This window comes from Pieris napi, chromosome 5 (assembly GCF_905475465.1).
Source record: "Pieris napi chromosome 5, ilPieNapi1.2, whole genome shotgun sequence".
NCBI classification, from domain to species: Eukaryota; Metazoa; Arthropoda; class Insecta; order Lepidoptera; family Pieridae; genus Pieris; species Pieris napi.
Window position 1 is genome coordinate 10,561,378 of NC_062238.1, and position 908,641 is coordinate 11,470,018.

A 908,641-nucleotide genomic window follows, 5' to 3' on the forward strand; every position below is an offset into this window, starting at 1 on the left:
GTATTTACAATACACAACCAAGTTTAAATCAAAATGATTAAGCTTTAAAAAGTTCGAAATCATTAAAATTTTTAATAAACGAAAACAATATCCGAATATGCTTTAAATGTTCACATCAGTTTTAATTCTGCAATTAGGCCAATTCACTTGTATCGATTAAAGTGATTGATTAAAAAGCATTCAAAAGTTTTCTTGCAATATTACTTTGTTAAAAGCCTAAAGACAATTTAGCGCTAGCGTAATTTGCGCGAAGATGATAACTATATATATCTCGAGAGTCAAGACAAAGCTTATGAAAAATTATAATTGAGAATTACAATTCAAGTTTTTTATTCATAAGTCAATGTTCCATTTATCTGAAATGGGATAAACTTTCGTTTTTATTAGTAATTATAAATATTTTCTCACTGTTTGATAAGTTTTTTTTGCTAGGTTTCATAGTTTGAGATCATACGGGAAGACCGGCGTCAGGGTTGAGCAGCGACGCGGTTTCTTCTAGCAGATTCTCGGGACGCGCTGTGTACTTCCGCAGTACGAAGAGTTATTCCAAATATGTCTTCGTGGTAACGATTCTCCTCCTAGACATGGAAATGCTTTTACTAAAAGAGTACATGGAGTTTACTCAAATTAAAATTTGATTTTAAATTATTTTTTGGATCTGGTCATTTTCAAGTAGTAATTGGATGACAAACAGCGAAGGATTGATCTTTGGTGATCTTTTCACGTAAAATTTAAACTCGAAAAATTATTGACAGTGGTTTTGGCCTAGTGGCTTCAGCGTGCGATTCTCATCCCTGAAATCGTAGGTTTGATCCCCGGCTGTGCAATAATGGACTTTCTTTCTAGTTTTTATGTGCGCATTTAACATTCGCTCGAACGGTGAAGGGAAACATCGTGAGAAAACTGGAGTCAGTCTTAGACCCAAAATGTCGACGGTGTGTGTCAGGCACAAGTGGCTGATCAACTACTTGATTGAAAAATGATAATGAAACAGATTCAGAAATCTGAGGCCCAGACCTAAAAGAGGTTGTAGCGCCACTGATGTTATTTTATTTAATTATTTTTATTTCCTCTACCGTAATAATTATATAGCCATTTCTATTCTTACCTTTAAAATATACATGAAGTTTTGTACTTGCTCATCAGTCATGTTACCATGTTTCTTGATAATTCCTTTTAATTTCTGATGGACGTCTTCCGCCATTTTACAATCTCCACATACGTAGAAATGTGCTCCGGAGTTTATAAGCAAATCATGTATTTCGGCTCCTTCGTTTTCAGCTAGTTCTTGAACATACATCTAAAAAAAGAAAATGTTCATAATATCTAAGTGACGACAGTTTTCTCGTGTTTTTGGACTGAGTGAAGTAAATATATACATGAATCTCAGACGTCCCAGAATTCCCTGACCAATGCCACAAATATTTATTTTCTTACCTTTGGAATATTCTTCTCTCGTGACAAAGCAAGGAACACTTTAGACAAAACCCCATCCTTTACCGCTTGTTCCTTCTCTTCTCTGTATAGATCCATAGTTTTGGTTCTACATCCGAAGAACAACCATACTGCACCAGCGTTTGCGCGTGTTCGAGAATTCAACAATGCTCTACGGTGATGCCAAAAGCCTCTAAATGGTGCTATTCCAGTACCGGGCCCAATTAGTATGAGAGGAACTGACAGATCTTGGGGCAAATGGAAGTTTTGAGCACTAGAAGAAGATGTATTATTATTTTTATTGTTATTATTATATTAACATCTCATAATTAAAAATAGGCACGTAATTCAATCATATATATATTATTTATTTAATAAAAAGCATCATCAAAAATGTATACCTCAAAAGTCTTTTTTATAGCTTATAATTTTAGTCTTCCTAGTCACTCATACTAATGTACAATAATACAATTTCAGTTCCAACATCTTAACTTTGAGCTAAAATTATCTATGATAATTATTTTGGCATAACTCAATAGTGACGTAAGTTCCACGAAACTGATTATAACAAATGTACGGAGAGAACGAAAAGGAAAATGTGATTACCTTCGTATGAAGAGATAAACCTCGTCGCCTGGTTTACGATCCATGAGATAATTCGAACAAACACCATAGTGGACTGGTCCTTCGCCGTCTACAATATTACATTATTTTTATTATAAGGACTCCATTGTTGCCATGTAGACCACAAAGATATACGAAATTCGTTTGTATTAATCATATTAAGTACTCTTAAATCTTTTGCCGACCATCAATGTCACGTCATTTGCGTTCCCGCCAAAACGCATCGCCGAGCATAAACCACAGAACATCGTGCGTCCACAGATTATGTTCGTAAGAATTATCAAATTAGAGCTTCTAATATATAAAGATTTAATTAATGAAAGAAGTATGACTAACTAACTAAATGCAAGAATGTGTTTCTATTTGTAACGTTATTAAGAATTATCGAATTATCTTGCCGATCTGAGTCAGTCTATGTAAAATTTTAAATAGTAAAATTTCCCTTATGAGTTGCCTAGAAAAATAGCGACAATATTAAATAGTGTTATGAATTCTTGTTGATGTAATAAACAATATTATCCACGGGTCTTTTGCTTTACAGAGATTCCGTTGCTAGTCCAAATATAAATAGCCAACAATTTCTTTGACTCATTTCCGCAGTGGACTTCAAAGTAAAAATTACAATTATCATTAAAACTCATGTGTGCCATTAGGAATTGATGAGGTTTATGTTATAGTGACTGAGACTAATGTTTCTTTACTCGATGTCGAACGAATTAGATAGCCCCGATGTTCGAGACCGCAATCCGTAATTATTTACCTCAATAAATCAGAATTGTAGTCAAGGACGATGTTGATTTATTATGAGAGAGTTCTTTACATTGTTCTACATATTAATTTCTTAAAGGTGAAATGTATCAACAAATTTTATATTAAATTTAAAATCATATGATACGTATTAAGAATACGGAAATTATATTTAAAAGTGATTAGATTTATGAACCTTTTTATAAAGGTTAAAAATTGGTTTTAATTTTATATGAAAATAATAATACGAGATAATGAGGCTTATTGCTACAATGATGTATTACTTTAATTTTATGAGTAGTCTACCCAGAATTAATTTTGGTGAAATATATATAACTATGTAGTATTTAAAGTAGTGTGTTTTAAGTATAGGATAAATTTTGGAAGTAGGATGTACATATTTGTCTTACCTTGAGTCCTGTATGTTACAACAGCAACTGTAAGATGTAATCGTTTCGGATGAGCTATAGGAGAAGAGGATATTGAGTAGAACCGTGGTTGAAGAGGCGATAGAAGAGCGGCGAGAAGAGAGGCCCTAGGTTTCACTGAAGGAAACTGGTCCAGCACTTCAGACAACGTTGGAAAGTAGTAATGACGCCAATCTTCGTAGGCCGCTGGATCCTGAAATATTATAAGTCTTACATCTGGATTTTCTTACAGCAGTATGGCATACTGATAAAAGATGGACTTTAAAGACATATGGAATCGACTAAGGGGAAGATGGTGCCCTGGAAAACGGTGGAAAGAAGATATAGAAGCGTTAGTATGAGGCAAATGGAGAAAGAAAGCCATGGATGGAGAAATTTGGAAAAAGTTGGAGGAGGCTTTACCCGTGAAGGGGTTGCGATCAATGGTACTTTAGGAACTTTGGACTAACGAGTAACATGAAAAACAAAATCTTTAATTTAAACTCCATATTGTGTGGGCTAAAATGGAAATGGGCCGGTCACATTGGCCGCATTTGTGATGGCAGATAGGTCAAAAAGACCCTTACTTGGAAGGAAGGCCCATTGGGAAGAAGAAAGAGATCCCGCCCACCGAAAACTTGGGAAGATGAAATAAAAGGGATAGCGGGAAACATCTGGAAAATTGTCGCAACAAATAGCGATAAGTAGAAGAATCTGGAGAAGGCCTTCACTCCATCGGAGGTCGAGTACAAGTGTAAAACTTAAAATACATGGACTTACTGTAGTTATAGTGTACTCGAGAGGCTATTTTTATTTTTATTTTATTTATTTTATCATTGTGTGGGTTTTATTCAAAATGCCAGTTATTACTACGAGTCATCGATTTTCAGAAAATATTTAATTGTTAATATTTTCTAGAAAGACAATGCGTCTTCAGTCAATTTATTTAATCAGTGACAGGCCTTCAATGACACCTAACATGTTTTGTTTAGACTGAAATGGAACCCAGAATCTCCAAGACACACATAAATCTAGTAATTTATACGCACATTTCCTTTGAATCTATAGTAAAAATCAGACAAATTAATACTAATTGGCTATGCCAAAAAATAATCTGGAATTGTATAGAAAAACACCTTTTGAATGGCAATCAAGGTTTATAATAATTTACCAAAAACATTCAAAGATCTTCCTACTAGAGTTTTTAAAAATCAACTTAATGTGCTACTTTTGGAAAATATGTCTTATTATATTAATGATTATTTGCGTGAACAAATACAATATGATGATGTATTGATAAAATAATAGATGAATTGACTATAATGATTTAACTCATAGTGCAATTGTAGCTTATTTATATTCTACCTTCTAAGACAAATTTGCACGCCATTATGTGTGGCAGAACTTTAGATTGTACTACCATAACATTTTTGTACCATATTCTTGCAAATAAATTATTATTATTATTACTCATTTTAATAACTGCAAATCCAATATCAATAACGATAATCTTATTTGTCAAATCATATAATTTTAACATATGACTATAAGAGAGTTACTGCTTGTTTCTGTATTGAAAGAATAAGATCCTATCATCACACTATAATTTGCACTCTAGTTAAAAATTAACGGTGTAATATCAATTTTGAAAAACCTTCATTAAAACCTTGAAAAACCGTCGCCTAGGAAGTTGTTATCAGCTAGTTATATTACGTCAACATTATATACTTACGACATACTTATATATTTATATACGAAGAAAATTACACAAATACTAAGCCAATAAACCAGGTAATAAAATCGTTGAATAAATAGTTACCGTAGCTAATGTATTAAGTTGTTTCCTTTCTGTATCATTATCACATGTTTTAGCTAAATATTGAAGCAGTATCGTCGTGGGTGGTGTTGTTATATCCAAAAATCTCGTAAACAAATCGCGAACGCTTACAGCTGGTAGCCTCTCGTGTGGTTCCCATGATTTAACTGGTCCTAAAGTAAACATTATTTGGTAAATACTTAAGTCATAAAATAAACTAGTTTGTGGCTAGCCGGATGTTATCGTACAAAATTATATAATTAATTCATTAAGATGGGGGAAATACGTGCAATTAATGATGAATTTTGAGGGTTTGTTATCCTCTAGCTGAGCATAGGTCATTGATACAGACATTTTTGTAATCACTGTCCGATATCCTTACGTTCAGCCGAGACATTCTTTCGCCTCGTATTATACATTTTTGTTTTATAGAGCAGTGGGCAAACGGGCAGAAGGCTTACTGTTAAGTTATACCGCCGTAGACTTTCCCAATGCCAGAGGAGTGCGAGTGCGTTGGCGGCTTTTTAAGAATTTGTACGCTTTTTCGTGAAGGACCCTACGTCAAATTCGGAAATATTTCAGTCGGCAACACAATATAGTGTTAGTGTGCGGCAAATATATATACAATGTTTTGAATTTTAGAAATCGAATTTAGTACGTTACCACGTGATGTTTTTAATAGAGAGAAAGAAAAAAAAATTATTATACCTGATAAAAAATAATTTTTAGTTTATAAAGGAACGTGCAATAGCCCCCCCACATTAAGATTCCCTGCGTCGTGGGTAAAGTCTTTTCCTTTTGACATATTAACGGTACTTGTAACTGGTACGGTACTTGTACCATTGTGTTTAAAGATATATTATAAACTTACCACTTGAGGTATGTGTTTCTTTCATAAGCTGCAACTGTACTGGTGTATCGAAATCATCAATATCCGTCAACCTAGCTAATAAGTTATCTACTAATTCTATTCGATTGCACGCGATTATTCCAACATGATCTCCTGGATCATATTTAATTTCACTCTAAAATAAAAACAGATTTGTCAGATCCTCCATACATGGAGTTATTTGCATTTATAACAATGCGTAATTTCTTGTTTCGTGTTTTTTCTTTTTATCTTAATAGAACTTAAGTGAATCCGTTAATATCGAGATATAGGTAGTATCGAAATCTTACCTTGGGTTCCAGATCAATGAAAATTGTTGATCTCTCAGCAGTAGCGTCTCCTAAATCTTTATTAGCCTTTACAGTACATGTGATCAATTGCCTATTCAGTGCAGATTGTAAGCCGTTTTGCAATGTTGGTGGTTTAACAGCTGGATATGCGAATCTTACTGTTTCTTCACTTAAAGTTACAGTACCGAGAGCTCGTTTAGCCTCTTGTAGAGTTTCATCGTCATCCAAACAGAACGTCTCACATGCAACCTGTGAATTGTCACTTTTGGTAAATAAGAGTCATTCTAATTGTTATTCGCCATTTACTCTAAAGATATGGTTATTGCTCATCTTCTGATTACAAAATACAAGCCGTAATGGTTACGAGTCGATTCGTTACTGGTTTAATTCAAACATGTAACATTTATTTATTATTTCACCTTTTTCTACAAGTTCCTTCTGCTAATATTTGCCCCTTAGAGGTTCCGTTCCATACTAGTTATTTTCATTATAAAGAAACATTTTACTGTCATCGTGTATATAATAATGTCTAATTTTCAATAAAACTAACTTTGTTATTGTCTGATTGGGCAATTCGGTGAATGAGCTGATATGCTGATAAGATATCTTTATAATTTATGACGAAACTTGGAAAACACAACACGACAGGCGATAGATTAACAATACAAATATTGATCATTCATGACTGTTACTTTCATTTTGTTTACTTTTATAATAACGCTCACACCATGACTTAGTTATGATTATTGGGTTAAATAACAATGAGTAATGTTTGCTTGGAGGCACGCGTTAGAATCAAAAATCAAAGGACAAATAAATGATCAGGAAACAGATACCCAAAATCTAAGGCCAAGATCTAAAGATTACAGCGCCACTAGAGATTTGCGTGTTGTTCCCACGAGAATGTAAGTGCGTGCTCCTATTTCACCATGCTGATAGAGGTCAAATCTTTGTTGTTAATTTATTTTATTATTATTTATTACTTAAGACGTCATGTGGAACATGGTGTAATGGTTGCAGCTCCTTACAAACGTTGTGTAAAACAAAAACTTGGCGATTAAAAAGAGGGGCGGAGAGTTTATTGCCAGTTCTTCTCTTCCGTTCTACTCCCTTGATTTAAGAACTAGCAGTAAATGTAAAATTAGAAGCATTTCATATATATATATATATATATATATTCTTTGTTTTTTTGACGTTGATAAGTGTACATTGTGTTACCTATATGAATAAATGACTTTGACTTTGATTACATGGTTTTAAGTAGCAGCAGTTAAAGAGCTCTACACTTAACCATTTGACGTGGAATATAATTGAGTTATAAGTAAAACAATTGTAAACAACATACAATGTTAAAGCAAGAACTCTCTATAAATCTAGAATTTCGTACTCACATTGAAAACACTAGACGCCCATTTCCTAAACGCTTGATCTTGTCCGCACATTTCATCCCCCATAGCAACATCATGGATCCTCTCTCCACCTAGATCTCCAAGTAGTTTATCAACATATTTGCCAAAGTTACAGAAGTTTGGATACGCACTCGATCCAAGAGCAAATACTGCGAATCTAACATTGCTAAGTGGACCAAAACTATCGATTGATGTTGCATCCGTTGCACTTCCTACAAAAGAATATAATCATATAATATTATATTATATTATAAAGAACCTGAAAAGTTAAAAAAGGATTTTTACTGCAAGATTTTTTTTTACATATAAAAGCCTACCCCTCACACTTTGACATACATTTTCCTTTAGTTTTTATAATTTATGAATCGATATATTTTGTAGTGAAAACATCTTTAGCGGCGTTGTACACTTTTTTTGGAATGGGTAAAAATTTTTAAACTCGCGTCAGGACACGTGACCTGATCGTAAATTCGTAAGACGGATGAAGAGTAAGTACACAGTAATATAAATTGTCATGTTTGTGTACGATAGCGCAATCAATAAATATTGTATTCTACCACATAAATGAAAGTACTTTTATACTGATAATTAAAGCAATTCGTGCAAAATTATTCCAAAATATCAAAAATGCACAACTATAATATTCAAGTTTTCACTTCTGTCGGCACTCCCGGAGTGCAACACGTTGTTTTTTTTTCTTCGTAAGTAAGTGTCACATTAAATCTTATATTTTTTCCTTCCTGTACCAATGTATCAGTGCCATGCATTGATAAGAATTTGTAAAGAAAATATCAACACAATAGATTTAGTGCTGTATCTATATTTTAGCAGGAGACTCAACTGATGTTAATTGATACCGCCGCCCAATGCCAGAGGGTTCATGAGTGCGTTGCTGGCCTTTTAAGTATTGGTACGCTCTTTTCTTAAAGGAAGTTTCCTAAGTCGAATTAGCGTAATATATTTGTGTACATGTTTTAAAATTTACCTTTAAGAGATTCCAATCTACTCAATTGTTTAGGATTAGCTACTGCGTATCTCTGCATTTCGATTTGGCTATTTGCTTTGATAAAGGACTTGGGTGTCAGCATTTGTGATGTCCTATAAAAAAATATAAATCACAATATGAACAGCCCTGTGAACATAGAAGAATGGAAAATTCAATAGTCTTTACTGTCCCCAATTTTTAGTATTTTTTTCTGAAAACATACCCATACATCATTAAAATATATAAAATTCTCGTGTCACAATGTTCGTTCCCACACTGGGAAACGGCTCGACCGATTCTTATGAAATTTTTTATGCATATTCAGTAAGTCTGAGAATCGGCTACTATATATCTTTCAAACCCCTATCCCCGACCGTGATAAAGAGTGTCCACCCCAAAATTTTATTTTTTATTTTTTAGACAATTGTTTTTATTTTTTTATGAAACAGCATACAAAAATACATACAACCCCTAATTTTCACCCCCTATTTTATATTATAGTAGATAGTTATTTTTATTGAACTAAAATTTTTTCCTAGAAATAATATATATGGCAAAACAACGTTTGCCAGGTCAGCCAGTTAAAATATATGTTAATTACATAAAGAGCTGTTTTTGCAATTACTGGCACTACGCGTAATCTAGGGCCTAGGCAGGAGGAAACGAAAAACCAATGAATGAATAAAGTACTTAGTATTTTTATCTTACCCAGTGCTTTCATCTCCAACCTGATCAGCATACAGTATCTCACAAAGATTTTCCGCAAAGGCCTAAAACAAAAGTTTATGTATTTATGTTTTACAAATAAAACAAATACGTTGTAAATTATTGGTATAAAGGTTTCTAAAATCAGATACCTTCCTTTCTCATTATCAAAGCATTTATCTTCATAATAGCTATATATCAGCTAATAGTAGCATTTCGTACGTTAATCGCCTTAGACTTCCCAATCGGATCATTTGTGGTGAATTCAATGTAATTTATTAGATACATAGAGATGTTCACTCTTTTATTTCTATTAACACAATTACAATGTAATATTATAAAGTATATATATAAATATCGCAACGATATCAAAAGAATTATACCGTATTACCTAATAGGGCCAAAACATTATACGTGCTTTCGAATTTAATTTTACGAAACGCTAGTCAAGTTTTCCATACAAAATTTACAAGTATTTAACTATAAGTATTAGCAAACTGTATAGAATATCAATATGGTAATATATTTTTTTGTTTTAAATAAAAATATTCAAAACGACTTTTTTAAATGATATAAAATGGCAATAATAATATGCATAATTAAAATATCTTGATTAAAGAAAAAAGAACGCATCGTTTTCATTCGCTCTTTTTTATTCAAAGTAGCCAGTATCATTTTACAATTGGAGATAAAAACTTTTTGTCAGGTGAATAAAAGGAACACGTTAACAATAAACTTTCATATAGTATCGCTCAGCACGTTAGAAGTGAAGGTCACAACGTATTTTCTGCCTCATTATCAAAAAAGCTTTGAAATATCCGAGCAGGTGTTGCATAAACATATTGAATGCTTTATATAACCCTCTACCATATATCGGGTTATCGATTGGTAGCATTTAAACACTTTATCTTACACTTCAAGCTTCCCAACATAAATTTTGGTAAGGTACGTATGCTGTAAATCGTTAGTTCTAATTTATATGAACCTCTTTTTAATCTGAACTAAACTCGTCTTAAACTAAGATTCTATATATATACCAGTGTATGTTTCTTATTATTAGGAACTACTATTACAATCGTCAATAAATGATAGATCTTTTTAATAGCTGTTTATAATTATTAACCAACTAGTGACCTGTCCCGGCTTCACACGGGTGGGAAGGTATTTTATATGCATTTTTTACACATTGAGTAACATTTTTCTAGTTTCAGTAGGGATCCTTATTTTCATTGCAATTAAAATAGCCTATATTAATCAGTGGTATTGTAGCATTAAAATGGTGAAAGAATTTCTCAAACAGGTCCAGTACTTCTTGAGGCAATTCGTTACAAAATACTTACATACAAATCTTTCCTCCTTATAAAATTAGTTTAGATATAGATTTTCCATAATATAGTCTATTATTTAGGACAGTATCACATTTTATTACAGTACACATTATTGTCCGCCAACCGAAGGTCAATGCTTTGCTTAGGACGATAAACGGTAGATATAACATAATACAATTTTAATTATTTTACCACTTACCACTCCATTTTCAGGGGGATCTCCATTACCAAAGGTTGACGTAACGACTAACAATAGAGCTTCGTGCTCGATACAGGTGATGTCATAATCCATCATGCAGTGAACCTGCAAGAAAAATATATTAGCAATCTTTTAATCATTAATATATTAATAATAATTAAAACATCCCGGATATAAATTTCTTCGTTTAATGAAACTATATCTGACACGAATTTTAGGGCAAGTACCTAAATGGACCTCTTCCTCCATGTGATTTAACTACTAAGTTGGAATATGGTACTAAAATATTATGGTGGTACAATCTAAACTTCGCATATTCTGTCCCACACATAATGGAGTGCAAATTTGTCTTAAAAGAATTTTACATAGAACATTACATTATGAATCACATCACAGTCAATTTAAATTATATTTTTTTATCTTATCTTATATTATCATTTCATCATCACATATATTAAAATATATTATTACCAAATTAATATTAATTATAATGTTTCACTTGAATAATCATTAATAGAACAATATTTTTTTTCCAAAAGTAAAATTAAGTGTAGCAGGAAGATCTTTGAATGATTTTGGTAAAGTATTATAAACCTTGATTGCCATACAAAAAGTGGGTTTCCTATACAATTCCAGATACATTTTTGGCATAACCAAATCCCCATGTCTACTTCGGCAGTTGTAAGTTCCCGTTGACTTAATATATATATGTTTTTGTGAACGCATAAGTTCAAGTTAAAACATACCTGTGCATTAAACGCGTGACCAAATATTACACCCAACTCTTTGGCATACTGCTCCGATTTGCCAGTCTCGGTGGCATACAAAACCGTGGCCTTAATCCTCTTAGAGAGGGCCCGGCCAAACAGTTTGGAGGTGAACTTGACAGCGCGCGCGATCTGCTTGAAGTGGAACTTTCTATTGATGGGCCGTTTGCCAGTAATCGGCTTTGACTTCTGCCATTGATGTGTCTTCCACGCCGGCTCCTGTAATTTCTCGATGTCTATATCGTGTTTTGACAATATTAATAAGAATAATCGTCCAATTATTAAAAAAATCTAATAAAACAGCGTTTTTTTTTTAAAAAAATTCAATATATACTATTCTAGATAATTAATAATTCAGGTTAATAAACTAATAAACTAGTATAATATTATGACAAAAAATACCTGATATTCATAGGAAGGTCTCAAATAGTAGAGTGCCATTTCTTGATGAAATACAGGCGTGATCGAAGATGACATTGGTGGTACGATCCAAATCCAATCAGCTGGACATCCAGATCTGTAGTAAATGTATCTTTAGAAATAAGCTAATGTATCACATAGCCAATATTCTTGGACATTTCTATATTTATTAGACTTGGATTAACCACATTTCATTCATAAATCCATCGAGTTTTGTTTCAAGGGAGAAAGGGTACAGTGTTTTAGACGCTTTCGTTAAATTATAAAGTATATACATATATAAGATATATATATATAAGACATTAGACGAAACGGGTGTGCTTTTATTTTGAAAATTCCTTTACACACAACTGCCAAAACGCCCACGATGGACAATGACCGTCAAAACCGCCATGAGGCCACACCTGAAGCTCTTACATATATGTTTCTATATCACGATATTCTCTTTTACTCTAAATGTATTTGACAGCAGAAGTGCTTAAAACTAAGAGAACAACAAAAGAGTAAAAAAAGCGAAGATACAAGAAGAGGTCCACGGAGGTAAGCACGGTCAGGTGCGGCAAATCTCGCTTTTAATTCAATTCAATTCAATTCAATTCAATTCAATTCAATTCAATTCAATTCAATTCAATTCAATTCAATTCAATTCAATTCAATTCAATTCAATTCAATTCAATTTAATTCAATTCAATTCAATTCAATTCAATTCATTTCATTTCATTTCATTTCAATTCAATTCAATTCAAATTAATTCAATTCAATTCAAAATCATTTATTCATATAATCTTTTATAACAACAAAATGTACACTTATGAACGTCAAAAAATAAATATATATGAAATGCTTCTAATTTTACATCTACTGCCAAACTTGACTGTTTTGAAATCAAGGGCGTAGGACGGAAGAGAAGAACTGGCAATAAGCTTTTGAACAGGACTACAGGAGAAATTTGCATTATATGAGGCCTATGCAAGTAAGGCGACTGAAATAACAAAAACAAAAGAAGTAACACAAATTTAATGCAACCCATAAAGAACACCGCTGGACGTTCAATTATACAATATATTTAGACAAAACTAAATTTAGCCTCAACGTCAATTAGGTCAAAATGTTCGCAAAAGATCGCTTTATTTTCATAATATTATTCCCAAATACAGTTCACACGGAACGTTTACATGTCTTACGTGTTGATGGTTTAATTACTTTGCGTCTGTTTATACACACTTGTTATGACTCGAAAACCTTGATTATGTAGTTAACAGTTATGTAAATTTGTACAGTAAGTAAGGATTCTTTTGATGTTTTAGTGCAACGAGTCTTTATAATACTTTTAGGTATGCGTAACATAACGTTTTCTTGTACGACCAACCGGGCTTCAGAAGATAAACTACTCCTTATATGAATTGTATTAGTTCTTACAACAAACTCCCAAGCGAAATTAGAGAATTATCACTGAATAAATTCAATACTCTCGATAAACGTAAATTAATCGATTAATAAAATTGACGATTATTTGAATGATGCTAATCCTTGGGATTGATTTGCTCCAGCTCAAAGAATTTGTATGACTCAAAACTTGGCGATTAAAAAGAGTGGTGGAGAGTTTCTTGCCAGTTCTTCTTGCCCGCTCTACGCCCTTGACTAGTGCTAAATGTAAATTTATAACCAATTTAACATCTTTTTTGTTGACGTTCATAAGTGTATACCTATATGAATAAAGTTGAGTTTCAGTTTCGAATGGGATTTGGAATTGTACTATTGACGCCTGTCTATAAACCACTAAGCCAACATCGTTATGATATTAATTTCTATAGGATATTGTATGTTTTGAACTTCCGCATTAACTTTTGAACTGAGAAACTTTATGAGCCTAAAGCCGTTTCTTTTTCAATAGAATTCCATTCTAAAACTGTCGCAACTTTTATAACTTTTTTTAGCATATTGTTTTGTCTTGACTCTCGGAAAAGTTTATGATTTATAGAAAAATTTGCTTGCATAGAATTATAATTACGAAAATCTCAATATTTAAATTCTGTGTTTAATAAAGGCGATGCAGGTCTATGAGGGATTGTCAAAGTTTCGAAAGTTCTAAATAATTGAATTACCAAAGATGTAGTCGGAAGCAAAAATGTACCTCCAAGTAGCATCATTCAATCAGTCGTTGATGATTTGATTTTAGTAAAAAAGGTTAATTAATACGGGAATACAATAGGCAACGTTGGGCCCATATTTCAGAACGTCAATCAAAATTAAATCTAGTTAAAGTGCTTTCAAACTATGATTTTATATGATATATATTTGAATACGTTTAAGACGATAATGTCACTAGAAATATGAATTTGGTAATAGACCTTAGACTACGAAAAGGCGCGACAGAAGTCACAGAAGAAATGAAAAAAACACGGAAACATTGAAAAAAATTGTAGATAACGCATGCATCACGCATCATTCTGTTCGTTCACACTTAAAAAAATATTTTAAAATAGGAACCTACAAAAGATTTTACTTACCGAAGTCGATTTTCATTGTCTAAATGTTTTATGAAGCTCTCGGACGCAGTGTGGTGATCAACAATGGTCGCGTTGTGTTGTTGGAAGCTGTGTAGGACGGCTACGTTCACTTCCACTAACGCTTTGTCCTTCCATAGATTCACCGGAGTCCGCGTGTCTAAGCCCATTTTTACAGCCACTTTCTGTTAAAAAGCGTTAAATTAAACAATTGCTGTATATTTCAAGTCCCGCAATCCAACATAAACTTTTCGCGTCATTATAAATAATTAAGTCAGGAAGAGGTATACAGTAGGAATATACGAATAAATAATTTACATCAAATCAATTTTAGAAAAAGGCTTTTTTACTAAGAGTCGGATAGCGCTTAAAGCAATATTGGTTTGGACCGCCGAAACACAGAAACCAGTGATTGGAACATGATGAAAAGTGTTCATAAAAACAATAAAGGGTCGTGTCGCGTTCTATGATTGGACTATACGGATTCATCAAAAAATCAAACAAAACATTATTAATACAAATATTTTCGTGTAGTTAATTACTATACTATAGATTGCATTTTTGCTAAGGTGAAAGTTATAGGTGCATCCATTAGTCCGGTCAATCTAGACCAAAAATGAGAGTGCAGGTACATTAAGTCTTAACAAGCTGAAAATCAGTAAAATTGTTCAAAACATAATTATAATTAATATTTTAAAGTTCCCCATTATTCCCGTGTATGGAATTTTTTTTATTCAATGTCAAAGGTAAAAAAAATGAGTTGTTCGCGATTTTAAGCAAAACGGTAAATTTTATCATAAAAGTACCTTAGACAAAAATGTAGATCATAAAATTATCTATAAAAATTGCCTCAATACTTTTTTTCCTACGAGCCACCGTTATATTTTTTTGACCTTTGACATTGAATAAAAAAAAATCCATACACTTTTAAAAATAATTTATAATTATGTTTTGAACAATTTTACAGATTTTCAGCTTGGGACTTTATGTAACTTCGAATGTCTAAATTGACCGGACTACATTCTATGTACATAAGTAACCCAAGTCTATACAACAGTAAACGTTAGTTTTAATACCAAAATTGCAAGAACAAACCTCTAACATATTCAATCTATTAGTGTCGCAGAAGTTTCGGCATCCAATTTCGGTGCTCATGTACCATCCATTGAAGGCGTTAGCGGTGAACTCAATGCCGCCACAGTCAAATCTCATGCTTGACACAGCTGGCAGGGCGTACCAGCGAAGTTGGAGCTCTTCGAACCATTCGTACCTGATTTAATAAAGTAGTATTTTACATTGAAATATATTATGGGTTCGAGTATGGAGTGTAGTACCATCGGTAGCAGTGATACTAAAGTGATGGTGAAAAGCTTACAAAAAGTTTATTTAAATAAATTTCGGTCAGCATTTTCATTAAAATTTCTGAAATGTCAACTAGGATTATTTCGATTTCCGATCGGCATATGCATTCATAAATAAAACTGTAGCCTGACACAAAAGACGAGGTGTCAAAAATCCAAATTAATTGTGTATAGGTAAACATTTGGTACAGGTAGAGAAAGCTTTATAAAAATTTTTGCCGTTGACCGAAACCAAGAGATGTATTTTTGAATGGTAAGTTGCAAATATCATGAAAGTAAATACATGTTGTTTTCTTTATATATACGACTATCTTAACTGTCTAACTATGAAAAAAATCACCATAATTTTAGTCTAAGTACTACGTATACGTAAATATATGTCGGAGCAGTGACATTACTGTCAGCTGTCATTGTTATATGTCACAGAGGTCATAAATTATATATCATCAAAGTCTAATAATTTTCTTCGGGTTTTGCCTAACTATGACTCTAATTATGAGGATATTTTCCACTCACCAAAAAGGATGTGGGAAAATGAAATAATAGTTTTTTCTATGAATTATTAAGTATTGATAGTCGTTTGTTTAATTTCCGTTTTCTTTATTAATGTACTTACTTATGTTTCCTGTTTCATATACATTGTTTATCTATGTAATCTGTTTTACTTTTGTATATGGTCTAAGTGTTTTGTTTTATAATATGTATGTTAGCTGTAAGATTACTAATAAATAAATAAATTTTAAACCCGATACGATGGTTTATTCGATTTGCCAATGTTAGTAGATCTACAAATTACTCTCATATATATTAAAATGTTCCATACACCTATATTAATAAAATGATGAATCATAATATGTTACTGAAATAGTTCGCGTAATAACCGCTTTTAATAAACTTTAATTTTGTACGTATAAAATTATTCTAAAATACGACGTGCGTTATTCTATGAATTGTAATTTACAAGCAATCAACGCATCAATGTTTGATGTAAACATCCGGTTTTCATCACACCTACCTCTCCTACCTACTCAAATATTTCTGAACGACTGTCACATTTGAAATTGAACAGTCATTCCGTAATAACGTGTGCAAAAGTAGCGTGTGACTCTAGAATTATACTTAAATTTATTAAGAATTTTATAACTCTTTATGATGAAAAAATTTGTTCTGCAAATTATAAACAAAATATGTAAATGTTTGGCCGTAAGATTGCAAATTTGTATTTTTTTTCTTATTTCTGTAATGCCTTTCTGGTTATATGTGCGTGCCTCTTGGGATTGTAATTTACATATATCATATAATTAATACTCTTTCTTCCACAATTCAGTTAATAAAAAAAAATTTTTTTTGGCGTGGTTCACCCTAGGGCAAATCAAAAAAATACGACCTATTTCCGAGGCGTATCAAATATACACAAAAATATCATAAAAATTGGTAAACTTTTGAAGGACCTTGGTGCCAGACGACACGACGAGACAATTCTATATATATCTTAAATTTTTGACATATAATTTTTAATATCAGGAAAAAGCATTACAATCACTTATTAAAAGATACGCAAAACGCCAGTTAACAATATCAACGGCGTTACATTATTGAATGGGCCCGATTTATGGGCAATAAACACAGATTGGAGATCACCAGAGCTAAGTTTTACGATAAGCAATCTGCACGGTATTTGCCAACCTTTCGTCCAACGAACAATAATGCATTCAACGAGTGTTTATGCTCGCATAAATCTTTGATGGAAAATGTGAGACGCGTCGTAAGTGGTCGCGCTTTATCGATACGCCATTGTACGTATTTCTCGGTTACGTAACAAACTTTGAGGGCAAAAATGCGTAGTAGATACATAAAGAAAGAACACCAAGTACAAGTACAAGTGTACCCGGTTGTACACCAAGACTTTCTATGTGCGCATTTAAAGTTCGCTCGGCGAAGGAAATCAAAGAGAACATCGTGGGGAAACATGAATTAGAAACATATAATGGAAAAATTAATCACGAAACATACTGAAATTTTAAGTCCGAAAAAGTTGTGGCGTCTCTGGTTTCAATTGATGTATAAGGAAAAGTAATGTAGGCAATAGAGTAGTGCCATAATCGGCGAGCCTGATAAGCATGCTTTCAACTCAGAAGCCAATGGTTAAGCAACAATGGACATTTTTCTTCTCTATCTGTCCGTATATGAAGGTGAAGACCTATTTGCCATTAAAAAAGATGCAATTTGAGGGAACACCTATAAAATAATGTAGAACTTTTATGGATGTAGTGGATGTGTGATTAAAAATCTTGTAAATCGTGTATGAAATGGAAATAAATCTGGCAGTACTGGGTCTGAATAAAAAGATCAACTGGCAGCCCTATTACATTCGTACATTAGGTGCATAAACCAGACACTATGAAAAATAATGACCAACCAGATTAATGTACTATTTAATTGAGAACAACTATTTCTAGTAACGTAAACAACTTTATAAACAGCGGACGGTGCTATTAAAACAAGACATGTAAAGGGATTTGTGTATTGAAAATTTCGTCGAAAAATTTAAATCAAAATTAAGTCAAGATGGTTTTAGATACAGCCCTGCGATTCTGTAACTCACTTCACGAACTCACACAGCGGTTTTCGCATCGGCGGTCGCTCTCAAATCAGTCGTGAAGCAGTCATTTTATGATTTGGCATTCTGAAAAGGTGGGAGCTTGTAGTTTATTGTTTATCAGAATGCCAAATCATAAAATGACTGCTTCACGACTGATTTGAGAGCGACCGCCGATGCAAAAACCGCTGTGTGAGTTCGTGAAGTGAGTTACAGAATCGCAGGGCAGTTTTAATATTGTCTACTTATTTGAATGTACTGTTGCATTTTTTGTATATAATTTCAAACTCAAATTCATAACTCTGTTTATGTGAAACTCTTTTAGCGTATATCAAATATTCTAACTTGTCCTTTTCTACTATAGTGATTTATCTTTTGTTTTCTAACACATAAATAAAACAATCCTGGCCTAATGGTAGTCACGTGATCTCCATTACGATCGTTATATGGGCTGTTCGTAGCTTATGGTATAATAAATTTAATATTTTTTTTTAAATTAAATTGTTCTTAGTATTGAGATAAATAAAAATCTATTTATTACGAGAATTATCTCCAAGCCATTAATAAATTATTAAAACAATTATACGTCGATACACAAATAGCGAGAAACAGCTAAAATAAGTAAGAGCTCAGGGGTATTCAAAGCTAAATCGAACCAGTATTTATGGAATTTTTGAGTTCAAATACCGTAACATTACGCTTAACTCCCAGAGGCAAACATTCAATTGGTTATCCGATAATCACCTTTTAATATTTAGGAATTGAAATAAACAGGCAGTTCTTTACAATAATAATAATGGTCTCCTGAGGTTTGTTCAAATCGACTATTATTCGATATATTTGTCTATCTCTAGCAGACCCGACAGACGGTGTCTTGTACAAACGACTTAAATAAAAAAAAAATTGTGAATACATACAAAAAAATCATCAATATATCACTTAACATCAGGTGAGCCTCCTGCCCGTTTGCCTCCTATTACATAAAACAAAATACACTTTCTCAAACGGAAATCAAGACGAACTAAGACAAAGACTGTCAAAGTCATGTCACTTGGCGTACGAAAGTGCTATTCAGAGCTAAATCTCGCCTTTAGACTTAAAAATCGATTGTTGTTATTTAATTAATATTTTATTCTTACGTTTTATTCTTTAAGACCCATGCATGTAAATTTCCACACACGTATCACATTTGTATTCGCAATTTTTTTTAAACGAAAGCAATGAAATACTCACGATGGATGAGTCATGTGTATTTCCATAACAAGTTCTCTGGGTATTTCGAAGTAATCCGGGTCCTTCCCATTCGCAGAAAGGACTAGTGGCAATATGTCCCACGCTGTGCGTGGTGGCTTCCATCCCAGTTTCAAACAAAGCTGAAATTTTAGTTTATTTAGTATGCTATAGTATTTGTTTACTTGTATCACGTAAAGACCAGAAATATTTCAATACATATACAGCATAGGTACATATATATAACTCTTTATTCCATCATTGGTTATAACGAAAAACTCTCCATAACGTAAAAACATTTACATTTGTTTGGTTAAACACAAAACCCATACCATTAATTCGCTCTTTATAATGCAAGAACCAATATCTATATTGATTATAATAAAATTAGAAATTATTGTAATTAGTTAAATTTGTTTTTTTTCTATTCACTCTCTATTACACAAACTCTCTATAACGAAATAAAATGCTCGTTCCATATCGTTATAAAGAGTTTACACTGTATTTATAATAATTAATAAATTTATGGTTCTACACTATAACGTCGGGAATCAATCCCAGGAATATACAGCCTGTGCCCTAACCAAGACCACACTTCTGTAATTAATTAAAAAATGATAGACAAATTCTATGATAAACATTATTGTAATCTATATAAACTCAAATGGTTTTAAAATATTTTTTTAAAAGCATCTGGAACAATGTCAACACTTTTCACGGTTCCAGGTGTTGATCATATACTGTCAATCAATCGAGTGCCAAAGAAATTAGATTTTTTTTTAATTTGATTATAACTAAATGTCAATAATATAAGTTTTCAAAAGCAAATAGAGAATATTAAAAAAATATATTTAATTACACAGTGAGGTGATTACCATTTTATTATTGTTTTTTATATAACAGGGGGCAAACGGGCAAAAGGCTCACCTGATGTTAAGTGATACCGCCGCCCATGGGCACTCTTAATGCCAGAGCAGCCGTGAGTGCGTTGCCGGCATTTTAAGAATTGGTACGCTCGTTTCATGACGGACCCTAAATATTCAACTTATACCTCAGTAAATTCGCAATGCATGGGATCCCCTAGAACCGTGCCATCAGGTAGTCTATAACCAGCGTAACTGATGAGCTGGCTGTTCCATATTCTGTAGTCATGCTTTCCATCAGTACGTTGTGGGAATAGCGTTATTGCTGATCTAAAAGAACAAAAGAGTTATATTAGTCTATGGGAAATTAGGAGTAAACGCAGCAGTAAGTGCGAAACCAGACTTCGCTGCGATCTTAATTATACTTGATTGCCATGAGGGGTAAAGTTTCACGTATCAGCCTGGCTGTGGCAGCCGTTGAATGGACCAATAATTATGTGTTTTCAGAAAGCTGACTTGATAGAGATAGTTATAGAAAAAACTTTTTTACCGGATTGAAGTTATGTATTTTTTATATAAATTTACAATTATTTTACATAATTAAAAAAAATAACATCTCAAGATAAACAATCCGCGAAAATAGAGGACACCGTGAGCCATCTCTGCCAAAACCCTCCATATTTTAGTCGATACCAACTCCGGGGAAATAAATACAGATAATACAACTTATTCTACAGCTGTGATACTTTTTGACATTCAACACCTTTTGTCTTCAGTCACCGTGACCACGCACGCTGTAAAGCACGCGAAACGTCGGTTAAATTTAAAATTATGTAAAATAATTGTAAATTTATATAAAAATACATAACTTCAATCCGGAAAAAAAGTGTTTTTGTATGTATAAAAGTTATGTCAATAAAAGACTACTAGAGGTAGTTATACTGAATTAACATAGAAAATTACAATTTTTGACGAACTGTCAGGCCTTCAAAGCCATCCTTTGTTAGCTGTGATACTATAATCTCTTATAAGATATATCCTATAATATTATAAACACATGACTAAGGTTTTGGCAACATTTGATATTCAATAAATTAGGCTTATATGATAAAATTATTAATATGACGTGAGATACTTCTTTACTTCTAGGTCAAATTGTTATCTAACTATTATCTCATTAATTATTCATTAATCTGTGATAAAATACATCTTAATATATATAAATTACGTGTCACGTTGTTTGTCCGCTATGGACTCCTAAACTACCGAACCGAAATCAATCAAATTTGCACACCGTGTGTAGTTTGATCCAACTTAAAAGATAGGATATCTTACATCTCAATTTATACCCGCAATATTATTTTCTTGCAAAATATTTGTTTATTATTTGATAGTCACAATTCTAGCAGATGGCGCTGTGTTGAAAGTACCAATGTTTCACATACGCTATAATTTAATGGCATAACCACCAAAAAAGCATGGTGGTCCCCATGACTGGTGTTCTCCCACCGTTTCCCTTGAATAGTTTGCTCCTATGTAATATAACAAAAGCCTTAGCCACAGCAACGCTTGGCCGGTCTGCTGGTTTACTATAATATTTGAATACCTATACAGTTGAAGTTGTAGTCATAACTCAAAGCGGAGATAAGACTATTCTGTACGGGAATTCAGTTTCGATTAGAACTTGGAAGTTCTTATTTATCTGTACATTTGATCTAGAACCTTCTTAACCACTACATAAAAATATAATCATTTTATTGATAGGCTTTGAGAAAGAATTTCTACTTTCTCTTTGCCTATTAAATTACTTCATTATTACTTAATTTTAGATTAGTATTATAGTTTTAATTTACATTTAAATATATTTATTATCGAATCTGGTATTTTTGACCTAAAAGAAAGTTGTGAGTTATATATACATTCAATATTTGTGTTTTTTTTTAATTCCTACTAATTGAGAGATTCTGATTGATTTTTACTTTCAATAGTTTACCTTATGTTTCCTTTATTTGTGCTGTATTTTATATGATTGCAGAGCGCTTCAAACATGCCACTCGTGGTCGTCACTTGCCGACAGTCGAAGACCTGTCAAAAGAAGATTAATATCATTTAAATTATAGTAATCAATATTCTAGAGTATGATGGTTATAGTTCCTTATTTAAAACGATCCTACACTGTTTTAATTTAAGCTAGAGTATAACTAAATAAAGATCTTACAACATAAGAACCTTTTGATAGAGATTGATACACAGTAGTAAGAGCGATTTAGTTTTTATCACGGGTGAGTCAATAGCAACATAACTTTGAGTTGATTTTAAACGTTAATCTCGTCGTGGAAGACAACATATTTAAAAATTTTTAGTCAATCTATGAAAAATTATAATAATTTAGTTTCATAGACAAGTATATAATCAGTCTTTTGTCTGACAAATGACGTCGTTTTGTTGATTTGAGATGTGCCAGTTTCTTCACGATGTTTTCCTTCACAACCTTAGAAATGAGCTCTAGAACCTCTCTCTTAGAATGATGAACTCTGCTTAGATAAAATTCAATCTATCAAAATTATCAAATCTATCCTCACTGTGTGAAGACTTAGAACGTGACATTGGCGGAATTGTGATTTACTGTCGCCGCACACGAGCCACACGCCACAGCCACAAACGCCGCCACGAGAAGCTAGAAGCGGCTACAAAGGTAGCTGAAGCGCGCGACAGCTACTTGTGGCCGGTGGTCGACACTTGCGGTCGGTGGCTGCTACTTTTTTTAACCCTTGCCTGCAGTATCATAATGGACTCTGATGAAGAAGGTTTAATTGCGCTACTTTTGATAAAAAGACGTCGTCGTAGAAGACGAAACCGTAGTTATTGGATACACAGAAAGACATTAAATATCCCCTCACCACAACAGGTCGGTAATCGACAACCATTGAACTATACATGATGAAGCATTTGGCCTCAGTGAAAATATGATGAGGCCATATTCTGGAAAATATTTGGAAAATTAAAAATAAAACTATCACTTTTAGAATCCCAAATCGCAGGACGGGATTTTATCTCTGATATAAATAATTCTATATCCATATTTATCTACCTATATAAAACACAGACTACGTGCGTGCGTTACCGTCGACTTCAGGTTAACTGAGGTAAGGGAGAGAGGGGCGCGGAATCGAGCGAGTGGCGTGTGGCGGCTTTTTGTGTCGGCGTTTAGTGGCCGGTGCGAGCCACAAGAAGCAAGCTGCGACGATTTGTAGCGTGTGGCCGCCACCGGCGCCACCGTGTGCGGCGAGTCCATATAAAATGTATGAAAACTACAGGAAATATGCCAGTGGCGGCGTTTTGTGGTTGTGGCCGGTGGCCCATGTGCGGGGACCCTTACACAGATGTCGCCATTATAAGTAAAGTGAAGTGAAGTGAAGTAGAAATGAGAGACACGAAACAATTAAGCCAACTCAGCTCTTAGTTATACTGTGACATAAATATCAATCCTGCCCTCTTAGCAGTACAGCTTTTCTAGTCGTCAATTGAATTTACTATTCACACCAAGAACAAAACGTTTTCCAAACTGGACCGCTTTAAGCAATAACTGCGCTCTGCAAACCTTTAAAGTAGAAATGAACATATTCAATGTTAATTCTCCCAAAATCCCGTGTACATTAACAAAAGAGATTTGAGCACGTAAAATTTTGAAAATAAACCCACATCCTGAACAATTGTTGAAATTAAAATACCATTGTTCTTTATACGACCTCTAACAAAAAGTAGGAATAAATTTGTAAAATAAATCATTTCACGAAATCCTACGAACCGCAAACGAGTTTCATTCTGATTAACCCAAGCAATCAGTTTAAGAAGCGTAATTACGAAATGTATTCTGTGTATCAGATGACTTAAATTAAGGCCTGGTAAATACTCTCTAAGTCCTCTCCGATGCCGTGAATGAATAAAGTCTTTAATGTTATTACGTCAGCCGCTCAATCAAGCGACTTAATTAGAAAAAATATTGGAATTTAGCGCCGATAATTGAAGATTTCAGTGGTATGTTAATTTTGATGTAATGTTAAGTTTAGCTTATTTTGTGTAGCATTTAAATAAGAAAGCCCAAAGGAGCAGCTGCAAGGCTCATAACTAATACGATAGTAACGTTTGTTTACACTCAATTTATTCGTTAAAACCCGAGTTATCTAATGTTTTCATTATCATTACCGTTAGATAAGATTTTTGTCAATATAAATGTTTAACATATGCTTATTTAATTAATTTACACACACATATATTAATCTTTTCTACAGTATTAGAATCTATTGTATTTCAAATATTGAATACGGTGAACATAAAATTAGAAAAAAAGAGTAGAAAAAATAAGTGATTAATACATACGTATAAGTTTTATTTAAAAATACTTTTTTACCTCATTCAAATTACGTAATTTGCCTATTATTTAAACAATTGTATTTATGTATACCTCATATGTAGCTCAATTGTTAATGCAAATAACATTATATTGTGTTGTGGAGACATTTTTTAGACGTATAATTTATAAATTCGAGTGAATGTTAAATGCGCACATATAAAGAAAGACCAGTGGACACAGCCGGGGATCGAACCTACAACCTCAGGGATGAGAGTCGCACGCAGGCCACTGAGCCAACACTGTGTGTGTATACTTGTATAAAATACTTTAATATAAATGTTATTTATAATCTTCATGCCCCTTATCCTAAAGATTAAAGTTTCCATTATGGATTATTGATTAATACTCTCAGCTTTGAAGATAATAACATGGTTGAAGCTCTCTGAGTAAACTAAGGAAGTTAATAAGTAATATCCTATGTTAAGTTCACAGCGGGTTTGACATGTAATAGATACGAAGGATCCACAATTTTTAAATATATTTACGTTTAAAATTGCGTTGGCAACACTGCGTCCCCCAATGGACGATGGCCATGTCTGTTTCGGTTTCATTTTACTAAATGTTTTGGGTCTAAGACTTTTCCTATATGGAAATAAAAATACTAGATCCATGCAATTATGTTAAAGCATATGCAGGCTCGATTCCCGGTAAAACATTTTATGGGGTTGGTAGACTATAATAACAGTTAATGATACAAATAATTGAAAATGTCTGCCCTAAACTATTCGAGGTATCGGTATTAAAACTAAACATAAGCTATATATGGAATTAGATTTGATTCAATAGTCTTTTTGTTAGGCTTATAATCGATCGTGTTTTTTTAAATTCTTGTGATTGTTTTATACAAAATTTAACAAAAAAAATCTAGCAACACTTCAAATTCTGCGTCTCTATAGTTTTTATTCCTACTCTGTGGTCTCCACAGAGATCTTTTTGCACAGGTTTCGGTTTCAAATCATTTGCGGCAAATTGCATAAGGGGTCCAACTGTGTTGAGGCGTACATTCATTAACACTTACAAAATAGATGCTTTCGGCCCGGCCCATATTCGTTTTTGTGTCCTGGCGTGAAATGAGAGTTTTCTCATTAGAGCCAGAAAATTCATTTTGCCCTATTCCTCGCAGTTTCAAACTAAGAACATAATTGATTTTACTGTCAATATTGATTTTCTTCCTTCTTATAATTGGACGTAAGATTTTGTGATTATAACGTTGCGTAGATTTTAATTTAAAATGCATTCAGACAAGGCATTTGCTGCGCTACGTGGAACCAGCTGCCCACTGATGTATTTCCAAACCAATTCGACTAAGGGTACCCTCAAAAAAAGAGCGTACCAATTCATAAGGCCGTCACGCACTTGCGAGGCCCCTGGCTATATGATTGTCTATCGGACGGCGGTATTACTTAAAATCGGATGAGCCTCCTGCCCGTTTACCACTGTTATATAAAAAAAGCTAACAATATTTAGAAATGCTTATAAGTCTGACACTGTGTGTTCACTTTGACGTGCAGAATCAAACAAAAAAGATTTAGGTCTCAGTTACATCTTAAAGACATTTTTCAGCGACAAAGAACTTCCGTAGTAAAAGGCCTGGCGAAAATATGCCATTTAAGTCCATATTGTTATGTTGGTTTGTACGCTTCAAAAACTTAAAAAGTTCTGCACTGATCGAGCTGAAAATTTAGCATGATATATAATCCGCAAGGATTGCTTTTATCTATTTTTTTTTTGCCACAAGTATTGCAAATTAAACTTATATGAAATGTTTTCTTTGTTTTGTTTCTCATTTCTCAACCATTCAATCACAATGTGCCACAGCGAAGCGTGGCAGGGAACAGCTTGTATTCTATAAAGGAGTTCAGAGATTTAGAAACAACTTGTCAAACATCATATAAACTTACGATAGTTATCAGTAGTTTTACAAAGAGAAAGGGTAATAAAAGGAGATACAACAAACAAAAATACTCTCAGTAGTAAAACACTACTTTGCATTTAGGTCGTTTAGACCCCGATGGGGCATGGGGCGACACTTCCTTTCAACTATCTATACTGTATAAGCCTTATGTGCCGCGATAACGTAAAAATTTCCTCAAATATCTTTACTTAATATATATAAATCAGGCGTCACGTTGTTTGTCCGCTATGGACTCCTATACTACTTTACCGACTTCAATCATATTTGCACACCGTGTGCAGATTGATCTAACTTAAAAGATAGGAGAGCTTACATCTCAATTTATACCCGCAATATTATTTTATTGCAAATTATTTGTTTATTATTTGACAGTCACAATTCTAAGAGATGGCGCGGCGCTGTGTTGAAAGTACCAACGTTTCACTTAAGCTACAATTTAATGGCATAGCAACCAATAAAACATGGTGGTCCCCATGACTGGTGTTCTCCTAACGTTTCCCTTGAATAGTTTACTATTATGTAATATAACAAAAACCTTAGCCACAGCAACGCTTGGCCGAGTCTACTAGTATGTATATATACGTTTTAAATTGTCTCAGTACAAAGACATCATTTAACATCACGATCTAGCATTAAGACTATTAAGTTTAAAATTTAAATCTTACCAAAAGGATATTTAACATAAGTAGCCAATAACGCTACATACATCATACATATCTCTATAGAGAGTAAGACACTCTGTTCTTATGTACTATTTTTTTCTACTTACCACTGTTTAGCACTTTAATATTATACTAAGATTCTAAAGATAAGTTTCAGAGTTGTGACTTAACGCTACATAAAATAAAATCAGTGGCGCTACAACCTTTTGGTCTTGGCCTCAGATTTCTGAATCTATTTCATGGTCATTTTTAAATCTAATAGGTGATCAGCCTCCAGTGCCGTCGACTTTTTGGGTCTAAGACATGTCGGTCAAGACTTAACGCTATATAACACTCCAAATACCCATTTGCTTTTGGCATACGGGAGTACTGTTAGAGTATATAGATATTTATGAATCTTGGTATTATGTATTCTACGTAGACGAAGCGAGAGCGTATTGCTTTTAAATAAATGACCTTATTTATTCTAGGTTTTCTGTTTCTGCCGGTATATTACAATCTCCGAGAACGTGTCCAGATTTCAAATATAAGGTACTTGCTGTTGTTTTGAAATGCAATATTAAAATGCAGAGTACCTGTCACGTACACAATTTGCGGGATGGATATGCACGTCCCAGAAGAATAAAATTTTCCTCTCTTCAAATTGTGACCTCAATCTACGATTAGGCTACCCAAAATTCTGCAGCACCAAAAAAATTACATTTAAAAATTAACTTACTCGGTTTTTCGATCGAGACTTTATTACAATATTTAAACTAATAAATCGCAATTCTAACTACTAACGAACAAAACATAAATATATATTTAATCAAATAAAATAATAATCAGGATATACTCTTTATATTATTACTGTGATAAAGGTATAGCACCAATCGTCGCGTTACTTGGGGTGGGGCTTTTTTAAAGGGGCATAGAATAATATACGTATATACCGTGAATGCGTGCGACTCTCATCCCTGAGGTCGCAGCTTCGATCCCCGGCTGTGCACCAATGGACTTTTTTTCTATGTGCGAATTTAACATTCGCTCGAACGGTGAAGGAAAACATCGTGAGGCAACCGACATGTCTGAGACCCAAAAAGTCGACGGCATGTGTCAGGCACTGGAGGCTGATCACCTACTTGCCTATTAGATTGACTAATTCCATACGATCTTCAAACGCGTCTTTTTAAAGGTTTCGATAAGCAAATCTTGGAAAAAATGGATTTTTGAGATCACATAAAAGCAAACATTATTCTCAGAAATATTTATTTATACAGTTATGGAAATGGCACTCATTGTTTACATAATAGTAAATAAATAACAGTGATACGAGCTCGTAAGGGAAACGCTGTCTCAATCAATCGACTGTAAAATATATAAAAGCTACCATTTCTGCTACCATCTTCTATATAAAATTCTCGTGTGACCGTGTTCTTTCCCATACTCCCTGAAACGGCTCGACCGATTCTTATGAAATTTTTTATGCGTTTTATGAGTATTCAGTAAGTCTGAGAATCGGCTACTATCTATCTTTCAAACCCTTAAGTGATAAAGGTTGTGTCCACCCCAAAAAAAATATTATTATTTTTTGAATAACATTTTAAGTTTTTATTATGTGGCATTAATAAATACATATAACCCTTAATTGTCACCCCTCTACGATCAACCCCTATTATAATTACAGTAGATAGTTATTTTTTGTTTACTAAAAAAAAAATTTTTTTTACGTTCATAAGTGTGACCAGTGCCGATAATTTTTGAAACCAAAAAAAATTACAGTAGGATGAAACCCATTAAAAAAATTTTTGTAAAAGATAAAAATTAAAAACCCAAAACTTGGTTTTTTGAATTTTTCACATAAATTTTGAGGTTATGTGAAAAATGTGTGAATACAAAAGTTTTAGATCTTTTTATTACCTACAACTTTGCCATTTAACTTTCTTCGATAGGACTTTTAGTTTTGCCGGAAATCGAGATAAACCGTTTTTTACCCTTAAACCTCCCCCCCCTTCCCTTCCCGACCTCAGATCGACCGTAATTTATTTTTCCTTTCATTTTGATCATATTCCCCTGCTTTTCTAATGGGTTTCATCCTACTGTAATTTTTTTCACTTTTTATTTATTTTGAAGGCTATCTGCACTGGTCTAATTGTGTTACCTACATGAATAAATGATTTTTGACTTTTGACTTATACATGGCAAAACGACGTCTAATGGGTCAGCTAGTTATAGTATAATAAATCACATAATAAAAACACAGTTAAACATAAAGAAATATTAGAATTTAAACACCGACCAAAACGACAATTATTCTCTGATTTTTAAATTCGTTTTGAAAAGTTAACTAATCAAAATAAGGAAAACGTTTTAAACCGTCATTTGTGACGTGCTCTATTAAATACAATGCTTCATTAAAAGCGGAATTCCTTAACATTACCTAATTATAATATAAATAGAAATTATCTAAAAAGAATTACCTAAGTTTGAAAAATAACCATACCATAATATTGAACACGTTTAGATAAATATTTAAAGTTTGTCATTGCTTACATAATACGTCATAGTCTAATTTTTTAGATTCTAAAATTAGTTACTTTGGTGAACCAAAGTAAAGTACACTGAAGTTTAGTTATCATGAGGTTTAAACGATAAGTGCCTCTAAACAAAAACCAAATGCAAAATATAATTTATAAATTGCTACGTAAGATTTATCTCCTGTAATCGTTCATACACCTAAGAAATATTTACACACAACCTTCGTTGTGATAAAAGTGAAATGGCTCACGTGAATGTTTTATCATTCAGAAGACAATCGTCAGTAGAACAATGCAAAAGAAAGCTTTATTTGAACGTACGAACGAACGAACGAACTAAGAATGAAAAACAATTTTTTTATTGAAAAATGTTCCCTTACTCAACTTTCTGTTTATATTTTTATAACGCTAACACTATTCATTTGAAAATATCGAAATAATTTTAATTAAGTGTGTGATTCATACATTTTAGGAAGTCTGTCATAAAGATTCACAGAATATGAAACTGATGAAACTTTAGGGCGCACTTTTAACGTAGATTATATTAAAGCGTTTGTAATTTATATTCCCTTTAACAAATACAACGCAACGAGTACTTTTGGGATGGGCGGCCTTTGATATTAGGCGCTTATGCAATTACCGGCCTAAGGTTAAACGAGCCCGCGAGACTTCAGAGATTACTTTCGGTTATAATTAGTAACGTACCTGTAACTTGGACCATTGTATTCTTCCAATGCATCGACTTGCATTTCTCCATGCCAACTTGGCTCCGAAGACCAGCTCAGTTGTGGTTAGTTGATATGTCCCCGTCTTCGCAACTTCCTCTTGCACAGTCTTCCATCGCGCTTCATGAGCTGGAGTATTAGCTCTAAGAAAAAAAAAATTGGTTGTTTGTAAAGTAGGTTTACGATCGAGATGTTTACGTGATAACGTCTTATTGGTGATATGAGTTTTTGGGAAGTAAGGAATTAATGAAGATAACAATTTTTTCAAATTTTAAATTACATCTATCGTTTTATTCACACTTTTGATGATAAATTTCGGGTGTAAAATGACAAGTTTACTTATTCGACTATGATATACATTTTTCTTCATACATTCACGGAATGACTGGCAGCGCTCGAGATGAGACGGGAGATCGGTCCGTCTCTCTCTCGTTATACCTGCGATCGCGCTCGTGAGGTTTTGGTGTGACACAAGTTTCTGAACATGTCACCCGACTAAAACGATTTTAAAGACGTTATCACGTCAAAAAATATAAATTAAGAAAATTTTACAATCAAATTACGATCAAGACGCTAAACATAAAAAACAAAATATTATGGTCTGTTATAAACATCCGGATTATAAAAGACAATAATCGATTCTGAATGAGTCCTAAAGAATATTTCATGGTTCCGTGAACAACACAGAATTACGAAAAGAAATTTGATCTTTTATTTTCAGCCGGTGAATTTATACGTGTATCGTCAAGGCAGATTTTAGCGTCTGTTTTATATTTTCTTCGTGTCAAGTAATCAGTCAGGTAATAGCCTGAAACTACTATTAACAATAAATAAGCTCCCTCCTTATCAGAATGCCAAATCGTAAAATGACTGCTTCATAACTGATTTGAGCGCGACCGCCGCTGCGAAAACCGCTGCGAGGTCGAAAAGTGAGTTACAGAATCGCAAGGCTGGTTGTTCAGAACTAAAAGGATTATTCGATTTGGTTAAGCCGCTGAGGCGATCACTTAGAAGACAAATCTTTTGTTTATTGATACTGTAACATTTGAATATTAACAAAACCTTGTTCCATACATAATAACGAAGATTCCCAATATATAAATACAGAATAAATGTATTACAAACAGAATTAAATATTTGTATAATGTACCTATATCTTGTTCGAATGCTCCCCTATTCGTAAAAATAGGTTCAAAAGCACTTTGTTATGTAGCGACATTGTTTTGTTTGCATTATTCGACAGCTCACATTGTTTTTTCCGACAGCTGATAAAATCAACTAAACATTTGTAACTTGTCAAAAGCATAATTTACCCGTGTTATAATAAGTTTAATCGTTATTTTATTGAATTTTGTCCTAATGTGTTGCTGCTTGGACTCTCTAAATTTAGAAAGAAATATATAAAGTATGATTGTACAATTCAACCGTGTCACGGTTGAATTACGTTATATTTGATAAGGACACTGATGATAGGTTTTAATAAGAAGAAAAGTGCGGACCAATATACATGTACAACTCGGCTATGAAGACATCAAAATTCATACAAAACCATTTGATAAAGTATATTTCTAAATATTTATTTTGTAGCAATGGAAAATTGAGAAAATATAAAAGGTGTATTTTTAGAGCTTTTTATTACTTTTATTTATTTATTAACACTTAGACACAGACTTAACAGAAATATAAAACAATTGACATAATTACATGAAAAGGAGGGCAACTGGCGGCCTGTGAGAAAAAAAGAGAAAAAAAAATTAGATAAGGTAAGCTTTAGTCAAACTTAAGACTCGCTGTCTAAACTACTCAACGACCCAGGCAAGAAAGATAAAGATCGTCCCTTGTCGACATAATTTAAAACATCACTTACCTTCGTATAGAGGCAAAATACTGTCCGAGGAAATCCTTAGCATCATTTAGAACTTCTTCAGGCTCCCTTGGTACGTCTCCACGACCCGGAATCGCCATCAAACTCCCCAGACATGTTTTTTCGTTGCATAATGTAGACTGTTAACAAAAAAGGTCTACATTAGTTTTTATGTATACCTACTTTAAGTAAGGTCATTGACCTCTTAACAATCACTTATTAAACACTTGATATGAGGATATAAATAAGCAATATATAAAATACTTTCTTAAATAAACAATATCTAATATTACGTAGCTTGGTATTTCGTTAGCAAAACTTTTTCTTTTTACACGCTTTATATTAGCTTCACCTGTATGTATGTATGTATGTATGTATGTAACCGACTCCTTCGGACTCGATTTTGACCCACTTTAAACGGACAGATTTTATTCAAATTTTGCGCACCTGTCAAAGATCGATGACAATGCAATAATCCGAAAAAAAAATAAAAAAAAATAAACTAAAAAATAAATAATAGTTAAAAAAACTAAAAACACGCTTTTAAAGAACATCAAACTAAATAGTGAAGAATAATTCCTAATTGAGGCTGAAAATGGTAATGAACAAAAAATACTGGTATTATTGTGAAAAAGCGTGGGTTGCTCTATAGACGAAAAATATGGCACAGAATTATTTTTCACTTTTTAGTTTGATGTGCTTTAAAAGCGTGTTTTTTAGTTTTTTTTTAACTATTATTTATTAAATCTTAAATAATGTAATTTCAGCCAGGTAAAAAATGCCTAAATATCGGTAAAGTAAATCGTATCAAAATACGTTATAACATAAGTTCGGGAGCTAACACGGAGCTTAGGACAAAGTGAGTGATTGAATTGTGCCCATACTGGATAGATTTGAATCTCGTTAGGAGGGGAAATGGCCGTATTTGTCGCGCTATTTCCTGTTTTACTGCCACTACGAACTTCAAATTAATTCGTAATTAAGTTTTAAATATTCACTATAACTTGACATCTATTTATAAATAAAAAACTAATAGTTCTTAATTTTATTTTAAAGTTAGTAAGACCAATTTTCCTCCAGTAAGAAGATTATTTGAACAATCTGCAGACTGTTAAAATACAGAAAGTCGCATCTCGGACCCATTTTGTAGCATCGATACAACTAGTTGCGCCTTATTATTATGGGAAAAATTTAGGGCAATGTACGGGCTGGTAGAAGGAAAAAGTCGTTGTTGCGGAACGTACGGGTATGGACCGACATCAGCCGAGGAACTGTTTAGAGCAAGATACCCGGCAAAGTTATTAACAGCCAAATTTTAGTACTAAAGTGGAAGAAGAAGAGAAGAAGATTATGATAAAAACAGGTATTTTATATGAAGCGTGGTCCTCTGACTTCCCATGTATACAAATATCTTTCTTCTTTCTTGCACATGCACAAAGTCAAAAATGTCTCAGCTAAGATGACCTCATCGGCATATTAGGCATACAGCGAGATTCCATTTTTCTCAGACTGAAAATCCAAATAAATATACATTCATATAATATTAGGCTAATAATAAATGCCACCATGACGTGATATTAATGTACATGCGTTTCACGTGTTTAGAAAATTCTTTTGAGCAATTTCATCCCATGCATATAAGTTGGGATATAAATTGCAGTCATTTCTTACGTTTTCCGGATGAAGTTTGCATCTTCTATTTTTCTTAATATTTAAAGAAAAATACCTATTTTTATAGTGCTTAGAACCTTGTTGAAAAGATGAAATGTAAAAATAGAAAACTAAAATAAATGTAATATGTGGCGCAAACTTAAACCCTACGGCCGAAGAGAATTACTCCAAAGAGAACAGAACCGAAGTTGGTGGCAAGACACTTATCTTTTCGAAACTACTTTGTTAAATTTGTTTTAGTTCTATATCGACAGCAAAATCTATCATCAATATTAACTTCACAATATTGCATTTACATTTTATCTTGTACTCTCGTTTACTCTTTCCAATAGTATAGTGTACTCTTAAGTATAGAGTTCGAAAACAAAACAATTTATAAATTTATAAACTAAATCATATAAATATATGTATAACAAACGTATAACTAATGATTTACATGATTTAATGCCGTGTTTGTTTATTACCTAATGAATATCTAGCACTTGCCAAATATGCTCTAACACAGTACAGAGCATATTTGGCAAGTGGCTTCAGCGCGCGACTTTGATCTCTGAGGTCGTATGTTCGATTCCCGGCTGTATACCAATGGACTTTCTTTTTATGTGCGCATTTAACATTCGCTCGAACGGTGTAGGAAAACATCGTGAGGAAACCGGCTTGCTTTAGGCCAAAAAGTCGACGGCGTGTGTCAGGAGGCTGATCAAATACTTGATAATACAGAAATCTGTGGCCCAGATATAAAAAGGTTGTAGTGCCACTTATTTATTTGATTAAAATACAGTAAGTTTTGAATTAACATTATTATGATGTACATATTAAAAAGCATAAAGAGTATGTGATACCCGTCAATAAACTTGGCCAATAACAAATTTCTTCAACTAAAAAAAATCGGAAATATAGCTAGTTTCGTGGTACAAAAAAAGCATTCACTTTTATAATATTAGGATATAATAAAGTACGTAAAAAAAGACTTTAATACTTTGTCTAAGTCACATTTAAATAAAGTCAATTCCAACAATAGCCTTTAGTTTTTTCTTTCGTTGGGTCTTTTTCTGTGTAGAAAATCGTACTCATTATTCAGCCGCCTACGTATCAGGGATTTCTTGTTACAAATTATACCTGCTTACGTAAAACTTTACAGACTTCTAAGTATAATCTAGACATTAAATTATTCTTATCCTGTTTTAGAAAGTAACCCAACAAACTGTTGGTTGCAGTTTTCTAAAGGTTTCTGTTTAGGTTTAAAAATGCATAGTAAGTTTTTAGAAAATAAATCGAACAACATTTTTTTTTGAAGTAAAAACTTCTTTAGCGGCGTTGTACACTTTTTTGGAATGGGTAAAAAATGTTAAACTCGCGTCAGTACAAATTCGTAAGACGGATGTTTTTTTTAAAGGATTATGAACGTCGTGCTAGACAATTACGGTTTTAATTCATTTGTCTCTTTCCTCAGATACATTGATGCATGAAATTTGACCTTAAGTCAATACATCAAGGTTTAATTTTGCGAAACGTCTACAGCTTTATTATTAACGATTTGGTCAGACTGACGCGAATAAGAAAATGGCAACTAAAAAAAAGTGAATTTTCCTAATTGAATTATTTAATACTAATTTTAATTATTTTGTGTAGGTTTCGTAAGACGGATGGAGAGTAGACAGCTGGCGCGGCGTATTTAATGTAATATAAATTGTCATGTTTGTGTACGATAGCCATCGATAGCGCAATAAATAAATATTGTATTCTACCATATAAATGATAGTACTTTTATACTAATAATTAAAGCAATTCGTGCAAAATTATTCCCTAACCATTCCAAAATATCAAAAATGCACAACGTTAATATTCAAGTTTTCACTTCTGCAGGCACTCCCGGAGTGCAACCCGTCGTTTTTTTTATACAGAACTGGACAGATCTTCGGCCACAATCCCACCTGATTATTTTTGATTCAGAGATTTGGCCTATTGGAGGGCACGCCTGTCCAGGAGATGCCTGTTTAACCACCGCTTGACTGAACCCATATTTATTAATTGTATTTATTACTCAATTTATTTCCACATACTTTATTTAATTAAACCTAGTCATAAAGAATTTATCCAAACATTTGTAAGAAATCGCTATTGTTGTTCTAAGTAGAAATTAATTAAACTATTATTTTGATTCTAAAAAACTGTATTCAACTGAAGTACGTATCATCCAAGTATTTCAAGTTGGCGCGATACAGATTGCCGCGGGCGAGGCCCGGAAACTTTGTTCTCGCTATTGTTCATGGATGCTTTTTATTCTTGTCTATCGATACAGAAGAGTGCCAAATTACACACGATGTTTTGTTATTTGTATTATAACAATACATTGAAATATGTTTTCCAAAGCCCGTACTTACTAGCCCAGTATATATACGTATATACTAGCTGACCGGGCAAACGTCGTTTTGCCATGTATATCATTTATAATCAAAAAATAGGGGTTGATCGTAGAGGGGTGAAAGTTAGGGATTGTATGTATTTTTTAATGTTGTATCATAAAAAAATAAAAACAGAAAAAACTATCTAAAAATAAAAATAAAATATTTAAGGATGGACTACCCTTAACATTTAGGGGGATGAAAAATAGATGTTGTCCGATTCTCAGACATACCCAATATGCACACAAAATTTCATGAGAATCGGTCGAGCCGTTTCGGAGGAGTTTAACCACAAACACCGCGACACGAGAATTTTATATACATATTAGATATTACTAGCTGCTCCCGCGAACTTCGTTTCTCCTTAATGTGATTTTACTTAGCCTACCTTTTTAGTACATACCAACATGGAACATTTTGCTATACTACCCCAGACACTGTTCAGTTTTCCAAATGAAAACGTTTTTTAGGTTTTTTCTGTGAATTTTTCTAATTTTTTTGGGGTGGACACACTTATCACTTAGGGGTTTGAAAGATATAATATAGTAGCCGATTCTCAGACCTACTGAATATGCATATAAAATTTGATAAAAATCGGTCAAGCCGTTTCGGAGGAGTATGGTAACTAACATTGTGACACGAGAATTTTATATATAAGATTATCTTATATTATTGCGGCCATACAACGCGCAGGCCATACAGGCGATGAGAACTTAAAGAAACTGATCGTGGTTGGTAACACAGAAGGTAAAAGATCACGTGGCCGTTCACCAACCACATTGACCGATTAAGTGAAAGACTCATCGTCCTCAAAACTGTATATTATCATAAGAGAGGCGCTGGACAGAAACCGGTGGAAACAGATTGTCCACTCCAGGTGCTTCCTTGCTAACCACGACACTCAGACATGATGGTCTAAGATCCCGATATACAACGACCTTCACCAAGATGCTTATTTAATTAAACGTATTTTATATTTAATTGTATATGTCAATAAATATAATCCATATGGGTTGCCTAGCAAATTTCAGTCCAGAGTATGTTTAATTAATATTTAAAAAAAAAATTTTTTTAAACATTTCACCGGTATGATTATTAGATAAATTCTATACCAATCGAAAGTATGAAGCCTATAGAATATGCAAACGTTAGGTTGTTTTTAATCAATTAATTATTTATGTGTATATTTTTTATGTGACAATAAAGTATATATACATCTTTAGTAAAAAAGAAAGTTATAGTGAAACATATATAATACTACCCTGATTAAAAATATTGATTGAAAAAAATTTAAAAAATTTACTACATGCAAATTATAAAAAAAATTTTTTTTTTTTAAATATTAATTAAACATACTCTGGACTGAAATTTGCTAGGCAACATATTTATTGACATATACAATTAAATATAAAATACGTTTAATTAAATAAGCATCTCGGTGAAGGTCGTTGTATATCGGGATCTTATATTATACTATGAGCAGCCGATAGAAGAGAGATAATATATATTATTATGACCATCAAACATATTATATTCAAGTCTAATCTTATTAATTAAAACAATAGTTAATAACCCGTATAATATTACACTGTTTAGTTAAATATTATCGCATATTTCACCGTAAACGCAACCGGACAGAAATAGCGAATGTGTACTTAAGTTACAAGATTGATTAAGTTTTATAAGTTTTTATAATAGTTTTATACTAAGTCATAAATTAATACAGTGTTAATTAATGGCTTAATTTGCTTTTTGTTGTTTTTATTTTCGTTTTTTTTTTGTTAGAATAATATTTTTGGTGATTTCGTTGGATACACCGTACACAGCCTTTCCTACCGTCATACAGTTTTTTAAACTAGTACCTTTGCACGTGGTTCGGTCGTGACTTTTTTTTATTAACAGAAAGCAGTGTTGGCCTAGTGGCTTCAGCGTGCGACTCTCATACCTGAGGTCGTAGGTGCGATCCTGGGCTATGCACCAATGGATTTTCTATCTATGTGCGCATTTAACATTTGCTCGAACGGTGAAGGAAAATATCGTGAGGAAACCTACATGTCTTAGACCCAAAATCGACAACGTGTGGCACTGGCTGATCACCTACTTGCCTATTAGATTAAAAAAATGATCATGAAAGAGATTCAGAAATCTGAGGTTAGACCTAGAGAGGTTGTAGCGCAACTGATTTGTTTATTTTTTTTACGTTTTTACAGTACTGTCAATGATTTATAAATTATTTATGAATACATTCGAAGCCCCATATCAGTTGAGGTTTTAAACACATGTTTAGACGTGACACAGACACACATAAGAACGTAAACAACGGCGCAGTGAATGAAGCAAGTGGACAAGTCTTATCAGTGCAATAAAATTAGTAATACTTCTGTCATTAGTATACTGGTTATAGATAGTATATATTATGAGGTTTCATACTCTTATACGGGTTGCAGACCAAGAGCTAAGCTAAGTTAGTTTAGCTTAGCTCGCATAGCTGACGCAGTTTTCCATACTTGTGTGCAGACCGCAAACTATGCGAACTAAGCTATGTGAGCTAACTAAAATATGCGAAGCTAATTTAGTTGTGTATGCCGATGCGCAGCTACACGAGCTAAGCTAAGCCCCTCCCGCTACCCCGCACACCATTTGCACACCATTTGCACACCATTTGCACATCCTTCGCCACACTGACTGAGCTTTGGCTTAGCTCTTGGTGTGCACGCTATTTATTTCTAGCTTAGCTTAGCCTAGCTTGCTTGGCATAGCTTAGTTTAGCCTTGGCATAGCTTAGTTTTCGGTCTGCAACCGGCTTAAGGGTCTGTTTCACAATGTATGGATAAAGTACATAATAGCTATGCAACACATAAATTATTTGGAAGATAAATTGTGTTATTTGACATTCACCGGACTCATAACTTATAATGGACTTTATGTGACGAATAGCGATATCTGACAGTCGTGAAACGCAACAATAGTGTTTATCCTACCAATAAGTAATAAATAGCTAATTTGGAACTAATGTAAAACTTATCCGTACATTGTGAAACAGACCCTTAATGTGTAGTTTCCCTAATATGTAACATTTTTGATGGCGATGCGATAGTCTTTGCAATTGTTATTAGCAGTTAATATAAATATTTAAATATGCAACAGCGCATATCAAAGTGTGATTCTAAATCCCATTGCTCTAGTCCAAAAACCTGCGGCTCAGTAGTTAACGCATGTAAATGGGTTCGATAGCGTAATAAAAATTTTCGGACAGGAACAGAAGGCTGTATTTGGATAGTCGCTTAAATAAACGATTTTAAAATGGTAATAGATGAACCATAAATGTTTTGGGTTTTTGAAGTGAAACTTCTTTATCGGGGTTGGAAAAAAATTTTGTGTAACATTTTTTCGTTACGCGTCATGTTTTTCGGTTACGCGCCATGTTGCTTTTTGAAGTCAAACTTCTTGAATGAATTTGTTATCGACGTATGGGAGAAATTTTGTAGCAAATCGTCACGTTTTTCGGTTACGCGCCATCTTTTTCTTGTCCCTACCACGGTTGATCCGAAGAGATTCGAAGCCATTAATAACAAAAATATATAATAACGATAACAATGATAGTAATAATTCTATTAAAATTAATGAAATTCTGTAATAATCTTAGTAGTAATAAGGTAAAATGAAATAATTGTATTTATGTCTATGATAATAAAAGCCTTTTGTTAAACTTTATTTAACCAATTTCGTTAAGTTGCATATAGTAGATTATTTTTCGAAAAATAAGGTCATAAAGAAGTTTCACTTCTTACGTGTGTAACAAAAAATGTGTGCGTGTACCTAGTAGGTACACGCACACATTTTTTTATACTGAGCTAAACACATCACTGTGTAAAGATTATAAAATGATGGTCATTTACAAGTTGCTTTGCGTTTAGTGTTCAATAGATTTATGTGATTCTCCGTTGTCTGCTAATAGACGGATTTATGTCAACCTTATTATTATTAGTTACTGTTTAATATGTATTGTAATTATATATTCTATTTTATCTAAATTATGTTAGTTGGCTATTATGAATATTTACAATGATAAAGCGGAATATTTCAAACATTGTATGTGTAGTTTTACTAAGTAATCTAAGAGAATCATTTTACGTTAGTTTGAGTAAACAAATTTGTTCTAATATTTGAGTTAATGGATAATAAGGATATTAAGTTGTCGGTTTTCTTAAACTTGTGAAACTTTGTTAAATGGGAAGCCAATTTTTAAAAAAATTTTCGACCACAAAATCATAAATTAGGAATTGATGTACCTGAGATGTTATTTCCTATTTTAAATCCTAGTCATAAAAATATTTTCACTCACCACTCTCGGGCAGGTATCGTCATACAGACGATCATACAAATACTCCCTCGATTCATGATTCTTCAACACTTTTGGCCTGATAACTCTACGCGGCGTTTTCTTATCTAACTTCACGATCAAACCCTCTACTTCCGGTTCATTTAAATGATCTATCGGACAAGATTTGGGTATCTCAACCACCTGCACATTCGCAATGTTTATGGGATTATTAATATCTGTGGCAACCACCCCAGGAGACATAGTGTCATCAAGCGACGCGGTCGCACTAATCACGACTAGGTGCCACCGGTATATTTATAACACTTTTATCGTTTGTGACAAGAGTTTGTTTTTAATATTTGCTAACGAAGATTCGTATCTTGACAGCTCAAGTTAGTATGTCAGACAAATAGGATTTGTACATTACAAGCCCCGTCTACGACTGCTCTCGTACGTGGGATTATCGAATGGGGAAAGAGTTAGCTTTTGTTAGGGCCATTAATTAGTTAATTAAGCCATGCAATATTTTTTGGTAGTCTTTTACAGTTGCAAAGACTAGACTAGACTTTGTTACATTAATAGTACATATACAATGATATTATATTAATTATTAAGGAGACAACGGGCCGGATAAATCAAGCGTCTGACGAAACAAGGTAAACAGCGTTTTGAAAGCTTGAAGCATAGGTTATATTTAAAAAAAATCATTCGTCCAGTCAATGTTAAACCACCCCAAATTTGACACTATCTAAGCAACGACTTCGGCGATGACATTCTGTCAATGCTGGTTCTCTGCGCTGTACCTGGCTGTATGGACTAAAGTCATTTGCCTTTCCCATTAGGGATAAATCATATCATCATCATCACCTCTGCGCTGTCTTAATTTTTCATGTGTGTATTTTAGTTTCAAAATAATTTTATCATATATATTATACATCAATAGTAAATCACTAGCCAACTGTGGAATAGACGTGGTGGGGGTCTTCCCTCAGAGATACAACCTCCAAATGTTTAAAAAGCGTGTCTACTGTTTACTCCTCCCTCAAAGGCCGGCAACGCACCCACTAAAAATGGGTGTCTATGGGCTGCGTAGACTGCCCTTTTTGGTCGTCCCGCAAGCTCGTTTGTCCCCCTTTTATATAAAAAAAAATAGATAGTGCGTAAAAACTGAAAATAAACACGGCAATCCTTTTAAACGTTTCTTATTGAAAAGTATTTATAGATTACGATATGGATAACGAGTTATAACTCCTTACCATGTGTGTTAAGCAATCTTGTGTTTATCAGACATTCCTAATACTTGACTGGTATTATCAAAGCCCAATAACAATAAAAGTAAACTCTGTTGGATATTGTCCAACTTTAATATTCAGCGCTTGTGTGAATTCATATTTGATATTAGAGAAAAAATATACTTGGATTCCACTTACGAGATAATATTGATGATATGTACGAGAGGCTATTTCGGCTATTAATTTTTAAATGTCGTACCATAATATTCAAATTTCGAATGTCGAAACTATTCTACAATGACGTTTATATACCTTAAAACAAATAAAAACATATTTGCTTGCTGGTAATAGTATAATGAAAATACAGGTTAAAGTCCAATTATACGATTTGTGTCTCACCAACTACTTTGTATTATTCCATAGTACTGGTCAGTCATATTAGAATTTAAGTATGGCATACGTTTTGCCCGCTACGATTCATAGTTAACATTATATTTAGCTTTCCTTTAATACGTTTTTTCCGAAGTTCTGAGATTTGGAATAATGAATACACGGTATGAATACAGTAGCCTGAATCTTCTAATTCCAAGGGTGGATCTAGAATCCACCGATTTGGGTCGTTTTTATACGGAAGTTTGAAGATATCAGAAGTCTGTAAGTTCCACTAAATAACCCCAAAGCTGGATCCGCCCTTGATGTAAGTAGCTTTTTAGCTGTAGCTTTTCAAAAATATGTTTTGATAATCCTTAATTTTCCAAATTTAATTAGTTACTATTTTTACGATAACATGGTCCATTTACATACAAATCGCTCAACAGATGCACCGAAGCTTTCAAGTTCAGTTCAAAGTTGCAGACATTATAAAACATAATCTATTTATCATTAAGTTGATTCACTCTTTTCTACATATTTGGCTATCAGTAATTAAATATTATTCCTTTAAACAAATATATCCGACACAAGCTGTTTGTAAATAAATTTAATCGGTTGTGCAAACTATGTGTTACCGTAGTCATGTGCTTGTATTAATAATATTTAATTAAAGTCATGCATTTCGTACTGATTGTCCATGATATTTGCCCGTTGCTTTCTTTGTGTAGGCTTTTGCGAAATTAGGGGGAAAATAAAACACAAACTTACTGTCGTACATATTTTTAACTTCCCTACTTATTGCACGCCTCATTAGCGGAGCGTAAGGCAGTGCTCTACTCTCGACATGTCAAAAAACCCAGTCTTTCGAAACTTGAATGACTTTTTTCTCACTAATTTATATTAGGATAATATGAGTGCACTAAAATCGAGTTAAATAATCTATCGTATATATATATATATATATATATAGCACATATGGTATTTTTTATGAACAATTATTTTGTTTAACATAGTAAATAATAACATTAAAATCAATCATTCTTGGACGTCCGTCAGTCTGTGTTTATGGATCCATGTATGTGGCAGAGAAATTGGTCGAAAAATTTATAGTACCAGAATACTTTTTTTCTTCCTATATAAAGTTATACCCTGGGCTGTTTCCTAGTTAATATAAGCGTTCTAAGTACTGTCGTTTTATTATAATTTGTAAAAAACTAAAATACGACTGTGTATTTTCCTCGCCTTAGAGTTATGGCACCACTATATATTTTTTTATTATATTATTATTTTTTTTCAATCATTCATTTTCATGTATTTTTTATTTTTTTGTTATTTTGTTTTAAAAACTTGAGTTTTTGTTTTAGATTTTTTTTAAACGTGAATGACCGCTATGAGGCGTGCACTTTTGGATTTATACTTCTCTTCTTCTTTTATACACATAATATCTACTTCAACCACCATGGCTTGGTTGTTTAATTAGCCTATCTAATGGGGCATGACGCAAAAATTATAGGTTGTATGTATGTGTCACAACACGATATGTTTAATACAATTATTTTAAGTTATTTAAATTATTTTAAACAATTTCAGTTTGACTTTAGATCAGTTGAACTTTTATCAATGGCAATAGCCATGCCTGGTGAGCAGAATATTATCATCAGTTTTTCTTCTTCAGTCGCACTCTTCATTTCAAAAGGTCGTGTTAGTTGCCGCCTTCCGCGCCTTGGTGATGGTAGGACCTGTAAGGGTTTTTACTTGATCGGTCCAGCAAGGAGGGACGGCCTCGAGGACTGTTACTCCATTCTGCCAGTCACTATGAGTATTTCTAAACTTTCTGGATCTCTGTGTGTTATATGTCCAAAAAACTCAGGATGTGTTGGTAAAAAAGTGTCGCAAGACGATTTTATACCAGTAAACTTAGTATGGACACGTATGTTTCCTTAGTTGTCCAGGGAACCCTAAGCATTCGTCTCCATCACCACATTTCATTTTCGTCTATCCAGAATTCAGCGCTATAAAGTAAAATCGAAATACCCAGATTACAATTTTCTTTTTTTTATAAGGAACTGTTCCGGACCTTGCATAGATACAACAGTTTTGTCATAGCGGCTTTGTTTTTCATGGGATTTCTTTTTCGCTTCCCCTTTGACTGCTTATCAGTTAACTGAGGTATATAATCATTAGTTAAAGATGTGCAATACATGAGGATAACAATTGAGGAAAATTACATCTAACACAAAAAAACTACGGTGGTTGTCAGGAAAGCTATGATAAATAAATAGTCAGCGCAATGGCCGCAATAGGAACGTATGTAAATTCGTAAATAATATCTACTTAAATTTATATCAATATACACAACTTCACAAAATTTATGTATGCGCATGACTTCCCATCGACAACACAAAATTTGTATTATTTTTGTGTACCTTATTGTCAAGTCAAGATCATGAAAATTATGTAAACGAATTCATTTTTTAAATCTCATAATAAGTGAGAAATAGATAGAGGATTGAAGTATTTTGTATTTAATATAGGGTATTATTATTATTGAGGAACGTCATAGACCATAATTTAACGACGGAACACACTCCGTGAAACCGTGGCTAAAAGAAACTAGCTAAAATTTATTATTTTCGTAAACGCATACAGCGCGATGATGAGTTAGTACTTCATTGAATTTAAATATTTAAAAACTGTATTTAATGAGCGAATCTATGCTTTCTTTGCCAACAACAACAATTCACTATTGTTCGCGCTATTTAAGCCCACATTTATGGCACACATCCTGTTATGAGCTCTTTCCTCAAAGCCTTAAAAAAGGTAAAAGGATTTTCTACGTAAAATACTAAAAAAGAACTGAAAAGGTAAAAGTTATTTATATTCCCACCCTTACACTACAAAATACCGTAGAATTGTGAGGAAACAATTGTTTATGCGTCTTACAAATAGTATAATATATGAGTGCTTATATAAGGCTGAAGGCACCAGCACAAGCGGCCTCCATTTAAGGTAAACGGAACTGGGTGGCTATAATCTAAAAAGCAATTGTTCTGAATTAAGTAATTGCTTTTCCTTTCTAAAAACATTAATATCACTCAAAAATTACTTAAAGTATGTTCATGTTAATAGGTCTTTGTGTGTAGGAACTAAATCCAATACGTTTTTTCATACGGCAGTCATACTTAGTTCATTCCTTAGTGGAATGTAATCATTGTCTAATTTAAAATTAAACAGACGTAGAAATGTGTTCGCTTCAATTGTTTCGAGCAACGGAACTTTAAGATACGATAGAATAAAAGCAAGATAGTGTCGTATTACCTATTTTTTTTATAGAAAAACGGGCTGGAGGCTCACCTGATGTGAGGTGATACCGCCGTTCAAGGACATTCTCAGAGCCCACGAGGCTCACGAGTGCAAAAACATTGGTACGCTCTTTTCTTAAAGGACCCTAAGTCGAATTTGTTCGGAATTATTTCAGCGGGCAGCTGGTTCCACATAGTGGTGGTGCGCGGCAAAAACTGTATTAAAATACGCTCAGATGTGGAACGACGGACGTCGAGGTGATCCCCTGGTGGTGACCCTCTATCTCTACGCAACTACTAGGGAAAATCTATACTCCTATTCGTTCTACGTGGACTTTGTAACTAGACTAAAAACAGAGACTCATTTTCTACTTCAATTAACTAAGGGTCGAAACCGTTATGGATAGTCGATAAAAACGTTTTAATTTCGCGTTGAGTCAGCGTTATTTTTGCATTAAACATCGCTATATTATTTATATATGTTGCTTAGATTTCTTAGGCCCTTGATTAAAGTGACGGAATCTCGCTTATTTTTAGGTCTAGGCCTCAGATTTCTGTCTCTGTTTCATGATCACTTGGTAATCTAAAAGGCAAGAAGGTGATCAGCCTTCTGTGCCTGACGCACACCGTTGACTTTTTGGGTCTAAGCAAGCCGGTTTCCTCACGATGATTTGCTTCACCGTTCGAGGGAATGTTAAATGCGCACATGGAAAGAAAGTCCATTGGTGCACAGCCGGGGATCGAACCAACGACCTTAGGGATGAGAGTCGTACGCTGAAGCCACTAGGCCAAAACTGCTCGAATCTCGCATAGTAGGTAAAATACGGTTAAGACAATGGTAGTTCTGCAATTAAGCTATTCCATTGCTAATGGCATCGCGGCACACTTATACAGCCCTGAGCTAGAATCCTGGGTTCCATTCCTGTTGAAAAGATTATTGCGTTTGGATGACACAGAGGTCCTTTAGAATAGAAGATGAAAAGCAAGTTAATTTGAATTTGTGCTTTAACTTTAAACATCTTCCGAAGATAAGAGTTCTTTATTACAACCTCTCATATTTCTAAAAACATCGAAATCATAAATTACAATTTTAACATTGTTATACAAAGCAAGCAATTTTATTTTGTTAACAAAAGGAAATAAAGTATTCCTTGACCCAAAAGACAATTATTTTTAAATTACGCGTTTAGCCGACTTATTAAGTTTTTGTTCTAATGTAATTTTCATTACAAGAAATACGACGTAAAAATATTACTTTGGGACTCTTCAACAGCGGTTTTGTACTGTCAATATATAAAATCTAATATATAAAATGTCGCGGTGTTTTTGGTTAAACTTCTCCGAAACGGCTCGACCGATTCTCATGAAAATTTGTGTGAAAATTTGGTATGTCTCAGAATCAAACAACATCTTTTTTTCATCTAAATGTTAAGGGTAGTCCGACCCTAAATATATTTTTTTTATTTTTAGATATTTTTTTCTGTTTTTATTTTTTTATGATACAGCATACAAAAACATACAACGCCTAACTTTCACCCCTCTACGATCAACCCCATTTTTTTTATTATAAATGATATACATGGCAAAATGACTTTTGCCCGGTCAGCTAGTTAAAATATAATAATTTGTATAGTCTGTTTGACAAGTCCTCGAGCAGTCGATCGACTGCCCGGCCCAAAGGCTGTAGTGGTTGAGCGGTTTAGGATATTACCTCATAATGACTGTAGATACGCTTATAAAGAACTAGCTGCCCCAGCTACTTCGTTTCTCCTTAATGTGACTTTACTTAGCCTACCTTTTTAGTACATACCAATATGGAACATTTTGCTATGCTACCCTAGTGACTGTTCGGTTTTCCGGAATGAAAACTTTTTAGGTTTTTCTGAGATTTTTTCTATACAAAAACCTCAAAGTTCAAGTCATAAGTTATTAATTAGCAAATGAAAAATAGGGGTTGATTGTAATAAAAAAAAGTAGAAATTAAAAAAAAAATATCCAACAAAAAAAACTATTTTTTTTTTTGTAATGGACACCCCTTATCACTTACGGGTTTGAAAGAAGTAGCCGAATCTCAGACAAAATTTCATAAGAATCGGTCGAGGTGTTTCCGAGGAGAATGGGAACGAACATTTTGGCACAAGAAATTTATATACAGGGTGGCCAAAAAGTCGTGGATCAAACGCAAATAGGATATAGATGAGGTCATCAGCGGCAAAAAATTGTTCTACGGGAGGTCTCTAAGGTCAACCCTTGCAGAGTTATGATTTATTTTGGTTTTTATATGAAAATTGACTTTTTTCTACTAATTCTTCTGAAAATTCGAAAATATCTACATCCTGTATCTTTCTCATAATATCCACTAGATTGGTACTGATGAGTTCTTGCGTTAGACATACTATTTATAGTTGTTTATTGAGTCTATTCAAGATAATATTAAGTGATACGATATAACATTTTTTCAAATCATAAATTTTTCTTTACTTTGACCCCACTGTGAAAAAAAATTACTCCACCGAAAAGTGTCCCTGTACTACAAGTTTTGACGCCTTTAATAGGGATTCTGAAAAGGTATTACACGTGGCCATGAGTCGCTCTAATATCTTTCTAGGAAGAATTACAAACAACGATTGTGAAATAATAATTGTATTAAAACAATTATTTCTCAATGGTTGTTTGTAGGAAACAAAATATTTTACAATAAAATATGCTCAAAATTCCTGACTCTGACCATAATACTTAATCTGCAGCGTCTAATCAAATTCCTACGTAACCCTCCAGCCATCAGTCCAATTTTTTTCTAGTCCGATTCGCACAGTACTGGTCACAGGTAGGTAAATAATCTATCATAAGTCCGAATCGTTGTTGTTTTTTCGTCCTAGAAAGGTATTAGAGCGATTCATGGCCATGTGTAATACCTTTTCAGAATCCATATGTAATGCACCAAAACTTGTAATACAGGGTCACTTTTCGGTAGAGTAATTTTTTTTCACAGTGGGGTCCGAAATAAACAAAAAGTTTTGATTTGAAAAAAAAATTATATCGTATAACTTAATATTATCTTCAATACACTCAATAAACAACTATAAATAGTATGTCTATCGCAAGAACTCATCAGTACCAATCTAGTGGATATTATGAAAAAGATACAGGATGTAGATTTTTTTTGGATTCTAATAAGAATTAGTAAAAAAAGTCAATTTTCATATAAAAACCTAAATAAATCATAAATCTGCAGGGGTTGACCTTAGAGACCTCCCGTAGAACAATTTTTTGCCGCTGATGACCTCATCTATCCCCTATTTGCGTTTGATCCACGACTTTTTGGCCACCCTGTATAAAGAATAATATAATAACATCTATCGTTTATTGTATCTGTGTTCCATTGTGAATGGGAGTTGTTAGCACATAATGCCCTGACTCCTTCAGCCTTTTTTAATAGATCAGGGGGCAAATAGAGAGAAGGGTCACCAGGTCAACTGGTGTTTAGAACTGGTTTCTTTTTAAGGATTGGTACGCTCCTAGATGGATGCTAAGTTAAATTGTTTTGGTAATACTCCAGTGGATAGCCGCTTCACAAAGCGGTTGAGCGTGGCAAAAAAGCAGGTCTTCTGAGCACGTAAAAAAAGTCCGGCAACGCACACACGATCTGGGCATTAACAGTGTGCATGGGTGGCAGTATCACTTAATATAGGTGAGCATCCTGCCCCCTGTTATTTATAAAGATCTATTGGTATAGGCCTATCAATATATTTTTAACTTTGATTTTCCTGGAATATAAATATTTAAACAGAGTACCTTTGAAGCCGTATTAATTACAAAGCCTTGCAGGACAACATTAATATTCGACAAGTTTAAGAAACCTTGTTTCATTTGTTCATGAATATTCATTTAAACGAAAAATGTCAGAGATATTTGAATGAATTGTTTTTAACGTTTTGTCATTTCTGTACATTTTTCGGAAGTAACTCAACTTTCTCAAAATGTGTTGTGTTTCAAAATGTGTATTTACATAGAACAAAGAAAACATATGAAACATAAAACAAACAAACTTGGGGGGCTGGGGACTGAATTGGTTTTAAGTGATACCATAAATCTCACCTGAAAACTCACTCAAATGCTGTGAGTGCGTGCCCAATATTTTAAAAATCGCACGATAGTTTCTTAAACACTGTTATCTTTATTGATGCTTCTAGATGACCATGTCAAACCATACAAAAAAATTGTCCCAAAAAAAACAGGTTTTTTTATGGCTCCGCCACGGTTTATGCATTAGCCAGCGTCAAGTATAAGATTTTTTAGAAATTCGACCATGTCCTCCATGTACGGTTTAGGCCCTCGCCCGGTACCGCACAACCCTCCCAAAGGCCGAGAACAAATTTAAATTAAATTGAAACGTGCCTTCGAACCGGGAATCGAACCCGGTACCCCTCACCTAGCTGCCACTTAATAAGACCGCTAGGCTATGAGTCCCTCCAGGGGTGGATCACTTATCTATATATATAAAAATGAAACCCGTTTTCCGTTGTCACGACATCACATGAAAACGGCTCGACCGATTTGTCTGATTTTTTTTTTGTTGTATTTGTAATTGTCAGGAGAAGGTTCTTATAAAATTGCGCGGAAAATTAGAAAATTCAAGAATACTTAACCACCATACAATTCGAACTTTTTGGTGTAACCTTATGGCGTTTGACATAACACACCATTGACAGAATGCGTGCTGCAAATATCGTCAGAGGATGTAAGAAAAATGAATATCGTTCAAAATAAATGCTTCGATCGGAGTTATTATATTGATAATATAATAATAATATGCGAGCCAGAAAAACAAACAAAAAATGTTGTATAACATAAAGCATTAGAATAATAAACACTTTGTTTCTGAAATATTTTTTAATTCATTATACCAATTTGAAATCAATATTCATAGTTAAGACAGGACAACGTCTGTCGGGTCCGCTAGTACTATATAAAACAGTTTACCACCTATTCTCAGACGTACCGAATATACATACATATTTTCATAAATCAGTCAAGTCGTATCAGAGAACATTGGTTACAAGTGAATTTGAAGGTCACTAAATTTTAAAGATATTTAGAAGTTATTGTTTCGTTACGGAATCATTCATCCTTTGCTTTCTATTCCCATATTATTGCGTGTTGTTCACGAGAATGTATGTGCGTCTTTGTTTCTAATATTTGTTTTGTTGTTATTTGTTACTTAAGATGTCATGTGGAACATGGTATAATGGTTCAGCTCCCTTACAAACATTGTATAAAACAAAAAACTTGGCGATTAAAAAGAGTGGCGGAGAGTTTATTGCCAGTTCTTCTCTTCCGTTCTACCGCCTTGATTTGAGAACTGGCAGTAAATGTAAAATTAGAAGCATTTAATGTATATTTCTTTTTTGACGTTCATAAGTGTGCATTGTGTTACCTTTATGAATAAATGATTTTTGACTTTGACTTGAGTATAGACCTCTATCGAACGCTCAAAGAGAAAAACCATTTATTTTAAATCGTCAACATTAATCTGCGAACACTTCATTATTGACTTCAGAAACTTTTACTCATAAATTGAATTAATTCTTGGTTATTTGTCAGCTGAGACATTATTTATTCACTGCTTTATGTAAGTAGTTTATCAGTAAAATATTTTTCATATAACCATGTGACTTTTAATACAAATAATGTGGGAATCAACAATGCGTCACAATTAAAAACATTTCTTATACTTGGACGATATACGTAAGTACGGTACACAGTACAGCGTGCGACTCTCATCCCTGAGGTCGTAGGTTCGAACCCCGACTGGGCAATGGACTTTCTGTCTATGTGCGCATCTAACACTCGCTCTACCGGCCAATAAAAACGTAAGGAAATCGGAATGTCTCAAATCCAAAACAACGACGATGATCAAAGAAACGGATTCAATCTAAGGTCATGACTCATTTAGGGTTGTAGTCGCACTGGATTATTATTGTTTGATAGATCTATTGTAAGTATAGATGTGTAGAATGCATCTTTCTGTTTCTAGAGTGTATGTCTTCTTTTTTTATAGAACAGGGGTCAAACGGGCAGTAGGCTCATCTGATGTTACGTGATACCACCACACATAGACACTCTTAATGCCAGAGTGCTCGCGAGTGCGTTGCAGGCCTTTTAAGAATTGGTACGCTCTTTTCTTGAAGAACCTTAAGTCTATTTGGTTCGGAAATACTTCAGTGGGCAGCTGGTTCCACATAGAAATGCGCGGCAAAAACTGCCTTAAAAACGCTCAGTTGTGGAACGAAGGACGTCGCGGTGATACGGATGGAATTTCGTATTCTGCCCCGACATCTGAAACTCAGCTGCAGGTATTAATCCGAACAACTCTGAAAAACTCTCCATGGTAAATGCGGTAGAAGATGCAGAGTGACACCACATCTCTGCGCAACGCCAAGAACTCGCTCGGAGAGGGATTGGTAGACGACGATTCGAACCGCTCTTCGTTGAATACAGTCAATGTAATTTCTATAATTTAAACTTCCTCAACCTATCCCGCTTTTCAAAAAATACATTCACGTTTTAAAGGAAGCCGTTACTATAAGCTTTACAATTTGTTTCCTAGTTTTTAAAGATTCTGCTTGATCGATCCGTAAACATTTCAACCACATTTCTGCTTAAATAATGGTACTGAAGTAGTTAGTCCTTTCAGCATTGTCTGGCTCTTAATATTAAGCTTTCGTGTTAGTGCAGTTTAACAATGTACCGGGGGAAAACATTTTAAAACTAAATGGTACTTAGGACAAATAAATTTCAGGCGAACACGTAACGAAACCCAGCAGAAATATATTTGAAAGAAGACTTTACCAAAGTAAAATGCTTTCACTGTAAGTGTTTTAACAATTTTATAATGATTTTATTTGACAGAAAAGAAACTTCTCTCTTATATTCTTTTATGTGTACTCATGCGTACAGTGAAGGCCAACATCGTGAGCTAACTGACATGTTCTAGACTATCAAAGAAACAGTAGTGATGACAAATAGGTTCTGAGGCCGAGAACTTTAGGGTCACTGATTTATTTTTATGTGGGTTCTTTTATATATAACAGAGAACACATTGCTAGAGCGTTTGCAAGTGCGTTGCCGGCCTTTTAAGGATTGATACCCATTTTTTTTAGGTTACACTCTCATGTACAACCTCTCAATTGATGTGCTCAAACATCTTAGTTTAAGATGTAAATCCAATAGATGACCTGTATATTAATTAAATATATTTTACACCCGGGGCCGTTCAAGTGTTACGTTAGCACTATAAGGGGGAGGGGAGGTCTTTGATTTTCTTATTTGGTCATTACGTCAACAGTAATTATTTACTTTTTTACACATATTACCCACACATTGTCTATGCTTGAATACGAAATGCATTTTCTAAGTACAGTAGAACCTCGTTAAGTCGAACCTCGATAAGTCAAAAACCTCCAAATCTCGAAAAAATGTTTTGTTCCCTTCCCTTAAAACACCAAAACCTCCATTACTTGAAATCTTGACCCTCTGTTAATCGAAATAATCACCGAGTCCCTCCAAGCCATTTTGGTACATATTTTCACTCTATAACTCGAAAAATTAAATTTGACCTCTGTATCTCGAACATAGGAACGTTTTATTTTACAACCTTTACAACTTGATCATTTGGAATTTATTATCTCTATTGTTCGAACAAAAATAAGTTACCGAGTTTAAGAACTTGCCGACAATGTGAGTACACTATTGTTTCTTAGAAAACATTTTAGGAGTATACAATAATAAATTTATGACTCATGGAAAACGTGTTTGCTTGCTTTGTGTCAGGTGTTCAATTTTGATTCCCTTTAAAATTTAGCTAAGCCAGTCATTTGTTTTCGACTTAAATACTGTCAGAAGTAGTTTGGCTCAAAATTTATAAGAATAAACCTCAAACTCTGTATGTCGAATCAAAATCCGCCTAAGTCGAAATCCTCCATAAGTTGAAAACTCTATAACTCGAATTTTTTGGCGTCTCCCTTGATGTTCGACTTATAGAGGTTCTACTGTAATTCTGCTTACGTAATACTTGAACGGCCCCTCACTAGTCAATGTGCTTTCAGGCTTATCAAATGCAAACGTTTATAACTAGCTTGTAAAGGGCAACCAAAGGCTCAAGTACTTAACCCCATATATACTATTCAATTATAATCAAAGATTATTTCGTCAAAGAGCAGTGGTGTGTAGTATTGTGCTCAAGGGTACGTTGTTTGATCGTGGGACCGTGAAAATCAATGTAACGTACAGACATTGAAAAGACATTCGTTAAGGCTTACAATATATATATAATAGTATAATGACGTTAATTAAAAAATCAAAGGAAAACTCTGTTAGAAAAACACAGTTGTCATTTAAAGTCCTGCTGCCTTCTTAATAAATCTTTTTTTAATACTTAACAGTGGGGAAAACGAGCCTACGGAACGCCCATAAAGGGCAGCCATCGCTGCCCATGGACATCCATTTTTAGTGGGTGCGTTGCCGGCCTTTAAAGGAGGAGTACACTATAATTTTGAATATGAGGAATGAATATAACTTTGAATATAAGTTATTATCTTAAATTATGATTATTAATAAATAATAATGAGTAAGTAGTACTAAATTAAAGAAACAGCAGGTTGTACATGTCAGAGAGGAATGGCGGGATTTGAAGAAAGCCCTTTAAAGGCCAAAAAGGGCACACATACCTAAAAGAAGATTGAAATGGAAAAGTGTTTAAATGTAAAAGTATCCGAATTAAAAGGTGAAGATTATTATTAATATGTACTACCAACTTCTTAACACGAATCATTGCATTGTAAAAGGACGCCTGGAAAAAGATTGACGCGATTGACCACAAAGCCAAAAGGTTATGCAGTAAGACAAGAACAATGCCATAAAGGATATCATGTAGAAATTACTAGAATCAAACTTTATTTACGAAAATATATGATTAACTAATTTATCGGTTTATTGGCGAATGTATTTGAAACATGTTTTGTATTTATTTAACAAATATTATATTAATTTAATAAAGAGATGAAATTAACTTACGACAGTCTATTTGAGTAATACATACAAAATTATTTTTAATGGAGGTTTAACATCCTTAAGATGTGCATGTTTTTTTAACAATAAATTAAATATTAATAATAGGTTATTACCGCTAACGTTATAGATGCTTTGAACATCAAATCAAAATAATATTTATTCATGTAACTTAGGTACACCTATGAACGTTAGTAAAAAAATATGTACGTACCTAAATTCCAGTTCTCAAATCGAGGGCGTACGAGAAGAACTGGCAATAAACTCTCCGTCACCCTTTTAAAAAGCCAAGGTTTTTTACAAAAACATTGTAAGCAACCATTATTAAATCATGATCCTCATAACATGTTAAAGCAGTTATTTAATTAAATAATAAATAAATAAGAAAAGCGAATGTTTCACGTCTATTATCAAGGCGCGGTTAATTAGGAACATGCACTTGCATTACTATGGGAACAACACACAAACATGTAGTATCAAGATGAATCAGTCAAGGTCCGCTAGATTCTTTCGCTTTATATCCGTTAACTAAGTTTCAGTACCTACTTGAGATAAAAGATTAATTAAATAATACTGCGTAAGATACAATTTAAAAAAAAAGTGGAAAAAAGAAATAGCGAATGGAGAAAGAAAGTCATAGACAGTTGGAAAAAGCTAGAGGAGGCCTTTACCCGTGAAGGGGTTCCGATCTACGGTACTGAAGGTAGCTAAGATATAGGATATATAACAAATATATCCTATATCTTAGGTAACAAATATATCCTATATCTATAATAAATAAATAATGTAGAAAATGTAAAAAATCTAATCTTTTTTTGTCACGACTGGAAATTAAACGGGCTTTATTATTATTATTATTATAAGATAAAATTATTAATAATACTTTAAAATTAAATTATTAAATATATTTCTCGAACTTGGCAATTTACAATTAACAATAATTTGGTACAACACGAAGTGTTTTAAGTCGTGCCTTATCTCAAATTGGCGAAGATTCGTCAAATCAATACATATTGACCGTTTTATAATTAACTTGGTTATTGGGATGATCCTTAAGACACAATATATTTTTTATTTGACTTATCAAGTTAAAGTAATTGTAACCCTTTATTTGCCTTACATTTCTTCTTATGATAATTTCTCTTTATAAGTGAGTAGGTATTGTCGGAGTGAGACAAACGGTACAAAGAAGCTCATACTGCTAAAACAACGAAATTCTTTATAAGTAATGTTATAGACGGCTACAAAATTATAAGACAAAAAGACCTAGCCCACAAATGATGCAGATCTTAACGGGGCGTTTGCAAAAGTCAAATCCGTCATGTACGTGCGTAGAAATGCCGATTACACAACTTATGGATGATGAGACATGATAAATGTTACCTTTTTATTTGAGGTCACCATACTACGAAACTCACTGTAGATTGCTACTGAAAGAAAGGAGTAGGTTCTATTTGCATAAGTTAACTCGGGTAGTTCCATACCAATACATCAAAGACGCCCTTGGAGCGCTATTCTTTTCTACGGGCGCCTCAGTAGCCTAAACATTTAGCGTCGTCTTAGGTGGAAGGATAAGGACAAGGCTACTCCTACCCTCTCTTTTACTTTAATCAAGGTCGTTTGTACTAACCGGAGGAATCAGCAATAATTTTAATATCTTGCAGCTGCACCTGCTTCACTGTGCGTGTTGTTCCCACGAGAATGTAAGTGCGTGCTCCTATTTCACCATGCCTACTACTGATAGAGGACAAACCTTTGTTATTTTTTAATATTATTATAGTTAATTACTTAAAGATTTCATGTGGAATATGGTGTAGTGGTTGCAGGTCCTTAGAAACATTTTGTAAAACAAAAAAGTATGCGATTGAAAAGAGTGGCGGAGAGTTTATTGCCAGTTCTTCTCGTCCGTTCTTTGCCCTTGAGTTCAGAACTGGCAGTAAATGTAAAATTAGAAGCATTAAACATGTATTTCATTATTGACGTTCATAACTGTACATTGTGTTACCTAAAAGAATAAATGAACTTGAATTCACAACTACCCTTTTGCACCCTCTTGTGAAAAGACCTAAGGACTAGGAAATAAGGACCTTATTGGTAAAATTAAATTGCTAATTTATCTTCTTTAAACGTTGTCATAAAATTTATTGCTGTCGTTATCACAGACTATATTTCGATTTATAAGTTTTATATGTGAAAATGAGCTTTTTAATTTAAAGACATAAACATAACATTGGTCTATAAACATGTTTGCTTAATAAGTTATAATGAGCCATAAAAGAAGTGCTTTGCAAGCTTTTGATACATTAACAAGCTGTATGCGAGAACACGAACGAATGTAAATATATCTAACAGCTTTTAGAAAACTTGAATAGACTTTTGCCAACATTCAGACTTTAATTATCTAATAGATACATTTTCATTGTTTGCAAATTAAGTTCAAAATGTAATCCACAAGTTATTCGCTTACACTAATGCTACTTAGCATAGAATAGTGAAATGCCGTTTTTAGCGTCTGCTACTTTAGAATTGGTAAAGTTTTTTTTTTAATAACTGAAGTAGCATTTACGAAATAATTAACGTCTCTTCGCGACTACTAAGCAAATGCCACAGATTGGATGGATGTTTTAACGTTTTTTATATTTACGCCAGTATCATTAAACATTGAATGAGCCAGAAGAGTAGGAGCACGTGTGACGTAAAACCACTAAAAAACAAAAAACAATCTCCATTCAAATAATTTTACACATCTAATACGAATTTGACACATGTTCTGTACTCAACCGCCGTGGCCGATATAAATAAAAAATAAATAAATGAGAAGATAATATTTATGTTTGAATTTAAAATAATCACCTGTTTATCTTATTGCCTTCTCAATTAAATGTTCAAGATATTCAAGATGTATAAAGGCAGCTGAGTCTTACCACATTCAGTTGTGGTCTGTGAATACAAGCGATTTATACAACAATTGATTTACTTCATATTTCATTTAGTTCAGTAATATCATATGAACCTAAATTAGAAATCTTGAAGGATGATTCTAGTCTTTGAAAAAATCTTGTCTTTAGGAACACTATAGGATGTTATAAGAATATTCATTAAGAATATTCGAAACTTTGTGCTTAAAAACACATAAAGGATAAATAGGGACTCTCTCTCTTTCTCCTAGGTCTGAGCTTCGTGGTCAGCAAGGAAATATCTTAATTGGACTATCAGTTACCACCGGTTTCTGTCCAGCATCTCTCTTATTATTTTATCATCAGCTTCTCCAAGTTCTCATCACCTCGCTGCATAAGTAAGTAAAAGTTTAGTAATAGTATCAATCAAATATTTTTCTCACATGCGATTTCCAACCAACAGTTCAGAGAGATTTTAATTGAACATTTCTTTGGCAATAGAACAGACCTGTTCTCTGACTCAATAACCATTCAAGAACTGAACCTTCTTTCTTCTCAATCGTATTTGTCATTGCTGAAGGTGGTGTAAGGTGACTGCTGCCCTGCTAGTAGCTCTCGACTTTCTTCGGTCCATTGCTTCCCGCAGCGCAGCTGTTTTGGGGAGATCCGTGAGAATCGTGACTTGGTACACCAATGCATGCAATGGTTTGGCCTTTTTGCCTTCCATCTTGCTAACGAAAGCTTGTCCAGGTTATCACAGGTTTGAACCTAATTGCGTTACATATTTTTAACTCATAACCAAAACATATTTTTTATTTTTACTAAAATATATTTTTGAAGTTATACTTCTTTAGGCGCGTTATGAAAAATTGATGAGAGTGAAATTTTACGATGCGCGCGCACCGTGACACAAAATTAACAGAATGAAGTTGCCCACGGAACATGCTACGGCATTAGACATTTAAAAACAACATTCGAATAATAATAGAATTTATGTTACACTTAATGTAAGAGAATAATAATAAATATTTATTTAATTTTTCAAATGTAAACTGAACTTTATTGACTATAATGAATCCTTTTCCAGTCTTTGATTATTTAATTGTAATTAATTATTTGCATGCAATCAAAAACTATTTTTAATAATGCCAAAGAAGTATAACTTCTTACGCGCGTACTTAAGTACACGCACCCTTTTTTATTATTTCTATATTTCTTTTGTTAACTGTAACGAGAATCACAATAAATATTGTATGTTATAATCACTGACAAGTTCCGCTGAGTCAGACGTCACGTCACATAATGAGTACGAAATAATTACGGCGTAGTCGGAATTACAATGCGTAAGAGGCATAGTATAAGAAAGGGGAAGGTTATTAAATATGTGAAAGTGAGCATAAATTTTATTCACGCTAAAGTGTAAGATAATTGACGCAGAGATTCAAAATGGTACATAAACTTGACACGTCGCGTCCGCTTGATGTTATTTCCACGCGAAGGCTGGTGATATCAGAAATTACATACTTCTTTAACGTAGTTTCTGAGATATCATCCTCTGACATTTATGGAATATAATACTTTAATTCACAAAAACATTCTTCTGATGATGGTTATTAGGTTAAAATACTTCAAAAAGTCGAAAAATCGAAAACTTTTTAAGCGGCGTCGAACACTTTTTTTGGAATGGGTAAAAAATTTTAAACTCGCGTCAGGACACGTGACCTGATCGAAAATTCGTAAGACGGATGGAGAGTAGACAGCTGGTGCGGCGTATTTAATGTAATATAAATTGTCATGTTTGTGTATGATAGCGCAATAAATAAATATTGTATTCTACCACATGAATGATAGTAGGTACTTTTATACTGATAATTAAAGCAATTCGTGCAAAATTATTTTCTAACCATTCCAAAATATCAAAAATGCACAACGGTAATATTCAAGTTTTCACTTCTGCCGGCACTCCCGGTCCCCGGAGTGCAAGCCGTTGTTTTTTTTCATGCTACTTTCTTACTTGTGTAAATATTTTTGTGTATAGTTTTGACTTCAAATATTCTCCATAATAACTTCTGGTTCTTACTCAAAACGTGCATCTTAAGCGTATGTTTTACAGCGAGAAAGTATTCAACAACAGGTACTGCACAAAGAAAATGCTACAGCACTAAAATTCAATTTAACCTTACAAACTCAACAACTTATTTAGTTTAAAATTCCAACAGCCAAGCCAGCCAGCGACCTGTAAACACAATTAGACAATCGAAAAGTTTTAGTATCATTGATTAGATTTGCTTGTTCGAAAGATGTGATGTGAAGAGTAAAGTGTCTTTTAGTCACTTGGAGCCATTTTCTGACTTCACCATGACACTGCATAAGCAACACAAAAATTTCCGTAATTTAAATAGTAATATGGACATCGTTTAAATGTGTTAACTTAAGTTCTTTTTTAGAACGGCTTATTAGAGGAAAATCTACTTATACCTAAAATAATACCATGCGCAGAGGTGATGAGAACTTGGAGAAAGTGATTATGGTTTGTAACACAGAAGGCAAAAGATTACGTGGCCGTTCACCAACCAGATTGACCGATGGAGTGAAAGACTCATCGTCCTCAAAACTGTTCACTGTCATAATAGAGGCGCTGGACAGAAATCGGTGGAAACAGATAGTGCGCTTCAGATGCTTCTTTGCTGCCCCCGACATGAGCTGCCGATTAAAGAGAGAAAGAAGCTTAAAATAATTCAGAAGTATAACAAAGAAAGCAATAAACAATGCTATCAAAATCAAATTTCAAATAAGCTTAACTTCCACAGTTACTATAACCCTTACGATACAGTACGATATACGAAATGTGCCAAAATACTGCTTGCTAATGAATTTTATCGTCACCTTATGTTTACGTAGGCTTTTATTAAACGTTAAGATTTATTGAACCCCTCCATTCATTTTCATTGTGTATTTAAATTTGATGTCTGTGCCTAAATTGCTAAGCACCTATACGGTTTTAATGTACATTTTTAAAATCTGCGTAAATTACTAGGTAAATACAAAGTATTCCAATCAAAAATATACCTTAAAAATGTATTTAATTTTAAGAAAATTAAAATCTGCACAAATACTTGTAGCTCCACAATAATTAGCTTCTTCTGCATATAAAAGCTACATTCTCTGGCCAGAGTGCGGTGATAAGGCCGTGGGGTTTTAGTAGGTAGGTTAGTAACTGACTCCAACATAACTCTCCGCACTTGCGAAAGCGTAGTGAAGCGCGATAAAATAATATAGGTGCAATAGAAAAAAATCAGTGGCGCTACAAGCTCTTTAGGTCTGGGCCTCATATTTTTCTAGATCTGTTTTATGATCATTTTTCAATCTAATAGGCAAATAGGTGATCAGCACAGGAGGCCTGACACACGCCGTCGACTTTTTTGGTCTAAGACATGTCGGTTTCCTCACGATGTTTTCCTTCACCGTTCGAGCGAATGTTACTTTTACTTTACTTTTACTTTTATAATTATACATATATTCTCCAAGTGTATAAATACGGCGGAGTACTAAGTAACAATTTAACTATTGACCTGTTCGCCTCAAGTGTGGAATCGCCAAGGGAGCTCTGATATCCGAGTTCCTTAGTGAAATAAATAATATAATAAGTTTTTATAAATGTATAATTTATACTACCGTAAGTGTTACTCCAATTAATTTTTACTTAGTTTATTGCTTTCTATGATATACATAGTATTATTAAAATGATTTTATTGTTACCAATCCAGTTAGTTATTAGTACTTAATATGTAAAGATCTGTTTAATGGCGTAAAAAGAACTTTATATTTAGGAAGTAAGTAGCTGTAAATCTTCTCAATAAATGAATAAAATAAAATAGTTTCGTATTTAATATTAAAAATTTATCAAAATATCATCAATGTTCATTGAATATAATTCCACACATGAGATTCAGTATATATGTACATTCGTGAATCGTAGCGCGCGTATTTCACGCTTAAAGTAGTAACAGAAACAACACTTTGCGGGTTTACGGTCGTCATACAAGCAAATGCTCCAAGTTTTGCCGATAACATCTTCGAGCGAAACTTTCAATGTATTAAGGTCATCGGTTCCTGTAATTGTGGTAATCTGAATAATTTTGTGCTATTTGCGAGTAAAATAAGTTTAAGTATAGAATCAGCGTGCTAATCAGCCCTGAGGGCGAAGGTTCCAACCTAAAATAGGCAACCAATGAACTGGCTTTATGCGCATGTTTGAATACACAGTGAGTGATAGAAAAAAAAATAGAACACAAGAACAGAGTGTCTTCCCTAAAGGGAAGACACTCTGTTCTTTTCTAACGTGTCCAATAACACTATTTACAGTCTTAAAAGACTGTAAATAGTGTTATTGGACACTTTCTTATGTAAAAATCCTTATTAGTAAATTAAGTCTTAAGTTAGGCTAGATTGTAATGTGCCATGATGTCTTAGTAAAGACACATGTATATATAATAAAAAAAAATAATAAAAAAATGTTTGAATTTGACATACAGGAGTAAAGCTTAGGTTTCCTAGAAAAGCGGTGTCGTTAACTAACGGCCGTCATTTTACGGTTGAAAAGCTAGGTTGAAAGGCGCGCCTTCACCTTACGCCTTTTCTGTGTGTTTCGCGCCTTAGGTTTCCTAGAAAAGCGTAATTTTACGGTTGTTAATAACGGCCGTCTTTACTTTTTAACATTATGCAAAAAAAACATCATTTTCGCTCGTCCAAGTCACGTTTCCACTCATTGTATTAATAAAATATGCGCACCGCTACACGCGAAAAACGTTGAACTATACTGTTTATCACGGCTATGACGGTCGTCATGCAAATGACAGGACCACTATTTGACATTATGGTGACACTCAACGTTCTCTAGAAAACCTACTCCGATGTTATTTATAGACAACGTATGGGTGACGTCACCCAACGTTACATTAGGGCCGTTGGATAACGGCACCGCTTTTCTAGGAAACCTAAGCTTAACAGTGCGCTAAATAAACCTTATAGCAGTAAATTGAAACAAGGCATAAAGCCATTTTTACACAGTTTCAAAAGTTCTTTTTCCAAATATTGTTTACAAGGATTTCGTTAAGTATAATTGTAGTTTTGTTTAAGGAAAAGCTTGCTATAAAATTATTTTTTAAATAATAAATTTGTTATTTGTAGCATTACTTACGTTTTAACTATATAGGTATATGGAATATGGAAGTGTATGGAGTAGGATAAGCTTTGTAAACCGGGGAATTATCGGCCAACCGCAAATCATTGGCCGAACACAATACACATTGAGCCGTTTACGTTCAAGGGTCAAATGGTACACACATTTTATTTATATACAATGTTATTTGAGAAGTATTTTGTAACCGTTTTTATAGAGCAGCCTTGCGATTCTGTAACTCATATTCGAACTCACACAGCTGCTTTACGACTGATTTGAACGTGACCGCTGCGAAAACCGCTGTGAGAGTTAGAAAAGTGAGTTACAGAATCGCAAGGCAGGAATAAACTAGATGCTAAGTACCGCTGATGAATAACCCAGAATGGTCGCGAATAATAACTTATCCTCCAAGAATTGGTTTTGTTGAAGTAGTAGGTACTAGGAAAGTAGTATTCATATGGAAATAGTTCAACGGGCAGCTACTGCCAGCTACCGACTTAGAGTCCTTCAAGAAAAGAGCGTACCAATTCTTAAAAGGCCGGCAACTCACTCGCTAGCCCTTTGTAGATGGTCGTCACTTATCGCACATCTCAATTATCATCAGACGAGCCTTCAGCCCGTTCGCCCCCTGTTCTATTAAAAAACAAGTGGTGGTGGCGAAAAGTATCGTTTTACAGATTATTTCGTCGCAAGTACTGCGTATTTCTAAATAAATGAAACAAACTTGTGAAGGCGAAATTTGCTTTCTCGAGTCAGTTTTAACAATTAGCTGATCCTTTGTAAAGTTCTCTACTGCATAGGTGCTTGAAAAGTTTCTAAGTTCTGTTCTAACTTTTATTAACTTTACTCATTTAGTGTTTCACAAACGAAATTCGCGATACATACAAAATTTAGTTCTTCAGATGTTATGACCCTAAAACCCTTAAGTAAAAAAAAATGGCGATTTAAAAGAGTGGCGGAGAGTTTATTGCCTGTTCTTCTCTTCCGTTCTACGCCCTTGATTTGAGAACTGTTAGTAAATGCAAAATTAGAAGCATTAATATGTATTTCTTTACTGACGAGTCATAAGTGTACATTATGTTACCTACATGATTAAATGATTTTTTACTTTTTACTTTAAGTAAGTACTTGATGGGCCCATAACGGCAATTTAAAAAAACCAAGAGACAACAAACCAGTGACATTTCTAAAACATGTTCTGTGTTCTAAATTTAAAATGTCATTTGTAATCTGTGACTGCGCCTCGATAAATATAAATCAACTTAAACAATTAAAAACCACTCAAATTGTACAAGCGTAAAATTTTAAAACAACATTATATCACTATAAAACTAACCCCGAAGTTGACTTTTATCGCTGGTACACGTGCAATCCATGTTGATTCCATGTATTTACGATGTGAGCAGCACCCAAAGGGTTTCATCTGGCTTTCGTATTGAGAGTAATCTTTTAGTCGTAACTTTATGTTATTCCTTTACTATCGATACGCCTATAAATTGAAGGGAGGGCTTTGGAAGGTTCTAAACGAGTATTTAAAATGTAAATGGTTTGTTAGGGGTATACAATCACAATTTACGGAAAATACTCTTGGAAAATTGAACTCCTGGTGGGAAATAATTATAATAATCGACGATAAGGACTTAATTTAATTAAATAGAATTAAATAGAATTAAATTTAGTAAATGTGCAACTAACAATTAATTTTATAGAAATTTTTTGTATAAGTAGCTAATAATTGTTATTGGTATGTTTAAAAAGCCCGCCACGCACGCCCGACCTCTGGCATTTGGAGTGTCCATGGGCGGCGTCCTCCTGCCCGTTTACCCCTGTTCTAATAAAAAAATACATAAATAAACATGGTAAAACATTATGTAACTAATTAAGGCTTTTAGTATATTTACAACACATTAATCACCTTGTTAGCATCCCACTTAAAATTAGGTAATATAAAACAATAACTCATTCTTAGATCATTAAATAATTACAATTTTAATTGTTGTGAACTTCAGATGAAAGGACAATGAAGATTAATATCCAAGTGGGAACAAAGTCCATAGAAACGTTTTACTTGCAGATAAACACTGTTAAATAAATAAACGGAACTACAAAGAGACAACGTATAATAATTTAATTAATATTTAAATTGAGTGAGCAGTATTGACCTAGTGGCGTGATCGTTCGACTGTAATCCCTGACGTCGTAAGTTCGAACCTCGGCTGAGCACCGAGAGTCTTTTCTATCTATGTGCGCATTACTCACTCTTACGGTGAAAGCAAAACATTGTGAAATCGCCATACCCGTTAATGGACGGCTTGTCAGGCACAGAAAGATACCTACTAAAAATAATTGGTCACAAAACAGATACAGAAAATGTGAGACTAATACAAAGGGTTGTAGCGCCACTGGTATCATGTATATGTTACTGTAAAAGCTCGAACTGCAGTAAATCCTAAGATATTCCAGTAAAACCTAAGATCTACCAATTCCTTATGGTAAATGTCCCAAAAGGTTTGCGATTCGAACTCTTACCACCATTACGTTGGTAAATCTTAGGATTTACATTAATGGCACGGTAAATGTTGAAAAACAAAACATGATTAGCTTATGTAAGCATTATGTTTGTATTTCGTTGTTAAATTCCAAATAGAGAACTACTGATTCAGTTAGATAGATATGATAGAGATTGAGATATTCAGAGATATACGTTATGTGTTTTTTTAAAATAATTTAAATAAGTTGGTATTAGTTTGTACTTATTACTATCATAATATGATACCTTTATAATACTATGTACCTTTTTTGTCTTATAGTTCATTAAAGTAAATAATTAACAATTACTAATTGTTTCATTCCTAAAACCAATATCTACCAGCTGACAGTGGTAAAACCTAGCATATACTGAATTCGAATGGTAAAAGCTCGAAAAAATCGTCGTATTTTCAGAAATACTTACATTTACCAACTCGTGTCGGTAAATCCTAAGACTTACACTTAAATCTTAAGATTAATTACTGTAGTTCGAACTTTTACAGTAACATATATATATATGTCGATTGTACGATATTTTATTGGAATGGCAACACCATGCAAAAGCGATATCATAGGGTATGTTCCGATATACACTGCGAGTACTGTATAGTGCTCCCACTGTTCAAAAATTTGTTCCGCTATGGACTGCAGTATACAGCCGCAGCGTCCTAGGAAATATATGACGTCACAAATCCCCGCTATACTTCTACTGCGAGCACTGGCGTTTTCGAGGTAAGGTACTCGCAGTGCTTTGATCACGTGATCAATCAAAACCACTTGAATGTGGTTGAATGGCTGATATAACTTACAGTTTAATAACAAACATTTAAAATTCTAACTTACTTTCTTTGTAGTATTAATTCAATTGACAGTTAATATTAATATAGATTTTTTTAATGCGATAATACTCCAATAATAGTTTTTCTTGTTGAATTGAAAAACTTTGATGCACTCATTTGAAAACTGTGTCGAAAAACGAAGCTGACTAGTATACTGGACTGCGTTCCGTTTTAAATTGTAACCAGTATAGCTGGCTATAGAGAAACGGTTTCACAGTATACTAAATTGACGGTACTCTGTACAGTGGTCGCAGTGTATATCGGAACATACCCATAGACAGATTATAAATTGTCAATGCAATGCGTCAATATGTCAGTGGTGTCAGTTAGTTGAATTCCAATTGTGCTCTAATTGTCTACCGGTTATGCTCACAGACTTATTTTAAAATCAACATGGCGGACAAAAGTGATGGCCATGTGGTGAATAATAATTTCGTCGAATCAGCAACATCTCTCATTAATATTGCGTTTTTTAAATGCTCAACATACGAGGATGAGATTGTACACTTATATCTTATCGAATTCAAAACTGGACAGAAAAACTATTTTGACCTGAATATTCATAATTGAGAATATTTTATATTGGAATGGATAATATTCGAATATTAACAAGGGAATTGTCTATTGTTTTTTAAGAGGTTCTATAAATATTTAGTACCTGAAAGACAGAGTTTTTTTTCCATTTACAATACATTAATATTGAAATATGCTTCACCATTGGCCGACTTCGCTACGGTGGCATATCTTTTATTGAGCCTATTGCTATATACGCAGGAGAATTAGTCCTTTATATATATAGAACACAACTGTAACTTCAGAGACACACGCCTGCAAGAAACTGTTCTTACTAGGAAGACCACCCTTTTATATTCTTAATCTTCAATTTTATAGACTATAAATATTGGTTAATAAGATTTGTGATTTTAATGAAGTATTTATTATTACACTCTCAATTCAATAACTCTTATACTAACTGTGATGAAGCAGGCGCAGCCTTGCGATTCTGTAACTCACTTTTCGAACTCACACAACGGTTTTCGGATCGGCGGTTGCTCTCAAATCAGTCGTGAAGCAGTCATTTTATGATTTGGCATTCTGAAAAAGTGGGAGCTTGTAGTTTATTGTTTATCAGAATGCCAAATCATAAAATGACTGCTTGACGACTGATTTGAGAGCGACCGCCGATGCGAAAACCGCTGTGTGAGTCCGAAAAGTGAGTTACAGAATCGCAGGGCAGGATCGACAGATTTACTGTGCTAATTCCAAACTTTAAAACGGCGTGATTTACATGTTTCGCCCACCGAGGTCATGAATCATTATTAAAATTCCTAACCACTAAAACAATTAGATGTTCTTTTAGAAACGCCATAACTCTATACCAAACGCCCAGCACATCCATAAAGTAACAAAAGACAACTCACATAAAATATCACGCTATACTTACTAGAATTTTTTCATTATTTAAAGGAAGACCTCGATCATAATTTCAGTACGCTAAATTAACTTTTGCACTTCCACCGAGGTCCTTAATAAAATTACGTACTTTAAATGCAAAGACTTGTTCGTGTAATGAAATCAATATTTTTTAATATTACCGGCGCTTGTCGATTATTTCCATAGTAATAAGAAATTATCAGGTCATGTCCCGTGTGCGACCTAATTGAAAAATTAGTGCAGTTGAAGATTTTTACAGTGGTTGCTTTGGATTTTTGAATGATCTGCTAAAGCGTCAATATTAAGTTCTTTTAATAAATATTGGATATCTAATATATAAAATTCTTTTGAATTCGATTCTTATGAAATTTTTTATGCATATTTAGTAAGTCTGAGAATCGGCTACTATCTATCTTTCAAACCCTTAAATTTTAATATTAGTTTTTAAATATTTTTTTTGTTTTATTTTGTTATGATACAGCATACATACAACCCTTTATTTTCACCCCTTTACGATCAACACCTATTTTTTATTTCTTAATTATAATCTTATGACTTGAACTCTGAGGTTTATATAGAGAATAATTCACAAAAAAAACTAAAAAAAATTCATTCCAGAAAACCGAACAGTCTCTGGGGTAGCATAACAAAATGTTCCATGTTGGTATGTACTTAAAAGGTAGGATAAGTTAAATCATATTAAGGAGAAACGAAGTTCGCGGGGGCAGCTAGTAATATATAAGATTTTCTTAATAAATACAGTCATGTTAGTAGTTGATGGCTGTATTGACAATAACGCTTAGGGACTGATCATTATCTATTATTGGAATAATCCTTATTCTACAATGCTTCTAGAGGCGAAAGCTGTTTTCCTCAAAATAGAATTCACCCTCATGAAATGAATATAGAAATGACTTAAGCACTTTGAAGGCGAAAATTCTTTTAAAACCTTCTGGAACAACTGCTATTGAGATTTGATTACGCCTTAAGATTTATTTCGCTATAGCCTATAACAAACACAATTAAATGTATTTATTAATTTTTGTTCATAAGTGTACATTGTGTTACTATATATTGTATAATGCTACTGCCAGTTCTCAAATCAAGATCGTAGAAGGGAAGAGAAGAACTGGCAATAAACTCTCCACTCTTTTTAATCGCCAAGTTTTTTTGTTTTACGCAATGTTTGAAAGGAGCTGCAACCATCACATACTTTGTTAATCAATCATAATAAAATAAATTAAAAACATAGATTTGTCCTCTATCAGCAGTAGGCATGGTGAAATAGGAGCACGCACTTACATTCTCGTGGGAACAACACGCAAATACATAGTCGAAATAACTAACATCACCGCATACACGAATTCAAATCCGACGTTCAAGTTCAACCATAGACGTTGTACAGAGCTGAACTTGCTTGACAGCTCGGATACGTCATGCTCAGTTCGTTTTTCTATGTCATCGAAACTACAAATAATCAGAAACAAAACGGAAACAGAAGCCCTTAAATCGAACCATTTGTATAACGCGGTTCTATTATCCTTTAACAATACATGTTAATATAAAATACATTCGGGACAAACCATTCAAAATCAGCATTAATCGAATTTACCTTTTCATGTGTTCTACATTTGTTTTCTAAACTGAGGGACCCACATTAATTTTGAAGGAGAATCGTAAATTTAATACAGTCCCCTTCATCAAGTTTATAATTGTAAGGGTAATATTGTGATTAGCAGGGATCATTGGTTCCACCTGCTTTATTAAAGGCAGTTGACTTCGCTACCTGAGGCATTCATATATCTCTTATTATTTAACGCTACAGCTGATTTTGATGAATATGTAATTGGCTTTCAAAAAAATAATTAAATAAACATTAGACAGTTGGGCGAGCAAAAATGATCGCTACAGGTGGCTCACATTAATAAAAAATGTTTAAAAAATCACTAAAAATACCCATAGTACGATTTCGAATACCAAACCCCAAAATTTGTCGTACCTCCTCTAAATATGGGTTTATATATTTTGTATATACATCGGACTTATAGATAAACGCTTAATAGAGTTAAAAGCTTTGGCTATAAAAATGCTTTTGCAAACTAGCGAACTGTGGAATCAAACCTACTCTTCTTCGAGAAAAGAGCGAACTCAACCCTCAAAAGCAGGCAACGCATTTATTCAATGAGTGCTAATTTGCACCCCTATTTTTTTTAAAAATTAACAAAAAATAAATCTATTTCCGAATGGACTATATATATAGAACATTGATTATGCTCTGTAATATATATGCGTCTATATATAAAAAAGATTTGTTTTCATACAAAAAAACCTTTGCGATTTCTATCTTACTTATGTTGCGTAAATGAGCATTATTTTATTCTACTTATCATGCAAGTTTTCGTTATAGCATACATTTTTGTTCTAATGCTGCATTCTTAAACACTTAATGAAATGCTTGATATCTACTAAAAGGGTGCTTTTGGGAATTTCTGAAATACGAATAAGGATTCAAAATTCCAAATACCAAACATTTGTGACCCAGCAAATTCTCAATAAATTATTGTCGTTTTCAAAATCATAATATTTTGTTATTTACAATATTTAAATGATTTTTGTTTTTTAACAGCCAATATGTGTACTGACACTCAAATTCCCTGTCTCGACTCTGAACGGTTTTTAGCAAACCTTTTCGTTCGGAACGGGTTTTCCATCGTGCCCTGTTGTCCTGATTTTATATCCATAATATGTAGTTAAGATATCGAAACCAAGCTTGAAAAGTCAGATATCTTTAAAGATATTTGATTATTTATACACGAGCGCGGACTGCTCCCATTTCGAGGCATATTTTTTTGTTTATTACCATAATTACGAATAATTTTTACATTAGTTTAATCTTTTTTTTTTCAATACGTTTACACGATATACAAACCCTGAGTATATTGCCAGTTCTTCTCGTCCGTTCTACGCCCTTGATTTGAGAACTGGCAGTAAATGTAAAATTAGAAGCATTTAGCATTTAATATGTATTTCTTTATTGACGTTCATAAGTGTACATTGTGTTACCTAAATTAATAAATGATTTTGACTTTGTCTTTGATTTTTATCTATTCTATTTTCTTGTCTCTATTTTTTTATTATAAAAATTTTATATTTGGTTTAATTAGTATTTTTTTATTCAAAAATGTTTAATTATTTTTGCTTGATTAGTTGTTAACATAAATAATACACCATACACATATATAGAACAAAGCTTTGATGTGAACTCTTGGCAGTACTTTAAATATTGTATGTTGTATTTTCACCTTGTTTTTATATCGAATGCAAAGCACTCGTTTGTTGGATGTAATATTTTTGTTGTTTTCTAGTGTTTTTGTATTTTTATCAAGTAACCGTTACTAAAGGCTCGTTTATACTGAGTCAACAACGTGCGACAGTGCCGCATGCTACACATTGTGACATGCGGCACCTTGTGGCATGCTACAAATATAAAGCATAAGCTAACGGAAGAAGAAACGCAAATATAGAAAAGGTTTTGTTTTTTACAAACAAAAACATAACTTGCCACATGACGTAAGGTGTTGCCATGTCGCACCGTTTTTGCCACAATGTGCGACTTTTTTAACTTAGTAGCATGCGGCCTTGTGGCATGCCGCAACAGGCAGTGTCCCGGTGTGATATAGCTTTTACATTCAACTAAGAATTAAATTTAATTTTGTATCTCAAGAGAAAATTACATAAAACACCGTTCGCCACTCACCACAATTTAAAATTAATAATTCCTTGGTCATTTTTCCAAAAGACAAATTCTTCTTCAAATATTTATTCGCGTTTTTGCGGTATCTTCAGATTAATCTCCAGGGATTGAGTGACTCAAAATTGTCGGTTTCTGAATAAGTTTTTGTAAGTACATATTTTACTTTGATTTAACATCATGATATTTTATTTGATTTGAACAGTTATTATATCAAAACCTTTATATGTCTGATTAGATACACTAGGCATTAGCTTAAACAAGCTTGCGAATCTCGACTCTAAGGTCGCGTGTTCGTGCCCCGACATAGCCCTAGAGTGTGTTCTAAGCCTCCGGATGCAGATGATAAATTCGTGCGAAAATCCACAACGTGAGTCAAGTACGGTAAAATACAACTCACTAAACATAATAAGATAAATCGTCAATAAAATACTTGCAGAAATGGGTCTGCTCCAAGTCCAAATAATCTTTATATATATATATATATGAGAAAAATGGTCTTCGTTTGAGGCTCCTTCACACCTAAATCCTAGATGGTTTATGGCTATTTATTTTTTTAATTCCAACGTTCCTTAATTTTTTTATTGCTGTTTTACTTTTATGAAAATTTATACATACGGACTTCACCGCGGAAACATTCGGGGAGGCTTCCTAGAACCTCAAAACGTCAACATCTGTTAAAAACTCGATTTTCGAAAATTTTCAATTTTCTTAGCGGGAAGTTAAAAAGAAGAATAATAAAAATATGAAAAAATAATAATAATGAAACATAAAATTTTATTTATTTCCTATTTTAATTCGCCCAGCAAAGCGGGCGGGAAACGGCTAGTATATCATAAAAAAATCTTTCCTGCATCACTATTTTATGTAAGGTATCTGTACTTTTCGTATGAATACGGCTACAAAATCTGTAGGTAAGTTACGATTCTCAAATAAAATAAACATAAAATGTTATATTTCCATACTAAACTTTGAAACGCGGCTTGAATACAAATTAAATTAAGTTAATTATACGTTTTCCAAACTTTTGTAATTGTATTATTTTTAAAAGTTAGGTAGGTACTGTCGACATTTTAATCAAATAATTGTAATTTGGATGTAAGAAGTACAGTTTCAAGTGTTTAATAAATCAATGTATATTTTAGTATTTTTATAATGTGACACGTAAGCTAATATTTCACTTTAATACGAAAAAATAATAATTAACTTATTTTTAAAAATGAATTCTTCAGTAACATTTTTATAATTAAATAAGTTAATTATTAGTTACAATTACGTTTACTATTTTTTGCTGAAAAGATTTTTAGACAATTTTAATCGTCCTTTTTATGAAGACCAAAATGCCCTAATAGACATTATTATTAAGCCTTTATTGCTGACACCCAGTACAATGTAATAACAATTATTTAAGTTACATAAAAAACACTTAATTCTAATACATAAATAAAACTTAATCTAATACGTCACTTGACCCATTTTAGGTAGTCAGCGTGTCCTGTGACACATAGGCCTCTTCCAGCCGTTTCCATTATTTTCTGATATAAGCTCTTCTTGTCCAAGTTGTGCCTCCTATTATCTTTATATCGTCTGCCCATCTCTTGCTCTGTTTTACTCTTTTCCTTTTTCCATCGCGTGGTTGCCATTCTGTAATTATTTTTGTCCATTTCAACCTGCTATCTCTAGTCATGTGCCCAGTCCAGTGCCATTTCAATTGCCTTATTTTCTTTATAATGTCTTCTACTTTGGTCGCTGATCTGATCTCTTCTGCTCTTTTTCGATGTCTCAGTGTTACACCCACCACGCTTCTTTCCATGCATTCAAAAAAAAAAAGAATAGACATTACAATAGTTTAATTTATAATTAATATTCAGGTTGGTTTTGATAATATTTTACGGAATCGCAGGTGTAAAAATCTTGGCACGAATATGGTTCACAAACACGCTTAGTTTGTATATCTAATTATTTGGCAGCAACCAGACCATTTTGTTAATCTTTTTGCCTAAAAACGGTCCATTATTTCGTTAAAAATTCAGACAACAGGCAATAAATAATGAAGCTTTCCAAGTTGTAACTTGTTACCTTATGAAATTTATTACAAGTTTTCTTTCGTTACAGATTAAAGTCTTCCGAATTGAGACTTAGCGCCAAGTTGAATACATGCTTAATGATTATAGCATAATGCTTGTATTATTTATAGATTAAACTAGGTTTAATCAACACGCTTACTAAAACTATATTTTCCTTTTAAATAATAGGTACAAATGCAATGAAAAAGTTATAATAATAATTTTACAAAAATAAGGAATAGATGAGTGTAGTGAAAATTCTATGAGATTTAATTCTGATTTTCCTTGTTCATAAATAAAAAATACAGTTTTATTATTTACTATTTGTTTAGTTAATGAAAAAATAGTTCTTTAACACTTCCAGATAACGCCGTTTTAATTGGTACTTAAAAATGATTATCCAAATAATAAAGAATAAATACATACAATTATATATAAATACTGTAATATAAACCTTAACACTAAAAACATGTTTCGAACTAAAGCGAAAATTCTGACGCTTTCCTGAATATCACGTAAAACACCGTAAAACAAGTTCTAGTATCAACATAAACTTCATTTTATAAAGGAAATGAAAAATTTCGTTACTCTGTTGCCTGTTAGTCAGGTAACGTACACATTACCGTTTTTAATACACTCCCTGCTAAAGAGCTCTCTTTTAGAGTTATGTCATAGAGAGTATTTAATTGTATTTGGTCGTTTAGTTAGTTAGTTAGTTAGAGACGCAATGATAAAGTACTAATATAGACTGGCATTGCAACCAAGAGCCATGAACTCACTATCAAAGCTCTTAAATTGTGCTGCTTGGCAGTGTAATTTTTATAAATATACTAGCTGACCCGGCAAACTTCATACCGCCTTACAGTCGATTCTTTAATTTTTTTTAACACTTATTCTGCTATTTGAGAGTCCGGGTCAGCTAGGAAGATAAAAAAAAAATATTATAAAACTTTTTTATATATATATTATATTATATTATATAAAAAAGTTTTCAGACAATTTCTTAAATTTTTCTCCGTAAAAACCATTCTCGTACTTCAAGGGTTATTAAAAAAAAAGAATTAGCGAAATCAGTTCAGCTGCTCTCGAGACTTGCGCTTACAAACACATTGGGGCCGTTTGCTTACTTTTGCTGATAAGAGGAGTGGGGAGGGGGGGGGGATAAATTGCAGTAAATCGGCTTACGTAATAATTGAATTTTTATCATTTTTTATATTATTGATTCTGTAGGAAGCGTCCAACAAGTCATAGACACAAACATTGACATTGACCCTTTAGATAAACTATGAATGCACTACATAGACAATTACCTCAGTACAAGGCTAACTTCAGTCATGATTATATTAAATACATATTAAGCCAATCTAAAACAAATTAAAACGAATACACAATATGTGTGACTACAGTATTCGCCCAGTATTGCTTTAGATATATTTCCTCATGAACGAAATCAAACACATATTTTACATTACAGAAAAGAGCGTACCAATTCTTAAAAGGTTGACATCAGGTGAGCCTGCTGCCCGTTTGCACCCTGTCCTATTAAAAAAATAAAAAAAAACAACACAATTTCAAGAAACATTACTTTACTATAAGGCTTACCAACCTTTTTCTTCTTATATGAACGAATTATTGTCTACTCGCTGAATGAAATGCAATCATTTCAGTTCCATTTCAATCCTGAGTTGCTTTTGTTTATTGCAAGCCTCTGCAAACGTCATTCTTATAATTAGCTTATCCGACAGATACTTTTTCTTCTTTGAAAAAAGAACATTATCAATCTAGGTTATATGAAGGTACTTTTATAGAACGAGGGTGACGGACGGGAGATGTATCTTATGTTACTGAAGTGTTTAGACAAAGATTAGTTATTGTTTCCCATACATTATTATATAAAATAAAAAAACGTTCACGCCCACTTATTTTTCAATTATTTGGCATACTTGACTGAATCTATTGTGTTTTTTAACTCTTGCATTTTTGTGACGTATTTTTGGATTCGTTTAACGTCCAGAATACTGTGCTACAAGTTCTTTGAGTAGTTCCATGTAGGAGACAGGTATTCGTGACCTTTCTAAAAATTACTACTAATAATTATATAATTAGTATAATGTACCATTTGTATATAATAAAAAATTAATAAAAAAAATGATTAACTTTTACCACTTAAAAGTGTTCTTAAAGGGCGTCGAACCTTATCTTGGTGTGATTTATCTCTTAGCTCTTCTATTCGGATTCCCATAAAACAAACTACTTTTTCTTTCAATTCCAAGTGACAGGTGAAATGTTTGTGTTTTTTTTGACTAGCAATCTTCCATGCTTTAATATATAAAGAAATTTTTATTATTTTATTATAATTTTTTTTTTATAATTTACTTTTTTTTATAATAAGAGTCAAATGGGCAGGAGGCTCATCTGAGGTTAAATTATACCGCCGCCCATGGACATTCACATTGCCTCAGGCTCTCAAGTGCGTTGCCGGCCTTTCAAGAATTGGAAGGACCCTAAGTCGAATTTCATTTATACGAAATAAAGTATAAGACGGCTATGCCACAATGCACAATAAAGCCGGCTACAGGTGTGGAGAACAACTCTTGGATATCAGTTATCTATAACTATAATTCCTGGATAATCGAAAGTGTATCATTGTAAACAATTTTAACCACATCCTTATAGAACGTTGATTATATGGTTTCGTAAGTCATTTTCGATTAACAATAATCTGTCGTCAACGTTCATGAATTATTAATTACTTTGAAATTATGTTCATGTGTACAGGAGATTGGGGATAACAGGTATTTTATTTAATTCATTTGGATATAAAATATATATAGATAGAAACAAAAGCTTACGTAGATATAATGTGAATAAAGGTTATTATGGATTTTAATTAAAAAAAGTGACACTACACCCCTACGAGGTCTGGGCCTCAGATTTCTGTCCCTGTTTTGTGATCATTTGTTTTTTCCAATCGGCTAGTAGTTGATCATCTTTCTTTGCCTGACACACACCGTCGACTTTTTGGGTCAAAAGCTTTTTCCTAACGACGTTTTCCATCATAGTTGGAGCAAGTTCTAAAGACAGTTGATGCTCACATGGGCATCGAACCTTCGACCTTAGGGATGAGAGCCGCACGCAGAACGCCACTTGAGCAACACTGCTCTTGATTGACTTGATTTTTAATAAGGTCTTAACAATGTTTCCAGAGTGAAAAGTTAAAAACTATCGTTATTACTTAAAAGAATCTGAAAATTATTTTTTTAAATAAAAGAGTTCTAATAGCAAAGTTATTAATATTGCTAAGACAAGATCAAGTTAAAAGTGCTTCATATGTGTCGATATTTTGGGTAATGGCAACAATGAGCTTGCCACGTAACGACAATACCGAATTCAATTATTGCCTCGATAATTAGTTAACATTTGGCTGGCGCTACATCTACTTGTCTTAAAAATTATCCAAAAACGCTAAAATTCATCTATCTATTAGAGAAGAGGTCAAAGTAATAGATCTCCTACATTCCGTAAAACAGAAATGGCAATTCGCGGGGCATATATCAAGATGCATAAATAAAAGGAGGACTTTAAAGACTACTATATAGAAAGGAATAAAGGGAAGAAGTAGAGAAGGGCACCCCAAAAAAGGGTCGATAGAAGAAAGCCATGGATATTTGGAAAAAGTTGGAGGAGGCCTTTACTCATGAAAAGGTTCCGATGAATGGTACTGAAAGAAGTTAGTATAGGAGTAACAAGATTTTTTTATAACATATCAAAACTGTATATCCAACATTTGTAAAGATTGGAAATTAAAGCCACATTCTCATATAATATATCGAAACAAAAGAAACCGCAATTTACTAAAGAAAATCTACGACTCGTAGCAACTTTTTTTAATATAGCGCGGCTAATACTCGCATTAAATTCCTTTTAAAATGTTATACCGATACGTGTCTATAACAAATTTTACCAACGAAGCTCACATTAAACGTAATTGAGTTAGCCTGGATTTGCCCTCACTGGTTTACCCAAATACCTCGTATTAGACCGTAATATAACGAAAATAAAACGGGATGTAAAGGAAAACGCCCATAAAATTTATTTCATGGGATGTCACTTGTCCAATATGTTTAAAAGATTTTTCAGCATTTTATAATTTAATATTTAATTTGTCTCTCATCATAATCATATTTAAATATTCAGGCATCTTATGTTAGAATGGCTTTGTGTATTAACTCTCATTTACATACGATGCATCGGTTTGAATATGTAATTGGACGTAAGTGTATGTTTTTTGTCATTTATAGTAAAAAAGTAATTATAGTAGTATGTTATTATTATTATGTAATATTGTAAATTATGTGTGTGTGTGTGTTGGAAATAAATATATTTATACATTATAGTACAAATAAATACCTACAGTTTTGACTAATGTTTTCAATACAATTGTTATCTTTTCTTAAATATTTTTATTGATAACTGTGTTTCATATGTCATACGTACTTGATCAACTACTAGCCGATTAAAAAAAGAAATGATCACGAAATCGGGACAGACATTTGAGGCCCAGACCTCACAGGGGTGAAGTGTCACTTTTTTAATTAAAAGCCATGTATGTATGGTGTAACCAATATTATTAGAACTAGATATAGGAATACTAAACATTAAATAAATATAGACCTTTACGTTTAGCCTCCAAATTTATACATCATCGCTGCGCTAGGTACGGCAAAGATACTGAGGAAACTGGTATACTCTCAAACGATCGATGAAGTGGGTTCGCAACAGAAGACACCATTTTTTAAATAAATGAAAAAACGCAGAAATTTATAACCGTTAAGAGCTTATACACCTAGATTATCTTATACGACATGGAAACAGTTTAAATATATTTTTATACTACTATAGTCACTGCCTACACGACGAATTCTTAAGTATCATCACAGGTGTACAAATAGCAAGTGTTCTACTAAATTCTCCATATACTGAAGTTCACTTACACAGTTTATTTAGGACAATTCAAATACAATGTCATGTGAGCTTACTTGAAATGTCTTCAACATAATTCCAGGCGTTGGTTATCTTTAGATCACTATTTAAGAGGACATCGAATGGATAAATATGTAAAAGAGGGTAAAGTGAAGTGATTTATAAGCGCAATAGGGGTCTAACTGATCGTAAACTAACTAACCTGTCAATAGAATATCCTCTTTGTTGACTTTGCTTAGTTATACAGCGTACTAGTAGAAAAACTTGTATTTATTTTATAGTATAAAATACAAACCTGAGATTATATAGAACTCACCTATAAAGAAATATAAGCTATGGCTAAGTTCGCTTATTTACTATTATTCGGCATTTTAACCTGTTCAGGTAAAAACAATGTTTTAGTTGATACTGTGTTGTTACTGTATGTGTGTTCATTTACTAGTCTGTTTGATGATGAATACATAATAAAAAACAATAATAAGTAATGATTATTATTAATTCTAGAACTATATATAGTATAGGCTAACAATAATGCCTATAGGTACAAAATATACTAAAATTTACATTTAGTAAGCACAAATGTAGTTTCATTTCTAGTCAACGCTACGAGAGTTCATTAAAATATTTTTTTATAGAACAGAGAGGTAGGGGGGAAAGGGTAGGAAAGGACAGGAACCTCAACGGATGTTAAGTGATACCGTCGTCCATGGACACTCTTAATGGGAGAGGACTCGCGAGTGCGTTGCCGGCCTTATAAGAATTGGTACGTGCTCTTCTTGAAGAAGTCGTGTAGCTGCGTTTCTTCTAACACGTTCTAGATTTCTGGCAAAGATTTGCACATAAAATATAAAAATCACTCGCCATCATACCAAATCGATAATCGCCAACGAATCAATAATACTACATAAAATGATCAAGAAACCATAATAAAGTCTAAACCCGAAGCTAAAAAAGCCCTTGCTTGACTGATGAAATCATAATTCAACATATCCTCCAAGCACAGGAATAAATAAAAAGTTATTTATAATAAAGTTTTACTTACGGAAATTTTAAATAGAAAAATTACGTAGCGTGCTTTAACGTAGCTAGTTATTATGTAAGGAAGAATAATTGGATTTTCATCTAACCATATCCGTCGGGACCCAAGTTTTCCTCTACCAGGCAAACGTCCATCGTTCTAAAATGCATTACATACATTTTTGCATACGTGTTCATACGAGTAGACATTTATGAACGCGGGTTTTGATATGATAATGTTGGAATTTATGATGTGATATTGAATGAAACGTACATTTTAATATCCGATACTGAGCTGGATGGACATATTCAGACCGAACTATTTTTGTAATATATACAGTTATGAATATAGAATTATTTAATTTTCATAAACTTGATAGTAGCGTTATTATATATTAAATAAATCTCTGATTTCCAATGGAATATATTGTCTTAAAGAGCAGTGTTGGCCTAGTGGCTTTAGCGTGCGACTCTCATCCCTGAGGTCGTAGGTTCGTTTCCCGGCTGTGCACCAATGGACTTTCTTTCTATGTGCGCATTTAACATTCGCTCGAACGGTGAAGTAAAACATCGTGAGGAAACCGACATGACTTAGACCCAAAAAGTCGACGGCTTGTGTCAGGCACAGGAGGCTGATCACCTACTTGCCTATTAGATTGAAAATTGATCGTGAAACAGATTCAGAAGTCTGAGGCCCAGAGCTAAAGAGGTTGTAGCGCCACTGATTTTTTTATATTGTTTTAAACACCTGAAAACCCAAGCATGTATGCTGCCGGCGTATGGCCGGGCTACGTTCCAGAACTTTGCGGTGGTAAGAATGCATTTACTAGAAATCTCAAACAATATCTTGCCAACCTGTCCTTTTCTGATACAGAAAATATTCTTACTGTGCAAAAATAGTTTAATTATAAATTGGTGTTACGTAGAAATTATAAAGTAAAGTACAGTTTACATGACAAAAGGAAGAGACCGGCTGCCCACGACACAGGGAATAATAGTGTGGGCCCTAGTGTACTTTATCTTACCTAAAATTCCAGTATATTGTTTATAATAAAGATTTATCTTTCTTTTCACACGCTAGATAAACGCAAATCAATATACACCAGCCTTGCGATTCTGTAATTCACTTTTCGAACTCTCACAGCGGTTTTCGCAGCGGCGGTCGCGCTTAAATCAGTCGTGAAGCAGTCATTTTACGATTTCGCATTCTGATAAACAACAAACTACAAGCTCCCTCCTTATCAGAATGCCAAATAATAAAATGACTGCTTCACGACTGATTTGAGTTACATAATCGCAAGGCAGGTAGCCCAGATAGTAATTTAATCTGATGTTGGCCTAGCGCACATACACATTAAAAGTTACCAATAATATACCATGTACAGTAGAACTTGGAGTTCTTTATTCGAATTAATGGGGACCGGGACCCATTCGGATAATCAAATATTCGGATAGTCGGATTTTTAAAAAAAAATTGCCATTGGAGAGAATAAAAGCTACGTTTTGATATTGCACTATTTTTTATTGAATTAAATGAAAGAAACATGAAATTTTCACATGTTTTAAATATAAATAAAATGTACTTATGTACAAGTTTAGAAATAAAAATCATTGTTTTTTAAACATCTCCGTCAATGTAAGCTGTTTTGCTAATAATAGCGCACTTCGGATAATCGGCGATTCGGATAGTCGGAGTTCGAATAATTAGAGTTCTACTGTATCTAATATTTTCGCTGCAATAACAGTATTGTTACCTAAACACATATGCTTGATTTAATTACAAATATCATGTACCAAAGCAAAACAAATCATTTGTCTTTTCACAAACATTTATACGTCCGTTTGTTATATACAGGTGTCCTTACAATTTTAATTCCTATACCAAGTCATTATGATTCCCCCGACAGTCGTATCTGACAGCCAATGGCCGATAAGGCTTTTACGTTTGTTTGAAAATGAAATTATAAGGTAAAGGGTTTTTATAAGCTAATTTTAAAATCAAATGAAAATTTCCTCTGATAACTGTTTATCATAACTTCTCAAAATCATCTACTATATAAAAATAAGTCGGGTTTTCCTTCCTGACGCTATAACTACAGAACGCACGAACCGATTTCTACGGTTTTGCATACTTTGGAAAGGTCTCGGGCTCCGTGAGGTTTATAGCAAAGAAAATTTAGGAAAAATTTCAACAGAAAAGCGGGATCACCAAACGAAATGTTACATAAAACGAAGCCATCTGGTGGCGAAACGGAGTTCGCCGAGTTTGTTAGTTTATACTAAATAAGTGACTTGTATTTAAATTTCCTAAGTTAAAAAATATTAATACAACCTTTGTGTGTAGTAAAAGTTATAACAATGTATTTATCATATTATTAAATGCAAATTAACAAAAACACTGTTAAGAATATATTTACTTAAGTATTTCCGAACCAATTCGACTTAGGGTCCTTCAAGAAAAGAGCGTACCAATTCTTAAAAGGCCAGCAACGCACTCGCGAGCCCTCTGGCATTGAGAGTGTCCATGGGCGGTATCACTTATCATCAGGTTATTCTATTTTTTTTAATTACAGCAATGCTAATTTATCAAAGGTTATTTTTAACTAATATAAAATAATTTAACAATTAATGTTTGGTATAACATGTTTAACATGTATAACACCAAATTTGAAATCCGAAACTATTCTATCCATTAAAGAAGTTATATTTATGTCAAACAAAATAATTATTTTTATCTTGTTAAATTATTAATAATGTCATCACGCATCAAGCATATTTACGTTTAATAATTGTAAACACGCTGCCGACGTGAACAAGAGTATTGCTAAAGCTTGAATTCAATCTAAAGAAAATAGAGTAAATAATACAGCTTTAATTACAACAGAGACAAAGGAAGGAAATGAGACTGCAAAATAAAGTACACTTTTTGAATATTTTATAAAGGAACAATTCTCGAGGACTTTAATACCTGGGTATGACACTTCTATAACAGTGATTATGGGGGGCCTCATAGCCTAGCGGTCTTATTAAGTGGCAGCTAGGTGAGGGGTACCGGGTTCGATTCCCGGTTCGAGGCCAAGTTTAAATTTGTTCTCGGCCTTTGGGAGGGTTGTGCGGTACCGGGCGAGTGCTTAAACCGTACATGAAGGACACGGTCGAATTTCTAAAGACAAGCACAAATTATAAAAAATCCTATACTTGACGCTGGCTATTGCACAAATCGTGCCAGAGCCATTAAAAAAAAACAGTGATTACTGCGAACCTTAGTGATCTATGACTTCCGTAGCTTAGTAGTAGTAAAACTTAGTACTTAGTAGTATTGTCTTTAAGTCAAGATTCATAAGCAAAACTTACACAAAGTCTAAACGTCAAAAATGTATTGCATTACACATGCGGGAGTCGGAATCTTACTATAAATATTGCAAATCGTAGTTTTAATCAAGCCAGATCCTTATTGGCTGTAAGCACATCGCTATACGGCATATTTTCTTTATTAAACTAGTGAAGTATGGAAAATATGATTACAAGCGGAAATATTTCCATTTCTACATGCATTCAAGTAACGAGGCTGCTCTTCTACAGGTTCTATGCTTCCTATTCTGATATTATATATGTCCATGTAAATAAGTTAAATAAAAATGAAGAATTTATCATGTAGAAATCATTATTAAAACATTTCACGCGACACAAGAAAAGCAATACATCTACTAAGTTATAAAAGAAACAAACCAATTACTAAAATATGAGACTTGTAAAGAATTCATGATACACCTTGTATCATACTTTGCATTTAAATGGTACATACAAACGTCTCTCCATACTAATAAACCTTATGACAACGAATGTACTTGAAGGTACAAAAAATCTCATACAATATTAGTCTGGAGAGAGAAAATTATATAAAATTCTGCACATTTTTACCTTTAGTATAGCGGAGCCGTTGTGTGACTCATCCCTATGATGGTACTGAAAGTAGTAGTACTGAAAGTAGTAGTAGTAGTGTCCTAATGGATTAGTTTCTAGAAGTTTTATTAATTCACATTGAAGGGAAACCTACGTGAATGCCTACCATCTCAGACCCAAAAATCGATGATAGGCAAGTTGCCTAACAAAAATATTCAATGAAATAGAAACAGAAATGACTTTCCCGATTTCCGCTACACTACTGGACTTGTTTGTCATACAAAGTGTACCTATATCGTGTCCAGGCGTATCAGCATATTAATACAGCCTTGCGATTCTGTAACTCACTTTTCGAACTCTCACAGCGTTTTTCGCGCTCAAATCAGTCGTGACGCAGTCATTTACGATTTGGCATTCTTATGAACAATAAATTCAAAATAATAAACTACAAGCGCCCTCCGCTTGTCAAGGCGTAATGTGAAATTGCTTAACAGAATACCATGAGATTCCTAAAATGACGTGAGTGACGAAGGGAGCGTTGTTAGTGCGAGGTGAACTCACGTATTAACAGAATCGCACGGCTGATTTGTAGAGTTACGCAATGGTCCGCTGGATTTATGATTTTTTCATTGTGTAATTTCATTTTTAATATAATAATTTGTTAAGCTTAATTATCTGGTTTTTCAAAAATGTGGTGGTTTCTGATAATTGACCCTCACTGATCACGACTGCTTGAGACAGGTGTGAAGCATGCAAGTCTTTTCTTTCTTCACAAAATAACAATAACCAAAGAAAAAAATAAAATGAGAGATGTCAAAAACAAAAAAAAAAACCTTTTCCCATTCGGTTCGTTTCAATGCGTGTGTGCTGTGGCTGTAATTGGCCCTGGCTCAGCATTATGCTGAGGAGCAGAATATTCCACAACGCTGTTCATTCTGCCAGAGACTTAGTTATTAATGTAATAAATACTTAGTAGAAAAAAAAATTTAAAGTTACCGATGTACGTAATGAAGTCTTGTGTAAAGGTGTATAGTAAAATTAATAAAAATGTAAATTAAATAAAAATAAGAATAAGTGTTAAGAAGTAGATAATTTTGTTTTGGGCGGATTAAAAACTTTTTTCTCTTTCAACCTGCTGTTTAAGTTGTTCTTAGTGAAGTAATCGAGTTCCTCGAACATGCTTGACAGGTATCATTTGCTCTGTTCAATTTGCAAAGAATATTTGAATCTGACTGATACTTAGTCATGATAATTCAGGCTAGATTTTAAAAATAAAACAAAACCTTATAACATAACATTTTTCATAAAAATATATGTAATGCATTTTCCGAGAAAACACCTACGTTCCTTATATACGATGAAGACACATCATTACTGTCATAGAAATAAGCGAAAGGATAATGAAATTTTATTAAGCGAACGAGAGAAAATCTCACCGCTATTTTATTTTGAAAAAGCAATATAAGCGTGTTCAATGTTCATGTGTACTTTTAATTATAATAATCGAAATTCATAATGTACAACTGTGTTTTTTATTCACGTGTCTTTTAATTTGCGACATCCGAAGCTTATTTATCAATTACCACTATACAAACTTAATCATAGATCATGTCTTTTAATTTATTCATACGAAGAGCCTAAATAAATAAATTCAAAAAATTAAAGCGATCGTGAATCTATGAATAATAATAAATAACCCAATGACGCTACAACCCTATAAGTTGTCTGGGCCTCGGATTGCATTCGTTACTTTGATAGTTTTAACAGACAAGAAGGGCTTGACTATCTTCCTAATTAACTTTGATATCTATAAGTTATGTTTATATAATAAACGTATGTTAGATAGTTATGTTCTATTGCATATCTATTTTTATAATAATTAAACTTAATTACTAACAAAAATGAAAATAAATATATCTTTGAAAACAAACTACTTACCGTAATATTTTGTATCACACTCTTAATGAGGTTTAAGTTTCTATTTAGTTTTTGTTATTTTGTTGTTTTGTGGTTTGCGTGTTGAATTTCATGTCATATTTTCACAGTTTTCAGTTATATTTTCTTGTATTTTTTAATTATAGGTGTTGTTTTAGCACTTATAAGGAACATGGTGTAATGGTTGCAGCTCCTTACAAACGTTGAGTGAAAAAGAGTGGCGGAGAGTTTATTACCAGTTCTTCTCTTCCGTTCTACGCCCTTGATTTGAGAACTGGTAATCATCCTCCAGTGCCTGAAACACGGCGTCGACTTTTTGGGTCTAAGACATGTCGGTTTCCTCACGATGTATTCCTTCACCGTTCGAGCAATTGTTAAATGCGCACGTAGAAAGAAAGTCCATTGGTGCACAGCCGGGGATCAAACCTACGACCTCAGGTATGAGAGTCGCTCGCTGATAGTGATTAATAGATAAATAAAATGTAATTAAATAGTGATAAAAAAAATTGTTTACAACTTAGTAAAAGACGTTTCTTTGGTAAAATATATCCCTTACCTTATTTTAATACAAAGAAAGTTTTAGTACTTCAAGTTTCGCTTAAATAAATTGTCGATTTATTTCTTTTGTAACAAAAACGCCTATTTTAATATTGAGATCTTGGATAAGAACTTTGAAACTTTTGTGATAAAGTTTTTTACAAAGAACATATACCCCTTGGCCACAGTTACCTGCGGCGCGGTTTGCGGCGCGTTTTGCGGCGCGCAAAGCGGCGAGCGGCAAAAACTAATTGAGCAAACTGTATGAAGTATGCCACAGCTATCGGCGACGCGCATTGCGGTGCGACCTGCGGCGCGGTGGCTACCCGCGCGTCGGCGGCGGCGACGGCCTGCGCGGCGTGCGAGTGAAACAAATGCACTCGGGAGTATCGAGGCGGCCACAGCTCAGAGCGGCGCGCGCAGCGGCAGAGGTGGACGCATTTAGCATCGCGCGACCAAAACAAATAATTTTGTTTTTATCGCGCATTGAGCTCATATAAAATAATGGATACAGAACAATTTATTAGTGAAATACTGAGTAGACCAGCAATATGGATGTCAAACATACACATCATAAATATAGGCATGTTATAAAAAAATTGTGGGACGAAATAAAACTAACTAATATACTCTAAATACGCCACCGCTGATGCCGCCGCGGTCGCAGCTGGTCGAGCTGTGGCATATCACCGCAAACCGCGCCTCTCACAGACACTCTCGCCGCGCCGCGCTCCACACCGCCAGAAACTGTGGCCAAGCTCATAGAAGGGAAAGAAATATAGTATATACTTTACTGGTTTTTACTGGAAAAATCATCACGCCGGAAGTTATAAGGTAAATAAATTTAACGCAAATATATATTCCAAATTCGAAATAGTTGTGTATTGCACTGAGATTGTAGGCAAATACGATTCACTGAAACGTATGGGACAAATTGCAGGATTCGTTGGCAAATAAAAGTCTATTTGCAACTTTGTATATCTCGAATTTATCTTGTAAAGAAAAAGAGTGCTTATTCAGGAACACCTTTAAGGTACTCCATACTTTGTGATTATATATTTACATTTATAAATAACAAACACAGATAGACTTGACTGGCTGATTGCAGTTTAATGTACTAATGATGATTCTGGCGCTTTATGTGCTCTATTTGGGGTTCTAATGAAATTTTGAAATGGATGCAGCGATAACTCTCGTAGTCGTGCAATAGAATTTTCAATTAATAATTCCTCAAACGAAAATGTGCATGTATAAGATCGAAAATTCGACCACACATCGACACAGAACGCTATGACACTATTGTCTATAAATAGATCTTAAAAACGAATACATAGATTTATCATAATAATCTTGTAATTAGAGACCAAACCAACACAACTGGAGAAATACAGCATAACTCCCCGACAGAAAAACTACAAAATAGATACAAAACAACATAAATAAAGCACAATATTACAATTTTATATTTTAGTTGAAAAAAGCGGTTAAAATATACAGTTCTAGTTCGTTAGCTAAATCTACATTTTGTGGAATTTTTGTCTATTGTGTGACCACATTATTCCGCACCTACTACTCTGTGCTACGAATTCGGTATTCAACCTTTTTGGTCGCTTATGAGTAAGACATGAAAATATCATAATTTCTTTTTTATTCACAGGATTTTCTTAAACCAAATTTACCTACAATTTATATTGCTGTAACTAAATGACAATTACTTCTAATAAACTTAATTTATATTCAAATATTTACATATTATCCCATAATTATGGGGAAATCCTTATAAGTGATCTTTATCCAAATGGGGTTCAATTTCTTAACTTTTTATAAAATTAAAAAAAAACGGGTTTTATTTGTCAAACACCATATTTTGTATATTGTAACCGCATTTTGTGCTAGTTTCAACAGATTATCGATGATATTGTTAAACAGGGGATAATCCTATCCATTAGCCTTTACAAACGATTTCATTGGGATAATTGTTATTACGAAATCAAATTAAATATTTCATTACAAATTCACTTTATTATTTCATCATATTTTTAACCAAGCTGTTTATCGTAGAATCAAAAATAGTAGAGTATAATATAATTTATTAACTATAAACACTATTGATTAGATATTAAAGTCTTTTATACTAAAATTCAAATAATTGTATTACTCTTGCAAAACACTATCAAGACGAATTATACAATCTTAAAATTCAAAAATCGAACGACGCCATTGATGTGATGTTGTCCACTCTTAAAGTGTGGGTGCAAATCATATTAGCATCATTAATAAAGGATTCCTACATATACTGTATTCCTAGAGATTCCTATATAGAATTTCTATGATGATGTACTAAGAATATACTTTCGTCTAAAGTTAAATATAAAGAGAAATGCCATATCAGAGGCAGTATTTTTATGTCTCTGTAGTTTATTGTGTTAGTTTTCTTGAGCCTAACTAGATTGAAGCAATTTAAACTGCAAAGTAAGTGGAATAATAAATGTTGGATTCATTCCTTGACAGCAAAGTGCTTTTTAACAAACATTTGTTTCTCTGGAGCCAGTTGGAGGAGACCTTTAAGAGATCCTTGAAAAACAATAGTACCTTTTGTAAATATGGATGAAGGAATAAATGAGGCTTAATTATTATTAAAATTATACACACGGAGAATATATATATACATATTATACATCTTTATTTTTAACGGACGCTTTCTATACTCGATATATAATCTAAAATTATTTCCAATACAGATATTTTGCGATCGAGAATCTGCATTTCAATATGACAATCCCTGCTTTGAAATCCTTTTAAAAAAGGATAGATCGTAAATTAGCGTCCGTCGTGTGGTTTCGTTTTACGCGTTGCCCTTATTTGTGACGAACTATATTACTTCTTGAAGAAGTGATTATTTATATAAAACGTATAGATTTATCGTAAAATCATAATAATTTTTATATAACAGCTTACTAAATTGATAAGTATTTCATAAAATCCAGATTTTATGAAATACAGAGTAGTAAAAATTGGATTGGGATTGAGTATAGAAAGCAACCGTATGACTGTGATTTATATAGAATCCAATATTATATTTACTTACGGAAGACAGTATGCTAAGTTTCTGAATCTGACAAAAAAAATCTGCTTCGGTACTCTATACCGATCCTTATATTTTAGTATGCAATTTTGTTTTAGTTTTGACAAAGTTAGCGAGACGTACAAAACCTCAACAATGAAGTTGGGACTCCTATCACTTTTTTACTATTCACTACATTACAGAGAAGAGTGAATAGTTTAAGCGTACGACCAACCAGCAGATAAACCACTCCTTATATGGAAATTGTATTCGTTTTTACAACAAACTCCCAAGCGAAATTAGAGAATTATCACTAAATAAATTCAAAGCTCTCGTTAAACGTAAATTAATCAAGAAAGCTTTTTATAAATTTTACGAATATTTAAATGATCCTAATCCTTAGGATTGATTTGCTCTTCTAACAAGATCTATGACTAAAAACTTAGCGATTAAAAAAGTGGCGGAGAGATTCTTGCCAGTTCTTCTTGCCCGCTTTACGCCCTTGGCTTGCGGACTGGTAGTAAATGTAAATTTAGAATCAATTTAACATCTTTTCTGACTTTCATAAGTGTACTTGTTTACCTATATGAATAAAGTTATATTGAGTTTGAAAGATAACTAGCACATACATTCTATATCAAAAACATTGGATTTGACAGGAGTCGTACTTACCGATAAATCTCGTTCCTGAACTTCAAAAGTTATAGCACGGCAACATCCAATACAGGCGTTTCCCCGTTTTACCATATTATAAATAAATAATTTATACAATTTCCCCAAAAAGGGCTCTCCACCGAATATAAAGATAAACATATGCAATAACATAATATTTTATGTGGACCTTTAGTTTAAATAGGATTAGCTTCATAGAGAATCAATGTTGCAAAGAAATTTGACTGATTCAGCAATAAACTGAGTTCGAAGTGTTAAAACGGAATCTTTTACGACAAGCTTATAGAAATTGGTTTTATATGAATGTATGAATGAATACTCAATAGACTTTATATAGCTAGATTGGTTTTATCTTCGCATTGCAAAACGTTTCGAGAAATGTCAATGTCAAAATCAGTCGTATCACAAATCTCGTTATGAAAATTTTTACTGGGTGGCGCAAAAGTACTGGCACTAAAGAAAATTTGTTTATTTTTTTTATATGACATTTCCTGTGTTCCTGTGTTATTTTCAGTGTATTTTACATTTGTTCACTACCCAATTTTCAACAACAGAATGACAGGAAATGTCATATAAAAAAATAAACAAATTTTCTTTAATGCCAGTACTTTTGCGCCACCCAGTATTAAATAAAGTATTCTTCTAAAAAATTCTTCTTCCTTTTAATAAAGTGAATAGGAAAAACGTATTATTGGACGATGTTAACAATTCTATCTCTCGCATAGTTAACTGGTTTAATGTGAATAACTTACTGCATAATGATGCTAAACAAAAAGTATTTACAACTACTAGCGTGATATTGAGAAGTTAATAAGGACAGTGAACTAAACTTTGTTGAAAACTGTATTCCTAGGCATTGCAATAGATAGTGGGGCCCATATATAGAGACTCTTTCGAATATGCTGATCTCTGCAGCATATGCAGTAAAGAAAATCCGACAGTTCACTGATCAGGACACGGCTAAAATTGTGTATCATAGTTACTTTCACACATAAATTTGATAATTATCTTGATAGATAGATATGTCTTATGTCTATTTTTTTTCTTACAGTGTTTGCCTGGAAGAGATCGCTCGAAAGCGATAAGGCCGCCGTTGCCTTTTGTTTAATTTAATTATTTTAATTGTACTGTATACTTGCAACGAAGTGTTAAAAAATAAATCTCTGCGTCGTTAAATTAAACTCACTTGTCTCTTTTTATCACAGCGTAAACATAATTCAACAGAAAGAGACGATACTGTAAATAGTTAAGAGAGAATTAGGTATATTAAATTAATTTATCTAAAATTATCGTTCATATAATCATCACACATTAGCGGCTTAAATTAAAATAAAAAAAATATATTTGATATGCAATCATATTTAGAATTACTTTAAATTTCAATTCAATTCTCATCATTCCAATGCTATTGCTTATTAACCTAAAAATGGGTACTCTCAAAGTACTTGAATAATAAAAACTGAATTTAAATTTAGAACACTGACGCAACTATAAATCTAACTTCCGTTATTAAACGACATTTTAACGTTGACATTCGAAATTCAAATTTAATAAAATACTTTTTTATTATTGAATGCTAGAATGCCATAAAAACTTTATGCACCAACCTCATTGTACCATGGACCGTCAGAAGTATTCCCAACTCGTAAATTATGATAAACTTATAGATACCCAATCGGCTGATCGGGTCACGCTTCAGTACGTGAGGGTAGTTGTTTGTGAAACTGATAACAGACAATGTCTTTTTGTTCTTATTTAATCTATTATGGTAAAAGCTAAAGGCATGAATAAATAATTAATTAAGTCGAACAATGCAATACAAAATTGTCGAGAGAGAAAATCCCAAGGGTTAAACTGCGAGGTTTCCGTTCAGTTTTTTAATTTAACACAAATAAAGAGCTGACCGTTTCTCCCTCCTTCTGGTTTCTTCTGTTTGCCATAGTCATTTTGTATGATGATTTGATATTTTAAAAGAGTAAGGGTGATTTAAGTGATATCTTAAGGGTCCTTCAAGAAAAGAGCGTACCTATTCTTAAAAGGCCGGCAACGCACTCGCGAGCCCTCTGGCATTGAGAGTGTCCATGGGCGGCGGTATCACTTAACATCAGGTGAGCCTCCTGCCCGTTTGCCCCCCGTTCTATAAAAAAAATAAAAAAAAAAAAAAAGTACCGAGAGTTTTTTACGCCGGCTTTTTCTCTCGGCCTACACCCTCTGTCTTCTTTGCCGATGAGTAGGGATGTCTACCGATACAAGTTTAATGACTTGGAATAAGTGATACCTGTATCTTATATTCCATAATATTATTTTCAAGCAAAATATTGTATTATGATATTCCGATTTTATTTCTCGGACTCACAAATCATATCATAGATTTATCGGTTGAATAATAGATTTAGTATTCAAAAAACGTAAGCACTTGACGATAACGCGGGATATGGTTTTTGTTGCTGTGTTGAATCTCTTATCAATTTGAATCTGATATCTCTTATTAAAGTCTTTTTAGTTATTTGTATTGAGAGACGGTTGAAGTCTAACTTGGTCTAAGTTTACGTGAGTGATGGCAATTGGTAATTTACGAAAGTAAGCTGCGAATCTGGCGCCACCAATCGGACAATTTTGTAATTATAAATACAGATAATCATGTCTAATAGTGTATATAAAGATGATTCATATTGTTAGGATACAGCCCTGCCTTGCGATTCTGTAACGCATTTTTCGAACTCGCACAGCGGTTTTCGCAGTCGCGCTCAAATCAGTAGTGAAGCAGTCATTTTACGATTTTCTGATAAACAATAAACTACAAGCTTCCTCCTTATCAGCCGCTGTGCGAATTCGAAAAGTGAGTTACAGAATCGCAAGGCTGTACCCCATCTGGCTAACATTGATATTATTTTCTGTTAAGTCAGCATTTACTATCAAGAGATAAGACTAATAAAAATACTAAGAAAGTTCGGAAAAAAACCACCGTACCTACTCCCAGGACCTTGCTCCAACAGATAACCGTCTTTTTTTCGAAATTTAGATAACATCTTGGAAGGGTTAAAAAATTCAACTCTGATTGGGCAGTCTGAACCGCCTTCAACTTTTTTTTTTATTCCCATTCGAATGTTTTTTTTAGTAATGGAACCAATGAACCTATAAGATGGCAAAAGTGCATAGATAGTAATGGTACATACTATGATTATTGAAATATTTTTTTTTTTCTACTTTTTATTCCTTCCATACAAAACGTCAATTTCAATATGTAAGGACCTAATATTTTGTGAATTTAAATTGTCAATTAAAGTTCAGTTGGAGGAAACATATTTTTCCTTTTCTTTAAATCCAATCACGATATTAACAATATGTAATTCACTTCGCCCAATTAATTTATACTTTTTTTTTAATTTGGCTCTGGCACGATTTGTGCATTAGCCAGCGTCAAGTATAGGATTTTTTATAATTCGTGCTTGTCTTTAGAAATTCGACCGTGTCCTCCATGTACGGTTTAAGCACTCGCCCGGTACCGCACAACCCTCCCAAAGGCCGAGAACAAATTTGAATTAAATTAAAACTTGCCCTCGAACCGGGAATCGAACCCGGTACCCCTCATCTAGCTGCCACTTAATAAGACCGCTAGGCTGTGAGGCCCCTAATTTATGCGTTAATAAGTTAAAAAAAATTCTCACTTCTATAAAAAGCTTTGATACAACTTTAAAACCTGAAATTCTTTTCTCCTTACAGCTACACTCTCAAATGATGTTTTACACGAAAATATTTTTCCATAATTTCCAAAAACAATAGAAACCAAACGTGTCGAAGTTTGACAAGAACAATATTTCTGAAAACGATTATGTAAACTTGGCTTGACTGTGTCTCTTAAACCCGGACTTCGACCGTCTTACAATAACGTCTATGAATCCCAGCCTTAGGAAGATGGAGACATAAGCGCAACTATGTCTACTCCAAAGTTTTTAAGTCACACTTAGATAAGATAGATTAATTATAAAAATCCGCACAATCAGACATATATTAATAGGCATGCAAATGTCATATTATTTTTTATAAAAAATAAATTATTGGCGCTACAACCCCTTTAGGTCTTGGCCTCAGATTTCTGAATCTGTTTCATGATCATTTTTAAATCTAATAGGCAAGTAGGTGATCAGCCTCCAGTGCCTGACACATGTCGTCGACTTTTTGGGTCTAAGACATGTCGGTTTCCTCACGATGTTTTCCTTCACCGTTCGAGTAAATGTTAAATACGCACATAGAAAGAAAGTCCATCGGTGCACAGCCGGGGATCGAACCAACGACCTCAGGTATGAGAGTCGTACGCTGAAGCCACTGTACTTTTTTCTATGTGCGTATTTAACATTCGAACGGTGAAGGAAAACATCGTGAGGAAACCGGCTTGCCTTACCCAAAAAATCGAGGGCGTGAGTCAAGCACAGAAGGCTGATCACCTTCTTGCCTATTAGATTAACAAATGATCATGAAACAGATACAGAAATCTGAGGCCCAGACCTAAAAAGGTTGTAGCACCATTGATTTATTTTAAAATAGCAAGTACTCACATTGTCTGGAAATAATAAAAATCGACAGAAAAAAAAATATTGGTTGTTTGTAAAGTAGGTTTACGATCGAGATGTTTACGTGATAACGTCTTATTGGTGATATAAGTTTTTGGGAAGTAAGGAATTAATGAAGATAACAATTTTTTCAAATTTTAAATTACATCTATCGTTTTATTCACACTTTTGATGATAAATTTCGGGTGTAAAATGACAAGTTTACTTATTCGACTATGATATACATTTTTCTTCATACATTCACGGAATGACTGGCAGCGCTCGAGATGAGACGGGAGATCGGTCCGTCTCTCTCTCGTTATACCTGCGATCGCGCTCGTGAGGTTTTGGTGTGACACAAGTTTCTGAACATGTCACCCGACTAAAACGATTTTAAAGACGTTATCACGTCAAAACATTTAAAAGGAGTCGCTTATCATCGCTACTGTGTCAGTGCCTTTATCGAGTTAATACGTCAACAAGTGCGCTATTAACTGGTACTTCGCATAATTAACACGTTAGAGCAATAAATTAACGGTACAAACTAATTGAGACTGCGTACGAATTACGTTGCTCGTAGTTTTGTTAAGCTTTTGGCATTTCTCACCCCTGCTGCATTTCGGGGGGGAAATTTTTATATCATATATAATTGAATTATAATTGAGGTATATTAAATATTTTGTAAATATTATGATGTAGTATGAAAAGTGGAATTACAATTTGCTGTAAACAATAACACTAATATCAATGACCTAATTTGTTCAAACCCCCCCCCCCCCCCTCCCTCATTTATAAAATCAATCTTGCAGTCTTTTAACTAAGGTATTCTTTGGTCTCTTTCTGTCAAAATATGTTTATTGCCATGAAAAGAGACAGATATATTATTTATAAGTAAGGAGGGGGGAAACTAATCTTACGCTACCACTTACCAGCTGACTATTTCCATACATAGAATCATAGGATTCTGCCTTAGAAGAAACGTTGCGCAATTTGCAGGGCTTCTTCAAGGGCGCGGGGGGCGTCTTATGCGGAGACTGGTTGACGTGATTCACGCTGGTCTTCTCTTTCTCTTTTAACTTGCTGTTCAAGTTGTTCTTGGTGAAGTTTCCGAGTTGCTCGAACATGCTTGACAGGTGCTGTGACATCATTTTGCTTTCTAGCCAATAACACGCACTAGCATTGTCCGATTAATTTTATCACATTTTTTAAAAATCTAAAAACATTTTAGGGTAAAGACGATCTCTTTTCACCTTTTGATGTTTATTTTAAAATGTTACACAATTATGTTTATAAGAACAGTCCGTGTCCAGAATTAAAAAGCTTCCTTTCTACTATTTCGTGTGTAATGAATTAATCGGTTTGAGCAGTGTTGGCCTGTGTGCCTGTGTGTCTGGTGGTGGTGTATCTAGAGTGTGAGACTCATACCTGAGGTCGTAGGTTCGAATTCCAGCTGTGTACCACTTGACTTTTCTGTATACATGCGCACTTAACACTTCAAACTCAAACTCAAAATAACTTTATTCGTATAGGTAAACAAGTACACTTATGAACGTCAGAAAAGAAGTTAAATTAATTGTAAATTTACATTAACTACCAGTTCGCAAGTCAAGGCCGTAGAGAGGGCAAGAAACTTTTCACCACTCTTTTTATTCCAAGGATTAGGTCATTTAAAAATTCGTTAAATTTATAAAAAAGCTTGATTAATTTACGTTTAGCGAGGTGTTTGAATTTATTTAGTGATAATTCTCTTCCACGAATGGTGAAGGTATGGAAGTAACCAGCATGCCTTAGACCCGAAACGTTAACGACGTATCAGGCAGTGAAGGCTGATCTCCTACCTATTAAAAAAATAATGATGACGAAACAGATACAGAAATCTGAGGCCTAGACCAACGGTTGTAGCGCCACTGGTTAACGTGTAGTTCTATCTTGTATCTAGCGTCACTACCTGAAGGAAATACCAGATCCATTTTATTATATCCAATTCTGAAAAGATTGGCAACGCAATTACGAGACTTCTGGCCATCTGAGTATACATGGGCGGCGGTTTAATTAAAGATGAGCCTGTCCATTTGGCTATTGTAGACTGTTAAGCAATAAGGTTTTTTTTTATGTTACAGGAGACAAACGGGCAGAGGCTCACTTGATTTTAAGTGATACCGCCGCCGATGAACACTCGCACTGCCAGAAGGCTCGCAAGCGCGCTGCCGGCCTTTTAAGAATTAGTACGCTTTCTTGATATAACATTCGAAGCGCAAACTTGATTAAAATAGCAGCGTAAATAATAACTACGAAGTTTCAACAAACTAAGTAACTGAGTTATACATAGAACTTAAGATTAAATTAACCTTGGCATAATATTAACTAAGTTAAAAGTTATTGAAAATCTGAAACAGTTAGGAAGTGAGAATGTTGAAACACTTGGAAACAATGGCGTCACAAACATTGATACTGTCATTGCAACTTGCTAAGTTAAGGTTGCCAGTTAACATTTAAGTTAGAACTTAATTATAACTCTGAAAGCACAGGAAGAACGTAGTTTGCGAGTTCAATTAAATTATTTTTTAAGCGCTCCGTTCTGATTAAGTCTGCTGAAATCTAGATTAAGGATTTTTTTATAACACGGGACAAAAGGGTTTACCTGATGTTAAGTGATACCGCCCAGCCGCCCTTTATAAGAATTGGTACGCTCTTTCCACATTAATTCACCGTAGAAGAAGTTAGTCTATCTTTTACAACCGACTGATCATTAGCCAGCAAGTTTATTAAATGTTGTAACAAATGCTACGGCAGAATATGGCCGCTAGTTAAACTGCACAATGACCAACTATTTGCTAGACCGATCAAGCCAAACCTAAATTCGAAGTAGGGACTTGCTGCAGATAGGCGAGAGCGGAGGAAGCGACGCCACTATAATGACCTTCAGAAATGAATAGCATGCGTGATGAAGATCTAAGACCTAGCTATGATACACACATACAATTATCACTAATAATAGTGTGTGTCTCTTATACAGACAATTTAACATAACCGTCACCGTGACCACGCACGCTGTAAAGCACGTGAAACGTCGGGTAAAATTTTAAATTGTGTAAAACAATTATAAGTTATCCATTCGGTGTCGAGACCCTTGGTCCGTGGGGTCCTAGCGCTCTAAGGCTGTTTAAAGAAATTTCAAAAAGGTTAGTCGACATCACAGGAGACCGAAGATCTGGCAGCTACCTCGGACAAAGAATTAGTCTAGTATATTATTTTATTATTATATAAGTGATATTTTAAAGTTATGTTAAATTATAATTATGAATAATTTAAAAAAAAAATTATAAGTTTATAATAATACATAGCTTTAATCCGTTAAAAAAAGTGTTTTATTTAAATTTGTAAAAGTTATTATAATAAAAGACAATACTATAAATAAACTAATCAATATATAAACCTAAATTTAATTGAACCTGAAAATACCTCAAAGTCAAATAAATTTTCCGTTTTATGTTCTTGCTTATCAACGTCAAATTCAGAATATTACCTTTAATAAACAACATATCAGTATAGAATAGAAGAATGAATAAAAGACAATTGCTAGAATAGCTTTGTTGATCCATCGTCTGACTAGCGACCATAAAATCTCGCATCAGTTCACAACTAATAATAGGTAGAAAGTATCTATATATATAAAAGAAAGTCGTGTTTGTTACAACACTTATAACTCGAGAACGGCTGGACCGATTGCCATGGTTTTTGATTTGTTGGATTTGTTTCCATCCCGAATAGCAGAATAAGCAATAAAATATCGGATAAGTTATCGAATAACAATAAATAAATTAATTAATTTTACGAATGCAAAAACCATATGGTGCCATCTGTTGACAAAACTACGCATCATTTTACGTCGAATTCGTGTCAGTTCAAGAAATTCCGATCTTGAGGTGAATGAGGAGATGCATAACCATGCTTTGATCCTGAACAAAAGATGTTGGATATCAGAAAGTGCTTAACATGCAGTATCGCCATATTGACGCTAGAGAGAAGATGCCTAATGTGTAAAACTGCCATTCTTCTTTCGCAATGGCAAGCAATAAAACATTTCTGTACTTGCAACTGTATTAATGTAATACTTAACATTAATGAAATCCTAAAATAAGTTAAATTAAAGTAACAACGATATTATAAGGTTGTAGGGCGGAACGAAGTTAGCCAGGTCAGCTAGTACTAAGATACAATTTAATGGAGCTGAACGTAGAACTGTGATATTGGAATATCTATGAAAACCCAGGAGGAAATACCTTGTTTGCTTGACTGAAATTGCCTTTCGATTGCTAACTAATGCTATAGTACTCCACTATAAACTATGACCAATTATTATAAATTAGCACGCGTTTTGTTATTTTTAAGTTTATAAAAAATTATTATATGACATTATAAATATTGTGTTAGTATTCGCTGTCTCCACCTATACCGAGGCCACACATCAGCGCTAACTTTTGCAAATTGTTTCTTGTTTCTTGTTGCCTTGTTTGTACTCAATAAATAACTACGAATGATTATTAGAATAAAAATAGGTATATAATTATATTTTTGGATAAATAAACTTTCAAAGTAGAAACGCAATCGCTATTAGCATTCCTCTATAAATTGACTATCCTTTATATTATCAATATACTGAAGATCTCTCAAAGTCTCTCTCAATCACGCAGTCACTAGTCATATTAATTGTATTGAGTAATGGGCAATAGCTAACACACGAAAAATAATTAAAATAATTCAGGTATAGTAATTACATTTCGGTGATTAATTTTTACTATTATAGATGGATTTCATAATAATATAAAATCTACAAAACAACTAGTAAATTTTCGTCTATGCAAGAGATCTTTATTTAGCTATTGTGTAAAGAACCGAAACTGAGTGTAATTAATTGTTTAGGTATAAAATTAGTCAACGCATAAGCTAGCTTTTGTTTGAAATAGTAAACATTAAAACCCATATTATGAAACCATATTTAAGTGTTTCTCTCGTAAGAACAATTTGTTCATAATACTAGCTAATCCAATTTCAAATATATATTTTTTGTATTCTAAATTTTCTACCCAGTAGCCGTAAATCTTACATATTGTTTCATTGCTCATAGAAGCATGAACTTATTCACGCCCGCTTGAAATGAATTCAAAGGAAAAACAATATTTTGACATTTTGGAGAGAACAAAGGTCCCGTAATGCTCAAATAAACGAGATGAATTGCCGACAAAGTTGCGTTATCTGATCAAAGTTTGGAATGACACTTACCCACTATCAGGGAAAACGATTGAGCACGTTACACCGGATTTTGGGCTTGAGAAAATAATATTGGCTATTTTTGAATAGAATTTATTGAACAAGAAAGTGAAGGTTCGCATTAGACCGACAAGTCCAGCAGTTCTTGAATTAAATTATAAAATATATTTTTTAAGATTATAAGCAACCTCCTAGGCTTAAAAGGAAACATGATTGATGTTTTACCGAACATCAAACTCAGAAACTAATAAAGGAAATGTATGACAAATTTTAATCTTAATCTTTTTGATTGCTAATTTTTTCTTTCTTCGATATCAATTTATATTCACAAACTTCCGCTGCTTTATTTTTCAAAAATGACGTAATCTTTTCTATAAATAAAATTTTCTTCTAAATCTTTTAATGAATATTATAACTTCGAATCCCTTAAGGAAATCAATATTATAAATGATATTTCATTGAGAAAATTGAAATTTTGCTAGTATTTATAACAGAATCTTAGAATCAAAATTTAATCATAACATTTATCGAAATTTATAGAAAGTTGGATATTTAGTTTAAGTTTATAGCAGCAATTATTTTATAATTTAAGGTAAAGAAAAGCAACGCTTTAATTTAAAATCACAGCTGTCATGACGTTCATTTAAAATTAGGGTAAAATGCTTTTGCGGGCTGTAATCGCTTTTATGATGTTAATTTTTATTTAGATCGTTTAACTATTTCTCTTCATTTACTTATCAAAATACCCTAATAAAACTTAAGAAGTCCAGGCCATTTTTATACTTCAGGATGCCACAGTATTTCAAAGTTTAAAGAGCCGTATGCATTATATAAATTAATTAACCAATAAAAGGATATTTTTTATCAAGATTAATAAAACGATTTATTGGATTTAATGCTTTAAGCAAAATTTTCTTTAGGATTGCGATTTAAATTTATTTTGTGCCAATAAGTGAACAGGTAATTTTTGGTATTATTATTTAATTCACTCATTTGACAAGTTTCATATCTCTTTCGTATTATTTGATCTCATTATACACAAGAGGAGAAAAAACTGCAACTTTTAGGTCTTAGCCAACGTAAAAAAATCTATACATAATTCATCATCACGTCCAGTGAACGCGTAAAAATCACTAAATGAATTTAATGTTATGTAATTGTACAGCAAAAATTCAAATTTCTGTAAAAACTTTCAACATTTCTCTACTCCTTGTCATAAAAAAAGTTTTTGTGCCTATATTAACAAACTTCTCAAATATTACAATTGATGTAAATTTCAAAATATGTTTTTTTATATTTAATGCTTTATTGGTAATCTGGTTATCTCTCTATAAAAGCCAATTTAAAGCTATTTAGGAAGTTGTACCTAAAATGATTATTTAATTAATATTGAAAGTATAAAAAAATCATAGAACATCTCACTGTCATTTCCACTGTAAATTATTTTAAATAAGAGAAGTGAATAACACGGTAGATTAATAATTGTCTATTTAAAAACCTAAGATTTAACATTTAATCTTAGTTAGCGACTGATTTAAAGAAGCATAGAGTAGTGCCTTAGCGTCTGTATCGTGAATTTATTTAGATTTAAATGGTTTCAGTAACCAGTATTTAACATACTGATGTTAGACTGCGATGTGAGGCCTATAGAATAATAAATCGAATATTAATATTCAAGCAGGAACGAAATCTACGCCTCGTAGCACTTGCTACGCCATGTCTAGATGACGTCAGTTATACAGTAGTTTTTACTTACCATTAGATAAGAATTACACATAAATTGTTACACAATTAAAATAGTTATTAAACGTTAGATGGCGATAGTTTGTACGAAATAGAATTATTGTATTTTATTTAAAAATTAATAACGAAATTTCTCTTAAAACATTCGTTGTAAGTAACAATTTAAATAACTCTTCAAAAAGGAAGTCTTTTAACCATTTTTAGTATTATAAGTATGTTAATACGGAATAATTGAATGCAAATTCAATTTGATACAAAAAAGTGTGTTTTTTTATATTATTATGTGGATTACAACTATTATTATTATTTAAAGTTATTTCTATTGCCTGCAATTTTATGTATTAATTACAACGATTTTAATATTGACATATTTAATAAAATGTATAGAGAGAAGAAAAAGAGATCGCCTTTACTCAAAATTTTAAGCTAAGTAAAAGAAAGTTCAATAACTTTTAAAGATAACTTCATTAAAAGTTTCCTAACAAAGTTATAATTTTTTTTTTCCAAATGTATTATTACTTTTTCGATTATAACGTGCGGGATGTCATCTCGAGACGTCCGACTAAGATGAGGGTTACGCGAAAACTGGTGCTTGGTCATCCGCCGTCGACGTCGAAAGCATGCAGAACCTTCCAAGCAATACAGGACGCATGCGCGGTGTAGCTCCGCCTACGAAACTTTTCATTCACGAAATAAGTTTAACACTTTCTCTTCGAAACTTTGCGTGACTTGATAGCCATTTGAAGAATACGGAAACGGTGCGCTCTTTCGAACCCCGGCTGTGAAATTTCTTTATAATGTACGTAATTTCCAATCGCCAACAGGAACGAAAAATCTACAACATTTGTTGGGTAAACATCTATATAGATGTATATAAAAATAAATTTATCTTTGTTTGTCTCACTAAAACTCGAGAAAGGCTGGACCGATTTGACTAATTCTGATCGTGAAATATTTGTGGAAGTTCATGGAACGTTATACGTCAAGAAAAAAACTAAAAATGACAATTTAATTTTCCAATAAAAACCGTTTCTTGCTGGGAAATTGTTAATTTTTGCCTTTTTAGAAATATAAAAATGTCACTCGGTTGTCACAGATTTATTTAAATTTGTGTTTCATACCATGCAGGACTTATCTCTTTGGTCTTAAAAAAAACTTTGGTTGGTAAAAAATTGTATTAAGTTTTGAGACAAATATATTATGTAGGTCATACGAGACAAAAGGCTTAATTGGAGATGGACAGGACACCTGCTCAGAGGCCAGAGAGCAAAATGGTCGAAAAAAGTCACCCAATGGACACCTCGCTACAACACCAAGCGAAAGAGAGGAAGACCATGTGCCCGGTGGGCTGACGACTTTAAAAAAGCCACTGGTCCTCTGTGGCAAAGACTTGCCAGGGATAGGAAGGAATGGAAACAGCTGGAGGAGGCCTTTGTGCCACAAAGGCAAGCTGTACAAGAGGACAGCTGTGCTTGTTAAACTTTTTTCTTTTTTTATATACATTTATATTTTGTTCTCTTGTATTAGATGAAATAAAGGCTTTGAATCTTGAATCTTGAGGTCATACGAAGTTCACCGGGTGATCTTGTCACAATTATCATATTATGTACTGCTAGGAAACGGAAAACGTAGTAATACGCAGCGATATAGTGGATCCACTAAAGTACGAGTATATCTGTAGGAAAGGTTTTTTGTGGTTGCATACCGTTCTGTCGATAGTCCATCCCCGAACAGATTCGGTGGCAAATTTATAATATAATAACATTTATGTATTTGCCGTTATGGTAATACCATCACCCCTTATATAAACTTATATTTTGTCACTTTGAAATAAAATATGATTTCTTTGAAGTGAAACTTCTTTAGGCGCTAGATTGTAAATTTTTTATGGAACTTCACGAAGATGTGCAGTGTTTTTGTCGAAGAAAACGAGAGCGATTGAGAGAGAGTGAGAAGGGTGAAAATTACTTAAATTTTATATTTTATGGAAAATAATTTATTGATATTTCAAATGACGAATTGTAAATTAAAATGCCACGTGATTTTATCATCGAAGAAATAAATAAAATAAAATATCTTTTGCATAAATTTTCGACAGATTTTATATTTTAATGACAATTAAATTCATTAAATTCCTAACATATCTTCCTTTTTCCCTCCCTCTAAGGCTCGGAAATCTAAAGTTTTAGATTTTTATAAAAATGAACAAGAGTTACAAATTAGTTTCACTTCTGACATGTGTTCATTGTACGCACGAACTTTTTTTTTAGATTAGGGTGAATTCGTTTTTAACACTTTAATATAACTAACGTCAGTCATACCCAATTACATTTAAAATGAATGTTTTTATTATGTATCCCGTTGTATTAAAAAAATATAAATACAAACATTCAAATTCACTAGACGGAAAAAAATAAATCACCCTACCCCGTATGTCAGAAATATTTCGTCACGTAAAAAATGGAGACCCTTGAATAAAAACAATTTGCAGGTATTTTGTCATGCGGTAAATATCCGAGATTAGCAGTGACAGTGTTTTTATGATGACACGCTAACGGATTACGAACGCCGAGCACCCCGTTTAGCGTCGTAAAATCTCACGTGTCCATGCACTCATATTATGTAGTACGCCTTTTTAACTGCTTAAAAAAGGTGTTTATCAGTTTGAGTTAAATGTATATGATATTTTAGTTTTGCCCGCAAATATTTTGGAAGCTAAAAATCGTATCGAGACTTAGAGAAAAGTCCCAATATCATAAAAAAATTGTTTTTAGATATACAGTCAAAACCGTTTACAACGACATCGTTTAGAACAACATACCGGTTATATTGACCAAAATCAAAGGTCCCGGCTGAATTCTATTGTATTAGGTACTTAATAACAATGTCATCGGCTGTTACGACTATCGGTTTTTACGACCAAATATGAGTGTCCCTTCGATGTCGTTATAACAGATTTTGACTGTATCATTGTTAAGTATTCACACAATAGTGATAATAAAATAATAATGTTCTTAATAAAAAAACCACTAACCGACGCAAAAGCGGATATACTTTGGTCGTATTCTATTATTAGTGGTTTACCTTTAAGATATCAGATTAAAAGGCCTTCTTATAAGACGCCTAAAGAGAACTAAACCTTTTGACTTAATAAACCTAGTGTATATAAGTGCAAGTGCGATATCTTGGACACATGAACATAGTGTCAAAATGTTATAGAAAACTAAGACTGTTAATGAACATTACCTTAGTTTAAGTTATAGTATTGTAGAAAATTAGGTCAAAATAATATTATTTATTAGCTATAATTATTGTATAGGCTAGATTGTAATTCATGTAAAAACGCACTCTTTTTTTGTGAACTTTATTCTAAGGAAAAAAAAATTATGTATTATTTGCATAATAAAGACTAACAGAGAGTCACGTCTAAGCCATGTACCTAACCCTGGCATATTACCATATATGCGGATACTTAATTTCATATTTTATTTAGCCTTTAAAATACAACTTACAGAAGTTCATTTATAAACAAATAAAAGCTACAATGTACTCCAAATTAAACGAATATAAAGCCCATAACAGTAAACGAAAAGGGGAAACTCGTGTAATTTTAACAATAAACCTTACCCTATTTAAAGATAAAACGGTGGTATTGTCTCTGAATTACACCTTATTAAATGTAAAATGTATTGTATTAAAATAAATCAATAGAGATTACGAGTTACCAGGTTAACCTCGATTGTTAAATTAATTGCGAACTCACCTCACATTCAGAGGTTATTCGATTCCAGTCACTCGCAGTCTATAGAGAATTTATTGTGAGTTGGAATCCGCCCGTGTTCTCTTCCAGCAGTGTTGTTCCAGAGGTCGTAAGTTTCACTGCTCTGTATGGATATCTTTTATTTTTAGGCACTTTCTCGTACAGTGAAGAAAATCATCGTAAGAAAACTGGTATGATATGTTTCAAAAATCTATAGCATGTGTCCGGCAAGGGCCTACTTAGGTAATTTTCTTACCTACTCTTTTATTTAGAAATCAAAAACTGTTTTATACTGAATAGTAATAAGTATAAAATACATAAATTTTTCATCAATAAATAGTTCAAAAGGTTTCTATTTTCAGTCTTGAGTAAAAGTTGGGCGGGTTGAAACATTATATTAATTAAAATCACACACAGGAAAATAATTAAAATAGACATAATGAAATAACTGTAACCGATGACCCTGTGTGACGTAACGACACCTCACACACAGGCTATTAAAAGCCTTGAAAATAATAACGTTCATAAAAGTAAATGACATTAAATGAGATTTCGCAAAACAGGACAATTATAGCATATGTCGTTTCAGAGATCATTTCAAACCAGCTTTATTGCTTCATCGTATTTCATTCCGGAAGTTACTGAACGAAATATAACTCTTCAGAGCCTTTAGTACCAAAGATTTCATTATATAAATATATTTAATTCTATAATCTATTCTCGTGTCACAGTTTGTAACTCCTCTGACACGGCTTGACTGATTTAAATGACATTTTTTGTATATATTCGGTTCGTAAATTTTTATTTCTTTAAGTTTGCACTCGGCGAAAAATAAGAAGGAGTATGACGAGCTGACTGCCAACCTCCCGTAGTTGAGATTCACTTCAAGAAGAAGAAGAAGTAATAAAATGCCTCAGCCCATTTTTTTATTTAATTTATTTATATACAATTGACATTATTTAATGAAAGGGTGGGCAACTCGCGGCCTTAGAGATCTCTTCCAGACAACCACTGTGGAAAAAAATTAAATTAGTGAAAAAGTGCAAAAATACATAATACATATAGTTATTTAGACAAAACTAAAACAGTTACAAAAACTAAACTGAAAAAGGACACATGAAAAGTAAAAAGTGCACTTGAATCACATAATTTGAGATCAATCACACTCTCATCACTCTCACACACTCACATCAGTTAGTACGAAAGTTAGGGATACGATGTGGACAGGTAATGTTTGTACAGTAGAGATTTAAAGGAAGATAGAGAAGGAGTTAAGTGAATAGGGACGGAAAGAAAACTTACTGCAGATTTATTACACTGATTTATTTTTAATGCATTAATACTAAAAATACATACCAATTATTTTCATCGTTCTGCCGCCAATTACCAATTCCCAGTTTATCGATTTATAATATGGTAAAACGTTTGCCGGGTCACCTAATTATCATAAAAAATCTTTGATCCCATAAGCTCAGGTCTTTTACAATGATTACAGAAGCAATATACCAGTCCTGGTAGTCGGCTAGACCAAAGGTTAGGTTTTTGTATCAAAATGTGTCTCAATAAATTATAACTTTAATTTTTTATATTCAATAGACTATAAAAATAACACCTGGATAAAAATAACAGTTTTCATTAACTATTTTGAATAATAATATGCTCTGTTTTTAATAAGACAGTAGAAAATCGCAATCTCAAGAATCATTATAAAAACAATATAACGTCATATTTCAAACAAATTACGAAATAACTTCAAACAAAATTGTGTCATTTACACTTAAACGACCAGAATGTGACCATAATAGGAAAATTCGTGGAAAATTATTGTTTTGGAACAACAATGGCTGCAGACAATGTGCGTCCCCAACGAACAAAATAAGCTTTTTTGGAAGCTATAAACTACCTGTTTTGGTTCATTAATCTTTTTGTGCGAATATTTAAATTACATTTAAGCACGCTTTTATATTAAGATTATATGTCTAAGACATACCAGATGTTGCATCGTCTTTCTTCAAGGGTTCTATGAAAACCCTGCAATTATTTTGACACAGCAAAAGTTTACTTAAGAAACTAAATATCTTTTACTAATTACATATTTATCAAAATCTACTACTATAATGCTTGACAATTTCAAAGAATCAATCGAAATAACGAATTTTCAAAGAATAATAATATAACCTTCGTAGTAAAAGCGATCTTTTTTAAAAAAAAACCCTTCATAGTTATATTATAATCTGAAATTCGATAGTACAAAAAGTCAGCTATTCCAATATTGAATAAAGCGAATGAAAAAAAGAAGTGTTTTGATTACAATAATTTCGATAAATTTAATTGGATATTGCGAACACAGCAAGAATATCAAAATCAAAAAAACTTTCATTCGTACAACATGGTGGCGCCATCTAGTAGCCACCAGGAAAACTACTACTTAGACTTTTAAATTTGTTTCAATACTCCGCATTTCATAATACAAATACAGCATTTGTGAAAATTAATAAATCCTTTTCCGTAAACATCTGACGCTTTCAAAGTAAGCGTTGGATTTATTGGCAATAAAAATTATGCTTCATCAGCACTTCTGTTGCACGATCATTAAATCGGTACGCTAGCAATGCTTTGGCTCAGTTGGTAAAGCATTTTATTAATTGCTTAAATATCGTCCTTGCTTCTACACCCGGATATAAGAAATGAATACACATCGTGTATAAAATTTGGGACGTTTCTACACTTAATTTAGGTCTACATAAAACTAATAAAAATATTGACTATCAATCAATATTTATTTTATGTATAGTGTTGGCGTAGCGTAAAAATAAAAAGATGCACTTATTAGCTGTTTACAGCCTTATGTTTCACATATATTAGATATCAAAGTATACCAAAAAATTTAGTCTTCTAAGCGAAGATCGATTAAAACACATGCACTTCACATTTACTTAATTATATATTTCCTATACCTAAGTGTATGTAAAAATACATAAATAGTCAAACTTCTTTGTCAAATATCGGTCTCCATCGATTCTCTGCAACACGTAGCAATGCTACGGAATTTCATTTGTATGCATGCAACAGATTGGACTTTGTACCCATTCTACGATAGGATTTGGAACGTGTTATTTAAAATCATTGATAACATATAGCCCAAACGAATTGTAGAATATATAGTATCTATATGAAGCCGAAGAATCTTGCAATAAAAAAAATTGTTGCATAGTCTCATGCATTTAAATTTTTAAACATTTAAAATGTTTAAATGTCAACGTCAAAAAGAAATATTCTATAATTTCTATTGCAGATGAGCCTTGGGTTCTTGGATGTATGAAAAATAAACATGATTATACGTAACTACTGTTACCAATCAAAAACCATACTAAGCTAATGATGTGCTCGGGTGACCTTCAAAGAACCCTTTTTTAACGATATATATTATCTAACACACTGATAATTTTATACATAGATCCTTGCAAGCGTCTTATAATCCTTTAACAGCTGTGTATCGCTCAGCTGGCCACAGTAATCGCATGATGCACTGCATCTCGGTTGCCGCGCCATTGCCTGCCACTATTTTCCGCCAGACGTAACAACACGCCCCACTGCCCCGCTCGGGGACATTGTACATAGCTTTGATTGAATGTATGCAGCGGATGGCTCATTGAATCACTGGGTCAATTTAACCTTCTTTTATTTTAAAAATTGAACATTTTCTGACATAGTACTATTTATTATGTACACCTAAGATGTATATCTATGTTATGTACACCTATACTCGCCAGCCAGCAATATAATTTTTTTTTATAATTTTATGCTCATTCAGTTTACATTGATTCAGTCGTTGGTGAAGTTTATTGGTCTTTGGGTTAGAAAAAAATATTTCGATTTTCAATATTGTTTCTACCAGACTTGATTTACCAAAAATAAATCATGATGGGTAAAATAAAACTACAACTAAAACTAGTACATAATCAAAAACATGGGCTATATATTCATTATGCTTACTATTTGTGTTTTCTGTATCAGTGCGTACGCAGTCGCGCAGACATCTTACCTAATTTATATCTTAATTAATACACAACAGAGCCTATGGGCACGGCTCTTTTGATAATTTACGTGACTAGATATTTACTGTATCGATCTTTCCTAGGAAATCACAGATCACCTTGATGTACTATTAAAAATAGACTCGAAAACCCATATCACTAACAGAAATATTTGGTTACATTCGTAAAAAGATTTCCATATTTATTACACGGAACTATAAATATCCCGAAAAATGTCGTGCGTAAATGAAATTCCGGTAATAATTTACTGGGAGAGTGGACTAAATACATGCTTAATCTGGAACATATATTGAATGAAATATATATTACTAGCAGACCGGCCAAGCGTTGCTGTGGCTAAGGTTTTTGTTATATTACATAGTAGCAAACTATTCAAGGGAAACGGTAGGAGAACACCAGTCATGGGGACCACCATGCTTTTTTGGTGGTTATGCCATTAAATTGTAGCTTATGTGAAACATTGGTACTTTCAACACAGCGCCATCTGTTAGAATTGTGACTACTAAATAATAAACAAATATTTTGCAACAAAATAATATTGCGGGTATATATTGAGATGTAAGCTATATCTTTTAAGTTAGACTGCACATGTTGACTGTTAGATCAAACTGCACACGGTGTGAAAATTTGATTGATATCGGTTTGGTAGTTTAGGAGTCCAAAGCGGACAAACAACGTTACACGTAATTTATATATATTAAGATTATACTCAAATTCAATCTATATTTTCGAAACTAAGATAAATTTAATATTTTAAGTCTTCTTTTGTTTAATTTAATTGAGTGACTTAATATATTATTTATGTATATATTTAGTGTGAGCGTTATCCTACTAGACTCTTCATTGTCTAAAGAACTGTTAAGTTTAATTCTAAGTTTTATTCGTATGAAACGCTAATGCATTTAAAAGAAAACAAATATATTTTTGAATAAAACTGAAATAAATCGATACCGATTGAAACGAGCACATCCTCGTTCGTATAAAAACCTGTGATACTACTACTAAATAAGTAATCTAAATTCCTAGAGTGCATAGATTTACTGGCACATGGGTGCAAAGCTGTCGGATTACTCTATACTCTAGTGTCAGAGTACTCACTAATCGGTTTAACCTTATACAGACAAACTATATAGATCATTCTCTTATTAATAATATGTTTTTTTTTCCTTTGGAGTAGAGACTCTTAGGCCCTTGACTTCAAGCGCACAGAAGCTAATTAAAGATTTAAGTTGACAACTGGTCCTGGTGACCCCAGAGCTGCTGGTAAATTTGTTTTAATTCTCTATTTATTAATTTTCAAATACTATTACTATGTCGATTAATAATTGTAAATACTGTATATTTGTGTATTGGAAATAAACATCATTTATTATAGATTAACAAATATTTACCATTAATAATTTTTAGTGTAATAATTTTTATTGTAATATATAATTTTTGCTTCAGGATTACGAAAAAAATATTGAACTCTAATTATGCTGTTACAATAAAATTTGTTTTTGTTTATTATTATTATACATACTTATATTTTGTGTATAATTATGACGAAGCTTACTGTATATTTTATGTTAAATCGAAACGTATATTAAAGTTTTATATATAATATTCAATTGTGGTTAGCAAATGAAACCGTAAAGAGGAATATACAGTCTGAGTTTAATTGGAGCTGAAATTCGAAATATATACGTTTTGATAAGTTTAAATAAGCCCTGCCGTTTCAATTGGTAATAAAAGGACTTCCTTTCCCTACCTACCCCGGGTCACAAATTACTTTTAATAACAACATCTATTTGATAACACGTACGCCTAACATGTGTAAATAAAATACAAAATATCGGAGCTCAAGTTACCTTGTCTTTAGTGCTAAATAGTGATAAGTGAAAAAATGGAACACAAGAGTGTTTTCAAATTAATAGAGACTGTAAGTAGTGTTATACACTTTCTTATGTTAAATATCCCTAATCCGTTAAAATACTTTTGTAATACTCGCGAATAATCAATGAATCTTACAAACTTTTATTCTTTATTAAACATTTTGGTGAAAGACTTAAAGATATTCCCGTACGCTGCAGGGTCCGTCTGGAAATGCCCAATTGCGTGGCACGTCGCCTCGTTGATGTTTCTGGACACTCTTCCACATCTTCGCGCACCGCATCGATATTTTCAGCTGAACGGCCTGTTCTTAGTCTCCCAGGCTTAGGTCTATCCAATGTTGAGCCAGTTGCTTCAAGGCGTGTGGCAAAGCGTCGGACTGTGCGACCAATCCGTGCCGGACGGTGGGGAAATCGTCGACGAAATTCACGTTGACTATCATATAAAAAAAATAAACAAAATTTCTTCAGTGCCAGTACTTTTGCGCCACCCAGTATATCTGTACTATAACTTAATAGATAATATTTATAATAAATAAACTAAATAAACAAATTAAAAAAGCCTTTTATTTCTTGAAAAATCAAAATAAACTTAATCCTATTATATTTAAATAAATAAATGACACAGTTTTTTAACTATTTTTTATCCATATACCTATTCTAATTAGTTTGCTAGAACCCCTGCGCAGGTTAAGCCCCAAGGATCTCCAGGTATCTCCGTCATGGCAAGCTGAATCCGGCTCGAGCCAGCCGATTTGATAATGTCATCCGCCCATCTCGTAAGCAGTCTTCCTCTATATTCCTCTCCCAATAGGGCCTTCCCAGCGGGGCGCCCTTAGGATCTATCGATCTTCTGACGGTCTTGCTCATGCCCTGCTCATCTCCATTTAAGCTTTAGAGCATAGTTTGTGGCTCACTACTGGATATATATAATAGAATAATAAAAAAATACAAAAAGTACCTACTAAGATGACGTATCTCCCTCGGTGCTGTGTTACAGTAGGAAAGCGTGTAGGAAACGAACCACCAAAAATACACACTACAATACAAATACAAATCAAAATAAGTAAAATTACTCATGAAACTAAACTGAATAACCATTATAATTTGACATAATCTTAGCTAAAAGATGTTGTAATGTTACCCCATTTTAAATTCTATTAATATTACTTACCTACTATCGGGATTGAAATTCACTTAAGATAAATTGAGTTGTATGCTTGTGCTACCGGCCCAGCTTTAAGAAAGTAACATAGTGAAGTTTAATTAAATGTAAACAAAATGCAGCAAAGAGCCTCTGAAAGGAATACTCATTTAATTTTATCATAGTGGATCTCATGTTCTGACGATCAAGTAGGTATATTTATAGAGAAGTGTATTCCACATGGACTTTGCACTCTTAAAAAAATTGTATCCTTGCTTAGACTAAGGACCTTCCCTCAGAGAGAGAGAAAGAGAGAACAGAGTTCATAGTAGAGTTAATGACCCAACGCTGGCCATGGACAGCATGTTGCAGTCGTTACCAACTGCTCTAGAGCGGTCGCGTTGAAGTCGTACACGACAGCAACACGACCGCATAATGCAGTCGACTACAACTGCTAGGAGCAGTTTAATCGACCGCAAAATAATACTGATGCGAGGTCATTTACAAGATTGATTTCGATGAAGAAACACTGCTTCTTGTACTACTATTACGCAAGCGTAGAAGACACCGTAGTATGTGGGTGCGTCCAATACCACAATCAAGAGAACAGCATGGAATATTTCATTTTGTATCCCCAGCCGAGGAAAGACACTAAAAGTTTTCAACTACTTTACAATGTCCGTGGTTTCAATTGATGAATTAGTTAGCATTTTAAGCCATTAAATACAACGGACAGATTCCAAAATGAGGAAGGTATATGTAATCAGCAGGGAGGAAATGGCGCGCGGTCGTCAGCAACCGCTTGTAGCAGTCCGTGTATGGTGGGTCCGGCAGCTCTAAGTTGTCGACCGCACGGCGAAACTCGACCGCAGAGCGACTGCTCCGACCGCTCAGGAACTGCTCGAGCGGTCCGTGTATTGCGGATATGAATTTAGTATGAAAACTGCAGATCGCCGTGGGCGACCGCTCTAGAGCAGTTGGTCTCGGCTGCAACATGCGGTCCGTCTATGGCCAGCGTAACCCTAGCTAGTTTACTAACAAGCGATTAAGTTTGTACGCGCACTAAAGAACATCCAAGTAGAATGGTAAACAATACCTTATATTCATGCGTCTAACCATATTTTGCTGGAAACTATGTAGCTGGAAAGACCTGGAGTGAAATTGAAAAATTTCGAAGCACAGATTGGTGTACAATTGTGGATGCCCTCTGCCCTAACACAAAATTAAAACATATATATTAACTATTAGAATCGCGTAGAAACCTTATTCTATGCAGAGGCTTTGTTTTCATTGAATATGAGTTATGGTAGGGGAGCCCAAGAGGGGATTTCGGGATTTACTAAGGCGCGGCAGATTAATATATAGGGGGATACCTTGTACCCGGTTAAGTACCTCCACAAAATATGAGGCCCATATATAAGGCCGCCCGTGAAGGAGACAGGATCAGATTAGTAAAAAAAAATTGACCATCAGAAATTCCCGAGCGCGTCAGATTAAGGTAGGGTGAGTTAATTACATCCTAAAAATGCTATATTCCACTAATCTGACAATTTGAAAGTGACGTAAAAAAAGGGGAGGGCAACAAAGTTGTAAAAAAAAACGTCATCTCGACATTCTCGAGCGTAGCTAATTTTTTTTTATTTTGAAGGAAATAATTCAAGAATAATAATAAATATATAATCTGACGATTTCCGCAAGCCGAAATAACAAAAATTCGTCGATAAAGTTAAATGCGTGCAGCTGCGTGATGCCTACATTTCCTTAAACCGATCGGAATCTACTAAACGGCGTTCTAAATATTTCCCTCAAAATTACATTTCCTGTGAATTTGAACCGGTTCGGACCGATAGATTTTGAGAAATCTCAAAAAAATTAGATTATTTTTTTTAAAGTGGTTTCTGTATCGATCAACTTCAAAAACTAATCCGCCTTTGAGCTTGAAAAACCACATCGATCGCCATCAAGCTGGTCAAAAGCGGCTGATTCGTTCGAGAGATATCGTGAACGAAAGAAACCCGAAAAAGTGTTTTTTCGGGATTACTCCGAAATTTGTGGTTCGATCAATTAAAATTGCAAAACTACTTATGATGATGATAAGACTGCGTCGAATGCCGCCAACCGCGTGAAAATTGCTTGATCCATTCAAAAGTTATTGCGGTTTGAAAATTCCAAACATAGTGTTCTATGAAACTACTATCAGACTTTCGAGCTGGGAGAGCTCAAATGCATAAAAATATTATTTCTTTGAACTCAGCGAGCTCAAAATATCAATTTTAAGCGCCCAGGAATGGAATTAGCGGGAAGTTGCAGGGATGGCCCTTTAGGTGAACCGTTTTTCTAAATTTTTGTGGTCAGATCAGGCGAATCCCTCTAGATAATCGTCAGATTATGAGACAGTACGTTTAGAACATAAAGATGAACCACATATATCTTAATCTGACACGCTTGAGTATTTCAAAATTGCGAATTTTTTTGCAAATTATGAAAATGGCCGTGGGTTTGCGTCCCATCCAAATTTTTTCTTTTTTTGGTGCACTTAACACTCCCTTAGAAAATCTGACGCGCTCGATAATTTTTATTTTTTTTTCATTTTCAACCCTTAAATACAACCACCCGCATCATGCAAACGATCAGATTAACATACGTACATTATTAAAAATACGTAGGGCATTGATGATATCAATATCTGACGCGCTCGAGGATGTCCATGCAACAGTTTTTTTTTACGTATTTAATAATCTATAGCCGCTTCCCCCACCTATGAAAAGGTATATATCTTATAACATTTTTTTCTTCTTATTATCTAAGCTTTGCATCCCAATAGGTCTCTACGACGCTCGAGTAAATCCCCATTTAGCATCGTGGCCTCCCCTACCATTAAGTGTAGTGCCAACTGCTTTACAAAATATATTAATTAAATAGATGTCAATAAATACAGTTATTACATCATTATTCATCAAAAAGTAAAAAAGAAACCTATTTCAGCACCTCGTAAAACTCGGGTAAACAAAAATCTTTATATTGCAAGAACAGAGCACTGAAAATTTTACGATTGTCATAGAAAATTTTGGTAAAATATTTACGGATCCACACCAAATTTTTATCACACATAATATTTGCGGGTACTTATGACACTGCTTTTCTAAAGTATCCGGTGCAAATTGAATAGTAAACCGTGTAGCATATACATATAAAAATAAAAAATTTGGCACATTTCATTGTGATTGGTCTTACAAAATATTTCGTTATGATATCATTTTATAAAGGTTCTCTTTCGCTAATTAGACAGGATGGCGATGCGGGAAGTGGAATCGGAACGTTGCTATCTTTGTAAATATATGCACTACTTGTACGGTGAAGAAAAACAAACTGACGAAACCGGCATGCTCTAACCAAAAAAATACAGCATCTTCTTCTTCTATAGTGCTATCTCCTTTTGAATCTTGGCGATCATTATGCCTACTTTAATTTTGGATGCCTCTCTTCTAAACAATGACTTGGTGCTTTTACCAAACCATAGTCTAAGATTCTTCGACCAAGACGTGCGTCTGCGGCCAGGTCTCTTTACCTGCCACTTCGCTTTAAATGGTTAGTTAAAGGAGTTCGTATTTATTGTGTTACGTAAGACGTGTGCGAAACACTCAAGTTTTATTTTCTTAAACGTCATGAGCACTTCTTTGTTCTTCTGCATTCTGTCTAGCACAGTTGTATTTCGAATGCGGTCTGTCCAAGATATTTTAACACAGATCTTGAAAGCTTCCAGTTTTTTGGGAAGCACAATGTGTGCTCTAAGTTGTACATTTCTGCTTGTCAGAAAGTACTTTTTTTTGTTTTGAAAAGGCGTTTTTCAATTATACCGCGAATATTTATAATAATATAGAAATCAATTACACAGATACACAAATATATTATCAGCTATCAGATATACATTAAAATTTAGGAACTTTCTACACACTAAATAAATATTTTAATGTAATATATTACCATAGAAGACGTAAGTAATTGTTATCGTATATCATTTCGTATAAACCATTTTATTACTATCCCAACAATATAGAACATTAGAAAATGTGGAAAATATTCTCTCACTGTTATACCGTTGAGATTTTGTCCGACCCGAATTTAATAAGGGCTTAACCCGTCTTTACTTGAAGAAGGTAACTTTAACAATAATATGGACCGCAATTGTATACTAGTAAAAATGTTTGAAATACGATTTAGTCAGATACGTATAAAGATAATATTCTGTGAATAACTACGGTTTCTCTTATAGTAGATGTAGAAACAATAGAATGGTTTACAACAGTCCAGTAATAAAGATAATTTTAGAATTGAATTATTTATTTCATTAACGAGAATTGCAAAAATATATAATCATTAAAAAGTGGTCATGTAGGCTGTGTTAGACATGGTTTTTAATTGAATTTATTGTTTATGATTAATCTGAACAGAGTCCAAACAAAACTTTTCACAATTGCTGAATATAAAATAAATAAAATGTAGATAGTAGGTGTATGATTATATAGCTTTAAATGTGGAATTCGGATAAAAAATTACATAGCTAAAATTTATAGTTGCAATATTTGTAAATATGTGAGCACTATCTACATAATAATTTAGTTATCTGCTACAATTTTTTTTTTAACACCATGTGCCTATTTTATTTCAGTATAGAAGTTTTTTTGTTCTAGATACATGGTATTCACATATACCACATCAATGTATGCAAAATATTGCACAAACTATTTTAAAGATTAAGTATGGAGTTTCTTGCCCATACTCCTCCATAAGAAAGTACGTTTTGACATCTAGTCATTTTTTTTTTAAATTTTAACTTGTAATTTAGACTTTCAAAAGTGCCGTTTTAATAGGCCTAATTGAAATAAATGATTTGATTTGACTCGACTTGCATTATATACATTTAATATACATTGTTGCCCTTACTATTTACCATCTTCTTAAGCTTTACAGGACATGTTGTTCGGAGATTGCCTGGTATCCCTTTCATCATTTTTTTTAAATATTTTTAATTTGTTGTTTAGACTTTTAAAACTGCTGTTTAGGCCTAATTGAAATAAATGACTTTGACTGAGCTAAAATCTAAATACTACAATGCTTCGGCTCGACTTGTAATAATAATTATTTCTGATTACAAGAAAGATCACCTTCACACTAAAAGGAAACAATCATAACAGACATTCATAATACTATTGTATAATATATATGATAAGACGTACAACGAAATCTTTATACACTGAATAAAATACATATCTTGAAAATTTGAGGTCACAGGTAAAATCCCACGGGATGCTTTTGATGTTGGACAAAACAGACCAATTTGCAGGATCTGTCGCTGTCACCCTGAAACGAATGATATTCTGCACGTATAAACAAGATTCTGGGAATTCTAAGAGGATCAAAGTGAAAAAGTTTGTTTTATTATAGTCGTAACTTAATACTAATACAATAGAAAACTTATTAATATAAAAATTAAAATAATATAAACAATACAAGAAAACATAAAACCTTTTTATAACAAACATTCTATTTACAAAATATTAATTTTACATCAAGTTACACAGATATAATTTGTATTTAGAATTTTCTTAACCTACAAAGTAATAATTAAAAAGAAAATTTAAAAAAAAATTAAAAGTTTGGTCCCTTGCAGTGTACCTTTAACGCTGGCAGCATTTCCTCGCTGTATAGCGATACTTATTCGTTGAGTAACAAATTATAAATAATGCAATCCTTGTGAATTCAGCCAGTGCAACTAAATATATCCGTCTCACAATAGTATTGTGGGTGCGCAAGACACGCGTTACTGTAATTTTGGCGTGAGTTAATTTGTAATTTGTTATTGATAATTGCGACCGCTTACCACGCCGAGTGTGATTATTTGGCACTCGCAGCCCCAGTCTCTCCAACATTTCCGCGTTATATTATCCTACCTCTAAGGACCCTAAAAAATATAATTTATTATTGATGGTTGTTGTATAATATGTTTCATGGGTGATGAAAAGTGTAGTTGCGAAGGTGGTGAATCAAGTCTGGCTAATAAATGCTCTTTCTTTTGCTAAGTTTTCTATTGGATTCGAATAATTAAAAACATAATGTATGTTTAATTAATATCAAGAACATTGGCGCTATACTATCAAGGCCTTGGCACATCGTTGATTTTTGGGTCGTGCCAATTTCCTCACGGTGTTCCCTTCACCGTACAAGCGAGTATATTTATAGTCAAGTCAATATAAGGACATGTGTGGTTGATGTATGCAAATAGCACTCCACAGCCGTGTTTCGAACACACGACCTCAGGGTTCTGCTACGCACGCATTGTCGAACTCTTAGTGGCTAAGCCAACATTGCTTTAGTTTATATTGGAGTATGTAAGAATACAAAATGCGCTCTTAGGGATTAATTCAAATTAAAACAATATGTACGGCTAACTTTGCTAATTGTGTAACAATTTTTAATATTAAATGTCGACTAATTACTAGTTGATAACTGCGCTTAATTATTAACACGAAAATACGATTGTTCGTTTGTGATCTTTAAGTAAAACCTATAATTATTGAAGCCTTGTGTTGACCACGTGGCTTCAACATGTGATTCTCATTTCTCAGGTGGTCTGGTTTCCGAAGTCCGGTCGTGCAGCAATGGACCGCTTGTACGGTTAATGACATCATCGTGAGGAAAGCGGCAAACGTTAGAGCCAAAAAGACAGTGTATGCCAGGCACAGATGACTGATCACCGACTTGCCTATTAGTAAAAACAAATAATGAAATAGGTAAAGAAATCTGAGGCCCAGCTTAAAAGGTTTTAACGCCGTTGTTTTTACTGACAGTTACATACCGATATACGATTTGTAATTCAAAATAGCTTGCTATCCTCGGAAACGTAGTTGCGGGCATCAGCTAGTCAATAATATAAAATAATTATCGCTTAAATTTGACAAATTATATTATTTCGATAGAATAAATTAGTATTTTAACCATAACATAACAGGCCCGTGTTGATAGATTACAATGTGTTGATTAGCCGGCGGTTATTAATTATTTTCAGTGCTGCAAGTATTTTAATTAGATCAAACTATGTTAACATATTTTAAAATGTTTATATATAGCATAACGCAATAATTTATTTTTATTTATTTATTAACTCCTCGTTGCATTAAAATCTAAAAATTCAATATAATTAAATGAAAACGAGGCGGCCTTATCGCTTTCGAGCGATCTCATCCAGGCAACCACTGTGAGAAAAAAGAAAAAAAATGTATTTAATTCTATAAGGTAGGCAAGAAGTGCAAAAATACATATAACATATATTATGTTACTGTGCACATGAACCACGATAGTTTAAGATCAGTATCACGTCAGTTAGTAGTTAGTACAAAAGTTAGGGATTCGATGTGAATGTAATGTTTGTACACAAAAATTTTTAAGGAAGATAGAGAAGGAGCTAAGCGAATAGGGACTGGAAGTGAATTCCATAGCCTAACTGCAGAGATCTTAAAGGATTCGCCAAGAAGAATTATGAGATGGGATTTCAAGGATATAGTTTTCGGAAGAGCGTAAGCTATAGTTATGGTATACAAATCTGTGTACTGTGAGATAATTAAATATATACGAGTATTTTTCAGTTCATTACTTCCAATTCTTCAACTAGAGGGCGACATATACCCGTAAAATGATAACAGTCACTTTTATCAGAGATCATCGAGAACGTCTATTAAATATCTATAATGGTAGATTAAATTTTATAATCTAAAACCAATGCCTTAAGGAAGGATTATGGAACGAAATCTTTAGCTTTCTGATCTGATTCAACTTATTAAATTGTATAAATGGTTTGAGTTAATACTCTGAATACCATACAACCTAACTAGTACTCTGAATAGGTACGCATTAATATTTGTTAAATAATTAGGGACCAAAATAAACATGTTGATTTTCCTCTGCGACTCTGGTGGAAGTCACTCGTTTCGGAGCCCATAAGACATTGTGAGTCGCAGAGCCAATGGAGTGTTCATATTATTAAAACTGTTGTCAAGTATATATTGATTCTTGCCCGGTTTAAAATGATTGTATAAATAAATAAAAATATTTTAAATAACGTTAACTTTTATAACGCCTGATAAAAAAAGTCAATTTACAAACAGAACCATTGCTCCGATCACGAAATTAAACCAACAGAACCAAGAAATACTGGCAAATAAAACGGTTGTAAATCCGAAGATTATTACATTTAAGAATATTTTGGAATTCCAGAGGGTATTTCGTGGCGCTTAACAAAGGCCATTTTAAAACATCGTCGTGTTTTCGTGTTTGAGATGTTTTTCGCGGACCAATTAATCATGTCATTACATTCTGTGTAACAAGGTAAATTCTTTGAATTATACGTTTAATGCTAAATTATCTGAAATTTTAGATATACAGAAAGAACACAGTTTATAGGTTGTTTAAAAAAACAAAAAGTTAGTACTTTTTGTGTACATTTGATAATGAAAATCAATGATGATCAATCGCTTCTCAAACACATCCTGGACAGCCTCCACCACGCACTCATCAAGTTCTTCTCTTCTGTCTGTGTATTGTGATGATAAGTCTTGACATACAGTAAAGAGTGTTTGCTTTAAATTGTTTATTCCAACATAATTATTCAAAACAAATATTAGCTAGTATTACATATTTAAGCAGTGTTGGCCTAGTAGCTTCAGCGTGCGACTCTCATCCCTGAGGTCGTAGGTTCGATCCCCGGCTGTGCACCAATGGACTTTCTTTCTATGCGCGCATTTAACATTCGAACGGAGGAAACCGACTTGCCTTAGACCCAAAATGTCGAGGGCGTGCGTCAGGCACAAAAGGCTGATCACCTACTTGCCGATTAGATTAACAAATGATCATGAAATAGATACATAAATCTGAGGCCCAGACCTTAAATGGTTGAAGCACCATTGTTTTTATTTTTATTACATATTTATAATGTAATTAATAACTTAAAAAGTTGTTTCCGAAGCGATATTCCAACAGCTGAAGCCCGAAATATCAATTCCGGCCCCGAATTGATTGATGGGCCCACTTTGACACTTGCCCTATATAATTTTGTATTAAGTAATAGTTGACACAATTTATTGTATTACGTTGTTATCCTTATTGTGTAATGTGTTATAAAAAGAAAGAAATTCAAGGAAATATAGAAGGTTATGATGATAATGGATAACTCAAACCATACGTTATGCAATAGTAAGGATTGATATTTTTAATTTTCATTTATTTTCAAAATCTCTCGACTATAAACTTTAAATGAAAACGAAAACATCTAACATATTTAAATAAGAATATGTTAAACGGGGCAAACGGGCAGGAGGCTTACCTGATGTTATGTGATACCGCCGCCCATTGACACTCACATTGCCAGATGGCTAGCAAGTGCGTTGCCGGCCTTTTAATTACTGGCACGCTCTTTTCTTGAAGAATCCTAAGTCGAATTGGTTCGGAAATACTTCAGTGGGCAGCTGGTTCCACATAGTGGTGGTGCGCGGCAAAATCTGCCTTGAAAAACGCTCAGTTGTGGAACGACGGACGTTGAGGTGATACGAAACTCAGGTGACAAATGGGATCCTGCTCAACCTCCTCGATTATCCAGTCCAAGTCCCACAGTCCAGCGTCAACAAGTTCCCATTCCCCGCTTACTCTCGCAGCTTAATAGTTTTCTCGACTCTCCACCGGAAAGCGACCTATTTATGGGGAATATACCAAAATTTAAAAATATACTAAAGATAGGAAAAGGTTTTCTATTAATTTTTTAATCACTTAATTGTATAATACTTTTATAATATTTTTAGTTGTCCTGTATGGAAAGGACCAAGAGGAAGAAGGAGAAGAGATCGCCCAAAACGAATGGAGAAAGAGAGCCATAGACAGAGTAAGTTGGAAAAAGCTGGAGGAGGCCTTTACCCGTGAAGGGGTTCCGATCGACGGTACTGAAGGTAACTAGGATAACGAGGAAAAGATAAAAAAAATGTTGTTTTTTTTTTTAAATTGTTGAATTTGGCCAGACATAACCTGTACATAAATAAATCATGATCCCTATGAACCCCGGATTCGCCCTTGATTGCACTTTAGGAAGTGACTCATGACTCATGTCTTGCTACACTTAGACATCCGTCCAATCGGTGTTTGAGAATTATGGAATATCTCGTAAATTTTCCAGTCTTACATAACATCAGTCAGTCTTACGATTTCATTCAGAAGTGATACAATTGTCATTTTCTAAAAGGTTTTAACTATTTAATAGCTATTTTACGCTTATAGTGTATTTATTTAATTGAAAAGTAGGCAACCCTTATACTGTAAGGACTTTATTGTGTATAAACTCAAACTCAAAATAACTTTATTCATATAGGTAAACAAGTACACTTATGAATACCAACAGAAAAAATGGTAAATTGATACTAAATTAACATTTACTACCAGTCCGCAAGTCAGAGCGTAGAGCGGACAAGAAACTCTCCGCCTTTCTTTCAATCGCAAAATTTTGAGTCATACAAGTTGTTTGAACTGGAGCAAATCAATCCCAAGGATTAGGATCATTTAAATATTCGTCAAATTTACAATAAGCTTCATTTATTAATTTACGTTTAACGAAAGCTTTGAATTTATTCAGCGATAATTCTCTAATTTCGCTTGGGAGTTTGTTGTAAAAACTAATACAATTTCCATATGAATGGTTTATCTTCTGGAGCCTGTTTGGTCTTACGCTTAAATTAGTTCTGTTTCGAGTATTATACTGTAGAAAGTCACCATTTGTTTTAAAAGCGTTTATATTTTTTTGAACATACAACAAGGCTTCAAGAATAAATTGACCAGATAGTGTCATAATATGTAATTCCTTAAACTTAATCTGTACCGACTGCCTTGGGGACACACAACAAATACCCCGAACAGCCCGCTTCTGCATCACAAATATGGATTGAACCTCTGCAGCAGCACCCCACAGGAGAATACCGTCCGGCATAACGCTGTAAAAGTAGCAACAACAGGATACATCTACATTGTTCAGTGTAGTCTGTGATGTTCAGTTGCTGCATCGATGCAATAGATTAGATTATAAACAGTATCGGTCGATCTCTCACACTTGTAATTTACTATTGATTAACAGAACTGAGTTTCCATTTGTGGCCGTCATTATTCACAATAAATAATTACCGTCTCATAATCGAGCCTAATTTAACAAATATACGGTAATAATTTTTTTCAATAACTAGGAATCAAATATGTTTACATATCAGTACAATTTTAATATACGCTATCTACATTCCGACTGAGACTCGCTAAAATTCCTTTAAATATACAAAAATTACAAAACAAGTCACGATATTAAATGATCTATTGAATTCTCCGTTTTAAGAATTTAAAGTAGGCACTACGCACTTAAGTTTTATAAAAAATACACATGGTAATTTTGTTTGAGGAAACCGGCGTACTTTAGACCAAAAAAAGTCAACGGCGTAAGTCAGGCACATATGGCTGATCACCTCACCACCAATGAATAATCACGATACTCTCTCTACACTCATATTATAATAATAGTTTTATTATGAAAAGTATATTAAAGTTGGTGCCGTGTTTGCAATGTTTACAGTGTATTTTTCCATTTGAAAGTAAATAATACTCCATCATCCACATTTTGTAACAAAGAATAATGTTTATAGAAAAGTATTCGAAATTCTTAAAATGTTGACGTAGTGTTGATTCCGGGGTCACAGAAACCTCACTACTTTATTACACAGCAACGCTTTACTGATATATATCTTCTGCATACAACTTGGACAACAACTAATGAATGTCGAAGTAAATGTTTATTACATAAACAAAACAAAATTTATAGGACAACAAGAACTGACAAACCATCTATGACTCAATAACCAAGCGCTAGGTTTAATAATGATACTAGGCATAATAACATCGTGGGTTTAAATCTTACCAAACCAAAATCTTCAGAATCTTCTCTCGAATTTTTTTACGCCGAGAGTTTTTTACGCTGGCTTTTTCTCTCCGCCTACACCCTCTGTCTTCTTCGCCGATGAGTAGGGATGCCTACAAATTCAAATTTAATGACATGGAATAAATGATACATGTATCTTATGTTCCATAATAAACATATTTTATTTTTTTATTTTAATTGAGTACCTTAATTTGGCACTACAATACTATATTAAGGTACTCACTAAACGCTTCGCGTTTGTTTTTAAATACATATATAACTTATAATAAATCACTTGAGTAAAGACACTTTCGTCTCTGTGTTATATTTACGCTGTGATAAAAAGATACACATGAGTGCATTTGTTAAAAATACCAAAATTCCACCCTCATATCACCTTGACGTCCGTCGTTCCACGACTGACCGTTTTTTAAGGCAGTTTCTCCCGCGCACCACCACTCTGTGGAACCAGCTGGCCACTGAAGTATTTCCGAACCAATTCGACTTAGGGTCCTTCAAGAAACGAGCATAATTCTTTAAGGGCCGGCAACGCACTTGTGAGCCTGCTGCCATGTCCAGGCGGCGGTATCACTTAACATCAGGTGAGCCTCCTGCCCGTTTCGCTCCTATTACGTAAAACAAATCAGTGCAATTAGTTTAGGAAACTTACATATTTTTTCTAAGCGACAACTCATCTGAAACATCTTTGTTTATTAAAGGAAATATGAAACAGTTTACATTAGCGTAACGTTTTGAAATCAAACTTTACCTGCGAAAGTTCTAAAAGCTTGCAACTTAGCTTTGTTTGGCTTCAATATTGCAACAGTTACCACGTGCAAGATTACAAAATCTATTGAACGAATAGCGGTTTTGTACGATGTATTATTAAGTATCGAACAGCCAGGTGTAACTGATTATTATTTATAAGGTACTGGAAAAATTGCAAAATTCTATAGTTTTTGCAATACCAAACGTTATTAGGTATTTAGTAAATACCATTTAATTTAATTCATAAATTATAAATCAATAATGTGAACAAGTTTATAGAATATTGTTACGCTAAATACGAAGATGCGAGGTCTTAGGTGATATTCAGCTGGGGTTGGTTAATGCGAATTATGTGCACAAAAGCTGTAAATATTAACCAAACCAATCTATGTAACAAACGCCGAAATGTATTATTATATATGCCTTATTGACTGACATATATTTAAATAAATCAGGGGCTTTGACAGACATTGAATCAGTGATTTTAATTCTCAACTTACCTTACTTAACAGTATACTTTAAAAATTAATTGTAAAACATCCTTTAAATATTTACGAGAATAAATGAACATGAATATTTGTACACTACTTTTAAGCCATTTTAATTTTTAAGGAAATAACAAAAAGGTTTGTCGACATCACAGGAGACCGAAGAGCTGGCAGCTATCACGGACAAAGAATTAGTCTAGCAATTCAAAGGGGGAACGCTGCCAGTATCTTCGGAACCTTGCCTAAAGGGACTCCTTTTAATAAAATATTTTATTTCTTATATTTTAAGGTTATGTATTTGTTATATTAATTTATGTTAGCAGTATTATGTTATTTTCATTTAGTATATTAAAGCAATATATTTTCTTACACGTTAACCTTATGTCAAATAGAAACATAAATGGTGTTTGCGAAGATTTCAAAAATCAAAGTGTCATATATTGATGTAGGTAACTCTAACTATAACTTTTTCTTTATGTTTTATGTTTACTATAATTTTTTCACTTTCCATATGTTACTATCAGGCAAAAAATTATAGCATCTAAAACACCAAACAGTCAGAAGTTCTATGTGTTCGGCTCGAAAAAAATATTGCTAATAGTATTTATTTATTAAGGAAACTAAACAGATACATCTCTATACAGTAAAAATAAAATAAAAGTAAAACAAGATAAAACTTGACAGCACAAAATTTTTAAATTAGGAGAACGTCAAACTAGTAGCTATAAAAACCAAAAAACAAGAAAGATACAAGGCAAGATAAATTAACTATGTATATGGTATAGCTTTTTACCTTCAGCCCTGAGATTCTGTAACTCACTTTTCGAACTCACACAGCGGTTTTCGCATCGGCGGTCGCTCTCAAATCAGTCGTGAAGCAGTAATTTTATGATTTGGCATTCTGATAAACAATAAACTACAAGCTCCCACCTTTTCAGAATGTCAAATCATAAAATGACTGCTTCACGACTGATTTGAGAGCGACCGCCGATGCGAAGACCGCTGTGTGAGTTCGAAAAGTGAGTTACAGAATCGCAGGGCAGATATGATATATTGTCATCTTATTAAAATCTTCACAATTCCACTCTGAGTTAAGTGTTAATATGTACTCCTGTTGACAAAAAGGTATTAGATCTTAGCATACGGGTGTCATACTTAGCGCTATATCTAGACTCAGAGTCAAAATATAAACAAACATATGTTGAAGCTAAATGAACCACTCTGAAGATTATTATCTCCTAACAATATTATTTTTAATGTGAACGATGTTAACACGGTCTCAATGGCAAGTGTCATGTCCCCTCAGGCGTTTTATCAAGTTAATGAGACGGCCAAGCGACAAGGTCTAACTGACCCTTTCGTCCCTCGATTTCGATATTAATTAAGCAGAATCTTGCTGTTTGATAGATAATCGGTATCATGCCTGATGTCATGCCTTTTGGTATAGGCAAATATTTTATACGTGACAATTCCTTGATTTCAAAACGTTCGTAAATGAGTCTAAACTTGTGGTTTAAGCGCTTATAATACAGACATGATATGTTTGATAATGGTTCACCAACGTTGGGTATAAACATAGTATTTATTTTTATTTTTTAATTGAAGCTGATTAAGGGTTCAATGACCTACCAAACTAATGTTTATAATAATTGTGTTTAATTGTTATCGTCCAAAACAGTGTTTTCAATTTATTATATTAAAAACTGTCTGAAGGAATATACTAATTAAAGTAATCGGAAATAAAAGAATGATTTTTCTACATATAATATTATATTCACAAAACTTAAGTCTATAACGAATTATTACGAATTAAGAATATTAAATATTCTTTCAAAAACTCTGACAATAATTAAAGCTTTTTTGTTTTATACATTACATATAATTTTCAAAGCAAAACACGAATGCACACATTGTTTATGTATTCTATTACACAAGCCTTAAAAATTGTATGACAAACTTGTTTAATAAAATACATACAAATTTGAAGGTAACATGTAGGCAAGAAACACAATTTTCGGTTCTGAATTTCCTAAGTACAAGCCAATAAAATATAATAATAATAGATATCGCGTGTTCTATGCACTGTTTGTTAAATATAATCACTAAGGTCACTAAATTACGATTATTGGCACTAAACTATCACAAGGTCATCACGCAACTTGAAACAATACACTATTTACAAGACCACTATCGCTGCAATCAACCCATTCTCATGATATGTCGCCGACGAAGCAGCCTCTCCATTGCGTAGAACACGCGATCTGAACCTCAGTAGGGGCAAATTACCCCTCCCGCCCCGGGTACAGCGACTGCATCCGGGAAATGCACTCTACAAATTTCTTTGTAAGTTTTCCCTTGCCTCGGCCGTTCCGCGTGTCTATATCCATTGTACCCATTATTGTAACCATTGTTGTACCCATAATTATACCCATTATTTCCATACCCACTGTACCCATAAGATCGCCTACCATTCCCATTGATAGCGTCGTATATTGCGTCAAAGAAAGGCGCCGCCTCAATCGTCGCCAGCGCAGCTAGCAGAACGATCGCAACTATCATAGTTTTCATCGAAGGCATGACGGAAGGGTGCTCTAACAAGTAATTGTATCAATTCAGTTGACGGTCAATACGGCCTCAGTATGTCGGAAGCTCAGTACGGTGGTTAATACGCGAATGATACCGGGTGCCTCTCAGAGACCGCTTATATACCGTCCTCGGATCATCCGGAGATAAATATTGTGTACGCGCAGGGTTCACGGTTAGTTCCCGGGAATCGCGAAGTGTTTATCGAGTTTAGAAGGGTAAGTTTCGTAAGCGTGTTTTGACACAACAGGAAGGTGTGATAAGAAATGTGCTAAATTGTGCGCATAACGGTTACATTGAGGTCAAATTGTTATCAAATTTAAGTCGTTTCCGTGTCGCGCGCATAATGTACAAGATGTTTATTTTATAACAAATAATGCTTAAATCTAATTTGAGAATTTTAATAATGTTTACAAGTAATTTTATTTATATAAAAGTGTTTTTATCATACATTTTATTCAAGTCTATCACGTACCAAGAGGGCAATTTCACAAGAGCGCAATCCAAGGTGTATCGGAGTCAAGTTCAGCGGCGGGTACGTTCAACTTTGGCCGTGAAAATCTGCTCACTTATATCTTCTTAAAACACTTTCACAAGCATTTTTTTTTGGACATGCTATTTTTGTAATTATCTCAATTGTTTATTATTTTTTTATATAATTACGTAAGTGCTAATAAAATAATGCAACTGTCCATTTGCGATCTTAAAAACAATTTAGGGTTTACACTGTATATTAATTTTAACCATCTTATTAATTTGATTATATTCATACTCAATCATATAACAAAGAGATTAAGTATGAACTTTGTAGCTGTAATTAAAATTAATCGTGTTAATCAATGTTTACAGTATAATCTAGGCCAAGTTCGAGCTAGTTATGTTTGATAAGTTTCTTGGTACGACGAATAGAGACTTATCATTATAACTAGAAAATAAGACCATATATCACTAAGTTCTTGACACAGCTTGTCACGGAAAATCCAAATGAAGGTGTGAATTCCCTTAGTAAACGCATATTATTCTTTATTAGTATACAATAGACTTACGTTCTAAATTAGTGAGTCATTTCTTTCCTGATTCTCATTAACTATAGACTTATGCATTTAGGGTACCCAATCACTAATTGAAGACAAGTACTCCAGACCAGTCGATTGTACCGGTAGCAGAGGGTTTTTTTAATAACAGGGGCAAACGGGCAGGATGCTCATCTGATGTTAAGTGATACGTTCGCCCAGAAGCACTCGTGTGCCAGTGGGCACGCAAGTGCGTCGACGGCCTTTAAAAGGCCTGCTGTAGTGCCTGTTTCGGAGCCTTACTAAAATTCATATGACACTAACCATGTAACGTACATAATATTTAATATCTAAAATTAAATTGCTCACTTAAACTTCTCTTCTCTTCTGATCTGATTTTTTTTATTCTGACCTTTATTAGAAATTACACAGTAAGAAGACTTTAAAACACTGTGAAAAACTGAAATTCCAAATAATTATTTAAAAAATAATAAATTTTCGAATAGCCCCCCTTAACTATCAAATTGCCCCCTGTAGGGCGTGGGTACCCCGTTTGGAAACACTTGTCTAGAGTAGTTATATAATCTAAAAAATCTTATTACAAAATTCTTTCGTACAACATCATCTATCATAGAAAAATTGTAAATTCTTATTATATCTTGTTTTTAAAAGCGAATTGCTAAGTACAATAGTAATGTGTTTATCATGTGGCTTTTCTATACCATAGATAGCTAAAGTTGTGGTTCATTTTCTTTGCGACCACAAACTATAAAATATCATCTACGTACACCACTGTGTTAAGCACGGTACATATCGTTTAGGCAAACGTTTAGAGTCGACATCTCTCCGTCGTGAAGCTTGCGAAGTGCCCAGGTAAGTTCTGAGCTTCTGAAAGGAACTAGGTTGGCTTAATTAGCCAGGACTTTACGCACAATGAGCCAAATGCGGAAATTGAGTAAACACTACTAGAGTCTGGCTAATAAAGAAGATAACGAAATAGCGCGGCAAATTAAAAAAAAAATAGTATGGTATCCCTAAAAGGTATATTTTGTGGATTAAACTTACTTGATACTTGATTTTATTTTTTACATTGATAGTAACTGTATTTCTATGAAATAAAATACTATACGTATTTAGTCTTTTACTATTGATACTTAAAATGACTAGCATTGCATGGAAAACTAAAACTATATTTATTATAAAACACAACTTTATTCGGAACAATCACATCCTGAGAAAGAAACGAAATATTCTATCAAATAAAACATAGTTAAGGCTATTATACCTGTTAACTATTCGGAAAAAATATATAATAGAAATACAAATGAGTAATTGCATGAAGTATCAAGACAATAAATCATACTAACCTAAGAAATTCATTGACATTTTGTGTTGCTATCCGAAAGTTTTCAAATACTTCAATTATCTTCTTTAATTAGCTAGACTCTAGTACTAGATTTGACATTTCAGAAGCAATCCATGTTCATCAACCAATTCGAAAATTCAGTCGACGTTTTTCATTATATGTTGAGATAATTAACTTACTTAAACATTTTCCTAGTGATTTCTTCCCAAAACCTATCTTTCAACCTATGTTTGTTATGTATGATACTATTACGTATTTCTAAATTATATTATTATAGTTCTGTAACATGGTATTTCAAGCGATAACTGCCCTACGATTCTGTAACTCACTTCGCAGTGATTTTATTGAAGCAGTCAATAATCTGAAATCTTTTTGTTGAAGCAGTCATTTTATGATTTGGCATTCTGAAAAGGTGGAAGCTTGTAGGTTATTGTTTATCAGAATGCCAAATCATAAAATGACTGCTTCACGACTGATTTGAGAGCGACTGCCGATGCGAAAACCGCTGTGTGAGTTCGAAAAGTGAGTTACAGAATCGCAAGGCTGAGGTGATGTCTTAAAACTTAAATCGTCGGTACAGCCCATACTCGGCATGTTGTAAAATATATTTTTAGAAATGACTCAGAGTTGCACGAAAGATAAATCGCCTCATAGTATTTTATAATAGGCATTAAATTGTAAATGTGAATTCCGCCAAGCAGTACAAATAGATTGCCTAAATGTCTTAACGTATATGGGCAAATTACGAAATTTAAGATCAAAAGTCCTTTTAGTATTGTATACTCGTAGGAATGTTATATACTCGTACGTATATTTATTATGATCTTTATAGAGAACTTGAAAGGTGCAATTTCTAACTAAGGTAATGTGTTTGCATGAGTTTTTTTTGAGAAGCCAATAAAAGGCAGTTAGCGGATGCGTTGCCGACCTTTAAGGGAGGAGAGTATGTTCTCATTTTACAGGATTATACCGAAAGTCGATTCTACAGTTCACTGGTTAGCTAAAGAAAATACCTAGCGTTTCTGACTTCTAGCTATCAAACTGATGCGGATGAAATCTGGAGTTATTACGGATCGTACGGTGATAAAACGAGGCAGGATCATCCTTCTTCATCTTCAGAACACTCTCCATAGTACACTTTGTAATAACGCATAGAGACGGAATGTCTGCGTAGAAAGTATCACAGATTAATACATTGGATATTGAGAATTCGACGAGCCCTTCGCTTAATTTGGTAAAAAGGAAGAAGCTGGTATTTGGAAGCACGGCCCTGAGATGTAACCAGTATTCCAGAGTCTTGTAGAACTGCGTAGAACTCGGCGAAATACATAATTATTGTTTACATTTGTCTTCTACAAATTCAAAAAGCCTTATTATATTATATTTTGATATAATATGGGTGATATTACCAAGGTTACTAGAACTAGTTCGCTAGTGGAATCTCTAGATAGGACCTCAAACTATTCAAAATTCGAGTGTACTCCTCCCTCAAAGGCTGGCAACGCACCCACTTAAATTAAGTATCTATGGGCTGACTGCCTTTTTTGGGCGTCCCTCAGGCTCGCCTCGCTTTGCCCCTATCATATAAAAAAAAACCTTCACGAAGCTAATAAATACATAATTATAATATTCCTATGTTCAGGACTCGCTCCATGACATTTGAAATGTCAGACAGGTCACAGGTTAGCGCTATACTAAGTCACGTGACAATTGTGTCAATTGTCATGAGAATGACATTAAACTATAATTCAAGACTATTTTTACATCTAACGATTACCACAGGACAGATAAATGCATTATGCAATTTATTATACAACCAAAAACTTTCAAGTACTTTATGTAATCAACACAATACACGGCTACCATGTTAACCTGAAATTAACACATTACTCTACTTTTACACCTGCTAAAATATGTAATAAAATTCTCAAACATAACTTACATAATGAAAGGGACGCATACTAGTAATTCTGATTTGCCAAACTTGGATAGCGTTACTAAATAAATTCGATAATAAAGATGTGAAGGTCAATAACCTTGGATCGGTGAATGGTTCGAGCCCTTAAACAAAGCATAGACAATTTTTTTTATTTATCTTAATTTCAGAAACGTGTTTTTACGTTGGGTGTGTTTCCAATTTACAAAAGATATTGCGCTGCAATTGTGGTAAATGATATCCCTATCGACCTTCAAAAATAATATTTTACTTATTAGAAACCTAACCACCTCTTTAACAGGAAATCCAATACCAATTTATTACTATAATTATTCATTGTTATTTCCTATTAAACAATAAATATTATTAATAACTAAGGACGTTCTAGTAAGAAAAATTAATTAATAATGTATTTACTATATGGATATCTATATATATATATAATGAAAATGGTCTTCGTTTGAGGCTCAATCACGCCTAAACCACTGATCGTATCGACATGAAACTACCACCATTTTTTTATTGCTGTTTTACTTTTATGAAAATTTATCCATACGGACTTCACCGCGGAAACATTCGGGGAGGCTTCCTAGAACCTCTAAACGTCAACATCTGTTAAAAACTCGATTTTCGCAATATTTCAATTTTCTTAGCGGGAAGTTAAAAAGAAGAATAATAAAAATATGAAAAAAAATAAAATAATGAAACATAAAATTTATTTTAATTCGTCCAGCAAAGCGGGCGCGAAACGGCTAGTTACTATATATATTGGTACGGGGCTCCATATAATAACAAAAATAGGCGGTATACGGTAAGCTATTTAGTTGAATTTGTATTCTTCATACAATCTAATAACAATATATTTATGACAAAAATCCCCGAGATCGGTACCATGCATGCATAATTAAGATTTAAACGTACAAAGAACTTGTGACTAATTTTTCCGTGCAGTGACTAGTAAAATGATGATATGTTTTTGACGATTTATAATAATTCTTAGAAATAGTTGAATTCATAGATGAATTAACACTAGGTTAGTGCGTTATATATATGTTATATTACATTATTGGGTTAGTCCAAGAAACAATGCAACGATCGAAACAAACTAATTCAATTTTTTTTTATAGAACGGGCTGGAGGCTCACATGATGTTAAGTGATACCGCCCATGGACACTCTCAATACCAGAGGATTCGCGAATGCGTTGCCGGCTTTTCTAATAATTGGTACACTCTTTTCTTGAAGTGCATGGTACGATTTGTATCTGATAATTCACGTCATTAAACTACGAAACTCACGGTGTCGGTGGTGTTTTTTTCAAAATCGCGCTGTTGTTTTGGAATCGCGATATAATGTTTGAGTAATTACTAGCTAAAACAGGTTTTATTTTGATCACGCTTGCTAATTTTCGCAAGTACAACATAGTGATATTCATACGGAATAGCTATCCACTGCAGTACACGGTTGACTAGGAACAAATATCCTTTTTACACGCCGTCTCACGTTTGTGCTCATCGTTTAATGGTCCTGTTAAGATATTGTGTCGGATTTACAATAAAACGGTTTTCATGTCTCGGTGTACATTTTTAGCTCCATAGAGCCCACTCGTTTTAGAAACTTTGCTGTGACATTTGCTATTATGATTATTTTCTTTATTCCTACATAATTATGTATTTACATTACTGCGATATTGCGGGGTATTCGATTGTGACAAAGTTGCATGGATCTGGTTACCGCTGCGGCTTTATAAATTGTCATGTCATTTTCACTTATCCTTTATATCTGATTCTTTGTATCTTATGGTCTTCTTCTTAATATGAGTGATGTTTGAGAGCAAAAATAAAAATATCATATTTGTATGTAATCACATAAATCAACTAAAACCGTCTAGCATCTAATTGATGAGTCAGGGGTAGCCTAAAGATGACGGGGTTAAAAAAATACACAATAGGAGATAAAAGCTGCGGAAAGGAGCTGTTGCTGACCTATGGGGTATAAAATAAGGACCTAAGGGTTTTACATGAAACATAGGGAATAAATATATAAATATAATTGAAATTTATATTCCAATAAAGCATTATTGCCGCCGCATTTCACAACAAAATGCCACAAACGCATTGATCAACAGTCACTGGGGGCATAATTAGTATCCGCAAACTGATCAGTTAATAACCAAATTCCTAATCAATCCCGCGATTCTAGAAATACAGATAATTTATCGAATTATGTGGTGTCAATTTTCCATATAATTTGCCCTAGATTAAGTACAAATAGACTGGTAATTATGGTCGCTATACTCTGTAAAACATCCACCATTTCTAAGATATGTATTTCAAGGAAGTTTTCGTTATAGTGAAATATAAATATAATCTTTTATTTGTATTATACTTTTAGCCGATGAAAGGTTTCTATTATTTAAAAATAAACTATGACTACAAAAAGTATGTAAGTATGTGTACATCAAAATTTAAAGACAAGATTACTTAATTTCACATACATTCAATATTTTCACTAACTTTTAGATGGCACAGAAAACAAATTCTGGCGAAATTCTTAAAACGAAGGTAATAAAAATTAAACCGTTGTTTTCCTTTATTATCACAAGTCTATCCTTTAATTTCTGTCTACGTAATTTGCAAAGGCACTTAATCATTAGATGTCAAATGTCAATGAAACGTTAATGACATTCCTTTGTCACACTTAAATTTGACATCTAATAATCTGTCAGACAAATTATGTCACCATTCACCGTAGCCATTCGCCAATTTAATAATTTTGTTTGATGTCACCCGCCCTGTGGCCTACGGCAAACCTTGTATCACATAGCGTATTTCTAATTACAGGGAAATAACAGGAAATAATTATATTACTACGTCTTACTCATGTACTAGATTTTAAGTAAATTAAATATTAAACGACGCATAACAAATCTAAACATACGTTGTTCTTTACTGATACAATAATTTTCAACAGATATTTCGAAACAAACAAAAATGTGGCTGACGCTCTGATTGATAATTTTTTATAGTAGTAATAGCTTCATCTCGCTCTAATACGATTTTTTACTTAGCCTACCTCTTTAGTTGCTGCCAACCAACATATGGAAAATTTTGAGTAAGCATCATATTTTGCGATTGTTTTTTTTTTCGTTTTTTTTTGGCTTTTTGGTCCTTCGAACTTCATTTCACCAATAAACGAAATATCTTTATCCATCCAGCTCAACTATAATTAATTAGTAATCATTAATAGTCTCTAGTCCATTTTATTTTATTTTGTGTGTGTGTGGGAGTGTGATTAATGCAAAACATTTTTATATCCCGTTAACATAAAAATAATAATAAAAGTCTATTTAAATATATATTATTAAAAAAATATTTAGATTAGATATTTTACATTTTATAAAATTTTTCTTCTTTTCCTAGCTAACTTCAGTACCGTCAATTGGAACCCCTTCACGGGTAAAGGCCAGCCTTTCCAACTAACTCCGTCCATAGCTTTCTTTCTCAATTCGCTTCCTACTCCCGCATATTTTTTCTAACCGCCTTTTTCGGGGCGCCGTCATCTTCTTCTTCCCCTTGGTCTTTTCCATATATTTAAAGTCCACCATTTATTTGTGTAACTTGTTGTATGCCCCGCCTATTGTCACTTCTGTTCTAGGGCATCTAAAACTTTTGTTTATCGTCTTATTTTTATTTTATTCAGTTATTAAGTAAAAATCTTTTGGCATAACTCGGAGCTTGTTCTAATGATACTTTATGCCATGCTTGTTAATTTAATTTCTGTGCATTTCTTTGACGTGTATTAAATAAGCCACGAGTCGAAAAGAAGCATAAAGAAGATTACCTTGTAATTATTCTGAGTCTCATTCATGACTTTAAGATTGCGTAAAGGTCGGTAAAAGTTCCCTTTAATAGTTTTACGGTCATATCCGACTATTAAACAAAGTGCTTTAGAATAGCGTAATAAAACTGTGGCTCGCTTGCTCAGTAAAATGCTGGGGAGTGAGCAATTCCTTTATATTAGACCTAACAATAGATAGATTACGAATAGAGAGATGTTTCTGATACTTGATCCAAAATAAAAAGACTATCGAATAGTGTTATAAAATAAACTTCACGTTGAATTAAAAACGATTTTGCGTGTATTTTAACGGGATCTTTTGCTTGTTTATATACTGTTTTTTTTTATAGAAAGCAAACGAAAACGCTCATCTGATGTTAAGTGATATGAATAGGCACTCTGAATGCCAGAGGGCTCGCGAGTGCCTTGCCGGCCTTTTAAAAATTGGTTCGCTCATTTCTTGAAGGACCCTAAGTCGAATTGGTTCTGAAATGCCTAGTGGGTAGCTAGTTTCACATAATGGTGCTGCGCAGCTGAACAAAATTCCACCCGCATCACATCGACGTCCGATGATGAAACTCAGCTGCAGGTATTAATCCGAGCATCTCCTCTGAACACTCTCAGTGGTAAATGCGTAGAAGATGCAAAATGACCCCACATCTCTACGCTCGGAAAGGGATTGGTCGTCAATGATTCGAACCGCGCTTCGTTGAAAAGAATATAACCAATACGTCTTCGTCACTCATACGCTGTCCATTGCTGTATTCTTGTCTCTTACCTCACAACATGTTCTGACAATTCTTGAGTTTATACCTGAAAACCAATTACTCCTAAACCTGGAAATGATCAAAATCAGATTACCTCTACTATCATGTCAGCACAGTAAGTCCCTTTGTGTGGTCAAGTCATTTGCAACATGTGAAATCATTTCTCCGAAGGGAAGCTTAGTTTTGCTCAGAGAGCCTAAAATCTAAATGTGGTATATCGTTTTGTGTGTGTTGCATTTCAATAATTAATTGGTCAGTTAGCAATTGTTACTTAAATTTCTTATCATATATTGTGTTTTATTAAGTATTTCGAGCTATAACAAAAGCATTTTGACGTCCGTCGTGCCACTACTGAGCGTTTTTAGACAGTTTCTGCCGAGCAGCACCACTATGTGAAACGAGCTGCCCACTAGGTAGCGCTCTAGCTCCATGGGCGGCGGTTAACATCATATAAGCTTCCTGTCGTGCTCTATAAAAAAAGACTGTATGGTTAAGGTTATAGATCTTACAGTCTCTAATCTTAGCCCCGCTTCATCATTTTTAAGTTTGAACTTTCTTTTCTTTCGTCTTCTGTTTGAATTAAAACTAACATCCTTTATGATGTGAACTAAAAAAATGTTAACGCAGGATACGGATCATCTTATACTATGGTAAATATTCGTTCTGATGTATTTTAATTACCCGCGAAAGTATTATCGAGATGCTACTAATAAGTTTTAGGAAAAGAACGAATAAAAGAATCCCAGATGAACTGATGACTATCTGACCTGGAGACTCGTTTAGTATGAATATTTATATAAGCGATAAAATATCTTTATGTACAGATTGATGTAAGAGATTGATTAATATAGCCTAAAGGAAGTAAGGTGCTATGCATATAATATTAAATGATGTAATTTTATGAGCCTTTTAAGACTTTATCCAGGGCCGGATTTTAGGTAGGGCAATCGGGGCTACAGCCCCAAAACTGCTACAAATGAGGGAGCCCCACCATAGAGACTTCGGAAGAAAAAAATGTTTTAAATTTCGACTGGTAAATAACTTTTCTATTGATATATTTTTACCTTTGTTAATTTATACTAAAATAATGTACTTGGTCTCACAGTACATTAATGACTGAAAAACTCGTTTTTTTTTTCACTTTATTTAGAAAATAAGTTGGGACCTCCAGTCATTTGTTGCCCCAAAGCCTCCAGACCTCTAAATCCGGTCTTGACTTTATAACGTAGATATATTGAGACAAAGAGTAAACTGTATAAATTTACTTACAAACTGCGTCATAAAGTTTTGCTGCGTATTAATGATTATAATTGTAACTTATTTAATACATTTAAGAAAAAAGAAAAAGAAATACTAGGTGTATTTTTACGTTTCCACAACCATAAAATTTTATTTTGTAATTTTAAAAAATACAGAAAAAAGAATTAAAAACAGTGGCGCTGCAACCCCTAGGACCTCAGATTTCTGTATCTGTATGCGGGATATGAGATCGTACGCTGAAGCTTAGACCGATACTGCACTTTTATTTTTTATTTGGTATATAGCAACTGTGTACGTCTCCGCATCTTCAACTTCATCATCAAGTTTATATTAACACACACGAAATCGCAGGCATCGATAATTCTAGTGGGAAATAAGAAGTCCTAGATTTCCTTATTAATAATAATAATCAGAGATAAACAGTGCTCCACCTGGCTTGATGACTTTGACAAAGCGCAAGTTTATCACAAAAATTTACTATTGGTTTGCATCGTTTTATATACAATAACTTTTTTTTAATAGAACATGGGCAAAACCGGCAAGAGGCTCACCCAGAGGGCTCGCGATTGCACAAAGAATTGGTACGCTCTTTTCTTAAAGGACCCTAAGTCGAATTAGGTCGGAAATACTTCAGTGGGCAGCTGGTTCCACAGTGCGCGGCAAAAACTGCCTTAAACGGCTCAGTTGTGAAACGACGAGGTGATACGGATGGAATTTCGTATTCTGCCTCGACGTCCGATGATTAAACTCAGCGATTTAATCCGAACAACTCCTTTGAACAATACTTGATACAATAGAAAATCACATTTATATAAACCTAAATCCGCAATTCGGGTTGTTGATTATGCATCTGTGAACAGAGTAAGATCTACAAACGTATATGATAACCTTAAAAACAAGTTTGTAATAAATAATAGTTTAAAAAAACTAAAAAACACGCTTTTAAAGCACATCAAACTAAAAAGTGAAAAATAATTCCTAATTTAGGCTGAAAATGGTAATGAACAAAAAATACTGGTATTATTGTGAAAAAGCGTGGGTTGCTCGATAGACGAAAAATATGGCACAGAGCTATATTTAATTTTTTAGTAAATTTTTTTTTTCTTTTTTTTTCGGCTTATTGCATTGTCATCGATCTTTGACAGGTACGCAAAGTTTGAATTAAAATTGCCCGTTAAAAGTGGGTCAAAATCGAGTCCGAAGGAGTCGGTTACATACATACATACATACAGGTGAAGCTAATATAAAGCGTGTAAAAATGGTTTAATATCAAGTTTAGCATGAAATACTTGTTGGTACATTCGCACTATATAAGAGCTGTAAAAAGCGTGAAGCTCACATAACGACATTCAGGCGGGTAGTGCATAGAGAGATAAAAGGCTGCTCACAGCCACGCGTTCATGCGATAAATAGACTTTTAGAACCATATTAATGGAATGCTTTTTCCCTATTCATGAATATTTTTATATCTAAGTTTAAATAGAACGCTTTCCTCAAGATGAAATTGAAAATCCTTTAAAAATTGTTCTTTATATTTTGACATGAAGCTTCATTTTATAAAAATAACTTTCATATAATTTATTTGAAGTTCAAAATTGTGAACACTTTAATGAAATTGTAATTTGTATTATTTAGATTTTATATTTTTGATATGATATCCTTTATATACTATACCTAATAGTGGGTGAAATGGAGTGGTATCAAAGAACGAGTAAATGCTGCCAATTATAAATACTAAATGCCGAAAGGTTCTCCCCATCTTCTTCAGAATAGAATAATTTCCATGGCGCTGTTCTGTTATGTATCTTCTGTTCAATCTTTGACTCCTTATAGGTAACTCTTCCCTAGTATCATAACGGCGGGCTGTCCATACCAACCCGTAACAATTATTCTTTCGCCGAGAATCAACAAGATTTCCGTGTTTATAAGCTATGATAAGTAAGCCAATATAGTCGCCGTTATTATGTATTCGATTAATGATATAAAGATGCGTCAAAAGTGTCTTTAAAATTACGATTTATTAAGACCAAAGTTATCGTATAAAATAACACATACGAAGACAAATCATGCATTCAATACGATTAAAGCCGACACAGTTTTTCGTTGCGTATAATTCCATAAGGCAACACAAATTTGTTTTCATTGAACGCCGGAATTTCCCGAATTGACATGAATTTCATTATCCCTATGTCCCCTTATCGTAATTTTTGCTGAAAACATATATTTTACGATAGAACATCGAACATAATGTTTAGGTTTTTTCTCCTAATGCGAAAGTTTCGAGATTGAAAAGATTAGTTGGAATAAAATAATACATGTTGTACAACCCTTTCGTTTACCTGTGTAAATGCTTGATTTATTTATACAGATATATATATGCAAATTCGTTCCGCATTCTTAAGTTGATTCCTCAATAAACTACAAAATATTACTATAAATATTATGCGCGTGACTAAAGAATACATACATAAAAGTTTCTTTGTCGTGCAATCTTATAACATCCAGTAAGCCAATTCGTCGAGATATCATTTATGTGTGACACGATCATCCAAAAGCTTAAAGGGCTAAATCATTATCCTCAGTGATATGTATCTTAGGTATTTAAAAAAGAGCAGTGTTGGCCTAGTGGCTTTAGCGTGCGACTCTCATCCCTGAGGTTGTAGGTTCGATCCCCAACTGTGCACTAATAGACGTTTTTTTAATGTGCGCATTTAAAACTCGCACGAACGGTGTAGGAAAACATCGTGAGGTAACCGGCTTGCCCAAAATGTCGACGGCGTGTGTCAATCTCAGGAGGCTGATCACCTGATCACCTACTTACAAACAACAACAAATGATCATGAAACAGATACAGTAATCTGAAGTCCAGACCAAAAATGGTCGTGGCGCCACTGATTTATTTATTTTTATCTATATATAAAAAGAAAATGGTGTTCGTTTGAGGCTCTTTCACGCTTAAATCACTGATCGTATCGACATGAAACTACCACCATTCGATGCGAAATTTTTCCTAGATGGTTTATGGCTATTTATTTTTTTAATTCCAACGTTCCTTCATTTTTTTATTTCTGTTTTAGTTTTATGAAAATTTTTCCCGCTAATAAAAACAAAAGAGGCTTCCTAGAACCGCAAAACGTCAACATCTGTTAAAAACTCGATTTTCGAAATATTTCAATTTTCTTAGCGGGAAGTTAAAAAGAAGAATAATAAAAATATGAAAAAAAAAAAAATAATGAAACATAAAATTTATTTTAATTCGTCCAGCAAAGCGGGCGCGAAACGGCTAGTACTATTATAAAAGAAATATTATTTCAGATTTCTTAATGCGTAAATAAGCAGTCTGATCCAGGAAAACAAAGGACATACCACTAATTATTTAGCGTTAAAATTATCCTAGGATTCGTCATCGTATAAGTAAATGAAGATCGTATTATAAGTTATAATGCCAATGTAACATAAACAAAATCGCGGTCAGTTAAATCCAGTACAAAACTAGACCAAAATATGTCCGTAATATTTCAAAAGCAAACATAATTAAAATTTTCATCATACGCGACTAACAATCGCGGTTATGCGAGTTGAAATTGTTAATAAACTCAGTGACAAACGGCAGAAATACGCCGCCACAAAAACATAAAGTTAATTATTTATTTTTAAACTAGCCACTAGCGTTTGCCGTCTGCTTGATATGTTAGAGATTCTTGCTGCTACTTGGTAGAATGCTTCTAAGATCCTATATTTTCGCAATCTGGTCAAAAGTTCATTGACCTTTATAAAAGGTCTCATCAAACTTTCTACCAAACTTATAATTTGTTTATTTGCAACAAACAATTTACATACAAATAAAAAATTGTGTAGTCTTTAATTGTATCGCATTGCATTAATCGGTAGTGGGCTGATCAATTTTAAAAAAAGCGTTCTTTAGTATTTTTAAATTACAGTAAAAACTAATATTTTTTGTGTTTTTATAATTCATTCATAATATATTAGTAAAATTTATGTTCACCGTAATTGTCATGTATTTTAGAATAGATTGTAACATAATAATAATAGATAATGCATTATATATTATGTGGTGTTTTTTTATAAATAAATTTTGAATATGGCAACAATGACTATATGAATATAAAATGTATGATGAATGAAACTCAAATGTGTTGCTGAAATGTGTATAAGAAACAACATTTAGAGTTTGTTATTTTATTCAATAACAATCACTTTAATCGTATTTCTATTATAATCCAATATGTTCTAATAAAAAAATCTTCGAATTATAATTTAAATGACAGACCAAAACTAGCGTCCGTTCCACAGAACAACAAACAAATTATATGAAACGTCACTTAACACGTAATAGATAATTAATAATCTAAAGAATCTAATCTAAGAAATATGTGTAATTATAGGTCTACCAGAATCTGATGGCAAAAAAAAATTTAAAAATTAGCGATTTTCATATGGCAATAAAAAAAAATTTCATCTGTCAACTGAAATTTCGAGGAATTGTTTTTGGTTTGGCTTCAAATTTCCCTTAAAAAGTGATGAAAATGTCGAAGAAACCCCTTCGATCGCAAGCAAGACATATTGTTTTCAATGTTTATCAAAGAATACTTGATCAACAAGATGCAGAACATACACAATCATCGATATTGAGCCATGTGCAAGCGTTGACTGGTTAGTAGGAATGACACGTCTTGATACTTTGGTTTATGGGATTTTTCGTGTGTATTATATTATGTACTTATACTAAACTTTGGTTTACTTCAGGGGTTTCTTATACTACAAATAAACTTGGATAGTTTTGATTTAGAATTGATCAGAAACAAGATAAATGAGTTTTACACTGTTTCTTTCTCTCAAATAGGGATCGATGAAGAGCGAAAATCTTGTGAACATGTAATAAAAATTGAAAATCAGTTCATAGAACAAGATCAGTTAATTGAGATGCAGGAGGAAAGGTTTATTATAAATACTGCGTTGAAGACTTTTTTTATGGATGTGCAGTATTTGGAACCATTTTCAAATTCTTAATTAATTAATAAACTCATGAACAGAGTAATTGGAGTTTTCATCTAAATTTCAAACCCCACATTCGCCACATTTTCAAAAATTATCATTGGATAAATTTTTATATATTTTGCATGTATCACACACAGAATCAGCCGCTATAAATAAAAAAAGTATTAAAACGTTTTACTCCAATTTCCCCAGTATTGCTAGCGTCAATTTCTTTTTTCCCTTTTTGCCATCAGATCCTGGTAGACCTATATTTATTTACAAGAATAAATAATAAGCATCTTAAAACGACTTGTATCACAGAAAAATGATTAATAAAGATGTACTACGTTCTAGTTTACTGGACACCAACAAACACCGATTCGAATATGTCTCTCGCTAGAATAAAAAAATCCCAATGGGATCACGGAAGACACACTAATAGTTGTATTCCTGGTTCTTCCATTTATCTAAATGGCCTTAGAAGTTCATTGGCAACGGGTAACCTTTCAGTGAATTCCGGGTTATTTACAAGTAATTTTGTGTCAACCTTCAGTACATGTTATGAGTTATTGTCCCAAAATAGAGATGCGACCGAATTTCAAGGTATGCGTCTTTTTATTAATTAATTATTTGTCATACACGAAGATCGTAAAGAGTATGTTTAGGAAACAGATTGCTATCATTCCCGAGTGATATTGCAATGTAATTCAGACAAGAAGAAATGACAATTTTAACAGATGATGAATTATATATATTTATTTATACGTTTTAAAACAATGTGTATGTATAAATATTACAAGAGAATATGACATCACAAATTTAAGACACATGCACATCACTGACATTAGAACATAAGTAATCTATCAAGGGAAAAAATAATAACTATAACTAAAAATATAAAAAATGAAATAACAATCAAAACTAAAAACTAAATGAGTGAATGAATGACTGAATGAATACTTGAAATATACGAGATATTTAAATTAGGTACTACTTTCGTAGCTGCGAAGTTTTATTTAACTCAATGAGATTAGACCACAAGACATATTTCTGGCAAATAATGTTTTTTTTTAATGAGGTAAGCGACATCTTAGTTTTATGAGCACCTAATTATTATAATAAAATCGGTTTGACTATATCGTACAAAAAACTAACAATGAGATGAAATAACTTTGGAATGGTGTTTTTAATACCGGTTTTGTTTGTTATTTATCGTAGGATTATTTCTCTAATACAAACATCAATTAATATATGTCGAGTCCTTTACCCGTTAGTTGTAGCGGAAAATCAGATTATCACTCATTGCCAAATGAATTTTTGCATCAATCATCTTAACGGCCTTAGGCCTATAATCGCCAAATTTTATGACCAGCACCGAAACAAGCGATTTTATCACACGATATTCAAGTAAAAATACGTTTATTCAGTTATATGCGTCTTAGCGCATGCTTAATAGGAATGGAAAAAAACCGAAGGTGTTAAGTATGTAGACATGTAAACATACTTTTGACAGTTTGACAGAGGAATAGCACATTTTTTTACTTGATTTTTCATATAAAAAGAAATGGTAGGGCAACGTCACTTATTCTAGTTTAGTCTAATTAGTACCTAAAATCTAAATGGACGAAAGGTTATTTATTCAATGTATGGTTTAAATATTATATACCGATATTCATACCGACGAAATCATGGAAATCGCTGGAAAGACTAAGACCTTGAAGAGATTGGTATACAATAAGGAAAAATGGAGGACAATGGGAGAGGCCTTTGCCCATAGGCACACAGAATCAATTATCGTAGATTAAGAAAAACAATAACTATTATGTACATATTTTGTTTTTTTAATGTAAGGCTATAAATAATTAAATTAAACGGTTTAAATATCTCAAAATTCAGAAAGCTACAATTAAAATGTTTTATAGGTATTAAAAATCCTCCAGTTTCCTCTTTATTTGACGTAATTATTATGTTTGGTAAAAACGTAAAACTTATATAGTCATTAATTAAAATCGCATTTAATGTTACGTAAGCTTATCGTGCCCGCTTCAGACTTACGTTCGAGTCGCTCATTTACTGGCCCGTCTAATATTCTGACCTTACACAAATATTATTGCTAATTCGATTCAATGTCGTTATGTGTCGGTTGAGGATATTATTCGCAACTAACCTGACTCATCCGTAAACATTTCATTAGGATACTCCAGACTGCAACCTACTATGTATACGTATTGGTCGAGTATTTGTACGGAGCATAAATGGTCCATAAAGATGCAATCCGGGAGGCTTTTTATAGATAATTTTAAACGTACTTGCGGCGTGAGTAATGGATATATTGTGTGTTAAATTATAATAAAATCACTTTACCTATCATATTTCTTTTTTCCTTACTTTATTTATTATGTTATTTGAATTTCTATAAATGTAATGAAGTGTAAATAAATAAATAATTTAATATAGGTCTTGTGAGATGATACAATTCCACAACTAATGAAACGATTTTGCCGAAAAATTTATGATTGACGGCACGAAATTTTAGATTTTAGAATCTATACGTAAGCTACGTACACGCACGCAGTACGCTTTAAAAAAACACCAGAGAAATAGTTTCAGAAATGAGTACACGAAAAAAAACTCTCAATTAACTTGGATGCAACACAAAACGCGGTGTAGGTTATATTTTATTTATTTATTTAACACGTATTTAATAGTTAAAAAAACAATTTGGTCAATATTTTGTAATAAATTATTAATCATTCTACAACAACAAATTCACTTTTATTTTAGAACATTCATATCTCTAATCTATTTTATTTTTAACATATCTGTTAAAACAACTTTTAATTAACATCTTTAATATACAAAGCAACCCTAAAAGCATCAAAATTACTAAAATAACAATACTGATGAGTACACTATAGACATCTAGTAGCGATCTCTCAAACCACGTGGTCTGTTTGGACGGTAAACTCGGCGGTGCAGAGCGATGTCTTGCTACGTACTCCGTCCAATAGATGGCGCTATCCAAAACATCGACGGGTCTGTCGTTCCACAAACTTTGGATTTTACGAGCGTTTTCTTGCATCCTGTAACACAGTGTAACGTATTAAAAAAAAAATTTATTTCTGAAAAATGTTACTACTTCTTAAACATCAGTTTAAAGTTTCGGATACTGACTGATTTTGACAAATTTTATTTAAAATAGAACCTTGTACCGAAAAATAAACTTTATCCTATAGGAAAATTAAAATAAATCAGTGGCACTACAACCTTTTTAGTTCTGGGCCTCAGATTAATGTATCTGTTTCCTGATCATTAGTCAATATAAAAGAGAAGTAGGTGATCAGCCTCCTGTACCTGACACACGCCGTCGACTTTTTGTGTCTAAAGCAAGCCGATTTCCTCACGATGTTTTCCTTCATCGTTCTAGCAAATGTTAAATGCGCACATAGAGTGAAACTCTATTGGTGCACAGCCGGGGATCGAACCTACGACCTCAGGGATGAACTTTATCCTATCAGAAGTGGTGGAGGCCTGATGACCTGTACTCTTACCTTAATCAGTCTCACACAAACAAGCATTTCCCTCAATGGAAGAAAGACAATTTATTTATAATAATAAATAACTGTAACTTGTATATGTATGAAGTTTTTGTGAGAAATTCAACAATCTTTGTCAACTAAACTTACTTTTTTGACGTTAAATATTGTATGGCATCCGTCAAGCTGTCAGCATTTACTTCGTCAAAATATAATATTTTTCCCAGCCCCGATTGTTCAATTGTGGCCGAGTTTGAAAATTGATCCCCAAAAAAGGGTATTGTCAGCAATGGCTTTCCACAATGCGCCGCTTCCGACAGACTTAGCATTCCACCGTGCGAAATAAATGCTAGGACTTTTTCGTGACCTGAGAAATGTATATGTTAACGTAAAATTGTAAACACCGTTAGATTGTAATCTATCTCGCGAGATTATAAACTGTCGAAAGATTGTGAACCTCAGCGTACTGCTTACAATTTAACGTATTATTATTCGGTAGTTATATGAAATTGGTGACATATATATAAATTGTAATATATTCTATATTCTCGTAATATAAGAATTAGTGTCCAGTGTAATGATTTATTTATTTTTATTTTTATGTAATAGGAGGCAAACGGGCAGGAGGCAGGAACCTGATGTTAAGTGATACCGCCATGGACACTCACATTGCCAGAAGGCTCGCAAGTGCGTTGCCGGCCTTTTAAGACTTGGTACGCTCTTTTCTTGAAGGACCCTTAGTCGAAATCTTCGGAAATACTTCAGTGGGCAGCTGGTTCCACATAGTGGTGGTGCGCGCAAAAATTGCCTTAAGAAACGCTCAGTTGTGGAACGACGGACGTCGAGCTGATACGGATGGTATTAAGCTGCAGGTGCAAACAACTCCTTTCAATTTGAAATTTTTAATAAAACAGAGGCCTATGCAAAAGTGATACACAAAATAATATATCAAGTTAATAGTCACACATACTCTCTCCCACACACAAAACACGCACACACCCATAAACATATCGCACATACCAATATTTATAAGTAGGTATTTTATTTTAATAGGGTAGGCCGTTCATGATATTTCTTTGTTAATTGCTTGTGGCGGCGTCCATGCGTCGGGTTGTCTCTCTCCCTAAAATATGGCGAGGGGGCCGATAGCTGGCCATGCGTCATACTCGTGAACGGGTGATACTTGTGGTGACTGGTCGTACTTGAATTCGTGTATGCGGTGATGTTAATTATTTCGACTATGTGTTTGCGTGTTGTTCCCACAAGAATGTAAGTGCGTGCTCCTATTTCACCATGCCTCCTGCTGATAGGGGACAAGTCTTTGTTTTTAATTATGTTATTATTATTAATTACTTAAGATGTCATGTGGAACATGGTGTAATGGTTGCAGCTCCTTACAAACGTTGTGTAAAAAAAAAGGTGATTAAAAAGAGTGGCGGAGAGTTTATTGCCAGTTCTTCTCTTCCGTTCTACGCCCTTGATTTGAGAACTGGCAGTAAATGTAAAATTAGAAGCATTAATATTTATTTCTTTAATGACGAATCACAAGTGTACATTGTGTTACCTACGTGAATAAATGATTTTTGAAATTTGAATTATTATAAATATGGCTTTGTAATTTTTTATAAAAGCTGTTGGCTATCTTAATAAAATAAATAAATATATATTCATTATAATATTTGTTTTATTATAAAACTAGAGGCAACCCCGGCTTCGTACTAGTAGATAGAGGTAGAGGATAAACTTTTCGTTACGTAACGCGTTATAAATATAACCAGTATGTTGTTCTAAACGATGTCGTCGTAAACGGTTTTGACTGTATTAGTCATTATTTTTAGAAAATATTATTCGTTTGTTCTAACGCCCCGCGTTTCTTGAACTCGTTATTCAGATAGGAAAATTATTGTTTAGTTGGATATTCCATTTATAAACGAAAGTTTTGGATTATATATGTCACCGTAAAATTGTAAACACCGTTAGATTGTAATATATCTCGCGAGATTGTAAACTGTCGAAAGATTGTGAACCTCAACGAACTGCTTACAATTTAAGGTATTATTATTCGGTAGTTATATGAAATTGTTGGGAAGTAAAATTAATCTGTAATTGACCAAAGAAGTTTGAATGATAACTAAGTTAGTGTAGTACAATCTACCGAATAATAATACGTTAAATTGTAAGCAGTACGCTGAGGTTCACAATCTTTCGACAGTTTATAATCTCGCGAGATAGATTACAATCCAACGGTGTTTACAATTTTACGTTAACATATACACTTCTATCTAACTAACGCAGATATGGCACAACTACTTAGTAGGTAACTTATCACACAATGTAAATAACTTTCATAATAATATTTATACTATATAATTATTTGCAAATACAGTGTCGAGACTACACATATTTATATCTGGTAACATCTAGTTGAATTAAATGTTTTAATAAAACCTAATTTAAATGACGTTTTCTAATTAACTCCAGTCTCCGCGAAGGTCGTATAGGTAAAAAAAACCAGCCTCGGCAATCTCCGTTTTTTATCGAACCACAAACCTGTATTTACGAATACCGTTATACAAGTATGAGCACTAAACAACGTGTGCAAAGATATTAGAATCAAACATTTTATATCTATATTTAGGTATAGCTTTGTTTGATTGAGCGCTCTATTTTCATTAAATAGTTCGAATTGATACAATCTTACATTGCAAAGCATTTATTGGGGTAGGACATCAATAATTATCAAGATATAGTAGAGTATCTCAAACCGAGAATTTACTGTGCTTATAAGTAATATAAATATTATTTCTTTCGTACTAGTTTCCCTATAAGAACCTGTGCAAAGATATTAGAATCAAACATTTCATATCTATATTTAGGTATAGCTTTGTTTGAGTGAGCGATCTATTTTCATTAAATAGTTCGAATTGATACAATCATACATTGCAAAGCATTTATTGAGGCAGGTTATATGACATCAAGTAGAGTATCTCAAACTGAGAATTTTTACGCAGCTTTTAGCGAAGAGCCTTTACTGTGCTTATAAGTATATAAAGTATTATTTCTTTCCTACCAGTTTCGCTCTAAGAAGCGCATCTGATCGATAGTGACCCAACTCCGTGTACGGACTCGCCTGTACTATTTGCCGGCCGACAACGAATAATATTTCGGCTATATAATACGCAGAGGCAATGAGAACTTGCAGATTCTGATCGTTGTTAGTACACAGAAGGCAAAAGATCACTTGGCCGTTCACCAACCAGATGGACCGATCAAGTGAAAGACTCATCTACTATTATAAGAGACGCTGCACTGGACATAAACCAGTGGAAACAGATTTTCCGCTCCACATGTTTCCTTGCTGACCACGATGCTCAGACATGACCTTCCCACTGAAGAGACAGAGTTTCCCTCTATGATAAAGTTACTTTTAGATCTAAATTAAATACATGATTTGTAATTTCAAACATTACTGTATCTCCTGAATGATATGTCTGTCGAAACAGAAACCAAACAAAGATCCGATGAGGCTATTGACTCAGCTATAGGACCCTTCAAATAAACGCAATAATATAATGCAGGAGTTACAGATACCGGCAAACATCTTGAACAAATGCCCTTGCCTGCGCAGAAGCGATTTTTAGGTATCACTTGGCGGCGTGATTGGTAAATCAGTTGACGTTTGTGTCCCGCGCTGCCCACTCCTAACTCCTCCTCGCTAACTTTCCCCCACTCCCTTGTTTAATGCTCAAGAAGTTTGCCGGTATCTGTAAATATGCATACGGGTAGACCTAGAGTATACTTACATAAGACATCACGTTGCGGGAACCAAGGTCGTGTATAAACATTCTCACTTGCAATATTCGGAGATTCGATTTTCCACAAAACTTTTTGTGGTATCTTTTTAAAGGCATCCAGAAACGCTTGCATTTTCTGTGTACTTAATGTGCTAGCATTTAAATTAGAACCAAAACTCACATAAATTGCCCCGTGAGGTGCTGATGATAGAAATGAGTCTATATCCTGGAAATAAAGGTGTACTAATTAAAAATATGTACAAGCTTGTAATTTGATACGTTCGGTCTTATCATAGGACAATAATCTTCCAAGAAGTGTTTGTTTAACTTTGTGCAATATATATCTGATAGATACATTCTAATACCTATTAAAGACAAATTTAATAACGATATATTTTTTTGTCAATAGAACCAGCCTAAGCTTACGGAACTTATGTTACGTAATTTATACCTATAACATAAAGACACACATGTAAATTATAGGTACGTTAACTTTCCTTATAACGTCACTGTAGAATGATAACCTCATATGTCAAAGAACCATTTATTTTCACTGGTCTGTTTCAAAATGTACGGATAAGTTCTACATAAGTTCTAAATTAACTATTAATTACTTATTGGTAGGATAAACACTATTGTTGCGATTCACGACTGTCAGCTAGCGCTATTCGTCACATAAAGTCCATCATAAGTTATGAGTCCTATGTAGTGTCAAATAGCACAATTTATTTTCCAAATAATTTATGTGCTGCATAGCTATTTGGTACTTTATCCATACATTGTGAAACAGACCCTTGTCAACAATTGAATGACTCCTATGTCATTCAACTGGTATAATCATGAAGTAAGGATTTATTTATGTTATTAATAAATAAGTCCTTTTTACCATCTAAAACTATGGACAAAAACAAATAATAATATTTTAACGAACGTTGACGAAATGAAACATTTTTTTCGTTTCCTGTAAGGGGGCGTCCATAAATTACGTGAGGTGTTTTTTTAAATTTTCTGTACCTACCTAGCTCCCCCCCCTGGTGAGATGTCGTGAGATTTTATTCAACCCCCTCCCCCATCCCCCAATCTCACGTGAGATTTTTCAAATGTGGGTTTCTTAAGGTCGATTTACATCAAACGAGCGAATGCTCATTCTATCCCCACTACATCAAATTCTTCTAGTGTAAACAGGCGTAGAGCATTCTTTCGTTGTTCTTAGTGCGTTCGCAAAGATTCTATAGAATATTCTAAGAATGCTCGTTCGCTTGATGTAAACGGCGCAAGAGCGCGCGAACAGTTGCTTAGAGCGTTCTAGCGTGTTCGGACGTGCTCGCGCCACTGAGCGGTCTTTTCAAAGCGTTCTTGTGTTCTAGCGATTGTTTACGTATCTTATCGATTAAATTATGGATTGGTCTCAAGAAAAATCTCCAGTTGCCAAAAATCGCAAAGTCACTGCTAGTTTGTCATATGCAGGAATCGAGTATCTAAAATTCGTACTTGATTTTCGAATTTTTTCGATGGTCAGAAATAGTAAATGATCAATATCCTCCGGTGCCATTCTACAAAAGTTTTGGAATTGTCCACTTTCTTCTTGTTTTCGCATATCCGTCATTGTTTCACCTACATTATCCAGTGTCCTTCGATGCATTAAATTTATAACCCACCAACGTCTCTTCCGTCTTTTATTTTTGAGTTTTCGCGACAAAATAATAAATGCAGCACTTGCAATAATGATATCGCTGTCAGAGTCAGACATAACGAAGCACTACCAATACTAACCACAGAATTGACACGAATGAGCAAAGAATATTCGATCTAGCTTTTGTTTACACTAAAAGATTACGAAAGAATGCTCTTGTTCTAGCTCTAGCTCTATGTTCGTTTGATGTAAATCGATACCTCTAGCTTTCGTTTACACTAAAAGATTACGAAAGAATGCTCTTGTTCTAGCTCTAGCTCTATGTTCGTTTGATGTAAATCGACCTTTACGTAAACGCGTTGGATTGTTATTGAAAAAAGAAAAAAATTGCATTACATGTTTGGTTCTCTGGACGCGGTTATCATTCCACAGCGACGATAAGTTTTTGCAGTAAAATTAATAGAATTTCTTAAATGTCATAATTTAACTTTATATCTGAGTTATAGTTGTTAAGCGTCGTAAATATCTTTTGATTCGACATATTTGTATGATCTAATTACTTCTTCATATTTGTAGTACCTTATCATTGAGCTCATAAACTACTGTACAGATAAGGCAATGCTACCCAAAACAAACACGTACCTTTGGTATCTGTTTGGCTTTATTAATATGTATTCCGCCAATTTCCACAACTTGTGGGGGCAAAACACGGGCCCCAGTTACAGAGAAATGCTGATACACAAACATCATCATCATTTTCTCCATTATAGCCTCTTCCACATCCCCACGAAATGTAGGTATATGCCTCTTGAATATACTATTAATTGTTTTAAATATTTCAGGCTGCAAAACATGTTGCGCCCATATATTGGTTAAATATGCTTCTATTTTGTGGTATAGCGAGGGATTCTGACCGCCAGTTGAGAAATAAAACGCGTCTGAGGAAAAATCGAACGGAATTCCCAGCCTTGAGTACGACCAAGGCAAGAGCGTGTGTGACGTGATACCAATAATAGGCGCGTCATACAAAGCAGCAGCAAAAGCAGCACCACAGTCACTCATAAATTGTTCAACAATTATCACATCAAATTTCTGCTTCTTATCTAGAAAGTCAACAACCTCCTTACTGGTGACTAGATGCTCACAGTCTTGTCCTACGTGTTGAGGTCTTGCCAAAAAATGATAGTATATATTTATCAAACGCATATAATGCGAGTTAGAACCCTCATATGCCGACATGGGCGGCATCCTTATATGTGGATATCTATCACGGGATAGATCAATAAACGTCATATTAGGCGGCGGGTTCTTTTCCAAGTAGTTGTTCATAACTGTGACGGAGTGTCCCCTGATCGCCAGCTCTCGGAAGAATCTGTCGAAAGCCATATAATGGCTTTTAAGGGGCAGAGTCACGATGGCGAGTACGTTAAGCGCGGCAGCATGATTAAAGAATTGAATCACTATTATAAATACGAAAAGCTTTATCGAATTCATAGCTTTATATTCTAAGGTCAACGAACGCACTTAGCGTGTCGCGAGTCGTTCTCGATCAGAGGACCATGATCAACTGACGATGCGTTTCGACATTCACTACGCTATACATAAATGTAAATCATTATACAAGTTGATTACGTTAGCACACACAAAATCACGCAATATTATGATTCCGACAGAATTTTGCTACAGTCGCGTTCTATAATTGCTGTCTCAACATTTTTGTCTTTAACTTGAAATTCGAAAGCACCTATACAAGTTACAAACACCCTGCAACAATTCTAAGCAGAGTCTAGTATTGAAAAGTAGTTTAAACATATAGTTCTCAACTCTGAGAACCCTTTGAATAACGGCTGTGCAGGAAAATAATTATCTTTCTATGTGTGCAAATAGCAATCGCTTGTGAAGGAAAACATCGTGAGGAAACCAGCATGCCTTCACCTAAAAATCGACGGCGTGTGTTAGGCACAGAAAGCTCACCTGTTAAGAAACAAAAAATCATCGCAGATTGATATAGAAATGTGAGGGTCAGACTTAGTGGCACTGGTTCGTTAGTGCAACATTATTATTGCGGTAAATATGAAGATATTAAGTAATTCATATTACATAGGTAGGTACATAGTTTTAATCTCGTAAAGGAAATTCATGCACTTGGGGAAAATTCTTGCACTTTTGTAATGAGAAACCTTAATCCGTGTCCATCTAAAGATTCTGTTTCATGATATGCAATTATTTGACAGTATGGTAATAGGGATGTTCACTTTACTTCGGATTGTGGAGAGTGGACGCACAAAGACCAAGAGGCAAACCAGGGCCAATTCAGTGAAAAAATGATGAGCAGTACGGTTTTCAAAGAGGTAAAAATACTATCTACTAGCAGCTTTCTCTTTAATTAAGGTAATTGTGGAACATATCGATAGACTCAAGCAGGTATCTGTAGTTATTTTTGACATGAGCCAAGTATTCGATCGCTTAGATTATAGAATTCTTCTTTAAAAGTGTAGGATTTATGGAATCCGAGGATTACCTTTGAATTAGTTAGAAAGTTACACTGGGCGTAAACAATATGTTGAAATCACACATAAGTACTTCCTCTCCTAAAGATATTGAAAAGTCTGTAGCTATGTATTGCCAGAAAGCCGTTCCGCAGGGGAGCATACTGGGAACATTACTGTTTCTTCTGGACATTAATGATTTACCGAATTTGTTTAGTAATAAATGCGTTCTTTATGCGGATGATATCTCAATGGTCGTATCCGAAGAACTACCCGTAACCACAAATCGTTATTAAAGGAAACAGTATAGAATGTCAAGGAATGGCTAGAAGATAATAATTTAAGTGTAAATATTTAAAAAAAAACGACTATATTCAATTACGGAATTATATAATTAATAATAATAAATAAATAATAGCAGATCCAATTAGTTCAAAATCTTCACGTAATTTATATATACGTGTCACGTTGTTTGTCCGCTATGGACTCCTAAACTACCGAACCGATATCAATCAAATTTGCACACCGTGTGCAGTTTGATCTAACTTAAAAGATAGGATAGCTTACATCTCAATTTATACCCGCAATATTTTTTTATTGCAAATATTTGTTTATTATTTGATACAATTCTAACAGATGGCGCTGTGTTAAAAGTATCAACGTTTCACATAAGCTATATCTACCTTTCACATAAGTTTTCCTACCGTTTCCCTTGAATAGTTTACTACTATGTAATATAACAAAACCCTTAGCCACAGCAACGCTTGGCCGGTCTGCTAGTTACTTATAAAATCGAGTTAATTGAAGAAGTTTTTATTACTTAGAAAAAATGTATTAGGGCTTTTGTGGCTATTGGACCTCTTAGGTGTAGGTCATTTTTTTACGAACTTTTGACAGTACCAAGTTTGTAATAATACTAGAAGCAATTATGACTGTAAAAACACATCCAAAATTATTCAAAACATTTGTAAGTTGTCTGTATCTACCCGGCTGTGGGTGCATGTTGCCCCACAATGTATTCACAAAATTGTTATTCCATGGCTATTAAACTATTTAATCACCTTCCTAGAAGTTATAAATCATTGTCGTGTAATGGTTTCAAGGGGAAGGTGATTACATTTTTAAAAGCAAGGTGCCTTTATAGCGTGGGAGTATTTAGACTATAAGGTTGACAACAATTATAAATAACTTAACTAATAAAACTTATTAATGAGAACATTATGATAATTAATATGATATTTGCATGCCTATTTTTATACGGTTGATTGTGCGGCTTTTTGAAGTGAAACTTCTTTAGGCGCATGAGGGTGAAATTTTACGGAACGTCACGAAGATGTGCAGCGTTTTTGTTGTTTGTTGATTTTTTTTTTTCATTAATAAAGATGTGCTAGTATGATATTGTTGTGCAATTATTCATACTCGAACACATGGTGTTTTTAATGCATATCAATATTATTTAATTAAGTAACTAAATTACCATTTTTTTTGTTGTCTTTGAATTTTAATGTGGGCACAGAACCAAGACCTTTTTTTCTAAGACCCATTTGGCTATTTTAGAAAATGGGTAGGTAGATAAGTTAGCAATTATGATAATAATGAATTTGTTATATTATTTGGTAATTGTTACCATATTTATAGTGGTATTTCTATATACAAAACAACAACTAATTTTAGTTCTCGTTTTTAATTAGCCTTAGTATCATTCATGAATATAGAAAGACTGGCAAAATTAAATTATGGGATTTGGGCAGCTCAATTACTCAATAATTAATTTATAAAGAAGTTTCATTTCTGACATGTGTACTTTGTACGCACGCACTTTTTGTGTCATTTGATTAATCAATCTGAATATACCACTTTCTTTGCAAATAAACTTATGTTATCCTGTGATAACCTTAGTGGTATTAATAAGGCATACCATAATAAATAAATAATTTATTAAAACATAAATTTAAACAATAACATAAAATACACAATTTAAATACATATAATTTAAAACAATCGCCTTTGAACAATATAAAGGCAAACGGCTAGAAAAAATAAAAATGCGAAAAACATGATAACTTTATCGGTAAATTCACGGCGGCCATATTTTTTCAATAATTTACTGGATTGTTGAATTGTACTGCTCGTGTTTTGTAGCTCAGACTGTGTGCCCTGGAAAGAAATTACAAAATCTAGTAAATATATATATAATATAATACGAATTTTTTTTAAGATAATTCACACCAATTGACCGAGTCCCATGCTAAGCTGGTGAAGCTTGTGTTATGGGTACTAGACAACGGATATACATACATAGATAGATAGACATATAAATAAATATTTAAACACCCAAGACCTAAGCACAACACCAAATGCTCATCACACAGATGTTGGTCTCAGCCAGGGATCGAACCCGGGACACATGGATTTGCAGTCAGGGATACTAACCACTACACCAATGAGTCGTCGAATTGAATGATATATCTAGAATATATTCTGCTTTCCTAACTTATTATAATCAACACTCGCTTATACGGTGAAGGAAAACGTCATGAGGAAACGGGCATGCCGAAGATCCAACAAGACGGCGTGCGTCAGGCACCTACTTGCTACTGATCAGGAAACAGATAGAGAAATCTGAGGCCAAGACTAAGTAGCGCCACTGTTTTTTGTTATTGATATACCATAGAATAAATAGCGATTATAGACTAGATAGTAGCGATTCAAAACTTTAGCGACAATAGGCGTTTTTGGATGCGTGCGGGTTTTCTTACGACGTGTTAACGAACATAAACTCTGGGATTCGAATGCACGACTCATTGTAATAAATAAATTACACACAGGCTATTTGAGTCGAAAAACATTCTAGTGACATTTGCTATGTAATTTTTAACAGGCGACCGAATTCTAAATGACGGTAACTTTTTTCTGGATAAATTTCAATGAAAAGCCTGTAGCTTCAGTTCACATTGAGCCTGAACAACCGTTAAGTAGTATTGGAGATTAGCGTGTCCATACAGACAAAATATTTTTTTTTGGCCACACAAATTTTTAGATAAATTTATTAATAAGTAGGTTTATTTATATGCACTATATAAATATTAAACACACTTGTCTATTGAATTTCGGTCCAGTTAAAACATTTTAGATGCTGAGATGCGATGCTGAAGGGACTGCATTTTCTGACGTTTAAGAGTTATCGTTAAATGGAAGGAATCATAGAAGAAAGCCAAAGTTAAATAATTTTCACGATTTACGGAGTAAAGCGGGCCATAGACGGACCGCATGTTGACCGCCGCACGGCGATGTGGAGTTTCCATACTAAATTCATATTCGCAATACACGGACCGCTCGAGCAGTTCCTGAGCAATCCGCATGTTGCAGTCGGTCTTAACTGCAACATGCGGTCCGTCTATGGCCCGCTTAAGACATCTAATCAATAATAAGTACATACATGAAGTATACACTGTCAAATTCTTGTGACCGGTATGAAAATTGTATGTTTATCTCCCTTCCTGCTTTAGCTCCCAATAATCTTAAGTTCGCTTGAGATACAATTTGTATACTATAAATTAACTTACATGCACGGCTGTACTTGAAGATACCAGATTATCAAGTGTATCTTGGCTTCTTTGTGTGGTTGCAGCTAGCTGTCTGCTTATTGTTAACAATTGCTCCGTTACACCTATGTAACATTAGACATCTTTAAAAAATTATATACCACATCTTTATCTATAGACTACAAGACCATCTAAAAGTTATAATTATTCCACTAGTTTACATAACAGACAAACAACTACCTCTAGGCATTGCATGGCATGTTTCAGCATTGAATAGTTTGAATATGATTCATATTTATTTATTTATAGCCTTATATCATTATTATACATTATAGTTATTGTTTTTCTTAATCAACGATCACCAATTCTTTGTGCCTTCAGGCAAAGGCCTCCATTTTTCCTTATTGTATACCAATCTCGTCCAGGTCTTAGTCTTAGTAGTAGAAATGGCTGGAATATGATTCATACAACCTGCTTCTAATAGATTTAACAGACAATATTAAAAATTATCAGTTCAATATTCGAAATGTTTCTTCCCTATTTTCATAAGAAACAGAACAAGATGTGTTTGACATTATTTAACAATAAGGTAGAACTCTATTTATATTTTGTATAAAATAATATATATATATAAATACCTGTAGATGATTTGAGCAACCCATCTCTGTCCACTTTTTTATTTCTCAACCGTAAGACTGACTGTTCACCTTCAGGACTCTTCAATAACTCTTCTCTTTGTACCCTTTCTATTTCCAACATGCTATTTATATTTGCTTCTTTGAATTCCTTGACGAGACTTAAATAAATAAAATATATTGTATATTAAAATTAAGGCAATCAGAGGGCTAGGCCAATATGGAACAAGTGGATTAATTTTTTTTTAATCTATACCAAGCAAGATTGGTCACAATGCCAAATGTAAATTAAACTTACCAAGCTTGTAAATGACGCTGTGATGCCAATTCTGCAATAAACCTTGAATCCACTGATTCCTTCACATACAAGTCTAGTTTTTCTAATAAGTCCCTTAAATTTGATATTACTACTCTTCCTTTTTCGTTTAGTTCATTTAACTTTTCCATGGAATCATTGCATTTTAAAATATCCTGAAACAAGAAAATAATAAATAAGTAATACATGTCACTTTTAAACATAACAAGTATTTAATCATATAAGTACAGACGTGAATAATAGCTTTCAATTGAAAGTGGTACTTAGCAGCGGTTTTCACATAATCTTGATATTTAATATCAACTTTATTTGATGTTTCTTGGGATTTAGCCTTTACATATTTTCGCTCAGATTCCATGACTATATTTCCAGAGTGAAGCAATTCTAATCAAATGATTAATGATATGTAAAGAAGTTTTCTAAGTAAAGTACAATCGATGAAGAATAATTGTGGATAAAGGAAATATCCTAGATTCAAAAGTTCTACATAAAACATAAACAGTTGGTCGACAATCGACATTTGCCATAGATACTAGATAGAAGTGGAACAATTTTATTCTATATTTTTTTTTGGAGTTTATGGCCTGGTATCCTAGGCCTTTAGGCCAAATTTATGCTATAAATATAATATAAAGTTACAGATATAATATATGAATGTTATGCATATCACAGACTATAATTATGCCTATTGCCTACTATTAAAAACTCAAATGGCAACAGACAATATTAAAGTAGAACCACGCTTAACACAAAGATAATATAGCAAAAGTGCCTTACCTTGATACGAATAAGTATTTAGTTTTTTATAGTGAAAAACATTAATTTACTCTTGAATTTTCATCACGCAACTTTAACGCTTAACATGGACTTTTTTAATGGTAATTTATTTAATCTTATTCAAGTGAGAGACAGTTTTCAAGAAATAAAGGATGATGTGCTTTTGCACCTCTAAGAGATGTTCTGCAGATAGGACAAAACAATTTAAATTTTTTTGCGGTCAAAAGGCAGGTCGTGCAAAATATATGACCACATATTGTGGCAGAGACGGGCTGTTTTCCAAGATCTTCATAACAAATGGGGCATGTAATTTTTAAAGATTTTCGGTTTCGTTTATTTTTCGTCTGAAAAAATTAAGTTGTATAGGATGCATTTTGGTAATAGAATTCGTATTCTTATAGAATTCTATGAAGAAAATATTATCTATATTCTATTCCTTTCTTCATAGAATTTGGATTTTTTTTGTTCGACAAAACAAACCTTTAAACACCGCTATTCCGTAACTCCTGATAGCGACCTCGAAAGCAACACTTTTAATTTAAAATATAATATTATTTGTTGGATAATGTTTTGTTTTGCTTTATATAAGTCACATAGTACAAGTAAAAGTTTATTTTATTTTATAAATATTATTTTATATTAAAACAACATTAGAATTGATGTATTCGGAATGGAGCTTTTAAGAATTTAGATATATATTTACTCACTTTTGAAATTGTTGTTTTACTTCCTCTTTTTTTATTTTTATTCTTCTTGCCCGATCCTCTAGTAGAAGCCATATGTTTCAACATAAAATGTATAAAAAGAGCATAAATAAATAAAGAGAAGTAAACAAATTTTCTGGTAAAAAGTACTATATAAATTTTAAATTAAACAAGTAATTTCGACATCGCATAAATATTATCAATGTAAGTAAAAATTTCTTCTCAATATGTAAACATAAAGATGACAATCATATAAATAGAACTTTTTAAGGAAACCTCCTTATAGATATTTGATTTAACGCTCCAAAATAAAGCAATTCGAGGAATCGCAACGCTTTACAATTTTAAAAACGCACGCATACGTCCGGTGTCAACGTGCACGGTCGATTCACACTAATATTATGAATATCTTTAATAGATTGGATAGTACATGGATATAAAATACACCACAGAATAGTGGACAAATGATGGTCAAAATGACGGAAGCTCCTATAGTCATATTGAAACACAAATCAAAAATAAAGCGACTCCTGAAAGTGACATGAAATTTGGGAATATAAAAACATTGCTGTTTTTTACTACTTTTATTTCTCTGCAAATCTGAATTCCAAAACTTATTAGGTCACACTTCAATAAAAGGCCGCGCAAGGTAGATGGCTTCGGTCTAGGGAAGCCGGTCATAGGCTATGTTTATCATCCACCAAACACTGGCACCCTTTTGGACCATTTTAAATCACTTCGCATTGCCATCAGCCTCCGCTTAGGAGTTGCCATGTGTACTCTCAAAAAAGTGTCCCTGATGCTTTGAAGTAAGTACTTGGACACCATGGCCTCCATTGCCAAAAGAATACAGGTCGTTTTTCACGCCAAGCAGCGCTCAATGACATTATACGCCGCTCTCTTACCTTCGTCAATGTTCCAGCCATTTTGGAGCCAACAGGCATCGCAAGAGACGATGGCAAGCGGTCGAATGGGATGTCTTTGATCCCTTGGAAGATGGGACGAGCTTTGGTATGGGATGCTCCTTGTGTGGACACGTTTTTCCCATCTCACCTCCCTCGGACAAGCAAAAATACTGGGGCGGCCACAGAGCAGGCGGAAAATTATAAACGGCTCGCATATCAATATTTCCTTCCAACTTCGATTTTGTTCCCTTTGGAGTAGAGACCAGGCGCTAATGAAAGATTTAAGTTGGCGCCTGCTAGATAGTACCTACCGGTGACCCCAGAGCTGGTGCTTTCCTCGGTCAACGAATAGGTATCGCAATACAGCAAGTAAATGCTGCCAGCGTTAAAGGTACACCTCTACTGGGACCAAACTTTTTAAATTTGTTTTTATTAATTATTATTATTACTGTGTAGGTTAAGAAAATTGTAAATACTGTATATTTGATTGATATCATTACTAATTAAGTGACACATTTTTATGTTAATGTTATATTTGTTGATTAAAAATACACTATTTTTATGTATAGTGCTTAAAATATTACTTCAAACACAATGTCAATCGCATCTGCCAGCGTTTTTGTTTTATTCTAGCGCACATTAATTTCCTATTTAACTGGATAAATACAAACATTTTGTTACTATACATATAAAATATATTACGTTATAAGTTACAATTTTAGTAGGAACCCCCTTCACAAGTATAGGCCTTCTCCAAGGAATGGCATTTTTCTCTTACACAAGCCTCGCGCATCGCATTTCATCGTCGTCCTTTCAATGATTTGTTTCGTTTCATCTTCCATTGTTCGAGTGCCCATCGACTTCTATTTTAATTTTTGTCATACTTGACTATGGCTTTTGTCAACCTTCGTTTTTTTTTGGATTCATTTAACACCTAGAATACTGCGCTCAAGACCCCTCTGACAAAATGCTGCTTTATTTACTACCTACTTTAAATATTTGATGTTTGACAAGCGTAGGTAAGGCATGGTATAATCTTATAGTCGAATTTTTAATTAGACGAAGTCAACTGACGTTTACGGTGTTGTCAGTTTTTAATGAAATAAAAATAGTGTTGTGACAAAGTAAAAAGCCCTGAATTAATGATCGGTGATGGCACTAGTCGCCGCGCCGCGATTTGTAATAAGACGTCAAAAAACTGATTGTAGTTACATAGTACTAGTACCTAACTTATATCAGAGCACTTTTATACAATTTTGAAATAGAAATAATATTCTTTTATTGTTTGAAATGATTGACTATTCACACTCATTGTTCATTCATATGATTGAACAAGAACTGAACGCATCACTATTACTTTAAATATGGCAACATTATTTTACAAAGTGACATTAGCTACTGTCAGTTGGCTTCGTCTAATTAAAAATACGACTATAGTTTTAAGGCTCGGTGACATGTCGCTTTTGAATATCTCCAATATTTATACAGGTTTGCTGTATTCTGTGTTCGCCGCCAAGAAAATACTGTTTCTCATAATAAATAATAATACTTCTTCAAAGCCTTGCTTTTACAATATTAGGTCAAAATATACAAGCTCCTCATCCACTTGCCAAGTGGCTTTTCTTCATTCGCTTTTATTGCGCCATCACGTTTGTAAATTATCCACGTCGTCATGTTACAAAAAGCGCGGTAGACGACGACCACATAAGCAATGAGGTCGAATATTGATTAAATAAATTATATGCGGTAATAGTAAATAATTAACATACGACATTTACCATATAATCCTTAGGTTTCCGAATTGTATTACCAAAATCATAATCATCAAAAAATAATACTAGCTAGTATGATTTAAGGGTTAATTCATACTAGCTAGTATTATTTTCTATTAGTCATTATATGTGACTTATATAATTCTTTATATCACCTACAAGAGAAATTACTTTTGGCGTGTTTTTATTCTTTATTATTTTCTAAAAGAAACAGGAAGGTTCATTCAAATGTTGCACAACGCAGCAACACTTTTTCTTTTCAGCTTTAACGGCAACTAAATCTTTGGACTACATCTATATAATAATAATAATCTTTATTTATTTCTCACAAAAACTTAGCACATAAACAAATTGTATTACTTCTGTTTAGGGAAAAAGCTAGTTTGTGTAAGACTGATGCCTGCTAAAGGTAAGAGTACCTGTGTGACAGGTCATCAGGCCTCCGCCACTTCGGATCGACAGAAGGTCTTATACAATACAATACAATATATAGGTAGTAGAGAAAATTCTAGTGAGAATAAACAATCATTACTCGTATTGCAATACTCATAGGAATACACATATAAGGAAACCACATGGGGTATGTGTATATGCGTAAATTATGTGTATGTGTGTGTAATAAAACATACACTGTCTGTGTATGTTTTATTATATAATTATAAATAAAGCTAAAAGTTATTCAACAACATCGTTGAGCACTGCAAAAATTGAATATGCGTTGTAGAGCGCCTGAAAAAAGGAAAATCACAAGATTACTCTGTTGAGTAAAATCCTGAACTATAATGTTTAGTATATGTAAAGTCAAACCCGGACAAAATGATTAAAAAAATTATAACAGTGGACAAAAATTATAGATAGTTAAAAATAAAATTAATAGTTCTCAGGAGTTTGAGCAATGCAACAGATGAACACGTCAAGAGCTTGCTTTGTCGCAACGGACAGTTGTTCCATCGTAGAATTATGGAATTGACAGGTAGGTATAGTGCCACAAACTTTCTTGGCCGGCGCTGAAATTGGTTTTACCGTCTCCATTTTGAAATGTCAGACAAATTTGGTACAATAAATTTTTTTACTATCTACCAACGTCTAATAAAAATCCAACTAAAATGAATAGTCGCAACAATCAATCGCAGTTTTAATTATCGAACGGTTCTGATTGCTAGGTATCTTAAAATATATTATATTAATAGAACAGGTTCTTATGTTTATGTCACATTTATTTAAGCCTAGAACTGTATTTTCTAGACATTTCAATAAATTATTAAGTTAACTTGCATTTTATTTACTGGCAATACTAATATCCATGACAGCGACGCTCTTACGGGCCAAGAAAAGTATGTGGCCCTGTCACTTCTGAGTTCTGTCCACGCATTCGAAGTCTCTAGTAGCTCCTGCATACATGGCAAGTCTGAATAGAGATATCGACCATGGCCGAGTCGCTCTGAAGAAAAGTATGACTGTATGACACACATAATGGTTCTGCTAAGACTGTTTAGAGTCTGTACGGAAAGGAAACCGGTGCGGCAGTTATATTAACTAGTATTATTGTTACAGAGTTTTAATTTCTTCGTAATAGGTTTCAAGATTACTATCGAAGTATAATGAGGTAACAGGGTTGTCAAAGAAGGTAATTTAGCACTGCAGCGACCACAAATCCGCACAGACTCTACGGATTGGCTAAGATGCAAAATAAACGTAGATTTAAGTACCTGACTATAAGTTTGTATGCACATGGTGGCCAAGCCGCCAGCGGTTAATTTAAGTGGCTTCTGCGCAGCTCGAATCACTGTTAATAAATCTCTCTGAAGATCAGAAGGCCATGATGTCCATGCACTCTCATACGCTGCTAATGCTATACCTTCGCTCTTTAAAAATAAATATCTTCTTATTAATTAATTAATTAATTCGTTTGATTTGTGATTATAGGAAAATAACTTCAAATTCTTGCAAATAATATAAGAAAGATGAAGTTTTACGGTATTTCAAACAATTGTCTACTTTTAATCATACTTTACGTTATATTTATTACAAATTTGAATGTTTTTAATTTGGATTTTGATTGGATTATATTTATTTTAAACTTACCTTTTCAATTAACTTATCACCTAAATAACAAAATATGTACGCGTTTAACAACGCAACTAAAAGAAAAGCAATGAAATTTGCTAAGAGAGTTTTCTGCTCGCGCCCAACCTGGAAATGTATTTAAATTTAAGATAAAGGAAAATGTTTTTACTTTGTGGCTACGCATACTTACAACTGTAACCATGAACGCGTTCAGACACAATTCTATCGTCACAGCTAAGTTCTGTATTAAAAAGAATTCTTTGAAAATGTTCGTAAATGTATTTGAGTATCTGTAAACAAGACCAGGGTCATTAGACTTCATAAAGACTAGAAACACTTCTGGTTAAAGCGTCTTTAATACTTCCATCTCATTAAAAACATTACCTCATTAAACGTACATGCTTTCTAATTATTTTCGTAAACTCCACCCTCATAGCAATCTCATTATCCGCAGAATGAACCAAGCTCCTTATTCTTTCTTGTAATTCATCCAACTGATCGCAAAAGTACATGATTATTGTACATACAATCCCTTGCACAGCGAAAGCTCGATACATATGAGGTACGACAAAAGTGATAGCTATTATTTGATTTGCCAAAATTAAATTCATTTTACTCTCCATGGGGTCGAACGGCACCCATAGTTCAACGGTCATTTCTCCGTGATATTGAGCCAAAAAACAAAATATCGACACAATTATAGTAGACAGAATAGTTATGAAAATTATATGTGCAGGCATGAACTTCACTCTCTCTTCGCTCACTTTATCGCCGGAGTATTTAATTTCGTTAATTAATTTTTGTAACTGTGATCTTTTTACGACAAAGAAGAATATTTTAAGTCCGAAATTGTATGCGACAAGTGTTTTATCTAAATTTGCCATCAGGACAAGTGTATCATCTTTGATTTGAAAGGTACCGATTCCGGTGATTATAACATAAATTATTGCTAATATGTGTAACGTAATTTCGTAAATTTTATAAACCGTAGAATTTCGTTTTGGCCATAAACCAACATAATAAAGATATTTTTCATTAAAATAAAAAAAATCTTCTTTGTCAATAAATAGGTCTAGCTTCAACATTTTTGCTAGAAATTGTGATGTGCATAGATATTAAAAAGCAATTTGTTTCGTTCTGCAATAAGGGAATAATTGGTTGATCACTATTCATTATTGGTGAACTTTGTAAGACTCAAGTTTTATAACGATCTGTTCTACAAGCGCTTAGCTTGAATTATTGAGGTAATGAACAAATGCAACTAGTTAATTCACATTCAAAGAAAATGTAACTTTAATTAACCTTGAATATTTTTTAAGGCCTAGGTTGATATTCAAATCAGATCAACTCAAATCAAAATCATTTATTCATATAGGTAACACAATGTATGCTTATGAACGTCAAAAAAGAAATACATATTAAATGCTTCGAATTTTACATTTACTGCCAGTTCTCAAATCAAGGGCGTAGAACAGAAGAGAAGAACTGGCAATAAACTCTCCGGCACTCTTTTTAATCGCTATTTTTTTGGTTTATATAATGTTTGTAAGGAGCTGCAACTATTACACCATGTTCAACACGACATCTTAAGTACTTAATAGTTAATGAATAATAATAAAATAAATTAAAAACAAAGATTTTTCGTCATCAGGCATGATGAAATAGGAGCACGCACTAACATTTTCGTGGGATAAACACGCAAATACATAGTCGAAATAACTCACATCACCGCATACACAAATTCAAGTCCGACCAGTCTCACCTCAAGTAGCACCCGGTCACGAGTATGACGCATGGCCAGCCATCGGCCTCCTTGCCATATTTTAGGGGAGATACAACCCGACGCATGGATGTCGCCACAAGCAATGTCCTTTTAAGCCTATTTAATTTTTATTTATCTTTAATTGTATTGTGTGTATTAAATAACTTTCAATAAAGACAATCACATTGATCGTATGGACGAAACAGATATAAACCACAATTAAAAATATCAATTACCCTTTAGTGAAGAGCTTACTACTTAAGGAAAAACGTTGTGTAATAAATCTTTCGATGGTGAATGTTAAAGAATTTTCAAAATCGGCGCAGTAGTTAAACTCAAATATGTACTTACAACTTTTATCTAATATTAAAAATTCTCGTGTCACAATGTTCGTTCCCAAACTCCTCCGAAACGGTTCAACCAATTCTTATGAATTTTTTTATGCATATTCAGTATGTCTGAGAATCGGACAACATCTATTTTTCATTCCCCTAAATGTTAATAGTGGTCCCACCCCAAAATTTTTATTTTTTAGATAAAACTTTTTGTTTTTATTTTTTTATGATACATCATACAAAAATACACAACCAATAATTGTCACCCCTCTACGATCAACCCCTATCTTTTATTATAGTAGATAGTTATTCCCTAGATATAATATACATGGCAAAACAACGTTTGCCGGGTCGGCTAGTATCCATATAAAATAAGTTCAAAATTTAGAGACATGCGAACTTATTACTCTGAGAACTGTCCCACCAGTCAAACACTTTAACAACACAACTTTAATAACTAAATATTTTAGGGATAATTAATAACACATATAAATAAATAATATTTATTCTAAATCAGTCAATACAGAAGCAGGAATTAAGAAAAAGCTTCATGAATAAACGTGAGCTTTGTCTTCGTGTTCAAGGATGTGTTCTTACATTTATTTCTTAATAAGTTAACTAAATTCTTTGGTCCACAGCAGAATAGGTTGAGATGGTGTCTGGAAAATAATAATTAAAGTTAGACAAGCACAGTAAACCTTGTTTAAGATGGAAAGAAATATACACTAGTTCGTAGTAGAAAAATCGTGAGTATACCGGCATTCCTTATACCCAAAAAGTCGACCGCGTGTATCAGGCACAGAAGGCTGTACGCCAACTTGCCTATTAGAAAAAAACAAAAGATCACGATACAGAAATCTGAGGTAGACCTAATAGGTGTTCCTTCAAAAGCACCACTGGTATGTTTTTACTCATCAATATTGTAGCATTTTCATGGTGAAATAATGACTAAAATCGTTCCGGTTTAATGTCATTACAAAAACAAATCTCTGCTCTTTATTTAGTTTTAATAGATAGTGCAATTAGAAGTACTTAGTAGATTAGGCGATATGAAATGTGATTACACGTGAAAAATATAATAATATCAAGCATATGCATATTTTGTTGTTGACTTCAGAAACTGAGGGCAGATAAATTGTGCTACATATGCTGATAAAAGTTGTAATTTTATTTATTATTCAGTTTTATATGGATAATAATAATGGCAATACGCGTGAAGACTGAACTCTTTGATAATTTTCCGTATAAGATTAATAGAACAATGTTGACCTAGTTGTAAGCGATACCTCATTATCGTAGTTGTGCGTTCAAACTCCTAGCTTGAATCTGTTTTCCTATTGGCACGATTGATACTTTTCTAGAGATGGTAAACATCGTGAGGCACGTTTTCCCGTATTAAAAAAAATATCATGAAAACAGATACAGATATCCGGGGCCCAGAACTATTATTTTTTTAAGTGCAGCATGTACTGTACGCTTTTTTTATAAAAGATTTGGCAAATGGGCGGAAGGCTCAACTAATCTAAAGTGATACCGCCGCCCATGAACACTCACTCAGAAGGCTCGCAAGTGCGTTGCCGGCCTCTTAAGAATTGGTACGCTCTTTTTTTTTTCACTTACCCTGGATACAAATGTACCCAATATCCAAAAACTCGATCCCAATACGGCCTCCCCCGTCTAATCCTACAGGCAACGAGTGGATAATCCTTAATCAAGTCACGCTTTCCGTCAATTTTGATATTTATTTCTCCATTACTCATTTTAATATCAATTTTATTCCTTTTAACTTTCGTCAAAAGAGCATCTTCGTCATTTTGAGGTTGCTTAACAAAATCCTTATGAACTTTCACATCTATAAGCGTGTGTCTTTTATATTTTGGAGTGAGAAGAGATTTCTCTTCTTCACTCAACTTATCTCTTTTCGAAATGTGGGTCAAGTCTCCTTTTTTGTTTATTTGAATTGTGTGTGTTGTAATTGGTTTAGAATGTGTAACGTATAATTCTAAGTGGAGTCTATCTGGACGATTTGCGTTTCGCAACTCGCTGATGCATTGATTTGCAAGTTCTACGAGTTTAGAGATTTCTTGTTCAGTTCGGACTATCCATATTAAATGAATTCTTCCTGGATTACGGCTTCGTGGATTTCTGGAAAAAATATTTCGTTGACATATATAGGAGTTCACGAATCACGGAATTAATGGAATTTTCTTTCTATGATTTTTATTAATATAACAGGGGGCAAATGGGCAGTAGGCTCACCTGATGTTAAGTGATACCGCCGCCCATGGACACTCTCAATGCCAGAAGGCTCGCGAGTGCGTTGCCTCCCTTTTAAGAATTGGTACGCTCTTTTCTTGAACTTAGGGTGGTAGGGCCACTGGATTATTATTATTATTACTATTATATCTATTTTTATGTAATAGGGGCAAACGGGCCGGAGGCTCTTCTGATACCGCCGTCCATATACACTAACATTGTTAGAAGGTTCGCAAATGCGTTGCCGGACTTTAAAACCATCTATCAATCTATAATATTTCTATCTATACAAGTTAAAACACAATTATTATTACATAATATTAAATACCTGCACAAATTATCCAACATAGCAACAAATGGGGTAATGCCAACACCAGCCGCGACACATATAGCTATCTCGCTCTTACACACTCCTTCCATGGGACTTGAAAAGGGTCCGTCTATAAGCACACTGGAAAAGGAGATTTAAAGTTAATCTTGTTACATATAAAATCCAGAATCGATAGGATTAAATTTCCACATGAACTGTGAAGCATGTATTTGATTAATATAAGTCTAAAACCACTTGACTTTTTCTCTTACTCTACTTCAAAATAGCCTAAATAAGCTTAAAACAGAACAATATACCAATATTTTGTCCATAATTTATTTCCCCGTCTATATTGTGTAATACCGGGATAAAATAACTGTATTTATGACTGTTACTGACCGCGATAGTCAATGCGTCTAAACTGCCAAAAATTGGATGTTTTAAATTAAAAATACAGAAGGAATTTTTTTTTATATTTTGTGCGAAGAAAATCTACACATTATTAAGAAATAATTTATTCGTTTTAACTAAATAATTAATCTATCTCTAAAATAATAGTTAATTTTAATCCACGCTAATGTTACGAAAGTTTTAATGCCGTAATGTCAAATCTAATCCGACTTATAGCTATAAAATAAATCAGTCTACGTATTAAGTATCTCTATCTCTTATTATTACAGCGTGAACACAATTTGAAGAAAAGAGACAAAATTGTGAACAGAGTACAAAATAAATATGTTTTACCTAATTTTGTCGTGTTCTTGCTCCAACAGCACCTTTTCTAAGGCTTCCGTCCAATCCCCCTTCACCTTGATCCATAGCTCAAACACTTTTTCAGTTCCGGGAATCTAAAATGCTAATGTTATTTTAGGACATAATTTTGTATAAGACTTTTTTATTAAATACTTTTTCGTGCGTTCAAACCATAGAGCTACTGTTATTTTCATAAATTTTAGTATAGTGCAAGTAAGTGAAATATGTGTAATTAACGAACGCTTTAATTTTTATATAAAAATAAAACTATTTTTGTAAAAATATAGCGGCCCGCGCAGGCTTCGTACGGGTATTAAATATATATTCCTATGTGACTCACTGAAAAAATGATTAAAATCGATCCAGTAGTTTTGATTTATTCATTACTGTCCGAGGCCCGCACTTGTTAAATTTGGAGTAAAACAATTCCGCTATCCCTATACCATGAAGATTTCCTGCTATCTTTAAATCATATGCTGTAAAGGGCCATATAGATCTATATTAAATCAACAATGTATTTAAGGTATTTAATTGGATAAGGATTAATGCTTTATTGGTTAAAATGGCTTCGAAAATTAGCCATTATTTGTCAAAAAAGTAAGTGATTTAAAACTACGCATCAAAATCCGTTGCGTAGTTTTAAAGATTTAAGCATACATAGGGATATAGGGACAGAAAAAGCGACTTTGTTTTATACTATGTAGTGATACATCTCTGTTATATATTTAATTTCTTATATATTTATAACTGTTTTCACCCCCAGTCTCTTTGTCTTTCTGCCGAAAAATATTTTAATCCAATAGAACGTTTATCATTATGGCGTTTGAAACTTTTCAATATCCAACATCTTGAAATGTAATCATTATTTCTAGATTTCGTTATCTTATTAATTTATTTCTCGTTTATTATAAAAGCCCTTAAGTGCTAAATCTGCCTTGTGATTCTGTAACTCACTTTTCGAACTCTCACAGCGGTTTTCGCAGCGGCGGTCGCGCTCAAATCAGTCGTAAAGCAGTCATTTTACGATTTGGCATTCTGATAATGAGGGATCTTGTAGTTTATTGTTTATCAGAAAAACTAGCTGCGAAAACCGCTGTGAGAGTTCGAAAAGTGAGTTACAGAATCGCAAGGCTGATCTCAATCATATCTCACCTTGACCACGGTGAATGGATGCCACTCAATCATAGAGACATCTGCGCATTGTACCAGAACGTATTGCCCGATACGACAGGAGAAGTTCTCGAAACATCGAAGCGATAAGCTTATGGTTCTGCCGGGCATGTGTCGTACCTGAAGTGCATTTACGAAATGTTAATAATCAGTGGCGCTACAACCTGTTTAGGTCTGGGCCTCAGATTTCTGTATCCGTTTCATGATCATTTGTTAATCTAATAGGCAAGTAGGTGATCAGACTCCTGTGCCATTTGACATTTTCCACCTTACCGGAGGTTGTGAGGAAATATTTTAGGAAGCGATCGGACTCTGACTTTATTTAGCAGTAGTAATATTTTTTTTAAATATAACACTAATATGTAGTTTATTTAATGTTTAATTTCATTTTTTTGTTTATTCCTGTACTAAATTGACTTATGTTTTCTGTTTCGTATATTTTGTTATATAAATAAATAAATAAAATATGTGGCTTAGCGCAAAATTCGAAGACGGGTGGACAAATCGAGTAATTATTTTAAATTTTATTTTAGGTTTTGTATGGGTATAAAAATTCTTGGTAAAACTTAAAAACCTTTTTTATTCCGTAAAAGCGGACAGTCTCTATGGGCATAGCACATATACAAGTATATAAATCCAATCATAGAGCTTTTAGTATTATATACTCTATATAATATATAACATTACGAATCAGAGACTAGTTAATGTTTATGTTACCCTAATTAGAGATTAGCCAATAATAGTTATTCAATTTACGATTGCGGCTTTTAAAAAGTATTTAATGAATGTGTTCCTAATAACATAATGTAATTAATGAGGTATGTGAATAATTAATCCCTTTGTATGTACATACGTCTTTGCTAGGCAAAAAGAGTGCGCAAATATGTTAAATAGAAATGTTATTTCGTATTGAAAATAATTATTTTATGACAACAAAAATTTAATCGCCTCTGAAAAATGTATGGAATTTTGTATGAAGCTATAATATATAAAAATCTTTCAAAATTTCGAAATGTAACTTCAAGACAGAAAGTTGAGAATTAAACATCTCACGCTTTTTAACGAAAATAGATAAAGAAAGCGTGAACGAGTACACTTTTTCGTAGCAGCCCTGCGATTCTGTAACTCACAAAAGTGAGTTCGAAAAGTGAGTTACAGAATCGCAGGGCTGATATAAAATTATACGCGCTAACGTTGCATCGTACGTGAGTGGGAACGTATACCTCAAAGCGTTATTAAAAACTTGGAAAACATCTTGAAACAAAAATCTTGTTATCATTGCCGACCACTTCTTTGTCTTTGGCCGTGTGTCTACAAACTCTATATGATGACGAACCGGAACTTACTGAAGCCAAGAGAGAGACAATTCCAAAATATTATATTTACTATAATATAATGTTATTGCATTCATAAGAGAATCTAGATTTTAAGTGTGTTCCCCCTATTTAATTTTGAATAGGTAGTCATTCGGGTGGGCAGTACCTAGTTATTCCTATAGTAGTTTTTATGCGTGCGTGGGTTGTTGAAACGTATGCAAAGTCGCGGACACTGCCTACTCTATTTCAATGCCGACGTACGCCCTTACAATGCTATGCTATAAGCGGATTATACACAATCGGTTAGTGGGCTAAATTGACACGAATACTTTGGCCTATATAAATCTAAGGCCCGCAAGCTTATTAAATAACAATTTCTTATTTTTATTGATTGGTTATTATTACCAAGAGAATTAAATGTATATATTAATATATTTTTTTTATATATGGCTGAGTTTAGGCTATCTTGTAAGTCATGAGTTATGGATTTTACTTCGGAAATTTCTGATCATATCGCTGCAAATGATTCGTCCATTTGACACCTTGATTATCCAAATCGGTCGGATGAAGACGGCGTTTCTGAACATACACAACAAAACTTCACGTTGAATTAATAACTCCCCCTTCTATTTCAAGTCGGTTAACATAACACAACAAAACAGTTCCTGGTCTCAGTTGCCAAAATCGTCCGCACGAGTGTACATGACACTATAAGGTTGAATAAAATATCTTACCTTTAAAAGAAAAATGTTGGTAAAGTATAAGAATAATTACAAATTCGGTACATACTTTGACTATATCCACTTTTGACAAATTTCTTGTGAAAATCCTCCAAAATAAGTCCAAAAAAAAACAAGTTAATGGCAAAGCCATCCACAGCCAAGTCTGTAAAGGAAATTATAATATTATTCAGTACTCTCCAGGCTGATAGCTATTGAGACTTTGATTGACGCAGAAGATATCATAGGTCAGAAGTGCATTTTAAATAACCCTTTCATTCCGATGGGACGTATTTCCGCAAGGATCAGACACAGGATCGCACCATAGACTATAAACGTTTATTGCAGATCAAAAATCAATAACGTTACATAATTATAAAGTAAATTGTAGATAAATATTATTTAAAACACAATTTAAGAAGTGACCTTTACTGTCGTTGGTTACGTAGTTTAGTTTTTAAACATGTGTTTTTAAGTTTATTATAATTAATAATAATAATCTGTTAAAATCTTTAACATAATGATAACAAATATACATTTTTCTATTTAATTTTATATTTTGAATCCAAATTGTGTTTGCTGACTTTTAAGACAATCTATGGTTATTCGTAAAGTCCTTTAACATTTTTCTATGTATTTGTTCTGTTTCTTCATTATAATAGTATATTCTATAATATTATGTATGTTGTACTGATTTAAAAAAAAAAAAAATATTTACAGGAGGCAGACGGGCAGAAGGCTCACCTGATGTTAAGTGATACCGCCTCTTATGGACACTCGTACTGCCAGAAGGCTCGCAAGCACGCGCCGGCCTTTTAAGAAATGGTACGCTCTTTTCTTGAAGGACCCTAAGTCGAATTGGTTCGGAAATACTTCAGTGGTCAGCTGGTTCCACATAGTGGTGGTGCGCGGCAGAAGTTTCCTTAAAAACAGCCAGAATTGTGGAACGACGGACTTCAAGGTGATACGGATGGTTTTTTTGTATTCTGCATTGTCGTCCGATGATGAAACTCAGCTGCAGGTATTAATCCGAACAACTCCTGTGAACACTCTCCATGGTAAATGCGGTAGATGATGCAGAGAGATTCCACATCTCTACGGAACGCCAAGGGATCAAGCCACTCGGAAAGTGACTGAAAAACCTTATTATATTCTATTGCATCTTTAGCTTAACAATATCGTAAACCATTATTTTACCCAAAGTATACAAGCTCTAATGAAAATCTACTAACAACATACAACTAAAAATACATTAAAGCCAATGTCATGGCAAAAGGTCGTTCCCGATCATAAATTCCATTGAACGAAACATTTCATGATGAACACAATTAGAATTTACATACCAATCGGTCTCTTCCTTTATATGATTGATTAAGTTGATTGAATCAATCAATACAATATATGTTTAAACGTTTTAAGGGCGTATGATCACGGTTAATATTCATATTTAACGACCATATGTTACAACTCCAGTATATAGAGGACTAGTAGTCTCGGCCAAGCGTTGCTGTGGCTAAGATTTTTGTTATATTACATAATAGTAAACTATTCAAGAGAAACGGCAGGAGAACACCAATCCACCATGCTTTTTTGGTGGTTATGCCATTATATTGTAGCTTGTGTGAAACGTTGGTATTTATTTTGATAAGGATCAATACCTAGATACGAATAAAGAGCATTTTCTAGCGGTGGTATTTTAATAAAAAAAAATTAATAAAAGGACGCTTATTGTGACGTAACTGTAAAAGATAGAGACATGCTGTCGCGAAATTTTTTATAGATAGTGATGTGTCCTGAAAAATTTTAATACATCATTTTGTTCTATCATTAATAGTTTTAGCAGCGCACGCGACTGAAGGAAGTTTTTTGTTTATTTTTTTTACACCTTGGGTTAGATTATTCAAGTTTTAGTAAGCATCCCAAATTTTTTTGAAAATGAAACATAGCCTACATGTGTCACTCGGGAATAGTGTAGCTTGCCAACGGTGAAAGAATTTTTGAAATCGGTCCAGTAGTTTCGGAGCCTATTCATTTCAAACAAACAATCAATCAAATCTTTCCTTTTTATAATATTAGTATAGATAAAGTTACTCAATTGATTATTGATTTGCTTTTAGGACAACCAAATAGACGCTGCATTTCAGACATATCGAATAAGCAATCCAAATACATACTTGCATATAAAAAAATTGCATAAAAATACATTTCAAATATTTGGAGTAGGTATCCCAAATGCTGCCAGCTTTTCCTTGTTGTATTACGATGGTATATTTTTATTAGTTACAAGTGAGTCATTAGAACAATATCGAAGATGAGAGACAAATGGCAAGATTTGAAGGAGGCCTTCACAGTGTGTTATAAAGCTCTAATTTGCACATCTGTTTTGTGTTAATATTTATAAGGTTTATTAGTAAATATAACAATCAAATAGTATTAACAATTTTCTTAATTACATATTTATAATAAAAAGTAAATTTAAATAAATTAAAGAAGTTTGGTCCCTGTGGCAGTGTCCTTTTAACGCTGGCAAGCCCCAGCTCTGGGGTTAGCGGTACTACTACTAGGCGCCAACTTAAATCTTTGTGCACTTGAACCCCACGGCTCAAGAGTCTCTACTCCAAAAGGAACAACATCGAACAAGTTGGAGGAAATATATTTGAGCTGTTTATTATTTTCCGCCTGCTCTGCGGCCGTGATGATTTTGTGAAAACATGATTTTTTTTCTAACACAAAGCGAGTTTTTGAGTCTTAGGCATTCTTCACGATGTGATCTTCACAGTACGAGCGACTGCTAAATGCGCACATAGAAAGAAAATTTCATTGATGTGACGTGATTCGAACGCACAACTTCAGGGTTGAGAGTCACATGCTGAAGTCAGGCCAGCACTTGTATATCCTACTAACCACTTCTAATTCATCCGTTCTACATGGCCAAACCACCTAAGCATTCCTTTTCGTATCCTTGTCATTACGCCCTCTTAACCCTCACTGCTCACGTATCTCACCCATTCTATCACACCATTTCAACGGCATTTATTCTTCTTTCATTCTTCCAAAATTCACACCCCTACGTACGGCGTTTTTTTTTTAATTGGGGTAATGCATTGCGCATACCCTACCGCGACGTGACTGCTTAGTGCGGGAGGATTATGTGGGACTTGCGATTGTGCATACCCACTAAAACCCCAAGGTGCAACCAACAATTGCCTTAGGCGGGTTGCGGTAGCAGCAGAGCCTCATCTGCTTCCCGACATTCGATGCGGCGGTTGCGTCCGCCTCTCCACGCCCTTTGTTGGTTTTTGAAGATACTTAACACAACAGTCAGCAAGTATCCTTCGCAGACCGGGCCATACACTTTTTACAAATAGCAAGGGGAGATCAGGACCAGTACTTGCAGGGATGGATCACCATCTCTTCCTTATGTACGACTGTCCTCATTTAAGAATTCTAAACTACATCATCTACTACTTGTATAAAGGAATGAAACGCTCTATCTCTATTCCCAGCAAAGTAAAATTGTAAAGTTTAGGTACTCAAACAAAAGCTGCTTTTATTTGTGGCTCTTATATATTAACGACAAAATTTAATAAATTGCGGTTAAGTGAAACACTTAACGCCAGGACAACTAATTAATTAATGTTATGCACACAGCATGTGCAATTGAATCATTTAATGGCTTGACGAATTATTGATTTTACTCAAACGGAAAATGGATTACCAATTAACATTCATGCAGATTTATGTATGTAATTAATTCTCCTATACTGAAGGAAACTATGATACATAGTTAGTTTGTATGGTTGACACAAAGTTACATATAAAGGGTGTATCTTGTATATTAAAATTAAAAAAATTGGCTACAAAAGCATATAGAATATTTAAGAGTTGTTTTGTTACAGTATGTTGAAATCGAGAGCTTCAGCGTGTGACTCTCAACCTTGAGGTGGTAGGTTCGATTCCTGGCTGTACACCAATGGTGCGCATTTAACATTCGCTCTAACGGTGAAGGAAAACATCGTGAGAAAACCGGCTTGCCTTACTCAAAAAGTCGACGGTGTGTGTCAGGCACAGGAGGCTGATACTTGCCTATTAGATTGACAAATGATCATAAAATAGATACAGAAATCCGAGGCCCAGACCTTAAAAGGTTGTAGCGCACTGATTTATATTTGTATCATATGAAGAGAGAATCAGGTTAGGCGTTATAACATCAGAATTATAGTCCAATAGAGATGTAATTCCATATTAATGCGTTAGTTTTGGTGTAGATTGAAAATATTTGGTGCTACGGATAACCTTCAAAACCAGACACCATTTGACCCCTTCTTGAAATTTCATTAGAATATTTGAGCTAATTTAAACTTCAACTTTACCTAGGATACATTAGGTCTAACATAACGAGACAAATTGGTACATTAAGAGCATTCCCCCATCAAGTTCGCCTAATGACGCTCCCCTTTGCTAAAAGCAAAACCATTTTACTGAGACGCGACGGGCCTAAGTATCATTTAACTAATTGATATAAATGGCGACAATATTTCATTAAAACAATATGAGCGGTATTAATATGATTTAAGAGGTAATTTGAATTTCATTTATGCATAATATAGGGTTTTAAAATAGAAGTGTTTTGTTCTAAGCTCAAGAGAAAGTCGATATCTTCATGCAAGTCAAAAAAACTTTTAATACTGTGTGACTCTAGTCTTGTCTAGTATTTCACACACTAAATGTTGCTCATATTTTGTTGTCACTTGCTCGATATTTCTTTTTTTTTTACACTTCGTTGCAATATAAATATGTACAGCCCTGCGATTCTGTAACTCACTTCACGAACTCACACAGCGGTTTTCGCATCGGCGGTCGCTCTCAAATCAGTCGTGAAGCAGTCATTTTATGATTTGGCATTCTGAAAAGGTGGGAGCTTGTAGTTTATTGTTTATCAGAATGCCAAATCATAAAATGACTGCTTCACGACTGATTTGAGAGCGACCGCCGATGCGAAAACCGCTGTGTGAGTTCGAAAAGTGAGTTTCAGAATCGCAGGGCAGTACAACGAAAATCATTATATAAAAAGGAGGGGCAGATAACTGGCTGATATTTAGACGAGAAAAAAAGACAAAAAATGATGACAGAATCTGATTGAACGATATTTTTCAATATTTTTAATTGAAACCCTTCAAATTAATGCGTTTATTGATTTTATTAAGTTTAACTGTCACTTTTCTTTTAGTTTTCTAAGTATTTTCTCTCAATAAACCACAAATATAGGCAAAAATTTGTATTATTACTATATGAATATCCCAAAACCTATCACCAATATCCCAAACTTTAATGTAGACTGTTCAGAGAAGTTATTCGCATTAGCTTTCAGCTGAGTTTCATCAACGGACGTTGAGGCCGAATATGAATTTCCACTCATAACACCTCGACGTCCGTCGTTCCACAATTGTGCGTAACAACAGGGTATCTCCGAACCAATACAACTAGGGTCCTTCAATAAAAGGGCGTACCAATCCTCTGGCGTTAAGAGTGTTCATGGGCGGTGGTATCACTTAACATCAGGTGAGCCTTCTGCCCATTTGCCCACTGTTCTATAGAAAAAATATCTAAATTTTTTGTCATTTGCATATTTCTTGCTTAACCTTAAACTCACCTTTGGTTTGATAGCACGAAACTGAGGGACATGATATACTGTTTCATTATTCTCATACATTTGACTAGTACCAATACTAGAGTCTAGAATTTCTTCTTTCAGTACTCCACTGGAAAGAACATTAAATTAATAAACTTAATTAACCTACTTTGAAACTCTATGTATCTTCAAAATAATATTTATAATCAAAATTAATTAAGAGAAATAAAACGACCCGTTGGACATTTTCAGCAACGCCATGGAGACATTCCGCCGAAACCTTGCTGTGTTAATTGTTTGCTATTATTATTATTTTCTTTATTCCTACATAATTATGTATTTACAGTGTATATACACGGATGATTGGCCGATCCATGCTACTTCTCTAATAGAGTCCCTTAATAGAGTCCCCTTGTGAGTTGTGCGCTGCGATATTGCGGGCTACTCGATCGTGTGGAATTTGCATCGATGTGCCATTAAGTTCTCATTTTATTTTTACACATAAATATGTATGATTTTTGAGAGCAAAAAAAAAATCAACTTCAATTATTTGTCAACCTAGGTACATTACATATGTCCCATATCTCGAAAACGACAGGATATCTTTCGGAATTGAAAATTAATAATGTTCTGGATATGAGTCATGGTTTCTGAGACTGCGAACAATGCGCTTAAGGTGGCGACTGACATTGAATTTTCGTTCAATGTGACCACGTTACAAATCGAATATTCGGCATACAGCGAGCCGAGCAGCTCAAAATAAAATAAAAATATTAATATTACAGAAGAACTATAGTTACTGGAAACTATACAAAGTATTAGTTCGTAGAATTCTACGTTCAAAAGACATGTATAGTTTGCGTTTGTATTTTGAGTAAAGGAACTTTTGTTTGTTTAAAATATATCCTTTCTATCCATCTATTTCGTATTAGATAAGCCTAAGTCAAAAAATCCATACCTTATCGGATGTATCATTAGTAGTGCCATAAATGGTAGATATAGATGGTGCGTGTACCAGAACGCGTTGTACAGTCTCCTGCGCACCACTCGTGTTGACGTCACTCCCATACTTATGATTATAAGTAACATCGACAACCCAGTCACGCCTGCTAGACTCATCAAGAGATTTAAGGGATTCTGAAAGAAATATTACGATTTTGTTTGACGATAATTGTTTATAGAACAGGGCAAACGGGCAGGAGGCTCATCTGTTAAGTGATACCATGGACACTCTCAGTGCCTAAGGCCTCGCAAGTGCGTTGCCGGCCTCGCAAGTGCGTTGCCGGCCTTTCAAAATTTGGTAATATAGATTTTAAACAAAGGTTGTTGTTATTGTTGAATTATAAAAATTAACTTTGTAAAAGGGCGGACTTACTGCTAAAAGCAGAAATGCATAAAATATGTATAAGAATTTTAAAAAATATTTGGGCTCTCAATGGCTATTCTATATATTTGGGAATGTGACCCTTGGTCAAGTGACTCATTTTCATATAAATTCGAACTATGTTAGTGTATCACGCTTACCGCAAAGTATGTTTGTCTAGAAATGATTCGTTACTGAAGCGTCCAGGAAATAACTAAATTCTGTTCACGTACACAGGAGATCTTATGCCCTTGTTCATAAAAGTCTTAACTTATCTATTTTAACTAAAACAAGTCTCCAGTCTCAGCGAAATTGTGACTTAAAAACTTACTACAAAATTAAAATATAGAGCACGCCATAAACGAGAGTAAACTACGTAAAGTCCAAGTATAAATCCTCATTAAAAAAGCAATTACGTATGCTTTCAAACGCACCCAAAGATTCGCATTTAATCACCTACGAGCCTCAAGCAAGTTGTTCATATGCTCAGGTGAAACAATAATACCCTGTCTGTACAAACGACAATACCCATCTTGACTCTACAAATGTGCTTCAATTTTCCAGTCAGTTTTTCACTGGCACTTCGCTTTTAATCTCCTGCATATATTCACTCAGAGTTAAATTAAAAACAGCGCTAACGTTGCGTTTATCTATTGTATTCGAAAAGAAATTTACCATGTATTGTTGCGGGATTACAAAGTAAAGTAATCATTGCTTCTATTTACACGTGGAACATTTTTATAATAAGTAATAATTTTATTCATGTCAGAGATATGGACGTGACTGAATTCATCTATCGCTAGTCCCTTATGGAGCCCCTGGGTGGGTAACTAGATAACAACTATTAGTATTACGTAACGAATTTTGGGGGGGGTCCTTTTATAAAATGTTACGATGCGGGCGGGGATTGAATTACGCGTATGTTAATATTATTTTTGACTTTCCAGTAATTTACTCCACATAATGGTAACTTTTAACTATAAAGAGTCACTAGGTGGACAAAAAACGTTTAACTATACTTGGGTACAGAAAAACGTTACGGCGCGTTACATGGGGGGGGGGGGTCAATAATCTCCAAAAATTGCGTGACGTAATACTTGAACTCTTCCTTAGTAAAAGTAGTCTAAGTGTTACAACTTATCAAACATAAGTCGTATAAAACAGTATGCGTTAATGCAATGATTATGTCAATGGATGTGTGAGCGTATGTATTTGAGAGTTGTAACATGTATGCGCTGTGTCTGTGTTAAGTTTTGGATGTCATACTAAAATACGTAGTAAGGTATCTGTAGACTCGAAACAAATTTTTACCAAGCATAAATTAAATGTGTTTTGTATTTGGATAGTTTGACTATCTCAGAAGCCAAAGAGTAGTTACCACAATAAGAAAAACAAACTAACTCCCAAAAGGCACTAAACATTGAAGTATCTAAAGACAAAGCAATCGTGCGTTTTGTATAGCATCTACAGTACTCTTCGCGCTTTAAATTTCACCAATCACAAACAAACGAAAACTTTTTACATTCTCACTCTCCGGGACAAATTACCCGGTACTCTTTCGTATTTTTCTGCCAAATTGAGTTCACGATGTGATGAAAAGAGACGGATTTGTACTATTTTAAAACGATGCCATTAGGCTAATAATGGATGCATTAAGGGGGTAAATCTTAACTAATTACTAATATGAAATGTTTAAGATGTTGTAGGGGTTAATCTCGGAATCTATAGAACTGATTTTGAATATTTTTTTTACGTGAGAACGTCTCATTAATCGATGAACGCCGGTTGCACGCAAGGAAATGCATGACCCACTGTCCCGTTACGCTCGTTGTCCCAATGCGCTCTTTGTTCCGATACGCTCATTGTACGCTTGTGCCGCATCTATACCTCTTACACTTGATTGGCCTATGAGTCCAAGGATTCACTCCTTTGTATTCATACAAAACATAATTTAATTTTATTAATTTATTAATTATTATTATCATCCGTTAACCGATTTTACAGGCAACCATTTTTTTACCAATAGAAAGCCACGATATTTGTGTCATAGGCTATTTATTAACCAAAAAAATTTAAGTTAAAGATGCATAACTGGGGCGGTAGATACTTAATAAAACTAAATAAGTATTGGTCGTGGTCTCTTCTGCGTTTGGAAAACATATTTTCATTATACTCCATTAAATAATAACAAACACATAAAGTATTTATGGAAGTATTTACCATTTCACTTTAAAATTATTCCATTCTAAAATTTGATGTAATCTAAATCTTAAGATTAAATACTTACCTCATTCTTGTATCTAGCCAAATTAATTTCAATCCGCTCCTCATCGAAGTTGCGCGAAAAATTCCACAGATTAACAAAATGTGATACGGAGTGTGTCACTGAAACAATTGGGCACTTGAGTATGCTTAGACAGTGCTTAGACAGACTCTTCCTTACATCCTGACTATGTCAAGTTTTGAACAGTTAAGCAGTTCTTACATTGTAAGCGCTATTGCATATAAAAATCTAGACAGAATAAACACTACTTATCCAAAGCTTGGCATACTTGATAGAGAGCTGAATAATTAAAAAAAATTCTAGAGTTTACTAGTATTTTTTTTTGTTAAGTGCCTATATCCGCTGTTTTATTTTTGCATTTTCCTTTGAAAAATTGTGATATAGAGGGAGGGTAAAACTTGCTGAGTTTCTTGCCCGTTCTTCTCAAAACAAGGCCTCCTGGTAGTTTTGCGAACGGATTGCGTCTTGCTCTTTCGCGAATTTTGTAAAAGTTTTTGAGATTCATAAGTATGCCCTAAGACGCATCTAAACGTATTTTGATTTGATTTGGTTTGATTTACTTAACAATAAAAAAATACTAGTAAGAATCTAAAATGTTTTATTTTTAGTAACATTTATTTTTAGCATAATAGTCACGTTTTTTAGAATAGCTTGTAACATACACTGTAGATATAGTATTATATATGATGTAGTTAATAAATAAATAAACTTTTTATTCTAGCGCATAAAGAATAACGTGGTCTGAATGAATTTTAACGTGAATCGAACTTGCGAATGCATTTAAGCAGTTAAATCAAAAGTCAAAATCATTTATTCATATAGGTAACACAATGTACACTTATGAACGTCAAAAAAATTTAGCAACCATTACACCATGTTCCACATGACATCTTAAAACTCTTCGTAATAAATAATAATATTAGCCTTAAGTCATAAATATTTGCTATGTATTGTCAGTAACATAGGTGTATGTAGTAGTAGATATTAACACACGATATAAATTGTCGATATAAAAATCAAACGTTCTATTTGCTAGTTTAAGATTCTTATATTTTCCCTTGTTTCCGCACAGGACACTACACTGTAGTGTGTAGGATATACCCTAATGCAACTTCCTCGTTTAAAATTGAGTCCTTTGTTAAGAAGGGGCCCTAATAAACGTCTAGGTACTTTTAGCCCTTACGGGTTTCGTATTAACTTTCTCCGCTCAGAGCAATTCCCAAACGATGCCGTCATTAGCCTACGTCTGGAGGACTTAATGGTGTTCCTAGAGTGGTTTTGCTTTTTAGGACTAAAAAAGATTCTGAGACCTTTGTCAGCAATGCTACTTACTTTTTTCGGAATTAAGCGGACGTCTAGACTCTGTGACCAAAAAGTGAAAGACCTTTTGCGTGTTTATATTGGCTCAAATAATCAGACGTCATAATAAACAAGAAATTTTGCCCGTATAGTATTAATAAGCTCTAGTCCCAATCAATATATCTACTATATAAAAATAAGTCGGGTTTTCCTGCCTGACGCTATAACTCCAGAACGCACGAACCGATTTCCACGGTTTTGCATTCGTTGGAAAGGTCTCCGGCTCCGTGAGGTTTATAGCAAAGAAAATTCAGGAAAAATTTCAACAGTAAAGCGGGATCATCAAACGAAATGTTACATAAAATGAAGGTGGCGAAACGGAGTTCGCCGAGTTTGCTAGTAATTCATATAAATCTACTATATAAAAATAAGTCGGGTTTTCCTTCCTGACGCTATAACTGCAGAACGCACGAACCGATTTCCACGGTTTTGCATTCGTTGGAAAGGTCTCGGGCTCCGTGAGGTTTACAGCAAAGAAAATTCAGGAAAAATTTCAACAGAAAAGCGGGATCATCAAACGAAATGTTACATAAAACGAAGCCATCTGTTGGCGAAACGGAGTTCGCCGAGTTAGCTAGTTACATTTATATTTATTTTTTCAGTACTATTGACCGAGAAGGGGTCTCAGATAAAGGTCTTTAGCTTTTTCTAAACCTCTCTATCTATGGCTTTCTCTCTCTATTCACTTGCTGCTATCGCTTATATATATCTTAATAAATATACAGATTTTCCAAGGTGCCCTCTTAGTACCGATAGGTAGATGGATAAGTTGAGATTTAGAATATCAAACACAAGCGTGAACGATAAAAAACGAATCATAATTTTCTCAAACTTTTCCTGAAATCTCTGCTGTTAGATCATTTGTTATAGTCGTGGGGTCAAACTGGCACGAGGCTCACCTAATGATGAGCTCATGAATACATTGCTGATAGAATCGCGAGACGTCTTTTAAAAAAAATATATTTTAAATAATTCCAACTTTAAACTTCCAAATTTGACAACCCAAAAGTCTTTTGGGCCGTGGAGTTCAAACACAGGCGCTAATTAAAGATTAAACTTGGCGATACTGAACTGGTATATAGTACCGGTACCAATAGCTGGAGCTTACCTCACTCAGCATTAAACAGCATTAAAAGCTACAGATCACACTTTTTAAAATTTGTTTTATTTTTCTATTTATCTATTTTAGAAATTATTTTATAACACTAATCATTATAGAACACTAAGACTGTTAATTTACCTTAGTTTAAGCTATTTATTAGTATTGTAGAAAATTAAGTCAACATAATATTACTTATTAGCGAAAATTATTGTATAGGCTAGATTGTAATTCATGTAAAGTCGCACTTTTTTGTGTACTTTACAAAAACAAAAAAAAATAGTTTAAGAATATTGTAAATACTGTATATTTGTGTGTTGGAAATAAAATTAATAATCATAAATGTATTTAAAATGTGTTAATATATAAATGTAATGTATATGTTAACGTAAAATTGTAAAAACCGTTAGATTGTAATCTATCGGTTATCGGTATTCGGTAGATTGTACTACACTAACTTAGTTATCATTCAAACTTCTTTGGTCAATTACAGATTAATTTTACTTCCCAACAATTTCATATATCTACCGAATAATAATACGTTAAATTGCAAGCAGTATGTTGAGTTGACAATCTTTCGACAGTTTACAATCTCGCGAGATAGATTACAATCTAACGGTTTTTACAATTTTACGGTGACATATATACCACGACGATGTTATGTGAACATCGTATGAAGTCTTTTTAAGCATTACGATTGCGATTCTGTAGATATAGATTCTCAGAATGTCATCAGAATGCCATTCTCAAATCAGAATGCCAAATCGTAAAATGACTGCTTTACGACTGGTTTGAGCGCGACCGCTGTGAAAACCGCTGTGAGAGTTCGAAAAGTGAGTTACAGAATCGCTAGGCTGTCTTACAAATGTTACTTAGTATCTTTTCTCTGGGTAAATTATAGAATTATAGCTCAGGAACGGTAAGTGCCAGTTATGAATGTAGAACAGGTTAATGTCATCTCGTAACTTGCGTACGGTTTTAAGTTTGTACTACCTAGCAAAACTACAGTTTACAAATGCTGAACCCGCAGGCACTTCTTGTTCACCAACAAAACGAAACAAAAGAATATTATGAATGACGAAATTGTGTCCGGCCCGTTCTTTCGTAGTTCTTAAAGGGAACTTGAGAGGTTTCTTTGTGTAGTTTCAAATTAGGCTTTTACGGAAATTGAGTGGCATTTAATTTATTTATTATTTTTAAATATTCTTTATAACGTAGTGTTACATATACTAATTACCAGATTGCCGACATTTAATGGAAAACTAAGAAAATCGCTTAATAAATCAAAAAAATTAATTTTTTGGTTTGAATTTGTAATCTTTGTTTTAAAAGTGTCTTTTCTTGTTTATACAAATCCGAAAAAACGCATTAATTTCGCGGGAAAGGTGATTGACATGCATTAGTCACAAAGTCTTTGTCAAAGAATATTTTTTTTTTATGGCTCTGGCACGATTTGTGCATTAGCCAGCGTCAAGTATAGGATTTTTTTATAATTCGTGCTTGGTCTTTAGAAATTCGACCATGTCCTCCATGTACGGTTTAGGCACTCGCCCGGTACCGCACAACCCTACCAAAGGCCGAGAACAAATTTAAATTAATTTAAAACTTGCTCTCGAACCGGGAATCGAACCCGGTACCCCTCACCTAGCTGCCACTTAATAAAACCGCTAGGCTATGAGGCCCCCCAATCAACAAATTAAAAAGAATTTAATGTGTTTGGTTCGAATCTGTAATCTTTGTTTTAAAAGTGTCTTTTCTTGTTTATAAAAATCCGAAAAATGCATTATTTTCGCGGGAAAGATAATTGACACAATCACAAAGTTTTTGTCAAAGACTTTGTCATTGTGTCAGATTAATTATCTGTTCTGTGCCTGACGTGGTCTAACACGAGTTTGCTTTCTCAGGATATTTTACTACAGCGTATAAGCACGCATAGAAAAACATAATCGGTATATAACCAAGGTCCTTGTTGAACCACCTGGGTAAAGGTTTTTTTTTAATGGCTCTGGCACGATTTGTGCATTAGCCAGCGTCAAGTATAGGATTTTTTTATAATTCGTGCTTGGTCTTTAGAAATTCGACCATGTCTTCCATGTACGGTTTAGGCACTCGCCCGGTACCGCACAACCCTACCAAAGGCCGAGAACAAATTTAAATTAATTTAAATCTTGCTCTCGAACCGGGAATCGAACCCGGTACCCCTCACCTAGCTGCCACTTAATAAGACCGCTAGGCTATGAGGCCCCTGGGTAAAGGTTATGACTGTAAGAACCAAGTATGTAATACAGATACAAAATTACTTACCGCCAAAGATGACCAACGTAATGCCAACTGTTATATGGAAACTCTTCGCCTTCTCCAACCAAAGGAAAAATAGTCCCGGGCATAGTTTAGAAAAGAGGCGATATAATTTCTGATTCAACTTTTTACATAGAGGCAACAAAATTATTGCGCAACAAACATTTAGAACAGTTGCCGTACCCCGAGACAAGCATAAGCCGACCTGAAATGCAAGCTTTAATATGAAACTAGCACTAAATAAATATAAATAAAAAAATCATTTAATCACATAGGTAACATAATGTACACTTATGACTTGTCAGTAAAGAAATACATATTAATGCTTCTAATTTTACATTTACTGCCAGTTCTCAAATCATGGGCGTAGAACGGAAGAGAAGAACTGGCAATAAACTCTCCGCCACTCTTTTTAATCGCCATTTTACTAAGCATTCCTAATATCTTTATTATTAGATAATATTGTATGGTTTAAATAAACTTTTTACGATTATAAACGCAAAACACAACTCGATGATATATTGATAATTTTGTTTAAGATAATAATATTATTAAAATATATTAATGTATTTTTAGAAAATCTTACCCCCAATATTTGTCTTAAGTAGTAAAATTGTCGACTGTTGTAATAATAAATAAAAGTGTTGTAAAACAGATAAATAACTAATGAGATCCATGATATCTGAAACAAAAGAAAATCTAATTATTATTGCACTGTATCTCATAATGAATTAATAATTATTTTTTAAGACACTTTCTAATCAAATTTTATTATGTAAAATTAATAGTTTATGACCTGTATGGGGCAGTTTTTTGAGGCTTTTACCTTGAAAGGTGACACAATACTAGTGAAGTAGAAAAAAAATACAAACACACTAATATCTACTCATGTTAAGAAATGTTAAGCAACCAATTTTGTATCGATTTCGAATAAAATTGTAATAATAATAATGGGGCAGTTTTAGAATGTTAAATTCCATCATGGTTCTTACGCAATTTGAATTTTTAAGCATACAAGTTATTATTTATTGAATAATTGATATGTCTGGCAGTGACAAGTCTAAATATGGATGATACCGTAGTCTCAACCAGGACAATAATTAGCAATATTATTTTTATGTATGTTAGTTATAATCAGAGCAGTGTTGGCCTAGTGCCTTCAGGTCCTGAGGTCGTAGGTTCGATCCCCGGATGTGCACCATTGGACTTTCTTTCTATGTGCGCATTTAACATTTGCTCGAACGGCGAAGGAAAAGATCGTATGGAAACCGACATGTCTAAAGGCCGATTTACATTATCTTAGTGTTTAGGAGAGTGCTTTAGGATAGTACTTTAGTTGAAACATGTAAACGCTACTTGCTTTAGTAAACGCTACGCTAAAGAACTTGCCTTTCAAGTTGTACTAAAGCACTCTCCTAAACACTAAGATAATGTAAATCGGCCTTTAGACCCAAAAAGTCGACGGCGTGACCTACTCGCCTATAAGATTAAAAATGATCATGAAATAGGTTCAGAATTCTGAGGATTTATTTACTATTTTATAGTTTTTTATATCCATATTTCAATCATAGACAAGTATTCGACACGTGGTGACATCGTTTATAGCTAACGAAACATTCTACGCTAGACGTTACTGCGTCGTAATAACTAGAATTATGATGTTAAACGAGAAAGCAACATGGATATCAAGATGTAGTGTCGGAAGCCTGGCTGAGGTGTACTAGCTTCCTATTCATGTGCGTAAAGTCTATTCAGCTGCTTTGACAGCGCACCTCCATTGAATAACTGAATGAGTCTATGGAAACGGGTCCGATGACAGCTCGTATAGGTGTGGACCCGCATTAATTATTGGATGTTGTGGAAATCTCATTTGCATGACAGCTTCCGTATAATCTATGGAGCAGGTATTAGTAGACTTTGCTTTACCACATCTTTGATTTTTTTAATTCAATAAGAATGTAATGTTGCTCGTGTTTCCGATTTTTTGCAGAATTACTCTTCACTGAGACATTATTGAACGTTACGATGTCGCCTAACTTAAGGCAAATAAGTAATAAGTAAGAGTAATTTCGAATAACACTTACAGTCTCTATTAAGGGTAAGACACTCTGTTCTTGTGTTCTATTCAATCACTTACCACTGTTAATCACTTATAACTAATGTGCACTAACACTAATTCAAATGGTTTTGTCTTTTTCAATCTTCACACTAGGCCCGTGGTGTCAAGTTGAATAGCCTCGACTTTCACGTGATGGTTCTCTTTGAGGAGGCAAACGGGCAGGAGGCCACCGGATGTTAAGTGATACCGCCGCCCATGGACACTCACATTGCCAGAAGGCTCGCAAGTGCGTTGGCGGCTTTTAAAAGTGGAGTCCGGTGGAGCCTTTTTGGATCCAGCAATATTTTTAAATATTCTGTAGACGTCCTCTACATTAAGGTCTCGATGAAGGTCTTCACTGTGAATGTACCAGGCATTGATTCCCCTGAGCACTTTGTTGTAGAACCGTTGGATTATTTGAATTAAATGTTGGAAAACGTGCAATCGAAGACCGTACAGCTGTCGCAGCGTACCCCAAAGTAAACCTTGGCCTCCGAAACTAGAGAACGATATAACTAGTGAGAATGAGCTAGAATAAACACATTATATTTAAACTTGTTAGTTCTGTTATAAATATTATTATTAAAAGAGAACATGATTATAAACAAAGCTGAAGAGCGCGGCCGATTCGATACTTCGCGAGTTGAATATTTATAAAAATAGTTTACGTGATAATTTTAAGATAACTGTATTCTTTTTAGCGCAAACTGTTTATTAATACGCAGACAGTGTTCCATATACCTACATATATATTAGGAGAACATTCTAGATACGTTCTATGATTCAGAATCCAAAATTTCGTTAGTTTCAAGAGTTTACTTTCTAACTGACGTAAGACTCTAATAAGTATTAATATTTTTGTTACTATTTAGCTCTCCTAGATATTTTTATCTATAGTTACATCATAAAGAGGGATAATTTTTTTGATTGCAACGAATAAACTCACAAACTACTGAGTAACATATATTTATGGCTCGCGAGTGCGTCGGCCTTTTGAGGAATTGACCCACACTTTTTTTAATGGACCCTAGGTCGAATTTGTTCAGGTATTCCAGTATTCTTCAGTGGGCAGCTGGTTCCACATAATGGTGGAGCGCAGCAAAAACTGCCATAAGAAACGCTCAGCTGTGGAACGACAGACGACGAAGTGATCTCCTGATGATGAAATTCAGCTGCAAGTATTAATCCGAACAACTCTTAACACTCTCCATGGTAAATGCGGTAGAAGATGCAGAGTTACCCCACATCTCTACGCTGCGCCAAGGGATCAAGCCGCTCGGAGAGGGATTGGTCGTCGACGGTTCAATACAGTCAAGTGGAAGGAGCTGGTGCTGGGGAGCTACCGCCCAATTCAACATTTGTTAAAAAAAAGGTCGAAGCAGGTACCTGGTCTAAGCCTGTACCTGTGTAGGTATATATTTTCCATTCATTCTTTTATGTCATCATTATGTATAAATCAATTATAATTAGACCCTTGCAAGGAAACAATTCAATTAGCACGTAATATCCCTAATCTTCAGATATGTAGGGCTCAGGTGAATGTCCTTCTATAGTTATTTGTATACATTATCAACGCGGCAGTGTTAATTAATTACATAGAATCACATTGGAGACACCTGCCTTCGTAAAAATGTAAACAAAGTCAATGTCTACTATGAAGTGATAAAAAAGTTGACGGGCGTACGATGGTAAAAAAATGTACGAAAATTTTCAATAATGTTTGTTAAAAACATTTGTCAAAGAGAGCTGAAAAATATAGTTTTATGAACATGCCTGGTGGTATTTCGAATAAGAACCTAATATCAACTGTGTAACTATATTTTGTGGATTTATGAATATATAATCATAATATATAGTGCACAGGCGCTAATTAAAGATCTAAGTTAGCGCCTGGTAGATACTACAGGTAACCCCAGAGCTGGTGCTTTCCTTGCTCAACGAATAAGTATCGCAATAAAGCGAGGAAATGCCAGCATTAAAGGTAGCGCTCAAGGACCACTTTTTAGATTTATATATTTTATTTATCCTTTTTTAATTATTATTATTAATAATAAAATATATCTGAGTGAAATAAACAAATTATATATCAAAGACAAGGCAAGCGTAGAGAAAAAGCTATATCTTCTGTAACTGTTTTGTGATTATTATTTTTTCTAATAGGTGAGCCTTCTGTGCCTGACACACGCTGTCGACTTTTTGGGTCTAAAGCCTTTTATTTCCGAACGATGTTTTTCTTGTATGGTACAAGCGAGTGCTAATTGCATACATGGAAAGAACCTACGACCTCAGAAATGAGAGTCGCACTGTATCCACTAGGCCACTGCTGTGTTAATATGCTAAGGCAAAAATAAAAACAGAAAGTAAAAAAAATATGTAGTAAGCATCAAAAGATGGCTTAAAGACGGTTTAAAGATGGCTTATATATATTTTAACAAAAAGAAATACCTGTACCAAATATCCCTAAAGTTGAGGTTAACTCAAAACTTTGCTATATAGGAATCCGACTACGTAACTGGAAGTATGTTGCGGGTTCATAGGTATTTGTGGCATTTCTGGCTAACCAACGCATGTAACAATTCGTTACTGTACTACAATAGTAATGTAATAATAGTACATAAATCAGTATAGAATACTGTTTATTAAGCCGTTTTTAATTAATTTTATAACCAACCCCAATGAAATTAATAAACGTACATTATTTAATTAACCACAATAATTTTATAACAAATTTAGCTGTGGGATTCAAACTATGTTTAGGCCTTTTGTTTCAGGTTTTTATATATATAACGAATATTTAAATCGTTCGTAATTCTGGTTACGTATCAGTACAAAAACCCTATTAGATAACAAATGAAAAAAAAATCCACGTTTCTATACTATATTATTTACCTAGAACAAAACTTTTTATTTATTGTATGACAATAAAAAACAATCGAAAATTCTCGATTTTTTTATTACAATAAAATTTAACCGATATATCAAATATTTTGTATTTTTAAAACAAAATATTTGATATATCTATTTAATCTCTGAAGCGACTGATTGTATTAATTTTAAATATGTTTTCGCAATTATTGGGAAGGAATTTAAGGCTATCGCGAAATCCTTCAAAATGCAACAAAACGAATATAAACTCGTCCATAACTCATTTAACTAAAACCATACGTTACATATTGCAAAAGCACGCTGTTCACTGCCTTGAAACAATGCATCATTTGCATGTCTTTATCACTTTAGCAGTAATGTATAAAAATAGTCCTTTGCTTGTCGTGAAACGTGTTGACATCATCTGGACTTCTTGGAAATCTCAGCGAACTTGAATTCATTTCTACAGTGATAACGTAACAGGAAAGAGGAGTTTAAGTCACGTAAAATAATCCTTTTTTAACATCTAATTACTGAAATATTATTACTTACCAAAAAGAACCGCTGTTTTAAATAAACACAACCGATAATGATAAAACGTGCCATTTCACATAAATTTAAAAGCACGATTTGAATGTTAATGTGTCATTTAATTTGATAAAATTCGCGCCTATTTTATATGTCGCACATGTTTTGGCGCGAACACAGTCGCGGTGTTGCTATGGAGGCCGGCGTGAGACTGCCACTACTAGAATTGCGAGTTCACGCTCGGAGATAGGTCATCGCAGCCTCCCTTTAGCCCAGCTGTTGTGTAAATTGCCTGAAGACTAAAGCGCATTAACGTTGAACAAGAAAGTTTTTATGAAAATTTGATTAATTTTAATTTTTTATGTCATGAATTACGTCATTAAAAATTTAAATAAAATATTGTATTCGTTCGTGTTCTTGTGAGGACATATTTCTGACTGATTAGTGATTACGTATTTCATATATAGGATCTGTAATTTAGAAGTAAATAATTTAGAACCTATAAGCTATTTTTATGATAAAGAATTCACCCAATAGACTTGTATTCAGGTTTTCTACATTTTTTATAAATATATTTTAAAAATAATTCAGGAAAATGTACAATTTATATTTTTATGGGCCAAACGTGTGAAATCGTGCTTTCGGCCGCCCAACGCTACGAGGCTTGCAAATGAGTTGCCGGCCTATACAACCAGTACGAAATCCGCCTAGTTCGGTCTTAGTCCCACGCTGACATGTTAAAGTACTTAATACACATATAATACACAATTACCAACGGTTTTACTATGTATCGATGGAACACAACAATCATACCAAAACTATTTAGAACAGATAATGAATCATGATCATTTATTGGACAAAACCGAAAATTGTGTGGGCGAGAACAGTAACTGAATATAAATAGCTCTGTGGCTAACGAATGACAAATTTTATATGAAAATCGCCTTACTATAATTAACCTACTTGAATCTTGAAAATACACATGCATTTTACGGTGAGTTTTCAACCGTGAGTTCAAACGATCCCGGTGAAATACTTCGTAATCATAAGTCGGTTAGAAATAGACACAGAAGAATGCCTGCGGACTATCTGAACGGCTACAGGATCACGAAAACATTTCATAATATATTATATTATTTTATGTATATTAAAAGTCTCTCGGTTTTTGTGATATCGAAATATCGAAAATTACACCATTTGCAGGAGGAATTTTTTGACGTGATAACGTCTTTAAAATCGTTTTAGTCGGGTGACATGTTCAGAAACTTGTGTCACACAAAACCTCACGAGCGCGATCGCAGGTATAACGAGAGAGAGACGGACCGATCTCCCGTCTCATCTCGAGCGCTGCCAGTCATTCCGTGAATGTATGAAGAAAAATGTATATCATAGTCGAATAAGTAAACTTGTCATTTTACACCCGAAAAGTAACATCAAAAGTGTGAATAAAACGATGGATGTAATTTATAATTTGAAAAAATTGTTATCTTCATTAATTCCTTACTTCCCAAAAACTTATATCACCAATAAGACGTTATCACGTAAACATCTCGATCGTAAACCTACTTTACAAACAACCAATATTTTTCAATCTGTTTAAACATAAAACATTGTTTTGAACCCCCACAAGGTTTTCTAATCGCAGCTACTATATTATATATTTATTATGCCACACCTCACACCTGTATATATAATAAAAATTATTAAGTCGAATTTAAAATTTATTCACTTACAATTTCACTGTCAGCAATTAATTAATATGCTTCATTTTAAAGTTTAAAGATATCTTAATAAAATCTATCTACTGATATACTTTGTAAAATCAAGTAAGTAATAGAAATAGTTACGAGATTTTTTAATGAAAACTTGAGACGTCAAAAACTGTCGTTGTCGTAATATCAATTATATTTATTATATAGTTTATAAAATGGATAACTATCGTAAATTTCAGGTTAAGAGAAGTAACTATTTCACAGCCTATTATATAATATGCAGCCTATCATAGAACGTAACTAATGCATTTAATTTGATACAGATTTAAATTTGTTTGATAAAAAATTTCATACTTGTCTAATTTAGCATAGGTAAGATAAATATATTGGTAAAGACTCCGTCGAAGTGAAAGATGTTTTAAACCACATAGTTAGATTGTTTATAAAACTATCCAGTAGAAAAAATAAACAAGCATTTTAACGGTACTTGAAAAACACACGTTACATGTGGTATTTATATACTTTTACTATTATTTAAGACATCTTATATTGTCCAGACTCCAGAGAACTAAATGGACGTACACACACATAAAAGCGTCAAATTTTATCCCTCCTCGATTTTTGGAGTCGGTTAAAAATACACAGATATGACAAGAAATTACTATTTATTATTTAATGGCAATGTCAGTTTTCCCATATTTTGTATTTGTTATTTGTCAAAGTTAACTTTTAGTTCATTCATCAATAATAGTCAATTGTCATCATTGTTATTACTACTTTTAAAAATGTGTTTACACTTTACAGTTTAACTTAAAATTTATTTATTTTTCAACAGAAACTTATAGAACTCAAAGGCTGTGCTCAAACTTACATTAGAATTATACATACTTGAAAAATTGATTAATATGGACCCGCCATCGCCATGGAAAACACCAAATCAAGTTATGCAGATACATAAACTAAAAAAGCGTAAAAAAGCTTTACAGGTATGTTTATCGATAATATGCGTTATTTATATATCGTTGTAGTGTGACTATAAACTAATTTGAGTTAAGTTTCCCATTAAATAAAAGCATTAACAATATTACAGGAACGTATGAAACAGTCCTCAAACTCGATTCCTACAGAAACAAGTTCATCAAGCAAAACGTCTGTTAACTTAGATTTCTCTAGAATTCTTAACGGTGATAAAAGAAAAAATCCATTTTCCAAGTAAGTTCTAACAAAATATAACCTTAATTAACCTTACATGCAGAGCACACAGTACCTTATTAAAATGAAACTGGCTCACTAGAATTACTTACCCATTTTAAGCTGGCTTACATAATAAGCTTAGCTTAAGTGCTAACATCCATTTTAATAAATGCACAGGAGCCATGTCCTTCCATGTATTATGGTGTCTCAATTTAAAATCATAGTGAACAATCTGAACATGTGTTTGGTACAGAGAAAGGCTTTCATTTATTTATACTGCTCTGATATATGTAATTTTGCAATACAGGAATCTCTAAAACTATGTTTTTATAGGACAGCTGCACAACAGAATAAAAAAGTAAAATTAGATGATACTATACAACTAGATGAATCAAATGATAAAACTCTTTTTGCATTATTAAATTTACCTAAAGTAATTGAGAAACCAGCACATGAAGTTGACACAGAAAAATTATCAACATTTTCCAATCTTCTACAAAAATTCACTGCTGTGCATACAGTAGAAAATGTAAGTATAATAATATAATAGATTGTGTATTTTTATTTGATCAAATAAATAATCAGACACTTATAAAACTTCATAGAAGCTTTTGGCCACCAGAAGTTTTTCCTACTAAATTCATTGTCATATCACATTAATTAATTCATGTTTAATATTTTTAACTATACCATTTATACTTGCAGAAAGTAATAGAGAAGAAGTACAAGAAACTGCCAATAGACTGGGCTCTGAAAACAAAATTAAGACTTATGTCAGCTAAACCATTCCCATGGACAAATAAATTAAAAGCTAGTGAGGAAGCTTCAGGAATAACTGGGTATGTAATTTACTTTACAATATTAAGGATCTGTTTCACAATGTACGGATAAGTTCTACATAAGTTCCAAATTAGCTATTTATTACTTATTGGTAGGATAAACACTATTGTTGCGTTTCACGACTGTCAGATAGCGCTATTTGTCACATAAAGTCCATCATAAGTTATGAGTAGATGAAGTGTCAAATAGCACAATTTATCTTCCAAATAACTTGTGTTGCATAGCTATTTGGTACTTTATCCATACATTGTGAAACAGACCCTGAGTGTTGTTAATTGAAAAAAGATTGATTTTCAGGTAAAAAGAATTTTAAAACACTAAAGATTTTATTTATTTAATTTAGAAGTTACTCTATTTCAGTTTCTTTACATTAAAAACTAATTTAAAATATTTTAATGCAGATTCGTCCGATGCTTAGACACAACATCTTCATCTACATTAGACACGTCACCGAGAGCGCGTTTTCATCAGACATGTTTATATTGGCAACATCCACACTTGCCTTGGTTAAATCTCTTTCCGCGGTCTGGCAGAGTTGCGGCCACCAGCTTCCTGGCTACCAATGAAGAGGTCAAAAAAGCCCTGCTTACAGAATGGACAGAGAGTTTTAGGTCTTTGTTTCAGGTAACTGTTTGAGAACTTCTATTAAACCTCTGCATTATTATTATCTTTGTTATTTTATGTTACACACAGATTCTTTCAGGAAAATAAAATTGTTTTTTTTATATTCTATTTTTTTTTAACAACAACAGCAATTAGAAAGAAAGCCTTAAAAAGCCTGAATGAGGTTATATATTTGTATTTTTGGGTGGATAAACATTATCAATCCAGTGTATCAGTCTAAACTTCGTAAATTAGCTCTTTGTATGGCTTTGGTTTTAACCTATTTGTATTTAAAACTCGTGTAAAGTAAGGTTTACAAATTTAATTGTCATCTGTTATTTTTTGAGTATTTTATATAAATATACTAAGACTGTTTAAATATAAATTAAAGTACTAATGAATTGTAATCACGTCTTAATGTTTAGTTGTATTTTACATTGAACAAAAATTTTGTCATGTTATTTTGTATAAAACTAAACACTTTCCTGAACTAACTATTTTATATTACAGCTATTACGTGCACTACACTGTCCATATTTCTATGTCTGTGGAAACACATTTACATGTCTGTTCCTAGCAGCTGGAATCTGCGGAATGACTGAACCCACAGCACTAATAGCACCCACAACTAGGGGCTTCAGACAGACCTTAAGACAAGAGGGTGAGTGATAAATTAAAAACCTTGAATCATATTTGAGCTGGATTTTTAATTGTAATGTGAGAAAAAATTTTTTTTGGCTACAAAATTTAATCTTAATATATATATATAAATTACGTGTCACGTTGTTTGTCAGCTATAGACTCCTAAACTACCGAACCGATATCAATCAATTTGCACACCGTGTGTAGTTTGATCCAACTTAAAATATAGGATAGCTTACATCTCAATTTATACCCTCAATATTATTTTATTGCAAAATATTTGTTTATTATTTGATAGTCACAATTCTAACAGATGGCGCTGTGTTGAAAGTACCAACGTTTCACATAAGCTACAATTGAATGGCATAATCACCAAAAAAGTATGGTGGATAAGTGTTCTCCTGCCGTTTCTCTTGAATAGTTTACTACTATGTAATATAACAAAAATCTTAGCCACAGCAACGCTTGGCCGAGTCTACTAGTAATATAAAAATCTTTAAGTTTATATCATTAAAATTATTTAAATATTTTTTACCAAGTACCTTGTAGAAGCTAGAGGATGTTCGTCCGCATTATATATATTTCCAGAAAGGCAGTTTTGTATGTGTGTAACAAATCTTTTCAAAATAAACACTGAACTGAAAAATTCCTCCACGAATAACTGGGGATATTGTAGCATTCTAATATATATATTTCCAAATAAAAAAATTAATTGTGCTGCCGTGTCGGAACAAGCGGGTAGAGTATTTGAAGAAAGATCTACCCTAGTTTCAGGTTTAATATTTTCTATCCCCAATTTCTAGATGTGGAATACACGATGCCACTCAGGCCTGATCAAAAGAAGAAGATGAATACCTCGGAGGAAGATCGAAAGAATACCTCCCACGATAGTTGTTATGACACAATGGACACAGGGGAACATGCTTCGGGGGATGAAGAGGATCCTCATGAGTTCCTTTCTCAAATGGGATTGGAAACTGATGAAATTAATAAGATAAATAATGCGCAGGTCAGTATTGCATTTCTTTAAAAAAAAATGCTTTAGAAATTGTGTATAAAAAATATTTTTCGTAAAATACAAGTCAAAGAGTATTTTACGAAAAATATTTTTTTAAAACTTCTTTACATCATCAAGATACTAATTTGAAATTTTAAGAACAGGCTCTTTGTTTTCCGAAGAAATAATTGTTTCGTGAAGAGACAGATTAATGTATGTGCTCTTACGAATTGAGTTGGGACAATATGTTTCGAATATATATTAAAATTTTAAAAATAATATAATATAAAATCATCTCTAAATATTGTATAAAAATTAAATATATATTACGACAGTTCTTATTAATAAACGAACGCCGCAATTAGCTAATTAATGTTTTACCTTCGTCACTCTTATATCCCTATAAAATTGTTGTAAAACTTGTTAATATTCTGGCAAATAATTTTTATTTATTTATTTATTCTATATCATTATTCTATCTTTACAGTAATTACTAATTCGATAGAACGACACAATATCTATACCCCACACCAATTAACCTAGATAAAAAACATTAAAAAAATATATATTTATATACCTAAATCATATAATATAGGAAGCAACTCTTGTGAACTCAGCCAGTGTACAAACAAATAAGTCTACCAAAAAAAATCTTATTATTACCCCCTAAAACCTCACAAACTTTAACTCTTCATGATATTAGTAATAAATGACCGCGACTTGCAACAAGTAAATAATTATTTCTAATCGAATTTTTATATTTATAGGCCCGACTAGCCCATACAGCAGAAAGCACAGTCGACAATGCAGCCGAGTCTTTAGTGGCCGTACGAGGCGCGGATGCGCAGGCCCTTTTTAATTTCCTTCTCAACTGCAAGTCTTTAGTCAGCCCCAATGGACCCTTCGCGGGGGTCCCACCCACTTTGTTATCTCCTACAGCCTTTCATGGAGGAACGCTGCAGTCTTTAAAGGTAATATTTATTTTATTTTTATTTTTTCATATATACGGTGACGGATAGTGACGGATCTGACAAATAGTAAACTTTACAGGGAAGCCATTTCAAAATAATATAATCATGTTAGTTTTTGTTATACATAACTATTTTAATTCATATTTGTTATTATGAAAATTGGCATACAAGCAAACAAAAGGGTTTGTTTTGAAACAAAATAAGAATAATAATTAATAAAATTAAATTACACAGTTTTCTAGAAAAATCGCATGCTTCTATGAGCGTATCTATCAAATCCGTTACTTTACCTTATGATTAATTTGAAAATGTAGCCGAAAATTAATATTAGGTCTTTACATATGGAATTGGCGTTTTGTATGGGAGGAACAAAAAGTCGAATATTTTTAAATATAATATATTTAATTAATCAAAGTATGAACCATTGTTTTCTATGCACTTTTGCCATCTCATAGGTAGTTCATTGATCCCTTTACTAAAAAAACCAGTCGGACGGGAATCAATAAAATCTGTGAAGGCGATTTGGACTGCCCCATCAGAGTAAAATTTTTTCCCTTGCAAGAGGTTGTCCAAATTTCGAAAAAACTGGTAATCTGTTGGAACAAGGTCCGGGGAGTACGGAGGATGTCTTAGACATTCCAATTGAAGCTCTTCTAATTTGGTAGCCGTCTGTTGTGCAGTGTGTGGTCTAGCGTTGTCGTTAAGTAGCAGTGGCGCGGAGCGATTGACCAGCCTAGGTTGTCTAGCCGCTAGCTGTTGCATCATGGTTTGCAATTGCTGACAATAGACATCATCAGGTAGTCTGGCCAGATTTGAGAAAACTGCAATGAACAATACCGGCACTAGTCCACCAAACGCTTACAAGTAACTTTTTTGGGGTTAATTTTCGCTTGGGGCAGGATTTGGCTGGCTGGCCAGGATCCAACCATTGCGCTGAGCGCTTCCGATTATCGTAAAGAATCCATTTTTCATCACAGGTAATGATTCGGTTTAAAATACCTTCATTATTGTGCCGGTTCAGTAATGTAACGCAGCAGTCGACGCGCGTTTGCCGGTTTGCTTCAGTCAATTCGTAAGGTAATCTTTCAAGCTTTTTAATCTTCCCAATTTGCTTCATGTGAATTAAAACAGTTTTATCACTAACACCGCAGCCTGCAGCTAACTCGGACGTGGTTTGCGATGGATCCGCTTCCACAATAGCCTTCAATACTTCATTATCAACTTGGGTCTCAGGCCGTCCACGGGGCTTGTTCTGCAGGTCGAAATTTCCAGAACGAAAACGTTGGAACCAAAAACGAACTGTGTTTTCTTTTGCAACATGACCGCCATACACATCATTCACCCTTCGAGTCGTTTCCGCAGCACTAGTGCCACGGCGGAACTCGTACTCGTAAACAATGCGATACTTTAAGTTTTCCATTTTGTAAAATGAGTGATGCAAACAGAAAAAAGCAGAAGAAAAAAACAAATGAATGACGGTCAAGCACAAATACATGAGTAAATAGCTGTACAAATTTTAATTTGGAATTCTTAACCAAAGAGGAGATATTTGAGGTCAAAGTAGCCAAAACGTAAAACGCCAATTTCATATGTAAGGACCTAATATTATATATTGCTACATTTTAAATTAATTTGAAAATGTAGCAATGTAGTATCCAAATATGATAAATTTTATTAAAAACCTCTCAATCAATAGAAGTAACCAGTCGAAATACATAAAGTAACAATCCTGGACAGCATAGGATATACACATTTCTGAGAACGTTTTATTCTATAAAGTGTAAATGTATTTACTCGGCCTAAATATTATTTCGAACTTAAAACCTTCAAAGTAAAAATTATTTTGAGAGCCATTCAGAGACAGCCTTTAGTCCCATAGTCTAAATTATAGTTTTAACAAAATATAGGTAAAAACCTAGAGATAATCCTCAAAATAAAACCTAATTAAAACGATCCTAAAATATGTCTTACGGGGTCTTTTCACTCTCTCTCTTTCTCTTTCACTTTCAAATAACTTGACAAAAGATATTCGGTGCGCAGATATTTATCTAAGTACCTAACCTTATAGCCAGATGTAGTTCGCGCTAAGTAGCTGAACCATATACTTCATGCAAAAGTTAATTTGATTATTCAGAATGTTTTTATGTTTACTGTTAATTATTTAATAAATTAAAATAGCACTAACCCTTATATTATACATGCGGATTATATTAAAGGCGCGTAAAGAATTCTCCTACCTCAATAGATTATGGTTTATATTTTTCAGGTCCGCGAAAACGTAATCCTATCAGACAGTAAAAAATATTACTCAATAGAGTTAAGAGGTCCACTTCTGCCGACTGCCCTTCATTCAATATTCAGAGTGTTAAATACCACATCCAATGCCCAATACAGCGCCACTTTCGCACATCATCAGCCAACGCTGGCCTTCTCTTGGGCGGCAAAGGTCATTTCTGAGGGTAAGAGCTGAATTTTTTTATATTTTACATTTTGAACAGCTTCATCGAGCTTGCATTATAAGTAAAGCTAATTTCATTGAAAGGTTTTGATCAACTAAATCCTTCTATTAAATATAATTTACAAATAGAAACATTAATAAAACATTTAATATAATCCCAAAATTCAACCAAAAAATACCTCATAAGCCTTTTTGATGAGCATTTTGACTTTAAAGTCGTATAGCCTAACCATATGGAAATCCATAAAATCACATACAATTTTTTTACTATTTTTTTTTATTAGAACATACTTTTTCTAATAATACAGCTTTTATCGATAACGCCTTACCATACGTAATACAAATAATTAAGTAGAATTTTATGTAGTAAATCGAAATTCGAAATTTAAATACCTTCAATGATATTGATTTTTATATTAAAAACAGAAAGGTTGGCAACACTATATAATTAATCTAAAACTATCACTATCAATGGCTGTTATATTTTTTTAGATGAATCAACGAAAGAAAACGAGCCCAACCACTTCGCCAAAGCATTTAACAAGGAAAACCTCTCAGACTGTGGTATAAGTGAAGATCTATTAACACATTTTTGTTCCTCCGAAACGAATAGCATCCTTTCTTTGGATAGTGTTAAATATAATTCGGAAGATGATACGTTTACGTGGTGATATTATGAGCTGGCAACACTAGAGGTTTACCTTGAGCATATTGCGGTGACTGAAAATTTGAAAGATGTTTGAGAATTGACACTTAATTGATGTTTGACCGCAGAGACCAAATAAAATAAAACTATGTACTACTATGACGTTGAATTAAATGAGGTTTTTTGACCATTTTCAGCCGAAATAGATTGCCGTAATTAGACACTCATATCTGTCAAATATTTTCGTGGGTATAAACATGATTAATTGTTATATATTTAGTGATTATGTCTTGATTTACTTAAAAATTACGTTTCGGAGACTAAATTCTGTACTTAGATAAATTTTCTAGGTGACAATTGATTTGTGCCACGAAAAGTAAACTTAAAAATTATTGGTTTAAAATTGTTGTGTGATTTCTTTTTAATAAAATTTGTTTGATGTATGTGTACAAAACTCACATATTTCAAGAGTTGCAACGCCTGTTTAAGTCCTGTATATGTGTTTTTTGTTTCTAATCGTATTAGTTTAATTATAATAATTAAACCAGAAAACAAATATGTCGAATTGTAACCTTTCTTCAATTTAATAAAGATGTCAGTAACTTCTATTATCTCATACTTATCCATTTAACATGGAACAATCTGTTAATATTTTGATATAATTATTTTACGACTGCCATCATTTTGTTCATTAAAACTGTCAAACAGTTCTTTGCATTTTAGACACATTGTAAATACATATATTGATAAGATAAAGTGTCCTTGATATTAAATCAATTTATTACTAAGCTATTATTTATTTTGTGAATTAAAATCTTTACATAAATGAGTTCCTTTGTCTTTAATCCAATATTTACTAACCCATCAATTACTTAATGTATCACATAAGAAACACAACAGGTAAAATAAAACGTCAGTATACTATTATAATTGTTTATTAATTTTTTTTCATTTTTGGTAAATCAAAAATAAAATTTTCATAAGTCCACATATAACTTATGCATAAACAAGATACATACACATAAGAGGAAATAAATAAATTCATGGATTCGGGATTCCACTTCAAAATGACCTTATCAAAATGTTACTTAACATAACAGTACTAAATACTAATTATCACTTTCGAACCCAAGGTGGAACAGGAATCTTGGAAAGCTTATAACTAAAATATTCGTCTAAACGCGTTACACCAAAGGCTGGAACAAAAATTGTTTTTATTAATAATGCATCCATCGATGCCCGGCGTCAACTTTATTCCGTTTGGAAGGTACAGAGCAGTGTGTTAGTCTATGCTTGTCATTGAAGGAAATCACGAAAACATAAATATCCACTATTGACAATTTACATAAAAGAAAACAACAGTGAAAGAGATTGTAGTATACAGCAGATCTATCAAATCTCAGTCATAAAACATTTTAAATATATAGTGTAAACTCTTTATAACGTCATTCGATATCATTAAACCTCCCTATAACGCACAAATTAGTTAAATTTGTTTGGAATAACACAAAACCCATACATCAATTCACTTTTTATAACGCTATTCTCTATTACGGAGAAATATTTTCATATTTAGACAACAACATACTGAAGTGTAATTATTTTTATAATCAGCTTACAAAACTAAGCGATTGAGGTGCCGAAATTTCTAAGAAAGACACCTGACGTCTTTGTTCCCTTTGTATAACGAAATCTCTGTATAACATAAAAAAATGCTAAGTCCCTTGAAATTCGCTATAAAGAGTTTACACTATTAAGTTACATATTAACTAGTCCAGGTACTAGAATACCGCATGAACATTTATATATAAAAGACAAACCTGTCAAAAACAGTGTTCAATATCCGGCAAGTACACTACGCGTGCTTATGATTTCTGCAAAAAGAAAACACAAATTATACAACCAGTGAAATGCACTCTCGTATGTCAAAATCTACACATTTTTGACGTACAGGAGTAGACAGTCGCGTTTCCGAATCTAACACTACATAAAATATTTTCATAAAAAATGGTAACAAATTTTAGTTCTATATATTATATTATTAATCTATGTATAATATACATTATATATTTATTTATATTACGTTGGAGCCAGGCATATCGGTACTCACGTTGGAGGAGGGCGTGGCAGGTTGTCCGGGCACAGAGTACTGAGGCCGGAAGTTGGTGAAGTTGGCCGCCGTCGCAGCCGCCGAGAAACCTGGCAGAGTGCCGGTCTGAAAGCCCGCGGGGAACTGTGGCATTTGGCCTGGAACATATAAATAAATTTATAAATATTGCAATGTAAGCTAATAATGTTATTAATAGGAACGTATTATTGACTAAAATATCTTTATTTACGTCAGATATATATTCACTTTGAAAAATAATCATTCAATATACTGACCGGCGGGTACTGGGTTCCCAGCAGTAGCGGCGAGTCTCGAAAGGATAGACCTCTCGGACATCTGGAGACGCTGGGCCACGGGGGGGATGCGAGCCAATGTGGCTGGCAGACGAGACACGTCTGACTTCATGTCTGATAGGAGTTCCTCCAGCTGGTTCAATACCTGGAATTATTAATGCAGAATATTATGAACTTATAGTGTAAGTAAACAACATAAATAAAAAAATGCTTTACTATGTTTAAGACAAATTCTAAAATATAGAAGTATCGCAATAGTTGTATGTAGCTCTTGCAAACTAATGTTTTTGTACATAAGCAACGGGTCATTTATAGGATTTTACTGATATGATTATATATTAATAGGAAGTTTAAAAGAAAAATTTGTATCCAATTATAAAATAATGTAGGTTTTAAGAAAGTGGTTTGAAAATCCAGATTGTGCATATTTTAAAAAATACCTTATGCAACACGGCATTAGCAGGCTTGTTCCCAGCAAGAGATTCCTTGCTCAGGTGTTGGTGGGACTCGGCGAGGCATTCCACTTCGGCGAAGCGGGCGTTCAGCGACATGGCCGGGTGGTTCGGGTCCTGGGTCAGGTTGAGATAGGCCGCCCGACGGAGTTGCTCCTCGATTACCAACGCTTGCTCTAGCAGCTGGAATTAAATATTTTGATTTGTAAGTAATAATAATCTGAGATATTTTTATTCGAAACAATACTTCAGATAGGTAGACAAGCTTCATGTCTATCAAAACAAATAGATAGAGAAACATATTTGGATGATAGCCCTACCCAATATATTAGAGGACGCCAAAGTTTTGTAGATTAAAATAAATTAAGTAATTTTAGTAAATAAACATTATTAAAATAAAACAAGAATTATTTTTTCAAATTCTAGAAAATACGTTTATCTAAATAATTTAAACTGTTAATATTACAGTTAAAATATTAACATTACAATTATTATAAATTGGAAACAACTTACTTTGAATCGTCTCGCCAAAAACTTATTCTTGATCTCAAGGAAGTTGCCTTTACCGACGTCCATCTTAAACGGCTCGTTAATGATGGCAAACCGTAGGTCATTTTGAATGTCCTGCCACCTTCCGTAACCGTGCGTGACAATACCAGCCAGAAGCCAGTAGTCGTGTCGTCTGTGCCATATTTCATATTCTCGACCCGGTGCCGCCGCTCTCTCCTCGTTCAACCACAACGTGTGAAGCTCTGTGAAACCTCCGTCGGCAATGTTGAACATAAACTTGCGACGCTCTACCTTCAGATCCTCCTCCTCTTTCACGAGAACCACGTCATCGTCGTCCTCGTCTTTTTTCTCTTCTTTAGGTTTCTCAGAAGCTTCAGACTCTGCTTTCTCACTCTTTGCGTCGTCTTTCTTATCATCATCCTTCTCTTTCTCGTCTTTATCTTCTTTTTTGTCATCGGATTTCTCCTCGTCTTTAGGCGGTTCCTCGTCGACGGACATTCGTCTTTCCTCTTTAACTTCTTCTTTGATCTTTGTCTCTTTTTCTTCGGTTTTAACTTCCTCCTTTATGTCGCTCGTGTCCATGGGTTCTTCCTTCTCTTTAGCGTCCTTAACGTCAGGCTTTTCTTCTTTTATTTCTTCTTTGTCGTCCTTATCTGAGCTTCCAGGTGTAGGAGCTTGTCCCGAAGCCTGGGCGGCCTGCGTCGGGGCGGGCGAAGGTGCGGCTGATGCGCTGGGAGTGGCAGAAGACGGTGCCGGACTAGGAGCTGAACTTTCTGCGCCTGCGATCTTAACGGGTTCGACCGGCTTCCTTATCAATTCCGGCATACTGTAATACCCATTTATGTGCTCAAATTCTTGTACTTTCTTTCTGATGAGACTCATAACACCAATTCGTGTCAAAACGTGTTGCCGTGAAAGACTCTCTCGGGGCACGCCGTCTGCGAATGTTTCTGCATTATCTGCACCCGGTTCACATAAATGCCGCATAAATAGCGATACGTAGGCTTTGAAGTTCCTCTCCGATTTACCTCTCAAGTCTCGAACTAACCACTGCGAATTAAATGCATCTTGCGGCGGCATTCCGTAGCGCATGATCGCGTTGAGGAACGATTTTCTCTGCCTGGCGTTGAAGCCAAGTACTTCCATGTTCCCACCGACTCTCGCAAGTAAAGGCGGAAGAGGTCTGTCTCTTTCTTCTCGTCTTTCAAGACGTCTCTTGCTTCGACGGCTGAGATCACCGTTGTCATTCTTTTCATCGAAGTCGTCATCTTCTTTGTCATCTTCGCTACCTTGCGAAAAGTCGGAATTGTAATCTGAACCATTTTCTTGCCATGTTGAATCTTCCCTGTTTTCTGTTTGAGCGACACTTCCATCGTTATAGTTAACTTGTTTACGAACTCTTTTGCCTTTTCCGAGTGTTCTGGCTTGATCTTCCTGGTGTTGTTCATAGTGATGTCTAAGCAGTTTAATCCAGTAGGCTGGGTCGGTGTTCTCGGCTTCTTGTTTAATAATTTCGGTATCCACTTCTTCCTCGTTATCGCCTTCTTTTGTAGAATAACTGGCAACTTTGAAAGAACTAAGATATTCGTTAGCCCACGATTCCTTCTGTTCGATACCTTCTTTGGAACGATCGAGCAACTCTCCTACAGCTCTATCGTCATAATGAATAGCCTCTTCTTTGCCTTCCTCTTCCTTAAACAATTCTTCAGTACCGAATCGTAAAATGTCATCTAATTCCTGTTTCGTAAAATTCGCTCCTTTTCCACCCATTCCGGGACGCACGACCAAGTGAGTCAACATCATCTTTCTCTTGGCCACCTGGGTCACTCTTTCTTCTACGCTGTTACGCGTTACGAATCGATAAATCATAACTTTGTTGGCCTGACCGATACGGTGAGCTCGGGAGAACGCTTGGATGTCGTTGTGAGGGTTCCAGTCAGAGTCATAAATAATGACAGTGTCAGCGGTTGCCAAGTTGATACCCAAACCACCGGCTCGGGTCGACAACAGGAACACAAATTGCTGAGCACCGGGTGCATTGAACCTATCGATGGCCTCCTGACGTATCGTTCCCGTGATACCACCGTCGATTCTTTCGTACTTGTATCCCTCTCCTTCTAAGAAGTCTTCCAAAATGTCCAACATCTTTGTCATCTGTGAGAAGATTAGCACTCGGTGTCCTTGTTCTTTAAGCTGCCTCAACATTTTCGACATAAGAACTAGTTTTCCCGACGCTTTCACCAAGGCCTGAGTGTCGTAATTACCGTGAGGGCCTAAAGGAGCCTCTTCAGCCGCGACGGGAAACAGGTAAGGATGGTTGCAACACTTCTTTAAATCCATCATGACGTTGAGTAGCGAAACTGTCTGACCGCCGCCCTTTGGATTTAGCGCCTCGTAGTTTCTCGTCAAGATGTACTTGTAGTACTTCTTTTGCATCGGGGATAACTCGACACGCACGATAAATTCTGACTTCGTGGGCATGTTCTTGAGCACATCGGCCTTGAGACGACGCAGCATGTGCGGCCCGAGCATCTCGTGGAGCCTCTTTACCTGCTCCTCCTTTGATACATCCGCGAATTCGTTTTGGAAGGCGGCTAAGTCGTTAAATTTATCTTTATTTAAGAAGTTGAGGAGATGGAACAGTTCCTCGAGGTTGTTTTGCAGGGGAGTACCGGTCAGGAGAAGTTTGTAGTTAATTTGATATCCGGCCAAGAGCCTGAAGAATTTCGACTGGTTACTCTTGAGCCTGTGAGCTTCGTCGACGACGAGGACGGCCCACTCTATGGAACCCAAACACGTGGAATCAATGGAGATCAGCTCGTATGACGTCAGCAGGACGTTGAATTTAACTTGGGACTTGATCTTCGAGGGTCTCCCGCCTCTGTTGGCGCCGTCGTCGAACGTCAACTCGTTTTCGCGTATAACCGCTCGAGAATCCTTATCACCGACGTACGTAATACAATACAAATCCGGAGCCCAAAGTTCAAATTCTCTCTCCCAATTAATAATGGTAGATAGCGGGACAGATACCAAGAAGGGTCCTTTACAGTGTCCTTCTTTAAACAGGGAGTTCAAGAATGTGACCGTTTGAATAGTTTTTCCGAGACCCATCTCATCGGCTAAGATGGTATCGATGCCTTGACCCCAAGAGTATCTCAACCAGTTGAGACCCTCTAACTGGTAAGGGTGCAGCTGCATTCCCGTTTCATAGACGTATGGCGGTTGATCTTCATATTTCTTATTCAAATTAGTTGTTGGCCGATCTGGAGGCGGGTTATATTTCCTACTTCCCTTGCCCTGAACACCACTGCTATTTTCATCATCGTCAGTGTTTTCTCTATTTTTGCTCTTTCTGCCGGCTTTCTTGCCCTTGCTGCCCTTAGATTTTCCTTCGGACGTAAAGTAGGCCCGCATGTCCTGGAAAATAAAAGTTGTTTATTAAAAACAATTACATTTTAACATTTTTTTTTATGTAATAGGAGGCAAACAGACAGGCACAACATCTGATGTTAAGTGATACCGTGAACACTCACAATACCAGAAGCCTCGCAAGTGCGTTGCCGGCCTTTCAAGAATTGGTACGCTCATTTCTTGAAGGACCCTGAGTCGAATTGGATCGGAAATACTTCAGTGGGCAGCTGGATCCACAGTGGTGGTGCGCGGCAAAAACTGTCTTAGAAAACGCTCAGTTGTGGAACGACGGACGTCGAGGTGATACGGATGGTATTTTGTATTTTACCTTGACGTCCGATGATGAAACTCAGCTGCAGGTATTAGACCGAACAACTCCTCTGAACACTCTCCATGGTAGATGCCGTAGAAGATGCAGAGAGCTCCCACATCTCTATGCAACGCCAAGGGATCAAGCCGCATATATAGCTCACTTTAGATTTTCATTTCATGGCGTCTTACCTGATAGTAATCGACAGCGTTTTTCAAACCGGCAATATCAGCATGTTCAGATTCCCAAGTACCCTGGTCGTAAGAAAGATCTCGCCATTTCACCAAGTAGTAAGTTGTGCCATCTCGGGATGTCCGGTGGTTTATCACTCGGTGGACTATCAGCCATTCAGGTTTGACACCATATCTGTAAAGCGTTTCATCAGTGTCATTTTTACTGTATTACTAGCTGACCCGGCAAACATTGTTTTTGCCAATGTATATTATTTTTAGAAAACATTATTTTAGTTCAATAAAAATAACTATCTACTATAATAAAAAATAGGGGATAATTGTAGAGAAGTGAAAATTTGGGGTTGTATGTATGTATGTATCATAAAAAGATAAAAACAAAAAAATCGTCTAAAAAATTAAAAATATTTTTTTGGGGTTGATCACTTTGATCACTTCGGGGTTTAAAAGATAGATAGTAGCCGATTGAGAATGCATTTTATAAGAATCGGTCGAACCGTTTCGGAGGAGTATTGGAACGAACATTTTGACACGTCATTTTTATATATTAGATTTGCATAAATATTAAATAAAAATACTCAAAATAGTATATTTCATTACAAGTGCGGAAAGCCTGTCATTGCAAAGAGTTTCGACAAATTTGGTTGACAATCGGAACAAGTTGCAATGACGGTTCCGCACGTGTACTGAACAACTATTTTTAATACAGCTGCGAAAAAATTATGCAATTTAATAAAATAATAAAAAAACAATAAACTCAACTCACTAATCATTTATTTCTTATACAGTTTTTTATACTAACTGGAGAAGTTTTAGGTTGCATATTTATTTACTGTTTGAGACAAACTATTATTTATTTCGTATGATTTTTCATGTATATTTAATATATAATATAACAAACAACTAAACGCGCAAAGAACATTTTTGGAAAATGGCGCCAACCGTAAAAGAATATAAGCAGATATTTTTTTTTTCTTCACCCATTCTGGGTAGGCAAAGGGAACTATGCCCATACAGCCAAGTCTTCAGTACAATTTTTTATTGATATGAAATGAAATGAAATCTAACCTAACTCATTGAATCAAATCATTAAATCTTATATTGAAACAAAGCAATAGCTTCTTTTTAGAAATATTTGCATGAATCATAAAAATTTCTATGATTTTTTTTTTAGTAAAAACTTCGTGGTTGGTTTTTTCTTTTTAATAGACATTATTTTGACAGTTGGGAAAGAAAACGCACTAGTTCGGAAAAGGTAAAAAAAAAGCACGAGTGTGTAATAGCCCACATCCCGAACGCTATACGTCCCTGCAATACGCCACTTTTTGAGCAACTGTATTAAAAATATTTTTACCTGTAATACTGCTCATCCAACATTTTCTCATTCAAATCAGATTGTTGCACATGTCTACTATTGCGTCTTCGTCCTTCTCGCTCCTCCATGCCTTCATCGAGCTTCGGTGGTTCTTCAGGGTCCGATTTACGCATGTAGTAGCGGTACATTAGCGGGTGGAACACGTCCAACTATATCAAATACAATAATCAATTAATAAAAAAAAACGACGGGTTGCACTCCGGGAGTGCCGGCAGAAGTGGAAACTTGAATATTAACGTTGTGCATTTTTGATATTTTGGAATAGTTAGGGAATAATTTTGCACGAATTGCTTTAATTATCAGTATAAAAGTACTATCATTTATGTGGTAGAATACAATATCTATTTATTGCGCTATCGTACAAACATGACAATTTATATTACATTAAATACGCCACGCCAGCTGTCTACTCTCCATCCGTCTTACGAATTTTCGATCAGATCACGTGTCCTGACGCGACTTTAACATTTTTTACCCATTCCAAAAAAGTGTACAACGCCGCTTAAGAAGTTATCTCTTCAAAAAATAAACCAACTTCGAAAACTGGTCAACATTTAACCAGCTACCAAAATTATTCGTTCTCCTCTAGAAATGTGGCATAACTCGGAAACTACTAATTAATCAGGAGTATAGCTCACAGCCTGCACTCGAAGACTTTTAATTAGCATTTGTTCTCTTTCTATTCTTAAACGAACCTGTATCTCTGAAATCCAGCTACAATGCCAATAAGATTTTTCGTGCCACTTCACGAAGAACTCCCGAGAGCGAGGCGCTTTAGTCTTGCCGGTGTGCTCCTTCCAACGCCATGTTAAAATCTTTGCCACTTTACCATCCATCGGCGGACACTGTAAGAACATGTAAGGTTTATATGTATTATTTTATATGGTTAGCTTGGAGTGCGATAGTTAGGTCCTTGGACCTTTAAGAAAAATTATACAGTTGCAAGAAAAAAATACGTTTATAAAATAAATAAAAATTATTCAAAAATAAATTCATTACAAATTTATTATAATGTTTAAGATTTGGAAGAACCTTTTAATGTTAAAAATATCTGTGTTATGGTTCCCAGCTCCATAACAAACTTAATAGTAAATTCCACGACAATTTTTTTAACTCTCTTTACACGCGTTTGTGCATGAGTGTGTGTGTGGGTATATGTTAGTAAGCGTAATGTTTAACTACGTAAAAGGTCTCAGGAGCATCTCCAAGTCTGCATAAGGTATGTCCATAAGCCAGTACTTTAATCATACTTTATCTCTTTATTTTAAAAATCTTTATTTTATTTATTATAGATGTAGTCTGCCTGCATATTGCTTCTGGTTTACATATTTATATATGTTTTCACATAATAGATTAATAATTGGATCTTTTTATTATATTAATAACGTAAATATACAGAATCTATAAGGAGTCCTACAGGATTTATAATGCAAATTCTATAAAATTAATAAATTTAAATATAAACAAAAACCTTTTTAGTGGGTTAGTGAAGCGTCATAACAACCATTAAAACAATTTAAATAAATATGTTTTACTGTTAAAATAATGACACTTTTTTCTTAATAGAAACTATGTATTGAATTAAAATAAATATCCCTACCCTGTATAATAGGAAAATGTACTCACACTGCAGCGCGGACATTTCCAATCTCCATCTGGTACTTCATCCAAGGGCGGGTTTAAACAGAATCTATGATATGCCGAAGGACAAGAGTCACAACAGAGCAGTTCACCGCCATCTTTACAAATCCTGAAATTATATTTATTTATTAATATTTAAAAATGTGAATTGAAATCTTCGTTCTGAGTCTTTGTTAATATTACAAAGGTATAATGGTAAGGCGTAATGGTCTCTTAGAAGAGTAATAATTATTCAAGACTTTAAAAACTAGTCAATGTTTAATATATTCCTAATTTTGGTCTTGTTTATTCTAATGTCATATAGTCAAAGAAAATACTCGTTTTCTGTATTTAATGAGTTAAATATATAATATACACTAGCTGACCCGGCAAACGTTGTTTTGCCATGTATATTATTTCTAGGAAAATTTTATTTAGTTCAATAAAAACAACTATGTATCTACTATAATAAAAATAGGGGTTGATCGTAGAGGGGTGAAAATTAGGGGTTGTATCTATTTTTGTATGCTGTATCATAAAAAAATAAAACAAATTTATGGTGGACACCTCTTATTACTTAGGAGGTTGAAAGATAGTAGCCGATTCTCAGACCTACTGAATATGCATATAAAATTTGATAAAAATCGGTCGAGCCGTTTCGGAGGATTATGGGAACGAACATTGTGACACGAGAATTTTATATATATAGAGATATATAAAAAGTAAAAAAATATCGACATTCTCTATTTTGCCTGACATTTAAGTTAGATAAATATCTGACTGCTTGTATAGTGTAGTGTTGTTATTTGTAAGAACATATTTCATATTAATTTGAATGCTATACATTTGATATTATTACTAACCTACAGAACTCCTGATGCTCATCATCATCATCCTGGTCCTGGGTCCCTTCAGCCTCGCAATGAGGACAGGACCAGCGGCCCTCGGGAGTCTCCTCCAGTTCTGGTTCCAGACACACCAAGTGGTATGCACGAGGGCAAGTGTCGCAGAGGATAATTTCACCACCTTGTTGACACACCTGAAGGAGTATTTTATTATATGATAGTAAAAATAATATAATGACTGTAAGTTTGTCTGTAGTTACAAATAAATATTATTGATTTATTATTTATGTTTTAATATAAATAAAATAATTAGAATCTTAGAATCTTAGTCTATCAAAATTGTGCCTTCACAGATTAATATACAAATTTGTTTCATTGATTAAGAACACTATTTATATATAAGTTCTCAAATCAAAATGCATTTGCAATTATAAGTTCTAAAAATATTAGATCGTAAATTACAAAATAAATAATTAAAACAATTGAAATCATAAAAAATTAAACTCAAGTATATCAAAAAACAAATATAAATACGAAAAATAGTATAAATAACAGCTTTAACTTCATTTTGATCAGAATATTTTTTTTTGATGAATTCAACCTGAGATTTCAATCATATTTTTTATATTCTTATAGGTTAAATTTAAGCAAAAACCCCACGGACACTATGTATATATTATCAACCAATATTACTCTTTGCGACTCCATAACTTCAAGTCCTATTACCTCACAATAATCTTGATGTTCATGTTCTCCTTCGGTACCATCTGGGAACTTGTTTGTTGTCTTCAATTTGTTCCTCTTCTTCTTTGTTTTGTTACCAATTTTCGTCTTCGCTTTCTTCTTGGGCTGGGGCTATAAAAATTATCAAGTTGAAAATTATTATTTTTTTGTTGTGAGGGTATATTCAGAGTCAAATCATTTATTTCAATTAGACCACCTAAAATGGCACTTTTGAACGTCTAACAAAATACAAAGAAGATTCTAGTTGCCCCTTCCAAAAGGTAGTTTCGTGTGGAGAAGAATGGGCAAGAAACTCCACACTTACTCTTTTAAATAGGTTTACAATATTTTGTTTTCATTTAAATTTAAGTTAAATAATTATATATGAAGAAAATGTACTCTTAGAATAAACTAATATACTAAAAAAGTTAGTATACATGTTCCTCACATATTTACAAATATCGAAACCGTAGAATATTTACAAGAAATGTCTCTCTACATTGGATTTTTAACAATGTTAAAAACAAACAAATTAGTAGTACATTTAAAGACACGCATTTACATTAAAGAATGAAAATCTATACAGTAAAACATACTCACAGGTAAATTGGGATCCTCCTCTTTCGGTGGAGTGGTCTCTTCGGCCACACTGGGAGCAGTTTTGGGTTCATCGGCTTCGGCCAACATCTGTTCGAACTCCGCGTCCGAGTCAGAATTCGCCCCTGCGCTGTTCTCCTGGTCTTCTTCCTGTAATTATTAAACATTCAATTTTGAGTGCGATAATAATTTTACATCACTTATAAGATATGTTTGTCAAATTTAACACTATAATTATTTCTCTTAATTCTTAATAATATGATTCTTATTTAATTGCTATTATCCTAAAAAATAATACTGAAGGAAATCAAATTAAGTTAAAACGATGCCAGCTACCCAAACTGATGATTAAGTTATTACTGAGAAAGCCTAAAAAAAACAATTAGTTATTTGTTCTCTGTAGAATATCCGATGTAGCTATGAATTAGTTAAGATTCATCCCTAGTTAGTGATTTTTCACTCAGATCGAGTTTATTTTTATGATAAATAACTTGAGTTGGGTAATTTACGACTAACTGGTAGATATACAAAATATACATCATGAAAAAAACTTGAGTTAATAGACATTTTGTTTTATAATAGTATAAAATCTAACTATGTACTTTTATATAAAAAAAATCTTCTACACTTCCTATGGATTAAAAATATTACTATAAAAGTAACTAAATCTTTTAATTTATAAGCTATGTAAGTTTTGATAAACAAAAAATAGTTAACAAGTTATTTCTCTTATTTCCTATTAGGACCAAAGAATAGATTTATTAAATTTTCACTTTTTGTAAATCGGAAACTAGGATACATACAAAATTTACGGTTAGACAATTAAATAAAGAAAAAAAATATAGTTTCAATGGCATAGATAACTCGTTTTGGCAATTTTTTGACTTAATTAGTTTTCGCTCTATGGGGACGATATATGTAATTATTGTCTATTTGACTTGATTTCGCGTAGGACATTGAATTACATATTTTTAATTAAAACAACTTACACTACTAGTCCGTTTGCGCTTGCTGAACTTAATTTTGAGCGTGGGTACTTTGGGCTTGCGACCCGGCTTTCCTCTAGGCGTGGACGTATTGCCATGTTTCGGCTTCCTGCCGCGTTTACGTGGCGCTGGTGTGCTCTCATCACTGATCATGTCGTCCTCTTCCTCTTCTGGCTCGTCTATATACTCATCTATCAGCTGCAAATATCACATATATATTTATACAGTTACTAGCCGTTTCGCGCCCGCTTTGCTGGACGAATTAAAATAAATTTTATGTTTCATATTTTTATTATTCTTCTTTTTAACTTCCCGCTAAGAAAATTGAAATATTTCGAAAATCGAGTTTTTAACAGATGTTGACGTTTTGCGGTTCTAGGAAGCCTCTTTTGTTTTTATTAGGGGGAAAAATTTTCATAAAAGTAAAACAGAAATAAAAAAATGAAGGAACGTTGGAATTAAAAAAATAAATAGCCATAAACCATCTAGGAAAAATTTCGCATCGAATGGTGGTAGTTTCATGTCGATACGATCAGTGGTTTAAGCGTGAAAGAGCCTCAAACGAACACCATTTTCTTTTTATATATATAGATTTTGAATGCTGTTCAAGAACTTTGTTAATAGAAATTAGTTGACCAATTAAGTTATAATTAATTCTTTCTATACTTTTTTAAATATGTTACCTTTTCTTTAGACGGACGTCCACTCCTCTTAGGCGGATAATCTGAGACCGTCGAAGTGTTTGTATTTTCTTCAGAACCACCAATATTCTGATTATTACCTCCGTCCAAGTGAGGGTTTGTCTCACAAAATAGTCGCCACTTAGCTGCGACCAACATCATCAGTTTCGACACTGGTACCTAAAAAAGTTAATGTGGCACCAATTTATTAGACATGAGGCTTATTTTTATTATATTTTTACATTTTTGGTACAAAAACAGAAAACAGATTAATTAAATATATTATACAGTTATTACACACTAAGCGACATTTGTAAACCTGAAGTCCAATTACATCTGTACTTTAGTATGTACTACTTCAGTAGCATCTTCAGTGGTGATTTACTAAAAATTAACTATTACATACAATAAATATATAAATTTAATGACAAAAAAATTAAGTTATTCCGGTTGCAAGTCGTCACTGCGAATAATCTTTTTAAATTCATAAATAAGGAAGTATACACAGTACGGCGTAACCAAAAAACTTTACCAATCCGTTTATAGCGTTGATTTTTGTATAGGCTGTAGGAATATATGTGACGTAATAACTAACACGTCGAGAGTTACTAAAATACAGTTGAATAAAGATTTGATAATGACGATTTAAATCGTAATCATATTAGTTGTATAACTTTCCGTCCGGTCAAAATACACGGTACGTCAAGGTTTCATAATCCTAGTTCTGTAGTCTAAACAGATCCCATGAATACAAATGAGTAAATTTGAAATAATTTATGAAAAAAGTTAAAGGATGAATCTATAGGCGAATCTTAGTCTCGACTTTAAATCGCGTTAGTGTAAACACTTTTTGTAACTTTCTATTAATATATGAACTCTAATTGTATGGCATACAATAAAGAGGGAGAGAGCAGTTTATAGAAGTGTTGGTGTATTACAGAATCTATATCAAGTCACTATAAATTAACAAATTGTGTACCAAAGATTCAATGCTAAGAGTCGGCGGTCTTTTATTCTCAGTAGTGAGTCCAATCATTTAAATAATCGATGCACAAAGAACCAAGAAACAGGCAACATTTAAAAAAATATATGTTATTTTCTTTTCATTTCCGTTAAACCCGAATACTAATCCCGATGAATACCAAGTTATTGGATATACTATATATCTGAAGAGACACTTTGCAGTGTTTGTATTTTCTTAATATTTTATAAATTTTTGTTGTTAATACAATGTTTAGCTTAATCTTACCTTTGGATTTTCCTTAACAATAAATGGTCGCACATGTTGCTGGAATAGCTTATAACTGGTTAAGTTTTCGAGATCTGCATCTGAATACTGAATATCTACATCTGTGAGACCAAATGATGAACACACTTCTTCCACGGTGGGCATACCTGGCAAAGGGCATCCAATAATTTTAGTAAATAACACAAATGAAAATTTTTCGGTACGGATTTGTACAAATACCTCTGAAGAAAACAAGCAGAAACAACTGACTGAGGTATTTCTCTAAGATATAGAATCGATACTTAGCAAGTGTAACTCCCATATTATGTCAAAAAAACATTAGATATGACATCTTAGTCTCAGTATCGATTTATTGTTACCCGTCTCTTGATCAAGGGCAACGCCTCTGTTGACTTTAAGCTAGAAACAATTATTGCTTTGTCGGGAATCAAACCCAGGTTTTTTTGACTGTGTGTTAAGTTATATTATGATATTTCTTCTACACTGTAGGTAATATTAAACATATGCATTAAACCATTAACCTCCCCCTGCAGAATTTTGAAGTTGGTAAAAAAAAGTAACTATTTTAATAAATAGTTCACAAATACAAAAATATCATAAATAAGAAAGAGCAACAATTCTTCTTCCTCATAAATGCAAATTTAAGTGATTTGAAAACTTAACATCAATCAAACAACAAACATCAGGAATACTTAAGAATACAAATTCCAAACTAGACAATAAAAAGAAGGTAATTTTTCTACTTTTATATATATGTGATGAGTCTCTTTAAAAATATAATAAACTAGCTCGCCTGGCGAACATCGTACCGCCTAACAGTTGATTCTTTATTTGTTTAAAATACTTATTCTGCTATTCGGGACACCGGTCTAGCTAGTAAGATAAAAAAAGAAAATTGATAAGACAACAAATACATTATGTCAAAAAATAAAAATTTACCTTCCCGGAACCCCTCCACTAACACCTGAACTTTATGCTATGGTATTAAAGTTCAAATTCACTTTTAAGTATTATTACGAATATTTTGTATGGGAATATAGAAAAGTGTTCTTTTTAGACTGATTCACTCAATTTTATTTTAATTTTTCTCCGTAAGAACCATCTTCGTACTTCAAGGTATATTATAAAAAAAATCAGACAAATCGGTCAAACCGTTTTCATGTTATGTCGTGACAACGGAAAACGGGTTTTTAATTTTTATATACATATAATAAATTAATTAGAATAGTACTTATATATTCATACCAGATCCTGAATCAGAAGCGGCTGGAGTTGATGTGTTGTGCTTGCTTCCACGACCCTTGCGTGACTTCTTGCCGGATGAAACTGCACTCAATGCATAGTCACTATCACCTTCAGCCTCCATTTCCATACCAAAATCTTCATCCTTAGGGGTGGTAAATATTTATAATTATAAAATTCTTTATCAGATACAAAAATAAATTTATTATTAACAGTCTCTCAGTGCTTTTCAGCAATCAAATTGATTGGCAAAGCACTATAATCTTTAATGTAATACATGCACAAATTCTGTTTAAGAAGAAAAATAAATAAAAAATACTTCTAAAATTTGCAGATAATGTATTATTTGTTTTCAATTACATATGCACATTTAAAAAAGGTCCCAGCTTAAAAAAGGAACATTTGAATATGGAACACAGCACCACTGTCATCATATTTACTAGCCAAAACATGCCCCTTACTACCCATATTCAAATAGAAGTCTTATAAGTGTGTACAAAACCAGAAAACTTACTTCTTCACTCTCATTCTTTCGCTTCTTTTTCTTCTTTCTTCCTTTCTTTTCTTCGCCTCTGGCTTTTCTTTTCTTTCCCTTTTTCTTCTTTCTCCCATCTTCTGGAGAATAGTCATCATCCTCCTTACACAAAAAAATTCAGTTAACACTTGTGACTAAAATACAACACTACAAAAACATGGTTTTGAATTTTTTGGGAATATAATAAAATTTTATCTGATCAATGTTTTCACTTTTTTTATAACAGTAGTACTGTGATGTCAAAGAACTGTGTTGTCTGCCTGACCTTTGTTTTGATAATTGTACAAAGTCTTCACACAATGTTATTGGTTGTTTATAAATAATAAATTGATTCATCATAATTGGGCTTACTACTTATAAAACAAATTAAGATTTGATTGTTCTCTTCTAATATAAGAAAAGTTCCCAAGTAGCCAATAATATAAACACAAGAGTTATTTAAAATGTATAATTTAAGTTCAGGTGTTCCTTATCAATAATATTAAATATTATTATACCTTCTTGAGGGTATCTCTTCTGGATCTACAAATTATTCCATAAATTGATTTATCATTTAGAACTATAGTGCAATGGTTTAAAATTTTACCTTTGGTGGAGCTTCATCACTTTCTGCAGAGTTCTCATTCTGGCCTTCACCTTCTTCTACATCTTCGTCCCCTGAAAAGTTAATTCTTCTTTACCACTCATAATATAACCAATATTTCACTTATCTTCTATAACACCATTAAAGCTTTTTTTTTAATTTCGCAAATATCATACTGCCACCGGTAAGGTCACTAATCCCTTTGTTTGGCGGCGTCCATTTTGTTAAGTAGTAATGAGGGGATAATGCATGTTCTTTTCTGTCACAAGTGCCACATACAAATATTTACAAATGACCCAGAATGATTATACCATATTAAGACTTGAAAACGCGAAAATATTACCCATCATGGACCACGAGAGTTATTTAGAAGAGTTAAGATCCAGTCGAAAAATTTTCAAATTTTAATTGCATACCGCAGGTAAACAGATGATACCGCTATTCACATTTTAGCTATGACATGCTAGAAATTCATCGTTTACCTGCAAAAGAACCATCTACTTCTTCGTCTGATGCCATTTAAATCACGATTTAACACAATTTAAAACTTTAATCAAAATTTTAACCGTAGAAAGGCAAAGGACGCGCAGTTTTTGCGACAAATGGTTTAATTAATACAGAAATTGATGCCGCCGTCACTACGATGAACTAGCGTAGCTAAGAATGAGATAAAAGATAACTTTTCTCGCTCATTCAAACGAGCGCTCTATGGCACATTGACTTTTTATTTTTATCAATACTAAGATAAAAGATGGCGTTTTTAAGATTTTTTTTGTTTGTTGCCAGATGTAAGTGACATTGTTTTTACTTTTATATATTAATCAAAAATACATATAATGATTTAATTTCACATATTTTTGTAGTAAATTGTAAACTCAAAATAAATTACATTTGTATGATTTAATAATTCATAATTCAAAATTGAACACAATTATATGAAAAGGAGGGCAACTGGCGGCCTTATCGATTTTGAGCGATCTCTTCCAGGCACTGTGAGAAAAAAAAAATGTACCTATTAAATTAGATAAGGTAGGCAATATTATATTGATAAAATACATATAAAATAATAATCAATAAATTTATTTAAAAAAGGTAAAATATGTAATAGACTATACTTATAACTATATCAGCACACTACTTAAAAAAACGTTTAGAAAGGGAGACAAGAAGAAACAGTATGAGCTAATATGTAGGTATATAATAACTTTATATATATATAATTCTGCTGAACGTGTTTATGTCACTGAACTCCACTTAAACGGCTGGACCGATTTGAATGATTCTTTTGGTATGCGTTTGGGTGACTCCCTGGATGATTTAGATTCATAAATCAACCCAGTTTTACAGGGCTTTGCATTCGGTACTATCATACTTTGTTTAATATACTAATCGCTTGAAATATCATGCAGGACAACAACAAGGATTATGCAGGACGTGTCGGGTCCGCTAGTGAAAAATAAAAGTAAAAATTGCACATGAATCACGATAATTTAAGATCAGTCTCACGTCAGTTAGTAGTTAGTACGAAAGATAGGGATACGACGTGGACACTGGACAGGTAATGTTTGTACAGAAGAAATTTAAAGGAAGATAGAGAAGCTAAGCCAATAGGGACGGGAAATGAAATCTAGAGCCTAACTGCAGAGACCTCAAAGGATTCGCCAAGAAAGGAGGAGTTATGAGATAGGATTTCAAGAATATAGTTTTCGGAAGAGTGTAAGCTATAGTTATGGGCTCCCAAAAATTTAAAATCATTTTGAGGTTGGACGGAGTTTTAGGGTTAAACAGGATGGAATACAAGATATGGAGAACGTGAGCATCATGACGAATGGGTAACCAGCCTAGCCGGTTATGGAGCGCAGAGATATTTTAATTTATGTAAAATAAAGCACGATCAAGATTATTGAATTCTATTTATACGCATTAGGATATAAAGGACCAAAATATTATCCCTTTGTTTTCTATTTTAGCGAGGTTCTATGCTAGGTTTCTTCTCTCTTTTATATAAATCTATAAATTATTATAGCTGAACCAGTCAACTCTAGCGCTTTTTTAATGTTTTCAGGGTACTGCGTATCAGGCCATGGCCGAGGTATTGAACCACTTCAATTTTCGTGCACTTGATAACATTGTCATATACGTATAACTTGGCCTATCTTATATTAAACCTTCGTCAATCCCAATATTTTTATAAATAATAAAAGTAATCTGTGGAGTATATGACTATGGACAAGTCGTTAACCGAAACGTGAAAACCATAGACCATAGAGTGCATTATATTATATTGTTTGGGATGCTTCATGCTTCGGAGTTCGGAGCGGAAACATTATTATTTAATTAGTGTACCAAAACAAAATGTAAATTTTGTTAATATATCTTGAAAATAAGTATTATTTTTAATTTATAATAATTGTCTTCGCTAGATTGTATATAATATAAAAGACGTTTAATTGTGTTGAACATTAATTGAATTACTGTGGTCCGTGCCCTTCCTCGTTTATAAGCATGAATGCTCTTTTGGACTACGGTTCATCATCAAATGATTCCAATACTTCTGACAGCAGTGACGACGAAAAGTATGTAAAAACTTATAATACTACTGTGTTCTATGGTATCGTACTTTTAGAGATTTTAAAGATCAGGCTAACAACAAAGGATAATAATGATTTACGGAAATTTTAGGATATAGTTTACTTGTTGTGTACTCCTTAGGTTCACATAATTATAGTAATATTTGCATTGTTTAATAAAGATTCTATTAATTTAAAAAACAATGTTAGAAAATATTAAATCCCCAGAGCATTGTTTTAGTTATCATTATGCAACATTTTCAGAACACTAAATGAAGAAACTAAAGATGTTGAGAAACCAAAACTGCCAAAACCAACATTGGGTGAGAACAGTCTTCAAACATCAGTATTTGCAAACCCGTTTGCACAAGCAGAAATGGCCAAAGCTGCTATCTTGGAGAAGCATGTAAAAATGGTATATGTTGACTGTCCATATTTTTTATTTTTAACTTTCAATAAAGATCAATAGAGTTAATATTTAATCAAATTTGTAAATTATCTTTAATATGCACCTTGTTAAATACAATTCTAGTTTATTGTGAATCTGCGAAGCTAATTTCAATATTTATTACCAAAACAAAAAACTTAAGGTTTTAATTTTTGTTGGCCCAAAAGTATGTCCAATTTTATATACAATCGTCAAGTACATAGGCCATAACTGTTAAGGTTCCAGGTAGAGATAATATGCAGATGATCAATGGAAAGAAAATCTGCTGGAATTTTCGCAAGGGTAGATGTAGATTCGGCCACAATTGCAAATATGCTCATGACTCTGACCTACAAAAGACTACGGAAGAGTTAGAAGCTGAAAAACAGGTATTTAACGAAAGACTAGTTACTTTTTTAAAAACTGTGTCTTTGGTTTATTAATATTGTACTTAGATCTCATTACTCTAATTTATAGATCACTATGGTTTTGTCTTTTACTTCAGTGTTTTTATAAAACTATCAACAGGTAGTAAAATTTCACACCTCCACAGTAAAGCCATAATTATTTGCTGGGATCAAAAATCCTCCTTAAGTATATTGAATTATCAAAATTATCACTAAGTCTTTGACCCATATTCTATAACATCACTCAAACTTAAATCCAGTGTTTCAAGAGCTGTCAAGTAAATTTTTCTAACTGAACTTTAACATATTTGACAGTGCTATAAGTTTCATTAAAGTTATTTAAAGAAAAATTTTTCAGAAATTAAAAACTGTTGTATGTGAAGGAAGTGGTACAATGACATGCACAGTTCCACCAGAAATTGAGACAGAGGCTGTCAACACAACTGATGACAGCATATGGGAAGGAGGGGTTAGAAAAAAGAAAAAACGGCCAGGCTTAAGTGCAGGTCTTGTGCCAAGTCAAAAGGTTATTAAAATGTATAAAGAGCAAAAGATAAAGAATTCATATAAGTAAATAATTAAAATAAATTATTCTTTTACTAGTACCCCATTTTATAATCAAAACTTAGTTACTTATATTTTCTTAACCAGTGATGCATCTGTTTATATTTGTGTCTTAAGCATGCATTTCCTTACAAAGGTATTAAAAGAAATAATTATAAGAGGGTAGTTCTTCACAACTGTGATTAATTTTTAGATAGGTATGATCTTCCATCATATGGTGATCTAAAAAGTACTTTGCAAACTGACAGACTACACTTTTTTGGTCTTCTAATGATACTGAACACTTTCTGCCTCTATTCATTTTGAAAACGCACTACTTTTATAAGATATATAATAAATAACTGTTATCGAATCGAGTGAGATATTGTTTAAGCACACTTAATCACAGTTGTGAAAAACTACCCTCTAATAAAAAGTATAGCATCTTCTCCTTGGAAAAACACTAAGCTCCTGCTTTTTTAAACATTTCACAGGTATGATTATTAGATAAATTCTATACCAATCGAAAGTATGAAGCCCATAGAATATGCAAACGTTAGGTTGTTTTTAATCAATTAATTATTTATGTGTATATTTTTATGTGACACTAAAGTATATATACATCTTTAGTAAAAAAGAAAGTTATAGTGATACATATATAATACTACCCTGATTAAAAATATTGATTGGAAAAAATTAAAAAAATTTACTACATGCAAATTATAAAAAAATTTTTTTTTTTAAATAGTGATTAAACATACTCTGGACTTAAATTTGCTAGGCAACCCATATGGATAATATTTATTGACATATTAAATTAAATATAAAATACGTTTAATTAAATAAGCATCTCGGTGAAGGTCTTTGTATATCGGGATCTTATACTATCAGGTAGAAAATATGTATAAAAATGCTATCACTCAAAGATTCTTAGAACCCAATTAAATGATAGTGGTCAGCCAACCAGACGGAATAGCCAGCCACTTTATTTCTTTATTATGTTCTTTAATGCAGAGGTAGCAAATGTGTCTTTGAAGGTAGCGAATAGTCTCAAAGAGGTGGAGAAATATGGCGTATAGTTTGATTGTGATATCAAGTCAGCCCACTTGATGCACATTATAGATATTAGTAACCAAAATTTATAAGCCCCAGTAATACTGAGCCATGTTATTATTATTTTAGGGGCAACTGTAAATAATTACAACATAAATTTAAAACTGTTTTTATTTACGAAACAATGCTTTTAAAACATTTGATTTACATGCAAGATTCTTACGAAATCTTACACTAGCTCTTAACAAAATTATATCTAAAATAATAGATAAAATATTATGCAATCAAACTTGCATGTTTTGTAAATATGAAGCAGTGATAGCTCTTTCAATAAAACATCTGCACAGCCATACACATTGTTTCCCCGGCATGATGCCAGTTACATAGCCTTATTGCTGTAAATATTTGTGGATATTCTAATCTAAAACCTACCGTTGTAGTAACAATGTGTCTAATACTAATGAGAAACAATTTTCATCGTGGCAATGTCTTTGCCACTACAGAGAAAACTATGGTGACGTCACAACATCAAGACATTTAAAACTTTATATGACGAAATTCGAACTATTCATAATTTAAACTTTGCTAAACTAAACATTTAATTACCGCATGGCTTAATTTGAATTATTGCAATGTAATTACTAATAAAATATTTAAACATTAAATACTGTATTTTATAAAGGCAAGTGTACAGATATACTATCTGTGGAGTAATCTACACGACAAATAGAAGGCACAGAACAAAATATTTCAAATACAGTTGATAATTTCATATGAAAAAATATTCTACGGTATTATAAAAATAGAATGTTATTTGGCGTTTACAGTCACATTGCCATGCATTAAGTACGCGTTGAATTTGGTGTATATTATCAATACAAAGTGGAATATTACAAAAAGATCTTACATCTATATATAAATAATTAAATTTTATGTCTTAATAGCAACTTTTTTCATCTTTGGTGACGATACATGAATAGTGTTTGTCTTGAGATGTTCCATATCACTATCATGGAGACTTGAAATTCCATTGATCGGTCCATGTCCACTTATTTTAAAAGGTCCGTGCCCATTCATTTTGCTGTGACCATTTAATTTATGATCAGAATGCCCATTTATTTTTTCTTCACATCCATTTATTTTTCCATGGCTATTCATTTTAGTGTCGCCATCGTGAAGTTTATCAGCGTGTCCATTTAGTTTCTCTTTTCTTCTAGCTTGTCCTATTAATAAAAAATGCATTTATAAAATCGACATCCATTATCTTAAACTGGCGTAACCGAGTTATGAGCGTAAAAATTATGAAGGTGGAAAAAATTTCTGTCATAAATTAAATTCAAGACATTTTGTATCAATATTTAAAAGAAATATCAGTGCTATATTTAGGCTTACTACAGCATGTCTAGCTCAACACTCACTACTGTGCGCAATGCAGTGGCTAACACAACATAGACACACAAAGGTCACATTTACACTGACAGGTAAAATTACGCCTAAAATTTACCTTGTTCTAAATTCAAATAAGTAGTTTATGTTTCTTGATTAATTGCAATAATTTTTCAAGCCTTTCTATTGTCTATGGTACAGTGAGTCTTTAGGCGTTGCCATAAAAAAAATAGCCTTTAGGCGTTGAGTTTGCCTGTCAGTGTTAAGTAACCTAAATAACGAGTCTAGCTATAGACAACAATGCAATGGGACTAGGTAACGCAATTACGCCAGTTTATCGAAACGTGCAACTTGTACATGTACTTAAAATTTTGACCATATCAAAAACTACTCATTTATAAAAGAACCTTTTTTGCTGACTCTGAATGCATGCAAGAATAAAGATATCTTTACATGATGATGTATTTATATCAAATTTGGCACCAACTTGGGTAATATTAAAAAAAAAAATAACTTTGAGGCTCTTTATGAACCATTTATTGCTAGTTTTTATTACCCATGTAGGCTGACTAAAAGAATTGTTGGGCTGGACTCACCGTTCGCGCCAGACCCGGCGTAGTACCTTTTTGATGTTTTCCAATCTTCCTTTAATGACAAATTATACATAGAGTATGCTGGGTCACCCGTAACCTCCTTCTCAATTGTCAAAAACTTAGGCAAAGTTGCCAAAAGTGCGTCTTGATCGTACGCAGCGCTATACGTTTCTAGCAGAACCATTCCGCGACATCTGAAATAATTCAATCATTATAGTTACAACCCTGTTGAAATAACTTAAAATCCCGAAACCCTAATTACCTGAATAAACTGCTTTTATATAAGGAGAGTAATAATAGATATATATCGCCCAATTTATTTATACATACATAAATACAGATATAAAGTGCGTTAAATCACCTTGGATGCGTGGGTTGTCTGTACATATCCAGTTGGTAATACTGGTTGTTGTAGATAAAGCAGCGGCGTTTCTTGAATATCGTGAAGTGCGCGTCATCCCGTTGCGGAAGCATATTCAGGTAATCTCTGTGTGTTAGCTGAGTCCTCACTTCCACCGACTGGCCATTCTGGTGGAATTTCCTCATAGTGTGGATATAAGACCAGTGGCCCTTTTGCCCACGCTTCCTTAACCGCACCTGAGCTTTACGGAAGTCGCTCTGTAAGTAGTTGTGTTCCACGTCGAAGTCCTGAAATTTCGGGAACTCTGCATCCACAGGAAGTGGGCATTTGACAAGGAACTTCCGTTTCTTGGCGTTGACGTTGAGTCTGTCACCGGTGTCTATGCCTATACGTTGGCAGACGCAAGCGATCAGACGATTCATCTTCTTGTCGAAGTCTGTGGAGTTATCGATAACGTCGAAATAGGGATGTCCAACCCACGATGCTGCCGCGTTGTAATCCAGCTCTCTGGCCAACTCTACGCCTTCGGACCGACATGCGTGTTCCTGAAGATGTATAAATATTACAAATATTAGTTTTTTATCATTATGAGATTCTTAAACATGTTGCATTGGTACCAACCAGTAATTATTAATATTATAATGTCAAATAAGGTAATATATTTTTCTAATATGATACAAGCTAAATAGTCAATAAAACAGCATGCACTAAAGATAAAGATTTTGATTTAACGTCTATTTTATTTAAATTACCGTTAGGGTATTATAAAAACTAGATATAAATAGTGGCCTGGAAAATAAAAGCTTATCTTTTATTGGCAATTATGGAATTTAGGCAGACCACACACAGAATATATGTAACGTAAAAATCGTAACACGTTGTTTCACGCAATAAAAAAGATAAATTGTAATCCATATAACTAACTATTTAGTTTATTAATATGCTAACTTTAATGAGCCTGAATTAGTTGAACAGCCATAAAGTATTATATGTTCTTCATGTCACAAACTTATTATTATCATATTCTAATTTAATTTTCATTGATTATTTTTCCGACCCAAATATCGGCCAATAGAATTGCACCATTCGACGTCACGTGGTACAACCTACATGGTATTATACTGACAATTTTTTGTGAAAATTTTCTCTGGTCGTTGCTTCAAGAAAAGTATTAAGTAGTTGTTTTATTCATTATGAAATTCTTATTTGTTAACTGTACATTTCGTCTCATGGTGCAATTCTATTGGCCGACATTTGGGTCGGAAAAATAATCCCCCGAATACCACACGAGCTTCAAAATTATCGGGCTTCAAGCTCTTGTGGTATTATAAGTGAAAATACTTGTACTATTTCTATAAAAATAAAACAAACCAATAATTTTAATAATGCTGTATATTTTTAGTTTTAGTTTAGCAACCGTTACTTTTTCTATAAACTCAACAAATATACATTTATAATAATAAGATGATGATTTTTAGGACCATTATAAAATTAACTTTCGTTTAAAACGTATCATACATTCGGATGTCAACAAATCGGCAATGATTTGTGATTAATCAATCACATGTAAAATGCATAATTTAGTAACTGGCAAAACGCCTATTAAGATTGATCGTTTCTAGTATAGCAGAATCTCAATATAGACTATAGAGATACACTATCGCTATATTTCTTGGTGACATCTTATGACTACCAATACCGGATCACGTGAATTTTTATATCATAACGAGTTATCATCGCAATTTTTATGCGGCTATAAAGTTATAAATAAAAAATCAATAAGATACCGTAAAGTTTATTTTTAATACCGTTAATTGACGAATCGAATTAAAGAATCTGTTGTGCGCAGATTGTTGCTATATTTTTAAAAGCCAAAGTCCATAGCTTTATTATGATTTAGGTTATCAATCATCGACACCTCGATAAGGCATGAATTTTGATTGATATGGCATTATGCCAGGAAATTGACACTCAAGCTCGTCCTTGTCTTTAAATTCATTATTTAAATAGTAATAAAAAAATAACGTTAAATAAAAGTAATTTAGAAAAATTAAACCGAATTCAAATACCTTATTTATTCTATGTACCTGTACTAAACTAAAAATTAAATCTAGAATACGAATCCGTAATTTAAGTACTACTGACAGATATGATAATATGATTTTCAGTTTCCATGAAGTTTGTGGAGATACACGAAATTTAGGGTAGCCTAAATATATAAAGACTCCTTTTTGTGAAGATCATTAAATACTTTTTTGATGTATCTTTTTGGTACCGTAGCGTAGGTTACCACGTTCCCTTAATAATAATCAGTGAGGCTACAACCTCTTTAGGTCTGGGCCTCAGATTTCTAAATCTGTTTCATGATCATTTCTAAATCTAATACGCAAGTAGGTGATCAGCCTCCAGTGCCTGACACACGTCGTCGACTTTTTCTGGGTCTTAGACATGTCGGTCTCCTCACGATGTTTTCCTTCACCGTTCGAGCGAATGTTAAATGCCATATAGAAAGAAAGTCCATTGGTGCACAGCCGGGGCTCGAACCTACGACCTCAGGGATAAGAGATCGCACGTCGCACGATCGCACGCAGTCACACGCTGAAGCCACTAGGCCAACACTGCTCATTACTAAGTTTATAAAAATCGATCTGTTATACGGAGCAACGCCAATTTGTAACGAGATTAACATTGACGCAATAGTTGCAAACTAGATTTATCCAGTACGAGCCAATAATATATAAAATACACGTTACATACAAAGTGTAGAGTTATTTATCAATCATAAAACCACTCATATCTCGAAAAGTTTCTTTTATATACGCGAGTTCTCGTACAAGTACACATCAAAGTGCCTCACTACTAAATAGACGTTTTATTTAAATTGTATGGATTCTACTATACATTTATAATATTGGTATTGCGCATGAACCATGGTGATTTCCCATTTTCGTGTCTGTAATTCCAGTAATAGCTTAATGTCGAATCTAGATACGAAACCCATTTGCTAATAGGCGATCTGTCGTATATATTATGTATGTTATCTGAATGCCAAGGCTACACTTATTACACAACATTTACGTACATCAATGTTGTTACATTTATGTACTATAAGTATTATATTTATCGGAATTGTTGGATATTATTGTTTAAAAGAATGGATTTTTTTTGTTTCAAAGTTCATATTTTTTATTTAAAAAATTTACGTGTAATTTCTACATTATTAAACCAATTCTTAAATAAAAAAAATACCTTTGAATATGTATATGTAGCGGAGAAAGATTTTTTATTTAAATTTAAATATTTTGTAAAAAAAACTCTTGTATTTTGTTTGTTTGTACCTATATTGTAATATGATTTAATATTCTGTGCATTTATCTTTATTTTCACCAAACAATCAAATTATGTACTATAATTCTTTAAACATTAGTGACAGCATATCAACGAATATATTTATATTTTATCAATGAATTGTAGACAAAAACTGAAATGAAGTCACATGTATAGAAACTATCTTTGCACTGCCCTGCGATTCTGTAACTCACTTTTCGAACTCACACAGCGGTTTTCGCATCGGCGGTCGCTCTCAAATCAGTCGTGAAGCAGTCATTTTATGATTTGGCATTCTGAAAAGGTGGGAACTTGTAGTTTATTGTTTATCAGAATGCCAAATCATAAAATGACTGCTTCACGACTGATTTGAGAGCGACCGCCGATGCGAAAACCGCTGTGTGAGTTCGAAAAGTGAGTTACAGAATCGCAGGGCTGTACTTGTGTAAATATTTTTTGCCTATGTTATTGTTAATACAAAATAATGAATAAGAATTTTAAAAATACGGGAAAATTTGTTAATTATAAATCTTTCATTGACATTTAAATGTTGGTAATTTCAATACAACTTTTTCAATATTCCGATTAAAGAGTTTTAAGTATTTTTTATAACTTTACCTCAGTTGAATAGAAGTCTTCCGCACCGTTTGCTGCCGATACCATATGAACAATATGGTTATATCGGTTGTCACGTAGTTCCACACAGTTCCAGTTATTCGCACTTAACATAGCCTCCCATTTTTCTTTGGAAATAACTGCGAAAAATATATAAATATTACTCATGGACTAATATTAATTAAATGTAGAATTGTTTTACAAATTATTCAAAAACGAGCCTTAAGCAGTGGCGTAACAATATGGTGGCAGGGCTGGCAAAATGCCACGGGCCCCCGACCAAGAGGAACCCAAGAGATATTATGTTCTTTGGATGAATGTGAAATCTCCAATACGCATTGGGCTAGCGTGCGTTAGACCATTCCCTTTCGCCTAAGAGAGGAGGCCTATAGCCATTAGTGGAACATATACAATGTGTAATTGATACTGTGAATATCTCTAAGTTTATTAAAATTAAAATTAGTACAACGTGACGATTTTTACTGATAGGGCCATCAAAAGAATTTGCCACGGGCCCCAGATGGTATAGTTACGCTACTGCCTAAACAATATCTATGATTAGCAATAGATAAAAGTAGAGTAATGTCAACGCAACGAAGAGCAATCCCGGTCTTCAACGTGCGACTCTCACCCCTGAGAACTTTCTAAATGCACATTTAACACTCGAAGGAAAGCCTCGTGAGGGAACCTGGCCTTCGACCACAAAAGTCCATGGCGGCATAGACTGATCACCTACTGGCTTATTAGAAGAGAAACAAATGATTACGAAACAGAGGCCCTTAAAGCTTGTAGCGCCACTGGTTTTTCATTGCCAACGCAAGCTTGTATAAATGCCTGAATATTGTGTTGAAGGATTCGTCAAAAAGCGGCGACTGCACAAAACTACTTCTAGTACAAAGTACAAATTTACTGAATATTATTGTTTGTGAGACGCATATTTTTAGTTGCACACTGGTTGAATTCACAAGAATTGCATCATTTATAATTAGTTATAAAAAGGTTAAGGTTTTATGTTCACTTGTATATTATGTTTTTAATTCAATTTTTATATAAGTTTTCTATTGTATTAGTATTAAGTTACTGTAAAAATAGAAAATAAGGAAATAAATGTCCTTAGAATACACAAAATCATGGTTAGTCAGCACCATTACATACTTTTACTTTTCAATAATATATCTAACGATGTAGGTTTATTGTATTTGGCACCGAATAGACTTAGCTTAGCCAATTTTCGTGAAATGTACATTATCTTCGACCGGACACAAACAGTTTTTCTATTCGCCATTTATACCACACCCACTGAATTACTGTGTAATTCTATGGCAAGAACGCAGGAATTTTAGAGATAAATGGGTGAATTTTAATAAACTTTAAGGGTAACAATCAGACACGCCTTGCGGCTAAGTCGGACGCCCTCCCGTGCGTCAGAAATGTATTAGGTTTTGACAAACAAAAGATATAGCTTTAGTTTCTGTATCTCACAACGCGTAAGGGAGCGTTCAAGTATTACGTAACGAATTTTGGGGGGAGGGAGTCCTTTTGTAAAACGTTACGATGCGGGGCGGGGATTGAATTACGCGATATTGTTAATATTATTTCGACTTTCCAGTACTTTACACCACATAATGGTAACTTTTAGGTATAAAGAGTCACTAGGTGGTCACAAAACCTTTTACTATACTTGGGTACAGTACTGTACTTGGGTACAGAAAAACGTTACGGCGCGTTATATGGGGGGGTGGGGTCAATAATCTCCAAAAATTGCGTGACGTAATACTTGAACGCTCTTTACACGTTGATTTTGAGTAACATCAAACTTTGTTAAAATTGTGATTACAGTTGTAATATTAAAAGGTATTATATTAATTAATGCCGATGCGAGTAATTAAATATTGTATACAATCTATGTAATACGTACTAACAAGTAGTTATATGATATCTTTATTATACCTTCATAAACAATCTTAGTCGTAAAGAGAATTGTTAGTAAAGATAAAATTCATATTACGTCAATTGTTTCCCAGACTTTTACTAGCAAATTTTTCGCCTGGATTTCACTTTGAAATTTAGTAATAGAAAAATGTATGTGTAAGTTTATAATTTTGCCTTATTGTATTTCATGTCGGATCAGTGAGAATCAACTGTCAGTCTTATTGGACCTTCGAGCCGGATCGACGAACTCTCGACCCGTATACAGAGGTCGCTAGTTCGTCGATCCGGCTACCAGCGATTACACAAATAAAGTTTTAATACAACCTCTAAACAAAATACCTACAGCAAATCAATATCTTTCGATTGATATGATGAACGTCACAAATGAGGCTTTTGTTACGAAAACAACGCTTCTTGTGATATGTACATGACAGTATAGAAACAGACAGACAATAGACAGTATACAACACATAAATTAACGCTGTCCCACCGGCTTTTCCGGTTAATTTCGTCGTAATATGATGTTGATACCTAAACTCTTCCTCGGTAAATGGACTTTTGAATACAATCTTTTTGGTTAGATATTGATGTCTATAAAACTCTAGAACATCACTTTGCTCTATTGTCAATGTTTTCGCAGCGTACGCGATATAGGTAGTGGTTTAAACCTACGTTACCAAAGTTTCTTAGTGATCCCAAACTTTTTGATAAGTTCATCGGGGATAATGTTGGATTCTCATTAAAAGCATTTTTCAAATCGGTCGGGTAAAAGTGACAATTTTTTTGTAATAAGAGGCAAACGGGCAGGAGGCTCACCTGATGTTAAGTGATACCGCCGCCCATGGACACTCACAATGCGAGAAGGCTCACAAGTGCGTTGCCGGCCTTTCAAGAATTGGTACGCTCTTTTCTTGAAGGATCCTAAGTCGAATTGGTTCGGAAATACTTCAGTGGCCAGCTGGATCCACATAGTGGTGGTGCGCGGCAAAAACTGCCTAAGAAAACGCTCAGTTGTGGAACGACGGACGTCGAGGTGATACGGATGGTACAATGAAAACAAACTGGTACACAATCAACTATTGTTTAAAGGAAATTTTCTATTGTACTTACATGCACTAGCGTCCATGGCTCCTCGATCGCATATAATCAGACAGTTACGCTGGCACGTCCTGCCCAACTCAAAGAAGGTGTTCTCAATTTGTATCATGGTCTTCAACAAATTCTCTTGGAATTTGTTAGCTGTAACAAATCATATTACATTAAAATCATCGTAAAGTCATATGTTCGAAACTTTTTATACCACAGATATAAACAATAACAGCATAAATTAAATAACAATTGTAATTATTACCGTCATAAGATATGGACTAATTAATAAGGCAATTAATATAAATTATGTGTATTTGATTGTACAACACAGATTCTTATGAATACAATTATATAGTATCTAGTCACCAGGAACAGTGGTGGAATATTCTCGGTAAAAACATACTAAAACAGTAATGTGCACATACAAAGTATGGCTCGTGTTACAGTTGACACAACTAGCAAATGTCCAAGTATTGCTACTTGATGCTATGAAATGGAGAATGGATACGTGATTTCGTAACACAAACTAATAGTCTCTCAGTTCTCAATCTACGTATCAAAATACATATATTATTATGAAGTATATAATCTGTTTAAAATATTAGCTTTGATAGCCAGACATTAAAAATTTTATTAACTACTAGCTGATTCGGCAAACGTTTGTTTTGCCATGTATATTATTTCTAGGAAACATTTTTTTAGTTCAATAAAAATACAATAATAAAAAATTGGGGTTGATCGTAGAGGGGTGAAAAGTGGGGTGGTATGTATTTTTGTATGCTGTATCATAAAAAAATAAAACAAAAAATGTTGAGATGGGCACCCCTTATCACTTACGAGTTTGAAAGATAGATAGTAGCCAATTCTCAGACTTATTGAATATGCATAAAAAATTTCATAAGAATCAGTCAGCCGTTTCGGAGGAGTATGGAAACGAACATTGTGACACGAGAATTTTATATATTAGATTTAGTACTACTCCACTATTAAGTAATTTTCAGAAACTAATAAAATTTTACGCCATAGTATTTTTATTATATTAGACACGTACGTGGAGACGCGTAGTAGGCGCGGCCGTGTCTTTTAATTTTAGCCGCCTGCCAACGAACTTTGCAGACTTAGCATACCCACACAGTCAAAGCGGAAAAACTAGATCACGGAAAACTATTGACGTACGAAATACGAAAAAAACAATCGCTGGCCCGTAACCGAGGTCGTCGAGGCGACAATTTACGACGCGATGAAAAACTCACAAAACGTGAATCGTTTCGTAACTATAATTACGAATACTTACATCTTATAAATCTGTCTCTGAATGTATACGAATGCTTTTATTATACTTACTAGCTGACCGGGCAAACGTCGTTTTGCCATGTATATCATTTATAATAAATAAATAGGGGTTGATCGTAGAGGGGTGAAAGTTAGGGGTTGTATGTATTTTTAATGCTGTGTCATAAAAAAATAAAAACAGAAAAAAATATCTTAAAATAAAAAATAGATATTTAGGGGTGGACTACCCTTAACATTTAGTGGGATGAAAAATAGATGTTGTCCGATTCTCAGACATACCCAATATGCACACAAAATTTCATGAGAATCGGTCGAGCCGTTTCGGAGGAGTTTAACCACAAACACCGCGACACGAGAATTTTATATTATATTAGATTAACAGAAAAGCAAAAATATTTTTATATATAGACATTATAGTACCTACCCTTGCTAACATTCAAATCAGAAACAATTTAATATGTAAATACCAATGGCGCTACCACCTTTTAGGTCTGGATCTCAGATTTCTGTATCTGTTCCATGATTATTTCTAATATGCAATTAGGTGATCAACCTGTGCCTGACACACAACGTCGGCTTTTGGGCCTAAAGCATGCGTGCCGGTTTCCTCATGATTCACCGTACGTGCGTGTGTTAAATGCGCACATAAGCCATTGGTGCATAGCTGGGGATCGAACTTACGACCCCAGGGATAAGGTAGCACGTTGAAACCACTAGGCCAACACTGCTCTATAATGATGCCCGGTTCACATTATTCCAGTCTAGCATTCCAGTCTAGCGCTGGAATGCTACTGGAATAAAGTGAACCTGCACTGGAATGTACCATTCCAGTGATCAATCCAGTTCAGTTGACTGGAATGACGGTAGATTTTTCATTCCAGCAAAGTATGCGATCTACCACCAAAGAAGAAGTCTAGATTAACAGAGTTATCTTCAATTGTCAAAAACATGAAGGAGATAAAAAAATGACTTCTCTAAATCAGAAAGAGAAGAAGATGAATTTGATGCCATTTCATCAACTACTTCTTCTAACAGTAATAATTGAACAGTTTTAAAACAATTTCTAAACTTCTTTCTTGAAAGCATTGTCACTGTAGTGTTACCGATCTAACAGCTTTTGAATGACTGGAATAATGTGGACGTTCCATTCCAGTCCAGCACTGGACTGGAATGACTCACTGGATTACTGGACTGGAATAATGTGAACGAAGCATGATATTTAAAATGTAAATACGTGATTCAAATAAAGAACCTATCTTTAATAATGAGCCTACAATGACAACATTAAGATAACAACCATGAACTTGATTTAGTACTTATTAGTTTGCGCGTGCAACACAAAAAGACACGTCATATTTTAAATAATAACTTCTAGTTATCATGTGGCTTACAAAGCGTGACTTATTGTAAATGTTCTCATGACTTTGTAGAAATAAATAGACAAAGGAAGTTTTATGTAAAATAAAGATAATAAATAACTTTTATGATATAAATAAAACGCATGGTAATTCCACATCTCACTTGTTATTGTTGTTATCAGATAAGATTATTTTGACGATAGCGTCTGAGCACAATAAACAGCAAGATAGCATGACTATGTTAACGTCATTGGTATATCTACAGACCGTTAAGGTAATACATTGTTTATCTATAGAAAATAGACAGATTGCAATGTTTTGTCGTACATAGCTTAGGCATAAGTAAATTTACAATACGAACCCAGGGACCGAAAATAAAATCAAAATACGTTTATTCAATTTAGATGCGTCTCAGCGCATGCTTATGAATGTCAAAAACGTTTACAAAATTCTCGAAAGAGCAAGACTACGCCATCCGTTCGCAAAACTACCAGGAGGCCTTGTTCTGAGAAGAACGGGCAAGAAACTCAGCAAGTTTTACCCTCCCTCTACATTACAATTATTCAAAGGAAAATGTCATAAACCAATAAAAACACTAAACCATGGGACTACCAATGGCCTGCACAATGCAATAAAGACGCCATTACAATCTCGGGAACTCAAAGTATAAAAAAATGGTGATGGAATATACTGAAGTAACATTTCTATATATTCAATTATTCAATACTATTTCCTTATTAATAAAATACTAAAAAGGTTGACTGCTAATCTGCAAAGACTACTAAAGCTATCATTCGTCTGGTACGACTTCGCTTTGTGATATAAAATAATAAAAACATTCTTTATAATAAATAGGTTATCTTATTATTATCGTTATTTTACATTTATAATTAACTATATGATAAAACTATGTATTTTAAATTTTTACTAAAACCTTAGTCACCGATTCTGTTTTAAAATATTTCAATCGATAATTTGCTATTTATGACAAATTGGTAAATGTACAAAGCCTTATTTTACGACCGTCAATAAATTGAAAAGACGGAAGGAATTAATTAGCATATCGCGTGCCTTTCGGAAACGACTCAGAAAATATTTCTCTTTTTATCTTTACAAACATGCAGCCTTGTAAGTTTTCTTTTGTCAAAACATTTCTATCATTTTCTCCAACATCTATACAGCTTTAACTAAAACGAAATGCTATAGTCTTTAGGATATTATTATGGAAATAAGTTCAGTGGCCAGTAATTTGGCAGGCTCTTCAAATGGACATTGTACTGACACGTCATCACGATTCACGTGAGGCGAAAACTCAAGTAGAAAATTCTACAGATTTAAATTTTACATGAAACTAAATGCTCGCTACATTGCCATCGACTAGCTGATACCACATAATGATATGTTCAAGGCCATCAGAAAATCATTAACGATAGCTTAAAACGATTAAACAAAACTTAAATGATGTTCGAAACAAATGACTATTTTGTTGCATAGTATTTAAAATTGATAGCCAGAGGTATTAGCGAACCTACGGTGATTTCGACTCACCACAATCGTTTTGGTTGGCCAGAGCTACTGCCGCTGCGACGCATCTTTTGCAATCCTTACGGCATTTATCGCTCGACATACTAAGTCGTGGTTCAACTATAATAATTTGCAATAAAAATCTAAATGATCAATTCTCTTCAAAGGTTTCTTTGTAATGAGCGCGAGGCCGTCCTAAGTTGATTTGTGTCGAAACCAACTACGTGCTCCCAACGTAGACATTATTGTATTTAAACAACTGAACTTCAATTATCAAACTTTATGAGGAAAGTACGTATTTGTCTGTTAACAATACAATGGGTAGCGCTATTAAACATCATGCAGCACTTGAGGTTTTTGGAATAAACACAATAGTACGTGGGTGGTATACACATTCATGCGAGCGGATGTAAACAAATTCATTGCGTCATCAGATGAAAACTGAAAGCACTTGACGAGAACAAGATAAAACCTATGTTAAGGCGACCATATCAGGTTATTTTCAGTTCACAATCAAGTTTGTTGCTGTTTAGTAATTGAAACGCCTCAATAAGCAATCAAGCGTGTAAAACTTACGTTTTAATATACATTAATATTCATAAATGCTTTAAAGTACTATTAATTATCTGTAAGGTTTCATAATGATTGCATTAATTTACTTTACAAACATAATTGTCTGTCTGAAATCAGAAGCTAATTAAAAAAAGTGGAAAATCTCTCGATAAACGAAAAATATGGCACAGAGCCCCACGCTTTTTCACAATAATACCAGTATTTATTGTTCATTACCATTTTCAGCCTAAATTAGGAATTGTTTTTCACTTTTTAGTTTGATGTGCTTTAAAAGCGTGTGTTTTAGTTTTTTTAAACTATATTTTAGTCCTAGCAGCAATACGTGTTGTCTCAATTTAATCGTATTGCTTTGTGGACTTAAAAAAAGTTCATTGTTTTTTCGAGATAAACAAACCTATGAAATTATTATATTGTCGCTGATTCTTTATAAGTGTACAAAGTTTGAATTAAATCTGTCCGTTAAAAGTAGGTCAAAATCGAGTCCGAAGGAGTCGGTTACATACAGGTGAAGCTAATATAAAGCGCGTAAAAAGGAATAAACTTGAAAATGTGATGTTGCAACACGACTGAGAACAAACAGCTAACACAATGTCGGGTATATTTATATCCAGATTCCAGGCAAGCCATGAACATGACCCTGAAACGAATACGTCAAACGCGTGTAACCACCCACGAAGCCCCATAAGCATATTACCGTTTATAAATGCATTATAATACATTAATTATAATAAAAACTTAATTAAAACACCGAAACAGGTGTAACGTGAAACAATATCGTGATAAGACTGAATTCGAATCTTTCCAATTTAAATGTAATTTTGTGCCATAACCCAGTGTTCGCAGTGCGAATCAAAAATAGTCAGACACGTGACGTGATAAACTTGATCAGTTCAGAAGCTCTGTAAGCTTTGAAAACGAAAATAAACGTCATGTTACACGTGATTCCCGTCCGGGGCGAATCGGCGAGGACAAGCGGTGTCTTATTTAGATCAAACAATGTTAATGAGCCCTAACCGTCTAGGATTACAAATTTTTTGTTTTCGTCACACTTTTGGTAATAGGAAAACAACTAGCGCCGATCTTATAAGATTTAGCATATTGGCATCAAGATATAGAAACTACTCATTAACATAAACAATAAACATAGGACGTTACAGAAATTGCGTTGAAAGTGCATCCAGAACATAATGTTGGCAATGAGATATCACTCAAGATGACAAACAGCTGTACAAACATTGACGGTAGATGATTTATAGCAAGACAACATTCTATGATCGTCTTTATTTGGAATGCTTTTTTTTCTATTTCAGTTTACTTTCGTAGGTTATTTTTTTTGAATACGACAAACTTGAATCCAAAATAGATCATGATTGTTATTTTAATTAAGAAGGGCATAATAATCTAAAATAATTATTTGGCAATCGTTTCTTTATTTGACCTACCTCACGTGTTTTATCTGACACCTACATCTCGATAATTAGCGATCTAATAAAATATTAAAGCAAAGTATTTTGTGTCGGAAGAACGTAATAATCGCAAATAAATCATATTCTCTGATTCATACAACTACTTCTATTATATATTAATTCTGAAATATTTTCAAATGTTTAGTCAGATATGAATTCCATTCAAAAGAATTTCTTTTAATAATTGATGAATGCTAAATCAATATGTATTTACATCGATTTGGGTCACGTAGCGTTTTTGTATTATTTATTAAACGAGTATAAAGTTAATTTTTGTATTTATTAAAGTTGCATTATTACTTTAACGCTTTATTCGATATAAAAAAAGTACGATATTTAGGTAACTGTGTTCAATATAAATAAATGACTTGTTATTATGTTATCATGTTCAATTTAATTTCTAAAAAATGCAATATCTAATCTAATTAGATTATAAACATAAATAACAATGATTAACAATCAAGGTTACAATAATAATGCAAGCATAATAACTGAATTAGACATACTTTAGTATACACATATTACATTATATGTACTGAAATGAAATCTAAATTATACTAAAAAGTTAAAGTTGAAACTCACCTTCCTCCGGGCTGAGATCTACAAACTTCACACCACCACTGAAAAAGAAAAATACAGTTGCAATTTCCAATTAGGATAATTTATAAGATGGAATCTTCATTCAGAAAGTATCCATAATGTTAAATTAAATTCTGTTATTTTGTTTATTTTTAGTTCAATAAAACATAATTATTACGAAATGTAAAAGAGAAGAACAATATTATAGTAAGACCATAATGGTACAATAGATATTGGAAGTTTCAATTTAAGAGGGTCAAAAAGTGAACATTAATTTAATAAGTAAATAAATGTCATATCTATGCATTATGCACTGTCTTCATGATGGTTGCACTTCATACCTTAAGAGGACGGTAGCCGTTTCCGGCACCCGGAACACCTGGAAACAGATACAATGTGGAACCATGTCTTATCGGATCTCCATTTGGAGAAACCAAAACCCACATACATTATCTAACACTCATCAAGCAGAACAGGCAGTATAATCTAATTAAATTTTGTAATTGATTTATATATTAATAGTTGACATACATTATTCTACTTCACAATATGTAGCAAAGTAGAAAGCTCAATATTAATTTAATTAAAAACCAATTTTTCACCAGAACGAAAATTTAGGATGTCGACCAGAAAACAACATGCAAGTGATTAATGGTCATTTTGTATATTAAATTGTGAAATCATAATTACCTTCCATCCCAAGTTTTCGAAGAAAGTACTAAGACGTGACTGGCCGGTGGTTTTTCCGCCGCAAGGCCCTGTTTAGGTTAAAGCATTTGTATAATCAATGAAAATATTTAGTTGTCCCACGTGGTACAATGTATCTTATAAATAACGAAATATGTACAACTTTATTTAACAAGTTATTGAATCAGAAACTCTTTTTATAAGCCTTTTATTTTGACATAAATAATTATAATTATGGACTAAAAACTCACCTCCGGTCAGCACTAGCTTGTATACAGTTTTCTGGGACTGATTCGCCATTTTCAAGAAAAGCTTAGAAATAAATAATTAAATATAAATTACACTATGCGATTACGATGAAAATTAATTATCATAAAATTGATGAATAAACTATAGTGTGCAAAAGAGCCATCACAGTATAAAACGCATCGCCTGATAGGCGTGCCGTGAAAAGAATGAATAATTGAAATTGCACAAATTTTAAAGCGCGACGTGATCGTTTATTAATGTCAATGTCACGCTGCAAGTGTCAAATGGCAACAGCTGTCAATTTTTGTCAATCAGACATAATATTACAGACTAAATACAATATCATTTTTCTACTTAATAAAAATGAAGTTTTCGCGTAAAGTTATAAAAAAAACGGTCAAAACTGTTTACAACGACATCGTTTAGAACACTTTACCGATTATATTGACCAAAATCAAAAGTCTCAGCTGAATTCTATAGTATCGGCTGTTACGACTATCGGTTTTACGACCAAATATGAGTAGTTCCTTCGATGTCGTTATAACAGATTTTGACAGTCGACTGTACATCTAGTTAGAATTTTGAAATATAAGCGCAACTTAAAATTAGTTTTATTTACACTAATTCTTATTCCAACTTTAATTTAATCAATTCATTTCGTAAATATCAACAAATGAAAATATGTAGATAGGTTTGGAATTCTACAGACAGGGCAATTGAAACACGATTATGTATTGTACCAATTATTTAAAATACTCCCGAATCATTTATTGATATTGGGCACTGAAGCTTAGAACATGGATTATTATAATTTTCAGCTATTACATTTATATTTATGCAATTTTTAGTATCTGATTCAAACGCTTTTTGAAGAGATAACACCTGCACAGGAATATGTCGCCAGTACTTTCCCAAACACCTATTTTTTATTTCGAAGTAAGCAGGTTCTCCAAAATTATCGTCCTCATCTGAAATAAAAAAAACTTAGCTTGGAAATGAACATTGAGTTCATCCATAAAGAAATTTAAGTGAAATATCTTTTATTTTACTTACCATCTAAATCTGGTACTTGTTCTTGATCAACCCATCTGGTTTCAATATTAACACATATAAAACATGTCCTAAATTCATTACTAATACATCTTGCAAGGTTAACAAACATGTTAAGAAACTTCAAACCTAAAAGAAAATATTTATCATACAATGAGAATATTTAATACTTAGTATCTGTAACTAAAGTATTTGGTACAGATAGTAGATCTGAAGAGTTCGTAATTTGCTTATCTCAAGGATTACTTACTAGTTTGAGTTACAAAATTGTTTTTTGTGTTGAAAAAGAAATAGTAGATATTCAAGTTAACACAGGTGAAATTATAAGGCACAACTTATCTAATAAAAGTAATTTTATTTTATTTAAAATCTCAAGTCCTATTAGACATTTTGATATTATGTAGCATCTTACCAATTTTATTATTGTCGCCAAAATGCTGGAACATTAAACATGGTAGTGAATCTAATATTACAAGAGATAAACAATCAAAAACTATCTTTTTATTTTTTATTGATTCTAATAAACTTATAAGATCATTCATTGAAAAAATTTGCACTATATTGATGTTCAGCATGATAATTGCCATTTCCTAAAACAAAGAGTTCTCAATATTATTACAGCTCCATTGAAAAATAATTAACATGTTGTTTTAACACTATTAGAGTAATTTTATTTCATTTTTTTATTAATAATTAGGATACCTCTTTTTTAATTTACATGTATCATAATTTCAATAGGTACCTTAGGTGATAACCCATGAGCTTCTAAGATTTTTTGTATTCTAACTGCTGAAAAATCTCCTTTCGTATCAATGTAAATTACAGAATTAGACGGCTTTGCACTGTTAATTGCTAGTTGCATACATAACTGAGATTTCCCGGAACCAGCTAAGCCACACACTTCAGTTATAAATCCAATTGGAATACCCCCATTTAAAATTGTATCCAATCTAAAAAAAATAATGTTTAGAAACAATTGAAAATAACTTATATAACATTTTATAAATATATAAACAGTTTGAAAACTTTTATAACAGTTACCTTTTAATACCAGTTTCCAGATATCTTTTTTCAGTTAAATATTTGTTACGTAAAGTAGTCCCAGCGATTGATGGGGCGGAATATTTTTTAAAAATAATATCTCGTATCTCTAATATACAAGCTACATCCAATTTTGTAATTTTTGATATCTTTTCAACATCTTCTTGAAGAAAATCTGCGATTGTGTTTATACAATTTTTTGACAATTTTCTAACCAGCCCAGTAGATAAAGCTGAGTGAATAGTTGAATTTAATTTTTCCATTTAATTCGGTAATTTAGAACTATTTAAAAATATAATTGCAAAATCTGAATTTTTGCAAGTAAAATTAACTAATAACGGCTATTTACAAGTAAAATTTCAGTATCTACTAGTCACTTCTACTTAGTGGAAAATTATAGCTTTTATTTGCATGTAATTTCACATGTTATTCTAACGTTCCACTTGTTTTCTTAAATGATCCCCACTGTATTTTTTCGTTTTTTATTTAGAAATACGACGCCTGAATTTTATGATACCTACTGATTATGTAGGTGTCTTGGAGAACCTTGATCCAAGTAATTTTGAGTGTCGGAGTTGCGTCTAAGTAAAAAAAACTTAAATATAATTTTGTATTTTGTATTGAATTTTTTATACAGAAATATTATATTATAATATATTATTAATAGAAAAAGCAGCGTGTATTTCAGAACATGTGAAACGAAACGTAAACCGCTATTTTGAATGTAGATTTTGACAGAAATTACACCGAGATATTCTTTTTACGTGAATGTGCTTTTGCGTTTATTTTATTTAGATTTTTTGAAAACTCGACTATATACAATCGAGGTAATTGTTTTATAGCACTACTAGCTGACCGGCAAACGTCGTTTTGCCATACGCCTATATTATTTCTAGGAAATATTTTATTAGTTCAATAAAAATAACTATTTACTATAATAAAAATAGTGGTTGATCGTTTAGGGGACGACAATTAAGGGTTGTATGTATTTTTACATAAAAAAATAAAAATAAAAAGTTTTGCCTAAAAAATAACAATAACAATTTAGAAATGGGACCACCCTTAACATTTAGGGGGATGAAAAATAGATGTTGTCCGATTCTCAGACTTACTGAATATGCATAAAAATTTCATAAGAATCAGTCGAGCCGTTTCGGAGGAGTATGGGAATTGGGAACGAAGATTGTGACACGAGAATTTTATATATCAGATTAATTAATATTTATCTACACGTAAACTAGAACTTGGTTAAGTTAGGTCCGCATTTATGACTGTTTTACCCCTAGAGTGTTATTTTAAATCCGTGGAGGGACAGCAGCCCCCACATGCATTTCCCGTAGCGCCGGAGCTGTCCAAAATACCTATTATTATCTATTGTTAGGTGAGGTTAGGTAATATTTTTTTTAATACTGTTTCTGGCGCGTGGAAGTGGTTGGGGGTGATAACCCTACCCCTCCTACTCCCCCACTCGCAACCTATACGGACGACGTATTTCTAAAATTTTACCCAAGATATTGTTATGCCTGACATACAGTATACTATTATTAAGGAGATCATAAATCCATTTTCCCAATTGTCCAGGTATACCAGAATTACTGGCGACTACTGACTTAACTGAGTACCTTCAAAGTTCAAACCGTACCATAAGCTTAACTCCACAGTGCATAAGTATTAAGTAGAGGTGAGTGTGATAACTCAAAACCTATGCTCTTGTCTGTGAACTATATATCGTTATTTAAACTTTAAACACTCTTTTGCAGAAAAAACGGGCACTAAATTTATACTGATTCTAGTGACTTTAAAAACTTTTTGGGCAGTTTTTGCAAATTAAATATTTTTAATGTTTCTTTTTACTTTAAATACCACATTCTGATATGATTGATAAAGCGATAAGGACCGGCAAAACTATAGCTCTACTTGTTACAGTAAAAATACCTTGAAACCTCTTTCGTATATGACCTTACGGCTGTTATTTATTTTTTGATGCTATACAACCCACATGAACTGCTCCATTTTTATGGAAGACAATGCTCGCCCTCACCGTTCTTGTGACGTACAAGAAGTTGGGATCCATCGTTTAGATTGGCCAGCTCGGGTCTCGAAGTCCTGAACAAACATCAGTGAGCTAAAGAGTCATTGTAGAAGAGTACGAACGTATACCTCAAAACGTTATTAAAAACATCATGGAAAGCATGCCCAGAATGATTTATCAGGATCATTCAATTTAGCAAGTGGAGGTCCCACTTTATATTAGGTTTTTACATATTTTGTAACTTTACTTAATAACAGAAAATAAAAAAATTAGTTCGTTCGTAAATTATATGTATACAGATTACGTCAGACAAATTAATTTTATTTAATTAACTGAAATCGACCTTAGAACATAAATTTCCTTAGGAGACCCTTTTTATTTGCGAAATACTATATTTATAATTTGATTTGATTCTATTGTTTTAGAGAATTTAGTAAAACACTAGAAAAAAAGGACTGTAAACTAAAATTTTGTGATTGAGATATATTTTTTTTCATAATTATTGGATAGAAAAGCGACGCTCGCATAATCTGTACACTTGCCAGTTGCGGTTCGCCTGCCGCCATTCTTGTTTGCTGTCAAAAATCAAACGCGAGAAACTGAAAAGCTTTGCCCAATGTCGTGAATCATTTAGTAGTTGATCGTAATTTAAATCGCATATATCGAGTTCTTCATTATTTATTGATGTTTTATTTTATTTTTCATCATGTCAAACATATCTCTTGATAAGGAAACGTTCTATCGGCGTATGAAAAGGCTGTACGCAGCATGGAAGGTGTGTATCAATAACCACAATAACGCTGTTGTGTGCATTGGCTTATATTCTTATTTATTTCAGGCTGCAGCAGCTGATACAAAAAGTGAAGATGTACTGGCCAAAGTGGATTGTTTGGTATCATGTGTTGGAGTTGATGAAGATACACTTTACAGCAAGTCGACAGCTTTACAGGTACTTATTGGAAATTAAATTTTTTAACGGTACAAATATTATCATATCGTTCTCTGATAAATTATTAATTTTTTTATTTCCATAGACATGGCTGTTTGGATATGAGCTTCCAGACACAATAACTGTACTTACTGAACAGAGCATGTGTTTTCTTGCAAGTAAAAAAAAAATAGAGTTTTTACGACAAATAGAAAACGGAAAAGAAGAAACAGAGCTACCTCCAGTAAAATTATTAATTAGAGACAGAGTAAGTTTACTTTTAGTCACAGTTTTGAAAAATGTTTTGGTAAGGTTGATTCTTCCTTTTTTTCAATAATCAGCTTCCTAGACAGATTTTAACAGTTACTATTTTGCTAAAGTGTATTGGGCCTGGCTTTGACTAAGCGTAACATTTGAAATGTTATTATAAACTATATAATATATTATTAATTTCAGAATGATAAAGACAAGGAAAATTTTAGTAAATTAATTCAAGAGATTAAAAAATCAAAATCTGGAAAAACACTTGGTGTATTTGCAAAAGATAATTATCCTGGTGAATTTTGTGAGAGTTGGAAGAATGTTCTTAAGGGAGAAAAGTTTGAGAATGTAGACATAAGTTCTTCAATTGCTTTATTAATGGCAACAAAAGAAGACCCTGAAATTATCACAATTAAAAAAGCATGTTTGGTTACTGTTGATGTATTTACTAAATATTTAAAGGATCAAATAATGGAGATTATTGATTCTGATAAGGTAACATTTTTATTTCTAATTTATTTGCCACTTACGTGATACAATGTCTCTTTTGTCTGCAATTCTCTTAGCTTCTTGCCTAAATAAATATGCATTTAAGAGAGTCTCTACACTCTTAAACTCTAATTAGTGATTGTATGAATTAATCAAATCTGAATATCATTGATTCATATAATAAATAGACCAAAAATAAGTGTATTACTAATGTAAATTTTGTTATGTTTCTTAATATATACTGCCAGTTCTCATATGAAAGGTGTTATAAATGGATTAGAAGAACCAACAATAAACTCAAAATAATACTGTTCAGCAGAGCACACATATTTTATAATTCTTTTGTCTTTCAGAAAGTTAAACATTCAAAATTAGCAGAAGGTGTAGAAGCAGCAATATCCGATAAGAAATATGTAACAGGAGTTGATACAAGTCAAGTCGATATGTGTTATCCTCCAATTATTCAATCTGGTGGCAACTACAGTTTAAAATTCAGTGCAATATCTGACAAAAATCATTTGCATTTCGGAGCAGTTGTCTGCTCACTGGGTGCCCGATATAAGTCATACTGCTCAAATATAGTCCGCACATTACTGGTCAATCCGACAGATGATATTCAAAGCAATTACAATTTCCTTGTCAATTTGGAAGAGGAAGTTATGAAACATTTGGTAGCTGGTGCAAAGTTATCTTCTGTTTATGAAGCAGGACTTGCGTTAGCTAAGAAAGAAAAACCAGATCTTGTCGATAACCTTACCAAAAATTTTGGGTGAGTATCAAGAATATAAATGATGTACTGATTTTCCTGTCCTGTTATTTTTACATTCATTCTAAAGAAATTTAAAAAATTTCAGTATTATCAATGCATCAAATTGCAAAGTTTTCTATATATGAGTGATTTTCAGATTTGCAATGGGTATAGAATTTCGTGAGAGCTCAATTGTGATTGGTCCAAAAACATCAATTGTAGCAAAAAAGGGAATGGTGTTTAATATCAATATAGGCTTAGCAAATCTCAGCAATAAAGCGGCATCAGATAAAGAAGGAAAGGTAAGATTTCTACTTCTACAATAAGTGTTGTTTTTTAAATTATAACATAAAAATACTTCAAGTATTGCTATTTTCAAAGGAAATTTGTCTCAAACTAAATCACAGTCATTACATTCTGCTATGTTCGAGTTCCTCAAGCAGGTATTTAATATTTAACATAAACAATTTCAGACATATGCTCTTTTTATTGGAGACACGGTATTAGTGAATGAAGAGCAACCTGCATCTCTTCTCACACAATCTAAAAAGAAAATCAAGAATATTGGTATCTTTTTGAAAGATGATGATGAGGAAGAGGAAGAAGAGAAGGAGAATAAGACTGAAATTCTTGGTGAGTCATATTACCTATTTTGATTATATAGACTTCATTAATATTGAGGTTAAGGATTGATTTTCAAAATACTCTAGAATTGTATGTCTTAAATTTTGTGATGTTTTATACAATGATTCTTCTGAAGTTATCTCAGAACATTAATGTGATATGGGTGTTTCAATGCAAAATACTAATCAAATATAGAACTGGAAAATATTACTGGCGTTCCATGTGCCTGTTAAATATAATCTTATTAGTGATATACAGTCAAAATCTATTATAAAGACATCGAAGGGACTCATATTTGGTTTTAAAAACCGATGACATTATTATTGAGTACCTAATACAATAGAATTCAGCCGGGACCTTTGATTTTGGTCAATATAACTGGTGTGTTGTTCAAAACGATGTCGTCATAAACGCTTTTGACTGTATAATATGTTTCCCACACAATTTTAATAACCATGTAAATAATCTAGAGGCGATCTAAAACCCATAACATTTAGACTTTAATAGGGGGCTCAAAATTAATCCACTGTTTTTACTCAGGGACATTGTTTGTATATTGTGTTTTTTTTTATATTTGATGCTGTAAAAATGGATGTGCTATATTGATACAATTTTACAATTTTGTTACATGCTAATGTGGACGGATAGAAAATGGAGGTGAGTTAATTGTTATAACCGATGCATGTTATTTTGTATATGCTATGTTTTATTAGTAATTCATTTTCTCTCTAAAGTTTCATTATCACATTAAAATTTGACATAATATTAAACAGTTCAATGCAAATTGGTTAATATGTAATAACTTATCAGGATTGTACCCTAAACGAGTTTATTAACTTTGGGAGCCTTCAAGTATTACGTAACGAATTTTGTTGCGGGGGGGGTCCTTTTGTAAAACGTTAAGATGCGGGGCGGGGATTGAATTACGCGTTATTGTTAATATTATTTTCGACTTTCCAGTATTTTACACCACATAATGGTAACTTTTAGGTATAAGTCACTAGATGGTCACGAAACGTTTTACTATACTTGAGTACAGAAAAACGTTACGGCGCGTTACATGGGGGGGTCAATAATCTCCAAAAATTGCGTGACGTATTACTTGACGCTCCTTTACCAGTGTAAGAACTCTGCAACTTTCAATAGTGAAAGAGATCCAAGATATCTGCGCTAGTTACGGAGATGCGAGACGCTATTGCATTGGACTGTGTCATGAAACATTTTTTTAAAATTAAATTCATAGATACATATTTTTTTAATCAACATATCATACTTTATAGTTTCAAAAGACTGAGTTAACCAAAATAAAATCACCAATTTTGCTTTATTTTGCTTAATATATGGACCCACAAATGGACATTTTATTAAGAATGATTTTAGGGCGTGGCAAGAGAACAGCTGTTATCGAGTCAAAACTCCGAACGGAACATTCCTCAGAAGAGAAGAGAAAAGAACATCAGCGAGAGCTCGCGATAGCTCTCAATGAGAAGGCCAAGGAGAGATTGGCGAAACAGTCGAGTGGGAAGGAAGGAGAGAAAATTAGAAAGAGCACAGTCTCATATAAGAGCATCAGTCAGATGCCAAGAGAAAATGAAGTGAAGGAATTGAAATTATATGTTGGTAAGTTAAAAAAATAATATATCTGGATTTCTCGGTCCATAGAGTATTTTTTCATTCATGTTTTTTTTTTCAAGCATTTGTTTTAAAATTGTACTTATATTTTTATTTGGACTCTATATAACTCGATATTCACAATGAACGCTATTCATTCCAAACACCGATCACAACACATAATAAACATCGCAAACGTGTAAACGCACTTTCTTCGCCCAACGCTTTTCTCTTTAGAGGCCCTCTCGTCTTTAACCACTTTCTTAAAAACAATTTTCAATATCGATTTAAAACTTTATACATTCACTAACAGTCCTAACAACATCTACTCAACCTGTCCTATGCTTAAACCGAAAGTATTATTGTGCAACAGTAATCATATATATAAAATTCTCGTGTCTCAATGTTCGTTCCCATACTCCTCCGAAACGGCTCGACCGATTCATACGAATTTTTTTATGCATATTCAGTAAGTCCGAGAATCAGCTATTATCTACCTTTCAAACCCCTGAGTGATAAGGGGTGTCCAGTGTCCACCCCAAAATATTTTTTGTTTTTATTTTTTTTATGATACAGGATACAAAAATACATACAACCCTTAATTTTCACCCCTCTACGATCAACCCCTATTTTTTTTATAGTAGATAGTTATTTTTATTGAACTAAAAAAATGTTTCCTAGAAATAATATACATGGCAAAACGACGTTTGCTGGATCAGCTAGTTTAATTATAAAATTCTAAGTGTATGTAGAATTTATTACATGCAGTAGCTAAAATAAGTATGTCAAATAGATGCCAACGACACAAGAAATCCTAGTGTGTGGACAAGTGCACTTTCTCTTTTAATTATATACCTTTTTTATTAATAATTTTTTTTCATTTGAATAATTTCAACCTTAATTTCTAGATCGTAAATACGAAACTGTTATATTGCCGATATTCGGTGTCCCAGTACCATTCCATATATCAACGATTAAGAATATATCGCAGTCGGTAGAAGGTGACTATACATACTTGAGAATTAACTTTTTCCACCCGGGAGCCACAATGGGAAGAAACGAGGGGGGAAATTATGCACAACCAGACGCCACATTTGTTAAGGAAGTGTAAGTATGAGGATTCTGCATTCGCATAATTCCCAAAATTCTTTTAAAAGTCTCTTATTTTCCTAATTATATTAAACTAGACGTTTCGCGCCCGCTTTGCTAGACGAATTAAAATAAATTTTATGTTTCATAATTTAATTTTTTTTCATATTTTTATTATTCTTCTTTTTAACTTCCCGCTAAGAAAATTGAAATATTTCGAAAATCGAGTTTTTAACAGATGTTGACGTTTAGAGGTTCTAGGAAGCCTCCCCGAATGTTTCCGCGGTGAAGTCCGTATGGATAAATTTTCATAAAAGTAAAACAGCAATAAAAAAATGAAGGAACGTTGGAATTTAATAATAAATAAGTAGCCATAAACCATCTAGGAAAAATGTCGCATCGAATGGTGGTAGTTTCATGTTGATACGATCAGTGGTTTAGGCGTGATTGAGCCTCAAACGAAGACCATTTTCATTATATATATATATAGATTTATTACGACAAATGCTTCAATATGACTTAATGATTCCTTAGAATTTTCATTAATCTTTAATTTAAACCAATTATATAATATTTGTGTGTCTTCTGTGGTCAATTGTTAAATTTACTCCCAATAGTTAATGTCTCACATTATTTTCCAGAACATATCGTAGTACAAACACAAAAGAGCCAGGTGAAATATCCCCTCCCTCATCAAACCTCAACACCGGCTTCAGACTTATAAAAGAAGTTCAGAAGAAGTTCAAAACGAGAGAAGCAGAAGAGAGAGAGAAAGAGGATTTAGTTAAACAAGACACATTGGTTCTATCACAGAGTAAAGGAAATCCCAAGTTAAAAGATTTGTATATCCGACCCAACATTGTCACAAAACGAATGAGCGGGTCCCTCGAAGCTCATTCTAATGGTTTTAGATTTACTTCAGTAAGAGGAGATAAAGTAGATATTTTATACAATAATATTAAGAATGCATTCTTCCAGCCGTGTGATGGCGAAATGATTATATTGCTACATTTTCATTTGAAACATGCTATTATGTTTGGTGAGTGAAATTATAATAATTAATAATACTCTTTTTTTTTTTAAAATAATCATACAATCAGTCTTTGCGACTATAAGTAGATACGTTGAGAGCTTTTTGACGTGTTAGGCGCTACTCCCAGCGGAGCCTGCCTATTCTTATTTAAACTCAGTCTGTTGGGTTGTCCTGATCAAAAATGTCTCGCCGCTTTTTTAGTCGTCGAGTAGTTTCTGGTATAGTTAGCTGTCCTGCTAGCTGATTGGGGTGCTTTTGAAGTCTTAGTTTGTAGTTATACCCATGTGTGATAATTTCCTCTTTTACCATGGGCATATTAAGAAATTCATGGACTTCTGTAGTTTTGAGAAACCATGGGGTGTTTGATATTTGCTTGAGTATGTAATTTTGAGCTCTTTGTATTATTATTATATTTGAGGCACTAGCAGATCCCCAAAGCTGTATTCCATATGTCCATATGGGTTTGAGAATGGTTTTGTACAAGAGCAACTTATTGTCAGTGGATAGTTTTGAATTTCGTCCCATTAGCCAGCCCTTGTATTTGTGGTTAATTTCGTCTCGCTTTGTTTGAATATGTTTTTTCCAGGTGAGTCTGCGGTCTAAATGCATTCCTAAATATTTGACTGTGTTTTGATGTGGTAATTGGGTGCCATTTAGAGTGACAGGGGGGCTTTCGGAGCGTGAAAGTGACGTGCACCGATTTGGACACACTAACTGCAATTCTCCATTTGGCCAACCAGTCTTCTACCTTATTTAAGCCATTTTGTAGAATTTTAGAGGCTAGAATGGGACTTCTGTTGGAGGTAAGTAGAGCCGTGTCATCAGCGAAGGTGGCGATAGTAATCTCTGGGCTCTGTGGTAGGTCGTATGTATACAGTGTGTACAGGACGGGTCCGAGGACTGAGCCCTGTGGCACACCTGCGCAAATTTCGTAAAAACCGGATGTGCTGGCACCTTCTTTAACTTGGAATAGTCTGTTATACAGGTATGATTGTAGAATCCTATAGAATGTGTGTGGCAATAAGGATTTTATTTTAAACAAAAGACCCTTATGCCACACTTTGTCAAAGGCTTGTTGTACGTCTAGAAATGCAGATGAGCAGTATTCTCTCCTCTCGAGGGAATTTCTTATTTTTCTACATACTCTGTGGACTTGTTCTGTTGTGGCATGTACTTGCCTAAAGCCAAACTGATGATCTGCTTTTCTTTTATTATGTCCAGCATTCTGTGTAGTAGCGATTTTTCAAATAATTTGGACATTATAGGCAGCAGACTAATGGGTCTATATGAAGTGATTTCGTGAATCGGTTTTCCAGGTTTGTGAATCATAGTCACTTGTGATACCTTCCATAAGTCTGGGTAGTACCCAGCTCTTAGGATTGCATTAAACAGCATTGTAAGGTACACTATCACTTTGCGTGGTGATTCTTCTAGGACCTTTTTGTCTATTAAGTCATAGCCCGGCGCTTTATTATTATCCATAGATTTGATATTGCGATTAATTTCCCGTGGTCTCACTAGTTTTAATGGTAGATCAAGTTGCAGGTCTTGGTCAATGATTAGTTCGATATCCGATTCATCTACATTAGGCCTGGGGTCATTCGGTTTGAATACATGACTGTGATGATTTGCAAAAACTTCAGCTTTTTCTCGTTCCGTTCTAATCCACTGCCCGTTCTGCGTTCGTAGTGGTGGCTTTTGGTGTAGTGGTCGAGCTAGGTTTTTGCAGGCTCTCCAGAGCGAGTAATCGGTTGCTTTTGTTGATGTCAATCCTTCCAGGTGTTTACTCAAGGCTGCTTCGTTAGCTTCGGATATTAGGGATTTTAAATCACGTATCGCTTTATTAAGCGCCGTTTTGTCATATGTCAGTCTACTAGTGTGCCATATTCGACGTAGCCTTCGTTTTTCTAATATTTTTTGTCGTATGGTGTCCGAGTAGGTCTTACTCTGTGGCAGACGAGCAGTGATTTCGGGCGTGGACATCCAGCAGCTTTCTTGGATCACTTCGGTTAGTAAGCGAGTTGCGTGATCAATGACTGCTTCACTTTTTAAGGCAATTTTTAGGTCTAGTCTGTCATGGACCAGTTCTCGATATAAGTTCCAATCAGTTCGTTTATTGTACAATTTAAGGCTGTGTTCTTTGCTCAAGGCAGTTATTCCAATAGTCAATATAACTGGAACATGGTTTGTACTCGAGTCTAAACAAGTTTGTATTTGGTAAGAAAGTCTAGACAGGCCTTTCATGACGAAAAAGTCTATGACGTCCGGAAGCCTGTTTGAGTCAGTCGGCCAGTTGGTCGGGTCCGTCGTTGAAATCACTGTCAGATTGTTGTTATCTATACTTTTCTTAAGCTCTCTGCCTCTTGTTGTCGTTAGCCTAGAGGCCCAATGAACATGCTTGGCATTCCAATCACCTCCTGCTATGAATCGCTGCCCCAGTGATATAAAAAGCTCTTCCAAATGTTCTTCTTTTATAGTGTGCTTGGGGGGGCAATAGCCGTACCGTTTCTATCTATAACTGCAACCGTTGTAGCTTGTATGTAGGGTTTCTGAAACTGTGGTTGTTCATAATGTTTGATGTTTGTTTGTAATTAATAATACTGATTTTAATATTATTGTGTCTAGCACAGCCTTCAAATCCAATTTTGACAGGTGTTTGTTAACAATAGACATTTGACAGCTGACATTTGGCATCTACAAGCGATTGTTTATTGATGTATTCCTGTGAATTTGTTTTACAATTTATCATGAAAAGTATTTAAATATTTTTTTTTACTAAATTCAACAATGTCTTCGGGAGAAAATTCTCTATGTACGTGAACGAACGATAAAATACGAAAATATATGTTTTTCGTAATGGCTCAGAGTAGTTTAATATATTACATATTATATTTTGTGATTCCAGGTAAAAAGAAACATGTAGACGTCCAGTTTTACACGGAAGTGGGAGAAATCACCACAGATCTTGGTAAACACCAGCACATGCACGATAGAGATGATTTAGCAGCGGAGCAGAGTGAAAGAGAACTCCGGCATAAGCTGAAAGTTGCTTTTAAGAGTTTTTGTGAACGAGTTGAAAATATGACCAAGCAGGAAGTGGAGTTTGATACGCCTTTCAGGTAGATTATTGTGTATGATATTTATTGACAATTGGGTAAACTTTGTAAATGCTTTTGAGTTCCAAGTATAATCTGATTTTGAGTACTAACAAATATGTGAAACATAAAATAAGTTTTTGGACAGATCTTGAAACTAAATGTTTAAATAAGCCACACTCAAAATTTTTTTAAATGAAATCGTCTGTATTGACCATCTTCGTTCGATGTTATGTGTTATGCGTTTTTTTTAATGTATGTATTTAAGTGTACACGCAATTTTGGTGGTCACGTGGTTGCTGATATGCTAGTCACGTGATCAATTCTTGTGTTATAAAACAAAAAAATACGTGTGGCACTCGGGGACCGCCGCGGTAAAGCTATTGCATAGCATTTTTTATCAACTTGAGCAATTATAATTATTTCTTTTTTTTTTATGCAGTTGTTTTTTCTTTGATATTAATTCAATCTACCAGACTCAGACTAACACGCCTATATAGTCTGTCTCACTCTAACGCGTACTGGCTACACCGGCGGCGCTTACGCTATGTCATATTGTCAGAGATGTGAATACGCAGTATGCGTTCTGTCCCACTCTGACGCACCTGAGCTACGTCACCGATCACGTTAGACCGATATGAGACGCAGTATGCGTTCTGTCCCGCTCTAACGCGTATTGGCCGCACTTATCGTCATCATGTGTTAGGTTCTTATTTTCGTTACGCAATTTCTTGATTCGGTCGCCGCCCTCAAAGGCCGCGATAAAATCTATGCAATAGCTTAAAAACATTATTTTATCTTGTACTTGTGTTTAATTTATATTTCTACTTACAGAGAACTTGGATTCCCCGGAGCCCCATTCCGCAGTACAGTACTTCTTCAGCCCACATCCGGAGCCCTAGTGAATCTAACAGAGTGGCCTCCATTCGTCATCGCCTTAGAAGATGTGGAATTAGTTCACTTTGAGCGAGTCCAATTCCATTTGAAGAATTTTGACATGGTTTTCGTGTTTAAGGATTATGCTAAGAAAGTGGCTATGGTCAACGCAGTGCCTATGAACATGCTGGATCATGTAAAGGAGTGGCTAAAGTGAGCCCTTTTAATATTTTTAATATACATTCTGAAGTAAGACCAATTCACACATTATTGAATTGTTTCATAGTTTTAGAAAAATGTTAAAATCCATTTTTATAATACCTTTTTATGAATAATTGTAACAAATATATACATATTATTTGACATGTCGAAATCTAAATTCCATTTACAGTCAAAATCTATTATAACGACATCGAAGGGACTAGTCATGTTTGGTCGTAACAGCCGATGTCGTTATTATTAAGTACCTAATACAATTGGATTTAGCCGGGACCTTTTATTTTGGTCAATATAACCGGTATGTTGTTCTTAACGATGTCTTAACCGGTTTTGAGTGTATATGAAGAAAAAAACACCCATAAAAAAAAATGTGTGCGTGTACTAGGTACACACGTAAAAAGTGAAACTTCTTTATGACCTTATTTTTCGAAAAATGATCTACTATATGCAACTTAACGAAATTGGTTAAATAAAGTTTAACAAAAGGCTTTTATTATCATAGACATGAATACAAATACAATTATTTCATTTTACCTTATTACTACTAAGATTATTACAGAATTTCATTAATTGTAATAGAATTATTACTATCATTGTTATCGTTATTATATATTTTTGTTATTAATGGCTTCGAATCTACAAAATTTCTCCCATACGTCGATAAAGAACTTTCATTCCAACGCCGATAAAGAAGTTTGACTTCAAAAAGCAACATGGCGCGTAACCGAAAAATGTGACGCGTAACGAAAAAATGTTACACTAAATTTTTTTCCAACCCCGATAAAGAAGTTTCACTTCAATAAGCTCTAAATAAATAAATAATCACAACGTAAAACTTTTAATCGATTTCCAGTTCCTGTGATATCCGTTACTCGGAGGGTATTCAGTCTCTCAACTGGACTAAAGTGATGAAAACGATCACAGACGACATCGAGGGCTTCTTCGATAATGGCGGCTGGTCCTTCCTCGACCCTGAGTCGGATGCTGAGAATGAACGCCAGGTTGGAAAATTGAATGATCTATGGATAATTATTAATCATTTTGAATGTTCAGACTTGAAAATATTTAACGATTTTAGGAAGAAGAGTCTGAAGAGGAAGACGACGCGTACGAGCCGACAGATGCAGAGACTGAGGAGGAGTCTGATGATGACTCGGAGTATGACTCCGAAGCCTCGGATGCTTCTGATGAATCCGGGGAAAGTGAAGGTAGGATTTTGAATACTTCAAAATGCTTATTTATAAGTAAAATCTCAAAAGAAAGTTAGTAGCCTAAAAGTAAAGACTTAAAATCTTTTGTGTCTGACACGTCTTTTTTGGCTATTAGGGAGCGTTCAAGAATGACGTCACGCAATTTTTGGAGATTATTGACGACCTCCTCCCCCCCCTCCCCCCCCCCGTGTAACGCGCCGTAACGTTTTTCTGTACCCAATAGTAAAACGTTTCGTGACCACCCAGTGACTCTTTATAGCTAAAAGTTACCATTATGTGCTATAAAGTACTGGAAGGTCGTAATACTTGAACGCTGCTTTAGTTGGTTTTGACTAAGTCAGTCATGCGCACTGCATAATATGAATATTTGTATTATTATTTCAGAAGAAGACGAAGAATCCGGCAAGGACTGGTCGGATCTAGAGCGGGAAGCGGCAGAAGAGGACAAGAAGGAACGTACATTCGATCGCGGAGACGAATTCGAACGGAAACGGAAAGGCGGACAAGCACAACCTTCGCGATATGACGAGAAAAAGAGTAAACACGATAAACACAAGAGTTCTAGCTCTAATCACAAAAGCTCAAGTTCCAGTCATAAGAGCCCTTCGAAGCATAGCAGCAGCAGGTGAGATTCACTACTTTACGAACCTCTAAGTATAAGGAGTTTATTTATTCATAAACCACACTGACATGACCATCAATTACTAGTTTGCACATATACAGATATAAAACAAACTCAAAATAACTTTTTTCGTATAGGTAGGTAACCAAGTACTCTTATACACGTCAACAGAAAAGTTGTTAAATTCATTCTAAATTTAAATTTACTACCAACAGATTATAAAATTAAATTTAAAGAAATTAAATTATATTGCTTAAGTTTGGTGGTGGTTGTTTGGTGATCAAATAAATAAACACAGTGTTTGAAGCTAAGCGTCAACTGTATTTAATCGTTTATAACAAGCAGGGATGTTAGAGCTCCGTAACCGTAACCGAAACTATCGGATATCCGTAACCGTTTCACAAGTTTCGGATATATTTCGGATATTAGGGCAGAGTCTAAAATCTAGATAAAACTACATATTTCGACAGGTTTTTGTTAATGGTTTCATTACTCACAAAAATAATTTAAAAGAAAACATTTAATATGTTATACATAGGTAATACGTTAATATGTGCAATGTATAAAGCTTAATGTTTTTGTAAAGCTATTAAATTTATTGCACTTTTATTTTAATAGATAAAACTGAGGACGTTCATAATAATTACTTACCTATATGACCGATTATAAATTAACAAGGGCTTATAACATAAAATAAGGGGTAGTGTGGTTGTGACGCTAGCCTAACAAAAAACTGTATCTCATTATGGGTTCTTAAAACTAAGTGATATTGACCTATTGGACATTCTAGGACACGAGAATGTTATATTACTATGAATGTATGACTAAGGGACTAATTTAGTACTACCAAAACCGACGTTATTATTACAACTTATTGGCTACAAGTGTTAGATGATATGCACTTCATGACAAGTCTTTTTTCTCTTCTAAAGGCTAACAAGAAGAGTTTGCTTGAAGCCTTATGAAAAGTTGTAAATAACAAGATTAAATGTGTTTTTTTTTTGCATTACAGAATTTTTCTTTCAGGTTGAAATTTAACTAACTTAAAATTTATTTTAAACTTCTATTCCAGTCCATCGAAGAATCGCGATAAGCACCACAAGTCCTCCCACTCCGTTTCCCGTGGCCACAAGTCGTCCCACAGTGACCGTGACAGGCACAGCAAGTCCAACGGTGACCACAAGAAGCACTCCAACTCCCGTGACCACAAATCTCACAAACGTTCACGTGATGATAGCAGAGAAGAAGGCCGTAGCCCTAAGAAATCTAAGTGAGTTTTTGCTTTTTTTAACCGACTTATAAAACGAAAAAAGTTTTAACGTTATTTCTCCATAAATATTTAATTCCGAGACCAATATCTTAAGGATAATTTTAAAATTGTTTTTTTTTTTCAGGAAATAAGGATATTTTTAAAGCGTTATCTGTTAATTGATACCCGGTGATCTTCGCGACGTTCGCGTCACACCCCACACCAGTCCGTCTTTTAGTTGTTCAAATCTGTCAAACCACTTATTCATTGTTGGTAGATATGTTTGTCCCTTTCATACTAAGCTAGTGAGAAAGAGACAACATATTGGTTATAATGAATGAGGTGGTATATGTTTTGTATGTATGTAGATTATAATTCCATGTTTAATTTAAATTACAATAAAAATAAGGTTTTTTAATTAGTTATTTTATTTGCTGTTCTGTTTAAATTAAAGGAACTACATAACATCAAAAATATAACTTATTTGGGTAATCTCTTGGATTGATTTATCTTACACAAGCTCTATAAATAAAATCATATATAGTCCATTATTTACAAAAAAAATTACATGCCAGTGCCTTTCTATAAGTAGTAGCGTGTTTATGACAATTATACAAAATAAATACCTAATATAAGATATGGCTAGAATATGGTAACACTCATTTTAATTATAAAGTCTTAGAGGATGTTAAGTTTTAAATTATTTTTGCAAAATGTAATGGCATAATCTAGCTAAATTGAATGATACTTATAAAGAAATTAACAAACATGTAGATTACCTACGTCGAAAAACACTGGCAACATTCACTAAAAAATAAATATTTTTTGCTATAGCAACATTATCGTATGTCATCCGCCTCTTGCGCGGCCACAACTGGCCCTCGTGGTAAAACTGTTATTCTCTTTGGATCCAGTTTTAAATCTTGGGTTTTGAATTCCTTCTCTTGAGTTTCTGCTGAACTCCAATATTTCTTGTTGACGAGCATTAGTAACATCAGCGCGGGAAGGTGTATCAGTGAAAATCTAAATAATTTTCTTGAACTACCGCTATCTGATTTCTTGTAAAATTGCCAAGCTGTAATAAAAAATATGGAATGAGAAAATTAAAAAAAAAAAAGTCCAATTATAAACATAGTTTCACTGTTTACAAGTTAAGTATTCGTTTTTTTTATTTCATAATGCAAAAAGACGTCTTAATACAAGTTGTTAAGGTAAATTTCACAATTTGCAAAATATTATTCTTTCAAAATTTCCCTTTCAAAAATTTTATTTGAAATTAAAATTAGACTTTATTCAATAAAAATATTAACAAAAAAGGTTCCTAATGCTTTTGGTTCTGATATATTCAATGAGAAAATGATTTACAAAACTTACCTAAGTACGAAAAATAAATATTAAGTGGTAACGATTCGGCCGCAAACCAAACATTGGTAACACCGAGGTAGGGCGCGCCCAGACAAATGGCGGTTATTAAACCTGTGTGTCGTAACGCCACTCTGCGACATAGAGCTGTAAGAAATCGATTATTAAAATATATTATATATATTATTTGTATCGCTAATGTTGTGTGAATTTTAGCCCAAGAATTCCCTATTTGTTTAAATAAGAATGATTAAATCTTGAATACTAATAAAGCAGAAGTCATGTTAAAATTTCGACCACCAATAATTGTTTCTTTCTGCGTGCCTAATTAACACTTATATAGAGAAGGTAAACATGCTGAAGAATGGTTGTGTCTTATCAATAAATAGAAAACATCGACGACTTGCATCCAACTTATCAAGTCCATAAAAGCAAATAAAATTGTCTCTAAAGCCTTACCCTAACTAAACCGTATTTGTTTTAATACAAACAATAAATTTATATAATTATCATCATGAAGAATTAATATTTTTTTCTACTAACCTGGGTCAGTGACCGCCATCATTCTATAACCCGCACGTGAATAGTCGGGTCTTAAGTTCCAAGACAGCGCGTTGAAATGTGGAAATTGCCATGAGTACAGTATGACGCCTAACACTAACGCACCCATGTCTAAGGAACCCGTACAACCTGCCCAGCCCATTAATGGGGGAATTGCACCCACTGAAAAAAATTATAACTAGAAGTAACTTTCAGAAGAGTTACATCTCATATTTCCTTTATTTGATTTACAAACAACTTTGATCTAATTTCAGGTACCTCAAATAAAATAATACAGATTATGACTTAGTATTTTAAAGTTAAAACAGCTTTATGAAGGAAATATAGGAATTATAGTCATATTACCTTAATATAAATAGCTTTTATCTAATGTAATATTGTATAACTATTGACAAATGGAGTCAATGTCAATTAAAAAAATTGGTCTAAAGGCTCTTTCTTATACGGGCAACTAAAATTGCTCAATTCCAGTCAATACTCGTCAACTATGACGTCACGACTACATCAAGCAATTTACGGCATTGGCAACAAGCATCAATACTGCGCAATACAATATTGAGCGACATGGCGCAACTTCATCAACTAGGCAATACTGTCCTACACGAGCATTTCAGTATTCACTCGCTATGGACGACATTGTTCTTGCTGCGGCGGCTTGTAGCGCTTTTTTTATTATTAATCAAAAACAAAAAAGAAAGAAAAGCAATAGGCCGCAATTTTCATTGTGTAAAGAATTAGATGATATATTATTCAAAAACTTTACTAGAATGTCACGAACAGACTTTGAATTACTTTTGAATAAAGTTAGCCCATTAATTAACCTCTCGCTCTCCCCGCGGAAGCAAGACGGCAAGCCGCAAAACAAACAAGTGCGAATGAGATATATATAAAAATTGCTAGGAATTTCCAAGTCCATTGGATATTCGTCAATTCGTATCTGCGACATTGAGCGATATGAAATATCTGGAACAATTAGTAGCAATATCGCCGAAATAATTTATTGAAATTGCTCCATTAATTGCTTCAGATCGGTCCATTCGTGTCGCCGAGCAATTATTGCCCTTGTGTAAGTGCACCTTAAGAAAACAATGATAAATAACAACAGATGGCTCGCAATGTCTAGTCTATACTTTATGGCATATTTCAGTTTAGGAATCTATCATGTTTTGTTTCATTAATTTATTAGGATATTCCCTTTTATGATGCAAAATAAAGTAATGTGAATTAAACTGTATAACTGGAACAGTTATTTTTATATTTAAAATGTCAAATTACAATAAATTAAAGCATACCAATAGATCCCAACCATGTATTAACAATGGACATTCTCTTCATGGGTGTGTATATGGATGTATAGAGCACTAAATTAGTTGCTCCCAGGGCAGCAGTCAGAGGGTTAACTCCTAAGTATAATATACTGAGTCCGGTAGCACTTGTAGCTGCCGCAAAACCTATAGCGTGCACTGGTCTGCAAGAGATTTGGGATCACTATATCAGCCACCACAGTTTTATCTTATGGTTTACTTATTCCTCAATCAATTAAAATACTCACTCTAGCAAACCCTTAACAAGCACCCGATTTTTAGTTCTAGACATCTGAGCATCAAATGGTACTTCATGGTACTGGTTGATAGAATTAGCCGCAGAACTAACGAGACCTGTGCCCACAGCACAAAGGGCAAAAGTCGAAAATTCAAATGGAGCTGGTGCAAGAGCATATCCAGCCATTGATGTCATAACAACTAAGGCTGAAATAAAATAAAAATATACTTTAATTTATGGACTTTAGGTTCCTCTTTATATACCTGATCTATTCAAAAGATTTGACTAAATTATACATGAAGGTTTTAGGGTATATGTCATACCATCAAACAGCAATATAAATTACTTAATATGAGGAAAATACATACAGGGGTTTCAAAATGAGTAATTATTACTATTTATTTTTCCTCAAAGGTTATATTTTTATACACTTACAAGTTAGTCGAAACTTGGAGAGCATCATACAGTAATGGACTAGGTTATTTTTGACATCATGAGTGGGGGTCTCCTTCCACACCCTTGTGTCTTGAGGAACGTTTTTACTCTTCTTTTTTATCGTAGATTGAGGTTGACTTATCAATGGGTTACTATATACATGTTTAGATGTTGATATTCTGGCCAGATGCTGTATTGATTGTCGTTTCTGAAATTAAAAATAAAATATTAAACACATTTGTTTTCTGAGGAAAAGCCTATGTCCAATAGTAATAAAAAATAATATTGATTTTCTTAGACCCAAATAATTATAACTCACACAAACTTTAAACAGCACAGATTGTGTTGATAACCCATGGAGACCATTTTTAAAACTCCAAGTGTAGCAAACAAGCTTAAAATATGTCATTGTATTAATTTTGGCTTCTGTTTTAGGTTAACATCCTGAAATGTATTGTTAAATTAATTTATTAAATTTAAATGGCTTATTACTAAATTGAATTTTAGTTTGTATCTATAGGGAATAATCTTGATATTCTAATTAACCAATTTACGTATAACAACAGAGGTTACATAATATGTTTGAATATAAAAACATAACATACCCAAAAGATATTTTACAAAATCGGAATACATAGCTATATTTTACATAACAAAAATAAATGTGTTTAAGTAATAAATAATCAGCCATTAAGTTAAAATAAAACATTTTTACATTACTCATTTAAAAATAATATTTCCATTAATTCGTATTACTTTATCACTTACTTGAGAATTATTTAAGAAGCAAATTTCGGTATGGCAATTAAATTCAATTGTAATAAAAGTATGACAAATAAAAACAATCCTTTCCAAATAGAATACAAAACAGTATTTTTAGGTTATTTTCATTTAACCTTGTATCTAGGGTTGCCAACCATACTATATAATAACGTATCCTACTTTATTTTTGGTAATTATACTTTATACTTTTACATACAAATAAAGTATGCAAAAATACTTTATTGTCAACCTTTACTGTGGTGCGTAAAACAAAATACTCATTATGGGTACTTAACGATTCATAATTGCTGAACGAAATATTTAAAACGGATAATGGAAACAATTTGTAATTACTGAACGAAATGTTAGATGTCAGTTGTGACATTTGTCACAGATGTCTTTCATTATCGACGAAATTGTACAAAACTGGTCCGTTAGTAGGGTTGCCAACCATACTATATAATAACGTATCCTACTTTATTTTTGGTAATTATACTTTATACTTTTACATACAAATAAAGTATGCAAAAATACTTTATTGTCAACCTTTACTGTGGTGCGTAAAACAAAATACTCATTATGGGTACTTAACGATTCATAATTGCTGAACGAAATATTTAAAACGGATAATGGAAACAATTTGTAATTACTGAACGAAATGTTAGATGTCAGTTGTGACATTTGTCACAGATGTCTTTCATTATCGACGAAATTGTACAAAACTGGTCCGTTAGTTTTGTTTATAAGTGAAGAATGCATTTTAAAGTAAATATTAATGCTGAAAATGAGGAGTAAATATTAATGCTGAAAATGACGAGTAATTCTGATAGCGACACACCAGTGACTCCTAAAAAAGCTAAAATAACAAAAGTTTTACAAAAATATAAACCTGAGTGGGAAAAACAATACAACTGGCTAACAAGTGATCTTCAAAATAAAAGTAATGCAAAATGTATTATCTGCGGCGTGAATTTTACAATCAGTTCAGCTGGCATTGGACAGGTATGAAAATTTGTAAATGTGTTCAAATATTGTTAAAGCTACGTTGCCTCTCCTTTCGTATAGTTATTTTATTTACATTTTTTAACTTACTTACCTAACCTAATTCATTAGGTTTTCTTACATCTTTACAGAAAAAAGTCACCAGTTTGTATATGATAGGACTTTGTACTGAAAAGTTTTAAAAACAGTTATAGTTGCATGTATTTTTGAAATTTAGTTTGTATTGACAATTTATACATTATTTTTTAAGCATGAGCATGGGAAATTAGTTTCAATGTTTCAAATTCTATGAGTTATTTTAAAAATAATCTTATTACTTGTTATTATAATAATATAAAAAATATATATATTTTTCATACTAATTGTCAGAATTCTGAAATGTTTATATTCTCATTCACATAATAGGGATGATGACTAAAAAATAATAATTAGTCCATCTTTTAGAACGCCAGAAAATAGTAGATACGTATTTTTTCTTTTGCTTCTAAAACTTAAAATAACAAAGTTACAGAGCGGCGAAAGTTCGCGCTACGTCATTATTTCGTAAAAATTTTACGAAAGAGTGACGTCACGAGCCCCTACTCCTGAATTTGAATGTGCTGTATCTTTGTCAATATTATTCGTATGGACAAATAAAAAAATACGTATCGAGTATTTTTCTATAATCTAACTGACGGACTAATTAGAATCTTGTTGTTTTAACCCAGGAGACATCCCTATTGTTTTTGGATAAAATTATATTAATAGACATTTTAATATTTGTCATTCAATTGAAGAATATTTGAAGAATTCATGATTCAGTATTATTTTGAAAATGGTGATGGATTAATATGGTGGAGGTTCCAGTTTTTGTTTTTTTCTTTCTACAGATTAAGCAACATCAAAATACTCAGAAGCATAAGATAAAAACTGAAATGAAGAAAACATCTGGTGCATTACAAAATTTCCTTACATCAGATACTAAATCAAGATGTCAAGGATCTAGTGATGATGAGAATATTATAGCAGCGGAATTAGCATTGACTTTTCACACTGTGAAGCATAATTTATCTTATAATAGCATGGATTGTCTAAGTAAATTAAACAAAATTGTATTTGTAGATTCTAAAATAGCTAGTAAAATACGCTTGGGAAGAACTAAAATGGAAGCTTTAGTGATAGAAGTGTTAGGTCCATATTCTGTGGAAAGTGTAATAAATGATTTACATGATGATGTATTTTTCTGTCTCCAGACTGATGCATCAAATAAAAAAAATATTAAGTTATTTCCTCTTGTAGTGCAATATTTTTCAATAAATGAAGGGATCCAAAATAAACTGATCGATTTTTACGAAAATTCTAATGAATCTGCTGATGGCATGTTAGAAGCTATAAAGAAGTCTATGGATTCCCACAACCTGTCATTCAATCAAGTATCAGGTCTCAGTGCAGACAATTGCAATGCTAATTTTGGCATTCATCACTCATTGTACACAAATATTAAAAAAGAAGTACCAAACCTTATAAAAGGCAACTGTCATGCACACATTATCCATAATACAGTGAAACATGCTATGGGCTACTTGATTTGTGACATAGAAAATATTGTTTTGAAAATATACAGTCATTTTTCGGTATCTGCTTGTAGACGAGATGATTTAAAAAAATTTGTTACTATGGTTGATGGTGAATTTCACGAAATCAAACGTCATATTGGTACACGGTGGTTATCACTACTTCCAGCCGTTGACACCCTTTTACTTAATTGGGAACCAATATGTATTGTATTTTATAAGTTTAGGTGATAATTGTGCAATAATTATACAAGAATTATTAAAACTAAGTGATCATCAGGATAGGGAGGTTGTGGAAATTTATCTACACTTTACAAGCCACATGCTTAATATTTTTAATAAAACGATAAAACGTCTGGAAGGAAATGATGTAACTATACTAGATGTCTATAATATTATGGATAATTTAAGAAACGAATTAGAACAAAGAAAAACTGATAAGTACTTTGGTTATGAATCAAAAATGAGATTACAAAAAATTCAAAAGTCATCACCCGAAACATTCAATACAGTTGTCAGTAACTTTTCGCTTTTTATTGATATGAGCTTAAAATATATGATAAAATGGTTTGAGTTTAGCGAAGATAACTGGCTTTCAATACTTCCTAACATGTCTTTGAAAAATGAGGTAAAATTTGAACATTTTGAAATGGTTATTACAAAGGCCAAATTACAAGACAGATTAAATATTAAGATGGACGATATGTATTCCGAATCTATAAGACTTAGAGAAATCCAAAGAAAAGTCACTAATGATGATAAAGAATTTTTAGTGAAAAGTACAGTAGAAAAATGGCAATATATACTTAAAAATGCATCTGATAGCTTACCAAATATAAAAAAAATTATTTCTTACCTACTCTCCGTTCCTGCAACTTCAGCTTTTACTGAAAGAGTTTTTTCTGTAATGAATCTGAAGTGGCGAGAAGAGAGAAATAGAGCATCAATAAATTTAATTAAAAACGAATTGTTTATCTATTTAAATTTAAATATTGATTGTCAAACAAGCTTTGTAACATTTAAAGATAACAAGAAATTGTTATCATGTGCTAAAAGCACACAAAAATACGTTTTTAAAGCAAAAAAAACATAAAATTTGAAATATACTTTTTTTTCTTCCTAATACTTTATTTTTTTCCTATCCAAACCACTGTTATACGTTTTATTTGTCAAAAAAAGTTGGCAACCCTACTTGTATCGTATTCGCCCGTCTGTCTACTGACTTATTCTTTCAAATTTCAAACTTCAAGTTCAAGCTGTTAGGCTTTCAACTATATTGAGTATTGACTAGACATCTTTACGTCAACAAAACAAGCACAGAATACAATAACATAGGATAAAATAAACATATTGAGAGGTAATTCCGGTAAACATGCTTGAAAATTGAAATATCAACGCTCGACGAACAAGCGTTTTAGTAAGGACATGGTTACACAGAGTCACCACGTTACAAATTATTACAATACATAAATAAGTCGTTTCAGTTTTTATATGTAAACAGCTGGCAAATTTTTCTTTCTTTTAGGGGCTTATAAAGTCTTCATTTGTATGAAAATTTGGCTAAGCCCGCAGCTAGCGAGTTACAATAATATATTAATTCCATATTACGGAATACAGAATAAGAAACCTTTGGGAAATCCAAAAACGTTAATATTAATTATATTATAACAATACATATTATGTTATAACTATATTTTTCTCTTTTCATGTCGTTGTGCATCAGCAGAGGGAGTCGAGAAAAATATAATTATAAAGAGGACAAGTGAAGTGGTAACACTGATTCTAAACTTTGAAGTTTCTATAATTTTTTTGTTTTTATTTTGATTCGAGATTTAAACGCGGAAGTGGGTACCGTTGTCTGTAGCTTTATTTGTCTTTATACGTATTGCTCGGTTTTTTAAAGTTATAAAAAATGTCTAAATTATGGTAAGCAATAAATTTCCACCGTGGTACGGCTAATTTTCACGAAAAATGGCTTCCAGAGGAGATAAAGGCAATGGCGAGGAACAAATTGTCGAGGTAGGTAAATCGATTTGTCCCACTTAGAAATGACAATCTCTTAGCATGACACGATCTCATGGAAATAATGATAATCGTCTTTGCAGACGCTGGCGGAGGTCTTTCGATGCTTCATTTGTATGGAAAAACTCGTAGATGCCCACCTATGCCCTCATTGTTCCAAACTCTGCTGTTACGCTTGTGTCCGACGGTGGCTGACTGAACAAAGGTCCCAGTGTCCGCACTGTCGGGCTGCACTACACCTACACGAGTTGGTAAATTGCCGTTGGGTGGAAGAGGTCACTCAGCAAATAGAAACCATGCAACAGACAAACTCAGCTACTCAGAGAGAAAGCTTTAGAGATAGGTGATTAAGAATTTATTCTAGTTAGGCTTTAACAGAGTTAAAAAAGAAGACCAACTCTGATTTTCTTTATTTATGAATTTATTTTATAATTATTTAGAAATTTGAATAAAAAGGAAACTCATTATTTGGCCCTTATAAACCTTGAAGGTTTAAAGCTTACCTTAAGGTCAAATAAATCCATGAATACATGTCAAAACTTGCATTAACTGCTGGCATTCTATGCTATCTCCATTTGCATTTTGTTATTATTTAGTTTATCAATAATCATTTACTTTTAAAATAAACAATGAATTTTGTTAATATGATTAATTTATTTTTGATGTTTTTAATATCATTATTATATTAATTAATTAATGGTAGCAAATCATGATATTGAAGTCAGTTTATTAATTAAGATATTTATTTAATATTATTAACATTAGGCAATCTTGACATCAAAAATAATTCTTTAATATCTTTTTCTTTCTAATAACTATAATGAAATGACTTAATTATAGATGTCCATCCCATCAAGAGCGCCTAACAGTATATTGTTGGACATGCCGTCGGTGTATCTGCCATCAATGTGCTCTATGGGGTGGTACACATTCTGGCCACACATTTAAACCACTGGAAGAGGTGTATGAGCAACATGTGACCCAGATAAGAGATGAGGTATCCCAATTGAGGCGAAGACTTATGGAACTTATAAGTCTAGTGCAAGAAGTGGTAAGATAAGACTTATTTTGAAAAGGTATAGACATACATTCAACTAGAGAACTGTTTCTAATTACTCACAGTGTAGCTTATATCTTATAAGATCATTTTGTTTTTTTAATCTCTATGAAGTCTATTTGAATAATTTTTGTAATAAGGAAGTCTGTAGGTATTTCAATATCGAACATTGATTAAATATGTATCAAAACAAAACTCTTTATATTTACTATATGCATCACGTCTTGTAAATATTAATATTATGTAAATCACATGTTTCCTTATATGCTATAAATCTATATCTAAATGGATGCCACTCATTTTCATTCCACAATAATTCTTATAAGGATATTTAACAACAAAGAGAAATAATGCCTGTTAATATATTGTGTTACAAAGTTCTTTAATGTTAACTTATTGGATATATGGATTTCTGAAATATTGTTTTGATGAGGCTGGTTTTAGGTAGCTAGATTGCATTCTAGCAGCTAAACCTAATATCTTTTAAATTTCTGTAGACCTAATTTCACAAAATATCCTGGTACAAAACTTAATACTAGAATTTAAAAGTGATCTATACTAATATTTATTTATTTATTTACACTTTGTTGCAATAAAAATAAAAGAAACACAAATAACACAATACATTAAAATTATAAGAGATGCAACGGGCGGCCTTATCGCTAATAAGCGATCTCTTCCAGGCAACCCTAGTTAAAGAGAAAAACTAAAAAAAATAAACATGATGTGTGCCAGAAGTGCATAACTAAATGTTATATAAAAAAAATATATGGAACCTTAATCTAAAGTAATACAAAAAAATATATTAATAACAAACTAAAAACTTAAAAGCTTATAAGGAGGAGATTTATATATTTTAACGAAACGCTAAAACCACTAGACCGATTTAAAAAATTCTTTCACCATTAGAAATCTCCTTTATCTCTAAGTAACATAGGCTATATTTATTTCCATAATATTTTGAATGCAGAACAGATAGTCAATAATACAGACATAAAAATAGTTTGTCTCTTGTTTTATATCTTGAAACTATTTTTCTTTTAGGAACGAAATGTCGAATCTGTTCGCGCGGCGAAAGATGAACGAGTACGTGAAATTCGTAATGCCGTGGAATTAATGATCTCACGCCTTGACTCGGCACTTAAGGCTAAGCTTCTCACTCTCATGGGACAGAAGAACAGCCTAACACAAGAGACTGAGCAGTTGGAACATCTCCTTCAAGAAGTTGAACACCAGCTGCACGCTAGTACTAGGTTAGGCTTATGTAACAAAAATACCAATTTATATACCGAACATTTTTTTGTAGGTCTTCTAAACTTTGTGTACCCAACAGAACTGATATATTTTATTTTATTATAGTCTACTATATTGTATTAAAATATGTTTTTTTATCTGTTTCAATTATCTTTGGAAAATATCGCGAGTCTACTTTTCTGAACTGACTTTAAAAAATCAAAGGAAGTTTATCAATTTGATGTATAATTTTTAATCAGTCAGATGAGTTGATTTTAAAAATTAATTAAAAAATAATACAATTTAAATTTTGCTTAAATATGATTTACATTAGAGATATAAGATAAAAATTGATCATCATCAGCCTCTTTTTTGGTCCACTTCTGGACGTAGGCCTCCTCCATTTTTCTCCACTATGCCCTGCACGGGCGTCTGCGTCCAATGGGAGCCTCCTAGACGATGTTGTCAGTCCACCTTGTCGGTCGGATTAAAATTATTAAGGTTTATTTTACATGATTTTTACAGATCTGAGCTTATCGCTAAAAGTGGCGACTTGTCAAAGATGATTCATCAAGTCCGCAAAAAGCCTATGGCTAGCTTTGTCACTGCGCCGGTACCGGCCGATTTTCACAGGTAACTAATTAATTAGGTAATTGAGTGAAAAATGTTTTAAACCAAACGAAAATTTGCTTTTTCTCAAAGAAACAAAATTATGATAGTACCTCTCTTTTTATATGTATAGTCTCGTTCTTTACCGAGAATTATTACAGATTAAAGTGTTATGTTATTGCTGTGACAGCTAGTGTTGCTAGCTTAATCTATTTTCCCGAATTCTATATCAAATTTAGTCCGATTGATTATTTATTTTGGGGCCAAGAATTAAAACATAAATATTGATTGTTTTTACAGTGAAATCGTGCCAAGTTACGACAGTAGTACGTTCCCGCTGACGAAATTCACTCAACTTCAGCACGCGGCTGCACCCGTATATTCTGCCCCGCTCCATGTGCACGGTCTCTGCTGGAGGCTAAAGGTCTACCCTGATGGCAACGGCGTGGTTCGGGGAAGCTACCTTTCGGTGTTTTTAGAGCTGAGTGCAGGATTACCGGAAAATTCAAAGTAAGTTTCTTTTTGAAATTTTCTGAAAATCTTAAGTCGTTGAGTTTTTTTTAAATTTATTTAAATATAGCAACCAACAATTACTGTTCAGTTCTATATAATAATGTAACAATATTTTTTTTACAAAGTGTTCGCAAGAGTAAATAATAATATTTTTTTTAAATATTTGGATTTAAACTATTTGTTTGAAGTGTTGGAATCTTTTAATAACGATAAAATTTAATTTAATTTGTGTCCTGCAAATTTTGTATTAAAGTAAAGGAAATTGGTAAGACAATATTATGTGCGATTCTGTAATGCAAGTATTTGATTGCAAGCCGTTCTCATATCAGTGTAGGCAAGAGGTGAGTTGAGTGGAATATATTCGTTAGTGGCAGTTTGTGGGCATGAGACTCTTAGGAAATTCTGTTGGAAGATTAAAACTGAAATAACTGATGTGGTAGAACGTTTAGGAGATTTAAAGCTCTTCTCCTATTAGAACTTTTAGGAGACTTAAAGTTCTTAAAGTCTGTATACAGATACCGGCAAACTTCTTGAGCATTAAACAAGGGAGTAGGGGAAAGTTTGCGCATCGCGGGAAACGAACACGACTGAATTATCAATCACGCGATCGACACGTCACTCTCCCGCAGCCGCGCTCCACCGCCCGCCCTCCCAGTGATACCTAAAAATAGCTTCTGCGCAGGCAAGGACATTTTTTCAAGATGTTTGCCGGTATCTGTACACGAGATGCGTTCTACAAAGTTATCTATTATATAACAAAATTCAAGTGGCTTTTTCAATTTCAAACCTAGAGCCTTATAATATGACTGTCTCGTGAATTAAAATAATTCATCGTAAAAGCGTCCTTTTCATCAGCAAATTGTTAAAATTGTGTATTATAATTGTATCGGTTCATAAAATCATAGTTATTTCAGTTTCCCAACTTAGCTTATTTAATGTCGAGCATTGGCTGCTGTAAAATGATCATGCCTCATATCTTCGTGCTTTGCTTATTGACTTCTAGAAGTGTGGCGGGTCTTGTAATTCATAATCATTATAATCCAGAAAGCGAAGTAGCTATTTTTATAAAGTACGGAAATTTAAAATTCAGGGAAACTTTTGGAACTACATTGATTGTATAAACGTGCGCTGAATTAGAGTATTTAATAATTCCGTTTAGGGCTATACAGTTAACTCTGGATAATTTGGAACTCAAGCCATAATTTCAAATTACAAGCTTCAAAATAACAAGTTTTAAATAACAACTTCAAATTACCGAGGGGATCAATTATTTTATTTTTATTTTTACATTTTTGGTACAAAAAATTAAAACAGATTAGTTAAATACATACAGGTATTACACACTAAACAACATTTGTAAACCTGAAATCCAATTACATACCATAAATTAACTATTACATACAGTAAATATATATTAAATTTAACGACAAAAAATTCAGTTATTCAGGTTACAAGTCTTCACCGCGGATAAATTACTATTGTGAAAAATATCAACATGAGAACACACATAATTATATTACTTGCACATTCTTATTCTTCATTAACATTGATTTTATTCAAATTATCGAGTATTTTTCAAGGTACCGGAAAAAAAATGAAATTATCGAGAGATTCAAATTAACGAGAGCCGACTGTATTACAATATATAGAAATTTCATGCTTTTGAAATCATGGTTATTTTCTGGAATAAAATAGAAATCCTCTTAGGTACGAGTATCGTGTGGAGATGCTTCATCAAGTATCCCGGGATCCATCAAAGAATATCGTACGCGAGTTTGCGTCTGACTTTGAAGTCGGCGAGTGTTGGGGATACAACAGATTCTTCCGACTCGATTTGCTCGCTAGCGAGGGATATCTCAACCATGAGACTGACACTCTAATTTTAAGGTGAGATCTCCAAAATTCATAAAGTAATAACAATATAAGTGTAAAAATATTTTCCTGCTGTGATAATCTTTTGTTTTGAAGCAGTTTTTATTGTCCTTAGAAGTGTCTTTAATTAAATTATTCAGTACTATAGATTTTCATAATGAAACACGCCACATCTTACCAATGACGTCTTTAATCGCATTATTTTGCCTTTAATCTGGTTATGTTTATAAAATGGCTTCTTATTTATCATTGAACATCTCGAGAAGATGAAATAAATATTACACTTATACTCAAGTAAATGACACGGAAACCCATGATTAAAGTCTTTACCATCCAGTGAGTCTCAGGGTAAGATTCCGGTCGAGATTTAGCGCGAAACATGACTTCCGTTTGTCAAATTCTGAATTTGACATACGGGACACAGATATAGAGTCTATAACTATATGTTATTATACATTTATGTGTATTTAGATTAAGAATGTTTAATTTTAAATAAGTAAATGTGGCCAACAAAGCCCACTGAAACATTTCCGAACCAATTTGACTTTGGAAGCGTACCAATTCTTAAAAGGCCGGCAACGCACAAGCCACTGGCAATGTAAGTGTCCATGGACGGTATCACTTAACATAAGGTGAGGCCTGCTCTTTTCGACCTCGGATATAAAAAAAAAGGGTGTGTGTACTTATGTACGCGCGTAAGAAGTTATACTTTTTTGGCATTATTAAAAATAGTTTTTGTTTGCATGCAAATAATTAATTACAATTAAATAATCAAAGACTGGAAAAGGAGTCATTATAGTCAATAAAGTTCAGTTTACATTTGAAAAATTAAATAAATAAATATTTATTATTATTTTCTTGCATTAATAAATTCTATTATTATTCGAATGTTGTTTTTAAATTATGTCCAATGCCGTAGCATCTTCCGTGGGCAACTTAATTCTGTTAATTTTGTGTCACGGTGCGCGCGCATCGTAAAATTTCACTCTCATAAATTTTTCATAACGCGCCTAAAGAAGTGTAACTTCAAAAAAATATACCGCGTTAAAGGATATATGAAGAAAATCACTTTCAGGTTTCAAGTTCGTCCGCCAACGTTCTATCAACGTTGTCGTGATCAACAGTGGTACATTAACCAGTTAATAACTCTGCAGAATCAACATATTCTGCAAATTAGTGATCTCAAAGAGGTACTACAGATATTAATATATATATTAAACTTCTTGGATTAACCTTAGTGCCACAGTGCAAATTACAAATTAAAGAGTTAAAAACGTAACGGAAACATTACTTATTAAAAAAATGTTACTATCTTAAATTTATGGAGTCAAGTAAGCACATCCCAGGTTGGCGAAAAATACCTTTTTTCTGTACCCTTGCAATTTTGTATATTATAATTATATAGCTAATTATTAATCTTAATATATATAAATTACGTGTCACGTTGTTTGTCAGCTATAGACTCCTAAACTACCGAACCGATATCAATCAAATGATAGGATAGCTTACATCTCAATTGATACCCGCAATATTATTTTATTGCAAATATTTGTTTATTATTTGATACAATTCTAACAGATGGCGCTGTGTTAAAAGTATCAACGTTTCACATAAGCTATCTACCTTTCACATAAGTTCTCCTACCATTTCCCTTGAATAGTTTACTACTATGTAATATAACAAAAACCTTAGCCACAGCAACGCTTAGCCGAGTCTACTAGTAGTATATAGTTTAGATTATTATGTATATAAAGTTTATTATTTCTCAATTTGAGGTAGGTAATTCGCTAAATGTGAATTTTGTTGACGCTTTTCGAGATAAGTATGAGGTATTTTTTGTGTAGTTACATTAAACAGGTAGATATATGTTGCCATCATATGTTTACTAAACATGTTCTCTTCTACATTTCTCATAAACAATGTTCCAGCGTCTCAATTTAGAGATGTCTCGCAACTCAATGGCTGCAACCAGAGCCTCGAATGGCTCGGTGACGTCACAAAACCCCAATGAGACTGAAGGGCAGGCCAACCAAGTGGATTTGACTACCACAGAACCCTCGGTGTTAACACAGTGGAAGTTCACACCGCAGACTGTCATCGCTGGCCCGCGATTGATGAGCCCAGGTTGGTTATACATAAGGTCACATACACAACGCAAACCTACCCAAAACCTTTCTTCGCCTATTCAAACTCAAACTCAAAATATCTTTATTCAAGCGGGTAACCAAGTACACTTTTGAATCGTCAAGTTAAATTAATCGTAAATTTACATTTACTACCAGTTCGCAAGTCAAGGGCGTAGAGCGGGTAAGAAGAACTGGCAAGAAACTTTCCGCCACTCTTTTTAATCGCCAAGTATTGTCATACAAATTGTTTGAACTGGAGCAATTCAATCCCAAGGATTAGGATCATTTAAGTAGTCCTCAAATTTATAAAAAGCTTTGTTGATTAATTTTCGTTTAACGAGGGCTTTGAATTTACTATTGCTTTTTCTCTTGCAGAGATTTTTTAACGCCTTCTTAAAAACAAAATGTTCACTATCGATTCCAAACATTATGCATTCACTAACAATTCTAAACATCATGTCAACCTTTCCTATGCTGAAACGGAGAGTATTCTTTTTGTGCAAGGTTAATTATAAGATTGTGAGTGTTGTATAGAAATTATTGTCAAATCTGAAAAGGTCGGCAGCGCGCTTGCGAGCCTTCTGGCAAGTGTGTATAATAAAGTATTTTATTCTTTTTTTCTAAAGGATTTTTTATTAATTACTTTTTTGTAAAGAAAAACATCGTGATGAACTCTCTTGCCTTAGACCCAAAAAGTCGACGGCGTGTGTCAGGCACAGGCTGATCACCTACTTGCCTATAGATTGACAGATGATCATAAAACAGATTCAAAAATCTGAGGCCCAGACGGTTGTGGCGCCACGGATTTGTTTGTTTTTTTATACTTAGCTTAGTATAAATAATATAGAACATATTTTATAGTAGAGTTAGCGTAATATATTTTCTCAAAGAAAATAAATAATATAATTGTTGAATGTCAAAAGCGCCACTGATTTATTTTTAATAAAAATCTCTTTCAGGTATTTTAAATAACTCGTTGTTTGAAGAGAGCTGCGCAAGCGGCGTCTGTCGTAACAGTATGAACTCGGACGCGTGTTTCGGCGACTACGCGCATCTCGGGCGGGTCAATCAGCACGCGTTGGACGCGTATAATCTACCCTCCACTTCGAGGTATTTTTTAAGATTTTACAAAATATATGGATCAAAGGTATCTCTCTCTCACTCACTCCGCTGGCTCTGCGACCCAAAAAGTATCTTGGCCTTCGAAATGAGAAATTTCTAGCTCTGCCTGTCTATGCTACCCCCGGCATTCAGATGTCTGCTACATCTCCTCTTACACTTTGTTGCGGTACCTACATCGCTAACCACTAGATCATTTAATCTTCCTTCACCACCCGGTCATGGCCCATGCGCTCAAACTCCCCAGCCACGTAGCCGATGGTTCTTGTATTCGTCTAAATTATATTGCTATACTCCGATTTTTCATTCTGTAGAATTTTGACATTTCATAAGTGTTGCTACTAAAAAAGTTCTCCACCGAAAAAGGGACAAATTTGACCCATTTGGGGGCAATAAAAAAACTCGCCGTTAAACCACTTTTAATGTGGAGCACCGCACTTAATAAAATGGGTACATTAACTAACAAATAAAATGTATGTATAGACTCAGATGTTCAGACTCGTATTGAAATTCAAAAAGGTTTGCCATCTCTGATATATTAAAAGATTTGCGTAATAGTTTTTCGACTTCGATAAGTCTCAATAACCTTGCGAATTACAAGACAAATGCGGCATCTTGTTTTACATCACTATAATGTAACTATATATACTAAATACTTTTAAATAACTCTTAAGTTATTTAAAAGTATTCTATTAGTCTCTCAAATAAAGAAAAATATAAAATTGCTATTCTAAAAAATTGTTCACTTTTTTGGTTGTATATTGTAATTTGGCTTTGTTTAGACGCTAAACAACTTGTTGTTACGGTTTTATGTCATCTTCGACATCTACAAAATATATATACACAGTGTAAACTCTTTATAACGTCATTCTACGACTCATTGGTCTAGTGGTTAGTACCCCTGACTGCGAATCTATGGGTCCCGGGTTCGATCCCCAGCTGAGGCGAACATTGATGTGATGAGCATTTGGTGTTGTTCTTAGGTCTTGGGTGTTTAAATATGTATTTATATCTATCTATAATATGTATGTATATCCGTTGCCTAGTACCCATAACACAAGCTTCACCAGTTTAGCATGGGACTAGGTCAATTGGTGTGAATTGTCTTAAAAAAAAAAATCTCTATAACGCAAAATAGTTGCATTTGTTTAACACAAAACCCATAATAATTTACCTATTGATAGTAATAAAACTGGAAATTATTGTAATTGGTTAAATTTGTTTTTTTTTTCTTCCAATCACGCCCTATAACGAAAACTCTCTATAACGAAACAATGCACGATGACGTTCGTTATAAAAAGTTTACACTGTATGTTAAAAATTCGCATATATAATACATTTTCTACACTATAGGTTACAATCTGTCTATTGTAAAATATATGACAATTACGGTGAACATAAAATTTACGAAAAATAATAAAAATATTACACTTCCGAAAGATAAAACTACAATTTTTTTTTTAATTTAATTTTTGTTTAGATCAACAAGTTCGGTCCGTTCGTGCACGCAAAGTCCATCAGTGGCAGGAATACATTCAGCTTTATCTCCTGGATCGAATTCGCGGATCCGAAGGGAAAGGCCGGAAAGGGCTGATCGCTCCGATCGGATGGACAGACCTGACCGATTGCCCCCGCCTGATAAAGACACCCATCTTACGGGTAAGGTTTATAATAATAAAAGCCTTTTATTTCAGATACTTTACATTTTATTTCTATCATCTCATTAATTCCTAGATATCTATGCCCTTTCTTGGCATAGGCCAAATCCCGACATTACTGTCTGCAGTGTGCCATTCTCTGCCATGTACTATCTGCTGTTTCCTTAATCTGGTCTATCCACCTTCTAAATGGTCTTCTTCTTTTGCGTTAATTGTACCTTGGGCACCAGTACTAACAATAGTAATTGTTACTTTGTTGCTCCACTTTTTTGTTCCTCTTGCCCGGAAGGACACATGTAACAACGTTATTAAGAAAAAAAACTTTGAAAACATGTTTTCATTATTTACTAGGGCTTTATATGGGATTATATATCGGAAACTGCTGAACCGATTTTAATAAAACTTAGGCTCAGAACGGAACAGAATTATTTATATAGGATTTTTTAGATTGTGAGACATTAGTGAATTGTTAGAACACTGTGAAATATTACTAGTTTAAATATGGTTAAATGAGTTGTGTTTGAATAGGTGTAGCGAGCACACCAATAACGGAAGCCTCAGGGGGATGCGCGGGCGCACTGTGTACGTCAATTTCTTCTCCCGAGTTGCACAGCGCTGCTCCGCCGGCCACTGCGCCTGGCAATTCTGAGTCCAGCAGTGATACCGGGGTAAATATGAATGAGCTATTAATACTTCCAGCATCATAAAGTTTCAATCAATTGTTGTATATACTTAAACTTTAAAAAAAAATAATTAGTTTTAACTTTCAGGAAATAATGTTCAGTGAATTGGACGGATTTGTAGACGAAAACAGCGTAAACCACATCGAAGAAAACTCCAACGAAGAGAATGACGTCGACGAAGAAACTATGTCTGGTAAGAAATTGTATTTCACTGAAAGCGACGCGACATTTATGAAACTCTATAAACCTTTAAATAAATTCCCATTTATTATCATACCAAAAACCAGGGCCGCATATGATTTTTCATACAGATATAGAGGGACATTTGTTAGAAATGGTCTTAAATTAGCTTAGGGATTCCTGTGATCTAATTAAATAATAATAATATATTGCCATAAACAATATTACGTATACGTCCCAGGCTCTTGATGAAGTATTTCAGGAGCCCTTGGCTTGCTAGTTACATTTACTGTATAGGAATATAATTATACAATGATAATTTAATTTTATTCAACTGTAAAAATCCAGTAGATTAAAAGCAATAAAAACCGACAAAAATATTTGTTTCGCTTATAGTGAGTTACGCGAACAGACAAATGAGGCTTGAGTCGAAGGAACCTTGATAAAAAAATCTTTTTCCAACGAAATTCCATTAAAAAAAAGTTTATTTCTTTGTGAAATTTAATTCTTAGAATTGTTGGTTTCAAAATGCAAATGGCAGTATGAAACGTGGCGTCATTTAGTATGTGGCAACTGACCAACTATCCAATTATCCATAGACCATACCACAGTTTAGGATAGTCTGTGGCGACTATTTTTTTGGGGCTACACAAAAATTAATTCCCATAGATTAAAGTATTTTAAAACTTTACGCAGATCGCGATTAAATCAAACAAGATGTCTGCAAATCACTTAAATTTTTAAACTTGTACGAGCCGTGTGTTTATAGGCTTACATATAGATTTTATATATATATTTGGTTGTGTCGCGTTCGCGGTCTGTATATAATTATTTTCTCGAATTACAATGTATCAGTACCTTTCTATCGCATTCCTTAAATGAATCCTTCCAACATCCAATCCTTTTCCTCACACAGACGGCTCATCAGCGAGTTGTTCCTGGTGCGCCTTGGCTGAATCACCGACGCCTGGCTCCGCTCATTCTGCTCGCTCTGCGCACTCTGCTCAATCTACTCGCTCCTACCCTTATCCTGAATTGGCTGAGTCGCCCCCTTCCCTTTGCTCCGATGAACCCCCTAGACGTCGAAGAAAATCCTTTTGCAGATCGCATGCAACGCGCGACACACCATATACACGTCCTTAGGCGATGAATTTTGGAAAAATTAAAAAAAATATATTGAAAAAATTTGATCTCTTCAATTTAGTTTTTATTATAAATATTTTTTCAGTTCTGAAATTATAAGTGTTATGATGGCAGTGCTCATAATTATATTTTATTTTAGTCCATTTTATTAATGATTTGAATTTAGAGATTTTTATGATTTTTTGCAAATTTTTTAAGTATCTCGTAGTACCTTAAAAAGTTTTTGGTACACGATTCGAGAAGTTGATTACAAAATCCCAAAGATTTTAAATAAATAAACCAGTATTATTCGACATATTTTCTTATTTATCTTACAAGAGACAGGAAATTTATAGAGTATTTTTTTATATCTCTCTCACTCACAATTTTTTTTAATGACATTTAATTCAAATAGTATTAATTTCTAACTATTTTCTCCTATTTATATGTGATTTATAAGAATGGCTTTGTGTTTTTTTCAAATAAACCTTAAACAAAATTTTAGTTTTATTCTTAAAATAGTAGAATCGGTTAATAAATGGTAAATAATTTTTACATTTACAAAAAAAACTAAAAACTGTTGCATGGACATCCTCAAGCGCGTCATATATTAATAATTAATAAAAAAAAATAAAAATTATCGAGCGCGTCAGATTTTCTAAGGGAGTGTTAAGTGCACCAAAAAAAAAGCTCTCATTCACTAATCTGACGATTTCAATGGGACGCAAACCCACGGCCATTTTCATAATTTGCAAAAAAAAATTGCAATTTTGAAATACTCAAGCGCGTCAGTTTAAGATATATGTGGTTCATCTTTATGTTCTAAACGTACTGTCTCATAATCTGACGATTATCTAGAGGGATTCGGCTGATCTGACAAAAAAAATTAGAAAAATGGTTCACCTAAAGGGCCATCCCTGCAACTTCCCGCTAATTCCATTCCTGGGCGCTTGAAATTAATATTTTGAGCTCGCTGAGTTCAAAGAAATAACATTTCTATGCATTTGAGCTCTCCCAGCTCGAAAGTCTGATAGAAGTTTCATAGAACACTATTTTTGGAATTTTCAAACCGCAATAACTTTTGAAAGGATCAAGCAATTTTCACGCGGTTGGCGGCATTCGACGCAGTTGTATCATCCTATAAGTAATTTTGTTAATTAATTGTAATTTAATTTTAATTGATCGAACCACAAATTTCGGAGTAATCCCGAAAAAACACTTTTTCGGGTTTCTTTCGTTCACGATGTCTCTCGAACAAATCAACCGCTTTTGACCAGCTTGGTGGCGATCGACGTGGTTTTTCAAGCTCAAAGGCGGATTAGTTTTTGAAGTTGATCGATAAAGAAACCACTGAAAAAAAAAATCTTATTTTTTTAAGATTTTTCAAAATTTCTCAAAATCTATCGGTCCGAATCGGTTCAAATTCACAGGAAATGTAATTTTGAGGGAAATATTTATAACGTAGTAGATTCCGATCGGTTTAAGGAAATGTAGGCATCACGCAGCTGAACGCATTTAACTTTATCGACGAATTTTTGTTATTTCGGCTTGCGGAAATCGTCAGATTATATATTTTTCATTATTCTTGAATTATTTCCTTCAAAATAAAAAAAAAAAATTAGCTACGCTCGAGAATGTCGAGATGACGTTTTTTTTTACAACTTTGTTGCCCTCCCCTTTTTTTCCGTCACTCTCAAATTGTCAGATTAGTGGAATATACACTTTTTTGGAGGTACTTAACCGGGTACAAGGTACCCTATATATTAATCTGCCGCGCTTTTGTAAATCTCGAAATCCCCTCTTGGGCTCCCCTACCATTATGGGAATTAGATGTTCTTATAGTAGATACGTATATATGGTTTAAGTAAAATTTTAATTAGTATATCTTAAAAATAATGAATAGCAGTATTGTGCGTTCAAGCCTTGGAAAGCATCGTGAGGAAAACGGCAGTTTTAGACTCAAGTTTCGACTATCTGCTTCACTTAGGCTAGATAAAACGTCGATTAAAGTAAAATCTACTTTTAGGAGCGGTCAAACAATTTTTTCTGTGTGATGTTTGACATTTGTCAAGACGAGATAGTGACTTGTAAAGCTTAGGTTTCCTAGAAAAGCGGTGCCGTTATCTAACGGCCGTCATTTTGCGGTTGTTAACGGCCGTCATTGCTTTTTAACATAATGCAAAAAAAGAGGGACATTAGAAGCCAAGAACCAATTGAAAAAAAAACAATTTCACTAAAGTATGTTGTTGATGTCTAAATATGAAAATATTTCTTCGTAATAGAGAATGCCTGTTGCGTTATAAAGAGTGAATGAATGTATGGTTTCGTGTTAAAGCAAACAAATTTAACTAATTTTTACATTATAGAGAGCTTTTAGTGATAACACATGACGTTATAAAGATTTTTCACTGTATTTTAAAAAGTAAATGGTGAGAAAACACTTTTTTACCGAATTGAAGATATGTATTATTATAAACTTATAATTATTTTTTTGGTAAAAAAGTGTTTTCTTTAAATGTGTAAAAGTTATGTTAATAAATGACAATACTAAGTAAATTGTGTATTAAGGCGAGAACGACATTGAGGGTGCTGTCGGCGGTAGCTGTTACAGTACTGAGGCGGACATTTTGAATCGTTTACTCTACGCAGTAAGGGGCCGCGGGGTGACACCAGCAGGTAATTTAATAATAATATTTTATTTATTGCAAGAATATGGTACAAAATGTTAAGGGGATACAATCGTAAATCGTTCGCATATTCTGCCACACACGATGGCGCGCAAATTTGTCTTAGGAATTTTACATTAGTAAAAGTCAATTTTTATATCATCTAGTCTATTATGCTATATACATTACATCATTAATTTTATATCAATTACGGTGTTTCACGCAAATAATCATTTATTGAATAGTAAATTTTTTCTTATAGTAATACACTAAGTCGCTTTTTAAAGACTCTAGACGGAAGATCTTTTAATTCTTTTGGTAATTTATTGTAAACTTTAATTGCCATACAAAAGCTGTTTTTCCGAAACAGTTCCAGATTGATTTTTGGCACAGCCAATTTCTTTCCATGTCTACTTCTTACTTCAACTTCTACATTCGACTTAAAAAAGTATGTTTCTGTGCACGAATAAGGATATTTCTAAAATATAAATACATGGAAGAGATAATTAATTTATGCCGCATTATTTAGGGTTTTATATGTCTCTATTTATAACCCCTTGGGTTTATTTCTACTACCCTTTGAATTGAATTCGTGGATCATTGAAGAGAAGATGAGAGGTTAGAATCCTTTTTTTTTTTGCTTTTTTAATTAAATTGTGTTTTAACGTTTTGTGGTTGCCTGTTTGGCCACATATTACTTGAGACATCACAAATTCTTAGTAAAAGTGAATCCCTGAATAATCATTAATGGATAAATAAACAAAATTTAATGAAGTTTTCGATTGGCAGGTAGTGATGGTACAACCGTTGCAGTCCCATCCTCTAACCGAAGTGATGACCCTCAACTGTCAACAGCTGCTCATACTGATATGCTGCTTCTGAATCTCATGAAGATTAATGGACTGACGCCTAAGACCACGAAACCACAAAATGGTATTTTTTATTATTATCACGTAGAATTCCTTACTACTATTTGCATACATAAATTATGTTATAAATAAAAATTATACTGGAATTGAGATTAATTGTTTACTAATGAATATTTCCGAAACATTTAAAAACTCTCAACTTACTTAAATGTATTTAAAAGCAGCACTTATCTTTTGGTTCATACGCGAAGAACTCTCAAACTAATGTATAATTTGTATCTTTAATAGTTTTGCAATTTATTTATTAGGGGCCATTCAAGTATTACGTAAGCACTTTGATTTTCTTATTTGGTGATTACGTCAACACTAATTATTTACTTTTTTACACATATTACCCACACATTGTCTTTGCTTGAAAACGAAATGCATTTTAGAGGATTGCTACAAAAAATTAATACGTTTATGTACTATTATTTTCGGCAGCTTTGCTTCCTTTAGCTGACAAGAGGAGGGGGGGGGGGATAAATACATTTTACACATATATACAAAAAATATTAAAAAAAATATCTGTGTTTATGCTCTTTCAGCAGCCAAACGCAACTGGTCGTCACGTACCCAATCGGCGGAAGAAGTGTGTAACCGCGGGGCAAGGGGAGGCGCTCGTAGCACGGGTCGCACGCGCTCTTTGCGACGGCCACACCCCTCCACGCTCGCTGCTATCTCCTTAAAGATGTCGTCTGGACAGATATTGCCCGATAATAGTATGTATTTTGGAGGTTCAGGCCATTTATTTGTTTATTTACAAAACCTTGCCAACGCTCGGTTATAAGATTTATTGAAATTATACTTCTTTAGGCGCGTTATGAAAAATTGATGAGAGTTTAATTTTACGATCCGCGCGCATCGTGACACAAAAATAACAGAATTAAGTTGCCCACGGAAGATGCTACGGCATTGGACATAATTTAAAAACAACATTCGAAATTATGTTACACTTAATGTAAGAGAATAATAATAAAAATAAATATTTATTTATTTAATTTTTCAAATGTAAACTGAACTTTATTGACTATAATGACTCCTTTTCCAGTCTTTGATTATTTAATTGTAATTAATTATTTGCATGCAAATCAAAAACTATTTTTAATAATGCCATAGAAGTATAACTTCTTACGCGCGTACATAAAGTACACGCACCCTTTTTTTTTCTTAAGTACCAATGTAGAAGTGTGAAAATATGAGATGATGATGATATGAGAAAAATAAAATACAAATTTTATTATGGCACACAAGGCTAACATAACAAACGCGGCGAGAAAAATAATTTCTACTAAAAAAAATTAATTACAAAAACTAAATTGTAAATCCAACAATAACTTCTGTAAATCTTAAACATTCTCAAAATCCACTTAAACACACAAAAATATTCATCAAAATCACTCCAGTCGTTTAAGAATCACAAACACACGCACAGAAGATGTACAGATACCGGCAAACATCTTGAACAAATGTCCTTGCCTGCACAGAAGCGATTTTTAGGTATCAATTGTGCGCGACGGCGGGAGAGTGACGTGTCGATCGCATGATTGGTAAATCAGTTGACGTTTGTCTCCCGCGATGCGCAAACTTTCCCCCACTCCCTTGTTTAATGTTGAAAAAGTTTGCCGGTATCTGTATCTATAAACACATTTTTATTTATTCGTTTTAGAGTATATGATATTTTTCCCTTATTAGATTAGACCTTAATATGCGATCTTCTCCTGACGTATTCCTTGATTTTTTTTTAAATTACTATTTATTGTATATCTTTGAAGCCATTCATCAAAATTGAGTTCTCTAACAGTAAGATCGAGCCGTGGTTCTTCAAGTAGCCGCGTGAGCAGTCCGCCCAGTAGTCCCGGCCGATCGCCCACTCACTGCAATTGGCCCAACGCTGAACTAAGCGATAATGATGACGTCGAGGCCATACTTGATTATAATGTGAGTCCAATTATTTAATAATAAAAATATTAAAAAAAACTGATATAATTTACAGATTTGTTCCAGAATTTGGTCTGAACCGATTTAATATGACTTGAATTGTTGAAAGTTGAAACGTTTAAATTTAAATAAAGTTTGTAGAACATACATTTTAAGCTTCGTGCTTGAAGTCTAAATGGATTATATTGAATACAATGCAATTAATAACATCCTTTTTTAAAGTCGGTTATAACGAGTTGCAGAGATTATTGCCAGTTTTCCCCGCCAGGTCCTGACTCTTAATAAGAATTAAACGTAAAATTTTAATATTACACAAGTTGTGCTACCTTAACTAAATTGTAATTTATTTATATAGGTAATCAAGTCACTGATGGTTGCTTTAAATTTAGATTTTTTTAATGTCTTAGAGTATTTACTTACATTTATTAAATATTTAAAGTACCTATTCAATGGTAGATGAAAGCAAAAACTAAAATCCTGAAATATGAAATGTACCGAAAAATTTCTTATGTATTTTCAGTACTTATTAAAATATAATCTAATTGTATTTTGGAAAACTTTATTGCAGTCCTGTAGTTGTTTGATTTCTTTTGTTGCTTGGCGATAAAGCTTAGGTTTCCTAGAAAAGCGGTTCCGTTAACTAACGGACGTCATTTTACGGTTGTTAATAACGGCCGTCTTTACTTTTTAACATAATGCCAAAAAAACACCATTTTCGCTCGTCCAAGTCAAGTTTCCACTCATGTTATTTCATTAATTAATTCATTAATTAAATATGGGCACCGCTACACGAGAAAAACGTTGAACTAATGTTTATCGCCGCTATGACGGCCGTCATGCAAATGACAACACCGCTATTTGACGTTACGGTGACACTCAACGTTCTCTAGAAAACCTACTCCGATGTTATTTATAGACAACGTATGGGTGACGTCACCCAACGTTACATTACGGCCGTTGGATAACGCACCGTTTTTCTATTAAACCTAAGCTTAAGTCTAATATGCGCGTACGTTTACAGGATAGCCTATTCGATATGCTCCTCAACAGCCTGTCCCTAGATGGGACTCCCGGCGAAGAAGCTCCTCCCGTTCAGCCCTGGAGCCCCGCCAGAGACCCTCCTAATCACGATTGACGCACCCGCGAGTACCGGCACTAATGTCGGTACTATATTGACCGGTTTTACATGCATTTTGCAACTCCATAATAAATTAAATTATATTTATTTGCAGTCAGCCGTGACGCCACTGCCAAATCTGGTTCATGTTTGTGTATATTGTTTCCCCCTTAAAAACCTAAATCGGCATTATAAATCGTAGACTACAGATGCGTTGGTTACCATGGCTACCATTTTTTTAGATAAAAAAAAACGAAACTAAACAAAACACGGTCATCTTTTGTCTTCGTTTTTTAACACGATTCTAATTTTAGCTCTCATTACAACAGCAAAAACACAATTTTAAAAAAAGAGAAAAATGATTTTAATCAAAACAGTTTGTTATTTGGGGGAATGTAATTACGTCAAAATGTTCGACTCTAGCGCACGAAGCAACAGTCTTAGATCCTTGTAGCGTTATAAGGATATAAAAATAGTAAAAGATAGAAACAGTATTTTCAAATGAAAGTGATTTAAATGTTCGATTGTGTAGTACAAATTATAATTGATATTAGAAATAGTTCGCGAGTGTGCTTTTTGCAATTATCTGCTTATTGAAGAATTAAATACTCGCTAGAGAGAAAGACTTGCCTTGACTTCGGCTACCTTCTTACTGACAGCTAAGAAACACATTGACGTGGCTATTCGGCCACTATTTAGTCTCTCTAAATAGCATTGCTCCTAAACTAAGATGCCTATTCAGAAAACGCTTTGCTAGTCAGTACAAACGTAGCCAAAAGTCGTCCTGTATAGTTAGATTAAGTGTTTAGTTCTATCGGGTCATGTCAAAATGTTCATGAATTTATATGGTTATTTTATTATGATTCGGTGTAATTCTTAAAAAAAAATCTCGTCTCTCGGATTCCAAAAATCATAATCGAAATAGTCATTTGTTTATCGTATTATCTACGATAATTTTATCAATTGATATTATTTAAATTTATTTAACTGGATTATAAATGCTGTGATTAAAGAAATCTCTTAAATTTAGTTTTGGAAGTTTTAAAAAAATTGCGTGTTTTTAACATTAGGTTAAATTTTGAAAGAAACATTGGAATGTTGAGATTTTTGATTCATGTTGAATATTGACATGGTCCGAAAGGTTTTAGTTTATTCATATATTCAACTTTGCGTGAACATTCCTATTGTTTTGAATATAACAAAATACAAAGTGAAGGGTTAAACTAGAAAGTGACTGATTTTGTCTTTCGATTTGCGATGGTCAATAACTTTTGGGGTAATCTGAAACTGGAGATGTTTTATTTGAATTGATCTAACTTAAAAACGAAACGTGTCATGTATATGGATAGATTGACCAATCAAATTACTCATTTGTAGCTTGACAATCTTCAGTTTAATGTGTCAAATACCGAGACATCAAAATGTATTGTCAATTGCAATTGACAATCGTTTTATCGAGTGACAGGTCAACCGTAGTGAGAGGCTTACGTGCAATGTCTAGAACATTAGAGTTAATATATTGAAACAAATTGATCTTGTGTAACCACTTTTTCCAGTTTCTTCAGTCAGTGTTATTATTATTTTAATTTCGTAAGGAAATTCCTTTGCTTATAGCCAGTCTTTTAAATAAATTTATTGATGAATATTGTTTTTTATTTACGCCCCACAGATTTACACATAACGCATAAAAAACGTTTGATTTTAGTTTATATCAGGCAACGCGATTCGATGTCATTTTGTGAATAATATATCTAGTAGTGGGGTAAAGACGAACCATTTGATGTTGTTTCTTTAAACTCTAAGCTGGTATCGGATATTATAATATTGATAATAAAAGATTCTTATAGACTAAATTTTGCTCCAAATCAGGAAAAAGTAGTTGTAAAAACGGGGGAAAATTGTGTTTGTGATAATATTATTGAAATAGTCGATACTTTTTTACTGACATCGTGTTTAATATATTTTATGATGCGAGGTAAGCTTATAGGTGAAGAAAACCTTTATAGTTATAGAGGTTACCGTGTGACTAGCGATATATATGTCACCGTAAAATTGTAAAAACCGTTAGATTGTAATCTATCTCGCGAGATTATAAACTGTCGAAAGATTGTGAACCTCAGCGTACTGCTTACAATTTAACGTATTATTATTCGGTAGATTGTACTACACTAACTTAGTTATCATTCAAACTTCTTTGGTCAATTACAGATTAATTTTACTTCCCAACAATTTCATATAACTACCGAATAATAATACGTTGATTTGTAAGCAGTTCGTTGAGGTTCACAATCTTTCGACAGTTTACAATCTCGCGAGATAGATTACAAACTAACGGTTTTTACAATTTTACGTTAACATATATGAATTCAAATTTTATCGCAGTCCATTAGTGCATCTAAAAGTGATCAGCATTTTATGCCTGCTAATAGCATAGCATACCGAACTCCGAGGTATACTGGAGTGAAAATATATTAAAGTTCATATATATAAAGTGACAGAGTTTCGGAATTTAAAGGCTATATTATTATTATTATTATTATAGCATAGCATAATATGTACCCGTCGAGATAGAACCCATGATAAATATATAAGTTCTGAAATAAGTTAGGATTATGAGTAATAAGAAAAAAAACATATACCAAATTTTAACTGTACCTATATTGTTAATATTTGTATTATTATTACATGGGTTAGAAAGAGTGGCTTTTTTACTTCGTTTTGACTGAACTATATGATAATCTTGGAGGGTAAAAAGTGGGTGTTGCTGCATGTAACAGCAAATAATACAATAATTCTCGATTCAGTTATTTATTTTCATTTTTCCAAAATATACACAATGAAAATGACTGCTGGTTTAAACCAAACTCGCGACTTAACATCGAACTTCATAGCAGAATATACGAAGACCATAACAGATAATTTGTATATAATGTATGGGCGTGTCTTTTATATGCTGCGAGCAGCTGCGCACGCGACTACTCTACGTAAGATGCAGTAAAATTAGTAAAATCCCTGTCGCTAAGTAAAATATATTTACAAAATAAAACTTTGAAGGAACGCTTTGAAAACATTCAACAAACTTGAGATCGTCTTAACGTAAAGATGGTAAAAGAATTTTTATAGTTAATCAAATTACACAATACCGTAATATTTACATATTTCTAGTTTTTTAAAAGGAAATTGTGCCAAATCACGTTTCACATCTTTCGCAAATAAATAACAATTGAATTTAGCCTAAAATACTTTTCTTCGATAAACAAAACAATAAAAAAATAATTGCATTCAACAAAGCTACAATAACAAATTTAATATAAATTAATATTAAAAGAAATGTACATTTTATACAAAGTTAAAAACGTGACGCATCACTTCAATTCATCACTAGACGCTATTGCAGATAATTCATAATTAAGAGAATAAAATATTGCGTCCATTATTTACATACGTATTATGTACATTGACCTAAAATTATTCGGCGAACCGCCATTGAACTAAAACCTCACGCTGAACGAAACACTAAAAGGTAACTTCAACTCAAATAAAAAATATTCTCGTTCCTTACGGATATTCTTTACCACAAACTATTATAAGATAATTGTGCAATACAATCGTAATATCGCTATATCTATCGCGAAGGCAAGTAGGTGATGTACGCTGTCTTAATTCCTAGAATATTTATAGTGGTGTTACATTTGTGGTCATATTTTGAATACCTCTTGGTACAATTTACTTAACTAAGCCGTTGGCCGCTTAATATTAGCACTAAACATAAGCTTGCACTGTCCGCTCGACTCCGTGAAAATAGGTTTTCACCTAAAGAGGGATTCGACGGAATGTGCATTATTAACTTAACTTCTCAATAGTTGCCTTCCAAACGTTCACTCCGATCGACTTTACCGGACCACTCGCCGTGGTCAATCGTTCTTTGGCATTATTTAGTGAGCTCAATTTCATTAATCTATTTGATAATATTGCACTATGTGATAAAATTTCATGTCAATTCAAAAATATTAATCTAAAATTTCGATTATAATTAGAAAGTGTCGGTGTATGGAGTATGAGTATTATATTCAATATAAATATATTCGCGATCTATACTATTCAGTCAATTGAAAAAAATCAAAATATTAGCCTCTCTCTGAACATTCGACTTATTCGGTCTGCCACTCGCGCAAAGCGGTTCGTTCAGCACACATTCAGCACAATACAATGGGCACCTATTGATTCACTATTAAACAAGCACCTGTCACATTCCGCGATAGCACTGGAAAAGGCGATCACAGCCTTCGATTCCCCGTTTCCTAATAAAAGCACGATGTCGTTTCAAACATGACAAGTCGTCTAAAATTATTAAGCAATTGGGCGTTTGTACGACGTGTTTGTGAAAAACGGCATCGGTCGACAATATGAAATAAAGTCACCAAAATCTGTAGCCACTCGTCTGTATGAAACAATCAGACGTTACATGAAGCTGAGAGAATATTCGGAGAGCGACCGTCAGACGTGCGACTCGAGAGGCGGTCGAGGTGGCGGCACCAGGGAGACCGGCCAAACACCGCCCGTCAAGTCCGGCGAAGACGTACGGGTGTGTCGCGCAGACCAGCCATCTTTATCGAAATCCTTGGTGCCGCCCACCGTGTGCCTGCGTTTTATGCCTCTCTCGGGCATCCCGTTCTTTCGCTTCAACTTTGTCGACCGCCAAGCGCCGGCTTCCCTCCGCCGGACGATGTTCCACTCGCCCTTCTCTATTTTACTCAAACGCTCCCCTTTGTTCAACGACTCGGAGCGTTGCAATCGCTCCACTCGGCAATTGAGGCTCTCAGATCTGAGGACGCGAGTTTCGCTTCTGTCTTCTCTGTTGAGAGATTCCGACCGCTTAAGTTTGGCACAGTCGTCTTCCTTTTCATTTTCCGCGTTGGCCTCTTCGAGCGCTGCGCTGTTCCGTTTGACGCACTCCGGGTTGGAGAGCCGTAGCTTGTAAGTGGGATACGGTCGTTTGTCGTTGTCGGGAAGAGTGCCTCCTCCGCTGGAGTTCTGGGATCTCGTGTCGACGTCCTTCTCGTCGTTGCGTTCCTCGTGACTAGTTTTCTTGGGAATGATACAGTTTTCTTTCTCCGAGTCGTCGCCGTCGTCTCTCGCGAGGCGAGCCCGGGGCCAACGCGCGTCGGGTTCGTCGGCGCTGGAGGAAGAGGAATGACGGTGGTCTCTCGCGAGCCAAGCCGCCTTTAACTCGTGAGCGCGGATCGCCGGAGACACCCGTTCCTCGCGTTCGCTCTGCAGACTCGTCTCGGAGGGCGTGCTCTCGGTGGACTTCGCTTCCTCGTTGTCGTCTTGACATTCGTCCGCGTAAGGAATGCTGCCGTCGTCGAGCGGCGACGAGTTGTTGAGCGTCCGCAGTTTCTGATCGAAGGTACTGGTGAGAGAAGACACTAGATCTCCTGTTCCTAGAACAAACGTTAAAAATAAGCGTGGGAAAAGGTTAAAGTTCACGTTAATCACGAATACAAAAGCATTAATTCCTCGAACAGAGTACGAATGAGGGATGAATGAGGGATGAATGAAGAGTTATGTACATGATGATGACTCCGGATGCACGAGCGTCGCAAGCCGTGCTGTCAGCAGCTGCTGTTAAGCGTTAGTTAGTTATTTGTGGTCTCGGGTCAACGCTATTGTTCACACTCACTCGAGAACTATTTGAACGCTGAGACAGAGAGGTAATTACCGCAACGAAAATAGACATTACATTAGTGCGATGAAATGTTTTCAACAGTAAAACAACATTGTTTGCATATCGATTGTTGTTTCGGTGCCAAGCATTTTTAAAATTGGTTACAATAACTTCTCAAATAGTGTTAAATTAATTATTTTATTGAACCGTATGAGTGAGTATAAACAACAGGTCAGCATTGACATCGTCCGCGTACACGCACACACTTGCAAACGCACGCTCACATTCCTATACCTTTGAATGTGGACAAAAGAAAGGGATTGCTGTGTCTACTCTCTGACGTCAGAACTGGACACCTAATGGGCAAATAGTAGACCTTACATTATAATAATTAAAAAGAAATGCATATATCTAAAACACATTTTATTGGATTTATCTTGTAGCTGCGCCATTATTGCCCGCCCATGCGCCTTTATTCGTATTAAATATATTTGTAACTATTATTATATAGGCAAAACTTACCGTCAATAGAGAAGTTGTTCAGTGTGTGCCGTGAAATCTCCTGCCGACCTCGACTTACATTGGTAATAGTTTCCATCTCGATTCTGTAAAGGAAAATTAATATATCGCAACAAGAAGATATGTATTCGTATAATAATCACATAAAAATCTTTCTGGTATTGATTATTAGTTAGATTTAGCAAAGAAAAGAACCCCACACCAGGATACCCTGTATCGTGGGCAGCTATTCTCTTCCATTTGACATATTAATGATTTTAGCTACTGGATTTAATAAATTCTACAAACCACTTACAATTTTATAATTAAATTACTGTTGTACAAGAGGAATACTTTCGGTTTAAGCATAGGACAGGTTGAGTAGATGTTGTTAAGGACTGTTAGTGAATGTATGACATAAATAGTAATTTAAATCGATAGTGAAAATTGTTTTTAAGAAAGTGGTTAAAGACGAGAGGGCCTCTAAAGAGAAAAAGCGTTGGGCGAAGAAAGTGCGTTTGGGTAGCTTTAGGTTTGCGTTGTGTATATATGGTCGATGTTTGTTTAAAAAATTAGCATATTGTCATTCATTATTGATGTTGGATAGCGAAGTTTTCAAATAGGATATCTTAAGGCGCGTTGGGCACGCTCAATGTAGGGAAAGGTGACACGCAATTTAGTCTAAATGAATCGCCTTGATCTAATTCCACACTTAGTGTTCATTAATTGGAATCCGCACGTAAACGTCAATTAAAGGAAATTGCTACAATTACTATTGTACAAATTAAACAGGACATCTTGTAACCGTTTAAAGACAAGTGTATTTAGTAAAAGGTATATTATATGTATATGTATGTATTAGTGGCAACATAGTTGTGTGGAAACTTGTAAATGTATTTTCGTAACAAAGAATCGTAAAACGACTTCTGGTAATTTAAGCTAACCAATTTAATTGCCAAGAGTTGTTGGACGTTTCAAGAATATTTCTATTTGATAAAGGTATGTTATACACCCTTAAATAAAAAAAAATAATCTTCCAACAACAGAAATGTTTTTTTTTTATTTCTAAAGAAATATTTCAAGAAAAGAAAAGTTTCAATTCTCAATTCAGTAATACTGACTTGTTATTAGCGTCACTCGTGTAGTGTGTGAGGCCGTCGTAGCGCGCGAGGGGCGTGGTGAGGTGCGCGGGGGGCGAGCGAGGCGGGGAGGGGGAGCGCTTCTCGCTCTCCCATTTCTTCTCGCTCTTGCGCGGCTTGCGCTGGATCTTGCGGTTCGCCGCTGATATTATCGACGAGACTATGTCCCTGGTGGACACGTCTTTGCCTAGAAGATTACAGAATTTCATATTTTATTTACAAATAAAAAATGATAAAAAGTAAAAAAAAATTTTAGAATTATTTAAATTTAGAATTTAAAGAAATCTTAGTAATTAGAATAATTGCAAGTACCTTCAATCTTCTTGACGTTGTGTATGAGCAGGTCCCTGGAAGGCGCAGGCGCAGGTGAGAGGGGGTCGGTGGAGGGGGGAGGCTCCGTGGGGGGACTGCCCTCTTCCTCCTCGAAGTACCACGTGTACTGAGGGGAAATATAATATATCATCCATGTGTTATATAAGGAAACTTTAAACATATTATTCTGAAAGCAATAAATTGTATTTTGCAAAAAAAAACTGTTTATACTTTAAAATAGAGTTATTATGACTTAAAAAGGCAGTTTTGTGTTAAACAAATTATTGTTATAAGTTTTTTCTGAAACTAAGAGTGGATAGAAAGTGTTCCTGTTCCACACACTAAATTAGCCTAAATCTTTATGAAAATACTAAATTCCAAATTAAATAAACCACTCACATGCGTAAGAAAAGACTCGATAATCCGGCACTGACTGGACATGTCATTCACCATTGCCAGCATATCATCACTGGCTGCTCGCACGAGCGTCGGGCCAAATACAATAGCGAGGTTACGCGCCTCCATTTTGTTGTGATGCGCCTGCGACGCCACTCGTCTCAAATGTTGAATAAGGTACTTTAGTGTTTCGTAATGAGCCTCTGGTAGCGCTTGTACGAGGCGTCTTAGCTCGCGAGCGCGCTCGGGGGATCTATCCGCAGCTGTAAGATAAGATTTTGTTAATACACGGCTTTTATTTGTGTGATTTATATATATGTCACCGTAAAATTGTTACATTGAATTGAATAATAATACGTTAAATTGTAAGCAGTACGCTGAGGTTCACAATCTTTCGACAGTTTATAATCTCGCGAGATAGATTACAATCTAACGGTGTTTACAATTTTACGTTAACATATACATAAATATTTTTGTTCCAAGGATCTCCTATAGAGTATAGGCCTTCTCCAACTGGCTCTATCTCTCTCTATCGTGAGCATTTATCTCCCAATCTTTCCCATCAACTTCTTTAAGATGAGCTGAGGTGATGCTCACCGAGCAAGAGTGGTCCCTTTTCCTGGTGGTTTTCCACCTTGTTACTCTGTTTGTTCATCTGTCATGCGAGCGGTGCCACGCCCATTAGCCCAAAGCACGATTTATACAGCATTAATTTCAACTTTCATATATAAAGTGCACCGTAATACATATAGACCAGTGCCGATAATTTTTGAAACCAAAAAAAATTACAGTAGGATGAAACCCATTAGGAAGGCAGGGGAATATGATCAAAATGAAAGGAAAAATAAATTACGGTCGATCTGAGGTCGGGAAGGGGTAGGGGGGGGGAGTTATAAGGGTAAAAAACGGTTTACCTCGATTTCCGGCAAAACTAAAAGACCTATTGAAGAAATTTAAATCGCAAAGTTGTAGGTAATAAAAAGATCTAAAACTTTTGTATTTACACATTTTTCACATAACCTCAAAATTGGTGTGAAAAATTCAAAAAACCAAGTTTTTGGTTTTTTATTTTTATCTTTTACAAAACTTTTATTTTTTTAAACGAAATTTGGTGAAAACTTACCTTATTATGTCTCAAATATACTGTAATTTATTTGATTAAAAATATTTATTTGTTCGCCTTATTTTGAATTAATATCGAAAAAACACCCTAATTTTCAATCGAAAATTCTGACGTCAAAATTTCAGCTTTTTTCAAAGGGTTGGTGTGCTTTCAGTTCGTTGAAATCTCTACTTTCCTATGGTAAAAAAATATATATATATTACCATAGAAAATCTTCTCAGAAAATGCAAAACATCGTATTCAGTAACGCCTAGACCCGTCATACCCTTCCCTACTTCTCTATGAATCTTCTTTAAATTATAATCAAATGCCTATTTATTACTATTTTAAGATAACTTATATATACCTGAGTGACCTAAAAAAAAAAGTTTAACCTTTAGATGGGCTAAAATTTTCGTATTTCATAGAGAAGTAAGGAAGGGGATGATAGGTCTGGGCGTTACTGCAAATACTGGTGTAATGGAACAAATAATTTTGTAAAAAACCTACCTATAAACGCAGGATACATCTCAGCGGTAAGTAATGGGTCAGGTAGTCTTCGAAGGTATGCCTTCAAGAGACTTGAAGCGACGTGCACATCTGCCCATCGAGGGTCTCCTTCTGGTGGAGGTTCCCCCCTGTCCAAAGCAGCTGCAAGGGCTGCGACACCTGCTGCATTACCAGGCACTCTGTATACGCCTACTGTTCGAAGACCATAAGCCTGCAATTGTTAAATACATGGTGAATTACTTATGCCCGTAATGCAAGCACTGCCTAACTCTTAGCTGCTAACTACTATTACGTGTGGTAAACAGTATATTGTTAAAAAAGGGCGTATGTACAAAGTACACATGTCAGAAGTGAAACTTCTTTGGCAAACTAATTTTTAAGTCTTGTTCATATTTATACAAATCTAAAACTTTAGATTTTGAGACTTAGAGGGAAGGAAAAAGGAAGATATGTAAGGAATTTAATTGTCAATAAAATATTAAGTGTCGAAAATTAATACAAATTATAAATTTAAAAAAATATCTGTCAATGTCATTTGAGATTTCAATAAATTTTGCATAAAATATTAATATTTCATAAATTCACTTTACGATATTTTAATTAAAAAAAATAGAATTTCTATAAGGTAATTCGCCCTTCTCACTCTGTCTCAATCGCTCTCTCCCTTCTCTTCGAAAAAAACGCTGCACATCTTCGTGACGCTAATTTTATTATTATTGCGTTTCATCCGTAAAAAATTTACCCTCAAGCGCCCTTTCACAGCAAGAAGTTTCACTTCAAAAATAACAATATAAATTCACGAACACTTAGGTAGATATCAGCAAATAAAAAAATATTCTCTTCAACTGCTTACCTCAACAGCTTCAGCAGGTAGTGTAACAGCGCGGGGTACCGTTGGATGACTGGGGTCTGAGGGGCACCGTTCGAGGGGGGCACCGAGCCAACCTGTGACAGCAGGGGGAGCTGGGGGCCCAGCGGTTCCGGGATGCATTCGCCGGAGTTGTTTAGCCATGCGACCCTTCCACGTTTTGTTTTTGGGAGACGAGGGTAGTGTGGGCGTTGGTGGGCCTACCATTGATACTGAAAACAGGTTATATATTTACACTACGGCTTTCTTGGTTCTGTTGGTACAGAAACTCTGCGAGTAAGTGACAGATTTTTTACTTTACAGATTTATTTATTACCTGTAGGTGATCTATTCCTTCCGATCTTCTTGTTCCTCTGTGGCGGGAGGGGAGATGAGCTGTCTGCGGGAGGGGTAGTCGTTGGGGCGGGAAGGGGAGCGGGCTCCGCGGGAGGTGGCTCGGCCGAGTGTCTGCGTAGCGCCGCCAGCCATCTTTGCGCATCTGCAGCACCTTCAGCCTGAAATAAAAAATAAAGTTATTGAAAACTGCTAAATTTGAATACCTTATGTACATCTATATTACATACACCTTTAATTCAAAAAGCAAGAATTTAGTTATGTCTTTTTTTATAGAACAGGGGGCAAACGGTCAGGTGTCTCATCTAATCTTAAGTGATACCGACCTCTCAATCCCAATCGCGAGTGCGTTGCCGGCCTTTTAAGAATTGATACGCACTTAAGACCCTTCTAAAACCAAGCGTAATTACGGCGTAGGATTGAGATTAAATGACTTAGTATTTACTAACAGGATATAATAAAAACAATATCTTTTAATTACTTTAATTTATCACTAACTGAATGTACGCTATATTCAATTGAAATTGAATTATCGATCGCAACAGTATTGGTGTAAAAAATTAATCATACATTGTATTTATTAATGAGATACTAACTTGAAGCAATAATTCTGCACCAGCCGCTGTTGTGACCCGAACCACGTGTTTTCGCTTTGTATAGTCGTCTGCGAGTGCGGCTAGCGAATAGCGGACATCGAGAGCGTCGCGGGAGCTTTCTGCGTTTGCACCTGCGCCGCTCACTGCACCGGGGCTCTAAAACGAAGGAAAAGAGATGTTAACGACAAATTCTTTAATTATATATTATTTACAATGTTAAAGCAATAATGGAAGGAAAACAAGACTTGATTATTGCAGTTAATATTTAAAAATTCAAATAATTAAATTTAAAAAGAAATTACGAAAATATTTTACATTTCTTGCGTGTTACACTACGTAAAATATTAATAAATCAATGGCGCTACAATATTTTTACGTCTGGGCCTCAGATTTATGTATCTGTTTCATGTTTTATCAATCTAATAGGCAAGTAGATGATCAGCCTCCTGTGCCTGACACACGCCGTCAATGTTCTCCTTCACCGTTCGAGCGAATCTTAACAGCGCACATATAAAGTCTAATCTAAACTATGCTACTGTTGAAATGTTATATTATTTATATTCTCTATTAAATCTTCAATGAATCATGTAGACAGGCGCGTTTGATGTGCCTTTACTGAAACGTTTTAGGTAAACAAGTCAGGAATGCAATTACAAAATAGCTAGTACATTTTTCGTACTACTTTTCACTGACTCAATATTCATCTAAAATTCTTTAACAAAGGCGCCCATTATAACTTTTGTGGGTTGCAACTTTCGAAAATGAACTGTGTCGAATTTTAACTTTGTTATATTAGTACGTGTGTTTGAACAACAGTATGAAGTTTGAATATATATATTTTTTAATGGAAGACCCTTTCTGGTGCACCAGTAGGTATTCTGTAATAGACAATATATATTTCGAGTGCTTTGCACAACAAAGTAGTTTATTTTAAATATAATAAAACTCATAGATAAACTTATAAAATAGCATATTAACTGATGTGAAACTGATCTAAAATTATCGTAATTCATGTGCACTTTTTCTTTTTCATGTGTCCTTTTTTTAATATTGTGTCTTTCATTTGTTTTAATTGCTTTGTTTATTTCCATTAGTTTTGTTTAAATAACTCTAAAATGTCTTATGTATGCACTTCTCAAAGTTACCTAATTTTTTTTTCTCACATTGTTTGCCTGGAAGATATCGCTTGAAACCGATAAGGCCGCCGGTTACCCGCCCTCACGTAATTATGTCAATTGTATTATATTTCTGTAGACGCAACGAAGTGTCAAATAAAATCATTAAAAATTTATTCTGATATGTCTTTTAGTACAGCATTAAATTTCAGTATAGTTAGGAAATCTTTTATAATCTTAATTATGAACAAAAATATAACCGTTAGGATAATTTTAAACGCAATTCGGCTAAATAACAAACGTCTCAGTGTGTCAGTCGGTTGTCGCCCGGCGGACGCACGCGCAATAAATTTCAATTTCAATCGAGATCATTCTGTTTAAAATCTAGACACCGGTCCTTGCCCTATAATTTTGCAAATTAGTGTACACTTCACCTTAACTAAGGAATCGCTTTGACAATTGTATGAATGTTATTTTTAAATCAGAAGGAATGTTATTGGCATTGCATTTATTTGAAAAGTTCTATTTTTATGTTGTGACAGTAAGCATAACTCAAAACTATCGAATGGATTTGCTTCAAGTGGGATGTATTTGCTGCTCTCCTAGAGTTATATTGCAGGAAAAGATAAGATGATAAGGAATTAAAAAATATATTATAACAACGCAAATGATATTTCGTACAAATGTGCAAACAGCATCAAAAAACATCGTTATTAAGGTTAATAATAATAATCTTTTTGCAAGAATATGTTATAAAATATAATACAAGCTAACTTTACATATAATGGCGTGTAAATTTGTCTAACATAATTAAAAGGTAGAATTTTACATATTACATTACATTATGAGTAGTCATATCTTATATTATTTTATCACGTTATTTAAATATATTAATACGTTATCATATTATATACGAAAGAGGAATCAATAGATTTCTAAGAAAGATTTTATGAACATTTCCTGTAGTATAAGGATTATAGTTGAAGAGGTTGCAAACAATCTATCTAAAATACACGTCAGCCACACAGCAACTTGTATTTTTAAGTTTTGTTGTTGTAAGAAGAAGAAGAAGAAGTCAGAGAAACACAGAAGCTTTTGCTTATTTTTTCAGACCATTAAAAAATTCTTTTAATTATCTATAGATTCAAAAGTATGCATATATTTGTTATTGTAAGCTTTCAAACACAATTATACGTGTAATTTGTAATCGGCATATTGTCTGGAGCTTTCACCTTCTAATTATAGTAATAAATGTCTACACATTGTCAGAAACGAGCATCAAACAAGCATGACGGTTATTTATCGTGTCGAAAGCTTAGAGAAAGAGTTGAGAAAGTTGCATGAAATGCGATACTATTTTTCAGGATAGTATCTGTTAGCACGCCATTGCAAAACAATTGAATATTGAATTTCATAAATTGTGTCAAATTTGGAATTGACGTTTGACTAGACAAATTTAATTTCACAAGTTATCGTGTATATTATCTATGGTTTTTTTTTAAAGTAAATAGGACTTATATAATACTAATAATAAAGTTTGTCTCTTCACAATATTGCATTTTACAGGTTTACATACTACAGGTAAAAGACTTAGATCTTCTTTTTTTAGTTTAAGACAAAATAATTTTAGACATGAACGCATAAGACCTTCTTTTAATTTTTAATAACTGACTTTATCTATCTAAAGTATATCAATATGAATAAATGCATTTTGATTTGAACTCTTAAAATATATTTATTAACAGGGTCTATGTACTACTATTATCTATCCATATAAAATGTTTCAAGCGTTGCAACGCAATAAACTACGTCCAAACACATACCAGTACAACCACAAATCTAGCACAAAAACACGAAACAAAATCGTTAGTCGCAATCACGTGACTGTCAAAAATAAAGTCCTCAAGATGTCTGACATTAGTGTTGGCGAATATTGCGAAATTTTAAACAATTAACTACGTAATTCACTGTTCCTAGTATTAATGTCTTCCGGGTTAGCGCGTATTTGGGTTACATACATAACGTATTGCGAACGAAAATAAGCATAAACAAGGGAACGTGAGTAACTCTTTATATACGAAATTCTGGAATCTGGTGTGTTCCCTAAAATCATTTTAATTCATAGGCAACGAAGGCAATAGACGCCAAAGATTTTTGGTGCAACAATATTCAGCGAAATCACTTACGTCCTTATGATAGCTCGAGTGACTTAAATAATAGTCCGGTCAATTTAGACATCCAAGGTTACAATAATTCGCACTTGGCTGAATATTGGTAGGATTGCTCTATACACTATTATAAGGGAAATGTGAAAAGTCCTCATCGATCCGGCACGTGCAAAAAAATTTACTCCGGGTCAAAGATCACAAAAATGGGTTTTTCGCGATTTTCAGCAAAATGGTAAGTTTTATCATAAAATTAGTTTATACAAAAATTGTAGATCAGATAATTATCTATGAAAAATGTCTAAATACTTTTTTTCCCAAGAGCAACCGTTTTTGAGATATCACGATTCAAAAAGTTGAAAGAGTTGTAATCGTCATAATATGTATATTGTATAAGTACACCACGTATATACATCACTGAAGCCGTAATACAAGCAATAATATCGTTCTATCGGTCAGTGTGACTTACACATATAAAATATGTTCTTATTGTGTATGTTGTTTAAAATATAAATTTCGGGTAAAAAAAAACCCAGTCCTTTATTTACTACGCCAGTGTAACCTTCAGCAATATCGCTCTGGAGTGAAAACACGTGTTTATTGTAACCTATTTTTTAATTCAAGAGAAAGTAGAAGTTAATGATGATTTAGATTCAGACAGATAAATTTTCTTATTTTTTGTAACTTACACCCCTTTCATCATTTTCAACCCTTGTCAATATCTACAGTTATTCAATAGTTTCAAATTAAACAGAATCAGATCAGTGGAACAGATCAGTGGAATAGGCCTACCGCGGAAACCACATTAAAAAAAAAGCGCTAAGTACACTAGCTCAAAGGTGGCGTGGAAACGTGTGCATATTATGACGATTACAACTCTTTCAACTATTTGAATCGTTATATCTCAAAAACGGTGGCTCTTAGGAAAAAAGTATTAGATTATTAGATAATTATCTGATCTACAATTTTTGTCTAAACTAATTTTATGATAAAACTTACCATTTTGCTGAAAATCGCGAAACACCCATTTTTGTGATCTTTGAACCGGAGTAAATTTTTTTGCACGTGCCGGATCGATGAGGACTTTTCACATTTCCTTTATAATAGTGTATTGAGCAATCCTACCAATATTCAGCCAAGTGCGAATTATTGTAACCTTACCCCTATTTTTTAATCTAATTTGACCGGATTATAAGAGCCTAAATATCACTCTGAGTTATGAACCGTGTGGTCCGAATATGTATGATAACGAATGCGAAATGCTTATTCACTATATGAAACTCATGTTTTTATCAAACTTATTCACTTCACTTCACAAAAATTCATCTACTGTTAATACGAAGAAGGGAAATCGTTTTAATACTGAAATGAAGTCAAAATTAATCAATTGAGAATAAAGATTATGAACAACTTTGACTTACGTAAAAATATACAATAATATAATATATAAAAATATAATATACAGATATAGTTAGTTGCCGCCAGGATTAAGGATACAGGGACCTAAATTTGTTTAACTTTTTAATTTATCCATTTTTAATTATTATTACTATGTCGTTTGGGAATATTATAAACACATTATAGTTTGTATTAAGTATATTCCTGCCATTTGTTGGTATAATTTAGAGAGGTTTACATTTCATTATTGCGGAATAAAATATTTTAAATCGCTAACCATGAAAACGTTTATAAATTAAGCGGAAACAATGACAGCAAAACGCCGCCTACGCACATAATCCAATATTGCAATGAGGACTTATCTCGTAAGACGTATTGTTTGCAAAACTTTCCATTAAGATTTTCAATAAATATTTTTTCAATTTTATATGTCAACTAGCGGACCCGACAGACGTTGTCCTGCATGATATTACAAGCGATTAGGATATTAAGCAAAGTATGAAAGAACCGACTGCAGCGCCATCGCCGGGCTGATTATGTATCTAAAGTCTAAACCATCCAGGGCGGCACCCAAACTTACAAAAAAAAATTCATTCAAATTCAAATCGGTACAGCCGTTTAAGAGGAGTTCAGTGACATACACACGTACAGTATTCTATCTTTTAAGTTAGATCAAAGAGTCCATAGCGGACAAACAACGTGACGCGTAATTTAAATATATAGTCAATTCACACAATTTTATTTTGGATCCAAATAATGTCATAATCACTAATAAAACCAGCCGCGACATGCGTGTATTTCTAAATGAATTCAAAGCTTTTTATTGTAAAAGCCTTAACACAATAAACTAGTTTGAAACGAGTCAATCAACACGTTTTTACACACCGTGAAAATAACAATTAGTACACGCAATAATATCTCTTAAGGACATTGTAATAGACGTGAAAATGGTAAGCAAGACAAAACCCATGACACCAAAATAATGAAGATAAAAACCAACCTTAAATCAAAATTCATAAGACAAAGAGTGCGTAAAATGCTGACTGATGCATATTTTCAATGAAACGTAACTAATGCTAAATGTCAAGAGAGACGGTTAAGACGGGATGGTGCTATTAAAGGAACAGCAGAATTTGAATGGTTTAGAAAGACAGTAACGAAGATACAGCTTATTGTTGATAATTGGTACGAAATGATACTATCGATTTTTTTTTATAAAGAGAGAAGAAATAATTTTTTTATCACTTTATTTACAGTCGACTTATAAGAATAATATTCTGACACATTTGAATAAAATAAATAAATCAGTTGCGCTACAACCTTTTTAGGTGTCGGCCTCAGATTTCTGTATTTGTTTATAACCATTTGTCAATATAATAGGCAAGACGATCAGTCTCCTGTGCCTGACACACGCCGTCGACTTTTTGGGTCTAAGGCAAGCCGGCCTCACGATGTTTTCCTTCACCGTTCGAGCGAATGTTAAATGCGTACATAGAAAGTCCATTGGTGCACAGCCGGGGATCGAACCTACGACCTCAGGGATGAGAGTCGCACGCTCAAGCCACTAAACCAACACTGCTCACTCACTGCTGACATATTTAAAACGTTCTAAATTTACCCAAGCACTATACATCATATAATTTCAATCACAGATCGTAAGTCTTAGAAATAATAAAAAGAACGATAAATTCTTGCGTCCTCCATCTTACATTTCCACAGATTTCGACACATCACTTCCGATCTAAAAAATGATCTCCATCGCGCAAGTCATAATTCAATTTGATACGATACAATCTAAGTATTTTGATTATGTGAGATACTTCTCGGCATTCGGCAACCGCCTCCATCGACCATTGATCACGAACGCTATAAAAATACGCTGGTGTATCAAAAGTTACGTAGTTTGAGTCGCGATATCTTACTAATGGACCTTCGCGAGTATAAGTTTCCGTTGAACTTAAAATAACAATAGTAGTTCCATACAAACAGATATTTTGCTATCAATTATCAGTGATAACCGTAGAAGTGTTGTCGACTATATTGCGAAGACACTTTCCATTAAAAAAGAAAATGAATCGCTCTTGACCCATTGGCGCAATTAGCAGGTCAGCCAGACTGACCCGCTATCGAAAAAGTGATGTAATTTGTACAAGAAAGGTGTGAGACTATTAGCAAAGACCCAATAGACCACTCGTTTCTATTCACAATCAGTTCCTCATTAATAGGCATACGTAACATTTATTGACATAAGTTATTTAATATTGTATTCGTACAATAACATCTGTAGTTAACATCATATGTATTACGCGAATATTCAGATATATATTTTTTTATGTAATAGGAGGCTCATCTGATGTTAGTGATACCGCCGCCCATTGCGTTGCCGGCTTTTTAAAACTTGGTACGCTCTAGAAGGACCCTAAGTCGAATTGGTTCGGAAATACTTCACTAGGCAGCTGGTTCCACATGGTGGTGCGCGGCTTAAACTGCCTTAAGAAACGCTCATATGTGGAACGACGTACGTCGAGGTGAAATGAATGGTATTTTAAATTCTGCCTTGACGTCCGACAATAAAACTCAGCTGCAGATATTTGTCCGAAAAACTCCTCTGATCACTCTCCATGGTAAATGAGGTAGAGATGCAGAGAGACATATATACAAGAAGCTAATGATAATAATGTATTTAAATTCAGTTCTTGGATTTTTTTGACTAATCCTATATTTTAGCGGGCTTTAGTGTGCGACTCTAATCCCTAAGGTTCGATCCCGGCTTTGCATCAATGGACTATCTTTCTATGTGCGCATTTAACATTGGCTGGAACGGTGAAGGTAAACTTTGCTAGGAAACCCGCTTCCCTTAGACCCTAAAAGTCGACGGCGTCTAATCACCAACTTGCCTATTAGATTGACAAATGACCATGGAACGGATACAGAAACCAGAGGTCCTAAAAAGGTTGTAGCGCCACTGATTAATTTTTATTTTATTTTTAATTGAACTGGTAGAGAGATTCTCTATCGACACAAGGTATATGTATTCCTTAAATGAACACTGGCATTTAGTAAAATAATTTATTCGTTCCGTCTTGATCGTGACTAAGAATATCATTACTTAAAGCGTGCTAATTTCTAAAGTTCATCTCATTCGTGACTATTTCTCCGAAATAATCTCTCAATATAAAAAACGTGAAAGTCTTGTATGTTTGTCTATCATCTGAACGGATTCTGACGACAAAGTAATACCGTAAATATAATATTTATGCCGGAGGGGAAAGCAAAATCAATTTTGTTATTACCTATCCACATTGATTAGTTACAAGACTATGTACACGCAATTACATAGAAAGTAGATAAAAAACGAAAAACAGATATGGCGAAATTGACCTCATAGTTGTCGGCTAACATCAACAAATAACACTTTTTGGGTCAATTCTCTAATAGAAGCTTATAATTATCAGAAATGGAGCGACGCAAGCGCAACATCAATCTTCATGTTATCATACCAACGCTATCATTATACACAATTAACTAAATGACATAAAATTTAATCAGGATTTCAATACGTTCACAATGATTTCAGGCTTTGATGGCAAATAAAAAGTAATTATTTAATTAAAAAATAAATGCGTGCATAACTTAAATCTTTATGAAATGTTTTTATTAAATTGTTTATGCATTATCGGTGAGTTATATGCATGCAATGACGAATTGCAGAATTGTTTATATATCTTGCGTATTAAACGCTCCTAAACTTTTCAGTACAAAAAAATATTCCTAATTAAAGACGTGTTTAAATAAATAACATATTATATCAGTACTAGAGTACATACCTGCACCATTTTTACAATCCACACATAATATTCACTCATCGAAGTTAAAGATTTCAAGGTAATACGATTTTCTGAGAATCAGAAATATACCGATGCGTGCACAAATAAAAAGATGTTTACTCAACTGTAAAGCCGATTGGAATAACTCACCAATATATCGGTGTACCAGAGTGTCATGGCTTGGCCGGTATCCATCCGCGTCAGAGCGAGTCGCGACAGCTCGTGGTCATTGTCAACGGTTGGCATCCGCAACACAAAACAATTGTTTTACACAGTTCAATTTTTCACTCGATTTATCGAACCAAATGACAAAAACCGGTAATCGCACTATTTTTTTTAGGTTGGAGAGGAAAGGAGCGATGAACGGGCGGGCGGCGCGCACGCACGTCTGCAGGACTGTGCGCTCTGTCGATCGTCAGCAGAGAAAGTGATCCGGCGCAGACTCCGCGGCGTCTGCCAAATCGGCGTTTTCACGGTTCGAAAACTGATTGTTTTTTCCAGATAAATGGTTTGCTACAATGGGGACATAATCGCGGCGCCATTGTCGCTTGTCACAAGTCTGTGCCGCTTTCTGAGCTACGGCTGTGTTTTTTACACGGAAGTGGTAATTGTGTGAGCAATAAACAGATCGAACTCGGTTACAGCATGCGCGATTCTTACATCAGCGCGACCATAAACACGTAACACACTTTTTACGATTCGCGTTTGTCATCAACGGCTCATTACTATTGCTCGTAAAATTTAGAAGCGTTTCGAAAATTGATTTCTTAATTGTCCTTAGTTATAATCGATGATCGAAATGATAATCCGTGCGATAAACGCATCTCAGCGGAACTCGATTCGATATGCTTTCCACCTACTTCACAGTTTTAAATTAGTGTTTTTCTATTTGTAATCTACAGCCTGTATTAACGGAGCTTTCACTTATTTGACAACAATAAGGAATAAAAATTTCCTTCAAAATCTATGCCAAAGAGAAAATGTGACAAGCATTCGTTCCAAAAAAGATGAATGGTACTGCCAACAAGTTCTGAGAAATAATTATAAATCTACTGTTTTAATATCTTATAACACACTTTATTACGGGGACGCGTAATTGGAGATTTACGGGTCAAATTTTTAAATAAGATTTATTGGTGCGTAATTTTAGTAAGTTCAATGAACACGTTAGTCGGTATAAGATTAAATTTGTCGAGTGATTGCTTCCGTACTAGTATTTTGTTTGACAGAAGTTAATTGGGAGGTTTTCGCACTTTCCGCTTCGGGAAATAGACCGTATAGAACTGTTCACCCGTTAAACATTGGGGCGTTAACCGACCGCTCCTATTTGTTCCTATCATCAACACTTATCTAGGCCCGATATGCTATTTAATTGTAAGAAGAAACGTTCAGGAACTTTACGAAATTTTTGTCAAGCATCAATACGATGTCAGTACAAGACAGAACGAACACATATACATACACATATATATTCTATACACGAATTCTAACCAAAAAACGCGTTTGTGCTTAGGTTAACTTCCACGCAGCACTTCTTAGACTGTCCATACGGAATTGTCTCCATATAATTACGACATTATTATGGTGCATAAATATTTAGTAGTCCTAATCGGTAGGTAATGTGGTTATCAAACCATATATTATTACAGAATATCCCAAAAATTACGTATATAAATGACATGTCATTCCTTGTTTTTAATTCGTTATATATAAATATCGTTCGTAAAATATTATACGCCATAATTAAATAAAAAATAAAATAAAAAGATTTTTCTTGGAAACAGCCATAGATCTTTCAGTTGCTGATAATTTTAGGAGCCGAATATAATTCCTATTACACAATCAATGAAGATTGAATAATGATTAAATCGAAGTGCATTAAGCGTTTTAAGTGAAAGTGAGCTTCCATTGACATCACAATTGATTGATCACTATCTTATTTTGTGACGTCTCGCGTGATTTATGACGAAATCAGCGAATTATTCTGACGCTATTCTGTACGCACTCTATAAATAAAATTTATTTCCGTCATATTTACATACATTTACGTAATGTAACAGGTATTCCTATTTTTTACGACTTCTGTGACTAAGTGTCGAATAAACAATAGTTAAGATGATTCACGGTTTTAAACTGTTTATGCAAAGTGTACTAAGTATTCCTCTATATTGAAAGTAAGTATAACTATATATTGAAATTTCTAATGGTAGATTTGGTCGCCAAACTCCAAAAAAATACATTGTTTCTTCCCATTTTTCGTCATCGTTTCTTGAAGTGGGCGAATGGGAAAAATATATGGTGGAGTTGAGTAGTTTATGTATCCATTTTGAAAGATCAATACACGATTTAAATAACTTCGCTCGATAGAAAAAAAATCCAAACATAGCCAATTTTGACACTTTGAATTTTGTGACGAAAATGTTTATAGAACATGATTTTGAAATTTACTCGATATATTTTATCGCAAGGCAAATCTATTTCAGAAAAAAAAATTGATAAAATTACATTAATTTAATGTTTTACATAACTAATTGTTATTACGGGCCGGCGCGCCTCAGTGCTCCAGATCTCCACTGCGCCCCGCAGTCCACCCCGAGACACTGACACAGCAATTCATGCTCGGATAGGGCCTTAAGATTAGTTAACTACTGAATTAAGGACCCTTAAAAAAAAGGTAAAGTGTCATCTAAGGGTCCTTAAATAAAGGAGTGTACCGGCAACGCACTCGCGAGTCTTCTGTCAGAGTACAGTCCATTTTTCATTTATAAAAAAAAGCATAGGGAACTAATAGACCCTTGTAGCTTGATTATGAACTAATTTAAACAACCGTAGTACGGCTGTGTTTAACCAACCAAGCAAGAGAAGAATTAGTATGCACGCATTGATCGCGTTTCTATTATCTAACGGCTATTATAATAAGAATTGACTGTGGTTTCGAAAGCTGCGGTTTGGTATCAAGTAGGCATTGTCTTAGTCATTACAGAATACTTTTTATACGTATTATTAAATTAAGTGTGGGTGGTATAAGCTTATTTGGCAACATTGAGTCACACTTATATAAGCCTTTGGTAAGCTGTAAGGCTTAGCTAGCGACTGAGCCAGTGCTTTTATTTTAAATATTCAATTCAAAATTTCAATTTAATTACCGTATATAAAATTGAATATTTTATTTACAAATAGGTACCAACTTCAGACAATAGATGGCGTTGATATACAAATAGAAATAGTTTTCTGTCAACTTCATATCGCTGACCACGAACCCGGTATATGTATATGATACTATAAAAAAATATATAATATATCCGTAAAGATTAAAATGTTTTCACCAAAGCCAAACTATTATATTACAATCGATAATTTGCGTTGACGCATGCGGTATTTTAACAGACAATATTCTTTAAATTATTGCTTTCCTTTAACAGTTTACAAATATTATATATTTTGGAATTTGAATAAAAAAATATTATTCATTAATTATTATTTTCGTGAAACATTATTTTATTTTGATAACGTAATGATATATTTTAATAATGTTCATCTTATTATTATAGTATATATAAAATATATTTATATTATAATTAAAGCTTTTGCTTTTAATATGCATAGCGTATTGACGTCATATGAAATAGCACTTCAATCAAAACTAAGAACAATTAATAAGTTAAAAATATCCTTTGTGAATTCGGTAATTGACTGTGAAATTAAATCGAACTAGATTTCTTTATTAAACCGATACATTCAGTTGATTCGAATTTAAACCGGGTCAGCATAGTCGAACGAAATTTTTTTTCGTCTTGAACATTTTGTATACTTGCATTTAACTGGAGAATAATGACAAAAAAGACGGTAACGATGTTGTACAGTCAAAACCGTTTACGACGACATCGTTTAGATTTTAGAACAACATACCGGTTATATTGACCAAAATCAAAGGTCCCGGCGGAATATTGTATTAGGTACTTAATAACAACGTCATCGGCTGTTATGACTATCGGTTTTTACCACCAATTAATATGAGTAGTCCCTTCGATGTTGTTATAACAGATTTTGACTGCATTTAAATCTCCTATTAACTATAATCACTGATTAAGAAACGGAGAAGATCTTAATAGATCGCAAGCTATTGTAAATGTTATTTTTGTGAATATCATCATTATCATAGTATAGTAAAATGATGTTCATTTCGTAACATGTTCCACTCATCCCAGATATGTTACGTCATGATGACGTCACGACTACATTTGGGTCAGGTTTTATTAGAGTCGTGTTTACAACCTATTCCCGTTTTAATCGTGTTGATATTGTAAACGAAATAATTAACTAGTATAGACTTTGATGACTTTATAACTATCAAATCGAACTAAAAATATATTAATAACGCATGAAACTTTCCGCTCCGGTTTGAAATCGATTTAAAGAGATGTTATTAACAGTGCTATGTATTTACAAACAAATCAGTGGCGCTACAACCTTTTTAGGTCTGGGCCTCAGATTTCTATATCTGTTTCATGATCATCTGTCAATCTAATAGACAGGAAGGTGATCAGCCTTCTGTGCCTGACACAACGCCGTCGTCATTTCGGCAATGCAAGCCGGTTTCCTCACGATGTTTTCCTTCACCGTTCGAGCGAATGTTAAATGCGCACATAGTAAGAAATTCCATTGATGCATTAGTGAATGAACCTACGACCTCAGGGATGAGAGCCGCTGCAGCCACTAGGCCAACGCTGCTCTATATTACATACTTAACAAAATCGCGATATTATGCGACAATACAACTCAGTTTCTATAAACAATTACCTTTGCAATAGTATTACACAGACAGAAGCTTTAACAAGATACCTTACTTTTCATCCCTCAGTAATGTGATAACAATAATACTATTAACCTATTTTACACTATTCAAGCAAGGAATTACGGAAGACTATTTCTTTACTTGAAGGAATACACAATATATTAAATTTCGTATGCCTAAATGAATAGTAATGTTTTTTTTAAGTTATACATGAATAGTGACTTCATATATTTTAACCTGTTTTACCCGAACGAAGCGTCTATTGTTACAGACTCTCAACAAAGCTCTTGACCCAGCTTTTAAACCTTTAGCCTATTTAAAAGCCCTGACATGTAAAAAACTTTTAAGCAAAAATAGACATAGATATAACATTTATTACAAACGAACCACACACACAGAAACACACAAAATAATAATAATAAAAAAAATATGGACAGAAGAAAAAAGGAATAAGGTACGTTTAAGTGTGTAATGTCTGTGTGTTGTGGTTGTAACAGGCACTGGCTCAGCATTACGCTGTGGAGCAGACACAACAGTTAGTCAAAATCAAAATACGTTTATTCAATTTAGATGCTTCTTAGAGCATGCTTATGAATGTCAGCAACGTTTACAAAATTCACGAAAGAGCAGGACTACGCCATCCGTTCGCAAAACTACCAGGAGGCCTTGTTCTGAGAAGAACGGGCAAGAAACTCAGCAAGTTTTGCCCTCCCTTTACATTACAATTATTCAAAGGAAAATGTCATAAACCACAACGTCATTAGTAGTTGTACACAAGTTCATAGTTTATTGTTAATAAATATGTGGAAGTATGAGCATACAAACTGTAAGAGAGTCAACAAAGATCGAGACCAGGAGAATTATTCTGGATGAGGTTAAAGGGTTGTAGCGCCACTAGCTTTTGACCAAACAAAAATCTGTGAATACAATACTAAGTAGGGAGAGTATTTAAACCATAAGTTTGTTTTGAAAACAAATAATTAATCATTATTATTATGACAATATGATCATTAAAAATGACATTTGCATACCTATTTTCCTGGCTGATTGTGTGTTTTTTTATAATTAATCAATCTGAATGTACTTCTTTGCAAATAAACGATTATATTTATTACTACGATTTTCGAATTTGCTTAACACCAATTTCAAAGTTATTTAATTTGTGATCTGTGAGAGTCAAGTTTAAGTTTTCATTATGATGATATAAATTGTCCGGTAATTGTTACCATAGTTGAAAGAAATTATATGGAAATAACATCGTCATACCAATATGTTATTGTAATACCAGAGCTGGACTACTTGCAGCTGAGTTTAATCATCGGACGTTAAGGCAGAATACGAAATACCACCCGTTTCACCTCGACGTCCGTCGTTCCACAACTGAGCGTTTTTAAAGGCAGTTTTTGACTAAACTAGCTGCCCACTGAATTATTACCGAACCAAATTGACTTAGGGTCCTTCAAGAAGAGAGCGTACCAATTCCCAAAAGGCCGGCAACGCATTAACGAGTATTCAATGTGAATGGAGGCGGTATCACTTAACATCAGATGAGCCAAAAAAAACCCGTAATAGGTCAATTATTTAAAGCACTTTATATGTAGGTACTTCGTAAATATTTTTTAGTAAATCAAACTATCATTTTAATTAGATCAATACTTTTGAGAAGCCAAATGTCTAAGCAAAATTAATTTTGGACAATTTCAGTAAGTTTGATTATAATTTTAACATTTGGGAATCTTAATACTACATAGTATTAAGATTCCTATATATATAGTATTAAGATTAATGTAAAACAAAAATAAAACAATTTCTCATAACAGCCATTCCAAGAACAATCGGTCAAACATCAATCGCGTTGCAATTATTGTTTATGAACAAAATATTACATCAGTTGTCAGCTAATGACGTATAATTTCGCACATGGTGTAATCTCGCGTCTATTTCTACGTAGCGTGGGGGCATTGACCCCGGCAGCGTGCGCGGGCGCAGACAGCTGATTCTAGGATAACTGACCGACAGGCAACTGCAGTTATCTCGATTGTATACCTGCCTACTTATACCCTATTTAGGGATAATGTTGAGGAAGTATTGATATAACGGGATACGACTCTGATACAGGCTATTTGTAAATTATATTTAACGTATACGCACGTACAAAACAAATAATTATATTTTTAACCGACTTACAAAGAGCGGTATGTTTGTATTTTTTATATAGAACCCCCTGTCCCTCCTGCAAACGGGCATCAACGAGGCTCATCTGAGTGTTACCCATACCCATAGACATTCTCAGAGGGTTCGCGAGTGCGTTGCCAACCTTTTAAAAATTGGTACGCTGCTTTCGTGAAGGACCCTAAGTCGAAATAATTCACTGGGAAACTGGTTCCACATGATGGTGGTGCGCGGCGAAAACTGCTTTAAAAAAACGCTCAGTTGTGAAAAAAGATGATCGTTTAATAGGTAAAGTACAGTAATTACATCAAAAGCGGTTTAGTGTTGACATATTAATTAATAATAATACAAATTATATTACAAAACGAACAAATAGTTAAACTTTACGTAGCATTACTAAAACATATTATGTCTAAAAGTAGTTTTCGGATATAAAACTCAATTTAAAGACACAAAGAGCAAGTCAAATTAATAGCACAAATAAATTGTGTAAACTTCCTGAATAAACACTGAGCCATTTACAATACGCATAATATACAAAGAGTTCGCAAAATGCAGCCACTCAGTCTGGGTGCGCAGGCGCACAAGTGCGGCCATGTGTTCCCCATCTCATTGCGTACACTTAGCTCAGTGTTTTGTATCATTAGGGCTAGTCCATTGAGTTCTACTATTAACTAACGGCTATATATTTTCTCGTTTCGTTTGAAATTTTGAAAATATATATTATATATATCTTATTAATCTATTAAGTATTAAAATATGTTGCGTAGTAAAGCAATTGACATATGTATTACCTTTATATAAATATGTTTATTGTTTTTCTTAAGTTATCAAAATATTTTAAAAGTGCACCTTTTTACTTTTTCTTTAATAAGTACCTTCTCTCAATAAACCCCAAATATAGTCCAAAATAAGAAGTATTACTATGACAAAAAAGGTATATTATTTTCGTTTTTGTGCATAATTCACTAAAAAAAAAATAATAAACTTAAGAATGCTTGGCACACTGTTACATTGGTACAAGACTTACTTATGTACTCGCGTTAGAAGTTATACTTCTTTGGCATAACAAGAAAAAAATCTTTTCAAAAATTTATTTCTACGGTTGTAGAAAAAACGACACTAACAATATAAGAACTAAAATGTTGACTATAGCTAACTTAACGGTGTCGGTTTTTTGTGACGGTGTGCGCGCGCATCGTAAAAATTTACTCTCATAATTTTTCCCTAACGCGCCAAAAGAAGTATAACTTCAATAATAAATAAGACAAGCACTTCTAGGCAAACATAACATACACGAAGAGATTAAAAAATATATATTTTTATTGAAATATTAATTATTTGAAACCAATAAGGAATGACAGCTATATATATTTAACAATTAATCTTAAGTTCCATCGTGTTCTTAGCTTTAGATGCCTTATCAAACAACTATACGATGTTGTAAATGGTTCATGTCGTTTCAATTTAATTAAGTGTCAAGTATACATTTCATAAAACAATGATTGGGTGCGATCAGATGCATTATTTATGTGCCCATCTCGACACTTGGTGGATTGTGTTGTGTATACGTATGTACGACTTATAATGCACTCCTCACCTTGTCATGAATATATCATTCTGATGAGAAAATTGTTGACAATTGTTATGATGAGCGGAATAAAAAGTAGAGATTGAAATGATTCTGTTGTATGTATGGCCATTTTGATAAGCAAACACTCGTGTAGCTTTTACTACACCCGCCCTCGTGAGGGGGGATGTTTGGGCCCGTTCGGGGCATATGCCCCCTTTGGCTGGTGTTTTTGTTCGCACCCTGCGCTGATACAGGGCGGTATGGGGGCGGGCTAATAGCCCTTGGTGAGGGCTTTGGTGAGCACAACCAAGAAAAACATTTTCTATAGAATGCCTAAAGGTTTCTCATGATGCTTGGCTTAAATTGCCGTGAAGTGACCTTATCTGGAGCGTTGTTGAGCCATTACATTCTCACCCCTTATTTAATTAAGAAAAGGTACCAAGAGCTGTAATGTTTTTAATAATTCCGATAGTCAAAGTGTAAGTTACTTAAAAATTATCCAGCTAAGTTAGACGCTCATCTTATAAAGACACCATACTGACTTCTTTGAACAAGATCATATCTAAATTTTCTTCAGATATGTAGTTTATATCTATATCTTAAAACCTATATCCAGTTGGTCAGATGTCGGAAGCATTGGCTACGTGCTTGGGTTGGGAAAACAGCAGTGAGTACCTCCACGTACTTATTCCCGTGAGGCTATATTGTAACTCACTAACTCATTTGAATATAGATAACTAGACTGTCTAATGTCTATATTTCGAAACATCCAGATGAACGCGTTTAATCTTAATATATATAAATTACATGTCACGTTGTTTGTCCGCTATGGACTCCTAAACTACCGAACCGATATCAATCAAATTTGCACACCGTGTGGATCAAACTAGATCCAACTTAAAAGATAGGATAGCTTACATATTAATTTATACGCGCAATATTATTTTATTGCAAAATATTTGTTTATGATTTGATAGTCACAATTCTAATAGATGGCGCTGTGTTGAAAGTACCAACTTTTCACATAAGCTACAATTTAATGGCATAACCACCAAAAAAGCATGGTGGTCCCCATGACTGGTGTTCTCCTACCGTTTCCCTTGAATAGGTTACTACTATGTAATATAACTAAAACCTTAGCCACAGCAACGCTTGGCCGCGCCGCCGGTCTGCTAGTGTAATTATAAATTATTTATAAGTCAAGTAAACCACAACTGTAGTGAAAAATACAGTAAATTATATAAATACTATGTCAAACATTGGACTAAGAAGTTGAAACATAGTTGAAATATAGTAGCGAGCATATTGTCTAATAAAATCCAGGATATATCTATTTTAAAGATCAAAAGAAACATCTTAAGTGGAAAACATAAAGTGTTTTCTTCATTTCAATTCTACAATAAATATCTAAAAATAATTACGTGATGTGAAGTTTTTACATGCTTTATTAATCTTGGGGGTTATTTATAAACAGGTAATTCAAATATATATGAAATGAAATCAATGCGAATGCGAAATGTTACATTTCGCCTCATTTGATTGGGAAGGCACATGGCGTTAGACACAGACAGAAAATTGGCGTTAGAAATTGTGACCTCGTCTACACAGGCGTTCAGGGGTTTAGTAAATACTCCAGCAGTTACAGTACTATCGCCTGTGTTACCATAATTTCATAAAATTTACGGAATTATATTATACTAGCTGACCGGGCAAACGTCGTTTTGCCATGTATATCATTTATAATATAAAAATAGGGGTTGATCGTAGAGGGGTGAAAGTTAGGGGTTGTATGTATTTTTTAATGCTGTATCATTAACAGAAAATAATATCTAAAAATTAAAAAAAAAAATTAAGGGGGATGAAAAATAGATGTCCGATTCTCAGACATACCCAATATGCACACAAAATTTCATGAGAATCGGTCGAGCCGTTTCGGAGAAGTTTAACCACAAACACCGCGACACGAGAATTTTATATATTAGATGAAAACTATAATTAATGATTTATCGACAGATGCAATCCATAGTGTTTAATTTTAAATCTAAGAAATAATGTTTGACGTAAGACGATGCAACGCAGAACTAATCTAGATTTGAACAGTAGGTAAACTTTTATTTTAGTCTTAAGAAAATAAATTCTGTGGGATATCTTTCACCTTGCCGTTTATTGTATTTTACTTTAGCCAAATTGGTTGAACATTTAAAATGTTTGGGAATATGTATATTGACTCAATGAGGCATGGGGCAGCCACGTTTCTACATTTGTTTCCTTAATAATATTTGGTGATGTTCTATTGTGTCCCTTCAATTGTTTTTCTTCACCGTAGGAAGAAGTACTGACTCCATTTTTATTAGTTTACGTAATAAAAGATCAATTAGTGTAATTACAGTGGAGTCGAACGTACTCAGAGTTTAGAATAGCACGCTGTTGGTGCTAATTTGGGCAGTGTACAGTACACTGTACTAATTATTATGTTTCATGCTTGTTAGTTAGTCTTCGGTAATCAATACTTTATTTATTAAAGTTTTCCTACAGTTCAAGTTCATTTCGGAAATTAGAAGAATAAAAAGTCTATAGAAAGCAATAGCAGTTAGAAAATGTAATGTTTTAATTGCGATAATTGCAATTCTAGAATCATTGCATAAAATATAAAAATCACGCATGAATTACCATCATTTTTCGCTTCACCTACTTTTGAGGTTGTATATCTAGCGGTGTAATCATATTTCATCACAACATAGCTGCTATTTATATTATATTTACACAAGGTTATAAAATTCATTAATTTGGTTAGATTCTAAACAATGCTAATATATATAGGCATAAATATAGTTGAAAATTTACATAAATATAAATAAAACTAAACGCATTTAAAAGCGAATTTATTACTTTAATTCAATTTAAAATTTAAGGATTCATAAGGTCGAATTACAACAATAATACTATAGTATAACAAGTATTTCCAATTTTGATACTAAATGGGAAACTACTAACTATTAAAAAGAGCAGTCACAAAGTACGTATCTATTTTATTGGATGCGTTGTCGGCGTTTGGGAGAAGCGTATACTCTTTAACATAATAATTCAATTATTTTTATAATATGTTATGTACACACATTCAATTACTTCGCGTTTATGTCCGTCAAAAAGTTGTAGTTTTTATTTTAGATTTTAAAAAAGGTTTAATAGGTAAAAACAGCACATTTAATACAGAATTCTAACTATAAACATGCTATTTAAAAAACAACGAATATAAATGTGCTAAATTTCGAAAAAAATATACATATTTGCAATCAGTAAGTAAGTGGAAGGGGACAATTTCAAATTAAGTAGTTAGAAATATTGAACTAAAGCGTTATTTTTTTTAATAATATCTTTTGAATAAAGTACGGAATCTCCATTCGTAACAAAATATCAACCCAATGATTTGGTAATACAAAAATATCGTGTCACAATGCATTTAACAATCGCACATTAACATAGAACTCGTAAGATTTACACATTCAATTATTAAAGACTCGAGGGCCTAACCATAATTTAGCTTTAAAGCCTTTTCAAAGATGCTGATCCACAATCTACATAACTCGCACGCCTCTGCACAGAATATATTAGCGTCGCAAACGGACAGAAACAAGTGATTTATGTGTACGTCTCGTAAATCAACTATTTACAATTTAAAATGTCGATCAACGATATTATGAAAGAAGGTATTTTATTTATTTACACTTCGTTGCATTACAATATAAAAATTTAACATAATTAAATGTAAAGGAGGGCAACTGGCGGCCTTATCGCTTTCGAGCGATCTCTTCCAGGCAACCACTGTGAGAAAAGAAAATAAAATGTATTAAATTAGATAAGGTAGGCAAGAAGTGTAAAAATACATATTACATATAGTAATATTTTATATAAGGCTAAAGAGGAAAAGGTTAGTTTTTAGGCTTAGTAAAAGGAGTGTTTTACCTTAATTTATTAACTTTTTTAAAGATTTTACTAACTTATAATTAAAGTATTTAGTATCCAAATTCCCATTCCAAATTTTACATAAAAAAATAGAACACACGACTGTATTCACCTTAATAGAGACTGTATGTAGTGTTATTGGACACTTTCTTAAGTTAAATATTCTTTTAAGTAAATTAGGTTAGACTTAAATTACCTATCAGTCTTAAATTAGGGTGGATCGTACTGTTAAATGTCTTTGGCAGAGACAATTTATAAAAAAAATATTTTTTTCATTTAAGTTCTTATTCGGACACCATATTGAGTAAAAGCCTCCTCGCAATGCCTTATTTTGTTCCAAACGAATTTAATAAAGACAAAAATAATCTTTTCTTGACCACCGCCAGTTACTATCGAAATGTGTCAACCAAACAACTCTTCTAAGATTTAAACCGTTACGTCAATGTTAAAAAAAAGTCTAATAAAGTTTGTTTTTGTTTTTAGGATTATTTTATTATTAATATATATTCAGAATGTAATAAATCATAGGCCGCATAAGAGTCTGATACTGACAAAAGAGACAGCTGTGTTGTGATTTGCAATTCATCACTTGTCCTGTTGCGTGGCACTATTACACCGAGAATACAAATTGGATTATTTTCAAGTTATGAAATATATGTTTTAATATCAGGCCATACTATATTTAGTATGGCTTTCAATCAGAGCAGTGTTGGTCTAGTGGCTTTAGCGTGCGACTCTCATCCCTGAGGTCGTAGGTTCGATCCCCGGCTGTGCACCAATGGACTTTCTGTCTATGTGCATTTAACATTCGCTCGAACGGTGAAGGAAAACATCGTTAAGAAATTGACTTGCCTTGGACCCAAAAAGTCGACGGCGTGTCAGGCACAGGAGGCTGATCTACTATTAGATTGACAAATGATCATGAAACAGATACAGAAATCTTCCTCAGATTTCTAACAAGGTTGTAGCGGCTATGGTTTTTTTTTTCAATCAAATTAAATATTTCTTTAAGGATTTTATTTACTACAGCTTTTGAAAAACATTTTTAAATACACAAAGCATTGCTTTGTATCGGAGTTGTGATTCAATTGAATCCAGGAAATAATTATGTTTTCATACAATAAATCATGCACAAAAGTCATAAGGAATCAATCAATGCGTAAACCAATAAAACGATTCGAATCACACCTCTTCAAGGATGAATAGCGAGTGCAATTGGAAGGCGGCGCACGCGCAGGCACCGGCATGGCGTCACATCCTCAACTCAATTGGCCACGATAATTAATAAAAGAATTGCGACCGCACAAGGCAACACTATGTTCGGTAATCACATTGTTGACGTTCTTGAAATCGAATGGTTCGATGACAAAAAAAATCCATGTCGCACAACAGCGATGAATCATTTTTGTGGAACCATTTTAACTCTCTTTTGTTTACAGTGTTTTGTTTTTATCTTAGGAATGTCCATTATCTTGCACAAACTTTTCGATAATGCTAATTTTCAATTCTCAATCGATATCTCGAAATAGTCCGTTTTGACATTATGAGTCTGTAGACTCACTATCACATTTCGTTACGATCGTAGAACAATGCCGGATTTGAAAAAAAACCAAAATCCACTTTTTATTGTATTTGGATACTAAATTGACTAAATATTACGGCTACAATAAAATTCCATTTGTTTTAAATTTCAAATTAATGTCGGTAAAGTAACGGATTTGATAGAAACATGTGATTTTTCTAGAAAACTGTTTAATTTAATGTCATTATTTTTATTTTGTTTCAAAAGAAACCCTTTTGTTTGCTTGTATGCCAATTTTCGTAATAACAGAAAATGAATTAAAATAGTTATGACAAAAACTAACATGATTAATGATTATATTATTTTGAAATGGCTGCCCTGAAAAGTTTACTATTTGTCAGATCCGTCACTATTCTACGACTATGACGATTTGTACTACTATAAGCATTCTATCAATGCGAGTTTCCCTTTGTTATAATGCTATGTCGAGGCGCATATAGAAAGTTACGTTGTGCACAGCCGGGACTCGTACCGACGACCTTAGGGATGAAAGTCGCGCACTGAACCGCTAGGCCATCATCCTACCATGAATATAAAACAAGAATCTGCATAGTCATGATACAGTTAAAAAAGCGTAAAAAAGTTCTATAATTTATGATCCTCGATCAACCAAGAACGACCGACTCGTAAAAAAGCCTACATGACAGGATCCTATCAGCTGTCATCTCATGTATACCTCGAATAGACGTGACCTCGGTAGGGTATGCAAGGCCGAAATCCCGACCTTTCATTCCAACCTATGCCTTGTGCCATCATTGTTTTGCCAATAGCTATTAAATACTATATGTTATATAATATACGTGCGACTTTTATTCTATATAGAGACTGTTATATACCTTCCTTGTTCCTATCTATTGAATAAAATGTATATACGTAATACATTTTATTCAATAGACTTTAAAGATCTATGTTACCTAAAGTCATAAGCGTTTCACTATGTACTTTCAATTTAAATTTACTGTAATGATAGAAGAAATTAGTGTTATTGTATTGTTTTGCGTATTTATCATTATCATTAACATTATCTTTTGTTATGAATCAGTTTATTGACCACGATATTTAAATTTAATATTCAACGAGTGATAAACTTGATCTTTTTAGACGCAGATGACAAACATATGTATGTTATGATGAGCAAGCTGCTGAGTTGTTTACGCATTTTTATAATAAATATATATCTTTAGCTTTATCTTTAACAACTTTATTTACTGAAGAGAACTTGTATTATATATTTGCGGATTTCTCTAAAAGTTTTAAATCGACTTTAGATAAAATATTTTAATAAAAAGAGCAGTGTTGGCCTAGTGGCTTCAGCGTGCCACTCTCATACCTGAGGTCGTAGGTTCGATCCCCGGCAGTGCACTAATGGATTTTCTTTCTATGTGCGCATTTAACATTCGCTCGAACGGTGAAGGAAAACAGCGTGAGGAAACCGACATGTCTTAGACCCAAAAAGTCGACGGCGTGTGTCAGGCACAGGAGGATCATCAACTACTTGCCTATTAGATGTATAGATATACAGATAGAGAAATCTGAGGCACGGACCTAAAAAGGTTGTAGCGCCTCTGATTTATTTTAGCTAAAATATACGTTCTGCTTAGGGCAAGTTCAGATAATAATAAATGGCCACCGTTTGCCCTCTAATGTGAGTTATTGTATTCATATAAATGTTTTAGGAGCGTTCACCGCTAAATTAGCTAAGAGATAAATCTTTATAAAATCCCTGTAAAGCTGAAATTGTTGTGATTATTCAAAGCTCTATAGAAACTTTGCAACGAGTGAATGACCTTTATGAATATTAAATAGAATTAATGAGGAAAGGTGGGAAAAGGATCAGAATAATAAATCTGAATTAATATTTAAGCTAAAAAGGATATTAACATTGCAATGTCTTATAACAAAACTATTATCGAAGGAAGTATCTATTGCAAATTAAATTGTTTTCACCCAAATGAGGATACTAAATTTATATAGGAGCGATATCTTATAAATATACATTTATTTATTTATTAAAGTTATAATGCTATTTCTACAGAATAATGTCCCATAGTATCTTTTCTAAAATATATGACCAGGTAAACAAAATACAATAAATAAACTCTTCCAGCTTTTAATTTTACTTTGTTTTTATATAACAAGAAGCAAACGGGCAGGCTCACATTGCCAGGAAACCCGCAAGTGCGTTGCCGGACATTTAAGAAATGGTACGGTTTTCTTGAAGGACCCTAAGCAGGCAGCTGGTCCACATGGTGATGCGGAAATTGTCTTAAGAAACGTTCAGTTGTGGAACGACGGACGTCGAGGTGATACGGATGGTATTTTTTACTTATTGTTAAGAAAAACAGCAGTTTATCAGATAAGCTTGTATAAACTTAACAATGCTTTTTCTTAAATTGATCAGCCCACTACCGAACATTATGATAATGTTATGCTTGTCCAGTGAGCTCGTTCGCCTTATTAATTATAGTATAGAAACATATGTTAAAAAGACACACACAATAACATATTTTCCATCCAACAATACAGCTCTACAGTAGCGATCATGCTTCATCTTGACAGCGAATTATTCGGCACGCGAATACATTTGCGACACACGTGCGACTATTGGGCCGTGATAATCGCACTAAGTGCCGTTGTGTAACCGCGCGAGTATTCCTGCGCCCGCGCCGCCCGACCGAGGAAACCGCAAAACATGGAAATCAACTCGATATCGGATGATTCTTGCGCATCAACATTCCACTGAACTAATATTCATTAGATAGACAAGATTATAATAATAACTTTTTAGGTCTGGGCCTTAGTTTCTGTATCTGATTAATAATCATTTATCAATCTAATAGGCAAGTAGGTGATGAGCCTCCACACACGCCGCCATTTTTTTGGACGCCGCTGCAACCTGCAGCCACTAGGCCAACACTGCTCACTAATAATAAAGGAAGCTAAATATTAATAACGTAATAAAAAGATAAAAACTGTATATCGAAGAATATATTGATTTTACAGCTACACATATCGTTTGATATATAATATTGTGATTTAAAAAAATTAAGTATAAAATAAATTTGATAATGTAATATATTTTAATAATGTGATGTTGTAGTGATAACAAATCTAATATAAGAATTGACTATGATGATATGATTGCTAAAGTAATGTTATATGCAATTGCTATGTAAAATTCTACCTTTTAAGACAAATTTGCACGTCATTATCTATGCCAGAATATGCGTTTAGATTGTACCACCATAATATTCTTGTAGCATATTCTTGCAAATAAAGTATTTTTTTTTATACATTAATAAAAATTTCCCATTCTATTATGTGCACAAATAGTAAAAACCAAAGTTCTGTCTTTGGATTTTGTTGCAATATAACGTGTATGTAACAATAAACAGCGTAAGAAAATACAAAGCAATGAAGTTCCGTTACAAAGAAATGAAAATATATTTTTCCCGTTTACCAAAATCAAACATGATAACATATACACTTGAAAATTCGTGATCTTAAAATTCCATTCGTCATGTTTTAGAGATTGCGTGTTCGAAATTGTTAAAATTATACAAAGAATACATATGAACCTTCAATTTAATTATATCAAAATTATAAACACGAATCTAAAATAAGCTTCCTCAATTTAAATTAAGTTTATAATTTTTCACAGGTGTCCCTTTGTCCCTTATCAAAGATCTCAAAGCCAACGGGCGGAACGATTTGAATACCATTACATATCATTAGTATTTGGGCTCTTATCTTCGCATTCTTGTATCGCGTAAAAATGGGGTTTCTATGTTAAGAATACTGGCTGAATTGTTTTACACGTTACAAAATGTTAATCGCTAAGTGTTGGTAACTAAGCGACATCTTACCCTGAGGATGAGAGTTCGAATCACGGCAGAGCCCCAATGGACTTTTGTTTCTATATAGGTACTAGCTGACCCCGCAAACGTCGTTTTGCCATGTATATTTTTTCTAGGAAACATTTTTTTCATCTACTATAATAAAAATAGGGGTTGATCGTAGAGGGTAGATGAAAATTAAGGGTTGTATGTATTTTTGTATGCTGTATCATAAAACAAAAAATAAAGATCAAAAATAAAGATAAAAATTTAAAAACCACCCTTATCATTTAGCGGTTTGAAATATAGATAGTAGCTGATTCTCAGACTTACTGAATATGCATAAAAAAATTCATAAGAACCATTTTGGAGGAGTATGGGAACGAACATTGTGACACGAGAATTTTATACAAGTATATAATATAGAGATTATACTTGCTCGACAGTGAACCGATTGGACCCAAAAATTTAAAAAAATATAACAACAATTAAAACTATTACTATTCCTATCGAACTTTATATTGACATAACTTTTATAATTGAAACAATATATCTATTTACTCCTATGATAAAATTAGCATGTTATTAAAATAGCTAAATAATACTACGTACATTAACAAACAAACGATTTAACTATTTTCTACATCAAAACCTTTTAATCTTGATTTTGTCTTCCAAGCCCAGATTGGCGAGGTCTGAAAATTGCTTGTAATTGAGAAAACGTTTATAGCCACGACGATTATGCAAATTCGAGCCATTGGCAGATTGCATGCGAATTTCAGATCACATCCACACAGAAATTACAATATCTTATTACGAGCCAAGGGTGAATATTTTAACAATTTAGTATTTAATATGTTTATCATAAAATGACCATGACTGCTGATATTAATATTGGACACTTATTTGGAGTTACAAAATGGAAAATAAAATTAAGAGGCTCATTTTAAGCGATATCTTCACGGCAATTAGTTTTAAGTCAGTATTTTTGAAGAAAGCCAGCCCATAGGAAGTAAACAATACATCTTAAAACACAATCTATTTTCTGTTATTTAGATGTCAAATTTTTCATAAAATTATGTTTCTTTATAGAGCAAACGGGCGGGAAGCTTTTTGAAGTGATACCGTCCATGGATACTTTGGTAAGTAGAATTGATACGCTCTTTTCTTGAAAAATTTCGGAAATACTTCCATGGGTATATGGTTCCACATAGTGCAGGTGGTGCGCGAAAAATGCTCGACTCATTATAGAGGTCACAGTCATTTATATTTACTTACAAAAACAATTTTCAAATATAATTTCTAATTAAATTTGAAATTTATAACAAATTTATGAAATAATTTAGAAATCACGAATTTCCAACAATTGAAGCAATTAACTTTAGTTGGCGAAACAACAACTTGATTTCAAAGTAATTACTTTTATATTTAATAAATTACCTCTATCCGGTATCAAATAAGAAAAAATTTATTAGTCATACATTTTGTTTAAACAAAACCTCTTTTCCCACAACATAACCAATGTACAGTCGTGTGCCCATGTATATAGAACATTAGCATTAACATACATATATTATAGGAATGCTTAGGTGGTTTGGCCATCTAGAACGGATGAATAAGAAGCGGTATATATAAGACAACCGTGGATGGTGAAGTCCGGTTGGGTAGATCGGAATCCAGGAGTTACCAGAGAAGGAACAAATTAAAAATACCCATAACAGACGACCAGGCATGTTGAATGTCATGAGGAAGCGAGAGAGGTACGCCAGGACTGTACCTAGTGGTCCGTGGTCTCTGTGTACCCCTTGTATGCCCCGTGTAGGCATGATGATATAAATAAATATTATAGGATGTCATGGACATAATATACAGTCAAAATCTATTACAGCGACATTGAAGGGACTACTCATATTTGGTCGTAAAAACCGATAGTCGTAACAGCCGATGACATTAATTAAGTAACCGATACTTTTACCCGCCGGGACCTTTGATTTTGGTCAATATAACCGGTAAGTTGTTCTGAACGATGTCGTTGTAGACGGTTTTGACTGTATTCTAACTCAAACTCAAACTCAAAATATCTTTATTCATATTGGTAAACAAGTACACCTATGAACGTCAAAAAAGAAGTTAAATTACCTAATTGTAAATTTACATTTACTACCAGTTCGCAAGTCAAGGGCGTAGAGCGGGCAAGAAGATTCGTTTATATACAAAATGTTATAACAAAATAAATGTATTTAATATAGTAAATATAACATATTTTTTACGGGCAAGTACGGGAGCCACGATTTATGTGTCTAAGAAATATCTGTCTCTTCAGGATGTTTCAACGTATCACTAAGTGTGAGCTCACATATACGCAAAAATCGGGTTATATTAGAACGCACTTTAGGGCAAACTCCCTTAATTAACCACTGGTCCAACGCTGCTCTCTAACTGGTTAAAATTTAAACACAAAAAGATAGTAATTGTATTTCCTTTTATTTATCGTATATGTTTTGATTGTTATATATGTATATGTTAAACGAAATAAAATATTCGTAAGGTGAAAAACAATATAAAATTTAGTAACAAAATATAACATTCTTTGACTAATTATACAAATAAAATCATGTATAACTCTTTGAAATGTTGTGGGTGTAAAGCTATTTATACATTGCTAAAATTAGTGCCGTGTTTATAACATGCATATCACTTTCACGTTTGTTATTATGCTTTGAATTAGCCTAATAGACGTACAATAAAATATATAACCTATCTGAACCATAGAGACAAAAATTTGCTAGTTTGTAATCATTGGTATTTTAGCAAAATTCTATGTGGAGGTCTACCTAGAACTGGGGTAAATTAAACACTGGTTCGTTGTCTATATAAACGGAATAGTTTAGTCAAATTACACGAAGCCGGCGGGCGTTTGAATGCGCTAGAACCAGTTGCTAAAGACCTGTTCCTTCGAGCAAGGTCCTGACACAGACTCGGTCGAACCTAGGAACGTTACCCCCGACAAACTTGTTTATTATTTTTACATTAACACCCCAGGCCAGTCTAAATGTTGCCATAAATAGTGCGATCGTGTTTTGTCTGTGGTATAAATTGTTTATGGTAATCGTTTTATTTAAAGCTTTCAGAATGATTGCTACTCTATATTCTATGCATTTTATTTGAATATTATTGAAGTTTTTTTAATTTAATTTAACCCAAACTGATATCGATTTTGGATATTCTCTCAAAGGTATTGGATGAGAACGAAACCTATTTGTTATGCAGAAGTCACGGGCATAAAATATTGCGTAACATAGTTGTTTCAAATGTCATTCAAGACAGCCTTCAAGGAAACAAAGTACCAGGCGTTCATAGGTTTGTAGGAGACTGACGTCACGTCACGCGATAAGCACGAGGGAATCACGCGCCACCCCATCTCCCCCTAGAACTTTTGTGACTTCATTATGTAAAAGTATACTTTTTTATCGGGATTTGTGTATTGGTTTTGTAATTAGACTTTGATCGAAAATTTCCCATTGAGTGATTGCCAATATGACTTTGTTGCGATAACATACACTAATCATTGTTATAACTACCGATTAAAAAACCTATTTTGAATCAAGTTTAGATACAAATCTCCGTCAAACAAAAACAACTATTCCATTTTTAGTTTTCAAAGGACTTAGGCCATAAAATTCCACTTCCATTTACATAAAGACGATATAAGCATTCTAATTTTATCATCAAAATAAAAATAGTTATTTATGTGTTGTTTTTATAGTTGAAGCTCCGCGTTTATTTTGATCACATTGATATAAAAGCTATGTCGAAAAAATTTAACATAAATCTAGTTTTACCTATACTCATAAATATATTTTTGAACTGTATTATGAAAGTCGAATAAAAATTGTCTCGATATACTGCTAATTTGTTCTTTGCTGTTTATCTTTACTTAACACTTTTTGAGGTTTTTTTTCGTTAACGTTCACTAAATTCAAAAGCTTTTTTAGTCCAGACCCAAGAAGCTTAGATTTAGAAGCTTAAAAACTTAGTAGAGTGTGAAGACGATATTCATTAATATTTAACAATTTGCAATAATTATTCACACTTTCAGTTTAATAATAATACAAGGCTTATTAAATAGTATATTTTAAAATGCACCAGTTACGCTATGCTTCACCCAGAGATATACCAAGATTACTACGACGTAAAAAGGTAAAATAATTCAGTTGAAATCACAATATTAAGAAATAATCTTATATAATAAATTAAAATTGAAACGGCTTATAATGAGCATTTAATGCGGTTGTATTATGTAATATATAGAACGTATTCTTTAATTTATTTAAATATTATTTTATCGAAAGGAACAGAAGGCGCATCACCTACTTGCCAAATGTTTTGGATACACTATTATGTCTTGCAAATATAATATTTTTTAAAGAACTTTATTTTGTATTTATTACAATTTTTAATAATAAATTATCCTTATTAATATTTTTATTCGTATTTCCTAATAATGAAATCAAATATGCAAAATATCAAGTTTTATAACCACGACGAGGATCGAGAAAATTTCTTAGTTTGAATTTATAGAGCCATTTACCGAATGAATTAATTGTTAGTGTCTTCAAGATTTACTAAATTGAGATGTTTTAATGTGGTTGTTAATTGGATGTACTTGGGAATAAATTGCACAAGGTAAGTGCAATTTATTCGACTTGGACTCAGAGGCATTGGATTCAATATGGATATTAATATTATAAACTTGAAAAAAAAAACATAAAATTTAACTGGTTTTACCCGTTTCTATACAGATTTTATTACACAATAATGATTAAACATTTAAATAATCTAAATTACAACTCTGTGTGTATCTAATTCACAAGAAAACAATAGTAATCACAAATAAAATATGTTAAAGTTAGTATCTTGATTGATATTTAAAATTAAATAGTTTTTGTTTGACTGAAATATGAATCTATGAACGATAATCGCGCGAAGTCTTGATGATTGTAATTTATAATGGTTTTTAAATTTTATGGCGCCCATAAAATTGTAATTGCTCATTTTGTTATCTTGTAAGTAGTTGCTAATGGTACGACCGCAAACCATAAGAGTATTAAATGTTATTTGTACCAGTCAAATATTGAATATTAATTTATTAATTTAATTCCTAAGAATATCACTACACTTTGTTAATCTTATTCACTCTGTTACTTTAATTAAGTTATATATATATCTTTAGAACTATGAAATCCTTACCCACGAACCCGTGGAGCCCCAGCGCTTAAGCCTCTTTCCGAAAATGTTTTGGCACTGCGACAAACAGGATACAGAAGCAGCCGGTTGGATTTTACCAAAGCTCTCAAGTCTATCCAATGTCATTATCACTGACACCACTATCCACCTTAGTTCATATCACTCAAACGCGGTAACTAACGCGAGACGCGTGCGTTCTCCTCGCCGGTAAGAGCGCGAATGAGGTCTGGTGGATTTTCCGAATGCCGGGAAAGTTCGCCCGCCCAATGTGCTTTGGGCGTATGACGTAGGCCATGCGAATTTTTGTCTTTCATATAAGGTATAGACTACCGTATGACTTTTGTTTTAAGAGAAAACAAAAGATATGTTTAGGCTAATTGTCATTATGGTTCGGTGGACAAAAACTTACGTAACGAAATATAATAATTACGTTATATTATAGAGTTATGCAATTAGATTGTTCTTCTTAATTTGAAATTATAGCTTATTAAAAAAAGTAGAAAACTTTCTTCATATTTTTCTGTTCAAACGAGAAGGTAGTAAAACTAATACATTAGTAAACTAAAATCTTAATAATATATCTTACTTAATAAATAAATAATTCAATGGCGCTACAACGTTTTTAGGTCTGGGCCTCAGATTTTTGTATCTGTTTCATGATCATTTGTTAATCTAATAGGCAAGTAGGTGATCAGCCTTCAGTGTCTGACTTGTTGGGTCTAAGGCAAGCTGGTCGCACGCACAGCCGGGGATCGAACCTACGAACTCAAGGATGAGAGTCGCACGCTGAAGCCACTAGGCCAACACTGCTCACTCATATCTTACTTAATACATACTTTTAAAAAAAAATCCTCTACCTGAGTGATGTATAGGTCATTAGACCAGTGCAGATAGCCTTTAAAATAAATAAAAAGTGAAAAAAATTACAGTAGGATGAAACCCATTAGAAAAGCAGGGGAATATGATCAAAATGAAAGGAAAAATAAATTACGGTCGATCTGAGGTCGGGAAGAGGTGGGGGGGGAGTTTTAAGGGTAAAAAACGGTTTATCTCGATTTCCGGCAAAACTACAAGTCCTATCGAAGAAAGTTAAATGGCAAAGTTGGAGGTAATAAAAAGATCTAAAACTTTTGTATTCACACATTTTTCACATAACCTCAAAATTTATGTGAAAAATTCAAAAAACCAAGTTTTTGGTTTTTTATTTTTATCTTTTATAAAAATATTTTTTTTTAACGAAATTTGGTGAAAACTTACCTTATTATGTCCCAAATATACTGTAATTTATTTGATTAAAAATATAACTAATATAACTAACCCCCCTACCCCTTCCCGACCTCAGATCGACCGTAATTTATTTTTCCTTTCATTTTGATCATATTCCCCTGCTTTTCTAATGGGTTTCATCCTACTGTAATTTTTTTTGGTTTCAAAAATTATCGGCACTGGTCTACATGGTTAATAGAACCTTTTGTAAGAAGAAGAGGTCAGTAATGAAGCTATTATGTTACAAAATTTAATAATAGTCTTAATATTAACAAGTTGTAATTAAAATATCACGTACAAGGATTTTTGGTAACATCAATTAAATCAAACAATCTTTTAAAAGTTTCGTTAAGACAACAGTCAATTGTTATATGGATATCTTAATACATATATTAAGAAATCGAATTGTACGAATTAAGTTTATAGTAACTACAAATTATTACTACTATATTCACATTAAAAAAATATGATTTCAAACTGAGACAATTATCCCATTCGATATATTTTTTTATATAGTTTGTATGTGTTTATGTAACACTTATTTACTTCGGTACAAAACAGCTATAATAAAAATTAGCGACCGCTCTAGGTGTCATATTGCTGGGCATTTGTAATAAATAAATGTCTATAACCCGGGGAATTGAGTGGTTTATTACTTTTTAGTTAGAAATATACAAATCTTTATAACGTATAAATAAGTTTTCATTTATATAATTTATTAATAACAACTAATACTGAATAAAAACAAAATTTAAAAACTTTTCATGTACCCGTGTGCAGTAAAACTAACGCATTAACGCTGAAGTTGCAACGCTCAACGAAGGTTTTTAATACGGTACCACTTTTCCGGTTATAAACCTTGCCCTACCTCGGCCTTACAAATCAAACCCGCAGTTTTTCAACTTTTAATTATCCACGTTGCATTCATGTCGGTACACCGCACACGCAGTACTTTATCCAAAACATTTATTTATAAGTTCTAAAACAACGTGTATGCATAAAATTATACAAATATATTTGTCATTAAAATTTTTACACACATACATTTAAATTCTATTGGAATATAAGCAACAACAAAAAAAAAATAACTAAAAAAGTAATTAACTAAATAAAAACTTAAATCTCAATAAGAGCATTATAATCAAAGTTACGGAAAGTTAGAAGTTGTAAAATATATCAATATTTTAATCAATGTCAGTAATTAAGTTGTAAGAGCGAGATAGCCTATTAACTAGACCAAAAAAAGTAGCAGATTAAGACGGTATATTCCACAGGGACAGTTGAATAATAAAATTACAAGCATTTTATTACATTGAAGAGGGAATAATGATTTTATGTTGTGTTTTGAATAATTAAACAGATAAACAATTCATGATAGCTAAACGACACAGCCCAAAAAGCAACAAACAAGCAAGCTAATTTGGGTGTAATTCTCAAGTAAAGTGCGTTCTAACGCCAACTGTGCATCTACTGGTAACAAGTGGCTATTTGTCGATAAAGAAACCAATAAACAGACGCAGAAATTTAACTTATCCAATCCAAAAAACAAATAATGGAAACAGTCTTAGATTTACATTGAAACAATGTATTTTGTTGCTGCGTAATATAAAAGTATTGTGTTTGCGGTGTACACTAAACAACGATTCGCACTAATTAATACGATCTGATTAAAGTTATGAAACTAAGAGAAGCCTCCACTATTTCAAGTGGTTAAATACGATATAATAATTTTATACGCGAATTCCTGAACTGAAGGAAATGTTACGATACTTCTAACTGATCGTTGCGGTTTTTCGCGGTAATTCGGTATCGTCATGTTATATAGCTTCCTCGTATATTTTTCATATATAGTTCTTGAGATAATAAAACGCTTGAGCTTTATAATATAATACCGTTTAATCAAATTTATTACTGATAATTTAACGCAATTATAATTTATTTATTAAAACTTTCTTCGGGTGTTTTAATTCGTTTATTACGCTTACTTATAAACTCTTAAATAACTGTTTAAGAGTAAGTAAGTGCCGTTATTACTTAAATATCAAAGCATAGGATAGCATGATCGTGATACCAATTTAAATATATATTTTTAATCGACAATTAATGATAAAGTCTCCATAGTCACAAACAGATCTTAATCCTGGACACTTTATATTTTTTTTTAAAAGATAATTCACACCAATTGACCTAGTCCCATGCTAAGCTGGTGAAGCTTATGTTATGGATACTAGGCAACGGATATACATACATATTATAGATAGATAGACATATAAATACATATTTTCAAACACCCAACACCAAAGGCTCATCACATCGATGTTCGTCTCAGCCGGGGATCGAACCCGGGACCCATGGATTCGCAGTCAGGGGTACTAACCACTAGACCAATGAGTCGTCGATTTTCTAGAATAGATTACGGTACACGCAGTATCACATTCCTGTCGAACTTCACATTTTCACACTGTTTGATATATGGTCAGTGGTAACAAATATTTTACATACACTACATAACGACATATTTTACATAGACGTGACGAATGAGATGGCACCGTGGTATTTAATGACTGATGAAAGGTCCTGGGTTCGTATGTCGGCGAAACAATAAAAGTCTTTCGTTTGATTTTGATTCAATATCTACAATCAAGTCCGTCTTTACGTTTGATTTGACTTTTTGGTGTGTTTTGAATGTGCAAAGTAACTTCACTTGACACATGGAATACTAAAGGGAAATAAAGGACTCAAACGAGGAAAAGGAAGGAAGGAGGGAAGAATCAGAGTATTCATTGTCAGACTACTTACATTACAGTTACTTTTCTTTGGTTGAAGAAGTAATGATGCAAGATTGTAAGAATCTCTGAATCTCTTAGTAACATTCACTCCTCGGTTACAAAAAAATATACACGAACATCGTATCAATGCTTAAGTAACTTCTCAAAATTTAAACTGATTTATTAGAAATATAACGCAATTCCGAAACTTGTTTATCACCCAGAGAGGAAAAGTTTTAAAAACTCACCTTGCGAGACCTTAATGTAAATAATTTTTGAGATCAATGACGCTTTCCAGTTTATATACTAATTAAAGTAAATAAACATAGCCACGGTGATATCTCAATGTCTTCTATTCACTATTTCATCTCAGGAAATATGAATTTCAGTTATTTTTAGTATTTGGTTTAGTACTATGATTAAGTATAAGAGATTTATTTACTGTTTCGATAATAGGAAATTTATAATAGACAGTTTTATTATGGTTCACTATAAAATTTGTCGCGGATGTCCAGATTGATCATTCTGATTCTGATAAACGAGCTAGGTCTGGATATCCATAGTTGCTCCCCTCACAGTTTAAAATCGAGTTTAGTTTTTGTAATTTAAATTGTTTTGTTAAATATTTGTATTATCTTTTCGTATATGTCATGTTTGCCTAAAAGTGCTTGTAACATTCAAAATTTTATATTGCGGTTCTTTTACCATATTATCAATAAAATAATAATAAAAAGGTAGATAATATATTTTAGAACCAAAAGTATCGCAAATTGAGTTCCGAACTCATTTTCTACTATTATTCGATAATAAATCTTATTATTGAAACACACGAAATTTCTCGAGGGTAAATTACAATTTTAAATTTGTTTTGTTTCTGTTCACTAGACAAATTAAATGTAAAACTGCATTTTTCAGAAAAAATATTCTAAAACAGATTATGTACCTACTTTAAATATTTTTTAAAGTCCTTACAATTATTAAATCCTAATAATAGATCGTCTCACTGAAGTATTAACTTAAAAAAATTAAAAACATTTCTTAAATATCTTCATGTTTAGAACAATTTTTGTTATTTCCCCGATAGTGTAAATCTTCCTACAGCAAATAGATCATTGGAGGTCAACATTGTGACCTCTGCGCACGCGTCAACATCAATCTTTCCGACCGTGAAGTTTTATATGTGTTCCAAGTCGCCTATATTTCTTTTTAAAACGAATGTAAAAACATTGAAATTTTAATTAACATTGTTATTCAAACGTCAAAAGTCAGTGTATTATATTAATTTACTTTTTCACTACTAAAATCAAAGAATGTATAAATTATCAAAAATACTAAGCTCACACTATAGAATAATTTTACTAAAATTTATGTTTTTTTACTTTATGAAAAGTATGTATGTCTTTAAGTGCTTGTACATATATTTGAAATTGAGTGAGTGTAAGTGATACTGGTTCTAGTTCGAACTATATAAATTAGTCGAAAAAGACTACAGATACCGGCAAACTTCTTGAGCATAAAACAAGGGAAAGTTTGCGCATCGTGGGACACAAACGTCAACTGATTTACCAATCACGCGATCGACACGTCACTCTCCCCCCTCCAGTGATAACTAAAAATCGCTTCTGCACATTAAAGGACATTTGTTCAAGATGTTGATCTGTATCTAATTTGAAAGAAATTTATCTCAATTGTTTCTAAAGCTCACATACAATGAGAAAACTCACTCGTAAAGAATGTTAAAAAAAATTACGAGAATACTAACTTGTGTAATATATTCAAAAATGTTAAACAAGTATCATTGGCAAAGATAATTAAAATTATCTTCAATCAAAACTTGGTTTACGAAAGCATTTCTACTGCGGAATCACGCTTCGTGGAAGGACATTCGCAATATTACTGATACGAATTTATTACAGCAATGAAAACAAGATGGTTTTAATTAATCTCGACTTTAAACTAGCAAAGCTTTACGTCAAATATCTGTAAGGAATTTAGTTTTTGTGTAATTCTGAGTTCGTACGTTCAAAATCTGGCGAAACATACTATGTTAGTTACTAAAAAGTGCACGGTAAATTTGTTTGTTTGAGGTTTGTTTTTTATGCTAGTTGTTATTCTAGAATAAATAAACTCGGTAAAAGAATGTACACAACATAAAACAACCTATGTACTACGAAAGGCGTTCAAATTAATATTACTACTTATTTATATATTATATATAAATAAATCTCTTACCGGTAAACACCCAGAAGATAAACCAACATACCTGTAAGAATAAAAATAATATTAGATCATCATTCTCAATAAAGATATCTCAATGCGAAATATAATAATACGAAACGAAATACTAAATAAAAACTTATAAAATATTGATATAAACGCGAAACACCCTATCTGTATAATATGTATTAAATTTAAATTTATGTCCGTTAAGGAATTTTAATTTAAATTTATAACAACTTTTAAGGTGCCAATGGTTTCGGATGATCTCAAATCCAAATTCTACGACAGAATCGCAAGAGCTACTTATTTCCACACTTCTCAAGCGTAATATCGTCGGTCCAAATATGCCAAGGAATGACAAGAATCGTTCTTTTCCGTATTAACATATTTTTTTAAAGATAAACACGCTGTAAATTACCTTTTTAAAAGAAATCTGAACGAGTTATGACAAAGACAGTGATAAAAGTAAAGAATTTACTACCGTTGTTTGATGTTATTTTTACGTAATAATTGGATTTGTTACATCAACGGATGTCGACGCTTGCCCTACAATCGAGCATTTTAAAACTATATTTTATTTTTGTAAGAGTATTGTGGAAACCAATTGATTTTATATCCACTCAAGCCTATATTAAACTTATTTAAAATGTGTTTAACGCATATTTTTTTATAATTTGAAGTGATTAAATTAATCTTACTAAAATATTGCAAACAATAAATAAGCGAGTGGAACAAAATAAAATAAATCAGTGGCGTAATCAGATTTCTGAATCTGTTTCATGATCATTTGTCAATATAATAGGCAAGTAGGTGATCAGCCTCAATAACACAACAGGCGCCGTCACAATGTTTTCCTTCACCACACGAGCGAGTGTTATATGCGGACATAGAAAGTTCATTCACAGCTGGGGATCGAACCTATGACCTCAGAGATGAGAGTCGCACGCTGAAGCCACTAGGCCAACACTGCTTTGACTATGAATGGAACATAAACCACACACAAATCGTTTTAAATCTTGGAAATCTCCTAAACATTAAAGATTTTCATTCTACTATATTAGTACGTATACCAAAGACTATTTAATTTGTTTGACACGATTCATGCTAGATAACTAAAATAACAATTCCTACGTAAAGGATGTAACATTTCTCAATGTATCTGAAATTAGAGTTACAAGAAAATAATCTAGGTATAACGGGCGACGAACCGCCCGCCCACGGAAAACCGGTTAATCGTAACATGTGTAATATTATCTCGGGAAATTTAGGTCAAGTTGCAATAAAAACCGTCAAATCGCGTTTGTTTACATCCAAGGTCACCTTGAGTAGTTTGGATAATTGCAATTGACGAATAATCAGGAATGAGGGTTGACTTTAAAATAAATTATGTAATTATATGTAATAAACAATTGTTAAATCCTAAATAGTATTAAAAATCTTACAATTAAAAAATAATAATATAATAAATGTTTCATTCAAATATTTTCAGTTTTTATTTTATTATAAAATATATGTTATATGTTGTAGTGTACAGTTAAACTAGTATGAGGATTTACACCTTTGAAATAAAGGAAAATAATTATGTAACAAATCATTTTTCATTTGACTACATTTCGTATTTAAAATCATGCAATTAAAAAATATAAAAAAAATTGTCATGTAAATAATGTTTTATAATTTTTATTGTATAAATATATATTGTATGTTTATTATGTACGTTATGTCTTCATAAAATATTTTATGTTTAATGTCTCGACGAAAAGATCAAATATTTTTACCGGAACACTTGTTCAGCAAATTTTGTTCGAAGAAATGTTTTGATTCTAGATTCGAGACTAATTTGTGAGCTAATTAAGAGTTTTTTGTAATACGAAGTCGAATCGTTCCATTCCACAGATCACTCGCTATAATAAAATATTTCCTGAACAACGAAGAGGACTATATCCTCCTTTTCCCTGTCTTGTGTATATTGAATACTGTTCCTATATATTGATACATTACGCCTCAAATAGTTACAGAGTGTTGTCTCGCTTTTCAGTTTGCCAAGTGACATAAGAGTGACAAGGACAAAACTCCACAAAATTTCACAAGATCCTTTTGGTTACTTGGCTTTGTTCACAATATTTTTATGATGCATTATTTAATTAGGTTAAGCGCAAATATTTAATTTTCCTCGTTCTGAAATAACAAATTCAGCCGAAAAACCCGTAAATTATTATACAATTAACACAATTTCCCCGAATCGCGTCGTAAATTTAATCAAAAACATACAATTAAACAAAAATGCAATGAATCAACACGGCGCTTAAACATGAGCTTTTTCGACTAGCTAAAGCCGGCACACAATTTCATCCCTACAATTGATGCGAATAGGAAAATAATAATAATAATAAGAAATCGCATTTCCTTTTGGCTCCAAGTGCATCTATCTATACTAATATTATAAAGAGTAAAAATGTATATGCTTGTAAACGACTTGCTGTAAACAAACTCAAAATCAACTGAATAAATTTAAAATTTCTTTGTAACATTCTGAGTCCTGACACAGGATATATTAATTTCCAAAATACAATGTCCAGCCGTGCGAATACGAGACGTTTAATATGTTATAATGAAACCAAGGACAAAAGTATCTTACAATTATTTGGATAAATTAAATTATGACACTTCAGAATTTCAGAACAAAAGACAGATGCGCCGGGGCACGGCATCACAATAAACCTACAAAGGTTTACGATCTCTTCACTCGACACAATACATATGGAGAATGTTATAAAACTGTGTATTATAGAGTTTATTGTATAAGAATCGAGACGTAAGAGTTCGAACGAGGGCATTAAACATAGGATTAAAAATGCTTTTTCTTTAGAGTACGATCTCAATACGTCTTCAGCGACAGCTCTAAATTCTACATCACATAGGTCGAATTTGGGGCTTAAGACGCTGGTTTCAATAGCATGTGTGCATGTGTGTGTTAAAAAATAATAGAGCATATATCTTGAATCATATATGTATAGAGGGCAAATGATTTCAATCACAATTTTATCTAAAACCGCCATTTTCTCCTACAGTTTACACATGGGCGTGTGAACTTTTATAAATATTTCCGTAGTAATATAATGCTACGTCTCAATTCTTCGTAGTAAAGGCTATTATATATATAACTATTCGGCATTAAGTAGTTATTGACTAGTAACAGACTTCATAAAATAACCACATTATTGCAAATAAGAACCGACTTCATGGTTGTCGTACTAAACGTATGTAGGTTTATAGATTTTCAGAATTAGTATCAAAATAGATCCTCTATTCACGTAGCTAATATAAGTATAGTTTTCCCTTGAAAATTTTACGGGAAAACAAAGCAAATATGTGGTAGGTTCCCTCGAACCTTCATAAAGCACGCGATTTTGTTTTTAATTTATGTCAGACACAACTTAAGTTGATTTTCTTTTTAAAAAAATACACTATACGAAAGTGTGTAAATTACGTTAGCGAGTTTATAAACTGGTTGAGATTGATTAAACAATAAGGACATTAGCTAGAAATTTATATTAAATGAAGAAGACAAACTTTTGAAGCGTAAATTCACATAATAGTATTTTTAAAGCATTGCTTTAAAATCAATCAATCACCCATAAACAAATAGACCATTTGATAGAACATCTTTTCGAGAAATTCTTCTAAACATTATTAGTCACGTCATCCTAAATTCATGTCCCCAATTCATGTTTTAGGCCATTCGCACCCTACCTGTCCTTTACAACGTCCTTGGATCATTTACAAGGTATCACCGAAACGAGGTTATGATTTTTCATCGTAAATAACACGTTAATCTTATTAGCCAAAGTGTGTCAGTTAGGACCTAATTAACGGTTGTAGACACCGATCTATTATTGTAATGAATAATTTTAGATACCGAGGGTATATATTAATAGATAATTGCAAAATACATGGCCGAGTTATGTCATGTTGAGCTTTACGCGAGATATTGAAGAGCGGTAAGCTTCGACGAATAAAGACTCAAATCTCGACATAAGAAGTAGGTCTTCTATTATAAATGCGTATTTTTACAGACAGTGATAATAAGCCGTAAAAAGATCTGAAATAAAAATATTGCATAATGAGCACACTTTGTTCCTTGTCAGGTGTCGATTCATAGATGAATACCTACCGTAAGGTTCAGTTTGAACTATAAATCTAATGTAACTAATGCCGCAGTGCTTTTGTACACTATTTACACAGATTCAAACTGAAGACAAGCCCCGCGTTCGACCCGACCAAACAGTGGTTTAATTACTGGTTGACTGTCCGACTTTTGAAAGGACCAGGTGCGATCTGAAGCCCGAGGCTGGCATGAGGGTATCCCGGGATGGGCTATCCGACTTGTTCAAGTTTAAGTTAAAGCCAACATTCTCCCTTTTGAGGAGCAATGAGATTTGACAATCCCCTGCTATCTAGATTCGCGGTCTCAGATGTGCCTGACTGCTGATAGGCCGACTATGGAAACAGCTAGAGAGATATTTAAATGAAATGTTTTTTTATCAACGGTTAATAAACAACCGAAAGCTACTTTAAATAATGTTCCGTCACATATTAGAGACACGAAAGAGATAAGGACAAAAGATGGCAAACTAAGATCCAGAGTCCACACTTAGTTCTAAGTATGGTACACGGACACCAAAAGCGTTGGACGTTGTTACGTTTACGTACAAGACGTAATTCTCCAACAAAACAGTTCCTCGAGTGCCACACCCATTTCCATGAAAAAGTTTGCAAAACATCGCGAAAATATTTGTTTTGATCAAATTCTTTAATTATATGTTTCTATATGTATTTATATAATGGTTGAATAATGAATTCCACAACAATTCTTGTTACATTACCGTTGATTTAATAATTTTAAAGAAACCTTTCAATTATAGACTTTATTATACGCACACACATATTATCATACTCACTCAATCTTATAGACTTTTGTTTGTTTAGATGTAATACTAAGACTACTTTTTTTTAAAATAAAATGATTTAAACATGCACCATGTACCAGGGAATAACTAATAAACCCACAGAGGCTTCCTAGTGTGGGAACTAGCGTTAGGTCAATTTTATTATTTCTGTCATGAAAAAGGTTTTATGATGATTAAAATTTGTTTTTATCAAATTCCGCAACTTTTATCGCAACTGATTCTACTAAACAATATCTATGTAAAATAATTGTTTAAAGACCTTACAAAGTAAAGGTACCGTACCAAACTATTTTTTTAAGACCTAGAAGAGGTATGGAGACTGTTCTGCAAATTAAAATTGATAAGTATTCTTAATATCATATTACGTATGAGATCCACTTGTATTCGTCACTATGGGGTAATCCCATCTTATATTTAGAGAAACATTTTCTTGGGAATATTTTGATTCAAAATTATTCATGCTTTAGTCAAGTATATTCGAAATAGATTTGTATAGAGTGGGATGTTCTACGTAAACTACGAATAACAAAGGCAGCAGATGAGCATATGCTTCTAAATATTTCAAAACAAATCGTATAGGGATATTATATGGCGATGCACGTAAAATTAAAAAAAAACATTATTTTCGATTGATTTTAAATATATTCGCTTTCTGTAAACGTTATTAATCATTCACGGATGCAAATAACATAAATATGATTCATTACTCTCCTAAATTATCGGAACTTGGTCAACGCGTGTCAAAAGTTTTCAAGCTCTTCCTGTTATTTTTATAAGACCTAATTGCCCCTAATGGCTGTAACACAAGCCTTCCTTGTTATTGCATTTTTTCATTGAAGTCTCGTTTTGCGCCATATTTTTGTTTACCTGGAGCATATGGTTTTAGTAAGACGCAATGACGCAATGCTAATCACAACAAAATATAAATAACCCTCTTATAAAGTTACTCATATTGTAATAACCGCGAATAATATTATATATGTTCTTTAACATTTCAGGCATTTCATAAATTTGATTTCCTCTCCTTCCTTCTAACTTTAGGTCCCACTACGGAAATGATATTGTAACCAAAAATACGAAATTACTCATTGTAGTAGATTTAAGTTTAGTAAAGCGAGGTTTAACTAGCTATAATTTTTATCATAAATCATTAATTTTTTTTATTAAAAGATGAAGAGAGGAGAAACCTTGATTGTAATAGCTACAAAGACTATTTGACAGTCTAGGTAGTCTGTGTAGGGTAGTAGTCAGTGTAGGTAACTTAATATTTATTTCTGTGTGTTTTCTGCCAATTCTCAAATCAATTGCGTAGAGCGGATATAATAGGCAATAAACTCCAAAATCTTTGTATCGGCACCCATTTAGATATTCGAGAAAGGATTTTCCGTATCCGTACCTTTAAAATATATTAGACTCAGTTTACACCACCTTTGTGCTTCGTTAAAGCATTTCGAATTATTTTTCGCTTTTTTTTAGCACGTAAGATTAAGCTCACAGCCGTCCCATGTCCAAAAACATGACAAGTAAATAACTCTCTACGATTTCGTAGCACACTAACCGCTACGACATATGTTTAATCGTTAAATATTTATTGCTACCCAAAGTGAACGACCCAAGATCAAAACATAATAAGCCTTTCCGATATTTGAGTTACGTGACGAGTTCGTCGCCCTTAATCAATCTCATTTCTCGTACTTACAATAAAATGCCCTGGGACACCTAACGGTTAGGGTTATGTCACTAATATATACATATATTGCAAATTTCCTTGGCCTAGAGTAAACCTAAATTGAATTCCTGGGACCAATATTGTTTTCTTATATCCTTGTATGAATAAAATATCATGGCAAACGGGCATTTTTCAGACATATAGGTTTATCACCTACTTGCCTAGAAAATAGATCAATTAAACAGCTGCAATCTAAGGCCAAGGGTTGTAGCATCATTGGAATATTGTTAAAAATACACAATCAGCAGACAGTTAAATTACAGATTTTAACGTTTTATTATTTATTAAATACGAACGAGAAAATCTAAAGAATATTTTAGAACTCAGTGACAGCCCTGAATCATAAAACCAAAATCTCGGAAATATTAATCCATAGGCGGTGGAATAGAATATTAATTCTAATCTAGAGGTGAGTAACCCTTGATAGTGGAAATTTCCAAGTCAAGCAATTTCCGAATTTATTCAACCCTTATTACCCTCAAATGGAATATTTACATAGGTCTTAACTTGATATATTAGTTTATAGTATGTAGATATGTAATTATACATTATATCATACAATAATATATAATTCTTTCAATCTGAAATGTCAATGTTATTTACAATACTGAAGATGTGTAATACATAGGAAATCGTACTTTCTTTTATATTTTATTGAATATCTGATTTTGCTAAAAAGCATATCTTTCATTGGGTACACTGTACTTGTCTCATTAGGATTATATATAACTATTTGTTATGGGCTTTAATAAATACTTATAACTTTCGTACTTGCTTACGATTTACACCAAATCAGAGGGGGATAACCTTTAAGATCTGGGCCTAAGATTTCTGTATCAGTTTTGTGATTGTTTTTTCTAATAGGCAAGTAGGTCCTTCTGTCCTTGATACACGCTTTTTGGTTCTAAGGCATGTCGGTTTTCTCACGATGTTTTCCTTCACATCGAGCGAGTGTTAATTGGGCACAAAGACAGTATGTCGATTGGTGCGCTGCATATCGTACCTACGACAGAGATTAGTGTCTGCACTGCTGTTCCATAGGTTTTATTGAAAATCTTCCTAATACTCTAATCGTCCGCCAGTTAATAAATATTATGCAAGCTTCTTTGCCAAATCTAAAAGTTCTACTAATTAATTTTCAATCTTGTTCTATTTTTGAATTATCACTGTATAATGTGCTAATGTTTACGTAGGCGTTAAGAGCCTTACGAACGGAGATTGTAATCGAATATTCTTTTATTACGTTTGAGGACATTTGTCGAACGTCGGACGTAATTCAGAGAGCTCTTAAAACGGATAACATTTGTTACAATTGAATCTGATCTAATATTTATGAAACTAAGTAAACCAGTGTTCATAGTAATACATAATTCTCCATGATCTAATGATAATCGTCGAGGTATATTAGGTTCTGTTCATTATAATATGTTTATTTACTCTCTATGGACTACTAATTCCTTACATAGGGCTTTTTTATTAATAATTCAAACTATACCTGGACTTAAAACTAATTGAAATGGTCATCTATTTCTATTAAAATGTATATGCAATTGTTTTATATACTCAAATAGAGTTTCTATTATAAATGTTAGATAAATTTTATTTTCATTACCCTTGGTTATGAAGTTCAGTGACTAATATGAATTCTTACGAGTAGCAAGATTATAAATTTAAATGATCACACTATACACATGTTACAAATTAGCTACACTAACTAAATAGAAAACGTACAATAATGTTAAAAAAACCCGTCGCGGTGTAACCTTCTCCTGAAACCGCGTGAGCTTTGTTCAAGAATTTACTAGTACCACAAAAGCTCTAATGTCATAAATGAGAATTTATATTACCGGTTTTGCTAAATTTAAATGACAATACCTTTTCCAAAGCATTAGCGTATATCTCGAGTAATTTATATTCGTTGACGTGAGTGTTATTTGACGACAAAGATGTTATGTCCGGCTGGGTTTAGTGAGAACGCATATATCACTGTTTGTTTGGTAATCACGAAATGCACTATAAATACAGTCAACAATTTTGCAGTCAAGTGCTCTACTCCATGTTTTCATACCCGTGATGGTATGGATGAACAGTGTTGGTCTGACAGTGATTCCCAAGCTTTTTTGTGCCACTTAGCTTAGCCTTTCTAAAATTCTGAAGCCCAATATTCAACATACATAATTTTATATATATAACTAGCTGACCCGACAAACGTTGTTTTGCCATGAATATTATTTCTAGGAAACATTTTTTTAGTTCAATAAAAAAGAAATCTACTATACTTAAAAATAGGGGTTGATCGTAGAGGGGTGAAAATGTAGTAGGGTTTTATGTATTTTTAATGCCACATAATAGAAAAAAAATAGAAAAATTTATCAAAAAAAATATTTGGGCTGGACACTATCATATATAATTGAATTTATTGAATTTTTGACTTTAGAAACTTAAACAATAGGTTTTAGGAAGAAATTACTAGGAACATATTATAATGAAAAAGTGAAATTCAAATTACAAATAATTTTTATTTTTATTTAAATTTTTGAATAGCCTCTCTTAACAATAGAATTTCTCCCCTGTGGGGCCTGGAGCCTACTTCGTAAAACACTGGTCTAGTGGCTTCAGGGTGCGCCTCTCAATGTCAAAGATTATGTGTTCGAATCACGGCTGTGCACTAATGTATTTTTCTTTCTAAGTGCACAGTGTACATGAATATATGCCTTTTAAAATTGCATATCCAACAACTACCTTAGGCTTCTATTGAGTTTTATTATCAAGCGACCAAAATTAATCAAAATCCGTACAGCGGTTTAAGACAATATAAACAAGGTCTCACTGTAAAAACGTTTATCACGAATCATAGCTGTCACGTTGTCAAATTGTTCGTGACAGTTTAAGACAGTACATATAAATATTCGTAAATGTTTCAGTTTATATGGAGTTGCCACATAATTTGCGGAATAAACAAATAACAATGCATTTCAGACTTCGCCATCTTTGTTCTACGGCACGGACCTTGCTGTAAGAGTTCGTTAAACTTTGGATTCGGAAGCAATTGCAAATCTGAATTGCTTTGACGTCTTATTAATGGGATTGTTTTTCATGTTTTATATTCTGTATCATTTCATAAACCTTATAATTATTTATATTATCGTATTCATTTTCGTTCATTAAGATAAACAAAAACACGTTTAGAGTTAGTTAAACCAAAATATATTTCATATTCATATAACAAGAATAGTAATTAAAAAAAGTCTCAAACTAAAGCTTATTACTAAAGAACTGGCATGATAAGAGTCGCCAGTTCTTGTCGTTTGCTGCACGCCCGTGATTTGGAACTACTTGTATTAGATATAATTAAATAAAGTTTGAAAGAATAATCTCTGCCACTATTTAATCCCTATTTTATTTTATAAGATACTTGTCAGGAATAATTATATGATATGAAGTGATATTTCTTTACGCTAAGTGTGTAACTTTAATTACAGCCACAGTACCACCGCTCTGCGAGCTAAACCTACCACTGTTAAAGTAATATTACAAACACCTATATCTAAAGAATCGTTTACGTAACATGACGCAATCAGGTCACCCAGCGTGAATTGCTACAATTCGTGATGAATAACCACGATGATTACTTTATTTCCCATTTTTTAATCTCTGATGCAATATCTGTGACAACTTCATTGATGTTAAATCACGCAAAACGTAAACACGATCCACTTAGACTCGTAAAACGGAGATAAACATAATACATTTCTTTATTTACTCGTAAATTATGTGCGGACGAGGAAAACTGGGTCATTATGACATTTAATATAGACTTCGATATTTTATTGTATATTTGCAGATTGGTATTTGATTGGTATTATCGCAACCACCTGTATAGTTAGCGCCTAGAATAATTCTACAATTAAAGTAAAAAAAGAAATCAGTGAGGTCAGCGAGGTGAGTAGGTCTGGGCCTCTGAATTCTGTATCTGTTTTATGATCATTTGTCAATCTAATAGGCAGGTTTTTTTGGGTATAAGGCAAGCCGGTTTCCTCACGATGTTTTCCTTCACCGTTCGAGATAATGTTAATTGCGCACATAGAATGAGAGATTTTTGGGCACAGCCGGGAATCTAACCTACGACCTCCGAAATGAGAGTAGCCACTGGGCCAACAGGGCTCTTTATTATTAAAATATTTAATTAACATATCAATAGTAATTGTTACGAGTACTTAAAATGAGTATAAAAATAGCTGTCAAATGCGATTTACATAAAACTGAACAAATAGTTTGTGTATTGGATATAAAAAAAACTGTTTTACATCTGTACAGAGGCGTCTATGAAATCATCTTTGTCTACTTTTTAATTTTATTAACTACTAGCTGGCCTGGCGAACATCGTACCGCCTAACAGTCGATTCTTTATTTTTTTTAAATACTTATTCTGATATTCGGGACACCGGTCTAGCTAAGATAAAAAAAAGAAAGTTGATAAGACAACAATATACATTATGTCAAAAAATAAAAATTTACCTTCCCGGAACCCCTCCACTAACACTTGAACTTTATGGTATGGTATTAAAGTTCAAATTGACTTTTAAGTATTATTACGAATATTATGTATGGGAATATAGAAAAGTGTTGTTTTTAGACTTTTTCACTCAATTTTTTTAAATTTTTCTCTCCGTAAGAACCATCCTCGAACTTCAAAGAATATTATAAAAAAAGAATTTTCCAAATCGGTCAATCCGTTTTCATGTTATGTCGTGACAACGGAAAACGGGTTTCATTTTTATATATATAGATATCTGAATAATAGTGAAACTTAAAATATAGTCGTTAGATTATTTATTTACTGTAAACATAATCAGAAAAAAATAAGTGTTCATTAACCCCTAAGTGCTAAGGGGGTAATAAGGGGTGTCCAACCCAAATTTTTTATTTTTTCGACAATTATTTTTGGTTTTATTTTTGAAGTTATACTTCTTTAGGCGCGTTATGAAAAATTGATGAGAGTGAAATTTTACGAAGCGCGCGCACCGTGACACAAAATTATCAGTATGAAGTTGCCCACGGAAGATGCTATGACATTGGACATAATTTAAAAACAACATTCGAATAATAATAGAATTTATGTTACACTTAATATAAGAGAATAATAATGAACTTTATTGACTATAATGACTCCTTTTCCAGTCTTTGATGATTTAATTGTAATTAATTATTTGCATTCAATCAAAAACTATTTTTAATAATGCCAAAGAAGTATAACTTCTTACGCGCGTACATAAGTACACGCACCCTTTCTTTTTTTTATGATACATCATACAAAAATACATACAACCCTTAATTTCCAACCCTCTACGATCAACCGCTATTTTTCATTGTTGATAGTTATTTTTATTGAACTAAAAAATGTTTCCTAGAAATAATATACATGGCAAAGCAAACGTTTGCCAGCTCAGCTAGTGTCTTAGTAAATTTCAAGCAAATCTTTGGCTGTTCAATCCATATTATACCTAGGTTAGTAACAGTACGTCAACACGCATAGCCTTCAGCGGTTATACGACCCACACCCGTCCCTATTAGCTTCACCGCGATTGCTTCTGATTTTTACTACCCAAAATAACCAAAAGGTCAAGGTTTATACTAGTAGCAAGCACGTTGCCATACTCAGTTGTCCATTATGATCTAACGTTTATTCTTTATTATTTAAGTATTACAGCAGAGATTCAGTAAATTTATTTATAAAAGCTTGCCAACGCTGGGCACACTGATACATTGATACAAAAAAAAATGTGACCAGGCAAACATAGCATACAAGAGATTATAAATATAAATTTGTATGGAGTAATTAGTAGGATATCTCGGAGCGAGGTGGGTTTTGGCCAAAACGGAAACTCCGGAAAGGAGGAACAAATGGTATTATGGGATGCCTACCCCATGCCATACCATCACATAATCTAGAGGGTACACGAATTTAAGTTTTGTTAAAAGGTTAAGGTTCTTCACAATCAACCTGATTGTGAAGTGTCTTAATTAAAAATAAAATCTCAAGTTAAAAGGCTTTTGCTGCCTATCCTTAAATGAGTTTTAAAATTTTCTTTTATTAAGTATAAATTAATAGATCCCTCGTAGTACGTCTATAAGATTGTTGGCGCGTTCTTTTTCATCAAAATAGATAGCGATAAACGATATTTCTTCAAAATCGCATTTGACAGACTGATAATGATTAATCGTAATTTTAAATTCATTGTTAAAACCGTTTTAAGGGCATTACTGTTAGACATATTTTACAATACAAACACATTTAAATATATCTGCTTTATACAATTTTTTTTAAATAAACAAAAAATTGTTTTCTTAAACATTAACGTGATGTGTATCAATTAAATTGAACATGAACAGCCCCCATAGATAAATACATACATAATTTTTAATATTAAAAATGAATAGTTCGCTTAAGAAAGTTAAATGATAGGTTTTAGAAAGAAATCACAAAAAAATGTTAACGAACACAGTAAGTAAATTTTCAAAACATAATGATGCCCCAGTGGGGAGTATACGTCATAACTGACGCCATTTTAATATCACGTAGGGTTCATCTAATCAAGAAAGTGTCGGAACTCGGAAGCTATATTTAGAACGGTTTTATGATCACTTTGCTAATTATGTTGTGGCATTGAAACGTCACTTCGGAGCTGTACAAAGTCAACGTGATAATAGGAATACTAAATTATTACGGTTGTTGCAAGAGAACAAAAATATATTTTCGTCCGTAGAAATCCGTTGGGTTATTTATTTTTTAATAATATGTTAATAGACAAGACAAAACTATTAAAATTATTTGGAATTTGAATTTCAGTTTTTTCTTTGTTTTGAAAATTTACTTACGATTTCTTCATAAACCCTATAATTTAAATTTCTAAGTGAACAATTAAATTTTTAGGGTATAAGAATTTTAGACTGGCTAACGTATGGCACAAAAAAGGTAGGGAAACGCTGTTTTAAGGTCCGTAACGCACATATAAAAAAAAAATTAGCGTAACAGTGTTTTGGTTGTACCACAAAATAACAATTAAAATAAGTTCGAATAAGAATTACCTTCTATTTAAAGATTTCTCTAGTCAACCAGCTTTCATGACAGCAAAGGAATTTTCGCAGGAGATTTTTTAATGTAATAGCTATTTTGATATAAATACGATTGTTGTATAAACATATATCGAAATGGGTCACAGTAAACAAACAGCTTCCAAACCAATTGAATTCATGCTGTTCGGTAAATAAATGAACAATTAATCTTACACTTTTCTAAATAACAAACTAATGTATGCCTTTATTTTTTACATTTGAAAAACATTAACCGCGCACTTTGTAAGAAAATGTATACATATTGTAAAAATTAAAAAGTTCGTACATCATCATCATTCCTCTAATATAGTTCACAAAATGTATGAATTTCCGAATTACTGTTGAAGATTACAGTGACATATGAAGAATTTTAGGACTCTAAGGGTCTGTTTCACAATGTATGGATAAAGTACCAAATAGCTATGCAACACATAAATTATTTGGAAGATAAATTGTGCTATTTGACATTCATCGGACTCATAACTTTTGATGGACTTTATGTGACGAATAGCGCTATCTGACAGTCGTGAAACGCAACAATAGTGTTTATCCTACCAATAAGTAATAAATACCTAATTTGGAACTTATGTAGAACTTATCCGTACATTTTGAAACAGACCCTAAAGTTATTAATAAACTAACAGTGTTTATACTTTGTAATAATATAGCTTTATTTTATTCCATAAAAATACAAACACATAGTATACGACACACGAAATTATAAGTAAGTAATAAAAATAAAATGTTGTATTTATATATTTATTATTTATATTTATATATGGACGGGTAAAAGCCTCCTCCGAGGCATTCCACTATTTATTATTCTGAACTATTGACGGTTTATTTAAAATTAAATTGCAATCGAAACTAAATATTTTAATTGGCACATCGGTGTCGCTAGAAAATACTAGAAAGACTGATTTTGAAATCAGGTCAAGCGTTGCGCGAATAAAACAATACGAAAAATACACAAAGGGGATTGAAACAATGTTGTTTATTTTGGGCGTATACTTTAAGTTTGACAATACACACTTTTATTTGTAAAAAAAATTTAAATAAATTTATTTTTCCGGTATCAAAATCATCTAGAAAATTCCGCATTCTACGGTGGCAATAACTAAGTCGTAGAATTTATGTATGTATTGTAAATTGAAGTTTAATTATAGGATAATTGACTTTTACTTATAAAACTACAATTTGCAGTGTTGGCCTAGTAGTTTCAGCGTGCGACTCTCATCCCTGAGCTCGTAGGTTCGAGCCTGTTCAGCTATGCACCTATGGACTTTCTGTCTATGGGCGCAATTTACACTCGCTCGTACGCCGACGTAAATGATCGTGAGTAAACCAAGCTTTTGACTCTAAGTCGACAGCGTGTGTCAGTCACAGAAGGCTGATCGCCTATTAGAGAAAACAAATGATCTCGAAACAGATATACAAATCTGAGGATCAGACCTTAAATGTAGCGCCACTGTTTTTTTTAATCTATAGAAACACTATTTCGATCCTCTGAAATACCATAGATACAAATCACAGAATTCTATGGATGGCAATTTCGGTAAAGTAACGCAATATACACCCACAAGTCTCATCTCCAAACTGGGCAGAATTATTATAAACTTAAAGGCAAAAGCCTTTTACATCGGATAAGCTGACATTTATATTAAAAAGGGCTTAGACTTTGTTAACCTTCATTTAAAAAGGGCAAGGGTGAGGTTGTGATAACCGAAATTCGATCGAACCGGACGGACGGACGTTCTTATAAAATGAATAACCCAATACTAAATTAGCTATTTGTATGAAAAAAAGGAACAAACCTGAAGCACAAACAAGTACCTACTACAAATATATCGTACCATAAGCGTACCAAATTAACTAATTCAGATATTCATCAATAGGGTCTAATTTTAGTTATCGGAAAACAGAATTTTCAGGCTTTCCACGTGGAAACCTCGCATACAACTGCACGTGAGCTTTAAGCGTGCACACGAGACCCGTTAAAGCCTTTAAAAATATCCTCTGTTCTCACGTTTTCCGCGTGCTAGCGGTTGGCAATTGAAAGCTTTTCAAGTTTCCGGTTGAGTTGGAAAACTTTTACAATATGTCTTTTCTGTTTTAGAATGTATACATATTTATTTACAAAAATACAAATTATCCTTACAGTACTAAGCCAAAACGATAATGTCAAAAAAAATACGGATCCCCGTTGACAAAGACCGTCTCCGATTCTAGCGACATCTTTATATGTCCGTGAGTGAGTTCACATTAGCGATATTGTGTATATTATGTATTTTATATATTTTTTTTTGACATTATCGTATTCAGTACTGTAAGAATAATGTATGTATTTTTGCTAATAAATAAAATATTTGAAACGAATTGGTATAAGATTTCCGTGAAGAGGCCCGCTTACTAACGCAAAAAACGTATTTGATTTGCTATACAGGATTCATACTTAGCGTTTAGTCTCGTATCTGAATCTTCATCTAAAAAGATTAATTTAAATTTCATTTCGAAATGTGCGAATTATCAATCATTTTAAATTGAGACAATTTTTACGTTTCTACACGTAATCTATTTTTCTTAGTAATTCTTTAAAATATTCGTTGATAAATTGGTTTGACATAGTTGTCTTGCGTCGCTAGACCACCGATTTACTGGGTTGTAATAAATTATCATTTCAGCGGTCACTATGATTAATTACATAATAAAAAAGTATTAAAAGTCTGTATATTTAAAACATAAAACATAAAAAAGCGTGCTTTGTTTCTTAAAATTGAACTATGATGTAGATATATTTTATAATGAGATTTATATTATTCATGATAATAATATCTAATAATAAGCCCTTATTCATCCACATCTTATTGACATACATTTAAGCAAAATATATAATATAAATAAAATTGTACTTGCCTACACCTGACTATAAAACCATTCTTAATTTGTTTAAACAAGTACTTTCATATATTCAAAAATAAAAATCAGTGGCGTTACTACCCTTTTAGGCCTGGGCCTCAGATTTATAAAAATATTTCATGAACATAGGCAAGTAGTTGATCAACCTCCTGTGCCTGACACACGCCGTCGACTTTTCGGGTCTAAGGCAAGCCGGTTTCCTCACGATGTTTTCCTTCACCGTTCGAGCGAATGTTAAATGCGCACATCTACAGAAGTGCATTGGTGCACAGCCGGGTATCGAAACAACGACCTCAGAGTATGAGAGTACCACTCGGCCAACAACGCACTTTCTAAAATGCTTTAGACAAAACTATTCCGTATATTAGGAACCGTGTTCTACTCATAGTAGCCAGTTTATAGTTTCAACTTTATACACAGCCTTTTACAGTAGAATAGTACAGTAGTATCTATATATATAAAAGAAAGTCGTGTTTGTTACAACACTTATAACTCGAGAACGGCTGGACCGATTGCCATGGTTTTTGATTTGTTGGATTTGTTTCCGTCCCGAATAGCAGAATAAGCAATAAAATATCGGATAAGTTATCGAATAACAATAAATTAATTAATTAATTTTACGAATGCAAAAACCATATGGTGCCATCTGTTGACAAAACTACGCATCATTTTACGTCGAATTCGTGTCAGTTCAAGAAATTCCGATCTTGAGGTGAATGAGGAGATGCATAACCATGCTTTGATCCTGGTCAAAAGAGGTTGGATATCAGAAAGTGCTTAACATGCAGTATCGCCATATTGACGCTAGAGAGAAGATGCGTAATGTGTAAAACTGACATTCTTCTTTCGCAATGGCAAGCAATAAAACATTTCTGTATTTGCAAAAAAGTTGTATTAATGTAATACTTAACATTAATGAAATCCTAAAATAAGTTAAATTAAAGTAACAACGATATTATAAGGTTGTAGGGCGGAACGAAGTTAGCCAGGTCAGCTAGTACAGGATAACAAAAGAAGCTAAGAAGAAAGACCGAGGCCGCTCTAGTCTTTGGTTAATTAAATAATCAGTTACAAAATTACGAGAAATCTGTATATGGGTCATGACGCAAGTGTTTTGTTCCCGAAGAAATTAAAAAGAGGAAGTTTTTGTGGAATTTGCTCCAGTTGCAGTTCGATGCTCGACAGTGTTTGAATGGTGACACACTTCTGTGTCTGACACACAGACCGAGAGAGGTGACACATTTTGTTTTGGCAAATATCGTAGGATCCTTCTACCGGCCGCGGCATAGATAAACTATTGACATTTAGTACGCGATGATTCGAGTGAATTTTGGTATAGAAATATGACAAGTACGTCAACTTGAAGGATTTTAAAATCGAGACTGACAATTTAGTAGTTAAACAAATGAAAAACACACTAATTGATTGCCCAAAAATTACAAACAATTTTTACACGCTTTATATTAGCTTCACCTGTATGTATGTATGTATGTAACCGACTCCTTCGGACTCGATTTTGACCCACTTTTAACGGACAGATTTAATTCAAACTTTGCGCACCTGTCAAAGATCGATGACAATGAAATAATCCGAAAAAATAGATCTCAATCTCGATAGACGAAAAATATGGCACAGAGCGCCCCACGCTTTTTCACAATAATACCAGTATTTTTTGTTCATTACCATTTTCAGCCTAAATTAGGAATTATTTTTCACTTTTTAGTTTGATGTGCATTAAAAGCGTGTGTTCTAGTTTTTTAAACTATTATTTATTTATTTATTTACAATTTTCTTTATATTTTTACATTTTCATTTGTACCTTTTATTGTTTATTATAATGATACATAACATTAAAATGATATTAACTATTATTATACTGTAAAATGTGACACAATTTATTACATTACGTTTTTATACGGCTTCAAAGTATTAAATAAGGTCGCATTGTCCTAAAAAGCGCAGACAATGATTCAGTGTCCCATATGAGAGCATGTTCTTTAGACATTTACAAGGAATGTTACTTATAATTGACGAAGAGTAATGTTTAAAAAAAAATTGGCAACGTGCTTGCAAGTCTTCTGGCTTCTCACTTAACATCCGCGTTTTTCATCAATACCGATATTGATAACTAGGTATTCTTAGATGTTTTTATATATATAATAAGAATTGCTATTGTTAGTTTAATCAAAAATACAGGCGAACCTTCTGCCAGTTATATTTCGAGCCAGTCTGATTATGAGTACATCAGTACAAACTCATAGACATTATATGGTTCAATAAATTTATAGACACTGTTCTAGATATAATTAATTATTATCCTTGGTTATATATTTCTTTTAGGTTAATAAAGTTTTATTAGTTTCGTAAAAAATATTAAGTAAGTACAGGCAGTACCTACTCGTACTTACGGCCTGTTAGGTTTTTGAAATACGCGTCGACGTAAGTCGAGGACACACCTTTAACATACATTTAAACTGGTTAATTAATTATTAGGCATCGGGCTGCCTTATCGTTAACATGTGATGTCTATAAAGCATTTATTATTCGAAAGAATTGTTGTATTTTCCTTTAAAAAGAAAATAAATTTATTTTCATACAGTAAACGGTATTAAACGTACCCCGAGTTTATTTAATCCATCACAGTGGTCATAAATCTAGGATTTGCTATTTACAGATGGAAGGCAAACGCAATTTATCCCTGAGTTACGGCTTTGACCCAGTTTCCAACAGGTCCAAGGATACCGAGGGAAATGTCTAAAGCTTTCATATCTGATTTCTCATTTCACTTGGGATATAGAATTATTAAATGCTGAATTTATTTACGTTTAACATTGAATATTAATCAACAACCATTCATTATATATTTATTCGTCTTAAAATACAGAGTGAATCGAATTTAAATATTATATGGTAATAATGGTCATACTGTTACTGTCAAGCACACGAAGTGTCGATATTGAATTATAAATGTTAAATTTAATTATTTTAAAATTACGATCAATTGTTTGATTATCGCCTTAAGATAAACTTTGGTGAATATTCTTAAACAAAATTATATTAACTTAGTCTTTACATATAAAACGGTTTGTATTGGCATTAGATAGTGTGATTTCTAAAGGAAGGTTTAATTGTAGTGTTTTTTATGGCCGTAAAAAATCAAGCCAAAAGTCAAAATCATTTATTCATATAGGTAACAAAATGTACATTTATGAACGTCAAAAAAAAAGTATATATGAAATCCACTCTTTCTAATCGCCAGGTTTTATGTTTCACACAATGTTTGTAAGGAGCTGCAACCATTACACCATGTTCCACATTACATCTTAAGTAATAAAAAATAATACACGAAATCCAGGCGGACGAACCGCCGGAAGATAGCATACAGATCGTCCATCCATATTGTTACCAAAATCTGTTAACCTGTTTATAAAAATCGCAATCTATTTAGAGGCTATATCTGACGAAGCCTTAAGCCGTCAGCGCTTTGCGTAGGAAGTGATTATTGTTTATTTTAATAATTACCGACAGGAAACGCGGCAACTTTAAACACGTAAAAATAAATAAAGTAATATATCAGGCAACTTATAATTAAGTAACTTCGCTCGTCCAAGTAATTTACGTCAGTGAAATACGTTTTTCTCATGTAAGTTACAACGATGCGCGTAGCCTTTTATGGCAAACATTAAGCAGTATGCTTAAGACCAGGATATTCGAGCAATACCTTGTAGATATCAGGCCCATTAAGTAAGAGATATTTATAAAAATATAAGTGGCGCTACAACCTCTTTTAGTTCTGGGCCTCAGATTTCTGAATTTGTGTCATGATCATTTCTAAATCTAATAGGCAAGTAGGTGATCAGCCTCCTGTACCTGAAACATGCCGTCGACATTTTGGGTCTAAGACATGTCAGTTTCCTCACTATGTTTTCCTTCACCGTACGAGCAAGTGTTAAATGCGCACATAGAAAGAAAGTCCATTGGTGCACAGCCGGGGATCAATCCTACGACCTCAGGGATGAGAGTCGCACGCTGAAGCCACTAGGCCAACACTGCTCATTTATATTCTATTATTTATAAAAATATACGTTTTCTAAAACTTATTTAGGAGGAACTGTTCTAATTACTACTACGAACTTTTTAAAACTTGTTAGTTGATAAAAAAAAATATTAGCTTTGACTATAATATATATGAGGATATTGTACGAGCCAAGGCTGTACATTTTGCTCTCAGGCTTTCTTAGTTTTATAAGCGTGGCGATTTCCTAAATCGTCGGAGTTACGCCCCGAGAGTATAGCCAGACGTAGGCACTCTCTTCAACTGTTACATTGCATTCATTCATTACATAGCAATTAACATTTCATTATTTCGCTTATATTCTAGTGGTTAATATAGGTAAAACTAAAATCCACTATTATTTAAAGCATCCCGATGAACCAGGGACCGAACAGATTATCTACGACTTTATTTCTAAAAGAGTTATTGATTGTATAAGCTTATGTCGAAAGTATATTTGAACATCCTGCCCTTAAACGTATGTAAGGAAGCGGTCGTGAAACTTAAAGAAGGAAATATGTATTTACAATAAGGTGTTGTAATATTCCTTTTTATTTACTCTAGTAACACGTGATGCACATAAAACTTGTCACCAACTTTTATATTTAAATAATTAATAATGTTAAAGTTATATGTATTATAACATTTATTTTTAAATAAGTTTCGAAAAGGAAAATTAGCCTTTTTTCATTATTTTCTTTTATAGGGGTCGATGAAAGAGAAGACGCCTTGTTGAACAGTGAATTTTTAGTGGTATTTATGCAATAAAGCAAAATAAAATTGGAGTAACGTGTTGTTAATTACATAAAAACGTTTAAAAAAATAATAGTTAAAAAAAACTAAAAACCACGCTTTTAAAGCACATCAAACTAAAAAGTGAAAAATAATTCCTAATTTAGGCTGAAAATGGTTATTATTATTAATTTTTAATCAAATATTTTTTTATTTTTTCATTTTTTTTTCGGATTATTGCATTGTCATCGATCTTTGACAGGTGCGCAAAGTTTGAATTAAATCTGTCCGTTAAAAGTGGGTCAAAATCGAGTCCGAAGGAGTCGGTTACATACATACATACATACATACAGGTGAAGCTAATATAAAGCGTGTAAAAAAGTGTGATTTAGAGATGAAACAGAAAATTCCATTAAGTTTACCCCGTCGTATGTTTTAAAAATTCAAATTTCGAATTCGTTAACACTTGCTTTGGAATATGAATTACGGGTTGAAAGTTAGTCAAAGTCATTGTTTACGATAGCTATAACTCCCCAGGGCTTACCTTTATCCAAATATATTGCTATTGTTTCCATCTATTTCAGTCTCCAGGCGTCATATTAACGTGATTGTCGTATTTTGGTCGAGTTCGTATATCAAACTTTAAACACAAGGTCACAAGACACCGGACATTGTTATAGCGTCTAGACGTTTATCCCTTTCCGATATAAGAACGATGAGAGGGACAAATGTTATCAATGGAACTCTTTCCTTATAGAGAACAATTTGATATGTGCTTAAATTCTTAATTTTATAGAATAGAGAACAACAGACAAACAGAGTCACTGAGTAAAGGGCTAAGGGCTTCTAGGATTTGCAATATAGTTGTGTAGGGAAATAAAAATAAAAATAATGAGTTTGAACTTCCTTTAGCACTCACTTCATTAGAGTTTCTTAAAACTATTAACAATAAATCAATCTGTGGGTTTAGAATGTTTGAATTATTTAAATAATTAAAATTAGGGCGAGCCAAGGCGTAATGTGGGTGTTAAATTAAATAATAGACACTATCAAACTGATTATCATTTTGTATAATGATTAGTGATATAATATTTACTTTGCTACCTACTGTCAAATCTTCATTGCCTTATGAACACGACACATGTTTAAAACGTTTTTATAAGTTCTTATCAAATGAAAATTATCGAAGTCTATGATCTAAGATGCATGCTTCATGTGTTTTAATTATTATTGCTTTATTTATTTCTATAGAACAGGGGGTTACGGGCGGGAGGCTCACCCGATGTTAGCGACACTGCCCATGGATACTCAATGAGATGAGGTGCGCGGCAGAAACTGCCACAAAAAACGAATTTCGTATTCTGCCTCGACGTCCGATGATGAAACTCCGAACAACTCCTCTAAATACTCACAGTGGTACCGATTTTTCAAGTAGGTGTGCCAGACACGTCGTCGATTTTTGAGTGTAGGACACATCGATATCCTCACGACGTTTACATTCCCTCCACCAGATAATTTCAATACCATTGCTGGGGTTTGAACATGTCGTTCACATTCGCGTGTTCAGCTCTGCTTAGAACCTAAATCTCATAAGTCGTGGGGAGAATTTTAATCCGTGCTATAAACGCGCGTCGCTCTACTTCCGCTTTTTAGGTATAGGCAAGCCAGTTAAGAGATAAATCATACATTCCTTAATATATTCCAAGCATATATTTCGCCATTAAACCATTTTACTTTCTGGGAAGTCCCAATTTCATATTGAAATGTCTTCCGACTCACTTTGATCTTAAATATCAACTTTATTAGACATCAATAAGTCACAAATTACTATGACCGTATTATATTCGTAAGTAATAGTTAAGCGGAATTACTTCAAAGGCGCTAAATTCGTGTTGAATGTAGTTAATTATAGTATACACAGCGCTATTCAATAAGACTGCAAAGATTATGGCTTGTTTAATTTAATTTTAAAAGTAAGTTTGGGCTAACCAACCCCATACAATTGTAGTTACGCTGACTATCCAGGATCTCACATTTGAACGCTGGTAATTTTTTAGTCGGCACAAGTTGTCAATTTGTTCTCTGATTAGAGGAATTTTGTTTTTTGACGAGATCGTTGTGTATTATTTTGCAACGAGTATGCGAGTACCACACATATAAATAATGTTTTTAAACGAACTTTACTCTATGCTTTAAATAATTTTAAACGATAATGGTCACCGAAAGACAAGTACTCGTCCTAAAGATGTCATGTTATAAATTCGAGATAATTGCGTAAAAAAAATATTATTTAATTAATTTAAAGACATTCTTTGAGTTTATAATCAGACAATATAATTATGTTAATTAACAAGATACGCAATGAGCGTGACAGAAATAACAAGTAACGTACAAAGCATATGTTGCCTTATCAATTTTAAGATATTCAAATTATAACGATAGCAATCAACGAAGAAATATAAAATTGAAATATTTGAGTGATCACCGAGGTATTGCACCAAAGATCTTTTTAATTTCGGTACGAGACCAGCTTGGTAACCAAATTGAAACTGTTGAATTTTATAATAAACAATGAAGAAATGCCTGGACTCAACATTTCTCAAGTCTAAATTACACTCAATTCATTTTTAGTTCCTTGGCTCGCGCATAGCCGTACTAAAAATAAATTTAAATATAATGGCTCAAAATGCAGGATATATAACGCGATTATTAATATCAATATTATTTCGAAAGCCACCCAAACCAAATCAAAGGGATTCCGTGTCAGTAACGAAACCATATTTTAAAAGATTACGAATCTCCGTTACTGAATGTCATATGTACTGTGGTGGTCTGTCGAGCATGAAAGAAGCCAGGTGGGTTGTCCTATATGGCAGACAGGAAATGTCCAGTTGTTGGCACGATAAGGACTAAGGCCAAACGGAGTTTGTATTCAACAACGCACCAAAATAAATCGACTAACAAACAATGAATGATTGATATTTTTTGATACTTCGATTACGATAAGACATAGGATCAATTGCCTAAAGGAAGCGATGTAAAGATTAATTAATAAAACTACTATTAATTAAGAAAAACCTAGTACTTAAAATATGGTTGGCTATTAAAATAATAATAAGAATTACAAGAATTTTAGATTTAAATTGAAAGTTGAACAATAACGACACACAATATTGGCACTTAAATTATAATTTTAAAAATAACTGAACGAAAAATATTGTAAATAAAAAATAGTTTATAACGTGAGTCTAGCATTCTTCCTATTCAGATTGCAATCATATTCACAAAATATAACAAAATAAAACAACGAAATGTTAAGTAATGTGATGGTTTGAGGAAAATCAATTCAGAACGCGGACTTGAATTAAATTTAATCCAATTTTAACCCTCAATTTAACATGAAGAATTTATTTAGGAATGTTTTTCACAAGCAACACAAAAATTTACGATAATTGGCACATGTGGTAAAGTTTTGCGAATCAAAATATTCTTACTTATCCTTTAAATTTGTATTTATAAAAATATAAAAATATTTCTATAATAATATTTTGGCTAACAAATTTACATATAAGCCTATTAATAATTTAATATAATTAATACTAAGAACTATGCTAATGTCTGATTCTTTTTTATAATATTCCTTGAAGTAGGTGAGGATGGTTCTTACGGAGAGAAAAAATAAAAAAAATTGAGTGAAAAAGTCTAAAAACAACACTTTTCTATATTCCCATACAAAATATTTTAAGGCAATTTGAACTTTAATACCATATCATAAAGTTCAAGTTTTAGTGGAGGGGTTCCGGGAAGGTAAATTTTTATTTTTTGACATAATGTATTTGTTGTATTATCAACTTTCTTTGTTTTATCTTACTAGCTAGACCGGTGTCCCGAATAGCAGAATAAGTATTAAAAAAAAATAAAGAATCGACTGTTAGGCGGTACGATGTTCGCCAGGCCAGCTAGTTTTCAATACAAAACAACCACGGTCATAGTAAGTCAAAGTAGAAGATTTTCGTACTTAGTAATTTAATTAATAAATTAGAAGTAGATGTTTTTTTTAACACAGAATTAGAACAAAAAACCACCTAAGTTCACGTGTGTCAAAATCTTCCATTAGAGCGCGTGCGAAAAATATTTACCGCATAGTGTACATAAGGTGTGTACATAGAAAGGAAGTTTGTTCTCTCCGTATATAGAATATTTCCGATCAATTTCGGCAACGATATTGACAAACGAAGCTTCCGCTCGCAGTATTGAACAATTTTTAAATTATTTCTTAACATGAGCAAGTACGATTTTTTTTAATTTACCCATTTTTTTACATCCTTTCTAATATTTGAAAGAACACAGAGGAGATAAATGGAAGAGAGATTTTTATTTTGTTCTAGATCGATTATTATCATTGCTTTGCTATCAAAAACATCGTTGATAAACCACGCGTTTTGCCTGTAGTATTGCGATGCCTCAATAGCCATGTCTATTGCATGTTGCCGGTTTATATTCGATTTATAAATGAAATTTTAATTATTAGGAAATCTATTTACTATTATTTTTTTTAGAAAATTTATGAATTTACCTTATTTCATAATACGAATTAGTAGGAAGAAGTGCTAGCGCTGTCTCTTTCGATCATAGCGTAAACACAATTGTGTAAAAAGAAACGATAGATTTTAGTTAAAATAGCGAAATTTAATGCATATCAATAAGAGTGTAGGTTTTCTAGTTTTACGACTTACCTGACTAGGATGATGTCTATACAGATACAGCTTGGTGCCATGGAGTACCGCCCACACTTGCTTCCACGATCTATCACTGGCGCGCTGATAAAGAAAACAATAGTATATAGTATAACATAGAAAGCAGGCTACAGAGACTAGTTAATCAAAATGGTAGACTGTAATTTATACATATTCATAAAAATAAAATTAGTTTAATTGCTTTTAAAGTACTCTTTCGTAGCTTATTATTAAATTATGTTTACGCTTTGAGGAAAAGTGACAGTTGGGTAATTTTGTGAAAACGGTACAACAATTGGACTAATATTTTTTATTAATATCCTCCTAGATAGAAAATTACAAAAATCCCTTATAACATAATATAGTGCCACATGGTGTATTTTTTTTTGTTTCTAGTTATACTAACAACACATTTGGTTTTAAGAAAATGAAATTATATCAACTTTTAATAAGCTTGGCCAACAACTATCCGTTTAAGTTTTTTTTAAATATTTAATTTGTAGTTTTACGTTATACGTTTATATACAATTCTCACCTTTCCATTACTGACTACCATTTTGACTTGGACATTCCCTTGTACATCTCCTTCAGAAGCTTGCTCATTCTCCTCTGTTTCTTCACTCTTCTTTTCAGAACTGTTAATAAATAGCATGTTTAGTTTAATTTACAATACAATTATCAAATCTAGAATTCCACAAAATTTAAGTTATAAAATTTAAAAGTTTATTTTTACAATTTACTGAGATAAAAAAAACATATTTTTTAAAACACACACACAAGACACATATCATGCAATTAAGGCAAGTATAATACAATTTCCCAAAATGCGTGGCCCTGTAAATTCATTATAAACGGGTCATAATAATACATGCATACTAAGCAGTTCCCTAGATAACAACACAACTAAGACATCATCTGTTCGATGGAGTTAGCGAAAACGAAGCATTTTGTTGAATTTCGCCGTCTATATTCTCTCAAGCACACATGATAAGCGCCATCTATCGGAACATCGCGACATCATGCGACGTACCGAATGGAAACTGTCGCTTGGGGGTCGAAAATTCTCAGCAACGGGGTAATGTCGTCGGCGAATCGAGGGGGTCGCCACTTGCGGTAAGCACTGTATTGTTGGTACGATACAAATTCCACAATATTAAAACCCCAAAGTTAATTACCATAACTACTACTATGGGTGCAAAAATCTACATGTTAAAGAAATTACTGAAAATTAACTACCACAGAATATGGAAAGGATTTCTGAACAAGAGTACAAAATTTTATATTCTTTACAATAGTATGATGTTTTAAAAAATACCTTCTCAACGCGTGAAGATCGACTTCTGGTTCCACGTCACCGTCTAGGTGCAACCGATCACCCCAAGTTGCTTTTAAGTAAGAGACTCTTCTCATTGCACGTTCTTCTTCTGTAAGTGGAAAGAGAGTTATCATTTCAGTCATAGTATCAAATCTGACAACTCGTTGACTATTTCTGTTAAAGCACTCGAAACTTTCGACACTTTTAATATTTTAATAACAATTAAATTCATTAAATTCCTAACATAAATTCCTTTTTCCCTCCCTCTAAGTCTCGGAAATCTAAAGTTTTAGATTTGTATAAATATGAACAAGACTTAAAAATTAGTTTCTCAAAGAATTATCACTTCTGACATGAGTACTTTGTACGCACGCACTTTTTTATTTATTTATATGTATTATGAACCCCTTATCTCAGGAAAAGCAAATATCAGCGATTCTTCCATTAATCATCAATCATCAATCTTTTTGAGCAGTCGCAGAAGGCAAATCATAGATATTTTAAATCTATGTCTGCATAATAAAATTGAAATTTTCCACTCACCCCCCATTTGTGCATCCTTCTTCTGTCGTCTCGTAACAAGATCGTCAGCAAAACCTGTTAAAACAATAAATATGTTTAGCAGATGAAAGCATAGTTATAAAATACAACGTTTAGTTTGCGTTAGTAGCACACCGAAAAGCACATCGCATTCTGTTAGTTGCCGGCAGAGAAGGTTAGATGACCCCCTCTTATGCACTTGAAATGAATCTGTTCATGCATACAAGCTTTGGACGATTTAAATCTAGTTATAAAATTCAGAGTTTTAAATTGAATCACGTGAAGTTAGGAACATTTAAAGTTATGAATCTAGTTTTAAATAATTTCAGAGTTTTACACGGAATCACTTGAAGTTAGCAACATTTAAAGATTTGAATCTAGTTATAAAATTCAGAGTTTTACTCTGAATCACGTGAAGTTAGCAACATTTAAAGGTTTGAATTTAGTTTTAAATTATTTCAGAGTTACACGGAATCACGTGAAGTTAGGAACATTTAAAGGTTTGAATTTAGTTTTAAATTATTTCAGAGTTACACGGAATCACGTGAAGTTAGCAACATTTAAAGGTTTGAATCTAGTTATAAAATTCAGAGTTTTACTCTGAATCACGTGAAGTTAGCAACATTTAAAGGTTTGAATTTAGTTTTAAATTATTTCAGAGTTACACGGAATCACGTGAAGTTAGGAACATTTAAAGGTTTGAATTTAGTTTTAAATTATTTCAGAGTTACACGGAATCACGTGAAGTTAGCAACATTTAAAGGTTTGAATCTAGTTATAAAATTCAGAGTTTTACTCTGAATCACGTGAAGTTAGCAACATTTAAAGGTTTGAATTTAGTTTTAAATTATTTCAGAGTTACACGGAATCACGTGAAGTTAGGAACATTTAAAGGTTTGAATTTAGTTTTAAATTATTTCAGAGTTACACGGAATCACGTGAAGTTAGCAACATTTAAAGGTTTGAATCTAGTTATAAAATTCAGAGTTTTACTCTGAATCACGTGAAGTTAGCAACATTTAAAGGTTTGAATTTAGTTTTAAATTATTTCAGAGTTACACGGAATCACGTGAAGTTAGCAACATTTAAAGGTTTGAATTTAGTTTTAAATTATTTCAGAGTTACACGGAATCACGTGAAGTTAGGAACATTTAAAGCGGCCGTTTCGCGGCTTTCTTGCGACTATATGCATTTAATCGCTGGAAAAACATGCAAATAATGATTTTTGCACAACAAGAGTGTTTAAAACTGTCTGTGGTGGTGTTTAATTCAGTTTTAGATGAGATGAGGCAAGCTGTCCAGTACGCATAGAGGGGGTTAACAGAAGTCTGCTGGGGACCTGAATCGGCGGGAGTGCTTGGCGTGGGTGATGGCGAAGTGGCAGCCGAGGCGGGGGGTGAAGGCGCCAGGCTCAGCTGCGTGGGTCTTTGCGGCCAGTGCCTCGTGTGGTGCCCCTCGACCCCCGAATGCCCCTGGTGGCCCTCGTGCCCCAGCGAAACCTGATTCATCGCCTCCATTTGTTCTCTGTTCAGCCCCATACGTCTCTTCGCGTGACTGCCATCTTGGGGCGGAATATAGTATTAGGTGGGCTCTTAAGGCCGGGTAATTTTGAAATAAGGTCTAAATTGTGTTTGCAGTGTAAATAGTTTCAAAATGTATATTGTGTCGATACAAACATGATGAAATGATCCGATATATGAATCACTAAACTCTACACGATTACGATAAACATTTAGACAATGACTAACGGTCGATGGACATACAATATATCATAATCAGAAATACCACCTTGCATCATTATTTGCTAAGCTATGGGCAATAGCGGCAGTGCACCAAAAGATGGCGTTATTCCCTAAACCTTATAAGCATGTCCTGAATCTTCCGAATCGAAACATTCCGTATGCCGCATCCACAATTCCCTTATTTGCTATTTTTAATAAATTTTCAAGCACAAGCATTACCTGTGGCATGATGTCTTCTAATAGGTAATCCTTCACTTCCGGTACTGTTTGACCTCGTTCGCATTTGAACCTTTTCCGTTTCTGGAAAAATAAATTTAATATTATTATACAAATTGTAAGCCTTTCAGAATTTGTTTATCTTCAATTAGCAGCTGCTGGTAAATTTTTTGCACAACTAAAACGTTTGAGTGGTACAAACAATATGAGTTCAAACATTAAAGGTTTTTTCCTTAAACCTCTTAATAAATGCCTTTTCCATAGACCAGTGATAGCCTTTCTAAAATTCTTATGCTCCCTCCCTATAGCTACATACATAATTTTTAATACACTAAAGAAACTTAAATCATAAGTTTGAGGGAGAAATCACTATAAAATTGTTAACAAAACTCAGTAAGTAAATGTTCAAAACATTCTGTAAAACTTCGAGCCCATTTTCGTATTGCCATCCTTAACAATCAACTTGGGCACGGCCGTTGAGAAACACTTAATTTATATTAAAATACATCAGTGGCGCTACAGCCTATTAAGGTGTGGGCCTTAGATTTATGTATCTGTTTCATGAGTATTTGTCAATCTAATAAGCAAGTAGGTGATCAGCGTCCTGTCTGATACACAGGTCAACTATTTGGGTCTAAGGCAAGGGTTGAACCTACGACCTCAGGGATGATCGCACGCTGAAACCACTAGGTCAACGCTGCCACGGATCTCCACTTGCTCCGGTCCTGACAAAGCTCTCTCGCTTCATCCACTTTCATGGCATACACCATGCATCAGTTATGGGTACTACCTAAATTAGTACTTACCGGGCACATATCCGTCTGGAGGTGGACAATGCAGGTGTTTGCTGCCAGTGATCATCAACTGGTTGCCGGACAAGCTTCCGCCCAGGGGGGCTGACTCATGTTCTAACTCTGAAAAGCGTAAGCAACTATTTAGTAAAAATTCTTAGAATTTCTCATATTTAAAATGTATAGAGACGTTATTGTTGATTTGTAAATTCGTTGAAAATATAATCTCACAAATAAAAATATCTATAAAAATAAAATAAATAAAATAAATAAAATAAAATAGCCTTTATTGCTGAACTTATTTTTACAGTAATTTTTCTTACAAATACGTTTATAACTTTTAACAGTTTCTTTTCTTTTCATAAATCCGGTATCGGTAAACGGTCGTTTCTACATTTCAGCTTGTCTTTCGACATAGGCCTCCTCTAAAGATTTCCACTCTGTTCTATTTTTCGCTATGCGCGTCCATATTGGGCCCGCCACTTTTTTGATGTCGTCCTCCCATCTTCTAGTCTGTCTGCCTCTGTTTCTTTTACTATCTCGTGGTTGCCATTCTGTTATTATTCTCGTCCATTTCTCCTTCTTCTCTCTTATCATATGTCCAGCCCACCTCCACTTTAAGCACCTGTATGTTGTGTATGCATTCTTAAATTTTGTTTTGTTTTTGATACATTTTAGTTTAACTCGGTCTTTTCTTTTAATTCCTATTGTGCTTCTCTCCATTCCATTCTGACAAACTTTTATTTTCCTTGCTTGTTCTTCTGTCAATGCCCATGTTTGGCACCCATATAGTAAGCATGGTAAGATACACATATTGTATATTCTCCTCTTGTTCCTCATAGACATATCCTGGTTCTTCATGACTTCACTGAGTGACCAATATCTCTTCCAAGTATTAGTTATTCTTCTTTCTATTTCTTTTTGCATACATTCCTCAGTAGATATTAACTGTCCCAAATACACATACTCCTTTACATACTCTATTTCTTCATCATTTACTGTTATGGACTCTGTTTGTGAGGAGTTAGACATTACTTTTGTTTTCGTTAAGTTCATTGACAGGCCTGCCTTCTTACTTTCTTCCGCTAACTGTTGCAACATTTCCTTTAGGGTTTTCGGGTTTTCCGAAAATAAGATTAGGTCGTCTGCAAAGCGTAGGTGACTCAGATTTTCGCCATTTATATTTAGTCCTTTATTCGTCCAATCCAGATTTCTGAATATCATTTCCAGAACTGCTGCAAATATTTTTGGTGAAATTGGGTCTCCCTGGCGTACACCTCTCTCAACCGGAAATTCTTCGCCTATAGATTCTAGTTTTACTTGTGCGGTGCTTTTTGTGTATACGTTTTTCAGTATCCGTATGTATTTTGCATGTACGCCTTGATCTTTTAGTGCGTCCCAGATAAATCTATGTTCAAGTGTGTCGAATGCTTTGTTGAAATCCACGAACCCTATGTAGTAAATTTTGTTATATTCTTTAAATTTCTGGAGTATTTGTCTAAGGGCGTGTATGTGGTCTATTGTTGAAAAATGTCTACGGAATCCAGCTTGTTCTTTGGGTTGATTTTCTTCAAGTGTGTTTGTGATTCTAGATAATATTATTTTTGAAAACACTTTGTAAATATTGGACATTAAACTGATTGGTCTGTAATTTGCTATATCTCCTTTGTCACCTTTTTTATGTAGTAGTATAATTGTAGATTTTGTCCAATCCTCTGGAATGTTTTCCGTTTTGATAATTTCATTAAATATATCTGTAAGTCTTGGAGCGATTACTGGTAACGTTGCTTTTAGAAGTTCGTTTGTAACAAGATCAGATCCAGGGGCTTTATCGAGTTTTTGTGTATTTATTGCTTTTATGGTTTCTTCCTTCATTATTTCCGGTATATATTCTTCATTAGTTATTTCGTCGTTTTCTTTTATAGTGTCTTTCTCTTTTTGACTTCGGTATAAGTTTCGGTAGAATTCTGTAGCGATTTTTAATATTTCGAGTCTTTTACCTGTATTATTGCCATCTTTCTTTCTCATACTTGGTATCCAGTCCTTTTTGTAGTTTAACTCCTTCAATGCCTTTTTTATTCCTCCTGTCTTTTCTATGTAACTTTTCATTGTATTAGATCTTTTAGTTTTTCTTTCTTTCCTAAGTTGTTCACTGATCTTTTTGCTTACTTCTGTTACTCTTTGGCGGTTTCCTTTAATTTCCTTTTGTCGTAAAAGTTCTTTTCGTTCTTGTAATAATTGTTTGATTGTAAGTGAGACTTCTTTCTTGATACTTTTGTTTGTTTTTCTGGTTACTGTTTTTAGTTGATTTAGTAATAGGTTGTATTTTTCTTGTATCGATGGATATTCTTTCTTCTCTAATTCCGCGGCATCTAGAGATGTTTGAAGATTATTAAGTAATAGTTTAGGGTCACCTGAGTATTGTACCGCTAATTGTTTATTTTGAAATCGTCTTGTTTTCTTGAACATTCCTGACATCGCAACTCGAACCATCCTATGGTCTGTGTGGAAGTTTAAATTGTTTATGATCGAAATGTTCTTGAAGGCTTTTCTATTATTAGACATAATAAAATCGATTTCATTCCTATATTGTCCATTGGGTGAGATCCATGTCCATTTTTTTGATGGTTTCCTTTTATAAAAACTGTTTAGAATACTTAATCTGTTTTCCAGTGCAAAGTTTACTAGTCTTGTTCCGTTTTTGCTTCTATTTCCATACCCATAGTTTCCTATGGTATTTTCTTCCCCACTATTTTGAATCCCAATTTGTCCATTAAAGTCTCCCATCACGATGACGTTTTTGTGTGCGTTATCAATAGCGTTTTGGAGATTTTCATAGAATTCCTCAATTGTTTTTACGTCCTCTTTTTTATCAGATTCAGTTGGTGAATATGCCTGTATAATAGACCATCTCTCTTCTTTATCTCCGTTCACGGGCAGTTTTATATTAAGGATTGCAATACGTTCCGAGAATCCACTAAGTTCTTCTATGTTGTTGACTAGATTTGCTTTCACCATGAATCCAACTCCATACAGCCCGGGCGTCTCCCCTTTATAATGTAGTACGTATTTGCCATGGTTTTCTATACCTTCTCCAAATCTGCGCATTTCGCTAATACCTATAATATCCCACTTTAACTCTTCTATTGCCAGCTCTAGTTCTTGGAGTTTTTCAGGTGTTCTAAGAGATCGACAGTTAATAGTTGCTATGTGGATGTCACTTACTTTGTTTTTCATGTTAGTGTTATTTTTCATGTTAGTGTTATTTTTTTCCTTTAGAGGGTCGTGGTCATTTTTCCCCACGGTGACCAGTCGGCTTGGGGAAGTATTTTGTTTTGTTATTTTATGTTGGTTCATGTTGAGCTGTTTATTTTTCCGTTTACCGACAGTTAATTGTTATTCTTTGTTAGTTGTTGTCTTAGCGGGAAAAGACGAAAGAGAATTAGCTCTAATCCTCATTACGTCGAAAGCATTTGGTCTATTGTTAATCGGCGGCATTAGAGTTTGTTGTTTCCTTGGTTGAGCATTGTTTTGTGGGGATGATGATGTTTCTCTTTTGCGCTTTTCCTTATTTATGTTAGTATTTTTTTCTTTTACTACTAGTTTGTCAAATTTCAGGTACGCGATATTTCCCTTTTCTCTCTCCTCTTTTAGCTGCGCCTGCAACGTTTTCCTTTTCTCTATTACTTCCTTTGTGTAGTCTTCTGTAACATATACATTTTTGAAGTTTTTCTTCTTTCCCATAACTTCATTCTTCTTCCATTCGCTCGTAAAGGAAATCAGAATTGGTCTTGGTTTTCCAGAAGACTTTCCCTTTCCTAGACGATATATTTTGTTTATCTCATGTTCTTGTAATTGTATGTCAAGGTCAGTTTTGAAAATATGTATTGTATTTTGTATTAATTCTTGTGTAGACCTTTCGCCTTCATTTACTCCAAACATTATCAAATTGTTTTGCTTCTTTCCTCTTTTTAAACTTTCTACTTCCTTTTCGAGATTTTCTACTTTTATTTTTAAGTTTCTATTTTCTGTTATAATAGGTTGAAGTTTTTCGTCTAATCTCTCCATTATATTATTTGTTATCGAATCTTTCAATTCTATTGTTTGGTTCAAGATTTCATTCTTCATTTTATCAAACAATAGTTGAAACTGATCCTCCATTCTTGTAAACTAAATCTGCGTGTTATGGAACGTAATTAGTGGTAGTTTTTATTTACTTGCTCTGGCAACACTAGTTAGCTGTTACTGTGACAAGTGTCAATGTCATTGATCTTTTGTCTATGCTCAATATGATTGGTGAATTTCTAACCTCTAATTATCACTTTTTGGAGATACTTTTGTTGAAATTCAAGAACTTACGTGATATTGTGTGAAATCGGTAGTTCCACTACACGGACGACACTTCGATTTGTGTTTTGTGACGTCGCAGTCTCAAGAACAGTGTACGAAATTATTTTTTAGCACTCAATATTACGGAGCTACACAATTACGATGCTTACAGTATGACAGCCGGAAACGGACGGCCGGAAAATATCTATAGTAATGGTTTAATATGTAATGTCAACAGCGGCTCTGCCAATGAAGTTTTCTTTGTTGAAGGAAAGTATCAAAGTACCTAAAGAAGCCTCAGATACAAAAATCGTCTACTACTAAAATCTATATTTAAATTTAAAAAAAAAACGAAACTATACAAAATGAGTTTTTAAACTTATTTTTAAGCTCACTTCTTGAACTTGATCTTCCTATCATTTATTAGGCCTTGCCCATAACATACTATGTTTTTTTTATAATTATACCTTGTTGCGGTTGCACATCTAACGATCTAGCTTCTCTTCTATTGGCTCTGGTCTCAAACTCTTTTCTTCTGAGTGCCACACTAGGTTCCAGCCGAGTTGTGGAAAGCCGGGCTAACTCACTTCGAGCCACTTCTGTTCTTTTTTCTCCTACACCACGGGCTTCTTCTAGCTGCCGCGTTCTGGCTGTTACAAGTTGTAGTTCAGGTACTGGGTATCTATGGACAGATTTTAAAATGTGTCAATATAAGTAATATTAAGAAATAGCGTCCAACGCTCAAAGTTATTTCTGATAATTCATTTTTTTTATGTTATTTTAAACTACTATTTACCTATTATCCTGGTCATTTCTTTCTTCTCTGCTATCGTTATTAGTTCCATTCATAGTTCCAACATTATTGCTTTGAAACGGCGCTGTCTCTTGTATGTTGGACAACGTCGCCACAAACTGGCTTCTATCTTGTTTGAGCTTTTTATCCATGCCGTTGACTTCTCCATAGGCGCTGTAGGTGCCACTGTCCACGCTTGTGGCGCAATCTTCTCTTCTCTGCTCGGTAGCCGGTTGGTGGGGAGGAGGAGAAGATGCAAGCGGTGGAGAAGAAGGGGGTGGAGGCCAAGCTGGCTTCTGTAGCTTTTGTGGTCGAGCGTAGAACTCCTTCTGTTTGATCGGAGGTGGCACGTCCGGGGTGACCCATCCTGTGGGTTGACTGGGACGTCTGAGAAAAGCCTCTTTCTGCTCGAGGCTCTTTCGTATTCGGGAGAGGATTATCGAATCGTCCAGTTCTCGGCCCGTCAGTGTTGAGTTCGAGTCAAAGGAGCCGAGACTGTCTTTGCTTTCTGTGGCTGATGATGGCAGGGATATGTCAGACTCCCGTCTTCTGGAAAACATTTATAACATAATTAGTACAATACATTAGTACCATTGGTCTATGGGGTCCTAGCGCTATAAGGCTTTCTAAGGGGATAGCAAAAAGGTTAGTCAACATCACAGGAGACCGAAGAGCTGGCAGCTACTTCGGACATAGGTTTAGTCTAGCTATTCAAAGGGGGAAACGCTGCCAGTATCTTCGGAACCTTGCTTAAAGGAACTTCTTTAATTATATATTTTAGTTATTGTTTTTCATGTATTAATTTATTTGTAATATAAAGAGTAATACAATTGTAACATAAGGTTTTGAGACTGTTCTAAGTTAATAGGCCAAAATAAAAGAAAGAAAACTGTTTAAAAAGTCGCTAGAATGTAGATGACACTTACCCATCGTGTATGATATAATGCGGCGCGTTGGTTAATCTGGCATCAAACCTCTGTGGTTGGGGTGCAACTGTCGCGTATTCTGGATCCTCTCTCATCCTTGCGGGGGCTTGTGGACCAGGCAAGGCAGGAAGACTGGCTCTTGGACGCCTGTATGCGTCGAATAGCCGCGATTCGTGCTCTGTGATTGGAGCCGGCATCTCTATGGGCCGCTGATTCGTTTCAGGGTTGTAGGCTGCTTCGCTGAAATACTGTATCCAAGTTCATAATTAATATGCTTTCAATAAATTAATTGTATGGACAGAACACATACATAGATGGTGACAAATATTACTTGCACAGACTTGATTCTCAAAAATGTTTACTTTTCAGCAGATAGCTCTGCTGTGTATCACTATCTTATATATATATACTAACTTTTTTAGTATAGTAGTTTATTCTAAGAGTACATTGTCTTCAAATGTAATTATTTAACAAATGTAACAAAATATTGTAAACCTATTTCAAAAGAGTAAGTGTGGAGTTTCTTGCCCATTCTTCTCCACACGAAACTACCTTTTCGAAGGGGCAACTAGAATATTCTTTGTATTTTTTTTGACGTTCAAAAGTGCCATATTAGGTGGTCTAATTGAAATAAATGGTTTGACTTTGACTTTATATGGAAACTTGGTTCATATCAAACAAGGCTGAAACCTATTTTGTTTTTCTTTCATCTACTTTCATCTATACGTAATCAAACACTGTATAAATATTTACAAAAACCCCTTACCCTCTGTAATAGATCGTGATCTCTCGGCACGACAGTTAATCGTAGCACTCTTGGTTCCCTCTGCGCCAGTTGCACGACTCTCGCGTAGGGCGCCCGCGAGCGCCCACAGGCCACGGGTTCGCCGTTGACCGCCAGCACCCGGTCGCCCGCTCGGAGGCCCGCTACCGCTGCTGGTCCACCCGCCCGCACCGACCTCACGAAGATCGTGTCCATGGGCGCGCCCACTGCGCCCACGGCCAGGTGACGGGCATCCTCGTATAACTCCTGGATAAATGATTATATTGAATTCCGGGTTTTATTTAGGTCAATTAAATAAAACCCGGAATTCACACGAGATTAAAGAAGGAAGCTAAAATAGTTAAAAAAAACTAAAAAACACGCTTCTAAAGCACATCAAACTAAAAAGTGTTTTTTAGTTTTTTAAACTATTAGTTATTTTTTAGTAAATTTATTTTTTTCGGATTATCGCATTGTCATCGATCTTTGACAGGTGCGTAAAATTTAAATAAAATCTGTCCGTTTAAAGTGGGTCAAAATCGAGTCCGAAGAAGTCGGTTACATACATACATACATACAGGTGAAGCTAATATAAAGCGTGTAAAAAGGGTCTGTAAGACAATGCATATCTCAAGACCTTTTTACATCATCATGTCACGCCCTATTACATGTCTGCGTATATGTGATAACATTTCAAGCCTAACTAGAAAGAAAACAATAAATACCTGTAAAGAGTCCGGTGGGTAAACAACCAGATGCCTTAACGTGAAACCAAAACCGTGCCTAGCGTCCGGTCGCTGAATGACAATAGTGCGGGGCGCGGAGGAATGGGGCGAGAGGGGTCCAGCAGTAGAAGTCGGTGGCGGCAGTGCCACGGGCGGAGCTTGTAGTGGTGGAGGCTGAAATGATAATAATTTATTTAAATATACAACAAAATAAAGCTAAAGTTTACTTGTCGTAGTTTACTGGTACAATAAACAAAATGGTTATATTTGTATCAAATTTAAAAGTAATTTAATTCAAAAATTTATAAACAATTACAAGCATAGATTGACTAAACGAAGCGCCTCTCAAATAAAGCCTATAAAATCTAAAGTATAACTGTTCACCTTTAATAATATAGACAAGTAATTATTATCTAAATTAAGTTCAATAATGAGTACAAAATCTCACAGCAAAAGCGTATCTCACTATTAGCCCAGTAATGAACTGTGCACTCGTTATAACTAAATAAATTTACTAGAATTTAATGAGCAAATTTATTAATTTGATTCAATCAACACCCATCAATCAAACGTCAAGACAGGTGATAATAAGCAGATGCATATGTAATCGAGCAATAAAAATTGATCAAACCAATTTCTAATTAACTCTATTGCACCTGGTAAAACTAGACACTAAAATTATTTTATATAGCATAATATATTATTATATTAATAGTTATGATGGTTATAATCGCTAATGACTTCATAATTTACACTGCAATAACTGCATACCTATTTGTATTTTGTATATACTACAGGAATATCTTCATTGATACGAAAGTTTAGACACTCAAAGTTATAATAATCATTAACACTACAGTAAGGGATAATAAGATATTTATATTTATTTTATTGAAATATTCTTCTAAGAAGATGATATAAGTAAGCAGCTGGCCCTGTGGCTACGTAAAGCTAGACACCGAGAAGAGTGGAAGCTCTTAGAGGAGGCCTATGTCTACGGACAAGCTGTAAAATACTTAGAAATTAACCGGCTTGCCGATTAACTATTAGTGTTTATAAATAATACTATAGTACCTACTTCACATTTTTATGTACTATAATAAGTATTTTACAGTAACAAAGGCTATTATTATTATATTTAAACTAGCTGACCCGGCAAACGTCGTTTTGCCATGTATATTATTTCTAAGAAACATTTTTCAGTTCAATAAAAATAACTATCTACAATAACAAAAATAGGGCTTGATAGTAGAGGGTAGATAACAAAAAGGGTTGTATGTATTATTGTATGTTGTATCATAAAAAAATAATATTTTTTTTTGTCTAAAATTAGTTTTTTGGGATGGACACCTATTATAACTTTAAGGGTTTGAAACATATAGTAGTCGATTCTCAGACTTACTGAATATGCAAAAAAAAATCATAAGAATCGGCCGAGCCGTTTCGGAGTATGAGAACGAACATTGTGACACAAGAATTTTATTATATTTAAATATTATTATCACTTGCTTCGGTCCGACATGCTCGTCGGTTATAGGTACTTTTTTTCGATATACAATGGAACGTAAACTTATTAATAGCCTGTTTCATAGGTCACAACATAAAACTTGGCCTTTTAGAAATTAACGACCTTTCTCAATTCTAAGTTCGCAGTAAATTTTGTAACTAAGGAGTGTGTTAACATTTAATATTCAATAAATATTATAGCGATAACCTGAGACGACGTGCTAATGGATAGAAGAAAATTATTACAAATTCAACTCGTCGCCAACCACAACGGAAACATAACTCTAAGATAATCGCGACTTGGAACTGGTCAGCAAAAATAATTCCTTGCTCAAAACCCATTTGAACTTACAAAGTTACATATCATTATGACTAGAATATTACTTTATACGGGCCGTTATATTAATATAGATATAATTTGTTTAACTGTTACTATAAGTTTATATGTATACTAGCTGTTTTGCCATGTATATTATTTCTAGGAAACATTTTTTTAGTTCAATAAAAAAATGGGTTGATCGTAGAGGGGTGAAAGTTAGGGGTGATATGTATATTTGTATGCTGTATCATAAAAAAATAAAACCAAAAAAAATTCTAAAAAATAAAAGTATTTTTGGGGGGACCCGTTATCACTAAGGGGTTTGAAAGATAGATAGTAGCCGATTCTCAGACTTACTGAATATGCATTAAAAAATCATAACAATCGGTCGAGCGGTTTCGGAGGAGTATGGGATCGAACATTGTGAAACAAGAATTTTATATATTAGATTAACAGCTACCCTCTAATTGCACGCGTTTGACCATAGACATTTGTGATACGCGTATGTATGCTGTGGTATTGACTTTTTTTAATGAAACAGGAGCCAACGGGAAAGAGGCTCACCTGAAGTGGTACTGCCACCCATGGACACTTACGTTGCTAGAAGTCTCGCAAGAGCGTTGCCGGCCTTTTAATTACTTCAAAAATACTTCAGTGGGCAGCTGGTTTCACAAAGAGGTGGAGCGGCAAAAACTAACTTATCTTCTTCGACTAAATATTCAGATGTGCTGTTATCTATGTAGTAAAATGCACCATTGTGTTATGGGACGTACCGTATTTTACTATCGAAGAATGTGGGTAGCAACTTAAAAGCTCACATTTTAAACAGATCAAGAGATTTTAGTATTAAAGAAGCCCTACACAAATGTATCACATTACTAAGATAATGCGATCGCTTGATGAGATTTCGTCATGTTCCCTTCCGCTCTTATAAGGCTTTGGACACCCTTTCCGTCTGCTTCTAAGGATCGGTTACAGCTTTCTGTTTTACTTGGATACATTCTAAATATAAAGAGCGGTGTTGGCCAAGTGGCTTCAGCGTGCTACCCTCATCTCTTAGGTTCTATCCTCGGCTGAGACCAATGGAGTTTCTTTCTATCTGCATTTAACATTCACTCGAACGGTGAAGGAAAACACCGTGGGGAAACCGACTTGCCTCAGACCCAAAAAGTGGGGTATGTCAGGCACAGGAAGCTGATCACATACTAGTAGATTGACAAATGATCATGCTACAGAAATCTGTGGCCCAGACGGTTGTACTGATATATTTTTATTTTACATGACTAGTGTTACCAGTAGTAATTAAGAGTAATGGAATTTTGAAATATCGAATATATAAAAATCTCGTGTCACAATGTTCGTTCTCATACTCCTCCGAAACGGCTCGACCGATTTTATGAAATTTTTTATGCATATTCAGTAAGTCTGAGAATCGGCTACTATCTATATTTCAAACCCCTAAGTGATAAGAGGTGTCCAACCCAACACATTTATTTAATTTTTAGACAATTTTTTTTTTTTTTATGATACACCATACAAAAATACATACAACCCTTAATTTCATCTACCCTCTATGATCAACCCCTAGTTTTTATGTGTTAGTTAAGAACTTATAACTTGAACTCTGAGGTGTAGAGAAAAATGACAGAAAAACCTAAAAAAGTTTTCATTCCGGAAAACCGAACAGTCTCTGGGGTAGCATAGCAAAATGTTCCATGTTGGTATGTATTAAAAAGGCATTAAGGAGAAACGAAGTTCGCTGGGGCAGCTAGTTTTAATATAAGAAAATCCAATCAGTGCATTGAATAATCAAAACAAATTGAAATTCCTCGAGCTACATAGGCTGCTAATAATCAATTCTATAGATTATAAGTTCCACTTTGCTTTTAGTACCAATTACTCGGTCCATTCTTGTTCACATTAATCATTTGTACCGACGGGAGCCGATATTTACGCGTTGGGTCAAGCCATTAGCCTGAAGTCATCTAGCCTTCCACCACGCAAAAAAGGCAGTACTTAGCAAGGTATGATAGTCGATAAGGGCTAGAATTCCATACAATTTGATAAAAGCCTCTGAAAGCAGGCAGGTAGGTAATTTGCTAACAGCTTCATCGATGTATTGATATATATATGGGTATAAAACGAACAGTTAATGGCGATGAGAAAACATAGGTATATTAACTAGAATTATTATTATTAGCAGATATATTGGCATAACAGTATACGCGAGATGTTTAAGTACCTTCATTGACCCTTTATCGATAGATAATAAACGTATTTAGAAAGTAAATTGTAATTAGCCAATTCTATAGTCTATTACTATAACCAAATAGGTTTTCTTTTACAGATTATATTGCAATTATATTGGGGATTTATTTGTTTATTGCATATTTTGAATTTTTTATATCCAGTAACATGAACAAGCAAAGTAAAAATATTTATTTTTCTATTTCTTATAGTAGTTTTAATTACTTACTTACACTGTTCATTTTTACTATTATTATTTTGTCTTCTATTATTATTATTACGTTCTTTTTTTGCGTCTGTGGTGCAAACTAAATGTTGTGGTACCTGGCAGAATGACCAACGCTTCGGACGTCTGCTCCACAATGCTGAGCCAGGGCCAGTTACAACCACAACAGACACACACCTTTTTTCTTTCCATATTTTTTTAATTATTTTTCTTTTTAGATTATTATTATTTTATATTGTGTCTGTTTCTGTGTATGTGTTTCGTTAATAATAAATGTCTATATCAGATGGGTTATATGTGACTACGTTTTATAGAATAATATCGTAGAATCATAGCTTTTATATATCAATAGAACTCATATTATCTTAATTTAAACAAGATTTTTTGTTTATCTTTTACATTAATACATAATTTAATCTCTTGGGCAACAATTAATAAAATATTTTATTGCACAATATAAATAGATTTCAAACGTTTTTTCTCTTGGTCATGACCATTATCTTCTCTAACGATAGAAGTCATTAAGGAAACGAGATTTCGATGATCCAACTTCCATAAGATTATCGGGAACTAAGCCCATTAAATTTTACTCAGATGACGTAATTGTAAAAGTTCTTATTTAAACTTTTAAAACCACCTTCGTATAAAATGGTAGCGAAATATTGCCTATTTAATTTATATTTATAACTAGATGTTTCGGTGACCTTCGTATGATTTTTTTGTTCAAAATACATCAAATATTTCCCACAGTTCCTAGTTTTTATTGGAAAATCTAATTGTTAAAACCTTCTCGAACTTCCAAAAATATATCAAGATTATGATTAGCCAAATCGGTCCAGCCATTCTGCATTTTTATTTATATAGATTTGTTTAAATAATCTACTCGTATTTAACTCCCTAGGCAGTGAATGTTGTACATTTTAATTAATTATATAACACACAAGAATTATAAACAATTTTAATACATTTTTGTATTTGGGACCTGTTTATACACCTTTCGTCTCTCAGCTGTTTGCGTTGTAAACCTAAAAATGCTAGGATTAATATTTAAACACATCATTTAAAAATTATCCCTGTGAGGCTGTTAACAAACCTAACATCAATACTATATCATGTTGTATGTCAATATACAAGCGCACGAGATGCTCGAAAAGATACTATAACACTTTACCTCCAGATGCAAAAATAAATAGAGAAACAAAAGGCAGGAGAAATCGTTTGTTTACTATGAAAGTTTTGTGTACCCGTCGAAAATATGAAATACAGCTAAGTTCCCTTCTCTCAAATATTACCTAGAAATAACTTTCTTAACAAAAATATATACATAATTCCCTGTTTACAACACGTCGAGTTAATAATGTATATCATTACTATCGCAAACTACTAACCAAATATATAATTATATTCGAAGAAATAAAGCATTTTTTACCAGTTAGTACTTTAAAACACCGCAGAAGACGGAACGAATCTTTGTTTTATACAGTCTATATTTTACATTTTAAAAAAAGCGACCTATTAGATCTGAACCTCTGATACAGAATGTTTCGTGATTATTAGTTTTTTCTAATAGCTAAGTAGGTGATCAGCCTACTGTATCTATCACATGGGGCCGCTTTTGGAAAGCCGGTTTCCTCACGTTCTTTTCTTTCACTGTACTAGCGAATGTTTCGAGCCTACGACCTCAGTGATGAGAGTCACACTCTGTAGCCACTAGGCCAACACAGCTTTTCTTTTAAAGAAGAACCAGACATTGAAAAGCGACTTTGTTTTTCCTATTCCTTTAGTTGTTTTCTTAATTTATGTATGCCAACGTTAGACAGAGTAAAATAACAGACTATTACAAATGTAATAACAGTGTCTATTTTTAAACATAATCAGGTAAACTGGTTAAGATATCGTGGTTAAAAGTTTTAACAGTAATAATATTGAAAACCTTAATAAATGTTTATTTATTAACTAAGCTTGATCTCTATTTCATATTTTATGCTGTGTTAGTTTTTAAGGTGTATTTTATTACTTTTACGATTGTAAGCAGACTTTATACCTATGTTTTAAGTAACCACTGTCGGCTCACCAATAAATAATTAAGTGCTTTTATCGAAAAAATTGCTTCGGAACTACATAGTGGTGGTGCGCGGCAAAAGCTGCCTTAAAAGCGCTCAGTTGTGGACGGACGTCGAGGTGATACAGGTGGAATTTCGTATTAAACCTCGACGTCCGATGATGAAACTCAGCTGCAGGTCCGTACCTCTGAACACTCTCCACATCTAGAGTGAGAATCCTTTTTACTCTACTTTCAATTGCCTAGAAATTGTTTATATTTGTCAATCTGGAATTTTACATTAATTGCTCCTATCCTATCCTTGTTTGTTTATACACCGCATAATTTAATAAGGTAGTATGTGCTAATAAAGTAATAAGTAAACTTTGACTTTTACAAAATTTCTTTAATTTCCTTCAACAAGTACAACGGAAATCCGATTATGCAATTTATAGTAATTTATACCCCCAATTACTGCGTTTCATTAATATTTATGGTTATTGCAAATCTTATTGACTCCGATCGTAAAGTATATTATCACAACTGAGTTAATTATTTAATTAACATGATATTAAGGAATTTCCATAAAAGTCATTTCATGCACTTTTTAAATTGATTTATTGTTTTATAACATAATTTATACTTTACTTATTCCTTATTGTGTATAAGGTCAAACGTATCATACCAGGAGTTGTTTCTTTATAAAATACAATAACTAAAGCTATTCTTGGAGCGCAGTAGCGCAGCAGGCGCTCTTGACAGGGGCACGAATTAAGGGAAACTGTTACCCTGACTTTCGTCCATAGCGAGGAGATGGCGCTGTTGGCTTTTAGTCTGTCCCACCCATTTCACCTCACAGACTGATCACACTCCCCGCGTTACTTTAAGAGGATACCGCGGCGCGAAATGGTTTCGCAAGATTTCAAAAAAATCTTAGTTATTATGTTATGCGGCTGCTATGGGTGCAGCTACCAGGCACAATAAATATACAAATAAAACAGCGCAATAGCACACCTTCACTAATCATAACCAAGTTTAAATTGTCGATCGAGTGTAGAGTCTCAATTTAACTCAGGAACTTCAGGATATTGGTGTACAGAATAATTTTTGTATCGTAAGACAGTGATTTTGTTATAGGTTTTACATTTACAAAGAAGGGAATTTCTTGTTCTACTCCCGTTTAATGTACGTAAAGTACATTTGATAGCAGTTTCGTGTATCTTTCAATCCTATGTAAACAATTTTATAAGTCATACGTAATTTCCATTTTAGTAGATAAAAATTACCTTAAACTTTATAACAAGGACTATATAATATAAAAATGGCGATGCATAACATATACTATTAAAAGGCCGGCACCGCACTTGCGAGGACGGCTGTATCACTTTACATCAGATTAGTTTCCCGTTGTATGAAAAATACGCCTCAAAACTATTTACTTGCAATCAAAAAAACAGTATTTACAATTTTCTTAAGCTACATAGTAATAATAGTAATTAAAAAAAGAAAATCAAAACAAATTTAAAAAGTTTGGTCCCTGTGGCACTGTAGTTTTAAAGCTGGTAGCATTACCTCGCTGTATTGCGGTCTAATTCGTTGAACATGGAAAGCACCAGTACTATCTACCAGACGCCAACTTAAATCTTTAATAAGCGCCTGTGCACTTGAACCCTACGGCCCAAGAGTTTCTACTCCAAAGGGGAAAAAATAGAAGTTGGAGGCTCTTATATTTGAGCCGATTATTATTATCTGTCTGCTCTGCGGCCGCCCCTTTGCTTGTCCAAGGGAGGTCTGACGGGGCAAACATGTCTACACAGGTAGCATCCCATACCAAAGCCCGTCCCATCTTCCAAGGGATCAACGACATAAATATAATTTTACTTGCAAAATTACAAGACTTCTGATGTGTCACGTTTAACGCGAACTTTATCGGGAAACGTGATATTTTAAAGTTAAGCTCATAATATACACGTACTAAGTAGCGACTCCACAATCGCATTATATGTATAACGATTCAAAGAATAAGCATCCCTATTTTACAGGACATAAGATACAGATTCCTTTAAAGCTATTGATGACATTAAACTTGTATTACGTTGTTACTTGAACTGATGTCATGTAGGGTTTCCGACTTGTTTCACACAATATATTGTGTTATGGCGTATATTTCATTAATCAATGTTGCAAATACGAAACTATTCGGATCCGACAGACGTTATCCTGTACAGACGTCTTTAAACAAAAAAATCTAATAATATAAATCATTCTCGACTCCACTTGAACACACAAAAAATGTCATCAAAATCTGTACTTAGGAGTTTAATTGCTAACACATAAACAGAAGATTTATATATTTATACCAGCAGTTTATTTGATACCGACTGCAGCGCCATCTGCCGGGCTGATTTGTATATCTAAACCATCCAGAGCGCCATTCAAACACATGACATAGCGAAGGCGTTCGACAAGGTCTGGCACAACCGCTTGGTTCACAAGCTCTATCACCTACAAGTGCCACATCGGGCATGCTTAAGAGCTGGTCTTCCGACGTATTTAGCAAGCCAAGGGTTAACTTTCTGCAATTTTTATATACCAGTAATCATATTTACATACATACAAGCACTAATTTATAATAATATCATTTCAAAATAATCAGTTGCGTGTCCTTAGAACCACTCTCACAAAAAGTGCTTTGAAACAATTGCGTGCCGACAGCTATTCCAACTTCCTGGACCAAGAAGTTGAAATCTTGTCCATTTCCCGCTATTATATCAATCGCATTGGTCTGGTTATGCCTCGGTCTAATTGATTAGTGGGAGACACCGATAACCACTGTGTTTGTTCGTTATTCAAGTCTAGATTACACGATAAAGTCTAGATTTAATTTTTCCGTAGGCTTTTAATCTACAGTTGTGTAATGTTTATTTAGGCCGAGTTGCAATTCATGAATAATTGTCTAATTTAACATAAATCTGAATTTAACAGATTTGTATTTTTAATAAGTAATAAAACAGCAGTGCTGGCGAACGACTCCCATCTCTGAGGTCGTAGGTTCGATCCCCGGCTGTGCAATTGACTTTCTTTCTATGTGCGCATTTAACATTCGCTCGAATGTAGAAGGTAAACATCGTGAGGAAACCATGCCTTAGACCCAAAAAAACGACGGCGTGTCAGGCACAGAAGGCTGATTTTTTAAATAACTGTTAAATATGTGTTTATTTATTTTACATAAGATACTGTACTTTATCGAATGTCTTACATTAGAACTAAATATAAAGACTTTTTTACTTTTCTATATATTTTTTAAACAAGGGAAAAAAACACTGTTAAGTGCCTACGAGATACCGCTGTTTGATAATCATGTTTTAGAAATAATATAGGTTGTTGTTATAGTGAAATTTAATAAATAAAAAATTGTTCTCTGTAAATTCGGTTTACGGACTATTTTGTATGGATACAAAGGACTGAAATGAAATCTACAATTTAATTGATAAATTTACTTTTATTTGTATTCTTCTCCTTGGACGCATAGGCCAATCGAGTGGAAGAGTGATAGATGCGGCGCAAGCATACATTGAGCGTAACAGGACAATGAGCGAAGCGGGACAATGAGTCATGCTTTTTCGTGCATGCAGCCGGCGTTCAAAAAATTCAACCGTTTTGTAACAAATTATGTATAACGCGACTCTTGTAAATGATTATCAAAATATAAATAGCTTATGTATACATACAGCAAATTCCGCTACTCTCTAGTTATACGCGTTTAGCGGGGTCCATTACGAACAAAATAACCACAACTTTAATAACCTCGGCTCATTAGAGGCCACACAGTGATTATTTAGTTTCACGTCAAAACGATCCTAAATTGCCATTACACAGATTACAAATTACAGTTGGATCTTATAATAACGCCCGTTGCTTCTATTCGTAACGGTTAAGTCATGTTGTATGGAAACCCATAGTGTTTCGTCTATGCATGGCCGAATTTAGTTGTGGGGCCTCCACAATACACTTCGGTAAAAAAAATGTTTTAAATTCCGACTAGTAAACAACTTTTCTTTGGATACATTTTTATATGTTTGTTAAACACTTAAATAATCTACTAGGTTTCACAATAAATTATTGATTGGAAAACGCGACTGATCATTTAATTTGGAAAAAAATTGAGGCCTCCTTTCAGCTTCCTGTGCCTGACACACACTGTCAACTTTTTGGGTCTAACGCAAGCCGGTTTTTCACGATGTTTTCCTTCACCGTTCGAGCGAACGTGAAATGCCCACATGGAAAGAAAGTCCATTGGTGCAAAGCCGGGGATCGAACCTACGACCTCAGATGAGTGTCGCACGCTGAAGCCACTAGCCGAACACTGCTCATTAATTCAAAGGGACAACTAATAAATTGAAATGTTCTATTAAAGATTCACATTAATCAATTAAAACGTTGGTAATTAAGTACGTTTATGAAGCGTTTTAGCAAATGTCTCTACTGATTATAGTTTGTGGACCTGGCTATTATGCGGAATGGCTGTCCATTACCAGTAATTTTCTGAGCCTATGGAACCATTTTCACTGTTCGTAAAGGGCAAACAATTTTTTTTTGTATAGCGCTTGACTTGTTAAAAAGCTTGGTAAGCGTTTTATTTGAAAAAAATATTGTAGCCTTTTGTTAGGGTCTTTTATTATATAAAATAGCTCATGTCAGCTATTTGTCTGAATATTAAAAACAAATTAATAAGTAAGCTAATAAAAAAACAGGAAATTTTTAATCATACATACGTACGTAAAAAATTGAAAAACAATTTCATTTCGACACGACACTACACGTTTGCATAATAGGCTTTACTTGCAGACAGGCTGTCTAGGACAAAATAAATGCACTTGTTTACGCAAGTGTACGCTTAACCACAATAATGACTGCGGTGAGAGTTGAATCGTCTGTCGTCGACTGAAATCGAAAGTCGACAACGATCATAGTCGTTAAAGACAATTATATGAATCGACACAACGCGAGAACATAAAAGCGATACGCAACAATTTGAAAACGTTATACCAAATTTTTTTTCTCGACTCTCATCCCTGAGGTCGTAGGTGCCATCCCCGGCTGTGCACCAATGGACTTTCTTTCTATGTGCGCATACATTCGTCGAACGGTGAAGGAAAAAATCGTGAGGAAACCGACATGTCTTAGACCCAAAAAGTCGACGGATGTGTCAGGCACTGGAGGCTGATCACCTACTTGCCTATTAGATTGAAAAATGATCATGAAACAGATTCAGAAATGTGAGGCCCAGACCTAAAAGAGGTTGAAGCGCCACGATTTAATTTTAACATTAGGTTACATAACTCAAGGCAAGTTTAAAAAGTGATATAACGTTACTGTTCCCGTCATAAGATCAGTTAATTAGGCTCATGCCACATTATAAGATACGAGTTCCTGTCTCTAGTTACCGCTGTTTGCTGTCCAACTGTCTAGTTAGCGCCTCGACTGACACCAAGATCCGATACCTAACAAGCTAGATTCGTAGTGGGAAATATCTACTATATTTAAGTTTAATCATTCATCTGCAATGATTACTCTTTATAACTACTTATAAGTCTATAAGGAACGAATGTCAAAATCACCTTCAAGAAAAATTGCGTCGTATAAAAGGTCTAGAAGGCCTGCCATGAGCTCTTATTGCCAGCCCATTGACAATATTTTGATGTTTACAAAATTTAAGTTCTATAGATATATTTTTACAAATTGTTTAACATATAAATATAATGGGGTATTGTTTACAAATTTATAAAAATTAATACCTATATCGAAGCGAATTCCTGATATAAAACCCTTTGCAAAAGATATTACAAATCAACTTATAACTCGAAAATCATAACTAAAATAAAAATGAATTTAGGTAACTATTAACTTTTGGTACCTAAACTCATAAGCATCTCAACTGAATTGTTTAAAGAAAGTTCATGGTAGGCCCCAAGCTATTTTTACTTCACCTCATTCAGCGATTCGAATCGTCGACGACCAATCCATAGAACAAAAAACTCCATGCAGGACAACGTCTGATCGCTAGTTAATATTAAATACTATACATTTTAAAATTCGATTAAATAAATGTTCTTTGGACTATGTATAAAGACATAACTCTATAGGTAAGAACTTCCGTAATACTAAAACTGAATAAATCCAAAGTGAAAACTAATAAACATCAACAATAATCCACTCGCATACCACTTTCGTCCTAAATAAATACGAGTGATGTAACAATTGCTTAATATCGATAAATATAACATCGATAAGCTTTTACCGTTTACAAGCGAAATGAAATCGGAATGTTCATTTAACTTGTTCAATTTCCTTTTTGAAATTATTTTAAAATGTCTTAGGAATGCAGTTTACCAGCTGTGAATCAGCACTGAGCTGATTTCGAAATTACGAATAATTTTGACTGCATCCGTAATTCCAACCAAACTTAAAATGGCTGAAAGTTGACCTTTGAGTAGAGAAAGAATAGAAAAACTTAAAAAAGAACGCCATGGCAGATCAAACTTTTTCAAATACACATTGATAAGTACGTTCCTCTGTTCACTGTTCATAGGCTAAGTAATCATTAAATATAATTGTCTTAAAAGGCCGGGAACACACTTGCGAGCGAGCACAGCAACAACTGAGCGTTATTTAAGACATTTTGCCGGGCTACGTGGAATACCCACTGAAATAATTCTGAAACATTTCTACTTAGGGTCCTTCAAGTAAAAAGGGCACCAATTCTTGAAAAACCAGCAACGACTTGCTTCTGGCAATGTGTGTGTCATATCACTTAACATCAGATGAGCCTCCTGCCCGTTTGCCCAATCATATTTTAATCTCAGCGGTTCAAATAGTTCGCATGTTGTTTCACATCACTAGCTCAACGAATGTCTACTAGTCCGTGACTTGCATTACGAATCGATACATTTTGGTCGTAAAACAAAAATACACGTTCAATTTCTGAGCGTAAAGAAACGATCGTTTTCCTGTCCGGTAGCCTCGGGCTTGCGTGTTCGGACGCACTTTTAACCACTCCAATAAATACGTAATATTATGCGACTTCCCTGGGTCACATAGCGAAATCGATATCGATAATATTCGATGACGCGTCCCTATTTAAATTATTAAATAAGAGCGAAATTTACCATCACATTGTATTTACCTGAAACAATAAAATATAATTATTAGTTAATGTTATTTCCATTTTATATGTTAAAGTAAAGCAAATAATTATTTAAAACTAATAAATGTCAATCAAGAAAAGCTCACACCAACTTTGTCTTTCTTAATAAAATAGAGTCAAACTTGTGGTTTCTTTCTTAATAAAATAGAGTCAAACTTGTGGTGTCTTCTTTAATAAAATAGAGTCAAACTTATGGTTTCTTTCTTATTAAAATATAGTAAAATTTGTAGTGTCTTTTTTAATCAAATAGAGTTACACTTGTGGTGTCTTTCTTAATAAAATAGAGTCAAACTTGTGGTGTCTTTCTCAATAAAATAGAGTCACTTGTGGTGTCTTTCTCAATAAAATAGAGTCAAACTTGTGGTGTTTTTCTCAATAAAATAGAGTCAAACTTGTGGCGTCTTTCTCAATAAAATAGAGTCAAACTTGTGGTGTCTTTCTCAATAAAATAGAGTCACTTGTGGCGTCTTTCTCAATAAAATAGAGTCAAACTTGTGGTGTATTTCTCAATAAAATAGAGTCAAACTTGTGGCGTCTTTCTCAATAAAATAGAGTCAAACTTGTGGTGTCTTTCTCAATAAAATAGAGTCACTTGTGGTGTCTTTCTCAATAAAATAGAGTCAAACTTGTGGTGTTTTTCTCAATAAAATAGAGTCAAACTTGTGGTGTCTTTCTCAATAAAATAGAGTCAAACTTGTGGTGTCTTTCTCAATAAAATAGAGTCAAACTTGTGGTGTCTTTCTCAATAAAATAGAGTCAAACTTGTGGTGTCTTTCTCAATAAAATAGAGTCACTTGTGGTGTCTTTCTCAATAAAATAGAGTCAAACTTGTGGTGTTTTTCTCAATAAAATAGAGTCAAACTTGTGGCGTCTTTCTCAATAAAATAGAGTCAAACTTGTGGTGTCTTTCTCAATAAAATAGAGTCACTTGTGGTGTCTTTCTCAATAAAATAGAGTCAAACTTGTGGTGTTTTTCTCAATAAAATAGAGTCAAACTTGTGGTGTCTTTCTCAATAAAATAGGTTGGAACATGGCAGTAAAAATCCATCCCTGAATTAAAGATTAGGACCTTCGCAACCTTCCAATATCTATCTAAACGAAATCAATGTACATAATTGCACTATTTTAACTGAATTACTTTTTCGTCTCTTTGCGTTTACGCCATAATGAAAAGAGACAGATTACTTTAGTAAAAATGGTGCAACTGTTCCTTTATGGATAGTTTCACAAAACTTTCACGATATGTAAGCCACAAGCTAATTAACACAAAATTGATTTTTGATAATACATAAAATTTCCCTTCCAATTCGCTTTTCCATTAGCACATTCGTAACTTGCGCAATGTTATGAACTGCCAATGTGCAAATTATTATTCTCCACCATTACTGTGTTACATGGAAATTCGCTTAGCACTAAACATGTTATGGGCTATTGATGTTTTCGATATCTGAATTCAATGTTTGACTAGATAAGGGTATCTGTGAAATCGATAAACATTTTAGCATAGGTTTCATAGTGAACACTGTCACCGTTTGTATAGGATATGTAAAGCGCATAACACTATTATAAATCTAACTAGCTGCCCCCGCGAATTTTAGTTCGCCTAAATGTGATTTAGAACATAATGCTTTGCTATCCCATATACTGTTCGCTTTTAAGTAATAAAAACGTAAGTACTAAAAAAAAACATATTTTTATATTTTTCCAGAAAAACCTTCCTTAGAGTCCAAGGTATAAATAAAATAAAATAAATCTCAAATTTGTCTTAAAACCAAATCAAGGGGATTTTTATTATTTGGCAACGTAATAACATCTTCGACTAAAACTTTAATTAGAAATAAAATTGTACTCATGTTTCAAGGTTTTTAAATACCATCAATTTGCGAAGTGTTAGTCTATTCTCATATCCAGGTCACCTGCGTCACGTTTTATATTTTGGGCGTGTCTGTCAAACGTCAATGTGACAGGTTTAATTTGTAACCAGAATGTGGGAGATGCGTAGGGGTGACTAGAGACAAAATTGGAATCAGCCACAGGTTTTCGTATTAATTACTAGTGATATAATTTTAGTGCTGGTTGGCTGACGACATTATAAAATAAAAATAAATCAGTGGCGCTATAATGTTTTTTTAGGTTTAGGCCTCAGATTTCTGTATCTGTTTCACGATCATTTGTTAATCTAAACAAGTAGGTGATCAGCCTCATGTGCATGACACACGCCGTCGACTTTTTGGGTCTAATGCAAGACGGTTGCCTCACGATGTTTTCCTTCACCGTTCGAGCGATTGTTAAATGCGCATTTAGAAAGAAAGTCCATTGGTGCACAACCGGGGATCGAACCAACCACCTCAGGGATGAGAGTCACACACTGAAGCCTGGCCAACACGGCTCAATTATACAAGTCAAGTCTAATCATTTATTTCAATTAGACCACCTAAACTGGCACTTTTGAACGTCAAATAAAATATAAAGATGATTTTAGTTGCCCTTCCAAAAGGTAGTTTCGTGTGGAGAAGAATGGGAAAGAAACTCCACACATACTCTTTTAAAATAGGTTTACAATATTTTGTATACATTAATTAAATAATTATACAAACATTTAAAATACAAAAATCATTATATATAACTGATTGGTACCTTACTACATAACTATTAAAGTAAAGTTAATTTTAACGGAATTTCATGGATTAAAACAATTCAAAAGGCTGGGTTTTTTTTTTCATTACTTTTATTTAAAGCGATTCCTTTTCAGTGAATACGAACTAAAATAATCACAGGTAGATCATAGAACCTGTAGTTTATATTATGTGCGTCACCACGCGGACCAAGAAATATCAGTTTAATTTTTGCTTACTTTTTGTCCAGACAAAAATAGATACTACGTAATACTTTACACGCGTTAACCGTCTGACAGCCCTAGACGTGGGAATGTCTCGATATTAATAATCTAGAGTAAGATGTTCCAAATTATGATACGCCTTTCATCACGAACATCTTTTAATTTAAATATATTTCGCTACGCGTTTAAAACAAGAGATTTCATCTAAATAAACTAGACTTATTTATGTTATAAGGTACTAACGGACAGATCGTATTATGTAGCAAATTTTATATAAAATACAGTAAAATGTATAAACAATACTTCGTTTATTCGATTACCAAGTAAACGAAAAATATTAATTTATTTAATATTAAAATCCATTTTACGCGATTCACTGCTACTTTATTTACTTACTTACCTCTTTATTACTATTCTAAACAAACAAAATCGTAGACATCAAATTATTTAGTAAGAACTTTATTTCTCATTACAAAAAAGAATGTAAATACATTCTTTAGATTAAAAAAAAAATTACATGAGAAACGTAATATGTATATATACGAACGAGATACACGTCGCTACCAGCCGTCCCAATTTTAGTCTAATCTCATTCTGATATGTAACTGTAAATGTAATGCCCTTTTGAATTGGTTAAACGCGCTAATATTACGAATTTTAGACGGTAATTGATCAAATAATTGCACTAATAATGATATAATAATCAACCAAAGTATAGGCTAGATACGTTTTTGGTTTTGTTTTACTTATGGAATCTACGGGAATCGAATCCAGAATCCCCAAAAAGACTGTAATTTTTATAGCTTTAAGATAACGATATTATAATAAACATTTTAAAAATACTACACAAGATACCACACACTGAATTAGCTAAATTTGCAAAAATAATATAAAAATAGAAAATACCGTTTATCCTATATACCTTCCAAATCTCTTGTTCTACGGCTTACAAAGTAGGCAATCTGTTCACATAGTGATTATCTAATAATCCCTCAGGAAGCTCCAGTTATTGAATCATTATGTATGTTCGTTCTCAGCCTTAACTAATGTTCCCATTAAAGCTATCCGCGCCTGGAATGCGGAATGACTGCCAATTGACATTATCCACTTACGCTGCTCTGCTGGATCAAGTTACGAGCGAAAGTACTAAATTAATATGTCTTTATTTAAAGCTTTTGGCTTAACTAGAGTTCAAAGATTATCAGACTTCGCGAAAACTACCCTTTCAATAGTATTGAAATGTTCGTATGACTCTTGACGTTAGATATTTCATCGGCCCGGATTTATCTCAATCCGAATGTCAGTAAGCTATACGGGGAGAAAAATTGGAAAAATAAATATTTATTTAGTACCTAGGTTTTTTATTCCGGTAAAGCAAAGACCCATCTTTGCTATGTTAATAGTTATATTTGTTATGTAAACTTTTTGCTATGTTACCCCAGTAACATAGCAAAAAGTTTTGTTGGTATGTAGCTACTAAAACTTAGGCTAAGAAAATTATCATATTAAGGTGAAACCAAGTTCGCGGGGCAGCTAGTTTCAAATATAATCCAATTATTTTTATTTTTGTTACAAATAATAATTTTGATGACAATAAACCCTGATCTCTGGAATAGTAACACTAATTCAACGTTTATACATAGATAAAGAGGGCACCCTAGAAAAAGGTGCAGGTAAGGTAGAAGGAAGCACGAAGCAAATGGAGAAAGAAAGCCACTAGACAGGTCTGGAAAAGGCTGGAGGAGTTCTATACCCCAGAAGTTTTGATCAATGATAACCGAAGGAAGTAAAATATTATATTCTAGACACTTCTTTATACCAATTTTCCTACTGTTTACTGTTATAGAAGAAATGAGGGAAAGAACCAAGAGGAGATAGTGATGCACGCCAAGTCGCAAGATTTAAAAGCCTATACTACTTAGAGGATAATAATAAATGTAAATAAATAGTATAAATAAATGTAAATTTTCGTTACACATAATTACTGCAAAACCTTGCTCTGAGAATACATTAACCATGTGAATTAGGCCAAAATACATAAACGAGAATAGACCAACACTTGTAAATCTATGTAAAATATACACAAAGCTCTCCTTATATCAATAATCTACAAACAACCCGTGATTTAGTATCGCTGTTAAATTGAGACATTATTTAGTTACTATCACGATTGGATCCTTTCTCTGGTTACACTTAAAACTTTAAAGGAACATTTAGTGGATTTAATTCATATTATAGTGGCTTAAACACGTTTTAAAAAGATGTATGAAAACGGATAAATCATCTTATTTTATTAATCTTCCGTATCAAATTATAACAAATATATTTTAAGGATAAGCGGTCTAGGTTCGAACCCCGGCTGTGCACCAACGGACTTATTTACCATTCGCTCGAACGGTGAAGGAAAACATCATGAGGAAAGCGGCTTGCCACCACCACTATGTGGAACCAGCTGCCCACTGAAGTATTTCCGAACCAATTCGACTTAGGGTCTTTCAAGAAAAGAGCGTACCAATTCTTAAAAGGCCAGCAACGCACTCGCGAGCCTCCTGACATTGAGAGTGTCCATGGGCGGCGGTATCACTTAACATCAGGTGAGCCTCCTGCCCGTTTGCCCCCTGTTCTATAAAGAAAAAAACCAAAAAGACGACGGCGTGTGTCAGGCACAGGAGGCTGATAACCTACTTGCCTATTAGATTGACAAATGATCATGAAACAAATACAGAAATCTGAGGCCCAGAAGTAAAAAGGTTGTAGCGCCACCAGTTATAAGGAATGTCATTACTATTTTCAAATTTTCTCCTTGTTTTCTTCTCAATTCTAATGTACAAGTACCTACAGATAAAACAAAGACAATTAATGACAATAACATTTAATTAAGTCTAACAGATATGAGTAATTAGGCCAACGATAAATCATTTTGGAAACAAAAAAGTTGCGCATACGCAAGGAGAAAGTGACGTCTCAAGATGGACCTGTCAGCGCTATTGTCTGTGGTCAGACGTTGCTCTAGAAACTTAATTAGGTACAAATTACGAACAATATGGAACAATAGAGACTTATCGTTAAAATTGTGACATAATGTAAGAACTCTTACAGTGTTTCACATTTACATAAAAGGTTTATACACACACACATATCTTTAAAACTTGTGTATGTGTACAAAAATATCATAACTAGAGAATTCAAAACAAATGACGTATTTTTAATACCTACGCACAATTTTGACAGTTAACTGGGATTCCATATCGTGAAATTTAATTTGTATATCAATTTTGGCGCTAAGTCTGGCACCGATACGTCAAAAATTGTATTTTGACATACGCGCGTGACAGTTCGCGCTAAATCTAGACTGAATTTTACCCTTATTGTTTAACGGCTTCATTAAGTTACTACATATATAGACTAGTCTGTAATAGTAAAATCCATCAGTTTTATTTAATTAATTAGAGTCATATGGACGAATATTTTATTTATTTATTAATCGCCGCACCAACTAAGCCACACACAAGAAAGAAAAGAAACAAATAGAACCAATGTGTAGACTCGTTGTTATGTAATATGTCATCGGGCGTCAAGGCAGAATAGGCAGAAATTCCACCCGTATCACCTCGACGTCCGCCGTTCCACGACTGAGCATTTTTCAAGGCAATTTTTGCCGCGCACCACCCCTATGTGGAACCAGCTGCCCACTGAAGTATTTCCGAACCAATTCGACTTAGGGCCCTCCAAGAAAAGAGCGTACCAATTCTTAAAAGGCCGGCAACGCACTCGCGAGCCCTCCGGCATTGACAGTGTCCATGGGCGGCGGTATCCCTGAACATCAGGTGAGCGTCCTGCCCGATTGCCCTCTGTTCTATAAAAAAAAGTACGGACGGCACAAAAAACGCTTATAATATCTCTTTTTCTTCTTGTCTTCATTACTGATCTATGCCTGTCTTGTCTCTCTAACCTTCGACTTGCTGCTTCCACACACTCTATCGTAAGCTACAGTACATTAGGGATGTTGAGACCCATAATTGTCTTAATTTGTTCCGACCTATCGGCGATCGACCCCGACTTCTGTTCCTACCATTACCAGCTTGTCGCTTATAATAAGTATACCATAAAAATATTACAAAAGAATTAACATGCTATATGGATAAAGGTACAATTTATGTGCCTAATACGTAATAATATTATAGTATATATACCGGGAAGGAATTATAAGCTTAGATTGAATTCAGATCGATTGAATTACAAATCGAGCGATCAAAAATTTTGTAAGCTGGCTCACGTATAGCTTAGAAAGTAAAATTGCCTGTAAATAATGTTAGACGTGACATAAAATCGGATTGTTGGTTTGTGAAATCTAAAATTTCTTTGGTTATTACAAATGTTACGAAACGCAAATATAATAATATTTTATAACACTTTATCGATTACGATATTTTTTTCCACAGATGCGGATAAGACGCATTTCTGATCACCTATACACGAAACTTGGCATGATTTTGGAGTGTCAGGAAAAGTTTTGCTCATGTAGCAGAACCTAAAAAGTTTTTTAAAGGCTTTAATCTTTAATCCATAGATTTAAAAAAAATGTTTATATGATAAAATCGACATATATACAACAAAAACACAGAGCAACAGAGATTTTCAGTGGTCTCATACGAACTTGGAGTGATAGCTTACCCGTTATACGACAAACAGAGCCAAAATTATAAACTATTTTAACTCGCTCATCGATTAAGTATCACAATACAGCGAAAAATGCTGCCAGCGTTACACTGCCACAGGGACCAAATTTTTTACATCTGTTTCAATGTTCTATTTATAAATTTTTATTATTATTTAGGTTAAGGAAATTGTATATACTGTATATTTGATTGTTATGATTACTAATAAACATCATTTAAATAATATAAGAAACAAAATTCTCAGGGCAACTGGAATTCTAAAAGGTATAATTTTATTTGCTTGGATATCGCGAATTGGAAGTGGATATAGAGATACAGTCACAGCTGTTATGTCATACTATGACTGTATCTCTTGTCATAGTTCTGACTAGTCTCACTCACTGACGTAGATTACGTCTGATATAAAAAAAATCTTTGCTATTAATCTTTTATTTACGAAACGTTCAAAGATAGTTATAGAGACCGCAAACTATCCGTCTGAAATAAATGAAATTGTGTAATGTTCGCTAACACTGACGTAACACTGCCGTTTATATCCAGGATGACTTGTTTCAATTACAAAACGTGCTTTTTTATTCTCACTTCACTCATGAAGCTTCTAACGTAACTTTAAGCTTACCTTAGTAGTAGTATAAAATTTAATCGCAAAATATGTTGCTAACCGCAAAACTCGAAGAAATTTGTACCAATTCCAGTAGTTTTTAATAATTATTCCTTGAACTAAGGTTTTAATGGTGTTACACGGATAAAACCCAGTTTTTATTCTCGAAAAGCGAACAGTCTCTATGGGTTAGCACCACAAGGTGGGATAAGTAGAAAATTTTGGCAATAATTCTTGTATTGCAATTAACTTACCACAAGTATTTATTTAAAATCATAAAACTTTTTCACTAGGCCAATATGACGCGACCGTAAACCTTTTCATCACAAAATATTCACGTAAAAAGCCAACTAAATATGTACTACTAATAGTAGTAATACTCATAAATAAAATTACCCAGCGTAAAAATTTACGTCAATACAAAAAACAATGACGAATGGCCATAATATTGAGTTTAGTGACCTCTCTTGTCCATTTACATAATCTAAAATGATGTAATGTAACTTTGGTACTAGATCACAAAGCACGAACTCATTTATTTTTTGCGACCGCTATTGCAAAAAAGCTATAGAACTCAAAAGCTATTAAGATAAAGGCGCGAATTTGAGAACGTATCGCAAATCCATCTCGCTTACAGTGAATATACTATTAAGGCTTTAAATAAAATTTATTCAAATGTACGTATATGTTTTTAAATTTTCTTGACTTTCCATCCCTCACTGTATTTAGTATTGAAGAAAGCATCCTGTGTCCTTCAAGAAAAGACCGTAACAATTCTTAAAAGGCCGGCAACGCACTCGCAAGCTCTTTGTCATTGAGAGTGGTCATGGGCGGCGGTATCACTTAAAATCAGCTGAGCCTCCTGCCCATTTGCCATCTTTTTAAAAAAAATACATAAATACCATTTTTACTCGCAATATGAACGGTATTCAATATTGTTGGTTCCCCTTGAAACACTGGATTTAGGATAAACAGGAATTAGGATATTGATCTATGCCTGTCGCACTTATAATTCCATACATCGTGTAAATTATTAGCTTCTAAAAAGGCTAAATAACGGAATATTAACACTTTGTTTTTATCCAATAAGAGTTCTGTTCAGTTGTTCTGTTATAATAGCCGCAGATAAAATTTCCTAATATTTTTCACAGCTTTCAGAGCTTAGAGCTTACAATCGCTATTGTTTATAAAGTCATCTTTATACATAAATTATGCAGTGATGAAACATAGACCTTATAAAATCATACGCAGTGTAAATTCTAATCTCTCAAAGATGACTTTGATAATTTTCATAATTAACAAAGCGATAAGGAATTTAATACGTTGGCTTTTACGTATCTCGTTCTAGTATTGTGTGAAACTTATCTTTACACTCAATGTATGAATCGTAAAAACAAAAACAGAAAATCTAGAGTATGTGAATTAAAATGAAAATTTAAATTCTAAAACGAAGACGTTTCAAAGAAATATCTGTGAAAAACAGACAATAAAATCAACATTTACAATACACTAGTTAACAAATCTCATTATACGCACATTATACATACACAACATTGTACAATTTAATTTAGATACATATTTAAATAAACCAACCTTCTGTCGTATCATAACACGTTGATAAAACTTTTAGCTTATTAAATAATATCTTCGTTGCAATTAATGAAACAAATCCCTGTTTCACGTTGATATACGAGACGTAACGTATCAAAAGAAAACACTATCTCACGAATGATATAGCTTGTTATTTTAATTTTGACAACTGACAATGCGCCGGCGCATGAATCAACGTCCGCCGGTTATTTGCTTTGGATTCGCGCCAACAAGTGGAGGCTAAAAAACATCGACCTTGTTCCATGAGATCGACGGTTACTCGTACTCAAACAAACACACATGTTTATTGCCCCACTTATTATGAAATTGATGTGCCAATAATATTACGTATTGGCGAGACATTTGTACAGATAGCAGCCCTCTTTTTTCTTCTTTAGGTGCTTCTCCATTTTCCTTTTCTCCGTCAGTCTTGTGAAGCGTGTCTTGTCCTGTGCCAGATGCAGCAAGTCTTAGTAGTACTAAGTAGTCTGAAATGAAATTGATGTGCCAATAATATTACGTATTGGCGAGACATTTGTAAAGATAGCAGGCCTCTTTCTTCTTCTTTTGGTGCCTCTCTATTTTCCATTTGTCCATCAGTCTCTTGACGAGTGTCTTGCCCTGTGCCAGATGCAGCAACTCTTCCGCAATACCCGTCCACTCCCTAACGTTGCGAAGCCATGTAATTTCCTTCTACCAACACGTAGTTGACCCTAGATTTTACCCATTATAATTAATTGAAGGAGGTGGTAGCGGTCATAGCGCGGTGGCAAGGTATGCAACTTACCGTTGTATAATGTTCAGCATAAGTTTTTTTGAGATCCCAATTCGATAAAGAACTTTCTCGTTAACAGTCCAATATTCTATTAATCTGTATTATTGAATTCTCGTGCGAATTCCCATCACTAAGAGCAGAGATTGCACCTTCTTTTCTACATAAATAGTTTAAAAAAATGTAGCGGTAAGTCACTTCTCAATAGCTTCCCCTGGATACAAGTGCCCGTTAGAGTAAGTTTAATTGTTTGTGTATCTAAAAGTATCTGCTGTTTTTGTTTGATTATAGGAAAGGTGGACAAGATAGCCTACAGGAAACCCACAAAGAGCAGTCATCGAATCCCATACACTTCCTTTTTATTGGGTGTGTTGCAGGCCTCTGGGAGGAGTATACTCCTTCTTTAAACAATTGAAGGTCGTATTTCCCAGGTAGTGTATTCCAATGGAGAAATACCTTAACGTGTGTTTAGCCAATTGCGGACCAAGATAGCATGAGTCCATGGCTGCACTCATCACTGCAACACTACTTACTCTGTTCTTGTGTAATTGACATTATTATTTTATAGGATTAAGATCGAAATTTAAATACTGCCTTCGAGTGATCCTGCATAATGTAAAGTAATTTAGCCATATTTATATTTAGATGTTCATAATAGGCTGATGACTACCACCACATTTACGATTACGTCATGTATGATGTATCTGACATTCGTTCACACCCAAGTTCGAGGTTCATTAACCTCTTATATAACGTTTCGCTAATTCATCAAACATATAAGCGCTGAATCTTAAATGATGGGGATTCTTTGATATGCCATCTAAAGGTGTAATAAACCCTCAAATAACTGCTTAAAAATGTTTCAATCCAATGGATTCATCAGGGTTAGAGTTGCTACATTGAGATTTTTTTATAGATAAGGGGGCAAACGGGCAGGAGGCTCATCTGATGTTAAGTGATATCTGCCGTCTATGGACACTTTCAATGCATTGGGGTCACGAGTACGTTGCCGGCCTTTTAAGATGCGCTCTTTTTTTAATTACCCCATGTCGTTGTTCGGAAACAACTCGACGGCGATATAGCGATGATGTGCGGCAAAGTACTAAAACATATATGAAATAAGTCTGTCCCTAGATATATTAATAATTATCCAAATTTCAACCACTTCCTATTCTAGCACTTCCTTCTTCATGCTTTGAATATAAGTACAAAATTCCAAAAGGAAACACTAAAGATGTTTGCCTAGCATCCCTGGCTATCAGAGATCTACCGCCCGCTGTTAGGCGTGGGCCCTTCTGTGTCCAAGCATGTACCTTGTTTTATGTTCTTGACAGATGAGCTATGACGTCATGTCTTGATAACATCGACATGATGTTTGCGTCTACGAGCGACGCCACAATGAGTTAAGTGCGACGCGCGAAGTTATGTGTTCTGATAGAAAATCGCTGTGCGATAGTTTTAAAAATGCCTGCAAAAAGTTAACAAAATTTCGGCTATTACTTTTAAGCTGACCAAATAAAAGACCAGCAACAAACTGGTGTTATCTAACCTATGATTTCTGTCTGTTTCTCATTCATTATTGATATATTTTTTGTTATCAAGATGTCAAGCCAAATCAGCGCATATAAAAATAGGAATACATTGCAGAGGCATAATTCGCAGGAAGTCAAAAGATTTGCACATCTAACACTTATTGAAGATATACTTCATTTGGCGCGTTAGGGAAAAATTATGAGAGTAATTTTTTCGTCAATAGGTGTCGTTTTTTCTACAAACGTAGAATAAGGCGAAAGAAAAAATTCAACAAAATCGGTTTTAGGAATTTTTGTAAACACATGCACAGAAGATTTTTATATGTTTAAAGTAAGTAACATTTTAAAGTTTAATCATAAGAACGAAATCAGTCTAATGGTACTCTTTTACATAAAATAGTTTTGTCTCTTTTCATTACAGCGTTAACATAATCTGACAGAACTAGACAAAGCAATGCGTTAATTGTGTGGAAATATATTTTAAGAATAATTTTTAATAATAAGCATATTTCTATATAAAAGAACTCTATTAGCAATTCAGTGAAATTAATCTATATTCCATTACAAAAAGGCTTCCGCGTATTTTTATTAATGAAGAGAAAATTATCGCATATAAGGCGATATAGGAAAAGTATAATGCTAACACCGTTAGGAAGTCATTCTAAATATGTATAAGGCAGTATACTATCTTTACAGTTGTGAAAAGTTGTTTATTTTTGTTTTATATTACTTAAAGTAAACTGATTACAACAAAATTAAAAGAATACAGTTAACCCTCCTAAAACACGGTAGATTGGTTCCGCGTTTTAGGAAACGCGTTGTAGAAGTATTCACGCATAGCGTACTTGTATAACGACATATAATGCGTTATGTTCCAATTCACGTTTCACTTTTTCGTTAAAATAAAAATAGAATATTAAGAAAAAACTATGTTATGAACGAAATAAGTGCGTACAGATCATTATAAATGTATAGATATGTAACGTGGGAAATCCCCGCGTTTTATAGGGGAATACCCGTTTTATAAGGGGGTTTACTGTACTGCTTAATATTAGTAGTCAAAGAGAAATATTCTGTAACGTGAGTTAGGTTTAAATCTATCAAATCAATTCATAGTTTGAAGTATTCGATCAAAAGTTTTGACAGTGTTTAAGACGAGATTAATGGCGATGTGGGGAGTGATAGTTTCTGAATGCCTTAATGATATAACTCAGATATATTTTATAGAATATAAGGCTCATCTGATGTTAAGTGATACCTGCCTCAATGGCAGAAGGCTCGCGAGTTCGTTGCCGGCCTTTTAAGAGTTGATAAGCTCTTCTCTTGAAGGACCCTACGTACGTAGGGGTAAAAACTGCTTTAAACCTGTCAGTTGTGGAGCGACGGACGTCGAGGTGATACGGATGGAATTTCATATTCATATACAAATAGTATAGTAAAGAAATAATAAAACATCGCTTTTCACTCTCGTAATAGTTGAATTTTTCCTCTACAATATTTTGATTCGATTAAAAATAGTTTAAAATATTACTTCTAGTAGGTACTACACTACAAGTTCTTTGCACTGCATAATGCTTAACATTCTAGCGGATTGTGGCAATTAGTTGAAGCGATCAATCTTGTCTATCAGCACCTATCACATACGGTCGTGAAAGTGTTATGTAAAACATACATATACTCATATTAGTCATCTTAGGCTTTAGCGGTTGCATAATAAAGTTTAGAGGCTGGCTTTTTAGAGTGATTGTAAAATAATATTTAAATTGGCGGAACAAAAATTCCCTGACTAGAAATTCGTGGCTGAAACCCTGTCGTTTCGGGTTTGAAGCAATCTTAAATTCCCTTATTTTTTCACCCTATAATAACATATTCAAAAATTTCCAATATTTAATTTAATATTTATTATTGTGTACATTTTACAATCAAAACATAAACTAGATGTTTACTTGTAACTAAACATAGTTAAAAATTAAACTTCTAAACGTAATACTATTTATTTACCTATATTATATTTAATAATAATCACTTCTGTTCGCATAAACGGATCTTTTATAAATCAAAATAGAAAGAGGGAACTCGCGCACAAACACAAGAACGAATGCTGTACCTTTAGTGCTGCCACAGAGACCAAACTTTTAAATTTGTTTTAATTTTCTATTAATTAGTTTTTAATGCCTATTATTATTACTATGTAAGTTAAGAATATTATTAATACTGTACATTTGGGTGTCGACAATAAGACAAACAACGTTATTTTTTTTTTATATTAGTTAAACATAAATTTATATGTGTCATCGATAAGTGTGTTTTAGTGCGCCATATATATAAACATGCAATATGTATTGCCTAATTTTCCAGCCTTTATTAATTCTTTGCCTGAGTACAAAGTAAAAGCCTTAAACTCAGGTATGTACATAACCTTAATAAATAAGGCTCGTCATTGCATCATTCTACGTCTTGATATCATAATCAAACCCCCTATATAAGGTAGAAAAACCATCTGTTGTCTATAGTCTTTAATAATTGGCAATGATAGTTTTAAAGAAGTCTATTCTTTATTACAGTGATATATGTTAGAAAATCCTTTGCACCCTATGAAAATAAGTCGTGTCGATTGATGGATGGTGTGACAAGTATAACTAGTATTAGGAATAATTTAATTTATAAAAAATAATTAAAAACTGACAACGTGTGTCCTTTTCCAAGGTTTCATCTCAGGCACAAGAAGTCAAACACAGAGACAAGAAAACACAGTTATAGTGTAGCGAGGTAATTTTTCATGATATAATAATAATACATTTTTCCTTCCACAAATATTTGAATATTTTTGTATATACATAGAAGGTATTTCATCTCTAGCTATATATGTTTAGTTTAATTGATTTTTGTTGTATATAATTTATGAAAGCTGTAGGATTTCGAAATAAATATATAAGTTTACTAGCAGACCGGCCAAGCGTTGCTATGGCTATGATTTTGGTTATATTACATAATAGTAAACTATTCAAGGGAATCTATTAAGATTTATTTCGTAAATTAGATTGTACGTCCACGTAATTGAAATAAATTTCAGCAAAATAGTACCTAAATTTTATTTAACATTACACCATTAAATAAGCAAAAGCATGCCCTTACAATGATAAAAAAAATCTAGACTTTTGTTAAAGAACTATTTGTCACGTTGTAGATACTTTGATCGTTTTCTTTAAGTATGAAGATCGCTTAAAAAGACCGCCCGTTTTCACTAGTTTTTTGTTAGAACTATTATTTAATTTTTGTGTAAATAAATATAGTTTGGTAGATCTCATGTAAAATTATTATTTCGTATATGATTTAGATGAATTTTCACTTATAATACCACAAGAGCTTCAAAATTATCGAGTATTTCCCGATAGGTTCGTTGCAAACAAATATAGTCGTCATGACGACTATATTTGTTTGCAGGGAACCTTGAGGGAAATGCCAGATAATTTTGAAGCTCGTGTGGTATTCGGGGGATTATTTTTCCGACCCAAATGTCGGCCAATAGAATTGCACCATGAGACGAAATTTACAGTTAACAAATAAGAATTTCATAATGAATAAAACAACTACTTAATACTTTTCTTGAAGCAACGACCAGAGAAAATTTTCAAAAAATTATCAGTATAATACCATGTAGGTTGTACCACGTGACGTCGAATGGTGCAATTCTATTGGTCGATATTTGGGTCGGAAAAATAATCACTATAATTATTAGGCAAATAAAGTTCTTAATTTAAACCCACTTAAAAAGAGATTCAAGCAATTTTTTCATTTGCTTATAGACCTAATATTCTATGCCCTAGACTCAATGTTTTGTCACCGGTCAGATTTCCCTCAGCGGGAAAGTCGGTCGATCGAATCATGTCATGCCTTTTACCCTAGATGGCGCTACAATTTCCGATACGACTTTTAATTTCTATCGCAAAAAGGTTTAAGTTACAAGGAAAACTATGCTGTATAGTTCGAAGAAACAGAATCAGGATGGGAAGAAAATCAAGGAAAACGGTACCATGTTCTATAATGAATATTTCTTGATAAATTAAATGTTCATGAATTATATATTGTATATATAGTATAACATTTAGTTATTTAGTACTTTCTACTTCGTTTGAACTACTGACACAATTTTTATCCATAGTCCTTTTATCCGATACTAATGGTGTATAAAAGAATTCTATTTTACTAAGATAATCATGTATCATTAAGTTCTACATACATTCAAATATCCAAAATATTTTTATATCGTATTCACTGATTTCATTCCACACTTTTCCATATATATTTTTGGTTAAACGTCATAGCTATAATACATTACTTTATGTATCTAGTAGAAGGATATAGTAATGCCATCAAAAACCACGTCTCGCAACGCAGTTCTACCGTAAAAAGTTGTGAGTTCCATGTAGTGCCGGTTAATTTATTCCCTACTTAAGGGTCCTTCTGTCTTCATTTACTACGTAATTAGCTAACCAAACAACATCTCATACTGACAATATCAATATTACAAATCTTTTATATTGCGAATAAATAAAGCGTTAAGGCCGCCAGTTTCCCTCCTTTACGTATACATTTAATATGTTAAATTTTTATATTGTAATGCAACAAAGTGTAAATAAATAAAATAAAATAAATAAATATGAATAACTTGACTATCGCATGGAAACAATGTATCTCGCAAGTACAGTGAAACCTGGTTAAGTGAGACATCAAGGGACCTGCAATGTCGTTTCACTTATAGAGGTATTCCACTTACCCAGTGTCTCAGATATACAGGTATAAATAAATATCTGTCTCATTTACAGAGGGTTCCAAAGGGAGGTTCGGTCACAGAAAACCTCAAGGTCTCAGTTACAGAGGTAACTATGATGATAAATCGAAAGAACAAATCCCAGATATAGAGGCTTACCTCGTCCCACTAACAGAGGTAATTCAGTGCCAAAGTGTTGGGACCTCAGTATGAGTTCCAGTTATGGAGGTTTCTCACTTATCCAGGTCCCACTTAACCAAGTTTCACTGTATTACATGTTATATTAAATTAGATTGTTTAGTGAAAATTAAGGCTTCTAATTTTATCCACTACGGAGTTATAGGGGGTCGAGAATGGCCTGAACTGTATCCAGAAAAGTCTGTGCCCCTAGTGGTGTCAATATGTCAAGAATGTTAAAAATGTCATAAACCACGATAAAAATTATCTCAATCAAATAAAGCTATTTCGTGAGCAATAAAAAGAACAGATTGAAATTGTACCTAGAACAATTTGAATAACCGCGGGCTTGGCGCCTTGGAAACAGATAAGCGTCGTAAATTTTAATCGATACTAAATCTATAATTTACATTTGTTTACACATTCGTTAACACCACGTACAAATCGATTTCTCTCACGGCGTTGCTTACGTAGTGATTCAGTGAAAACAAGAAAAATATCTTTTGTTTTGTGACTTTTGCTGCAAAACTATATAGAGTGAAATAATATTTCTCCAGTTTCGTTTAAAAGTCGTGCAAGCATTTTAACACTCTTGCCTTAAGCGTATAGTAATAAAATATTGTATCGCTTAAAATAAGTTTGCAGTCAAATTCTGTTTTTAACACACATTAAGTACATACTTGTGTAATAGTACATCACTAAACAACAGTCTCACTTATATAACATATGATCAGCCATCTCATATGTCACCTAGAATATACACCATAGTAAGTAAAAACTTGAATACGTATAAAACTAGTGCAAGGAATAAGGAAAATAGTTTTAAAACATAAAATCAAATACTGCGTCTAACAATAAAATATGCGATCGTAAAAACTCAAGTTCATTGACACGTTTGATTCATACAACTCTTGTAGACAATGGTATGGAAAGGCAATGAAAATAATCAATCGCATTTCATATTCCCATTGGTTCTCTAATCACAGTTCAAGAGTATTGTTTTGAAAGACATGTTGGATTGGTGTTGGAATATAATCAATAGTCATAACATTCCTTTATGATTTTTTACATATGCAATTAGATCTGTGATAGTGATATAAACTTCTTTACGTTACCTTTAACCTTACAATAACAAACATAATAATATCTCAATTGAATGACTCATCAATGAATTAATGACGCTGCGAAGAACCTAAGTTAATGGTTAATGAGTCTCTAGATATTCTCTTGTTTTAATATTCACCCTAACAGGTTCTACCATCACCCAGGAGCTTGTTGAAGACAGAGGAGAGTGATGTCAGTTGAGCGGCGCCACTAACACGACCTTCAGAAATGAAGAGCGTGACGGAAAAATAATATTGACAACACAGCGGTATCGAGGACTTGACAAAAGTTTTTCCCCAAAGCTGAAAAATTTAATAGGTGAAGCTCCCAACATGTTCAGTTATAAAAAACTTTATGTATGAAAGATAGATGCAATGCAAATTAGGACTTGAATATTTAAGCGGAAAGCGCTGATTAGTTGGAGGAATAGCGTAAAAGGCTGCTCAGTTGCGCACTTATATATATGTATATTGAAACTGACAGGGTAACAAGGTGGAAAGGGTCACCAGGGAAAAGAAAGAGAGGTCGTCCTCTTGCACGGTGGGCTGACAAGCTTAGATAGAGAGAGATGGTGCCAGTTAGAGCAGGCCTATACTCTATCCACAGTCCCCGCGTCAAGCTCGACATCCTTGATGCGGGCCTGCGTAAGCGCATTTTCACCTCGTATAAAAAAAAAAAGAAAAAAAAAAGGCCTATACTCTGTAAGAGCTACTTGAAAAAAACTAATCTGTATGAAATTTTAAGTATGTGCATTTTGTACAGGTGGATGAATGTTTCAAGGAATAAATGAGGCTTAGTTATAAGAATATATTAAGAGTCTCGCCGCTTTATTCCAATGTAATTCTTGTCAAACCCTGACCCTCAGCGATTCTGGACAACAGATAAGCAAAAGCATTAGAATCGTGCGCTTTATCGCTTGTTATCTCCACTAACAGTTGTAACGAGGTGCTAGGTGTGAAATATCGCGGCCCAGACGCTAAATGAACCGTGAAATGTCGGATAAATATGCAACATTCTTGTAAAGGAGAACGGACAGCTAGGGTTGGCTAATGCGCGCCTACTGCTTCTAAATTTCTTCAATCGTTATGAAAATATACAACTACAAAAAGCTATAGAGATACCGATTCTGTTGCTAGCATTGAGATGGAGATTTAATATCCGTAGCGTTGATACCACCACCAGCAGCTAGTTGGTAACGCCAACTTGAAGTCGGGATCTCAATTCAGGTTATTGTTTGGTAAACGACTGAGAGTTACCTCTCAATACCCGTTTAAAAGAATAGAAAAACAGAGTTCTCTTTCATAGAGACTTTAAGTAGAATTATAAGTAAATAAGGTTAGACATCAATTACTTATTAGTTTTAAGTTAGGCTATTGTACCTACCATGATGCGTTAATAGACACATATATTTAGAAAAATCTGTGAATAAATTTGCTAAATTTTTTATATAATTCGTTTTCTACAATTCTAAAACCCATCTATATATTACGTATACCTATAAAACATAATTAGACAATATTAATTTTTAAATGTTTACCAGTTGACAGCCCTAGTTTCAAGTTCTTTTGCAAGTGATTAAGCGATTTTGAGATCTACGAGCCCTGTTCGATATCAATGCTCGATAAATCACTAGTGATGTTTTCATTTAGAGTTAATAGGGTCGGACTTGTGAGGAAATAGAAGCTATCTTTGCTAATGGTATCTTATGAAATATTTAAACACATATTGGCTCTTGAGAAATACGTTAGGCTATAGGTTGAAGCTTAAAAGGAATTTGTCTGTTCGACGATACAAAAATACAGATTTTTATTAATTATTTTTACGGGAATACACTTAATTTTAAGGATATTATAAATACCTATTTACAGCGAAATGTGAATATGAAGATTGAAATATCTAAAATTTAATAATATTTGAATTAACATGTTAATATGGAGGAAACTTCTGCATCCGAATATTGTTTAATCGGGCATCGAAACCACGTACTCTGGATATTACTAATCCACGGAAGTTAGAAAATTAGAGTTTTTTTTAAAATTATGTACTGTAATTCTTTATATATAATTGTAATAAACGCAACGAGTCTAAAAATATAAACGTTTAAAATCTATTATGAAATTATAATTCAAATATTTATTTCCAAATAAATTTTTAACATTTCAAATAACATCAGAGGCATCAGAAATTACTTAATGTTTTGTTGCGCGTTGTATAATTACTTTGTTAATAATGTATGCGAAACAGGAGCTTATTGCTATATACATAAAGTTGAGAGTTTTAGGCAGATTTATATGAAAGAGGACAACTGAATTGTAAAGGTAATTTGGATCGCGACTGCCATGTCGCAATCCGAGATAGAAAACTAGTAATTTCGATCATTATACAAATTTTCATTCCCACGCTTTCGTGTAATTGAAATTTCTCTGAACACAGTCAAAACTACTGAAATTGTTCCAAATGAATCATACTGAATTTAAAAACCAAGTTAATAGAAGAGAACAATTTTATGTTTATTAATATTTAATTAACGAAAAATATTAGTAACAGCGTTGTAACAGCGCAACATTTCGCAATACAGCGAGGTCCAAAAATCTCAAATTAACTAATTTACCCCGCTATATAAAAGACTATGTAATTTACAAAAAAGGGGCATCATCAGTAGATTCGAACCCCAGCTGTGCGCCAATTGACGTTGAAGGAAAATATCGTAGTAGCAAGTACACCCAAAAATCAATGTTAATTGGTCCCCTCGACAATTTAAAGTTGAAGGAATATTATCTTGCTCGCAAACATGCGATAATTTGAAGTCTGGCATTTCCTACTCTTTATAATTTGAAGTGTTTATTAAGCAAATACCTGTCATTTGTTTTTTAAAATTCTTTGGACAATCATGGAATAAAGTCGCTCACTCAAAAACAGATTACGGACTTCTTGTCAAAAAAAAAAATTGAATAATTGTATTATTGTATTTAATTGTTTGTATATAATAATAATGTTCTCTTATATACCCCCTAATGGTTATGTAAACGCTTGTTATTTTGAACTCTTGGTAATTTCAAATTTATATCTGGTCCCTTGAGTTTCAACTTATTGAGAGTTGACTGTAATTATTGTTGATATATATACTAGGCTTGGTTATATCATAAGCCGCAACATATATGGAATATCAATAGTTTAATTATAAAATGTTATGTAGAATGTATAAAGGACAATAATTTATAATTTAACCTAGCTTATAAATACAAAAAGAACAATAAAAACAATAACTAACCTTAAAATATAATAACTAAAATATATTATTAAAAGGAGTCCCTTTAATATATAAATATGGAATATCATATATCATAACAATAGTTACGATAAATTTTCAAAAACGCTCATATAAACAGACGCAACCTTTTCGTATCTGCGCCCGCGCAGTCTCGTCCTACATTTATATATATCTTCGAGGGTTTCCTGCTGTTTATTAATTACATATTTGTTTACATCACGTGGCGGGGTGAATGACCGACGTTACCAAATAAAAGTGTAACACTATAAATCTGCCATGTTTTCTTGAGAGTTTCCGGATTTCACTAGATGTTGATTTAAAATATTTCATATCAGATATCAAAACTAAAGCTGTTGAATTTCCCGCTTACTTTGTAGAAACATAACAACGTTTGTGGATATTATGAATGCAAAGGATGCCGTTTATGTCATTATTAAATTGGTAATTACAACTTTGATTTTATTTCGTTTGAAGTAAAGACTCTTGGGCCGTGGGGTTCAAGTGGACGGGCGCTTATTAAAGATCTAAGTTGGCGCCTGGTATATAGTACCGGTGACCCCAGAGCTGGTGCTTTCCTAGCTCAACGAATAAGTATCGCAATACAGCTAGGAAATGCTGCCGATTAAAGGGCCACAAGGACCAAACTTTTTAAATTTATTTAAATTTTCTATTTAATTATTTTAATTATTATATGGAACTCATTTAAGCCGTATATTATAGAGATTAAACAAAAAAACTTGGCGATTAAAGAGTGGCGGAGAGTTTGCCATTTCTTCTCTTCCGTTCTACGCCCTTGATTTGAGAACTGGCAGTAAATGTAAAATTAAAAGCATTTCATATTTATTTTTTGACGATCATAAGTGTACATTTTGATACCTATATGAATAAATGATTTTTAATTTTTAATTATAGTTACTTTTACCATTTGTCCATTATACATTTATTTCTCCTTAAATTAAAGCAAGCTTTTCTTGAGCAATAAAAATCTACTCATTTTCACACTTCCACGGTTAATCCGAACGACGTCAGTCGGTTAATTTAACGGGAACTTTCCTGTCCCGGCCGTTTCAATAGAAATTATTCAATGAACACGCGACAGGAACAGACGGGTTGTCTCCTATCAACGAAGTGATTGTGAAATCACATTGACGTGAATTAAGGTCGGAATTATAAACATCAAACTCAAAATAACTTTATTCATATAGGTAACCAAGTATACTTACGAACGTCAACAGAAAAGATGTTTAATTGTTTCTAAACATTTACTACCAGTTAAGAAGAACTTACGTTAAGTTTAAGAAGAACTGGCTAGAAACTCTCCGCCACTCTTTTTAATCGCCAAGTTTCGAGACATACAAATTGTTTGAACTGGAGCAAATCAATCCCAAGGATCATTATCTTCGTGACGTTTCTTTAAAAATTTTAACCTCATGCGCCTAAAGAATTTTCACTTCAAAAATGATTACAGAAACAGATGCCAAGGCCCGGACCCACGGTCAGTAGCGTCACTGGATTATTATAAATTCATGACTAAGATATGCTCATAAACGCGATCCTATTTCATCATTATACCTTAGTAGACCAAGTTGCACTTACATCGATGATTTATTTAGATAAGCCGAGGTCGTTCTCACCATTCAAAACCATCTCACGACATACCTGTTGACAATGGAATATAACATTAATTTCATAATAAACTTACGTAAAAACCTTTGTACATTAATTCCTCAAATTTTAAAACGCTTCACAGCTTTGAGAGATTTTAACGCAACAATATTGTAACTGAAAAGTTCATTGTGATCTGTCAGAACTGTTTCTTTAAAGGTGGGAACTGACCAATGTTACGAAGTGTAATGTAACATGTAATGTAATGTTGTACAGCGAGCATTCGTGCAGTCAGTACGTCGTGTTACGTTGTTTTTCCCCGTAACACGACGTACTGACTGCACGGAATACTCGCTGTGTAACATTACATTACATGTTACATTACACCTCGTAACGTTGGTCAGTTCCCACCTTAAGATTTTACATTTTTGGCAGCGTTCAAAAAGAGTAAGGAAATATGTGTAGGATGACATATCTAAATATATAAAACAAAGTCGTGTTAGTTACACCACTTATAACTCAAGATCGACTGGACAGATGTTAGTTATCTCTTTGTTGGTGGATGCTTCTCCGCTCCGAATGACAGAATAAGTAATAAAATATCGGATAAGTTATCGAATAAATAAGTAAATTAATTTTACGAATGCAAACAGCATGTGGTGCCATCTGTTGACTAAACTACGCATCATTATACGTCAAATTCGTGTCAGTCCAAGAAATTCCGATCTTGAGGTGAATGAGGAGATGCATAACCAGGCTTTGATATTGATCAAAGACATGCTACCTCATCAAAAAATTTTGTATATGTAAAGTGCTTTAACATGCAGTATTGCAATATTGGCGCCGGGTCAGCTAGTGAACATATAAAGCGTTTGCTACGATATCATATTTATTAACCTGATTTACGCTTTTAAAAACCCTTTTCGGTATGACTTATAGAAAAAGATATAAAAATTTGTGAATGACTATAATCTTTTAAAGACCTTCTTCTAGAAAATGCATCATTGTAAACTAATAATCCTTAGATTTAATTAAAATATATTTTGTATTTAACTTAATCGGTTGCTAGACCAAAAATGTTTGAAAAATTGTCAAAGACATCCATTTCTAAAAGTTGTGTTATCAAATACTCTTTAACAAATAATAAAAACTATGATAATTTTATGTGAATTCAGGTTACAAGGTATATGGCCTTCATGTAACGTGGGAATGAGCCGTAGGGCCCGGCGCCTGCGCAGGATATCCGCCGAGATCTTACTGGTTTTTCACTTAGGTCAACCATACCTTAGGGCTACAAAAAGGTTTAATATAAATTCTTTCAACGTATATATTTAAGAAGTTTAAGAAACATATACCTATTGTTAAAAGTAAACTAAGAACAACGCTCAAGATAAGTATCGCAATACAGCGAGCGGTGCCAGCATTAAAGGTGTACCACAGGGACCAAACTTTAAATTTGTTTGAATTTTCCATTTATTCATTTTAATTATTATTATTAATATGTAGGTTTAGAATATTACAAATACTGAATATTTGTGTCAGTGTGTGTTGGCCTAGTGGCTTCAGCTTGCGACTCTCATCCCTGAGGTCGTAAGTTCCCCGGCTCTGCACCAATGGACTTTCTTTCTATGTGCGCATTTATCATTTGCTCGAACGGTGAAGGAAAACAACGCGAGGAAACCGGCTTGCCTTAGACCCAAAAAGTCAACGGCGTGCGTCAGGCACAGAAGGCTGATCACCTACTTGCCTATTAGACTACCAAATGATCAAAAAACAGATTCAGAAATCTGCGGCTCAGCTAAACAGGTTGTAGCGCCATTGATTTATTTTTTTATATTTGTGTTTGAAATAAATAAGAATTAATGTATGTTAATTACAAATCCCAACAATCTCAGTTCATCTAAGTTATTTCCAATCAATTGCAAGGCAATAAACAATCAGTGACCGCTACTGTCTCGTTTGTTAACCGTAATCCAACGCTTCTAATACAAGCGAATAGAGTCCAAAGTCCTTCACCCCAAACTCATAATTACTTTAGCCTTTACCATTTACACATGCAGTTATCCTGACCTTTATGTTAATGTAAATAGAGTTGGCATTTGTTTTGTCACGTGTCTCTATTCATGTCGCTTAGGGCATGGACACGCATATCTTTGTATCTTGAGGTGATACGGAGTGAATTCATTAACCGTCGGCAGTATGTGTGTAAATAGAACGGAAGCTGCGTACATAAGTCTCTCTGACAGCTCGCTTTATGGTGCTCCCTTTGCTTTTATGGTGCCTGAACACAGCTAGATGTCTGGATAACGCTATAGGGATGTACGGAAATTTATCGCAATAGCTATTTAGAAGTTTGGTGACTGGTCGTTCTTGAATTCGTGTATGCGGTTGTTAGTTGTTTCGACTATGTGTTTGCGTGTTCCCACGAGAATGTAAGTGCGTGCTCCTAATTCACCATGCCTTCTGCTGATAGAGGACAAATCTTTGTTTTTAATTTATTTTATTATTATTTGTTACTAAGGATGTCATGTGGAACATGGTGTAATGGTTGCAGCTCCTTACAAACGTTGTGTAAAACAGAAAACTTGGCGATTAAAAAGGGTGGCGAAGAGTTTATTGCCAGTACTTCTCTTCCGTTCTACGCCCTTGATTTGAAAACGGGCAGTATTCTTTTCTGACGTTCATAAGTGTACATTGTGTTACCTACATGAATAAATGATTTTTGACTTTTGACTTTTTGACCGCACCGGCACCGTCTTTTGTTTTATCAAGTGTCTCAATACGTAATCAATTAAAAACATATTAGGAGATTACCTAACCTACCTCTACGATATAGTAATTACTATAGAAATATTAATAACGAAACTAATAGCAAAATGTTGAGATTAATTCCAAGGCTGGTTAGTTGTTATTACAAATAAATATATTACGAAACATGCCAAACAATAATTATAATGTATAGACTAACTTTTATATATATTATAGAAAAAAAAAGTAATAGGTTTACGCAATTTAGTGCCTAAAGTAACTAAAATTTTTGTGCTGAATTCAAGCAACGCCAATTAACGCGGGTACTTCACTCCAATAGTTAAAAACATCGTTAGCGTGGTTTTAATTGAATACTTTGAATTTTTTCATACTCATAATAAAAAATAAAAATAACCCCTAAATCAACGGAATAAGTTTACAACTTAAACTGGCAGTTATGACCTTTAGTCGTCTGCACGGTTGAAAATGCAGGAATGAAAAATTCATCCCACTTGAAAAATGAAGGCTGCGGTCCTCGAGACGCTCTTTGTCTCATTTTATCTCTACGTGGGGTTTCAGTTGGGGTGAACGACCGGTGTGTTGCGGTAGGTCGGAAAATCACGGTGACGTCACTGATGCGACGGAGCGGTGTATGACGTAAGCTGATTCTTATCTGCCTCGGACAAGAGTAATAAACTAGACTTGATCGGATAATGAGCTAGGTAATGGCTTAATGTATATAGTAATATTGTGAATTTACACGGAAGTTGCGTACAGTGAGAAGTGGACCGGAAATAATAATTTGAAAGATCTGAACATACAACTAGGTAGCGATGTTTGCTACTGTGTTAAGAATATCTTAAATAATAAAACAGATTTAATAAATACGAGTAGTCAAATAATTCTAAATTCGAATACTAATAATTACTAACTAATTAATTAAAACAAATTAAAAACTATTTAAATTTGTTTTCATTTTCTATTTTTCTCCTTTAAATTATTGTTAATAAATATTTGTACAGCACAAGTGTGCTTTTTGCTCTTTAAATCACAGAATTGTTGCTTTGAAAGTAAAAAAATATTTCCAAACAGACTCGATAATAATAGAACATTGCAAAAAAATACAATGGATAAAAGGAATGCATTCAAAACTGTTCCATTTCTATAATGGACTGCAGATGTAGGGTACAATACCGAGACACAAATACTGGGACTTTGCAACTGGCACAAATTATTTGCATGAATAATGCTTGCGAAGCCGAGTTATACATAAATGTCATTATCGATTTCTTCCATGAAGCCCTTATTTGGGAAATCACATAGTTGAAGCTTTTTTTTTATTTTATGTAATAGGAGGCAAACGGACAGGACGCTCACCTGACGTTAAGTGATACCGCCGCCCATGGACACTCTCATTGCCAGAAGGCTCGCAAGTGCGTTGCCGGCCTTTTAAGAATTGGTACGCTATCGAAATACCCTAAGTCGAATTGGTTCGCAAATAATATTCTGTGTAATAAAATCTTAGTTTTCCCACCGACATTTTTCTTATTCCTCCTTAGATAATCTTTCGGTGACAATCAAATAAATACACTGCAGCATAGGAGCACTCTGTATGACCTCTATTTCCTGGCCTCTTCTCCCTCTTTTACATGTGTCTAAAATATGCTGTCCTTATGATATTCACCATATTCCCGTACACAATAATTGTAACCAGAAATAAATGCAGTTTTAATTCTAGAAAACTCGTTCTCGGTGTCTGTCACAATCACGCAACTGGCCTGAATAAAAAGCAGTTAATGGCAACAATACTGTGGTGTTAATATATTGTGTAATAAGTGCCATTATTCTCGGCTCAGCAGGTTGACAAAAAAAATTCAAAAGGGGATTGAAAGCTACGGGAGGCCAGTTATTGCACTGAGCGATTGAATTATTACGATTCAAAAATATTTCTGTGTATAAAAGTCTTATGCTTTCACTTTATAATTTAGAAATATTTTAAATGTAATTTATCTAATTAAAATAATTAGGTTTCCCATCTAATTGATTTTAATATATTAAATATTACATATAATATGTGTTTTATGAAAATCCAATTAAAAACTGCTTCATACTACGAAGCTTAAAATATTGTTGAAATCATCATTTTAAAACGAACTAAAATGCCTGTTATTCCAAATGGATTTTTGTAGTCATTAAATGAGTCCTTAAAAGTCGATATTGCATATATGTTTATACGTGATATGTACGTTCATATTTTGAACCAACAAATAGAAATGTATGCGTCACATGTATAGTGTTATGTTAATACTAATGACAAAGCGACTTCTAATTCTCTACAGAACTGATCTCAAAACAATGACAGGGACAATTACGCGCAACTGTCTCTTAAGGCCGATTTACATTATCTTAGTGTTTAGGAGAGTGCTTTAGGATAGTACTTTAGTTGAAATATGTAAACGCTACTTGCTTTAGTAAACGCTACGCTAAAGAACTTGCCTTTCATGTTGTACTAAAGCACTCTCCTAAACACTAAGATAATGTAAATCGGCCCTTAATCTTTTTGTCCTAGGCGCGGCCACTGTCTCCTTAATAAACATCTTTTTGTCCTAGACGCGACAGATAGCCCCATGTGAGGCTGTTTCAGTCACCCCCGTAGTCTTGGAATGCGTGGCTGTGGGTAACCAACGTACAGAAATCAGCAGCAGTGAGGTCGCTCCGTGAAGCCTGCGAAATTCCCAAGAGAGAACTTCTGTGCTTCTGAAAGGCTAGGATTAGTTACACAACGGACCTATTGAGTATTTAAGTGCGGAAACTGAATCCACCAACCATTAACCATTATCTACCCTAATGACAGATATAATAGTTAAAAAACATATATTGGATAAAGTAAAGCTTACAAAACCAGCATTCTAGCCCTCAAATAACAAGTACACTTCCAATGCATGGGTGCTCCAGATAACAATGGTTTTGCTCATGGCGATGTAATTTGAAAAGGGTTGGCTTTTGTTGCCAAGAAGCGAACTCTTGGCAATGATTTCAGAGCCCTCTATTGGGAGCATGAGAGCACTAGATTGCACCCTCGTTACATGAATAGGGAAGGTGTTAAGATTTTTTTAGTCTAGAACAAGAGTATTACTAAGGGCTCTGTCCAATTACTTCTATTAATTAAACGTCATTAGTTTGGTGATTGCTCATACAGTCACAATAATTGTTTCGTTGGCAGCTGAACCCAGGTCGGAAAGGATTATACTGGTAGGTAGTTTTCTCATTAGTCTTTGTATGTCATAAGCTTATTCATACACATTCTATCCATATATTTCTCCAGATCTTCGTCTTAAGTACCTACTAACGTAGTCCTTTAGTGTGTTAGACTGTTATAGACATAGACATATCATTTATTACAAACAAAAACACACACACATAAACACACAAAATAACAATAATCAAAATTAAATAAAAATATAATGATATATAATTTTTTTTTCCTTTTCCCATTCGTGTCGTTTAAAGTGTGTAATGCGTGTGTGCTGTGACTGTAATTGGCCCTGGCTCAGCATTATGCTGAGGAGCAGAATGTTCCAGAGCGCTGGTCATTCTGCCAGAGACCACATCAGCTAGTTAGCGTCTCAGTCGAAAAAAAAGAATGTATTAATACTTAGTAGAAAATAATAATAATATTAGTATAAGTTAGAAGTGTAAGTAATGAAGTCTTGTGTAATGTGGTGTGAAGTAAATAAATAAAATTAAAAGTTAAAAATAAAAATAATTGTTAAGAATTGGATGAATATTTTTTTTTGTTATGTGTTCCTATAACTGCTTGTCACATTAAATATTGTATTTTTTTTTGTACCAAGCAAAGCTTTTCATAAATAAACGTAGCTAAGACAAAACATAGATTTTTGTATGTAGCAATGCGTGATAAATCCTGGCACTCAGTATCACCCAATAAACACTCCACGTGATACCGACAGACATGCAACAGAGTTCTAAAATAACAATCATAAACAGAAACCATAAAGCGAACAGATGTTGCAACAACAGGAACTCAAGCAGAACGGCATGTCCTGTAGACTATTCACGTGATACGGCGAATAGAATCTCTTTTATTGATGGTATACCTCAGTGTTTCCCAACGTTGGGCCCACGCCCCATATGAAGGGAATTTGATTCTTAAGAAAGGCATTTTTTTTATATGACACAATGCCAGAGGGCTCGCGAGTGCGTAGCCGGCGTTTTAAGAATTTGATTGGAAATACAGTGGGCAGCTGGTTCCACATAGTGGAGGTAAACGGCAAAAACTGCCTTTTGTATTGAACCAATACTCCGAAGTGACTATACATAGTTACTATATATTATTAACTATATAGACACAAGGTTCTTGTGATTTGACAAAAAAAATACAATCACGGCAACTAATGAATAAAACAGACCATAATACTTTGGTCGACACTAAAACGAAAAAAAATTTGCATTCTTTTAAACTGTTATAATAAGCTTCAAAGCGAATTAACTGCAAGTGCATGGGTATCGCATGTTTTGTTTTCATATCGTCATTGCGTCACGTAATCTGATCTCATGATATTATTGTAATTTCCGCCTTCTATATTAAAAATATTTTGTACATGATTTTGTATTAATTTATTTGTACATACAAACAAATAAATACATATGATATTTTGTTTATATATAATATAAACAAAAAAAAATGTTTTTAAGTACAATAAAAGTTCCCTAAATTTATTTCTATTCGATGATGTTATTTTTATATTGAGTTGTTTCGTTTAGTTTTAATTTCTTAATTATATTTTATGTTTAGATTATCTGGTAGAAAATGCTTTAGCAGTAAGACCGCCCATTTCCATCATTTATCTCCTGATTTGTGTATTGTGAAGTTTTAATAACACTGATGTTATTATTATTATTACACCTCCTTCACTATCTATTTTTAATTATGATAATTGACAAGCTATAAAGTCATACTGAACGCTTCAATTCATTCTAATAAAAAGATACCAGTTATCCAGTTTAAACAGTATCATTAAATGAACAGTATTGTAAATTATTGAAACGTTTTCAATATCTTAAGTACCTTAACGTTGCAACAGCCCTATACAATTTATTAAGTAAGGTTATCTTTTAAGGTACATAGTAACATATCTCGACGCATAATATAAAAACCTACTGAAGTAGGTACATTATCGCAATGAGATTAGTCTGTCATACTGATTGTGTGACTAATATCTTGAAGGACGATACTAGAAATTATATTTTGTTTATATTATTTATTTTAGCTATATAACTAACATTACAAATAATGATAATGAGACTGTCCTCCCTCCGTACTTAACAAACCACCAAAATATTTTTGTGTTTTTTGACGTAAAAGCATAAGACCGATGGATCGGTAAATTCAATAGTTTGAATTATATTAACTGTTTAATTATATTACTGTTTGAAAATTAATGAGTCTTGTGAAATGTGGAATTATGAATCCTCGAAACGTTTTCGAAAGTATGTCTTAGACCTTATAGTAGCACAAACTGGCAAGCGAAGTCCTCACTTTTAACTTAATAATATAAATAAGAAGTGACAGTGGTCTTTTAAAGCTTTCATGCAATCTCATAAGGCCCTTTACTAGAAATGAGTCATACGAGACAACTACGGAATATCTAAATATAGATCATGTGTAGTTGACCTTAATGCGCGTCAAATTGCAAGTTTATGTTAAGCGATAAAAATATGGCTTAAGCAACATCTAGATTATTTGCATCTTCAACCGCATTTACCATGGAGAGTGTTCAGAGGAGTTGTTCGGACTAATACCTGCAGCTGAGTTTCATCATCGGACGTCAAGGCAGAATACAAAATACAAATCAATCACGTTCCACAAATCAGCGTTCATTAAGGCAGTTTTTGCTGCGCACCACCGCTATGTGGAACCAGCTCCCTACTGAAGTATTTCCGAACCAATTCGATGTAGGGTCCTTCAAGAAAAGTGCGTACCAATTCTTAAAAGACCGGCAACGCACTTGCGATCCTTCTCTATCACTTAACATCAGATGAGTCTCCAACCCGTTTGCCTCTTTTTCAATAAAAATTCTGCCAGCGTTAAAGGTACACTGCCTCAGGGACCAAACTTCTTTAATTATAAAATTATTAATTACTTATATTGTTACTATGTAGGTTAAGAAAATTGTAAATACTGTGTATTTGATTGTTATGATTACTAATGAACTGAGTTTTAAGTACAATGGGATTTGCTTGAACTAAACTAGTGACCTGCTAGTGTTACATGACGCGTAATATTTAAATCCTTTTACGATAAGTAGATTGTAGAAAGGGATAGGAATATAATCTATTTCACTCCTCATTGCATTATAAAGCCCGTTAAATAATAACACTTGAATAATGAGGGCAACGGGCTGCTTTATCCGATCTCTTATTGAGTTCTTCTTCTACTTTTTATTACCAAAACATTTTTTTAAAAATAACCTTTGATGAATCAAAGCAAATGCTTTGAGTATCTAACGGGGAAATGTGTGGACTCTACTGAAACATACATGGTCATAAGTTCATTTTATCCAGAAAAGCTAATAGTTCCCTATGAGAAGAAATATTTTTCGTATTATTCCTATTTTTATTTACACTTCGCCATTGCTACTAACTTTATACTAAGTATTGTACGGTACGGTGTACGGTCTTGTATGAATCAATGTTGTATGAATGAAAAAATCGAAAACTTTTTAGAATTAGTTTTACACTTGATGAACATGGCTTTTGTAACTGTTTTTATATTTTTGTTGTAAAAATGTAAATAATTTTACGGCTCGCTGATGTTTGACAGAAGTTGTATAAAGTGAAAGTCATATTTCCTGCGGAAATTTTTTGTTATCTCTCATAATTACTAAATTGTTATTTTAAATTATAGTTTTTTACGAGTTACATAAGGCTTGTTATTCACAAATTCTACTTATACACATACAAATAATACATCAATTTGTGGTAATTGTTATGGAATTAACTATTAAGTTTGTAATGGGAACCCTGACACAGATATTTTTTACTTAAAATGGTTCTCAAATCTTACACATTATAATGTATTGTTTATATTGAATAAAAATTTTTTTTGAAGTTATACTTCTTTAGGCGCTTTATGAAAAATTGATGAGAGTGAAATTTTACGACGCGCGCGCACCGTGACAGAAAATTTACGGAATGAAGTTGCCCACGGAAGATGCTACGGCATTGGACATAAATTAAAAACAACATTCGAATAATAATAGAATTTATGTTACACTTAATCTAAGAGAATAATAATAAATATTTATTTATTTAATTTTTCAAATGTAAACTGAACTTTATTGACTATAATGACTCCTTTTCCAGTCTTTGATTATTTAATTGTAATTAATTATTTGCAAGCAATCAAAACTATTTTTAATAATGCCAAATGCGAAGTATAACTTCTTACGTAAGTACACGTACTCTTTTTTTTATTATTCCTGACAACAACCAAACAGTCTATTATTATGAAAACGATCATGACAACACATTATTATAGAATCTACAGAATGAACTCTAGATTAAATATTCTATTCCAAAGACAATTCAGCGACAAGCCTGGATATTTTATTTTCGCAAATGCTATGCATTATGGGCTATTCAAATGTTGTCTTAATGTAAATTCTTTACCATATTTTGCTATCTTAAGACTTCAGATCTAAAAGAAACGGTGACAGTGCCTTGTGCATAAAGTATGTATCGTATAAATATAAAGACAGCAAAACGATTTTATCTTTTTAAATAATTTAACTATACTTTTATAGATTTACCATAGACAAGTTTCATAATCGAATGTCGAGACAGAATACGAAATTCCACCCGTATCACCTCGACGGCCGTCGTTCCACAACTGAGCGTTTTTAAGGCAGCTTTTGCCGCGTACCACAAACTGCCCACCGATGAATTTCCGAACCAATTCGACTTAGGGTCCTTCAAGAAAAGAGCTCTGGCAATATCAGTGTCTATGGGCGGCGGTATGACTTAACATCAGATGAGCATCCTCCCTTGTTACATAAAATTAAAGCATATTGCAAGAATAATGAGGAATGCTTTTGTAGTACTGCGCACGCGACCTTGGAGTGATATCAAAATTGCATCTTTATTGATGCATTATTCGCATTAATTCAATAAACGCTGCAGCCCACAATGATGCACAATAGGAACATGAGTCTCTATTTTGGTACGATTGTTCGATGTATCTGAGTGTTGAATAGCTGAAGTTATTGTCGAAAAGTTGCACAACCCTCTAGAAAAATTTACTATTAGGAATTACGAATATTCTAGAATGATAATATATTCTTTACGAATATTCTAGAATGATAATATATTCTATCAGACCACAGACTTATTTGTAGTTAAATTTAATGAATTAAATAGTAATTATATATTATGTGTGACCAAATTAAGAAACAGCAGGTGGTACATGGCAGAGAGAGGTGCAGTGTAGACAGGAATGGCGGCATTTGAGCGAGGCATTTGCCAAAAAAGAGCTCACACCTTAGAAAAATGATAATAAACATATGTTTAAGTGTAAAAATAAAATTAAAGGCTATTTTATTATTATATATTCAATGTAAAAAAATCTAAAAATATATTCAAACGGAGCCAAAAATCCTACTGTGACACTTCGAACTGAACGTCGTTCGATATGCCAACGCCCAGTACCACAGTGCTGGCTGTGGCTTTAAGGAAAGTGTCTTCGAAGAGAGGAGTGTTCTAAACGAGTAAACTTCTTGGTTAAATTAGACTAAATTTCGACCTCACGCCGAGACTCCATGTCGCAGAGTTTCGACTTAATAAAATAATTCTCCCATATAGGTAGATGAACATACATTTTACAAATTTCCTCTGCACCACCTGGCTGGAAATCTTCTAGATAGCTATACTTTTACGAACTGTGGAATCTACTTCTTATGGAGGATTTCTTGGAAACGCATTAACAAAATGGGTGATCACTGTTCAGGGATTGCGACAGTTGGCTTTTACGGTCGACTTGGAGCCCCCAATTGCCCCCGTATTAAAAAAATCCGCGTAGGAATTTGAGGGTATCGCCAATAATAAACTGAGTAATAAAATATTAATAACCAAAATACGGCAGGAATAAACTGCAAGATGTTTGCAAATGTAAGTGCGACGCGCTCGTAAAACGGAGCTCTTAAGATATGCTATAATGTATTTTATTGATACTGAAGAAAAAACATCACATAGAATTAATTTTCTTCGTTATTTGATGTCCAATCGACAGATTATTCTGTCCGTATCCGAAACACGAATGTCGCAACTTAAAGGCCGGCAGCGCATATTCACTATGGCAATGTGAGTGAGTAGGGGCGGAAGTATCACCTCACATCAGGTGAGCCTCATGGCCCTTTTTTATAACAAAAAACTTAAAATCGCGTGGTGCCAACACTAAAATTTTTAAGTCGATATCGCCATTATTATAAAACTGAACACTATTAACAAAGGTCTGGACAAAATCCTTTCTGACCAAGACGCTAAGACATGAGCTGCCGACTGAAGAGAGTGAGATCGCTATTGCAAGTTAAATACCAGCGCGGAGAGTTGGAGTATAATCGAATATCGAAACGGAATGAGTCCAGAGACGCTGTGGACCAATCACAATTAAGCGACGCGTTGTATCGTTTTCTTTTTCAAACGGAGAGAGAATGTAGGTAAATCTCCAGATAAAAATATTATACCGTTATTTTTTAATGCAAAAATCTGTTTAAGCTAAATTAACTTTCCATAAGTTTACGCTCTATATCAACAGGTCAACGAACTAAACTACAGATTAGTTAGACTTCATTCATAAATTTTTTGCTCAAAAGGCAAAAAACTATTTAGACTTTACATACAATTTTAATGAATGTTAAGTATTCAAAGAGAAATGAATTTAGTATTACTCTATGGACTTTAAATAGAACCTTAACAAGCGCCTGGGTAAAATTAAATGTAGAGAACATTTCCTTTGATACATATATTATACGATAATGATTTTTATCTTTGTATCAAACAACAAACAGGTCAACACTCCTAGTCAGTAATGCCAGTTAATATTTTTAGTTCAGGTATGTAATATATGTTCACTTTGGATTAGAGACTCTTAGGGTGAGATCTATAGTGCGCACTTGGACTTTGCTCAGACTTTACTTACGAAAAACACTAAGGTTAAACTATGATTTAGTATATTTATAGACATTTTAACGGTGAGATTAAGCTAAGCTCAAGCTAAGACAGAAATTGATGTTTCATTTCATGCAATACCTTCTTTATTATCCTTTAAAAAAGTAAAGAATGGTTATAGTTAAGTCTGAGCAAAGTCTAAGTGCGCTCTATAGATCTCACCCTTAGGCCGTGGGGTTCGTGGCCCTTATTAAAGATCTAAGTTGGCGCCTGGTATGTAGTGCCGGTGACCCTAGAGCTGGTGCTTTCCTCGCTCAACGAATAAGTATGGCAATGCAACGAAGAAACGTTTTTTTATTATTAAAATTATAATATGTAGGTTAGGAATATTGTAAATACTGTATATTTCTGTGTTGGAAATAAATGTTATAATTGAAATAATTCTATAATTTATAATAATATAGAATTCGTTATGGCAAGTTAGTGTTAAGTGCTAAACAATGGCAAGTGTAAAAACTAGAACACAATATAAACACAGGCTAGATTAATGTCAAAAAAAAATCAAATTTACAATAAAATTATTTGAAACAAATGCACAAATAATACAGTTTTCAAAGTTCGTTCCGCTTAGCGCATCTTAGATAAACATTGCGTATGATTACATCATGAGTAACGGAAGTTTTCTAATATTTAACTATGTTATTTTGAATAATTACCACTTCCAGTGTTCTAAGCCTGACGTTTTTGTAACATTTTTAATTCCACAGACCAGCAACGAAAAATAATAAACTTAATAAACCGGGATTTAAAAGATATGGAATATAGAAAATACTTTGTTTTTCATCAGGGTGATGAGAATATACAAAATACGAAAGAAGAGAGAGATATGCTTTCTTGGAATAAAATTACTTTTTTGACATTCCGTGGCACAATTAATTAATTAACCAATAAATTCTCTTTTTTTCGTAAACTATAAATTCGTTGTTAAAACTGACCCACAACGCAATTATCTATAGATACATACTTAGATTAATACTACTACAACTTTTTGTGAAAATGAAGTGGTGTTGGTGATCGAACGGAACCAGAAGGATATTGAAAGTTGTCTATAAAAAACAAATTAATAACCTCGATCGCTCAATTGCGAATTCTTGCCATTAAAATCTCAATAAAACTAAAAGCAACAAAAATGCATCCTCCAATTCCCCAATAGGAATGGACTAAACATAATAAAAGCAGATAATAATGACAAATAATAATCGAAGCACATAGGTTCAATTTTAGGGTGATTATTAGAATTATTGTCACTTCATCGTAAATTTACATTAAATATTTGTGTGTTGAAAATTTATATTATATATGGAATAATTCTTTAATATGAATATAATAAGGAGAATTAGTTACGCCACGTAACAACAGGGACAGATTTACCTCCAATAAAATATTTATTCGTCTCCAAACTAATTCCGTAATAAATTAACAATAGTTTGAATTCATCACTTCAAAAATCTGCCTCATCATTAAGCGCATCTTAAGTGCATCGACTCCGTAACACCAGTTGCACAATTCTTTTGAATATTCAATTGGTACTTAATAGAACGCCTTTCGAGGCCGAAGCTAATCTCAAATTCAATTTTAAAATCAACATTTATATGCCAGTTAAATACAAAGGTCTGTTTGGGTCTTAATCATTATAAGTCCCGTAATTTATAAGCAATTTTTCAGTTAGCTAGCCCCAAACAATATTTGTTCTGAAAGGATGTAACATTACGATCTAGCCTAACAAAAGTTTAATTAATAATTTAAAACTAACCTAGTTTACTAAAAAAAAATACGTGTGGCACTCGGGGACTGCCGCGGTAAAGCTATTGCATAGCATTTTTTATAAACTTATGCAATATAATTATTTATTTATTTTTTGCAGTATTTTTTTTCCTTTGATGTTAATTCAATCTACCACTCTACCAGACCCAGACTAACACGCCTATCCGATCACGCTAAGCTGATGTGAAACGCAGTATGCGTTCTGTCCCGCTCTAACGCGTATTGGCCGCACCTATATTACGTCATCGTGTGTTAGGTTTATTTCGTTACGGAATTTCTTGATTCGGTCGCCGCGCTCAAAGGCCGCGATAAAATCTATGCAATAGCTTAAAATATATTTAACATAAGACAGTGTCCAATAACACTACTTAGAGTTTTTATAAAGGGAAATACACTCTGTTCTTATGTACTTTAATACAACTATTAATAATAAATATACAATAAAAATTGAAGAGTATACTATTATTATTACTATTTTCTATGCACGTTTTAATTGTAAATGCTTTTATTTAACAGCGCATCGTAAATTACGTTGTGGAACATGTTAGCGAATGACATCAGTAACGCCACAGACTAGTAAACAGATTAAATTTCATCAACCACAGAAAAAATATCATATGAAGATGTTGTCAGATAATATGTAATTACCAACAATATATTGGGTCCTCACATATGAAATTTACGTTTTGTCGTACTGGCCACTTTCACCTCAAATTTTTGGTAAGGAATTCCAAATTCAATTTTTGTAGCTACTTCCTCGTGCATTTGTTTTTCGAAAACCATGATTCATTTCATTTTACGGTATTTTTTAATATAATAGAAATAGTGATCCTTTTAATTGTATACTTTCTTATTAAAATCTCAAGTCGAAGTCTACTATCAATAAATATTTTGAATTGTATTGGAAAAGCTGCTTATGGAAATTATAATTCAAGTTTATATTTAAACGATAGCTAGAGAATACATAATATTATGTTGTTGGTTAAAGGAAGTGTCATTAGCTCTACTCATCCCTTCCCAAAATAAGTTTAAACTATTAACTATATTTTTGTCTATGGCATATAAATTAAAATATGTGAAAACGTTTTAAAAACAGAAAGTTATTGAACAATGATTACATTTTTAACCTTGAAGTGAATGTAGCGAAATGCCACATATTTTGACTAACGTGCACAGGAATAAAGCAGGGAATGTTTGGTCCGAACAAAAGCGCCAAGTTCAAAAACCCTATTAAGCTATTGAAAGCAGTAAACGATGAAAAAATAAGCGTGAAAAGATATCATCCATCACTGACGGCCATTGAAAAGGCTTCATCCAAACACTTGTTGTGTAACATTACCATAAGTCATAAACACAAAACCGCAGGTGAATAAGCGCAATTCAAGATAAAGTTAGGAAATAAATATTGAGTTCATTTTTCAAAAGTTAGGAGCGACTGCTTTATGTCGACTTCACAAATAGGATAATAAGTTTAATATGTATTAAAGTGATACTGTGATTTTGATAATTTGATTATAATACGTGTAAAAAATTTGTCAATTTGTGATATATGTTTGTCCACTTATTGATATTTCAAGTTAGGAATGAGTCCAAATTTTTCAATCAAAATCGGTTGTGTTATCGAGATAAATACGTAACGGAAATTATACCATTAATCATATTTTTTTCCGTTTAAGTTGACTCAATTAAAAGTCGGTTTCAATGTTAAATTACTCGTATTATGTGCCCTTTATTATTTACTTTAAATAAATAAGAAGCAGTGATTTGTATAGTCTGTCAATAGAAGTACTTAATAAAAACTTTCGTACAGAAAAAAACCATTGTGAGGAAACCGCCGCTTTACCACAATCTAAATGTTCTTCAGATACCCAAATATTTAGTTCTTAGTTCTTCATTACCAAAAAATCATAATATTTTAAAGGCCGGCAACGCACTTGCGAGCCTTCTGATAATGTGTCTATGGGCATCTTAACATCAAGTGCGCATCTTGGCCGTTTACCGCCTGTTTTATAAAAAAAAGCAGTGGAATCTCAGACTAATCACTATTTAACAAGTAAGAATTACTTTCCATAACAATTGTATTTATTTACAAAATAACGTCAGCAATAACAATTATCATAGAATTAAGGGCAAAGCGCCACAACATTACTTCACCAGTCATTCCTATACGATGAATCATCCGACTCCAGTAAAAGAATAATAAAAAGTGACTCACTAGAATCGTGTCAAGAATTGCCTAATTTTTGATGAAACTAAAACGAAACTGTGAATAATCAATACCCTTGTTTCGAGACTTCGGTCAAAGTCGCCTGTCTAAAAACTATCTATTTCATGTTTGACATTGAATTAGTTTTTGTAGTTCATTTGTAAAATAACGTTACTTCTGTTATTCATTTACTAGTCTTCATTTAGTTTTATATACTGAAAAATAAAAAAAATATAGTTTTAAGTTGTCAACTAGAAATCGCAGAAGAATATCTGTAATATAAATATCACAACCCAAAGTGAACTGAATATAAAATAATAATGCTTTATTTGAATTCTTTAAAATATGTTGCCGTCCTTTTCATTTATTTATGAATTATATATCTGTATGCAACGAAGTGGTAATAAATAAATAAATATCTTAAGAAGTGATTCATTATTTTACAAGAACATATTGTCCTTTTCAACTAATGTTTGGGCAAATAAAATAGTTTAAATAGGCAGGAATAAATATCGAACAGTCATATGAAAAATATAATAGATTAGTTTAGATTAACTTGATCAAAGTATCAATTAATATTATCTTCTAGTAACATGAAGTTACTAAATCAAATTTCACAATATACCTCTGGTAACACACGAGCTTTTATCTCCAACATACCTGAAACAGAAACGAAATAAGTTTAACAATTTGCAATATTCTAATTATAGTCTAATGTAGGCAATTTATCCAATTATTCCATGTTTGAACTCAAAAGGGCACAAATCTTGAAATTGACTCGAATAAGTTTCAAATTACGTCTTGTGGTTTGTATTACATCATGATTACAACTCCATCGTGACTTGTTGGGTTGTTTGTTATTTATGTAAAATGTTATGGGTTCTTGTTTTGTCGTTATTAATTTTATAGTCTTCAAGAGATACGAAAACTGTAACAAAATTTGATACATTATTTATGTAGTAAATGCGTCTAACAATTATTGCCAGCTACAAATCAAAGGCGTAGAACGGACGAGAATAACTGGCAATAAACACTCCGCCATATTTAATCGTCAAGCTTTTGTTTACAAAATGTTTGTAAAAAGCTGCTACCATTACACCAGGCTCTACGTGTTATCTTGAAGTATCATACTATAAAACTGCCTAAGATACGTTTTCGCATTCCATAAAATCATATTAAACGAACTTTACTGCATGTCATACAGATAAATAAAACAGAATAAATGTAATTATCAATTATTCATTGTTACATATTATATATAAAAAATACTCATAAAATCGTCTACTTAAAACAATTATTTTAAGTTTCGTAACTTTCTTCTATTTGCTAACAAATTCTGTAAACATTGATAGCGTGTAAGACATAAAAAGCATGAAAAGAGGAAACGCAGTTTTGAAGTTCAGTTACACCAATTAAATTACGTGCTAATTCGTATAGTAAAGAAACTGGTCAATAAAACAAGATTCACCAATGTTTACAGATAATTAGAATTCATTTGTATCAAACGATAACGGTACATACCAATGTACTGTAATTATTTTTATTTGTGTGTTACGTCATCCATTGTCACAATACTAACCGATGAGAAACAAAAGTAGATAGGGAAATTAATGCACGGTCGAACATTAAGGTTTTTAAGCTTTTGTAGTTTGTAAATATTAAAATAAGTCAATCAAATCCAATCAGAAGCTATAAAGCTCGCTGTCTTAGTTTCTTTGGGTATAAAATTTCTAATTTAGTTTTTTATTTATTTATTTTGTAAGCCTACAGCTAACAAATTAGATATAACAAAAAAAAAATATTCAAAAGATATAGAGCCGAAGTTGAAATACATATATATTCAAAAAGGTTCAAATATTTACGAATAGAAAAAAGTATTAAGTAATAACTAATTCGGTTATGTTGTGTGATGGGGCGAAAGTGAGTTGAAGTGAGTTTTCTTTCTTTTTTTGCGACTGAGAAGCAAACTAGCTGCTGTGGTCTCTAGCAGAATGACTAGCGCTGTGGAACATTCTGCTCCTCAGCATAATGTTGAGCCAGGGCCAATTACAACCACAGCATACACGCATTACACACTTGAAACGAACCTAATGGGAAAAGGGATTTTTTTTTGTTTTTGATATCTTTCATTTTATTTTTTCTTTGATTATTTATTGTTATTTTGTGTGTTTTTGTTAGTAATACATTTTATGTCTATGTATGTACGTGAGAGTGTGTATGTGGGTGTGCTCATGATGGAAGTTATTTAGCGATATGAATAGATATATAATATATATTAGTAATAGCTTGCATAGATAATAATTGACTGATTGTGTTAGGCTTTCTTGCGGGCGGAAGATAGTTCTCATAAAAATCCATCTTAACCTGTGCAACGATTAATAATAACACAAAGCTTTGCTAACTCAAAAATTTTCTTGTGATGTTTAAATTTATATTACCAAGATGTCATAACATTTAACAAAATATGCTTATAAGACTAAAATTTAATTAAAACTGACGCAAAATATCACGTTCTTTTCGACTCTTTGATCTGTATTACGAAAATTCGAAATCAAAGAATTGTTGTTTGGCATCCTTTATTTGTTGCGTCATACGTGTCAGTAACACATTGAGTCAATTTAATTTCGTATGTTTAGTGAAAATTCGTCATACATTTGCAATTAATGGATCTTGAAATACGTTTTATTGTCGTATTTACTGTTACTGTACTGGAAGTTTTTACATTTTGACTGTGTTGTTTTTTACGAAATAGTGTATATTCATACACAAAAGAAATAAGTCATTTAATACATTATAATTATTTAAGTTACATTTAAATAATTTAAATTGTTATTGTCAGTGCAGACATAAATATTATTTATAACCATTGTAATTACGTCAGTTAATTGGACTGATAAAATAATATCATATAATATATACATTTATCGGACACAATCGTCTTATGCTATATAAGCGTACTTAAACGAAGTGTACAGATATATTTGTGACAAGAAAGAGAGCATTCTAGTGCAAGTCATTGCAAACAATGGCCAATGTGAGCGCACAATGAGTGGACTATGTATGGTACAAGTATTGAGAATGGAGTTAGGATTAGGTAAGATTTAGTAACAGGAAAAATTCAATATTACCACATCAATTAAGACATTTCAAAATCTCTTAAATTAGGTTTAACTTTTTTTTAGATTCTAGTTGGTATGTCAAATGTAATATAGTTCCATAGTTGGGATGCCCGGAAGAAATCGCTTGTAAGCTATAAGGCCGCCCGTTGCCTAATACCTTGTTTTTTTAATATTTATGTTTAAGGTAACATCAAAATAGATAAATAACATTTAAAAATAGAATTCTCTTGATAGACTGCAATTTTTTTAAACCAATATTAAACATTCTATCTAAAGGTATAATTATTCAAACGAATAAATAACAGTGACAAAATATTGAACGTATGGACTCTATCATTATTAAAATATATATTATTATTTATGTCTACGATCAAATTGTTTTAAATTCTTCCATTTATCATATATAATCGTGTTAATCTTGAATAATACAAAAACTTGGACCACATCCGATCCAGAGCTGATAGATAAAGCACAAGTTTCGTAATAGTCCGATAAAATCGCACTTTCAAGATGTTCAGTCCAGTCGAACAAAAAGTAATATTATGCAATTTATCAGACCACTTTCTTTGACATTAAACTACGACGTAACGCTTTTCGACTTATCATTTGAATATTATTTGTTGCTTGTTTGAATTGTAAGAACATATATTTACATATATAAAGATATAAAAAGTCAGAGTATTAATTAGAATGCGTTCGATTTCTCAATTGTTTTATAACGAATATGATAAGCGTTTTATGTTTGAAAGATGAAATGTTAAATTATTTGTTCAGTGCAACATGTAAGTTTTATTACATATAATCGACTTTCTTCAGTTGGTAGCTCATGCTCATGAAGCAGACAGTCTATTATTTAGTCTATAACAGTGTATAATTTTGAGGACGATGAGTATTTAACTTGATCGGTCTATCTGGTTGGTGAACGGCCACGTCATCTTTTGTCTTCTGTGTTCTCTCCTTCGCCTCTGAGACTCCTTAGTTAAATAATCGACTAAAATTATACTTCAATAAAACTTTAAACGTTCAAGCTTCTTTAACCTTAAAAAATCAGATCATAATTGAGGTATAAGGAAAATAATCTAGGGCAGTCAATATACTTGACAAGTCTAGACCAAATATGGTTGCGTCATAATTCGTTGTGGACTGCTTGTCTGAAGTCCGATGGTCGTTCAAAACCAGTCTTGTATCGGATGTATTTCCGATATTGAGTCTAAAAAAATGTTTCATATAAAACAGTTCTTAATTCAATTTTAATAAGAATGTATTTTTCAGGCCTACCAGGAAATTAATTAATTACCATATCGACTCTTGGTACCATTTAGGACACTATTCGCTGTTACCCATTATAATAAATTCTGCTGTACATGCTTCGAAGTTTAAAATCATTTCGATATTTGAATATGGACAACCCTTTTGATATTACTTAGGAATTAAATATTCGCCATTCACGTTACATAAAATGTCCTCGTGTCGTATGAAAAGAAAAAAATATACTCGTAAACCTGTTCAATTTAATGTTGAAATGTTAAGTGAATTAAATTGACAATAATTGCAACTGTAGGCTTTGCCGGTAAGCGCCAAGTGAAAAATGATATGAAAGTACAAGTCTGGTAGCCGCTCGTGACTCACGCGCATCTAGTTCATATGTGTTTTACGTAAGTCGCTTTTGTTGCACCAACCGACATGTTTATGACGTGAAAGGGCACGGAATTGTTAAAAACACGACCGGCTTCTACACCAAGATACGTATTTGCTACAAAACGTTGTTTTGTAATGCTGCATTTGACAGCCTTCGTAACTGAAGCGTAGTGACCAGAAATTTTATTTAATCTGTTCCAGTAATTCTGCTACTTACCATTATCAGTCATTAATCTTTTAAAATGTAACACTTATAATTTTCGATTTACGCTATTAGGTATTGCGTAAGCTGCGAGTCTAGGCGAGTCGGGATTCAAACGATATTAATTTAAATTATCAAAGCAGGACTGCTTTACGTGTGCAGAACAAAAATCAATTTAAATAGTATATAATTAAAAATAAACAAAGCATTCATACATTATATAAAATAAGGTTCCCCAGCCAGGTCACGTGTATGAATGCGAACTACCAAACCAATTTTTGATCGGTTTCAACAAGGGTATGAAATTGTTTATGATTGATTATATTAAAGATAACTCAAAACTCATGCCAAAATATCCTCCATCGAGCGAACTACAGCCTCCGTTTTATTGAAACTACCAGTATACTAAGTCGAACCCACGCCTAATAATTATTAATAGCTTGGCTCATTTTGGACGCACACGTTAGTGATGCAATGCTGACGTCTTCGATTATTCCGCATTCGTAATGTTTTATCAACTAAATTAATGCCTCGAGATAAAACGGTAGAAGCTAAAGGTGCTTCGATAACTCAGGGTTACGTTCATTCACGATTTATCAAATTGCGGACGTGGGTATAATGATCCGTTATTTTAGTGTATTGGAGCGGATAGATTATTCGCGTCTGCGTTAGATAATACTTGTTAAATATTTATCTAATTCTTAACAATTATTCATATTTTTAACTATTAATTTTATTTTATTTACTTCACACCACATTACACAAGACTTCATTACTTTCACTGCTAACTTTTACTAATATTATTATTATTTTCTACTAAGTATTAATACATTCTTTTTTTTGCGACTGAGGCGCAAACTAACTGATGTGGTTTCTGGCAGAATGACCAGCGCTCTGGAACATTCTGCTCCTCAGCATGATGCTGAGCCAGGGCCAATTACAGCCACAGCACACACGCATTACATACTTGAAAGGAACCGAATGGAAAAAGGAAAAACACAAAATATTTTTATATCTCTCATTATATCTTTTATTTAATTTTTTTTTATTGAAGTTATACTTCTTTAGGCGCGTTATGAAAAATTTATGAGAGTGAAATTTTACGATGCGCGCGCACCGTGATTCAAAATTAACAGAATGAAGTTGCCCACGGAAGATGCTACGGCATTGGACATAATTTAAAAACAACATTCGAATAATAATACAATTTATGTTATTTATTTAATTTTTCAAATGTAAACTAAACTTTATTGACTATAATGACTCCTTTTCCAGTGTTTGTTTATTTAATTGTAATTAATTATTTGCATGCAATCAAAAACTATTTTTAATAATGCCAAAGAAGTATAACTTCTTACGCGGGTACATAAGTATACGCACCCTTTTTTATTGTTATTTTGTGTGTTTATGTGTGTGTGTATGTGTGTTTGTAATAAATGATATTTCTATGTCTATGTTTAAAGATAGGCTTCGAAGGACTATTTTAGTTTTGGTACAATGCGCAATGTGTCAGACTTAGTAATTTGGTAAACTTAGTAATGGGGCATCTTTCTGCGTCTGTTTATAATATTTAATAATGTTTAATTAATATTTATTATATATTTTATTATCTATACAAAAACAAAATCTCAGCGAAATAGAAGTCTGTACAAATAAGATATATTGAGCACTGTAAATAGTGCATTGTGGCACCGTGGTCCTGATTGTTGATAAACGTTGCGCACGCGACCACGTAGCATCTGTCTGCGCCGGCGCACGATTTGGGTCAAGGCGACCGCAGGACTGCTGAATTATTACAAATTGCTTAGATCGTGAACCGCAGGTACTTTTAGATTAAAGGGCGTGTAGAAACTAAAACAAATCATTTTATAATTTTAAATTGACTTGCCTGATTGTCAGGAAACATAAATTAAATATCGCCAAAATCAGGGTCTGCTTCAAGGAATTTATTTATTAAATGAGATAAGACGTACATTATAGGACGAGGAACACAAGACAAGAGATATATTTCAGCGCCTGTTATGGCATTTCTTTAAAGAAATAAAGTCTAGGTGAGCTCAAACCGTTAAATGCTAGCTAAATGTGGCCAAGGCGGTATAATAAATAGCGACCTTTAAATTGAATAGACGCACATGTCGTAGTGACCCCTATACATGTGGGAACACGACACAGGTGATTGAACATGTGCTGTTACGGAATGTGAACAGAGAAATTGCCTAGGGGTGCTGCTTATACGCAAGTATTGTTCACACGTAATATGAACGATTTTACATTTATAATGTGAACAACTTTCATTACTATCATCCTAGTAATGAGGTATTTTTAAAGCTGTCAATATTTTAAAGTTAAAATTACGTTTATAATGGTAAACATAACTATTGACCTACTACGGACTTCAACAGCTGCGAAGTATTCGAAATCAGTAATGTAATAAACCCGCGTTTTCATTTATCAAAGACTAATTCTAAACTTTAACTAAAATAAAATACTATTCATTTTGACAAAAATATTCATTAAGAATTTATTTTTTACCCAATTATACTGAAGCGTTAGGTGGGTACGGTATAAGTCGTGTAATATGACACTAAAGTAATATTTTAAAGTTAAAAAGTTACGTATATATTGATAAACAACTATTTTCTATAGTATCGCTGGCCCAAGTAGTGCTGCGAAGTATTCGAAATCAGTAAGTAAGGTAATAAATTCGCTTTTTCATTTATCAAAGAAGACTAATTTTAACAAAATTACAAGAAATAAAAATAAAATAAGAAAGACAATTGATACATAAATATATTATTTTTTACTTAATTATAATATAGCGATCGTTCGGGTAGGGTATAAGTGCGGTCCAGTTTCGCTTGACTGTTCAGCGACAAAACAAGAAACAGTTTTAGTGAGGGTCTCCACATTCCAAAGGGTGCGCGCCCAACTGTGACCCCCAAAGCAAGTTGCACTACGAAATACGAAGCGTTTGTCATGTAAATGAGACATAAAATTACGATCTAAATCGCTAGAAAATTAAACATTTTCTAGTTTTTTTGTATGTAGTGGTGGCAAGTGAGCATAATTAGTATAGATAATTATCTATATGATATTTTAATAAAAGCCATTTTTTTGAATATCAAAAGTCTTTTTAAAATACTAAGTATCGTATACTCGTAGTTAGACCATAGTATCTAAAAATAAAAAACCGAATCCTAAAAATGTCACCCGCAGACCTATTTTCAGCGTTAAATTAACATTATAAATAATGGAGATAGAGTTCTGGGAGTCAGGAGTTTTTTATTGGAAATTTCCTCCTCTTTCAGAATCTTTATTTGAAATTTCTTAAATATTAATAGTTTATTAAATATTGGCAAAAAACTAAATGCCATTTTTTTTTCATCTTTAATGGTCTATAACTTTTGCAATTTTTTATGTGCTAATACACGCTTTTAGCACATTTTTCTAGACGACATTCCGGATCCAATGAGCTATCGCACATAATTTTAAGAGCAGTATCTCTAATTTGTTCCATTTTCAACTTGTCGACTAGACTACCAGTTGATTGTGGGTCGTTAGAGAATATTCACGTATTAACTTTTGCATAAATATAATTCTTGCATGCTATTATTTGTCGATTACTATCCGGCGTCTGTGACGTAATGGATACTTCGCTCATGAATAAGGTTCTGAATATTATTATGCCTAAGGATTAATTCATCACTTCAATCGTCCATTAGATGATTATAAGTCTAACATCTGATTGTCTATCGTACGAACCTTTTTCATACATTAAAGCACAAATACACAATGCATGTTCACCGTAATTGCACTCATTGTTTCATCTCCACGCGTCCCAACACAAAGAACGTTTACAGACCTCTACGCCTAACCAGTTTCAAACGATAATCACCTGCACAAACTGCGGACGATACAAGAGGTTTCCTAAGTCTAAAGCTGCACTTGTTATACGAAAATCGCCTTATAGGGTTGAGGCGTTTAGACGCAACTTCTGAAGGGTGTTTCCCCATGAGTTAGCTTTGTCATTACTAGACGCCAGATGTACAGATATGCATTTATTCAAAGGTCCACAAATGTCGTATATTTATAGGAATTTCAGTCTCAGTCAAATGTTTTGTTACTTTTACTTTTGGCCTCCAACTGTGGGGCAGCGCAAGTGATACCAACATAAATATACTCCAACAGAACAAGATCCTTAGCGCAATTTTAAAGTACCACATAACTATCGGCGAAGTTCACGAACACCTTGAAACGAGAATAATCAAAGATGAATACCGGAGGATCTTTAGGCTTATAGTATATATTATATATCTTATTAAATATCTAGGGTAGGATATATATAGATATATATTTACATGTAAATCTATTTCAATATAGATTATTATTGATAGATTATTCTACAGGGACATTATTAAGCTAGGCATAGAAATCTTAATAATCAAATCTATAATGGGAGCCGACAGACCAATCGATTTTTAGTAGCTGTTCACTTGAACATTTTTCCTGTTTGTTATCGAACGACGAATCACAATTTGGATAGTTCCAATGCCCGCTATTTGTTCGGATTAATACCTGCAGTTGAGTTTTATTATCGGACGTTGAGGCAGAATACGAAATTCCACCCGTATCACCTCTACATCCGTCGTTCCATAAGTTTTGCCGCTCACCACCACTATGTGGATACAGCTGTCCACTGAAGTATTTCCGAACCAATTTGACTTAGGGTCCTTCAAGAGAAGAGCATACCAATTCTTAAAAGGCCGGCAACGCACTCGCGAGCCGTTTCTATAAAACAACGATTGAGAAGTACGAAAACTCAATATTTAAATAAGGATTGCTACGGAAGTTACAGAATCAACGTTCTACTCGCTCTTGTAACCGTTATCAGACATTACGCAATACATTTATGAAGAAATTAAGTAAATTAATTTCAAAAACCACGACACATGTAAAATGCGTGTAGACGAAAATTAATTTGTCAATTAAGATAAAGTAAATGTTGATTGAATTACATCATTAATTTGGACCCGGATATAAAGGGCAAGATTTTTAGGGAATTATATTAAACATATAACTTAATTAAGATTATAAAAGTGAAGTATAAATTTTTTTTAAGTTACTACACTTAAACACAGTAAACATTATATTATGGAGGAATTAAAGAATTTATTTACTTATATTTACTAGGCACTCACACTAAAGCAGGCTTTTAAAGGAAAATGGCGTAAATTTTTTTATTCCTTTAAAAGTCTTCAAGACTTTGAATTTGGATAAATTTTGGATTACCCTAAGCTAAAATGAACATGTAAATAATATATTTAAAAAAACGTGTGTGTACTTATTTACACGCGTTAGAAGTTAGACGTCTTTGGCGTAACAAAATAAAAATATTTTCAAAATTTTTATTCTACATTAACAATACTAAAAAAACGACACGAACAATAGAAAAAATAATATGTGGACTATAGCTAACTTCAGGGTGTCAGTTTTTTGTGACTCATCATTTTTTCCTAACGCGCCAAAAGAACTTAATAAATGTCTATAAAAATATGTATGAAAATACGCTGACCTTCGCCAAACAATTTTACTTAATTAAACAGTAACTAGTCAATCAATTCGAGGAATGATCTAAAAGCAGACATTACGAAGCGTGTTCTGAGTAATGAAGCGCAGATATTATTAGACCCACTTGACAAATGGATTTCAGAAACAAATCACAATCTAAAATAACTAATCGACCACTGCGTGAGAACGATGCGATATAATACATATTTGATTGTTGATGGGGGATATTTTGGGCAAGGGTTGCCAAATTTTGACATCCGTATTGGTTTTGTTCTTAGTAAGTTTTCATATTTGAAGCTTTGTCTTAGATAAGGCAAAGTCGGTAATTATGTAAGTATAAGAGAGTTTCAGAGTTTTGATGAGTAAGAGGATAATTTTCTACCGCCACTGTGCTCCTCCTTACAAACATTTTGTAAAACAAAAAACTAAAAAAGAAAGAAAAATTGCGATAAAAAAGAGAAGCAGAGAGTTTGTTGCCAGTTCTTCTCGTCCGTTCTACGCCCTTTATTTGAGAACTGGCAGTAAATGTAAAATTAGAAGCATTTAATATGCATTTCTTTATTAACGTTCATAAGTGTTCATTGTGTTACCTAAATGAATAAATGAAATTGAATTTGAATTAATTTTTAACTAACTAACTAACTAACTTTTTACTGATATTACCTGAAGTTCCTGCGTTGGATTTCTGGCAAAATTATATATAACATTACATGCCTAAAAATATGGATAAGGCACAGATGTGTATTTAGACACACATCATCATTATGGTTAGCTGTGTCGGGGCTTTCGACATTACGGATGTAAAAAATTGCGAAATAATTCTAGACTTTAAACAAACATAAATCTATACCGTTGTCATCCCTGAAGCTTATCTAATCTCCGCCCCTGCGTAACCAAACAATGTGAATAATAGGCGCATGCGCAGTGCATTGTGCGATTTTGACGCGAAATTTTTTCCCTTTTTTGAACAAAAGCTATGAACAATCGGTCAACGGGAGTTCACGGTATACGAATAATAACAATGGAAATTATGAAATTAGCCATCGTGTATTAAAAAGTGACTTACGTTGAATCATATACAATATTTATATGCGGTTTCCCCCGTATGCTGGGGTTTTAAAATATTTTTTATTGGAGGGGCTAAAGAGTCTACGGGACGTCAAAAACGGGCAGTTATCGCAGCCCATAGACACCACAATAAAGCCGTTCAGTGCCGCCTTCGCTAAATTTGGTCAAAAGGCAGATGGTGGTATTTCTAAACACCGCTCTTGAGATGTGAGCAGTATTGAATGAATAGTGTGTAAAAGTCTTCGTTAGTAATTACTGTAATTATATACAAATTTACAGTCATTTAAAGTAAGTTTCATTGCGTTGTAACATATGACAAAACTAACAACTATAACGTTACGTTAATAAAAATAAATCAATGGCGCTACAACCTTTTTTAGATCTGGGCCTCATGTTTCATGATAATTTGATAATCTAATAGGCAAGTAGGTGATCAACCTTCTGTGCCTGACGAACTTTTCCGTTCGTTTCCTCACTTTGTATTCCTTCACCGTTCGAGCGAATGTTAAATGCGAACATAGACAGAAAGTCCCTTGGTGCACTGCCGGGGATCGAACCTACGACCTCAGGGATGAGAGTCGCACGCTGAAGCCACTAGGCCAACACTACTCAATGTTAGGGAAACAAATTCGTGGGTCTTAGATTTCTGTATCTGTTTCGGGATCATTTCTTTTTAGTAATGTAAGATTATTTTAAATATCCAATTTTCTCCATACATAGAACACCATGTACATATGAGATGAACACATCAAATCCGTCTGGCCGACACGTGATGCCGACCCTTTCACTGCGGGACGTCCCTGCATTATTTAGCTCTGCGTTGCACTCCCCTTAAGTTTGGCAACGCGAACGGATCGATGTTTGCCAATTTAATTTGGAGGCTCAAAGCTGTAGTGCAGGTATTCTGTACTTATAACGCAGAAATATATTTCGAATACTGAGGATAACTTAACAATTTCATGTGCTTTAAAATATACATGGGTATTATTATGCTAGCAAATTATTATTAATTTGTAGTTTGGTCAATACTTTAAAAAATTACTAAACATTAAAAACTACATCGACACGACGTTATACATATTTGTCATTCAATTGTTTCCAATACATTGATCTTGATTGATCGTGTATAATTCAAACACATATTCATTCCGAGAGATACGAAATTCACACATGTTGTTTTCATATCAAGAAATATGAACAATTTTAGCGCAAAACTCCAAACCAGAACCTGATCGAACTATATTAAAGTTAAGTTGCAGAAAGCTATAGACTTATATCGCCCTTGATTCGAGAAATGTAAATTTAGAAACATTACATTTTTTATATTCACATACGAAGGAATGTACACTTATGGACATAAGTGTACCTTCCTAGCAAGGGATATAAAGCTGGTCCTAGGCTCTATACCTGGTTTAATCTTGGTTTGTGGCCAACTTGTTATCTTATCAAAGCAACACATTAGTACGAGTACTTCAAATACATATCAAAAGCATCAGATTATTTTAATTTACTATAATTTGCAGTCGAATCTCACGCATCGGATTAGGAAACTAATCGTCCCATAGATAAACTCACATTTTAATAACATTGTTAAGGCCGTTAACAAAATCCTTTTCGACATGGGATTCTATAAGCATTTATCACGTTATAAATTTTCCTCGGCATTGTGCAAGATAGCCAATAAATTGTCATGCTTCGTATGAAACAGGGGTTGCAATACCCTTACTATATTCGGGTTATTTTGGACAAAACTAGGGTGAATGTTAAAGACTTTAATATTGATTAATTGTATTTCTGGATAAATATTTCTCATATAACATTGCTTTGAAAATAATATAGCTACTCCTGTTATTAACAACTTTGCTATTTAATTTTTGTATTGAGCAAGTATTGTACACAAAAATGTAATAGAGTATTTACAATATTCTTAACTTATATAGGAATAATAATAATAAAAATTGATAAATAGAAAATAAAAACAAATTTTAAAAGTTTGGTCCTTGTGGCAGTCCCTATAACGTTGGCAGCATTTCCTCGCTCTATTATTATTATTGTTATGTAGGTTAAGAATAATTAATATATATAATCAAATTGGTTTTAAGTACAAGTATATAATATAATGTTATTTAAATTATAACCAACTACTTCAATGAAATCTGAAAATAAAATTATTTTAGTGATGTCGACCGAAATTCGAATCGCCTAGCTCTAGAATTTACCTAAATTATGATGTGAAGCAAATAATTTGAAAGTTGTAAAAATATATTATACCGTTTATACTTATATAAATATAAGTACTCGATTAATGTATTATATAAGTACGCCGCATCTCTGTAAAACAAATATCTATAGTCCGCCACGTTATAAGCGTGGATAAAAAATGTGCAGAAGACGAGAAGTTCGTATACCTATCTTGTTGATTTGAAGCATGTGATTCGTTGCATTACGATTATTTAGTAAACGAATTACATAGTTTTTGTTAAAGCTTTATTAATGAATTCATACAACAATTGCTTGATTTACATTACCAAATATGAGTAATAGTTGTCTTAGTATATGTCCTTAAAAAAATTAAGTTATTTTTTTTTTCTTTTTTTAAGTGATCTAGTTATTGTATGGGGTAAAAGGGTTTTAGGGTAAAAGCCTCCTCCAATTATATAGGTTATCGGACCTAATTTATTGTCCATTGAGTGAACTGACGAAAGTTCTACTATTTGTTAGTGCCTACTTAATGCTTTTATTGTAACTCTTTGGCTTGTTTTTGATAATTAATTTCTTAAGTTTGTGTTTTGTTCGTGTCTGTTTTTTTTAATTATGCATTCTTGTCGATATAGGGTCATCTGTCAGGACAGGATTATGTTTTGTATAATAAATAAATAAAAGTTATCTAAGTACATTTTTGACACGAATTGAACATTATGTACTTAAATAAATACTATCTTTCAAGGTTAGTCAAGTACAAAGATATGATAGCAACGATGAACAGATACTTGTTTAATAACTGTACAATATTTTGTAAACATTGAAAATTAAGATTCAGCAGACAATAGAATTGATCACCAAAATGACATAATGGTTTATATATTCGTTTTTTAATACATAACGTTTTGTCTGTTACTATGAGGTCTGAGTCCGCTGAACAGTTTTCAAAAGTTTTTCAGATGGAGAAGTTACAATATTCTCAAGTAATAAGATCTAAGATCCTGGTCACTATTAGATTAAGAAGAGAAGACTTAGCTTAGCAGTTTGTGAAGTCGAAGAAGAAGTGTGAAGACGAAGAAGCAACATCGGTAGCTGCACATCTATTTCTGTATTATGCTGTAAATCTTCTGAATAAATAAATAAATAAACTATAAGTGAACTAGACTAAGAATAAATGCTGTATTAATCATATTAGTTGCATTCAACCATTGTTTTCCAAAGTGAGGCCCACGCCTCACAGGGATAATTGTTAAGGGTTCGAAAATTTGAATTTCATGGTTTGTTTGCAAAATTACTTACTGTGTTTCGTACCATTTCCCTAGTGATGTTTCTTATCTAAAAACGCAGACGAACTCGGGAATCTTTACTCAAATTATAAAGCGTCGATTGGTTGGACAATCTTAGGAACTAAGTTTGAATTGAAAAATAATCTCACAGAATTAACAAGAAGACGAACATATACTAATATATTTATATCAAAAGTGATTCGTTTTAAGGGATCCCTGAATATTTGAAATTATTCTAAACATATTGACAGGTACATTTCGTGACAGACATTGGTCGCATAGCATCTATTTGTAATATCAATTTATTCAATTGCATTGAATAGCTACGGCGTGACATGCGGGCTCTGGCTAGGGTTGTCTACAAAAAAATAGCCCTTGTACTCGTAAAAGTATTCAGTTATAATTGGATATTTGTGGAACCACTCTCCACTGTATTAAAATTGATTAAAATCAGTAAAAAAAGAAAAGAAAAAGAGTGAAAGACCTCCTAAAGAAGAAGAATCCTATCGTATTTGAAAGGTAGTTTAAAAATCAATAAACTTCTGGAACGAACAAAGTATAAGTGAAACAAAATCATAATGCAAGTTATATAACAATAACTTTTAAATTATAGCAATCAGATCACATTCTGGGAGCCGGGAGGTAATCGACATTTCGTTACCATGGCAACCATTTAACTATAAAAGAACACTTCATGGAAACAAACAAAATATGGTATCTAATGAACACAGTGCCAACCCTAAATCAACAAGGGCCCGAATGAATAGACAAATCGCCTGGCCATTTCAGCACTCGAATTTGATTGATTTATTTGTCTGAAGGTAAATCATGCCGTGACATGCTTGAATTGATGTGGCATTTACACATACGACATTTGAAATAAACCCCGCAGGGGAACAGATGCAACCTAGATTTTGATACGATAACCTATTCCTATATAGTCAGTGTCCACGACGACTAAATGATGTTGGAACTTTCGAACAAACGTATGCAATTTGTATGAACAAAACTACCATAAGTTTGAATTATCCACGAGAAATCTTATAGTGCTTTAAATTTCCTAGTCTGAGCAAATGTATTATTTTTGTAACAGCAGTAAAACTGGCAGGTAGCTCATCTGATGATAAGTGATACCGCCCATAGACAATCACATTGCTAGAAGGCACGCAAGTTTTAAGAATTGGTGCGCTCTTTTCACTACGATCACATCATACCCTGAAACGCGTTACCAAAGTTATTCCTGTCAATGGTAAAAAGAGCAGCATCTCCCTCCAAATAAAAGAAATGGTAAAGAAATAGAACAAGAATACCAATAGAACTATTTTTTTATAGAACAGGGGGGACGCGCCAATGGGCAGGAGGCTCACATGATGTTAAGTGATACCGCTGCCCATGGACTCTCTCAATTCCAGAGGACTCGCGAGTGCGTTGCCGAACTATTTCAATCATACTCAAATGATTTAAACACAAAGGAAACATCAAGACATTATTTTCTGAATTTTTATACCAAAATTTAAAATTCTAATTAGCTCCACTGTAATTCAAAGAACACATTCTTAATTGCAATAACAATGTAGTACTATGCGACTTTGTCCTAAATATTTTCAATCAACTGTCTCATTTGTTAATCCGCTGTTGTCAGAAGTGTTACAAATATGTGCGCGGGAATGTGCATTCAATTGCATTTGTAATACGTGCGACATTTGCATGAATCACGAACAAGCGATAGCTTGATTGATAACGAAAGTTGCAGACAGCCTTCAGTCAAGTTAGGGTCAATTAATAAAAAAAGTTCTGAGAGGAACTTGAACCAGTTATACTAATTAACGTTGATGCACACGACTGTACAATCATTATCTTACGGTAAGATACAGAGTCGATTCAACACTAATCAGCAGCGTTGCCTAGTGGTTTCAGCGTGCGACTCTCATCCTCAGGTCGTAGGTTCGATCCCCGGCTGTGCACCAATGGATTTTCTTTCTATGTGCGCATTTAATATTCGGTCGAACGGTGAATGAAAACATAAGGAAACCGGCTAGCCATAGGCACAAAAATATCGTGTGTCAGGCACAGGAGGCTGATCACCTACTTGCCAATTAGATCATGAAACAGATACAGAAATCTGAGGGCCAGACCTAAAAAGATTGTAGCTCCATTGATTTATTGATTTTATTTTAGTAAGCAAAAATCATTGTATCAAAAATGTATTGGATTTCGACATATCCGCACTAAGGGGAAGATTCACGTGAAGTCGAGGAAACTACGAATTCATGTCAAATCCAATATTTTTCAGACTAATTCACAAACGTTTGTCAAGTGATACTCGTGATAAATACCAAGTTTTCATAGTTTAGACTTTAAATTACACATATAATAACATATATTATACAATAAAACACTACGCAACATTTGTAACAGGTACTATACCACTGTTGAATTTATTCGCGTAAGGAAATAATATCGTATGTCGATGTCAAATAAATATGCGGAACTTCACTGAATTAATTTACCAAAATTAACATATTCATATTTTTGAGCGCGACGATCGAACAATGCGTATGTACAGTTTCTGGGAAAATTTTCCACACAGCTTTTTATTCCATACATCCATACTAATATTATACGGAGAAAATATTGTGTTGTTTTTTTGTATGAAGATTCTCCGAAACAACTTGATTGATTTGGAAAATTCTTACGCTATTAGAACCCTACGCCTGATGAACATATAAGTATTAATAATAGTACTCACAAAAGCTTAGCTCTGTATACATTTACGATAGAGTAAAAATAAAAATGGAAAAAAAATACCGTAAATCGCGTATGCTGCGGAAACTATTGTCAATAGAGCAAAGTGATGTACTACAGTTTAATCGGAGACATCAATATCTACAATTAAGATACCATGTCTAACAAACAAAAAGACTAACATAAGCACACAATAAAAAAAAAAAAATTAATGTCCTTATACAACAGTTAAGAGAGTTTTTAAGTCTTATCAACTCATATAAAACAGGAGGTTCTGATTAAAAATTGCAGCGTCGATGAGTAGTAACAAGTTTTTGTGTCTTCTAGCTTCCGAGCCCGTTATGGTCTGCGCAGGCGATAGTAGGCTAATTAATGAATAATGGATGCGCTGTATTTCATGAGTTTCACCATCTGTTCCTGGGTGTGTCTAGTGCGACCTAGGAAGTTTTTGTTTATTTTATTTCAAACATAATTATTCTACCTAACTAAAAACTCCCGCCTCAGATGCTTGGAACCCGTAGACCTATAATGAGTATCCTAAATAAGTCCTCTTCTGAGGCGTAGTTCAATAAATCGGTGGCGCTACAACCTTTTTAGGTCTGGGCCATTAGCTTTCTGTATCTTTTCCATGACCATTTGTCGATCTAACAGGCAAGTAGGTGATCTCCCGTGCCAGACACACGCCGGCGTCTTTTTGGATCTAAGGCAAGCCGGTTTCCTCACGATGCTTTCCTTCACCGTTCGGGCGAATGTTAAATGCGCACATGTCCATTGGCCGGGGATCGAACCTACTCATTTTAACTGTAAATCTTTAACGTTTATCGTAGCTGGTAACCCAAGTTATTCCATATGCAATACGCTGTCTCTTACATACGTCAGTCTGTCAATTATTACATTCACGGTACTCGATTGATAAACAATATATTTATCGATATATTCCAGGATTCAGTCAAAAGCTACTTTCTATTGGATTAGCTATTCTTGACTATCGTTTTATCGCTAAGCAGCTGATGTTACCATGTTAGGTTATTTGTTAGCTCGTTGCGAGGTTATTAGGTAACTCCGGGCAATAAATCAAAGTGATAAAGATAAGAATGCTGATGGGTGATACGTTTATCAACTAGGGAAATAGGATAATAACTAAACTCTTTTGCAAATAAACGTGTGTGTATTTATGTACACGCGATAGAAGAAAAATCTTTTCAAAATTTTATCTTTCGCCTTATTCTACATTTGTAGAAAAAATTCACTCTCATAATTTTTCCCTAACGCGCCAAATGTAGTATAACTTCAAAAAAAATAAAATGTTGACTATAGCTTCAGGGTGTCGGTTTTTTGTGACGGTGTGCACGCGCATCGTAAAAATTTATTCTCATCCTTTTCCCCTAACGCGCCAAAAGAAGTATAACTTTAAAAACTGTACCCGTTTTTTTTTACAAAAGTCCAAAATCCAATTATACCAAAAATCTAAGAAAATCATTTGCATTTTCATATACATATTTTTAATTAAAACCCAAAAAGTACTAACATAGGCTCCGAAAATCCAGCCGTACCATACAAACAATAAAAGGAAATCTTAAGAAATGTATTTATAGACCGGCGGAAAACCGGCAGGAGGCTCACCTGATATTCACGCCCATGTCAGAGGGCTCACGTGTGCGTTGCCGGCCTTTTAAGAATTGATACGCCCTTCTTGGTGTAAGCATAGACTGAGTTACGAATATTAATATATAAAATATAAGTTACTTATACTAATTGTACGCTATGTGTCTAACAAAAGATTTAATACGTCGAAGTTGCCCTAATAACTCCAGTACTATAAAAAACCAGTTCAGAAAATAGATCCACCCGTAACTTGGATTCTAAGAAAATGTTCGGAATTAAATTAATTAATTACCTGCCACCGGAGATTGATGTGATAACGCGATAAAGATCTAATATGACTATGTCTATTAGCAAACGTTTTAAATCAATGTTTAAAAACGTTGCCAGACTACGCATCCTCAATTTTTATAGTAGTAGTTATTATAACTACAACAAACTCTGATTCACAGTTAATAACTTATTAAATAAATCTAATTGAAATGCAAAAAAAATAACCACATATTAGCTGACTGTAGCAACACACTGATAAAGGTAATTTTACTTGTTGTTATTGGCTGGCTTCATTAACAAAGGTTATTCGTCTTTTACCGATTAGGTTGTGCCTTACGCCGCCTTTCGCTAACTCTGCGCTAATATGGAGACGCGCAGGTGTCGCTTTTTTACCACGATACCATAAAAGCACCCTTGTTCACCTGTGCGACCCAAGTTCTATTGAAACGAGTTTACATGAACACTTGTTAACTAACACATAATAAACGACACAAATATAAGAGTCTTTCCTGCAACTTCGATTTCTTCCCTTTGGAGTAGAGACTCTTGGGCCGTGGGGTTCAAGTGCACAGGCTAATTAAAGATTTATGTTGGCGCCTAGTAGATAGTACTGGTGACCCCAGAGCTGGTGCTTTCCTGGCTCAACGAATAATAATCGCAACGCAGCGAGGAAATGCTGCAAGTGTTAAAGGTACAATACCACAGGGACCAAACTTTTAAAATTTGTTTTAATTTTCTTTTTAATTATTATTATTACTATGTAGGTTAAGAAAACTGTAAATAATGTATATTTGATTGTTATGATTAATAATAAACATTATTGCTAGTAACTATAGAAAATGTTTTAAAATTTTAAGTCCAATTTTATTTTAGTATTTAATGACCGAAGCATGAGGTCAACTCTAAAACCTCCAATATATTTTCCTATGACATTAAACCAAAACATCCCATTACGTTGAAAGCCGAGTTTTAAGTAATAAAACAAGGATTATAGATAGGTAACAATAGATGAGCTACTTATGTTTCAAGGAATTTTATGGGTTTTTCGAGCGCATTACGCCGGCATTAGAGTACATCGTTTGATACTAGGTTATGGCTGATGTGCATCGCTGCGTCTGCGCAGGGATAGTGTTATGATTACTCTACCGTTAGCCTCTGACACCGCTATGTGAGAATATTTAAATGACGCGAAAACTATTTAGTTCAGCGCAATATCATTCAAGTTATGGTAATTTTATACAAAAGAAATCATTGGATTAGTCGATAAAAAAGTAATGGCCTAGTGGATTCAGCGACTCTCATCCTTGTGGTCGTAGATTCGATCCACGACTGAGAACCAAACATCGTGAGGAAACCGGCATGTCTTAGACCAAATCGTCCATGTATATCAGGTACAGAAGGTTGATCACCTACTTGCCTATTAGTAAAAATCACATAACACATTTAGAAACATAAGTTGTAGCGCCATTGGTATTCGATAAATATAAGTAAATATTTTTCTTTAAATTCATTCACGAAGCGATAATAGATAAACAATTTATTTTCGTAAACATAAAGTCAACGCGCTAAATAAACAATTGCAATGACTACAAGATAGACGATGATAAAAAATAGCAATAAAGCATACAGCAGACTACATTCAATGCAAAATTTAAAGTCTATTTAAATATAAGGCATCTGTGTTGCCATTTAAGGCCGGACATCTCCTTTTCGGATGCACCTTCGTCAGACGACATTCCGAATGCCCTCCAATTACATTGAAGCCAAAAAATAACCTTTATTTTCCAACCGTTATTCGTTGAGTCCTTGTGTCGTGTTCCAATTTTCTAGTGCAGCGTATTATTCATTTTTTACAAAGCCATCGGTGCCAACAGTGTAATAAAACTCGAATCATATTTATTCATAAGCCTTTAAAAATTCACAAATGTCGTCGAAGACGAGTTTACCGATACCTGACCTCTTAACCAATATTTGTCAACATTTAATTCCGAGTAAAATAAATAAAGATTTGCGTTACAGAAACATTTCAAGAATTTGAAGACCATCCAATTAAAGGTACACAGCTTTTACATACCGCATTTACTGATAATTACACCGTTTATCATTTTAACCTGATTTAGCGACAAATTGTTTTTGCTTTTCACTTTATCTTTAAATTTATCGCTACAAAGGGCTGTTGAAAACATTTAAAAACGATTATGGTTAATGAGTTATAAGTAATTACTAATTACGATACAATTTTGATAATTCACATAATTTTATTTTATCTTTGCACACAACACATGGACAGACATTATAAAAATATGTATGTTATAAATAATAATACATGTGTGAATATAACATGACTTAAGAAGGCGCCGCGCTAACCAAATCCATGCAACTTCGTCGCAAACGAAAAAGAGAAAAGAGAAAGAAATGAGTGTACCAATTCTTAGAAGGCCGGCAACGCACTCGCGAACCCTCTGGCATTGAGACTGTCCATGGCTTGCCCCCTGTTCTTTAAAAAAAATCGAGTAGCCCGCAATATCGCAGTACACAACTCACGGGTCTTTTTGTATTGAAGAAGCCGCATAGCTCCGCCAAGCTTTCGCGATAAAATAAGTACATAATTATGTGGGAATAATGAAAATAATAATAGCAAATGCCATATCAAGGTTTCTAAAACGAGTCTACAGGTCTGCATAGAGTTTACAGTTTTATTGTAAATACGACACAATCTGTAAACAGGACCATTAAACGATGAATTGCGTCTATAGGAGCAAGGCTTGACACGAAAGCGAAACCAGCTCAAATAACAAACGCATCAAGAATCGGTTGGACCGGTCTCCGTCTTGTTACACTTTTTGTCGGCCTGACACGAATAATTAACGTAATGAAACTTTCGGTAGACTGAACGCATTGTTTGATATTTATGACCTGATGACACCAATAGACATTTGTGATCTGTCTTCATTAGTGCATTACTTGAGGGCTTTATTTAGATATTAAATAACATTCAGTAAGCTTATTGTTTATTTATTTTGTATTTTTTATAGGATCTCAATACCAGAGGGCTTTAAGAATTCGTACGCTCTTTTCTTGAAGGACCCTAAATCGAATTGGTTCGAAAATACTTCAGTGGGTAGCTGGTTCCACATAGTGGTGGAGCGCGGCAAAAACTGCCTTAAAAACGCTCAGTTGTGGAACGACAGAGGTGATATGGATGGAATTTCGTATTATGCCTCGACGTCGTTCAGCTAATATAAAATACCGAAATACTATACTAAAGATATATCCAAAGATAGAGTTCATAATATACACAAAAAGGTTCAAAGATTTGACAACAAAACTTATTAAATATATATATAAGTAATACCTAATTCGTCTGTGTTGTGTGATGGTGTAAAAGTGAGGGAATGTACGTACGTACGTATCCTACATACTAAATGTACGGTGCGGGGGGCTCATGATGCAGGTGATTTAGCGCTATGGTTATTCATAATATTTATTCTAAGTATATAAACAATTCACTGATACATCATCAGATTTTTTTGTTTTTACCTAAACACTTTCGATTCAAAACTGCCATTCTAGAATAATGTATATTTAGATGCAAGGTTACCGATGATAGTGCTTATGCACAAGTGTGACTGGAGCAAGGAAAATTGATGTACTAATAATAAACATAACAATAGCTGGTCCCGTTTGATGTGTGCACGTCATAGTGACTGCCTCTCGTAAAACTATAGTTAGCTCCGTTGTACCGTCAACAACGATCGGAACATTATAAATAACTAAGATTTTGCAAATAGAACCAGCGATCCAGCAAGTTGACACAAACACTTTGCTGATAACAAAAACGTTTACAATTACACTTTACATCTTTGTTTACACAATTTTAATTTTTTTTGAGGATTTACCAAATGTTTTAACACAAGAAACAAATTAGTTATTTTGTTGTAATGTTACTCTAAACAGATCCATTTTGTGACAGTCTCCATGTCTTCAGGCGTAAGATGCTGCAGCCATTGTTGGTCCGTAATCAATAAAAACAATTGCAATGTAGAAATAAATTAAATTTTGAAATTGCACATTTGTATAACCTAATCTAGGTGATTGTCATTTATTTTTTTGTATAATTTCTTTTCTCTTTTATCAGGTGTATATTGCATGCATTTTGTGTTTTTGTATGACGTGAATTCTCTGTCGTTTATTTCGTTAGCGTGCCTTTGAAAAATAAACTAACTTTCGTATTAACTACTAACTGACGTGAGACTGATCTTAAATTATCGTGATTCATGTGCACTTTTATTTTTCATGTATCATCTTTTAGTTTAATTTTTTTTAGTTTTGTCTTAATAACTATATGTATTATGTATTTTTGTACTTCTTGCTTACCTTATCTAAATTTTTTTTACTGTGGTTGTCTGGAAGAGATCGCTCGTAAGCGATAAGCAATTCTTAATGATTTTTACTATGTAGGTTAATAATATTGTAAATACTGTATATTAGTGTGTTGGGAATAAATATAATTGCGAATAAAAAATTCAGTTTAGCATTCGAGGGTATCGTAGGTGGCGCTAAGCCACCCAAAAGAATGTCGCATGCAAATGGACTATAATAAATCGTTTTAAGCATCAATTTAAACTGGATCAGCAGCAGCATTCCTGATATCCTGGCCGAAGGCCAACAGGCAATTGAATGAGTGACGCTAAGAAACCAAAAACAAGAGGTAGACGGTCACGAACCGACTATTTTGGGGAGGTCGAACAATCTGAGTCAGACTCCGGTCCACTTGAAGCCCATTGAGTTAGACGATTGCAGGCACTCCGGTACGCAACCGACATTTTACGTACCATCTGTTACGCACGAATTATGCAAATCATGACCCTGCTATTGACGTCCACCATTTGTTTAAAACATAGATAAGCTGATTAAAATATTCATTACATAGAAATTACATTTTCACTTAATAACATTCTTTCTTAATTTTATTTATGATACTGTCCAGCCTCTACTCTGACATATATATGGCTTAGTTTGGTTTTCATAATTTTTCACTAAATCTACGATATTAAAACGTTCCTGTAATAAAATTGTTATATCATGAACGAGCGTCTAAGATATAATACTATTTATTAGTCACACAGTGCCTGTTTTAATATCGATGCGTCCTGCACTTTTGTAAAAAATCTTGTACATATAGTTAGCAACTAATATTTTAATTTAATATAGCTTATTTTACTACTAGTAGTACTAACTAACCGACTCTAAATTTCCGTACTAAGTGAATGTAATTCTTTGGGAAAATAATGTATCTTTGAACCGTTATCATATAATGAATTTTATCATGCAAACAATAATATCTATTACGCATTAGGATATAGACAAGAGCACAAAGCGAAATGCAAAGAACATAATTGAACATAAGCAATATATTTACATACGAACAGATTGTTGACAATTAATAAACAAACACAGGCGTCAATAAGTGAAGCTTGAAGCAAGAGTGTGTCAAACGTGACTGAGGCACTAAAGAACCATACAGCCATAATACGCACGTGAGCAAGTATTCAACGAGACTTAATAAATTTAAAGAAAAACCTACAAAATTTCCGCGTTACGTGCAATTTTTATAGATTTTAGAATAGAGTTCGATTTGCCAAATTGAAAAACATATTTTAATGTTCTTTTCCTATGTGTCTGATAAGTTATACGAATTCCTTTTTCAAAACTGTTCCATATTCACTGATGAGTGGGGAAAATTCTGCTCTCCATAACAACTTATTAGACTTATGGACCTTCAAGAAAAGAGCGTATCAATTCATAGGCCGGCAACGTACTTGCGAGCCCTTTGGCAAAGTAAGTGTCTATGGATATCACATAAGATAAGATGAGCCTTCTGTCCAAAGTTTGTTTTACCCGAAATTATATTTAAAAAAATTACTACGTAATAATTACATTAGTATGCAAGACTTCCTACAGATTTATTTCTCGGGGAACGCCTAAATTATGCTTCTACTTCAAAGTCCATTGAGTAATTGCATCCAATACTTTTTAACATCTCGAAATATTGTGTAACTAATTCTGGCATTTACATAAGCCATTTTTCTTAGTCTAGCATTTTAAAATTTTAATAACATTCATTCATTGACAGAACATTCACTAGAAGGAACTGTTTCATATATTTTTAAAGAGTCAATTTATAAAATACTCAGAAACAATTTAGGTTAAAACAGTTACGAGTCCGAAGCAAACAAGTTAATTAGTCAAATCAACGACTAGGAATATGATATGTGGCGGTCAAATTTCAACATAGTGGCCTTGGAAATTGTTTATCTCGTAACTAAAAATATATCACAATTCAAGTTAACCCATAAGTTCCCAATCCCAATTCAGTTTGTAGGTGCCCCAGAGTTGGTGCTTAAAAATAAGAATATGAAGTAATAGCTACAGTGAGGAAATGCACACAGGTACCAAACTTTTTAAAATTGTTTTAATTTATATAATAATTAAAAATACATAAATTTAAATTATTATTATTATTACTATGTAGGTTATATTGTAAATACTGTATTGTGAGTTTTTCGATCTATAGTAAATTATTTTTTAAGTAACGCATTTTAGGGGCCTCATAGCCTAGCGGTCTTATTAATTGGCAGCTAGGTGAGGGGTACCGGGTTCGATTCCCGGTTCGAGGGCAAGTTATAATTTAATTTAAATTTCTGTTCTCGGCCTTTGAGAGGGTTGTGCGGTACCGGGCGAGTGCCTAAACCGTACATGGAGGACGTGGTCGAATTTCTAAGGCAAAAAAGCACGAATTATAAAAATCTTATACTTGACGTTGGCTAATGCACAAACCGTGCCAGAGCCATACTAAAAAAAAAAAAAAGTAACACATTACCATCGCATGTTACACGGAATAGTAAATTCTCTGATACTCAAGAATGATCATGTTATGAAAAACCGAATTCCAATGATAATGTATGCTGTAGCGAAGTTATAAATTCTACGTACTAAAACTGAACACGGAAAATTCTGTCGCAAATTTGATAAGAGCAATAAACAGGAATCAAATAAAGCGTTTTATCATATAACCGGCGCTTTGTTTAGATAAGAAGGTATTGTTTTAGATAACTGGGGCTTACAATTTGTTCGCCAACCGCAAAAAATTTCAAACGGTATTTCGATTTGCTCACCTTAACTTCAATATTGGCGTTCATCCAACCTCAGTCGGCTGAAGCTGCTGAAATCGTCCGTCACTCAACACCACAACACAGTACTGGGTCAAAACAGAACAGCACAGAATTAGCAATCGAATTGTATAGGTAACACAAAACAATAACCAAAATTGGTCTTTCACGTCACAACTACCACAGGTGCACGAATTCGTAAATACGCTTTGCGACACGTGCGCTCTTCAGAGAAAACCGCGAATAATCCGACACGGAGCGAGCGACGAGCGGCGCCCCTACTACACGACCGCTGCACGCTGATGGCACAGCACTACTGACGTATCACGTTCGTTTGATCGCTTCACTGTTCTCAACCCCTTGTCTCATCCCTGTTGTCAAGATTTTTGCAGCGTGTTAAAAAATGAGAACGCGTCATGCACCGGCAACGATTTAGCCGAGGAATCCTAACCACTTTTTCACTTAATTATTCACGCCTTTTAAGGTGCAGAATTAACGTACAAGCGTAAATAGTGAACGTCCCGGCTCGTATTCTCATGAGAAATGATAATCGTGATGCGATTATGGCTATGCTGGTTTACTTTTGATGTAAAAAGTTGGTAAGTAATTGCATGCACATTTGTGACGATTAATAAAACCAGATAGACGTAATTACAAAATGAAAAGTGTAATGAGACCGGATTAATGAGAACGATTAAAGAGAAACATATTTAATTATTATCATCTATATTCAAACGGACGATTTTTTTTAACCTTCAGCGCGTTGTAATAGCCGAGACTTCTTTTAGGTACATTTTATATTTCTATTCTCAGAATTCTGTATCTGTTTCACGATCATTTGTCAATCAAATAGGCAAGGTTATCAGCCTCCTGTGCCTGACACACACCATCGACTACGGCCTGATAATGTTTTCCTTCACCGTTCGAATGTTAAATGGGCTGAAAGTCCATTGGTGCGTCGGGGATCGAACCTACGACCTCAAAGATGAGAGTCGCACGCTAAAGCCACTAGGCCAACACTGCTACTTTTAATTGAAACTGTATATAAAAAAGTGTGTAAGTCTATACAACAGGTTTGGAATCTGATTGGTTTGATAAGAACTTTGTTAATTTGTAGCTAGGATTATATGAGGTTTTAATTAAAGGTAGAGGAAATACATACGATTATAGACAATGAGTATTGAAAGTGTGCCACATCCTGAAAGCTAATGGGCGGATGACGGCTAGGATCACGTAGAACCAACGGTACTGTACTGCACTCATTTGAATAAAACACTGGGTTTCGAGGACGTAGTACAATGAATAACATGTTTGTATGGAAATACAACTTACGCTTAGTATTGTCTTTTATTGACATAACATTTACACCATCCCTCCTCCTCCATCTTTTAGTCGATACCAACTCCGGGAAAATAAATACAGATAATGCAATTTTTTCTAAAGCTGTGATACTTTTCGACATCCAACACCTTTTAGCTTCAGTCACCGTGACCACGCACGCTGTAAAGCACGCGAAACGTCGGATAAATTTAAAATTATGTTAAATAATTGTAAATTTATAATAATACATAACTTTAATCCGGTTAAATAGTTTTTGAAGTTGTACTTCTTTAGGCGCGTTATGAAAAATTGATGAGAGTGAAATTTTACGATTGCGCGCGCACCTATGACACAAAATTGGCAGTGTGATATAGCGTGCGCGAGCGAGATGGGAATAAGACAAACTACAAGTAAAAAGAAATAGAATATGCGTGAAGCTAACTTCACGCATATTCTAGCTTAGCAGCTTAACAAGAATTTTGAATGACCATGACAATTGACATCTGACAATGACATTTACCTTTTAAACAAATATAGGAGTTTTAGTTATTGTTTAAAATTAATAATTATATACCTAGTTATTTTCATTATACAAAATATTTGTGAAATAATATAAAATATTTGTGAAAAAACTGTGCTAACCTTCCTGAGTGCTTCAATACAATTGAGGTTAACTATCCGTATGTATTATCGAGTATTATTGTTGATTCAAACTGAAACATGAACCATTATTCATTGCTTTTGTTTATTGCGTTTGTTACAGCAACTTTTTAGAAATATTCTACGACCCTATATATCAATAATTGAGAACAAAGATTTAAGCACGAATACTAATAAGGAGAAAATGAAGGCTTGGAGCGATATAACAGAGAAGTAAACATTTTAATAAGTACCTGCATCTCAAAAAAATGACCACATTATTTAATCAAAACATCAGATTTAATCTAGCGAATATAAGGACAAGAGACAAAAAACAATTGATGAATCAGTGGAAGTGCACTAAATTGAATACAAAAAAAGAGTTGTCATCTTATCGCCGTGAAACATCAAATACTGGAGGTGGAACAAAGCCACCATCACCTTCTCGAGACACAATGGTTTGAAGTAGATTTCAATGAATTTGATTGTGATGGTGTCGAGGTAGGAATGTTAATTATAAATATGATGTATGGTGATGTTCAAGGTTCAACCTTTCAAGCATAGGCATATGCTTACAACATTACTTTATTCCCCTACAGGGTAGTACCGAAACTCTGTCCTGCCAGAAGTGAGCCCATTCCCACTTATAATGGACAGTGGGTATAATACACCATAATACCTGAGTGCGAACCACTCACCATGATACTTAAATTAATAGATGTTATTTATATATTTCAGGTTATTACAAATAAAATCATTTTGGAAACAATTGATATCCCAAAAGCAAATAAAGCCAACAATGACAAGGTAATAAATCAGTTTTGACATAACTTGAATACTAAAAAAGCCAAACAAAGGTGTGCACAACAGTGACAACATAACTTAACAATTTCATTATTTTGTAGGATTAAAGAAAGGTTAAAGAAAATCATGTCGAACAAGAATCCCCAAACAACTCCAAAGAAACCTACAAGGAAGACACCGGTATTATATTTAAATTATCTCTATCTCTAAATAGAATAAAAGAAAGTTGCTATCCAGGTCTGTAGCATGTGCTACAAATTATATTATTAACACATTTATATAATTTTATTAATATAAATGTGTTAAAAAATTTATAATATGAATTATAAAAAATGTTAAGTTTTGCATGGACAGAGCTTAAATTAATATTCTCTTATTTGTTGCAGAAAGCAAGTAGTTTTGGAGAAGCCTCGTAGATGCACAACCAAGTAATGATTAATTTAAAATTACAAACCGAAATTCTGATGAAGACATTAGAGTCACTTAAAAATAAATAGTATAATGAAATAAAAATGTTTTAAAGATAAATAGTGTTTTATTTGTTTAATGTAAGAGAATAATAATAAATATTTATTTAATTAATTTTTCAAATGTAAACTGAACTTTATTGACTTTAATGACTCCTTTTCCAGTCTTTGATTATTTAATTGTAATTAATTATTTGCATGCAATCAAAAACTATTTTTAATAATGCCAAAGAAGTATAACTTCTTACGCGCGTACATAAGTACACGCACCCTTTTTTTCTTTAAACTTACGCTTAGGATTCAAAGGTTTTGTCATAATACATCAAACTAGTCCAGCGGTTTCTTCGCGATCGCGTAAACAGACTTATATTTGCAAACTACAAAGAAAATGCTCACTTTATTGTGTTTAAATAATTATTATATGTCAAGGTTTTTATCAAAATATATTTTCTTATTTGGTGGTCAACAGTAATTATTTAATTTCGAGGATTCCTACAAAAAATTAATACGTTTATGTACTATTATTTGTGAGAGTTTTGCTTAATTTTGTTGATAAGAGAGAGAGAGGGGGGGTTTGCAGTAAATCTGCTTACGTAATACTTGAACGGCCCCTTTGAAATTTTATCAATTAACTCAATTAATATCCGATGAATTAACACATAAAATGTTTACATCATAATTGGAGAACGGACAGCTACGATGGTATTTATATTAATTAAATAAAAAATAAAAGCTCAAGGCTCATGTAAATCAGAGAAAAGTAACACGATCGCTGATACATAATAAAACCATCTAGATACTTCATTAATCCAATTCTGTTTCGCAAGTCACCCATCTGTTCACTCAAGTGTAGTTTAAACTGTTTTATTTGTATACTACTTTCATTATTTTATAAATACAGCAATTATAAAAATATTTAAAACATTAATAAAAATAAATATAAATATAAAACAAATTTTAAAAGTGTTTTTAACGGATTAAAGTTATGTATTATTATAAATTTACAATTATTTAACATAATTTTAAATTTATCCGACGTTTCCCGTGCTTTACAGCGTACATTGTAAATTTATAATAATACATAACTTTAATCTGTTAAAAACAGTTTTTTCATTAAATTTTAAAAGTTTGGTCCCTGTGGCAGTGTAACGCTGGCAGCATTTCCTCGCTGTATTGCGATACTTATTCGTTGAGCGAGGAAAGCACCAGCTCTGGGGCCACCGGTACTATCTACCAGGCGCCAACTTAGATCTTTAATTAGCGCCTGTGCACTTGAACCCCACGGCCAGAGTCTCTACTCCAAAGGGAACATAATCGAAGTTGGAGGAAAGACTTCTTATATTTGAGCCGTTTATCATTTTAAAAACTTATATTCATCATTGTTTATCTTTATATTTGTTAGTATATACGTAATATCCTAGTATAAGAACCATCTTTCGAGATGAAGGCCTCCTCCAATAAGGACCAGAAGAAAAATAGGACAATATAATTAATTAAATAAATCTTCCTTCGTGTCTATTGGAAAGTTATAGTCGTCTCCTATAACTTGGAAGATTAGATGTAAATCAATCTTATTTCATCATAATGTAAATACAATTTGACAGAAAAAGAAAGCACTACTTGTTTAAATTATTTACAAAACATATATTTTTCTTTGACGATATAGTTCATAAAAGAGAGTGCGACTTTACATGAATTACAATCTAGCCTATACAATAATTATTATGGCTAATAAGTAATTATTTTGCTGACTTAATTTTCAATATCAATAGTGAATAGCTTAAACTAAGGTAATGTTCATTAACAGTCTTAGTGTTCTATAATGTTTTGACATTTTCGTGTGTCCAAGATACCGTACTGCAAGTACGGTATCTTATATTCACTACTAGTTATAGTAACTGAAAACGTTTAGTTCTCTTTTAGCTAGATATTTATGAAATCTTGATAATGTAGAGTTTACTTAACTATAAAAATAATCCTTACTGCTTTACCTATAAACCTTTAAGATAAAAACAACAACTTTCGAAATAACATTCAAGGATTACAATTATTTTTGCCGATTCTGATAACCAACTTTCTCTTCCCATTGTATCTGAGGTGTTGAGCGATTTATCGGCTCTCGATATCGGACAACAAGCCGGGAATCGAACCTACGCTCGCGGATAACAAGTTTCCGTATGACTCACGAACTAGAACGCTTGATTGAAAAAACATCCAAGAAAACACAATTACCTTTGGTTATTTCTTATATTAACTGATCTGGGTTTTTAAAATGACCTTTTTTAAATATTCTTATTTAGGAATATAAAAGATTTCCTTTCACTTTATATCACATAGAGGTCTGTCCAGGTGTTAACGCTTTAAACAGCTGAACATTTATGTATTTAATCATTTTGGCAAAAGTCACTCAGGCATAATTTAGTATTCTTATAGGGAAAAAAATTTCGCAATGGGTTGCAAATTTTTGTCGTTACAAACAAATAAAAATGCAAATTTTGACTCTTCATAATGTTAGTAATGGGTATTAGGTACAGATTCTAATACAATTTCACAGTATAATTCGCAAAGATATAGCATCTACTTTTTGGAAAAAGTTGCTGAAGGAAGTAGTTGGTGTAAGTAAAAATCAGTGGCGCTACAACCTTATCATGTCTAGGCCCCAAATATCTGTATCTGTTTCATGATCATTTATCTAATAGGCAAGGCAGCCTCCTGTGCCTGACACACGCCATCAACTTTTTGGTCTAAGGCAAGCTGGTTTCCTCACGATGTTTTCCTTTACCGTTCGAGCGAATGTTAAATGCGCACATTAAAACATAATAATTTTTCCATAAATTTCTATTCATCATCATTATCAATGGCTGTACAGCTGAAAGTGCCTTGTAAAGATACTTGCGGAGGTATTTCGCCATTGCAATTCCATCCCACCAACGTAGCCTCGGTCTAACGGGTTTTCTCTTGTCGAAAAATTTCGATTATTTTAAACAAAGCAAAATTAAATAACAATTTTCCCCTAACAAAATACTTAGTGAAAAGTAAACGATTCCTGTTCATAAACGATTTAGCTTTGACAGCTTCTAATTATCACCGCCAAAGGCCAATGATATACAGCGAAATAGAAATGTCCGCGAACAGCCCGGAGAAGAATGTCAAACGCGACAGGAGATTAAAAGCACTTATTTCCTTTTAGAAAGGAAACGGGTGTTTGCAGTTTGTCGCGATAAAATCAATAGGAGCAAGGTTCTAATCGTAGACACTGCATGTGCGCCTGTGACCTTTAATGACATTTCATTGATATATGATTTAACTAACATGACTTCACGTATGGACGTCAAAAAACCACTTAGCCGCTTTGGTTAATTTTTTGAACAGCGAGAACAAATCACTTTATGACTTTGATATTTGTTTCTCGTAAAAAGCAGTGATAATATAAGTTATTTATTATTTATAAAGCAGAAATAGTTTTGACGGGCACAGAGATGAGCCTAAACTGGAACACATTCTATTATGAAAAGAGCCCTAAATTATTTGTTAATTTTACTACTCTGATAATAAATATATATAAAACAAATGAAGAGCATTACAAATAAAAATTCATTGCCACAACACGCATGTATTCGGCTGTTAAAAAATAGATAGAGAATAGATCAAACAGTGCCTAGATAGCACTGGGCCAAGATTTATAATCGTAAACTTATCGTCGGATGCAGTCGGAAGTACCATATCACGCGGCCGTCGATAATGCAGGCAATTAATACTGCGCCCGCGCACCAAGACAGGTAGTTGTAGGAAACATTTCTCTGGTTAATTGATATTTGCATAGTTAGTTTTGTTCCACAGTCTTTAAACTAGATTCGTACATCGATTTACAACAGAAAATTTTCTTTGACAAAGTTTATTATCAAATATTCAGTATATTATTAAAACCTACCAATATTGACTTTCTCACACTTAAACGGATATATACACATACTTTTCTTGACCGGCGGCTGGTACTACCGTCGCCATTATGAAATGTCAGACTGACATTGTTTATTTTCTGTAATTTCTTGGTAATAAATAATGTTACTATCCACCAACATCTAATAAAAATCCAACTAAATTATATTTATTTATATTCCTTGCATTATTAATTACAATGGCAATCATTCTGATTGCTGAATATCTTTCAGGCTGCTAGTTAAACGGGGCTGTTTGATTAAGAGGCTAGGCTGTTGATTGAATGGCTAATTAAGCTAGTTGACTGCGACATATATATAAAGAATAGAAGGGATAAAAGTTCTTCTTCTATTTAACTGTAATACAAAACCCTCAAATCAGCAGAACTGATTCTTTCCATAAATGCTTTAATATAACGTATTTGGTTTAATCTTTCGCAACTGATATTATATAAACTGTATCCGGAAGTTGAACACAAATGACCTTAGCTTAGATTAATTTACAGCATCTTACGTGAAGATTTTAAGCATATAAGCACCTTATGAGAACGGGACCTGTAGGAACTGTGCACGATTTTGAACTTTGAGGTTATAACATTTTGTTTGTTATTTAATAATTAACGAATTGGAACTGAAGAGCTCGATTAAGACTGTCATTCCTATTCCGTAATAATGACCCCGGTGGTGATATATACGTATATGATTCGCGGTATTTTAGTTAACAAATAACATGGTTAACTGACCTTTTTTATTGTCCGTTAAGTGAACTGACATGAGTTTTTTATTATGTAATTTTGTTTACCTAATTCATTTCTTACGATTGTTTTTTGTTTTGTGTGTAATTATTTTTTCATTGGTTATGGATTCACACACATCGGTAAGGCCGGCGCATGGCTATTGCAGTTTCTAGGATTCAACCCAATACAACAAGATCTACAGCCGCATAGATATACAAATAGAAATAAAGAATTAATGCAGAAATTAGAGTTATAGAAGTTTGAGAAGCATTCAATTCTAATTTGTTCTCGTTCAGAAAGTTTTTTGTAATTAATACAAATTAAACGCACACTACACTAAAAATGTTTTAAATTGGCCAATAAAGAAGCAGTATAGCTAATTAAATTGATATTTTTTTCAGACACTTAAAACAGCAAGATTTTTTGTGATTTGACAGAATTTCCGTCTTCCGTCTCTTTAACAAGACATTAGTCGACCAGAAATAAGACGAAGATATTTTTTATTTATTTTATTAAAACTAGTATAATAAAATAAATAGATAATAAAAGAAGGCATCTCAAATTTGTGTTAAGAGGTTAATGACCTCAAATTGCAAATTATTTCAAACGACGAGTTCAACTTAACGAAATACCGTCTTTTGTTAGTTTTTACATTAACCCATTTCGCGTCCGTTATTTCGCGACAAAAACGATTTTACGGTTTTAAAAAGCGAAAAATAAGATTATTGTGATTATCTGCTAAATCCGTGAAATTGTTAAATTTTAAATAAAGATGAAATAGCAGCACAATGTCATCAATCATCGTACCAATATAGAAAATGTTTGGAGTCTTCAAAGACGGTGAATATATACCTAATGTTACTAGCTGACCCGGCAAACGTTGTTATGCCATGTATTTCTAGGAAACATTTTTTTAGTTCAATAAAAATAACTATCAAATATAATAAAAAATAGGGGGTGGGGGTGAAAATTACTGGTTGTATGTATTTTTGTACGTCGTATCATAAGTAAATAAAAATAAGGGCAACAGACTGACAAAACCACTGAGGTGATATTTATACTCCAGTCCATTATATTTCCCGTAGTTCAACAATGATGAACGGGGAAGACCATTCTTGCCTTGTAAAGAAGTTATACTACTGGAATACAAAATTAGCCAGAAAGCTTTTATTATAATTATGAAACAACCAATAAAAAAGTTTATTCTTATAGTGTCTCGTCTCCTTTCGAAGTTTGGCGATCATGGCTACTTTGATTTGGTGCTTTGACCTAATCTTCAGCTACGTTTTCTTTAAAGTATCGGATTATTGTTATCATTACTTTATACCAGTACAGTAAACCCCCCTTATAACACGGTACTCTTATAACGCATTTTCATATTACGCGTTTGCAGTCCCTCGGTTAACACGGGTATTAACTATTGGGCCTATAACGCGGCACGATTGTACATGTTACATATCTGTACTGTGACATTTACAATGATTATTTCGTTCATAACATAGTTTTTTCTTTATTTTCGATTTAAATCCCCTAGAGAAAAGGTAAACATCAATCGTTTATAACGCGTTATATGGAGTCATACAAGCGCGTTATGCGAGATTACACCTACAACGCGTTTCCTATAACGCAGAAGCAATCTACCGTGTTATAAGAGGCATTAATGTACTAAAAAAAGCAAAAAAAAAATCGCTAAACTCGACTAAAAGGTGACCAGTTCAATGTTCACGCTTCATTCGCTTCTAATGTTCCAAGAGATTTATAAACAATTCACTGGGTTTTAGTTTTAATCTACTTTTTATAGGTTATATCGCACGAGCGAAAGGTTTTTACTCCATTTTTAAAAGCTTTTTATTTAACGCGAATTATCGTTTTTCTTACCTAGAATTACTTTCAGTATGGTATCGAAAACGAGAACTGAGAAATGATAGGACTGTTTATTTTTCATTTTTAAATTAGAAGTCAATTAAGTTAAAAGAACTTTATTTTTAAGTAGCGGCCCATCCCGAGTGGATATTTATTAAAAAAAAAATTGTAGATATTGATATGTTGTTTAATATTGTGGAACATTTTTTTGTTATACCATCAATGGTTTTCGCAGCGCATGCAATGAAAGATATTTTATAGAATTTTTTTACACCTTGGGTAACATTATTGTAGTTTTGCAATTAAAATAGCCTATATTAATCAGAGATAATGTAGCATTCTAATGGTTAAAGAATGTTTTAAATCAATCCAGTAATTTTTGAGCCAATTCGTCACATACATACTAACATACAAATCTTTCCTCTTTATAATATTAGTATAGATTACACATTACAAAATGTGTGAGGCAAAAAGACATTTATGTCACTAAACCAGCATAGAACAAGTACGAATAACGCGCGTATAAAATGCACACAAAAAAGCTTTGCACTTGCGATTCAGGACATGTCGTGTGAAACGGCGATTTTTATCTGACCTTGGCGTTCAGTTTGTGTCTTAATCCTCGAAACACATTCATCTCCATTATAATGTCAACTATATTTGACATTAGATATAATTAATGCAGCTGTTTTTAGAAGTAGTGTAATTTTTTTAGGTTCGTGGCATAATGTATTGTTTGGTTATTCATTCCTCATTCCCGAATTAGTAGATAATGTTTAAAGATCTTTATTTCTCATTACAAAAAAAGATAAATTTATATACATGAGAAACTAATTATCATACGAACGAGATACACGTCGCCATCAGCCTTCCTAATTTTAGTCTACTAGGCTCATTCTGATCTTTAATGCCGTTTTCAGTTGATTATACACAATATTATTGTGATTTTTCAAATGCGTAAATTAGAGACCACGGATCTCCTACCTCGTCGGTTATGGGTACTTTTGACCTGTCTCTTCTCTAATACGTCCTGGATTTGGTACAGCTATGCCCGACATAGATCTACCTACCTATAGTAAACAACGACAAGTAAGAAATATAACGCAACAAGCTATTTAGTTATAGCCTTAAAAAACAAATCCTTAAATGTAACCACAAAAAATGAGATACATTTATTTTTATGATTTTAATTATTACTGTGTAGGTTAAGAATATTGTAAATACTGTATATTTGTGTGTTGATAATAAATGTAAAAAAAACTTGTTAATCACGTTAACTAAATCCCCACATATTTCCCGCGTTTTGAATTCAATAGAATTGCACTTCTCGAATGAACTTACTGAATATATTTTCCTTTAGCTGTATCATTACATTCCTTACCTGTAACAAAACAAATATAATTAATTAAAACGTAATATGATCTGCAGGACTATTTCTAATTTGATATGACATGTGTTCAATAATAAGAACGATACGTAAAGGTCCTGTTACAAATTAGTTGTGACAGACTAGCTCATTAATATTAGGATTTATTTTTGTTTTTTCACCTTTATAACGCATTAAATTTCAAGTGCATAACATTTTTAATCGAGATTATATTATTTATATTTGATACAGAGTTGATATTTTATAAATTTCATGTCGATATAGACTTAAAAATGCATTAAAACAAGTTACTTTTGAAGCATTTTCGCGGCTTAAACTGAGGAGTTCTACTAAAACATGAACTCACGTCAAGTTATGAAATTATCTTAATTTTGATTGCTTAGGTTTTTTAAGAGCTTTTCACAACCGCCCCGCCGATAATCACCGCCCATGGACACCTGCATAGCTGGAGTCTATAAGGTGTGTTGCCGATCTTTCAGGGAATGGTACGCTCTTTTCTTAAAAGCTCCTAAGTCGTAAGTATTGGTTGTGATATATCTCCACGGGCATCTGGTTCCACAAAGAGGTGGTGTACGGCAGAAAGGTGCCTTAAAAAGCGCTGTGCACGCAGGGCGTTGAAATCGAAAGGATGGATTGCATTCTCCCTCGACGTCCGATGATGAAATTCAGGCGCAGTTTTTTCGTTAAATAAATCAGTACCACTACAAACTTTTCAGTTCTGAGCCTCAGATTTCTGTATCTGTTTCGTGATTATTTGTTAATTTATAGGCAAGTAGGTGATCAGCCTTCTGTGCCTGACACACGCTGTCAACTTTTTGGGTCTAAGGCAAGCCGGTTTCCTCACGATGTTTTCCTTCACCGTTCAGGTGAATCCTAAATGCGCACAAAGAAAGTACCTACATTGGCACACAGCCGGGGATAGAACCCATGACCTCAGGCATAAGAGTCAGAAGTTGGTGTAAGTATTAATTAATAATAGGAAAAAAAATCTTTTTAGTAGTACCTACAGAGAAAATAAATATAAAGACCGACTATAAATATATATTGGTGAGTTCAAAACATAATAATCTTTCCATAAACTTCGATTCATTATCATCATCAATGGCTGTACATCAGTAAGGGCCTTGTAAAGATACTTGCGGAGGTCTTTCGCCATCGCAATTCCATTCCACCAACGTAGCCTTGGTCTACCAGGTTCTTTTTTTGTCGAAAAATTTCAATTATATTAAACAAAGTAAAATTAAATTAAATCATATCTATCATAGGGATCAAAGCTACTACATCATGGTAGTGAGAATCGCACGCTGAAACCACTAGGCCACCACCGCCTTTAACATAATCATTAATCAAGATAAAATTATTTCTGCAAAAATACATAAACTTCAACCATGTTACCTACATCAATGCAAAATTTACATGTATGAAAAATAGCCTCGCATATGACAGCTACACATTTCTGTTCACATTGTTCGCCCATACAGACAGCAGCGCCTACCCAGTCCTCGTAAAATATCGCTTGAACCGGCTCGAACTGAGTGGGCAAAACATTAAAGGCTAAACGACGAGTCTGCCAAGGGAATACCGCATTTATGAGGTCCAGGCGCTCGAGACCGATTGTAAAATAATTGAAATAAGCACCAGGAGAACAGATGTAAATCAGTTAAAGATCAAGGCCCTAGCGATTATATTGTTTCGTGAATAAAACAATGAATAAGTCATGTCGAAAATGTTCGATAAATATCTACTTGTCATCTGGTGTTGATAAATCATGAATTTACTTTGGTTTTAGTATGTAAAAACATGTATTAATTACCCTTACTTGAAGCGGAAGGCTCTAACTTAAAATGGTATTTAGAATTTTTTGCTCCTTATAATTTGATGAATGTGGTAGTATTTATAATATAATAGGTTTACATAATTTATACATTAAAAACAAACAAGTACACAAAAATATAGCCAAAGTAATTCGGGTGTGTTGTGTGATAGGGTACGTATCAATCATAAAAATAAGTTTTATGAAAGTTTTACATTATATATATCAAAAATATATAATGTAATTTGAAAAACTAGTTTTAATTAGATGTATCTGCTTGTAACACGCTATATACTAAGATAAATTTTCACCCAATATTGATGCCCATACCTCTTTTACTCACAGAGCTATCTATAAAAAATTTGCAATAACATCATTTATACCTTACGTTGTTTAGATCACATATTTATATTTTATCAGAATATTTGTGTATTCCTATGTAAGGTTTTATATTATAGTATAGTTGAAAACCGTTGGAAAACCTTTTTAAATGAATAGATAAATATCTAGAATAATAATTACTATGTAATTATATTTATCACGTATAACTAAAGACAGCAATGTGATTATATCTGTCCTTAATCACGCTTCATATGTATTTATTGTAAAAATGTTATTGAGATATCAGTTTTTTCGACCACCATTGTATGACATGGCTCGCAATTGGCTTACGGATTTCGCAATGGATCAATTTTACCATTAAACTAGTTATAAAGTCTTCATTCGGAGCGCAACAAAAACTTTACCTTCTGCATACAGCCCAAAATCGAACACGCGATCATTCATATAGGCATCTCATTTTTTCGGCGAGTTGACATATCATCAAAATTTCTTCGTGCAATGCCGCCCAAATTTGGTCAGGCCGAACGAGAGCTATGCAGTCGTTACATTAAAATACGGATTTAATTTACACAGAGAATTGTGCATCGGATCGACTCATTCGAAAACTATAATCACTTCACTATGTAATATTTAATCGGGTCGTAAATGGTAAAAGAATTTATGAATTCGATTCTCGAGTGGAAATTAAGCAACACGTAACAATCTCAATTACAAACTACGATTACTTTTTGTTCGTTTAATAGTTCATTTATTGCTTCAACATTAATTATTGAGCCATTAATTATGATTAATTCGAGTTAAGGACCTGAATTTTGATGAAGATAAATGAATTATTGAACTATTTTGCGCTCGGAATACGTATGGATTACGGGTACGCAAAATAGTTCAATAATTCATTTATCTTCATCAAAATTCAGGTCCTTAAAATGCAAATGTCCTGCAAAGCTTCTTGAAATGTTAACGAAAAAATCCAAACAGCTAATTTTTGACACTTTGAATTGATTTTATGACGAAAATGTATAAAGAACGTGATTTTAAAATTTACACGATATATTTTATCGCAAGCCGTGTAATCCATTTAAAAAAAAATTGATAAAATTACATTAATTTAATGTTTTACATAACTAATTGTTATTGCAGGCCGGCGCGCCTCAGTGCTCCAGCTCTCCACTGCGCCACCCCGAGACACTGACACGGCAATTCGTGCTGGGACAGGGCCTGAATCGGCATCTCATATCTGAGCGTCGTGGTCAGCAAGACAGCATCTGGAGAGGACTATCTGATTCCACCGGTTTCTGTCGAGCGCGCCTCTTTTAGGACAGTGTAGTGTGTTATACACCTGTACCTGTATACAGTACAGAAGTGCGATAGGGAAGAATATTAAGTAATAAACTTTATGACCAATAAAATTTCCAAAGCTTTTCTTTGAATTTACGATATGGCATTCAAATGCAGTCGTTAATTTCGTCATTAGGGTAAAATATGTAGCGAAAACACACAATATACCTTTTCTTTTTTTTATAATCCATTTCATTGTCTACATATTATGTTTTAATTGCTTTGATTTGTTCCATTAGATTTGTCTAAATAATCCTTTTGTATTTTTGCACTACTTGCATACCATATATACCTACTTTTTTTTCTAGAAGTAGTTGCCAGGAAGAGATCGATCGCTCGATCGCTTCGAAGAGAAAGCAAAAAGGGCGCCAGTTGCCCTCTTTTTTATTCAATTATGATAATAGTAGATACAATATTTCTGTATACATGCAATGAAGTGTTAATAAATATTTTTTTTTATATTTATTACTGTACATACTCCATAATAATAGTTTTAGGGGATTAAATAAATATGAATGGTTCTTCACAGACATGGCGCAGAGCACTATGAGGCTAGTATCTTCAGCGTGCGACTCTTCCTGACGTCGTAGGTTCGATCCCAGTGCACCAATGGACTTCTATGTGCGCATTTAACCGTCACTCGTACGGTGAAGGACAACTTCTAAAGGAAACCGGCATGCCTCAGACCCAAAAAGTCGAAAGCACAGAAGGCAAGACGACCTTAGAGCTTTTGTCTCAAGGGTTATTTGAATACGAATACAATTTGCTTGCTTAGCTATTTTTTAAACATAGACCTACAAAAATCGTGTGGCATGATTCTAGTCGAAACAGACACAAGGAACTCACGAATTCACGACACTGACATGACATAAGCGCGTCTGGAGTATACATGATACAATAATATGTATGGTAGGTATTAAATATCCTACAATATTTATAAAACATAATTTATTAACTACAAGTCACAGATAGTAAAAAATAAAAAAAATATCAAAATTCAAAAATGTCAATGAATTTAATAATAATAATTAAGCTTTGTTTTATTTCCATTAACTTAATTTACATATCAAATCAGTGGCGTAACTATACCATGTGGGACCCGTGGCAAATCTTTCGGGACAATTCTTTTGATGGGGCCCAATCAGTAAAAATCATCCCTACTCAGTTTAATTTTAATAAACTTAGAGATTTTCAGCGTATTCAATTACACATTGTATATGTCCCACTAATGGCCATAGGCCTCCTCTCTTAGACTAAAGGGAATGGTCTGTAGTCCCCACGCTAGCCCAATGCGTATTGGAAACTTCACGTTCATCCATAGAACATAATATCTCTTGGGCAGGGGCCCTCTTGGGTCGGAGGCCCGTGACATTTTGCCAGCCCTGCCACCGTATTGTCAAGCCACTGTATCAAATGTTGTTAGTATTTATTATAGCTAAATGTTAGTCGTCTGTGGATATAGACCTTTCTAGGGTAAAACCCTCCTACAACCCTTTCCAGATGGCTCTATCCTTGTCAATATGTATGCTTATTATTATTAGCGCTAAAGGAATAGACGATGAAAAACAGAACATTTAAATAGCTTGGGACGTCAATTATCGACCAATATAGCTTGACCCCTCGGTCAGTATACGTCAGGAGCATCGGTGACTCAGTTGAAGGCTTATCGGTCTGTGGGCGAACAGGACCACAATTAAACTCCTCCTACATTCTGCCAATAAACCTCTGATAAGATTTGTATCGGGATTTGTTACTTTCCGATTTAATCTTCTTCGGATTAGTATGCTAAGAAATTCAAAATATTAATGTGAAAACAGCATTAGGTTGTATGAAAAAGAACGCTTTTGTAGGTCAAAACTTGTAGATATAAAAACTGGGATTTCTAATAAAAAAACACAGGCGTAAATCAAAGACATTACTTCACCATAAAAGCGACCTCTGGTATATTTTTGTGAATGCAATGATCGTAATTAGCTACTTATATATATTAATTGTGACTCAATTAATCCTTGAATTAGCTTTTACATTTTTATTTATACATTTTTTTATTAGATTTTACTGTATTTTAGTTATAGTTAGTGTTACATGTTAGTTTATGTTTCTTTTTGTTAAATATGTATATACTTCTTGTTCTTTACCCTCTGTAGGTTTTGTTTTTATTGTTCCATACTATGGTTGCCTGGAAGAAATCGCTTACGTAACCTGCTTTTTTATATGTATGTTTTTGTATAAGGTAAATAAGTAAATGGAGGCTAACCTGATGCCATTAGATACTCATATTGCCACAGGGCTAACCAGTGCGTAGGCAGCCTTTTAAAAGTTCCTACGCTCTTTTTTTGAAAAACTCTAAGTCGAAGTTAGTGTTTTGGTTCCAAATAGCGGCAAAGACTACTTTAAAACGGCTCAGTTGTGGAACAACGGATGTCGAGGTGACCCGGGTGGAATTTCGAATTAAAAACCAAGCACCATTTAGCATTAATTTGTATAATTTCGACCTTTAGGTACAGACAAATAAAGTATCATAAGCCTACGTCAAAAGCGATCCATAAAATGAAGATTAACTTCCGTAATTAATAAGTTTAAATGCCATACACAATCGGCAATAAAATCAACATAGCTAATAAAATGTGAAAGTCACATAAAAATTATAGCTCGTAAAAATTATACACAAGATTAAATCGTTATCAATATATCTCAGTAGGCAAACAATAGCTTTAAACTACATAAAAACCGGCAATTTAACTGTCAGCGCCCGTCGCCATTTTTGGCGTTTTAAAGACATCACTATGCAGCTATGTGGGTACGAATAATCAATCGATTCGGGAAGTTCAATTCGAATATTTTAATCGGAATCGTTTATCTCGTTATTGTGCCCATTTCCGTGATGTCAGACATCTCCATCGTTCCACTACATCAGCCACGTATCTTTGATTCATCGGAATGCATTTGATTGTTGGCACCGATTTTTCGGCTGTGTTGAAATTGTTACTTAAAAATCGACTGTTATAAAGTGCCCAATTATTTCAAGTATTACGCAATGCAGTTAGTTATTTTTCAGAAAATTTATCACGAAGCTCTGTTTGACTTATTTCTCAACGTCTTTTACGTTAAAGATTTCGAAAAAGGCTTTCATTTTTATACACAGGCAGAGGGTCATATGTTAAGTTATACCATGGCCACTGAATACCTGGGAGCTGCCGAGTGCGTTGCGGCTTATGATTAAGTCGATATGTAGCGTTAAATATGACTTTGTATAAAATTATCAGATTTTCCTTTAGCATTACTATCCAATGAACTTAATACAGTTGTAGTTTTATATTAATTTAATAAAAAAACTACGACTTCCCATCTACATGAAACCAACAACAGAGCTGGTGCGGCTTGTGATGCGGCTGAAAAAGCTAAAGCATGCAAATACAGGGGTCTAGGCTCCGAATATGATTTTGACCCATTCGGTGTCTAGACCTTTGGTTCGTGGGGTCCTAGCGCTTTAAGGCTTTTTAAGGAAATAACAAAAAGGTTAGTCGACATCACAGGAGACCGAAGAGCTGGCAGCTACCTCGGACAAATACTTAGTCTAGCTATTCAAAAGGGGAACGCTGCCAGTATCTTCGGAACCTTGCCTAAAGGGACTCCTTTTAATAATATATCTTAAGATCTATATATATAAAAATGAAACCCGTTTTCCGTTGTCACGACATAACATGAAAACGGCTTGACCGATTTGTCTGATTCTTTTTTTATAATATTCCTTGAAGTACGAGGATGGTTCTTACGGAGAGAAAAATTTAAAAAATTGAGTGAAAAAGTCTAAAAACAACACTTTTCTATACTCCCATACAAAATATTCGTAATAATATTTAAAGGCAATTTGAACTTTTTTTTCAACAATTTTTTGACATAATGTATTTGTTGTATTATCAACTTTCTTTTTTTTATCTTACTAGCTAGACCGGTGTCCCGAATAGCAGAATAAGTATTTAAAAAAAATAAAGATTCGACTGTTAGGCGGTACGATGTTCGCCAGGCCAGCTAGTTAGTTATAAAAATGTTATATAAATTTATGTTAGCAGTATTATGATATTAAGTATAAAAAATATATTTGAGCAACGAATAATTTAAATTGTTCTATGTATGAATCTAGGTTGTAAGGCGATATACTTAATCCAATGTGTCTTGTATAAGGTCTGACCTCATATCAGAATAGTTTCTTATCTCGGCTGTCAATAAATCTATCGCTCTACTTAAATACATGCATAAAATTGCATTAATTATTGCTTTTTAGAATGTGCTTTCTCAGACAGAATTATCTTTAATTCATTTGTTTTCTATAGAATAACGAAATTAAACAAAGTTGCCATAAATAATTAATTTATAATAATATAGCCTACATGTTCTGTGATCTGTGATCTTTAATATATTTCCACTACATTATATCTCGGAGCTCGGTGTGCCTCTTGGCAAAGGCCTCCTCTAGCCCTTCTCTGTTCTCTATCCTTTGCGACTCTTCTCCAGTTGTAGCCTGCTGTCGTCCTTTTTTTTTCGTTGTCGGCCTCTTCTTCGTTTTCCGTCTCTAGGGTACCATTCCGTCAATATTTTGCTCCACTTTTCATGGGGGCTCCGTAGCATATGACCCGTCCATCTCCATTTCATTTGGTCTATCTTAGTGAGAATGTCTGTCACACCTGTTCTAGCTCATATGTGTGCTTCTTTGCTTGTCTAATTTTCTTATTCTCAGCATGCTTCTTTCCATGGCTCTTTGCCAGTGTGCTAGCATGTCCCTGTGCTGGTTAAAGAGTGCCCAAGTTTCGCAACTATGGGTAAGGCAGGGTGGAATACAGGTGTGAAAGACTTTGCTCTTTATTTTTTTGCTGAAATCCGTTTTTATTAGTGACCAATATCTCTTCCACCCATTTGCTATTCTCCTTATAATCTCTTTGGTGGTTAAATCAGTCAGAAATAATTTGCCCTAGATAAAAAATTCAAAACAATTCATTTACATTTCCTTTAACATATTCTATATTAAAGTACTTCCTCCAGGTGTTAAATTTCACACTAATAAAAATAGTTTTTCTAGTAAATATTGTTTAGATAAAACAGGTTGCGCGTGCGCTTTCACTGTTGACGGACCGGTCGCAATTTGATTCCAAGACGGAAACACCCTCATCAATAAACTTGTTTTAATATTTAATTGCTTTTGGCATTAAACTGTTTACTATAGAAATGAATGAGTTCTTTAATTTTTTGGACTCTATTTATTTCCGCTTAATTAAGTCTTCATGTTAACTTCCGATGGGTAGCTTTTGATTGAACTGGTAAGAACTGCAGGCTTTTGCTTAAATTTATTTAGCGACATGATACTCAGAATTGTTTTATGTGACTCGTACGAACACGTATTACGTGCATAATTCGCCTATGTTTCGGGTTTTATCTTACTACGACACTTATTCTGATGATATTGATATTTTCCACCTCACCAAAGATGATGTTAGGAAATATTTGAAGCGACAGGAATATTTGGACTTTGTTTAGCAGTAACAATGTAGTTTTTTCTTTGAAATATTAAGTATTAATTGTCCTTTTATAATTTGGAAATGTACTATGTAATGTTACTTATGTTTTCTGTTTCATACATATTGTTTATCTGTTATGTAATTGCGTGTTTTGTTTTATAATATGTATGTTAGCTGTAAGATTACTAATTAATAAATAAATAAGTTTATTTATTGAGAATAATTAATGTATGTCTTCGCCAAGCCTCAGCGCCCGGGTTATGGTAAGACCCGCATGGGCCTTTACTTGATCGGTCCAGCGAGTAGGGGATATCAATAACAATCGGTCCATTTCGGCCGAGTTATGCTCGCCAAAAGAGCTTAAGCCGAGCTGTCAAGGCCCTTCAGGACAGCAGCGAGAAAAAAAGCACTGTCGCTAATTCACTGGGTATAAAATTCAAATCTTTTTATAGTAGCAAGTAGTAGGTCATATTGTTAGTAACACAATTCATTTACGATTACCTTAAAACTTTGTATAATAATCTGTTGCAACCCCGATTATACACAATCTCTTCCTATGTGCGTAAATATTATGTATTTTTGCACTTCTTGCTTACCTTATCTAATTTTTATAAGGCCAACCTAATTGCCCTCCCTTTCATTATATTTCTGTATGCAACTAAGTGTTAATAAATAAATAACACTAGCCTATACGGCGAAGAACATTATGAGTAAAAATCGTAAAATTTACAACAGTAGAACACTTAATACTAATATACAATTTGTCAGATAATCTGAATGAGTAACTGCGTGTCAACTAGTCTTAGTTAATTTGCGTCAGACACGCAAACGCATTCGCGATCGTGTTTGACCCTTGCATTAATTTTATACATGAGAAGGGAATCGCTTATGATTAAACAGACGTGTTTAGACACGAATTCAACTTTGAACTGAGGTATATGTCGCTTGTTACGTTTCGGAATGTATCGTAATCAAAATATAAAATTATTCTTTATAAGTATGCATTACAATGTGTAAGATTTGGAAACCCTTTTAGGTAATAAATACATGTGTTCTCAGCTCTTCCATAGTTTAATTCCATAATATGTTTTTTGTATATATAGTAATTGCGTCTAATGAAGATTCGGCATCTGATTTTTTTATTATATGTACTGGAAAACCGATTGTTATTTTCACTAACTTGATTATTACCTTTGTGGAATTTGATTTCACTGCAGTGCACTTTTTTGATATGCTGCCAACTATGTATATATATTGCGACAGTAAATTTTATCTCTATATATATAAAATTCTCGTGTCACAATGTTCGTTCCCATACACCTACCTCCGAAACGGCTCGATCGATTCTTATGAATTTTTTTATGCATATTCAGTATGTCTGAGAATCGGCTACTATCTATATTTGAAACCCCTAAGTGATAAGGGGGGTCCCCCCAAAAATAAAATTTTTTTAGACAATTTTTTTTAAATATTTTTATGATACGGCACACAAAAATACATACAACTCTTAATTTTGACCCCTAGACGATCAACCCCTATTTTTATTATAGTAGATAGTTATTTTTATTGAACTACAAAAACGTTTCCAAGAAATAATATAAATGGCGTTTGCCGGGTCAGCTAGTATTTAATTTAAAAAATTTCACAATTTTTGTGAATAAATAAATTGAGACATAGAAAATTATATCTGAATGTCAAATCTTCAATAATATGTTGCAACATAGCAACATTCATTGCTATGCGGACGAAAATAATCGGGAATACTCTTTACACGCACTAGCGAAGCCTTCTGGCGGTATCCATGCACTGTATCACTTAAAATCAGGTGAGCCCCCTGCCCGTTTGAATATGGTAAGAATATTGTAAATACTGGTATATTTGTGTGTTACTACTTAATTCTATTTGAAAGAAGCATGCTGAGCATAAGAAAATTAGATAAACAAATAAACGCAGACATAAGAGCTAGAACAGGTGTGACAGACATTCTCACTAAGATTGACCAAATGAAATGGAGATGGACGGGTCATATGCTACGGAGCTCTCATGAAAAATGGAGCAAAATAGTGACGGAATGGTACCCTAGAGACGGAAAACGAAGAAGAGGTCGACCACGCAAGAGATGGGAGGACGAACTGAAACTAACAGCAGGCCACAACTGGAGAAGAGTCGCAAAAGATAGAGAACAGTGGAAAGGGTTAGAGGAGGCCTTTGCCAAGAGGCAAACCGAACTCCGAGATATACTGGAGTGAAAATATATTTAAGTTTAGCTACCTCGGACAAAGAATTAGTCTAGCAATTCAAAGGGGGAACGCTGCCAGTATCTTCGGAACGTTGCCTAAAGGGACTCCTTTTAATGATATATTTTAGTTTATGTTAAGTTTAGTTTTTTTTTTTTTTTCAATATATTAAATTAGTATTTCTAATATTGCCATATTGAAATAAAATCATATTTTTAAGTTTAGATATATAAAGGGACAGAGTTTCGGAATTTAAAGGCTATATTATTATTATTATTATAAACATAAATAAATAATCAAATATATTAAATAGTAAAACCGCCATTTCCGTTCTCTTTCCCCAGTCAGTTCAGTTAGTTTGAAATACAAAACTTGCCTTTTAAGTGGATCAGTATTATGTTACAATTTCGCTATTTTGTTGATGATAAATAGGAGGTCATAATGCAGTATGGGATAGACAAGTTTCTGTTTGTTTCATTAAAACATTTAAGATAGTACTGTAATGTCAATACGCCATACAATGTCCAACGTTCGATCGAGCCAGGTGCGATCAGCTCGAGACTGGATCCCGGATTGGCTTTCCAGGATTGACTATGTAGGGATCCTATAAAAGAATATAAAAAAAAAACATAAAGGTCTTCGTAGCCTAGTGGTCATATAAGCTGGGCTACTAGGCGACGGGTTCGTTTACAGTCAGAGCGCATGTTTATTTATATAAATTTAAATTTCTTCTCTGCCATTGGTATGTACCGGGCGAGTGTTTAAACCGTACATGGCGGGAGCTAACCTAACATTACTTAAGTTATAAATATTTTAGTTAATAATTAGAAGCGAAAACAATCATCGCACACTTGAAGCCACAGCTTTAGTTTTTACCACACTCATAAATTGTAATTTAACATTCTCATTTCCGATAATGTCCAATAACATTAGTGTCACTTAAATTTTCGAACACTTCAATAAGTCAAGTTAGTTTTTTGGTAATCCAGCGTCGCAACCCCCACTACTCCTAATGTTATCTTAGTTATAAGCTCATGTTTTAGACAATTAAAGCCAGTTGCTACCCAGCTTCAAACAAAGTGTTTCATTTAATATATATCTGAACATATCCTTACAACAAGCGCCACCGCAGTTACAAGTCATAAGTTAATTTCTGCTTGTGTATTTTTTAAACAGGAAACGAATCCGAAAATCAAAGCTTCCAATTACCAAGCAAATGGTTACAATTATTACGACTCGTTTAAAGTGCGCAATTTAAAATAAGAACTTTACAGTTATTCGATATGTCAACAGGGAAACTCTATAAGCGATGTCAGTTAATCGATCCGTTATCTAATCGATTAAGAGTCATGTTAAACAAACATGTTCATAAAAGAACCGCCTTGTTCCATTCGTATGATGAAGTGTGGGTTGTAATGGTATTAGATAACATTTGGGAATACAGTTTTCAAACTTATAGTTATGTATTGTAAAATAAGGTTTAAAAAAATAGTAAAAAGTATTATTTAATTTATATGCGCTTTATATTAGCCAGGTAGATATTATTATCGTCGTCCGACAATTGGATTTTTAAATAAGACTTTGACATAATGACAATTTACAATCTGTAAGATGTCTATGATATTGCGTGGTGTTGCCATTCTAATAAAACAAATGACATCGTTACATAATCTCTGACATGTATAACTATAATTTATTTGACGGTGGAACTCAAAATGGGTAAAAAAACATTGTCGTCGAGATAATAAAAATATATATAAAATATACTTAGAAATAAAAGGAACTACTTAAAGTTAAATATGACATAATAATTGGCAGTTGTGTACCCACACAATTCAAGGTACAAAGTGCCAGTATAGGAACCAGCCCGCGACCAGTGTCAAGGTACGTATTTAAGAGTTGACATTGCTAAATATTTGTAAATATGTGAGGAACATGTATACTAACTTTTTTAGTATAGTAGTTTATTCTAAGAGTACATTGTCTTCACATATAATTATTCAACAAATGTAACAAAATATTGTAAACCTATTTTAAAAGAGTAAGTGTGGAGTTTCTTGCCCATTCTTCTCCACACGAAACTACCTTTTGGAAGGGGCAACTAGAATCATCTTTATATTTTATTTTTTTTTGACGTTCAAAAGTGCCATTTTAGATGGTCTAATTGAAATAAACGATTTGACTTTGACTTTGACTTCTAATAATATACTTAATCTAAATTATAAAAAAAACGTTTCACTTTGCTTGTAGAGTTGATTCTGGTATTAAAAATACATAAGTAATAGTATTCACAGATATACATTGATTTACAGATTTTAAAGAAAACTTAGGCATTTCAAAACTGAAAAACTAATAAATAAATTATCTAAGTAAATCAGATCCAAGCTACGATAACAATCAACCACTGTATATTCTATCCACTGTGATAAATCTGTGTCGTTTTGTTTAGTCACAATTCGATAGTCGAGTTATGCAATACGAATAATCGATAAGTTTTATGTGTTTACTAACGACCGCCCGCGGTTCCGCCCGTTGTATCGATAGATCTTTACACGCCTGTTACAATGCCGATGCATTTCCTAGAATAGGCACAACATTAGTGTTGAGAAATCTAGACTAGATCGGTTACAAAATGCAAACTATTTAGCCAGCAATTGAACTATCCGTTTACGCGCAGTGTCGAACTCTAGAAATTCTAAATTATGATTATGCTTTTAGGCTTATATTATGTATTACTAGCTGATCCGGCAAACGTCGTTTTGCCATGTTTATCATTTATAATAAAAAATAGGGCTTGATCGTAGAGGGGTGAAAATTGGGGGTTGTATGTATTTTTAATGCTGTATCATAAAAAAATAAAAATTAAAAAATTTATCTAAAAATAAAAACAAAAAAATTAGGGAGATGAAACAACATTTAGGGAGATGAAAAATTGATGTTGTCCGATTCTCAGTTATACCCAATATGCACACAAAATTTCATGAGAATCGGTCAAGCCGTTTCGGAGGAGCGAAAATGAGCGCGAAAAATGTGTACCAGTGATTTCTAGCGAAGGACTGCTTATCACTTCACCTAACAGAGGGTGTTTCAGTAACATAAAGTAACTGTCCAGGGTTTATAATCTGAGTAGCGCTTGGCTACGTACAGTCTGCCCCTTAATACATTGCTCGAAAATTTGGAAAGCTCCCGGCTTCCACCGATACTCTAATAATAAATGAAAAGTGTTTAATTGTTATTGTAAAGTTATTTTAAATGGCATCAATAAAATGCATAGGCGACCAAAATAAAACGAAAAAAGAAATAAAATATAAATTCCAAACATCTTCCGTTCTTGCGCAGCTTGGGATCGAACCTAAGACCTCAGGAATGAGAGTCACACGCTGAAGCTACTAGGCCAAAACTGTAATTTTACTTTAATACATCAATTTTTTACTTAAGTTAAAACTATGCCATTAGACTAATTTGGATTTTATTATTTTTTTCTCGGTCTCAATCGCTCTCTCCCTTTTCTTCAACAAAAACGCTGCACATGTTCGTGACGCTAATATTATTATTATTATTGCGTTTCATCAGTAAAAATTTTACCCTCATTCGTCTAAAGAAGTTTCACTTCAAAAGTTTATTTGCAAATAAAATATTTTACTATTCTAACAAATCAATAAATAGACAAATATTGCTACTGCATAAACACAGGTGGGTCTCAAATCAGAGAATGTTTGCGGGGTGAAAGGATTACAACAATTAAAGCGAATAATGGCCGGGTATCGAACCCGGTAGCTTTGAATGTCGCAACCCCGCCTCGTGACATGTAATTTCGATATCGTTTTAAATCTTTAATTGTGTAGTAAATGCGCTTAATTTGTTTGAAACATTTGCGAATTTATTAAGAAGCTAAGAGCAATCCCTCTTAGTAGTTTAGTACCTATGCTATTTAAAAAACTTTGTTAGTAATGCGGTGTAATATTACTATAAAAAACCGTATATTCCAAACATTCTTGCATACCAGCATGGTATGTCAGGTGTGGGTACAAGTACTGAACTTAAAAAAATATTTTTGTGTTTTTTAGGGTTGGGGAAAATATTTTATAAATAATATTTTTTTAATTTATATTATTATTTATTCATTTAGATACATTTATATTTCTATCAACTCATTCTTTTTAAATATCTGTGTCCTTTTTTGGCAAAGGCCTTCCCAAATCCCGCCATATTTCTCTCTACACTGTGCCACTGTTACGTATCCTGCTGTTTTTTTTATCTATCTACAGATTTTAATTATCATAAAAAATAATAAAAATACTATCATCTTATTGTATTTTTTTACAACACTGAGTCATCTGATTGATTCCTAGGACCAACCTTTACTTTGTAAGTGCGAAGTAAACATTTGTCCGTTGAAGGAAAACTTTGTGTGTCGGAAATAAAAGGCTGATATAGTAGCATATATTACATACCAATATTTCAAAGGGATTAAAGGCTGATAGTGGAAGGCTTGCTTATTTTTAATAATCGCTAGGCATTTTCTTGAATTAGTTCAGAAATACTTTGATGGGCAGCTGATGCTACATGCTGGCGGTGAGCGGCAAATAATTAGTTAAAATGCTCAATTCTAGAGCGACGGACCTCGAGTGGTACCAGGATATTCCGCCTTGGCTCATTCAATTATATTTATTTGGCCTCCGCAAAAACATCCCACAATACATGATATAAGGGCATCATATTAATATCAGTTCATCTTCATAAACAGAGAAAATAAATCCTAGCGTAATTCGGAACGGCTCACTTGTTATTAATAATCCGTTTCAAACAAATGCTTCGTAACGTAATACAAGTTTTATAATTTGGCACGAAAAACTCAGTTCACTGACCAAAAAGTCTTCGTGAGCCAACATTTTAATATTTGACTCGGATTTATTCTTGGCACAGTATTAAATCTATTTTTGGCATTTTCTATTAATTGCATATTTAACCATTGTGTTTTTTACCCAAGTTTTATTTCGACATTAATACAAAAAAAAATCCAAAGAAAATGCAAATTTAAGAGGCGTGAATAAAAAAAATAATTCAGAAGTAGTATAACTACTGTACGCCATGACCGCTACCAAGTCCTTCAATAAATTATATTGGGTATATACCCGGCGTGTTTGTAGAAAGAAAAAATCGTGGCTTCATAACATTAGGGAGTGGACTGGCGGCTGCGGAAGAGTTGCTGCATGTGGCACAGGACAAGACACTGAAAGCTAACCTCCAGTATTCGAGAAGCATCAAAAGAAGAAGATAATGAAGGTAATGAAGGTAATGGAAACAAAATTTGGTGTAGACATTTGCAACGATACTAGAGAAAGTTAACAGTCAGTACTGCCCCAGTAGCAACCTCGTTAAATTTAACCCTACAAAAACAAAAGGTTGTTCGTTTTCTGCTAAGAAAGATCCTTTGGCCGTGTCTCCTCAATTTGAAGGCGCTGTTTTTAGTACTTCACACAGCCTCAGTACACTTGGGGTCGGCATATCGAAAGAAGTCAAATTCCGCAGGCATCTAGAAGAAAAAGCCAAACTGGCTTTCAAAAAGCTCAGGTGATAACCTCCTGCAACAAAACGCGGACAAATTCTTAAAACGCCGGCAACGCACTTACGAACCCTCAGACAACGTGAGTGTCCATGGGTGGTATCGCTTAACATCAGGTGAGCCACCAGCCCCATTTTTATAACTAAAAGTAATTCAGGCTTTATAGACTATTCGATTGGATTTCGGATTGCTTTCCAGCGATGTTTATTTAACGTTTAATTCGAAAATACAACGTATTAAATATATGTGGCATAATATAATGTTTACAATAATATCCGTTAAGGCTATAAACTCAGTGTGGGGTAGAAGGAAAACGAGTGTTGAAAGTGGAAACTATTAATTTTATTTACGTCGCTGATATAATTGCCACTATTTGATAACGTTAATACGATTGCAGTGATGTAATTGAATTTATTATTATTGAGTAGAAAGTGTTTTGCCATCGGGAATTGTTTGACGATTATTCATAATTAAATAATAGTGGTATCTATCGCTTCTTAATTTTTGAATTAAGAACGATGTATTTCGTAAAACAAAAATTAAAATAAAACATTTTACTATCACAATAATACAAAACAGGACAAAATATAAGAAGAAAAACTCTTCGTGTTTTTTACGTTTGCCTAGAAGTGCTTGTCACATTAAATCTTGTAGTTTATTTTTCTTATGTACAATAGAGATGTGGGGTCTCTCTGCATCATCTACCGTATTTACCATAGAGAGCGTTCAGAGGAGTTGTTCGGACTAATACCAGCAGCTGAGATTCATCATCGGACGTCAAGACAGAATACAAAATACCATCCGTATCACCTCGACGTCCGTCGTTCCACAACTGAGCGTTCCTTAAGGCATTCCACACCACCACTATTTGGAACCAGCTGCCCACTGAAGTATTTCCGTACCAATTCGCCAATTTTAAATTTAACTATACAAGTTTGTCCCTTGACACATAAAAACACATTAATACATTACATAATGTTGTACACAACCTTCTCAAACTAATTTTCACATATCATGTTTCAAATTACAGTAATTATAGGTAATTTTTTAACGTAACACCATGTTCTATTCGTTTGGCAACGATAGAACCCATTAAGCAATTTAAACCATAGATTTGAATTATGAAAATTCACTTCATCAGATATATAATACACAATATTGAATTTTAATTAGTACAACTATCGCAATTCGCGTGGATGGGATCAGAAATTTTGTTTTATAGAAAAAACACAAACGGGCAGGAGGCTCATCTGATGTTAGGTGATATCGTCGCCCATGGACATTGTCAATGCCAGAGGGCTCTCAAATGTGTTGTCGGTGTTTTAAGAATTGCTACGCTGTTTTATTAAGGAACTTAAGTCGAACTGGTTCGGAAATACTTCAGTGGGTAGATGGTTCCACAAAGTGGTGGTGCGCGGCAAAATTAGTTAAAATAATGCTTGGTTGTCGAGGACAACCCATCGTTAGGGATGGCTATATAATCATAAAATTATGATTTGAACGCGTAAAAATATTTAATCAGATCTAAAATTAGCAGATATTATGATGCTGCCAATATTTAAAAATATATTTCATATCGATTAAATCCTATTTGTATTTCGCACAGATGGACTGACATATGTACTTTCTCGCTTCAAACACGTAGGCGTGGATTATCCAAGACAAAAGCAAAAATATATTTAAAAGCACAGACTTGTAAGAACAGTTCATTGCATAATTATCGCTTTTGAGAAAAAAGTAGATTTTTTAAAAATATGCTATATAAAATAAAAATATTTGTTGCTAAGAATATGTACAATATTTTTTTTAAATAAGTGAAGGTAGGTCTCATTGATGTTACAACACGCATTGTGTGACTAATGAATAGTAATAATTTCTTAGACGCTCGTTCACAGATATAATAAATGGTAGAAGTAATTTTTTTTTACGTTTAGTAATAACATATTTATGCAATTAATTTATATTGAACTTTTACGATTTTTATTGACACATGTGTGGATTTTTTAAATTTGTAAATACATATAATTAATATCTTTTAAACTGGAAGGTAATTTATTAAATATGTGCGCCTCGATACATTATTTCTATATCGTTTGGTTGTGATTTATATTGATTCCATAAAATATTTCGGTCGTTATTGGCTTTAATTATATTTTTATTTACGCAATCAGTTCAATATTGATTTTTCGAATTTATATTGGAGTTCGAACTAATATTAGGACTAAGGCCCAGCATATTGGAATTTTCTTTGTACACAACTTTGCTTAGCAGTCATAGACCACTTATCGATATAGACAAGTATAAAGAACGAACAGAACGGATTTTGGAGGGTTCTTTCTTCATTCTATTGGGTCTTTAAAAAAATATATGTTTATTGTTATTTTGTTTGTTTGTGTTCTAAATAATAGATGTGTATGTGCGTTAAATTAGTGATGTCATATTGTCTGGTATATTTAGGATTACACATTGTTTTAGAACGTGTAAATAAATAAATATTTTATTATTATAAACTGTTTGTAACATTCTGTTGATGAACGCCTCTTAACTTAACATTGAATAGGTATTTTTTACTGTAATACGAGTCATGGTAATTCTAAACACGGTCAATGGATAGAGCAGATCACTATCTAGACAGTTTTCTTGGAAGCAATTTATGCGTATGACGCATGCCAATCACAATAAACTCGAAGATAAATTATTATAAAATTAATCCTTTTATGTGGGTATGATGTGCGAAGTGAATGAATCTGACTTATGTGTACGACTATTATGATCAAATAGATTATTAAAATAAATCCTTTATTTTCAATGAACGTGGCACAATATAAAATATTCTAAAATAGTATAATGAGCAGTGTTGGCCTAGTGGCTTCAGCGTGCGCCTCTCATCCAAGTCGTAGGTTCGATCCCCGACTGTGCACCAATGGACTTTCTATCTATGTGTGCATCTAACATTCAAACTCAAACTCAAACTCAAAATATCTTTATTCAAGTAGGTAACTAAGTACACTTTTGAATAGTCAAGTTAAATTAATCGTAAATTTACATTTACTACCAGTTCGCAAGTCAAGGGCGTAGAGCGGGTAAGAAGAACTGGCAAGAAACTTTCCGCCACTCTTTTTAATCGCCAAGTATTGTCATACAAATTGTTTGAACTGGAGCAATTCAATCCCAAGGATTAGGATCATTTAAGTAGTCCTCAAATTTATAAAAAGCTTTGTTGATTAATTTTCGTTTAACGAGGACTTTGAATTTATTTAGTGATAATTCTCTAATTGCGCTTGGGAGTTTGTTGTAAAAACGAATACAATTTCCATATAAGGAGTGATTTATCTTTTGGAGCCTGGTTGGTCGTACACTCAAATTAGTTCTATTTCGCGTATTATACTGGTGAAAGTCACCATTTGTTTTAAAATCGTTTATATTTTTTTGGACATACAACAAGGCTTCAAGAATATATTGACCAGATAGTGTCATAATATTTAATTCCTTAAACTTATTCCGTACCGACTCCCTCGGAGAAACACAACAAATACCCCGAACAGCCCGCTTCTGCAGCACAAATATGGATTGAACCTCTGCAGCAGCACCCCACAATAAAATGCCGTACGACATAACGCTATGAAAGTAGCTATGATACACAATTTTAGCCGTGTCCTCATCAGTAAACTGTCGGATTTTCTTTACTGCATATGCTGCAGAGCTCAGCCTATTCGAAAGAGTCTCTATGTGTGGGCCCCATTGGAGTTTACTATCTATTGTTATGCCTAGAAAAACAGTTTTGTCAACAAAGTTTAGTTCACTGTCCTTAATTTTCAGGTTACCAATATCTCGCTTTACGCTAGTAGTTGTAAATCTAATACATTTTGTTTTATTCTCATTAAGCAATAAGTTATTTACATTAAACCAGTTAACTATACGAGAGATAGAATTGTTTACATCGTCCAATAATACGTTATTCCTATTCACCGCTCGATCGGTCATAACATCGTTAGGAAACCGACATGTCTTAGACCCAAAAAGTCGACGACGAGTGTCAGGCACAGGAGGCTGATCACCTACTTGCCTATTAGATTGACTAATTATCCAAAGTCAAAATCATTTATTCATATAGGTAACACAATGTTCACTTATGAATGTCGAAAAATAATATATATTAAATGCTTCTAATTTTACATTTACTGCCAGTTCTCAAATCAAGGGCGTAGAACGGAAGTCGCCAAGTTTATTTTTTTTTTACAATGTTTGTAAGAAGCTGCAACCATTACACAGATACAGAAATCTGAGGCCCGGACCTAAAAAGGTTGTAGCGCCACTGATTTTTTATACTTTGGTGCTAAACAAATTTCAGGCTTACGTTGAAGGATGAGAACTGATGAAATCTTAACCCCCTCACTAAGCGTAAGATTGAATCAGCTATCAATTAATAATGTGACATAATCTGTCAATTAGTTAACACTCTTGATAATAAAACGAAAACTTTTGCGATATTATTAGCCAATACCCATTCAATTACAGCAATAATAAGAAACGCCCGATTGTAATACGCAGAACTAATGAAGAGACGCGCGCAGACAGGCATCAATAGTAAATCACCGACAATGCTTTTGGCAATTCCTGACACATTCTCGAACTTTCTACCGCAGAAACGTTAGCTTTCACTGTTAATTAAAAAAAATCAGTGGGGGTCAACCTTTTTAGGGCTGGGCCTTAGTTTCATGATAATTTGTCAATCTAATATGCAAACTCAAACTATCATTATTCATATCGGTAAATAAGTACACTTATAAACGTCAAAAAAGAAGTTAAATTAATTGTAAATTTACATTTACTACCAGTTTGCAAGGGCGTAGAGCGGGCAAGAAGAACTGGCAAGAAACTTTCTGCCACTCTTTTTAATCGCTAAGTTTTGATCAATCCCAAGGACTAGGACCATTTAAGTACGTTTTCGATTCGATTAATTTACGTTTGAATTTATTTAGTGATAATTCTCTAATTTCGCTTGGGAGTTTGCAGCAAAGTAGGTGATCAGCCTCGCTGTCGACTTTTCGCCTTCCTCGCGAAGTTTTCCTTCACCGTTCGAGTGAATGTTAAATGTGCACTAATTCCATTGGTGCACAGCCGAGGATCGAAGGGAGAGTCGCACGCTAAAGCCACTAAGCCAACACTATTCGCTTTCACTGTTAATTCATCCAATTATGCAATTTATGCATTGCATAAGGAGTCGTGTCTCCTAATGATCAATTGTCAGACCCTTAATTTAATCTCGAAATTAAAGGGCTAAGGTGAAGATTTAATGATGCACGGTCTATTCTTTGTATTACAAATCGTATTTGTACTATGACATTTATTGCTTGGTATTTGTGTAATATAACCTTTCTAGTATCAGTTAGTTCACTAATCATCTTATTGTTCTGTAAATTATCCAACTTAAATCCTGGTAGCTCGTTAGTCATTAAAATTTTACATGTAATGTTAGCTGTAATGTTTCTTGATAGCTCTCAATCACTTAATCATCATTAATCTTAATTACGAAGTTACGATTAGAACTTCTCATTTCGTTGTAGATATTTCTTATTGCCATGTGTTGCCAATTAATAGTTAATTGCCAAAATTGTTTAGTTTAAAATGTATACCGACCTGATATCGAAATTTGTTAGTGAAACATTTATTTCATGGGACGCCCTAAAAGGGCAGTTATCGCACCTATTTTAGTGAGTTACCGGCCTTTGTATATAGGAGTATATTGTTTTAAACTGTTGGAGGTCATATCTCCCGATATATGCGGTGATGAACTTACATTATAAGCACGAGTTTGAATTAGGAAATGAGAAACTTTCTATTCGCTAATTAATTGGAACAAGCGTTACACCCACGCCTCGTAGTTTTGGGCTGATTATATAACTCAACTGGATCATATGAAACCTACTTTACGAGTGACACCAATTCAGTTGTGAATAAATGCATTTCTTGTATGTTAATTATTTCTTTTTAAATAATAATGTAAAATCTATACGTGTAGTTGCAATATTTGTAAATATGTGAGCTCCATGTATCTACGTAATAATATAGACATAACATTTATTACGAGTACTAACAAAACACACATAATAACAATAATAATAAAAAAAAGAATGTGGGATAACAATTTTTTTTCTTTTAAAGAACAAGGTACAAAGGAACAATATAGTTAATCGCTGCTTTGTTTTTTTATAACACCATGCACCTATTTTATTTAGAATAGTAGATTTTTTTGTTCTAGGTACATAATCTTCAAATATAATTATTATCAAATCAATATATAGAAAATATTGTAAAAACTATTTTAAAGAGTATTACCATTCTTCTCCATATGAAACTACCTTTTTGAAGGGGCAACTGGTAATTTTTTCAAATATTTTTAAACTGTAATTTTGACAATCAAAAGTACCTTCGTAATAGATCTAATTGAAATAAATGATTTGACTTTAAATCTTTAGAGATTGTTTACTTTATATTATTATTTGCCATAACTATACAACTAGGTACGTCGTCCGAAATTCGAATCGATTCTGGACTTGAAACAGCCAGTGTTAAGCTGACTCATATAGTCAAGGGAAACACGAAAAGTGAACATAGCTAATTACCAATAAAAATTGTTGTGGACCATAAATCACATACATTCGACAATTTCCCTTAATTGGGTGTGGTTTCCCAATCGGTTGATTTCAATCTCGAGTTGTGTGGCCGCAAGGGAAGAGGATTGCCCTGACTCTAGGGTTGTCACATCCAGAGCTTTCAACTTAAATAAATTCACAATACATTTGATAATCTTTGTAAAGTATAGTAATCGTTAGGTAGAATCGAAGATTTCCACTTCATTAGCCGAGGTATTCTACCTTTATAGTCTCATAGCATGTTTCACTATAATTTTTGGCAACATTTTGACAACCCTAGTCATGACACTGACCATACGTAAAGTAATTAGCCCAATTGGACCACACAACGAACATACAAGCGCCTACATTTAACTTTCATCTTGGCACTTTAGGTTGTATGAATCATGTATAATGAAAGGGTACAGATTAATATTACAGAGCTATTGACACTCCAAGATAAGCGAAGGAAGCTTTTGGGGCCATTACCGATTTTAATTTACACCTTAGCTGTTACCAATAAACATGTTAACGATATAACTTTAAAGGTATGTTAAATAATTACGCCTCCAAGACAAATAAAATGATAATATTTTTTTTGTTTTAAAGAATTAATAACCATTATTAACCAGAGATTTGAGTTATAAAAATACTCCATCAGATTTATAATGCACAATTATTTATATCGAATTTTAATAATACAACTATCGCATTTCGTGTGGATTAGGATTTCTTTAGATTTTGAGGCGCATCTGATGTTAAGTGATACCGACAATCAATGGGGGCTCGCGTGTGAATTACCGGCCTTTTAAGAATAAGTCGGATTGGAACGCTCTTTTCTTGAAGAACCCTAAGTCGAATTGGTTCGGAAATACATCAGTGGCAGCTGGTTCTACATAGTGGTGGTGCGCGGCAAAATCTGCCTTAAATATATTTATGTACAAGTCCAATTTATATTACAAATAAAAACTTAAATAAGCTTAGTATTGTCCGTTTGAATCGTATTGCTTTCCAGCATATTCTTAAGATTTCTCCACAAAGGTCACTTGCTGTATAATTAATATTATCTACCCATCTACGACATTGCCTTCCTTTTCTTCTTTTCTATCTTGGACACTTGTCACAACCAGTTTATATGTACTAAAAATCAACTAAAATATATGACACACACACACGTAAATCGACTAAAGAGCTACTACGGTTCTTGATATGCCATCAGACATATCTGAAGGTCATACGCAAAACATGAGAACCTTCTCAAACAATGTATTGAAACCCCATAAAATGACGCGAGTTCTACCGGCCAGCGGGCTCCGACTCGCCCATAAATATGATGAGGATATTTCCGGAGTTACCGGGCCCGGCGAAAGACGCCAAGCCCACCAGACCTAGTTTAAGCGATAAGCTTCCGGCCACAGATCTGAGAGGCCCTAGGAACAAAACCCACAAAATAATTTAAAACATATATATAAATTACGTGTTACGTTGTTTGTCCGCTATGGACTCCTAAACTACCGCACCGATATCAATCAAATTTGCACACCGTGTGCAGTTTGATCAAACTTAAAAGATAGGATAGCTTATATCTCAATTTATACCCGCAATATTATTTTATTGCAAAATTTGTGTTTAATATTTAATAGTCACAATTCTAACAGATGGCGCTGTTTTGAAAGTACCAACGTTTCACATAAGCTACTACAGGCATAACCACCAAAAAAGCATAGTGGTCCCCATGACTGGTGTTCTACCGTTTCCCTCGAATAGGTTACTACTATGTAATATAACTAAAACCTTAGCCACAGCAACGCTTGGCCGGTCTGCTAGTAATATATAAATTTCGGTAATGTCTTGTGAGATATCTTCACCCATCTGTGAAAGTTACAGTTTCACTTGTCATTCCACAAATGAGTTTTGTGCATCATTTAGAAAGTAGATCCTTGTAAATTGAATGAATGGTTCTGGGTTTTGCGTTGGTTCGGATTACTCGAGTGAAATTGAGTTTACACGCTATTACATTTATTTAGAGCAAAACTTTGGAACTGGTTGGATTTAGTTCGACTAATAGGTTAATTGCAAATAGTTTTAATTCAACTCAAAGCGTTTTCAATTGGGAACTGGAAGAAATGTAAATTTAGAATCAATTTAACATCTTTTCTGTTGACGTTTATAAGTATGTTAGATAACCTATCTATATGAATAAAGATATTTTAGTTTGAATTTGATGATAGACTAAAAGTTATATTATTTTCAGGTTAGTTAGTTAGTTAGTTAATATTTGTTATTAATAAAGCTGTCGAAAAAAGCTTTTTAATGACCCAAAACCACATACCAGTGACAATTATTTTATTTACGTGCTTCATCGATAAATATACACAAAAGTAGAGTTAGTTACAATATTTATAACTCAAGAACGACGGAACAGAACCAGGAGACGGACCACTTTTTGTCCTGTTTCATGGGACGTGATATAAAATGTGGTATAACAAAACGCAACAAACAGGAAAACGAAAAATTTATGTCAAAACATCAGTCTAGCCGTCCATTTAATAATAAAACAAAAAGTTTCGTCTATAAAGAATGGTTTAAGCTTAAAGCTTTTTCAATATAGCCATAGAATTCTACGGCTATATTGAAAAAGCTCATTGCATTCATAAACGCGTACTATGGAATAGCACAACCCTGTCAAATGACAATCTTTTAAAGGAAACACGACTCGCTGGTATCGAAAGCTCTATATGGAGATATACTAGATGATTTCTAGAACTGGCATTTATTCTCGAGTTTTTAATATCTAATGCAGTAGATGCGATATTCATTTTGTTTAGTTCAACTGGTGACTTATAATGGGCTGAGCATTTATAAAATTGAGAGCTTGAATGTCGCTTATATACCTTATTGAAGTTATATGTACTTGTTTTGGCGCGTTAGGGAAACATTATAAGCGTAAATTTTTACGATGCGCGCGCACACCGTCACCAAAAAAATCCGACACCCTGAAATATGTTATATAGTCAACATTTTAGTTTTTTTCTATTCTTAGTGTCGTTTTGTCTACAAACGTGGACTAAAATTTATGAAAACATTTTTATCTTGTGTACATAAGTACACACACGTTTTTATCGTACTTCAATTACATTTTTGAGACTAATAATCAATACTAATAAATTATCAATACTATTTGTGTACTAAATCTGTGTCAGTCAACGAAGGATGACATTTGTCGATTTTGACTGACACACGAATCGGAAATGGTAAAAGTAGTTGAATTTTGAACATTCGCGTGAGCTCTCAAATTTAAGCGTACACCGTACCGCATTTACTCATTACAATTATTAAGGATCCAGTGCTTGGAGTGGGACCCACCACCGTGGATGGTAAGTGCTAGTCTTAGTCTGATCGATGTTTCAATTCCTTCTTATACTTACACGCGGCAGCCGATCCGAACCAGCGCACATTTTGCCGAGAGAAGGAAGCATCCTAAATACAGCTTCCCGATACCGAAGCCATCACAAATATCGTGATGTATGAAACTAATAAATTTTGACTTAATATGTAAGGATATTTCGTAATTTGAGTCACTGGAGACTAAAAACCCGTGTGATTTCTACTAAGAATTATATCTCTCGACTTAGAATAAGCACCTTGACTTGCTAGACTCCATGTCGACACGGCCATATATGGATGGAGAATTTAACTCATCTTTATGGTGTACATTTATGGCAGTACTTGGTTCTTGGTGATTTTATTGTATTAAGACCTGATATTTGCTACTTTACCAAGGAATGTATTATATTGTTTAGAATCAAAGAAGCTTTCTTTTATATTCACAGACGGTGAGGGGCTTACCTTGTTCAGCATTGATTTGTGAAGGTCATTTAGTTAATATAATAGGTATGATGCTCCTTTGCGAACTGTGATACAATTTAGATGTAGTGAATCGCTATCTTTAAAATACTTACAATATTTGAATAAAGGCAGACATACCTGGAATAAAAAAATATTTTTAAATTAAAATTATAATATTATTTTTGATTAGATATTAGATTGTGACATAAATAACTGTCTTAGGTTAGATTATAATGTTGAATGATTTGTCGCAATGAAGAGACAATTCATTTTACTAAATAAACTCGAAAGAATAAAGTAATTTATTAAAGTAAAAAAATGGACAGGTGAAAATTTTACACCATGAGTACGGAGTAGGGGAGGGCGGGGCTGGTTTTAACGGAGGTAAGAATTAACAAGCTTATACCCGCCAAACGTGAAGTGATAAAAAAATGAGGCTCGGTTTAGAATAACTAGAATACACAGCCGAACAAGTCCTAACTTGTCAGTTATCGATCGGCCGACGCTAGTTATAGTTGTGCGTACTACCTTCGAATTGACAGGTAAACAAACTTTTTGTACTTCGTAATAAATTGATTTAAGATTTATTTTTACACTAAATTTAATCAAAGTTAATCCTAAATGGAATTGTATTTTATTGATTTTAAAACTATTATACTTGTTTCTAAATATTTTGATTAGTTTATTTTCTATAATTGATAAAATATAAAAAGTGACCTTGGGGCTAAAATTAACAAATTGGGTGGGGTCAGTATTAACATGTGATATTAAACGACTGTTCTTTACAAAAAGTACGTTTTATTATAGAATGAGAAATTACAAAAGGAAGAGTACAAGGGGGTCTACATCTCAAGAAGTATTTGTGCTGGCAGCTGAAGAAGTTCTGGTAAAAAACAGGAAATATAGAGATGTTGCTACTGAATACGATATTTGTCACGTAACACTATTTAAATACGTAAAGAAAAAAAGGAGGGAACTTCTGTTGCTGTGGGTTATAAAAAACCGTCTAGTTTTCAATTCTGAGCAAGAAACAATGATAGCTAATTATTTAGTCAAATGTTCTAATATCTATTTTGGATTGCTACCAGACGTGAAAAAGTTAGCTTACGAGCTTGCCATTCGATACAAGATAGATAATATTCCAGAATCTTGGAAAAGAGACGGAAAGGCTGGCAAGTTTAAGTACAAATTAGATTAAGACTGATTAACTAGTTACCATATTAATATACCTAAAGACTGTCTCGTACTAAAAAGTATTAATACTGTGACATTTGTTGATGAATATCAAGTAGATTTAAAATACTGTATTGCTTAAGGTAACTCATAGAGGTTTTTTAAGATTGATACTAAAAAAATTATGTGACTTTTATTTAATTATTATGTTTAAACTATTTTAAAAAAATGTTCGTAACAGATTTATAAGATAATACTATTTTTTCTACTCCATTAAGAAACTTAAAGACTGTTGAACCTAAAAAGTTTAAGTTTAAACTATGTGTTTAATTTTTTTTAGGCTTAAAATTATTCAAACTGTAGCAATGATTATTATTAAGTGTAGATTTAAAAGAATTTGTTATATTCTTTCAGTTCCTATCATAAAAAGTACTAATTTGTTTAACATTGAAGGCAATAAAACATTTTCATTAATTTCAGTGACATTTTATTTGAGTATTTGAGATAATTCAAGTATCTGTTATTAATTGCCCCCTACGTTAATACTTACCCCAGCTCCGTTAATATTCGCCCCACATGCGGGGTATATATTAACAAATGACTTTTTTGGTTTTCATGGCTCTCTTTCTGGAAGCACTTACATACCTGATGATTTTTGTTATTAATATCATAGCTGAATAACCAAAGCATGTTTTCAATAAAAAATAAAACGAAAAAGTCTATTATCAGCGAAAATATAAATCATAATACAGAATTTGTTAGTACCAGCCCCGCCCTCCCCTATAGATTTAAAAAAAGAATTGTAGATAAATAAACACTAAAACATGTTTTCGCAATTATTCATAAATTAAGAATCTTAACTATATATAAAATTTGATTAAATACTACTACAGAAAACCATGGAAAACATGAGATAAAATAAATAAATAAAATAAACATACTTTTCAATTTAACTTTATTGCACGTCATGTGATTAGCGGCGAATGCTTACTCAGCAGTTTTACATTTCATAATTATTATCTTATTACAAACTTAAATACAATTCTGACTTGTAATTTTACAAATGCATAACGCTAACGCCATTTTGATTAATATTTATTGGTGATTTACCACTACGATTAATACATATCAGATGGGCTAATTAAAGCATCTATCGGCCTTACAGCGATTATTTATCTCTTAATTTATTATTGCATTATTTAAAAAAACTTTTAAAATAATGCAATAATTACGACACCGTTTAAGCATAAAATACATTTAACAACAATGTATTAATCTATATATTCATTTAATTTTCATTTGATTTCAGTGTTCAGAAAATTTCCCTCGGAAAATGTTAGGCCATTCCAAATAACCTAAAATTTATTCAAAGCTTCATCGAGACAATTATATAACATCCGTTTTGTAACACTCATTATTTATTCACGGTAATACGAATTTAACGAATTAATTAGATTTAGTTCCGCAAATAGGCATCTCAATTAATAAACTTTCCAAAAGGTGTCGTCTCAAAAGTGGGCTTTGAGAACTGTGTAATAGAGTGCATTTTCGTGTATTGTATCAAAAGGCGGCTTTAATAGAAGCATTGACATTGGGTGTTCACGTAACGAAGTGTATATTTGTTATTATATTTGCAAGTATATGGTTGCTTTGCGATCTTAATTGAAGAAATTCAGTAATATTTACTGAATTAGTTCATATAACCTATAAAACAGGAATCCGGATATTGCAAGGTGGGTAGATTAAATTTTATTTACAAGCCTACCGTCACATTTTTCAAGTTTGATATTAATTTCGACTTTAGTTCAATTTACAGATATGGCGATAAATATTGAAAATAACTACATCAGAATTGGTTTCATTGTTCATTGATTACTTCATAATTATTTTATAAAATCATTTTTATTTACAAAAGCTTGCCAACACACTTATAAATTGGTACATAAGACAACTAAAATACAACAATTAATTTGACAAGCACTTATAGGCAAATATAACAAACACGAACACCACCACGTGGCGATTTCATTATAAGTCCATCCTTCATAGTTTTTATTAAATCTTCTATACATAGTGCATTATACAAATACTTGAAAAACAGTACACCAACCGCCTAATACTTCACTTATAGAGTGTAAGCTAGTTACCAAGCTATCGTTGCTCCCGATAGGCAGCAACTGCTATAACAATAATCTGGACATCAATCGTTCACTACAGGGTATTAAGGCCTGCCTAGGCCGTTTTGTCCCATTACGCCGCTAACGTTGGCTTAAGTGTCAGTTGTAAACATTTATTGCCTTTGCTAATAACTGAGCTAAAGAAGAAATATTGGTATAAAGTACAATTCAACCATTTTTAAAACGTATTTTTTAGTATTATACAATCAAATAAATTCAATAGCGATATTTCATCTACCTATAAAATTATTTAATTCGCCTTTATTATGTTAGGTTAGATTGTTATATTCAATGTCTCAGAGAAAAGAATAAGACGGAAGACAAACCATATTGGACGTTTTAAATTTATTTTTAAATATTTTTTTATTAACGACACCAAACTAAAAGCTTTCGAAAGGCTTTGCAGGCCCTTCTGCGAAACGCGTGAACTCAATCCGCGCGGATTAAGATATCGATTTCACAGACAAATAAATAGCTGTTCTATGATTAAAATATCAGTGCTCGTGACTTTCACTGTGATTGTATGCAAACTAGTATAATTTAAATAATGTAGTTTCCCTGTGTCGGGTGCGAATCGCTACCGTATATGGCACTTGCGTTGGTGTTTATGAGACACTTGAAGCACTTTGAACAACAGCAACTTCCTTAATGCTTGGGTTTAAGTATGTTATGAATGCCCAAGAATGGTTATGTTGGAACATGGTACTAAGATGTAACACATGCTCAAGAAGCAAGATGAAACCTAAAGCTACTGTGTGTATATCATAGTGATAAGGAAACAAGTGAGTTACGATATTTACAAACTAATTATATTATCTATAATGCATAATTAGAATTATTTGTATGTTTGTACTGAATGAACTAAAAATCGATTTCAAAAATTCTTTCACTATTACTATGTTACTTAGTTCGGTCGTGTGAAGCCTGGCCGCTAGTTAATAACTAAATATAAATTTTTATTGTAAAAAATTACCATGAAAATAAAATGGTTGTCTGTAAAGTCGGTTTATGGACGATGGTTTAACGTGACAACGTCATAACAAAACATTGATGAAATGATTACATACTTTTATGAAAAAACTTTTTATCTATCATCAATTATATGAATCACCATAATTTCTTAGTCAATTACATCACAACACTCACCGACTGATGCTACTTCTTTTTAATAATAAAAGAATGAATACTATAAATTATACTAGTAATCACATTTTTTAAATGCAAGATTAATTATAATTAACCTTTATTGCCGAAATTGTTTTTGTAATAAACAATGAAAACCACATTAACAGTTTACAGTCGACGAAAGTTCACGTGTAGAATTAAGTTTTGTGCTGCCGCTGTCCTTCTTCTCGGACGCATACGCCAATCGAACGGAAAAGAGATCAATGCATAACGGGACAATGATCGTAACGGGACAATGAGTCAAGCTTTTTCGTGCGTACAGCCGGCGTTCATCGATTTATCAGATCACGTTAAAAAGTAACAAATAACTTCAATCATTATATTGCGTTCTATTTGGTAGTTATTACACCCTGATAAAACATAGATGTTATCAGCATAAAATAAATCAACAGCGACATATGGAGAAAGCTTCACTGCCTGTATGGTCCCATGTCAGTTGTCAAGATCTTTGCCAAGCTAAATAAGGCTAACTAGTAAAGCCTCATTTTAATCCAAATTATTCCAAACGCATGCGTAAACCTATTCGTAGTCGCAATATCAGATAGGGTTGAACTTTAATAAAAATAACAAAGCAATAAGGACATAAATGGTTAGGAAAGGGGAAAGAAATACTTAGAAATATAATTATTAGTTTGTTCTTTATATTATACCTACCGTTGCGTAAGCCTTAATTTCAACGGATATTTGTCAGTTTATATTTTTCAAACCAGGAAAGTACTGATTAAAAACTCTTATTCTTAACAGAGGACAGTATGATATGAATATAAAGGGAAACAGTTAACCCCTGGTCACTTGGCTGACCGAGTGGGCCGATTAGGTGACACTGCAATGGCCGATTATTCATGAATTTCACGTTACGTCCCAAGCGATATGTTCCGCTATTTGTTTCGTGTATAAATAAAACATTTTGCCAAATGCGGCAAGACTGGCCTTTCTCGGTCCGATCGTAACGGTCCCGACAAATAATATGAAAAGTATCCCAAAACGATTTTCCTTAACTCGTTCGAAAAGATTTATTTTTTGAAGCATTTGCATAAAAAGTTTCTTATTTATTCAAATGTAAAAGAATCCTAACACAGATCCCATTACACATCAAAATCATGCAAATAAAACTCTTTAATAGCCCATGCTAAGCTGTGGAGCACTAAAGCGATTTTTTTGGACACTATCGCATCATACCTATATATAACTTGTATCTTTGTGTTGCAACATACAACTTTTTCAATATAAACCACAACAAAGAAACTTAATTAATAATGACAATAGCGCGTAACTTCATAAACAAGCGCGTTCTATATGGGCTGTTTTGCAAATCTAGGTTGCACGAGATAATACATCTTTAAAAGTAGGTATATTATTATTTAAGGTATATTTATATATAATTTTAAAATAACTTTTGTTGTATCTTATTTATTTTATTTTGATTCCTTAAATCTGTAATTGATACGTTATTTAAAAGTATAATTATTACCAGTAGAGATAAATCCCTAATTAATACTAAGTACGAAACGAAAATATATTTTTACTAATTATATCATACAACAATAATTATTTAATGACGTGGAATAAGTGGTACCTGTATCTAATATTCCATAATAAACATATTTTATTTTATTTTTAATAAGCAACGGTACTTTTATATGTATTTATTTAAAGCAGAGTTATTATTATTTTAAAACATACTTTGGTACAAAATATTATGTTCTTATAGTTGCGTGTTTATACGGGTGGTCGTTTCTCACGCAATCGTAATGAGAAGTATAAATATTGGCTTATTACCAAATATTGGCGGTCTATTCTTACACAAGTTGATAAATTTTGTCGTTTTATCGCATGAGACTGATCTCTTGTTGTATGACAAAATACGTCAAATGATAATGATACTTCGATTTTTTTAATACGGTTAAAATAGTCTATAGTTAAGTGATACCCGTGTCAATATCAAATAAACCAGCCGTTCTTGTACGGGTTTCCTTGTCTTTAGACAGCGTATTTACGAGCCGATTATTTTTCAATAATTTCGAAATTAAAATATCATTATATATAAACAAACAAGAACTTTCGCGTTATTATAACAATTTATACAAATTATATTTTATTCTTTAAAGCTTATCAACGTTCAGCACACTTTTTTTGTACCAATTTTCGTTAAAATATAGGTTTTAACGTCAAAAGCTTTACAGGCAACAATTCTTGAAGGAAAAAATCGTAGAAAAAATTAAAAACAGTTTGATATCCAGACCTAACTAGTTAATCAGAATGCTCACTCTTATCACATACATATTCTCAATTATTTGTTAAAATATCTAAATTTATAAATTTCGACACTATTAAGCAGCCAAAGCCGCAACAATCAATAAATCCTACAATTTATTAAACGAGGTGAAAATGGCTAATAAGCGTTTCGCAAACTGCACCAAACCTTAAACGGAATGCAATCCCGATCGATAAAATTTTATGATTTTCTAGCCATGTAAATCGCTATTAGCGGAATGTGAATTTTTTATTGAGAAGAAACTTCGACGGTGGTCCGTTTCATAATTCCACGTATATAGAAACACAATTTCACTTATTCTTAACAGTTATACTCATGATGTTGCTGTGGCATCATTATTCATTAAACACTTTTGAATTACAAATCTAGTACAGTGAGAACGCTTAGATTAATTATCTTAAATATCTTTATTGGGGACCTTTATCTTCCAAGTAACCATTGTATGGAGAAATAAAATAAACAAACACTTTCGTTCCAGATCCCATCACTGCCCCAATGGCTAAAACATCCACAGTCCACTTCTCTAGACATTTTACATACAACATACTCCTCCCTTAAGGGCCGGCAACCCATTCACTTACATGACTGCCCATGTGTGCCTACTATGGCTGTTCCGTATGCTCGTTTGAGCGCAACCAGTAAGAAAGAAGCTGAATGGTTCCACTGTCCTATGCTTGATTAAATCGGCAATTGAATTCATCAGCTGCGTTGCCGGCCTTTTATAAAATTTAAACGAGTTCCTAAGTTGTACACAAATATGCGCTTGAGCTTTAAAGCCCTTGTTCATTAAAACGCTTACGTTGTTAACTTTTAATTTTTCATCAATTTAAATTTTTACTGTGATGAAAAGATAAAGATGACACTCAAACGGTTTTATTAGAATTATTTAGTTTTTATGATTATGGGCAAGCATATATATAAAATTAATATACCATATTACATAATTCAAGTGACAGTGAATCCAGCGATGTTACTTCATCTACTGTATTGAACATTTATAAAAAACCCTATCAATTGTAGTTCGATTGAATGATTATTAATTTTTTTTTTTTTAAAAGACAATTCACACCAATTGACCTAGTCCCATGCTAAGCTGGTGAAGCTTGTGTTATGGGTACTAGGAAACGGATATATATACAATTTATAGATAGATAGACATATAAATACATATTTAAACACCCAAGACCTAAGCACAACACCAAATGCTCTCACATCGATGTTCGTCTCAGCCGGGGATCGAACCCGGGACCCATGGATTCGCAGTCAGGGGTACTAACCACTAGACAAATGAGTCGTCATCTATCACATTTTACGTTGACCGCGCTGCACGTGACCTACTTGTAAACCGATAAATCATATTTAAGATAGTTATCACCTATGTATTACTTGTTTGACCTTTATAAGCGCCAACAATGACATTTAAATCAAAATTATTCTCACGATAATTCTCACCTTTGTTAAGGTGCTATATACTAAAATATCTTCACTAGTATTTGAAATATAACTTGAGTAATGTTTTACGATTTCGCGTTTATAATTTGGATAAAAGCTTGACCAATACATCTTTGATACAAAGGAAACTAATAAACTTTGGAAACATTTAATTAGAGTAATCGATTATTTTTAAATTTTCGACCCCACCCATGCTTCGAAAATCTCTTGATCATGCTTGTTAGCCCACCATTCTTAAGTCTAAGGGCGGTGCAATTCCCGACTCTGCCAAAATATTGCTTTTTCTTATGAACGTTTCGATGATACTAGAGCTGGTATTTTTATTAATATCAAAAACGTGTTGATATATTCAAAAAGCTTCGATGATATTTGAAAATATCAACATATTTTAAATATACGAAGTAAGTTAAGTTACACCTGTCAACTTGTTGCAACAAAATTAAATATTTTATATTAGTGGGACATAGCCACTCCGGCTGATATTTCGAGTTTTGGAGCTACAAAAGCAGTGTATTTTAGAAGTAAAAAAAATAAATGTTTCCTACTTGACAAATTCGACATAAATAAATAAACCAGTGTCGCTACTACCTTTTTAGGTCTGGGCAGATATCTGTATCTGTTTCATGATCATTTAATTTTCTTAATAGACAAGGAGGTGATCAGCCTTCTGAGCGTGATACACGACTTTTTGGGTCTAAGGCAATCCGGTTTCCTCACGCTATTTTCCTTTACCGTTCGAGCTAATGCGCATATAGACAGAAATCTATTGATGTATAGCCGGGGATCGAAACTACGACCTCAGGGATTATTATTCGACAAAGCCCATTTAAAAAATATTTATTTGCAATGCTGTCAATCAAGACAGGATGCCCTTTGCAATTAAATAAAAAAGGAATTATGTCCAGGTGCAAAGCTAGGCGAGATAGTGAATTAATAAATAAATTAAATACCCATTTAATCTTCCATAAGCATCATAGAACTAGTTTGAACAACATTTCTTTTCAATCCAACCGCACGTTAACTGCTTAATGAGATTGCAATTAAGAATCTTGATTTAAAAACAAACTAGAAAATGGACATATGAAGACAGCATGCCATAAATTAATTGAATTTAAAATTGTTCATAAATCATAATTATTTCTTATTTCGCGGAATTTCTTCATTTATTTTGTAGGATTAATTAGAAATATATGTGTCAATTATAAAACGACCTAGACGAACGATATACCACCAAAATATTTACCTAACGATAATGAAAGATCGAAGATTCAAATAGCGTTATGGAGAATAATGTTGCTTACATCGCTATACAGCTAAAAAGATTTTGATTATATCAGCACAAATAATAATAACGTGCGTTGCCAACCACGACTATTTATTTGTTTTTATTCAACTATTTTAGTTTCAGAATTATTTATTTATTTCTTAATACTACAACTAAAATAAATTAATAACAAAAACAATTATAGTAAAGATATAGCCATACATGGAAAACATAATATATACAAAAACGTTAAAACATTTACGAAAGGTAAAAATCAATAATAAATATTAAATATATTTAACTAAGTAATACCTACTTCGGCTGTGTTGTGTGCTGGTTTAAAAGCGAGGGTATGTACGTGAGACTAGAGGTTTATTATTAAATCTTATACTTATGCCTTCGCGTACTTTGTGCGAAAGAAAAACAAAAATAAAGTTTGTTTATAGTTGGTAGATGTAAGGCGAACAATAAACGTTCTTTTTAGTCATTACATGCAACAATGGATGCAATAAATGCTTGTAGTTAAGGCATGTGCGGCTTGAATTACCAACAGAGAATCTGTGAAGCATTGATAGTACAAATGACTAGGTAATAAAAGCGGACCTTACTTTGTAATGGCCTTTCTTTGTCTGAGCCAATAGTGTGGCATAAAAATGCATATAATATGTTAACTTTATGTATAGGTTGACGTTCTCGATCTCGTTTTTGTCTAAGGATTTTATTCAGAGACAGATTGTAAACACTTGGTTCCTATATGTTAAGTGTCACAATCATTTATTGTCTATATTTATTTTATTTATTTTTTAATAAAATAATTGGCTGTTTGGTGGCGGCTAAGTCGAGTTTCAGTGTCTCGGAATGCAAATAAGGGATTTTGACATACGGCAGTAATAATTAAATAACGGCCTCTGGCGGGCACGTACGTACTTCGCATACTCCAGTGAGCTTCCGTCCAACCCTTCAGGCGATTGACCACCCCGATACGGGCTAGGCTGAGATCAGAGTCTCTCAGTAGACGCGCATGCGCTAGAAACAGCCCATTAAGGAATGGACAGAACAAGATTAAAGAACAGCTCAGAAGGCTTCAGAAGGCAGAGCTGTTCTTTACTTATTCCATTCCAAAAAAAAATATCAACAATCATACTTCGTCCTAAGTCTCGTTTCACCATCTCATCGTACGACCCCAAGCAGTATCGAGCAGAGTGTAGGGTACTAATTATTTAGTATCTATAACAAAAGGTAACTTTTTACGCTCATAGAACTATATTTTATACATAGCATTACCGCATTGTTATTTAACTTTCAAAATTTTATAGTATACTCGCTGACCCGGTAAACGTTGTTTTGCCATGTATATTATTATTTTTTATTTCTAGGAAACATTTTTTTAGCTCAATAAAAATAAGTATGTACAATAATAAAAAAATAGGCGTTGATCGTCGAGGTATTAAAATTAAGGGTTGTTTGTATTTTTGTATGCTGTATCATAAAAAAATAGTGTGGGCCACCTTAACATTTAGGGATTTAAAATATAGACAGTAGCCGATTCTCAGAGTTACTTAAAATGCATAAAAATGTCATAAGAATCGGTCGAGCCGTTTCGGAGGAGTATGGGAGCGAACATTGTGACACGAGAATTTTATATATTAGATGGATATATTATTCAGTGAAAATCCAGCAGTATCTAGCAAAAAAAAAACGCTCATCTCGTCCTTGGCTCTCATTTAACCGTCTTAACAGTCTCCAAAAGTTAAAGACTGGCTGAAAAAAAACTCCATAGAACTGGAGCCGATGATTGGTTAGGTATCCTAGTTTCGTTACGCCACTGGCGATCCTATAAAGATATGCACGACGTAATCAATACCAGTAGTAATATATCATAGTAATCTATAACACCGAGGCCGGTCGCAAACAAATCACACAACTCCCAATAAATCGTCCCCCGTGAACACGGCCTATTCATCTTTATCGACAAATTCTCGAACGATAAACATGGTATCAGTTACGACAAATTGAAAGGAAAGTGGTTTGTCTACTCAGAAAGTTGGGTTTGATTAATAGATAAAATTTATATAACATTTTTATTTGATCATAAATTTGCCGAAACATTATGTAATATCTGTCATATCGATTTTATAATTATCAAAAGTCGGTTGTACGTATAATAATAATAATCTTTATTTTCTTCTCTCACATACATAAGGTTTTTATGATTAAACTAAGATTATAACATTAGGAAGTGTATGTGAGAGACTGGTCTCTGTAACAGGAGACCTGAGTGACAGATAACCAGCCTCTCCACCACCGGACCGGAACGCGTACAATCATGTGATTGTCAAAGGTTACAATAGAAGAAAATAAGTATTAAGTGCTAAAGAAAACATTGCAAACGGAGTCTTAAAAATAAATTTGGTGTGTGTTTGTGTGTGTGTGTATGTGTGTGTATGTGTATGTGTGTGTGTATGTGTGTGTGTGTCAAAGGAAAGTAAGATGTATGAAAGGAAAGTAAGAACCTTCACTAGTACAACGTGTAATACGTGATAAAAATAGCCTCATGGGTTCAAGAAGCAACTGGTTAAAAGGAATAAAACAAAAGTTTGTATAGACATTATACAACAAACAAATAATATTTTATTCATATCTTCACGCCTTTATTCTGAAGTAGGCAGAGACCACGGATCTTAACTTGCTACGGTCCAGGCATACCTCTACTGCATCATTATGACATTCACCCTGCATGCTCTTCGGTCATGGGTACTTTTAACTTGTCTAGTACCTCCTGGATTTAGTCCAGGTATGTACAACAACCTACCCAACCCGACTTCACCATCCACGGTTAACTGCTTCTCATTCATCCGTTCTACATATTAGGTGATAGAATGTTCTACACATTCTATCACCTAAGCATTCCCATTCGTATTCAGGTCATTACGTCCCCTTTGAACGCACTCAGGTTTCACAGTATTACATATCCTATCACACAATTACATCACACACTCTTCTTAACATGTATGTACAAACAAATATAAACGATTTTAAAACAAATGGTGACTTTCACTTCTGAGCATACGACCAGGCTCCAGAAGATAAACCACTCCATATATGGTATTAGTTTTTACAACAAACTCCCAAGCGAAATTAGAGAATTATCACTAAAGTGAAATCAAAAATTCAAAGCTCTCGTTAATCGTAAATTAATCAATAAATATTTTTATAAATTTGACGAATATTTAAAATTTTAGATGATCCTAATCCTTGGGATCGATTTGCTCCAGTTCAAAGAACACTTAAAAAACTTAGCGATTGAAAAGAGTGGCGGACTCTACGTCCTTGCGAACTGGTAGTAAATGTTAATTTAGAATTAATTTAACATCTTTTCTAACGTTCATAAGTGTACTTGTTTACCTATATGAATAAAGTTCTTTTGAGTTTGAGTTAACGCTCTCGTTTCCACGGCATTTGTTCTACTCTTATTCTTTCTCTACCACACCCATTCACTCCATACTGCGGCGGCTGTCGTCTTAAAATGTAGCTTCTCCGAATGCAATATTATATATTTAAAATAAAAAGGTTTTACTTTTGTTTTGCAATACCGTATTAGTAACACGGCGTCGGGAACTCGCAGGTGTAGTATAAAAATCTTAGCTTGCGTCGTGACGGCACCTCACGTACGATCCGTTGATAAATCTCAAAGTAACGAGCTTCAATATAATTACACCCTCACACGGCACCGATCTTTATGGCGTCATTATCTGCGCTCGCGCAATATACACGATTTATCGTTTTCGGCTTTCCGGGGTTTTGGATTGGCAATTTCCTAGGTGTCTCCTTGACATTTGAATGCAGTCATTCTAAAACTTTTTTAGATTTACTCCGGAAGCAGTAAATATTGCTATTATATTGGGTAACATTTATTAAAACTTAAGTGAGCATTGATTCCACAAAAGGTGTGTATCAGTTGAGATGTCACTCGACGAAAACGTTTCAATGCGCGGAAGTCGTGTCGTACGAAAAAGGAATCATTACAAGCATTTACATATAATAATGGCCCAATATCAGTATTTTTTTGTACAACGAGGAAAATTGTGTAGTTTTATTTGTTTAAGATTTCTCTCAAGTTAAGCAAGACGTGTCGACATTGACAAACAAGAAGATTAAATTGCAGGAAAAAGATAATTTTTCGATTACCGAAACCCAATAATCGATTTCTTGACCCTCAGTTGGATAAAATAACAATCGTATTATAGAGTACAAAGATATTTAAATACAGTAACAGTAATAACAGTCTTGTACTAAAATTGGGTAAAAGCTGAAATTTAATGGCACCCTGGGATCGAACTGACGGCTTGAAAAGGTTTAAAACATTACTAAAACAAATCTATATAAATAAAAATGAGTCGCAAAATATTAATAAACATTGTTAATCTCAAAACTCTTACAATAACTCTATAATAACTAACTATAACTCTAAGGTTTTAATGGAGAGAAAAATTGGAAACATATAAAAAAATTAGTTTTATTTAGTACTGAGGTGTTTACTCCTGAACAGCAAACAGTATCTATGGGATAGCATAGCAAAATGTTACATATGTTGGTACGTAGCTACTAAAAAGGCAGGCTAAGTAAAGGCGAAACAAAGTTCGCGGGCGCAGCTAGTATCCTATAAATATCCACACAAAACTTTCCAGTCCAACAGTCGGCAAAATAAACACAGTAGGCCGGCTCGGGCGTTAGAAATTGTTATAAATAAGGAATATCTATACACAATAAATTCATTGAAATCGACGGAGGGCGTTACAAGTGGACGGTCGCAAATATTCACCATTGAAATAGCCTTTCACCATAAATAGGGGAATAAAGCTTATAAAATATTTCTTGTCACCAAGAGTCGCCTAGAGTATTGTGTAGCCCTGGTACAATACAATTTATAGATGAACAAATTTGGACTATTCGTAAGTTTTTTTTTTATAGAACGGGGGGCAAACGGGCAGGAGGCTCATCTGATGTTAAGTGATACCGCCGCCCATGGACACTCTCAATGCCAGAGGGCTCGCGAGTGCGTTGCCGACCTTTTAAGAATTGGTACGCTCTTTTCTTGAAGGACCCTAAGTCGAATTGGTTCGGAAATACTTCAGTGGGCAGTTGGTTCCATATAGAGGTGGTGCGCGGCAAAAACTGCCTTGAAAAACGCTCAGTTGTGGAAAAGTACAGTCAAAATCTGTTATAACGACATCGAAGGGACTACTCATATTTGGTTTTTTCGACGTTCATAAGTGTACATTGCGTTACCTATAATGAATAAATGATTTTGACTTTTTAGACTTTGACTTTTGGTCGTAAAAACCGATAGACGTAACAGCCGATGACGTTGTTTTATTAAACTCAACATATCTTTGTTCATATAGGTAAATAAGAACACTTATAAACGTCAAAAGTTAAATTAATTGTAAATTTACATTTACTACCAGTTCGCAAGTCAAGGGCGTAGAGCGGGTAAGAAGAACTGGCAAGAAACTTTCCGCTACTCTTTTTAATCGCCAAGTATTGAGTACTAACTCCTAATAACCTAATACAATAGAATTCAGCCGGAACCTTTGATTTTGGTCAATATAACCGGTATGTTGTTCTAAACGATGTCGTCGTAAACGGTTTTGACTGTCCTTACAATGTAATAATACTAACATATGTACCTTAATCTTTAAAGATATTATGGCTATTGAATTATATAATGTGTCTAATACGAATCAGAATTACCTATTCATAGATCCTGGAACTTTATAATTAACTACAGATTTCACTGGCCACTCTTTGTAGAGTGAGACGTAATTATTGCGAAACTAAATGAAATATTTTATTTTGAGAAATAACTTAGAGTAACAATTAAAGGAATTACGGAGAAAGCGATTTATTAATTGGAATTTTAAGTTATTCGGTAATAGTGAATGTTTAGACATTTTTATGATTTCGTATTTGGTAATAATTCGCAAATTGAAAGTTAATTAATCGGTAACATTCCATTCAATTTCATTCGAAATACAATTATTTTTTGACTTTCCAGCTTTTAAGATAAGTTGTTTAGTACCTCATGTATTTTCGTGATTCATATGCACTTTTTCTTTTTCATGTGTTTATTAGTTTACTATTTTGTTCCTTCCTTCTTGGAGGAGGCTTTTACCCGTGCGATATATATAAATATAAATACAACGTTTTATTTTTATTACTTACTGTTAATTTCATGTGTTGGTGTTTTTGTGTCATAAAATTAAGCTATATTATTATTACTATAAAACCGATTTAGTTAACAGCACAAATTTATATGAAGTAGTAAAATAACCAATTAAAAATTGTAACGATAATAGTCCTTAGGTTCATTCATAACACACCTTCTGATTTGCATATCCTGTATGTGCCTGAAAAAGCCACAGAAAAATCTTAATTGTCATTTATTGATCGATTGTTACATCACGATGACGGTTATTGATTATACTTCAATCCAAGACCAATCTAGACGTTTCAATGAAATCACCCAAGTCATTGGCCTGCGATGAACAATTCCCGATAAAGAAAGTTTATCTGATGACAAAAATGAAACAAAGCAAGTGAAAGTATAAAGGGATTTTAACGCCACGTGTCAATACTATAACAATGTATGGATATTTATTGTATGGGATAATTTATTCACATTTAATTACGTACAGTATATCGTTCCTAGAAGTATAACTTCCGAATGGGGCAGCCATATTTCTGGGTCAGTCAATTATTTGCGTTAGTGAAGCCTGCTGTCTATCAATCCGAAACAATTATTTCGGCGGACCAAACCATAAGCAACCGCTACGTCATGGGCGATTGGGCTTAGATTGTAGTTATCCATAACCATAGATGCATTATCTGTGTTACTACACAGATGCATAATAAATAAAATAAATGGTCAGTCTTGTAAATATTGCCTTTGTTTGACCCAATTATCAAACTCCATAGAGAAAAAAATTCGTCCTTGAAACTGGAATACCAGTATTAGTCTTAGTACGGCATTTGGTCTGAATTGCGATGACTTAGCGTAGGTATGTAATTTTAGTAAGAACAAATTAAAACGACTTTTGGTTATCTAATGACTCGTAAGACTGTTAGTAAATAAAAAAAATCAAAACCAAAAATATTGTCTAAAAAATAAAAATTTGGGATGGACAACCCTGACACTTAGGGGTTTGAAAGATATACAGTAGCCGATTCTCAGACTTACTAAATATGCATAAAAAATATATAAGAATCGATAGAGCCGTTCCGGAGGATTGTGGGAACGAACATTGTGACACGAGAATTTTATATATTAGATGTCGAAACCTGTTTTAATTGTTAGCTGCAAAGTAAAATTAAAATAAGAATTATCGGTTTTCGAAAGTTTCGTTTCATTAACATGTTTCGCACAAAACAAATGGTGATTTATAAATATTAGATCCGGTGGAACAGTCAATAAACACATAAATTTTCCTTCTCCGTTATTAAAACTTAATTGCTAAATATTTTGATTGTGATGTCATATAATAAATAATGATATAGATAGATTAATATTTAATATCCGTTAAAGAAGTATTATTTCCAATTAGTAACGTTTTTTGTAATTAAATTCCAATGTTTCGTTATTTTCAGTTGTTTGCCACTAGCGGTCCCGGCCCGGTCCAGGAACATTTTTTTTAAATATAGCCTACGTTACTTAATGATGAAAGAATATGTAGGTATATGAAATCGGTCAAGTTTAAAATGATCTTCTTTCTTTAGGTATAGCTATGAGCCATAAGAGCAGTGTTGGACTAGTGTCTTCAGCGTGCGACTCTCATCCTTGAGGTCGTAGATTCGATCCCCGGCATCAATGGATTTTCATTCTAAGTGAGCATTTAACATTCGCTCGAACGACGTGTGTCAGTCACAGGCTGATCACTTACTTTCCTATTCGATTGACAAATGATCATGAAATAGATACAGTAATCTGAGGCCCAGACCTAAAAAGGTTGTAGCGCCATTGGTTTATTTATGAGCCTTGCTAATATAAAGGTTTATATGAGATTACTTAAAAAAGTGTTTATTTGTGCAGTGCTTGCCCCCGTGTCACCAAAAACCCTCGCTATACAGACAATATGAATTGCTTAAGGAGTTTTTAAAGATCACTCTTTATAGTAGTAGACAAGCCGTTGAATTTTTCTTATTTAATTAAATAACCGTGGCGTGATGTGTCACGGATGGTCGGGCGGCAAATATTTTACGACGTTGACACTAACATATTGGCTAGTCCATAGCATCGCATTATTACGAGAATTGATATTGCTTGCACGTTACTAATTGGACATCAAGGCGCCTATTCGTCTTATTTTATCTTGGAATACTTTTCACTAAATCACAGATAAATAAAAAAAAAAATAGATATTTCAAATTAAGTAAAGGATTGAATATAAGTACCTACTTTCTAAGGTAGGAGTTAGTTTTGCGACTATATTTATTGCGACTAAGATAACAAACTTAGACACTCAATATACATTATTTTATACATTTTATACGCCTTTTTCCCGAAGGAGCAGGTAGAAACCATACATCACTTGCTTCGTACCTCTCTCGCTTCATCCACTTCCATACATTGTGCTAAAAGAAGATATAATCACTCTAAATTAAATTTTATATGCTAGTGCTTTCCTTGCTCAACGAATAAGTATCGCAATATAGGAAATTCTGCCAGCGTTAAAGGAACTTTTTAAATTTATATATTATATTTTTAATTATTATTATTATGTAGGTTAAGAATATTGTAAATATACTGTATATTAGTGTATTGGAAATGAATTATTAATTTAATAATTCAAGAATATATACATGAATAAAATTGTAGTGTTCTACATTACGAAATTAGATTTCTCGATAGATCTAAGTGAATACTTGTTAAGATAAACGACCGCGTCTCGAGCGATTTAACTGGTGTAATTCGATACGTGCTTGCAATACCGAGGGCAAACATCGCTGTGATGCACTTTCAAATGCGTTTACTACCATCGTAAAACGCTTTTTGTGTTCTCTAGTAAATTTTAGTTTCCCTTCCCTTGATTTTAAACTAATTATTTATAGCAAAAACATAGCTGTAATACCACAACCACTGACTTGTTATATTTGATTATACAAGTTATGTTATCTAGATAGTGTATTAGTATGAAATAAATGAATTAAAAAATATTTAATAATTTTAATATTTAATTTTATAGACCACGTCAAAAAAGAAATATACATTAAATTCTTCTAATTATACATTTACTGCCGGTTCTCAAAGGGCGTAGAACGGTAGAGAAGAACTGGCAATAAACTCTCCGCCACTCTTTTTACTCGACAAGTTTTTTGGTTTACACAACGTTTGTAAGGAGCTGCAACCATTACACCATGTTCCATATGACATCTTAAGTAATAAATAATAATAAAATAAATTAAAAACATAGATTTGTCCTCTATCAGCAGGAGGCATGGTGAAATAGGAGCACGCACTTACATTCTCGTGGGAACAACACGCAAGAGACCGTATCACTTAACATCAGGTGAGCCTTCTACCCCTTAGAAAGAATCGTTAAGGTATCTTTCATAATAACAACAAACTCCTGTCCACCGAATTAATTGCGATATTTATGGCTTAATAATACAAATAAAACGAAACTCTTTATGTAACACTAGAAACTTGGGTTTAAGGGCCCACGCTCTGTACTAAAACATAATCTTGAGCTTAATTTTATTGTACACATTTATGATTATTGTTATATGTACCGTCAGCAATACGCTTCAGTAGTACATTTCGCATTTTATATTAATTTCAGCTAATTCAAAGCTACACTATTTCATTTGAAGTATGCTCGTGGTTCTGTTTTTTTTTTATTATAGGGGGGCAAATGATAAGCTCGTAGAAACGGTTGCGGGACACCCAAAAAGAGCAGTCATCATAACCTTGTTCCATGATCATTTTTTAATCTAATAGGCAAGTAGGTGATCTGCCTGACACATAGGTCGACTTTTTGGGTCTAAGACATGTCGGTTTCCTCACGATGTTTTCCTTCACCGTTCGAGCGAATGTTGAAAGAAAGTACATTGGTACACAGCCGGGGATCGAACCCACGACCTCAGGGATGAGAGTAGAACTCTGTAGCCACTAGGCGAACACTGCTCGTAACTATTTATGAAAATAATGATAAACAATGTTGCCGACCGTACTTTATTAGGTGAAAGTTTTGAGCACTGCTTAAAACGATTATTGGAGGTACTCAAGTTATTACTACATTACGTGGGATGAGTACAAATGAAGGATTGCGTACTTAGGACATTTTTATGATAATACACCCTAAATCTTTTTGAAATTTATGTGTATGCAGTTAACGGTTAAACAAAGTTAGTTTCGTAATAAACACCGAAACAAATAAAGGTTTTTATTTAAATTATGGTGTGACTATATTCCAGAAATCACATTTGTCTATCCAGAACTGGACAGTCGTTTGGAAACAATCTAAAGTCAAAGTCAAAAATCATTTATCCATATAGGTAATACAATGTACACTTGTGAACGTCAAAAATGAAATATACATCAAATGATTCTAATTTTACATTTACTGCCAGTTCTCAAATCAAGGGCGTAGAACGGAAGAGAAGAACTGGCAATAAATACGCCTATTGAAGGACACGTCTGCTGTCCAGGAGTCGCCTATTTAACCGCCGCTTAATGAGCCCATAATAAACTGTCTAGGGAAGATGTCAAAATCTTTGCTGTTTTTACAAGAAACGAAGATCCATATCGTGCAGTGCGGCACTTGGGGATTAAGTGTCAATATGATCAAACTCAAAATATCTTTATTCATGTAGGTAAACAAGTACACTTATGAATTGTCAGAAAGAAGTTAAATTAATTGTAAATTTACATTTACTACCAGTTCGCAAGTCAAGGGCGTAGAGCGGGTAAGAAGAACTGATAAGAAACTTTCCGCCACTCTTTTTAATCGCCAAGTATTGTCATACAAATTGTTAGAACTGGAGCAAATCAATCCCAAAATCAGTCGGCAGTCACTATGATTGTAACGAATAAAAAGTCCGACCGCCTCCAATTTATTTCACAATAATAAATATTTATCCTAACATGCTATTATTTATGCATTTTATAAAAAAAATCAAAGCCAGGATATTCTGTGTTTAATAGAAATACAAAATGGCAAGCTAGGGATGCACACGATTTAATAATATCGATAAAACGACATAAGCTCATTTGTCGAGTTAATATGTTAATGTGAGCGACCAGTCACGAAGCTGGGTTCAACTGGTTCTGTTACTAATTTTGTTTACAGCTTTGACACATTTGTAAAACACACTTTCTATCGACGCAGGTCGATTGCAATCAATAAAGCTGTCGGTCTCGCGAAATATATTATTTACAACTTAATAAATTTGTAAGTCCGATTAAATGAGTCGACTCGACAATTCGATTGAGATAAAGGATTACATTAACTTGATTTATACCGATTTAATAGAGCATTGTTGTTGCCTTCAGCGTGCGACTCTCATCCCTGAGGTCGTAGGATCGATCTCCGGACCAATCCTTGTGCGCATTTAACATTCACTCGAAAATTTCGACGGCGTGTGTCAGGCACAGGAGGCTAATCACCTACTTGCCTTTTAGATTGGTCGATCATGAAATAGATACAGAAATCGGTTGTAGCGACACTGATTTATTTTTATTTTATTTATATCAATATAACAAAAACATAACAGTGAATTCGGCTTGTAAGATGAAATTTTACGCAAGAAAATGTCTTTTTTAATATTAATATAATTATTGTTTGATATGGTTTAAGCAATCCAATAGGTTGTTTTAATATGAGCTAATAGACATTAGTTAAGATTATTAGGCTGTTAGATGATATAGCTATAACTATAATAATAAGAAATAATTCAATACTAATGAAGGAATCAATACACTTTATAATAGATCTGTCATCAATGTGAGAAGAATTCATTTCTAATAAACTTGGCCTAATTCAATACAAACAAATCAAGTGAAGCAAATAGAATCATTTAAAACAGTAGCAATTTTCGAGACATCACGATACAATGAAATCCGTATAAGGCCCGCTAACCGTAACAACAATGAAACAATATCGGTTTCACTTTTATCGATAAAATCGATAGATAACGGTGATTCACTATAATGGAGCACAATGCACTATTTTATTACAAGTATAATGGCTTAATCAAGTTTAAAATAGAAAGTGGTTGGTACACTAACACTTTTATGCAATGAATTAAAATCGGTCAAGTTATGCAATGTGATTAAATGTCGGAGATGATGATTCATGGCTATTTCGTGTTAGTTTTAAGAACCAAATATTGTTTAGTACATTTGTATCGCGAAGATCAGCAAAATTAAGTAAAAGGTTCTATTTTATATCTACTAACCTCTGACTTCACTTTCGCCCGCGTGGAGTTTATTAACACTTTGTTGTATTATATATTTGGTACGACATTTAAATAACATAAATGGTAGGCAATATGCGGCCTTATCGCTGACATGCGATTTCTTCCAGCCAACCCTTGTAGGGAAATATAAAAAAGAAATACAGTGCAAAAAGTGCATAACAAAAATATCAAACATATTATATATATTCTACTTAGGTATACTTATAAAACTGTATTTTCTGTATTTTTGCGACCTTTTTAACAATAGTCCTTTCAGTATATTTAAATAAAACCGTAATTACACCTTATAACCATTTTTTAAAAGGCCGGCAACGCGCTCGCGATACCTCTGGCATAAAGTCGTACAAGAATCATTTGGATTTTACCGTCATAAATATATTTTTATATGACCCAGAGGGCGAGTACGGTACCGCCCTTTTAAGAATTGGTAAAATTAAAAATATCTAGACGGCTAGACGCGTTAAGATGGTAAACAAATTATTTTATCTCAGAAGTATTTCTTTCCTCCAACTTCTAGGCCTTGGGGTTCAAGTGCCCCTAAATAAAGATTTAAGTTTTGGTTACACCGGTGTCCCCAGAGCTGGTGCTTTCCTCGCTCAACAAATAAGTATCGCAATACAGCGTCGGTAGGTCACCAAACTTTTTAATTTTAGTTATTAATTTTTAATTATTATTACAGCTTAATATGTTTGATGTTTTGTAAATAGAACAATTTGATTGAAAAGGCATTAAGTCCAGCTTTCTAAGCCTGGGTAAATTGTTAATTGCCAGGTCCACATAAAATAATGACTACTGTAGCCTAAGTGAGCACATAAATTATATCATGTTCGTGTAAGCACTGATACTCGACATAACCAAGCGTGAGTTTTACTCGAACGACACAATAATAGCTTATAGTAGGTAGTGGTAAAATGGAAGTCGAAGCGAAAGTCAAGCTAAACTCGACAGACGTATGTCACATGGGCATCTTTTGGAGGTTCCTGAAATGGAGGACAGAACAAAAGATTACGCGACCGCCTAGGTAGACTAACGATATCGTTAAGGAGGTTGGCTCACAGTGGATGCAGGAAAATTGAGGAAGCCTACAACCAGAAATGGACCACAAAAGGAGGCTGATAATGAGTAGTGGTAAAAATATAACATTAAAAGACCAAATGGACCAAATATAGGGTGCACCAATGCTTAAAAGACATGACGCACTTGCGAGCCTTCTGGCAGTGTAAGCGTCCATGGGCGGTATTACCTGCAACTGTTTTAGGAGGATTTCGTAGACTGCAGTGTGACTGCAAAAACAATACAAAATAATGAACAATCATTATAAAAATTTGATTGATAAAAAATACAGGTTTAAACCAATAGGTTTATATTATCCATGGATAAATCAAAGACAATTAATTAGAACGCCCAACACATTTCACGAATTAAAGTTATACAAATAGAATTAAAGTATGATTTTTATATACGTTGTTCACTTTATCGTTATCGTGAACGCGTAAAACTCATACTAGGCGCGCTGCAACGCGTGGGCGTAGAGTACCGCTAATTAATGCATCTAAACGCATTTGTACGGTGAAACTGGGTTCTTGTAAACAGCATAAATAAATAACAATTAGAACATTATAATCCTTGGTAACAAGAGTAAGGTCAATGACCTGGATTTGAACAACTAAAAATATATATAAGAACATGAATCTGAAAACAATAAAGATTAAAGGTTTTAAAGAAAGCTGCTGGTAAATTTTTTTTCTGCTTAACGAAAATTTATGGTACCTATTTTTATTGTATTTTTTATTTTTTTTAACATTGATGTTTATCTAAATTGTCATATATTTTATATAAGAGTTAGTAACCTACCGTAGATTTAGTACTATGTATGATGTGATAAACTTTAATAAAAAATAAAGCTGATAATTTTTCCGACCCAAATATCGGCCAATAGAATTGCACCATTCGACGTCACGTGGTACAACCTACATGGTATTATACTGATAATTTTTTGTGAAAATTTTCTCTGGTCGTTGCTTCAAGAAAAGTATTAAGTAGTTGTTTTATTCATTATGAAATTCTTATTTGTTAACTGTACATTTCGTCTCATGGTGCAATTCTATTGGCCGACATTTGGGTCGGAAAAATAATCCCCCGAATACCACACGAGCTTCAAAATTATCGGGCATTTCCCTCAAGGTTCCCTGCAAACAAATATAGTCGTCATGTTTGCAACGAACCTATCGGGAAATACCCGATAATTTTGAAGCTCTTGTGGTATTATAACTGAAAATAAATTTAAATTTGGAAGCAAACTTTCACTGGCAGTGACAGGTCTATACGCGATAATATATCTCGAAACCCGACTTGTATAATAGTCTTGTTAAAAGCATCACCGAGGTCAAGTGTCGAAGTATAAATTTAAATCATAGCGTTAATTACCTGAGGGCGAACCTCAAAGCGAACAGGGTTATCCACTTATACACATCCTATGACTCCCGGTAGCATAAACTGTGTGGGTCATAAAGTAATAATGACTGCAACTTTCGCTGTATGAAAATGGAGGTTAAGATAAGCTTGAACTTCGGAACTAGGCGACGTCAAAGGCTCTATACTACGTATAAAGTAGGAAACTGAGCGGCACTTTTTTTTTTCTGGAAAAACATTCCATGATTTTGAATATGTAATTTTTCATAGTTACTAGTTACGTATAGTTAAGTTATTAGAGCAGCGTTTGCATTAAGGGTGCGACTCTGAAGCGGTCGTGGGTTTGAATCACACCTGTGCAAAAATTGATTTTTCATTTGTGCGCGATTACGCTTGCGAGCAAATCCAAAACCATAAAACCCAAACCCAACGACGTGTAAGGCACAGAAGGCTGATCACTCACTCACTCTGGATCTGCGACCCAAAGCCTTTGAAATGATAATCTGTCTTGTGCCACCTCCCGCCAATTGGCTTTCAGCTGCAGCAGGTTCTCGATCACTCTGTCGATCCAGCGGTACTTAGGCCAATCTACTGGTCTCTGACCACTAGGCCGGCACTGGAGGCTGATCACCTACTTGTATTTAAAAATAAAAATGGCGAAAATTTAATGCAATCTACGGCCAAGACCGACATATAGGCGTGTAGTTCCACTTTCTTATTATTAATTTTAAAAGAATTGCCATGAACGGCCTAACCTAGTAAAATATAATACGTATAAATATTGGTGTGTGCGTACGTATGTACGCGTGTGCGTGTTTGTACTTAATATATTACTTTATAAGTTACATTTCTAATAACATGATTTACAAAGACGTCACAACAAATTTAATATAACCCAGGGTCATCGATTCTTGTCATCAGACCGCAATAAAATAATTCCAACATTTAAACGACAGTGTATTAAAAAGAAAATCTTTTTCGAAAATCGACAATCGCTAATTATTTTTATTAATTCCTCTTCCGCTCCGCTTTAACATCCGTTACCCAGTTTCAAGTATTTATTATTGGCAGTTGACCTTAAATAGGATCAAAGGAAGCCTTTCAAAATTGAAGCACGCGTCTCCGATAAGACTGATTTATGTGCCGACCTTTTACGTTTGATAAATTCGCTAAAAGCAACATTAACTGTTTGTACATGGATTATTTCTACTAATATTACAATCGGTGGCGTTATATGAATCTTGGCGTCACATTTCTGCATCTGCTGCATTTGAGGTGCACTTCAAAGAACATAATAACGAAGTAATATTAACATGTGAAGATTACACATATTCAAAGATTTTGAAGACGAAAACCGAAACCGACTTGACAAAACTGTTCATTACCGTACCTTTAAAAGGTTTCTTTGATGCGGTCGTGTTTGACTATCCGAAGTGGTTTAGCCCAGTTCTCTGAGTAGAAGAGTGCCTGGAGTGAGTCGAGTCCCACATACCGCTATCGTGTTTCGAGTAGGGGAAACGGAAAACTCTTTTCGACCTTGCTAAAAAAGACATACACATGCATTTCAGGACAAATCACTAAGTTGGAATACCTGATCCAATTCAGAAAGGAACACCTTTATTTTTGTTTCCGAGTAATTTGTGGACAAACAAGAACACTCAACATAGGTCTGATATCCTTCTTTTTGAAGAAGTTTGACGTTTATCTAGATACATTTATGTGGGACCTAAATTATAATGGCACACACAAAAAAAAGTAGAAAAATTGCCGTTTCAAATAAATTACAGAATGCCATGACGCGGATTTGCAGTAGTAGGTACCCTAGTAGCAGAAGAAATTAAGTAGCTACGATACCACTTCTAGAAGAACGTAACTTTAAATGTAAAGTAAAAACGAATTATTAATTTATATTATCATTTTAATAACATTCGTTTGTTTTTACGTTAAAACAGCTGAATAAATGATTACGTATTCACGTACGTCAAAGTCATTTTTACCATTAACAACTTTAGCTTGGAAAATGTAACAAATATCTATGTAAAATAAAGTGTCGCTTTTCAGGTCTCGGTCTCACATCTCTATTTCATGATCATATTTGTCAATCTAATAGGCAAGAAGGTGATCAACCTCTTGTGCTTGACACACGCCGTCGATTCTACGTTTTTCTAACGAAGGCTGGTTTCCTCACAATTTTCCTTCACCGTTCGAGCGAATTTTAATTGCGCTCATAGAAAGTATATTGGTGCACAGCCGGGGATCGAACCTACGACCTCAGGGATGAGAGTCAGCTGAAGCCACTAGGCCAACACTGGTTATATATCATTAAACCATATTATCCTTAGTTGATATTATTGTAATAAATTTGTTCACTGAGCTATGAACTGAACAATTATGTCCGAACTAAAAACTAAATTAATTATCAAAAATGTTGCAATCTTAGATGAATGGCTTCTTATATAACGCTGCATGTTCGCGTTTCTTAACATGATCATTAATTAGCAGAAATGTTAACATGGAACAGCCTGGTGAAAGCATTGTTTGGAGCATGGTGCAATAAAATCTGGTAAGTGATATATTGGTGAGGCAATTTAGCAAAAACAAATGCTAAAAATACTTTACGAAGGGCGAAAAACCTTTCAAAGTTTTAGACTATTGCCGCGAACATCTTTAAGGATATAGTTTTGGATTTACGATAACTCATATGCATCAGAAAACTATACTAAAGATATACCCAAAGATGGAATACATTATATATACACAAAAAGGTTCAAACATGTAAAGAAAAAAAATCAATAAAAATTATTAAATATATTTAACTAAGTAATACCTAATCCGGCTGTGTTGTGTGATAGTGTGAAAGTGAGGGCATGCACGTGTGTGTTTATTGTGTGTATTGAGTTTTACAATTGTATTTTTGATTACAAAAAAACACTCCAAAATTATCACTGAAAATTGAAAATTTGAAAAACTGAGAGTTAAGTAAAGAGGGATACAAATTGGGCCTATGGAATGTTTTATGTTGAGTGGATCAATGTCATAGCGATTTTTTGTATGTTTGTGCGTTTTCATGTCTTGCCGCGCAAAGAAGTTTTTACTACTTTAAGCAGCTAATACCATCGACCATTGTACTATATTTCGATTATGACCAGATCACAATAATCTGTGGGAAGAGTGAGGGCGGCGTGGGCTTATGCTAAAGGTGTTCGTTATCCAATAACCATAGCACAACGTGTCTTATCAGTTGTCGAGACCATTATCTAAATTATTAGGCTTTAAAACTGCTTTCGATAATATTGAGGTTGGCCCATTGCGCTGTCTATTAATAAATAAATTCCATAAGTACCATGCTTCGAAGACATGTCTGACCCGAGTGCTGTATCACGGGAGTAGGCACGACAGCTTAAAGTGCTTATTCAAGGGATATATTTAGGCCTATCATTTAATTAAAAAAAACGGATATATTATATTTATTATCTTCAGTCGATTATTATTATTATGTATATAAAGCAGCATAATAAGCTGATACGCGCATATTTGGGGATTTGCAGAAACTATCCTAACTATAAAAAAACTGGAAGCGTTTGAGATGTGGGTTTATCGACGTATGCTTAAAATATCTTGGACAGACCGCATACGAAATACAACCGTGCTGGACAGAATGCAGAAGAACAAAGAAGTCCTTATGACGGTTAAGAAAAGGAAACTTGAGTATTTCGGACACGTTTTACGCAACTCCAAAAAATATGAGCTCCTTCAACTAATCTTACAAGGCAAAGTGGCAGGTAGAAGGAGACCTTGCCGCAGACGCACGTCCTGGTTGAAAAACTTGAGACAATGGTTTGGTCAAAGCACCAAGTCATTGTTTAGAAGCGCGGCATCCAAAATTAAAATAGCCATGATGATCGCCAACCTTCGCAAGGAGATGGCACTATAAGAAGAAGAAGAAGAAACTATCCAATCTATTTTTAAAAGAGTTCAAAGAGCCCTACTATGTATATTTGTAGTATCCCCGTTGAAACATAATCTATAAATTGTTTAGGTACGCTTTTGAGTTTTTCACTTGAAGAGCTTGCAATACTAAAATAATGCTAGCAAAACCGGATGTTCAAACTCGGATGGATATAAATTTTACTAAATCTGTAAAACTAGATATACGGATCGCATTTTGTAAACATTGATGTCTTCTATAAAACTGTAGTACATTACTTTGCTCTATTGTCAATAGTCTCCGAAGCGTATATAAGGTTTTTACTGTTTTTTTACACTTAGATTACATTATCTATTCACACAGATCACTAACTGTGTTCATCAATGTAGAATTGTAATAGTGAAACAGAGAATGGAGAATATTCAATGTAAACGAACGGTAAAATCTTTCCTCTTAATATTACTCTTTAATATAGGTTATATTTAATTTATTGTAGGTATATTTAACTTACAAAACGCTATGAACCATTATGTCTTCTGTGTTACCTGAAACAAAAATATCAAAAGTTAGCATTTAAATAAAAAGTCCATTGTAATAAACACATTGCATTTTAATAAGTAATTTTTTACCGATATTTTTACCTGTTACCTATATGAAGAAATTATATTTTGGATTGATATAGGTCAGTTATGGAATTAGAATACACCTTGATATAATGTATTCGTAAGTTATGAAGGGCGGGCAACAAGGTCGGGGAAGCTTGTCGAGGCAAGGTCGAGTTCAAGGGTTGTTGGAATGAATTATCGATTGCGTGTCTTTCCTGGTTTTAAATGTTAGTGTCACGGTACACGTAAACGTAGATTTATCTAGACCGGGAGGCTCATCTGAATTCTGATGTTTAGTTATACCGCCGCCCATGGTCACTCTCAATACCAGAGGTAACACGAAGGCGTTGCCGACTATTTAAGAATTAGTACGCTCTTTTCTTAAAGTGTGAAGGAACAAAAACTGACTTAAATAACGCTCGGTTGTGGAACAACAGACGTCGAGGTGATTCGGGTAGAATTTTGCATTCATAATTTTACCAATATCTAAATCTCTTAGACCCCTTTTTAACATACACCGGGCTGGATAGGATTAAATTTAGCTTTCGAGAAACACTCGTTAATTGACAACGAAAAACTATTTGAGTAATAGGGTTTTAAACCCACAACAAAACTGGGCTGACATCAATTTACAGTTTAATCTATGTATCGGTGTAAATTGAAAACTCTAATAACGTTAGCAAGTTATTAATCGTTTATTACTGTGTCATAACCAGTATAATGGGTACATAAAACCCACCAGCGAGGGTGGCGTTAACCCAGATTGTTTATGTCCTAGTCTCATGAGGGTGAGACCTTGTTCCATTTACCTTCACCTTTATTACTTTGACATAATGGGAAAATTTTGTAACAGTTTATTACTATCATCTAGAAAGGTCGTTAAATCCAAAAATCCTTTACATCTCTGGTTCTATGGCTACGCTTATCACGTTACGTGATTTAGTGCCGGTATATATAACAGAGGGCAAACGGGCAGGAGGCTCACCTGATGTTAAGGGGTAAGCTCATAGACATTCAATGCCAGGGAACGCATGAATGCGTTGCTGGTCTTTTAAGAATTGATACGCTCTTTTCTTGAAGGACCCTAAGTCGAATTGGTTCGGAAATACTTCAGTGGGCAGCTGGTTCCACATAGTGATGGTACGCGGCGATAACTGCCTTAAAAACGCTCAGTTGTGGAACGACGGACGTCGAGTTGATGCGGATGGTATTTTGTATTCTGCCTTGACGACCGACGATGAACCTCAGGTGCAGGTATTAGTCCGAACAACTTCTCAAAACACGGTAACTATAACATGGTAAATGCGGTAGATGATGCAGAGACATTGCATAATGCAGACTTCATTTGGTTCATATAGGATTATTATTTTAAACTTTAGTCCTACATAAAGACTTTGACATCTCCCACGCGGAAGAGTAAACAAGGAATTTCTTTCCTATACTTACACAAGGAAAACGATTAAACAAATATTTCCCGATGATCGATTAAACATTCACTTATCGTAGAAATGCGTCAGACAATAATTTTTTGTTGGTCCTTTTAAACGTATGACGTGACGAACAATGAATATTTGTTCTTGAATATATGATGAATTGAGCAGGTTTTAAGATGAATTGCTACCGTGAAGTATTACGCACTTTAATTTTATTATCACAAGAAAAACTCAGTGCAATGCGGCCTTGTATAACCTGATCCAGTACACAGACAGACAGTAAAGGATAAGATAGAATTTGAAGTAACGCAATAAAAGAGGAGTAAAAAATAATCTTAACATAATAATTTAATACACAATTGAAGGTATTCGAGCAATACGGTTATTTATTATAAGGTATCTTTGAAATAATTTGTTTTTCGTAAAAGAAGAAATGGATAAAATAATAGAAATGGGGTTTTTTTTAAACTTCAACAAAATTTTATAAAACGGGGTGCAACAATTTTGTAAAATGGACATAAACAGTTGCAAAGATATATATCTGTATAGCTCGTTGCCGAACTTAAAGTTTGGTATCATCTTTTCGATAGGCGATATATGAAGTGAATTCATTTCATCTCGAAAAAAAGGTTGCCAACATACGAAACAAGCCTAGCGCACTGATGTTATCATTGGATAATCGTAAGATATATAAGATACCACAGGCATCATCCCATTTGTACGTCAGAAGAACGCGTTTTGGAAAAAACTCACCTATATCCAGATTACGCATTCTGATAAACGAGCAAGGTCTGAATATCCATAGTTGCTCCAACACTTTGAAATAAATTTTCCTTTAGTTTTCTTAGTTTATTTTTTTAATCTTTTTGTGTTTATTAAGTGCTTGTCACATTAAATCTTGTATTTTATTTTTCTTGTACCAATGTATCAGTGAGCCGAGCGTTGGCAAGCTTTTAAAACTCAAAATATCTTTATTCATATAGGTAAACAAGTACACTTATGAACGTCAAAAAGAAGTTAAATTAATTGTAAATTTACATTTACTACCAGTTCGCAAGTCAAGGGCATTGAGCGGGTAAGAAGAACTGGCAAGAAACTTTCCGCCACTCTTTTTAATCACCAAGTATTGAGTCATACAAATTCTTTGAAATGGAGCAAATCAATCCCAAAGATTAGGATCATTTAAGTATTCGTCTAAATAAATTAATGTTGAAAAATACAACAGTTTTTATCCCTTATAATTATTAGGGACCTTATTAATTTCGTTTTAAATCCTCTCGCGTCGTATTAAATCATTAAAGGCAAAAAAGATGGAATGCAAAAAGAATATTTAACGTATCGAAATTACGACACAAGAAACAATGGTAAATGCAAATTGCGACCGCTCGGCGAACAAAAAAAACCATCTTGTTCAATTCAGTGTACCTTAAAGGCTGTACGCATTTAAGGCAAGCGGAAAAATGAAAATAAAAATAGCGAGAAAGGCTGAACGGGACTTTGGAATTCTGCATAAAAAGCTGCGCCTAGCAATTTTGTTCATAAAATTTTTGCGTCACCTTTTTGTAGACATTTTGATATTTAAATATATTCGACAATGAAGCAATCAACAATATTTTATGGTTGGTTCTTTTCGTGTTTCTTCTCGAATTATTTTGGCGACATATAAGTATATATCGCCAAAAGTTGCTTTACCAATTCACTGGATACGGATCGTTTTAATCACTCTAAATATATTTTATAGTAGTGCTTAAATAAACAATTCCATACACTAAAAAGTATTAAATAACATTATATCTTATTTGTAATGATTTATCACTAGGTGTAAATGTTTTTAACGATAATTTATTTATATACGGAATATGAATATCCTATAACGTCTATTTTCGGAATCCGGCGCTAAGTCATACTAGTGTGTAGTCATAGATTCTGTTACCTTTATCAAAACTGGATAAGTGAGAAAACTCTATAAGTGAGAGTTATAGCCGGGACCCGTCATTTTAAGCTCCCAAAACCTCTATTACCGAGAAACAGAAACCTCTGAAAGAGAGTCGTTTTTCCCTCATGGACCTCCGTAAGTGAGACTGCTACTTATCTATACCTCTATAAGCGACAGTCGAGCTTTATTTATTTTACTACCTATAGCTACAATAAAAACTACAAGCAATATACGACAAAATTTATGTGTTAGAGAAAAACATTCAAAATTCAAAAACAGAAACCCAAACGAAATTGACGGATTTTTAAATGTGTAAATAAGTTCTAAATAAAATATATATGTACAGTGTGTAAATAAAATATAACTTTATCGTGGGTTCGATGACCAGCAAAACAATTGTCTCGGGTAGGTTGCACAAAATTAATTAAATGCTCCATACTTCATTCGAGACTTCAAATCAAATGTTGAAACCGAGTTAAAATTCAGCAAATTTATTGCGTCTTTTCATACTTCAAGTTAATACAGACAAAGGCTTTCTATTTCAAAAATCATAACTAAATCAAAGTCTGAGTGAATCATACGTTATAGCGATAAATAATTCAAAGGGACAACCAAATAAATTATGTATTAGTTCAATTCAAGCCATTAGTCGAATTTTGTATCGAAGAGAAAGTTGCTACCAGTCTTCACTGCGCCCTAAGTGTCCTATTTCATAAACTGAAACGATAATGGAACTTCATTATCGCTAAACGAACTAAATCTTTGCATTAAAAATTATCTTAATAAAGGGGCGAATTATTATGAACACAACGTCAATACTATTTGACTTCCCAGTTGTATGCTCGCGTCGCGTCTCTGTAAAGTGCCTACCGCCCGCCCTGCTTGTGATACCTCTCCACTTCGTTCCGCCTATTAGCTTCTTCAACCCGACAGCGACTTGCCATCCTTGACGACGGTTTTTTTTAAAGATTCCTTCTTGCGAACGGCGGCTATGTGCTTACGGAAGTACATGCCGCTATCGAGCGTGACTCCTAGTTATTTGACGGACTTTTACCACGGAATGGCCTGCCCATATATGCCCTCTTTTTTGCGGCCATAAATTAAAACTCTTCTTTATCATGTAGTTGAGAGTTTCCTACGAAATCTCTACAATCAATTAGAGACAAATAAATTCTGTAATAACAGGGATTTAGTCTACGCGTAAAATATAACACAACAGGATTACTAATTAATTAATAAACTTAAAAATAATACTGACTAGATTTTAGCGTTTAGCCGTATTTCTTAGCTTTATAGATTACGATAAATACCTACACGACGAGTATGGGGTGAAAATTCACAATTCGATTTGATGACAAAATTAATAATATATCTAAAGCTTTCAAAGCTTCTTTTCTTTTTCTTTTCTAAAGCTTGCTTTTTTTTAAAGGTTTTCTAAAGCTTATAACTTAGGCCATTCGTCAATAGCACGTGCTACAAGCGATTAATGCTACATTAGCTTGTAAAAACCCCATAATTTCTCGCTCGTGGTGGAAAATAAGTCTGTGCTTTTATCGCTTAGTTCCCGCAGAAATTCCATATGTTTTTTAAACACCAGAAAACAAGAGTATATTTGTCAAAAGTTGTTGAATCTTTCGCTTAAATCAGCCCGTTTTGAATTGAATGTTTGAAAAGCTACATAATAATTTGTCGATGCATTTAAAATTTATATAATTGGATTATCATTTGAAAGTAATATTATATTGCCACATTAAGGAAATAAACGTACAATATTTTCGCAATAATTTACAAATTATCAAGTGAAATCATATGATTTACAACGGTCGTTATCGCTTTCTAGCCTGCTTAATAAGACGAAAATGGATAAAAGCTTGGAGGCATTTTCAAAACGTTTGCGTCTAGGCGAGCCAAGCGCCAAACAGCAAACCCTTGTAGCCAACATTTACGATACTAAGTATTTGTAAATTAATATGTGATGACGGCGCTAGGACTTGGTCGCATACTTCGGGCCCGGTACACAGACTCACTCAACTGATCGGTGGTTGCATCTACTCTATGCATTACAATTAATAAGGAGGTCCGAAGTAGATCCAAAGAGTGCAGATGAAGATGAAGCAGACTGCGGGAAACCGGTCGTTATGAAATGAGAGGTTTATGTCCACCAATGGCGTCGACATGCTGCAACGTTGACTTGACTGAAAACTGGCGATTAAAAAGAGTGGCGGAGAGTTTCTTGCCAGTTATTCTTGTCCTTGTTTTACGAACTGGTAGTAAATGTTAATTTAGAATCAATTTAACATCTTTTCTGTTGACGTTACTTGTTTACCTATATGAATAAATTTTATTTTGAGTTTGAGTTTATTAATTTTCCTCTTTTTTATATAACAAACGGCAAAGAGCAATCGGGCAGGAGGCTCACCTGATGTTAAGTGATACCGCCGCTCAAGACACTCATTGCCAGAATCATCTTTTGTTTTTCTATTATCTTAGCTTTTACGTATTGTTAGTGCTAAGGCCAACAACAGTAGCTTATATAATCAAATTCCGTATGAGTTGAATATAATAAAGTTATCTACTCAGCGATGTCGCATAAAAGCTTCTAGGTTCTGTAATATGATCAAAAGCTACTCCTTTCTAACATTACGTGTTTAATAACTATATATATAAATTTATACGTTTATGAACAAACTATTAAAATTTATTATATATACATATAATAGATATTATCTTTTCGGCACGTCTGCCGCGGTAAAGCTATTAAATAGCATTTTTTTATCAACTTATGCAATTATAATTATTATTCATTTATGCAGTATTTTTTTTTCTTTGATTCAATCTACCACTCTGCCAGACTCAGACTAACTCGCCTATATAGTCTGTCTCACTCTAACGCGTATTGGCCGCACCTATATTACGTCATACTGTGTTAGGTTTATTTTCGTTACGGAATTTCTTGATTCGGTCGCCACGCTCAAAGCCCGCAATAAAATCTATGGAATAGCTTAAAATCTATGTAGAAACGCATCATCATAATTGCTCTTAGATATTCATACAAAATTCTAATCAGTTTTTGTTCTTGACTAAAATAAAGCTGGCGACGAATACTAATGTAACAATAATATAATTCTCCAAAATCTAGAGTTCAACTCCCCCATAAATCAGTCTGGAAAATTCCAATACAATACAAAACGGTAAGGATGGCTAATGGGTGAGATTTGTGGGGGTCTGATTCAGAAACGTGGGCGCAGACTTCCTGCTTCACCCACGGGAGCTGCTCTATGATATACTGAACTGTCGACAGCGCATTTAATAGCTATCTCTATTGCTATTCTAAAACGTAAAGCGATAGTTAGGGCTGCCAAAGAATAAAACAAATTCATGATAACATAAACCCCGAGTTATATCTTAAACAAAAGAATCGTTAATATAAGGGTTTTATCTATGACCTGACCAAACAGGATATGAGGAAATATTTAAAGAGGCGGGAAGACTTTGATTTTGTTTCAGCAGTAACACTCTAGTTTTTTTCTTTGTAATTTAAAATATTATTTGTTGTTTAATGTTTCAGATTTTTTTACTTTTTTATATAGTTTTGTCTATTAATGTACTTATTTGTTTTCTATTTCGTATATATATTGTTTATCTATGTAATCAGTTTTAGCTTTCTATATTATCTATGTGTTTTATAAGTAATATGTATGTTAGCTGATAACTAATAAATAAATATATATATATATATATATATATATAACTACTCAATGAAGCCGTCGATATCTGCCGTAGAAAACCTCATCATAACGTCTTCGGTACCAATATACTACAGTTCAATAAAATTTTATCACACACCATTACATTGAACTTTAGAATAGGCGTCGTAGCTTTTATTTAGTGATAAAATTATCCATTAATTTTTTTAGCATTTATCTTCTGCTTCGTAATTAGCTACTTATACATACATATATTAATTATGACTCATTAACCGTTGGATTAGCTTTTTCATTTTTATTGTTATTATTTTAATTTTACTTTAGTTTTAGTATTTTTATTTGTTTCATTGTTTATTATTTATGCACTTCTTATACTGTACCCTCCTTAGGTATGTCTTTTCCGGACTTTTGGCTGTCCGTTGCCAAATAACTTATGAAAGCAGTTTTTTATATGTATGTTTAGGGTAACGCAGTATAAATAAAAAAAATGAGATATTTTTACGAGACAACCCTAGTGATGATGTTTTCGTTGAATCATGGATTGGTGACGAAAAGTTTATAACTGAATAATCATTTTATTTACATTTAGGTCATTTTGTTGATGTTTCATACCTTATTATATAAAATTAAATTATTAATTTAATATGGCAGCTTTTCTATAATAAATCACAGTAATGTCAGTTTATGCCATCAAAAACATAACTTTTTTTTGTCTCGAAACGCAGTTCTTCTATCGTAAAAAGTTGTGAGGTCCAAGTCGGTTAATTTATTCAGTCCCTACTTAAGGGATCTTCTGTCTTCAGTTACGTAATTAGCTAACCAAACAATATCTTTAACCGACACTATTACAAATCCTTTATGTTTCAAATAAATACATTCACTTGGCAATTGTATGGAAACACATGTGTCTCACAAGTGATACATGTTATATTATAAGATTTTAGTACGATTGCTGAGGGATGTGCGATTGGGGGATATATAACTCTGGCTGAAGGAAAACATCGTTTAGAAGAAGATTAAAATTTAAAACAATTATTAAATTCTTAACAGTACAGTGATACGATATTATGATTTTTTTTCCTACAGTAAACTTCATAAAAAAAGAGTGCGACTTTACATGAATTACAATCTAGCCTATACAATAATTATGGCTAATAAGTAATATTATGTTGACTTAATTTTCTACAATACTAATGAATACATTAAACTAAGGTAATGCTCATTAACAGTCTATGATGTTCTATAATGTTTTGACACTATGTTCGTGTGTCCGAGAGTATTAAGAAATAACAGAATGATATATCAAGATAGGGCCGCGTGCGCCGGGCCCTTCATTTCGGTTGGTCATAACCATTACCTAACTAATTATCAGCTCTGATTATTATGCTGATAAGTTGTGACATATCGTCCGACTTATTAAAGGCTCCCAGAAGTTCGTTAATTACTCAATTATCGTATAATATAAAAAAAGCATTTCATCGCAGGTCAATCAGGCGTCTAATAAACTGTCTCAGCGAGGTTGTAGTTCCCTGTGATGAAATCTTGTTTCCTCACGATGTTTTCCTTCACCTTTCGAGCCAATTTGAAATGGGCACATAAAAAGAAAGTACATTGGTGCACAGCCGGGGATCGAACCTAAGACGTAAGGGATGAGAGTCGCACGCTGAAGCCATTAGGCCACCACTGCTCCCAGAATTTATTAAAGCTTGAAAAAACTTAAGTATATGAGTAGTTCTAAAATACAGCAATGAAATCACATAAACTCTCTCCAAACATAAATTGCACTATTTATGGATATAATAAATCCACCAAGCCCACATACATTATAATCGGTAGCGAAGACAATTTATGATTTTATTTTATCCGCAACTGAATGCGCGGGCGCTTTAAACAATAGATACTGATAACTGTAGGAAACACATTTCCATGTATATGGCTTCTATATCTTATTTAGTTCGTTCTTGCGAAGCTCGATTTTAAGAAAAATTATATATATTTATAGGATAAAGTTTTCTTATAAAAGATATAGTAATTGAAACCAAACAATGATAATGTTTCTTCTTAAATAATTTTGGTCATTAATTGAAAGAATAAACAATATTTAATTAGTTAAAGGATACATACACAAAAATACGAAAACACAATCCCTTTTTTATGCAACAGGTGCAAACAGGTAGGCTCATCTGATGTTAAGCGATATCACCCATGGGCACTCGCATTGCCAGAAGGTTCGCAAGTTTCCGGCCTTTTAAGAATTGGTACGCTCTTTTCTTGTACTTAAGAACTTCAGTTTCATTAATTGAGGTTCGTCAGGATTTCGTATTCATACACAATATTAAGTTTTAAGTTTAAAAAATACTCGCTGAATTATAAAAGTCAGTTCAATAGTGTGGTAAATGGTCACTACCGTCTATTCATATGTCTGAAAGGTCGAGTGACTATTGAATTGATTTTTAACGCTTATATAGAAACGTCAGATTCATCACCTATAGGATTTGATCGTATCTAGAAACTTCCAACAGTTACTGCGTAAAATATAATATAAATTACGATTTTAAATGACGTCATACAATTATATTTCGTAATATATAATATTTCGGTGATTTTTATTAAAATATTAAAGATAATTTAAATTATAAATTTTAATAAATGTCTTATTAAAATATAAACCTTACAACACAGCGAGCTTTACAGTAAACTTTAGACTTAAATGATGGTAAATAACATCGGTTAAAATTGTAAACCAAAAAAATTTTCTAAGTATACACAGAATTAGCTTTAAATACTAATACCTAATAGCATTCCTGTAACTTTTTCAATTATAGTTTTTGTTAAGTCGTTTAAAACCAACTAATCTATAGAAATGATCTAATATCTTTGTATAATTAATACAGTATTTTTATTAACTTCGATACAAAATTCTTGTTACTTGGTTCCGGTTTATACTAGATAAGTTTTTTCACAAATTAATAAATAATTATCTGGCAATAAACGTACCGTTAATATAAAAACCCGACATCAGTAGGACATTAAACCACAGCCTAGTACTACTTCGTTATAATAGTGTAATTTTGTTTTTGCATAGCGATTAGATAATGGTAACTCATCAAGAAAATTATGGACAATTTGCTTTCAACGTGCGAGTAAACATTTTCTTTATAGCGCATAATTTAGCGCGTGCTTTCGAATTTTCCTTTTCATAATACACTATTGTGATTTAGGAATAAAATAAAAATAAAATATGTTTATTATGGAACATAAGATACAGGTATCACTTATTCCATGTTATTAAATTTAAGTCGGTAGACATCCCTACTCATCGGCAAAGAAGACAGAGGGTGTAGGCCGAGAGACAAAGCCGGCGCAAAAAGCTCTCGGTACTCTTTTAAAATAGCAAATCATCAAACAACACTTATTTTAAAACAAATTAATTAGAAGTAGCCTGTCCAGCACTAGTCCCAGGCCCTTTTATCAACTATATAATCGTTAACTTTATAGTAAGCCTTTTTACACAGCTTTCCTTAATTCATTTTTTAAATTTATTAAAAGCCATGAGGTCATCGATTATTATTGGTGTCATATTAGCTAGACAAAGGGATAAATGAAAAGATTTTGGTAAAGCTTATGTCTTCTACAAATTACAAGAGTGTACATAAGTTAATTGATAAACATGGATTCCGAGTCAACAGCGTCTCATTTGAATGTTAAATAAAAAAATGGCATTTATTCGAGTAATAAGGATTACATTTAGTTTGTTATTATTGTATTATTTGTACACGACCTCCCATAGAGTGAAGGCTTACTCCAAGTTCTTCCATTTGTCTCTTATATTCTCTATTATTCTGATTGGAGATTGGAAATCACCAAAAATCACCAAAAATCTGGTGACATGAAGTTTAATTCACGTGGGCGTCTTCTCCGTTTTTTCCCACTGAGCCATTCCAAGTAAGGATCTATTCGTAGCGTTGCCCCTTGATATATTACAGTTGGTTAATAATTTTAATAGGAACAGCGAATACTAGAATATAAAATTCCCGGTATGTAAACTGAAGTTAATGAATAACTTTTTTAACTTAAATTGATTATATCCTCTCCTGTTGATCGTATTATATCGAAGAAATTTTCAATATCCAATACTTGTTACATCACGTACAAGATATAAAGATATCGAAGATAGCAATATCGTGATCGTCTGCAAAATCAATACGGCGAAGGAATCGTGATCAAAGTGGGTGTTTAACCTTTGGCCAAAGGCGTGCGGCGCATATGCTGCGTCAAACCATCCATCATGACCACTATCTAAGGCAAATTAACCTAACACAGACGCCACTGAACTAACCAGGGTGCACGAACCCTCTCCAGGAAGACGTGGTTCGATATAGCGGGTCTCATAGAATGGTTGCTCGTGTATTTTACTGGCCGAATGGGACATTAACAAATCGGTTTGCGCGAGGCATGTCACGCTTTGCTGTATTTGACTTTCTTTCGCTTGTTAAGGATCTAGGAGATCAGAGGTATGTTATTTCTAATTAAACATAACTATTATAATAAATGTCTTCTAATCGAGCACTTTTCGAGATTGTAACGAGTTGAACATGACGTACAGAACAGAGCTGTAACGCAATTTCGGCTCTGTACTTCGAGAGCAAACAACGTCTATGGTGAGAGAACGTCGCGGTTTTTGCTACAGCGGCTAATAAATGGACTACCCGGTCTGACTGATTTTTATATAGAACAAGGGGCAAACGGGCAGGAGGCTCACGTGAAGTTAAGCCGCCCATGGACATCCATTTATGGGATCTATAGATCAAGTTACTGTTCAAAGGATAACTTATTATTCCATCCCCATTTGTCCGCTATGATCTTTATCTTTACTTTTACGTTACTACCTTTAGACGGAGAGACAGGGTCGCCCAAAAACGATGGCAAGGTGCCATCATAGTTGAGGCCCCTGGACTATACTGGACCATGCCAATGATAGAACTCGTTGGAGAGAGCTAGGGTCCTATGCCAAAAAGCATACCGAATATTATATACTTTATATAATTATATTATACTATTTTTAAATATAGAACTGGACATACGTTTTACCATAATCCCACCTGATGTTAAGTGAGATGTGGCCTATTGTAAGGTACGCCTGTCCAGCAGATGCATATTTAACCGTCGCTTAAATGGACCTATATTACACTGCCTAGGGAGGAAGGGTGCAAAGAGTTCATTGATAAAAATATAACCCAGTGACGTACTTGAGACGTATAGCGGGATCAATTTCCAAAAATTGAATTAAAGACATAATCTATATACAAATGAAACCCGTTTTCCGTTGTCACGACATAACATGAAAACGGCTTGACCGATTTGTCTGATTCTTTTTTTATAAAATTCCTTGAAGTACGAGGATGGTTCTTACGGAGAGAAAAATTAAAAAAATTGAGTGAAAAAGTCTAAAAACAACACTTTTCTATATTCCCATACAAAATATTCGTAATAATATTTAAAGGCAATTTGAACTTTAATACCATATCATAAAGTTCAAGTGTTAGTGGAGGGGTTCCGGGAAGGTAAATTTTTATTTTTTGACATAATGTATTTGTTGTATTATCAACTTTCTTTTTTTTATCTTACTAGCTAGACCGGTGTTCCGAATAGCAGAATAAGTATTAAAAAAATAAAGAATCGACTGTTAGGCGGTACGATGTTCGCCAGGCCAGCTAGTTTAAAATAAATAATTTGTATTTTAAATATAGAATACCTACATCGCATTAAAAACAGTATAAACATGTTATCAGTCCTTCAATCCTTCATACATCAATCGCCAAGCAATTACTAATGTAAATAAGTTACGGCCTTGGTAAAGGATACAAATGATGAATGACTGCAATTGGCGGTTTAATGCAAGTCATAATTCGTTGTGGAGATATTGCCGATAGTGGATGCAAGAAAAATAATAAATGAAGGTTTTATTGAACTGTTGATTTTGCTATCTCATCAATTTATCTCGGGATTAGTGTTTTGTTAATGCGATTATATGCAGATGTTATTGTAGGGCCCATGTAGTTTGTTTGCTCTATCAGTGTGTCTACTAATTTTATTCTTAAAAGATCGTCAACGCACTTGCGAGCCATCTCGCAAAGTTAGTGTCCATGAGCGGCGGTATCACTTAACATAAAATACCCATAAAGGGTTGAAGAGCCATAGGATGTTGATGTTTTAATCTAATATATAAAATTTTCGTGTCACAATGTTCGTTTTAACTCCTCCGAAACGGCCGGACCGATTCTTATGAAATTTTTTATGCATATTCAGTAAGCCTGGGAATCGGCTACAATGTAACTTATCTATAAAACTCCTAATTTTCATGTACCCTCTACAATTAACCCTTATTTTTTATTTGTTAGTTAAGAACTTATAACTTGAACTCACAGAAAAAATCACAGAAAAACCATTCCGGAAAACCGAACAGTCTCTTTGGTAGCATAGCAAAATATTCCAACATGGAACTAAACTAACTTGTACTAAAAAGGTAGGCTAGGCATTAAGGAGAAACGAATTTCGCGGGGGCAGCTAGTAATTATATAATATTTTACGTTTAAAACTATACTTGTCACTCAATACATTGTCATATTACCACGCCCCACAATCGAATAGTTTAGGACTTATAAGGATTAAGTGAGTAATAGAACAGTATAATTATTGTGAATGAAGCACGCTTGACGCATGCATTTCGCATTAATTAATAATTACGAAAGTGGCCGTAATCCAATATGTGAGGATAAAAAAAATCATATTGCAAATCAAGGAAATTAAATTCGTTTTATGAACTGTGTCTTTCTATGTGTTGTGTAATAATTCATAGCTTTTAAGCTCATTACTTTTTATGACAAGAGTATGTTGGACACTTTTGACGTGACAACGTCTTATAAATCGATGGAGCCGGCTGCACGCACGAAAAAACATGACTCATGCGGCGTTACCTCGCTCTGAGGCGTTCCATTTAAGGCTTGAAGTGCAAGCGAGAGCGCGAAGCGACAGAGAGGCACAATCGGACTCCGCGCTCTTCAGCGTTCAACATCTGTCTCTTTCCTACTTGATTGAGCGATTCGTGACGTTGTCACGTTCAACTATCGTCAGTAAACCGACTTTACAGAAAACCGATTTTTTTAATGGGACAAACGAACAGGCACTGAATAATGCTAACCGCCTCCTGTACAATGCTCATGGTATACATGTGTGGTGCCGATAAGGATGGCTTAGAACAGACTCATCCATGATCACTAAGAAACATAAGGAAAATATTGGATGAAAGGCCTAGATTCAAATAAAACACACGGAAAACTTTCCCATACAACATACACTACCGACAAATTTCAGCAAAAATAATTACAACTGATAAAAAGCTGTACAATAAATTAACAATCCATTCTCTCATTTTAACGAGCATGGTTATTGGCGTATTAAAACGAACAGTTATAAGTTAACGACGTTCGTGGAAGGTTAGATTGCGATCGGAGATGATATCTCGCGCAACTGGGTAGACAGTGTGGCGACTTGAGCGGCTTAATAACTTACGTTAATCTAAAACCCCAATGGGCAGGTTTAATGCTAATCCACGTTTAGCATGGATTTTTTAGTGTAGGGCAAAAGGGGCATTCATCGCAGCCCGAGGACACCTTAGTGGGTGCGTTGCCGGCCTTTGAGGGAGGAGATAATAGTTATTTTGAAAAAGGAAAATTTAACAGAATTTTAGGTTTAGCTGTGATTTGAGGGATAGAGGATAGGGGGCAACCGTCCTACGGGACGCCCAAGAAGGTCAGTCACCGCAGTCCATGGACAGCAATTTTAGTGGGTGCGTTGCCGACCTTTGACGGGAAAATTGCAGAATGAAATAGATATAAAATGTATTTTTTATAAGAGGTCTAACCCGTTTACTCAAAACTAAACAAGGCACAGAACTTAGTACTTAATTCAGATTAATAATATTTGTATAGAAATAGATTAAAAAGCCGACAACGCGATCGCGATCCATCACTGACTGTGAACCATTAGGCGTTTCGTCTGTCGGATGTTCTAAAAAAATCGTTAGGATTTTTTATAATTAAACTCAAATCACTAGACGAGATTTTATAACTCGTAGAAACACACTCCTAGAAACTGTTACTTTTTTCTACAACTCAGTACAGTGCTTAGTTCAGAATATTCATTCATATAAATATATAAAGAAACATATAAATATATATATATATATATATATATATATATATTGGTTTGGTTAATAGTAATAACGTGCATCGCCCCTCGACAGTGATTCCATCGATCACGACCAGTCACGAAACACTTTAAAAGTAATACCAGCTTAATTGACGGGAATTGTGCTGTTCAAATGTCACGAAAAGCATTTCTATTAGATCATGTGATATGGTAGTATATGAAATAGCAAATTCATTGAATAGACGATTTAATAAATTTAGAATTTAATTAAAGTATTACATGTGTTATTGACCCATAGAAAAACATAACCTTCGGCCACTATAGCCTCCTAAACAAAAACTTTTACCATCTAAAAATTGTGCTTAAAATCACAAACACATATCTATATATATAAAAATGAGTTGCTGTTCGATAGTCTCGCTAAAACTGGAGAATGGCTGGACCGATTTGGCTAATTTTGATCTTGAAATATTTGTGGAAGGTTTAAACGGTGGGAAACCTAAATAACAATCAAAGAAAAATACTAAAAACGACAATTGAATTTTCTAATAAAACTGTTCTTAGTTGGGAAATTGGACGTCTTTTTAGAAATAAAAAAATGTCACTTGGTTGTCATTTATTTGTAGATTCTTACAGAAATATGTGTTTCATAGTATTAGTATGTAGTCTGCTGTATGAGGTCCGATTTCTTTTGTTTGATATAAATAGATGTTGGTGAAACAAAGTTCACGGGGTCATCATTTATAAGTAAGTTTTTACTATAAAAATGTTCATCTCTTTCCCTTTGACATCTGAGTTCCTCAGTCAAATAAATAGTGTATCATAAGTTTTTATAAGTGTTATTACTACCCCTAGTATTCCTCAACAAAGTTTTAGTTCGTTTATTGCTTCCTTTGATACATATAGTTGGATTGAAATTATTTTATTGTTACCAATCCAGCTAATTATTACTACTAAATTATACGTATATGCAAAGATTTGTTGAATGGCCCACGAGAATATAAGTGCGTGCTACTATTTCACCATGCCTCCTGCGAGGAGGACAAATCTTTGTTTTTAATTTATTTTATGATTATTTGTTACTTAAGATATCATGAAGAACATGGTGTAATGGTTGCAGCTCCTTACAAGCGTTGTGTAAAACTTCCGTTCTACGCCCTTGATTTGAGAACTGGCAGTAAATGTAAAATTAGAAGCATTTATAGTAAACATATTTTTGACGTTCATAAGTGTATTGTGTTACCTATATGAATAAATGATTTTGAACTTAAAAAGAACTTAATATTTAGCAAATAAGTTATCTATAAGCTGTAAATCTTTCTGAATAAATAAAATAAAGAAAAGGTTTTGACAATTAATTAATCAACACAAGGATGGAATTATAAAATTCTATCCTTGTAGTAATATAATCTAATTAAAGTAAAATAATTAGTATAGAAATTATATTATTCAAAGCTAAACATGACCTTATGATAGCCACTCTGCAACCAGCAAGAATTTTACAGTAATTTAATTGGTTCCACCTTTAATTAATCATACTTTCATACTAAATTAAAGCCACAGAATCATCCGTGACCAAGGTACAGAACAATAAATAAACTCTAGCTTTATCACGATCCCCGGATAGAAAGTAGCATGTGCAATGATTCATAATGACAGATGGACTTATTAACACACCTATATATATATATACAGTCTTAAAGCCTTCTGCACATCGATTATAAATAATAAAGATTATTTTATAAGAGGACTTTAGTTAAGAGTGCCTATAGCTCACATTGTATGAAGTCTCCCGTTGGTACGATCTTTATTGGAGGACCCTCAGTCGAATTGGCACGGAAATACTGACGTAGCTGGTTCCACGTAATGATGGTGCAAAGACTGCCTTTTTTATAAATAAGTAAGAGAATTTGTCACTAATAAAGTCATTTATGTTATCATAATATTTATCATAGGAAAAGTCTGACCTTTCTTAATAAATTTTACATAGTCACTTGGCACTTCGTCATCGTTATTTATGTAAGTAACAAAAGAGAACAACAAAACACTATTTTAGTAAATTTATGGATAAGTTTCGTTTCGTTGTCTGGTTTACATAATGATACACGTAAAACATAGGACAGATAGAAGATTTTGCTGATGAATGGTGTTATTAAAAATAAAGAATTCTTCTCTATAACACAGAGTCAGAGCAAGTAGCTAGTCAGAAATAAATCAACATCGAAGCACGACGAGCGAACGTATGATTTATTTCGTAATAGATTAGCCTTTTCCCGTCTACTATTATTTACTGAGCAAGTGTGAATATAGCGACGAATATTTAATTTGAAGTGCTCTTTTAATGTATTGATATTTTGAATATTTTTAGACTTTGGTTTTACATCATTACAAGACCATATGACCACAATGACACTCGGCTGTCAAATCTTATACAGTTTGATTATTTTAACTAGTTTCCAGCCAGCCGCAAGGTGAATTGGAATAGCGCATAAAATTATTAAAACTAGAAAGCCTACACGAATGGTATATATGTAGACAGGTCACGGCCCTTTTGCACGATACCTACACCGATTCAAACTTCGGGCCAGAGCAAAACAGCGATAACACTTAACGAACATCGCTGCACATTCTGCTGGACTGTCCGGCGTATGGGGCATCCATGTACGAATTAAAGCAAACGAACGGGGATCCGACAAAAGCTTTATTGCCCCAATTGACACACTCGGAACACAGAATGTTAAAGTGGAGAATGCGTACGGATAGCTCAGCTCAGTAAGAAATAAAATTGAAACCGTTTTGCAGCCTGCGACACCAAGTTGTTCAGCACCCAATGTAATTTAGTCCCAGCTAATAAAAGTACATGTACAGTAGGAGACAGACCGTACAGATGCAGACCATACGCTCGATGGGATAATGGCAAAAAATCGCGGGTCCTCTATGGATCCAAATAGCTCGGGATAGAGAAAGATGGCTTGAAGGAGGCCTTTCTTTACCAGAGAGGATTCCTGATACATACTAACTGTAAAAGATATTCACTAACACATTAGATAATTAGATATAAATTTGTTAATAATAAAGTCTCTTTCGTGTTAGGCTAGAGTACCTATATAAAAATAATAATAATAAAATTGGTGGAAGGTACGATACAAGAATATACAACTCATGATTCTACGAAATAGCATCATGCAATAAAATACGCTTCTAGAGAATAAGGTTTTAATATAAGAGAAGTAAACATTTGTTGATAAAAAAATTCGCGATCATGTTTGCAACGCCTACATGACAAAATGATCGGCGTCGCTAATCGTAAATCGTTTGACGTAACTAAGCACTGCGCATTGCAATGATAAATGTGCACCTTGTTAGATGCAGATAAATAAGTATTTTTAACACGCAACCGTAGAATAAATAACAAATTGCTGTTGTACATCACAAGTATTAATCTCTGTTGGTGTATATGATTTTAAAATAACTTAAAAAATTAAAAGAAAGCATATGATTTTAAGGAAAAAGGATATTTCAGAAATTAAATACATATATATAATCATAATATATAAAACGAGTATAAACCTAAATACATATATCAATCACTTTGACATATTATGTTTCATTATCGACTGACGTGCTTTACTAGCACTCTGATTGGTGAAGGTGACAGGTTTATACAATGATAATAAAAACGCGTTGTAATTCGTTGCCGTGACACAAAGTTAAATAAAACAATAAAAAAGCGCCAAAAATAAAATTTTAAATCCATTGATATTTCCCCGTTATTCACTCTTGACTATGGCCGTGACTTTTCTCAACCACTAATTAATAAGTATACCTGTCGATCATTATGGTAAAAAATCAATTTTGCGATCAATCAGTCAGCCGATTATGTAAATTATAGAGGCGTTTAATGTTACTCGTTATGTGCTATGATTAATGGTAAATAAGACAGGGCGAAGTTCGCATTTCTGCTTGTAATTTTAATATTACTATAAATTTCATATGTGATGCGTAACTAGTTGTTTTCGGGGCCTCAGATTCATGAATATTCAAGATAAGAATGCTTGGAAACATGCTGGTCTAGCTCCATAGGACAATCAAAGAGGCTAGACAAAATCAAATTGGTTGCTGATCTAATTTTACATATTTTTTTATTTTATAATACGTACTACAAACTGTCATTATTTTACTTTTATCTCACACACTGTTTTATTCTTTTTTTTATTACACTTTAATCTATAATATTCTACGGTTTCGATGTTTGTAAATATGTGAGGAACATGTATACTAACAATACAATAATTGACCTATCCGCTGCATTGCTTAATTTGTAAGTAATACTTTGTGCCTATTTTAGTATAGTAGTTTTATTTTTGGAGTACCTTCACATATAATTATTTAACTCATGTATACTAAATGTAAAACCTATTTTAAAAGAGTAAGTGTGGAGTTTCTTGCCCATTCTTCTCCACACGAAACTACCTTTTGGAAGGGGCAAGTAGAATCATCTTAATATTTTATTTGACGTCCAAAAGTGCCATTTTAGGTGGTCTAATCCAAATAAATGATTTGACTTGACTTGAAGAAGTATAGCCCGCTATACCGACCCAAATTACTATACGCCATAAGTTAAACACTAAGCCAAGGAGTTCTTGGGCTATTAAAGTTTCTACCTAGATTTCAATGCCAAGGTTTCACTGATGATAAATGAAATCATAGATGATTTATTCAGTAATGAATTTTCACACGTTTCTATGTAAATTTCTAATTCGAGCTTTTCAATTAGCTTTCACGTTTCACATATTCAATGGAAAATTCAAATTATAATATATTTTCTATGTGTCCTTGCAAACGTCGTTTTCTCTCCATACCTATATTTATTTCCATTTTAAAACAGTTTATTTTGATTTTTTTTTTACTATATTCCTATGTGCATTCCACCACAATAGTAGCACGTCTAGATTAAATTCCTAGATGGAGAATGCGGTCACTAAATTCGGAACACAATTTTTTAAGTTCAAAATCGCAGTTAACCTCCAGTGATAGCCATCTGGCTACCTTTTGACCCCATCAAGAAGTTTGAAAGTGTTTTGCTTTCCCCGTGACCACCTCAAAGCATTCATAAAGCACTAAAGTGTATACATATTTATATACACATATTTCTTTCGGTTGCACAAATAACTATAACTTTCCAGGAGAACGTGAAATCAACGTATTGTAATTTAGAACTAAGGTTAAAAATTGCCAGAAGGCTCGCAAGTGCGTTGCCGGCCTATTAGAATATATTTGATTGATTATATCATAATCCCGAGTCTTGTTTCTACTCTTAACGCTTACAGTAGAAAAATTCGAATGTCAAGATTTCAGAATAAAAAATTCTAAATTCAAATTCAACCAACGCAGTATTTTAAAACAATTATTACAATGATTAATAAAACAAGCAATCAGTCTCACGTTAACATATGTTAACACGTCTATAATATATGAGACTCATATGACCTACTCAATTGTGTCTTTATATGGCAGTATGTCGTGAACACGAGAGCCTAGAGCCGATATTTGCATAATCGTCCCATACGGAACGAATTCATTATAAAATCGCGTGCACCTTGTTTAAGACGACACGTCCAAATATCGAATGTATTTTGACCACTTGCCATAATCCTAGTAAAACGTTGGAGATGTTATTACCTTGATGTTTGCTTAACAAATTTACCCATTGCTATATATATAGGTGTGTAGAATTACCAAAAGTATTAGTTTTCCTACCGATGGGAAAGTAATTCTGCACAGTGTACCGCACTTACAATAACCCTACCCACTAAACCCCTCCAACTTACTGTTACTGGGGAAACTCGGGGTCGTGTTAGCAGACTACCAAGAGTCCACGATACTAGTTGCCACTGCAATCCTCACACAATATGTGTCATCTTTCTAGGAGTAGTTGCAATTTCTTACGTCCAACACAATAGAGAGTGGCGCAGACAATTCTGCGTCTGTTTTAACATTTTTTTTATACAGAGGAGTTTTATTAGCATTTATCGATTATACTAAACATTTTATATAAAGCTCTCGTAATAAGAGCCTAAATACTAAAATTATTTAAAAAAATACCAGGAAAATTCAAGTTTTAATTCACCCCACCTCGATGGCTTAGTCATCCGCAATCCTGTTTTCTATCTGGCGATATGGCAGTAGAGGTCTTGGCTAGGAAATACAACCTCCAAACTTTAAAAAAGAGCATATTCTCTTAAAGGCCGGCGATGCAAAAACATGGTCGTCCTTTTATAGCTGCTCCGTAGATTATTTGATAAAAACAATTGAAAAGGATATGCACGCGATCATTTTCAATTACAATTATACTATAGCAAAGGCGAAAACCATCAAACAAGACCCACACATTAATAACAAAGAGACAACTCAATTACAAGCCGCCTAACAGATTAAAATGATACAAAACTAAAGGAGAAACACGAATTTCACACGACCTACGATTTCACCGAAACGTGACAATTATTGTTGGCATTTAAGCCTCGCCATAAACGAAGCTTAACTGTAACTTGAGGATTGATTTAAGTTCTTACGAAGATCTGTCGACAAGAATATGAATGGCTGTATCGGTTACTATATTATGTAACGGACTGTTTCTATTTCACACGGGACATAAATATTTCGGAAATATATATTACTCTACAAGTTTCAGACAATTCGAATGGTGAATTAATTATTAAAACGTTCCACATTTTTTGTGTTTATTCGTTATTAACCAGTCTCCTACCCGCGCGAAATTCGTTTCGCCTTAATATGCTTTTTAACTTAGCCTACTTTTTTTAGTAGCTACAAACTAACATATGGAGCATTTACTTGCTACCCCCATACATATCTGTTTGCTTAAGGTAGTAATACTACTTATTTAAAATAAAATTGTAATATTTTTCCAATATTGTTCTTCATAAAACCTTTACTCAGAGTTTGGTTCAGCCGTCTTAGAGTTTTGTGCTTAGCATATATTTGCGATTAATTTTTGACGTGATAACGTCTTTAAAATCGTTTTAGTCGGGTGACATATTCAGAAACTTGTGTCACACCAAAACCTCACGAGCGCGATCGCAGGTATAACGAGAGAGAGACGGACCGATCTCCCGTCTCATCTCGAGCGCTGCCAGTCATTCCGTGAATGTATGAAGAAAAATGTATATCATAGTCGAATAAGTAAACTTGTCATTTTACACCCGAAATTTATTATCAAAAGTGTGAATAAAACGATAGATGTAATTTAAAATTTGATAAAAATGTTATCTTCATTAATTCCTTACTTCCCAAAAACTTATATCACCAATAAGACGTTATCACGTAAACATCTCGATCGTAAACCTACTTTACAAACAACCAATATTTTATTTAAAACGATATAAGCAACGCTAATTTTACATAATTTAAATAAAATATATACTTCTAGATACACACATATAGTACTGCGGTAAAATATATGATCCTTGACCTTACGACTATGCGTAATAAATGCATGTATATTATTCTTCGTAATGGCTTGAAACTCACCAATTACACACATATTAAATTGCTGGACATATCCTTAGCTTTTGACATCTCGAACAATAGGGCAATTAACATAAAACCATGTTCAGATAAACGTTTCTCGCATGACAATGGAAACAGTGCACTGTCTCTTGTCAATCAGGTTATTAAGGGCACTTTGCTCACGTGGTTTATTTTAATCTAAACAGTTCGTCAAAAATAATTAATGTTTGATTAAATAATTGTTTAAGCTAAACGCTGAACACTTTTCAATTATATACTAAATTTACATTATGGCATTGAGTGTCCATTGGCGACTGTATCACTTAACATCAGATAAGCTTCCTGCGTGTTTGCCCCGTGTTATAAAAAAAACGTATGTGTACACGCGTTAGAAGTTATATTTCTTTGGCGTTATAATTTTCTTCGAGCACTTTAGAGGGACGTTTCCCTTTTCGAATTTTGTTTTGCTTGTCCATTTTAATGTTCACTTCCAATCGCGCATCGTAAAAATTTACTCCTATATTTTTTTCCTAATGCGCTAAAGGTGTATTTAAGCACTCCTTCGGTAAGCGTTGCTTTTTCTAATTTAACTATATGTAATCTTAATCTTAAAATTCGGGAGCGTTCGTAACGAATTTTGGAGGGGGGGGGGTCCCTTTTCTAAAACGTTACGATGCGAATTAAGCGTTATTGAGGTAAGAGTATCGAGGTGGTCACGAAAGGTCAGAAAAACGTTACGGCGCGTTACACGGGGGGGGGGGGGGGGTCAATAATCTCCAAAAATTGCGTGACGTAATACTTGAACGCTCCCTAAGTAACACTTACGTAAAACTGTTTCTAGTTAAAATCTAAATGAAAACAAAGCTGTATTGTTCAAGTCCTTGTAAACTGATACATTACCCTTGACTCTCAGACCCCATTGAGTTAACCCCTCAAAAATCTTAGAAATAATAAAGTTGTATTAAATTTCTAAGCGTATTTACTTACATCACTTAAAAACTTTAAACATACAGCAGCAGTATTCTATAACTTCCAAAAGTGACGGCAGAGTTTTTGTTCCTTTCTACTAAGAAATGAGCGCAGCTATATATCCAAATATATATTATACTGGACTGTACTATTACGTTCAATAAATTGCTGAGAGAATTACACTTTCTACTTCTAGCATAGCTTATTGGTGTAGTAATAAGCTATTTTTCAATTACAAAGCTTTCACACTGAGCTTTCGACACGTAGTTATCGCAAGTGCTATTTTCAACCGTAAATGGCAAAAAAGATTCAAACAAAAATTACATCCTTTATTGTTATGTATGAGAAAATAAAAACATTTAAATATGTTGGTCCCTGTGGCAGTGTACCTTTAACGCTGGCATTTTTCTCTGCATTAAGATACTTATTCGTTGAGCGAGGAAAGCAGCTCTGGGGTCACCGGTACTATCTACCAGGCGCTAACTTAAATCTTTAATAAAAATTAAAGATTAATGGTAATTATTTATGTATAACATACGATGTCTATAAAACTAAATAAAATATGCATGTCAATTATCTACAAAATCAAATAAAAACTCCTATATATGGGTGATTCTCTTATAAGAGGTAACTATGGTGGCAATCTATTTAAAAGTGTTTTTTTAATCTATACGTTGCTATTTTGTGCAATGAATCACATCACTTTAATGTCCTTTATTAAATAACAATACAATCAAATGTCTAATTAAAGCATATTTTTGTAAAACTCGTTATATAGTCTAAAAAAGTCTCTACCCTGGCCTGTCCCCTTACCGGTTTTAGCTTAACGAGCATACAATACATACAATATTTGTATTATTTGCTAAACCAAACTATGTTTACCACAAACTTAATTAAATATACTTAAATATTATTAAAGAAAAATTGAAAAATATTTGCTTATTTTCAATAATTTTTTAAACTTAATTGTTGTCCCGCTTTTTTTGTGTATCTACCCTGGCAATATTCGCACCCCTGCTACAGTATAAAATATAAGATGGCCACATTCCCGAACTCGCTCATTGACATTTAACAACGTGTAGTTAGCAATACTAAGCCCAGAAGCGGTTAGATCGACGCCATTTGTCAGTTGTTGTGACGTGAACGTGCGATGCAATGGTTTCGCAAGGTCATTGTGTCTCTCCACTGGTAAGTAATAAAAGTTATAATTATCATTTTATTTATTTGCAATTCCTGTCCTAATTTAGTAATACTGTAATAGTCAAAGCTTACTTTATTATAAGTTGAAAACTTTCTTGGATAAACCAAAATAATGTATTATGTTATGAAAACGTCTTTCCCCTGGTAAGATTACTACAGTAATGGGTCCCCGTAACAAGTCGGAAAATGCATATATTATCTATATAATGGTGTTCCTTTTACTCGATTAGGTACAATACTTTTTAAATCATTGAAATCGGTAAATTGGTTGCGAAGATATTACACATTTTGTACAAGCCAACCGCGGCGCGGCCGAAATGCTCATGTGACGTCACGATTTCCCTACGGACCGCGCGCTCGCTCTTCGCCATTCATTTATTAAAGTTCACTCGATCTGCGCGGGTCGTGTTGTGGTTTTGTGGTTTTTATGTGAAAATATGCCGCATTATAAGTACTGTATAGTACCGAAATGTACTAATACTTCAACTAGTACACCTGAAAAACTGTTTTTTTAATGTGCCAAGGGACCTGAAAGTGCGCAAAAAATGGTGTACTGTCATGAAGAGGGGTGACAGTACACCTTACATTACTCATGTGGTAAACAGTATCTTAGTAAAACTTGTTTACGAATGTTAAAGAAAAATACAGGGTCGTACTAGGTGTATTTCAATGAATAAATAAATGATAAAAAGTGTAAGTAGTGAAATTTCTAATAATCCTTCCTCAGTAGTCTGGTAAAACCCAGGGTCGTACTGAGGCTCAACTAAATGAAATGTGCCGTTCCCGGGAATATTTCCCAATGCCGGAACATTCCCGCTTTGGGGAATATGTATCTGTAGGTAATAAAACTGTAGCCAAAGTGAATTCTATACATTGAATATTTTTTTGAATAATCGAGTTATGAGAGCTCCATACACGCAATAGAAACCAAAAATATTGTTTTTGAATTTCTTGTCTGTCTGTTGAACGCTTTTCACGCGAAAACCGCTAGACGTATTTTACGCCTTTTTTTTAAAACTCTTTGCGAATATTTTTACAAGACGTTTTCCTCTTTCCATAGCGACTGTCTCCTGTATGGATGCCCCGAAAATCTGTTCAACTAAAACACCATCAGTCTTGCAGTTTGCAGTTTCGTGAATTTTTGACGCCGTTACTCTGCAGTATCTTAGTTCCCTCCATAATGGTGAATCAGCTTGCGATAATGTTGCTTCTTCTGCTTTGCTACAGTCATCTATAGTCATCCGACTTGAGCAGAAGATTATTTCATTCTCATTAGGATTGCTTGTTCAAACAATCCAAGGTAAACGAATAAAGTATACCTACCGATTACTTTGTTTCTTATATTCATTTGCACTGACAAAACTAGACGACAACAATACGCAAGTCGATGAGATTGAAATAAAATTAATCATTTCGTCGGGCACTTTTCTTACTTACTCACCAGCAATGTGCCGTCCGTTGCCTACTAACAATACTAGGAACTAACTCCCAATAAGATTTCCGACTGGCAATGCACCCAGAAACATTGAGAAGAATATTCCCGGTAACATGTTCATATCCATAAACCTTACTGGGAATTTTCCCGGGCCTGAATACGACCCTGTATTCCTGACCTACTTATTATCCTGCTGTTTTGATTAGGTTGACAATGAGATTTGCTTACCTCTGAAGTTTCCAACCACGAATTTCAGCGCTTGTATAGTTTAAATGATTACTAAGATAATCAAATACCATTTAGGTAGATTATCGGATTGCGCTTGCTCAAAACCGATGTCTACCTTATTTCTACCACTGATTTGTTATATTATAATAAAACCTTCTAATATTAAACAAATCAAATCACTTATTAATCGATTGGGTATAAACTGGTGACGTTACGCTCCGTGTTGGACGAGTATCGCGAACAGAATAAACAGCGCGGGGCGCGCTGTGGTTCAGCGGCAAGCGTTGAGATATTGTGACGTCATTGCTTTCGTTCGCGCGGTCAGTAAATCTTGTTTGGTATTTTGCCCATAACTTTGTCAGTTTTGGTCGTAGAACAAAATTTTTTACACCTTATGTTTTAGTTTCTCAAGGACTATAAAACTGCATTTATAACATAAAACCGTTACGGGTCCCCATTGTGCCACCTATTTATTGTCTGTGTGTTACACACGCCAATATGGATCTGATTCTTACGGCACTATTCCAAGCCAAAGTTACATCAATTTTAAACCATCTAAATCTTCTTCGTATAATTTATAAAAATAAAGGACTTCAATACAAAGAATTTGATATAAGTAATCAAACTTTTTGCAGAAAGTGGCAATCCAAGACTACCAATATAACTGATCCTAAAACGAATAAGTTCAGAAAGGTGACTAAATATTTGAAAAAGGTTATTCAGATTTATCTACGTGATTTGATTATGCAGTTAGAAGACAACTTGGAGTATTTTCTTCACCATGAACTGAATATAGTCCACCAACATTCTGCTTTTAAAATTAATAAGACAAATTTGACAGTAAGAAAAGCTGTGATTCACGTGGACCTTAGTGACTATAAACAAAATACGCAGAAGAAACTCAAGCATTCCATTTTGGAGGTGCTCGTCAACAGATGTCTGCACACAGTTGTAACTTACACGATAGAAGAGGCCTCAGGTGAAGTAAAGACAACATGCTATTGTTCGATGTGACAATGTTCGCTTCCAGCTATATGGACATACTTACAGCCAATTTTGAACAGCTTGCCACGAGAAGTAGAGATCCTTATTTTTTGGAGCGATGGACCCGTAACACAATATCGCAACAAATACATGTTTTATTTTCTTGTCACTCATTTAATAAAATTTTACCCAGCTCTTAGAGACTTTACCTGGAATTACCATGAAGCTGGACACGGTAAGGGTGTTCCAGATGGTGTTGGTGCTGTTTGCAAAAGATCAGCCGACCTATTAGTAGCTAGTGGCAAAGATAATAATAAAGATATAGCCTGTCTGAGGGATTTGTCAGATGCTATTCAGAAAAACTGTCCTAGCATTAATGTTTTCGTTATAAATGACAAAGATATTTCAGACAAAGACGCTTTGCTTGCTAGTGGTAAAACACACATAAAGACATTTTGCTGGTACTTTGCGCGTCCATCAGGTGTCATGGAACATTGAAGATCCGACAACATTGAAAATGAAGTCTTTAAGCTGCTTTTGCAGTGAAGATATACATTGGGATCATTTTAAGCTTGGTACCATGACATAGTCGTCTAATAAAAAATCTCGTCTCCGAGTCAAGGATATTTACGGCCCCGATTCAGAGTCCGAAAACGAGACTCCATTTGACATTGAACAAATAATAACTTCATAAGATCACAAGCACCAAATAAAGAATATTCAACAACCGTCGACATTCAAAGAAACGCCTAAAAACGGCGCATTTAGTCTGATTTATAATAAATATGATAAAAAATGTTGCCTGATTATAAATTTCAAGAACAATCTTTGATAAAAGTTGATTATTTCAATTGTATTCTTTGTTTTATTGCTTCTAATTATCTCCCCTGGTCAAATACGTATCTACCCTGATCTTCATGTCTCTACCCTGTCTGATGTATTTACCCTGGCCCTCTAAAAAGTGACAAAATATGTTTTAAGTAACTTGCCCTTACGTGAGTAGTTACATAAACGGGCCAAAAGTCATAATATATATATATAATGGAAAAACTCCAACTTTTCTCCTTGGCCGTCTCCTCCATAGACGAAAAACCTCTTATATAAGAACTACCCATATATGTTATTTTTTTTAATTGTTATTATCAAAACCATAATGTATTTCACAACATGTTAAACATAATATTTGAACTTAGTGAATAACCGTTAAGTAATGAACTGCGTGGGATGTTTTGCAGTTAATTTAACTAGGAAATTGTCTAGATTGGTAACTTCAAAACAATGAGGAAACGTTATGATGAATTATCAAGATAACTATGTGTTGCCCACGTCTTTGCCTGTATAGATCTCCAATAAAAATACATTAATTAAATATTATATGTGGCAGACAGCCGTGTTGGCCTAGTGGCTTCAGCGTGCGACTCTCATCCCTGAGGTCGTAGGTTCGATCCCCGGCTGCGCACCAATGGATTTTCTTTCTATGTGCGCATTTAAAATTCGCTCGAACGGTGAAGGAAAACATCGTGAGGAAACCGACATGTCTTAGACCGAAAACGTCGAAGGCACTGGAGGCTGATCACCTACTTGCCTATTAGATTTAAAAATGATCATGAAACAGATTCAGAAATCTGAGGCCCAGACCTAAAGAGGTTGTAGCGCCACTGTTTTATTTTATTTATATGGGGCATACATATTGTTAGTTCGTTTAATTATATTTTTATAACATACAACTAACAGACACTACTAAAACGCTACGTTTTAAACAGTGAACCAAAAATATTATGATCATAACATTTAAGAGTTAAAGAATTATTGACTATGTTATTTGGGTATAATACATGTCTCACCCACTCCTGCGCATGTAATCTTATGACCTACGGTAATACGTTTCAGATCATTATAACTGAATAACATTAATAACTGGTAACATTGCGTAGGCGTAACTGTTTTTACATGAGCTATTAAAAGGCTAATGCACTCTCAAATACAATAAACCCTCAATAAACATTGATCTTATGACGCACAGATTAATATCAACAGTAGAGATGTTGTTTAAAAACGTCCAGTTCATAATTATCAAACAGTTTAATGAGCTTGGGAGAAATGCATACTACTACTTCCAACTACCTTCTTAAACAATGAAGAGTGGTGCCTACATAACAGAGACAAAGACTTAAGATACTCGATACAGTCGATAGAAACTTTTGTTGAGGCGTCTAACTCAAATTTAATTTGAACTAAATTTAAAAATTACATCATTCCTTTTTTAAAGCCAAATGAAACGAGTTTCGCCATACGTTCGACTCTACGGTACGGTAATCTGTACTCGTAGCAATAATAAGACCTTACCTACCGTATCTACAGAGAAACGCCTGAAAAATATTTTAACTGGGCTATTATGACTTACATCTTAGAATTAAAAATTTCTACTAAAAACCAAGCAACGTTTCTAACTCTCATCTATGTACTATGCACTGATAATTATTAATTGTATTTTTATAATTTAATATTTACGTCATAATTTCTGATTATTATGTCTGCAGGAACATATTACCATTCGAACGTATCGAAAAAGTTTTATGATTTCAGTTGGTTTAAAAAAACAATTATGTAACTATTAAAATTTAGCTAAAATTAAATTTGCGTTTTAATAACGCCTTTACGACGTTAGAATAGTTTATATTGACTGTATCGAGTATCCTTAGTCTTTACGTCTACTGTTAGTAATAATCTGTGCCAGTGAATAAACTAGGCGATTTATGCATCGGCTGTGGTGATCAATCATAAATTAACTACAAATCAGAATTGTATTATTGATAGATTGAATTTGTAAGTAAGCGCACTCGAACAAAAAACGGCATGGTCATTTCCTCCTTTTAAGGCCATTTTTGACGCCTATAACTTCGTTGTGGATAAAACTAGAAGCCTGAATTTAATAAAATAAAAATTTTGTCACTCACTGACTTTTTTTGACTGCCCGATCATCAAAACTCTAAGACACTGTTAGCAGACATAGCTCCAAATGTAGAACTCGTAGTGTAAATCAAAGAATCAGTGGCGCTACAACCTTTTTATTAGGTCTGGGCCTCAGGTTTCTGTATCTTTTTCATGATCCTTTGTTAATCTAATTGGCAAGTAGATGATAAGTCTCCTATGCATGACGCACGCCGTTGATTTTTTGGGGTCTAAGGCAAGCCGGTTTCCTCACGATGTTTTCCTTCACCGTTCGAGCGAATGTTAAATGCAGACATAGAAAGAAAGTATATTGGTGCACAGCTGGGGATCGAACCTACGACCTCAGGGATGAGAGTCGCACACTAGGCCAACAGTGCTCCCAGAATTTATTTAAGCTTGAAAAACTTAGTATCAAAGTAGTTCTAAAATAAATACAGCGATGAAATCACATAAACTCTCATGGGGTAACAAATATTTGCCATCGCATGAAAACAATGTAACTCACAAATAATACATATTACATTGCTCGGTGCGTATGCCAACTCATTTTTTTAAAACATAAACGATTTTTAATATTGATATAGCCCCTATAAGATATTGTAACGTTACAAAATCACGTAATAACCTATGACAGAAGGTCCCTTAAGTAAGAACTCAATAAATTGGATTAATCTTTTTGCGGAAGAAGACCTGAGTTGTGAGACTTTTTTAACAAGTTTAGATGGCTTTTACTCGTCGTATACTTCAAACATAAAAATATTTCGGTTTTTATAAACATACTAGCTGACCTGGCTAACTTCGTACCGCCCTACAACCTTATAATATCGTTGTTACTTTAATTTAACTTATTTTAGGATTTCATTAATGTTAAGTATTACATTAATACAACTTTTTTGCAAATACAGAAATGTTTTATTGCTTGTCATTGCGAAAGAAGAATGGCAGTTTTACACATTAGGCATCTTCTCTCTAGCGTCAAATCCGTTCAGGATCAAAACATGGTTATGCATCTCCTCATTCACCTCAAGATCGGAATTTCTTGAACTGACACGAATTCGACGTAAAATGATGCGTAGTTTGATCAACAGATGGCACCATATGGTTTTTGCATTCGTAAAATTAATAAATTTATTTATTGTTATTCGACAACTTATCTGATATTTTATTGCTTATTCTGCTATTCGGGACGGAAACAAATCCAACAAATCAAAAACAATTGAAACAAAGATAAAAAAACAAAGATGAAAATATTGGCGGGAAAAGTCTGGTCACACTTATAGCAGCCGGCTTACCTGAATTTATTAGAAACAGAATTGATCCTGAAAAGTGTGAAACCTCAACAAGATTGCTTCATGAAATAAGTAAATGTGAAAGTTTGGTAAATAATAAAAACTTCAAAATAAAAAAGGAAGAAAAAGATGACAATAAGAAATACAGTTTAGGAAAAAAACCATGCAAAACCTGTCAGTATTTAAATAAGGGTAATCGATACCACCCAGAACAGTCTTGTTGGTTTAAAAAAGAAGGGGCAGATAACAGAAGGATTGGAAGATAATGATAATGATGAAGAAATTTTAAAAATGGTGAATCTGATAACAATAGATGATATTAAGGCAGATCAGCAGAAAAACGAGAAAATAAAGGAAAAGAAAACCAAAATAATCGAAAGAAATGGGATACTATACAAAAAAGATCGAAACAGAGAAAAAGTTATATTATCTGAAGAAGCGAGTGTGAAATTAATAAAGGAAACACACACCGAATGGTGTCATTTAGGGATCAACCAAATGATAAATAAAATCAGTCCTTATTATACAGCAAAGAATTTAACGAGAAACATTAAAAGAATATGCAAAAATTGTGAAACCTGTATAAAAAATAAATCGAGAGGCCAGGATAAATACGGATTAATGTCACATCTGGGACCAGCCGAAAAACCATTTCAGATAATGTCGATAGATACCATTGGTGGCTTTGGAGGACAAAGATCTACAAAGAAATACCTACATTTGTTAGTTGATCATTTTACAAGATTTGCGTTCATTCTGACATCAAAAACGCAAAATGCTTCAGATTTCATCAAGTTAGTAAAAAAAGTTCTGGAGACGGAAAACATTGAGATATTACTAGCAGATCAGTATCCAGGATTAAATTCAAAAGAATTCAAAGAATTTTTGACAGATAATGATGTAAAACTAATATTTACTGCGGTAGATACACCATTTTCAAACGGACTCAACGAAAGATTGAACCAAACACTGGTTAACAAAATGAGGTGCAAAATAAATCAGAAGAATGAAAAGAAATCCTGGACGTCAATTGCAAGAGAATGTATAGATAAGTATAATGAAACCGAGCACACAGTGACAGGCTTTGCACCAGTATATCTATTAGAAGGAAAAGTCACCAGTATTTTGCCACAAGAATTACGACAACCATTAGATACAGAAACATGGGTTCAAAATAGACAACAAGCACTTGAAAGATCAATTAGATCACATGCATAAAATAAGAAATTATTTGATAAAGGCAGAACACAATGGGAATTCAACATAGGAGAACTGGTCTATGTTGAAAACGGAAACAAATTAAATAGGAAGAAAATGGACAATTTAAGAATCGGCCCATTTGAAATAACAGACAAAATATCGAATACAATATACAAAATAAACACAGGCAGAACAAAAACTAATACAAGCTTATACCATATAACAAAACTTATTCGAATGGACGGTGGAATAAATGATGGATAACGCTGAATAATATGTACGGCTACCATGAGAATTACTGGAGCAATTCTCATCCTGGAGGAGGGAGATGTAAAGAGAATGATCTCTTTAATTTGAATATTCGCGCGCACTGCTAGTTCGTGAGTGAGCCGCGCCGTGTCACGTCAAGCTAGCTGACATTGTCAAAGATGTAAAGGGCAAATATGCTGAGATTGTTGAATTGTATTTTAATCTTATTTGTAAATTAATTTAATACTTAGTTAAGCTATATGCATCGAGAGGTGATAACAATGAACTTTTATTGTCGTTTCTTTATTTACAGGTAAGATTGTGTTAGTCTTGTAAGGATTGTATCAGTTTGTAACCTACTCGATAAATAAAATTGCATTCTTTATTTACAGAGAAACAAATAGAAGTTTTATTTAGCCTCTTGCTTGCTATTGAAATACAGACTATTGTCTTATATAGATATATAGATGTCAAAAAAATGGCGCTGGTATCAGCTGCCATTGTCATTATAATTTAATAACATCAAAGTGAAATTAGTTCAAAACTGTTCTGTGGTTTATTTGATTTGCGAATATTAATCTAACTACAAATTAATAGAATATTTGATAGTCTGTAGTAATATCATAATCTTTATTATTAATGTAGGAGCAAGGGTATTAGAGTCTTATAGCCATATCAACCACGCGATCAGATCATTTGCCGAGAAGATCAGATCATTTCTCTTTCCTAAAAAGGTACTTTACTTACTAAAACTGGATCTGGTGGTGTTTATTTATATTACAAATCACCCAATCCCTCTAGAATAAGGGACTTCAAATACATTTGAGTATATATACAGATCTAATGGTGAGATTCAGCAACGATACTCAGCATAAACCATGACTTCCCTATGTCAAAATTCAATACATTTATGTTGTATGGAAGTTAGCCTTATGTTTCGTTACTGAATCTTAAAGTAACGCGGAGATTGTATCACAAAACTTGAAAAAATCGCTTGACAGTTCTGTAAATAAAACTTGATAAAAATCGAACCTATAGTTCCATAGTTTAAATATGCAACTTTTTATTTTGATGTCATAACAATTATATCAATAAACAAGTGTCGATAAGGGAACTAATTAATGTTTTATTGTTTTTAAATTACGGTCGCGTATATGTTCGTAAATGATGTGATGTGCATTTTAATTGGCTTATAAAATAATTAATGATATTGCTTTAACTTTCACATTATTTATAAAACATGACACGATACACACTAAAAGTATTTCATTGTACGAATAATTACTGTTGACTGGCGTAAAACAGTACTACGTTCGATTCAAGGAAAAACATGTATCGTTTGGCTTAATAAGCAATTAAAAACATCCACCAACGTGGGTTTTTAGCAAGGAAATATCAAGAATGGTTTCCAGCAATCGAAAGAAGCATCGTCACAAAACAAAGCTTACTTTTAAGGATTAATTGGCAACGAGCAGGTCATAAAATATAGATATTATCTAGGGAGGAGATAGAAGATAGCCACTTAAAACGACAAAATGAACTGGTTCTACTGGAATGAGTTGCTTAGAAGGACAAAAGATGAACAGATGTTGCTCAATATAAATGGAAAAATTGGAGGAGGCTTTGACCCTAAAAGGGATATTACAAATAATATATAATAATATATTCTAGTATTAACTTACAAAACTGATAATTATACTAAGAAATGTAGCAAACAATTATTGAATGGATTACTTATTAATAATAATAATGAAACACGTTTCTATTTCAATCTTCTTTTAGGTATGTGTGTGCCCTTTTTTGGCAAAGACCCGTCATTCCTCTCTGCCATGTACCACCTGCTGTTTCTTTAATTTGGTATATCCACTATTTAAGATGTCTTCATCTTTTTCGTTTATTGTAGCTTGGGGAGAAGTTTAGGACTTTCTTGCTTTTCTATTGCCTTGTGCCCCGCCCTTTTCCACTAATTTGAGATCCATGTGTTAGTACAGGTAGGGTATAAAGTTAAAATATTAAACCGACTAACAATACTTTATTTTAAGTAGTTGGGAAAGGTTATCATCAAACAAAAAAATAGATCATCTTTTATAATACAATATTTATTTATTATGTAATACATTACAAACATTCAAATAATAAACACACAAAACGTGTATCCTTACCTTTGTTAGCACTGTATCGTGACAATCAGCAAGTAGCAATCAAAATGGCGATAAAATCCTCATTCACTACCGTTAGTCTCGTGCTAACGTGCCATTAGCACGACACTCCGACGCAGCAATAAATGCAAGACAAAAGACCATTCTGATACCTCACGCAATTTGTATACATTAAGGATCCTTATATAGGTGATACGGTAATAAACTTTAATATGTACACATTATACAGGATAACAGTAGATTTTTCTGTTTTTAATATTTCAATAATAAAGATTAGGTTTTTTTAAAGAACAGGGCAAACGGGCAGGAGGCCCACCTGATGTTAAGTGATACCGCCCATGGACACTCAATGCCAGAGGACTCGCGAGTGCGTTGCCGGCCTTTTGAGAATTGGTACGCTCTTATCTTAGGACCCTAAGTCGATTTGGTTCCACATAGTGGTTCCGCGGCAGAAACTGCCTCAGTTGTGGAACGGCGGCGCGGCGGTTGTTGTCTTTAGACAGATTAACGATTTCTTTCGAAGCTTCTCACGTGAACAGGTACTTACATATATGTTACAATATACATATACAGGTACTTACATATAGTAACTGCTTCGCAGACAAAATTTACATTTAAGAAACCGCTAACATTTTACCAATAAACCTCTGTTTCTTTCACTTGTACTTTTTTGTTGAGTAGTTTAGCGCTGTTTTTTCACGTTTTTAGTTATGTTTAATATTTATATACTAATAATTAATTGAGGAACTTTACTAAGGTCACTGAAATGCTCACATGTAGGCAGTCTATTAGAGCATTAGAAACCGACCTAAGAACTAAGCCAAGCAAAAAATCTTATAAAAGATTTATTTTAAGAAGTTTAAGTTAAGTTGTATTTCTTGATAAATAATTCTTGAAAAATTATTTATGTCTCAAAAACTAAAGCTGATACCAACAATCCGACTTTAGAGAAATCTTCAAGAAATCTTCGAAAATCCGGACAATAAGCTAACCAAAACCTGACGGTGACTTCATAATATCCTATTGAAAAGCTTAAAATTAATTTAAACGCAGACGCAGTTTTCGTAATAGGCGGTAAAGTAATCGATCAAAACTGAATGGCAAATGCCCAATCAAACAATGGAACAAGTTGAATGACAGCCCTTTAGTAGGTCAATTTCTAATTGAATATTGTGATATATATATATATATATATTGATAACAAGCTGCATTAATGCAATTACAATTGGAAATATATTATTTATGTTATTAGTATTAGAGTATAAGTCATGTTTGAGCATGAATATTGCCATTAACCTTTGCTTGAGAAAAAATAAATAATAGTTAAAAAACAACTTTAATAATGAATGTAGAGAGCAGTGTTGGATTTATGGCTTCAGCGTGCGACTCTCATCCCTGAGGTCGTAGGTTCGATTCCCGGCTGTGCACCAATGGACTGGACTGTCTTTCTAGTTTCTACGTGTGCATTTAACATTCGCTCGAACGGTGAAGAAGCAAATCGCGAGCAAACCGGCTTGCCTTAGAAAGGTGGACGGCGTGTGTCAGGCACAGGACGCTGATCACCTTCTTACCTATTAGATTGTCAAATGATAATGAAACAGATACAAAAATCTGAGGCCCAAACCTAAAAACGATGTAGTGCCACTGATTTATAAAACATTTATGTATGTATAGAGAAAAACATTCCAAGATTAAAAGTTCTTATCGATTTTAAATGAAGACAAACTAATACAAAAAGGCGCATTCTATTCACAATTCGGATCGCATTCAAAAGAATTCCATCGCATGTCTTGGAATCCGGCAGCTGATTTGGGCCAAGGGCCGACCTTAGGTAATGAACTTTGGGGATCTTTATGTGGGTCAGGACGAGTAGGTTTTAATAATACAAGTTCTTTGTGTCGGACCGCATCCATTTTATAGAGGCGTTAGTATAGATATATTTCATTTTTAATAATAATTTAATTAATCAATGAGACTCCCTTTAGTACCTGTGTTAATTAGATTATGATCCTTTTTCACGTGGATATACATGTAGTCTGTATCTAAGAAGTATAAGAGGTATCTTAACATATTACATGGATAAAAAAGATTAAAGAAATCTGTGGTTTCCGCGAGTACTTAAGGTTTAAATAAAAGCTTTTTCAATCTATTAATAAATATATAATGTAATAACATTATTTACATAACTAGATTCGTTTCCTGTGCTTTTCAGCATTGGTTGATCGGGTTTTTATTCGAGTTTAAATACGTTAAAGTTTTAATAGAAAAAAAAATAGAAAAATGTAAGAAATAAATCACCCAAGATTTTCCTTTTAGACAAATGGTGGAAGCCGTTTACGAATCTTTAATAAACCCTAACAAGAGAATTAAGTTGGTAGTAGAAAGGCACGACTGAAAATTGGTGGATAGTTATTATTATTCAGTAAACACACTAGCAGCAATATTTTGATGCAAGTCTTAGAGGTCAAAGCGCAGGCACCACCCTGCTTGGGAAGAAGTTCAAAGGCATCAAAATTTTACGGTGTTAAGTTTTAGTACATGACCTCGAAGATGCTTGTTTTTTAAAAGTATTAGCAATGATAGTGTTAGACAAATACCAGTATTCTTATAGACATTCCTTATTGGACCGCAATTAACCGTGACGCCGAGAACCGACTTTTTTTAACAAACGTCATTTTATACGTTACTTGATTAAAGGGTACTTGAGTGTAAGCTGAAATATTATTGTTGATTGTGAGAAGAAGACTTTCAATGTTGTTATACTAAATACGTATAAGAACATTGAGAGTCATGAAACATTGAATATCTAATAATAATATACTAGCTGTTACAGCGGCGATAATTTCATCTAGTAAGCAATGCTTTTGACGACTCATTGGTCTAGTGGTTAGTACCCCTGACTGCGAATCCATGGGTCCCGGGTTCGATCCCCGGCTGAGGCGAACATCGATGTGATGAGCATTTGGTGTTGTTCTTAGGTCTTGGGTGTTTAAATATGTATTTATATGTATATCTATCTATAATATGTATGTATATCCGTTGCCTAGTACCCATAATACAAGCTTCACCAGCTTAGCATGGGACTAGGTCAAATGGTGTGAATTGTCTTTAAAAAAAAAAACTCGACTTGTAACGTTCCTGGGTCATCGGGGTGCTTTAAATAATAGAGGATTTTTAGCTTTATTCTATACTAACCACTCGCGTACAACTATAGAATATAAGCGAAATAATGACATATTAATTGCTTGTAACGAATGAATGTAACAGTCGAAGAGAGTGCCTACGTATGGCTATACTCTACGTAACTCCGACGATTTAGGAAATCGCCACGCTTATAAAACTAAGAAAGCCTGAGTGAGCAAAATGCACAGCCCTGGCTCGCACACTACTAGACAAGAGGCGAAAGATTTTTAAATAATTTAAATCAATAAATACAAATGATCAATTGGACATGTTACAACTCTACGTTATTTGTAGAACCGCTATTTGAGATCTGATAACTTTATGTGAACCATATGGTCTTGGCAAGATTTAACAATAATCAAAACAATACAATACAATAATAAAACACAATATTTGACACCGTAGGCGACAAGAATCACGAATCACCAAACGTTAATCAGAACGATGATGCGACGATATTCGATGCGAAAGTCTTCTTGAGTCATGCACAAACAATGATATATGATGGCGCCTTGTGCGCAAATGCTTCCCCGATTGACTCACGGCATGCAATTGAGAAATGTCACATATTCGAGACAGGTTTAGAATTTAATTTTAACATTAGTATGGGGCACAATGTATTAGAAACAAGACGGGACTTACAATTTGAATTACTACCAAAAGTCTTGCGGGGAGTGGTGTTCTTCAAGAACCAGGTTTCTTTGTACTTAAGGGATATGTGCGACGACGAGAGCCAAGGCTGTTTGCGATATAGGCCGGGAGATAGTGATACAAAATAGTGGGTCATTTGTATATATATATATCTCCCATAATATATATATCCCCTGCCTAATACCAAACGCCAAAACCAGTCTGTTGCGCAGATCCCCGGTTAACAAAGACGTTGCGCCCAATGCTGTCTTCGATACTATCGACATCTTTATGTGTTCGCAGAGTGAGTTGACAGTAGCGATATTTTGTATCTTTTGTAGTTCAAATTATATTTTATTTTTAATTTCCTTATTGTATTGGCTTAGTACTGTAAGGATAGTGAATATATTTTTATAATAACAATAATTAATTTGCAAGAATATGGTAAAAAATATCATGTTGTTATGTTATCATTATATTTGTACCACACAAACTAAAGTTGGCATATTCTGACACACACTGGCGTGCTAATTTGTCTTCAAAGGAATTTTAAATAGAAGAATTTTACATAAAAATCTAGAAGGAAGATGTTTTAATGTTTTAGGCAAATTATTATAAACCTCGATTGCCATACAGAAGGTATTTTTGTGAATAAATAATAATAGGTAAACCGCTTCCGTAGCTTGACGGACATGACGTATAAGCAAAAGGCTTGATTCCCGGCAAACAATATTGTTTGTAGGCAAAGAAAGCCGACTTAAGGTGCACACTACTTTTTTTAGACATTTGGTTAGAGATCAGTATCACTTTTAGGATAATGTTTTATTCATAGACATTTCATATTATGTCTGTAGCCAGATTGATAACAGGTTTTGGGACTGTGGTAAGTGATAATAATTGGTTGTTGTATGGTGTCTTGTTAGTACGTAACGTAAGCTATATTCCTAACAACGAGTTATTGTCAATTAGGTATATAAAATATTCTAGTATATCAAAAAGTCTATAAATATCTTACCTGAGGATTTCTCGGTGGTTGCGGTAACCGCATCACAGGATTTGTGGGTGCTGGCATTCTCGGAGGGGGGACGTAATGCCTAGGCGCTGGTGGTGGCGGCGGGGGCGGCCTAGGACCGTGGAGCACTGTCACTGAGGGGTTTAGGGGAACGGGAGGCCTACGTTCCATCCCCCGTTCTACCGTGGATCTATCCGGGATAGGTCTTTCCATCATGGATCTCTCCGCCATGGATCTTTCTGCTATAGACCTTTCTACCATGGTTCGTTCGGCCATGGCCCGTTCCACCATTGCGAGGTGCTCTGAAGGGCGGATGAGCCTTGGTGGGGCGGTACGTGGCTTCGGTTCGGGGCGCACGACGCGGGGCGGGGGTGCTGGCGGCACCCCGCGACCACGTCGCGCTGCCTCCGATTCGTCCGTCATCGGGGCGCGCCAATCTGAAGGACAAAAAAATTACTTTAGTTACACATTCTTTTGATATGAATAAATAAAATCCTTAGTGGTAAGTGGAGAAAAGAGTATCACATTTCAATCAATAAACATGAATAACATATTTTGAACCCTTGAGACCAATATGTAAGCCTTAACTCGTCTAAGCTATCGCGGAATATGCTTGAAAGGAGTATCAAGAATATCCATAGCGCAAAATCTCCTGCATCATGAGCACACCCCACATACACACTCTCACGTACATACCCTCACTTTTACACCATCACACAACAGGCCGAATTAGGTATTACATAGTTAAATGTATTGAATATTTTTTATTGACTTTTTCTTTTGGTAAATGTTTGAACCTTTTTGTAAATATTATGCATTCCATCTTTGGCTATATCTTTAGTATATTTATTTTTGTTATATACATGTTTATGTTAGGCGTAGGATTACGAAATAAATAATTATAGTAAATGGCATATTATTTATTTATATAATTCTTATGTGAGTGTGTATGTCACTGAACTTCTCTCAAACGACTGGACCGATTTTGATGAAATTTTTTGTGTGTGTTCAAGGGGATCAGGGAATGGTTTAGATTCACAAATCAGCCCGCCAGATGGCGCTGCAGTTGGTACTTTCATACTTTGCTTTACTAATCGCTTGAAATATCATGCAGGACAACGTCTGTCGGGTCCACTAGTTAAGTATATAATACTATTTTAAAATCAATTACGAAACTGAGATCAACGCCATCTCTCCGTTCTACACGGAACTTGATTCACATACAGTAGCCGTCATTGGTAATGAATCGTACAACAAAAGCGCGCGAAACCGGCGTCATAGCGTCTACACGCATGAGTGCCTTAAAAAATAACCGCTTTGTTCAAAAAAATACCGTTATTCAGCTTATTGTGTATTTATTCATCGGGGTGAACCATCTGTTCGCTTTACGTAAATTACATTATTTACAATGCGAATAAGGTGTTATGGCTTTTTGTTCAGTTTTCCTTTCGAAACCAATTTACAAAAACAAGAGATATTTAAAACAAAAGAATACTACTACTACAGAAATTGGAAGGGAAAATAATAATTGAATGACACTTATCAATACAATTATATGGTGGTTTGAGACGGGCAATGGTTTTAAAAACACACGCGATCTTACTATAAACTAAAGATGTCTGTTGTCATGGTAACCGTTTCTACACGAAAAAACCTGTAAAAGCTCACGTTAAATATTAGGATCGAACACTACGAGCTTTAACTACTAGAGCTTTAACTACTAGAGCTTTAAGAAAGATAATACAAAATTCGAAAACTTTGATTACCTTAGACATAATGTAGGTAATTAAAATAGCTGCTTAGAAACTACGTTCTTCATTCCTCACTAGAAACTCAACATTAAATATTAATAATCCTCTTAGATATAATAAGCTAACTTTCACAACATCTGCATAAATGTGGTTTGAAATAGTAGTTATTCCTTTATTAGCCCCGTCATAATTACAATCTAAAATAATTTTTTTAACCATATTATGCATGGGAAACGTGGGAAGATCACAAAAAAAAGGGATGGAGATGGCAAAGAACAAAATATGGTGAGTTCAGGAGGAAGCCTGTGCCAAAAAAGAATAAACTGAAGTAATGGAAATAACAATAACTAACGTAGACGAAGTGTATACCAACAAAACTGACACTCATTTGATTTAGAATTTTTAATAGTATGGAATTAATTAAAGTGACTTTATTATTATTATAATGCATGTAAATAATTTATGAACTTCATAGATTCTTCGTTGAGTGAACTGACAATAGGTTTTAATATGTCTATAGCGGTAAAAACATATAGGTTTATCATATAATTTATAAAGTTAAGGTTTTATAAACGTTTGTTAAAATTTTATACAAACGTTTATTTTATGTTACTATGCTATTAGATTTACTATTCGATATACAATTATTTATTTATTTAAACTTCGTTACATTACATATAAAAACAAATGACATAAATTATTAGGAATGTAACGGGCGGCGTTATCGCTAACAAGTGATCTCTTCCAGCCAACCCTAAGAAAAAAAAGTGCATAACAAAATCAACAAAAATAAAACTACAAGTAACACTGAAAAATTTTATACAATTACCAAACTAAATCTAAAATAACTTATTATATTGAAAAAGATTAATAATATACATAAATTATAAAAGTCACGATTGAGCAGGATAGGATATGGTTAAGAAATGTTCATGTAGAAGACTTTTAAAAGGTGCTTAGGCCAATCAAATCAGCCAATAGGTACGAATTGTTCGTTATACTGAACTGCGAGGAAAATTTAACAATTAAACGCTAACTTTTGCGTACATAATTCATAAATAATAATTTATTCACATTAATATTTTCCATACTTTGTCACTACTATCTCAAATATTTGAAACAACCCAAAACAATAGATCAAGGTCGGTACAGCGGTTCTATTAAAAGGTCTAATTGACACAAGGGCCGCGGTTATCATAGGGTTATTGTAGGGCCGGATAAACCGGTTCTGTCTAAGCCAAGCGGAATCAATTATGTGTTAATTATCCGCGTCCGGGGCAAGGATGCGGCATTTTTGGGTTTATTGTTGTACAAGAGAGCGAGGTCCATAGTTTCCACTTTAAAACTGTAACTTAACTCAAAGTAACAATGTTATTATTATTATTATAGCCTCTTTATTTTCATAATGAATAATATTTATACAAGTATATCATATAAATAATAAATAAATTTGATAAAGATACCATTTCCCAAGCATCACTTATAATTTTTAATATAATCTGTAATATACATGTGTAACATATAAAAATATAATTTTTATTGCATATTTTACTTTTATTGTATTACTTGTATTTTATTTTATTTTTCTCAATTGATTTAATGAGAATAAACTTAACCTAACTTAAATAACACGAACGATTCCACTCATCGGCACCTTGAAGACTGTATATAAATAAATTAATATAATATATACCAATGAATAATTAAACAAAATAATATTACCAACAGAGGTCAGCAAAAACCAGCAGCAAATGATATGCATTTGCATTTCTTAACGCCTCTAAATCAAAATTTAACAAAAGCATTGTTTTGAACATGGCAATCTTTAAAAATATATGTACACTATTATATGAACAGTAATCACTCGCTGTACTTACCTATACGTAAACACTCGACAATGTTCCATAACATTAAGTAAACTAAGACCTTGGGACTACAATAACACAAACATATCTTTGTTCAACACTCATGACGCGACGCGAAATTTGCACTTTGTAAACTGCATCTATGTCGTTGCCATGACGACAGATTTGCCACAGTCCATCTTACTTAAAGTGATAAAAATAGGCTTCGGGTTATAATTTCCTTACTAAGCTTACGTGTAGTAAGTTATATTTAATAGTGTAATCAATAAATAAACCTTATTAAAAAGACATGTAACTCCCCACAGTACATTTGTAAACTGTTCACCAACTTTCCCTCCGAAAATTTACACATGCGCAGTAATCAAAATAAAATTTACAGAAGAATGAATTTTATTACAATCGAAAAAGGTTCAAAATCACATAAGTGCGGCCTTCTTTGATCATAGTGTACAAAGTAATTTTATTTTCAACTACGTGAGGGATAATTGTGTGGATACTTTCTTTCCTATTACGAGCAAGATTGGTTTTCGTATCATATTCAAAGATAGCTTATTACTTATTATATAAGCAAATTACTTCCTTTGATTCGATGTGGTTTTCAATTGTTAACCATACGTCTATCTAATTGTGGAAGAAAAACACGTGATCACACACATAACATAACATTTGTTTAGTGACGTTTAAAAATTGATAATTTTACTAGTAGACTCGGCCAAGCGTTGCTGTGGCTAAGGTTTTTGTTACAGATGTTAAATAGTATCTTATGTAAAACGTTGGTACTTTCAACACAGCGCGGCGCCATCTGTTACAATTGTGATTTGTGACTGTCAAATAATAAATGACAAATAATTAGCAATAATTTAAAATTGCTACTATAGTTTGAGATTTAAACTATCCTATCTCTCAAGTTGGATCGAACTGCACATGGTGTGCAAATTTGATTGAGATCGGTTCGGTAGTTTAGGAGTTCATTGAGGACAAACATTGTGACACGAGATTTATATATATTAAGATTGTCAATCTTTTATTGAAATGACAATTTCGCGCCAAAGGATACGAATTTCAAATTTCGAACATTCCAATCAAGGTGTTTTTAAATTTTTGAAATTCGGTGTAACAGTAGTTGCATTCATATCGATCGTTATCAAGCCTTTTTATCAGCCTAATCAATATTCGAGTCACAGGTAATTATCGCGGTGGAACATTGTGGGTGCACATTAGTGGGACCACCCCAGTGCATACGTGGGGCGCATGAGACAGGGCTGTAAATGAATTATGCTTTATCGTACGATGCACGTACGCATTAAATTTTTTATATTTAACGCTCCACTTTCGTAATTAGGGTAGGGACTGTGAATGATAATGTGATGTTTTTGTTGATAATAAAAATGTTATATCCCAAACACGTCTTAACACTTATAAGTTTATATGACGCATGTTCATTAGTAAATATTAAATGTGAAACTGATTCTTTTGTTTTGGTTTGAAAGAAAAGTTATGTGGGGTCACTCTGGATGTTCTACCGCATTTACAATACATGCAGCTGAGTTTCATCATCGGACGTCGAGGGAGAATACGAAATTCCACCCGTATCACCTCGACGTCCGTTGTTCTATAACTGACCGTTTTTAAGACAGTTTTTGCCGCGCACCACTATGTGTAACCAGCTGACCACTGAAGTATTTCCGAACCAATTCAACTTAGGGTCCTTCAAGAAAAGAGCGTACCAATTCTTAAAAGGCCGGCATCGCACTCGCGCACATCTATAAAATAACAAAAAACCAACGAAATTTTCCTAACTGATAGTTCATAAACCATACAATTGAGATGCGCCTGCGCACTGCGAATATTAACAGCTGTTCGATACGAGACTTGATGACAGAGATAGTGTCGTGACTCGCCTGGCGCCAAGTTTCATAACTGTTTCGTTAAATTGATATGTGTAAAAGTCCTTTATACGACTTTCTCATTTTAAAAAAAGAATACAAATTCAATTTTATTAACCGTAGGCATGAATCAGATTTATTTTTATTTATATACATTGATGATTGTCAAAGTGAAAATCGCATATCATATTTAACGTAAAGTTAAACACGTAGCTGATAAGCCAATGCATTTAAGGTATTAATTAATTTAATTAAAATCATTTACTGTTTTACCATGATTTTGATTTTGAACCTACACCTCGTAAGTTCGAAACTCGGATGTGGAATGGAGTGTCCCTAATTAACGATTTGTAGGTGAACGAAAACATCGTGACGATATTAACCTTCGAGTTTCGACTCCGCAAATATTTAGACTTATAAATTAAATATTTATTGGAAGAACAAACTAAATTAAATATAAACTTACGCGGAACTAAGATAAATCCATTGCAACATTAAACTTTTACTCATTAATCAGGATTAAAATCCCTATCAGGTTAAGTATCAGACTTACATATTTGATATTATCTTTAAACATTCTATTCGATAAAGTCTAGAATAGCTGAGTGATCAATCATTTGCTTTGCTTGCACTTTCTACACTGATTAAGTCTTGCGCAAACATTCCAACTATAATTCGATCCTTTATCATATAGATAAAATACCTACAGTGTACTTAAGTAAAAAATAAGCTCACGCCACACAGGGGGGCAATTTGATTGTTAAGGGGGTAATTTAATTGTTAAGGGGGTCATTTGATTGTTAACGGGGCAATCGAAATCGGCTGAATATAACGTGGGGTTTTGAGAAGCTAATATAAAATCTCTGTGCAGAAATCAAGCGCAAGGATCTCACTATATTAAAATAATAAATTAGTGTAGAAAAGTTATTTGTTATTTGAATTACAGGTTTTCATATTTTTTTTGAAAAGTAATTTAAGTACTATGTTTCGGTACAATTTTATATTAATATTTATTTATGTATAATAATTTTAGAAAGGCTAAAATAGGGCATGACACTAAAAAATTGGCAAACACTGGTATAAAGAATAACTGTATATATTTTTATTTGATGTAGGAATTTGGTTGTTTTTGACAAGCCAGCCACGATTAATAGCAAGCAGCACCGCCCATAACGTATCCTAAGACAAGTTCAATTGCCGACAACAGGCTAAACATTCAAAAATTATAATTAGTGCGAACGCAGAACTGTGTCTACCCTTTACGTAATTGGTAAGAGAACTAAACAACAAAGAAAATCTCCAAACAATAAGCAATTAATTAAATAAACCCGCGGGTAGTCGCAGAAACATAAATCTTGCTCAAGACATGAAATAGAATTATCCACTGGAATCTGTTATCATCGCAATGGTGTGAAAACGGCCATGATTGCATCGCAGTGAACCGATGACTCTTGATATGAACCAGCACGATCCAAAGCGGAAACGAGCTTTCTCTGGAAGATAAAAACTTTGAAAGGAAGCAAGATAAAGTACTTTAGTACTTGACAATTGACAGGTACAAGATTTCGACACTGTTATTTGTCTTTTTGGCGATCGTTTAATACAATAAGTATTTAATAAAACTTTAACAATCCATGATGAATGACTGTCAAGAGAGAGAGACACCATATCATATATATGCTATATCTACAATATATGTTATATTTTCTAAAATACACGAATGTTTTTTTTTTAAATTGATCAGCCCACTACCTAATATATCAAGCTCTGGATAAGTAGCGTTTATTCTAATATATATTCGCGAAGAATCTGACTGAGAGGTGTCCGAACTTCTAGGTTGGTATTAGCAGATGGAATATGGAAAATTCAGCTGGGTTTGAACCTTGTGAATGAATAAGGGACGACAATATTATTTTTTTGTAAGACTGCTGTATTTGACCATTAAACAATTTGTATAAGATCGTAACACCAGCTAGAGATCTCCGATCGTACAGTGACGTCATTTTCCTATTTTTTTTTTTAATTTCTTTATTTTACAAATTAATATAATACAATCACAATATGTTACATTAGAAAACCGCTGTGGTTTGTAAGTCGTTGTGGGCCAATAAGAAAAGCCTGTACTAAAGAATTTAGCAAATTCAAAGTAGTAGAATTAATTTCCTGTCGAATACCGCAATGACGGCTAGCCTAGTAAAAGCTAGATTGAGCCCCGATTGCGTCTGCGCACGGGATCGATCGCCTTTCTCTCAATGCTAACAAATAAGTCGGGATGTTACAAACGTGATTTATAAAGTCAAATCCGATTGTCGGATGCAGGTCACGTCTGCCGTTCATTTGTATTTAAATCACGAACCGAGGTGTCGGTGATCTGCGATATTCTTGAACTAGTTATATAGTTCGAAAGTGCATTTAATATTTATGGGCTGTTAGTGTTCTCGCGAAAGGTTATCTGCAATTGTTTTATTGTTTTACTGCGTGCTTTCGGATTTTAAATCAGATCCACTTCGTTAGTGACCTGCGTATAATATTCACATCGCGGCATTGCCGTCCGTGTTTGCACAAATGCCTTGTAACAAGATAATACGTCAATATTCGTGGAATGTTGTTAGAAATCGCGAAATGGGCATAACCCCTGTTGACCCCACGTCCAGCGGTACAAGTACAGTAAGTGAGAATTGTGCAATAGTACCCCAATCCGTGGACGATTATCGGTTACAATTCGAAATAACTCGCAGCGTGAACTCATAGGCGTGTGATGATGCCAAAATGATTGCCAAAGTTCAGTCACGAGCGGGGATAATTTGCAAATTTCGGCATTGTTTGTGTAATTTTTGCTTGAGTGACTGTGACTAATACAATACATGCAATGCTGACGTAAATATAAGACAGGTGTAACGGAATATCACTCACAACAAATCGTTCCTGGAACATCGTACTTAACAAAAAAGTGAACAGCACATTAAACAAATGAACTACAGTTGCAATACAGGCACATCCTTTGTACGTATTAACCTAACCAATTACACGATCACATGGGGAGAACCCCCTTCGATGTTGCAGCTAAAGGGTTGATGTTTTTGCAATTTGAATCCTGATAAATTATCCGTCACAACCCCAACAGTTTGGCTTTCAGCTTTATTTGTTTAATTATTAATTTTGATACATCAAAGAGATTTGATTAGTTCTATGGGAGGGAGTGAAATCACACTGCATGATGAAAAACCACGTTGCACAATTTGAATTTGAAATTGCTCATGTTTGAATAAATTTATACACACAATGCAATAACCGAAATCTAATACTTTAAATTCTGTTTTAATTTAAAATTAACATTCAAATTACAATGATAAAATGTCACAAAGCCATATTACTAAACCACAAAGTATCGGCTGCCAATTGTATTTTCGAACCTTCTACTCGGGAGCCTATGGCGCAATTAGAAAAGAAAATTTATTTAGTCACATCTTTCATAAACAACAAAAGAACTTCTAAAAATAATAATGCATTATCATTCAGTTATGCCAAGAAGGAAGTCACTTAGTTATTGTAGGGGGCTGATATTATCCGGACCCTTTGGTGTGGCGCGCTGGCATAAGTACTAATATGTAAAAAAATGAAAACAAATTCAGTGTACACTCTTTATACCATCATTCGTTATAACGAAAAATCCTCTATAACGTAAAAGTAGTTTCATTTTTTTGGTTGAACACAAAACCATTAATTCATTCTTTATAACGTAACAGCTACTCTCTATAACGAAGAAATATTTTCACATTTAGACATCAACTACTACAACTACTTACTACTTTTTTTATAATCTGCTAACAAGAATAACTTTTGAGGTGCCGATATTTCTAAAAAAGACACCTGAGGTCATAAACAGCCGTAATGTAGATGACGTCGCCACAGAGTTTACCCTGTATAATGATTCATAATTACGGGCCACTGTCTCCATAATAAACATCTCTTTGTCCTTGGCGCGACAGACAGTCTCGTGCAGAGGAATCAGTCACCATCGTAGTCATGAATTGCATGGCTGTGACGTTCCAACACACAAAAATCCTCGAAGCAGTGAGGTCACTCAGTGAAACCTGCGAAGTGCCCAGGAAACTTCTGAGCTTCTGGAAGGAGCGAGACAGGATGAAATTTTAGTGAACACATATAATTCACAAAAGCAGTATTACAGAAGATACACTTAGAGTTATTTAACATCGCGTGAGCCTCCTGCCCGTGTGGGTACAAAAAATACAATAGGTATGTATTATATAGCTAGCAATATTCCATACCAGCGCTTAGACAACCCTATAACCTCACGAAAGCTTGATTATATTTGTTATACATATATCAGGCTTAATTAAGGAAACTACTGAATTTGCGAAAGTTCTTATCACGGCAATTAATTGCTAAGGGCACCTAGGTGTTGCAAGTTGCAACGCAGGCTAGATAATTGTTGAGTTAGTCATCTAACGATAACAGACACAGTATATGTTCAACAGTATTTTTGGAAAATTATATAATATATTTTTTTTTATCAGAGTTATTATTGTGTTAGTAACAATTTTGTCTTAAATTTTATATTAGTAGGAAAGGGCACATGTAAGGGCAATCCTTCCTGCTATTTCCGCCAGCATACTGTTAGGGCTCCCCCAGACGCGTCTTACCAGATATACAGATTGCTTGACTATAGGTATGCCATCCATTGTCCTATATCTACATTGTATTGACTTGAAGTCATTGGCAAGTATGTAGTATATTTTAATTTCTTAAGTATCTTTTAAGGACGAGTTAGGGTTAAAAAGTATGTATGCCGCAGTTTCGACATGTCTTTGACACTGATTGTGACATTGACAATTTACAACCTGTAAGATGTCTATGATATTGCGTGGTAATAATAATAATAATAAAAGCCCTTTATTCACTGACCTTTTTAACTAACATGCTATTCTTATTTAACAGTAGTATTCTTAAATCTAATTTACATAGCGAAAATAATAATTTATTAGCAACCACTTTGGTCAGGCTGTCTGTCGACAAAGGCCTCCCCCAATCGTTTCCACGTCTCTCGTGCGATATAGCGTGGTATTGTCATTCAAATAAAACAAATGACATCGTGTTCCCTTATTACACTATGTCTGACATATATATATAAGAAAATTGAGAAATCTCCATAAATATACTTTAAAAAGAAAATATAGAAAAAAATTATGAGAAATTTGTGTTTTCTTATAAGTGACCGTTCTCAATAACTTTTAATAACATCATATTATGAATGCAATGTGTTGTTCATACTCGTACATTCCTCATCAGATGCAGGCTTTACTGGCGTTCAAATTACTGTTTGCTTTATATACTGTGTCTACGTCGTGCAGTCTCCACCTGATAAGTCTAGGACCTATCACCCACAGACCATTACAAGGAATACCAAAGATTTTTATAAATAGCTGATCTAGAAAAACGGAATGCCACTGTTTTAACATGCTTGTCTCTTTCTGTTCAATCATATTTATGACGTAATGAAAAGGGACAGACGGGGACTTTTTTCTTCAGGGACTCATTTTTTTAGAATAGGGAACAGGAGGGTAACTATTTATATTGCTAACCATTTATGGATTGTTTATTCGAGGGTTTTCATCTTGGGGGCCGTTCAAGTAATACGTAAGCACTATAGGGGGAGGGAAGGTCTTTGATTTTCTTATTTGGTGATTACGTCAACAGTAGATTACCTACTTTTTTTACTCGTATTACCCACACATTGTCTATGTTTGAAAACAAAATGTATTTTCGAGGATTCCTACAAAAAAAAAACGTTTATTTACTATTATTTTTGAGAGTTTTGCCTACTTTTGGTGACAAGAGGGTGGGCGGGGGTTGATACATTGCAGTAAATCTGCTTACGTAATACTTGAACGGCCCCATTGCCTCAAATTTTTGTATCTATTTCGTGGTATTGTTTTCTTTATAGGCCGTATGTGCTCCGCATTTTTTGACAAGCATTAATTGGGTCAAAGCTAAGGCCTGACGATATTTTCCTTCACTGTAATGTAATTGTCTACATAGTCTTGCTTCTACTCTATTGCTTCACAGCCGTAATTTGATTGACTTTAGGTTTGAGAAGAGCACTATATTTAGAGGTAATACTAGTAATTAATTAAAACGACATCAAGAATTCAACTGAGTGTCTTAAGGCAATTTTACGCAGCACCAGTATGTGGAACCAACTGCCTATTAAAGTGTCCTTCGAGAAAAGAGCGTACCAATCTTTAAAAGGCCGGCAACGCATTCGCCCTCTGGCAATGTGAATATACATGAACGGCTGATTCCCTTAAAAGGCAGGAGGTCTGTATGCCCCGTTAAATCAAAATAAATCGTATAAAACGTCTCGATAGGTATTGCAGAGTACAGACGCTGTTGAGTGGAAGCGACGTGAAATGGCAGCAGGTTATCAGAGATGGGCAGCTAATGAAGGAGTACATGTCGTCATTAGTACAGTATCTGATTGGCAGATATCAGAGCTCTTACGTATACCTAGATTCCGCACTGTATAGGAATACCTTTCTCGCATTTAGATTGTAAGTTTTATTGCTCGTTGGTTGAAATAAATTTATACAAAGTCAAATAATACATTACATATGTACCTACATGCAAATGAATGTTCGATATTGCTTTATTTGTTTAATAGTCAATACAGTGTACGTAACACATAATAAAATATTAAGAAGGTCCTCAAACTCAAATGAACGAATATCTTTCGTTGACAATTTTCAGAGCAAGTTAAGCTGAATTATTTTAAAAGCTCTGCTTTCGCCGCTTATCTAAAAATATTCCGCGTAGCTTATCTTGAAATATTATGTTTTAATAATCGAACTCAGACCGTATATGTCAATTACTTCCATGGAGCTCATAATATTGTTCATTAAGAACTTCAATTCAAAATACTTGAGTATCTTCCAAAGAATAATTTAATTATTTATTAATAACAGTTTTATGTTATTGAAGTGAAAATTCTTTATCGGCGTAGGAAAAAATTTACCGTCGCATTTTTCCGTTACGCGCCATCTTTTTCTTGTCCCTACCGCGGTTGATTCGAAGATATTCGTAGCCATTAATAATAAAAATCTATAATAACGATAACAATGATAGTAATAATTATATTACAATTAATGAAATTCTGTAATAATCTTAGTAGTAATATAGGTAAAATGAAATAATTGTATTATTTGTATTCATGTCTATGATAATATAAGCCTTTTGTTAAACTTTATCTAATTTAACTTTATTTAACCAACTTCTGTAAAGTTGCATATATAGTAGATAATTTTTCGAAAAATAAGGTCATAAAGAAGTCTCACTTCTTACGTGTACACTAGTACACGTACAAATTATTATTTTCTTATTCACGATCACAATTAACACTTTTTCTTTATAATACTAAAAATAATTAAATCTGAAGAATGATTAGCACAATACACATAACTAAAACAGTTTAATCACACCTCATCTATAAATTACCCTTGTTTCCCGTCAAAATAATCAATTATTACGTCAATAAACCATCGACATTTTACTTGCATTTAAATTAAGAACAATAAAATACTATTTCGGTCATTAACGTTCATTTTACGTCACTTCCCGTTTGGAAACACTGGCCTAACGCTTTCGTTATGCTAATTACTTCCTCGCTAGAAGATTACCATAATTACTGATATGAATGGCTTGAAATTATATATACAAGTTGCAAGCCATGTTTATATTAAACAAAGAAAACAAAACAGTCAAAAAGGGACACATACGAATAATTTGATACCACGCCAAACAATCGTATAAGAATTTTTCATTCATTTAAGATGTATTCTGTTTGTGTCTTTTTTGAATCTAATTTAGTATTTCCTATTGACTTTTAAGTTTCCTTTCCATAGTCATCTAAAGTGCATGCTGCAGGCCTTTTTGTAGTAAAGGGGAGATTTGACACTCCCCTGCTACCTAGCTTCCGGCCACAGATCTGCCCGATTGCGTTCCTGATAGGCTCCTGTAGGGGTCCTATGTATTTAAAAAAGTGCATGCTTTATCACTTGCCCAAAGAATGATTCATAGACATAACATTTATTACTAACAAAAACAGTTCGGTGTCCGTTTTGTAATGTTTTAACAATAAATAGTAGACCGACTCGACTATACCTTGATATATCCTTGACTCGAATTTAATAACGAAAAAATACACACGATTATCAGTAGTAGGAATAAGGAAAGAATTTAAGAGAGGTTAAATCAAATACTTTGACACACACTAAACAATATATGAGGGCGTAATTTAAATTGGCAATACAAAATGGAAAATGCATCTAAATGTAATTATAGCGAAATCTCGTAATCTGGATCATAAAAATGCATTTTATTAAAAAAAAATGTTTTTGTTGCATACAGAAATATAATAAAATTGACCAAATAAATGAAAAGGAGGGCAACTGGCGGCCTTATCGCTTTATAGCGATCTCTTCCAAGCTACCACTGTGAGAAAAAAAAATGATGACGTGAAGTGCAAAAATACATAAGACATATACGTATAGTTATTTAGACAAAGCAATTAAAACATGTAAACATTGTTAACAAAAGACACACGAAAAGGAAAAAATGCACATGAATCACGATAATATCTATTTCGAACACTTAAAATTCATCAAAGAAACCAACAAAAGCTTTATTTGTATAACGCAATCCATTTATCCAAGTACTGGTAACTATAGTATGGAATATATCCTATACCTATTAATAATAACTTTCAATTGGAACTCGGCAGAGGTTGAGTACTGAGATCGATGAACGATAGCGCACAAAGAGCTGCCTGTACCGTTAGCCATTTCGTGATAATCACTAATGATTTGATAAGTTCGTTAAATATATAATTTACCAAAGTCAAGGCAATTTTTGAATGAAACTTCTTTAGGCAGGGTAAAATTTTTAAACGATGATGTGCAGCGTTTTTGTCAAAGAGAGCGATTGAGACCGGTTGAGAGAGAGTGAGAAGGGTGAATTACCTTATAGAAATTCTATTTTTAAAATTAAAATTTTGTAAAGAGAATTTATGAAATATTTGTATTTTATATTTTACGCAAATAATTTATAGAAATCTCTAAAGACGAATTTAAATTAAAATGCCACGTGTCGTGATGTGAATTTTATTATCGAAGTAAATTAATAAAATAAAATTTATTATTTGTATTAATTTTCGACACTTTTAATATTTTAATGAAAATTAAATTCCTAACATTTCTTCTTTTTTTCCTCTCTCTAAGTCTCGGAAATCTAAAGTTTTAGATTTGTATTGTATGAACAAAAGTAAAAAATTCGTTTGCCAAAGAACTTTCACTTCTGACATATTATGTACTTTGTACGCACGCACTTTTTTTTACTATCAAAACCGATTGTATCCTGCCCGAGTATAGTTATGTAGTATGCAATAAATATATTGTTGTTGAATCAATTTTATACCTTTATTTATATAACTCTACTGAACTCTCTGATTTTGATGAAATTTTTTGTGTGACTTGAGAGTCGAGAATGATTTTCATTATTAGATTTTTTTTGTATAGAAGGCGTATACTGGACACCGTCTGTAGGATCCGCTGGTATTAAGATATAGTATATATACTATAAGTATTGTAGTGCTTATTGTCATATTTTATTTACTTGTTATTTTTATATTAGTAAATATGAAGATTGAAGGTCATTAAAAATACATTTATTTTTGAGAATTTAAGAAAAAGACAAAAGAAATTTTGAGAAAAAGAAACTCCTGCTCTAGTACCACATTTTTATTCAAATTTTCAGTTAATTATAACGCAAAAGCGAATGGAAAATCGGGACAGTATTATCATGGTAAAATCAAAATAAATTGTCTAACACGTTTACTGTATGTGTTTTTTATTTAAATCACTCTTCACCAGTACAATACGGATAGAGATAAAAACGTAGACGTTTTGAAGTAAGTCCCATCTTAATTTAAATAAAGTCATGGCTGCGTCCCTTTGATAAGACTCAAGGGCGATGCCCCAAATCGTAAAGGTTAGGGGTAAATAGTAATCACACTTGCAACCCTCAAGAGATTTCTGATAAAAGTATACATTACCTTTTTAAATAAAACGGATAAACGGTATTCCAATATTAACATCACGATTCAATAATTGTGTACTCCAAATAATATAATATACAACCTAATCCTAGGTTTTGTTAGAGCTTTCCTTTCAGAAAGAATAAGTCATCACACTAATATCTACTGTTTTTTTTTTATTTAATTATGTCAATTGTACTATATTTATGTATATGCAACGAAGTGTTGATAATAAACAAATAAATAAATAAATCATATGTCAAAACAAAGAATGGTCTAAATTTAATCTAATTAGGGTATCATTTGAAACCCCATCCGCGTAAAGGTACAGTATTATAAAAACTTCTAATTTTATACAGTCACTACTTCTTCGAGAGTTCCTGTTGAATGTATAATCCTTTAGCAATAGTATTTCATATTAAAAATACCTTTATACATTAGGAAAGAACGGTTATAAAATGGTAACAACTATGACTGGTAAGATAGCACAAACGCCAGCTGCTACATGTAGTTACGTAACAAAATGTACAAATATTGTCAGTGTTGCTAGTTCCAGGAAAAATCGATAAAACAAATAAGCAATTCTTATCTACTGCAAACATTGATGCATGTATCTTATCAAACAAACAGATAAGTGTTATGCGATCTACAAAAATGTCACGGGATATTACGAAAATATGATTATATAGATTGGAAGATAATAATTTCCTTATATAGTAGCTTTGAGTTTTTATTCTATTAAAATGTATACTAACACTAAGTAACTTGTAACTTATAATTAAAAGTTTAATTTACCATATTCAACGAACATGTATATACATAATTATATTTCTTTTAGATTGTTAATTATCTGTCAGGTGTCAAAACTGACATTTTATTTAATTGTAAGAGATTGTTAATCTGTGGAAAAAGCGTGTCTTTTGTTTTGGCTTGTATGTTGTTGTTGACAAGAAGCATTTTTTGTTAGAATATTTTCAGATTGGAATTGGAAATATGATTGAATTGTTTTGAACTTTTATAACAAAATAAACTCAAATCTTGTTTCTATAAATATTTTCAGGTAATTGATTGATTATGAATAACTTTACTTAGTCTTCACGTATTTACTTTCAAGATCTTTTGTTTAAAAACTAATTTTAGAATAAAGCAACAATTATTTCATCAACACAATAGTTCAATTTATCATATATAATAATATTTATTCAAATTCAGTTTGTATATACACTTATCGAACACATGTATGCATGTGTGTGAGTGCACACGCATGCACACTCAGACTTTGTGATAATTTTGGATGTAGAAGGCCCAAAAACATTTCACTTAAAGTGATTACAAAACCACGTTGGAAACGTATAAATACATTTTTATTTTTATATCAATTACTGAACAATAACTTTTATATTAATGCTGTTAACTTCCATAAATAAATCGAGATGGTTTAATTGAATTAATCAATATCACGGAAGCAACATCAAGAATCTAAAAATACTCTAAGAATTTGAAATGCAATAAAAACATTTACACATTCACCTACTAAATACGACGGCCAAGTGAGTCAGGACCATGACGTCATAAAGCAACCGATACCATCGACAAACATCGTGCTTAAGATTAAAAAAAAATAAGCTCACTTGAGGGACAACTAAGAGCAATTACCGAGGCCAGATTCACGTATGGTGCAAGTAATAAAAATTGTTTAATAAGTTGAGAATTCAAAGCTAGTAAGATGTTTTATCAAATCAGTGACGACATCGATTCGTTTTTGTTTCACAGCAGTTCTGTTAAGTCTGTGTATAACAGCAATGTACAATTCAAACAAAATATAATCTATTTCCAACACACGAATATACAGTACATATTTACAATATTCTTAACTTCATAGTTATAATAAAAAGAAAATTAAAAAAAATTGAAAAAGTTAGGTCCCTATATCATTGTACATTTAACGCTGGCAGCATTTCCTCGCTGTATTGCGATACTTATTCATTGAGTAAGGCCACCAGCTCTTGAGTCACCGGTACTATCTACCAGGCGCCAACACAAATCATTAATTAGCCTGTGCACTTGAACCCCACGGCCCAAGACTCTAGTCCAAAGGGAACAATATCAAAGCAGGAGGAAAGACTTTTTTATTAATTTCTGCCTGCTCTGCGGCCGCGCCAGCTGTTGTGCTTGTCCGAGGGCGGTGAGACACGAGGCTATCAACACAAGTAGCATCCCATACCAAATCCCGTCCCATCCACCAAAGGATCAAAGACATCCCCTCCGGCCGCTTGCCACCGTCTCTAGCGATGCCTGTTGACTCCAAAATTGCTAGAACCAGTGGCAAAAGAACGGCGTATGATATCGTTGAGCGTGGCGAGAAAAAACGATCTGCACTCTTTTGGCAATGGAGGTCTTCTTTATAATTGGATTAAAAATAAAAGTTTTTCTTATTATTTGAGCTGGTTTGCATTTAACAATTGTGTAATTACTTGGACCACACCTACCGTACCCCAGCTTTTGCACTAAAAACCAGTTACCAGAATGCCGGTAATAAGGTTAATTTAAAGAAACCCTAATAACGCTCGCTCTATCTGTTGTCTGTGACTTGCAGGCTATAAATTTAGCAGTAGAACACTTGAAATAAGCGCTCTCATTTATAGTATATTATTTATTAGTCTTCGTTTAAAGACAACCAATATATTTACTATATACATACATTTATATAAACGTATAAAAGGTTTTTAAATGCATTTAGAATTTCATACAAAAATATGAATTTATCAAGACAATTTTTACAAACTGGTAATTGAGTTTGTAATGGATATTCATAAAAAAAACTAATGTCTTTCATACTGGAATAACACATACATACATAATTATATCTTGGATAGTAAAAAAATCACGTCAACACTTTAATATAAGGAGGGTTAAACCCTTGCCATGCACATACATAAATGTATTCTAAAATTATACACTGTATCACCTAAAAACGCACACATTAACATACTTATACACCCCCTCACATTGCACATTCCCACACACACGTCAACAAGCAAATTATTAGTTAATTGTCATTGTTAGTACATAATGTTCGTTTGTATAATGGTGTAATATTTTTAATTTAACAATAATTGAAAATATTTAAAAAAAAGCTATATCATATAAATAAACAAACTATAAGTAAATTTATTGCAAATTGGGCGAAATTTTAAGTCAGCAAAATCAGAAACTGTGTGCGTTTTTTGACAACCCTACTGTTTCATAAACTCCTCTGTCAGGCCAATTAAGCTGGTTAAGCAAGCACTGTAGTTTGTGCTGATTTCATGACGTAATTGCAACTTCCAGCGCATTGAGCGTCTTGGGCTAAAATTGTTTTTAATTTAATTTGATACGTTTACATGCTTATTGATTACTTACGGCCAAAACCAATATGCAATCTCAATCCAATTTTAGCTGTCATAGACTGACAATTCAATCCATTTCTAAAGAAAAGCATGCCAATATTCAATACATGGACTGAGATACCAATCTAATTATTCAACCAATCGTTCAGAGGGCGGATAAGAGATTGAAGATTGCCCTCTGTATGAAAATGAATGTTTCCTCATGCCAACAACCTATCTGTCCATTTTAACAGTTGCTTCGATTGGCCAAATCAATCTCGGATTGCTATCGGTGAAACGTATGATTTGGGTTTGGGATTGCGACCTAACTTAATATTCATTGGGAAAATTTATTCATCTTCGTCATCTTCCAGTTCTAGTGATAGTGATTTGGAAGTTTAAATACAATTATCCGATTGGGATAGTAATTCTGAAGCTGGAAGAAGACAACGAACTTCTGTGCGAAGACATAAGAAGACAGGAATTTATTATATCCAGAGCCTGACTGACGCCGAATTCACATTAAGATTTAGGTTAACAAAAGAAGCTTTGGAGACACTTTTACACAAAGTGATGTCTATCATATATGACTTCTTGCAGGTTTCATCTTTTCATCAACTTTTGTAAAAAAAATTTAAATATTAGCTACAACCAAAAATATTTGTTACTATAGATACTACCTACTAACTCCACTTCAAAACCTCAAGACTCCCGCAGAACATCTTTATAACGAATCTCAAATACGAAGCAGAAATGTGGTGGAAAGGACATAATATGGTGTTTGGAAAAAATCGGTTCCCCAAAATCGGTTTGTCAAAAAAGGTTTTGCTTCAAGTATCTCGTGTACAAGCCGTGATAGTGGCATGTGCAGTGTTGCACAATATTGCTATTGATATGCGAGATGAACATTTTGAACTACTGCAACAAGTAGATGAACAAGCTGATGATATTGATCAAAGCGCAATTGACAACGTGGGAAATGCAAGTATGCGAAGTAATCTTATAAGTGATTATTTTGCTTTATTACTATAATATTTTATAAATTACAACATTTTTGAGATAAATTAAATAAAAATTCAATGCTTTTATTTAAATAAAAATACAAATTTTTAATACAATACATCCTCGCTCCAGGCACAAAATCTATAATTTTTCTAATTTATTTAACAATATATTTTTTTCTATTGCCCATAATTCTCTTTTATGCTCACTTTCTTTATCTTCAAATGCCCATTGCTTTCTCTTATTTAGAAGCTCTTCCTTTCAATTGACTTTCATTTCCTTCGACAGACAACAATATCATGTCTTTGACTTTTTCCTCGATAGGGGGTAAGAGAAGTAGCAGCACTAGGGCCACCTCCTGTACGATATGTTTCAGCATATATCAAGGCAGACTTTTTTCTTGTAGCCCTCTTTAAGCTTTAGCACTGCGAAAGTTTACCCCACTTGTGCTATTAAACAGCGCCTCCAGCGTCTTCCAGCACTGCTCTTTCTCCTGCCAGGTGACTGAGTCACTCTTTTTATTTTCTAATATATTGTTATGGTCAGCAACAAGCGAAGTTAGAAGGTCAACTTCTTCCCAGCTGAAATTGACGCTTCTTTCACGTTTTTGCGTAGACATTTTTTTAAGTTAAAGAACCAACCTCGAATCACAAAAACAACATACACAAACTACTCAGAAAAAATTTATATTTGTAATAATATGTACTAAAATACTCAATAACCTAACAAACAAAAATACCATATGAAACTGACTGCCCGTTTCGTTACAAGTAAAATTAAATGACCAACAAAAAGGTTAAGGTTCTATGTTTTTCTATAGAATTTTGTAACTTTATTTGTTCGTAACAAAAAAACAAACAAAACGTTGCATAGCTATTTGCTACTTTATTCATACATTGTGAAACAGACCCTAAGTCTTACTTATTTTATTTCGTTCCAAAAACACCAAACTCTTGGTATGCTTGAATACAACATACCTATTGCATTGAACGAAACGCGGTCGAGAGGCAAGGATCACGCTAAAGATTGCTGTCAATCTTTTGTCAAATAAACAATCGGATAGCAGAAATGTTTATTGGCATGCAGATTGGAGATCGGTCTTTAGATATGAATCAGTCCAAGATTGGTTATAATCATAGATTGAGGATACATTATTAATTTTGGCCGTTAGAGAGGAATGTTCTGTACAGAGGAATGTTGTGTAGAGGAATGTAAAATAGGCCTCTCCCTAAATTTCCAGTACGAGCTGTTTCCCGCGCCATCGCCTTCCTCCTCACCAGGTCAACTGTCCACCTAGTGGGAAGCCGTCCAATGCCTCGCCAACCTTTTCCATTCCAGGACTTTCCCCCATTGGCTATCCGTTCTTCGGGCACAACATCGAAGTGTATAAATAAGATATTATAGTAACATAGTCTGATAAGAGGTTAAAAAAAACATTAAAAATTTACTTATTAATTTTTATACTTTTAATACAACCCATATAACTTTCATCATGTCACGGACTTCCAAAATTAAAATTCAGTCTGTTTTGCGTCTAGTAACCTATAGTATGAAGAAATATGTCTTAAATATTTTCATATTGAACTATGTATGCAGTCCATGAATGTGTTTATTAAAATATCATAAATCATTATATTAGAGAACGCTCCAGTAGATTTTAATGGAATTAAATACAATAAAACCACTTGCCAGCCAGCGACGCGTGAAACTCAGATAATAGATGAAATCGTATGATTAATGTTCTATTATATAGTTTTTTGATAAATCGTGATATCAGATTTCGTCATTCAGTAATGGATTTTTTTTGTTACTAAATAGTTTTTACTGACGCGATACCAGAAACCAAGTAAGTATATGTTATTGATTACTTCAAAAATATTGGAATTTTACAGATGTAGCTTATTATAAAAAGCAAATGTATAAGTCCAATAGTCTATAATGAAAGAATTTCTAAAACATACAATAGTGAGCAGTAATGATATTTTAATGAGGGTTATTCATCCATGTTTTACCTAATTTGAAGTGATGAAGTGATGGCCTAGTGGCTTTAGTGTGCGACTCTTATACCTGAGGTCGTAGGTTCGATTCCCGGCTGTGCACCAACCGACTTTCTTTCTATGTGCGCATTGAACATTTGCTCGAACGGTGAAGGAAAACATCGTGATGAAACCGACATGTCTTAGACCCAAAAAAGTCGACGGCGTGTGTCAGGCACTGGAGGCTGATCACCTACTTGCCTATTAGATTTGAAAATGATCATGAAACTGATTCAGAAATCTGAGGCCAAGACTTCAAGAGGTTGTACCGCCACTGATTTATTTTATTTTTTTAAGTGATGAAGTGGACACTCACAAAAGATACGCTCTTTCTTTCATGCCACTTAATCGAATTGATTCGGAAAATAAATGTTTAAATAACAGTTGTAAAATTTATACGATTTTTAAATAAACTATCACTAGTCGTTAAAAACTGAGTGACACAATATATAATTATTATTTTAACATTATTAAGCTAGTCTGAGTGTGTGCAAAGTTAGATTAATTTTATAAAGCTATAAAGTTTATTTATTTGTATATACACAAGTATTTGTGTTTGATTAAATAAACTAGGCTCAAACATATCATATATTATGCCGCGCACCACGACTATGTGGAACCAGCTGCCCACTGAAGTATTTCCAAACCAATTCGTCTTAGGGTCCTTCAAGATAAGAGCGTACCAATTTTTAAAAGGCCGGCAACGCACTCGCGAGCCTTCTGTCATTGAACCCGTGAGCGGAAATTAACATGATTTGAGCCTTTTGCCCGTTGGCAACTTCTTAATAAAAAAAATCTCCGTAGTTGAAGTCTGAATTACATTACACATAATTCAACCAATCAGATGGCCATTCATTGGACAAGGAGATAATTTAAAGAATAATCATGGTTATAATCTACATACATATATAGACATTCACACTATAACTCTAAGAGTTAGTGCAAATATGAGATATTTACTTAGATTTTATCTAAACACGTGTAGATTCCAACACCTAATATGACAATTTTCTTCCTAATAGGTAATTAACTTTAGAAGAATGTTACATTCACTTCCTATACAATAATGGGCTTCATTAAGAAAATATTTAATAACAAAGGAATTCTTAAAAATAATACCACTGTACGGTCCAAGTTGCGTCTAAAAACTCTTATATTACATTTTTCAACATCCTGTTTAATCAATATTAAAAAATAAATTTGATGACAGGTATTCAAATCTATACCTATTACATATAAATTTTGGCAATTAAGAATGAAAAATGATATCTGATAAGTGTACACCATAATTACAAATAACGATTCTCTCTCCCTTTATTTGTAAAAAAAGAATTTTGAATAAAAATTTTGTGTATTATATTTCCTTAATATTAGAGTCAGCTACAAATAATAAACTAAAATATAATCTTATTAAAGTTATATCGATATCAAACAAAATACGCGTACCGCAAACGCGAGCCTTCTGGCAGTGTCATCCCTCTATTGACATATTATATTTAAGATATTTTATTTTTGAGCTGTAATAAAATTATATATGAGTTTCGCTGGTTTTAGACCCAAAAAGACTACATGTGTCACAGGCGGCTGATACTTACCTATTAGAAAAACAAATGATCAACAAACAGATACAGAATACTGAGATCTTAAAAAGGTCGTAGAGCCACTGGTAACATAAGCTTATAGCCACAGTTCATTCCAAGTATAATAAACGAAGCTAGAAACAGAATTAATAGCCTAGCACGGGTTAAGTGTCGATGACCCTACAAAAACCATTATTAGACTTAATTCTCCGCATACATTACAACGCGTCAAGCTTTGAACGTTTTATGAAGTTACGTGTTGTATACAGCTAACGTTCTATAGATATACCACTGTTCTAATATAAAATGACGTAGGATCTTATACGTGAAATTGTAATCATTTTCAACGGACTATAAATAACCCTGATTGTTGCATACTTTTTTCGGTACTTACGTATCAACGCCACCGCGGCAAAAATTCTGGTAACGATTTAGGAATCCGTCGCCCGAATTCATGTCCAAAAAACCTATTATTATTTATTGTTTGGTTAGGTTAGGTAAGAATATTAATATTTTATTTAAATAACTGTTTCCGGTGCGTGAAAGTGGTTAGAGCACCAGAATTTTTGCAGTGGAAGCATTAATACGTACACTTTATATTTACTATGTTTTTGAGGAAAGACCCAGCCCTAATTTGGTCAAAAAACAATCCCTATTTTTTATAGAACAAGGGACAAATGGGCAGGGGACAAGTGGGCAAGGGGGTCACCTGGTGTTAAATGCTCATAGACACTCACATTGCCAGAGGGCTCGCAAATGAGTTGCCTGCCTTTTAAATATTGGTACGCTCTTTTCTTGATGGACCCTACGTCGAATTGGTTCGGAAATCAGTGGGTAGCACGGCATAAACTGCCTAAATCCTTACATAAACAATTAAATTTCTACTTCTACTCTTCTGATATAATAATATGCCTCCTTAGAATATTAATTTACACGACAATATTGGCTTGACATAAAAAACTTGTCTTTATCTATAGTCGTGACATGACAAAAGCGAACAGTCATCAGGTATTTCTATCAACATCGATTAATATAAAAGCCTTCAAGGGTGCAACGGACTCGACGCCATATTTATATGCTTATATACTATGCTATACCTACCTTTAACAGGTAACCTATGAATTATGAAATATATTCTCGAATTGGTGGAAATTGCATGCAAGCGATAGTGTTTTGATCGTATGGTGCTGTTTGGTCGTGGAATTAAAATGCCTTTTAAAAAAAAGGATTTTATTAGACCAGTAGTTACAACACAAAAATTAGACACCCGCCCTCTAAGAATGATATACGCAGACTGACTAACGTCACTAGGAACGTAATTCTGTAAAAGTCTGTATTTTTCTTTTATAGAACAGGGGGCAAACGGGCAGGAGGCTCACCTGATGTTGAGTGATACCGCCGCCCATGGACACTCTCAATGCCAGAGGGCTCGCGCGTACGTTGCCTTTTAAGAATTGGTAAGAGCGTACCTTGAAGGACCTTAAGTCGAATTGGTTCGGAAATACTTCAGTGGGCAGCTGGTTCCACAAAGTGGTGGTGCGCGGCAAAAACTGTCTTGAAAAACGTTCAATTGTAGAACGGCGGACGTCGAGGTGATACGGGTGGAATTTCGTATTCTGCCTCGACGTCCGATTATGAAACTCAGCTGCAGGTATTCATCCGAACAACACCTCTCTGAACACTCTCTCTCATTGTATTGATGATGTAGATGATGAGTTAGCATTATGGCTAACAAGTAACAGTGCGCAATCAAATAACGCGCGTAATATACGTAATATTTATTTTCGATACATATGCATATCGAATAAATCAAGAGCTACCGTTCTAGTAAGGTGAACGCTCCGTTAAGCAAATAACGTGCAAAGTGCCAATTTTATCACCTCTGAATTACACTCGCACTCAACTGTGGAACGTGCTTGATTGTATGCATTTAAGTCAATATTTATCGTTCATACACAGCTAATAATTGCTGGCGTACGTTACTTAAAGAAAATGACAAGTTACAACAGTTCATACTTTCAAGTTTCAACATTCGATTCGATTTTAAACAAAGACTAGTTTGTAGTAGAAATGTTTAGAACGGGGAAAAATACTCGCCTTCCTCTGTTACATCCAATATCGATAGCGTTTTTTTTAATGCGACGTAGTACTTTAGTATCCGCAGTACTGATGTCAAACTCAAACTCAAAATAACTTTATTCAAATAGGTAAACAAGTACACTTATGAACCTCAAAAAATAAGTTAAATTATTTGTAAATTTACATTTACTACCAGTACGCAAGTCAAGGGCGTAGAGCGGGCCAGAAGAACTGGCAAGAAACTCCGCCACTCTTTTTAATCGCTGAGTTTTGAGTAAGGTGAGAGACTAAGATGCCGCAACCTTGATGTCATTATTGTATCTGCTGTTGGTATCACTATTAGAAGTTATGCAGAATCACACACAGTTGTACAGAATCTCGCTGTTGGCCTTAAGGGCCTTTAGTTCGGCTGTTTTGGGCGTTTTCCAGTATCTTGCCCAAGGGCGTCTCCTGCGAGACTCGGACCTCGGCCTGGGCCGTCGCGGGATTATCAATCGCCTGAAGTTAAGGACAAAGCCTTGCCCGGTGAATTTTTAACCATTTTTTTTATTTGTCGGTGATTGGATCATCCGGATCCGTTAGTACATGTCAGAACACGTCGGAATCAATAATCAAAACCATTATATTTCTTACAAAAATAAAGAGGCAAGATTGTAGGTACCAAAATATCGTGTTATCGTGTGCAGTGTTCTGAATGTAATTTATTTATTTACAATAGCTTGCCAACGCTCGGCAAACTAATACTCAAGAATAACAAAATACAAAATTCAATGTGATAAGCACTTATAGGCAAACATAACAAACACGACAAATAAAAAAAAAAGTAAAGGACAGTCGATTTCAAAGTGAGAGAACTATGGATATCGAGACTGTTATAATCGGCAACTAAGCTTGTAAGACATTCTTTATAGCTTTAAATATATATGAAGATAACTACTCACGAGTAAACATAACAAACAATGCTTGGAACTTGAATTATTATAGTTGATATGTACCTTAATAATAATAATGTTTTTAAAGTTTTTTACCACTTACCAGCTTCAACAATAGTACGACCTTCAAAACAAATTGAGCAAGAAACGTGTACGGCGTTTCGTGACTTAAATGTATGAGTGTTTTTTCATAATATATAATTATATCCTCACCACTAAATAGAGCAAAACATTGAATACAATAAAATATATACTCTTATCCGATTTTGAACTTTCAAGGTTTTTAAAGTAGAAACATATTATTAACTTTTAGATGTTTTTAAGTAAATACTGCTTTATCTTGATGGTATAGGGCTCAAGTTTCTTTGTTATATTGGACCTAATAACCTCAGAAATAACTGTTTCAAATTGAATAATTTAACAAGCAGTAAGTAAATTATTATTCTTATAATTCATTTCTACCTTTCTGAGTATCACGAACACGATATATTCCACGAAATAGCAAGTTTTAATTGCGCAAAACCACATGCAAAACAAAAACACGGCGACAGTTGTTTTTTGTTTAAATACAGTAATAGAACTTATTTTACAAACAAAATTTAATTGAAATGTACGCTTGCATCTCTTTCTGTTACGCTATGATGAAAAGAGACAAATTAGTACGTTTTAACTTTGTTATGGAAGAGCTGGGAACCCCGTCACAGGTATTTTTGAAGTGAAACTTCTTTAGGCGCATGAGGGTAATTTTTTACGAAAACGTCACGAAGATGTGCAGGGATTTTGTCGAAGAAAAGGGAGATGGCTAGTGAGACCGATGGAGAGAGAGTGAGAAGGGTGAATTACCATATAGACATTCTATTTTTAAAATTAAAATGTCGTGTAGAGAATTTATGAAATATTAGTATTTTATATTTTATGCAAAATAATTTATTGAAATCTCAAATGACGAATTGAAAATTAAAATGCCACGTGTTTGTATTATCGAAGAAATAAATTTAAAAAAAAATAATAATTTGTATTTAAAATTTTAATCACAATTAAATTCCTAACGTATCTTCCTTTTTCCCGCCAAGTCTCGGAAATCTAAAATACCTAAAATATGAACAAGGCTTAAAAATGAGTTTTTCAAAGAACTTTGTACGCACGCACTTAAACTAAACACTTTTTTTACTTAAAACGGATGCCAAATCTTACACAATAAAAGCAGTTCAAATTATCTATTTTGTACGAATAAGGGCACTGAAGAATTTATTGAATTCAAAGTAATAACGAAACACTCTGTTAGCAGGAGCATGAAAATAATAAAAATCGACAAATCAATTTCAAAAGACGTAAAACCAGCCGTGTAAGTAATTGCTTGTAACATAAATCGGAGTGCTTCGGAATTCTCGGTTCTATGTCAAAGTCATTGTCCGTATACGGTTACAGCATAGTGTAGGTCATGATCGCTAACTTTACGGCCGTATGATAATGAAAATGTAAACTCGCTAAGATGACGCGATGATTTAGTAAATAATGTTTTATGTAATAAAATCGGGTTTTACATAGGTCCGTTACATCTACACTAATATGAGGAAAGATTTGATTGCTTGCATTGAATAGGCTTTTAAACTACTGGGCTATTAAAAAATCGGTTGTCTGTAAAGTCGGTTTACTGACGATAGTTGAACGTGACAACGTCACGAATCGCTCAATCAAGTAGGAAAGAGACAGATGTCGAACGCTGAAGAGCGCGGAGTCCGATTATGCCTCTCTGTCGCTTCGCGCTCTCGCTTGCACTTCAAGCCTTAAATGGAACGCCTCAGAGCGAGGTAACGCCGCATAAGTCATGTTTTTCCGTGCGTGCAGCCGGCTCAATCGATTTATAAGACGTTGTCACGTCAAAATTCTTTCAAAATTAGAATTCTGATGAATAGAGGCTATATTTAATTAAAGTTGAGAAAATTACGATAGTGTCACCCAAGCAACTATTGATAATACCGCAAGGTAATACTACAGTTGTATTTAAAAGACATCAATATCTCCAAAAAGTTCGCGATACACAAAAAGGAAATATAAATGTCCGGTATGTCAAAAAAATTAATTGCATTTTTGTCCATTTACGGAGAAAAGCTTTAAGCATCATCACGATGATTCGACCGAATTAATCCTGACGGAACAGAGCCCTGTTAAAAGTTCTACACACCGGCTAATAAAAGCATTAATACAAGACAATTTTGCTACAAACTCAATTTATAAGGAGCCTTCATTCAACTACGAATTTAAATAAAATCTTCGACTATCATTTTCCGGTCGCAGCCTTGTTAATTGCGAACCCGATTGCAAGAGTATTATTATTATTTTATTATTATAATGTATCTTAACACACTGGCAGCTTTTAATAAGCTGATGCGCGTGTATTTTGTGATTTGGAGAAACTATCCAATCTATTTTTAAAGGTGTTCAGAGATGGTGCACTGACTACACTTTCCGGAAGCCTATTCCAGTCTCTCCATAACATTGCAAGGGATTAGCTTTGAGAGACACATGTTCATTGCCTCATCTCTAAAATCAGGCTCTTGTACAGCCTTGCTTTCTAGTACTTACTTTAATCCCCGAATCACGCTATCACAACTCCTGGACTAGGGCTCAGAACCGACCAGTCAATGGTCTAACTAGAGGATCGCTTTAAGTTGGAGGATCACATCTCTTCTTAAGTAATAGTTATTCGCAGTTAATATTTTTGATATAATATTTACAGTGTTGTTAATGGTTTAATTTGTATTTGGTATAAAGCCATCTTATAAGACCTTTGAACCGTTTCGCCGCCCAAATTCCATCATCAAAGCAACAATTGAATCTATTTCGACAGTAGATAACTGCGGCGTTTATATTTAGTTCACAAACCCGCCGAAACATGTCTTGTGCCAAATCTTTATTGGCTGGTATGCGATTGTCGTATGTTAGATTCACCGCACACATGCTTATAATTCAACTTGTTTAAGAAAGTTTTTCCCACTGAAGTATTTCCGAACCAATTCGACTAAGGGGCCTTCAAGAAAAGAGCGTATCAATTCTTGAAAGACGGGCAACGCACTTGCAAGACTTCTGGCAATGTATATATGTATTTATTCGCTTTTACAAGAATCATATACCTTACCTACGTTTCAGAAGGCCTTTAGTAAAAAATACTTACTAGATCCACATCAAAGTGAATACATAAACCATGTATGTGTGAGTGCAAATATTTGAAATCCGATTATACGATTGTATAATTATATATAATTGTAGAACATTAAGTAATAAAATTAATTACAGTATAATTATAGTTCACAGGGTGTTCACGCGCACAGCTACGCGTGAACATCCCTAGCATGAGGGCGATTGTCTGTGGACAGCGTCCCATCCCTGAGAAGACCTGCGGGGAGCGGGCGGGCGCGAGGGGAGGGACCGAGCGGCAGCGTACGCGCCGGACGCGTCACTAGCCACCACCGCACGCTACTGAGCACACGCACTCTTACCTCGTTAATTTGTACCATTACGTTATCCAACTTAGTTTAAATGTTTTAAAGAACCTAACATGTAAAATAGTTTTTGTTTAAATAAATCACAAACAAAATTGGCGACCGTGACAGGACAAGGTGGATCCAGGAGGACGGACGCGGCCATCACCAGACATACAAGATCGCCAGTTAAGTAGTGCCATCCTATCCATTCTTTTTCCAAATACTTTCCTCCTTCGATTTGTATCGAAGCGAGCTCAATATCTGCGTGATTCGCTTACAATAGCATTTCAGTGTGCGCATGGGCTCTTGCCTACCGAGTTTGGTCCTTTATCCCTACTCGTGCATGATTGCCACATGCGTGACACTTTACTATTTTCCAGCTAATTATTTCGTAAGTTCATTATCGTAGTGTTTCCATCACTGCTAGCTTGCAATAATTTGTTTGGCATAAAATCTTTTCTTAGGCTACGCCATCTTTGGTATTTGATTTGGTACATTGCGCAATAGCACGTTTTGTGTGAAATAATTTTCCTAATGCTAAAAGCGCGAGCTTCCTAAAATCATCATTAGCATTGCAAAAATAAGGATTCTTAATTAAGGTGGGTGTGGCTAGTCATCATTTTCTCACATGTATTTACTTAATCCATTAAAATACATGCAATCGTTAAACATAAGGCCTTAAAATTGCCAAAAAACTTAAAATTAATGTCTAATAAACCATTCTCTCATAATATTTTATTTTTTCATGCCTCAATTCTTATGCTAAAATCTCTAGTGTGTCATAGATCGCCATTATTCCAACAAGTGTTTCTTCGTACGTTATTCACGTGAAACCCCCGGTGAATTCCAGGATTGATCATCTTCCTGCCCAGTGGACATTACAGCCTGCCTATCACGTGGCTGCCCTGGGCACATCGTGCCTTCCCGGGTCGTACCGAGCTCGACGTGCTGAGCTGCCACGTGCAATATCGCGAGGACTTGACCACCGTGTCAACTGGTTTGGTGCACAGATTACTTTCTCTAATTGATTGTTTGCCCTTTTTTTGAATCGTGTTTATCACAAACGTACCCCATTCTCGTACATACCTAAGTTCGTACCTAGGTACTTAATTTAAATTCGAATCATGTCTAAAGCGGATGCTGCTGATAAGTTTGAAGGCGAAGGCTCTTCTAGCGATTCAATCGAGTTTCAAAGGCTGATTAATCTGCGCCGGTCAATGAAGGGACGCTTAACTAAATTCGAAAATCACATAACACCTTTAAAATCTGCGAAACCAGGTGATCTAAGTAGTATACAGGTCAAGGAACTAATCAATCGCCTAAACAAGGTACAGTCTATGTTCTCTGAGTTCGATGAGGTAGAAAATAGGTTAGAAGCTTTGAATGATGATTCTGATGAACGTGATGATATCGAGGATAGGTTTTTTTCGTTGATATCTCTTGCTCAGGAGTTAATAGAGTCATGTTCCAAGTCTGATTCCAAACAGAGACCGAGTAGTGCTCTTTCACACCGGTCTGGTGGCAGTTGTGACCACTATGCAATCAAACTACCTACTATCAAGCTGCCTACCTTTGACGGGAACTACCTTAAGTGGCTTGAATTTAGAGACACATTCGAGTCCATGATCAATCAAAACGATTCAATTTCAGAAATAAATAAATTTCATTATTTGAGATCATCTTTAGAGGGAGGTGCAACTGTAGTCATAAAGTCAATTGAGTTCACTTCCAAAAATTATAGCTTGGCATGGAATCTCTTGTGTGAACGATACGATAACAAAAACATTTTAATCAATAACCACATAAAAGCGTTATTTAGCATGGATCCTTTATTCCGTGAATCTCACAAGGCTATTAGATATTTAATAGACACTTTCTTAAAGAACTTAAGAGCTCTCGAGAACTTAGATCAACCAACTGACAAATGGGACGTACTCATTTGTTTCATTATTTGCTCAAAATTAGATTCAGTCACCTGCAGGAAGTGGGAAGAGCATAAAAATACTTTGCCCAACTTACCGTCATTAGCAGACATGATTCTATTTCTTCGAAACCGTGCTGACATTCTTGAGACGATGTCTGCCAATAGCACTGAACGATCTAAACCTGAACCTAAAGTAGTAAGGAGTAGTGATAATAAGAGCGCATTCCTACCACGAAGTTCGAAAAGTTTCGTGTCGTCATCAAGCTCTAAACGCAAAAACATTCATAATTGTCCAATGTGTAAGCATCAGCATAGTATAGTACATTGCAACGTCTTTAAAGATTTACCTCTTAAAGTTCGGTTAGACGAAGTCGTAAAATTAAACCTTTGCTCGAACTGTCTCAGGAGGGGTCACGTTGTGGAAGACTGTCGCCTTCAAAGTACTTGTAGGGAGTGCGGAAAACGACATAACACGCTCTTGCACTCAGTCAGTGAACCAGCCGTCAAACCGGCAGCCGTTGAATCCACATTAACTTCAACAAATTCTGTGTCACTGTCCGCACAGTCTTCTAATCAGCAGGTTCTTCTATGCACTGCATTGGTCAGGGTCACTGATCCACAGAGTAAAAATACTCACCTTGCTCGAGCTCTGCTTGATGCAGGAAGTCAGTCATGCTTCATATCTGAAACCCTAAAACATAAAATGGGTATAATCAGTAATAATACAGATTCTTTATGTATATCTGGCATTAATAACGTCAAAGTTCATATAACTGACAGCTGCGAGCTAGCCATAAGCTCACTTCACCAGCACTTTAATGTCAGTCTTAAAATGTATGTAGTACCTCAAATAACTGGCTACTTACCAAATGCTCCCGTCAATGTTCGCGAACTTAACTTACCAGTTAATATTCAGTTGGCAGATCCTAAATTCTATGTTCCTTCTGACGTTGACATACTGTTGGGGGCTGGAGTCTTCTTCGACGCGATCTCTCCAAAGCAGATCAAATTAGGACAACATAAGCCCATTCTTCAAGAGTCAAAATTCGGTTGGCTAGTGGCAGGTCCTCTTCATAGTTACTCTCATAAACAAAGTAATGTCATTCATTGCAATTTCACCAAGGAAATTAGCGACAACTTAACGAAGTTCTGGAATCTTGAGGAGCTTCCACTTTCAGAACTCACTATGTCACCTGAGGATGAATTTTGCGAACATCATTTTCAGGAAACAACGAAACGTCTAGTTAACGGGCGGTTTTGTGTAAAAATGCCTTTTCGGGAATCACCAGAGCAAGCGCTTGGTAATTCATACATGATGGCCGAAAAGCGCTTCTTAAATCTTGAGAAAAAACTTGATAAAAACTCTGATCATAAAGACAAATACACTCAATTCATAAAGGAATATGAAAGGCTTGGTCATTTATCTAAAGTAGACAGACCATCATTTGGGTACTTCCTACCACATCATTGTGTAATTAGAGAAACCAGCGAAACAACAAAACTTCGTGTAGTTTTTGATGGATCCGCTAAAACTTCTTCAAAGAAATCACTTAATGACATTCAATATACAGGCCCTGTAGTACAGGATGAACTGTTTAATATCTTGATTAGATTTCGTCAACATAGGTTCGTCCTTACAGGTGACATAATGAATTTTTATCGACAGTTTTCTATAGATCCCTCTCAAAGGCATTTACAGCTGATCATCTGGCGAGACAACAAGGTTCAGCCCCTTGAAATTGCGGAATTACAAACTGTAACCTATGGCACAAATTCTGCCCCATTCCTAAGTACTAGATGTCTCAAACAGCTTGCTTTAGAATGCAATGATCCTATTGTCTCAGAAGTTATTCAAAAGGATTTTTATATTGATGACATGTTGACCGGGTCATCTTCCGAGCATGAATTGCATCATATCTATAGAAAAGTCATAGAAGTTCTTAACTCGGCATGTTTGCCTATCCATAAATTCCGAACTAACTGTCCTCAGATATTTCAACACAACACTGAAACTCAAGGCCTTGATCTTTGTAAAGAGTCTAGTGTATTGGGTGTCCTGTGGGCCCCGGACACTGACACATTACGCTTCACCCTAAATGTTGATTGTACTCAACAAAAGGTCACCAAAAGAGTAATTTTATCAAATACGTGTAAAATCTTTGACCCGCTGGGGTTAATCAGTCCCTGCACTATTGCTTTAAAAATTTTGCTACAAAGGTTGTGGCTCCTCAAGCTTGATTGGGACGATCCAGTCCCCACTGAAATAAATAATGTGTGGCAACAGATGATAGGTAGCCTTAACTCTTTACTTACAGTTAATGTTCCCAGATTCGCGCTATGCGCTTCACCCATTTCCACAGAGCTTCACTGCTTTGTAGACGCATCCCAGAATGCCTACGCTGCCTGTCTCTACCTACGTTCAGTGGACCCCAAAGGCATAATATCCACTGCATTACTCTGTGCAAAGACACGTGTTTCCCCGATAAAGCCATTAACAATACCGCGTCTTGAGCTATGCGCGGCCTTACTCGGAGCTCGCCTCACAGCTAAGGTGACGAGTGCTCTTCGGTGCGATATTGATTGTACCTATTATTGGTCTGATTCCACCATAACATTAGCGTGGATAAATTCACAACCTCAGCTTTTGAAGGCATTCGTGTGCAATCGAGTAAACGAAATTCGTGAGCTCTCAGCTCAATCTCTATCATCGTGGAGATACGTACCCACAGCTATCAACCCCGCCGACATGGCGTCGCGAGGTCTAGAACCTAGTAATTTATCAAAGTCTGATTTGTGGTGGCGCGGACCCTCCTTCCTTCTAAGTCAGGAAACGGAGTGGCCACAAGCTCCTAAATCTAAAATAAATTTATCAGAATTGAAAAACAATATTCAAGTTCATAATGCATTAAACACATCTACCTTTGTTGACTTTACTAGGTATTCAAACCCCATTCGGTTAATAAGAATATATGCCTACGTATTAAGATTTATAAGTAATTGTAAAAATAAAAATAAAAATGTTAGTCCCTTGTGCAGTAAGGAACTCAACGATTCACTCGAGCTACTGGTTAAAAATTCTCAGTATGAATCATACTCATTAATAATAAATACCTTGAATAAAGGAAATAAACTCAAACCTAAATGTTCAATTTTGCAGTTAGCTCCGTTCATTGACCAGAGTGGAATATTGCGAGTAGGTGGTCGTCTTGATAATGCGACACTTTCTTTTGAACAAAAACATCCGGCTCTGCTAGATAGTAAACATCACTTTACGAAAATACTCATGAGACACGAACATGCTCGTCTCTTTCACGCCGGCCCTCAGCTGCTCCTTAGTTCATTTAGAAAACAATACTGGCCTATAGGCGGTAGAAATTTAGCACGCAGTACAGTTCGAAAATGTATTGTTTGTACAAGATACAAGGCCAAGCCAATGGAGCCATTCATGGGAAACCTTCCTTCAAATAGGGTTTCACAATTTTATCCCTTTCAAACTTGTGGTGTTGATTTCGCGGGACCGTTCATGATTTCCAATAAAATCGGACGTGGTAATAAAATCTCAAAATGTTACCTATGTTTATTCATTTGTTTTTCTGTTAAAGCAGTCCATTTGGAAACGGTCAGCGATCTCAGCACTCAAGCGTTTATTTCAAGCCTAAAGCGATTTATCGCTAGAAGAGGCAAGCCTGATAACATTTGCTGTGATAACGGTAAAAACTTCGTGGGGGCCAACAATGAATTAGGTAGGGTAATGCGGTCAAGTCTTCGTGATCTTAAAGATTATTCCGCAAATGAGGGCATTAAATTCACCTTCAACCCACCTTATTCACCTTCACTCGGAGGTCTATGGGAGGCCGGCATAAAAAGCGCAAAGCATCACTTAAAGCGCATAGCGGGGAATACAGCATTAACTTTCGAGGAGTTGAGCACGCTTTTTACGCAAATCGAAGCGATCCTCAACTCCCGACCCCTTACTCCTTTAACATCTGACCCAAACGACCTTTCTCCTCTCACCCCAGGGCACTTCATCATCGGACGGCCGCTGACGTCACTGCCATCACCTCCAGCATCCGACTTGAAGACACGCATCCGCTGTCGATACCGAATGATCGAGGGACTGCGCCAACACTTCTGGGCACGGTGGAGAAACGAATACCTACTAGAACTCCAACAGCGGTACAAAGGACGCCATCATGAGCGAAATCTTCAAGAAGGAGACCTCGTCGTCTTCAAGGAAGATGGTCTCCCTCCTCTCAAATGGAGAATCGGACGAGCCGTGCGTCTTTACATGGGCTCTGACAACGTCTGCAGGGTGGCCGACTTCATGACGTTCCGAGGAATTGAACGACGAGCCGTAAACAAGGTCTGCCTACTACCACTTGAGAATGACATCATCACAGAAGAGGAGAACAAGGATCTTGAAAGTTGATCTTTCAAGGCCGCCGAAGATGTTCACGCGCACAGCTACGCGTGAACATCCCTAGCATGAGGGCGATTGTCTGTGGACAGCGTCCCATCCCTGAGAAGACCTGCGGGGAGCGGGCGGGCGCGAGGGGAGGGACCGAGCGGCAGCGTACGCGCCGGACGCGTCACTAGCCACCACCGCACGCTACTGAGCACACGCACTCTTACCTCGTTAATTTGTACCATTACGTTATCCAACTTAGTTTAAATGTTTTAAAGAACCTAACATGTAAAATAGTTTTTGTTTAAATAAATCACAAACACAGGGATAACCTCGAAACCTAAATAACGATACAAAAAATCTTAACGATTTATAAACGATGATTACAAATGCGCGCCATTTGTCCTCAGATACGACGACTTCAAGAAAAGAGTGTACCATTTCCTGAAAGGCCGGCAACACACCCGCAAGCCATGGGCGGAGGCTGTCATTTAAAAAAAAAGCCTGCTGGTTTGCCTCCTGTCCCATAACAAAATAGGAAGGGATCGCACTGTTAACACATCGATTTTCGAATAATAATAATAATTTATTCCTTGAAACAATCATCCATTTTTACAAAATATTAAAATTTCACACATACACTTAAAATATTATACAATTTTTTAAGGACCTCTTATAGACTATAGGCCTCCTCCAACTGGCTCCATCTCTATCTATCTATAGCACACATACCTATATCGATTATTGATATATATAACTTCACGGAGGCAGGCCCAAAATATAGGGTCACAGTCAGGTACAGAAGTCACACATAGTACCGAATACCGATTCTTTATTTTTATACAAAAAATGTTTTAAGAGAAAAGGTCGCTATCACAAATTTAAATTGTGTGATAACTGTAAATGACAGTATTTAAATACTATAAATGATAAAACACGTAATTTAGCGTGTTTACGGACACTCTTATCCTTATCAATGTCTTTGTGTTCCCCGGTCGACACTCCTTATTGGCAGATGTACATGTTATTTACAATGAAGCACTGAGTACTATTCCGATGTCATGTTCGTTAAACGGGAAACAAAATATTAATATACAAAGTATACATGCAACAGCAGGTATACCCCATAATTTAATTAGCTGTACTGACTTCATTGGGTCCGGAATCGAGTTTAATCAGCTTTTTATAGAACGGGCTGGCGGGCAGGGGTTCATGTATTACGTAAGCACTATAGGGGGAGGGGGTCTTTGATTTTCTTATTTGATGATTACGTCAACTCATTGTCTATGCTTGAAAACGAAATGCATTTTCGAGAATCCCAACAAAAAAATAATACGTTTATGTACTATTATTTTTGAGAGATTTGCTTATTTTTGCTGACAAGAGGGGGAGGGGGATAAATTGCAGTAAATATGGTTACGAAATACTTGAACGACCGCCAGGAGGCTGACCTGATGTTTAGTAATACTACCCATGGACACTCAATGCCAGAGGCTCGCGTGTGTTGCCGGCCTTTTAAGAATTGGTACGCTTTTTACGTATTGGTTCGGAAAACCTCGCGGGTATCCGGTCCCAAATAGTGGTGGTGCGCGTGCAAAAACGCTAAGTTGTGGAATGACGGATGGTGAGGTGATATGGGTGGTATTTCATATTCTGCCTCGACATTCGATGAGACTCAGCTGGATACATTTTCGAACAATTCGTCTACACACTCTCCAAAACAATTTCAACTAATAATTGACGAGAGCAACGAACTTTTAAATTAAGTATCTGTTAAAAACAGGAAAAAACATTACAAATTAAAATCTAGATTTTATTCCAAACAATCATGGTAAATTTATCAATTTAATAAGCCGCATTATTAAAAATTTATATCTCTAAATAAAGTCCAAATTTTAAACTACTTTTATTCATATAAACATCACTATTTCCGTTACTATAACTTATCAATCAACTATAACAACATCTAATTAAAAATAAATTAACGAAACTAGAACGAAGGGCTTTGTAGGTCAAAGAAACGTGTTGAACGAACAATGTTATTAATTCTATAGTCTATTTCTAACTTTCCATTTATAAACTAAAATGAAAGAGAATTAATTTTGTAATGGTTTAAATAAATATAAAACTAGTTGCTAGTTTTTAGGCCTCAGATTCCTGTATCCGTTTCGTCTTCATTTGTTTTTTCTAATAATTTCGATGAGCCTTCTTTGTCTAACACATGACGTCCACATTTTCCTTCGCCGTGCGAGTGTTAAATGCGCACATAGACAAAATCTGTCTGATCAGAAGTTTGATGCACAGAATCCACCACCTCAGGAATAAGAGTCAACGCTTAAGCCACGAGCCATCTTAGAAAATCTTAGCTAAAAATATCGCATTTTAATATCACTGCAAAAAAATATTACTTACTATGTAGTCTTGGCGACCATGGCTTATTAACATACATAGAATATAGCATCGAGGTACTAGGATCCGACAGAAATGGCGGAGATTAATTCTAATAAAATATAATTCAATTTAATGTATACAATTTTTCTACACTAACCAAATTTTTAATGTCACATTTTTATCAATATTAAGTAGTTAATAATGTTAACAAATCATTGCAGTGTAAGTATTTATAAACAATAATAAAAGTTATGTTTGTAGATATTTTAATCAGCTCTTTTGGACCTCACAGCTATTAAATATTATAAATGTATGGAACATACATTGTTTTATGACTTCAAATGATGACTGCGTTTTAGTTGTATTTATTTTTTGTTATATTATTATTTGTTTTGTACTATAAGCTTCTGTATCAAGAATTGAGACAATTGCAGCATATTTTACATTAATTATATTAAAATATACAAAAATACCAAGAATATATAAATACACGACATAACCTATGTTTCAGAATGTAAATAAACAGTTAAAAACAATCAAAGTCTTAGTAAAGAGTACAGAAATTTTGGAAAGCATTAAGCCTAATTAAGTGAACTTTTCTTCAGCGTGCGACTCTATCTTTAAAGTTCCCCGGCCACTTATGGACTTTCTGTCCATACCCATCTAACACTCCTTAGTACCGTGAAGGAAAGCACCTTCTTGTCTATGAAATAAAACTAATCAAAGAATAATGAGGATGGATTCTGTGGCTAAGCTATTTAGAATTGTAGTGGATTTGGATTATTATTTAATAATAAAATACTTACCATTTAATGGCACTGTTTCGAAAGTTGGCTGTTGGGGGGTTCGGCTCTTACCTGTTGAAAAAAAAAAGATTTATTTATTTATTTATTTATTTATTTATTTATTTAATAACAGCACAATGGCCAAACTTAGACTAAAAAACAATAAACAATACAATAAAATACAATTAAGATTTACAACACAGGGTAGCATTACCCCCTTATTCCCTCCAGGTACACTCTGAAAGCACAGTATACCTCCCCCATAAGCTTCCCAAACAGGTCGCTCTCCGGTGAAGAGTCGAGAAACCCATTAAGCAGTGAGAGTAGCCGGGGAATGGGAGCTTGTTGTCGCTGGACAGTGCGAGCCGAACGCACAGCGAAAAGGTTATGTTTCCGGCAGCGGCAATATTTGTCCGGGACGTATAGCCTCATGATCTCTCCCAGCAAGTATGCGCTTTCCGTTTCATTCTTAATTACACTCAAACCAAACCTGACCACCGAAAAATCCCTACGAAGCTCTAATGAATTATACCCTAACACCCCCATCAAGAACTTTGTAGGGTAGAGGTAAGGAAAGAAATTGTATCTTCTTTTATACAGATTTCTCAGGAACTTCTTTTGAACTCGTTCAATCATATCCCCATAATACCTTTCATAAGGGGACCATATGACGCAGCTGGTTTCGAGAATTGGTCTTACTAATGATGAATATAGCACCCTAGTGGCAGTGTCCGTCAGACCAACCGAATTTCGCAGGACAAACCCTAATCTCCTAAAAGCAGCATCCGTAATCGTCCGAATATGCTCCGCAAATGAAAGATCGGGCACGAAAAGGACACCCAAGTCGCGGACTCTGTCTACGCGCCTAATAACTTTCGATCCTATGCCATAGTCGCAGAGTATTTTATTCGGAGAGGCACTAAAGGTCATCACTTCACATTTGTCATAGTTGAATTGGAGTTTATTTAATTCACTCCAATGCAGCAGTTCATCCAAATCAAGTTGCATACACAGACGATCATTGTCAGTCTCAATTATTTTAAAGACCTTAACGTCGTCAGCAAATAATAGTATTTTGGAATATTTGATAACGCTTGGAAGGTCGTTAATCATTATTAAAAATAGCAACGGTCCCAGGTTTGAACCCTGGCTAATACCAGAAATTGTCGGATAAGGCTGCGAGATATATTGTCCATATTTAACATATTGGTTACGATTTGATAGGTAACTAGAAAAAAACTTAAGCAGAACAGGTCCACACCCAATTGCGGCCAGCTTTTGGAGAAGAATGTCGTTGTCTACTCTATCAAACGCTTTGTGGAAATCCAAATACACTACATCCACCTGACACCGCCTATCAATTTCACGCGATACCATGTCAGCCAAAGTCAATAGATTAGTATTAACTGATCTGCGTGGAAGAAAGGCGTGCTGGCAAGGAGTGATGTGGGGAATGCATTTAGGCAACATTAATGAGTGTAAGGACATTTCAAACACCTTCGCCAGCGTACACAGAATCGCGATAGGCCTGTAGTTTTCAGCTCTGCTTCTACAATCAGCTTTAGGAACTGGGGTCACGCGGGATGTCTTCCATAACGTTGGGTAGACCCCTGAATATAAAATAATATTGAAAATATGCGATATAGGTAATATTAAATATTCTGCCAGTCCTTTAATTATATAAGCCGGAATCATATCTGGACCCGGAGGTGTATTAGATTTTAGTTTATTTACACTACGCATAATAACTTCTGTTTCGAAATTTTTGATATCAAAATGATTAGAGTATGCTTTTGGATTATGATTGGCAGTTTCTGGAATTAGTTTCGGGTGATCTGCCAGAAATACCGATTTAAAGTGACTAGCAAATGCCTCTGCCGCGTCACAACCATAATATTCAACATCATTATAAGAAATTGCAGACTCTTTAGCTTTTGGGTTTCTAAGAGAACGAATATATTGCCAAAATTGCGTAGGTTTATTAACCAAATTTAATGAGATGGTATGTAAATAGTTAATGTTAGCTTTGCGAATGTCATTCTTAATGATTGACCTAAGACGTTTAAATTCTAAACACGCGTTATTATCATTAAGAAATTTCCACTGCCAATGGAGCTGCGCTTTAGTTCTTAACTTAGTGATGATTTCATTATTAAAATATACAGGGTAGACCCTTTGTTTAGTTAACTTTCGAATTTTTCTAGGAAAACATTGATCAAAAGAGCTATATAGAATGCTATTAAAATGTTCCACCGCTTCGTCGACATCATCAATAGCAAGTAATTCACTCCAGTCTACGTCCTCAAGAATATAAAATAATGACAAAAAATTTCCTTTATTAAAGTTCCATTCATTTACGTTAGTAATATTCGATGGTTCACGGGTTTGCGCAGGCTGGTAAAAATTGTAATTAAGAGTTACTTTTAAGGGTGGATGATGAGCGTCAATTCGGGATAACTCATCACCTGAATCTACCGCTACCACATTCACACTGCTGTAACTCGACTCTTCACCGGTAAGGACTGCATCTAATACCCTGCCGTTCTTATTCAATATTTTATTGAACTGAGTTAAGCCCATTTCAGCAAGGAAACAGTTAAAATTCATTATACAACTTTCACTACAGCTATAAAAATTGAAATCTCCTAATATTAAAATCTTATTGCTATTACTAACTACCTTTACAATATTACTTACATGATCAAACCAGTTTATATACAATTTTTCAGAAGTTGAAGGTGGTAAATATACAACACAAACGTATACGTACTGGCCCATAAAATTAAACCTAGCCCAAATATCTTCAACATCGCTGCTTTCATATTCAGGTAAACGCTATAAATACTTTGCTAATTTCATATCAAAAAGAATGGTAAACATCTACCAAACTGAATAACAAGGTAATATTTATTTATATAATTACATTTTAAAATACTTTATACAAAAACATTGATATAAAAAAAGGAGGTTACATAAGTTATTAGGCAACGGACAGTCTTATTGTTAACAAGCAATAATTAAATTATTTTTTCCTGGCAACCCTAGTATGGAAAAATAAAATAAGGAACGCCTGCGGAGGGTAAAGTACAAGAAGTGCATAAATAATAAACAATAAAACATCTAAAAAAACTAAAACAAAAGTAAAATAAAAAAATAACATTAAAAATGTATGCGTGTATGCTAATCTTAGGGTTAATGAGTCATAATTAATATATATAATTAGCTAATTACGAGGCAGAAGATAATTCAAAAATAATATTTTTACATAAATATAAATACTGAGCTCGTCTGATATCAAGAGGTAAGGAGGTAATATACGTAAAAACAATTTTTATCTCAATATCACATAGATTATTAGGATTTTAAGCATGATTAAATCAGTTACCGACGCAGTTAGAAACATTTTGGTTAAACGTAAGAGCGACACGAAGTTTCGCATGAGATTTTTACGGTCAATTTAAATTTTCTAACATGACATTCATTACGTCGACGTACGTACGGTATATGATATTGAACTTATGATTGACACTAACAACTCAAAAACAGTTATTTGGTAACAACAAACATGAATGTGGGCCGTGCTTAAACACGTTTTTCTTTATATTTTGGCGGTTGTAGATGCAATGCCAGAGTATGTGGTATAATAATTGTGAGTGATTACGTACTATGAGAAATTTTCACAATAGCAGTACCCTTTTTTAAGGTTTTCACTAGTTACTAGATGACCTAATGAACTTCGTATGACCTACATATATTTGTGTCAAAACTTAATACAACATTTTTAAAACAGACCAAAGCGATCGTTCATACTACAGTTATGAAACACAAATTTCTGAAAATAACAATATGACAGCCAAGTGAGAACTTTTTATTTCCAAAACGACATAAAAACGACGTAAATATTACCCGGTTTGGAACAGGTTTTATTGAAAAAACCCGTTTTAGTATTTTCCTTTCCCTGAACTTCCATAATTATTTCAAAATCATAATTAGCCAAATCGGTCCAGCCATTCTCGAGTTTTAGCGAGACAAACAAACAGTAATTCATTTATATATATATATGTGTGTGTGTGTATAGATTCAACTAGGTATAATTTTAAGACTGCTGGGTCTGCAAGCCCGTCAAGTTGTGGTATAAATACGAAAATCCATATTATTTGGCAAAAATATTTTTAAATATATTATAGGTACTATATTTATTAGAAAAAAGTCATATTACATCAACCGATAAACAAAACATCAATTTCCTTCTCATTTCGACATACAACGATATATTTCGGAATCGAGACAGTAATGTAGAAAAGCGCCCTCTAGGCTATGTGTACACAAATCATGGGGTGCTTTAGCAAAACCGCTCAATTCTGGAGTAAATTATAGCCGATTTTGCAAAGGCCAGCTGAGACAATTGCCAGCGGTACTTTTGTGCGGCCTCGGCCTTTCATTGTGTGATCTATTTCCGATTGTGGAACAAAATACATGTTTGCACGATATTTAAAGTAACTTTCGTGCTTGTAACTTTAAGCGTGATACTTCAGAATAGAAGAGTGGCAGAAATCATTATTGAATTATCGAAACTGTAGCACCATAAAGGCACACAGAAGGAAATATCACGTAGCCGTTTACCAAATGGACCGACCAGATGGACAGATCAAGTGAAAGACTCTTCCTCAAAACTGGACACTGTAAGGAGAGAGACAGAAACCAATGGAAACAGATATTCCGCTCCAGATATTTCCTTTCTGACCATGACGCTTAGACATGAGCTACTGAAGAGAGAGAGAGAGAGCATCTTCTGCATGTTAGTTATTTCGACTATGTATTTGCGTGTTGTTCCTACGAGAGTAAGTGCGTGCTCCTACTTCACCATGCCTCCTGCTGATAGAGGACAAATCTTTGTTTTTAATTTATTTTATCAGTATTTATTACTTAAGATGTCATGTGGAACATGGTATAATATAAACGTTGCGTAAAACAAAAAACATGGCGATTAAAAAGACTGGCGGAGAGTTTATTGCCTTCTCTTCCGTTCTACGCCCTTGATTTAAGATCTGGCAGTAAATGTAAAATTTAAAGCATTTCATATATAATATATATATACATATATTATATTAAGTGTACATTGTCTTACCTATATGAATAAATAAATGATTTTGACTTTGACTTTCACTGATAACTTTCCTGGCAAACCGAAACAAGTGTTTTGCCGATCAAATTTAGGACCGTCAGGTGCGCGGGTCATAGAAACAGCAATGACTAGACTAAAGTTGGAATAACAATAAAGCCTTTTCCCCCAAGGGGTAGGCAGAGACCACGGGTCTACTTTCTACTGTCCTGACATACCTCGCTTGCTTCTTCTACCTTCATTCACCATACTCGTTGGTTATGGGTACTTTTAACTGGTCCCTTCTCTTGTACCTATTGAATTTTGTCCAGGTACGACAAGGCCTACTCAACCAGACTTTACCTGCCACGGTTGCATAGTATATTATACTTGTCAACATCTTTCATATTATTGGTGTCAATTCAAACAAATTTAACAATTAATAAAAAACCGATATTGCATTATTAAATATATAACATCTTTACATATTCATTGTGTATGAGTTCTGTCATGGTTGTATTTTTGGCATTTAAAACTTTATAACAATCTTCTAAAGATATTATAATGTTCTTGGTAGTTCTTAAAAAAGGTTAAAATCGTGAGAAAAACAGGTTTATTAAAATATCCTCTTCCTAACCTTGACTTTTATGTTAAGATCGTGATAAGACATTTAACAAATAATGCTCTTCGTGAAGATCTGTCACATTTTAATAGCCAGAGACATATATATATCTATTACGTTTATATTTTTTACTACGCACTTTTGTCTTTAGTAAAATATGAAAAATATTTAAAATAAAATAACTTTAAAATTTGAATAATCGTTTCGCGGGTTCGCTGGTACGTCGCCAATTGGTTACCAAAAAATATTATAATAATTTATGGTTCTAATTTATGTTTGTTTGGTGGTGTTTGAACATCTATTATAATGGTTGCAGCTCCTTACAAACGTTGTGTAAAACAAAAACTTGGCGATTAAAAAGAGTGGCGGAGAGTTTATTGCCAGTTCTTCTCTTCCGTTCTAAGCCCTTGTTTGAGAACTGGCAGTAAATGTAAAATTAGAAACATTTAATGTATATTTCTTTTTTTTTTGACGTTCATAAGTGTACATTACCTACATGAATAAATGATTTTTGTTTTTTTTTTTTTGTTATTAGCTTATCTAAAAACCCGCTGGTTAGGATTGAAAATTTGTAATGGACTATTTATCAAGCGAATCACGCTACCACCGAATTAACTACTGACACCGCTAATAAAATATGAAACAAACTTACATAAAATCTTATATACACAGTACCTAGGTCTATCGCTAATGGGATCTTTGGCCTTCACCCACGCTTTTGATAGGAGTTAACTTTATGGGTCTAATGTCAGGTAGATATTGAAGCATTATTTAACTGAATTTTAAGCATGTGTATTTTTGTCGTGTTTACGAGTATATACAAAGTAACTTGAATGATAAGATATTAAATGGCTATTTTAAGTTCCAGGATATTTATTATATATATAATAATATTACTAATAGACTAAAAAAACAAAAAAGCTCTTATTATTTTAGATTAAAGTTTGTGATTCTATAATTTTTTTCATAAGATTTGGTTATACACTTCTTGCATTTTACGCATCATATTTCTTTTTTAGTTTTTTTCCCTTTCTAGGGTTGTCTGGAAGATATCGCTTGTTACTGAAAAAGCCGCCCGTTGCTTACATACGTTATAATTTTTATGTATAACTAACATATTTATTGATTGTAAAATAACATAATTATTTGTTTTTCTATAACTGTAACGAAGTATAAATAAATAAATAAAAAAGTAAAAGAGAATCAATAGACGTACAACCTTTTTAGATGGACCACAGATATGTATATGTTCAAACGATTGATAAATGCGCTCATAGAAAGAAACTCCATGGGTAGTCCATTGAAATGTTACATTTTTTAGGCCTAACCTTGCGTTTTTTAGAGGACGCAATTTTATTTTTTTGATGTGTAGGGGGGGTCAGTGTAAAGCTAAAACCAAGTTTGTGGGGTCGCCACCCTTGTCCCACGGCCGCCATCTTGGAAAAAGGGGTCCAAAAACCACGTTTTTGGCTATATCTCCTAAACTATCCATCCTACATTTAACTTGTAAAGACACATTTTGTAGCAAATCGCTGTGCCTACAATTATGTTTATGTAACTTTTTATCATAAATCCAAAATTTAAAAAGTTATAAGTAAAAAAAGTGAAAATATTTTCTATTTCTAAAGTTGACTAGGTGCGTCAATGCTCATGACAAGCCGATCAAAACAGCAGTTTTACCTTACTTTTAAGATCTCTCGTTTATTTTAAACAAATTTTCCAAATATATTTTTTTTTATTTTTTTTTATTCCTACAATTTTACTTATTGGTATTCCTAGTAGGCCTATTCCACAGACAAGGTAATCTTCGACATAATTATATTATCAATCAGTTATTAGAATGGTAGCTAGCTATCACTTTTTTATTAATAATTTTTTGAATTTTGGATTTATGATAAAAAGTTACATGGACATAATCGTAGACACAGCGATTTGCTACAAAATGTGTCTTTGCAAGTTTTATGTACGATGGATAGTTCAGGAGATATAGCCAAAAACATGGTTTTTGGACCCCTTTATCCAAGATGGCGGCCGGGGGACAAGCACGCCAACCCCACAAACTTGGAGTTAAGCTTGTATTGACCCCCCCTACATGTTCCATAAATAAAATTGCGTCCTCTAAAAAACGCAACCCCAAATGTAACTTTTCAATGGACTAGGGTGCCCAGCCAGGGATCGAACCTACGACCTCAGAGAGTCACACGCTGAGGCCTTCTTCAAGAAGGAAATCGCGAAAAAAGAAATCCGACCTTTAAAATTACCATAATGCAATTAAAAAAAAAATAGTTTCATTAACATGTAAATCAACACTTACAAACCGACATTTTAAATAAAACCTCAGACGTAAAGAAAACAAATAGTAGACGCTTGTCGGTTATCGAGACTCCCGCGCAGAATTTTAAAAGTATAAGGTTTCAGTTTTGGCGGGAAACACGGTTCTGGTTAAGCCAGTTCCTTATGAGGTCATTGCCTCAGCGCACTAATTAGTCATATATTTATACTAGCTTTTGCCTGCGATTTGTTCATAAAAACTTATATCATATGGTAACCGCACGGTTAAGGAATTAAATTAGCCTATTAAGGTAAACCGTATACATTAACGGACCGTGTTATAGGAAATCACGTTGTAGGAATATTCTCGTAAAACTGTTTTTTTTTTAACAATTCAAAAACTAGGAACACGATATTAATAAAGTTATTTAGTTTAATTTTAACACAACACAATTAAAACAGGAGCAAAGGTACCTGATGTTAAGTGATACCGCCGCCTTTAGACACATTGCCAGAGGTTGTGCGTTGCATTATTTTAAGAATTGGTACGCTCTTTTCTTGAAGGACCTTAAGTCGAATTCGTTCGGAAATACATCGGTGGGCAGCTGGTTCCACATAGTGATGGTGCGCGGAAAACTGCCTTAAAAATCTTACTACAATCGTATGACACCGCCTTTGACACAATTTTTTTTTGTCCTGGCACATTATAAACATTACTGTTGCATTTGAAAATTGGTATTTGTATTTCGAATCTAGAATTCCAATTTTGAAATTCTCTAAGTTGGCGCTCGAGTTACAGGTAGGCAACATCTGGAAAACATAGTTCCTGTTACTTTAATATAAATATTATACATAAGTTATTTACGATAATATTTTATGTATGATTTTCGCAATTCTTCCATTGTTTTTTATCTGTGACCTTTAACGTTATTACTTTGAAAGTTAAAAGATAAAGACAGAGTGTACCTTTGTTCGCGTCATAAATTAAAAAGTCAGACAATAGACGTCTTTGATATTTTACGACATACACAGTTCGTTACTGCTTAAAGTGTCCTTTGCTTATGAACGCCGAGAGCTATCTATGTTTCAGAGCATACATACGTCATACTGTGTATTTAAAATTCACTATTATTATTATTAAAAATCCATTGTTTAACGAAATTTCACAATTAAAATTTATAAACTCTGTGATAACAATAATTTTAATCTTTATATAATATGTACTATTTTACGGACTTAACAGACTTCTTATCTCAAGTTATAATCTCGTCTTGAGCGCTGTCAAATATGTCATACAGAAAAAATGGTTTGACAGCTCTTGGAAGTTTGATTGACGAATTCTTTCATTTGATTGAATCTAGACTAGAGGAATCAGGGACAAATTCAGGGTTTTACCTGTACGACTCCCGTCTCTCAAATCCAATACGTTTTAGACGTCCTTTTATAAAACGTTACGATGCGGGACGGGGATTGAATAACGCGTTATTTTTAATATTATTTTCTACTTACACCACATAATAGTAACTAAAGAGTCACTAGGTGGTCACGAAACGTTTTACTAGACTTGGGTACAGTGCTGAAAAACGTTACGGCGACTTCATGGGGGGAGGGTCAATAATCTCCAAAAATTGCGTTACGTAATACTTGAACGCTCCCTAAGTCTAGGGAGACCTGTACATCAGGGTACTCCGCTGTTATAACGGTTTAAAGAAATTGTAACTCAACAATCGTTACCAAAGTACCTAAAGAAAAATATCAGTTTTCTACTGAGACTTATTACTAAAATAAAGATACAGGTTTAAACGTGAACACTTCTTGATTTCAATCCTTCCAAAATGTGTAGCGAAGTTACATAAACTTATTTATTATAAGCTTTCTCGTAGAACGACTGATTTTATTACTCATTGCATACTCTCAATTTTATTTATTGCCATTAAAACGAACAAGAGTGAAAACATATCAGTTGACACTTTATTCGATAATCCTTAATTAAACTCTTGAATGGGTGTTAAGAAATTCGAGTGTTAAGTGTTATTTCGATATTGGTTGAAATGGTGATAGCGGTAAAATTGTAAATTGTTATGTTTAGGTATTAATAAACGAATACATAAATAACTAACAAAATATTTCAACCAAAATAAAAATTTATAAAAATGTTAAATCTAATCTTAGGGCTAATGAGTACCTAATATGTCATTAGCAAATTACGAGGTTGCATAATAATATTAATAATATAGAATTTAATTAATAACAAAACACAACTTTTCTATAGTATTATCAATATAATATATGTACAATAACATGTGTACCCTTGGTACGAACAATCTTATGTGAAAAACATTTAAAATTGTACTTACAATACATAAGAGGTCTTAGCGATTTCTAAACTAGCAAGCCTTTCGCTTTCCACGTGATGATACAGGAAGACATCTCATTATGTGTCCCACTCCTTAAAGTGCGTGGTGGTGTAAACCACTTGTTGTGGGTTTGTTCTCAGCTATTTTTTTTATATTTTTTATTGGCCAATTCACACCAATTGACCTAATCCCATGGTAAGCTGGTGAAGCTTGTGTTATGGGTACCTACTAGGCAACAAATATACATACATATTATAGATACACATATAAATACATATTTAAACACCCAAGACCTAAGCACAACACCAAATGCTCATCACATCGATGTTTGTCTCAGCCGGGGATCGAACCCGGGACCCATGGATTCGCAGTCAGGGGTACTAACCACTAGACCAATGAGCCGTCAAAGCTATTACCTGCCTCCACCCATTGGCAAACTGAAGGCATCCGTCAGGTTTCATTGGGTTGGGTTGTAAATTAAGTTTGAGTCCCACGAGCTTGAGCAAAATGCCGCAGCATGGCCAACAGCATATCCTGAGTTTAAAAACAAGGGTGGCTTCCAACCCGCATAAGAGACCCTGGAGGTGGGTTTCCAAACCACTACCAACCCAGCTAATGGAAGTGAAATTAATTATTTCTCAAACTTGCCACTTATGTCGTTAAAAGTCTGCAATCTTGACAGTATTTTAACCTACTTTACGAAAACGCATGGGTTTCACAACGAAATGTAAATAATTTTATTGCGATTTTATATTAACCGTTAATATCGACTTAATTATTATTATACCTTAACCGTATAGCAGGTATTATGTATGACTTTGACGTAGGGCAGACACATTTCTTTCTTTCAGAAAAAAATTAAATACGCAATTCTAGTATGACAATTTGTACTAAAGTTTGTATGAACACCTAAACAGATTTATCGATTATGTTAATTTAGTATGTAACAAAACTTATAGAGGGCTCTTAATCTAATGTTATAGATGACTGTTTCTATAAAAATAATATTTCAAATACTTTTTTTATCACTTTCAAATGTGAATAGGAAGGTAAGGGTTACATCATATGAACTTCCTTTACTATAAAAAGAAACTTAACTCAAAAGTGCTTTCAACAAATAATACATAAACTTTAATCACTTTAAGATTAAGCATAAGATAAAAGTATTGTTTTACAGCCTTCGAAATTTAAATTTTAAAACCGTTAATTGCACAGTAGTTATAAAATGTCACGGCCCTACTAAGTACATTAAACGCAAACACTTATCGACATCTTAAAAATATCCTATTGAGTACTTTAATGAATAATAATTATATGTAATCGATATTTATGTCTTTTAAAGGGCAACATCAACACCTCGAGTAACCAAAATTAACCCATAATTTTCTTTAACGTAGTTGTTGGAGCCATACATTTCGACAGATACTTTATTAATCTATATATATATATATATATATATATATATATATATATATATATATGTATATTAATATAATAAAAAAAAATATGTACTTCTCTTTATGGTCTAAATACAACTAACATACACTTTTCATAATTAAAACAGGTTCTGTTAACTTCGTTATTACGTGCGCGTAAATTCTGTTTATTTTAAATTCAAAATTTATCATAAAATATGTTACTTGTGTCTGATAAATAAAACAAAGATTCCCTTGCTTTCTTAGCGAGAAGATCCCATTTACTACTCTAGCTGTTCGTAGTGATACGTCAATATAAAGCTGGCTTGAGAGATAGACTGATTTATTTATATTTAATAGTGTACATAGACCTGTAATAACGCAGTATAAATTGTAGGTGTAATTACCTTCAATATTACACTACTATTTATTACTTATTTATATATTTTCTTACGTGATATAATAGGAGGCGAACGGGCAGGAGGCTCATCTGATGTTAAGTGACATGGACATTCACATTGTCAAGAAGCTCGCAAGTGCGTTGCCAGCCTTAAGAATTGGTACGCTCTTTTCTTGAAGGACCTTAAGTCGAATTCGATGTCGGTGGTGCGCGGCAAAAACTGCCTTAAGAATCGCTGGACGTCGAGGTGATACGGATGGTATTTGTATTCTGCCTTGAATACCGATAGTGAAACTCTGCTGCAGATGCGAACAACTCCGCTAAACACATGGTAAATGCGGTAGAAGATGCAGATACATTAGTACATATAGTGAACTCCTTGGTACAGATAAACATTATTGGCCTCTGGTTTTATTAAGACATATAGATAAAATCCTACGAGCCAGCCTGGAACTTCGTGCAGGTCATGCAGAGCAAAGCCCCGGTATGGGGACTGAAGAAGATATGTATGTTGTATGTTTTTTGTCTATGTATGTCACGTAAACGTGTAGTGTCAACGCAACATTAAGTACTAGTTGTTTCTATTTTAGCGACCATCAATCCAGGTCAATCAGAGGCAAATGAAAACATCACTTAGCTACAAATGTCATAACTAAAGCCCTCAACGTTTGAAACTGTGACGCCAATTGGCAAAGATGCCAACTAAAAGTTTTCTGCAAAACATTAACGAAGGCTACGGTAATATTGAACAGTTTTTTGTCTAGTAATTCGTCTAAAATGTACTCATAAAATAAACATAATTTTTAGTATCTATTAAAAAGCTCGAGGTGAAATAGATTAGAGTATTTTCCTTTTTAAATAGTAATGTCATACACATTACATGAATTTAAAATATTAACAGCAAGTTTTACACAAAGAAAAATTCGCTTTATTTCTAGAAAGAGCTTTTTAAAATACATCGCTACTCCCGGGAATCGAAACGGTAGAAAACTTGGCGATTAAAAAGAGTGGCGGAGAGTTTATTGCTAGTTCTCTTCCGTTCACGCCCTTGATTTGAGAACTGGCAGTAAATGTAAAATTAGAAGCATTTCATATAGCCAATTTTTTTTTTCACGTTCATAAGTTTACATTGTGTTACCTATATGACTAAATGATTTTGACTTTTGGTAAAAAAAGCGTAAACTTTTGTAGCCATACAAAAACAAGATTTCCCAATTGATTATTATTTATATGTGTAATCCAATTGTATATATGTGTGTAGCAAAACATTCTTTATATGCAATGTTTCATTATTACCTAACCCGAACTAAATTCCCGTTATTCCGTAAGTAGCACTTAACCAATACAGTGAGTTGGCATTTATCACTGATAAAGATTTTGTAATCAACGAGCACGCGCGATGTAGTATCTTTAAAGGACTACAAGCAATGTCAAGTTGATAATTACATATTATAGGCCGTTATTATGTATAATTAATTTTCATAAAAGCTATCAACTGCGGCTTAGTTCATTGTATATAATTGTTTTAACACTTTATAATAGTTAAAATTTGGCGTACATTGTAAACGAAATGGTGTGGTAGTCCAAAGTAGAAATCACAGTAATAAATGTTCTTAAACATACCGCGTTTTATTGTTAGCAAATGGGTAACTTTTCAGAAGTCTTAGTAACTTCTTTTAACCAAGGAAAACAACAAACTAGTAGCGCTAAAACCTTTTTAGGTCTGGGCCTCAGATTTCGACCTCAAAGATGAGAGTCGCTGCCACGCTGCCGCCACTAAGCTAACACTACTCTAGTGCACTTTAACCAAGGAAACAATAATAAAATTTTGAAGTTTATCGAAAGAAAAAACATTATGTACAAATAAAAACACAAAACTCATACAAATTAGCACATTTATTAAAAGTTCCACATAAATTTACAAACATTTGCTACAATGTAAGGTTTGTGTAAAATACAAAATTGGATTCAAATGTTTATCAAAACATCTGAATATAGCTTATGATAAATATAGGAATTGTTTGTTTACTTATTGCAAAAGATAACGTAAAGAGTACAAGGTAAATAGAGTAATTTTCATCACATTTTCCAACACCGAGGCTATAATTCAGTATTTAGAACTATAAACAAATTTCTTAAAGCAACAACAAACACTATTTAACAAAGTCTATACCATGACCACTGTTGGAGATTTTTTCTTGCTTTTAATTATCGTAAATTGATTATTGCTTTTAAACGTTTATTCTCAAAACTGAAAATGCTTCATTAGGTTCTTGAAATATTTACGAAAATATCTTTTTATTTATTTTTACCATAAATTATCAATTAAAAAATCAGTATTGTTTTAACTCAAGTAAATACCAGTCACTTGATTACAGCGTAAAGACTGAAAAAGACGAGAGTTCTTAATTTAGCAGCTCCTTACAAACGTTGTGTAAAACAAAAAACTTGGCGATTAAAAAAAAAGGCGGAGAGATTATTGCCAGTTTTTCGCTTCCGTTCCACGCCTTTGATTTGAGAACTGGTAGTAAATGTAAAATTAGAAGCATTTAATGTATATTTCTTTTTTGACGTTCATAAGTGTACATTGTGTTGCCTATATGAATAAATGATTTTTGACTTGACTTTAAAATTGCAAGGAAAAGCAAAATGCTATGCTTTTTTGTGTACTTGATTTGAGAATACAATATTCGAATTTAATATATAAATTCCAGTGGTATTATCTATATATCACGACTAACAATGGATTAGGAAATAGTCAGTCCCGTTACAGGTGTGCAAGTTCGTGAGTACACAGCAAGGCCGTACAACCAGCCATTGTACTTAGCAATTAGCGTAGACAGGGAGATTTTATCGGCTATTATGAATTAATATTATAATTCAGAGACTAACATTAGTTACCGTTGAGTTTATTTATATCCATTACGAATAAATTTAGACGTGTTTTGTTTTAACAAAGATTTTATCATGTATGTTATTCGATTGGACATTATTATTTATTAAAACCCATTTTTAGTTATAGAATTTGTACATTAAAATATATGATAGAAGATGTCTTAATACAAGCAGTTTTTGTGTCACAGACGGAAGGTCCAAACCGGAAATTGCTAGTTGTCGAAAAATATTATATAAACCCATTCTTAAAAGTACTTTAAATAATGCTTAAAGTAAAAGTGTTTTAAAATATTATAGTATTATCACTTTTATGACGGTAAATTTAATAATGACCACTTTATTTAAGTGTGTGAATTTAAAAGACAGAGTACAGATCATAAGTGCAATTTCAGTGGGACAACAATTGTTTAATTAAATCGACTCTTTTGAAATATTTTAAAAGTTTTAAAATATTTTCGTATTTTCTTCAGGAGCAAGTGTTAAATGCGCACATAGAAAACCCATTGCTGCACAGCCTGGATCAAACATACGACTTCACAGATCGCACGCTTAAGCCATCGCTCTTAAAACATTAATACCGTAATAAACAATTTATTATTTAAGACATAAATTATATCACAGTACCAATTTGCAAACATGATATATGATCTAAACATACGATAGCGTCAGCAAAAAACCCGATACAAAACATCAAATTACGAGTTCGCTGATTCACCGAGACACCGCCCAGCGAATCTAATTATTTTTAATTTACTACTCATAAACAATCTACAAAAGATTTCGGACATCTATAAAATTATATTTAGAAAATTCTCGTGAAAAAACTACAACATCTAAGTTGGATTTTTCAGTTTCAAATGCTGATAATTCGCGTTGCGGTTGACGCATTGAGATGAAACGAACAAAAGATTCGCTTCATTATAGTATGACGAAATTTTAAGAGGAACATTTAAGCAATGTTTGATGCAACCGGGGACAAACGGGCAAGCGGCTTACAACCTGATATTAAGGGAATCGATTTTACTGTAAATTCATTTAAATTGTATCATTCATTTATATTGCTTTTAAATACCTACATATTCTTTGTTCAATATTATATGTCATCCAACAAACCACTATATAATATAGGTGCACAATTCTTAATAAATATTTATAGTTAGAAATGTTTCGTAACGTTTATTTATTTTGAAAGACAAAACACTTACGCTCTTATAAAAACTAAATCAGTCTTATTTCACTCTTCTAAGTTTATCTCTCGTCTCTTTCTATCAAATTGTGTTTACACTGTGATGAAAAAAAGACAGACGACTTTACTTAAAACAAAGAAATTATGTTGTTTTTACTCAAACCAATAATTAAGATACATCACTTGACTTACCCCAGTAGATTTTATAAAGCGAATCCAATAATCCTTGCATCATTTTGACGAGCACACACTTACACACTCAATAAATATTTATCACACACTGAACATCATTACTTCATTATTATGAACTATAATGCGAAGTGTTCATCTGACTAAAGCAAGCAGACCATTCAATTAAAATTTAATTTATACCTTGTTAATAATCGATATGTGTCTAAAAATAATACAAAATATGTCTGTATTTTGTAACTCTTTTAGCCTGTTAAATATCTGGGCTACCTGTTACACTCAGCCTTTATGTTTTTGTATGTGTTTACTTTTATATGTGTTTAATAAAGTGTGTAAAAAGCGCTTTCTATATCAGTAGCGTAGGCGATAGTAAGGCTCAAATAAATAGCTTAACTTAGTCAAAAGCTTATACAAAATCAGTGAAAGGATTTCTTCAACAGCTAAATAGTATTAAATTATAAATACTGACTTCAAATAAAATTAAAAAAATTATTTCACACTTTTCTACCAATAAGTGAGATCTCGACTATATACTACATGAGTAAATAAGGTGTTCTCCAAGGTAGCATCTTGGTATGCAGATGTTTGTGATTGTTAACAGATGGATTCGACATGTTCAACACAGGTATAGCGGACATCGAGTAATCAATCAGAAAAACACGAATATAAACAAAAGTAAATCGAATCTCATAGATCAACAACCGAAGACGATGTACTGTGGGTTCCGGTGATACACAATCAATAATAATCAATATCATCTTCATCAAAAGAAAAAGCATGATTTCTAATCGTTTCAAAACCGAAGTTTTTTGTTGACCCCGTACTGTCGTAAACAATTCGAAACGTCGTGCGACTGACGTAAAAAATGTATTGTCAAGTTCCATTTTGCGTTTGCGGAATATTACTTAATAAAATTTACGTATTCATAAAGAAATTCATAGAAGGGAACTGAACCCTGGCGTAACAAACGCTAGAAATGTCTTTATAAACTGAAGGTGAACGAACCTTGAAACGAACAAGACGGTGGCCAAATTGAAGTAACGGTAAGAAGTTCGATCGTTATCATCAATCAGTTTTGCGTAACTATATATTATATACACGCTATCGGGAATGGGGCATTACTACGTTGGTTTACAGACATTTCCTTCAAGTTCTTTAGTCGAATCTTTCAGTTATAAAATTTCGTGTTGTTATTGCAAACGTCCTCCATTCCCCTGTCTTTGGCAAGCCTTTATACTAAGGCATGTAAAGAGCTCAACGTAACAATCTATCAATGGCTTGGCATCTAGCACTTTCTTAAAATTGTTTTTGCCTCTAAAGACAAAAAGGACCTTGTTGAAAATAGTCAGTTTTCTCTACAATCAAACCCGAAAACCTCCAGGCTTTTGATATTAGTGCGGTAAATGAGGCCACGGAGACTTTGTCTATAAGCAATTACTTTACATAATGATCGTAAGGAATGCACTTCTCGTACAGTTAAAGAATGTATTGTGATAAAATCTGTGATACAAGCGACGATAAGGCTGCTACTTGAGGCTATTAATAATGGAATTACCATGAAGGAAGTTTTATAGCATTCGATGTTAAACACAACAAAAGTTTATACTAAACAAAATTTGAATTTTCTAAATACAGGATAGAAATACACACAGTTTGTATATTTATTTTACCAAAAAATCAATAATATAGAACAAATTTTACTACTACTAATAATATTCAAATACACGACAAGCAGAGTATAATAGTGATTTGCTATTCAGACACGAGGATGTCGAATAAATCTTCAAATTCTATTCATCGAAACGACAAAAGTTTTACTTGAATCATATTTTAATGCCAACATTGAGCGTGATGATTACGTTTTTAATTATGATTGATGGGACTATTCACTAACAAGGTCACATTTAAACAATATATTACACTACGTAAATGTATTGTTTCGAATCATATTGTTCAAATCTAGCAGTTTTTTGAGCAAGTTAATTGTCGTACTAAATCCCAATTATTGTTACTTTGTCAAAGGCCTTAATCAATTTGTTTTACGGAAGACATTCCGATAACATAGACTGTTACATACTTGACTGTCTCGATGTATTTATGGAGACGCGTTGAAGAGTCCTTTTACTAAGGAACTAAAGTGAGACAAAATTAGATATCCTAATGCATTCATCCATCCGTCTCAATTCATCTGAATCACATAAAATTGAATACAAAGTCCACACGTCGTCGATTCAAAAAGAAATAACGTTCATCACAAGTTGAAAGAGTCGTGACATCGCATCGTTAATCACATCAGAAAATTTCACTGTCAGCCATTCCTCAGCAAATGAGAACCGAGAACCTTAGCCAGATGAACAACCACTCTACCAAAATTCTTAACAATTAACTTATAATTTTCCTCAAACACAAGCTTTAAGCACTTAAAGGTCACATTCACACCCGCGATTTTCGAAAGGTCGTTTTGACCTCAGCCGCGGTCGAGATAAGTTATCTTCATTCCCGAAGGGAACGTTTCGGGACGTGCGCCCGCGCCGTCCGCGGTCTGCCGCAACGTCGCGACCACTGGCCATTTGGGATTATTTATAAATTGAAACAGACAGGGGTCGTAGAAATTTGCACGACGCGTGCTATGCCAAAGCTAATCCACCAGGTCACACCGGAAGCAAGTGACGGCGTCTGCGTTTGAATCACTAGTCTCACATTTTTCCTCGTATAATTTTCTATAACAGTCACCATAATTTAGCAATTAGTCATTTTAATTATAACGAATAAGTATCGCAATATAGTGAGGAAATGTTGCTAGCGGGACTGCCACAGGGACCAAACTTTTTAAATTTGTTTTAATTTTCTTTCCATCAATGTTTAATTATTATTATTTATTAATATTAATTATTATTATAACATGTACCACGTAATAATTGTTTTCTAGTTACCCACAACACAGGGCCCTAGTGTGGGGACTAGCGATATATGAATTCTGTCACAAACCCTTTTGTCATTAATAAAATTTTATTTTTATTATTGTATTATTACTATGTAGGTTAAGAATATTGTAAATACCGTACATTTGTATGTTGGACATATAAATACCCTAAGCTTCTCATTTATTTAAGACTACTTACGAAACGAATATTATTACAAAGGAACAGAAAAAAATGGGCTTCGTTAATATTATATGGACCTAATAAGTTCATAGGTAGGTCAATCAGGTTCTTAGTAGGTACTTTAGTGAATTCCACTATCAAACAGATTTATATCGCAATCGATTGGGAAACGTAAATGGAAAAACACCTTTCATTCATTCCTTTGAAGATATTTCATCACCCAACACATAAGGGCATCTGTCAATATTCTAACACTATTAAATTGACCAATTATGAAACCTACATAAGTAATTTGGCCCTGACAATGCTGCCCACGTTAACAGGTGTTCGGACCGTCGGACGAATGTTTGACACATGGGCGACGTGGGCGCAGAAACAAGCATTTTTAAATAACACATTTGCTAAATACATACTTATACTGTGGTTTATGATATGGCTGATTTTCGTATGTCAGAGAGCTACGAAGGAAGAGGAAAATGTATATTTAAATTATATTACGATTTTTTGAAATTCTATATCAATACCTAATTTATGTAACAATCTGTTTCTAACAAACGAGTCTCATATATATATTCGTATCGTAGAACAATGTCGGATTAGAAAAAAAAATCCACTTATCATATTTGAAAACTACATTAACTAAATATTACGGCTATACTAAAAAAAATCCATGTGTTTTAAATTTCATATTATTCAGTCGGTAAAGTGACGGATTTGATAGAAACATGTGATTTTTCTAGAAATCTGGGTAATTTAATATTATTATTTTTATTTTGTTTCAAAACAAACCTTTTCGTTTGCTTGTATGCCAATTTTCAGAATAACAGAATATGAATTAAAATAGTTATAACAAAAACTAACATGATTATATTATTTTGAAAAGGCTGCCCTGTAAAGTTTACTATTTGTCAGATCCGTCACTTTTCTACTACTATGACGATTATATATATTATAGAACAGGGGGCAAACGGGCAAGAGGCTCACCTGATGTTAAGTGGTGGCCCATAGACACTCAATACCAGAGGGCTCGCAAGTGCGTTGCCGGCTTTTTTTAATTAATACGCTCTTTTCTTTAAGAACCATACGTCAATAAATAAAATATAATATTGCTGAAGATTGTAGAAGTTAAAACGATTAAAATATTCGATAAATAAAACACATAGTAATTCAACCCAGTAGCTTTGTGACAGATTTAAAAAATATATATATTTGCTTATACTCACAGAACAGGGTTTTACAAAAATATAGCAGATTGAACCATCCGTAATTCAAAGCTAGAATATAGCGAAGATGAATGGATAAAATTCATTGCGAGCTGAATCTGGGACTCATTTGGCATCAACGCAGACGTCTCAATATCTCGCCGTGTGACATCTAAAATTAAAGTAATGAGTCGTATCTGAGCTTAGTAATTACACCTGTATACCAGTATTACGTATTATTAATTGATATTTAATGCGTGTCCTGTAAATCTACTAAGACGCTTTCAGTTAAATGTTGACTTCAGTTTATTATTCTAATTGAAATAACTAAGATAATCCACAGCTCAGTCGTTTACGAGACGTTTTTATAGAAGTGCATTTATGCGTTCTATTCTAGAGATAACTCTATATTTGTGCCTATAGGTAATTTTTGGTATTATGTAATTTTGTTTTTCCTAAGTAATTTCTTATGTTTGTTTTTTGTTTCGTGTGTTGCTATCTTGTCAATGGAGGCTGAATGTTAGGACATGATAGTATTTTTTTATTAAAAAATAAGTGCGTGCGTACAAAGTAGGTACACATGTCAGAATACTCTAATAATGTGATACTTCTTTGGCAAACAAAATTAATACAAGTTATTAATTTATTTCTTCCATAACAAAAACACGTGGCATTTTAATTTACAACTCGTCATTTGAGATTTCAATAAATTATTTTGCATAAAATAAAAAATACTAATATTTCATACATTTTTTTTACGAAATTTGAATTTATAAAATATAATTTCTATAATGTAATTCGCCCTTCTCAATTTCTCTCAATCGGTCTCAATTACTGTCTCTCTTTGAAACGACAAAAATGCTGCACATCTTCGTGACGTTAATATTATGTTGCGTTTCATTCGTACAATTTTACCCTCATGCGCCTAAAGAAGTTTCACTTTAAAAATAAATGTTTAGGAAATCGGCCTTCAAGCAACCGTTAGCATACACTATGAAACCATATAGCACACCAAATTGCTCTTTAATCTTACTCACATACCGACAGCTTCTAAAAACCATTTAAATCATGATTGATATCGATAAGCTTTTTACAAAAATCCAATAAAATAGCAACCTCGGAAAATCCACACATAATTCACCAGTATTTCTAACCCAGAAACAAATTCCAACAAATTCTCGTAGCAACGTTTTGTTACATGAATTACGAGTCTGTATAACAATGACGTGACTGTTATATTTTACAGGAAATAAAAAAAGCTGCGTCATCCGCGGTATTCTCAAACATTTCGCACACATTACATAAAATGTAAAAATCATGTTCTATTATAAAATACACACATCTTTCTAGGTATTTAGTTTTATGATTTATTATTGTTTTAATTAAATCATCGGACGACGTGGAGAATGTAAAATTAAATCCTGGCGTCCCAAAACAGCGTTCTTTTCAGGTCGGGTCCTTCAAAAAAAATGTGTGCGTGTGTACACACGTAAGAAGTGAAACTTCTTTATGACCTTATTTTTCGAAAAATGATCTACTATATGCAACTTTACAGAAATTGGTTAAATAAAGTTAAATTAGATAAAGCTTAACAAAAGGCTTTTACTATCATAGACATGAATACAAATACAATTATTTAATTTTACCTTATTACTACTAAGATTATTACAGAATTTCATTAATTGTAATAGAATTATTACTATCATTGTTATCGTTATTATATATTTTTGTTATTAATGGCTTCGAATCTCTTCGGATCAACCGTGGTAGGGACAAGAAAAAGATGGAAGTTTGACTTCAAAAAGCAACATGGCGCGTAACCGAAAAACGTGACGATTTGCTACAAAATTTCTCCCATACGTCGATAAAGAAGTGTCACTTCGAAAAAGCGTTCTTAGGGAATGTTCGGGTAATAATCCACTGTTTACTGACTTACTTGGCACTATCCAGACTGTCTTGAAATCGTCTGTAAACTTTTATTTTAATTGGCAACTACACTATCTTTATAAGATTATGCCTTTAAATTAATATTTCCTTATATATGTCACCGTAAAATTGTAAAAACCGTTAGATTGTAATCTATCTCGCGAGATTGTAAACTGTCGAAAGATTGTGAACCTCAACGAACTGCTTACAAATTAACGTATTATTATTCGGTAGTTATATGAAATTGTTGGGAAGTAAAATTAATCTGTAATTGACCAAAGAAGTTTGAATGATAACTAAGTTAGTGTAGTACAATCTACCGAATAATAATACGTTAAATTGTAAGCAGTACGCTGAGGTTCACAATCTTTCGACAGTTTATAATCTCGCGAGATAGATTACAATCTAACGGTGTTTACAATTTTACGTTAACATATATTTTCCCTAAAACGTTTTTGACGTATGACGGATTCGTAAACGCAGATTTCGGCCCAAATTCTTCCTTTAGTTTATTCTTACACAACAGCTGCGTCTGATTTATTGGTCATAAACCATCGTTCAAATCATCCATTGTATTTTAAGAAAGAATGTAAGATTTTAAATAATATTTCAGTTACAAAAATGTTACACGTGATTTCTGTTTATACTAGGAACACACGCAGGTGGAATTTCAATTTGTGTATTCTTGGCTTGTTGCTGTGGTGAATTAACGAGGATAAACATTTGATGGACTGTACTTGTTTGTTTGCTTAAAGTAAATGTATAAACTAAAGATTGATATAAACATCCTACCCTAGGCGAGAGTCAGGACAAAGACTCTATTTCCGTAATAGGTACAACATACAAATCTAATATATAAAATTCTCGTGTCACAATGTTCGTTCCCATACACGGCTACTACCTTTCAAACCCCTAAATGTTAAGGATCCACCCCAAAAATTTTATTTTTAAGAATTTTTTTTTATTGAAGTTATACTTCTTTAGGCGCGTTATGAAAATTTGATGAGAGTGAAATTTTACGATGCGCGCGCACCTATGACACAAAATTCGGAGTGTGATTATAGCGTGCGCAATCTACAAAAGAAATAGAATATAAGCTAACTTCACGCATATTCTATTTCTTAGCTTAGCAGCTTAACAAGAATTTTGAATATCCATGACAATTGACATCTGACATTGACATTTACCTTTTAAACAAATATAGGAGTTTGAATTATTGTTTAAAATAAAAGATTATCTATGTATCTAGTTATTTTCATTATACAAGTGCGAATTTTATATGTGCGTCTGAATTATAATCAGAAGTGATTTAAATTTAATATCTAAATCAAAACTAATTAATATGATAAAATATTTGTGAAAAAACTGTGCCAACCTTCCTGAGTGCTTCAATACAATTGAGGTTAACTATCCGTAGGTATTATCGAGTATTATTGTTGATTAAAACTGAAACATGAACCATTATTCATTGCTTATGTTTATTGCGTTTGTTACAGCAACGTTTTAGAAATATTCTATATATCAATAATTGAGAACAAAGATTTAAGCACGAATACTAATAAGGAGAAAATGAAGGCTTGGAGCGATATAACAGAGAAGTAAACATTTTAATAAGTACCTGCATCTCAAAAAAATGACCACATTATTTAATCAAAACATGTAATTTTTCAGATTTAATCTAGCAAATATAAGGACAAGAGACAAAAAACAATTGATGAATCAGTGGAAGTGCACTAAATTGAATACAAAAAAAGAGTTGTCATCTTATCGCCGTGAAACATCTAAAACTGGAGGTGGATCAAAGCCACCATCACCTTCTCGAGACACAATGGATATGGCAGAGATGATACCGCAACGGTTTGAAGTAGATTTCAATGAATTTGATTGTGATGGTGTCGAGGTAGGAATGTTAATTATAAATATGATGTATGGTGATGTTCAAGGTTCAACCTTTCAAGCATAGGCATATGCTCACAACAGTACTTTATTCCCCTACAGGTAGTTAGAGATATTGTAATACCTCAAAACATCCATGTTGCACTTGTAGTACCGAAACTCTGTCCAGCCAGAAGTGAGCCCATTTCCACTTATAATGGACAGTGGGTATAATACACCTTAATACCTGAGTGCGAACCACTCACCATGATACTTAAATTAATAGATGTTATTTATATATTTCAGGATATTACAAATAAAATCATTTTAGAAACAATTGATATCCCAAAAGCCAACAATGACAAGGTAATAAATCAGTTTTGACATAACTTGAATACTAAAAAAGCCAAACAAAGGTGTGCACAACAGTGACAACATAACTTAACAATTTCATTATTTTGTAGGATTAAAGAAAGGTTAAAGAAAATCATGTCGAACTGAACAACAAGAATCCCCAAACAACTCCAAAGAAACCTACAAGGAAGACACCGGTATTATATTTAAATTATCTCTATCTCTAAATAGAATAAAAGAAAGTTGCTATCCAGGTCTGTAGCATGTGCTACAAATTATACATTTATATTAATATAATTATATAAATGTGTTAAAATTTTTATAATATGAATTATAAAATTATTTAAGTTTTGCATGGACAGAGCTTAAATTAATATTCTGTTATTTGTTGCAGAAAGCAAGTAGTAGTTTTAGTTTTGGAGAAGCCTCGTAGATGCACAACCAAGTAATGATTAATTTAAAATTACAAACCGAAATTCTGATGAAGACATTAGAGTCACTTAAAAATAAATAGTATAATGAAATAAAAATGTTTTAAAGATAAATAGTGTTTTATTTGTTTAATGTAAGAGAATAATAATAAATATTTATTTAATTAATTTTTCAAATGTAAACTGAACTTTATTGACTTTAATGACTCCTTTTCCAGTCTTTGATTATTTAATTGTAATTAATTATTTGCATGCAATCAAAAACTATTTTTAATAATGCCAAAGAAGTATAACTTCTTACGCGCGTACATAAGTACACGCACCCTTTTTTTTTTTTTATTCTTTTATGATACAGCATACAAACATACATACAACCCTTCATTTTCACCCCTCTACGATCAACCTCTACTTTTTATTTGTTAATTAAAATCTTATGACTTGAACTCTGAGGTTTATTATAGGAAAAAAATCCCCGAAAACCGAACAGTCTCTGGGGTAGCATAGCAAAATATTCCATTTTGGTATGTACTAAAAAGATAGGCTAAGTAAAATCACATTAAGGAGAAACGAAGTTCACATGGGCAGCTAGTATTTATATATTTTGATTTCATAATTTTCCCGATAAAATAACGAGGCCCGCAAGAGGATCTGGAAGCCTCTTGAGTGCATTAAGAAATCGCTATGTTTTTTTGCTTATGGTGCAATGGTTATTGCTCACCCGACTGGCTCTCTGAGGCAGTATTGACCCGGTGTGATTTGAGTCCAACATACACAAGGGATGCCAAAAAAATATTTGAATGCGTTTTTTTTTTTTAATTTTTAATTTAAAATCCATTTTTATATCTACATCAAAAAATAAATTAACATTGAAGGCAGTTACCAAACACTTCTTTAATGTTACTGTATTTTCTACAAAATCTGGCAAAATGCCAGAGAACTTCAAAAGATCGGGACGTGAATTGAGCATTTTATATCATTGTATTAGTCTACGACGATTAAATAACTCTATCTTATTCGCTATTTCCTCTTTTAAATAAATTTATATTTACAAGGTGATTTGTGAATTTGCGTAGAAAAATACACACGTTGTCTACGACGAATATATTTAAATAATATCTATTCCTTTTTCTTCAGTAAGTATTGTTTGTTAACATATTTTATGCTCCACAGACACTTCGTATCGTAACGAGATTTTGACGCCAAGACATTGGTTTATATAAGGCTTATATATTTACCTAACATATTTTCTAAATTTTTACTCCTTTGTGCTGTTAAAACGTTTTACTCTCTGTAGTTCAGTGGCTAATGACTTCGTACATGGTTAATGTATAGGTACATAATATAAACCACGGAATTATATAACACACAGTAGGTACTTGTTCGATGTCAGTCGACTTTCGACTAAATATATATTTTTTTTATTTACCTTTAAAAATATCTGCACAGCCCCATTACTGGACTTCGAACACTTTCTCCGTATTATGATTTTTCTTATCAGATATTAACGTATGACTTGAATAATTAGCATGCAGGCACTATCGCTTATCTTAATACCCTCATAAACCATAACAGAAAATACTTCTCTTATCGTTGCTGAAAAAACAAAGTAGAAAATATGCATCGTATAGGGTGCATTATAGTACATAGTTTATATTGCTTAGTTGGTAGTTGGTACATCAAAGTATCATTCCCTAGTAATAACCATGGTATATTTTTAAAGTTTTTTTTCCTTAGGTACTAGCGTTGTCTGGAAGATCGCTTGTAAGCAAACACGCCCGACCGTTGCAATAATTTGTTACTTGTTTTTATTTGTAATGTAACGAAGTATTAATAAATAAATATATTGCTTATTATTTTAATTGTATGTAAGTGGTTTAAGTACACATTTGCTAGACAAGGTAGCTATGACAATTAAACTAATGTTGACGATAAGAAATAATAATGGCAGGTATAAATACAAAATAATTATAAATATTTATTATTTATTTACATATAGAAAAACATACATTTAAAAAAATCTGGTTACATAAGTTATTAGGCAACGGGCGGCCTTATCGCTAACAAGCGATTTCTTCCAGGTAACCCTAGTATGGAACAATAAAAAAAGAAACGCCAACGTAAAGTGCAAGAAGTGCATAAATAATTAACAATAAATACTCAAAATACCTAAAATATTATAATTATAAGGGATTTTACACGGTTACCATACTATCATATTCAGCCTTTGTTTCACGTTGATTCAGATACAAATATGACGTTCTTTCCATATTTATTATCCATTACTAATTGAGAAAAACATAGACAAAAGAATTGATAACCTCTCCTTCAATTAAGACGGTAAAAAACTACATTCAAATAAATCATAAATGTTACTAATATAAACACGTTGTAACCCTAATGCATTTTGCAATTCAGGGCAAATGCGAATAATACAGCTTCCTGCGTGATGTCATCTGCGGTGGGCTGTAACGACCTATTTTGGAAATTATATAACCACCTTTAATATATTTGTCCTTCCGTACCTTTTAGTATAAATGTACTTCCATAGCAAAATAATTTTAATCTTAGACTTAGACGAAAAATTAGTAGTTTAAAGGGATCAGTTGATAAATATGGATTTCTCGACGACGTAGTGAAGAGCCTTCTGTGATGCAAAAACATCCGCTAATTGTCGTTGGTCTGGTTAGGATTTGTTTCATAGCATTGAGGCCGCTACTGCATTGAATCAAAGTAAAAAGAGGATTTAAAACCACAACTAAACAATATCCAACTGTTCAGAGAATCTGACAACATCCGATATGGTCTAGTGGCTAGGATACCTGGCTCTCACCCAGGAGGCTCGGGTTCGATTCCCGGTATCGGAATTATTTTTTTGTGTCAATAATTTTTATTAAACAAAATAAACAAAAATAAATAGTACGTTCATGCTACGTTCGCTTTTCGTTCCCTTTTCTTTGACAAAAACGCTGCACATTTTCGTGACGATAATATTATTATTATTACGTTTCACCCGTAAAAAAATTATCCTCATGCGCCTAAAGAAGTTTCACTTTAAAAAACATGTTTAACCCAAAAATCAAAGCTTTAAGCCACGAGCAATGCTATGTAACACTCCTAAATTAGATAATGCAAAGTGCATTAAGCAAACCGCGGTTGTTTGTTGGGTTTATCTCACTGGGTCAGAGATAACAATTTACTACTTGACGATTTCTCAACATTTCCATGTCAACCGCGAAACGTTCCTTATTTATTCAGATTTGTTAAAAACTACAATTTATCTATGAAATGCGTGATGAGAAGGACCACGCCCAACGTTGTTTAAACTATAAATTGAATCGGATAAGGTTATCGTAATGAAAAGTAATACAGTGTTCTTATACAAATTACACAAGGAAGTCACTAGTAATTAATAAATAACTCATTAGTAGGAAACAGATAAAATAAAGATTAAAATTAATTAAACAAGTGTATTACGATATTGACAGTATAGAATTAATAATAACTCAATAAAACGTAAATCGTGTTATCGTTCCCTTTCTCTACGCAGAGACATTAAGTCTATTGTGTATTCTACAGGTGTACTATGGTGATTGTTTGGAAGAATTATTTGGGTTGATCCCTCCTATCTCGTTTCAACACCGTACGAGCCGTATCAATGCAAAATTTCATCAACATCACCTAAATGGCTGGAGACTACCCACAGTCCGTTTCACAAGGCAGTTTCTTTTGTATACTTGCGAACTGTGGAATCGACTCCCGGTGGAGGTCTTCCCTGAGAGATACAATCGGCTACGGACGGCTCATTGGTCTAGTGGTTAGTACCCCTGACTGCGAATCCATGGGTCCCGGGTTCGATCCCCGGCTGAGACAAACATCGATGTGATGAGCATTTGGTGTTGTGCTTAGGTCTTGGGTGTTTAAATATGTATTTATATGTCTATCTATCTATAATATGTATGTATATCCGTTGCCTAGTACCCATAACACAAGCTTCACCAGCTTAGCATGGGACTAGGTCAATTGGTGTGAATTGTCAAAAAAAAAAAAACTCTAACTATTCAAAATTAGAGTGTAGGAACTCTTCCCTCAAAGGCCGGCAACGCACCTACTAAGAATGGGTGTCCATGGACTGCGATGACTGCCTTTTATGGGATTCCCGTACGCTCGTTTTCCCCTCTATTATATTAATAAAAGATTTAAAAAGCGCATTCGTTTTATAAATGATATTAAAAATGTAATAAAACATGTACTTCACTCTATCTTTTGATTTCCAGCAATCGAGGTGTGTCATGCAATCCTACCTTTATTTGAATATTATGGATTTTATTTTTCGTATAACTCCGAGATGCCTTTACCACTAAGCCATTGTGATGTGATAGTGGTACACGCTTTAATTGAGCATACACTAGTGTTATAAAAACAGCTGTATGTTCAATTATCTCGTTTTTGTTCTTTACAAAACTTGGCCTTGAGTAAACTAGAGATATAATTAAATAACCATTATTTCGTATGTTCGACCTCTGTTGCACCACGCCTATATATTAACATTTTAATAGACCACGTATTATTCTGATAAGGTGTTTAACCACTAGTAGAGTTACAAGGTCTTACGATAATATAAATATGACGGTACGTGACTATGGGGCGACGTAGTAAGGGCTGTCGCAACATCTAAATGGCGATGGGCAGGCCAGAGGACAAGAACCCGCAGGCTCTTTGAATGGAGACCTCGGCAAAACAAAAGACGGCTGCCCACCGACAACATCGTCAAGAAGGTCCCCAGTGGACACAGAGAGGCCAGTGCAGGACGTACTGAAAAATGGAGGAGGCCTATGTCCAAGAATGGACCAAAAATACAGGATGATGATGATGACTATGGGGCATGTAGACAAAATAAAATAAAACAATTAAAAAAAACTAAAGATTCAACATTAAAGATTGGGGATTTCATTGGTAATCTGGTGCTTCCAATTAATAATTATTACTGAGAAGTGAACCTAAGATCTCCGTTATCCAGTGTATTTACACGTCTATTTATAATCGCAAGTAATTTTTTTTAGTATAAACTGTAAAACATGGCAAAACGTAACACGTTCGAAAACTTATATCAATCATGATAAAAACATTAAATCCCAGAAAATTTGTACTAACAAGTCATCAGTGTAGTAAAATCGAAGTAAACAAATTCTTGGGAATTCATAAACAAAACAAACATGTGAAAAGAAAAACCATGAGAAACAAAAACCAATTGGAATGAGAGTATGCAAATCGACAATACAATTGAAGAAAAACATCCGATTTCACTTATTACTTTCGACGGTAATGAACTCAAAGATTATAGAATACTCCTATTATACTAGATTAATAGCTTTCAAAGTAATAAGTTATTCAGTACTTGATAAAAGATCTGCTTACTGATAATATCAAGGGGTTTTTAACGCTTGTGTGTCTTACATGAAGCTTAAATACTGTAATAACTTGAGATTAAGACAATATATATATTGCAAAATCAATTTCTTCATCATTATCTACCCTTATTAGAGTCATCAAAGCTAATTTAAAAATCGAATACCAGTGTCGGAATCTAATTTAAATAATGACATTTCGCTACAGATAAAGCAATCACACTATACATATTATAATTAGCTACCCATGATGTAATTTCATATATATATACATATCTATCTATATATATAAAAAGAAAATGGTGTTCGTTTGAGGCTCTTTCACGCTTAAACCACTGATCGTATCGACATGAAACTATCACCAATTGATGCGAAATTTTTCCTAGATGGCTATTTATTTTTTTAATTCCAACGTTCCTTCATTTTTTTATTTCTGTTTTACTTTTATGAAAATTTTTCCCGCTAATAAAAACAAAAGAGGCTTCCTAGAACCTCAAAACGTCAACATCTGTTAAAAACTCGATTTTCGAAAATTTTCAATTTTATAGCGGGAAGTTAAAAAGAAGAATAATAAAAATATGAAAAAATAATAATATTTTTTTATTTATTTCCTATTTTAATTCGCACAGCGAAGCGGGCGCGAAGCGGCTAGTATGTATATACAGTCAAAACCGTTTATAACGACATCGTTTACAACGACCTATCGGTTATTACAACCAGATTGTATGGTCCCGTCCGAATCCCTAGTAAACTATTCAGTAAACAAACCGCTTATAACAACATCGGATACAGCGACATATCGCTTACAACGACGAAATTTTATCGATATTCATCGGCTATAACGACCAACCGCTTCTTGTCTCAGCAAAACAAAACAATACAAACGATTTTAAATCTTATTTAAAGGCATTGAATGAATATTTAGGCATATTATTACCTACGCACTTTGTCCCAACGAACAGTTTCAGCCAACAACGATTTCGGAGGCTCTTAACGCTGTAACAATTTTGCAAAAATTTGTTGCCTTTAACGAACAGTTTTATACTGGTGATACTCATACCTTGAGGAGTATGAAACGTAAAATGCAAAAAATATTTGAGACTGGGCTAAAAAAAAACAGACCAAAATGATTGATTACTTTTGTACCTAATTATTTCGTAATAAATATTTTTGTTTCTTTTTTGACTCGTTTACATATTATAATATTAACATACCATATTATAACCCATACCTACCTATTCTAGATAGATAACTATGATAATATAGCTTGTAGATAGTGTACATTCATATTAACTATACTTGTGTATATATAATATATGACATTGCTTATAACGACTATCGGATATAACGTCGGCAACTATACGGTCCCTTCAATGTCGTTATAACCGGTTTTGACTGTATATATATTTAATATCATAATATCATTTATTGCTCATAATTAATTAATTATTTCTAACACACAAATATACAGTATTTATAATATGCTTTAACTACAAAAATAAAATATTATCATGAATAATTTATTGGCCCATTTTTCAGAAGAACGCGTTTTGGCCAAAACTCACCGATATTCAGAATGACCATTCTGATAAACTACTAGCTAGTTTGAAATCAATTGTCCTTTAATTTTTTTATGTTTTCGTGTCTGTTATTTTTGCCTATAAGTGCTTGACACATTAAATATTGTATTTTATTTTTATTGTACCAATGTATCAGTGTGCTGAGCGTTGGAATGCTATAACTAAATAAATGTAAAATTGAATAACATCAATAAGTTAAATACCATAGCTATTCATACTAATCTCAAGATTCAAGATTCAAAGCCTTTATTTTTAACTAATACAAGAGAACAAAATATAAATGTATATAAAAAAAGAAAAAAAAAGTTTAACAAGCACAGCTGTCCTCTTGTATAGCTTGCCTTTGTGGCACAAAGGCCTCCTCCAACTGTTTCCATTCCCTCCTATCCCTGGCAAGTCTTTGCCACAGAGGACCAGTGGCTTTTTTAAAGTCGTCAGCCCACCGGGCACATGGTCTTCCTCTCTTTCGCTTGGTGTTGTAGCGAGGTGTCCATTGGGTGACTTTTTTCGACCATTTTGCTCTCTGGCCTCTGAGCAGGTGTCCTGTCCATCTCCATTTAAGCCTTTTGGCTCTGGTCATTGCATCTTCCCAGTTGGTGATCCTTCGGAGAGCTGTAGCTCTTTTCCTATCATTCCGTGTGTACCCTAGTATGCTCCTTTCCATACTTCTCTGGCAAGTCACAAGCTTTTGACTTGTGACTTGCTTAGTGGTCCAAGTTTCGCAGCCGTACGTTAGGATAGGTAAGATACAGGTGTTGAAGATGCTCCTTTTGATCCTAAGTGGGTAATCTTTATTCTTTAGGATGTGTTTTAATGACCAGAATCTTTTCCAGGCATTTGAGGTTCTTCTCTCTATTTCCTGGTGGGCTTGTTCTGTCATGGAGATGAGTTGTCCCAAGTATATGTAGGTTGTCACATATTCTAGGTTTTCGTTCTCTAGGATAATAGTATCTGGTGTTCTGTTTGTCATGGCTTTTGTTTTTGATTTGTTCATTGTTAAACCCACTTCTTTGCTTTTGGTTGCCAGTTCTTCGATCATAGTTTGTAGTGTTCCCGGGTTGTCAGTTATGAGCACAATGTCATCTGCAAATCTCAAATGGTTGATCCTTTCTCCATCTATGTTTATACCGCAATCTTCCCAGTGTAGGTTTCTGAAGACTTCTTCCAACACACTAGTAAAGAGCTTAGGCGAAAGAGGGTCTCCCTGTCTGACTCCTTTTTTGAGTGGGAATGATTCTCCCAGCATCTCCAGCTTCACCCTGGCCGAGCACTGGCTGTAGACATTTCCGATGAGTCTAATGTATTTCCCTTCAATGCCTTGGTTTTTTAGCGCTCTCCAAATGCATGGGTGCTCCAAAGAGTCGAAAGCTTTGCTGTAGTCGACAAAAGCCAGATACAGGGGATATCCATATTCCTGGCACTTTTCGACAATTTGCTTCAAGGTGTGCATGTGGTCTATTGTGGAGAATCCAGACCGAAATCCGGCTTGCTCGATAGGTTGTTGTTCGTCAAGTTGTTTGGTGATGCGGTTGAGAATGATTTTTGCAAAGACTTTATACACGTTGGACATAAGACTGATAGGACGATAGTTGCTAAGGTCTTCTTTGTCTCCTTTCTTGTGGATTAGAATTATTGTGCTTTGTGTCCATTGTGTAGGTATGTATTCAGTATCTAATATTTCATTGAATAGGTTTGTTAATGTTGTTAGTGTGTCCGGAAGTGCAATTTTGATTGTCTCATTTGTTATGTTGTCGGGGCCAGGGGATTTTTCATTTTTCTGTGTCAGGATTGCATATTCGACTTCCCTTTCTAAAACAGGTGGGATAGGTTCTTCGTGTTCTGGGTCAGGGTTGGCATATGTTTCGGAATTGTTGTTACATGAGTACAGTTCTTTAAAGAAGGATGTTGCAGTATCTAGTATTGTTTTTCTATTTGTAACTAAGTTTTTGTCCTGTTTTTTGAGTCTTGGTATCCATTGTTTAGGTGGTTGTAGTTCTTTTAGGGCTTTCCTTATTCCTCCTGTTTTAGTAATATGATTTATTATGCAGTCCATTGTTTTTTTTTGCTTTATCCTTTTTTATACTCTTGTTAATTTCTTTGCTGATCCTTGTTATTTCTTTTAATATGTCTTTATCCTTTTTGTTCTTGAATAATTCTTTTCTTTCCGAAATTAGTTGTTTGGTCTGTGTGCTTAATATTTCCTTCGTCTGTTGTTTTGGTTTTTTAGCTTGATACTTTCTGTTTATTTCTTTATTGTATCTTTCCTGCATTGCGTTCGGCGATTCTAGCAGATGGTTTGCGTCTAATTTGGTAGTAAGGGTGTATTCCTCAGAAGGTAGCACTCGTTTGTAGCGTTGCCTAGATTTAACCTGGTTTTTGGAGTGTAAGGTTGCTCTGACCATTCGGTGGTTGGTGTAGAAGTTGAACTGGTTGATTACCTTTACGTCTTTGAAAGCTTTGGGTTGATTGCTTGTTATGAAATCGATTTCGTTATGGTAGCTACCGTCTGGTGACTTCCAGGTCCATTTTTTGCTAGGTTTTTTCTTAAAGAATGTGTTGAGGATAGCCAGGTTGTTTTCGTGACTCAGATTTACTAGTCGTTCTCCGTTATTATTTCTCTTTCCTATGGTGTATTCGCCGATGATATTTTCTTCTCCTGATCTTTGCTTGCCAATTTTCCCATTGAAGTCTCCCATAATTATTAAGTTTTTTTCTGTTACATCTATTGTTTTGGATAGTTGATGATAGAATGAGTCTTTTGTGGCTTCTTCTGCTTGTTCTGTTGGTGCATACACTTGTATCAAGGTCCAGTGTTCTCTGTAGCCTGTTATCTTTATTTTTAGGATTGCTATTCTTTCTGAGATGCCTGTGAATTCTAGTATGCTGTTCTTGAGTTCCTTTCTGACCATGAAGCCTACTCCGTAGTGTCCTTTTGTCTCTCCAATAGAATATAGAATGTAGTCGTCATGTTCAGTGATTTCTGTTCCTAGTCTTCTGACTTCGCTAAGGCCTAGAATGTTCCATTTAATGTTCTTGAGCGCCTCTTCCAGTTCCATAAGTCGATCGCATGTTCTTAGTGTTAGTACGTTGAGCGTGCCGATATAAATATTGGTGTTTATTTGACTTCGTTGCTTAGACTTTAGTAGGTTGGGCTTTGGTGGGTTTGGATTTGGTAGGTTGTGTTTTGGCCGGTTCGTTTGCTCGATCAGCTGGAGGGCTGCGGTCGCGCTTCCCCACGGAGACCGCTGTCCGGCTTGGGGAAAGGTATATTTTGTTGGTTGTTTGTATTTGTTCTTTGGTTTTATTTTTGTTTTGATTCCGGGGACCGCTGTGTACTAATTGTTATAGGTTAGATGTTTCTGAAATAGAATTTGTTCTGTGGCGTATCATTTTTTCAAATGCATTGGTTACAATCATTTTCTTTGGCTCCGTCTGCCTTGTACCTTCATAGCAGTCAGATTGCGTTGGTGTTTTAGATGGTGAGCGCTTCCTTTTCTCAGTTGCCTTGGTTGAGTTTGTTTCCTTTATTATGAGCCGATCATATCGTACTAATCTAACTTTTGGTATTCAAGTATTTCAGTTTTCACTTATGCCATAAATAAAGCAATTTAATTCGCTACAACGATGTCACTCCATATGTTGAAAGGTCACACGTTAGTCACGGCGAGTCATTTCTCCCCATTTAGGGAACACAACCAAACACCATTTTAACTTAGACATAACATAAAAAATATATATTTAACATACATTTGATAAATTTCCTGATCTTTCTATGTGATCTATAAACACTTGCTTGTCCGACTAATATTGACAAAAACGGTATGCCTTAGGCCTTAGACCATCGACAATTATATAAACACACTTAATAAATATAGGCCCACATTATATTTGTATCTCAAGTCACAAGTCTAATATGCTAAACTTCTAATACAATTTTATTTTCTTGACGTTCTAGAATATTGGCCATAGACTAATCAACATTCTATAACGAAACTCAGACCAAATCAATATGGCTTTAAGATCTGTCAAACCATTTAATTTCTATGAATTACGACATAGTTGCAAATGCTGACGTGCCAGCGCCCGTACTCTGTAACTGTGATCGCTACCTGAAGTTATAGTGTAAGGGTAATAATTGTATCATCAAATGGGAACCTTTTAATTCAAAGATACTAGCTGCGTAGTTCATTTAAATATTCGGCCATAACAACGAAATAAAAATCGACAGTAGATATCTAAAGGTACGTTGGAGGATTGTCCGCAGTGGTCTCAGCTACGTCATAATCTTTGTTCTGTGGTGGGTAAAAACCTTGTTTTGCCTTTTAAACACAAAATGGTCGGCAGTGACGAGGTATGGAATGCAGTGGTATCCTTCTGTGAGCATGTTATGCTACAGAAGAAGACAACAGAACGAGAGAGGGACCGCTTTAGGACGAATCCTAGGGGTAGAAGGCAAGGAGTAAATAGGAGAAGATATGCCCATCTCCTACCCAGTCTCTGAATAGCAGAGATTTTGGTGTGGGTCAAGTCCCACATACACCTGCAATATTTGAGGGCATAATGCGTAATGCATTTCCACCTCGGATATCAAGAAAAAAAAAGAAGATATCTAAAGGTATTCTGTAAAGGCCGACAACGGACTCGCTTTCTAGCATTGTCTCTAGCATAACACTTCATCAGTTCCTTTTGTTTCATAAAAAAATAATAATATGTCCATTTATCTCTCATACTCATTTAATCTTACATAGAACAAAAGGTGCTTAAAATGTCTACCCCACGTTTCGTAGTCTTAACGAATATAGAAGACACGCCGCCTACTATCAAGGAAAACGTTGAGCGGTTCATTGAAAGGCAGGATAGTGAAATAACACCCAATTGAGTCCGCTTCAATGCATTTCCTTTGGCACAGTTACATTGGGATTAAGTGCTAAGCGTGAGCCGGCTATTGTCATGACAATAAAGATCTATTGGGGGAAATAATCGTGATATGATATAGATTTATTCACACGTTAATAACAGTGTAATATAGTAACTATCAATATCATTATATATATAATTCTTCTGTGAGTGTGTATGTCACTGAACTTCTCTCAAACGACTGGACCGATTTTGATGAAACTTTTTTTGTGTGTTCAAGGGAATGGTTTAGATTCACAAATCAGCCCGACAGGTGGCGGTGCAGTCGGTACTTTCATACTTTAATATCCTAATAGCTTGAAATATCATGCAGGACAACGTCTGTGGGGTCCACTAGTAATTACTATAAGAAATATCTTCTTCTTCAGTCGTGTTTTTCATTACTGAAGGTGTTGGATTTGCACATCTTTCTCCATTTCCCCCATGTGGAACCAGCTGACTACTGAAGTATTTCTTAGCATTATTGTCTTTCAAGAAAAGAGCGTACCAATCCTTAAAAGGCAACGCACTTGCGCTATATATATGTTCAATTTAACTTTCCTTTCGTAACACACTGAAGACGGGATTATATATACGTAAGTATATTAAAATGAAATGCTTTCCATTCATAACTTCTATGAATCTCTTTTTTTACAAAAAACGTAATTGATTTATTGAACAGCTTAGCAGAAGCTGCCATTTCATCAAAACAACTTGACGAAGTTAAAGCCAAAAGCGACACCTGTTCACCTACGTACCTTCTAGTCTACGTAAAGCTTTCCTTACAATCCATTAGGTAATACAATAATCTTAATATAAAGTGCATAATTGAAATCTGCACAGTCTAGTCAATAGTCTAGATAAACCATAACATCAAAACAGGCTTGTAAACGTTCTCTACAATACCGATACAATGTTTTCGTGTCAATAAAACAGTATGGGCTTTGTTCTGAGAAATTAGCGGGAGTACTTGAAACCATTGCTAAATTCGTATTTCCATAGAACTTTACCCCATTCTGTGTAAAGCAATCAGCGGAATTTGGTGTACTGATTTCATGTGATACTTCCGTGCTTTTGAAATTGCAACTAAAATATTTCCTACATAATTTGAATAGTTCAATATTGTATTGTCTTTTATTGACATAACTTTCACACATTTGATAATAAAACAATTTTTTACCGGATTGAATAATTTTTTTACCCCGAAGTTGGTATCGACTAACTCGGGGAAACAAATACAGATAATACAACTTTTTTCTACAGCTGTGATACTTTTTGACATTCAACACCTTTTGTCTTCAGTCACCGTGACCACGCACGCTGTAAAGCACGCGAAACGTCGGTTAAATTTAAAATTATGAAACATAATTGTAAATTTCATAACTTCAATCCGGTAAAAAATTGTTTTTTAGTTCAATATTTTTAGTCCTTGTGTGAATAGCGTAGACTATCATTAAGTTATGAAATGAAATATGCCGAAATAATGTAGAATAAATGCTTCGAAAAAGAGCAGTGTGGCTTCAGCGTGAGATTCTCATTCCTGAGGTCGTAGGTTCGATCCCTGGCGCACACAATGGACTTTCAATGTGCGCATTTATCATTCGCTCGAAAGGTGAAGGAATACATTTCAATGAGGGATTTTTGTGACAGCTATTAAAAAAAAGATAGTTCCAAAAGCTACGATGAGATGGCGCTTGATCGCAAGGGTTTACCTTTTTTTCTTATTGCTTGCCACAGATAAAAACTTGGTAGTTACGCGAATGTTCTGTTCTAATATGTACTCTTCGATGTTCATTGGTACGTGTACCAATTTTTTACATGTTTTAACAATACAAGGATGATGAAACGTTTTTTCCATGATTTTAGCACCTAAAGTTGCCCAAAGACCAATCACAATCAAATGCAAGAGCCAAAAGAAAAGAGGAAAGACCACAGAATAAACTGGCGAGTCCAATTAAAAAAACAAAAACCCTTACTTGAAAATGCCATCTATTGACTAATTAGGAACTACTTTTCCTAGCTGTCAGAAAAATCCCTCATTGCAAATGCATAAAATAAGTATTAATAATAGTGTTCATAAATGTCAGAATATAGCTTCATATCATTAGATCATAATTGAAATTAGAACCAAACACTATTACGTAACTGCATTCGAAACGACAAAACCCTTTATTACTTGCCTTTAAATAAGCCTTAAATTCTTTATTATCTCAACATGTCGAATTAATTTATTCAACCAGTTTTTACAGTTGATACTGGTCCGTTGTGCCCCTGGCCCATTTAATGGCGTCTCATTATTTTTCGATCGTTTTAATCGGTTAACGTTTTAAGAATTATTAACGTCAAAATGACTTCATTTTGACTTAATGCAAGTAATTATGCGAATTTCTGGTTGGGTCACGCTCTCAAAATGTCAAAAGGGGGTCATCAAGCGGAAGTCGGGAATTTATTGGACAGATTTAATTTAAAAATTCAGAAACATTCAATGTGACTCACAGCTTGAGACATTTGGTTAAATGCTCGTTATGAATATATGTTATTATGATAATACAGAGAAGGAATTAAAGTAACTCAGGACAAACTGTTCCCAGATAATGTTTGGGATTTTGTCGCCAAGAACGTGATAATTTACATTTTATTACTACGAGTTAACATCTTTGCATCATAGGCCAGTCAAATTATGGCTAAAAACGGGTTAAATAAACATGAGCGAACACAGTTTGGGGATTTTGAGGATCGATAGGGGGGTGTATTCTGAGCATAAATTCCAATTTGAGGGGTTGTACTGAGGTCAGCTCAAGGTCATTTCGATGGAAACGCGTTTAATTCGATATCTCGAGAATGGTTAGTGTTAGGCGAAAAATTGTAGAGACCTTTTCTTTTCCTAACTAAATTTACTAACTTTTTTATTAGAAACTTTTTTTTATAACATTAATATTTTTCAAGTTATTACTACCGCAAGGCAGAAATTTTACTTTTTTTTCAATTTTTCGTAGTTTTCTCCCCAACCATTTAATTTTATTAAATTTTACCGATCATGGAAGTGTAGATCTTTTAATTATGAACAATTTTGTTCTTAAACTTTTTTCCGTAATGCCAATACCTTCGGAGTTATAGATTACTTTACCGAGCGAAATCCGCGCCACTGTCGCAATATAAAAAGGTCAATCGATTAAACTATTTAAAAATTAGGTATTTAATTTAGGTAAATTTAAGTAAATTAACAATTAAAACTGTTTCACACATTTATTTATAGAAAAATAGGTTATAAAATTCGGAATATTAAGCACCCGAGGTCGATGGAAGTGATTCGTAAATATTCGTGGTCCTGACGGTATCGGGGCATACGTCATCCTCGTCCATTGCGTCAAGATCATCATCGTCGATAACGTTCGCGACATTCGAACAATAGTTCTCTTGGCAATTGGTGCAAATCACTGAGCAAAAGAGGCCGGCCTTTCTGCATTCGCACGCTTTGCCGCATTTGGTTTTGCATTTGCACGCAATCGATCTCAGTAAATTATTAATCTTAATATATGATTAATAATGATAATTAATCAGTAATTATTAGCCGATAGCGATGTCATTGAAACCAGCTCCGGATAATTTAGGACGACGTATGCCCCGATACCGTCAGGACCACGAATATTCACGAATCACTTCCATCGACCTCGGGTGCTTAATATTCCGAATTTTATAACCTATTTTTCTATAAATAAATGTGTGAAACAGTTTTAATTGTTAATTTACTTAAATTTACCTAAATTAAATACCTAATTTTTAAATAGTTTAATCGATTGACCTTTTTATATTGCGACAGTGGCGCGGATTTCGCTCGGTAAAGTAATCTATAACTCCGAAGGTATTGGCATTACGGAAAAAAGTTTAAGAACAAAATTGTTCATAATTAAAAGATCTACACTTCCATGATCGGTAAAATTTAATAAAATTAAATGGTTGGGGAGAAAACTACGAAAAATTGAAAAAAAAGTAAAATTTCTGCCTTGCGGTAGTAATAACTTGAAAAATATTAATGTTATAAAAAAAAGTTTCTAATAAAAAAGTTAGTAAATTTAGTTAGGAAAAGAAAAGGTCTCTACAATTTTTCGCCTAACACTAACCATTCTCGAGATATCGAATTAAACGCGTTTCCATCGAAATGACCTTGAGCTGACCTCAGTACAACCCCTCAAATTGGAATTTATGCTCAGAATACACCCCCCTATCGATCCTCAAAATCCCCAAACTGTGTTCGCTCATGTTTATTTATTTCGTAATTTGACTGGAGTATCAATACATTTGCATAAACAATTGTATTTAGAAGCCATTATAAAAATACATATATGTATAACCCAAACTCAAAATAACTTTATTCATATAGGTAACCAAGTTTACTTACTTATGAACGTCAACAGAATAGATGTTAAATTGATTCTAAACTCACCAGTTCGCAAGTCAAGGGCGTAGAGCGGGCAAGAAGCTCTCCGCCACTCTTTTTAATCGCCTAGTTTTGAGCCATACAATTGTTTGAAAGTTTGACTTTGAATTGATTATTCAAAACGATGGAATTGTCATAAACATGGAACAAAAGCAGCTATAGCTATAGCAACTATACTAACATTTACCATATAAAACAACATTCACAGCTACAGTTCAAGTAATGTCATGTCACGTCATACTATCTCATTTAACCTTAAAGTTTCTTGGATATTGGGTAGTCAAAAAATTGATACCGAAAACCGCGCAACCACCACAAAACCTTGATATCGATCCAACCTCATATCCTACCAGTATTATATTCGTGCGTAATTCAACCCGACACAACCTAATAAAATCTTTAGGAAACTCCATTTGAAAATGACTGTGCTAATTGTGTTTGTATAACTTATTAGTAACCCAATACACTAATTTTCTTATATGGTTTAAAACAAACTTACGGGACGCCCATAAAGGGGTGTCATCATGTCCCATGAATTTTAGCCCAGTCTAGCCTTGGAGGGAGGAGTATGTTCTCTTTTTAAACAATTGGAGGATGTAACCAGGGAAGACTACCAGCAAGAGTCCATTCCTTAGTTCACTACTATATGTATCTCCAGGTATCTCTTAGATTGAGTCTCGAGCCGTGTCTGTCAAGTGGCTTCAGCGTGCGACTCTCATCCCTGAGGTCGTAGGTTCGATCCCCGGCTGTGCACCAATGGATTTTCTTTCTATGTACGCATTTAACATTCGCTCGAACGGTGAAGAAAAACATCGTGAGGGAACCTTCGACCCAAAAAAGTCGACGGCGTGTGTCAGGCACAGGAGGCTGATCACCGACTTGCCGATTAGATTAACAAAAGATCATGAAACAGATACAGAAATCTGAGGCCCAGACCTAAAAAAAGTTGTAGGGCCACTGATTTTTTTATCTCTAAGATGGACGAGGGCTATTATCTGCTCCATTGATAACATACGAATGACCTTTCCTGTCTCCAATACTTTTTAATTTTTATAGTTCCTAAGTGCAAATTATATATTTTCCTAGCTAAAGAATTACAGGTACATTATATTTAATACAAGCTGTCTATTGAATACTTAGTTACTTGCTATTTAGTTTGATTCTGAGTATTTCACTAAAAGATACGATTTGTTATTAAAAAAGGTAAAAAATTAATGTTTTTGTAAATATTTTGTATAAGGTTGGAAATACAATAAAGGCTTAGTAATAACAGTTGCACATACGAAATCGGAAAACATATGAGTATATCTAATCTCTGGTAATCTGTTGTGATCTTGTGGTCGAGTGCGTAGGCGCGTGTTGCATTATGATTTGAAATCGAAAGTGACAACAGAGCATAGAAAGTTTAGAGAAAATGTTACTTTTGACCACAAAAATTTAACCTTTTACGAGTATATAATACCTTTACATAAAGACTAGATCTTATTTCGATTCGGCCCAATACACACATTTTAAGAAATTGTATCCATATTTCTTCTCAACTAGACCGTATATTTTTATCAATGTGTTCGCTTTGTCGTTTATGAAACGATTTTGATGATTCTTTTTCGTTCTTTAGGAGATACGGTAATCCGATAACGATCTGATACTGGCATTCCAGAGAAATCGACGGGAACTACGAAAATCTGTTCAAAATCAAAAAATATTGATCCTTTAAAAGCCGTTTTTTTGTTAAAAACTAATTGTAATCATATTTATTTGTTTTATACATTAAGGTGCATTTACTGGTTTCATTCATTACATATTTTCACTGAAAATAATTCAATATTTATTGTTAAGAGTTCGCACGATTGACACAGAATGCATCCACACCATTTATGGTGTTAAAAATTAATATTTCATAGAGTGAAAGTGATTTCAACGTCCAATGATTTACGAACGCACGCATTTTAAGACCACAGTGGACGACTACTTTATTGCACACATATTTTGTAATGCATGATATAACCTATACCTGTGCTGTACTTTTTAAGGCTATATTATAGATGCTTTATATTTAAGGCTGTATAAAGAAATAATAGATAAAAATGAATACATCATTAAAAAGAACAACTAAGGTAGCAGATGTTACAATAGAAATAAACTTAAGTGGATAAGAAGAACGGAAAAGTGGAGCAAGAAAATACGAAACTGGTGCCCAAGGTACGTATACAATAAACGCAAAAGAGACTATTTGAAGGTGGGTAGATCAAATTAAGGAAACAGGAGATGGTAAATGGCAAAGAGTGCATGCAGGAATGGCAGGATTTGCCAAAAAGCGCATACAGATACCTTAGAAGAATGATATCTTTATATATATAATTCTTCTGTGAGTGTGTATGTCACTGAACTTCTCTCAAACGACTGGACCGATTTTGATGAAATTTTTTGTGTGTGTTCAAGGGGATCTGGGAATGGTTTAGATTTACAAATCAGCCCGCCAGATGGCGCGCAGTCGGTACTTTCATACTTTGCTTTACTAATCGCTTGAAATATCATGCAGGACAACGTCTGTCGGGTCCACTAGTAGAAATATAAATTTGTTTAAGAGTAAAAGTATCTGCAATAAAAGGCAGGCATTAAACTTAAATATTAGAAATTATTCAAAAACTTTAATGAAATTTATTCAATGCTTTTACTAAATTATATACTGACTAAGACTGAACGATGTTTGTTTAGTTGAATAATGAATATGCTTATCTTAGGAATTCCTCGTTCAGATTTAAACTCGTAAGGATAGATAAAGCCTTCCTCTAACAAGACTTTACTCATATGTCAGAATAAGGATAATCAATATTAGAACTCGTACTACTTAAATAAAGCCACATCAAGTTGACAGAAAGTTGATTTTGGCAAACGGAAACGTGGCCGCCGAAAACAGACCTGGCAACGAAGAATTGCAGAGACGAAGGAAGCTACGACGTGGAGTGAAATTAAGAGAGCTGCCAAGACCAATCAGGCTGGTTTTCTACGCTGGATGACGATCATCTGAACGACATAGAACTTTCAGTCAAGTCAAGTTGACAGAAAACAATTAAGGATAAGGCAATTGAATTGTTGCCATAGCAACGACCTATTACCGCAAATGATATTTGCAATATTCAAGTTTTTAAAGAGACTGATTGTAGTGGGTGTGGGTGTATATACCCATGCAACTATTTCCTTCCTTATAACCTTCCTCCTATCCGTATTAATCAATGTTCGTACTTCGTAAGTACTTAGGTAACCTATATGACCTAATGATTGACGCATCGCGCATGCCCTATCACATTTGTAATATGACTCGTGTCAGCTGATGCTCAGATGAAATAATCAATAACGAAACTATAGACTGAATCATCTTAATATATATAAATTACGTGTCACGTTGTTTGTCCGCTATGGACTCCTAAACTACTGAACCGATTTCAATCAAATTTGCACTACGTGTGCACATTTCAATTTATACCCGCAACATTATTTTATTGCAAAATATTTGTTTATTATTTGATAGTCACAATTCTAACAGATGGCGCTGTGTTAAAAGTACCAAGCTACAATTGAATGGCATAACCACTAAAAAAGCATGGTGGTCCCCATGTAGGTGTTCTCCTACCGTTTCCCTTGAATAGTTTACTACTATGTAATATAACAAAAACCTAAGCCACAGCAACGCTTGGCCGGTCTGCTAGTAGTAATATAAAAATCAGTTATTTTTCATCTAATAATAATATATAAACTCCACCGTGGCACGGCTAAAGCACATGGCGTATAATCCGTACTTCCGCGATTCGGTTCACGGCAAAACAATAATAGTTTTGAATCGGTAGGGACATGCGGCTGTTCAAGTATTTAGAAATAATCTAACCCTTTCTGCGTTAGCGGACTTCCTACAATAAGTAATAATAATAATAAGCCTTTTTATTTCCTGTTTTACAATATACCAATATTAAAGTAACCAAAAATATTGATTTTGTTAGTAGGCTAGCTTAAATTATGTTAGTAATATATATTTATATTATTTATTTAACAGGAACCCCGGTTTGGGTAAAGGCCTCCTCCAAAGATGCCCATTGTTGTCGGTCCTGTGCTATGGAGTGCCAGTTTTTGCTAGCTGATCTTTTCAGATCATCTTCCCAGCGGTCTAAGGGTCTCCCTTCCGCCTCTTGCCTGGTGGTCCTTTCCATTGGGTAACTCGTTTGGTCCACTTTCTGCTAGAAATTCTTGCTACATGGCTACTATCTTATGAATGAGCTTCTTCGTTTAAAGACAGTTGGTTTTGTGACGATCAATTCAAATCTTATATACAATGATAATTAGAAAACGTAACAACGTGGGTCGAGCTGTGAGATGAAATTGACTTTGAAAGAATCGTTAGTTTAATAAGGTAAATAAAGAGATTATAAGCCAAAGGAATACATAATAAGTAGAAATAGTACTAAATTGGACTACAATTCCACAACTTAAATATTGAAACGCGATAACTCGGCAGGCGGAACTATCGAGCCGACATTAGTAAAACAACTTTCCTGGAACTAAGTATTATTACGTTATTTCTAAGTTTTGCACGTGTACAATATACATTTCTATAACAATTTACTTCTTTTAGTATAAGCCATTCAACTGAATGCTAACATCGTGGCAGCATGAACATATCTTGATATTTTTAAGGCACGCCGACTTCTCAAACTCAAATTACCTTACACGTATGAATGTCAACAGAAAAGATGTTAAATTTCCATTTACGACCTGTTTGCAAGTCAAGGGCGTAGAGCGGGCAAGAACCGGCAAGAAACTCTCCGCCACTCTTTTTAATCGCTAGGTTTTTAGTCACAAATTGATTGAACTGGAGCAAATCAATCCCAAGGATTAGGATCATTTAAATATTCGTCAAATTTAAAAAAAGCTTTATTGATTAATTTACGTTTAACGAGAGCTTTGAGTTTATTCAGTGTTAATTATCTAATTTTGCTTGGGAGTTTGGTTTAAAAACGAATACAATTTCCAAAAAAGGAGTGGTTTATCTTCTGGAGCCCGGTTGATGGTACTATTTGTTTTTCCACTTACTAAACCTCGAACAAATCTGCACGAATAAACATGAAATTCGTTCCATAACATTAAGTTCATACTGGATGATGTATTTGTGCTTTTAAATAGGTCATGATTGGTCATCGTGAGACCTTGCTTCGATAATGCAACACGTCATCTTCAACCATCTGTATCACTGCAGTCGATAATTAAGCTTCAGTTCATGTTATATATACAATTTCCCTACGAAGATAACATATTGTTAATTGATTTTTTTTATAGAACATAATCGCCGCCGCCCATGGACACTCTCAATGCCACAGGACTCGCGAGTGCGTTGCCAGCCTTTTAAGAATTGGTACGCTCTTTTCTTGATGGCCCCTTAGTCGAATTGGGGGTGGAATTTCGTATGAAACGTCCGATAATGAAACTCAGCTGCAGGTATTAATCCGAGCAACTCCTCTGAACACTCTCCATCGTAAACGCGGTAGAAGATGTAGAGTGACCCCACGTCTCTACGCAACGCCAAGGGATCAAGCCGCTCGGAAAGGGATTGGTCGTCGACCATTCGAACGGCTCGTCACTGAATACGGTCAAGTGGAAGGAGCTGGTACTGGGGCCGAATTTGCGCTTTATACAGTTGCAAGCGGTGGCCCAGAGTAAAAAAATTTCAGTGATTTGTTAATTACACGTAATGTGTATATACAAGTAACTAAATACCAACTCAACGTTTTGTCTCTTATTAAAACATGACAAAACATTACACTAATAGTTTCCGACGCATCATGTCTCAACTGTCGAAGAACCTCAGCCCAAGATGTGGAAAAGATGACCGTTATTCATTTGACATTCGTTTATCGGCGGCATCATGTACTTATTAGGTTTGTTTTAATGTTACGTAGATTGAATGTTTTTTAGTATGGCAATCTTATTACCATTATCTTTGGTTATCGTAGGTAATCGAGACTACACAAATAAGAATGGAGAGAAGTCATCAAGCAAAAAAGAGTACCAAGTTTTAAAAGAGTACCGAGAGTTTTTTACGCCGGCTTTTTCTCTCGGCCTACACTCTCTGTCTTCTTTGCCGATGAGTAGGGATGCCTACAGATTGAAATTTAATAACGTGGAATTAGTGATGCCTGTATCTTATGTTCGATAATAAACATATTTTATTTTATTTTTTTTATTTTGAAAGGACGAAATAAAAATGCTGATATCGGAATAACAACAAAGATCACTGATGCACTAACTTTCTTCTTCCAAACAATTTATATTTTGTAGGACGACAGGACACAAAGACTAGTAAAATGTTGGGGCCACGAGACACTAGATCGAGAGGCAAGCCTTGTGCCAAATGGAGAGACGGAATTGCGATGACGGCGGGGGAAAGGTGGCTGGAGATAGCAAATTTTAAATTATGGAATGCCTTGGAGGAGGTTTTTACCCCCTCATAGGCACCCCCATATTTGTAGGGACACCCCTACAAATATAAATATATTTTTATTACTTGCTGTTAATGTCTTGCGCATATATGTATTTGTATTTTAATGGAATAAAATAAAGCCATATTATTATCGTATGGACATTGAAACAAAACTCATTAATTTATGCCCGAACGAACTCTTTAATTTTTGAACGTACACAGAAATGATGTTAAATTGATTCTAAATTTACATTTGCTACCAGTTCGAAAGTCATGGGTATAGAGAGGGAAAGAAGAACTGGCAAGAAACTTACCACCATTATTTTTAGTCTAATCTTATCTCTTTTAAACTCTAGTTTACATGGAGTTTAAAATTTGTACTGTGGTGTGGTTCAGATTAAACTCCTTAATGGTTTTTTGGAGTTTTCTACATTTTAAGTTTATTAATAATGAGATAATTAAAAAAATATTAAAAAGTTATTCTTCGATAGAGCTATTAAAATTGACCGTAAATGGAGTCGATAACACTGTCCTTATGAATATTAATCAACGACGCGGCTTAAATTATATCTATTGAGAATATTCACGGAGAGCGTGCCTGACAGACGTCAACTTGGATCAATTCAGGATTGCTTTGACCGACTTAACGATATTTCATTGAAAATGTTAGACATTATGAATATATTTTAATTTAAATGAGACCGCTGTTCAAATGAAGCAAAGATTCTATTTTATCGTGGAAATTTAATATTTATTTTTGAAGGAAGGTTTTTTTATTACTACAATTACTTATCTAATATATAAAATTCTCGCGTCACAATAATCGTTCCCATGCATATTCCCCCGAAACGGCTCGACCGTTTCTTATGAAATGAAAAAAACTAATTAAATCTTTTATTTATGCATGAATATGCATATGCAGACTTACTGAATAGTAAGTCTGAGAATCGGGTACTATCCAAATGTGAAAAAGGCCCTAAGTGATATGGGGTGTCCACACCAAAAAATATATTTTTATTTTTCGGATAATTTTTATTTTTTTATTTTATTATGTGGCATTAAAAATACATACAACCCTTTTCACCCCTCTGTCGATTGTTCAATGTTGGTATGTACTAAAAAGGTAGGCTAAATAAAATCACATTAAGTAGAAACGAAGTTCACGTGGGCAGCTAGTATATATAATATACATAAAATATATATGTATATATATTTATCATATTAATATCAATCTTTGAACTTTCTCCCAAACCAAGTAGTGGAATAAGCTTGCGGAAAGTGTAATTTGTGTACTTTAAACTCTTTTAAAACAAGTTGCATAATTTCTCCAAATCCGCAGCAGACACGGGACATAATAACTATGTCACCAAACAAGCCTTGGTTTCGTTGCTTGGTAAGTGCATTGACCAATGCACCGTACTCCAGCACACTAGTATAATTAATCGACCAATAAATCATATAGGTGTCATCGCAACTTCTAAGCGTAATTAATATAAATTGTTTCGACGGCGCCCAAGTAAAATCTTGTGACAAATATGTATGCAAGTATTTTTAATATCACAAACGGGCAGGAGGCTCACCTGATATTAAGTGATACGCCGCCTATGGACACTTAGACACGCAAGTGCGTTGCGGGCCTTTTATAAATTAGTACGCTCCTTTCTTGAAGGTCCCTAAGTCGAACTGGTTCGGTAATACTTCAGTGGTGACAAAAACTGCATCAAGAAAAGCTCAGTCAACGACGTACATCGAGGTGATACGGAAATTTTAGACGGGTTTCCTAAACCACGAATATTCAAAGAACGAAATTCACGTCTTTGTACATGTTTTTGTAGGCGTAAAAACTAAATCGATATCATCAAAAACTGGCTTTCCACAGAATAGGCTCTGATTCATCGGTTAAAAGCTATCAATTTACTGGTTTATGTTACAAAAAACACAAAAGGTTTCTTGCAATTGCGGACATGCAACGCACTATGGCTGAATTAAGGTTTCATTTGACGGTATTACTTACATTTTGCGATAAATTATCAAAATATATTGTTAAACATACTTTGACTCGTATGTTATATATGTGCCTTAGTGAAGAGCTTAGGAGGTTTTTAGAGAGGTTTTCTGGAGTGTAGGCTTAATCATGCGACTCTCATTCCTGAGGTCGTAGGTTCGATCTCCATCCCAATGGACATTCTTTCTATGTGCGAATTTAACATTCGCTTGAACGGTGAAGGACACATCGTGAGCAAGCCGGCTAATGCCTGAGTCAAAACTCAAAAAGTTGACGGCGTGTGTCAGGCACAGGAGACTCATCACCTAATACAAAAATTAGAGGCCCAGACCTAAAAAGGGGTTTAGCACCCCTGTTTTTTGTCTGGAGTGAGAATATTCTTATATTATATTTTTTGACTTCAGATGATAGCGGATACACCGTTTCTCATATGAAATTAAACGTGCATTTAATTCTCAACTATAATAAAAGTCAAAATACAATTGTAAGGGCTAGTTGGTCTAGTTCTTAGGGTGAGAAATTAAACACTCCAATGATGACTTGATTCACTATAATTCACTTCACTGATTTTACGTAAACTGTATAACTTGAACAAAGGAATTGCCCGTGCGCATGTGTTACAACGTCTTTTATAATCCATTCCCTACTTCGACTCGACCATCCCAATTCGGGCAGTTGTTCAAGTAAATTCGTAAATAATCGAACGAGTCAAATGAGTAACTATTGCACATGCGCACTTATAGCAAGATACTTAAGATGTTTTGAATTTAATTAAATAAATATTAAATGCTAACACAATCGTAACCTCCATCCATACACACATGGAAAAATACGATATTATCATGTAGTAAGCAAGACCACAACACCTGACTCATCCAGAAAGCTGACGACAGGGGATCTAATAAAGGCTTGTTATGCTAAATTTTACTGGTGCGTTGCACTACGGTCCTGGTAATTAAAGGTCGGCGACCGTTGCAATTCTCATAATCACTTGCAACATAATGCTTGTTTATTCAGCTACCTGCGGTCTTATAAATACATTTTACGCTCCGGACGATATCGCTTCATAATATATATGATACATAATGGGTTAGAGTAGTGTTGACCCAGTGGCATCAGCGTGTGACTCACATCAATGCGGTATAGGTTCGATCCCCGGCTGTGCATCAAAGGACTTTCTTTCTTGGTCCGCATTTAACATTCGCTGGAACAGTGAAGGCAAACATCGTGAGGAAACCGGCATGCCTTAGACTCGAGTCGACGTCGATCAGATTGTAAAAGGTTGTAGTGCCACTGATAATGGGTTACATACAATATTACCATGCCATCACACATTGCATTCATGGAGACTGCAATTATTTCAAGCTGAAATTGTACGGAAATCAGTCAAAAGACATATTAAAAATTTGCGTATAGTAGCAGCGTGTATAATTTTAAGACAAGGTTAAATTGTTTTATGTGGACAAACATATTTCCAACGACCGATTTTTTTTTAATTTAAGTTAATTTAGTATTGTTAACCTATTACATTCAAATCTATCACATACTTTACGCCTCCTAGTACAGGGCGTATATGTTAAGGGCAAAAGAACTTATGCTTGGCAGCCGTAGTAGACACTAGACAGTCCTATGCCTGACTAAATATTTTAGTGAATCGCAATACGTACGTGATTATTTTATTGCCCATTTACACATTTCTTTAGACTCACTTCACTACCATATTAAAAGTACCTCCGGAAACAAAGTGCTCATTACGGCATTCAGAATTCTATACGCGAATAAAGATTCTCCTACATTCCACATAACTCTCGATAAATGCATCGGCATTCAAGTGCCAGAGTATTGTCCAAAACGAGTCCGTCCGTTTTTGTTTGAGACGCTATGGCGCGTCTAACGAGCTTCGAACCAGTTGTATATTTTTTATCGCATCACGCCAAAACTAGGTTCTAAATTTAAAGGAATATTCTTTGATTTGTCTTTGGAAAATCAATGTTATAAATAGACATTTGTTCCCTTAATAGTTTTACTACAAAAAGTATGTATAAGTAATCAATCCTAAGTCGTCCGGATTATATCCTTTATCCTTATGATTATCCTTTTTCTAAGACCCCCCTAGAACTCCACAAACTTGGGTTTAAGCTTGTATTTACCCCCCCCCCCCCTGCATGTCCGTTAACTCTTTATGAACGAACGACTTTCGTACTCTGGAAGTGACCGAGTTTTTATACCAATAATATTTCTCACGATTCCTACTTTACTATAGCATAATCCGATGTTCCGGTCATTATAACAATCAAACAATTACCTGCTTTCACTTAATTGACATTATCAGAGTAATTGGTATGGAACAAGAAACGGATCGCTGAGCGCCGAGAGCGAAAATTATCTACATTATATTACCAAAGGTGGTTCAAAGAAAAAAGGGAGCACGCAAAACTTTCACCTTCTTGGTAACACTATTGGGGTCATCGGTCTCCTATTACAATCAGACTATAGCTACATCAGCCTATGTTTATTATAGCTTCTGTAGCTTTAGTGACGCATTGCGCGGCTAATTCGTAGATCCAGAGTTCTCTCACGGAGCAACTCAAAAGTAATTAATCAACATTTAATACAACAAATACTAACAATAATTACTTACTTTGCCCACCTTTTAAGTACATACCAACAAGGAACATTTTGCTGAATGAAAACATTTTAGGTTTTTCTGTGAAATTTTCTCTATTTATAAACCTCAGAGTTCAAAGTGTAAGTTTTTAATTAATACATAAATAATAGGGGTTGATCGTAGAGGGGTGAAAATTCAGGGTCGTATGTAATTTTGTAAGCTGTATCATATAAACAAAACATTTTTCCTAAAAAAAAAATTAGGAGTGGACTATCCTTAACATTTAGGGGGATTCGGACATTCATTGTCCGATTCGCAGACCTATCCGATATGCACACAAAATTTCACTAAAATCGGTCGAGCCATTTCGGAGGAATTTAATTACAAACACAGTGACACGAGAATTTTATATCTATTAGATCTTATTTTAGTTAAAATTATAGTATGTTTTAAATCCTGGTTTTGATTTGAGAATTAATTTATATTAAATCGTTACGCACTACTTGTCACCAAACCTCATTTTTACGTCATGCATGTTGAAATGTGACGTTGTTTATAATGGAAGTATTATCTTACCGTTTGAAACAATATGTTAGGTATTAAATCATTGGAATTCCTTATTCCTCATTCGATTGGAATTCACGTGTGTAAACAGCTCATATAATGTAACTTAATAACACACAGCTTTTTAATATTAATTCAAATACGATATTCCCTCTGTCTGTCGACATTCGGCATATTGTTGTGTTTTTATAGGAATCTGAAGCTGCGTATACATTAAGCGCGGCAAACCATCGAACATTGGCGCGCGCGGCGGCCGCGCTCTATGTAGACGGGGTTGCCGCGCGCGGCGACTCGAACATTGCCGCGCTCGAACGTGCCGCGGGTCGATCCGCTCGCTGTCGGTTTTTGAGACCGCATCAAAGGAGCTTCAGTCGTTGGCTCGCGCGCAGTTGGGACGGTTATAGTTTTGGTGATTTGGCTCGCGCGGCGAATACGTAAAAAAGGGTGCGTGTACTTATGTCCGCGCGTAAGAAGTTATACTTCTCTGGCATTATTAAAAATAGTTTTTGATTGCATGCAAATAATTAATTACAATTAAATAATCAAAGACTGCAAAAGGAGTCATTATAGTCAATAAAGTACAGTTTACATTTGAAAAATTAAATAAATAATTATATTTATTTTTCTTTTATTTTTTTTACAAATAAGATGGTGAATCACAATTAAAGCGGCAGCCGCCCGACCACGCGCGTCCATACTCGCAGGTTTACAAGAGTGAACTGGTCTGACTATCTGCCGCGGTCTGTTTGTGATCGATCGCCTGCCGCGCGCGGCAGTCACGTCCAACTAAATTTACATCTTCATATTGGCTCGCGCGGCAAATGAAGGTCAACTCTGGTCGAACATTGGCTCGCGCGGCTGCCGCGCTTAATTTATACGCAGCTTAAGATACATAGGACGAACACAGTTAACGTAAATTAATAAATAAACCTTTTTATAAATTTGACGATTATTTAAATGATCCTAATCCTTGGCATTAATTTGCTCCAGTTCAAACAATTTGTATGACTCAAAACTTGGATTATATTCGATTATAAAGAGTGTCGGAGAGTTTATTGCCAGTTCTTCTTACCCGCTTTACGCCCTTCACTTACGAACTGGTAGTAAATGTAAAATTAGAGTTAATTTAACATGTTTTCTGTTGACGTTTATAAGTGTAATTAGTTACCTATATCGGCTAGCTAACTAGTTTTCTAATATAACGTATGATTCAAGCGTTACTGAGACACTATAAATTTTAGTGAAATAACATGCTTAATTGAAATGGAGAAGAGCAATAATATCTTGTATCTTAATAAAACTATTTTCAGCAGTGTTATCAACGATAAAAAACTTACACTTATCACGATTTAACTTTTATCCCAGTCAGACTGGTTAAGACGGAAATTCTAAGAGATTTCTTAATGCACAGCATCCTTACTTGTCGTGCAACTCGACAGGCTCACTTCTTTGGGCAACTTAGCCATTTAGAAATACATAAGCATTTTAATTATGACTATTATTCAAATAGGTAATGGAACTTGTTGAATACTAATTAATGATATAAACTGCAATTCAAATATATAAAGAAATAAATATAATAAAACTTAGTTCGCGGACCGCTGAGAAAACTTTTCCTATTAATACGTACCGATCAATTACAATGTGCATAAACAACAGCGCCAAAGAGAAACAACTATTCCTCTTAATAACATTTCAATAACAATAATTTATTAAAATTTTCGTATGTATACGTCAATTTGTTTGTTGTATCATGTGTGTCCTACTTTTCTGGGCCAAATAAAAAACAGTTCCTCTTAATATAAACCAAACATAAGTTTTTGAAGTGAATTTATGAATTATTAGTATTTTATATTTTTGCAAAATATTTTATTGAAATCTCAAATGACGAAAATTGTAAATCAAAATGCCACGTGTTTTTAATATCGAAGAAATAAATTTAAAAAATTAAATGTATTATTTGAATTAATTTTCGACACTATTAATATTTTAATGACAATTAAATTCCTAACATATCTTCCTTTTCCCCTCCCTCTACGACTCGGAAACCTAAAGTTTTAACTATGAACAAGAGTTAAAAATTAGTTTGCCAAAGAAGTTTCACTTCTGTCGTGTATTTGTACGTATTTTTTCACAATTAACTAGGTCAATAGTTTAACTACTATCAGAGCGCATCAGAAATGTCACTAAGAAAGTCAATTAAAAATCAATCAAGATCGATTAACACCGTATTAAGTGCATGTAATCAATTTTAAGCCCGCTATTAGCCCAGTTGTCATTAGGTCACCTAGGTTCCTAATTTGGCACGCTTAGGTGATCTAACAGTAAGTGACCTCAGTCAATCACGACAGATTCCTAATCGGTCTAGTTAATAAGACATTATCTAGATCGTGGCCATTAAAGAGAAAACTTGTGACATAATTGTGACTAACACGAATAAATTATATATTATAACGTAAATTGAATAATTCGATTTTATTTAATCTAATATATAAAATTCTCGTGTCCCAATGTTCGTTCCCATACGAGGAGTATGGAAAGGGCTCGACTGATTCTTATGAAATTTTTTATGCATTTTAGAATAAGAAGTTCACAAAATAAACGCGGTATTAACTTGTATCCAACCAATCCAAATTCATCAACTATAAGTGAACCTATATAGTTACTGTAGGAACCTTTTTTAAAACTCATTTTCGACCATTTATAATAAATGTATACGCCCTAGGGGCTTAGTCAAGATTCCTTAACAGTAGTACATATGTGTAGTAAGTCGAAAACTAAATTAGTATGGAAATGACAGTCCCGACAAATTTTCATACAAATTTAGTTTTCGACATTCTACACACACTACTGTTAAGGGATCTTGACTAAGGCCCTAAGCTATGAACTATTTAATCTAATTTCGAAATCTATAGAGTCATTCTTCTCTATGTCTCAGTTTTGACATTTTCGACAGTGCTGAAGACTAGATCCGGAGATATGTATATGTCACCGTAAAATTGTAAACACCGTTAGATTGTAATATATCTCGCTAGATTGTAAACTGTCGAAAGATTGTGAACCTCAACGAACTGCTTACAATTTAAGGTATTATTATTCGGTAGTTATATGAAATTGTTGGGAAGTAAAATTAATCTGTAATTGACCAAAGAAGTTTGAATGATAACTAAGTTAGTGTAGTACAATCTACCGAATAATAATACGTTAAATTGTAAGCAGTACGCTGAGGTTCACAATCTTTCGACAGTTTATAATCTCGCGAGATAGATTACAATCTAACGGTTTTTACAATTTTACGTTAACATATACAACTGACATTGAGTGCCCATTGATAAGGTTCAAACCACCACATCTGATAGGATGACAATAAAGCTTTCTAGAAAACCGGCTTTTAGCATTTCTTTGTTGCAGTTCGAGGAGAATTATTTGCCATAATTTTACGTGATTGCATGGTGATTGTAACATTATTCTTCTATTTACCTAAAAACTAAATGATTCTAATTTTAAAATTCGTAATGGCGGGAAATTTAATGATACAAGTTATTGTTCGCGTAAAATTATTGTTGTCTGCACATGATAAGTGGCGGGTCCTATTTAAACCAGGCTATTGTTTATCTTAATACTCCATACCGCGACGAAATTAGGTAGCAACAGTACTACGAAGATTGCGTAGGTTTCTAGTATCATTACAACGATTCCATGTTTGTACAAATCAGATCTGATCAGGCGTTGATGGCATTGATTTAAAAAAAAGTGTGACATTTAATATACATACGCTTTCAGTAATAACGGAAATGACGTAATGATTAAAATACCTTATGTAAACCCAAGTTATTAAAATCGACCTAGAGCGCGTGCAACAATTTAATAAACACTATAATAATGCCCATGTTTCCTTCGCTTTCAATAATAATTTGCATTTTTATTATGAATGCATTGAACACAGCAGTCATTAAATAGATTACTGGTGTATTACGATACTAATAACACACAGAAGACATTTGGATTTACCTTTAGTTGATTTGACTTACATATTATAAGCATTGTTCAAGGTTAAAAGAGTTATGTATAATAAACAAATGCAATACGCTATAATGCAATCCCTATCTATAGGTACAAAACTGAGGAACATATTATGTCCTAAATTTGATTATGAGATCGCCTCCGTGGTTGTACCGTACATCGACCTGGTCGTCCACGGGAATTCAAATATTTGAATACAACGAACTTCAAGCTTGTGCTTTAATTCATAAAGTTTGTGCAACCAATAGAATACGACATATCCTCGGTAGCTAAGCTCCATAGAAAAAAGAGTAAAATCAATGTTTGGATAAGTACGGTCGTGCTGCCGCTTTACTTGTTTTTGGTTCAACTGCTTTTTACCAGCGTTGCATTCCTGCTGCCACCGGCATTAATCTCACGATTGCGCGCGCCTTTACACAACCTTTAGCCCATTACTTGTTGATTTTTGTCTGTACTTATTTATTTCTAATACAGTTTTCAAATTAAATAAACATTGCCTCTCCGTGACGAATTAACTCAAAAATGTTCGTTTTCTCACGTTAGCCGTTGGTCACGCGAAGTAATAATTCGAATGGCGATGAAATACATGTATCGCGAGACAAACAATTATTTAGGACGGGAGATAATACATTTATTACTATCAAAATAGATAAAATATCAAACCTGATGGCTCGGCGCTGTCGTTTATAATCCAAGCTGCATCTTAACCTCAAAAAGCACCTCAAGCACAGTCACGATCATGAAGGTCACGGTTATGTTAACTTGCATAACACTATACAACCTTTACACCACTTATAACATGGGATAAGACAAATAAAACCATACCGTGGATTACTGTTAACTGTTATCATAAACACACAAATGCACAGTTCGTTGCACGTTTATTCAACAAACGACACGAGTATTGATTAAGGACTATGTTAAATATCATATTTTCGTGTCCCTTCATTTAATTATGCACCAATTACAACTCGTTGTCATTACTTTAATACAGTTTACGATAAAACATGTAACAGCCGTGCACTGCACTCCGTCAGACGCGACGAATATGGCCGATGAATTTGAACTACGCTTGCGCGGTGCGCCGCTATTCGCGGCAATCCGTTTACCTGCTAAGGAAAAAATTTAGTTTGATAACAGCGCCCCCTATACAACAAACTCAGAACTAATAACTCAGTCGTAACGCGACGAGCGATTCGACTGAGTTGTGACGGTCACATAACATTAAGTACGTGTTTCACAAGTGTAATAACAGATGGCGCTTCTTTACCAATAATAACTTAGTGTGTGCTTATTGTATTGGAAAATAAAATAATAATATTATTATAGAATTTTTATTCTGTTGTCTGTAAATGATTTGAATCATGCACTATTTAACAATCTTAAGATAATCTATTTTTAAAGTTTTAACGCCCCTAATAATTTATATTGATATATTAATGTAAATTAAGTGATTGTTAAATGCCGTTTTTATACTATTTACTAGCTGATCCGGCAAACGTGGTTTTGCCATGTTTATCATTTATAATAAAAAATAGGGGTTGATCGTAGAGGGGTGAAAATTAGGGGTTGTATGCATTTTTTAATGCTGTATCTTAAAAAAAAAAAATGTACTTATCTAAAAATTTAAAAAAAGATTAGGCTTGGACTACCCTTAACTGAAAAAACGGATGATAAATAGATGGTGTCCGATTCTCAGTTATACCCAATATGCACACAAAATTTCATGAGAATCGGTCAAGCCGTTTCGGAAGAGTTTAACCACAAACACCGCGACACGAGAATTTTATATATTAGATTTCCATATATTATCTTTATTAGACTGTATAATTAAAGGTGTGTGTCAGACATTGAAGGCCGAGAGGCCAACTCTGCTGTGTTATGTTCTTTTTCATATTAACTATCTATGTGGACAGTGGTAGGGACGTCATTCATGTAGAATTGAGGATTGACTACAGATACTTATACATTTAAGTATTTTAGATTTGTTAAAGAAACAAAACAATTTTTGCACTGTATTTATTAAGCGACATAGTGATTCTTTAAAATAGTTTAACAATCATAACTTAAAAATATATATTTTGTAAAATCTCTTTATTAGGCTACATAACATCAAGATACAAAAAAGGAACAAAAATGTATGGTAACTTATACGTTAAACTTATTTTTTTAATCAGGCAAGATTATTGCATCTATTAAATCAATCATCCGCTGTCAAGAATTTTTATCATTCACACAAACACTTAATATATCTCTAAGGTCTCTTCCAAAATATTATGTCAAGATTACAAATTTATACAAAAGATATCTATAATTCATACAAATAAACAAAGTATTACTCTTAGCACGAACTTAATTGTCAAATACTTGTCATATGTCATAAGATAATTTAGTGTTCTGACAGCTCGAGTGTATAATGTGTTTACAGTGCCACATTCTTTGCTTGGCCGGCGGCTGACATTGGTACTACCGTCGCCATTTTGAAATATCAGACTGATATTCTTTATTTTCTGTAATTTCTTGGTGCGTACAATAAATAATTTTAGTATCTATCAACATCTAATAAGAATACAACTAAAATGTATTTATTTTTATTCCTTGCTTTATATGAATATAGGTAACAAAATCAATCAAATCAGTTGGTCCTATGTTTGTGTCACATTTATTTATATGTAACATATACATTGTTTTATGAAGACATTTCAATAAATTATTAAGTTAGCCTGCATGGCTTCAAATTATTCCCCTTATAATGGTTAATTTTTATTTATTGGCAATACTTATATCCATGACAGCGTCGCGACGCTTTTACCGGCCAAGAAAAGTATGTGGCAATGTAAGATAACTATACGAGCAATAATATTGTCTTTGATTTACGAGCGCTACACAAAGTTAAACAGATACTTTTGGAGTTATTTACAGTACTCATCGTCAAAACCGGAGTCAGACTTGACGATAACTCTTCTGATTCTGAATTTAACTCTTAGCGCGAACCATATCTTCTGTATGTCAAAGACATTTTTAAGCAACATTTTAGTCAATTTTAATGTTTCATTCGTGCTTCGTTCTATTTCTAAATGTTCCAGATGTTCCATGGAGCATTCAAAACATACTTTATTGTCGCTATTCGTGCTAAGTGCATTACCCTAAAGCTGGAATTATATTACGAAATAGTGGCATGAATGGGAAATCTGTTTCACGAAAGTAGTTTCGATATATTTGCGAAAGTAGTTTCGTAAAATAATTAGTGTCGTGAAATCCTCAGTAAAGAAGTAACCATGGCCACATCAGCATTGAAGCTTTATTTTTCTATATTCTATTATTTATGTGGCTAATGAGATGTTTCTCTATAAACTTAAAATGCTGCGTTTTTTAACAACTGGAAATAGATTGAAGTCTTTATCGTAAGAATTCAGGGTGGCATCATGTAAACGATGAAAATACACACGTCCGCACAGCACATACACTTTCGCGACACTAGTTTCAACTTTCACGTCGCATCTTCATCGTGAAATCTGTTGCATGAAAAAAAAAATCGCGCAGGGCACGAAACACATTTGCATTCAGGAAATTCATGCATGCCGAAAATATTGAATTAGACGTGATACTGTTGGTCTAATGTCACGAAATTAATTTCATGCCACTAATTTCGTAATGCTTAAGTCAAACTATAAATATGTCACTCTTATATTCGCTTTAAAATACGATGTTACAAAATATTTTCCTACAAAATATTATGTAAATTGATAAGATTTTAATTAATAATGCCCATTACATTTAAATCATTATTTTCACATAATTAAATTCGTTGCTTATTCTTAACTGGCCGTAATTGTCCCTATTGACTACATAAAATAATACTTTAAAGAGAGCTTAATTCTTGTAAAAAATCAAATTGAATGGTTTTTAATATTTTGTTTTTACAAATTTTACCAAGCCGAAATTAGATGTCCTTCTTGTATAAATGATAAAACCGACTTAAATGGCGCCTAATCTATAATCTTAAAACTTATAAAGTCGACGCATTTTAAACTGAGTCGTCGGGCAATAAATGTCACTGACAGTAGGAAAAGGAATGTGCAAGCAAGGGAACTCGTTATCGACAGTGTTGCCACATGGTCTCGGCAATGTATCCCTAGACTAATTTTATTTCCCCACAGAAATCCCCTAGGATGCCTTCAAATACAAAAAAAATTCTTGTGTAGTGTTATTATTGAATTTTCATGTAATTCAGAATTTGTATTGAATTAAAATCACATCGTTCTTTGACAGCACAAACGAATATTCAATTACATAGTAAGGTTAACCACGCGGATCCTATTCTTACGATGTGTTCGTACTTCAATTTAGTTCCAAAATCAGTAATGTGGTATACAATAGCAAAATAAAATGTATTTGGTGTACAATTTCCCCTAAAAACCCCCCAAATATTCTTTCCCCCTATTCTGCCTCTAACTCGGTTAAAAATTAAAAAGAGAGAGAGAGAGAAATTCTCTTATCTGGCAACACTGGTTATCGATACTTAGCTACCTGCGCACGCACTTCTGACTCCTGATTGGTCGTTACTAGTAAGGGTTGTTTTCTATAAACATAATATTTTTTTATGACACTCAATACATTACACTTTGTTACGCAATACGCGCAATGGTGAATTTTTTTTCTAACGTGGTTTTGAAGAAATTAAATGGTGACATTTATCTTACAAATTAAAAACTTTTATTTTAGAAAAATTATTCCTATTAATTCTTAAGATAATTTAGCACTTCGATCATATCTATCCCGTTATCGATATGCACCTCCACAATTCTTACGCACATCACTACACCTCTCCATAAGACCTAGCGGGCGAGACTAATCAGATAAAAATGATTTATGACCCGAAGCCTCACTTAAAAATGCGTCGACTATAACAGGCACACACACACAAACCAACAGATACGAAAACACAGTATGGAAATAGAAATCACTTTAGACAGGGTAAGCCAACTTTTTTTTCCAAGAATTAAGCTCTACAATTTCCAAATATTAAATGAAACTGGTCCGCAATGTAAGGTTAGAAAAACTGGCAGGAGAGACGAAGTCAATTTCAGAAAGATATTGTATTTATTTTCTCCTCGTACGGTAGCGCAGGGCAATCAGCGCCAAGAGGTGGAAACCTAGATAGAGAATGACCAGGGCAACAATGTCGGGCCAGAATTCGTTCGTGGTAAAGTCATACATGCTCAGCACTTCGTCGCCAGTACTGAGGCACGGTGCTCCGGTCTCGTCTGTAAGACATGCTGTAAAAAAATTTGAATATTAACGTTATGATTTTAATACAAAAATAGATAGCTATTAAAAGGAGAGATATATTTTTAAAAGGAGTCCCTTCAGGCAAGGTTCCGAAGAGCTAGCAGCTACCTCGGACAAAGAATTAGTCTAGCTATTCAGCGAGGGAACGCTGCCAGTATTTTCGGAACCTTTGCTAAAGGGACTCCTTATGATTTTAATTAGACTAAATATTATACATTTTAGTAGTCAGAGGTAGCGCTTAGTGTTATTTTGGTTTCCAAATCCTACCCTTACGTTACTAGAATCACACTTAAACGATAAAAGTAGTTTTTGTTGGAACATTTTATTACACAATTAAGGAAGAAAAGAGCTTTTTTCGCACCATCACTATGTGGAGTCAGATTCCCAGTGAACTATTTCCGAACCAATTCGACTTAGTAACTACAATTCTTAAAAGGCCAGCAACGTACTTTCGAGACTACTGGCAATGTGAGTGAATGTCTCAAGTCAAGTCAAAATCATTTATTCATATAGGTATCACAATGTATACTTATGAACATCAAAAAATAAAAATATATAATCTAATTGTACACATTGTTGCCAGTTCTCAAATCAAGGGCGTGGAACGGAAGAGAAGAACTGGCAATAAACTCTCCGCCACTCTATTTAATCGCCAAGTTTTTTGTTATACACAATGTTTGTAAGGAGCTGCAACCATTACACCATGTTTCACATAACTTCTTAAGTAATCAACAGTTAATTAATCATAATAAAATAAATTATAAACTAAGATTTGTCCTCTATCAGCAGGAGGCATGGTGTAATAGGAGCACGCTCTTACATTCTCGTGGGTTTACGTGTGTTCATGGGCGGCTGTATCACTTATCATGAGGTGAGCGTCCCTGTTCCTTTGCCCCCTATTATATAAAATGCAATGCACACACACGCATACATGAAGCCTCACATAATATGTTGCTAACATACAGTTTGACAAATGTGAAAAATGCCTTTGTAAACAAAATTATATTTACAAAAAAAGGTAATAAGTACGTCTTTGTAAACAAGACAATTTGCAGTAAAAGACAAGGCCATATAATCACTTTAACACCTGCCCACCCATTTAACCTGTTTTAGGGACTTCCCTGACAACATTTTTACCTGCTTTCGTAGAACCCTCGTTAGTAAATCAGAATATGATTGTAATTAAAAAGTTATAACATTCATACAAACTTTTATATTTTGTATTCGTCACAGAATAATAGTTATGTGTAACGTCACAGAATAATAACTATGTACTAAATAAAAAATAGGAAACACGAAAAAAGCAATAAAGTAAAAGTAAATTAAATTATGTTTTTAAGTGGCTACCGCTGCTTATTGTAGCGACACTGAAAACACCCCATGATAGGTAATAAAAAAATCAGTAGCGCTACAACCTTTTTAGATCTGGGCCTCAGATTTCTGTATATGTCTCATGATCATTTGTCAGTCATAGGGAAGTAGGTGATTAGCCTCCTGTGCCGGACACACGCCGTCGGGTCTAAGGCAAGCCTTTACCTTACCTTACGATTTCCTTCACCATTCGAGCGAATGTTAAATGCGGATATAGAAAGAAAGTTCATTCGTGCATAGCTAGGGATCGAACCTACGATCCCTAGCTAGCCTAGCCTAGCCTACTAATATAACTGAGTTCTCTTACGTTATGGAGAGTTGTCGTTAAATGGAAAGAATCGTTGTTTTACATTAGTAGCTAGGACGTGTACTTATGTAGCACGTCCTTTAGTAACTTTAGTAACATCTCCTCTCATCTCTAACGTCGACGTTAGAGATGAGAGGAGATGTTAGATGTGGAGATGAGGAGAAGAGATGTTAGATGGTTGTACTTACTTATGTTTTGTACTCCATCCCACTGAAGAATCGTCATTGCTTCATTAGAATACATGAGCCAAGACAGGTGTCGAATCCACGATATATATTTTGGTATTGAGCTGTAGAAAAGTGTTTATTTGTATTGTTTCGTATTAGATGTAATTCATAAGACGTAAAATCTCGAATCATATAATTTTAGACTACAAAAAGGATGGGTAGGGAAAATATAGATTTGTTACATACATATATAAAGATCAGTAACAACTAGACTATTTAAATTGCATAAAACTACGGTATTTTTTTAGCCCATTTTCCGTAAAAGCTATTGGCAGAACCGTAACATCGATAAAATTATTGAATCAAATGCTTTTCAAATAAGTTACTTAAACATAATTTTAATTTAAGTTTTATTAAGATATGATACCAAAAGTATATAAGATTAAGCGGGAGTGGTAAAGTATATACAATTACACAATGTGCCTAAATAGAAATACTGTCAAAATCTTTTATAACGACTTCGAAGAGACTTCGAGGGGATATGTATTTGGTCGTAAAAACCGATAGTCGTAACAGTCGATGATGTTATTAAGTAGGTACATACCTAATACCTACACAGAATTCAGCCGGGACCTTTGGTTTTGGTCAATATAACCGGTATGTTGTTCTAAAGATGTAAACGTAAACGGTAAACGGTTTTCACTGTATGTACTATGTATACTTAAAAACAACTAAGACACATAATCTACTATAAACTATATTTTGCCGCCAAAACGTCATAAATAAAATCTTGGCATAAATAGAATAAGTTACCTGAGTTTTATAAATAGTCCCGATGTCATCATCAGAGAGTAGTCAAATGGGACAAGGTAGGCGATTGCGACCGGCATTGAACCGAAAGCGCAAGAGAAGAATGATCCTGAAAAAAAAAATAGTTTTATTTATCTTAATATGCAGTCAATTACAAACTAAACATATCATTAATAATAGAAAAAAAGGGTGCGTGTAAAAGTAGTTAAAACTCCTTTATTTGTTTAAAAGGTAAATGTCATTATGGTCATTCAAAATTCTTGGCGTAGCTGCTAACTTCACGCATATTCTATTTCTTTTTACTTGTAGATTGTCTTATTCCCATCTCGTTCGCGCCGCTATAATCACACTGACAACTTTGGGTCACGGTGCGCGCGCAATCGTAAAATTTCACTCTCATCAATTTTTCATAACGCGCCTAAAGAAGTATAACTTCAAAAATCCAGTGACGCTACAACCCTAAATGTGTCTTGGCTCAGAGCTTCCGTTTCTTTGATCATTTTTTATTTTATTGTAGGTAATCAGCTTTATATCTGACACATGTCATCGGTTTTTGGATTTGACATAGAAAATCCATTGTACGAACGGGGATCAAACCTACGACTTCAATGTCACGCGCTGAAGCCACTCGGCCAACACTGCTTACTCGTATCATTAAGTAGGTAGTGTAGTGTAGTGTAGGTACATACATATAACTAATGAGTGTAACTAAGTGAAATTATTAATTAATTAATATACCAAAGTAATAAATAAGTATTTGAACCTAAAGGATGCATGGCAAGTCTATACTTCTATACTACTATTATAAAGAGGAAAGGTTTGATTTTTTGTTTGTTTGAAATGATTAGGCTCCGAAACTACTGGACCGATTTCAAAAAAATTTTCACCGTTGGCAAGCTACACTATTCCCGAGTGACATAGGCAATGTTTCATTTTCAAAAAAATTAGGGAAACTAAAACTTGAATAATCTAACCCAAGGTGTAAAAAAATAAACAAAAAACTTCCTTCAATCGTGTGCGCTGCGAAAACTATTAATGATAGAACAAAGTAATGAATTACAGTTTATGAATTTTTTTTTATTAAAATACTACCGCTAGGATAGGCTCTTTATTCGTACCTAGGTATTGATCCTTATCAAAATAATTACCAACGTTTCACATAAGCTACAATTTAATGGCATAACCACCAAAAAAGCATGGTGGATTGGTGTTCTCCTGCCGTTTCTCTTGAATAGTTTACTACTATGTAATATAAAAAAAATCTTAACCACAGCAACGCTTGGCCGAGTCTACTAGTAAGTCATATTCTAATTATAAAATATATAATTCCAGTTAGAAAGTTTTACGCGTAAATAATCTCAAAATTGCTTCAGAATCAATCTAATTTTATCTTTAATAAGTATCGCAAATGCTGCCAGCGTTAAAGGTACACTGCCACAGGAACTAAACTTTTTAAATTTGTTATATTTTCTTTTTAATTGTATTTATTATTCAAATTCAAATTCAAAAATCATTTATTCACGTAGGTAACACAATGTACACTTGTGATTCGTCATTAAAGAAATAAATATTAATGCTTCTAATTTTACATTTACTGCCAGTTCTCAAATCAAGGGCGTAGAACGGAAGAGAAGAACTAGCAATAAACTCTCCGCCACACTTTTTAATCGCCATGTTTTTTTTTTTGGTTTTTTTTATTACTTTGTGGTTTAATAAAATTGTAAATACAAATTATACACGGTATGCAGTATAAATAAAATAAAAATTAATATATTCGAGTATTAATCTTTCATAACGACGGTTAAAAAGTTTACCTACCACATGCTATAGCTACGTTCAGAACCAATATAGACAAGAAGACAGTGAATCCAAACGCATAGAGGGTGCTCCGTAGACCTGCGATCCAGTAGACGACCAGTGTGAACAGTGACGGCTCAATCACCAGACCTGGGAACTAAAAAGGGGTGTAAATCATTAATAAATCCTGACACAGTACAATTAAACTTATGGGTGTTGCATTCCTGTGTCAGTTTATCAAAATCAAAATCATTTATTCATACAGGTAACACAATGTAAACTTAAGAACGTCAAAAAGAAATATATGTTAAATGTTTCTAATTTCACATTTACTGCCAGTTCTCAAATCAAGGGCGTAGAACGGAAGAGAAGAACTGGCAAAAAATTAAAATTAATTGTCATAATAAAAATATTATTTGTTGTTGTTACATATAATTCAGATTGAAGCCTCCATAGTAAGCCAAAACCTGTGACAGGTCGTATATATTGATTAAATTATATTTTAATATATTTATTATCTTCTATATCCTCTATATCTATTATCTGTAATCAGTAGTTCTGGTAGATCACTCTGTAGTGCCAGTTCTGGCTGATACATATTCTGTTGTGTAATAAAACCCGTAAATATATATAACATACACTTGAATTGCTATCGTATTCATTTATCCGAACCCCGAACATTACATCAATATTATTAAATTGTTTTCTCTAAGAAACTCGAATTAAACCAGCCGTATAAAGAAAAGCTGTGTTGATAAAAGAGCCTGGAACTAGTGCTAGACAGGCTACTTCTAATTAATTTGCGATATTTGTTTTAAAATAAGTGTTGTTTGCCATTGTCATTTTGTATGTTTATTTGCTATTTTAAAAGAGTACCGAGATTTCTTTCTTTCAGCCAACACTGTGTCTTCTGTTTCTGTATTCTTTTTCGATGAGTAGAAATGTTTACCGTTTCAAATTTAATGACGTGGAATAAGTTATAACTTTATCTTATACCCATAATAAACATATTTTATTTTATATAGGGGTTGATAAATTATACAGCAAGCGATATACAAATTATAGTATTTTTGTTAAGTTAGTACCTTTAAGGTATTACTAGTATTACCGACAGAATGTAAACCTTTATAATTGGGTTTTTTAACCTTTTTTATTTATTACAAAAATCTATATACATAATATAAAGAAATATAGTACTTACCAAAGCTATCATCCTAGCTACATAATAAATCGGCGTGGAATATAACCCTGCCCTAAGTTCCCTATACAACAAGGGGAACTCTTCAGGGAATATATGGAGCATAGAGTACATAGGGCTGAAGGTATTCTCTGCTATGATGATGAAGAGCGCTCCCTGGACGTCTTGGATTCCTGCTTGGGTGAGCCGCGCTGTGCCAATGAAGCACAGCCCTGCGGTTAGTGCGATTGCCTGAAAGCAAAAATGACTATAAAATATCTTTTTTACATGATGTAATTGATAACTACTTAAAATTGAATCTTGGTCTCAGCTTTCGTGATTTGTTTTTATAAATTGCAAGGAGTTCCGCCTACTGTTCACACACACGTTCTGTGGCTCTAAGACATGCCGGTTTCCTCACGATGTTTCCCTTCAATGTAGGGAGTGTTAAATGCGCACATATAAAGTACATTGATGCACAGCTGAGGTTCGATCCTACGACCTCAGGGATTACATGCTCAAGCCACTATGCCAACACTGCTACAATAATTGTTAACGTAATAAAAAATAATATTGGTATAACTTGAAAAGAATTGTATGGAACTTTAACATAAAAACTTTACAAATAGCATTCGTAGTGACCTATGTATGAATGTTCTAGTGCGCTATTATTTACATTAAACTAATCTTGACAGAATAACTCAAAACCTATTATATATTATATTATATACAATATACATATTAGCCAACTTAACACGTTAATAAAATTTCAAAATTAATTTAAAATTGTCTCTTAATCGGGCATATTATTAGTTATTAACGTCTATAATATGTATGTGGATGTGCCAACAAATATTTCTCATAAGAAATTAAATAAATTAGAATATATATATCATGATTTTTACGTCAAAACAGAGCTTTGTGAATTGTGAATTATTCAGTTCTCACACGACCGGTTTAATCTAAGGAAACTATAAGGGATGTGGTTTAAGTAATTAGGATTGAGGAAATAATTTTGCCTTTTGCCAGGAAATCAATAGATAAGCAATGAATTAGCAATAGGACAGTTGTCGCGCAGGAGCAAGGAACCTAGACGAAAGTAATTGTCGCAAAAATATGTTTAAGTTTTGGAAGTATGTAAAGATTATCAAAAAATACTTGTTCCATAATATGAAAATATATTATTTGCTTATTAAATAATAACCACGTAACAAAACAAAATGTACCTTTCAATCATTAATTTTATCGCGTTTATTATTTTCGGTGTATTTGTTATAAGTTTTTAAAATACCTTATCTCGTAAAGAAACATAATTAGCACGCGCGCTGTATCGGATGGCGACCATATCAATTTATTTCTGTTGAGATTTGACACTTATTAGGGGAGTTAAGTGTTTTAATTTATAAATACACTGGCTGGCCCTGCGAACTTCGTTTCTCCTTAATGGTTAGCCTACCTTTTTAGTACGTATACCAAGATGGAACATTTTGCTAAGCTACCCCAGAGACTGTTCGTTTTTCCGGAATGAAATTCTAAACTAATTAATAAAAAAATAGGGGTTGATCGTAGAGGGGAGATGAAAATTAAGTGTTGCATGTATTTTAGTATGCTGTATCATAAAAAAATAAAAACAAAAAATTAGTCTAAAAAATTAAAAATTAATTTTGGGATGGACAATGGACCTCACTTATCACTTAGGGTAGGGGTTTGAAAGTTAGTAGCCGATTCTCAGACTTACTGAATATGCATAAAACAGAGCCGTTTCGGAGGAGTATGGGGACGAACATTGTGACACGAGAATTTTATATATTAGAGATAAAATTTGTAACAATTTAGTTTTATTAAACGTGTAACAGTTAAAATATGTTAAAATTAATAGTTTCATAGTACAACTGTACTATAAAACACTAATGTATACATGTCAAGCCCGCAATGGCCTCTGTTAAGGTCTTCAAAGCTTTATTTTACACTTCGTGGCAGTAATACAGAATTCGGACAAGAAACGAAAAATAAATAAATTATTTGGCTGCCTATAGTTACTCAGTTGTTATTAGTTCACAAACTGGTCATATTACAAATTGGACCTTGTTATTATAATTATAATAAAAGAATAACAGAACAGCCAGACGCTTTTAATTATTAAGTTTATATTCTTAACTTACTAAAACCTGCTTTGTTAATTTCGTCATCTTCATTGGACATTTTCGTCCACAGACGGAGACGTTTCCTATCATATAAACCAACCTTGTTGCACAACGTTGCGTGTACATACATTATAGCGAGGTATCTATTAAAATGATTTAAAACTTGAATAGTTAACTAAGTTTGAATAAACTTGTATATATTCACTTACAAAATTTAGCACACTTGCTTGGAAGTTTAATAAATTATACTCAATTATTCCATTCCAACAATATCACATCAAACTGATCATTTATTTTATTATAGTCGGGGAAAACTAGCGCGTTGTATCAAATCCTATATCTGCGTTAAGGAAATACAAGGTACGTATATAGGTACCTACTTACCAATTTCTGCGCTATCCTTAACAATTGTACATTTGGATCACGTAAAACCATTAAAATATATCTATACACCAACCAAATGATCTTCGTATGGAAAAAAGGTGGTTTAAAATTGCTAGCTTTGGTTCGCTTCGTTTCCTGGAACAAAAATACACTAATTGATTACGAATACCAAATTTGGAGCGCTGTAAATTTAATATAAAACAAGTTTAACCCTGCGAGAGTCTGGAGTCCAAGTCACCTGGAGTGAACTGTTTGAACTGATTATATTATTTTGTTCGTTTATGGTTTTAAATATGAATAACTTCTGATAAATTTGAGAATGACAAATATCGCATGTGGGTAACATTTTTACGGATAGAACGCAATAATAATAATAATATTAGCGTCACGAAGATGTGCAGCGTTTTTGTCGAAAAAAAGGGAGAGAGCGATCAATCGCTTTCTCAAACGGTCTCAAGAAAAAAAAATAAAGAGTGAGAAGGGTGAATTACCCTATAGAAATTCTATTTTTTAAATTAAAATTTCGTAAAGAGAATAGGTATATGAAATTTTAGTATTTTATGCAAAATAATTTATTGAAATCTCAAATGACGATTTGTAAATTAAACGCCACGTGTTTTTATTATGGAAGAAATAAATTTAAATAATTAAATTTATAAATTGTATTAATAATTTTTCACTCTCTTAATATTTTAATATACAATTAAATTCATAAAATTTCTAACATATCTTCCTTTTTCCCTCCTTCTTAGTCTATGAAATCTAAAGTTTTAGATTTGTATAAATATGAACAAGACTTAAAAATTGTTTGCCAAAGAAGTTTCACTTCTGCATGTGTATTGTGTACTTTGTACGCGGGCACTTTTTTTATTTATATGGGTGAATTTAAAAAAGATAAAAATTTAAATACTCCTACAGACAAATTAAAAAAATAAAAATTATGAAATAATTTAAAGATTGTAATGACAACAATTAATTCTATTTTATCTATATTTTTTATAATAAGGTTGATATATAAGCTAAAATTCAATAAAGAATATCTACAAAGTGTGAGATAAATCACGGGTCATTATGACCCAACTTGACATACGATGGGTTAGCGGTAACAGCTGTACCAAATTGTGACCATCTAAGTTGACAGCATTATCTTGAAGTCTTTATAATTATTTACGATCCTTTAAGCTGTTTTTGCTTGTTAGCGTGTCGTCCACGGAATTCCGCCGATTTTACTTTGATATTTTACCATTTTTTATCGGTTGTTAAGAAAATAGAAGAATATACAAAATTTGCCTTAACTTTTATTTAATTAGAAGGGTAATGTATTGGGGTTATGCATTGTTGTAATGTATGTTTTATTGGGAGAAAAATTGCAAAATTAACTTTTTTTAGTACTTAGGTTTTATTCCGGAAAAACTAACAGTCCATATGTTGGTATGTACTAAAAACGTAGGTTAAGCAAAAAAAAGGGTGCGTGTACTTATGTACGCGCGTAAGAAGTTATACTTCTTTGGCATTATTGAAACTAGTTTTTGATTGCATGCAAATAATTAATTATAATTAAATAATCAAAGACTGGAAAAGGAGTCATTATAGTCAATAAAGTTCAATTTACATTAAATTTGAAAACTTAAATATATAAATATTTATCATTATTCTCTTACATTAAGTGTAACATAAATTATATTATTATTCGAATGTTGTTTTTAAATTTTGTCCAATGCCGTAGCATCTTCCGTGGGCAACTTCATTCTGTTAATTTTGTGTAACGGTGCGCGCGCATCGTAAAATTTCATTCTCATCAATTATTCATAACGCGCCTAAAGAATTATAACTTCAAAAACATATTAAGGCGAAACGAAGTTCGCGAGGGCAGCTAGTACTTAATACATTTACACATAATTGATATTATGCAATGTAACACTGGTATTATACGTGATTATGCAAAGGCCCTTTCCAGCTTTATTTATAAGCAGTAGTAGCGTTTAAGTGTAACAATTTTATTAAAATTCTGTATGTAGATATGGGTTTAGGAATTAGGACTGTACTCGTACGGCTTGTATTAGGTTCATATTACAAAAGACATCTCGTGTTACGATTTTAACCACTGAAAATTAACGAAATAACGATCTAAAACTAATTCAAGCTATCGACTTTTCGAAAAGCCGATTTTAACAAAAAAATAAAACATCGAATTCATAACCTCGGTTTTGAATCGTTTAAAAATAACAAATCCCAGTCTATACGACATTTAAACATGTCAATTGTCAAAAGTCAAAACTGATAGCAATCTATCGTCACAAGTTATTATTTATTATTATTATAATAATCAGTGGCGCTACAACCTCGTTAGGTCTAGGCCTCAGATTTCTAAATCTGTTTCATGATCATTTTTCTATCTACTAGGCAAGTAGGTGATCAGCATCCTGTGCTTTAGCCTTCTACCCACGCCGTCGACTCCTTGGATCTAAGACAAGTCGGTTTTTCACGATGTTTTCCTTCACCGGTCGAGCGAATGTTAAATATAACATAGAAATAAAGTCCATTGGTGCACAGCCGGGGATCGAACCTACGACCTCAGGGATGAGAGTCGCACGCTGAAGACACTAGGCCAACACTGCTCTAGTGTGTCAACGTGTTACAACTTTAAGAATGAAAAAAAGATACAAAACAAAATGGCGGTGCTATTTTATATATGTATTATTTAGTTAATAACACAATCTCATAAGTAATAGCTACTTGATGTTAATAGATATAAAAAATATCATAATATGTACGATTATTGCAATTTAATTGAAATATTAACATAATATAAATTTCCATTGATACAGCGAATATTGAAGCGTGTTGAATATTAATGGGGTTTTTATGTACGTAATATGTGATATAACAGATTCGAGATAGGTCAGTTACGTTCATTCATAAACATTATGAATTTGAATTTGTGGATTTAATTTCTGAGTCAAAACGGCTAAGAAAAATCTCCTTTATCGTATTTCAAGATTCAAGATTCAATGCCTTTATTTCAACTAATACAAGATATAAATGTATATAAAAAAGAAAAAAAAGTTTAACAAGCACAGCTGTCCTCTTGTACAGCTTGCCTTTGTGGCACAAAGGCCTCCTCCAGCTGTTTTCATTCCTTCCTATCCCTGGCAAGTCTTTGCCACAGATGACCAGTCGCTTTTTAAAGTCGTCAGCCCACCGGGCACATGGTCTTCCTCTCTTTCGCTTGGTGTTGTAGCGAGGTGTCCATTGGGTGACTTTTTTCGACCATTTTGCTCTCTGTCCTGTCCATCTCCATTTAAGCCTTTTGGTTCTGGTCATTGCATCTTCCCAGTTGGTGATCCTTCGGAGATCTACAGCTCTTTTCCTATCATTCCGTGTGTAACCTAGTATGCTCCTTTCCATACTTCTCTGGCAAGTCACAAGCTTTTGACTTGTGACTTGCTTAGTGGTCCAAGTTTCCTTTATCGTATTAATAAAATTAATTGTGGACGAAGGGAAAGTGTGGTATGTCTCTAACCTAAGGAATCCGTCCATTAGGTAGTCACTTCCTTTAACCTCGACCTGTCTCACCGCTGACAAGCCTAAAGGCCCCAGTGGGCAGTGGCTGATGTCGAATTCTATACTAATACTAGCTGATCCGGCAAACGTCGTTTTGCCATGTATATCATATATAATAAAAACTAGGGGTTGATCGTAGAGGGGTGAAAATTAGGGGTTGTATGTATTTTTTAATGCTGTATCATAAAAAAAATTTAAAAAAAATAATTTAGGGGTGGACTACCCTTAAGATTTAGGGGGATGAAAAATAGATGTTGTCCGATTCTCAGACATACCCAATATGCACACAAAATTTCATGAGAATCGGTCGAGCCTACTTGTACTTGTACTAACGTTTCGGATGAGTTTAACTACAAACACCGCGACACGAGAATTTTATATACATATTAGACTAGCTGATCTGGCAAACGTCGTTTTGCCGTGTATATTATCATTTATAATAAAAAATAGGGGTTGATCGTAGAGGGGTGAAAATTAGGGGTTGTATGTATTTTTTAATGTTGTATCATAAAAAAATAAAAAATAAGTAATTTATCTAAAAATTAAAAAAAATAACTTAAGGGTGGGACTACCCTTATCATTTAGGGGGATGAAAAATAGATGTTGTCCGATTCTCAGACATACCCAATAAGCACAAAAAATTTCATCAAAATCGGTTAAGCCGTTTCGGAGGAGTATGGCAACGAAAACTGTGACACGAGAATTTTATATATTAGATTATAAAGAGGTACAGTTTTTGAAGTTACTTCAACAGGAACTTTTCTGAACGATCAGAAAAGTGTAGAGATTGATAGCGCCACCAACTATCATTATATAAATAGAATATTTCATAAATGTATATCTTATTTTTTTCAATTTGTAATTATATTTATGGCTCATGACTGTCCGTAAGAAGCCCGGGCGATGTGACGTTAGTTATTTCGAATATGTGTTACGAGAATGTAAGTGCGTGCTCCTATTTCACCATGCCTCCTGCTGATAGAGGACAAATCTTTGTTTTTAATTTTTTTTATTATTATTAATTACTTAAGATGTCATGTGGAAAATGGTGTAATGGTGGCAGCTCCTTTCAAACGTTGTGTAAAAAAAAACAATGCGATTAAAAAGAGTGGTAAAGAGTTTATTGCCAGTTATTGTCTTCCGTTCTACGCCCTTGATTTGAGAACTGGCACTAAATGTAAAGTTAGAAGCATTTCTTTTTTGACGTTCATAAGTATAAATTGTGTTACCTATATGATTAAATGATTTTTGACTTTTGATGTACCTACTATATTCTCACAATCATCGTATAAAGCCGCATATTATGAGATGTTGCCCATACTATGCGAATAATCTTTCTGCTTTCGTTTAGTTACAAATACGACACGGATCATACAAATAGCTACCAGTATTCAATTGAACCAATCAATTTATATCAACTGTACGAGGTCTTACGAGATTTGAATAAAATTTTTGAATTTTAGAAGATTCTCAAGACTATAAAAGATTACACAAGAAACGTAATGAATTATCTGCGATTGTTAATTATAAGAAAGTGAATTCAGAGTACAATGCGTGTCTGGAATTCAAGTTATTACTGAATGGAATTAAATGTTAAATGATTAAGAACTTGATTGAGGACATTAGATAGTCATTATATATATATGTAACGTAATAAAAAACTTTATAATTAAATTATGTATGAATGTATGTGAATAGTTATTGTTATAATATGTTTAAAATCCACCGAATCGAACGTACTTATAAACGACTCTTATGAATTAACACTTTTTTTACTGACAAATTTAAAAAATATTCTTTACCGGATTACAGCATTTTATTATCACAATTTACAATTATATACATTTTAACCGTGACCATACTGTTGGCACAATTGTTAAAGTTTTAAAAAGTAAAATAGTATAACGCTTTTATGTAATATTTTATATATTTTTTTTTAAATAACAATGACTAGCATTACCTTAAGAAATCATAGGAGAGCAATTAGTCGAGATTTAGTGCCTTAGCTTATTATAAAAAATTAATATTTAAATATTTTTTTAAATAAAACAGGGGGCAATCGGCAGGAGGCTGATGTTAAGTGATAACATCAGCCGCTGGACATTCTCATTCTTAAAAAACGTCAACGTTAAAAAGTGTCAAAAAGCTAAGTCTAAGTCTTGACTATGTGTACAGTTATTCGAGTGTTGATCGATTGTATGACCTAATATTTTCTTACCTCATCTTGATTATCTATAAGGTGGAACTCAAGATGTATCTCCATGTCCAGTTCCTTAGCAGCATCACTGACCGCGAACCGATCACAGACGCTCTTAATGGCATGTCGTGATGCACCTTCCGAGCCAGGTGTCAACGCCAACACTTTGATAAAGTAGTCTGTGGGATTATATGTGATGGGACAGTGGTATCCCAAGCTGTAAGAAAACATTGGCAGTAATATCTATTCGGTACATAACAAAAAAACAAGAGACTTAAATTATTTGGAATGCAACGGTCTTATCGTAACAAGCGATCTCTTCCAGGCAGCCCTAGTAAGAAAAATCACAAAAAAGGAAACACTTAGTTTAAAGTGCAAGAAGTGCATAACCAAATCAACAAAAATTAAATTACAAGTAACATTGAAAAATCATACAATTAACAAACTAAATCTAAAACATAAATTAAATTAAAAAATTGATTAATTTATGTATATAGTCAGCGGAAGGCGCCGTGTTATGTAAATATAGTATTCACGTTTATATTTGTTAAATAAATTTGAATGTGTAGAACAAACTGCAACAATAATTAATAATAACAACAATACCAATTCGACTTAGGGTCCTTTAAGAAAAGAGCGTACCAATTCTAAAAAGGCCGGCAACGCACTCGCGAGCCCTCTGGCATTGAGAGTGTCCATGGGCGGCTGTATCACTTAACATCAGGTGAGCCCCCTGCCTGTTTGCCCCCCGTTCTTTATAAAAAAAAAAGCGTATGGTCGGGACTCGCGAGATGAACGTTGGCAGATTATTATCTACGTGGGGCCCAATACATAAACAAATACACCAGAATGGTGGTGGTGGTTGTGACCAAACAGAGAAATATATTATTGACTAACAAAGAAGTTATATAAACATTTTACCCTTAGCAAAGCTAGACAAGACCGCTACCATATTGTAAAATAAAGCCAGTAACCTATACGGCTTCAGGTCGAAGCCCGTCTAAGTATTAATTTGGTTTAATTAGCGTTCCACAAAGACAAAATAGGTAATTCATACAGATGTGTGTTTGTTTTGTTTTTGAATTGAATTGAATTTACGCATCTATTTTAGATGATTTCTTTTTTTCAGGTCTATTGATCATGTTAACCATGACGTTCGATATTCAAATGGATTTGTAGTACACACCTCATTTAATACTTTGTTGTTTTACATTCTTGCGTTTTAATTTTTGCTACTTTGCTATTTTCGTTTCTAGCTTGTTTAAAATATCTTATGTGTATTTGTGTACCAATTGTAACGCCATATTTTCATGTATTATTTAATGAACATTTTAGAACGTAAATAATTAAATTTATGTCGCTGTAACATTTATTTACGTGACATTATTTTAAGAAATATTAAGAAAGTCATCCACGTAATAGTTGTCTTATTTTACAGAGATTGACAAAACAAACACAAAAATACGATTTCATAAAATTCATTGATAATTTATTTATTCAAACTGCCTACTAATAAATCGTTTGATTCTCGGAAATTAAGAAACACATTGAAACCATATTTGATAATAATTTAGGTTATATAACCTATATCGAGATGCAGTACTTCGAGTAATAGTAAACAATGAGTAATTTATTAAGTACTTATATGTTTTGTCAGGTCTTGTACTAGATTATTATTGTGTCTAACGATCGAGCTATTGGCCTTAATAAGACTTCCTGACCTGGATAGAACATTGGAGACTTTCAAGGGCCCACACAGTGGAAGAAAATCTAGGTAACATAATTAGCCTAGTTCTCTTAAGTAAGAAAGAAAATGTTAGATTGTTAGATACGCATGCAAATGAAGACGGTAGTAAAAGATAACTTTTACAATAATTATTTAAATATTTACTTAAACATTTTGTAAGCGTGTGCTTTTGGTGTTAAAAGCAATAAAACTTTTTATTTATTTTATTAAATTTTTGATTGTATCTAAAATCTTTTTATATTAGCATAAGAGATACTATCAGCGGATAATGCAACCTTTTATGATAAGTTTTTGCAAAAAATATAATTAACACGTTTTATCATATCAATCTCGAATTTAAAATTTAAAAAAAACTCGTATTTGTTTAAACACGATGCGATAACTTTGTGAGAAGCATATATTTTCCGGCTATCTCATCCTCTTCATAAATTCAGTGTATATGTCGCAGCCAACTAGCTTAATTAGCCGTTCAATTAACAGCCTAGCCTATTAACTAAACGGCGCCATTTAAATAGCGTTCACACGCATTTTACTCTAACAGAAGAATACCTTTCAAAGAATCCTAGTGCTCCTGAGGCATTTCCAGCATAGGCTACTCTTCCCTCTGCCAGCAACACCAACTTATCAAACAATGCCATTAATTCTGAAGACGGCTGGTGTATAGTACATATCACTGTCTTGCCCTGGACTGCACTTGCCCGAAGTAAGGTCATAAGCTTCTGTGCCGAAGACGAGTCCAAGCCAGTCGTGGGTTCATCGCAGAATAGTAATCCAGGATCTGTCAAGAGCTGGTAAAGACATACAACAATTATTCAAAAATAATTAAAAATTTGTCTTATTTCTGTTATAACGGTGCTAAAATTCTGCCTTGCGATTCTGTAACTCACTTTTCGCATCGGCGGTCGCTCTCAAATCAGTCGTGAAGCAGTCATTTTATGATTTGGCATTCTGAAAAGGTGGGAGCTTGTAGTTTATTGTTACAGAATCGCAGGGCTGTTTACACTTTGAAGAAGTGAGATTGTTCTGTATTTATGTTGAAGCAGTGGTAGAAAGTCGGTGTTAAAAATCTTTTAACATTTATTAGTAATAGAAATAAATCGGTAATTTAAATGACCCCATATTAAAAACTATTTTCTCTATACCCATCGAAGAAGGCCTGAAAAAAAAAATTGAGGAACTCTGATAATGGGCCAAGTAATTGCGTAAAAACCCATGACGGGTTATATCTGATATAAGATAAAATTTCTGGCGATTTTATGGGGCTGTTAAGAAGGGAAAAAAGTGCGCTTCTGTAAACGATGTAATTGAACTTTTTTGTTCATTTTACATTTGTTTTTGATGTTACCGATTCTGTAAACAAGATTAACATTTTCGCTAAAATGGTTGAAAAATTAGCTAACTTTATCCATGACAGAAATATGGTTGTGACAAAATTTATTTAACGCTCACAATTATTCCGTGGTATATGGTGCATGTTTAAAACAATTAAAACTAAAATCTGATTGATTTCAAAAACCCATAATAAGTACAATCCCGAGGTTAAGTATTTTTTTAATTTATACTTCATTGCCATAATACACATAATTATACATATAAAAAAAACAAAAAGTAAGTAGGGTACATAAGTTATTAGGCAACGGGCGGCCATATCACTAACAAGCGATTTCTTCCAGGCAACCCTAATATGGAACAATAAAAAAAAAGAAACACCTACAGAGGGTAAAGTACAAGAAATGCATAATTAATTAACAAAAAGATACTAAAAATAACATGCAACTATAACTAAAATTAAATAAAATAAAATCTAAAGAAAAAATGTAAATAATAGTATTTATATGTATAAGCAGACATATAAAAGCTCTGCCACACGTTAATTGACTCACAATTAATATATAAAATTAGTAGCTAATCACGAGGCAGAAAAAAAAATGATCAAAAAGGTATCCCTTTAAAAGAAAAATATCTGCGTAGCTTCCTTGATAACACAAACGGCATATTTATCTAACCTGGTAGTCCTGGGAAAAATAACGATAAAAGTACTTTTTCATGCTCTGGAATTACATAAAGTCACCATGATGAAACAAATCCAAACATTGGTGTGCTCCATGTCACAAGTCTTGTCGTAAACAGAAAATAAATTCCTTCTCACCTCAGTAGCAAACGCCAGTCTCTTCCTTTCACCTCCAGACAACGTTTTTCGTCCATCGAGGCCTCCAATACGTGTATGCCGTGATCCATATAGAGATAACTGGCGCAACAATTGATTCACTCTTCTCTTTCTTGCCAATGATGATGTTCGCCTATCCATTCGTAGACGAGCCTAGTTAAATAAATAAAATCATTATCATTAGGGGATAGTTTTCTGCATTTGAGTTTTACAAACGACTTACGATTCTCATCCCTGAGATCGTAGGTTCGATCCCCGACTGTACACCAATGAAATTTCATTCTACGCATTTAACATTCGCTCGAAAGGTTAAGGAAAACATTGTGAGGAAACCGGCTTGCCGTAGACCCAAAAAGTCGACGGCGTGTATCTAGGACATGAGGCTGATTACCTACTTCATACTTGCCCATTAGATTGACATATGATCATGAACCAGAAATCTGAGGCCTAGACCTAAAAAGGTTGTAGCGTCACTGATTTTTTTTATATTAAATAAAAAATTACAGCAACACTTAGTGGATCTAACTTTTAAATAAATATCGAAATTTCTTAAATTGTGTTTTCACGTATAAAGTATAATTGAATAACTCCTAGGATTTCGTGACAGGTGTTTGTGAATAACCTAGTAACAACTTCGGTGAAGAGAATTAATTTCCCTAATAAGCTAATAAGCTTATCGGAGATTAGGCACAGTGTCGGTTCGAAATCGGGTCATTATATTTTTATTTACCTTCAATTGACTACCAAAAATGATATACTAATACCAAAGAGATAGTCTAAATGAAATAGTGTAATTAGATTGAACTATTCTTTATGAATAGGGGAGTAATCTCATTAGGTAAAAGTTACAGAGATTACAGGTTTATACTATGACTAGTGTTGCCCAAATGCAAGACCAAGACGAGACTTAGGCCAGTCTTGGTATTGTCTTGCGTCAATACACCTGGTCTCGGTCTTGGTATTGGTATTGCGCTCTCAGTCTTGGTCTTGGTCTTGATCTTGCAGCAAGAGTCTTGCAAGTCTCGCAAGACTTGCAAATACCTATTTGCCTATTGCTATTTGTGGGGGCTTGCGGGCTATCCTGGAACATTCACCAATGTACAATGTTCATCAACTAATAATAGCAGGCAGGCTACAGGCATTGTGTTGAGATTAGCAGATTTCATTACAGTGTGCGTAGGTACATTTTTTAGGCAATTTGTCGTACTCGTGACTGGCGCGCTTTGCTACGTAGGTACTGTCGTTAAAGTATGTGTAAGTAAGAAACGATGTAGGTACCTACTACAACAAAATTGTATTCCTTAGAAAAATAATCGTCGTACCTACACGACTATTATTTTTATTTATTTAGTAAATCATCGCTGAAGACAATAGTCGCTACTAGAGTAGGTACGATAGAAGTTGATAAACCGACACTGCAATTCTCGATGATTTTAAAACAAAATGCGTAATGCACGTTTCAAGTTTGTTAAAATCACCCACTTCCAATTTTGCAGTGCAATGTCCTTTAAAAAGGTATAATAGGTAATCTATATATATAAAAATGAAACCCATTTTCCGTTGTCACGACATAACATGAAAACGGTTTGACCGATTTGTCTGATTTTTTTTAATAATATACCTTGAAGTACGAAGATGGTTCTTACGGAGAAAAATTAAAATAAAATTGAGTGAATCAGTCTAAAAACAACACTTTTCTATATTCCCATACAAAATATTCGTAATAATACTTAAAAGTGAATTTGAACTTTAATACCATAGCATAAAGTTCAAGTGTTAGTGGAGGGGTTCCGGGAAGGTAAATTTTTATTTTTTGACATAATGTATTTGTTGTCTTATCAATTTTCTTTTTTTATCTTACTAGCTAGACCGGTGTCCCGAATAGCAGAATAAGTATAAATATAAAGAATCGACTGTTAGGCGGTACGATGTTCGCCAGGCCAGCTAGTAATAATATAAACTAGGTATATTTTTATTACTTACAACAATTTTTATAAAATCTACCTATCCTTACGACTACATTCTTCCTTGCGAGGACAACATAATCTATTTGCGTCCGTTCTGAGCACCCGGAAACTTATTTTATTCATTAGAACATGGGCAGTGGCGGCGACCTTTGACATGAAAGCGACGGCGGCAACACAAAGTCTAGAAGCGGACTAAATTTTTACCTATTTTGGTGGGGTTGTCAATGTTGGCATTAGCACAGAAAAATAAAATTAAGTAAACACAACGTTTATCCACTTTTCAATAACTAGGTATCCACGATAGAATATTTTTCCTACTAATTTCCTAAGGGTCGATTCGACCAAACTTCAATTTATACACGAGTAACTATACCAAGAATAATCTATTCCATGATTTTAATCTCGAGTAAATCCATAGTCGTTTGTCCACGTAATCGATAGTATAATTGCGCTAGGAATAACAATACGCGAATAGCAAGAAAATGGTGAACGAAAATAAAACTCGGCAAATAAATGTTGTTCTACAACGGGACAGTGTAAGAGCATACATCATGTCAACTCGATTTTGCCGTATTATAGTGTGAAAAAGTAGCTTTTAACAGGTGTCAAACGACAACAAAAAGTTTTTATTTCTTGTTTGTTTGAGGCTTTTGTCTAAAAAGGAACTTCTGTTGAGCCCTGTTGAATTTCATTCTAATATTATAGAAAATAAAAAATCTAAAAATAAATAAATAAATAATAAATTGTTTAAACGTTTCATTATACAATGCCAGACTATTAATTTAGTGCGTTGCGTTGACTTGAAATTAAAACACAGAACAGATATTTGTGAAATGATAGAAATCAGCTGATTGGACTGACTGACGCCATTAAATTATTCTAGGAATAGCTGTTATTCCGTGCGAAACGGCGGTATAGTTACAATTCCCGAATAAGCCCACTATTCTTAGAATTTGTAGTTGGTAAAACGTAAAATTTATTTACTCTCGATTAACTGACGATTTATTCTAAGATTAAGATTTACTCTTGTTTGGTCGAATCGACCCTAAGTACTCAGTCTAAATATCTTTTTCATAATTTTTGTGTGTAATTGAATGGTAAACTCTAAATCTTACTAGAGAGCTTTTTTAAAATAAACTTATTGAAAGCACTGACATGGCATATACACTTTTCAATCTTGCTGCTCACATTTTAGTACCTAGGTATCACTCACTATCTATCATTTACCGATATTAACAATGATTATTTCGAAATCAAAATATTCGCAATTCAATAGATGCAATACCTACTTAGTTATTAATTATCATCTCGCCCGACAGCTTTTAACGCTGTAGTGTTCGAATTCAAGCCAGTGTGAGAATGTATTTAAATAAAAAAAACTCAGAGCATTCAATTTATACCTACCTACTGCTGGGACATCTTCAAGGTCATTTAATTTTATACTCCTATACCAACCCTACAGAAATAGGTAAAAATTTGTGTGCCTCTGTCCGTACTCTTTGTCGGCGAATGCGGCGCTCAGTGTCAAATGCTGTGTTACACTTGTTGCAAACCGCGTCTTTGTCGGTAAATTATCAAATAAGTAGGTATTTAATACACCGACCGACCAACAGTTTATTCGCAGAACGTCACATTTCCCCAATCAACTTTGAACCTTAATTCTTTAGCGATAAACTTGAAAATCTGTTGAAGAAATTTGATAGATTGTAGTAGCTTGATGTGCTGGCGTCTGTACCATAGTATTGGCTGCCGTAGAAACTGTTACTAGACCTACTCGTAACTCGACTCGCTGTTAGTTTTAAATTTTGCTAAATAGAAGAATAATATAAACTTTGAAACATAAGTTTCACACCTACATGATGTTTATATAATTTTGTTAACTATAATTTTAAGCACATACCGACCTACGAGTAGGTACTAACGTTAGATCTGCACATCTGGACATAAACAAGCATAACATATTATTATAGGTAGATACCTACAAGATATGAACTTTGCTAGAAAGTTATTAGGGAACAGATTTGTGAGTATTAACACGCTACCTACTTAATAAATTGTTGAAATATAATAAGTACTTACCTACCTAATCAATACAATACGTTTCAGGGTGCTTTCAGACGAGCGGCACGTTGCCAACTGCAGCCCTTAGTTTAGTGTTAGGATATGTGATACCTACGGTTTTGATACTGGGGAACGTTTCTCAAAATCGGGATTGAAACCAAATACCTACTTAATAACGCCCAAATCTCAGTTTGTCTTAACTGCAAGACGCAAGAGTCTTGCAGGCTTAAGTATTGTCTTGCTCAAGTCTTGCAGGGTTCAGTCTTGGTATTGGTCTTGCTATAATAAGGCGGTCTTGGTATTGGTCTTGGTCTTGCAAAAACGCAAGAACAAGACCAAGACTGCAAGACCAAGACCGATTTTGGGCAACACTAACTATGACATATTAAACTGTTAAATGTGATTCTAATTTTGAAATTGTAATGTACATATCATGTCAAGCAATAACTAGTTTTGTACTTTAAGATAAGTCATAGTTTCAAAACAAGAATGTGGTCATGTCACTTCTTAATATGTAGAACAATGTAATATTTTTTACATACTGTGAGTTATTTCGTTTGCTGACATTTAAAAAAAAATACTGGAATAAACCCAAGATATTTTTACTTAATAATTAAAAGCAAAAAATATTGTCTTATTGCGCAGTAGACAGATACAACCTACACAATACAAGATTTCTTTTTACAAATTCTTGTTGTTCCATTTAAAACAGTCTAATTATTTATCTTTACAACACATCGTAAATAAAATTTCACAGAAAGAGCCGAAAGAGTTTAGGTAAAATTTCATTCATTAGTTTTTACGAATAAGAGCGTAGGACTGTGAGCCCCATCAATCAATGGTTTCTGCTATGCATATGTTATATTTTTGTGTTATTTGTTAAATTACTTATATTTATTATTGGTGTTGTTTCTTTGTACGCTACATATGAAATATTAGTCTCTTAGGCTTAGGTTAGATTAGGACTTACCATGATTGTGAGATGTTCCATAACAGTAAGATTTTCGACAAAGAGTTCATCTTGATGCATGTATCCAGACTCCAGGTGCATAAAGTCGCCCACTGTTCGTCCATTCATCGCAATAGCACCATCCACGACCGTACCGACTGTATAATTATTTTATTATACTTCTATCAATTCTATGCAAATCGTAATCATAATAATCTAATAATATTTGTGTGTTGATAATAATTGTAAAGTAAATTAAATAAAACATGTAATTAGATTTTATAGAAATATATCTTAAGGAATTATATTTAAGTTTGTTAAGGAAGAGCTGGGAACCCTGACACAGGTATTTCTTACTTAAAAGGGTTCCCAAATCTTCACACATTGTAGTGCATATCTGCTTGAAATGAAAAAATACATTTTTTTTTATATTTTGTATAAAAATTGTACTAAACTGTTTAAATTTATTTTACCGTTTTATTGTTTTATAATTAAGATTCTATTGTAAGTTAATCGTTAATCTATCCAATTTTTTTTAATAAATATAGAAACAAATTATATTCCATAATATATAGATTTTGTAATACTATTAAATGTTAAGTAAATAAATGCGACGCTGTATTGCAAATATTTTTATGAAAAAGAGGGCAATGGCGTGATCGCTTTCGAGCGATCTATTTCAGGCAACCACTGTGAGAAAAAAAAATAGATAAGGTAAGCAAGAAGTGCACAAATACATAAGACATATAGTTATTAGGCAAACTAATGCAACAAAACAAAGCAATTAAAACTTATGTAAACTTTGATCAGGACAGTATTAAAAAAAAACATGAAAAAGATATCATGCCTTTGAAGCACATTTTAGTTTATTTCTTAAAAAAACAATCTAGATTACAAAATCTATTGAATTATTTTATACATCACAAATAAGTCATCAAACAGAGGAGAAACACAAAAACATACAACTCAAATTGTTATTCCAAGATTGTTTGTCCAAGAGTTTTAAAAGTTTTAAAAATTATTTCTTAATTATAATTCTGCTGACTTTCTTGTCTTGTTACACTGTTTATAAATTAAAAATGTGTATATCACAAAATCAAAATTAAATCGAAATAAATATTTGAAGACCAGTTTTTTAATTTAATAATGATTTCGTAACTGTACCTACCTATTTCATACAAATAAATAAATACGAATACTTACTAGGACTTCTATGCGCTAGAGCCGACATTAGTGTAGTCTTCCCCGCGCCACTGTAACATATATAGTTTTGAGTACATACACATACATTACACACAATACAAAATAAAACGAGGAAGATAAATAAAAATATGGGAAGATGATGTAAGTAAAGCAGCTGGTCCTATGTTACGTAAAGCCGGACACCGGGAAGAGTGCAAGCTCTTAGAGGAGGCCTATGTCCAAGGACAAGCTGTAAAACAGAAATTAAGCGGCTTGCCGATTAGTTAATAGTGTTTATGTATAAAGTAATTAATCTCATATAATAACATAACATTAACATAATGTCATAATAATAAGTTAAGTTATATAAAATTGTCAAACTTTTGGTTTAAATTCTCGCCTACGCTACAGAGGCTACTACCTTGCCTTTAAAAATGTAATCACCTTAATCACCAATTTTTAGCGTTAATATGCGAATTTGTTTTATTTTATTGAAAAGTATAATTTTCGCCTTAATCAAAAACAAAATACTTACTAAAAATATGTGTAGTCTAATGTAAAATCAAATTAGACTGCAACAAGAAAATGTCAAAAATGCTAAATGATTAAAAAACGTGTTGATATAATTAATTATCCATTAACGTCATTAACATCCGTTACAACAATGTGTAATTGATTATATTTATTAAATATGTCGAATTGACAAGCAATTTAATTTTAAAAGTTCGTGTTTTTATTGATATTAATGTTCTGGAAGCTGATTCCGCTGCGTTGACTTATCTCTAGACTTTCCATTTCTGCAGAACATATAGTGCCGTCTCTATGCTATAACATTAATTATATGAGACGGCTATCTATCATGACCGCATTATCAACAGAAGGGCTGCCAATCAAACGTGATCATCTGAGGCTCAGAAAGCTTAGTGCTGCCACTAAATTTGAAATTGGGATTCAAACTGGAATTCGATTCGAGTCCTTATTGTCTGCAGTCAAACATGCGTCTATTATGTATAGACAAGACTCTAGACCAGTGTTTCCCAAATTATTATCCCCCCCCCCCATCCCCATATTAATATTAAACGATAGGCTTCAGGAAGTTTAGTAAACGAAACAGTAAATAAATTTTGAAAACAATCATTTGAATTCCAAATAATTTTAATAAATTTTCGAATACTATAATAACAATCAAATTGCCCCCCTGTGCTGCACGCTGCTTTAGACTAATTAGACATTTATATATGAGTTAATAAACAAATCTTACCTGGGTCCCATTAACGCCACCAACGAGCCAGGTTTTGCGATTCCATTTACTGCAAACAATAACAATATTATTAAGGATATTAATAATAATCAGTGGCGTGACAATATATATCAGAATATTATCAGTATAGTATTCTCAAGAATCATGAGGTCGGGCGTTCTATTATCGCTGCTCACATTTCCCAAAAATATCAAAGAAACAAACGCATAACCACAAAAAAACAACAGGAAATGACGTGACTATATGCATTATTAGTTTTGAATTAGCTAAAACAACTTGCAACGGATTCTTATTTAAAATAAATTGTGTTAGATTGCATTAGTGAATTTTTTTTTATTTAAATTCTTTAAGACTATAAATTGAACGGAATTTGAAAAACTATACAGGGTCTTAAAAAACTCTTTTTTATTTTGAACATATTATGTACATATTAAGTTGTTCTGTTAAATCCCTAAACTCATCAACGATTTCAAATTTATGGGAGCCCACAGATATAGCCAACGCTCTTTCTTGGCGAATCATTCACTTCCCGTCCCCATCCCCTTAGCTCCTTCTCTATCTTTCTTTAATTCTCTACTGTATAAGGATTACCTCTCCAGATCGTATCCCTAACTTGCGTGCTAACCGATTTGAAATTATATATTTTCTTGTCCATGTGTCCTTTTTTTATTATTGTCCCTTTCACTGATTACATAATTTTTAATTGCTTTGTTTTGTTCCAATACTTTTTTCTAACTGTATTATTGTCTTTACACTTCTTGCTCTTAACTAATTAAATTAAAAAAAACCTCACAGTGGTTGCCTGGAAATATGCTACTATATTTCTGTATACATGCAACGAAGTGTTTATAAATAAATAAGGTTTAATAGGCATGGATCTAACAATTTGAACCATTTCTTGCGACCAAACCAATCATTGTATCGTCCTTCCATCCATTGACACCGTATAACTGAATGGTTATTAGATTTACGCTGGCAAGGACAATCCATCATCTATATATATAAAAATGAAACCCGTTTTCCGTTGTCACGACATAACATGAAAACGGCTTGACCGATTTGTCTGATTCTTTTTTTATAATATTCCTTGAAGTAAGAGGACGGTTCTTACGAAGAGAAAAATTAAAAAATTGAGTGAAAAAGTCTAAAAACAACACTTTTCTATATTCCCATACAAAATATTCGTAATAATATTAAAAGGCAATTTGAACTTTAATACCATATTATAAAGTTCAAGTGTTAGTGGAGGGGTTCCGGGAAGGTAAATTTTTATTTTTTGACACAATGTATTTGTTGTATTATCAACTTTCTTTTTTTATCTTACTAGCTAGACCGGTGTCCCGAATAGCAGAATAACTATTTAAAAAAATAAAGAATCGACTGTTAGGCATGTTTGCCAGGCCAGCTAGTTATTAATATTATCGATAATACCAAATAGAGGATCTATCTCCACCTCCACCAACCACAACTAGTGGTTAAGACTGTATAACAAAAGAAGCACGGCGCATTTCATTTAATATATTATTGAAATTAAAATATTTATTTAATTTGACGAAACGCGCCATTCTTTGTACACTTTCGTTATGTTTACTACGAGTGAGATAAGCCATTCATTAATGGAGGATAAATTGAATGAATATGCATTATGCAATTATGTCATGTTCAGGTTCACACAAACATTTTTATTGCTATACATTTCCGGTTCTATATTTAGGTAAAGCTTTTAAACAATTATTTTTAGAATACATAAATAAAACATAATATACAGAGGATCCATTAGTGTTGCGTGCATTTTGTATTTCATAAATAAATTATTTTAAGTATTTTATATTTTTTTATAACTAGCATTTAGCAAAGGAAACTCAATTTTATCGCGCAGCCCAATATGCCTTGACTTCTTTAAGCTATCGCGGAATATGGTTAAAATGAGTATTCGGAATATCTATAGCGCAAAAATATGCATCATGATTTAACCCCTCATACACAGCTTCACGTACATACCCTCACTTTTACACCATCACACATCACATCTAAATTAGGTATTACTTAGTTAAATGTATTATTGTGTTTTCCCTTTAGTAAATGTTTCAACCTTTTTGTATTCCATCTTTGACTATATATTTTGTGTAATTGATTGTTTTTATGTATATTTTTGTTAGTATAATAAATAGACCACAACGCCATTCTAAAAGCTCACTTACAGCTTATAAGCAATGTCTTCCCGGCAACCCGGGCTAGTAGCCACAGAGTCATCTCAAAAAGAGAAAGGAAGAAACAAACGTGAATTATAAACATATAGTTACTTTAATGTATATTAAAAGATCACTTAACACTTACCACTGTTGACTAATCTCTTAAGCTTGCCATCCTTATGTTTAATGTGGACGGTGACGTCCCTCCATACAAGAGTGCAGGGTCGCGGTGCTGGAGAGGTTCCTAATAACTCCTCAACCTCAGCAAACTCCATGGGATCCCTGTATTTCGACTGCATGATTCCTCTGTCCACAAACACTATGTCTGCTGGCTGGAGTTCCTGAGACGATTATTATAACTTTAAGCGTCATTAATTTATTCACACGTACATAATGATTTTGCTTACAGCCTTGCGATTCTGTAACTCACTTTTCGAACTCACACAGCGGTTTTTACAGCGGCGGTTGCGCTCAAATCAGTCGTAAAGCAGTCATTTTATGATTTGGCATTCTGATAAGAAGGGAGCTTGTAGTTTATTGTCTTCGAAAAGTGAGTTACAGAATCGCAAGGCTGATAAAAGTTTTATCCACTGATAAATACGAATTTATTAAATTATTTTCATAACTCCTTTTCAGCAATACTAGAATATATATTTGTTTTAACTTGAATCTACTCAGCTGGAACGAAATTAATTAGAACTCAAAATCAAAATTTCATTTATTTATACGTAGCACAATGTACTTGAAAATTTGATTCTTCTAAATACATATAATTTACTGTCAGTTCACAAATTATGGGGTTCAATATCTCGATCTTTTTAATTAGCAAGTTTTTTGTCTTACAAATTTTTATTTAATTTCTAATACATAATAATATATTTCAGACATAGTGTCTGTCAGCGTCCAAGATTCTACGCCGTTGAGCAGTTATTATGACTCTTAGGCCAATCAGTAAAATACAATATAATTCATCTATGTTCAGTTTGAACAATTTCATTCATCACGTTATGATTATTGCAAAGTTCACAGAAATGTTAGGTTAAAGAAGTACACTCTTTACATTTGTAAATACGTACTTTCCCAGTGTTGCAACCATTGTTAGGCTAAGGGTTAATATTAAGCTACTTGTAAGTATGTTGAGATTATAATACTCAATGTCTGCGGTTAGACATACGATATCCTGAATGAACTACTTGTGGTTCGTACGGCCTTAAATTATTATTATTATATATATTTTGCTGGGGGCAACACCCTCTGTAATTAGTAAATAGAGCACAAATGAAAAGAGAATAATTATATAGGTTGACAGTTTTATTATTTCTAACAATTTTCCACTGTAAACATGAACCATTTGTTTCTATGATGTGATTTTCTACATGCTGATCTACATGTACTGATATAAAAAATAAAATATATTTATTATGAAATATAAAATACATCACTTATTCCACGTCATTAAATTTGTATAGGGTATCCCTACTCATAGGCGAAGAAGACAGAGTGTGTAGGCCGAGAGAAAAGCCTGCGTAAAAAACTCTCGGTACTCTTTTAAAATAGCAAATCATCTAACATCACTTATTTTAAAACAAATATCGCAAATTAATTAGAAGATATAACATTATTAAGATTATTGCAATTTTCAGCTGTGCTTGGGTTTATTTATTTAATTGTATAAAGATCCTATTAGGCTTCCTTTTTTTAAAGTCTTCAGTTTCGAAATTAAAATCATGTCACCCGGATCATCCAGAACAGAGAAGCTATTCGGGATCATAAAAAATCCTGGATTGATTACCTTGTCGGTTAAAAAGAATGGCTGACCACGTTACATGGACTCGACTCGACTCGACTAAATAAAATAATAGTTTCACAGTTAATTTAAATGTATAGTACTCGTGTAATATTGACGGTTCCAACCTACTTATATATAGTCATTGGAACCGATGGAGGAGGCCTATGTCCAACGGTGGACAAACCAAAACCTAACAAGCAAATGATTATTCCTAAATGTTAAAGTGTATTTTACCTAATGTTAAAAGTTATTTTTTTCAATTCAAAATCAATGAAACTTCTAATTAATTATAATTAAAATTTGGAAATAAAGGCTATTATTATTAATATATATAGAAATTTAAACATTCTAGAACACATAAAACGAATACGAATTCCATGTTAATTCTAAATTCACGATTCTCACTGGTCTTAACGGACGGACAAAAGCTAAGAGAATCGATAGACCGAAGAAAGTGGGAAGATATAACTAGCAGGGCAGCACCTTACAGTGACACGACCTTCAGTAATGAAGAGTACGACTGAGAAGAAGAATTAAAACTTACAATGCATGCATTATTAATAAATAATCACAAGTATAAAATTTCCACGACAACTCAACCGTGTAACAGTGACGCTTTCTAAATGGTCTTCGTTTATTTCTCATTAACACATTCGCGTAATAATAGATTGTATTAATTGTATTTTTTGTTGTTAATATTTTTTACAGGTCACCAAAAGGATCGCCGCACTGTGGACAATGGAAATGAATTGAGATCATTCGAGAACGTTAAATATTTTAGAAAAGACTGATAAATAAAAGAACGTCGAAACAAAACGAAAATTATTATATGGTTTTGATAAGTATCGCAATACAGCGAGGAAACGCTGCCAGCATTAAAGGTACACTGCCACAGGGACCAAACCTTTTAATTTTTTTTAAATATTCATGTCAATTATTTTTATTATTACTATGTAGGTTAATAATATTAATACAACCAGTACAAACCAATTTAAAATAAACATTTTAAATTGGTTTTAGTTTTCTATTTATCAATTTTTAATAATTATTATGGTGAAGATGAAATACTGTATATTTGTGTGGTAACAATAAATCATTAAGAATGTTATGTTGTATAAATAAGTAGCGGATCCGACAGACGTCCAGCCGTTTAGGATTTTTAATAACGAACACATACAGAAGGTTTTTATATATATCAACTGTTTATTTGCTGTATAGATAAATAACCTATAATCTATATACCCACTGCAGCACCATGTGCCGGGATGATCAATCAGATTCATAGATAGATGATGATTGTTAGAAATATTCATGATTATATGTTCATTAACACAATACAGCAAGGAAAGGCTGCCAGCGTTAAAGGTACCAAACTTTTAAAATTTTAGTACATATTCTATATTTGTGTAATTAGACCAGTCAGTCAAGACAATTAATTCATAATAATTCCAAAAGTTTTCAAATTTTGATGTAAGGTCGGGAGTGGTATTAAAACAAACTATAAAATTTTGCAACCTGCTCTGCGGTCCGGAACATTGTTAAAAATAAGTTTTGGTCGTGAAAAAAATTCCAAAAGTTCTGCAAACTTGGGGAAGTTTTCGATATAATATTTCATATCACGTTTTAAATTTGCAACCAACCTAAGTGTACGGAACATTTTTTGTTATTAAAAATTAATGTTTTTCTTTATTAAACTGAAGGAAAACGTTCCAAAAGTTCTGCAAATTTGACAGATATATCGAAAATAAAATAAATAACAAAAAATGTTCCGTACACTTAGGTTGGTTGCAAATTTAAAACGTGATATGAAATATTATATCGAAAACTTCCCCAAGTTTGCAGAACTTTTGAACCTTGAAATACAGGGTCACTTTTCGGTGGAGTAATTTTTTTTCACAGTGGGGTCCGAAGTAAATAAAAATTTATGATTTGAAAAAATGTTATATCGTATAACTTAATATTATCTTCAATATACTTAATAAACAACTATAAATAGTATGTCTAACGCAAGAACTCATCAGTACCAATCTAGTAGATATTATGAGAAAGATACAGGATGTAGATATTTTCGAATTTTAAGAAGAATTAGTAAAAAAAAGTCAATTTTCATATAAAAACCAAAATAAATCATAACTCTGCAGGGGTTGACCTTAGAGACCTCCCGTAGAACAATTTTTTGCCGCTGATGACCTCATCTATCCCCTGTTTGCGTTTGATCCACGACTTTTTGGCCAACCTGTATAGTTTAATTCCTGGGTCTTGTTATAAGTGTAATTGATACGAGTATCACAGTATACCCTCGTATATACTGTCATACCCATGTTCTGCTCTAACAGATAGTGTGATTTGAAGCGTGAATATTTTATAGCTGAACGGCTACTTAACATTTAAATTAAATAAATGTATACATTATGTAATCACAATAAATGTAAAGTTTTCCGCCATGGACACTCTCAATGCCAGAGGGCTCGCGAGTACGTTGCCGGCTTAATATTTCTGTGTCGACAACTACATCGGCTAAATCAGAGTGTTTCCCACCGTTGAATATCTGATAATCAGCCACTGGCTTCATTGGACTGGCCAGTCAGACAATGCATCCTTTAGGTAGGAGATCCAAAAATGCGACATTCTAGCTGTTCTCAGATGATGATGATGATTACAATGAGTGATCGTGGATACAATGAGTGATCGTGGATACAGCTATCGGATACAATGAGTGATCGTGGATACAGCTATCGGTCTATCAAAGCGTCGAAAACAGGAATTATGTAAGATATGATGTACAGAAGTTCTTTGATTTGGTTCTTGTTTGTTTGTCTGGTTGGAACAATGTACAAAATGTTACCATCTATGTTAGTTAGTTTCAGAGCATTAAAATTATTTCTTGTTTGGTTAAGAAATTAATAATAATATATTTAATTGATTTCAAACAAGTCCAAATAAAAAAAACTTGAATTTCATAAAATTCGTAATGATAATAAACAAAATGTTGCTGTACACAATTGAATTGGTGTTATAAATATCAAGATTGACGTCATAACTGTATTATGTAGAAATTGGTGATAAATTATTAAAAAATGAAATACGACGAAAAAAATGAAAGACTACTTGTACCATATAAAAATATCTTGTAGTTAATTTTTTAAATTTACAATTACAACATTAAAATCTGTATCGATATATTTATATTACATATGAAATCAGTTACCTAAATTTTATTAAATGTAAAAGTTAAATAGATTTTATAAATTCTCTAATACTTTATTTCATACATATAAAATTTGACTATATAATAAAATTATTATAGAAGTATAATAAAATTATAATTTGTCATATTTAAATAGCAGAAAATTTTTAATGAGTGTAAATATAATATATAAATATAGCGAGGAATTGCTGCCAGCGTTAAAGGTATACTACCACAGGGACCATACCTATATTTGTTTTAATTTACTATTTACCAATTTTTTCTTATTATTATTACTATGTAGGTTAAAAAAAATATTCGGTTGTTAATTATTAATTTATATATTGATTATTTAGTAATTTAATTCCTTGAATTCCTAATTATACCGCAAGTGAGTAATTCTCTATTATTATTTTAAAATAAAATTAACTAAGTTTTAATTATATAGTCTATGATATTAATTAAATACTAATTAAAGTGGTTTGCGATGATAAAAATCCTTGAAAATATTTCATAAATAGTTCAAATCAAACTAATATATTATCTACACTAAATTACTATATATTAAAACAAAATGCATTTAAAATTCCATTATTTAAAGATTATTTGGTTAGTCAAAAATTATGAATCACTTATTTTATTTTTTAAGAAATTGTCATAAGAACTTTAATATCTACTATTAACTATTACTAATGATGAAATTCAATATTTTTTATTATAAATAATTTCTCCACTTTCGAGAAGTAAAGTCGAAGTACCTAAGGTTTTTAGTCGAGCCTGTTCATCTTAAATCACTCGTAAACATTCCTACAACCATTTAACAAAAAAAAAATTGCGCCGTTTTAATCTTGCATAACATTACGAAATACGTCAAGGTACGAACGGTTACTATTAAGACAACCGCTCATTTTCTAATAGTCTACTCGCAATTATATACATTTTAAGAAAAACATAAAGATTATTAAAAACCTACAAAACGTGAACAATTACTTACATGAGTTTCGGCATTTCCGTTAGAATTTTCCGAAAGTCCGGACAGAGTACGTTCGCTTTTACTCATTTTGTATCACAAGTGTCTAATTTGAAAATGGAATGCGCGATAATCGGAACATTTTAGTACGGGCAAGTATGGGCAGCCTGCGCGCTCGCCGGTGTTACAGTGTTTGTGCCGGACCGCCGTGAGGTGTTCGTATACCCAGTAGGGTTGTCTAACCGTGAACCTTAGTAAAAGTTAATTGTCACGTGTAATTTCTATACATTCAGGTTTGGCTATCTTGTTTTGCTATCTGACAGATACATGGATACAACTTTTATTATATATGTTATTAGTTTTGTCATTTATATTATTATTATTTCAAAGACTAATCCCAAGCATAAATTGCGAAAACAATATAAAGACAAAATTATACCAATGACAAATTACATTGTATGCGCGACTCTCATCCTTGAGGTCGTAAGTTCTAATCCCAGGTGTGCATCCATGGAATTTCTGTCTATGATGCATTTAATACTCGGTCGTACGGTGAAGGAGAACTTAGAAAAAAGATATGCCTTAGACAAAAAAACTATATTGACGATATGTCTCATGCATAGTGGGCTAATTCCTAATTATCTGTTAAGTAAAAAATCAAGAAATATACAGAAATGTGAGACCCAGTTTTTTTTCAGTCATATCGAGAATCTTTTCAAAGAATACATTCTAACATATGAGCGAACAGAGAAGATGTGTTGACTCACTGTTTTCAGGGGCCTGAACATTTTTTTCAGGCCGTTTCAGAGAAAGTAGTTAAGTGGTACAGTTTTCAGTAAACACGTTTTTCAGGGGATGTTATACACCTTTGATGAAGAAACATTATAGAGTGAACTTTCTAGGTGAAACAAGGACAGATAATACGAGAAAGAGAGGGAAAATCGGAACCCTCTCGAACCCTCTCAACATTCTAGAACTCCACGCCGTACAGCAAGTATGGAGCGATGTGCGGAAGTGACAAAGAGTTCGAACGTTCTAGAATTGTGCGATAAAGATAGAACACCAACTCCGTACCATTCCTACCTAGAAAGTTCTCGAATATCGTTCGTGATTATTCTCATAATATAGGCGGGCCGGAACAAGACCAGTGAAATTCAGTTTCAAGTGCGTTTCCAAGATTAACATCAAAAAAATAAAAGTGCGAATTGTGACGACAAGTGATAAAGTACTGTGTGAACTGCGTAATTGAAGTAATTAGTGTCAGGATTTTTGTGCATTTATTAGAGTGCTTTTTCGCGTAACTTGTGTATTTTTAATGTAATTAAATTCCGGGCTGAGTATTAAAAAATAAACCCTTGAAGATAATTACTGCGTATTCCTATCCCTAACTCGTAATAATATATTTATTATACAATAAAATATTATATTAATTTCATAACAATAAGCATTATTACCGGTTAATTTCAGGTTGACAACCCTAAAATGTATTGAAGAGTGGGACGGAAACTCTAGACAAAGATGGTATAGTACCATCAATGAATTGATAACATTGTGAACACGTTGACAAATGTTCCTTTGAGTTAATATATGTAATAAATGTGTATGGTTCTCAGATATACTGGATTTTGCGGGTTTGTCTATGGTTATAGTAGAACAGGGGTCTTAATTGAGTTATACTTACTTACACTTTTAATAAGAATCTAAGTGGCTAGCACACGTGGTAATAATCGGTAATAATCAGTTTTTTGAATATACAGTAGGCACTGGCGACCAAACTATGTCCTAAAACATAAACGCAATAGAAATATATAGTGAGCAGAACTGTATCAGCTATTTGAGAGTTACGCGGGTATCAAATTAAATAAATGGCTTATTAAACGCAAAAAAAAATCATAAAAACAGAGTACTCCGAATGCGGCTGAATGTGTATTTTTTAAAATTGAATCGTAAAAAATAAATATGACAAACTAGCTGGCCTGGCGAACATCGTACCGCCTAACAGTCGATTCTTTATTTTTTTTAAATACTTATTCTGCTATTCGAGACACCGGTCCCGCTAGTAAGATAAAAAAAAGAAAGTTGATAAGACAACAAATACGTGTAAAGAGAATGATCTCTTTAATTTGAATTCGCGCGCACTGCTAGTTCGTGAGTGAGCCGCGTCGTGTCACGTCAAGCTAGCTGACATTGTCAAAAATGTAAAGAGCAAATATGCTGAGATTGTTGAATTGCATTTTAATTTTATTTGTAAATTATTTTAATACTTAGTTATAGCTTAACATCGAGAGGTGATAACAATGAACTTTTATTGTCGTTTCTTTATTTACAGGTAAGATTGTGTTAGTCTTGTAAGGATTGTATCAGTGTGTAACCCACTCGATAAATAAAATTGCATTCTTTATTTACAGAGAAACAAATAGAAGTTTTATTTAGCCTCTTGCTTGCTATTGAAATACAGACTATTGTCTTATAAAACGACAATACTTGTTTATAATGGCACAAAAATTGCAGTTTGCATTTAAGCTTGAAGCATCACAAACTGACAATAAGACGAGTGTAATTGCCATAACCTCAATTACAACAGAAGATGACAAAAAGTATACACTGTCTGAGACTGATAAATACGCGAGTCGTCACATAGCATTAACAAAAACAGAAACCTACAAAAGAGTGAGAAAAAGTTTAAATCAAAGAGGTCAAGAAAGAACAATATGGATGACATGTACAGAAGAAATGATTCAAGCCTATTTTGATGAAGATAATAATTTAATGTTTAACGACCTATATTTAAAAGAAGAAAAAAACAAACAGATATTGTAGAATCCACACAGAAGAAAAAGGGTCTACTAAATTTGAAAAATATATCAGAAAGATTCATGATTGAGAAATTTGTATGTAAATTCTCAAATGCGAAACAATGGATAGAAATATTCGAGAATGAATGTAAACGATTTGAGATTGAGGAAGATACAACAAAGATAGAAATATTAAGATTATTTTTGGACAAAACATGTGCAGATTGGCACTCGGCAACATTGAAGACTTTGAAAATCGAGGCTGGATGGTCCGAGTGGAAAAATAAATTTTTGGACACATTTGCCGATAAAGGATGGAGTTCGGGAATGTATGCCATATTTTACAAATATAAAGAAGGATCACTGATGGAATACGCCATTAGAAAAGAAAAGTTATTATTAGATATGGATGAAAATATTGGCGGGAAAAGTCTGGTCACACTTATAGCAGCCGGCTTACCTGAATTTATTAGAAACAGAATTGATCCTGAAAAGTGTGAAACCTCAACAAGATTGCTTCATGAAATAAGTAAATGTGAAAGTTTGGTAAATAATAAAAACTTCAAAATAAAAAAGGAAGAAAAAGATGACAATAAGAAATACAGTTTAGGAAAAAAACCATGCAAAACCTGTCAGTATTTAAATAAGGGTAATCGATACCACCCAGAACAGTCTTGTTGGTTTAAAAAAGAAGGGGCAGATAACAAAAGGATTGGAAGTAATTCGGTTATAGAAGTAAATCTAAGCGAAGAGACAAAAAACGAGTAATCACACCATTGATAAAAATAAATATGTTATTAGAAGACAAAATACAAATAAATGGAATATATGATTCAGGCTCACAAGTGTCTCTGATAAACAAAAGGTTAGTAAGAACACAGAATGATTCTGTGGATACAAATAGAATATTATTAAGAACTGTCAATGGTGTGACATACACAAAAGGTTTAATAAGAATAAAAGTAAAGATTTTTGATATAGAAGAATATGTTGATGTTTTTATTGTAGACAAACTGGATTTTGAAGATTTCATTATAGGACTAGATATGATAAAAAAATTTAAATTAGCTCAAAATGAAGATTTAAAAATTTTACAAAAGACAAAGAGGGAGATAAATACTATGAATGCATTTGAAGACATAGAGGAAATTAAAGTCAATTTTAATGAGCATGTGAATAAAAATGACTTCATAACAAATCTACATCACTTGGACGATATCAAAAAGTCCCGAATACACAATTTAATAGAGAATTATAATACTATATTTGCCAAAGACAAATATGATGTAGGTACAGTAACAGATTATGAAGCCCGGATAGACTTAATGGTGGACAAGTACTGTAGCAAAAGACCATATCGTTGCACATTAGAAGACAAAATAGAAATAGAAAAACAGGTGGGTAATTTACTAAAAAATAACTTAATTGAGGAATCATACAGCCCATTCGCAGCACCAGTTACCTTGGCATTTAAAAGAGACGAAAATACAAAATCGAGACTCTGTATTGATTTTCGTGAACTAAACAAGATAGTCATACCACAAGCACAACCATTTCCATTGATAAGCGACTTGATTGTTAAAGCAAGAAATTGTAAATATTTTACCACACTGGACATAAATTCCGCGTTTTGGTCTATACCACTACGTATTGAGGACAGACAAAAGACAGGATTTGTCACACAGGATGGACATTATCAATGGACTTGCCTACCATTTGGATTGAAAACATCACCTGCCATTTTCCAGAGAATTTTATCAAATATATTAAGAAATAATAACTTGAAAGACTTCACAGAAAATTACATTGATGATATCTTAATATTTTCACAATCGTTTGAAGAACATATAGATCACATAGAAAAAGTACTCAAAGCAATAATAAAAGAAGGATTCAGATTAAAATTTAAAAAATGCACATTTGCAGCAACATCAGTGAAATACCTAGGACATATAATAGGAAATAATACGGTAAAACCGCTCAAAGATAACATTATTTCAATAAGAAATTTCCCAACACCCAAAACCCGAAAGAATATTAGACAGTTTCTGGGAAAGATTAACTTTTACCACGAATACATACCAAATAGTTCGATATTATTGGATCCACTACATAAAGTATTGAGGAAAGATGCCCAGTTTATATGGTCAGAAGAATGTGAAGAAACTTTTTCTAATATAAAAAATATATTATGCTCACAACCGGTACTCGAAATATTTGATAAAGACCTGCCTATTACAATTTACACAGATGCCTCGTTGAATGGTATAGGTGCAATATTAAAACAGATTCAAAAAAATGGTAAAGAAAAACCAGTTGGTTATTTTTCAAAAAAACTCAATGATTCACAAAAAAGAAAGAAGGCAATATACCTTGAATGCTTGGCAATAAAAGAAGCTATCAAATACTGGCAATATTGGTTGATTGGAAGAAAGTTCACCGTTTTTTCGGATCACAAACCACTAGAAAACCTCAACATAAAGGCTAGAACAGACGATGAACTTGGTGAATTAACTTTTTATTTGTCACAATATGACTTCAACATCAAATATATTCCGAGGAAGAATAATACGGAAGCAGACAGTCTCAGTAGAAACCCAGTATTGGAAGATAATGATAATGATGAAGAAATTTTAAAAATGGTGAATCTGATAACAATAGATGATATTAAGGCAGATCAGCAGAAAAACGAGAAAATAAAGGAAAAGAAAACCAAAATAATCGAAAGAAATGGGATACTATACAAAAAAGATCGAAACAGAGAAAAAGTTATATTATCTGAAGAAGCGAGTGTGAAATTAATAAAGGAAACACACACCGAATGGTGTCATTTAGGGATCAACCAAATGATAAATAAAATCAGTCCTTATTATACAGCAAAGAATTTAACGAGAAACATTAAAAGAATATGCAAAAATTGTGAAACCTGTATAAAAAATAAATCGAGAGGCCATGATAAATACGGATTAATGTCACATCTGGGACCAGCCGAAAAACCATTTCAGATAATGTCGATAGATACCATTGGTGGTTTTGGAGGACAAAGATCAACAAAGAAATACCTACATTTGTTAGTTGATCATTTTACAAGATTTGCGTTCATTCTGACATCAAAAACGCAAAATGCTTCAGATTTCATCAAGTTAGTAAAAAAAGTTCTGGAGACGGAAAACATTGAGATATTACTAGCAGATCAGTATCCAGGATTAAATTCAAAAGAATTCAAAGAATTTTTGACAGATAATGATGTAAAACTAATATTTACTGCGGTAGATACACCATTTTCAAACGGACTCAACGAAAGATTGAACCAAACACTGGTTAACAAAATGAGGTGCAAAATAAATCAGAAGAATGAAAAGAAATCCTGGACGTCAATTGCAAGAGAATGTATAGATAAGTATAATGAAACCGAGCACACAGTGACAGGCTTTGCACCAGTATATCTATTAGAAGGAAAAGTCACCAGTATTTTGCCACAAGAACTACGACAACCATTAGATACAGAAACATGGGTTCAAAATAGACAACAAGCACTTGAAAGATCAATTAGATCACATGCATATAATAAGAAATTATTTGATAAAGGCAGAACACAATGGGAATTCAACATAGGAGAACTGGTATATGTTGAAAACGGAAACAAATTAAATAGGAAGAAAATGGACAATTTAAGAATCGGCCCATTTGAAATAACAGACAAAATATCGAATACAATATACAAAATAAACACAGGCAGAACAAAAACTAATACAAGCTTATACCATATAACAAAACTTATTCGAATGGACGGTGGAATAAATGATTGATAACGCTGAATAATATGTACGGCTACCATGAGAATTACTGGAGCAATTCTCATCCTGGAGGAGGGAGATGTAAAGAGAATGATCTCTTTAATTTGAATATTCGCGCGCACTGCTAGTTCGTGAGTGAGCCGCGTCGTGTCACGTCAAGCTAGCTGACATTGTCAAAAATGTAAAGAGCAAATATGCTGAGATTGTTGAATTGCATTTTAATTTTATTTGTAAATTATTTTAATACTTAGTTATAGCTTAACATCGAGAGGTGATAACAATGAACTTTTATTGTCGTTTCTTTATTTACAGGTAAGATTGTGTTAGTCTTGTAAGGATTGTATCAGTGTGTAACCCACTCGATAAATAAAATTGCATTCTTTATTTACAGAGAAACAAATAGAAGTTTTATTTAGCCTCTTGCTTGCTATTGAAATACAGACTATTGTCTTATATACTTACATTATGTCAAAAAATAAAAATTTACCTTCCCGGACCCCTCCACTAACATTTGAACTTTATGATATGGTATTAAAGTTCAAATTGACGTTTAAGTATTATTACGAATATTTTGTATGGGAATATAGACAAGTGTTGTTTTTAGACTTTTTGACTCTTTTTTTTTTAATTTTTCTCTCCGTTAGAACCATCCTCGTACTTCAAGGTATATTATAAAAAAAAATCAGACAAATCGGTCAAGCCGTTTTCATGTTATGTCGTGACAACGGAAAACGGGTTTCATTTTTATATATATAGATAAAATAGCATAAAGCTGTTACTACGTGTTATAAATTTTTTTTTTATTTTGTAGGTAAAACTTGAACACTTTCTACGTTAAGTTGATCTAAAATCCCAAGCACATGACAAGTGGTTGCGTGTATATTACTATCAGGTATTATGGGACAGCCGCGTTGGTATTTGGTTTCAGCGATCAATAGTTTTAAGGATATGTAACTTAGTCTTATAAAATAAATGTATGGATCAATCTGTTTCTATTTAAATTGTAAATAAAAACCAAATGTTAAAAGTAATTCTTGTCCGAACTTAGGAAGTTACTTACAATGCGAAAAGCTTGTAAAAACTCACGATTCACGTTGTCTGCCCAATCTTAACGAAACACATCATAGATTCGTTGGATTGTGATTGGTGGATCTCTAATACAGTATAATTTGTAATGTATGTCGGTTTGTTCAACTCCAAACAAAGCTTAACAATAAAAAGTATTGTAACCAAAGCTAAAAATATTATATATAGTTTTCAAGGTCTATATGGGTGTTACAAGTCATGGACTCTATGGCATCGTAGCTTCTAAAGAAATTTGATAGCCCAGTTATGACACGGTCTTTCGTTAAAAAGTTGACTGTGGCTCTTTAATTTTTTTTGTTAAATTTAATTTTGCTACCCGGCAGAAATATCACGCATAATAATTTTTTACGTCGAGGCAGAATACGATATTCTACCCGTATCACCTCGACGTCCGTCATTCCACAACTGAGCGTTTTCTAAAGCAGATTTTGCTGCGCACCACCACTATGTGGAACTAGCTGCCCACTGAAGTATTTCCGAACCAATTCGACTTAGGGTCCTTCAAGAAAAGAGCGTACCAATTCTTAAAAGGCTTGAGCCCTCTGTCATTGAGAGTGTCCATGGGCGGTATCACTAAACATCAGATGAGCCTCGCCCGTTTGCCTGTCCTATTAAATAAAAATGTATTTAAATATATGTTTGACTTTACGTATTTTGTAACATGTTTGAGCGCAGCTACTCTCTGAGCTACGATAAAGGCTGCATGGGGTTGCCTAACATTTTTATTTTATATTTCTTTATTTTATATTGACTTCCCAATGGTAGCTAAGAAAAAGGTATTCAACTTATGTATTCTACCATGTGTCACATACGGCGGTCAGACTTGGGTATTATCTCAGAAACATCTTCTAAAGTTGACAACATGCCAAAGAATAGAATGAAGCATGATAGGTGTAACACTGAGACACCGATAAAGAGCAGAAGAGATAAGATCAACAACCAAAGTAGAGTATATTATAAAGAAATTAAGGCAATTGAAATGGCACTGGACCGGGCACATGACGAGAGATAGTTGGTTGAAAATGGTCAAAAATTATTACAGAATGTCAGCCACGCGATGCGAAAAGGAAAAGAGGAAGACAGAGCCAGAGATGGGCAGACGATATAAAGAGAATAGGAGGCACAACTTGGACAAGAAGATCTAACATCAGAAAATAATGGAAGCAGCTGGAAGAGGCCTATGTGTCACAGGACACGCCGATTACCAAATACGACCCGTATTTCGTAACCATATGATGTATAAGATTAAGTTTTATTATGTAACTTAAATAAGTGTTAATATATTATAATGAGTGTCAGCAATAAAAATAATAATAAACTACATATAACTTCTTAGTTGTGAAGAAGACATGGAAACATAACACACGTGTAGTTTTATCTAATCGCATCTCAGAGATGTCAATATTTACATAACTGTCAGTTTACTACATTGTAACCCAGGTGATATTAATTATGAAATCTACACAGTTACTTTAATTAAACAAAACCAACTTTGGTTTCTATCAAAACATTAGGCATAATTTTTATTTAATTGTTTTGTTTTAGCTATCGCGGAAAATGGTTAAAAGAAGTATTAAAAATATTCATAGCGCAAAATCACCTGCATCATGAGCATACGGGGTACGTACTTACCCTCACTTTTACACCATCACACTACACAGCCAAAATAGGTATCACTTAGTTAAATGTATTGAATAATTTTTATTGTTTTGTTCCCTTACTTACTTAATATTTACCTACAAAAAGGTTTGTAGGTAAATATTCTGTATTCCATCTCTGGCTATATTTTTAGTGTAATTGTTTGTTATTAATTATTATATATAATTTAATAACAAACAATTACACTAATTAATAATTAATTTATTAATTATTTTTTACCACGGACCAAGAATTAGTCTAGCGATTCAAAGAGGGAACGCTGCCAGTATCTTCGGAACCTTGCCTAAAGGGACTCCTTTTAATAATATATTTTAGTTTATGTTAAGTTTAGTTATTTATTATGTTATTATTATATTTCCCCTTTTGAATCATAATGCTATGTAATATAAATATCTTTTATACAACAAGTTATAACCCGTGGTATTACCCGCGTTAATTTGGTCTTAGCGTGATATAGCCCATAAACTTCGTCTAGGTATTTATTTTAGTTAGCTGTAGGATTACGAAATAAATAAACAGTCTTAGTGTTCTTAACGTTTTGGCACTATGGTCGAGTGTCCGAGAACTGCAAAAACCACTGTGCGAGTTCGAAAAGTGAGTTACAGAATCGCAAGGCTGTACTCCGTATTTACTACACTATACTAGTTTCACGTCAAAAGGTTTAGTTCTGTTTAGGAGTCTTTTTCCCGTCGTAACAAGTATTTATATATATTATTACACTTTTTTCCTGACGGGGTACCACGGATATCTGCTACAGTCCTGGCATACCTCTCCCACTTTATCAACTTTCATCACATGCTTTCTCGTCGGTTATGGGTACTTTAAACGTCCCTTCTCAATTACTTTCTAGATTTGTTCCAGATACGTACGACTTAGCCTTCCCAACCCGATCTCACCAAGATCTCACTCGCATCAAGAAGTTGGCATATGCTTTATTGTGTCTATCTATGCGAAAATGCATGCATAGAAGTATTTGTTACTACTATAAGTACAAGCAAACTTTTCCATCCAAATTCTAGACAACTTGCAATAAATCAATGCTCCCTGGTTCGCAATAACGACCTCCATCGGGACCTTAATGTAGAGGATGTCGCCACAATAATCAAAAAGATTGCTGGGGCTCACGAACAAAGGCTGCACCAACACGTGAATGTCGAGGCTATTCAACTCCTTGAAACCACGGCCCTAGTGAGAATACTGAAAAGGGCAAAACGGTGCACGTTAGTATTAAGTGTTAAACAGTGAGTGAAAAAATAGAACACAAGAACAGAGCGCCCTTTAATAGAGACTTTAAGTAGTGTTATTGGAAACTTTCTTATATTAAATATCCTTTTTAGTAAATTAGTTTAACTTAAATTACTTATTAGTCTTAAGTTAGGCTGGATAACTTGTAATAAGTATAAACTGAAAAAACTTGTAATAAGTTAAACGATAATGGTCTCAATAAACTAAATTAACACCTTATAAACGAAACCGTAGATGACCTTATCGTCCTGACAGCTCATTTAGGGTCTGTTTCACAATGTACGGATAAGTTCCGAATTAGCTATTTATTACTTATTGGTAGGATAAACACAATTGTTGCGTTTCACGACTGTCAGATAGCGCTATTCGTCACATAAAGTCCATCATAAGTTATGAGTCTGATGAAGTGTCAAATAGCACAATTTATCTTCCAAATAATTTATGTGTTGCATAGCTATTTGGTACTTTAACTATACATTGTGAAACAGAACCTTAGTCTTATTAAATATCGCATAAACTCTTTAAATTTCTAAAGCGTCTGGTGATACTGTATCTTAAAATCTCTGATAATTACTTAACTTTGAAAAGTGTGGCATTATTAACTCACGAGCAAAGCACAATGACCTCAGCGTACTTTTTTCAGATCGATACAACATTACCGCTTATTTTATGTAAATATAATTAATTTGTTCAATTTGGTATTTCCGGAATTCTGGGAATAATATATTAACCGTGGGAATCGGTAGTTAATAAATTATTGAATCCGTAATCGTTTTATAAACTATTTCGTTAATTGCAAATTAAATCAATTTTTATTGTCCTCATTACATTTTTATAAATTGATTTTTAATTTGTATGTTTCTCTAAGTTGAGATCAAGACAAAAACAAAAATGTTCTTGAGAAAAGTTTAATATTGTACAATTGTAGATTGAAAGAAGCAGTAAAATAAAAAAGCTGAGGAATTAAGAATTTTTGATCACGGAATTTCTTTCGTGAGCGTGAGCAATTACACGATCGACAGACGTACGTAATACATAATTACAAAAAGTGTGAATACGCAAACATGGCCTGACACATCGAGATCGAGACACAGGGCAGAGAATGGTGGAAGATTATCGTTTATGAGGTAATCATTTATTTTGGATCGCTGTCTTATACCATATGCCGACAGTGAATTGTATCGCCATACAATGCGCAGAGGTGATAAGAAATTGGAAAAACTGATCGTTTTTGGTCCACCAACCAGATGGACCAATCAAGTGAAAGATTCATCGTCCTCAAAACTATACACTGTTATAAGAGAGGCGCTGGACAGAAAGCGTTGGAACAGATAGTCCGCTGAATATGCATTATGCATCCTTGGTGACCACGACGCTCTAACATGTGCTGCCGATTAAAGAGAGAGAGAAAACACCTGTGTGTTTATTTTTTTTGTTTTGGTTTCACTGTAGTAGTGCCAATTTAAACATACAGCTGTAGCTGGAACTACAAAAATTTTCACCGGAGATGTTATATAATATATAACTTCATAAAAGAGAAGCGTTTCACACTCCAGATAACGCAAACACCGACAGGGCACGGAGCCTTTGCACATTACATGCATAGGTTTAAAATTAAGACCAGTCCAACATGTGACTGCAATAATGACGAACAAACTGTAGAACATGTGCTGATACAATGCCCTATATTCACACCGTGTGTGCTTTGTTAATGTCATCAGTGTTGGTGGCTACTGGTCGTGTCTGGAACGGTTCTGCGAAAAAATTATGAAATATTTGAAGGCAAACAAAAATGTAAGACAAACATAATAAATGATAAACAATAAACTATAAGCTCCCTGCTTATCAGAATGCCAAATTGTAAAATGACTGCTTCACGACTGATTTGAGCGCGACCTCCGCTGCGAAAACCGCTGTGCGAGTTAGAAAAGTGAGTTACAGAATCGCAAGGCAGGCCTCGCAAGCAATTGCGCCCCGGGTCGCCCATGACTTTTGTAAATAATAATATTGCCGTAGCCGGTGTGCATATCGCGATACGCGCTACACGAAGTTTGATTTTATTTAATGTATCCTGTAGTGACAATATAAGTGATGGAAAAAAATGTCCCTAGACACAATGGCAGGGGAGTAGAACGAGAAAAAAAACTAATAAACAGTTAACATATTAACACTTAGTAATTTAAGTTCCATTCAATAGTGTCTTTCATAACAGTCTTATAACCTAAAACCTAAAGTTCACAGTTTTAAGAGTGCATGTGTATCTACCATCTAAAAATCTTTCTTCGGCGCAAACCAATTTACCTTAACAAAAATCTTGTCTAAATAATAATAAGAATCTATTTAGCAAATTTTAGTTTCGAAAGGGCGTAAAATTGTTGCTTCCACAACATTAAGCAAATTTTTTTTGAGAATTTGTGGTTTAACATTTGAATTTACATATTAATTCACCTACATAATATTCTTTTAACAATCAATTAAGAATGTGATTTATCATTATTAGCCTTCATTTTTATTGATTTCGCAGACCTTAAATGGCTGAATTAAAAAATATGCATTTAATTAAAATGGCAAATAAAAAATTTACGACATGTGTATTTTTTTGTTCAATAAATTCCGGCCATGCGCCACTTATGACGATTACTGTTGTAAAACAAATAAACATAAAGGTTATGTAAATAAAAGATCGATATTATTAAAATATTTTAATAAAATAGTAACAAATGAATACAGAAATTGTTAATGGAATGTATTTTTTATAATGAAATTCAGTAAATACAAGGCACAAGATACATGTACAAAACTGCAAAATTATATCAAGTCAACATTAAACATTACGTAATAAATATGTATAATTGTCGAAATTTTTCAACTATCCTTCCCTGGGAAATAATTCGCTACATACAATAAAAGTACGTTAATCATAGATTGTTGAAGAATTGAGGTTACTGTTGCTTCGTCATACTAATATTGGATTTTATTCCAATATAATTCTTTCATAAAACGTGAATTTGACTACACATTGAAATTTCTCACCCAAGTAACGCTAATACGCTGTTATGAGATACCCTATTAATATAATAATTTTCAATAGAAAAACTCCAGCTTTTAAAACGTTCATGATATTTTAAATTTGAATTAGTTTTTGTACGTACATTATACAGTATACACGTAAAATCGAAAACTTCGAAAGTAACTCGCAAGGCACATTCATTTCTCGCTTAATACCCAATATAACGTTGGTTTCTAAGAGAAATTCCTGCTTGGCACCCGTTTTGATTAAATCCATGTAAAATCTTCATAAGTATGCGAATAAAAAAGGATTGCTTTATAAAATGTATTTTTATTACTCATTTCTTACACATTCGTTGTAGCTATTTGCGGTTTTAACGTATTAAAAAAAACATTAAACATCTTACACTACTATGTATTAAAACAAACACACTGTCCACATAATAATCTGCTAATAATGATGTTAACATAATATTCTTTACTAAATTATTAGAAATTACTAATTTTAAATCGATTTTTGTCTATGGAATCAATTTTGATCAATTAACTATTTTTTGTTCTCTTGAGCGTTGTGAAGTCGAAATACCAGAATCAATCCTCACCTATACTTAATCGATTGAAAAACTGGAGAATTAACTCTGGAGTATTTTCTCAATTGCAGGGCTACTCTGTAAAACGGACACCGATTTCAATTATTATGACGTCATCTTAACCGGATTCAAGTAGTTCAAAAGCAAACTTGGAATTATTATACAATATTAAAATCGCGTAATGTTACGGAGTAAGCCTGCTGGTTTATATTGCTTATCGGCTAGATATCGGTAGTTATTTCCCTCTGCGCGTGCGCCACAAAAGCGCTAAGTACGCAAGGAATCGGAACCCTATGAAGAGCAGCACCATATTCACTACATCCATGTTGAAGTCATCCTGAAAAAATAATGAAGGTAAATTTTTATTGCTTCTTGTATGATGTGTATAATATTAACAATAAGTCTTTATTCATCCACATCTCATTGGCATACATTTTACAAAAATAGATACAGATACCGGCAAACATCTTGAACAAATGTATGTTGCCTGCGCAGAAGCGATTTTTAGGTATCACTGGGTTTGGGGTTAGTGACGTGTCGATCGCGTGATTAGTAAAGCAGTTGACGTTTGTGTCCCGCGATGCGCAGACTTTCCCCCACTCCCTTGTCTAATGCTCACGAAGTTTTCCGGTATCTGTACAAACTGTTTAATACTCTAAGAAGCGGCCCGTGTCCTGGAGAAGGCTCCCACCAACGTTTTCCATCCTATTTTATTTTTTGCCATCAACCTGGATAAATAATGTTATTATATTTATTTATATGTTAGGTTGTTATTTAGTGTTACAATAATCCCAGTTGCATTTTCACGTATTTTTTTCTGAGTATTGAATACTAAAATTAGTATAGATTCTCTTTCATAGATATATTAAAAAAGTTCAAATCCTACGAATTAAAAATATCCAATAAATAAACCATAGACTATTTGATAGACATGAATATGCATTAAACGGTTCACTAAATGCCGAGTCCTCGAATATAATAAAAAAAAACTGAATGTCACAGATAATAATCATCAGAGTAATAAAATTTTGACACTAAATAATTTATATGTTCAAAACAAACATTGAAACATTGTGTCTGGCTTAAAAACTTTCCGTTCATTTTTCGTAAATTCCGCTATTAATCTAAGCTAGAATGTTATCAGCATTTTAATTATTAAATTGATATCCGCAAAATCTACGTCAATCGACGAAATGTCACCGGAAACGAATTTACACCCCACCTTAAAAAACTATATGTCATAAAATCGCCATCATACCATTAAAAACTATATTCATAGATTTCCATATGTTTACCTAGACTAAATCAAATTGTGTTTAAGTTCACATTTACTACTGTCTAACAAATTGCAAAAACTTATATAGATTCTACCTTCATTTAGTTTAATAAACAATAAAGATCTAATGAAACAAACAACTAAACCAGGCTAGGCCTAGTTTGAACGCTTGTGCTCATAGAAGTATATTATGTATAAGGTTAACCAAAATGAAAACTGTATCTCAACGATTCGTTGCCAATTGTATGTTTACAACCATTAAAATGTAAGCACAAAATGTAATTGTTTTTTTTTGCTATTAGAGTGCTTTTTATGATGTCTCCTTAAAACCTCGAATTTACGCTGAATGATAAACTGAATTGCTAAAGTATTTCGCCTCTTTCTGTTAAATGTTGTTTACGCTGTGATTAAAAGAGACAAACACAATACTTGTGGCTGTGTATATCCTGTTTCTGAAGACCAGGAATAAACGCTAAATAAAAATGTCCATAGATTACCTCAGAGAAACTCAGAGTGTCCAAAACAACTTTTCCTGATGCCGGACAGGTGAAGTTCTCCCGAGTGCAGGCGATGCTCTCTACACCAGCCCATTGGTTGACAAGTAGCGCCTCGTTGCCGTACCGGAACCAAGATAGATAGGATATCCATCCGAGGTATGGCGGTACAGATCTAGGAATATATATTAAATTGAATCACTTGTCATCCGTGATAGCCATGGGAAACATCGGACAGTTGCAAGGTAAAAATATAATTGTACAATGGTGACAAACGCCTTCTCCAAAGCTCTCGCCAAATTTCCTTGCGATAATTCTATAAAAAACGCAGCAAAAACCTAAAACCTTACAAAAAGTTATCGCAAAGTTGTTAATACAAAAGTGCATTTATTTATTTCCGTTAATATGTGTCTTAGACAGCTATCAAAAAAGGAACACAGAAACTACTGTTTACACAAACACAATATACTTCGGAACATTTAAATTACAAATAAAGGAATTCGTGGCTTCTGACATCGACAAGATATCTGCTATAATTTTGTGAAGACAAATTTTTATTTATTGCTTATTGTAAGCTAAAGTAATTAGATCCTTAGCTCCAGAAACCGGTCAGGACAGGTACCCTAACAGTAGGTGTCCCATATGGGCCAAATAAGGCCAACGAACGCACTAAAATAGCCAGCTAAAAATAATCTGAGGTATTTTTGGTTCGATGTTTTGAATAATTTTGTTATTACATCAGAAAGTTATGGCTTAGCGGTTCTTTAATTCCTTGACGATTTGTTACTTCTTGAATTTGTTGATATTTAAATAAATTTGAACAGCAACAAACAGAATTTATTACATTATTTACATAACTCGACGCTTGGAGTGCTTTTCACACAATCGTGGTCAGCGGGTTTTCATCTTCTTAAACTAACTGTTGTGGTCTCTGGCAGAACAACCAGCGCTGTGGAGCACTGCTCCACGGCGTAAATTTTTTAGTTTAAAATTAAGTTAAATAATTGTAAATTTATAAATACATAACTTTAATCCGGTAAAAAAGTTTTTTCTTTAAATGTGTAAAGGTTATGTCAATAAAAGACAATTTTTTAGTTTTTCATTACAGTCATTTGAATATTTTAATTTACAGCTAAGCTTGCCACAGTGATATATGTATAAATATATAGGCAAACATAAATACGAAGAGAAAAAAAGATCTATTCACAAATTATAAAAAATCAAGTAAAATTGGTTTAAAGTGTGAGGGTAGCAACTATGGAACCCTAGCTCGATAATCAAAGTTCTCAATCTGGATATCGGTGTGGTATGCCTTGGGTATCTAGAGGAGAATAGTTGTATTCAAACCATTCTAATAAACTTACCCTGAGTTGAGGAAGAAACCTCCAAACAGCATGAATGGTATGATGATGGGAGGTCCCACAGACGCGGCCATGCTTACACTACTGCTGGCACATGATATCAGATAACCTGCAAAACAATCAAAAATTCATTATTGTAATGGAAAAAGACCTTTTATAACAAAAAACTTTCACATTTATCTTAATAAAAATGTTAACAGATTCGTCGGATCTGATACTAATTTTTTTACTTTTTTTTTTAAAGAACGGGGCAAACGGGCAGGAGGCTCACCTGATGGTAAGTGATACTTACCATCACTTAATTACTGGATTAATATCGTTAAATTGTTGTGTTTTAGTGTAATTTCTTGTATTATTTCCTGTTGCATTATGGCGTAAGTTAAAGATGAGATTTCCGTTGTTGAAGTATTTCACATTCGTATTTTACAATTGTACTTTTCTATAATATTTTTACAACAATTTGCTACAAACGGGAACTGAACGTATAACTTGAGCCTCGCAACCGACTTAGAAAGTACCATGTAAATTCCCATTCGGTGTCGATACCCTTGGTCCGTGGAGTCCTAGCGCTATAAGGCTTTTTAAGGCAATAGGAAAAAGGTTAGTCGACATCACAGTAGATCAAAGAGCTGGCAGCTACATCGGACAAAGAATTAGTCTAGCTATTCAAAGGGGGAACGCTGCCAGTATCATCGGAACCTTGCCTTAAGGGACTCCTTTTAATAACATATTTTAGGCATTATTGTTACTTTTTATATTTACAATATCCTTAACCTACATAATAATAATAACAAAAAATTAAAACAAATTTATGTGTACCTTCAACGCTGGCAGCATTAAAGGTACACATAAATCGATAATTAATTAAATGTAATTACGTGATTGTTAAGTATCCATAGTAGTCAGTTGTTTCTTCTCACGGGATTAAGCAAAAACCAGTTCCAAGTGATTGTCAAAGGTGGCGTCAATCTTAATTGTATTATTCAATTGAAATCACCGGATACTATTTCAAAATAGGATTGCATTGACGTCAGCCAGGATTAGTTTTTTTTAACTCAACTATATAAGAAGTGTGTTACTATGTTTCACAATGATTTATTTATCATATAAATATTGAGAATATTTTAAAATACAAAAATAAATAATTGATAAATACAAAATTCAACAAAATTAAAAAAAATTGGTCCCTGTGGCAGTGTATCTTTAACGCTGGCAGCATTTTCTCCCTGTATTATGAACCACCAGCTCTGGCGTCCCCGGTACTATCCACCAGGCGCCAACTTAAAACTTTAATTAGCGCCTGTGCACTCGTATAATTAGTTTTTAAATTAAAAATTTGTGTAATTAAATAATGCATGTAACAAAATATAATACCTAAAACGTTATGTTGGAAAAAGAGGCTTTATGTGATCTAGATTTTCATATAAACGCTATCTGTCAGCCACTTTTACCTGTCTGAACATAGACTTAAAATGAAGCCTGGCTCCTTAGATAAATAAGAAATACGCTGCGTATTTCTTATCACATTTATATATTTTGCTTCGGGGAACATTTAACATGTTCATAACTACATTTATTATATTATACTTATGTACATTGGCTGAGTTCACAAGAGCTGCTTATTATGTTATTAGTTATATTATATTTAAATGTATTTATTGTAGAATTATTGTTGCACAGTTCTAGCGGATTAGTTAAGATAAAATAATGAGGAAAAAAAACTTACCAAATGACGTAGCAACATTGGTGATGAGGGCAGCGAGACCAGATGCAATAAAGAATCTCGCAGGGGATGGGTTTAGTCCGATCATGTAATAAGCCACGGTGGTGAACACCAAAGGTATCGTGGCGAAGACCGGCGCCTCCGCGAGCGTCTTCGAGAGGAAGTACACGTCTGCTCGGTACATCCCTGAATGGTGCTCGCGGATGAATATCGGTAGCTCGGAACAAAATACCTGCATACAATATTTATATGTATTTGGATTAAAATAATCCAGAATCATCATGTTAATTACTACATAATATACCAGTAACTCAACTAGACACAGAAGGCTGATCTTACCTGCAGCCTAAATCCGATATATCCGATCCCTAAAAAAGGCGATCGCTCTGATCCGTCCAACTATCACCCAATAGCCATAACCTCCTTTTTTTTCCAAAATAATGGAATCCATTGTTAATTGCCAGCTCTTGGGGTATCTAGAGGGCCACCAGCTGATTAGCGATTATCAGTACGGATTTCGTCGTGGTCGTTCGGCTGGTGACCTTCTTGTATACCTTACACATAGATGGGCAGAGGCAAATGAGTCCAAGGGGGAGGCGAAAAAAAAAGCCTATCAAGAAACAAAGATTTTTTAAAAACTGAGGCTGAGCAAAGGCGCACTTCATCTTTTGTTCTAGAAGAAAGAAAATAAGAAACGGAACAGGACTCAGTTAACATTATATTTATGAAAAAAAAACACTGGCTTAAAATCAAAGAGGATTTTATTTCATATAGATTAAGCATTCTTATAAACGAGCTGGGCCTGGATATACATAGTTGCTTAGTGAGGGGTACACTATGAAATGGATTTTTGTTTAGTTTTTTTGTAATTTGAATTTTTTCTTTGATTAGTAATAGTTTTTTTTTTCGTAATGTTTGTTTTGTTTAAAAATAGGTTATGGTCTCTATATGTATGTCATGTTTGCCTTTAAGTGCTTGTCACATTAAAAATTGTATTTTGTGTTTGTTTTTACCAATGTGTCAGTGTGCCGAGCGTTGGCAAGCTTTTTCTCAATAAAAAAAAAATTAAAAAAAAGAGGAGAATGATTGAAAATCAAGTTACCGACGAGAAGAGATGAAGAGGAAAAATATAACGAGGTATAAAAGGATTAATATCCTATTGTCTGTTTATCTACATTATTGCCGACCGTAAGGTATAACGAACGTATTTTTTTTATAAGGACCCCAATCAATACGACACATAAGGTGTACTATTTAGAGCTGTCTTGAATTTGAATCTGTGCAATAATCTTAGTGGATACAGGAATGGGAAAATCTGGAGGCCGCAAACAAGAGACAACTCGTATTTTCTTTTAATTTCGTGGGAGTTTAGACTTTTCTTTTGTATTTAAATAAGTGGTGTACAATCTCTGATGGGCCTCAGATTTCTGTATCTGCTTCATGATCATTTTCTTTTTCTAATAGCCAAGTAGGTGATCCAGGATACTGTTATGCTCGATTCTAGGGTCTAAGTCATTCCTCACGATGTTTTCCTTCCCGTACGAGCGAGCGTTAAATGCGTACATAGAGAGAGATGAAATTGTTGACTGCCGGAGTTCGAATTTCAGACTTCAGGTATGAAAGTCACACGCTAAAGCGAAATATTTAGTTCTGTTTTATGGTTAAATTCTACTTACGTTAATAACAGCAAAAATGTTCTGGAATGTCATGTTGGTAAGGAAAAGGAAGATGGCGCCGTTGATGTTCATGACTCCATCTTGATCCAAATTCTGTCCGAAGTATATCAATCCGATAAGAATTGATACCATCTAAAACAACCAAGATTAGACTTAAATTCTTACATAATACGTACAACCAACGTGTGGATTAATGAATAGTTCCTCCAATCTAAAAGGAGTTTCCTGGACCAGCATAACCACGCCTAACGCGCAAGGATGTCAATCTCCTGAAGGGCAGGAAGCTCACTCAAGTGATTGAAGTATAAAGTAACCCCTACCGTCCCAGGTGAAGGCGGAACCCTAATCTGAATTTGATTTTGCTTTGCCGCGCGAGCGGTTTTTAAATTTGTCATTGGCTACGGTGATTAGATCATTTCTACTATTGTCAACTAATTCAATTCTGTATGTTCTTTTATGTTTTACACTAAAAATATTTGCCATGTTTACCTTCTTGTTTTATGAAAAAAAAACTATATGTGAAGATTTGTAATTGGCCTACAATATTTTATATACATATATACAATGCCGTGAATCTTCTGATTAAATAAATGATTAGATCTGTTAGAACGTGTCGGGGTCTCCTACGGGCCTTTCTGTTACGAAGTGCCCTAGTGGCTAAGGTCGAGACCATGTATATGTCAAATATATGTCAACTAGCCTAATAAGCCATTCAATTAACAGCCTAGCCTTTTAACAAAACAGCGCCGTTCAACTAGCTGCCTGAAAGATATTCAGCCAGTTGATCAAACAGCTAGGCAAATGACTTGGATCGATGACGTTTCATTGCTTGCCTAGCCTGTTGACTGTTAAATTAAATTTAGTTCCACTTTCTGCCACTCTCAAGCTCCAAACTCTTCAAACTTTTTGTTTTGCCAAGTTTTAATGTAAAACAACTTTATACAATGGAAGAGTGTAGTGACAATGATAATGCGAATTAGCTGTGACTGACTCAAGCATTTTAATTTTTATAGAAACATAGGACTTTTAGTCAAGAAAGCCATTGAGAAATTATTTATTCTCTTAAAAAATAAGTAAAGTCTGAAAAAAAATTTAAGTTTTAAAATCATCTTATATATGAAATTCTCGTGTCACAATGTTAGTTACCATACTCCTCCGCAACGGCTCAACTGATTTTTATCAAATTTTATATGAGTATTCAGTAGGTCTGAGAATCGGCTACTACCTATTTTCCATACCCCTAAGTGATAAGGGTTACCCCCTTTTCTTTTTTTATAATTTGCCATTAAAAATACATACAACCCTAAATTTTCACCCCTCTACAATTAACCCCTATTTTGTTATTATAGTAGACAGTAGATGTTTATTGAATTAAAAAAATGTTTCCTATAAATAATATAGGTACATGGCAAAACAACGTTTGCCGGGTCAGCTAGTTTACTATAAATACTTACGACGGTCTGCAAGAAGCGCACTTTGATGAGCATAGGTTCCTTAGTGACTGAGAGCCAAGACCGCCATAGAACAGCTCTGAACTGGGCGCACCAGGACGCCTTGTATGGCGACCGACGAGATCTGAAGGCAGCTGCGTTTGACCATGCAGAATCCGCCCAGCCTTTTGAAATTTTGCGCTGTTGATTTAAAACAATTTGATTGTAAAAAGAGTTATGCGGCCTTATAAAACGTGGTTGTCGATATTTGGTACTATAGTTACCAATTTTGTATGGAACTAACATCGTAACGTTTTATAAAAATGTCGAATCTAAATCAATATACAGGGTAAGTAGGTTCGATTACCAGACTAGGCAATCAATTTTTAGAAAATCTTTGAATGCAGAATTACTAACTTTTAAAAATAACATAAAGTCTTCTTTCAGTAAAATACCCTATCTACGATATTTAAGGAACTTTCCCTTCATGCCCCATTACTTTGGGACGCTTTATATATTTAATTATTAATTAATAAATAGAACTGAGGAATTCGTATTCCTTGGAACGAAATTTTTGTTCTCTATAAAATATTAATAATAATAATTAAAATATTCATTGTGGTTTTATCGTTAATTTTTAGTCATATGCGCGCAAGGTATTTGATAAATATTCTGTTGCAGAGATATTTTAAAAATATCTCTTACTTTCAATCAAATCACGTCAATTAAAATAAAAAATCGGATAAATTGCATACTTATTAGATAAAATATTTTTTTCAATTCCAACACAACAAACATACATTCAGCAGTATAATGAGTATAGATTTACTTTAATAGTAACTTAAGAAAAGCTCTATATTAGCGACGCATTCCCTGGCGCAATATTAGAGATATGGAAAGAAACATATGAAAAACAAGGCAAACCAACCAAAATCAACCAAAACCAACCATCCTAAAACGGCCTCGTAGCCTAGCGGTCTTATAAAGTGTCCGCTAGGTGAAGGGTTTCTGGTTCGATTCCCGGTCAGAGTGTAAGTTTTTATAAATTTAAATTTGTTCTCTGCCTTTGGTTGTATGGTACCGTGCTTAAACCATACATGGCGGCATATCAAATTTCTAAACCAGAGAATAAACCTTGGACTGAGGTTTAGGCTGGATGTCACAGAATATCCTGGACCGAGTGTTACAAGTCTAGTATTTCAGCTAATTGATTAAATTTATAGGCAGGTAGGCGCCTTTAAAGTGTGGACGTGTATTTAGACAATAAGTTTGACAACAATTATAAATAACTTAACTTATTATTTTGATAATAGTCTTATAAAGTTGTTATTTGTTATTAAAATCAACTATACAGTATTTATTATTATTACTAACCTACATAGTAATAATAGAAATAATTGACATGAAAATTTAAAAAAAATTAAAAAGTTTGGTCCCTGTGGCAGTGTACCATTAACGCTGGCAGCGTTTCCTCGCCGTTTTGTGATATACGTTGAGCGAGGAAAGCACTAACTCTGGGGCCACCGATACTATCTACCAGGCGCCAACTTAAATCTTTATGAAGCGATATAATAAGAACTATGGTCTTATTACATGATACTAGCTGGCCTGGCGAACATCGTACCGCCTAACAGTCGATTATTTATTTTTTTGAATACTTATTCTGCTATTCGGGACACCGGTCTAGCTAGTAAGATAAAAAAAACGAAAATTGATAATACAACAAAATATACATTATGTCAAAAAATAAAAATTTACCTTCCCGGAACCCCTCCACTAACACTTGAACATTATGATATGGTATTAAAGTTCAAATTGCCTTTAAATATTATTACGAATATTTTGTATGGGAATATAGAAAAGTGTTGTTTTTAGACTTTTTCACTCAATTTTTTTTTTTAATTTTGCTCTACCATCCTCGTACTTCAAGGAATATTATAAAAAAAGAAATAGACAAATCGGTCAAGCCGTTTTCGTGTTATGTCGTGACAACGGAAAACGGGTTTCATTTTGATATATATGTATATAGATTAGCATAATTAATATGACATTTGCATGCCTATTTTTTTATTACTGGGACTTTATAACGTGGGAGAGTATTTACACCCTACGTTTTGACAACAATTATAAATAACTGTTCTTATTATGACATTATGGTAATTAATATGACTATGCAAGCATATTTTTCATGAATGATTGTGCGTTTTTTTATAATTAATCAATCGGAATGTACCACTTATGAAAACATTTATTATTATTATAAATAAATATCATACCTCATTAAAAATAGAATTTTCAGCCTCGGCGGCGATCTTGCATCCGATCTCTGACTTGGCGAATGCCGTGCACACGGTGTCGATGGTGTGACGCGTGGTTTCCTCACGGCCTGGTACTCCAGCCAGGAGTTGGATGTAGTGGTCTGCTGGGTTGTAGTTAGTGGGACATGCTGCGCCTAAGCTGTGGACCAGATATAAAAGATAACATTATGTTTTTTAATCTTTGGTCTACGATGTAGCCACTATATTATCTAATTAAAAACAAAAAACTTGGCGATTAAAAATAGTGGCGGAGAGTTTATTGCCAGTTCTTCTCTTCCGTTCTACGCCCTTAATTTGAGAACTAGCAATAAATGTAAAATTAGAAGCGTTTTATATATTATATTTAGTTTTTGACGTTCGTAAGTGTACATTAATTAATAAGAAAATTACGTAATAACTTAAGATAGAAGGTTCCTTAAGTAGGGACTGAATATATTAACAGACTTGGTATGGATCGCACAACTTTTAACGATAGAAAAACTGAGTTCCTTATAGAACTTGAAGAAATGAAAAATGATCATATTAAATTTACAAAACTTATGTTTGTTTTTCAAATAATTTTTTTATTAGAGATTTGGTAACATTATCTAAATCGTCTTGGTAACGATCAAGGTGAATAACCAAAACAATCAAAAATATATCTGTCCCACTCTCCATTGGACATACGAAAGGACAGATATGAAGCCCGCTCTTGCCGCTCTACGCCCTTGACTTGCGAACTTGTAGTAAATATGTCACCGTAAAATTGTAAACACCGTTAGATTGTAATCTATCTCGCGAGATTATAAACTGTCGAAAGATTGTGAACCTCAACGAACTGCTTACAATTTAACGTATTATTATTCGGTAGTTATATGAAATTGTTGGAAAGTAAAATTAATCTGTAATTGACCAAAGAAGTTTGAATGATAACTAAGTTAGTGTAGTACAATCTACCGAATAATAATACGTTAAATTGTAAGCAGTAAGCTGAGGTTCACAATCTTTCGACAGTTTATAATCTCGCGAGATAGATTACAATCTAACGGTGTTTACAATTTTACGTTAACATAGATAAATGAATACGTACTCTTTAAAGAACTCAGTAGCCTGATCGGGAGAACCGAGGAAGGCGACTCTTCCATCTGCCATGATGAGGAGTTTATCAAACATCGCGTACAACTCAGATGACGGCTGATGTATCGTACAGATTACAGTTTTGCCCTTCTTCGCAAGGCCGCTTAACACCTGAAACAATTGTATTTACAAATTAATTAACACTTCACATCAATAATCGATAAAAACATCAGTGGTGCTACAGCCTTTTTAGGGCCAATTGTATCTGTTTCATGATCATTTGTCAATCTTATATGTAAGTAGAAGATCAGCCCCTGTGTAAGGCAAGCCGGTTTCCTCACGATGTTTCCTTTACAGTTTGAGCTAATGTTAAATGCGCCCATAGAAAGTACGCTCTTTTCTTGACCCTTAGTCAAATTGGTTTGGAAATGCTTCAGTGGGCTGGTTCCACATAGTGGTGGTGCGAGGCAAGACCATACGAAATTTGGAAAATTATGGCGATTTTAAATATCATAGATGAAATTTGGGAATACAGATATGAGTTTATCAGAGGATAGCATTCGCTATTGTGAGTGAGTACCAGTTTTGATGGTTTAATAAATACTCGTTTTCACATTATAACTATACAAGGCTTTCTTAATATAAGCGTTGCGAGTGCTAAATATTAACAATAGCCCTTATTTCCAACACTTAATTATAAACATTGAAGCGGCATTTATATGGATCCCAAAAATTAACTTTTGACAGTAGGTAAAATATAACGTAACATTTAGGAACCATCATATGCTTGCATTGTCCAGTTTTGGTTTGAACGTTGGACCGAAGCCTTTTTCATCCGGTTCCAATCGTGTCTGTCGTGGACCAGGCACGACCAGGTGACTTTTCGACACTGGTTTTAATTCGCTGTATTATGTTATTATAATTGGATATTATTAAATTTTTCAGTGTGTTGAACGAAATGAAGTCTTCGTGTTCAACATGCGTTTTCTAATATCAGAGGCCCAGAATATGCCAATTTTTTTTCTGCAGAGCATGTTCCAATTCCTTCTGACGGCTACTGGCTACGAGCGACTTTACATTTATTGTACAAATATATGTGCGTTGATTATGGCGAGTGGGTTCTATTTGAAGTGAAAACTTCTTAAGCATCGTTGTGATTTGAAAGTTGATGAAACGAAAAAGCGACAGTAAAAAGAGACAGACACATAAATTCATAAGATTCAACGTGGGAGAAAATGAGATAAGAAGCATTTTTCTGTGAATAAACTTTAAATTAGATTTTCTCAAAGCGAATTTGCAAAAACGACGTTTAATCCAAAATAATTAAGCAACTATTACCTTGGCTATTAGCTGTTAGAGTAGTTGTATATTTATAAATAAATAAATATATCTTAAGAAACATACCTGTATAACATTCTGTGCCATGAACGAGTCCAGGCCTGATGTCGGTTCATCGCAGAACATGAGAGGTGGATCCGTCAGCACCTCACTGGCGAATGACAGACGCTTCATTTCCCCTCCGGAGATGCCCTTCAAACGACCGCTGATGCCAATCACTGTGTTCTGGCATTTGGATAGCGCCAACTGGAAAGAGTATTAAGCTTATGTGTAACTAATATTTTATAAAAGTTTCTGGAAGGTTCTCGAAGGTATGGATTTTGAAAACTCTTACACCAGTAGAAACACAATTTATTGATAAGTACTTTGAATTTCAGTTGCAGAATACAATGTTGTATGTTTACAAAAAAAGGCAAAAGAGCTTAAAGACAAAACAATACATGATAAGTTGTCTCTGAAAATAAAATTAAACACACAGTCACATATCAAGAAGACGCGGTAAGCATCTCGTCCCTAACGAAATGAGAAAGAGAAAAATGAAATCAGATCCTCATTTTCAATTCATAAATTTTATGATAAAATATTTCATGAATCGATGTATTACCTTGCGTTGACCAGGGAAATTCAAAATATAAAATTCTTGTCTTTAGAATTTACGAAATTTATGTAGGCCATACACGTTAAATTTTAAACCTCTTAGTAAAATCCAATTTTATTTGGGTTTAGTTAAAACCGATATTAATGATATACCCTTGAGAAATGGCAGTAAATGTAAAATTATAAGCATTAAGTATGTATTTCTTTATTGACGTTCATAAGTGTACATTGTGTTACCTAAATGAATAAATGATTTTGACTTTCCATTTGACTTTGCATTTGGCTTTGGCTTTAAATAATGTATATGTCTGTACATATACATTATTTATTTATTTAATAACAACAAACAAAAAAAAAATAGCTACGATATCCTAAATTACCAAAATATAATAATATTGGAATAAACATATATAGCTCTAAATTAAAACAATACAACAGAATATAATTCCAAATTATCATATCAAACATTATTAACCTTCGTCAAATAATGTAACGTTGTTACATTTGTTCTAGGAATCTCGGTGCTGACTGTTGTCAGCCACCGAGATTCCTAGGTCCATTTTAGCAAAATTTCAATAAAAAAGAAATTATAAAATTTCGTTTACTTTAAGATGAAAATGTGTTCAAACAAATCAAACTAATATCAGTACAAAATTCTTCGTTTTATTACTTAATAACAGTATTTTATTACAGTCGTTGTTAAGAAGAGCCTTCTTGCTGCACTAGAAGACAGGATACCGGCAAACTTCTTGAGCATTAAACAAGGGAGTGGGGGAAAGTTTGCGCATCGTACACGTAAACGTCAACTAATTTACCAATCACGCGATTGACACGTCACTCTCCCGCCGCCCCCCTCTCCCAGTGATACCTAAAAATCATCTATGCGCAGGCAAGGACAATTGTTCAAGATGTTTGCCGTTATCTGTACGAATAATGCCGCTAGCAGTGAGCCCGAACCGCTGACGTTTTTTGTTTAAAAAATAATAAGCCAAACGTAAATCGTCGACCTCACATACCAATGCGCGGATATAAGAAGCTTAAGAACATCAACAATGTTATTATTAAAACTAAGCGATAAATCTAAAAATTTGTGTCTATCACTCGTTACGAAACAGATTTAGTTCTTTGCAATATTTCATCTCTTGGTCAAATATTATTATATTAAGAGGCTATTACATAAATAAAGCGGTGGCTTAAATATGAATAGATAATTTATATCCTATTAATTTAATAAGCACTCTAAGGCGCCTTGAAACTAATAACAGCCGAATGATATTTATCACTATAAACATACAAGAAAACTGTTATCGTAAATAAATTATGAATAGAAATTGACGAGTGATTTTATTTATGACATAACTTTATTAATCTAATCATAAATAAATTAAATCATTATAATTGCACCGTTTTGACAATTGTCAGTTTTCTTTCTCTATTAAACACAAATTGACAGAAAGAGACGAAATAGCACTTTAGTTTAGAGTAACTTAATAATTTTTATAAATCAAGGGGTTTAAGTTATGACCATTTCTTATAAAGCAAACGGGCAGAAGGCTCACCGCCGCGCCGCCCGTAAATACTCTCAATGCCAGAGTGCGCAGCCGGCCTTTTAAGAATTGGTACGCCCTTATCTCTGTCTCGTATCTTGTACGTTCTCTTCAATTAATCTTTTTCTTTATAAGAAAAACGAAAAGCAAATGTTGTTTCGTGCGTGTAGAAATTACCTGATGTACTTTTTAGGAAAATATTTAAAAAGGAGACAGCACGAACTATGTCTCGCGTTTAAATCGCGTTAAGAAATTCATCTTTGTCGTATGGAAGTTAGACTTAGCGTTTCTGAAATCTCTTAGACAGTAATAATTAAATAAATTAGTGGCTTTACAACATAGATTTCTGTATATGTTTCATGATCATTTTTCAATCTTATAGGCAAGTAGGTGATGAGCCCCACGTGCCTGACACGCGGCAACCTTTTAAAGGTCTAAGGCAAACCGGTTTCCTCACGATGTTTTCCTTCACCGTTCGAATGATTATTAAATGCGCACATAGAATGTATTGCTGCCGCCGGGATCGAACCTACGACCTCAGATAATTTTAAACTCCATAGTTACCGTCTTCTCAGTAAAGCAAAGTTTATAAGTTAAATCAGCTATATTACTTTAACTTAATGGTTAAGTTTTCAAACTGTATTACGCAAAAATATTTAAATCAGGGAAAATATATACACATTTTTATCACAATTTAGCGTCTTCTGAATACAATTTAAATAATAAACTGGTCAAACCAGTTCGACTATTTCATTGCATCGCTTGGCCCTGTCCAGAGACATTGTAGATATCTAATGGAAAATAATTGTAGCCTTAACACCGGTATATGAAGGTGGTATCCGTCATACATTTTTTATTTCATTAGTTAATAAAGTATTTTTATTGCATAAAGATTCATTCATGAATTCGTGAGATTACCTTTTTAGATTTTATTTTATTACATTTTTTGTATTATTTTAGATTAAGGTTGATGATTCTATAATTTTTTTTATAATTTTTGGTTGTACATTTCTTGCAGTTTACCCATCATATATCTTTTTTTAGATTTTTCCTTAGGATTAGGAAGAGATCGTTTGATACCGATAAGGCCGCCCGTTGCATCACTAATAATTTATATGTGTTATGTTTTTCTATAAATGTAACGAAGTATAAATGATATAAATAAAAATATAATAACATAATAGATATGTGTTGAGTGTTGTATAAAACCATTATTTTTTGTGACTGTCATTTGTTATTACTGATATTATTTATTTTATAAATATACAAGAACGTATAAACGCTTTGATATATGTGGACAAACTTTGAATATTAGAATTCAAAGTATTCATTCTAATTTCTCAGAATAGAGCGGTCCCTTTGAGTAGTATCATCCATCTCTGATACAGATACCGACGATAAACACAAGGCCTGGTTATATTTATGTAGGTATATAATATCGAAATAAAAACGTTTTTATTTGTTTAAAGTATTCAAAAACATGAAAATTGGACAAGCCAACCTTTTTTGATTTCATTTCTAAGCGTCATATTAGCGTGGCATTATAATGACCTTTTCGACCGCGACGTACCTGTATAATCACGCTCCCATTTAGTTCCGTATACGCAAATGGACTGTTCTCAAGGTTTTTCATGCAAAAATTCTACTTCGACATCCCCCTTAAATAGTATTTAGTTAAAACAGTGTAATTAGACTGAAAAAAAAACAAGTTTTGCTTAGGGTTTTTAACTCGCTAGCGAGAATTGTATTTACTTAAATGGGCGGGGAATTTCCCGAAGAACAGATGGCCGATGGGGCAAAAAAAGTCCTGGAATGAAGGCCGAGGACTAGTGGGCGAAGCATTGGACGGCCTATCACTAGGTGAACAGATGATCTGGTGAGGGGGGGGAGAGAAGGCGTTAGATGTCCAGTAGTGCACGTCAACAGGCCGAAACACACGAACAAACTGTACCTATTTGAATTGGCATTAACGGATTGACTTATTCGCGCATATCATCATATGTTAATCAGGCCCAAATTTCCCAGATTGTTTATTATAGTATTCAGTACATTGACCGGTCTAATAGGCTATTAATATTATCAGGTTTGACTTCCTGATTAAACAAATTTCTTATTGGATTTCCTCAAATCATTTTTTATATATTTTGAATAGTTTAAGAAACCAGTGGCGCTGCAGCCCTAGAATATTGTATATACTCGTGATTTTTTTCTACTAGTAGGCGATCAGCATTATGTGATTGACACACTCAGATTGAATATGAAAGAATCGTCGCATGCACATATAAAATGGAACACAGGATTCAAACACACGGCCGTCGAGTCACGCGCCACTAGGTTCATTTATTTACTTATTAAGCCTAGAGCTATCATTAATTATATATAAAAAAGCAATTATACTAAAGATATAGCAAAAGATGGAATACATAATAAATACAAAACATTTACGAAACTAAGAAATGAAAAATAAATAAAAATGATTTGATACTATTATTAACTAAGTAATTCGGCTGTGTTGAGTGATGGTGTGAAAAAGTAAGGGTATGTACGTGAGAGTGTGTATGTGGTGTGTGCTCATGATGCAGGTCATTTAATTACTCCTTGTATTAAGAATATCCATATATATATACTAGCTGATCCGATAATCGTCGTTTTGCCATGTATAAAAAAAATTGGGGTTGATCGTAGAGGGGTGAAAATTAGGAGTTGTATGTATTTTTTTATGCTGTATCATAAAAAAATTAAAGATTAAAAATTTATCTAAAAATTAAAAAAAAAAAAAATTAGGGGTGGATTATCCTTAATATTTAGGGGGATGAAAAATAGATGTTGTCCGATTCTCAGACCCAATATGCACACAAAATTTCATGAGAATCGGGTAAGCCGTTTCGGAGGAGTTTAACCACAAACACCGCAACACGAGAATTTTATATATTAGATTAAGCATATACATATAGCTTAAACAAGTCAAGGCTTAAATAGCAGTCGTTTTCATTCGTATTGCATTCTTAATCAAAAGCTACAAATGTTTTCAGGATTACGTTAGGATGGCGTGCATTTCTTCACCGCAGACACCCGATAGCACACTAGGTAAACGACCCTAGCTAACAGGTAATGATATATAGGCGTAATGTTATCCACCACTAGACACAGGTACGGCCTTGGCACAATTTGGGGCAATGCGGTTAATCGTTGAGACCTGTGGTTAGCCCAGTGGATCGAGTGTGCGAAAAAATTCAAATACACAAGTGTATATTTCAATGTGTGGTTAAATTTATTTTTATCGAGTATTAACCTTTTTTATAACGCGCAAGTTTTTCAAATAAAAAGTTTGTATATTTTAATTTGCTTTATTATATCGTTTTCAACTGTTTTACTATATAAGTTTTATTATTTATTATAACACGCAATAAATGTCTTAAATTTGTTATTATGCATACATAAGCGTTCTTTAAGTTTCGTGTAAAAATGCACGTAAAATTTGAATATTAAAGCTAATATTTACCTATAGTTGTTTTTCTTACAATAAAGTTCACAAAAAAAGTGCGACTTTACATGAATTCGATCTAGCCTATACAATAATTATGGCTAATAAGTAATATTATGTTGACTTAATTATCTACAATACTAGTGAATAGCTTAAACTAATGTAATGTTCATTAACAGTCTTAGTGTCCTATGATGTTATGATACTATGTTCATGTGTCTGAGATACCGCAATTGCACTTATATTCACTACACTAGGTTTATTAACTCAAAAGGTTAAGTTCTCTTTAGGCGTCTTATTCCTGTCGTTTTTACCATAGGTTTATTTGCCTATAGTAAAATAAGAAAAGTAACATTGACACAATTGCCGTTGCCGTCGTCAGTAAAAAAAAAGTCCTATAAAATTTTGGACGTAAGATTTCAAAAACTGATAAACAAGTTTGGAGAGAACCTTATTAAACCTTTTACTTGTTTATTGACCTTATTGAGAACATAATAATATCCTTAATATATGACCAAATCACTGAACTTTAAGAGTACATACAAAAAATGTATTATGTATGAAAAATAACTTTCATATAGTTACCTAGTATATTTATTAACCACAAAAATGTGGTTGTAAATGTATATGTGTGAAGAACCTTTCACGTTGACTAAGTATCGAAATGGTTCAATGCTTTTTTGAATCTTTCGACAATAATCATATTACATTCTTGTCCGGTTTATTAATTGGTTTGCAGAAAAAAATACAATAATAATTGATGAATGTTTTATTTCGGTTTGTCTAAGGCAAAAATAATGACAATATTAGACTAAACACTTGTCTAAAATATTTAGGCATGACAAAATGCAAATCTCATCTAAAGATTGCATAATTACCAGGTAGTTTAACTCATTGTTAAAAATTGTTTGTTATTGTTAAAACCTTTCGTAACATTATAACTTTAGTTTTATAAATTTTATAAGTTTTTAAAAAGCAAAATAGCTGTAAAAACGTGTCTAGTTGTAAGCTTGTTACATTCCAGGAAATAATGTTCACTGGATATGTAGCACTATAAATTTTTGTGAAACAAAATAAAGAATTTTTGAAATTGAAAATTGATTTGTCTAAAATAGGATGATATTATAAAGTTAATATTGTAAATCTCATACCTACGATAATTCAACAGTTTAAATTAAACTATTAATAAAAATTAACAACGATAATTCACAGGGCTCCCGATGGACAACATCCGGCCCTGTGGAGGCCCCAGTACTGTTTCTGCGCAGGAACTAGCATCATTACACTTAATAGGAAGCCTTACAACACGGCTAGATTATCATATAATACATATATTTTCTATTCAAATGTCGGTACAATGTACCTTGTCGCCTACGTAATTCGTCGGTCAAGCAGTTTCTCACGATATGTAATACGTATTTTTTAATTTAGCTTATTAATAATTCATTTTTTTAAACCTGTTTGTTACACTATTATTGTCTATGAATCTACTGAATTCACTAAGCGTGAAGCTGTGACTATAAGCGAATGAAAATGTAAAAGCCTCCAAAAAGCCTTTTTACACCAATTTAACAAGAAAATGTGGTTTAAAAAAAAAATTTAAATTTTATGTATTTCGAATTATGATTTTGGATAGACTGAGACAGAGAAAAGTAACTAATTCAAATAATTATTTTATTTAGATATTTTTTTTATAAAGGTCAGCACCGATACTCTGTAAATTCGATTGGCCATAGCAATTCCGTTTCTGTATTGTATGTAGTTCTTTCCAAACCACCACTGATATCAGAACCTTAGGATCGTGCGGTACAGACACTTATTACAAGATGGGTATAGCGATAACAACGCTACTGGGTTTTACAGAATACCCTTGCTTGCAACCGAAGTTTATATTGAAGTTGTTTATAAGTTCTTAAACTAAATTTGTATGTAGTTTTTCCATGCCCATAATCTTCTTGTAAATGATTAAATTAGATATAATAATAAATGATACGTATGAAATAATAGGAAATTGTTACTCGAAAACATACCTCTGTTATAACTTCCTGAACACGACGCATGCGTTGTGCGTACGGGATATGCCTGTCCATTCGTACCAAAGCCTGAAAAAATATTATTAATTATAACCTCTGGCCAATTTATTATGGACCCTACCGACGTAGACACGTTTTTTAAAAGACAATTATTCACACCAATTGAACTAGTCCCATGCTAACCTGGTGAAGCTTGTGTTATGGGTACTAGGCAACGGATATACATACATATTATAGAAAGATAGACATATAAATACATATTTAAACACCCAAGACCTAAGCACAACAAATGCTCAACACATCGATGTTCGTCTGAGCCGGGGATCGAACCCGGGACACATGGATTCGCAGTCAGGGGTACTAACACTAGACCAATGAGCCGTCCAAATATATATATACATTTATATAATTATAGGTACATTTTTTTATTTTAGAAAAACATTACAGAATAATATTTGTCTATGTTCGTAAATATTTTATTTTTACCAATGCCCTAGATATAGCCATCGAATCATTTCCCTCACTAAGCAAATAGCTAATGAACTAAAGTAGTTTTTTTAAACTTTTTAAATCAGTGGACCGGACTTTTATCGTCCGTTCCCATTACTTCTTAACGACAAAACTTTAAATGATTCCGTTACACACTTGTCATATTATTGACTTCTTAATTGACAATTTAACACAACGAGATTTTTATATTTAAACAATCTTCTGCTTACAATTGTGTTTTAGTTGTATACGTAAAATCATAGGGTACCAATTCGACTTAGGGTCCTTCAAGAAAAGAGCGTACAAATTCTTAAAAGGCCGGCAATCCACTCGCGAGCCCTCTAGCATTGAGAGTGTCCATGGGCGGCGGTATCACTCAACATCAGATGAGCCTCCTGCCCGTTTGCCCCCTGTTCTATATAAAAAAACTTCACATTCGTCGTATGTCAAAACTCAAATCCAATAGGGTTTTTGACATATAATTTGGAAATAGTCTTTAGAATTTGTTGTTCGTTCTATTCAGATGATCTATTCAGTCGATATTTCGCTTATGTAAACCTATAGAAAATCTTTTGAATGATTTTGCAATGAGACGATTATCTCAGTACCTTAGACATACCTGAAATATCAAATGTTCCTTAACAGTCAATGTGCCGATGAACAAGTCCTGCTGCTGCACATAAGCTGACAAAGCTGTAAGCGCCTCGGGAGTAGCCGGCTGCCCATTTAATGCTCTGGTACCACTCGCCACAACTCCAGATGGTGTTCTGAACGTTAAAGTGTTGAGGAGTGTGGTCTTTCCGGCCCCTGAAGAACCCATTATCGCGAGAAGTTCACCGGGGTACGCAGCACCGTTAACTGTAAATGTCGGGTTTAATCAGTCTTAGAAGATAAAGTACGTACAAATAGAAGCTTATTAATGTGTTATTTTTTTTTAATTAGTCGTTAATCTATTGATTTTGTAGGAGGCCTTTGCCAAAAAAGGGCACACATATACACTAGAAGAGGATTGAAATGAAAACGTGTTTAAATGTAATTGTATTTGAATTAAAGGCTATTATTATTATTATTCTTAATCAATGGATTACATTTTATTTCTGAGTTCTTTGCACGGATTATATATATAACTGACCCGGCAAACGTCGTCATATGATTTCTAGGAAACATTTATTTAGTTCAATAAAAATAACTATCTACTATAATTTAAAAAATAGTTGTTGATGGTAGAGGGGTGTAAATTAAGGATTGTATGTATTTTTGTATGCTGTATCATAAACAAGTAAAAAAAAGTTGAGTCTAAATAATAAAAATTTAGAGGGATGAAAAATAGATGTTGTCCGATTTTCAGACTTATTGAATATGCATTAAAACTGCAACAAAACTTATTTACTCGGAAATCAAACACGCATACAATAATATCATGAACAACGAAGGAACAATGTATTATATGCGACATAGTTATGAAACTAACCTAAATAGTACTTGTGCATCGTAATCTTGAACGCATTCTTGAGACAATTCATGTTAAAGGAAAATACTAATCACAAAGCCTACTAGAACTATCTTTAGTTTCCGAGTTTCTCGCACTCAGTGTGTTGTAATAAGAACCCATTTAGGGTTCAAGTATTACGTAAGCACATTAGGGGTGAGAGGGGGTCTTTGATTTTCTTATTTGGTGATTACGTCAACAGTAATTATTTACTTTTTTACACGTATTACCCACATATTGTCTATGCTTGAAAACGAAATGCATTTTCGAGGATTCCTACAAAAAATTAATACGGTTTATGTTCTATTATTTTGGAGAGCTTTGGTTATTTCTGCTGACACGAGGAGGAAGAGGGGGGGGGGGGGGGAATTGCAATCTGCTTACGTAATACTGGCCCCCTACGTTTTATCAGCTGATATCCACGCATTTTTTAAATCAAGTAACTGCAAAATAATATCCCTAAAACCTTTATCCATTTCCATACAACCTACCAAACGACTTTCTTTGGTCTCCAATATAAGTTTTAGTTTCCTAGCAGTACAATCGCCAATAAAATTTCACTGTTACGTGCGAGGATTGACCAACCTCACACTCTAGAAGCGAAGTAAAATTACAAATGTAATTATAATTTGCGCTACGAAAGGAAATCGAACCTGATACCATAAGCTCGTGATTTCGATAATTTTTCATTAATAAGTGACCTCGTTTATGCTCATTTACATAGTGGCCTTAAATCCCAATCACAACTGTCAAGTTATGTCTTAAGAAAACACTCTCGGCTTAACGAATTAAACTTATCAAATCACATTTCAAAATAATAAATTGAAATTATGAATAGATTTAACCTAACTTTGACAGCACACAGTCGTAACAACGTCGAGTAGGTACTTTCCATGGCCTGGAATCAATATCTACTAGGAACAGCGTAACTTCAAATGTATAACGCTATTTACAACGGTTTAATCGACTGTCCTGACTTATTGTCGCTTCTACTATTTCACACCCCTTCTTCATACAATACAAGGCAAACCCAACGATTTAAAATTCCTCGGTCTAATACAAACTATTTACGTAACTCAGTCATGTATCGTATACCTTCAGATTATAACACAAATTACCAGCAAATAGATATATTTAATGAAACTAAAAAAATAAAAAAAATAATTAAAAAAACTCTGGTATCTTTTATTAATAATGGCTTTGTTATTCTTCCTTTATATTAAATATATATTATAATGATCAATGAATCTTAGAACTTAGAATTTATTATACATATTATATTAAGTATTATATATATACTTTGTATATATAGGTGAAACAGTGCTTTGTTTATGTTTGAATGTGTATTCCGTTTTTGGCTTTTGTGTACAATGTAATTATTTGGATATTGTTTAGTGAGTAGCTGTAGGAATACTGTTGAGCAAATAAATAAATAAATAACATTAATGGTTCATTAATCGATCTTAGAACAATCTTTTACTTTACTGCCACTTTTACTTTCTTATACATTAACACTAAATCAAATTGCACTGTTGTTGTTTCTTTATAACACAGTGTAAATACCATTTGACAGAAGGAGAGGAAAGAGTGCAATTTTAGTTTTATAGGGGCTTAATGTGAAAAATTCGAAACGTGGTAATGAAGATGTTAGTAAAATCAGTAAGTTCTAAGAAAAGTAATTTTTGTTCACTTGGGATATTATAAAACGTAAAAGAGTTCGCTAAAGGAATAAATCAACTGCATTTAGATTTAAAGATAAGAATAATTTGAATTCGTTAACATTTAAAACCAGATTATAACACAAATTACCAGCAAATAGATATATACGTATATTTAATGTAACTAAAAAATGTTTAAAAAGTTATTTAAAAACTCTGGTATCTTTTTTTAATAATGGCAACCACTATTAAAATATAGAAATTTTCCATTTTATAACCCAACAGTTATTTATTGCTTTAATTAGTAATCATAAACCAAATTAAGAGTACGATCATATAAATTACTAAGTAATCGTAAAAAAATCAAACTGCATGCGTCTAAAAACGTTTAAGATAGGAAAGTGTTTGCTTTCACTGTGAAACATCAGTCAAACGCGCGCACGCAATATTGTTATTCTATTAATTACCATTTAGCGAACATATTTGCTGAGTTACCCCGATAATATTCTTTAATAGAGGACTTGCAAATAAATTATATAAATAAAAACAATTACCCCTGTTAGATGAAAAAAATAATATAATAACAAAGACCATTAATTTATTGTATTGAACTGTATTTTTTGGTATTTTAAAATCTTAAAAATGATAATATATAGAATACTATAGTCTTAGACGAGTTATAACAAACATTATTTAATAGCTAAGACTGGTGTACGCTTCAGTGAAATTTGACGTTTTTTTATAAATCATTGGAGAACGTTTTTCTTCATATACAATACATAAATTGAAATATGTTGCGACATTCCAGTCCCTTAGTAACACTTTGGAGTCTGTAGTGTAAATTATTAAACTACTATATATCTATACACTCACGCCTTTCCCGAAGGGGTAGGCTGAGACCACGTATTACTACGTTCCCGACAAATCTCTGGCATTATCTACTTTTATGACATACACTATACATGCTCATGGGCTATGGGTACTTTTGACTCAATCCAGGTATGTATGACATAGCCTTGACTTAATAAACTCACTATTTTTTAACAGCTGCTTCCGCTGTTGAAACATTCTGTCTGAAGAGGTCTTCCAGCAGTTCCAGAACCTCTTATTTCTGGACCTGGTCTCCGTGGCGAAGGCGTTGACATCTGCCCAGGTGTAGGTGACCTTCTCCACGCCTCCGATTGCCCCATAGCTTCTGTTGTGTGGTATCGCGAGAGTAACTTCACCACCACTGGTACGAGGACTGCCGCTTGGCGTGTTACCTCCCTGTAAACGGAATAAAACATAAAGTATGAACAGTTTCGCAGAACATAATGCCATACTTATTTTAGTATTGGGATTTAAAAACTTTGAAAGCAATGTAAAGAGACAGTTTATTTCATCCCACTACTGAAATCCGAAACGAAAATTGCTACGTTTCATTCATTTGTAAGTAACGTTTCAAAGTAAATAAATTACTACTTAAGTTCATATTTTTATTAATAATAGTAAAGACAGAGGAGTTATATTTGAAAATAAAAAAAGGTTTTGAAGATATGCCAGAATTTCCAATATAGTTGAGTTTAAAGGTTTGTGGACTCAGTTTCCGCACAACGGACCAAGTGAGAGTTTAGACTCTAATAATTTAGTAAAATCCTGGCACACTAAGCTCCTTCCAGAAGCACAGAAGTCTCCTGGGCACATCGTAGGCCTAACGAAGCGACCTTAGTGCTCCGAGGATTTCTGAACGTTTCCAGCATAGTTTGATTATGTCTGACTTGCGATACCATCATTAAAGTATAATACGTACTAATTAAGGATACACTTTTAACAAATTAAAATTCGTATAATTGACACGATTTGAGGTATTTGAAATCACGAACAGTCCAAGAGAAATAATTAATAAAAACAAGACGATATTTTATCTATTTATTGACATATTATACATTTATGTGTATTATATATGCACGGGGGAAAATAAATTTTCTGTCCACAGTATCGTGGACTAATAAAAGTCAACAGTTTCTCTGACTTTCATATTTTATTTGATGGGGTTAATGGCATTTTAATTACATCATAAGAGTTCTCATCAAATATTTGGGTTCGTTAAGAAATAATAGTGATATACATGCGTTATCTTATCTTTTATTCATAAAAGACCTGCCTTTTGACGTTTCTTTATAATACCTTTTTGTTCTCATAAGAATTGACGATATGTACAGTTACTGTTTATGACTAAAAAATAAAGAAAACTCTACGGGATTAAACTTAAACTAACCTTTTGACTTTTTTTGTTTTAGAGCGGGGGGCAAACGGGCAAAAGGCTCACCCGATGCAAAAGGATACCACAGCCCATGGGCACTTTCATTGCCAGAAATCGCCAGTGCATTGTCGGCCTTTTAAGAATTTGTACGCATTTTTTTAAAGGGCCTAAGTAGGTTGGTTCAACATTGTGGTGGCGCGCTGTAAAATTTCCTCAAAACATGTGCAGTTGTGGAACGACGGACGTCGAGGTGATATGTGTGGATATTTGGTATTCTGCATCGACGTCCGATGTTGAAATTAATGACTAATTTGTTCACTAATTAAGGTAGATAAATGTCTCGTAACCCTTTAATGTGGCCTAAACGTAAGAATAGGAAAATAATCTCAATCAACATTATCATACATCATCATCTGTTCTCCCATAGGATACAGCTTTAGCTGATCGTCGTTTGATCGTTTGATCTTTAGGTCAAACGATTCAAAAACCCAATTTTGTATAACTCAACTCGGTCATACAATGACCATTTTTAGGTTTTGATGCTTAAAAGGAGTATTAAGAATATCATAGCGCTAAATCACTTCCATAATGTGATCACACCCTACATACACACTCTCACGTACATACCCCCACTCTCACGCCATCACACAACACAGCCGAATTAGGTATTACATAGTTAAATTAAATAATTCCTATTTCGTAAGTGTTTGAATCTTTTTGTACATATTATGTATGCCATCTTTGGCTCTACGTCTAGTATAATTGTTTTTGTTGTATAAAATTTATGTTAGCTGTAGGTTTACGAAATAAATAAATCTATCTTTCTTATAGCTTTCTTAAGTATCTTCGATTACAATTCGACTTAGGGTCCTTCAAAAACAAAGCGTACTAATTCTTAAAAGGCCGGCGACGCACTCGCGGGTTCTGGCATTGAGTGTGTCCATGAGCGGCGGTATCACTTACCATCAGATGTGCCACCTGCCCGTTTGCCCCCTGTTCTATTAAAAACGATAATGTCAGCTATTTCTCCTTTTCCTCGATTTTAAATATTGTTCGTGGTAGAAGCTTCATAAAATAAGAAACAAATTTGGTTTCTAAAAAGTGGTTTGTTGGTGAGGGCACGAGAGACATTACAAGTGAAACAACTTTCATTTTTTAAGGTCCAAATATCTTATTAAAATTAAGCCGTATTTTAAAAACTATTACGACATTCGTATCTGGTAATTTAGGTATGCAAATATTGTATTTTAATCATGAAATAAATTTGTTATATTAGTCTTCACTCTGCATTTTTATTTTATGACATAACTAATGAACACTTAAATATATAAACACGTGTAGCTAAGCTGAGTATTTGTTTAAATTATTAATTTACATAGTATACTATAATATATACAAATACTTTAGATATATAATGTACATATCTTATCCTATCTATCAAGATATATAAGTATTTGGTATATTGTATCATTTCTGGTATGTCAATTGACGGATAATTTTCGTAGTAGACGAATGTATGTAAGAAATGTGTAGTTTCAATTTTATTTTCCTTTACCCAGAAGCAGTATAAGTCGCTATTATGAGTTACGGGCTATTAAAATCGAAATCCTATGAATTTGGTGGAAGTATTAAATATCAACGTTTCAGTCACATATAGTGGTTACGCACAATAATAAGATATTTTTGTGTTAACATTACTAAAAGGACGGCAACGCACTTGCGAGCCTTTTCACATTGAGGACTGTAACGGTATCACAGATGAGCCACCTGGCGTCACAAAAAAGCCGGCTCTGCTTTGTAGGTTTGACTTACAATCCATAACCCTCTTATCTTCACTGCGGCAGGGCATAATCCATTGATAATCGGGTAATATCGATTCCACACGGAAGATATCCAGTTACCGACATCAACACCGAGTAAACTGACCTTATGAGGCAATTACCGTGACGGTTGACTTACGATTTGGACAAATTATATTAGGAAATTAGGATAGGATAAGTCGCTGACCGAAGGCTTATAAGGTGTTCTGTCGATTGTATTTTCTAACCTAATTTAACAATCTCGTAATGAATAATTTGGCGTTGCGTAGAGGTGTAGGGTCTCTCTGCATCTTCTACCGCATTTACAATGGAGAATGTTCAGAGGTGTTCGGTCTAATACCTTCTGAGTTTCAATATCGGACGTGAAGGCAGAATACAACCGTACCACCTCGACGTCCGTCGTTCCACAACTGAGCGTTTTCTAAGGCAGTTTTTACGACACACCACCGCTATGTAGAACCAGCTGCCTACTGAAGTATTTGCGAACCAATTCTACTTAGGGTCCTTCAAAAAAGAGCGTACCAATTCTTAAAAGGCCGGCAGACCGCTTGCGAGCCTTCTGGCAGTGCGAGTGTCACTTATCAGATGAGCCTCCTGCCCGTTTGCCCCGTATTCTATTACAAAAGAAAGTCATAAGGTTATGTTTAAGTTTAATCCCGCAGAGTTTTGTTACAAAAATCTTCAGCTCCAGCATTATAAGTAACACACGCTTCGCTGGCTCTGTCATGCACCTAGTCATCTGTGAATATAACACAGCGCAAGTGATTCTTAACAACGCATTTGTGTCCCGGCTATAGTTCTGTTTCTTAGTACAGAGGACTCTCGATAATTCGATTAATTTCCCGTCTTCTTTACTCTCTATACTTTAATGTGTTTATCATTCACAGATCTGTCGTTTAAATACATGTGCAGATCAGTAAATTTCATACATAAATACGAAATGGGTAAGTTCGCATTCCAGTCTTGTCAGTCGTTCATTTTACGATTTGGCATTCTGATAAGGAGGGAGCTTGTAGTTTATTGTTTATCAGAATGATTTGAGCGCGACCGCCGCTGTGAAAACCGTTGTGTGAGTTCGAAAAGGGAGTTATAGAATCGCAAGGCAGAATACAAACAATTTCATATATCCCGGTGTACACATGTATTTTTATAGAATTGTAGGCGATATTGATATTGAGAAATTTTGGTCCTTAAAACAACTTAAAAGAGCTCAACATTTTTTCTATCGTTCCTTACGACTTGAATATTTTATAAAGGAGGCGCTAGCATGGCTTTGGTCCCTTGACGTAATTTAAAAAAACTATGTAAATTTGATTTTGCTCACTTTACAGTGAATAACTATAGGTCAGTTTAGGTTAGGTTTTTTTTTGTTTGAAGTGGCGTTTGTGATCAGGTTAGGTTAGGTTAAAGCCAAAAATTTGTACCTTCTTTCATTAATTTCACAAATCATGCGATTGCAGTTATGAAAATGTAGAAAAAATTTGAAGCCGTTTTAAGGTATAGCCGTTATTCGACAAGTTTACCGAAACTTTTAATACATTAACTTTATAAGTATAATAAAGACTTAAAAATTTAGATAAATGATAGATCCTGAATAATATTTTGTTCGTAAAATAATAAATACTAATATTAATGCCAACGAGTTAATTTGCATACAAATGCACGTGATGAAAACATGTCTGTTGCAAACGTCTAGGAACGCAAACTATAATTTTCTATACAGGTACATTTTAATAATAATCATCTTTGTAGCCTGCATAGCTGGTTAAAATGAACTGGAAATAGAACACGTTCAATTACTGTATTTCTTCGCACAGATTTCGGCAGATCCTTATCAGAAACGAGTATTAGCACAACATATATTGATGTAATGTCGCCTTATGTCAAAATCCATCACATTTTTGACAAATGGGAGTCAGGCTTTGAGCTATCTCGTTTCTGAATCTTACAGATAATAATAAATCGTTTATTTGCAACGAAAGAGAATATTAAGAGTCCTCCAACTTCGATTTTGTTCCCTATGGAGTAGAGACACTTGGGCCGTGGGGTTCAAGTGCACAGGCGCTTATTTATGATTTAAGTTGGCGCCTGGGAGATAGTACCGGTGACCCCAGAGCTGGCACTTCTGGCTCAACGAATAAGTATCGCAATACAGCGAGGAAATGCTGCCAGTGTTAAAGGTACACTGCCACAGGGACCAAACTTTTTAAATTTGTGTTGATTTTCATTTTCATAATTTTTATTATGATTTTTTTATATTTATGAAAGAGGTACATTTAGATTGATTAATTATAAAAAAACCGCACAATCAGTCATAAAAAATACGCTTGAATAGTCCTATTAATTACCATAATGTCATAATAATAACAGTTATTTATAATTGTTGTCAAAACGTATGATGTAAATACTCTCCCACGTTATAAAGTCACCTTGCCGTCAGAGTCAAGACCTAGCTGACTCGTATATGTCAAAAACCATGATTTAATATACGGTAATACTTAACACTAAGTCCATTGAATATAACACATATTGTGTGTCATAAGCTAATTACTATTAATACCTAGTAGAAGTATGTCGCGATTTAATAATTATGTCTATCGCTGTTATAATTAGAATTTTATTATTATTACTTAGAGATATGTATTGATTATTCACATTCTATATAATATCGTTGGTTTCAATATTAAGTTAAATAACGTTTCGTTATCCGTATATTCGTTACTTGCATGACCGCGCGGTCAATGACCATCGACAGTTCGATGCTATTAAAATAAAAATACGTTTACAGAGCTTTTATACGTCGTATATGGTACTAAAAATTTATAGTAAATTAATTTATAAAAATCTGTTTATTAGGATCAATATGTTTAGTATAATAAATTAATTAAAAACAGTGCAACGACTAATACACTCGCGTTTATATTATTAAATGTGCTGCCGCTTTCTGTATAACAGAATCCGAAATTTGTATTCTCCAAGAAGCGGACCAGGCTTCAAATTATGCGGACTACTTTATAGACTAAGCTACGAGGGTAGTTTTAATCGTACACAACAATTATTCCCACAATAAGATACCAAAATCGATCGTAGGAAATCACGCACGAAATTGATACTTAAACAAGATCTAAGTACGGTTTCAGTTTAAGCCATTAGTCATTAATGTATTAAAATTTAAAAACACTATATGTTATGTATAAAGTTTAAGTATTTTTAAAGGTAAATAAGGTAATATGCGAGAACCCCTGGGCGGTTTCTTATTTTATAGCCCCGCCAATACGTTCCTTCTAACAGGGACAGCGCGGCGGTTCGAATTTCCATAAATTTTTGCAACAGCGCTACGGAGATTGATAAACTCAAAATAACTTTATTGATATAGGTAAACAAGTGTTATCAAAAATAATAGTATACCTACAATTCCATCTTTATAATTATCATAATTAATTGCATAGACTTTTAAGCTTAGATTTTCTGTGATATTAAGAGCCTAACCAGTTTAACAATAACGAGTATTTAATTGTCACATATACTTATACACATATAGACACATAAAACTAATAATAAAAAAATATACATTGAAATAAATAACTAAACTTAACATTAACTAAAATACATCATTAAAAGGAATCCCTTTAGGCAAGGTTCCGAAGATACTGGCAGCGTTCCCCCTTTGAATTGCTAGACTAATTCTTTGTCCGAGGTAGCTGCCAGATCTTCGGTCTCCTGTGATGTCGACTAACCGTTTTGAACGTCAAAAAAGAAGTTATATTTACAATTTACTACCAGTTCGCAAGTCAAGGGCGTAGAGCGGGATAGAAGAACTGGCAATAAACTTTCCGCCACTGCCTTGCGATTCTGTAACTCAATTTGCCTATTAGATTGATGATCATTAAACAGATACAGAAATCTGAGGCCCAGAACTAAAAAGGTTGTAGCACCACTGGTATTTAAGGCTTCTTTGTAGACATCACTTCACTTCGTCTGCGATAGAATTGAAATATACCTAAGCTAATTAACGAACACTTGTTTATCAATACATTGTTTCTGAGCCGATATGCCCTGGATATATATACACAATGTCATTAGTAGTCACGCCAAGGTAGAAAAAATTACTTAGATTATATCATAACATATATCTTATAATATATATAAATTACGTGTCACGTTGTTTGTCCGCTATGGACTCCTAAACTACCGAACCGATGTCAATCAAATTTGCACACCGTGTGTAGTTTGATCCAACTTAAAAGATAGGAGAGCTTACATCTCAATTTATACCCGCAATATTATTTTATTGCAAAATATTTGTTTATTATTTGATAGTCACAATTCTAACAGACGGCGCTGTGTTGAAAGTACCAACGTTTCACATAAGCTACAATTTAATGGCATAACCACCATAAAGCATGGTGGTCCCCATGACTGGTGTTCTCCTACCATTTCCCTTGAATAGTTTGCTACTATGTAATATAACTAAAACCTTAGCCACAGCAACGCCTGGCCGGTCTGCTAGTATATATATATATCAACACTAGCGGACCCGACAGACGTTGTCCTGTCTTAACTATGAATATTGATTTCAAACTGGTATAATGAATTAAAAAATATTTCAGAAACAAAGTGTTTATTATTCTAATGCTTTATGTTATACAACATTCTTTGTTTGTTTTTCTGGCTCGCATATTATTATATTATCAATATAATAACTCCGATCGAAGCATTTATTTTGAACGATATTCATTTTTCTTACATCCTCTGACGATATTTGCAGCACGCATTCTGTCAATGTTGTGTTATGTCAAACGCCATAAGGTTACACCAAAAAGTTCGAATTGTATGGTGGTTAAGTATTCTTGAATTTTCTAATTTTACGTACACTGCTTTAGGGACCAAACCCTTGAATTTGTTTAAATTTATTTTTATGATTTTTTAATTATTTTATCACTGTCAGTAAAAAAAATTGTAAATACTGTATACTTGATTGTTATTTTTAGATTTAAATAAATGATATATTAAATAATAATAAAGATATATATTTATTATTATATGTATTTAATAAAATAGTTTGAATAAAGTTCACCTGATGTCCTGGGTTCACTTACCGCGTAAAATAAGTTTCTTGGGTATGACGCCTAGTACTTCCGTATGACGAGTAATAATGAAACACGTAGAAAAGTGCTTGTCTCAGGTCTTAATGCAGAACCGAGACTAGGCCGCAGAGTAGCCGAAAATCTTACTAGCAAACAAATTATCGAGTTCGAAGAACAGGATATAAACGATTGTACTGAATTGGACACAATTAATTGAATCGTTCTTATCGATTCGTGTTTGGGAGCTACTATACGAAAATAAAAATATTGCAGATTGAGAATATTTATTGCATCGTAAGATTTTGTAATAATTTTATACCTGTCGCTTATGTTTTTTTTTTTCTCATGTATTTAATTCAAGTTTCGGAAGAACTTAAGGTAAGTATTGCGACGCGGAAGTCGTTTTAAAGCTCAACAAATGAAGAAAAACACAGTAAACAGTAATTTCTGGGGAAGTCATAATTTAAAATAATTAACATAATATATACAGCTAATAATTAAAAAATTACCAATTGTGCAAAAGTAAAAATATTAATTTAAATCTACTAATAAAATTCTTGGTACAAAAATAACAATACAACAGTAAGTCGGTAAATCCTATTGTGTAAAATAGAAATAATTTTGGGAAAATATCTCGCTATTAAGAATGTATCTTAAATCGTGGGACAACCTACCAAAACTAGTTTCCGAGTTTTTATAGACCGACTGATGAAATTAGTTGACCTTGCTACAACTTATTACACAATACGTGTTAAGCTTAAAACTTAATTAATGCCGTAAAATTAACCTCTACAAACGAAATGTTACATTAATATTTAGTTAAAATCCTCGTAATATTCGATCAAAATTAAAAAAAAAAATGTTCTTTTCTTGTGTTTTAAGACCAATCACGCTGTTTTTTTTACGCTGGATGCCCTCTAGACTGATGGAAATAAAAGTTTAAGAGAGACACCTCTCCCTTATTGAATCAGAATGCTAAGAATGCTAAATATTTATTATGACTATAAGAAGTTATAGAAGCCAATTATTGTCAATAGAAAAAATATTATCATAACGAAAATTACACAGTTAAGGGCTATGGGTAAATCGTTCATAAAGTGAAATTTAATGGATGTTGATTGAGTTGAAAAATACGATTCATTCTTAATAATAGCCACCCATATAATCGTGTTGTATGTGCTCCGGTGCCTAATAACGTGTGGTAAGCGTTACGCCACGTAAATTCTATAGAATCAAACGTTTTTCGACGAAGAAATCTAAGATTAAATGTAACATTGTAATGATTTTATATACCTGCCTCATTCCTAAATGGCAATAAAATTCTAAATCACGCGTAAAACTATATATTTTTTATAGTTAGTCAGTTTCATAAAGTAATTAGATAAACTTGTTTTTGTAGCAATTACCTTTACTAATATAACAAGGAAATTTACCGTCGTCAGGAAGTCGAACAAATCTTCAAACACATTCAATAATAAATAAATTTAAAAAATGCCCAAAGATTATGAAGCAGCCCTCTTGAACAACGGTTATGATTTTTTCGTTCTCTATAAACCCATTAATTACACCAAAGTTAATTATGACAGTCAAACACGATGGGTTTATTTCATAAGTTCTGAATCTAGATCCAATAAGAAAAGTCTTTATACAGTAATTTGGATCGACCCGTTTTAATGATCTGATTGTCCATAACCGGTTTATAACCAACGCTTTTTAGTAAAATTCCACAGTATAAAACAGAATGTCATATGGCGATTTCACTTCCTCGATTCGTATTATTATTTGATATAGCGTGTCTAACTTAACGTGTACTTAGTAAAATTGTTACATGGCAAGGGTAGAAAGGATTCGGCAGTACTACATATAATGCCTAAACAATGCTTGATGACTAGAACCTTCTTAAAAGCGCACAGATTATACGATATTGAATGAACTACATACATTAACGGACATTTTTCATTGTCCATTGAGTAAACTGTCAAGAGTTCCACTATTTGTCAGTGCCTATAGTGCACTGTTCTTAAGTTTTTTTTATCGATTTCAGGTTCATTAGTCTTAATATTCTTCAGCTTGTTATTCGTAATTAAATTTTAATGTTCGTTTATCGTGTGGGTATTTTTTAGATTTAAATTCTTGTTAATTAAGGGTCTCCCGTAAAGACAATATTATATTTTTGTAAATAATTAAATGAATACAGCGAGTTGAGCTTGCGTTGTGACAATTAGAGCACAGGGCCCAGAGATAATAGATCCAATAAAGTAAAAAGTAAATAGGGTATGTTTGTCGAAACCACGGCGAAGGGCTCGATCTTAAAACAGCTCCAAATTTTTTCTACATGTTTTCATCACTCGGCAATGGTACACCCATGCAATAATGTGGTGGTGTATGTTCTTTAACCCCATAGAATTTAATTACAACATCATGATTGAATGAGAGAATGTACACATTTTTGGCTTTAACCTAATTCACTGGGAACTGTGACCATATCATTTATGTACATTATGCATGTAAAAATATCAGTTTTTTAAATTTGTTTAAGGTGTCCAAAGCTATGTGCCTCCTTTATATTACTTGGGGCACTACATACTAGTCGTAAAGAAGGATAGAAAAAAATTGGAGCTGTTTTAAGGTTGAGCCGTGATTCGAGAAATTTACCGTAAACAGGGCTGTACAAAGACGCTTCAAGAATCTAGTAGTAACAAAATATTACAAGACTCAACGAGATGTTAAAATAGAACCCAACTTTGCGCGTTGCCACTTTGGACAAGCTGGTTATGTGACAAACTGAGGGGTTCTATCTGAATAGCCGAAAAATGGCAGAACGAAATAGAGAGATGCCAGAGCAAAGAGATATGCTTGTGAGCTAAACATCCTCGTTGTTATTTGTGCTTAGTAAGACAATCATCGCACACGGGGTTTATAACCCACGATCTCATGGTTGTGGAAATATTTAGTAGCTACTAACAGTACTTTTAATTGTCTTTTTGGGTTTTCAAATGAGAACAACCAAGGAAGTATGTGAAAAGTTTTTTATTAATCAATCGCCCCTTTACCGTTAACTTCACGTCTAAGCATTCCACAGCCTCTTAAATAATTTCATTATGTACTAAAACTAGTTCGCCACATACCTAATTAGGAGACCACATCTTCAATAGAGAATTTAAAAAAAAACACCTGTACTTTTTTACAAATCGACAGCCGTGCGTGGACTGTTGTTGTCTTAAGCATTATTTCTTATTTAATGCAAGGAACTCAAGGTTTATTGTAAGCCTTCTTTAATACAGATATATAATATGTCATAATAATATGGCGGCTAACTACCTACATAGTTGTTTTTTTAATAAGAATTCAGTTATAACCGATCAAAGCACGAAGCATTTTAAATGTAAATGTTAAATCAGATTTTATTTATCCGTTTATATAAAAACCAGTTAAAACCAACGAAATCTTGTGTTCATTAAATTTTATATGCTTAGCTTAATTTTATATTATATTTATTAAAGAATCATAACTAATGTTACATTTATCTGTTCCGGCAATCTAGAACGTCACAGACTTTTTTTAAACTTAATCCAAACTCTTATTATGAAGCTAGTTAACTTTTTGCTGTGTTGATTTACACACAATAATAAATTAATTAAGGCTCTATAAAGCTCACGTGGTTCACGCGTCCGTTCACATCTATATATTTTAATTTGTATAAAATAGATATGTAGGGAACCTATCTATTTTATACAAGTTTACGATGTTTATTTAAATCGTTATTCAAGATATGAATATAATAAATAACAATTAATAATTCTAAGAATCCTCATTAAAATTCCATTACACAGTGTTACGAAATCTTAAAATAATCTTAGTTATTTTTATTACTACAGTAAATCTTTTAGCACATAATCTAATAAAATCAAACTATGTTCTTACCTGGGGAGAATTATTATATGTCACCCTCTGCTGATCCACGGAGGATGTAATAAGGGGCTCATGTTCTTCCGATCCGGCAGTCATTTTGATTTTTTAAGCAATTAAAAAAAATATAAAAAAATCACACAGACATCACACACATCCAGTAAACAGGTTACACTTATATTGATATTTTAATTGGCGGGAATTCGACAGCGCGCGCTAGCGATGCGTTTCGGTTGACGGTGGTCGCGTTACTGTGCGCCTCGAGTCTCGACTCTCGAGCACGTAAATCATTCCTTAGCTCATCATTCTTTGTCTTCTACTATAGACAATATACTATTTTCTTGGATAATATTGAGATAGTGATAAGCTAATGTGTCTAAATATGTCGAGATTTTGCGTTAATTTACTTTGCGCGTTTTATACGATCGAAGATATAATTGTATATATCCGAACCGATTATAGGTACAAAAAATATACACACCAAAATATTTTTGCTGATGTTTCGAAATTTTTGGAGAATATTATATTGAAGAATATTTATATTGCTAATTTTTAAATGCTTTTTCACATTTCGTTCTAATAAAACACTTAATTTAAAAACACAAGTACATAAAATGGAAATACGAAAACAAAATCTACCGTATTTCTGAAGCTATGAAGAAAACAAATTGATTATAATATTTAATTGTTTATTCAAAAATCATATTTGAGATAGCAATAAAATTACAATTATTATATTTATACAATAAACGAATATGTTTTACATTTGTGTAACTTGTAAGTATATGATAAATGACACAACAAAGGAACTATTGTATGCAGACTTGAGATGTATCGTGAAATCTAAATATATGGCTAATGTATACTATAAACTAAACTTATCACACGTGCTCTCATGCATTATTTGGTGAATTCTATACAGATTCAACAGTACGAAACAATCAATATTTTGGCACTACTGGACGTTAAAAATTAAACCAACCCTCAAAACTCTGCAATTTTATTGAAAACAAAAATTTCTGGTTCACGTTCGATAAGGCATATCTTTGGATTTTCGCCACAAAACAGTAGTACCACCACACATTCAACGAACAAGCTCCCATGCTTATATAATATAAATAATATTTACATTGCACAAACGCAGTTCGTGTACTTAAACTTATTTGTATAAAATCGTATAAATTTATAAGATATTTAGCACTAAAGGGAAGCATACTAGTTTGCATTCGACGTCAATATAATAGAAACGTCATTTTTAAGCTGTAAATTGTCACCGAACAGTTGATGCGACAAAAATATGACCGGATTCTATTGTTATGGCAGATAATTATAATATGAAACATGTTCCTGAAATTTCATACGTATAATTTTATTATAAGTTAACAATTTTTCTATTAACAGTATTCGATGCAAAAAAATCTTAATTTCGTATTATTAAAAAATATGGTGAAATTATCATTTCACCGTAGCAATTTAATAATAATTGATAATTAATTGCTGATGTAATTATAATCGGTTCAACATTCAAACACTTTAATATAAAATCAATTACTTAATGTTTTTTTTTATTTTTAAGTGAGAGAAAGTTTTGTATCAACTTTAATAACTTAGAAATCTCAAGCAAGTTATGAAAATGCTTAACTTAAACTTAAATTGGCAGTTGTTAATCTTAAATTGTTATTGTCGTATAGTTCCCGGCACGTAAGTTGTCAATTTACAACGTGTACCAATTTACAACGTGTACCAATTTACATCGTGTACCAATTTACGTGCAAACTAAGAATCCCATCTGTCAAATGATGATAGGATTTTGACAGAACAGCTAGCTCTGATGAATCCTGTATGTCAAATCCGAAACGTTTCTGACATAAGAGGGTCACACTTAGTCACGAATCTACGGGTGAGATTCAGAAATGAGACTTAGCACGAATTATGACTCCCGTGAAAATCAAATACGGAATTGTTGGGGCTACATTTCTGGTCTGAATCTTCGGGTAAATATTATTATCTTGTGCGAGCTTTCCCCCACGTGCCGAGATCTATATTATAATATGTAAATGACAAACTGATGTTTGAATACACAAATCCCACTGGCTGGCTAATACAGCTAACGCGCTTCATTTGATCGCTTGTGTATTTGGCTACAAATAAACCTAAGTTCAGTACACGACACCATGAGGTAGTCAGACGTTATACAAAAAAAACCCTACATTATAATACTGCTACACTAACACTATGGGGCCGACTAATTTTTGCATAGAGGCCTGTGCCTGACACGAACCATGCCCATTTCCAATTTTCCTTCCTCGTGCATAGAATTTTTTTTCTATAGGGGATAAACTACCAGGAGGCTCAGCTGATGCCAAGTGATAGCGCCGCACATATACACAGTGCTCTCGCGAGTGAATTGGCGGCCTTTTAAGAATGGATACGCTCTTTTCTTGACCCTAAGACCTCTACGAATAACTAAAACTAGATATTAGAAAAGCTACTGAACAACTCATGCATGAAACAGAGAGTGATGGTGGCAGAAACACCTCCATTAAAAATTTAAATATATTGAGTATACAAGCACCTAAAGCTACCAAGCATTCGCTCAATTACATCTAAATACCTAAAAATATCGAAACACCGTCTTCAAACCGAGAATTATTTAAAACAGACGTGCATATCACAGCCAAAATGTCTGCCACACACCACCTCTGCTCGAAATTCCAACCTTTATATATATTTGTCTAACACGATATGAATAAGCGACGGCTCGTAGCAATTACGAATGGTAAAACCTTATTATAATAAACGAGTCTATAGCTGTCGCCCAAAATAGTGTTCCGATTAAATGTTTCAATTGAATCGACAATTTTACTAAAACCCTTTTATGTTAAAATCTGTTCAATTTATGAGTAGAATATTCCTGAAAAAAATCAGTTAAAATTGTATTTTACTACTAATAACCACTTACTAAATATAAAAACCACAAGAAAAATTTGTCTTGGTTTTGGAAGGTTCCGTAAATTCCGGTCTACCCGATATCGGGTCGCTAGTATATCAAGTTTATCATTTCCAATCGATACGCTAGAACGACCAGACGATTCGAGCGTTAAACTTACTTTCTCTCTTCAGCTGTTTATAGCTCATCATTAAAATACACCTGTCATACACGTGTCCCTGCGTGCATGGTCACAAGTCGACCGTAAAATTAAGTTATTTATGTATAATGTTATATTTTATTTATAACGTTTTCTCTGCAATTCGTACTTTACCGATATATGCTCCTAAATTTTCTTTTTCGGTCTTAAGTCGAAATTTGTACTGATAATTCACGATGTGTTTTTTATTTAGCTTAAACGGAACACTATTTTGTACCACTTAATAATTTCTAATATCAGTAATTCCATTATCAATTTACAATGTTTATTTTTAAATAAAACATTTTTAACGGAGAATTTTTATATAAATCGTTACGAGTGCTTTTATTATCTTTATCGATCTTCTAATAAATTCACGTATCCGTCAAAAAAGTTTTATTTGGCACGCGTAAAGCTAAGATATTAACATGTAGGCAATATAACCCTACATATATTTAATAACCAGTTTTAATTTCTTCTATATTAATTTCTGCAACCAGTTTTTAGTTTCTTGTATCTACAAATATTTTAAACGTCACCAAGCTAAGGAATATTTAAGCAATACATTTCGTCCGTACAAATTCATATGAAGTTTAAAAAATCTTTTCTCGTAATATACTTCATGGACATAATATAATACTAATTTTGGTCACTAATGTTATATCGCGTGATGTTTTAAAACCTATTTCAATTTATAATATTCTTGGAGTGGGGTACGGACGAATAACAAATAAACGTGAGGTGGTATAGTTTACTCGAGAACGAATGCTCGTCTTTCTTTATTATTACTATGCGATTGTATAGTTTAAATTATTTTCGGATTTACTAAAACAATATAAAGTGTATATAGCAATGTTTCTCGACGGGAGGTCCACGCCCCACAAGGGGGCAGTTTGCTAATTAAGGGGGCTGTTCGAAAATTTATAAATTTAAAAAAAAATTACTTGTAATATAATTTTTAAAGTCTAGTTGTTTCGTAAATAATTTGCTCCTAAAAACTATTATTTAAGTTAAGCAATTCATTAGATATTAAAAATGATATATGTTACATATAGTCATAAGAATTTTAGAAAAGCTAAGGTGGGGCATGGCACAAAAAATGTTGGGAAACACTGGTAAGTAGAAAAAAAAATTGTTAAATAACGTAACAAAAAATTGGTTGCAGAAAACTAAAATCGATTAGATATAATAATATGAGTAATATACCATTTACAAGTCCAATAAATCTTAAGCCAATATTTTGGGTTACGTAATGCACCTTAATACATCATGATAAGGCTGCTATTTCAATGAGACTAATTTTCTATGAAACATTAAATTGTCTTGCTCTTTACGCAATTCTTATTTAAGCATTCAAGTACAAAAATGTATGTCGAATTAAAACGCGTTTATCTATGCAAAATCAGATTAATCATTTAGTATAACGATACCGATTTATATTTACATACTAATTAATTTCCTGTATTTAAATGCACGAAAAAACACAATTTTAGTGTCCAGCTGAATTGTTGATTTGATTTCATTACATGTTATAAATACGCGTTTTAATATGACAAACTATTTCATGGTATTCAGAACATGTATTGATCACTGCACTCTTACAAAGTCTGTGGCGTGTATTTGGACGGCTGTTTCTTCAGCCGTCGCACGGATCACTGTCAGTTGTTCTTGTCGAAGTTGTGGAATGCCCAGTTGAAGGAGGTGGTCCATGAGTTCTTTTGCGCCTCCACGAACTTCATACGAAAGTGCTCTATCGCCTTTTCTTCGGATAGATCCATCACCTGTAACAAATAATTCATAGTAAAAAGACCATTTCAGACTGCAATCTACATGGTCTTCACATCTGACCAAAATTATGTCTGGACTTTAAAAGAGACTGTGACCTCTTGAGTTTGTTTCGGCGTTTCTTCTCAGAGTAGTCAGATAGGAAACGTCGATCTCAACTAGTTTAAAAAAAAAATGTTTGACGTGTAAAAGTGTTTGTACAAACCTACTTACAGAAATAATTCCTAATTTAGGCTGAATTTGGTAATGAACAAAAAATACTGGTATTATTGTGAAAAAGCGTGGGGCGCTCTGTGCCATATTTTTCGTCTATCGTCATTTTCAGCCTAAATTAGGAATTATTTTTCACTTTTTAGTTTGATGAGCTTTAAAAGCGTGTTTTTTAACCATATTTATTTTATTTTTAAAGTGGGTCAAAATCGAGTCCGAAGGAGTCGGTTACATACATACATATATACAGGTGAAGCTAATAATAATAAAGCGTGTAAAAAACATTTATCATTTAAAAAGTCATGAAAACGATTTTGTTTACACAAGAACAAAAGACTTTCCCTTATTAGAGACTGTATGTAGTGTTATTTGACACTTTCTTATGTTAAACATCCTTTTAAGTAAATTAGATTAGTTTTAAATTACCATTTGGGCCTTCGGGCCAATCAGTGGTTAGACTGGTCGAGAAAAATATATAACTTGTTGATCTGATATTCTGATTTCGAATCTTTTTATAGATAATATACAAGTATTTGATCATTAATTAGCATACTTATCAATATATGCAAATGGTTGTTTACTATTCGCATTACAAATTTAAGATTAAATTAACATATATAAGGAATTATATATCAAAAAATTTAACAATTTAAATATAGCCTATAATACAAATAATATAGCATTCTAAAAAAAGTTTAAAAAAAAGTGTTTTTCTAAATTTAGCATTCTATTGATTTGAAACGAGTCCAGCCAGTGGTAAAGTTTATTCGTTACAAACATACAAAAATGCAAATATTTCCTATTAATATATCACTGTGTTCATAATAAGAAATTGTGAATTCATATAATTTACACATATTGTTACAATACTTATAACAGAAGAAACGGACGCAGAAATAACATATCTGCTCTATACCCCAGAGCGCATGCTTAGGGTAAGATTCGGACACGAGACTAAGCGCTAAGTCTGACTCACGTACGTCCAAATATATTGGATTTTGACACATGGGGGTACGCAATCTTGTTTCTAAATCTCGCCCTTTAAGGGTGGTTATAATTGACGTTTTTTAATTTAAACCTTCGATTAAAACCGAGTTAATAACCAATTCTCAACATATTATCTTTGAAAATACGCTATGCAGATTTTGAATTTATTAAAAATAACTATTTTAGAATATAGAAATTTGATAGTTCTTACCAAAGTCTCTCTCAAATACTGAAGATCCTTTTCGGAGCTGAGTTCGGGAAGACCAGTGGATATCATCATTGAGAACAGAGACAGTATCAGATGACCGTGTTTCCTGAGTATTTTAAAGGCCTGCAACACATCAGTTAATTTGATACACTTTATATTTTGTGATTCATAACATATTTTAATTGAATGAATAAATTTTATTTATAGTAGCTCAACACATTATGTAAAATGCTGTATCTACAGTATATGTTTAAACTATCTTTTCTAAATTACATGACAATTTGTAAAAATAAATGAAACACACTTTAGATTTTACTAGTAATTTTTAGTGTGTTATAAACGAAAATCTAATTGCACCAAAAAAGTACTGACAAAAGTAGTCTCGTCTCTTTCTATCGCAACGCAGATGCCGAAACCTGCTCATCTACATGCTTATAAAGAGTACCTAGTGCTGCTAGATGTATATCATATCTGCTAGAATATGGTAGAGTTATATCTGTACTCTAGTGCATATTATGCAAAACAAATATATATATTCCATATTTATTATTTGTGTTCGTTTCTTTAACGCTAAATAAAAAAAATTAAAGACTTTCTTTCTATGTGCGCATTTAACATTCGCTCGAACGGTGAAGGAAAACATCGTGAGGAAACCGGCTTGTCTTAGACACAAATAGTCGACCGAGTGTGTCAGACACAGGAGGCTAATCACCTACTTGCCTATTAGATTGACAAATGATCATGAAACAGATTCAGAAACCTGAAGCCTAGACCTAAAAAGGATGTAGCCATTAATGTATTTTTATGTAATTTATAGCTTAACTTGCGTTTGCGTTGATTTCGTGTCAATCGTGATATATCAATCAATTGCTATAAAACCATCACGATTTGCTCATTTCCTTAATTTATTGGCGAAAATCGTATCAAAATTCACAACTTTGGAGTTTAGCGCGTTCTTCGCGGCATTGTGCTCGAAATATATATATGTAAATATTTTTTTAACAATACAACAACAAAACTTTTTAACATTTTTTTCCAACGAGGTCGTATTAACGAATTGTTTACTTTAGGAAAATCAACATCTAGAATAGGACAGAAAATAGTGAAGATTTAAAATAATTGTTCGGCCAATGGACTTGTGCATATTATGTACACCTCTCTCTTTAACCGGCAGCTTATTGCTGATCTTGCTCAGAATTGCATGTGGAGCTGACTATCTGTTTCCACCGATTTCTGTCCAACGCCTCTCTTATAACAGTGTATAGTTTTGAGGACAATGAGTATTTCATTTGATCGGTCCATCTGGTTGGTGAACGGCCACATGATTTTTACCTTCTGTTATCAAACACGATCATTTTATCCAAGTTCTCATTTCTTGTATCTTGTATATATATATTTTTTAAAGACAATTTACACCAATTGACCCAGTCCCATGCTAAGCTGGTGAAGCTTGTGTTATGGGTACTAGGCAACGGATATACATACATATTATAGATAGATAGACATATAAATGGATATTTAAACACCAAGACCTAAGCACAACACCAAATGCTCATCACATCGATGTTCGTCTCAGCCGGGGATCGAACCCGGGACCCATGGATTCGCAGTCAGGGGTACTAACCACTAGACAAATGAGTCGTCAAATATTGATTATTACATAAGTAGACTTTATAAATATTTTAAATTACTTACAGTTTCACAAAGCTCTTTAAATATCTTGAAATCCAACTGTTCTCCAACCCCGCCCCTCTGCCCTTTATTAATCACGTGAATGAAGTCGTGAGTTAATACGAACGGTACTCTTTCGCGTTTAAACCCATACTTCTGTTTAAAATGTCCTAGGAAGTGGCCGAAATCTATATGGAATAGCTGAAAGGAATTTTTTAATAGTCAAATTTGGTAAAGTATTAGAACTATTTATTTAATACTTTGAAACATCAAGGTTTATAATAATTTACCAAAAACATTTAAAGATCTTCCTTTTAGTCTTAAAACACTTACTTAATTTAGCAGTATTGGAATGTATTATTATATTAATGATTATAGTATAAGTGAAAAATTATAATTAATATTAAATTTATGACAAAATATATTTTAATATTATAAGAATTGACTATAATGATATGAATGATAAAGTAACTTTTTTGTAAAATTCTAATTATATTTATATAATTCTCTCCTTTAAGACAGATTTGCACGCCTAAGTAGAAGAATATGCAAAGATTAGATTGTACCACCATACTATTTTTGTACCATATTCTTGCAAATAAATGATTATGCAATATTAGGTAGTTAACATATTTATCAACGTAAAACGCACCTTAACACAAGGTCATAAATACGTAATAGCAATTTATTCCAATTACTGTTAATAAACGAATTCAAAACAAGATAGTAAAGTTAGATTTACGTTACTATCTTGTTTTGAATGTTTTTAAGACATAAAAACTAATACCAACACAAACCCGACATTTTCTATCAACGTTTAGATAATTACATAAGCGATTAATTTTTTTTAATAATTGCGGGTCCAACACTTTGGTGTTAATGTTGCAAATATTAACTTTATTTTATTGTATTATATTTTTTGCATTTTCGTAAATTCACTTGCAACAATTCCATTGTCTGTTTTTAAAATCTTTATTGTGCAACCATCCAGTACTCTGTGGCTTATTCTATAGTACATATATTAAATGTTGCATACTCTGTGACCATTCAGAGTAATTAAAAATATATATATATATATTCAATCATTTTAACAAATGTAGCAAAAATTGTTGACGAAAGATATAATCAGAATCGGTATATAATATTACTTTTAGAAGATTTATAAGAAAAATTAATTTCAAAAGAACTTTAGAAAAACTTCGCAGACTTTATCATTAAGATTCGTTCTACATACCTGTCCAGTCTTTTTAACCATAATGTTGTCTGGATGTCTGTCCGCAATGCCCAACACATAGGTCGCGACACAGTAACCCGCACAACTCATAGTAAATTCTTCAACCGCTTTATTCAACGCACTCTCACTTTGATTTTGTTTCCGGAGCCATTCTGTAAAAAGAAAATTGTATGTTATAAAGAATGGAATAATGCTCAATTGGAATTGAACATTACGATACCTTATGGTGATCATAGGTTAATAAAACTCTTAAAGAATAAATTATATCTTTAAACTCGACATTAAATTTCTGTATTAAAATCTGCACTGGATTAATATCAACAATTTGTTTAAGTTAATTAAAATATGCTATAGTTAAAGTATACAAAAATATTTACTTTTCTATAATAACTATATATTTTTTATATTTCGGAAAAATAAAATATATTAGGTATGTATGGAATTGACGTGAAATTGGTTAATTTTTGAGAATACGTAAATCCCTTAAAACACGGTACTCTTATAACGCATTTTCATATTACGCGATTAAAGTCCCTTAGATAACACGGATATTCCCCCATATAACGCGGAGATGTCACACGTCATATTTTTGTACCGTGACATTTATAATGATTTATAAAGTTTTAGATTTGTATAAATATGAATTAAAAATTATTTTGCCAAAGAAGTTTCACTTCTGACATGCGTACTTTGTACGCACGCACTTTTAGTTTAATATACGATTTAAATCGCCTTTAACGAGAAAAGTTAAACTAATCATTTGTAATCTAATACCTACAACGCGTTTTCTATAACGCGGAACCAGTCTACCGTTTTAACAGAGATTACTGTATCCGTAACATACAAAAAGGTTTTATATATAGATAACACAAACTCACGAAACAGATTAGCCTTGGATATAGTGGAGGCTGCGTTGAAAAGCGCGCTCTGCTTCTGAATGTTGGCGACGGTCTCCGCTTCCTCTACGACTTCTATCATACCAACTGCGTACTCCATGGATATACAATTGTACGGGTTCAATCTGTTAGGAAAACATCAGAAACTTTTGAATTGATGCTGCAAACTAGTATAAAACGTTTGCTTATCTTGCCGAAGCCAGAATAAATTATTTGAAGAAGTCTATTAAGTATGAGGGTGTGCAATTATTTAATCAATTACCGTCTAAAATTCGTAATATTAGCGCGTTTAACCAATTTAAAAGGGCATTAAAGATATATGTCAGAATGAGGGTAGACTAAAATTGGGACGGCTAATGGCGATGTGTATCTCGATCGTATATACATATTAAGTTTCTCGTGTCAATAAAATCCTTTTTGTAATGATAAATAAAGATCTTTAAACATTAAACTTGGCATCCTAGTGGATCTTGGTGATTTTCTTAGACCAGATGGTCAGCCATCTGCGACTGACATTTGCGTTTTAATCGCGCATAGAATAAGATTACTAACACTTTATTTATATCACAATAACAGGAGGAGAAATATTATTAAATAAATGAAGACAGGATGTAAATGGCAGTCTTACTGTTAAAAGAAATTTCTTCCTGACGTCGGATTTGTTTGATGTGCGCTTGTCATATCACACTCTTTTTAATAATAAATCTGTCTAATTGCAGCGTTTTAATTAAATATGTGTGCTCTCCATAATGTGAACACAATTTGACAGAGACGTTAGTTAAGCGGGAAAATCGACTGATGAATGAATAAAAAATATATTTTTCATTTTTCAATTTTAATTAAATCAATAATGCTACTGAGTGCTTTATTTTTACACACAACACAAAAAAAAAACAAATTGTCAACAATGACGTAATGTGCTAAATTTAAAACTAAAGGACAAGATAAGAAGTACAGAATAAGAAAGAAAACAAAAGTTATTTATGCACTATCCCATTGCCAAACTTAAAGGCCGGCAACGCAAATTCATTCATGACGCAAAAAAAAATTGTTTCTGTATAAAATTTTAAGTGTGTGTATTTTTATCCACCATAATTATTAATAATCAGTAATTAAATTAGACAAAGCAAAAAAAGTTTTTCTCACCTAAAATCATACCCCGCATTCTTCCAAATCCTATCCATAATTCTGAGCATTTGCAGAGTAAACATATCCTGGCGAAGGTCATCCCCAATTTTTAGAATAATCCTGATATCTGTTCCCGTCGGGTCCACGTTTTCAAACTCTAGTAACAGGGGTCGCATTTTACTATCCTTTACTGTACATCTGTCGGGTCTGGAAATTGTACATTAAATAATTAAATTAAATAAAAACTTTATGTATTACCAAATGTCATATCCTCTTTGTATTTAAGTTTTAAGTATAATAATATCTATCTATTTATTTTTCCAGTAAGTTAAGTAAAATAGAGACAACAATTTTTTTTGGGTATTTTTATTAAATTTTTTCAGCCCCCAAAATTGATGAATTTACCGCAAAACGGTTCATAATGCAGATATTACTGTATGTGCAATAAACGAATTTCCAATTTAGAAATTAAGCGAATATATATATATATGTATATACTAGCAGATTCGGCCAAGCGTTGCTATGGCTCAGGTTTCTGTCATAATACATAGTAGTAAACTATTCAAGGAAAACGGTAGGAGAACACCAGTCATGGGGACCAAAATGGTTTTTTGGTGGTTATGCTATTTAATTCTAGCTTATGTGAAACGTTGGTACTTTCAACACAGCGCCATCTGTTAGAATTATTGTGACTATCAAATAATAAACAAATATTTTGCAATCAAATGATATTGCGGGTATAAATTGAGATGTAAGCTATCTTATCTTTTAAGTTCGATCAAACTACACAGGGTGTGCAAATTTGATTGATATCGGTTCGGTAGTTTAGAAGTCCATTGCGGACAAACAACGTGACACGTAATTTATATATATTTATCTTAGTATAAATAGTATATATTATTTTTTCAAGCGAACAAGATCTTTTAAATAAATATCTGAAACTTACTTGATCCGTTTACAAACAAGACTAGGAGTTAAAGGTGACGCAAAATCACATAACTGCTCCATACAATGTTCTTCCTGCAAATGTATGTGAAGCGCCGCACGGGCTTTTGATATTTCCTTCTTTTTGCGAATCGCTTGACTAACCCCTGCATAAATATATTATAAAAAATAAAATTTAATAAAATTTATTTATTAAATATTTATTACAGTGTAAACATTATAAATTTATTAAAAACTGTTATTGAGACAAATAAATCACTTTAAATGCAAATTGATATTAGATTGGCTGGATCATGAAACATAAACAGAAATCTGAGGCCCAAACCTACAAAGCTTTTAGCGCCACTGATTTGTTTAACTATCATTTACCACACTTTTTTTATTTAGTCCCAACCCAAAGACCCAAGCGCCAAATTGAATTCGCGTTAAAAGTATGTAAGGTAAGGAAACAGAAAAAATTTACATCAGTTAAAAAAATTCAAAATTGAAATAATAAAATATATTATGGAATTAAGTATGTATAATATGTATAATATTTGTTATGGGAGAGCTGGGACACTTAAAATTGACTTACATAAAAGAGTTCCCAAATCGAACTCATTGTAATGCATATCAAGTTATAACAAATAAAAAAAAAAATTTTTTTTTTAGAAAAGTGAAAGTAACCAATATAAAGTAAATAATAGATTCTGATCAACATGGGGCGTAGTATTTTAAACTGGACTGTTAAAATTAACTCGTGAAAAATAACATCATTTTTTATTGCTTATTTATTTTATTTTCAACAATTCAATAGTTTGTAATATCCCATCGTCCATCTACTCCTTTGATTTGAGAATAAGTTTTTTTTTATGTACGCTCATTAAAACCTATATGAATTAATGATATTTGTTTTTTTTTTTTAAAGTCACAGAAAACACAAACAATACTTACATTTAAGTTTATCGAGGCATGTGATCTGTCTCGTCAGTGTGCTGATGTGATCTTGGCAGCCGCGACAGTACGCCTCCAATACGAGCCCGAAACGAACGCATACGGACGGAACGTGCATTTCTGATCTGTAATTATACATATATGTATTTTGGGAGATGTTTTAAGCGGTCTAGTTTACCGGTCTAATTGTCTAAAGAACCTATAAAAAAAATTGTCAATGAGGATATAAAAAAAAATTATCTCGAAAGTATTCACAAAAAAAAAGTAATAGTGACTACGATCTTTTTGTAAAGCGATAGGGTGCCTATAAAAAAAATACCGCAGTTGGGGCGAAATGGTAAAACTGCTTAAAATATCCCAATTAGGGGCCTCATAGCCTAGCGGTCTTATTAAGTGGCAGCTAGGTGAGGGGTACCGGGTTCGATTCCCGGTTCGAGGGCAAGTTTTAATTTAATTTAAATTTGTTCTCAGCCTTTGGGAGGGTTGTGCGGTACCGGGCGAGTGCCTAAACCGTACATGGAGGACATGGTCGAATTTCTAAGGCAAAAAAAGAACGAATTATAAAAATCTCATACTTGACGCTGGCTAATGCACAAACCGTGCCAGAGCCATAAAAAAAATACCAATTTGATACTTGATTCTTAAACAACATATAAATATAATATATATATATATATATATATAATATAAAATATAATATAAGACGCAAGAAGTTCAAAATCAAATAATCAAAAAATTTAAAAATGAAGTATTTTTTAATTTCACACATCTTTTTTATCGATTAATACCTACCTTAAATGCCAAAAGAGGTAGTGTCCAATGGTCCTATTCTTAAAGGCGCGTTCCAATAAAAATCTCGCGAGATCACACATCAGATACGATTCGTGTTTCAATGCTTGCACTAGTTGTAATAAATATAATAATAAGTCTTCATCGCTGTAATGATAATGTTAACCTCGTTAAATAATATTATGTTAATGATAATAATAAATCGTGTATTATCAAAGAAAGTGGTACATTTCGATCGATTAATTATAAAAATTCGTACAAACAGTCATACAAAATAGGCATGCAAATGTCATATTAATTATCATAATGTCATAATAATAAGTTAAGTTATTTATAATTGTTGTCAAACTTATGGTCTAAATATTCCCTTGGCTTTATAAATTTAATCAGTAAGGAAAATTTAAAAAGAATTAATATTTTTAAATACACTGTTTTAGTTGTCTGTCTGTCCCTTTTCATCACAGCGTAGACACAATTTGATAGAAAGAGACGAAAGAGTATTTTGTTATAACAGTGCAATAAGAATGTTTTTATGAATATTTATATAATTTTAGGGGCCATAAAATCTTTATTACATAATATATTACATAGTAAACGCATTTAAATAAAAATAAAGCAAAGTATCTCTTTTTTTGTTTTTATAACTTATGTATTATTTCACACAGGATTATTTTTAACACTAGCGAAGCGAGGTTTTTAATATACATTCATAAATTGGAAATTAATATATAAATAAATTAAAAATAGACTGATTTTAAGTGATAAACACATAAATACTCACACTGCCAGAAGACTCGCAAGTGCGTTGCCGGCCTTTTAATAAATTTGTTCAGAAATACTTCTATGGCCTGGTTCCAGATAGTGTCTATAACTAAAGTGAGTTATAATAGCGATATTACTTACCTAATCTTAGCCAAACACTCGACCGCAAAACTCCGTACAGCCGCATCCGCGTAGGCATAGTCCAATAATTCCAAAGACGACTCGACTCGTAACATTGGCCAATTTGAGAGCATTCTCGCGACACGAGCAGTCTCTGCCCGTTCAGTCCATTCGACGCACGAGAGCAGCTTGGGCAGCAACTCTGGGGCCGTCGTTTGGAAGTACTCTCTGGTCAAATAAGACAAAACAAAAATAGTTATGAGAAAAATTTAGTGCAATCAGTCGCTCAAATATACTTAGTTTTCATGTTACCAAGAAAGTTTTTTTTAATAGAACAGGGGGCAAACGGCAGGAGGCTCATCTGATGTTTAATACCGCCCATGGACACTCTCAACACCAGAGGGCTCGCGAGTGCGTTGCCGGCCTTTTAAAAATTGGTACGCTTTTTTCTTATCTTTATTTAGAAATTCTATTTTCGTTAAATAATTATCACCAGGAGCAGAATCTACTGTTGGTAGAACCCAAGATATTGGATAAATTCCTGGTGCCGAAATGGGAGGAAGGCTCACGCAGTTCGAAAGAATGCCAAAATAGACGCTACATAGAATTACACTCCCCTCAATAACGACAATTAAATAAAAAGGATTTTTTTAGGTTGCCGAAATTAGTTAAAACTACGGAGCTGTGTACGTTGTTTTGTCGCTTTATTGCCCTAGCGACAAATAAACTCGACTGTCGGTACTCGTCATATGTACCGAACTTTCCAAGAAATGCGTTCTTTTTTTTTACAAATTGCGCATGCTTGCATGTACTTTATCACGAAGATGCACCAATAGCGCAAGAAAAGAATTAAATAAGTAAAGTAACTTTTTGTACAGTAAAAAAATAACAGATTACGCAATAGTGTTAAAATACGAATTATTTTTATGTAATTACTAACACTAGTCTGAAATAAACTTCCTTTCCATTTAACGGCAACTAAATAAAAAAACGCCAAAATAGACACAGTCCAGATTTTTTTATTTATTTATATTATTATTAGCACGTATACAGCGTGAATATAGATATACAAATACTTAAGTGATCATATACCGGTCTATATACTGATCATCAATTGGGGCTTTTACCTTAGTAATACTTAATTTACAAAGAAGTTTCACTTCTGACATGTGTACCTAGCACGTACGCACTTTTTTTATTTCCTAATGAGGTTTTAACTAACTACCACATTTACCGGTTAAACATAACTCACCTAGCTGCCCAAATATCTTTCTTTTCTTGTTCGTGCATTTCATACATGGGATCCTTTTCGGCGGTGACTCGTAATTTCTCAAAGTTTTCATTCAGTCGCGCCATTTCCGCTCCGTTCTCAAGTTGGTCTGCATACGATTTTATGGCTTCTTGCTTCGGGAATAAGATTGGGTGTTGGCAGTCATAGCTGGAATAATTAATAGATATATTATCTCACAGTATATTGATTTAATTTACATTATTAAGCAAAAAAAACCAATAATAATAAAGCCTGTTTATTTCCAATCAATTGTTTTCAATATACAATTAAGAGTTGTAGGGAGTTGATTAGTATTTTTTGTTGTTTATTAGTTGATAGGTATTTTGTACAGATAGTTACGCTTTTCATCCATGAGAGGTTTAGGTTGAGTAGTTTTTGATTAGATGAGAGGTTTTTGTACAGCTGGTTACGCTTTTCATCCGTGAGAGGTTTAGGTTGAGAAGTTTTTGATTAGATGAGAGGTTTTTGTACAGCTGGTTACGCTTTTCATCCGTGAGAGGTTTAGGTTGAGAAGTTTTTGATTAGATGAGAGGTTTTTGTACAGCTGGTTACGCTTTTCATCCGTGAGAGGTTTAGGTTGAGTAGTTTTTGATTAGATGAGAGGTTTTTGTACAGCTGGTTACGCTTTTCATCCGTGAGAGGTTTAGGTTGAGAAGTTTTTGATTAGATGAGAGGTTTTTGTACAGCTGGTTACGCTTTTCATCCGTGAGAGGTTTAGGTTGAGAAGTTTTTGATTAGATGAGAGGTTTTTGTACAGCTGGTTACGCTTTTCATCCGTGAGAGGTTTAGGTTGAGAAGTTTTTGATTAGATGAGAGGTTTTTTGAACAGCTAGTTACGCTTTTCATCCGTGAGAGTTTTAGGTTGAGAGTTGATTAGATGAGAGGTATTTTGAATAGCTAGTTACGCTTTTAATCCATGAGTTTTAGGTTGAGAGTTGATAAGATGAGAGGTTTTATGAATAGCTAGTTACGCTTTTCATCCGTGAGCGGTTTAGGTTGAGAGGTTTTTGATAAGCTAGTTACGCTTTTTATCCGTGAGTTGTAGTATTATTAGAAATAATAATATACAGAAACCGGATGCCAAGATCACTTACTTTGAGAATCTGACTTGTAGCGCAGCGCACGAATCAGTATTAGGATTAGCGAGTACAGTTCCAAGCGGGTGTAACAATACGTCATCGCCCTGCGTTTCGTCCGCGACGTGCGTCCACATGAACAACGTCACGGCCTCAGTACGCAACTGTTCCTTGTAGTCGAATACCATTGTGTTTACCCACGCTAGTCTGTTTATTGCGTCCTGGAAAGATTTTTTTATATAAATAAAGCTTTTTTTGAACCGGGAATTCTCTTTTCTTCCTGAATTACATACTAGGAAATTGCAATTATGTTGCAATATATTAACTGTAAAACATTATAGTACAATATAGTACATTAATGAGAAATAATACAATAAAGTAATGTTGTTACTTTTCCGGACAATGCACAGTTTAAAAAAAAATATTTTTTATTCAGTAACAAGTTACATTTTTAGCAGATATTGGAGCCCCTGAACTTAGTCTAGGGAGACCTGTACATCAGTTATTACACCATTAACTAACTTTGCGTAGCTGCTTTTTATATTTAAACGGATGTCTGTCATTTAAAAAAAAATGGAAATTTTAAAATCTCCACATACCTTTGTATCTTTTCCTCTCCGTTTATTTTTAGCTTTTGAAATTTCGTATATAACAAAGCAGAGTCTTGCCATTCGCGGGACACTACACACTTTTATAGGGAACTGCAATTCTTCGTCCCATTGCGCCTCGCCTTCCTTTGAAACGACCGCCACTTTCGTCTTTTGGGGTTCACAGAGTGACTTGCCACCGTGGTATATACCGGCTTGGCATACGACCTTAAAGTAAATAACATAATAGCTTTAATATACATATTTATAGGCTTTAATAAAGGCCGACAACGCACTTTCGAGCCCTCTGGCAATATGAGTGTCTATGGGCGGCAGTATCACCTAGCATCAAATGAGCCTGTTGTTGGCCCCCTGTTCTAGCACCTGTGGAGCACCGCACTTAATAAAATGGTGGACCCATAACAATAAAATGTATGTATAGACTCGTATTGAAATTGAAAAATGTGTCCGGCCAAAAAGGTTTGCCATCACTGACATGTCAAAAAATGATAGCTGTCAGAATTCTACGGAATTTAAAAATCAGAGTATACAAAAATTATTTTGTGCACAATGCTAGTAATACTCGTTTACCTAATTTTACTTTCCTGAAATAGATCGCAACAACTATAGAAGTTAATGCGACAGTTTAAAAACAAATAAAGAGTGGTAATAAATTATTACGTCCTAGACATTCGTCAAAATTACCGTCGTAATATACGGTCATTAAGTCCAATTAGATAAATACTACTGTAATGTACTGTATATATAAAGTACTAAGATAGTAATAATAGCATTACTTTCTATTATTTTTCCTGAAAAAAAAGGGTGCGTGTACTTAGGTACGCGCGTAAGAAGTTATACTTCTTTGGCATTATTAAAAATAGTTTTTGATTGCATGCATATAATTAATTACAATTAAATAATCAAAGACTGGAAAAGGAGTCATTATAGTCAATAAAGTTCAGTTTACATTTGAAAAAATAAATAAATATTTACTATTATTCTCTTACATTAAGTGTAACATAAATTCTATTATTATTCGAATGTTGTTTTTAAATTATGTCCAATGCCGTAGCATCTTCCGTGGGAAACTTCATTCTGTTAATTTTGTGTCACGGTGCGCACGCATCGTAAAATTTCACTCTCATCATTTTTCATGACGCGCCTAAAGAAGTATAACTTCAAAAATAGATTTTGCTTCTACGACTTTGTTCCCGCAAGCGATGTATAACATTTTATCGAAACAAGTTTTAGAAGCTCGCGTTAAAGTTCTTTACGATTAATAAAATAACTACCTCAACAAGTCTTCCTGGATCCACGTTCAGTCCACCAACAGTCTGTATCAAACAGGAGTAGTTCCGTTCAATCTTCCACGAGGACTCATGATTCTTTTTCTTTCGTATTGTGTTTGATTGCTCCGATGTAAGTCGTCTTCTCTCCGGCAGCGCGTAGTATTGCATATCACAGTCTGAAAACGTCAATTAATCTTTTAAGTTTTTTTGGACAGTAAATAACACTGTAATATCTTAATATATATAAATTACGTGTCACGTTGTTTGTCCGCTATGGCCTCCTAAACTACCGAACCGATTTCAATCAAATTTGCACACCGTGTGCAGTTTGATCTAACTTAAAAGATAGGATAGCTTACATCTCAATTTATACCCGCAATATTATTTTATTGCAAAATATGTGTTTATTATTTGATAGTCACAATTCTAACAGATGGCGCTGTGTTGAAAGTACGTTTCAAATAAGCTACAATTTAATGGCATGACCACCCAAAAAGCATGGTGGTCCCCATGACTAGTGTTCTCCTACCGTTTCCCTTGAATAGGTTACTACTATGTAATATAACTAAAACCTTAGCCACAGCAACGCTTGGCCGGTCTGCTAGTACTTTTATAAACATCTCTTCTATAGTATAATTTATTTGCACGTCCCGATATCCTCAATCTAATCCTATGGTAGAAAAATAATAAAGATTTGATAGATTTAGTAGGTTTTTTCCAACAGATACCGGCGAACATCTTGAACAAATGTCCTTGCCTGCGCAGAAGCGATTTTTAGGTATCACTGGGAGGGGGGCAGGCGGTAGTGCGCGGCGGCGGTAGAGTGACGATTGCGTGATTGGTGAATCAGTTGACGTTTGTGTCCCGCGTCCATGTAGGATGCACAAACATTCCCCCACTCCTTTGTTTAATGCTCAAGAAGTTTGCCGGTATCTACAGTCTTCTTCGCAAACTTTATTACTGAAAGTCATGCTTGTCTTGAAATGCCCTAAGCAACATCGAATTGCTGCCTCCATACCACTCTATCCATAGCTTGACTCAGTACATTAGGGAAGTTGAGACCCATTATTGTCTTTACCTGGTCAGAACAACGGGTAGGCGATTGACCCTGACTTCTCCTGCCATCACTCCTCCCTACCATTACCAACTTGTCAAGATCTTGATCAGGCCAAGATTCGAATGTAGCGCTCCGATCATATTCACTCCAATAACAATATGTATTTTTTTAATTAAAATTAATCCTTCCTTTGTTAATTTATAAACATTAAATAATAATATTGCTATAAATAAACAATACTTACAAGTTATTTTATCCATACTGACAGTCATGACCTGAGGTACGCCGTCCTTAGCGAGCATGTCTTGTATGTAGAGGAATTGTATGAGCGGATAATCTCCTAAGAGGTATTCCTCCCTCCCACACACCTTTAACACATAATTTCGTGGCTGTTCTCCTCGCATATTTAGCGAATTCGCTTTCTTACGAAATATCGTATCCACGTGTTGCTGTGGTGTGAGGTTTACGGATACGTTAGATGTAAATGAGATCTGAAATCAAATGAAATACAGTTGTTTTATCTTATATTTATATATTCTGAGGTTGGAGGGCTGCTAGTATCGATTAACAACACCAGGCATGGGAAAAGGCAACTATTGCTGGCCGTGCCGCAGTTGCTGAGAGTTTCACTACTTACGCGTTCAAAAATAGTTCGTAAAGACTGACTTATTCAGTTTAACACTGACTGAATAAATAATAATGGCCTTATCAATTACTTTTGTGACAGGTTTAGGTTAAAAAAATTTAAAAAAAAAGATATATGCTCATTTTAAGATTCTCGTTTCAAAGTCACAAATTTAAGAATCGTTATTATGCAATGACCATACTTTTAAGGTAGCTTAAAGGCTCAAATAAAGCCTGAATTGTGAATTGAGAAGAAAAAAGAAATTTTTGCGTTGATTCTGTGTTTACTGAACGGACTTCTTTTATATTCTCAATTAACTACTATAATTAAAGATATAGTTTACAATATTCAATTTATTTATATATATTTAGTTTCTAGCATTAAATAACTAATAATAGCAGCTATCTAATATATAAAGGCCGATTTACATTATCTTAGTGTTTAGGAGAGTGCTTTAGTACAACTTGAAAGGCAAGTTCTTTAGCGTAGCGTTTACTAAAGCAAGCAGCGTTTACATGTTTCAACTAAAGTACTATCCTAAAGCACTCTCCTAAACACTAAGATAATGTAAATCGGCCTTAAGATTTGATCCCTGTAGTAATTAAAGGAAATCTAAAACAAGAATATCACAGATATTAAAAATTGGATTCCAAATACTTTGACTTGCTATTTGAAGTCTGTCATAAATTTGATTACAAAACTTTTTCAACAATTACACCTGAAATAGTTTTTGTCAACTTGACGTAATTGTCATCAACGGCAAACATGTTAAAATCGCATTTTAATTTGCAAAAAGACGAAGTTGAAGAGATTGAGGAGGAGCCAATATCGACAGCATATCATGAAGAACAAGTAGGGGAAGTAAGCCCTGACGAGGAACTGGTACCGGTTTTCAAGTTCCCCGAAAGACGGCTCAATAAAGGCGAAATAAACTCACGATTGGGTGTCTTAGGAAAGATAGCATCAGGTGATGGGTGAGTTTAATTTCATGGACTCTATTTCGAATATAAATTCATGTACCAATGAAGTGTGAACGAAGTTCAGTCTGCGTGTTCTCAATCTTAATATATATAAATTACGTGTCACGTTGTTTGTCCGCTATGGACTCCTAAACTACCGAACCGATATCAATCAAATTTACCCACCGTGTGTAGTTAGATCTAACTTAAAAGATAGGATAGCTTACAGCTCAATTTATACCCGCAATATTAATTTATTGCAAGTATATGTTTATTATTTGATACAATTCTAACAGATAGCGCTGTGTTAAAAGTACCAACCTTTCACATAAGTTCTCCTACCGTTTCCCTTGTTTAGTTTACTTCTATGTAATATAACAAAAACCTTAGCCACAGAAACGCTTGGCCGGTCTGCTAGTATCTTATATTTTTTAATAAATAAGGTTCGAAACCTTCGAGTAATGAAATCCACGCTATTTTATAAGCCACATAATAGGTTAAGATGGAATAGCAATGAGGTTGAACCATGCCATGTACCAACCTCATTACTAACCAATTTAAGCGAGATTAAACTTAACAAACTTGATAGGTTTTGCTTGGCTATGAAATACAGTAAGCGGTTTTATACAAGAACTATTGACGGTTTATTTATTTCGCAATCCTACAGCTAACATAAATTATATATAACAAAAAGCAATTATACTAAAGATATAGCCAAAGATGGAACACATAATATATACAAGAAAGTATGGGTATTTACGTGACGATGTGTGAGTTGTGCACATGATGCAGGTGTTTTAGCGCTATGGATAATTAAGTAAGCAAATTCCGCGATAGCTTTAACAAGTCAAGGCTGTGGTGGTCATTGTATGTCTTTATAAAAGAAGTTGTTATTGGTTTGTAGTTGTTATACTAAACTATCTTTAGATTAGTCAAATGGTTTAGACCAGGTCTTAGCTTGTTTATCTATTCCGTGGTGTAAGCCAACATAAAGCATTATTACTTATCTTTTTATTCTGCTTTTATACAATGGCGGCGACAAAACAAAACACTGCGAAATAATGGCGGTGCGCCGTGGTTGATACGAAATGCTTAGGAATATTTAGGATTTACCACTAAGAAGATATAAATAGATCAACCGAACAATAAAAAAGGAGACTTCAGCAACACGTCAAAGCGTCTGACCTCTTGGAAACGGCAGACTACGTGTTTCGGATGAGAAGGGCGAGATTTGCCGCAGTTTAATAGTTTGCGATTTACGGAGGGAAAACAAATCATTGTATTTGCATTTTAATTGCCTCAATATCATCTAATCAGTCATAAAATCTGATAAAGTCTGATTGCAGATGGGTGAAAAATAAAAACTGTTTTTTTTTTTCAGATACACCTACTTAAAAGCATCGTGTACCGGCATGAATTTAACAGACCTATCGGCGTTCAAAACCTTCAAACATCTTCAATACATAGATATATCGAACAACAACATCAATTCAGAGAGTTTGCAAGTCCTGTCAGAATTACCATTCCTCTTATTAATACACGCAGACAAAAACCAACTAACCTCAGGCTATTTAAAACGTATGAAATACTTGCAAGTGATCATTTTTAATAACAATTTGATAACGTCAGTATATGATATCTACCAACCAGAGATGAGTACCGTTGAAGTTGGATACAATAAAATTAAAACTATTCAATTCGAAAATCGTATGCCAAACATTAAATGCCTCGATTTCAGATATAATTTTATTGAAGACATATCATACATTGATTTTCCTAATTTAGACAGCTTGTATTTAGCTGGTAATAAAATAAAGAGTTTAGTCGGAATAGAGAGATTGAAGAATTTAAGAATTTTGCACGTGCGAAATAACCCCATAAAATCGCTTAATGGATTTGATTCGGAACACAAGAAACTGCAGTACGTCAATCTGCGTAATTGTAAAGTTTCTACGTTGAAGCAAGTTAAGAAATTACGGGTTAGTAATTTACATTTCGTATATATATGCTTTGGTATCGATGTAAAGTGAATGTGAATTAAACTCCAGCTGATATTATTCCTGGAGATTTAGAATCAATAAAAATGTCTAAATAGCCTTTGAATTTAACCCAAAACCTCTATCTTAAATGACAGGAATCACGCTGATAGAATCATCTAATTATTACACGTAAGCAGTTTAGAAAATAGGAATACGATCACAAATCAACAACAGTCAGCCAGTCTGCGTTGAGCATAGAGAGCCTAATTTTAATTAAGTAAAAATAATTCATAAATAAAGTTCCTTTAAAAAGTACATTTAAGTTTTCGGTCTAACACATCTTAGCATGATTTGGTGTTCCAAAGTTCGCATATGAAATTTTAGTAAGAGATTTAGGACCCAGGAATCCCAGATCCATCTTATGCCAACTAGGCACCAGGAACAATAGTTTATGTAACATATAGTTCTGTCATATTTCTATAACATTTCAAACTTAAAGAAAAATATAATTTTCCATTCAAACTTCTAGGTGCTAACGGCCCTCGAAATACTTGTTCTAAAGGGATGCCCATACATGGGAGGGACTGGTGAAGAAGACGCTGAAAATCCAGAAGAAGAAGACAATGCTGAACTGAGAGTAGAAGTCTTAGCAGCACTTCCTCGAGTAAAAAGACTAAATAAGGGTGCTGTAACTCCAGAGGAACGGTATAATTGTTGTGTTTTTTGGTCTTCAAAATTAACAATGCAAAAAATATATTGGTTAATCATTAGGATATCTTTCCATCTCTAATTCATATTATTAGAGAAATAATTATTTAACATTAATTTAATTTAATGTATTATTTAATTTAACTATACTTGGCTCTTGCAATTAGAAACTTTCATTTAGAAAATTAAATAGGTTAAATCGCGCTTTATTTTCACCTTTTTACATTTAACAATATGTAACTTATCAATAAACTCCTTTGCATTCAGCAAGCATTGCCAGAGATATCATAATATAATTTTAAAAACTACTAATTTAATATGATTAGTAGCTTTTTCCTATATATCACCAACATCAGTGAGTTGTTTTATTAAGCCAGTTACCACCAGGCAATGAGACAAACATTTAATTATGTTTCTCATTATAATAATATTTATTTTTAAGACAATTTAACATCTATGTTGAATAATCAACATAATTTAGAAATCATGATGTGAACTGTATCTTTTGTTTAGAACTGAAGCTAATGATTTAATGAAGCAGTGGATAGAAGAAGGAGAAAATGATGAAGAAGAGTTGGAAGAAGAAAATCATGAACAAGAATCTATAGAGGAACCATAGAGAACTTATATACTAGGATATGTTATTGAACTCTAAAATATATAAAATATATTAAATGCTAACCAGTTCCTTTTAAAAAAAGCAAATAAAAACTCAAAACTCACCTCTGTATTGGCAACTTTAGTGACAAGTATAAAACAATTATTATTTAAATGGCTATTAAGTGTAATAGGTACAGACGGGCTGTCAGCCAGTCTTGGTGGGCAGTGGTATTTTAATCTGTCTAAGGGTGTGCTCTGTGCACGCTTCATTAAACTCTCTTCAGCTAGACATCTCATTCGCATTCGAAAGTCATTTACTTCAGAACTTCTTAAACTATCAAATTCATTTAAACCTAGAAAATAAAATTAAGTTTTGCATAATAAAATATAAAATGTGAATTAAAATAGTATAATGTCAATGTCTCATATTTATAATAAAGATTTTATGATTAATTAATTATTAATTAACCCATCAAAACTCAGACAAGAGTAGTGCTTATTATTACAACATACCTTTCCCAATTAATCTGCTAATTTGAGTGTTAAGCAAGGTCTCTCCAGGCTTATCTATGGATCTCTCAATTATCATGAGTACTCCAAATACTGGCCGTATGTCCCGAACACGCTTATTCTCATCATCAACTTCTTCAGGAACAGCCAATGAGTTGATGAATTGAAATACATAACCAGACATTTCTCGAAGCATGCCAAAGAGTGGCATCTTCCCCGCCAAGTCCCATATTTCCTAATAATTTTGTAACAAGTAATGGAATGTTGAAAGGTTTAAGTAAAAATTAAATTACTATTTTTAATGTAAACTCAAAAGTAAGACACATTGTAATGATGTTAACTACAGTTTTACAAAATTTAAAAATAATATTAACTTGATGTGTAATTTGTAAACAAACATATATTTTATAATTAAATTATTTAAATTAATACAATATTTGCCATTGTTAAATCATTTACATATTTTGTGAAGTTTCTACAAAAAAACAAACTACTAGAAAAATATGTAAACAAGTTGTGTCATAATCACTCATGCTGCATGTGAGCAGTAAGTGATGTAAACAATGCTCCACTTTCTAAAAATCAAAGTCACTTATCATTGTTCACATTACACAATAGTTTGACCCACATCTAGTACCAAATGATTCATGATTCAACTAGATACTAACCTCCTTAACATCTTGAAGAGTTGCATCCCAGCTAACTGATACTGGTAAATAAATTGAATTTGGCATCAAACACGTTAAATCTACGTAATCCGACGGCGTGGACGTCCAATAATCCCAACTTAAGGGACAACTCGGCGCAGGAACCATTGTTTTGATGATTTCTCAACTTATTACACAAACAACAACGCCCGACACATTTTAACACCTTTCACTGAAAAACATTCTCCAAGGCGACCGTAATCTACGGATGCATCTGTAAGCACATGAGCCACATGTTAATAGTTGTTATTGAAAACGCGATATTGAATCATAACATTTCCTGGTATTTTGATTAAGGGACAAATCGCCATTCGAAAAACTGTCATTGATGTTACACAAACAATATTTTTTCTGTAAAATCAAAACAATAGAATCAATATTTTTATTTACCTCCCAATCAAGAATTGACATTATTTTTTAACAATAGCAATCACTTAATTATTTCACTGTAATGAAATTTTTTACGAAGTAAACAGAAATAAAAACAGATTTTGTTACGTGCAAGAAGTAGGAGTTTCTTCACTGGCACAGATTAGTAATTATTATAATATTGAATATTTACAAATTTCCCAAAAAACCATAGGAAACGAAAGATAACACATTAAAGTCTATAGAGCTAAGTTTAATAGATTAACTTTTGATTATTAATACAATGGCAGCTGACAACTGACAAGATAACAGACGTAACACCGACAGTAATAGATATCGATCGACAAACAAATTCATTAGACATTGTTTAATTTAACACGATCAATTTGTAGTAATCATTTCATGTAAAATTATATATCCTTAAAAACATAATATGCCCCAAATCTGAATGGCGTCGAATGTGAACACACTACCTAATACACTTTACTACTATAATTTATTTCGTTTATTTTGAACAATACAGACACGAGAACATACGGATAAAAAATTGGAAATTAAGATAATTTAAGATAAATGGAAAATTAAACCTTTAAAATGGCTTTGTTGCATTAAATGTAGTATATGAACTTTTATTATGCATTTCTACCAAAATATGATAATTGATGGTAATTATTCAACATCTTACTTACTTCCTTCCTACTAATTCAGTTCTGGGGGCTTAGTCAAGATACCTTATGTACTAAATTTGTATGAAAATGATACATCGTGTCGACAAATTCAGTTTTCGACAATCTTCATACACTACATACTATTAAGGCATCTTGACTAAGCTCCCTGGGTCAGCCTGCCCGGGATAGAACAGAATGGCCAAAATATACAGGCCAGGCGTATGTCATAAGACAACCTGACCGTAAAACTAGTACCTAAAGAGTTTATTTTAAGGTTTTTCCAATTAATTATGAATAACTTTATAAATAACGGTCAGTGAATAAAGGCTTTATTTATTTATTTTATTTATAATATCTTTACTTGGTATATCCTACGGACGTGCTAGTACGTGGAGTAAAGGTGCCGAACCGAAAGGGCGGATCCTCAACTGTTTAACCACTGTCTAGCCGGCCAAAACAACCGACCCCAGTAGCTAACGTCAAGAAATTGAATATAGTCTTTTCAGCCGATGCAATTGTGGTAAGTATCAAGATTAATTAGAGTATGAAGTCATCTAATTAATGTGTCGCTTCAAGTATTGTCATTCGATGAAAACAGTTTTTGTTATTTTTAAGCAAATTTGTAACGAGAGATACACAAGTACGTAAGTAAATTAAAATACAAATAAGTTTCGGATACTAGCAACTCACAAAACGAAGTATTTTCTAGACATAGACAAGCGAAAAAGTAGTCATCATTATCCAAATAGTTAGGCATTCTGTGGATGTCAATATATAAAAAAAAATATTATTGATTTTTAAATTTTTAATCTGTCGGGTCTTGAAAACTTTTAGGTTATTTTCAATGTTGACGTTCATCTCGTGATTACTTTAGAAAGAACAAGAGTTTGGAAATAGTATTCACTACTAGAAAACTTTATTTTGAAATAGACAATATAACTTCGTTTCTTAATAATGAACAATGTTTGAGCACTCGATAAAAGTACCAAGACATTTCAAAATATCTGCAAATATTGTAAAGAAAGTAGCCACTGAAGGTGGTAGCGTGAAAAACCTGCTATACGACAGTAAACTTCGATTTTTCGTGAGTATATTGCTGATTTCATTTATTTACATTGATTACAGTTACAAATTACTGATAAAACATCTCTAACTAAAACAAAACAAAAAAAAAACAATTACAGAGAACTAATGTCATATATGCGCTCATAACGGAAACAATTAAACATTCTGGCGATGTAGACAAACTATTTGAAGCGACGGGTATTTTAACTAAAGAGCCACGCTTAGACCCATGGCTGGCTAAAGTTATCGCTACAGAATTAATTTTTGGCAAAAAGGAACTACCAGGTCGTAGTAAACCCGAGGAAACAATCCTCAGCTATAAAGAGCTATTTGAAAAAGTACCCCTACCACCAGTTGAAGTTAAGTCTGAAGGTAATTTTCTATTTATTTATTTCAGATATAAAAACCTGCTTCCGGCTGCAACAATGGCAGAAAGCACTGAAAAGGGACCCCTTATACCAAGACATACTCAACAAGCTGCATATGCATTAGCTATATTATTTTTATACAGTATTGCAATGTTTACCCTGCCTTTTGTCGCATTTTTCGGTGTTAGACATATTTTGTCAGAGTATTATCCTGTTGATACATTTATGAGGACTGTCTGGTCAGTTGTATCTGCTGTTGTTGTAGTTAATAGTATTATATTTCTGTATGCATATAAGGCATATCATGAAAAAGAATATGATGAGCATGGTAATGAAATTGATCAGCATTCTTACCCACTACCCCAAAAAGAAGCTGAAAAAAGTTCTTTAAATTTTAAACAAGATTAACATTCCAAAGTACTGTAGTATTTCCAATTTTTAATTAGTGCTTGAAGCTTAATAAATAATTTAAAATATATTTGTTTCATTATCCACCAAGTTTATAGCTAAATAATTTATAAGAGTATTTATTTAATAATTGAGATAAATTAGAATATTAAGCTTTTGTGTTTTTATTACATGCCATTGTGTCTGTCAGGGATACTATCCTTATTTTTTATGATACATACTTATTTTCAAGTTCATTATTCCTTTTCATGAATTTGATGTATTGAAATAATCTTGGATAACAGATCATTAAATATGCCACATTGATGACAAAAATTACATTATTCGAAAAATCCTTGAAAAACAACTATATCTTATGGCTGCTTTAGTTTGTTTTTTGTTTGAGGTATCAAAAATTTAAATAATATTTCAACATTAAACTGTGTACAAATGTTGACTTTTATATTTAATATCATTTTATTTTAACTTCTTTTATTAATATTAATTAATCAGTCTTCACATTTTAAGCTGAATGTTTGAAAATACACAGAAGGTATTATGAATTTTGTGTAAAAACCATTAAACTTATGTTTCTATTTCTAGTCCGTCGGCCTAGGTATGTGAGAATCAACACTAACCTGCTCACAACCTCCGATGCTATTGGAGCCTTCCAAGACGAGGGTTATAAATTCATACGATGTACATCTGGGTCTTATGATGACTACTTAAAACAAATACAGGGTTTAACAGAGTATGACTTTACTCAGGACTATCATGTTAAAACAATGTTTGTATTTCATCCAAATACTAAGTTTCATGATTATGACTTGTATTTAGAAAACAAACTTATACTTCAGGATAAGGTATAGTACTGTTGGTATATACATACATTGTATTGTATAACTACCAATTACCATTTTTTGAGTCCATTCTAAATATTTATTTTATTTCCATTTGAAGAATTTTCAATTTTTCAATTCAAAAGTCCATTTTTCTTCGATGCCTATCAATTGTTCCTTACCTACCAAATTTTTCAAAACCATTACGTTGAATGATTTATAAGGAATTCAATATATTTATGTTTGTCAATTTATATTAAAACAATTGAACCAATGATGGTGGGATTTATACCATAGATAGAATTTAGGAGAAAAACAGGTGTTGCTTTCATAGCTTTACAAGCAGGTCTTAATAAGAACAAGAATAAAAACTGCATAAATACTCATTAATATAGAATAGAAAGCAAATTGGAGTCTAACTAAGATAGCCCTTAGCTGACCCTAAGCGGATAATATGTTCTGGTTGTATCTGCCGGACTTTCTATGAAAGCTGTCAAAATATGCTTCAAGATGGAAATGTTAGCCAACATCTTGGGTTATTTTGAAGACAGCTGTCTAAATGCTAAAATATAAACACTAATTGATTTTGTAATCATTTATTTAATAGGCGACAGCACTCCCTGTACACTTACTGGCACCACCTCAAGGAAGTGTGATTCTTGACATGTGTGCTGCTCCAGGAATGAAGACAACTCAACTTGCTGCTTATATAAGAAATCAGGTAAATTTACAAAAAGTCCAATTTACAGATAAAATGAGGTAATCATAATTTTGACATTTGACACAAATTTTCGGCTAGACTTTTATCTATAAAATTTCTACCAGACACAATTATGGACTTGTTAAATTCACTTCATGCTGCGTTGTTTGGTAGTAGGCCTGCAATTAAAGAATACTAGCGACCCGCCCCGGCTTCGCACGGGTGCAATGCTGATACTAAATACACTACAGAAAAACTGTGCGGCCGGCCGGTACCGCCGCAAACGCTACGTCCCGCAATTTTTAAATCTGTAATATCTTCGAAAATATTCACTTAAATCATACGGTGTAAAGGGCCATATAGATCTATATTAAATGAACAATGTATTCAAGGTATTTAATTGGTTAAGGATTAATGCTGTATTGGTTAAAATCGCTTCGAAAATTAGCCATTATTTGTCGTAAAATGTAAATGACAAAAAAAAGTTATTGTGGGTTATCCATAAGAGATAGACATATACCATCACGGACTTTTCTGTAGACCTTTTCAATGTGTACAATACTTAGTACATTATTGACGTGACAACGTCTTATAATTCGATGGAGCCGGCTGCACGCACGAAAAAACATGACTCATGCGGCGTTACCTCACTCTGAGGCGTTACCTTGCTCTGAGGCGTTACCTCGCTCTGAGGCGTTACCTTGCTCTGAGGCGTTCCATTTAAAATAGAAATAATTGTATTAAATTTATGCGTACAAATAAATGTAACTTGATCAATTCAATTGTGATTTCCATTTACCTCCTTCTCTATATCCATACAAAATACCTATCAAACAAATAAAATTTAATTTTTGGAGTTTACTCCTTAAGAAACGATTTGAGTTATAAGGCCCGGTACGGAAATTTTATGAGGAGTAAAATCAAGTGTAACACGAAAAGTTGAGGCGTTATGTTAGAAGAGACAAACATTTATATCTGTAGGATTGAACGTGTAAAAGAATGAGATGGAATACATTACACAGACTTTTCTCTTTTGAATTCACGTTTTGACAGCCACGTTACAACATTGTCAGTGTTGACAGGTGTAAAAAATAAAAGTAGATTGTCTAGCGTGCCATAGAGTTTTGTCAATAGTAATGGTCAGTGAAATTAAAACTAAAAAGATTGTTCATTCTTATTCTTCTCTTACTATAAAGGTCACAGAAAGAAAATCATATTTGGGCATAGATGATGTAGGTACGTTTTATTACTACTACAAACATTTATATTATAAAAACATATATTCTTACCACCTTTAGTATGAAAATATGGTCGACAGCCACAGAACATTATCGCCATCTTTGTTCTGCAGTGCATTTGACACAAGCCGAAACTATAAGCCTGGGACAGCAGCTAACACCATAGCTTATAAAGTATGGAAGTCGTTCGTGCCGTTTTGTATAGAAATCAAGATTTATTTTAAATAATAGACTCGTTTATTATTATTATTTATATTGTTTTGTAACATACTTTATGTAATACGGTTTATTGAAGTAGTATAAATAATCCGAATAATTACAGATATATGTTTGTTTCTCTTATCATTTTAGCAGATGCGTTCATTTACCCTTTTTTTCTATTCGATATATATTATAATTATCGTTCGTAAGGAGTAAACTCCAATCGTGCGTCGTAGCTGACATACACACACTTTTTTTTTGAAAAATGCAACCATCCCATCAATATTTTTTATGACGTTGTCACGTTCAACTATCGTCAGTAAACCGACTTTACAGACAACCGATTTTTTTGATAAAACTCGTAGGGTTCAGCCTGCGTTTGCAATGTAAGCGGAAAAAATGTAATTATTTACGACATCACATTAGAAACCTCAAAAATAACAGTACTTCTCCACTATTTAATCGATGTTATTATACATATAAACCTTCCTCTTGAATCACTCTATCTATTTAAAAAAACCGCATCAAAATCCGTTTTGTAGTTTCAAAGATTTAGGCATACAAATGGAAATAAGGACAGAGAAAGCGACTTTGTTTTATACTATGTAGTGATAAGATATTTTCAAGAAGCAGGCATGTGCAGGTTGCACTTAGAATAATGCTGCGCCACCTGCTGATCTCTACGGACGTATTTTTTTTGTGAGAGAATATTTGAGTTGATGGCATTCAGCTGCAGGTACTATCCGAACAGTCTTTCAGAACGTATGTGGGGTATATAGGGTAGAACATTTAATGAAACAAACGCAGTCGGGTTTTACTTTTAAGACCTTATTTTCTCTAGGCAGTTATTTTCATATTTTTGTAGGGGAAAATATACGCGGTTGAAAGAAATGAGCAAAGATACGAAACACTCTGCGACTTTGTGAATAAAACTGAGTCGAAATGTGTAACCACTATGCACAGGGATTCGTTGGACATTAAGAAGGGGGAATGTGACGACGCTGAGTACATAATATTGGACCCGAGCTGTTCTGGTTCTGGTGAGAGCTAAAATCATTTTATAATACCAATTTTGAGCGGTCAAAGCCTGCTTTTATACCTGTCAAAGTGTACCTGACTGCTAGCTATTCAACATTATTTCTTTATACTATTCTTAAATGTGTAATTATTATCAACATTTTTGAAATTTCGCTAATGTCCAAAAGCTGTTTGTGTAAGTAACAGCTTGATAAGTTTATTTCTCAGTTATGTTTATATTGGCTGCGTTTAATTTTAACTCCTTATGTCAATCTTTTGCAAATTCTGTATATCTAAACACTAAAGATGACTAAAGACGCTAGCTTCGTTACGTTTTAAAATTTTTATATTAATTTAATTTATAGTGTATATTTATATTTTAATTCTTCCATAGTTGATGGTTCAAAATGTATATTGCCGCAAAATAAGCATTATAGAAATTTACATAATTTTTTAACCTTTTAAAATAAGATACGCAATACTTGGTTAAAATTCAGTTTTGATTTTTAATACTTATATTTATTTCAGGAATGCAACTTTCTATCCACAACTACGTCGAAGATGTAAGACTCGCACGATTAACCTCATTACAAGAGAAATTCTTAAAGCACGCTATGAACTCATTTCCAAAAGCTAAAAAAATTGTCTACAGTACTTGTTCACTCTTCCCTCAAGAAAATGAAAGAGTAATTTCTAATGTCGTGAAATCATCCAGAGCAAAATGGAAAGTTTTAAATGTTAAAGAACTTCTTAAAGGAAATTGGAATAATTTTGGATCAGGAATGTACGGTGAGATGGGTACCAGGTGCCTATATTCAAAACCAGATTCAGATCTTACTACTGGATTCTTTTTGGCAGTCTTAGAGAGAGATCCAAAACAGGAGAAACCTGAAGATGGAACAGATAAAGAGACTAGCAATGTGAAAAAGGAGAAAAAGAAGCGTCCAGTTGAAGAAGACTCGGTGGCGGTCGAAGCTGCTTCTGCTGAATTAAATGATGAAGAAGTGTTGAAAGATCGTAAAAAGAAGAAAAGATCTAAAGAGGAATGTAATGTACAACGTTTATCTAATGATAACACAATAAAAAATAAGAAGCACAAGGAAGCTGACTCTGAAACAAATGATAATGTCGAAGAAAATAAGTTTGAGAATGAAGAAAGTAAAAAGTCAAAGAAAAAAAAGAAAAAGGATCGTGAAAATGACTTAGCAGAAGAAATAAATGTTGTTCCAGATAATAATGTCGACGATTCTATTGTAGAACAAAAGAAAAAGAAAAAACGTAAAAATAAGGAAAACGAAGTAGAAGAAAGAAATAAAAGCATAGATGTGAATACAAATCGTGAAAATGACTTAGCAGAAGAAATAAGTTTCATTCCAGATAATAATGTTGAAGATTTAATAGTAGAAAAAAAGAAAAAGAAAAAACAGTTAATAGTAGAAGAAAGAAATGAAAGCATAGATGTGAATACAAATGGTGACAGTTGCGAACCTGTGAAAAAGAAAAAGAAGCGCAATAAAGAATGAAGTCTCTTTTGTATGTTTTTTAAAATAAAATCGAATTTTAATTATATTTGGTGTTATTTGTTACTTAGAGCTTAGGTTTTTCAAGGTGGTAAATTCTCCGGATGATTAGGATTTTCCCGTGCGATTCTCTCTGTTAAATTTAGGGGAGGGCAACTGGGGCTCTAAATCCGCCTTTGTAAAGGCTTTTTATTATGATTAAATTCTAGAAAAATATAACCAATAGAAAGATTACGTTTCATAGGTAATCGGATTTGAAAAGTAAGTCTTAAAAGAGCGATCAAACGAACTCGTTTTTTAATGAGAGATAAGTTCTATAGAAAAGATACCTAGAGATCGACAATGCCTAAACAATGGTCCGGTAGGGACTCCTAAACTACTTAACCGATTTCAATCTAATTTGCACACCGTGTTACATCTTAATTTATACCCGCAATATTATTTTATTGAAAATTATTTGTTTATTATTTGATACAATTCTAACAGATGGCGCTGTGTTGAAAGTAGCAATATTTCACATAAGCTACAATTTAATGGCATAACAATCAAAATAGCATGGTGGCCCCCATGATTGATGTTGTCCTACCGTTTCCCTTGAATAGTTTACTACTATGTACCTAATATAACAAAAACCTTAGCCTCAGCAACGCTGGGCTGGGTCTGCTAGTCTTCTTAATACATATATATATAAATTACGTGTCACGTTGTTTGTCCGCTATGGACTCCTAAACTACCGAACCGATATCAATCAAATTTGCACACCGTGTGTAGTTTGATCCAACTTACAAGATAGGATAGCTTACATCTCGATATTATTTTATTTCAAAATATTTGTTTATTATTTGATAGTTCACAATTCTAACAGATGGCGCTGTGTTGAAAGTTCCAACGTTTCACAAAAGCTACAAATTTAATGGCATAACCACCAAAAAAGCATGGTGGCTTGGTGTTCTCCTGCCGTTTCTCTTGAATAGTTTACTACTATGTAATATAACAAGAATCTTAGCCACAGCAACGCTTGGCCGAGTCTACTAGTATTATATAAAATCAAGTCCTCCACCGCGTTTATGTGTCTTTGCGATAAACTCAAAATTACTGTAATATTGATGAGTGATAAGGGCAATTATAATTAATACAATTATTGATCACATCTAAAACAGTGATTAGGAATTGATTGGTAAAGGAGTACATAGTGATTGTCACTTATAGTGAAAGCGGGTCCGCACCATATTTTTGTGGGCAATTAAATAGGCCAGTCAACAAAAAATAATTTGTAATACAGTGTTACGAACTCAAGGGACCGAGCATTTCTTTTCGTTATAGGGAGCGAAGAGAGATAGAACAGGAGAACAATAGGAAAATTATTCTAAACACATATACCTAATACATAACGCTTTTCTTTTAGACATCTTGACAGTTTCAAAGTTTGTTTACGACTGATAATACACGATAGGTGACCAGAGACTGATTAAGAGTTCTGACCACCCTAGGCTATTTTATTAGGATGCGCCCCCGCCAGGTGACAGGTGTATTATGGCCGGTCTAAAAAGTAGTACTTATATTATTTGACTTTGTTTACTAGTGTGAAAATTTTAGCATGGTTCATACTATCTATAAAAATTTACAGATCTGCAAGCGAAACAAACGCTGTCCTATCATTTGCACGACTTGTAAACATTTTTAACTGACCGAACATAAAGGCCTCACAAATTATACGACCAAAATCATGACAGGCTTCCAAGTTGGAAACCAAATCAATGTCGTATTTGGCCACTCCTATTGTCTTAGTTTCTATGGACAACTTAGTTGTTGTGGCTATTAACCATAGACGTGGTCATCTAGTGTGTGATGTTGCTTCGACTAAATAATAATATTAATAGTTTATTAAATATTGGCAAAAAACGAAATGCCATTTTTTTTTAATCTTTAATTGTTTATAACTTGCAATTTTTCATGTGCTAATACACGCTTTTGGCACATTTTTCTAGACGTCATTCCGGATCCAATGAGCTATCGCACATAATTTTAAGAGCAGTATCTCTATTTTGTACCATTTTCAACTTGTCGATTAGACTAATAGTTACCATAAGAAACCAAACGTTGTGTTTACTGTATTATGATTTTTGTATGTGGTCGCTTCGCATCTCTTGATTGCCTCTGATTCAAAATTTTTAAACTCTTTTTCGTCACGCAACGTATTAAGATAAACAATGTCTCATAAAGAGTAACAACGTCAGATAAATCATCAGAACTTGCTTGTAGCTGTGTACTAACGATTTGAAACTTTACGAGCACACAGTTCCAAAGGCACAACATATTTTGATCTCTTTACTTTGATTTTTTTTCGAGTTTTTGACAAATTTTTAGTTTCATCGATACTAAAATTTGCCATCTGCTTGTAGATCCAGTTAACAGTTTATTTAGTGTTTTCTCTCGGTCTAGTTGAAATATGCAGGAGGTGATGCTAGCGAAGACACGATTTCAGTGCGCCCGCGCCCCCCTAGATCGTCGCGCCCTAGGCTGCAGCCTAATTAGCCTAAGGGTTAATCAGGCCCTGTAGGTGACGGTGGTGCGTTTAGTAACTGAGACCAAAATCCTACAGGCAATGTAATCACAATGGCAATGTAAGAATAATGGCACACGTGTTAATGCAATTAGCAATAACAAGGGCGAGACGGCTGTTTATGAAATTTAGGCACCTCAAAAGTTTAGTTTTGTAAGCTGATTATAAAAATAATTACACTTAAGTATGTTGTTGATGTCTAAATATGAAAGTATTTCTTCATAATACAAAATGGCTATAATGCGTTATAGAGAGTGAATTAAAACCAAACAAATGTAACGTTATAGAGAGATTACACTGTATATTATGTTTAGGAAATAATATTTTATATTATGGAATGAGGTATGCTTTGCGTGCTTCGCTTAGGTAATAGTAAAATAATTGCACTTGTTACAGAAAATACATGTTAGATGCATAATCAATCATATGGGCAATATGAACCGTATAAGCTTTTAAAAACGACTTTATTAACGCATTATAAAACAAATATAAATTAAACTGATTTGCTTCAATAAATTTAAGGGGCCGAAAATTCGGTCTTTATCCCTTTTTGCGTTATCCGCTACCCGATGGGTCAGTTTCTGCGTCAGTTTGGCATTTTTTATTTGATTAGATCTCTCTTCTATAATTTACTGTGCAAATAGGATATGTAGTAGGTAATTAAGAACAAGATCCAAGTATATTAATAAGGTAATTATAATATTAATAAGGTAAGTACCCATAACACAAGCTTCACCAGCTTAGCATGGGACTAGGTCAATTGGTGTGAATTGTCTTAAAAAAAAAAAAGGTAGCAAATACTTTTGGTTGGATAATTGGTAATATGCAAAATCTTTAAAGTATAATTCCTTCAACCTAACCTAATTCAAACGCCTTGCTTTATACTTCACCCACGCTTGTGGAGTCTAGATAGGTTGATGGCTAGGTTGATGGCAACGTAGACAGTGGCGAATTAACAAATTTTCAAGGTATAGGCTGTGAAGTTTTTGCCGCCCTTGCCTCCTACAATATTTTTCAATCCAACAATTTCCTTGAAAATGCACATAAAATAATTTTTGGGTTTGCTTTTTCCACAAAATTATACACAAACCATCCAGTAGTAGGACTGACATGTATCTGTGGATAGGGTGAACAGGGTAGTAAGAAATACATTCTGAAATTTTGCTCTTTTCATTCCAACAGTGTGAGCTGAGTAGGTACATTTCAAGCTACTGAGAAACTTCCTTTGCTACACCGAATGTATTTATTTAGTTATTAAGCTTACGACATCACACACATGTGTCCTAAATCTATCAATTATTTTACAAAATCTTACATCTAAAATGTGTGACAATTAATGTAAGCATAAGTTTCTAAAAAATTTTTTTAATAGAAATTAAAAAAAAAAAAAAGTACAATGACAAGTGAGATGGGAAAGTCATAGACAAAGTTTGTAGTAGGCTTCGTTCTGTAAAACATTAGGCAACCGTCATACAGAAATATTTTTGATTTCTGAGGTAGGGAAAAAAATCGGTTCCCAAATTTGCCGCCCTAAACTGCTGCCTACTCAGCCTGCTGGTAAATATGCCACTAAGCATCGCGCCATAGAAAACCTAATTATTAAGACATGTATCGCAATTATAAGTTACAGAGTAGCTCTTTTCCGTGAGTGACAATATTTATCAAATAAGCCTCGCGTATCATTGGCCCATAATATATCGCAAGTTTAGGCGTTACGTTACACGCTATATAAACCAACACGAACAATGTCGTGCGTTCTTATTTTTAACACCCACTTCTGATATGAGCAATGTGCTTGTGTTTATAATTTTAAAACATATTTTCTTACAAAGTTTCTTAAATTTCTATTGAGGTAGACCGATTTGTTTGTCCACTGGCAGACACAAGAGTTGCTTGCTATATTGTTGGTTAAGTCTTAGGTAGGTATATACCTAAATATATTTTTTTAATGTAGGATAATCGGTGTGGGTATTATTGTGTCGTTCTATCGAATTACATAGTAGTAACTGGTAAGATAGAATAATGATGTGGATAAATAAATAAATAAACTTTCTTAAAAAAAACACTAATTTTTCAAATCAATTTCTTTATAAATTATATATTAACTTAAATATTATTACTGAGACGAGTTGACTGAAATGTTTCTCGATTTATCCTCAAGTTAGAGACGTTTTCCGTAAGCTGTAATGTGATTTATGGGTTTCAGGAGATCCTCTACCACATATCAGAAAATTGTAATTTACATAAAGTTACTCTCGTTTTCAGGAGACTGAAATATTTTTTCAGACTACTTCAGAGTAAGTGTAGTTAAACGGTACATTTTCAGGAAAAAACCCTTAAAGAGATCTACGGCGTTTTCTATCCGGTCCCCTAGCGCGTAATAATGTGTTACCTAGCATTTATTTGCACATTACATTACCTAGCTTTCCTGTAATAATTTCACAATCAACTTTCCAAGTTTCCAGTGCCCACGACTTAACGCTTAGTAATTTGGGTCAACAAAATTATGTTTTAAACGCTTATAAATTAGAAATTCTTACATTAAACGCCATAGGCTGTAATCAGGTGTTATACATCAATACAATTTGCGCCCTTGAGCTAAATGAACGTTGCTTTAGTATATTTGGAAAACTAATATTTTCTAAAAATCTTGACGACTTTACCATATAATAACATGCGTTAGTTACTCGGTAATTGAAGTTCTACATATTTTTTTAGAAATACAATATTATGACATGTAATTAATGTATTAAATATATAGTTTTATATGTGGGTCGAGCATTTTTACCCGAAAAAAAAAATATTTAAGACTAGAATTTGTTGCCTAGCAACGCTTCTCTTAAAACTGGGGGCGTATCCTACGGCATATCATTTGAAATTTGAAGGGCGTGTATCTATGAACTTTATCGTCAGCCAATCACAAACGGATGCGCAATTATTGTGACAGTTCTGTCACTTAATACCTCATACCGTTAAAAGATGATCAGAGCAAAATAAACGTTATTTTGATGGAGTAAGATATAGTATTGCTTGAACTTTTAAATAAGCTTTCGTTATTGAACCGTCGTGGAATTAAAATTATTTATATACGTATGAATACAAAGTAATATGTCAGCTTCTGTTTTAATATCTAGCAATCGTAATTGCTGTAAAGGTAATCGTAATTTGATGAGTCAAACTCAAACTCAAACTCAAACTCAAAATATCTTTATTCAAGTAGGTAACTAAGTACACTTTTGAATAGTCAAGTTAAATTAATCGTAAATTTACATTTACTACCAGTTCGCAAGTCAAGGGCGTAGAGCGGGTAAGAAGAACTGGCAAGAAACTTTCCGCCACTCTTTTTAATCGCCAAGTATTGTCATACAAATTGTTTGAACTGGAGCAATTCAATCCCAAGGATTAGGATCATTTAAGTAGTCCTCAAATTTATAAAAAGCTTTGTTGATTAATTTTCGTTTAACGAGGACTTTGAATTTATTTAGTGATAATTCTCTAATTGCGCTTGGGAGTTTGTTGTAAAAACGAATACAATTTCCATATAAGGAGTGATTTATCTTTTGGAGCCTGGTTGGTCGTACACTCAAATTAGTTCTATTTCGCGTATTATACTGGTGAAAGTCACCATTTGTTTTAAAATCGTTTATATTTTTTTGGACATACAACAAGGCTTCAAGAATATATTGACCAGATAGTGTCATAATATTTAATTCCTTAAACTTATTCCGTACCGACTCCCTCGGAGAAACACAACAAATACCCCGAACAGCCCGCTTCTGCAGCACAAATATGGATTGAACCTCTGCAGCAGCACCCCACAATAAAATGCCGTACGACATAACGCTATGAAAGTAGCTATGATACACAATTTTAGCCGTGTCCTCATCAGTAAACTGTCGGATTTTCTTTACTGCATATGCGATGAGTAATCTTTAAATAGAAACAACCTAAGTATTTCTGGCGTAACATATTAAAATTACTTATATACAGTCAAAACCGTTTACGACAACATCGTTTAAAACAACATACCGGTTATATTGACCAAAATCAAAGGTCCCGGCTGAATTATATTAATAACAACGTCATCGGCTGATACGACTAGGATTTTATGATCAAATATGAGTAGGTAGTCCCTTCGATGTCGTCATAATAGACTTTGACTGTATTTATAACGTAATAACTGAGTATATGTTCAAAATACCTAAGGTAACGGTTACGAGTCGTCAATTCTATAGAAGAGTATAAAATACTGCCTAAAGGAAAATAATCTACGGCTTGTAAGAGTAAAGACATGTATTTTAACACATAAATACCTTATTAGTTCAATACTACATTAGTTAAGAATTGATCCGAAGATAAGTAATCTAAACATAATTAGACCTTTAAAATAAAGCATCATTTATTTCTGTAGTCTTAATCATTAATGCTCACGATGAGTCACAAAAGCCTTTGAAAACTAAATACCGAAATCCTCCTGTTATCACTAGAAAATAATTCACAATAATGCTCCACGAATAGAAAAACTTTTCAAGTGAGAAACAATGTCAAAAATCGCCTTAATTAATGTTCATGATTAATTATTTTATTGTAATAAAGTAAGCTATGAGTAATGAGTATATTTTTTCAAGTTTTATTAGATCTTATTAACCCTAATGATTCACATATAAATTTTATAACCACATCAAATAAAGCGGTGAAACCGACGAGAAGAACTGGTAATTAATTCTCCGTCACTATTTATAAGAATCAGAATTAATTTATAGTGAGAATCTAATTATCTGTCAACGGAGGTAGTACAATCTAACGGTCGTAGCACTTGTTACTTCGTCGCAAGAATCACCGGCAAATCACCTAATAAATCATTGCCATAAAAATCCATGAATTACAAAGTACAATTAGTTATGTCAAATCACCATGCACATGTCAAAATTTAATTAAAAACAAATTTATTAGGGGAAGGTTTGGTATATTGGACCTTTCGTTAAGTTGGACCACCATCAAATAATATTTTAGTAGTTTATTGATATTATAATTGGCAACACCAATCAAATAACTTAACTACCCATCGGCCATTTTGGATATATCATAAAAGAGCCGGTCAGCCCTGCGATTCTGTAACTCACTTTTCGAACTCACACAGCTGTTTTCGCATCGGCGGTCGCTCTGAAATCAGTCGTGAAGCAGTCATTTTATGATTTGGCATTCTGAAAAGGTGGGAGCTTGTAGTTTATTGTTTATTAGAATATAAAAATTATTATATAATATAAAAATTTAACATAAATACATGTAAAGGAACGGCAACTGGCGGCCTTATCGCTTTCGAGCGATCTCTTACAGGCAACCACTGTGAGGAAAGAAAAATTATTTAAAATATATTTTTTTTCTTTTAAATAAATACAAAATGATTTTTGAATTTCAAATATTCCGGTTGACTTAAGATGTTTTCCTTCACAATACGAGCGAATTTTGCGCATAGACAGAAAGTCCATTGGTGCACAACCGCGGATCAAACCTCAGGAATGTGAGTCGCACGTCGAAACCACTAGGCCAACACTGCTATTATTATAATCTTCATGGTGTAGGTATGTAAATATGCAATTAATTTGCGTATATTTTCTTAGAATAGAGTAAAGAAAATATTGTGTCAGGACCGTAGCTAATATCCGTGGTCTCTGCCTACCCCATCGGGTAAAAGGCGCGATACAAATAAATAAAAATATTTTCTTTAATTTTTTTTTGAATGTGTAGTACACGTATACACGACAATAAAGTAATTGTTGTAAAAAACCATAGGTAACAGTTTCTTTCCGAAACTCCTAACTTTCCAACGATAGAAACTTTTCAAATTCATTCTTTTGTTGTAATATAAACACAGGAAATACCTAATTTTAAAATCCAAATTCACATTTAACTACCACAAGCACACTAAACAACAATTACATGTTATTTTCAGTCATTAAATAGTTTAGAAAATATTTCATAGTCGACGTGTAACCTTTTTGCCAGTGTAACGTAAATTACTTAACGAATTACCATAAATTATAAAACTCATTATATAGGTACCTATACAACCTTCGAACCAGAGTTGGCTATTCTATTTGCCCACTTCTATTTCCGATGATTTTATATTTTGTTGTTTCGGGTAAATAGACGCAGACTTCTAGCTTAATTACGAATTCCTCTTCATAAAACCATATAAATGTAACTGCATCACGGCCCACCGAGTTCTAAGGGACTGGACTATAATATATTCTAGTAAAAAGCTATAAACCTTCTTTTTTTAAAGTGTTTCTATTACACTGAAGAGTATACAAATACCTACATTAAATTATTTATCGTATACTTTACTTTATATATTTTTCTTATATATTATAATGACAACTAGCCGGTCTGTTTTATGAGAAATCCAAAATGGCCGATGTGTATAAAAGTTCATATTTTTGAAGCTATACTTCTTTAGGCGCGTTATGAAAAATTGATGAGAGTGAAATTTTACGATGCGCGCGCACCGTGACACAAAATTAACAGAATGAAGTTTCCCACTAACGAATTCTTTTTAAACCAGCTGGGCGCCGATATAGAATATGCGTGAAGTTAGCAGCTATGCCAAGAATTTTGAATGACCAAAATGACCTTTGTAGTACCTTTTAAACAAATAAAGGAGTTTTAATTATTTTTTTCAAAGAAATTTAGCAATGCTTTTTCACAAAGACCTATTGTTACTTAGTTAAAAGGTTATGAAACATACCTAGTTATTAAATTGAATGAATAATGTAATAAAACTAATAAAAATTATTATTATTAATTGAATAATATATTAATTATTAAATATTATTAAATTATTAACGTTAAATATTTAAAAAAAATAAAGAAAGCCAAAGAAGTATAACTTGGGGGCCTCATAGCCTAGCGGTCTTATTAAGTGGCAGCTAGGTGAGGGGTACCGGGTTCGATTCCCGGTTTGAGGGCAAGTTTTAATTTAATTTAAATTTGTTCTCGGCCTTTGGGAGGGTTGTGCGGTACCGGGCGAGTGCCTAAACCGTACATGGAGGACATGGTCGAATTTCTAAGGCAAAAAGCACGAATTATAAAAATCTTACACTTGACGCTGGCTAATGCACAAACCGTGCCAGAGCCATATAAAAAAAAGCAAAAGAAGTATATAACTTCTTACGCGCGTACATAAGTACACGCACGGCACACCCCTTTGTATGCAGAATTTCACATGATCCCTACTTCTAATCGATATACATACCATACATACATGTTACAATATTGAATATATTTATATTAAATTTTATTAGCTCTACCGAAACAGCAGAGCGTCAAAAATTATTCATCAAGAGTTAGATTATAAGACCATGTAATTTCAAATTAAATTAAAAGTATTGTACCCTTGCTCCGGTATTTCGTTTGCGCGATTACGAAAAACCATGGTGCAAAGTGGTGCCATCTAGTGGCGTATATTTAAACCAATAACTGTATGATTATTTTAATGTGTTTCATTCTGATAAACAATAAACTACAAGCTCCCACCTCTTCAGAATGCCAAATCATAAAATGACTGCTTCACGACTGATTTCAGAGCGACCGCTGATGCGAAAACCGCTGTGTGAGTTCGAAAAGTGAGTTACAGAATCGCAGGGCTGGACTACGTGGGTGACTGATTCCTTTGCGATAAAGCTTCTGCACAAGGGACTGTCTGTCTCGCTAAGGATTTTTACTAAAGAGACAGTAGCCCGTAATGGTCCCTATCATTATTTTGAGATTAATTCTCCCAACAGATTCATACAAAAAAAGTGGACATTCAATGTGCTACCATAACTTTGTAGAATTTCAACGCAACAACCTCTTTCTTTTTTAATTTCTTTGCCTCAATAGTACTAAGAAACAGCCAAGTGTTGCCAGTCACTCGCGTGTCTCCTATCACATTTATACAATCCTATTGCGACACTGATTCCACAAATGTTCGTGGTTCATATTTAATCAATCATTTTAAGTCCCAAATTATGTAGGTACCCCATTAGTATACCCCATTAGTATACCCCATTAGTGATATTATTGTTTTAATGTCCTCGGACCATTACTTGATAACGAGGCACATACAGCATCGGTACCCTGCAACTCCCAATAGTGAACTCAAGGTTGCCAAATCAGCGCTACGGATCTTGAGAGAACTACATCTAAATTGTCTACAAGAACACGAAATTGGCATAGGTATTTGAAGTTACAGAATACCAACGCATGCATATAAATAACTAAGTAACTGTAACGTAGTTAAGTCAACACGTATTACGACCTTTCTATATTTCTTTATTCTTATTATTCTTATGAAATTCCTTTATACAGAGTTTTAAGGTATTGCCATAACCTAATTAGAATATTGATTATCGTGTCCTGTAGACTAGAGTTGAAGACCTTCTGAACTGGACACGAAAATAAATATCTTGGAAAATTCACTGTAAAAACTGAGTACATTGAACTTTCCTTGCATATAATTACAACTTTTTTTATTTATACTGAGGGATATATTTATATAAGTGTAAAAATATAGATCTGTCCCGGTGTTTTACGTTTTGTTGAACTATAAGCATTTTCACTAAAATATCTTACAAATATCGAATGAAAACTACACTTTTTTCCAGTGTAGATCTGCCCTGCGATTCTGTAAGAGGAGATGGATTCTGGAGATGTTAAAGGACAATCTCTTTAACCTACATTAAAATGTACTATGATTAAATGTCTACAACTATAACTCTTAAACGTATGAGTACGAAAAATACAAAAACCTAATTTCTCTGAGGCGAAGTCCGAACCTAAGTGTGGCCATAGACGGACCGCATGTTGCAGTCGATACCGACTGCTCTAAGCGGTCGCCGCACGGTGATCTGCAGTTTCCATACTAAATTCATATCCGCAATACACGGACCGCACGACCAGTTTCTGAGGGGTCAGAGCAGTCGCTCTGCGGTCGAATTTCGCCGTGCGGTCGACTGCTTAGAGCTGCCGGACCCACCATACACGGACCGCCACAAGCGGTTGCTGCCGACCGCACGCCACTCCCTCTAATAAAATAAAATACTAACTAATTCATCAAATGAAACCACGGACATTCTAAAGTACTTGAAAAACTTTTTAGTGTCTTCTCTCAGCTGGGGATGCAAAGTATGAATTTTCCATGCTGTTCTCTTGATTGTTGTATTGTATATGCTATATTGGCATCGATTGAATAAGACAATTGTAAACATCAAAGCTCTTTAAGAAACATTAGTTGATAGGAAATTCAGTGAAATAAGATTTGCATTTATCTTTAAATACTGTTTAAAATTAATTGCAAATGCAACAATAATATATATTTACTTTTAAATAACTATTATTATTAATAATGGCAGTTTTATTATAGTCTATTATACACAAATCACCCTAAGATTGAATAATCCGTCTTTCAAGACCGATACCTAAATTAATATTAAAAATAAATTATAAACAAGACACAGAAACGTACACTATGCCCCTTACGCAAGCATCACGAGAAATAGTACCTTAATAACCTATTACTATGACACAGCAGTCATAGTTTAGTGAGAGGTAGTGTTAGTCAAATATATTAATTTGTAAATCAAATTAACAAACAAACAAAAGTCCTGTAAGTTTCATATAAAGTTTAAGCTTTTAATTATGACGTCGCGAGTAATTAACTCTGTCTTCAAATAAATTTTATTTCGACTTATGACAAAATTTAAAACTTGACGCGTTGTAATTGATTGAGATAAATATATAAAAACTGACGGCTAGAAATAATACACTAAAGGCATTTTATATCTTGAAATGTATGGAATTGCAATGGCTATAGGATTTCGTGTCAAATGTAGGTCCTGCCATAATCACGCACTCCGCCACCCCCCGTTCACAATAGCCAGCGGTCACTCGATCCCCTTCACAAAACATAGCCGGTCGACTCCTTCCATAACAAACACATTAATTTATTATTTATGGTGTGGTTTTTAATCTGTAAAGTGTAACGTGAAGTCAATGAATTACTATGGCATCTGCAGAGCCTCCAGGCGGCGTGGTAAGTGATGGAATCTTATTAGTTTTGTTTTAAGATCTGTTAATAATTTTTGGTTATTGATTTATTTTATACTTAATATATTTTATGTTTGCTTATTAATCATTAAATAATCTCAACATATATCAAACGAAATTTGATATTTACATATATTTAGCCATCTATATTATTGCTTTTATAAGAGCTATTAATTAAATACATAAATGCAAACAAAATTAGGTTACACGTGGATATTTAGTCAATCATTGCATTGCGGTATTTCTTAACTCATTTTACTTGTCATGTTTAAAGTTACTTAGTCACCCAGCAAGCTAGTTTAATTTATCGAAAGGATCTATTGATTATTACGTTGGGTTAACTCGAAAAATTGCAATAGTGGCCTTAAATTTACATCCAAGAAGCGGTTAATGTTCAACGTTAAAACGGTTCTAATTTTCTAAAGTGATTTGCTTAAAAGCTCTGTATCGTAGAATGTCCATTTCATGCGTAGACAGGAACAGCCGCAAAGGCTGACCAGTCGACCGCTGAATATTCGCGCGTAATGTCGCGTCGAATGCAGAACAAGCCGCGTCCCAAACCACGCATTCGTTCACAGGTCGCTGAACCAGCACCACCCGAGCCAGCCCCTGCTGCAGAAGATCACCCGCCCTCTGATGATGAAAAGAGTTCAGAATGGCATGCATCTCGCCCGCCATCCCCTCCACAGAGGCCAGATGACATCTCCGAAGGCTCGGAGGCGACGGTTCGTCCTCTCAGGCCAGAACCTGCCAGTCGATATGCTAACCTCAACTATTGGAAAGCAAGGCGCGTGACGTTCTATCGAAATGGGGATCCATTTCACCCCGGTGTGGAATTCCGCTTCAAGCCCGGTAGAGATCTGGTCTCAATAGACGTCTTATTAGATAGATTATCTGAAAGATTGGAGCTGCCGAGGGGTGCACGATTCATTTTCGGCATGGATGGTGACAGGAAGTACAGGCTTGAAGAGCTAGAGGATGGCGCGTCCTACGTTGTCTCATCTTATAAGACATTCAAAGTAAGTTCTAAGCAATTATAATGTGACCTCATTTCTTGAGTAATTAAAAGTTGAAATAATTAGTCATAAGCACACGTGGCGTGCGTGACCCGAACGAAATACGCTAAGTTAACGTTCTGCGATACAATCGTACATTTTCTTTACTTTTTCCAGACATAAAATACAACTTCCACTCTTTCACATAAATTTTAAATTCATTAGAATAATACGTCTAGTATACATATTACTATAGTATTAAATATTATACTTAGATGATTTATTAGGTGGGCGGAAAAGTTCGTAATGGCCCTACTAGTAATTCATTAATATGATTCTTAGTTAGCTCTAACCATCAAAATACCCGTGTATAAATTTGACAACATGTCGTACTATTATTCCTTTAAAAAATTAATGAAATGGAATTTCGAGTGTTATATGTACAGAATGTGTTTTAATACTATTTTGACCCAATTCATGATTCATGTAATACACCGGACTGTCATTACCCCTGTTAAGAGTAATTATGTCGAAATAAAACAAAAGAGGCTAAATTACTAATATAAGTATTTAAATCAATCGTACCGAGGCCACGTCCTTGCCCAGATGTGGGTCGCAGGATAACCAGCACGCACCGTCTACAGTCCTCTTATTTGCATTTTGATTACACAAACAATTTTACCTTAAATACAAGAAAATAATTGCAAAGAAATGTTATTTCGTAACGGAAATTTGTCATTACGCAGAAGTTAATGTTTGCTTTAGTCGGAAGGTTTTTGATTACTTTGATTGCCGTGCGTTTTACTTTTCCAAGGATCGTTTATAATGTTTAATTTATTAGTTAGTATAACGACGTTGTTGTATAGTTATAAGTATTACTCTACTAACAATATATGGACTTATAATGGTCTGAATTAAATATTTTTTTATTTATTTATTTGTAATTTATAAGAACGTGGACACTAGAAAGAATAACAAAAATATTTTACCTAATCATTTGGACATCCATAGTTGCTCACCTCAGACTTTGAGAGCGATTTTCGTTTAGTGTTTGTTTAAATTTTATTATTGTTTTGATTAATTAATTTTATTACTTCTTGTATGCTATGTTTGCCAGTAAGTGCTTGACACATTGAAAACTGTATTTTATTTTTCTTCTGTCAATGTATTAATGTGCCAAGCGTTGGCAAGCCTTTATAAATGAATAAATAAATAAATAATAAATATTACTGTTCGCGATATAAAGAGTTCTCATTAAACACATAATCTATTTACAAATAAAAAGTACGCACTAAAGAAGAATGAAATTTACACTTAATATATATATATCTAATAATCTATCTCGTGTATTGGCAATGCTTGGTTACATTGTCCAATAGAATCTTATATACATTTTAATATCGGTAATCAGTTAAAAACCTAAATTACTAAAACATTGCTGCAAATTGAATAGCAACATAACAAAGTAGGTTGGCAACGGCTGAGGGCAATGCTCCACCTTGCACTTAGTATGCATCAAGACCGTACATAACATTTAATCTTTGAACGCGTGCTGTAATAATGTTTTTTTTTTTAAAGACAATTCACACCAATTGACCAAGTACTATGCTAAGCTGGTGAAGCTTGTGTTATGGGTACTAGGCAACGGATATACATACATATTATAGATAGATAGACATATAAATACATATTTAAACACCCAAGAGCTAAGCACAACACCAAATGCTCATCACATCGATGTTCGTCTCAGCCGGGGATCGAACCCGGGACCCATGGATTCGCAGTCAGGGGTACTAACCACTAGACCAATGAGTCGTCAACGTATCGCCGTTATGTAATGTATGATAATGTTTTATACATGTTTAAATTATATATTATAATAAAACGCTAAAAGTACGGATTAACTTAGAATGGAAGGTCAGAATTTTCAAGATTCGATATTGAACTTAATGCTTTAAAGTTTTTAAAGCTTTATGTTTGATATAAAGAAGTTAAGAAAAAGAGTGGAAGTTAAAAAGAGTGGTGGAGAGTTTATTGCCAGTTATTCTCTGCCGTTCTACGCCCTTGATTTGAGAACTGGCACTAAATGTAAAGTTAGAAGCATTTCATATACATTTCTTTTTTTGACGTTCATAAGATATAAACTACCATACTTAGGGAGCGTTTAAGTATTACGTAACGTATTTTTTTTCCTTTTATAAAACGTTACGATGCGGGGCGGGGATTAAATTACGTGTTATTGTTAATATTTTTAACTTACAACTTTTCGACTTACACCACATAATAGTAACTAAAGAGTCACTAGGTGGTCACGAAACGTTATACTATACTTGGCTACAGTATTGTACTTGGGGACTGAAAAACGTTACGGCGTTACATGGGGGGGGGGGGGGGGGGGTTCAATAATCTCCAAAAATTGCGTTACGTAATACTTGAACGCTCCCTATGCTCCTAAAATAATATACAACATAGACACCGAGAACGAGTAGGTCAATATTATTAATAGCTCTAAGGATTTTTTTTTGTGTTTACATTTGTTACAGTCACTATTGCTTAACGCCGTAGCATGTTCGTAGCACAGCGTAGCATGACTGTATAACGGCGTTACGTGGCGTAGCACATTGATAAGTACAATTACAGAAATTTCGCAGTAAAGAAACTGACATGTAGCATTTTTGTAAGATACCTCATTACTTTGCATTTTAGTTCCCTTTTAATAAAGGATAAATAATAATAAAAGATTTGGATTCTTTAATTTATACTACACGTTAGGCAGTATTCAATATTACCAATTACGAAAAATTATTCAACTATATATAATGGTATCAATCGCTTATATGAGTACTGGGAATAAATAAGGCGCAACTGCGTTTCTCTGTGAATACAAAAGAAACAACATTTAAAGCCTATATTCTAGGTTTTATAAAATTAAATAATATAAAGAAAAAATTAAAACATCTTACATCTATTATGTCAAGTGACAAAATAAAACATCGTCGATCAGACGGCAAAGAAGAAAAATAAAATACAAAAAGAGTTTGTATAGGAAAATATTAAATATTATGTTTTCCTAACATATATATTATATAATTAATAGTAACGATAACCTAACTATCGCTGAACCAAAAATCATCTAATCGATATATATGTAGTAGTAAATTGTTTTGAGGTCATAATTGAAATTATTTCATTGATTTAATTTACCAAACACGCTTAATATTTCTTCCACAACACTTAAATCATATTGCAGGGTCGTTAAGACCAGGGCGAGGCTTCGTGAAGTCATGGTGCAGATAGCCTTAGTATGATAGTGTATGAAATAATAACTTTCTTACGAAACACTAAACAGCATGAGAGTATTTTTATATCGATTACGACTCGATGCATAGACCATTTACTAAGTCACGGTATACTTATTTAACTGTTACTAGTATAAGCAAATCAACAAATCAAATAACACTCAAAATAAATGAATTATTAGACGACAGAATTATATCGCGAAAACAAAAGAACGACAAACATTTTGGTATATAATTGTTATGCTACACGTGTTTTTTCAACATAATAAATGAGAGTAAACTCTTTATGATTATTGATTAGCCAAAGAAAAACATCACGGGCCCACAGATTCGATCGTAGCGTAACACTATACACCCTGTATATCAATACATTGCATGGCGATGAAAATGCATAAGCTGCATTTTCCGGACGTCGAGGGCGATCAGACGGCATTGTATTGGCGGCGCGGGCCCTGTCCAAATTAGGGATTTAGGTCAAACGTCCGAACGGTCAGTAAATCGTCGATAAAGATATGGTCATAATGAAATACTGGATGTTATGAAACCAATAAATCATAATAATTTATTGTATACTAATCTTGAAACTGTTATGAAGAAGAAAAAAGGTGAACAGAAAATATACATTTTTTTATTTGTCTTTAAAATCGTTTTTATACGTTAAATTTCCCCGTATATAAAAATACAAGTAGTCATATTAAAAGATTAACGTAAGATTTTCCTAGAAAACGGTTAAGCTTCTAATGTATTAATTTAATTTTGGCCCCCAATATATGAGTCTATAGTAGATGGTGTAATTATACAAAACTTTTGACATATAATTAAGTTAATAGAAAATTTTACAGTCAGGTTGCGTCTGTGGTCTCTGTCAGAATGACCAGCGCTGTGTAACACGTCTGCACCACAACGCTGAGCCAGGGCCAGTTACAACCACAAAACACACACATTACACACTTAATATGTACCACACATTTGTGTGTTTCGTAAGTAATAAATGTTATAGCTTCCTACATAGGTACATATTAAACTATAAAATACAAAATTATTTATTATGAGTAGTAATATTTAGGTTTGCCAGGAAGGTCCAAGAGCCTCCCGTACACGCGATGTCATTATTCGTACCTCATAATAATTAACAAGTCGTGTGCTACCCAAATATTTAATTACGGTTTGAATATAGTTCAAGGTTTCACCTTCGCCTAATATTCTTAATTTTTGTTACGCGTAATCTTTGATATCGTGCCATTACCTTCGTGACATTATAAGCTGGGTGTACACGTGAGACCTCGATAAAGGGGTTCTAATTGTAACCGATGTGTATCAACCCTTACTTATAACGGGCAGTATAACTTGCGTGAAATGTAGAGAGCGACCTTGGGCAAATTCAGCCCCTCCCGACTATGTATTCAAATCCAAATAGTCGCTCACAACCCACCGTCTCATTCGCATTCCAAGCAATTATGATTTGAGACTTTGTTCCGTTAACATAAAGTTTATATCCGCGCGTGATGCTTGCGTCTTGAAGTCATTCTGTGATAGAACATGTCGGCTTTGTTTTGTTAGTGTGGTTCTATCAGCTGTTGTGGGCCTAGTAGCTTATGTGGTGGCTTATTACTAAGACGTTTCTTCTATAGTTAAAAAGCTTAGTGAAAGTGTATGTGGCCAGTGTCTTCGAATCTTAAATCGGGATATTAATAACAGTCAACATAATTCACAGCCTAAATAAACCTTCAATAAACGGTCTATAATTATCAAATACCAAAGTATATTTCACTAACAGTCACTGAAACTTAACTTACATATTTAAAAATAAATTTAAACAAATGAACGTTAATAATATCCAAACATTCATCAGTCATAAGAGCTGCTCACTGAAAGTAAATTTAATTTATCCAACTTTAAGTGGCTGTTATATTTGAGTGGATTTTTGAGTATTCGGACATTCGAAAATCGCATGTTTCACGTAGCAGCTTATGTGCACTGTATGCAAATTTGTTAGTTTGCATTGGACCAACGTCATCTCCGTTTTATGTAAAATAAGTAATATAAAACCTAAAGTTACTTTTTGAATGAATAGCTTCATATAAATAAGTACTAAACAACATTCTTATTACATCGTAGCACACACACTGCAAATATCTTAAACTTTTTAATAAATAGAGGACATTAAAATACAATTATATCAACACAAATATAAATTCAAAATTAAGGTTCCATTTGCGACCGTATACAGTTAATTACTTAAAGCAGTGTTGACTTTCATTAAAAATATATTAATTTCGTTATAAAGGGAGTATAGGGGCGCATGAATAATAGGCATTTAAAATTGTAGGCATACATAAAATAGCATAGTAGTATTGATACAGATGTACACTTTACCCAAAACTATGGTATTTAAATATTTAAAATCTCTGGCATTGAACATTGTTACCCGTAGCATAACGATCACTATAGATAAATTAATTAATACAAAATATATTGGAAATTAAGCAATTGTAAAGGGCATTTTAATAAATATGTATATATGTCATATGTAATTTATTTTGGGAATGCTTACCGTTATATAATAGTTAAATTGTTTCTCTCTTACTAACTTCTATATCTTAAAGTATAAAAACAGAAGTATTTCCGAACCAATTCGACTTAGGGTCCTTCAAGAAAAGAGCGTGCCAATTATTAATAGGTCAGTAATGCACTTACGAGCTTTCAAGCAATGTGATTCACATGGGCCGAGGGATTATTTCACATCAGATGAGCCTTTTGCCCCTTCGGCCCCCTGTTATATATAAAAAAAAGATTTAAAAAATCCTGTAAGAAATTTCACGATTTAAACTTTAAAACTGCAAAACATAATTCAACGCACACAAAACATCCTTTTTTATATAAAATAATGCATTTGTTACTTGAACTTGAAAAGTATATTGAACGCAAATAATATTTAAAAAGTTTATACCAAAATGTAATATTAAGGAATTAAATCTGTCGATTCAAAATAAATTAGAGAGAGTCTCCCTATAATTGTGTTATGATACACTAAAAATAAATTTAAAATTATAAGTATAATTAACATTTCAAAGTAACAGTGTTTCTTCCACTTAGCATGTCACACTGCAAACTAAAACTAACTAAAAATCATTACCATAGTTAACAATTGATTGAATTTCATAGTAGTAAACACCACACAAGATTCGGAATAAATAAATAAGGTTTAATTTAAATAAAACTTCGTTCACGGAATTGAACCACGACTGCCGTGAAGTTGACACGAGCTATGTAAATAATATTTTAACGAATTTTAATAAAACCGCTTAGACTAGGTTAAATTTCCCTCAAAATTTGTTGCACATATGCAGACATTGTCATCACCCTATCGTCCTTATTTATATATTCCGTAACACAGATACTGATAGCTAATTTCAAATTCATACATACAATAGTGAGAGGGTTATTTAACTAGTTAATCCCCGTTACGAAAGTGTGGCGTCCAAGCAGATACCGGTGGTTAGCTATATCGATGCCTGACAGCGAAGACGACTCTGCCTTCACCGTCATATCACTGCCGGTCTACAATCCTGACCCACCCGTAAGTTTCATACATTTATACCCTAATATAGACCCTACCCTACCCTAGTACAGCCCTTCCATAATGCTTCCATAGGATTACATCTGATCGCAACTCATGTAATGAAATAGCCTATTAGTTGACGACTGATTAAATATATATGGGGCAGTGAAGAGCTTTTTAGCTTGTGGTGAAAATGTTAATGAAAAACTCTTAGTATGGTTGTAAAAGTCTGATTGGGTGAAATTAAGACATATTAATTGACTTTTGGTCTATTTTTCTTTAAAAAATTGCTTGTCTATAATTCCCAGTATATGCTGTAATAATAACACGGCTCTAAGTACTTATTACTTACTAGATATTTCAATTAATACAAAAAATTTGTTAAAATAATAAAACTATTTTTGCCTATAATTGTATGGACCCTACGGGTAAAACTCAACTATACTAACAATTAAACGATAAACAAAACAATTACATCAAACATATAATTTATACATTCTTTCAAGTACGTACCATTCAACACATAATTTAACTTAATTCCAATGTTAGCATACAATAAAAATACATAGACAAAACTCAAATATTAAGCAATCGTAGAAAACACCGCAGTCTACGTCTATGCAGCAATTTCTGACGTGACCTCGAGCGCGACATCATCGCTTTACTACCATTTCTATGAACGAAATAAAAACCACATCGAAAGACCTCTGAAATCCATCCAAACTATATCATAATCCGTGTTAGGGTCTGTAGCCACGGTTCATTTGCGCTGGTTGTACGCGTAACGATAAGAAGTGTCCTTGAGTTACGGTCAGTACCTTCGGCCAAGGACTCTTGTTAGAGTCCGTTTTGTTTACCAGCCAGTGGTCGCTCGCCCCTCGTACCTTACACTAGTGCAAAATATCACGAATAAGGATTCGATATTACGCGAAAAGTGCGGAGAATTTGAGAATAACTAACAATCTTACGGTGAGTTTTTCGCCTCGTATTTACTTTGTATTGACACTTTTATTGTATATACACAATTTTGTACTTATATGTACTTTCAGTATAACATCACCTTTCAAAGATCTGAAGGGTGTGTGTAAGTATGTTCAGTATCCAACACAGTAACAGTCTAACACTGTATCTAGATTTTTTTATCACGGATCTATTTGTTATAATCAAATTTTGCTACTTATTTATTTTACATCTTAAATAACCTTATTTCAAAAATAATGAAACGCCTCCGCAAATATTGACCGCTAGTAAATTTATCAAAAAATTCGTATTTCTAGAAAAAATTAAATAGCCGAAACAGTTCGAATACTAAGAAATTGTGAAACACGTTTTAGGTAAGAAACATTCTTTGCGTAATAACTTTTATGGAATTGGGTCAACGATAAAAACTGGGCTATTCAAAAACATCCAAGCAAATTCTTTTCAAGGTAATAAAATTTTTCATAACGACTACAATCGCCTTTCCCGTGTATCGAACTAATTAGCATAAAGTAACTAGTAAATGACTAATCACGAATACGTGACACTTCCACATTGCTAACAACTTAAAAGCTAATTTATCCATTTACTAAAATAAATCTAAACATGTACCACAACCACTGTTTCAGCCCTAGATTTCTGCAACCAAATAATTGAGCGTCTTTATAGACCTACACTGATAAGCCTAGTGTATTTGCTACAGTGGCTGTCACTAGGGCTGGCACAAATCTTTGTATTTCTTATATGACATGCCGGTTTTTTTACAACATTCTTTCACGTATTCGTGCAGAATTAACTACACAATCCACAGTTTAAACCGCACGCTTTACCACTCGAATACAAGTGCGATTGCGTATAAAACAGATACTTTGAAAATTTAAACTTATATTTATTTAAACTTGCTTTTAAACTATTATCCAATATAGATATGATTATTAGGTACATAGTCTTCACATATAATTATAAAATCATTGTTTACAAAATATTGTTAAAACTATTTTAAACGAGTAAGTACGGAGTTTTTTGTCCATTCTTCTCCATTTGAAACTACCATTTGGACGGGGTAACTAGAGTAATTAAAAAAAATTAAAAAGTAATTTTGATTTCATTGATTTGATTTTACTGAAACATACATTATACATACTGGTGGCGCACATTAATTATAATAATCAACTATGGTCTTAAATAACATAAGAATAGCGTAATAAATAAGATTTCTACTGGTGTATATAAATTGAATGAATTTTGTAGTCATGAAGCAAATATTATGGTTAGCGACCGTGGAATCTAAGTATAATTTCATATCAAACTAGTTTTGTTTGGTATTAAATTTTCTGTTAATTTTGAAGTGTTAATTCGTTCACTTATTGGATAAGTGGAATAGTTTTTAGAAATATCTATTGTAAACATGAAATTATTTCTTTCAAATAATTAGGCTTGAGGAGAAATTTGACAATGCATGCATTTTGAAACGTGAATAATAAAATTTGTTTATTAAAAAAACTTCTGCAATATAGGATCCTTATTTAGCATAGGATATTCCTACAAATGGAAATCCTGGGAAAAAGGAACAGCGTGTCATGGTTGCCAGATCATTCCTACGTAAAGAATAAATACATTTTTAATTAATAGCAAATATATAATGTTCCGTTGCCATAAATAAGTGTAAAATCCACTAGTGTAGTAGTTCTTTGCGCAACATTAGTGTATTGTCTATTTAAATATTGAAAAAATACGAATTCTGGGCATTTAATAGGCAGCAAGTTACGGAAAGAAGAACGGCATGTGGTATGGCGGTACGAGTACAGCCAACAGCGGCTGGTCTCGTGCTGGCACTCGCAAACAATCCGTAGCAGAGTCTGATGCCCCACCGCCAGGGGGTGGCAAGCCTTCCAGTGGACGGGTCATCCGGATCATTAATAATATGGACCACTCCATACAGGTTTGAGTTTAATCTCTCATCACACTGAAAATGTTAGGAATTTTACCTCGTATGTCAAACAACCATTTATTTCTTATTCTTAGACTCTTATGTCATTTAACTGGTGAACTAATGAAGTAAGGACTTATTTATTAATAACATAGATAATAAAAACTTAATAATATTTTAACGAACATTGACAAAATGAATATTTTTCGTTTCCTGTAATGTTTGGTTCTCTGGATATACGAGGTTTTCATTCTAAAGCGACGTTATGTTTCCACTTAAATTAAATGCAAAACTACAAATTTTAAACAAATCGAGAATAGTAAGGAATTATCAAATTTAGTTACCTACCTTTGGTTGTATCTATAGTGAAATAAAAAAATCATTTTACAAAACTTTAACCAAGGTCATCCGTGGATTGTGTAAATATTTTTATCCAATTTTCTAAGACTGTTTTACATATAAAAATACCCTGATATTTGAATCAGTTCCAACTTATAATTAAAAGTAATAAACTGGCACGAGAGCGATTTAAATTTTGATTAAACGTATACTTTCTTAAGCCTTATCGTTGCTAAATTGAAGGGTAGTAAAAAACGCGATTCATTACTATGAACTTTTAACTGTAGTGGGTACATATTATAATCTTAATAGTCGAGGAAAATTTTTGTAGATTAGCGTTTTAAGGACATATTTACTCTGTCATGTGTTAATGGTAACATAATCCGCATATTTTTTGTTGAAATCTTTTCCTAACCTTCCCTTGTGATGGTGGTGAATTTTTTGTGCATCATCCACATCATTAATTTTTCCATCTAAGATTTGGAGTTCAGTCACATACTAGAGACAAACCAATCATTTCTATCATCATAAAATTCAAAGAAAACGGCAAGTCTTTAGTGCCCAATAACACTAAAGTAATTGTGTCACCTTGAATTGATTGTCAATAATTATAGTGTCGAGTACTTTTGAATCTGAGGACGACTCAACCCTTTGAAGAGGTACTCGAAGATTTGGGACAAGTGTTAAAAATGAGTGGGGCTAAAAGAATGTACACGGTGAATGGACAAGAGGTAATTTATGATTCAGTTCTTTTAAATATTAATCAAGAAATATTCATTTCACTTTATAGCATTTATGGTGTACGATGATTTTCTTCTTCCTTGTATACTTAATTAGCGCCTTTATGTATATATATCTAATAGTTTCATACACCGTCCAACTAAATGGTCTTAAATAGAACCTAAACAAAGAAAATACATTCATTACCACGAAAGCGGTACAATGGATATAATGAGTTTGTAGAAAATTAGTTAGATTTGAATGCCAATTAATTAATGAAAACAACTTACAATGTTATTAATATAAATGTATATGTGTATATATCTAATAGTTTTACACACTGTCCAACTAAATAGTCCTAAGATTAACCTAAACAAAGTATACATATCCATTGTCCTACACTTATAAGATAATCATGTCATTATTTGACATGAAAGTGGTACATTGGATATAATGAATTTGAAATAACTCAGTCAGATTTGAATGCCAATTAATTAATGAAAACAACTTACAATGTTATTAATATAAATGTATATGTGTATATATCTAATAGTTTTACACACTGTCCAACTAAATAGTCCTAAGATTAACCTAAACAAAGTATACATATCCATTGTCCTACACTTATAAGATAATCATGTCATTATTTGACATGAAAGTGGTACATTGGATATAATGAATTTGAAATAACTCAGTCAGATTTGAATGCCAATTAATTAATGAAAACAACTTACAATGCTATTAATATAAATTAATCATTGAAAATCGCCTTCTCCATGACATTAATATAAGGTAGAAATAATAATCAAGTATAATGTGAAAATTACTATAAAACAGGTACGAAGTTTCTCGCAATTACGAAACGAATTTGCTGAGGTCGAGACGTTTTACTTAGGCACTCTTATTGTGCCGCCATCTTTGAGTCCAGGTGTGGCAGCTCTACCTATAGAATCACCCATCAGGAGGTTAGAATTTTTTTCTTTGACATACAAATAGCTCTTATGCTAAACACAGCACTGCTATAGTCTATCTAACTATAGCCGTGCTGTGTTTCATTAATATTTTGAGAAACTTTTATGGCAAACAAACTTTTTATTTTGAATATAAAACTTCGGGGTTGTACTTGCATACGCCACTACGCCTTTATGGGTTTATATGTCAACATTAAGAGTCAATTATTAGTTATAGCGTAAATGAGTAGCTGAGTTTGTTATAATTATTGTACTCCTGCCTTGCGATTCTGTAACTCACTTTTCGAACTCGCACAGCGGTTTTCGCAGCGGCGGTCGCACTCAAATCAGTCGTGAAGCAGTCATTTTACGATTTGAGTTCGAAAAGTGAGTTACAGAATCGCAAGGCTGAACCACGAAGCAATAATGATTAATTTAGGTATAAAAAGATTAATTTCTATGATGTACTTTTCCCTCCTCGCAAAGTAAATTTTGTGTGCAAACCTCACACCGTAATAGGTAATTCTACTACAAAAATATCTTCTTTAGTCGCGGGTGTCGATGCCAGGATACTGACCCCAGAGCCACAGGATAACTATAGTCATGTTAATTTTATAGATCACGTTCAAGAGCCAACGTAGCAGCACTGCCAATTTCAGAAGATACTCGTGGAAGACGAGCTCGCAGTAAGAGTAGACCACGAATACTGTATGCACCTGAAGGAGAAATTATACGCAATACCGGTAAAATTACGTAGTTCACAAAAGAAGAGTCTAAATAATAACCTAGCTAAGGCCTATTTATAATCCTATTATTTAATTGAATAAAAACCTAACCGTTCCATTTTTAGAGTAACAGTTGAATTTTTAAATATTTTTTTTATGGGTAATACCAATAATATGTCAATTACTTAATATAAATTATATTTGTTGTAGATTACACTCTTTTGGAAGTTTTAAAGGAGGAGCCAATTCGGGTAACGATACGGGGGCTTCGACGAACATTCTACCCGCCCATTCACCACCCACCGATTGACAATTCACCCCCGGACAAGAAATTACAACTCGATTGGGTGTACGTATTGGGTCATCTATATTGTCACGTTATTATTTGTTTACCTAATGGTACAATTATCTGATATTCTTGTTACCAATAGAACTGCTGTTTGAAGGAGCTTCTTTTGTTTTATATAGTCAAGTAAAGCATTAACCCTATTCTAATATTCTATTTTTATTTATTTGAACATCGTTACATTATAAATAAAAAACAAGTAATAAATTATTAGGAATGCAACGGGTGACCTTATTGCTAAAAAGCGATATCTTCTAATAAGGAAAATAACTAAAAAAAGAAACACTAAGGGCAAAAAGTGCATAACCAAATCAACACAAATAAAATTACAAGTAACACTGAGAAATTATACAATTACCAAACAATCTAAAATAAAATAAAAATATTACATATTTCGTTCACGCATTACAATTAAATACATAATAATAAGAAAATACATGAATTACAAAAGACTAGATTGAGCGGGATAGGTTAAGAAGTATTTATGTAGAAGACTTTTCAAATTCAAATTCAAAAATCATTTATTCACGTAGGTAACACAATGTACACTTGTGATTCGTCATTAAAGAAATAAATATTAATGCTTCTAATTTTACATTTACTGCCAGTTCTCAAATCAAGGGCGTAGAACGGAAGAGAAGAACTGGCAATAAACTCTCCGCCACTCTTTTTAATCGCGTACGTAATTCAAGTACGACCAGTCACCACAAGTAGCACCCGTTCACGAGTATGACGCATGGCCAGCCATCGGCCCCCTCGCCATATTTTAGGGAGAGAGACAACCCGACGCATGGACGCCGCCACAAGCAATGACATTTAAGCGAGCATGACGATCCTTGAAATGTGGACTTGGCTACATAAGAAAATAATAATAATACTGAAATAATTGGATACCACATGGATCACGGTTTGTTCCCACTTTACATTAAAACAGTCGTGGATGTTGACGATCGCCCCGGAGTCTGGAAATGCAGCCGAGAGATTCAGTCGTGTTACCTATAATACATACTGGAGCAACTCATATCCAAGCACTAGGATCGTTTAAATATTCATTTATATTATAATAAGCCTTAGCAAGCAGTTTTACTTTAATGTACGATTTAAATTTATTTATTGACAACGCTTGTATCTCACTAGGGATTTTGTTGAAAAAACGTATACAATTGCCTTGGAAAGAATTACTCGTTTTATGCAGCCTTCTGGTTGGTGCGCTAATTTTGTCTTTATTACGAGTACTATAATTATGGAAGCTACTATTCTTTTTAAAGATATCTATATTTTTCCGCACATACAAAATATTCTCATAAATGTATTGACTTGCCAGAGTCAAAATATGTAATTCCTTAAATTTGCTTCGGACCGACTCCCGTGGGGACAACCCACAGATCGCTCTTATAGCCCGCTTTTGCACCACAAATATCGATTTAATGTCAGCTGCATTACCCCACAAAATAACACCATATGACATAATACTATGAAAATAGCTGAAATAAACAAGCTTCGCTGTGTTCTCATCCGTAAGATCGCGTATCTTTTTTACTGCGAACGCTGCGGAACTTAGCCTATTCGAAAGACCTTCTATGTGTCGGCCCCACTGGAGTTTACTATCTAAAGTAATTCCCAAGAACACCGCATTATCAACAAAGTCTATTTCCTCGTCTTTAATTATTATTTGAGAATGACTACTTTTAGAAGAGGAACCCAATCGTGTGGAGTCGGGGAGCGTATTCCACAACTTTATGGCACAGATAATAAACCATCATGTTTTATTTCGCTTGGTTTAAACTATATTTCACTTTTAAAGTGTATTAGGAACCACATTCATGAATACTTTACAAATAAGTATAAAATCAGTTTAAGACAACTTACCGAATAACTTAAAATCGTACAATTAAAAACTTGAATATAACGGAGAATGTTTCGGTTTTATTCAATGTACACGATACTATTAAAATCAAAACTGCTAAATGAATAATAAACAAACCAGTTAATTTAAGTTTCAAAAAATAAATAAATAAATCAGTGGCGCTACAACCTCTTTAGGTCTGTGCCTCAGATGTCTGAATCTGTTTCATTAAAATTTTTCAATCTAATAGGCAAGTAGGTGATCAGCCTCCAGTGCTTGACACACTCCGTCGACTTTTTAGGTGAAAGACATGTCGGTTGCCACGATGTTTTCCTTCACCGTTCGAGCGAATGTTAAATGCGCACATAGAAAGAAAGTCTATTGGTGCACAGCCGAGGATCGAACCTACGACCTTAGGGATGAGAGTCGCACGCTGAAGCCACTAGGCCAATCTATTGAAGTTTATTATATGGAATTCCAAAAATGATGCTTATAAATGTTTTGTTTCCGAAGAAATATGATAGTGCAATAAGAGCTGAATTTCTTTAACATTAATACAGTTACGGATACCGAGGAGCCGATTCCAGAAAAAATCTTTGGGTTCTACCCACTGGAGAACTGTTATACTATGTCGCAGCTATTGCAGTAATGTATGACAGGGACGAAGAATCCCAAAGGCATTATATGGGACACACAGAAGATATTCAATGGTAAGTCCCGCAACACAATATTTAATAGTGAAAATGGGATAATAATGAAGAGGTAATATTCCTCTTTTAATCTGGCTAGTAATTTAAAAAATATTTATAAAGAGATTGTAAAAATGTTTTGTTAATTTTTTTTTAAATCTACCAACTTAAAATTGTTAAATTCTTCATAAAAATCATACATTTCTTGCCAGTTCTTCTTGTCCGCCTTTAACTCGCGAACTGGTAGTAAATGTAAATTTGGAATTAATTTAACTTATTTTCTGACGTTCATAAGTGTACTTGTTTACCTATACGAATAGAGTTATTTTGACTTTGACTTTAAATAAATACTTACTATATATATTTTTTTCAATATTTTAATAACAGTATGGAATTACACCCGTCCCGAGAGCTCGTAGCTAGCGGCCAGAAGGCAGGGCGCGGTCGTCGTGCACAAGCTCATGTGCGAATATGGAGTACTGACACCTTGCAGACTTTACACGTCTTTGGGATGGCGGAGTTTGAAGCTGGCGTGTCTGCGGTGGCTTTTTCTCAGCTGGTACCTTTGTTTTTATTTAAAAAAAAATAAATAAGATGTTTATATCACCTTCATCATTAAACACAATATATTGGCGAGTTACAAATATTAATACAGTCAAAATCTGTTATAACGACATCGAAGGCACTCATATTTGGTCGTAAAAACCGATAGTAATAACAGCCGATGAAGTTGTTATTAAGAACCTAATACAATAGAATTCAGCCGGGACCTTTGATTTTGGTCAATATAACCGGTATGTTATTCTAAACGATGTGGTCGTAAAGGGTTTTGACTGTATCTTTATAATAATAGCATTTAAGCCAAGTGAAAACATTTCAAGTGTGGGCCAATAGAATTTATAACAAGACAGATTGAAAACGCATGTTACATAAAACATACAAACTGCATACACCATACGTGTCTTTAATTGTGTACTAACCATTTTCTTTTTCACGAAGAATGGAGGAAGCTACGTCATGGCTGTAGACAGTGGTCGCGAGAGTATTCTTTCCGTGTGGCAGTGGCAATGGGGACATCTTCTTGGGAAAGTTGCTGTAAGTACCATTTTGTATTTTAATTACCAGTTATTATCAGATCAGTGATAGATTTTTTTGTAGTATAACTATTACACAACCTTAATAAACCATTGCACATAACATATAATCATTCTCAGTTTCTTTTATATATTTATAAGTTCTAAAACAACGTGTATGCATAAAATTATACAAGAAAGTATTACATCACAAGTTTTACACACCTACACATACATATCAATTATATAAGAACATAAGCAAGCTAGCAAGGGTATTAATTAACCAAGCAACCACCAAATAAACAAATAAAATAATAATAAAAACTAAATGAAAACTTAAACTTCATTAAGAGCATGATAAACAAAGTTACAGTAAATTGTAAAATGTTAATCAATGTTAGTAATCAAGTTGTACGTACGTTGTACGTTCACTGGTACATTACACGTAGCAGATTATAAATTTCATAAATTTTTCATTTCTGAGTAAATGATACTTTGATTTTATATCAATTTTGTGGGTATATGTATAAAGCTTAGCCACAAATTTCTTATTTCTATAAAAGGAAGCTACTGTACGAGCAAGATTTAATTGCGAACAGAAATCAATAGTGTGATTCGAACTCAGAGGGTTCAGAGGGTAGTCTCTGTTTAAGAATCCTGTAACCGCTCGGCTACTGATCATATAACTGAATGACCTTGCTAGTCTCAAGGCCGGTCGTATAGATGGAATGTTCGATTGTCGCCACGAAATGCACTTCGTTCATGAATTTATTTTCTTACGAAAAATATTCACAAAAGTTCATTGTTCAAGGTGTTTATAAAAAACAAAATAATACCTATTTTTATTCATGTTTCCATGACATGGAATACTATATTTCTTTGAATACACTAAGCTTGTATCCTACTGGTGTAGTTATTTATTATTATTAATTATTATAGTCGTAAGGAACCTCTGCTGTTACTTTTATATTAATAAATTAAAAATAACTAATAATAATACTATAAATGTAAATGGAGGTTTTAGATTTTAAATAAAAAAATAAGTTGTATTTAATGTAAACAATAATTATTTTATCTGAAAGTTTTGTTATTTTTTTCAATATAACGTTATATTTCATTATTATCTATGATCACTACACATATTATAAGTTTTATAAACATACATACTTAGATCTTGTCCACGCTACGAACGGCTGTATTTTTAGTTGTGTACATACTTAGGAAAAATATATAATAATAGCGGAATAATGCTAAAATAATTTAAAAAAGTAACAGTAGACAGTGACAGTATTTATTGTGTATATTGTATTCATCGCATACATGCAAAAATACAAATATCTTTTCTTTAAATTAGTATAGATAACAACTCTCATTCGGACTTGCCTTTGGTGCAGTGAGCATTTAACATTCACTCGAACGGTGAAGGAAAACATCGTAAGGAAACCGGCTTGCCTTAGAACCAAAACGTCAACTGCGTGTATCAGGCCCAGGAGGCAGATCACCTACTTGCCTATTAGATTGACAAAACATGATCTATGCTATGCATTATTATCTATGCTAAAATTGATATAAACATGTTTGATATGAAAATATTTCTCTAATAATTTATTAACGTTATATTATTCAACACGTTTATCAAGTAGTAAGATGTATTATTACGTCATTGTTTAATTCAAATCTTACATTTGATAATATTGTACGAATACTTTTTCTTGGCGACTGTTCACTGATTCGTCACGCGAGGTACTCGGCATGTGACCTGTTTTTGTGACAACTTTATTTGAATTATATGAAATGGAAATTGAACATCAGAATAATATTAATTACACGTATGTTTTACTCATTATTAATTTGCTTGTCTTAATAAATATAGTGATAGGGTCAGGTGGGATAAATGCGAGTACCATAACTAGATTGACTTGTTATTTTGTGGTCTTTTACAATTTACAAATATTTTTTACTGTGAATATTAAACGTGTTTTAGGCTTTTGTTTGATGTAATTACTTATATTTAATTATGGATGATTACAGATTAACTCTCTGTTGCATTTTCCCGGTGTAAAGGGGTAAATGTAAAAAATATGTTAAAATTCTAATAGTGTAGATAGTTACTAATCTGGGGTAATTGCGATAAAATACGCAAATTGAAATTTACTTTGGTTTTTATTGCAATGAGATTGGTGAAAATCTGTCAATCCATCAGATTCAATAAGTTGTCAGAGTGTAGTGCAAGAAGTACTTTACGTGTATAAGAGATGCCAGCACTAGTTTATTTTGTGTGTAAACAGTTAAAGTTATGGTATTACATTTGCCCCGTTCATGCATTTACCCCACCTGACTATAGTGGATTTCATTGATGAAAAACTAAAACATATGTATTATATATATTATATATACATTAAAGTCTTAAATAAACCTATAGCTGTGTTGGTCTAGGGGCTTAAGCGTGCGACTCTCATCCCTGATTTACGATACTTCTATTTAAGAGCACAATTAGTTTCACAAAGTTAAGAATTTAAAGATCGAAGAAATTAGCATATTCGAAATTGCACATTTTTTATTTACAATAACATTGTAGTAGTAAGCGATATAGTTTATCTTTTTATATACTTGTTATAGATTTTTTCCTTGTACCTACTATCTACTAGGCGCCAACTTAAATATTTAATAAGCGCCTGTGCACTTGAACCCCACGGCCCAAGAGTCTCTACTCCAAAGGGAACAAAATCGAAGTTGGAGGAAAGACTCTTATATTTGTGCCGTTTATTATTTTCTGCCTGCTCTGCGGCCGCCCCAGCTTTTATGCTTGTCCAAAGGAGTAGTATCGCATTCGCATACTATAGCCCGTCCTATTTCCAAGGGATCAACGACATCCCATTAATAAACGTTTAATATGGTTTTATTAATTAATTATGTTTATTATAACTGCCACTCGTATTATCAACACTTCAGACCATTTGAAAAAATTGTTAGATGTATGTATGTGTATGAAAATAAAAATAACTTCCGTAGACGCTGCAAGAAGAACTCACGGGGGCAGCTTTTCATCCCCTGGATGACAATTTGCTAATCACACACGGTAAAGGTCATCTTGCGTTTTGGAATCGACGTAAAGATGGATTCTTCGAACGGACGGACATTATCAAACCTGTAAGTAAAGCATACATTTTTTCGAATTGTCAATCTATGTTTTTTTTAAGACAATTCACACCAATTGACCTAGTCCCATGCTAAGCTGGTGAAGCTTGTGTTATGGGTACTAGGCAACGTATATACATACATATTATAGATAGATGCACATATAAATACATATTTAAACACCTAAGACCTAAGCACAACACCAAATGCTCATCACATCAGATGGAAGCCGGGGATCGAACCCGGGACCCATCTATTCATTCATATTGACGTTTTTATTATTAAAAGTCAGTTGAAACCTTAAATTACAGCGTAGGTTTTGTAACCTAATGTAATACATTAAAGTTAAAAAAATGTTATAAAATTAAACGTTTATGACCATATGATACAAGTGTACCTACAAATCAGATATAAACGAGAATTTATTACAATACGTTGACCTCCTGATCACGAACGCTGAAAAGCACTTGGATTTATGTGAAAATAAAGCATACAAAACTTGCCACTAAACTTAAATTTTACTTTATTAGCCTTCAAGAACTCACGTGACAGCTCTTCAATTCGAACAAGATGGCGATGTTGTGACTGCCGATAGTGATGGTTTTATCACAATTTATAGTGTCGATAGTGATGGGGCTTACTTCGTTCGAATGGAGTTTGAGGTATATTGATATTTTTATTTCCAACACACACATATGAAGTATTTACAATATTCTTAACCTACATAGTAATAATAATATTTATTATGTTGATAAACTGAAAATTAAAACAAATTTAAAAAGGTTGGTTCCTGTGGCAGTGTACCTTTAATGTTGGCATAATTCCCTCGCTGTATTGCGATCATAAAAATAATAACAACAAACTATCTTATAATCAATCTAATATATAAAATTCTTGTGTCGCGGTGTTTGTGGTTAAACTCCTCCGAAACGGCTCGACCGATTCTCATGAAATTTTGTGTGCATATTGGGTATGTCTGAGAATCAGACAACATCTATTTTTCATCCCCCTAAATGTTAAGGGTAGTCCACCCCTAAATATATATTTTTTATTTTTTTCTGTTTTTATTTTTTTATGATACAGCATTAAAAAATACATACAACCCCTAACATTCACCCCTCTACGATCAACCCCTATTTTTTATTTATATGATATACATGGCAAAACGACGTTTGCCCGGTCAGCTAGTAATCATGAATCTTTAGAAATAATTAAATTATTACGGCACAAATAATATTTTGTTACTTCACTTCTTCAACTTCTATATATCTGTAATGTGAGCAATTAATACACCTTTCAAGAGACACATATGTTTTTAAGCAGAAAGATTCTGTCTAATTCTCTGTCTGATCTGTCTAATCGACTTTATACATATTAAAAACACCTAACACTAACTCAACCATTAGGTAGGTCAAGTACAATTACGTACGTTATGAACTAAGTACTTCTTCTGTCAAATTATGTTTACGCTGAAAACAGATAAAAAAGTAGTTGAAACAGACTGATACTTTATGAAAAAGGTGATTAATCGCCTTTATATAAACGTTATAACGCTTGTTTAACCGACCTTTCCAGGCACATATAAAAGGCATCAGCTCGTTAGTAATGCTCTCTGAAGGTACTCTCATTTCGGGAGGTGAAAGAGATAGAAAGATCGCAGCCTGGGACTCTCTGCAGAATTACAAGAGGATAACGGAAACAAAGGTATCTGAATATATACGGTATGACTTAGTTAAAAGTTAAAATAAAGTTTAGTTTTTTAGAAATCTACTTCCAGAGTAATCCATTTACATTCCTCCAGTTGTCAAAATACCATACAATATGAAATTACCTTTTACCCTACTGTGTCCCTCAACCCTTTTACAGTTTTATTCAAAATCAAAAACGTTTATTCAATTTAGATGCGTCTTAGGGCATACTTATGAATATCAAAAACGTTTACAAAATTCGCGAAAGAGCAAGACTACGTCATCCGTTCGCAAAACTACCAGGAGGCCTTGTTCTGAGAAGAACGGGCAAGAAACTCAGCAAGTTTACCCTCCCTCTTCAATTATTCAAACTCAACCTCAACAATTATTCAAAGGAAAATGTCATAAACCACAACGTGATTAAAGTTACATAAGTTTAAAAAAAATCTGTTCTGTGATATACCACATTCACATTAACCGTTGTTTCTCTTTTTCATACAATTAAGCAATAAGTCAGTTAGCAAATCTTGACATAAATTATAATCCCATACTAGGTATTAAATGTAAACAAAATTAAAACCCTATTTATTATTCTAGCTTCCAGATACAGCGGGTGGGGTTCGAAGTATCTACCCACAGCGACCTGGCAGAAATGATGGCAACCTTTATGTAGGGACAACTAGGAACAATATTATGGAAGGGTCTTTACAACGGAGGTTTAATCAAGTTCGTATATTGTATATGTAATCTCTTTTACTATATATTGCTCCTAGTCCACGCTATTTTAGACTTGGTAATCTGCCAAATAAAACTTTGGGCCTATCTTGAACCGCTGCCTTTACAAACGTATATTTATTTAAAAAATTATTTAGTTAAATTTTATTAGGTAGGTAACTATATAATACACGTCTCCTCTAGTAATGGATACCCATGTCTTACCTTGTGTCAATTCTTGGACGTAAGCCTCCTGCGTCCTTCTTCAAATTGTGCAGCATTGTGCCTTTTGAGATACTGTGAGAAATTTTAATATAGAGTATTCTCTTTTGTTCTCGGTGCTACCCCAATTATTGTTAGAACTATATTTAGTTATTCAATTTAGGCATGTCAAAATGCAAATCTCATCTAAAGATTGCAAAATTACCAGGTAGTTTACCTCATTGTTAAATATAGCTTGTTATTGTTAAAACCTTTCGAAACACTATAACTTTAGTTTTATCAATTTTATAAGTTTTTAAAAAAGCAAAATAGCTGTAAAAATATGTCTAGTTGTAAGTATTTTACATTGCAGGAAATAATGTACACTGGATATAATGTACACTATAAATTTTTGTGAAACAAAATAAAGAATTTTGAAATTGAAAATTGAATAAAGAGTATTCAAAATAAGAGTTATAGCTGTTCTTTGATTTCTCAATACAAAGCTAATTAAACAGATTTTTATAAGTAATACTATTGACGAACTTCGATTACTATAAAACTATTAAGTTTAATTAGTAAAACGACCGAGCTTTGTTGTTGTTTTAATATTTAAAAAAAAAATCATTTTGCCCCAGTTCTTTAATCAGCGTAAACAATTTCAGATAGTCTTCGGGCATCACAAGCAGCTAATGGGTGTAGCAGTTCACCCTGATGACGAAATGTTCGCTACGGCGGGGAATGACAAGAGCATAGCACTGTGGAAAGGGCACAAACTTGTATTTGCTACCCAGGTACTCGTATATATATGTCTTATCCCAGTTGGGATAAGACGGAAAATTTCTGTGATACCGTATACTGTTTTATAGTAATGATGGCATTCAAAACAATAATCATAGTTTTGTTTCATTGATGATTTTCCACCTCTGGTAATAAGGGCCGGTCTACCATTTTTATTTCTCGTATGATCTGTGTAGGTCCATTGATAGCGACCTATCTATTTCATCAATGTTTTATAAGCCTCAGATTACAGATAAATTCTCCGGGGTAACATTTTTAACCCCACCTGAAGAGTCAAACGTAGAGAAGAGCAGAATCATAATATGCACCAATAGACTTCTATTTTTATATACGCAATTTTTTTTTTAATATTTTACAGAATAATATAATAACATCATATTCATTTATACTTGATTACCTTATACAAAAACATACGTATATAAAGAAAAATTAAAAATAAGGTTACATAAGTTATAAGGCAACGGGCGGCCTTATCGCTAACAAGCGATTTCTTCCAGGCAACCCACATGTGGAACAATAAAAAAGAAACACCTACAGAGGATATAGTACAAGATGTGTATAAAGAATTAACAAAAAAACTCAATATAACACCTAACTATAACTAAAATAAAATAAAGTGAAATCTAAAGAAAAAATAAAAATATGTCTAAACAAAAATTTAAATACCAATCAAAAGGTTAACTGAGTCACAATAATTTATATATGTAGGTAGTAGTATAAGTACGTAATTAATAGTAATTACGAGACAGAAAAAAATGATAAAAAAGAAGCTTTTTAAACAAATTTAAAGAGAGAGTTCGTCTGATATCAATTGGTAAGGAATTTCATAGCAGGAGGCTGCAGGATACTTTGCACAGTAAATATGTTACATTAGAAATCCGCTGTGGTTAGTATACTCGTAAATGAAACCATAGCAGTCTTGTTTAGGAACGCGACAAATGCGTATAAAAGTAGTTTTTCAACTTACTTTTTATGTTCGTTAACGTTAGGCCTACTAAGAATTGTTTTTACCGAAACAGATTAAGACATCTGAAGCCAACATTCAGAGGTTATAGCGCCAGTGATCTTAATAAGATTACCTAGTGCTGGAACTAGTTGTTAGTCAAACGGTAAACGTATAGTAATGAATGTATGATATTTCAGGTGGGTTACGAATGCGTTTCCTTAACCTGGCACTCGGGAGGCGGAGCTCTCGCAGCTGGAAGCACTGAGGGTCACCTAATTGTATTGAATGCGGATGCAGGTGCACCAGTGTGTACTGTCAGAGTCTGTGGATCCCCACTCAACTGTTTGCAGTATAATACAGGTAATTGGTTGAAGTACTAATGTGAGAGTATTTTATCTTATTTACAAGGACCACAATGGAACCAAACAGCCAGATGCCCACTGAAGTATTTATCGAACCAATTCGACTTCCAATTTGACCAATTCTTGAAAGGCCGGCAACGCACTTGCGAGCCCTCTGGCAATGTGAGTGTCCATGGGCGGCGGTATCACTTAACATCAGATGAGACTCCTGGTTTGCCTGCCATTATATAAAAAATAACTTGTTTAATATCCTGTTGCAAAGACACATTACGATTGTGTTAGACAAGCAATCCGTCACGAAAAGAGCGTACCAATTCTTAAAACGCCGGCAACGCAATTGTGAGCCTTCTGGCAATGGGAGTGTCCATGGGCGGTATCACTTAACATCAGGTGAACCTCCTCCCCGTTTGCTCCATGCCATATAAATAAAAGCAATATCATATAATAACTTAGTTTATAATATAATATAATACAATACATATTTTATTGTTGAAGTAAATTTTCCAGCTGGCGATGTATTAGCAATAGGCTCCCAAAACGGCAGTATTTACTTGTTCCGCGTGTCCCGAGATGGCTTTTCTTATAAGAAGTGGAATAAAATTCGCGGAGCACAACCATTAGTTCACCTCGACTGGAGTCTTGACGGGAACTACTTACAAACTGTTACAGCTGATTATGATTTAGCTTTTTGTAAGTAATTTAAAATAAAGGATTAGTCGATTAAAGATATCAAGTACATAGAAGCATAATTCACAACTTTGCTTGCACCATTTATTACGAAAAAGATTTTTCTCAAGAAAGTTACTAATGGAGAGCCAAACTACCAATTCTTAAAAGGCCGGCAACGCTCTCGCGAGCTCTCTGCCATTGAGAGAGTCCATGGGCGGCGGTTAGTATCACTTAACATCAGATGAGCCACCGGCCCGTTTGCTCGCTGTTCTATAAAAAAAAAGAACAAGGGACAACCTGCATTAAACACAATAAAACATATTTCCTCACTTCTAACGCATTAATGCTTCGTTTGAATTTTAATAACTTATCTGTTATATATATATATATTCGCGATTTCAGTGTGGCGTAGTAACGCTTTAGGAATGTTTCTAAAGTATTTTCTGTCGTATGCCTACTAGTATATCTTCGAAATAAGCTTTTATGACAAAGAGTATTTATTTATATTTTCCATAATTCATTTTAGTATATAAGCTGTTATTGGGACAGTTATAATACAAATAAGTTCAAGTGTTAGTGGAGGGGTTCCGGGAAGGTAAATTTTTATTTTTTGACATAATGTATTTGTTGTCTTATCAATTTTCTTTTTTTATCTTACTAGCTAGACCGGTGTCCCGAATAGCAGATTAAGTATTTTAAACAAATAAAGAATCGACTGTTAGGCGGTACGATGTTCGCCAGGCCAGCTAGTATCCAATATTTTAGAAGTGATTTTTATAATTTACTTTTCAGGGGACATAAAAGCCTTATCACCAGAAAAGAGTCCAATGGCCATGAAAGATGTCAAGTGGTCGACTTATAACTCAACTGTTGGCTTCCTAGTATCAGGTTATCTAAATTCTTTATTAACAACATAACATAGTATGGTTTTTATTTTATTAAACTTGGACCATATTCTAACTTATCTGATATACCTAATTAGAAAAAAGATAATCTCTGTATGACTTTGCGTTCCCGAAAAACTTTCAGACAAACATCCTACGTACATATGTGCTTCGAAGTCTTATTAGATGAACATACCGAAATAAAATATAAATACTACCGATTCCCAACAATATCATGCAAATTAATCTCATGGGGATTTTAGTCTCTAAATAGTTTTGGGTCGCCCAATAATAGTAATAATAAGAAGAATATATATTGAATGTAACAATTTCATCATTGTTCCTATTTCACAAATTAATTTATTTTTAAAGGCTTTTATTTAAATCCTTTTTTATCTCCACATCATTAGTTCCATTTCAAATGTTGTTACTATTTAGCTAAATGTTAGTAGTAATATGTTAGTCGCCTAGACAAGTCCTAAGTCTTGATAGACACGGTTGAAAGACAAATCCTAAGTCTTGATAGACACGGTTGAAAGAGAGGAGCAGTCTCGATGGAGATTTTGCTCTGAACGCCTAACAGCTCTCAACACATCTGCTCATAGTCTAGCTGACTGATTGCAAGATAATATTATAATAAAAAAATGTTAGTCGCCTGTGGATATGTCCCCTCTTATAGGATGTTCCTCTTGGTTCCTCCTCCAACCCTTTCCAGGTGTCTCTATCTTTGCCAGTTTTTTCCTGCTAAGTCTATCAAGTCATCAGCCCACCTTCTTTTTGCCTGCCCACTCTACTTTACCCGGGTGGTCCCTTCGATTGTGTTGTCTCACTCATTGTCATGTTAAAAATTATTCATACAAAATGTAATCTTATTATTTTAATTTTTATTTGTAGCCAAATGCTTTTCTAGTTGCAATATATCTATATTATTTCATTTACTAATATTTTTTAGGAATGTGGAACAATCGTTTCTACCCGATGACGTCATTAATAACTGCTTCGAGCAGATCCTCGGCTCACGATCTTCTTATAAGCGGGGACTCTGATGGATATCTACGTTTGTTCAGGTATAATTTGTTTATTAAAACTGTACAAATAAAAACAAGTAACATAAATTATTAGGAATGCAGCCAGCTAACAAAAGACCTCTTTCTGGCAACCCTTGTAACGAAAAAGAAATACATAATAACAAAAATTAATTTACAATTACAATATTGTCTTTCGGTTATCTTACCTTAATTATTAATTACAAATTTCTAACATACATTGCTTCTTCTCCTTCTGGTTTCAGATACCCGTGTGCTAGTGCAAAGGCGGAGTACAATGAAGTCAAAGTGTATTCAGGGGCTGTCCTTTCCTCTCGCTTTATGTTCAACGACCGTTGTTTAGTGTCCTCTGGTGGTAGCGAGGCTGCTTTGATGTTATGGGAGCTGGTGGAAGACTAGCGCCGACCTCGGGCACCTCCAGCCCTTATAGTGGAACCTCCCACACCCTCGCCACAAGCATTTCACGTTCTAGACTTTGACGGACTTGACTGAAGCATTTTCAAATTTCGAATGGTGATTCGAATTGGAATATAGAAAACATACTGTGTCTAAGAATCGAATTTTGAAACTTGATTTTGAAAGCACTCAAGTTTGAATGGCGAATGGATTTTGGATTGAAGTTTTACAAAATTGGCATTGGCTGAAGATGCGTAATCGACAAATGATGCGTTATATAATGTGAGATAGTAAGAGACTTCGAATCGGGATTATAGAATATGGAGGTGCCTAGACTATTTAGAATTGAATTACAGTTGGTTCTGGATAAGGAATTTTGTTTGAAGTCTGTTAATACTTACTCTATTCAGGATTTTTGTAAGTTTCTACATATTTCCTATGCAGTCAAATTCAACTACAGATAACTGTTACTGAAAGTAATAAAAGTAATGAATGTCCGCATAATTTTATATATTTGTAGTGAAGCAAAATAAATATGTGAAAGAAATATTGCAGAATAAAATTTATATTTTTATTTACATAGATTATCTAATAAATTAAAACAAACGGTTCAATTTTAGGTTTAGCTTAGCACGGCTTTGAGTTATTATGATATAAGAGTTAATATAGATATAGGCACAGTATTCACTGCCATTCCTGTATAAATTATTCACTAACGTAGACACAACACTAAATTATTGTAAATTATAACAAGAACAATTGTTCTATGGTCATAAATCATTCCCGATTGGGACTTGCACTATATTTAAGCAAGTTTATTGAATACTTGCAAAACCGACCAGTCAATTGAGAATATAAAATTAGAAACAGAAGACAAAATATTGCGTTTGATTTAAATTCACTCAACGCGTAAACAGGCTAGTACGAGGCATGCCTTTTAAGTTTTGTCGTTTGCAGAAAAAAACACAACTAGAACCTTATAGTACTTTTTATTGTTTTTCAAAGTATTCACCACATAGCTTAATACACTTTTCCATTCGCTTAAACCAGTTATTATAACATTAATTCCACTCTAAAGTGGAGGTGTTCAAAATGGCTGACTTGAAAGCGTCGACTGCTTCTTTCCGGTCTGGAACCTTTGACCACGAAGACTTTTCTTAATTTTTTGAAATGTAAATAAATCGTTAGGGCTTAGGTCAGGACTGTATGGAGGATGGTCAAGAATTTCTACTTTTTCCTGCTTCAAATACTGAATTGTTTGACGAGCGCTATGTGAGCTGGCGTTGTCGTGGTGCAGGGTGATGCGCCGCTTTAAGTTAGATTTTCGAAGTTTGGCGATGACTTGTGGTAAACAAACTGTGGCATACCACTCTGCGTTAACTGTTCTACGATCTTCAAGTGCAATAGACGCAACATGGCCGGTTTTTCTAACGAAAGTGGCCACCATCTTCTTTGAAGTGCTTCGAGAACGAACGAGTTTAGTCGGCTTTGGCTCGTCTTGAAAGACCCAGATTGTAGATTGTTGTATGGAATCAGGATCGTAGGCATAGATCCAAGATTCGGCATCACTGATGATGTCGTAGACGTGATTTGACTCTCTTCGGTTGAACCTTTGCAGAGTTTTCTTACACCATCTGACGCGGGCCGCCTTGTGATCGTCGGAAAGCAGATGCGGTATCCAACGGCAAACTAGCTTTCTCACACCAAGCGTTTCATGCAAGATCTTCTGAATGGTTGTCCCTGAGATGCCTAATAGAGCCTCTATCTCTCGATACGTCACATGACAATCTTCGAGAATTAGTTGTCTCACAGCAATGATGTTTTCTTCAGTGAAGGCGGATTTTGGGCGTCCTTCGCTAGATTGGTCACTAACACCAGTATGTCCACGCTGGAATTCTAAATACCAGCGTTCGACAGTCCGCAGACATGGGGCTTCATCACTGAACACAGATATTAGCTCTTCAAACACTGAAGCCGTGTCAGGCCTCTTCTAAATTTGTAGAAAATTATTGCACGAACATTTTCCTTAGAGAGATTCATTTTCGTACGTAACTTGACACATTTAAATCGACGCTGTGACTAAACAATAGCATTAATCCTAATACTTTTAACTGTTTTGAGATTCAAAATGTACAGACATTCGAATATAGTACAGGTCCAAATTCAAAGTTGCCGGGAAATATGGAAACGACAGAACTTAAAAGGCATGCCTCGTAATATAATATCGTTATAACTTATATTATATAACTAATTAGATCAATATCGTTATAAGTTATATAATAAAACTTATAACGATATTATGTTACTAGTAATATTATAAAGACCAATAACAAGCACTCAATTGTAGTTGCCTGTTATTGTTGTCGCCTACCATTTTACATTCCCACTGCTAAGCTGTGTAAGTGGCTGACTTTTCTAGTATTTTGCTAGAAGGATGAGGAGTATACGTATAAAGAGCCTTATAATGTTATTTAAAGCTGGACCCCATTATTCAGCTATACTTTCTTTATTTTTATAATCTACTAATATTATTATAAGTTTGTTTATACGCGGAAATCTCCGGAACTACTTGTTATAATTATTTAATATTCATGCACAGCTAAATTTGAATATGTCGTAGACAATTTAACTGTAATATAGTCATGAGGATGTATGTATTATGTGGCAGGCCCACCATTTGTTACTTGTTCTTTTTAAAAACAATTATCTTTATCAAGTTATACAGATTGTGTAAGAAATATTCGTATACTTAGTATATATTGTATTCACAACAATTTAAATAAATCTTTACCACTTATAATGACTTTTAATTCCTGAGCACACATTTAAATATAAATGAACAATTATGAAAAGAGAGATTATTTTAAAAACCCGACGTTTCAACTTATGTATTATCTATATATATTTAAAAAAAATCGGTTGTCTGTAAAGTCGGTTTACTGACGATAGTTGAACGTGACAACGTCATAAAAAACTATTGATGGGATGGTTGCATTTAAAAAAAAAAAATTAATTTGTTTGATAGGTATTTTGTATGGATATAGAGGAGATAAATAGAAATCACAATTGAATTGATCAAGTTACATTTATTTGTACGCATCAATACAATTATGTCAATTTTAAATGGAACGCCTCAGAGCGAGGTAACGCCGCATGAGTCATGTTTTTTCGTACGTGCAGCCGGCTCCATCGAATTATAAGACGTTGTCACGTCAATAAGAAAATTGCACGGAAAATTTAAGATAATCACCATACAATTCAAACTTTTTGGAACGAAGTTTCTTATCGCGCGTTGTGAAAAGGGGCTAGACGGAAAAAATTCTTACGAAAAGTTGTCACGACACTTTTTTGCTATTTGCTATTGTAATACACCGGTTATCGTCCGATCACCGAAGTTAAGCAACGTCGGGCGAGGTCAGTACTTGGATGGGTGACCGCCTGAGAACACCTCGTGATGTTGGCTTTTTTTTGTAGGGATAAGAAATGAAAATTATTTTTGGAATCACTTAACTAAATTAGTCTTGTTGGAACGAAGTTATCGAGCGTTGCGAAAGGGGGCTAGACGGAATAAATTTAGACCAAAAGTTGTAACGACACTTTTTGCTATAGTTGTTATATTTTCGATTTAGCTATCGCCAACGTCCATACCACGTTGAATACACCAGTTCTCGTCCGATCACCGAAGTTAATCAACGTCGGGCGAGGTCAGTACTTGGGTGACCGCCTGGGAACACCTCGTGATGTCGGCTTTTTTTTTCGTCGTAAGATTGGTGTCGAGAAAATCTATCATACGGTTATGATACCAATTAACATATAAATTAATCGAAAGGAATTTCGTTCCATCCGGGTGTCCCTTGACACCTCTAAAGTTTTTTGATTTAACCTTATGGCGTTTGTTATAACATTGACAGAATGCGTGCTGCAAATATCGTCAGAGTATCTTTCGTATTAGTATATAAGTTATAAATGAGTCCGACGTGGACAGAAAAGCTATTTCCAGTCTATGTTTCCACTACACAATTGTAAACTTCTTTTGTTTTCCTGGTTATATATACAATAAATAAATAAATGTATCTACAATAAAACGGGACAAATTATTATTTTCAAAACAATTTATTATAAAATATACCTCAAACTACACATTATAAATTATGAAAAACTCAGCGATGTTAATTATCTTGACTATCAATAAAAGTGTTTTTACTACATATTACATTATATGTTATGTAATTAATAAATTGCATTAAACTTAAAATCCTATTTAAAATAGTCCTTAATTCATCTCACGGCAATCTTGTCCAAATTATTTGTTATTAACAATTAAAGAACATATTATTGTGAATGAATTTAAAATGGTATGTTTCCGATTGCATATATTCGGCTATATTATTTTTAATTACCTTATTAGATATATATTAGAACCATAAAGGCGCCTCGAAGTTTTTGAGATGTGATGCTACCATCGCATGCATCACATCAGCTGGATCCAAAGAGTCGAATGAAAGAGTCCTTCAACTAATCGGGATGATACGAAAATTTAATCAGAATGTTAAAATTCAAGGCAAGAAATGGTCTGGTAAAAACAGTCGAAGTTGCAGCATGTTTGGCAGAGGGCCGGCATCACATACGCCAAGAGACTGTAGCGCAAGATATCCGGCAATTCAAGGTGTTAACAGCCAATCTTTACCAATAGAGTGATGCCAGAAGAAGACGGCTATATTTTGATCATTCATCCGTAGTAAATAAAATAATATATCGAATTAAACACTTTAATTAATAATTTCTTAAAGTCTAATGATATAACAGTACTTATTCTGAGTAAACTATTCAATTACACAAATTAAAACTTATTTATTTATACGCATATTATTAGTATATTACAAATCAACAATACCTACAAAATCTACTATCCAACCAGTCCCACCATTGCTCATTGTAGTAGTATAAACAACTTTAACATAATTATCTTCGCTAGTATAGTCAGCCGGCGTTTCAGAACAATATGATGAAACGATGTTGCCATTCCTATCAACCAAACTAACGTAATTCTGATCGCAAAGTACACCTAAATCAAATTCACTAAAGTGCAGACGGAGCTGAGTGCCAATCGGCGTCTCAAGCTCCCATTCACACGTCGACCTCTTCCTATAAACTTCTGGATACATGGGACTCGTTATTCTACCGAACTCATTTATCAGTCTACCCCCACATCCCCGCCCTTTATCTGTGGTAACATAATTTATATTATACATTATTTGCTCAGTACCTTTCATGACATTGTGCAACAGCAAATACCTTCCTGTCGAAGTAACTGATTGCATAATATAGGATGATTGAACTTTATACAAACTTGGAGATGACAATTTATCACCGTCCAATATTTCAAAATATGCCTCACCATGGAAGTAACTAGGGTACATTTCAATTATATATATTGATATTGTGTAGTTTTCAGGAGCAGTTATCAAATTAGAACAACTTAATAAATTTACGTTGTAATCTTGGATATAGCTATTTTGTAGTAGCCCATAAGACTCTGTATAATTTCTTCCACATTGGCCAATGTACGATACCTCCAACTCTACACCTTTGTGAGTTGATGACGACTCGGCTGAAGTTATCAGATTTATATTTATATCGCCGTTTAAATAAAAATCTAGCGTCTTATTTGAGCCGCACACAACAAACATTTCAGGTTTTAAGTTTATGATTGAATCGAAATAGGAAGAAAGTGAAAAGAAATTGTCGGTATTGTGATTTAGAACAAAATCTTTCCCAATGGTGGTATTTGTTTCAGGGAAATTTGTTATAACCATCTTGTCGTTTAAACAGTGATTCGCTGTACCTGGTTCTAGATCAAGATAGTTAACTCGTAAATGTGTTGGAATAAGTGACGAAGTGCCCTTCAAAATATATTTACAATGTAAACCCCGCGGGATATCACCGCGTCCAAACCCAGGCGAATGTATTTTTTGAACATTAAAATCGACCGTTATTTCAGTTGGAAAACATCTGGAAGATTGTAAGCTTAAACTTATTTCAAAGCCAGAACTCACTATTTCACCATCAGTTGACAATCTGATACTTAAAACATTAGTCGATGATACTATCGCAGGTGGCAAAGTGTGGCCACAAAACTTGTCAATCAAAAGACTATCTGGATTGAGCCCATCCCGTATCTCAACAAAGTCACAGCTGCATTTTCTAATACCTATCGCTGTTTGATTCACATCGGCGCATGGTGATACATGAAAAGCTGAAAATTCAACTTTAACAACATGATCTTCTGGGGCATTCACAAACCAATGGCAATCTAAGTAGTTTTCGTATACAAATGAATTACCTATCCGTGGGGATTTTAAAGAGTATTGAGTAACAGATAATAAACTGATAACACCTCCACATCCAACAGCTTCGCCATAGCTGAAACTAATTTGGGCCTGAAAGCCTTTGTAGTTCAAAAAGTCATCAGACACAAATTGTACAATTGCCCTACTACTATTACTCTTTATTACAGTAGAAGAATTAATTTTTCCACATAACAAAGCTAATCGGTGATCATTTTCTATTTGCGATCCATCAAAAACAGCAATATAATCATTGGAACAGGAATAATGTGGTTCTATGTCAATATATGCAAAGTTAACTATGACAACTTTATCCCAAGGGGCCTCAATTATCCAAGTACAATTAAGGCCGTTAAAATATTCTTCAGCGGATCCTGTTCTAATCATTGTAGGCTCAGTGATTTTTCCACCACACTTATACAACGAGTATGACAGTTTAAAGCCTTTATCTTGACCAATACTATCTGTTTTGAAATTTATCATGACTTTCTCATAGTTCTCTAAAATTGGTGGAATATGTTTACCACAAAATACCTTTAATAGAAAGTTGTATTCACGCTCACCAGTTATGGTGAGATTGTCATATTTACATTCTGGGTAGATACCTTCAAGGGCAAAGTCTTGAAACTGCACGATTAACTTATTGTTTGTCGGAGCAAGAATTTCATATGAACAATCAAGTAACGGATCATAACCGCTGCCGTATCCAGGGCTGTAAATAAATTGATCTATATCCGTAGCTGTGAATACACCGCCACAAATTTCAGTCCACTCTGCTGTAAAACCATCTAGATTAATATTAGAATCAGTACGAAAAACGACTTTCATCTCAGATGAAGTTGAATTTAATACAGATGGAATTTCTCGCCCGCACAGTTTAGCCAATTCCTGGTATGATCCATTTACCCAGTCATATATAATAACTGCATCTTTAGTGCAATTAACGGTATCTTCTACAACAAATCGTTGAAAAAATGAAAGTGAAACTCTGTAACCTGTAGATGCATATATTACCCAAGTACATTCTGTATTTTCATCATAATGATTTGGGTAGTTAGGTGAGGAAAATATTCTTTCATACCCATTTAAATAGCCGCCACACTGGCTGCTAGCAACTTTCATAACCAGTTTTAAATTAGTAGATTGTTGAGCTTTAGAATGATACTGGATGAATGTATTCATGAAAGATGTAACGATAGATTTTGCGGGTATTTTATTTTTGCAATACGTTATAACAGACATTGATTGTGTCAAACCATGATGAACAGTTAAAAATTCATCTGAACAATCGTGGTTAAAGATTCCCTCAATACTTGTTTCTATTCTAACTCCATTAGGAGCGATTACTATCCATCCACAATCTAAAGTATTATTAAATGATTTTGGTATATTCAAAATATTTTTGGGTTCTTGTGAGAGATGAACAAATCCTCCACATGGCTGAAGTTTCCATTCAACATTAAACAGAAGAGGTTCAAGATTAACTTGAATGGCCCTCAGTGTTAATGATGTAAGCGGGATTCTATAGGAAATTTCCGTTTGATTTCCACATACAGTTCGAGTGAATTTTTGACCTGTATTTTCAATTGGAACATCAATGGTGAGCCTTGAATGGGAATAATAACATTTCGATTCCCGTGAAAATGTGTTAGTAATACTTATAAACATAGTATTGTAATCAGAGTTATTGCTAAATTTGTAGCTATCCGCGAAATTATACGTCCACTTGCAGACGTAAGAGCGCTGTAAATCAGGAGCAGTAATTTTACCACTGGTACCCTGAAGACTATCACCGCATAACGTAGGTTCATTCGAAGTAAACCTAGCTTTAAATCTTTGTGGATAACTTTGAGACGAAGACATTTTCATAAGTAGATACACTGCAATATTATTACCTGAAGATTCATAAATCAAAGGATTTCCGCTTATATTCTTTCCGCTATATATATCTATAACAGATTCAAATGTAGCGTCATTGTAAATACCTATTCTTTCATTCTCGTTATAATCAATAATTTCTAATTTCACTCTTCTTGTTCTATCGGGTATGAATACTAACCACTGGCAAAAACGCAATGAAGTTGTGCGAGGATAACCGGGTGTTGTCAAATAGCCTTCAGACTGCATTAGCGTCCCACCACATGAAGGTCTTGATGAATTAAATGTCATTTTGAAACCTTTATACTCAGATATTTGAGTGTATGAACTAGGATCTCCCACAAAAAATGATATAGTCGCTTCATTCGTACTCGTTTCTATAACAGTGTTTGATACTGGAGGAGCATCACTACAGAACTCCATTAGATTTGAAGCGGTTTTGTTCATCGGTAATGATTCCATGACGGTTACATTTATTTGACAATCGTGCCTTGATTCTGGAATATTAAAATCTACCATATGAAACTTAATAACATTTTTTAAAGGAGATATAATATGCCATTTACATAAAGATCCCGTTGGCAAGATAAGCATATGGGGATATCCCGGCGATGTAATTTCTCCGGATTCAGCTATAATAGTTCCGCCACACACATCAGTAGAAATATTCGCCTTGAAACCATTTCTTGGCTCAGACAACATCGTTGAATATTTAATGTATAGGGCATTACTGCTTGTTCTGACTGTACCAGGCTTAGTTCCACAGTATACCCCAATCGTTGGAGCCAACGCTGATGCGCCATCATGTACTTCGATTGACTCATCTTTACAATCATCTCGTCCATCAATGTCAAATCTATCGATAAATTCTATTCTCAATTTTTCTCCAGGTGGTCCTGTTAATACCCACACACATTCTGAATAGGGCATTGGTACTGATGGATAGTTAGGGGAAGATATCACTTCCCATTTATTGTCAATATCGATAGCCGAAGTTGAGCCACATTCTATGTTTTTCTCTTCAAAACGCAACTTGAAGGTTTCGAATGTCGTTACTACGGAAGTTATGTGGGGATTATTGTTAACATAACTTACGTAAATGGCATTGCCTGACGAGATTAGGCTTTCCCTAACTTCATGTGTATATCCACAAAATTTACCCGCCCCTAATATAGGAGACTCGAAACTTTCACCATTTCGAATCATTACATACTGATTACACTCGTGCTCATTTGTTATATTGAAATGCTCAAAATCTATTTTAACTGTGCGGCCAGGTCGAACTTTGATTGTCCAATTGCAGCGGATGTTATTTCTAAAATCACGTTCGTCCCAAGAGAATTCAATCGTACCAGACTCCTTAGAAATAAGTCCTCCACATTTTGATTTTACACTAGCGGAGAAACCCTTCTCAGCAATTGAACTATCTGTTTGTAATATTACTTTTAGTAACTGTGATATTTCAAATCCTTGCTTTGCATTCTCAAATAAACAAAGATTTTCTTTCACTAATTTCCAATCTTCTTTCAAGTTTCGCGAATATATTGATACATGATCGGCATAGCATGCAGAAGTTTCTTCTAATTTAAAATCAATAAAGTTTAATTGCAAATGGCGTCCTACAGTTGCTTCAAACACCCATTCACAATATAAATCTTCACCGTATTCTTCCGGATAGTTGGGCGATTGAAAATTAACAGCTGCCCCGGCGGCAATAACTCTGCTTTCATTATAACCACATCTTTTCAACGTTCCACCTTCTGTTCTGATCAAATCTGATTGAGTTTGAGACCATTTTAAGTTGAATACGGTATCAATGTCTGGTTCAGTTATAACAAATCGTATATATGCGAGGGAACTTCTAGTATTCAATATTTTATCCTCATTTCTTATTATACCACATACTGTCTCGAGTATTGGTGCTTCTTCGTCATAGCCATCGTAAATAATTAGTTTACTATCACAAACTTCCCCTCGCTTTGGAATTACTAATTCATCGATATTTAAAGTTATACTACTGGTCAGTTTACCAATAATACGCCATGAAAATTCACCTTCTCTGTTGTAGGCGTGAGGATAAAGCGGGGACGATATTTCTCCTTGGGATTTCTCAGTTATCTCATTTTGGTGCAGAATTCCAAAATGAGCCAAGAAGCCTGTACCGGAATTTTGATAACCACTATGAAATTTTATGTAAATTGCTGAACCAGTAGTGGTATTAACCGGTACAGTTTCACCACAATAAACTCCCAGCAACCGACCGCCACCATTATTTTCTCGTATTTCTAAGTAATCTTCATTGCAGCGATCTGAGTTAACTATATTGAAAGCTTCAAACGTTAAATACATACTGTTTCCGGGAGATGCTCGTAATGTCCATTCACAATTAGTTCCAAGAGGGTAAGAGAGCGGATAATTTGGCGAAGCGATTGACCCTTCTTCAGATAATACTGTGCCTCCACAGGCGCTTGATAAAGTCGAATAGTGCGCTGTAAAAGAACCGCTCAAAGTGTCCCCATATGTTCCATGCATAATTGTTAGTGCACTGCCGTGACTGACAATTTCACTAGGTACCTTATAACCACAAAATTCTCCGATTACTGGAGAGTTAATGTCGTTACCGTCAAAAATTTTAAAAAAGGACGAAGGGCATCCTTTTTTTGAAACTTTTTCAATTGTACGCGGTATTGACATGTGTTCCATGGTAAGTTTTATTTTTTCTCCTAAATCGTGTGATAAGATAACCCAAGTACAATTATGAAGATTTTGGCTGAGAAACCGATCATTGGTTATAACGCCATCATACTTTGCTTCTATAATAGCACCACAGGTGGCAGAAAAGCTAGCTTTGAACCCTTTCGCCGAGCCAAATGTGTCCGTAGTAAATTGTAATACCATATAAGATGTGTTGGAAATTATCTGAGACACGTTTGACTTGGGGCATATAAGATGAGTATAATTAGTATCTGCAATATACGAATTTTCATATATTTTAATGGAGTCACCACAATAACTTTCATCATCGTCGTCGACCGAGTAAAGATCAAGATCCAGAAAATTCAATTCTATTCTATGATTATCCGGTACCGTTATGTACCATAAGCAATCCATATTATCATTGTAGTTTTTCGGATAGTTTTCGGATGTTATGACACCGGTGCGAGACGTTATGCGACCACCGCAACCAGACGTATCCGAATCATAATAAGCTGAAAAGTAGACATCTCGTAAGGAAGACTTTTTAACAAACTTCACAAACATATAGTTACTGCTTGATTGGATGGTGTTAGAACCCCGGTGACATATTTTACTTATCAAATGGGATGAACTGCTTTGCCCATTATAAAATTCGATGGAATCGACTGTACAGTTCTTAGTCTCCTCAACAAATATATCGTTTAATATTACAGTCACTCGGCTACCTGGTTGCGCTTCTATCACCCATTCACATTCTAGACCTTTGTTAGAATATATTATATTCTTGGGTAGCTCAATATCACCACGTGGTTTTTTCAGGTATGCGCCACATCCATCTTTCACCCATTCCAGTCTGAATCCATTAGCAGCATTGAAATAGCCACTGACAAAATTAATTTGCATTGAATTACTTTTCGTTGAAATTGGAGCAGGCAGTGAGGTACCACAGAGCTTGTTCGAAAAATTTTCTTCAGTTAACTCCTTAAATTGTAAATATGATTCGCATTGTGGACCCCCTTGTATATAAGTGTGGTAAAAAGAAGAATAATTAAAAGAACGATTATTAAAGACCCAAGGACTCCGATGTGTGTTCCAAGGTGGAATGCCTCTAAATGGAATGCCTCTATATTGAAAAGAAAAGATGTTAAAATGGGTGAAGGTTATATTTATTCTATTGCCCAATCCAACTGTGATGTTCCAAATACAATTCAAATTGAGAGGATAATTGTTAGGATATCCAGGACTTTCTATAACGCCGTAGCTGCCGCTTACATTTGTATTACAAATTGTTTCATAATTAAGCAAAAATCCTTTTCCACCCAAAAATATATCTGATCGAAACTTTATGAATGCATAGTTGCTTTTAGTTTCAATACTGGTCTGATTATTATTCAAATCACAAAACCTCCCTAAACTAGGGGCATAGACATCGCGTCCGTCATATATTTCTACATAGTCGTCTCTACAGTTCAATGTTTGTTCTAAGTCCAAGTCTGCAAACACAATTCGTATACGCGAGCCGCTACTAGTAACAATTTTATAGAAACATTCCGCATCGTCATTATAATTTTGTGGATAATTAGGAGAGGATATCGATCCGGCGACGCTTGTCAATGTCCCGCCACAGCCCCTTAGTGCTCCATCCCATTCTATACTGAATCCTTTCCCCGATAAATAGAAATCGGAATGGAAGTGAATGTAAAGATTGTGAGCGGTGGAGATGATACGTTTTGTTTTAAAAGAGCCACATAATTTAGCAAGCAAAGGTGCGCTATCAGATGATCCGTCTCTAATCAACAAATAATCACCTAAATCACATTTTTCTCTAATAGGCATTTCTAAATCAAAATCTTTAATCTTTAAGGCAATTTGTTGGCCAACAGGCACAGAAATCGTCCAAGTACAATCTTTGTTGGGTTCATAATTGTCCGGCCATCCAGGAGAATGTATGTAACCGCTCGTTTTAATATAAAAACCGCCACAGTGTGATTTTTCATCTATAAATGTATATGAAAGTGAAAAGCCGAGACCATTGACGCTTAAATCCGATTGAAACTTTATCATTAGTTTGTTTGATGTGGTAGTTAAAGCTGGTGGTAGTGATTTACCGCAATATCTACCTAAACTAGTACCATTTATATAATCATCATCAATTTCAATCAGTTCTAGAAAGTCATTTTCACAAGTGAATTGTATCTCTGTATTGAATCTATTCCACGTCAATTTAATGTGCATTGCTTCGGGCGCAATCAAAAGCCACGTACAGGACTGATCGTTCTTATAATATTCCTTACCGGAACCCGGATAGTTTATAAGTCCCGTCGTTTCTCTATATATACCTCCGCATTCTATATCTAAAGTCGTGTAATTTGCGAAAAATCCTGTCCCCGATATACTCATGTCAGAATGGAACCCGATGAACAAATAATTAAAAGAAGACGTTTGTATCGGTGGCATATGATCTGAACCTCCACAATATCTACCAAGCAGTGATGAATTAGATGTTGGTCCATCACGGACCTCTACATAGTCATATTGACAATTATAAAATCGATTATCTTCAATATCGAAATCTTGAAATGACAGCTGTACAATTTTTCCCGGAGATGTTCCTATGACATATTCACAAACTGTATTTTTGGGATATTTGAAAGGATAGCCTGGTGATTTTATAATTCCACTATCTCCCATTATTGATTTATGGCAAATAGATTCGTATGTAAATTTAAACCCACCTGAAGATATGCTTTGGTCTGATTTAAATCTAATAAATAAACTATTGGAAGACGACGTGTAGCTCTTTGGAATCGTATTGCCACAAAATTTGCCTACCTGCTTAGAATCCTCATTAGGTCCGTCATAAATTACGATATAATCAAATCTACATCTAAATGACCTCTCTAAATTGAATGACCGAAATGTGACTCGTACTTTTGTTTCGGGGCTAGTTTGTATTTTGTAATCGCAAATAAGATTATTAAGATATTTACTGTTGTAACTTGGGGAAGCTATTTCACCTTTGTCAGCAGTATAAAAGCCACCGCAACCAGGCACACCTTCAACTGGGGCATAAGTGATTTGAAAGCCTTTTCCAGATCCATAGGCATCGGAATGAAAATGAATAAGTATTTCGGGACTCGATGATTGCACTGGTGCCGGTTGAGAGGAATTACAGTATTTATTTAACAATGGATCGGTTTCGTGCAATCCATCGTATATTGCTAGATAATCAAAACTACAATTTGGATGTGTTTCCAAATCCAACTGGAAGAAATGTAATTGTATTCTTTTACCTAAATTTGTGTTTAAACGCCAATAGCAATCACGATTTGGGGGATATGGACCAGGTGAACCTGGCGAATTAACCCGGCCATGCTGAGTAGCATCAATAATACCTCCACAAATGGGACTTATACTGTTCCAATGCAAGGCAAATCCCTCTCCCGATATAGTTTGATCGGAACGAAACCAAAAGTATAAATTATTGTGACTAGATATAATGTTTCCTCCTTTTGGCAAATCAGTACCACAAAACCTACCTACTAGCTGGCTGGCTGAACTTCTTCCGTCATGAATTTGAACAAAATCATAATAACATTCAGCATGATGTTCTAAATGGAATTTACTAAAGGTCACATTAATAACTTTATCTGGGGATGTGTGTATTACCCATGCGCATCGTGCATTTGGTCTATATGTTGTGTTAGTTGGAGGATAAATTATACTACCTTCTTCCGCGTCGAGCACACCACCACATATTTCTACTCGAAGTTGACACAAATCACCCGTAAACATAGCTATGCATTCACATCGAAATCGTCGCGCCGATCTTCCATCGCTTCTACACGTTCCACCATTTAAACAGGGGTTGTTGGAACAGATACTAGATTGAATGTCACAGTGAACGCCGCCATATCCTTCATCACATATACAGGTGTATCCAAAACGGAGTGGATGACAGACGCCGTACGCCCCACAAGGATAGTTTTCGCATCCAGTACCATTACTTAGATCATTTGAAGCTACAAAGCATCCGTTAGTACCAATTCCATCTCCTGACATGCCCCGCGGGCAAACACATTGCACTATTTGTCCTCCATAGCCAGGAGTTTCAACGCATTGAGCGGAAGGATGGCAGCCACCCCTGTTTATGCTGCATGAACCTCTCCATGTGCAGGTAACGCCGTCACCTTCATAGCCCGGTGGACAGGGGCCACAGAGTCGAGAACCTATCGTGTTATGACAAGATACTCTCGGACTCAAACTGCATCCACCGTTGGACAAAGTGAGACATTCATCGACATCATGACAAATGTAACCATCTCCTTCATAACCGACAGGACATGACCCACAAACAAATGAACCAGGTAGGTTAATGCAATCGACGGGTGGGTTTACGGAACACCGAGGACCTTGAGATGATAAACATTCATTTACGTCAGTGAGACATGCGACACTCGTGTCATTTGTTGTCCATCCCTGATTACAGAGGCACTTAATTCCGATACCAGTGGTAACTTGTAAACAGGTGCCATGCCCGCAAATTTCAAAGTCATTGCCAGTACAATTTCTCTCTTTTCTGGTACAGTGTAGGCCAAACCATCCGGGCTTACATATACAGTCGTAAGAGCCAGGCCTGTTAATGCATGTAGCACCATTTTGGCATCCTAAATCTGTTCCAGCATAATTTCTACATTCATTGACATCTTCATCACAATTAACTCCTTTCCAATTGGACGGACATAAGCAATAATATCCATTGACAAGATTTAAACACGTCCCGCCGTTCTCACAAGGATGTGACTGACATTCATCCTTTCCTTTTCTATTAATTAAACTCTGAATGGTGCGTATCCTGTTTCTTAATGTATTAATTTGTCGTGTGAGATATGTGACATTTAAAGAAATAGTAGAAGGCAATGTTGTACTAAAGCTTTCCAAGCGTTCAATTCTTCCCATAATATCATTGAGATTTCCAATTTTATTACCTCGTTCACTGTCGCTGTATTCAACGGATGGCGTCCAAATCTCTTCTTTCTTGGTAATATTGATGTCCAGTAAATTTATGTTTCCAACAAAAATACTTGATCTTGGTCCATTTGGTTTTAAATATATATTTTTATTGTAGGAAGATTCAATTATTAAATCACCATCGGCTGTTTTAATTTTTGGTCGATTTTTATAAATATCACTCTTTGAGCGCACAATACATAGAATTAAGAGTAGAAACTTCAAAAAAAAGTAAGTCATTGTCTATGAACACGGGTATCAGAAGGTACTGATTTTTATAATTAGTTTAAATCCGAAATAAGGGGCGTTGCGATACGCCCATGAATGTATAATCTGACAAGGGCCATGTGGTTTCTGTGATATCGGGCTGAAATTACATCGATTTCGATAAAATTAGGAGTAGAAGTCGTACTCGAGGGACTGCTTCAAACGAAACTGAGCTCCTATTACTTTATATTGTGCTAGCCTTGTCATTCTGTGATTCTCGGTATCTTTATAAAATAATATTAATAAATACAACATTTAGAAAATATATATCTATAAGTAAAATAGAACTTTGTTCAGGTTCAACAAAGTTCTATTTTACTTATAGATAGACTAGACTGTTGTTACAGAAGACCCATTCCCAATTTAAACCTCTATTTCAAGAAATAAACGATATTAACACTTAGATATAGAGATTGCGAAGAGAATGAAACGATACAGCCAATTACTTGCACATTCGCTTTTATCGAATACACAAGAAATTAATTGGTATGGTCGAAATTTTGAATGAATGACAAACTAATGTAAACCTTTTGTTTATTTGTAGCAATAAAATTATTAGTTTTATCTCAGAACCAATTTTGATATATTCTTGCCTTGTCTCCTGCAGTCTGCAGACATAGAACGCCAAAAGGAAAGTATCGCGAATGTTTTCGTTTAAGGTTCATATTTTTTGTAAAATATTAGTATTTTATAAGTAGGTATTCTAAAATTATATATGTGTTAAATAAATTCAGAGTACCAAAAGTTCAAAAATCCTTGTTTTATTGCCTGTGAAGATAAATGTCACATTTGTATTAATGACAAGGCCCCTGCATAAAGAAAGACAGAATAGTGTACCTAGTCATTTTCAAATTAGTGAATTTCAACTATACTTCAACTAATAAAGTATGATTTGTAAGCAAAACCCAATTGGGTGACGTCACCCAACGCTACATTACAACCTATAGATAACGGCACCGCTTTTCTAGAAAACCTAAGCTTTACCTCTTGATATCAGACGAGCTGTCTTTAAGTTCATTTAAGAATCTTCTTTTACTTTTTTATTATTATTTTCTGTTTAGACTTCAGCTCAGTGTTGTAAGATTGTAGTGTTACTGTGTTTTGTTTATTATTTCTGCATTCCTTGTATCTAACAGTGGGTGTTTTATTTCATACTAGGGTTGCGTGAGAAATCGCGTGCTAGCGATAAGGCCACCCGTTGCCTAGTAACTTATGTAACCTGTTTTTTTACAAGTTTGTTTGACGTAACGAAGTGTTATAAATTAATAAAACGTCAACAATAACAAGTTTCGTGTACTCCTTCCGTGACAAAACCCGAACCGACTACAGAGTCGACCTGCAGTTATAGGAAGGAGTGTTAATTGATGACTTTTATAATGATTGTCTTTAAATTTCAAAGGTTTAAAGTGCTATTAATTTACTTTTCAAAATAATAACTTTGGAATCCCTATTACTATCGACCATTAAAGGGTCGCTAATTTATCGATGTAGCAATATTTGTAAATCAAATAAACTACTAATGTTAAAGGTTTTGAACAGATTTGATTTGTTGTTAATTTATAAGCTCTATGGCATAATGACAATGGCAGCAACGCCATTGCTCCGACATAATATATTACTTTTAATAATGATTATGTAATCGAATTTTCGTGAATTTTTAGATATTTTAAGCAATATTGGTAAATCGACTTAAGCAATGGGGCTTGAGAAAAATCACTTTTCGACAGGCGTTACCCACTAATAATACCAAACCAATTTGTATGATTATGGTCACAAAGCGTGAGCTAAAGTCATTCCTATACAAGTTCCTTTAACGATAGTAGGTCACGACTGTCCAACACTGATTTTGTATCAAGCCCCAAGTACTGACACGGCTTTAAACTGACTTGGGAGTTGTTAATTTATAAGCACTGTGACTAAAAATGACAGTAACATCATCGCTCCGGCATATAATATGTTACTCAGTTTCTCCGAAGTGATAAATGAAACACTACGACAAGTATAAAACAATTCATATATTTCAATCATAATTTTAGTACCATATGATTACAATATTTATGTTATTTATTTAATGTTATACTTTTATGTTACAATACAATATGTATATTTGTATATATATTTAAGTTTATAAGAAAAACAAAGTAATATATTTTAGAGTCTGTAGGAAATTCCAGAAACTTAATCATTACAAATAATTACAACTCCAAAGTTGACTGAATGAATGATTCAGTTTCTGGAATAAACTAAAACGTTCCAAATCACATTTTCTACATTTACTTAAAATTAAGCTTTATCTATAAAGTACACTCCATACTACGCATGATTAAAAATCAAGAATACCTATAAAATCTGCTACCCATCCAGTCCCACCATTGCTCATTGTAGTGGTATAAACAACTTTAACATAATTGTCTTCGCTAGTATAGTCAGCCGGCGTTTCAGAACAATATGATGAAACGAAGTTGCCATTCCTATCAACCAAACTAACATAATTCTGATCGCAAAATACACCTAAATCAAATTCACTAAAGTGCAGCCGGAGCCGAGTGCCAATCGGCGTCTCAAGCTCCCATTCACACATCGAACGCTTTCTATAAACTTTTGGATACATAGGACTTGTTATTCTACCCAACTCATTTACGAGTTTTCCTCCACATCCCCGCCCTTTGTCTGTTGTAACATAATTGATATTATAAATTGTTTGCTCAGTGCCTTTCATCACAGTGTGCAACAGCAAATATCTTCCTGTCGAACTTACTGATTGCATATCAAACGTTGATTGGACCTTACATAAACTTGGAGATGACAATTTATCACCGTCAAGAATTTCAAAATAAGCTGTATCGTGGAAATAGCTAGGGTATAGTTCATTTATATATATCGATATTGTGTAATTTTCTGGAGCAGTTATTAATGTAGAGCAACTAACTAGTTTGTCATTGTGATCTTCATAAAAACTGTTTACTATATGTCCATAAGGCTCTGAATAATTTCCTTTTCCACAGTGACCAACGTATGCCACCTCCAATTCTACACCTTTGTGAGTTAAAGTGGTCTCAGCGGAAGTTATTAGATTAATATTAATGTTGCCGTGTAAATAAAAATCGAATGACTTATTTGACCCACACAAAACAAAGTGCTCGGGAAACGTTAAAAAGGGATCATAAAATGATGAATATAAAAAGAAATTGTCGCTATTTTTATTCATTACAAAATTTTTTCCTATGGTGAGATTATGTGTTTGAGGAACACTTGTTATAATCAGCTTGTCGTTAATACAATGATTTCCTGTACCTGGTTCTAAGTCAAGATAGTTTACTCGTAAATGTATTGTATCGAAAGACCTAGATTCCTTCAAAAAGTATTTACAATGTAATCCCCGCGGGACAATACCATTTTCAAATCCAGGCGATTGTATTCTTTTAAGATTAAAATCTATCGATATTTCTGTTGGAAAACATCTGGAAGGCTGTACACTTAAACTTATTTCAAAGCCAGAACTCACTATTTCACCATCAGTTGACAATCTGATACTTAAAACATTAGTCGATGATACTATCGCAGGTGGCAAAGTGTGCCCACAGAACTTATCAATCAAAAGACTATCTGGATTGAGCCCATCCCGTATCTCAACAAAGTCACAGCTGCATTTTCTAATACCTATCGCTGTTTGATTCACATCGGCGCATGGTGATACATGAAAAGCTGAAAATTCAACTTTAACAACATGATCTTCTGGGGCATTCACAAACCAATGGCAATCTAAGTAGTTTTCGTATACAAATGAATTGCCTATCCGTGGGGATTTTAAAGAGTATTGAGTAACAGATAATAAACTGATAACACCTCCACATCCAACAGCTTCGCCATAGCTGAAACTAATTTGGGCCTGAAAGCCTTTGTAGTTCAAAAAGTCATCAGACACAAATTGTACAATTGCTCTACTACTATTACTCCTTATTACAGTAGAAGAATTAATTTTTCCGCATAACAAAGCTAATCGGTGATCATTTTCTATTTGGGATCCATAAAAAACAGCAATATAATCATTGGAACAGGAATAATGTGGTTCTATGTCAATATATGCAAAGTTAACTATGACAACTTTATCGGAAGGGGCCTCAATTATCCAAGTACAATTAAGGCCGTTAAAATATTCTTCAGCGGATCCTGTTCTAATCATTGTAGGCTCAGTGATTTTTCCACCACACTTATACAACGAGTATGACAGTTTAAAGCCTTTATCTTGACCAATTCTATCTGTTTTGAAATTTATCACGACTTTCTCAAAGTTCTCTAAAATTGGTGGGATATGTTTACCACAAAATATCTTTAATAGAAAGTTGTATTCACGCTCACCAGTTATGGTGAGATTGTCATATTTACATTCCGGGTAGATACCTTCAAGGGCAAAGTCTTGAAACTGCACGATTAACTTGTTGTTTGTCGGAGCAAGAATTTCATATGAACAATCAAGTAACGGACCATAACCGATGCCGTATCCAGGGCTGTAAATAAATTGATCTATATCCGTAGCTGTGAATACACCTCCACAAATTTCAGTCCACACTGCTGTAAAACCATCAAGATTAATATTAGAATCAGTACGAAAAACGACCTTCATCCGAGTTGAAGTTGAATTAAATATAGATGGAATTTCTCGCCCGCACAGTTTAGCCACTTCCTGGTATGATCCATTTACCCAGTCATATATAATAACTGCATCTTTAGTGCAATTAACGGTATCTTCTATAACAAATCGTTTAAAAAATGAAAGTGAAACTCTAAAACCTACAGATGCTTGTATTACCCAAGTACATTCTGTATTTTCATCATAATGATTTGGGTAGTTAGGTGAGGAAAATATTCTTTCATACCCATCTAAATAGCCGCCACACTGGCTGCTAGCAACTTTCATAACCAGTTTTAAATTAGTAGGTCGTTGAGCTTTAGAGTGATACTGGATGAATGTATTCATAAAAGATGTAACGATTGTTTTTTCGGGTATTTTATTTTTGCAATACTCTAAAACTGACATTGATTGTGTCAAACCATGATGAACAGTTAAAAATTCATCTGAACAATCGTGGTTAAAGATTCCCTCAATACTTGTTTCTATTCTAACTCCAGGAGGAGCGATTACTATCCATCCACAATCTAAAGTATTATTAAATGATTTTGGTATATTCAAAATATTTCTGGGTTCTTGTGAGAGATGAACAACTCCTCCACATGGCTGAAGTTTCCATTCAACATTAAACAAAAGAGGTTCAAGATTAACTTGAATTGCCCTCAGTGTTAATGATGTAAATGGGATTCTATAGGAAATTTCCGTTTGATTTCCACATACAGTTCGAGTGAATTTTTGACCTGTATTTTCAATTGGAACATCAATAATGAGCCTTGAATGGGAATAATAACATTTCGATTCCCGTGAAAATGTGTTAGTAATACTTATAAACATAGTATTGTAATCAGAGTTATTGCTAAATTTGTAGCTATCCGCGAAATTATACGTCCACTTGCAGACGTAAGAGCGCTGCAAATCAGGAGCAGTAATTTTACCACTTGTACCCTGAAGACTATCACCGCATAACGCAGGTTCGTCCGAAGTAAACCTAGCTTTAAATCTTTGTGGATAACTTTGAGATGAAGACATTTTCATAAGTAGATACACTGCAATAGTATTACCTGAAGATTCATAAATCAAAGGAATTCCGCTTATATTCTTTCCGCTATATATATCTATAAGCGATTCAAATGTAGCGTCATTGTAAATACCTATTCTTTCATTCTCGTTATAATCAATAATTTCTAATTTCACTCTTCTTGTTCTATCGGGTATGAATACTAACCACTGGCAAAAACGCAATGAAGTTGTGCGAGGATAACCGGGTGTTGTCAAATAGCCTTCAGACTGCATTAGCGTCCCACCACATGAAGGTCTTGATGAATTAAATGTCATTTTGAAACCTTTATACTCAGATATTTGAGTATATGAACTAGGATCTCCCACAAAAAATGATATAGTCGCTTCATTCGTACTCGTTTCTATAGCAGTGTTTGATACTGGAGGAGCATCACTACAAAACACCATTAGATTTGAAGCGGTTTTGTTCATCGGTAGTGATTCCATGACGGTTACATTTATTTGACAATCGTGCCTTGATTCTGGAATATTAAAATCTACCATATAAAACTTAATAATATTTTTTAAAGGAGATATAATATGCCATTTACATAAAGATCCCGTTGGCAAGGTAAGCATATGAGGATATCCCGGCGATGTAATTTCTCCGGATTCAGCTATAATAGTTCCGCCACACACATCAGTAGAAATATTCGCCTTGAAACCATTTCTTGGCTCAGACAACATCGTTGAATATTTAATGTATAGGGCATTACTGCTTGTTCTGACTGTACCAGGCTTAGTTCCACAGTATACCCCAATCGTTGGAGCCAACGCTGATGCGCCATCATGTACTTCGATTGACTCGTCTTTACAATCATCTCGTCCATCAATGTCAAATCTATCGATAAATTCTATTCTCAATTTTTCTCCAGGTGGTCCTGTTAATACCCACACACATTCTGAATAGGGCATTGGTACTGATGGATAGTTAGGGGAAGATATCACTTCCCATTTCTTGTCACTATCTATAGTCGATGTTGAGCCACATTCTATGTTTTTCTCTTCAAAACGCAACTTGAAGGTTTCGAATGTCGTTACTTCGGAAGTTATGTGGTGATGATTGTTAACATAACTTACGTAAATGGCATTGCCTGACGAGATTAGGCTTTCTCTAACTTCATGTGCATATCCACAAAATTTACCCGCCCCTAATATAGGAGACTCGAAACTTTCACCATTTCGAATCATTACATACTGATTACACTCGTGCTCATTTGTTATATTGAAATGCTCAAAATCTATTTTAACTGTGCGGCCAGGTCGAACTTTGATTGTCCAATTGCAGCGGATGTTATTTCTAAAATCACGTTCGTCCCAAGAGAATTCAATCGTACCAGACTCCTTAGAAATAAGTCCTCCACATTTTGATTTTACACTAGCGGAGAAACCCTTCTCAGCAATTGAACTATCTGTTTGTAATATTACTTTTAGTAACTGTGATATTTCAAATCCTTGCTTTGCATTCTCAAATAAACAAAGATTTTCTTTCACTAATTTCCAATCTTCTTTCAAGTTTCGCGAATATATTGATACATGATCGGCATAGCATGCAGAAGTTTCTTCTAATTTAAAATCAATAAAGTTTAATTGCAAATGGCGACCTACAGTTGCTTCAAACACCCATTCACAATATAAATCTTCACCATATTCTTCCGGATAGTTGGGCGATTGAAAATTAACCGCTGCCCCGGCGGTAATAACTCTGCTTTCATTATAACCACATCTTTTCGACGTTCCACCTTCTGTTCTGATCAAATCTGATTGAGTTTGAGACCATTTTAAGTTGAATACGGTATCAATGTCTGGTTCAGTTATAACAAATCGTATATATACGAGGGAACTTCTAGCATTCAATATTTTATCCTCATTTCTTATTATACCACATACTGTCTCGAGTATTGGTGCTTCTTCGTCATAGCCATCGTAAATAATCAGTTTACTATCACAAACTTCCCCTCGCTTTGGAATTACTAATTCATCGATATTTAAAGTTATACTACTGGTCAGTTTACCAATAATACGCCATGAAAATTCACCTTCTCTGTTGTAGGCGTGAGGATAAAGCGGGGACGATATTTCTCCTTGGGATTTCTCAGTTATCTCATTTTGGTGCAGAATTCCAAAATGAGCCAGGAAACCTGTACCGGAATTTTGATAACCACTATGAAATTTTATGTAAATTGCTGAACCAGTAGTGGTATTAACCGGTACAGTTTCACCACAATAAACTCCCAGCAACCGACCGCCACCATTATTTTCTCGTATTTCTAAGTAATCTTCATTGCAGCGATCTGAGTTAACTATATTGAAAGCTTCAAACGTTAAATACATACTGTTTCCGGGAGATGCTCGTAATGTCCATTCACAATTAGTTCCGAGAGGGTAAGAGAGCGGATAATTTGGCGAAGCGATTGACCCTTCTTCAGATAATACTGTGCCTCCACAGGCGCTTGATAAAGTCGAATAGTGCGCTGTAAATGAACCGCTCAAAGTGTCCCCATATGTTCCATGCATAATTGTTAGTGCACTGCCGTGACTGACAATTGCACTAGGTACCTTATAACCACAAAATTCTCCAATTACTGGAGAGTTAATGTCGTTACCGTCAAAAATTTTAAAAAAGGACGAAGGGCATTCTTTATTTGAAACTTTTTCAATTGTACGCGGTATTGACATGTGTTCCATGGTAAGTTTTATTTTTTCTCCTAAATCGTGTGATAAGATAACCCAAGTACAATTATGAAGATTTTGGCTGAGAAACCGATCATTGGTTATAACGCCATCATACTTTGCTTCTATAATAGCACCACAGGTGGCAGAAAAGTTAGCTTTGAACCCTTTCGCCGAGCCAAATGTGTCCGTAGTAAATTGTAATACCATATAAGATGTGTTGGAAATTATCTGAGACACGTTTGACTTGGGGCATATAAGATGAGTATAATTAGTATCTGCAATATACGAATTTTCATATATTTTAATGGAGTCACCACAATAACTTTCATCATCGTCGTCGACCGAGTAAAGATCAAGATCCAGGAAATTCAATTCTATTCTATGATTATCCGGTACCGTTATGTACCATAAGCAATCCATATTATCATTGTAGTTTTTCGGATAGTTTTCGGATGTTATGACACCGGTGCGAGACGTTATGCGACCACCGCAACCAGACGTATCCGAATCATAATAAGCTGAAAAGTAGACATCTCGTAAGGAAGACTTTTTAACAAACTTCACAAACATATAGTTACTGCTTGATTGGATGGTGTTAGAACCCCGGTGACATATTTTACTTATCAAATGGGATGAACTGCTTTGCCCATTATAAAATTCGATGGAATCGACTGTACAGTTCTTAGTCTCCTCAACAAATATATCGTTTAATATTACAGTCACTCGGCTACCTGGTTGCGTTTCTATCACCCATTCACATTCTAGACCTTTGTTAGAATATTTTATATTCTTGGGTAGTTCAATATCACCACGTTGTTTTTTCAGGTATGCGCCACATCCATCTTTCACCCATTCCAGTCTGAATCCATTAGCAGCATTGAAATAGCCACTGACAAAATTAATTTGCATTGAATTACTTTTCGTTGAAATTGAAGCTGGCAGTGAGGTACCACAGAGCTTGTCCGAAAAATTTTCTTCAGTTAACTCCTTAAATTGTAAATATGATTCGCATTGTGGACCCCCTTGTATATAAGTGTGGTAAAAAGGAGAATAATTAAAAGAACGATTATGAAAGATCGAAGGACTCCGATATGTGTTCCAAGGTGGAATGCCTCTTAATTGGGGTCTATATTGAAAAGAAAAGATGTTAAAATGGGTGAAGGTTATATTTATTCTATTGCCCAATCCAATTGTGATGTTCCAAATACAATTCAAATTGAGAGGATAATTGTTAGGATATCCAGGACTTTCTATAACGCCGTAGCTTCCGCTTATATTTGTATTACAAATTGTTTCATAATTAAGCAAAAATCCTTTTCCACCCAAAAGTATATCTGATCGAAACTTTATGAATGCATAGTTGCTTTTAGTTTCAATACTGGTCTGATTATTATTCAAATCACAAAACCTCCCTAAACTAGGGGCATAGACATCGCGTCCGTCATATATTTCTACATAGTCGTCTCTACAGTTCAATGTTTGTTCTAAGTCCAAGTCTGCAAACACAATTCGTATACGCGAGCCGCTACTAGTAACAATTTTATAGAAACATTCCGCATCGTCATTATAATTTTGTGGATAATTAGGAGAGGATATCGATCCGGCGACGCTTGTCAATGTCCCGCCACAGCCCCTAAGTGCTCCATCCCATTCTATACTGAATCCTTTCCCCGATAAATAGAAATCGGAATGGAAGTGAATGTAAAGATTGTGAGCGGTGGAGATGATACGTTTTGTTTTAAAAGAGCCACATAATTTAGCAAGCAAAGGTGCGCTATCAGATGATCCGTCTCTAATCAACAAATAATCACCTAAATCGCATTTTTCTCTAATAGGCATTTCCAAATCAAAATCTTTAATATTTAAGGCAATTTGTTGGCCAACAGGCACAGAAATCGTCCAAGTACAATCTTTGTTGGGTTCATAACTGTCCGGCCACCCAGGAGAATGTATGTAACCGCTCGTTTTAATATAAACACCGCCACAGTGTGATTTTTCATCTATAAATGCATATGAAAGTGAAAAGCCGAGACCATTGACGGTGTTATCCGATTGAAACTTTATCATTAGTTTGTTTGATGTGGTAGTTAAAGCTGGTGGTCGTGATTTACCGCAATATTTACCTAAACTAGTACCATTTACATAATCATCATCAATTTCAAACAGTTCTAGAAAGTCATTTTCACAGGTGAATTGTATCTCAGTATCGAATCTATTCCATGTCAATTTAATGTGCATTGCTTCGGGCGCAATCAAAAGCCACGTACACGACTGATCGTTCTTATAATATAACTTACCGGAACCCGGATAGTTTATAAGACCCGTCGTTTCCCTATATATACCTCCGCATTCTATATCTAAAGTCGTGTAATTTGCGAAAAATCCTGTCCCCGATATACTCATGTCGGAATGAAACCCGATGAACAAATAATTAAAAGAAGACGTTTGTATCGGTGGGATATGATCTGAACCTCCACAATATCTACCAAGCAGTGATGAATTAGATGTTGGTCCATCACGGACCTCTACATAGTCATATTGACAATTATAAAATCGATTATCTTCAATATCGAAATCTTGAAATGACAGCTCTACAATTTTTCCCGGAGATGTTCCTATGACATATTCACAGACTGTATTTTTGGGATATTTGAAAGGATAACCTGGAGATTTTATAATTCCACTATCTCCCATTATTGATTTATGGCAAATTGATTCGTATGAAACTTTAAACCCACCTGAAGATATGCTTTGGTCTGATTTAAATCTAATAAATAAACTATTGGAAGACGAAGTGTAGCTCTTTGGAATCGTATTGCCACAAAATTTGCCTACCTGCTTAGAATCCTCATTAGGTCCGTCATAAATTACGATGTAATCAAATCTACATCTAAATGACCTCTCTAAATTGAAAGACTGAAATGTGACTCGTACTTTTGTTTCGGGGCTAGTTTGTATTTTGTAATCGCAAATAAGATTATTAAGATATTTACTGTTGTAACTTGGGGAAGCTATTTCACCTTTGTCAGCAGTATAAAAGCCACCGCAACCAGGCACACCTTCAACTGGGGCATAAGTGATTTGAAAGCCTTTTCCAGATCCATAGGCATCGGAATGAAAATGAATAAGTATTTCGGGACTCGATGATTGCACTGGTGCCGGTTGAGAGGAATTACAGTATTTATTTAACAATGGATCGGTTTCGTGCAATCCATCGTATATTGCTAGATAATCAAAACTACAATTTGGGTGTGTTTCCAAATCCAACTGGAAGAAATGTAATTGTATTCTTTTACCTAAATTTGTGTTTAAACGCCAATAGCAATCACGATTTGGGGGATATGGACCAGGTGAACCTGGCGAATTAACCCGGCCATGCTGAGTAGCATCAATAATACCTCCACAAATTGGACTTATACTGTTCCAATGCAAGGCAAATCCCTCTCCCGATATAGTTTGATCGGAACGAAACCAAAAGTATAAATTATTGTGACTAGATATAATGTTTCCTCCTTTTGGCAAATCAGTACCACAAAACCTACCTACTAGCTGGCTGGCTGAACTTCTTCCGTCATGAATTTGAACAAAATCATAATAACATTCAGCATGATGTTCTAAATGGAATTTACTAAAGGTCACATTAATAACTTTATCTGGGGATGTGTGTATTACCCATGCGCATCGTGCATTTGGTCTATATGTTGTGTTAGTTGGAGGATAAATTATACTACCTTCTTCCGCATCGAGCACACCACCACATATTTCTACTCGAAGTTGACACAAATCACCCGTAAACATAGCTGTGCATTCACATCGAAATCGTCGCGCCGATCTTCCATCGCTTCTACACGTTCCACCATTTAAACAGGGGTTGTTGGAACAGATACCAGATTGAATGTCACAGTGAACGCCGCCATATCCTTCATCACATATACAGGTGTATCCGAAACGGAGTGGATGACAGACGCCGTACGCCCCACAAGGATAGTTTTCGCATCCAGTACCATTACTTAGATCATTTGAAGCTACAAAGCATCCGTTAGTACCAATTCCATCTCCTGACATGCCCCGCGGGCAAACACATTGCACTACTTGTCCTCCATAGCCAGGAGTTTCAACGCATAGAGCGGAAGGATGGCAGCCACCCCTGTTTATGCTGCATGAACCTCTCCATGTGCAGGTAACGCCGTCACCTTCAAAGCCAGGTGGACAGGGGCCACAGAGTCGAGAACCTATCGTGTTATGACAAGATACTCTCGGACTCAAACTGCATCCACCATTGGGCAAAGAGAGACATTCATCGACATCATGACAAACGTAACCATCTCCTTCATAACCGACAGGACATGACCCACAAACAAATGAACCAGGTAGGTTAATGCAATCGACGGGTGGGTTTACGGAACACCGAGGACCTTGAGATGATAAACATTCATTTACGTCAGTGAGACATGCGATACTCGTGTCATTTGTTGTCCATCCCTGATTACAGAGGCACTTTATTCCGACACCAGTGGTAACTTGTAAACAGGTGCCATGCCCGCAAATTTCATAGTCATTGCCAGTACAATTTCTCTCTTTTCTGGTACAGTGTAGGCCAAACCATCCGGGCTTACAGATACAGTCGTAAGAACCAGGCCTGTTAATGCATGTAGCACCATTTTGGCATCCTAAATCTGTGCCAGCATAATTTCTACATTCATTGACATCTTCATCACAATTAACTCCTTTCCAATTGGACGGACATAAGCAATAATATCCATTGACAAGATTTAAACACGTCCCGCCGTTCTCACAAGGATGTGACTGACATTCATCCTTTCCTTTTCTATTAATTGAACTCTGAATGGTGCGTATCCTGTTTCTTAATGTATTAATTCGTCGTGTTAGATATGTGACATTTATAGAAATAGTAGAAGGCAATGTTGTACTAAAGCTTTCCAAGCGTTCAATTCTTCCTATAATATCATTGAGATCTCCAATTTTATTACCTCGTTCACTGTCGCTGTATTCAACGGATGGCTTCCAAATCTCTTCTTTCTTGGTAATATTGATGTCCAGTAAATTAATGTTTCCAACAAAAATACTTGATCTTGGTCCATTTGGTTTTAAATATATATTTTTATTGTAGGAAGATTCAATTATTAAATCACCATCGGCTGTTTTAATTTTTGGTCGATTTTTATAAATATCACTCTTTGAATGCACAATACAAAGAATTAAGAATAGAAACTTCAACAAAAAGTAAGTCATTGTCCATGAATACGAGAGATCTACATGGGCAATAAGAGAATACTGTTTTTCAATTATTCGTTGAAATTATCATCTCAAAAAGGGGGCGACGATTGATATTGATACGCCCATGTATGGAAAATCTAACAAGGGCCATATGGTTTAATCATTTTAGATTGCATTTAAAAACAACAACTGCATCCAGATCTGACTTTTTCTATCAAACTGATAATTTTTTATTGAGTAGGTAAATACTTTTGAATTTAAAAAATGAAGCTTTAAAATTTTAAATCTACAGCAATCGAAGAAATAAGAAATATATATATATTTTAAATGTTATCATTGCCATTTTACGACTACATGATAATATTTATTAACAGTATCTACAATATTTATATAGTACATTTTAAAAATTTGAGACGGACGTTAACATCTTAAGAGACTTATCACGCATTAAGTATCGCTGTAGTAAATGTATTTTTTCCACACATTTTAATTGTTCAAAGAAAATGTTATTTATTATACAAATTATTTAATCGTGACTGATACAACGAGATTTAATCAAGCAAATATATACCTAATATAATAATAATGCTGTGGAACTTTTTGCTCCTCAGCATAATGCTGAGCCAGGGCCAATTACAACCACAGTACACACACATTGCACACTGGAAGCGAACCGAATGGCAAAAGGGATTTTTTTTAATTTTTAAAATTTAATTTTTTTTCTTTAAGTTTGTTATTTTGTGTGTTTATGTGTTTGTGTTTTCGTTTGTAATAAATGTGATGTCTATGTCTATGTCTAATAAAATCATTGCGAGATTACATTTTTTTTTTATACTTAATATAATTTTATAAAAAATAAAATTCGTGGAAAACATAAAATTTATTTATGCTACAATTTTGCGGATTATTTTTTTAAAATTTGGTTATGCTACTATAAATCGATACGTTTAATTCGTTCCTTAAACTTCAAGTAATTTTTTTTAATATTACCTATGGCAATAGTTTTAACTTTATGCCAGTTTCACAAGTAAAAGGTTGGGAAACTACACGCGAGAATAAAAACAAAGACATCAAAAGGAAATAAAGGGATATAGTACGGGAGGTAGCAACGTTTTCGAGAAAGAATTTCAGGTCAGCTGATTTTGTGATATGTCTTCCTTCTTGCACTTGCGGTTAGAGTCTGGGCAATCTGGCTGGCGGTAGCGGTTGCGTTCATTAGTGCGCATCCTATCTGTCCAGGTAATAATCCTGGATTTTAAAAGCATTTTAAGAAGCGTAATTTTTAATTTTTCGTTTTTAAATACGTCTACCTGACATACTTTTTTTATTGCCAGACATTTTTCACGTTGCTAACTATGTGCCAGACGCGATTTTAAGTTTTATTTTTATAAAAATTTCAAAGCATTTTAGAATGTCTGTAATTTTAATATTATGTTATTTAAATATAAGAAAAACTGAAATGAATTTGCCAGACATTAATTCGATTGCTAAACCTTGAATTAAAATGAAAAAGTATTGCAGTACGAGCATAAAAAGGAATATAAAATTAGATTAAAATTAATAATCAACACTTTATTTAAATTGTCCTAATTACTAAATGTAAGTTATGAATAATTAATATTAAGTTTTTCAAGTTGTTTTAGCCTATAGTGACGTCACAAAAAAGAGGCATCTTCATAATCATCATCATCATCGTCGCTGTCTTTGTCGGTGTCATTCATATCATCTTCTTGGGAACTTTCGTTATCTTCTAAAACTCTATCATCTGCAACTGAAAAAAGATAAACAGTGTAATTTTTATTGTTCGTTATTAAACATTTTAGTTATTATTGATAAATGTTCCATTTAACACTTACTTTGAACAATAATATCTGCAACTGAGGATGGTAATTGATAGAGTTTTAGAAGATAACGAAAGTTCCCAAGAAGATGATATGAATGACACCGACAAAGACAGCGACGATGTTGATGATGATTATGAAGATGCCTCTTTTTTGTGACGTCCATATAGGCTAAAACAACTTGAAAACTTAATATTAATTATTCATAACTTACATTTAGTAATTAGGACAATTTAAATAAAGTGTTGATTATTAATTTTATATTCCTTTTTATGCTCGTACTACAAGCATTATTACTGCAATACTTTTCATGACTTTTACATTTTAATTCAAGACTTAACAACCGAATTAATGTCTGGCAAATTCATTTTCAGTTTTTCTTATATTTAAATAACATAATATTAAAATTACAGACATTCTAAAATGCTTTGAAATTTTTATAAAAATAAAACTTAAAATCGCGTCTGGCACATAGTTAGCAACGTGAAAAATGTCTGGCAATAAAAAAAGTATGTCAGGTAGACGTATTTAAAAAGGAAAAACAAAAAATTACGCTTCTTAAAATGCAATGCTTCATCATACTGCAATACTTTATCATTTTAATTCAAGACTTAACAACCGAATTAATGTCTGGCAAATTCATTTTCAGTTTTTCTTATATTTAAATAACATAATATTAAAATTACAGACATTCTAAAATGCTTTGAAATTTTTATAAAAATAAAACTTAAAATCGCGTCTGGCACATAGTTAGCAACGTGAAAAATGTCTGGCAATAAGAAAAGTATGTCAGGTAGACGTATTTAAAAACGAAAAATTAATAATTACGCTTCTTAAAATGCTTTTAAAATCCAGGATTATTACCTGGACAGATAGGATGCGCACTAATGAACGCAACCGCTACCGCCAGCCAGATTGCCCAGACTCTAACCGGAAGTGCAAGAAGGAAGACATATCACAAAATCAGCTGACCTAAAATTCTTTTTTTTCAAACGTTGCTACCTCCCGTACTAATAAGTTGATTAAAAATAAAATATGTACTGTTTCTGTACATATTTTGTTACATCTTAATGTTATTATTGATTATGAAAGAAGATAATACATTATAATACAATAAAGGATAAAGCAAAAGGCAGGAGATTTTAGTCGGAAACGGAACATGAAGTAATTGTGAGGAATTCAGAAAGGAGGTGCAAGAAAAGAAAATATGGTCGAGATCACCAATATCTTCTCCACACTCGCAAATATTACTGGAAATAATATAAATTTTCATGCCGACAATATTAATGGCATCATTAGAGATTAATGAAGAAAACAATATTGCAGAAAAAAATATTGAGTTTCTGACAAGTAATGCTACGCCACCATGGCCATCAATACTATCATTTCGCAAGAAAGTATATCCAGGGATCCTAAATAGGTACCCTTGACTTCTATCACGTCTCAGATAACCCGACAACAACAGAAGAATATTTAGTTATCAAATAAATTTAATCATATTTCTTTGGAACAACACTCTAGCAATCCATTATTTTTAATAACATTAATTGATTTCACTTTTTCATTAATAGAGGCAACGTGGGACGGTTTCAGTAAGTTTGAGTTTATTAAAGTAGTTAATAATGCTAGTATCATTTCTAAGACATCAGATTTTTTTTCCTCTTTATTTTTGTGACCAACCAGAGCACTGCCATTTTTAGGATTTGGAACTTGGAAGTCTTTTAATACATTATTATGAGCAACACGATCATAACCATGTCGAGGTTTAGGAGGAGAGCTAGGTTTTAAGAATACTGTCTTTTTATATGAGGGATCAGTAGAATTATTCCGAGATACAGACTTCGCTGCGGAAGAATATGCGGGTATTGGAACTTCCGGAATTGTTGAACTTAATGCATCTGCGTATAAAGGCTGTTAAGAAGGAAAATATTTACTGGCTTTGACATAAGACATGCAGCTCTGTGCCATTTTAACTTTGATTTCTGTCTGTCTCACACATTCTGGACATGATTTATCTATCGCTGAATGGGACCCTTCGACTTCACACATTACACAGTACAGAGGATCTTCATCTGACCTGTCACATGATACACCTGCATGTTGAACTCCACAGTTATAATATATTGGAGTCTTAGAACGACATTGAACTTTGCTATGACCATAACGGCAACATTTATAGCATTGTATCGTAGGATAAATATATATCTCTACTGGAAAAGCATTATAGCACATGAAAATCCTTTTTGGTAAAACTTGCCCATCAAATGTTATTACAACTGTTTCAGAGGGTTTCCAAGAAACCGAGTCATTAATTTTCACCTTGCGATTCAAACGTCTTATTTTAAGTATGTTGCCGCAGCCTATAGGTACGGATACATTTTGTTGAACTTCCTCTATACTACAATCTACAGGGACCCCGCGAACTAGACCCATTCTTATTACGCTGAAAGTGGGAATGAAGGCTTTTAACTTTTTTGTTGCCAAAAGATTGCAGTTAAGAAAATTATTGGCGTCTTTATAATCAGAAAAGCCAACTACGCACCTGTTTCTTCCTATACGCTTTACACTTCCGGGAATAATTTTATTAAATTTGTTTTGCTTTAAAAAATTGCCAAATGTTATAGTATGGAGAATGGTCCCGTCGTCAGGTGAACTTTGTATATAAATATAAATACGGGGAAACATCAGTAGGAACATATTCAGTACGGCCAATCGAAAGGGGGCTGTATTGGTTACTGAAGCTGTGGTGTTGTTTAAATTTCCCGCGTTAGAGTCTTGAGAGATATTTGAATTTTCCATGTAAGATGTTGATGTTTGAGAGGATGTGTTATGTGAATTATTATTACTTTGCGAGTGTGTGTGTGAATTATTATTACTTTGTTTAGAAGTAACCTTTTTGATTAAAATTGACTCATCTTCTACATTGCATACGCTTTCGCACTGACAGTAATCACCGCTAGAACCACTACCTTTCTTTTTCTTGATTTTCGTACACTGCCGACAAAGGCGCAAATAACGTGTTCGTTTACGACTTCCTTCACGTGTCTGAGATGATAACGAACAATCCGTATCCATTTTGTCAAATTCATCTTGTGAACCAACAGATACGTTTGATCCCACAGGAAGATTTAGGCCAACATGGCCATCGACCCAGGTCGGGGGGCTTGTTCATGCAATATTTACAAAAACTTACCGACTAGACGTTGACACTATACACAAATATGATATAAAGATTACATATAATACAAAAATTAAAACTACCAGCTTGTCCTCTGCGTTTTCACTAGTAAAATTAAATTAAATTTTCACCGCCGTGAAAAAAACGCCTACCATGAACGAAGTTTCCCGCGCTTTTTTTAAGTAATTTTTCAACAAATAAAGTCCGTATCGAATCATTCGCAAAAACTGTCAGACGTCAAATGTAATGTATATTTAATTGTCAATGTAAACTGACTGAATTTAATTGTCTATGGTACAAATAACTTTTTGTAGTACAACTGTACAACCTCCAAAAAAAAATAACATTGTTTTATTGGATTATTGCTTTGCTTTGTGCTTTGAAATACGTAAGACATAGGGTATGTTCCGATATACACTGCGAGTACTGTATAGTGCTCCCACTGTTCAAAAATTTGTTCCGCTATGGACTGCCAGTATACAGCCGCAGCGTCCTAGGAAATATATGACGTCACAAATCCCCGCTATACTTCTACTGCGAGCACTGGCGTTTTCGAGGTAAGGTACTCGTAGTGCTTTGATCACGTGATCAATCAAAACCTTTTGCGGGTAGTCATAACAGACACATCGTGTCCTCATAACATAATTAATTAAATATAGTTAAAAGTAGAAATATATCATAAATAGCAATAATAAGGCAATATTAGTGAATTGTCCATCTCTGGAAGTGATAGGTGCTTTGTGGAGTGCGGAATATATACAAATAATTCGACTTTTCAAAACTGATTTTGTGTTGGTGACTATAAATTGTGAACTATAAAAAAAAAAACTTTGTGCAAGTGATCTGAGATCCCAGATTGACAGTTTTTTTCTGTCTAATACGTGTTTATTTTGGATCAACGACCGTTATTGTGAGTTGCTTAAATATAAAGTATAAATACTGAAACGTACTTTACTGTGAAGAGCATTTATTGCAGTGAATTTTTACTGAGACATTTTTAAAGAGAGCATTTATTGTTGTGCAATTACGGAAATATATTTAATAATAATATTAAGTAACTAATCTAATCAAGCTATGAAGTGCCATGGCTGTAATAACGTATTAAATGTTGATCATTTTTTAAAGTGTAATAATTGCAAATGCAAGTTTTGTTATGAATGCCTTGATGTTGCTGCCGGGTCGACTAAGCAGCTCAGTGCTGAGCAATTGGCATCACTTAATTGTCCTCTGTGTCAGAATGTAACTCGGCGTAAAAACAATGACGATAATACTCCTGTCCGGCGGGGTCGCTATAACCAATCACCAAGCGCCTCCTCAAATATAACGACGTGTAAAGAGCCGGAGCGTGATTTTGCTACGAAAACTTCTGCAGGCGCTGACTTTTCAAAGCAGCCGGTTACGTTGGACAGTATTAGCAAACTTATAGACTTGAAACTGTCCCCGGACTCGTCGTTTATATTAAATCTACGGTCCGCGCTTAGAAAGGATTTGAAGGATATGGTGACCGACGAGGTTTGCCGAGCTGTTGAGTCGGTAAAGGCTGACTTCACGACGACAACGGATTTTATCATCTTAGAACAAAACGATTTGAAGTCAAATGTTGCAGACAAAGACAATCGAATCAGGGTACTCGAGACTGAACTTACGAAATCTCAAAACACGTTATCAAAACTCCAGAGTCGTTTATTTACAGTTGAAAAGATTTCACGTGACTTAAACCTCGAGATTCACGAAGTACCCGAAAGCAAGACTGAGAATCTGATGGAGTTATTCAAAAAACTCTGTGAGTGTTTACAAGTTGTGGTATCTGAGAGTGATGTTAAAGCATGTCGTCGTGTAGCTAAGATGGACTCAAACTCCAAAAGGCCGCGAAACATACTAGTTACCCTCTCGTCGCAGCGTCAGCGTGATACACTCTTGTCTGCGTTGACTCGCTACAATAAGTCCCACCCTGACACCAAACTATCTACTACCGATATTGGTATTGGCGGCTCGTCGTCGAGCAGGATATACTTGTCTGAACATTTGTCTCCTGAAGCTAAAGAGTTACACCATGCGGCACGTAAATTTTGTACTGACAAGAACTACAGGTTTGTTTGGGTGCGATATGGCCAAATTTATGTTCGTAAGGATGAATCAAGCCCAGCCATTCTAATTAAAAGTCATGATTCTTTCACTAAATTGTCTTAATTGTTATTACTACTACTAATTTGTTTGTTTATCATTGCTTAGTAAGTACTTGATCAATTTTTGTTTTTATATACTGAATCACACGTTATTTCCACAATGATTAATATATTTTATCAAAATGTAAACAGAATCCGTAGCAAGTTAACTCAATTTTCTTTAAATCTGTTAAATTCTAACTACGATATTATATGCTTGACGGAAACGAACTTAAATATGAGTGTTTTCGATGGCGAAGTTGTTGACGCCCGTTACAATCTCTTCAGACGAGATCGTGCGGATTCCTCCAGTGCTAAAACCGAGGGAGGTGGAGTTTTACTCGCCGTCCATAAAAAATACCAGGTCATCCGTCAAGCATCGTGGGATAGTGATATGGAGGATGTCTGGGTTACTCTTATTCCTGAAGCACGTGACACTTCTCGCTTAAATTTATGTGTTTGCTATTTGCCTCCTGATATTAGAATTAACAAGCTTGAACTCTTTTATAGCCATTGCCAAAATTTACTTCTTAATCGTTTCCCTTCGGATAATTTCTTATTAATTGGTGATTTTAACACACCTGATTACTCTGATTCGATTAATCCCTCTCTGTCAATTTCCCCTAACCCGAGTAAGAAGCTCCTTCTACTAAATGAATTAATGTCACTGTGTAATCTAAAACAGCATAACTTTATCACAAATGCAAACGCTCGCTTGTTGGATTTGGTACTTTCTAATATAGATTGTATAAGTGTCAATGAAACACTTGCATTAAGTTTGTTAGAAAAAAATCATCCCGCAATTTTGATTACTCTTTCTCCGATTCAGATATATAAAGGGCTTCAACGCGCTAACATTAAACGGCTTAATTTTGCTAAATGTAATTTTGAAAACATTAAATCTGAACTCCAGTCTGTGAACTGGTCCGAAATCTTATCGTCCCCTTGTATTGATGAGTGCACCGAAGCTTTTTATGAGCTTTTATTTGAAATAATATCAAGAAATACACCAAGTTGTTGCAGCAAATTCTCATCTTATCCAGTCTGGTACAGCAAATCTTTAATTAAATGTTGAATTGTTAAATGAAGAAAAAAAACTTATATCATAAACGGTTTAAGAGGTTTGGGAATCCCCGCGATTACGATGTTTTCTCTTTGCTGAGGGTGAGATGCAAATTTCTTACCAAGATTTGTTACGACAAGTATATCGCATCCATCGAGGACTCGTTGGTCAAGGACATAAAATCATTTTGGAGATTTGTGAATAATCGTAAAGGCCATATTTCAGTGCCTCACACCATGACACTTGAAAATACTTCTGAGTCAGACGGTCAGGGGATATGTGACCTTTTTTCGCGATACTTTGGTTCAGTCTTTGATGATAAAACTAATAAAACTATATACACTGACCAATCTGGTGCTGTAAATAACACGTATTTTAATATATTATCTGGCTTTTCTATTACGGTAACAGATATCAAACGTAAAATAGATATTTTGGATATTAATAAAGGGGCAGGTCCTGACCTTCTGCCTCCTATTTTCATAAAAAGTTGCGGAAAGGAGTTGTCCATTCCATTATGTATTCTCTTTAATAAATCGTTAACTAGTGGCGTGTTTCCTAAGCGCTGGAAAACTGCCCACATAATACCTATTTATAAAAGTGGTGATAAGTCAAATTGTAAAAACTATAGACCGATAAGTATTTTATCTTGCGCTGCTAAATTATTTGAGTCAGTGATGTATACTCATCTGTACAGTCATTTTAAGCCTGTTCTTTCAGACAAGCAACATGGTTTTGTTAGAAACAGGTCTACGGTCACTAACCTTCTGGAATACAAAAACTATCTCTGTCAAGTGTTTGCCACAGGTGGCCAAGTTGACTCTGTTTACACTGACTTCTCTAAGGCTTTTGACAAGGTAAATCACCATCTGCTCTGTCATAAGTTAGCGTCACATGGTATCCACGGCAGTTTATATAGATGGATCTGCTCATACCTAGACTCTAGAACTCAGTTGGTTGCGTTAAAGGGCTTCATCTCTGCACCTATCGCAGTTACATCAGGAGTACCTCAGGGTTCCCACTTAGGGCCATTATTCTTCGTAGTTTTTATTAATGACCTTATTCAACAACTGTCCTGCAATTGTCTCTTATATGCAGATGACTTAAAAATATTTACTTCTATTACTAATTTAGATGACTGCTTAACATTACAGCGTGATATCAATACCGTATCACAATGGTGCAAGACTAACTACATGTATTTAAATATAGACAAGTGTTTTGTCATATCGTTTACTAATAAACGAAACAAAATCGTATGGAACTACGACATAGATGGTCAATTAGTTAACAGATCAGATGTTGCAAAAGACCTAGGTATCCTGTTCGATGACAAGCTTTCATTCCGTGCCCACTATAGTCACATCACGTCTAAAGCAAACCATCTACTGGGTTTTATTCTTAGATCCACAAAAGGTTTTAAAAATCCTCGTAGCACCTTGTACTTATACTTCAGCCTCGTAAGAAGTATATTAGATTACGGTAGTCCTATATGGTCGCCGAATTATAAGGTGCACATTGACGAAATTGAACGAATTCAGAGGAAATTTCTCAGAATTTTATGTTATCGTATAAAACCTGGCCGGTCTAACTTAAATTATTGCGATAGACTCCTGAAATTTAAAGTTCAACCATTAGAATCCAGACGCATACTCTTCGACTTAGTTTACCTTTTCAAAATCATCCACTCCATTATAGACTCTCCCGAACTACTAGCTCACATAAGCCTTAATATTAAATTTAGTGCCCGTAGATCTAATGAAGTCAATTTATTTTCCCTACAAATTTATAAAAATAACATTTCGTTTTACAACCCTTTGACCAGGATGGCTCGTCAATATAACGAGATGGCAAAGAGCAACCACTTACTTGTGGACATATTCTGTCACAACATTAATAAATTCATTAGTGTAATTAAAGACATCCTCCATCGTAGGTTAAGTGCTGACCCTTGTGGTCCTGGTTAACGTTAACGTTAAATTGGTGTCGAGGAACTTATTATTATTATTATTTTTTTTACTATGTTACCTTTGATAGTTATGAGCCTTTTATTATTGTAACATTAATTTTGCAGTGTGCACATGGTTTTACATTAGAATCCTGTTCATAACTGTTAGTTTTAAGTTTTTTTTGTAAAGATTATAATGTGTTTTGTGCATCAAATAAATAAATAAAAATAAAAATAAACCACTTGAATGCCTAACGGCTGATATAACTTACAGTTTAATAACAAACATTTAAAATTCTAACTTACTTTCTTTGTAGTATTAATTCAATTGACAGTTAATATTAATATAGATTTTTTTAATGCGATAATACTCCAATAATAGTTTTTCTTGTTGAATTGAAAAACTTTGATGCACTCATTTGAAAACTGTGTCGAAAAACGAAGCTGACTAGTATACTGGACTGCGTTCCGTTTTAAATTGTAACCAGTATAGCTGGCTATAGAGAAACGGTTTCACAGTATACTAAATTGACGGTACTCTGTACAGTGGTCGCAGTGTATATCGGAACATACCCATAATGAGTATTGAGTAATGACACCAAGAGTGACAAACTGACAAATAATAACATTCTTAACTTTTTTTGGTTTGGTCAATCAGACAATCATTTTACGTTACTGATCTAATAAAATATTATGTGTGATACATCTGCTAAGCTGTAAAATAATGAAACCTCGGCCTTGTGGCTGTAAGGGTGCTAGAACGTGTTTAATTTGTGAAACACAGTACGGTGCCAATGACTTCAAGCCTTTGATAGAGCTGGATAAGAGTAAAGGTTATGTTTACTGCCCTTTTTGCAACCTAGCTTGGCCTGGTTGGGATGGAGAATTATATAAAGAACATCCGAACCACACAGGGCAGCCAATTAAATACGCAGGTATTTATATTAAACTAGATTTTATATCAGAAGATGAAGAAAATGAACTCATGAAAAATATTGATGAGATGCCTTGGGATATATCTCAGAGTGGACGTCGCAAGCAAAACTTTGGGCCAAAAACTAATTTTAAAAAAAGGAAAATAAGTGCTGGTAAATTTAATGGTTTTCCCCAGTTCTCTAAATATCTTCAGGAAAGATTTGATTCAATTGATTTATTAAAAGGTTATCATGTTATTGAGCAGTGTTCCTTAGAGTATGATCCTGTCAAAGGGGCATCTATTGATCCACATATTGATGATTGCTGGGTGTGGGGGGAGCGAATACTTACATTGAATTGCTTGACAGATACTGTCCTTACAATGATACCTTTTAAGGGAGATACAAAAAAGTACAATTTATCTTGTGCTGAAGAATATCCCCCAATAATTAAAGAAGATGGAAGTCTCAATTTACAATTGCAGAGATGTAGTCATAGTATGTATGAAGCTTGTAGACCTCAGAGGCAATTGGATGTCATAGTACGGATACCAATGATCAGGTACATAATCTTTTACAATGCTTATGATGTGCAGTGAATACCAGAAATATTGTATTGGCTATGATGAATATGATAAAGCAAAATAAGCCATTAAACCAATTTATATTAACTAAATACTTAGTTTGCAAACATTCATACTTTTCCAAGATCTTATCAATCTTATCTTGATCTACCTATTGAATATTAGTTTATAATAAAAAAGTAACAGGCAAAACTTATACATTTATATTTAATTACAATTCCTATATTTGTGTATGCAATTAAAGTAATATCTATAATATAAAAATGAATCGCAAAATGTGTTGGTAAGCGCATAACTCAACAACGCCTGGACCAATTTGGCCAATTCTTTTTTTATAATATTCCTTGAAGTACGAGGATGGTTCTTACGGAGAGAAAAATTAAAAAAATTGAGTAAAAAAAGTCTAAAAACAACACTTTTCTATATTCCCATACAAAATATTTGTAATAATATTTAAAGGCAATTTGAACTTTAATACCATATCATAAAGTTCAAGTGTTAGTGGAGGGGTTCCGAGAAGGTAAATTTTTATTTTTTGACATAATATATTTGTTGTCTTATAAACTTTCTTTTTTTATCTTACTAGCTAGACCGGTGTCCCGAATAGCAGTATAAGTATTTAAACAAAATAAAGAATCGACTGTTAGGCGGTACGATGTTCGCCAGGCCAGCTAGTTGATGATAAAATTGAATTTAATATTTTACTATTTCAGACGTTCCTTAGCACTTATGTATGGAGAGCCACGGTACCATTGGGAGCACTGTATTCTCAGAGAAGACATTCTTGCTCGACGTGTATGTATAGCTTACCGTGAATTCACACCAATATACTTAACAAATGGTCAACACCAATCTAGCGGAGATGAAATCCGATCAAAGGCAAAACAGTTTTGGGATCATAGGTGTAGTAGTGAATAAGAATTATAGACAATAAAACAGTATTTATCTATTTATTAAATAATGCAATTGTTTTTTATTTTAATTATAAACCTAATTAATTGCATTTAATATGTGGTTAAAATAATATTAGCAATTGTTAAAAATATACACAATTTACATGGTTTTTTCAACCTGACTTAAATTAAAATTTCATAAAAAATATATTCTATACATATTAGGCATGACTTGATTCTGTATGACCAATATAGACAGTGTTATCCTCAGCTTCTGATTTTTGAGCCAGAATCATTTGTTCTCTTATTTTCCATTGTATTAGTGCCTTTTCGCTTTTCATCTTACGAATGCACTTTGCCAGCAACAAGGCAAATATTATCCCGAGAATCTGAAACGAATAATGTATATATTTCTGTTGGGTAAACAATCAATTCCCAGTTTTAGGATAAATATGACATAAGAAGATAGTTGCTTCACTTGTTCTGAGTGAGTGAGTGTATAACTCATGCACAATTTAATTTAATAAACTCTACGCTTTCTCTCTTACGCAGCAATAACATGTCACAGCGAGTACGAATGTAGTAAATATGTAATATGATAAAATTATGTGCATAATGTGCACAACATTTATTATGTACATATATATTTTATTTTATTTAGAACTTACACTACACTTAAAAAATCCTGAATGAATGAAAATGTCAAATTTGTTTTGTCATTTGTTACTGTATGTGTGTATCTTTTATGTATGTATGTTTATTGTAGCTATAGTTCCTCCTAAATAATATAAATAAATAAAGCTCGACTGTCGCTTATAGAGGTATAAGATAAGTAGCAGTCTCACTTACGGAGGTCCATGATGGAAAAACGACTCTCTCTTACAGAGGTTTCTGTTTCTCGCTAATAGAGGTTATGGGAGCTTAAAATTACGGGTCCCGGCTATTACTCTCACTTATAGAGTTTTCTCACTTACCCAGGTTTGACTGTATTTCTATTTAATCCCATTAAAAAGTATATACCTGAATAAACGTGACAGAAACTCCGAGAATGCCGATCACACTGGAGTTTTGCACCAGCATATTGACCAACGCGTTTTGGCAACCAGTACTTCTTATTCTGGTGCAGTATACGTCACCACTCTTTGCGCAACATGATGTTGGGACCACTATTGTATCCGTGTCGGTACTGATAACTACTGTATCGTGGTAACTAGTGAAGTTCATCCCAGCGTAATCTTTGTAAGATGTACTACCACAACAGTTGAGCTAAAACAAATGTTACCTACAAAGTTTTCGATAGAAACAACATTGTAACATACGTCTTATATCGCCAGGAAACTTTTCAAGCGGAAAAAGATATTGGTATTTAAAATATTTTAAAATGCAGTTTTTATAAGAATGTTTCTTTTAAAAACTAATAGCGGTGTAACACGTCTGAACAGATAGAACTGTTGTATGCAATGAAATTTGCCGATGACTCCCCCTCTCACTTGTCATTGTATATTTGGAGTAGCAAACCTCCATATTCTAGAGACTTTACATAAGTGAAAAGAGCGTAATTGCATAAAACGTATTACCCTCCTCTCTCATCCCCCTATTAACCCTGTCGGTACTACTACTGGTTGGACGCTGTGCTGTTTTAACGAAATTGTTGGATTGTAGAGGCAAGGGCTAACTTCACAGCCTATACCTTGAAAATAGTAAATCCGCCAGTGCGTCTGAATTTGAATAATAATAAGTCTTGATTTGAGAAGGTACAAAAAGCGGCCCTGAACTGACCAAAAATCTCTGCTATAGCGCAGACGTCCCGGAAAAAGATTCGATTTAAAAACAACCGCTGAGCATTACTTATATGTATCTTATTTGAAAACGGGTTTGCCAACAGGCATTGCAATACAATATACATCTAGAAACAAACAAAAATGAAAACTAATTGCACTCTTTACGTAGCAAACACACCATGCTACTTAGTTATTTCTATAACAAATAGAATACTTAAAAATATAATTAAATCACAACACACAATTTTGAGAACTCACCAACACAGCAAAAAATATTTTTTTGTTTACAGTTAGTCGCAAACCTAACTGTGCGAATACGAAACTGAAAATTAAAAGTATTATTAGTATCCTATTTGAAGTATCTTAATACTTACTGATTTTTGCAAAGCGTCTAATTCGACACTTATTTCGGAGTCTTCCACGTATTGTTCAACGGGCACCCTGACATAACTACGCAGTTGATTTGTGCTGATGGTGAATGACAAAATGACAACCACGATCTTCAGTATCACCATAATGATCAGGAAAAATGCGTACTGAAAAATGGTAAAGTTTTAAAAGTATTAGCTGATAGAACGCGATCTTTAGGTTATGAATTTGATATTGACATTGTTTTACGATGCTGGAGAATATAGTAAAACCCGCATGTCTGACAACAATTTCTGATGTTACATTATTCTACAAAAACAATTAGATCAGCCAGATCAAAAGATTTATTGTTTCATTTTACAATATCTATATAGGTACTTATATTTTATGTAGAAACTTATATTTTTAGAAAACATTCATTTTATTAACAATCAAGTAGGTATAGGTACACTATTTACAATTTTCTTAACCTACAAAGTAATACTAAAAATTATTAAAAAGGAAATCAAAACAAATTTAAAAAGTTTGGTCCCTATAAGCTAAGCAATAAACTACATCGCTACATCATTTTTAAAGTTTACTTCAGGTCGAAGAGATCGCCAGGTCGAAGAAAAAATCGAAAATCGGACAAATCAAAAAAGTCCTGGTCATATTACTTAGCACATGACAGCGGCTTCATTGAGTTGAATTGCCTCGTAAGTTATGGATTATAATTCCAAAAAACAAATTTTAGTAAAGAGTCCTGGCCAAATCTTTAGTGTTGTCGGATCTATAATTATGTGTCGGATGTTGAAAGCAAGTGACATTTTAACTTGCGCGTAATTCTCTAATGTTTGTTCAATTACGAACAATGGAACGTAAATAACACAACTTATGTTCATGCAATATAAATGTACTTCACGTGTTAGCGATTAAAAAGAGTGGCGGAGAGTTTCTTGCCAGCCCTGCGATTCTGTAATTCAGAATCGCAGGGCTGGCAAGAAACTCTGAGAGCGACCGCCGATGCAAAAACCGCTGTGTGAAAAGTGAGTTACAGAATCGCTACGCCCTTGACTTGCGAACTGGTAGTAAATGTAAATTTAGAATCAATTTATAATCTTTTCTGTTTACGTTCATAAGTGTAAAGTTATTTTGAGTTTAAGTTAGAAAGTTTTTTATTACTAATTATTGTAATCCTTAAAATACCACATTTTAGTATTTTAATTTGTAGTTTACGGCTCAGAAATGCGACTGTTACTTAATAATATACGTGTATATATTTGTGTGTGTATTAAATATGAAGCATTCTATTTTGTCCGGACGCGCAGTGTGTTAACATAGGCACTTCATTTGGCCACAGAAACGACTATAGACGACTCATTGGTCTAGTGGTTAGTACCCCTGACTGCGAATCCATGGGTCCCGGAATCGATCCCCGGCTGAGACGTACATCGATGTGATGAGCATTTGGTGTTGTACTTAGGTCTTGGGTGTTTAAATATGTATTTATATGTCTATCTATCTATAATATGTATGTATATCCGTTGCCTAGTACCCATAACACAAGCTTCACCAGCTTAGCATGGGACTAGGTTAATTGGTGTGAATTGTCAAAAAAACAGAAACGATATAATTATTTATTATATAGTCGAATTTTTAATTAGACGATATCAACTGACGTTTACGGTGTTGTCAGTTTTTAATGAAATAAAAATAGTGTTGTGACAAAGTAAAAACCCCTGAATTAATGATCGGTGATGGCACTAGTCGCCGCCCCGCGCTTTGTAATAAGACGTCAAAAAACTGATTGTAGTTACATAGTACTAGTACCTAACTTATATCAGAGCACTTTTATACAATTTTGAAATAGAAATAATATTCTTTTATTGTTTGAAATGATTGACTATTCACACTCATTGTTCATTCATCTGATTGAACAAGAACTGAACGCATCACTATTACTTTAAATGTGGCAACATTATTTTACAAAGTGACATTAGCTACTGTCAGTTGGCTTAGTCTAATTAAAAATACGACTATAGATCTTAATTCGTCCTGCATGCAAATAAATTAATTGAAGTATAATTGCTTATAATAAGATACATACCATGTTCACCAAACACGTGCTCTGTTTAAGACTACCGAAGAATCCAAATAGCGTCACTATGAAGAGTCCCATGCCGAATAGAACGCACAGTAGGGACGGTGTTACGAAACGACCACTTTTAGCTGCCTCGTAGAAGAAGGAGAAGTTGTGGTAGTGCGTATATACTGATATTCCCAGCACGACCATAAGACCAGCAATAATCTGTAATATAAAATATTCTTACTTATACTTATGGACTTCTGTTATGGATTGAGGTTCTTAATTTCATTTAGATTTTCGAAAATTGTCTATTAGACTACTGTTGAATTCTATTGTTGTATCAATATAACTCGATACAAGTTGTATAAAATGAATACCTCAAACAGAATTAGGCGGCCTCTTCCCAACGATAGTAAGGAAAAGAAACAAAATGCAAAAAGTATGAAACTACTGATATTTTTTTTATGTAATAGGAGGCAAACGGGCTTACGTGATGTTAAGTCCTCCGCCCATGGACATTCACATTGCCATAAGGCTCGCAAGTGCGTTGCCGGTCTTTCAAGAATTGGTACGCTCTTTTCTTGCCGGACCCTAAGTCGAATTGGTTCGGAAATACTCCGATGGGCAGCTGGTTCCACATAGCGGTGGTGCGCTTCAAAGAATTGCCTTAAAACGCTCAGTTGTGGAACGTCGAGGTGATACGGATGGTATAATCTCAACGTCTTTGATGGTATTATCGTTCTATGTATATTGTATATACAATTACCTGTGTAAAATACTTTTATAAACAAGTATATACATATATAATATATTTGATACACATGAAACTTAAGTATGTAAATAGAAATTGAAGAGAGTAATTATTGAGCTTCTTCCCAGTTCTCTCTCTACTTTCTGAACGGGTAGGAAAACAGTTGACGATTTTTTGATACAATAAAATGGATATTTAGGTAAAAAGAAAGTGCACTAGCACCTGAGATTCCCTGTGTAGTGGGCAGCCAGTCTCTTCCTTTTGACAGGATAATGGCAATAATTCTACATAACATATTTTATAATTAAACTATTGTTGCACAATAAGTATTTTTTGTTTCAGCACAGGACAGGTTGAGATGTTGTTTAAGAATTAGTGAATGTGTCAAGTTATGAATCGTTAGTGATTTTTTTTATGGCTCTGGCACGGTTTGTGCATTAGCCAGCGTCAAGTATAAGATTTTTTTTTGAAGTTATACTTCTTTAGGCGCGTTATGAAAAATTGATGAGAGTGAAATTTTACGATGCGCGCGCACCTGAGACACAAAGTTGTCAGTGTGATTATAGCGTGCGCGAGCGAGATGGGAATAAGACAATCTACAAGTAAAAAGAAATAGAATATGCGTGAAGTTAGCAGCTATGCCAAGAATGTTGAATGAACATAATGACATTTACCTTTTAAACAAATAAAGGAGTTTTAATTATTTTTTCAAAGAAATTTAGCAATGCTTTTTCACAAAGACCTATTGTTACTTAGTTAAAAGGTTATGAAACATACGTAGTTATTAAATTGAATGAATAATATAATATTATTAAATTATTAACGTTAAATATTTGTTATTAATTATTTAATATTTTAAAAAAATAAAGAAAGCCAAGGAAGTATAACTTCTTACGCGCGTACATAAGTACACGCACCCTTTTTTTATAATTCGTGCTTGCCTTAGAACTTTCGACCATGTCCTCCATGTACGGTTTAGGCACTCGCCCGGTACCGCTCCCAAAGGCCGAGAACAAATTTTAAATTAAATTAACTTGCCCCCGAACCGGGAATCGGACCCGGTACCCCTCACCTATCTGCCACTTATTAAGACCGCAAAGAAAGTATTTAAAGATGAAAAAATAATAAGTGTCGGAATTCAATTTATAATTATTTGATAATTTATGTAGGTACGTAACCCTGTACGTAATTAATTTCAGTTGTTATCTTACTCGTATAGTCAAGCGATGTGTGTAATAAAAACATATGTTTATTTCAATATGATTACCTTTTGTATAGTTGTTTTGTAGGTTCACCCGGCTGTGTACCTTGACTTTCTGTCTATGTGCGCATTTAACATTCGGGCTTGCCTAAGACCCAAAAAGTCGACAGCGTGCCTGATCACCTACTTGCACTATTAGATTGACAAACGATCATGAAACAGATACAAAAATCTGAGGCCCAGACCTAAAAAGGTTGTAGCGCCACTATTTTTTTTAACTTTTGTATAAGAAATTGCTTATAGACCTTTTTTTTTTTATAGAACGGGGGGCAAACGGGCAGGAGGCTCACCTGATGTTAAGTGATACCGCCACCCATGGACACTCTCAAGGCCAGAGGGCTCGCGAGTGCGTTGCCGGCCTTTTAAGAATTGGTACGCTCTTTTCTTGAAGGACCCTAAGTCGAATTGGTTCGGAAATAAATAGAACTTTTATTTAGTTCCATTCTCACGACATTGCAGCAACCTTTTGACGAAAACAAGTCAAAAAGTATATCTTATAATATTTCCAAAGACTTCGAGATCTTTCTATTCAGAGGTTTCAGTTCTGTATTACGTCTTTGCTATTTGTTTTTGCTGTCTTTATTCTAGTTATCACAGAAGACCGAAGAGCTGGCAGCTACCTCGGATAAAGAATTAGTCTAGCTATTCAAAGGGGGAACGCTGCCAGTATCTTCGAAACCTTGCCTAAAGGAACTCCTTTTAATAGTTAGTATTAGTTATTGTTTTTTGTTATATTCATTTATGTTAGTGATCGTTATAATTGTATGCAATGAGGTAGACGTGAAAATTATTAATAGACGTTACAAGAGACATTTTAAAAATAAAACTTTAATCAGCCTGAACTATGTCAATTGCTAACGATGTTACACTTCACTATACGAATCAGTGTTAATTGCGCATTTATCTGCAAACTAACCCTAATACTGGCGCACAGGTAGAGTTCGAACACACAGTCTTAGGAATGAGACTATCTGCGCAAAAACTTTACTGATAGGCATTATTTTTTCCTCAGTGGCGTAATAAAACTATCATATCTTAATAAAAATTTCTTGAGCGTAACATAACATTTGCTTTATAATATAATTATCATTTTTAATAGGAGTATTGGATCCGTCGCTTGGATCTGTATGAAGGATCTGCTCTCGTGAGGTCAGGTCAGACAAGCGTCCCATCGGAGTGCGAGTATGTCCCTTCATTTCATAAAAATGACTTGGAGTACTTTTTGGTCTCTTTCTTAGACATTAAAACGGTACAGCAATAACACTTATACTCACTAATCTATTGTGTAAGATTAGTGAGTGTAAGTGTAAGTAGTGTTAGTCTCCTACTCCTCAGTAAAGATAAACGCCGCTGTCAAATTTGCCGATACGATATTACAAAACAAAGGTATTATATAAATTAAATTCGAAATAATACTCACAATAAACATAGTTGTTATTGTTAAAAGCAGGAACCTTATAGACTTCATCGTGTATTCCGACTCAGTTTTGAAGTGAATCTTCTGCGAGTGTTTGTTAAGCGTCATTTTCACGGATTTTCTTACTAGCACGTTCGACTTGTATCCTCACTGAATCACGAATGATTTTATATCAAAGATAACACGATTGATAGATATGTTTTGGTAAAGTTAATTTTGTCTTTGATAACGTAACACGTCCTCGCACGATTAAGTATGAAATACTAAGACGTAAATTATTTGTGTACTCATTAGCATAACAGACATAGGAAGCCATCTTGATTAAGTCAGTTTCCAATGACTTGCTGCGTTTAGCCTTAGAACGTGAAAATGTGACGTCATACTGTCAATTAGTGACGTGAAGGCTATTGATAGTTAAATGCCTTTTGAGTCGTTTGCGCAACAACTAATAAAATTTAATTTTTAAAATAAGATTTCATTCTGGATTTTATTATCAAGAATACACATACTTCTACATAAGGCAGTCTTCATTGTCTTCCATCTTGTATTTGTTTCAATATTCGAACCCTGTACCTGTATGTTACCACTGCGCCACGGAGATGGTAACTAAATTTACTTCTTATAGTAAAACTCTTAGATCTCTTCTTCCGGGTGTTAGTAACACCGGACTTAAAGTGGGACCCACTCGAGACATAAGTTAGATGAATCACAGTATAAAATCAAAATACATATAATCATTAAGTAAGGAACGTCATAAATGAATGTACGTTTACATTTACGGCCAGTTCTCAAATCAAGGCCGTAGAACCGACGAGAAGAACTGGCAATAAGCACTCCGTTACTCTATTAAACCAATTCATCTTAAAGCAATTAATTATAAAAAAAGCGTTGACCAATGACCCCCATCAGCATATGCATGGCGAAATGATAAAGACAGTAAATTCACCATAGATGCAAAGAATTGCTTCAAACGTTGACTTTTAAATGTTCCAGCTATTTTGGAGCCAACAGGCATAGCAAGAGACGATAGCAAGCGACCGGATTTCGTTGATCCCTTGGAAGATGGGACGGGCTTTGGTATGGGATGCTACTTGTGTGGATACGTTTGCCCCGTCTCACCTGCCTCGGACAAGCAAAAAAGCTGGGCCGACCGCAGAGCAGGCGAAAAATAATAAACGGCTAAAATATAAGTCTTTCCTTCAACTTCGGTTTAGTTCCCTTTGGAGTAGAGACTCTTGGGCCGTGGGGTTCAAGTGCACAGGCGCTAATTAAAGATTTAAGTTGGCGCCTTGTAGATAGTACCGGTGACCTCAATGCTGGTCCTTTCCTCGCTCAACGAATAAGTATCGCAATACAGCGAGGAAATGCTGCCAGCGTTTAAGGTACAGAGACCAAACTTTTTAAAATTGTTTTGATTTTCTTCTTATTAGTTTTTAATTATTTTTATTATTACTATGTAGGTTAAGGAAATTGTAAATTTTGTATTTATTATTGTTATGATTACTATCTAATAAACATCATTACTCTTAGATAATTATTTTTAGTTTTATATTGAGACATTTTGTTCAATGTTTTTTTTAATTATTATTAGTCCTTTTTATTTCAGTAACCCTTTTTAAATATAGTACAGAACAAAATATTTGGTCAAATGTGTCCTGGTACACTTAGGCCTCTTCAAGCTTTCTCGATTTATTTGTTTCCCAGGTTACTCTACACAGCGCCATCTGTGGGTTCCAGATCAACCCTCCATCGCCTGTCCTGTCTACCTCTTATTCTTTTCTCATCTCTTGACTCCCATTCCCAAGACTCAAGACTTTCTGTTGTGAGGCATGGCAGATGTTGTTCTTGAATGTTTTTAAAACCTATCTTAAATATAATCCAGAACTGTTGTTTTGGATTGGTTTAGTATTGATATTGGAAAATATTCACTTATATGTATTGCTATTAATTGATAATACTTATAATTTTTATCCGAAAACAATTTTGTATCGCGTACCAAGTTCTTTGATAATGCGACATGTCTTATCTCTGATACCTGCTTATCAGCTTTATCTAGAATTATGTTTAAATGGAGCGACATGCAAATAAGTCATGTTCGACGTGACACCAATTATGAAAATCCTTTCCATATTTCCTTTAAAAACTTATTACGTAATGGCCAAGAGTTCATTTTTATTGAGACACTAGTAGACTCGGCCAAGCGTTGCTGTGGCTAAGATTTTTGTTATATTACATAGTAGTAAACTTTTCAAAAGAAAAGGTAGGAGAACACCAATCCACCATGCTTTTTTGGTGGTTATGCCATTAAATTGTAGCTAAGGTGAAACGTTGGTAATTATTTTGATAAGGATCAATACCTAGGTACGAATAAAGAGCCTTATCTAGCGGTGGTATTTTAAGAAAAAATAATAATAATAAAAAGACGCTTATTGTGACGTAACTATAGAAGATAGAGACATGCTGTCGCGACATTTCTCATAGATAGTGATGTGTCCTGAAAAATTGTAATACATCATTTTGTTCTATCATTAATAGTTTTCGCAGCGCACACGATTGAAGGAAGTTTTTTGTTTATTTTTTTACACGTTGGGTTAGATTATTAAAGTTTTAGTAAGCATCCCTATTTTTTTTTTAATGAAACATAGCCGGAATAGTGTAGCTTGCCAACGGTGAAAGAATTTTTGAAATCAGTCCAGTAGTTTCGGAGCCTATTCATTGCAAACAAACAAAAAATCAAACCTTTCCTCTTTATAATATTATATATAGTATAGAAATACGTTATGTTTTGACAATATTTACCTAGGATATTTATTTTTACAATACTTTGGAAGAACAGCTTTCCTCTACCGCATTTACAATGGAGAGTGTGTAGAGGAGTTGTTCGGAGTAATACCTGCAGCTGAGTTTCATCACCGGACGTCAAGGCAGAATACAAAATACCATCCGTAACACCTCGACGTCCGTCGTTCCACAACTAAGCGTCTCTTAAGGCAGTTTTTGCCGCCGCACCACCACTATGTGGAACCAGCTGCCAACTGAAGTATTTCCGGAGCATTTCGACTTAGGGTCCTTTAAGAAAAAAACGTACCAAGTCTTAAAAAGCAACGCTCTTGCGAGACCGTTTGCCTCCTAATACATTTTAAAAAAGGTATTTAAGGATAATAATAGTAGATTTTTTGAAATCAATCCTTTAGTTTTTGAGTATATTCGCTACAAAAAACAAATCAATCCTCTTAATATTTGTATAATTGTTGAGCTTTGCATGGTATTTAATTTTCCTCGTCCACAAACATGATAACTTTATGACATTATCCACCGTTTTCTTGTCATAACATTGTTTTGGTCAAATGTAAATAGTTATTTTAGTTTAAAAAAGTATAATACAGGATTAGAATAAGCTAGTTATAGCTATATTATAGTTAGTTATAATGGTATAAAATATAAAGCAATACTTGAATAATTTTTCAAAGAAATGAGATACATTATTATATTAATGTTATCCTGTACACACGTCTTGCATACAAAAAAAATATCCAATAATGTAAATCGTTATCGATGCCACTCGAACACACAAAAAAAATCATCAAAATCTGTCCAGCCGTTTAGGAATTTAATTATGAAAACATGCACAGAAGATTTATGTATATATACCAGCTGTTTATTTGCTGTATAGATAAATAACCTAGATACCGACTGCAGCGCCATCTGCCGGGCTGAATCTAAACTATCCAAGCGTCAACCAAACGCATACAAAAAAATCGGTACCTATGGATATATTTATTCACAAATGTATATACATATATAAATTAAAATTAAAATCTAATATATATAGATACTATTCTGTATCTTATGTATTTAATCACTACTATGAACTTACTCTGCTAACATATAAAGATTTATTGAAACCTACACCGAAATTAAATTTAATTACAATTATTAAGGTTCTTTGCGTCGTGGAATGCCAGCTAATTATTTACTAATTATTCTATCAATCCCATAAAAATGACACTTGAGTGGGTCCATCTCTACTTCACACATATAAAAGAGAACAAGTAAGAATCAAACAGAATTGTTACGATGCCCACGAAAAGGGAAACAAAAGAGAGGCAAACAAGAAGATTGTAAGTGATCTACAGTAGATGTAGGGCCCACTAGAGAACTCCAAGATTGGAAAAGAGTCTGCATCTTAGGATAAGCTGTAGCAAATAGTTATTATGTACAGATTTTGACTTTACACAATATACTACTTTAGGTATATTTACTTTGAGTGAAGGTAGAGTAAGGACTATTTTGTGGTTTTCAAAATTTAGGTTAATAATGTGATCGTGGGAAAGGAGGGAGCTAGTAGTTTGTTTATCAGAATGCCAAATCGTAAAATGACTGCTTCACGACTGATTTGAGCGCAACCGCCGCCGTGAAAACCGCTGTGTGAGTTCGAAAAGTGAGTTACAGAATCTTAAGGCTGACTTCAATAAAACTCTATTCTATAAAAGTTTATCGTCTTTATTAATAATAAAATATAATTCACATGTAGGTACGATTAGATTTATTATATACAATAGTTTGGGGATGTCACGCAGCTTTCCAACGGAGTCGTGTCAACAATCGATTATGTACACAAAAATTCTTATTCTGTTTTGTTCTCTCCCTTCTATGGTAAAAAGAACGACTAAACGAGATTGAACGATAAAAAACGATTAAATCGTAAGGAAGATCTATGGTTACTTTAAAATCAGCATAATCATGTTTCGGACCAATCTATCCCCGAACACACAACACCGTAACATCCCAAATAAAAACTATAGCTAATATGAAAATAATATTACTCCGATCTTTGGGATTACCTTTAATGATTACTTATCTCTGTGATTTTGTCTATTTACCTACCAAATCTCTAAGCAAAACAGAAATAATATTTTTTAAATTCAAAAGGAGAGATTAATATCTAGAGATGAATGCTATATGCCAAAAGTTGTGAATCTATAGATAATAATTGACCTTAATATAAAGTTACAGTAATGAATTATACATTGGTCTGGTTAAAAATTATAGGTGAAAATGATACATAAAACCACCATAGACTATAGATACATGTCATTGTTTCTTTTTTCATAGATAATGGTAGGTATGCATAAATCATAGAACTAAGCAACAGTTTGTCCATGGAATGGGACATAGACGACTGGCTTCTTTTCTTTAGTTTCTGTGTCAGGACTCAGAGAAGTGTAAGCGTTAATCATACGTTCTTGAATCTCCCAGCGTCTGCGTTCACGTTCAGATTTTGCCTTGCGAATGGAAGTGGCCAGTGAGAAGGAAAATACGATGCCAATAATCTGTAAAAAAACAATGCTTTCAATATATGTATAGCGGCGGCTATGCTAGCGGCTTCGTACGGATGCACATTTATTTTTAAAAAAAAATTGTAGATTATTATTTAATATTGTGGAATGGTATTGTCTATCATCAATCGTTTTCGCAGCGATGAAAGATATTTTATAGGCATTTTTTTACACCTTCGGTAACATTATTATGATTTTAGTAGGGATCCTTATTTTTTATTGCAATTAAAATAGCCTATATTAATCAGTGATAATGTAACATTCAAATGGTGAAAGAGTTTTTAAAATCGGTCCAGTACTTTTTGAGTAAATTCGTTACAAACATACTTACATACAAATTTTCCTCTTTATAATATTAGTATAGATAAGAATTGAATGGAATTACAACCCTATATGAGCCTCTTCTTTAGATTGCATGCATTAAACAATTTATTTTTTAAACAGGTAGCTGTGCCAAAATTTCGTAGATACCTAGTTGCAAAATAATTTATTTTTCTTAGCCGGCTTCCTAACATTTCCTTATATGAGCGTTCCTCGTATGAGCCATTTGCTCATAGGAAAAAATCAGGTTTTCAATCACGCACGATCTTATGGTTGCTAGTCGCTTAAACCATTAAGCATTGCTCTTCATGTCTTAACAGATCTAAGCATTATGACGATATGCGATTATTTGCCAACCAAAAGTACACGTATTATCATTAAATGTTTTGATGTTAACGTCACTAATACGTTTTTTTTTTATAGAACAGGGAGCAAACGGGCAAGACGGCTGACCTGATGTTAAATGATGGACACTCAATGTCAAAGGGTTTGTGCGTTGTCGTCCTTTTAAGAATTGGTACGCTTTCTTGAAGGACCCTAAGTCAAACTGGTTCGGAAATACTTCAGTGGGCAGTTGGTTCCTCATAGTAGCGGTGCCCGGCAGAAATCGCCTTAAATAACGCTGAATTGTTTAAAGGATTTATGGAACTTCTCGCGATAATACGTCGAGACTTTTTATTTCTGCAGTTTCATAAATAGTAGTATGCATATATCAAAAAATTTTTTTTCAAAAAAACTATTAAAAGTCTTCTAAGACACTCGTGTGGCTCAATTCTTTTACTCATAGCATGAAACGCGCGTATTAACTCGTCTTTGGAAGCGCATGTATAGGCGCACCTTTTGGCACACGCGCAACTCGTACGAGCGTTGACGCACTTCTAGTTCTAAGCTGGTATAAGTTCGCAGTTCTGGGTAGAGTATAATAAAGTGACCCAGCATCTTTTTCGTCCTCCCAGTCGACGTCGAATAAGTAACGCAAATAGCAATGTTTCTTCGTCAGAATCCATGTTGATACTGACACGACGCGACTACCGGTTCGAGCGAACACGCCGAAATATGCCAGATTATGCGCGTTTTTTTGAAACGGTTTTATGAAGCGTGTATTGTAGTGCGCGTGTAAACGACCTTATACGTGCATAAAAACACGCTACTCTGTAACCGCCCTTAACAAGGTTGCGAAATAAAGTAAAAGGAAAAGCAAGTTTTAACCTTGCACCGAGGTAGTCACCTTACCAATATCTTCTTTTTCATTAGTAATTTCCTTCACGAAAACGATATGACAACTCTAAAAACGAACTAATTATTTATTTAACTGATAAGATTAATTGCACTTTTGTTTTTATTTTTGAATAATTAATTAGTTTGATAAATGATATGAAGTGATATGGAACATTATTGACATCGTAACTAGGAACTACGCATTCCTCTTTCACCAACAATGTGCGAACACCAAAAATGGGCAAAAGACCGTTGCCAGCGTATAATACGCCGGGAACTTTGGGCCGATGGCTGACCATGCGTCATACTCGTGAACGGGTGCTACTTGTGGTGACTGGTCGTACTTGAATTCGTGTATGCGGTAATGTTAGTTATTTCGACTATGTATTTGCGTGTTGTTCCCACGAGAATGTAAGTGCGTGCTCCTATTTCACCATGCCTCCTGCTTGACAAGTCTTTGTTCTTAATTTACTTTATTATTATCAATTACTAAGATGTCATGTGGAACATGGTGAAATGGTTGCAGCTCCTTACAAACGTTGTGCAAAAAAAACATGGCGATTAAAAAGAGTGGCGGAGAGTTTATTGCCAATTCTTCAGCACCAATAGTAATTGTACATAAAGAAGCATTTCACATATGTACAATTCTTTTTTGACGTTCATAAGTGTACTTTGTGTGAGTGAGTGTACCTATAGAACTAATTTGAGTGTACGACCAACCAGGCTCCATAAGATAAAGCACTCCTTATATGGAAATTGTATTCGTTTTTACAACAAACTCCCAAGCGAAATTAGAGTATTATCACTAAATAAATTCAAAGCCCTCGTTAAGCGAAAATTAATCAACAAAGCCTTTTATAAATTTGAGGACTACTTAAATGATCCTAATCCTTAGGATTGAATTGCTCCAGTTCAAACAATTTGTATGACAATACTTGGCGATTAAAAAGAGTGGCGGAAAGTTTCTTGCCAGTTCTTCTTACCCGCTCTACGCCCTTGACTTGCGAACTGGTAGTAAATGTAAATTTACGATTAATTTAACTTGACGATTCAAAAGTGTACTTGGTTACCCACTTGATAAAGATATTTTGAGTTTGAGTTTGAGTTATATGATTAAATGATTTTTGACTTTGACTATACCTGTATGAACGCAATAGTCATGGCTCCGGCTCCTAGCAATCCAGCGCTTTGGTAGACCAAGTATGTTATTCTGGGGAGGCATCCGTTCGCGTACAATTTTTCGCATTCTTCAACTTGCATTTCATTGACGTACTGGGTGCGCGTTTCGGCACAGCAACTGAATGGTACAGTGATGTTTGCTACGGCTATCCCTTCGTGAGATTGATCGCTTGTTACTTCGCCCCAGTCAAGGTATGAGTCGACACCGCAGCAGTTAAGCTGGAACATTTACAAGCACTAATGGAATCAAGTCGGTTTTATTTATTATCTATTTTTGCTCTCCAACATCACATACAAGGAGGAAAGGATATACAGTCAAAACCGTTTACAACGAAATCGTTTAGAACAACATACCGGTTATATTGACCAAAACCAAAGGTCCCGGCTGAATTCTACTGTATTAGCTACTTAATAACAACGTCATCAGATGTTACGACTATCGGTTTTTACGACCAAATATGTCGTTATAACGACTGTACATGTGTGAAAATAACATGAGAAGTTAAGATCCACGCAACTTCCTCACAATCGTTTCTGCTATTATGGTTTTAATCAATATGGATTGATTCAAAAGTTGGGGTATATGTATGACCCAAAATCGTTGCCAAAACCAAAAATAGGTGTTCCTGAATTCATACAAATGACACAGGCAATATCTAGTACATAATAATATTATATACTAAAATATAGTTAAATGTAGTTACTAGTTACCTATAAGTTTGAAAAGCACCATTGTGTGGGTTAAGTCACGTTCATGATTATGACAGCATAATATAGTATCGTTATATGGTAGGGGAGCCCACGATGCTAAATGGGGATTTACTCGAGCGTCGTAGAGACCTATTGGGATGCAAAGCTTAGATAAAAAGAAGAAAAAAATGTTATATGATAAATTCCTTTTCATCGGTGGGGGAAGCGGCTATAGATAGTTAAATATGTAAAAAAAAACTGTTGCATGGACATCCTCGAGCGCGTCAGATATTGATAGCATCTATGCCCTACGTATTTTTAATAATGTACGTATGTTAATCTGATCGTTTGCATGATGCGGGTGGTTGTATTTAAGGGTTGAAAATTAAAAAAAAAAAAAAATATCGAGCGCGTCAGATTTTCTAAGGGAGTGTTAAGTGCACCAAAAAAAAGCTCTCATTCACTAATCTGACGATTTCTATGGGACGCAAACCCACAGCCATTTTCTTAATTTGCAAAAAAAAATCGCAATTTTGAAATACTCAAGCGCGTCAGATTAAGATATATGTGGTTCATCTTTATGTTCTAAACGTACTGTCTCATAATCTGACGATTATCTAGAGGGATTCGCCTGATCTGACAAAAAAAAAATAGAAAAACGGTTCACCTAAAGGGCCATCCCTGCAACTTCCCGCTAATTCCATTCCTGGGCGCTTAAAATTGATATTTTGAGCTCGCTGAGTTCAAAGAAATAATATTTCTATGCATTTGAGCTCTCCCAGCTCGAAAGTCTGATAGAAGTTTCATAGAACACTATTTTTGGAATTTTCAAACCGCAATAACTTTTGAATGGATCAAGCAATTTTCACGCGGTTGGCGGCATTCGACGCAGTTTTATCATCCTGGAATTTTAATTGATCGAACCACAAATTTCGGAGTAATCCCGAAAAAACACTTTTTCGGGTTTCTTTCGTGTACGATATCTCTCGAACGAATCAACCGCTTTTGACCAGCTTGGTGGCGATCGACGTGGTTTTTCAAGCTCAAAGGCGGATTAGTTTTTGAAGTTGATCGATAAAGAAACCACTTTAAAAAAAAATATTTCTTATTTTTTTAAGATTTTTCAAAATTTCTCAAAATCTATCGGTCCGAATCGGTTCAAATTCACAGGAAATGTAATTTTGAGGGAAATATTTAGAACGCCGTTTAGTAGATTCCGATCGGTTTAAGGAAATGTAGGCATCACGCAGCTGCACGCATTTAACTTTATCGACGAATTTTTGTTATTTCGGCTTGCGGAAATCGTCAGATTATATATTTTTCATTATTCTTGAATTATTTCCTTCAAAATAAAAAAAAAATTAGCTACGCTCGAGAATGTCGAGATGACGTTTTTTTTTTACAACTTTGTTGCCCTCCCCTTTTTTTCCGTCACTCTCAAATTGTCAGATTAGTGGAATATACACTTTTTAGGATGTAATTAACTCACCCTACCTTAATCTGACGCGCTCGGGAATTTCTGATGGTCAATTTTTTTTTACTAAACTGATCCTGTCTCCTTCACGTGCGGCTTTATATATGGGCCTCATATTTTGTGGAGGTACTTAACCGGGTACAAGGTATCCCCCTATATATTAATCTGCCGCGCTTTAGTAAATCCCGAAATCCCCTCTTGGGCTCCCCTACCAATACGTATCTCTGTCATTTTTAAGTGTTGGTTGTCTAACTGTAGTAGGTCTATCATGGTCTAGCAGTTACTTATATATTATGTATTTATAGTATGTGCGCTGTAGAATGGTGCGGGTGACAGTTTCAGTAACGTTTCGTTTCACTCTTGAAAGTTGCCGCGCTTTACAAATTATGACTTAATATTTCAGCTGTACCACATTCGTAATATATTAAATCATTAATAACTGCAGTAACTTAAATAACCCAGCCAGAATATTCTAGTCTACAAATAAAATGAAATTGACAGAAAAATAAGCAACTGTCACACGCACTTACAGCGCACATAGTATAGATAAGTTAATAGTTTAACCATAGATTATAAATTCTGTGTAACAAAGACAATTGATATATAATATTAAACTTACTCTGTTCTGAATAAAGTCGTAACTATCAGTGACATCTGGGTAAGTGTAGTAGTATGGCAGACTGTCTCTGAGGTTCTCATCCAGCATTCGCGCCACCTGACCACGAAGGGTGTAGGCGGCAATGGCTGCTGCGACCTCAAGCACCAGCACCAAACTTAATATCACTGCGAACTGAAAGTGTCATTTGAGTTAATTTCTCCAGACCGGAAATGGTTTTTTTTAAATACTTTTGCTATTGGGTATTGCCTAAGGGCACAAAAACTGATACACCTGTTGTTTATATATATAATAGGGGGGGGGCCGAGCCTACGGGACGCCCAAAAGGGGCAGTTATCGCAGCTCATAGACACCCATTTTTAGTGGGTGCGTTGCCGGCCTTTGAAGGAGTATACTCCGAATTTTGGATAGTTGGATTTGGTGGTCGGTCGTCCCACCGGGTGTAGATTCTACAGTTTTTTTTTTATATAAAGACAATTCACACCAATTGACCTAGTCCCATGCTAAGCTGGTGAAGCTTGTGTTATGGGTACTAGGCAACGGATATACATACATATTATAGATAGATAGACATATAAATACATATTTAAACAGCCAAGACCTAAGAACAACACCAATTAATGCTCATCACATCGATGTTCGTCTCAGCCGGGGATCGAACCCGGGACCCATGGATTCATAGTCAGGGGTTCTAACCACTAGACCAATGAGTCATCTAGTTCGCTAGTTCGCAAAAGAATGTGCCTTGTGAAACGAACTGTGGAAAACTTCCAGCCATCAAGGTGATGTTGATGAAATTTTGAATTCATACAGCTCGTACGTACTAATATGACTTTACATCGAAAAGCAATTTTATAACAAAAGAATTATTCACACTGTATCTATAAATCAAACGTTATCGCTTATCATTAGCCGCTTATCACCTCTTTCGTAAAAGTCTGATACATTATTGATAACACGCTCGTTTAATGCATAAACTGGATGCAATGTTCAGTATTTCCACCTTTTATCTTTAAAACAAATCATTTTGATATAAAAATAAATAAGAAAGTTTTGCTGTTGTTATCATCAATGTATACAATGATTTTATTCAACCCATAACCTCTAAAGTTTTTAAATGACGTCATTGTATAAAAAACTTTTTTTTTATATAACAGGGGCAAACGGGCAGGAGGCTCATCTGATGTTAAGTGATACCGCTGCCCATGGAGGCTCGCAAACCCAGGGGGCTCGCAAATGCGTCGCCAGCCTTTGAAGAATTGGTACACTCTTTTCTTGATGTGAAATTGGCAAAATACTACAGATATCAGCTGGTTCCACATAGTGGTGTTGCGCGGTAATAACTTAAGTGTAAAAACTTAGTTGTGAAACGACGCAGAATACGAAATTCCATTCGTATCAACTCTGAGTCCGAACCTTTCTTAGTCTTAATAGATAGAAAGATATATCTCTACGTAGATTACACTTGGGGAATTCGTTCAAATATTTCGATAGGACTTTAGACTACCGGCATAAGGTGTAACTGTCGTTAATAGTTAGTGCTATGAATTGAAAACCACCATTGTGTGGGTCACGTTCATGGTAATACTATAACTCTTTTATTATCTTTTGGATTTAATTACTCATTTATATATGTTAACGTAAAATTGTAAACACCGTTAGATTGTAATCTATCTCGCGAGATTATAAACTGTCGAAAGATTGTGAACCTCAGCGTACTGCTTACAATTTAACGTATTATTATTCGGTAGATTGTACTACACTAACTTAGTTATCATTCAAACTTCTTTGGTCAATTACAGATTAATTTTACTTCCCAACAATTTCATATAACTACCGAATAATAATACGTTAATTTGTAAGCAGTTCGTTGAGGTTCACAATCTTTCGACAGTTTACAATCTCGCGAGATAGATTACAATCTAACGGTTTTTACAATTTTACGGTGACATATATACCAAATGTGACCGTTTGTCTATTAATTTCAACAAATACTTACAATATTGACTAAGCAAGTGCTCTCTTTCAAAGCACCGATGCATCCGAAGAGTGACACGAACAGCATGATGACTCCAATGACAACGATGAAGGTCGCTGGTGAAAACATCTGGTCGTAGAGGAAGAAGGCGACATCGTGGTAAATTGCATAGATAGTTGTGCCCACTGAGATTATCAACGCTGATGTCAGCTGAAAATAAAATAGATTAGGTTAACTTCTATTAGCGATATTTTGTATTTATTTATTTTATAGAACGGGGCAAACGGACAGGAGATGCACGTGATATTAAGTGATACCATGGACACTCAATGCCAGGGGGCTCGCGAGTGCGTTGCTGGAGAAGAATTGGAACGTTCTTAAAAAACCCTAAGTCGAATTAGTTCGGAAATACTTCAGTGGGTAGATCCACATAGGGGTGGTGTAAAAACTGCCTTAAATAACGCTCAGTTGACGACGTCATCGAGCCGCAGATATTAATCCAAACAACTCTGAACATTTTCCGTGGTAAATGCGGTAGAAGATGCAGCCCCACATCATGATTGCTAAATAAAATGCAGTTTCTATATTGTTTATTTCCGTAGCGTTTGGGATAGAGCGGTACAACAATTCACTATTGGCATCGGGATCGCTATAAGTTACGTTGTAAATTTAAAGTTCTTGAAAACTGATTTCGTTTTGTAGTTCTGAGTGTATCGATCAACGAAAAGAAGTCAGTGCCCAGTAATTCTCAAGCAGGACCGGAATTAGAGGTCTGGAGGCCTCTGGGCTGGAAGAGGTGCAGGCTTCTTGACCCCAAAATTATTTTCCAAATAAAATGAAAAAAAAAAATTCTGTCGAGTTTCTCAATCAATTATTTATTGTGAAACCGAGTACTTAGATCCTTTTAGTAATTAACAAACATATAAATATATAAATACAGATTAATGATTTCTTATAATATTTAAGAACAATATAATCAAGGCCAAACTTTGTTTTCTAGTCGATATTTAAAACACAAAATTGTTTTCCGAAAAACACTTCCATCCTTTGCGGAGGCCCCGGGCCTGTAGCCCTGGTTGCCCTCCCCTAAATCCTGTTCTCAAATAACAAGACTAGGCAGAAGGTTGAAAGTTGGAAAATGAATTTCAATAAACAATAAACGCGTCATTGTGGAATTTGCAATTGTTATACAAATCACAATGCGTGTCCTATTAGACTTATATTATGATTTCTACAACCTTACATGTTACATAAACAAAGATTATGTTAAACTAGCTCTAACAAATACATATGACTATTTTAATAGCACTTTATATCTATAAATCCGTGTCGCTACAACCCGCTTGGCCCCAAATATCAGTTCGGTGCAGTAGGTAATTTTTAAATGACTTTACAAAACACTTTTAATTTTACTTTGTTTTACAAAGCGAATAGGCGTCCAGTTTCGGCCTATTAATTCGAATCACCGCAGTCCAGTAATGGAATTTTCTTTCTATGTACGTAGCACTTGATTCTGCAATGCAACATCGTGAGGAAACCAGCACGGATTAAGGACCGATCTGGTCGCCAAACTCCAAAAAAGTTCATCGTTTCTTGAAGTAGGAATGGAAAAAATATATGGTGGAGTTGAGTGGTTTATGTATCCATTTTGAAAGATCGATACACGATTCAAACAACCTTGATTGATAGAAAAAATCCAAACATAGCCAATTTTTGACACTTTGAATTCATTTTTTTATTATGACGAAAATGTAATTATAACATGATTTTGAAATTTACTCGAAATATTTTACCGCAAGCCAAGTAATCCATTTCAGAATATCCTGAATCAAAGGTAACACGTGTGATAGAGATAGCCTAAATAAAAATAAAAGGATAAAAAAACAGAAATAAAGTTATAAATTCGCGTAAAAGAAAAAGACGCTACCAGATCAAGCAAGATAGTTATTATAAATTGGTTATATTGCCTTTCAATTTTACGCGAACGTAGTTCAGTGGTAGTTAATCTAGACTATTATTAAAGCATATCGTGACAGGTGACATTTGACCTTGTAGACAGTCGCAAGGACAGTGGTTACTGCGGTGTTTATATATTGATTTTACACCGCACAATTTTACATTGTTCAGTCTACATACAAATATGTATGGTAACAAAGGTATAAGTACTGGAGTATTGTAACCCCATAGGCAGAGAAATTTCAACATGATTTGATATTTTACAGCGATAATTTAGGCTGTGCTTTCTTAACTGTTTTGGCTAGAGTTAAAAGTTTTGACACCAAGCATTTTAACAAAATATTTGCATAAGAAAATGTATTAATTCAACAATGTTTAATACTTTTCCACCGGATTCGTTCCGGTTAAACAGCTTTGATTTATTTAGTGGAAAATGGAAAACACAAATGGGTGTAATGAAAATCATACAAGTGGACGTAAACTTATTATCTCTGAAATTAATTACGTATGAAGCTATAATTTTATTTTACAAAAAATGTTTACTTAATTATAACAATTTGAATAACCCGAGATTTTCCCGGTTCACAAAATAATTTACCTAATTACTTTAATGATCGTTACGTCTTCTGTTTAATCTTAATTAATAAATATTATAAGTTCCGTATTCATATTTATTATTTTGACAAATACATTATTAATTATAAATTCTATAGTTATTTTTAAACAAATTTATAATTAATAATATATCCCTGATAGTTATGCTTTGATGTTAAATTTCTGCTTTTTCATGTTAAAAATAGGGTCTACCTTTCGTGTGAGAGGGTGCATATTTTATTATTTTAACAAATATTGATTGTTCAGTACACGGAATATTAGGGTTGGGTAGTCGCGGTTTTAACTTATTCTAGAGTTCATGACTTAAATATGTAGTAAACAACAGAGCTGGTGCGGCTTGTGATGAGGCTGAGAAAGCTAAAACATGCAATTACAGAGGTCTAGGCTCCGAATATGATTTTGTCCCATTCGGTGTTGAGACCCTTGGTCCGTGGGATCCTAGCGCTATAAGGCTTTTTAAGGAAATATCAAAAAGGTTAGTCGACATCACAGGGGTCCGAAAAGCTAGCATACCTCGGACAAAGAATTAGTCTAGCTATTCAAAGGGGGAACGCTGGCAGTATCTTCGGAACCTTGCCTAAAGGGACTCTTTTTAATAATATATTTTAGTTATAACCTTAAAATATAGGTTAGTTATTGTTTTTTTAGTTTTACCATAATTATTTTGATATTTAAATAAACCAAACTTCTGTAATATGTAGCTATGTCATATTACAACTTCGATCAAGAATGAACGACGAAACGATAAGAGGTTTAGTCCCTTATCAAATGCATTGAACAACAGATGTTTTGATGTTTATGACTAATCTCAATTCTACGAAATTGAACTACCAATTTTTCGTTTCTCTTTACGCAACACGCTTTTTTATTGCTGTTCTTTTGTATTGATAGAAATAATAATTTTAAGCTTGACTATAGATAGTTTGACTTTTACTAGGAATGGCCCAGTGGGAAGAAAAATGAGGGGACGCTCACCTGAAACCTAAGAGATAGCGGGGAAAGATTAGAGATAGCGAAGATGAGAGACAATCCCGAGAGACCTTCAATCCGTCGGAGGTCGTGTATTAATATTAAATATATTAAACATACGGCTATTTTTTATTTTATAGTATCTATAGCTGGCAGCTTCATTAAATCTCAATCATTTTATCAAAGACAGAAACTATGTATTAAATTATTATATATTTGTTTGAAAATAATATAAAATATCGATAACGAGAACAAAACTGAGGTCGAAAATTGTATTCTTAATTTATCCTTATTTAATACTACTGATTATAATTAATTCTACATAATAAGGTTTCTGGGGGAAATGGGATCCATACTTCAGAACACGCATGAAAATAACAAAACTAACACCCATCTAATTTGTATTTTTTATAGAATGGAATTAAAGTGGCTTAATTATATTATTATAACCCCAAGAAGGCGCTTGATGGAACGGGCAAGCAGAAAGATGGCCGTCCGAAGCAAACCTGGTGTGAAGATGAGGCAAGAATGAAAGACTTGGAGCGAGGTGAAATACGAGGCTCAAGACCAAACGCGTTGCAGACTCACTGTGGACGCCCCTGCCCCATCTAGGGGTTATAGGAAATCAAGACAGCTCATTATAATTATAGAGCAAGAAACGACAACGATAAGCGTTACCATAATTCATAAATAAGTAGACAATTCTATTACAATTTCAATTAATATATGTATAAATTATCTGTATCGGTTTTCCCTATAACTATTTTTTTTAATGTAAAAGGAGGCAAACGGGCAGGAGGCTCATCTGATGTTAAGTTATACCACCCATAGACATTCACATTGCTAGAGGGCTCGCAAGAGCGTTGCCGGCTTTTTAAGAATTGGTACACTGTTTTCTCGACAATAAGTCGGAAATACTTCAGTGGGCAGCTGGTTCCACATAGTGGTGGTGCGCGGCAAAAACTTCCTTTAGAAACGCAAACTTAATATGTGGTAAATAATAGTCGTACTATAAAGGTGTGTGTTTTAAGAAACTTATTAGCAATACCAAACTGAGTATGATAATGGTGATAAAAAACCGACGTCATTTCCTTATTTATTGTTCTTGAGTTATTTCAGGGATTCAGACACATGGCGAGGAAAATTTTTTTTTTTTTTTTTTTTTTTTTTTTATGGCTTTTATATGTGCCAACTGGGCACAAGGTACTTCGCCAGTGTCGTGTAGATGGAGAAGGCACGATGGAGATTGATCGGTGAAAATAATAATTAAGTTAATTTTGAATATGCACCTAAACAAAAACAAAATAGTTGCAATTCGATTGTTAGTTTTAAGACTGCACAGACAACACAAATATGAGTGAGTAATAATACCATTATTAAATACTGTTTCCTCTTTATAATAATTTTTATATATATATTACACTTTAATTTTATTGCTTTCTATATATTTACATAAAAATCTACAATATGGACTAAACACAAACATTAACAAACATTTAACACTTAAAGGACGGGGGACTTTACGGGGAAGAACGTCATAGAGAGGATAGGTTAGTTTGGGACAATTAAATAGAATGTGAGATACAGTGCCTTCATCCAAGCCACACTCACAGATAGAGTGATCCCTTATCCGGAGCTTGGCTAGATGAACAGGGGTGCAAGCATGACCAAGACGAAGACGTGAGATTGTGGATGTAATCCAGCGATTTGCATTCCGATAATGACAAAACCAGGGTTGTCTTGGTATGTTTGGTTGGATGGAAGCATAAAACTTACCCTTAACCGATTTGGAGTCATTCCAAAATGTCTTCCAGGTTCTGTCCAGATATGTCTTTGCAAGAGTACAAAGATCCTGTGCTGAATTTTCAAAATGATCTAGAGAACCTGACTCAACAGCTGATTTAGCACATGAATCAGCAGTCTCGTTTCCAGGGATACCTGAGTGGCTAGGAATCCAAACTAGTATGATAGACAATCCTTTTTGATTACAAGAGAGCAGAGTCTCCCTGATTTTTAGAATAATGGGAAAACGTGATTTGCTGCGAAATGGGTTTTCTTTAATGGACATTAAACAACTAAAAGAGTCTGTCAAAATAGCTGTCTGTTGTATGTTATGGGAGTGTGCAAACAGGATTGCCTCCAATAGAGCAGTAGCCTCTCCTGTGAACACTGAAGATTCGGGAGGACATTTAAATTTCAGGATAATTCTATACCGAGGAACCCAACAGGCAGCACCAACACAGCCGTCTGGAGACAGCTTTGATGCGTCAGTGTAAATAAGAAGATGATTTGGCCAATTTTGATTAATATAGCTTTGTAATTTGATGTTGGTATCTGGGGCTCCTTTGATCAGACCAAGGTCTGTGATGATGGGAGGTTTGTATACCAGGGCTTTATAAGAAGTAGAATACAGGGGATTTATTGGAAAAGATATCAGGGGGTTAGGGAGGCTGGTGAACTTTAGATAACTATCTAGCAGATAGGAAGAGGAGTTGCGGGTACAAGGAGAATGTGATAGTTGGGATAATCGATGCCAAAGAGGGTGGGATGATAGCTGTAACATCTTGCTAACAAAGCGGTCACATAAATACTGCCGGCGGATGTGTAGAGGAGGATCAACACACTCAACCTGCAAAGCATTAGTGGGGGAGGATTTCATTGCACCTAGAATGATTCTAAGGCACCTATATTGAATTTTGTTTAGTTTCTCAGCAGCTGATTTGTTAAAGGGATCCAGAACAAACATACAGTAATCCATATGACTACGTACTAAGGCATTATACAATAACTTTAAAGAATAGGGGTGAGCGCCCCACCAAACTCCCGCTACTGCTCTTAGTACGTTAATACCTTTTTCGCATTTTTTGATAATGTGTTCAGAATGGGCAATTCCGTTCAGCCGGTTGTCTAAATAAATACCTAAAAATTTTGCTTTATCTGTCAGGTTGATTGCTTGATTTTCAAATGAAATGAGTAGAGTGGGAATGTATCTCTTCCTTGTAAACACCACTGCCTGAGATTTGCCCACTGACAGGGACAAGCCGTGGTCAGACAACCACTGGCCTAGATAATACAAAGCAGAATTGATACGACAGGATACTTCCCCTATACTGCTTGAGCTGTGATAGAGGACAATATCATCAGCATATTGTAAAATATTGCAAAAACTGGTAACAGACAGTTCGAGGTCATAGGTATAAATGCTATAGAGCAGAGGGCTGAGAACTGAGCCTTGAGGGAGACCTTTCCAGACTAGTCTGGGGGGAAGAGAGGTATTCTGATGCTTTATCAAAATAGATCTGGTAAATAGCAGATTACATATGAGATGTACCATCCTCGAAGAAACACTCAGCTTAAGCAGTTTCTGCCTGAGCGCTGGAAGTAGGACACTGTCATATGCAGCAGCAATATCAAGAAACACACCCACAAGGTACTCTCCTTTTGTAAAGGCTAGGCGAATGTCTGTTGTCAGTATACTGAGGCTGTCTGTGGTACTCATACCCTTCCGGAACCCAAATTGGGATGAGGGGAGAATATTTCTACTTTCCATTAACCATTCCAGTCGGTTTTTAAGAAGGTGTTCCGTTACTTTAGCTAAAGTAGATGACAAAGCTATGGGACGATAAGAATTTGAATCTGAAGGGTTTTTTCCAGGTTTGAGAATGGGAATGACTATTTGAGATGTCCAAGATGTCGGTATAATACCAGTTTCAAAAATTTTGTTGATTATTTTTAGATAGTAAAGTTTAGCTTTGTCATTTAGTCTAGTCAGGAAGGAATATGGAACGCCATCTTCCCCTGGAGTTGAATCTTTGAGACCATTAAGAGCGATTTGAAGCTCAGAGAAAGAAAAGGGAGCATCCATTTCATTGTTAGCCGGAGCTGGCGTAGAACTTAGAAATGAGTCCACATAGGGAGCGAAAGGTGGAGCCAGTTTATCCGCAAAGTTGTTAAGCCAGTCAGAAGGGTTATTTGAAGAAGGATTAACATGGTTCAGGGAACGACGGAATCTCCTCACATTAGACCACACAATAGAGGATGGAGAACGAGGGCTAAGGGATTCGCAAAATTGTATCCAACTACATCTTTTCTTCCTGGATACCAACCTTTTAATTTTAGCATCAAGCTTCTGGTAATTAATAAAATTCTCCTGTGACATACTGGCTGAGTAAGATTTCTCTGCAGCCATTCTCTTACCAAACAAATCGCTGCATTCATCATCCCACCAGGGAGAGGAAAGCAGCTGATTTTTAGGAGAGTGCTTTTTGGGGATCTGGGAATCGGCCGAAGATATGAGAGAATTTAAAAAAAGATCATAGCACGACAAGACATTTTCTTCGCATTCCAAATCAGGCAGAGTGTCTACCATGCAATCAACGGATTGGGCATAATCTTTCCAGTTTGCTTTTTTGAGTTTATATTTTAAAAGGGGGTTGTGGTAAGAGGGGGGTAAGGATTTGTTATTTAATGAAATAATTACAGGAAAATGATCACTGCCATAGGTGAACTCAAGGGCGTTCCAAGTTAGTTGCGAGGCTAGGTTAGGGGAACAGAGGGTGAGATCCACTGCAGATTTGGGATTCTGATTAGGGTATACCCTGCGAGTTGGAGAGCCATCATTGAGGATGCAGAGATTGACATCGTCGAGTAAGTCAATCAGCAGTGGAGCAAACCTATCACTAGCATGGCACCCCCACATAGTGTGATGGGTGTTAAAGTCACCCATGGCTATGATAGGGCTGGGAAGGGATGATAAAATTGATTGTATCTCAGGAAGAAGAGAAGGAGAAGGGTGAGGAATATACAAAGATACAAAAGAAATGTCTAAGGTACGAACAGCAACAGCATTAATCTGATCGCTGTGGGTAGGGAGAGGAATTTGGGAGAATGGGAGGGAATGCCGTACAAAGACAGCACTGCCCGCATACCCATCATTCCTGTCATCCCGCAGACAGGAAAAGCCAGGCACCCGAAATCGGGAACCAGGTCTCAGCCATGTCTCCGAGATGGCAACAATCGTGGGTTTATGGAGGTTTATGAGGGAAATTAATTCATGTTTTTTTGAACGTAAGCTTTTACTATTCCATTGAATTAGGGTTATTGGGTCCGTTTTGTAGTAATTTAAAAAGTTGGGATAGGTTTTTGGCAACGTTGGGCGGTAGGGGGATCTCGCTACATGGAGCGACAATACTTAGAAGAAATTCAGAAATAAATTCTAACATTTTTCCCTGAGAGGGAAGGGTGTCAACATTATTGTTGAGAGCACAACCATTTGGGAGGGATGAGGAGCACTCACCAACAATAGTCTGGTGAGCTGTTCTATCGTACCCCTTTGCTAGAGGAGCTTGGGGACGAGGGGAGCGATAAATTGTTTGGCGATAGGAGGCATTGGTAGGAGTTTGGGCTTTTTGAGTAGATTTTAGAGAATAGGCAGGAGGGGTAAACATTTCTTTTGTCATCTCAGCATATGAACGTCGGACAGGAGGAAACTTAATTGCTGCTTCAACGTATGAGATGTTGTCCTGGGACATCACCATTTTTATGGATTGCTGTCGAGTAAATTCTGGACAGCCCTTGTCAGAAGCAAAATGTTTGCCTGAGCAATGTAAACATGTGGATTTTTCTAAAGTGACTTCACACGTATCACCTGTATGGGGCTGAGCACACCTGTAACATCTTGGCTTAGATCGGCAAATCGATTTGATATGTCCAAAACGGCAGCAGTTCAGGCACTGTATGGTTGGGAGTTGGTAGGTTTCGACAGGGAGGGAAGTGTGGTAGGAGTAAACCTTGGCATTTGCCCTCTGAAGGTAAGGACGACAGATTGGGTAGGCACCCAGGTGGTGACACCCTCAGTGACTGTTTTTCGGTTCAGTCGCCTTGATTTTAATACTTCACCACATCCAGGAGGAAGCTCTAATGAAATCACGAGTTCGTCCATTGACCAGTCCACCGGTACACCTCTGACCAACCCCATTCTGGTAATGTTGTAAGTGGGGATAATAGCTTTAAACTTGCACATACTAAGAACCGGGTTGACCAGAAAGTTGTTGGCAGCTTCAGCAGAAGAGAACTCAACGGTGATTTTATTACGGCCTATATTTTTTACACCATCGTGTATGATAGAATTAATTTTGTGCTTATGCATAAACTGGCCGAATGTTATAGCTCGTAAAGAGGCTCCGGAAGATGGGTCTTCTACTTCACGGGAGACTTGGACAATGAACGGACCTTTATCTTCATTAGAGTAAGACCTAGGTCCATCGGAGAAGGAGGGGTGGACATAAAGGTGTTGTATAGACGGGTTCGCCTGAGCGGGATCCGTAATAGTTTTTTTTAAAGGATGGTTCATTTCTCTCCTCTCCTTGTCGTTTGCGAGACGTAGAAGAGGTTCCCGGGTCAGGAGGCTCGGGGTCAGGATCTAGATCCATATTACTAAAACTACAGCAACTATATTAATTTAAATTTTATACTTTACCAGCACCAATAGGGTTAGTTTTATCTAAATAGCACAATAACAACTATTTCAGCTTAGGAAAATCACAGAAACTCCGAGAAAAACACGGAAATCTCACTAACACGTGCGTCAACCAAAGCTAACGCGAGCCGACCCCGAGGAAAACTTGCCTTAGACCCGACAGTGTGACAGGATCATCTACTTGTCTATTATATTGACAAATGATCATGAAACAGATACAGAAATCTAAAGCCTAAAAAGGTTGTAGTGCCACTGTTTTTAAATAAGAATTTGCTACGAAAGCAAAAGTTCTAATAACATGTGACTTTCTTCTTTATATAATAAAAAAGGAAGAAGTTTTTATTGTTTATAAAGCTTTTATTGCTTAGGATATCTAAGCCTATGATTTTTAATAGACAGTTAGCGCTATTAATAACACCTGTAAGTCGAATTTCATTTATTCACGTCTTTTGACATTAGGGAGTAGTTTTAAATAGATTCTTTTAAATTAAATATTCATGTAAAGAAAAAGTTATATTTCTTAGATTATTAATTATCTATTATGTGTTAACTGACTGATATTTCATTTTTTTGTAAGACGCTACTTTTGACTTGTCACATATAATAATTTTTAAAAGGAAGATTTTTTTGTTAGAACATTTTGGATTATAAAAGTGATTTTTTTCTAGTAAAATAGATCTTTAAATGTTGTTTCTTAGAATACATATTTCAGCAACACATTTGAGTTTCATTTGAGTTTCAGTTTGACGACTCATTGGTCTAGTGGTTAGTACCCCTGACTGCGAATCCATGGGTCCCGGGTTCGATCCCCGGCTGAGGCGAACATCGATGTGATGAGCATTTGGTGTTGTTCTTAGGTCTTGGGTGTTTAAATATGTATTTATATGTATATCTGTTGCCTAGTACCCATAACACAAGCTTCACCAGCTTAGCATGGGACTAGGTCAATTGGTGTGAATTGTCTTTAAAGAAAAAAAAAAAAAAAAAAAATTTATCATATGTATATTATAAATATATAATTGGCTATGTCGATATTTTCATTGAATTTTTCGTATAAAATTGCTCGGTATAAAGTTAATGAATAATAACACTAAGAGTTAATGTAAATCAATTAACGGGTCATTATCAAAATATATAAATTAGTCTGAGAAAATATGATATATAGTCAAAATAATATATAATATTTATCTAACTTTAAATCATTGACCCAAATGTTTGATTGGATTTATCATCAAAGTAATATTACACGAATTACGATTTGACGGTACTTGCAAATAAAACAGTACTGATAAAAACCAGTTCGCAAATTACCTACATTGTCATCACACTGTATTAACATTACTTATATATATATAATTATTAACTTTATTGCTACGGTAATAAGGACATTATTCCCATTCACGCTGAACACGGAAAATTTCGTAAGTAAAACAAATGGAACTATAAACAATACTTGGCGATTAAAAAGAGTGGCGGAAAGTTTCTTGCCAGTTCTTCTTACCCGCTCTACGCCCTTGACTTGCGAACTGGTAGTAAATTTAAATTTACGATTAATTTAACTTGAAGATTCAAAAGTGTACTTGGTTACCCACTTGAGTAAAAATATTTTGAGTTTGAGTTTATATTCAAAAAGAACTTTTGTTTACGTAATAGGTTAATCACGGCCAAAAGTTTTGTATCTAATAGAAATTTAATGCTATATTACAATAAGAACATTTCTAAGCGATAATTAGCTTACGCATCAGCACTTAAATGTAAGGAGAATTCTCAGTTTTTGTCTCACTTTTCACAAATTATATCAAGGTTACTAAAGCCTTACAAAACTACAACGCATATTCTAAACATACAAATCTTACCACAAATATAGCTGTAACACACAGCAACATATATTTAATACACTTCATTCCGACTTCTAGATTATTCTGCGCCATTTTAAAACACTGAAATAAACAGATTTCAGACTCTTAACTGATAAGGTACGCGTTCGCACACTAACACGATCCAATACTCAATGCCGTGAAAACTGGCGTTTAGTTCAGTGTATCGCTAGGGTTGTCACAGGTAATTTTTATTTACAATTTCTTTCATTCTTTGAAGCTATTGTGGAGTTATGTTAATATTTAAACCACAATATAGGAAAATAATAAGATAGATTAAGGTTGTATTTATGAATTACCTTACTTGTTAAAAATTATATTTAAACATATTGGTATGTGCACTTATGAACGTCAATATTAAAAATACAAGTCGACATCACAGGAGACCGAAAAGCTGGCAGCTACCTCGGACAAAGATTTAGTCCAGATATTAAAAAGGGGAACGCTGCCAGTATCTTCGGAACCTTGCTTAAAGGGAGAATATATTTTAAGGTTTGTTATTATTTTTTTATTAATTATTTAACTGTGTTCTATTAATAAATGTTAAAAAATATCCATTTTTACATTCTTCTTCGCAGCCTTCATTACTGAAAGTTGTGCATGATTTAAAAAGCCCTAACCGATACGTCGACTTACTGCCTCCACGCCACTCTATCATCAGCTTGTGTCAGTGTTTAGGCAAAATTAAATATGTCATATTGTATTTGTTATGCGGTTACTGTTTACTGTCACCTTCACAAGTCACCTTCGAGCACTGGGACTGTCGTAGCATTGATAATAATAAAAGCCTTTTATTTCAGATACTTTACATTTAAATACATCTATCATTAATTCGTAGATATCTGTGTGCTGTTCTCCTGCAAATCCCTGTGAAACTCTACAATACTGCTGTTTCATTCATCTGGTCTATCCACCTTCTAAATTGACTTCCTCTTTTGCGTTAATTGTACCTTGGGCACAAGTTTCTCCACTTATCTATTGCTCTTGGCATGTGCCCCGCCCATTCCCACTTCGGTTTATTTATTTTCATTGTGACGTCAGCTACCTTCTTTATTCTATCTCTTCTTCACTTCCCTATCATACATCGTTCCATCGATCTTTGACACACCTGTAGTTTTGTATGCTGCGCTTTAGTAAGCGGCAAAATTTGAGATCCATAGGTTTTTTTTTGTGTAATAGGAGGCAAACGGGCAGGAGGCTTACCTGATGTTAAATGATACCGCCGCCCATGGACACCCACACTGCCAGAAGGCTCGAAAGTGCGTTGCCGGCCTTTCAAGAATTGGTACGCTCTTTTCTTGAAGGACCCTAAGTCGAATTGGTTCGGAAATACTTTAGTGGGCAGCTGGTTCCACATAGTGGTGGTGCGCGGCAAAAACGCTCATTTAGTACAGAAAGTAATTATTTAATAAATGTTATTTACGCATTCAATTATTATTACAATACACAACTGGCATCCCTAAATCAAGATGGCGTCATGCAAATTACAGAATATTATTGGTTTTAAGTTTTTACTTCTCTAAATTGTCAAGTTTTAATTGGCTGACAGTGTGACCGACAGTTTTCCTCTATTACAGATAGTAATATGAATCTTCGGTTAAATTAACTTATTAAAAATGTCATCAGGTAAGTGTAATTAACATATTTCGATCTACAAGCAATTTCTGTTTCAAGTAAAGAGTATTTACAAAATACATTTCACGTATTTTAGGTACATAACATGTTTATATAGTACAAAGCAAAGTTTAGCTAGGTTTATCTACTAAGCTATGCAACGAAATTTAATGCAGTTTTCATCGATAAACATTCATGAAAGGTTTTTTTACAGAGGGCAAACGGGCAAGATACTCATCTGTTGTTAATTACTGCAGCCCATGGATACTCAATGCCAGAGACCTCGGGAGTGCGTCACCGACCTTTTAATTTACTTAATTTAAAGGAAACTTACTCCTTACTGTACATTATTTTAAGTTACGTTAATGTTCGTATGCACCTATTATATTATATTGCACCTCCCGGAGCCCGTGTCACTTTCATAAGATCTGGGTCTTGGCTTCTCCAACTATAAATAAAAAATGAGTAACGATTTTTAATCTAATATATAAAATTCTCGTGTCGCGGTGTTTGTAGTTAAACTCCTCCGAAACGGCTTGACCGATTCTCATGAAATTTTGTACGCATATTGGGTATGTCTGAGAATCGGACAACATATATTTTTCATCCCCCTAAATGTTAAGTCCACCCCTAAATATTTTTTTTTATTTGTAGATACATTTTATGTTTTTTATGATACAGCATTAAAAAATACACACAACCCCTAATTTTCACCCCTCTACGATCAACCCCTATTTTTATTATAAATGATATACATGGCAAAACGATGTTGGCCGGATCAGCTAGTAATATAAAATGATCCAGACACTTTACTAAAATCCTTAAAATGATTCAGTAGGTCCTAGGTACCAGTCATCACACCACATCAATCTAGGGCACTAATGAGATGAGGAAAATAAAATCGTCTTTCAAAGAGTTTGACGACTCATTGGTCTAGTGGTTAGTACCCCTGACTGTGAATCCATGGGTCCCGGGTTCGATCCTCGGCTGAGACGAACATCGATGTGATGAGCATTTGGTGTTGTGCTTAGGTCTTGGGTGTTTAAATATGTATTTATATGTCTATCTATCTATAATATGTATGTATATCCGTTGCCTAGTATCCATAACACCAGCTTCACCAGCTTAGCATGGAACTAGGTCAATTGGTGTGAATTGTCTTTAAAAAAAAGAGTTATATGCTTACAAACGTGTCTGCTTAATGCCCTATTTGAACGGGGATTTCACATATCCAGCCTGAAGGTTAACGAATAACATTTATGTTTTCATATATTTTATTTTATTTGACAGCTAAGTATATATCTTTTAATTATGCCGCATAGAAAGAGCTAAATTTATATAAAAAGACAAAGTACATACAAATCTTTTGTAGTGATATCACTGTTAGCAATGGTTTTATCAGAGATATGATAACCTGATTAGAAAATAGCGCTCACGTATTAATAAAATTATCACCTTTATACAGTTTTCAACCGTATTTTATGATTCTCTAAATTAAACGTAATAGCTAATTGTTTATGCTTAACTTTTGCATTTCAATGGGCAAAAACAATTTTTCTACCGCATAATACAATCATGGTTTGGTAGATGTAACAATATCTGTCTTGTCAGCGACAAAGCATTTGAAAATAATTCTTCAACTAATTTATTTCCAACACACAACAATGTTCACAATATTTTTTTATTTTTATTTTTTATCCTACATAGTAATAATAATAATTGAAGTTAAAATCAATTTAAAAAGTTTGATCCCTGGCAGTGTACCGTTAATGCTGGCAGAATTTCCTCGCTGTATTGCGATACTTATTTGTTGAGGGAGGAAAGCACCAGTCTTGGGTCACCTGTACTATCTACCAAGCGCCAACTTAAATCTTTAATTAGCGCCTGTGCACTTGAACCCCACGGCCCAAGAGTCTCTAAAGATATAACCTGAACTAGCTGGTTGTCGTCGGCAAGGTGGAAGGCAAAGGCCGTGAGGCAGATCACAAACTCGCTGGTGTAACCTATCCACGATTCTCACGGGTCTCCCTATAACAGCTGCGCTAACAGAAGCTTCTGACCGAACAAAGTGGAGAGATATCATTAGCAAGGCAGCAGACACCTTACAGTGACACGACCTTCAGAAGAATACAATTGAGAAGAAGATTATTTTTCGCCTGCTTGATTCCTTCAACTTTTTTTTTATTTTGCTAAACGTTAAGAGCGGTGTTGGCCAAGTGGCTTCAGCGTGCGACATTCATCCCTGAGGTCTTAGGTTCGATCCCCGGGTGTGCACCAATGGACTTCCTTTCTATGTGCGCATTTAACATTCGCTTAAACGGGTTAGACCCAAAAAGTCGACGGCGTGTGTGTGGCACAGACGGCTGATCACGTTCTTGCCTATAAGATTGATTAGATTATGAAACAGATACAGAAATCTGAGTCCCAGACCTAAAAAGGTTGTAGCGCCACTCATTTAATTTATTTTTTAAAGTTAAGGTAGTAAATACTTAATCCGTCTCTCACCATAGACGTTGTTTGCTCACGAAGTACAGACTCCAAGTTGCGTTACAGCTCGGCTCTGTACGTCATGCTCACCCGTAGACGGACTATGGTATAGACCAGGCAACAGCGTACAGCGTGTGAGATAGCGAATGATCGACATATGTCGTATTTACAGTTTAAATTCATTGAAGATTGCTAATTATTGACCAAAATACACATTCGAATGAATAATTCTTGAACAAAGTTACTGAGTCGTGACAAAATAAGCTATGTACTTACAGATGAAAGGTTATGTTTGGTTCTTTACGTTCACTATAGCTTTTACAGCCAATTATGCAACAATTCACAATGACTGACACTTTAAAGACACCTCTTATAAGGATAAAGTCTTAAAATATGGGTTTGACTTGGGTTTCAAAGATTTATCAGTAAGCGGTGAAAACTTGTTTACCACCAAGGGCTCGGTGGTAAACAAATAAAACCCGATACGCAAATAGAGACAGAAAAACTGATACTCTGTTTCGCTCGCACTTACGTATTTCACATTAATGCCTTCTCTCTTTAGATATTATTGTTATTTTAGAAGCTCATCTAGTTCTATACTCTATCTACGTGCTCACCTCATTGTTTTATGATACATTTCTGTTGTTTATTTTTTATGTAAAATTATTATAAACGTGTTCCTGTGACCGTCATGTCGACCGTAATCTGTTTTAAATTGCAAAATATGACAGTTCTACGTTCCAGACTACAGTTGTTGTAACAAACTTAAGTACCTATATTTAAACTTAATTATTCAATAAACCAAAGCCTGATTGCGCTCCTTTAATTAAAGTACTCGTTTGTCTCTGTCTTCCAAATCGTGTTTAGACTGTGTTGGAAAAAGACATTAGTTAGACTACATTTTGACTATATTGTGTCTGCTATATGCAGAGGTTTCAAGGGTCAGTTTGGTTCATTATTCCTGTTTATATACATACATATAAATAATAAAGTGACGTCATCAAAATATCTTCATCTTGTATTTGTTTTATTCTTATATTTTGCTAAACAGTGTTGGCCCAATGGCTTTAACGTACGCCTGATGCCTGCGGTCTTAGGTTCGAATCTTGGCTGTGGACCAACGGACTTTCTCTCTATCTGCGCATTAACACTGGCACGTATAGTGAACGCAAACATCGTGAGGAAACTGGCATGTCTTAGACCCGAAAAGTTGACGGGGTGTGTCAGGCAGAATCAATCATCATCTGAAGAAGGCTAATCACCTACTTGTCTATTAGAAAAAACAAATGAACACGTAAACAGATAATATCAATATTCTGTGTAATTTTGGAAGGTTCAAAGAAGCATGTACGCAAACATGATATCTTCTAATTAAAATATTTACGTATTGAGAAATTATTCATAACTAGACGATATAAGTTTTTTAAGTGTAGAAATGATAATTCATCAATTATTGAGAAGGTATCTTAATAAACTTTATAATTAAAACAATGTACACTATATTAATTTACAATGTAACTTGAAATGTGTGACATTGTAAGAAGCTATTAACCAAGTATAACTTACTAAAGTTCCTTCTGGTCGATATACATATTATGTATGCTATCGATATTGTGCACGACAGTTTTTCTATCTCCATCCTAAAAATCATGTATTAGATGTTTACTTCGCCCCACGAAAGTTTTGCATTGAAACTTTGCCATATTTTTACAAACCTTTTAAAACCTCCGATGCAAGGTACGGCATGTCTGCCAAAACGAATAAATCAGTTGCAAGGTCATCACTTCTTTCATTTTAAAATGCTGCAGACTTTCTCACAAAATGGGTATTTACGCGAAACATTTTACCAAACATTTTAGTACATAAGGAACCTTTCAATTCTAAACATTTTTATTTCGGGAATAGCTTGGAATTACGTGCGCAAACTTAGGCGCGAACAATCGAGATATAATTACCAATCATAATCAAATAGCTATCTTACTCATAAAAACAAAATCAGTCTTTATGCATCTATAAACTATAGCCTGTCCCTTTCTGACAAATTGCATTTAGGCTGAGATGAATAGAGACAGGTATCTTACATAATTTCACTGATTTATTTTCTATGA

The 908,641-nt window shown here is 33.8% G+C and overlaps 26 protein-coding genes, 2 long non-coding RNA genes, 1 other non-coding gene and 1 pseudogene across 53 annotated transcripts; 14 read left to right on the forward strand and 16 right to left on the reverse strand.

Annotated features, from left to right (window-relative positions):
• Positions 1-332: 332 nt before the first annotated feature.
• On the reverse strand, positions 333-102,048 carry LOC125049759 (nitric oxide synthase-like protein). 2 transcript variants are annotated; one of them, XM_047649206.1, is made up of 23 exons: positions 101,944-102,048; positions 95,340-95,623; positions 32,680-32,816; positions 30,793-30,955; positions 22,574-22,665; positions 20,769-20,910; positions 19,721-19,860; positions 15,623-15,797; positions 14,531-14,712; positions 12,003-12,117; positions 11,580-11,819; positions 10,834-10,938; positions 9,310-9,371; positions 8,602-8,714; positions 7,599-7,828; positions 6,208-6,456; positions 5,900-6,053; positions 5,032-5,201; positions 3,216-3,426; positions 2,041-2,128; positions 1,438-1,708; positions 1,109-1,300; positions 333-578 (listed from the first exon to the last, which is right to left on the reverse strand). In XM_047649206.1, the coding sequence occupies exons 2-23, from the start codon at positions 95,556-95,558 to the stop codon at positions 468-470; spliced, it is 3,561 nt and encodes a 1,186-aa protein (XP_047505162.1). In that variant the 5' UTR covers positions 95,559-95,623; positions 101,944-102,048; the 3' UTR covers positions 333-467. The 2 variants fall into 2 exon arrangements, with proteins under 2 accessions (XP_047505162.1, XP_047505160.1); XM_047649204.1 differs by lacking the exons at positions 95,340-95,623; positions 101,944-102,048 and adding an exon at positions 41,098-41,372.
• A 40,622-nt stretch (positions 102,049-142,670) lies between these two features.
• Positions 142,671-143,429, forward strand: LOC125049563. Its single transcript, XR_007117024.1, has 2 exons — positions 142,671-142,940; positions 143,034-143,429. It is a non-coding gene; the product is annotated as an uncharacterized LOC125049563 (long non-coding RNA).
• Positions 143,430-145,992: 2,563 nt separating this feature from the next.
• Positions 145,993-153,809, reverse strand: LOC125049621 (UDP-glycosyltransferase UGT5-like). 2 transcript variants are annotated; one of them, XM_047649012.1, is made up of 4 exons: positions 152,870-153,806; positions 150,604-150,820; positions 146,951-147,167; positions 145,993-146,347 (listed from the first exon to the last, which is right to left on the reverse strand). In XM_047649012.1, the coding sequence occupies exons 1-4, from the start codon at positions 153,719-153,721 to the stop codon at positions 146,062-146,064; spliced, it is 1,572 nt and encodes a 523-aa protein (XP_047504968.1). In that variant the 5' UTR covers positions 153,722-153,806; the 3' UTR covers positions 145,993-146,061. The 2 variants fall into 2 exon arrangements, with proteins under 2 accessions (XP_047504968.1, XP_047504969.1); XM_047649013.1 differs by lacking the exon at positions 145,993-146,347 and having other exon boundaries at positions 147,016-147,167; positions 150,776-150,820; positions 152,870-153,809.
• Positions 153,810-156,636: 2,827 nt separating this feature from the next.
• On the reverse strand, positions 156,637-159,718 carry LOC125049834 (vesicle transport protein SEC20). Its single transcript, XM_047649303.1, has 5 exons — positions 159,445-159,718; positions 159,195-159,367; positions 158,900-159,057; positions 158,283-158,386; positions 156,637-156,873 (listed from the first exon to the last, which is right to left on the reverse strand). The coding sequence occupies exons 1-5, from the start codon at positions 159,568-159,570 to the stop codon at positions 156,709-156,711; spliced, it is 726 nt and encodes a 241-aa protein (XP_047505259.1). The 5' UTR covers positions 159,571-159,718; the 3' UTR covers positions 156,637-156,708.
• Positions 159,719-163,828: 4,110 nt separating this feature from the next.
• On the reverse strand, positions 163,829-166,544 carry LOC125049634 (odorant receptor 67c-like). Its single transcript, XM_047649029.1, has 5 exons — positions 165,822-166,544; positions 165,628-165,727; positions 165,456-165,563; positions 165,080-165,235; positions 163,829-164,099 (listed from the first exon to the last, which is right to left on the reverse strand). The coding sequence occupies exons 1-5, from the start codon at positions 166,520-166,522 to the stop codon at positions 164,046-164,048; spliced, it is 1,119 nt and encodes a 372-aa protein (XP_047504985.1). The 5' UTR covers positions 166,523-166,544; the 3' UTR covers positions 163,829-164,045.
• A 1,479-nt stretch (positions 166,545-168,023) lies between these two features.
• LOC125049828 (NADPH oxidase 4-like) lies at positions 168,024-193,813 on the reverse strand. Of its 2 annotated transcripts, XM_047649293.1 has the most exons (12): positions 193,609-193,813; positions 188,680-188,775; positions 188,100-188,298; positions 183,341-183,438; positions 180,649-180,827; positions 179,712-179,820; positions 174,129-174,224; positions 172,006-172,143; positions 170,845-170,948; positions 170,119-170,241; positions 169,155-169,679; positions 168,024-168,193 (listed from the first exon to the last, which is right to left on the reverse strand). In XM_047649293.1, exons 1-12 carry the CDS (start codon positions 193,660-193,662, stop codon positions 168,070-168,072), a joined length of 1,845 nt encoding a protein of 614 aa, XP_047505249.1. In that variant the 5' UTR covers positions 193,663-193,813; the 3' UTR covers positions 168,024-168,069. The 2 variants fall into 2 exon arrangements, with proteins under 2 accessions (XP_047505249.1, XP_047505250.1); XM_047649294.1 differs by lacking the exon at positions 188,100-188,298.
• Positions 193,814-196,053: 2,240 nt separating this feature from the next.
• LOC125049742 (protein downstream neighbor of son homolog) lies at positions 196,054-204,476 on the forward strand. The gene is made up of 10 exons (XM_047649179.1): positions 196,054-196,282; positions 196,387-196,508; positions 196,824-197,019; positions 197,196-197,329; positions 197,732-197,954; positions 198,444-198,594; positions 199,379-199,584; positions 200,340-200,543; positions 202,810-203,002; positions 203,494-204,476. Exons 1-10 carry the CDS (start codon positions 196,202-196,204, stop codon positions 203,670-203,672), a joined length of 1,689 nt encoding a protein of 562 aa, XP_047505135.1. The 5' UTR covers positions 196,054-196,201; the 3' UTR covers positions 203,673-204,476.
• A 90-nt stretch (positions 204,477-204,566) lies between these two features.
• Positions 204,567-222,032, reverse strand: LOC125049962 (chromodomain-helicase-DNA-binding protein Mi-2 homolog). Of its 2 annotated transcripts, none has more exons than XM_047649520.1 (20): positions 221,842-222,032; positions 221,363-221,433; positions 220,756-220,878; positions 220,245-220,386; positions 219,000-219,145; positions 217,754-217,930; positions 217,074-217,265; positions 216,088-216,234; positions 215,491-215,619; positions 214,783-214,958; positions 213,926-214,049; positions 212,995-213,144; positions 212,279-212,448; positions 210,925-211,099; positions 207,016-210,429; positions 206,491-206,685; positions 206,033-206,195; positions 205,758-205,894; positions 205,468-205,521; positions 204,567-204,843 (listed from the first exon to the last, which is right to left on the reverse strand). In XM_047649520.1, the coding sequence occupies exons 1-19, from the start codon at positions 221,876-221,878 to the stop codon at positions 205,513-205,515; spliced, it is 5,877 nt and encodes a 1,958-aa protein (XP_047505476.1). In that variant the 5' UTR covers positions 221,879-222,032; the 3' UTR covers positions 204,567-204,843; positions 205,468-205,512. The 2 variants fall into 2 exon arrangements, with proteins under 2 accessions (XP_047505476.1, XP_047505475.1); XM_047649519.1 differs by having other exon boundaries at positions 217,074-217,268.
• A 1,599-nt stretch (positions 222,033-223,631) lies between these two features.
• Positions 223,632-225,351, forward strand: LOC125049796. Its single transcript, XM_047649256.1, has 4 exons — positions 223,632-223,935; positions 224,194-224,344; positions 224,596-224,745; positions 225,122-225,351. The coding sequence occupies exons 1-4, from the start codon at positions 223,865-223,867 to the stop codon at positions 225,335-225,337; spliced, it is 588 nt and encodes a 195-aa protein (XP_047505212.1). The 5' UTR covers positions 223,632-223,864; the 3' UTR covers positions 225,338-225,351.
• A 1,916-nt stretch (positions 225,352-227,267) lies between these two features.
• On the reverse strand, positions 227,268-243,612 carry LOC125049502 (TRPL translocation defect protein 14). Of its 5 annotated transcripts, XM_047648842.1 has the most exons (11): positions 243,394-243,612; positions 243,146-243,213; positions 242,797-242,834; positions 242,459-242,496; positions 239,862-239,957; positions 235,684-235,812; positions 232,645-232,781; positions 228,700-229,244; positions 228,342-228,532; positions 228,153-228,166; positions 227,485-227,582 (listed from the first exon to the last, which is right to left on the reverse strand). In XM_047648842.1, exons 1-11 carry the CDS (start codon positions 243,440-243,442, stop codon positions 227,556-227,558), a joined length of 1,332 nt encoding a protein of 443 aa, XP_047504798.1. In that variant the 5' UTR covers positions 243,443-243,612; the 3' UTR covers positions 227,485-227,555. The 5 variants fall into 5 exon arrangements, with proteins under 5 accessions (XP_047504796.1, XP_047504797.1, XP_047504801.1 ...); XM_047648840.1 differs by lacking the exon at positions 228,153-228,166 and having other exon boundaries at positions 227,268-227,582; positions 243,394-243,610; XM_047648843.1 differs by lacking the exon at positions 228,153-228,166 and having other exon boundaries at positions 228,368-228,532; positions 243,394-243,611.
• Positions 243,613-248,065: 4,453 nt separating this feature from the next.
• Positions 248,066-261,987, forward strand: LOC125049501 (FACT complex subunit spt16). The gene is made up of 18 exons (XM_047648839.1): positions 248,066-248,289; positions 248,353-248,463; positions 248,549-248,710; positions 248,899-249,198; positions 249,546-249,961; positions 250,098-250,242; positions 250,414-250,573; positions 251,213-251,221; positions 251,945-252,184; positions 253,084-253,282; positions 253,906-254,303; positions 257,203-257,416; positions 258,227-258,481; positions 259,341-259,488; positions 259,566-259,695; positions 260,083-260,323; positions 261,393-261,590; positions 261,715-261,987. The coding sequence occupies exons 1-18, from the start codon at positions 248,221-248,223 to the stop codon at positions 261,719-261,721; spliced, it is 3,402 nt and encodes a 1,133-aa protein (XP_047504795.1). The 5' UTR covers positions 248,066-248,220; the 3' UTR covers positions 261,722-261,987.
• Positions 261,988-262,043: 56 nt separating this feature from the next.
• On the reverse strand, positions 262,044-266,373 carry LOC125049503 (protoheme IX farnesyltransferase, mitochondrial). Of its 2 annotated transcripts, XM_047648846.1 has the most exons (8): positions 266,238-266,373; positions 265,789-265,913; positions 265,470-265,677; positions 265,045-265,240; positions 264,785-264,960; positions 263,475-263,654; positions 262,944-263,078; positions 262,045-262,644 (listed from the first exon to the last, which is right to left on the reverse strand). In XM_047648846.1, exons 2-8 carry the CDS (start codon positions 265,876-265,878, stop codon positions 262,409-262,411), a joined length of 1,221 nt encoding a protein of 406 aa, XP_047504802.1. In that variant the 5' UTR covers positions 265,879-265,913; positions 266,238-266,373; the 3' UTR covers positions 262,045-262,408. The 2 variants fall into 2 exon arrangements, with proteins under 2 accessions (XP_047504803.1, XP_047504802.1); XM_047648847.1 differs by lacking the exon at positions 265,789-265,913 and having other exon boundaries at positions 262,044-262,644; positions 266,238-266,367.
• A 300-nt stretch (positions 266,374-266,673) lies between these two features.
• LOC125049743 lies at positions 266,674-269,017 on the forward strand. The gene is made up of 2 exons (XM_047649181.1): positions 266,674-267,233; positions 268,103-269,017. Exons 1-2 carry the CDS (start codon positions 267,033-267,035, stop codon positions 269,015-269,017), a joined length of 1,116 nt encoding a protein of 371 aa, XP_047505137.1. The 5' UTR covers positions 266,674-267,032.
• Positions 269,018-270,573: 1,556 nt separating this feature from the next.
• On the forward strand, positions 270,574-291,255 carry LOC125049475 (E3 ubiquitin-protein ligase TRIM37-like). 4 transcript variants are annotated; one of them, XM_047648794.1, is made up of 19 exons: positions 270,575-270,805; positions 270,892-271,151; positions 271,649-271,859; positions 272,910-273,118; positions 273,624-273,731; positions 274,008-274,217; positions 274,550-274,561; positions 275,928-276,107; positions 277,168-277,282; positions 278,021-278,216; positions 279,178-279,328; positions 280,818-280,996; positions 281,524-281,663; positions 281,766-281,871; positions 285,549-285,656; positions 286,436-286,579; positions 287,106-287,276; positions 288,359-288,495; positions 289,517-291,255. In XM_047648794.1, exons 1-19 carry the CDS (start codon positions 270,758-270,760, stop codon positions 289,628-289,630), a joined length of 2,799 nt encoding a protein of 932 aa, XP_047504750.1. In that variant the 5' UTR covers positions 270,575-270,757; the 3' UTR covers positions 289,631-291,255. The 4 variants fall into 4 exon arrangements, with proteins under 4 accessions (XP_047504752.1, XP_047504750.1, XP_047504749.1 ...); XM_047648793.1 differs by having other exon boundaries at positions 270,576-270,805; positions 287,103-287,276; XM_047648795.1 differs by lacking the exon at positions 274,550-274,561 and having other exon boundaries at positions 270,577-270,805; positions 287,103-287,276.
• Positions 291,256-292,404: 1,149 nt separating this feature from the next.
• Positions 292,405-663,360, reverse strand: LOC125049319 (rho GTPase-activating protein 21). Of its 9 annotated transcripts, none has more exons than XM_047648477.1 (27): positions 623,493-623,966; positions 621,419-621,558; positions 605,001-605,051; positions 565,386-565,819; positions 377,355-377,528; positions 376,633-376,896; positions 375,867-376,114; positions 374,944-375,489; positions 374,615-374,829; positions 369,834-369,941; positions 369,031-369,111; positions 368,409-368,630; positions 367,073-367,126; positions 366,530-366,638; positions 366,245-366,334; positions 365,750-365,849; positions 365,215-365,298; positions 301,035-301,190; positions 300,422-300,599; positions 300,091-300,317; positions 299,238-299,448; positions 297,629-297,888; positions 297,230-297,356; positions 296,900-297,104; positions 295,803-295,885; positions 295,575-295,636; positions 294,917-295,050 (listed from the first exon to the last, which is right to left on the reverse strand). In XM_047648477.1, exons 2-26 carry the CDS (start codon positions 621,459-621,461, stop codon positions 295,623-295,625), a joined length of 4,284 nt encoding a protein of 1,427 aa, XP_047504433.1. In that variant the 5' UTR covers positions 621,462-621,558; positions 623,493-623,966; the 3' UTR covers positions 294,917-295,050; positions 295,575-295,622. The 9 variants fall into 9 exon arrangements, with proteins under 9 accessions (XP_047504426.1, XP_047504427.1, XP_047504425.1 ...); XM_047648476.1 differs by having other exon boundaries at positions 294,923-295,056; XM_047648470.1 differs by lacking the exon at positions 295,575-295,636 and having other exon boundaries at positions 292,405-295,056; positions 374,944-375,486.
• LOC125049320 lies at positions 496,488-497,776 on the forward strand. The gene is made up of 2 exons (XR_007116988.1): positions 496,488-496,669; positions 496,935-497,776. It is a non-coding gene; the product is annotated as an uncharacterized LOC125049320 (long non-coding RNA).
• LOC125049318 lies at positions 595,323-602,125 on the forward strand. Its single transcript, XM_047648467.1, has 2 exons — positions 595,323-596,073; positions 596,325-602,125. The coding sequence occupies exon 2, from the start codon at positions 596,599-596,601 to the stop codon at positions 601,825-601,827; it is 5,229 nt and encodes a 1,742-aa protein (XP_047504423.1). The 5' UTR covers positions 595,323-596,073; positions 596,325-596,598; the 3' UTR covers positions 601,828-602,125.
• On the forward strand, positions 633,100-633,171 carry Trnae-cuc. The gene has a single exon. It is a non-coding gene; the product is annotated as a tRNA-Glu (tRNA).
• A 3,931-nt stretch (positions 663,361-667,291) lies between the features above and the next one.
• LOC125049303 (protein scarlet) lies at positions 667,292-701,187 on the reverse strand. Its single transcript, XM_047648449.1, has 14 exons — positions 701,002-701,187; positions 695,177-695,372; positions 692,840-692,888; positions 691,600-691,649; positions 690,418-690,554; positions 685,402-685,572; positions 683,802-684,040; positions 681,527-681,722; positions 675,745-675,879; positions 673,241-673,468; positions 672,061-672,196; positions 670,246-670,351; positions 669,454-669,554; positions 667,292-667,574 (listed from the first exon to the last, which is right to left on the reverse strand). The coding sequence occupies exons 1-14, from the start codon at positions 701,065-701,067 to the stop codon at positions 667,399-667,401; spliced, it is 1,986 nt and encodes a 661-aa protein (XP_047504405.1). The 5' UTR covers positions 701,068-701,187; the 3' UTR covers positions 667,292-667,398.
• Positions 701,188-714,246: 13,059 nt separating this feature from the next.
• On the reverse strand, positions 714,247-752,452 carry LOC125049302 (protein white). Its single transcript, XM_047648448.1, has 13 exons — positions 752,201-752,452; positions 740,162-740,393; positions 736,600-736,838; positions 735,489-735,560; positions 727,897-728,076; positions 726,506-726,663; positions 725,395-725,575; positions 723,143-723,319; positions 721,689-721,820; positions 720,016-720,244; positions 718,293-718,398; positions 716,932-717,103; positions 714,247-715,495 (listed from the first exon to the last, which is right to left on the reverse strand). Exons 1-13 carry the CDS (start codon positions 752,282-752,284, stop codon positions 715,394-715,396), a joined length of 2,064 nt encoding a protein of 687 aa, XP_047504404.1. The 5' UTR covers positions 752,285-752,452; the 3' UTR covers positions 714,247-715,393.
• Positions 752,453-755,449: 2,997 nt separating this feature from the next.
• On the reverse strand, positions 755,450-778,920 carry LOC125049398 (phosphatidylinositol 4,5-bisphosphate 3-kinase catalytic subunit delta isoform). Of its 2 annotated transcripts, none has more exons than XM_047648647.1 (19): positions 778,763-778,920; positions 778,334-778,586; positions 777,669-777,900; positions 777,279-777,508; positions 772,529-772,775; positions 771,231-771,403; positions 769,948-770,163; positions 769,367-769,569; positions 768,234-768,419; positions 767,003-767,209; positions 766,103-766,246; positions 765,311-765,435; positions 764,379-764,523; positions 763,451-763,639; positions 762,287-762,429; positions 761,409-761,560; positions 760,199-760,375; positions 758,507-758,626; positions 755,450-757,094 (listed from the first exon to the last, which is right to left on the reverse strand). In XM_047648647.1, exons 2-19 carry the CDS (start codon positions 778,478-778,480, stop codon positions 756,972-756,974), a joined length of 3,159 nt encoding a protein of 1,052 aa, XP_047504603.1. In that variant the 5' UTR covers positions 778,481-778,586; positions 778,763-778,920; the 3' UTR covers positions 755,450-756,971. The 2 variants fall into 2 exon arrangements, with proteins under 2 accessions (XP_047504603.1, XP_047504604.1); XM_047648648.1 differs by having other exon boundaries at positions 778,871-778,915.
• Positions 773,642-777,378, forward strand: LOC125049399 (leucine-rich repeat-containing protein 23-like). Its single transcript, XM_047648649.1, has 4 exons — positions 773,642-773,883; positions 775,250-775,847; positions 776,377-776,552; positions 777,069-777,378. The coding sequence occupies exons 1-4, from the start codon at positions 773,675-773,677 to the stop codon at positions 777,172-777,174; spliced, it is 1,089 nt and encodes a 362-aa protein (XP_047504605.1). The 5' UTR covers positions 773,642-773,674; the 3' UTR covers positions 777,175-777,378.
• A 1,257-nt stretch (positions 778,921-780,177) lies between the features above and the next one.
• LOC125049518 (28S rRNA (cytosine-C(5))-methyltransferase) lies at positions 780,178-786,793 on the forward strand. The gene is made up of 6 exons (XM_047648866.1): positions 780,178-780,493; positions 780,594-780,846; positions 781,833-782,092; positions 782,676-782,789; positions 785,073-785,247; positions 785,753-786,793. The coding sequence occupies exons 1-6, from the start codon at positions 780,371-780,373 to the stop codon at positions 786,745-786,747; spliced, it is 1,920 nt and encodes a 639-aa protein (XP_047504822.1). The 5' UTR covers positions 780,178-780,370; the 3' UTR covers positions 786,748-786,793.
• A 12,454-nt stretch (positions 786,794-799,247) lies between these two features.
• Positions 799,248-828,608, forward strand: LOC125049533 (echinoderm microtubule-associated protein-like CG42247). Of its 4 annotated transcripts, XM_047648882.1 has the most exons (20): positions 799,248-799,379; positions 799,972-800,412; positions 809,984-810,169; positions 811,111-811,227; positions 812,054-812,181; positions 812,785-812,909; positions 813,102-813,240; positions 815,644-815,793; positions 816,160-816,331; positions 816,772-816,867; positions 819,858-819,995; positions 820,514-820,645; positions 821,559-821,687; positions 822,269-822,397; positions 823,252-823,380; positions 824,531-824,693; positions 825,203-825,385; positions 826,157-826,252; positions 827,201-827,315; positions 827,540-828,608. In XM_047648882.1, the coding sequence occupies exons 1-20, from the start codon at positions 799,350-799,352 to the stop codon at positions 827,691-827,693; spliced, it is 2,952 nt and encodes a 983-aa protein (XP_047504838.1). In that variant the 5' UTR covers positions 799,248-799,349; the 3' UTR covers positions 827,694-828,608. The 4 variants fall into 4 exon arrangements, with proteins under 4 accessions (XP_047504838.1, XP_047504837.1, XP_047504839.1 ...); XM_047648881.1 differs by lacking the exon at positions 799,248-799,379 and having other exon boundaries at positions 799,918-800,412; XM_047648883.1 differs by lacking the exons at positions 799,248-799,379; positions 799,972-800,412 and adding an exon at positions 807,090-807,267.
• A 2,716-nt stretch (positions 828,609-831,324) lies between these two features.
• Positions 831,325-831,439, forward strand: LOC125050003 (annotated as a pseudogene).
• Positions 831,440-831,824: 385 nt separating this feature from the next.
• Positions 831,825-843,947, reverse strand: LOC125049532 (cubilin-like). Its single transcript, XM_047648880.1, has 2 exons — positions 842,341-843,947; positions 831,825-832,205 (listed from the first exon to the last, which is right to left on the reverse strand). The coding sequence occupies exons 1-2, from the start codon at positions 843,860-843,862 to the stop codon at positions 832,162-832,164; spliced, it is 1,566 nt and encodes a 521-aa protein (XP_047504836.1). The 5' UTR covers positions 843,863-843,947; the 3' UTR covers positions 831,825-832,161.
• Positions 843,948-845,884: 1,937 nt separating this feature from the next.
• On the reverse strand, positions 845,885-857,530 carry LOC125049605 (cubilin-like). Its single transcript, XM_047648993.1, has one exon. The coding sequence runs from the start codon at positions 857,505-857,507 to the stop codon at positions 846,213-846,215; it is 11,295 nt and encodes a 3,764-aa protein (XP_047504949.1). The 5' UTR covers positions 857,508-857,530; the 3' UTR covers positions 845,885-846,212.
• A 10,737-nt stretch (positions 857,531-868,267) lies between these two features.
• On the forward strand, positions 868,268-870,148 carry LOC125049510 (alpha-ketoglutarate-dependent dioxygenase alkB homolog 4). Its single transcript, XM_047648859.1, has 2 exons — positions 868,268-869,163; positions 869,899-870,148. Exons 1-2 carry the CDS (start codon positions 868,412-868,414, stop codon positions 870,101-870,103), a joined length of 957 nt encoding a protein of 318 aa, XP_047504815.1. The 5' UTR covers positions 868,268-868,411; the 3' UTR covers positions 870,104-870,148.
• Positions 870,149-870,218: 70 nt separating this feature from the next.
• On the reverse strand, positions 870,219-878,016 carry LOC125049511 (CD63 antigen-like). Its single transcript, XM_047648860.1, has 5 exons — positions 877,726-878,016; positions 874,315-874,515; positions 872,234-872,395; positions 871,099-871,344; positions 870,219-870,467 (listed from the first exon to the last, which is right to left on the reverse strand). The coding sequence occupies exons 1-5, from the start codon at positions 877,828-877,830 to the stop codon at positions 870,300-870,302; spliced, it is 882 nt and encodes a 293-aa protein (XP_047504816.1). The 5' UTR covers positions 877,831-878,016; the 3' UTR covers positions 870,219-870,299.
• A 4,193-nt stretch (positions 878,017-882,209) lies between these two features.
• On the reverse strand, positions 882,210-902,574 carry LOC125049389 (CD63 antigen-like). Its single transcript, XM_047648627.1, has 5 exons — positions 902,412-902,574; positions 890,559-890,747; positions 888,563-888,733; positions 885,741-885,998; positions 882,210-883,055 (listed from the first exon to the last, which is right to left on the reverse strand). The coding sequence occupies exons 1-5, from the start codon at positions 902,484-902,486 to the stop codon at positions 882,867-882,869; spliced, it is 882 nt and encodes a 293-aa protein (XP_047504583.1). The 5' UTR covers positions 902,487-902,574; the 3' UTR covers positions 882,210-882,866.
• Between the last annotated feature and the right edge of the window lie 6,067 nt (positions 902,575-908,641).

What these genes read in the sequence shown, in the direction of transcription:
- LOC125049533 (XM_047648881.1), top strand. Translation starts at nt 799,918, where the DNA reads ATGTCGCGTCGAATGCAGAACAAGCCGCGTCCCAAACCACGCATTCGT. An exon ending in CGGTGGCTTTTTCTCAGCTG is followed by an intron (nt 816,332 to 816,771) that starts GTACCTTTGTTT and finishes TTTTTCACGAAG; the next exon opens with AATGGAGGAAGCTACGTCAT. An exon ending in GGACGGACATTATCAAACCT is followed by an intron (nt 819,996 to 820,513) that starts GTAAGTAAAGCA and finishes TTACTTTATTAG; the next exon opens with CCTTCAAGAACTCACGTGAC.
- LOC125049605 (XM_047648993.1), bottom strand. Translation starts at nt 857,507, where the DNA reads ATGACTTACTTTTTGTTGAAGTTTCTATTCTTAATTCTTTGTATTGTG.
- LOC125049796 (XM_047649256.1), top strand. Translation starts at nt 223,865, where the DNA reads ATGAATGCTCTTTTGGACTACGGTTCATCATCAAATGATTCCAATACT. An exon ending in GACAGCAGTGACGACGAAAA is followed by an intron (nt 223,936 to 224,193) that starts GTATGTAAAAAC and finishes CAACATTTTCAG; the next exon opens with AACACTAAATGAAGAAACTA. An exon ending in TGGAGAAGCATGTAAAAATG is followed by an intron (nt 224,345 to 224,595) that starts GTATATGTTGAC and finishes ATAACTGTTAAG; the next exon opens with GTTCCAGGTAGAGATAATAT.
- LOC125049502 (XM_047648840.1), bottom strand. Translation starts at nt 243,442, where the DNA reads ATGGCGAATCAGTCCCAGAAAACTGTATACAAGCTAGTGCTGACCGGA. An exon ending in CAAGCTAGTGCTGACCGGAG is followed by an intron (nt 243,214 to 243,393) that starts GTGAGTTTTTAG and finishes TAACCTAAACAG; the next exon opens with GGCCTTGCGGCGGAAAAACC. An exon ending in CGCCGGGTCTGGCGCGAACG is followed by an intron (nt 227,583 to 228,341) that starts GTGAGTCCAGCC and finishes TTTTATTAATAG; the next exon opens with GACAAGCTAGAAGAAAAGAG.
- LOC125049318 (XM_047648467.1), top strand. Translation starts at nt 596,599, where the DNA reads ATGTCTAAAGCGGATGCTGCTGATAAGTTTGAAGGCGAAGGCTCTTCT.
- LOC125049303 (XM_047648449.1), bottom strand. Translation starts at nt 701,067, where the DNA reads ATGAGTAAAAGCGAACGTACTCTGTCCGGACTTTCGGAAAATTCTAAC. An exon ending in TCTAGCGCATAGAAGTCCTA is followed by an intron (nt 690,555 to 691,599) that starts GTAAGTATTCGT and finishes ATAATTATACAG; the next exon opens with TCGGTACGGTCGTGGATGGT. An exon ending in TAGCTAGGATGATAGCTTTG is followed by an intron (nt 672,197 to 673,240) that starts GTAAGTACTATA and finishes ACCCCTTTTTAG; the next exon opens with TTCCCAGGTCTGGTGATTGA.
- LOC125049962 (XM_047649519.1), bottom strand. Translation starts at nt 221,878, where the DNA reads ATGGCATCAGACGAAGAAGTAGATGGTTCTTTTGCAG. An exon ending in CGCTTCTGATTCAGGATCTG is followed by an intron (nt 219,146 to 220,244) that starts GTATGAATATAT and finishes GCCCTTTGCCAG; the next exon opens with GTATGCCCACCGTGGAAGAA. An exon ending in TGGGAACCCAGTACCCGCCG is followed by an intron (nt 205,895 to 206,032) that starts GTCAGTATATTG and finishes TATATGTTCCAG; the next exon opens with GCCAAATGCCACAGTTCCCC.
- LOC125049319 (XM_047648469.1), bottom strand. Translation starts at nt 621,461, where the DNA reads ATGATGCAAGGATTATTGGATTCGCTTTATAAAATCTACTGGG. An exon ending in CAAGCGACAGTTTCCATTCG is followed by an intron (nt 365,850 to 366,244) that starts GTACGTCGCATG and finishes ATTTATTAACAG; the next exon opens with TTCTGAAAAGAAGAGTGAAG. An exon ending in AAGGAATAGATCACCTACAG is followed by an intron (nt 300,318 to 300,421) that starts GTAATAAATAAA and finishes ACCTGTTTTCAG; the next exon opens with TATCAATGGTAGGCCCACCA.
- LOC125049511 (XM_047648860.1), bottom strand. Translation starts at nt 877,830, where the DNA reads ATGACGCTTAACAAACACTCGCAGAAGATTCACTTCAAAACTGAGTCG. An exon ending in GCACGTGTTTGGTGAACATG is followed by an intron (nt 872,396 to 874,314) that starts GTATGTATCTTA and finishes ACCATTTTTCAG; the next exon opens with TACGCATTTTTCCTGATCAT. An exon ending in TTTCTGTCACGTTTATTCAG is followed by an intron (nt 870,468 to 871,098) that starts GTATATACTTTT and finishes TATTCGTTTCAG; the next exon opens with ATTCTCGGGATAATATTTGC.
- LOC125049389 (XM_047648627.1), bottom strand. Translation starts at nt 902,486, where the DNA reads ATGGCGCAGAATAATCTAGAAGTCGGAATGAAGTGTATTAAATATATG. An exon ending in GCACTTGCTTAGTCAATATT is followed by an intron (nt 888,734 to 890,558) that starts GTAAGTATTTGT and finishes TGACACTTTCAG; the next exon opens with TTCGCAGTGATATTAAGTTT. An exon ending in TGACTATTGCGTTCATACAG is followed by an intron (nt 883,056 to 885,740) that starts GTATAGTCAAAG and finishes GTTTTTTTACAG; the next exon opens with ATTATTGGCATCGTATTTTC.
- LOC125049510 (XM_047648859.1), top strand. Translation starts at nt 868,412, where the DNA reads ATGAAACCTCGGCCTTGTGGCTGTAAGGGTGCTAGAACGTGTTTAATT. An exon ending in GTACGGATACCAATGATCAG is followed by an intron (nt 869,164 to 869,898) that starts GTACATAATCTT and finishes TTACTATTTCAG; the next exon opens with ACGTTCCTTAGCACTTATGT.
- LOC125049501 (XM_047648839.1), top strand. Translation starts at nt 248,221, where the DNA reads ATGTCAAACATATCTCTTGATAAGGAAACGTTCTATCGGCGTATGAAA. An exon ending in GGCTGTACGCAGCATGGAAG is followed by an intron (nt 248,290 to 248,352) that starts GTGTGTATCAAT and finishes TATTTATTTCAG; the next exon opens with GCTGCAGCAGCTGATACAAA. An exon ending in CATGTAAAGGAGTGGCTAAA is followed by an intron (nt 258,482 to 259,340) that starts GTGAGCCCTTTT and finishes ATCGATTTCCAG; the next exon opens with TTCCTGTGATATCCGTTACT.
- LOC125049475 (XM_047648793.1), top strand. Translation starts at nt 270,758, where the DNA reads ATGGCTTCCAGAGGAGATAAAGGCAATGGCGAGGAACAAATTGTCGAG. An exon ending in CAGCTGCACGCTAGTACTAG is followed by an intron (nt 273,119 to 273,623) that starts GTTAGGCTTATG and finishes TGATTTTTACAG; the next exon opens with ATCTGAGCTTATCGCTAAAA. An exon ending in CCGCGGGGTGACACCAGCAG is followed by an intron (nt 285,657 to 286,435) that starts GTAATTTAATAA and finishes TTCGATTGGCAG; the next exon opens with GTAGTGATGGTACAACCGTT.
- LOC125049398 (XM_047648647.1), bottom strand. Translation starts at nt 778,480, where the DNA reads ATGGTTCCTGCGCCGAGTTGTCCCTTAAGTTGGGATTATTGGACGTCC. An exon ending in CAGTATGGATAAAATAACTT is followed by an intron (nt 771,404 to 772,528) that starts GTAAGTATTGTT and finishes TGACGTTTTCAG; the next exon opens with ACTGTGATATGCAATACTAC. An exon ending in AATGCGGGGTATGATTTTAG is followed by an intron (nt 762,430 to 763,450) that starts GTGAGAAAAACT and finishes TTTTCCTAACAG; the next exon opens with ATTGAACCCGTACAATTGTA.
- LOC125049302 (XM_047648448.1), bottom strand. Translation starts at nt 752,284, where the DNA reads ATGACTGCCGGATCGGAAGAACATGAGCCCCTTATTACATCCTCCGTG. An exon ending in CATATAATAATTCTCCCCAG is followed by an intron (nt 740,394 to 752,200) that starts GTAAGAACATAG and finishes TTCCGTTTACAG; the next exon opens with GGAGGTAACACGCCAAGCGG. An exon ending in AGGAACATTTGATATTTCAG is followed by an intron (nt 735,561 to 736,599) that starts GTATGTCTAAGG and finishes ATATTTTTTCAG; the next exon opens with GCTTTGGTACGAATGGACAG.
- LOC125049399 (XM_047648649.1), top strand. Translation starts at nt 773,675, where the DNA reads ATGTTAAAATCGCATTTTAATTTGCAAAAAGACGAAGTTGAAGAGATT. An exon ending in AGCAAGTTAAGAAATTACGG is followed by an intron (nt 775,848 to 776,376) that starts GTTAGTAATTTA and finishes TCAAACTTCTAG; the next exon opens with GTGCTAACGGCCCTCGAAAT. An exon ending in GCTGTAACTCCAGAGGAACG is followed by an intron (nt 776,553 to 777,068) that starts GTATAATTGTTG and finishes TCTTTTGTTTAG; the next exon opens with AACTGAAGCTAATGATTTAA.
- LOC125049742 (XM_047649179.1), top strand. Translation starts at nt 196,202, where the DNA reads ATGGACCCGCCATCGCCATGGAAAACACCAAATCAAGTTATGCAGATA. An exon ending in CTGTGCATACAGTAGAAAAT is followed by an intron (nt 197,020 to 197,195) that starts GTAAGTATAATA and finishes TTATACTTGCAG; the next exon opens with AAAGTAATAGAGAAGAAGTA. An exon ending in ATAAGATAAATAATGCGCAG is followed by an intron (nt 199,585 to 200,339) that starts GTCAGTATTGCA and finishes TTATATTTATAG; the next exon opens with GCCCGACTAGCCCATACAGC.
- LOC125049518 (XM_047648866.1), top strand. Translation starts at nt 780,371, where the DNA reads ATGTTTGAGCACTCGATAAAAGTACCAAGACATTTCAAAATATCTGCA. An exon ending in AACTTATACTTCAGGATAAG is followed by an intron (nt 782,093 to 782,675) that starts GTATAGTACTGT and finishes TTTATTTAATAG; the next exon opens with GCGACAGCACTCCCTGTACA. An exon ending in CTGCTTATATAAGAAATCAG is followed by an intron (nt 782,790 to 785,072) that starts GTAAATTTACAA and finishes ATATTTTTGTAG; the next exon opens with GGGAAAATATACGCGGTTGA.
- LOC125049532 (XM_047648880.1), bottom strand. Translation starts at nt 843,862, where the DNA reads ATGACTTACTTTTTTTTGAAGTTTCTACTCTTAATTCTATGTATTGTG. An exon ending in TGTGCTCGACGCGGAAGAAG is followed by an intron (nt 832,206 to 842,340) that starts GTAGTATAATTT and finishes CATCCCGATTAG; the next exon opens with TTGAAGGACTCTTTCATTCG.
- LOC125049503 (XM_047648846.1), bottom strand. Translation starts at nt 265,878, where the DNA reads ATGACATATTTTAAGCTTGTTTGCTACACTTGGAGTTTTAAAAATGGT. An exon ending in CTGTGCTGTTTAAAGTTTGT is followed by an intron (nt 265,678 to 265,788) that starts GTGAGTTATAAT and finishes TTTTAATTTCAG; the next exon opens with AAACGACAATCAATACAGCA. An exon ending in TATTTATTTTTCGTACTTAG is followed by an intron (nt 262,645 to 262,943) that starts GTAAGTTTTGTA and finishes TTTTTATTACAG; the next exon opens with CTTGGCAATTTTACAAGAAA.
- LOC125049828 (XM_047649293.1), bottom strand. Translation starts at nt 193,662, where the DNA reads ATGGCACGTTTTATCATTATCGGTTGTGTTTATTTAAAACAGCGGTTC. An exon ending in TAAAACAGCGGTTCTTTTTG is followed by an intron (nt 188,776 to 193,608) that starts GTAAGTAATAAT and finishes CTTTTGTTTCAG; the next exon opens with ATATCATGGATCTCATTAGT. An exon ending in CAAGAACACGACAAAATTAG is followed by an intron (nt 170,242 to 170,844) that starts GTAAAACATATT and finishes CTCCTTTTCCAG; the next exon opens with TGTGCTTATAGACGGACCCT.
- LOC125049834 (XM_047649303.1), bottom strand. Translation starts at nt 159,570, where the DNA reads ATGGAATCTGAGCGAAAATATGTAAAGGCTAAATCCCAAGAAACATCA. An exon ending in CAGCGTCATTTACAAGCTTG is followed by an intron (nt 159,058 to 159,194) that starts GTAAGTTTAATT and finishes TATTTATTTAAG; the next exon opens with TCTCGTCAAGGAATTCAAAG. An exon ending in CTTCAAGTACAGCCGTGCAT is followed by an intron (nt 156,874 to 158,282) that starts GTAAGTTAATTT and finishes ATTTCTTTCCAG; the next exon opens with GGCACACAGTCTGAGCTACA.
- LOC125049634 (XM_047649029.1), bottom strand. Translation starts at nt 166,522, where the DNA reads ATGTTGAAGCTAGACCTATTTATTGACAAAGAAGATTTTTTTTATTTT. An exon ending in GTGATAAGTTAATTGAAAAG is followed by an intron (nt 165,236 to 165,455) that starts GTAAGTTTAAAA and finishes TTATTTTTAAAG; the next exon opens with AGCGAAGGTATAGCATTAGC. An exon ending in GCATACAAACTTATAGTCAG is followed by an intron (nt 164,100 to 165,079) that starts GTACTTAAATCT and finishes TCCTTTTTTCAG; the next exon opens with GCGCTCTACAACGCATATTC.
- LOC125049759 (XM_047649204.1), bottom strand. Translation starts at nt 41,337, where the DNA reads ATGTCTCCTGGGGTGGTTGCCACAGATATTAATAATCCCATAAACATT. An exon ending in TACAATGGTCCAAGTTACAG is followed by an intron (nt 22,666 to 30,792) that starts GTACGTTACTAA and finishes TTCTTTTGACAG; the next exon opens with GTCTTCGACTGTCGGCAAGT. An exon ending in AACTTAATACATTAGCTACG is followed by an intron (nt 3,427 to 5,031) that starts GTAACTATTTAT and finishes ATAATATTTCAG; the next exon opens with GATCCAGCGGCCTACGAAGA.
- LOC125049743 (XM_047649181.1), top strand. Translation starts at nt 267,033, where the DNA reads ATGCTGAAAATGACGAGTAATTCTGATAGCGACACACCAGTGACTCCT. An exon ending in GTTCAGCTGGCATTGGACAG is followed by an intron (nt 267,234 to 268,102) that starts GTATGAAAATTT and finishes TTCTTTCTACAG; the next exon opens with ATTAAGCAACATCAAAATAC.
- LOC125049621 (XM_047649012.1), bottom strand. Translation starts at nt 153,721, where the DNA reads ATGAATTCGATAAAGCTTTTCGTATTTATAATAGTGATTCAATTCTTT. An exon ending in AAGCCAAACAGATACCAAAG is followed by an intron (nt 150,821 to 152,869) that starts GTACGTGTTTGT and finishes CTTTATTTCCAG; the next exon opens with GATATAGACTCATTTCTATC. An exon ending in CCCGCAACGTGATGTCTTAT is followed by an intron (nt 147,168 to 150,603) that starts GTAAGTATACTC and finishes TACATTTCTCAG; the next exon opens with GTCACGAAAAAGTCCTAGCA.